Source organism: Leucopleurus acutus (assembly GCF_964270905.1).
Source record: "Leucopleurus acutus genome assembly, chromosome: 9".
In the NCBI taxonomy this organism is placed as follows: Eukaryota; Metazoa; Chordata; class Mammalia; order Artiodactyla; family Delphinidae; genus Leucopleurus; species Leucopleurus acutus.
This window is the reverse complement of record NC_139144.1, coordinates 75,234,888-76,303,956: the sequence shown is the minus strand read 5'-3', so window position 1 is coordinate 76,303,956 and position 1,069,069 is coordinate 75,234,888. Positions and strand designations below refer to the sequence as shown.

The 1,069,069-nt window shown below is 37.5% G+C and overlaps 6 protein-coding genes and 2 pseudogenes across 14 annotated transcripts; 2 read left to right on the top strand and 6 right to left on the bottom strand.

The window, feature by feature from the left end:
* Positions 1-25,535: 25,535 nt before the first annotated feature.
* Positions 25,536-81,891, bottom strand: CAPZA2 (capping actin protein of muscle Z-line subunit alpha 2). The gene is made up of 10 exons (XM_082846956.1): positions 81,748-81,891; positions 56,660-56,723; positions 52,795-52,846; positions 41,769-41,832; positions 37,410-37,616; positions 35,862-35,941; positions 32,560-32,638; positions 30,403-30,474; positions 27,187-27,249; positions 25,536-26,469 (listed from the first exon to the last, which is right to left on the bottom strand). The coding sequence occupies exons 1-10, from the start codon at positions 81,784-81,786 to the stop codon at positions 26,329-26,331; spliced, it is 861 nt and encodes a 286-aa protein (XP_082703082.1). The 5' UTR covers positions 81,787-81,891; the 3' UTR covers positions 25,536-26,328.
* Positions 81,892-137,261: 55,370 nt separating this feature from the next.
* MET (MET proto-oncogene, receptor tyrosine kinase) lies at positions 137,262-265,360 on the bottom strand. 4 transcript variants are annotated; one of them, XM_082845889.1, is made up of 21 exons: positions 265,109-265,360; positions 229,973-231,189; positions 195,424-195,615; positions 185,142-185,276; positions 183,963-184,136; positions 178,754-178,914; positions 176,693-176,795; positions 176,445-176,581; positions 175,605-175,766; positions 174,741-174,840; positions 171,020-171,238; positions 163,850-163,996; positions 161,634-161,790; positions 161,296-161,436; positions 158,040-158,270; positions 156,037-156,117; positions 153,178-153,359; positions 150,100-150,209; positions 148,726-148,891; positions 139,577-139,713; positions 137,262-139,472 (listed from the first exon to the last, which is right to left on the bottom strand). In XM_082845889.1, exons 2-21 carry the CDS (start codon positions 231,173-231,175, stop codon positions 139,262-139,264), a joined length of 4,149 nt encoding a protein of 1,382 aa, XP_082702015.1. In that variant the 5' UTR covers positions 231,176-231,189; positions 265,109-265,360; the 3' UTR covers positions 137,262-139,261. The 4 variants fall into 4 exon arrangements, with proteins under 4 accessions (XP_082702015.1, XP_082702016.1, XP_082702018.1 ...); XM_082845890.1 differs by having other exon boundaries at positions 183,963-184,052; XM_082845892.1 differs by having other exon boundaries at positions 229,973-230,680; positions 265,109-265,299.
* A 573-nt stretch (positions 265,361-265,933) lies between these two features.
* Positions 265,934-941,209, top strand: TFEC (transcription factor EC). Of its 3 annotated transcripts, XM_082845896.1 has the most exons (12): positions 265,934-266,041; positions 273,160-273,529; positions 540,764-540,870; positions 647,509-647,561; positions 786,425-786,472; positions 886,655-886,906; positions 905,156-905,242; positions 925,047-925,161; positions 927,129-927,185; positions 930,715-930,790; positions 936,623-936,770; positions 937,654-941,209. In XM_082845896.1, the coding sequence occupies exons 6-12, from the start codon at positions 886,727-886,729 to the stop codon at positions 938,032-938,034; spliced, it is 1,044 nt and encodes a 347-aa protein (XP_082702022.1). In that variant the 5' UTR covers positions 265,934-266,041; positions 273,160-273,529; positions 540,764-540,870; positions 647,509-647,561; positions 786,425-786,472; positions 886,655-886,726; the 3' UTR covers positions 938,035-941,209. The 3 variants fall into 3 exon arrangements, with proteins under 3 accessions (XP_082702022.1, XP_082702024.1, XP_082702023.1); XM_082845898.1 differs by lacking the exon at positions 905,156-905,242; XM_082845897.1 differs by lacking the exons at positions 265,934-266,041; positions 273,160-273,529; positions 540,764-540,870; positions 647,509-647,561; positions 786,425-786,472 and adding an exon at positions 813,079-813,131.
* On the bottom strand, positions 369,017-402,800 carry CAV1 (caveolin 1). 2 transcript variants are annotated; one of them, XM_082846553.1, is made up of 3 exons: positions 402,728-402,800; positions 401,187-401,351; positions 369,017-371,230 (listed from the first exon to the last, which is right to left on the bottom strand). In XM_082846553.1, exons 1-3 carry the CDS (start codon positions 402,755-402,757, stop codon positions 370,889-370,891), a joined length of 537 nt encoding a protein of 178 aa, XP_082702679.1. In that variant the 5' UTR covers positions 402,758-402,800; the 3' UTR covers positions 369,017-370,888. The 2 variants fall into 2 exon arrangements, with proteins under 2 accessions (XP_082702679.1, XP_082702680.1); XM_082846554.1 differs by lacking the exon at positions 402,728-402,800 and adding an exon at positions 402,043-402,094.
* Positions 411,327-412,584, top strand: LOC309966237 (mitochondrial carrier homolog 2-like; annotated as a pseudogene). Its single transcript has one exon. The product of its transcript is annotated as a mitochondrial carrier homolog 2-like (transcript).
* Positions 419,238-426,949, bottom strand: CAV2 (caveolin 2). The gene is made up of 3 exons (XM_082847072.1): positions 426,651-426,949; positions 426,126-426,313; positions 419,238-421,685 (listed from the first exon to the last, which is right to left on the bottom strand). The coding sequence occupies exons 1-3, from the start codon at positions 426,798-426,800 to the stop codon at positions 421,535-421,537; spliced, it is 489 nt and encodes a 162-aa protein (XP_082703198.1). The 5' UTR covers positions 426,801-426,949; the 3' UTR covers positions 419,238-421,534.
* LOC309966630 lies at positions 604,128-632,227 on the bottom strand (annotated as a pseudogene). The gene is made up of 3 exons: positions 631,977-632,227; positions 629,295-629,443; positions 604,128-604,863 (listed from the first exon to the last, which is right to left on the bottom strand). The product of its transcript is annotated as an uncharacterized misc_RNA (transcript).
* TES (testin LIM domain protein) lies at positions 639,603-687,090 on the bottom strand. Its single transcript, XM_082845895.1, has 7 exons — positions 686,904-687,090; positions 660,999-661,084; positions 649,632-649,884; positions 648,122-648,457; positions 646,941-647,156; positions 646,366-646,524; positions 639,603-640,851 (listed from the first exon to the last, which is right to left on the bottom strand). The coding sequence occupies exons 1-7, from the start codon at positions 686,928-686,930 to the stop codon at positions 640,663-640,665; spliced, it is 1,266 nt and encodes a 421-aa protein (XP_082702021.1). The 5' UTR covers positions 686,931-687,090; the 3' UTR covers positions 639,603-640,662.
* Positions 941,210-1,069,069: the final 127,860 nt, after the last annotated feature.

Here is a 1,069,069-nt window from a genome sequence, read left to right as displayed (position 1 = left end):
TGTGGTTTTGGCTTCAAATTGCAAGTTCATGCACACAGACCTACCTCCAAAGCACCTGACAAATTTAGACTCCTCAGTTAAACAATCTGTTGCATTGAAAAAAATCCAGAAATTGGGTTAAACTGATGTTATAGAATTATTGGTAGAATTAAGAAAAATCTGATAGTCATGATATAAGCTTAAATTTGTTTTTATTGACACAGACCATTTATTCTTTAATTTCTGATAATTAATTCCATTCTTTAACCAAGAGGTATTCCCTTACACTTTATCAGTTACATTTCATCTTGTTCTCATTTCTAATGTGGAACTATACTTAGGCATGCAAATTAAAGTGAAAATTTCACAATCATCTGGTGTATTTGGCCTGTGTGGAAACCTAATTTAAAAAAGAGGAAAAAAGAAAAATCAGATTTTTTTTATCTTAAAGCACATTTCAGGCTAGTCTGAAGTAATGCACTTGCCTGCTCCATCTTCTAACCTCTCTTCTTTACTTTGTCTTGCAAAAATTATTCGAAGTTTTCCTTTTATTCTGAGTTGCAATGCTACTGCATGGCTGCTAAATTTAGCACCTTATGCACATTTAACTGTAATGGGATTTATCTCCTTGTTAATAATGACAGTTAGTGAATATGGTTTATAATTGAAACTGTGGCTTCCCTTGAGTTTTTCCTCCCCCTCAAAATTATCTTTATAATACTATTTTTACAGTATAATTTCTCTTTGATCAGAGTTTGTCATTCAGCCTTTGAGCTGAAGATGTCCATATGATCAAACCAATTTGAATTAACTTGTCAAGTTTGACTGATTGGACACACTGTAGGAAATAACTTGCTACAGCCTAGATTTAATTATCTGCACTTCTATTTCTCATATGCATCTCATATTATAATTTTATTCCAACAGGGGCTCTTATCTTGGGCTACCATGTTTAGACACATTTATCAAGTATTCTTTATAGATTTGTTCATTGACCCTTCTTCTTTTATCAGATACCCTCCAGAGCCTTACACAGGCCTTGAATGCTGAATTGATTTGAAATGATTATGTATATTGAGATGAAGAGTGAGGGGCTAGGGTTATTTGAATTTTGACCTCTCAGACAAGTTGGTTTTCTAGACTTAAAAAATGTAAGCGCTTTGTGATTTTCATGTAAGAAAGAACCAATGAATATAAGTGATGGGGAAATACTTCTGTTTGAGGAGGAAGCCTCTAACAGACCCACTAGCTGGCTTCCCATCACTGAGATCACTGAGAGTATTCTAAAAGATGTTTGGCTGACACCAACCTCATCTGTAAAATGGGAACAATAACAGCTTTGTTTGTCATGTAAGAAGGGATCCTTGCAGAATGTGGGAGGTTGCATGAGGTTTGCTGGGACTTTCCTAGTTTTAAAACTGAAAGTCCTGTGTCCTGGGAACCCCCTCAGTCACAGCTGGGCTAAATGACCTCTGAGTTTTCTTTGAAGTCATAAGATTCTAAGATGCAGGGCCTACCCCAGGCAAACTGAGAGGTAGAAGGACATTTATTTTCCACACCTAGCAGGCCTTCTTTCTTCCTTAGCTGCCTAGCTCCTTTATTTCCTTCCCTTGTCTACTCTCAAAATATGCTCTCCTATCGAGTTATTTACATGTAAACAAAATTTATGTCAACTGAAAAAGTTACTCTTCCAAGTGCTATTAAAAAATACCAGATATCAAAGCCATAAAATAAAATGATGCTTCTCAATGTTTTCAGGCATCAGCATATGTTGGGAGTCTAGAGCCCTTAAGGAACCTTATAATATGCTGATAAGCTTAATTCCAGCATACAAGGTAAGAATAAATAAATATATGACTATATTATACATCTGCAATAAAAAAAAGTCATAGCTAAGAGCATGTATACATTAAACAAAATTAGCAGACAAGCTGAAAAAAAAATCTATACCTTACTGTTTCTTTTTGCTAATTTTTTATTCATCTGTTTTATTGTTTACTAGGACTGGAAAACAAATAAGAGCAATAGGCAAAGATTTAATAAAAATGTAAAAATGTACTGGAAAGCCATTTAAATTTGAGAAAACTGTCTATTCTCTTTTTTACAAAATAAGGTTGTCATTTTTAGTCTAGTTCACAAAACACCTAATTCCAAGAAATTATAGATGGAGAAAAACTGAGGTTAGCAAATGAAACTCCAAATTCAGATATTAGCCAGCTATAGTGGGATTTGAATCATGATATAGTAGAAGCAACATGAAATTTAGTAAATGAATATGTAGGTTTAGAGGAATGGCCAAACTTTGGCCAACAGTAAAAAAATAATATATTTAACTCACTCTCAAACTATGTATATCTATTTACAAGTTAGTATGCTCCACATATCAATATACTATGTACATACACAATGAAAATAAATATATAACCTTTTCAAAGATGAGTTGAATATAAATATGTTTTAGCATTCCCTCCCTAAAACTCAACAGACTATATATGTACTCCTGGACTGCCTACACCCCACTAAGGATCAGTGGTTTAGAGAACTTATATATTGACTGTTATTTCATTATTGCCAATTTGCCTTAAATCACATAACAACATTGCTGCCTATTGCGGATAATACTAAAATAATTTGGGACAGAGATCTCATTCTGCTACCTCGTCTGAGCATCCTCAGCAGTTCCACTCTTGTTGAAGCCTCATCCTATCGCCCACTGCAATTGCTTCAGTTCATCAGTATATACTGCTTATTTCTGAACCTCTATGGGGGCTATATGTTTCTAGAAGTCTCCTTAGTTTATGTATAAATCATTGGATGCAAATATAGACCAGGAGTGGGGGAGATTGTTACCTAACTTCACAAAGTTTTATCTTTTCTCTCTGAGTTCACATCCAGCAGGGATTTTTTCTTTTTTTAATGTAATGCTGTTAGATAATGGCGATCTACTTTGATTTTAGAATTTTTATTTTATTCTTTGTTTAGATTCCAATTCTTTAAATGAGTAAGAAATTCTCTTTATCCATATCTTTTTCTCTATTCTCTTGAATATGTTAATCATAGTTATTCTAAAGTCCACATCTATTAACTTCAGTATCTAGACCACCTGTGGCTCTATTGTTATTGTGTATTTGGGTTATTTTTTTTCTTCCTCTCTTGGCTTTATTTTGATATGTCTAAGAATTTTTTAATGATGCTTAACACTGTGTATAAAAATAATTATAGAGGATGTTCCAGATGATGTTATCTTCTACTTAGAGAGGGTTTACCTTTTCCTCTGCAGAGCAGGGGTGTTAAAAGTGAGTTTTTATTTATGAAATTAGTGGCAGTCAAGATATGAAACTGGTTAAAATATTTTAAAGATACACTGTCCAGGGTTCCAAAATGAAACAATAGGGGGAGGGTGGTGCAAAGAGCATGATTCCTAAACACTTCTGGGACTAGTTGATAACTGGAAGGTTTCTGGTTACCTCATGCCAACTGTATGGTTAACTGAATCCTGTTTCTTTCATGCAGTTTTTTCATGGAAGGGTGACAGAGCACCTAAAATTTCAGAAAGTGGGGACTTTATCCAGCTTACAGAACAAGTTATATAAATTCTTGTAATATTTGTTTCTAATAAATGCTTGGGCGTATGTCAGAATTTGGTCTGAGACTAGCTTTTATCCTAAGATACTACCTGGTAATTATGATGTTGAGGCTATAAGGAAAGGAGAGGGGAAGACCTATAGCTACATATTACTATTCATAGCAATTGATATCAACCAAAAAAAAAAAAAAAAAAACAACCAGTGCACATGCCCAAATTGGCTATGGTCAGTTCACAACTTGAGCCAAAACAATCACAATAACATTTAGAAAATAAAGAAAATTAGACAAAAATAATGAAGACCCATGACCCTACTATACACCTTCTGTTAGTTAACATTTTAGTATATTTCCCTCAATCAGTTTTTCCATGCATACTTTTTACATTGTTCTAATCATCCCCTAAGTTTATTGTTGCAGACTACTCTTACATATTATTATTAAAAGATCTCTCCATATTATTATATAGTCTTCAAAAGCATCATATTTTATTTAATGATTGCATGATATTCCATACAACATAGAATTTTTAAACCATTCCATGATGAAACTTACTAATATTTTGCTATTTTAAGTCATTCCATAATGAATATCACTGCATTTATAACTTTCTATTTTTAAATTTAGGGTTATTGTATTGGGATAGATATGCAGAGGTGAATTCAGTGGTCAAAGTTAAGAACACTTTAAAGTTCCTTGACACATGCTGCCCCGTTGCTCTTCAAAAGCAATTCTTAAAAACTCCATTCAACCTGACTGCATAAAATCCTAAATAACCATAACTTTAAGTTATAGCATGGTTTAAAATGATTGTGCAACACACATAATGAGCTTTGCCTTGTCATTCAGGTAAATCATATCTGTGGCATAAAGAGTCCTACTGGTCAGATAGAGAGTTGCCTAAATTTTGTCATAACTAAATTTTCTTTTCCATTTATTTACTCAAAGTTATGTAATAGACATTGTGGGGAAAAACTGGGGAAATCTGACTGTGGACTTGATAAGAGGAACAAGTTTCCATTCTAAATTTCTCATAAACTGTAATAGAAAATAATTTAATGCTCAGGGAACAAGAGTCACTTTCTATCAGTCGATTAGAAAAATTACAAAATTTGCAAACTTAAGTCACTGTACACTGCAGGCAATACTTAACTCTGCATCATCAAAATGACACATTATCCCTTAGAAATCACATTGACTCTCAAGAGTTTTCATCTATTCATTGGCTAGGAAAGAGTCAATAAAAATTCCTTCTGAGGAGCAACCCTCCACAGACACAAGCTTTTACTGGTTAAACTGCACCCTATCTGCATTAATTTTCTAAGGCTGCTGTAACAAATGACCACAAACCTTGTGGGTGAAAACAACACAGATTTATCCTCTCACAGTTCTAGTGACCAGAAGCTTGAAATCAAGACGTCAGTAGCGCTGTGCTCCTTCCAAAGGCTCTAGGGGAGAATCCTTTCTTGCCTCTGCTGGCTTCTGGTGTCTCTCCTTGGTTCGTGTCAGCATAACTCCATCTCTGTCTCCATTTTCACATGGTCTTCTCCTCTTTTATCTGTGTTAAATCCCCCTTTGCCTTTGTCTTATAAGGATGTGTCATTGGATTTAGGACATACTCAGTTAATCCACGATGATCTCCCCATTTCAAGATCCTTCCCTTAATTACATCTGCAAAGACTATTTTTCCAAATAAACTAATACCCACATGTTCTGAGGATTTAGTGTTTACGTATCTTTTTGTGGGGGGCAGCTACCATTCAACCCACTATACCGTCCAACCTCCATTTAATGAAAGAAATCACATTCACCCTGCAGACTTCTGTTCTCTCCTTTTGAATGGTGAACAACAGTCTGAAGATGTGGAATCTGTTTATAATAAAGAGTTATTTAAACAGCAAGGTCCTACTGTATAGCACAGAGAACTATATTCAATATCCTATGATAGGCCATAATGGAAAAGAATATTAAAAAAGAATATATATATATATGTATAACTGAATCACTTCGCTGTACAGCAGAAATTAACACAACACTGTAAAACAACTACAATAAAAAAATATATGAAAAAAAAGAGCTGTTATCCTTGGTTTAACCTTATGGCTACTAAAGAAATTAGGTTATTCTAACCAAAAGCCAATTTAGATTTTTTCACTTTGGTCCTTTAAAAAGCTCTTCAAATCTTTAGCAATCATAGATAGAGCATGTCAAATTAACAGAGAAATACAATGCTATTTACTGTTTAATTATTTTCATTTCATTAATCCTGATATTTCCTTTGAGTTTTCCTTTTAAGAGAACTTGTGACTTCAAAAAATGTTTTGCCAAATATCGTATATTAACGCATGTATGTGGAACCTAGAAAAATGGTACAGATGAACCAGTTTGCAGAGCAGAAGTTGAGACACAGATGTAGAGAACAAACGTATGGACACCAAGTGGGGGAAACCGCAGTGGGGTGAGGATGGTCGTGTGCTGAATTGGGTGATTGGGATTGACATGTATACAGTGATGTGTATAAAATTGATGACTAATAAGAACCTGCAGTATAAAAAAACAAACAAACAAACAAAAACAACTAATACTAAACTTTCTTTGGGTTATTTGTATGGAAATACGTTAATATAAATATTTCAGACATTACATGAAATTTCTAAAAATCTTATATGTTCTGGTATAATGTTATAAGTTATAATTCTAGTTATTACTTTAAAATGTATATCTCAGAAATAACTAAATTTCCTTGTCAATTGCATTATTATGAACTTTTATCAAATCTTTAACCGTGGTCATTTTTAAGTCTTTTGTCATTTACAGACAGTTCTGGGTGTACTCTGATGCTTTTGCAAATATGTTCCTATAAAAGGGTTTCATCTTCAGTAAATTCATGGAAAAGACTCTGACAAGTACAGGTTTCTGGTAACTGACTATACTGCTGAACTGAATGAATAAGCATTTTCAGAACTCTAATGGAAAACTGATGAATTCATAAAAGTGCTAACAAAAGATCAAGATGAAAAACTAAATTAATTACATGGGACTGAGTGAGCTGATGAGGATGATTATAATTTTTGTGACTTTCTGTTTGAATTAAAAAAAGAAATCCCACAAGGACTCAGAGGCAAAAAATATACAAATCAATTTTCACTGCAAAGTAAAGTTGCTGTTACAGTGGAGGATTATTGGACTGAATGTCAATGTCAATATTATGACATAGTAAGAGTGTGCTTCATGTTTGATAATTGCAATCATTGTTGCTTTTGTTGTGGTCATCCATTTACAATGCTTGGTGTCAGTTTATTTATCTCTCGTAAAAATAAAATACAGTGTGTGTGTGTGGAAAAAGAAAAAAATGAACCTAGAGAGTGGCTTCTATCTGGCTCAGCCACCCTCCTCCCACAAAAAATAAATTAATTAATTAAGTTTTGTTTTCTTGAATATGATAACTCTCCTTGTGATATTATTTACTTAAGTTGCTTAAAAAATGAGTGTGTGTGTATAAAATTTGAGAATTTCTAAACATCTTATAATTATTTTCATTTTTACTTTATAAATGAAAAAATAAACCATTTGAAGTATTATGCATGATAGACTTTTAAATAAAATTTAGAAAACCCCACTTTATTTTATTTTTAAAAAATATTTGTTTATTTACTTATTTGGCTGCGCCGGCTCTTAGTTTTGGCACACATGATCTTTTAGTTGCAGCATGTGAACTCTTAGTTGTGGCATGTGGGATCTAGTTCCCTGACCAGGGATCGAACCAGGGCTCCTGCATTGGGAGCATGGAGTCTTAGCCACTGGACCACCAGGGAAGTCCCTAGAAAACCCCACTTTAAAATATTGCCTTTGGTTTTTATCTTATCTTAAAAGTGTAAGGATTGTTTAAGGGGGTAGAACTCTAAGGTTATCCTCTATGTAATCTTGGACAAGGTACTTTACTTTTCTGAATCTCCACTATTTCATCTGTCAAGTTGGAACAATGCATCACTCACAGGATGAAGTGAGTTCCTCTGTGTGAAGCTTCTCGATGTGGATAAGTGTTAGTTTCGTTTTCCTTCCTGAGGAGCTGGTTATATGGGTCCTTATGAGCTAGATAATTCTTTTCTTTTTTTTTCTTTTTCTTTAAAAATTAATTAATTTATGTATATTTTTGGCTGCGTTGGGTCTTTGTTGCTGCGCGCGGGCTTTCTCTAGTTGTGGCGAGCGGGGGCCCCTCTTCGTTGCAGTGCGCGGGCTTCTCATTACGGTGGCTTCTCTTGTTGTGGAGCACGGGCTCTAAGCGCGCAGGCTTCAGTAGTTGTGACACATGGGCTCAGTAGTTGTGGCTCCCGGGCTCTAGAGCACAGCCTCAGTAGTTGTGGCACACGGGCTTAGTTGCTCCGCAGCATGTGGGATCTTCCCAGACCAGGGCTCGAACCCATGTCCCCTGCATTAGCAGGCAGATTCTTAACCACTGTACCACCAGGTAAGTCCCCAATAATTCTTTTCTTTAATGGCTTCTTTTTGCTGTTTTTCCTATTTCCACAGTTTTAGATTTTGTGTTTGCCAGGACCATTGGTAATGCAGTTTAGGCTAAGAGTAAGTAGCAGACCCAGACAAGCAAATAGGTGTGTTCACTGGCTCAGAGCAGATGCTTGTTGAAAACAGCTTTCCCAGCAATTCTCCTCAGACATGAAAAGCCACCATCTTTCATGTAGTCAGCTCTTCTCCCCACCAATCACTCTCTTAGAAGACAAATAGGAATTAAGGAATCTTGTCTGCAAAGGCCAATTCATTGTATGTTAGGTTATTTTATACCACATAATCTTAAAAGACAAATAACTAGGATCCTAACATAAAGGGATCATACTTTAAATCTAACAGGAAAGATACTACAGGTACAGAGATAGCTATAAAATATAGAAATCTTAAAATAGTATATTTTTCTTCTCTCAGTATTCATTGTATTCATGCTACTGACGTCATATATTTTACTTTATATATGTTATAAATCTGTTATAAACCTCCCGCACTACATTGCTATTATTTTTGTTTAGTCAGTTATCTTTTGAAGAGATTTAAATAATAACACAAAACCCCAAAACCCTTGTGTATTGATCCATGTAGCCTCCACTTGCAGGGCTCTTCATTCCTTTGTAAAGATCTATACTTTCAACTGGTATCATTTTCTTTCTGCCAGAAGTCCTTTAACATTTCTTGTAACGCAGGCTGAATTGTGATGAATTCCTTTGACTTTTATATCTGAAAAAATTGTTATTTCACCTTCATTTTCGAAAGACGTGTGTACTGGATATAGAATTATAGGTTGATAGATTTTTATTTCTGTATTTTAAAGATGTTTCTCCACTGACTTCTCACCGCATTGTTTTTAATGAGAAATCCAACGTCATCCTTATCTTTGTTTTATCATACTTAACGTTGTCTTTGGCTGCTTTTAAAATATTCTCTTTATCACTGGTTTTAAGTAATTTGGTTATGATGTGCTTTGGTGTCATTTTCTTCATGTTTCTTGGGTTTGTGGTTCATTGAGATTTTTGTATCTGTAGGTTTATAGTTTTCATCAAATTTGGAATATGTTTGGCCATTATTTCCTCAAATATTATTTCTATTGTCCTCTCTCTTTTCTCTCCTTTGGTCACTTGAAGTTATCCCTTAGCTCACTGAGGCTCTGTTACTTTTTTTTCACTTGAGTCCCATTTTGTATATTTTCTTTTGCTATGCCTTCAAGTCCACTGAGCCCATATTCCAGTGTATTTTTCATTCTAGACAATATTGTTTTCATCTCTAGAAATTTGATCTGGCTCCTTATCAAATCTTCCATGTCTTTAATTAACCTTTTCAGCATATGGAGTACAGTTAAAACAATCGTTTTAAAGTCCTTGTCTGCTCTTCTAACATATGAGTCAGTTTCAGGTCTGTTTTACTGATTGATTTTAATCCTCATTATGGGTCACATTTTCCTGCTTCTTTGCATGCCTCGTAAGTTTTCAAATTGGATGCCAGACATTGTGAATTTACTTTTACTGTGTTCTTAATGTCTGTTTTGGGATACAGTTAAGCTACTGGAAAACAACTTATCCTTTTGGGTCTTGCTTTTAAGATTCGTTAAATGCAACCAGAGCTGTGCTTAACTGAGGGCTAATTGTATCCCAGTACTGAGGAAAGACTGGTGAGTAGTCTAGCCAATGCTCCGTGAATCATGACGTCTTCCAGTTTGGCTGAGGGGAACAGGCAGTATCCTAGCCCCATGTCAGCACTGGGTACTAGCTTCTCTAATGCTTAGTTTAGGATGCCCCTCTCCCCAGCACAGGGTAGTTTCCTCACACATGCACTGATCAGTACTCTGTTGAATATTTGCAGAGGCCCCTCTGCAGATCTCCAAAATTTTCTTTTTGTGTAGCTCTCTCCACTCGAGCCCTATTTCCTGTGAGCTCTAGCTGTCTCGGTCTCCCCAAACTCTCAGCAATGTCACCTCAGTTCAGGGTATCTGTCAGGCTCTGCATCAGTCTCCCCTCCATGTGCTGTGGCCTGGAAACTCTCTAAAGTAGACTGGGATCATTGTAGGGTTCATTTCACTTGTTTTTCAACCCTTGAGTATCATTGTCCTTTACTGCCTGTGTTCTTATATCTTGAAAACGGTTGTTTCACATGTTTTGTCCCTTTTGTTGTTGTTGTTTCAGGTGTGATGGTAAATAGACTCACGGTCCATTAACATGGTCCCAAAATAACTATAATAGGATTTATAATAGGATGACTTTTTTAAGAGAAGTACAAATCAAATATTATAAGGATTCAAAAACAAGAGAGAGATGAATTTGCAGGCTTTTTTGGAGGGAATAGCCCTTGGATCAGGCCTTAAGGTGTGGGTGGAATGTGGACTTGTAGAAAGGGCATACAGGTAGAAACATATATGCAATTCAGTAAAGGGATAAGTATGGGTGAAAGAGAGCCCTACAGAATTGACAGTTTTGTGAAAATGTTTCCAGGAATAATTCTATATATTTCATAACTTATCATAGGAAGTATTCAGTTCTATGGATGAAACACTCTATTCTTACATTTCAAACAACAATCCTTTACAGACTGCTGTCCCAGCACTATGAAATTACGCTGCCTTTTGTTCGGGTTGTGCGTTCATTCATCATGAAGGATTCATTGAGTGCTGGTCAGTCAGTGTTTTAGGTGCATGGGCTACACTAGTGAACAAAACAAAGATCTCTGCCCTTGTAGAGCTTACATCCTAGGGCAGGAGAGTGGGAGGAAAGAGAGACAATAAACAATAAACTGATTATAGACTCTTTCCACACACCTTAATCACTTTCTTTCACTTAACTCCACGAGGTAAATGATTTAACTTGCTGAGTGACTTTGGTACCAGCCTGTTTCTTACAAATATTCATAGGTGCCCTGAGGGGGTGGAAAGAATTGCTTTTAAAGAGTACCTAATAAAAATAAACTGTATACTCATAGGTTTATATTTAGAACTCAAAAATAGCTTTATGTCTTACTGCAGATGAATAGGGCTTTATGAGTGAATAAATAGGCTGTGCTAATTGGCAGGTAGCTATGACTGAAAGAAGAGTGTAATGCCATCCTGTACACTAAACTGTGCTGGTAGAGGAAAACATAAACGAGACGAAAAGACATCCCCCAGAATGGGAGAAAATATTTGCAAATGAAGCAACGGACAAAGGATTAATCTCCAAAATTTACAAGCAGCTCATGCAGCTCAATACCAAAAAAACAAACAACCCAATCCAAAAATGGGCAGAAGACCTAAATAGACATTTCTCCAGAGAAGATGTACAGATTGCCAACAAACACATGAAAGAATGCTCAACATCACTAATCATTAGAGAAATGCAAATCAAAACTACAATGAGGTATCACCTCACACCAGTCAGAATGCCATCATCAAAAAAATCTACAAACAATAAATGCTGGAGAGGGTGTGGAGAAAAGGGAACCCTCTTGCACTGTTGGTGGGAATGTAAATTGATACAGCCACTATGGAGAACAGTATGGAGGTTCCTTAAAAAACTAAAAATAGAACTACCATAGACCCAGCAATCCCAGTACTGGGCATATACCCTGAGAAAACCATAATTCAAAACAAGTCATGTAGGGCTTCCCTGGTGGCGCAGAGGTTGAGAGTCTGCCTGCCAATGCAGGGGACACGGGTTTGTGCCCCGGTCCACGAAGATCCCACATGCCGCGGAGCGGCTAGGCCCGTGAGCCATGGCCGCTGAGCCTGCGCATCCGGAGCCTGTGCTCTGCAACGGGAGAGGCCACAACAGTGAGAGGCCCGCGCACCACACACACACAGAAAAAGTCATGTACCCCAATGTTCATTGCATCTCTATTTACAATAGCCAGGACATGGAGCAACCTAAATGTCCACTGACAGATGACATGGAAGCAACCTAAGTGTCCATGAACAGATGAATGGATAAAGATGTGGCACATATATACAATGGAATATTACTCCGCCATAAAAAGAAATGAAACTGACATATTTCTGGTGAGGTGGATGGACATAGAGTCTGTCATACAGAGTGAAGTAAGTCAGAAAGAGAAAAACAAATACTGTATGCTAACACATATATATGGAATCTAAAAAAAAATGGTTCTGAAGAACCTAGGGGCAGGACAGGAATAAAAACGCAGATGTAGAGAATGGACTTGAGGACACAGGGAGTGGGAAGGGTAAGCTGGGACGAAGTGAGAGAGTGGCATGGACATATATACACACCAGCAAATGTAAAATAGATAGCTAGTGGGAAGCAGCCACATAGCACAGGGAGATCAGCTTGGTGTGACCACCTAGACGGGTGGGATAGGGAGGGTGGGAGAGAGATGCAAGAGGATATAGGGATATATGTAAGGATATATGTATAGCTGATTGACTTTGTTATAAAGAAGAAACTAACACACCATTGTAAAGCAGTTATACTCCAATAAAGATGTTTAAAAAAAAAGAGAGAGAACATGGAACTCTACATGTAGAAATAAGACTAAGAGGCTAGGGGTCTATGCAAAATCTATTCCATGTTCCGTGTTCTAGTCAGTGTCCCTTGCTCCTTTCCTTTGTGTGTGTGTGTGTGTGTGTGTGTGTGAGAGAGAGAGAGAGATAGAGAGAGAGAGAGAGAGAGAGAGAGAGAGAGAGAGAGAGAGAGAGAGGGAGAGAGACAGAATTTCTAAATACCACTATTGTTATTTTCTTTTGAGGTTTATTTTTGCAGGCTCTCTCTCTCGGTTGCCCCCAGCAACGACTGTCACATTTGAGCACGCCCTCAGTCAGGTTGTGATTAGAAGTCAGACTTCATGGGCTTCTCTTTGTGGTCTTGTAATTGCCTACATGAGAACAATCACTCAAATCAGCTAGAACAATCACCTTTATCAGCTGGAAACCATTTTTTAATTTAAGTGAACACATCAGTTTAAACACATTTATTTGAATAGTTATTTCTGTTGGAAAGAAATTATGTGTTATCCCAAGATGTCTTGAATAGAAGAATGGGATGCATGGTTTTAGGACCAGAATGTGTGGAGATAATTAGAAGACATGCCTTGTTCTCTTTATGTTGCTAAATGAAATGATGTGAAAATCAATATTTGGTGACCCATTGGAGGAAAATCTTCAAGTCCCAGCCTGTCAAATATTGTTTAACATACTTGCAGCCTTTTATCCTTCGTAATAAACTAAGAATGAAAAGCTAAAAAAATAAACAAAATAAACTGTGCTGGCTTCTAACTTGAAAGTTGCTAAACATTTAGTAAGGGCAGGCACACAGGGGCATGCTTATTTTTCTGTCTCTTGAAGTAACACAACTAGAAGACAGCAAATCAGGGACTTCCCTGGTGGCCCAGTGGTTAAGACTATGCATAAGACTATGCTCCCAGTGCAGGAGGCCGGGGTTCCATCCCTGGTCACTGAACTAGATCCCACATGCATGACTCAACTAAGAGTTTGCATGCCACAACTAAGGAGCCAGTGAGCCACAACTAAGGAGCCCACGTGCCACAACTAAGGAGCCCTCCTGCCTCAACTAAGACCCAGCGCAATTAAATAAATAAATAAAACAAAGATTTTTTCAAAATCCAGTTAAGGGCTTCCTTGGTGGCACAGTGGTTAAGAATCCGCCTGCCAATGCAGGGGACACGGGTTCGAGCCCTGGTCTGGGAAGATCCCACATGCCGCGGAGCAACTAAGTCTGTGTGCCACAACTACTGAGCCTGTGCTCTAGAGCCCACATGCCACAACTACTGAAGCCCGTGTGCCACAACTACTGAAGCCCATGCATCTAGAGCCCGTGCTCCACAACAAGAGAAGCCACCAAAATGAGAAGACCAGGCACCGCAACCAAGAGTAGCCCCCGCTCGCCGCAACAAGAGAAAGCCCATGTGCAGCAATGAAGACCCAATGCAGCCAAAAATAAAAATAAATAAATTTATTTTAAAAAATCCAGTTAAAAAAAAGAAGAAGACAGCAAATCATGCCCATGGCTACCAATAAAATATGCTAAAAGGAGGCACCCACCTTTCATGGGTTATGCGGCCTCCTCTTTGTGACTGAAAGTCTCAGGGCCACCATGCCCTTCTGGACATTATCTCTCAGACTGGGATATTCTTGGAGATCTATGAGGGTGGTTTTTTTTTTAATTAATTAATTAATTTTATTTTGGGCTGTGTTAGGTCTTCGTTGCTGTGCACGGTCTTCTCATTGCGGTGGCTTCTCTTTGGTGCGGAGCACGGGCTCTAGGCGCATGGGCTTCAGTAGTTGTGGCACGTGGACTCAGTAATAGTGGCTCGCGGGTTCTAGAGCGCAGGCTCAGTAGTTGTGGCGCACGGGCTTATTTGATCCGCGGCATGTGGGATCTTCCCGGACCAGGATCAAACCCATGTCCCCTGCATTGGCAGGCGGATTCTTAACCACTACGCCACCAGGGAAGTCCAAGATCTATGAGTTTTTAAAGAACTTTGGCAAGAACTTTTAAATGACGTTTTTTCATTTACGTGATAATCATGAAAAGCTGATGTGTGTGCATTTGGGGTGATCTGGACAGTGCCCCCTATTGTATAATTCCTGGGGGCAGTGTCCACACTGTGCTGATTTGGGCTTCGGGAGAGCTGTTCACAAAGACAGTGATGTGAAGGGGCCTCCAGAGCAGTGCTGTTCTCTGCTTCTGCATCCTGTTGCTACCTTAAAGCCATCGACTGCATGAGGTTTTAGTGCTGCATCTGCATTTGATTCATTCATTCTACAAATGATTACTGAGAACCCTCTATGGTGGGCTCCATTATAGGAGCTGGGGATTCAGGCTTGTTCTCCTTAAGACTGTGGTCAGTTGATGTAACAGATAATCTAAAAATAGAGGTTTAACCAAATTGGGGGGGGGGGGGTTCTGCTTCTCACGTAAAGCGGAGTTCAGAGTCTAGGGCTCATGAAGCTGCTCCAGGAGGTCATCCAAGTCCAGGTTCCTTCTGCAGGTCTGCTGTGTTTCCAGTACAGGGTGCAGCTTTTATTTCCATGACTGCAAGATGGAAGCAGCATTTCCAGGAAACAGGTCCACATTCCAGGGATGAAGAAGGGCAGAGGGCAAAAGGCCAAAGACAGAGAATCAGAAGAGTCGTTTCCTTTAAAGAACATTTCCTGAAGGCCCACCCAGCTTCTTCTGTTTACCTCTCATCACTTGGCCACCCCTGACTGCAAAGGAAGCTGGGCAAATGTGTATTTTAACAAGGCATATTGCCACCCCCAACATACTTTGAGGTCTGTTAATAAAAAAAGAAAGAAGGGAGGGAAAAAAAGAAGGAAGGAAGGTAGGAAGGAAAGAAGAAAAGAAGGAAGGAAGAAGAGAAAAGAGGATAGAAAGGGAAAGGAGAAGCAAAAAAGGGGAAGGAAGAAGGCATTTGGGTAGGTAGCCAGGAGTATTTGCCACAGTAGTGAAGAAGATGGGTAAGATGAGATATCTGCCTTCAGGCAGCTGACACTCTATTAGGGGTGACAGATGACAAATTTTCTTTATTATCTTTAGCAACTTAAGTTCTATCACATCCAGATTAATTTCTAGTCACATCCAGATTAACTTGAACACATTCAGGATTTTTTCCCTTATTTCTCACTATTGTTAAATCTAAGCCCTGGGATTATGGGCTTCACCATTAAATGGGGAGACAGTATCTATTTCCAAGCTTCTATTTGGTCTGTGCTGGCCTTGGCAGTATTGTGCAACTGTCTAATCCTTGTCTTCTGTTGTCAGCATCTACTCCACACTGGCTGAGGTGACTCTAGTTTCTAAATGCACAGTCCAAGACTCTTTCTCATTAACAGCTGCAAAGCTTGGAGCTGTAGCAGCCATTTTGTGACCATGAGAAGACCAAACAAACTAATAATAATAACAACAAAAATGCTATATGCTATGAACAGTGGAGCAAAAAAAGAAAAAATAGAAAAGACTGACTCCGTGTTGCCATCATTGCGTGGCTGAACTACCCCTGGAATCACCTACACCTGGACTTCTTAAATAAACAATAAATGTTTTTTAGGTATAAGCCAGGGTTATACAAACTTTTTCAGTAAAGGATCAGATAGTAAATATTTTAGATTTGTGGGCCATTTGGCATTGACAGCAGGAAGAAAACCTGACTCAGCTAATATTTTTTCAACACATTTGCTATTGTCTTACAATCTTCAGATCAGTCTTTGAATGTAAAATTCAAGACTTTATTTGTCCTCGTTTCCAGTTTCCCCTCTCTTTTCCCTTAGGCAGTTATAGCTTTGTGTCTTTTGGGGATTTGGGGAAGGAAGGGTGAAGGAATGTGAAGTAATCAATACTTCAAATATCATCCCATCACAGAAATGAACAACATAATGAGAGGCTGTTATAAGTGATATGAATGGAATACGCTCCTTGGTTAGGAAGTAAGGGGGGGGGGCAGGGAGGACTACCTTAGATAGGTCATGTGGGAAGGACCTCTCTGAGGAGGTGATACTTGATCTGAGACTTGAAGAAAAGAAAATGCAAGCCACGTGAAGGATGAAGCAGGGGAGGTGGGGGTGAGGGGAGAACCAGGGGAGAGGGAATAGCACGTACAATGGCCCGAGGTAGAGAGCATTGAATGCATTCCAGGAACAGAAAGGAGGCCAGTGGGGAGGGTCTAGGAGGGAAAGAAGAGAGTGGGACAATGTGAAACTGAGGAGGCAGGCAAGAGCGCTGTTAACCAGGGGGATTGAAGACATTTCAGTGAGGAAGGGAAATGACAAGATATGCGTTATAAAAAGACCACTCCGCTGTGGCCATATAGGAGATGGATTGAAGAGAAATAAGAGTAGAAGCAAAAAACCAGATTGTTTCCACAGTCTAGGTGGTTTGTGTTAGGGTGATGACATTGGGAGTAGAAGTGGACTTAACGAAGATACGTTTTTTCTTTGTACACTTATCACTACCTGGCGTTTTCTTATTTGCTTGCTTAGGGCCTGTCTCTCCCCTAGCAAGTAAGGACTTACTGTTTAACTGACTACTGCATGGCCAAATACCTCAACAGTGTCTGGCACTAGAAGGAGTTGGAGGGAATTTTGTTAAAGGAATGAATTATGATTAAAAAATAATAATTTAACTCCCCCACCCAAAATAATAATTTAACTCCAATAGTGGAGTTTTGCACATTTTTTTTTCTATAAAATATGTTGGAACAGTACTCAGATCAAGAAACACTAGATTATAGGGGCCATGAACTCCCTTAAATTGTATGGTATGAAGTATGTGTACGTTGAGGGAGAGACAAAAGAGAGAGAAAGAAGTATGAGTGTGCAGACACACATGCACTTTTCTGAGAGAGGGATCATAGCTTTCTTCAGATTTTCAAAGGAGTCCTGGACTTCAAAAACAGGAAAGGCTGTACTCTGGCTTGAAGCATTAGTGGGCAATATTCTAATTTATTGCTAAACATTTCCACATCCTAAGGGCCCTTTCCTCACATGCTAATTGAAATGTTTCTTTCCTAGAATAAGCAGTTTCCTTCCACTGAGTAACAGCCAAGTCATGACAAGTCCCGGTGCTCCACGTGGTCAGACAAAGCACATGGTGATCTAGTTTCCCTTTTTCAATAGCCTTCGGAACTGCCATTTGTCTGAAATGAGAACAGTGACACCTGCTGGTTTCCCTCAGGAACTGCCACCTTAGCCACTCCTGGTGAAAATTTCAGAAACATCCCAAACATATGCTCAGAAAACACAAACTGCTTTTTCCCCTTTCGAGCAGAACACGGTTTATTATACACCATGTGTGCCTGGACCTGATGGCCCAGAATGGCGGCAGTAAAGTTTCAGGCAACAGGACGAGGGAAACAAGAAGGCAGCACGTAGGTTCGGACCCCTAAGGAAGTTCCCTGAAGTTACCCTACAAAAAGTAACACTTTTGCTTACCCACTTGGCCAGGATTTAGTCACATAGCTCTTAGGAAAGCTGGGAAATGTAGTCTTTATCCTGCAAGAGCGGCTGAGCCACTAAAAATGGTTATTAGGGGGCAACTAGCTATTCCTGCCACAGATTATCCCTTCGACCTATGCAAACGCACGCTTCTTACCACAGAGTAGTATATTCACCCTTCCCCAAGGGTGACACCCCAAATACCCATCCCCTTACTGCAGTGAGCTAAAAGTCCAAAACATCTGGGTCTACAGTTCTCCTTCTCAAGAACAAATGTTATTTTTTCACTGTCCAGCAAACAATAAAAGATGTTATCTTCTCCAATACACCCATTGTAAAATGGAGGTGCAGGAACAGAATCACAATTCAAAAATGGAACAAAATGGAAATTACATATTGTCATTGCGTATCAAATACCACTCGGCGGGAATCTCAAAGTCTCCCTACGCTGGCAGTAGAATTTGTTCTTTGGTTAGTCCATGGGGCAGCCCCTGATTCTGCTCTTTGGGGAGAACCCCTTGTCCATTCTTCCCAAGGAAGTTCATTTTCCATCATCCTTCCGGGCTACAACTGGAGCTGCACAGCATAGCTTCCAAAGCTCACACACAGCAGCTTGCCTAGAAGGGTACCTGTCTACACCTGTTATCAATGTAATTATTAAAGCTTCCCTTTCTCTCTAAAAAGGACTCCACTTTGGATAATAAATTAATCTTCATTCCTGAACTCAGTTGACAAGGAACTGAATTGTGCCAACCACGAGCTTGGAAGAGGACCCCAAGTTTCTGATGAGATTGCTGCCCCAGACATCACCTTGAGTTTAGCCAGGTGAGACCCTGAACAGAGGACCCAGCTAATCTGTACCTGGACTCCTGACCCATGGAAACCGAGATAATGAACTTGCACTATTTTTAGATGCTAACTTTGTGATAATGAATTACACAGCAATAGAAAACTAATACACCTTCTCAAACAATGGGATTGGGTGGGAAGGCAATACCCTTACTTTTATCTGCCTTCAACCTTGCCTGGTTGATGTCATCACTTTGGACCTGCAATCCATAAATTACCAGTGAGAGAATGAATGATCCTGACAATCAGGTTCGGTGGACTTGGGAACATTTTTGGATCGGTAATTAGTGGATGGCAATCCTTGCAAGATTTGATACCGTAAGAAATTTAACTGGGCTTGGCTCTACACGCATCTCAGAAGTGGGAGGAGGGATTAAGTACAGCTGTCTTAATCTTCCTTCTGTCTTCCACCTCAGCTTGTAGAGGAGCTATCTTCAGCCCTAGGGCACAGGTCACCATTCAGAATCTTCCTTGTCATCTTGCCTGTTATTAAAGCCATGTCATTCTACTTCCCGAGGTATTCAGAGACAAGCATTTCTATTTTTTGTCATGGCCCAGCAAGGGTCACCAGCTTTCCAGCCTGCAATATCTGTGCCCTATGGAATCTCCCTAGCCAGTGGATCAATACTCCCTTCCTCTAGGGAGTTATTTCTGATTGTCACAGGATTGGGATATGTCAGTGGCATTTGGTGCCGGTAGGCAGAGGTGATTAACTGCACCACAGAGTGTGATATGAACATTGTACTGTATTCAAATGTCAGTAGAAGTCCTGTTGATATACTCTGCCTCTAGCCAATGCCATGTGTTAGGATGCCACTTCTGGTACCAAATTCTGTGTAGGATGAGAAGCAGAAGTGATAAAAAAAAAAAAAAAAAAAGCCTCAAACAGAAAACAGCAGTGACTTAAACAAGTTCCTTTCTCAACAAGTCCAATTAGGCAGACCAAGACCGGTAAGGCTCTCTCCATGTCAGGGACTCAGACTTCAGAGCATCTGCTTTTCAACATTCTATTGGACTCTTAATTACTGTGTTGTAGGTACTCATTAGACATTAGGAAAAGTAACCATTTGCCAAATATGTTGCAAATATGTTTTTTCCTGTGGGTAATTTGTCTTTTTACTTTGCTTAGAGCATTTTAAACTTACAGAAAAATCTTAATTTTTATGAAGTCCAATACATTTTTATTTTATGGATTCTGAAGGTTTTGTCTTAGAAAACCTAAGAAAAATAAGAGTATTTGTCTAATACTCTATTATTCTGAAATTATTTAGAAATTGTTACCATGATTTATTCAAGAACTTTCATGATAGTTTACACCAATAAAACTTTGATCCAATTTTAACTTGGTGTTAACTTGCGGGGGAACGGATCCAATTTAACTCGTTTTCCAGCTAGCCACCCTGCTGTCCCCACACCATTTATAGAGTTAATTCATCTTTACCCCCCTGATTTGAGATGCTGCCTTCAAAATCAGGACTGGGTATAAAATTTTATAAAATGTTTTACTGAAAGGACTATGTGTGTTCTCTCCTTTAATATGTTACTGTAGTGAGCTACATTGCTAAATTTGCTAACAAGGAACACGCATTGCATTCCAGTGACAAATCCTACTTGGTCACAATGTAGTATGCTTTATTATTGTATTAAGGAATTTTGCCTTTAACTTTACAGGGAAACAGGGAAATTTCATCAACAGTTTTCTTTTTTGGTTCTTTTTTATTTAAGGTTATGCCAGGCTCATAAAATAGATGTCCATCTATTTGTATAACATTGAAATAATCTGAATATGGAAAGTTTGATAAAATTCACTATACAACAATACTGATCCAATGACTTTAAAAAGAGGTATTAGTAAACTTCTTATTCAACTTATTCTATGGTTATGACCTTTGACATTTTATTACCTTCAAACTGAGTCCTTTCATAAAGTCCCAAATGTGTCAATGTAAGTTGTATAATATTTTAAATGACACAAAAAAGGATTATGCTGTAATGAACACCTATATACCTACCACCCAGTTTAGGAAACAAATCTTACAGACACAACTGAATCCCCCTATACTGTTCCCCAGCCCCACTCCCCTATGTTCCTCCCAACACATATACTATCCTCCTTTAGCTTTTTACTGTATACACTTGCTGTATATAAAACAATACACACACACACACACACACACACATATACGTAGTTTCAGAGGTTTTCAACTTACACTCAAAACTGTACTTACCTTTTTGCAACTTGCTTTTTTCTCTCAATATTTATAATCTGTTGTATATGATAAGCTCTGGCTAATAAGTTTTTAAACGCTGTATGCTACCTTGTTAACAATCCATGGTATCTGTATTCATTCTTTGTTACTGGATATTTAGACTGGTGTAAGATTTTGCCAAGTCTCTGTCATTTCCTTTTTCTTTCTCCTTCGTAAAGGGGCCCCAAAGGGGAAAGCGGTGCAAGCAGGATTTTCTTTTAAATTTTGCCTTTTCCTCATTTGAGATACTTTCAGTGTCCTGAACACTGATCTGCATTTTCTTGTGCAGTCTAAAAGAACTAAAGTCTTAGTGTTTACTATACTTAAGAGACCTGTAGCTCCTTGATATTCCTCTTTAGCGGTCTTTTGGGAAACAAGGGGCAAGGCCTCAATTTCAGGTAGAAATCTGGAAGAGATCTGCATCAGCGTTCAGATTCTACTAAGTTAGCAGCACAAAACTTGAAGTCAAGGAGGAAGGCAGTGATTTTTGTGGTTTAGTCAAGAAGACTTTAAGGGGTATCTTTTAGTAAGAGAACTCCTTGGATATTTATTTGGTTTAAGAGCTGGGCATTCTACAAATTTCCCGAAGAAATCATCTTCTAAGACATACCAACCAACTTTGTTTCCTTAACAGTCTTCTATTAATCAGACAGCTTTAAGTTCATGTAGTGAAGATGTTATTAAAATGAAAGGCTGGTTTGACATCTGTGACACATGTGCTCTCTAGTCAGTTTGCAACAAACAATGTTAGTTCTCCGATAGTCACACTACAAAAAAAAAAAAATGAACATCGAGTTTTTAACACTACATGTTACAACTAACATTAAACTAACTAGTACAATTTTCTTAGATTATACCAAAACTAGAGATAAAAATGCTTTAGTATCTTATTAGTCATACTCCAGTTTTATAAGAACACATTTAAAATTTTACCCTTTGTGTTGACTTCATTTTGTACTGTGAAATGTATAAAGAAAGAAACAAAGTCAGATTTCGTTTTCAACTGGATAACGCTATTTGACCTATGACATACCAGAGAGAGTGATATGCTGTTATCTGTATTTTGATGCTTCGATGAAATACAAGAGGATGTCCTGCCTACCAGTTACATGCATACTTACAAAAAAAAAGTGTGAAGTACAGTTTAAACTCGTCCTTTCCAGGAAAACTTCCTTGGCCTGACATCCCTTTAGAAGGATGTCTTACCTTTAACTTACCTTTGGTAAGTTAGGCTTGAAGTGCATCTTGTAAACAACCTTAAAGTATTTTACACACCTTCCTAAATAGGCTCAAGGTGTATGAAGATTCTGATCCCCTCAACCCTAGGACAGCTGGCAAGCAGACTCATCTGTTTCTCCCAGACTGTCTTAAAATTACCACCATTTTTCCATACAAGTTATGATGTGAAAAAATTAGAAAACACTGCTATAGTACCATGACTACCTTGTAGACTCCTTTAAGAAACAATTTTATATTTTCCTGACTCTACAATGCCTAGAACAGTCCTCTGAACACAGTGTGATTAATCTTGAATGACCTGACATTAATTTCTAATACCAATTAGGCCTTAAAAGTTTAACTGGTTATTTTAATTAGTGAATATTTTGCATAGTCTCTAATAGCTAGCATTACTAGCCAATCCTACAATAAAGCTCTTGCATAATATGCAGAAAGTGAAATTTGAAGATGCCTATACAAAGAGCCTTGTTAAAAAGTTTTCAGTTTCAGGCCCAAAACACTACAACTTAGGAATAGCATGGACATTGTGATTCTGCTTTTAAATAATCTTCCGTAGAGAAGTGAACAGGAATACACCCTCTTCTTAGGAAATTTAATAACATACATGCATTACCAAACTCCTGCGTTTGGCAAAATATGCCTTTATATTTTATAACCACTAGTTGGCAAAAGCGTAAACTGATGATCAGTATGGAAGATATTTTCAAAGGATCTTGCATTATCCCAAAGTTTCTGGTGTGATTAAAAGTCAAAAATGTTTTTAATCACAAAAAGGGCCACCCCAATGCTAGAGAATTATCTGTAATTGTCCTTAATTATTTTCCTACGAATTTCACTTTCCAAGAACATTTTTTTTCCTAAAGGAAGTGCTTTTTTTTTTGGCCGTGCTGAACAGCATGCAGGATCTTAATTCCCAGACCAGGGATCGAACCCATGCCCCCTGCAGTGGAATCTTGGAGTCTTAACCACTGCACCACCAGGGAAGTCCATCCCAGAACATTTGTAATGAACCAGAACTTCCAGGATACCATTTTAATGCTCCTGTCCCCATTTTAGTTTCCAAAATCCCAAATGAGGAAAAACCTCATAAATACCTGTCAAATGTATCACGTCAGAACATTTACTTCTATCGTAATTCTTGACTGCAACATCCACAGCAAGCCCGGGCTTCATGGCTCCTGAACTCCTCTCCTCTCTTACTCAGCCAGTCACCCCCTTGATCATACTTGTCAAGACAGGTAAATCTAAAATTCTCAATTTTAAGCATATCACTCTAACCCCTACCTCCTACATTTCCAGGTCATTCTTTCTAAACATACCTATAATACATTGATGGTGCCACATTTTCACTATCCCTCCTCTCATGTCCGCACTTCCCCGCTTACCTAGCTGAAGTTTCCAGGTTATCATTAAAACCCTGCCCCTCTTCATGGGGGCAGTCAGACTCACTTGGTAAAACCACAACCTTGGTTAAATCCAATTCACCTACTCTGTGCCTGCACTCATGCAGTGTTACATGGCTGAAGAAAAACATTCAGTCATACTTAGTGGTCTCGTTAGATTATCACTAACTTTGAGTAGTCCTTCATTTTGCCTGGCTATCAAAGTATGTTTCCCAGGTCTGTCTGCTCTCCCATTCTTCTGGTCCAGAGCACTCCTCTACCTCCTATCTCCAGTATCTAACTGCTACATGATATTTCCCCCTTGAAAACCAAGTTCCCAGGCCTCCCCAACCCTGAATCTTCCCCAATTTCTCAACCTCCAAATGTCCTTGACATCCCTCACATTCCACAACCAATCCTGGCAAATACACTTGCTTTTATCTTTAACATATATCCAGATATCACTACCTCTACAGCTTACAGCTACCACCACAGGCCAAGCCAGCTTTCTCTCTCCACCGGATTCCTGCAGCAGCCTCCTAATTTTGTTCTAATTTTGCCTTTATCTCCACACTTTGGCCTATTCAACACAGTAGACATTATGACTCCTATTAAAAAGACATCCCTGAGTTTTAGGATACTTTGTGTTTCTAATCTTCTTCCACTTTAATAAAATGCTATTCTTAGACTATAGAAGACGAAGTCTATAGCACAACCATTATTTCAGACTGTACTCTAAATTATTTTGATAAATATGACCTTTTACATGCACATCACCTTAAAAACAATTACATAAGAGAACAAACGTATGGACACCAAGTTGGGGGGTGGGATGAGTTGGGAGATTGTGACTGACATATATACACTAATATGTATAAAATAGATAACTAATAAGAACCTGCTGTATAAAAAAATAATAAAATTAATAAAAAAATAAAATAAAAACAATTACATATATTTTTACAACAGCATTCTAGGTCATAAAACAGAGCCAAAGTGACTGACCTTCAGGGGATATAATCCCATGATAGCCCAGTTGACACGATTAAGCTAATCAATTAAAGATTCACCTAGTGTTTAGTTCAGAATCATTATCAGACCTTTGAAAATGTGTTTTAAAAAAGAGAATAATTAACACTGCTAATTCATTTTCTTCCGGAATCTCAATATGACAAAACTTGTATTTTAAAACTAGAAAAAATGATTTAACCAAAAATGTCATAATTTCATATTATATTCTCAATGCTTTCAAAGCCCAACTGTGAGTTTTAAAAAGAAATTAAACAACATGCTTTCATTGAGAGAATTTTTAAAATCTATACAATTCAAGCTAATGAAATATTTTATTGTACAAAACAAAAGTGGTATTTTTTAAAAAAACACTTCCAGGCCCAGACATCCGCAGGAGTATGTGAGGAAAGGATTCCACTGGAGTATAATAAGCAATACTCAACTGAATGAAACCACAAATCCACCCTCTCTATAGTAAATACTAACATTCACCACAGGCTTGAAATTCCTGTACCATCAGTAAATGTATTTTTTAAAACATTACAAACATGCTTATGATGCATAGGAAGATGGAAAAATTTAGACTTAACTGCACACCACATGTACTCCCAACTTTTCTAATTTACAACCAGTTAAGAATCACAAATATCCAAAGAAAGTATTTTAAAATAGTATATATGATTCACTGGTAAGTGATTTTTATACTCAAATAAATAGTATAAAATGAAATGTTCTCATTTCATTTTAATGTCACATTGAATTTTAGTACTTTTCAATCCAAGAAAAAAATAAACTGAGACATGGTCATGAGTTCAGGATTATATATATTACAATTTGCCTTGTTATAATACATTTGCGGCTTTATGATAAAAATAACTCAGGGACATATGGAATCCAAGCTAATTTGCATAACTGTCACAAGAAAAAAGCATTAAATGCATTTCTGAAATAAGTATTTTCATTTAATTCAGAATCTCAAAACAGCATTAGACCTTGGTCTTTTTTAAAAAAAGTTTAGTTAAACACTAAGCTAGCTAAATAACCTTCTTGAAAGGTTTAAACACAATTGATATAGAAAATGCTTTCCCTCTAATCTCAATCTTACATAAATGAAAGAGGCAAGGGGGAAAAGGCAGACAATTTCTTTAGCAGCATATATGGCTAAATCCATCAACCACCTTAAACTAGAATGTCCATTATTGACCCCATTAAAAAGAACTGGGCATATATCAAAAGTTACCCACTTCATAAACCAAAAGACAATAATTTTAGGGTTACGGTAAGTAAAATATTTTTGAAACACTTCAAAAAACTTCTGACATTAAACTAGAGGAATCATGTCTTCATTGTAAGAAAGAAAGGCATAAAAGAAAGTAAAAGACATTTAAACTAAACTGATTTTCAATCTTCTTTGAACAAAAGAAATAAAAAATAATGGTTGATTAGCTAAGCTCTGTGCTCTAACCAAACTAATTAATTACAGTGATTTTAAATGGCAACAGCCCATCTGACTGGGTAGCTTGACAGTTCTGAATACTTTTGCAATGATTTTTTTTTAAACGCAAAGACACTAAAATGATCCGGTCATGCAATGTTCATCTTATGCATTCTGCATCTCTTTGCCAATCTTGTAGCTAAGGATCTTGTTCCAATCAATCTTAGTGCGTGTAACTGGCAACTGTCGACGTAAGGCTTTGAAAGTAGTGTCCGACATTGTCTGATAATTCTCACTGATGGCAGTCTATGAAAAACAGTAGTTAAAAGTTTAAAGAAATAAAAGGAACAGAACAATGTATAAAACACACAGATGTTTTAGGAAACATCTTTGTTTAAGCAGTCTGTTTCACTGTTTTTAAAAAGCCAAATAAAAACCCCAATATGGTTTTAAAAGCTATTTATAAAAGCAGCTAAAAGCTTATAATCATTTTGAATAATTAAATTTAATAAAATGAAATTATGAATTATATTTACTATCTGTGTGTCCTCATTTTGGATCTATTTTACTATTTCTCTCAGAACAATTTCACAAATTACTGTTTGCAAGGAGTGGAAACATGTCCAATACACAAATTAAATGCTTAAATTCAAGAGTGCAATTTAGAAGCAGGTAAAGAATGTAAAAGAGTACAAAATGAAATATGATCTAAGGAGATCACATATAATCCAAATGCGTTGGGAAATACCTCCTAAAGTAGAATTTCCAATCAGAAACAAAATAACCATTTAAAATCTTGGCCTATTTTGACCAATACTCAGAAATTACAGTTAGCTAAAACTGAGTTTTAGCTACATTTTCACAAGTTTGCCCTTGAACTAAAACAAACAAAACACACACAAAAAAGACTGTATCTTATTATAGTGAAACAATGAAAAATTTCAGGCTTATGACTGAAATTAAAATTTCAGTGCCATTATTTACAAGCAAATATAGATTATACAATATTCTTGAAAATCATACCTGGTATTCATTTTCTGCAGCCTCTACAATCTTTATAAATTCTTTTGCTGTTTGCACCTCATTCTGAATGAAAAACAAAATCAAAAGTAAATAAAATAGTAATTTAAAACTACACCACTATTACTTTTAAATAGGTATGTCAATAGATGTATGGTTAATGATTTCTTATAATTTAATAAATAACAAAGATGGATATTATGACAAAGGGAAAATATTGTAAGATCAATTATTCTAAATTCAAGGGTAACTAGGCAAAAATGTTTTAAAAGGCTACAGAATGAGCATGGCTTTAGTGTTTCACTGGTTAAGGAAAGCAAAATCTTAATAGTACATGTTGATGAAAAATTCAATTATAACACTTAACAGCATTTCAAAAATCTTTACGGGTAAGATGTTAGTCACAGATTTCTAGTTAATGACTATATTTCTAAATATTTACTGAACAATATTTACCACCATAATGATACATTTAAAAAATATTACCAATTAGAAAAAGCATATTTTAAAGTTTAAGGTGCATTTTTTAGTGTTTAAATATTTTCAGGAAAAAATTTTATACTGGAATTTTATTCCGATATAATGCATTTCTTTGCTTCTTTCCTAACACTAAAAGTTAACAATTGTTGACGTAAAATTATCTAACACCTTACTTTACGTATATTATTTATATATATTTACATATGTATTTATATAATGGGTACATTTTTTCTATCCAAAAATAGTAAAACAACAATGAAAATCCTCTAAGATCAAGTGAAAAGGTAATTCCTAAAACACTCAGTACAAATTGGCGTATTAGTCAAGTTTAATTACTATGATGAGATCTCACAACTCCACAGTCTATAATTTTGTAGACAAATCTCTCTTAGGAAGACTCTTTACTCAATGTCAAACTCCTCAAAGAATACTAAGTATCTTGTTACACAAATAATATTACATATATACTCACGACATAGAACTATATTGAGTGGAGAACAGACATTAGTAATTATCTTTCCTGGCAATTTTGCAAGAAGAATACTACTTAGCAAGAAAGCAGAAATCACCTAAGTGCTAATGAAAACTTGAAAAAAACCAAAAGAAAAAGCAAAAAAAAAAGAAAAGAAAATCCAAAAATCCCACAGCTTTCATTTCTTTTCAGGTAGCATCTGGCCTAACACACTCACACATGTTTCTTAACATTAAATCAAATGCTTTCTTAAATTAAAAATAAAGTTTTAAAAATATTTGTAAGTTAGCTAATTTTAAATATTAGCAGTTGATGTTTATAATATACTAATGCTTTTAGGTATACAACACATTTGATAAACAAATGTTTATCAGAAATGTCACTGTTAACATATAATATCTTTGGGACAAAAAATTCTGCAAAGAAATAGTTGCATGTTCAATGAAAAGAATGTGTGAAAAGACCTCTGCAGGGAAAAAAAACCAAGTTCAAAATTTCCAGAATTTGAAAGCTGAACTTCAGAAAAACTTCATTAAATCATACTCCAAATAGAGAAAAAAAATACAATAGGGTTTAAAAGTTAAGTACAGGAGCACAGATGTAAATTTAAAAGCTAAAACTATAAAATTCGTAGAAGAAAACACTGGAGTAAATCTTCACGATCTTGGGTTAAGCAATGGTTTCTATTAATATTCCAAAAGCATAAGTTACAAAAGAAAAAATAAACTGGACCACATCAAAACTGGTATCTTCTGTTTTGCAAATGATACTACCAAGAAAGTGAAAAGACACACAGAATGGGAGAAAATATTTGTAAATCATATATCTGATACAGGACTTCTATCAGAATACATAAGCAACAATTACAACAACAATAAAAACACAAGTCCAATTAAGAAATAGACAAAGGATCTGAAAAGACATTTTTCCAAAGAAGCTATTCAAACGGCCAACAAATACACAAAAAGATGCTCAATATCATTATCCGTCAGGAAAATACAAATAGAAATCACAATAAGATGCAATTAAAAGGGGCTTCCCTGGTGGCACAGTGGTTAAGAATCCGCCTGCCGATGCAGGGGACATGGGTTCAAGCCCTGGTCCAGGAAGATCCCACATGCTGTGGAGCAACTAAGCCCTTACGCCATAACTACTAAGCCTGCACTCTAGAGCCCACGAGCCACAACTACTGAGCTTGAGTGCCACAACTAGTGAAGCCCATGTGCCTAGAGACCAAGCTCCGAAACAAGAGAAGCCACAGCAATGAGAAGCCTGCACACCGCAACGAAGAGTAGCCCCTGCTTGCTGCAACTAGAGAAAGCTGCACACAGCAACGAAGAACCAAAAATGCAGCCAAAAATAAATTAATTAATTTTTTAAAAAATGATACAATTAATACCAACTAGGATGGCTATAATAAAAAGGCAGAAATAAGCTTTGGTGAGGATGTGGAAAAACTGGAAACCTTATATACAACTGATGGGAATGTAAAAATAGTGCAGCAACTCTGGAAGCAGTCTGGCAGTTCTTCAAAAGGTTAAACAAAGAACTACCATACAACCCTGCAATGCCACTATGTATACATCAAAGAGAAATTAAAACAATGTCTACACAAAAAAACAGTATACACAAAGGTTCACAGCAGCAAAAAGTAGAAAACACAAATGTCCATCAACTGATAAATATATAAATAGAATGTGGTATATGGATTATTATTTGGCTACAAAAAGGAATGAAGTACTGACACATGCTCTAACATGGATGAACCTTGAAAATATTATGCTAGGTGAAAAAAGCCTGTCGCAAAAAATCACATATCGTAGGATTCCATTTATATAAAATGTCCAGAACAGGAAAATCCAGAGTCAGAAAGTAGATTCATAGTTGCCTAGGGATGAGAGGGGTTTGGGGGAAGGGCTGGTGGGAGGGAACGGGGAACGACTGCTAATGGATACAGGGTTTTTGGAGGATGAAAATGTTCTAAATTACATTGTGGTGACTGTTGTACAACCCTATTGATATAATAATTTTAAAAAAAATTTATACTTTAAATGGGTGAACTGAATGGTATGTGAATTGTATCTCTTTAAATAAAGCTGCTAAAAAAAAAGTTAGGTACCAATTTCCAATTACTTACCATCTTTAATCTATCTTGAAAACACTTTAATCTGAAGCAGAAATACTACTTAAAATGTTAATTCCAAAACCACTCTAGTTGTATAGAAGTATTAGGTTGTTTAAATTTTATTTTGGAATTAATTACTTACAGACACTGTTAGGGAATCTTGTATATCTTTATGACTCACTAGCTGAACATTACCATCTTCATAATAATGAACCTATTAGAAAAAGAAATTACAGAAACCATATTACAGGAGTTATCAAGATCCTCATGGCTTCAACAATCACATCAATGCAGATGACTACCGATTTCAGCTCTAACCTAGTCTTCTCTGCTGAGCTCCTGACCTTAAACTCCAGCAAGCCTCTTCCTGCCCTTAGGCTAGCGAGGAACTAGGTAGCAGTTCCTGCAGTTACTCAGGCAAGCCCTCCATTGACTGGACTGCTGCACATTTCTACCTCATAGATGTTCTACTGGTATCTAAACTCAAGATTTCCAAAATCAAACTCACAGTATTATCTCCCAACACCACTCTTGTTTTGTGTATTTCCACCAACCATTTAATTCCTCAAATTCAAAGACATGAATTTATTCAATAAACATTAACTGAGTGATTACTATATATGACTGCTACTACAGGAAGTTCTAGAGACACAAAGCTTTTAAAAAGACAGCCCCTGACCTCATATTTCAACACAACACAGTAAGAGGTACGTACAAAGTATATTAGCAATACTCCAGACTCTCTCTGAGACATAAAAAAGGACTTCAGAAAAGAGGTAACACTGTACTTGGGCTTAGTAAAATGAGTTTAACAAACTAGGGAAGGTGAGGAAACTGAGCTTAGTAGAGAAGAGCATACTTTAGGAAAGGCCTGCAGGCACTTAGGACTGGAATGTGTGCGAGTTTGGGGAGAAGGAGCTGTGGCTGGCGGAATATACAGGTAAGTGACGAGTCAACCCTGGGCCTCCTATGCCATGCAAATATGTCTGGACTATCTAGTAGGTGAGTGTACCACTAAAATGGTCTCAAGTGTCAAGTAACATATCCAGATTTAAATTTTTAAAAATCACCTTTCTTGATGGCAATGTAAAAAAGTGGATTAGGAGATGGCAAAGGGTCCAACCAATCAACAAAATAAAGTAACCATTATAAACCAGGCATCATGCCAAGTGCTGAAGATAGAACCAGCCAATCCTGGCTCTCAACAAGCTCTGGCCCAACAGGGGCACATCTCAGAAATCATCCAGGTGAGAGCTAGAGGCCTAACTGAAGGAAAAAATAATGTCAACAATAATGGCTACCATTCAATAAGCACTTTATGTCTGGCTCTGTTCTAATCATTTTGCCCATATTAACTCATCTTCAAAAAATTCCATGAGCTATTTCATTGTTGCTGTTTTCTTTTTTTTAGCTGATGAGGAAACAGAAAGAGCTTAAATGACTTCCTGATGTCATACAGCTAATAACTGGCAGAGCTGGGATTCAAACTCAGGCAGTCTGGTTTCAGAATCCATGCTCATAACCTCTATTTTCTAGCCCCTAAACGATAGCCACACCAAGACATACAAGTAATAGGATAAAAGACTAGAAATAATGTATACTGGAGTCAAATGATAGAGCAGTGCATCTGATTCATTTTTATTCCTTTATGGCTCTTAGCATAATACCTTTCATGATAGTTAAGCAACAAATGTATTGAATAAATAAGTGATCCAAGATACAAAGAAATTAGTCAGTATTCTTCTTTAACTTATTTAGTAATATTCATATTTAAATCCTCTTAGTTATCAAATTTCTTCTATAGAAACATTTGAGCTTACACTGAGTCAATTCTAGTGGGTTTCATATAAGAAGCCAAATATGAGTACAGAAGATACTTAAAATATATGTAGTATGTACATGTGTTAACATATATATATACTTATACATCTACACACACACATATATTAATATTATACCTCACTCAACTCCACTCCAATTCAAAAGACAGAACAGTACAACTCAAACTCAGAAGATGCTTGGATGAACAAATTGTATGAAGAGCAGACCAAATGGTAGCATCTAATTTTAGCTGTGTTTTTAGAATCTGTCAGCTATCCTTGCAGATTTCTGATGACTAGGAAATGAACTGCAAGGTTATTTAAAAGATGAAATCAGCACTACTTGTTTTTCCCATTACCTCAAAACAAAGACCTGGAAAAGAAACAGTTATTGAGTACTATGAAAATGTAAACATATGAATTAGCTGCTTCTATGCTCAGAATCATCTAGAGATCAGCAAATTCTTTTTATTTCATACCTGAATTTTCAAGATGCCAACCACCTGAGTGGTTGAAGGAGTGATTGTAAACTTCCACTCTGACCTCCAACGACCATTCCTTAAAAATAAAAACAGCCGCTATAAATAAGGTAGGGAAAATAATTTGAATAAATTTTAAGTTCCAGATTTAAATTTCACGCTACAGTATGAGAGAGTGTGGGGAATGGATGCTGGACATTCTTTTTTTTAATCCCTGAAATATTCAAAAGAATCAAGAGGTTACGTTCAGTTATGAGCTACATTTAATCTTCATCCTGCTGATAAAAAATGACCTATATAATGGATGCAACCTCAGAACTCTAAAGCTAAGGCTTAAAATACAGTTCAAAACTACATCAGTTTTCTGACTTACGCTTTAATTAAGAAAAAACTGAATAAATGTTCAGATTACCAGGGGCTTTCACAAGTTTACCATCCAGTGAAGGATACAAAGTCCCGTAGTTTTAAAAGAATAGATAGTAATGCAATATTCTTAAGGAGATTTTGATATCTGGAAAGAGACGGGCTTTAAAGGGTTATAAGCCTCAGATTTTTTTCCCTTTTCCAATTTTAGACTTAAAGTTTCCACATAAAAGGCACATACATCCTCCTCCTAGATCCCAAAATGAGTTTTGCTATAAAATTGATACAGATTAATCGTAAGAAACTGTGACATTACAAACAAGCAACAGGCATGTTATTCATTTTTGTCTCCTAGATAATTAATTTTATCCTAATTTTTTCCTGACAGCCTTTTCATAGCAACTCCTTTTCTTCTGACCTCTATTTGCTCTTTTGCATTCTAAAGACATATTCTGATATGTAAACTTATACCTGTTTTTTTTAAAACAGTATATATTTCTAAAACAGTCACAGAGCTAATGGATCACTATACTGGCTTTGCTACAGAATTATTTCTGGGTTCCCTTCAATATTCTTGCAGTCTGCCCAATCACAAAAACCTGCAGAATGATAGCACTCTCATACCTAAAGTTAACACTTATCATTTGAAAAGTACTATTATTAGAACAATGTATATGTTCTACAAAATAAAAGATAATTTTATAACATGTTTTGATTTTGAGTGACTTAGCCAAAATTATCCATTGAAGCTTGACTGGAAAAAGAACTTAGATCTATTCATTTTTATTTCATGATTCCAAAAGAAGTTATTCCTTTTATTTAGGTATTACTATCAAGCACTAGTGAGTTCTAACCACACACATTTCTCATTTATAATGACAACATACATATATCACCACTGATCGTGAAAATTAAAAAAAAAAAGAATAAAGGAATTCCAAATCAAGTAATCATACCAATTTGAGAACTATTTCAAAAGATCCTTCCAAAGGCATTACTATATAGTAATGGTAAACTGCACTGCATAGACAGTACCCTTTCTTTCATCAATGGAGTAAACAGTCAAGATGTCCTAGCCTTTAATTATATTCTTCCCTTCTCTTCTATTAATGCTTTAATTAGAAATGTGTATTTATTCAACAAACATTTATTAAGCCCTCAATACTGCTAGATGTTAGGGAAACAGCAGAGACCAAGAAAAGAATGTCCCTAGTGAAAGCTAAAAAATGACCATGACTAGAATCTTGTGATTTTTATGCTATCTGCATTTGAGGTGAACTGAAGTAATTTCCTTGTACCAAAATATTTAGATTTTACTGAGGTTATTGTGATATGTGATGTCTAGCACTTTGGAATGTCATAAAAAATTATCTTTTCCAAAAAGTGTAAGTGATTTTTAGCCTCAATGATATAATGTTCATAGTGGTAGTTTAGAAAAAAAAATTCAGATATGTGAAGTGAAACAGACTAGAAAATTCAAGGACATCATTTTCATTTTATATATGCTAACACTCAAACTGTATTTCTGAAAACTAGTAAATTTACTATTTTATTTTATATATATATATTTATATATTTTAAACTAAAACTTAGTAACGAGTTCAATCCCAACAAAATTGATTTTATTATATATATCCTGGCACAAACAGCACAAATTAATAGCAATTTTGTGAAGACTTATTTCTTAGGATACTGGTAAATTAATGCTACAAGTTTTTAGGCCAAAAATGGAGAAACTACATCTATATCAAGGCCATACAAGTAAGTTAATACAACAGAATATTTAGGAAACTGCAGCTTGTCATTAAGGCCTATGTTTACAAATAGAATTTATTTTCCTTCAGTGATAATGGATCTCTTTCCTCCAAAAGTTCCTGTAACCTGCCTTTATTCCTGTGATGGTTAAGTAGTGGAGCAACCTTGGGCCATAGACCAAAGTGGTCCACAGGGGTTACTGATACCTGCTACTCTACCCTTAACAGCACCACCAACCAACTCGGCTAACAAGTCAAAGACTAATATACTTAAAAGGTAAACACTATGACCATACTTACTCTGATGGCCTTAGAATGTATTATCAAAAGGGAGGATAAAAGTAAAGATTTCATTCAATTCTGAACTTATAAAGTCTTGGAGAGCCACAGAATTTTATAACAGGAGATATCTCAGAAATAGTCTTGTCTAAGAATAAAAAGGCCCAACAACTTGTTAAAGGTCCAACAACTTGTTAAAGATATCTCAGAAATAGTCTTGTCTAAGAATAAAAAGGCCCAACAACTTGTTAAAGGTCCAACAACTTGTTAAAGATATCTCAGAAATACTCTTGTCTAAGAATAAAAAGGCCCAACAACTTGTTAAAGTGCAAATCAGTGCTTTGGGGAGCTGGACTTTTACAAGGGATAATCAAATGATTTGTACAAAAATTGTAAGGCATGACTGTAATTGCCTCGCTGGACAAAACATGTCATTACTTCCTCACATTGGCCAACCAAGCACAAAGCAATCCACACGAAAACATCTACTTCAGAGTCACCAAAGTTCACGTACCAAAACGCGATCATTCTTCACTTTGTAAGTACCTCTGCCTTCCTCCCCCATGTAAGTCTCATTCAGGAACAACCCCTTCACAGAATGGGCATATGGGCCTGCCAACTGGTCTGCTCACAGGCACGCGTGTTCCCTCAGAATGCTGCTTGCTAGTCTAAAAACACCCCATGCTCTCCCACCTTCTTTTCACTGAGTGTCAATAGATTTACTGTCACCTTTGAAAGATCAGGTTGATTATGGAACAGATATTTTTCTTATATAAAAAGGCTGAAGTTTTATAGTATATTGTTCTTAGTCAATCATACAGAAACAAGGTATAGGCCCAATCAATAAAGAACTACAAAGAGAATAAGCAGTATCAAAATTCCCCAATACACAAAATTTTAACTTACCAAAAGTTTTTTGCTTGAAACTGATGGCTTTCTATGCATGCAATAATGGTCTGCTGTCCATCTATTTTTTTACCATATACCTTGTTGGTAAAGAAAATAAACACAAGAGTGAATTTAGGGCCACAGAATGTCCAACTTTAAACATCTATAAAATACTGAAAATTGTACAGCATTTTGGCAAGAACATATAAAAGAATACAAAGTAGGTCATCATTCCAATACAGTAGCTAGAGAAACAAATACTTAAATATGTACACCTAATCACAGATTCTTAGTGAATCATAAAATAGCTTACAATTAATTAACTACAATTTATTGGAAAAAAATAACTGTACTCTCAAAATATGCATAAACATCCCACAATCTCAGGGGTTGCCATTTCTCTAGACATTTAAAATAAAAAAGTAGTGAGATAGAAGTGAGAAAGTTAATTTACTTAAAACTAAGAAAGTTCACTAAGAGAATGCCTGCAATGGTATGGTGATGTTATTTCACCTCTTGCCAACTGCTTTAAAAAAGTAATGAATAATTTGTCTTTCGATCCCCTGGGAACAAGTAAGGACCCTCTAACTCAACCTCACCACCTTATTCTTGAGGTATTCTTCCAAAATAATCCTAATCAACACGGTTATAATTCAAAGAACCTGTAAGGTATTTTAGGTTATGTTGCTATACTTCTCAAATAATTATTGAGAGCTAGATACTTAAGGCAACCACATGAATTTTTGTCCTAACCAGGAATCTTCTGAGTGAAATGAGGTGGCTATTGGTAATACTAATAATTATGTTGGGACAGCAGGTATAAACCAGGATGTATGGTCATCTTAGGCTGGAGAGGTAGGTAGAGGCCAGGTTCACAGGGCCTTGAAAACCACGTTCAGAAGCCTGGACTCTACTCTAAGTGCAACACGAAATCTTTGAAGAATTTCAAGCAGGAGATTTCATGATCTGATTTGCATTTCAAAAGATCACTGGCTATGGAGAAGATCACAGAAACACAAATGTGGGGGACTAAAAAGCATAGCTAGGCATAGGCTATGAAAGAAAAAAAAAGTACTCATACTTTCTATCATATTTTATCCTGAAAATAAAAAATAGGTTAAACCTATGAAAGAACCACATTTAAAACCTTAAGAAATTTGATTATAAAACACACGAGGACAAGAGTTCACTTCCAAATAATTTTATTTGTTCTAAGGTTTTGTAATTTAATGAAAAAAAGTTTGATGTAAACTTAGGGAGATGAGTCATGAACATGACATTAAAGAATCTCATCATATCATGTTCCTCAAATCAATGTATGAGAATTACTACTTGAATTTAATTCAAGGTACAACAATTTTTCCATTTTTGACTATCATAATACATTTACTATTTAAAGTTTCTTGAAAAAAATAGTAAACATTCTTAGAAATATTTACTTCAAAAAAAAGGAATATTAAATTATAAAATGTCCATTCTGTAAGTTACTATAAATTTCAAGATATCACAAAATCACTGTCATATTTACATAATACAAAAGAAAAAAGTGCACACTGGATAACTTACAGTGCAGACCCCATTTGGATAATGTTCTTTTACATAAGCTCGCAGAGCAGCTTCTACTGAAGTTCTCCAAGATTCAATTGCATTTTCTGCTTCGTATGGTCTTGGATCAGTTGCTTCCTTTCTTAAGTGATCAAATTTGAAACAGATTCTGTTTTTTGGATCCAAAAACTTTCCATTTCCCAGGTCACCATGTTCTGTAATCAATACCTTCAATGATGCAATGAATTTTGGAAAAAAAAAATATTTAAAATAGCATTTAAATACTGATATATTATACATTCACCTGAACTTTTTCCTTAAAACTATAAAATAATTCTATTCCAAGCAACTGGTTTAACTATATGGCCCAAGTATAATACTTCAAATGAGTAGACTATAAAGACAATGAGGCTGCTCTCATGCAGCTCAGATCAGTGGATCTGATTTTCTCCCAATATAACATCCAGCTACCTGGTGGGGGAAAAAAAATCCATTGTCTAATACCCTACTGGAGTCAGGTTTTGTTTTGTTTTTGAGAACTATGGACAGTCTCCAGTTCCTCAAAACTAAGGAACTGGTAATAACCTTCATTGAGAACGGTTACAAGTGAATGTTTTGTTTTGTTTTTTTTTGCTGTACGCGGGCCTCTCACCGCTGTGGCCTCTCCTGTTGCGGAGCACAGGCTCCAGACGCGCAGGCCCAGCGGCCATGGCCCATGGGCCCAGCCGCTCCGCAGCACGTGGGATCCTCCCGGTCCAGGGCACGAACCCGTGTCCCCTGCACTGGCAGGCAGGCTCCCAACCACTGCGCCACCAGGGAAGCCCCAAGGGTATGTTTTTAATCCACTTAGAATCCTCTTCAGTGTGTCCTACATTACTGCTGGGCCCACAATCTTATCTACTGTTAAGTGCCTGCTGCTTGTTTTTATTAAGATAATCACTGACAGTTGTTTTCAACTGACTTCCAAATTTTAACAAATGTAATTTCTTCATTTATGTGCATTTAAATTATACACGCATAAATTTGACGTTCTGTGCTTTCTTTTAAAAAATTTCACTCTTTTTCCTTCCCATGCGACTCTCCCAATCTTTGACTCTATACCTATGTCAGGACTCCCCCATCCCTTTGATGTAAATTATGCAAACACAGGATGTACCCTTCTGAATTTTTTTCAGTCATATTATCCTACACAGATAAATACATACACATCTATATATACATACACACACATCCAGGGGTTTTTATTGGCCACTGTTCTACAAGAATGGAACGAAAATGCACACATATTTTTCTGCATCTGGTTTTTTTCAACATCAACACTTTATAGAAATCCTTCAGAGTCAACTGGTAAACCTCTCATCATTCTTTTTCATGGTTGCATACTATCCCATGATGTGGGTATAACAATTTATTCTGCCATTCCACTACTGTTGGACCATCTCTTTATTTCCAGGCTGTTCTCTTTTTGGGAGGAGGGACAGGCACATTAAAAATGTTAAAGTATTATTGTACATATATTCTAACATACTAATGTTTCTATTTCCACTGGATGCTTCTATTTTTCTTAGATAGATTCTCAGCAATGAGGACAGTAGGTAAAGGGTTTGTATATTTTTAATTTTTAATACATAATTAGACTGCTTTCCAGAAATGGCTGTGACAATCTACATTTCTGCAAACAATATATGAGATGCTTCCCTTCAAATTATCACCATCAACAGGTATACAGTTCTTTTCTCAGTCTGATGAGTATAAAATATATCTCATTACTTTAATTATATTTCTCTCGCTCACAGGTCTAAATATCTCCAAGTTTGTGGGCCATTTTCTGTGAGCAAATATTTTTTAGTATTTTTCATCTGGGTGGGTTTTTTTCTTACTAATTTATAAGAGTCCTTTATTTGAGGTATTTGTTTTATTCTACAGTTAAAATAATTGATATGTAGCAAAATGTCCATCTTTTCTTTTATAGTTTCTGGGTTTCCAGTCTTATTTAAGATGGTTTCCTCTGCCCTTAATTATACATGTAGACTCTTTTCTCCTAAAATTCTAGTCATTTTACAAATTTTTAATCCACCTGAAATTTATTTCTATATATTGTAAGACAGAGGACTGGTTTAACTATATGGCATATGTAGTTGATAGAAACCAGTGGTACCAATACCCTTTATTATATGTCTGTCTAAATTATAACCTTATCATGTATAAAAATATTCATATATTTTGGGACTAAATTCTGGCTTGATATGCTGCTCTATTGATCTACTTGTCTACACAATACCACGCTGATTTGACTTTACATTGGTTGTAAAGCACCTTCTGCTATCTAGCAATGCAATTGTCTCTCACCACTCTTACATTTTCTTGTGTTTCTTCAAGCATGTTTTTCATATAAAGTTTATGAAAATTTTGACCAATTAAAAAACTATCAGGATTCTAATCAAACTGCATTAAATTTATATTTTAGTTTTTAAATAATTTAACTTTCTACCTCAAAATGGAATTCCGTGTGCTCTTCCATTTGCTCAGAACCTGTTTTATGTGTTTCAAGATAACCACCATTTTCTTCACAATCCTATGCATTTCTTGTTAAGGTTTATGTTCAGTATTACCACTATTTAAAATGAAACTCCTCCCCCTCCAACCACTACTAGTCTAAGTCCCTACTTGCCACAATAGAGGAAAGTTAATGCATTTTGTACACTTACCTTAAATTCAGCCATCTCACAAAATTCTGTTAAGTCTAATAGGTTATTTTGGTTGGGAGGTTAATTTATGGGAGTTTCTCACTATTTCTAAATATATAAATCATGTCACCTAAGAGTTTTCTGTTCTTTTCCAAAGCTTTAAGAGTTCTCATTCTCTTGTCTTATTTGCTATACTTCCATTTATGATAAATAATAATGGTGATAAGTTGACATACCTGGCTAATTTTCTCTGTTAACTAAAATTATATTAGTGTTTACAGTTTGATATTTACTACTGTTTTTCATTAAACAGTATATTATATTTAAGAGGTTTTCTTCTATCCCTATTTTACTTAGGGTTTTTGTAATGAGGATTAGCTGCTGGAGTTTTCAAATCCCTTTTCACTGTCTATTGATGTATCATAAGGTTTTTCTCTTTATTTGTTGATTAAGCGATAAGAGCAATATATTGCCTTACATGGAACCACTCCTGCATTCCTGTAATAAATTCTATTTAGTCTTGGCATATTATTCTTTTGATATATTTCTGGATTCTGTTTGTTAATATCTGTTTAAAGTTTTAAAACCTATAGTCATATGTGAGATTAGTATAGTTTGCTTTTTTTGTTTTATATTTATTAGGTTTAAGTATTAAAATTACAGTAGGTTCATAAAATGAGTTTGAGAGCTATCCGACATTTTAAAAGGATGCATCCCCGGATCCAGCAATTCTTTTAGGGATTTACCTTAACAAACCAATGGTCCATGTGCCCAGAGGTACAATGATATTCAGTACAGCACTGTTTATAACAGTTAAAAAAAAAATCAAAAACACAAAATCTCCCAAGGAAAAAAAATTTAAGAGCTTCATGAAATGAAACACTACATGCCTTTACATGTATGTGTGTGTATACACACATGCATAAATCTATCTACCTACCTACCTACCCACGTTTACTTTTTCCCTTCAGTTATAAGTCATCTTCTGTCTGGTCTCTCTTTTTCCCCTATAACTACGAGACTACATATTACATAATGAATAATGCCAAATGCAAGCTTTAATATAATTTGCCACTGAGAACTAATTGTTACTACTCTCTCTTATGTTTTACCTCCAGTTCCTTCTTCATATTGTTTTGTATAAATTGTGCTTCATGTAAGCATTATAGAAACACAATCACTGTTCAATTACTAGTAACTTTAAACCAAAAAAATAAAAACTAAGAATGCTAGTGACTTTTGGGGCTTTTCTTTGCTTAGCAAGTCCAACTTGTACTTTGGAAAGAAAAGATTTAATAATTACTAAATGCTAAGTTACTCACATGAAGAACTGTAGAATTCCAGAGCAACTAAATTATGACATAAATCTTACTAATATAAACTCTAGATTTTGGATTAATATAGGATTGATTTTTTTCCTATAAAAAACAAGAAAGTAGATTTAAAGCAATTATCTTCTAAAATCTTAAAATAATTACATTTGAATATTTCTAAAAGGAACTTTCTGCTAATAGCATTATTGGTCTCAACAAAAGAAACTACATTTTCAATTACTTTGCTCCTAAGTGGCTATGATTAAAATGAACGCTTTTTTTTTAACCTTTAAACATACCACTTCACAATTCTTGCAGGATACACTAAACATTATAAATGAAATAAAGAATATCAGATCCTGTGTTTATATGAAACATACCTGATCTTCATAACCTTCAATTTTTACTGGAGTAAACTGGTCCAAGTTATATTGTGCAAACGCACTAAAAAAGAAAAGGGTCAATTATTTAAAATTACGTATTTAATGTTCTCAAAAAAATCACAAACAATTCACTGTCAAATAAAAGTCTCCTGCACTGCACATGGCAAGTTAAATAAAAATGTAATTCTCTACTACTGATCTTATATTAGGTATAAATATTATATAGGTATGTCTTTTTAAAAACTGGTGAATGACATCCAGCTTTCAATGCTTAGCAAAAAAATTAAATCAGTAAATATAATCAGTCCTTTCCTTCAAAACCCTGAAAGTAAAGGTTAGCCACTTATAAGACATATCCAACTATTCAAGTATATACTAACATTTAGTATACAACATACCGGGAAACAGAGTAGGTGCTGTGAGAGATGCAAAGAGTAATTAGATCAAAGGGCTTACAGTTGAATAGGAGCTATGCTAAACATAATATAACACAAAGCAGAAAGTACCATAAGAGAATGACCAATAAACATCACAGAGAATATATATTTTTTAAAACTACATTCTGTTGAGACAAGGGTAAGAAGAAAAGAGAATCAGGGGTGATATCATAATGGAAGTGATACTGAGAAATGGCCTTGAAATAATAGGTAGGCTCTCTGGTCTTGCAGAAATTGGAGGGATGAGAAGAGTAATTCAATTAGAGGGACCAAGATGAGCAAAATACAAGAGGAGAAGATAGGTTAAGTCCAACATCATAGAAAGCACCAAGCTCAATGCCTGGCACATAGCAGGTGTTCAGTTATATTTACTGCCTTCAACTGAAAGGCCCTGCACGATGGAAAAATTACTTCATTTGGGAGGCAAAGCAGAATTACAGAAGCTTTTTGAGAAAAGACAACCGCGAACTACTTCTGAAGATTAATTTGGCAGCAGTGTATATGACAATTGGGTGGTGGAGCAACTAGAGCCAGAAAAGCAGTTGGGCTATCATTAGGCAAACATCCATGTTAGAACAGCTGAGAGTCTGAACTAGGAAATGGTGACGAGATAGATCCAAGAATAAAGCCTCTCTCTACTCTCATATGAGTAAAGAATAATGTATTACATAATTACATAATACATTTGTAGGAAAAACTCTCATAGCACAAAAAAATTACCTAAAAAATAAAGATCATACTGTATTTTATTAAGTCTATAACCTAGGAAATTTCTTCCACTTACTAGGAAAGATACTGAGAATTTTTAAATTTAGGAGTACATCTCTAAATCTAATCTACTTGGAAGCTTTTCAGATTACTCTGGATGGTAACATGTCCACTGAATTTTTAGGTGTTAGCTACTGAATCTCCTCGAGAGAGGAGATTGAGCAAAGCATTACTGATGAGTTAACAGGAGACTAGTAAATGTAAAAACAGCGAAGTAGGATTAAATTCCTAGCTGTCAAATTCCTGACACTGCATGTCAAAAAAAGATGGGGGTAAATATAGAAACATACGGAGGGAAAGGGAGATTTTCTTTATTCATTAAAACTGTAATTTTCTTAGGAATAGCCCCAGCATACCCAGGCAGTTACTATCCCTTAAATGAATTTATCTCAAAAGTATGTTTGAGATTAAAAAGTATTCTAAATCACTTAGAATTTAGGGTTCCCTTTCCAGTAAAAGACATATTTAAATAAATTTAGATAGTAATTGGTCTTGGGTCCTTTACTGCTCATATCAAACCCCGTTCATCTATAATCTGGGAGTGGGGTAAGAACAGGAAATCTGAAAAGAAGACAATGAATATGAAATAAGTAAAACTGTATCTTAAATGCTCAAAGCAAGTTAAAAAGGTGACAATTACGCAGTATGGCAGGAAAGGTACTCATTAACCTAGGAGTCAGATTACAGAATATCTAGGTTTTGTTCGAACCCTGATATTAGCTAGTATGGGCCCCACTTACCATATCCACAAAAAAGACGGGTTTGAACTAGATGACTTCCAAGTCCCTTCTAGTTCAGAAAACTTACTCCATTTACCCACTCATCATCCATTTACCTACCCCTCTACCCATGCAAATATTTAGGTGTTAAGCACTCTATTAGACACAGTGAAAACAATAATTTCTCTGCCCTTGTAGAGTTCTGTAGCCCAATCACCCATTTCTAAGTCACCTGTTCCTGTATTTAGATTTTTTTTATACCCTTTACCATTAGTCATTCACATCTTATACTTTTCACCATGTGTTTCCACATCATCTCTCTTATTTACTATTTGAATTGCTTTCATCATTTAAACTCAGCTCAAAAACCATCTCTAAATAGAAATTTTAAATTTCTTCCTTTGGGCTCCAAAGGTCTTTGGTATGCCTCTATATTTTATTTCAGTTGGCCAGAAATTCAACATGTCTGACTCCCCACTGGAAAATCCCTAAGAGGTTTATTTGTCTCATCATCACAGTGAAGTCTGGCATTCATATGTCTGTTGAATAAAAGGCTATTTCTGGATATTTCAAAGTTTTCTGGACTTGAGAGTACCAAGTCTTCAGTATGCCTAATTTTACTATGAAATACACTGAATTTTATGCCCTTCAGTAAAGATGTCCCATTAGAACCACTTTTAAGAATAGCCATGTTCCCCCCCCCTTACAAAAAGACAGGAAGAGGAATTTCTCAAAAATAAATTTAAACTTAAAAGAGTTAAAGCAACAGGAAAAAGGTGGAAGAATGGAGGAAAAGAAGTACACAGAAGGAGCTGTACTTGTATAAAAGAAATTCAGTATCAAAAACTGCAACTAAAGAAGCAATAGGACTATGGCTATGCACTTACTCTGGTGAAACTGCCACTAGGACACATTTTAAATGTTTTTATAATGCTTTCCAAGCTTATGTTATATAGGTCTGGACAGTCTCAATGACAGGTGATACATTATCTTTTGAGGATGAAACCAGGTTTGGAGGTATTTCAGAAGTAATTCAGAAACAAGTCAAGTGAACAATGGGGGTAACAGCATGTTTGTTTGAAAATTATTTCACAGACAGGACACTGTGAACCAGAGTAATATAATTCTAAAGTCAATCAATGATTTAAGGTGTATTTCTGTACTTCACAGATAACTTCAGATGTCTGCAAAATGAATCTAAACAAAGAGTTTTGAGAAATTCTTCTGTACAAAGACCACTACTGAAGTCAACTAAAAGAATCAATTCTTTCTCTTCTTGTTCATCTAGTTAGCAATCACTTACTGAGACTATAACCACATGCAAGAAAACGTGAAGATTCTACTGAAGGTTTTGATGTTTTTTGAGGTCATACTATAAACATCTTGTTTTATCATTAGGTGCTGATTTCCTCAAAGACTAATCTCCTTAAAAGATCAGAATATCAGGCATTTAATGTATATACCTCTTGAAACCGGACCAAGACTGTCCCTGAAATTTGGTTCATAATAAAAGAGAAATATAGCTCACATTCCAATTATTTTAAAAAGAACTCCAATTTATTTAAATGTAACAGTCATCAGATAAATACTCCTTTGGACAAATAAAATTTCAATGCTTTCATCATTTTTTATTCAAATGTGTAACTGTTTCATACCACTTATATAATTATGAATATTTTTGTGACCTTCATTAAACTTTACTCTGCAGGGGGAAAACTCTTCTTTCAAAAAACAACTTTGTTACAAAGCAGAAACTAACACACCATTGTAAAGCAATTATACTCCAATAAAGATGTTAAAAAACAAACGAAGTTTCTCATTTCCTTAACTTTAAAAAAATTCACTAATTTTTGCACCTACATGAAACAACCCACACATTTATTTACCACAGAGAACTCAGAGGAAAAGGTTACTTTGAAAGTACTGGGGTGGGGGGGGGAAGATTGCGTAAGAGTAAAACGCGATCACCTTCCTCCCCACAGATACATCAGAAATACATTTACACGTGGAACACCTCCTACAGAACACCTACTGAACGCTGGCAGAAGACCCCAGACCTCCCAAAAGGCAAGAAACTCCCCACGTACCTGGGTAGGGCAAAAGAAAAAAGAAAAAACAGAGACAAAATAATAGGGACGGGGCTTCCCTAGTGGCGCAGTGGTTGAGAATCTGCCAATGCAGGGAACCCTGGTTCGAGCCCTGGTCTGGGAGGATCCCGCGTGCCGCAGAGCAACTAGGCCCGTGAGCTGGCAGCTACTGAGCCTGCGCGTCTGGAGCCTGTGCTCCGCAACAAGAGAGGCGGCGATAGTGAGAGGCCCGCGCACCGTGATGAAGAGTGGCCCCCGCTTGCCGCGGCTGGAGAAATCCCTCACACAGAAACGAAGACCCAACACAGCTAATAAACAAACAAACAAATATTAAAAGAATAGGGACGGGACCTGCACCAGTGTGAGGGAGCTGTGAAGGAGGAAAGGTTTCCACACACTACGACGTCCCTTCGCGGGCGGAGACAGCGGGTGGCGGAGGGGGAAAGCTTCGGAGCTGAGGAGGAGAGCACAGCAACAGGGATGCGGAGGGCAAAGCGGAGAGATTCCCGCACGTAGGATGGTGCCGACCGGCACTCACCAGCCTGAGAGGACTGTCTGCTCACCCGCCGGGGCGGGGGTGGGGGGGGCTGGGAGCTGAGGCTCGGGCTTTGGTCCGCTCGCAGGGAGAGGACTGGCGGCATGAACACAGCCTGAAGGGGTTAGTGCACCACGGCTGGCCAGGAGGGAGTCCGGCAGAAAGTCTGGACCTGCCGAAGAGGCAAGACACTTTTTCTTCCCTTTTTGTTTCCTGGTGCGCGAGAAGAGGGGATTAAGAGCGCTGCTTAAAGGAGCTCCAGAGACGGGCGCGAGCCACCACTAACAGCGCAGACCCCAGAGCTGGGCATGAGACGCTAAGGCTGCTGCTGCCGCCACGAAGAAGCCTGTGTGCAAGCACAGGTCACTATCCACAATTCCCTTCCGGGGAGCCTGTGCAGCCCGCCACTGCCAGGGTCCCGGGATCCAAGGACAACTTCCCAGGAAGAACGCACGGCGCACCTCAGGCTGGTGCAACGTCACGCTGGCCTCTGCCGCCGCAGGCTCACCCCACATCTGTATCCCTCCCTCTCCCCGGCCTGAGTGAGCCAGAGCCCCCGAATCAGCGGCTCCTTTAACCCCGTCCTGTCTGAGCGAAGAACAGACACTCTCAGGCGACCTACATGCAGAGGCGGGTCCAAATCCAAAGCTGAACCCCAGGAGCTGTGCGAACAAAGAAGAGAAAGGGAAATTTCTCCCAGCAGCCTCAGGAGCAGCGGATTAAGTCTCCACAATCAACTTGATGTACCTGCATCTGTGGAATACCTAAATAGACAACCAATCATCCCAAATTGAGCAGGTGGACTTTGAGAGCAAGATTTATTTTTTTCCCCTTTTCCCCTTTTTGTGAGTGTGTATGTTTCTGTGTGAGATTTTGTCTGTATAGCTTTGCTTTCACCATTTGTCCTAGGGTTCTGTCCATCCGGTTTTTCTTGTTTTTTACTTTTTTAAAAAATTATTTTTTATTTTAGTAACTTTATTTTATCTTACTTTGTTTTATCCTCTTTCTTTCTTTCTTTCTACTTTCTTCCCTTTTATTCTGAGCCGTCTGGATGAAAGGCTCTTGGTGCTGCAGCCAGGAGTCAGTGCTGTGCCTCTGAGGTAGGAGAGCCAACTTCAGGACACTGGTCCACAAGAGACCTCCCAGCTCCACGTAATATCAAACGGCCAAAGTCTCCCAGAGATCTCCATCTCAACACCAACACCCAGCTTCACTCAACGACCAGCAAGCTACAGTGCTGGACACCCTATGTCAAACAACTAGCAAGACAGGAACACAACCCCACCCATTAGCAGAGAGGCTGCCTAAAATCATAATAAGGCCACAGACACCCCAAAACACACCACCAGACGTGGACCTGCCCACCAGAAAGACAAGATCCAGCCTTCTCCACCAGAACACAGGCACTAGTCCCCTCCACCAGGAAGCCTACACAACCCACTGAACCAACTTTAGCCACTGGGGACAGACACCAAAAACAACGGGAACTACGAACCTGCAGCCTGCAAAAAGGAGACCCCAAACACAGTAAGATAAGCAAAATGAGGAGACAGAAAAACACACAAGCAGATGAAGGAGCAAGGCAAAAACCCACCAGACCTAACAAATGAGGAGGAAATAGCCTACCTGAAAAAGAATTCAGACTAATGATAGTAAAGATGATCCAAAATCTTGGAAATAGAATAGAGAAAATGCAAGAAACATTTAACAAGGACCTAGAAGAACTAAAGAGGAAACAAGCAACGATGAACAACACAATAAATGAAAGTACTGTTGTTACAAGTTCATAAACATTGTATGTTTTCTTTACTTCCGTAAGACCTTTGTCAACATGCTATATGCTATTGTAAAGAAAACTAATTTTAGTTGGGTATATAAATAACTTAAAAAGGTTTAAAGAACTTAGGAATAAGAGGCCATTCATCCAGAAACTAATAACTAAAGTCAAAGATATCAAGTAAACTGATTTTTATTATGTACTTTAATATAATACTTAATGGGTGGAAGCAACCCGACTGTCCACTGACATGTGAATGGATAAACAAAATGTGGTGTATATATATATATGTATATAAACACACACACACACATTCAGTGTTAAAAAGGAAGGAAATTCTAACACATGCTCCAACATAAATGAACTTTGAAGACATTCTGCTAAGTAAAATAAACCAGTCACAAAAGGACAAATACTGTATGACTCCACTTCATACATTAAATAGAATGATGGTTCACAAGGGCTAGGAGGAGGGGAGAATGGGAAATTATTGCTTAAAGGGTATGGAGTTTCAGTTTGGGAAAATAAAAAGTTCTGGAGATGGATGGTGGTGATGGTTACACAAATATGTGTATGTGCTTAATGCCAAGGAACTGTGTGCCTAAAAATGGTTAAAACGTTAAACTTCATATTAAGAATATTTTCCCCACAATAAAAAATAATAAATACAAATTGCTATTAAAAGATAAAAGTGGGCTTCCCTGGTGGCGCAGCGGTTTAGAATCTGCCTGCTAATGCAGGGGACATGGGTTCAAGCCCTGGTCTGGGAGGACCCCACTTGCCACGGAACAACTAGGCCTGTGAGCCACAACTACTGAGCCTGTGCTCTGCAGCTGGAGAGGCTGCGATAGTGAGAGGCCTGCGTACCGCGATGAACAGTGGCCCCCGCCTGCCACAACTAAAGAAAGCCCTGCCATAGAAATGAAGACCCAACACAGCAAAGATAAATAAATTAATAAATTCCTACCCCCAACATCTTCTTAAAAAAAAGATAAAAGGACATAAAAGACCCCTAATAGCCAAAACAATCTTGAGAAAGAAGAACGGAGCTGGAGCAATCATGTTCCCAGACTTGACTTATACTATGAAGCTACAGTAATCAAAACAGTATGGTGCTGACACAAAAACAGATACATAGATCAATGGAACAGAATAGAGAATCCAGAAATAAACCCACACACTTATGGTCAATTAATCTATGACCAAGAAGGCAAGAATATAAAATGGAAAAAAGACAGTCTCTTCCATAAGTGGTGCTGGGAAAACTGGACAGCTACATGTAAAAGAATGAAATTAGAACACTCCCTAACACCATACACAAAAATAAACTCAAAATGGATTAGAGACCTAAATTTAAGACCAGACACTATAAAACTCTTAGAGGAAAACATAGGAAGAAAACACTTTGACATAAATCACAGCAAGATCTTTTCTGATCCACCTCCTAGAGTAATGGAAATAAAAACAAAAATAAACAAATGGGACCTAATGAAACTTAAAAGCTTTTGCACAGCAAAGGAAACCATAAACAAGACAAAAAGACAACCCTCAGAATGGGAGAAAATAGTTGCAAACGAATCAACGGACAAAGGATTAATCTCCAAAATATATAAACAGCACACGCAGCTCAATATTAAAGAAACAAACAACCCAATCCAAAAATGGGCAGAAGACCTAAATAGACATTTCTCCAAAGAAGACATACAGATGGCCAAGAAACACATGAAAAGCTGCTCAACATCACTAATTATTAGAGAAATGCAAATCAAAACTACAATGAGGTATCACCTCACACCAGTTAGAATGGGCATCATCAGAAAATCTACAAACAACAAATGCTGGAGAGGGTGTGGAGAAAAGGGCACCCTCTTGCACTGCTGGTGGGAATGTAAATTGATACAATCACAATGGAGAACAGTACGGAGGTTCCTTAAAAAACTAAAAATAGAATTACCATATGATCCAGCAATCCCACTACTGGGCATATACCCAGAGAAAACCATAATTCAAAAAGACACATGCACCCAATGTTCATTGCAGCACTACAATAGCCAGGTCATGGAAGCAACCTAAATGCCCATCGACAGACGAACGGATAAAGAAGATGTGGTACATATATACAATGGAATATTACTCAGCCATAAAAAGGAACAAAATTGAGTCATTTATTGAGACATGGATGGATCTAGAGACTGTCATACAGAGTGAAGTAAGTCAGAAGGAGAAAAACAAATATCGTATATTAACGCATATATGTGGAACATAGAAAAATGGTACAGATGAACCAGTTTGCAGGGCAGAAATTGAGACACACATGTAGAGAACAAATGTACGGATGCCAAGGGGGGAAAGCAGCGGGGGGGTGGGGTGTGTGTGATGAATTGGGCGATTGGGATTGACATGTATACACTGATGTGTATAAAACTGATGACTAATAAGAACCTGCTGTATAAAAAAAATATAAAAAAAAGACCTAAATGTAAGACTGGAAACCATAAAACTCCTAGAGAAAAACACAGACAACACTCTTTTACATAAATCGTAGCAATATTTTTTTGAATCCATCTCCTAAAGCAAAGGAGATAAAAGGGACCTAATTAAACATAAATGCTTTTGCACAAAACAGGAAACCATCAACAAAACAAAAAGACAAAATGAACAGGAGAAAATATTTGCAAATGATACGACTGATAAGGAATTAATAGCCAGAATAAACAGTTCATACAGTTCAACAGCAAAAAGACAAACATAGACATTTTTCCAAAAAGGAAATACAGATGGCCAACAGGCACATGAAAAAATGCTCAACATTGCTAATCGTTAGGGAAATGCAAATCAAAACCACAGTGAGATACCACCACACACCTGTCAGAATGGGTATCATCAAAAAGAACACAAATAACAAATGCTGGAGAGGACGTGGAGAAAAGGGAACCGTCCTACACTGTTGGTGGGAATGTACATTGGTGCAGCCACTGTGGGAAACAGTATGGAGGTTTCTCAAAAAACTAAAAATAAAACTAGCACATGACCCAGCAATTCCACTCCTAGGTATATATTGGAAGAAAATAAAAACAATACTTCAAAATGATACATGCACCCCAATGTTTGTAGCAGCATTATTTACAATTGCCAAGATATGGAAGCAACCTAAGTGGCCATCAACAGATTAATGGATAAAGAAGAAGTGGTAAATATATACAATGGAATACTACTTAGCCATAGAATAGAATGAAATTTTGCCATTTACAACAACATGCGTGGACCTGGAGGGCATTATGCTAAGTGAAATAAGTCAGAGAAAGACAAATACTGTATATCACCTATATGTGAAATCTAAGAATACAACAAACTAGTGAATATAACAAAACAGAAACAGACTCACAGATATAGAGAACTAGTGGTTACCAGTGGGGAGAGGGAAGGGGGGAGGGGCAAGATAAGGGTAGGGGATTAAGAAATACAAACTATTATGTACAGTATAAAATAAATAAGCTACAAGGATGTATTGTACAACACAGGGAATATAGCCAGTATTTTGCAGTAACTATTAATGGAATATAACTTTAAAAAATTGTGAATCACTATGTTGTATACCTATAACATATGTAATATTGTACATCAACTATACTTCAATTTAAAAATGGGAAAAAAATAACAGGAATTTAAATCAGAAGCAAAATCAGGTATGTCTAGAAGTCTGTTGAACCTCTACCTTCATTAGGATTAACAAATTTACTCAATAAAGCCTTACAAACATTACAAAAATAGAATTAGAGCAAATTTCCCCCATCAGTCAGGACTTCACATTTTGGGTACTACACTAAGATGAAAGTAGGTGACTGGATGATACTGAACACTCTTTGTAAGGCACCTAAACGTTTAATCTCCTCATTTTCAAATGAGTAATGGAGTCCATTAGCCTAAAATACAGGTCCACAGGTCTTATTTAGGGAGGTGAGAGAGGGAAAGAGAACCAATTATTTCTCTGAAATCTTAAGATAGTTGTGGCAAGTCATGATTGTGGTCATTGGTCCAAAGATGATGTACTAGGATTTAGAACTGCTTAGTTCTTTGAATCACTCACAAATCTCATAAATACTTATTAAGTAAATATGTGTCAGATACTATGTTAGGTATTTATGGATGAATAAAATAAGCTCCTAACCCTCAAAAATCTATTTCTTTTTACTGAAGTACAGTTCATTTACAATATTTCAGGTGTACAGCAAAGTGATTCAGTTATACATACATATATATATTCTTTTTCAGACTTTTTTTCCATTATAGCTTATTACAAGATACTGAATATAGTTCCTTGTGCTATACAGTAGGTCCTTCTCAAAAATATATTAGGATCAAGCATTTAACAGAAAGTAAAACCTGCATAAAATTTAAAGTATCACAATTTCACAAATCAAAGTTTTTAAAATAATTTTATCCAACTTTGCAAATGTCAAAATACAGTATTGAGTATATAAGCCACTGCCAAAAACACAATAAATAATTTCATGTTATAATTGTGTCTCTATATCCTGTGATGAAAAATATTTCTCCTCTAACCTAGTACATACATATTATTACATATATTTGAACTTGATGTGCAAATATCTATTTCATGGATTAGTACCTAAAAACCACTTTTAAAATATTTTTTCCCATTTCACTTTAATTATGTTAATATAATGCATAATACTTACTGGGCCGCTCCTTCCCTGAGAAGATTATCATTATTAAGCAGTAACCGAACATCTGCAAAACAAACATTATTTTTTCTATATTACTATTTTCCTATATTTGAAATTTCTATGGAATGAATTTAGGTTATTTTAGTCATGTGTCAGTATCCTACCCACCCCCCAAAACATATGGGAGATCAAAATATCACTGTGATGACCAAAGTAACCACAAAAACATATCATGGTATTAATAAAAAAAGAAAAGATTTTGGTAAGGAAATAGCAGATGGAATGAGATAAAAATATATGTTATTTCATACTCTTAATAGTCAATGCAGGCAGACTATAACATGTCTCCAAAGAACTAAAGTGGAGATAAGCTACACCAAAAAAATGGTGTGATAAGATCTGCCGAAGACTGAGCACTATGCCTCTCAGTCTGACAATACTATCATGAGTTTCAAATGAATTTGCTCTATGGAAAAAGTGATTAAACAAGAAACAGCTTGTGAATGCAGTACAGATGTAGGCATTTTGTTTCTCAGACAGCTCATGTTCAACAACAGATGAATGTGTTGAGTTAGATATGGATAACTACTTTATTTGATTTAGTAATCTCACTTTGGTTTTGATTCTTAACTCTGTCCTAACTTCAGTCTCAACTATGTAGACACGTGCCTTTTAATCATTAAAACACAACTTTAAAACTACAATTTTAATTGGAAAAAAAATCACATAATTTCACCAACAAACAAACAAAATTCTACTCTAGTCTTGATGTATTTTCTTTCATTATTTTCCCTATACACTTGGCTGTTTTACATAATTGCTATCATAAAGTACATATAACAAAGTATCCTAATTTTTTTCATTAAATGAAAATAACACAAATAACTTAAGTACCTTCTATTAAGAAACTGGTTAAATGTAACATAAACAGACAATAGTTCTTATAAATAGTGTAAAATTGGGCATCCAATAGAAATAATGTAGATAGGTATTTATCAACTTGGAAATATATACATAATATAATAAACAAGAAGGGGAAAACCCAGCATGTACAGTATGATATTTATGCAATGTTATATATATGTGTCTAAATTGAGAAATGTTGGAAGTATTTCATTCAAACAGTGGAGAAGAGAGGGTAGAATTTTGTGTGATTCTTAGATTCTTTTTTGCTCTTTGGAAATTTTAGAATATGAATCATTTTTACAAAAATAATAAAGCTATTCCAAAAAAAAAATATTGCCCATTCACATACCTCTTTTTAGCAGTAAGTCTCAATTTAAAAAACAGTATCTGGTTAACCACTAAAATAATACTAATTTGATTTCTAAATTAACTGATTTTAAACAATGGAAGCTTCTGCCTAAAAAATTAAAACACAGACATTTACAATTATAGGTATTCTTATCTCACAAAGTAAACTGGGAATTCGATTTGATAAATACGATTATTGTATCTTCAATATTTAAAGCATAATCATTAACAGCAGTATTGCATGGTAGGTAGTATATCTTTTTCAGTTCTACCTAAATGGGAAAATAATTTAAAAGCAACGTCTACATGATCCAGTTATCTTTACTCTGGAAAAAAAGTCCAAACTTCTATCATATGAAGAATACAGTGAAAGAAATAGAGAATAATTTGAATAAAATAAAAACTACTCTTAAGAAGGGATGTGGTTTCAAGTCAGACCACACATCAGAACAATGCATGGGTGGGAGTCTTAATAAAAAATTTTTAAAAAGTATACATTTCAGAGCTCCAGCCCAGATAACACATCAGTTCCTGAGAATGAAGACCAGAAATCTATGTTTTAATGATTCTTACATAGCCAATCTAGGAAATAGCATTTGGGAACCACTGATCTGACAAGATTTTATGACTCTGAAATTCTAAAATTTGTGGCTTCAATGGAATCATTTTGATGTTAATATTATCAACAAAAATAGCATGAAAATAACCAAATGCATATGAGATTTCCCCGTCAAATACTTAACTCCTTTCTCACTCTAAAATACTCCCTCATTTAAAACTTACATATATATTCCCATTTCCATTCCACAGGTCCAGCCCAGGTCTACTGAATGGCTCATCCTGAATGCCCAAGTCCTTATCCAAAATGCCTACTGTACGTCAACACAGAACATATCAACTCAACATCAATTTCCAATGAGACTTAGAAAAGCAATTTCTGGGACTCATACATTCTTTCAGGGTCTTTCTGATTAACAAATCTGTTGGGCATTTAATTCAGGGTAAGAATAGTAAGTGAAAATCTTTTCTTAGAATTATAATTTATTCCTGGCTCTATAAATTGCACGGGAGTTTGGGGGCTACTGACTTTAGCACAGTTTCCCCGTTATCAATTTAAGTTAAATGCCAACTTTTGACCCTATGGAGAAAAGACTATCTTCTTTAATGCCCCAACCATCAAACGTATTAACCTGTATTTAGGTTATAAAGGCTGAATATTAAAACAGAAGTTAAACCCTATAGGAAGAAGAAATACTTCTGAATTCTCCCCAATTTCCCAATTCATTGCTTCAGATTTTACGGCTATCTTGAAAGGAAGAATATTTTAACTTCCAGATTTTTCACAATATAGACTGCCATTCTTCCTCTAAGTGTAGCTCAGTGGTTAAAATTTTAAATGTATAAAAATTACCTATGTAACTGTATGTACTAAATCATATATTAATCTTGTTTGTGGATGATTTAAGGGATTTTCTAGGGTATTTTAACTTTATACAATTTTTGCCTCATTTTTTGACTTTCAAACCTAATCTTTTCTGAGGTGAAATTCCATTATATCTTATACTATGAATGAAAATGAGAGATTAAACTTCTCAAAAAACAGGTTTAAATAGCTTACTCTGGAGTAAAATGTTTAAAAAATGAAACAGAAGAGCACTGTATAAATTAGTTTTAATTTAAGACATAGTGAAAGCCAAATATATATGAAGTAGAAATTACACATTTAAAGTACTTGTGGTAATTATTCTTAAAACTGCTTTTAAAAAGTTTTGTATAGGGCTTCCCTGGTGGCACAGTGGTTAACAGTCCGCCTGCCAATGCAGGGGACGTGGGATCATGCCCCGGTCCAGGAAGATCCCACATGCCGCAGAGCGGCTAGGCCCGTGAGCCATGGCCACTGAGCCTGCGTGTCCGGAGCCTGTGCTCCGCAATGGGAGAGGCCACAACAGTGAGAGGCCCATGTACCGCAAAAAAAAAGTTTTGTATAAAAATCACTACAGGTCATTTTCTGCACAACTATTTCAACCACTTCATTCTGTTACAGAGGAGCTATTGTTACAACTTTTACAGCAACCAGGAGACTATGTTGTATTTAAATTTCTCATCTATGGGTGAATAATTATAAAACTGTTTGCCAGTGGGGTGTGAGGTTTAAAGAAAGGTATACTGTGAACTGATTTATGACATATAATTTAAATAACAAATTGTTTTTACATGTGATGTCATCTTCTAAGCCCAGGAAACAAGCACAGTGAAACAACGTTCCTCCCTTCTTTTTTGGCTGTTCCTATTAATCAAGTAGGCTTTTCTTTAAAAGAAACATAAAAAATGTATTTCACAACTCCAAAAAAAAATTAAAATTAAAATTTTCTTGTCTTTTAAAATGATTTAATGTTATTCTTTAAGAGGGTTAAAATTTGCAAACATAATTATCATATGTCATAAACACATTATATTCTCGACCTTACAAAATCCAGATTGACAAAAATTTTCACTGTAATTCAGAAAATACAGATTTTTCTACCCGCTCCCCTTAACTTAGTTACTTTGGTTATGTAACTTATTCTTTAAAAAAGGAGTGCTTGACATATCAAGGCGTAAGTGTTATGAATTAAACACTCACCATTAAACACCTCATTAAATTCTCCAGGAGGGGCATGAATGATGAATTTTGCTGCTATACGCACCTAAAACAGAAACAAAGATATAAATGTTCCACAGCATAGGCCTCTGCTAAAACAACCAAAAACCATGCAAAATTAAAATACTTCAAAGTTCTACTGAAAATGGCTTAAGAAGATTTTAAAGACAGTGACATTTTTTCACTCAAACACCCTAAGTTTATTACTGTTTTAATCATTTAATATAATCACAATGCATAGACTGAATGCAGATAAAATATACGTATAACTAATGCATTTAAGGATTCAAAGCTGCCTACATATAAATATTTTCTTATAAGCAAATTTTTCTTTTAAACTAAAATGGAAAGGAATGATCCATCAAGAAAATCTCTGGGCTTCCTTGGTGGCGCAGAGGTTGAGGGTCCGCCTGCCGATGCAGGGGACACGGGTTCGGGACACGGGTTCGTGCCCCGGTCCGGGAGGATCCCGCATGCCGCGGAGCGGCTGGGCCCGTGAGCCGTGGCCGCTGAGCCTGTGCGTCCGCAGCCTGTGCTCCGCAGCGGGAGAGGCCACAACAGTGAGAGGCCCGCGTACCGCAAAAAAAAAAAAAAAAGAAAAAAAGAAAATCTCTATGTGTGAGGAAATAAGATGCATTTAGGTACTATGAAGAAAATATATTGTGTGTCCATACAGTCACAAATGTGCATGTCTATAAAGTCACAAATTAGTTTAAAAAAATGTAGAAAGGAAGAGGGGAAGAAAGGTCTAAATTCAAAATGTTTTGAACATGAGATTTGACTAGATCTTGGAAATTTTAGTTCAAAAATAAGTGAGAGACAAAATATCAACAGGTATACTGACAGGTATATTTTAAGAGAATAAAGGCTATATTAAAGAGATTAATCACTAATGACTATATATGAGAGTTTGATGACATGCCCAATACTATAATTTAGTGAAGAAGTTCTGAGTATTTATAATAGTTTTCCAACCACTATACAATAAGCCTCCAACTCAGCTGATCAGTGATCTTGCCAGAAATGGACATTCATGAGCCCTACCCAACCAAATGAATTAGATTCTGGAAATGAGGCTCAGAAAACAAATTAAATTACATTATAAATTATATAAATGATAAATTATATAAATTTTATATAAATTAAATTATATAAATTATTATATAAATTAAATTATAAACAAGCTTTCCAGGTGATTTTTAAAATACACATCCAAGTATTCACTGAATTAAGGGACCACACATGACAAAAACAAAAGCTTTATTTCATATTGTCCACTTAACTAGCACTGTCGCTGCTCTGATGTAGAAACTAAAAATAATGGAAAAGGAAATAGTTATATATGTTTGCGTATATATGTTCTATGTGTGTGTGCATGCATCTAAGTACACATATGGTTTTCAGAGGAGAGCCACAGATGAAAAAGGTATTTACAGTTAAAAAGAAGATGTTCCTAGCTAGAGGCCACATATGTGACAAGGCCAGTTAGAAAACTGTTAATTTAAAACAGAAAGAAAAGCTTTTGTAGTCTGGAACACCAAAAAGTCTGAAGCAAAACCTACGACTGTTGTTGGATACCACCGAGAGATTACACTGATGAAGATGATAACAAAAATGGGATTATTTAAATTAGTGTTTACCAAGCACTTTACACGGATTATGTCATTTACTCCTCAGTCATCAGACTGAATATACTGAATATACACTTTATTTACTACATTATGCTGCTTCTCAGATTTAAAAGTTTTGTTGAATGGGTAAAATGCTCCCACCAAAAGATGAACAGGGCAGAATGTGACAGGGTGGCCACCAACAAACTGCCAAAGTATAAACATTTTTTGGTATTTAAAATGTCAATAGCAGCAACTTAAGGAAAATAAATTCTTCCCAAGACAGAAAAAACCAGAGTTCACTCAAAAAGTATGTAACCTGAATAGTCCTAGATCTACTAAAGAAATTGAGTTTGTTGTTAAAAGCATTCCAACAAATAAAACTCCAGGTTTTCTTATAACAGGCATTTAAGGAAGAAATATTACCAATTCTCCACAAATTATTCCAGAAAACAGAATTGAAGAAACTTCCAACTTATTTTAAGAGAATAGCATTATCCTATACCAAAGACTAAAATACTACAAGAAACACAACTCACAGACCAAAACCTTTCATAAACACAGAAGCAAAAATCTTCAATAAAGTATTAGCAAATTGAATCCAACTATATAGAAAGGATAACACATCATGACCAAGTGGAGTTTTTCCTAGAAATGTAGGGCTGTTTCACTATTTGAAAAGCAATTCACAATATAAACTGATTAAAGATGAAAAACCAAAATCACCTCAATAGACGCAGAAAAATTATTTAATAACATTCAACAACCAATCATAATAAAAAAAACTCTTAGAAAACTAAAAAGACAATGTCTTTAATTTGATAAAAGGTATTTACAAAAAAGCCTATAGCTAACATGATCCTTAATGGTCATGACTGAACGCTTCCCCCTAACATCAGGTAAGAATGTCTGTTCTCATCCCTCCTGTTCAACATCACACTGAGATCTTAGTGCAATAAGGTAAGAAAAACAAATGAAAGTCATTTCATAAATAAAATAAAACCTTCTACTTGAGGACAACATGATTGTTTACAATGAAAAATCCCAAGGAATCTTAAACAAACAAACAAAACTACCCAATAACCTATAAAACTTAGGTACAAATCTAACAAAATATGTACAGGACTAATATCCTGAAAACTACACAAAACTGATGAAAGAAATCAAAGAAGATCTAAATAAATGGAGAGACATGTATGTTCACGGATTGGAAGGCTGCTTATTGTAAAGATAACAATTTTTCCCAAACTATTCTACGGATTCAATGAAGGCCCAATCAAAATCCAAGCAGGATTTTTTGGATACACATCAACAAGTTGATTCTAACATTGATGTTTCCTATATTATTATTTTTCTATGTTTGAAGAATGCAATGAATGCAGGCTATTTTGGCCATGTATCAAGATTAACACTCCCTCCCCGCAAATGCAAGCAAGATCAAGAAATCACTCTGATGCCCAGAACAACCATAAACACACACATGAACACACACCATGGTATTAAAAAAAAGATTTTGGTTAGGAAATGAGAGGGAATGAATATTATTTCACACCCTTAGCAGTAAATGCGAAGTAGCAATGGCAAATGAACTAGAATAGCCAAAATAATTTTGAAAAAGAACAAAGTTGGAGAATTCACACTACCTAATCTTAAGACTTAATATAAAGCTACAGTCATATACGGATCATAATGGAATAGAAGAGAGAGCCCAGAAATAAACCCACACACCTACGGTCGATTAATCTTTGACAAAGGAGGTAAGAATATACAATGGAGAAAAGGCAGTCTCTTCAGCAAGTGGTGTTGGGAAAGCAGGACAGCCACATGTAAATCAGTGAAGTTAGAACACTCCCTCACATCAAACACAAATATAAACTCAAAATGGCTTAAAGATTTAAATATAAGACATGACACCATAAAACTCCTGGAAGAGAACATAGGCAAAACATTCTCTGACATAAATCATACCAATGTTTTCTTAGGTGAGTCTCCCAAGACAAAAGAAATAAAAGCAAAAATAAACAAATGGGACCTAATCAAACTTTTAAGCTTTTGCATGCAAAGGAAACCATAAACAAAATGAAAAGACAAACTCGGAGAAAATATTTGCAAACGATGTGACCAGTAAGGGCTTCATTTCCAAAATATACAGACAGCTCATACAACTCAATAACAAAAATACAAACAACCCAATCAAAAAATGGGCAGAAAACCTAAATAGACATTTCTCAAAAAAAGACATACAGATGGTGAATACGCACATGAAAAGACACTCAACATCGCTAATTATTAGAGAAATGCAAATCAAAATTACAATGAGTTACAACCTCACCTCAGTCAGAATGGCCATCGTTAGAAAAATCTACAAATAATACAGGCTGGAGAGGGTGTGGAGAAAAGGGAACCCTCCTACACTGTCGGTGGGACTGTAAATTGATGCAGCCACTATGGAAAACAGGATGGAAGTTCCCCAAAAAAACTAAAAATAAAGTTGCCATATGATCCAGCAATCCCACTCCTGGGCATATATCTGGACAAAAGTATAATTCGAAAAGATACATGCACCCCAGTGTTAACAGTAGCACTATTTACAACAGCCAAGACATGGAAGAAACCTAAATGTCCATCAACAGATGACTGGATAAAGAAGATGTGGTGCGTGTGGGTACATATATACATATACACACACACGCGCGTGCGCACATACACACGGAATACTACCCAACCATAAAAAAGAATGAAATAATGCCATTTGCAGCAACATGGATGGACCTAGAGATTATCATAATACGTGAAGGAAGTCAGAAAGAGAAAGACAAATACCATATGATATCACTTATATCTAAGTGAAATTAAAGTGAAACCATAAATCTTAAAGTAGAATCTAAAATATGACACACAAATGAACTTATTTACGAAACAGATTCACAGACATAGAGAACAGACTTGTTTTGTGGTTGCCAAGGGGGAGGCGGAGAGGGGAAGGGATGGATTGGGAGTTTGGGATTAGCAGATACAAACTATTATATACAGAATAGATAAACAACAAGGTTTTACTGTATAGCACAGGGAACTATATTCAGTATCCTGTAATAAACCATAATGAAAAAGAAAATAATAAAATAAAAAGTAAAAAACAAAAAAAGCTATAGTCATTAAGACAGAGGGATAGATAATGAATGGAACAGAACTGAGTCAAAAAATATACCCTGCATACATATCGCCAAATGATTTTTGACAAAGGTGCAAAGGCAATGCAATGTTTAAAGAATAACTTTTCAACAAATGATATACAAACAATTAGATATCCATGAGAAAAAAATAAACTGCAATCTAAACCTTACCCCTTACCAAACAAATTACCTCAAAATGGATTATAGCTCTAAACGTAAAATATAAAACTTAACAAAAAATTAAAAGGAAACAGAAGAAAACCTTCATGACCTGGGGTTAGGCCAAAAGTTATTAGACATGATACTAAAACCATGACCCATTAAAAAAAACTGATAAACTGGACTTCATTGAAATTAAAAACTTATGCTCTGTTACATTGTTAAAAGAATGAAAAGACAGCTACAAACTGGAGAAAATATCAGCAAATCACATATCCAATAAAGAATTTGTATCTAGAACATATACTATCAAAACTCAACAGTAAGAAAACAGTGAACAAAAGACTTGAACACACTTCACCAAAAAGGATATGCAGAAGACAGATACATGCACAAAAGGATGTGCAATATCATTAATCATTTAGGAAATCAATATTAAAATCATAAAATACCGCTATATACCTAATAGAACGGCTAAAATAAAGAAGATTGATAATACCAATGTGAAACAACTGAAGCTCTAATACATTTCTGTGGCAATGCAAAATGGTACAATTGGTACCGAAAACAGTTTAGCAATTTCTTATAAACACACACCATATGACACAACAATCCCACTTCCAGGTATCTACCCTATGTTCCCACAAAAATCGATTGAAAATTGTTCAAAACTAGAAACAATCCACAATCTAAATGTCCACCTATGGGTGAATGGATAAACAATAATGTGTCTATGCAATGGAATACTACTCAGCAATGAAAAGGGACAAACTATGAATACATGCAACAACTTGGATGAATCTCAAAAGCCTTATGCTGAATGAAAGAAACCATTCTCAGATGGTTACATGGCAATGATATAAGATACCATTTACATGACATTCTCCAATAAACAATATTTTATAGCTATGGAGAACAGATCAATGGCTGCCAGGGGCAGGGAGGAGTGGGGATGGGTGTGAACACAATGGGAGAAAAGAGGGAAAGGAAGAAAATTGGAGAGTTTTGGGGGGTGATGGAATTACTTCATATCTCGATTTTGGTAATGGTTACATGCATCTATACATGTGTTGAAAGTCATAAAAAAAAGAGAAGGGGTATTTTACGATATGTTAATTAAAAATATATATTTCATGTGTTTTCAAAATTATTTTCTTCTGGGCTTCCTGGTGGCGCAGTAGTTAAGAATCAGTCTGCCAATGCAGGGGACACGGGTTCAATCCCTGGTCCAGGAAGATCCCACATGCTGTGGAGCAACTAAGCCTGTGCACCACAACTACTGAGCCTGCACTCTAGAGCCCGCAAGCCACAACTACTGAGCCTGAGTGCCACAACTACTGAAGACCGCGTACCTAGAGCCCATGTTCCGCAACGAGAAGCCACCGCAACAAGAAGCCCGCACACCGCAACTAAGAGCAGCCCCCACTCGTCGCAACTAGAGAAACCTGCGCGCAGCAACAAAGACCCAATACAGCCCCCAAAAAAAATACATTTATAAAAAAAAATTATTTTCTTCTAAACTGTTTAAAAGTATTATTAAAATCAAAAATGAAAATATAAAAAATAAGTGATTTTAAAAAGGCAAGGGTGGAGTTGGGAATGGAAGACAGTCATACTAAATATACATTGGCATCTATTATGTTTCCATAAAATGTCTTAATTTCCTTTGTTCCCTTATTCCTCCCTCTCTTCTACTGGGGTAAATGTTAGAAAGCATTTAAAACAAAGTCTTAATCACTACCACAGGCAACAAATAAAAATTGTGGTAACCTGTTGATGAATTTATCAAATATTTCTTTTGGAAACTTTTAGAATTTTGAGGAAATTGTTTTTAACACTTCTAATGACTTACACCCTACCAATAAAACTGAAAAAATTAAAGTACTGATAGCAAGCAGTATATATATATATACACATACATATATATATATATATATATATATATATATACAGTATAGCATATTTAGTGATATGATTAACTGAGCTTTAAATTTTTTAGTTGTTTCAAAAAAAGGTACATATCATTTAGACTTTTAGTCAGTTCTATTTTGGGTTTTCACCTAGAAAGCAAAAACGCTCTATAGTTTTATCTTACAGACTTGTTTGCCCTTACTATTGCACAAAATGCATACAGTAACCAAAAAGAGTTAAGACTGCTCACAATACCCAAAATGAATGGTGGGTCAAAAGAAGTGCCACTGAGGGTTGAGAAGTCATGGGAGCTGTCTGGCTGAGAACCCAAAACACAACTTGGACTTTACCAGCTATGCCTGAAGTATCTTAATCTGGTCTTTGTGAATTTCACAAGCTAAGAAGAATCTGTTTTTTGGATTTCTCAGGTGCTGAAGAAAAGAAAGTGTCCACCACAGCAAAGGCTTAATTGTCTTCCTGCGAAACTGTTCAATCATCTGGGTATCTTCTAAACACTGCTACAGACTGAACATTCCCCTACATCCATCCTTCCTAGCAGACATTTTTTTAATTTTAAAAATTATTTATTCTAGCCACTTCCAAATCCAAGAAAGAAAAAAGGTTACACAAGTTAACACATATGGAGCTATATTCAATTTACCCCTGGGAATACTATCATTTTTCTGGATGAGCCCCGTGAATTATTAGATACATCCCTAAGGCCCACAGCAAAATCTCCTGCATTAACCACCATCTTCCTCCACGTGATATTATTCGAAGTCAAGTCCTTCTAAATTGGAGCAGGATTCAGGAAAGAGTTATTACTTTTTTTTTTTTTTCCCCCGGTACGCAGGCCTCTCACTGTTGTGGCCTCTCCCGCTGCGGAGCACAGGCTCCGGGACGCACAGGCTCAGCGGCCATGGCTCACGGGCCCAGCCGCTCCGCGGCATGTGGGATCTTCCCAGACCGGGGCACTGCGCCACCAGGGAAGCCCAAGAGTTATTACTTTTATTTTATTTCTAAACTGTAATTCTAGATTGCGAGAGGGAGGATACCTTGGTTTTGTTGGGAAGGTTTGGCTAGATGGGAGATTAACTCTTACCTATGTCAGTGACTGGCAGTTTACAGGCATACTTCATAACAATCACATCAAGAAGAACAGTTTTAAAAAGTTAACCTGAGACTTCCCTGGTGGCACAGTGGCTAAGAATCCGCCTGCCAATGCAGGGGACAAAGGTTCAAGCCCTGGTCCGGGAAGATCCCACATGCCACAACTAAGCCCGTGCACCACAACTACTGAGCCCACGCTCTAGAGCCTGCGAGCCACAACTACTGAGCCCACGTGACACAACTACTGAAGCCCACGTGCCTAGAGCCCGTGCTCTGCGACGAGAAGCCACTGCAATGAGAAGCCTGCCTGCCGCAACGAAGAGTAGCCCCCGTTAACCGCAACTAGTGAAAGTCCGTGCACAGCGATGAAGACCCAACATAACCAAAAATAAAATAAATAAATTTATTTTTTTAAAAAAGTTAACCTACTAATATAGAGCTAGAAGCTAAAAGAGCTATATTTTTTCTTTGCTTTCTCTAGGATCCAAACATTACTTGGTATAAAACATACAAAAAGATAAACATAACATAAAAAGTATGTTCCACTCTGTTGTGCTTCTTGGAAAAAAAGCAGATACTCTAAAGTTACTTATGCAGAAGACAAAGCAGTATATTCAAAACAATATCCAAAATGTTAGTATACACTATCTCTGAGAAAAAGTAATTTCTGCCCGTCAACTTTCTGAGATAACACAAAAATACTACTAAACTTTTTGTTTTGTACTTTTTCTTATGGGCTACAATTCAAGCAACAAATTAAATAATGATAGCAACCCACAGAATAAAGTAAGAATCCATGAGTCCATATTGACATAAAGAAATGAATGAACAAACGGGGGGAAGCTCTTCATTACAGTAGAATTTCAATTCATGTAGAAGGAATGATTGAATTAGAAAATCACCTGGGGTGACCAACAATGGTAATTGTTGCAGGCAAAAATCATCAAGAGATGCTAAAATTAATGGGTAAAAGTCTAAGAGCATATTTACACAATGTGAATGAATCTTTCTACATGATACTTAATTAAGAAGGGATAAACAGTAACTTTATATTGAGGAAACCTGCCACACTACCTTTACCAAATGACCTAAGTTATCGTAATAGTAAAAACTGTGCCTCCTAGTAGGATGTACTGAGGATACAACATCACTTGTTATGCTCCTGCCAAAACTTCATAGGCTGATCTAATCATGAGGAAACATCAAATAAACTGAAATTGAGGTACAGTCTACAAAATAACCATTTTGCACTCTTCCAAAGTGGTAAGGTCATGAAGGACAAACAATGCTGAGAAACTGTTCCAGATTAAAGACCAAGGAGACACTACAACAAAATGCAATGCGATCCTGGATTAGATCCTGGATCTAATTGGAGCAATTGGTGAACTTTGAATAGGGTCTGTAGATGAGACAATAATGTTGTATCAATGTGAAATTTCTTGATTTTGATAATTGTACTGTGGTTATATAAGAGACAGCCCTAAACACAGTGAAGTATTTAGAGAGTGGGGAAAAATATTCCTTCTCTACTCTTAAATTGTGGGGATTTTCTCTTACATTTTTCCTAAAGTTTCTTAAAGTTTTGCTCTTTGAATTTAGGCCATTAATCTACATGGGACTGATTTCTGTATATGATGTGGGATGGAGATCCATTTTTTATTACATCGTCATAAGGATAAATAAGCCATCCTAATGCTATTTGTTAAAATGGACTTCTTTGTCCCACTGAACCAAATAAATAAATAAAAGAAAGAAAAAAAGGAAAGTAACTATTTTCAGTACTATTTTTAAAGTGTGAATTACTTTTTTTCAGTCTGGGACATGAAAAACACATCATAATTTTTAATAAATTCCAAAGATAATTCTGAAAAGTGTCTAATGAATTTAGTAGTCAGCATTCAGGTAGTAACTGCAAAAATGTAACTTCCTCAAGGAACTTCTGAATATTCAATAATATCAGTAGGCAGCCCTATACTCTAAACTTGGTAGGTAGTTTTTGTTGAATCAATGTTGAATCAATCTATAAGCAAGAATAAACTCTCATTTATTTAGGATGGTCAGGGAATATAGTATTTTAATGAAATGAGCATTCTAAGAGTTATCACTAATGGAATTCTGTATGTAGACAGTTAATTTTTAAATAATGTACATTCAAAACCATAAAAACTTATGCTAATATAAGGAAGCAGTAGAGTGTATGATCTCTGGAGTCAGATTGAATGAGCTGGATTTTCATTTCTACTACTCATTAGCTACGTAAACTTGGGTGAATATATTAGTATGAGCAGTAACAGTAGTAGAGAATAAATATATCTGCATTAGTATAGTTCAGTATTCCTAAAATTAGCTCTGGAATACAGGCATTTTCACATTACATGTGAAATGCTTCTTTGTGCCCCACAGTGGTACAGCTGTGGCTTACGCCCATGCATTTCTGTGTTTTCTGCAGTGCATTCACTTCCCACATGCCAACATCCTTTCTCCTCCCTTGGAAATCATCCCTTCCCTCTGTACTCTGCTTACCTCAAAAACCAGTGGTAGCAAAACAGGAGAAAAAGACAGTTCCTAGTTCTGTGGTGGCAATGTACAGTTAAGATCTGGGTTTTCATCTAAGCTAAGACAAACCATCTGTACCCAGGTTTTGATTTAACTTCTCTAAATCTCCACTTCTCATAGGTAAATTAAGGGAGATGAAATATATCATCATTTCTTAACCTTTTAAAACCCCTGTGGTCTGTTAGATAAAATAAAATATCATCTACAGTTACTTTCCTAGATGGCTGTTATTACCTTTAATTCATGAAAAGAGAAAACAGAGATCCAGATTTGGGATTTGAATGAATTCTTCAGATGAAGTCCAAGGCTTTTCAGAGCCGCCTCCCAATATAGCATCTTTCTATGATGGTTCAGAAGAAACAACCAAAATATCTGGGTAATCTCATTTACTTCCACTGCTTCTATTATCACCACATAACAATAGCTCTCAAATCTATATACCTATCACAACCTCTCTCAAGATCAAGATCCATTTTTCTAAATGTAATTCATTTATTAGAAATCTCCATTAAATGCCTGACTGTCTCACCCAAACCTACTCCCTCTGTTCTTCATAAAATTATCGGCACCACCTACATTCAATTCCACATTTCTCCCTTTCTCCCACAGTCAGCCACATTATCGAGTGTCTGTCTGTCTTGCTCAAATCCAATCTCCTTTTCTTTGATTCCATTTCATTCGGACCCATCCCCTTTCTGGATTGTTACAATAACTGCCCTGCCTCTAATCTCACCTTTCTCCGAAAGTCATTTTCCACTCTGCCACCAGATTGATATTTTTCAATGAGAGTTCCGATCATTTTCTTTCCTGCTTAAAATCATCTAATGGTGGCCCACTGCCAACAAGGTAAGTCCAAAGTCCTTAGCATGACATATAAGGCCTTTCTGTATTCAAAGGCTGTAAAATGTACTGTTAACAGCATAAACCCTAAATAAGACTGTATGTACTCAGACTACAGCTCCACTGACTTCTACCTATAGGACCAAAAGCAAATTAAATTCAGTTTCCTCACCTGCAGTAAATGAGGTAATACATTTAGAAAAGTACTTGGCACAGAGTAAGCACTCAATTAACAGCTATTACCTTTTTACTCTTTCTGCTACTTGATAGCTCCTACAACCAACCCACGCTTTTTCTCATCCCACCTATACAATACTAGAGCCTCACCACTCCATTCAGTCTTTCAGACAAGAACTCTTCTTTCATGCCTCCATATCACTGCATGTATGTTTTGGCCACCTTTCATCTACTGTGACTAAATTGTACACAGCAGCAGAATATCTTAAACTTTGCAAATTGTCAAAGAAAAGGTCACACAGAAAGGAAAACTCAAAGGTCAAATTATGCTATTAAAAACTTCTTGATGTATTATTCAATACAGCAATCATTAGCATACACTTCTGATAAAAGATTAGTACTACTACTGAGAACTGTAGTATAAGGCCTAAAATTAAAGCCCAGTATTACGTGTGCCTTGACATCTGGGGAAAAACGGAAGGACCTTGAATGGCCTAACTGCAAGTTCCCATCCTCAATCTCCTCCTGCAGATAAGGTCCCTAGCCAGACAACCCTCTTTATTACAGGGAACAGGCACAGTTCCTACTCATCCCTGAGTATGGGGCTTCAGTTCCCTGCCAGCCTGTGGAACTATTCAAACTAGCCAATCACATCCTCCTGCTGGAACTCTCACTCTACCTTCTTGATACTACAAAGCTTGCCTCCCTTGGCCTCTGCTTGTTCACTCTGTTCCCTCCACTGTGTCCCTATCTCCTGGGCTGAGTATTTGTATTAACAAACTGCTATTCACCGCATCTTTCCAATGTCAGGTGCTGTGTGTTCAGCCATCTCCATAACCCTACAGCAGGAACCCCTCCCTCACCAACAGAGCGCAGAGGAGGCAAATAAACCGGATCTCACTTATCTGTGAAGCTCAAATTTAAGATATAATTGGGGACCAAGAAGCAAGGAACTCAGTTATTTAAAATATATTTTAAGCAAGCAAATAAGCTGATATATAGTCCCAACATTAGAAGGGCCTAAGAGAGATTCTTCGTATATCTTCCCTATTTTTATTTCAGACATAAATTCACAAGTGTGCTTATCTAGTTTCCGATCCTCCATGTATTTGAAGGGAGGAGGGTAAAATTTGACAGTTATATTTACAACATTAAAAAAAAGGGAAGGAGCTGAGTCAATCTGACAAAGGCTGCAGAAAACAACGTTCTTTTATAGGAACAAAAAAATTACAAATCAAATCTCTTGAAAAAAGAGCTCTAAAATTCCTAGGAAATGAATTTTTATTTAAGAATAACTACAAGCTTACATCAATAAACTTCTCAGATGAAAATAAAGATCAAGATTTTCAATTATTGGATGATGCAGATTAAACATTTCAAAACCTCCAGACTTACTGCAAGTCTACTAAGTGACTAACTGGGAAAAATCTTGTGTATGTGGCCAGTGGAGTGGAAGATGAATTTCAGGCTCTTCCACAATTTTAGGCAACCTTCCTCCACTCTTCTCTATTCCTTGGCCTACAGAGAACACCTTGCTAGTTCAGAAATAAGAAGATAAAGTTGGTTTATTAAGTAGTTAGAAAGGGTCTTTGATGGAGCAAACTAGAAGGCCTGAAAGTGAAATGGACCTCCTCTAAAATGACCACTGTGCCATCGTGGCAGTTTGTGACTGCTCAGACTTCTTTGGATCAGAATCCTCACAAACATCTGAAGAAAATGGGCAGAATTCAGTTGTAAATCATTAAATCGTTCAGACAAGGGAAAACGTAAGGACAGTCACCTTTCAATATCAGACAAAGTTGATTCCACTATTCTTAGAGAGAATTTACCAAATCCTTTCCCTAAGAAAGGAAGGAATGCTATCTTCTCCACTGAGTAAAAATACAGTTCACTTGGGCTTCCCTGGTGGCGCAGTGGTTGAGAGTCCGCCTGCCGATACAGGGGACACGGTTCGTGCCCCAGTCCGGGAAGATCCCACATGCCGCGGAGCGGCTGGCCCGTGAGCCATGGCCGTTGAGCCGGCGCGTCTGGAGCCTGTGCTCCGCGGCGGGAGAGGCCACATTGGTGAGAGGCCCACGTACCGCAAAAAAAAAAAAAAAAAAACAGTTCACCTTTGATAATCTTACAAGAAATTGTCTCCTGCTTTCCACCACACGTTACTTTCTTTTTGTGAATGTCAGCAGATAGTCACCTAGGATCAGAAGTGTCTCAAATTGCAGTGAAAAAAGTACTGTGTTAACGCTGGGAAGCTGCCTGAACAAATTGTTCCTCATGTGCTGCAGGCAACAGAGAGGAGCTGGTGCCCCTCATATTGTGTAGCGCATCTTACAGCCTGAGCCAACAGAGAGAAATCAGTTTCTCTACACAATTTTCAATTTGATTGAGACCAGGTGATGAGCAAAGCAAGTAATACTGATGAATTATGTGGCATTTGCACATGATGTTGGACCAATATGTGTAGAAGCCAAACTACCACAGTGATGGAAAGAGATTAGTCACGATACCCAGAAAAAGGACTACCTGTGGCTAAATCCTGTGGAGTAACGATGCCTTACTTTTCTAAAGAAGTTCCCAAGTCCTTGGTTCTTTTTTTTTTTTTTTTGCGGTACGCGGGCCTCTCACGTTGTGGAGCACAGGCTCCGGACGCGCAGGCCCAGCGGCCATGGCTCACGGGCCCAGCCGCTCCACCGCATGTGGGATCTTCCTGGACCGGGGCACGAACCCGTGTTCCCTGCATCAGCAGGCAGACTCTCAACCACTGCACCACCAGGGAAGCCCTCCTTGGTTCTTTAAGTGCTGCAACAGACGTAAACGGAAGATAAGCACATTTGGTATAAGAAGCTGTGATCAAAATCCTTGGTAACATTATGGCATAGAATGATGATCCAGACAAATATCAACAGAATACTGAATTGCTGCTTTTGGTCCTGGGTGATCCCTCAGGAAAAATAGGTTCCTCAGAAAGAACAGATCCCTCAGAAAGAATAGAACACATCAAGTGTTTTTATCACCCTGTGCTACCTGGACTATAATTTTAGGACTACACTCTTAAAATTTACAATCTTATCTTATACCTACACTGCTGCGTAAGACTGAAGAACTTCTCAGGGGAGGAGAACAAAGGGAAGGTGGGCTGAATGCAAATAAACTCCATATGTAGCTTTCTGCCTTGCAGTCCTTCATTCTGTCAGTCTTTGCATTACTGTATAGAAAGCATCTTTCTCAAGTAAAGCCAAGCTTCATGGGGAAATGCCAAAGATAGAAGTGACTAGATTCCCTTGGCCTTCATTGCCTCTTTAAGATATGTCTGTTACTGGAAGATGTGAGCATCTGGCAGTGCTACTTCAACTTTATGATTACCAGCTAGAACAGGAAAGTACAAACAAGGTGGGGGAATTTACCACAGGTTGTCAATCAATTGGCACAATTTATAGAAGCTGTTGACAAAATTAATGTTACTTCAACTACCTGTGTCTATGAATTCTCCAGATTTTTCTGATGCTTTTGCTGGGCACTGTAAATTGGCAAAATTTTTACCAACACTAAGGTAAAATCCAGGGGATTTTGACTGTCTGTAGAAAACATTAATTCTTTAGCAAAAAATGGAGTCTTCACCAAAGCAGATATAAATATATTAAGCTGACAAAAATTTTAAAAAGCTTTGAGCAACTGAAAATAAAGGGGATAAAAGTATAAAAAGCAGACAGTGCCTGTGCACAAAAGCACATGCACACCACAAAAAATAGCTATCTGGAACCATTAAATCTAGAGGCGAACAGCCCTGCACTCTACATTAGCCCCAAAGTATACTGCACTGGGAATACTTATACTAAAAATTATTTGTTGTTTATCTTAAATTCAATTTAACCAGGCGTCCTATATTTTATCTGAGAACACTGCCTACAACCCCTCTAATTTCCATACATTGGACATTTTCCCACATAGTTATCTCCTCCATGATCAAGGCAGGAGACACTAGCACAGAGATTTCCCAAATCTGGATGCCTGGTTGATTTGCTGGGAAAGCTTTTGAAAAAATACAGATTCCATGTTCCATTCCAGACCTACTAAATCAATCTCCAGAGGACTGACACCTAGAAATCTATATTTTTGAAAATCTCCCCACCTGATTCTGATAGGCTGCCAGATATTGTACCCACTGCCCTGTAAGGGACTGTATATGCAAAATTTGAGGCATTTGGTCCTCTGAAGAAAAGAATCATAGGTCTCACCTGACTCTCAAGGAATGTGATTCCCAAAAAGGGTCACTGTCTTAGAGACCAGCAGTAAAGTTAAAAAGAGCTATTATGAATTTTTCTACTTCAACTACAAGAATTATTTGACATTGTTTCCCATAACTCTCTAAAAATTCCCTATGCCTTTTTGAGAGTTAAAAGTAAAATAAAAATAGAAAAAATACTCTTTAAAACTCGATCATTATTTAAATAGTTTATGATCAAGTGATCATTAATTGCATGTCTGTGTTATAGACTAATTTATTTTAATCTGAGTATACGTAAAAGACGTAATTTGTTTTGATGTTTTCCTTAAGAATTTTTTTCCTTTATAATTATCATTTTGAATAGTAATTAAAAACAGGGCCCATATCACTTAATCTACAACTAGGTCATCCACTGAATTCAACAACTATTTCTTTAAATATGTTTTTACCATTTATTTAAAATATTAAGAAATCTATGAATCCAAAGTAGGCATTATTAACTGAGAAAGTTATACAAACTATTATTTATATTTTCAATTTTTTTCTGTCCTCTGAATCATTCACCTCAGCCCACAAACACTCCTAAAGTTTTTCTATCTAAAAAAAAAAAGTATCCCTAAAATGAAACAGTAGGAGAAAATGAAGTAGTATCTACTCTTTCTCTTTGGTTTCATTACTGAATTTTTTTCAAGAATGATTTATACTTTAATAGGGGAAGGCGATTAAGATGTACAAACTTCCAGCTGTAAAATAAATGAGTCACAGGGATATAATGTGTAGCATAGGGAATATAGTCAATAATATTGTAACAACTTTGCGTGGTGACAAATGGTAACTAGACTTATCGTGGTGACCATTTTGTAACGTATAAAAAATATCAAATCACTTCATGGTACACCCAAAAAGTACACCCAAAACTAATACAATACTGTAAATTATACTTCAATTTTAAAAAGCTTGAAAAATTAATTAAAAGACTAATATAGGGGGAAAAAGTAATTTATACTTACTGTCTCCTCTTCTTATCCTTTAGTCAACATTTATTGAGCACCTAATACAGTGAAACTCAATCCTGGTGGCACATTCAAACCATCTGGGAAACTTTTTTTGAAAAAAGTACAGATGCTCCAGGCCTCACCCATGAGTCAAGCCTGTGCATCCATGTTTGTTTATAAACTCTCCAGTTGACTCTTATGTGCAACCAGAGTTGAAGTCACTGATAATAATATATGCCACACACTCTACTGCAATTACAAAGATGAATAAGACACAGGGCCTGTCCCTGAAAAACGCAGGAAATAAGAACATTAGGAAACCTATTAAAATGGGTAAATGTTATAACAAAGGTATGTACAAACTGCTAAGGGAACAGAGATAGGCAAGAATACAAAAGAAGGTGAGGGAGGTCTTTGAGTATGGTTACTGAACTACAACGTACACAAGACTGAAAGGCCATTAAACTGCTCTCTTAAAGGCCAGCAACGATCTCTAGTCTACCACTTAAAATAGTTGGCCTCATCTACACCAGTCTTACCACACGCAAGATACAGATAATAACAAGGTTGCTCTGACAATTGAGAAATTAATTAATACAGTAGATATTGGCATATAGGAGATATAATTTGTTTCTCATCCATTTCTCTTAAAGCCAAAGGCTCTTCTCAATTCTATATTCCTTTTTAATCTCTCTGCAATACTTCACTGCTCCTTCTGGAAATTCTCTTCAAGTTCTGTGAGATGAGCACCTACTCTGTGCTAGGTATACACTTCTACTTCAAAGATCACTCCTCACCTTCTAGTTTCTCTCCTTCTCTTATGCCTTAAATGAAAGTATCCAAAAGTATATGCTCTCTGCCCTCTCCTCCCCTATGTCTGAACTTGTTCTCCTAAAAGTTATTCCAATCTCGTGGCTTTAACCCACAGAGAGGATTTCCAAATCTAGATAATCTCTGGGCCTGATCTCTTTCCAAGCTCCATTTCTACATCTCCCTATCTGCTACGCATGTTCACATAGACATTCTGCTAGCATCTCAAACTTAGTAGAACCCAAACAAAATTCACCATTATTCCCCCGAGCTGTGCATCTTCTCTCCTGTGTGTTCTTTAGCTGTTAGTGGTGGTTCCACTTCCCAGTCAACCAGATTTTAATGTTCAGTTACCGCTGATTCTTCCCTTTCTCTACATTCACTCACCATGTCTTGTTGATTCCAACTCTGAAATGTTAGCAATCATTTTTTTCCTCCGTGTCTTGTAAAACTACTTTAAATCTGGTCCTAACACTTAACTCAGTTTCCCAACTGGTCTCACTAGCTCCAGTCTGTCTAGACCCGTGGTTCTCAACCAGGGGCGATTTTGTACTACAGGAGACATTTGTGACTGTCGTGACTGCGGTGCTACTGGCATCATGTGGGCCAAGGATGCCCAAACATCCTAAAATGCACAGGACAGTTATCTGGCCCAAATGTCAATAGTGCTGAGGCTGAGAAAATCTGTGCTGTTTAACAGCACAATTCATCTTTGCATCTCTTACTTGCAAAGTACTTGAGATATAACTCATATTTCCTGCTCATTCCCACTTTTCTGTTTTTTCTTCCTGTGCTGTGCTCTCTGACATGAGCTTGTACCTCAACTGATACCTACCATCCTCCTAGGCAGAAGTAACTTTTCCATCTTCTGAATGTCCATGGACTTACTGCTTTTTGACCCTGTATAATATATATATTACATATGTCTGATTCATCCTTGAATCTGTAGTCTTGCACTGTGTCTACCAACCAGGTAATCAAATCACCAACCTTCAGTGAGTCTAAAACTTAATCTACAGAATCATTACTGCTATTCACAAATACTGCATTTCTCTTCTTCTTCCCTGCCCCCTCTGAAATGAGGTTTATAGATATAACTTGCTTAAGCTAATTGAAATCTGAGCAGAAGTGCAGTGAGTCTCTAGTGTGTGTGTGGGTAGGGGGGAGCTTTAAAACCCAGTATGGTATTCATTGCATTTCTTTCCCACTGGCGTGGGGACAGTGATAAAAAGCCTAAGACTTTCTTGGGGGGGCGGGGGGAGAAGAGGTAAATTTCACATGCTACATTTTGTAAATTTAAGGTGTACAGCCTGTTACTTTCATACATTTATATAATGTAGTATGATCGCGACTAAAGCAATATTTATCACATCACTGTAGTACAATGGTACTGTCTATATTCATTATACTGTGCATCAGATCGCTATGGTTTATTTACTACTCATTACAAGTCTGTACCCTTAAACACCATTAATCTTATCCCTCCCACCCTCCATTCTCTGGTAACCACCATTTTATTGTTTTTTTAAACACGTTTGACTTTTTTAGATTCCACATATAAGTGATATTGTACAGTACTTGTCTTTCTCTAACTTATCTCACTTAGCACAAGGTGCTCAAGGTCCATGTTGTTGCAAATGGTAGGATATCCTCCTTTCTCATGGCTCAATAATATTCCATTGTGCATATGTATCATATCAAAAAGCCTACGTTTAGACTGAAATCCTCCAAGAGCCTACAACTATGTGACTTTGCGGAGCAGGGCCCTTCTGCTGCTGACCCACACTAGACACACACAGAACGAGTGAGGAGATGCCACGAAAAGCCCCCACCACCAACGCCCTCACGTTGAGATTTTAGTTTGTTTGTTATTGCATTATATCCTTGCTTACCCTGATTCACAATCAATGAAAGATGCATAATTTCATGGGTCACTAAAAAAAGGAAAAATGCTACCTGTATCACAAGCCATGATTGTACAATGCAGCCTGATTTCAGAGATCTTAAAATATGGAAAATGATGAGTAGTGAAATCAATGAAATATGGTATATTTGGTAAATGAATAAATGTAGGGGTAGTTTTCAAAAATTAATTCTATTCATTTTCAGTAGAAACATTATGAACTAAAATGTGCAAGAGAAGTTCTCAGCCATAGGGTTCACAGTAGAGCATGTAAATAAATGTCTTAAGAGAAAGAATATGAAGACTGTAGTTCTACCCTTCAGAATAAAATTAATGAAATTCTCCTTTTTTGACAACTATAAGTGGTTCCATGGAAGCCCTATTTTCTTTGATATGCATCAATCTCTTGCAATAAATTACTGCTTCAGGCAATTAAGCTTTTAGGTCAGGACCACAGGTCAAGTTTTCCCATCATGCTTTTCAACCTTAAAAACTACTTTGTACTAAGCGTTTTTATTGGTTTGGCCAAAAAGTTCGTTCGGATTTTTCTGTAATATATACCATGTTCTTCTATGTATATAACCACCTTTATTTTAAGTAGAAATGACTCCCCAATGCACTGAGAATGTACTACAAATTTGCTTTAGTGTGCAAAGTCTAAAAAACTCCACTAATGCTGCAGCAGCTATCAAGTTTCTGCTTGCTGTAGGAATTTTTACATTTTATTGGTGCAATGACAGAATTCATTCACCTACAGAATGAAATTAGGAATGAATAATTTCTACATTAATCGCTTACTGGTTGAGTTTACTTTTTAGTTAATAAGAACACTACTGATTTTACATTAATCATGATGGAATATAATGGCAGCTTACATTGCTTTTATCAATACATACAAACAAAACTTCTGAAGCCACATTATGATTGTGTGTGGGGGAGAAGTATACAAACTGCTTATAAATATTTAGCATGTGTAAGTGATTTGAACCATAGCCAGTATCACCACCTGCACCTCAAGGAGCACCAGGAATTTCATTTAACTACCTAAATCTTTAAAATCTATAACACTATTTAGAAGTGAAAAATGTAGGCATACTAGATTTTCCCTCCAAAACTTACCTTTATATGCTACTTCTTTTCATAAAACTGTTATTTTTTCTTAATTTTGTAAATTCATTACTCCTTTGTTCATTCACTCACTGAACCATTGTACTCATCACATACATCGCACTGAAAGATGCTAAAGATGACATTTCTGCACTAACGAATTCAACAGAATACAGGAAAAAAGACAGGTAAACAGATAACTACTATGCAAAACTGTATTCAACATTAATGATGTGTTTCAGCGTTCAGGAGAGAGAGAAAACAGTTGTTCAGGAGAGAGAGAAAACTAGCCATGTGATCTGAGCTAAATCTTGAAGGAAGAGTAATTTTTCATCTTTCAAAAAAGGCGATAGATCGGGGAGCAGTACCAATGCTCAAAGCAGGTAAGTCATGAGCAGAGAAAAATGACTAAAATTTATTGTGTTTACTACATGCCAGGCAACATGTGCACTTATAAAAGTTTAATGGGGAATATAATTTGTTATATCCCCACATTTTAGAGGAAACTGAAGCTGCTGAGAGATTAAATAATTTACTCCATGTGCTAGGCATGGACTAGCATGCAGGTCTCTTTGAATTCACAGCATGATTAAATAACAGTATATATTGGAAATGTCAGAACTATTTAGGTTAGAATGGAATACAAGGACATGAACACCATTTTCAAGAGTTGGGCTTCCTTGTAAAGGCAATGGAGGATGCAGCAACTAAAAGTTTGGGAGTAGAAAAATGATAGGAAGATGGAGGGATTTGTCTAGAAAGTTTATAATAAAAGTCCAGCAGTGGCAAATAAAACAGATATGAGACATTCTTCTAACCTTACTTTTCCTCCCTTAGCTTTGTTTCTTCCTCAACTGTGTAGTCACAGAACAGGTACAATCAATTTGCATTCTGTTCATACAGTACAAGTTTGTTACTAAACAACAGTAGTTCATAACATAAATTGTTAATGGTCTGGTCAATTGAGAGGTTATAAATCAAATATTAATATAAATGAACTTTTCAAGCAAGAAATAATTTCTGTAAGACATATTCTGATGGAAGTGACAAGGTTTGGAAACTAAGTGTAAGGTACAGAGAGCACAAGGAGGAAAAAAGTTAAAGCTGAAGTTAAAAACCTGGATAACTTGAATAATGGGAACAGAGTCATAAAGAGAAATATGAGCAGAAAGAGATGGGTATCTGCCCTGCTTTGTGTAGGGACAGAGAGGAGGGGAGTTTATGAATTTACTTTCAGGCAGGTTCCATCTGAGCATATCTCCTTAACTGTCTTCTGTGGAAGAGGACCAGCAGATAAATATGTGTGACCAGTGCTAAGGGGAGAAGCAGGGCTGAGCTAGGTACTTGAGACATCTGCAAAGATACAAAAGCTGAAGCTATGCGAGCAGATCACTCTACTCACTGGGGGAAGGTAGAAGAGGTTGGTGGGGGGCGGGGGCGGTGGTAAGGTGTCTTCCAAAGCTTCAAGTGACTTCCAGGATTTCTCACTTAGAGAGCAGTTTGGGAATAGTTCTTATCTGAGCCTTATACCACAATTTCATATAATTTCAATCACAAAAAATGCTTTACTGTACAGTGCAGCTGACCCAGGAGGGGAAAACATGAACTGTTCTAACCTAGAGTTTCTGTAACTATGTAAAAAGGTCTGTAGGACACACCACGACAAATGAATAACTAAACAACTTCATTGTGCTTCTTCAGATAATTTTATTTCCTACTAACCCAGTGGCCAAAAGTGAAAAGGTTATTACATTTCATACCAGTATCCTCAAAAAGCAACTGTATATAACTGAAAAAAGCAAAGATATTATTCTAGATTAATTTCTAAAATGCTTCCTACCACAGGACATATATGAAACTACACCAACAGCATAAAACTTTTAAATGTGTCAAACAATAATAAACTTTGTTCTAAAACGATCAAACACAAATTAAATTTAAAACCCAACACTATTTAGTGTTTGGCATTTACAATTTCTATTAAAAACAAAGAGAACTATTGTTTCTCCCTTTTCCAAATTAAGCTGTCAAATTTAACACAAAGAGATAAATCCAGAAAAGGATTCTATCATCAATTGTTAAGAAGTGTAATGTCACAAGAGCATCAACTTTGGATTCAGACAAACTCAGGCTTAAATACCGCCTTTGCACTTCCTACTTAGGTGTCCTTCCGTGAATTACTTAAAGCTTTTAAAAATTTATTTTACTTATTTGTGCAATGGTAATAATCAAACCTAGCTCAAATTTACAACAAATTAACAAATGTATTGTCTAACTGAACCAGGCATATACAAAGTATGGTACTACTAAGTCTTAACAGCTTCCCTTCCTTACTTCCACAGTCAGTAATGGAAATTCCAAGAGCTTTAAATTAAGTATTAAAAACTTATTTTTGAAAATTACAAACAAGATGGCAGAAAAAGTAAAATGATTTAAATATTAGTTTAAAAAATAACACCTTTAAATCCTATTTCTGATTCTATATGCAAGGTCCTCCTCCCAAGAGATTAAAAAGAACATTTAAATAAAGTGACAAGACTGTTAGAATTTCACTTTACTAGTTACTTCAATTTAACCTCACAGTTTGGTTAATATTTTTCTTAAATTACTAAAAGATGTGATCAGAAATTTATATGCAAAATATCCACAGAATAGTCTTACAAAACTCGAAATAAAAACAAACCCACAAAATTCCTTCAAATTGGAGTGTTCATTCATTTACTGTTAAAACATGGTGTTGGGTGAGCATAGAGAATAAGACCCCTTCCCACCCAGCCCCACACCTTTATGGAGCTCAGTGCCCTGAGAGTGCCGGATGACAAGAAATCCTGTCATATCATTTTGAAAAAACTTTGCTATTTTAGGTCTTTACAACACATGGCAGGCCTATATTAACTCCCACACTGAGTACTCTCTCCTCAGCTAGATTTCTAGCCACTTGAGCTACTAATCACCACTTACCAACAGCAGAATAAAAAACATGACAATCCCTTTAAAAAAACTTTTTAGTACTACTTAATTTTAAATGTGTGTGAGCACCTGCATACATTTTCAGTTACCAATTTATGGTTATTTACCAATATTACACGTGTGAATACTGCACAGCAACTTTTGCGTATACAGGGATCTGCCTACCAGGACTGTGGATTATGGAGAATCTTGCTGCTCTCCCCATTTTGTCGTTTTATTATCACTTTCACCAAAGAGCACAGAGGTAAAAAAGATTTCCGGAACTGAAGATAAGGCTGACTGCTGCACGTTCACATCGGGAAGAAGACAGAACATGACATTTCAGTACAAGAACACACGATATAAAAACACTTGGAGCAGAGCGTTCCAACCGAAAATATCCGTAGGCTTACATGAGGATTTCTTAAACACCAGTTATGTGTTTGTGTTTCATACATGGCTGTACTGCTTTGGAACTTAAAAATGAGCCCTGTTAAATTAAGAGTGGAGTCTTCGAAAACTTTAACTATCTTATTCATTGTTATGTCAGTTACTTCTGAGTTTGAGAAACATCAAGGACCTGTGCAGGAAATACTTAAAATTAGGAGGGTACCCCTGTGTCCCAAAACACACTCTGGAGAATGGGGCCTCACAGAGGCCAAGGGAAACCGCGAATAAGAGAGATCCAGTTCAATGATCAGATTTCTTACTTTAAATGCCTGAGAACTTAAGTCGTTCATCTGGTTCTAATGCTGTCACAGCATCTAAGATACAGTAAAAGGAGTTCCACAATCTCCCCTCTTCGGAAGAAGTCCTAGCAGGACCACGGGGCGCTACCAAGTCGGCCCCCAGGGCGGCTACTACCAACAAGAGTAGCAAACAACCGTGGGGAGGGGGGTGTCTTTTTATGAGCAACTTCGTTGCCTACAGCTAAAACCGAAAAAGAAAAAAAAAAAAAAAAAAAAGAGAGAGAGAGAGAGAGACTTCCACGGCTAAAGGAAAAAAAACGTAAGACCCAGGAAAGAAAGCAGTTTGCTTGTGGGAGGATAGACTAGAAGAGAGAAGTCAAGGTCTGCTTCCTAAGCAATTTTTCCCCCTTAGCCCTCACCCCGGCCACCCTCTCCGGCCAGGCCATCGGGCTGAGTACTGTCCTTGGGCCGCTCCCAGGCCGGGACCCAGACCCCTCTGCAGTCCCCGACCCTGGCGCAGGGCCCCCGTGGCCCATGCGCGGGGAGAGGGTCCCCAGCGGCCGCCGCCCTCCGCGCCCCCGGCCCCCGCCCGCCGCCGCCGCCGCCCAGCTCCCGCTACCTATTTTCGGAGCACACACCCTACAAGGAGCGGAGCGAGCAGGCCTGGCGGAGACCTGCCCCCGCGCGGGGCCTCGGGTGACTGACAGGGGCAGGCACTCGCGCGCAGCGAGGAGAGGGGAAGAAGGGCAGCCGGGGGCACCGACCAATGCCCTTCCCCGGCTGCCAGACTCCGGGCTGATACGGCGGGGCTCTACTGGCTCCCCGGACCGATGGGCTCTGCCGCCCCCGCGGCCCTTACCTTCTCCTCATCAGACAACTGCTCCTCCAGATCCGCCATTTTCCTTCTGGCGACAAACCGCGGCGGCGGCGGCGGCAGCAGCGGCCACCTGACTTCCCCCTTTCGGTGCGGTCCTCCGCGCCGCGCGACCCCGACAAGGGAGGGGCCCACAGCCCCGGCCGCCGCGCACGCGCCCCGGGAGCTCCGCCTCCCTCCGCCCGCCTCACGGGGCCAGAGCATGGCTGTGCGCGTGCGCGGTTGCCTCGGAGGCCCAGGAACCGGGAGGAGTTGCTTACTTCCGCCTGAGGCAGGCTTGTCAGTATCCTGAGTCTAGGATTCTTTCCCCACCAGTGACCGTATGGACCCAGTCTGCGATGAGTACATGCTGAGCCCTTGATTTTACTCCCATCAAATCCTGAACTCCGCCAGCTAAAATGTGAGAAAGTGCACAAATAGCTTTTAAACATTCTGGTTTAAAAAAAAGATTACGAGAAAAATATTCGGCCTTCATTAAAATATGCACATACAACCCAGTACATAATTGGAAGATGTTCTGGATATATTCATTAAAGAAATAACTGCTGGTCCTTTATTGTGTGTGGGATACTGTGTTCGCTTCTGGAGATATACAATGTTAAGTAAAAGCCAGAGGAACCTCAGTTCTGAAGAAACTCATTGTTCCTTAAACGAACATATTAAGAAGTTGGGGAAGGCTCTGCACTATTGCAGGGGAATAAAGAGTTATGTTAAACATAGATCGTACCCTTCTGAATAGGGTTGCCAGATTAAATACAGAAAAGCCCAGTAAAAGTTGAATTTCAGATAAACAATGAACATATATTTTAAGTATAAGTATGTCCCATGAAGCATTTGAGATATACCAATTATTCATTGTTTTCAAATTTTATTGGATGTCTGCTAATTTTATTTGCTAAATCTAACCCTACTTCTGAATCTTCAAGTTTAGCAAGAGAGTGAAGATGTAGTTAAAGCTGTATATGTGAATTGGCTAGGAATCTTGTTAAGTGCAGTTGCTGATTCAGCAGGTCTGGGATGTGGCTGAAGAATCTGCATTTCTAACAAGCTCCCAGGTGGTGCCAGTGCTACCGATCTGGAGACCACAGGTTGAGTAGCAAGACCTTAGAGCTCAGATAGGAGTTAAGATTTTAATCATTTTGTTGTACACCTAAAACTAATACAATGTTACATGTCAATTATATCTCAATTAAAAGTATATTAAATACAGACTGGGAGAAAATATTTGCAAATGATGTGACCAACAAGAGATTAATTTCCAAAATATACAAACAGCACATACAACTCAATAACAAAAAAACAAACCAATCAAAAAATGTGCAGAAGACCTAAATAGACATTTCTCCAAAAAAGACATACGGATGGCCAATAGGCACATGAGAAGATGCTCAACATCGCTAACTATTAGAGAAATGCAAATCAAAACTACAATGAGGTACCACCTCACACCAGTCAGAAGGGCCGTCATTAAAAAGTCTACAAATAGCAAATGTTGGAGAGGGTGTGGAGGAAAGGGAACCCTCCTACACTGTTAGTGGGACTGTAAATTGATGCAGCCACTGTGGAAAACAGTATGGAGGTTCCTCAAAAAAGAAAATAGAGTTGACATATGATCCAGCAATCCCACTCCTGGGCATATATCCAGAGAAAACTCTAATTCGAAAAGATCCACGCACCCCAACATTCATAGCAGCACTATTTACAATAGCCAAGACATGGAAGCAACCTAAAATGTCCACTGACAGATAAATGGATAAAGCAGATGTGGTTCATATATACAATGGAATATTTCTCAGTCTCATAAAAGAGAATGAAATAATGCCATTTGCAGCAGCATGGATGGACTTAGAGACTATCATACTAAGTGAAAGATGTCAGAAAGAGAAAGACAAATACCATATGATATCACTTATACATGGAAACTAAAATGTGACAGAAATGAATTTACTTACAAAACAGAAACAGACTCACAGACCTAGAAAACAAACTTATGGTTACCAGGGGATAATGGGGGAAGGGATAAATTGGGAGATTGGGACTGACATATACACACTACTATATATGAAATAAATAACTAATAAGAACCTGTTGTATAGCACAGGGGACTCTACTCAATAATCTACAATGGCCTATATGGGAAAAGAATCTTAAAAAAAAAGAGTGGATATATGTATATGTATAACTTACTCACTTTGTTGTATACCTGAAACTAACACAACATTGTAAATCAACTATACTCCAATACAAATTAAAAAAAAACAAACTTATGGTTACCAAAGGGGAAAGGGGGTGGGGGAGGATAAACTAGGAGTTTGGGATTAGCAGATACAAACCACTATATATAAAACAGATAAGCAACAAGGTCCTACTGTATAGCACAGGAGACTATATTCAATATCCTGTAATAAACCATAATGGAAAAGAATATGGAAAAGAATATATATGTATAACTGAATCACTTTGCTGTATACCAGAAACTAACACAACATTGTAAATCAACTATACTTCAATTTTAAAAAGTATATTTAAAAAAGACATTATTCAGTAGAAAATGAGAGACTTGGCAAGTTTTGAACAGTGACATGACACCATCAGAAATATGTCTAGCAAGATGAATCTGACAGCTGCATGTAAATGACACATGTGAGACTACCTTAAAGAGCTCAAATAACTGTTCCTATGTAAAACTTTGTTATTGAGTAATCTATTGAATGGTCATGGTGTGCAAATCACTGTTTCTTGTGGATGGAAAGCAAACAGAAGCCATGCTACTAAAAAGCTCATAGTCCGTTAGGGGAGAGAAAGGAAGGGGAAGCTTGCTGACACGTGCAGGCAAAAGCAGGTGTCCTGTTAAGGGTAAACCGTGCAGAGAAGACATGACAAAGAATAAACCACACCGTTTGGTCAAGGACCTCACTGGATGTAAATAAAATGTTTACTTTCTACAGTTTAAAAACAATTTCTTCATTGATTTCTCACTGCAGCCTCCTGAAAGAAGGTATGTATCAGCATTATTATACCCATTTTAGAGGAGAAAAAACTGAGACAAAATATTTGTCCACTTGTACCTAAGTGACTAAACTGGGATTCGACCCCAAGCATCATATTCCGTATCCCATGTTCTTTCCACTTTGAGATCTTTCTTTCATCCTCTCTAAAGCCTAGGCACTCTCCACCAAATAAAACTTAATGAAGGTGATTACTCTCCCATCCCATCAATTTTCTTCACCACCACCTACTTCATCAACAGTACTTCTGTTGTGTTTTGTTTTGTTTTTTGGTTTCTGTTTACTCAGCAACGCTTAATATCAATAATTTGTACTCAGTGGGTACTCAGTAAATGTGTTGCTTGACTAATTGCTGCTCTCTTCCTTTAGAAACCTCACCCAAATCTGGTAATGTCTGGTAATAATTTGAGTCAGACTATGTTTATAATTGCAACCTTGGTGATACTTTACATGGGTTCCCCATAGTGACACAACCAGCAATTATGTATAATTTCTGATAATCCTTTCAAAAACCTCCCAATATCACCCTCTTGATACAATTAAAAGGAATTATAGAATTCACATAATCTAGGAGTTCTAGGAAGATTTCAAGCCATCACACAAAATAGGTACATATATGGAATGACATTATAATGGCTGCAGGTAGAAATGCTCTGGTACTTTTTTTTTGCGGTACACGGGCCTCCCACTGCCATGGCCTCTCCCATTGCAGAGCACAGGCTCCGGACGCACAGGCTCAGCGGCCATGGCTCACGGGCCCAGCTGCTCTGCGGCATGTGGGATCTTCCCAGACAGGGGCACGAACCCGTGTCCCCTGCATCGGCAGGCGGACTCTCAACCACTGCGCCACCAGGGAAGCCCTTTAGTGTTTGTTTTTAAATTACTCATATGCTTCTTAATCTATTTTCCTGTGGATGTGGTCTATGTCCTCAACTAATTTTAAGCTTGTCAAGGTCAGAGGTTACCTAATTTCATAGAATCACAATCCTAGAATCCATCTAGTGCAAATCTCTCATTTTACAGGTAAGTTGAGCTTTGGATAAATTAAATGAATTGATAAAAATTGCAATCTAGCTGATATTTTTTTTAAGATGTTTTTGATGTGGACCATTTTTAAAGTCTTCATTGAATTTGTTACAATATTGCTTCTGTTTTATGTTTTGATTTTTTTTGGCCAAGAGGAATGTGGGATCTTAGCCCCCCGACCAGAAATCAAACCCGCACTCCCTGCACTGGAAGGCGAAGTCTTAACCACTGGACTGCCAGGGAAGTCCCTGATATTATTTTAGAACCCAAGTGTCCTTATGGTTAAACTCATGTTCTTAGCTTAATACACACACACACACACACACACTCATGTATAAATATGTATAATCTAAATATATATCACAATCATATAATGTATAATAGAATAAACATCCTTTAAGTATCAATGCTGAACTACTAAATAGTTGCACCAGATATAGATTTGTGTAACACCATGTTAAAACTAATATCCATAGTTTTAAAAGTATGGCTTACCTCACTTCTGAGAAAAACTGCCAGTGTTAGACAATGTTATTTGGTTGTTAGTCTTTCATGATCAATGAACACAACTGGTCTCATGTAATGTCCTTTATGGCAGTAGAAAAGTGTTAAAAATCATGTATATTTTCAAAGTAATTGCTAAGTCAAATAATTGCCTGAACTATTTGTTACTTGCAGCTGTGTGTGTCCTACCTGTAGTCCATTTCCTCAGATGGATTTGAAAAGGTCTATACAAGTGGAACCCTTGGAGAAGCCTGACATGGATCATTCCAGAAATAGCAAGGAATCTTTTTTTTTGATATTGCAACTTTTTTTTAACGTCTTTATTGGAGTATAATTGCTTTACAATGGTGTATTAGTTTCCGCTTTATAACAAAGCTCTACATATACATATATCCCCATATCTCCTCCCTCTGGCGTCTCCCTCCCACCCTCCCTATCCCACCCCTCTAGGTGGTCACAAAGCACCGAGCTGATCTCCCTGTGCTGTGTGGCTGCTTCCCACTAGCTAGCTATTTTACGTTTGGTAGTGTATATATGTCCATGCCACTCTCTCACTTCGTCCCAGCTTACCCTTCCCCCTCCTCGTGTCCTCAAGTCCATTTGAAGAAGCTGATTTTTAAATTCCTCCTCCTTCCTGAATATGTTGTCCTTCATAATTTGGTTCCTACCAACCTCACTAAACCCTCCTCTTCCACTGCCCCAAATGCAAATGTCTCTGAAACACACAAAGCTATTTACTTATGCATCACATTCTCTCAGGTCTCTGCAGAAACTCTTTCTGGAATGTTCTTTGCCACTGCATATCCTTTAAAATTCAGTTCCGTTATCCCTTTTTTCCATGAATCCCACATTGAATCCTCTGGCTAAAGCTAATAATTTCTTTTTCGAGATTCCAATGGAAAGTTTTCCATGGATTTTTGCCATGTACTCTAGTGGTAAGATGTACAGATTTTATAATCAGTAAATCCTGGGTTCTGATCTCTGTTCCAGCTCTAGTTAACTGGGCAACTTACTTTGGAAGCTTCGGTTTCTTCATCTATACCTTGGGAGTAACAATGGTCCCTCCCTCATAGGACTGTTGTGAGGATTTAATGAGATAATACAGGCAAAGTGCTTAGCACCCAGCACAGGCATTAGCAAAGGTTTCAACAAATGTTAGCTATAATCATCATATTATAATACTAATCCACTCCTTAAGAACATAGCCTGTCTTAATTAGCTGTCTGATAAATACAGAGTCTGGCACATAAGTGCTTAAAAAAATTGTTGTTGGAAAGCATATTGATTGAAAGACTCTTTCATTTCACATCCCTACATGGGAGCTAAAAAATTGAGCTAGCCACCCATGTGGGGTCTAGAGATTGCCCTAAAATGTGGCTCTGGGACTCCAGAACAGGAAAACAAACTTTTTCCTCAGCAACCCCCAAATCATACCTCCTACTCTTTACTACTCCATTATTTAGTCACCACTTAAATATCTAGTTAATTTTCTGCTCTTTAATTTCTCTGTTACTGTAAGTTCAAGCCTTCAGTCTCCTCACACAATGTCCCAAATGTAGTATAGAGCATGGTGACTGACCAAGGTAGTCCTTTAGGGTGAGGCAAGGAAATACTAAAGCTTCTATTTATTTACATTTACTTAATTATTATTACGATGTCAGATATACAAAAAAAAAAAAAAAGCATGTTTTACCCCTTGTAGATCCCATTCCCTTTCTTCTTCTTCCCATGGGTAACCACTAACCTGAATCTAGTGTTCATCATTCCCATGCATGTTGTTTCTTTTTCAACACAGGACTGTTTCTTTTTCATCTTTTTAACCCACTTAATGTGGTACCTAATTCAAACAGTATTTATGGAACAAATTAATAAGTATGATTTCTTGCATGGTCTTAAAAACAACATGGATAAAGAATATTAGACTAATTTCTCACTTTAAAAAAAATCTCCCTATATGACAAATGTAAATTATGGGGCATGAGTAAAAGTTAAGGCCGACCACTGACCTGGAAAGATGAACCAACACAATGAACAGATTTGCTAGTAGCAAGTAAAAGGAGGGGTCCGACAACTTTGATTTTTTTACCCTTTATGTCTGGTAATACTTTTAACCCTTATTTGGACTCAGTAATAGCAGAATAACAGTATAGCAGAAAAAGAAGCCTGTCATTTGTGTTTCCCCAAGCCACACCAACCTACAATAAAACTGTGCGCTGACTCAGGTCTAATCCAAAGAACTGTAGGAGTATTTGCCCAAATTACTTCCTCTTAGTTCTCTGGGGGTACCACAGTGGTTCACGTGCATTCAGAAATGTTTACACTGCCGTGTTCCTCTGTCTTTTGACATTGGCCTTTACCACCTCTGCTGCTCTCTATCTCATCAGAACTCTCCCAGTGTTGTAGCTCTGGCATCTTTTCTGATGCTCCCCCATGGGACGTACGGCTCAGTGCTCGTGTCACCTGATTTTCCTCTTCCTATGACTTTAACTGCATCCATTGCAGGTAGGTGTTGGATGATCCCCAGCCACTGTCCAAGGCTGTGTGCTGGGGTATTCAATTTTCTGCAGTTTTCTCCGGAGAGCTGCTTCCGATGGATAGAGCTGTAGCAGACACTGGAAGTGCTCTGACCAGATTCCCTCGGATCACTTTGACTATTTCTGTACTTCAGTGCTTTTTTGCCTCCACTTCACAGAACTTTCAATTATTCTTTGGAGGACTGCTCTTGTGCTACTGTGGCTGCCGTGAAGCAGCTCTTAACCAACGACTGTCAGATGACGGAGTATGAAAACCCAGCTCCCTAGCCTCAGGTCACAACAACTCTGAGGTGTAATTTACCTTCCAGATTCTCCCTGAGGGAGAAGGCCAACCTCTACTTGCCTCTTCCCCCTTTCCTGGGAGTGACTGAGGTATTATGGAAAGCTTTCCAATTAGGAACAGGAGAACAGCAATAGAATAGAAGTAAGGTTTTACACACGGGGGCACTTTGGGGCTCCAGATTGGGGATGGGAGGCCAATTATCAAACTTAGAGCACCTCATTAGAGTTGGGATACCCTTGAATATGAACCCCAAAATATTGATTTGGAAAGACTTTAATCGATTCTTGCCTCAGTAAGATTAGCCCTAGGAATACAGAATTAATTTCGCAGGTGACTTTAAATGTGGAGAGAAAGCCAGGAACTTACCTGACATGGGTCTGACACTGTGCATAACAGAGAGGTGGAGAAGAGAGAATTTTATACTGCAGGACATAATCCATGTCCTAAAGTAACTTATGTTCTGGTTGTGAAATGCTAGACTTCAATATATAAAAATATGAGTCTACAATGCAATGTGATGAGTTCAAAATAATTGGCATGGATGAGAAATGTTTTCCTATATGTATGAGATTAGATGTAAAACATATTAAAACAGTGGATGAAAGGAGGAAATAGAGACTACTTTTCTACTCTTTGTATTTCTTAATCTGCCACACTGCCGATCTCATGACTGAAGCGTGAATTTAAGGCATATTACAATGTTAAGCTATTAATACTTATTTTTAGTTTAAGTCAATACTTCCAGAAGAAATCTATATTCTAAAGATATATACATGTGATTGCTTCTATGAGTTCATATACTAATCACTTCTTAGATGAGTTGGCTTATTTTAGAAAAGTTTCCTAAATTCACAATACTTGACATAGTAAGCCAAAGTAAGAGATTAATGTACAGCAGAACATATTAGAATAAACTGTTTTGAGTGGTATTGAAGAAAGGGATGTCTGCTTCTTGGGAGAGTAATTTCTTTTTATAAGAAAGCTTCATATTTTCAGCCTAATATTTCTGTATTTTAACTTATGGGACAAATAGTTGTATGATTTCTGCCAATTAGTGAAATAATTCTAAGCCTCAATTTTGTCATCTGTTAAAAGGGAAACAAAAGTAATACCTATGTCATTGTGTAGATAAAAATATGTGTAAGTGTTGTACACTTTTTAAACATATAAATCACTGCAATTTGTCATTCATAGTCTGATGGAAATTGAATTCTATTCATTCATATTCACTGTGATAAGCATAATGAATATATAAAATATTACCATGCACATATATACAATGGAATATTACTCAGCCATAAAAAGAAACGAAATTGAGTTATTTGTAGTGAGGTGGATGGACCTAGAGTCTGTCATACAGAGTGAAGTAAGTCAGAAAGAGAAAAACAAATACTGTATGCTAACACATATGTATGGAATCCAAAAAAAAAATGGTTCTGATGAAACTAGGGGCAGGACAGGAATAAAGACACAGAAGTAGAGAATGGACTGGAGGACACGGGGAGGGGGAAGGGTAAGCTGGGACGAAGTGAGAGAGTGGCATGGACTTATAAATGCTACCAAATGTAAAATAGATAGGTAGTGGGAAGCATCCACATAGCACAGGGAGATCAGCTCGGTGCTTTGTGACCACCTAGAGGGGTGGGATAGGAAGGGTGGGAGGGAGATGCAAGAGGGAGGTGATATGGGGATATATGTATATGTATAGCTGATTCACTTTGTTATAAAGCTGAAACTAACACACCATTGTAAAGCAATTATACTCCAATAAAGATGTTAATAAACAAATAAAATATTGCCATGAATGTTTAACTTTTGATTTAAACAAAACATTAAAAAGATATTTCTCCCAGTTTGCTTTGACATTGTCCTACCTTGTAATGGTCACGGACAAAAAGGCCTTATGAAATATAAGAAAGAGTATTGGCTTAGAATACCCAGATTTTGGCCCGTTTTTTTTTTTTTTTCACTTAAAAAAGTCACTCATCTTGGATGAGTCTCTTAACATCTTCATTCAATTCAAAGATTCATTGTGAAACTTGCATGAAATAATATATGAAAGGTGCTTTGTAAAATAAAAAGTGCTGGATGAATGTAAAGAATTATCATTAAAGTACATTATATCTTGTGATATCAGTAACCTATCATTCATCTTTCTTCTGGTTTTGTCTCTAGTGTACTCAAGTCCAATAATGCACGAGTCCTTAAAAAAATTTATTGTGCTTCTATTATATATCAGCACTTACTAGTTATTGGAGATGCAGCAAAATAGACATGGTCCCTGACTTCACAGAGCTTATTATTGAGAGGATCACCTCAGCATTCAACCCTCAGATTATAATAGGCATTTTTACCCTCAACATATCCTATTTCTTGAGGCACACTGTGCTCCAATCTGGACATGTGCCTCCCCTTTTCAGGGCCATAGGTAACATCTTGGTGTCTCCCTTTCTCATTCTCCTGGAGACTCCTTTAGTACTATGTGTTGAATCTGTTTGAGATCTCCTATTTTGTGTCAGATCTCCTATTTTCTGTATCCAATGATTTCCTCTTTTTTTGATTTATTGTTGTATTTGTAGAACATATTGTCCAGAAGCTTCCTGAGAAAAGGATATAGAAGTATAGACTGCACATGAGGTAAAATTTTACAACTGTATATATCTGAAAACATCATTATTTGACCCTCACACTTGATTGATAGTTTGGTTGTGTATAGAATTCTAGATTGGAATTCATTTTCGTTCAAATTTTTTAAAGCATTTTTCCAGGGTCTGTAGATTTTTTTTTCTTTTGGTTTATGACATTTTCTTTGTCCTCAGTGTTCTGAAATGTCAAAATAAAGCGACTTTTGTGGGTCTATTTTCAATTATTTTAGTGGACTCTGTGGGTCCTTCCAATCTGGAAAGTCATGTCCTTTAGTTCTGAGAAACTTTTAAAATTATTTCATTGATGATTTTCATTTTTCCACTTTCCCTGTACTTTCTTTCTGCAACTCCATTTATTTGTACATTCCACCTCCTGGATTGGTGCTCTATTTTTGTTTAATCGTTTCTTTTCCTGTATTTACATACCTTTTCTTTTTTGCCCTACTTTTCAAGTAACAGCCCCGACTAACCTGACTACCGAGTTTTTCCTTTCATTTGTTATCTGCTCATGTTAACTAGTTTAGTTTTATTTTAGGAATATCTGATTGGTCTGTTTTGTGATTCTCATCTTCTTTTGGTCAGAATCCCCAGAACGGACTCTTCTAATCTTCTGGCAGAAGAGGAAAGGCCTGGATAATAGTATTTTAGAAGCCAAGTAGAGGAGAAAGGCTGGGTGTTTCAGCATTCACCATCCAGATGTTCCTTTAATTCCCCTCAACTATGCTTGGTATCCAGCAGTCCAGAATCCCTTTACTTTACCCTCCCCAGAGGATAATTTTCCACACTTCTGCCAGGGTGGGGAAGCAGCACAGACTAGGGGAGGGGACCAAAGGATGTACCTGCTTCTTAAACAGCCTACAGCCGGTCCTTCTGATTTCAGGTCCCACTTCACCCCCATTTTCAGAAGGACTTGGTGCTATCAAGTCATGGACCCTTAAGGATCTTGTGGGTACAAATGAGGCTGATTCTTGGTTTTTGCCACCACCAGGATTTGTCTTTTTGAGGTCCTCAAATCTGCTACAATCCTCCATATACTTTCTAGCCTTAAAATTTCTGGGGCTTTTGTATCTTTTCCTTTCTTCCACATTGTTGCATGTTTATTAATTAAAAAACAAATCCTTTTAGTGACGTTTTGTCAGGGAGGAAAAACTAGATAAATGTGTTAACTTTATGTATTAACTTTCCAATCCACTTACTATACTGTAACTGGAAAGAGAATCCTGTTTTGGTTTCAGGGGTGTAATATCTTATCACGTGAGGATATTATCCAGTTTTGCTTTTGTTTTCTTTTTTAGTTTTGCAAAACACTGTATTTTGCAAAATACAAATCTGTTAGAAGCAAGGTTTATACTCTCCATTTTACCATAGGTTCTGCTCCTCCCTCTTGTCATTTCACACATTATCTGTCCAGTCCCTGAGGTAGTAGAGTCCTTTGCCTCTGCCTTGTATGTTTTCGCATCTCTAGCTCACGTCTTACCACACTTCCTTCTTTCTCTCAGCTTCACCACACTGGCTTTCTCTTGGTTCTTTGTAAGCCCCACAATCACTCTTCCACTGGGCCTCTGCATGTGCAACTCTGCTTGTAACCTCTTCTTTTTCCTCTTTAATGCTACTCTTCTTCAGATCTCTATTCAGTTGTTTCTTCTATCTTCTGACCTTCCCAACTAGGTCAAATCCCCGCATCATAGGCTCTCCCAGCACCATGGAGCTGTTTTACGTTTCTTTGGATGCTATTTGGATGGTGCCCACTTCCCACGACTAAATTATAAACTTCGTGGGATAGGATCTAGGTCTGTTTTGTTTCCTATGGCATTCACAGTGCCGAGCACAGAACATGGCTCAAAGTAGGTACTTAATAATTATTGATTAAATGACTAAATAGAACTGATACCTTAAGGATAAATAGGACTGATAAGATGAGAACTGAGGAAAGAGTCCTCAGACCAATAAAACATATGATGGATATGTTTGTTGGACTTGAGGAAGTGAAAGACAGGGCTGTGTCCAGAGCCATGTGAACTAGGGGAAGTGGTGCTGGGTGAAGCTGGAGGGATCAACAAGGGCCAGATCACAGGGGGCCTTTTAAGCAATGAAAAAACTTCTGGACTTTTTCTAAGGGCAATGAAAATTTTAGTAGGGGAGTTACATACTCCAGATACTATGTGGAGAATGGGTTGGAAATAGCAAAAGTGGACAAGGGGAGGCCAGTTAAAAGGTTATTGCCCAAGTCGAGGAAAGACCTGATGGCTTAGACAGGGGGAAAGTTACTAAAGATGGAGAGACATATCAAAGGATATTTTAGAGGGTACAACATTTGATGATGGATTGAATTTGGGGAGTGAAGAAAAGAGAATTGTCAAAAGTGACACTCAGCTTCCTGGTCTGACCAACTAGGTGAACATGGGTACCATTTACTAAGGTGGGAAAGATTGCTTACCCTCGTGGCCCCCCACCCAGGTGTCTGAAAAAGCAAAAATAAAATAAAAAAATAAGCCAGAGGGGATGTGGTTGGAAGGTAAGTGACACTCACTGGTCTCCACTTCCCTGAGGGGTTTCTGGTTACACAAGGATTTTGCTCCCTCACAATCTCATTGGTTAACTACTCTCTGTGTCTCCAGTTCAAGCTTGCAAGAAGGAGAACCTGATTGGTAGTACCTGTCATCTTTTCTGGGTAAAAGAACTCATTCCATGTGGCCTCACTGTCTAGTCTTAGGAGCCTTATTCTGGCCAGATAGCTGGTAAAACATTATTTCTGGGTGTGCCTAAGAAGTGTCTCTGGAAGAGATTAGCATTTGAATCAGTAGACTGAGTAAAGATCTCCCTTGCCAGTGCAGGCGGGCATCATCCAATCCACTGAGGGCCTGAATAGAACAAAAAAGGTGGAGGAAGGGCAAATCCACTCTCTCTGATTGAGCCAAGACATCCATCTTTAATTTTTTTTTCTTTTTGCGGTACGCGGGCCTCTCACTGTTGTGGCCTCTCCCGTTGCGGAGCACAGGCTCCGGACGCGCAGGCTCAGCGGCCGTGGCTCACGGGCCCAGCCGCTCCGCAGCATGTGGGATCTTCCCGGACCGGGGCACAAACCCGTGTGCCTTGCATCGGCAGGCAGACTCTCAACCACTGCGCCACCGGGGAAGCCCAAGACATCCATCTTTTTATGCCTGTGGACATTGGTGCTCCTGATCTTTGGGCATGCAGACTCATACAGAGACTTACACCATTGCCCCTCTTCCCCTTCTCAGGCATTTGGGCTGAATTATACCACCAGCTTTCCTGGTTCTCTGGCTTACATTTGGCAGATCAGCAAATCGTGGGACTTCTTGGCCTCCATAACCACAGGAACCAATTGGCATAATAAATAAATAAATACATGTATATAGAATATATATATTCTATTGGTACGGTTTCTCTGGGAACCCTAATAGAGTCATATGTAAAAATTTCCATTCATTGATAAATGATAGCAGTGATTTTCATCTTGGATAATAATCAACTATACAATCCTTTTGTTTGTTTGTTTTTAATCACAGACAAGGCCTATTCTTCAAAGTGTAATAGTAATTCTTCTGGTTCCTAGTACAGTTCTGTTAAAGTAATTCATAGGAGGAGTCTCCTGATTAAATCCAGTACTCACCGGAGGTAAAGGTAGCCCAAAGAATGTACAAAACTGCAAGGCACATTTTAATCAAGTTTAATCTTCTCTTGCCCCTAGCCATCCTATCCTAGAGCTAAAGAGAGCTCTTGAGTTTCACTTTTACTTCTCTGGAAGAGATGGTGATGAGTGCAAAAGAAAGAAAAAAGTACTTGAGTGCTTACATAATTTGAGATGTGTAAACCCTGGAATGTTCCAATCTTCTGCTTAAGCAAAATACTAAATTTATTTTTGTTAATTTTAGTGAAGAAACAAGAATATATTAAAAAGTTATGAAACTCATACTGATGCCAAACTAAACATTGTAAATCAAGGCAATAGCTCCACTGAGGTAAAGTGTCTTGCAGTTTGGATGTGCAGTGGGTACGGATCTGTGGACTAAGGTAGTGGTTTGTGCAGACAGGCTCAGAAGAATTTACTGCAACTCAATTTTGTATGCAAATCAAGGAGGCAAACTCAGCAGATCTGAGATGGGAACAAAAGATTGTGATTCTACCCTTACAAGTCACAAAGGAGGTTACATTTCATAAAAATTATCCTGCATTTTACTGTGCTTATCTTCATATATAAAATCCTATTGTGAGGTAAACAGAGAATGTTGAGGAAGCTGAGATTCTATGTTCTTAGAACTTTTTTCTATATTTTTTGACTGCAAATTCAGAATTGTTTTTACTAGAGTCCAGAGCCTACTGGGAGACAAGAAAGGTCTTCTAAGGCTTTCTTTGGGTAGGAGGAGGCTGGAGCCTGGGGTGTGAGACACTGAGGGTACAGAGGGGAAAGAATATAGAGCAGAAAGAGGAAAAGGAAGAGTTTCCCCCCCTGCCCCGTGGCTCACAGAAAAGGGACACTGCAGGGGGACCAGAATCTCCGTGGTTAAAGGAAGTCCAGTGCAGGCAGAAGCACCAGCAGCCTGAAAGATTTTTAACTCTAGCTTGACACAAATCCCGAAGACCGAAGACCTGGGAATCCATGCCCAAGCCTTGGGAGAGGTGTCTGTACACAAATCCAAGATGCAGGGTGAAGGGTGGTGGGGCATTGGCAGCAAGATGATGGCTAAAATGAAGAGTTGGTCGAGCATTGTATTTTAGAGCTTATCTTTAAAAAGTGTTTTCTCTAAGGGTGCTATAAAAGAAAATAAACAGTGGAATAAGATGCTAACTAGGGGAGACCTCTCAGGTGGCCAGGGACAACTTCTCTGAGGAATGGCATTTGAGCTGAGGCCTGATGGGTGAAAATGAGCCGGCCAGGTGGATGGGGATGGGTAGCAGGAAGAGGGAAAGAAACACAAAGGGAAGAAATGGGTCAGTTCTGGTTTATACTCTAATAGTACTAAGTAACTTTCCCTCATAGCTACTGAACAAGAGGAAGTGTGAATAGGTATAAGAGTATTGGAGAAATGCGTAGAATTTAGTTTACATGGACCGAAACATGCAGTAAATTCACTTGTGACATTTTCCTACTCAACATTCCATGATATTTTCTTATCCCTCATCTTGCTTGCTTTGTACCAAACACATTTCTGACAAAACTTTGCTTTGTCTTATAAGGAGCCTTAGAAATGATCTAGACCAGGTGTTTCTGTAAGGCCAACTGGCCCGAGGCAGGGGAACACAATCAGATTCACAGGTTGCATCAGACCGAAATTCTCCGGACCACCCAGTTCCAGAAACTGCCCTGGAGACATTCCGGACCACCCAGTTCCAGGAACTGACCTGGGGACTTTGAACTCAGCCCAGCCTTCCCGCCTTTCGAGGGGCGGGACTAACGGTCCCCCAGGATACCAGAAAAGACCACCAAATAAGGAGTACCCTGCGCCCTCCCAGATTCACCACACCCCTTTCCCTTCTTCCCCTATAAAATCTTGCCCAACCCTCGCCCGGGTGCGACTTCTCTGGCCCCTTTCTCTCGGACCAGTGAACCTCGCCCGGGAGCGCTCCCTAATAAAGCTCACTTGAAGCTTTCCTCTGTTTCGCGGTGCCGTTTGTTAAGATACAGTTTCCACAGCTGACTGCAGTTCAGAATTACCTGGGGAATCTTGCTGAAAAGAGATTCTTCAGGTCCTGGGAGGAGTTCAGGCATCTGCATTTTGAAGCACCTCATGTGATTCTGATGCAGGTTTAGTACCCTAATCTTGACAGTAATTTCCAAATGGTCCAGCAAAACCTTGGTTCCAGATGATGTTATCAGTGCTCTAAGAATAAAGGATTCTCTTGTCAAATAAGCTTGAAGAAACTTAGATTCTTCTCTTAGCATTTCACAAACCACCCTAGGATAAATGCTGTGGGACATACTGAAGTGCCTAAGAGCTAAACAATAGGATCGTATTAGATATTTCTTAGTTTCACCCAGAATAGTTCTTTGTAAACAAAAGTATGGACACCAACGATCTAGAAAAAGTCTTATTTAATTTCCATAAATATATGTATGTTTATTATTACATTATAAATCTTATTAACTCTAACTGGGAAAATGCTCCTTCAGTTAGGAAAGCAGTTCCAAAGAAGGCATCTAGTCCTAGTTGCAGGTAGAGCTCTGACCAGCCTCACAGCCGGTCCTGAATGCCTTCCTTACACCTCTGCTCTTGTCCTTTTTTCAGGCTCTGTCTAAAACCTCTATGCTGTCTCTCAAATGTACACTTCTACATGTTTATAAAGCATCTCCACCTGGATGTCCTAAGCTTACTGTCTATGATTCTGATAACTAATTCCAAAAAGTGGGTTATTTTCTCCACACTACTAGGCTATTCTTCAGTGGCTGGGTGTCCCACCATTTAACTCTGACACTATCTACCCAGAGACTGCATCAGATGTCACAGGTTAAGAGCTTAGTCTCACAAGACTACTCCGACTTCAGATGCCAATTGCAACTACAAGTTTTCACCTGTGGTTCTGACTGACTGGCTATAAATTAGAGGTTCCCATGACCCTCTCCTCAGGTTCAATTAATTTGCCGAATAACTCAGGAAACCAGTTTACTCATTAGATTACCAATTCATTACAAAGGATATTAAAGGATACAAATATACAGCCACATGAAGAGAGACATAGGCTGAGGTCCCAAACAAAGGAGTTCTGTTCCTGTGGAGTTGGGGGCCGGCACCATGGCCCATGGTTGTGTTCTGGTTTACCAGAACCACAAGCTCCAAACCCTGTTCCTTTGGGCTTTTAATGGAGACTTCAGTACTTGGGCAAGACTGATTAAATCATTGGCCATTGGTGATAGAACTCAATCTCCAGCCCCTGTCCCCTCCTCAGAGGTGGGGCTGAAAGTTCCAAATGCTCCAGTCACAAGGTTGGTTGCCCTGGCAACAGCCTCCATTTGATTACCTAGGGGCTTTCTAATAGCAGCCTCATTAACGTAACAAAAGACACCTTTATCTCTCTCCTCACTAAGGAAATTCCTGGGGTTTCAGGAGCTCTGTGCCTTGAACAGGGACAAAGACCAAGTATATATTTCTTACAATATTATAGTATCACAGTCTCCAAAACAGAAAACAAAATTCATGTTCCCTCCTAGTTGCTCAGTATGGTTTCTCTTCTCAAATTCCCCAGTGGTGGCAGAGACTAGTACTGTCCTGAAGATGTAAATCTCAAAACCGTTGTAGTAGCCCTTGCTTCCTCACCTGTTGGAAATTCAAATTCTGCTGCCCATCATCCTTCAGTGCCTCAGTGTTATTTCTTCCTTCCCATTTTTACTGTTAATGACTGTGCTTTTTGTTCTCCTTACTTAATGCATAGATGACTTAAATAACCTCCTACTGGAATTTTCACTGCATGTTTTCTCCCCACCAAAATGGTGGTAAAATACCTTGTTCCCCTGCCAGATTATTTAAAAATCTAGACTGTTCCTAATGACCTGTTGGATGAAGAAAGAACATTTAAAAATAAAATCCCTTAGTAAATAGTCCCACTTGCCAGACAAACTTCTCACGTCCCTTGCAACAAGCTGCACTCTGTTCATGTTCCGCTTGACTTGCTTTGTGACATTGCTATGTTTTCTTCCATTTCTCCAAAAGCCCTTCCTACTCTCAAGTGAAATTAGCTTAGACCAGTGGTTCTCAAATTTTAGTGCCTATCAGACTCACCTGGAGGGCTTGTTAAAACACATGTTCCTAGGCTCTACCTACCCCCAGAGTTGCTGATTCAGTAGGAATCAATAATTTGCATTTCTAACAAGTACTCAGGAGATACTCTTGCTGCTGGTCAGGAACCACGCTTTGGGAACCATTGACTTGGACCAACGGCTCTCAGCCTTGGGTTCCACAATAGAATCATCTGGTATAGTGGATGTTGTGATGCTCTCTCTGTCCAGATCTCCCTTCCAGGACTAAGACCCTTGTTTCCCCCAGATACTGGGTGTGTTGGTACTGATGTGCTTCACAACTGAATTCTCCTATGAGAATTGTCCTTGTACATACTGTGTGTAACTGCTGCCTAGATCAGGATTGAAAAATAACAAACATCTCTAGCTCCCTAGAGAGCTCTGCTGTGTCTCCTTCCAGTTTAGTCACCAAAAGATGATGTGGATTGCCATAAATTAGTTTTATCTGTTCTTAACATTTTAAATAGAATTATTCAGGATATACTCTTGTTTCTGGCTTCTTCCACTCAGCAAAATGTGAGATTCACCCATTTTGTTCTATGTATCAGTAGTTCATTCTTTTTTATTGTGTGTAGTATTCCACTGTATCAACGTACCCCAATTATTTATTCATTCTCGATTGAGGGACCTTTGCACTGTTTCTAGTTATTAGGTATATTCATTGCTAATATCTTCACCCAGTCTGTGGTTTGTCTTTTCACTCTCCTGATGGTGTCTTTTAACAATCAGAAAACCTGAATTTTAATGAAGTCCAAATTATTCTTTCTTTTATGGTAATTTTTCAAGAGATGGTGACTTACTCATCTTTGTTTATACACCCCAGCACCCACTGCCTGACACAGGTGGTGCTCGATAAACACCTGATCATATTTGATGAGTTTAATCCATCTTTCCCAGATCATCTCAATTTCTGATCATCTCAATCATCTCTATTTTCTCTATGAAATCATTCTTCACCATCTTATTCCCAATAGCATTGTCTTTCTCAGAGTATTTTGCCCTGTAAGTGTTTCTCAATTGCTTTATTTGTATCTTCACCCTAACCAGTTTGCAAAGCTGTTAATATAGAGAATGTTTAAGGGGAAACTTTATTTTCTCTTCTTCCTGTTTCTGTGAGGCGATTAGCCTCCAATCTCTGGAAGGAATAGTTTTGGAGTATTATTTCTGCCTCTTCTCTCCATTCTCTCATTTTCCCTCTCCCCTGTGCCCCTTCCCCTGAGAAGTAACAAATACACTTGGTGAGCTGGAGAGAGTTCAGTGGACATCTCACTCTGTGGACAGTTGGACAGTGAAAACCAGGTTTCCTTAATTTCTTCTCTTCCTCCAGCTGATACACACATTGGTAAGCATAGCTCTGCTATGGCCTCTTCCTCTTTGTAGTTAGCCAACTAAACTTCTCCACCTGCAACTGGTTGGGGACGTTATATTCTTACGAACCTCTAGGTTCAGGGTGTCAAAGGCTCTCGTGACCCTTATTCAATAATTGAAATAAAACAATAAACTGAATTGATTGCTAACCATAGTAAAGGAGGCACAGTCTCTCCAAGCAGACTGCTGATAAAACTGCTGATGTAGTTTTATAGGGCAAGTGCAGAGTTCAGCGATTGGAGGCTTTGCAGACGTTTAGGAGTGAAGACATCACCTGCGGAAGCCTGGTTACTTGGATGTGGCTGCTGTTGATTGGCTGTTGCTGTGGTGTATTTATCGGGGGTAAGTCTGTGACTGGCTGACTTTTGAGTAAGGGACTGACACTGACTGGCTGGTTTGTAAAAGCCGTTCACCAAGGTGAGCTGTTGATGGCTTGAACAGGTTTTAAGCAGGTTCTGAGTGCCACCTATTGCCTTGGTATAAGACAAGCAGGGCCTTTCCCAGGGGTGTGGAAATTTGTTTTTCTTTTCCCATTCAGCTTCACCAGTAATAAAATTGGTATTGTCCTTTTATCATCTTCAGGCTCCTGTGTACATTTTTTCAACTGGTTAGAAGGTGGAGAGAGGAAGACAGTGACTAGTACTCCCAAACCTTCCCAGACAGAGAGGAGTGGGGTCTGAAACAGGTCGCATTACAGCTGGACGGAACTTGAGAGTTCATTCCCTTTAGAAATCTTTCGAACATTTTAAACAATGCAACCACTTCTTCAAGAAGAAAACTTAGATGAAGCCTAATATAACCTGCGGGCTAGTGTCCACATCCCCTTTGTCTAGGAAACAGTGGGAAAGCAGAAGTTTTGGTCTTACATCCCTGTTAAGATGGTTACACGGAAGCTGTTCTTTGGTGTCTCTCCATCTTCTGTGTTGATTCTGGCCCTGCCTGCACCACAGCTCCCTTTGCTGCTGGTCACCTCCTGGAAGCTCTGGGCACTGGCCCTGGTGGGATGTGGTGCCCTCGCCTGGGCCCAGGTTGGAGAGGAGAATGTGGTGATGTTAACTGTTGATTCTACTGCGCTGTGCCTTCAGCCTCTGGAACACCGTTGTGCCGGGTGGCCAGGTGTTCAGACTTCCAACACGGACAGGAGGAGTTAAAGAGCCTTTTCCGGAGTCCAGTGGGGAAAGCGCCATAAAGGCAAAACCTCTCTAAAGAGTTCCCTTGGGGCTTCCCTGGCGGCGCAGTGGTTGAGAATCTGCCTGCTAATTCAGGGGACACGGGTTCGAGCCCTGGTCTGGGAAGATCCCACATGCCGCGGAGCAACTAGGCCCGTGAGCCACAACCACTGAGCCTGCGTGTCTGGAGCCTGTGCTACTCAACAAGAGAGGCCGCAATAGTGAGAGGCCCGCGCACCGCGATGAAGAGTGGACCCCGCTTGCCACAACTGGAGATAGCCCTCGCACAGAAACGAAGACCCAACACAGCAAAAATAAATAAATAAATAACTCCTACCCCCAACATCTTAAAAAAAAGAAAAAGAGTTCCCTTGAATTCCATTCCCACTTCCTTCCTGGCTCCCCTGCCCTCAGCATTACCTCTCTACCTGAGCTGCTACCCTCCAACTAAGGAAATCCTCAGTGACTGTCAGGCATTGATCTCGACCCAGGGGAAGACTTTTCTCTGTGCAGCCTCAGCTCACTATAACTGAATCATCTGGCCTTGTCCTGTGCTTCACATACTTCAACGTGCTTATAACTCACTCAGAATCTTGTGAAAATGCAGATTCTGATTCCTAGATCTTGGGAGGGGCATGAGAGTTTGCATTTCTAACAAGCCCCCCGCTGATGCTGTTCCTGGTGATTTCCCACTCCAGTTTGAACAGGAAGGATCTCATAACATGCTAGGCAAGGGGTTCATCAGGACAGACAGGTAGGGCTGCCAACAAGATCAAGTTCCATGACACAGTCTCTGGGGATTTGGCCCTCCAAGGGGAATCTGGGCTGGGCTGGGGCTCTGTACATCTTGTCCTCTTTGTGACCTGTTGCTGTGAGCTGTAAGCCTCAGGGCTGCATTACGATATTAATGGGCTGCAGGTGTGATGGCCTTTGTGGATAGCTTCCTTCATTAAAAAAATGTTAAAAATTACATTTTATGATTGTGTTGGTGCAAAGATGAATATCATCCAGGCTGAATTTGCTATAGAATGTAAAATGAGTAAACAGAAATCTCAATTAAATAGTGTTGGGAAACCAGAAGGGGGCGCTCTCACACCCTTGACATAGCTGAGTCCAACAGGAAGAAGAAAGACTCCTCTTCTTTCCTGGCAAGGACTCGGCCAATGAGAAGTAGGAGACTCTTTTTTTACTCTAGCCCTCCCAGCTTCCTCCTTCTCTCTATAAAAACACTTTCCTTCCCTTGCTTTGTGGAAACTTGCACGTTGCTTGCCATGGTTGCAGACCCTGAACTGCAATTCTTTACTGATTCTGAATAAACCCATCTTTGCTGGAGAAATATCTGGCAGTCTGCTTGTGTAAGGTCAACAGTAATAATGTGCATATACTTTTCTTCTGATTTTAAAAGAAATGAAAATGAAAACATTTCGGTGGGGCCCTAAAAGTGTCACGGGCCCTCGGCACCATGTCTACCGTGTAAGTCATCCCTTGTGGGCCTGCCTACTGGACCAACCACACACATCTGCCATGAGAAAAGTACTTCTCAGACATGGAGCTGTCTAGATTCCCAAGAAGGATAAAAATATTTTCTAACTGTCTTAAATTTGTGAAGCATCTCCCTTTCTGTGGCACTACATTAATATCTGGCACAGGAGTTAATTCAGTTTGCTCATTCCCCTCCTTGCTGCTGTCCAAATTGTGCTCATTTGGATTTGTCATGAATTAAAGGAAAGGGTATAATACTTTAACGGCTGCGCTCTTAATTACAAAAAGAGGAGCTTTGAGGCTCTTGCTCTGGGAAGAACTTGATTACATTTTTAGTCAAGGGCCTGTGGTTCTACTGGTGTTTTGTTCTTATGGTTACGATAATATATAAAACAGATGCAAGTAGAGCCACTTTGGCTGACATGGGGGGCTGGGGTCTCACCTGCACAGCTTCTCCTCCATATACCACCCCCCCACCCGCCCTGCTCTGGGAGGCCTCCGACACCTCTGAGGAATACCACGACTCTGCAGAAGCCAAGTTGGGAGCCACCAGTTCAATCCACAGTCTTCACCACACTTTACCTATAAGGAACTACAGGGCCAGAGTGTGGGACTGTGTCTTCTGTTTTTTGGTTTTTTTTTTTTTGCGGTATGCAGGTCTCTTACTGTTGTGGCCTCCCCCGTTGAGGAACAGGCTCCGGACGCGCAGGCCCAGTGGCCATGGCTCACGGGCCCAGCCTCTCTGCGGCATGTGGGATCTTCCCGGACCGGGGCACGAACCCGTGTCCCCTGCATCAGCAGGCGGACTCTCAACCACTGCGCCACCAGGGAAGCCCGTCTTCTGTTTTTTAAATCATAAACTTTGATGTGTTTCCAGGTATTAGAACTAGCCTGATTATTCTAGAATCACAATAGAATTAGCCTGCCTATTAGCTTGGAGACTTGCCTTCCTTCCAGACAGAGGAATGGTTAGTCACTTTGTTACTCTGAATGGTTTTGATCCCAGAACCACACCCTGATTTCCTGGAGAAAAAAAAAAGACCGGAATGGAATTGTCAAGGCAAACAATGCCCTGCTACCCAGGGAGAGATAATAATAGCACATAGGTACTTAGAACAACTCAGGTCAAGTCCAGTTCTAAACACTTGACTCCGGTTAACCCTACAGGCTTTTGATGGTGGTGCTATGAGGTGGGTGCCGTCTTCTTCATGATTAAGGCACAGGGAGTTTCAGTATATTGTCCAGGGTCCCTGGTTACTCAGTTGTGGAGTCAGGCCACGGACCCAGACCCTCTAGGGTCTGGTTCTTAAACCTTCTGTTATAGGGATAGCTCTGAAAGTTCCCATTCCGGTATTGACATTTTCTGCCTCAGAGAACAGATTTCTTTTCCCCTTTCTTTTTCACTCAGCTTCTGCTGCCTTTGCAAGAAATTGAGAAATCTTCAACATCCTTCCTTGTCTACTGATACTATATGTCTTACTCTCTCAAAATCCACCTGCAGACAAGAACTTCAGGTCATGATCCTAATTATTTCTTAGTTTTGTACTCACAGGGAGTGACTGTGATATAGAACAGCCTTGGGGGCTCAGGGTGGAGCTCCTGGGGGCTGCTGTGGCCTCAGAGCGAGAGCCAGGGTTTTGCTGTCTCTGGTTCTTATAGTCCTTGCCATCTTGTCACCTCACAGCCTTCAACACCAAGACACACCCTCCATGTCTTGATGCTACATTGGCATCCCAGCACTGAACCCTCCCAACTTGACCAATAAGTCACGCTGCAGTTCTGCCCTGATAGCTGTGCAAGACAGAGGTCTTGTCACCACTGAAATTGATGCTTTCCCATCTCTGGGAGGCAGTTGAGTGTTCAGACGGAAGATAGTCTCTGGGACCAAACTGCTTAAATTCACTGATGGTCCTATTACATGCTTGGAGACACTGAGTAAGTGATTTAATTCACCCATGCCTCAGTTTTCTTATCATTGTAGCACCTATTCATTTAGCTGCTGTGCAGAATGAGGGATACAACATACATAAAGCACTTGAATAAGTGCCTGGTTCATAGTGACGGACTAATAAATAGCATTTATTGTGATGAGATGATTGGCAGTAGAAGACAAAATGATTCCTTGTTATCATATGAGCATTATTTCAAGACAAGAATTCTTTTTGTTTGTTTGTTTTGCGGTACGCGGGCCTCTCACGGCTGTGGCCTCTCCCGTTGCGGAGCACAGGCTCCAGACGCACAGGCTCAGCGGCCATGGCTCACGGACCCAGCCACTCCACAGCATGTGGGATCTTCCCGGACCGGGGCACGAACCCGTGTGCCCTGCATCGGCAGGTGGACTCTCAACCACTGCGCCACCAGGGAAGCCCCAAGACAAGAATTCTTGAGCTGTCTTTCACTATCTTATTGGACCCCCTTCTGTTGTATAATCAAAGGAACACAGATCTCTCAGACTCAGAATAAAAGTCCTCATCCACATTTGTCCCTTACAGTTGGTGGGGACAAAGCAGAGGCCCAATTTTCAGCATTAGCTTCCTGGGAGTTGTCAAACTAATTCACCGCCTGATGCTGACTCTACTCTGTCTGTTAATCATGGTAGTTGGGGTAATATTACCCAATCACGTCTGATTCACTGGTTTCACCTCTACCAGCAGAAAACCCACATATTACTCTATGGACACTCCTAACTCAGTGTTCAGTTTTCTTTCACATCCTACCTCATCACATTAGGTTCCTGACTTTGTCCTGTCTTGTCTGAGATTCGGTACCACTTCTAAATGATTCCCTTTTACAGCTTGGCCTTCCTGCCTTACCCATTTTTCTTTTCTTTAAGATATTTTTTTATTGTGAAAAATATCACACATAAACCAGTGTTGTGGTGGACACTGTGATGTGCTGCTTGGTCCCTTTCAGGAATAAAGGACCTAGTCCCAGTTGCTAGAAGCATGGCCAGCAAAATGCCCTCAGTTTTCAGTCCCCCATGTGAATGGCCTCAGCTGAAGAGAGCTGCTTTGCTCAAGGTCAAGACCTTCTTCCAAGGGTGGCTTGCAACCAATGACTACTCAATGACTACTCAATAAAGACCTGTCCCCCACCACCAAATCACGATAACTTTGGAGGGCCATTCCCACTTCAGAACTCCCTAGACGGTTGGCTGAGACCTCCACTAAGACTGCATTGCAGATAACTTCTTCCCCTATCCATCCTGCTTCTTTCAATTCCCTTCACCAGTTGTTTGTTCCAAGGACACTGCCAAATAAATCTCTTGCATGATAATCTCCATCTCAGCGGCTGCTTCCCAGGGATTCCAACTTGTGACATGTGTATAATGCTTATTCACATTTATAAAGCATTGTACACATGTTGCTTTCCAAACTGTACTCTTTGGAAGGAAGTCACAATGCTATGACTACACAGAGGGAGTGGGTAGTTATTTTCCACCTCGTTAAGGGAGGAGTAGTTATATAATTATTTGGAATTCTTCTGCATGAGAGATTTGTCTTTTCTCCCCTAGTTTCTTTATTGATTAAATCCATTGTTTATGTTAGTATCAATTTATGGATTAGAAAATACTTTGCCACTGCCAATGCCACTATATTTTATTGCTCAAATTGTTCTAGCTTTGTTCATTGGGAAGTCTTTCAGTTCACTCTCTTGTTCCTTCTTACTGTGTTCTGGGGTGTGTGTGTGTGTGTGTGTGTGTGTGTGTGTGTGTGTGTGTGTTAGCGCTTTCTTGCTTTCTATCACTACAAGATGTTCCAGGCTCATCTTGTGTACTTCCTGCCCCAGTCCTAGACTCAGCCATTTCTCCAAAGAGATCTAGCTCCTTTTTTTTTTTTTAATTGAAGAATGTGTTGTATTGCATTCTTGTATTAGAAAACAAGACCTGGGAGCTGGGTGTGCAAATAGAGTTTTTTGATTACCACTTTCTCTATTTTATGTGGGCTGAGTCTAGAGTTAAGGGCTAGCTTTTCCTAGGGCAGTTAAGCTAAACCTGCTCATCACACACACAAAAACTGAATCCTGTGAAACAATATACCTACTGGGGTATCATATTGATTAGTTGTGCTTCTATCAGAATATAGGATGGCATGGAAAGCAAGTGAAGTTGTAAAGAGTTTTGAATCCTGCAGTTCCTCTTCTTTCCATAGAAATAAATATTCCTATTGACTAGTGGTCTTCAGTGTTGGTTGTACATCACAATAACTTGGGAAGAGATACCTATCTCTGCCCTCAGAAATTCTGCTTTAATTGGCTTTAGGGGGAATAAGTATTTTTTAAATGTTCCCCAAGTGAGTACAATATGCAAATAGAACTGAAAACCACTGTTGTAAATCATGTGCCAATTATTTGGGTCAAAATGATTATGATTTTATTTTGTATAAAGTGTGTTTATTTTTAATGATTATTCTGTATTTATCAAGGTAAACTGAGATCAAGAAAGCATACATAACAGCCATGAAAATAATAAGGCATGTCTTTTCTCAGTTGCTTCTCTTCACTAAGAGGCTGCCTTGCCCAATGATCCTGAAAATGAACCAGTCATTTCCTCAGTGTGTCTATGCGCTCTTCCTTTCTTCAGCCTAATAGGCTTTCAGTTTGCCTCTTTTATTCTGCAGTATGTTACTTTTAGCATTCTACGTTCAATTATGATCTCTCTTGTTCGAGATCAAGTGAATTACACATATTCAGACTGTCTGGTTTTTGTTTTTTTCACTGAATTAGGAGTATATTTTAGTGATAACAGGGACACTGATCATCTCACGTTCATCTGAAAAAAATCCCCAAAAGCCAAAAATCTCCTTCCTAGGCTGACTCCATAGGTGGTAAATGGTAACACTTGTCTCCGCTCTTTAATTTATGGCCTAAAGTTTCATTCACTTAACCCTACTCTCCTACAAATCAAACCACCCAACAAACTCTACAGATTAACTGGATGAATCATTTCCACGCTGGTGGAGTCCTGTGATGATCCTCAGAATCACTGTGACAGAGGCCAGAAAGGTGACTAATGGTTAATTACTAGGTGAGTAGAGCCTTTCAGGAAGTAATGGACAATTTCATTACAGTGATGTTTCCTTTGACATTTTTGGCTTTAAGTATTTGGCATCAAAAGGAAAAGCATTACTAATTCAAGAAGAGAAACTGTCCTTGATGAAGAGCCTGAAGAGCAAGTAACACTTTTCAGAGACTTTCTACACCTGTAAAAATGTGTATGATATTTGTCCTAATGCATTCTGTTATATACTATGTCATTCAAATACCTCTAAAACTGTGGGCTTTGAAATCACACTGCCTGGGTTTAGATATTTGGCTCTATCACTTATTTTGGGCAAATTCCTTAATCTCCATGAGCCTCAGTTTACTGATCTGTAAAATGGGGGTAATAATATTAGGCTAAAATATGAAATTGTCATTTTTATAGGTTATAGGCAGTCAAATATCAGCAATTTCCTATGTTAAACTTGATAATTCCTAGTTCATCAGGTTCTTGAGAGAATTACTTGAGATAATGACAGTCAAATACTTGGAACATTCTTGATACTTAGCAGGTGCTCAATATATACCAGTCATGATTAATATACACTATTTTATTCTCTGCAAGTTTTGAACGTGTAACATAACAATTTAGAAAAACTACTGTTCTCATGATTAGACACATGGATGGTCAGTCTACTTCTTGCTAGTCATATATACCACGAGTTTAACTTAGTCCTTCCTGAAGTCAAGAGAACAATCAAATCAAGGCCTGGAATAGAGGTAGAACAGCACAATGCTTCATGGCAGGATTTGAGGAGCACCAAAAGATTTCACTCACCAAAAAAGATCTCCCTGATCATCCCAACCATTTAAATATCCTCAACATTTATTCTTTTATACATCCACTAGCATTATATCCACTAGAGCCCACTTAAACAATTCAAATATCTTAATTACATAAACATATATACACAACAAGAGATTAGATGAGAAATTCATCAAAAAACAGAGAGGATGAGGTAAAAATGAGAAGTGTGAAGGACCAAAGTCGAACTTTTCACTTGTCAAGATGGCATCAAGCCAGCTCTTGGCAGGGATAGCCTCAAAAGCTCTTCTGTCTTATGACAGTACTTTGAATTCATTGTATAAATAAATTTTTTGGAAAAGAAAGGAAGAAAAGAAGAAAGGACAAATAAAAAGCAAAGCAGGGCTTCCCTGGTGGCGCAGTGGTTGAGAGTCCACCTGCCGATGCAGGGGACACGGGTTCGTGCCCCAGTCCGGGAAGATCCCACATGCCGTGGAGTGGCTGGGCCCGTGAGCCATGGCCGCTGAACCTGCACGTCTGGAGCCTGTGCTCCGCAACGGGAGAGGCCAGGCCACAACAGTGAGAGGCCCGCGAACCGCAAAAAAAAAAAAGCAAAGCAAAAGATTGCATCTGAAATGAAATTTTTAGTAAAGGTTACAGAGTGGTATTTGATTCCATCCCTCTTGACTTTATGCAGCAAATAGTATTTGTGTACAGTGATTTTGAAAAAGTACAGTGATTTTGAAAAAGAAGCCATATATCAGTAAATGATATATTTTTTTCTATTCAAACAGAAAGGAAAAGTAGCCTTACTGACCGAATGAGGGCAGATTGATATACACTTTAAATGACTGATTTACAACAATTATCATCAGAATCTGCTATGTCCTTGATGACAAAAAATCAAACACTAACAAACATTTTCCTCTTCCAAAGAGAATGCAGGGCAGTACATAAATCTTGAAATAGAAAACTGTTTGGTTTACATGTTTGGAATCTACATGTCATTGTTTACTTTCTGAAAATCTGACAAACACAGCCAGCAGAATAATGAGAATAAATTTTTGCATGGGAGAAAATTTCCTAGGTGCTTTTAACAGGGATTTTATAAAGATTTTAAAAAGCTTTATTTGTACCTCTTCCCCTCTCCTTTCCATTTAGAGAAAATGGAAACACTAACATTATTATTTTAAACTTAGTATTTCTATTTACACTCTTTCCCCACCTTTCTCCTTATTATTAGGCTCACTCATGACATTTTTGGCAAATTAAGTGTCTAAATTATTCCTTAGAAATAAAGTGAAGTAAAAACAAATAGGAAACAGCTCATCTAATTGGGCAAAGAGCAAACTGGAGTTGTCTGGAGGAGAAGCATATCCTCAGACGGCCATCTGTGCTCCCTCATTTTTCTTCCCCTCTTAACTTGATTTTGCACAAGCACAGTTTCCCTGCTTAACCAGGAGGTTTTCAACTGCCATATGACCTACAGCCAATACTGCAGTACTTATCTTTTCTTCCTATCCATATAACTTGTCTTTATAACACAGCATCTTACCTGCACCCCATCTACCAGCTGCTTGTGGGTGAAGTTAGGTAAGAGCCTCCTGGAGTCTTCTGTGTCTTCAAGCAGCTAGGTTTCCTTGGATGCCATGACATCCTGTGCTCTGCCACTTAGTAGCTGCGTGACCTTGGGTGAGTAACTTAACATCCTGTACTTCAGTTTTCCTTATCTATAAATAAGGATGATAAAGTACTTGTCTTATAGGGCTTTTGATGAGAAAATACTTGTTAAGCACTTTGTAAATGATGACAGGAATTATTATGATAATGATGACAATGAAGAAAATATTCCTGGACCACTTAAACAGATTTTCAACTATATCTCTTAATTTGTCTGGGTCCCAGGAGTGTCAGTGGAGAGAACCTGGCTCATGGCCATATTTGGTGTTTAGTCATATACAGAAATGTTTGATGTACTCATGGGAGGATGGGTTTAGGGAAACCAGATTAAAGGGAGGGCAATGGGATCTCTGAAATAAAAATCTTTATAAGGGAGTAGGGAGTTTGTTATGCTTAGGTCACTTGGGTCAAAGTCCGAGTTAGAAGGTAAAAGAAGGTTCCAAATACAATGTGTGGCTGCATGTGAACCTACCCTGGCCTAGCGTCAACCCGTCAGACTGCTAGGTATGAAAGAATTATATCTTTAGGGGTCCAAAGAACTCTGCTGTAGAAATCCCTCTAAAGAGCTTAACAGGAAAGAGGGAAGAAATCATTAATTGGTCACTGCCTTCTGGGAGCTCACAATCAAGAATAGACATACATGTAAGGGAACTATAGATGGAGCAAAAGAAACATGAATGTATAAAGTATTGATCTATTTACATGATATGTAAATTAAAGGTAAAGGTACTTTAGAAATGGAGCCCATATGATGAGTGCCATAAGATTATCAAATGAATATTAGTTATGGTGAAAGACAGATGTCAGCTCTCATTTGGAAGCAGTGAGCTTGAAACAAATTTATTTTAGAGCTTGGGACAATTTTATTTTAGGGCTTAACCTATTTTAGCTTATCATTGGAGGCTGGATCAAGGGAAAGGATCCCAGGTCTTATGGGTTGAATTGTGTCCCTCAAAAAGATGTGTGGAACAATGTTCATTGGAGCACTATTTACAATAGCCAGGACATGGAAGCAACCTAAGTGTCCAGTGACAGATGAATGGGTAAAGAAGATGTAGCACATATATACAATGGAATATTACTCAGCCATAAAAAGAAATGAAATTGAGTTATTTGTAGTGAGGTGGATGGACCTAGAGTCTGTCATACAGAGCGTCAGAAAGAGAAAAACAAATACCGTATGCTAACACATATATATGGAATCTAAAAAAAAATGGTTCTGATGAACCTAGGGGCAGGACAGGAATAAAGACACAGATGTAGAGAATGGACTTGAGGACACGGGGAGGGGGAAGGGTAAGCTGGGACGAAGTGAGAGAGTAGCACTGAAATATATGAACTACCAAATGTATAACAGATAGCTAGTGGGAAGCAGCTGCATAGCACAAGGATGTCAGCTTGGTGCTTTGTGTCCCCCTAGAGGGGTGGGATAGGGAGGGTGGGAGGGAGGCATAAGAGAGAGGGGAAAAGGGGCTATATGTATATGTACAGCTGATTCACTTTGTTATACAAAAGAAACTATCACAGCATTGTAAAGCAATTATACTCCAATAAAGATGTTAAAAAGAAAAGTTAAAAAAGAAAAGATATGTGGAAGTCCTAACCCCTAGCACCTATAAATGTGACTTTGTCTGGAAATAAGGTCTTTGTAGATGTAATTAACTTAAGATAAAGTAATTAGGATGGGTACTAATCCAGTATGATTACTGTCTTGGAAGAAAAGGAAAACATCACATGAAGAGAGACACACAGGGTGAATGCCGTGTGATGATAGAGGCAGAGATTGGAGTGATGCAGCTATAAACCAAGGAACACCAGGGATTAACGGCCACCACTAGAAGGTAGAAAGAGGCAAGAAAGGCTTCTACTCAGAGCCTTGGAGCACAGTCCTGCCGACACCTTGATTTTTGTACTTCTAGCCTCCAGACTGTGGGAGAATAAATTTCTGTGGTTTTAAGCCACCCAGTTTATGGTACTTTGTCATGGTAGCCCTAGAAATGAATATACTCAGGTATGCTGTCGGCAGTAAGTACTGTCACCATCAATTTACCACTAAAGAGTGTTCTTTTTAGGCAGCTTAGTCATAGCTTTTTTAAAAGTCATTTTTAAAACCTTGAATGTGCCCTCATAAATAAATTTTCAGTTAATAGTTGCTCTTGATAACCATGTCAAAATCTATTCTGTGTATTTAGGTCTTCTGCCCATTTTTTAACTGGATTGTTTGTTTTTTTGATATTGAGCTCCATGAGCTGTTTGTATATTTTGGAGATTAATCCTTTGTCTGTTGTTTCATTTGCAAATATTTTCTCCCATTCTAAGGGTTGTCTTTTTGTCTTGTTTGTGGTTTCCTTTGCTGTGCAAAAGCTTTAAAGTTTAATTAAGTCCCATTTGTTTATTTTTGTTTTTACTTCTGTTACTGTAGGAGGTGGGTCAAAAAAGATCTTGCTGTGGTTTATGTTGAAGAGTGTTTTTCCTATGTTTTCCTTTAAGAGTTTTATAGTGTCTGGTCTTACATTTAGGTCTTTAATCCATTTGGAGTTTATTTTTGTGTATGGTGTTAGGTAGTGTTCTAATTTCATTCTTTTTCATGTAGCTGTTCAGTTTTCCCAGCACCACTTATTGAAGATGCTGTCTTTTCTCCATTGCATGTTCTTGCCTCCTTTGTCATAAATTAGGTGACTATATGTGCGTTGGTTTATCTCTGGGAATTCTATCCTGTACTATTGATCTATATTTCTGTTTTTGTGACAGTACCATACTGTCTTGATTACTGTAGCTTTGTGGTATAGTTTGAAGTCAGGGAGCCTGATTCCTCCAACTCTGTTTTTCTTTCTCAAGATTGCTTTGGCTATGCAGGGTCTTTTGTGTTTCCATATGAATTGTAAAATTTTTTGTTCTAATTCTGTGAAGAATGCCATTGGTAGTTTGATAGGCATTGCATTGACTCTGTAGATTGCTTTGGGTTGTATAGTCATTTTCACAATATTGATTCTTCCAATCTAAGAATATGGTATATTTACCCATCTATTTATGTCATCTTTGATTTCTTTCATCAGTGTTTTATAGTTTTCTGAGTACAAATGTCTATTTAGGAAGACCTAAATAGACATTTCACCAAGGAAGACATACAGATGGCCAAGAGGCACATGAAAAGATGCTCAACCTCACTAATTATTAGAGAAATACAAATCAAAACTACAATGAGGTATCACCTCACGCCAGTCAGAATGGCCATTATCAAAAAATCTAGAAACAATAAATGCTGGAAAGGGGGGGTGAAAAGGGTACCCTCCTGCACTGTTGGTGGGAATGTAAACTGATACAACCACTATGGAAAACAGTATGGAACCTCCTTAAAAAACTAATAATAGAACTATCATATGACCCAGCAATCCCACTACTGGGCATATACCCTGAGAAAACCATAATTCAAAAAGAGACATGTACCACTATGTTCATTGCAGCACTATTTACAATAGCCAGGACATGGAACCAACCTAAATGTCCACTGACAGATGAATGGATAAAGATGTGGCACATATACACAATGGAATATTACTCGGCCATAAAAAGAAACAAAATTGAGTTATTTGTAGTGAGGTGAATGGACCTAGAGTCTGTCATACAGAGTGAAGTAACTCAGAAAGAGAAAAACAAATACTGTATGCTAACGCATATCTATGGACTCTTAAAAAAAAAAAAAAAGAGGTACTGATGAACCTAGTTGCAGGGCAAGAATAAAAACGTAGACATAGAGAATGGACTTGAGGATGCAGGGTGGAAGGGGGAAGCTGGGGCAAAGTGAGAGTAGCATGGACATACACACAGTACCAAATGTAAAATAGTTAGCTAGTGGGAAGCAGCAGCATAGCACAGGGAGATCAGCTCGGTGCTTTGCAATGACCTAGAGGGGTGGTATAGGGAGGGTGGGAGGGAGGCTCAAGAGGGAGGGGATATGGGGACATATATATGCATATGGCTGACTCACTTTTGTGTACAACAGAAACTAACACAGTATTGTGAAGGAATTATACTCCAATAAAGATCTATTAAAATAAAATAAAATAAAATAAAAATAAAAACCATGGCAACAGCAAAAAATCTATTCTGTGTCTGGCAAAGAGACTCTATTTAATAATTTTTTGCTGGTCAGCCTTTAGTCTCTCCATTTACACTGCCATTTATTTCTACCTCAAGTGTGTTTGGTCTTCAGTTGCCCATTCTAATGTACCTGCCATTTTAATCTGCAGTTCGCTGCATGTTGGGTCTATTCCATCCTGGTGTAGTAAGTACAGGCAGTTCTGTGTTCATGTTGTTTCTTATGTTTCCATAAGCAAAACATTTCATTACTGTGGGTTTCCCTTCTAGTTCTGACATTTTAGGAGGAGTTCTTGATTTTTTAAGGTTTTCTCACACTTTTAATGAAAAAGCAAACGTAGGGTGGTCTCATTCAGTCAGGTCCCATGTAAGGCATTATAAATGAAGCCTACTCCAAGCTAGGAACCCTATATTTGCTTTTAATCTTTGATGCTTTCGCAGGTCAATAACTTACGAGTTCTCACTTTGTCACTGCAAGATAAGCATAAAACAAAGACTGCTTTTCTTTGGAGACTGAGAATCATCTTGAGCCCCAGAGACTCTTAAGGCTTAATCTGTAAAAATTAATCAACAGAAACCTCAATTAAATACAGTTGGGAGGCCAGAGGGGGTGCTCCTGCGCCCTGCAATGATAGTAAAGCCCTGCTGGTAGAAGAAAGACTCTTCTTCCCTGGAAAGACTCAGCCAATGAAACAGCACAGACTCTTGGTTTACTACAGTCCTCCCAACTTCCTTTTCCCCTCTATAAAAGACTTCTTCCCTTACCCTGCAGGAACCTGCCTGTGGCTTGCCATGCCTGCAGACCCCAAATTGGGATTCTCTAGTGATCCCAAATAAACTCCTCTTTGCTGAGAAATATCTGGCACTGTTTCAGGTCAACAAACCGTAACTCTTATCAGGATGTCCTTTAGGAAGCCATTGCTCTGGTTCTTTCACATGCAAGTTTTCATCACATCTGCTATGTAAACACTGAGGCCTGCTTTAGTCAAAAGTAGACTGAATTTTGCCTCCAGTTGTTCTTCCCTTTTCAGCCTTCCTTTTCTACCAGCAACTTCTTACCCCTTTTACCTCTTGAGAGCTGGTTTCTCTTTGAAAATCTGACAAACTAACACAGCCAACAGAGTAATCAGAATTAATTTTCACATGGGATCAATCTTCCTAGGTGCTTTTTAACAAGGATTTTAATAAATACAATATACTAACTTTAATGGTAGGAAGAACAGGCCTTAAGAGGTAGGGAAGATTATTTTCTGTTTTGTTTTGAGCAGGAGAGACCTCATGGTACAGTTTAGATGTACATCTTATATTAGGTTTTCAGATATTTTTAGAGGATAAAAGTAGAAAAAAGAGGCTTGTATTTATAGTGTGCTTTTCCAGTTAACACTGACTGTCCAGTGCAATGGTTCTAGCATTTTCAGGCTCCACCAAAAGAACATCAAGCATCTCCCTTCCTTTTGGTGTCTGCTCGGTTGCTCTGTATTTCCAAGGACTATTAGAAGAATAGTCTAATAGTCGGTTCAGGAATTCCAAAACAACTCAGAGCTCGGTGTACTCGGTTCAGGAATTCCAAAACAACCCAGAGCTCTCATAATAAGCAGAGTGCTGGCTATTTTTTCAATCAAAGCAAGAATAAGATGCGTGCAAAATAAAAGATTTTGTTAGCTGGCCATTTTCAAAGTGGCAAACGGAGGGGAGAGGCACTGTGCTGACAAACAGTTCTCAAAACTGTGTGATTTCCAAGTCTTGGAGCTTCGATCAAAATTATTAAGCGGGTTTTCAGAATATATAATTTCTATTTTTCCATCATTCCTTTCTGGTAAATACTGAAGAGTAATAGTGTATGACATCTTTTATTGATGCTTTTTAAATGATAATTTGGAAACACAACTTATTTTTTATGATGCATGTTTGTTGGGTTGTTGAATGCATTTATTTTTAGCATCTTCGTTTTTCTCTATCAGCAAATGTTTATTAGTGACATTTTATAGCATTCCAGGACGAGTGCTAGAGGTGCAAAGATAAAACATAGTTTCAGACCTCAAGGATTTCACAATACTGTATCAAGATAATAAATAATTATCATATTGCTTGAAAAGTAAAATAACAAAAGTATGTGTATGTTAAAGAGGCCACATAGGACAAAAGGACCAATGTGGATTTGGTAGACTGGAGATTTTGCAGAAAAGGAGATCCTTGAGTTGGGTATTAAAGGCAGATTATGAGTTTAACATACAGATGAGAAGTGTATAGGCCGGTGGAAGGCATTTCCAGAAGGAGGAATAGTCTGTACCAGAGCAAAAAGGCGGAATTTGGAAGCCATTTGAAAGTCATTTTGGAATGGTTGGAGCACAGGAGCATCTGTGAACTGTGATGCACACAGAAGGCAGGGGCCCAATCGCAGAGGACCTTACTAAGGAATCTAAGAAAACGTGGAAATTCTGAAGGCTGTTATCTGAAATTTGTGTATTAGAAAAATTGGATATTGGATTTAAGAATGATGAAACTGAAGGAAGATAGAACAATTAGGAGACTATAATGTTAAGGTAAATAATGATGAGATCCTGAGGTTAGGCAGTAGACATGTGTGGGAGAAGACAAGATAGAAATAAGAGATGTTTAAGAGACAGAATTTAACAGCTAGTTGGGCCTTGGGAAAGAGAAGAAAAGGCATTTAGGTAAAGCAGAAGGAATGGGTTAAGTAGCAAAAACTGAATCAAGAGAGGATGATATTCCATAATACCTGAATCTCAGCTTTGTTCATGGGTAGAGCAACAACAACTACTCATTCATTCACTCATTTGACATATTTTTGGGAGTCTGTTGTATGTTAGCCTCTGTCTAGGTTCTAAGGGTATAGAGATGAATAAGGGAGATCTATCATTGCTTTCCTGGAGTCTATAATCTAGTGGAGGGGAGACAGATGTAATACAGAAGTAAACATATAGATAAACAAGATAATTTCAAATGGCTATAAATAATAAAAGAAAATAAAGCAGGGTCATGTGATAGCGCATGACTGATGGGGTGAGTGCTATTTTGGACTGGGTGATCACGGAAGGTCTCTCTGAGAATGATGAGAAAGGACCAGACATGAAAAAATCTGAGGCAGAGATTTCTAGGCGGAGAAAAAAACTAGGGCAAGACGCTGATGGGGAAACAAGCTTCGAGGAAAGAAGGAAGGCTGGTGAGGCGGGAGAGTAGTGTGCTACAGGGGGTGAGTGGAATGAGAGGGGTTGGAGAGGAAGCTGAGGCTCAATCATGTAAGCCTTCCTGAACCATGGTAAACAACTCAGGCTTCATTCTAAGTGCAACAGAAATCCATTGAAAGATTTTAGATGTGAAAGTGATGTGACATGATTTATTTATTTATAAAAATAAATTTATTTTATTTATTTGTTTTTGGCTGTGTTGGGTCTTTGTTGCTGCACGTGGGCTTTCTCTAGCTGTGGCAAGCAGGGGCTACTCTTCGTTGCGGTGCACGGGCTTCTCACTACCATGGCTTCTCTTGTTGCAGAGCATGGGCTCTAGGCGAGTGGGCTTCAGTAGTTGTGGCATGTGGGCTCAGTAGTTGTGGCTCGTGGGCTTAGTTGCTCTGTGGCATGTGGGATCTTCCCAGACCAGGGCTCAAACCCATGTCCCCTGCATTGGCAGGCAGATTCTTAACCACTGCGCCGCCAGGGAAGTCCCATGACATGGTTTATGTTTTCAAAAGTTCATTCTGGATGCCATGGAAGAATGGATTGTAGTGGAATCTTGGAGACCATTTGAGCAGTAGTCCAGTAAAGCAGTGATGGGGTCTTGGGGTTTGGCAGCACAGATGAAACAGTTTGTGGATATATTTTGGAAATAGAGTTGATAGTGTGTGCTGGAAGGTAGGACTTCGGTAGAGTACCATTGGGTGGATGATAACACCATTTTACTAAGATGGCAGAAGACTTGAGGAGTGGGGGAGGTCAAGAGTTCTACTTTTTATCTGTTAAACTTGAGGTGCTTATCACATGAAGATGTCAAGGAGGTGCTGAATGTATTACTTTGGAGTTCAGGGGAAGATGGAAATTTGGGAGTGTATAGATGTATTTAAAACAATAGGAGTGGATAACATTACTTTGGAGAGAGGGAGGCCACAAAAGAAAAACGTTTCTAGGACTGAACCTGAGATATTGAGTTTGAGCTGGGAAAAGGATCCAGCAAAGGAGACTGAGAAGGAGCTTTCCATGATATATATAGGCAGGAAACCAGAATGGTATGGTGTCACTGAAGCCAAGAGAAGACAGTTAATCAATGAGGGAGAAGTGATCACCTGGGTCAAATGCTGCAGAGAAGGGGTGCAAAACTGAGGACAGATTTAACACCTCTGATGATTTGACAAGAGGAGATCCAGTGGAATTGTAGGGATGGGAAACTTGATTGGAGTCAAGGAGAGAAATGAGGTATGAAAGTAGAGGTGGTGTCTTTCAAGACATTTTACGGTGCAGTGAAGGTAAAGGAATTTAACGTTGCCACTATTCGCTGAGCACCATCCTGTGCTAGGCATGTTTTGCATATATTATCTGTAATTTTCACAACAACTCTACCAGGTAGGTATTTTAATTTTCATTGTTTAGATAATCAAGCAGAAGATGAAAAGAAAAAGAAACCTTCTTAAAGCCACATAACTTGGTGATGAGAGAGCAGGAGTTCAAGCCCAGGTCCGTCTTGGTCCAAGTTCTATCTCATTCCAGTTCGTCATATCCCCACCAGAGTAGCAGATCACTCCATAGGCATAACTTTCCAGAACCTAAGAAATCCCTCTCAATTTCTGGCCCAAAATATTTTTCCTGAAAATTACAATGCTCCTGAAATTTCACTAATAGGGATTTAAAAAATCCATTCTTGGTAGTTTTCAGGCTTGTTATTGATTAAAATGTCAACAACCAAAGGAAAACTAATATGCAACAGCTTAATGTGGATTCCTATGGTTTTAAGTACTGTCAAGACATCCCAACTTTTTTTTCTTCAACCTAGAACTTTCCTTTGTGCTCTGGGTTCACACTTCCAGCTTGACATTTGATTGCCTTACAGGCATTTAAAAATCAACGTATCCCAAATGGTAGTCTTGACTTCCAGAACCCCTCTTCCAATTCCCCACAACAGAGCAAGTAAATAGTGAGACAGTCCTTTCAGTTGTTTATTGCAGAAACCTCGTAGTCATCTTCTAATTCTCTTTCCTTATCCCTCTCATCAGATCCATCAGGTTCTGCCGGTTCTGCCTTTAAGGGAGACCTTAAATCTGTCTTCCCTTGTCCATCTTCAGGATCCCACCTTTACTTCTACTACACCATCCAAGATGGGTCTCTCCTACTCTATCTTCTCACTTATTGCTATTAATTTCCTTCTAGCACTTATGCTGTGCTCTTATCATTTGGTTTAATTTTTGTTTACTGGTTTATCTTTTGTTTTTATCTCTCCTCTAGAATGTAAATTCCATAAGGACAGGGACTTCATTTCAATTACATTGTATTCCCATTGTTTATCATGATTAGCACAATGCTAGGCACATGGTAGATGCTCAACAAATATATTAGTACTTGAATGAAAAGATGGATGAATAAATAATTTCCATGTGGTTGGCAGGGACTCAAGGTAAGGAAATAGCCCCAGCCAACTGTGGTTGGAAAAAAAATGTGGCAAAACCCATGGTCATCAAATTCAGGCTCTCCAGTGGTTTTGAGGCACAGAAGCAAATGGGGTTGGCTCCCTGCCAGTGGCACACTTTCCTTCTCCCTCTCCTGAGTGAGCTGTACATTACTCTTCTCTGACATGGCAGTAATACAAACAACAGCTTATTGTTTGGTAGTTCACAAAGCACATGCAGGTATGTTACTTTCATAACCTGCGAGATGGGGACTAGATTTTACAGATGCGAAGTTTGAAGAATAAGAGAATATGTCATAGAGTTGCTAAGAGCTGAAACCAGTGTTGGGCCTGCATCTCTGATTCTGGGTCTCCTATGCATTCCACATGCTACACTTATATTTTCTATCTACAGGACATCATCCCCACCTTCAAAGTACAGCAATCTTGCAAGGTCAATGCCAGGTGATCTTGCCTAACTATAAACCCTTCTGTTGAAAAGGGACATCTACTTCAGAATTTTACCTAGGATGCATCTTGCTCATTTCTAAAAACTAGGAAAGAAACCGAAAACTGTAATGATGTATAACTTACTGAGATTTTTACATACAATGATCTCAGTCCTCAAAATGATCTAGGGAAATAGGTAGAATAGGTTTATTATCCTCATGTTCCAGATAAGTTATCTGAATCTTAGGAAGGAAAGGGCTCAGGGTTACCCATTTACAGAACACTGATTAAAAGCATGGATTCTTGGAGGAACCCTGCCTGTTTGATTCCTAGTTCAACTATTTATTAGCTATGCAATCTTGGGCAGGTTCCATGACTCTCTGTGCCCAAGTTTCCTCATCTATAAAACAGGGATAATAATAGTATGTACCTCATCAGGTTATTGTGAGGATTATATCTGTTAATCCATGCAAAGCATTTTGTGTAGTGTCTGGCACATAGTAAGCTCTCAATAAACACTGGCTATTAAAAAGTAACTGAGCCAGGCCTTGGCCCTATTTGTCTGGCTCCAATTCTAGTGGTCTTCCTTTCATTCAAGTTAGTCCGCATCTTAGAAAAACAAGTCGAAATAAATTTCTTTTGAAATGCTCTTTTCAGAAGCATCTGAGCCAAAGATGTTTTGTTTAGATTTTTACTTAACTCGTGACTGGATTGCGGAGTAGTGATAAGAACTTAATGTTGTTACCTCTTATGAAATCACTGCATAGAATGTAATTTGGCAGAGGGTATGCTGAGGATCCTAATATAAACATAAAGAGTTGTTCTTTTTCATTTTAATTTTCTTCTCCAGATTTTCAGATCTGGAGCAAATGTGCCATGTCTTTTCGTAATGAAACATGCTCGGATTTACTGGGTGTCAAAAGAGAAAACTTCTCTTTCAACTTCAAATATTTAACACAGTATTAGAGGATGCCCCAACTATTTATTACTTTTCTGTGTGTTTAGGGCTGTATCCTAGAAGAATAAAAGGCTGGCACATTAGATTATGCATTATATATGAGAATATTTTTTGCAGCATCGTTTCTAATACTAAACAAAACAAAACAAAAAACCTGGAAACAACCTGAATGCCCAGGAGGAAGGATATGATTAAGTGAATTTAGAAATACTCATTCTAAAGAATATTAGGCAATAAAAAAGACTGAGCTATATACTAGAGGAATACCTGTGATATATTGCTAAGTGAAAATAAATCATGTTGCAGATTATGTACATAGAATGATCCTATTTTGTTTAAGACCTCTAAAATCAACATATATGTATATTTTTCAGTAAGTATGAGAAGCATGAGGGTATGAAAGTGACAGTATCTATTGGAACAGGGTAGTACTGGAGAGGATTGCTAGAATCTGCAGGAATGCTACTTTTTAAAAAACCATTTTACACACAGGAAGCATACATTACTTATGTCATAAAAAGTCTAGCAAGAACAAATTAAAAAAATGGTTTTCTTTAGCAGTGGCCAGCTTACACATTCACTCTCCCGAAGTCCACTGAGGAAACATTGATTAGATGCCCAGAGGCACCCAGCGGTGAAGCTGTCTATCCTGTTTAGAAATCAAACCTCTGACCTTGGTCTCAATAGTACGAAGCTCCAAATGAATTAATACCCCCTGTTTATATATAATCATAGCAAATTGTAAAATATACACTGATACAGGATCACACCTGTCCTTAATTAAGCATGAGTTAATTATTTAATTGTTAGCCTCTCAATTCATAAAAGTTATGATACTTGAATTTCAGTATATTGTGAAGCTAGAACTATAAAATCTCAACCTCAGGTATAATAAATGTAATTGCCTTTTTTCCGCTGATTTACCGGTGTTCTTTAAAATTTGTGTTTGATGTCATTTAAGCCATATCTGCTATTGTCACAACCGACTATAGGTTTCAAATTAGTAAAGTCTTTGAAATATGACTCTGCTCAGCAGAAAGGAATCTGCAGCACTTGGCATAAAGATTATAATCTTTGGCCTTTCTGTGGCAAGATTTACAACTGTGACCTTAGGCTCTACACTCTTTTGGTGTGTAGTCACTTTAAGTTACCAGTGATGATTGCTTTGAGTTACTAGGTCAGTGTGAATTGCCTAATATAATGTCAGATTCGTGCTTGCCAAGGGCTGGGCAGTATTAGGGACATGAAACAAAGTGAATTTTAATGTCTGTAGAAGGCAGTGCTCTGATATACGAGCGGCATCAGTAACAGTGAATTTCCACGGCAGGAGACTTTTAACACCAGTTCTTAACCTCTTCCATGCTACTCATTCTTTAATTCATGAAATATTGTGAGTTCACTTTTAATTAGGTGAAAAAGTCTGAAACTACCCAGTTAAAGAGATAAAAAGAAAGAGTTAAAAGCTAGCTCTATCTTAGAGCCAACCTTTCCCCAGTATGATAAAAAGAGAGAGTTGTATGAGGGCTGATGCAAAGCTGCAAACAGTGTCCTCCAATTCCGTTAACGCACCACTACCTAGAAGTTGAACTTAAACCTTCGTCCCGCTGCAGTTCTAAAATGAGTACTTTGTTTAAAATTCAGAACTGTATCTGGGTGACAAGCAATAAAGGCGGTGGAAGAATTTGCTTTTTAGTAGTCAGACGTTGCCTAGTTTTTAACAGGAAGTCGCGCACAGTATCTGAAACCAGACCTTTCTTTGATACACTGCACTTAAATACGTTACAAACACTAGATGGCACTCTAGGGTCACTTTTCTAGTGTTTTCCTCCAGTACCAAGTTCCTTCAACCTTAATTCCCTCCTTTAAAAAGAGTAAACATGCTATTTAAACAAAGGTCCCTGTAGTTGCTCTGTAGTTCTGTTTTTATATTTATAGTCATGTAATCAATATGTTGGAAGAGTAATTAATTTTTAACCTCAGTCCACGGGGAGATCAAATGTTAGTGGAGTTAATGGATGGAACAGACTTCATTATTCTAAAGTAACACTAATGATAAGGCAGGGAAGAAAGTGGAGGGTTGTAAACAATTGTGTCATCAAACACCATCATAAAGCAACAGTGCAATGGGAGCACTGGGTGCTGACCTATTGTCACTCTCCATCAGTGCAGCTGTAGTTTCCACTTTAGTTAACTAGACAAAATTGAAATCGTCTCCTAATAGAGCTTTTAAAATATTTCCTTTTCCAATCAATGCTGTTGGAGTTATTATTCCAAATAACAGTTCTGATTTTGTTGCCCCTCTGTTTTGAAAGCATTTTGTCATTCCCCATTCCCTAACACCTTAAGGTGATATGAAAGGCCTTTGATGATTTGAGTCCTCTGTGCTCCTGGAGCATACACCCTAGCTGCAGGAGAGCCATGTGAGTCTTCAGCCACAATATTTTTCCAGTGCTATGTGCCTGACTGCGTATTATGTTCTTCCAAGAGAGGTAACAACCGAGTGCCACTTCTGTACTGCATCATATCTGTGGGCACGGAGGGTTCTGGATGGGCTCGTTCACAGGACAGGAGTGCGGTGGCACGGCCAGAGATGAGAGGCTGGAAGCCAAAAAGGACAACACCCACACTCTTTTATCCTGATTGTATCCTCCCATCACCCAACCCCACCTTGGAATTTCCAAACACTTCCCAGAATCATGAGAGAATAAGAAAGATTGTTATGTTGTAGGCAGTGGAGGCTTACAGTCAACCAGGCACCAAGGCCTATTATCAATAGACATATTATTATGTCTTCCCAAATATTATTATGGTCAAATGAATCTCTCTTGTTCCTTAACCATTCTTGTACTTTGCTGACTTCTTTGCTGATATGACTCTCTCCATTTGGAATATCCTTTTCAGGTCTATCCATCTGGGCCTAATTCACATGCATCTTCTTTTATAAAATCTTCTTTAGCCCCTTCTAGCATAATGAATTGCATTCTATCTGAACTCTCAGATTTCTTAATTTATATGCCTATTACAGTAGTCTATTGCAGTTAGGATTTCTGTCCTTATTTTTCTTTTCTAATAAAATTGTAAATTATATGAGAATTTGTAAATATTTGTATCTCCTACACTGTTTAACCAAGTGCCTCATACAACGCTGACAGTCCATAAATGTTGAATTTACTGAAATTAGATAGAATAAAACTGGATCAAAGGACCCAGGGTGGATGGCTGTATCTTTTTCTTGGATTAATCATTAAAAGAGGATGATTAAATGGTTTATTCCATAAAAAACACTGGTTGATACTGGTCTTGTAGACACACTGTGTAAGAAACTATTAGTTGCCTATCAACATCCATTCTCCCCTTATTCCTTAACAGAATTCTGGTTTTTAGCTGGGCCATCGCTGTGAAAAAATAAAGGACAACATTTCCCAGCCACCCCTTGCATCTAGCTGTAGCTCTAAGGCTACATTCTGGCTGAATGTAGCAGTAGAACAGTTTTGCAGGCCTTTCAGGGATGTTCTTAAAGAATGCTGATTCACATGGACATAGAGAACAGACTGGTGGTTGCCAAGGGGTAGGGGGTGGGGGAAGGATGGAGTGAAAGACTGGGGTTAGCAGATGTAAGCTTTTATATATAGAATGGATAAACAACAAGGTCCTACTGTACAGCACATAGAACTATATTCAATATCCTATGATAAACCATAATGGAAAAGAATATAAAAAAAGAATGTGTATATATATACGTGTGTATAACTGAATCACTTTGCTGTACAGCAGTAATTAACACAACATTGTATATCAACTATATTTCAATTAAAAAAAAGAATGCTGATTCTGAAACTCAGGAAGCCATTTGCACCACAAAGGAGACCTTGAGGATAGAAGCCATGCATGGGGATGGCAGAGCAGAAAGACTAGAGCCTGGGTCCCTGACAACATCTTGCAGCTTCCATCCCAGTCCTCCACTACCTGTCTCCCAACCTGTTTTGTGTAAAAGAAGGAAACTCTTTTCTCATTTAAGCCACAATTGTTTTGGGATTTTCTGAACCTAATCCTGATGCACAGAATCTAGATTAATTGTGGACCATTACTTTTTTTGTTTTCGGGGATTTTCTCTAAGTATGATAATGATCGTATAAATTTATCATCTAAGTATGAGCAGGAGTTGAGGTGCTCAAAGTGAACAGGTAGATGCAGGATGCACAATTTTCCATTTCAAAATGAAAGAAGACAAGCTTGAATATAATTTGTTAATTATATCTGGATGGTGGGAGTGGGTGTGCAGGGAGAGGGTTAAACAAAATGGAAGAAATTAACAATCGTTGAGGGTCTTTACCAGCTAGTAGTAAAACATACATACTTTTATTTAATCTTTCCAGATGATAACTTTGCATTTCATGATGAGGTAACTCCTTCTCAAAGTCCCTGGCCTCTAAACACTGTAGTGCCCTGAGGTTCCATCCTTGGCCCTCTCTAGCTTCCATCCCTAGATGACCTCATCTGGTTCCATAGCTTTATACCACCAAATGTTGATGTTTTTGCCTCTCCAGGCTTTAGACTTACGTATTCAAATGTCTATTTGGCATTTCCACTTTTTTGTCTAAAAGGCATCTGAAACTGACTTTTCTGAAGTAGAACTCTTGATCTGACCTGTGACTCTCCCCGCTTTCTCTCTCAGTAAGAGGGGACACCATCCTTCCAGTTGCCTCAGCCAAAAATACAGGAATCATCTTTGATCATTCCCTTTCCCTCCTTACCCACATATAATTCATGAACACGGTGCATTCATTTTATCTTTAAAATGCATCTCGGACTTCCCTGGTGGAGCAGTGGTTAAGAATCCGCCTGCCAATGCAGGGGACACGGGATCGAGCCCTGGTCCAGGAAGATCCCACATGGCACGGGGCAACTAACCCCGTGCGCCACAACTACTGAGCCTGTGCTCTAGAGCCCACGAGCCACAACTACTGAAGCCCATGCACCTACAGCCCGTGCTCCGCAACAAGAGAAACCACTGCAATGAGAAGCCCGCACACTGCAACAAAGAGTAGCCCCTGCTCACCGCAACTAGAGAAAGCCTGCGCAGCAACAAAGTCCCAACGCAGCCAAAAATAAATAATTTTATATTTAAAAAAATGCTTCTCAAATCTATCCACTTAGCTCTACTTCCAATCCCTCTATCCAACTTCAAGCCTGCCCTTATCTCATGCCTGGCGTTATTCAATGGGCTCCTGCTTCTCTTGCATTGCTACAATCTATTTTCACTCTGAAGCCAAACTAACCTATTAAAAATAAATCATGTCCTCTCTTGCTTAACACCCCTCAGTAACTTCCCATTGCTGTTAGGATAGAAATCTAAGTGGTTCTTGCTTACATTTCTAACTCTGCCTCATACCATGCTTCCCCTTCAACATATTACTGCCGTGCAGGTTGGTTTTTGGGGCCTTCAACAGGCAAAGCCCTCTTCTTCTCCAGAAGCGGACTCTGTACAGGTGTCCTCCCTGCCTTGAATGCTCCACACCAGCTGTTCACACTGTGGGCTCCTCTTCATCTTCAGGTCTTAGCTCATGTTTTGATTTCTTAGAGAGGCCTTTCCTGATCCCCCTGTGCCAAATAGTCATTTTAATCTTAATTTTATTATCCTATTTGTTCCTTTTGTAGCACTTATAACAATTTGAAATTAACTTTTGTATATCTATCTCTGTGTATCTATCTATCTATCCATCCATCACCTATCTGTCTATCTATCTATCTACCTATCTCTATCATCTTTCTTTCTCTCTACTTTGGGATAAAGGCCCTATGGGGGCCACAGTCTGTCTAGTATACCCTCTGCTGCATCTTTCCTTCTTAGAACAGTGTGTGTTACGTAGAAGGCTCTCAATAACATGTTAAAATGGAATAAGTGGACAACCATATTTGTTTACAGGCAAATGGTGAGTAGATGGCAGAGCTGGGATGGGAACCTGGCTCTCTCTTGCTTTCAACCCTCATTTATTCATTACAAGATCTTCCTATCAGCCAACCAGGACTCAAGAGTTCTTCTCTCTGGGCTTCCTTGGTGGCACAGTGGTTAAGAATCCACCTGCCAATGCAGAAGACACAAGTTCGAGCCCTGGCCCTGGAAGATCCCACGTGCCGCGGAGCAGCTGGGCCCATGTGCCACAACTACTGAGCCCACGTGCCACAACTACTGAAGCCTGCACGCCTAGAGCCCATGCTCCGCAACAAGAGAAGCTGCGACGGTGAGAAGCCCACACACCACAACGAAGAGTAGCCCCCACTCACCGCAACTAGAGAAAGCCCGCACACAGCAACGAAGATCCAACACAGCCAAAAATAAATAAATAAATAAATTTATTAAAAAAAGAGTTCTTCTCTGAGCAAGACTATTTTATTAAAGCAAGGACTATTTTAGCTAAATATACTGAAGAACTGCAGTAATAATTTGGATAACTGTGTTTACTCTATATGATTTTACCTAAATATCACAGGTGCTTTACTTTTATATTTTATTTGAATTATTTAAATAACTGCCTCAACTCTCATTTTTCTTTGCTATCATTTATTATTCTTTCTATGTATGAAGAACCATTTCCTTTTAAAAATAATGTTGTCCATACCCTTATGAACTGGTTAATTTTCTTTCCAACATTTTCTTTTGGGCTGTGTAGATATGACCTAACAGTCACCACAATAATGCTGTTATTTCAAAGGGTAAAGACCTTTTTTCCTTATAAAAAATTGAATGCGAAAAAAAAAAACCCACCTCATATAGTGTGAGAATGCCTGTTTTTCTTGGTCATATTTCATTTCCTTAGCAAGACTATTTTCTTCTGCTTTCCATTGTCAGCAGACAAAAAAGATACAATTAAATCAAGGAAACCTGGCAGAGCCGATTTTGGAAAATAAAGTGAATTCATTTTCTGATTTGAACAAAGAGCAATTTATTATGTTGGAAAAACACTGCCGTGATGATATTCAAACTCAATGTGTCTCATGTTAGCTCAGGACACCACTTCAGATCTGCATTTGTGTTTATCTTTGAGAAGGGGCAGTGATTTCACCCCAAACTTTAAACTCCGAAGAGGACGTAGAGTTGTTTAAGGGTCAGCAAGCAATTAGCACCCAGAACCTTTGAGCGGAGGCTGGGGCCAGATTTGCAGCCTTCTCCAGTCCTGAGCTGTTTGATTCTAGGCACAGATTTCTGTAAACAACTCCAGCCATTCTGTTGGAGCAAATGAAGCACTAGGGTTGGTTAGAGGGAATTTTATGAATCAGATGAGTTCTAAAATATATTTAAAATTGAAAATATATTTTAATGAATCTAATAACCATAATAATACCATGTATTTGTATAAAACATTATATCATTTAATATTAACAACCAGCATTGTGAGGTATAATTATCTTCATTCTTTATAGACAGGAAAAGTGCAACTTGAAAAATTAAGGGACGTTGAGAGTCACACAGATAGTAAAGTCAGCTTTACTGACTTTAGAGTGACGTTGAGAGTCACACAGATAGTAAAGTCAGATAGTAAAGTCTAGTCAGGACTAGACTAGGACCCTGTTCCTAGTGTCACGCTGGTATTACTAAAAAGGATGAAGAAAACTAGCGTCTGTTTTCATAACTTTTTCCTTCACATATTTCTAGATTGTGCCAAACTTTGGACTTGTTTGATGGTAATTTTATTCTACCACCTTCCACGTAGAATCTTTTTGTGGAGAAAGGCAGGTAATTAATAATAATAATGAAGATGATAGTAAAAATCAAGGTCCCCATAAATATTACTGCCACTTCATTAAAGTTTTGAATGTATCATTTCATTTAATCCTCACATAATCTTATGAGGAAGCCAGTTGGTATTTTCATTTTACAGATGTGGAACTGAGGCTTAGGGGGGTTAAACAACTAGTCCAAAATCACGTCACTAGTAAGTGGTGGAAATGATGAAAACTTAGAGTGTCTGATTCCAAAGTGTGTCCACCTAAGCTCTACGCTATAGCACTTCTATCCAGAATAAGGGGGTGGGGGTGGGGGCTTGCCAGGTCACTGGGCCCTGAATTATGACTGGATTAAGTCAGTAATATGATGTCAGCCGATTCAGGTTTCCACATGCGGCCCCTTATGAAACGGACAAAATTAGGCTGGGCATGCTCCTGCCAAAAGGACAGTTGGAGTGAAGCAAAGTAACCTGCTACAGTAAACAGCCCATCTCTGTGGTGTATGTTTACCACGTGTAAATACAGTTCCACTCAGTTAAAAGTTGTCAGCTGAAATTCTGAAATAACCCTCACAGAATGCTGCTTATCAGGAATGGGTGTTTTATTTTTATTACCTAAGCTGAAACCTTTATAACTTCCAAGGAGTCTAGTTTTGAATATTGCAAAAGAGAACTAGAATTTTAGAAAAATGTAATGTTTTGTTGATTTTTTTTAGTATGTTGATTCTGCTCTGTTAAATGGAAATAAATAAGTAAATCTGTTCTTTAATTATTTTTATTAAGAGAAAATCATTGAAATCTATTTAAATAACGATTGAGAAAATATTTAGAGAACATCAGTTTGAAGGGACACCAAATTATCAGCCAGCTAGGGAGTGGGGGGAGCATGGTCCAAATAGCTCAGTCTAGCCCTCTTTACTAAAATCAAAAGGGGGATTTCAGTGGAATTTCAAAGTCACAGAGGTTGAGAGACAGTTTCCTTGACTGGGGAGATTATGCTGAGTAGTAGTTTGGTCAGTAAAATGGAGGCTTGTGAAGGATGTTCTGAAGTGTCTGGCTTAGTTTTAGAACTAATGCAGGATGGAAATTTCTGGAAGAATATACATGTAAGTGTTAACATCAGTTACACTTAGGGAGTGAGAATGGAGAGTGTGGGAGGGTGGTCAGAGGATATTTCCTGTCCATTTTGTATGTTTCTGTCCAATTAAAATTTTTTTCCATGAGGATATATTTTGTAATAAAAATAAACAAAACAAAACGAGACATAGCAACATAAAGACTTGATGCAGGGAATGTCTAGGAATGGGCATAGGTTTTCAAGCAGGAAAATGACATAGTCAGATATATAATTTTGGCAGCTGGTTTTAGATTATAAGAGTCAGTATGGAGAGGGCAGAATAAGGAGGTCAGTTGTTAGAATAACCTTGGAATAAGATGTTGAGTAATGACTTCTAAGCCAACTATAATTTGGAGGCAATATTCTAAAGCCCACATGTGGAGGATCCACATTTTCTTCACATCAGAGTAGTTAAAATAAAATGATTCAAAGTAATCATAATTTAAAATTTGATATGCTTGCACTAGAGGGAGTTACATTTTTATTAAGAGCTTAAATCTCTGTCAGTATAACAATCCTTAAGCAAACATATCCTCAGAGTAAAAGTAGGAGATAGATGTATGAAAAAAATATATAAAGGATATATTACAACTGAATAGAAAAAATGAATAAGAGCAGCACATGACTCATTAACTTTTTTTTTCCCTGTGAATCAGGCAGGCTCGATGGTGGCAGCTCTGTTTTTTTACTTTGTCATTATAAGCATTCGTTTACTAAACTAACAGCATTTTATCAAGCAAGACTAATTCCTGAGAGCATTACCTTAGCCCATTAGCTTCCAGACAGTCATTAATTCCTATGACATGTCTTGGGATGAGATCATTATTATTATCATTATTGTTTTATCAATTAAGTTCATTTTCAGAAAAAGTACCTATGTAGTTTTAACAGTGGGTATTTTGTTTCTGAAACATGTTTTTATAGTATCTTTGTGGTAGTGATTTCTTGCTTTACCCATGTGTTTCCATAGATCTTTTGGCTACCACTGAAGCTAGTTTAAATTCCTTACATTTAATTCTCATAATCTAACAAAAAATCAGAAACAGGTTTGCAAAAGTATCCTGATAGGATATTTGGGTTTCTCTGTATTTTTCTTTATTGGTACTTCTGAAGTAATCTCTAAAGGTGATCATGTGCCTGACTTCAGAAGTGTGGGACAGGATTTCACAAAGGCTCTGAATTTGGCATTTCTTGTTTACAAGAATTGTTGCCACTGATGAATATGGTGGTTGTTTAGTCACAGTTCTGTGGAAGGGAAGGCCCTGCTTGACTATAATGAAAAGAGCAGATGTCACCGTAACAGTGGCAAACATCAAAGTGATGGCTGGGGTTGGCAGACAGCAGTCTGTCCATTACCACTTTCCAACACTTCTAGAATTAGAGACAGAAAGAAAACTCATAAAACAACTGTGAAAAGTATAAACAACCAAGAAAGGTAAAGGAAAGTGAGATGAAATATAGTGCTTAAAAATTCCAGGCTGCCCAATAAAAGCAGGAACTGATGTTACAGACTCCATGGACCATGATGGGGAACACAAATGGTTTGGGGAGTCAGTGAAAAACGGTTCTGACGTGTTTGGATGCCAAAGATTTTTAAAGTTGATCTCTTTTGGCTTGGTAAGATTTTATGCATTTTTGTCGTTCCAGCCCAGAGGTCTAAGGATTAGTGGACGTTTCTGCCAGCCTGGAACTCGTGTGGTGGAAAAAAATGTACCCATGTGACAGTGAAAGAGTGAACACATAAAGACAAAAGGCTTCTTTTCAAGAAAAGGATAAAAATTAATTATCATTGTAATCTGGGACCAGTGCTTCAAAATAACGTTAAATTAGTAGTTTACTTAAATTAAAAATTTCCGTTTGTGTATCCTAAATATGGCCATTTTCATCTCAGAGTTGCTTCCTTAATGCTAACTAGTTTTTGTGGAATGCTTAACCAGGTAGGATTTAACTGCCCAGGACAGTGGGACTTGAGCCCTATTCTAAATTGAGTTATATGGAGAACTAGCTCTTTGTTAAAAAAATAATAAAGGATTAGGAGCTATTTGGATGATTGATGCTACTTTTATATGGAAATAATGAACTAATTAATTCCTATCAGTTTTTTAAAAAAACCTATACCTTTAGTGATAAGAGGGAAAACACACTCATCAGAGTAGCTCAGAAGCATGCAATGGGAAAAAGGGTGAAGACAGAAGTACCTTCTGTTTCTAGCATTAGTTAAATATTTGCCTTGATGCCAACACAGTACTAGTTGGATGACAGGATAGTACGTTCTATTAATGATGGGCTTTTCATTATCGTAGATATGCTTTTGCAATTTTCCTAGATTTCTGCTCCAGGGTCACATGGTAAGTCAATAGTAGTTATAAACCTCTCAGCATTGTGATCAATACCTTTGGCTGACGTAATCTAGACCTCTGGTGTAATTTACAACAAAGGACAGTTTGGGCGAGCCTCTATTTTATTACTTTCAATTCACCAACTGAAATATTTCACTGGTTTATGACTGGAGTTATTTCCAAGTTTTGATAGATAGGGAATTGAGATAGTCCTGAAGAAAAATGTCAGGTATGAAGAAGAAAAACACTTTATGGAATTAAAAGCAATAAGCATTTCTTCCTTTGGGGCATAATGTCTGCATACCTTTCTCCTGAAATTGTCTAAAGCACCACAAGAGTGCATCCTACGTGTCTGCATAGTCAGCTATGTATGTCTAGTCATCCAGATGGATTATAATATTAATGAAGTATTCCTTATCTCCCAAACACACTCCATATAACACCATATAACAATACTGTACTTAGTCTACTTTTCCTGAGTTTGAATAATCATTAACCACCCATTTGAGCAAAGCAAGGAACAGTAATGCTCTCTAGACATGAATACTGAGAATTGGGATTCCTGTCCTTGTGCCTTCCTGCAACTTTCCTATAATTTAGACAGGTTGTTCTTTTCCATGTCTGTTGTGAATTCTAGGTCTGAAGGTTAAACAAGAAAAAAGGAAACTAGTCATTGGAGAAGTGATTAAAGGACTAATAGAGAGTTTGGAGAAACAAGAAGGGATAGAGGTAGTCTTTGGGTGATCGGCACTAAGAGGAAAGGTGCCACCATCTTGTCATTGTTTTGTCATGCTTCTCAGCCCCCACCTGTACTGTCGTATCAACATTCAAGGACGAGGTAGAATCACAGCTTTATTTCCACTGTATAAAGCTGGTATGACATGACGGATGGGGTAAGAATTTGTATTTAAACATCTGTAAGGTTCTTTTCAGGCTTCATTTCCCTTTCATCAACTGCAGGCTACATTTACATGGGCGTTTACTGAAGATAATAATAATATCACAATTATTGAGCAACTATGGTATCCAGGTGACTATACACACGAGTTTTTAGTCCTCGTACAACTTTGTGCAGTAAGTAGGACTAACCTACATGACAGACAAAGAAACTTAGGTTGAGAGAGGTTCAGTATTTTGCTCAAGATAAGTCAGAGCTTGATCTATTTGCTTTACTAAGAAGCTTCACTTGGTATGTTTAAACTGTGATACCCGCCTTGATTTCAAACTATTTTACAAAGCTATAGTAATCAGAACAGTATGGTATTGGCATAAACCTGTCACATAGATCAATGGAACAGAACAGAAATCCCAGAAGTAAACCCACGCGTATATGGTAGGTTAATTTTCAACAGAGGCACCAAGGATATACATGGAGAAAGGATAGTCTTTTCAATCAGTGTTGCTGGGAAAACTGGACAGGCACATACAAAAGAATGAAACTGAACCACTATGTTACGCCATTCACAAAAATCAACCCAAAATGGATTAAAGACTTGAATGTAAGACCTGAAAACACAGAACTCCTAGAAGAAAACATAGGTAGTAAGCCCCTTGATATAAGTCTTGGTAATAATTTTTTGAGTCTGGCACCAAAAGCAAAAATAAAAAGTGGGACTATATAAAACTTAAAAGCTTCTGCACAGCAAAGGAAACCACCAACAAAAGGGAAAGTCAAACTACTGAATAGGGGAAAATACCTGCAAATCGTACATCTGATAATGAGTTATATCCAAAATATACAAAGAACTCATACAACTCAGTATCAAAATAACAATCCAATTAAAAAGTAGGCAGATCTGAATATACATTTTTCCAAAGAAGACATATAGATGGTCAACAGGTACATGAAAAGATGCTCAACATCACCAATCATTAGAGAAATGCAAATCAAAACCACAATGACGTGTCAGCTCACACCTGTTAGGATGGCTATTATCAAAAAGACAAGGGGAAAAAAAAGGCAAGAGGTAACAAATAATGGTGAGGATGTGGAGAAAAAGGAACCCTTGTTCCCTACTGGGAATGCAAATTGGTGCAAACACTATGGAAAACAGTATGGGGGTTCCTCAAAAAATTAAAAATTAGAACTACCATACAATCCAGCTATTCCACTTTCGGACATTTATGCGGAGAAAATGAAAATTCTAACTCAAAAAGATATATGCACTCCCATCTTAGCATTATTTACAACAGCCAAGACATGGAAACAATCTAAGTGTCCATTGGTGGATGAATGGATAAAGAAAATTATATGTATATATATAATTCAGCCATAAAAAAGAAGGAAATCTTGCCATTTGCCACAACATGGATGGACCTCAATGACATTATGCTACGTAAAATAAGTCAGACAGAAAAAGACATATGATCTCACTTATATATGGACTCTAAAAAAAACCCCCTAAATCCCAAAACCAAACCACAAATAAAACCCCAGAAAAAGAGCTCATAGATATGGAAAACAGATTGGCGGTAGCCAAAGGGGATGAGGGGGTGAGAGAAATAGGTCAAGGGGTCAAAAACTACAAACTTCCAATTATAAACTGTGAAGCCCCTTCTAGATGGTTTACAGATCTAAGAAAATGCACAGTTCTAATATTCACTAACTGTGTAATACTGTTTGTCTCTTCAATTAAATTCCTTGGAGGGGGAGAGACTGTTTATTTGTAAATCTCCATTACCTAGTACAATGCCTGACATATGCAGATGCTCACTACGTATTAGTGGAATTAAATTAAATACTAATTAATTTCTTTTACATAATGTTAACTTGTTTCCTGAACTAAACTGGGTAAATTAACAATGCAAGACGTCAGCAATTAAACATTTAATGTGCTTGTACAGGTTTTGTATCCTTTCACCATATTTCTTTAAGGATGCAATCTCCTGTGTAGGTCAGAGAGAGCAAAAATATAATTGATGCCTACACTGTGGAGTGAAAAATCCTGTGGTAATTAAAAATACAGAGCATCAAGCAAAACTTTGTAAAGGGATATCTTTTTATCCCTCTCTCCCTAGAAAGATTCCCTTCCACCCCCCATGTCAGTGATTCCCTTCCACCCCCCATGTCAGTGATCATGGGAGCTACCTAGGTAACTCTGTATCTGTGGTGGCTTAAAGTGATTGACTGAAGACAAGAAAATCCTGTTTCAGTAGAGCACTGTTTGATGACATGCTAAAAAAGTGACAGACACTTGGGATATAAAGATGACAAGTTCTTGTCCTTCTGGGCATGGGGTCTGATTGAAGTTCCTCTGGAAATGCATCTCTTGAAGGGGAGGGAGTTTGACTGGTTACAGGCGTTAAATTCTCTTTCACTAAATAATCAGCCCCCACAAAGTAGTGCCTACTTTGTAGGCACTAGTTTAAACTCAGACCTTTTTTTAAAAAAAAATTTCAGACTGCCCCAAAGCTTAGATGACTGAAATTTCACCTTTGAATCCCTTTACCATTACAAGAATATTCATGGATATAACCTGAAGGTAGTTGCTCTAGTCCCTGGGGGCACCTGAAGAGTGGGAACCTGTGTAGATGAAAAGAGTAGTTTTAAGGGGGTAAGAAGGTCTCTCTCCTCCAACACCCAACTAGCTATCTCTGTGCCAACTGTGGGGTTGCAGCTCCATTGTCATGTCTTCTGGTCCAAGGATGCACCTTGCTGGAGAAGAGGATCAAGCTGAAGTAGGGGCCGGGTGCTCCAGCGGTTGAAAGGTTGTCAGGGAAATGTTAGGTAATTCAGCAGCGCAGGGGAAACCACCCTTAGAGAGACAGACTTCCTGAGAATCAAGGATGCAAATTCTTTTAGATGTCTATGCATTAACTTGACTAACACTCTCATAAGTGGATGAGTCGGTATAGTCAGGTGAAATCAATCTTAGGCTTCCTCTGTCATTATGTAAATGGAGTAGGCAATCAGGCATGACTAGCAAAAACCAACTCAGTATACAAGATGATACATCACTTTAATTGTACGATTTATCAGAACAACAACTATTAACATACAAAGTACCATTCAGCTCAACTGCAGGTATAGGCAGTGACAAGTATCTAATTCTTCGAAGAATCACTTAACTCCCACAATCTGTCCAGACACATTAACCTAAGGACACGTTTATAAATAGCAAACATGATTTTCACATTGTAGCTTTCTCAAGCATATATACAGGTGTGCAGTCTTGTTGATGGGTTGATTACATAAGCGCTATTCTCAATGTATTCATTCTCTTGACATCGGTGGAGACAGTTATTTCTTTCTGCAGAGTGGATTTTTTCTTCCTCATCCATCATTTACAATATTCTGTGAATCAGTATTACTCTTTACACTTCTGAAATAGTAATATTTGAATTGAAGTATCACTGCAGTACAATTCCTTGTGTCTTCTGATAAGTTCCACCATTGTCAAAGAGCTTTTGGTTGTAATCACTCTCTCTCGCAACAAGAGCTCAACTCTACTATTGGGTTTTAGCATAACACACCCTCTTTATAGCTTGCTGTGTTAACCCTTGGCTTCAAGTCCTGATGATGTAATGAGGGTGGGGTGTACTGGCAGTCAGTACATTTCCTTATCACTATTTACAGCCATTTAAAACCATGCTGTTATTAATCCAAGTCCGACATACCTTTTCTGAAATGTTCACAGTGCAGTATTTTTGTGGCCTAACAAAAGTTTTTTTACATCATTAAAAATAAACCTTTTTATAAAAATATAATACTTTAAATGTTTACATCGACAAAACCAGTTAGAGTATACTGTGCCACATGCATTATACAGTAGTAAGCACAAAATCCCACAGAACAAAACATCACAAAAGTCCTGACCAGAGTAACTGTTCATCCAGGTGAAATGGCCAGAACTTTCAATTGCCTTTTTTTTTTCCCCTAAAATATGTTTTGCTTAACACAAAACATGTCCTAATGCAAAACTGGACTCCTCCTGATTTTATTGTCTCCAATTGTTTGTGGGGTGGAAGGCTGCCACCTGAGAAAGAGGCTAATATTCCCAGTCCATCGATTCTTTCTCGGCTCTACTTATGAGCCATGATTGGAACCAATAAAGTTTTAGTCAGATGTATTTTGCTTTAAAAACATGCTGAGTTACCTTTAAAAACATTTATCATCACAAATTACTTATTTCATTTTCAGAGTCATCATTAAAAAAAAGAAAACAGACAAAACTTCTAAATGTCCACATCCAGATCAGAAAGGCATCATTCTCAAACAGTTGATTTTTAAATGACAAATATTTCACTGTGACTAAGCTATTTTATGAAAGCCTTAACGTTGTCTATGTACATATGTAAATATTCCTACTAATTTATAAACACATTTCATGTCCTGCTGTTTTGAAATGTTGACTGTGTTGTCTATGGATAGTTCTCCAATAAAAGGAATGTGTAGACAAAAATTTAAAAGGGAATGTTTACCTAATGGGCAAATGACAACACCAGTAATAAAAAAATGTGCTGTTCATACAACACATAAAAGTTATTTGAAACGCTTTAAGTCTAAATGAGTGGCCTGGTCCCAGGGCTGCCATGTCTTTCCTGGACATGATCACTTCTTTTGAATTTTCTGTGATCAACAAGCCCTCAAAATGCATTGCTTCAGTTCCCCATATGAAATCAGGTGGGATCCCGATTTTTAAAAATTTCAACCCAGCATTCAGGTTTTGGCCTGAATGTGACAGGAGCGTCATCACAGTTGCAGGATTGCTGTTGGTCACTGGCCTGTGGGACCAAGCTTCTGGCTCCAATGCTTTGTCAGATGAGAAATTCCGTAGAATCCAGTCATTTTAAATAACAATATAAGGTCCTATAATAGTGCAATTTTGGCAAAAGCAAATAATACCTGGTGGCCTTTCAGTGGCCAGGCAGTGAAAAAAATATTGGACAAACTGTGGACTGCTGTTTGGACAGTTCAGTAATGCTTCTCAGAAGGGGGCTGGCAGTACACGTGCCTCCATCCATCATGTATCCCCCTCGCCATCAACATTATCTTGTGATGACAACAGAGAAGGATATGGAGCGACACATTTGACATTCACGTATGTAGCGTTCACATGGACATAGTGTTCCCCAATGAAAGTAGAGAATATCGCTGATATCCTGGAGACCAGTTCAGAAAAGGATGGGCGCAGTTCAGCTTTAGGGTGCCAGCATTTCAGCATCACTTCATACCTGTTTCAGAAAGGAAACAATGCTGTAGGACTCTGAAGGCAAGTATTTCTGTAAAAGAAAAGAACGTAAGAGCTACAGAAGATCCTGTTGGAATTCTTACTTACAAGGGATCTGGGCAGTATTCAGGTTGTAGGAGCCTTCTGCCTTGCAACAAATATACTGTTATATCAAAGGTGTTGACATCAGGATAAGGTGGTGCTCCTCTTGTCATCAGTTCCCAGAGGAGCACGCCAAAGGACCACTGGTCAAACAAGGGAAGGGAGAATCCAGGTGAGGGAAGGGTGACCACACAATATGAAAGGTGATCAGCAGGTCTTCATAACTAAACTTGGTTTAGTGTATTTAATACTATTGCTGTTTTGGGCAAAATCTTCCTTAAAGGCAATCAGTAAGCTATATAATTATGACTCGTTTAAACCAGAATTGGATAAAGTTTAGATTACAAGTAAATGTAAAGTTTTCAAAGTCCACATGATGATTAACATTTCATCAGTAGTTTGTAGAGTGCATTTTCCAAGTTCTCTCTTACAGGGTCAAAGCATTAAAACGTTTCTATCCTTCTTTTTTATAATAGCTTCACTACAATTTTAGATTATTAGTAAAAAAGAAAAGACAAGGCTTCCAAAATTTAAATGCGTGGGATTTCCAAATGAATGTAAATACTCCTTAAGAAATGTAACCATATCTAAAAGTTAATGCTAAAAGAGAAGGTCTAAGTCAGTAAAAGTAAAAATCCATATTAAAAATCAGAAGTAATAAAACTGTTAGGCATCAAGGCTCTCAACTGAAAATGAATTTCAATAAAATATATTTTGAAAATGTTAAAGGAGGAAATTAATATAAAACAGCTGTAACAGTACTTTACAGGATGATCACAAGGCCACAGAGAGGTTGACTGATTTGCTAAAAATTCCCCAATAAATCTGAATTCACACAGGGATGAACATTTAAGAGTTCTTGACTCTTGGGTCTTGCTTGGTCTACTAAACTTCACTAAGTATGCAATTTCTTGATTTAGAGCACTCTCCTTGGAATAGATCAGGTCATACATATTATCTCGCCCTGGACGTGTGCCAAGGTGAGAATGACACAATGAGAGTAAGTCAGCACGTGTGGGTCACCGAGGACCAAGGAAATCAGTTCTCCCCTAGCAACACTTCCAGGACACTCACAGACCAAGAAGCACATGGCGGCAGGAATGAGGCACTGAGAAAAAAGAAGCTAGGAGGGCAAAGAGAATACAGATCAGACATGCAGAGCAGGAAAACATAACACTGAGAAGCAAGTGTAGCTCGTAACACTCGGCAAGAAGGAGAATAAAGCTTGTGTTTCTGAAAGAAAGAAACCAGGTAGACACTGTGGTTGCCGATACAAATCTCTATTAATGACTTTTTCCCTTTGCCCGAGTGTAAGAACCCTTTAAGGTCACTGACTTCCTTGATCCAAATAGAGAAAACAAACTCCTTCCCAGGTGGGCACTAGATAACTTTGCCCTTCAAAGTCAAAGTTTCCAATGCCTAAAAATCTTATGAGTCACTTCTGACAACTTCATTGTGTTAACCTTCAAGTTCCAGAATTTGCATTAGAATTTAAATCAATTTAACAAGTATCTACTGATCCTTGATGATGCACAAGTAGGTCACTGTTCAAGTTACTGGATAGGCCCCAAGGCTGATTTAACAGGGTTAAGAGTATTATGCAATTAACTGTCACATAGAACAATAAGATCTAATAACTGATACAGAGCAATTATAGAAAAGAGGTACAAATGTTGTGAAAAGGCAAAGGGATAATAGTGGGGTACTGAGAAAGGCTTTAGGAAGAAAGTGACAGTATAGCGGGTCTTGAGGAACAGGGAGAATATGTTAAATAGATACGTGTATTGTAAGGGCAGAAAGAGTGTTCTGGATGGAGGGAGTGGGCCCAGGGGTAAGAGTACTTGTGTGTTTTTTTGAACCATAAGGACAACAGGTCACTCTTGATGTGTGGAGTAGATGAAGGGACGACGGATAGATAAGGTTGAAAGGGGACCATGTTTTTGAATGTTGAACGTGGGTTAAACTGAAATAGATGGGATGTGACTGGGGTCGAGCTCCAGGAGATTGCATCTGTAAACACTCTGCTTTAGACAAATAGGGGAAGCCCATCCACAACATGGAGACCAGTTAGGAGGTTTCTGAACAGGAGTAGGTGAGGGCTGCTACTGTTTACTGGCAACACAGAACCTTATGAGACTGAACTCCTGAATTAGAGTGGTGGGAAAGAGTACGTGTCATCGAATGAGCCTGGCATGGGTGGGTGTCATGCCCTTTAAAAAAAAGATTGTCTTATTTAATCTTTATCAACAACCCTGTAATGTAATCAGTTTTGTAGATGTTTTAAGGATGAAGAAACCAAAGTTCTGAGAGGCTGATAACTGGTGTGTGATCAGGTTTCCCTAACCAACAGCCTAAGCTATAGGACGCCTGGAGGCAAATTTGCAAAAAAGGGGAAAGAGTTGGATAAGTTTATAAGGAATGATAGGGCTTGGACAATAACTGGGTATCAGAGGAGTGTTGGAGGAATCATGGGACAGAAGAGGTGAGAGGGAGGCAGTTTCCATGAACAGTCTGCATTCCAAACTCCCCATAACGGCTTGGACCGCCAGGCTTGTAGTGGGGAGGGGCAGTGAAGGAGAAGAATGATGCTGACCAAGAAGAGAGAGGCTGATGGGGGCCAGGAGAGGGAAGGGGAGAGAGAGACAAAGAGAGGGGGTGCTGTACAATACCTGCGCGTTGAGAAAGATGGGCACAACATTGTAAAGCAACTATACGCCAATAAAAATTAATCAAAAACGAGGAAAAAAAAAGAATGATGGAAACAAGTCAGTTTAAGCTTCAAGACAGGAGAGCGCTGCCATTCTTGCTTATTGTGTGAATGGTCAAGTCTTTCTGAATATCTGAGCACCAGCAGTGAGCTCACCTGAAGAATCTCTGCCTCACTTTATCAAAGGTGATGCTCAAAGCAGTTATTAGAGGTGAGAGATTGTTATAAGCCATAAAAAGTGATAGAAAGGCACACTGCCGAGGCAATCAAGGAATAGACACAGCCAAATTTGAGCAGTCGAGAGTAGGTAAATTGAGATACAACACAATTTATAAAAAAGCACAACTGATTAAAAAATGGATAAATTGATAATATTTAACAACTGGTAAATTGATAACATTTTCAATAAAATTTAAAACTTCTGCTCTTTGAAAGATACCATTAAAAAAGTGAAAGGCAAGCCAAAGACTAGAAAAATATATTGGTAAAAACACATATCTGATAACATGTACCTGTATCCAGAATATATAAAGAACTCTCAACAGTAAAATAACAAACAATCCAATTTAAAAAACACCAGAAAATAAATTCTGAAACTTAAAAAATGGGGAAAAGACTTGAGTAGACGTTTCACAAAAGGTGGAATAAGGATGGCAAATAAGCACATGAAGAGATGTTTAACATCATTAGTTATTTGGGAAATACAGATTAAAAAGAAAATTAGACGCCACTACAATCTATTAGAATGGCTAAAATCCCACAAACTGAAAATGGTAAATGCTGGTGAGGATGCTGAACAACTAGAACTCTTATATATTATTGTTAGGGATATAAAATGATACTGGCACTGTGGAACAGTTGGCAGCTTCTCATAAAGTTAAACATACACTTAACTTACAACCCAGTAATCTTACTTCTAGATATCTACTCAAAAGAAATAAAAATTATGTTCACACGAAAACCTTTAAGCAAATGTTACAGCAGTTATACTTATGTATAAGCAATTGCCTAAAACAGGAAAGAACTCAAATGTCCTTCAAGCAGTGAATGGATAAACACAATGTGGGACATCTGCACAATGGAATACTACTTAGGAATAAAAAGGAGTGAATTATTCTGCTATGGAAAAGAGTATTCAAAAAATTAAAAATAAAATTACCATATGATCCAGCAAGCCTACTTCTGGGTATATATATTCAGAGGAAATTAAATCAGTATCTAGAAAAGATATTTGCACACCCATGTTCACAGCAACATTATTCATAGTAGCCAAGAGACAGAAGCAATCTAAATGTCCATAGACAGATAAACGGATGAAGAAAATGTGGTATATACATACAATGGAGTATTATTTAGCCTTAAAAAAGGAAATCCTGTCATATGCTACAACATGGATGAAACTTGAGGACGTTATACTAAGTGAAATAAACCAGTTACAAAAATACAAATACTGTATGATTTCACTTATAATGAGGTATCTAAAGTAGTCAAACTGTTAGAAACAGAAAGGAGAATGGTGGTTGCCAGAGAGGCTGGGGGGAGGGGGAAATATGGAGTTGTTCAGTGGATACAGAGTTTCAGTTTTGCAAGATGAAGTTCTAGAGATCAGTTGCACAGCAATATGCATATAGTTAACACTACTGTACTGTACCTTAAAAATGGTTAAGATGGTCAATTTTATGTTTTTGCCACAATGAAAAAAGGAATAACTACTGATACATTGATACTACTGATACCTCTCAAACACATTATGCTACGTGAAGGAGACAGACTCATATTTACTGTATGATTCCATTTATATGACATTCTAGAAAAGTTAAAACTATAGAGACAGAAAACAGACCAGTGGTTTCCAGGTCTTAGCATTAGGGCAGGGGTTGAATACAAAGAGGCACAGGAAATTTTCCGGGATGATGAAACTGTTTCATATCCTGGTTGTTGTGGTGGTGAATATACAACTGTATGCAATCTTTAAAACTTAAAGAACTGCACAATAAAAAGGGTGAAGAATTGGTATGTTGCACAATGGTGATACCATTAATAGAAATAAAGAAGTGAGGCATTGACAGTTGGCAGGAAAGAATTTGACTTTGAACGTGGTAAATTTGTGTTGCTAATGAAGATATCTAGGAAGAGAGATTCAAAGGGGACCCTTGATGGGAATGGTTGAAATGTTGAGAGAGGCTGACACCTGGGGACCAAAATCCTGGGGGAGAGTTGTGTGTAAGGCTGTGAGAGAAGAAAGAGAAGCTGTCAAGGTAAAGAAAACACAGCCTAAAAGCAGGAGGAAAACAAGATGGTACAGTGTCCCCCGAAACCAAAGAAGGAGGAAATTTCAAGAAGGGAGGAGTAGTTGACGATATTAAACACTGCATAATGGTGAAGCAGGATGAAAATGCCAGTTGGTTGAACAACTGAGAAGTCAGTATTGACTTTAATGGAAGCATTTGTACTAAGTGTGAGACACTGTGTAATACTGGGTATGAATAACTGCACATATAGAGACATTCCAGTTTTGTCGGAAAGGGCTTCAAGAGTATTCAGACTTTAGCTGAACTCCATCTGGGCATTTGCAAGACAGTAGACCTTTCTACAAACAGGCAAGTTTTTGCTTGTAGGTCTCAACATACATATGGTTTATTACATGCTTTTGGAAATGTTCCATGTCAACATTCAAAAGATTGTGCTGTCCTGGAAATGAAACTTTATGCAAATTTATCCATGCAATCAATAACCATTTTCCAAAGCAGCACTGTATGGATTACTCAGGTTCACCCTTTATGTAGTACAGTATAGTGTCTTTCAATAAGAGGGAGAAAGACATAGCACTTCGTATCTATAGAAGCCTGTGTAAATTTCTAGTCAAGTATCTGAGTGACAGCTGTTTTATAAGAAGTGCTAAACCTCCCTGCAGTGTGCGTGTATTTTTGTGGAGATAGTAGTGTATGTACAGGGTTGTCAAAAAGCTCAGAATCCCAACTCTTGCCTTGAGCATCCAAAATTTCATCAGGCTTCTTTTGTTTTAATAACTTTGCTGAGGTATGATTTATATATCATAAAATTTGCCAATTTTAAGTGTACAGTCGAGGATGTTTAGCAAATTATATATAGTTGTGCAGCTATCATCACAATTCAGTTTTAGATCAATTACAACACCCCAGAAACTTCCCTCATGCCTGCTGGTAGTCAATCTTCGCTCCCACCTTCAGCCCCAGGCAACCGCTGATCTGTTTTCTGTCTCAATCTTTTGCCTCTTTCTAGAAATTTCACATAAATGGAATCATTCAACGTGTAATATTTTGGGTCTGCCTTCTTTAACTTGATACAATGTTTCTGAGGTTTATCCATGATGTAGCATGCATCAGTGGTTCCTCTATGTTACTGAATAGTATTATTCTGTTGTATAGATATACCATGTTTTATATACCCATTCGCCAGTTGATGGACATTAAAATCGCTCCTGGTTTTTGGACATTATGAATAACACTACTGTGAGCATTCATGTGCAAGTCTTTGTGTGGGCATGTGTTTTCATGTGCTTATTAGCTAGCTCTTCATACATCTCCGTGGTAAATATCTATGTAATCTTTTGCCTATTTTTAAAAAATGGGTTATTTTGTCTTCTTATTGAGTTGTAAGAGCTGGTTCTGGCTCTTACCAGTAGTCAAGTCTGGATGAAATGTATGTTCTTTGAGGATGAGTTAATTCTCCCTACCTTATGCCTTCACTTGCCACCATCATTAATGTGTCCTCAAGCCTACCTCTCTAGCACCTGCTTTTTTCATCTTTTTCAGAGTCTTTTAGGATCAGAATCCCAGGCATTAAGCTCTAGCATGGGCTATCACATCCTCTTACCAATCTTATCCACCCTGAAGTCCCATTCCTCCACCTTGTCCTGTGATACACCTGCTCATTGAAAAGACTCCCAGTCACCCTCAACTTATTCTCTAATGACTCCCCCACTTCCTCAGGAACTGAAACTCTGCTTTCACTTAAAGACCACAACGTCTTTGAAACTCTTACCAGTAGAGGCCACACCTCTCTTTCTTGCTGACTCACAGGGAGGAGGCAGATGACTTCCCGCCTCCTAACACTGCACTCAGATCCCGGTCCCCTATTATACCTTAAGAGCTGCCAACCCTTTCTCTTTTGCAATCTATGTCCTCCATTAACGTTATTTTCTCCCAATCTTGTTTGCTGATGTCACCAGTTAACACTTTTCCTGTTTTCAGTTGTTATCCTCAAGGACTGAGACATTAACATTTTTCTAACTCCACATATCATAGTCCTCTTGACTTATTAAAGGCAAATAGAATATTCCATCCACCACCCAGGCTCCTCAGCACACTCTAGACCAAATCACTTAGGTCATTCAGCTTCCAAGACCTTTCTTGTGCACTGAGTAGCAGTGGACTCTGCTGACCATATCCCATTACTTCTTGAAACTTTCTCTTCCTCTGAGTCTCCCACCTCTCTCCTTTTCTCCCTTACTTCATGTATGTAGGTTCCTCTGAATAATTGTATTTGGACTTTCAAAAGCCTATTTCCAGCCTTGTCCTCTGCTATGGATTGAACTGTGTCCCCCCTTTCCAAATTCATATGTTAAAACTCCAACTCCCATTGTGATGGTATTTGGAGGTGGAGCCTTTGGGAGATAATTAGGTTTAGATGAGGTCATGAGGATGGGGTTAGTGCCCTTACAAGAACAGACACCCGAGAGCTTACTCTTGCTCTCTCCCTAGCATGAGGCACAGTGAAAAGGTGGCCATGTGTTTTCCTCACCAGAAGCTGACCACACTGGCACCCTGATTTCCCACTTTTACCCTCTAGAACTGCAAAAAATAAATGTCCATTGTTTAAGCCACCCAGTCTGTAATACTTTGTTATGGCAGCCCTAGTTGACTAAGACAACTAAAGAGTTTGTACAAGCTGCAGATCCACATTTCCAACTGCCTGACAGACACTTCGCCTGTATGTCCTACTCCCAAGTCAAACTCAATATGTTCAAGGTTCAATTGGTATTTTTCCTCCTAAACCGGCTTTTGCTCCTCTGTTTCACATACTTGTAATTGCACCAGTATATAACTTTGCTCAGCTTTGACTTTCATCAATTTCTTGCTAAATATTGTTGATTCTACCTCTGAGATGCCTTTCCTTCCAACTCTTTTCTGTTCTTACAATTTCTATATTATTTCAAATTCTACCTCTCACTTTGTCTTCCTGCATCTACTCCTCTCAAAACATCTTACAGAATGAAGAAAGGCTGTAGTGTAATCTGATTCACTTTAATGTTTCCACATGGCCAGAGAATAAATTCCAGACTCCCTAGTTTGCTTTCCAAGGATCTCTATGACCTACTATGAAAATATTTTTCTCAATTTAGTCTCACAAGTTCCCTTTGCGCCTTCTATTTTTGCTGAATCACTGCTGCTTACTGTTTCCTTAGAACTTTACAGATTTGTATACTTTCCTGCCCCTTTGCCTCACCTGGATTGGCATTTTTTCATTGTCCATCATTTCCATCCTCCTTTAAGGCCCATTTCAAGCACCACCTCCTCCACCAGGTGAAAGGGCAGTGTGGTAGATTTGGCTGCCCAGGTGAGTCTGCCCATGGTCTTGCCTACCCTCATAGCTCAGGTGCACGCCTTTAGAAGCTTGTTCTGTGACAGGAGGATGACCATTGCAGATAAAGGAGGGCACTTTTCTAGCTAGGCCCACACTGCTAGACGTGCCTCAGTTACAGCTTCTTCTGCCCTTGAGCTATGAGTGGCTGGACTAATCCCAGTCTACTTTGTGTGAGTTAGTGACGGATATGCCTTCCCATTCCTGCTGAGCAAAAGCTCCTGGAGGACAGGGTTCATACCTGGTTCAGCTCTGGGCTTCCCAAGGACTTAACGTGCTATTCTTCTGGACAAATGTTTCCGAATAAATGAATGAATTTATGGAAACATACTATGGGTACCTGTTAGACACTCAAGCCCGTTTTTACTTCCGAAGAAAACTGAAATTAGTGGTGCTGAAGGTATCTTTTTTTTTTTTTTTAATTAACTTCCTGGGACTTCCCTGGTGGTGCGGTGGTTAAGAATCCCCCTGCCAATGCAGGGGACACATGTTCGAGCCCTGGCCCGGGAAGATCCCACATGCCGCGGAGCAACTAAGCCTGTGAGCCACAACTACTGAGCCCACATGCCACAACTACTGAAGTCCGCGTGCCTAGAGCCCATGCTCCGCAACAAGAGAAGCCACCGCAATGAGAGGCCCATGCACCACACCGAAGAGCGGCCCCTGCTCACAGCAACTAGAGAAAGCCTGCGTGCAACAACGAAGACCCAACGCAGCCAAAAATAGAAATAAATAAATAAATTAATAAAAAATTAAGTTCCCATAAAACTACTAAAAAAGTTAGGTATAAAAGTAAAAGAGGAGGTTGGGGTGATCAATACATTACCACATCTGACTTGGTGGTAAATTTCTGAGTTTGCAGGCTCTCTAAAGCCATCCACTTCACCGGCAGTTTTGCACCTGTTTTGTTGTGTACGCTATAGTATTCCTTATCATACACGTCTCTGGCAAGGCCAAAATCAGCAACTTTGACAGTGAATTTTTCATCCAGCCTACAGAAAGAACAAAAATTATTACTGGTGGCTGAAATAGAATAATTTACAGTGATGCTGAATCTCTAAAGATTAGAATAAGGGACTTCAGTATTTGAAATCCATAACTTCTGAAGGGAGGGCTTCATCTGGCCTGTTTTGACTAACACTAAATTACAATGGAATTCTTGAATAAAAATGCTTGACATTTACATTTTAAATTCAACAGACCAAGGAAAGAGATTATAAATGATGCGGCATAAGAAAATCTTTTTTGCTTTCATGGAGATCTGGAGAAGTAGTAAAATTGGCTACCCTCCCAGCTTTCCTTGGTTGCTAAATCGAGTATGCCAACTGACTACCCAAAGCAATCACTAATTTTCACTTGCCAGCTTATTAGCAATACTTAGTTTTATGGGGGAGATATGAGAGGGGACTGTTATTTTCCTTTTTCATTCTCAGTGGGCTAGGCTAGTAACACAACTCTTATGTTCCGCCAGTGAGGTAATAGAGAAAAACGATACATAGTAAAGCATCTAGGAAAACAGCAAGGTTCAACAAAAATCAATTTCTTCTATCTGAGGCTATGTACCTTTTGTTTAAGCTGGCTTTTATGTTGTTACATTGACCAAAACCAAGGTAGGAAATTAATAGCACAGTTCTTTCATTCAAACGTACCATGAGCCATGAATCAGTGCCATGTAAGGGAAAGCACAAATCAACTACAAACTGTTGACTGTTGTATTATACAGCCCAGGCAGACAGACACAAATAAAGTTCTTTGTATATTCATTCCCAAATACCATTTTTGGTAGGGTTTCTGCAGGCTGACTTCAAATCCACTCTTGGGAAGTTACAATATGTTGGTATTTGTGTTACCAGCCCTCTCCTTTTCACTGCAAAATGCTGAAGATCAAATTCTCCCTCCCAAAAACTAATGCAGTGTGAAACCACAACACTGGGGGCTATGGGTGGGAAGGAAAAAGAAAAGCAAGAGCACACAACAGCTGTTTAAGACCCCCACTGGAGAATTCCTTTTAAATTCTGTTTGATAAAGCCTGAAAGCCCCGCCTACATCCCCAGTGCTTACATATCGATTTAAAACTGTAACGGAACTAACGGACTTTTGCATGAGAAGAGAAAACATCCTCTCTAGCCTTGAACAGTGGAAAACAGATTCGTCCTTGTCACTTAATTTGGACTGCAGGCACAGAGATTCTTCTACTTACATACAGTTTCTTGCAGCCAAGTCTCTGTGGACAAACTTTTTGCTTGCAAGGTATTTCATGCCTTTGGCTACTTGAAGACCAAAGCCAATAAGATCTTTCACAGTGGGGTTCTGTAATCAAAGAGAATTGGAAACGCATAAACTAAGCATTTACTGTTCTAGCTATGAGCTCAGAATTATGAAATGTTTATAAGAATGACCTTGTTTCAAATAATAACTTGTGCCCTGTTGATAACTGCAATAATTTATTAAGTATCTGTTATTTGCAAAGTACCAGGCTAGATGTCTTTATAAACTCTGGCTAATCCTTACATACTCACGTCTGTGATATGGGCTCCATTTTCCAGATGGGGAACTGGAGACGTTTTAAAATGCAGGTTTTATTATTATTTAGGTGTGGTAAGGCCAGCAGATGGGAACAACTGCCATCGAAAAGGCTGTTACTCACAATTCCCAAGAGGAGGAGGCATGCCATGTCATACAAGGCCACTCAGGGAAGCACCAGGGTTGGTTAAGGAGGCAGAGGGAGCAAGGGGAAAACACAAGCAAGAGTCTGTATTGTGGTGTCTGTGGGAAGGAATGGGTGAAGCAGGTTTAGAATTGGCTGGTTTGAATAATTTCAGTGGGCTCTGGGGTATAGGGACTGTCCCTAGTAGTCTGGTACCTGGTCTTGAAGTGATTAGGGCAGGTGGATAATGTCCCAGAGTGTGAGAGCACTTTAAAGGAGGTGGCTGGGGTATGGGCTCTGGAGTGGTTGGTTTGGTGATGAAAGGCATGCTCTTTGAAGGTGAGTTGTTTAATACCTCTGGGAATTTGCTAGTCCTGGGAGGGGCAGTCTCTCCAGGGTCAGCATGTCCCCACAAGTCAGAGCATCAGAAATACACGGTTAATACAGGACGTTCCCAGAAAAATAAATCACCCCAAACCACTCAGATGCTAAGTTGTGGAGTTAGGGTTTTAACCTAAATCTGTTAGACTCCAAAGTCCACACTGTAGTGAAATCAATCACATCAGAAGCCCTCCTACTGGTACTGAAGCACCAGTGGCCTGGACCCACACAGAGAACAGGAAATCTCATTCTCCATAAGCTCAACACACAAAATTGGATGGACAGAGTAATGCCTTTAGTACCTATGAGAACTGTATCTGAAATCACATAGATGTCACTGTGGCTGATAGCCCTACTGGTGCCTGGCCATCAAGAACAGGATATCTCTTCTTCAGCAGCCACTGTGCAGTTTGTGAACTTAAGAGGCAGACAGTGGGGACTCTGAAAGGAGGGCTACAGCCCTCCTTAATGCATACAGCATGTGGAGGGGCCATTTCCTGTGTTTTAGACTTCTCTAAGACGTATCTGTTAATGGTTGCAATAAGTATAGACTCCTTGGACTATAAAAGGCTGTGATACTGTATAATAGGAAATCTCTATCATGCTTTAACCCTGGGGGAATAATACCTAGAGAAGATGGCATATCCAACCAGATGAACTCATCAGGGTAATGGCAAGAGTTAGAGTGGAAAAGTGGGTATGGTAAGGCCAAAGCTCTGTGCTTTGTAAGGTAAATTCATCTTATTTGCAAAAATTCACTGCCAGGGAATATTTTATTCTTTTGACTGAATGCAAAATATTTCTTTACTGTCCTAGAGCTTATTTCCTCCGAGAACCTGACCTCATGTTTATGAAGCTGTTGATCAAGAGTAAAGCTACACCATAACTCCCAAAGAGGCCTGATCACAGGAGCCAAGAAGCAGCCAGGGGCCATCTGTGACTTCAGTTCTGGAGACTCCTTCTTCCCTCCCTGGTCCTGGCCTGGCCATTGTTTGCTCAGCCTTTGGGAACCAGCATAAATGTCACTTAGAAAACCCTCATTTGCAAGCATCTAAGAACCTCTTTTGTAACCCTGAGCTCATTCATTCAACAAATATCTCCTGAGAGTCTATGTGCCAAACACTATTTTAGGTGTTACTGCTACAGCAGTGAACAAAATTAGCTACCCTCATGTGCTTGAATTCTAATGGGATGTGTGTGTATGTGTGTGTGTGTGTGTGTGTGTGTGTGTGTGTGTGTGTGTATACATATATTATTTATTTATTGCCTAGTAGAGCACTGTTCAATAGAAATATAATACAAGCCATATATGTAATTAAAATTTTTCTAATAGTCACATTAAAAAATTAAAAAGAAACAAGCAAAATTAATTTTCACAATATATTTTTCAACTCAGCACATCCCAAATATCATTTCAACATGTAATCATTATAAACAATTATTGATGAGATATTTTACTTTCTTTTTTTATACTAAATATTCAAAACCTGGGATGTATTCTATACTTACAGCACATCTCAGTTTGGACTAGCCACATTCACGTGTGGCTTGTGGCCACAGCATTGGATAACTCAGGCCTAGTGTATGATGTGAGGGTAAGTGTGATGAAGAAAAACAAAGCAGGGGAGAGGAGCAAGAAAGAGGGCATGAGGGTGTGGTGGTCAGCTGCAACTTCAGACAGGTCAGGGAAGCTTCATTTTGAAGATGACATTACAGCAAAAAGCTGAAGTTGATGACTGAGATATGTGGATATTTTGGGAAAGAGTAGTCCAGGCAGAGAGAATAGCAAGTGCAAAGGTCCTGAGGTAGAAGAGTGGGTGGCAAGCTTGAAAAATAGTAAGAGACCCATTTATAATTAATTTTCGATGTATTTCTTCCTTCTAAGGTTAAAACTCCTTGAAAGCTGAGGCTCATTCTGGCTCTACGTCTCCTGTGTGGTACATTTTCTGGCATATAGTAGGTACTCAAAGATGAGTACCTATCCAGCAGATGGTACAGCAAGGATGTTGCAGTGCAGGTAAGAATCACTGCCCCCAGGAGACCCTTCTAAGTATCACTATCTTCCTACTAGGATAGAGGATTTTGAGGAACCAGCAAATTGAAGTGGCCTCTGTCCATTTGAATGGTGCAAACATTTTATATGTGCTTCTTTGGCTAAAAGCTTTAAAAAAGGTTCAAAACAGGCACATTTTGGAAGACTCGCTGGCTTACAGCTAGTTCATGAATTAGTAAGTTTGGTAATATACTTACGTGAGTCTCATTTCTAATGAAATTTCGAAGATCCCCATGTTTCATGTATGGTAGGACCACCAGTGGAGACCCCTCACTTCGAAGGCAGATTCCCAAGAGCGAGAGAACATTGGGATGACTAAAATCTTTCATGATGATTCCCTCGGTCAGAAATTGGGAAACTTCTCCTATGTCAGTGATTCCTGAGAAAGCCAGCAGTGGAGACATTAACCTCATTACAGGGACAACGATTACTTTGTCAAGTTCAGAGAGGGAGAGCAATGGAATGTAAAACCATTGGGCTACATCTTGCCCTGATGCCTTATCATCAGAGTGTTTCTTTACAATACTTCTGAGTGAATGATGTCACCTGTGCTGCACTTTTTTTTTTTTTTTAATTTTATTTTTGGCTGCGTTGGGTCTTCATTGATGCGCGTGGGCTTTCTCCAGTTTTGGCGAGGAGGGGCTGCTCTTCATGCGGTGCACAGCCTTCTCATTGCAATGACTTTTCTTGTTGCGGAGAATGGGCTCTAGGTGTGCGGGCTTCAGTAGTTGTGGCATGTGGGCTCAGTAGTTGTGGTGCACGGGCTTAGTTGCTCCACAGTATGTGGGATCTTCCCGGACCAGGGCTCAAACCTGTGTCCCCTGCATTGGCAGGTGGATTCTTAACCACTGCACCACCAGGGAAGTCCCTGTGCTACACCTTTAAGTCACCACCTGTACCTGTTTTTGTAAGAGTCTAGCAATCTGTTTGTCTCATGCAGAACCATAGTTTGCCTCTTACAGAAAAAGGAGACGGAAGCAGGCCAGTCCATTTCTGTAGTGATTGTCTAGGGCAGGGGTTGGCAAACTTTTCTGTAAAGGGCCAGATAGTAAATATTTTTGGCTTTGTAAGCCTTATGGTCTCTGTTGCAAATACTCAACTCTTGCCATTGCAGCGCAAAAGCAGCCACAGACAATAGTGGCTGAGTCTCAATAAACTTTATTTATGAAAACAGGCAGCAGGCCATAGTTTTCCAATCCCTGGAGTAGGAGGATTTGAAGACCAAACGTTGTCTATGGTATCTAAGTAGACTATTTTGTTATAATAGTTTCTAATCATTTCCAGATAGAGATCCCGAGGGCCTGACAATAGTCAGCACTAATAAAGAGTTAACAACCTTTAATTTATTAATCTGATTAGTATCAGTGTCAGTGATGATATTCTTCTACAAATGCAATGCATTCCAAGACCTGGAAGTCCATCTGGACCAAACAGAGATCAGCACACACCAGGGACAGAGAAAGATTTGTTGGCATTAGGACTGTTCTGAGTACAACTGGCAGGGGTACTCTTTAGTGAGGCAAACTTATTGACAATTATACTTAATCCATCACAGTTTGTAGTTAGATTTCATATAAACTGTCCCTTTAATTACCTTGTGGTTAGCCTTTCAAAAAAATGAACCATACAGAACACTGCTCAGCGTGGAGATTTATGTTTAAAAAAGCTGAAATATTTCTGGCAATAATGTATCTTGTAAGAAAACCTTTCACGTGCACATTGAAAGCTTATTAATTCCAATATAAATCTGTAATATATCTTGTTAACATTTTTTCAGGCTGCCTCAAACTATGAGCAGAAATTTAGAAATGGGGGTAGAAAAGGCAAGCACACTGACCTGACATGTGAGACCTGTCAGCAAAGGTGGAGCCAGGAAAGCTCTAGTATGAGGAGTATATTGGGTTGTACAAGACAGTAATTTATGCCATAATTATGGCTCTGGGTCATTAATAAACTCTTAGTTTATGTTTGGAAGCATTCCATGTTTCTTTTCTCTTTTTTTTTAAGCAAAGTTGAATAACATGCATACATGGGAGAGACCCAGGAAAACTGAGTAACTCCAGCATTCCCTGCTTCTTAGAAAGAGTATGCATTCCATTTTAAAAAGATTTTCTCAATAGCAGATAATATTAAAAAATATATGTCTAGCACTAAAAGAGGGTAAGTATCACTTGTTAAGGAAGTACATTTATGTGGAATACCTCATTCACCAAAAATGTGGATAAATGAGATATTACCACATTTACAATTTTTCAATTTTCTGCTGGCATATTTTTTTCCTGTTTTCTTATTTCATTTTTTATCTTTTTGATGGAAGTCATGGTTAAAAAATAATTATAGTAATGTCTCTGGGTAAAATGAGTCATTATTACTGTATGTGCCAACATGCTTCCCATAGTTTCCATAAATATCACTTGTAAAACAAATATTATAAGTCAAACATATTTAAATGATACTTAGGCTCATCCAAGAACCTCATTTCTCCTTCATTCTTACTTATGAGGGCTCTGAGGGATAATTTCTGAGGAAACATTTCAATAAGAATTTTTAAAAATAAATTTATTTATATATATATATATTTTTTAAATTTTTGGCTGCGTTGGGTCTTCGTTGCTGCATGCGGGCTTTCTCTAGTTGTGGCCAGTGGGGACTGCTCTTCATTGCGGTGCGCGGGCTTCTCATTGCGGTGGCTTCTCTTGTTGCGGAGCACGGGCTCTAGGCGCGCGGGCTTCAGTAGTTGTGGCTGCAGGCTTTAGAGCACAGTCTCGGTAGTTGTGGCACACGGGCTTAGTTGCTCCGCGGCATGTGGGATCTTCCCGGACCAGGGCTTGAACCCGTGTCCCCTGCATTGGCAGGCAGATTCTTAACCACTGCGCCACCAGGGAAGTCCCATCAATAAGAATTTAGATCAAACGAATTTTCAGGATTAGATCCATAATTCCAGCAGCTGCTGATTTTTCCACAAGGGAAAGTGTAAATCAACGTTTTATTATGAACTATTTATTAGTTTGCAAACCACGAAAGTGTACTCCACTGTTAAATAAAATATAACTTACTATTCAAGGATTTCACAGCACAGTGAATTTTCTTATCATCGTTGTCCAACAAAGTCCCATGATATACACACCCGAAATGTCCTACATGAAAGAGGGAACTTGGTTAGTGCCACATTACTTTTAATTGTGCAATATTATTTATTAAGCTCTTCATGATCTTCATTTCTCTTTTTTTCCTACATGGAAAAAAAGTGCATTGTTTCTTATGCTTTTGATTAACAATACCACTATTTGTGTGTGTTTGTGAAATATGTATACGTAATTAATTTCACCCAAAGATACAAGCAATATGATTATTTAATACATGGCAAATATTTAGGTGATGTAACTGTTATTAAAGTTTAACATAATAAAATATTCAACCACAGTGGAACCACTGAAAACAGGAGTAGCATCTGCCTCGTAAAAGAAACATTAGTTTTAAGGATCAAATAACATCTTTTAAATATGAAAAATGAAGTTTTACCCACATAAAGAAATACAATAAAATAAGCTCCCTATATTGCAATAAACTGAAATGAAATAAAAATGTCACCATTAGAAATAAGATTAGCATTACAGAATAAGGATATCCCCCTTTAGTCACCAGTTAGTTTGTAATCCAGGTTGGCAGAAACTGAAAGGCAATCGCTCAAATGAAGCAAATTCACTCTGAGTCATTTCATCTAGTTCTCTGGTTTTAGCTACATCACTTTCCCAATGGTAGCCTTTCATCCAGTGGCAGTAATTTTCCCCAGAGGTGCCAAATGTCTGATAGCTGTGTAAGTCATTAAGTTGTCCAGCTGGCCAAGACCCCCTGAGTGCCTAGCATGTGAGTGTTGGGCATTAGTCTACTCTCTTGTAATGCAAAGATGACTAAATAAATGCTCTTGAGGGCTCACGTTCTACTGGGGAAAGCATATAAATAAATAATAGTTAATACTTATAGAATCATTCATGATTATTACTTTATAAGAGAGATAATTGCCATTTTTAGCACCTTTCATGATAAAATACTAATTTTACAATATGTAGAATTAGAACATAATTAGTGAAGCCACACACTCTAAAACTTGTACAATTACTAGGATTTACAGGCTGGTAAAAGAACTATATATTACTCTGATGTGAAACACGTTTGTTAACAGCGAAGCTGCTATTTGGGAAGGGGAGCATGCTAAGGATTAAAATCTGGAGTATGCGATAGAGGAATGTGTTGATGCTTTCACAGGAAAATGGGAAGGCCTCGTGAACACAAAAGGCAAATTGTCCCATCAGCTTCTTCTGCATCATGCTGGCTGATGTCTCTGCTACCTCTTGCAGCGCACACTGAATAAACAGGGATCAGAGGCCATTCAGTATTAAAGGTAAAAGCTTTTTAGAAAAAAAGGGAAGAGTGGAGTTCATTTCCTGGCTTCCGGTTGGTTTCTTTTCCTGCTCAATATTTCCTCAAATACTGTACACGCTAGCTGTTATTGCTGCTCTGGCTGGCTTATTACAAATATTCATTCCTCTTTGTATAAAGAAATTGGAGTGCATTGTAGTGATGATGTATGTTGCTTCAGATCAAGGGAAGGCTATAAATTCCCTGTCTCCTGATGCTGTCCAGCAGTATACAAACTGCTATAAACCAGGACTTCATAGAGTTAGTCACTATTCTCAGGGTAGAGAAAGACTGGAAGGAGATAGGAGTAAAAATATTGGAACTTAACAGAATGATTTTTAGAAGGAAGTAAAAGGCATGTTTCAAGAAATTATAGTTGTCATTATGAAAAAGGTGAGGGAGGAATGTGATTTATTTCTAATACGTTTGGGAGATTATCAAGTTGTCTCCATGCACAGGGACGAATCCCCATGGATGTGATTTGCAGGGCTGTATGTCTGCAGAACAGAAATCAAGTGCACTTGTTATCACTGCTCTGTCAGTTGCTTTCACCATTGTCTAATTCCTAATCTGCAAAGGCAGAAGATAAAATGCTTACTGGAAAATCGTGCTTAACAAAAAGCTGAGTGGAAATACTTACCTCTTCCTATGACTTCATTGAAATGCACAATCAGGCTGCTTGGCCCAATCACTACGTGCTGAACTGCCTGGACCAGCTCTGGATTTAGAGCACTGAGGTCAATGTGGACAGTATTTTGCAGTAATGGACTGGATATATCAGAGTCCCCACTAGTTAGGATGGGGGATAGGTCTGTCAGAGGATACTGCACTTGTCTGCATGACCCATTCTGAGATGAGTTAGGAAACTGGTCTGCAAGATAAAGCAAAATTATTAGAAACAATAGTGAAACCTCACTTAGTGGGGACTGCAACAGGGGCAGCAAATTGAATTAATAACAAAACCAAAGTTTAAATTTAAATTTAAAGAAATGATGGTTGTATCATTGAATGAGGCTAGGAAAAACCCTTACAAAGGAATTGGTTTAATAAAATTGGGGAAAGATACAGGTATGCGTGTGTGTGTTTAAAAAAAAATTATTGATTCTCTTGTAAGAATATTAAGCAGTAACTTTGAAAGCTTGTTTTCCCTCTTCATTTCCTTAGACATTTCTCTTAGCAAAAACCCAAGCTTGAGATTTGTTTTTTAATATACTATATTCTTAAGAATGCAAAGCAGCAAAAATAGTAAGCAACTGCCTGGCTCCCACAAAAATCCAACTCAACTATAAGAAAATGAAAAAAGATGCCTTTTGAGAGACTAGTGTTTATTAATGGAATGAATTAGTATTGCTCAAAACCTATGTGGATTCCTGGTCAATGAAAAATATGTAAAGTGAAATATTATATATCTATATCTCTCTATATAAATATACACCCATACACACAAACGACTAGAAATATGCAATGGCTAAAATTTCAGAACTGAAAGTTTTTCACATTCGTGGTAAGTTCTCCATACTGTGGTGATGGCAGCAGATCTAGTGTTATCACTCTTTAGAGAAAGCAGATTAGAATTGGGTTACTGTGCCATTCTCATTGCTTACTTGAGGACACTTGGAAAGGGATCAGATCAGCATTCCTTGTAAATTGATCTTTATAACCAAAACGGTAAGAGCCTCAAGCAAGGTTCCCTTTTTCTAGGTGAATCTTTTCCATTTCAGGGGTAGGGAATTATGGGGCTGAGAATACATTTCTTAATGCCAGATAAGGCAAAAAAGCCACCAGTTGCTTCGCCCTTTCCAAAGGGAATGCATACATGTCAAGGAGAGGGCATTATACTGGCAGCAACTGACTTGAAGACTAACTAGGATGGGTATTGAAATGTATTAGTATATAACACAGGGAGAGGGGAGAGGCTTATGAGGGGGTCCGCATTAGCACAAAAAGCTCCTTTGCAAAGGAGCAGGAAAATCAGAACTTAAGAGAGGATCGTTAAAAAGAAAGTTGATGGTACCCTAAGTATTCCTAAGCCCACTTAAACATGTTTAGTATCTGCCACATTGGAAGTTTGGATAATACATCAATTTGTCCAGAGCAGTAAATTTCAACAGTGGTTCCAGAAAAGCTTTGGGACCACCTGTAGTTATAGTAATCACTAGCTGGAAATGAGACAGATGCAACCTTAAAAGAAGGATGTAGAACATCAGGGGAGTGCTTGAGATGTTGGATGGGTGAGGGAAGGAAGGAGCCTAGCTGGGTGTCTGTTCCTTTAATTCCAGAGTCAGGGTTTCCAAACCTTTCCTAGGGGATGGAAATGCGGATGAACCTCTCTAAACTCAGTTCCTTTGTCTTCACTTCTCAAACCTTTGCACCTAGAGATCAGGGTTCTAAATTTTCAGAGGTGCAGAGATTAAGGGAAATCCTTGATGAGGCACAGGAAAAAATCCTCTGGCATAGAAATTGTACTGACCTTTGGACTAAGTTCAAACATGCACACAAACCAATTTAAACCATCAGTGTGTGATTCTGGTCTGACACACAGAGAATTCTAGGTCTGCATGAAAGACTGATAAGGATGCTGTCCCCACCACACACAGAGAGAGAAGCTCTGTAGGTGCCTCTTTATTAGGTGCTGGCTGTGCATTTCCTCATTACTCTATCTGGATAACTTTCTTTTGCCTATTTTATTTTTCCATATCTCCAAGGAGTAGGTTCAATGTAGGAAAGAGGATGAAACTCAAGTTTCTTAGCAATGATGACAGAGGTCTGGTGAGTAATGAGGTTGAAGGAAGATTAAATGTGCTTCTTTAAAGAAATTACTTGTGAATTCTAAAGATCTCAAATTAGAGCCATTAAATGTGAATATAAAATAATAAACAGATCTAAATTTCAAAACTATAAACTGGATTTGATTTGTCCATGTTGTTAAGGGCTTGGATTCTTAAAGGTAAAGGGAGTCACGTGGGAAAAGACAATATTAACAGTGTCTATAGAACATCTCTATAGAACTAACATAAACTTGAAAAAGTAAGAGGCAGTAAGTGTTGAAAAAGTTAAAATGGTAAGTGACTCATTGCTCTTGTACTTGTTTTGATGAGCAACTTCTAAGTTCTGCAGTATCCTCAACTGTCTGTGACTCATTTTATTTATCCACTGGTAAATATTCAACCAGGAAAATGCTTGTACTTGACTCACGTCCTGTAACTTCTAAAGATAATGGAGCAGATACAATACAGACATTTTGCTTTTACCAGGAGATTTTAAATAAAACAATGTGAAATGCTCTGGCTAATCTGACAATTATTAGGTCTAATGTTTTGCAAAACAGATGATGTTAACCCTCCCTTTTAAATAGCATAATTGAAGGTTTTTATTGGATAAGACTCAAAATATATTCAAGTCCTGGGATGCTGTGGGTAAAAAGCTGAGTACTAACAGTTCATTGAGAATCCTTCAAAGGAGGGCTAAAAGTATAATTTAAATGTTTGAGGATCAACGGGTAAAAAAATGTAGCTGTACCAACTTCTATTTCAATAAATATACGTTTCCTATCTTAACTCTTCCTGGGTTGTTAAAGACAGCTTCACAATTTTTTAGCATTGCACTCAGATGATAAACACCTTATCTTTGCTCAAATGATTTTAAAATGAACCTTTTTGTGAGAACAGAGCTTAAAGACTCTAAAAATCTCATATAACATGTAAATGAGTTCATTTTAAAATAAGAGCCATGTAACTCTGTGTCAAATTAAATACTTCTTTGGCCAAAGAAGAGGTGAATACTTCTTTTATATTTTTATAAAAATATAAAGGCAAAACCAAAAATAAACAACAATGCCACACAACCCACTGAGGTATATGTATAGGTATTTCTCAGAACAATAAACTGAAGTATACCTTCTGGAAAAGTAGCTCGGTAGTCTACAGATTCATTTGAAACCATTTCTGTAGTTGGGCTTACACTTCGGGCACTTACAAGCCTATCCAAATGAGGAGTGTGTACTCTTGCATCATAACGAACTAATTCACTGCCCAGATCTTAAAACAGAAAGAGAGAAAGAGCTCGTTAAAGACTTGGCTATCATGGATCCCAGTAGTCTTTGACCCAGTGACCAGAACACATGGGTTTTATGGATTGCATAAGACCGCACACATGAGTCTATGACAATTTTAAACTGTAACGACTGTATTCTTAAGGCAACTCCTTTAAAACAAACAATAACCAAAAAATGTACCTTTAATTTGCTTTCTCTTTTTCAGCCACAGGAAAAGGCCAAGTAATAATAAGAGTATTATTGATATTGAGACAACACCAACAATCAGTCCTGTGAAATTCTGATCTGGTTGAACTATCACTTTTCCAAGGACGGTTGAAGAAATTGCTTGCTTCCACTAAAAATGACAAATAAAAGTCAGAATTTAGCCATGATAGATACAAAATACACTACACAGTTGAATCACAGTCTCCCTGGGCTCAAAATACTACCTGGTTATTACCGTTCTAGAAGTAGCATAACTGCCTTCAGAGTATTAAGACATTCCTCAATTCTGTTTCAGTGTTCAAATAATTAGGGGCTACTAATCACTTAAGTACTTACATTATGCATAGCTGTTTGTACTTATAACTAGGTATTAGGGGGTAAAAAGATAAAAATCAGTCTCTGACCTTGAGGAACTGAAGTATGAAAGGGAGACAAACACAAAAATAAATGATTATAGTACGCTATGGTATGTACTGTAGAAGTATGAACATATAATAAGAAAAAGAGACAACAGGACATTAATTCTGTCCTGGAGGGTAGGGTAGAGGACACAGGAGACTCCCCATAAGTAGTAATCATATTATTATTATGATGGGATAATAAAGTCTCAGAATATTTTTATTTCAGTTTTGATACATAGAAGAAGTCTTTGACGTTCCTTCCAGCTCTAACATGGTATGATTTTTAGGATTTCTGGTCCTTTTAATTCCAAACTCTGATCTCATGATTCAGGCTTCTTTTTTTTTTTTTTAAATTAATTAATTAATTAATTTTAGGTTTTTTTGGCTGTGTTGGGTCTTCGTTTCTGTGTGAGGGCTTTCTCTTGTTGCGGCCAGCGGGGGCTACTCTTCATCGCAGTGTGCGGGCCTCTCACTGTTGTGGCCTCTCTTGTTGCGGAGCACAGGCTCCAGACGCGCAGGCTCAGTAGTTGTGGCTCACGGGGCCAGTTGCTCCGTGGCATGTGGGATCTTCCCGGACCAGGGCTCAAACCCGTGTCCCCTGCATTGGCAGGCAGATTCTCAACCACTGCGCCACCAGGGAAGTCCCAGCCTTCTTTGATTTTTAAATTTTTTCATACATTCCCATTTCATAACTTTTGGGAAAACTTCAGGAACCCTTTAAAAATCACACATTCTTGGATAAACAAAATGTGGTATATCTATACAGTGGAATATTATTCAGCCTTATGTGGTGTATCTATACAGTGGAGTATTATTCAGCCTTAAAAAGGAATGAAGATCTGACACGTGCTACAACATGGATCAACCTTGAAAACTTGCTAAGTAGAATAAGCCAGACACAAAAGGACAAATATTATATGATTTCACTTATACGAAATGTCTAGAGTAGGCAAATTCATAAAGGCAGAAAGTAGATTAAAGGTTACCAGGGGCTGGGGAAGAGGAGCGATTGTGACAGTACTATTGAATGGTTCCAGAGGTTCTGTTTAGGGTGATGAAAACGTTTTGGAATTCGACAGTGGTGATGGTTGCACAACACTGTGAATGTAATTAATGCCACTGAGTTGTACACTAAAAAATGATTGAAATGGCAAATTTTATATGTATTTTACCATAATTTAAAAAATAATGTAATATACCTAAAACCATTGAACTGTATACTTTAAATGTATAAACTGTATGGTATGTGAATTAATCTCAATAAAGCTGTTAAAAAAAAAAGAATGAAAAAAAAAATCACTCACTCCGGTTCCCAGTTATATGATTTAGCTGTTTACATGAAAGAAGTTACTGTAAAATAGTTTAATTCTTATTTTACTTCATCCAGTGCATACATATTATTTTACTTATGGGTCTCTGCATTTGAGATCACTGTAGCGGGCAGTAGTTTGTTGGCTCTGGCCTCTTGGAGTGGTGAGAGGTGGGGAAAGGGCCCTATTGAATGTGTCCTTATCCCTCCTGAGAATTACAGAAAATTGCGGCAAGAACGTGGCATGATGGAGAGGAGCGTGTCCAGCAAGGGCTTTTGAGGTCTACCCTTTGAAGCTTGGGAAGGAGACAGTGCAACAAAAACCTCACTATTTCTAAAATAACAACTAAGAAGCAAGGCTGAGATGATGAGCTAAAGCCAACAGACAAATGAGCTTTAATGATTCATGTCAAGCCTGCAAGTGACATAATTATGCTGGCATCTTTATTTACATCATGAGAGGAAAGCAGGAATCCCACCTCTATATTTAGTTCGCTGTTCAATTTCAGCAGGTCATTGGGGACCGTACATAAAACGGCTTCAGATAGTGACTGTATATTCTCACAGCTCTTATTTCCAACTTTTAACACTTCACCTTTAACTGCTTCAGGGTCAATATCGTTTCCCTGGAAGAGAAAAAGAAAAAGGAGCTTGTTAACACTTCACAGTTTTGCAGGAATGCAAACAATTGTGAAGGAATTTAATATACTGCAAACACAGGCCATGTTGTTTACCAAGGCACATGATTTTCTGACACTCTTTTTTTTTTTTTTTTTTTGCGGTACGCGGGCCTCTCACTGTTGTGGCCTCTCCTGTTGCGGAGCACAGGCTCCGAAGTCGCAGGCTCAGCGGCCATGGCTCACGGGCCCAGCCGCTCCGCGGAATGCGGGATCTTCCCGGACCGGGGCACGAACCCGCCTCTCCTACATCGGCAGGCGGACTCTCAACCACTGCGCCACCAGGGAAGCCCATGATTACATTATTTTGAACAATATATAGTTACATGAAGGCGTTAAAAACATTGTTCAATTTGACATATTTAGTTAATTGAAGTCACCATTAGGTATTTAAAATATCACTGTTTTGTTGAAGAAACCAATAATTAGCCTTGGTAAAGAAGTGGCACAATTTCTCATATGAAGACTTAATGAGTATGGCTATTTATTTATTATTTTAAAAATTTATTTATTTTATTTTTATTATTTATTTTTTGGCATTGGGTCTTCGTTGCTGCACGTGGGCTTTCTCTAGTTGCGGCGAGGGGGGCTCCTCTTTGTTGCGGTGGGCGGGCTTCTCACTGCGGTGGCTTCTCTTGTTGCAGAGCACGGGCTCTAGGTGAACGGTTTTCAGTAGTTGTGGCTCGCAGGTTCTAGAGCGCAGGCTCCGTACTTGTGGCGCATGGGCTTAGCTGCTCCACGGCATGTGGGATCTTCCCGAACCAGGGCTTGAACCTGCGTCCCCTGCATTGGCAGGCAGATTCTTAGCCACTGCACCACCAGGGAAGTCCAAGTATGGTTATTTATTAAAAAGTCATTATTTTGAGGAGAGAGAGATATCAAAACTTATTAGCATTTTTCTTAGGGACAAAGAGCAGCCAGTTACAAATACAGTACTGCTCCTTTGTTTCCCACTTTGTTTTACATGACCTTTAACACTTGGCAAACTAGTTTTACATACATTGTCTCATATGGATCTCGATACATTGCTAGGTCAAATATTCTCGGAAAAGAAGCTGGAAGAAAATACTTCTTTCTAACATGAATTTGGAGTTAAAAAAAAATGGATATAGACAAAGTCTATCCTTACGATATTTCTAGAGGCAGTATGTGTACTCCATTGAACCAGGTCAGCCCCACAGGGCAAGTCAACGTAGAAGCACATAAATCTAATAAGTCACCTTGGGGCTTCAAATGACAACTTGTTGGTTAGGACTGAGGAGGGCTAAGGCATTGGCTCACATACTGGAGGAAATTCAGGGAATGACAAAGGAAAGAGATTAAAGAGCTGGAGGGCTTGATTTATGAGGGAATGACTAAAATGTATCTTGCTTGCTTAGATAATGATGAAGGCTGGGGGAAGGGATGAACATACTGCGTTTACATTTCCAATACTCCTTCTTTTAGGCTCAGGGCTCCCTAGGATGTTGCATGAAAGCTTATCTAAAACAAAAACAGGTCACAAAGCTGAACAACGAAACCCCTTTTCATTTGTGCCTACTAAGAAAGGCATAATAATTAGTGACTTACATAAGAAATTAATATCAGCTTTATATGTATAGTGATTATTTTATTTTTTTAAAATTTATCTTATTTATTTATTTTTGGCTGCGTCGGGTCTTTGTTGCTGCGCGAGGGCTTTCTCTAGTTGCAACGAGCGGGGGATACTCTTAGTTGCAGTGCACGTGCTTCTCATTGCGGTGGCTCCTCTTGTTGTGGAGCACGGGCTCTAGGCACGCAGGCTTCGGTAGTTGTGGCGCATGGGCTTTGTTGCTCTGCGGCATGTGGGATCTTCCCGGTCCAGGGCTCGAACCCGTGTCCCCTGCCTTGGCAGGCGGATTCTTAACCACTGCACCACCAGGGAAGCCCTGTATAGTGATTATTTACAAAATTTACAATCCAAGATATCAAAAAACTGATACTGGAAGCCCACTACTATATAACAGAGGGGACCAAATCAGGAAAAAAAAAAAGGTATAGGCTGGTTTTTGTCATTTAAAATAAACATAGCTTTATCGAGCTGTGGAAAAAAATGTTTATGTTTAGAAATTTTATTATTTACTTTTTATTATTAATATTAGCTATTATTAAATAGTAGAACATATTTACAAAATTGGATTAGTTCTTCAGTCATTAAAACAGTAATACATAGGTTTTTAAATAAAGCAAAATAAAAGGAGCTTTCTGGTCTTTAATCCCCTACGCCCATAGAGCAATTTAGAGTTATAATTATCTCATTTTATCCTGCAAAGATACTTCCCTGAGGTAGGTATTATGGTCATTCCTGCTTTACACATTGAGAACTAAGGTTCAATAAGGGACTTGGTCGTGAAGCAAATCAATTCCATTTAATACAAATCTACTTATCATCTACTACTGTGTGTTAGACAAAACTCTATAATATAAAGATGAGTAAGAGTTTCTTCCCCTCACTGTAATGTTTAAATGAATATATTTCTAAAGTGAAAAACTGTTACTCCTCTGTCATATCAGGATGTCTCTTGTCCATTTCCTCTGAACTCTGGCCAGGTATGACATGTTTCTATCTAGGACTCAGGCCTGGGAACCCATGTCTGAGCTGGTTACAGAGCAGAGCAGATAGGAGTGGAAGTGGGTAGGATTTGAAAAATAGCATTATAACAGGCAGGGTCTTGCAAGTTTTCATGACTCCAGGGGGCCACAATGTTGAGTCTGGGAAAGTCAGTTAAGGCCATGGAGGGGATGGTAGCAGGACTCAGCCAGGCCACGGTCCAGGGAGGCTGGCAATAGAAAGTCAGTGAGGTGGGGTGGTGGTGGAGGGACATTTACACTTTATCCAGAGGATATGAGCCCCCTCAGCTTGGGAACTAGGCCAAAGAACCATCACAGAAAGCTTTAAAACTAACTCCACAGGACATTAACAGGCATTTGGGGAAAAAAGTTCCCAGGTCTTTTGAGGAAAGCTGGATGAACCAAAATTAAATTGGTTTCTTCATTGGCTACTTGGGGCACTGGGATACCACAGGTGCTGTCTATGTGCCCTGGAATATGGGTTTTTTCCCCCCACAGAATGCATATTAAAGTGTGTAGCACAGGGAAATACAGTTGACCCCTGAATAACGTGGGGGGTTAGGGGCACTGACCCCCGTGTAGTTGAAATTCCACGTATAACTTCACAGTCAGCCCTCTGTATTTGAGGTTCTGTAACCACAGATTCAACCAACCATGGATCACATAGGACTATAGTATGTATTTATTGAAAAAAAATACACGTATAGTGGACCTGCACAGTTCAAACCTGTGTTGTTCAAGGGTCAACTGTACTAGTTTATGAGCACCATCAATAAGAATAGGTCTTGACACTGGACCAAATGACCTCTAAGAAAACAGCCCTTCATTTCTACCCTGTCTGGAGACAGAACTGGCCTCACGGTGGTTGTGAATGGGTTTGGGCCTACAATTGCAGGTATCTTAGTCAGAAGTGGGAGGAAGACAAAACTCTAGCTGGCTCTGGGCAGCAGGTAGACTGAGTTAGCTCAGAACTACTCTCCCTTCTAGATCCTTCTGATGCCCAGAAACTGACACGGGCCTCTAGCTGAGCTCTCAGCCTTTGATCTTATGCTCCTAGTATCGTAGCCTGAGCCCCTGTTCCCTGACTTAGATGATCTTCCTGCTGCTTTTCCTGTTTTAGCCAACTTCTCCAAACTGGACTTCTGAAGCATCTCTATTACCATGTATATCTGTATGCTCCAGAATAAGATGAAGCCCCAGGGCAGTGTCAGGCAGTCCTAGTTCCAGCATTAAATACTGTGCTTCTCTAGTTTCCATAAAATATGATCATGAACAAAGAGTCATGTAAGATAATTAGGAAAAAATTCAGGGTTTCTTTCAACAGAATTGACTTTTAGATATTTTTAGAGTTTAGAGCTATTTCACTTAAAGGATTGTACAGCTATCCATGTACCGTATGATAAAAAATTTCTCTATTATGAAAGGTATTTTGGTATTCATGAAATGAAAGTTAATATGAAAGCCTTTGTAATGTAGTAGAAAGAAGACCAAATTTGGAATCAAGAAATTTGAGTGTGAGCCCTAGTTATGCTGTTTGCTCCCTAGATGACCCAAAACAAATTACCTAATCTTTCTAAACATCTGTTTACTTATCTACAAATGGGGATGATTATCACTGACCTCCCAACCTCACAAGTCCACATGAGTCTCAAATGAAACAATATATGTCAAAGTACTGTGTTAACTAAAATTCCACACAAATGTGAGCTGTTGTTGACATGAACACCGTACCTTAATGTGTACTCCTAAAGAGATGTCTACTTCTTTTTTTTTTCCATAAATTTGTTTGTTTATTTTTTACTTTTGGTGGCATTGGGTCTTCGTTGCTGTGCACAGGCTTTTCTCTAGTTGCGGTGAGAGGGGGCTACTCTTTGTGGGGTGCGTGGGCTTCTCATTGCGGTGGCTTCTCTTGTTGTGGAGCATGGGCTCTAGGCGCAGGGGCTTCAGTAGTTGTGGCTCGCGGGCTCTAGGCGCAGGGGCTTCAGTAGTTGTGGCTCGCGGGCTCTAGAGCGCAGCCTCAGTAGTTGTGGTGCACAGGCTTAATTGCTCCATGGAATGTGGGATCTTCCCGGACCAGGGCTCGAACCCGTGTCCTCTGCATTGGCAGGCAGGTTCTTAACCACTGCGCCACCAGGGAAGTCCCAAGATGTCTACTTCTGATGGCCACTGTCCACAGCTGGTCCCTAAGCCTTGGATATAAACTGCCTCCCACATTAATGGGGTTTCTGATTAGTCCTGAGGAATGACTGATCCCCGATCTCTATTATGTTCTCTTGATCCAAACTTGGCTGACCCTCTTGGCCATGGTGTAATCATTACACCAACTATTGACTAAGCCAATTCTCACAACTAGGGCTGGAAACTATCGCAGTCTCTTTTTAGCCAAGGAATTCTTGTATGCATGGCTGCTTGAGGAGCACGAACTCGTCCTGGCAACAAGAAGCAAATCTCACTCTAAACTCAATTCTCTCCATAGTGTTTTCACTGACGGAACGCAAACATACTTCACATTCATGTTTTGAATGGTAATTGAACAAGCACAACATGAAATAAAATGACACCCTTTCTTTTGATAAAAAACAGTTCACTGCTTGTCCAGAAGAGGCTTTTTCTTTTCTTTTCTCTTGCTTTATGTTTCTTTGTTTCTGCCCTCAGAGAGGCAGAGGTTTTAATGTGATCAACTTTAGAAATTGATAAAGGGTTAAATTGCTGTCACACAAAGATTCTCTTATACTAGATTTCCTCTTACACATACGTAAAATGGAATATGGGAGAAGACTGAATCATGACACCAAAATAGTCCCCCAAAACTGTTCCTTTTTTCCCCAGATTGCCACTCTGTGACATGACAGGTGCTAGACCCTTGTTAGAGAAAAGAGTCATTCTGTATATAGGCAAGAAAAGAAAGTCTCTTGTGTCTGTTTCCAGACGCCTCTTGGGCCAGGTTGGGAACAGCATTGAAAGGCTGAGGATTATGTCAAATCATACTTTTCTTGGTCCAACAATTTTGTAGGACATTGAATAATGGGTATGTAATTTACAGAAAAAGGAGTTTTCTCCTCCATATAAGACTGCTTGAAAGGGTAGATAAAGAACCATTCTTCTCTAATCCTTCCATCATAGATACAGGAACAGAAAAATAGAGTTTATCTGGGTGTAAAAATATTTGCAAATAAACCTTTGTTTTCATCAAGAAAAATCAAATGGAATCTTTCAAATGGCAAACACAGTAATTGTTGAAAGCAAAAGGTCACACTAGATTAATTTTATTGAAAAAAAAAAGAAGTGATAAAAGCTCTTTCTCCCTTTCTAAAACTAATTAAAGAAGCAGATGAAAGAACTCTGCTATGGTAAACATGCTGTTCGTTGAAGCAGGCTTCCATTTAATTTCACGCTGGGCTTGCTTAATTATTGTACAAAACACAGTTGCGAGGTTAGTAAACTTGTATGAGTACGAACGGGTGCATGGGTTTGGCTGTAGATAAAATCTTGTTGAAAAAGCAGAAAAATTTTAGTAGAAACATATTCTTACTTAGATGGAGATGGTCTTTGGGAATTTATATTACATCTAAACAAGGACTATCGTATTACTTTGTGTTTGTTCATATTTGCATTCAGGCTATCTTTCAGGGGGAAAATCCTGCATGCCTAAAACATCATGTTGAAGCATAAATATTTTGTTGTTTCTAGAGACTGGGGCTACAGATAATTAAAGTTTTGATCATTTTGCCTCTTTTATTACTATTTGAAGTAAAAGTGACTGAAGCAACATAAAAGAGTTGTATTCTAGTCTTTGTTTTGCCACGATTTGATCACTTGTCAAACCACTTAACCTCTCTGGGTTTTAGTATTCTTTGTTTGCAACAGGCTGGGTTAGAAAACATGATTTGTTATTGTCCAATCAAATTATATTTAGAAGCTAATATATTTCTGAGGTAGAGGAAATCCAGCTCCATTTATAAATCAGCTTAGAGATAACCACACCCAGATACAAAATTCCAAATTAGAAGGAAGTACAGAACTACAATTGATGCGTTTACTTTCATGACTCTTACCTTTTATCTTATAATGAGCACATTTAGGTGTCCAGGGAAATATATAACGTTGGCAGAATAATACATCATAGGCAACTTTAATGGATTTGTGTCTCACATTTACTACTTTTTAATATATACACAAGAAAGAGTTTTTAAATGCTTCATTAAAAAGCAGTTCGTGATTATACATACCTTTTAGTCTTATGTCAAAAAGATTTGTTTCTCAGAGCTTAGATATTTGCCGATGTAGTAGAAGATAATGACCAAGTACAATTTTATTCACATAGCTATGAAGTCAATTAGGTGCAAGTTGATGATTTGAGAGATGATTTTAAGCATTTCTTACCTTAATTTCCAGTACATTTTTACTGCCTATTGAGATCATCACTGGCTTTTCAAAAGGCTTAAACACAGGATTATGTACATAAATGAGATCAAAGTATTTGGAATGGATCCCATCTAACATGAAAAAGGCTTTGGTTTTCAGGGGGAGTTGTAGGTTCAGCTGTTGTAGTGAAGGAGTTGTACAGCAGATTATCTCCGAATTAGAGCGATGCTGACATGCCTATAGTAAAACACAATTATTCACTGTAAATAGAACATAGCTTGACAACATCAATAGCAACTTTCACATTTCACTGTTTCAGACAATCAATTGAAAATGTACAATTTTGAAAAAAATCTCCATTTAACTTCCTAATGTTGAAGAACACATTTCTGGAAACATGACAGATGTGATTCTCTAAACAACACGGTCTTTTTTTTTTTTTTTTAACATTTTTATTGGAGTATAATTGCTCTACAATGGTGAGTTAGTTTCTGCTTTATAACAAAGTGAATCAGCTATATGTATACATATATCCCCATATCCCCTCCCTTTTGAGCCTCCCTCCTACCCTCCCTATCCCATCCCTCTAGGTGATCACAAAGCATCGAGCTGATCTCTCTGTGCTATGCAGCAGCTTCCCACGAGCTATCTATTTTACATTTGGTAGTGTATACAGGTCACCTTATTAGTGTGTTTTAAGCTATCAATTACTGAGTGCCAGGTCCTGTGCAAAACACTTTAGTACAAGGTTGGTCTCATTTAATTCTCACAATAATCCTATGAGGTAGGTGCTACGATTACACACATAATTACAGATGAAGAAACTGAGCTTTGCAAGCTGATGTCATCAGACCAGGTCACACAGCTCTGAGTGGCAAAGCAGGGAACATAAATCCTAGGCCACTGACCCTAAAATTCACATAACTCCCACACTGGATGGCTTCTCGCTCACTTTGTATTCTCTACTGATAAATCTTTTCCTATGCTATTTTACAAAGGCTCTGTTATTATTATTTCATGCCCTTTCATCTCTCATTTCAAATCTTCCTCTTTGTAATTCTGATTTATAAAAGTTTGGAAAATGTGGTTTCCTCTTGATTGTGCTTAGACTAAACCACCAACACAAAGTGGCACATTTAAGGTTAAATGTTTGCATTTTTTCCCCCAAGGAAAAGACAAACAAGCAACAACATCCCTCATATTTCCTTTTCTTTGACAAGTAGAGTTGGAGATAAAACAATTACTTATGCCCACAATAGAAAAAGGACTCAGGATATACATAAAAAGCACAAACAAAATTGGATATTTGATATTTTCTTTTAAAAATAATTTTAAAACTTATCCTACATTAAAAAATGTGTGCTATAAGCAGATAAAGAAAACTGATAAATAGATATAATATGAATAAAATATTACTTAGTTTTGTATCAAATCCATATTATAATGCTAAAAGCTATTTATTCTATCATCTTGAAAAAAGGAAATGAACAATTTTACTGCTATTACGGTAATTCTCTATGTAACAAGAAATTTGAAAACTATACAATAAACTGCTGGCTTCTGGGACATAATGCATATTAACAAATTAATATGCATTTTGTTAAGAAGGTGATTAGTATTTTTATTTTAAAATATTTGAGTTCGTTAGGCTTAAAAATTATTGTGGCTGGATTGGTATAACTAAGTCAAACCTGACCAAGAGTTTTTCTCTGTTAAATAATGAATGGGTTCAATTCATCATGGTCAGCTTCAAATTCTATAAGAAGCAGGGAACATGGAAGGAACACACGTCTCTTTAAGAGGTTTTTCACAAACAATAGTCAAATAGATCCACTGAATTTTTCATTCCTGTCCAATTTGAATGCATTGTTCTATTGTACTAATATGTTTGTGGCTAAAATAAGAGAAGTTTACATTTCCAGATATGTAAACAGATAAGATTTAAATCTTCTACCATTGTTTGAATCTTCCTTGGCACATCTAGGAGGTTTTAATAACTATTTGATTACAAATGAATGAATGATGCCATATGTCATCATAATGCTGGTGAGGAAGAAGGAAGAAAACTTAGCCATTATTTCAATAACGCAGGCTCGGTGTGAATTAGATAAACTCATAAGTTCTCAGATTTCTACTTTAAAAAGTCACATGCCAACACCAAAGAGGGTTACTGTTATTTTTATAGGTTAATGAAAAATTGCTATGCCTGGTTGTGGAGAACCGATGTCCTTTAAATTAATAGCGGCGGTATTCTAACTTTGTTTGTGGCCATGTGCAGGGATTGGTTTCAAAGCTCTCTACTTCATACGGTGACTCCCTGGAGTACAATCTCTCAGAAATATTATAAAAATCTAATAATACTCTTTAGAGGTGATGCAATGTGGCTGATTGAGAAGGTCAAGAAAAATCTCATTTGAGATGACCTTATTGTTTGGTGATTTGGCTTGACATTTTTAGCCCCAAATTGGTTTTTGTAATTAAAGCACACTGTGGTCTTAGCCTTCACAAAATATTGGATGGGAATCTAAAAGGAAGTGCTGTAATTCAATCTATTGCCTCCCGAGTTAAGCCCCTGCTTGAGAGGGGGCACTTAGAACTTTCATTCTAAGTTGCGTGTACAAGTTCAACTAGATTATGGATATTTAATATCAAAGAAAAACAACAAAAATATGAAATCTTTGTAAATAACTCCAAACTTCCTAAGGTCTGAAGTAAAACTACCATTTTAACGTGATGTCCCAAAATTGTTAGAGCACAAAATAGGTCAATCACTTTTAAGGAGGAATTCAGTTAAATTCTGATTGACCTTGCAAATAAAAGAAAAAGGTGGAGAAATACCAAACAACATACACAATCTAGGACATAAATATTCTAATGGTCTTTCTCATTATTTGATAACATGCTAACCAAGGCACAAGAGGAATGGTAAGAAGCAGGGATGTGTAAGAAAAAACTGTACCACTTAGGAAGACAAGGATGCTGTGGCAAGATTAGAGGCTTTACCCAAGGGTTTTATTAGAGCAAAAGGGTTGATGTTCTATGGGATATTAAAAAAGGGGGGATAGGGAAATGCAATGGCCTGAATGACTGCATCCTCCCCAAATTCATATGTTGGAAGCCTAATCCCCAGTGTGACTGTATTTGGAGATGGGGCCTTTGGGAGGTAAGTAGGTCATGAGAGTGAAGTTCTCATGATGGAGTTAGTGCCCTCATAAGAAGAGACACAAGAGATCTTGCTGCCTCTTTCTTTCCCCTCCATGTGGGGATACAATGAGAAGATAATCATCTGCAAACCAGGAAGCAGGCCCTCCCCAGACGGCCAGATCTGCTGGCACCCTGGTCTTGGACTTACCAGCCTTCAGAACTGTGAGAAATAAATGTTTGTTGTGTAAGCCACCCAGTCTATGGTATTTTTGTTATAGCAGCCTGAACTGACTAAGACAGGGAATGACGTGGTTTGCCCTTGTACTGACTGTCTTTAGAAAACACTGCCTCAAGTTGATAATCATTATTTGTGTCTAAATATTATGTGTGTGTGTGTGTGTGTGTGTGTTTTATAATGTTAGCCTGAGAGTAGATAATTTTAGTTCTTGAATAAAAAATACTATTTGACCCATGCTGCAAGGAAGATAACTAGCAAACATTAGAGGCAAAACTGAAATGTCTCTGCTACCCTGAAAGCTGGTGGCAGAAGCAGAGATGCTGAGCTCTAAGCACAACTATCACTCAGAGGACTTACCACTGTAAAGTTCCTTCCTGCTTCGTGCACATTTATTACCATCCTCAGGATACTAACTGAATTCAGGTTTTTTCCAACACCTGTTATTGTGCTCCCACCACTGGCAAAATAAAATAGAAAAATAGCAATATTGAGAGGTTCTTTCTCTATTAAGTATTTTAAGAGAGAAATTAAATTAAATCACATGTAGTGACTGCAAGTTATAGCCACAGCCAAAGTCAAATGAAAGTTCAGTGGTAGTTTTTCTTTGGCAATAACTTATTTAACTTGAAAATGTTTTAAAAATTCATATTCATAAGCTGAAGAAATGCATTTGTCTTTTTATTCACAAAATATGCAAAAGAAATATTTTTTCCTGTCTGAAAAAAATACAAAGGAAAAATGAACTTAACTGTTGTTGCTAGACTGATAGAATTAACAGAAACAAGGCAGACTGAATTGGGTCCAATGAGATATTGATTCAGAGGGAGTCTGGTATAGGGAAAAGCTGTGTGTAAAGTAGGCAGGGCAAAAATACACTGAAGAATGAAGAGAAAAAGGTGATTCCACTTTTAGGCACTAAGGTTAGTATAGAATTAAAATGTACATAATATAAGTGCATAAATATCAAAACTATGATGTACAGTTAAACTGTTTTAATGAAATCTATTTAGAATAGGATAAAATGGCATGAACTAGCACTGATAAGGTCAAATTGTACTCAGAGCCTGCATGTAGTTTTCACTCCCGAATTGGAAAGGTAGCCTTCAAAAAAAATGCAACAGTATCAAATCCAGAGATAAAACTGTCTTCCTTTTGACTATTCGACAGCCAGTCATCCTCATGTTCATTATTTTCTTATACCCATCAGAAGCTTTTACTTACCTAACAAAAGATTTGGTGGGATGTATTTCATAGACAATGGGGTCTTCCCGGTAAATGAAGCTGTTCATCTCTCGGTTGGCTAAGTCAATTTTCAATTTAATAGGAAACTCAGTTGGAGTGGTTTGGGCTGGGGTATAACATTCGAGAATACTATCTGAAACACTGAACAAAAAAATTAAGAAAATGGACCTTTGCTATTAGAGACACACATATATTAGAATTATATACATAAATCAAAAGGGTATCAGTCAGTGGCTCCTAAGTGGGAATTTTCTGATGTGGTCTAGAAAAAAAACTCTTTCTAATCTAGAAATTGTAGTCAATTTACAATTGACTGGATCCCAAACTTAGGTCATCCTTGACTTAGAAATATTTGGGATTTTAAGCAATTTTAAAGTATCCTTTTGGCACTTGATTAAACTGAGCTCTCCCAAATCTAAGAAGCAGAAACATAACTTCCTAATCCAATCTCCCTCATGCTTCTCACCTCCCCAAAGTGATCTGATCTAATTGTAAATCTTGATGGAAATGTTTATCTTAATTTATTGTCAATTACCAGAATCTCACAGCTTATAGCATAGGTGGGATACTAAGCATAACAATAAAGAAGGTGGATGGGAAGACAAAACTTAAAAGTGGAATTAATAAACCATAAGGGAAGGGTAGAAAAATCAGCAAAAAGGAGTAGATGGATTTGGGAAGGAGAAAGTTTTGTAAGATGGAGAGTAAATAATAAACATCTTGATTTTTCGTCACAAAAGAAGAACAATCTTTTCTTGATTTGTTAGGTATACATATGAATCCGTCTTGACTGATGCAACAAAAAATAAACTACAACACCTTTTTAAAGTACATGTTTTTCCACCAATTGAAATGTGTCTAGAATTTCCACTGTTTAGGTGCTTTCCAGTTAATGTAAGTAAAGTGCCACCAGTTTTAGGACCATAACTTGGAGAAATACTTGTTATTATAGGATCCTGAATGAGAGATAGAAACAAAACAAAATAACTTGTTAATTTTATAACTCTAAGTAGATTAAGTAATAATTAAATATCCTAGTTCATGAGAAAATTAATGCCTAGACTTACCACATAGGAAAATGTACTATAATGTACGGTCCCTCGACTGTTTGAAATAACTATGGACATATTGAAATGTTCATTCATTGCAGGACCAACTGTGCATTTCAACCTGAAAAAACAAAGTTTTATATGTTATAAATCCAAAGGCATTTTCTGGGTTGGCTGTTTTATATTATGGGCCATTATCTCTAAACAGTGAGCTGACTACTCTAAATAGCAAGCAGAGTTTACAGGTAAGCATTAGAATTGAAAATTGTATTATTCTGTTTCTGTACTATTATGCTAAACTTTGTACTGACTGTCTTGTATTATTCATACAGACAAAACAGGAAATGTTAAACCTCATCAATGCAGACCTCACCAATTGAAAAGTTCATTATAATATAATAATATACAATTACAGGCATAATGTTTGGCATACTTAAGATGGAGAGATGGTGCTTCAACAGCATATGAAACAATGGGCTGATTACAACTAAGCAGAATCTCTTCTTTAAATTATGTCAAAAGATACATTTCGGGCTTCCCTGGTGGTGCAGTGGTTGAGAGTCCGCCTGCTGATGCAGGGGACACGGGTTCGTGCCCCGGTCTGGGAAGATCCCACATGCTGCGGAGCGGCTGGGCCCGTAGGCCATGGCTGCTGAGCCTGCGTGTCTGGGGCCTGTGCTCCACAACGGGAGAGGCCACAACAGTGAGAGGCCCGTGTACCGCAAAAAAAAAAAAAAAAAAAAAGATACATTTCTGGGTTACACGTGTTTATTTAAGTTACTTAAAAAATGATGAAATTGTGATAGGCTTTCCACAGAATTATTTTTGAATTAGTAATCTTATTATAATCCTAAAAAGTATAAATATAATTTGTTTTATTAAATAACATTTTTTAAAAAATTTATTTTTTTATATAGCAGGTTCTTATTAGTTATCCATTTTATACATATTAGTGTATACATGTCAATCCCAATCTCCCAATTCATCCCACCACCACCACCTCCCCTGCCACTTTCCCCCGCTTGGTGTCCATACATTTGTTCTCTACATCTGTGTCTCTATTTCTGCCCTGCAAACAAAAGAGGATGAATTATGTTTCACTTTTACAGGCTCTAATTTACAATGCAATGAGCAAGGGGGATTTCTAGAATGAATTTGTTTTGCCATTAAGCTAAACAAGTGTGACATTATTTGATGTTTTGGTCTCTGTAAAATGAGTAGATTTAGATCTTTGTATAACCCTGAAAGGAATTCTACTAGGTATAAAATAACCACTTGAAAGACTAGGTTCAACTATAAAACTTTAAATGTTTGGTTGTTGTTACTACATAACTAAAAATTTCTGGGTTCTCTGTTCATTATGGGATTCAGATCTTATAGAAGTTACATGTAGAATACAGTAGAACAGGAACAGGTCTTGAATCATGAGAGCTGAGTCTGAAGGCCTGTTCAGCTCTTACCCTCTGGATTACCTCTGCTAATCTATACTCCACCTTTCTGAACATCTTTGTAAAATAGGGATAACATTGCTATTTCCCAAGATTTGTGAATGGTTATATGAGATACCCTCCCTCCATTACAGTGCCAATAAATATCAGGTAAATATAAATTTAAACTCATCATAAACAACAAGTCTCAAAAGTGTGATTCAGCTGCTTCATTACATTTCTGAGGTTTAGAAAGTGAATTTAGAAGAGAGGGTCCATATTGAGGGGTTTCTGATTTTTATAGAAAAAGCTGTTTGAGACTCTCTTTATTTGAAGACTTTAAAGATGGAACGACCCCAAACAGTGCTATTCTTTCAAATCTACTCAATTTCTCAAGAGTTGTTACAAAAATACTTGAAAAACTCCCAGATGCTAGATTCTTCTTTTCTTCACCTGAGTAATGTCACCTTTCTTCTTCCGTAATCCTGGTGAGTAAACAGTTTTAAAAACAAAACAAATCCTCAAGGGGAGTGATGGGCCAAGACCCTTTTTAACTCAAGAGATAGACATTTGGGGAGAGTCTTACAAGATTCATTCAAAGACAAAACCCGTTTTCCAAGCACACCCTGGCTAAGCGATTTCATGTCCTTACATGTTTATCGTGCTCTCACTTAAGGTCAAGGTGCAGCTCTCATTTCCAAGGAGAACTTTGGTTTTCTTCAAGTCAAATTTATTATTCCTCTTGAATCCAAAGTCCCAGCCACATATGGTCAGCGTTGTCCCTCCTTCAAGGGGGGCACTAGTTGGGAAAACCTATGAGGACAATATAGAACTTAAAAAAACCCAGTATATTATTATCTTTCATAGGTGTGGAAAACAAAGAAACAAACGAACAAAATATGTATACTCAAAGAGTCTGAAATCCTTCCCTTCTCCCATTATCTAAAAAAAATGAATTTTCACTATAGGAAAAAGGGTCACAAATTTCAGAGAATCTGGAACAAACATTAAAACTATCTGACAGGCTGATGAAGCAAGCTGTTTTCAGGAGATCCAGAGATGGGAAGGAGAGCAGATTCAGCCTGGGTGGGGATGAAGGGCCCTCTTGGGCATAGACACACTTTGGGCCCAGACTTTTACATGCTTATAACCCCTTCATGGGCCTTCAGATTGAACTCTGATCAAAACTCCTTTACAGGCCCTAGAAGCCAAGCCCTAATATATGCCTTGGTCTGTATGCCAGGTGGGTGTGTGCTACATTCATGTTGCTATGGTATTCCCCACCCAGAGGAGAAAGTCACACAGTAAAAATACCTCTTTCTGCACCCAGTGTTTTCATAGCTGCATTTATCAGCTATCATAATATCAACCACATATATGATATTCAGTACATATCTGCCATTCATTCATTTACTCACTATAAATCATCTACTGCAGGCCAGGTATCAACAAATGAATAAGTGAACCCATTCCTTTATACTTAATTCACATTTATTACTAATCTGCCACTTTTATTTTTTCTTTAAATATGGTCACTATTTGATATATACCAGCTGGTTAGTTGACAAACTAAATGATGTAATATTTAATATATTCAATATATTATTTCTATTAGAAGTAGATAAAAACAGAATTGGAGAGAGCCCCACATGAGATCTGTACTGTAGCAATGTTTCTAATTATCTCCCTTGGCATCACCGTACATCTCATTTCTAGGACTGACTTTTTTTCCTCAGGCTCAGTATTAAATAAGTAATAGGTTCCTTTTATTATTGCAGGCTTATCTTTGGTGTATTAAAAGTAAAACCTGGGCCTCCTTGGTGGCGTAGTGGTTAAAGAATCCGCCTGCCAATGCAGGGGACACGGGTTCGAGCCCTGGTCCGGGAAGATCCCACATGCCGCAGAGCAACTAAGCCCGTGCTGCACAACTGCTGAGCCTGCGCTCTAGAGCCCGTGAGCCACAACTACTGAGCCCATGCGCCACAATTACTGAAGCCCGCGCGCCTAGAGCCCGTGCTCCGCAACAAGAGAAGCCACTGCAGTGAGAAGTCCGCGCACCCCAACAAAGAGGAGCCCCACTCGCGGCAACTAGAGAAAGCCCGCGCACAGCAACGAAGACCCAACACAGCCCAAAAAAAAGAAAGTAAAACTTGAATTCATTAATGAAAATTTGGCAACTGTGATATGAGATAGCATTAGGCTCTTATGAAGTCTATACAACAACTATTCTTAGGCTAAAACTATTAAAACAAAACAAGTTTCTATGTTAAAAATAAGCTTCTCCTCAGCAGCAGCTTTGTGACAATTGAGAAAGGAAATGCTCTTTTGGGGGGACATATTGTAAATTGTGCTGTAAAGTACAATGGTGGGAAAACACAGCACCGCTACAGAGGCAACTCAAAAGCCAGTAAAGGTATCTGCTAAAGACAAGTTAGTGAAAGTGTAAAAGTGATTCTTTTACAATTTAGAAGAGCTTTTAGCAAAATACAAATTTGCAAACATTCCCTTCCCTCCCAAGTAAATGACCACAAACCAAAGTCACACCCTTGTTGCCAAACCCCTTCAAAAGTCTTAGCTTAATGCCCTTACAATAGCTATTTTACCCATGAAATCCATTACACAGTTGTGCCTTTCATGAAAACTTACTTCGCCCCTGTCTAGCCAAATGAGAACTGCTAGAAAAAAAATATCTGTTTATTATTATGTTAGAAATCCAGGAGGAGGAAAAAAAGACATCTAACCCTCCAGGACTCTCTTCAGCCTGAGGCAGTCACACAGCTGCTGTTTCCTCTTTTAATGAGGAGTCTTGCCCACTGAAAAGAGCCCAAGGCTGATGTTGGCCTGATCCCCCTGTCTGGATTCCCCCCTTTCTATGTAAAAATTGAAGTCTGTCACTCCACATTCATCATCACTTTCTATATATAAGGCAAAGCGATTGGGTGATGATTTCAGAAAAGACACGGAGAGTTGTTTGGTTGGTGTGCTAGCAACAGAAAGAGATACTATAAAACCTCTGCTAGATCATCAGGATTTGAAAAGCCAGCTCTACTTAGCTTTCCTCTCCTGGCTGAAATATTAGAGGGGGGCATCTGAGCTTTTCTGCCTTAGCTTATGGGGTAACGTTCACTCTTCCAGGGGAAAAGGAAGGATGCAGTCTTGGACTACACACCCTTGGACAGAACCAACAATGCGCTGGCAAACTCTGAGTTATCCTGAGGGTAGAGAAACTCTGTGAGAAGGAAATGAGTGTCCGGCATAAAGCCACAGAGTCTGTGTCTGGATATGGTAGAGCTAGCCACAAAAGTAGCTACTGTCCTTTCACAGGTGAAAATGATTTAAATGATCATATTTTCAAAACCCATTAGGATATACTTAAGAAACTTAAAACAACACCACTACCACCAAAAACTTCGGAAAATTAAAATTTGTCTCTTCAGTAAATGTCACAAATATATTGGTGGCAGTATATTGCAGGCGTGAGATAAGATATCTCAGGTCCCTCATTAGATATCACTGTTGCTTCTTATCTGAGTCTTCTGATCAATTAATAAACTGTTTTATTGTCTCACTGGGACTGAACTCTAATCCTACAAGAATGACAGTTTTATCCTAATAAATTCAGAATATATTGGAAAGTGCTCTTCCTTTTCTGAAGCATTTTTCATTGCTCTCTAAGTACAAGATCAGATAACATGTTTGAAACAAAATAATGGGCTTGCAATCCTGAAATATTTCATATGTGGAACTGCAAAGAATTTCAGCCACTGAACATCATGTACCTTGAAAAGCAGGTTGACTTAACATTTATTGGAAAGTGAAACTCTACACATTAGCTGGGTTTTGTGCCTGCAGCGTTTAAGACAGATAAGAAAAAGATGAATAATCTGTCTTATTTTTTGCAGTAAGAATGCTAAATGTCATGCTCTAGTGCAGCATGAAATCTTCCTAACAACTATGAACCGAAAGGGATTTATGGACTCAGCTGCATTACGTTTTTTCTAACTGTAGCACCCAAGCCTCAGTGAATCGCGCAGGATGCAGTCCAACCTTTTAAAAATTTCCAGCTAGAGTGCTGGAGTTAGGGAAGGTGTGGGGTTGCGGCGGGATTCAAATATTATGGGAGATTCTCTGGTTCTAGAAAATTCTAAAATATTTACTGTTTTTAACCATTTTAATATAGCTTTCATTACTAATAAAAGGAGGTACATGGGTCAAAATTAAATGTTTCTTTGTACAAGTTCTTAACATGCTCTTTATTTAAAACGTCAGCTTGGCTGTTTTTGAAATGAAATTGTGATTTAGTTGCACACACACACACACACTCCCCATATCTCTTTCATGGATTCAGAGGTCTGGTGTCTCAAATTGCCACGGCTACGTGTTTTAAAACGTATAAAACTGCATGTGGTTTTAAAAGCATATTAAACACACAAAAAGTGCATAAATAATACAGTATAGATTTAAATTTTTTTTCTTAATATCTCCTAGTTTATTCTCGAGCTGATCAAGCTAAGTCTTAATAACTGTGTAACACCTAACATAAAATGATTTGGTTTAAAACCCAGTCACCCGGTACAAATCTTTCCCCAAACCGTAGCTAAATGAAAACAGCCATGCTCTTGGGGGTGGTTCCTGTTCTGACTCGTACACTTTGTTTACTTGGGCTTGAACCAGGCGACCGACCAAGACCTTTAACTTGAATTTTTCACAGGAACCACTTAGTACTAAGTCCAACTGTTCCACATGCAGGCAGAGAAAATATACACTGGGTCCTCACCAGGGAAGTAGCTTCAAGCAAAATGTGTCTGGATCAAGAAAAAAATTTTAAAAAATTGCCATGGAGATTTTCATAGTGCCAAACACATGCTTAAGTAAATAAGGCAACAGAGAGTTAGAGAGTGTGGCTACAACGTCATGGCTGAAGTCCACTTCTAGAAGCTCAGTTCTCTAAGAGCAGGAGGCACTTCTGTCCTGTCTGGGACTGTATCTCCCCATTGTCTAGAAGAGTGTCAGCTGTGTGGTATGCACTCAATAAATGTTTTTGGAATGGATTAAATAATGAATTGGCTTACAGAGTATAGAGGTTAGTGTAGTCATCAGCTGTGCTTTTACTTCTCTTCCAGGAACTTTGAGAGAAGGCACACAGTCACCCATTTGTCCACCATCCACTTGCTTCCCACCTTGCCCTGAGAGGTAACCTCTAGACTCATCAGTGATGAGACAGCCATCATCTATGTGCCAGACAGAACGAAACCTCCTGTTTTGCCTGCTCCAGCATGGCTGGGATCTCTAGCTTGCACGGTCCAGGTTAGGGTTCTGGATTATGCCATGAGTGGATCCCCGTGTGTGATGAAGGCTCATGCATGGGCACCTGGTAGATAAAGCAGCTGGTGAGGAATCAGAGCATGGGCAGGCCAGAAGGGAACAGCTCCCAGTGTGAGGAAATGGAGAGCAGTATTGCTCTCTAGCCACCACTCTTTTATTCACATAGCACTAAGGGAGAGCAACTGCCCAAGGAGAGTGTGAAGCAAGCACTTCAAGTGCAGGGCCTAGGGGCATGTGCCCAAACACCACTCTAAAGGAAAAACCTGGGGGGTAGGATTTCCCTGGTGGTCCAGTGGTTAAGACTCTATGCTTCCAATGCAGGGGGCGTGGGTTTGCTCCGTGGTCAGGGAACTAATATCCCACGTGCCACGTGTTGCGGCGAAAAAGAAAAAGAAAAACGTGGAGGTTTTTTTCAAAAAAGATGGTGCTTGGGCTGATGGCTCACAGTCAAATGAATACATTAATTTTTGAATTTTTCCACCAATGGGATTTATGATTTCCAAAAAACACACATGACAGCTGACAGAGACTTCTACCTTGTAGATTGTAGGCAGACAGGTCTCTTGAGTCCATGTTTCACCAGGGCATTCCTCCAATCGCACACATTTATCATGGCACCAGCCACACTGCACAAAGGAAGGGGCGGAGAGGCACTGACTGCAGGACTGGAAATGTTCACAGCCCAAGCCATTCAGCGGGATCTTGGTGATCTGTGAAGACAAGTGATGGAAAGAGCTTCCAGAGGGTTTTTTTGTTTGCTTAATAAAAACTAAATACATCGAAGACACATATAAATATAATTTTACAGAGTCTGACAGGGATAGCACCTATGTGTGCTAATCGTAATAATGCTTACGTGATTAAAATAAAAAAAACAAATTTCTTCCTTCCTTCCACTGTTGGTGCATATGTGATAAAAGTTACCATTACTGTCCAGTGAACACAAGCATTACCATGCAATATTAGAGGTCCTATTTATTGGGACATTTTGCTCTGTCTGAGATGATTTTATTTTTATTATTTTATTAAAAAATTTTTATTGGCGTATAGTTGACTTACAATGTTGTGTTAGTTTCTGCTGTACAGCAAAGTGAATCAGTTATACATACACATATATCCACGCTTTGTTTGATTCTTTTCCCATATAGGTCATTACAGAGTATTGAGTAGAGTTCCCATGCTATATAGGTCTTTATTTTCTATTTTATATATAGTAGTGTGTATATGTCAATCCCAATCTCCCAATTTATCCCTCAAGAGTATAAATTAAGCTGCTGGAAAACACACTTGAACCCCCGGGGAAATTCTAAGTAAGTTTACATATCATTCTGGCATCAAAATGCACCTCCTCTCAGAGAAAAGGGATTACTGGCCAGTGTCAGATTCCAAGGTACACTTCAGGGTTTATCTGCCTGCACTAGAGTTCTGCCCTTAGGGCTGTAATTCTCATTCTGCGTGTTTGTTCTTCTCATTGAGAAATAGAGGACAAAAGGAGAAGTTCACATCATGAAGAGGACCTAACATAGGTCCAATCTTCCCCGAGTAAAAATTTAACTTGATTTCAGAAGATCTCTGGAATACTCAGGAAAGAACTGGATAGAAGAGAGGCGAATCCAGACGAAGAGAGAAGTTAAAAAGGACCAGATGACACTGGCTGTAAATATCCACTGAGGAGGAACCACATTCATGGAACCTCCCTGGGGAACAGGGCTTACCTTCTTCCCAGTGACAACGAGTGTATAGCCATTTTGGTTTAGCGGGTTCTCCACAATTGCTTCAGGAGACACAGGGTGGGAATCCAGGAGAAAATTCACGTGTGGGGTTAATGATCCTGATCGAGAAACCACAACCTGAGGAACAAACCAGAAAGCACCCTTAGTCCAACAAGCTCAGTTTAAATATACTGTCAGGGGAAAATGTGGACGATAATGGTAATACCAGATTAGACGAGCTCATGGGTGTTTGAACTATAGGCCCAACAGTTTATCTCACTGTAAATCAATACGACATCTTCTAATCTCCTGCCTTGAAGACAATTCATCTGCACCCCCAAGACAGAGTTTTGCCTATTATCTTTTAATGATTTCTAGGGAAGGAGATCTTCCAGTCAATCAGCCAGCACATGCAGACAAATCCTCATGATTGTATTGGGAACTGGAAGAGCCAAGCACAGAAGACCTCCCTTATGCTACAAGGATTCTGGATTATTTTTTAATGTAGTCTCCTGACCCACCCCACTGAGCAGCTTCCCTTGATGTAATGGAAAGGGTAGTGAATGGGAAGTCTGGAGACCTGGATTTGGTTCCAGCTTTGCTATTCTTAAGCCATATGTATAGATCTTTTGAGGTCAAAATAGGCCCTCAGCTAACTTAGAAATGGTGTGCTGTCATTTCTTACAGACCATTGTCCCATCACACTTTTTTACTTTGATTATAACTAAAGTTCTGCTTCTTGGCCTGGTGTTACAATAAGGCCTGATGGTTTTAACAATGCCTTGGAAATGAGGTTTGATGACTGGTGTGATTCTTGCTGTTAGGTATTTCTAATTTGGGATGGTTCTCAGTTATATAATTTCCATCTGCCCAGCTGCTAGAACCCAGTAATAATGAAGTCCAGGTATAAAATCAGATGACTATCTGAGATGAACACTCAGACTACAGGAGAGTTTAGGAGCACTCAGAGGGACTCTCATTCTTAAATAGGGCATAAGGTTGTATCTACAGGAGGGTACAGGAGGCTGAGCATAGCTCTGGGCTTGGAATTGACTTTGTGAAATTGCCTGACATCCAAATACCCTTTTACATTTCACTGAAAGTGCGTTTATTTGCCATGTGTTTGAAATCATGGGACAAACGTGGGCAGCTGTGAGATTAGGATTAAATAATAAATAACTACTCCTTCTACCTCAGCTTTCTTATCCATAAAACGGGAATGAACTGCGTAGTACTCTAACAAACACACAACATACAAATGTTTTGGGGAACCAGTAGTAAATTTTTTCTTCAGTATAATAAAGGAGTCAAGTTGCTTGAAACAATTTGGGAAGATTCCCAAAGCCCCTAATTTGCTCCCAGAGAGTGGACTGTTGATAGAGAAACCAACCACGCTCACACAGAACTATAAAAATTAAACACCATGACATTTTTTTTCTAACATTTGTTCTATCCCAAACACTCAACACTTTCAAAACAACTCCATTAAGCAGGGTGGCTATATTTGCACAGAAGTTAAGTGACGGATCAAAGGTCATTTGGTCAGAATGGGAAAGGATGGAAACTACTGTTATTCCTAAATTTAGGGCCAAATAGTTATTTGTGACTTTTGTAAGGGAAGTAAAAAGAAGTTCAATTACCAGTCCTACCTCCCTTTGGGTGCTGGTTACAAGCAGACTATCAGAACACCAAACTTCTGTCCCAAATTATCCAGATTTCAGTTAACCAATTTTTCTATCTTGACATACTTCTGGTGCTCACCACCTCTTGTTTTTCCTACCCCTCACTCCTCCCTGCCCCCCAATTTTTTCATATTCCCCTGATTGTTGTCAATCACTTCAAACTGAAAAGGTGAAAAAAATTTTCATTTTCTCACACACAAGTAAAAACCAAAACAATACACCAGCCTCTCTTAATAACCTGACTGTTCTCTGCCTCATTCTGTGCTTTCTACTTCACTGGAGATCATTCATCCCTCTGAACCTGCCTATAGGTATTTGCGTTTTGTTTCTGTCTCTCTTATACCTTCCATTCTATTCAAGCCTGCTACATAACAGTCACCTCCTCCTACTGTTTTGTCTCCTATCTTCTTGCTCTCTTTAATATCGTTTCCCCTATCTATAATAAGAAATCCCTTCTTAATTAATAGGTCATCATCTTTGACTTTATCAACTATCTTAAGCCCATCCAAATATTCATTTCCCAGAAAGGATTAACATTACCCTTTTCATAAAGGAGCTCTTTGCACCTCTGGAACTTGGATAGATTGATTTGGTGCATTACCAGTTAAGACTTTTTGTCTGAAGAACACCATATATGATGGTAACTGAGCCTTTAAATAGGTATTTTATTTACTCCTCACAATAATCCTACAGGGTAGGTACTATTGTTTTCCATAAAGAAAAGATGACAGAGAATCTCAGCTAGAAAGTACAAGAGTCAGGTTTCCAAGGAGCTTTATCTCATGCCAGAATCTGTTTGCTTGACCTCTTTTTAAACACTCAACTGATCTACTCTTGGAGCACCACAGTAAATACCAATAAAAAACTTCAACTCTGAGCTCCCAAGAGCCACTTATGAGTCAAAGCATTAAAACAAATTTCACAATATATTTGCCTTGCCAAATAGTCCTTGTTTCAGTAATCTTGGCTGCACAAGTTAAGTGTGCCTAAGGAGAAAGACTCCACATCTAACTAGTTTTTGACGGCACAGAGGAAATGTTATTAGTACAGCTGGCAAGCTCAACTTTTGATCATGAGCTAGGATAAGTGTGGCTTGTTATAGAAAAAGGAATGAACCAGAGAAGACAGGAAGGCTGTGTGGAAAAGTGAGACGACTGCTTGGAGTTTCAAGCAGAGGTCATATCACAGATGCAGATACATTTTTAGTTGATCATTAGCCCTTTCTCTGGAGGGATACCTATTGCTATTGTTTCTATCATTAATTCCTCACTTTCTCTTATTGCCAGAATTCTAAATGAGTGGGTAACCACTTTAACTCTCAAAATACTCCCGAAGCAATGTTTGCAAGAAGTTAGGAGTTCCTTTTGGTTGTCATGGAGATATTTCTAAGGACAGAACAGAATCCAGCATTTAAATTTAATTCTTATGATAAATCACCTGGCAGTCTTAGGACAATGAGCAAGAAATAGAAGACTGGCAACTATCTTTTGAGTTTCTACTGTGACAACTAATCTTTAGTGTTTAGTTCTCAAAACCATTTTCTTTAATGTTCTTGAAAATACAAGACTAGGGTGAGGGAGTAGGGAGGAATCTGAATTTACTTGACTGTGGTGGCTATGATCTCAAATTACCTGGGGGAGGACAGGGGAAGAAATATATGTAAAAATAAAATAAAACCTTGTGGCTAGGGCCCTAAATTCATGACCCTGAACAAAGTAATTCTATGTAATATATCTATAAATACATAAAGGCCAGACCTCTTCACCCCACAGACAGAGTTCTATTTTTTTTTTTGCATTACACGGGCCTCTCACTGTTGTAGCCTCTCCCGTTGCGGAGCACAGGCTCCGGACGCGCAGGCTCAGCGGCCCTGGCTCACGGGCCCAGCTGCTCCGTGGCATGTGGGATCTTCCCAGACCGGGGCACCAACCCGTGTCCCCTGCATCGGCAGGTGGACACTCAACCACTGCGCCACCAGGGAAGCCCCAGAGTTCTACTTTTGATTAAACTGTTTTAGAATTTAATTTTCTTTAGGAAGGATGAATACAATTTAACATGAGATATTGTTTCTCACATAACGTGAGATGCATGGTTTTTCTCCTCATTTTTTTAAAGTAGACAATTCAGTGGTTTTTAGCATATTCACAGATTTGTGCAACCATCTTCACAACTAATTTAGGAATATTTTCATTACCTCAGAAACCCCACACCCCTTAGCCATCATCCACCCTAGCCCGTCATACCCTCCAGTTCCTGGCAACCACTAGTCTACTTTCTATCTCCCCAGATTTTCCTATTCTGGACATTTCATGTAAATGGAATCCTACAATATGTGGTCTTTTGTAACTGGCTTCTTTCACTTAATGTTTTCAAGGTTCATCCATGTTGGAGTATGTATCAGTACGTCATTCCTTTTTATTGCCAAATAATATTCCTTTGTATGAATATACTATATTTTATTTATCCATTTATCAGTTGATGGACATTGGGTTGTTTCTACTTTTTGGCTACTGTGAATAATGCTGCTAGGAACATCCAAGTCTAACTTTTGGTGAGAATATATATTTTCACTTCTGTTGGATATATACCTAGGAGTGGAATTGTTGGGTCTTAATGGTAACTCTATGTTTAACCTTTTGAGGAACTGCCAGACCATTTTCCATATGGGATGCATAATTCTACATTCCCACCAGCAATGTATGAGTGTTCCAATTTCTTCACATCCTTACTGACATTTGTTATTTTCTGTTTTCTTGATTATAGCCATCCTAGTAGGTGTGAAGTGGTACTTCATTGTGGTTTTGGTTTGTATTTATCTGCAAAATGTTTCCTTAAATTAAGTAAAAGACAAGTTTACTTCTGAAGGTTCACAGCCTTCCATCCATTCCTCCTGCCTGAGACTGACACTTGGGCATCACCTGCTCAGCCTCCCAACCAGTTCTCTGAAGAACATACCTCATGGTCAGACTGGACTTTTGTAAAACAGAGATCTAGAGAGGCTGGAGGTGGGGGAGGGGTAGAAGAAACAAAAATGGATTCTCACTAGGAGAAGCAGAGTGGGAGATGCAGCACATTCCCCAGTGAATTGAGAGAGAGAAAAAAAAATGTAAGTGAAGGAGATGACACCATTAATAAACAAACTGGGTTATAACTGGATGTGAACTTACAGATCCAGGAAATGAGTCTGCTTTCTCTCTAGTTTCTAGTACAGATCTGGCACATAGTAGGTCCAAAAGGCATATCTATTGCTTAAACATATGAATAGACTGAAATAATAAGCCTACTTAAGCCTTGATGAAGGGATGGGTTTTTTTTAATGCTTCAGACATTTAGATAACCTTCAAGAGTTTGGTTTGCATTTTCAAGGTATGGTTTCTGATGCCTTTTGCAATGTACTGAATATTTGTGTCCCCCCCCACCCCAAGTTCATATGTTGAAATCCTAATCCTCAGTGTGATGGTGTGAAGAGATGAGGCCTTTGGATGCTGCTTAGGTCATGAGGGTGAAGCTCTCCTGAATGAGGTAAGTGCCCTATAAATGGGACCCCAGAGAGTTCTCGTGCCCTCTTTCCACCACGTGAGGACACAGTGAGAAGATGGCAATCTGTGGACCCGGAAGCAGGCCCTCATTAGACTCCAGATCTGCTGGCACCTTGATCTTGGAGTTCTCAGCCTCCAGAACTGTGAGAAATAAATGTTTGTTTTTTTAAGCCACCTAGTCTATGGTAATTTGCTACAACAGCCCGAACTGACTAAAACACCAGCTATAGGTGTATATCTTAAGTATGTGTGAGAAATCGGTATTTGTTTAGAAAGAAATCAGATATAAAGAGTTTTGTTTCAACCAAGGTAAACATCTAATTTTCTGGAATTAAAAAAATGAAACATAAGAAGTGGAAATTGCTGATTGGTGCTGACAACTCAAAATTAGAAGTAGTAAAACAAAGTACCAGGTGGCAAAAGTTGAATTAAATGAAACTTTGCTCTGTTCTTTCACTCTTTTTTTGGTAAGTGGGCACAAGAGCTTCTATACCAACCTGACACTATAAAGGCCAGGGTAGGTACAAAAAGTAAAACAATTTTTTTAATGATTATAATACCGATGTGTATGTGTGTTTCAACTTTTTGAAATGAGTCAGAGTGAGTCAAAATGAGTCAATACCAAACTGAGAACTTTGTAAAAAATTTCAAGCATCTAAAAACCAAATAAGCTAGTAAATATGTAAAAATTAAAAAAAGTCCAATACTTTCAAATCAGTATTCCAAATACAATGATTGTGGGATTCGCCAATATATATATATAGTGTATATCTATCTGAATTTTGAAAAAACTACTGATAAATATATTTTCTGTTTTAAAATGTCTCTCCATTTTTTCAAATAAGCACCCAAACAAGAAATTCCAGTTATTCCCTGCTACCAAAAAACCCAAAACAAACAAAAGGTTAGCACTTTCCCATGGTTTCAAATATGTATGGTGTTTTAAGTTTCTATGCTATAAGAGTTTATAAGATATATATATTTCAAGACCATGAATTCATTTTAGGAGACTATATACGAGCTGGGCTTAATTTTTTGTTATGGACATAACTCTGAAATTATTATTTACAACAGGTACTTTTTCTCCCAAAAGAAATTTCAGAACCCATGAAGTATATTTTCCTCTAAAGAAATATAGCAAAGCTACCATTCTTTAGAGATGTAACTAAATCAATGATGTGCACCTTAAAAACAGGCAGATGATATTTTTATCTGAGCATTTTATAAAGGAGATGGGTAAGTTAGCAATCGCTGAAAAGGAATGTTCAAGTTCAAGCTTTGTTTGGCTGTGTCTCTGCAGGCTGCTCACAGCACTGATGAGTTGATGATCTGTGTCTACATAGTCTAAAATAGCAGTAATCCCAAATGAAATGTATGCTGCAGGCTTCGAGCACAAAGCACTGACATGCCATGATGGCAGCACAGGAACTGAAGAAATTTAGAGACAGGAGGTCAATAGATGAATCGATTCTTCTTACTAGAAGTGAGTAATTATTGTCAAGTTCACTGATTACTAACATAATCCTTTAAGTGATGGTCATAAGTAATGATCATGAGCTAACGATGTCTTTTTAGGTGGTCCCTACCTCTTGAAGTTTCTTGCTTAAGACCAACTAGTCCAGTTAAGAGGCACAAGAGAAAAGGGGTTATGGGTGGTAACAGCATCAAGGAATTGGGGAGAGGGGAAAGGGTGATGGGAGAAGAGCAAGGATAATGCCAAAGAACCTAATGAAATCTGTGACAGTGCTCAGGCAGTGGCCACTGTATATAGACAAGGTAGCTGCCCAGTGAATGTGGAGCTGAACTTGCAACAAGTCTTGAAAGTGCCTCCCCACTCCCACCCCACCCCCATCCACTTGCTCTCCCTGGCCTGACAGTCATGCACAAATATTTTAATAACGATGCTTGCATCTAGAGATTAAAGGCCTTATATAAGTGCTGTAAAAAAAAAATCAAGCAAGCATTGTTTTTGGATGTAGATTAGATGAGGAGCTCAGAAGGGGAGATGTGGGCAATCCCTGTGATTAGTCCTGTGATCTTCATGAGTATCCTGCTTCCCTCTCCCATGTAGCCCTGCACACTGTGCTCATGTTCCCCAGCCTTGTTCTTTTCTACATCCGCTCTGCCTCCAAAATTCGTAAGAAGGCGTGTTCTTACTGTTTACTTATACTATCTCAAACATTGCTTATCATATTATTTTACTTCAGAGCATCCCAGAGTGATCACACAAATAAAAACTGTTTTTGAAATCTATATCTACACTGACATAGCTCTACAGATAGACTTGAATGTATGTACACATTAGTATATTTAGACATAGCTGCACCTGTGTAAGTTACACGTTTAAATGTTAAAAACATGTCAAAAATGTCTTCTCTTCCATACGTATAATATTGTTAGCTAAACAATATAATTCTTTCTAATCAAATAACCACTGTGAAATACCTGATTCACTTTGCACCCGACAGCTGGGGCTGAAGCTTGTATTCCCAGTCAGAGTTGAACATAAGCACAATAGGAAAGGCAGAAACAGCTGCAAACTCTTGGGAGAAAACATTTGCAAAGCAACTTTGCCTTTAGGCTTCAGGGTAGGAAGGAAGTAAAATCATTTTTCTATTCCTTTTCATGTATGGCAGCTGTCTTTGGGAAAATTATGTCCCTTCTATATTGTAACAGAAACTTCATAGTATTATTAAAACATGGGTTGTAGAAACTTAGGCTTGGCCACAGATTCAGCACTTCAGTGCAGTCAAAACATTTACAGAACTTGGCAGGTTACCGCTTGGATAGATTAAGCTGGATGGTCCCCAAATTTCTGCTGCACTTCTGACTCCGCCTCCACTTTATTTGCTGTAAACAAACTGGGTTTCAGTGATGTTGACTCTTTTATCCTTTAAATGGTTGAGGTTTATTTACATAAAATTTTACTAAATGGAATTCTTCTGGGCAAGTGTCAGAGAAAGAGATCCTCTCTTTGTGGGTTTCAGTAGCCCTGTGTTTTTTATGTCTTTGTTTTCTCTACTCTTCGTGTCAGATACATGTTTTTATTTCCCCTACTGAAATTTCAGTTCCTCAGAGGCAGGTTCTGTGTCACTGCTTCCTTTGCTGCACTTACTTGCCTAGTAAAGCAAAGTTAGTACCTTCTTGATACATATTTGATGAATTAAGAGCCACCTGGTTTAAAAAACAAATCAAGGATATCAGTGCTTTTCATAAAATAAATATCTACTCATATACTTATTTTCATCTTTGGTGTTATGGATGCAAAGGTGTACTATGGCTTCTTTTATGAAAATGCTGGGAGACAAGAATAAAACATTTGTTACATTTTTAATAGAAATGTTAAAGCATTTCTATTATAATGAGACTGATGTATATAACATATCACTTGGGTTGTGAAATCTGTCACACAGTAGAATTTACTTAGCTATTAAAGCAATCTATCTAAAAATGGAATTCTTTAGAATCTGGAAATAGGCTAGGAACCTTATGATGTGAAAAAGTGTCAGACCTAAAGTGACTGTAGAAAGTTTATTAATATGGAACTGGATTGGTGAGGTATTAGACAATTAAGAAAAAAAGAAAAGCAGAAAAAAGATAAAGGGAAGCAAATCAACATAGTGAACACAATAGGAATTCAATAGAGGAATTCAGTCATCCTCCTTTAGATTTTTCTTGGAATTCTACAGAATAACATCAACGTGAACTAAAAACACATATAAACATCACATAACAAACACATTTTACAAGGATAATAGGTACGATCATATTTCAAGTATGTTAGAGTGCTTGTCTGTGTGGGAGGAGACTGGGCATCTCTCCTTCACATTCTGAGGAGTTAAGGACAGCATTGAATGTTCTGAAGTGGGTGAATAAGAACACTGGGCTGGGGGAGTGGGAGCAAAAGTGTAGTTAATTGTGAAGCAATAGGAGGAGGGGAGACCAAGTGTGGGATTATTTAGATAACAGGATCTACAATATATGATTCATTTTGAGGTGGGAAAGTTGTATTTACACGTTTCATGATTTTGAAAAAATTCCACCATGCCCACTAGTAGAAGAAAAACATTTGATCAGTACCCAGACTGCTATAAGACAGTGTATATTTGTTAAAGAATACAGATAGAGAATGTACAGATGGGCAAGTCATAGGAAAACATCATCGTCCTCAATTCGTTTACTAAAAGTCATTGCCGGACTGGGCTGTTAATTATGTCAGATGATTATGAAATAAACATCCTTCTTTAAAAGAAATTTCTAGTCTTTGTGGAAAGTCAACATTTCCAATAGATACCATCGTCACTGTGCCTTAACCAAGAATCTACTAATGAACTCATGTTGAAAGCACTACCAATAACTATTAAAGTAGCAAAACAGACCCAACACGAGAGCATTTTAATTTCTGCAAAGTGCTAGGGTTCTTGTATCTAGGGGACACGATAACTGCAAGTCTGAAATGTGAACTTTTATTGTATGGAAATACTGTTGCTATCCATTAAAGGTATTTCTTAACAAAATCCGGATCTTTTTTCCCCAGTGTTTGCACTTTTTTGTGTCTGACCCCATCATTTTGCAGAATCAGGAGAACTGGAGTTACAATGGGATTTTGATGATAACGTCCCTTCCTAACTCCTGCCAATATTTCTCAATGATGTGAATGTTTCTTCTCATGGAGACGCACGGTTCACACAATAGCTCTCTTTTGATCCGTAGCTTCCCTTGAAATAGGAAAACATCGCCTGGAAGCGCTTTAATTGTTTCATTTTATTTTCCAATCATGTGATAGAAATCATGAATGGAAAAAAAAACCCCAAACCATTCCAGGCAAGAAAATTAAAGCAACCACATTTAAACTGAAAGCTTTAAGAATTTAACAACGGAAAATAGGCCATACATTTCATAAAAAGTGGACCAAGCTTCATTGTTTTGCTTTCAGTCTATGCCTCTAGCTTCCACTGTGATTCTCACTTACAGTATTTGCAAACACCTTACTGTAAAAAGAGAAGGAAATTAACTGCATAACACCGGATAAAACAGACACAGCCACTCTCAGAAAGTATGTACCTGCATGAATCGACCCTCTGACGTTCCAAGATTAGCGATGGTGAGGTCTCCTTTAATAAAGGTGGATATAGATGTTAAGAGGACTTGGTTGAACTGGCCCATGAATAAGTCAACGCGCTGCAAAGCTGTGGTAAACTCCGTTCGGTATTCATCACTGCGCACTTCGCAGCCTGATGAATTTCTCAAAAGTGTCTGGAATAAAATATGGTCATAGAATTAATGTGAGTCCAGATGTGAGCAAGCTATTAAGAAACCTTTTTGGTGTGTCTTTTTAGAGCTTGGAGGGAATGGCAAGGATAATAGACAGTTTGCAAATAGACAAATAGTCCCGGAGAGGCAGAAACAATTCTAGTGACCTAAATGACTCTAGTACCAGTAGGTGCTGCTGTGTATATACAGACTCTAAAACCAGGGGCAAATCTTTCCCTCACAGTTTGTATCATGGTTTGATATGTACGTACATAAAAATGGAACTTAGCTGATGCTAGTAAAAGAAAAACAAAACTATGAATGTTTCAGGCCTGGACATGAAGGTAATGCTTCTAGCAGGCAAGTCCAATGAGATGAATATCAACTCGAATAATCATAAATGTCAGAATCACACTAGGACATTGTATTTTAAAACGTGTGCATTTGTGTGCAGTGGGGTGGTGCGGATAATTCATGGGGAAGTGGCAGAGCGCAGACTCCAGACCTAGGTGCCTGCATTAAACCCTGGTCCTTAATGGTTACTCGTTGTATGTAATTTCTATAACCTCCCTGTGTTTGTGAAATTCATGTTATCTCTGTTATAGTTCCTCCATTTGTAAAATTGAGAGAATTACAGAAATGCACTTACCTTACAGAGCTGTTGTAAAGATTAAATGAGCTAGTTTACAGAAATCTCTTATAATAGAACCCAGCACAGAGAACACAGAGTATTTGTCCTCATTATGGTGAAAGGCTCCAAAAATGTAAAAGTTGTGCATCAAATGCTTTGTTAACCAGCTAACTAAAAGGCAATTACCACTAAATCAGGTATTTATCTTTTAGCTTTAACTTTAAGTGAAAGGATTTAAAGAATATTGTTCACTAATACATGACAATTTAAGTACTATGGATCCCTCCCTTCACCTTGACACTTCAGTCTGCTGGTCTTCCTTCTACTACTGCTCAGATTGTAACATTTGTCTCCTTTGCAGGACCATCCATGCTTGCCTGTCGATGTTAGAGTTTCTCAAGACTCCATCCTAGGGCTGCCCCTCTGCTCACTCACTCTTCATACTCCCCACCCAGGATATCTCAGTTTTACTCTATTTAGTTGACACTCACATTTGTACCTCCAGGCTAACTTGCTCCTCTGAGCTGACTGCATTTATCAAACTGCCTATGAAATCTGAACTCAGATGTCTCAAAGACCTCAGGCTCAACATGACCAAAGTAGAAAACACAATCTTCCCCCATGCCTGACCTTGTGATATAATGCACCCCAGCAAATGGCTGCACCATTTCTCCAGGTGCACAAGTCGGAAATCTAAGTGTCATCCGTCATTCCTCCCCATACACAGTCCATCACCAATTCCCATCAATTGCACTTTCTAAATATCTCCTGGGTCTCTACAGTTTTCTCTATCTCTACCACGGCAACCTTCATCGAAGGCACCTCCATCCTTTCCTGAACTATGACAATGGCTTCTTAACTGGACCTGCCCCGTCCAATCTCATCTAATCTCTTTCTAGGTCCATTCTCCACACTGCAGCCAAATTTTCTTTTTAAACCACAAATCTCATCATGTCACTCTGCTTAAAACACTGAACATTTCCCCACTGCTCTTCGGGATCAAGGACAAAACTTTTAACATGCCCCATTGGATCCTGCATCATCTGGTTCCTGCTCAAATTCTCCAGACTCACCCTGCGCTGTGTTCTTCCTTGCTCTCTATGCTCCAGTGAGCTGGCCTTCTCTTAGTTCTCTAAATAGCTATGTGTCCTCCATGACAGGGCCTCTGCACATGCTGTTCCCTCTGCCTGGAATGCTCCTTCCACCTCCAATGCCTCCTTCAGATCTCAGCTTGTCATCAGTTCCTCAGAAGGCCTGCCCTGACCCCAATATCTAGGTCAAATGCTTCTATTATAGACTGTCATAATACCATTTACTATGTGAAATAGCACTCATTATAGCTGCAACTACTATTCGCTTGTGTGATATAAGAGTGATGTGAGACTTCTCCCAAGTGGCTCCCTGTCTTTAGGGACCCTGCTTGTTTACCACTGTATTGCTAGTAGTAGATGAAATATCACACATAGTAGATGTTTAATAAATACTAATTGAATAAATGAACAAGTAAGTAAATCAATTATGGGTAGATGGGGAATGAGTGTGAAGATATGAAACAATATTACTAAAGCTATTTTTTTTTTCAGGAATAGGGATAGTTTATGAGTTTATAAGGGACAAATGGAGTGACTGACCCCGACTGTCCTGACAAGATCATTGCAAATTGGTAACTTTGGGGAAGATAATGGGGGGCAAGAAGGTGTATAAAGAAGACAAAGTCTAACTTGAAGAAAGAGAGAAACAGCTCAGTTTTACACATCTTTGTATGTAGCTACAAGTCCAGGAAAATGATTTGAAGATTAGAGATTTTCTATTATTGTCCTATTATATTTGTAATAATCAGAAAGTTGTTAGAGCATATTTCAAACCAACTTAGTGCTTAAGAACAAACTGAAATAAAAAATTTAGTTATCCTTATGTAAAATAACCTTACTCCTTAATGTCAAACTTCTGTCACATAGAATGCAAAGTTCTTACATGTATTAACTTTTATGGTTAAATATCACCTAACATCCTGTTTTATACAGCAACAGCTACTTTTTTATTTTAAATGGTGATACGTTAGGAAACAGAGAGTCTCAGAGATGCTAAACCTATGACTTTTAATAAGATGTTCTAGTTCTAGACATTTTTTGATATATTTATGAGTGCTATTTTACTATTTAATTGGAAACTTTTCTTCACTAAAGTGCTATAGATTGCTCTGAGGAGTAGCAGATAACTGAGATGTACTGTCAGTTCAATAGTTACCAATTAATTGGTAATTAAGTTTCCATTGGTGATCAATCATCCATTTTGCAGAGAGTGCTAGAACCAGGGAAGCTTCTTAAAGGAGCAGAGGACATTTTTAAATCAAAGCCCTTCTGAAGTATTCCGTTACAGAGGTGGCTGCTCTTCAGAGTCAGCTTCTGTGATTTTGTTGTTCTCCCTTTTTTCCAATGTCTAGGTGGCATTCTGGGAACTTTAAAGCCTCAGACTTGACTTGGGGTTCGGTGCTGGTGGAGATATGATGGATTCATCAGCATATAAAACAATTGGCAAATTGTGGAGTAGAGTCTTAGGTTGTAAACTAGTAGCAGCCTACTATCAACAAGAGTCCAGGAACTGTCTCATTTATCTTTTATCCCCACTGTGTACACTGCCTAGCACACTGTAGGTATTTAACAACTGCCTGCTGAAAAATTAATGCAATTATACTCCAGTTTGCAAAGTAACCAGGCATAAAGCTCATTTGCCTCCCCAGCTTGCTTTGTGGTCTGCCTTGCTGAATAGGGCGAGCTGGAGAACAGAGGTTTAGAATGCATCTGAGTGTCTGCAAACCTGCAGGACCTCACTGATCTTTTCTAAATGAAGGGAGAGAAACAGGACCAGAACTTTAGCTTCTATGTGTCTGTTTTCTCACATGTAAGGCTTAATAAGTGTAGAACTCTGCATCAGAGTTAATGCAATATTTATACTCCACACTTCAAGGCTTCTCCTTCAGGAAACAGTAAGGTCTCTAAATGGTACTTCCTCAAGGACTGAGAGGGATTCCTGTCCCCCACCCCCCCCACAAACAAATTCCAAAGTATAGAAACACTGAACAATGTTGGAATAGGATGTACAGAGCTCCTTGATCTTAAAAAATTGTGCAATGGAGCCGAAAACCAAACATCATGTCAGGGTCAAGTGGCATTCAAATTTCAGAAGCCAGGAGACCCCAACCTTTTTCTTTTTCATTTTCTCCTCAGCTGAGATCTGCAGGAGAGGGGCACTAACTTCAAGGAAAACGTAACATTCCAGTGTTCACTGCAGGAGAGGGGGACTACTCCTTGTCTCTTCCTGCTGAGAATCCTGGTAAACTCGACGCCTGGGGTCAGTGTGGCAGGAACTGGCTTACAGAGCTGCGGGCTGTCGTTATGCTTGAATAGTTAGACCTTTAACTATTAGAGGGAGCCTTGGTTTAAACTCTCAGCATTGCAAAGGTAAGGTATCTTGTAAATACTCCATCTGATTCACCATGTCCCTTACAGGTAACGAGTGAACGTGTTTGTTGCTCATTTGTGCAGGAAAGATGGGGTGACTTCTCACCACTTTACACACAGTTCCTGGTGTGATGTTGGAGTGGGACTGTGTCCAGCTGGAAGAACAACTACAGACCCACTGCCAGGGGTCTCCTTGCCACTCATGCTTCTCTTAAAGCCAAAGGTCTCGTGTTTGGGGGTATAAGTGAACATTTCTGGTGAAAAGCAGTTCTCTGGTACAACAGCTGCTTTGGGGCACTGCAGAAGAGCCTACAGAGAAAGTTTTCCCCCAGCACCAGTTGAGGAGCCAGACTAATGCTCTCTCTTTGGTAACAAAGGGAGGAAGAAGGAAGGAAGGAAGGAAGGGAGGGAGGAAATCAATCTTTACCCTGCACCTACACTGTGCCAGGCACTGAGTTGGGCATTTTCACGTACAAGCAGACTCACAGCAGCCCTGTGAGGTTTTATCACACTGAGTTTCAGGAGGAGACGCAGGGCAGCCAAAGGTGGTGGCCACAGGTTCACACTGGAACAGGCATTCGAATTTAACTCTCTCTGACTCTCAAGCTCATGAATTGCTTTTGCTACTGTTTACTATTCTGGGCAAAGTTCCGAGAGTTGTACAATTAGAAAAATGGAAAGGGCCTTAGAGACCATCTTACTCCAGTCCCTCACTTTATGTATGAGAAACTGAAAGTCAGGGAAGTTGTAACTCTAAGAGAGTTGGAATCACTTAACGAAAGTTATCATTTAACATGTAAACCCACAACGCTTCAAAGAAGGAAATGTATTGATAGATTTGCCCACCCCTGATTCCTCTTCTGAGAGAAAGGCTGGAATTAATCATTATTTTCTGGACCACGGCACAGAAATGACCACTAGCATTTTGGGCTGCTCTAGTTAGCGTGGCTCTCAAATTTACCTCTTTGTCACCTATTTTGGTTAACGAACATTATTCCACCCCGGTCACTCGAAATTTCAGCCATCACCAACTCCTCTTTCTCCAGCATCTCTCACATCCAAGCAGTTGCTTGGTCTCGCTCAACTCTGTCTGCAGTGTCTCTCCTGTGCAGCTCTCCAGCCACCCCTGCACGCCTGCCCCAGGACAGGTGTTCCTCACTGGCCTTCCTGTCTCCCATCTCATCTGCCTTGAAGCAGTTACTTCCTTCTTCAGAATTTTAATTGCTTCCCAAAGGCCTGCAGGAAAAGTCCAGTCTCCTTAGTATGACATCCTAACCTGCCTTGATTAACATGCTTAGTCTTTTTTCCACTAAGGCATTAAGATTTTCCATTAAGATGGTCAGCTGACCACCTAGGACACCATGGGGATCTCAGAGTGACTATCCTGACACAAGACCCTTCCCTTTTTTGGATTCTTGCATTTACTTTGGCAGCTGATGGCCCCCTCCCGCTGGCCACTGACACCCACTCCCTGCTCATGTAAACCTGAAGCCTGGCTCTCTCCTAAAGTCTCTCTTTACAATGTCTTTTGAATGACAGAAGTAATGTGTTTTGGGACTTCCCTGGTGGTGCAGGGGTTAAGAATCCGCCTGCCAATGAAAGGAACATGGTTCGATCCCTGGTCCGGGAAGATCCCACATATCGCGGAGCAACAAAGCCGGTGCACCACAAATACTGAGCCTGTGCTCTAGAGCCCGCAAGCCACAACTACTGAGCCTGTGTGCCACAACCACTGAAGCCTGTGCGCCTAGAGCCTGTGCTCTGCAACAAGAGAAGCCACTGCAGTGAGAAGTCTGCGCACCTTAACAAAGAGTAGCCCCCGCTTGCTGCAACTAGAGAAAGCCCGTGCGGCAACTAAGACCCCACTCAGCTAAAAAAAAAAAAAAAGTAATGTGTTTTATTGGATGGGGGAGGGGAAACAGTGACAAAGAATAATAGTCGATAGTACAAGGGCACAGGAAGATACCATAGAGCTCTAGATACTTGAGTCAAGAGGGAAAAAGAAATAAGAAATAAAATCATCCAGTACAATACGTTGTTTAGGTTATACACATGTGTAGCACAAGTAAAGGCAAGGGAAAGATGAACAAACAATTCACAATTGCCGTTTACCCACTTTTCTGGGGCAGGAAGGTAGGAATAAGACTGGGTGCGACACATGAGGCCTTCAAAGGCATTGGTAATATTCTCTTTTTTCAGCTTCGTGGTAGAGAATCAGTATCTGTTTTATTTTGCATACACACTCACAATACACACATGTATATAGTACATTATTCTTTTGTATATATTACTATATCATTATAAAAATGAATTTTAAAGAAAACAGTGAATAAATGGGAGGGAAGAAAGTGAAGAGAGCCGATTAACTACTCTCTCCACCCCAACTTTTTTTTTTTTTTAACATCTTTATTGGAGTATAATTGCTTTAAAATGGTGTATTAGTTTCTGCTTTATAACAAAGTGAATCAGTTATACATATGCATATGTCCCCATATCTCTTCCCTCTTGCGTCTCCCTCCCTCCCACCCCTCTAGGTGGTCACAAAGCACCGAGCTGATCTCCCGGTGCTATGCGGCTGCTTCCCACTAGCTATTTTACGTTTGGTAGTGTATATATGTCCATGCCACTCTCTCTCTTTGTCCCAGCTTACCCTTCCCCCTCCCCGTATCCTCAAGTCCATTCTCTAGTAGGTCTGTGTCTTTATTCCCTAGGTTCCTCATGACAATTTTTTTTTTTTTTAGATTCCATATATATGTGTTAACATACGGTATTTGTTTTTCTCTTTCCGACTTACTTCACTCTGTATGACAGACTCTAGATCCATCCACCTCACTACAAATAACTCAATTTCGTTTCTTTTTATGGCTGAGTAATATTCCATTGTATATATGTGCCACATTTTCTTTATCCGTTCATCTGTTGATGGACCGTTAGGTTGCTTCCGTGTCCTGGCTATTGTAAACAGAGCTGCAATGAACATGTTGGTACATGACTCTTTTTGAATTATGGTTTTCTCAGGGTATACGCCCAGTAGTGGGATTGCTGGGTCATATGGTAGTTCTATTTTTAGTTTTGCAAGGAATCTCCAAACTGTTCTCCATAGTGGCTGTATCAATTTACATAACCATCAACAGTGCAAGAGGGTTCCCTTTTCTCCACACCCTCTCCAGCATTTATTGTTTGTAGATTTTTTGATGATGGCCATTCTGACCGGTGAGAGATGATACCACGTTGAAGTTTTGATTTGCATTTCTCTAATGATTAATGATGTTGAGCATTCTTTCATGTGTTTGTTGGCAATCTGTATATCTTCTTTGGAGAAATGTCTATTTAAGTCTTCTGCCCATTTTTGGATTGGGTTGTTTGCTGTTTTGATATTGAGCTGCATGAGCTGCTTGTACATTTTGGAGATTAATCCTTTGTCAGTTGCTTCATTTGCAAATATTTTCTCCCATTCTGAGGGTTGTCTTTTCGCCTTGTTTATGGTTTCCTTTGCTGTGCAAAAGCTTTAAGTTTCATTAGGTCCCATTTGTTCATTTTTGTTTTTATTTCCATTTCTCTAGGAGATGGGGCAAAAAGGATCTTGCTGTGATTTATGTCACAGAGTGTTCTGCCTATGTTTTCCTCTAAGAGTTTGATAGTGTCTGCCCTTACATTTAGGTCTTTAATCCATTTTGAGTTTATTTTTGTGTGTGGTGTTAGGAAGTGTTCTAATTTCATTCTTTTATATGTAGCTGTCCAGTTTCCCAGCACCACTTATTGAAGAGGCTGTCTTCTCCACTCTACATTCTTGCCTCCTTTATCAAAGATAAGGTGACCATATGTGCGTGGGTTTACCTCTGGACTTTCTATCCTGTTCCATTGATCTATATTTCTGTTTCTGTGCCAGCCATACTGTCTTGATTACTGTAGCTTTGTAGTATAGTCTGAAGTCAGGAAGCCTTATTCCTCCAGCTCCGTTTTTCTTTCTCAAGATTGCTTTGGCTTATTCGGGGTCTTTTGTGTTTCCATAAAAATTGTGAATTTTTTTGTTCTAGTTCTGTGAAAAATGCCAGTGGTAGTTTGATAGGGATTGCATTAACTCTGTAGTTTGCTTTGGGTAGTATAGGCATTTTCACAATGCAGATTCTTCCAATCCAAGAACATGGTATATCTCTCCATCTATTTGTATCATCTTTAATTTCTTTCATCAGTGTCTTATAATTTTCTGCATATAGGTCTTTTGTCTCCATAGGTAGGTTTATTCCTAGTTATTTTATTCTTTTTGTTGCAATGGTAAATGGGAGTGTTTTCTTAATTTCACTTTCAGATTTTTCATCATTAGTGTATAGGAATGCAAGAGATTTCTGTGCATTAACGTTGTATCCTGCTACTTTACCAAATTCATTGATTAGCGCTGGTATTTTTCTGGTAGCATCTTTAGGATTCCCTATGTATAGTATCATGTCATCTGCAAACAGTGACAGCTTTACTTCTTCTTTTCTGATTTGGATTCCTTTTATTTCTTTTTCTTCTGTGGTTGCTGTGGCTAAAACCTCGAAAACTATGTTGAATAACAGTGGTGAGAGTGGGGAACCTTGTCTTGTTCCTGATCTTAGTGGAAATGGTTTCAGTTTTTCACTATTGAGGATGATGCTGGCTGTGGATTTGTCATATATGGCCTTTATTATGTTGAGGAAAGTTCCCTCTATGCCTACTTTCTGCAGGGTTTTTATCATAAATGGGTGTTGAATTTTGTCCGAAGCTTTCTCTGCATCTATTGAGACGATCATATGGTTTTTCTCCTTCAAATTGTTAATATGGTGTATCACATTGATTGATTTGCGTATAATGAAGAATCCTTGCATTCCTGGGATAAACCCCACTTGATCATGGTGTATGATCCTTTTAATGTGCTGTTGGATTCTGTTTGCTAGTATTTTGTTGAGGATTTTTGCATCTATGTTCATCAGTGATATTGGCCTGTAGTTTTCTTTCTTTGTGACATCTTTGTCTGGTTTTGGTATCAGGGTGATGGTGGCCTCATAGAATGAGTTTGGGAGTGTTTTTCCCTCTGCTATATTTTGGAAGAGTTTGAGAAGGATAGGTGTTAGCTCTTCCCTAAATGTTTGATAGAATTCCCCTGTGAAGCCATCTGGTCCTGGGCTTTTGTTTGTTGGAAGATTTTTAATCACAGTTTCAATTTCAGTGCTTTTGATTGGTCTGTTCATATTTTCTATTTCTTCCTGGTTCAGTCTCAGAAGGTTGTGCATTTCTAAGAATTCGTCCATTTCTTCCAGGTTGTCCATTTTACTGGCATAGAGTTGCTTATAGTAATCTCTCATGATCCTTTGTATGTCGGCAGTGTCAGTTGTTACTTCTCCTTTTTCATTTCTAATTCTATTGATTTGTCTTCTCCCTTTTTTTCTTGATGAATATGGCTAATGGTTTATCAATTTTGTTTATCTTGTCAAAGAACCAGCTTTTAGTTTTATTGATGTTTGCTATCGTTTCCTTCATTTATTTTTCATTTATTTCTGATATTTATGATTTCTTTCCTTCTGCTAACTTTGGGGTTCTTCTTTCTCTAATTGCTTTAGGTGTAAGGTTAGGTTGTTTATTTGAGATGTTTCTTAAGGTAGGATTGTATTGCTATAAACTTCCCTCTTAGAACTGCTTTTGCTGCATCCCACAGGTTTTGGGTATCGTGTTTTCATTGTCATTTGTTTCTAGGTATTTTTTTGACTTCCTCTTTGATTTCTTCAGTGATCTCTTTGTTATTAAATAGTGTATTGTTTAGCCTCCATGTGTTTATATTTTTTACAGATTTTTTCCTGTAATTGATATCTAGTCTCATAGCATTGTGGTCGGAAAAGATACTTGATACGATTTCAATTTTCTTAAATTTACCAGGGCTTGATTTGTGACCCAAGATATGATCTATCCTGGAGAATGTTCCATGAGCACTTGAGAAGAATGTGTATTCTGTTTTTTTTTGGATGGAATGTGCTATAAATATCAATTAAGTCCATCTTGTTTAATGTATCATTTAAAGCTTGTGTTTCCTTATTTATTTTCAGCTTGGATGATCTGTCCATTGGTGAAAGTGGGGTGTTAAAGTCCCCTACTATGATTGTGTTACTGTCGATTTCCCATTTTATGGTTGTTAGTATTTGCCTTATGTATTGAAGTGCTCCTATGTTGGGTGCTTAAATATTTACAATTGTTATATCTTCCTCTTGGATTGATCCCTTGATTATTATGTAGTGTCCTTCTTTGTCTCTTGTAATAGTCTCTGTTTTAAAGTCTATTTTGTCTGACATAAGAATTGCTACTCCAGCTTTCTTTTGATTTCCATTTGCATGGAATATGTTTTTCCATCCTCTTACTTTCAGTCTGTATGTGTCCCTAGGTCTGAAATGGGTCTCTTGTAGACAGCATATATATGGGTCTTGTTTTTGTATCCATTCAGCCAGTCTATGTCTTTTGGTAGGAGAATTTAATCCATTTACACTTAAGGTAATTATCGATATGTATGTTCCTATTACCATCTTCTTAATTGTTTTAGGTTTGTTATTGTAGGTCTTTCCCTTCTCTTGTGTTTCCTGCCTAGAGAAGTTCCTTTAGCATTCGTTGTAAAGCTGGTTTGGTGGTGCTGAATTCTCTTAGCTTTTGCTTGTCTCTTAGCTTTTGCTTGTCTGTAAAGGTTTTAATTTCTCCACCAAATCTGAATGAGATCCTTTCTGGGTAGAGTAATCTTGGCTGTAGGTTTTTCTCCTTCATCACTTTAAATATGTACTGCCACTCCCTCTGGCTTGCAGAATTTCTGCTGAAATATCAGCTGTTAACCTTATGGGGATTCCCTTGTGCGTTATTTGTCATTTTTCCCTTGCTGCTTTTAATATTTTTTCTTTGTATTTAATTTTTGATAGTTTGGTTAATATGTGTCTTGGTGTGTTTCTCCTTGGATGTATCCTGTATGGGACTCTCTGTGCTTCCTGGATTTGATTAACTATTTCCTTTCCCATATTAGGGAAGTTTCTAACTATAATCTCTTCAAGTATTTTCTTATCCTTTTCTTTTTCTCTTCTTCTTCTGGGACCCTTATAATTTGAATGTTGTTGCATTTAATGTTGTCCCAGAGATCTCTGAGACTGTCCTCAATTCTTTTCATTCTTTTTTCTTTATTCTGCTCTGCAGTAGTTATTTCCACTATTTTATCTTCCAGGTCACTTATCCGTTCTTCTGCCACAGTTTTTCTGCTATGGATCCCTCTAGAGAATTTTTAATTTCATTTATTGTGTTGTTCATCACTGTTTGTTTGCTCTTTAGTTCTTCTAGGTCCTTGTTAAATGTTTCTTGTATTTTCTTCATTCTATTTCCAGGATTTTGGATCATGTTTACTATCATTATTCTGAATTCTTTTACAGGTAGACTGCCTAGTTCCTCTTCATTTGTTAGGCCTGGTGTGTTTTTGCCTTGCTCCTTCATCTGCTGTGTGTTTCTCTGTCTTCTCATTTTGCTTAACTTACTGTGTTTGGGGTCTCCTTTTTGTAGCCTGCAGGTTCATATTTCGTGTTGTTTTTGGTGTCTGTCCCCAGTAGCTAAGCTAAGTGGTTCAGTGGCTTGTGCAGGCTTCCTGGTGGAGGGGACTAGTGCCTCTGTTCTGGTGGATGAGGCTGGATCTTGTCTTTCTGGTGGGCAGGTCCACATCTGCTGGTGTTTTTTTGGGTGTCTGTGGCCTTATTATGATTTTAGGCAGCCTCTCTGCTAATGCATAGGGTTGTGTTCCTCTCTTGCTAGTTGTTTGGCACAGGGTGTCCAGCACTGTAGCTTGCTGGTCGTTGAGTGGAGCTGGGTCTTAGCATTGAGATGGAGATATCTGAGAGAGCTTTCGCTGTTTGATTTTACTTGCATCTGGGAGGTCTCTTGTGGACCAGTGTCCTGAACTTGGCTCTCCCACCTCAGAGGCACAGCTCTGATGCCTGTCTGGAGTAGCAAGAGCCTGTCATCCACACGGCTCAGAATAAAAGGGGGAAAAAAAAGAAACAAAGTAGAAGATAAAATAAAATAGTTATTAAAATAAAAAATAACTATTAAAAATTTTTTTAAGTAAAAAAAAAAAAAAAAAAGAAAGAAGAGAGCAGCCAAACCAACAGACAAGTCCACCGATGATCACAAGTGCTAAAAAGTATACTAAGAAAACAAAACTAAACTAAAAAAAAACAAAAAACAAAAACGGACTGACAGAACCATAGTACAAATGGTAAAAGAAAGCTATACAGAGAAAATCACACACACAAGCATATACATACACACTCACAAAAAGAGAAAAAGGGGAAAAAAAAAAATATCGCTGCTCCCAAAGTCCACCTCCTCAATTTGGGATGATTCATTGTCTATTCAGGTATTCCACAGATGCAGGGTACATCAATTTGATCGTGGAGATTTAATCCGCTGCTCCTGAGGATGCTGGGAGAGATTTCCCTTTCTCTTCTTTGTTTGCACAGCTCCCGGGGTTCAGCTTTGGATTTGGCCCCGCCTCTGCGTGTAGGTCACCTGAGGGCGTCTGTTCCTGCTCAGACAGGATGGGGTTAAAGAAGCAGCTGATTCAGGGGCTCTGGCTCACTCAGACCGGGGGGAGGGAGGGGTACAGATGTGGGGCGAGCCTGCAGCAGCAGAGGCCAGCATGACATTGTACCAGCCTGAGGCTGCCGTGTGTTCTCCTGGGGAAGTTGTCCCTGGATCTTGGGACCCTGGCAGTGGCGGGCTGCAAGGCTCCCAAGAGGGGAGGTGTGTATAGTGACCTGTGCTTGCACACAGGCTTCTTGGTGGCGGCAGCAGCAGCCTTTGCGTCTCACTTTTGTCTCTGGGGTCCGTGCTGATAGGCGCAGCTCACGCCTGTCTCTGGAGCTCCTTAACGCGGTGCTCTGAATCCCCTCTCCTCGCGCACCATGAAACAGAGAGGCAAGACAAAGTCTCTTGCCTCTTCGCCAGCTCCAGACTTTTTCCCAGACTCCCTCCCAGCTAGTTGTGGCACACTAGACCCCCCTCAGGCCGTGTTCAGGCAGCCAACCCCAGTCTTCTCTCTGGGATCCGACTAAAGCCCGAGCCTCAGCTCCCAGGCCCCACCCATCCCGGTGGGTGAGCAGACAAGCCTCTCGGACTGGTGAGTGCTGGTCGGCACTGATCCTCTGTGCGGGAATCTCTCTGCTTTGCCCTCCGCACCCCTGTTGCTGCGCTCTCCTCGGTGGCCCCGAAGCTTCCCCACTCTGCCATTTGCAGTCTCTGCCCGCCAAGGGGCCTCCTAGTGTGTGGAAACCTTTCCTCCTTCACAGTTACCTCCCACTGGTGCAGGTCCCGTCCCTATTCTTTTGTCTCTGTTTTTTCTTTTACCCTACCCAGTTACGTGGGGAGTTTCTTGCCTTTTGGGAGGTCTGAGGTCTTCTGCCAGCGTTCAGTAGGTGTTCTGTAGGAGTTGTTCCACATGTAGATGTATTTTTGATGTATTTGTGGGGAGGAAGGTGATCTCCACATCTTACTCTTCTGCCATCTTGAAGCTGGAGTCCACCCCAACTTCTTGATGTCCTAAGCAGGCTTTTCTCAGCTCACAGGAGCTCACAATAATGGTGTTAAATAACATCTGCATGGTGGATCATGGTTTTCAAAGTACATTATCTCATCTGATCCTCTCAACAAGTCTGTGAGTTGGGTTTGTTATGATTATCATATTTCTACAGGTGAGGAAATTGAGGTTCAGAGAGTTGTCAGTAACTATCAGAGCTTGAATCCAAGGTGTTGATTTCAAACCGTGTCTTCCTTATACTGCATCGTGCTACTTACTTACAGGCTCCTAAAGTATTTCTGAGGCAAACGCACACTCTAGGGATAGTCTAAGGACCAGGGAGGGAAGAAAAACTAGCATGCCTACTCGATAGGACTGGTTCTACCCCAGCTAGGATTTGATGAGTCCCATGAACTCAGGCAAATCACGTGATCTCTCTGGGTCTGAGTTTTACTTTACTTATTTAACGAACATTTGTTCATAGTGTGTACAATGTGTCAGACATGGTTCTAAGCACTTTCCAAATATTCACTCACTGAATCCTCTTAACAATCCTAGGAGGAAACTGAGGCACTGAAAGGTCACACGACCAGCAGTGGCAGGACAAGACTGCTGAGTTGATGACCTAGGTCATCTGGCCCTAGGGTCTTCACTACTACATTAGGCTACCTACTTCTTGTCTGTAAAGGGAGAGGTTGAGAGAACTGATTTCAAAGTTCTCTTCCAGCTCTACCACGCTGTGGCTCCATGGGTGACTTTCCAAAGTCCCCCTGGGCTTGGAATCACCAGACTGCCACCAGCCCACTGTTGGAACAAATGATTGCTCACGATGTTTAAGATGCCATGAATGATCACTGTCCCCCAGCCACCAGAGGCTGCTTCAAAACACAGATTCCGGATACATCTGCCTATTCTATAAGAAGTTTTGAAAAGCATTTAGCTTTGCAAGGTTTATCCTCTTCTAAAATAATTATGTGACATCAACTCTGAGAACCAATGGTAAACATTCTGTTCTGTTTTTCTTTAAACTTGTTAAAGACTTGCTTCCTTAACCTAAAAGCTTATATACTGTCATAGGGCTAAATAATAGGAATTACTCTACAATTCATAAGCCTTGAAACAATAGTTTAGTTTTTCTTCACCTTTTCCCGAGCACTGGACATATTTTTTTAACCTGACTCAGATGTATACTTTTTTTTTTAATGAAAAGAAAACTGAAGTGCTATATACCTCAATGTATTTGATTCAAAATGTTTCCCCGAATTAAAATTATGATGCATGCAGTGAATATGCAATTACATTTAATTCAGTATAATTAAGGATGTGATATATTTAAAATAGTGATTCTTCTAATTGATCTATAGGACAAATTTAGCTCATCTACAGATAATTTAAACCAGTCTTGCAGATAGACTTTTTAAAATGTACTATCTTGTGAGATCTTTGACAGTTCACTCATACCAGCTCTCTTCCCTACTTGCCCATGACTAAGTTAACAGAAGCAATTTAATATTACCTTTATTCATAATTATACTTTGCACAAATTCTTTGGACATGTAATAATGGTTTTCAGGGGGATACATATTTCAAAATAGAAAGTCCCTCTTTGCCTAAGGCTTGATATATAGTTGGCTAAAACCTCAACTGCTTTAATTTCAGGAACTCCACTTTGCTTATTTCCCTAAATTTCATTCATGTGCTCTCTTCTCTTTGTTATATGGGACTTGGAGGCAGGTGGTGTGGAACTGACCGCAGGCAGAGACACAAAGCTTTGAACTTAGGGGTCTGCTTATGCTTCGTTCAACTTCTCTCAGTCTGTACTCAGATGTCTAAGATATTAACACTGAAGCCTGGATTCTTTGTAAAATGCAGAATCTCTCTGGCAGAGCAGGCCCTTCCCTTTGGGGTCTTTAATGCAAGGCCAGACTATTAGGATGCTATGGTCAAACCCTAAGAATGTGACTACATTGTTTTGTGCTATGAAGAGGATGCCTGATGTTGGCCTTAGTCATGATTTAAAAGAAAGATGCTTCCTCAGTATTTTTGCTGCCATGAATTCCCCTTGATGAAGTGATCTCGCCTCATGGCTTCAACAACCTGAAACCTCAGTTGGAGTTCTAGCAGAGGAGCAAAACGGGGGATCAGTTAAAGAAAGGTTGATTGTCTCTAGGAAGGAAAAAAGGGCATCCTCTTGGGCTGTGTGTAGAGCCTCAGACAGTCATGAACGTAGCATAACCAGGCATCTGGCTAGCCAGCTGCTGGCTCAACACTGGTGATTCACGAGGTGATGTATGCTGCCTCGTGATGACCTAACTTCACACACCCAAGCGCATTCTCTGTTCTGAGGACCAGCCCAGTCTCTGCAATTGCCTTCAGGCCAAGTTTGAATGTACCATTGAAACTCATCGTTTTTCTTTCCAAACTGACTCCCTTTCTAGCTTCTTTTTTTTTTTTTTTTTATGGGAGTATAGTTGCTTTACACTGCTGTGTCAGTTTCTGCTGTCCAGCATCTTGCTTCCTATTTCTATATGGCATCAATAGCCACCCTCTCCCTAAGCCTCAGGTCTCAGCCATCTTTAACTCTTCTTCTTTTCCTTTATTGTTTATATCCACTTACCAACTCAAAAATTTTTCTACTGAATTAAAGGAAATCTCATACTTAGCCTCCGACAGTCTGATTTCCTTGATTCCATAATCTCCTTCCTCAAGTCCACTTCTTAGTCATGTCCATTGGTAATCTCACAAGCCTAGTGGAGAAGAGCATGCGTTCAGGGATGACCCTGCCCTTATTGTCTGTGTGAACTTAGAGTGGATACTTAGATCTCCAAGCCTCAGTTCTTCACTTGTAAAACAGAAAAACACACACCTAATAGAATTGTTTCCAGGTTCAAATGAAATGAATCCAGTGCCAGCAGTATATTAAATGGTCACTTCCTTCCCTCATTTAGTCATTCGAAAATATTTACTAAGCCTGTAGTAGGGTGAATAGAGTTCCCCCGCAAAGTCATATATCCACCTGGAACCTCAAAATGTGACCTTATTTGGAAAGAGGATCTTTCCAAGTAATTAGTTAAGAATCTTGAGATGAAATTGTCCTGGATTTAGTGTGAGCCCTAAGTCCAATGTCTGGTGTCTTCCCAAGAAAAGGAGAGGACACAGAGAAATACACAGGGAAGATGGCCACGTGAAGATGAAGGCAGAGATTGCAGTTATGCTGCTACAACCTAAGGAATGCCTCGAACCACCAGAACTGTAAGAGGCAAGGAAGGATTCTTCCCTAGAACTTTTAGAGGGAGCACGACCTTGACGGACATCTTGATTTTGGACTTTTGGCCTCCAGGACTACGTGAGAAGAAATTTCTGTTGTTTTAAGCCACCAAGTTTGTGGTCATTTGTTGTGGCAGCTCTAGGAAAGTAATACAATGCCATACCACAGTACTGTTCTGGATAACTGGAAGAATACAGAAGCAAACAGAAAAGGCCTAAGTCTACACCCTTGTGCTTAATAACTTAAATAGTTATTGTTATTATTATTTTTTGTTGGTTGGTCTAATGGGTCTTCATAATACCTAGAAGGACAAAGTCCAAAATTCTTATTATTTAGATTAAGAAAATAATCTAAAATGGAAACACTCACACCCATTTAATAGAATTATTTATAGATAGTAAGGTCAGACTTGTTATCTGTCCACTATTATTTTTCATTATTCTCTAAAGCAGGGATTGGCACCCTTTTTTTGTAAACGGTTAGGGAGCAAAACTCCTAGCTTTTGAGTGCCATTGGGTCCCTGTAGCATATTTTAGTTTAGTCTGTGTGTGTGTTTTTTAAACCTTTTAAAAATGTAGGGGCTTCCCTGGTGGCGCAGTGGTTGAGAGTCCGCCTGCCGATGCAGGGGACGCGGATTCGTGCCTCGGTCCGGGAGGATCCCACATGCCGCAGAGCGGCTGGGCCCGTGAGCCATGGCCGCTGAGCCTGCGCGTCCGGAGCCTGTGCTCCGCAGCAGGAGAGGCCACAGCAGCGAGAGGCCTGCGTACCGCAAAAAAAAAAAAAAAAAAGTAAAAACCATTCTTAACTTGCTGGGTGTACAAAAATAGGTCATAATTTGCCAACCCTAGCAAATGCTTCTACCTATAGTCCAGCCTGTTCCCTCAATATCCCTTGAAGGCACTGTGCACATAGGAAGACAAGAGGTAGACACATGAAATAGCTAATAATGCAAAGTACAGTAAAAAGAACACTGTTGATAGATAAGTTCTGAAAACACAGGTAGTATAGGCTATAAGAGTAGATAAGGATGAGATCAGCGTGGGCTTAGACAGCTGGGGAAGGCTCATGGCAGAGGCTAAAGTTGAGCCTGGTCTTGATACACAGGAAGAGAGAAAAACTTGGAGCAGAATATATTTTATGTGTATGTGTGTATGGACTTACATACACATGTGTACAAATGCATGTATAAATAAGTGAAATATATATATCCATTCTCGTCATGAGATATCCTTAGAATTCAAATTCTCAGAATTCTACAATGATAGGGGCTTTGGAATTCCGAATGTTAAAACGTTTGCTTCTTTATCATCATTTCCTAAGGTGAATCAGATCTAAAACAGACCAAGTCCATGTGGTTTTGGTTAGCAGCCTTCACATTGCCCTTCAATCACAATCAGGAGTGACAGAGTGATTCATAGAGAAAGTTGTTCTCAGTGAGGCAGATTTTAATGCTGAGTGTACAGAGGTTTTCTGCTTTTCTTTATTCAGTTAACAGAAAAAATTTAATGTACTTACTCATAGAAATGTAAGAGATAACTCAAAAGACAGAACACCAGGTACCCTGCACTAATCAATAAAACAGAAGCAGTTCCTCCTGTAGAGTGTAAGAGCCATGGTCTATTTGTGTGTCTAACAGTGTCACACTCAGCAGAAACAGGCTGATGAATGTCTTAGTGGAAGGCCAGGAGAGGTGAAAGATGGATGAAACCAAAGTCCTTCAATTGTGCCCCAATATGTTGTTTAAACCCATGACTGTATTCTAGCCTGCCATCGCTGTCATCACCTCTTATCCCTTCTTTCCATCTTATCATTGTGCAGTGAGACTCTTCACTCCTCTTCTCCACTTGTTCTTGCCCAGAACTGTTTATCAGGAACCTCAATCCGTGGGCCACCCTTCTCACTGGCCAAGGTCCCTGAGGCCCTTACCAAACTCTCTTCTAATTTTACTGCAGCTACATCAAGTCCAAGCTCAAGAAAGTTTCTCTCTGTACCAAGCATGTACTTAGTGCCCATGAAGTGGTGCCACTGTGGAGGCTAATTCTGTGGCCACAGTAAGGGTGGTATTGAAAAAGACGTTCAGGCTCAACTTCTTTTCCTTAGCCCATACATTTCTACTTGAACTCATAGACTGGTGGTCAGTAGTGAAAATCTATGGATTCCAAAAGCAAACTTCATAGGAGGGAGCTTCTACTGGCACCACTGCTTGAGCAATGACCACCAGAAGGCATTGCCTAAGTCCCTCTTACAGACCGTGTCACCCACTCAAAGGGGAAGCTCTGTTGAAAGGCTTGAGAAAGCCTTAAGGAGCACAGAGGTTACTCTGTCTTTCTCTTTTTAATGGCTTTAATTGTGTTTTCCCAATTTTGACTAAGTACGAAGCTCTGGAATTTGTGTCTATTCACTGTCCTTATCTTCATCTTTTCTTCTCCTTTCATTTTTCTCCTTTTTGTTCTTTGATTCATCTTCCTCCCAAACTGGTGGATGGAGGAGAGTGCGTGTAAGTATGAACGTGTGTGTGTGTGTGTGTGTGCGTGTGTGTGTGTAAGGAAGGGGGCATAGGTTATGGTGAATAGAACTTTCCAGAATTTCTTCAGTGCTCTATAACTCTTGGAAAGTCCCCAATTCTATAAATTAGTTTTCAGGGATCTGGGGGAGAGAAAGAAAAACTGTTTTATCTAAGATTATTTTTGCTAATCAGCATTTTATTATATTATTTGAAATATGAGGATTTGTCATAACTGATTGCTCTTTTGATAAATATATATTTTGTTCAAGCTATTTTGTTAGGTACCAGAGGTATGGAGATAAAAGCTATAGGCCACATCTTCAAGGGGCAAATGAAGGACCAGTGAACATATTATCAATACTATGAAGTATGGTAAAGAATATGATAGAAATAAACAAAGGGTGCTAACTGGAGTACACAGGAAAGGCAGCTTATCCAGAATGAGGAGTTAGGGGAAAGCTAGAGAGGAGTTTCTGGGGAAGGAAATGCCTTAATGGGTTGCAAAAAAATAGGGAGAAAATGTTAACCTGACAAAATGAGTGTTAAAGGGAATTTGAGGTAGGTGAAATAATATGTGTTAAGGCAGGGCTGTGAGAGAGACTGATGGATTCTGGGAACTGCAAGTATGATAGGTTGACACATATCCAATAAGGGGTTAATGTCCAAAATATACAAGGAGCTCATACAACTCAAGAGCAAAACAAAACACAATTAAAAGATGGGTAAGGAACCTGAATAGACATTTTTCAAAAAAAGACACAAATGGCCAACAGGAACATGAAAAATTAATCATCAGGGAAATGCAAATTAAAACCACAATGAGATATCACCTCATACACATTAGGATGGCTATTATCAAAAAGACAAGAGATAGCAAATACTTGTTAGAATGTGAAGAAAAGGGAACCCTTGTACACCTTTGGTGGGAATGGAAACTGGTACTGCCAGTAAACACTATGAAGGTTCCTCAAGAAATTAAAAACAGAACTACCGTATGAGCCAGCAATCCCACTTCTGAGTATCTATCCAAAGGAAACAATACCATTATCTGTAAGAGATACTTGTACTTCCGTGTTCATTGCATAACTATTCACAAAAGCCAAGACACGGAAAAAACCTAAATGTCCATCAAAGGATGAATAGATCAAGAAGATGCGGTATATATGCATATATATACAATGGAATATTATTCAGTCTTAACAAAAGAAGGAAATCCTGTCATTTGTGACAATGTGGATGAACCTGGAGGGTACTATGCTAAGTGGAATAAGTCAAAGAAAAACAAATGCTGTGTGATATTACTTATACGTGGAATAAAAAAAAAAAAGTTGGATTCATAGAAACAGAGAGTAGAAAAGTGGTTGCCAGGGGCTGGGGTGGTGGGGGAATAGGGAAAGACTGGTAAAAGGGTACAAACTTTTTTTTTTAAATAGATCTTTATCGGAGTACAATTGCTTCACAATACTGTGTTAGTTTCTGTTGTACAACAAAGTGAATCAGCCATATGCATACATATGTCCCCATATTCCCTCCCTCTTGAGCCTCCCTCCCACCCTCCCTATCCCACCCCTCTAGGTCATCACAAAGCACCGAGCTGATCTCCCTGTGCTATGCTGTTGCTTCCCACTAGCTATCTGTTTTACATCTGGTAGTGTATATATGTCGATGCTACTCTCACTTCGCCCCAGCTTCCCCCTCCCACCCCGTGTCCTCAAGTCCATTCTCTATGTCTACGTCTTTATTCCTGCTCTGCAACTAGGTTCATCAGTACCATTTTTTTTTTTTTTTGGTTTCCATATATATGTGTTAACATACGGTATTTGTTTTTCTCTTTCTGACTTATTTCACTCTGTATGACAGACTCTAGGACCATCCATCTCACTACAAATAACTCAATTTTGTTTCTTTTCATGGCTGAGTAATATTCCATTGTATATAGGTGCCACATCTTCTTTATCCATTCATCGCTACAAACTTTCAATTAAAAGATAAATAAGGTCTGAGGATCTAATATATAACATGGTAACTATAGTTGATAACACTGTATTGTAAAATTGAAATTTGCTAAGAGAGTAGAAAAAAGAAAAAAAAGAAAGAGTAAGAATGAGACAAAAAAAGAAAGTTGAGAGTAGGGTAGGGTGGCAGTGGTATGCTTGATCCATCTTGTACCACCTTACAGAGCCAACTGTGAACATTTCTTCTTAACTCTTATTCAGTGACTTTACCTTCTTTGCTTGAAATTGGCTTGGGGGGATATTTACACCATCTAAACCGGTAAACATTACAAATCAGGGGCTTCTACTTCCCCTGACCCCAGAGTTAAACATTTGCCAGAACACCACTGAGTGTGGGGAGCACCAGGCAATAGCCAGGGCCAAACTAAGAAACCCTTTGAATATCATACTAGAGGGTGTGGATTTTACTCAAACCATTGGGGAACCCTCAAATTATTTTAAGGGATGCAGTAACATACACGGGTTGGCTTTCAAGAAATATTACTCCAGCAGCAGTCTGGAAACAAATAGATTGCTTGGGGACGAGGATGGAGTCAGGGAGATCTAGCTTTATCTTATTGGTATTGTTTTCAACACACTAATAAAACAAAAAACCTGTAAGGGATGATAATATACAATTTTCTGTTTTCTGCTTTGTGTATATGCAGAAGGCGAGAAGAAGTAAAGATTTTTAAAGTTCGTATTTACTATGAATGAGATCAGGTTTTCTTCTGGAGAAGTCATAGAAGAAGCAGACTTAATTAGGTTGTGTTAATGAAGAATGTTGAGATAGGTAAAATGATTTCTTTGGAAATATTATTTCTGGATTAAATAGGTGTTGTTAGGTGCACCCAAAGACCAGCAGCTGGTTATGGTACTTAAGAAGGTCTTAAATAAGGCTAGTGCACAGACTGAGAATGTCCACATGGGTTAATGAATGGGAGAGGTTGTGAAAACTATTACTTAATCCCAATTGAGAGTTTCCTGAGCCACTGGGGAACTGAGTTGACGTTGATAGACAAGGATAAGGTTAGAAGGAAACAGAGCATTAAACAAACAAAACAAACAATAGTTCAGTTTGACTTGTGATTTACCTGGAATTTAGAAAGCCTTGCTAGTAGGAAAAAATGTAAAATGAAGCTATGTCAACATTTTTATTAAAATAATTGTCCAGCCATTCACTGGAACAGAGACTTTATTATATACTGGCAGAGAAAATAGAAAATTTGACTGTTTCTTAACTAGTTCTTGAATACCCAGACTACAGAGTGTTAAATAATGCATTGGGAGCATAACAGCTGGTTCTGAGAGCCCAGAGACTGCAGGGAAAGCTTTAATAGCTAAAGCTCACACAAATACTAAATTAATACTTACTTATGAAAATTTAGGTGTTTACTTTTCAAATCTTTAATAATCCTTTTTTCATGAGTTGGTCTTCATTCAATTGGATTGTTATCTTATCACCAGTGTCAAAAGATACTCAATATCATATAGTTTACACCATGGTTACCCTAGATCCTGTAATAATTTGGATTTTCTTTTTTAAAATAAAGAACTTTTTGTTAGGTGTGGTAAAGTCCTGGTGCATACTTTTCTACGATCTATAACTGTGCACAAAAGGTGAACTTCAAATTTTCAACACTGAGGTGAATATGTTTTCCTGTGCAGAATCCACTAAAAACAAAAGGAGATAGGAGAGGAGGCATGGGGGCAATTATTGCACCATCATATCACATACCCAGGATCATAAAAAGTACTGTTTGCCTAAAAGTCTGAAATTGCTGCTTATGTTTTCATAAGCATTTGATTCTAAAAAAGTATCTAGATAGAAAATACCATAATCGTCAAAATTTGCTCTATCATTTTTTTTTTTTTTTTTTTGTGGTACGTGGGCCCCTCACTGTTGTGGCCTTTCCCGTTGCGGAGCACAGGCTCCGGACGCGCAGGCTCAACGTCCATCGCTCACGGGCCCAGCTGCTCTGCGGCATGTGGGATCTTCCCAGACCGGGGCACGAACCTGTCTCCTGCATCGGCAGGCGGACTCTCAACCACTGCGCCACCAGGGAAGCCCTGCTGTATCATTTTTTAAAGCAGGCACATATTTTAGTACTCTTTGTACATGTCAAAACCCTGTACTTTGACCTTTCAATGTTTTTTGCTTTTTTTTTTTTTTTTTTGAGATGCTGCTTGGTCAAGCACAGTGGTTTTCTTTTTTTATTTTTTGAATTTTATTTTATTTTTTTATACAACAGGTTCTTATTAGTTATCTATTTTATACATGTTAGTGTATATATGTCAATCCCAATCTCCCAATTCATCCCCCCACCCCCCGCCGCTTTCCCTGTTAATTACAAGTAATACCTACTATTGTTAAAACACCACTTACATATTACTCATCATTTTGCAAACACTGACTAGGATCCCTACTACTGGACCAGTAACAGAACTGATCTTGTGCTTTGTCTGCCCAATTCTACTTGGAATCAATAGTTTTCCTATGACTCTTCTGAAATGAGAATGAGTTTAGTTGAGAGTATGAAACACTGACCATTTTTTTCCACATCAGCTCTAGATAAACACAATGTAACTGGTGTTTTTCAAATTAGAAATACTTCTCAATTACTCTTACTAATATATTGACTGATTCTTGTTTACCATGATGTTGAAGCTACAAATAAGTTTATATTTAGTGAATCATCAGGAATATTATATTTTATTATAAATTCGTCTTCTTTATTAATTTAATTCAGTTCCTTAAGGATCACCTAACTTCCAGGATCACCTAACTTGACCTCATATTTGCCTCTGTTATTGCACTGTAGAACATTTCCAGAGTCTTGGACCTTCTCATATTAGTAACTATGAAGAAAAATAATTTCACCTTCCTATTATTTCTGAGGTTTTGTATAACTCCTGCTCACGCTGTACTCTTATAAACAATCTCTTATATTCAAGATTCTGGTCACTTTACTGGAAAATAAACAGTCCTCTGCCTGTAATTACAGCCTTCAGGAAGGGGCAAGCCAGTGACCTCTCTGACTTTAGGCACAGGAATAAGCCCTGAAGATTAAATGCCTCCTATTCCCTCATCTTTTCCCTTGGCAAACTCTACTTCATTCTGGGCCAAACAAATGTGAACAAAGTGAACAGAGAAAAAGGTGAGAATTTCTTTCTACTCTTCATACATATTTTTTGCACCTGCATTTCAAATAAATCTTTGTGGCTTGTGGAGATGACAAAAACAATGCTTCCTGTGATCCAGTCACAAAAATATATTTGCAGATTTTATCAAGGACTTTTATCCAAACACTGCAGCAAATCAGACGGTCTCTGTTTACTGTGTAAATATATATACATATTTTTTGGAAGACAAAACTTTTTGTCAAAATCAACACTAATGTCTATGATCTGCAAAGCACATGCTTAGGTACAAAAAAGCATGACGAAGTGCCTAAGACCTTAAACCTATTTAGATATTTGCAGGATTAAATATATATAGATAAACATGAGTGTAACAAAAGAGAAAGGCAAAATGTGTCTGCAGCTAGAGATGCATTAAATCAGCATAAAGGCGGTACTAACCAGAGCGCATGCCCCTGTACATTCAGTAGGTGCTCATGACATCCTCGTGAGTCCTGGGAGCACTTGCCTCTCACTTGGCCCTCTAGGCCACATGATTCTCATGAGAAGGAAATGGTCTAAAATGGATGTAGTTGTGTAGAGGACAGTCCACAGATGTTGAAAGACAATGAGACTCAGCATCACATTCCTTTGAATTCTATCAACTTTTATAACTTTGACAGTTTCAAAAGACCTTATTTTGTGTGTTTTCATAATTATATGACTCTTTTTTTTTGGTCATAGGACTTACTGGTAACAGGACAATCCCTTCCATCCCTAAGAAACACAGGTTTTTCTGATGAGTAGGGTCCCAAGTGTTGGCCACAGAAGACTGAAGAGGGGGAGAAGAAAGAAACAACTTTGATTGATATAAGAAATTTCTGCTTTCAAAGAAGGTGATTAAAGTGATAGGCTATGACAGGCAGTGAAAGTGAGAGCTACCTAAATTATGTCCTTAGCTTCTAGAATTCACACATTATCTTCTTCACACTAAGAATTACTTAACGAAAAGTGACTATTTAGAAATCAAAGAAAAGACAAAGTTCGGAAACATTGACAACTTTTCTAAAAAAGATAAAGTGTTTAAAAAAGTTAAATTCTCCAGCACAGTTTTACCTCCTGTGATACATTTCTCTAAGTTTAAAGTAATATGCATTCACGGTCAGAACCCACTTTAAAAAGCTGCTTAAATGCCACAGCAAATAGTTAAGACCTCGAGCTTATGATATAGATAAAAATTAGTTTGTTAAATACTGGCTATGTACTTGACCATGTAGTGAAGACATAACTGCTTTTTTTTTTTTTTTTGTGCGGTACGCGGGCCTCTCAACGCTGTGGCCTCTCCCGTTGCGGAGCACAGGCTCTGGACACGCAGGCTCAGCGGCCATGGCTCACGGGCCTAGCCGCTCCGAGGCATGTGGGATCTTCCCGGACCGGGGCATGAACCCGTGTCCCCTGCATCGGCAGGCGGACTCTCAACCACTGCGCCACCAGGGAAGCCCCATAATTGATTTTTTGAGCTTTATGTAAGTTAACTTTTAGCTTCATGAAAAAGTTAACTTTCACCTCCTCAGGGTGGCCTTTTGTGACTATACTACCAAATTTAGATCTTCCTCCTCATTTGCATTCACAGATGTTTATTTCCCTCGCATTATATTTCATGAATTATTATGATGTATTTGTTTGCTGGTATGACTGATTGTCATCTCCTCCCCAGTAGGTTTGCTTCATAAAGACAAGAACCAGGCCTATCTTACTCACCATTGTAATACCAGTAGGTTAGACATTCAGTAAATTCCTGTTGAATTTCTTGTTGAATCTTAGTTGTCTGAATAAATCCTTTCCTCTGTCTCTTGCTGAAAATGATGATTACAAGTTTCTGGCCATTTTATGCACTAAATAAAATGGTTAGGATTCTAGCACTTGGCTTAAACTAATAAGATGAAAGAACAAGCATGTAATGTAATTAGCTTAAATTAAATGGAAACTATTGCACGTTTTATTGTCAAGATAATTTTTAGAGATATTCGTTTTTGCTATTGACTGCTACTGCATTAGTGCTTGTAATCTGCTTAGTGCATTAGCACTAAATACTATTGATTCACTCAGAGCTAACAGACCAATTTAATCTTTGCATTTTTCCCATTTCCTGAGTAGCACTTCACCTATAGTTTAGTTAGCAGACTGGTTGCTAGATGCAAGTGTTAATCAGATTTTAAATTTAAAATGTCATCAGAAAATTTAGTATGCTACAGATTTATATTTTCTGGTACATGGATTCAAATTCTAGCAAATCATGAATAAGCCATAGATTTTTAGAAGACAACTAAGCAAGTTTAATTTTCATAAAATCAGCTCTAGAAAAGAATGCTTCACAAATCAAAACTGACCTTAATTCATGCCTTTTACTTACAGCACCATTGGAAATATCACCATTTTAATGTCCTTCGGTTGATGAACATTTTGGTGATTTACCCAAATCAAACAACTGAAGTCAGACTTTAGCCTGAATTCAGAATTGTTATTTTTTGTTTTATAGTTATATACTGTTCATAAAACACCTTCCCCTATGAGTGAACATCAGGAATAGTTAAAAGAAGCCTTTGCCCTATATTAGCATGCATTTTTAAGATATTTTTCTGTCCTCTTGTTGAAAAACTAGAGAATATTTTTGAAGTATAGAAGGTAGACACACTTCATCTGCCCCACCTTAGCCTAGGTCTAGGGTGAAGTGCAGGAAACGTCTTTTCCAAGGACTTTACTCAGCAAGTCATTCATATGCAAATGAACCTGCCCGGACCATTTTAGTTAGAAAAAATATATAATTATCAGACTGGAATGTAACCAGGATCCTAGAATCACTTACCACATTCACTATTATATTAAAAAAATAATAAAAGAGTTTTAATGACTTCAAGAGTAGCTGAGCCATCGGTTTCATTTCCCTGATAGATGAGCCCTTTACAGTCCTCCCTGGATGCTGGAGATGTGACTTACAGCACATATCTGGGCACTGAGTCATCCTGGATGCTGGGTGCCCACTGATTCAGTATCTGTGCCAATCTATGAATAAGCAACGGCAGAAATTCCTGGTGGATTTTCTATCCAAATTCTGGCAGCTCCTCATTTTTCTTATTAGAGTGAGGAGATAATAATGCAGGGCGGGATGCCATCAATGAGATAGAAGTCTGAAGTAAGGGTGTAACACCCAAAATTTGATACATTATTTGGAATAAAAACTCCATTATTACTCAAGGAGCTTAATATTCTTATCAAAATGCAAGATCCCGGGCTTCCCTGGTGGTGCAGTGGTTGAGAGTCCGCCTACCGATGCAGGGGACACGGGTTCGTGCCCCGGTCCGGGAAGATCCCACATGCCGCGGCGCGGCTGGGCCCGTGAGCCATGGCTGCTGAGCCTGTGCGTCCGGAGCCTGTGCTCCGCAACGGGAGAGGCCACAACAGTGAGAGGCCCACGTACCGCAAAAAAAAAAAAAAAAAAAAAAAAAAGCAAGATCCCATATGCTTTCAGAAGTCTCTAATCATGTAGTAGTATGGCAATGAAAGTATGTATCAGAGCTGTGGCTTCAAAGTTTTATTAACACTTCAGCTTTTCAAAGACCCACTTTAAGATTTATTTTTTTGCCCGAACTCCTTATTGTTTGCTCCACTAACTTTACCAAATGAGTCTCCATGTAGAAATCAACTACTTAAATAAAACACAGATCACACCACTTGCTTCAAAGGATATTAAGAAAAATGAATTAATTTACATATTAGCATGTCTTATCATATATGATAATATAATCCACACGTTAAACTTATTTACATTTTTGGCGACAGTTTCAGCATTAACTGTGTTTCTTTGCTTAGTTTATTAAAACGTCATGTCTTTGCTTTTTCATCCTTTCCTGGGCTGTACCTGTGAATAAACTATAAAATGGTTTAAAGAAGGGTTAGCAGGAGGACGAGAAAAAAGCAAACGGCTTTAATGGCTCGCTCTGTAACATGTTTTCTAATACCCCCAGGGTGTGCCCTGTGATCTCAGAAAGTGTTATAAATTCTGGAAAGAAAATAATTTAAAATTCCTCTTAATAAACTAATGCAATATGGCACTTTTCATGGGATGGATAGCATGAAGAATTCAAGTAAATAAGTTAGGGAGCAGCGACTCCCTGAGCCTGGGAGACAATAAAGAAGAGTTTACAGAAGGAAAGGAATCAAGTGTAAAATTAATGACTTTCTACTTAATTTTTTTTAAGTATATTGAATCCTTAGACCTCAAGGATTTTCTTTCTTGAAAGATTTTGCTTTGGTAGCTATTACATTTGGCATATGGCCAAGATATTTGGTGTTTAGAATGAAGAATCCTCAACATTTTTCATATAGGATAACATTCTCTCATTTCGAAGCACAGGAAGTAAAAAACCCTGAAATCTGACTTCACATTTTTCATCCCTAATACAAAATACGTTCTCTTGAGAGTGCTAGACTGTTTAAATAAGACATGCCAAACCAGTATAATTACATGGATGTTATTTGTAACATTGATTCCACATTCCCAGTTCAAATGGTGTGGTGTGGGAGATTATAGATATATGGCCTATAAAGAGTTATAAATCTTTGTTTATTTTATTAAATATTATGAGACATGCCCTGAGGATGACAGATCAATAATGGTCCTTGTGGTTTCCTGATGGAAGGCTGCAATTATTTTCTTCCATTACAACTTGAATGTAACCCAATTTTACTCATCTATCATCTTTATAATAGTAATAAAGAAACATCACTGTATGTTTATTTTTATGCCTATTCCTATTATCCCTTGTTTGCATCTTGTTTTGATTTTGTTTTCATTCAAAATTGTTCTAATCATTTTACTTTCTTCCTTTGATGGTTCTGAGTGGTGACCCTTTAACTTTGGCACTCTTTAAAACGGAGATGGAAAATTACTACTTTAAGTTTCCTTTATTTTGGGAAGCAGTTGGCTACTCTTTGAATTAGAGTATAAATGATGTTTAAAAACAAGGAAGCTTAGTACAAACAACCTGTGAGATTAACTTTTTCTAAAACTGCATTATCTGCAAATTCTTGAATGCATAAGATAAATTACATTAGCATAGTATCTCATAGTGCCATAGGTAGTTAGAATTGAAAGTCAGGTAAAGGAGCACCTTACACCTTTTAGCTTGACTATATAGCACAGTTCTGATTTAGCTGACTTTCTCTTCACCCTCCAAACCACCACCACTCCCATATCTCCCTTTTTTTTTTTTTCTTTTGGAACTATTAAGTGTTAAGGAGGACTTACACAAATTAAGCATTATGGAGGTAGGTCCCTCATAACAGTTAGTGGGGGAAGTAAAAGACCCTCATGAGCAATAGAACCAGAATGTGTCTCTTCCAGGAAACAATCCAATAATTTGAGTTTGACTTTCTTTACACAAACAACAATACAATAATAGCTGTTAACTATTACGTGCCAAGGACAAAGTTAGAGCCTTTTAAACATTATTGTACTTGTCCACACCATAGTCCTGCATGGAGGAAAACGGGTTCAGTGAGTTTAAATAATGCCCTCATGGTCAGGCAGATAGAAAATCATGGGGTACAAGTCTGAACCCAGATCTCTTTAATTTCAGTCTTGTTCCATTAGGCTATGCTGCCTCCCAAAGAGATAAATTTATGGTCATCTGGTCATCTAATGGCCAGGTACTTTATATTTATTATCCCACATTTTTACAAAAAGGCTGAGAAGTAGGTATTGTTATCTGCATGTTACGAATGAGATTGAGGCTCTAAGAATTAAGTAACGTGGCAGAAGTTACACAGCTGGTACGCAGGAGACCATGAGTTCCAACCTGGTGGGTCTGGCACCAAATTACATGCTTTTCCCCTACAACTGATCAATCACTGGTCATAAGATGACCAAGATATTGGTAAAAATATTTGCTACCAGTCTATTTCTATTCTTTCAAATGCTTATATGTAGAAAAAAACTTTGGTAATGGGATTGCAAGAAAAAGTATAATGTCGTAACTATATTTCCTGGGTAGATGAGAGGTATTTCAAGGACCCTTTTATATTTCAACTTTGATTAAAAATCTTTCCAAAATGTATAACTCCACTTCTCTTAGTAAATATAATTTAGGGAACAGGATCTTTGTTGATTTGAGGACAAAAAATGCCCTTATTCAATATTCATTCTTATTTGGAAGAAACTGGGCTAATGTGTACTGATTCTAGTTTTTTCCTGGAATAATTGTCATGTTACTAAATCCCTTATATGATACTGTTGGAGATTCAGTTAATGTGCTTAAAATAAATTTTTAATAGTTTATCCCCAAGTAGAAGGTGAGGTTTTCTTATGCTCAAATTTGGGGATTTACAAAGTCTCCAGATTATGTGGCATTTTTTCAGTTACTCTATTTTTAATAATAATGTGCTGTTTAGGGAACATACATTAGCCTAAAACAACTTCAATCACGATTAATTTAGGATGCTTATAGAGGTCAAATGATGAATGGGTACAAAAAGGCGGTAAAGATATTTAAGACTGAAGATTTAATTATTTGTGGGTGTAGAATCTCATAATCCTAAATGTTGGAAATCACCGTGAACAAACCCTTTAGGAATCACTTTCAAAAGCAACGTAGAAAATGGTTACACTGCAAAGATCAAGAAGAACAACTAATAATCAACACTGTATTACATGAATGGATATCTGTGGCTTGGGATAAGTTTCCGAAAACAGCATCATATGTGGAATTAATGAGTTCTGAAGCACAAATAACTAAGAGGTGAAGATGATCTGCTTTGGAAACTATCAGATGACTCAAAAGATGGTTTTAGTGATGTCATCAATATAAGAAGTTGTACATGAAGAGTTTGCACAGATACTTTCATAAAATGTGAGAGTGGAAAAAGCAACATAATATGTGATCTAATATGTGATCTAAGCAAGTCAGGTCTGATACACCTGTTGGACCCACAGAATCTAAAAGACCCTTTCTTGGTCCTCTGTCTGATCCTGTGATAGAGACACATTTTGCGTAGGGTGGAAGCTCACGGAAGGCCAGAAAACCCCTGCTGCTGCGAATGTGCTCTCTAAGTCCTAGGAAGGTTACTGTTGCAGTTTTCTTAACTTTGTCCACAGAGCACACAATGGTCCCTCCATAAAGATCTGACTGATAAGTTTTCTTAATAACAAAACTACAATATATGTATCTATTCACTAAACGTTATGCCAAAATAAAAACTTAGTTCCAAGAAATTGTCAGAAGGGTCACCTGATATCTTTGCCAAGACAAAATGGAGTTGTATTGCTTAGAGTATTTCCAAACTTTTTTTTTTTTTTTTTGTGGTACGCGGGCCTCTCACTGTTGTGGCCTCTCCTGTTGCGGAGCACAGGCTCCGGACGCGCAGGCTCAGTGGCCATGGCTCACGGGCCTAGCTGTCCCACAGCATGTGGGACCTTCCCGGATGAGGGCACGAACCCGTGTCCCCTGCATCGGCAGGCGGACTCTCAACCACTGCACCACCAAGGAAGCCCCTCCAAACTTTTTTGATCTTGTAAATCATTTTGTTTTTGTGTGAGTAACAGCTCTAGGTGCCTTCATTTTAAGATGAAGCTGGGAAATGACTGTATGCTGACTATTGGAACAATCTGAGGTCTTTCTGTGGCGGGTATATGAAAACTGATAACGTGGGTAGTTTCATTCTTGGAAGAATTCTGACCTTTAGTAACCAGAGAAGATAAACAGGCAAATAAATAGAAGAGATTGGAAGGTATCTGTCTCTGTGGAATTTGGCTAGTGTAAAAGTTGCCTTCCCTTGTAAGAAGACTACGTTGGCCAGTTCCACCTTGTTTCCCACAAGAATTTTTGTGATGGGAGTGATAACAGTTTCAGGTGTGGTTGGTGCATTTTGGGCATTTTTCCTGGGTGATAAACCTGCCCTGAATTTCATTGGGTAACCCTGCCTTTCTTTTCCCTTTGGAACACTAAAAAAGTCAAAGGGGTAGGATAAAGTTCAGCTGTGTTTTGAGAATTTCTAGAATTGATAAATACTTTTACATCTGGGGGCTGAAATGTACAAAATAAAACAATGAGATAAGATATCAGTATACCCTTGTAAGGTAAAGTCTCTTTAATTTTTAACAGAACAAGATTTAAATAGCAAAGTCGTGTGCTTTAGAGGCTCTGAAGGAATTCCCAGTAGACTCTGTTTTAAACTTGTTTCTGAAGCAATTCATTGGATGCAGGAAAAATGTTTTCTCTGAAATGCTATTAATATTACACTTTTATGTCCTAATTCCCAGGTTTCTGAAAGTCTCTTTGTTTCCTTTCATTCTTTGTCTTTTCCAGTGAGGAAAAGGGACAGCCTCATGAGCAATCCCATTGCTTCTTATAGATTTTGCAACATATATTAAATGTATCCAGGGAGAAATAAGTCTTAGTTGGGATATATATGTATGTATATTATGTATATTCATAGACTTTTGAGAGAGAAGAAAGTTATGTCTTTAGTTCACTATAAGATGGATTCATTTTCTCAGAAGCACTTTTCTAACTTTATAAATAAATTACTTAAGAGTTTCCATCTGGAGAAGTATCCTAGACATTTCAGCAAAAGTGAAACAAATGTTTCTGAATTATTATGCCCTTGTTATCATCTGCAAATTATATACTTTCTTTTATCAAGGACATGTTTAATGTTCTTCCTGCTTGCAATTATAACCTTTACCACTTAGACTGAAAACTGCTAGAGTAAGTGAGATGTACATTTTCAAAGTCAAATTGTCTTTAGAAAAGCTATAGAATTTGTTCAACCAGTTATGATCACTAGTGGTCATTATGTTAGGAGGCATAACCAGGTCTGTATGTTCAAATCTGGGTCCCCACCAAGAAAGCCCAAGGCCACAGTGGACTCCCAGTTTGATGCTCTTCCTCTAGCACCAAATGATCTGAGGACTAGCAGGATAAATCCTCTGGGTATAGCTGGTAGCCTTTACTATATCTAAATCGAAGCAATAAAGAATTTCCCTAACGATCACAGGGAAAATATCATTTCATGTAAGTACAAACAATCATCAATCAAGAATATTTATATCTATAAATATCAAATGCCAACCAGGTAAAAAGCAACAAATTAGAACTTGGTAGACACCTGCCCATTCAAGCACAAAGTTTATGTATTAAAGTCAAGATCCAAAGTATGGATTTGAGAGCAAAAATTTCCTCTGTAGTTTTCTAATTTATTCAGAGAGGTATATTAGTGCATTTAAAAATGTTTAATTTATCAACATTTTAGAAGAGTTTTTTTGTTTTTTTTAGTGAAGTTTCTTTAGGTAATGCCAAGAATAGAGACTGTTCACTCATATATCAGTGAGCAAATGGGATCTCATTAAAAAAAAAAAAAAGCTTTCAAAACCTAAAAATTAAGCATCTTATTCTAAATGTTGTAAAGACTGCATGGCATCTCAATAATTGTGTTTTACAGTAATTGCTGTTGTGTTAAACTTTATGTACATCTGACCAGAACTACTAAAGCTGATATGAGAAACAAGGTTAATAATCTGAAAAATACTGGCAAACCTGTAAACCCAAATTGTAAAAGTATTTTATATTTTCTTTTAGTTATCACATTAACTTTTTCTCAAGCTATGATTCTACCTTTAAATGAAGATTCAATTTCTAAATTTTCTTGGAGAGAATTTGCAAATATTTGGATAAAGACCATTTACCAAGCACCAGAAAGCCCTTTATATTCTCTTCTAGACTGATACCTATTATGACTTGTACCTCATAATTTGTAAGTAGGGAACCTGTATGACTTACCCTATTGAAGCAGTGGTCGTGGTTGGGGCCATAAAAATGCTGGAGACATCTCACATTGTTTTTGTTGACGATCTTGTTGAAGAACTCATTGACATATTTGACAGGGAACGCACAGACAGCAGAGCGATTCATTGGTTCGACAGAATCTGGTTTGCTTTGTGCAAACACCCCGTAGAGAATATCATCATTCAGGTTGGCACCTATTTGCTTAGCGAGCTGGGTCCCAGGCTTACTGACATACGCAGCTTGGAGAATATTAAACACTTCCTCCCTTGTGGATCTCTTTCTTCTCTTTTCTGTGAGAATACACTCCAGAGGCATTTCCATGTACGAATGCAAACCAGAGTCTACGGAACAGAACCTGATTATTCTTGTGTGAAAAGTCTGAGCATCTAGAGTTTCCCGTTGGACCGTCAAAAAGTAAATAAAATGGTTGCTTTCAAAGGCGTGGACATACTTAATGGGGTAGGAATCTCGGAACTCAGGTAGAACATCAATATAGGATTGGTCTGTCAAAAACTTAAAACCATCTTGCGTTTCCTTTAGCCTTCTCACAGATATCGAATGCAATGAATGATCTGGAAGGTAAGAAGAATTTATGGTATTGCCCACGAAGAAGTTGATGAATCGATCCTTTTCAGACAGCAGGACTTTGGTTCCCAGGGCACTCACCACACAGTCAGGACATTGGCTGGGCTCTTCATCTGCCTGTGGAGAGTACATGCAATGAACCTCCGACTGTATGTTAGCAGTATTGTCAGGTGGAAGGACGTGTCGCTGGCAGGTCCCTCTGTGGACACTGCCGCAGCTAATGAGTTGGTCATCATAGTACGTGTCAACAAGCAGAGCCATGTTGATGTTATCTTTCCAAACACCACCTGATAAATTGGCTTTGTGGCTGCAATTCTGACATGGGAAACAATCTGGGTGTTCTAGCACAGGCCCAGTCTTGTACTCAGCAACCTTCTGAAGGTCTTTGTCATTTAAAACATAAAGGTAGTTAATGGCACCGAGGTAAATGTGATGCTTGTGGGAAACGACATTCTGAATGGGTGTTTCTGCTGTGAAGTTAGGAAGCTGATACTGCATGTTCACATTCATCTTGGACTTTACTAGTGCCTCTTTACACTCCCCATTGCTCTTCTGCACCAAGGTAAACAGAAGCACAAGGATGCCAGGTGCAAGCACGGCAGGGGCCTTCATGGTGAGAAGTTTATCTGCCAAAACATGTTCAAGGCAAGAGCAGTTTAGTTGTCATTAGAAACAAAGAAGAAACTGAAAGAACTATACCAGTTAAACTATTAGAAACAAATCTTCCTAACTGGAATTTTTACATTGAGTGAAAACAAAAAACTCTAGCTGGTTTCACATAAAGATGCATTGTGCAGTTGGACATGACTCCACATAGTCTAATTTTAGAACTCAAGCCATGAACAAGTAATTTTAGAGAACCATTATGAGATGCAAACAATGTTCTGTAACAGCAACTAGGTTAGACTCATTCAGCAGCGAAGTCAGAAAAATAGCAAACTTCTTTCTTAACCTTTTGCTGGTTGTTTAATGTGGTTTAATATCTGTGGTTAATGACTAGGTTGATATTTAAACTTTCTCAGTTAGTCAAGTAAAGGAATTGTGGTTCAGATTCATTTATTCTACAAGTCACAGCAGGCATTGTTTCCTTGGGAGCATGTAGAATTACTAGGCTAAATTTAGCTTCCTTTTGGTGGAAAACAATCATAAATTCTAGAAGCAATATGATCACATGCTGTTTATAGGATTTTGTGTGCAGAGGAAAGGTATGGTTATAATTTGGCTATAACTGACCTATTGTTTTGGATAGACAAATGCTTAACTTAATGTAAGATCACTGGGAATGTAAAAACAGAAAGCTAAAAATGTATAAAATAAAATATAATCTTTAGGACTAAAGTCCTAGAATTATTTCTCAGGGAAAAACAACATATTGTTCGTTACCAAGTCAAAAGTTATTTAGTTAAAAGAACATTATTTTAACATTCCATTGTATGCACACGGACAGTATTTCTACTAGGAAGCATAAGTGGATTTGTTATTCAGGTTTTAAAAAGTTAAGGTGCACAAGTTATAAACATTGTGAGTTCTACTTATAACAGCTATAGGCAGGGTTAGAAAATAAAGGCCTTAGAGAAATAGAAACCAAATAGTTATTACTTCTTTCCCCCTTTTGAAAAAATGCATAATTCTGACAGGACAAAGGGAGCCTCTAAAAACATACTGGGCATTGTAACTATGCCAAAGACTAACTCTAGGTCCACAAAAACACAACAGAATTCACTGTGCACGGCTCTGTGCTTACACTATGGGAAATGGGACATGGCACTTACCCTTCAGTGAACTTACAGTGGGGTTGAGAGATAATACATATATGCAAATTACTATAATACATGGTATTATAATTTCCTGCATAGCAAAAACCAAATGCTTAAAGCATCAAGAGAGGAAGGCATGGCCTGTACTTAGGATTACTATGATCATGAGAAATATGGACAAGTCCAATACATTTCAGGTCCAGAAGACAAAGACAATGTCTGTTTGGTTCATCACTCTATCTCAAGGACTTGATATAGAACCTAGAACAGAGTAGGTGTTCAATAAATATATGTTGAATAAATGAGTGAATAAAAATTAAACAATAAGTTCAAAGTCGCAGAACAGATAAGAGTAGTAGCCAGAGATTAAAACCAAATTTACTGACTCCAAAATCAAAGATAATTTTACCCTACCAAACTGATAGGAATTACAGGCATTATTTAAGAGGTAATAGAAAGTCATTGAAGGGTTTTGAGCTGGAGAGTCATATGAGCAAGGTTTTACTCTAGGAAGATTGATCTGGAGGAAAAGTGGCTTAGAGCAGGGAGAACCTGGCAATGAGAAGACCAGATGACAGGCATTATAGCCCGTAACCAGGTAGTAAGGGCCAGAAGCAAGATGGTGGCCCCAAGAATAGAAAGGAAGGGATGAATGAGAGACATATTTGAATAAATAAGATTGGACACCTAAACTGGTGGAACACAAAAGAGAAGGTAAAGATAAGCAGCGTCATCTGGGAAAAAGTGGAACAAGTTACAAACTAGGGTGGTCAGTAGGAGGAAGTTAGGCTAAAGATCAAGGAATATGATAAGCTGGTTTTGAACATGTTGAGTTTGATGTGTTATTGAAATGAGTGAAAACGTTCTACTACAGGAATGACTAGTAGGTTTTACACTGTTTCCAGCAAGCAGGTTATCTGAAGTGAAGAATGAAGATTCCAAGCAGACAGCATATGTGCCAAGCAACAGAGGAGAATAATGAGAAGGATTTTGAGGAGAAGCCTGCTCTTACTGGGAAAGTGGCACGATTGGTCTTGGGTGAGGTAATATCCATCTTAGATGAGACAGAGGCAAGTATAAGCATAAGTGCCAAGTATCTGCCATCTGTGCATTAGAAAGAATGAAACTTCAGGACTTGATCTTAGTGGGGCAATTGGGATTCTAGTTGGAATAGAAATAAACTTTGCATGTTATCTGCACAGAGGGGATGGTTAAAACCAAGAAAGAGTATGTTCATGGAGGGAAAAGGTGAAGGAAGAGAAGACAAATGAACCAGATCTCGGAGAATACGCACATTGGAGAAACTAGTGAAAGAAGCAAAGAAGGTAAGTTAGTTCAGGGAGGCGTCACGAGAGCCAAAATTGCACTGTGTCACAGAAGGCAGGCGAGGGTCTCAGGAAGGTGGATGTAATCCACAGAAAAGCTCCTTGTTGACCTTTACAAGAGTATGTTCAGCAGATTCAACAGTGGTATCAGACCACTAAATTGCAAGGGTACATGTGATGAGGAAGTAGAATGTTTGTCAAAGGAAGGACAAGCAGAAGGCAATATCAGGGTTGAGAGGACTTTAAGTTGCAGGAAAGACGTACACTTATTTGTAAGTCTCTTTTTCTTCTACTAACGTTTGTTGGGTATCTACTAAAGGCCAGGCACTGTGGTAGGTCTTGGAACCCAGAAACACGGTACCTTTCCCAGGAAGCTCACAGTCACTTGGTGGAAGCAACGGGTTGACAGAAATTATGGGAATGTGTAGTAAGGGCAGCCAACCAGACTGGAAATGAGGCTAGAGCTGAGTCTTGAAGGAGGATGAGGAATGGAAATTCCTAGTGGAAGAGCAGTTTGTGCAAAGATATAGTGGCAGGAGAGACCATATGATACAATCAGGAAAAATGCAAGTAGATGGGCCTAGAGAAGCGGGGAAAACAAAAAGAGCAAATGAGGGAGATAAAAATTGTTCAATCAACATTCCAAGGGATCAAAAAGAGGCATTTCCAAGAGCCCTGAAAAATAAGAGAAGTCACTCTTTCTGAGACAGCAGGAGAAGATGAGAAGTCACATAAAGATATAGGGACATTTAAGGAGTTCAGGGAATATGATCTCAATGTTCGAAAAAATAAATTAGGGTATATGACCATCTGCTGAAATTGATGGTTACAGAGGAGTGACCAGGGACTTCAGGGTAAAGGAGGAGGTTTAAAATATCTACAGCAGGGTATGCAAACTGAGGTCAGCAAGAAAGAAAGGATTGTATAGTAGCTCTGAGGGCTTCCTGAAGACACAGTGTATATGACTTCCTCTTCACATTCATGAGATATGGAAGAAACCCAAGAAAGAAGGTCAAGGACACAATGATTTTAAGGATCCAAATGAAGACATCTGATTGAGGATATAGGCTTTAAAGGCTACAAAATTATAGTTGGACCAGAGGGCAAAGCAGAGCTTCAGTAAGGTATAAACCATATAATAATAAAAATAACAATAACTTGTATTGAGTGTTTACCACGTGCCAGGCATTCTGCTAAACCCTCTGATATACTCTTTGTAAACATCCTGTGAAGTAGGAAGTATTATTATTCTCCATTTCTAGATGAGCAAACTTGCCAAAAGTCACACAGAACCAGATTCAATCCCATGTCTGACTGACAGGAATCTGGCCGGGATGTTGAATGCTTCACTAACACTGGAGCAGCTTCCTGAGCTAAGAGGGAGAGTGCACTGGAGCAGAAGTTAGACAGAGCTCTGGTTCTGGCCCTTTCCCTCTCTAGCTGTATGACTTTAGGCAATTCATTCACCTCTGATTCCCAGGGTCCAACAGCCTCACATGACTGCTTTAAGTATCAAAAAGAGATCTTATCCTTGAAAGCACTTTGTTTGTTACATAGTGTATACATGTGTGTGTGTGTATACACACTTAAACATGTATAACTATATGATTGTTACATATGTGCATATATATGTATATATATGCATAAACTTGCTGTTTTTGAATGTAAGTCTCACTATTTTAAAGTATATTAGAAAAGTTTTGGCACTGGTAGGGGGAATAACAAGGAGTAGAAGAAAAGGATTTGGGACAAGTTGTTCTATTACAAGACAAATACAAACTACAAACTACAAATATGTGTCTAAACCTTCTAGAATACATTATGCAGAAAAATTAAATGCACTTCTCAAAATGCTATCAGTGTATCTTCTGAAATTGGGAACATTAGCCTAGTACATGATTTATCACTGTATTTTCTCTAGGAAAAATAATACGGGAAGAAAATAAACAAACTCTCATTGTCAAAAGAAAAAAAAGCATTGCAACCAATTTGCATCTTAGTTGATGCCCATTAATGCAGTGTGGAGTGAGAATGACTTTTTTCTTCTAGGCTTTTTGAGAGAACCTTCAACACGATCTTAAAAAAAAAAATCTGAGGTATTATGTTTAAAAAATAAGTTTCCTATCTGAAGGTTCGTACATGTCTTTCATGGTACTAAACCTCAATCAACTAGAATCCAAGAAAATGTACAAACTGTTATCTCATTTGATGAGATGGCAAATCATAAGAAACCAGTAGGGAAGGAGAAAAATTTTTTCTGTTTAAGGAAAAAACCCTGCAGAATAACCCTGGAGTTAGTAACCCAGTCTCCTATACTTTCTTCATATTCTCTTGATAGCAAATGGTGACGCCATTTTTCAGGTTGAGAAATCAAAAAAACGTTAATTAAAAAAAATTTTTTTATTAAAGCAAAAATATAGGACTAGGGCCCATTGTCAACAACAGAATTTTTAATTAAAATATGGGTTCTGTTTAACCCTCAGCTAACGAGAAAACTTAAACATCCTGTTTTATTAATCATTCCAATTAATTGAGGCCCTTCCCTGTTAACAATGGTGTGTGTTGGTCAGATTAGATCTTCTCCAGGAAATGTTTGTGTCCCTCACAAGGAATGGAGGAATACTTTGGGAAATATCTGTTGCTGAGCTATGCACACTGATGACACTGCCAGTTAACTGAGTGACAGCTGAGTGATCAAGTGCACAGGCTCTGGAGACAGACTGCAGGGTTTGAATCCATTCACTGTCTGTGTGACCTTCGGTAAATTTTTCTGAGCATCTATTTTCTCATTTGAAATATCGGAGTGATTATAGTACCTGTCTCACTTACGATGGTTACTCTGAGAATTCAATGAGTTAATGAACATAAACCACTAGGAGCAGTGCTTGGCACAATAAATATTCTCTATTATTGCTTGTTCATGCCCTCAACAAATAGTTTTTGAGCATGTACTGTGTTCCAGATACTGTGCAGAAGATATGAAAATAAATAAAGCACTTTCTAACTGTGAGATGAAGAGGCAGACAAACAGACTACAGTTTAAACTCAACGTGGAAATGTCTATGGGAGCCCCTCAAGGGGAACTTACCCAGGCTAAGGGAGTCAGGCAAGTTTACTAATCAATCAGACGTAGTCCTTTCCTCACAATGCATTCCCAATACTGAAGCTCAGCATGGCGGGCGAGTGGGGTGGAAACCTGAGTTTTGGTTGTGGCAGTGCAGCTGAATGGTCGTATGACCCAAAGCCAGTCACCCAACTCCTTTGGCCTTAGCTGCTTTCTTATTTGTAAAATTACAGTGTTGAACAAGTTGTGTGCTGGAGGCCCCTGGAACAAGCTAATGACGGCTTAGCGTACGCATCTCTTCCCAACCCGTGTTCAGTGACCTCATTTTGGTTGCTTGAAATCAGCCTTGGTGGGAGTATTTACCCCATAGAAGTTGGCAAACACTAAAAATCAGGGCTTATTTCCCCCCTGGAGGGATGGTTGTTAAATACTTACAAGCATACCCCTGGGTTGAACCAATGAACGCAGAAGTATTTTCCAACTCCAATAATTTTCAACTCTGAGATTGTTTTTCTACGTTTTACTCCAATGCCATTGAACTGGCATATATTGCTCTCTCTTCTCTATCTATATCATCTGCCAGATCAGGCTGTGTGAGCAATTTTCATATTTATATTGGGAGTGACTCCAGAACTACTTTCATCTTTTATGTATTTTTGCCTTGATACATTTATTCCTGTGATGTGCTTGGATCAGGCTTTCAATATAAAATGTCTTTTTACTGTTTGTTTTTTCTTTCTTTCTTTCTGAAACAGCACTGGCCATTTAACCAACTTTGAGTTCCTTACTAAAAGGAACACGTAAAGATGATTCAAACAGACTGACTAATTCATTCTCTTAAAACGTCATGCACGTAGCAGGTGAAACTGAATCACTCATAAAACATTTCCGTATTTCTTTTCAGTTGATAGTTAAGATAAACTCACTGGCAAAACATTTCCTGGGAGTGATTATCTCAGTGGCACCTTGGTCATTAAACTATTGGTATTTAGGGGTATTTCCTTTAAAGAGGGCTGCTCTATTAGCTACAAATACCAGCTTAACCTAATGGTAAGACCACATACTCAACTCTGTCTGCCATCTATCTACCTCTAGTTTTCTCATTTAACTAGCTTACATTGGGCTTTTCATGCCCTAGAAATCTAGAAATACAGTTAATTCTCTAAGAGTTATTGAGTAACTACCTGTGCCTATCACCACTACTACTGTCACCATCATTGCCCTCATCAACAAAAACCTGTCTCAAAGCATATACCTGTGTTGTAAGCAAGTACTGATGGCTCATGAAAAAAACACAACAGGTGTCATGGAATAGCTTTTTAAAAGAGAGGGACTTTCAAAACTTTGACACAGGTAACTCTGCTTTCCTTAGGAACTGATTTTTCTTAGAAATCATAATATTTTATAACTATATATATAGGTAGTACTTTATAGTTTACAAGATGCTATCAACTACATCACCTCTTCTAATCTGAACGTTTTCTTAGAAGGTAAGCATTACTCCCATGTTTTCCAGGTAAACTGTTTCAGGGGAAACTCCCATGTTTTCATGACAAAACTGAGATTCAAAGAGGATAAAATATTATCTAAAATATGATAAACATGCAAGCTAGTTCTTATAAGTGTATTTCTAATTTTTTTAAGTATGATGCTTATTTGAGCTGTTTCAAATTATTTGCATTTCCTGGAAAAGATTTTTGTTCTAAAGGCACAATATTTTGAAAACTTTTTCTGCATTTACCTGCCCAGCCCCTGCTCTACTACTGGCAACTCTTTTGAAAACTCTCCCCTATCTAATGGGGCTGTCAACCACCTGGCTTATCTCTTCCCCACAAGGTGAGCTTGCAAACCAGGCTGGCCTTTTAGTGAATTCTATTCCTTTGACCCAGAGCTTGGACAGGGGTGAGCATGTGACTAAAGCAAGGCGAACCAGGGTCTTTTGGGGTTTAATATAGATACTGGGAGGGGACCTCTCTCCCTCAAAAATCACTAGCACTAAGAATGATATTAACTTGTACTGTCTGATGACCATCTTTGTCAATGTGTGGAGAAAGCCTGCCTGAGCATGAAAGTGACCCAAGAGGCAGGGGATCCCAGACATGAAGAAAGGCAGGCCACTAATGCTATTGTGTAAGCATCTGCATCCACCATGTCTTCAGCTAATGAGAACCAGTAAATTTTTCCTTTCCTCCTTTCTTTCTCTTTCTTTTTTCCATCAGCAGTTTCATTGTGATTTTTTAAAAGATTTTAATTAATTAATTTTTAAAATTAATTAATTTATTTTTGGCTGCTTTGGGTCTTCGTTGCTGCACGTGGGCTTTCTCTAGTTGCGGCGAGCGGGGGGGCTACTCTTCGTTGTGGTGCGCGGGCCTCTCATTGCGGTGGCTTCTCTTTGTTGTGGAGCACGGGCTCTAGGACTGAGGGCTTCAGTAGTTGCAGCACGTGGGCTCAGTAGTTGTGGCTCACGAGGTCTAGAGCGCAGGCTCAGTAGTTGTGGTGCACAGGCTTAGCTGCTCTGCAGCATGTGGGATCTTCCTGGGCCAGGGCTCGAACCTGTGTCCCCTGCATTGGCAGGTGGATTCTTAACCACTGCTCCACTAGGGAAGCCCCTCATTGTGATTCTTTTATTCCTTGTGCCTGAAAGTCCTGACTAAACAACGTCCACTCAAAGATTCTACAAACTTGTGAATTCAAACACAAAGTCAAGTGCATAAAAGCAACTTTATAGAAAACATTCAAGTAATTGGCAAAGACAGTTTCTTTATTTACTTGAATAATTTCTTTAAATATTTCACTTTGCATTTGGAGATATATCTACTAGTTAAAATTTCTGAGGTGCTACACTAGTTTTTTTCTGCTCTATAGTTTCAAATTCTTCTACAATATTTACTTAACATAATCTCAAGATAGAAATAATGTATCTAAGTGAAGAGTCAAAATATAAAAACTAGAAAACATTTCAATCCTGCTTATAAGTGTATAAAGGATTTATGATGATGGAAAATGGCCGAGGCCCCGTATTAAGGAAACTGCAGTCATAAAAACAGTCATGGCTAAATTCTCCAGGAGGACTTGCCAGAGTGAAATCCTAAGGAAAATTCTTAGCCCTTTCTACATTTATATTATTTCCATTAATTTGAAAAGTAGGCCCATAAAAACAAAGCTAAGGAGAGAAGATTCCAATAGGAGATTCCTGATGACATTTAAAATACTGTATTTATAAACACTCACTGCTTATGAAGAGTCATATTATATCACATAATATTAATCAAATATTTGTGAGCTCCCATTGCATACCATGCCCTTGTCTAAATACTGAGAGTTTCTACCCTCAAAAAGTATACAATCTGTGGATTTGAACACAGCAAGATAAATGCTAAAAATCTAAATATGTAACCTAAATTGAAAAGTGACAGATCTACTGGGCTGTCGAGAAAGCAAATTTTAAAACATGCCTTGTTCAACATTTGATTCCTAGGCCTAAAGCTTTAACACTTAGTGTTATTATCATCAAAAAACCTAAGCTGGGCTTCCCTGGTGGCGCAGTGGTTGAGAGTCCGCCTGCCGATGCAGGGGACATGGGTTCGTGCCCCGGTCCGGGAAGATCCCACATGCTGTGGAGTGGCTGGGCCCGTGAGCCATGGCCTCTGAGCCTGCACGTCCGGAGGCCGTGCTCCGCAACAGGAGAGGCCACAACAGTGAGAGGCCCGCGTACCGCAAAAAACACAAAAAATGAAAGAAAACCTAAGCTGACTTTAGAAAGATAAAACAATACATGTCAAAAATCCCTTCTAATGTAGACAGACACTACCTTGACAATGATTTCTAACAGTAAGTCAAAAGGACAGAAGAAGTCTTCAGGGTTTTTCAGCCCACACAACTGCTCATTTATATGACCACATTTAAATGATTCAAAATACCCATGAGTTAATCTTATGCCTAATATTTACAGACTAGTTTGCTTAACAACATTGTTCCCAATAACTCATAAGCCTTCTGGAGAACAGGTGGGTGTAGTGGAGAGAGCATGGGCCTTGGTGTCATCACACTCTGATGTGATGTGAATCTGGGCTTTACCATTTACCTACCTTCTGACTCTGAGTGTCAGTTTCTTCATCTAAAACATGGGGATAATAATGGTACACATCTGTGGGTTGGCCAGGAGTGTTAGAGATGAATCATGAGACACTGGCATTCAATTATGCAGCATACACTGGCATCCAATAAATGTAGCTATTATGCTTACCCTCCTAAGTTGTGTCTTAGCCAGTTTCTGCGTACCTTCATCAAAAATGAGGAACTTGGCACAGTCCACTATGTGAGCCCACTCCAAATACTTGCTATTTCATCACCTTGGCCCTCTCATCTACAGTTTAAATAGTGTTATTTCTTATTTTCCCACCCTTTGGCCCTCTTGTGGTTTTCCTCTAAAGCTGTTTCAAGTTCCTGACGTCCTTCTTAAATTATCCTCCAAGAGATATGGGGATATATGTGTATGTATAGCTGATTCACTTTGTTATAAAGCAGAAACTAATACATCATTGTAAAGCAATTATACTCCAATAAAGATGTTAAAAAAAATAAATGAAATTAAAAAAAAAATTGTCCTCCAAGACATGGTAAGGGCCTTCCATACTAACGAAGAACAACAGATAAGGAACCATTACTTTACCTCTTTAAAGAAGAGCAAACCCATGCCCCCACTGAGGTTTAGGAAATGAATATATAGGATGCTCAGTTAAATTTGAATTTCAGATAAACAATGAGTAATTTTTTTAGTATAAATATGTCCCATGAATGTATATTATATGACATTATGAGTTGTAAGCAAATGGAGAAAAATAAGGGAATAATCACCCTTTTTACTAACAGAACTTAGATTGAAAATATTTTGGCCAAACCTATTTATCTGTTGGAATAGAACAGTATTTTTAAGGTTTTTGTAGCACATGTATGTTGCAAAACTGCATACTTTTTTTTGTCGTTGTTGTTGCTGTTTTGATGCTGTGTGTCTAAAACATGCTGTTTTCAAAGTGGTTATCAGGGTAACCTGTTCCTAACAGGTGGTTTTAAATATCATGTGAAGGTACAACTATGTAAAAGGAAGATTTTTTTTTTCTACTAAAAATCAAGGAAAAGATTTGTGTGCTTGTAGAGAAAAGTTATAGTGTATACGGCAACCTGTCACTGACATTAATTTCTGAAACAGAAGAAGTATTCCTATATTAATATGTATACTTTATTTATAATAAAAAGCTTATTAAAATTCATATATAGGTCACTATAGGAGAAAACAAGTTAAACATGGTACAAAAATAATTTTCATGTGTTATAAATATTGTTTTAGCAGCTCCTTTAAACATTTACTCTTGATTATTATACAAATGTTGCTTCTTTGAGAGAAACCTAAATAGTGCTCTTATTCAGATTCTTATCTAATATTGTATCCCTTCTTCCAATAAACATTTTAAAAGTTGAAAATGACTGAATCATAGCACAAGAAAAAGCCAACATGCATTTTCTAGTTGTCAAACATGATCAAGATAATTGTCAAACTCTGATATGGTAACAGTAAAGATAAAAACAACAGAATTCCATTATATTCTCAAGATTATCCCTCACACAGTCATAATCTGTTAGTAAATATCTTTGTCCTTTTAAGAATGGCTGAAAGTATTCAACTTCTGGGAAATAAGAATAAATGGACATTTGTTTTATCATTGTGCATATTGTAAGAAGTCCTGTTCAGAAAATACATTGAACTGTCAGTCTTGATTGATGGACAGGCTTTTGTCCCATTAATAAGCCGTAGGTCAGATAAGAATGTTTCACTGCCCTTGAAAATGTGAAGATTGAACTTTCAATGTTAAGAAAGTGCTAAGATTCTTGAAATCCTATAAAACTATTCAAAAATATTTTTCAGCCTAATGGATAGATGTAATTTTATAATTCAGATCGTGTAGAAGTGCTACCAGATTTTATTCAATTAATCCAGGAACCCTGAATAACATGAATCCACAAATCACATTTGAGAAACATTTTTCTAACTACACAAATTAAAATAAAAATGAAAAAAAGCCTAGCAACCTCTTCCAGTTGCATTCAAATACAGGGTTTGAACAGGATAAACCTGACTGAATGGTCAGAATGTGAACCACAAAAGGGAGACACAGAGAGGAAGCCGGTACATCACTCATTAATAAATCTGACATTTCCCTCCCTCAGTGTTTGAAAATGTCCTCGGCATAAGGCACGGTGAATTTCAAATGGGAAGAACTGTGCTCAGGATTGAGTTTATATAACTGATCAATCTCCTCTGGTGTTACCCAAAGCAGAAATCAAATGGCTGCAGAGAAATGCTGGTGGTTAGTGGACCCCATTCGTGTCATGGCCGCTGTCACGTAAAGAAAGAGAAATCAGCATCCAGGGAAAGAGAGAAAAAGAGGAGACACATGAGGATGCCAAAGGGCAGGCTGTGACCCTGAAATATGGAGTGGTCAAGCAAGGGGGGCATTCTCCTCTAACACTATTTGCACCTAGCTCTTAGGGTGTGGCTGAATTTTATTTTGCTCACATCTGAGAACTTTTCTTCGAAATCAAAGTTAACTAGTAGACTCTCTGGCAGTGAAGTGAACTAGGGACCCTTTTCAAGGTGAATTTTGTCAGTATATGATGTTTTCTTTTCAAGCAAAGTAGAAAAAAAACTTTTAGAAATCATGAAAATAGTATGAATGGAAGAAATAACAAAACTGGCCATATTTTGTATAGATGTGGATTCCCTGGGTAAACATAATGCAATTCTAACAGTGTTGAGAGAAAAATTAAAAGCACATACATATCACGACGCTGAGATCAATATGTAATCAGAGAATAAAAGAACCAAATAAAACTTTCTACAAAAATCTTAAATACTTTAAAATGAATAAAGAACGCCAAGCAAAGCTATCCTCATAAAAACAGAGCAGTACAGAAAAATAAGTACAGAATCCAATATCTAAAACTCTGGATCCTTGAAAAATTGATAAACTAAAAGGTTAGGACAACTTAAAAACAACTGTGCTCAGGACTGCATTTATATAATGGATCAATTCAAGGAAAAATAAGCCAGGGTGTGTGTGTGTGTGTGTGTGTGTGTGTGTGTGTGTGTGTGTGTGTGTGTGTGTGTGTGTGTGTGTGTGTGTGTTTTAGGGAGAGAGAGAAAGAGAGAAAAGAGAGCAAGGCATTAAAAAACTTTTTAACCATATAGGTGCTGCCCACTGGTTGGCAGTCCCAGCCTCCTGGCACATTGCCCTCTAGTTGTGAACTCCAGATGGGTGCACATCTCTGGAGGAATACAGGGAAGGAGAGTTAACTACAGCAGACAGAGGCAGGGCCAAGTAGTATCCCAAAGTGAAGATATTACTTGCAGGATAAGCTGGAGTTGCTCAGGCACAGTGGAGATGGGATAGACACTCTGGACTGAGAGACCATACATGCAGGCACCTTGGGGAGAATGCGCAGGGCTGGTCAGGAAGATGTAACTGGCACAGAGGCTATGTGGGCTGGGCTGGGTGTGGATGAAGCCAGAAGGTTAGGCTGGGGCATATCACAGAAAGTCTTATGCATCCTATTGAGGGGCCTGTACTCTTTCAGTAGTGGAGAGTCCCTGGGAGGTTTTAATCAGGACACGGAAACCAGAATACTTATAACTATGTATTAGACAACTTTGGTGACAGTGTGGTGAGTGGACTGGAGGGGAAAGGAGCTACAGGCCAGAAGACATAACGGAAGGTCACTGAATCTTCCAGGCACTAGAGGATGAAGACTTACAATAGAGTGAAGACTCCCAGATCTGCATCCTCATCTCTTTAGCTCCAGAGAGTCCAGAAATCCATCTCTCAAGCATCAATTTTGTATGTTCAACAGCTATTCAAGACTAAATTTGACAAATATTTATTGAGGAGCTAATATGTGCAAGGTGCTTGGGGGTACACCAGTAAACAAAACAAACATTCCTGCTGTTGTGGAACTTACTCTGTAGCAGGTGCTCCAGACAACAAATACATAAAACAATTAAGTCAATCCTGTACTATATTAGAAGTTGATAAGTAAATGTTGGAAAAAATGCAGGGCTCCATGTGAAAAGTATTTATTCTATTTGTTAACTGTCCTCAACAAATAAAGAAGTTTCAGAATGTGAAAAAAAAGAAGTTGATGAGTGTTACAGGCAAAAAAAAAAAAAAAAGTAGCATTGGGGGATCAAGAGTGCCTGGAGGGGAGGTGGTAGAAGAGGTCTGTAACTTTGAAAAACTGGGAAGGGGGAGGAGCTTCAAGATGGTGGAAGAGAAAGACATGGAGATCACCTTCCTCCCCACAAATACATCAGAAATACATCTACATGTGGAACAACTCCTACAGAACTGAACGCTGGCAGAAGACCTCAGACCTCCCAAAAGGCAAGAAACTCCCCACGTACCTGGGTAGGGCAAAAGAAAAAGAATAAACAGAGACAAAAGAATAGGGATGGAACCTGAACCTCTGGGAGGGAGCTGGGAAGGAGGAAAGGTTTCCACACACTAGGAAGCCCCTTCGAGGGCGGGCAGAGACTGCGGGTGGCAGAGGCAGGAAGCTTCGAAGCCACGGAGGAGAGCGCAGCAACAGGAGTGCGGAGGGCAAAGCGGAGAGATTCCCGCATAGAGGATCAGTGCCGACCAGCACTCACTGGCCCGAGAGGCTTGTCTGCTCACCCGCCGGGGCAGGCGGGGGCTGGGAGCTGAGGCTCGGGCTTCGGAGGTCAGATCTCGGGGAGAGGACTGGGGGTGGCTGCATGAACACAGCCTGAAGGGGGCTAGTGCGCCACGGCTAGCCGGGAGGGAGTCCGGGATAAAGTCTGGACCTGCCGAAGAGGCAAGAGACTTTTTCTTGCCTCTTTGTTTCCTGGTGCACTAGGAGAGGGGATTAAGAGCACCGCGTTAAGGAGCTCCAGAGAAGGGCGCGCGCCGCGGCTATCAGCGCAGACCCCAGAGAAGGGCATGAGACACTAAGGCTGCTGCTGCCGCCACCAAGAAACCTGTGTGCAAGCACAGATCACACCTCCCCTCCCGAGAGTCTGTGCAGCCCGCCACTGCCAGGGTCCCATGATCCAGGGACAACTTCCCTGGGAGAATGCACGGCACGCCTCAGGCTGGTGCAATGTCATGCCGGCCTCTGCCGCCGCAGGCTCGCCCCTCATTCTGTACCCCTCCCTCCCCCTCTGAGTGAGCCAGAGTCCCCGAATCAGCTGCTCCTTTAACCCCGTCCTGTCTGAGGGAAGAACAGACACCCTCGGGTGACCTACGTGCAGAGGGCGGGTCCAAATCCAAAGCTGAACCCCAGGAGCTGTGCGAACAAAGAAGAGAAAGGGAAATTTCTCCCAGTAGCCTCAGGAGCAGCGGATTAAATCTCCACAAACAAGTTGATGTACCCTGCATCTGTGGAATACCTGAATAGACAACGAGTCATCCCAAATTGAGGTGGTGGACTTTGGGAGCAATGACATATATCTCTCTCTATATATTTTTTCCCTTTTCCTCTTTTTATGAGTATGTATATGCTTCTGCATGTGATTTTGTCTGTATAGCTTTGCTTTGAACATTTGTCCTAGGGTGCTGTCTGTCCGCTTTTTTTTTTGTTTGTTTTTAGTATAGTTTTTAGCACTTGTTATCATTGGTGGATTTCTTTGTTGGTTTGGTTGCTCTCCACGTTCTTTTTTTTAATTACTTAAAACATTTTTTAATAATTACTTCTTATTTTAATAACGTTATTTTATTTTACTTTATATTCTACTTTCTTTCTTTTTTTTCCTCCCTTTTATTCTGAGCTGTGTGGATGACAGGCTCTTGGCGCTCCAGCCAGGCATCAGGGCTGTGCCTCTGAGGTGGGAGAGCCAAGTTCAGGACACTGGTCCCCAAGAGACCTCCCAGCTCCAAGTAATATCAAACAGCAAAAGCTCTCCCAGAGATCTCCATCTCAACACAAAGACCCAGCTTCACTCAACAACTCTACAGTGCTGGACACCCTATGCCAAACAACTAGCAAGACAGGAACACAACCCCATCCATTAGCAAAGAGGCGGTATAAAATCATAAGGCCACAGACACCTCAAAACACACCAGCAGATGTGGACCTGCCCACCAGAAAGACAAGATCCAGCCTCATCCACCAGAAAACAGGCACTAGTCCCCTCCACCAGGAAGCCTACACAACCCACTGAACCAAGCTTAGCTACTGGGGACAGACACCAAAAACAACGCAAACTACGAACCTGCAGCCTGCGAAAAGGAGACCCCAAACAGAGTAAGTTAAGCAAAATGAAAAGACAGAGAAACACACAGCAGATGAAGGAGCAAGATAAAAACCCACCAGACCTAACAAATGAAGAGGAACTAGGCAGTCTACCTGTAAAAGAATTCAGAATAATGATAGTAAAGATGATCCAAAATCTTGGAAATAGAATGGAGAAAATACAAGAAACGTTTAACAAGGACCTAGAAGAACTAAAGAGCAAACAAACAGTGATGAACAACACAATAAATGAAATTAAAAATTCTCTAGAAGGGATCAATAGCAGAATAACTGAGGCAGAAGAATGGATAAGTGACCTGGAGGATAAAATAATGGAAATAACTACTGCAGAGCAGAATAAAGAAAAAAGAATGAAAAGAATTGAGGACAGTCTCAGAGACCTTTGGGACAATATTAAATGCACCAACATTCGAATTATAGGGGTCCCAGAAGAAAAAGAGAAAAAGAAAGGGACTAAGAAAATATTTGAAGAGATTATAGTTGAAAACATCCCTAATATGGGAAAGGAAATAGTTAATCAAGTCCAGGAAGCACAGAGAGTCCCATACAGGATACATCCAAGGAGAAACATGCCAAGACACATATTAATCAAACTATCAAAAATTAAATACAAAGAAAAAATATTAAAAGCAGCAAGGCAAAAACAAATAACACACAAGGGAATCCCCATAAGGTTAACAGCTGATCTTTCAGCAGAAATTCTGCAAGCCAGAAGGGAGTGGCAGTACATATTTAAAGTGATGAAGGAGAAAAACCTACAACCAAGATTACTCTACCCAGAAAGGATCTCATTCAGATTTGATGGAGAAATTAAAACCTTTACAGACAAGCAAAAGCTAAGAGAATTCAGCACCACCAAACCAGCTTTACAACAAATGCTAAAGGAACCTGTCTAGGCAGAAAACACAAGAGAAGGAAAAGACCTACAATAACAAACCCAAAGCAATTAATAAAATGGTAATAAGAATATACATATCGATAATTACCTTAAATGTAAATGGATTAAATGGTCCAACCAAAAGACATAGACTGGCTGAATGGATACATAAACAAGACCCATATATATGCTGTCTACAAAAGACCCACTTCAGACCTAGGGACACATACAGACTGAAAGTGAAGGGATGGAAAAAGATATTCCATGCAAATGGAAATCAAAAGAAAGTTGGAGTAGCAATTCTCATATTAGACAAAACAGACTTTAAAATAAAGACTATTACAAGAGACAAAGATGGACATTACATAATGATCAAGGGATCAATCCAAGAAGAAGATATAACAATTGTACATATTTATGCACCCAACATAGGAGCACCACAATACACAAGCAAATACTAACAGCCATAAAAGGGGAAATCGACAGTAACACAAGTATAGTAGGGGACCTTAACACCCTACTTTCACCAATGGACAGATCATCCAAAATGAAAATAAATAAGGAAACACAAGCTTTAAATGATACATTAAACAAGATGGACTTAATTGATATTTATAGCACATTCCATCCAAAAACAACAGAATACACATTCTTCTCAAGTGCTCATGGAACATTCTCCAGGATAGATCATATCTTGGGTCACAAATCAAGCCCTGGTAAATTTAAGAAAATTGAAATCGTATCAAGTGTCTTTTCCGACCACAACGCTATGAGACTAGATATCAATTACAGGAAAGAATCTGTAAAAAATACAAACACATGGAGGCTAAACAACACACTACTTAATAACCAAGAGATCACTGAAGAAATAAAAAAATACCTAGAAAAAATGACAAGGAAAACAAGATGACCCAAAAACTATGGGATGCAGCAAAAGCAGTTCTAAGAGGGAAGTTTATAGCAATACAATCCTACCTTAAGAAACAAGAAACATCTCAAATAAACAACCTAACCTTACACCAAAAGCAATTATAGAAAGCAGAACAAAAAAACTCCACAGTTAACGGAAGGAAAAAAATCATAAAGATCAGGTCAGAAAGAAATGAAGAAAACGATAGCAAAGATCAATAAAACTAAAAGCTGGTTCTTTGAGAAGATAAACAAAATTGATAAACCATTAGCCAGACTCATCAGAAAAAAAAGGGAGAAGACTCAAATCAACAGAATTAGAAATGATAAAGGATAAGTAACAACTGACACTGCAGAAATACAAAGGATCATGAGAGATTACTACAAGCAACTATGCGCCAATAAAATGGACAATCTGGAAGAAATGGACAAATTCTTAGAAATGCACAACCATCTGAGACTGAACCAGGAAGAAATAGAAAATATGAACAGACCAATCAAAAGCACTGAAATTGAAACTGTGATTAAAATTCTTCCAACAAACAAAAAAGCCCAGGACCAGATGGCTTCACAGCCAAATCCTATCAAACATTTAGAGAAGAGCTAACACCTATGTTCTCAAACTCTTACAAGATATAGCAGAGGGAGAAACACTCCCAAACTCATTCTACGAGGCCACCATCACCCTGATACCAAAATCAGATAAAGATGTCACAAAGAAAGAAAACTACAGGCCAGTACCACTGATGAACATAGATGCAAAAATCCTCAACAAAATACTAGCAAACAGAATCCAACAGCACATTAAAAGGATCATACACCATGATCAAGTGGGGTTTATCCCAGGAATGCAAGGATTCTTCATTATAGGCAAATCAATCAGTGTGATACACCATATTAACAAACTGAAGGAGAAAAAACATATGATCATCTCAATAGATGCAGAGAAAGCTTTGGACAAAATTCAACATCCATTTATGATAAAAACCCTGCAGAAAGTAGGCATAGAAGGAACTTTCCTCAACATAATAAAGGCCATATATGGCAAACCCACAGCCAACGTTGTCCTCAATGGTGAAAAACTGAAACCATTTCCACTAAGATCAGGAACAAGACAACGTTGCCCACTCTCTCATAATTTTGGAAGTTTTAGCCACAGCAATCAGAGAAGAAAAAGAAATAAAAGGAATCCAAATTGGAAAAGAAGTAAAGCTGTCACTGTTTGCAGATGACATGATACTATACATAGAGAATCCTAAAGATGCTACCAAAAAACTACTAGAGCTAATCAATGCATTTGGTAAAGTAGTAGGATACAACATTAATGCACAGAAATCTCTTGCATTCCTATACACTAATGATGAAAAATCTGAAAGTGAAATTAAGAAAACACTTCCATTTACCACTGCAACAAAAAGAATAAAATATCTAGGAATAAACATACCTAAGGAGACAAGAGACCTGTATGCTGAAAATTATAAGACACTGATGAAAGAAATTAAAGATGATACAAATAGATAGAGAGATATTCCATGTTCTTGGATTGGAAGAATCAACATTGTGAAAATGACTATACTACCCAAAGCAATCTATAGATTCAATGCAATCCCTATCAAACTACCACTGGCATTTTTCACAGAACTAGAACAAAAAATTTCACAATTTGTATGGAAACACAAAAGATCCCGAATAGCCAAAGCAATCTTGAGAAAGAAAAACGGAGCTGGAGGAATCAGGCTCCCTGACTTCTGACTATACTACAAAGCTACAGTAATCAAGAGAGTATGGTACTGGCACAAAAACAGAAATATAGATCAAGGGAACAGTATAAAAAGCCTAGAGATAAACCCATGCACATATGGTCACCTCATCCTTGACAAAGGAGGCAAGAATATGCAGTGGAGAAAAGACAGCCTCTTCAATAAGTGGTGCTGGGAAAACTGGACAGCTACATGTAAAAGAATGAAATTAGAACACTCCCTAACACCATACACAAAAATAAACTCAAAATGGATTAGAGACCTAAATGTAAGGGCAGACACTATAAAACTCTTAGAGGAAAACATAGGCAGAACACTCTATGACATAAATCACAGCAAGATCCTTTTTGCTCCACCTCTTAGAGAAATGGAAATAAAAAGAAAAGTAAACAAATGGGACCTAATGAAATATAAAAGCTTTTACATAGCAAAGGAAACCATAAACAAGACGAAAAGACAACCCTCAGAATGGGAGAAAATATTTCCAAATGAAGCAACTGACAAAGGATTAATCTCCAAAATGTACAAGCAGCTCATGCAGCTCAATATCAAAACAACAAACAACCCAGTCCAAAAATGGGCAGAAGACCTAAATAGACATTTCTCCAAAGATATACAGATTGGCAACAAACACAGGAAAGAATGCATTAATCATTAGAGAAATGCAAATCAAAACTACAATTAGATATCATCTCACACCGGTTCGAATGGCCATCATCAAAAAATCTACAAACAATAAATGCTGGAGAGGGTGTGGAGAAAAGGGAACCCTCTTGCACTGTTGGTGGGAATGTAAATTGATACAGCCATATGGAGAACAGTATGGAGGTTTCTTAAAAAACTAAAAATAGAACTACCATACGACCAGCAATCCCACTACTGGGCATATACCCTGAGAAAACCATAATTCAAAAAGAGTCATGTACCAAAATGTTCATTGCAGCTCTATTTACAATAGCCAGGACATGGAAGCAACATAAGTGTCCATCAACAGAGGAATGGATAAAGAAGATGTGGCAGATATATACAATGAAATATTACTTAGTCATAAAAAGAAACGAAATTTAGTTATTTATAGTGAGGTGGGTGGACCTAGAGTCTGTCATACAGAGGGAAGTAGGTCAGAAAGAGAAAAACAAATACCGTATGCTAACACATATATATGGAATCTAAAAAAAAAAGGTCATAAAGAACCTAGGGACAAGACGGGCATAAAGACACAGACCTACTAGAGAATGGACTTGAGGATACAGGGAGGGGAAGGGTAAGCTGAGACAAAGTGAGAGAGTGGCATGGACTTATATATAGTACCAAATGTAAAATAGATAGCTAGTGGGAAGCAGCCGCATAGCACAGGGAGATCAGCTCGGTGCTTTGTGACCACCTAGAGGGGTGGGATATGAAGGGTGGGAGGGAGGGAGACGCAAGAGGGAACAAACGTGGGGACATATGTATATGTAAAACTGATTCACTTTGTTATAAAGCAGAAACCAACACAACCTTGTAAAGCAATTATACTCCAATAAAGTAGTTAAAAAAAAAAAAGAAAAACTGGGAAGTTGCCTTTTAAGTAAAGAGTTGGAGGAAGAGAGGACTTAGCCATCTAAATACAGCTCTGCCTGGTGTGTCTGAAGCACAGCAATGAGGCCAGTAAGCCTGGACCTTGGTGATTAGAAGATGAGATCAGAGAAGACAAAGAATCGGATCAGGCAGGGCCTTGTAGGCCACTGTGAGACCTTGGCCTTTATTGGAGTGAAATATGAAGCCACTGCAGAGTGTTGAGCAAGGGATTGATTATATTTGAATGGAATCACCTTGAGTGGGTGTGGGAGATTGCTGGTGGCAGGGGGCTGGGATAGGGCTAAAATGGAGAAGTGAGGCTGTTTGGGAGTTGGGAGGCTGCTGTTAATAGTGTAGGTAAATGATGGCAGTGGCCTAGGCCAAGAGGAAGGAATAAGTGATGAGAGGTGGCTGAATTCTGGTTATATTTTGAACGCAGCTAAAAGGATTTGCAGATGGATTTGGAGATGAGGTGTGTGAGGAAAAAAAGGAGTCAAGAATATGCCAAGGATTTTGGCTTTTGTAACAGGGAGAATGGTTCTGCCAGTTACAAAGGAGCTGGAGGGTGGAGCAAGTTTGGCAGAGATGTGTGAAGATCAGTAGTTTTGTTCATGTTTGACATACTTTTTAGACATCTAAATGGAGATGTTTACTTTGCAGTTGGATATTTGAGTCCTGGAGTTTAAATTAGGAAGTTGTCTGCATATCAATGGTATGAAAGCCATGAGACTGGATGAAACCACCAAGGAAAGGAGCGTAGGGAATGAAGAAAGGAGAACCGCGTGCTAGGGCTCACTGACGCCAACAGGCTGGGGAGAGCAGGGTGACCAAGAAGGAGCAGTTGGGTATACCATCTGGCACCTCCGTCTACTCCCATGAAACTTGTTCTCCCATTCCATATCCTATCTTGGTGCTGAACATTTCCCACATTTCCAAGACATCATGCTTGACTCCCACCTACAGGTCTTTTAAATATGTCCACCTGCATCCATCCCCAGGGCAGTATCACTTCTTACCTGGATTATTACAACAGCTTCCTACCTGGTCTTCCCTCTCCATTCTTGTCCCTGATCATCCATTCCCCAACGTAACAGAGATATCTTTTTAAAAAGACAATCTGATTATGTTATTTTTATGTTTAAAAACAATTCGGGCTTCCCTGGTGGCGCAGTGGTTGAGAGTCCGCCTGCCGATGCAGGGGATACGGGTTCGTGCCCCGGTCCGGGAAGATCCCACATGCCGCGGAGCGGCTGGGCCCGTGAGCCATGGCCGCTGGGCCTGCACGTCCGGAGCCTGTGCTCCGCAACGGGAGAGGCCACAACAGTGAGAGGCCTGCATAGTGCAAAAAAAAAAACAGTTCAACTCCTTAGCACAGCTTAAAAGCCATGCATGATTTGGCTTCTACCTAATTCTCCAGCCTTGCCACTTGCCATCTCCTCCCTAGAAATCTAGGCTCCAGCCACCCTGTCCTTCTTTGAGTTGTTGAAGCAAGCCATGTGTTCTTCCACTCTGGGTTTCAACACATAGATCCCTCTTCATGGAAAACCTCTGCCCTCACCTTCACCTGGTTAACTCTTACTCTCTCTTCAAGTCTCATCTTAGGGAACATTTCTTCTAGGAAGCCTTCTCCAAGGCTTCTCTTGCCCTCTAGGAAGGGTTTAGGAACTCTCCCATGTGCTCATACATCAAACCTGCCTCCGCCTTATCTAGACTTTATAATGTTGTGTTGTAATTTACTTATTCATACTTCCCACTAGACTATAAGCTCCATCTTTAGTCCCTGGCATACTGCCATTACATGGCACTTGGTAAGAATTTGTTGAAGAATAGATAATGGAATGAATTAATACATGAAAGAATGATCCTGAATAAAAACTCTGGCAGTATGGATATAACAGAAAGAAAGGACTAGATTAGAAATTTATGTGACAATGATGCAACATCAATACTGACCATTGAGGAGACTGAGAAATCAAAGATGGCTTAAAAATGTCTACCTTGGGTGTAATAAACAAAAGTAAGGAAAGCAGGCAGAGAAGAGTTTTGGGCAAAAATAATAGTTCAGTTAATAACTGAGTGTCTGTTGGTCATTCAAGTGGCAGTGTCTTTAAGGTGACTAACAACATGGGCACAGTGGTTTAGAGAAAAGAGGGAGTTAGAGATAGCAATTGGTGAACCATTGGTCCATTAGTGTATTTGAAGTCATGGAGGTAAATGAGATCACCCATGGGCATGTTCAGTAAGAGAAAGGAGGGATTCAGATGGAACCCTAAAGACCAGAATCTAAACTTTATATCTAAAGGCTGAAGGAAAGGTTTGAGTGGTATTTCAGAAGCTTGAGAAATTTCAAGAAAGGAAAAGCAAGATGTATAGTGTCAAATCTCATAGAGGGGTCAAGTGGGATAACAGAAGTGTCTGTCAGATTTGGCAATGAGGTTTCCAGTGATTAGAGTGAGGATATTTTCTTGGGAGTGGGGAAGAGACTGCTTGAGTTGAATAAGTTAAAGAATGAATGATAGTAGAAAAAATGAGATAGTGATCTTCAAGAATTCTTTATTTAAAGGATAAGGCAGAAATAGGAGTGAATACTTAAGGTAACTGTATATTAAGGATCTTCTCAGGATGTGTGTTTTTTTCTAGAAGCAGCAAGTTGAGTAAGGGCTGAATGAAAAAAGGCGATGGAGATTTTAAAGATGAGAGGGATTGATAGGGAAGGTGGGATAGATGGAGCAAGGTGTTGGAAGATGTGGGGAAGAATGGGATCAAAACCATAGGCTGAAAAGACCATTTCATCATTTGACAGAGAAGCAAGGAAGTAATAACGGGTGACATAGAAACTGTTCAGGCTTCTGTTTGCTCTCTAAACTATGAGGGAAGATACTACACTGAGAAGAAGGGGAGCCAATGAGATTCAAGAGCTTGAGGGAATAGTGGAAGTTTGTAATCATTGTGGTGGGAAAGGGTAAAAATGAGACTAGAGACAAGTAAACAGATTTGCTGGTAAGAGAAGCAGGTGCTATGAATTGGCCAAAATGGGCAATGACCAAAACAAGAATAAAGTTCTCTTGAGATAATACTTAGCCTAATGCACAATGCTCATTTTCATTGAGTATCTAAACAGTCAGCATGGCAGATTTGGGGATTAAATGGTCCCATAATCATAACCTCTGTAGTGAATTCTTTGTAATGTTTATTAATTCATCAGATCTATGAACGTTTATTAAGAGGAAATGCCAGCATTTGATTATTTTTATTTAAAAACCATTATTATTGAAATCTGTAAGGAATAACTTCAGGTTAAAGAAAAACATATTGAAACAGATACTCTGTTCTCTTTTCAATAAGACCAACAGTCTAAAGATGTTAAAGAAATGAATCAGATATAATAATTATCTAAGTCTGAAAATTAAAACCCATTTAGGAATTGTGAGGGAGCCTTGATCCTAAATACAAGTCTTGTTATTCATTTAGAATCTTTAATAACATTTGGAAAGCAATTAATCAAGTTATGACATAGATTCAAGAGCTGTCGCCTTTCATTGTCATTAATGAAACTGGGGATTTACCTGCACTTTTCTGGTGATTTAAAGAACAACTTTTTGGTAAGCTATTTGAAGACTATAAGAATGTTTAAAGTCATTGGACCTTGACGTACAAATTTCAATGAACAATCCAAATGTGTGTTAGTGAGACTGAAATAAAATTTAGAAGTATCTTAATTTTGACATGACAGAAAGTGAATTTTAAGAAGTCCAAAATGCATATTCATTTCTGTTAGGAGAAAGCTTTCTTCTGTCAACAACCTTTGCTTTGATTGCTTCTTTATATAATTCAATAGAACTTAAAATATTTTACTGTACACTTATACTCTCAGTTAAAAAAAAAACAGCTAGGGTAATATTTTAGGTCCAAAGTTTCACACAGGCCCTGAATGATTCTATTTGTCTGCTGTCTTTATCTTAACTAGAGAGTGGTCAGGCCACGAGCTCAGTTTGGACAGTGTGCCCTTCAGCAGGAGCTGGAGGGATTCTGCCTGAATGTGAGGCCAGAATCAGATGACAGCTGCTCACCTAAGACTCTCAGAGTAGCAAAAAGACAGGAAGTGAAGGCAGGCCCTGATATAAGCTTTCCTTAACTCTTTAGACTACTGTATAAGTTTAGAACATGAGAAGTACAATTCTTACGCACACTAAAGCATGAACTCTGTACAATCAAGACCCAAAGAAATGGTCTCAAGATAATATCCCCAAGAAAAGCTAATATACATACACTGCAGATGATATCCCAATGGAAAATAATTATTGATATAGTTTTAAGGGCCATAACTTTTGATCCCAACAGTAACAAATGGATTATAATGCCCTGATATGCTAGAAAATTTTAGTCATGAAAATGGTATAAAACATTTGTAACCTGGGTTTTTCTTTTTTTGCGGTACGCGGGCCTCTCACTGCCGTGGCCTCTCCCGTTGCGGAGCCTCCGGACGCGCAAGCCCAGCGGCCACGGCCCACGTGCCCAGCCGCTCCGCGGCATGTGGGATCCTCCCAGACAGAGGCACGAACCCACGTCCCCTGCATCGGCAGGCGGACTCTCAACCACTGCGCCACCAGGGAAGCCCTGGGTTTTTCTTTTAATCCTGTGATTCCTTCTGAGAACACGGAATTTCATTTACAGTGTTTTTGAGTAGCTAAAAGAGTGCATAGGACATGCCTCTGACACTCAGAATAGAAGTCCCTCTTTTTCTGCTACATATTCCTGCTATTCTTACTGGTAGCTAAGGGTAGGATAGACTAAGAGGGCTGATTTAGAAATGGGTAGATGATAGCCTAGTTTCTCCCAGAATCAAACCACCTGTGACAGAGTTGGAGGAGGCTTCGACTTTGCTTATCATGTGCCTACCATTTTCCTGTGAGCTTTCCCTTGATTCCCCACTCAGTTTTGACCAGCCTTTTTCCTATTTGGAAGGTGGCAGCCTGATTCCTAATGGGACACTCTCTTCATGACTTGCAATGCACCCAAATCCATGACCCTTAAGCGTATCCACCCACCTCTCCATTCCTTTAACCTTGCTGACCCATTACCCTGGCAAAACCTGCAGGTCTTCTCCTTCATTATCTACTTCCTACATTTGTAGCATGAGAGTTATCAGAAAAATGTCTTAAAATGAATTACATTTTGCCAAATGTACAAATACATTGGAATACTCTGTACATTTTCCAAATGTACAGAGGCATTTGACTGCTCATTTATCAAGTTGTGAGACCTTTTAATTAGAGTTTAAAAATTCTCTAAATGTAAATGTGTACAAACACATGGATATATAATTATTACTGATGGTTTGGTCAACCACTGAAATTGAAATTAAGCATGTGAAAACTACATAAATAAGTTACTCCTTATACAGTGCTATCTACAATTAAATTTCAAAACAAGTTTTAATAATAATATATGTATTCAGCAGCAAACTTTCAGATTCACCTAAGAAAACCTCCATTTCAAGACCATAATAGCACAATTTTCCTTTTTGTTCCCACCAACATATAAAAAATTGAAAAATTCTGGCACCTCAGTGTCATAAAGAAACAACACACTTTTGATCAGGAAAGGTTTTCTGGGGACAAAATGTGATGAGTTGTTAGAAATTCACAACATGATATCAAGGAAAATGTCAATGACCATGCCTTCTATGCCTTCTAAATACTACTTTCTTTCTTTTAGAGAGGAGTTGCTGTCTCCATAGCCTTCAGTACTCTAATCATGTGGATTTCAATTGCACTTAAAGCTACATATTTGTTTCAAGTCTATATGGGAAGTCTAGTTACCACAAAATACACACTCACAAACAGGAAATCTAACTACAGTAAGAAGGTGTTTTTTTTTCCCCCACACAATAGAGTTCAAAGATGTGTCATCTATGTAATTTGGAGCAAAACCCAACACCACTATTATTGTTGAGTACCTCTCTCCCCTCCTATATTATGGCAACTTATGATTATATCATTATGTTTTCCAAGCCTGTTTGAACTTGCTGCTCTTGCTTATAGATACAAATGACCTGCCCTTTTCTGTGCAAAGCTTTCAATCATTAAGCATGTCAAGGTGGGAGGAAGGATGGCAGGAACAGTAAAAGGGAAAAAAAAATCAATTTTTAGAAAGCATATGGTAACAACTGAATATTTAATCAAATTAGTCTAGAAATTCCTTCCTATTTTCAGCACTGTTTGCAAGGCTGTTGTGTCATGGTACAGAATGAATTTCAATAAATGTCATATATTTAGTTAGATGGCTTATTTTTAAAATTTGTTGAACCAGGTCACTGACTCAGAATAGATCTCATTCCAAGACATGACAGATGGATACTGATACTGAATAAAAAGATTGACATTAGCTGGAAGGTTCTGGGCAGAAGAAGAAGTCATTCATTTAACATTTAACAAAATATTTACTGAGTACCTACTGTGTGCCAGGATAAAATGATAAACATTTGGACTTTATATTATAATAGAAAGAGGAGTTGTTCCAAAATAATTTCCTTGGGGTTAATAAGGATTACAATGGAATACCAATAGTGAGCAAGGTCCTTAAAAGTACTTACATTTTTCACATTGCATCAGAAAAATGCATTAGTACTCATTCAAACATCCATTTTGTTATGGTTGCAGGATTTTAGACCTAACTCAGATTTTTGAAGATGCTGTTTACTAACCCTTAACAAAAACCAACTTCCTATTTTTCTGGAACAAAAGGGGCCTTACATGGTTTCAAAGATTTCTTAGACATCAAAGAGCTTAGAGAGACATACAGTTTATGGGTAATGATTTAGGATTTAGTGAATCAAAAACACATGGATTAAATTTCCTTTAAAAGACCCCTAGGTTTAAATTTTAAGAGGTAAAATGTTGGTCTAAACACACATTAGTCCCCAAAAAGCCAAAATCTATTTTTAAAGATAGTTTGAGCTGTCTTATGGACCTAAAACTTGGCTGGGTTTTACTTTCCCACATGATTAGGCCTCAAAGGAGACAACCTGCCTTCTGCTCAACAAATTTACTCCACCTCTCTCATTTGTGAAGACTACATTACTTCAAAGGTCTCTAGCTCTGAATGCTCTTCTTGATATTTTCAATAAAATATTAAAAACCAGAAACAACCCATGGTCTTATCGAACAACTGGAGTACATTTTAATTCCTCCAAGTCAATTATGTTTTTTTTTACATACAACTTTAAAATTGGACCTGAGATTCTAGGTGCTAGGTTCAGATTTCCAGCTATCAGAGAACAAGAGATAATTTGAAAACAGGAAAAGGCCACTGATCTTAATATGTGCACTGTTTCATGACATATTATTATATTTGCATTTAAAATAGTAGGAAGAAATACAGTACATGATCTTCCGTTCTAACACAATGGCTTTCCGGAAGGCCGCTAGCCTGGGTATTTCACCGAGTTTTTAGGATTAAAGGAAACAAGTTAGTGCACAACCTGTGAGCTTTTATTCCTTTGGAAAAATAGACTGCAACACTGATCTAATGGCTTTTAAAGGGTACTCAAAACCAACACAGTGCACGTTTTGAATTTCAGTGGTGGAGGAATAACAACTGGTGAAGTCCAGGCAGCTCTTAAAAATCAAAACAAAACAGAGAAAGCACCAGCATTCTAAACGGAGAGTTTATTCTGAATGAGAACTTGGAAATGAAATAGGAAATCTACATATAAAGTTATGATGAATTTAGATTTCAGGAAATTATTGCTGCAGTTTAAGAATGAAATGACTACATTACTCTTATAGTTTAGAAATATACAGAGTTTGATAGAACGTATGTGGGTTGATGGGTTTAGGAAAATAAGTATGTGCCGATAGATGATGAATTTTCCAGTGAGGAAAAAAGGCTGAGAACTCTACAAGATAAAATACTTTTCAGAAGCAGTCCTGGGGCTTTTGGGCTGTGCCTGATGCTGAATTAAACAGCACCTGCGGGTGAAACAGGGGACCACTTGGCAGGTATAGTTGTGGCCAAGACTGTAAATCTGGCCTGCAAATATTTTGTCTCTCTAGCTCAAACAATTTTAAAGATGCTGAGTCAACATGTTAAAATTGAGAGATTTCTAGCTTCTGAAAAGCTGAAAGACACCACCACATGGGCCCGTGCCACTCACTGAGCCTCACGGCAACTCTGATGATGCCAAGCAGTGGCTGCTCCCCCTTAGGTAGGACTTTTTCTGAGCAGGTTTTTGGTCCCAGTTTTTGGTTAGTTTTACTCATTTAGGTTACCTGTTTGCAAATCTTCATACAGGATATAGACAAGGCATAGGGGGAAGAAAGAAAAGAAGAAGAAAATCCAACACAGTGGTTTAACACTGGAAAGGGAAAAGGAAGGAGAGAGAGAGAAGGCAAGAAAGTAGTACACAGCAGACAGAAGCTGTAAACCATCAGCAATTGTCTCCTTTGCCGTCTCCAGATTTATACTATGAAAGCGATCTGTGACAAAGCCATGGGTATTAGTCTCAACAAATTCCACTGGGTCAGGGTCATTGTGTAGAAAATAAGAAGGAAAATTGTCTGAATGGAGCAATTTCCCTGATCAAGGATGGGGTGTGGGGATGGGACCAGGTAAATGCAAGAAAATTCCATGGTTCTTTTCTTTCATTGCCCTCAAACCAAGGGATGTGGGCCTCGCCTTCATCTTCACCTTAGAGACTGTAATGAAGTATGGCAGGCACTGTCCAGGTACTTCCCATAAAAGACCAGGGACTCCACGTACAGTTGTGCAGGCTGTGCATTGCACAATTCCAGAGATAAAATATGAGAATGACACTCCCAAGGAATGCGAAGGAGAAGCTCTGCCTTATTCTTTCATCTCCTTCAGGTTCTAGCTCAAAGGCCACCTTTGAATTAAGGCCTTCTCTGACCCCACTACTGAATTTTTCAGTCACCAGCCCATTATTCCCTCTTAGCCTTGACAGTCCGTACTCCTCTTTCCACTTTATGCTTCCTGATAGCCCTCATTACTTCACATACATCTTATTTACGTGCTTTTATTTACTGTTTGCCTTCCTCATTATAGAACAGAGCATCATAAGGCCAGAGACTTTTGTCTGTTTTATTCTCTGCTGCATTGCCAGAGTCTAGAATCACGCCTAGTAGGTGCATAACAAATTACCCTGAATGCCTAAATCCTTAGTCACATTCTTAGAGTACAGGAACCTGGCTTTCACTAGAACCTGTGATTCTCTGACCATTTTTCATAATTGCTTGGGCCAGATTTCCTAATAATCCTTTGTTATATTAGAATAAATACATTTCAAATCCTATGGACCATTATATAATCTATATGGCTCATAAACTTTTATATAATTTCTATTTGCCCTATAGCTACATAATTTATCATAGAAATTTAAAACAACAGGAGTAACCTGTATACTTGCACAAATTTATACAATCACAGGAGAAACATGTATACTTGGGTATGCAATTAGCCAGTTCATTTTTTTTTTTTAATTTCACTGTACTCACACCTCCTGTTACAAATGCCACACGAGTGATTTTTCTCTCAATTATATTTTACAGCTTATAAAAACACATTCTTCATTTTGTCCCTTGAAAAGCAAAGTAGTCAGATTTTACTGGATGTTTTTATTGAAACAAATCCCAAGGGGAATATACTAAACTGTTAAACACAGCTGAAGAGATATCTGAGAATGCGCTTTCTGATAGAAGGGTAGATTACAAAATTACTCACAGCTCTTAATCTGATAATAGGAGAATGCCCCACACATATGAATGGAGCTTTTTCTTGGTATGCTTTACTACAAAAAGAGAAAGGGAGAAAAAGAGAACTGGAGAAACAGAAGGTGAGAAAAACTCCGGAGACTAGAAATGTTACAGTCATCATTTATCACTAACCTAAGGATCCCAATGTACGCCTCAGTGCAAAATGCTTCAAAGAGTTAAACTTCCTTGATGGCTGGGCAGAGGCTGTGGTGCTGTTGAGACAGCATGGGGGCTAGGCTCATGCACAGGTTCCCTGTCTATAACATGGGGAGGTTAAGATAGTGAAACCAGCCTTGCCTATTCTGTAAGGTTGTTGCAGTATCAGAAAGATGATATACTCAGAAGCACCTTCAAAATTTTAAGAGTTAAGTTCCAATCTTTTGATTTAAAAAAAATTTCTATTATTTAATAGCAAGTGGGATGGTGTCCAAGGCTGTCACTCTTTTGTAACAATTACGGACATTGATTCCATTTTGCACGAGATTTATTTATCTGAGTATCTAATTCTTCAAAGGCAGATATTTCGCTTCTTCCTTTCTAAAAATGTTCCTCTAGTACCAGACACATATGATGTTTAACCTACAGTTCTTAGCTATTTTTGCTGAAGCAAATGTGGGCCTGGCAGCAACTCTGTTAAGAACAGGGAATCAAAGTGATCCTGAATTGACATTAGTTAGTATATCTATCATTTATTACTAAGAGGTGACTATTTGTTTTGCACTGAGCAAAGCCCATGAAGAAACTCTGCCCTGAGGGCTCAGAGTCAAAGACACCAGTTTCAACATACACCAGTGAGGTAAACTCCCTGGCACTTGAGTTTCTGCATATTTTCTCCCCTTAAGGTAGCACAATTAGGAAATTCAGTATCCCATGAACAAACATAGCAGCTCAAGAAAAATATTGGGGATGATGGGAAAGGAAAGCGTAGATGATTCTGGTGAGACTAATGACAGTGAAGAAAACATGAAATTAGAGGGAAGAAATGGGGGCACAGAAAGCTTGGAAGCAGCTCTGACCAAACCAAGGGGAAGAGATGAGGGGGAAGGGGGCAGAGAGATGGGAGGTGCTCTGAATTTGTAGGGAACTGTTACTCAACATGGGTGTGTCACTATAGGCACTAGTGCAGCCACTTAGAGAAAGGTGTGTGTCCTGAGAGAATGTTAGCCCTTTTGAATTATTCACTTTGTTTTGAGATGACCACATTTGAGAAAAAGTTTATTTGAGGCTATCATATAGACGTGCAAAAGGAAAATCAGACTAATGCTACTTTGGACTATTTATTTTCTTTTTTAACCAACAGCTAAGGAAATTGATTTTTGAAATGTATTTCTTAGTCTAATTCTCCTTGGAACAAATTTTAAAGAATTTCAAGATTATAGTGGGTCATAGTCTTAAAAGGGATTTATAAGATAAGGGTTTTTCTGCTGCTTAGAAAAGTGTCATTTTTCTTTTATCATAGGTTTAAAAGTCATGAAAATATTAGTTACGAACTCTCATACTAACTGGCTATGGTTAATCTTATACATCTTTATCATTCAGATAAACCTCAACCACTAATTCTGAAGTCATGGAAAGTACATCTAATGTAAACCTCTACTGTGATGTATTAAGAGTAAAGCAATCTTTGAAAAACCAGTAGTCAGCAGATCATCTTCTAAATGCCATAAATTCCATTATGTTAAAATCAAAATATATTTAGGTTAATAACTATAGGTTTATGCACTGTTAAGTTTGAAACCTGAACAGAATTTTTAAAACACCAGTAAATTTTATAGGCAATCAGCCACATTTTTGGTACTACAAAAATTTCTTATGAGTGATGTAAATTTTACTTGTATTATTCAGCAACTCAAAAAGAATGAACACTGAATACACCACAGACTTGCAGTCTACAATTGGAACCAAAGCACCTCACTTTCTGTTCCATTATGGAAGTTTACATGTTAAAACAAAGCCCAATAAGCTTGGAGCTAGAAAGAAAAACTATGTACCTGTAAATAATCCAAGCACCACTTACAGTTTACATAAAAGCACAATTTATGTCCTAGAGGCACAGAGAAACGTGATGTACATCATTTTCAGATCATCTTCATGCAGAAAAAATTCATTAGTCAGCTATAATAGTTTAGCTGTAAAGGAAAATGTTTTTCTGAATCCATTTGCATGGCAATGTGCATGTGTCTGCCTGATGGAAATGACAAAATAAACCTCCACCCAACTCTACAAAATGTGAACAGTGTTCTTAAAATTCAGGAGAGGGTCCAGATAGTCTATATTCTCTCCAACGTCAGTTTTTACAATCCTCTCATATTCACCAACCGTCTTAACTTGGCAATTAAAGTATCCTGATTATTTTGCCTAAGAGAGTTGACAATATTTCATTCTGCCCCAGGACTCCTTTACACATAAAACTGTGATAAGGTAAAACACACTGGGCAGAACTATTCAGGCATGAGCCACAGGAACTCTCTCCAACTGCCAAATTAGTAAATGGCTCTTTTAAAACATAAAAGGTATGAAATGAGAAACAGTACTTTGGAGTAAATTCTGCATTGTAGATAGTCTGTGAAAATTCTTTCGTTCGTGCTTAATTATTGGGTCAGTAACAGTCGTAGCCAGATTGCCCGACCTCTGGTTCTAATCTATTTCACCTAATAAGACAGATGTCCTCCACAGAGCCCCAGCAGAGAGATAAGGTAAGATTGAAAACGATAGGTCACAACAAGCCCTGTGTATTTGCCAGAAATTAAGAATTCAGACCCTCACAGAAACACCTGCCCCTTGGAAGGGGCCCCACGTAATACAGATATAAAGCAAGGATGGGAACAAGGAAACTGCTGGCTCGAAGCTTGCTGGCCACATCACCCTCCGTCAGGGTGACCGGATCACTTTTGAGTCAGATCACAGCCTTGAAACTTGCTGGGCCATAACAGTCATACACCATCGCCCACCCCTGCGCCCCTCTCCTGAGTCACACAGGTGGCTGTCAGAAGCAACCCCCTAAAACGAAAAGCCCCATTCTAGTTTCGACCTCGCCCCTGGGGCCACAGCTCTTTAGTTTCTGAAGCCCCTAAACTCTCGCCCACCTCCCGGGTCTTGCCCTCTGGAACAGCAGTCAGGTCTCTTAGGGGAACAAAGAGCAGAAGGGCAGGGGCGAAAGACGGGGTGCAGGATACGAAAGGGGCTGTAGTTTTTACCTTGCGGCGCCCAGGAGCCGGCGGAGGAGACGTCAACCGGGCAGGGATCAACCGCGTAAGGACCACCCGCGCGCTCCGCGCCTCCCTGCCTCTTCTCAGCAAGTCAGCTGTCGCCCCGCATCTGGCTCGCGCCCTCCGCTGGGCTTCGCATCTGGTCACAAAGCGCTGTGGGCGCCGGGGGCGGCGAGAGCCTCCGGGTCACCTGTGGCCGGGCCCAGCCGAACGCCCCGTCCTCCCGCCGGCCGTGCTCCCTCCGCCCCTTCCCACCCGCGTTCCCTCCGCCCCTTCCCACCCGCGCGCTGCCCGGGCCGTGACTCAGCCGGGCATCGGCGCGCGCGGCCCGCGGCGGCCCGGGCGCGTCCAGCCGGGAGGAACGGCCAGGAGACCCGACTCGTGCTCTCGTCCACCCGACCCTGCACGTGTCCGTCTGTCTCGTGCGCTGTCCGTCCACCTCGTCCACGGGTCCAAGGACCGCTGAGGTGGGGACTGGCAACAACACCCTGAGGGGGAAATCGGCCCCCGCCCTTCCTGCCGCCCGCGCGCCGCGCCGGGCCCCGCGGGGGTCGCGTTTCCTCCGCCCCTCCCCCGCCCACAAGGTGAAACTTTCTAGGTGGAGTAGAAGTTTTCTCGCCCTGGCCGCGCGCACTCTCCTCCCCACCAGCTCGGGCAGTTTGAACTTAGCACAGCGGGAGATAAGCGGGACCGAGTCTCCCCCTCCTGGTGCCCGTGCAGCCAGCGGCCCTGGCGCACCGAGAGTACTAGGCGCGCACACGGCGCCCCTCCCCCCCCCGGCGCGCTGCCGGCGCGAAAAGCGCGAGGCTCTGCTGTGAGGACCCTCTCCCGCGTCTTGTCTCGGTTAGCAGCCGGGCGCTGACGCGGGGACGCGGAGATTTGGCCACCACACAAACAAGGAATTCATTGTCAGGGATGGAGGTAGGAGTGGATGGACGAATTGTCCCAATGATTTAATTATGCAGCGATTATCCCCGACTGTAATAACTGAGATTTCTGGAAGGAGAAACAACACAGGAGTTTAACCCTGAGGAAACTTGCTGTTTTAACTTTCTCCCCCCCTCCCCCGTTCATAGCAGGAAACAGGCTGATTAAATAACAAACAGCAGTGAGGAAGCACAACTGCACAAAAGTTTAATTCTTGAATGTTGAAATCTTATGATATTAAAAAAGGTTGGGGGTTTGGTGGATTAATGTGCGTTAGGGTAGCTTTTAATATCTCACGTGTCTGAATATAAAAATTGGCATTAACCTTCAAGAGGAAATAAAACGCAGGTAACAAGCTCAGAGGAACAGCCTCTCCTGTGAGGACTTAGCTCTCCTTTCCTACTCTCTCAAGGGCTGGTCAGATAATGGCGGCTGTTAGTGAGAGTCAAGGGGCGAAACAACATTTACTATGTGGATTCGGGAATGACCACAGAATGAAAAACAGAAAGTATAGTTAGGATAGTTACCGTTTTCCTGAGAGCTTCTTATCTGCCATGAACTACACAGAGCACTATCAACCCTCAAAAGTGATTACCTCATAAGTCCCCAGTTTTGTGGAAAAAGAAAGTTCTCGTTACATAATACTAGAGCCCTGCATGGATCCATTTCTAGATGAGGAAACTGAGTGCCTAAGAGTTCCTAAGAGGGTCACACAACTGGTTAGTAAAAGAGGAGTGATTAGAACCCAGCTATCAAATCCCAGCCAGGTGTTCTTCACACTGTGCCAAGAGGCTACAGGCTAGCAAGTTTGCATAAACAACCCAGTCCTACTGAAGACTTCCTCATATCACCTGACACAATTTAACAAGGACTACTTCACATTAAAATGCAAATTTACTGGTTGAAGGGCACTGGTCCTATTTTATGGACAGATCCGTTATATATTTGGGTTCAGGACCAACTTTAAATAAAAGGTGAATAAACTAATGAATTTAGACACACACACACACACACACACACACACACACACACACACACACACACACACACACACACACACACACACCTAGCCATAGCTGTCCAAATGAATTAGAGTGTTGTTTCTATTTTTTCTGTTTCCTGGTTTCCATAGCAATATGTTAACTGGATTTTTAGATTGCATTATGTAGTTGCTGTAACAGGTTTTCTGAGTTTGTGTGCTAAGATAAAAATATAAAAGAAAAAAATTACAATTAAAGTGGTAGACCCAGCAAAGCCAATGCAAACTGGAAAATAAAATAGCTTATAAATCCACATAACCTATTCTGTATTTTCAGCCCTGAAGTTTCCTACTTTCTAGTTACTGACAAATTTCAATTCAGTTTTGAAACTGGATTAAAAATTGTCTTTTTGATTTATTAACCATAAATAAGGAGAAAACATTTAATAAAAATAATGTAACTAAGAATAACGTAACTAAAAAGTATCTGAGTGTGTGAAAATCAAATAGTTTTTACACACTACTAGATAGGTTTCCCTTTCAGGAAAAGGGTTAGAAGTATAATTTCACATGTTTGGTTTTGGATAGAAGCAGATACTTTAAAAAAGCAATAGGAATTCTACAATTCCATTTCGGTTTTGTGGCAAACTCTAATTGTTGCTGTTTAACTTTCCTTGGGTCCATGGCATGGGTGACATGCTGTATGATGAAGTTCTGTTGGTATTTTCTGAAAGAAACCAAACCCTTGTGGCTGACGCTCTTGGCTGGCTAGGCCAGCACCTGTTCCTAACTAGATATTCCCTTGCTTCCCTCCACTCTTAGGGCTGGAAAGGAGAAATACTTGCTTTCCCAGACTCCTTTGCAGTCAAACATGGCCATGTAATGGCACTCTGGCAGTGAGATTAAGCTGAAGTCTGTTTTCTGATTAAAGGGATGTAATAAACTTGTGCCACTCCTTCCCACTTCTTGCTTTCTTGATTTTATGTATAATATCCGGCAGAGAGCTAGCTAGCTTGTGACCATGAGGAGAGAAGTTGGCTCTGACACTGCTGAGCTGTAGCACCAATGCCAGTAGACACCTGCTTCCAGATTTCTTGTTTTGTGGAAAAAATACTCATTCCAGACACTGTTAGGCAGGGTTTCTGTCACCTGGGGCCAGCAGCCTTCAAAGCTGATGTACCTCTCAAATGGGAAGCAAGACATCTCCAAGACTAAGTCTAGCACAGTAGTTAAGAGTGTGGGTTTTAGAACGAGACAGCCTAGATTTCAATCCCAGTTCTGCTGCTTGCTAGCTATGTAACTGTAGGTCAGTGGCTTAAAGTCTCTGTGCCATATCTGTAAAATGGGGAAAATAATAGTGTTATTGTGAGGATGAAATGAGAAGCTGTAAGTGAAGCGCATGAAATAGTGTCTGGTAAAATATAAGTGCTCAAAGGCATGAGTTATTATTTTCCATGTATTTGTGAATAACACATAGTGCTAAACTATAAAGAGGATCCCATCTCTTAACCCTGAGGTAGGCCTAATGGTAGCCATGGTCAAGAGGGAGAGGAACAGCTGCTCTAAATCTGCTCTAAACATGCCACATCCTTTCTGCTCTCCCTTCAACAATGCCACATCCTTTCTGCTCTCCCTTCAACAGATACCAATTTGGATCTTTGATGGCACTCTTTAAGTTCATTCACATGGCACTGTTTTTGAAACAAAAATGAAAGCAACCTTCTTAGAACAGCGGCTTCTTGCTGGCAACCTGTGGAAGGCAGGGCCCACAGACATGCACAGGCCCATAGAATGCTTTTTAAAAGTTTGAGTTGTGTAGACAGAGGATATGTTCTGCAGTTTGCTGTTGTCTTCCCAGTGGTTTGCCATTGTTCTCCCATCTTCTCTTGTAATGCATCCAGCCTACCTCTGATCTTGAGGTCACTTTCTTAGGCATTAGGATTTGTGTCCCCTCTCTTATTTATTCTTGGATTCTCTTTGCTCTCCTCCCTTCCCTGGCCCCAATGCCCCTATTACTGTGCTTATGGAAAATGTGTCTCCAAAATGACAAGAAGAGTTCAGGTGATAGTTCCTCAGGTCACCTCTGTTGGCAAATACAGTTTGGGGATATAGGACTCCTCTTACCTTTTTAGAGATACATCATGCAAGTTAGAATATTGAAGATTCTGGAAATTCACATGGAAAAACAACAACAGAACAAAAAAAACCCCCAAACATGCTTTTTTTCCTCTTAACATCTTCAGTAGCAATTTTCTATAAAATTAGTTCAATAGGTAACGTATTTTGGGAAACCTTGCCTTAAAGAATGGATATACCAGCTACAAAGGGTTAGAAGAGGGCACTTTCAGTATGAACTGCTTTTATGTTGATTTATATTGGTCATTTGTTTGTGGCTGGGCTCTCTAAAAATAAAACATGCAATGTTAAGTTATCTAAAAATATAAGTAAGCATATTCAATATTGAGGACAAGTACAAGACTGCTAGGCTCTTGAAGTTACAAGTATAACGATTTTAATCGGAAGGTCTAGGAGACTGGAGGCAGAGAAATTGAAAATAAATTACCATCTCCAACAGGGTGCTGCAATTTTGTTAGTGATTTGGTTCATTTTCACATCTGGCTTATTGCCTCTTTCCCCAAATCAGGCAAAGGTATAACATACTTCGCTCTCATTTATTAAATGTCTTCTATGTATCAGTCATGTCTTTGAGTTCTACTTAGGTCCTCATAACAAAAAACTCCAGCATGGGTGTTATCCTTCCCAGTTTATGTCCAGGGAAATGAAGCTCAGAGAGATCATGTAACTTATCCAGGGTCACACAACAGGCCTAAGTCTGTCTCTTTCTAGAACTCTGCACTTCCCCTTGCAGCCATTATAAACTGTCCATGGTCCTATGGTGAATGATGCAGTTCTTAACGTGGGGCAGGATAACTTAAGGCTTCCTTTAATTTTCCCTTCTTTTCCATCCACAAAGTCAGCCACAACCTAAGACACGGCCACCCCTCTTCTTGACCCTTGGGGACTGGATGTTGCCATGCAGAATAAAGGTGCTGACACCACCTGCATTGTTGGTCTATAAAACACTACACAGGTTGGATCATGGGTCCTAGGCAGTCTGGATGGCCTACGTGGTGGACTATGGGTGCATAGGGCCAAGACCTCCCACTGTGAAAAGGAACAGGAATACCCTCTCTCCAATGTCTCTGTTTTCACAACTCCTGAGCTCTCCTTTGGGGACCTGGGGAATGTGAGAGAGAAAGGGAAGCACCAGATGACAGAGAGCCAGGAGTCCTAAGAGAGGGTCTTTGGAGAGTCTCTTGTCTTTTCAGAAGATGAGAAATAAAGACCAAAACTTGCAGAAAGTCCCAGAAGTCTGCCTTCATAATTCTTTCTATCAATACTTTCCTCCCTGAAACTGTATTAATTTTTTTTTTTCTTTCTCTTTTTGTCTCCTCACCTTTCTTCTCCTCTCCTCTCCTCTTCTTTTCTGTTTTTTACCTTGTGGTAAATTGGTAAAAGCATTTTGGGAAAGAAAACAGGAGAAAAATCTTTCATTTTTATACAGCGTAGTACAGCATTATTTCCCAACTATCTTATCCATTTCATCTGTTAATCTAAATGGTTTGGCACTAATACAAATGGATTAACCCATCTTGTGAAATAATGCACTAAAAAAAGTGTTTCCTTCATTGATCAACTTTTCTTTACGAATAGCCCTTTACAAATGTGTATGTGTGTTTGTGTAATTACTGCAATTCTAGGCTTTACCATTAACTTGATGAGGGCTTTGGCGCTTAACCCTTGTGGATCAGTTTCTTCAGCTATAAAAACAGTTCCAAAGTCTGATGAAAATGACTTAAAAAAATTAAGTATCAACTAAAATTTTACTGAAACCAGTAAGTTTGGAGCAAATATAGCAAACAATTTACTAATTGTATTATATATAAGGGGACATTATATTAGAAAGAAAGTACTCCAGTGTGTGGTTCTTATTAACTACTGCCTTGTTCAAATATGATAAAATTCTTTTTTCTATTCCAATGACTGACTGATTTAATGACTCAAGGATAATATATTTAGTGAATCCAAAAGTAACTTTGGTGATTTAGAAAAGGCTCCAATATTTAACAGTTTAAGCAGGAATATCTAGGTTTTAGTGACATTGAAAAATGATAGAATGTTTGAAAGGTTTAATTAGAGTCACTGTAACTATTACACATAACTAATGTATTCTGATTTATAACAAAGATGGTTCCAACACTTTTGCACTGGCCAGATTTTTACCTTTTGTTTAACAACCTCAGAGTCTAAGCATAATTACTATTAGTGTATGTACGTGGAAGGAAAGGCACTAACTCTGTATTAACCTTGGTTTGCCAACCAAGAATTAAAAAAATGAGAGCACAGACAAATGGTGACCAGTCAGAGGTCATGTTCAGAAAGTCAGTGGTGATGCAAACTGCTTCAACCTTGCAGTTTTTTGGTCTATTATAAACATTCATGCCTTTACTTACTTTGAAAAACAAAATCCAACCAAACTGCCCCCAAAAGGCAATTGCAAGCTAACCTCTAGACAGAACAGTCAGAACTAATAAAATCATCTGCAAACATTCTGCTTGTGTTGAAGGAACTTTCAAGGAGTGTGTAACCTGAATTAGAAAAGACATCTTTTAAAGCTTTCCCTGAAGTGTCTGGGCCATCTGTTTTGGCCCAAGCTCCCCATGTTAAAGCTGTTATCAAGTACTGTTGGCTCTCCCATTGCTACTGTTAACAAATGGATTTGTCACCCCAAAGTTAAGAAAAACCAGATGTTTCCTTTGTTGTTCTATATTCCGATGGCAGGTCAAGAGGCTGTTTAAACAGCACCAGTGAAATTGAGATTTAGAAATTGAGATCTTATTAATCTGGTCAGTGAGGTCATATGATTTAGGGCTGTTTCAAGATTTAGACTGAATTTCAATATTTGGCCATCCACATATACTGGATTACTTCCAAATTAATTAGTTCTTTATAAATATAAACCTGTATTTTATGGGAATCATAATTTGTATGCAAGAAGTTATAAATATGGAATAAAATATTTAAACATGTCAGGTTTTGTAATCCATCAACTAAATTTCTAACCAAATGTTTATTGAGCCCCTGCCATGTGCCAGGGAAGTGTTAGTGTCTGGGGCTACAAAGATGAATGAGATGTGGTCCTTAACACTGAAGGGCTCATAGTCTAGCACAGAAAACCGGCATGTAAATTAGCAGACCTGATACAATGTGGCAAGTGCTAAATACTGTTAGGAGAGTGTTATGGACTAACTGTGGAGATCAGGGGGAGGTGAGGAAACATGGAAGATGCTGCAAGGGAGGCCACATTTGAGCCACATGTGAAAGGATGAGCAGGAGTTTGCCAGGTGACTGTATTTACAGGGTGATGGAGGTGAGGAAGTGAATCCTTAGCAGAGGGAGCAGGCACACAGGCTTAAAATAATTATATATTCAGCATTCTGCAAGTAGTTCAGAATAGTTGGGAGCACAGTGTGTTTGGGACAAGGGCAGGAAACGAGGCTAAATAAATAGGTGAGGATCAGAATATGAGGCATCTTATATATCACACCAAGAAAGAAAATCTGTATGATAGGTGATAAGGAGCCACTAAAATATTTTAAGTAAAATAATTAGAATTTTACATTTTAGACAGGTCACTCTGGCTTAATTTAGGGTTTGGAGCAGGGTGAGTTGAAGGCAGGGTGGCAAGAGGGAAAACTATTTCTTTAATGCAGGGGAGCAATGATGTAAGTTTGATGTAAGGCAGAGACTCTTGGGTGCAGGACAGAGAGGAAGGTTTGATAGACGCCTTGGGTGTGGGACACACAGGACCACGTAGAAATAATAGAAATTGAGTGATATTCAGAAAGGTTGCTTTTTATTTGTTTATTTTTTGTTATTTAATGAAAATCTGGGACATGATGACACTTTCATTTTGGACTTGTTGAGTTTGAGTGTTTGTATGTCCCTGCACAATGAGTTGTTGGAGGTCTGGTAGTTAAGTCAAAATACCAGTGTGCCAGATTGTTCTATTGTCTACTTGGTTATTCTGGGAACTACGTTTCTCAGACTCTCCTTCTCCATGTAATTCCAGATTGGAGTTGGCCTAAAGGTAAAAACTGTGTGAGTTCTGGGACGCGGAAGAGAAGCAGCGGTCATTATATTCTGAAGGTTATCGTCAGACCCAGGGGTGCTGCTGGGTGCCAGTTTGTTCTTGCTCTTCCCGCCTTCCTGATGCTGGCCTTGCCCATCAAAAGTGACCTCAGGCCTCCACCGGACGCTTGGCTGACAACTCAGAGAGGTGGCAGCTATGAAGGGCCAGCAACCTTCCATAGCCTTCGTGGTCTCGTCCCAAGAGTAGGACGTACTGACTCCCTGCAAGTTCTGACACGTTCGTGACTTTTTTTCTGCTCCTTCAACTACATTTTTTGGATCTTTATCTTCCCAGCTCTTCCCACAATCGTGTAAGTACTAATTCCTATTATAAATTCCTTCTTCCGTATCACTCATAGTGGTTCTGCTTCCCAGACTGAATCTTTTTAAAGCTACAACCAAAGTGTATTTTGCAACAGAACTCCTTGTAAAAAGCACTACATTTAATACCTGAAACTTATCGTTTGAAGTTGTTTTGATTTTGAGAGTTTGTTTTTTTCCTGACTTCTCGATAGTGATCACTGGTGCAGAATGATGATCTTACTGTGTCTAAATAGGAGAAATTGTCAGGATAACTAAGAGGAATTTCAAGAAAATTCAGCATTTCATTCTTTTGCTTTTAAAAGAAATCATCATCATTATTATTTGTATGTGAACATTTTAATACAATCTAGTGCTCTAGAACTGTCTGGACCAAAGAGAGCCAGGCATGAAGATCTCAGGTGCCTTGGAGACAGGGAGGGAGGACCAAGGCAGATTGTGGCAGGAAAAGAGGTTTTCTTCCTGCTGGCAAGTGGAGCCATTGTTGGGGTGAAGTGTGTGGCATGTAGGTTCTTGTTGGAAGAACAGCTGTGGAACAGAGGTCCTGATGCTATTGGCTCAATGAGGATCCCATCATGAGCAGCTCAAGAACGGGAATGAGAGGAAGGGGCTGTCCAAAACTCTGGAATAAGCATTTGGGTTGCTCTTCTTAGACCACTCCTGCCCTGGGAAGAGGGTGGAGTTTAACTCCAAGGATGATAACGAAGAGGTATTGACTTTGTTGTCAGTTATGGGAAATGAGAATTGATCTAGAAAGGTGTGTGCCCTGGTGAGTACTTTTTTTTTCCCCCTGCTTTTTTTGCCTTTCTCCAAAGCCAGCAAAGGAGAACATGGGTATCTTCTATTGCAAGAAGAGACTGGCAAAGGAGGCAGTGTCAACAGCCTTGTCAGCAAAGGCAGTGGTATTGGCATTATTTATTCCTCTGGTGGGAATGGCCTTCCTTCTTTTATTTGCACGGCAAACTTTGACTCATCCTTCAAGGTCCAAACCTAATGTTGGAAGGCTTCCTTGACTGGCCCTCTCCCACTCCACCTTGTCCCACACCCTGGGCAGGCTGACAGGTTGCTTCATCTGTTTTCCAGGGGCACTTCATACTCCTAATTTAGCATATCTCACACTGTATTACAACTCATCTTTTTTGTTGACAGCATAACCGCATGATATATTAATTTATGTGATTTTTTTCTATCTTCTCCTTTATGGATCAGAAAGCAGTAATGCAAAGAAAATGAGAAAAGCTGTCAGTGGGGCCAGGGGGAGGTAGGAGGTTTTACATCTCTTAGACTGCTGTACATTCAGAAGGGGCTGCCTTGCTGCAAATACAACATAACCTGGCTTTGCATTTGCTTGGTTAGGCAAGACACCAGAAATAACACCCTTTTAATCCATTTGCCTAAAATCCTTGGTATCTCTGTATTTACAAAGTTTTAAAACTGCATAAGCAATTCTGGAAATTGGACTATGTCCTCTGCATGCTACTGTGCAGGCATGGCAGGCATTGGAGGCTGTGCTCTGGGGGCAGAGCCTTCATATGCAACCTGCTTTATGGGTCTCATGACCCTTGACCCATGCCTTTCCCTTCTCTTGGGAAACGAATAGGATTTGTTAATTAATAATCTTTCCCTTCTCTTGGGAAACAAATGGGATTAGCAAATGGTGCCAATGTTGATTATTCTTAAGGAAGTCACACTGAGATGGGTGTCTCCTCACCAAAGGACGTAGTTAGTATACGTACTGCACAAAGGGGGAGTCATGCAATATGTGCTAATTCTTGGACAATTTTTGTCCAGATAACATGCTTGCTAGCTGTTTTCTATCAGATGCTCGCAAGGTATCCACTACTTAGTGCTGAGGAGGCAAAAATGTTGGGAATTGGATGTGTCCATTAAACTTATCACAAATGAGGTAAAGTGTGTGACTAGAGGGTACAGTCTTGTGGGCCTGGGGAAGGAGAGTTGTGCCTGGATGTCACCCAGGACTCAGAGTACACCTGCCCCTTTGATGTACTTGTGATCATGCCCATGACCCCTGGCTGTGGGGTGGGGAGAAGCCCTCTTGCCACCTGAAGGCTAAGTGAGCCATGACTGCTAGGGTTCCTGTACTGCTCAGGCAGGCAAGACTCCATCAATCTGTGTTCGTCTCTTGCGGTCCTGAAATTACTTTCTCATTATAATGAAAAGAAGTGAAATGAAACCTGACCTAGGAAGAATCCCTAATTTTGGCAACATTCAAAAACATGTAGCGAGGGCGTGGCTTTTGAAGGACAGCACAATCCTTCTGAAAAGGTGCTAATACACAATTGCTGAAAAGTCTTTCATGGTTATATGATTCAAGTCCCATGGGGCTTGTCTGGGACTTGGTCACTGGGGTGAAGTAACTTAAACAGAAGTCCTCATGAGGAATTGGGCACAGCATAAGGTGCTACAGGTCAGATAGCTCAAATAAAAGATTTACTTATTTACCTGTGATGGCCATGGTAATGTAGCCAGAGTATCTGAATTAAGGTTGAAAGGGGAAAGACAAAGGTAAAAATTAAGAGGCAGTTCTTTGTGTCAGGACTAAGGGATGAAGCAAGGCCACATCCTAGGCACGAGCCAAGAGGGCAGCAGTGGGATGACTGGCATTTCCATTACCTCTCACCTGTTTCCTAGGTCCTCTGTTTTCCTCTTCCTTGGTTTACTCTTTCATTTTTGGTGCAACACTTCCTCCTGTACCCTCCTGAAAAAGGGTGCATGTGATTGGTAACCCCAGATTGGTGGTTACCAGAGGGACAGAGGGTTGAGGGGTGGGTGAAATGGGTGAAGCAAGTCAATTATATAGTGATGTATGGTAACTAGACCTTTGGTGGTGATCACTTTGTAGTGTATATAGATGTTGAGTTATAATGTTGTGCTCTTGAAACTTATGTTAATACCAATTTTACCTCAATTAAAAAAAATTAAAGGGGAAGAAAGAGGATGCATGTGACGAGAATTTTTTGAGACCTTGCAAGTCTAGGTATGTTTTTATTTTACCCTATTGCTTGATTGATAGCTTGTCTGGATATAGAAGTCTAGGTTGAAAGACAAGTGTCCATTATCTTCTAGCTTCATTCTTGTTCTTGAAAGTTTGATAATTTTTTACCTGATTTTTTTCTCCTCCTATTCATTTTCTCTGCTCTCTCTTCTGGGAGTCCAGAATTGAGATGTTAAACCTGTGGGATTTATCATATAATTTTTTCATATGTATATAAAATATATATGTATATATGTAATAGATACCATGCCCCACATCTTGGCATCTCTGAGGATTAACAAAGAGGTCAGTGTGGACAAAGAAAAGTAAGTGAGGAAAACAGTCTCAAACATATTTATCTTAATTATTTTAAATAAGTCGAGATCTTAATTTAGTAAATGATCTTTGACAAGAGAAGTAGAAAGAAAAAAATTTTTTTGGTAAATATATTAAATTTTCTCTCTTGTACTGAATATTATCTGTTTCATCTTTAACTCTGAAAATTTGCTAGGGTAACTTGCTGGGTCACTTTGGATGAGTCACAACCTGTGCGTTTTCATTTCCCAGATAAAACAAGCAATTGGGTATGTGTAATCTTCTATATCACATTTGGCTTTAAAAGCTGAACTTGCATTGGGTTATCTCAATACTAATTAATAATTCTATTGAAAGAAGGGGCACAGAGAGGAAGTTAAACTTAAGTTGTTTAATACTGGTGCTCGTTCAGCATCTCAGGAGAAGGGTTGGTTAGAAGAGACTCACACCTCTAAGGTTCATTTTTATTTTTTTAATTTATTTATTTTTTATTTTATTTATTTATTTATTTAACATCTTTATTGGAGTATAATTGCTTTACAATGGTGTGTTAGTTTCTGCTTTATAACAAAGTGAATCAGTTATACATATACATATGTTCCCATACCTCTTCCCTCTTGCGTCTCCCTCCCTCCCACCCTCCCTATCCCACCCCTCTAGGTGGTCACAAAGCACCAAGCTGATCTCCCTGTGCTATGCGGCTGCTTCCCACTAGCTATCTATTTTATGTTTGGTAGTGTATATATGTCCATGCTACTCTCTCACTTTGTCACATTTTTAGATTCTAAAGTTCTTCTATATTCATTACATTCAAAGAGAAAAAGATCACAGATGCTACTCAGCCAATGTAGTTCTCATTTGAAGAATATAAATGAGGTTTTAATTTAGCTATGATCATTTTAAGTGCACAATTAATAAAACATTTGGAGCATTTAATGTACAATTATATGGCATAGCTCACTATCACAAGCATTGAATGAGTACTCTTTGTAATAAAAAGTGTATGGAAGAAGTTCTTAAAATCAAATCCAGTCTCAGGAGTTCGTACCCACACTTTTTTTTCTGGCTGTGCCATGAGACATGTGGGATCTTAGTTCCCTGGCCAGGGATCTAACTCTTGCCCCCTGCACTGGAAGCATGGAGTCTTAACCACTGGACTGCCAGGAAAGTCCCTGTACCAAACACTTTTAATGTACATATTGCAAGCTGAAAAGAAGAACAGTATTTACTCTGACCTCTCTTTCCAAATTTATATTCTATTACTTGGCTCTCTGCATTCTACTTTATACTACTCAGTATGTTTTGACTTTCATATGTCCTGGCTTTGTTTTTGTTACCTGGAATCCTTCCATCACTACTGTCCACCCTAAGACTCCAAGCACCAATATCTTACCCATCCATCAAGGCCCATATAAAGTATTTTCTTGCTTAAGCAACCTTTCCTGATTCTTCCAAGAAACTCAATTTTTTTCTCCTTTAAAGTTCATAGCACATTTTTTTTTTTTGTTTTTGCGGTACACGGGCCTCTCACTGCTGTGGCCTCTCCCGTTGCGGAGCACAGGCTCCAGACGCGCAGGCTCAGCGGCCATGGCTCGCGGGCCCAGCCGCTCCGCGGCATGTGGGATCTTCCCGGACCAGGGCACGAACCCATGTCCCCTGCATCAGCAGGCGGACTCTCAACCACTGCGCCACCAGGGAAGCCCCTAAAGTTCATAGCACATTGACTGTACTTTTCTAACGATACTTATGTTATTCTCCCTGGAAATATACCTCCTTATCTTCCTTTTTCATTGTAAGCTTCTTGAGTGCAGAACCCATGTCTTGCTCTTCTCCATATCTTCTACTATACTCAATAGAAGACTCTCAATAACTGTTGTTAAAATGAATTTCATATTACTCATATGTAGACAAAAGTCTATAGTTTTATTAAAAAACAAACCAACAAAAACTTTCTAATCTGTATTGGAAAACATGTATATGTATCCTTAAAAAGTGTTATATCCCTGGATAAAGCTATTTCCCATTCTATCATAAATTACTATCATCTTTTCTATTCCACCTTTATTATTTGCAGAGACTTTCCATGTTTATCAGGTTTTGATGATGAGAATTCTTTTCCTTGGGTAAGTCATTAAAGTTAAATTTGATATTCCTTTGGAAAAGTACCCCCCACACCCCTGCAACCAAATAAAATAACCCATAAGTTTAAACTATTAGCTTTGAGATGGCTTTCGTTAGTTAGCTGGCTTAAAACTCTAATGTTTTGAGCACGTCAGTCCACAGGAAAGGGTGAGCCAGGTGGAATGGAATCCCAGTTCCCTCTAGCCTAGCCAGGATAAATGTCCTAGGAGAAATTTTTCAAAAATTTGTTTTAAGTTTCTTGTGATTTGGAAAATGAGCAGCTTCAAAAGATCTTTCAGGATGTTGTCCTATATCTAAACTTTGGATTGCCTTTATTCTAAGGGTTTAAAAAAATCTATTTAAGGAGCATTTTGGAAAGATCACTGACGAAAGTCTGAGCTAAAAGCCATTGGTTCATATATCATTAGTCTTCATGCTGTTTGTCATCAGTAAATCTTGTATTGGATACTTGTCCAGTCCTATAAAAATAAATAACACGCTTGCCTTTATTTCTATATTTTAACTTCCATTAAAGTGAGGCTTAGACCTCATTTTTTTTCGGACATAGATCAGATTACAAGAAGTAAGTGTAATGTTAAAGCTTTTATTTAGTGACTGAACTAACCTTATCTGCCTCTTTAAAGGACCACGGTTGTATTTCCTTATGTATTTGGAAAATTAGTTCAAACATACAAAATGCATATAATTAATTTCTCCAATGAATAACAGTTTTGGGATTTTAAGTATTGTCAAGATGTTTCATGTCATACTGAGAAGTTAGCTCTTTGGATAGTGTATTCACAGTATTTTACCATATTTTTATTATTTATTCATCACTATAACTCTAAGATAGGTCGAGGAAGTACACATAACATACATTCATATATAATTTGGTTATTTTATTCAGAGAAATCTGATATGTGCTCTCCTTTCCTGACACGTGAAATGAATAACTTTTTTTAACAGCTGTTCTTTTCAAATTTAATCTAGAAACAAATGGCATCAAGCTTGGTGCTAAAAGTCTATCTGATGAGAATCTTTCCAATTTTATTTTTATATTTAGATTTATAGATAGAAAATTAGATATCAGTCATTTAAATTGAAGGAGCATTTTCAAAATAAAGTGTTTCTTTTTGTGTTTGTTTTAGTAATGTGACTCTGCTTGAATTGAATATAGGGTAATAATCACTTGCCAGCCTAGAAGTAGCTAAATACTCAATTTTCAGATTAACATTAAGTTTATAGTACTGCCCATTTGATGTCATTACGAGGCTGAAACCACGTAAGCTCCATATTGCTTGATCGTAATGTTCATCTGGCTTCCTGCCATGTAAATGGATGTATTAATTCTCAGTTCTCAAGAGTGTTGTGAAGTTCAGTTAATTAATGTTTATAAAAGCTTCTTGAGATTGTCTGCTGAAAGATATTATGTGCATTAAAATTATATAAAAAGCAAACATGTAGAGCACTCTAGAAACTGTTGCTTACAGATGTAGAGAACAAATGTATGGACACCAAAGGGGGAAAGTGGCAGGGGGCAGGTGGAGGTGGTGGTGGTGGGATGAATTGGGAGATTGGAATTGATATATATACACTAATATATATAAAATAGATAACTATTAAGAACCTGCTGTATAAAAAATAAATAAAATTTAAATGATAAACAAATAAAATAGAAACTGTTGCTTAGCCAAGATGAAAGTGCCCTGAATATCTATTAGCCATGTCTGAATCAATGACTTCTGGTTTCTTTATTATAGTATTTCATGACTGGTACATAAAGATGACTTAAAGATGCATCATCTCATTTCATAATTAAGAATTCTTTATGAAATTTTGGTCAGAGAGGTTTAGGTAAAGCATTTGTCTGGAGTTCATTCAGGCAGAAAATTCAAATCACTGATCTCATATATAGTAAAATGTTAGCTGGAAGATTCATTCTTGCTCCCAAGTGAGTGCTCCTGTGGTAAGCATACTAGTTGTTCCCCAACTTGTAATCTCCATTTCTCTCTCTTAACAATAGAATACCGAATTTTTTTTCTGGGCACGTGGACATCCCGAATGAAGTCTACATATTGTCCACCTTTCTTATAGCTGGATGTGGCCTGTAATAACTAAGTTCCAGCCAATAGAAAGTGAGCAGAAGTGATCTGTGAAACTTTAGGTTGCATCCTGAAGGGGAGGGCATGCCCTTCTTTCATCCTATTGCTTGGAATGTAGATGTGGTGACAAGCCACCTTGGACATGGGGGTGAAGAAAACAGCCTAAAGATGGAGGAATAACAAGACAAAAGGAACTTGGGTCCCTGAGCAACTTGCAGAAGAGAGCTACCAAAGCAGCCGTATAATGCCTATTTGTGAACGTGTTTAAGACATTATTAGCTTGAGTCTTGGTTATAAACCACCTATTATGTCCTAACTTATGCCTATTTTTACAGAAAGCAAGAGAGCAAAAAAGTGATTCAATTTTCAGATCTCACACCAAATTGCCCACTCATGGATCAGGTCTCATTGAAAAATCAACTGTAATTTTTATTTGTGTGCTGGGTACATTAAAAAGTTTTAATTTGGGGGTGTGACTCCTCATCCTGAAATGGATAAAGAAAAAAATGTCTTTAGTTGTGCCTCCAAACAGGCTAGGGAGCTCTACTTTGAAATGACTTCATCCTCTGAAAGCCCTGAACATTATACACGTAGTAAAACTGAAAGAAAATATTTAAACTAAAATTATACAATTCTGATACATTAGACAGATAAACCATCCTGACTGACCATTGCACTCTATCCTGCTCTGTCTTATTCTTTTGTTTATCAGCTGGGTGGTTTAGTGGCAGTACTGATTCCTCTAAATGGTAAAACCCAACAGAGCTAGCTGTACATTGTTAGAAAAAATAGGTGATCTTTATTCTAAATTCCTTCAGAGTTCAAAAGTTATTCAGAGTTCAGGAAGGAGATACTATTGTATCAAATGCTTTTCAGGTATAGTTTTCATTTGCTTCTTAAATACTTTTTGCTTTCATGTGAATGAGGAATATATATACCCTTCTAGATATTTTTTACCAAATATTTGTGTCACTGGCTCTGTGCATATAGCATGATAAACTACAAAGTCAAGTACTAGTAATAAATACAGTTTGGCTTATTGTACTAAATAAAGATAGGCGGCATGTTCATGATATTTATATTCACAATATTTGACTACTAAAAATTCATTTGTATTTACATTTCATTAAGTCATCATTAATTTCTTTCACTGAATGTAACCTATTGCTGTGTAACAAACCACCCAAAACTAAATGGCTTAAAAATGTAACAGTTATTTTGCTCACAAATCTGAAATATGGGCAGTGTTCAGAGGGGACAGCTCATTTCTGCTCCATGAAGCATCAGTTAGGACAGCTCAACTGAAGGTAAAGGATCTACTTATGAAATGGCTCCACTGAAATGCCTGGCAAGTTGGTGCCAGCTCTGAGCTGGAGGTCAGCAGGGCTATACACTAGTGGCCTTGATTCATTTCTCTGTTGGCCTCTCCACAGTGCTGTTTGAACTTCCTCCTAACATGGTGACTAATTTCCAAGAGTATGTATTTGAAAAGACAGGAAGAGGAAGATACCAGCCTCTTAAGGCTTGGGCCTGAAAACTGGCACAGCAGTGTTTCTGCCATGTTCTATTGGTCAAGCAGTCACAGAGCCCACTCAGATTCAAGAAAAGTGGCACAAACCTCATGAAACTGAACTGATGATTGTCAAAAAAAATTGTGAACATCTTTGATCTACTCTAGTATTAAATATTTTAAATTAATAATGAAGACACAACAACAGAAAGAAAAGTAATTAAGATAACAAGCAGTTGCATTCACTCTTCCTATAAAAAAGTGACAAAACACTGTGAAAAGAAGTAATAGAATGGATTGGTGAGTGTTCAGAAATGTTTGGAATCTTGTATTCCAGTGGTTCTAATCTTTTTGAGCACATGATATCCAGAGAATAGCAGAAATTTTAGTGACGATATGTGGCAGACACAGATGGTTGCCTACCCTGTGCCTACTCTCTGCTTCTTCCTTACTAAGAGAAAGTAGCCCTTACAGTCTACTCTAGATTTCTTTAAACATGATGTAAATAATCTTGTATGTGGGTAGGCCACAGCAATTGAGTTTCTGTTGCATAAAGTCAAATCCAGTTTCTAGTGGAATTATTAATCTAAAAAAGTCAGCAGTAATTATAATATAATGACTGCTAGTGAATAATCGTATACCACAGGATCTGTAAAAGCATTCACAGACTTGCCTCTGTTCACTGTGTTTCTTTATGAATGGAGCTGTTACTGCTTTGGCTGCCTTCTTGCTTATACTTATGAGGGAGAGTTTTGGCATGTTTAATAAGCGTGGGCTCTTTGTGCCAGCATTACATTATGACATGCTTCTTACTTCTTATTTGCAGCATATTTAATCCTCCTTTATTATGGGCAACATAGTCTACTCAGCAGAACATTCCATCTACTAGTAATATACTTGGTTATAGCAAAAATAAATTTGATGAAGTGCTTGCAGTATGTCAATGATGGAACCATTTTTATAACTGATGAGGTACAATTTTGGCTAAGTTTGAAGATATTTTATACTACATTAATTTTAAGAGCTATACCCAAAGAGTAGAGTAGTATCAATAGATGAACATATATTCGAAGTATTTGACTACTAGAAATTCATTTATATTTACATTTGGGTATGGATTTGGCTGCTTAAACAGAGACCAAATAACAGCGGCTTAAACATGATAGTTAATTTTTCTCTCATATAAAAGTCTGAGAGGTAGGTGGTCGGGGGAGGGAGGATAGGCAGCTCTAGTTCACCAGGAAATTCAGGTTCCTTCTATGTCATTGCTAGGCCATCTCTAGGCTAGAGTGTTGTCATTATCCACATGGTAAAAGATGGCTCACTACCACCATGTCCATATTATAGACTTCAGGAATGGGAGAAGTTAGATGCAATGGGCAAGTAGCCTCCCTAAAGAATCTGATCTAGAAATTGTCCACATCCTTTCCAGTTACATCTTACTGGCCATTTTTTAACAAGTTGCAACCAGCTGAATGGTCTGTTAGAAATGGCTCTAGGTGGGACCCCATTTGTCCAGCTAAAATGAGGAAGTCCTACAACTTTAAAGAAGAGGGGAAATGGATGCTGGATGACAATTACCTGCCACTTTTACAATGAATATGTCATCTGCATTCAGAGGAGGGATGGCCTATCATGCTGGCACTGTTAGGCTTTTGGCTTTTATAAGGAGATGTTAAAGTGAACACTTGTAGATCTGGTATTGAAATCCAGTGAACCTGCCCTCAATCCGCATTGTTTTTTGCTCTTCAGTTCTCATTAATACCAGTTAGCTTACAATTGCCTGATTTCCTTTTATTCTTGGCTTCTGGATTCTTCACATTCTGTCACTGTCTTGCCCCACTGCCATCTTGACTGAAACTTAACACTCTTTGCTTTCAATGTGTATTGAAATACCCAAAGCAATTATGAGTTTAGCAACTTTACTGAGGACTGGGGGTGGTGGTAGGTGACAAGGGATCACTTGTTCACAGAACCTTCCACCTGTTCAGTAGCTTTTGCTCTCCCTTATTTCCTTTCCCACCTCAGCTCTGAGGTGAGTTCACCCACTCATTTCCAAGTTGTCCTAAAGACCTCCAAATTCCTTTTCCTCTATTAGACAGAACTATTTTCCTATTCCTCTGAGGCCTTCACAGCCCACACTGAACCCTTCTACCCCAACCGTTATTCTCAGCAAAAGTTGTTTTCTCCCTTAAAGGAATTATAGTGCCATTTGTTGAAATAATAAGTCTCCCTACCTCATTATAAAATGAAGCCAACTTCTGGATTTGCAATAAAAATGTTGCTGAGGGCATTGTCCATTGCATCATGCAATTTCCCCTCTATAAAGCACCACAGCAGAAAGTTCTTTTAGATTTCAGTGCCAGAAAAAAATCTGCTTCTCCTAAAGCATGCTTCTTCCTTTCTGATAACAAGAGCTATATAACTTATTATGCTTTCTGAACCATACGACTCCAGGCCAAATTCGCAGCTCTATCATTGCAATAACGTTAAGCATAGGATTAGCATATTTGTATTTCCCTCATTTGCTTGGGCCATTATATGTCTATCATATTGGTCTTCCTTTTCTTATAAGCCATTTCAAATCCTTTAAAAAAATAAAGATAAAAAATAAGTTGATTGTTAATAACTAAATAAGCAGCTTAAAGGTCATTTAAGGCAATAGTGTGCAGTATTTTTGACACGCTCCCCCCCCTCCACGGCACTACTTAAGGCAAAAGGGTCTGTGGACCACTTACCTTCCTCACTTCTACTTTCTGAGGGAAAAATAACTCAGTGAACATGCTCCCTTTAGATTTAAGAATGAAAAATTTAAAAATTTAACATTGGCTAACTCACGTGGTAGTCTGTACCAGACACTTCTGTACTGTTTTAGATCCCTTTGACGTCAGTTGTCTCCAAGAGTCTTTGGTCTCTCATTCCACTCACTGCATCTTGGTAAGGGTTTCAGCTGATTTCAAGAGAGTACCGCTCTCCTTAAAACACCTCTCCTTACGCCTTCCCATGCACTACTCATCTTCTGCTCTGGGGCTTCCTTGCTGATGGTGAGGAAGAAGACACTATGGGGTCTGCTTGGTGCCCACATATGTGTGACCTAGAAATGAGGGGGAGCTAACACCCTGTAGTTAGTTCTGGGCCACTCACTAGGCAAGAATTCCAGACCATCCAAAGCTGGCCAAGAATGAGTGAATCTAGAGTGGATGGTGAAGGGGGGAAGATAAGATGATGAATACCAATTATGGCCTTATGAGACCAGCAATCGATGTAGGAACTGAAGCTGGTTTCACTAATTTTCTTGCCATAAGTCTCCTGCTTTGCTGAACTGCACTCTGTAATAAAGTAGTTGCACGTGTGCTTTAACTTCTGTCTCTGCTTTCCAAGGAACCTGGCTAAGACTATGGTCTTTGGAAATTGGTCCTTGGTCCTATATACAAATGAAAACCTATAGAGGGGCGTATCATTCCCCTGTAAGAGACTAAGGAAAGATTTTTGTCCTTTCTTGGCTCATTGAGAATCCTCATTGCTCACTCACCAGTGGACCATACACCATTCTCTGAGAACCACTGACCCATAGAATTTTATCAAGGATTGTCCCATAGTGCTTTCTAAGTTCTAGAGTTGGAATTCTTTGGACAATTTGTGTAACTTAGTTTTCTAACAACTTTGGTTGATGAATTGTATTTGAAAAGTATTGCTGAAATATCTAAAATTCTCAATAGAAATTCCAAGAAGGAAGGCAGCTCTGGGGCAGCATTATTATTGTTGTTTTTGTTGAGGACAAGTTATCACATTGGAGCTGGGAATGACCATGGATTGGTAAGGCAGGGTTGGAAGTCTGGATTGGGTTAGTTAAGACAACATTATGAGTGAAGTTTATGGGAATGATCAGAATTAAGAAATCATAGAAACTTGGGTGAGACTATAACAGATGCTCTGACATGAGATCAGTAGTCAAGGTCCAGGAAGCAGTCCAGGATTAGAATTCAGGAATAAACAAAGCCACAGGCTGAGGTGATGCACCTGATAAAAGTCAGGGTAGCAATAAAGGCATCCCATTAGGACACTTGGAAATTGAGACAAGATCTTTAGACAGGCCAACCTTTTATAGAGTCTTTCTAGAGTTCCAGAGAATTAGTGACCCAGGGTCTGAGGCTTGAAATCTTATGAAGTACAGCAATTCCCTACACAAGGAATTGTGAGAATTTTAAAGAAAAAGAGTTTCTTTACCTTCTGGAAAAATTTCAGTGACTTAGAGTAGATCCCGTCAAAGGGAGGGCAATGCAGAGTATGCACAGACCATGCTTTGTCTTAGCCTTCCTTTCATCTTTTCTGGAGCCCTTGGCTTTTTATTTCCGGCTTGTTCTTTGAGGTGCAGACACCTCTCTGGGGACACAACATGGTAATTGCTCAGCATTTAGTTCTGACATGAACTAATTTAAGGTAAGACTGATAATGATCTGCTTTCTTCTTGGTTTATATTATAAACTGTCCTCCATCTGCTCCTGGCGACTCCTGCTAATAGGAAGTAACTTGCCAGAATAAATGGGAAGCATGCTACTGTTTTAGAAGACAGACTGATCATCTATAGTATGAATTATTATTTCTTGTCAGAAGCAAAAAGCATGGACATCCTTAGATTCTAAGGGAGAGAAGAACTTTCCTTGTATATTCTTATCTTGTCTCCTTTAATTGTAAGCGTTGCTAATTATTCTACCCATGTGACAGATGAGGAAAGTGATGCTCTGAGAGCTATACACGTTGTAGAGTTAGTAAGTACAGATTTGACACCAGGTCTGTCAGTCTCCAAAGCCTGAGCTGTGTCACTATGTCAAAGGCCCTCTGATTATTTTTATAAGTTGTCTATGCACAAATGACAAGAGAATCTTTATGGAGTTTTCTTTTTGAAAAACTCACTCTTTTATCACTACTCCAAAATTAATGTGCATTTGATTTGGAAGTTCAAAAAACACTGAAAAATTTAAGTGAGGCAATATCAGTGAAATTGTTAAAATTATTTAGTACTGTCTATTCAAATATTGATCATATTTAGACAAGAAAAAGGACAAAGCCCCTTAAAAACTAATTTGGTTTTAACAGAAAGTCATGTTGTAAAGTGTAAGGTCTAGCTAAAGAAAAGTCTTTTTATATAGTGGGAGCATTCATTAGAATAGGAAAAATAATGAGGATATATATGTTCAGTTTAAGGGAAGAATCATGAAGTCTTGGTTAACAGAGGCCTGAAACGTCTGAGAGACCCTACTACTGCTGCAAGCAACTTAAACTCTTGGAAATTTAATCACAAACAAGCCCTACGTATTATTAATAGAAGCTACCACAATAAACTGACCTCTAGGGCTTTATCAGCAAATCCAATCCTATGTTGGTATTAGAAATGTCCCAGTTAAAAACAAACCGTATCTAGATACCTTTTGTAGCATTCTTTCTGATCCATAAATATCAGCGGTCTGCAAATATAGTTTGGTCTATTCTACAGTAAGAATGAGTTATATCAGATGCTTTCTAATCCAGAGAGACTGAACATGAAAATGAAGTTAGGGATATTATAACAGATGCCTCATTCTTTACCTGTATTAAGAGAATATTTTCTTTTCCATATCTTTAAGAGTAACATAGACCCCTATTTTTAACATAGAGCTCATTTCATGGTTCAGTTATATCATGTAGCAAATCATATCATCAGCTACCTTAAAGTGTGTATAGAAATATTTAATATTACACAGATCAGCTGTAAGAAATAGATGGTTTATATTTACTACTGAAAGTCTTTTGGTTCTAATCATGGAAATTTTTTCCCCAGAAAATGTTGCTAAACATTTTGTGGTATAACTTTTTAAAAATAATCCAATAGAAAACATGGCATAGCATACATAAGGGGCTTCTTTATTAGAAAGTTATTTAGGGAGTTTTCTTTAAAAAAAATTCCCAGAAGGGAGACAACTGAAATGACCTGAAGAACACATGAATAAGCAAATGTTTTTAAGGAATTCTAGGGAAAAAAGCTAACGGATAGGTTATTCAAGTGTGTTAATTATTCTGTAGTGAAGATTTCTTTTTGAAAAATGATAACATTCAAGAAGAATATTAGGATTTATTTATATTCTTTTTTCTTTTTTACAATTTCCAAAGATTTTTCTATAGTACTTATCCTGATGTAGGTCAAAATATTCTTAAAAAGTCAACTTCGAATGGCATTATTGATTTTTTTTTAACCATGTCAAAAACCAGTATTTTCTGCAGGTTTTCACAGGGTGAATGAAATCTATAATCTAATTTAAAAACATCTATAGGAAACAATTTCAGGAAACTAAAAAATTTCATTAAATGATACTGTACCTTAGTAGAAATGTACAAAAATGCCTCAATTGATGAAAATATTTGGGTAATATGCTATTTTGTTTAATTACTTTTTAATTTAAGATGAAGTGTTTCACTTTTAATTCTTACTGAAAATCTTTTAGAAATGTATTCACAATCTTTACTGTCATGGGAAGTACAAAAAGTGTATTAATCTCCTTGGCCACTGTGAATTTCCAGTGTCTGATATTGATCTTTCTGAATGTCAGTAATCATTGTCTGGTCAGAGACTGGGATGAATATGTATATAATTTCAGCACATAACCAGGGAATTTATTATTTGACTAAATCCTTCATATAAACTTCCTTTCTTAAGATGTACTTCTTTTTCCTTTTCATCAAAATAGAGTTCTAGTAATGGTTTGGGACTGGAATTGTTTAATCAGGGGCTTAAAAGCCCTGATAGTTGATGGATAGATAGATAGATAGATGTTTGTTCAAATAGGATTTTACTGTATTCTTGATGGGATTTTGGTGAGTACAGGGCTAGACTGCAGAGGCCTAGTCCATACACTGGCAGTGATTCACTCAACAGGGTGTAACTCCCAGTTGGGGAATGGATAGGAGGAAATGACCTGGATGTAGAGATGGGCCTTGAGTGAGGGTAGTCTATTTAGCATGCAAGCACTGTTGTAAACTCTGGCTTTACTTTGGAAATAGGAGTTCAAATATGGTAGGATTGCTACCACTAGGAAAGTTAACCAGGTGGACAGTGGTTGATTGGTTCTGAAAGACTTTTTTATAGTGGTGCTTGTGAGTGGAAGATACAACATGGGGAAAGAAAGCTAGGAGACATTAGGGCCCATACATATGAGCTGGATTTAGAAAAGGGTCCCAGTGCTAAAGGGGGACTGGGAAAGTAAATAGGATCACCAGATGTGACTATACATCACATCTGTTACACCAGATGTAACTGTAAGTAGTGAAAGGAGATGACAGTGAACATCTTTTCCTCCTGCTCCTAGTTATGGAAATACTGGAAAAAATGTATATTTTAAATGTAAACCAAGCTTGAAAGAAAGAAAATAAAAATCCCTGGTGCCAGAAATGAGGAAGGAACATAAAGTCAGATTTGCTGGGAGAAGAATAAAGCCATAGAGGCTCACAGGGATTTCCCAACCAGACAGATTTGAAAGTTGGGACTAGAGTCCAGTTCAGAGACAGGAGATGGGGGCCCAGTGAGACAGACACTGGGTCAGTCTCCTGCATCAATGGGAGTCTTAAAGGGCTGCTCCTTGTATGAAATGGACTACAGAAACTCCATCCTCTGGGACATGCCTGAAATGGGTTGGGTAAAAAAATCTGCAAGGAATTGGAAACTTAAGTCGGCACAAACAGGTGTGAGTCCTGAATTTATAATACTCTCAGGGTGCAGGAATTCCAAATAGGGAAATTAACATCAGTATTGGCACTAGAACTCATGAACCTCCCAGGTCTCTGGAGGAAACAGGAGTGGAACATTTCTTAAAGGATCATCCTACAAAGCAGAGTACATGGGAATTAAAAAATATATTAGAAAACAAAACGCCATGAGGGAGAGAGAACAGCTGCAATAACCAGGAGAATTTGCACTCCAAGAACTAGAGATTATAGAATGATCTGAAACATAATAGGCACACTAAAAAAGCTAAAAGAGGTTAAAAAAGAAAGAATAAAAAAATAAACAAAGTGCTATAGAAAAATATAAGGCATGGGTATAAAACACACATAATAAGTGAAATGAAAACTCAAATGTTAAGCAGCAGATTAGGCCCAGCCAAAGAGAGGATAAGTGATTTAGGAGCTATTCTGAAAAAATCAATTAGAATATAGCACAGGAAGATAAAGAGATATAAAAAAAATGATGAAGAGAGATGGGGGAGGCCCCGCATAGGGATTTCAGAAGCATAATATTGAGATAATAAGAATGAAGTTGTATGATTGAAAATTTTCTAGACCTCAAGCAAGACAGGAGTCCTCAGTTTGATAGAATACTAACATCTGAATGAGATAAATGAAAAAAAATCCAAATCTAGTCTCCTCAAGAACAAACAAACTCTTAGAAGCCATCAGGGAGAAATAGAAAAAAAAAAAAAAACTTAAAAGAAATGACATTTAGACTGAAAGCGGTTTTCTCACTGAAAAACTAGATTCAAGAAACAATGAAATGCATTTTTAAATGTTGAAGTAAAAAAGGGGTGGAGTGTATTTCTTTACTGCTTGATTCTGAGCTCAGCTGTGCAACTTGCTGTAGCCAGTAGAATAAAGTGAAAACGACAGTGTACCAGTTTCAAACCTAGGCCTCAATTGTGAGTTTTTTCTGCGGTAATGCTATCGCCCTGGAGAAGAACATGCCTGAGCCACCCACTGGTCCCAGGAGGAGGATGAGAGACATGAAGAGCAGAGCCACCCCAAACTGACCGTGGAGGAGATAAGCTGACCCACAGATTCATGAAGATAAATCACTGCTTTTTACGTTCTTGAGTTGGGGGATGGATTATTGTGTTATTGTCCTATTACTGATGTAACAAATTAACACAAACCTAGTGACTTAAAACAATACAGATGTATTCTCTTACAGTTTTGGATGTCCAAAGTGTGTCATATAGGGCTAAAACCAAAGGGTTGGCAGGGTTGCTTTTTCTGGATGCTCTAGGGTGGAATTTGTTTCCTTGACTTTCTAGCTTCTGGAGGCAGACTGCATTCCTTGGCTCATCCTTTCCTGTGTCACTCCACTCTTGTTCTGTTGTCACATCTACTTCTGTTGTCAAATCTCTTCCTACCTTCCTCTTATAGGAGTACTTGTGATCTCATTTAGAGTGCACCTGAGCAATCCAGGACACTCTTCCCATCTCAAGAACCTTAACTTACATCTGCAAAGTCCCTTTTTCCATAAAAGGTAACATTCACGGTTCTGGGTATTAGGGTGTGGACACTTTGGGGTGTAGGCATGATTTAGCAGACCACAGTTGTTATATAGGGTTTTATTTTAATTTTTATTTATTTTTTTCAGAGAATCAAAGTTTAAGAGACATACTGGGCAGAGATCAATACGGAAAGAACAACTAAAGGATGTAGTTAATAGATAGCATTAGTATAGTGATTAAGCACAGGGATTTTTTAGACAGACTGCTTTGGTTCAAATACGAGTTTTGCCACTTTCTATACGTGCAAACTTAAGCAAGTTACTTACCTCCCTGTGACCCCTGTGACTCAGTTTCCTCATGTGTAAAAATGGGAATAATGATGATAGTACCTACCTCATGGGCTTCTTATGAGGATTAAATGAATTAATATTAGTAAAGTGCTTCAAACATTTATAAGGCTTTTCGTAAGTGCTATCTAAATGTTTGTTAAATAACAAAATAAAAAGGAAATAACCCAGAATAAGGGAGTGGGATAGATGAATCATTTCACTACCAACCTGGTAGCAAAATTTAAAATACCTGACATCAGCAAGTGCTGGAGATACTGTGGGGGAAATGGGAACTCTCATATGTAGGAGTAGTTGTATAAATTGATCTTACTTTCTAAAGCAATTTGGGGACATCTAATTGAATTGAAGTTAAGCCTATCCTACTAGGCAGCAATTTTGGTATATACCCAAACAACCCCCTAACACATCTGCGCGTGGAGACCCACGAGGACTGCCACAGAATTTTATAATAGTGTTTGTGATAGGGACCCTGTCTGAGATCAGGTTCCTCAGGAGCAGAGTCTGAGACAGCCCTGAAGATATATGCCATTTATTGTGGGTGTGTTCACTATGAGGGAGTGAGGAAAGCAGGGGCAGTGTGGAGAAATGCCAGCCAGATTGTGGTCTTAGGTGAAAAAGTCTGGTTTTGGTCAGATTCATGAAGGGCTCTGGGACATAAATCATATCAAAGAGTACCTCCCTTGAGGTAAGGGGGTTGTTTTGTACACCATGCCTGGCGTGTGTGTATGGGGTGAGGTGTTGTCATCTCCAGGGCAAGGTAGCTCCTGTCAGCCAAGAGGGATTTCTGGATAAAGGGGTAGCTGTGAGCTGTCAGCAGTCAACCCTTAGAGTAAGCAGCTGGGGGTAAATGCACTGTCTGGAGGAAAAGGGTGGGACACTACAACTCCCCTAAAAAATGCAATTCAACAAAACCTAATGTTTATCAATAGGAGAATGAGTAAAAAATTAAGGCGTACGCATGCAGTGGAATTCTATATAGAAGTTAAAATGAATGAATGAAATTTACATGTTTAAATTTACGTGGTTAAATCTTGAAAGCACAATGTTGAATGAAAAAAGCAAGTTGAAAAATGGTACATATAAGTTGTATCATTTATGTATATTAATAACACACAGAAGAATATTTATGTGTTGCTATGGTTGCACAATATGTAATAAAGACATTAAACTGTGAATTCACATTGACTTTGTTAGGATAGTAGTCACCTTTCAGAATGGAAGAATAGGAATGAGATTAAGAGGGATACAGATGAGCCTTCAGCTATATCTGTAATGTTTTATTCAATATGACACAATGTTAATATTTTGTTAAGCCTTGAATTGGGTACTTTAAAAAAATATTGTTCTCTTCAATTTTCTTTATATTTGAAATATTTTATGAAAAAGAAATAAGAGAAAACAATCAAAGGAAGGGGACCAGATCTGTGGGCTGTGCCAGTCTAGAAGGGGATTGAGAGGGTATAACTGAAGCCCTTTTATTCACATAACTCGGGCTCCTGGCACCCAGCTTATCCATCAAGGAGATTGTGGGTGCCCAGAAGCTATGTTTGGGCTTCTAATCATATCTTGGCTCTAGAAACACTGAATCAGGAACTAGAAAGGCCAAGACTTAAATGGTCAATCAGTGTATCAACTTCAGAGAGCTGAACTGGAAAAAAAAAGGGAAAAGCATAATAAGATAGCAGTGTAATGACAATATCTTGAATAGAAATGTTTAACAAGTACTTACTGAATCCTTAATATGTAGCAAACAATGTGCTAGGCTGGGGAATCAATGATGGATGACACTGCTGCCACCTTAAGGGAGATGAGGGTCAAGTGGGAATCTTATAAGAAAGGAGAGCCTGGAATCAGGAACATCTTTCCACTGGAGGCTAACAAATATATTTGTGGCAAGTGTCCTTTGTTTCTGAATTAAAAATCCCCAAATGATTTCTGTGTAACTCGAGTCCTCTGAGACGTTCTGTGAAAAAAGGGGCTTTAGAGTCAAACATTTGAGGAAATGCTCTATGCCATATTCCCTTCTTAGAGATTCACAAGGCAGTTAACACAGGAAAATTATCAAGATGAGTTATGGAGAAGAAACCTGTAAGGAGGGTAATGCATATGACTCTAAAGTAATGCCTATGACACTAAAGGACTCTTTAGTGTTTGGTAGAATTCACTTTGGTCCTATGTATTTACATTATTATTTTCCTAACTTCCTTGAAATGTTTCTAAAAGGTTTATTTAAAAAATTTAAACTTTCATTCCATTATTTCTATTTAAGTGTTTAAACTCTAATATTGTGCTTACGTTTAGTATAGTTATTTTGTTTGATTTTGTAGAAAGAATTAAAGCCATGAAGTTTTCTCCAAGTTATTTTAGGTCTTCAAAATAACAGCAAGGTAGGGGCTTCCCTGGTGGCGCAGTGGTTGAGAGTCCGCCTGCCGATGCAGGGGACGCAGGTTCGTGCCCTGGTCCGGGAAGATCCCACATGCCGTGGAGCTGCTGGGCCCATAAGCCATGGCGGCTGAGCCTGCGCTCTGCAACGGGAAAGGCCACAACAGTGGCAAAAAAGGAAAAAAAAAAACAAAAAAAAAACCCCCAGCAAGGCAGAGCATTTATGATAGGCATATAGACCATTGTACTTTCTGAAATTTGATTTTATTGTACCTCATTAAATGTCTAGTATAACACTCAGGCTTTAGTCTTTTGAACAAACATATCAATAGCCTTAAATTGGACTACCATGCTGAAATATATCACTGTGTCACACCCATTTGCAGCTATCCACTTAATTGCATCCTATAAAATGAACCAGGAGGTATAAGTTTACAAACATAACATCTGAGGTGGTGGTAAGGTTAGAGTTAAATAACATGTGTAGTTTAAATTATCAATATAAAGCCATGAAGGGCTGTAATTTTAATATACTGCTGACATGGGGCACTTGAGAATTAATGTGCATTCCCAATAAATATTTTCAGTATTAGTATTATATAATACAGCTTCAGTTTTATATATAATGCTCACATACACATATTTTTTTGCATCTTTTGCTGGAGTATGGGAATATTCAGCTTACATATTGTCTAAGTTTAAGGAAATAATAAAAACATTTCACTCCATAGGATAATTCTTGGCACAAAATGGTTGCTTCATGACTATTTTCTATGTGGTTAAAGGTTTTTTCTTGTTTGATTAATCTAAACCCACTCCTCCCAGAAATTTCACTGAATTAATTAAATATGGGCTATGAAACCAATTTTTGTTTAATGAAATGTACTGTTATTTATTTTTTACTTATTTTTATTTATTTATTAATTTGCACAATTATCTGTTTTCAGTCTCTCAAGTTTCTCAAGTTAGTGAAAATTTTTCTTGTATGTGTGTGACCTTGGGTTTGCTACTTATGAGCTGGGTGACTTTGGACAAGTTATTTAACCTTTCAGTGTCTCTGTTTCTTTGTCTTTAAAACAGGGATTGTTGTTGTGACTATTAAGTTAATGTAATACATGGAAAGTGTTTAGAATACATGAAAGTGTATGGCACATAGAAGTATACCATAGGTGTTAGCTGTTATTACTATTATTCTGAGTGTACACTGGGAGACTGTAAATTATTAGCAATACACCATTACTTCCACCAAAATCTACAATCACAGTTGATCATGATCAGATGTATTAGCCTAACTCATAGAAACAGTCTAGGTTAGATGTTATGCATAATTTCTTATTTGTTTATTCATTTTTGAAGGAAAATTTATATTAAGAAATTGGGTAGGTGTTTAAGTTTGGACAGGAAGGGAAGGCTATTGTTGGTTAGGGAACACAGATACTAAAAATTCTCCTACTTCTTGTTCTGCTTAAAGTCTGTACATTAGTTTCTAGTTAGTATCAAGAGTTCAAGAGCCCCATAGCTTACACCCGTACTTTCCTCATCTATCTCCTTTTATGTTTAGCCTTGTTTCTATCTCTCCTTAATAGCCGATCCCTGATTCTCTTCTATCCCCTGCTGGCAAATATACCAGTAGGCAGAATCAACAAGCATTGGGAGGCAGCTGGGGGTGGTGATATAGGTGAGGGCTGTGTAAATGGTATATTGTAGGCGAGAGTAGAGCTGGGAGAAATAGGTTGCCTTCTTTTCATCCTCCCATTTAAATCTCTGAACTTAGCAAAATGTTTCTTCATATATTTTATAGTCATCCTAAGTATACATAATTTTGTTTGTATTTTCAAGGCTATACTCTTAAAGAAAAGGCAGACAAGTTATACAGAAACTGCTCACTGAACTTTAAAAGAAATTAATAAAGTGAGACTATCACTTAAAAAAATAGAACAATGAGTAGAAATAGTGATAGCTATTTTTAAAAAATATACTGTATTAGGAAATGAGTTGCAATGTACACAAATATAAAAAGAAACCATAAAAATATTTCTTAACATATAATAGGGAACATATTCCTTAACTACATATAATAGGGAACATATTCCTTAACTAAGTGGAAAAGAAGAAAAACTACAATTGGATTCCTACAATAGTATGTATTTGGATATACTATGCATCGATTGTGTCATAAATATATACTAAAATATACTAATATATTAACTTCAGGCCTTTGTTCAAGACACCATAAGAGTGTAGAACAGAGCTTGGGACAAGAGTTAAAAGGGGTGAAAAGATAAAATGTTCCAATCCTTATACTTTCTTTCCAACTTCCATTCTAAACATATTGAGACTAGCGTAAGGCAGGAAGTATACATATTAGAAGTGGAAAGTCACACTAGGATTTGGAGGACTTGGCCCTAACCTGTAAAATAAAATATATTAAGATATTTATGTTCTTTAGCATTTTAATAATAAACTAAGTAACTGTAGTGATATAAGTTACCAGTCTTGAGGACAGAGGATGGAGAGGTTACTGAATGTGTGTATGTGTATGTGTGCACACACACAATAATAGAGATATTTTGCAGCTAAGGGGGAAAATATACATTAGCAAGAATATAAGTCATGGAGAAATTCACATGACAACAGTTTAAAAACTGTAATTCTGTCAGCACAAGCAATACTGACCTAGATTCATATTTTATTCTTTATAACCAAACAGCTGACATGGGTACAAAGTCCTATTCAAGGTCATTGGAAACTTTGAACGTGGATTGGCTCCAGGGGGACATTGGATAACATAATGATTGTCCTCCTGAGTGCCAGAAGTTTAGTAAGATTCAAAGCTGGTAAATATTTTTTTTTTACAGAAACTCAACTCACTGTTTCTTACCATTGGGCTATTCCAAAATTTACATTTTACAGATTAAAACAGTGACTACGAAAAAGACATAGTACAGAGGCCATAAGTATGAGCTTGCTCTTTAAAACCCTTGAGAAGCTAATTTCCATGTCCAAGATAATGTTTCAAAGAGATTTCAACATGTTTTCTTAGGAGGACAAGATTTCAAAGAGGAAAATTAGCAAAGCAAGGTAACTGTGATACTGCCATCTGGAGTTTTCAATTAGCATTTCTGACTAATACTTTGGCAAAATTACTGACAAATATTTCCAGAGTTGAGAAATAATCTTGTGGCACTTTCTGTTCTTACTTTAAGGACACTAAGGCATCTAAAATAATACAGAGGGGTTTGCAAATGTCAGCTTTCTGGAGTGTTCTGTTTTTATTATCATGTTTAGTTATCCCATATTGCTTGTATGTAAAACAACGTAACAGTATTTAGAACCGGTAAGGGAAATTATTGGCCCAAAACTTTTAATTCAATGACTAAAGTTTGATTAACATATACAATTGTGTAAAAATAGACATATTAGACCAATGGATGATTTAAAACATTATTATTGGATTTTAATTTTTAAAAGTGAGTATTAGCAAAATGAAATGAGCTAAATGGGCAAAATGAAAAACCTTAGAAGCACAGATTGAAGAACTGGAAAGTGCCTTAGGGATCAACGTTTCCATTCGCCTCATTTTACAAGAGAGAAATCTGAGGACTAGGGAAATGAAGTGACTTTCCTGGGGTCACATCAAAAGTCAGCAGCAGAGCTGTGATGGTACTCAGATCTCCTAACCTCCTGGCTATGCTCATTCACCGAGAGTGCTTCAAAGAATGTTTGCAACATTTAGTCACAGTTTATCTTTTGGTTAATTCCACACTTACTCCTATTTTTGTGGCTGTAAAAATAGTCCAGAGTAATATGATTTGCTCCAGTTCAAACAGATATTAAGAAAAAAGGTAAAGCTTTCGGTAGTCGTACTTCTCATGTGTAGTTCTTTATGTGTGTACATATATGTTTGTGTGTGTGCATATGTGAGTGTGTATGCGCAACCTCTTATTCACCATTCCCAAATCCAAAAAGCTCTGAAAATTAAAAGTTTTTTCATAAATTTGTGACAAACTTCACGGGTGGTGAAACCTGGTGTGAACTAATGTGAGATTACTTATAGACTTCATATATACCAGAGAGTGTGACTCCTCATGCATTTCATTTCAGAAATAGTCATATGTTTGATTATAGTGCACTGCCCCAGACTCTGGATATGATATATAACACAGCCTCCATATAATTTATTACATTTTCAAATCCTGAATAATTCTGAATTCTGGCCCCAATGGTTTTGGATAAGTGATGGTGGATCTTCAATTTATCTATAATGTATTTTCCTTATATTAGCTTAGACAGTTTTGGCTTATAGTCAGGCAACTCAGAAATCCCTTTACATATATGATTCCTTTTGGTTCAAAGTATATGAACCAAAGAGAATTATATGAGATAATCAGAGTGCTGTCTATGTGGGAGTAGGATATAAAAATAAGGAGCTTAGTTTCACCAATATTATTTTGGTCAGGATGCCCAGGATAAATTTGGTGTTCAAGTGAGGCAACTGCCTCATCCTGGGTTTCTGATAAAATTATCTGTGTCTTTTTCCTTTTCTTCCACCTTTTTGTAACCTGTATTTTATGGTCTCTTTTTATATATGTTTCTTTATTCTAAGCTGCATCTAATGTTAGTGTATATGTGGAGAATAAATTAAAGATTTTCTACCCCAAGTCTCATAGTAACTCTGTGTGCTATCATCTACTCAGTAGTGAAATTGAAGACTAATCAGTCAAATAATGTCTATAGATTAGAGTTTAGAACGTGTATGCTGAGTTTAAATGGATTAGAGTTTAAATGGATTTGACCATATCCCACATGATGTATTCTTCCTTTATATTAAACCCTTATATTTAACCAAAGTCTAGATAAGCTCAGTGTCCCGATGAATCTGTGCTCATCTGCAACAACATTGACTGCAGAGTCCTTGGTACTGGATCTCATCCCAGTTGGAGTTCCAGCTTGACCAATGGCAGATGGAAAGGAAGGGGCAGTCATTAGGGCAAACTCACGACAGGGCCAGCCCTTTCCTTGTTTGCAGGAAACTTCACCAATTGAAAATTGTGACCTGTCAGATCACAAAAAGCCTGTCAGGATAAACACACACACACACACACACACACACACACACACCAGGTGGATAAGAGTTGACAGTATCTTAGATTTTTCCATGCTCTTATTCAAGATCCTAAAAGTAAATTTTATACATAAAAGTCATGCTTTTGGTGAGCATTGCTCCCATCTTAATTTTGGACGTATTCATAGAGACGTAGATTCACTTTCTAGGCAGTCAACTTAAATGTAAGACATTTGCTGATTTCACCATATGCATATCTCAAAGAGGAGGGTATTCCCTCTTTTTGTGAATGGTCCCTATAATATGGTAGTTGCTTAGATTGTATTATTTAAAGGGACATGTGTGACATAATCCAACACTCTCTCTTTGTCCCTGGATCAAAACGGAAGAGAATAGTAGGATCAAATGGAAAAATCCTGGACCAGGCAGGAATCAGGTCCCTCCCAGATGCACCATGACCTAGCTGTGTGACCAAGCCATCAGCCTCTATGGGACCCAGATTCCTCTTGTATAAAATGAGAGGACTGTACCCTGTTTAGCTCTAAAGTGTTACGATTAGAGGTGAACATCAGTAGGGTCATAGTCTCTTTTGGATCTTTACTGAGAGGAGCCCCCTCAGGTAGCAAGTTTCTTCCAAGTATGGGACAACTTTTCTTTGCCTGAGGAGAAATTTTTAAGCATGGAGTTCTGAAATGGCTGGAGGGGAAGGAAGAGGCTTGCTGATAAGCCCAGTTCAAGAGTTCCTAAGTGCACGCATTGTAGTCTTGTGGCTACTGAATGACTCAGGGGAGGAACACGTCATAGCAGTCAAGCCTGTGACTCTGCTTGGTTAACCGACCTACTAGATGACTGGATTCTGCATCTTGGAAGAGTTCATGAAAGTGGCCATGCTGAGCCTGAGGGCTGGAGAGGAGCAGTCAGAGTGGGCACTCTGGGCAACTGCTTTGTGGCAGAGCCAGCTCTGTCTAAGAGAGGTGGGAGTGGGGACCTGCTAAGTGAGGAATCATATAAAAGAGGGATTTATGAAAAAAACAGGATAGTAAGCTTTGTATAAGGGATGGGTAGAAAAATCAACTACAAACAATTATAAAAGAGAGTAAATCCCTTTAAGGAAGAACCCATTTTATAGATTTCTTCAGATGTGATTCATATCCATTGGGTAATGAGTAGCAATGGACTGATTAATTTATTTCCTAAAATAATAATAAAGGGTTTACCAAGTACTATTGACAGCCACTCTGGAAAATGCTTTATATCCACTAGGTCTTCTAATCATCATTATAACCATATGAAGTAGGAACTATTGTTTTCATTATACAGATAAAAGAGACTGAGGTTTAGCGGACTCAAATAATGCCCAATGTCACACATATGTGTCACACACATAAAATAGGGGGATCTGAGATTTGAACCTAGGTAATGTACTTCTGCTATACTGCCTTCTTCTTCCTTGTTTTCAGAGTATTAGAGGTAGGCTGTGGAGTCTATTCCTTTCTCCTTTTCTCTTCTCTTTTTCTCATTTTAATTCTCTCTTTCACTCTCACTTTCTTTCTCCTTCTCCTTGTTCCCTAATAGCATCATCATAAAGTGGGTTGACTGTGTTGTTGCAGGGTGGCAACTTCTCACATTTATTGGAAAGATAATTGTAGGAAGTCTTTTTTCCTGTACATTCTTAAAGATTATTTCCAGTTATTCCACTGGAAAATGTAAAATTGAGATGCCGAAAAAATTGCTGAAGTCAATTAATAGAAAGGTAATTTTCCATAAACTAACCTCCACCGCACCCTGTTCTTCATCATTACTATCCAAAAGATTTTAAGGGCTACAGACCAAGGTTAGCTGTTATCACAATAATTAAAATATTGTTAACTCATGCTCCTCAGAAACAAAATTGAGATTTATGCTGTCATTTATATAAACAAGAAGATGTGATGAGTTATTTTTTCTATTCATCAGAGGAGAAAGAGAATAGCAAAGCCATAAAGCCTTCTTCTTTTCCTCCAGTTGCAGAGGCCCTACTCTCTGTTGGCTTTCAAGATAAGGTAGTTCTACTTTGAGTTCCCAACTTGCGTAAAGAGAGAATATCCTCCTGATATAAACCCTAGAAACTCCCTGGCTTCATAATTGTGTTTGGGTTAGTTCCAGGCATCACCGCTTGTGATGAAGGATGCTGTTCCCTCTCTAGAATCAGGCTGTAAAGCAGGGGCAACTGAACCACTAGGCCAGACAGCTGGGGTCATAGCTAATGAGATGAGATCCACAGCCACAATCTTGTCTGTGGCCATAGACTGCAGTGATACCTCTTGTAGGTTTCATTGCTATTGTTACCAGTTCGGATCTTGCCTAGGGCATTGTGATTCTCCAACATGCTGAGGGAAAATTCCCACCTTCCCCTGCTTTCTCTCCCTGTCCCCAGCCCCTTCAGTTCATTCACAGAGCCACTTCTTTGGTCCACAAGCCTGATCCAGGAGGGCAGGGCTGGGCAGTCTGCCCTTAGTTCCTTCATAAACCCATAACCATCATTCCCATCTGACTCCCATCAGCCAGAATATTGGACTTAGCTTTACTCTGCCTCCCAAGTAACTTTATTTTAGTTATCTGTTGCCTTTTCCTGTCTTTGGGTCTTGATTGAAACCATGTTGGTCTGTCACAGCCTATTTCAATAATTTTTAATCTTAGGGAAGGAGATTGAGCACTAAACATTTCTTCCTGGAGTGCCGTGCTCTCGAACCTTTATTCCTCTAGTGTCCCTCTCAGTATCCCAACTTCTTTCACAGGGATGGAAGAAGCTTCTGGATCCCAGATCATGCACAGGCAGAAACCAAAACCCATACCTCGTGCAAATCTCCCTATATACCTTCCTTCACCAACACTTCTAAGCCAGGTTGGATGTTGCTCTAGGTCAATGCCAGGCTTCTTTTCCAGGCTTGTAGGCCCCCCTCTAGGCTCCACCCAGGTAAGTGGCATACTTGCCACAGTGTTCCCATGTTCTTTCATTCCTTTCTGGGCTTTGTTACAGCAAACCCCTTTCTACCAAGATTTTAGGATAGAGAAGTTATGGTGTAGATTATGGATTAGTTCCCTTGGCCTCCAATTCCAACCTCCTTTTGTCTTGCCTTCCTGGGCTACGAGTGTTGGAAAACTAAATACTCAGTTTTCCTAGTTATCTGGTCAGAGGTGGCCATGGGACACAGTTCTGGCAAAAAAGATGAAGCAGAAGCTGGAAGGATTTCCTTTCCTTAAAAAAAAAAACAAGGCCACAAGAGGAGTAGGTTTTTTACTTCTTCACCTTTAACCCTGTGTGGAATATGGGCATACTGAAGTTTCTTAAGATCATTAGAGAGAGAGAGAGAGAGAGAGAGAGAGAGAGGGAGAGAGAGAGAGAGAGAGAGGCAGACAGACAACAGACAGAAAGGGAAGATGAGAGAGAGAAGAGAAAAAAGAGAGAGAGAGAAAGCTACAGAATAAGGATGTGAAAGCAGAAAGATAAAAGGATTCTAGATACTTGATGACCTAGGCAGCTACATCAGCCCTCAGCTTCCCACTTCAAGGATTCTTGTTACAAGAAAAATAAACCATTTAAACCACCATAATAGGATTTTCTGATACATGCAGCCAAATGCTTTCCTGATCAATATAATGGGGATGTCAGGTCAAATGTGTATGCTTACTTGTTTCCATTCACTTTCTCCTTCATCTTTGCACACATCATAGGACTCTTAGCTCAGGGTTTTTCTTCTCTCCTGTGGTGATAGTTTGAATTATTGTGCAGCATATTTCACTCTCTTCCTTTCCCAATGGGGGCAGAGTATACGTCCCTTAACTTTGGAATATTAGTAGACATGACATGAGCAGAAGCTTTAAATAGCTGTGCAATGTGGCTGGCCTCTTGCATTCTGCTGATCCACTATGAGAAGAACATGGCATGGCTAGCTGCTGCCTCATTAGCCTGAGCCCTAGAATGAGTAGACATGAGCAAACTTGAATGGACTTACAACCTGGAGCACAGCCCAGCTGGACCTCAGCCTGAAGTACAGTCACCCAGCTAAGCCCAGGCTAGATCAGCTGAACCATAGTTGCCTTCTAGGCATCAAGAAGATGAGAGTGAGTTCTTATAGTTGGAAGCCACTGAGACTTGAGGTGGTTTGTTATTCAGCACTAAGGTAGCCATAGCTAAGATGTCATGTAGGGAATACTTCCCTTAAGATATATCCTGAACTTTCTTCTTTTGGCTTAGTGAAACTAAAGGTATCAGTCAGTCAAACCAGTCTCTTGGTATGTAAGTAGGAATTTAAGTAATTTTTTAAAAGTTTCACTCTCTCAGCTATGCTTGGCTTTGATGTTCTGATCTTACTAAGAACTGAAAATGTTTATTTTGGGAGTCAGTATCTGAGCGTAGATTCTTTCTTCTCTTTTCATTTCTGCTAAATAGTTCTAATCTACCCCCAAGGCAAATAGATGCCTTTGGCCAATCAAGGAGAAGTTCAAGTAAAATTAAATGTAAATTGAAGAAGCACATTACAATTTTTATTGTTACTGGTTTTTGCTTTCTTCTGCTTTTTAACTCTTCGGTGGCACTAGTAGAAGTCTTTTAGTCAGCAAGCTATGGTGTGCAGGCCAGATCTGGCCATCTGATTTTGTAGAACTATAAGGTAAGAATGGTTTTTACAAATGAATATTTGTAATTGATTTGACGATAGGGGACTCTAACTTTGAACCTCAATTCAATGAATTGTTATTCCCCCCAAAATAATTTCATTTTTCTCATCAATAGATCTGTATTTGAAAAATATGTACTTAATTATTATCACTATATTTTGAATTTTGCCAATAAAAAATATGTGGAATGTGTTTTCTCTCTTATTGTTTAAGTATCCACATATTATCCTTGATTTTGCTTCTTGTCTCACAAAGGCTAAAGTATTTACTACCTGGCCCTTTCCAGGAAAAGTTTGCTGACCCCTGTCCTAAGGTCTTAGACTTATAATTGCTATCCTAAGAGAGATCTCTGTTCTGCATGTCCGAAAGAGACAAACTCTAAGGTGAGCAGAGGCTAACTCCCCTTCTCTTTCTGTCATTGACAAAGGACAGTCTTTGTTCCTAGAGAAATTTTAGAGAAAAATCAGTGCCAAACAGTTTTCATAAATTTTTGTGTGCTTTTTACTATTCTTATAAAAACTTTCTTCTGGAAAACCTAAACAGGATTGCATAGATACTCATCGGGCTGATGCTCACACTGTTCTGCTAAGGAAGTTAATGTGTACCCAGCTAAATCATGTTTAGAAATAAACTCCAACTGGTTTATTTAGAAATAAACTCCAGGCCTGGTTCAGATCACTTAAGTAGAAATAGTTGAAAGAGCACCTGAACTAATTCACACTTGGAATTAACCTCTTTTACTTGTATTTTTCATCATCACAACATATAACTTCAGGTAATCTCTTTTGTAGCTGTGACTCTTTTCCTAATCACTGTTCATACTTTATCACTCCAGTTAGTTGTAGTAATTACGAGGTGTGCTCTACTTTAATTTTTCCTTAATTACTCATATTTCCTTTTAGTACTCCCAACAGTGAAATGTGTTTTGTTTCCACTTTTCACATCATACATAGATCCATTTGAATGTACCTTGGGCTTTATTGTGATGAAAGTAAACATTTTTTGTTTATTCTTTTAAAATTATTGTTACAGTTATTTCACAGTTGGTATTATATAGGTTGGTTGTACTGATTTGGTGTGTGCATAATCATAGAATTTCTTCACATTCAAGTTTTTAAGTTTTTTACTGAATAAATATTTTTTAGAGCTGTGTTTATTTTCCTGTTGGGATCTTCAAAAATCACTTGTGATTTACATTTCATTTTTATTATTTCACTTTGTTAGCATTTGTTTGATAATAATCATAGTACTTCCTATAATAACATTTCAGTCATTCCAGATTTACCCACTACTCCAAAGCAGGCTGGGAAGTCTACCAACCATGCCAAGAAGTCTCTGTTAGAGGAGAGAGTTGGGGGTGAAGTTAATAAGCCTGCCCTGACATTTCCCAAGAGCTTCTCAAGGGTTCTGCGCTCTCAGTCTACAGAGACTGCAGTTTTGATCCGAAGGGAAAAATTGATTTAACTCCTGCATTTACATTTTTATGATGGTGTCTTTAAAGCCTATTACCTTAATAATACCTCCCATATGCCCACTATTTTTCAGAGCCAGCACTCCATGCTTGTATTTTGTAATCAAATTTTCTTTTTGATTCCTGTCATTGTTCATGGACTTCTGAAGTTTTCTGCATTAGGGAAAGCTTATGCATGTAAGGAGCTGAGCACAGAGCTTGACACCTACCTAGTACTCAATAAATGGTAGCTGTTGTTACAATTTGATTTTATTTGGCTTAAAATCCCTATGCATTTTTACAGAAATTCATTGAGATTATTTTTACAGTGAAATTCAAAAGTCTGTGGTTGGTAAAGTTCTGTATTTCTCAAGACCTCTAACTGGGGAATGCACTAATATCACTCTAAGCATGAAAGAGAATCGTTCTGATCACTGTTAAATAAATCCTTGCACAGATTTATTCTTGCCTGGATCTGTTCTATAATAAAAATAGGTTATTTTCAAAACGCTGCTTGTTTAGAATACCAATTTCTTGGGCCCAGTGGGTAGCTGAAGTGTTACTCTGTATTTACGCATTGTGGGTAAGAATTAATTTTAGGGGATCTCTGTGGTGGTGCTGAAGACTACATAGAAAGGCCCAGAAGGAGGCTCATGCTTTTTCTGGATGAGAGAAACTTTTCCCAAATATTTACCTACTTTTGTGAAGTTAGCACTGGAATCCCAGGAATCCTGGATCTCAATTTACTTCTGTAATCACAAGTTTACATGTCCTTTTATCAATGCCCTGGACTGTAATTACAACTTGAAAAAATCACACAAATTAAATTGCAATTGAAAACAATATCCTAATTAATGAAAATATTCTGCTAATGAAACTACAAAGTCAAATAATAAATTAGTCTCAAGGAGTGTAAGGAGTTTGGTGATATTATTAACTTCTTATTTCCCCTTTGTGGTATCAAAACAGCTCAGCAGATCAAACCCAAAGAATACTTGCTAAATTCATCTATTTTGGTAAATAGTTGACGCTCCTGCTTGTCTTTTTTTTGTTGTTGTTGAAGTATAATTGGTTTACAATATTATATTAGTTTCAGGTGTAAGTGTAGTAGTTCAATATTTTTATAGATTATACTCCATTTAAAGTTATTACAAAATAATGGCCATATTTCCCTGTTCTGTACAATATATTCTTGTAGCTTATTTATTTTATACGTAGCAGTTTGTATCTCTTGATCCCCCATCTTGCCCCAACCCCCTTCCTTCTCTTCACTGGTAACCACTAGTTTGTTCTCTATATCTGTGAGTCTGTTTCTGTTTTGTTATATTCATTTGTTTGTTACATTTTTTAGAGTCCACATATAAGTGATAACATAGAGTATTTGTCTTTCTCAGTTTGACTTATTTCACTAAGCATAATACCCTCTAGGTCTATCCACATTGTTGCAAATGGCAAAATTTTTTTCTTTTTTATGGCTGAATAATATTCCATTGTGTGTGTGTGTATGTGTGTGTGTGTATATATATATATATATATATATACACACACCACTTCTTCTTTATCCATTCATCTGTTGATGGGCCCTTAGGTTGGTTCCATATCTTGGATGTTGTGAATAATGGTGCTATGAACATGCATATATCTTTTCAAATTAGTGTTTTCATTTTCTTTGGATATATACCCAGGAGTGGAATTGCTAGATCATGTGGTAGTTCTATTTTCAGTGTTTTGAGGACCCTTCATACTGTTTTTCATAGTGGCTACACCAATTTCCATTCCTACTAACAGTGTTCTCTTTTCTCCACATCCTAGTCAACATTTCTTATTTATAGACTTTTTGATGATGATAGCCATTTTGACTGGTGTGAGATGATATCTCATTGTGGTTTTGATTTGAATTTCTCTGATGATTTGCAACGTTGAGTATCTTTTCATGTGCCTGTTGGCCATCTTACAAGTGAGGTATGGTTAGATTTGAGTCCAGGGGATACCTAGCATGCAGCCCAGTCGTCTTCAGCAAGATCATTTTCAGCAAGATTAGTCTTGTCTTAGTCCACAAGAAAGCAATTTATTTAGCAATCAGAATAATTTACATGAAGATAAAAAAAATAACAAATGGCCATAAACATCACCAGGAAAGCTTTATTGGAAACTCCCTTGGAGATAAAATACTCACTAGCCCAGTAAATGGTCCTCTAGTTACTAGCTGTTGCGAAAACAGCTAATATGTATATGGGTGGCTTGGCACCCACTTCTGCCACATGACTGAATGAAAATTAGCTCAAGCCCCATGAATTTCATGAATTTCTTAAACTATGTTCCATGTCAGAAACCATTTTTGTCCACTGGGGCAAACACAGGTCATTGTTTATTCATTTAACAAGTATTTATTTGAAATATACTCTGTGTCAGGCACTGTGATAGAGGTTAGGAAGTTAGCAGTAAATAAGTCAGATAAAAATCCTTGCCCTCACAAAGCTTACAATCTAATTGGTCAATAGTGTAGTAAGTGCTGTGTTTGGGGAAGTTCAGATTATCGTATGACCACATTTGTAATTTAAAAAGATGGATCTGCTCTGGCTGATGACTGGATCCAAGTGTTGGGTGGTTGAATTGCTGGCCAGGGGGCTCTTATGGGCATTGATTTTTCCCAAAATTTTGATTCCAAGTGTGGATGGAGATAGGACGTCCAAGATTTTGGTGAAAATGGGAAAGTGACTGCAAGCTGGTAGATAATAGGAACCAGGATAGGTAGCAAAATGCCATGAGCCTCAAAGAAGTTAGAAGGTTCCCAAGGATACTGACCCCACCTACCAACTCAGCTTGAGAGGGTATAGGGAAAGCACTGTTCTCTCTGGCAGGCCAGGAGGTGGAAGGAATGTTTAGTGAGGAGGCTGGTGGACTTTGTTAACCACTGAAAGGAGTTCTAGGGGTAAATGAGGTTTAGGGGACCCATGGAAGATGTGGGAGGAGAAGAGCAGCAGAATGTCGGGTCAGTGGAGAGGAAGCAAAGAGTATGTTGGGGGTTGTGTCCTGGGGCAGACAAATGATTGGAGAAGCTTTTTTCTTGGAGGGTGACTATGGTTTGCAGGAATGTGAGGCACAGGGACCCTCAGATCCCTCTGGAATCACTCTGGGGGAGGGTGTCAGTTGAATTGCACTTTTGAGGGACATCTGGTCTTACTTGGGAGACTTCCCACTTCTTTAAGCTGTCAACCAAGGTCTGGATGGATTGTGTAGGCATAGTGAGTGGTTAGCAGCCATGTTCGTCTGGCCTCATGTGATAAGGAGCTTGGAAGCAGTAAGAGTCCTCCATGATAGTGTGCAGGGTGGGGATGAGAACCCAGTAAATTTTGTCTAAATCTTGCTGATGTGGTAAAGTTCAATCTGAAAAGATCACCATTGCTTATGCTTTTCTTATTGGTGCCTGTCTTCAAAAAGGGATTAGAAGAATCTAATAATTTTCTCCAAAATTATGATCTATTAAATAATTAAGGGTGTAGGGGGGAGTCTGTAAGCAAGCACTGGGGAGGAGGAAGAGATGGATAAAAGCTGTGAAGGGAAGGAGAATATTGGGAAAAGCAGCATAAAGCTAAGACAGAGGAGCAAGCAAATTGCAGGCTACCTGTATCAGTCATTCTCTGTGAAAAGGTACTCTACGTGAAGTCCAAATTGGTACAAAGCTGTGGAGGAAATGGAGGATTAGGGCAGGTTTATTCCCAAAGCTTCCACACCCCTCCTAACGCTGCCTTTCAGGTTCACATACCAGGTGTTGCAACTTCTTTAGAATGTCCCCAGAAGTGCTGTTGGCAAAAGTAGAATCACTCAGGATTGGGTCAGTCTCTGTGGCCTGAGTTGAGTTTTTCATGTTTTTATCCTTTCTTTCCTAGGCTTTTGTGCAGGGGAAAAAGACATAGCATGATACTCAATTGCTAGTGCTAATATTAAGCATCTTGAAGTAGATGAAACTCTGCCCTCTCCCTCCTTTCCCCTTCCCTTCAACTCAGGAAATGGGTTGGCTGGGCAATGTTTTGCAACCTTCATCCAGAAGCCTTGGGTGTGACAGGCTACAGAGACGTGACTTGAGATCCTGGACAATTGCTTAAGGACTATGTTTACTTACCAGTGAACCCATACTTACTTTCTGGTCACATACTGTGACTTTCTGGTCACAGTATTAATAGTACTACTACTAATAATAACTAATAATAATAATAGTGATAACTCTCTCTACATGCTTCATGTGGAAGGCACTGTTCTAAGCCTTGTGAATTTTAGCTACAATATAAGCTCTATGAAGACTGAGATTTTTACCTCTTTTATTCACTGTGAATGGCACCTGGTTCATAGAAGGCAATCAGTAAATATTTTTTGAGTGCAATTATTTATTACATTATCACCACAATCATTTGAGGTAGATAATATTATTGTCTCCATTTTACAGATGAGAAAACTGAGGGACAGAGTGGTTAAGACTGCATAGCTAGAAAATAGCAGAGGCAAGTTTTGAACCAGGCAGAAATGTGAAAGCAAGTTTTGAACCAGGCAGAAATGTGAAAGCACATTTGCAAAAATGTGAAAACAGTTTACATAATAATCACAAAAGAAAGTTGGGTTGTATGCAAAATGGAATGCACTTGGATAACCTCACTTTTGGATAACCAAGCATTCAACAAATTATATTGAATCCTTTACCATATTTTTGCCACATAAAGACTATTAACTTAATAGTCTTTAGTTGTTGTTTTTTGAAGTAACTTACATTTTCCACAGTACCATTTTGAATTGTGAGCTATTTTTCAGCCCTTAAGAATATACCTCATTTTGTTAATCCAGATGGCATTTCTTGAGACTGCCAAAATACACAAACAGCATAAAAATATTAACATTAAATTAAGATATTTTTAAGGGAAAAATATCTTCCCCCTTCTGAAATCTCAATAATTCAAATTCTGGAAGCCTAAGAATGCAAATCATCAGCAAGTTCACCTATTGGTCATCAGAAGGACATACTCTTTTAAAGTATCATATTCCATAACACACACCTGATTTCCAAAAGTGTGGAGAATGAGAAGTTCTATGCTTTTCCATATTTAGAAGTTTCCAAAGACTACATCATAGCAGATGTTATAAGTAGCATTGAAAAGATGAAGTAATTAAATGGCCCTTCTTTATAGCTGAAATTAAAGATGAGTTTAGTGTGTTCTTAGATAGATGAAAGAATACCTGACAACTCAGTTCTGGTACCTCATGGAACAGTGCATCTTTCAGGGCACGCTTGTCATCAGATTTCTTTGAAGCAACACAAAACAGTTTGTAAAATGATTTAAACAAACATGGAAACATTCAAGAACAATCTTTGTTCTTAGCTCTAGGATACAGAGATGAGAGGTACTGTGTCTGTCCTTCAAGTAACTCATATCTAGACGGGAAAGCAGAAAGGAAAAGTGAACAGAAACGTAAAAAAACCCACATCATAATAAAAACAGTGCAGGTACTGATTTAGTGGGGGAAATGCCTACAGGTTTCTTGGTGGAGATGTCACCTGAACTGAGTTTTGAAAGGCAAATCCAGGCATTTCTAAGATGGAACACTTAGTAAAAGTACAAGGTAAGAAGGAGGAAAGTGCTGGCAGGAAACTGCCATTACCTAGGTATTCTGGAGAAGTCATCAAGAGCCACATTGGGAAGGACCTTGCCCAAATGCAGGAAGACTGAATTTTGTCCTAGGGATAATTGAGAAATAATGAAGGGTGATCAGCTGGGGAGCATAAGTTAGTTAAATTTGCATTTTTAGAAGGATAGTTTATTGAATATTTGTTGGGATAATATGAGAGACTAGCTGATATTTTATTTTGTCCCTGCATTTTCCCCTTTCTCTACTGTTTGCCTGCCTCAACCTGCCAAATTCAGACTGCTGTTCCTGTCCTCATTGCCTTAGAGTTGTAGTGAGAAATAAAGTACCAAAAGTCTAAGAAACTCTGTCTCTGAAACCTAAACCTTTTATTGAAAGTTTCAGAGGATTTGTGGAAAAGGTAAAAGGAGTTTAAGAGGATACAGCATATACTCAGGATGTCTTGGCCAGAAACATGAAGGGCTGAAGATTTTTTCTAAAAAGATTCTAACTCTCTGTGAGATACTAAGTTATGTTTTTTTCTCCATGTATTTCTTTCTCCTTTTCTATTTCTAGAAGGTGGCCAGGATTTTGTATTTCTTGTCCTTAGGGAGTTTTGGGTCTTAGCATCCTAAAGTAGGGCTGCCAGAAGAAATAAATCTTACTGGGATGACACCTCACCTTGTTAAGGGGGTGGGCGGAGTAGGGAGGCAAGTGGTCCACCAACCTGGGAAGGGACAGAGGTCTTTAGCGCCCATTTATACCTGTGCTCCTTTCTTTTATAATGACCTAGGAAGCTGTACAGTTTAGGAGGGGAATAGGGTGGGGTGCCCTTAGAAAGTTGAACTCATGGTAATGGGTCTACCAGCTTCAGCAAAGATTCCTATGCTTTGGGAGAACTAGCTGTGCCACCTGTCATCAAGGGATCATATTTTAATCTACATAAAACTCTTGGGATCCTCACACAGTCCTGGAGTGAAGGGTTGGGGAGATTAGGAGAAACTCAGTAGCAACTACGATTAAGATTTTCTGCTCAGAGTTAGATTTAATCAGGTTTTAGGGAAAATAATTTGATATTTTATCTGCACTTAAATTGGGGTCAAAATTCACACCCACTGCACATTATAGAATGATTTCTCTGGTGTCAGAAGAAGTACTCAAAAACATCTAAACTGGAAGGAGGGGACTTGTGCCAAAAGGTAAACTAAGAATGACAGGGGTCTAAATGCAGACAGGGACTCTGGGACTGGCGAGAAGTCAAGATCTGAGAGAGGCTCAGGAGGTGGAATTGAGATGGGGAGGTGTGTTAATCAGGCTCCAGTCAGGAGACAGAAACTACACAATGATTTGAACAGGGAAAGTTTAATATAAAGAATTATTAACTTATAACAAGGGATTAACTACTAAGGGGTATAGAAAACTCTAAAGAATATAGGAATAGCAGATATAAGGAGTAGCCGCTGCCCTTGGGGATGAGGCAGAGCACCCGAGGAAGGAACAAATTTGGAAACACTTCCATTCCTCAAGGCTGAGATTCAGGTCTCAGCAGAGAGGGGCTCTGTAGCCCACTGATGATGAAGAAGTCTGCTGCAGTACAGCAGCCTGAGGCTGGCAAGCAGAAAAACATTTGCTCTGATAAAGCTTGCCATAAAGCTGGCTTCGGTGCTGGAGGAACTTGTTGGGAAGCTGTCTGGAGGAGTGTTGCTGGGGAGCCACTTCATGACTGACTTTGCTGGGATGCTGGTTATGGCACCAGTGGAAATCACTAGAAAACTGTCCACATTGAGGCTGCTGAAACTCTCTGAGGGTGAGCACCACTGTGTGTCCCTCACACTCGACAGGTAGCAAAGGAGCAAAAAGAGAAAAGAAAATGAGCCAGGAAGAGAAACCCCTTCCTTCTGCAGTGTCCCTCCATTTCCCTCTGCTGACAAAGCTTACCTTTGGGCCAGCTTGCAAAGAAGAAGTGTTCACAGGATCCAGCTTCAATATCACAAACAGGGAAATGAAGGATGGATTTAGAACTTGAAGGCAAGAGATTGGTATCTGCCATGAGGTTGGGGGAACCTCTAAGACGATGTATAGGTTTTTGGTTTGAGTGATTGAGTTTATGTTGGAGCTTTTCAGTAAGGAAGGAATAGGAGTTTGGGGGGAAGAATTGGATGGATTCAGGTCAAATTTTGCATAACAGTAAGATTGCATGTTGAATGTAAAAGAAATACGACTGATCACTGAAACATGAGAATATCAATATTTTAGGGGTAGGTGAGGGAGAGACCCCTATGAACGAAACTGGAAGAAGGAAGTTTATAGGGAGTACAATTAGGAGGGAGTGGGGTTATGGAAGCCAGCAGAAGAGAGATTTAAAGAAAGAAAGGAGAGGTGAATAGTGCCAAATCCTGCCAGGTAAAAAAAAGTAAAAATAAGAACTGAAATGTGTCCTAAGATTTAGGAGCTAAGAGATCTTGTGTAGAACCTTATCATTTACAGCGTTAGTGCTAAAAATAGATAAAGGAGTAAGGGTCATGCATGTTGAACTAGTCCATACTCTAGAATTTTGTGAGATGGAGAGATGTATAAGATGCTATGACTGTTTTCAGAGAACTTACTTTAGAAATGGAGGAAAATATGCAAAATATACAAATAACTCCAATACGAGGTGTACTTCAGTGAATGCTGTATGAAACTACAAATGAAGTGTAATTCGACTATGAGGGAGGGGGAGCTTGTTGCATGCTGAGAGTATCATGAGAGGCTTGATTTCGAGGATGTATTTAAATCGGGCTTTGCAGGATAGGCAGAGTTTCAGGAGGCAGGGAATGGTACAAGTGAAGGTACTGAGGTGGAGAGGTGCAGGATGGGCGGGGGGAGGTTGTGAAGTTTGACCTCTGTGTGATATGTCTAATGGCAAATATTGAGGGTACTACAGGAAAAGGAGGCAGAAAAAGAGGGATATTTATATGGCTGTTGACCATTTAATGTATACTCAGTAGGCATTGGAAAGCCAATGAAAGTTAAATCAGGACTTGACCAGCACTGTGCTTAGTAAGATTGCTGGGGACAGATGCATGGAGGACTGATTGGATGAATGACAAAACGGAAAGAAATATACCATATCAGGAGGCTGCCAAAGTAGGCAAGGGACTACCCCAGCCCAGGAACCAAGAGCTTTAATTGGGGAGTAGCTGAGGAGGTGGCTCAGAGGAGAACTAAAGGGGTTCTGCAAGTGACAAGAAGTAGTATTGAGATGCTGGAATCTGGTCAAGGGGGATGTGGAAAAGACACAAGAGTTTACAGAGATTGGTCCAAGGAATGGTAATACTATTAGTCACCAGAAGAAATGGAGAAGAAAAATATGGGTAGTTTGGGTTGGGAGGAGCTTTAGTTCTGGACAAATTGAGGAATTCTAGGAGATTAGAAAATTTTGGTTCTCATCTTTCTAGTCTTTAACATAGTAGCTACAATCCATTGGGTGTTTATATGCTATCACCTGTGTGGAGGGCTTTGAGAATGGGCTCTCACCTAGTTCTCAGGACTACCTGTGATAATATTTTTTCTGTTTCACATGTAGGGATGTGGAGACTTAGAGAATCTGTTATGTGACAGATGTCCTACAGGGCTAGGTTTCAAGGTCATGTTTCTCTGTCTCCACACCCAGGCTCTGAACTATTACATAAGACTCTACTTGTGCATATGTCTCCTTCCCTTAATCTACTAACTTAATTCCTGGCGACCAGGAATCATGTCTTGCACTGCTTGATAGCTCTCAGACTGCTAAGGACAAATTGCTCAGTTTAAGTATTCAGTTAGTATCTGTTGAATGAGTGAATGCTGAAGTCCACTTAATGGTCCCCAAAGGGCTCGAAGAAGTGTGAACTCCCATATTTACCAAATAAATATGTGCTTGGACTTAAGAAAATACAGCTGGTTAACTTGGTTGATTTGAGCATGATACTAATGAGGCCAAGGTCATAGGTTTAATTCCCTCGTGGGCTAGTTCACTTTGCAGTATTTTCATGCTCTCAACCTTAGACTTTCTAGCAAATACGAGTACATACACATGGTTCTAAGGGAACCAGCAAAAGAAAGGAGAAAGAATGAATCAGTGCAAATCCATCACCACTTTTGGAAAAACACCTTGAATAATATTACCTATTTATGGCTGGTCACCAGTGTCATTTATGTTTACATGTGAAGAATTGCGCATAATTATTATGTGCTCTGCTTGAATTCGTTATACTGAAGTCCAAATTAGTACATGTGCCTTAAATATAAGAGAATTTAATAATTTAAACAAAACACTATTAAAATTATTTGCCAAAGAATTTATAGCAGAAAGAAACTGCTCTTGGGTCACTTAAAAATTAATTTGGTTTATACGTAAGAACACCTTTACTAGGTTAAGTGATATATTCCTGAATAGTTTCCTAGTCATTGTGATACAAGAAATTTGCTTTTGGAATAAAAGAGGAAAGAAAGAGAACTTTGGGGACTGATGTATTATGGTGGAAAGGTTATGACGGCTGTTCAGGGCAGATATTCCTTGAATATGTGACTTACTGTCTGTGTGATTTTGGTCAACTTACTTCGTCTCTCTGAGTCTCAATTTTTTGCCTGTCAGATAATCCTATGGACCCTACATGGTTGTTCTGTTTGTATCTAAATGTGTCTGAAATGATATATGTAAAGCATGTTGCATACCGGTGATCTTAAAAAATATTGTTCCCTTTTCTCTTTATTTCTCAAAACTCCTCAGAGTTTCTCTGAATTGTAAGTGGTATGAATAATTATATTGTTGTAAATAAAATGGTAGCATTTAAAAAAATCCACATTATCATATTAGCATCAAGTATATCTTTTAAGAAGTTGATAATTTTTTTCGAGAAATTTTTATTTTAGTTGGTTTATGTTCTCTGTGTGAAGTATTTGTTTTAGAAATAAGGAAGTACAACTTCATGTAATGGTTTTGCCTTTTGTTTGGCAAAGGTGTATTTTATTTTTTTCTGAAGTAGTATAAATGGAATTGCAATTAAATTGGTAGATCCTTTGAGGAACAATAACTCTTCTCAAAAGGGACTGTGAAATACAGAAGTTTTCATGCCATTATCTGCTGAAGAAGATCATATCGTAACCCATGATACAGTGGAGAGTTTAGTTTATTCCCTATCTGTAAAGAACAGACTGAAGGATCAGGCATTATGTTTGCTGGGGTCAACTACCCTCTTTATAGCACCAGTATCATTCTCCCCAAGAAACAGGCAAAGGGGCATCTTTGTAAAATTAGATTGGTCTCAAACACCGAAGGAAAACATAGTGATTAATGTAAGACTCAATTCTTCCTAAATAAGGTATTTGGAAACATTCATAGAAAGGAAGGAATCGGCCCACATCTACCTTTGGGTACCAGTCTCTCTAAGGTTTCTAATATGCTTCCATTCTGTAGCACAGAACACTCACTGTACTGAGCCCTTAGGCTCTAAGTGGTATCTATTAATCTCTGTTACTCATATTCTCGTTTTTCTGACTGATGTTGTACTTGTCTAAGGAAATTTACCAGAAGAAAGAATAAAAATGTAGTATGTGGCGGGGGGGGGGGGAGGGATGGGGACAAATATATGAAATAGATGGAAGAATCAGAAAAAAAAAATCAAAGTGGAAGCATTAAGATGAAGAATTTATGGAGTACAATTTGTCATGAGTTGTATTGACCAATAAAGAAAATGAGAAGTTTGTGGATTAATATTTTAAACTCATAGCCTGAATTAGAATCCAGCAAATCAATGCCAGGAACCAGCAAATGTACTTAGCAATTAGCAGGAGGGGGAAAAAGTGAGCTAGTTAATCAGCTTTGGAACCTACCATGCTTCAATTTTGCATTCTGATTAAACAGTTTCAATCTTGTTGTCGTTTACTTTTAAAGTGCTGGTACGAGGAGTTTGCTGTAAATAGCAGTACTAATTGCACAAACTTGAGCCAAACACAGATACTGCACGCTGTGTGTATTTGTCTTTCGTTGTGTAGTTCTGCCAATGGACCTGCTGCTGCTGCTCCTACCCTTTCCTTTCTTGGGCACAGCACACCCAAGAAACGTTCTCTGGTGTGTACGTAGGTGTGAATGTGTGAGTGAGTGTGTGTGCGTGTGTGTGTGTATAGTATGTGTGCATGTACTCTTATAAGTGAATAATAGCACAGACATTGAAAACAATTTCCTTTCATTTATTTCTAGGTCTTCAACTCTTTTTTCCTAAATGTGAAAATCTACTGTGCTAGCCTAATGAGCCACTACATCCTGGTATTACTTTCATTCTTTTATAGATGGCTTTCGTTTCTCTTCAGTTTCATTATTTTCACTAAAAGGGTTAGCCATTGCATTGCTGTGCACTCCCACCTCTCTCAAGCTTCTGCTTGTCACTGAATCGCTGAGTTATAACTGAGAGAACCCTTTATGCTAACTCGATGGAATTGCTGATAATTGGGGACTGGTATGTCAGTCTCAGGTTGGGGCAAGACCGAAACCTGGGCTGAAACTGAAAAAGGCATAATCATCTAAATCTAACTGCATGTATACTTCCAGGAAATTCTTGGAATGTGAATTTGGTAAGTTATGAAAAGAATTGTAAAGAAATGGTTTACACACATCACATACCAACTGGCAAGAGATGAAGTAGCATTCTTTTCCTTTTTTAAATTGAGCTTACTAAAAGTATTTTCATAATGTGGACTAATTGCAGCCCACTGAAGATGAACAAACACATGGGTGAATTAACACCAAACCTTGTTTTGACTATTGACAAGGAAGGTGCCCCTTTTCCTGCTCCATCAGGGTAAAGGTTAAATTTACAAAACAAATGCATTAATTACCATTTATTTCAAAAGTACTTTATTTTATTATGGTGTGCAGCATTCATCACCTAGACAACCAGCTCCTTGGGAAGGCCATGCCAATAAAGGAAAGTCTAGATAAAGCTCAGAAGTCAATATTGAGAGTACAGCATCCAAATCAAATTAAAGAAACACTGCTGAGGTTGCCAAACATTTGACTTGTCTATTGCGTAGGTCTCAGACACCAGGGAACATGACATCGCAGAGATTTCTTTTTGATATACATATGTATCTGCCTTAAATGAACTGTCTGTGTAGTGTTTACTGGGTCCAGAATAGAGTTCTCTCTGATTGTTAATAAGTTCAAATCTTTGACACTACCTTCATCATTTAATTGTTTTGTTTCCCCTTAGTGTACCCTGGGATCATAGAGGAGACTCCTAACAAACACGTCTGGGCACAAAGGAAACACTGGGCTCATGAAGAATAGCTCTTGCTATTCTGCTCCCTGGTTGCCCTTCCTGAGCAGCCTGCACACCTGCAACCTCAGCTGGGAGAAAGGAACATAGCTTTTCCTAGTTCATTTGTTACTAACTAGCAGTGAAGCCGAAGCCTGGGCAGTGTGATAATCTAAGGCACATGTTTAGGCAAATGAAATATAGTCTTACACGGTTTTCTTATTTAACTGGGACGGTTAGGTAATCCTTTTTCATATTCCCGTCCTCACTCTGAATAAAGATTATCTGAGAGAATCACAAGTAGTGGGAAGGGAAATCAGGGCTGAAAATTTAATTCTCCCATCCAAACCTCACATATAATTTGAACATGAGTCATTGGACATGGAAGGGACGGTGGCATCTGTTATGTCAGACACATCATCATTTATCAGGGTCTTCTGGCTTATGTTTTTAGCTGCATTCGAGATGCTATAATTTTGAAAAAATTAGAGCTGCCAATGAGAAGGGCAGGATTTTTGAAAAACAGTTATTTTGGGGAAGGCTGTGTTTTGTGACTCTGAAATCAGTAATTCAAAAATAAGAAAGTTTTTTCCCCCAGCCATTCCTATATGTGATCAATATGTGCAGTTTTATCAGGAATATCAGGTCTTCACGTGAAAGATCCCCACAAAGACAAACATTCAGGAGAGCATCTCGGTTTCTCTTCATTTTATAGAGCTAGTTTCATGGTGGTGTTCTTAAATGTGCAAGCCCAGACTGTGTATAATTGAATGAATTAATAACTTATACTTTTAAAAAGTCAAAGCACTTAATTTTACTCCTTTTTATTCTTTCTTTTAAAGATTATCAATAATATTTTCTAAATTACCTACTACATTTAAATAATCCTCATTCAGAAGCAGTTCTTTCATTGCTATCCATTAGCTTTATATATATATCTTTTGGTCATCAAAACATACGATATACAGAAAGTAGTTAAAGTCTTTTCTCCATGCTCAGGTCCTACTGCCTCAGTAGTATTTTCCACAGAGGGACACCCACCCTCTGCTCATTTATCCATTAATTTCTCTGTCCTATGGCTCTTTCCTTATTCTTCCTTTGTAAAATTATTTTGGCCATCTGCAGTGGTTCCTTACTTGACCAAGAAGTCCAGAGTGAAGGTAAGTAGTGGGTGGAGGGCACTGGATGGTCATGGAGCCTTACTAAATCTTTACCATGGTGGAGTGACCATTGCCCAGAGTCTTGTGGGATGAGAACTCTGGTTTCAGCTTCCAAAATTGACTTAGCAAACCTTACCCCCATGGAAAATGTCACCAGAAAGTGATGCTTATTAACTTGATTAAGTCAAACCTCAGTGAGATATGGAAGAACATGGGGTGCTGGATACTCTTTTCTTCCAGTCAATGTGTTCTCTCTTTAAGGCAAAGTGTGAGGAAGCCAAGCTACCATCAACAGGTTGCATAGTGAGCCTGGGGCAGGAAAATGAGATGCAGGTTTTGTTATTGATCTTCACAATGGGCATGTATATTCTTGGTCTGGGGAAAGCATGTGTTCATGGGCCAGTGTTCCTTCTTCCTATGGGTAGTGCTTGGAGCTTGGATGAGCACAGCCACTATATGTCTCTGTGGCTCTTTTTCATCTCTGCTTCATTAGCTGATTCCCATCATAACATGTCCCACTTTATGCCCCCCTTATACCTTGTACATATCCCTACACCTTAACTGTTTCTTATGAATGGTCTTTCAGTACAGTCATATCTTTACATATATGGGAATCGTTCTATCTTCTGAGTTATTAGAAGCAGATTCTATAAATGGTAACTAATTTAACTTATAGAAATCTCATTTGTGATCTTATTTCCATGATTTCCAAGAGAAATAATGATTGTCATAGGTTCCTCCTTCCCTTATTTGTGCTATCCCTCATGTGATGTTGTCATATAGTCAGAGGAGCATAGATTTTGCATTCACAAATTTTCAGAGACAAATTTCCTTTCTGCCTCAGGCTAACTATGAGATCTCGGGTAAATTATTTATACTCCTGAACTTCAGTTTTTTCATTAGTAAAATGGATTATAATAATAACTACCTTTTAATGACTTTAGCAATGTGGCTAATTTCCACGTTCTTCTGTCTAGTCCCTATTGTTCTTCTGAGGTCCAGGACTCTGTTACCAATTGCTTACTAGGAAACCCTACCTGGATGTCTTACTAGCAACACTACATATCTCATTGGATGTCTTCAGAATATTCTGAAGGTGAATCTTCTCTCTCTTCAACTTGCTTCTTTTTCTGTATAATGGGATGGTAATAGGTGCTGAGTGGAACTTATTTCAAAATTGTGATTAAAGTTCAAAGCTGGAAAGAGAAGATTCTAAGTAGTCCTCATTCTAAATGCAAAGAGCATACTATTGTAGGAGTCAGGCACTTTCCCTCAGGGCTTGACGAATGGTTTCACTGAATCTGTTGTGTGCCCAGCCCTCTCCAACTCCCCAGCCTTTCACCTGCCTACATCTCTCTCCAACCTCTTTCTCCATCTTTGTCCTAGAAGCAAAAGAATAGTGTAAAATTTGGTCTGGAGCCATAAAGTAAGGAGACTTCTGCCTCCACTGTCCCTCCTCACCACCCTAAGACCAGAGGAGAAGCACAGGAGATGAGGGGTGGGAGACATGTGTGAAACAGACGTTGAAACAAACACCCTAACCTCCACCCCAAGCTTCTGGAGCTGCAGGTCTAAGATGGCATGGAGAGAAAGGGGTATTCAAAAGAGCTCTAAATCCATCTGATATTGAGGTGTCTAAATTACCAGGACTGAATTTAAAGAAGTAGAATAGAAAGTGTTGGGGAAAAAAATCAGATACCGAGTATTGGAGAGAATATGAAGCAGCAGTCTTTCTAATATCTTGCTAGAGGGAAGTGAATTGATAAACTGATTTGGAATTATCTCATGATGTTGAAGATATGCATACCCTATGACCCAGTAATTCTATTCCTATATATTTATCCAAGATAAACTCAGGAATATGTGCACCAGGACACAGGTACAAAAATGTTTGTAGCAGCACTGTTTGTAGTAGCAAAAACAAACAAACAAAACTCTGGATTACAAAAATGTTTATGGCAAAAAAAGGGTAAATGAATGGCAGTTGTTCACACAAGAGAATATTATACGGCAGTGAAAATGAATTAATTATAGCTATATCCAAACATGGTCATGAATAGTAATAATATAATGTTGAGTTAAAAAAAAAAAAGCCAGACCTAGAAGATTGTGTATAGCTTGATTACTAAACTAGCATTTGCAATACATTATTTTTTTAATCAATGGAATGATAGACATAATTTGGGATAATAGTCATATCAGATAAGAGGAGGCAAGAGGTAGAATGGGGAGGTGAACATAGATGTAAGTTTTGTCACTTTTAATTCTCCAATTGGGTGGTTGATTTATGGGTATTGATTACATGATTAATAAATGCATAACAGGGACTTCCCTGGTGGCACAGTGGTTGGGAGTCTTCCTGCCAATGCAGGGGACATGGGTTCGGGCCCTGGTCCGGGAGGATCCCACGTGCCACGGAGCAGCTGGGCCTGTGTGCCACAACTACTGAGCCTGTGCTCTAGAGCCTGCGCACCACAACTGCTGGGGCCGCTGCGCCTGGAGCCCGTGCTCCACGGCAGGAGCGGCCACTGCAGTGAGGGGCCTGCGCACGTGGCAAGGAGTGGCCCCCGCTCTCTGCAGCTGGAGAAAGCCCTCGCACAGCAACGGGGACCCAGCGCAACCAGGAATGAATAAATACATTTATTAAAAAAATGCATAACAAATAAATAGAGGGCCATGAATCATGATAGTATTTAATGAAACAAGTATTATGCTTTTTCCAATGTTGTACTCCTGAAGTCCATTAAAAAATAAATAATAAGAAAAGTTATGAAGTGGGGTGGGGATAAATTCAGTGAGAATGAAAGGTGAGTGACAGACCATAGCTGAAGGCAGTTATTGGAAAAAATTAAGTTGTTGTAAGTTTATTCCCCAACAAATTGAGACATCTCAATAAAATATTTTCAAATGCATGAAACCACCATTCTTCCAATTGCCTGGGTTTTAATCTGAGTCATCTTCTTTGTTACCATTATCCAGTCTAGTGTTTTTTTAAACCACAGGTCATGACCCAACAGATTATGAAATCAGTTTAGTGGTTTATTCTCAGCTTTTAAATAAAGAAAAGAAAGAGAATAAAAAATAGAAAATATTAGTGTGCATTAAACGTAGTAAGGGATATGTTTCTGTGAAAATTTGTCTCATTCATGCATGTGTATATGTGTTGAAATACAATATAATTAGAGGGTGCATTAAAAAAGTTAGTGGTGGCCAAGTTCTATAGGTCCATTTGTAACAAACGTGTTCTCTCCTTCATTCTCACTGCCTCCACCTTTGGGCAGGTCCTCCACTACCTCACCTGGATATAATGGCCTTCTAACTGATATCTTAATTCTAAGCTATCCTCTCTTCAATATGCCATAACCTCTGGAAGAATCTAGCTAAAACGCAGTTCTGATCATCACTTCCTTGCTCAAAATCTTTCAGTTATTTCCTTTCAGTATTTGCTGAAGTCAATACAGAGCACTCCACCCTGTTAAAAACCCTCTGAAGTGTAGTCCAAACACACTCTGTAGACTTACCCACTGATACTCTTCTTACTGAAGCCTCTCTAGATAACTTCAATTTCACAATATTCTTGTAGTATTTTTACTCTTTAACAGTAATAATTTAAATACATGTTTTATTCTACTATTGTATTCGAGTTCCTTGACATCAGTACCTAGAACAGAGCTTTGTACACAGTAGTTGTCCAATAAATATTTGTTCATGTGAGAAATAGAACTTACAATACAGTCTTGGATTTCTATTTATTTATTTATCTAATTTATTTTTAATACAAGAATATCCATAGCAACTTTATTTATAATAACCAAAAACAAACCAGATATCTACCAATAGGAGAATGTACAAACATACTGTGGTATATCCATACAATGATTGCTTCTCAATGGCAAAACAGAATAAACAACTGATACGCGCAACCACATGGATGCATCTCAAAAACATTACGGTGAACGAAAGAAGCCAGACACAAAGAGAGTGCCTTCTCTGATGATTCTGTTTTCATGAATCTTTTGAACAAGCGAAACTAATCTCTGGAGGAAAAGAAATCATATCGGTGGTTGCTTCTAGTGAGGTGAGACAAGGGTTTACTGGGAAGGAACATAGGGGAAATCTAGGGTCATATAAATGCCTTATTGATAAAGTTCAGGTCACATAGTTGGATACATATGTCAAAACTCATTGAAAGGACGGCAAAACTATGTAAATAGTGAAAAGATCAGTGGTTGCCAGGGGCTGGGGAGGGAGGAGGGATAAATAGGTGGACCACACAGGATTTTTAGGGCAATGAAAATACTCTGTGTAATACCATAATGATAGATACACGTGATTGTACATTTGTCTAAACCTACAGAATATAGAACACCAAGAATAAATCCTAATGTAAACTGTGGACTTTGGGTGATTATGTGTCAATGTAGGCTCAGTTGTGATGAATGTACCACTCTGGTGGGGAAGGTTGATAATGGTGGAGGCTATGCATGTGTGGGGGTAGCGGTTGTGGTAAATGAGAACTCCCTGCACCTACCTCTCCATTTTGCTGTGAACCTAAACCTGCTCTAAAAAAATAAAATCTTTAACAACAACAACAAATAGCCTCATTGAATGGTACATTTAAGATTTGGACATTCGGTTTATATTAAATTTTCTTTAAAAATGTTATAAACAATATTCAATTATAATTGATGGTGTACATGCTGAAACACTTAGGGAAAAGAGTATTCATGTCTGTCACTTACTTTGAAAGGCATCAGAAAATAAGATGGATTGATGGGTGAGTAGAGGGATACATGGATGGATAGATAACAGATGAAGTAAGTATAATAAAATGTTAATGGTAGAATCTAGTTGGTATAGGTGGCTACCATAAACATTTTCAAATATTCTGTAGTTTGAAACTTTTTATAATGAAATCTCTAGTCGGGGAGGAAACAGGTAGAAGAATTTAAAATGCCTCTGGTTTATTTCCTTATTAGTAGTGGATTTCTCTCTTTCTATGATGTGCCTGCCTTTATGGTGCCAGGGAAGATGGGAGGATGGGATATAAGAAGTATATTCAGAAAAGTGGAGGTGGGGATAAGGTGGGGATGTTGAATGGGGAGGGCTGGGGAGTCAGATGGCAAGAGTGTTGGGGAGTGTATCAGTCGGGGTTCAAGCAGAGGAGCAGAACCAGTAGAAAATATTATATAAGGAGGTTTATTGCAAGGTATTGATCTAATGAAATTTTAGGGGCTGATTAGGCAAATCCTAAATCAGTAGGGCTGGCTGTCAGGAAAGGCAGGCTGGAAATTCTCAGGCAGGAGCTGATGCTGCAGTTCCTGGGCAGAATTTCTATTTCTGTCTCAGAGTTCTTAATGGTCTAAAATTTGAGTTATTTAATTAATGAGAACAGTGGGAAATCTTTAAATGAATTTACCCAGTTATAAATTCTCAAATTTGCTCTTTATACAATTATATTAAATGACTTGAATGTAATTGTCATCTAACTTTCCCAATTATTGATAATTTACAGTGCACATAGCAAAAGTTATTAAAAATGAGAAAAACTTTAAAAAAAGTTATAGTGGATGTTGTGTTTACATAGGTAAAATAAAGTACAGAACTGGCCAGGCTATAGAGAGGAGTTTTGTAATAGCTGGAATCAGAATGAAGAAACTAGAAAATTCCTCACTCTTGTGGAGACAAGTTTTCTGAATATGCTTAGCTATTTGGTTATGTAAAGTGCCAGTAAAATATCCTGACTAATATATGTGAAAGGCAAATATACATGAGTTTTAAAGTAAAACACCTCTTTGTTCCATGCTTCTTTTGTACTCTATTAGAGATATTCTAGATTTGGATATTCTAGAAATGGAATCAGCATCTCTCCAAGCTAAAGAAATAGAAGCGTGCTCATAAATTTAAAGGATCAGGCAGATGTTCAATGAATATTCTGTTCTCTAAATACCTCTTTTTTAAAGTTTCATTTATATTATTTTCCTCTCCACAGTTTGACTAAGAAAAGTCTTTAAATGATAAACTTCATTAAACATAGGGTTCTGAGATGCCCCAAGTTTACTTACCACTTATACTGTCTAGTTTCATTGCTAGAGTTTGTTTTCCCCTTTCCTTAACAAGACAAAGGATGCAGAATATTTCCCATATGAGACTGTGTCAATAGTCCAGGACGTGAAAAATAACTTAGAATTTTACTTGCCACACCCAAAGATTGTTTGTTTACTAATTTTTCCATCCATTTCAGGATGAACTTTTAAGGTGTATGTAACAGAACTGGGTGCTCTGAACCTGACCTCTTGCATTTCCTCCAGGGGAGAGCTGTAAAAGAATGACATGATCTACTAGATCTCAGATATTTATGTTCTAACACATATATAATTTTAACTTGTGGCACATAATGGCTCTGGAAGAATGTTTATCTTTTGGACCTTTGATTATGCGAACTTTATTGTGATATTTCATAAAGTCGCTGCTTTCTCAAGTTTCAAGGGATAGCTCCTCATTCTCATGTGCCAGAATTTGATGAAAGTTAATAATTTCTGTGTATTCATCAGGTTCACATAATTATACAACTTCAATAAATAATTAACAAAAAATAAGGTATAGAACTAAGACAAAATTACAGAAAAATGCAAGTACTAAAATATTTTAGGTGAACTAGCATTTGCATTGATGCACTTGTTTCTTTTTAACTTACCCTGATTGACTATTTATTTGAACATCACTTTTTTTCATTTTGCCTAAGTAGGAAAATATCTAAGATTTTTCATTATAAAGTTATTACTAATAACCCCAACATTCTTTTCTTAACAAACAGTAACAGAAGAATAGTGAAATAATATAAAATAAAGACAGAGAATCTGGAAACCCATGTTAGTCCATGGTTTGGACTTTTCCAATCAAGTTACTAAGTGATTAAATAAATACTGAGTAGGAAATTTGAGCTAGATCTTGCACTCCTTATTCAAACTCAGTGGTTGTGGCTAAAAGCAGTAAAATGCCCAAAATTCAGCGAAGGAAAGAAGATTCTGGAAAAACAAGGTCCTTTAAAAATATCTCTGATTTGGTTTATCAATTACAAAATCACCAAGAATTGGCTGTATTTAAATCCTATCAATCGTGAGCTTAAAAAGAATTAACTATGTAGTCTCCTTGTTTTTATAAATAATTTTCAGTTCTGTTAAGTAAGATTTTGCAGTTTATGTGGTAGCATTTCAAGGGTTTTTTATTTTGGTTTATATGAAAATTTTCCAAATGGTTTCTAGGCACCAGGGTTTTCAATTAGATAAGAAATTATTTAGCTACCCAGTCTTCCTTTTGTCTTTTGAAGAAAAATAAACATTATCGAAAGGCCTTTGGTAGGTATTTTTATACAGACATTAAAATTTTTTCCAATTCTGTGTTATAGGCCAGCTATAAGTCAAGCTATTTCAGCTAATGAAATTTGCTTTGATCAGAGGAGGCCAATCATCCTTCAAAGCATAGTATTTTGAAATGCAAGCAAGTGCCTAATAAATTGAGGGTGCTGCAGTAAGCAGCAGATCAAAATAGAGGTTGATGTTTCATTAGATCACATTAATACCTGACAAAAGGGATGACTACAAATCAATGGGGAAGCCTGCTCCTATGTGGGTCAGTGTAAGGGGAAGGCAGACTTTCTCCTCCCTCTCCTTCCCCACCTCTCTCCCACCTTTCCTCTGTCTCTTTCTTTTTTTCTCCATTCTTTCGTCTGTTTCCCACTTTTGCCAAAGTATTTTAGACTACAGAAGTAGTGACTTAAGGCCAAATATTCTTTATTTTTTATAGGTATTTAGAGTGCTACATATTTCAGTGGGTGATAGGACAATAGTTGGTAGAGAGAACACTTTAAAAATAAATATTGGGACTTCCCTGGTAGCACAGTGGTTAAGAATCCACCTGCCAATTCAGGGGACACAGGTTCAATCCCTGGTCTGGGAAGATCCCACATGCCGCGGAGCAACTAAGCCCGTGCACCACAGCTACTGAGCCCGCGTGCCACAACTACTGAGGCCTGCGCGCCTAGAGCCCGTGCTTGGCAACAAGAGAAGCCACCACAATGAGAAGCCCGCGCGCTGCAATGAAGAGTAGTCCCCCTTCGCCGCAACTAGAGAAAGCCTGTGCACAGCCAAAAACAAAAAAAGAAATATTATAATAGTTTTCATAACTACGTAAAATCTTTTATACCCCCCCGAAATAAATATGTATCTATTCTCTCCTGAGGAAAGAGGCTTTAAATAAATGTTTTCGGAAGATGCAGATTCCTTGTGGAAAATTTCAAATATGACTTTAATAACAAATGACATATCTTCTCATTCAAAGAAGGGTCAGATGACCTCGGCAAGCAAGATTGGAGAAATTCTTATACTTCTTTGACACCAGCTGGGTGTCCCAGAATTCAATTCAATTCTGACACTAACTACAAGGAGTTATTAGCACAGTCCCACGAGAGTGCCCTCACTTCAGACACCAGCTATAAATGGAGTCCCCAGGCTACCTACACTTCTGCCTGGTCAACTACAAATTCAGAGGTTCCTATGACTGCTCCTCAGGTTCAGTAATATGCTAGAACTACTCATAGGATTCAGGAAAGTTCTATACTTACAATTACAGTTTTATTTTCAAAGATACAACTCAGGAACAGTCAAATGGAAGAGATATACAGAGCTAGGTATCGAGATGGGTGGTCCAGAACTTCTGCACCCCTCTGGGCATGTCACCCTCCCAGTACCTCAATGTGTTCATCAACCAGGAAGCATCTCAAATCTCATTGTTCAAGAGTTTTTATTAAAGGTTCATTGTGTAAATGTGATTGATTAAATCATTGACCATGGTGATTGAACTCAATCTCCAGCCATTGTCTCTTTCCCAGGGGTTGACGGGTGGGGCTGAAAGTTCCAACCCTCTAATCATGTACATGGACTTTCTGGTGAGCAGCTCTCATTCTGAAGCTATCTAAGGGCCCACTATGAGTCACCTCCTTACCAGCTCAGGTATAGTAGAAAGGAGTTGGCTATGAAAAACAAGACACTCCTATCACTCAGGAAATTCCAAGGGTTTTAGGAGTTCTGTGCTAGAAACCAGGGGCAAAGACCAAATTATGTGTTTTTTATTATACCACAGACATACATCCTGTTTGTAGAGTCCTGGTGCTGTTTCCTCTCTTAGATTTTAAGGCCTAATCCCTTAGCTGGCGCCACTTGAGATCAGCTTCATGTATTTATAAGAGGTGAGGTTAAGTTGGCCTGAGACTTAAGGCCACAGTGGGAGGGGGTGATGGGGAGGTGCTGGGGTGAGTGGTGGTAGTGGGAGGGCTGTTGATACCAGTACCTGCCTCACAGAGTTGTTCTGAGTGTTGAGTTATACATGTGAATTGCTCAGAACAGTGCCTGGCAGATGATGGCTATGTAAGTGTTGGATATTATTATTATCTTTTTTGTTATTATTATCACTACTCTCTTTATTTTGCACATGAGAACACTGAAGCTCAAGAGGTAAAGTGAGTTGTGCAAAGCCCCAGTGGCTCTTACTTACCTGAAGCCCAGGTATAAGCCACACTTCCTGGATAAGAATTGCAAGTGACACTTATAAGAGCTGGATTTCATTTGAGGGTCTCATTTAGCCCATGGTTTAAGAGGTTACAGAAACTCACATTGTATAACACTTACATACCACACCACATGCAGAGAGCTATTCATGATGGGGTTTTATGGCTGCTCTTGGCGTGTACGAGGCATTGAAGTAGTGTAATCACCACGTTTGGAGCTCTGTAGTGGAACAAGAATTTTCCTGTATTGCCTATTAGAATCTCATACTAAAAGCCAGTAACTTGGACTGTGGTGTAAATGAGTCTGTGATGATAGTAATTTAATGGGAAAGTTATACTGGAAGCTAAGTTCCCTTTCAGCTGCCTTAAATTTTACCTTTATTGTCTCATTGCCTTTTGCATCTGAGCTTGGCAGTTAATGGTCTCTGTAATAAATTCAAAGAAGAGAGTTTAAAACAGTGGGGGCTGAATTTTCCTTTTTTGGTGGCTACATAAAACCTTCATAACCATTATTACTTAGGTTCTACCCTAGCAGTTTTTATCAACTGGATCCTTTTATCTTTCTGGCCATATAATTAATAATTTACTAATTAAAATTTGGATTGGGTGCCAGTAGCAGATCGCAGTTTACGCTTAAGAATTTGAAGTCTCTTAGATGTTTCCTCTTTTGTTGCTACTTCCCCTTACCAACTTCTAAAGCTACAAAAAATACAAACTCCAGTAAGAGTAGGACTTATATCTGCAACCTCTTATTTTGTGATTCTTGAACTTAACTTCAAGCTCATAAAAAAACACTGAAAAGTGGGAGCTGCCTTGGAAAACATTTTTGCCTGAATAAGAATGCTTTAAAACTATAGCTCTACTTAAGAGGAATTGATAAAGAGGTCTTCATTATTAGCGTGCTAAATATCGCAGCTGTGTTCAGCCCATAAACCTTTACCACTTGCCTCAGTCCTTTGCCTGATTTCTTTAATGCACAGCAATACGTGGAGTTGGAGCGAGAGAGATGATGCAGCCAGTCTCCTTTTGGCTGCTTTGATTCTGTCTCCTGACCTTCCGAATGGATATGAATAGCTCTAATGCCCCTCCCACTTTCTGTTCTCTTTCCCCTCTCTTTATCCTTTCCCTGTCAGTAAGGGATATGTGGGTAGATATCCTGGTTTCTTTTTTATCTTCACCTCAAATATTGACAAAATGTAGTCTCAATTAAAGAAAAAAGCTATAGATCAATCACACAGACTAGCAATCTTAAAAACATGGCTTACTGAAAATAAGGACCATTGTAGCCTTTTTCTCAGATTACTTTTAGCTAACTGACTCTGTCCCTGGAAAAATCACCACAGTGTTTTGTCTTTATTGGATGTCTATTTGTAAATAATTTGCCAAAAAGTTATCTTGCATGCATGAAATAATGTGCTCAAATGTTTGGAATTCATTGGGACAAAGATGCACTCTAAATCAAATTAATCACTACTACCACAGGTAACATAATTTTCAAACTGAAAGCTGGTCTTTCATTCAGGCATTACACTTCCACCACCTCGAGAGACCATTGCTGAGCAGCCATAACAGGCAAGATCCTGAAGGGTTGCTGTGGGTGGAATGAGGGAATATAAAGCATGATCTCTGCTCTGAAAAGACCTAGCTGGGAAGACAAGGAAACCTTTAATCATAACACAGAATTAATGTGAGGATGCCAAAAATGTTCTGAGTAGGGATGTGATTTACCGGTATGAGGAGACTTTTTCAGGGGAGAAAAGGCAAAAGATGTTAAGCAGAAGGTATTGCAGAGACCACAAGTTTCTAAAGCTACAATTTTCCTGTATTAGCCAAGGTGCATGGTTGCAGGCTCCTCTGTCCATCATGAGGAGGAGGAAGTTCATTGGACTGATGTATATGTTGAAATGGTTAGATATAAAATTTAAGTTGTGGTTTTGTGATGCTACTCTGTGTGATTGATCCATGGCTTTTTTTTTTCTTTAATTAGGACTATTATTTTATCAAAATTTGAGGGGCACACATGCCAACACAGGAGTAAAGGGCCAGGCTTGGAAGAGGAAGAAGCATGGGAATTTGGAGGTCTGGGTTGGAAAGACCATGGTGTATTAATCAGGATTTTCCAGAGAATTTTATATATCTATCTATATCTATATCTATATAGATATAGATATAGATAGATATAAAATAAATCGAGAGATTTATTTTACGGGATTGACTCACATAACTATGGAGGCTGGCAAGTCCAAAATCTGCAGGGTAGGCCAACAGGCTTAGGAAAATACTGATGTTGCAACTTGAGTCCAAAGGCGGTCTCCTGGCAGAATTCCCTTTTTCTCAATGAGAGGTCAGTAGGCCTTCCACTGATTAGGTGAGGCCCACCCACATTATGGAGAATAGTGTGCTTTATTCAGAGTTTATTAATTTAAATATTAATCTCATCTAAAAAATACCTTCACAGAAACAAATAGAATAATGTTTGACCCAGTATCTGCCTACCATAGCCTAGCTAAGTTGACATATAAAATTAACCATCACAAATGGCAAAATCCTCTGCAGATGTGGCCTGGTTAGCCTGCCATGGGTGAGATCTGTGAGGAATCTGTCAGTCAAGGATCAAAGTCCTGACTGGCCACATATCAGTCATATGCCCACCTTCCCGCTACAGCAGGGTGAGGAGAGGGAGGCTCTTGACCACTGGTTTCCATTGTGGGAGCTGGCTGTTCCTTCATCAAGAGGTTTCACTTAAACGGAGACCAAGTTGCTCAGGGGAAGGGAGGTGATATTCTGGACAGCTGAAGAACAAACACCTACTCTGTTTCTTTGCTGTGTGACCTAGTGTTCCAAAAGTTTTTGTATGTAATCTGTTTTTTCCTTGAATCCTCAAAAGCCATGTATCTTGTTATTTATTCACTTGTTTATCATTTAACTCTCTCCTCCAGAATGCAAGCTTAATGAGGGGAGGGATCTTGTCTCTTTTCTTCACCACTGTTATTTCCAGTACTGCCTGACACATAGTTGGTGTTCAATATATATTTTCTCAATAAATAAATACATGGATAAATGTTTGACTATGGATAGTAGACAGTCTATGCTGTAGACTGAATGTTTGTGTACCCCCCAAATTCATGTGAAGAAACCTTATCCCCCATATGAGGGTATTTGAAGGTGGGGCCATTGGGGAGTCTGATAGGACACTAATCCCCTCAGGAATGGGATTAGTGCACTTATAAAAGAGACACCAGAGAGCTCCCTCTCTCCTTCCACCATGTGAGTACAGAATAAAAAATGGCCATATATGAACGAGGAAGTGGATTCTCACCAGACGTCAAATCTGCCAGTGCCTTGATCTTGGACTTCCCAGCCTTCAGAACTGTCAGAAACAAATTTCCATTCTAAACTACCCAGTCAATGGTATTGTAATAGCATCCTGAATGAACTAAGACAGTCTGTAAATAACTGTATATGGTTACAAGTCTATGAATACATATATAAAGTTATATGTCCTGCTTGACTTTAACTGCTTGCTACTGTGATAGAGAAATGATGAAAATAGGGCTATCAAAAATTTTATCCTTATGTTTTAGTTGCACAGAACCAAGAGATTTAATAGTAGAAGTTCGTTTTGTTTGTTTTGTTTCATACCCATAAATTCATACACATATAAACACATATGATATATGACACTCCATATATGTTAAGGGAACATGAAATATGAAAGTCAATTCCATATTTATGGATCTTTGTCTTACACTTCATAGATTTTTCTAATCTTTTCCACAGTTTGGACAGTTTCTCATCTCTTGTTCAGTGATATCTGTACAAAGGAGGCTCTTTAGTAAAAGTCATGAATGTAACCTAGACCTAGGAGAAAACTGTTTTTGCCTCAAAAGAAAGTGAGAAACATCAGTAAGATACTGATAAAGCTTCTTCCAGATGATCAGTGTTTTTCACTAAAGAATGGTTTTTATGTTTTCCATGGCAGAGAATTCCACATCCAAATGTTCCACCGTTGCCAGTAAAGGTTTTCCCAGCCCAGCATGAGCAATACTCAGTTAACAATACCTAGCAATGTGTATATTGAGTCCCTCAGCCAATATTTATAATGGAGAGACTTACACTTGGATGACTTATGCGACAGAATACACTTTTCAGCATTTTGTTGCTGTTTGTCTAGGATGATCCAAAACCTTACTTTTTTAGAGCCTTTGATCTCTTAGCCCTCCTGATTAATTTCCCATTATCTTTTGCTGCATAACAAATCACACCAAGCTTCTGGGGGTGAAGTGGGGTGAAGCAGCAACCATCTTATTGTGCTCACTGATTCTCTGGTCAGGAATTGAGAACACAAGCAGGGATGGAGTCTTTGTCCTTTGATGTCTGGGACCTCAGCTGGGAAGACTCAAACAGCTGAGAGTGACTGGAATGGCTGGGGGCTGGAAGACCCCTGTAATCCAAGGTCCAAGAGGCTAGTACAGTACCTACCAGTGGCCTCTCCATTGGCTTGAGCTTCTCACAGCATGGTGGCTGCATTCCCAGGGGAAGAACCACAAGAATGAACGGTCCACATTTTGAATCTCAGAAAATTGTTTTCTTTGAGGCACATGTTATTGTGGAATCAGACATGGGTTTGAATCTCTATTTCACTGTCTAGCTGAAAGAACTTGGGTATGTTTTCTCCTTTCTCCTTCCCCTCTTCTTTGTTATAACTTCAATTTTTTCATCCGTGTTGGGAGAGTCTGGCAACATGGGAGGCAAACATTTTTCTTTCTCTGTGAGATGAATAATAACTATTTTGGAATAGAGTAGGTAATTTTGTAATTTTGCATAAGGAGCCCAGAAGACTCCAGGGAGAGAAAGGGCCAAGATTACTTACTGTCCACACCCTTCCCCGCAAATTCCAATTTTTCTATGATTCAAATTAGCAAATCTATCACAGTGGACCAGGGTTTCCTAGAGCAAGACCCAGGGATGGGGATAGGTGATATGACTCCCAAAATAAAATAATGATGAGTATAGAAAGAGAGAACCACTGGGCAGGTCATGATCACTGGTTCAGGGAATCGAAGGGGAGCTTGCTTTAGTAAGATTTCTCTGTGAACCACTTGAAAGGGCTGCAAGGTTGAGCCTGAGCTGCTTTGGCTTGGAGTCTCAGTTACTGTACTTTGTACTAGGAGAGAGGAGGACAGATACCTTCTGCTCTTCCTTGACAGAGCTCAGGGATGTGGAGCATGGTGGTGGTAGAAGTACAACCATGGACAAAACAGGAACAATGCCCTCTAGCGGTGGAGGAGAAGCCCTTGGTCTGCCTACTCTGTTCAATTGCCTCTCATTTTTGAGGCAGCACCAGGAGCACTGGTTTACTCTGGAGCAATGTGCTTCTGGTATCAATTATGAGATTCCCCAGCCTTAATATGGCTCTTCTGAGTTGTCGCTCCAGAGATATCAATAGGTCTGGACCTTTGAATATTTTAGATACTGACCAGAAACCTTGAGCATATCAGAGAAGAGAGTGTGAGGGTGGGTGAAAAGGGACAGGAGGGGATTAATGTGCTATCACACCTGTGTCAAATTTACACAGGAAACCACAGTTACAAATGTAAAGCATAACAAAAATACCAACTGAGGGGCTTCCCTGGTGGTGCAGCGGTTAAGAATCCGCCTGCCAGTGCAGGGGACACGGGTTCCAGCCCTTGTCCTGGAAGATCCCACATGCCACGGAGCAACTAAGCCCATGCGCCACAACTACTGCAGCTCGCGTGCCTAGAGCCTGTGTTCCACAACAAAGAGAAGCCACCGCAGTGAGAAGCCCGTGCATGATAACAAAGAGTAGCCCCCACGCGCCACAACTAGAGAAAGCCGGCACACAGAAACGAAGACCCAACGTAGCCAATAAATAAATAAATTTTATTTTTTAAAAATAACAAAAAAACAACTGAATCTGTTGTGAAGACTACATAATAAAAATAAATATATATGTAAGGTGCCTAGCACAGTAGTTGGTCTCCATTAGGAACTCAACATTGTTTCCTTCCCATTCTCCTCTCATCTCTCTCTTCTGTCTTATGGGAGGAAAGCATAAGTTTGGGGGTCAGACAAATCTGATTTTTGAATTCTGACTTTTTATTTGTTAGCTGTGATCTTGGGCCCATCTTTTACCTTTCTGAGGCTTGGTTTTGTCATTAGAAAAATGATTCAAAAATAATTATTTTACAAGTTTAGTAAAATTAAAGTAAAATTATAAAAACTGAATAAAATGATACTTCCGCCCCTTTTCTAAATCTTTCTCGTATCTCCCCTTTACTACACACTCAACAAAAATCCATGGCCATTTTATAGTTCCAACTTCCAGGGGAATTTCAAATGCATTCCTCTCTACTTTTCCTGAGTGGCACTATCCTTGACAAGGATTTCTTTGGGACTGTCCACGTTTCCTAGACTGAATTTCCCCAAATCTCCCTGACTGAACATAACGGGCCATACTCACTTCCTTCCTTTATCCAGGAACAAGGTCACCTCCTGTAAATTTTGGAATGTGTCCATTTGAGGCCTACTCTGCCTTTTTTTTTTTTTTTTTCATTTTTGCGGTACACGGGCCTCTCACTGTTGTGGCCTCTCCCATTGAGGAGCACAGGCTCTGGACGCGCAGGCTCAGCGGCCACGGCTCATGGGCCCAGCCGCTCCGCAGCATGTGGGATCTTCCCGGACCGGGGCACGAACCTGTGTCCCCTGCATCGGCAGGTGGACTCTCAACCGCTGCGCCACCAGGGAAGCCCCCTACTCTACCTTTATGTTTATCACTCAACTTCCACCTTAGAGGAACTAGAGAGACCACAGGATTAAGCTTGAGGGTTTTGTTTTTGTTTTCACTTGGATGGCACAATGTATTATTATCTTCAGGGATGCTAAAACAATTAGGTATCCCACAAGGAGCATGCAAGTTCTCGGCATATGCCACAGTCAGTATTTATTGGGTGACCAGGAGCTGAAGGGCTCCCTATGATCATAGTACTTAAACCTAAGGGCTCAGATTAGCCTCAGAGTTTACCTGGCCCCAACCCCTGCACTCAAGGGTTTCCTTGAACTGAGAGCAACTCCACTCCAGATTCTAGTGTCTCATAATGATATAAAATTCACTCAGACTTTTGAGTTCTCTATTTGAAACCCTTGAGTAGTTTTAGAGCTTTCCATAGCTATCCTACCATTGGACTAGATTTGTTATGTAGCATGTTATTGATACTAATGGGCATTCATCTTCTGCATTTTTTCTAGCTCCTGTACAAATGCAACTACCCTGAGATAGTACAGATTGCTGACTTATCCAGGCAGTTACTCGGTCTTTTATTTTGGTATTGATCTCAATGAAGAGTCTTCTAAGTATTCAAATGAAAGGTTGTGGTGAATGAAAGGTGTGAGAATGACATTAGCATGACATACACTGCCTTGCATTGTGAATAGATGATTTCATTATTTAGGCCTGTTATCTCGGTACTTATTCAGAGCTCAAGTTCTGAAAAGAACAATACACACACACACACACACACACACACACACACACACACACACACACTCACACACACACACACACACACACACACACACACAGAGAGAGAGAGAGAGAGAGAGAGAGAGAGAGAGAGAGACCAGGCAGCAGGAAACTTGTCCACTCTCCCCAGTCTTCTTTTTCTGACACTATGATTGAAAGAAGAGTGTCCTGTTGATACAAGGGACACATGCTTTGAGGTCAGTCCCATTTTCGGGATGTTCTGGATCTCTTATGTGTTAGTAATAGTGATCAGCTGAAGGTTATTTAGGACACCCCCCCACACACACACAATGAGGACTTAATTAATCTGTAGATTTTAACTCTCCAAAGGGGAATTGGAATAATAATACCCAAATGACATTGATTAATAGATCGTTATCACCTGGAAGAGAAGTTCCAGGTGGTACCATGCGCTTTTGTCCTTTGCCTGGATCTTAGGAAAATAAATAGGGACACATTGGATAAGAGAATCAGGAACCAAAAAGGTACTGAGAGGAGTGATGAGCCAAGTTTCACAGGATTAAAGGAGATGGTGATAAATGTAAAAATCTGTGCTTGGGTTCAAGAACCTGATTATAAGGGGATTCAGACAGGCATGTCTTAGCAATGTCATGTGTGGGAAAGTCTTTTGTGTCAAAGGATGACAATGCGGCAGCCACGTAGAAAGTAGGTAAACAGAGGGTTTGGTTCTGATTTGCTCGGAATTGGTCACAGGATGACCGTGACACACATTACAAACCTGGAGAAGCAGACAGACAAGCACGTTGAAGCATGCTCAGAAGGATTAAGGTGGCGATAGGGCTTGAAATAAAGGAAACCAGGGGTTCTTGGACTGGGAAGAGAAGACTCATGGGCATATTAGTGTTCCAGACACCAGTCTGTTAATGTGAATGTTTAATTTGACTTGTTCTGCTTGGCTCCATGTGGTTGATGATGAAAAATGGATAGAGTGTCAAGGTGATAAATATTTAGTTTACTTTAAGAAAAGGTGTTTCATAACTAAAGAGCTAATGGGTGATCTGAGAGTTGGTAAATTTTCTGTTATCGGGGGGATTTACTCAGAAGCTGAAAAAATCAATTACAGTAGGGATTTAGGCATAGGAAGCATGATTGGACTAATAATCTCTAAACTCCTATTGAAGTTGGAAATCCTGAATATATGATTCTAACACTTACTTGCCTAACTGAACATTTGTTTACTTGTGAAACATTTGAATCACCGTGACGAAGAAGGTCCAAACCCAAAGTTTTGTATATGAGATTTAAACATTGATCTGGGTAATTTTAGCCAAAGATTATTGGTAGTTTGGAACGTGTAATGGGATTGTATTTTACTGTGATGGTTCTGAGTTCCAATTCTGGTCCAGTCATTAGTGAACTCTGTAGAAGTGTGCTGGAACCGGCTTGTACCAGCTTGTGAGAGTTGACTGTGTGCATTTCCTCCCAAGTTTGTGTTCAAAGACTTCATGTTGGCAGCTTGTAATTGGCCATACTGGGAGTACTTACAGCATGGGAAGTGGAAAACACTACAAATCAGGGTTTTTTCTACTCTCTAGAAAGCTGATTGTTAAACATTTACCAGTAGAACCATTAAAAATATATTTTTATGTGAACTCCAGTGTATGAAACAGATATACAACGAATGAAGCTAGCGGAATGGGGCCATAAGCCATACCCACTTAGCTTTCCCTCTTGCCAGGGCATGTCCTTCCCCAATAAAAGGCTCTAAGGCTCCCCTGTGGCACCCTATAACTCCATGGAATTTAAAAACTTCCAGAAAAATGATCCTTTTTACTCACTCTATGACTGTATTCTTTTAACCATTATTTTAATTTTCCTAGATCTAGGAATACAGACATAAAACAGCAGGGTTTCCTTCAGTTTTATAAGACTGTCTTTAAAATGCAGAGCCAAAGGTATCAGTTTGAGAACATTGGAAATCTGATTCCTATAAATACAAGAAGAAATGCACATAGGAAATAGTGAGTTTCCTAACTTTGTAAGTGTTCTTAATGTAATTGTGGGTTTTCTCTTGTAGTGCAGGGCTAGCCCAATGTGTAGTCATAAGTTTATGTGACTACTTAACCTTTCCTTTAGCATATTACCTTTTTCTTTCTTCCTTAGCTAGAAACTTGATGCCTTGAGGGAATAAGATTTGGTGGAATATTGTAATGTGTGGAGGAGGGGATATGGAAAGGCAGTTTTAAATGATCCACAGACTTTTGCATGGGCTCCTAAAAAACAGTGAGAGGGCATTAAAAGGATAACTCCCCAAGGGCAAACTTTGTCTACTTTTTTTTTTTTCTTTTAAAGAAGGTGTTGGGGATAGGAGTTTATTAATTAATTAATTTATTTTTTGCTGTGTTGGGTCTTCGTTTCTGTGTGAGGGCTTTCTCTAGTTGTGGCAAGCGGGGGCCACTCTTCATCACGGTGCACGGGCCTCTCACTATCGCGGCCTCTCTTGTTGCGGAGCACAGGCTCCAGACGCACAGGCTCAGTAGTTGTGGCTCACAGGCCTAGTTGCTCCGTGGCATGTGGGATCTTTCCAGACCAGGGTTCGAACCGGTATCCCCTGCATCGGCAGGCGGACTCTCTACCACTGCGGCACCAGGGAAGCCCCTGTCCACTTTTTTTTTTCTAACTGCATGGCTTGCTTCCTACAGTACCTGAAAATGTCCCTAGGAGGATCATTATGATCATAGGATCATAGGCTGTTAGGCAACTGGAACATAAGTCTAGGCATCTAGAGTGATATGCTTGAGGTGACCCTGATGTTTCCAGAGTGTCCATACATCAGAAAATAGGAGCACGCATGGCATGATCTGCTGCAAAACTTATCAAGTCTCAAATCAACTTTATCGCTGATTGTGGAATTCCTGTTCTCAAATGCTAAAGTGATATCATCTGCCCATATTTTGGTTTGAATATTTTCATCTGAATTTCTCTGGTGCTCTGAACTCTGATTTCTTTAATCTCACCCTTCCCATTTTCCCTAGAATTAACAGTGGGTTCATGGGTTCATTTTCCTTTCAAGGTCTTCTAATTCTATTGCCTCTTTCCTTGACTTTGTACCCTGATTTCCCTTATACCAAGTTCTCATCTTCAGAGGGAGGAGCAGAGTCATGGCTGGCTAGATTGTAGCCCTTATCTCTACCTACACTCCTTCCTGTTTCCTTCTCTTGCCAAGCTTCCCTCTTCTCTCTGCCCTTCAGTCCCTGAGCTGGCTTTGAACTCACAACCTTTTCTGCCACATGCTCCTCATGTTAAGCCCCTGTCCTAATCTGCTTTGCCATGGACTGTCTCCTTCCTCTGCCTAAATCCTTCCCTAGTGTCCTTGGTCTTCAACCTGCTATATTGTCTTCTGCCAGCTGGGGCTAGATCTCTATTTCTTGACTTACATTTGTGTCTTTTTCCATAAATTATCTAAAGGAGAGACTTTCTATATTTGCACTGGAGCTATGCCACCTTTCAGATATTCAGCACACAACATAAGGTGAAGTAAGATGCCACCTTAAGTCTCTTTACAGTGAAGAAGCATTGAATATTTTGGTTTCTTCTCAAATGCAGAGAAGAACAATTAAAGATTTTCCCAAATAATTAACAAAAATCAATTTAGTAAATATTATTCTCTTCTTAGAGCACAGAAGTAGGGACCAACTGATTATATTGCTCTAATCCGCAGGGACAACCAAGTCAAACAAAGCTACTTTACCATACAATATAATTTTGAATGAGCTTTGGAAGACAGATAATTTTTTATCAAACCTGTAATAACTCTGTGTTTATCAGGTTTAACTTTTCAAATCTAATGATGTGACACCTAGTGTTAGTTTTGAGTACTGCTAAGTATTTCACATAAAGTGTATTAAGAGTTTCCATTTTAAAAATTTCATTTAATTTCTTTATATACCTTGTGAGATTTATTCAGGTTATGATATAGTCTCAGGACAGATATAGCTTACTCTTTGGTATTCAAATTGCAGAATAGGATTTGAAGTCAGAAGGCTGGGCTCTAGATGTGGAGCTGGCTAGCTCCTGTGTTCTTGTGCAAACTATTTTCCTCTTCAAGTCTGACTGAATGCCCTCATTGGTAAAATGAGAATGATGAAATATCTTATTTATCTATAGGCCCTTTCAAACTCTAGTACCCTGTGAGATATCTTTTTAAAGCATTGGATATGTATGCCAACTCCATTTTGAAGCTTGGTATATGTTCACCCAATAAACTGGCAAATAAAACAGTTGTTAGTTGGAGGAGTATTGTTATTCTTTTGCTTAAAAAAAACTGATGTTACAAGTTTTAACAAAGAAGTAAAATAGGATTTTAATGATTTATATTAACACTGTCTAATAGAGCTTCTGTGATGATGAGAATGTTCTATATCTGCTTTGCTCAATACTTGGCACTTGAAATGTAGCTAGTGAGACTGAAGAACTAAATTTTAATTTTATTTACTGTAACTTAAATTTAAATAGTCACATATGGCTAGTGACTGACATCTATGACAATACAGATTTATAGAGTGTAGGAAATATGGGAACTTCTTGATGAATTTGGGGTGGTATTCACCAATATACTTACTCTTGTTACTATATTTCACATTCACCATCCCCCCCCTTTTTTTTCTTGCCAGAATTAACCATACAAGTGCTTTAGGATTGATTCCATAATTGTATCTTCCCTCATGGTTTCAGTTATGTAGGTCTGGTTTAATTGAATTAAGGTAAAGCAAAGATTTTTTTTTTTTTGGTTCACAAACAAGGATTAAAAGATGCAAAAATAGAGAACACTTTGTAACACTTAGTAAGTGTGAATTTCAATGCCTAACCCCTACAGTTATTTTTCTAAAGTAATTTTCTGCATTTGAGAGTTCAGGTTAAAAAAAAAAAAGCTTAGGAGTCCCATGAGCTATCAAAATATATGCTTTTCTTCTTATTATGGTGTCTACAAAGAAATAAATACTTGACAATTTTTAAAAATGTTATTTAACTTAAATTTTAGCTTTCTTAAAATCTACTCTGAAAACACTCAAGTATTTTGAATAGAAACTTCATCCCATTTTATTCATTCCAAATTATTTATCATTAGGTATACTTTCTTTTGTGCTCTTGCAGTTAAAATTAAGCCCACTCAACTAACTCTTTCATTAGTGTATAATGTCTTGATTTCTATTATTGACATCATAGAAGATACTTTAATTTAACCCCTATTGCCAGATAAACAACTCCAGCAACACACACACACATACCCATACACATAGACATATACATTACACATACATATTCACAAACACATATACGTGTACATTCATACACACACACACACACACATTTTTCTAAGATTTAAGATGACTGGGAGCAACTTAATATATTGTCATTGAAAGGACCTCTCTAACAAGGAACATATGCATAGGAGGATCTGGTCCAAAATAAGTAGAAAAATGGCATGTGACTTATAAAAGTTGGTTGTAATATCTATAATGAGTTTTATCTTTTCCATACCTAAGCCTGCTATACCCCAAATTTCTACCTTACTGTAAAGTTACTTTGCAAAAAATCCCACCTTGCCTCTCCCATATGTATGTACTTTGAACATTTAAAAATGCAAAACTCTTCTATTTTTCTGCCATCCAATCAAAGGATAGCACTTATCTATCCTGAGTAACAACAGGTCAAAGCTCAACTAAGTGTATTTTTTACAATATTATGAAAAATAATGTTTTCAATACTGATTACAAGGCAGTACAAAACCCTGGACTGCCTTCTGAAATGAAGGTTGAACTTTACTTATGAAAAATTCAGCATTGTGCATGTGATTTGAGTTCAATTTCTTTGAAAATGATAAGCTTCTGTAAATTTATTAAGTGTGTACACACTTATAATGTATGTTTTCAGAATGTGTGATTAGACAGAATGTCCTATTCTGCGATCATTTTAGAAAAAAAGAAAAGCTCCACATATCTACTTTTACTTTGCCACAGGAAGCATGATATGAGTTATCTCTTGTCTCTGCCATATCAAGTAACCACATTTTGAAAATCATTTTATTAGCTTGAACACAGCTACTCTATATTCATCGAAGTGGCAGATGAAAACTCCTTAGTAACAAGTATTTCCAGATGGAATATTGCTGTGACTGAATATTCTACTAATTTATTCTATTCAGTCATTTAGATACTTATCTTTATTATAAAAGTTAATAATATTTGTGACATATTTTTCTTTTACAGATCCTGCTTAAGTTATTAAATTCCCTGGTCCTAGAGCAGTTTAGCTAGCTTTCTATCATAAATGCACAGTAGATGGCAGTCTATGCACTAGAATTCACAGAACATCATCTTAAACCCTTAACTGCAGCTTTTTAAAAATCTGCATTTTGGAAATTCTGTTGAAGTTTCACACAATGAGGTTGAAAGTCAACTTTAAGCTACCTCCTGATTCATTTTTGGCCTTCGAGAACCATTATAAATGGAACATATATTTGCTTTTTTGTTTCATTTTGCTTGAAAACAATTTTGGCACAAAAAAACAGGAGAAATTATTAAATTAAAGTGTCCACAGACACTGAAATGATAAAGTCAATAAGCCAATTTTCTGTGAGTTTTCTTGATTTTTTAGAAAGGAGCAGACTAGAGGATGAGATTCCAGACCAAGATCTGTCCTTCTAAATGTGATCAGCAACATACAGTATGATACTTTGTTCTTCTAGAAAGTTTCCCCTATGTGTTGAAGACACAATTCACGGGTAATTGTAGGAAGAGTTATTAATGTTCAGTACTGAAAATTGGCTAATATAGGGTTCCAATATGATTTATCAAAAGGGAAATTTGAAAAGAGAGAGAGAAAATTATAATGGAATGTTTTCTCCCAAGGGACAGGAGTTTCCAAGAGGGCCTTTGCTTTGGGGGCTGTTCTTGTCTACCTCAAAAGACTTGGGCAAGGTAAAGAACCTATCCCAGTCCTCTGGAGAGCAGAGAGGAGGAATCACTCTTTCCAGGAGTCAGTGCATTCAGAGCATCTATTGTGAGTTTGTCAGAAATAAGCAAGTATGAGGCTGCTGGAGGTGATGAGACGGCTGCTGCTGGTGGGTCAGAGGAAGGGTCAGAGGAGGGTCAAGGAGAAACCTTTCCTGGACAGAGGATTTGGGAAGTACCGGGTGGCATCACTGACTCTGTGTGAAGCCAAGGGCTGAGTGGACTGATGTAGAAGAGCATGTAGCAGAAAATAAGGGAAGGTGAGAAGAGGTGAAATCAAGTGTAAGTCTTCACACATGACGTTTACTTGACTTTGAATGCTCTTCTCCCCTCCACTTTGCACTGGCCGTCATCTTCTCAGTCTTCATGTGTCAGCGTCACAGTCAATATTTCTTCAATAAATGAATGAATGGATGATCATGCAGAAAAAATTAACATTCTAATCCCAAGAGTTTGAAGGTACAGCAGAGACAGCAAGTACAGCTTTGGTAGTGGTAGCAGGGGAGAGCTCTTCCATGGGAAGGGTAGCAAGCTCTCATCACCCTGAGAAAAGCCACAGAGATTCTATAAGGAGGCATGGAGGTCAGGTTGAGAGCTTAAGAAGAGATCAAGGCAATTCTATGTCTGAGTATTTATCCAAAAGAATTGAAAGCAGGGTTTCGAAGAGATATTTGTATACCCGTGTTCATAGTAGCATTATTCACAATAGCCAAAATGGAAGTGATTCAAATGTCCGTTGACACATGAATGGATAAACAACATCTGGTGTGTACACACCATAGACTATTATTCAGCCTTAAAAAGGAAGGAAATTCTGACACATGCTACAACATGGATGAACCTTGAGGACGTTATACTAAGTGAAATAAGCCAGTCACAAAAAGACAAATACTGTATGATTCCACTTAAATGAGATACGTAGAGTAGTCAAACTCATAGAAACAGAAAGTAGCACAGTGCTTGACAGGGGCTGGGGGAGGGGGAAATGAGGAGTTGTTGCTTAATGGGTACATAATTCCAGTTTTCAAGATGAAAGTTTCTAGAGATTGGTAGCATGGCAATGTGAATATGCTTAACATTACTGAACTGTACACTTAAAACTGGTGAAGAAAGTAATTTTTATATTATGTGTATTTTACCATAATTTTAAGAATGTTAAAAATAAAAAAAAAAAGAGGATGGTGCAAGGCAGAGTGCTTCAGCCAGCATCTGTATCTACCTTTTCCTTGCGGCTGAGATAGTTCAGCCTTGTTGAAATCTTAGGGATTTAAGAATTTTAGCACAATACTCATGTCACCTATTGTCTAGTTGGGTCTTGACCTTATAATATTACCTTCTTGAATTCCAGTTTTGTTAACGGGTTCTTGCTTTCCTTAAAAAGCACTGGCTTAACGTCTCTAGGGCTGCGGTCTGCCTTGTTCTTACAGTCCCTTCTCTTCTCAAACTTCATCCTTGTCCAGGAGTGGAGCCTAACCTTGAGACCCTGACTTCCTGCTAATTGATTTCCTTAAAGATAACTCTTGCCTGCATTGATTTCCCAGATGCTCCAAATAGGCTGACCAACCATCCAGGGTAGCCCCGGACTGTCTCGGTTTTAGCAATGCAATTCCCATACCCTGGGAAACTCCTCAGTCCTGAGCAAGCTGGGGCAGTTGAGCATCCTACGTGTAACTGTTCTCAGTCTGTCGGTGTGTTCTTCACTGTTGGACCCTCTAATGCCTGTCCAATAGCCCTCAGTGGAGGCAGGGGTGAGCCTGGCCAGAGTGCCAGCTGCACAGCCTAGAGTTAGAGGCAGTGCCCAGAGCCATACCTAAAGCAACTTGATACGGAAGGACACAGAGGATGAGGAGAGCTTAAGTATTTGGAATGTACTGAAGTTCAAAACTGGGAAGCCAATAAGAAGATATTTGGTGCTAAGAGCTAACATTTAAGAACTATGCTGAGGTTTAGATGTGAATTAACTAATTTAATCCTGACAGCCTTATAATACACATACAGTATATATATAGACACTGTGATTATCACATTTTATAGGTGAGAAAACTGAGACTTAGAATAGGTAATTGGTTTTGCTGGACTCCTAACTCAGGGCATCTGATTTTTAACCGTTCTCCCAGGGAGCTTTAAAACAGACTGATACCCGATTTCACACCTAGAAGTCCTCATTTAATTGGTCTGGGATGAGAACTCAGTATTGGGATTTTTACAAACTCCCCAGGTAGCTTTAATACGATTCCAGAGTTTAGAACCACTGCACTAAAGCCTGATTTTTAAATAGCTACTTGATTCCACCTTCTTAAAGTCAATGTTCAGAAGGTGGGCAGAGCTGCGGAAGTTGGATTGAGAGCAAGGATGGAGTCATGAGAAAAGGTTCTCAGCTCATTACCATGAACACAGTCACATGCTATTGCTTCCTTCTGTTGGCTACTGGTGATAGGTGAATCAAACAGGCTTAGACATCGGTGATCAGGACAAATGCCACTGGGGTATTTATTGCCTCTTGACCTCTTCCCCTGATGTCATATTTACTTATACACAGGCTGGATGCCCCCGACTCTGTACCTGACCTTCACAACTGGGCTGGATCAAAATCAGGCCTTGGTCTCTTTCATAATTCCTGCCTTATAAAAGTTAGACTGACTTAAAGAGAAAAAAGACACTCCTCTTTTCTCATCCAACTCCATGCTTTTTGCCCTATGAAAAGAGACAGAACGAAGACCTAGATTTTGAGATTTTACTTGGGATGGTAAGAATTTACCATTTCCTTGGGAAAAATGTATTAGTTATACATGCCTAAATGAGTTATTTATAAGCCTGCATTCTGTTATCAGGTAGGTAATTCCTTTTGTTATTTTCCTAAAGAACTTCAACCAGGTACTATGAAAACAGAAATGGCCACACTTTGGGTAGACCACTCAACCATCCATTAATATTTTTTTAGGCAAGAACTAATTGAATCTACCATGCTTCCCATTCCACAAATACTGCTCACACACCTCTGGGTGTGAGTGCTTCCTGGAAACCAAATCTTGTATAATGGCCCCAGAGCATGGTCCATCTATAATCACAAAAGCCGGGTCTTACAAAGGCCCAACTTCATAGAAGTTGGCTAAGAGTCCAGTTCCTGTTGGTGGATGCAGGAGTTGCCAGAAACTTCATTCTGTCTTCAGATTCAAACTTAAAAAATAGCGGTTATTTCAGATTTCCAGTAACTTTCTGTTTCCTACAAAGTTAAAATTTGAAGTGATATACTGTGGTGCTGGTAGAAACACAGGGATAGGTTCACTTTCTCTTGCTTGGCTTTCTTGGACAGGACAGGGATTTTGAAACAGCCTGCTGGAGTGCGGGTGGGGGGAACATCCCTGGCCATAGGACAGGGTGAAGCCCTGGGTAGTATTTGTGAGTGTGACCTCAACAACACTGGCTCTGACCACTAAGTCAGGGATCAGCAAACTGTGGCCACAGGCCAAATTCAGCCTGCCGCCTATTTTTCCCCCATTAAAATAGAGTTTTATTGGAACACAGCCAATGTGTGGAATGGCAAAGTTGACTAGTTGTGACAAAGACCATATGTCCTGCAAAGCCTAAAAATATTTACTATCTGGCCCAGAAAAAGTTTGCCAACCCCTGCACTAAGTTATTCACGGATTTAGAAGAGATTGGGTTGAAAAATATTCAGTTTGTCTCTGACCTCTTTTGGGGGTCAAGACCAAACCAAAACAGGCCACCACTTGGCTTGAATGTGGCACCTCTGCAATTTGTAGTCAGCCTCTCAAAGGCTATTGGCAGTGAGACATAATGCTGGTCTGTGGTCAGTACTAACAGTTTTTTGTTTTGCAAATACTCATTATTAAAGTAGGCTTATGTTTTTCAGAAATCATTGGAAATTATAAACTAGTGTTTGGTGCAATTTGGGTTTATGCTCTAGTGAAAAAAGAGCTTATTAGAGGCCTCCTGGAAAACTTCTAGGACTGTCACTTTTTATTCAGCCTATAAAGGAATGCTCAACTGTTTCTTTTATTATTATTATTTTTTTGGAATTCTCTTGTCCCCTTGGGTCTTATTGTTCTCATATATTTTTTAAAACTAGTGAGTCAGAGCCTTGCTACAATGAGAAAAACGTTCGGTCTCACAGGCCTTTGCTAGCGTGAGAGATGGCGTTGAGGTGCAAAGATGTCACTGGACAAACTAAATATAGGCCAAGCAAAGCACTCCCAGGCCTATCGTTTCTCTGTAAACGGAGGCCTGCTACGTGTCATGAGCCTCCTCCCCCTTTCTTTGCCCTGTGCCTTTTGCACTGCTCTGAGGAATCTTTCTCCTCAGGGTAAGGCTGATGAAATGTTCCTAAATTCCCTGAGGACACACAAAACTGCGCGAGCTGCATGAATTCTTTTTTGGAGGAAACAAGCTGGTTCTGGTGACCAGGCACAGAGTCCGGAGCCTCAAGACACCCTGCTAGCACAAGTTTTCTTCCCAGTTCTTAAACTAATTTGCTGTGCATTTGGATGGCAGCACTTAGCAGCTAAGTGTGGTGACACCATAGGGTGGAACTTTTCAATTTGCTTCTTTGTATAAGTGAGTCCGGACTATGTAATTTACAGATTAAACAATGAGAATATGCATTTCTAAAAACATGCAGATACTAATGGGGTAAAGTCACTTGGGAGAGGGAGTGAACAGTGCTATATTTAGACCAAAAAGGGATTGTACAGCTCATTTTAAACTTCCTCACTTGTCTGAGGCTGGTGGGCTTAAAGTCTGCTTGGTGGTCTACGCTGGAAGGTAGAATCCTAATGTCATGACCCTCCTTGTGATTGATTCCCCAAATCTCTCAGCACAGAGCCTAGACCCCATCCTGGAGGAAGGGAGATGCCCTAGCAGAGGGAGAATACAAATCCTTGCTTTGCCTCTGACTCACCGCATGACTATGGAAAATTCTGGTTACAAAACATGGAAAAGTGCAAGTTTTTTCCCTTGTGAAACAACTCCTTGACAGTGTCTCGCAGCCATCTTACACACCCCATATGTCTAAAACTACCTCCTTTGGCAGTCAAGAAAGCTGGGACCTCCACAACTGCGAGGAAGAGGGGAGCAGGCTGCAGACAGCTGGGGTAACCAACTTGGCTGTGAGCCTAGCCTCTGTCATGGGGGGGTGTGTTGTTTAATGTAGGTGCAGCTGCTGTAACAGATAAACCCTGAAATTTTAGTAGCTCAGCTTTAATTCCTGTAAAAGCCCATTAGTGCTGGAGAGTGGGGTAGGGTAGGGTATGGCGCTTTCCTCCCCACAGTCTTTGGAGGACCCAAGCTGAGAGATGCTCTGTCGTTTCAACACGTGGTTTTCATAGATGCCCTTAGTCTAGACATCCAGCCAAAAGATGGAGGAACATATGGGAGTTTTTTATGGCTCAGACCTGGAAAGAGAGCACATAATTTCTTCCTAGATTTCAGTGCCAGATCTGAGTCACATGGCCACTGCAAGAAAGGCTGGGAAATTTGGTCTAGCTGTGGGTGCAGGAGGAAAGGGAAAAAAGTTTCTTGCACAAACTAGCCAGTCTCATGCACAAACTATGCCACCTGATGGAGAGGAGTCTCTAATGCTTTATCAGAGTCCATGGAATTAACCCTGGAGCTTATTAGGGCAAAGGTGCTGAATTTCTTCAGTTGGTTGGAGTTGAGGAATACAGAATTACATACTCCCTTTTTCTCTTTCTTTGAATCTAGTTGACATTGTGGTTGAGTCTCCAAGGTTTATTTCACTACAGATCTAAACCCATCTTGGTAATTATTTATTTATTTATCTGACCAGACAACTTGACAGAGCCAGGAACTACCTTGTGAATCTGCAGCTGAATGAGTGATGAGAAAGTATGGAATTACCAGTCCCCTTGGTAGTCCTGTGGAATTGTTCCACACCTATGAGTAACACCTCTCACAGGTGAGACATTCCCTGCCTAGGATATGGAGATGCCTTGGATCTGTCCATCTTAGCTCAGTGAATCCAAGTGACCATGGAACTTCAGCAAATCCCCCTCCCTTCATGGTGGCAGGGTCCCGTATCTGCATTTCAAGGTACAAGGGTTTTTTTCTTTTTGGTGGGAGGAGTGGAAACTTCTCTGCCTCACTCTGCCCAGCAGCAGGGCAGGCTGGAAGTGCCAAGGAATTAACACCTGCCACTTCCACCCCCCAGCCCCAGCAGCAGGCTTCAGCTGAGTTAGAAATTGGATATAAATGCCTGCTGTCTTGCTCCTTGGGTGGGATAATTCTCTGGTGTGTACTGTACCATTTACCTGAGTTTCCCATGTACATAAGCTGACCATGGTAACTGACTCATAGCTGTCTTCATTTCTCTGTATCACTTTCCTAGCTCCCAACAGATGTTCCCTGCTCTTCTCAAATAAACCATTTGCAAGTGAATTCTTATCTCAGTGTCTGCTTCTGGGAGAAAGCAAACTAAAACTCTACTATTCCAGAAAATAGCCTGGGCTTAATGAGGGGGTTATTCTGACGCTTTAAAAATAATGTTTTCCCAGGCAGATATTTTGGGATCATAGTGGTATTTACTCCCAACTTTCTTCTCTAGCTAATTTTAGTAGGTACTTGGCAGTTTCCCATTAGAACTATCTTTTATTTTATTTTTTTTTTATTTTTAATTTTTTTAGAACTATCTTTTATTTTATTTGGGACCCAAAGAAAATTTATCTCCATATAACTTATGATAGTGGCTTAAAAGATTTTTTTGGTATTATCCTCAGAAAGAAATACGCTCTATATTGCAACTCACTACACACACATACCCACACTCATAAAAGTGAAACAAGTCTTACTGAAGTCATTCTATTACCCTTGCTATGTGTGATCTACTCTGTTATTTCTATTCTACCCTATCGTATCCCATCCCATGCCATCCCATTCCATCTCATGCCTTCCTATGTCATCCCATCCCATCCCATCCTGTCCCATTCTATTCTGTTCTGTTCTATTTTCATTTAAGAATGAAAGCCATTAACCATTAAATCAGTTTTACAATTCTGTAATAGATCAGCACTCACAGTTTGAGAAACACTAGCTGAAGGAGACACCTTTCAAAACAGATACTGGCATAACAGGATTCTTAAAGAAAGAAAGTTCAAGAAGAGGATTTGCAAAACTGTTATTCATTGTCCCTCAGGATAGCTGTGCAGTGACCTTTGTTGATAGAATCCACCATTTATTAACATCCTCTGTTCCTGGAAGAAAGAAAAAAAATCAATATGTTGCAGCTACCAGGATTCTCCATGTGGGGATTTTTGCAGGTATCCCCATTCCAGCGAGAACAAGCACTGTGAGGTTAAATGGAACAAATAGATAACTGGAAACTGCGAGGCTCTTGAAAGGTCGGAACAGTACTACGGGGCTTGCACTTGCTTTTAAGAATGGGTCCAGTGTTTTGGCTGGGAAAACCAGGAGCAGGGCATACACAAGCTGTGTACTCATCATCATCTCACATATATGTGGTTATCAATAGCCAGCCCTGTGATTCACCAGAGACTTATTTGTATAGGAGACTTAGAGGAAAGACAGCGAAGGGGAGCTCTGAACTCTAAGGTTAAGCCCTATGACTGGGAAGAAGCAAGAGTTCAAACCTCTTAGCCATCCAGGAGAGAACTCTTCAGAAGGGAGAGCAGTACTATTGTAGTCTCCGAGTTACTTTATAATTCTTTAGCACTAACAGAGGGATATGTGTGTGTATGTTTAGAGTGGATAGTGGTGGATAGTTAACTTCTGAAATACTGAACTAAGGAATTTACACTCCGGGGGTAGTCAACTAGCATTGAAAAACCATAACCTGCAATCCTATTAAAACTTTATCTCCAATAAATACAAGAAGGTTTGCTAGTCTGTGTAAGGGATACTAGAATGATTTTTCATTGGTGAAAGAGTGGTGATCAAGTTATGTGGATTAGCTGGAAATGTTGTACATGCATTGCTGCCTTTGTATGAACATCAGGGAGTAAGAATCTAGAGAGCCTCATAGGGGCCTTCTTGGACAGGTCTTCATTCAGGTTTTGTTCAACAGCTTAACACAGGATCCTGTGGCTTGACTTCTGACCAGAAATTTAGCTGAATTCTTCACTAGGAAACTGATGCGTCTGCCTTGAGTGACCATTTTATACATAGATAGTGTTTCCTGGGACTTCATTGCTCATGTCAGGTTATCTAGTTGTTTGGGGGCCTTATTGTAATGAGTATTTGAACAGGTGGCTTCTTTGATCTGAAATGTGTTTTCAGTATAATATATCACTTGGTAATGGATTGTGGGGGAGGATAATTACAATTCTCACCCATAGCTACTGGAGGTGACCGATATCTGCCAGAATAACCTAAAACTCATGAGCAACCAAATTTGCTTGTCAATTCCTTAGGTACACTCTCTTGATCTAAGAAAATTGTTTGAGGGTTGAAGAGAAACAGTGGTTTTTGAACACAGCCTAGTGAGTGTAACTGGGCTTGTTTCCAGTTCAGCCCTCACAGTTCTATGGAAATAGAGGCTTTGACGAAGGGTGGGTCAAAAAGCCACCTCACTATGGCCTCTATAAAAAATGTAGAGTAGAAGGAAGCCCTGCTTTGAGACACAGTAATAAAGTTGATAGCAGCATGATTTTTCTTCAAAACACAGGATATGAGTAATATTACATTTCTTTCCTTTTCCTAAATAAATTTAAAATGCTCCAAGCTCCCGTTTAGCCTGACTGGTAGAAAGGTCAAACCTTGTCATGATAAGGTCCTTTTTGTTGCCATGCAAATGTCCTGAGGGTCTCTTGTATTTGGTCTCCAAAGATCACAGCTGACGTAGTAGTCAGTGTTCAGATTTGTACCATTCCATATCCTTCTCAAACTCTTCCAAAAAAAAAAAGATAAATAAAAATAAAAAAAATAAAAGACTCAGATTTGTACCATTCCTCATGGCTGGGGGTTCTCCTGGGGGACTGAGGTCATTGCCAAGGCCAGGAGCTAGGTGCCCAGGGTCCTGCCTCTTTAGGAACTTTAAGATCCCTTCTGAGGTCCTGTCACATATCGAGGCACTGCAAGACATCGGGAGAGGGACTCCCAGTGCTTGTGGAGTCTACACACAGCTGCTGTCTCCCTAATCTTGAAGGATACTGTCCAAATTGCCTTCCAGTCTTGCTTTTTCCATTCCTTTCACTTCTGAGAGGAGCCCATATAATCATTCTTCAGGGGGACCTTTAGAAACACAATGTGAAATCTCCTTCTTGGGGGAGTGGCTGGGAAAACAATATGCCAATACATTTTTTTTTCTACAAACACAGATCCTGTAACATAACCCTGTTGTGCCAACAGCCACATCCAACAATGTTGAGAGATGGGTGAGAGGAATAGCTTCAGAATTGTCACTTGAAGCCACCCAGTAAGCAGGGTGTGACCTTATGAGATAGGAAATGGCAGAGAAAAAACGGAATTCAATTTAAAGTGGAAGAAAGTAATTTGACCTTTTTGGAGGGCACATATATGTTTTTCCTGTGTTTTTCCTGTGCAAGAAAGTACATATCCAATCATTTGCTAATAGCACAAGCACCATTACTATGATAATCATTATTTTTAGATATTACTTAAAAATAAGTAACTTTTAAACCTTTGTTTAGCATTATATATTGTCACATTATAGCATTGTATATATAGCATTATATATTGTCACACATGTGATCTTATTCGCTGTTCACCACATCCTGGGAAGTGGGCAAGGCAGATAAGATTCCCTCATTTTGCAGATAAAAAAAGTCAAGTGTTTTTTATGCTAACTGAGCTCCAAAGTATATCAGGTAGTAGGCAATTCAGTGGGATTAGAACCCAAGTAGATTGTTTTTCTACTTGACCACTCTGCCCTAAGCTATAAGACTGGGATTGAAAATATGGTTTGTAGATGACTTATTCTTAAGCAAATCAGTTACTTTTAAGTGTATCTTTCAAATTAGCCACAAAAGGCTTTCCTCACAATATCCAGAGAATGATCAAATTCACTCTTCCTTTAGATCACATATTTAATCCCAACTCAGCCAAGTTAATGATTAGGTATTGAATGCTTCCAGTACTCTGCAGCTGACAGCTGTTTGGAGGGATGTGGTTTTAGGAAGGATTAGGTAGTCATTCATTCATTCAGAAACATTTGAATAGTAACTACTATGTGCCATGCATCACTTTAGACTCCAGTGCTGCTCTGTCCAACATAGTAACCATGAACCACAAGTGGTGACTTAAATTTAAATTAAATACAATTTAAAAATTCAGTTCCTAGTCACACTACCACATTTCAAATGCTCAGTAGCTACATATGGCTGGTGGTTTCTATTGGACAGTGCAGATACAGATTTTTAGAGGAAGAAAGTTCCTTCAAGTGCTTTCCATTTATTATACTGGAAATAGAGCATTTCTATACTTGAAGAAAGTTCTATTGTATAGCACTGTTCCATAGTGACAGAGATGTAAAGGGATCAGACTGGGCCCCTCCATTTTAAAAACATAATTATTGTATGCCTGTAGCACAACAGAATATATCATGGTAAGTTCTATAACAGAGGGTCAGTTCAGTTTAGCAGATATTTATTGTCAGTCCTTATGCTGACCTCTGTGGCCATACTGATGGCTAAAAATTGGTCTCTGCCCCCCAGTAGCTTACAGTTCAGTGGAGATATGAATAAAATGTCTCAAGGCCTCGAGGGCAGAGCAACTGTCTCTGCCTGGGAAAGTTACGAGAGGAAAACACAATTATGCCCATTTTTTTTCATATTCTCTATCCATGAACATGCCTTGTTTCCTGAACAACACAGAAAACACTTTAATAACTATATTATGTAATAAGCAATTATTATAATTTTGCATTGGCATTCTCAAAGCACTGGACTCCCTTTGCTCTGTTTTACAAATGAGCCTGGACCATAGGGTGGGAACCATGACAACTCCCAAATTCTCTTGGCGACATTATTCATAAGGCAGGCTATTAGACCTCATCCCAATGATGCTTCTCTTTGCACTCTGCTGCTTAAAGCTGGGAGAACCTTCCTCCCATCTCCTCCTCTACCCACCATGGGTCAGGTGCAGAAGACATTTATGTTTAACATGGTCCCAATGTACTAAGAGTGGCCAGCAGTGATCTTTTATTGAAATTTCCGACAGCGGCTGTTTTGTGTCTCTTCTCCTTTTATCATGTGTCATTTAAATTTGTACAAATAATGAAATAGTTGTCCTTTAGAGTAAGATAAATCCTCATTTAATTTGAGGGTAGTGGCTGAATATTAACTGTGTTTTCTGAGACTTTTATGAAAGAGACTCCTATTCACTGGCTGAATTATGGGGGGGAAAGTTCTCCATTGCCCTCTAGGATTAGTACCAAGGATTTAACCCTTAGGTTCTTTCCTGACTGGCATTAATATACCTCTACAGAAGGAAGTTGCCCAGGAGTGAAAGCACAGCATTGTTGAGACACAAGTCCATTTCAAGCTGATTTATTCCATTTAGTGAGCTGGGGTAGTTCCTTCTTCTAGTTGTGCCTGTGTTTCTGTCTTTACAATTGATACTGATTCAGCATTTGTTGCCCTTGCTGTATTTAGAAATCTTTGCAATCTTAATTGTTAGAGAGAGACCAGGCTGCCTAAGCTCTCAGAAAATCTGGATTTATTTCTTGCTCCACCAGTCACTCATTAAGTGACCCTAGGTAAGTCTTTTGTCCATGTTGTTTTATTCTTTCCGTATGTAGGTTACGGGACACCTCCATTCCTATCTCATGGGAATATGGAGGACACAGATGTGGAAGAGTTTGGAAGATTAGAGTTTTATGGATATTTAGATTGTAAGAGACATGTTTGCTGGTTTGCTGGCCATATCCCTATTTCTAATTAGCTTCCCTTCCTTCCATAACCCCTTGAATGGATAACCTTTCAAACCAGGTGACTCTGCTGCCATAGCTGTCACTGATAGGATTAGAATGGACAACAAATGTAGGAGAAGCCAGTCTATGATCTAGGCTGAGCCAGTCAGATGTCCCTCCTCTAGTATGAATATAGAGACAAGAAATGGAAGTCGGACAATGATAGGTCCTTGAAATAAAACATCGGGTAGATTTTGGACATTTTGACTCAGTCCATATTGATAAGCACAAGAAGAAATATGGTTTATGAAGACAGACAAGAGAATGGCTAGGATGTGTGTTTCTATATATATATATATCTTTATTGGGATATAATTTATTTACAATGTTGTGTTAGTTTCTGCTGTATAACAAAGTGAATCAGCTATATGTATACATATATCCCCGTATCTCCTCCCTCTTGAGCCTCCCTCCCACCCTCCCTATCCCACCCCTCCAGGTCATCATAAAGCATCGGGTGCTATGCAGCAGCTTCCCACTAGCAGCAGCTAGCTAGCTTCCCACTAGCTATCTATTTTACATTTGGTAGTGTACATATGTCAATGCTACTCTCTTACTTCGTCCCAGCTTCCTCTTCCCCCACCACATCCTCAAGTCTGTTCTCTACGTATGCGTCTTTATTCCTGCCCTGCCACTAGGATCATCAGTACCGTTTTTTTAGATTCCATATATGTATGTTAGCATACGGTACTTGTTTTTCTCTTTCTAACTTACTTCACTCTATATGACAGACTCCAGGTCCATCCACCTCATTACAAATAACTCAATTTTGTTCCTTTTTTATGGCTGAGTAATACTCCATTGTATATATGTGACACATCTTCTTTATCCATTCATCTGTTGATGGACATTTAGGTTGCTTCTATGTCCCGGCTATTGTAAATAGTGCTGCAATGAACATTGTGGTACATGTCTCTTTTTGAATTATGGTTTTCTCAGGGTATATGCCCAGTAGTGGGATTGCTGGGTCATATGGTAGTTCTACTTTGAGTTTTTTAAGGAACCTCCATACTGTTCTCCATAGTGGCTGTATCAATTTTTATTCCCACCGGCAGTGCAGGAGGGTTCCCTTTTCTCCACATCATCTCCAGCATTTATTGTTTCTAGATTTTTTGATGTCTAGATTTTTTGATGATGGCCATTCTGACCAGTGTGAGGTGAAACCTCATTGTGGTTTAGATTTGCATTTCTCTAATGATTAGTGATGTTGAGCATCTTTTCATGTGTTTGTTGGCAATCTGTATGTCTACTTTGGAGAAATGTCTGTTTAGGTCTTCTGCCCATCTTTGGATTGGGTTGTTTGTTTTTTCGATATTGAGCTGCATGAGCTACTTGTAAATTTTGGAGATTAATCCTTTGTCCGTTGCTTCATTTGCAAATATTTTCTCCCATTCTGAGGGTTGTCTTTTTGTCTTGTTTATGGTTTCCTTTGCTGTGTAAAAGCTTTTAAGTTTCATTAGGTCCCATTTGTTTATTCTTTATTGTATTTCCATTTCTTTAGGAGGTGGGTCCAAAAGGATCTTGCTGGGATTTATGTCATAGAATGTTCTGCCTATGTTTTCCTCTAAGAGTTTGATAGTGTCTGGCCTTACATTTAGGTCTCTAATCCATTTTGAGTTTATTTATTTATTTATTTAATTTATTATTGTTTTTGCGGTACGCAGGTCTCTCACTGTTGTGGCCTCTCCCGTTGCAGAGCACAGGCTCCGGACGCACAGGCTCAGCGGCCATGGCTCACGGGCCCAGCCGCTCCGCAGCATGTGGGATCTTCCCGGACAGGGGCACGAACCTGTGTCCCCTGCATTGGCAGGCGGACTCTCAACCACTGCGCCACCAGGGAAGCCCTTGAGTTTATTTTTGTGTATGGTGTTAAGAAGTGTTCTAATTACATTCTTTTACATGTAGCTGTCTGTTTTTCCCAACACTACTTATTGAAGAGGCTGTCTTTTCTCCATTGTATATTCTTGCCGCCTTTGTCAAAGATAAGGTGAACATTTGTGTGTGGGTTTATCTCTAGGCTTTCTATCCTATTCCATTGATCTATATTTCTGTTTTTGTGCCTGTACCATACTGTCTTGATTACTGCAGCTTTGTAGTATAGGCTGAAGTCAGGGAGCCTGATTCCTCCAGCTCCATTTTTCTTTCTCAAGACTGCTTTGACTATTCGGGGTCTTTTGTGCTTCCATACAAATTGTAAAATTTTTTGTTCTAGTTCTGTGAAAAATGCCATTGGTAATTTGACAGGGATTACATTGAATCTGTAGATTGGTTTGGGTAGTATAGTCGTTTTCACAATGTTGATTCTTCCAATTGGATGTGTTAAGAAAAGCAGGTAAGGTACCCTGAGACACTGGAAAGAATGAGATAGGGTGATGGAGTGAAGGGTTGTTTAAAACTTTCTATTTCCCATGAGGTCTGGCTCTGTTTTAGGCATTTTTACTTTTTAATTTGAACCACAGTCTCATGAGATAGGAGGCATTATGACTGCTGATTTAGGAGAACATAGTTATGTGACTTATCCAAGGTCACATAGTTGGTTTTGAAGTTGGTTGAGGATTTTTTTTTTTTTTGTGGTACGCGGGCCTCCCACTGCCACGGCCTCTCCCGCCCTGGAGCACAGGCTCCGGAGGCGCAGGCCGAGTGGCCATGGCCCACGGGCCCAGCCGCTCCGTGGCATGTGGGATCCTCCTGGACCAGGACACGAACCCGCATCCCCTGCATCAGCAGGCGGACTCTCAACCACTGTGCCACCAGGGAAGCCCTGGTTGAGGATTTGATTACAGTTCCCTGCTTCTAACTTCAAAGTTTTTTCTGCTACAGTATTTCTTATTATTTACATTCATTGTTGTTTAAGGTTGAAGGTGAAATAAGAACTAAAGAAGTTGTTTTAGTCCAGTGTAGATACTGAAGGCTGATATTTTATTTGTAAGTTACCTGAGCAATATTTGATGTCATCCCCGATATTTGTCCTAATGCCAAAATCTCACTGTTAAATTTGTTTCCTCCTCAGGAATATAAATGATGCTCCTAGTTTTTTCCTATTCATCCCACTCAAATTATTACTCATTTCTGTTAGATCTGGAGTATGAGAGTTTACAAGGCTATTGTATATTTTTTCATGGTTTTGATAGATATTTTCTGAGCTTGGTCATCTCAGTTTAGCTTGGATTTTCAAAAAAATATTATTAGGACATATTTGAGTAATAATCACAAAAGCAAGCACTAGTCTTTCATTTAAGATCTAAGTTGCTATAAAAGATGTATTTATTTCATCAAGGCAGTGGTTTTCAAATTTTCTTAGTGATGGAACTATTTAATCAAATAAAATATTATGCTGAAAATTAATATGAAAAGAAATTAAAATGGACCTTGTTTGTTTGAGGGAAAGTGGTAGATACTGTTCCTCTCATCTCTACCCCTAGCCCACCTCTTTTCTCTTAGGGGATCTATCAGTACTTCTGACTTCTATAGTTCTATATTCCACAGTTTTAAGGCCACTATACTAAACCATAAAATTTATTGTCAGTAATTTTTATTTTACAAAAAGCTATTTTCTCAGAGAAAAATAACAAAATATTAACTCTAAGAGTCGCTTTCATTGGTGCTTCACTGAGCTTCCTTGAAGACAAAGGCCATTGTCCTACCCATTTTGTCTTGCTTGTTTTTCTATTTTCTACTGTACCAAATAGTTGCTTCCTGAGAAAGGAAGAAAACGAACAACTATGTGAACAGAACCTTGGACTAGGGAATATATTATCTGCATGGCTTTTAACCATTTACTGTCTTTTTTCCCCCTTGATGACACTATTTTAATACTGCCAAATAGTACTTCCCTTTTGCAATTTCTCCCAAGAACATAGTGAGTTTCTCCATAAAGAAGAGCTTTGGAGCTAATAGTCGTGGGTGTTAAACTTTCTGGGAAACCTTGAGTAATCTATTTAACCCCTCTGAGCTTCTGTTTTCTGATCTCGAAAACAGAGCAGTGGCATCCAGTTGACTTAGATAAGGTCACATAAGCCATAGGGTTGTTGTTAGGAATATTTGTAAAATGCTTAGCATACTGCTCTGCCTTATGTGCTCAGTAAATGAAACCTATTTTTATTTTGAGGGCAATAGGAAAGGCAATGAAGAAAAGGACAAAATCACAGTGAAAATGCAAAGTCAGCGTCAAGCCAAATTATATCCATCAATGTGAACATTGTGCTGTGTATTTCACAGAGTGCTTACTTGTGTTATACAGTTGATAGAAATTTGTTTTAGAGTTGGCGGGTAACTAAATCTCACCTTTTCCAAGTGTTCGTGCAATGTGATGAAGAGCTTAAAAAATATCCTCTCAAAAAGGACTTTGACTGATGCCTGGGATAGTTATTATCTCATTAATAGTTAGCATGATATTAATACAAATGAAGTAGAGGAGTAGGTTTCTTCGTTGCCCATTCATAGAGTGGCTCAGACTGGCAGCTGTTACCTTTTTTTAATGACTGCCTTCTTCCTGCTGCAAGTACCCCACCCTTTATGCCAGTTTCCACATGTTTTTCACTTGTTCTGTTAAAATACTAGGTAGATTATAGTTTTTTCCCTTTGACGTATAAATTACTCAACTTTCTATAGCATCAAATCTGTCACTCCAGTTGATTTTATTCATTTTCCCCTATCTAACTCTTCCCACTCCTCTCTCATTACAATAATAAAATTCCTCTTCCTTACTTGTAACTTTCTAGCTCTGTAGAAGTTTGAGTGACTCATCACATAGTGGAGTTGATGAAGGCAGCAGCTGCTGGAAAATCATCTTTTTCCTTAATAACTGTATCAACATGTGTTTGCCATTATTCAAGTAAGAAAAACTGTATATATCAAATATTCATGGTAGTCCTTGCTAAAATTTTCATAGGGGAAACTCATGTTTTAACATATCAGAGTGTTCAAATGGGTACAATAGAGAAAGTTTCAATGGGGGAACAAAATCATGGAGAAAAGAATGAAGTTGGGGAAGAAAAACAAATGGCAAGTATGTTGTTGGTAATGCTATAATTTATTTCACAACAGGTTAGGTGACCTTCTTCATGACACTATTAGCAGTAAAGCAGAAACTTGGCACTTCATGCCTTCATATTTTCCATCCATCTATCCAGCAATCTATCCATCTAACAAATACTAATTGAATGTCTATTATGGTAAAAATCTCTGCTTCATGCAGTTTGTATCCTAAGGGAGGTAAAGACAAAAAATTATAAACTGAAAAATAAAATAATTTCTCAATATTATGTGCAGTGAAGGAAATAGGCAAGAGGCTAAGATAGAGACTAACAAGGGAGGACTTGCTTCAGATAGGGAAGACATGGAAGACCTCTCTGAGGAGTGACATTGAGGCTGAGACTTAAAGGATGAGAAGGAGGTAGGAAAGTAGAGAGGAAGGTATAAGAGCAGTCCAGTCTGATTGAACAGCTGTGTGATGAGATGGGACTTAAAATGTTCTTGGGAATGAAAGATCAGTGTGTCTGGAGGACAGGTAGTAAGGTGGTGGTGGTATGAGCTAAGATGGAAGAGACAGGTAGGGTCTGGGTCATGTAAGACTCTGTGGGCCTTGGTAAAGGGATTGGATTTTATAATGAATACAATAAGAAGCTACTGGAGGGTTTTAAGCTGTGTGTGTTTCTACATATGTGTGACAGTTTGTGTTGCTGTGTAGCAAAATGACCAAGTGAGTTAGATTAGGGGGCAAGAGTGGAAACGGAAAAACTAGCTAGGATAGTTCAGGATTTAAATGATGGTTGCTTACATGGAGGTACTGACAGGGGAGATGAGGCAAGAGTTTAAAAGCACTGGAGGTGGAACTGACAGAATCCTATGAGTTAATGATAAAAGAGAAACTATCCTAAGAAAAAATTACTCAATGACATATAAGTGATATCATATGATATTTGTCTTTCTCTGTCTGACTTCACTTAGTATGATAATCTTTAGGTCCATCCATGTTGCTGCAAATGGCATTATTTCATTCTTTTTTTTGGACACAGCAGTGAATTTATTTATTTAAAATTTTTTTATTTTATATTGGAGTATAGTTGATTAACAATGTGTTAGTTTCAGGTGTACAGCAAAGTGATTCAGTTATACATAGACAAGTATCTATTCTTTATCAAATTATTTTCCCATTTAAGTTGTTACAGAATATTGAGCAGAGTTCCCTGTGCCATACAGTAGGTCCTTGTTGGTTGTCTATGTATTTTAAATAGAGCAATGTGTACATGTCAATATGGCTGACTAATATTCCATTGTATATATATACCACATCTTCTTTATCCATTTATCTTTTGGTGGACATTTAGGTTGCTTCCATATCTTGGTAATTGGAAATAATGCTGCTATGAAGATTGGGGTTTGTGTTTCTTTTCAAGTTAGTGTTTTTGGTTTTTTAGGATGTATACCCAGGAGTGGAATTGCTGGATCATATGGTAGTTCTATTTTTAGTTTTTTGAGAAAGCTCCATACTGTTTTCTACAGTGGTTGTACCAATTTACATTCCCACCAACAGTGTAGGAGGGTTCTCTTTTCTCCATATCCTCTCCAACATTTGTTATTTGTGTTCTTTTTGATGATAGCCATTCTGACAGATGTGATGTAATATCTCGTTATGGTTTTGATTTGCATTACCTAATGATTGGTGATATTGAGCACCTTTTCATGAGCATGTTGGCATCGGCATTTCCTCTTTGGAAAAGTGTCTATTCAGATCTTCTGCCCATTTTTCAATCAAGCTGTTTATTTTTTTTATGTTGAGTTTTGTGAGCTGTTTATATATTTTGGATATTAACCCCTTATCAGTCATATCATTTGCAAATATTTTCTCCCATTCAGTATGCTGTCTTTTTGTTTTGTCAATGGTTTCCTTTGCTGTACAAAAGCTTTTCTTTAAAGTCACTACACTGATTCTTCTTGAATAACTTTGGCATAACTTTGGCCAAGATCTGACGTGCTGCCACGGTCAAAAGCATGTCTCCACACTGCATACGAGAAATGGATTTACTGGGTAAACACAAATGCCAGCCTGGGTTACTAAATAATCAGCCTCAGTGCTTGCTTGAGAGCCCAGCAAAGGGAGGGACTCTGTTAACAACATGAAAGGAGTTTCAGGGGGAGAGAAATTAGGAGAAGATTCCTTTGCAAAAATTATTTTTGGAAGCTGTGATGGTTAATTTTATGTGTCAGCTTGACTGGAGTACCCAGATATTTGGTCAAACATTATTCTGGATGTTGCCATGAGGATGTTCTCGGATGAGATTAACATTTAAATTGGTAGACTGGGAGGGCAGACAGCAGACGCAAGAAGAACTACAATCCTGCAGCCTGTGGAACAAAACCCACATTCACAGAAATACAAGATGAAAAGGCAGAGGGCTATGTACCAGATGAAGGAACAAGATAAAACCCCAGAAAAACAACTAAATGAAATGGAGATAGGCAATCTTCCAGAAAAAGAATTCAGAATAATGATAGTGAAGATGATTCAGGACCTCGGAAAAAGAATGGAGGCAAAGATTGAGAAGATGCAAGAAACGTTTAACAAAGATCCAGAAGAATTAAAGAACAAACAAACAGAGATGAACAATACAATAACTGAAATGGAAACAACACTAGAAGGAATCAATAGCAGAATAACTGAGGCAGAAGAACGGGTAAGTGACCTGGAAGACAGAATGGTGGAATTCACTGCTGTGGAACAGAATAAAGAAAAAAGAATGAAAAGAAATGAAGACAGCCTTAGAAACCTCTGGGAAGACATTAAATGCAACAATATTCGCATTATAGGGGTCCCAGAAGGAGAAGAGAGAGAGAAAGGACCCGAGAAAATATTTGAAGAGATTATAATCGGAAACCTCTCTAACATGAGAAAGGAAATAGCCACCCAAGTCCAGGAAGCGCAGAGAGTCCCATACAGGATAAACCCAAGGAGAAACACGCTGAGACACATAGTAATCAACTTGGCAAAAATTAAAGATGAAGGAAAATTATTGAGAGCAACAAGGGAAAAACAACAAATAACATACAAGGGAACTCCCATAAGGCTAACAGCTGATTTCTCAGCAGAAACTCTACAAGCCAGAGGGAGTGGCATGATATACTTAAAGTGATGAAAGGGAAGAACCTACAACCAAGATTACTCTACCAAGCAAGGATCTCATTCAGATTCAATGGATAAATCAAAAGCTTTACAGACAGGCAAAAGCTAAGAGAAGTCAACACCACCAAACCAGCTCTACAGCAAATGCTAAAGGAACTTCTCTAAGTGGGAAACACAAGAGAAGAAAACGACCTACAAAAACAAACCCAAAACAATTAAGAAAATGGTCATAGGAACATACATATCGATAATTACCTTAAACGTGAATGGATTAATGCTCCAACCAAAAGACACAGGCTTGCTGAATGGATACAAAAGCAAGACCCATATATATGCTGTCTAAAAGAGACCCACTTCAGACCTAGGGACACATACAGACTGAAAGTGAGGGGACGGAAAAAGATATTCCATGCAAATGGAAATCAAAAGAAAGCTGGAGTAGCAATACTCATATCAGGTAAAATAGACTTTAAAATAATGTTACAAGAGACAAGGAAGGACACTGCATAATGATCAAGGGATCAATCCAAGACGAAGATATAACAATGATAAATATATATGCACCCAACATAGGAGAACCTCAATACATAAGGCAACTGCTAACAGCTCTAAAAGAGGAAATCAACAGTAAAACAATAATAGTGGGGGACTTTAACACCTCAATTACACCAATGGACAGATCGTCCAAACAGAAAATTAATAAGGAAACACAAGCTTTAAATGACACAATAGACCAGATAGATTTAATTGATATTTATAGGACATTCCATCCAAAAACAGCAGATTACATTTTCTTCTCAAGTGTGCACGGAACATTCTCCAGGATAGATCACATCTTGGATCACAAATCAAGCCTTAGTAAATTTAAGAAAATTGAAATCATATCAAGCATCTTTTCTGACCACAATGCTAAGAGATTAGAAATGAATTACAGGGAAAAAAATGTAAAAAACACAAACACACGGAGGCTAAACAGTATATTACTAAATAACCAAGAGATCACTGAAGAAATCAAAGAGGAAATCAAAAAATACCTAGAGACAAATAACAATGAAAACACGACAATCCAAAACCTATGGGATGCATCAAAAGCAGTTCTAAGAGGGAAGTTTATAGCTATACAAGCCTACCTCAAGAAACAAGAAAATTCTCAAAAAACAATCTAACCTTACACCTAAAGGAACTAGAGAAAGAAGAACAAACAAAACCCAAAGTTAGCAGAAGGAAAGAAATCATAAAGATCAGAGCAGAGCTAAATGAAATAGAAACAAAGAAAACAGTAGCAAAGATCAATAAAACTAAAAGCTGGTTCTTTGAGAAGATAAACAAAATTGATAAACCATTAGCCAGAATCATCAAGAAAATGAGGGAGAGGACTCAAATCAATAAAATTAGAAATGAAAAAGGAGAAGTTACAACAGACACCACAGAAATACAAAGCATCCTAAGAGACTACTACAAGCAACTCTATGCCAATAAAATGGACAACCTGGAAGCAATGGATAAATTCTTAGAAAGGTGTAACCTTCCAAGACTGAACCAGGAAGAAATAGAAAATATGAACAGACCAATCACAAGTAATGAAATTGAAACTGTGATTAAAAATCTTCCAACAAAGGAAAGTCCAGGACCAGATGGCTTCACAGGTGAATTCTATCAAGCATTTAGAGAAGAGCTAACACCCATCCTTGTCAAACTCTTCCAAAAAATTGCAGAAGAAGGAACACTCCCAAACTCATTCTATGAGGCCACCATCACCCTGATACCAAAACCAGACAAAGATACTACAAAAAAAGAAAATTACAGACCAGTATCACTGATGAATATAGATGCAAAAATCCTCAACAAAATACTAGCAAACAGAATCCAACAACACATTAAAAGGATTATACACCATGATCAAGTGGGATTTATCCCAGAGATGCAAGGATTCTTCAATATACGCAAATCAATCAATGTGATACATCATATTAACAAATTGAAGAATAAAAACCATATGATCATCTCAATAGATGCAGAAAAAGCTTTTGATAGAATTCAACACCCATTTATGATAAAAACTCTCCAGGAAGTGGGCATACAGGGAACCTACTTCAACATAATAAAGGCCATATATGACAAACCCACAGCCAACATCATTCTCCATGGTGAAAAATTGAAAGCATTGCCTCTAAGATCAGGAACAAGACAAGGATGTCCACTCTCACCACTATTATTCAACATAGTTTTGGAAGTTTTAGCCACGGCAATCAGAGAAGAAAAAGAAATAAAAGGAACACAAATTGGGAAAGAAGTAAAACTGTCACTGTTTGCAGATGACATGATACTATACATAGAGAATCCTAAAGATGCCACCAGAAAACTACTAAAGCTAATCAATTAATTTGGTAAAGTTGCAGGATACAAAATTAATGCACAGAAATCGCTTGCATTTCTGTACACTAATGATGAAAAATCTGAAAGAGAAGTTAAGGAAACACTCCCATTTACCACTGCAACAAAAAGAATAAAATACCTAGGAATAAACCTACCTAGGGAGACAAAAGACCTGTATGCAGAAAACTATAAGACACTGATGAAAGAAATTAAAGATGATACCAACAGATGGAGAGATATACCATGTTGTTGGACTGGAAGAATCAATATTGTGAAAACGACTATACTACACAAAGCAATCTACAGATTCAATGCAATCCCCATCAAATTACCAATGGCGTTTTGTACGGAACTAGAACAAAAAGTCTTAAAATTTGTATGGAGACACAAAAGACCCCGAATAGCCAAAGCAGTCTTGAGGGTAGAAAACGGAGCTGGAGGAATCAGACTCCCTGACTTCAGACTATATTAAAAAGCTACAATAATCAAGACAATATGGTACTGGCCCCAAAACATAAATATAGATCAATGGAACAGGATAGAAAGCCCAGAGATAAACCCATGCACCTATGGTCAAGTAATCTGTGACAAAGGAGGCAAGGATATACAATGGAGAAAAGACAGTCTTTTCAATAAGTGTTGCTGGGAAAACTGGACAGCTACATGTAAAAGAATGAAATTAGAACACTTCCTAACACCATACACACAAAAAACTCCAAATGGATTAGAGACCTAAATGTAAGACTGGGCTCTGTAAAACCCTTAGAGGAAAACATAGGAAGAACACTCTTTGACATAAATCACAGCAAGCTATCCTTTGATCCACCTCCTTGAGTCATGGAAATAAAAACAAAAGTAGACAAATGGGACGTAATGAAACTTAAAAGCTTTTGCATAGCAAAGTAAACCATAAACCAGACGAAAAGACAACCCTCAGAATGGGGGAAAATATTTGCAAGTGAATCATCGGACAAAGGATTAATTTCCAAAATATATAAACAGCTCATGCAGCTCAATATTTAAAAAAAACAAACAACCCAATCCAAAAATCGGCAGAAGACCTAAATAGACATTTCTCCAGAGAAGACATACAGATGGCCAAGAAGCACATGAAAAGCTGCTTAACATCACTAATTATTAGAGACATGCAAATCAAAACTACAATGAGGTATCACCTCATACCAGTTAGAATGGACATCATCAGAAAATCTGCAAACAACAAATGCTGGAGAGGGTGTGGAGAAAAGGGAACCCTCTTGCACTCTTGGTGGGAATGTAGATTGATACAGCCACTATGGAGAACAGTATGGAGGTTCCTTAAAGAGCTAAAAATAGAATTACCATATGACCCAGCAATCCCACTACTGGGCATATACCCAGAGAAAGCCATAATTCCAAAAGACACATGCACCCCAATGTTCATTGCAGCACTATTTACAATAGCCAGGTCATGGAAGCAACCTAAATGCCCATCGACAGATGAATGGATAAAGAAGATTAGTACATATATACAATGGAATATTACTCAGCCATAAAAAGGAACGAAATTGTGTCATTTGTAGATATGTGGATGGATCTAGAGACTGTCATACAGAGTGAAATAAGTCAGAAAGAGAAAAACAAATATCGTATATTAATGCATGTATGTGGAACCTAGAAAATGGTACAGATGAACTGGTTTGCCGAGCAGAAATTGAGACTCAGAAGTAGAGAAAAATCATATGGACACCAAGAGGGGAAAGTGGCAGGAGGTGGGGGTTGTGGTGTGATGAATTGGGAGATTGGGATTGACATGTATACACTGGTGTGTATAAAATGGATGACTAATAAGGAAAAAAAAACATAAAAAAATAAATTGGTAGACTGAGTAAAGCAGATTGCCCCCTCATGTGGGTGGGCCTCATCCAATCAGTTGAAGGACTGAATAGAACAAAAAGACTGATCCTTTCCTGAGTATGAGAGAATTCCTACTGCTTGAATTCTTTTGTACTGGAACATTGGTTTTGTCCTGCCTTTGAACTCAAAGTGAAACATCAGCTTTTCCTGGGTCTCAGCCTGCCAACTTTTGGACTGGAACTACACCATCAGTTCTCCTGGGTCTCCAGCTTGTTGACTTACCCTGAAGACCTTGAGACTTTTTAGCTTCCTTAACTTGTATGGACCAGTTTCTTACTCCTTAATCTCTCTCTCTCTTTCTCTATATGTAGTTTCCTAATATATTCATATATGTATATTTCATATATGTATTTCCTATTGGTTCTGTTTCTGTGGAGCAATGTGACTAATACAGAAGCTCTTAATGTAAACTTAGCCAAGGCCAAAATAAATTATTTCTGAAATGTGCATCTTAAAAAATTCCAGTTAAGAAATGGCAAAAATTCAAAGCAAAGCCCCCTCCCTGAATGTATCATTTATCAATGGAGAAAGTTAATATCTATCACATAAAGTTGTTGGGAGCTCAAATTAGATGACATAAAACAAAACATTGAGTAAACTGCTAAAAAATATTTCTTATTAATTATAACTTTCACCTGAAGTAACTCATGAATGTTGATGGCCTTAGAAGAAAGAGCCCAACTAAATGTGGAAAATGTGGTCTTGAAAACTGGAAGACCACCACCCCCAAAAACATACTACAGATATGTACACACACCATGAATATGCTCATTACACACACACACACACACACACACACCCACACACCCACAGAAATCAACACATACAGACCTGTTTTGAGGAAAAATAATAAAGCTGACAAACTGTTAAACATTTTTATTGTGCAGACTTATAACTTTACAGGACATGCAGGATAAAAAAGTGTAAAATATCAGTAAGCATATAAAATTTCAGCTGTCTTTTGGACCAGCACTTGATTTGTACAAGGGACTAAGCATCTATATAGAACAGACATGTCTTGGGATACACAGTTTACAGATTGAATCACAAAGCAATTTCCCAAGTGATTTTCCTCATATAAAGATAAAAATATCTTTGCACTTAAAAATATTTCAGTATAGTACATTTTCAGTTATGTACACAGTTTAAAAGTAAAACTATGTCCATGCCAGTGTCTGTTTTAAATGCAAAAAACCTAAGTAGGTAACAGGTTGGCAATTAAAGTGTCAGGAGAACTGGAAGAGGCCAAAAAACAAACAAACAAACAAAAAAAACAAGCAGAATTCCAACAGTTGTATGGAAATAAAAATAAAAGCATAACTGAAGGTTAAAAATAAAGTCCCCCTGGGAAGAATCTTAATATGAACAGGAGGAATAAAAAGCTTTTTGATGTACCAGGCAGCTTTCTGTATGACTCAGGTTTACAGGTAAAATTCCTCAGTTTGAGTTCAGAAGAATTTGAATTTATTCCAGCAAAATTACCTCAATCTTTTATTACTGCCTCCTCCCCCATCTTCTCTCTGAGCAAAGTGATGCTTGGATTAGGTCCAAAGCTCCTGGCAGGGGGAGGGGCCATGTGTCACAGCATTACAGACAGTTGCAAGTGCTTTACTTTGAAGAGGTCACATTTGCAACAACTCTGACAGTCTCACACAATGGCCTCCATTTTATGAGCCCTTCCCCAGAGGCCCACTGATCAGCTGAAAAGGGAACACAATGTTCAGCCACTAAACCACCCCAGTGATGGATTAGTTTGGAGTCAGGAAAGCGTGATTATTCTTGAAAATAAACGAAGCTGAATAGACATGCTGACCTCATTCAGCTGGTGAGAGACGGGGACAGTTGGCTTCTACTCCTGCCAGCCCAGAGAGGGCTTGGCCCCATTTATCCACCTTAATTCGTTTAATGGGGCTGATGTGGACCATACTCGATATGGGTAAAGATGTTGTGTCATCAAGTGCAGACATGAACTTCATCTGATTCTGTATCTCAGAGTCAGAAACAAGTGTGAAGAACTAGGTAATGGATTTTTCTAATTTTGGTCTTCAGGGAGGCTGCTGACCTAATGAAAGTTGATGAGGTGGACCCTATTTGCAAAGGAAAACCTGAAGAACAGGAAGGCACTTAGGTGTCACCATCTATATAACAAATATTCAGGCACAGAAAGTATCACAGGTTAAAATTTCAGGAGAGTAAGGCATTAGTCGGATCATGTGCAGATTATATTTTCTAACTTGATAAAGATCACTAGATTCCACTGGATCATTAAAGTGAATGGCAGCAATTCACTAACAGTTCAGAGGGAAGAGTTGGTTGAAAACTGCCCACATACCTGTACACTCAATGGCAATAGCCTGGAATTCTTCCCTTACCATAAAATGATCAACATTTTAGAATAGGCAGTTGAGGTTGTTAGTTCTTTTTTTTTTTCTCCTCCTCAGTTCTTCATATTTCTCTCAAATTATCTTTCAACGATAGGCTCATATCTCAGCCAGTAAAACAATGATCCAAATGTAAGGAAAATATTTTAAGTGGGTTTTAAAAATTCATACCACCCCAAAAATAGAAGACATAGCTCAGAAGAGACAAATAATAGTTATGAAAACTGAGTGATTTCTTTGCTCTGAACCAAGAAAATTCATTCATATATTGTTGCTAACAACTTGAAATTGGCACCAAGAAAATTAAAAGGGAAAAAAAGAATCGGATATACTTCTATCCTTGAAATGTCATTTATATTTCTTTCTGCGTGTTGATGTGGATATTGCTGAATATTTTGCCAATAGACTCAAATAGCGGGTCACAGAAGGCGTGGACGTAGATGGAATAGACACGGCTGATGCACTGAATCTCAATCAAGAAACTCTTAATGCACGGTACAACTGCCCAGATGTGCAGAAAAGAGAGAATGGCAAAGTAAATGCCCCAGATGAGTGCCATTGGGATGCCAAGGAGGGCAGACAGCAAACGGTAAAACCAGTACTTCGTCACAGTGAAGGTGGTGAAGCTGGCCTTCCAGATGCCATCGAAACTGTATGTCCCTTCTGGTTCTGCAATCACATCTTCAAAATCAATCTAAAAGGAAGAAGTGACAGAACATGAGCATGAAATAGAAGAAGAAAAGAAAAAAAAAAACATTTCTGAGTATGCATAAATATATATTAGCTTTTATGTACAGGTTCTGTGTAAGATGCTAAAAGGCACCCAGCAGCATAAGCCTCGCTTGGAATTTGTAGGAAATTCAGAGATTTGGGCCCCACAAAAATCCCTAGGAGTGGCATCAAGGAGATTTTCTAACATGTCCTCCAGGTGCTTCTTTGCTGTGTGAAAGGTTGAAAACTGCTGCTCTGAGGGAAACTAAATGGATATGATAAAATTCCTGCCTTCAAGTAAAACCCAGCAATATGGATAAGTATACATGGCACTCAATAAAATGTAAATGACATGACCTAAGTTAATTGACTCCAAGACAACTACACACACAGTGTTAAATGGTAGTTAGTTCATAACTGATTATCAACTCTTCAAACATTCAACTGGTAGAATATCTTCAGGAAATTAGATCATTGTGAGCTCTGAGGATTCAAGAAGTCTTCATGGGGTGGTGGGACCTGAGCAGGGATTGGAAAATGGGGTATGATTTGGAAAGGAAGGAAGAAGGGATCTTGAAAATGCAGTGAGCAAGGCCCCAGGAACAAGGAAGGATGATACAGTGAGTGTCACAGGCAGATAGACCTCTGTGGCCACGGCTGGAAAGATGGGTTGAGGCCAGATTCAATTTTATTTTATATACAGTGGGGGTCTATTGAAGATGTTGGAGTGGAGGAATACAGCCACAATCAATGCAATCATTTATCAACATGAATTTGATATCAGTGTCCAGCCTGAGAAAAAAGGAAGAGACTCAAGGCAGAGAGATTCTTGCTGTATCTCAAGTTTGAGATGGTAGGGCCAAAACTGGAATAGGCCATGAAAAAGAAAAAAGAAAAGAATAAATAATGAATTTCAGGATGTTAAAGGAAGAATCCACAGGACTTAATTACTTCAAGGATAGGGAGAGAGAAAAGCCTAAGGTGAGCTTTGAGCTTTGAGCTTCAGGTTTTCCTGCTAGAGAGAGCAGAGGTGACATTAAAAGCAAGAAGAAAATTAGGAAGGCAGTTAAGAAAATGTTAAGAGAGAACTTAATTTTTGAATTTAGCAAACAGTAAGGTTTTGAATAAGGACAGATGCAAACATCAGTGATCCACACCTGTACTAGTCCCTTTTCGTGGCCACTAGGAAGTAATCAAATGAGTTTGCAGTCACATAGCACTTAATAGTTACCAAGTGCTTCTACATGCATTGTCTCCATGTGATCTGGGATTTCAAACCAATCTGGGAAGGTAGGTTGTCATTTTACAAAAGAAGATACTTAGGTTTAGAGAGGTGAAGGTGACTTGCTGAAGTCAAACACAAAGCAATGGTGGGGACAGAATGCAAACTTGGCCCCTTTCCCAAATAGCGTTCTCTCCCACAGTATGTGTTCACTTAAGCAATTAATTCCCAGGAGCTTTTATCCCTCTGGAAGGATTATATAGACTAAACTGAAGCATAGGGTAAAAAAATTACCACCAAAAGAATAGGACAGAGCCAGCTTAACTGCTTGATGGTGGCAGCAATATGAAGGGATCTAATGTAGTTGAAATCCAAACAAGTTGATGACTGCTAGCAGCAATCCAGCTAATCTCAGGATTAGGGAATTAGGACTTGGGTGACTACATGGAGCCTCTCAGTGCCAAGGAGCCACTTTTGATTCAACACAACAAAACCTCTTTCGTAAAAAGTACATAATACTTACCAATAGTTAAGGTTTATTTTCTAGAACATTCTGTTTCTTGATCTGTTGTCCAATGTCCTAAGAATATGTAATATATAAAAATGGTATGTCCACAATTATCTAAATGAAGCTAAGTAAATTTATTGTTGTTCTAATGTTTTCTTTCTTCATTTAGATCTAGACTCAGAAGTAAACATTTACTTGTGTGTTTTCAAAGGCTGTTCTAAATATGTGGCAAGTCAGATCAGTCCTTTAATGAAGTTTCTGTGCAGTTTACTTGTCTACTGTGGGGTTTTGCTCAGATAATGCATTTTCCTAGAGCTATTAAAAATAAAGCCCTGCTGTTTTCCTTCATTCAACTGAAAGGTACCCAAAGAATTGAGTATTTTTTAAAGATGACCTTATTTTGTAAGAGGATTTGGTGAAGTCAGAATGAATGCGCTAGAGCAGGTGTTCTTAATCTGAGTCAAAGGATGGGCAGTGTTGGTCCACGAATGCCCTGAAGTGGGTGCATACATTTTGAATGTACAATAGAAAAGGGTCCATTGATTTTTCTTAGAAAATAGTCTATTACCAAAGAAGGCTGGTAAGCACTTTATGGGAACAGAGGATTCCTATCTCTTTACAGAACAGAATTTAAGCACGTCTGCCTAGAGATTCTTTTCCAAGGGAATGGATAGTTACTAACATTTGTTGATTGGCTATCATGATCAAACACTGTTCTCATTTAACTTACAGCAACTCTGTAATTTATTATTCCCATTTCATAGAAAAATGTAAGGTTTAATAAGTTGTCCAGGTAAATAAGAGGTGGATTTGAATTTCTAATCTGGTTTGAAAGATACCGACTCTTTCTTCAATACCACATTGCTTAAAAAAATATTTTTCAAATTTTCTCTAAGACGATTATAGTATTTCATAATTAAATGGTACATTAACAAAAAAGAGTTTATTGAATTTAACCCTTTGTTAACTGTAAGAATTCCCACAGTGTGGTCTCTGAGGAGCATGTTACGATGAGGTCATACACATATATACACAATTGGTCCTTAGTGAAGATCTATGAACATATGCATGTGTGTAAGATTTCTCAATGATAAGTTAATTTTTCTAAACATAAATATAAATGCTTTTTTCAATGAATATTTTGGAAATTCTTAAGCTTTATTTTAACTTGCTTTGATTATTTCAAAGCAAGTTTAGTGTTTTTTAATGCTTTCCAGAAACTGCAGTGAGCATGATTTATTTATCCTCAAATATCCAAGTAAATTTAGAGCAGGTCTCCAGGGGTGGACAGCAACATGACAAAACTAACATGTTATATAAATATATTCAGTTAGTTGCTGCTTTAGTCTTAAAAACTTTAAGTGGCTTAAAATAATATTAAAAGTAGAACCAATTAGATGCAGCTGAGAAAAAAAATAAGGCAGGTTAAGGAAACACAATGAAGCCAGAAATAATGTTTCATTTCTCTCCACCTCCATTTCTGCAGCAGTAATAGTAATAGGTTTTTGTGAGGAGAACATGAGAAAATTTATGCAAAGTGCTTAGCATGGGGATAGAGCATTGCAATACAGTAAATGCTTAATAAATGGCATTAAAAAAGTACTTGCTCTGGGTGACTAAGCTTTTTAATTGCAATAAGAGAAACTATCAGCTGAAAAGTATATGGTGGCTGTGAATTCAAACCTCATCAATGCTTCAAAAGAGCTAACTTCCATCTGTAATCATCTTTAACACAACCCTCTGAGATGCGTGCTCTTATTCTCATTTTACATATGAGGCTACTGTGGGAGGTTAAGAAATTACCCAAGGACACAAGGATGATAAGTGGCAAAACTGGAACTTGTCCTACCCCAAGTTTGACCTTTTTCTGCTTATGTATCCCTAGGACTATAAGCTCTTCCAGTAGCCTTATTCGCTTAATTTTCACCCATATATATATGCTTTCTAAAACATTCACATTTTGATTATTAAAGGAATTACTCTTGTTAATGTTTCCATTTTAAGTTAGGACATCTAGTAACTAGGATGTTGTGCATTTTTGGTACTGATTGAATTTCCATGGCCTTGAACATTATGTTCTCACAATCCTGGGCACCTAGCCAAGGACTCTCTCTAAATGGCAGATAAGGAAACTGAGGCACGATTTAAATGGGCCAGACATTCTCAAGGTCCCAAGTGAATCAGTGGAAAGGCTGAAATTAGAACTGTAACTTCCTGATTCCCAGGCCTAGGTCTAGCCCTGCCCTCCACATAATTTCCCTAGGAACTTACATCTCTCTCCCCAGGTCCCTTCTCTCCTACCCCATTCATATCTCTAGGTCTCCTGTAAGTCTCTCACTGTCTTCTAAGACATAGACTTGAAATGTATCTCTGTGTGAGGTTAGGAGAAGTGTCCTTTTCTCAACACTAATACAGACATTTCTGTACATTTATCTAGGGTGAAGAAAACTGGAGGGAATATTTTGAAAACTATCCTCATTGTACATTTTGATATGTATTCATAATGCACTGAACCCAACAAAGTTCTGTTAGTAATCAGTCATTCCATCTAAAGGTAGTTCACAATTCCATCCGTCAAAGCATAGTTGCTTTAGCAGATTCATAGGTATTTAAAGCTGAAGGAATCCTTAAAGAAAAGGAGTCCCATTTGAGATAGAGAAATCAATGGGCAAAGCTGTCAGATGACTGGATCAAGAATACTTTCCCACTTAATGGCAGGCACAGGACTGGAATTCAGACTTAGAAACTCTCCTAGGCTCTTCCACAGCTGTCTGCTGTCACCATACATCCTCAATCATCTGGATGCTACATTCTGTAGTCAATGTAAAAGGCAGCTAGGCTTGTATGTGAATTTGAACATCACTGAATGAATGATGATGCCTGTTTCTGACAATCTCCAGTGTGCTCATCGTTCACATGCATCATTGGTTTGATTTATCCCTTATCAAAGCTGTCACTCTGGCGTCCCGTTCCCTCAGGGACATGCTCTTCTTATCCCTCTATAGGAGGGCAGGTCTTGCTCAGAGCAGAACTTTATCTGCTCACCTAGATTTGGAGCAGAACAGCAGTTAGAGATTTGCTTTTAAACAAACACAAAAACCAAGACATGCAGGTGCCATTTAGTTTCTTAGAATGGGATGCCTCAGATGAGGTTGAACAGCTTCTCCAAGAACTGATTTTCTGTTCTGTAATCTATGGAACAAGTTGCGCCTCTGGCCCTAATCATTATGCAGACTGCAAGATCAAAGGCATAAATATGCTTCAGTGATATTTCTGTGTCTCAATAGATGCTTTATAAAGAGTCAACAGTTTATATAACTAGATTTTTATAAATGACATTAAATACTTTTGTGCAACATTGACTTACGATGCTATAATTTTGGAAACGTAAGTTAAAAATCTATCAGCAGATGTTCAAGAAAAGCAATCTGTCTCATTGTGTTTTAATAATAGCTGGCTAATACAGTAAGTCTCAGATTTCATCTTGTTACATGTATGCAATGGAAATATTTAAAAAACATTTTATATGTACACAGGATTAAAAAACCATGGGGTCATTTTTTGTCTCAAAATTTGGACATTTTATTTATGAATAAGGAATTTTCAAGAAGGAAACTTTAAGTATATTTGAGATTTAACAAGCAATGATGCTTGCCTTGTCTGTTTCTGTGGGAAAATATCTTTTTAGACTTTTGTCAAAATTGTGAAAAAATCACAAAATTGTGATTGTATTGGATATATGGAGCACATAAATAATAACAAACAAGATGTTTACAGAAGATGTGTGTTGCCTGCTCTAAATCCACAGTCCCACTCCTCTGCCAAGTGAATCTCCGTTTATTCAGGTCTTGGAAATAATTCTTTTATCTCAGAGTTAAGTTATAGTTGGTTATAGACTTGCCAGGGTAATCTTAGTCTCCTTGGTGAGTGGTCAGTTTAGAGTAGACATGTGACCCAATTCTGGCCAATGAGATCTAAGTAGAAGTCTGCTGGGCAAGACTTCCAGGAAAGCTTTATCTTCCTTATGAAAAGAAGCAGAGATATATGGTGTGGCCCTTTGCCCCTTTCATCCTACTTAGAAAATGATGTATTTATTGCCTTAGTGTAGAGAAGTCATCTTGTGGTCATGAGGTGACATGTATAATTAAGAGAATAGAAGATGCTGCTTTTGCTATTACCAAACTACTGAAACAATGCCAGTAGCTGTCTGCCTCTAGACTTCTCCTTATGCTCTTATTTTTAAGCCACAGCTCTTCAGATTTTCTATTACCTATAGCAGAGAGCATTCTTAAGTGATATAGTAACTAACACTCTTTCCTAATTTTGGCATAGTAGGTGTACAGCTCCTCATATAGAAACCTGAATTCAACTAATAACCTCAAAATATCTTTTCAACACTACTAGACTCTACCCCCAGAATGTACTCCTTAACCTGTATCAGAAGAGTTTGTTTTACATTAACATTTAGTTTTAGCAAAGTGTAAGTAGGATGATAAATTGACTATGAAAAAGCAAATTCATGTATTCTGTGATAGCATCTAAGATGACTCCCAGTGATCCCCCCTCCCCCACTTCTTGGTATTCATGCTTTGTGTAACACCCTCCCCTTTAGTGTGGGCTGGATTTATTGATTTGCTTCTAAATAGTAAAATGTGGCAAAAGTGATGGGGTGGTCACTTCCAAGATTAGGTTACAAAAGACCATGGCATCATCTTGCTTCCTTTCTTGCTCTCTTGCTTGCTTGCTCTGCTGGAAGCCAGCTGCCATGTTGTGAGCGGCCCTATGGAGAGGTCTGTGTGGAAGTTAACTGAGGGAGAACTCTAGCCAACAGCCACTGAAAAACTGAGTCCTCAATCCAGCAGCTTGGGAGAAACTGAATCCTACCATTGGCCATGCAAGTGAGCTTGGAAATGGGTCTTCTCCTAGTCGGGCTTTGAGATGACTCCAGCCCTGTCCCCTGGACTGCAGCCTGTGAGAGGCCCTGAACCAGAACTACTCGGCTAAGTCACACTTGGATTTCTGACACACTGTTAGATGGTAAATATTTATTGTTCTAAGCTACTAAATTTGGGGGTCATTTGTTATGCAGCTAGAGATGACTAAAACAAACCATCCTTATTTTGATGATCATGTTTTATTTTCTATTACATTGCTCTTTTTTCTGTTAGATAATTTAATTTTTAAGCTTATAGAAAAATGTATATAATGAATGTACATAAATATCCTGGAATTTGGTCCTGGAGCAAAGTCTAGAAATATATGAGAAGGAAATGCAGCATTTTCAACTTTCTACAATTCATATCAAACTGAATATTAGAAAAGTTTTAGGCAATTGATAGTGCTATCAGCGCATATCCATAAAGTGCTTGCCTTTCTACCCAGATATGCACCAAGGACTAAGAGCCAGCTCCACCTAGAAGACGCATCACTGAATCTTGACTTCTGAATATAATGTCTTCAATGCACCAGCACAGGGGTAGTGTTGCAAAAGAATCAACTGGAGGGAGGTTGCTTGTTAAAATGCAGATGCTCAGGCCCATTTCAGACTCAGATCACACTCTCTGGGTTGGGGCCTGGGGAATCTTATGCAAATGATTCCTAGCGAATGACACATCCATTTGGATTTAGTGACAACTTCTTTTTGTTGCCGATACTCTTTCCCCTCCATGCCTGGAAGCCCTAGTGTGCTTCCTGCTTCTTTCTGGAAACTTCTCATGTGCTGGCTGGCATCTGGAAGTTGATGGATAATGAATGAATGGAAATTCTCTTGAAAAGCTATTCCTAATTTAAACCTATAAATATTTATTATTGGACAAGGATGAATGACTACTATTTATTATGAAAAACACAAAAACTGGCAATAGAAATCCTGATTTATTTTTCATGACTCTAAACCCAGTATAAACAAATGCATGTTTTAAAAATCAAATACATACTTCTAAAATCCTAACACATGAACCAAACCCACACATACAGAAGGAGGGTTGAGACTAATTTCAAACTCCCCTCAGTGTTCTCTCACATATTTCCAACATGTTGAACAGCCTTTGAAGTCAGTGGAATAAATGTCGTCCATGAGAGTGTGGGTGTAGAGAGGGCTGAGAACCAGCACAATTAAATGTTACCAGAACACAGGAACTTTGCTCTAATGCCTATGTGTTTTCTCAGGGGCAAAGGCAAAATACCCATTTGTTTACTGGGCTGAACTAGCACCACTGTAGGAAAAAAGCTGCAGTGTTCTTGCAGCCCCGATTGAAAAGAGGAGGCCTGGACTGTATCCTTAATGCTTATGATTGCTTGGATTTCCAGAGGATCCACACACGGTCCTAGGAAAAATGTAAACCTGGGGTGGGAACATTGAAGTGTTCTTGGGCTGCTTTGGGGTAGCAGGTGCTAGGCAACTTCACCTTGTGGGAGAGCACAGGATTGCCTGAAGGGAGAGGGCTGCATTACTAACCAGGGTTTCAAGCTGAAAGAGGACAGAAAGGTGGGTATATACCTACCTCTGAGTGAGAGAAGAGGGCTGGGTGTAGAAAGAGGGGTGCAGAGGGGACCTGCAGTCCCTGGCCTGGGCCTCTAGCTGGGACCCTTGAGTGTCTCTCTTTGGATTGACCTCCCTGTTGTTGCTTCTCAGACATTACAGAGACCTCAGAATAATGATATTTTATACATATAGTGTCCTATTTCACTCATCTGCTTCTCTTCACAAACTTGTGAAGTTCTAGGTTATCTTCATTACAAGAAAGGAAAATAGTCTTTTATTTCCCCAATAAGGAAAGGTCACTTAACTAATAAATGAATGGACCAAACCAGGACCTAGGGTAGGTCTGTATCTGTTGTACCCATCTTGGTATCCTCCACAATTCCTAGTAGTACTATGCACACATTAATTAGCAAATATTCCTTCAATATGTATAATATTTTAAAGGAGCTATAAATGTCCACTGAAAGAATGTAGGCATACATTAACTATCATATTATCTACTATGAATTCTTTTCCAGTTTCACAAGTGCACTTTTATTTATCGATATTTTTGGTATCCCATTTTATTAAAAGAGATGTTCTTTTCACCATAGCTCTATAATACCACGATCTGATCAAAATGAAGTGTAGGGTTGGTTATCATTTAAGTTACTTGAACGGCACGGAAAGCCTACAGAGGAGGGGGCAATTCAAACTCAGAAGTCTTCAGCTTTAAGGAAGAATGATTTAGAAAATATTGGTTAAAGCATGTTGTTGCTTTGTTGGGTTTTGCCTCAATGATCTGAATAACTACAGTTGTGTAGATCTGGCCCCAAAGCAGGGGGCACGCACTGGAGTATGCTGAGGAGGGGAAGCAGGGGTAGAAGCAGAAGTAGCAGCCCAGCTCTTCGGGGAATCAGTAGAGCACACCAGTGGGGAAGAGATAGAGTGAGGAGAGTGAATTTGTTCTTTGGTGTCTCTAGTCTCCACTTTTCCTCATGTTTTCCTGTGTGTGTGTGTGTGTGTGTGTGTGTGTGTGTGTGTGTGTGTGTGTGTGTTTCCCCAGTGCAGGAGGCCTACATTGTAATTTGTACTTTAGAATGAATTTAGGTGACTATGTTCTTTTTCCTGGCAGGGGTATAGGGGAATGCACAGAGCAAGGCAGAGCATCATCTCCAACTGTCCTTTATTGTGTCATTAATGGACTTAGGGCATGAGTGTGGCAGATATATTCTGAGGCAGAAGAGTTGTACAGAGGTTTTGGAAAAGCAATGACATACATTATAGAGTACTATATGCCTCAATTGGTTCATCACATCCTGTATGTGAGGACCTTCAAGGCAGGTGTTATTTCCCCCATTTTACAGACCAGGAACTTGAGTCTCAGGGAGGTTGTAATCAGTGACTGAACCAAACGCAGGACTTAGGTCTCTTGGATCCTCCATCACACAACTCTCTTTAACCCCACACCAGTCCTTATTCTGCTTATGAAGCCCTGCTCAATCAGAATCACGTAGGAATTTCTGAATCCACGTGCTCTGGTTGCTCTCCCTTGCCTGCAACCATGCTTCCCATCCAAACTAACAGATAATGCTGCCCTGACTCAGCATAACCATTTCTACCAGGACAGGGCATGTGAATCCAAGCCAGAGGATGTGGCTGGCCTCCTTCTGCTGTCAAACCTCCATGCTCAGCATTACCCTCACTCTCCAGCAACCAAGCTCTTCTCTGGTCAGGACCCCCTGAGTCATTGACCATTGGTTACGAGGGTCCCCATTGCCTTGTCACCTCTCTGTGGCTTTTTCTGGTTTACCATAACATTGTACCTTTCCCTATTCCATTCCTGTAGGGCCAGTGGTTCTCAAACATTAGTCCACTCATTTCTTTGTTAAAATGCAGATTTCTGGGCACTGAGATTCTGAGTCGGTTGTGTCTGAGAGTAGGGTCCTGGTGTCTGTACCTCCTCCCTCATTTTGATGCAAGTGGTTATAGGTAAGACACTTCGAGAAAGAAAAAAAAAAAACTGTCTTAGGCTGTCTTAGCTCTCTGCTAGGTGAGAGGATCTGAAAAATCTAACACTCAGATCTGAGTGGGCATGATATTAAGTTAGTTACTGTGTTGCTCTCTACTGTTGAAAGGCAATATGGTACCCTGCTTGATAGCATGAGGGCTGCTTTGAATCTCAGCTTTGCTAAGCTACTAAACCTCCCTGTGCCTTAGTTTCTTATCTGTAAATTGTGGGTATAATGGTACATACTTCATAAGATTATTCTGTGTATTAAATGACTTAACTTATGCAAAATATTTGGGACAGTGCCAGGGGCAATGGTCAATACTACATCAGGAGCTTCTGGCCCAGGCACCCAAACCAGGAGAAGTGGGGAAGTGTCAGGGATTTCAGTAGCAGTGTTGGGAGGATGGAGGAGCTATCTTGGAACAGGAGAACCTCTTGGCATTCCTGAAACCATTTTGTGCAGGTGGGTGCTTATTTTCCATTCTGCCATTAAGCAAATAAGAAGGATTAGCTCATCTCTTGCATGTGTGTTAGCCCTCTGGAGTTTATTGTAAACATGAGGCATACATGCCCTGGGGGAGAAGATGCTCCAGCTGACTGAGTGACTGGATGTGTCTGAAAGTGGCAGCAACACCAAGCAGACAAGACTCTCTTTGCTTTAGATTAATTCCTTTTTGCCTTATTCTTCCTTTCCTTTTGCCTTTCACCTGAAGGCAACCACCAGGTTTTTCCATCTTTTGCTCTTCTTAGGAGGGAGAATAAATGATCCTTGGGTTTGTATTACACTTTGAAAATTTAAGTTAAATTTCCCTGCTCTGATAACAAAAATATACACTCCTAGTTTACATCCTGTTATGCATTGAATTGTGTTCCTCTGAAAAAGATACGATGAAGTCCTAATCCCCAGTACCTCAGAATGTGACCTTATTTGGAGACAGGGTCTTGTAGATATAATTAGGATGAGGTCACACTGGTGTAGAAGTGGGCTTCCCATCTGAGATGGCTGGCATCCTTATAAGTAGATGGTAATGTGAAGACACAAGGAGAAGGCCATATGATTGATTTGAGTTATGCAGCTGTAAGTCAAGGAATGCCAAAGATTGCCAGAAAACCAGAAGCTAGGGAGAGACAAGGATGGATTCCCCTGCAGGTTTCAGAGGGAGCATGGCCCTGCTGACCTTTTGATTTTGGACATCCAGACTCCAGAACCATGAGACTGTAAATTTCTATTGCTTTAAGCCACCTAGTTTGTGATACTTTTTAAGGTATCCCTTGGAAACGAATAAACATCCTTTTGAAATTGCTAAAAACTGTCCTTGATGATGAGATGATTTGGGGATTCCAGAGCATTTTCATACCTCCTTGAGTATGCTGTGCACTCCTTCTTCTGGGGATCCCAGTCAGGAACCTAAAACCACATTTGGTGTACCTGAGACCAATTGGCCGTGAGCCTTCTTCAGGAATCTGGAACTATCTCTCCTGTCCACATGGCCTCACATTTTCATTATTACAAAAAGCACCTAGTTTCAGGTGGCTTGGTACAAAGCAGGCTACATATCTTTTGATTCCTTTTTTTTTTAATCTTCAGGCTTCTGGTATTGATTTGGTGGCACTTGTTGATGTTGAGTGTTACCAAACAAGTGACATGGAACAGTTCACAGTGTAAAAATAGGCCAAGCAAGGGCCAGTGATAGGAGCACTGAGACTAGAGCATTGAACTTGAACAGGGAGGAGCCATACATTGGGGGCGCTTATGTTTGTCATCCTTGAGGAGAAATAACTGCAGCCCTTCAAAGTGTTGGAAGCTTACTTCTCAAATAGAAAGTCCTGTATTGTTTAATGCATGGAAATCTTATTTTATCCAAACATACAATGATAAGGATTCATCCAGAGGGCTCACAAAATTCTGTGTTTACACTTGGGAGTTTGTTATTCTTTAAACTTCTGGGCATGTCATAGGAAAAATATGAATGATCACTGCACTAAAGAAAATAAAAGCTCTTTCCATTCTATCAAAGACATAAGAGACGGAAATGTCTTCACTGTTTTCAAGCTACCCATTGGTTCACATAGACATTTGTTTGAACCAGAGCTTTTTAAACACTCTTAACTTTTTTTCAGCTTCTACAACTCACTTCCTGATGGCAGAGGTTGTTTCCTACCATTCACTTAAGTCAACCTAGTGTTACTAATAGTTTTCATCTTACCTCACTGCTTGAATATTTTTCCCTCCAGTGCTTTAAGTCTGTTTATTAAACAAATAGAAAATTAATGAAATAAATCTCTGTAAGTTTGAACATTGCTTGGTTAGTGAGGAAAAGGATTTACACTATGGTCCTTGTAAGGTCTAAGCAAGGATAATCACAGCCCATCATGTGACTCCCAAGACATAGCTCCCAAGCTCTACCACAGGGTTACTTCATCTGGGCACTTGTTGGCATTTTGGGCCAGATAATTCCTTGCTGTTAGGGTGAGGGTGCTGTCCTGGGAACTGTAGGGTGATTCTCAACATCTCTGTCGTCTACCCACCAGATGCCAGTAGCACCTCCTAAATTTTGACAACTAAAAACGTCTCCAGACATTGCCAAGTGTCCCCTGGGAGGGGGAGCAAAAAATAATCCCTGGTTGCAAACTGGTGCTCTAGAAAATCAGAATACAATTTGCTGAGACAGTACCTGAACTTTAGAAACATTTATAGCCTAGAATGCATGCATATTTATTGCAGGCACTTTTGGTTTACAGTACTGTGGCCTTGTGAGTTCATTCATTGCTTCATTCAGTAGTTATGAAATACCTACTTTTTGAGGATGGAATAAATGAACCAAGCAAACAGAGCCAGGATAGGGTCTATGAGCTGGCTACGGGTGTCACTGAAAAGGGGACAGTGCCAATAAAATAGACATGGCCTCTGGCTGCTCAAGCTTACTTTTAGGTTAATAGAGGAAGTCACTTTCTTGCCCCTCCCCAAATCACTAACCTCTTGAATTTAGACCAGACCATTTTTTTCATCCCGCCTACCCCACACCCCACACTTATTTAATGGTTTGATTTTGTATGTGTGTGAGATTATTTCTGCTACTAGACTGTAAACTCCCTGGAATCTAGTAGATACTAAATTAATATTTGTTGAATAAATTAGTGAATGCTTCCATTTATTAAGTTATATTTCTCTTTTTCTCCTATTTACAAGAGCACAAACACGATAAAATCTCCTTTAGGAAAGAAAGTTCTGAATGTGTTATTATCTGGCCAGGGGCTAGTGATTGCATTTATTGATTGCATTCTATTATTCTAACCCAGTCATAGTAATTTTGGTAAAAGAATGATCAAAAGGTGAGTAATGACAGGGAAGACAGAGCTATTCAGTTTTTGTTTATCATGAAATTTGGGTTCATACCTACAGATTTAGGTTTAGATTTAAACCTATAGCTTAGCTTAGGGAGCTGATGAGCTCCCTGAGAATGTTCAGGGGGTCTGGAATTCAAACAACTTCATTTTTACTTTCAGATTCATACAGCTGGGGTGCTAAATGATGGGATTAAAATCACATAGGGTCCTAAATTCTGAACTTTATATGGGTCAGAGAGAAACAGACTCTTTATAGCTGGGTAATGGGAAAATATGATTCAAAGTAATAGTGCTTCCGTCCTGTAGTTCTTAGTCATCTGATCCTATTGCTCACAGTTGGGCTGTTAAAAGAACTTCAGAAATGTGGCCATATATGAACTAGGTGAATTTGATAACTGTTGGCACTCAGAAAGTCTGAGCATTTTCTATTTAGCTAGACATTTTTAAGACCATTGCTCTAACTAAAGTTGCAAATAATTATGAGTTTCTTTGTTATGTGAACTAAGAGAAATTGGCTGGTTACAAAAAATAAAAAACAAAAATTACTGAAAGTTTGTAACCAACTTTGGAACTGATTTTCTGATCCATCTTTGAACACAAACAGCCAGTTTGGAGGCAAGGGCAGTAAAAGGAAAGACTGCAGAGTTCTGAGCCCAAATGAGAAGGGGAAATAAACTCCAGCTCTTGATCTTCTTCAGGACCAAATATTTATTTGCAGTATATTTGCATTCAGCATGCCATCTGTTGATAGCTCAGTATTTCAAAGATGATTTAGTTAAGTCCCACAGCCTTAATATTAAGAGTAAGAATGACAATTGGTAAGATCTAGGAAGAAGGTAATAAAAATAGTATTGATGAGGGGGTCCTCCACCGTTATCTCTGCATGGACTTTTATGCACGTTTACAGCGTTCCACACTTTTATGAATACTGGTTAACTGGAATCACAGAATTTTAGAAATAAAAGTGACTTAGCGATCTTCTAGTTCAACTTATTGATTGTTAGATGAATAAACTGCTGTCCAAAGGGTCCAAGTGACTTTTCCGAGGCCCAAGGTAACACTTGAGGTCAGTGTCCAAGAGAGATCTGGAATTCAGGTTTCATCTGAGGCTCAGTTTCCCCATCTGCTCTGAGGAGTGATTGGCATCAGTAAAGCATTTCTCAGTGACTTCTCTCTTCTCTGTGCCAGGCCCTGGAGAAGTGTGGGACACCTGCCATCCCTAGGTCCAGTGAAGCTTCCTGTGGCCTCTGCACCATTAGGAGAAAAACCAGTGCATGTTGTCAGCTCCATTCCTAGTATGCCTGAACCATGAACCCAAGTGAAAAAGAGGGATAGGGATGATGTTCTGACACTCTAACCTGCTGATCTTCCTCTTGGGGAGAATAGAAAGAATGAGCAAAGGAAAGGGAAAAACACCAGGACTGAATTACATAAGTGACATGAGATTTATCCCACATACAAAGTCTATCTTATGTAGTTGCTATAGCAGAGTTCCAGAAAGCACTTTTTTTTTGTAATAGGAATTTGAGTGATAAATATCATATTCTAATAAAAATTCTAAGGACTCTGCAGGATGAGGACCTAGAGAAGTAATAATTTCCCCACTGTAGCCCTTACAGTCCTGAAAGTTTTGTCATGATACACAGTTTTATTATTAAGAAATTCTGCGAGTCGAAACCAGACTCAATTCCAGCTGTACATTAGCATCACCTGGGGAGCTTTCCAAAGAGAAAAGAATACATGGGCCTGGGCCCCATCCTAGACCAATTCAATCAGAATTTCTAGGGATGGAGCGTGTACAACAGTATTTTTAAATGTTCTCCAGATGATTTGTAGCTAGGGTAAAGGACCACTGGTCTAAAGTCACAAAACAGCCACCCTTTGCAGAAGCCACACTCTCTCATGAGTTTAAATCACAATAGGGATTTATACAAGCTGCAAAATTGTGTGACTATGCAATGTGTAGGAGGGATTGGATGGGCAGGCTTGCCATAAAGATAATGTTTCATACTGACCTTTTGGTACATACAATGCATGCATTTTGTAGTATTCTACTTTCAGATGTTTACCACTTGCATTCTCAACCACTGTTAACACAATGCCACATCAACTCCTCTTTGCCCCCAAACAAACCAGGTATCCTGCAGGAATAGAGGAAAGTGTTCATACATATGCTTGTGCTTAATTATGAGACTGTGTCAGTATTCTTATACACCAAATTGTAGCTGTAGAGGTAGAAGGATTTGAGAAGCTACATAGACAAGTAAGTAATTTAACACACCACTCTTACAGAACAACCTCTTGTGACACATTCCTGGGATTAACTGCTCTTATTACTTGGAATTTCTTCTCCCATGTAACCTAACTTTTCTTTTTTTTTCAACTAACCCCTTCCTCCTTTTTCCTTGTCCTGAATGGTGATTGTGTCTGAGCAGTATTTTCCTTGTTAAGTCTCATAAGAACCTAGCAGTAACTAAAGGCAGTTGTCATTTTATGTTCAGTTTCAACTCCTAACAAACTGCCAGACAAAACAGTCCCTCCCCAGCCCTACCTGGGTGTTTCTCTTCATCTCTTATCTCCTTCCTTTTGCTCTTCCCTAGGATCTTCCCAGCATCTCTACCTCCTTATAAGATCAAAACAGATCCTATATTTAATAAGTCTGACCAATAGCAAATAAAGTAGAGAATCTTGTCTGTGACATTTTTGTTTTTTTTGGATTACATTCTCCTTTTGATTCCATTCATTGTGCTTCCTTTAAAATATCATTAAATTATTGAGATGTTTAATGTTCAGACACAATTGATAGACTTAATTTTGGTCCCCTATTGCTCAAGGGGTGTGGAGCATGATGGATTCATTTAAGGGTGTGTTTACAATAGTGATTCTCACCCAGGAGATCTTGGTCCCTTAGGGGCTGTGGAATTATTACAAAGGGTTTCCATATCCGTTGTGTTTACCAAGCTTTTTTTTTTTTTTTTTTTTTGCGGTACGCGGGCCTCTCACTGTTGTGGCCTCTCCCGTTGCGGAGCACAGGCTCCAGACGCGCAGGCTCAGTGGCCATGGCTCACGGGCCCAGCCGCTCCGCAGCATGTGGGATCCTCCTGGACCGGGGCACGAACCCGTGTCCCCTGCATCGGCAGGCGGACTCTCAACCACTGCGCCACCAGGGAAGCCCTACCAAGCATCTTGATTTTCCACATCACAAGCTCCCACAGAAATGACAACCCTCTCCTGATATTTTCTTATTTTTCATATATTTACCTATTTGTTTCCCACTTAATAGCTATACGTTTTATTCCTAGTCTTTTAACATTATCTTACTTTGTACTGGTTTTTATCTTATTTTTATGGGCTATTTGTAACTTGCCAAAAATCACTTTGATGTTATTTTTTATATATGTTAATAAGGTCATTGTAATTGGTGTCATTTGTAAGTTGAGAGTCCTCTTTAACTTGTTCATTCCAGTCATTGATAAAGCATTAAATGTGCTACGACTGTGGTCTTGGCTGTATATTAGATATCAGTCACACCTAAAATTCACATTACACATCATCACCCTTTTTTAATGGCAATTTCTAGTCCTACCTATGCTTAACTGAATAATGACCCTGATTTCCTATACTTAGCTTATTGATGAGAAAACTATTTGGGGTCAAATTGACACATCTTACTCTTATCCTTATTATAGTAAATCAACCTCCTATCACGGGAAATGATAGAAAGAAGCATATCTGGAAAAGAAGCTAACATTCATTTCACTTGGCCTAGACATCAATAATGAAACAAATGATGTCTGACCCCTTCTAGAAACATTTAAGTGTTTTGCTTGTGTTTTGTTTTGTTTTTTTTTCTTCTGAGAAGAGATCTGAGATCTGACAGACCACCTATGAGGTACAAAGAAACTTCTATGCTTTTGAAATAGTGGATACCACATCCCAGCTAGTAAAATCTCAGATCTCTGTGTACTTAATATCTAGAAGTAATAAAGCGAAAGAGAAGGAAGAAGAGGCTTGGGTTTCTCAAAGCTGTTGTCTCCTTTAGGCTTTGAGAAAGGTTTTAGATTTTTCTTCAGAACTGTCTCCAGACCTAGTCATTTCTCTGATGTTTGCATTTGTCCAAAGGTATATGGGGAGTCTGACAGGGAGTCCTTCTACCCCTCTCTTGGCAAGGGAGCTCTCATGTGGCCTGAGACCCAACTCTCAGCCTTCATACTTCTGGCCCCAGGGCGCAGTGCCAAGCAGCAGCAATGGCATCTTTTGGCATTCTAGGAATCTGCCTGCCCTGCCTGCGAGATACTTAGGAGATTAGCCTTATTCTGCAGGCCCTGGGAAGTCATCCAGGTGCCTCAGCCTGCTTATTGGAAGGCTCAGGAGAGATGTATCTATGTCCTCTTCAAACTGGAGATTAAAACATTCTAAATAATAAATTTATATACATATTAGAGTAGGTTGTCTCTTTACCTTAGTAAACAGAGTGAATGTTTTTGGATTTCTTTCTTAATTATTTGGATATGTTTTTCCTTATAAGGCTGTAAATGTGGCAGCTGCAGAGAAAAGGAGCAAAGGAATACACTCAATGACATAATCCTACTGTCTTTTAGCTCACTGAAGACATTCAATTACTTAAAAAAGAAATTTCAGATTCTTTTCAGCAGATTCAATTTGGCATCCATTTTCTTTCTTTCTTTCTTTTTTTTAAATTTTTACTAAAGTACATGCATATTTTTCTTTAATTGGTCTTTTTGCATGTCCACTTTTCCTCTAGACATGAAGTTTTGTTTTGTTTTGTTTTTTTAACATTTTTATGGGAGTATAATTGCTTTAGAATGGTGTGTTAGTTTCTGCTTTATAACAAAGTGAATCAGTTATACATATACATATATCCCCATATCTCCTCCCTCTTGCATCTCCCTCCCTCCCACCCTCCCTATCCCACCCTTCTAGCTGGTCACAAAGCACCGAGCTGATCTCCCTGTGCTATGTGGCTGCTTCCCACTAGCTATCTGTTTTACATTTGGTAGTGTATATATGTCCATATATACACTACCACTCTCTCACTTTGTCCCAGCTTACCCTTCCCCCTCCCTGTGTCCTCAAGTCCATTCTCTAGTAGGTCTGCGTCTTTATTCCCATCTTGCCCCTAGGTTCTTCATGGCCATTTTTTTTTTTTTTAGATTCCATATATATGTGTTAGCATACGGTATTTGTTTTTCTCTTTCTGACTTACTTTGCTCTGTATGACAGACTCTAGGTCCATCCACCTCACTACAAATAACTCAATTTCGTTTATTTTTATTGCTGAGCAATACTCCATTGTATATATGGAGTATATCATATATATACTTCTTTATCAATTCATCTGTCGATGGGCACTTAGGTTGCTTCCATGTCCTGGCTATTGTAAATAGAGCTGCAATGAACATTGTGGTACATGACTCTTTTTGAATTATGGTTTTCTCTGAGTATATGCCCAGTAGTTAGATTGCTGGATCATATGGTAATTCTATTTTTAGTTTTTTAAGGAACCTCCATACTGTTCTCCATAGTGGCTGTATCAATTTACGTTCCCACCAACAGTGCAAGAGGGTTCCCTTTTCTCCACACCCTCTCCAGCATTTGTTGTTTGTAGATTTTTTGATGATGTTGGCATCCATTTTCTGACAGCAGACTCCGTGTGGGGCCCTGGGTGGGCACTGGGCAGCCACAGTCCTGGGGCCACCAGGGGCCACTGTTCTGTCCTGAAGGACTTGCATATGATGTGGGAAGAGAAGAGGGGAGAGAGGCATGGGGATAGAGAAGCAGAATGCTTAGAGGGCTTTGATACATGCTAAAATAGAAACAAAAACAGAATGTGGTGGGAGCCAAGAACAGAGATGACCAGTTCTGATGAGGGCAGTCAGGGAAGGCTGACAGAGGCCCAGATATCTGAGGTGAGCCTTGGTGGATGGCTGTGGTTCTGTCAGGCAGGCTCTGGTGCACAAGGATGCATGGCAAGTTCCATGCACAGTGCAGAGTAAGTGCTTCCTAGATATTTGCTGAATGGCCTTTCTAGGGAGCACCCATCTGAGAATGACTCTCATTCCTACCTTTATAACTAGAATAATAGGCTTACCCAAAATATTTTGGTGAACTGGTGGTTATTAACCATTTCAGACAAACAATTTCTCTCCCTACTAAAAAGCCTGACACTTAAGAACAAGTGAGAAAGAGGGCTCTGTTGACCTAACCAAAATAACTGGCAATGAAATCCAATGAATGCAGTTGCATTTCCTTGACACGTTTTGGTATGCCCACTTCCAGCTATATATTATTATTACTAATATAGAAAAAAAACAGTGAGCCATGATTGATGGAACATTTTAATTGTTCTTCTGAGAGATTAATGGTACGTTGTAAAAATGCACTGTTCTTCACTTCTGGTATTTGTTTTTGAGAACAAATATGTAGTTATTAGGGAGGAAGTCTCATAGAAACTACTTTCAGGATTAAATAGGCATTTCTCCCACTAGCATAAAACTAGGATTTTTCTCAGTTGTTTCCTATTTTTACAATGTATTGCTGTAATGGCACGAATATCTGTAGAAACTGGACAGAAAAATCAAGAACCTTAAATGAAGCTATTAGATGCAAAGTGCCTGTCAGGACCTGCTTCATTTTCTCACACCTAGCCCTCCCTGCACATCCAGGCAGGATCAGCTGCAGCCCAGGAGCCGTGGCCAATCTGGGCAGTCAGCGTGCTTTAAAGACTCAGGTAATTCAACACAAGCCAGCGTTGCAGCTTGTCTGGTCCTGAGTGTGTGTTCCACTTCTAATCACTGGGACACATCCCCACTTTGTACCCCACTTCTGTCTCTGGGATTTGACCCTCCCTGCCTTGTTGGGAGCTCACCCAGCTTGCATATTTCTTGAGGTGTGTGGGGTTTTATCTTGGTCTTTACGTTGGTCCTTCCTCCTCCTTTCCCAACTCACCTACCAGAATCTAAAGTCTGACCTTAGAACTGTAGGCCTGTCACTCCCAAAACAGACCATGTCTGGAATCCCCCTGCCAAATGCTGCTCAGCCACTCTGAGAACACAGTCATGTCTTTCCTCACTATGGAGACACCACTGTCTGCTTGGATCATGATCTATTACAGAGAGGCACTGGAGCACAGTGGTTAAGAACCCTGGTCCTGGGGTCTAACTGTCTGGGTTCAAATTCTGAGCGTGCCATTTCCTACCTATGAAATCCTGAGCAAATGGTCAGGTCTGAATCTCCTTATCTGCCAGATGAATATAACTGAAAATGATAGCACCTCCTCAAAGGGCCGTTGGAGGAGTAAGTAAAATAATCTGTGCCAGCAAGCTAGCCTGTAGAAAGTGCTGGAGGAAGGCTTCCATGTCCCACCTGCACATTTGGCATCCCTTGGTTTGCCCCGTTGCACTGAAGTTAGCCCTTTCTGTTAGCAGATGTCATATCTCATCAGGTCACTTCCTGGCCTAAAACCACCTCTGTGGGTTGCTGTGGCCTACACAGGGACAGGTGCTTTGACTGGGCACAGGAGGTCATGCGGATCTGGCTCCTGCTTGTGTCCCTTGCTCTGGCTACACTGACCTGCCACTGGTGCCCAGAACATGTTAGGTGCCCTCAGGTCTCTGTACCTTTGCTCCTGCTGCTCCCTCTGCTGGCATCCCTTTCCTGCCACACATGCCTGATGCTCAGCCTTGGAGATTGTTGAGAACTCTCTGCTTTGTGTCCAACTATAGCGCATCCCTAAGTTACAGTGACCTCACTCAGATTTGTTTATATATTTGCTTTCCTGATAAACTCTTCAGGGCAGGAGCTGAGAGTTAATACTCAATCAATGCCTGAACCTGATCGTGTCATCAGACATGACAGCACCGTGCAAAGCAATGGATGTGGGGGGCTCCTGGAGTTGGCACGTGCAAAGCCCAGTCCAGCACAGGGTGGGTGGCAGGGCAGGGAGAAGGAGCCTTGTTGTCCTTTCTTTGTCTTTGCTTCTTTTCCTCCCAGTTTCCTACTTTCTCACTTGGGTTCAGAAATCAGAATCTTTCTCAGTTCTTCATTATAAATGAGAAACCGTAATTGTGTTTGATGCCTACATCAGTGAGATGACCCGGTGTAATCTCAGGATGCAATTTATCTTTTTACATAGAATCTATCAATGTCCATTTGTATTATAATGTCCTTGCTGGGCTCAAGAAAGGTTTAAATACTGAATGCACCTTTTAAAATTTTCACTTTTAAATTGCTATGAAATAATATATTAAGCACATACATACACCATCAAAACTTATTTAAGCCTTCTCAAAATTAAAAATGCCTGCTTCTTAATTACCTAAATAACTAACAGTGGCTAAAGGGAAGCTCAGTTGTGTCTTTAGGAATATGTACTTCCCCTGCTATGAAATAATGACCAACAAGAGACATCTTCTCAAGGTTTAATAAAGAAAACAAAATGTATTTTATATCTAAAACATCAGCATAGGAGAGGCAGGAAATATGTATTCTGTGCAGGTGTAAATCTGTTCTACCAATTAAATTCCCTTGGTAGTTGCTCAGTACATGGATCATGCAGATTTCCTTTAAGACAAAATTAAAAGCACTTCCCCACTCTAAACAATGGCTCATGTGAAAGCATGCCATTTTATGTTTCCTGGACTAACTGAAAAAAATTAAAACTATTTTAAACATTTTAATCTTTGATTGAGTAGTTGACAAAATATGTGATGGAAGGATGTCAGTTTCATTAACCCTGTGTTGCAGGGAAAGAAACTAAGGTCTGAGGGTAGAGTAGATTGGCACTTAAGAGCAACTCCTCCAAGTTACAGTACAGCTTGGTGGCCAATGAAGGATAGGAGAGAGGTGACACTGGAGACTGGAGAGGAAAGAAAAGCATGACATTCTTAAATGGAAATTTTGCCCATTTTGCTAAAAAAATAGTGCAAGTAGGGACTTCCAATGTATTTCAGGTACAGGAATCAGTGACAGGTCATTGCCAATTCATTCATGACCATATAATTTTTCTCCAAACTGGGACAATTCTGAGAATGAAAGGGGCATTGTTAATAATTAATTATAATTAATAATTAAAAATAATTAATAGTTATTCAGGAGAGCTATTGACCATTATTAACTTGCCTGCATGGGACAACCTAGAACATATGGCCACCCCACCCCTAGGCCACTCTGAGGCTCTAAGCTTGCAGTGGGCTGTAAGCCCAAGTGGCCTCAAGGGATGGAGGACCACTGAGCAAGGCTGACTTGGGAACCCTCTATGGTGTTTCAGAACTCCTTGGCAGAGTTTAAACTGGCCTAACCTTCAAGTGTTCTTCTGGCAGGAGGAACATCTAGAATTACATAGTGTGACTGAACTGTTCTCTTAGGGTAGAACCATTCAAGTGTATATCTTTAAGCCAGCCTTGGGTACAATAATTTCTAAACCTGACTTCACAATCTAGGGAGCTTAGAGGCCCTAGATTAGGCCCCATCCCTAGATACTCTAGTTTAGTAACTATGTAGTGGGCCTAGGCATCTGTATTTTTAAAAATTCCTGTGATGATTCTGATGCCCAGGTGAATATGAGAGCCCTCTTGGGTTTGTAAAGAGGATATGAGGTTTTAAAATGGTTGAAAATTTTAAATTTTCAATAGGATGCTTAAAAGTCAAGCAACAATATGGGAAGGGAGAATATTAGAGAAGAACTGAAATATTTTCTATAAGTTAATTATAATTTTTATAGGACCCAAACAGGGGCAAATTGTTTAAAAAATATATGTTCCTTTGGTGTTTTCCTAAATAAAAGTGGTACATTGGACTCTAAAATATATATACATATATATATTACATATTTTATATATATATATATATATTATAAATATATGTTCCTTATTTTCCCCTAGCCTTACTTACTGGCTCAGGAACAATTCGAGGCATTAGAGATGAGGCATGTTTTAAACTATGCCCTAAAGATTTTAAGATTTTACCATACAGTAGAATTTGGTAAAGGAATTTCAGCAAAAGTTTTCAAAGGAAACTGCAATGAAGAGAGACAAGGAAGATAGTCATAAACTCTTTGTGGGCAGTGCTCATATCTATCTTTGTTCCATATTGTAGTGCATGGCACATAATAGATATATAGTAATCATTTATTGAAAGGTGAATGGGTTTGGGAGGGGAATGCTATTATATGAGAATGACTCTCATTCTTTTCTTTATAGTTAGAGAAACTGAAGCATAGAAACGTAAAATAGCTTGCTCAAAATATTTTTAAGGCTGGTGTTTATTAGCTTTGATTAGTTAAACAAGTTTGCTTTTTGCTTATGAGCTCCACTCTCAGGGACTGCTGAGGAAGAGAAATCAGTTGCCCTGACATCCTTCCCCCTCCTTCCTTGGTGTCCCACACATATGGGACTAGACACTTTCTAGTTTGGCCCTTAGGTTGAAACCAAAACTGATCTGATTACTATGTGCATGCCTTTTCTTGATTTTTAAAGAAACAGAATTTTGTGTCTATATATTTAAGAATCGTTAACATTCAAGTTTTAAAAAAGAAAGTTAACAAAAGTCACAAAAATTTCTTTTCTTGGCACAGTACTCTTTCTACTCTGTCCAGGTGCCTCTGAGCACCTGTGGTTAAGCATATTTCTAGGGGCTAAGGGCTACCTTTTTAGAAAACTTCTTTTAACAAAAGTATAGCATGCAAATCTTTTTCTCCAGGGCCTTAGTGTATAGTAACTTAGATAGTATACATAGGGTCCAGAGAGTGGAAGACGAGTGTGTGTTTCTTGGCCTAAACCATCTTTGTATGAAAATAACAGCCCTACCCTTTTCCCGCTGCAAATCTGGCCAGGAGGATCATGAAAGGGCCCAGGAGCCCATAGCCCAGTGCACACAGCCCTATTCTTCTAGGGATCAGCTCACTCTGGATATTTCATCATAGAGAACAATAACTTACGGTTAAAAGTAGGGCAAACTAAAAAGCAGTTTAATTTAGAATATGAAAGTGTCTGTTATTTTATGAACTTGAGTGGGCAGGATGCATAAGCAGGTGGTTTTTGAAGTTATTGGACTTTCCAGATGCAATAATTTGCAGCTGCTCTTACTTCAAACCCCTTTAAAAGGTAGCCAGCACTGCTGTCGATTGGAAGAATAACCCACATCATGAACTTTTTCATAATTCAAGAATATTTGGTGTATCTTATCTTAAATTTTAATAAATAATATGAAATTTTATTCAGTTAGAACCAAAGTTGAGCTAATTTTTCAAGTTTTTTGGACAACAATTTGGAGGTAGAGAAAGAAAAAATACTTTCTTTTAATAAGCATTTAAAAGGTATGTCACTGTTGACTGAAATTGAAAGTGTTTCAGATGGTTATGAATGAATAATGTCCCCCATTTTAATATTGTTATTTGCTCAGTGATGTGAGAATAATTTCCCACCACACATGACCATAGTGCTCTTTTACAAGCTGGGGATTCTGAACTCCATGCATATTCTCATGTGTGGCAGAGTATTAGTCACCATCTTGTGAGGCTATCTCCTAAACAAACAAATAAGCAAAACCAATTCCAACAGAAGAGACTATTAACATGGCGCTGAGTGCTTTGGGCCAGTCTGACCTTTTAAATCTTATGCTTTGATTATATCAAGCAAACATGAAATTTAAAATCTCTGTTATATTAATATTAATTACTAATTGCTCTAGAATGCTTTATAGTCGAAAGGGATCATGGCGGCATTAGGCCGTTATTTTGAAACCCAAACTGATTACCCTGCGCATCCCTTTTCTTGACTGCTAAAGAAAATTTTGTATCTGTGTATATTTAAGAATCATTAATTCAAATTTTAGGAAAGAAAGATACAAATGCGTATTTTTATCTTTAACAAAGATCTCCTCTCAGATGTACTGATTTGTCTCAGAGCTAGGCTCAGAATCATCTCAGCTCATTTCTCCTCTCATGACAATAATCCATGAAAATCACATAATCTTATCTATTCATGCCTTATGTTATATTTCAAAATATCTGTTTTGGACACTAACCATGTGAAAACGTGGATAGAAATTTAAACTTTTTTAACCCTTAAGTTTCTCTTAATGTTAAAAAAAGGAATTGGGAATTGGAGGTTAACCTGGTAACCATTACATTCTCTTCCAATTCTAAAATTCTGTCATTTTGCACCTATATGGTTTTATTCCCAGTGCCACTGCATATTGTTCTTCTCATTTCATGTCCAGACCATGATGCAATTACATCGTAACTGTTTGCTCCTCATCCATACTGGCTATCTTTTATTACATCCTGTACCTTAACCAGTCATCTTCCAAAGAGCCCACCTTCATCATGTCATTCTAAGCTTGAAGTCTTCTTGGCTTCCCACTGCTGACATGATAAAGTTCAAACTTATCAGGAGTACTGGATTCAGGATTCTATCATCTGGCCACGATCAGTCGTTTCATCTCTATGACCTACCACTATGCCACATGAACTCTAATTTCAGTCAAAATGGGCTGCTAAACCTTCCAGACTTATGCCCTGTGTGTGACATTCCCATCTCCATGCCTTGTCATTTAGAATTACCTCCTGTACTTTTCTCAGCTATTTGCATTCCATCTGTCGATTATGACCCAACTCACATTGCACCTCCTTCATGCCCTTCTCCATTAAACTATCTATAATGCATCCTTCTCTCACCCTAATGCCCTATCCAAGTAGGGTCTCCCTAACACTTAATATCAGTACCATTCACTTTCAAAAAAACTTTATTGAGGAATAATTGACAAATATAATATTTAAAGTATACAACATGATGACTTGATATACATCCATATTGTAAATGATTACCAAGATCAAGATAATTAATGATTCACTTTTAAATAAACTTTTTATTATGCAATATTCAATACTACTTACTTTTGATTTATTATAGTATATATTTGGTATATTTCCAAAATGATAATGAGAAACCTTATGATAGAGACTGCATAAAAACGCATGCCAGTTGAAAAAGAAAGTGAAAATTCAAACCCATATGTGAGAGAGAATAAGTAACACGGATTAATGAAACTTAAAAATCTAGTTATATGTTTCCTGGCAAATAAAAAAAGGACCAATTAGATAGCATTTGGAAGTGACTTACTGTTGTGATATTGTGTGTGTGTGTGTATGTATGTGTGTGTGTATTTTTAATCTGTATGCATCTTGTCTTCACTAACTCTAATCTTTGTGATTTCTAGGACTTATTTTAGGAATTACACTTTGTAGTACGTAGCACAGTGTCTAGTCTAGCATATGATGAGTTTAACAAATTGATTGATGGCTAATGTGATATCAGAATCATAAATTTGAAGTCATTTTCTTTATTAGAAAATCAAAATAGTACATAATAAACATATGAATGAAATGTGAGCATAAGAAAACATAGAAATCTCAGAGGGAGAATGGACAGTCTGAAGGTATGACCATTTTAATTAGAAGAAATTTTAAAAAGCGTTCATAACTTACTCTTTTTTTTCGATAAATGTCTATACAGATATCTCATAATATCGTGTAGCAAACCTTTAGTGAAATAAGAAACCAACTTTATTGGAACTAAATTGTTCAGTCTAATTTATGTCATTATCACTAGTGGAATAGGTGATAATACTCTACCTTCTTGAAGTATAAAATCACAACACATCCATCTTCTGAGTTTTCTTCCCTACCCTAAATAGCTGTTTTATGGGACTAAAAGGATACTGTGCAGATACACTATGCTGCTCCTCACACTGTACATCAGTGTTTCATTTCATCTCCATCTACAAGTTTCTAAACTTGATATGGGGACATTTTTAATATAGAGAGAATGAACACTCTAGTCCTCTGCTGTCCAATAGTAATTTCCATGAAGGTGGAAGTGTTCTAAATCTGTGCTGTCCACTACGGTAGCTACTAGCCTTAAGTGCTGAGAACTCAAAATGTAGCTAGTGTGACCGAAGACTGTATTTTAAATTGTATTTAATGTTAATTACTTGGAATTTAAATTGAAATAGCCAAAAGTGGTTAGTGACTATAGAATCGGACAGAATTGGCAGCTTTTACAGAGCTGCTTGCTTTTAGAACAGACCTTTTCTTACCTGATTTGGTAACTCTAACAGTAGATTCAGTTGGCCACTGTTTCTTTATTATCATGTGAAGTTTTAAGCTACCATGCATTAAGCGTGAAGCTTTGGGTGTCTTTATTATTTTAAGAAGTCTGTGTAATCAAAAGTAAAATTTAGAGAAATTTATTATTTACTGTCTCAGTAACATGGAGAGGATCATCACTGTTTCTATCATTAGATTTGTGCTTGGATTCAAAGAAAAAAAAATTATAAAATAGGAGTCTCCACTGGGTGTAGGCCCCCTTTCCTGGCCCTACTGGCAGATGTACTCTTTGCGTCTCTCTTTGCAGGGCATTCTCTGAAGGCCTCTTTAAGCAAGACATCTGAGTAAGTGGGCCTACCAAATTCTTCCCGAGGTAGATTTTTTCTGTCTGATTGTCTTGTTTTGCTCACAGTTCTATGAGCAAGTGGGTGGAGTTTGCTTTCTCTAGGCCGGCAGAAGCTTGTTCTAACTCTTCCTTTTAATTTCTTTAATATGAGGATCCCCACACTTGCTCTTTGAAATGCTATTATGTGAACTATTTCCTCTAAGTCTGTTATGCCTTTTTTCCATTTGTGTTGAAGTCTCTTTTCCCACTGGGGCCTTTCTTTCTCAACTTAGTCATGCTATGTGTGGAGACCCACATCTACACTGCTGGCTTCTCTGACTCATCCTGGGAGGTTCACTTGCTTCAGGAATCCCACTCAACGCTGCAGTGGAACAACAGGGAGGCTCTAATGAAGCTAGGCCCTTCTGAAATCTGCATCTTTTCCTGGCACTTTTCCTTCTTGCCCAAAGCTACATGAGAAGGGAAACAAGCAAAAATGCCCTTTCCTCCTTTAAGGCAATGTTTTTAGTAAATAGTTTTTAGCAATTCTAATTTCCAGTTTATAAGCTATTTTTGTTATTGCTGCTGCTTTTAAATATTCCATAATCTGGTTAGTAGAAAAGCCTGCTAAGGCTCCAATTTTCCTTTTTCCTCCACCAGCAAGCCAAGAGAGTCAATTCTGACAGTTACATTTTCCTTCCAGTTGCAGATTAAATTGTTCCCCTTTTTGAAATATATTATTCATAAATGTGAACAGTCTCTGAACTATGGCCCCTCCCATCCTGGATAGGAGGCTGCGTGGGCGGAAACTGCTCATCCACCCCATTGGCTGCTCTGGGGGTCTTCACACTTTAATCTTCCAGGCCAGGAATTTCCTTGGTCATCCCCCTTCCTGAAAGAAAACCCTCTGCCAAGGATGGCTCAGGCCTATGATTTCCCAATCAAGATGGGTTTAAGCAACAAATTCCTCTGATGAGATTTGTTCAAAGGGTCAAAGTTGAGTAACATAATCATAATCAAAAAGTGACCATCCAGTCAGATCTAAGTTTAGCCAATACCCATTCAGTTAACCTATTTTTAATCTCACCAAGCACATCCTTAAAGTATGAAAAGGAACTCCAACCTGAACATCCCATTAGCTCAGGGAAGGCTTACCCAAGCAGTCACTAAAGAAGCAACTTTCCACACCTAACTAGAGGTCTATAGGAGAAATCAAAAGGCACATATTATTTTGGTTGTGTAACTATGCATAGCTGTGTACAACAAGCGCCATGTTTTTCCAGTTAAATACCCTTCATATAAATATTAAATATTTGATTCTATTCTGTATATATATGTGTATATATATACATATATATATACATACACACACATATATATATATTTCATCTTTAGTCAGAAGTATTTCTACCTACTTTGTTATTTCTAAGAAAATCATTTCAGGTTATCTTAATTTTAGCTGAGGGAACCTGCTCACTTAGTATTCCGGTTGTCACCTTTGGCACAAGACCTTACCAAATGATCTCACTGCTTAATTCTATATACAGTGGAGAGCCACCCTTCACTTAGACTTTCAACCTGAAAACGGAAAAAGGGTGACCTGCAGTGCAAACATCTCACCCTCTCAAGGAGTGTGGGGCTGTCTCTTGCTGAGATCCAGAGGTTCATTTGCCAGGAGAAGGGTGCAGTTAAATGAACTCTTACAAAACTCAAGTTAGCTAAATTCCAGCTGAACTAACCGGCAGGAGTGGGGAGGGGAGATGTGACATTTCTGACAACCGCGGGAGTTCCCGCACATCAAGCCCAGAAAATGGTGAGTGTGTGGCAAAGACAGGGAAAGATACACAGGCTGCTGGCCAGAGGAGAGCTGTCCCAGCCCTCTCAGTGTCTTCTCGGGGCACATCCCTTCCTTGCTGGCCGCCTCACCTTACCTTGACCACGTCGTCGTTGAGATGCTTGGGGTCGCGGTTGACCAGGTCGATCTCCTTGGTGTGCGCGTCGTACACTTGCTTCTCGTTCATCTCTTCTGCCATGGCCTTGTTGTTGGGCTTGTAGATGTTGCCCTGTTCCCGGATGGGAACAGTGTAGAGATGTCCCTGCGGAGGGCGGACGGCCAGGAGGGGGAGGGTGGCACCGGCGGTAGAAAGAAAATTTCAAAAAAAACCGGCGATCAGAAAAGTCAGCCTAGTAGCGCGGCAAACCTCGAGGCTCAAAATCGAACTAACCGCTTCGGAAGCGGTGGCTCCGCGCACAGTAAACTCCTTGGAGCCGCAAGCTTTTTAAGAGGATCGAGGAGAGGACACCACACCCCTCGGTACCAGGCAGGGAGCTCCTGCCTCCCCCGCCCGCCACCGCCAGGGGTCAGGGCAGACCCCGCCGTGCGGTCCGCCCCGGCCTCAGCCCCGTGCACGCCCTGCCCGCGGCACCCCGCGGAGACCCCCGCAGGGGAGAGGACCAGACTTCCGACTTTTCTCCAGCCCCTCTCTCCGCCACGCCACCCTCTACCCGAGCTCTTCACCTGTTCCCGTCCCTGGCCTCCATTTCCCTTCTCTCCATAATCCCTTCTAGCTTCATCCTTAAGACCCAGCTGGAACCCCCCGACCCATGGAACATCCTCCGCACCTGTCCGCGTCCCCCACCCTCCCTTTGCAGTCTCTGTTCCTGTGCAGCTCCCACCACTCCTCTGGTTCTCACAATCCCGCATCCCCCATCTTTGGGTCGAGCCAAGTGTCAGACCCTCCTAAGCTCTCTAGAACGGTATCTAACCTGCACAACCCCCCGACCCACCCTCAGGTCACTCCCAGGCTGCCGGCCGGTCGCTGAACGGCGGCTGAGTTTGGGAAAACGAGGTCTCGACACCCAGGCGGAGACCGAGCGCCGAGAGGTGGTTGGAAGGGCGGGGGGAGTGGTAGTTAGGGGGAGGGGAGGTCCGCTCCTCTCCAGACACCCCTGCCAGGCGCCGAGATGCGGGAAGAGTTCTTGAGGTGGCCCAAGAGCTTTGGAAAGTGCAAACAAGACGCGCGCTGTCGCCCCGGCCAGCCGGTTCAGGCGCCTTGTTCTTGTCCCAAGACTGCGAGTGAATGAGCTCCCACCCTCTGCTCTGGCTCTCTGCCTCCCAGAAGACTGGGGCCGGACCGTGGGGGTCCCGCAATAAGGCAGTGCCCCTGAGCCATTCAGAAACGCGCCCTCGGTCTGGCAGACCCAACTTGAGGACCCCGACGACCCCCTTCTCCGCGATCCTCTAGCTTAGGGGCTCCCTTGACCCCCTTCCTAACAGGAAAACATAAAACATTCCTGCCTCCTCTTCACCTCCCCGCCCAGACCCATTCCTCAGCAATGCCAGGGGAGAGGAGTGCTCCGACGTCGAGAGAGGGCTGAGGCAAGCAAAGCAGTCGGAATATTTGGAGTGGGTGATAGCAGAAGCAGCACTTCTTGCGCGCCGCGATACCGGAGCACACCCACCCGCGCCTACCTCTGAGTCTACGTATTTGCCCCCCGACATTCTGGCCCGTGGCTGGATGAAGGCTCTGAGGAGATTTCCCTGGGCTGTGATTTAAGGGAACTGAGAAAGGAAGATCTTGTATTGTATGGGGGTGGGGGGGTGGGGAGGCTCTGGCGGGGGTGGGGGGGGCGGTGGCTGGGAGGGAGCCTCCTGGCTCTCCGCCAAGGGTTTGTTCTGCTCGCGGTTGGCCGGGATGTGTGCTGCGCCGGGTCTAGGCACATCCCCAAGGTTTTGGCAGCAGAGGACGGTGAGCGCTCGCAAGGAATAAAGAGCAATGAGAAAGCGTTTTCACCGTCTGGGCTGCTTGGGCAGATATTTTAAACCTGGGGCAACATTTTTCCAACTATAAGCCACTGAGAGGCGTCCGGGCAGGGGAGCTAATGTTTTCGCAGTGCATCATCCCAGCAGGGGTGGGGAGTGGAGGAAGTCGACTGCCTGCAGAGATGCCCAGTATGGGCAACAGAGCTTCTTAAAGAATTCTGCCCTGTTCTAAGCCTTTTCTTCTCATCGCCCACGTTCCATCGCTGCTTAAGACACAACTATCTCCCTGTTTCACAGAGGAAGGGATGAAAAATGACCCGGAACCTTTAGGTGCATTTCACATCTAAACACAAGGAAGGAATCTGTGTGGGTGCGTGTGTGGTGTGCTTTTGGTGACACTGGTTTACATCTAGTCTGTGTGGATGGAAACTTGGAGAAGCAGGCATGCAGAATTTAACATTTACCAACCGCTTCTGAAATGTCTCTCAAATGCTTTGAAATAAGAAATAAAAATGTTTAACTCTTCTATTAATTTATTACTTTTTCCCCCCTGGAACTAAGGAAACAGGTGATGCCATATTTACAAAATACATAAAATATTTACAATTGTACAAATATTTAATTGGAGTTTCAAGTTTACCAGAGAAGGTTCTTTTTTTTTTTTTAAGTGCTTGGCTGTGAGTTAGAGGAGGCTTAGTTTTTCTAGTAATTGATTAGAATTTTTAAAAAAGTTGTTAGCAATGAAAATATTTTATCTGTTCCTAAATCGGGGTTTTCTTTACCTTATTATAAAGTGGCACAAGATGAATTGAGCAATAATCAGTCATTTTACTTTGGGGCAATAATAAGGAGATTCACTATCCTAAAACGGAAAGGACATTTTGCATTATGTTCCACATGCGATCGAAAGTCAAATTATGATTTGAAATGAAAAAGCTGGTACTGTACCTGAAAGGGCACAGGATACATTAAAAATACTGGCAGTCTAGAAGAGGGAAAATGGGGATGGACACAAAAGGAGGAGGAGAAAGGGAATTAAAGGATGGAACTCCTAGAGTTGATTATCAAGGTGGAGAGAAGACATAAACATATAAAAGAGAATGACAAAGCACAGGTTTTTGTTATTGTTGATAGCAGAAAGGCAATATAGTTTTTGAAGAAAAGATCAATTTCAACTAGATGGCAGAGAAAATGTCACAAATGTTGGCATGACTTTAATTATGCTGACTAGTCATCATTAGAATACTAAAGATCTTCCCAAAGTTGGGTTTTCTTAATTTTACTTCCAAATTGCATTTCTAAATGCTTTGAACAGATTACATGTTAACAAACATAATATTCTAGAAAAGGGAGGTGTCAGGCTCAGTGTGTTGTGTAGTGCCTAGTCTACCTCTAATGATTGCAAAAAGATTGCTATTCCTCTAACTCCTCCTTCATAAAAATGTTGGCTGCAAAGCAGTTGAGTTTTGTTCTATGGAAAAATGTGGAAGCTGTTTCCCATCTTTTGTTATTCAGTCTTCAGCTGCAGTGAGTAATCTTGACTGTGAAAAAAGTCAACAGGAACAGGGAGAGAGCATGTCCTGCATTCCAGCAAGGAATGGACTTTGTGGGGAGGTCTGTGAGTGAATGCTTAACTAGCACTCAAAGGAGGGAAAGCAGCCTCCCTGGGGAAGTCCACCCCAGTCAGCACAGCACATGGAATCATAATGATCAGTGAAGCGTTGTCAATGCCAAAATGAATTCCTAATGAGAAGAAAAACCACAAACTCTTCATTAACCTGCCCCAACAAGAAGCTGGCACCAAAGAGAAACAGATCATATTCTGGTTATAATAGCTGATTGGGATAATTGGCTCCATCCAACTTCATGAGATACAAAGAAAAGATGAAGTAGAACACTGTTAGCAGAGATTGGAAATGAATAGATGATGTAAAGAGATATATATATTTTTTGATACCCACAGATATAACTTTAGGCTTAGAGGCAAGTTAATAACTTCTCCAAATCATTTACTAAAAAAAAAAAAAAAAAAAAAAATGGGTAAATGGCAACTCATTTGCCCTCTACGTTTTTTTTTTTAGGAAGCAGCCTTAAAGGTCAGCTCATGCATTATATGTTACTATATAGAGAGCTGAAAGGACACAGGTCATCAAACCAGCCGTCTTCGAAATAAGGAAACTGAAGTTTAAATACATGAAAATGATGTGTTCTTAGGGAGTTTTGTGGGGCAATGAAACATTTTAAAATTCATAAATAACTATAGCACCTGTTAACAACTTGCGGGGCATGGGATTCTTAAGTAGTGTAATGAGGATGGCTGTGGCAGTACTGTGACGTTTGTTGCCTTTCGTGTTCTCTCATCTCTTTCTCTAGGCTCCCTAACCCCTGAGCACAGCTTCCTCTTCCCATCCCTTCCACCCTAGGTCCTCTTCATACTCTCAGCTGGCTTCATCTCATTCCCACTCCAGGATTAGGAGTCTAAGGTTTGACCACTTAAAATGATATGAAGGTTTAAAAAAGCAGTCATCTTTCCAAGATTTCTCAACACTCAGAAGCTTGATACTGCCCAAATGTGCCTTTGTTGATGAGTTCAAAAAAGTGAGTGTAGCTTAGATTATAATAAGAATTATCACTAGGTGTGATATAAAAACAATTTAATAACTAGTATGGCAGAGCCACCAAGCAGTCATTCTAGGCTTGAGTCACAGCTCTGGAGCTGTGCCTTAGTGTCCTGCCAGCTAGCTGCTGGCTTATTGGGAGTTGGGGGCCCTTGGGAGAAGGACAGGAGGGGAGGGAGTACATTTTAGAGCAGTGACTATTTATACACAAGTACATAAATGGCAATATTTTTACAATCTGTGTTTCAGCTGAGTATTTACCCTGTTTTCACCATCACCACCTCTCATACCTTCCCCTATTCACCCTCATAACCCAGATCCCATTCAGGCCTTCTTCCCATACCTGCCATACCTTCTTCCATACCTTCCATTTTATACATGGAAAGAAATGGCTTTCTAGAAGAAGACTTTGCCTCATCACCCAGTCCCTTCCTATCCCTGTTCTGGTTTGAAGGCCTCACTGGAATCTTCCTCAGTTTGAGGAATTCATTGGTCTTTACATTTTGACTCTCTTAAATGATTTTTTTCTATTTATTTTCTTAAAAAAAAAAAAGGACAGCTATTTCTACATCTTAAAAATCTGATCAAGATGGCTGAAAAAGTATTCTTTTTATACTGTTTCTTTAAATTAGCTTTACTTTCTTTATTTGTAAAATGAAAAATATAATTGACGTCTACCCAAGAGGGGTGCTGTGAACATTCAATGAGGTGATGCATTTAAACCACTGAGGATACTGCCTAAATGAAAACAGATGCTAGGGTTAAGGAGACAAATTTCAGTCCACAGATTCAGGATTGAAATAAGTGTATTTTCTTTTATAGTATTTTTATTGTAAAATAGTTCAACCATCTAAGATATACCAAATAGTGTAATGAACACTCACCATAAGCCTGATCAAATACTTTTGTTTTCCTTGGTTTGCTTCAGATTTTTAAAGTGGAAAACATAGATATTATTCTGGTCTCCTGTGAGGCATAACTTTCTCTTTTATTAATAACTGAACTTAATTTCTTTTACAAACCCCATTCCTTCAGGTGGCAGAACCTTCACCTCAATCAAGTCCTAGTTTCTTCCATTTTGTTAAGGTTGTATTGCATCTAAGTTCCAGGGGCTTATTGCCAAGGAGTCTCAGGGTGGGTCTGTGGAGGAGAGTCTCTTCCTTAGTTGTACATCTTGGATCTGCTGATAGGTACATATCCTGTCTGTCATTGGTCCGTTCAGGATGCTGCTATAATGTCCTCATGCTGATTCAATATGACCCTTAGGGCTAGAGACACCTTTTGCTACTTCTGTCCTTTTCTTGGGGCTCTGTGTAAGTCTGATGAATCTGGGTGGACAGGCCTGATGCAGCATCATGGAGCTTCCTATGGTAAATGTGGTGTAGAGAACAGAATAAATGCCCTACCACTGTGCAGAGGAACTCTAGAGGGTTGCTATCTCTACAGGCCCTACTCAGAAGCAGGAGGCACAAGTACCTCTGCTCTCAGATCCTCTTTTATCTGGGTTCATGCTAGGGATACACATGTGTCAAAAATTACTTTGTTTATTTTCCTAATTTTGTCTCCCTTCAGCAGGAAGCCTTGCTCATATATCACTCAATTTCTTTAATGCCCTGAATTCCCCCAGGACCAAGGCTTTTGGAATCAAGAGAAGCCTTATCTCTGCTTTTTCGTTGTAATAATCCTTCCCTAGGTATGGTGGAAGGTGAGGTAGGGGAAGGCTCCATGGGCATCCAGAAAAGAACATCAGTAAACATTTCAAAAGTGTCATCATTCACTAGTTTTCCTCTTTCCCTTGGAGGGGGAATTAGATGAAGCTAGTCAAAAGGTACAAACTTCCAGTTATAAGAGTAATAGAGATGTAATGTGTGAGTGATAAACATAATTAACGCTGCTGTATGTTATATATGAAAATTGTTAAAAGAGTAAATCTTGAGTTCTCATCACAAGGAAAAACCTTTTTTTCCTATTTCTTTAATTTTATATATATAGTAAATGATGTATGTTCACTGAACTTATTGAGATAATCATTTCATGATGTATGTATCATCATGCTATATACCTTAAACTTATGTAGTGCTGTGTATTGATTATATCTCAATAAACTGGAAGAAAACATAATCCTGGTAAGATTTTGCTGGTGACATATAAGATCTATCTGGTTTTTCTGAATTATAACAAACCCTCAAATTCAAATTCCAAATATGTAACTTTAGAACTTCTGCCAACATTTATATTTCATTGATAGCCTTATATTAAGGCTTATATCCTTCTAATTAGCTCAAAATATTGATGGTGGAATAATATCTTTAGCCTTTAGCTTTTACTGTATCAGTTTACTATATAATTTTCCTGTAAAATCTTTGTTATTCAAGACCAAATCAATCTGACTGGTTATTCAGTATTATTGAAATAAGTTTAATTCTTGGGAAAAGTTTTGAGTAGGAAATCTTGTGTAGAAAAGTACAATTCTTGTCTGTGTCCTAAGTAAAATTGATAAAAATATAGTTGTAAGTACTAAATCAGTACAGATGACTATGTCTGAATTCACAACAGCTAATTAAAAGCAAAAGTTGCAGTGAACTGGTTCTTTCTTTGTCATCATATATCTAACACATATTTTAAAATTGAATTTTAGGGTGTATCAATTATTGCTACAATAATTCAGCACAAATAAAGTACTACAAAGCTCAGTGGTTCTAAAGAACAACCACTTATTTTCACAGATTCATGGGTTGGCTTGGCTGGGGCTCAGCTGGTCTAGGCTGGGATGGCTGGGGCAACTCTGCTTCCCATGGCAGGCCTGTGCTGGCTCTGCTCCGTATGTCTCTCACCCTCCTTGGACCAGCAAGCTAGTTAGGGCAGGTTCTTCTCATGCTCCAAGGAGCAGCAGAGGCACAAGAGACAAGATGAAATGTGCAAGACTTCTAGAAGCCTACGCTTGGAAATGACATACTGACACTTCTGTCCTGTTCTGTTGGCCAAGGCAAGTCATATGACTCAGCCCAAAGTCAAGGGACTGACAAGTAAATCCCACCAAGATGAGGCCAAGGTGAGGGTGTGAATGCAGCAAGATGTGAGAAGCCCAAATCTACATCACCTGTGTGTGGTCTTCAGCGACTGGCTTTCAATTTTTCAAGTTTTAATCTAATTTCTGTGATATACCCTTTGCTATCTTTTATTTCATTCTCAGAAAGCTTTACATATGTTTTAAAAATCTTTGTATTAAACAGTTGGTAACAACAATAACTAAATCTCTTAATCTTACATTAAATGCAAATTTTCTATATGAGAATTCTCAAATACAATGCTTGACAGAGGGCCTCAGATCAAGGGGCCCAGCAGGTCACAAAATAAATTCTCTTGGCTTTAAGCAGAATATGATTTTCAAAGCAGCTGACAATCTACCTTACTTTCAAAAATTAGGCCATCTTATTGTCATCGTCATTATTATTGTTCCGGATTTAGAACTCAATATGATGAAACTTGTGATTTTTCCTTGAAAATGCGGCGAAATTTTGTCTCTAAGAGTAGGTATTCAAAATCTACAGACTTCCTTTTTCTTTTATATGTAACTTTTTCCTTGAGTTTTTCCCCCATAAATTACATTAAAAACAAAATCATAATACAATCTGATTTGTCAGCATACAAGTAAATCTAAATATTGAGAAAATGCTAAATGTAAGCAAACACAAATCACATTGAATTCTTTCTTATTTGTGCTAAAATTCCAGGTTCAGTTCATCATTTCATCATGATAGCAGTGCTCTACCTACCTTGACTATTTTAATAACTGGATAATAGCCCTACCAAAATAATTGTTCCAACATTTATTAAAGAGAGGAAGTCTTAGTCCAAACACTGATATAATCAAGGAATAATATGTTCAGAAAACGTAAAAAGAGAGGTAAAAATATCAACATTTGGCTCATTTTGTTTTTTACCTAGGTAGATTTATATAAATAATAAAAGTAATGCTAATTACAGTCCTAACTAATCCAAGATTGAAAATGTTTAATATGAGGCTCGGGCATAGCAATTTTTCAGAAAAATTGGTGTCAAGTGGTGAGCCAGATTGCTACATTACATCTAGTTGAGAGAAGTAGAATTTTAGATATGTGGACGATGACTACATTTCCTTCTATTCAAGTGAAACAAAGTTCTGATCACCCTTTATAAATATGGAAACTCCATAAATCTTATTCAAAGTGTGACTAACTCTCAGCAAACCTAATAGGACAACAAAATGTAATATAATATATAATGTAATATAATATATATCTGAGATAAATGGCATTTTATAGTATACTAGTAGAGTGTTTGAACAGCCTACAAGTAAATCTAAATTTAGAACATCACATATTTTATTTTAACAAATAATTAATTTAAAAATTCTATTTTAATGAAGTGATAAAGAACAAAAATGGTAGTAGTCCCTGAATACTACCATGAAATTATAAGGAGATATACACTGTAAAACTTCCATATTTTTCTTAAGTTAATGTAAATATTTGGGAGGAGTCCTTTACAAAAGCCCTTTGTTTTGTAACCAACCCATCTGGCTTTGTCAGAGCTCCATTATTTAACAAAGGAAACTCTCTTTCCTTTTGGCCCTTTCCCTAGTAAATAAACTATTTACCAGGAGTTGCTTTTACCTGGGGGAAATTTATGTCTACAACCACTCCCTTTGAGGCAACAATGCTTAATCATAAAATATTTCACTCTTCAAAAAGTATATATCAGTTCATATTGACCATTTATTAAGTGGTCTGGTCTTTATAGAGAACTTTACTTTCTTATAATTATATATTGAGTATATTGAAGGTTTTTTTTTTTTTTAACCAATTCCAGGGAAAATTTTGGTCTGTAACATGAGCTTTTGTACATACTGGAGGATGGGTTTAATTCGGCACTGCTGGCTTTGCTGTCAATCAGTTCAACTTACTTCAGAGGGAATGTGAATGTGTTTTAAACCTAGTATGGGGGATTATAGTTATGGGACAGACTGTAGAATCTTTCTTTTCTTTTTTCTTTTTTGATTGTGTTGGGTCTTCGTTACCGTGCACGGGCTTCTCATTGCGGTGGCTTCTCTTGCTGAGGAGCGCGGGCTCTAGGCCCGGGGGCTTCAGTAGTTGTGGCTCTGAGGCATGTGGGATCTTCCCGGACAGGGCTCGAACCAGCGTCCCCTGAATTGGCAGGCAGATTCTTAACCACTGCGCCACCAGTTAAGCCTTAGAATCTTTTCAGAGGGTCAAATAATCTCTCTTTCAGTTTCTTCTGTTCTCTGTCTTTAGCTACTTCATCTTCATCTCTCTCCATGTCTTACTCAAGCTAATTACTAGGGCCTTGCTACCCAAAGGGACCTGCAGCCTCACCAGCAGCATCAGCTGGGAGCTTGTTATAAACCAGAATCTCAGGTCCAATCCCAGATTTATTGTATCAGAATCTGCATTTTAACAAGATCGCCAGGTTATTCGTATGCACATTAAACTTTGAAAAGCAGCATTCTAGGGGAAACTTGAAAATGCTTATTCTCTGAAGGTGTTAGGGCGGTATTAGGCAGAAGCTGGGCAGGGAGTGAGTGTGCGCACACGAGGGTGGGCCAGTGAACCCCGTGGCCCTGGCACATGATCCCAGACCGGCTCCATTGCTTGGTGGCTCAGTCTGTATGTCCCTCAGTGGGTGCCATCATGACGGACGCTACCAGTCAGGTGCTCCTGGGCTCTCGTCTCACCATCCTGTCCCAGCCACTCTGTATGTGAAGGTGGGATATGAGCCTCTTCCTCCAACAGTTGGACGAAATATTTTGGGGCGGCAAGTATGTCAGCTTCCTGGTCTTTTTTGTTAGGCTCAGCACATTGCAAACATCCATGGAAAGTGTGGGTTGTGCACAGGCTTAACTCCAAGACTGTGTTCAGGGGTCCTTGGAACTGTGGTCCATGGTAAAGTTTTACAACATTACCAGTAGTGTGACAAGGTTGAGGAGTCATGATTTGGAAATGTACAGAAAGAAGTTTCATCTCTGACCGAGTTATCAAGGAGACAACTGGAGAGATGATGGCTTCTTCTGCTGCTACTCTCATCACTCATCCCTTTCACGTGAGCACCCTGAGATCTATGGTACAATTCATTGGCAGAGAATCCAAGTACCATGGACTTTGTGACTCCATAGTAACTATCTATCAGGAAGAGGACATACTAGGATTTTTGTGGGTGTTATTCCTCGCCTCCTAGGTGACATCACTTCTTTGTGGCTCTGTAACTCAGTGGCCTACCTCATCAATGTCCTTGCACCAAACGGTGGGGTTTCCCCTATGAATGAAATGAGTTATTCCCTAGCTGTCACAGGATTTTTTTGCCAGTGTGTTGATCTATCCCTTTGTGCTTGTCTCTAATCTTATGGCTGTCAACAGCTGTGGGCTTGCTGATGGATGCCCTCCTTACTCCCCAATATATACTTCTTGGATAGATGGCTGGTGCCTGCTACAAAAAGAGGGAAATATGAGCCGAGGAAATAGCTTGTTTTTCCAGAAGGTCCCCTTTAGGAAGACTTATTGTTGCGACCTGAGAATGTCAATTTGAAGATGTGGGACAGGGACAGTGACATTTCTGTAGTCCCATATACACAGAATTATGGGAGAGAGTGTTGGTTTCTATACAGTGTGGAATGCTTTTTATTAAATAATCATTCAGTCTTGGGAAAATGAAAAAAAAGGCAGAAGTTATGTCAGCAAATAAACTAAAAAACAAAACAAAACAAAAAATCCTCATATATAAGAACCACGGATGAAGAAAAACCTCCACAAATACATGCATAACAGAGCTTGTACATCATCATAGGAAGAGCAGTAGTAAGGCAGCCTGGATGACTTACAGGGAATCCCAACTCCGAAAAGGAAGTAACATACTATTAAAGAAATATTTGAAGGAAATTGAAGGAAGCATCATTTAAGGGGAAACCCTACAGGCTAAGTTGTCCAAGTTGCTTACAGGGAACTGGCAGTTCTTTCCATTTCTATAAACTGAAGTCTTCTTGGGATGTGAAATCAAGAATTACAAACTGGACAGCAGCCAGGATGGGTTTTTGTTGTTGTTGGTTTCTTTTTTTGCTTTGTTTGTTTGCTACGAAAGGAGTTGAGCTGTATTAAATTCTCCCATTAGCCACACCCAAAACGTGTTGGCTGTGGCAAGAGCAGAGGCAGCACTGGCCTTAGGGAGGGCTTCAAAGTAGCCCAAACCCACCCTGCACTAGAAGCGTGTCATGCTGGGCCAACTTCATTGAAGATTTTAAGACTGGGAGGATTTTCCTTTCCAATTCTGAATATTTCTTCAACTCTAAGAATCATGAAATCATGGAAATCTTTACATGAATCCCTAGTTCATCATGCAGCATAGAGACTGCCTGCATCTGATCTGTCTCATCTTTCCAAAAGTTCTAACATGAAAAGTAGTTTATGATCTTTTTTGCCATTTCCTCTTGTTCAATATATTTAGGATCACAATTCTTTTTGCATGTGCCTACTCTAATAAAATTGTCACTTAAGATGACCCCACTTAGTCTTTCTCTCTCTCAGAAAAAAAATAGTTTTAATAAAATTGTTCTTTGTACAATATTTTTCATCTTTTATGTGGCCCTTTACTCACCTTTAGAATAAATAATATCAACAACTCTGGCTCTTTTTCAGGGGTCTATTTTCAAATTTATAATCATCATAAGATCTTCCTCTTGTCTAAATAAAATGTACATAAATAATTCAGTTGATTGCTCACTTGTTTTTTCTATACGATAAAATTTTTTTTTTGATATTTTATTTCCAATGCTTTGATCATGGCCCTCCCTCACCCCTTCTGCCCTCTTCATGGCCCCTGCACACGGAGGCTACCATGAAATTGATCGAATATGCTAGATACTCTGTGGAGATTTCATTTAGTTTATATTACCTAACCCTAAATAATGTGTGCTATTTCTGTGACTGCCTCAACACAGTCATATCTAAACTGGGAAGGAAGGCTTGCTTGTATCTTACGCTTTTTATATATTCCAGTGTGATGACTTCTCATTTTCCATATGGCTCCCTATTATGATATTGACTAGTTTATCACAACTGCTTTGTGAGAAAATATGTATGTAAAAAATGTTTGTTTTTGCAGACATGTTCATTTGGTGATTTCTTTATTTTGGTGCACTATTTGCAAAGTTTCAATCAGAAAGAATGTTAAACTTTGTGAGATCATTTAAGACAGAGTTCTAAAGAAATCAAGATCATGTGTGATCCACTGAGTTTTTCTTTGTCTCATAGCAAAACATTGTAAGCCTTCACCCTTCAAAGCCATCTAAAATATTCAGTTCATTGGACTGGATGAGAGCAGAGAGGAGGAGAAAGAGGGAAGGAAGAGCAGAAGAGTGGGTGGATCTCTGCTTGCCATTGCCAATAGTGGGAAATATAAACACCATGCCCTATGATAGGTGTTCAGCATAACTGTTATTGCAAAGCACAGACAGCATTACTATATTAAAGTGAATGAAAAATTAGGGGAAAATGAGTGTGGGGATCACAATACTAGTTATCACTGTAGAAAAATGTTTGTTAAAATTTTATGTGTGCAAAATGGAATACTATAATGTTGTTCTATAATACCACCTAATATCTTAGTAAAAATTACAAATATATGTAACTTTTACTGATATACATATATACACATGAATGCTGATAATGTGTGGAGACACATACACTGCTATTGCAATTGTAAATTGTACAAGTCTATTGAAAAGCAGTATGACAATATACAACCAAGCCATTAATATGATTGTATACGCCAATCTGGTTTTTCTGTTTTTAAAATTTCTCGTGAGCAAATTATCCTATTGGAGGAAAATAAAATTATATATGGTTTTCCCTAGAATTTTCAAGGTAAAATAAATGACAGTAGGATTGGATAACATACTAAAAGCTGTACAAACTGATAAGAAATTTCCAACCAAATGAAGATATGAAATATGGCCCCTATATCGAAAGGTATATGCTTAGCCTAACGAGAAATTATTACTGTAATTATTAAGATTTTACATGTCTAGGTGTTTAGTATTGAGGAGAAAGATCATCATTGTGTTTCTGATACATAATAAGAAAGTTTTTGTTAAAGATAGTACAGTTTTATGAAATTTATAAAACATGGGAATAATAGCATGTGAAAGATAATTTTCTTTTTAAAAAAATTTTTTTAAGATTTTTTTTTTTTTTTGATGTGGATCATTTTTAAAGTCTTTATTTGAATTTGTTACAGTATTGCTTCTGTTTTATGTCTTGTTTTTTTGGCCCTGGGGCATGTGAAATTTTAGCTCCCTGACCAGGGATAGAACCCGCACCCCCTGCATTGGAAGGCGAAGTCTTAACCACTGGACTGCCGGGGAAGTCCCTGAAAGATATTTTTCTGACATTAGCTGGAGTGTTAGGGCCTAGGGCACAGATCATACAGGGAAGGAAATGGTGTGCTCAGGAAAGTAAAGAATAGGGCTGGGGGAGGGCTCAGGGATCAGAAGGGGGCAGAGTGAGGAAGGTACAGGGAGCCCAGATACCAGGTTGTAGGGTGCTCCCACCACTGAGGACTTTGTACTGACTCCATTTATGGGAGAAAGTAAAGAAAAAAGGTGCTTCTCATAGCAGGAAAGGTGACATGACTGAACAATGAATAAAAAAGATTTTGGTCGGAAGGCAGAATTAGTCATTAGAACAGCCATACCCACATCCTAGAAATAGCTGATAATCTCTGTAGTGATTAAGAGCCTGAACTCTGGTGTCAGACTCTCTTGGCCCAGATCTTGACTCCCATATGATCTTGGGAAAATTCTTCAACTTAAGGACATCAGTTTTCTCATCTGAAAAACAATAATAGAACCCACATCATAGAGTTATTGTGCAGATTAAATAAATGCCCAGCAAGTAATAAATGCTTAACAAATGGAAAAGTTATTATTTGTACCAGAGATCAGGATTGTCCCACTGTTGTAATGCATGAAGGATTCCAACCGGTGTCCTCCTCAGTAAAAGAAACATGTTATCTTTGCCACCTGCCTCCCTGGGAAATGCTGTGTTTATCCCTGCAACTTTCCAAATGACTCCTTGTTTCACTGTCCCAGTTAGCTGAGCCAGCACTTGGCTGGAACTGGTGTGCCATTCAGTTAGAGAGGCAGGTCCTGCCTCCTGCCCTTCTCTCCCCTTTTGTTACTGGCAGGTGCTCGATGACAAGCTACTCAGAGGCAGGGAGAGAAAAGAATGCTCCAAAGATGACCTGTAGCTCCTATCTCTTCCTGAACCATTTATGTCTGGGAGAAATATTTGCCCTTGGTTACGTGCTCTTTCCCACTCTGAGTCATGTCTCTTCCTTTCTTTCATCATTCTCCACCCCTACCTTTTCCTATAATGGCAAAACAACTTCTCCAGCTGTGCAGCCAAGCTGAATGACCTGACACGTCCAAGTGCAGGCAGATAGGTGTCTGTCCTATTTTTGGATAATTGTTGAAGTGGTGTCCTCTGATTTCTCTGACTGCTGCATGGTCTTCTTTCTTTGCCACAGATACACGGCAACAGTCAACAGCACAGAGAGGTGAGGTGGAAGAGAGACAGATGGCCACAAGTTGTAGTACAGTTTTCATTTTAACTTTTGCTCTTCTGCCATTTTCTTTAGGGCACAGGGTTCTAGGAGAGCCCTCATGCCCCCTCCCAAGGCCCTTTTCATTTAACAAGACATAAGGAACTTTCCTTTATGGTCTTAGCTGACTTCAACTCCTTCCACCCTGTTCAGTTTCTATTGACCCCTTCGCTAGGGGTTTGAACAGAGGTGTCCAAAAGCAAAACTGTGAAGGGTAAAGATTGTGTCATTGGAGCCTCCTGTTCTCCCTTTTCTGTCTTGACTTTCACTTTGGTGGCGTGTCTTTTAATCAGTGTAAGATGCTCTCAGGTGGCACTCCACTCAAGGCCCTCATGCTAGGGCCCCTTATATAGTTTTCAGCATCCCCTTCTCAGATCATCCATTCACAGTGAAGTAATGGATGTCTACTAGTAGACTGAAATGTTACCTCACCCATAGGTATCATTCATTTAAACAAGCATCAAGGTGTAAGGCTGCAGTGGGAGCAGTTCAGATATAGTCTGAAGAAAGAAGCTGAAGAGTGGGTGCAAAAATGGTTTTAAAATACAACAGGGTGTCTTCTTTTGCTCATTTGGCAGTAAACAGGGAGAAGAAATTGGGAAGATTAGCTATGGAAGCCGAAATTATTTTTATTCCTAAAACATATAACCTAGATATCTAGTATATCCTTATCTTCTGCTCCCTCCTCCTTCAATTCCTTCTCTTGTCCTCCCTACATACACATACACCGTGAAGGAAGGAAATATACCAAATCCTGATTTATGATAAGTTGCATTAGTGGTGCAACATTTTCATTGCAACACTACCTACTTTTTTTTTATCTGAAAGTAATATGTAATCTTGTAAAAATTCTTTAAGCTCTTGTTATCTTAAGTAAACATTCAAAAATGATGAAATTGCAAGCTAAAGAAACTGAGCCATTATTTATGTGATTTCTTTACTATGCTATTTAATTTGTCCTGGATTCAAATGAGACAGTGTATGGGACTGTGTTTTCTAAAATGTAAAACTCGATAAAAACACTGTTTTAGTATAAATTTCAAAATGGGAAATAGGATAGTAAAAGAAATAGCAACATTCTAAAATGCCAGAGAGAATGTTTCCAAACCAGTTTTAAGTACTAGCATTTCCTACCCCTGAAGCCGTGAAAATAAATTTCAGGCAAGAAAATTGAGAGTAAAGATAGGCATTACCCCAAAAGATGAAATATACTTGATATGTTTTACATACATTTTCATTTTCCCAACTTAATGATTCATGAGTGAGAAAATGATGAGAAGGAAAATCTTATTAGGATCAGTACTTTTCAAACCCCTCATGCAAATGAAGAAAATTATGATGTCAAAATGTGATTCCCACTCCAGCTCTGCAATCATCCCAAATTTTCTTCAATTATTTATTCATGTAGTTGTTCATTCAGAAAATATTGATTGACCTCACTAAGTGCTTGGCACCATTTTAGAACCCCAGGAAACAAAGATGAAGTCATATTTTTGGTTCTCAAAGACCTAACCAGCAGTCTAGTGGGGTTATTTAACAGGGTTAGTTTTACCATGTGGTAAGTGATAATAGGGGTTTGTACAAGATTTTATATGAAGACGTAGAAGAAGCACTTAATGTGGTGGGGTTCTGGAAACAGGAAGGGTTAGACAGGCCATGAGGGGAAGAGTGATGCTGCCATGGATAGGAGAGGGCTGGGCACTTCAGTGAGGGCTGCAGAAGATAGTTGCTGAAGACAACAGTGGGTTGATAGTGAAGGCCTTGTGAACACTGCTCAAGAGTTTGGATTTTATTCTAAGGGCAATGGCATATAATTGATAGTTTAAGCAGGGGAATGACATGGAATCTTCATGAGATCACTTCTTTTTTGAAGGGGAAGATGGATTGGAAAAGATCATATTGAAGCTGGGAGTGAGACCAGTTAAGAGGCTGTGGCAACTAGGCAGGCAAAAGATGAAGATGGCCATGATTATGGTGGTATAGCAGTGATTTGGGTAGAAAAATCTATAAATAAAATAAATTGTAATTAATTTAAAATAGAGTAACATATTATTGGGGGGAAACTGTCACAATAATAAAGACTTAGAATTGTTGTAAATCTAGGAATCCCTGTCATGAAGAATCAAAGCCACATACAGTCTCATAATCAACAGAACTGTGAAAAGTGAATGCATTAATTCCTGTGTTTATAGCATGCCAGTCCTTTAATTGATAAAAAATTCATGATTTTAAAAAATGCCTTTAAAAAAATTCCTGGACTGAACAGCAAGATTGCATATACATGCATGTACATAGCCAAGTCTTCATTCTACAGAAGTCACAGGAAACAATGAGATGGGACGCTCCTAAGAGATCCTTGAGTCTAATCCTCTCATTAAAGATAAGAAAACTGAGACCTTGAGATTAAACCATTTGCAGGAGGTGACACACCTCAGTAATGGCAGTGCTGAGACAGGAATCCAGATGCCTGACCTGGAGGGCAGGGCTCTTTTCACTAAACTCCAACAGCTTCCCAAGAAAGGCATTTAAATAAATTCATGGGATGTAGACAACTATTGAAAAGAGGGACTTTTAAGTTCTTCACAACTTTAAAGAGCACTTTAAAAAGCTAAACGCATGTTTTATTATTGGAGATTGGTCATTTTTCCAGATTAACTCACAACAAGAAAATCTATGCCAATATCAGCAACTACTTTTCACATATTGACTTTCCAAAAATAATTTTGGACTCTGGTCTGGCTTCATGGTACTGGTATCCAAGAACATGTGACTTATATTGTTTTATTTTCTTATTTAAAAAATTGAAAACAGAAATATGAGTTTATTTAGCATTAGCAAGATACTTTATTTCATGAAGAATATGAAGTATGGTTGGTTTAAGAACATGCTATTCCATCATATTCATCAAGTGATAGAAATGTTTATAGGGAACCTCTTAAATGCTGGGAAAACAAAAAAGTTAAATTACCAATCTTGTAATTTTCCACAAATACATTCCTGAATAAGCAATAACTCATGTATTTTTATATATTATGAGTTTTTTAAATAAGGAAAAATTAGTTTTAAAATGTTCTTTATTGATGAGTTTGACATGTAGTAAAAGCAATAAACACATTTTATGAGTTTGTAAAAAGTTTATTATGGATACTGGGAAAGTCCCATCATCACCCACCTCTTCCCTACCCCCAAATAAAAGAACCAACATATTTGCACATGAAACCTGGATTCACTTGGTACAAAATTTCAATCTTTGAAATAAAATAGTTAATGGCAAATCTCAATAAAAAGTTATTTTGAAAATGATCAATGTTATTCAGAAATAAGGAAATCACATATTCTACGTTTTGCAAGTTAATAGGTTTTGTTATATGACTGTGTATATATTTTGGCTTTAAAACTTACCAATAACTAGAAGATAGAAGCTCATGATTTATTTAAATAGATATTTTATTGATCAAATACATTTGCCCAATCAACATATCCAAATATTTTTTAAAAACATCTTAAATATAAGGTATAAAGTCATGAGACTTATTGACCTTTTTAACTAACTATATAGTAACATCTATATAGTCAAATGAGTAGTAATGCTTGAAGTTAATGATCATGAGAGTGTTTTCTAAGGATGAATGGCCTAAGGCAGCTTTGAAAAATCTCTTTTGTAGCTACCTTCAAAAGGATATGAGTTTCATAATCTGATCATTCATTTGCTTTGGTCCCCAATAGTATTCCAGTACAGTCATCCTGTATATTCACCAGCCTTAGAATTTGGGAAAATAAAATTAATCTTCATTGAATGAGGAGTTGTCCTCTATGAAGATATTCAAAGGAATGTTAATCCGAGTTCTAATAGTAATTCTGAAATTTGAGCATTTATACACTTTTAAGATATGCAAATTATAGTTAACCACTCACATCAGAGACATCTTTTGTACATGCCTATCATTTTGCAATAGAGATTTTTAAAACAACAGTGACTCATAACACTGAAATAGGACTCTACAGTTCAAAAATAATAAGAATAATTTTATACTCTGTAACAAGACTCATATTAGATAACATCTTGAAAGTTTGCAGCTGTTAGTTTTTAATTTATATATACGTAGCTCAGTAGCATGGACCCAGTAAATTGACAACTCTCCTGAAATTACTACGTGAATTACTGTAGTTGAAATTGTACTTAAGTGTCAGAAATAGCCTTTATTTTAAAATGTTATTAAATAGCAGCAATATTACTTGAAGGTAAAGCGAAACATTAATAGGAATGCAGAATACAGGTTTAATTTCTAATTACAAGACAGAAAGCATCTCCTAGATGAAATATCAGTTGGGTTTGTATTAAGATCACAGCCAGATAAACATCAGCCATAAAACACTTCAGGATTTTGCTTGGAAAAGTTAGAAAGAAAAGCCTTGTATATCTCTTTTCCATTCTATTACCAAAGAAGATGCATATGCTTATGTAATCAAGACAGTGCAATCTCACCAGTGAAGTTCCTTGTGGAAGACACATTTACTCCTCCTATATATTAGCTCAACAAGATAAGAAATATAATGAGTTCTTTAAAGCAAATATAATGAGTTTTTAAAATCTGATTAGAGAAACATTTACAATAAGTACAAAATATACAGTAAATTGAAACATCTTGTTAAATATGCCTGTAGGTTAACTATGCCCTATTTAAAGGAACATACTTTCATGAATCTATTTTCACATTTGTTTTATCATATTTGAGAGCCCCTATCATCACTGTATGCTTTTGTTACTGTAATTTCTAGAATCTTTGTATTATCTTATCTCTAAGTATCCCCATGACTTTACCTGCAAAGGTAATTTAAGAAGTATTACTTCCAAAGTAAAAGAAAAATAAGAAATTCCATATTTTTATGAGCAGTTGTACACAAAACTATTGTAGTGTTTGAGAGAAATGTCCCTTGATCATTATAGATTCATCATTACAAAATGTATACTTACATACTAAAGCAAGAACTGTCTGCCTTCAAAATTAAGTGTTGCCAACCTACTGAGTAATTCTGGTTATAAAGTTAGATATGAAATCCTTGGCTTTTAATATAGAAAAGTATTATTTGAAAAGATCTGAAAATAAACATTTCTACATGTGGTTGCCCATCTTAATAGCTTTCTTAATTTGAACATTTGGGGAATTAACAGAACAGTAGTGCCTTTATGTTATTACAACAAAGAAGTATTACAGTATCCAAATCTCTGGACCTGGGGTCCAAGTATTCAGTCATGGCTCAGTTGCAGGCTGACAGAAGAGAAGCTGCGTCCTACGCTCCTACACAATGGGGCAATGACAACATCTGTCACGCTCTTCCATATTGTCTGCACTGAAGGCAGGACCATTAGGCAGGTCTTTACAAAAGGCATTATAATCCTGGAATGGAGGAAGAGAGATGTGTAAAGATTATTAGTGTTACCAAATAAGGCCACTGACTATTGCATATGCATGAAAAGATATAACAATGGCCCAGTTCACCTAAGCCGGATTAAGCATTTGAAACAAATGAACAGTGACCCACATCATGATAAGATGCACAGAAAATATGTTGCTTAAAAAAAATAAACAAGAATGTACATGATAAACACCAATATTCTTTCTATTGGTAGCAGGCAATCTAAAATAGTAAAGCAAAAATAAACAAAATAGTAAATTTATATACCTGATCTCTGCCCCTAAACATTAACCTGCCTAAATCTTCATATGTCTCTGAGGTCCTATTTCCTGGTAGCTTTTCCTGTTGTCTCATCCCACTTCCTCCCCATTGGACCAGGCTGGGTTGGATACCCCTTTTTTGTGCGTCTAAAGTATTGCAACAAACTTCTTAATCCTCAAATTTACCAAAAGATATCATAATGGATGCTAACTGCTTATATTTCTATCTTTCCTATTAGAATGTAAGCTTTTTAAGTTAGGACATCCTTTACCCTTAATAAATGTTTGAGCTGAAGTGAATTTAGTATTCTCATATGCTTTATATTATTAATTTTCCACAGTAATTACACACACTGAAAAGGGTTGTGTAGTACAGTTAAAAGAGCCCTTCAATTATGTCAGAACTCTTAGACAAGAAAAACTAGAGTATCCTAAATTTATTTTTTCTTTATGCCTTTTCTTAAGATAACCACATATTTTCATATTTCTCAGGCTGGTTAATTTTTTCTGTAGTCCTCTGAATAATGTTCTTTGTCATAGTAATGCTTTTTGGGCACAAAAGTGTTTGTGAACTCTCAGGCATTGTTGGAGGGCTTCAATAGAATTTTTATTATTACTCGGGTGGGCACAAAGAAGTAAGGTTGATTTTCTTGGTTTACTATTAAAATGTGACTTAAATAAAGGTCTGTTGTATTTAGCCCAAAGTAAAGAGAAGATCAGGCATTTGAGTGATTGAGATATTTTTAGAATACTGAATTATTCATATTGACTGCCTGCATAGATTATATTTATCTTGTGTTTTGTTCCAAGTGCTAAAGACTTGAAGCAATTTTTTAAAGAAAATTAATTACTAGGTGTTTCAGAATTACATAGTTGAACAGAAACCTGAATGATAGCAACTTTTAACTTCTTATCCCATTATGTTTCTCACTTGATATGTGGCCTTGGGCAAATCACTACAAATTAAAGTAAGAATAGGAAATCTTATAGACCAGCTATCAGGATTAACACTTACTATGCATCCCTGACAGGTCCATATGATGCTGTCATTATAATGAATAATAAATAGAACTATTTTGAAGTCAGAATATATAATGAAACAATTATGACAAAATAATCTCAATTTGACTTAAGTTTAGTTTGGAAAGCTTCCTAGCCAAATTCACTTCCCTCAGAATATAATGCACTTTCCATTCTTTCTTAGGCTGAGAAATTTTCTTTCCCCTAACTCTTTAGATCTCCATGTCCTAAGAGGGAATTAAACACAGGACAAAAGTGCAGCAAAGTGCAATTGCCCACATTTGAGGACTCAGTTCATAGGATGTGGTGAACTCATTTTATTTTCTTCAAGTTGTTGTTCTCTCACTTTGGATCAGAGGATCCAGTGATCCACTGACAACAAACTTAAATTGTGTTCTCAACATCCCAGTTAGTTTCCTTTCTGAAACTCCAGGCAATTTGGAGTGACCCAAAACTTGGTTGGGGCTCTATGTGACCAACCAAATATTGCTTAAATAAATCTTATAATTAGCAAGATTATATATTTATCCATTGGATAATAAATCCATTAGAACTGGGACTTTTGTTTAGCTTTGTATTAACTATAGTTCCATAAGACTGCCTTGTCACAGCAATTTGCTGTATTAAAAAGTCTTCTGGGAAATGAGACTGCTACTACTGAATTTCCATCAGTTGGACCATTTATTTGAATTGCATCCCAGCAAAAATAAAAGATAGAGGGGTCCAAGCCACATTTCTTTGGTATGATCCACTTATGACCAATAACCTGTGGTTGCCAAATGGCATATACCTCAGTTTATGGTATGGACTCAAACCAATTCACCGGTCCCTAATGACCTGTACTTCTGGCCTAGGATCCAGCATCACCAGACTGAGTTCTGAGTGTTTTGTTTTTGTTGTTTGTTTGTTTAAATAATCTAAAGTCAGATCCATTGTGACCATGCAGTGTGGTTCAAAGAACTTATTACTGCATATTTTCATAGCTTTGATCACCAAGAAAAAAAGTTTACTCAAATGGGTTTGCTCTTCTATAAGGCCTCTCCTTGATCTGGTCTTATTGTGTCACTGGAATGTGATCCATTAATGATAAATCTATTTTATCAAGGTATAAACTAACTTTTAAACATTTTTGTTTGAAGTTACTCCTCTACTTGCAATCACAGCTGCCTGATGACAAATGTATGACAGTTAAATATTAATGTCCCACATGAATGTAATTTGAAAAATAAGCTATAGTTAAGTAATACATTTTCTGTGGCTGAAAAGGAAGTGGTTTGATGATTCACCTCTGGAAGCACTACACAAAAAACATCTCCCATTCTCAGGAGAGCCAGGTGGAGAGAAGCATCATTTGGTTAATTGTAGTTTTACTTATATCTCTCTGCCATTTAGTAAATGGAAACCTTTTTGTTGTCAGTTATTCCACAAGTGCTTTAGGAAAGCCTAGCTTTGTTGACTGGCACTCTATGTTTCCAAATAGCTTCATAGCCAACATTTCACAATATGTTATGTGGTCACTCAGTTTTTCACATTTTGGAAGGTGAGAAAATGGACATAGAGTTTAGATGACTGGTTTTATTCAATTAGGAATCCAAAATTTTATGCACTGACTTGGGCATCTTTAAAAAAAATTCATGTGCTAATGTCAAAATATAAGCTTAACTATATATATCCTTTGTTGATCTGCTCATGTAAACAGGCAAAGATTTTCATTCCTCTGGCAGTTTTCTGGCACTTTCAATATAGTTTAATTGTTTACAGTTTTTAGTGATCAAATTAAATTGATGTTTGTTATTTATCCTTTACTTATTGGGTGAACTTCAATTTATCCTTTAAAAGCCTTTGTAGACCCTTTTCTTTTTAAAAGCCTTCCCTGTGCTTCCCTCCTCCACAGATCTAGCTGGGTTGTCCTCAGCAGCCACCTCTGTACCTAGCCAGTTGTCCTGATGTGCTGTGAGTAAGCTGAAGGCAGATCTTGCATCTTATTCATTCTGGGCCCAGTGCCCAGCACAAACTAAGCACTCAATAAATTTTCTTGGTTGAACTAACTAGCTAGCTAACTGACTAAAGAAATTGATTCAGATGGTAAAGGGGAATGGAGAACAATTTCATAACTTCTAACAATGAACACAACATGTATTAGGGTGTGGCAATACCATATAAAGTGATTATGAAAGACATGGAGACATCTGGGGTTATACATTTCTGCAGGACTGCCCTAAAAGACAAGCTTGGCAATTGTTGCCATACAGGGGATAATCTGAATGTTCTTCCTCTCAGAATAAAGTGGACATTTTTAAAAACAACAATAACAAAACTTCGTGGTAAAATATGACATTTCCTTTTAAATTTTTTAACGCTTAGAAATGTTCTCTATAGCTTTATGATGCATTTCGTGTGTGAATAAAGTTACTCAAAATGTCCCAAAATGTCCAATAGGTTTCTATATTTATTTCCCCTTTTACTAGATGCCACTCCTGTTGGTGCCTCATAGGTGAAAAAGTAACTTGGAAGCCTTCTCATTTCATTATCCTGCAGTTTGAGTTTCATTCATTTGTGCTGGGGACCCCTTCACCTTAACTGCACACATCTTGCCTCTCCTCTGTTCTCATCCTTGCCATTTGCCAGTGACAGGATTGGAGCCGCCTCTCCATAGCACTGCTTAACCAGGTCTGACATCCCTCTGCAATGATACTGTCACTGGCATTCTGCTCAGAGATCTCTTTTGTTTTACCCCCAAGCACAGGTGGTGACTGAATAAAAGGTGATGAAAGAAATAAGAGCCCTGCCCAGAACCATGGGCACAAGTCAAAACAGGGCCCTATGAGAGAGCAGCCTGTGGCTGGAAGCATGGCTTCCAGATCTCCACCTCCACAGTCAGCTGGGCTTTAGCATTCGAAGGAAGATCACACTCGTGGACAGAGGGACCTTCCTTCTTCTGTTTAAACTCCTAACCCAACCTACAATTCTAAAGAAAGCACACTACCCTTCAAGGCCTCCCAGTTCTGCTACTGCGTTCAGAGATGATGCGCCTTCTTTCGCCTGTAAGCCGGCCTGGGAGAAGGGGAGGGCAGGGGGCAGGTGGCAAAGAACATTCCTACGTTTCAGAAAGCTGGCCCACCCCAGTGTGCCCCTTCTCACCAGATGTGCAGACAGCTGAGGATGGCAAAGAGAATTCCCGCAGCGAAAGCCAAGGGAATGGCCAGGAACACCGTCAGGAACTTGTAGATCACGTATTTGCTGATTTCAAAGAGAGCGTGGCTGCAGATCCACACTTTGTCAGAAGAGTGCGTAGACGCGGGCTCTGCAATCACATCCTCGAATCCCACCTGCGGAGACAAGACTCAGGGATCCTGAACTGTCGCCCAACCTGCCTCTCCAGGATACGGGAGAGCTCGGGGTGGGAGAAGCAAGAAAGAAAGACTTGGCTGCGGTGCCCCACCTTCTCTTAGGGTCATGGTGGGCGGACAGGAATTTGGCTAAGAATTCCTGGCTACTCAGGCGGCCCCACAGAGGGAATCCGGATCCCGTACCCTGCGGCGCTGACCCAGTGGCGAGGGTGGGAGTTGGGGTCGGAGCAAGTTAGAGGGGGCACCCCCACTCCCAGGCCTTAGCGGGGACTTGGGTCAGCCTCAGGTCCAGGGTAGGGCCCGCCCCAGGCTTCACCTTGAGATGCGAGTTGAGCCGGTGGGGATCTCGGTCGCTGCCTGGATCCACGAACTTCTCGGGGTCGGCGTAATCTACGCTGCTGTGGCGGCTGTAGGAGTCCTCGTCCATGAAGAGCTGGACATCCGCCTTCTCGGTCTCCAGCCCCATCTCAGCGCTTGGTGCGCGGCAGCTGCAGCCCGGCTGGCGCAGCGCGGCTCCCGGCCCGCGCAGCTTCGCCTTCTCGTTGCGCTCGGCCCCGCCCCGCCTCTCTTCGCCTCGCCTCTCCCAGAGCGGCCCGGACGGCGGTAGCTTCCCGCTGCCGGCTTCTGCTCCGGGCCCGCGCGGCCCGAGTCCCGCCCCTCGGCCCGGCCAGGGGGCGGGGGCCGAACGCAGCCCGCGAGATGGCTCCCTCCCCGCGCACCCCGCTGCCCGTCCCTGGTCGGGTTCCAGTCCGGCCCAGGCCAGGAGAGGGATCAGGGGGATGTCCAACCAGGCAGATCCCGGCCCTGCCCAGGTGGGCGAAGCGCGTCTCGGGGATGAGGACCCGAATTCGGCCCACAAGGGGCAGGAAGGCTTCTTGGGTCACATTGCACGACACCTAGAACTGTATGCGTAAGAGCCGGCAGGTTGACCCAGGGATAACGGACACACTGCAGCGAGGCAGCTTGGTGGTTAAGAGCGTGGAGGTATCGAATATGAAGGCCTGTCTTCACCTGTAGGCTCTACCGTTTACCTTGTGTGCTCCGGAGCAAGGTACCGAGCCTCTTGGAAGCCTCCTTACAAGGACCTGCCTCATTGTAAAATGGGAGCAGTGGTGCTTGCTTCACAGTGTTGTCCCGTGAGAATTAAATGAATTAATTCAAGTAAACCTCTTACGTGGTCCCTACACACAGTACGCTTCCAATCAACGTTGTTACTGCTGCACTGTGAGATAAGCAGCCATAACACACCTGAATGCCAGGCAACCTTGCAAGTGCCAGGGGACCCCGCAAGCACATCAGCTCTTCAGCTATCCCAGTACCCAGAGTATGTGAGTCAGCTGGAGGCACCATGAGAATATGAAACTTGGTACGTGAGCCTCCTAACTCCTATGGGTTTGCATCTTCAGACCATAAGGGGAGGTCTGATTTTTTTTTTTTTTCCACTCTCTCTCTAAATTATAACTTACTTTTCCTTTGGATCAGATCCTGTTGAAAGATTTCAGGTATCTCTAAGATGCAGTCACATCTGCAACTACCTTGTAGGAACCATGTAAATAAACCCCTATCATAAAGCCACACTGCAGTAGATGAACCAGCCTGTGAACTACTCACACAAACGCTTTCAGAAGGGAGGAGCTTGCACGTTCATAAAGGGTTTAAGGTCTGGTGGACTTACACATGGGGGAGGAAAAGCACCTAGTGAAAATTTGCTGAAAGCAAAATAATGAGTCCTAGACTTGAGGGGGTGCCTGCAGCTTGCTCAGAGCCTAAGGCATAGTAGGCACCCCGTAGGTATTGCTGAATACAGGAACTCACTGAACATATCAAATCCCCTTGTGTGAACTAGATTTGAAGTATTACTTCTTCTGAAAGAAAAAGACTATTTTTGAAAATATACGAACAAACAGCAGGATCCGAATTGGAAAAATACTTTGGAGCCAAAACTCAATAGTCTAATAATTAAATAAAAAGTTTATGTACTGCTACTACTGCGTATGGATGGCAGTGTTGTAACGCTGTAGAGTGTTAACATAGTTGAATGTTATGCAAACTTTGTCCCTTCTCTCCCAGAAGTGGTTCTGCTTGCCCATTCCCTTATTTCTTATTTTCTTTCCCAATTTTATCTATGTTCAATTAATTCCAAAGTGATGACTTAGACATTCTGCTTATTGCTTTTTCTATATTTCTCTACTTCCTCTATTCACCAACGCACACTTGACTCTGAGAGTTGGGACTTTTCTAGAGTTGTTGCCCAACAACTGTTTATCAAAGTGAATAGAAAACATTAATCCTTAAGGAAATCCGTTATATCAATTACCAGGAGATGGAAAAGAAGAGAGAGTTTACAGCTAAATAACAGTTTGTACAAACTTATTTTCCTCAAACTTAAAATTCAAGTTTGAAGTTTAAGATTTCCAGATGTTTCATCCAAAGAAGAAAGTCATTCCCATAGTGCTAGAGTGGGCTTAAGCAGTGGCTGAAAATCTGGCATTAGGGCTTCTTTCCTTATCCTTCTCTGTCCTCTTGCCACATTTACATTTCTAGTGGGATTAGTTAAGACATTTGCAATAGTTATCACAAGTAATTGACTCATTTTTTCAGGTGGCAGGGAGAGGAGGCCAAAAGGAAGGTAAAATTAACTTGGTTTTAATGGGATAGCTTATAGATTCATTTGTAAAATGGTAGGTATTGATGAAAAAGTGTCTCTAAAACCTAAGTTAGAAGAAACTCATCCAGACTCATCTAGATTTGTTGTATTTAATGTGGAGCTTAAAAGAGAACAATTCATTTGTCCATTTGTTTACAAATTTCTCTCTCCCCCACCCCTTCTCCTTTGGTAACCATAAGTTTGTTTTCTATGTCTGTGGGTCTATTTCTGTTTTGTATTTATTTAAGTTCATTTGTATCTTTTTTTTTTCAGATTCCACATGTAAGTGATATCATATGATATTTGTCTTTGTCTGGCTTACTTAACTTAGTATTAATCTCTAGGTCCATCCATGTTGCTGCAAATGGCATTATTTCATTCTTTTTTATGGTGCAGTAATATTCCATTGTATATATATACCACATCTTCTTTATCTATATAACTATCAGTGGACATTTAGGTTGCTTCCTTATCTTGGCTATTGTAAATAGTGCTGCAGTGAAGGTTCTTATTTGGATGAAATTCTTGTCCACCTCACCATTCTAATACATAAAATTTTTTGAGATGAGCTGTAACAATGATTTTGCTTATCTTATTAGTAAATGCTTAGAAAATCTTAGCTACTATTGTCCTCAAGGAGTTTAAACCAGAGTGATTACCACAGCAAGTAGTATCCTGCTTCCTCTAAGTGGGAGATCTACCAGAAAAGGGGGAAGAGAGGAGGTGGGCGGGAGCTAAATGGCTGAGCACTCTCTAGGATCTTCCATACCACAGAATAACTCTCTAGTAAGCTCTCTTTAATTTTTTAAAATTGCCCTATAACCCAAGGAACTAAAAAATTTCATAACAAATCCCATACCGGTGCATTTATTTTCTGCACTGGTACAAGAGGGCTGATTTTCCAATGGTTATTAATATATTTGAAGAATAACAACTTGATAATGTATTAGTATTTTTGAGTAGGATAGTTTATAACCATTTTGTTCGTCACCTTTCTCAGCATAGTGTCTAAGAAAGAAGGTTATATTTCTGGTTTCTTGAAAATTGTATGTGAATACTTTTATGAATAAAAATATTTTTCTCTTCAGTTTTTAAATTTTTTCCAGATCACATATGTATATATATATATATATATATATATATATTCCCTCTGTATGCTTACATACAACTTTAGGCAGGTTCTGTTCAAACGACCTTTGTGAAAACTGGTTATTAATGAAAATAATGACTTCTTGATTTCACTATTATGGTTTGATCATATTTAAAGCATTTGGATTAGGCAGGGTTTCTCAGCTTCAACACTGTTCATATTTTGGACCAGACGATTCTGTGTTGTGGGGACTGTCCTGTGCATTGCAGGATGTTTAGCAGCATCTCTGGCCTCTACCCTCTAGAGGCCAGTAGTACTCACCAGTCGTGAAAACCAAAAATATTTCCAGACATTGCCAAATGTCCCCTGGAGGCCAAAATCACCTTTTCCCTCCTTTCCTGGGGGTGAGAACATTGGATAAGATACTGCTGAAACAGGTCTTCATGTGAATGGGAATAATTAAGCTCCAGCTGTCTATTTACAAACCCATGCTTAAAGCTCAGAATTGTAATACCAATTTGTCAGAAACTCCAGGGATTTTTAAAATTAACCTTAAGGATACTTGTTTGCCCTGTAAAAATTTCAGAACTTATTATCATCAGTTAAATTGCAGATTTTCAATATAATGCTGGTATTATTTGAGGGATGTACATATACCTCATTAAGAGACCAAAAAGAAACAACTGCTAGGCCCTATCTACCTTGCAGCCTCCTACATTTTCCTTACAAAGGCCAGGGCTGTTTGAATGATTATAGCTGGAAAAATGAGATTTGGGGACTTCTTGATTCCATCTTAAGGCTGTAAAGCTTAGTAATTTTTGACACTCTTCAGCACTTTTGCAAGCTTTAGGTGACCTTAACTGAGAAGTTCATGGATTTGTTGGTGGAACAGCTAGATGGTTGCTTACCAAGTCCTTTAAGCATCCCTTCCCAGACTTGTTTGCTGGCAGCAAGGCAGAGCCTGAGAAATTTGGAAAGACCTGCAGTATCTTGCATGAGTCATTCTCTTTGTGGATAGTGGGCTTTGCATAAACTTCCCTCCATAACTTCCTGTCCTGTACTCCATCTTCATTCATGTATCTTTTCATCTTCTCCCCCCTTCACCCCTACTCTCCAATTATCCCCTCCCCAGGGCCCCCACAAAAAAGTTTAAGGGAACAGATAAAAAATGTCTGTTATTAAAGTTATTCAATAATTAACTTTTGTGGACTGGTGCCAGAGAGTTGTATGGTATTTAATAAAAGCTTTTTCATTTTTTTTCTTACCTATCACTTGTTTCTGTTCACATTTTGGGTAAAATTAGCCTTTACCAGCAAATTCTGAGTGAACCAGCAAATTCTGAGTTTAGTATTAACGCACAGTAGCTAGTTTGTAATTGTTGCCAGCTTAATCTTCTGGCTGTTTCAAATAGTACCACCTCTGGCCATAACCTCTTTTCATACACAAGAATTTCCAGAATTAACTTTTGTTTGGGAATACTTAGCTATTAGAAATAGACGAGGAAGAAGGTACACTCCTGAAAAGTCTATATTCATGACTAGAACCGATAGGATCGTCATTCTATTCTCATTCAAAACAATGCATGACAATTAATTTTGGATTTTTTTTATCCTGTCTTCCATAAATAAAGGATGTTCCTGTTTAATCTTTTGAGCATCCCATTGATTTCTGGCATACTGTATGTATAAATAAGACATCTCCCCAGGACTTTGGTATTTTATCTTTCCAGAACATGAAGTAGGCACTAAGTGTTGGTGAGCACTAACTTTCAAATTAAACTCTTATTAAGTACAACTTCCTCTACATTCAAATGGGAACATATTTCTGCATAGTTAAATGTTTTTCAAATACCAACTGAAATGTGCACAATAAGATTACTAGTTATCAAAACAAAAGATCAAGAGGTTGTTTTCTTAATTTGGGGTTTTATTTTGGACAAAAAAATATTTTAGTTCAATTTGAAGCCTTTGTTTTCTCTAGTAATTCTTGTTTTTGCAAATGTTATTCTACTTTTCATTTAGAGTAAATGCCAACTTTTAAAAATGACACAGTGAATTTACATTAGTCAAAAGTATGGGAAGTTTTTTGTCTGCTTGTTTTGTTTGTTAGTTTTTGTTTTTAATAAATTTTAGTCTTATTGCATATTTCCAAAAGAAGAATAAAGACAAAAACACAGAATGCCTTCTACCTGGTTCTTGTAAATTACTGCTTTGGTGTCTGTTAGGTGAACTTTAATTCTTGCGAGAGTCATCTGGGAGTCAAGAGCAAAGGGAGGGCTTCCCTGGTGGCGCAGTGGTTGAGAGTCTGCCTGCCGATGCAGGGGACACGGGTTCGTGCCCCGGTCCGGGAAGATCCCACATGACGTGGAGCAGCTGGGCGCGTGAGCAATGGCCACTGAGCCTGTGCTCCGCAACGGGAAAAAAAAAAAGCAAAAAAGCAAAGGGAATCCAATTGCATGGGGCAGATGGAAGACTGGGCGACTGCCAAGGGGCTGGGCAGAAGAATTTTTAGATTATATTTTCCTATCAATAAATATCTGGGAAGAATTTTGTTTCCAGAGAGTTTACTAAAAGAATGTCTATTTTTGTTCCGTGGTTACATGAAACTGTAAGGCACATTTCTACACTACATAAAGACATGAAATAAATTAGTCAGTTCAGGTGTCTGTATCCATTCTTTCTGGGCCACTGGAGCCTAGTTAGACCCTCACTGCCTGCCAACTGCTTATTAACTTCCAGGTTCCTTGTTAGAATAGGGAGAGGATTGGATCCAAATATAGATTTTAAAGTTACTTTATTAAATTCATTACCAGTAGGACTATTGACATTCTTGTATGTCTGAATAAGGTAATTCTTCTCTAGTTAAATAATTACTAAATGAATAAATGTATTATTTCAAAAGCAACTTTAGTAGATGTTTGCATTTTCTTAAAAAAAAAAGATAGGAATTCTTTGAAGCATTCAGAACATTCTCATCCTGCTAACCTCAAGAGAAACAACAAACTTCATTGAAATATACAGTTTCCTGTAACATCTGTATTTATGTCACCATCTCACTTTGGGGATATGATAACAATTATTTACCAGATAGGTAGAGTGACTATTTTCCCCTTAATAATAGTAAGTGAATATAAAAATTTTGCTTCTCACTTATTATCAGTCTATATATATTCACATAAGTACACATTTTACTAACAAATACACTTTTTTTCCTTTTTAAATAATATTATGGTCATTGGAAGCTCTTGGATAAACAAGTCACTGAAAATAAACTTAGATAGTAAAACACTGTGGTCCTGAAAAACTGCACACTACTTTATTTGGAAATAGTAGAATTTGCAGAATGTTGCTGTAAAGGGCATGCTACTCAAATTACTTGGTTCTGAAGACTCTTACTATGAAAGCAAAGTATTTTCTGAAGGAGTAGAGCACAAATAGCTAAATGTTTGAGCCAAAAAAATAGAGTTATTATTTTACTGTCTTGGAAAAGCGTATCCAATTTCACCATGTATGTATTGCAAGTCTTTTTTATTAAAAAGATAGCATAATAGAAGAAGCAAGAGGTGACAAATAAAAACTGTTTAGGCTTAAGTTATTTTTAGCTATAGGATGCTGATAATCTATAAGAGTTGGACTGTCCTTTAGGAAAAGATTAAAATGCAGTTAAATTTCTTTTAGGTGTAGGGAGATGTTTTGGGCTATTAAAACCTACTTTAGAAGTCTACATTCCTGCCATGGATCTTATTTTCCCCTAAGTTTCTTCAGTATTTTCTTGTTGGTTTGTTTTTTCCTGCCAGAGAAAGAGCTTCCATGACAGAACTGTTTTCCTTTTTCTCCCCTTTCTTCCTCTCCTTCCTCTCTCTTTCTTGCTCTCTTCCTTTTCAAAGTGTTATTTTCCCCAGTCACAGTCTTACTAACAATATCTCAGGGTTGGGAAGAACTTTAGAGGTTCTAGACTAATGATCACCCATCAATGAATCTTCATAAGTGGCATACAGGCTCTGTTGGAATAGTTAGCAATGGGGAATTTGTAAAGCAACCCAAATATGGTTGTTATAACATTCTTCATCATATGTGCCAGGGTCATCTATCTACCTAAAATTCTCCCTCTCTCCCTCCCTTCCTCCCTTCCTTCCTCTTCCTTCTTTCTATCTCTTTCTTTCTTTTTCTTTATCTCTCTATCATCTTCTGGCTTCTACAGATAAAAAAAAGTGTGAAATGTCAGCTCTTGAAGTATTTGAAAGTAGTTTCTGAACACCAACCCCTGTCCCTACTGAATCTCTTTTCTAGCTAAACAGATTTATTTCCTTCAGTTGTTCTTCACGTGTCACTGTTACCAAATGCTTCTTACAATTTTCTTATTCTCTGGACCTGCTCCATATCTCAAAAACCACACTTAAAGTATAACACTTGGTCTGGGGTCTGAGCAGTGCAGGATAGAGCAAGAATACTATATTACCTTCTTCATATTGGCCACTAGACTGTTTTGATGTTTTTGGCTACTCTCTCCTAGTGCTGATTCAAATTAATCCTATTGGATATTGACATCTCTGAGTCTTTCATACTCATTTGTATTTTGGTTAGGTCACACTCCTAGTATGAAGTAATTAATGATTTGAATCTAAGAGGATGACTATATTATTCCTATTAAATAGTGTCATGCTTTGAGTTATTTTCTTATTTTTGACTGTTTTCAGTGTCTTAAATTACTGTTAAACCATGATTTTGCTTATACCTTTTTCCAGAGTCACTGATAAAATTTTGAAAAAAGCAGGGTTGAGAACCAAGTTATGAAGCATTCCAATTTAATAGCTATAAATAGAGATGATTTCTAAATTTATAGCTCTAGCTGTTGCTGTTTCCAAGCTTCAAATTCATATATCCTTCTGACAACTTTGACATTTCACACTTTATATTTCCAAAAAACTAGATGTTGATGTCCACCCCCATATCCAACCCTCTGGTCATTCTCATCACACAGTTGGTCAAACTCAGAAATTATGAGTCAGCTTTATTTTCATTTTCTTCACTGCTTCCTTTCCCATCAAGTCTGTTAGTTCAATCTTCAAAACCAGTGCTTTCACTTTCTTCCATTTTCACTTCCCTTCCCTGGTCTAAGTTCACGTCTTAACTGAACCATCTCAACAGGCTCCATGTTTGATTCTGCATCCACTCTTCTCCCAGAAATTGCTTTCTCCACACAACAGCCAAAGGATCTTTTAATGTAGAACTACTACATGATCCAGCAGTTCCATTTCGGGTTATTTATCTGAAGGAAACAAAAACACTAAATCAAAAAGATATCAGCACCCCCATGTTCACTGCAGCATTATTTACAATAGCCATGACATGGAAACAATCTAAGTGCCCATCAACAGATGAATGGGTTAAAAAACTGTGACAAATATTTTCAGTGGAATATTATTCAACCATAAAAAGAAGAAAATCCTGCCATTGGCAAAACATGGATGAACCTTGAGGACATTACGTTAATTAAAATAAGTTAGAGAAAGACAAATACTGTATGATCTCACTTATGTGTGCAATCTAAAAAGAAGAAATAGAACTTGTAGATACAGAGAAAAGATTGGTGGTTGCCAAAGAGGGTGGGGAGTGGATAAAATGGGTAAAGGGGAGCAAAAGGTACAAACTTGCAGTAATAAATAAATAAGTTCTGGAGATGTAATGTACAGCATGGTGACTATAGTCAATAATAATGTATATTTGAAAGTTGCTAAGAGAGTAGATCTTAAAAGCTCTCATCACAAGAAAAAAATGTGTAACTATGTGTGATGATGGATGTTAATTAGACTTACTGTGAAAAAATGCATAATTTAATGAATATTCTTGTTGAAGTATTTAATGAATATTCTTGTTACAAAGTATAATATATACACAGCTTAATATAATACAGCTATATATATATATATATATACCAAATCATAAATATGCAGCTCACAAGGAAAACATGCCCTATAACCTCCACACAGATCAAGAAATAGAACACTACCAGACGTCAGAAGTCTCTCTTGCCATGTCTCTCACCAACTTCATTTTCTTCCCAAAGTAACTGAACTTTAACGTGATGCATTAGACTTGCCTGTTTCAAATTTTACATAAAAAGAATCATACATAAAACTTTTTTTGAGTCCAGTTCATTTCATTAAACGTGACTGTGAATAGTACATCTTTGTTATATAGAGGAGGAGTAGTTTTTTTCATTTTCATTTCATCTCATTTCATTGCTGTATAGTGTTTCATTATATGACTAAACCACAATTTATTTATCCATTCTAACGTTGATGGATATTTGGGTTGTTTGCTATTAAGGGCTGCTATGAATAATGCTGCTATGAACATTTCTGAATATGTCTTTTGGTGCAGATATGGACATGTTTCTGCTGGGTTTATATCTAGGAGAAAATTCACTGAGTTAAAGGGTAATGTATGTTCAATTATAGTAGATACATCGAATTTTATAAAGTGATTATACTAATTTATACTCCCACCAGCAGTAAATGAGAGTTCTAGTTGCTCCACATCATCACCATGTGTACCTACAACTTCGAATTTAAATAGCAAAAGCGTTGTAAGAATTAGATAATTCAGCAAGAATGAAAAAAATATTAAGGTTGGCAACATCAAGAGTAAAAAGTGACATATCCCTGTGGTTATTTTAAAATCAGGAGGTAGATGAGAAGCAAACCAAGTACTGGTTTGAGACTGATACTCTTTCTGAGGGGTGGGTCACTGGAAACCATACAGGGGCCAAAATAATCAACCTAGCTAAAATGTCCCTTTGGGGAGTGGGAAATGCATTCTTATTCACTGTACTTGCTTCCTGGGAAGGGATAATATCAAGTGTTAGGGGTGTACCTTGCTTTTACAAACAGTCTTTTAAAATATCTTATGAGTAAGTGAGTTATTTTTCTACAAATATGTTGACACATCCAGTATTGCAATTCTTCATTTACATTTCCATGACTTCTTTATTTCTCTTGTCTTTGTTGTCTCTTCAGTCTAGTTGCTCACCTGGTTTTTATCTTCCTCAAACATCTATATTCCCTTTTAGCTTAACTTCATACCACTTTAAAAAAATATCTAAATCTGTAGCACATTTACAAATCTATAATTTTGATGTCCAGTAATGACAGTTGAGAAGTACTGATCTAATTCCTTGATGATCCTGATTAACCTTCATGGTGTAAAGACAGTGTTAGCATCTCAGGTCCAAACCAAAACATTTTTGAGAGTGAAAGGGAGACACTGTTGATAATTATATTAGGACAACCAGCAAAGACAGAGATTGTCATGAGCAAATTGGGACCTATTGCCATCCGAGCTTGATAACAATCTTCAGATAATCTTGCCTTCCCATTTCCTGGTCTGTGGATGGTGGACACTGTAATTTGGTTGCTTTAAAGGAGATCTAGGAAAGGAGAATCTGCCCCCCACCCCAAAGTATCATGTAGTAGAAAAAACATGAATTTAGGGTTAAGTTTTAATTCCTGTTCTAAAATCATTATCCATGTAGCTTTGTTACTCAATCTCTTTTATCCTTGTATTCTTCAATGAAAAATGCAATGATGTAAGAATGAACCAAAATGCCAGAGAAAGTGTTTAAGTCTGTCATTCAGGAAAGATACTCAATACATATTACTATTCCAAGGGAGTCAATGCTTGCAAATAAGAAGGTAATCAAAGGGAGAGGAGGTGGCCTCATACTGAATACGGTCCAATTCTCTCATCCAACGTATAACTCTTAATATTGTATGTATCTTTTATATTTTTCTCCAAATACTTTTATATTTGTTTCTAAGAACTGTCCTGTGGTAAAGGCAGGGCAATTTTTATTATACCCATATTAGAGACAAAGAAGCAGAGGCTCAGAGATGTTCATAGTTTTGACAAAATTGCCATGGTTATTAAATGTTAGGTCCAGGATATAAACCCAGGTCTCTTGCATCTTGGTCTAGGACTTTTTTTTTTTAACATGTCTGGCTCTTCCTGCCTTTTTCAGGTGCATGGATGGGTAATTAATTAACTATGGTCCCCAGGCTTGAGATAAGACACTGGTTTGAAAGAAACCATTTAATAAAATATTTAAGGTATATTTGCTTGTATGATATGCTTTGCTTTATTTTTTGACACAAGTGAGGTGTTGATTATAGTTCTGGAAGCAGCTAAAGGATAAAAATCACTAACTTTTTATTATTTGCATATGTGTCACATATATTATGGTTATTCTAAAACAAGTGTTCCGTTCTGCAGTTGCTTTCCCCTGAATACTAGAAACACCTCAGATATTTTTCCATCAACCGTCTATTCAGTGAGAGTATTATGCTCTGGGAATGCTGATATTACATCCAAAATACAATTAATAATTTCAATCTGTGATATAAAGCACATAAATTATTTCAAAGGCAAATGAAAAATAAATCAGGGCCCGACTATGTTTTAGCATTATTTTCCACCACATTCTTCAGCTGATAGTATGAGAAAGCTAGAGTTAATCCTAAAACCTTTGGAGCTTAATAGTCAGGACATTGCTATTCAACAACAAAAGAAAGAAGGGGAAACAGATGGACAATGTTCCAAATCAATGGGAGTGGCTCATGCTTCTTCAAGGGGAGTGGGCTGACCCTGAGCACAGGGTGGGATGGGGCCACCCACATGGCTGCAGGTTCAGCCCAAATAATTCTAAAGTGCCTCAGAAAACACTGGACTAAAAGAGTAGAAATAAGTACATGTCTTTGTATGACTTGAGAGAGTGGTCCAAAAAGAAGATAGAATCCATGTGGAAAAAATTTAGACTTCCTTTTTAAAGGAAGCTTCCTTTTTTTAAAAAAGTAACAGCTTTATTGAGCTATAATTCACATACCATACAATTTACAAATTTAAAGTGTACAATTCAATGGTTTTTGGTATATACACAGAGTTTTGAAACCATCACCACAATAAATTTTAGAACACTTTCATCACCCCAAAAGATATTCTTTGCACATTAGCTATTATCCCCCAATCCCTCCATCTCCCCAGCCCTAGGCAACCATGATCTACTTTTTGTCTCTGTATATTTGCTTATTCTGGGCATTTCATATAAAATAATTTATACAATATGTGGCCTTTTGCGACTGGCTTCTTTCATTTAGCATAATATTTCCAAGGTTATCCATGTTGCATTAAACATCAGTACTTCATTTCTTTTTATTGCTGAATAATATTCCTTTTTACTAATATTATCTATTAATTAATTGATGGACATTTGGATTGTTTTTCCTTTTTGGTTATAATGAATAATGCTGCTGTGAATATTTGGGTACAAGTTTTTGTAGAAACATGTTTTCATTTATCTTGCATCTATACCTAGGGGTGGAATTGCTGGGTCATATTGTAACCCTATATTTAGTAGTTTGAGGAGCTGCCAAATTTTTCCAAAGTGGCTGCACCATTTTACATTCCCACCAGCAGTGTAGGAGTGTTCCAGTTTCTCTACATTCCTTTTTTTTTTTTCCGGTACGCGGGCGTCTCACTGCTGTGGCCTCTCCCGTTGCGGAGCACAGGCTCCGGACGTGCAAGCTCAGCGGCCATGGCTCAGGGTCCCAGCCGCTCCGCGGCATGTGGGATCTTCCCAGACCGGGGCACGAACCCGTGTCCCCTGCATCGGCAGGCAGACTCTCAACCACTGCGCCACCAGGGAAGCCCAGTTTCTCTACATTCTTACCAACACTTGTTATTTATCTTTTTGAATATAGTCATCCTAGTGGATGGTAAGTAGTATCTCACTGCTTTAGTCCTCTTGAGATGCTGTACTAAAATACCATAGCCTGGATGGCTTATAAGCAACAAACATTTGTTTCACATATTTCTGGAGGCTGAGAAGTCTAGGATCATGGTGCTGGCAGACAATGTTAATTGAGGGCTTCCTGGTTCATAGACAGCTGTCATTTTGCTTTGTCCTCACATGGTGGAAGGGGCTAGGGAGCTCTCTGGGGTCTTTCATAAAATCACTCCCATTTTTGAGTGTTCCACTCTCCTGACCTAAGCACCTCTCAGAGCCTCACTTAATACCATTACATTGGGCATGAGGATTTCAACATATGAATTTTCAGGGGACATAAACATTTAGACCATAGCACTCATTGATTGGCATTTTTCTGATAGCTAATTATAGATTTCATTTTTGTCCAGAATGTTAGCCAATATATATGCCCTTCAGGGGCAATATTGGCTAAATATTGCAAATCCCTGTATATTATCTCCACTGTAAAAGTTCTTTGTTCATTTCATGTAATTCCTATTCCATAGTTATGTCTTTCCCGTGGACTTGTCATGTGGCAATTAAGTTATAGTGTGTTTATTATATTGCATTAAATCGTATTTATATATTGTATTGTTATAGGGTATTGTCTTATTAGTTACATCTTTTCTAGGGGCACTATATAATTTTCTCCAGGAAGACTGCAACTCTCAGAGGATAAGGTCCATGCTTCTCGTTTATTTTGAGACCATTTCATGATTTAATACAAAGTTGAGCATGTAGTTTGCACCCACTAAGAATTTGTTTATTGACTAGTTCAGCTGATCGCTCATTTTTGCTAGGCTAGTTTAAATGAAGTCTTAAAGCTAAAAAGATGTAAATGAACCAATATTCACAAAATGTAAACTTCATCAAGTATTGGGTAATTAGGATTTTACCAAATTAATTTTTTAAATTTATAGCTTAACAGAGCTTGATAATTAAGTACAGTAGCATCCCTAAGATAAGAGGATTGGGGGTGATTCCCTGTGGAGGTGAGGGTGTTGCACAGGGGCCCTGTGCTGCTGTTTCATAGAGTGATGTGGGGAGTTTTCTTCATCTCTATCAGTCAGACAAATAGAACCACATCCACAGATTATACTGGGAGGCATTTGGAAGCTTAACAAGGCGTATGTGAGTAAAAGTGGTTTTAAGGGTATCAGTTTTCATTTGTTCAACTTCCATATGTACTCTAACAAAATTGATTTGCTTGATAACTCATCTGTTGTTTTCCATTCCCACTTCCCCTTTCAAAGTTGCTCCTTTTCCATGTCATACCAAAGAAATGCAGACCTCTCATCCATCTTGAACTTATCACGATGCTGTGCTCAGTGCTGTAAAAGCCTCTGGAGAAGAGAGTGGGGCAGGGACAAATTCAAAGTATTGGTGTTAGCAGTCTTCTTCAATCAAGAAGCCATAAGCACTACCCCTAATTCATCTTATTAAGATAAACATTTCCAATGCATTTTTCTTTTTATGTTTAGTAATTACTCACCAAAATTTGTGAAACATTTATACTGTCTTGATCAATTATTTACTACTAATACCTTTAATAGTAATTATTATTATTTATTATTATGATGTAATTGTTATAGCAATACCTCATTCCAGAAGGAAACTTATAATTCTTAGATGTTTAAGATCACAGGCAATAAAAATCAATTTCAATTTATAGACATATTTTTGTAGCAAAGAAGTATGCTAAGGTGGTCAAAAGTAGTTTCGAGCATAAAACAATTACTTTAAAATCATGTTCTATAGATACTGAAGGGGAAGCCACATGAAATAATCATCTCAAGAAGAAAAAGGACAAAGACAAATTTTTTATAATTAAAGAAAAACTTGTCATGTATTTGCTTATTTATTAATAAAATAGATGATGGTATCAAATTGATGATACCTATATGCCATTGGCTACATTTAAAACAGTAATGTTAGTATTTATAATATTCTGGAAATTACTTTCTTTGCAGCTATTTAAACTGTGGTGAAAAAGACTTTTTATGTGTCAACCTAGAAATTTACAAAGTTTTTCTAAACTTTTTCATGGGGTATTGAGCAAAAAAAGAATAAAGAGAAGAATATTGCTATGGTTCAAGGTAAGTTACTTTCCAACTGCACAGGCTTCGTTTTTGTAACTTCCTTTCCCCATTATATTAATTTTGGTCCTGATTTTATCTGAAAAATCTGATGTTGGGGGAGGGTGAGGGAGGAAACAGAGCAGCAGCTGTCCAGTCTGAGCACATTCTGCTGCTGGAAGTCATCCCAGAAGATGCTCCTCAATGATTCCAGTGTGATGTGAACCAAGTCTGCTTTCAAGACCTTCTGAGAAGGCCCTTGATCTTTTCCGCTCAGACTGATTTTCATAATTTCTTAGGGTTTTTGTCAAAATATTAAAAGCATTTAAAAATATTTTCAAGTTAAAAGAAAACCCTCATTATGTCTAAATTATAGAAGGTACAATTTCAGAAAAGTGGTCACATTTAAACATAAGAGTGTTGCGAGTTGGTAAGTATATTGCAATGTTTGATTTGGCGGCTGAGGAGCAAAGCTTTAACTGAGGGTAGGATTTTCATCTTTTCAAGCCAAATATGGTCAGTTTTAAACTCCTGACAGTGTCCATATATATATGTCTCTCTTAATAGTTTGACTTGGATTTATCACTCATACAACTCAGTCCTCCATGTGGCAAAATGGGGTTTTCCTGCCTTTGACCCTTTCTTGTGGTTCGGCACTTGCCCTGCTCCCTCTGGGGTCCAGGCTCACGGAAAAAGTAAACTAATAGGAGGGGATCCTTGTTTATCCCCGTATAAAGGGATTTGCAAGGCATAAGTGAAGAAAAGTATCTTAAATTGCTTTGCAAACTCTACAGTGCTTTCTAAGGGTTACCTTTATTACAAATAGCCCAGGGGGTCCTTGAAGACAGCAACCATACCTTAATGAACTTCAAATTTTTCACATCTAGCACAGTGCTAGATATACAATGTGTAGTTAATTTATGTTTCCTGAGTAAATTTCAGTTTTTTTCTCAGAACCTCAAGTTAATCTGTGCAGCTTTGAGGGCAACCAAATAGAATTAATGTTCATTGAGTGTCTACTAGATACCTTTTTTAGTATGAAGGTATCTCAAGTGAGAAAATTCCTAGTGTCATAACTACTTGGCAATAAGAAACTCTGAGAGTTCATACTAGGTTAATGTTGGGCCTGCTGGACTGGGAGAGACTGAGAGAGATGGGCTGGCTATGGAGCTGGAGGTGTACCAGATTGAGTCCTCTAGGAACGGATGCCAAAATGGCATTATATACTAGATGTGCAAGAGATTTATTGGGGGGAACACGTGTAAGAGAAAGAGGAAAGGAAGAAGAGTTGCTTAGGAAGAGTCTCAGACTGCAGCAGAGTTATAAGAAAGCTTGGGCTGGCCTCAGCATCCCCATGCTCAGTCATTGGCTGGGGGCAACCAGTGGAAAGTGTGGTCTCAGCAGGAACAGGGGGGTGGATTCAGAAAGCAGCAGTTAGGGCCATCTATCAACTATGTTCCCCATAGCAAGAGATCTGAGTGGTGCATTTTTCAGGGCCACAGCAGGCTTTTTGTGTGGATGGAATTAGAAGAAGTATTCCAAATTACATTGACAGGAGGCTGAGGCAAACCTGGTTTAATCTAGCCAGCTGATCCTGAGAAGTGGGTAAAGAAACAATTAGTAAGGAAGAATGGTAATCTGGAAGCACAGGTTAAGGAAGAGCCAGTCTTTTGGGGTTGAAATAAGTGAAGTAGGGAGTGAGTAGAAGAGACTCATGAGTGTTTTACGCTGAGTGAAGTTAATTGAACAATGAGATGCGGAATATACTTAATTATATAGAATTTGAAACTTCAGATTATTTTCAATGTGTCAGAATGATTGTGCATTTAAAAAATGGTTGATGGAATGTGCTGTATTAGAATCTGGAGAAAGGTCATCAAAGAGCATTAAAAAGGGGAAAGGTCACAAATCTATCCCAATAGTATGGGAAAAGAATTAAGTGGAAGCTTGGTGAAGAAAGTCCTAAAAAGTTAAGGGACGTGTTTTGTTATTTCTGTCTTTTAATGTTCCTGCTAGCATTCACTTGTACTTAGTTACATTTCTTAGAAAATTAATACATATCTTTTATATTTTGTTGACATAGAAACTTATCATCCCCTCCTTTTAAATTATTTGCATATGCAAGTTTGATCACATACCTTTGATTGTAACATTTATGTACTCCGGTTGTGACAAATGATTTTATAAGGCAAATTTATCTAATCATACCCGAGAACAGGGGATTCCCTGGTTGTGCTCTTGTCCTCCCAGTTCCTGGAGTAATTGTGTGATGACCTATCTTGTCGTAACCTGATCTTATCAATTAAATTATTTTGTTTTTTAGTGTCAATGTACTAAGCTTACTCACATTTAGGAGAAAATATATTATCATAAATTTCCATTTTCTTGATTTACTGAAATCAGTGGTGAATAAATGACAATAGTTTTTTGGGAGTTACTGTTTATCAAATTGTGGCTAACATTGATAGGAGAAGTTTTATTTAAAAGATTTTATGTGTTGTAAATTTTCTGTAAACAGTGTAAATGCTTTGCAAAATTGATATTAGGCAGTCTTCTTCATATTTTACATGGCATGGTAGATTCTGGTATTTATCTACTTTAATTATCGGCATTGTAGAATTTATTATGTGGTTCTACGAAAGTTATTTTCTCTTACATATTTTTTACATTTAAAAATCTTCTAACTCATGCATTATGTAACCCATTTCAATCAGTTGTATTAAAATGACACCTGGGCTTCTCTGGTGGCGCAGTGGTTGAGAGTCCACCTGCCAATGCAGGGGACACGGGTTCGTGCCCCGGTCCGGGAAGATCCCACAGGACGTGGGGTGGCTGGGCCCGTGAGCCATGGCCACTGAGCCTGCGCGTCCGGAGCCTGTGCTCCGCAACGGGAGAGGCCACACAGTGAGAGGCCCGCGTACCGCAAAAACAAAAACAAAAACAAACAAACAAAAAAATGATGCAGTACTGAGCATGTAAATTGCTTATTCTAAGTGTCTTAAAATGGTAATTGAGATTTCCACAATGTTAAAAGGATACACATTATGAAATATAAAATATGTAGGCATCATTTTGATGGCCTCTGAAATCTCGATGAGTTTTAATGCCCTATTATAAAAGTGTCTTTTTCACTGTCTAGATTGGGATGCAGGTAGCTTTTTGTTTTTCCCCAAGCTCTGAGTCTGGTTGAAGAAGGAGTCATAGGAAATGGGGTGAGTAGAAAGATGGAAGGGATGACATGGTATATGTTCCCAGTCTGGCTCTTTGGACAAGAATTGAGACCTTGGAATTAGAAGGGAAGAACTAGAAGGTGGAATAACTGTTTTCTTAAAAGATGTAAAATTCTGGATATATTGGAGCTATTTTGGTACTCATTCTTTCAGGCTCTTTGTGGATTCCAGTCCTGCTCTGATATCCCAAAGACTGATGGCTTTGAGAGCTTCAGGATTCAGCACATGGCGCAGATTTTGGGTTAGTGGGCATTATCTGTGGGTGCATTCAGTGAGGCTCAATGAAATGGGAGAAGAAAGGACATTGGATGCCACTAGGTGACTAGAGCTAATGAAAATAGCTATTGGTCAAATGGAAATATTGGTGGCCTCCATTTGGGAGTGGTAGAAATAATCAGAGATCACTTTAAATAGGTTAGCATTTTTAATGGAGCTATCACAATTTGAGTATGTATATGTGCATAGATACACCCTGGTGAAACAAAGTGGTGTCCAGTTTTCCCAGCACCACTTATTGAAGGGCCGTCTTTTCTCATTGTATATTCTTGCCTCCTTTATCAAAAATAAGGTGACCCTATGTGTGTGGGTTTAACTCTGGGCTTTCTATCCTGTCCCATTGATCTATATTTCTGTTTCTGTGCCAGTACCATACTGTCTTGATTAAGGTAGCTTGGTAGTATAGTCTGAAGTCACTGAGGCTGAATCCTCCAGCTCCGTTTTTCTTTCTCAAGATTGCTTTGGCTATTCGGGGTCTTTTGTGTTTCCATACAAATTGTGAAATTTTTTGTTCTAGTTCTCTGAAAAATGCCAGTGGTAGTTTGATAGGGATTGCATTGAATCTGTAGATTGCTTTGGGTAGTAGAGTCATTTTCACAATGATGATTCTTCAAATCCAAGAACATGGTATGTCTCTCCATCTGTTTATATCATCTTTAATTTTTTCCATCAGTGTCTTACAGTTTTCTACATACAGGTCTTTTGTCTCCTTAGGTAGGTTTATTCCTAGGTTTTTTATTCTTTTTGTTGCAATGGTAAATGGGAGTGTTTCCTTAGTTTCTCTTTCAGATTTTTCATCATTAGTGTATAGGAGTGCAAGAGATTTCTGTGCATTAATTTTGTATCCTGCTACTTTACCAAATTCATTGATTTGCTCTAGTAGTTTTCTGGTAGCACCTTTAGGATTCTCTATGTATAGTATCATGTCATCTGCAAACAGTGACAGTTTTACTTTTTCTTTTCTGATTTGGATTCCTTTTATTTCTTGTTCTTTCCTGATTGCTGTGGCTAAAACTTCCAAAACTATGTTGAATAATAGTGGTGAGAGTAGGCAACCTTGTCTTGTTCCTGATCTTACTGGAAATGCTTTCAGTTTTTCACTATTGAGAATGATGTTGGCTGTGGGTTTGTCATATATGGCCTTTATTATGGTGAGGTAAGTTCCCTCTATGCCTAATTTCTGGAGGGGTTTTTATCATAAATGGTTGTTGAATTTTGTCAAAAGCTTTTTTCTACATCTATTGAGATGATCATGAGGTTTTTCTCCTTCAATTTGTTAATATGGTGTATTGCATTGATTGATTTGCGTATATTGAAGAATCCTTGCATTCCTGGGATAAACCCCACTTGTTCATGGTGTATGATCCGTTTAATGTGCTGTTGGATCTGTTTGCTAGTATTTTGTTGAGGATATTTGCATCTATGTTCATCAGTGATATTGGCCTGTAGTTTTATTTCTTTGTCTGGTTTGGTATTAGAGTGATGGTGGCCTCATAGAATGAGTTTGGGAGTGTTCCTCTCTCTGCTATATTTTGGAAGAGTTTCAGAAGGATAGGTGTTAGCTCTTCTCTAAATGCTTGATAGAATTCGCCTGTGAAGCCATCTGGTCCTGGGCTTTTGTCTGTTGGAAGATTTTTAATTCCAGTTTAAACTTCAGTGCTTGTGATTGGTCTGTTTATATTTTCTATTTGTTCCTGGTTCAGTCTCGGAAGGTTGTGCATTTCTAAGAATTTGTCCATTTCTTCCAGGTTGTCCATTTTACTGGCATATAGTTGCTTGTCATAATCTCTCGTGATCCTTTGTATTTCTGCAGTGTCAGTTGTTACTTCTCCTTTTTCATTGTTAATTCTATTGATCTGAGTTTTTTCCCTTTTTTTCTTCTTGAGTCTGGCTAATGGCTTATCAATTTTGTTTATGTTCTCAAAGAACCAGCTTTTAGTTTTATTGATCTTTATTATTGTTTCCTTTATTTCTTTTTCATTTATTTCTGATCTGATCTTTGTGGTTTCTATCCTTCTGCTGACTTTGGTGTTTTTTTGTTCTTCTCTCTCTAATTGCTTTAGGTGTAAGGTTAGGTTGTTTATATGAGATGTTTCTTGTTACTTAAGGTAGGATTGTATTGCTATAACCTTCCCTCTTAGAACTGCTTTTGCTGCATCCCACAGGTTTTGGGTCATTGTGTTTTCATTGTCATTTGTTTCTAGGTATTTTTTAATTTTCTCATTGATTTTTTCAGTGATGTCTTGGTTATTTACTAGTGTATTGTTTAGTCTCCATGTGTTTGTATTTTTTACAAGTTTTTTCCTGTAATTGATATCTAGTCTCAGCATTGTGGTTGGAACAGATATCTGATACGATTTCAATTTTCTTAAATTTACCAAGGCCTGATTTGTGACCCAAGATATGATCTATCCTGTAGAATATTCCATGAGCACTTGAGAAGAAAGTGTATTCTGTTGTTTTTGGACAGAATGTCCTATAAATATCAATTAAGTGCATCTTGTTTAATGTATCATTTAAAGCTTGTGTTTCCTTATTTGTTTTCAGTTTGGATGATCTGTCCATTGGTGAAAGTGGGGTGTTAAAGTCCCCTACTATGATTGTCTTACTGTCGATTTCCCCTTTTATGGCTGTTAGCATTTGCCTTATGTATTGAGGTGCTCCTATGTTGGGTGCATAAATATTTACCATTGTTATATCTTCTTCTTTGATCGATCCCTTGATCATTATGTAGTGTTCTTCTTTGTCTCTTGTAATAGTCTTTATTTTAAAGTCTGTTTTGTCTGATATGAATTTTCTTCTGCTTTCTTTTGATTTCCATTTGCATGGAATATCTTTTTCCATCCCCTCGCTTTCAGTCTGTGTGTGTCCCTAGGTCTGAAGTGGGTCTCTTGTAGATAGCATATATAAGGGTCTTTTTTTTGGTATCCATTCAGCCAGACTCTGTCTTTTGGTTGGAGCATTTAATCCATTTACATTAAGGTAGTTATCAATATGTATGTTCCTATTACCATTTTCTTAGTTGTTTGGGGTTTGTTATTGTAGGTCTTTTCCTTGTCTTGTGTTTCCTGCCTAGAGAAGTTCCTTTAGTATTTGTTGTAAAGTTGGTTTGGTGGTACTGAATTCTCTTAACTTTTGCTTGTCTGTAAAGGTTTTAATTTCTCTGTCGAATCTGAATGAGATCCTTGCTGGGTAGAGTAATCTTGATTGTAGGTTTTTCCCTTTCATCATTTTAAATATGTCCCTCAGTTCCTTCTGGCTTGTGGAGTTTCTGCTAAAAGATCAACTGTTAACCTTATGGGGATTCCCTTGTATGTTATTTGTTGTTTTTCTCTTACTGCTTTTAATATTTTTTCTTTGTATTTAATTTTTGATAGTTTGATTGATATGTGTCGTGGCATGTTTCTCCTTGGATTTATCCTGTATGGGATTCTCTGTGCTTCCTGGACTTGATTAACTATTTCCTTTCCCATATTAGGGAAGTTTTCAACTATAATCTCTTCAAATATTTTCTCGGTCCCTTTTTCTCTTCTCCTTCTGGGACCCCTATAATTTGAATGTTGGTGCGTTTAATGTTGTTCCAGGAGACTGTCCTCAATTCTTTTCATTCTTTTCTCTTATTCTGCTCTGCAGTAGTTTTTTCCACTATTTTATCTTCCAGGTCACTTATCTGTTCTTTTTCCTCAGTTATTCTGCTATTGATTCCTTCTAGAGAATTTTTATTTTCATTTATTGTGTTGTTCATCATTGTTTCTTTGCTCTTTAGTTTTCTAGGTCCTTGTTAAACGTTTCTCTGCAAAATATTTCTGAGATTTTGGATCATCTTTACTATCATTACTCTGAATTCTTTTTCAGGTAGACTGCCTAGTTCCTCTTCATTTGTTTGTTTTGGTGGGCTTTTACCTTGCTCCTTCATCTGCTCTTTGTTTCTCTGTGTTCTCATTTTGCTTAACTTACTGTATTTGGGGTCTCCTTTTCTCAGGATGCATGTTCATTGTTCCCATTGTTTTTGGTGTCTGCCCGCAGTGGCTAAGGTTGGTTCAGTGGGTTGTGTAGGCTTCCTGGTGGAGGGGGCTGGGGCCTGTGTTCTGGTGGATGAGGCTGGATCTTGTCTTTCTGGTGGGCAGGACCACGTCTAGTTGTGTGTTTTGGGGTGTCTGTGACCGTATTATGATTTTAGGCATCCTCTCTGCTAATGGTTGGGGCTGTGTTCCTGTCTTGCTAGTTGTTTGTCATAGGGTGTCCAGCACTGTAGCTTGCTGGTCCTTGAGTGGAGCTGGGTCTTAGCATTGAGATGGAAATCTCTGGGAGAGCTTTTGCTGTTTGATATTAAGTGGAGCTGGAAGGTCTGTGGTGGACCAATGTGCTGAACTCAGCTCTCCCATCTCAGAGGCACAGGCCTGACACCCGGCTGGAGCACTAAGACTGTGTCAGCCACACAGCTCAGAAGAAAAGGCAGAAGAAAACAAAGAAAAAAGAAAAATAAATAAAGTTATTAAAATAAAAACTAATTATTAAAAATTAAAAATTAAAAAGTAATTAGAAAAGAAAAGAAGAGAGAAAGAATAGAGTAACCAAACCAAAAATGAAATCCACCAATGATAACAAGTGCTAAAAACTATACTAAAAAAACAAACCAACCAACAAACAAAAAGACAGACAGACAGAATCCTAGGAGAAATGGTAAAAGCAAAGCTATACAGACAAAATCACACAAAGAAGCATACACATACACACTCACAAAAACAGAAAAAGGAAAAATATATATTTACCATTGCTCCCAAAGTCCACTGCCTCAATTTTGGGATGATTTGTTGTCTATTCAGGTATTCCACCAGATGCAGGGTACATCAAGTTTATTGTGGAGAAGTTCTTTGTGGAGATTTAATCTGCTGCTCCTGAGGCTGCTGGGAGAAATATTTCCCTTTCTCTTCTTTGTTCGCACAGCTGTTGGGGTTCAGCTTTGGATTTGGCCTCGTCTCTGCATGTAGGTCGCCTGAGGGTGTCTGTTCCTGCCCAGACAGATCGAGGTTAAAGGAGCAGCTGATTAGGGCGCTCTGGCTCACTCAGGCTGGGGGGAGGGAGGGGTACGGAATGCGGTGAGCCTGGGCGGCAGAGGCCAGCATGACATTGCAACAGCCTGATGCGTGCCGTGTGTTCTTCCGGGGAAGTTGTCCCTGCATCACGGGATCCTGGCAGTGGGGGGCTGCACAGGCTCCCTGAAGGGGAGGTGTGGATAGTGACCCGTGCTTGCACACAGGCTTCTTGGTGGCTGCAGCAGCAGCCTTAGTACTTCATGCCCGTCTCTGGTGTCCACACTGATAGCCCATGCCCATCTGTGGAACTTGTTTAGGCTGTGTTCTGAATCCCCTCTCGTAACGCACTCTGAATCAATGATCTCTTGCTTCTTAGGTAAGTCCAAACTTTTTCCTGGACTCCCTCCCGGCTAGCTGTGGCGCACTAGGCCCCTTCAGGCTGTGTTCACGCAGCCAACCCCAGTCCTCTCCCTGGGATCTGACCTCCGAAGCCCGAGTCTCAGCTCCCAGCCCCAACCCGCCCCGGCGGGTGAGCAGACAAGCCTCTCAGGCTGGTGAGTGCTGGTCGGCACCAATCCTCTATGCGGGAATCTCTCCACTTTGCCCTCTGCACCCCTGTTGCTGCGCTCTTCTCTGTGGCTCCGAAGCTTCCCCCCCGCCTTCATCTCCGCCAGTGAAGGGGCTTCCTAGTGTGTGGAAACCTTTCCTCCTTCACAGCTCCCTCCTAGTGGTGCAGGTCCCGTCGCTATTCTTTTGTCTCTGTATTTCCTTTTTTCTTTTGCCCTACCCAGGTATATGGGGAGTTTCTTGCCTTTTGGGAAGTCTGAGGTCTTCTGCCAGCATTCAGTAGATGTTCTGTAGTAGCTGTTCCACATGTAGATGTATTTCTGATGTATGTGTGGGGAGGAAGGTTATCTCTACATCTTACTCTTCCACCATCTTTAAGATCTCCTCTGGATCGCCAAGCTTAATGTTTAGTCAGAGGTGACTATCTACAACCAGTTATAACATGACAGTAAATGGTTTTTTGAAATATTCAAGTAGTAATTACAACACATTGCTTCAGGTAGCAATTTATAAAAGAAGTTGTCATATAAACTCCACCTAGTCTGAGTCTGTACCCATATAGTCCCACCCGGGAATAAATCCTATATGAGGGGTATGCTAAAATCGAAGTGTCAAAGAGCAGCTCTAACCTCCCACAGTAAATAATTCAGAAACTGAACAAATTAATGAAGCAACTGTTTCTAATGTTCAGAGAATAAACAGCATAGAATTGTGATCCTTGTAAGAAAGGAAGCAACTGTGACCCATACAATCTTCTTGGTTCTCTGCCTGGAGTCAAAACCAAGGGAGGGAACACAGGGATGGAAACTCAAACAGATCCTGGAAGGCTTGCTAACTTGAGAAGTTGAAGATCAGAGTCTGGGGAGGCTGAGATAGCTGGAAGTTACAGGGCAGAGTTTTGGAAAGGGGGCATTTATAAGAAAAGAAGTCCATAAATCTGCATGGGGTCACCTCTAGTTTTCATTGAGTACTAGGCTACCCACATAGAGAATAAAGCTCCACGAAGATGGAGAAGGAATGACTATGGGTCTGTAAGAGGAAATATTCAGAGCTCACAAAGGGCAAGAAGACATTTGAGCTCTGGCCATCCAGAATGGAGAGTTCCTAATGATCATCTGGGAAATTTAATGCAGACCCCAGGATTCCTGCCTTAGAAGTAAGAATGAACCAACATTGGAGTGGATGCTGTTGTTGACCCACCCTAGCAAAATGTATAAATAGACCTCAGAGGTGATGGAACACGAAAATATGCTCAAAAGCATTAGTCATTAGGGAAATGTAAATTAAAACCACTATGAGGACTTCCCTGGTGGCGTAGTTGTTAGGAATCCGCCTGCCAATGCCGGGGACACTTGTTCGAGCCCTGGTTATTTAACTCTGTACAGGAAGAATGCAATGCAAACACTTAACAACATAACACTCACAATATCCAGCATCCAAGAAAAAAATTAATAAACAAGCCAAGAAGAAGGAAAAGGGGACCTTTAGCCAGGAAACAAATTAGTCAATAGGAAAAGCACGAAATGAAGGTGTTATTAGAATTAGCAAAGATGTTAAAAACATGAACACAGTAAGTAGAGAAATGTAAACTATTAAAAAAGAGGCAAATGGAATTTATAGGAATAAAAATGTGATACATAAAAATAAAGAAATGATGGCTCCAAATTTGATGAAAATTATGAACCCACTGGTTCTAAAAGCACAATGGACCGAAAGCAGGATGAACACACTCATGCTAACATAGTTACATCAAGGTACACCATAATCAAGTTTCTGGAAACACATGAAAAGAATATTTTAAAGGCAACTAAAGAAAAAAGACATTAGATAAGAGAAATAAAGATAGAAATTACAGTAGATTTGTCATCTGTAATTATATAAGCCAGAGCAGTGGAATGACATATTTATTTATTTATTTATTTGTTTTTATTTTTTGAATATTGATTTAATTTAATTTATTTATTTGGTTGTGCCGGGTCTTAGTTGTGGCTTGCCAGCTCCCTGGTTGCAGCACATGGGCTCCAGCTGTGGCATGTGAACTCTTACTTGTGACATGCGTGTAGGATCTAGTTCCCTGATCAGGGATCAAACTCGGGCCCCCTGCATTGGGAGTGCAGAGTCTTAACCACTGCGCCACCAGGGAAGTCCTGGAATGACATTTTTAAAGTGCTAAAAAAAAAAAAAAAAAAGCCTTCAATCTAAAAGTCTATAAACAGAGGCATTGCTCCTCAAATAAGGGCAAATAAGGACAATTTTCTGAAAAAAATTGTTTTCAGCAGACCTGAACCACAATAAAAGTTAAAAGAAGTTTATCATGTGAAGAAAAAAACGATACCAATTGAAATATGGATCAATAAAAAGGAATGGAGAGCACTGGTAATGCTAAATATATGCTTAAATATAAAGACCTTTCCCCTTAATTTTTAGTGATTTTTACAAGTATTTAATTGCTTAAAGTAAAAATAATACAATGTATTTTGGAGTGTATAACATACATAGAAGTAAAATATATAGTAACAATAGCACAAAGGAGAGGAGGGAGAAGCAAAAGAAGATATGCATATGACCAAGACATACACGAAAATATGCTCAAAAGCATTAGTCATTAGGGACATGTAAATTAAAACCACTATGAGGGCTTCCCTGGTGGTGTAGTCGTTAAGAATCCGCCTGCCAGTGCAGGGGACACTTGTTCAAGCCCTGGTCTGGGAAGATCCCGCATGCTGTAGAGCAACTAAGCCCATGCACCACAACTACTGAGCCTGAGCTCTAGAGCCTGCAAGCCACAACTACTGAAGCCTGTGCACCTAGAGCCTAAGCTCCACAACAAGAGAAGCCACCGCAGTGAGAAGCCTGCACACTGCAGTGAGGAGTAGCCCCCACTCACCGCAACTAGAGAAAGCTGCACGCAGCAACAAAGACCCAATGCAGCCAAAAATAAATAATAAATAAATAGATAAATTTATTTAAAAAAAACCCCACTATGAAATACCACTACACACCTGCTAGATTGTCTACATTTACAAAGACTGCCCATACCAAGTGCTGGCCCAGATGTAGAACCATTGAAACTATCATATATTGATTTGGGCAATATAAATTAAACAGGCGCTTAAATTAATCACTTAAATCAATAACAATCACTATAAATTAAACAAAAATGAAATAAACAATCACTTTGGAAAATAGATTGACAGTTTCTTAAAAGTTAAGTGTACACTTACAGTGTGATTTAGAAATTCCGCTCCTCGGTTTTTACCCAAGAGAAATGAAGTTCACATAGACTTGCACATGAATATTCATAGCAACTTTATTCATAATAGCCAGAAAATGAAAATAACCCAGATGTCCATCCATAAGTGATTGATAAACAAATGATGGTATATTTATAACACAGAATGTTACTCATCAATAAAAGGGAACAGAGTAATGGTGCAAGCAACAACACAGATGAATCTCAAAAATACTACACTGAGTGAAAGGAACCAGATTCCAAAGAGTACATACTATATGTTTCCATTTATATGAAATTATAGAAAAAATAGAACACTAATTTAGAGTGACAGAATACAGATCGATAGTTACCTGGAAACAAGGTGTGAGGGTAGGGGGTTCATTGATTTAGAAGTTACACAGGAACTTTCAGAGATGACAGACATATATCATATTTTGACTGTAGTGGTTGTGTAGTATATACATTTATTAAAAATAATTAAAATGTATACTTAAAATGGGTACTTTATATATATGTAAATCTTACTCAATAAAGTTGATTAAAAATATGTCATCAGCTCTCTCCCCTCACTCCTCACTCTCGTGCTGCGAAGAAAGACCATCTGCAACCCAAAGGGGGAGCCTCAGCAGACACTGACACTGCTGGCACCCTGACCTCGGACTTCTAGTCTCCAAAACAGTTCATCATGGAATGCAACTCATCTCAAGCTAGAAAAGCACAGTCCTTTCAGGATTTCAGTACCCAAATGAGAGTTGTGAGGACAGAAATTGGAGGTGGACCAAGGCCACATACTGGAGTGAGCATAAGCAGAGCACAGAGCGTCATACTTGGCAGGGTGTTCCAAGAGTGATTGTTGGGAGAAAACCAAAAACAACCCAAAAGCACTGGTTGCACAGGACTTACATAGGTATGCAACCATGTGGCTGACAGGGTCTCGGTGCTCTGGCCGAGTGTCAGGCCTCAGCATCTGAGGTGGGAGAACCGAGTTCAGGACATTGGACCACCAGAGACCTCCCAGCTACATGTAATATCAAGCAGTGAATGCTCTCCCAGAGATCTCCATCTCAACGCTAAGAAACAACTCCACTCAACGACCAGTAAGCTACAGTGCTGGATACCCTATGCCAAACAACTAGTAAGACAGGAACACACCATCACCCATTAACAGAGAGGCTGTCTAAAATCATAGTAAGGTCACAAACACCCCAAAAATGCACCACTGGATGCAGACCTGCCCACCAGAAAGACAAGATCCAGCCTCATCCACCAGAACACAGGCACCAGCCCTCTCCACCAGGAAGCCTACACAAGCCACTGAACCAACCATATCAAGTATCTTTTCCAACCACAATGCTATGAGACTAGGTATCAATTACAGGAAAAAATCTGTAAAATATCCAAACACATGGAGGCTAAACAATACACTACTAAATAACCAAGAGATCACTGAAGAAATCAAAGAGGAAATAAAAAAATACCTAGAAACAAATGACAATGAAAACATGACAACCCAAACCCTATGGGATGCAGCAAGAGCAGTTCTAAGAGGGAAGGTTATAGCAACACAATCCTACCTCAAGAAACAAGAAATATCTCAAGTAAACAACCTAACCTTACACCTAAAGCAATTAGAGAAAGAAGAACAAAAACCCCCCAAAGTTAGCAGAAGGAAAAAAATCAAAAAGATCAGATCAGAAATAAATGAAAAACAAATGAAGGAAACAATAGTAAAGATCAATAAAACTAAAAGCTGGTTCTTTGAGAAGATAAACAAAATTGATAAACCATTAGCCAGACTCATCAAGAAAAAAAGAGAGAAGACTCAGATCAATAGAATTAGAAATGAAAAAAGAGAAGTAACAACTGACACTGCAGAAATGCAAAGGATCATGAGAGATTACTCCAAGCAACTATATGCCACTAAAATGGACAGCCTTGAAGAAATGGGCAAATTCTTAGAAAAGCACAACCTTCCGAGACTGAACCAGGAACAAATAGAAAATATAAACAGACCAACCACAAGCACTGAAATTGAAACCGTGATTAAAAATCTTCCAACAAACAAAAGCCCAAGAGCAGACGGCTTCATAGGCAATTCTGTCAAACATTTAGAGAAGAATTAACGCCTATCCTTCTGAAACTCTTCCAAAATATAGCAGAGGGTGAAATTCTCTGAAACTCATTCTACGAGACCACCATCACCATGACACAAAAACCAAAGATGTCACAAAAAAGAAAACTACAGGCCAATATCACTGAGGAACATAGATGCAAATACCCTCAACAAAATACTAGCAAACAGAATCCAACAGCACATTAAAAGGATCATACACCATGATCAAGTGTGGTTTATCCCAGGAATGCAGGGATTCTTCAATATATGCAAACCAGTCAATGCGATACACCATATTAACAAATTGAAGGAGAAAAACCATATGATCATCTCAATAGATGCAGAAAAAACTTTTGACAAAATTGAACACCCATTTATGATAAAAACTCTCCAGAAAATAGGCATAGAGGGAATATACCTCCACATAATAAAGGTCATATATGACAAACCCACAGCCAACATTGTTCTCAATGGTGAAAAATGGAAAACATTTCCACTAAGATCAGGAACAAGAGAAGGTTGCCCACACTCACCACTATTATTCAACATAGTTTTGGAAGTTTTAGCCACAGCAATCAGAAAAGAAAAAGAAATAAAAGGAATCCAAATCAGAAAAGAAGTAAAACTGTCACTGTTTGCAGATGACATGATACTGTACATAGAGAATCCTAAAGATGCTACCAGAAAACTACTAGAGCTAATCGAAGAATTTGGTAAAGTAGCAGGATACAAAATTAATGCACAGAAATCTCTTGCATTCCTATACACTAATGATGAAGAATCTGAAAGGGAAATTAAGGAAACACTCCTATTTACCATTGCAACAAAAAGAATAAAAAACCTAGGAATAAACCTACCTAAGGAGACAAAAGACCTGTATGCAGAAAACTATAAGACACTGATGAAAGAAATTAGAAATGATACAAATGGATGAAGAGATATACTATGTTCTTGGATTGGAAGAATCATCATTGTGAAAATGACTCTACTACCCAAAGCAATCTACAGATTCAGTGCAAATCCTATCAAACTACCAGTGGCATTTTTCACAGAACTAGAACAAAAAATTTCACAATTTGTATGGAAACACAACAGACCCCAAATAGCCAAAGCAATCTTGAGAAAGAAAAATGGAGCTGGTGGAATCAGGCTCGCTGACTTCAGACTGTACTACAAAGCTACCTTAATCAAGACAGTATGGTTCTGGCACAGAAACAGTAATATAGATCAATGGAACAGGATAGAAAGCCCAGAGTTAAACCCACGTACATATGGTCACCTTATTTTTGATAAAGGAGGCAAGGATATACAATGGAGAAAAGCCAACCTCTTCAATAAGTGCTGCTGAGATAATTGGACGGCTACATGTAAAAGAATGAAATTAGAACATTCCCTAACACCATACACAAAAATAAACTCAAAATGGATTAAAGACCTAAATGTAACGCCAGACACTATAAAACTCTTAGAGGAAAACATAGGCAGAACAGTCTATGACATAAATCACAGCAAGATCCTTTTTGACCCGCCTCCTCGAGAAATGGAAATAAAAACCAAAATAAACAAATGGGACCTAATGAAAGTTAAAAGCTTTTGCACAGCAAAGGAAACCACAAACAAGAGGAAAAGACAACCGTCAGAATGGGAGAAAATATTTGCAAATGAAGCAACTGACAAAGGATTAATCTCCAAAATGTACAAGCAGCTCATGCAGCTCAATATCAAAGCAACAAACAACGCAATCCAAAAATGGGCAGAAGACCTAAACAGACATTTCTCCAAAGAATATATACAGGTTGCTAACAAACACCTGAAAGGATGCTCAACATCAGTAATCATTATTGAAATGCAAATCAGAACTACAATGAGGTATCACCTCACACCAGTCAGAATGGCCATCATAAAAAATCTACAAACAATAAATGCTGGAGAGGGTGTGGAGAAAAGGGAACCCTCCTGCACTGTTGGTGGGAATGGAAATTGATACAGCCACTATGGAGAACAGTATGGAGGTTCCTTTAAAAAGTAAAAATAGAACTACCATACGACCCAGAAATCCCACTACTGGGCATATACCCTTAGAAAACCATAATTCAAAAAGAGTCATGTAGCACAGTGTTCATTGCAGCTCTATTTACAAGAGCCAGGACATGGAAGCAACCTAAGTGTCCATCAACAGATGAATGGATAAAGAAGATGTGGTACATATATACAATGGAATATTACTCAGCTATAAAAAGAAACGAAATTGAGCTATTTGTAGTGAGGTGGATGGACCTAGAGACTGTCATACAGAGTGAAGTAAGTCAGAAATAGTAAAAGAAATACTGTACGCTAACACATAAATATGGAATCTAATAAAAAAAAAGGTTCTGAGGAAGCTAGGGGCAGGAGAGAAATAAAGATGCAGATGTAGAGAATGGACTTGAGGACACCGGGAGGGCGAACAGTAAGCTGGGACAAAGTTAGAGTGGCATGGACATATATACACTACCAAATGTAAAATAGATAGCTAGTGGGAAGTAGCCACGTAGGATAGGGAGATCAGCTCGGTGCTTTGTGACCACCTAGAGGGGTGGGATAGGGAGGGTGGGAGGGAGACTCAAGAGGGAGGCGATATGAGGATATATATATATATATATATATATATATATATAGCTGTTTCACTTTGTTATAAAGCAGAAACTAACACACCATTGTAAAGCAATTATAGTGAAATAAAGATGTTAAAAAATATGTCATCAATGAAACAGAAATGTAATTAATTTACTTCTATTTTGCTGAATAGTGGAAACATTTTAGAGTCCTGTGGTAGACTTGGCCAGGCCTGCTTTAAGCTTGTTTACTGTAAGAAACATGGTACAAATATATGTAACTATAGCAAGCAAGGAATTGCATCCGCTCGCTACTTTGTATCCTTTTAATGCTTGTTTCTGGTTGGAAGTGAAAACAACCTTGAACTAACCTGGCACTCTCATTCTTGCTCATTTTAGAAACAGGTGCTGTGTTTTGTAGTCTGTTCTAACTTAAGTGTCTATTGCAACATCTGGATTAAAACAATAAAATAATGTGTGAACATAAGCATAGACATAGTGGAATAATTAAGTAACGAAATCTTAGAACAGTAAACACCTAGAAATTACTTTTCCCAATATCTAAGGCCAAGGAAGATGAAATTACTGTCCCAAATCACAAAACTAGTGGGAGGCAAAAGCTTCGATTTTTAAGCTGAAATTGCTGTTTTTTAACTGATGCTGAATTTTAAAGTATAGTCCTTTCTCTCTGCTTTTTGTTACTCTGTCCCTGTCCGTTTTGCTCTTGTATCTCCCTAGATGGGGCTTCTTGCCTTTCTCATGCTTGTTTTTCCTGTTCCCATCTCTGTGCCTTTGCTTATATTACTCCCTCATCTGGAATGTCCTTTTAATTCTCAGCAAATACGGATGGTGAAGAAAAGTGACCATGATGTTAGAGTACCACAGCATGTCTTTCCTAAGAAAAATATATTAATATACTTAAAATACATTCACCTCTATCATTTTAACCTCAATCTTTGTGCCCATCATTTGTGTTGTGAACTAAACTGTATTCCTCCAAAATGTGTATGTTGAAACCCTAATTCTCAAGGTGACTGTTTTTGGAGATAGGACCTTGAAAGAAGTGATTAAGGTTAAATGAAGTAGTAAGGGTGGGGACCTAATCCAATAAGACTGGTGTTCTCATAAGAAGAGAAAGACACACCAGCAGTGCACATGCATGGAGAAAAGATCCTGTGAGGACATGATGAGAAGGTGGCCATCTGCAAGCCAAGGAGAGAATCTTCAGGAGAAATCAACCCTGCCAGGACCTTGATCTTCAACTTCTTAGCCCTCAGAACTATGAGAAAGTACATTTCTGTTTAAGGCACCCAGTCTGGTATTTTGTTATGACAGTCCTACCAGACTAATAAAATTCCCTTTGAGTACTTTCTTAGACTCCATTTACTCCAAGAAAATATTTCTAACCTATAGTTAGCATCTCCTCTATTCCTAGTATCTATTTTGTAGTTTATTATGTTTTGTTTGCTTTAGTTTTTTATAGGCAATTATATCATAAACATATATAAAATAGTGCTTTTAGAAAATTTATTATTTGGTGTCTATGGGCATTTCTGTTGTGAACTAGAATTATTTGCTGGTTTGACTCAAGGTCTATGAAGCCTGATTATAAGCATTGCTCTATGGTTTTAAGAAAAATGCACTTAAATTGAATAGCTATGTTTGACTTGTACAATTGATTTGCCTATCAAAAACTCAATCTCAGTCAATACTTAAAAAAATTCTCCAGTAAAACACAAGGTCTTAAATAACAAGTTATTTTTCATAGTACAGCAGAAACAAGACTCTAATTAGTCCATTTTTTCTCCTTTAGATGTCCTTTGTAAACAAACTGTTTTAGAATTCTTTAGACTTATATAGGCATGTCTCATCTATGAAGGCACATAGCACATATTTTATTTCTTTTATACTATATTACTTATTGAAGGGAGGGAGGAAGGAAGGAAATGATAGCTCCATACTGCAACAATGGTTTTGGCTTCTTTATAAGTAGGAAAAAATTCCAAATCCAGAGGTATTGGTCAGTGAAAGATCCAGCTAATGTGCAGTATTAGGTAGAGGGTGAGATACTCAAGTTCAGGATTGAGGGTGAGTGGGAGTAAAATGATTCTGTATGAGGGAGGCTGATAGAGAAAATTATCAAAGAAAATGAGACCAGAATGGAGATGGAGTGACTGGTGGGAGAAATGAATGGATAGAAAGGGAGATCAGGTGACTGGGGAGGGTGGGGAATTGAGGCTGAGAGAAGTACTAGCTGCTGACAGCTGAAGAGCATGGGAAAAGAGACACGTGTTGACAAGTAATATTTGAGTGAATTTGTGTCTCTCTGTTTTAGAAATATTCATTAAAATGTACATTGCTTCTAAAGTTTTTGGACACGTAGGGTTGTTTTCTTAAGTATTGAAAAAGAGAACATGAGGAAAACCGTCTGTGTTACATAAGTAAAAATAATGCATAAATCTAGAAATCTCCACAGTGTTCCTGACTGTAATGAAAATCAAGAGCTATTTAAAATACTTAAAATATTCATAGCAACATGAGGGTGTGGTCATATATACCACATTATCTGATTCCTTGATTTATTGTTTAGCAAAGTATTTAGAAGACTATCGTATTGGAGTAAAACTTTGGGGTCAGACTTAAGTAAATAGGGAACACGTCAAATAATTTGTAAGCACCAAAATGGAAATTCCTTTTAAATCATTTGAAGCACAGCATATTTTATTGTTCCCACTCTAGTGGGAAAGATATTTAATAAATAAGGCTGAACTTACAGAGGTGCTCCTGGAAACTGTATCATATCCCAGAAGTATGCCATTGCATGAATATACCACAATTTGTTTATCCATTCACTTATTGATGGAAATCCAGGTTATTTCCAGTATTTGATTGTTATGCATAAAATTTCTATGAGCTCTCATGTACAAATCCTATTTTGGGGATATATGTTTTCATTTTTCTTTTTTTTTAAATGTGTTTACATTTTTTTGAAGTCTTTATTGAATTTGTTACAATATTGCTTCTGTTTTATGTTTTGGCTTTTTGGCTGTGAGGCATGTGGGATCTTAGATCCCTGATCAGGGATTGAACCCACACCCCCTGCATTGGAAGGTGAAGTCTTAACTACTGGACTCCCAGGGAAGTCCCTCATTTTTCTAATATAAATACATAGGAATGAATTGTAAGGATGTGTGGTAAATAGATGTTTAGTTTTATATGAAAATGCCAAACTGCTTATTTGGACCATTTGTCACTTCCAGAAACAATGTACAAAAGTTCCAGTTGCTCCACACACTCACCAATACGTGGCATTGTGTCTTTTAAATTTTAGCCATTCTAGTGGGTGAGTAGTGGTATCTCATTGTGGTTTTGTATTTTCCTGATGACTAATTATTTTGAACATTTTTATGTCCTTATTCACAATTCATAACCTATTTTGGTAAAATATCTGCTCAGCACTTGTCACTTTTTAAACTGAGTTTCTTGACACAAGTCCCTTGTCATATTTGTATTGTGAATATGTTCTTCTAGTCTATGGCTTGTCATTTCTTTTTCTTAATCATAGCTTTCAGAGAGCAGAAGTTTTAAATTTTATCCAGTTTATCAACTTTCATGGTTCATGTCTTTTGTATCCTTCCTAAGAAATCTTTGTTTACCCCAAATATATTCTGAATATATTCTCATATATTTTCTCCTAGAAGTTTCATAGCTTTAGCTTTTATGTTTAAGTCTGTGATCCATCTCAAGTTAATTGTTGTTTATGTGAAATAAGCACTGAGGTTCATATTTTTTCATGCCCAAATGCAACTGTTTAACAACATTTGTTGAAAAGAATTTCCTTTCCCATTGAATTATCTTGGTGACTTTATTAAAAAATAATTGCTTATCTATGTGTGGTCTCTCTCTGGACACTATTCTGTTCCATTGCTCTATAGTATATCCTCATACTTCACTGTCTCAAGTAATGTAGCTTTAAGTCTTGAGATCAGGTTATGTAAGTCCTTCAGCTTTATTCTTTTCCAGTAGTTTGCTGAGAGTTTTTAATCATGAATGGTGTTTAATTTTTGCCAAATGCTTTTTCTTCATCTATTGGAATAATCATATGACTTTTTTCTTTATTCTGTTAGTGTGGTTATTTACATTAATTGATCTTTGAATTTTGAGTCAACGTTGCATTTCCGGACAAAAGTAACTTGGTCTTAATGTAATATCGTTATTTTGCTGCATCTGGTTGGCTCATATTTGTTGAAAATTTTTGAGACTGAGATATCACAGTTTGTTTATTGTGACATCCGCTATCTTATTTTGCCCAATACAATGCTGATCTGTCCCAGATTCTGCCATTTTCTATTACAATTTATAGCTTCTGTGGATTCTATGCTTCCCGCACCTCCCACCCCAAGTGTTTAATGTTGGGATGTTGCTTCCTTATTGATTTTATCTTTCCTTATTGCCAGTTGCAGAAAATCCACAATCTCTTTCAAGGTACTTGCTCAAAATTTACATTAAGAATTAATTCTTCACTTTCCATATCTCACCCTGCTCCCTGTGCTCTTGATCTAGGATTTCTTTAGTTGTATTATACATAATGACCTTCATATCTGATACAAGATATTTTCACATGGGTTGTTACACAAATAGTTTAACTTAAATGTTTCCCTCCCTTTCATCAGACCCTACCATCTCATTCTCAGTATTTTCTGTTATTGACAGCTCCATACATTTTATTTATTTACATACATTATTTTATCCAAAAAAAGTGGTTCTCCCCCTCTGTAATTCTCTATTTTTGATCCATAACCAAGTCTTGCCAATCCTATATCTTGAAAATCCCTCAAGTTCACCTCCTCTTTTGAATCTTCTCTGTCATTGCCTCCAGATACTCGCCATTTCTCTCCTGGATTACTGAAACCAGCCTCCAATTGGCCTCTTTTGCCACTGCCAACCTGTCCTTCACACTGCCACTAGTTTGATCTTCCTGAAAAGCAAATTTACTTTTCTGCTTAAAATTATTTAATGTCCTTTTTTTGCCTTTAGAATAAAACATGAACTCTTTGGTACAATCTCCAAATTCTTCAAGATCTGTCCCCTGTTAAAGAAATGTCCAAAATGGGCTTGAGCTGAAAATGAATTCTACGTAATTTAGCAAAATGAAAAACAACTTCTGTGCAGTAACCCTAGTCAACATTTCCCCAACAGTAGCATAACTGAGAGTTTCACACCTAGTTTAGCACAGCTAAGATGGTGGGAACCATCTTATTTCCAATATTGTATGGGCCAGTAATTACATATTGAAAAAAAAACTTGTCAGGGTATTCACATTTATTTGGCTCTAAATCTATTTCAGTTTGTTTGAGGCAAAAAGTCCCATGACCCTAAAGGAAAACTCCTCTTAATTATATTCACCTCGAAAATTAGGCTGCATTTGATGAAATGCTAATGATTGAAATTAAACAATCGTTTTAGCTCAAAAGTCTTTTCATTCCTAATTCCTTACCCTGGTCCTGAAGTTAGAAATAATCCATTCTTCATTTATGCTCTGAATGCCCCTTTAAGCTTGCACTACCTTGCTCTGCAGTTAATTTCTTTTTTCTATACATGTTTCCACAAAAGGTTGACATTTTTGAGGCAAAGGCTTAATGATGTCTCATGAAGAGTTTGGCTCAAAGATGTGACTTAATAAGTATGAGTCAAGTTTATGCCAAGACTAAAAGTATAAGAGTACAGACACAGAGCTATTATAGAACATAAACATTATAGGAAGCCAGCTTTGGAACCTCTAGAATGTTATACTGTGCCTCCCTTCCCACCAAATCCAGAATTTCATGGATCCAATATACGTCATTATTAGAAATGCAAATGCAAAGGTATACAAAACAACTTCTTACATGTGTAATAGTTAGACTTTGGTACTTGTTTATATTTATGCAGTTTTTACTGAACTTTTAGGGGGTAATGCTCATGTCTTGCCAAAAAAGCCAATGCAGCTTTTGGTTTTTCTATCCTCTTAGACTTCAGATATTTGGTTTTGGTATGTTATTTTTATTGTTTGCTATTATTGGCTTAATTTTGGTTAGAGACAATATTTTTTCCTTATTTTTAATTTTGCCTAACAAAAACTGTATGAAGTTAATTAAATCAAGTGTTTTTTCATATGGGTGAAGAAAAATTTTAATGAGCAATTTGAAAAACATTTTGCATATGGCCAACATATTTAAAATCTTCTTTTGCTTTTTTCTTTAATCTTGGATATAAGAAAGGCATCATAAAAGCAAAATCTTAACAGAGGTATGATCTTCACATGTGGTTTATGAGCACAGATCACTAATGACTAATATGAACTTGTTTATGATTTCCATCCCTTGTGAAAACTTTGATGAGTAGAAAGTTAGATCATGAGCCAATTGTAGCTTTCCCCCAAATGAGCAATTTGTATTATGGTACAAGAAATAGATACATAAATTTATTTAATGCATCTACTATACTAGTTTTGTCTTGAAACTGTTTTCTATCTACATAAAATCCTCTGATAAATTTAATTGTTAAAGCCAGTGTCATTCTGGCATATTAATCCAGAGTATAAACAAGCCAATTAGGTAGGTTCATACTCAGTATTGGGATGAAACTACAAGATTTAAACTATCCAGTGAATTTAGAGAACATAGACACTTACCTCTGTGATTCTGGGAAATTGTGCTTTTATGTCTTTTTTTGTGGGGGGATACACTTATTAACTGGAGTGATTTGGGGCAAGTTGCTACATTGTCTCTGAGTTTGTATTTTTACTTATGAAATATAAAAACATGTCTGCCTCACCCACGCTAGGTTAATCCAGTAAATATTTATTTAGCTTTTATTATGGGACATATACTGTTCCAGGCATTTATGTTACATAACAGAAGAGAAACAAATGAGTAAGGGTGTACACAATAAACACAATAAATAAATCATATAACAGGCTAGAAGATGGGAAGCAGTAGAAAAAATAGAGTGTAAAGGCAGGAAGTTCCTGGTGGAAGGGGTGGGTTCCTTGCAACTTAAAATAGAATTATCAGAGTAAGCTTCATTAAGAAGATGGCAGGGCTTCCCTGGTGGCGCAGTGGTTGAGAGTCGGCCTGCCGATGCAGGGGACACGGGTTTGTGCCCCGGTCCGGGAGGATCCCACATGCCGCAGAGCAGCTGGGCCTGTGAGCCATGGCCGCTGAGCCTGCGCGTCCGGAGCCTGTGCTCCGCAACGGGAGAGGCCACAACAGTGAGAGGCCCGAGTACCGCAAAAAAAAAAAGAAAAAAAAAAGGAAGATGGCATCTGAGAAAAAATTCAAAAGTCATAAAGGAGGCAACCATCAGGGAACATTCCAGGCTAAGAGACTCACTAGGGCAAAGGCCCTACGGCATGTTTGGTGAGTTGGCAGAACAAGAAGACCAGTGTGACTAAAATGGAGTGAGGGGGAGAGTAGTAGAAATCAGAGAGATAAGGAGGACTGGGGTACAGGTTGATTATACAAAGTATTGTAGGCCATGGTAAAGATTTTGCTTTGATTCTAGGGGGAGATGAGAAGACTTGGGAGGATTTAATGAGGAGTGATATGATTTGAATTGTATTTTAAAAGGATTATTCTGACGACTGTCTTGAGAGTATATTATAGGGCAAGAGTAGATGAAAGGAGACTATCAGGAGGCTATTGGATCTGAGAGAGATGATGTTGGCCAACAGGCCAACATCAACCTAGGGTGCTAGTGAAGATTCTGGTTGAATTAGTCCCACAAGGTTTTTGTGTAACCTGAGTGTCCAAAGCTGAAAAGCCTGCGGCTGTTTTGAAGAATTGAGCATTTTATTAAACTTTGGTACAAATTTCAAAAAAAGAAAACCACCTAAGATGCCACGACAGGAAGTGGGATGAAGTGCTTGAATTGTAGATATGTTCTCAAGGCAGAGCCAACAGCATCTCCTAATAGACTGGATGTAGGATGTGAGAGGAAGTGAAGAGGTCAGGGTTGTTCAAATAATTTGACCTGAGCAACAGGAATGATGGAACTGACATCAGCTCACATAGGGAAGCTGCAGGTGGAGTAAGTTTTAAGGAGGAACATCAAAAAAATTCAGTTTAATTACATTAAGATTGAGATGTCTTTTTAACATCTACCTTAGGATAATCTAAATTATGCTAGGTCTCAAAATGTCAGTGGCTTAACACATCAAAGGGTTACTTCTCAGTCATGGTACACTTAAAATAGGTAGTAAGGGCTCTGCGTCAGACATATACTCAGGGACTAAAGCTGCCATATTGTAACTGCATTGGAGACATATGGTTTCCACGTTCATAAAACAGGGGAAGACAAGAACTAGAGAATCACATGTTGTCTCCTAATATATCAACCCAGTGACACAAGCTGTCAGGCCCAGAGTGCTTACCTAGGATCCTGACAGGCTATTGCAATCTCCATTGCCTTAGGTATTATCATTTCTCTTGGGAACAAAATTGAACAACACAGATATTTGCTTCGGTGGTGGTGGTGGTCATGGTGGTGGGGTGTGTGTGTTTATATATATTTTTCATTAATTCAAATTAGCAATAATTAACCAATTAAATCCATGCATCATTGGAACTTTTCTAACTTTTTGAATCTATAAAAACCATTTTCTCTGAAATTAGTAGATGCTATATGGTAAAGCTGCCATGTTCTGAAAAATCAAGCTATTTTTGCTGTTACAATTCTAAACATGTCTAAGAATAGTACTAATAATTGAACCACAGAATTATCCAGAGTGTTCCTACACTGTAGTGATTTGTACCCAGGGGAGAGAAGGAAAAGATTTTAGAGGCCATATGGTAGCCCACTGGCATCGTCTATATTGCCCAAAGAAGGCAAAGACTGTGAAATGGAATTGCCGGTGGAGCCCCTCTCTGGTCTTGTTGGCAAATCTTTTATGAAAAACACATTTAATTAATTCTTCCACTCCAGACCTTTTAACAGGATAATAGTTGACAAGCTGCCAGGCTTTATTGGCCAGAATAGAAACAGACATCATTATGTCATAACACTTAGTCCTAAACAGGAGCTTCTACACTCTTTAATGCAGCATTTGAAGATTCTGAATTTTTAATGCATTTGCCTTGCTTTTCCACCTTGCATATCAGGCTTAAATTGATAAGCTGAACATATAGATATTCACAGCATTTTATTTTTTCTTACATACATTGAAAAATCTTATAAACATAATACATGTCCATGTTTAAAAATAACATATAGAAGAATTTATGGTTAAAAGAATCAGCCCCCTGACCCATCTTTTCCTACACGGAATTCTGTTTTCCAGAGGCAAGTGTTTTCTTCTCTCTTAAGTGTTCCCATCTTAAACTTCTTTCCTAGTTAACTTCATATATATGTATACTGTGTATACTATGTCACTATCTCCTAATTTTCCATGTAGACATTATTCATTGACTTTCTGATAGATGACAATTAGCCTAGGTAATCCCCTCTCCACCTCCACCACCATCACTACCACCTTCCAGTTTTTTGTTACAGCACTGTTTATGACTTCTGTTGGTTGTTTGTGTTTTCTACCAATTACAGACAGTATCTCTAGACTCCTCACTTTATAAAAGAACATTAGTGCCCCTACCCTTGATTTAAACTCTCTTCCTTATTTCTGTCTCCCAAATTACATTATTTATACCTTTCAGCATTTGTATTCTGTTCCGCACCCATAATTAACACCTTTCTGATGTATATTCAGGCTGATTTGAAAATCAACATATTCTGGGCTGTGATTTTTTTTTTCTGGCCAACTCTACTAGTTATCCCATCTCATTTTACTTTTTGTCTCCTGAAAATTCATTGAAAACTCTTATTTGCTGATGGTTTGTCTCTGGTTTTCTCTGTTTTTGTGTTCTTTTCGTTTAATGCCTTCTTTATTTATTTCTTTACTTTTAATAAGATCTAGAGAAGGAAAGAGGATAAACAAATGAGCTCAGTCTACCATTTTGCACCAGAAGCTACTTTTTTACTTGAATTTTTTTACTGATACATATGCAACGAAGTGTTGTACCAGCAATAATTTAGCTAGATGTTCATATTTCCAGTAATATACTATTGGAACAACATTTTATCCATATTTTCTTTTTACTTCTGCAGTCTAATGTTTCATTATTCCTTTAAATTTTGAAGAAAAATGTTCTAATCCAAAACACTCTGAGAAAGCAAATTGGAAAAGCAAATCCACACTTTGGAAAATTTAATGAAGCCTAAAAAGCTGACCATCAATTTTAATTGTCTATTTACTTACTTTGACATTCTTCAAATATATTGAAAACAAAGATCCTTTCTTTTAAACTATTGGCATGATATTTTGAGTCTTCATTCTTCTCCAACTACAGTTTATAATACACCTGGCAGGCAACTACCCGTTTAGATATCTTTATCTGCACTGCAGGATAAGATACTAAAATGCTTTCCTCTTGCCTCTGCCTTTTGTGAAGTCTGGATTAGAGTTTCAATAACTCCTTGGAACAAGTTACTATACAACATAAACATATATTCCTGTTTATTCAGAGTGACAGATTTGTTATTGCTGTATTATGAAAACAATTGTGATTCCAAATAAAATATACTCATAAATTAAAACCAAGAGAGCAACGTAACTACAGTCTATACACAATTTAAAGTCCCAGTAATTTTGTTTCACAAAATTCAGCTAGCCTGAAACACATTGCCTACAATAAAGGCAATGTCTGCATGATTCATTTTTTTTAAGTATGTCAGATTTACGTCTCCCTGTTTTCTTACTGACCTCTAATAGTACAATCTTCTTGGATATTTTCATTACCACTTTGTGAGCTTCGGGGCATGTCTTGATGTACCAGCTTTATCCTGGACTGAAGGTGATCTTTTGGAAAGCTGACTTCAAGAAAAGAGAGGCAGTGCAGCTTGGTGGTGAAGGGGCCTGGCTTGGAGAGCAGGCAGTGGGTGCCAGTCCTGGCTCATCGTCTTACTGACTGGGTGACCTTAGACACTTGATTTACTCCCTTGAAGCTTGTGAAATGGGAATAATAACAGTATTTACCTTAGAGAGCCACCAAGAGTCTAAAATAAAATAATACATGTAAAACATAGCAAAATGCCCACACTTATTACATACACATTAATTGTTAGTTATTTTTATTCTTAGTAACAATAATTATTTGAAAGTATTAATCTGTCTGAGCACACAGAAATACCCCTTAAGTTTTTTGAGGACCTAAAATACATTCTAAGGATAGCTTTTCAATATTAGGAACTTTTCCTGTTTCACTTTATGGACATGATTTTTATTTTGGGGATTACTTGCACTAGGCAGAAATATTAAGTCCAACTTTAACTTTTCCCCCACTTAGGAGGTCAAGTTTGTATATAGCTTATTTATATCTAAATCCCTCTTTTTTTAAAGCTGACTTCAGTGAATTAACATGTACATTAGTTTCATAAAACCTGTTTAACCTTCACTTGACATAGTAAACAAATCTCTAAATGTCTAAGAGGGAAGTTTTTGTATCCTTAACCAGGTAAAGGAGAGAAGATGAGGTAGAGGCAGGACAAATACTAAAAACTCAATTTAATTCTGGTTCTACCACTAAATTTCTTTGTAACTTGTCAAGACACTTTATTCATCAATTCATGCATGTTTATCCTGTACCATGTACCACGAACTAAAGTAGAAACACAAATAAAATCCCTTACCTTGGGAAACACACAGCTTGGTTTGGAAGGCAGAGCTAGTACAATAAAACATCGGTCCCCAGCCATTTTGGCACCAGGAACCGGTTTCGTGGAAGACAGTTTTTTCACGGACTGGGGTGGGGTGGGGAGGGTGGTTCAGGCGTAATGAGAGCGATGGGGAGGCTGTAAATGCAGATGAAGCTTCGCTTGCTTAACCGCTGCTCACCTCCTGCTGTGCGGCCCGCTTCCTAACAGGCTGCGGACCACCACCAGTCCTCGGCCCAGGGGTTGGGGAGCCCTGCAATACAACATATGTGACAGTACATACACAGTGTGACAATATATATATCACCGAATGATACATGATGTGATGTGTGTGAATGTATGTGGCATAATACATGTACTATGAAATCTATTTTACTATATTTTATTAGTTTTTTTTCATTTTTTAGTTTTTTGTGTATATATCTTGCTTGATATTTGCTGAATTTCTGAAATCTTTAAATTTATATCTTTGACAAAATTTGGGATATTTTGTCATTACTTCTTTAAATATTTTTTCTGCCCCATTATCTTTCTCCCTTCCCTTCTGGGATTACAAATACACACACACACACACACACACACACACACACACACACACACAGAGAGGAGATCTTTGCTATTCTCCCACAGATTCTTAAGGCTCTGTTAAGATATTTTTCCTTTTCTTCAGATTAGAGAATTTCTGTTATTTTATATTAAAGTTCACTGACTTCTGTAATTTAGAAGTATTAAATGAATATTAAAGTTAATCTGTCATCTCTAATCTGCTGGAAGTGTTATTTTAGATATGTAGTTTTCACTCCTAGAATTTTCATTTGATACATTTTTATAGTTTCTGTTTCTCAGATGAAATTTGTTACATTTGTTCATTCATCATGAACATATTTTCTTTTATTGAGCATAGTTACAATACTTGCTTTAAAATACTTATCTGCTGACTCCAATATCTGGGTCATCTCAGTCTCTTCCCATTGACTGCCATTTTTCTTGAGCATGGGTCATGTTTTTCTGTTATAAATAAATCTAGGAGTTTGGGATTGCATCCTGGACTTTACAGAAGCTGTGTTCTAGAGACTCTGAGATTTTCTTATATTCCTCAGAAGAGTGTTCATTTTTCGGTTTTAGCAGGCAATAAACTTGTCTAGATTCATACTTCCAGCCCTGTCTCCCCTATAATGGGTAACAGCTAAAGTATCTATTTAGTCTTTCTATTTAGCCCTAACTGGGCTGCTTGCAGTCTGCCCTGTGTTTATATAGTACAGGGTTCAGCCAGAAATTTGGGTAGAGTTTATGAACAGGATTTGGAGCTGCCCCTCTCTTACTCTCTCCTTTTCAGGGCTTACCACCACTTTCCAGCTGCTGTGGTTACCTGAACTCTGTTCTCTCATTCTTTACACCAGAAAGACCATCGGAATCTATCAGAGTTCTAGACATCCAACACTGAGCCACACTGGGTCCTCCCCTCAGATAAAAGGCTATAAAAAATGGGAAATCCACCTAGTGCTGATGTCTTCTTTGTGTAGATTCTCCCCCACATCCAGATTCTGCCTGCTTTGGCCTGTTTATCGGTATTTTCAAGCAGTTATTTTCTGTGTTTTGTCCAGAGTGTATAGTTGTTATCTGCAGTAGGATTGATCCAATAGGAGCTCCTCAGCCATTACCAGAAAGGGAATCCTCAATTTGTATTATCATACATAGAGCTAGAGTAGTTAACTTGCTTCTGTAATTAGCATTGTATCTCAGCAAGTAAATAGTAAATTCTATGTGTTCAATTTTTCTCTTTTATAAGTACTAAATCCTTCAAAAATGGTCTGCAGCTATAGATCTAAGAAGTGTAGCTATACTACATTTTAGGATTAGTTGATTTAAACATTAACCTATATCTGTGCTGGGTGTTGTAACATGCTGTAATTTAAGAGTGATGCAAAGTACTTGAACTCACCTCTAAAAAATATTATTATTTTTAGAGTAATGCAGAATGATGAAAGAAGTTTGTTTTAAATATGTGACTTCAGTATGCTGTTTATTTATATTGTTCTATAGGTGTGCTATCTAAAACAGTAGCCATAGCACATGTGGCTACTTAAATTTTTAAAAAGTAAAATGAGAGTCCAGTTCCTCACTTATACTACCCACATTCCAATTACTCAATAGCCACGTGGCTAGAGGCTACTTTATTGGACACAGAAGAATAGAACATTTCCATTATTAGAGAAAGTTCTGTTGTTTAACACTGTTCAACAAAGTGCTGCTCTGTGAGCAGACAAGTATACTTACTAGGAATTATATTTGTTCAGTTGGTCATCTGAAATCCACAGGTGTAGAATCCATTGCCAACTAGAGCCATACCTCGATGGACACGGATGTTTACCGTCTTCTGTCACATTTGCTATTTTTTCCTTTCACGGGTTGATCAACTATGTAGATCACTGCTTGTTCCTGTGAAATCTCTCTGTAAACTTAAAGCCAGTGATACTTTGCATGGCTTAACTATATTCTAGGCACTGTGCTCAGCACTTTATCTGCATTATCTCGTTGAACCATTATAACAACTTCATGTCATATGTGCTGTTAGTCTCTCCATTTTACGTGTGGGGAAGCCAAGACAGAGAGGCTACATAACTTGCTCACAGTCCCATAATAGGTGGGAAGTGAAGCCAGGATTTAATTGTGGAAGAATAAAGGAAGTGAAAGAATATATATATTTTATATTCCCCGTGGGAAACTTTCTGCTATCAAAACTTGGAGATGACATTGTTTTACTTTTATGAACAGAAATACAGTACAAAAGGATTACACGGAAATTAGTCACATCTTTTTAAACTCACGTAAAAAAAATTCAGTTATGTATCGTTCCTTAGTCACATAAATTCCTGATCTAGGACTGTTTGTGGAAAATATTTATATTCCCTTCCCTTTTTCACCTCTCTCAGATGCCAAATTTCCTTTCAAATTACCAGCTTCTAGATCACAGAGCATCATTCTAATTCTGACCCATATCACTCTCCAGCCTATTTTAAACTCTTTTAACAGTATAATGTTTTGTTTGTCTTTTATTTTCTATTTAAAGATGATTAACATTTTAATATCTCCTACCAAATACACATTTCTATGTTTTAAACTTCTTTCTTTTACATAAAAGAATTTCTTGGCTAAATTAATTTCTTTTCATTTAGAAGATTTCATCTTTTTTATTAGCATGTATTGATTCTATTTATTTATTGATTGCTCCTCCACCATTACCCTTCCTTGTTCTCAGTAACATTATATGAAAAATGTCCTAGTGGTTTTGGACTCTTAAATTTAATGTTGGGGTAAAAGTTCCCTTTCTTAATGAAACGATCCATCCAAGAGAGGAAGCATGGTGACCACAGTGCTGAAGCTGGAGCATAGAACCACTTTCTTGCTCTGTTTTTTATCTCTCAAATACTATGCCCCTCTTGCTACCATTAAATGTGTCTTGGTGGTGTCACCAGCTCAGGCTTCATCAGCCTTCTTTGGAAACAGAATAGACAGGAATGACCACTTAAAGCTCATTTAGATGAATATTTGTAATAAAAGAGTAACATCTGTAAAATATATTTTGCCCAGAAAAGGAAAGCATGACATAATTATTGTGACATACTTTTTCTTAGATATGAATAGAAGAAAAAAGCTCTAAAAGGTTCAGAAAGATATTAATAAAGAGCACTTAATAAGCTTTTATAAAACACTAAAAAAATCTGAATAGTTAGAAATACAAGTAGAACAAAGTTTTTATAGTGGCCTGGCCTTTGGTCACTTGGTAAATGAAGTGAACTTGTCCCCATCAAAATGTTCTTTGCTTATTCCGTAGCCATCTTATAAAAGAGGAAAATCTGCAACGAGATCCTGTAGGTTCAAATCACTTAACTCTACTTATTTTTATTTAGAGACAAAAACAGGAGAGCCCTCATAATTCCATCATGAACCACAAGAACAATAGTTTTAGAAACATGCAAATTTCCTTTGGTATTCAGCTGCGAGGAGCTCTTTGAAAGAACTTCCCAGCCATACTTATTTTGGAGATGCAGCTGGATAATTATATACATGTGGCAGAAACAGGAAGGCCTCATTTCCTCAGCATTTTACCACTCTGCTCTTCAAAGGGAATGTGAAAATATTTTTGTTAAAGGATGGGATTCCCTGCATTTCCTAATAGTTGAAATTAGTTACTCCTCATTAAAGTGTTACATTTTCCCCCCCTGGATGGAGCACCTGTGTTTCTGCAAACTTTTTTTTTTAATTTGAAGGAATTTTTTGTAATTACTTAACAAATGAGCATATTAATATGTAACGTTGTACTAGATTTTTGTGAGGTTCACTGCAGGTCAATTTATTACCTACTGAAAAAGTCAAGGGAAAAAGTGCCTTAAACAGAAAAGTAGAAGAGTCAATCATTACTCTATTTAGAAATGAATTTCTATATCAAAGCATCACCCAATTTAGAGTGATTTGTGAATTACTTCCTTTTCTTTTTACTTCTTTGTATTTTAACTTTGTCAATAATATTTGTTATTTGTGTGATAAGAAAGAACAAGAAAGTGAAGCATTTACCTATCTTATTTTACTCATAAGACAAGGAAGACAGGATTTAACAACTTAAAAGACTTTAGTCTGGTCGTTAGCATATTATTCTCTCTTACAGATATATTTCACCATTATTAGCACCATCTAGGTCCAGGTTGTCCAGTATAACTTTCTGTGGTGATGGAGACATCATTCTGTATAATGCTGCTTATTACTCTAGTCACATGTGCCTAGTAGCTGTTGAGCACCTACGATGTAGCTATGGTAACTGAGGAATTGAATCTTTAATTTATTTAATTTTAATTAATAAAAATTGATATAACAATGTATTGCTAGTGGTTTCCATATTGGACAATTCAGGCTTAAGAGCCAAAACAAAAATCATTCACAAGCATCTAAAAAATTTTGTAAGATAGGGATATAGGATTAAGAAATACAAACTACTATGTATAATATAGATAAGCAATGAGGATATATTATATAGCACAGAGAAATATAGCCATTATTTTGTAATAACTTTAAATGGAATATAATCTATAAAAATATTGAATCACTATGCTTACACCTGAAACTAATATAATATTGTAAATCAACTATACTTCAATTAAAATAAGAGTATTGTAGCACTATTTGTGGTTACCAAACCTGCATTTATTTACAGATAGTTCTTTGGATGTTTATTTTCTCTATAAATGATGTGTCTATAAAATGGGAAGTTTGTTAAGTAAGTTTTGTTAAGTTTGTCCATACTTAACAAAAGTGAACTAGAATTTTGCTATAATACTATTAGTTATAGGAGAAATTAAGAAGAATGCAGGTCATAACTAAAATGAAATACTACAAGAATTTAAAAAATCTGTAAGATAGCCACAAGCCTTTGTCCTTGATTCTAATATTTCAGAAAAGCTCGGGTATGTGTAAAACATGTTAGACCTTCAACAACTCTAGTAGTAAGGGAAGGGAATAAGCTAGGAGTAAGCAGGACAGAGACTGGTGAAACTCCCAGCCATGGGACCTGACCTTGCATGAGTAGTGAGAGGTATATAGCAAGACTGATATTGGTTTTAACAAGTGTCATTATGGAAGGAGGTATATGTAAGCGTAAGCTAGTATTATTAAAACAACTAAGCATTTGAATTTATGGGTAGGGAGCCTTTAATCACTATTATTGTTTCCGGTAGGTGCAGTGGGTTTTCGTAAGTCATAAGGCAAAGGGTCAGAGAGAGAGATAAGGCATGAAAATTTGGGAGTGGCTGAGGGCTTGAGGAGTAGATAACATAGATAACATTAGATACCGTAATTATAAATAATTGAACCACAGATTCTTTAAGACTAGAATGACTTTAATAAAGGCTACCTCTTATTGAGACATCGACAATGCATTAGGCACTATACTAAATACTTCATATACATTAACTCATTTTTATTAATTTATGGTTACTAACTCATAACATTGTGAGGTATATATTATTATCCGTATTTTACAGATGATGAAACTGAGGCACAGCAAGTCTATGTGATTCCCTAAGGTCACATAGCTAGAGGATATAGAGCTGAGAGTCAGCCCAGGCAGTGTCTCCACATTAGCTGCTCCTTTGTGATGTCTTTATAGTCATTTCTATGTTAACAACTTATACCCCTGGGGATCCTTTCATTGTAGGTTACAGAAAACCCATTTCACAATGGCTTAAACTATGTAGAGGATTTATTGGCTCATGTAACCAATATCCCCAGAGATATATAAGACTCTAGAACAGCCTATCTTGCTCTGGTTTGGTTCCCTGTGATTTTCATGGTTCTGCCTTTCTCAAGATGTCAGCCTCATCATCAGCTACATGGAGGAACTGGTAGGGAGTTGACTATGGTTGTTCTAGGTGCCATCACCCAAAAGGGAAGAGACATTGTCTCCAGTTGTTTCCCAGAAGAGAAAGTTTCTACTATAGAAGCCCCTGCAAATACCTCTTCTAGTCTCATAGAGAGAAATTAGGTCATACAGCCTCCAGTACCAATGGCCAGTGGATGGGCTTGTCCAGGTTGGTGTATGCCGGAGCTGCCTGCCTCACTTCTAGATCCAGGATGGAGTCAGCTTTCCCTGAAGCATGCAAGTTCCTCATGGGACATGTGAACAAGCAAGCTGAGGTTGGTTATTACCAGCAGACTGGGGAGTGGATGGTAGGTAGGGAACCCCAGTGCTTACTTCATCTCTCATATTGAAGATGTAGACCCTCAGAGATATGGTGACTTACCACAAAGTTGCTTAGCAATCCATCTATCTTTGAGCTATAAACATCTAAATTCTAACAACCTCTTCAAGGAAACTTTTAAAATCATGTCTTATTGGAACTCTTCTGGGGAAATAGCATTTATCTCTAAATACTTTTTATAAAATATGAAATAATCAAGGTTTCTAAGAAATTAGAATTTTTAGTTAATTATGAGAAAGAAAACAGTATGAAAAGAAAACTGATAATTATCTAATTCTCCTTGTATATTTAGAGATTATATACATTATATATACAATATATTTTATATTGTATAACACCTTGTAATTATAAAAACAGTATAATATACTACTATGTAGTACAATACAATCGGCAGCATAGCTTACTACTTTATATTTGATTTTAATATTTTTGTGAGCCCATATACAACTAAAACTGATAAAAAAAACTCTCTGAAAAGTAAGTGGTTAAGATATATTGTAGAATATCTGTTAATCAGCCCATTGCAACCTCAGTTCTCTTTCACTAAAACTGTATTTGCCGTGTTTAAAATTGATATCAAAGCAAACTCTGATAGACATGCATTCATCTGTTCCTTCATTTAGTGAATTCTATATTTATTGAGGGCAAAGCACTTGGGGAGAGTGTTGAGCACTTGTTAGCTGTATTTGAATTCTTTGTGGATTCTCAGCATTTCTTTCCTGAGAGGCTAATTTGGTCCTCTGTATGTAACTGAGCCTTTTAACATTCTACCAGCAAAGCAAACTTTATAAAACTCAAATTCAAAAATACTTTGTTTCTGCTTAAATAACTTCAGTAGTTTCCCGAGACTATAGGAAAATGTTCAAAATCCTAGAATGTCTTAAAAATGTTTTCACAAGCTAGCCTGGACCTGACTCCCAAGCCACATTTTGTGCTGCTTTCTCACACATACACGCCTAAACCTGCCCTACTGAACTCCTCACTGTGCTTTCAATAGAGATTTGTTTGTTTGTTTGTTTTGCGGTACGCGGGCCTCTCACTGTTGTGGCCTCTCCCGTTGCGGAGCACAGGCTCCGGTCGCGCAGGCTCAGCGGCCATGGCTCACGGGCCAAGCCGCTCCGTGGCATGTGGGATCTTCCCGGACCGGGGCGCGAACCCATGTCCCCTGCTTCGGCAGGCAGACTCTCAACCACTGCGCCACCAGGGAAGCCCAAATAGAGATATTTTTAATGCTAAGGCTTTGTACATGCTGACCCTTCTTCCTGGGAGATCCTTTCTTGCTCTTCTCCATCTACCTACATTCTACTCATGCATCAAAAACTAGCTCAAATATTACTCATTCTGTGGCTACTTCGGCAAACTGTGGAGGCAGAATTACTTATCCTTTATTATATTTCCATGAAACTTGATGTGACATTATTGTTCCATTTAATACAGTGCATTGTAATTTTTTTGCATATCTCTCTTGTGAAATGAGATAGTGTTGATCTTTGAACCCAGTGTTATCATTCACCGATATACCAGTCTGACCAATACGTAGACCAATGAGCATTTTCTTTCATTGTTTCTAAAAATATTTTTTGAGTACTTTTTCTAGGCCAGGTACTGAATTGGTATTTAGCTCCAAAATATGGCACAGGGACTTTGTTTTATTTTTAATAATCCATGTGCTTTTTGGACAGTTGGATGTTTATTTTGGCTTGGTGATTTTCCAAGATGTATCAAAATGAGAATTGCCATTGCCAGAAATTGATTGTGTACTAGTTATTTTTTTTCTCCCTGTATATAGATATGTACTAACAGGGCAAGAGTGATTTGCTATCATTCCAACATACTATTTATGATGATGGCAATCAATACTAAAATATTTGGTGTTTCTCTCTTTTCTTCCCAGATAATTCTTATGCCTCTCAGACAGTTGAATATAACAAACTTTTAATTTAATTTTTTCATATTTCTATCTGCATATTATTGACTGCAAAATTCCAGGTTAAAAAGAAATGAAAGCGTATTTGTTTGGAATTAAGGCTCTAACTTGGACTTCAGATTATAAAATTTTACTAGAAGAGTTTTTGAATTACTCCAAAGTTTTCTGACCTATTAATTTCAAAAATGTATTTCACAAAAGAAAACTGTGGTACACTTAAGTGATTTTTTAAAAACTTCCATTGAAGAACAAACTTTGAGATCGTTAATTCCTGATTCTGAATCAATGAAGTAATGCTACTTTTGCTTATAAATATTCTTACTTTAAACATGCACAAATTATGAAAAGCTTATGTCATTTCCCTATCAAAAAAAAGAATTAAAAAAAGCATCACATTAAAAACTTGTTAGGTGATATTTCAGAATTAGTTCAAACAGTTTTAGTTACTGTGGAGTGTATTAATCTTCCTTCTAATTAACAATTTTAGGAGTGAGATTGGACTTTCTTTTCAAATTTTCAAGCAGTACCTTGTTGTAAATGGTTTTCTTACAAAGAGGGTTTTGATTCTTTCCCCTTCACAATTATTTGTTCTTTGCCTAGAGGATGAATATATTCCATCAAAACATTAAAAAAATGCTATCCTTATCCTTGTGTTTGTTAGTCCTGAATGTTAGGGACCTAGGATATGACCTTTTGGGTCTCTCTCTCTCTCTTTCTCTCTCTCTCTGCCAAGCCCTGAGGAATGCAGTTTTGCAGTACAAAGTGGAACATGAGGCAATGAAAAACAGAGTGCGATAGGCATGATTGTTTTAATTTGCCACTGCCAATTTTCACTAACAGGCATTAGACTGCACCTGTGTTTCTAGAAATTGGACTAAGGATCTCACCACAAAATGAGAGTTAACTATGTTAGGTGACAGATTTGTTAATTATCTTGATCGTGGTAATCATTTCACAGTTCATGTATATCAAATCATCACATTGCACACTTGAAATATATGCAGTTATGTTTGTCAGTTAATACCTAATACATCTGGAAAAAATGCAAATAAATAAAATTCGAAAAAAAAAAGATATTGAGACAAAGGAAAGATCATTCCAGAAAAAAACAGGGAAAAAGTTTAACATTATATCAATGAGTTTCATCACAGACCGTCTCAGCCTCTCCAGAGCTGACCACACTTGGCCTACTCAAAGACTGACATGAAGACAAACTACAGTATACCATGAAGGTTGAAGTTTATGATTCCAGCCTGATTCAGACTCAGGCTAAAAGCCCATTGGGACAATCCCATCCAGTCTCATTGCAAAGACAAGAAATGTATGGCAAGATGGCATAGGAAGTATTAATCTCTGGTGGGATAACAGTTCAAATACTAACTAATGTCAACTTTCTTGTTTTCCCTGTTGTAATGCCACCTTCTTCCTATTAGGCAATGAGGGAGGGGTGCACCTGCTGCTCAGAGAAGGAAAACCCCACTCATGAGAACAAAGAGCTTCTACATCCTATTCTAAGCTATATTTTAAGCTTCTACAGTCAAAAGATATCTCAGTTTAAGACCAAGAAGATTTGATGCAGCTCCACTAGCAGGGAGAATAGGTGTGTCTTTCTGCCCTTCATACTAGACAAAGGAACTTCACGGGAAGTGGAGAGTTTAGGAAATAAGTTAGAAGTATTGCAGGGGCCATGAGTCTGTCACTCCCCGATGTAGGAGTCTGGTATGTGTGTGTGGGGGGGTGTGGTGTGGGGAGGAAATGATCTAATTAACTTTAAGTAGGAATATGAGGATAAAGGGTCTTGTGGTCCACTACTCATCTAACATCTCAGAAGGCAGCAGCGTCATGGATGTGGTACACTCTGTCTACCAGGGCGCTCTAGTAGGGACAGTGAAATGATGTATCCACATTTGAGAGAAGGGACAACTTGGCTAAGAGGTCTTGGGACTGGGAAAGCAATAAGCAGAGATGTGAGTGCTTTCCCAGTGACAAATAAGAAGGATTGGCAGTGCTAAAGTGCCAGGTGATTCACCCGTGGGCAATTGCCCTCTGAGTGTAACATATGCTTCACACACGTTGTCCAGTTCCCTGTGAGTCAAGTTACATCACTAGAAAAGTTCTCAACACAGGATAGAGAAAAAGGGAGACTGAGAGAAAGACTCCCTGTTCCCCCCACCATGACACAGTGGCCGTTCTCTAATGACCACCTCTTGACCAAGGAGTATGGGTTAGGGATAAAACAGGAGCACATATACCTTAAAAACTTGGAATTGGTTAAAAGGAATCCCTGGATAAGATTGAGAAATATGGAAGTTGACCAAATTGAGGTTTTTTTTTTAATATCATGTAGATATGGGAGCTCATGATAGATAATAAAATTGTTAGTGGAAATAAAGTTATTTTTACAACACTGAGAATTTTGTGGACCATTGTGTCAGAAAAATGCACACACACATATAGAATGATAATCAGCAGAGCAAGATAGCAGGTTATGTATGTGTGTACAGAATAATTGACTCTGGAAAGCAAGGGTCTTGTGAAATTTATGTCAGGAATGCTGTCAGAATCAGATTAAACCCTGGCATTTTTAAAGTGCATATTTATAAAACTGTATTTGGCACAGCTGAGCCAGTTATCTATTTTCCTTTCCAGCGTTTCTGCTGAAATGTGAGGGGTTTTTTTTAGCAATGTTTTTCCCCACAGTGAAGGATAATGAGCATATGTGAGCATATAAGACAAAGAGAGACAGAGACAGAGGGAGACAGAGAGGTTTTTGGAGCAGCAGGAAGCCCCCAAAACCTAAAAGATACATTGCTAGCTCTGCCCTCAGCCTGGTAGCACAGACCATCCTTCCTCTGTGATAACTGATTGCAAAATCCTATAGTAAATGCCTGTAATCACAGAGAGCAAAACGGGATTCTCAAACACACCAGGAACCACCAAAAAACTGAGAAAAATCAAATTGAAGAAATGGAATTAATGGAGAAAACAGAAAACTTTAAAAAAAATCATTACTATCTTCAGAGACACTCAAGAGAAAGCATATCAATAAAATAAGAACAGGAGGTTCCAAGAAATAGACAAAAGATTTTAAAAAAGAAAAAAATTGAGGATCAAAATATGTATCAGTTAATGGCTATTGAAATAAAATGTAGCAGTATTAATATCAGGTAATATATAATATAAGGAATATATTAATTGAACATTGCTTTCCATTTTATCCTTGTTCTAAATTAATTCTTCATACTGTATACCATGGGACGTGGTTCACTATTGTATCCTAGAGAATTGCCTTATACTTGATAAGTACAGTAACTATTTCTTTAATTGAATTTAATTTAACCTGAATCACAAGATCTCTTTTTTCAGCAAGCTAGACTGAGGAGGAGGGCATATAACTTCAGTTTTTTGTTTTTGTTTGTGTGTGTGTGTGTGTGTGTGTGTGTGTGTGTTAGAGAGAGAGAGAGATGGGGGATAATTGTTAGTGAAAATTTCAGACTCTTTTGTAGCAATTTCATGAATATAGTGATGCAATTTTTCCAGTTCTATGCCCTATCCATATTTATTCATTTTATAATAGAGTGTCAGCTATCTCCTGGAATGCTATTCTAAATTTATCTTTATGATTATACTCCTGAGGTCACAAGACTCACAGCTACACTGGATCCATTAAGGCTATGGTATCATTGGCTTTAAGCCCAGATAGAAAAAAATTGTGCCTTTGACTTCCAGTGAATGGAATTTCTGAGTCACACATCCTTGCCCTGCTTCATATGCAGATGCATCCTCAGAAGATGAGAGCCATTCTGAAGAGGCATTTCCCTGTTTTGGTCAAAGGTATCCAAAACAATGAACTAATTATTTAATTTATTCAAAAGGTATTTTTTGTCTTTGTACAGTATTATGAGATTCATTTTGGACCCCTTGATATATTTATCACATAATTTTCTAATGCAATTCAGAAGTCCTTAAGAAACTATTATCTAGGCCTCAACTTTCTATTCCCTGAGGGGCCAGGTGTTACCAACAAGATTGTGGAAGAATCCTGCAGAAGCTTGCTATGTGATGACTTTATTGTGACAATGTGCTGACTTCTCTTGAAAACCAAATCTATTCAGTGAAATTATATCACATACACAAAGGGATAATGACTAAAAACCACACCTATCCAGTGCAGGCAGGCAGTCTTTATAATCTAGGCATACTTTAAATTTAAAACACCCACATACTATGTCAAAATGCATTTAATAGCAGATTTGCAGGTCCCTACTCTACTGGTATTATAATTATGATCCAATATATCCTAGAATCCCAAAACTTTATGGCAGGTACTCTTTTTCCAAATCTCTCAGACCTTGACATTTCTGTTCATTAATCTAGATTTATTGAGGGTGTGCTAAGTGCCAAGCATGGCTCTATGCACCATGGATGCAACAATGAGTTAGATACACCACTGTGCCAAAGAGCTCATATTCTGGGGGTGGTGGGGAGAATCATAAACAGATAATTAGAAACAATCTGATGGTGCTGTCATAGAAGTAAATGGAAATATGGAACTACCAATGAGGAGAACTTCACCTGACTTGAGGACTTGAGGAAGACTTTCTGCTGGACATGATAACAGAGATGAGTTAATTAGGTGAATAGTGGGCAGGAGGCCATTCTAGAGACAGTAGACTGCATGTGTTAGTGCATAGAGGCAAGACAGCATGGTATGTGAGGAATTTACAAGCAGTTCTAAGGAATAAGGGAAGGCAGGAAGTGATGAATGATAAACTGGAAAGATGGAGGGCCATATGTGAAAAGGTAGCTTTAACCTTATTGTGTGAGTTAGGTGGACTAACCTGGTCATATTTTTATTTTAAAAATTTCCCCAGCTTTATGTGTAGAGGATGGATTTTAAGTCCAATTCTGGAACCAGGGAAACCATTGAAAAGGCTCTTACAAGGGATAATGAGATACTAAGCTAAGGATGGAAAAATGGGATAGATCGGTGATATTTTTAAGGTGTTAAAACAGCAGGACTTGACATTTATATGTGGGGTTTAAGGCAGGATATGGACTCAAGAACAACTCTGAGATTTTTAGAGTGGGTGACTGGATGGATTTTAAATTATATGTTTGTATATGGAGCTCTGAAGATAAGTCTGAAATGGAATACTAGTTTAAGTTTCATAAGCATGTAAGTTTTAGTAGAATTCAACACCGGGGAAAAAAAAGGAGATCTCTATCTGTGTTCTAATGTATTTTTTAGAATTTTTACCCATTGGATCTTTTTATTTCCTTTCCTTTTTTAAAAAAAATATTTATTTATTTATTTGGTTGCGCTGGGTCTTAGTCACGGCAGGCAGGCTCCTTAGTGGCAGCTTGTGGGCTCCTTAGTTGAGGCATGCAAACTCTTAGTTGTGGCATGCATGTGGGATCTAGTTCCCTGACCAGGGATCGAACCTGGACCCCTTGCATTGGGAGCGCAGAGTCTTAACCACTGCACCACAATGGAAGTCCCCTACCCATTGGATCTTAATGATTATGATTTTAGAAAAACAAGGTTATTCTTCTACCCAACTCTCATACACTGTTGCTGGAAATATACAATGTTACAGCCACTTTGGAAAACTATCTGGCAGTTTTTTAGGCAGTTAAACAAACTTACCATGTGATCCAGTCTTTCTACTCCTGGGTATACCCAAGTGAAAGATAGCATGTATCTATACAAAAACTGGTACACTGACACTGATAGCAGCTTTACTTGTAATAGTCAAAAACTGGAAATAACTCAAATGTTCATCAACTGGTAATGAGTAAACAAACTATAGTATATCCAATGCAATGGAATACTACACAACCAATAAAAATGGTTTTTGAAAGTGGAACTGTTGTTACATGTTAAAGCATGGATGAATCTCAAATAATTATGCTGAGTGAAAGAATCCAGACAAAAAAAGAGTACTTATATATGATATAATTCATAGAAAAGTCTATGAAATGAAAACCAATGTATAGTAACAGGAAGCAGGTCAGTGTTGGCCTGGGAGGGGTGGGGCAGGAGGGAATGATAACAAAAGGATACAGGAAAACTTTTGGAGATATGGCTATATTTATTATTTTGATTGGGTTTTCTCTTTTCATTTTTCAGAAGGCAATTTGGACAGATTTTCATATTTTCTTAAAAGAACACAGGAATATTGAACTGATTAAGAGTATGGGTTTTAGAGTTGGTTTGGAGCTCAAATCCAAACTCTGTGATTCAACTTTGGCAAGTGAATTAATCTCTCCAAGTTTTGGTTTCCTCACCTTAAAAATGGGGATAACAGTAGTACATATCTTACAGAGTTATTTTAGGGACCAAATAAGATAACACATAAAAAACACAGCATAGTACCAGGTATAACACACAAAATGTCAGTTACTATCCAGAATCCTTGAAAAGTTCCCACTGCCTGTGGGGAAACCTAGAACTGAGCCTCCTGACATGGTAGGGGGCAAAGAAGGAAATTAGCAGAGACCACTATAAAATTACACTTTGGTACATTTCCTTTATTTAGAGAAATAACACTGCTCCGCTGGTTTAAAACCAGAGGAATAAACATGGAGGGAAGACTCGATATAAGAAGTAATAAAGAGACTAGCTAACATCTGTGCAGATAAATAAGCAATCTCAGAAAAAGACATTGGGAACACCATTATCTGTGCTGCTAAGCCACTACTTTAAACTGAAGGGAACTTTTTTTTGTGGAGGGGAGGCATGCAGGTGGAAGGTTGTATTTTAAGAATAGATGTGGTGAGTGGAGAAAGAAGAGGATCGAGAAGGTGGTTAATTCTTGTCTATGCTTTGGTTCCACATTCGCTCACTCACTCCTTTTGCATTTATGTTGTTTCCATATCCTTGCATTGCTTCATCTACTACCCCACACTCTTAAGTTAAAATGAACTTCCTATGTTAAGGCAACAAGTGTTTTCCTCATGAAATGATTTCTAGTGAAAACTTTAAAAGGTGAGGCTGAATTCCTTACATTTCTTTTGTCTACACCCTGATTTCTTTGGCAAAGCATCAGTTCTTAGGTTTTGGACATTAAAACATATGTTAATAATCATTGATTAGACTAATCTGGCAAATATGCCAAAAGATGACTAACTTCTCTGCAAATGGGATGATAATGAACAAATATAGGAAATGTCTAGTATCTTTCTAATGTGAAGTGAAATATGTTTTGACAGTTATTCTAACCTTTCCAAATAGTAAGATATTATTATTAGATTTTTCAATTCTTCATCCTCCTCTTTTCATATTTAAACATTTTTAAATGATTTAATGGATTTTAGTTTGAGATTTTGTTTTGGAAATTTTCACAAGGCCTCTTTGGATCCCCCCCGCTTTGGAGAACTATTTGGGCAATAGTTGATGATGACAATAAAATGTGGACAGTTCAGGTTAGTCCTCTCATTTAAACACAGGGAGTATTTCCTCTGCATCAGTACTTATAGTGTGCCAGGAACTGGGTGAAATATTTTACCTTTGAATATTTTTTCTTTGCCAATGTCTTTTCTATGGGCTTGTTAGCAGCATCTGATTTGGAGGAAGATTTTTGTTGTTGTTTTTAATGGATATTCACTTCCTGGGATGATGGTCTTTCTAGTGGCATTCTGATTAAATTCCTGTGAATGATAATGTAGACAAGCTTATTTTGTATTAGGTTATAAAAGTGGTTTGGGGAGATGATGGGGAACGGATTGGGCAATGGAATCCATTGGGGCCTGTGTAAAACATACTTTCCTCTGGTCTTATGTGTTGTGGCTTAAGGCATTAACAAATTTTGCTGAAGGCACACTGGAAGGCAAAACAATAGCCAAACTGTGTGCTGAATGCATTTGTAATTGCATATACAATTTAATTGTTCAGGTAATTTGTATGTGAGCTAATTATACATGTAACTGTATATTAAAACATGGCTTTCTTCTCTAATACAACTCCCCATCATTTGGTAGGATGGAAAATAAACTTATTAGCAAAATAAAATAACAGTTCCAAGTTATGCTACAAGGCAGTATATTTACAAGAGGATGATCTGTTTCTTGTCCACGTGTCAGTCTGAAGATCATGTGGTCCTCAGGTCCCTTTCAGGGATATGCAGGATCTGCAGAATATGATTCTACTCCAAAATAGAGCTAGGACCCTAGAAGGAGAGGAGAGTGGAGTAATTCAGGTGTTGGTGCTACTAGGGGGATGATTATTATACATGGAGGCACACATTTAATATGGTTCGTGTGTTTTGTATGTGTTTTATGCTAACAAAGTCGCTTACTCTTTAATCTACTTTACTGAAGACCAGGAGTGGGATTGGGGTTGGAGAGATGGAAGAGAAAGCCAAGTCCTTCCCCCATATTTAATGTACATAAAATATCTTTATACAACATGGTGAGGAAATTGCTCTCACATTTAAAAAAATCTATTTAGTTAATGCTACCATTTTAACTCTGCAGTTTATTTAAGTGCTGTACTTAATTGGGAATAGGTTTTATATAACATGATGCATGGTTCAAATAAGTGCGTACCTTCTGGACTGGTATACCCTGAACACACCCTATTCTTTCATGGCCAGTTCTTCTAGGAGTGTCTTGTTTGCAAATTTAACATTCAAAAAGATATGATAAATTGCTTTTATGGTATGAGACATTGGAATTGTCTGCTCTGAACACAAACACAATAACTTATTTCAAACTGGCAGAATGAATATTTACAAACACTTTAAAAGAAGGATTTTATGTTTTCTAACCCTCCATCCCATGAAAGAAAAGCCACCTCTTTACTTTGTAAATATTGACAATGATTAAGTTATTTGGCATACAGTAGGTGGTTCCTAAGTGTGATAACTGAGTAAACAAATGAATAAGAATTTAGAATCACCAAGGAGCAGACTAAGTCTAAAAAGGATTTTTTTTCAGGGTAAGCATGCTTCTAAAAGGGCCGTTAGCTATGCTGCTGGTACAAGTCCTCTGAGTATGTTTTTCAGCTGAAGTTGCTGTAGGAATAATGCTTTCCTTTACCCTACTCCACCTCACCATACTTTTTATTAAAATTACCTGAAAGTCAATTGATAACATGTTTTAAACTGATTAATAAGTGAAACAATGTACTAACTACAGCTAACCTCTCCCAGGCAATGCTTGTCTAATTTCCTGATTCCAAGGGAGACTTGTCTTTGGAAGCAATCCCTTCTCTCATTCTTTTGGATCTGCCCCCTTTTTCTGCTACCCTCAATCTGGCTCAGTGAATATGGAGAATATAGTGCCAGTATTCCATCATTCAACTTTAACAGGTCCACATTCCTGGTCTTACCTCTACACCTTCTTTTCATTCTTTGCCTGTCATCCAGTACTTAGTTCTTGATACAGCCCTGCCATGCAGCCATTTCTGCTGTTTGAGCCTTTTACCACCTGACCCACCGGACCTAGGGATGATATTTGTAGTTGCTTATCATAGGGGTGAACCCTTGAGATGTAGGTGATTGTGAAAGAGCTCAGAATTGGGCATCAGGAACCTGGTTTACAATCCTGGCTTTACCACTCACAAACCGTAAACCGTTGGGTGGTTGTTCACCTTCTGTGGCTTCCATATTCTCATCTGTAAAATAAGAGTTAATGCTAGATAATTTTAGACTTCCTTCTGGATCACATATTTCTCTATTAACATAAAATAGCTGTTTCAAGGAAGAGAAATATAATTGGAAATTTTTTGATGCATGGGTTGTGGAGCATTTACTTATGTTAATTTTCTATAAATATTATGAAAACTGTCCTGGGCAAAATAATCTATTATTAAATAGTACTGCAGCCTTGCTTTTAAAAAACATTTTTAAGGAAAAATGTGCTTTTAAAACCCTGCCTAGTATATTCTATGATTTTTAATAAAGGGGCTTAAGAACTTTGTGTAATTAACAAATCATTTAAAATTAATGAAAACCCACCTCAGTATAAATTAGGAGAAATGAGTGACCTGATTTATTTTGTTCCAGACTGCAGACCAAAGTCTGAAGAATACATAAATAAGCAAGCAAAATAGAACTCATTGGAAAAATCACATCTGTCCCCCATCATCACACAAAAAGGCACATTGTGTGGTCTCAAGAAAGATTACACATCTTCCAAGGGAGGAAGCTCTTTCTCTAAGACAGAGGTGAATAACTAGAAAAGCAAAAGGTTCTGTGAGAAAAATGAAAGACTGGGTGGGTAGAGCCGGAATTAGAGGAAGAATTGAGACAAGAGGAAAAACCAAGGACAAATAGTTTTTACCTGGACATTCAGGCTTGCAGGTGTCATCTGAAATTGCAAAAGGAAAAAAAAAATGAGCTTGGGATGTGATTAGGATAGTCATATTGTGTTTGTTGAACAAAATATAATGAAAGAATGAACACAATGATTTAAGAAGGAACATATATACATTTTTTTCATTCAGTTTCCTGCATTTGAATTTGAGTATAGAGTATATAGCCTGAGTATAGAGTATGTAACCTCTATTATAGCTGGATCATACCAAACTGGGTGGCAAGGGCACATAAAGATAAAACTGCAGGCCTCCAGAACATAAAACATGCTCAAATTCTACGAAGCAAGAGAGAAATAGCATTTATAAGTGGACAATGTTATTGGGAGTTGGGTATTGCTGAGCCTCAGGAAGGATGATGTGCTTCCTGGATATTTCCAAGAAAAATAAAAATAAGTGGATAAGTTTGAGCCTGGGATCCCTTCTGTGGCAGATGTTGTTGACTGGCTTGCCCAGCACGTAATCTCAACTTTTTCTTCCTTTCCAACCCCAATTATAGAGACTGGAAAGTAAAATACTTGCTTTCCCAGCCTCCCTTAGAACTGAGGGTGGCCATGTGACTAATGAGAGCTAGAGAGACATCTGGTGGGGATTCCCCTTGTCCCCCCCTTCTTTCTGCTTGAATGAGGACATGTTCCCTATGGCTGTGGCAGTTATCTTGTGACTATGAGGGAAAGGGTAAATGAATCAGACAACAGTCATCACATCACTGAGCCACTGAATCCATGCTACCAGTAATTTACCTTCAAATTTATTGTCTAATAAAAATAATTTCTCATTTGTTTAAACCCCTGATAACCAGTTTTATTCTTTCTTGTAGATAAATGCATCCTAATACACCTTCCAGAGAAGCAAATTCATAATGCTTCCACATTATGCACTCTGATTCCACAGTGAAGTGAGACTTATTTTGCTTCAGGTCTCTTATCCTCTTTCCATGAACAAATAGAGTCTCTTCCCAGGGCATCTTGGCAAATAGACACAGGAGCTTGCCAAGGTCATTCTGGCATCCTATGTGTTGAAAGGAGTAGAGGTAAAGACTGTTCCCAGAAACGTAAGCTCTCTGTTCTCAGAGCAGAAGCAGACTAGGGTCCTAGAACCTAGCATGTTCCTTCCTCTGCATCTCCCTTCTTTCCTCATCCACAGGACAGTCAGAAAGACAAATAGCTCAGGGTCTCTGTGCCTGAGAAACTGTGCTCTGTGGGTGTGAGTGTGTGTGTGTATGTGTGTGTAGTCATCTCTATGCTTCCTCCACTCCCAATAAGTAAGGCAGGGAAAGCAGGAATGGAGTTCAGTACCACAGCTACGAAGAGCAAAACTCAACTTGAGATCAGCAGTAGAGAGGGGACTCCAGGTTTGCTGTGAACAGCAATAGTAAAGGGAAAGACTTTGGGGTGACTTAAATGAGCCACAGAGTGGCTTAAATGTAGTGAATGATCCATTAAAAAAAGTTGAGAAAATTTATACAGAATAATCATTTTGCGTGGAAATTAGGGGCTGTTCACAAAGAAGAAGAAAGTGTGGAAATGTTATTCTGGCCTCATTTTCTCCTCCAGTTGCTTAGATTATATTAGCAATGAAAGTAACTGGTCATGCAGATGAAATGTATACAAGTGAAACCTGAACCACTTTGGAAAAGTCTACTCATGGAGACATCTAATTGGTAGAACTGCCAAATTGGTCAGAGACTTTGCAAATATTGATACTAATGGAAAGTATCTGGACTACTAGTTTGGCCTGCAAAAGGGAGAATAAATTTGATTGAAAAATAGCACTCACTGGAGACATCTGTCCTATGTAACATCCACACATAGTCTTAACAGGGGTAAGAAAACCTTTGCCCCAGCCTTCTGAGGTATTGCTTAATAAAAATTATGAAATCTGTGACAGAGATTGCTGTCATCATAGAACAATCAGAGCTATTTAGTATCAAGCCATTCATATTTAGTAATATTAAATTGTAACCTGATATATTATTTGTGCTGAAATAAGATGGTATCTAATGATATTAATATGGAAAATCTGATTTACTTCATTTAACTCAAACACATTTGTGGTGAACATTTTTAATCATGAAGGAAATGTCACTTCACTTGTAAAGAATTTAAGAGTTCTTGTGATTTGAACTGGAGATCAGATTTCCTCTATTAATTATGAAAATTTGAAACTAACCTATATATTCTAGAGAACTGAGACAATTACATATATGAATCTTTATGCCATAGAAATGATAGCTTCAGTGGTATTTTGGGAAAGACTTACAAATCGTTTATTAACCAACAGTACATTTTTCTGATTAAAATTAAGTAGATTCATATATCCACTGACACTGGGAGTTAGTATTGAGTACTTCTCATTTCCACTTTGGCTACCTGTCATCTTTACTAGTTCTTCTGGTTGTCATTGACTTTTGATGAAGGAGGAGTTTATAAAGAAAATAAGCCCAAAACCTAAAGAACTCTGCTGTTGTGGGCAGCACACATAGTTTCTCAGAGTGAAAGGTTGAGAAGTCGAAATACAAGGCTTGGTTAATATTCTGAACAATGTAGTTTTATATGACCTAATTGATGGATTTGTCCATTGACTCCCTAGAGGCTGACAAGGTTTGACTCTCAGGAAACGTTTCTTGTGTTTATTCTTCAGTTTTCCTTTTCATATTTTCCAGTCATCATTCCTTGTTAATATTCCTCTATGGACTACCTTAAGTGATTTCTCATTTTAATGGCATTTTTGCTCTTCTATTTCCTGATTAGTTGCTATCCTGCCAAATTATACATTTTCTTAATCTTCATTCATAGCTTAATTCCTTCAACAACACTTCAGTGATCATTAAACATTTCTTTCAATATGCCTCTGTCTTTAAAATACCAGATATGAATGTAACAGTGCCACCAGCATTATCTAGAGAGTTTTAATTTTAAGGAAATTGTACTACAATGATAAAATCTAGCATTCCATATGATTTTCCACTATTGTATTTAACCATGGATTTGTATTTAAGTTCATCAACATTTGTTCTTAAATAATTTCTTTCAATGGAATTCCCTCTGAACCAAATAATTTGCCTTTACATTCTTTTAAAATACCTCATTTCCCCCCAATGAAAGTCTGAAATGTTCATTTAACGTTGTGTGGTGTGTGTTTTCTGTTTACAAAACAGCAAAGTGAACATACCCTGTACCCTTAGCATTTTTGACATATTTCAGTCTGTTGCAGGCACAGTATTTCTGAGATTTCCTCTTGGGATTATTAGGGATAATCCTGGGGAAGTTCTTTGGAGAGTACTTGTTATTCTTCTTTACAGATGACTGCAAGAGTCTCGTACACCAGAAAAACCTCTGCTGGAGGAAGATTTTGACTGTTTGCTCTAGTGACTAATCTCTGATAGGAGACTCCAGTGTTTGATATATTAGATAATTTATCAGAGAAAATATGGGGCTCCCAAAATGGCCAGAGGGGAATCCCTTCCATCATCAGTTGTATTGAGAAATATTGTGACTCATTTTAAAGGGAGTTTGGCAGTCATGGGCAAGGGGTTTGAATAAAACTTACGGCTACATGTGATCTCTTCTTGTTCTAGTCAGAATAATTTTAGTCTTGTTCTTCAGTGTTTCAGGTTGACAGTCATGAGATTTGGGGAGAAAAAATGATTGAGGTAAAACAGGACTTATTCACTTCAGGAAACATAGACTTAGTTTTCTTTGCAGGTGTTTGTTACCCCTCTTCTCCTCAGTCCACCAATTTGGTGAATGAGCCTTCCAGCCAGGACGAGTAAGAGATGATTGTGCCTCTGTCCAAGGGGTGCCTTCTAGGCCTATGGCTAGCACAGTGGCTGCTACCAACTGTGAGGGGCTTTGGAGGCTCCATTGAACATATCACCCACAACTTCTTGATCCTAGGCATCTTCTTTATAAGAAAGGCATCTTTCTCATGATTCTTTGTAATATACTAACTTATTTGGTTTATAATTGGTGAAAACAGAGCATATATTTTTGAATAACTCCTAAGTTATATAACTCCAGAATTTATAAGAAAAAATAAAGTAACAGAGCTCTTCAAGATTTAAAGAAATGTAGTATGGTACTAGTGGGCTATTTTACTACATCAGGGAGTTCAGAATTAAGCTTTATTATCCTTAAAAAAATGATCAAAGCCCCAGGAAAAGCTTCCTTTGGCTTCTAAGTATTTTACAAATCCAGGGAGTCTCTGTGTCAAGTATCACTTGCTTATTTATTGAGTGTTTCCCTAAATGACTAGTGTCATCTCCCAATGGTCATTAATATTCTTCTCCAAAGGTTCCATCTGTCAGAAATGGTGAAATGTGATCCGTTGTAAATAGCATGAGGTATTTTCATTGGTTCCTGTGGTCTACCATGGCTTGCTGCTGCTCCCAAGGGGAGACAGAGGTTCTGTTCAACACAGCTGGAAAGTTTCTAGCCTCCAAGTGTCAAATCAGGAGCAGAGACACAGCAGTTTTCAAAGGAAAACAAAACAAACAGCTGATACATCTATCTCTTTTTCTCTTCTAGTACATATTCTATCACCACCTCATTTAAATTTCACTCTCTCACCTTTGTTTGAACTAAAGCTTGAGTTCACTTTGAGCCAATAAAAATTACAAGAAGGAAATATCTGTACTGTTAAGTAACTAATGCTACTGTGATAGTACAGCAAAGTGAAAATCTAATTAAAGATCATATGGACAAGGTTTCAGTGGATGATGTTTTCAAGGCAGAAAAAAATTGACACTACAACGATTAATTTCACATATGAAATTAGATTCATGTCAAATTTGCATTTGTATTGTCTTATATTTTATAACATTTAAAATATATACTATTCTATGATGTTTGATCCTTGAAATAAATGGAAGGATAGGTATGTTACACAGATTTAGTTTACAACGTAAGTAGAAGAGCCAGTACAAGATCCTAGTAAATTCTTTACAGAAGTTATCTGCCTGTGTTAGAAAACATTGTTGAGTTGTAAAGTGAATTATTTAAGAAATTCTCATTGATTTGCTGCTAAGTATTTTAAATGCTTTCTGGAAGGCAATTTGATACACATTTTTGTGGACCCAGAAATTCTACTTCTAAGAATATATTCTAAGTAAATAATCAACGTTTGCACAAAGAGTTAGCTACAAAGTGGTCTTCTGCAGCATTGTTCATATATTATTTAGATTAAGTAACAGTAACACCAGCTGCTGTAAAAGAAATCCAAAAATTTTATGACTGGACATACAGAAAAGCATATTTCGTGTTCATACAAATTCCAAAATGGATGTCCTTAGGGAGTGCACATCCATATAATTATTCAAAGACTCAAACCCCTTCCACCTTGTGATTCCTGATGCCTTCCTCCTCTGAAGGAGATCCTCTGCCTTTGGCTGATCTATGTGATCACAAGAATATGGAAGTCACATGGAAGATGCTTTATGCTGAGTGTGCAAGTGGCATAGATCACTTCTGCTTCCTTTTCATTGGCTAGACACAGTCTATGGTTATCCAACAGTATGGGAGGCTGGGAAATGTACTCCAGCTTTGTTCTTAGACAACAGAAGAAATAGATTTTGGTGAACATGTAATAATTACAAATTTTAATTGTAGATACACTTTAAAATAAATTATATCCATATAGTAGAACACTGAGCAGTTAAGAAAAAAAATTTTTTAATACTGAATGCAATGATAAGGTGTTCTTGATGTATTGAGTGAAAAGCATGTATTACAAACAGTATTTTTGGCACAAATGTTATCATTGTTCACATGGTCACCATGACTTATGAAGATCCTTTAGTTATAGAAAGCTGACAGAGCAAAACTTCTAAAATGATATCATCTCAGTGATGTTATAATTACTACTTTCGCAAACTTTCCTTCTTTTTCTTTTCCCTTCTAAAGCCACATATGTTTGGTAATGAGACCATAACACGGCAGAAAGATTTCACACTGTGAAAACTGATTGGTATAGGTTTGAATATGGATTTTTGTCATTTATTAGCTGGGCTAACTTAAATCCCAATTTATCAACTTATATGAAGATAAATTTCTTTTCTTTTTGAAAACTGAGGAAAATAATGATCCACTTCATATGTTTATTATGAAGACCAAATGAAATTTCATATGGAATACACTTAGCAAATTGTCTAGCACATAGAAGGGGCTTAAAAAATACTGCAAATGATGGAGAGATGTCAGTTGTTATTTTTGATACCATGTAGCAAGTCCAGTTATTCTAACTGGATAGTAATTTGTTGAAAATATCATATTCAAATGAAGTAATTTTCTCCTGCTTTTTCCTTATCTTCTAATAGTTTGATATACATTTTTATATGAAATTTTCTTGTCTTAAAGCCCAGCATCTTATCTATCACAAACCTTCCAAAGTATATATCACACTCAATATTTATTCCTGTTTTTTGAATATTTTATTTTTATTATATTTGACATTGGGTGGTCCTTCTGTTCTTGACTAAGTACTGAGAACTGCCTTCTCAAATTGAGGTAAAAGATTGGACATTTTGGAAGACATTAGGTTGCCTACCAAACAACCTTTTTCTCCCTTCCCCTTAACAGTGGAAAAGTCTGTTTGTCATTATGGACCTGAAAAGGTCAGACTCTGGCTATCCAGTCTTTCATGCAGCTAGGGTGTGGACATGTGATTTAATTCTTTAATCCTGTCCAGTGAGCCACAGGAAAAATCTTCTGGGGAAGTCTCAGAAAGGTGTTCCTCCTGATCGTGAACTGACTGTGGTCTCAGCTATCTAAACTTCCTTGTATCCAGATCCTTCGCAATAGAACTTTGTGGTTCTCCTTAGCTAGAGATGGAGCCTATTTCCTCACTTCCTAAGTTTAGGTTGATCTTGTGACCTAGTTTTGGCAACAAAATATAACAGAAGTGATGGTGCACCATTTTGAAACCTAGTCTCAAGAAACCTTGAAAGGTGGGACTTCCAGAATAACAGAGTAAGTGTCTAGATGGACTCTATCCCCAGCAAAATGACAATTTAACTGGTGAAAATTTAAAAAAAAAACAGTTTTTTTAAGTTTCTGGAAATTGTCCTAAGAGGATAAAGCAAATGGAGAAATATTCGTTCAATAAAATCTACGAAATTGGTGAAAACAGTAAGAGTCTGTGAAATTGCTGCAGCCATTTTGGAGCTATGAGGGGAAACATTGGCAACACCCTGAAAAAAGAAGAATGGAAATTATAGAGAAGAGATCCTTGATAACATCATTGAATCCCTGAAGTGGCTACGTCTTGAACTGTACTTACTGATTACTTTTTTTTTTTTTTTTTTTTTTTTTTTTTGGCGTTACGCGGGCCTCTCGCTGTTGCGGCCTCTCCCATTGCGGAGCACAGGCTCCAGACGCGCAGGCTCAGCGGCCATGGCTCATGGGCCCAGCCGCTCCGCGGCATGTGGGATCTTCCTGGACCGGGGCACAACCCCGTGTACCCTGCATTGGCAGGCGGACTCTCAACCACTGCGCCACCAGGGAAGCCCCTGATTACTTTTTGAAGTGAGAAAATAAATTCCTATTGTTGAAAAAATTTTAATTTGAATATTTTATTTTTTGCAAACAAGTTGATATTCCCATGATTATTCTCTGAGTAGAACTGATCCATGGCAAAATCGTGTAGATTGTAAAGTTTGCATGTGGGTGCGTTCTTTCTAAAATGATGTCCTTTATATACCCTCTCACTTCCATGTGCCTGCAAAGTGCTTCATCCTCCAAAGGCTTGCTTTTCCCAGTACAGTATGTGTACATGTCTGCATGCTCCCACTTTTAATATTTATGACCCATTCAAATGCAAGATGTTGAATAAGTCTTTGCTAGTTCAAACAGGATTACTTGTACTTTAGCTTTTGCATCCCGGGCTCTACCAAACTGTGTAGTCAGGTATCATAAGACAAACAAGGGACTCATTAGAGTCCTTAGATAAACACTGAATGCTGGCTATTTTCAGAGGTCATTTTTGTTGACCTAGGTGTGTGCATGCTGGATCTCTCTGCAAAGAGTCTTAAAAGCATGGCATGGCCTTTATAAAAGTCCATATGTAATTTAGTATAAGAATCCAACTTTTCTGACTTCAAAATTACTGCTGCCTTCATTGGGTCAGGTGGAGCCTGAATGTCAGCCACCTGGAACCCACTTAGACTCTATCCTGGAGGAGAACCATTTTTAAATTCTTGCCTTTAGACTCTCATAATTCCTTCAAAATTTATTATTATGTTTTACTGTGTTTCTCTTTTCTTTGCAAGAGCAATCACCATCAAAAGAATATGAATTACAATGGATGAATAAATGTTTGGTAATCGTGTTTTTATCTTTAGTTTTGGAAAACTTATCAGTCTCTTTTTGGTATTTGAAATATAGATGAAAAGAAGTTATATACATGAAATAAAACAGCTCCCTTGAAAAAGAAACAATGACATACCAGCTTTTTATTTTTAGTAAATGTAGCTTTCCTAGGTGCTATTTCAGTTTGCTTCTCAATAAGAAAAGATAACAAATAAAGCTCATGATTATATGTAGTACCAAGAAAGAAGATAAAGCCTCCTACCAATGTAGCTGGGTAAGTGTGAAAATCCATTTCAATTTGTATTCCTTTCATGGGTTGCTTGCTCAAGTTAATCACTTCCCCTGTGTTGATGTCTTTGCAGTATTTGGTTTCAGAAACTGCCTCTTGAAGGCCTTGCACTTGGATGTTGGCCTTTCATTTTACGGTAGTGGAGTGCTCTCTGTGACTGGCCTCAGATTCAGACAATCTTAAATCTTCTCTGCTATTGTTTCCTGGGTGAAATAATATTTTAGTATATTCTCAAAGTTATTGTGAGTTGGGCCCTTTGTTAATTGTTGCTAAAAATATCCTAATACATATAAGTGGCAAGGCAACAAAATCATAAGCACTGGTATCTTAAGGTAGGAGATTGAATAAGGAATAAAAATCGGTTGCAAGAGACCAAGCTGAAAAAAGACAACAAAAAAAGATGGTAAATAAGAATGGCATAAATGCACTTTTATAAGCATGTTTGTGGGTATAGGATAAAAATTCTGGAAGAAAATGTTTAAAAACTCTTCTAAGATTAAACTATTGTATATGTATAAGAATGATTATTATGGAATAATTATAATAGAAAAAAATTGTACACAATTTAGAAGTTCAATAATAGGGGATAGGTCATGGTTGAGTTGCCTCATTGCACAAGTGCTTGACCATATAATGGTGCTTCATGTGCATGATACAATGCAAATGTAAATTCAAAATATAATTAAAAATGAAATGCAAATGCACAAATACAGTGCAAATTCCCTGTGGATTTGTGCAACACAATAGCCCTGGAACTACTTGAGTAAATGATGGTATATCCATCTAGACTGTTGTATGTCCAATAAAGGGATATCATAAATGACTAATGACATCAAAAAATCTCACCGCAAAGGTTGCAATGCAAATATATTCTGCAATTGTAAATATATTCTGCCATATAAAAAATACATAGAAAGAAAGGGACGAGGATATACTGAAATATTATTTGTACAAATATGAGTGATTATAATTCTCTTGATAGTGTAATAATGCATGATTTTAACCGTCTTCTTTATAAGCTTCTATATTTCCATTTTTGTACACAGAACAATTGTTACTTTTATGATGAAAAAACCCCCCTCTTTTAAGTTGTATGGTTCATTGGCATAGTACTAAGTAGAAACGAAAAGAAAAAATGGATTCAGTTCTTCTCACTTCTGTCTCTAATCCTGAAAGTATGGCTGTGTCATTTGGATAACGCCTCCATTATATTTGATAAATGACATTCTTTCTGTTGTTTCCCTCGCTCCTAAAACAGTGTCTTTCACAGGAATCAGACTTATTTGGCCTCTATTTGATGTAAATAAATGGTCTACTTCTGCAAAGTCAAATGCAAAGGTTCTGCAGATATCAGAGTCTCAGCAAGAGACGGCCTCTGCATTCAGGAAGTGTGAAACACACAGGCTTCAGGTGGCTGCATTTCCTTCTGAGTAGTCTATTCCCGTAGGTACATCATTGCTCACACCTTTGGTTTTTTCTTATCTATAAGAATCTCAGGACTTTTTAAAGGAGTATCACATTGTTATCTAATCAAGTGCTTTGATTTGGAGAGTAAATTCATTGATTTGAGAGAACAGTTTGTGAGGTTTCTGTAGGAAATGGTATTACTTAGGAGAGCTCAAAATTTGTGGCAACCTCCTCCTAATCTTTAAGGCTAATCTCACAACAAACTATGGAACTTTTTAAGAGGCATTTCAAAGGAATTAGAGCCACTAGAAGGCAATATATTGTGAATTTTGGGAGCTCAGTGTATTTAGCAACATTGGAAATTTGATGGCTCCAGGGGAAAAAAAATGGAAAAAATAACTAAGAGGTTGTTTTATCTTATATACCATAAAGAAGAGAACATTTCTGTTTTTAATTTCCTTTTGAAGTATATGGCTTCAGGCAATCAAATAAATTGTTACAATGTCTATGGCTTACTAGTTTATTTCATTTAGGCATCATGTTAATGAGTCCAAGTTTCAGATTCACCCCCAGGTAAGCCAATAAATTTACTCTGGCTTAGAACCAACAACTCCACCCAGATTCAGCCAGCCAATTTTGCAGAATTGTTTCTTGAGACTGGTTGAGTATGGGTAGATGGATTAGTGCAATTCTCACCACCTCCTGGAAAATCCACTCATACCCAATGTTGTATGAAGAGTGAATTTGAAGCCAAAAACTCAGCCTCTGTGCACTTGTGCCGAATCAAATCTCAGAGACAGAGTTTTGGGTGAAGTAGAAAGTAATAGCTTTATTGCTTTGCTAGGCAAAGAGGGACACAGTGGGCTCATGCCCCTCAAAAACTGTGTGTCCCCACCTGGGAAAATTTGGTGAGGAGTTTTATAGAAATGGTTCAAGGACAGGGTTGCTGATAAGATTAGGGTGTGTGCAGGGCCTGCACTCTTTTAATCTGGGCTCAGGAAATCTCTTGATGAGCTTCTCTGGTTCCTTTAATCTGGCCTCCGGTGGTCTCTTGGTAAAGCTTCTCTGGTTCTTTTAATCTGGCCTTTGATCTTTTCTGGAATGAAGAATGCTAACACTTTCCATTTGTTGGGGAGTTTAGTTCCTAAAGAGTTCAAAGATATTGTTATGTGTATCCTTTGAGGCAGAACCAGGACCCTGCCCCAAGGCTGCACTATTGTTTCTTGGCTGCTCCTCCCTTGTCTCTGCATCCCCTCCCTTCCCTGATTACAAACTGTTCAAATCTGCCCTTTGGAACTCAGGGAAGGTCATGGAGGCTGGAGTCTGTTCCTTACAAGCAATGAATGGGGGACACAGAAAGGCTTCTGGGCCCAGGAGCCCCACAGGGTCCTGCTTGATTTCAGTTTCTTCATAGAAAAACAGCAGCTTCTTGGTACAAATGCTGCAAAGCCCAGTGGTTGAGCATATGGACTTTCTAGACAAGCTATCTGAGTGTAATATCCTGGTTTCAGGATTACTAGACATTCAACTCTAGGCAAATTACTTAACCCTCTGCCTCAATTGCTCCATCTGAGAAGTAGATCAGATAGTATTATATAATTCATTGGGTAGTTGAAAGGATTAACTGAGGTGATACATTTAAAGTTCTTAATGTAGCTTCTGGCACATTAGTAAATGCTTAGAAAATGTTACTACACCCAGCCTCTTGTTTTAGAAAGCAGCTTCTCAACCTCCATGATGGTTGTGGAACTCAAAGGATTGGTCACATTGTTTTTGTGACCCTGTTTGGGTTCAATACAAAGGGTGATCACCGTGGGTTTAACTTAGATAGTGTTCTTTGGCAGGCCTGGATCTCCATTCTTTATGGAATGTAGTAAGTTTGATGTGACCTGCCATCAGCCTATTGCCATTTAAATGAATGCAAATAAAAGCCCAGACTTCTGTCCCACAGATGAGTGAGTCAGGGATTCCAACCCAGCAAACTGCCTGTTTATGTAATAAATCATTGAAAGCTCTCTCTGTGTGGCATTTTCTAGTTTTACTTAAGATCTGTTGCTGAAGCCAGAGGTGCCCTCAGAGAGAGGTTGTGTGAGAAGAATTTAACCATGAAAAACGCTTATCTTAATCTTTTTCACAGGTATTCTGTGTCTTGACAATCTCAGGGAATTTTACTGGCAGGTTGTCTTGAGCCTCCTGTTGCAGAAATTGGAATGCATGCACCACCAGATGAGACAAACAGATGGTGTAGATCAGAGATTTTCCACTTTCTACTGAGAAATTTGAAAAGATGGGGAAAAATTAGAATCACCATTGATGGAGAGAAAATTTCCAGGTTCCTTATCATTACCTGAAGCAAAAGGTGCTCTCCTACAAAATTATGTTTTATTTAAAATGAATTCTTTTCACTTTCTGTAATGTTCAAATAATTCTCCTAAGGATAAAAGTGGAAATTATATAGTAAATGGAACAGCTGCAATTTTGTTATGTGGCTATAGCATTTTCCTTATAGTAGTCATTAGATCTTTTTTCTTTTTGCGGTACGCGGGCCTCTCACTGTTGTGGCCTCTCCCGTTGCGGAGCACAGGCTCCGGACGCGCAGGCTCAGCTGCCATGGCTCACGGGCCCAGCCGCTCCGCGGCACGCAGGATCCTCCCGGACCGGGGCACGAATCCACGTCCCCTGCATCGGCAGGCGGACTCTCAACCACTGTGCCACCAGGGAAGCCCAGATCTATTTTTTAAGTAGTTTTGTCTAAGATGTACATTTAATTAGGTTTGCAAACTTCTATAAACAGCACTGTTGACATAAAGACTTGAAGCCCCCATACAGCTTTTGTCAAACTAGTTGAGTCTCAGAATTTTCAGGGCCTCTTTCATTCTGTGTTATAGAAATGATACATTTGGGGCAAAGGGAAAATACAGCATCATATGTATTATTTTATTTAAAGTTTTACTTGCTAGAAATACAGTGTTATTATTCTTCAGAATAGTATCTTTCAGATCCTCCTTTCTTTTTGGTGAGAAGATACAGAGGGAGGCTAGTCTATAGAGTCTGGTATGTCTGGTTTATTTCACTTAGCATAATGCCCTCCAGGTTCAACCAAGTTACAAATGGCAGAATTTCCTTCTTTTTTAGGCTTGAATAGTATTCCATTCTCTCTGTCTCTCTCTGTCTCTCTCTCTCTCTCTCTCTCTCTCTATCTCTCTCTATATATATATATACATACACACACACATACACACACAGTAAAGTTATTGTATAAAGATAATGTATAAAGTTTTCTTTATCCATTCATCCATTGATGGACACCTAGGTTGTTTCCATACCTTAGCTATTATGAATAATGCTGCAATGAACATAGAAGTATAGATAACTCTTGGAGATAGTGAGTTTCCTTTGGATACATACCCAGAAGTGGGATTGCTGGATTATATGGTAGTTCTATTTTAAATTTCTTAAGGAAACTCCATACTGTTTTCTGTAGTGGCTGCACAGCTTTACATTCCCACAACAGTGTACAAGGGTTTCCTTTTCTCCACAGCCTCACCAGCATTTGTTATTGCTTGTCTTTTTGATGATACACATCCTAACAGTTGTGAAGGTACAGCTCAGGAGTAGAACATTTGATTGCAGATGTGATTTAAATGAATGGAAATGGAAGTTAAAGATCTTGAGATGGGATGATTATCCTGGATTACCTGGGTGTAATCACAAGGGTCCTTATAAATAGGAGAGGGAGGTGGGAGAATCAGAGAAGGAGATGTGAAGGACGGAAGCAGAGGTTAGAGTGATGTGATTGCTTGCCTAGATACAGAAGAGGACTTGAAGATGGAAGGGGGTCACTAACCACAGAATGCAGCTGGCCTTTAGAGGCTGGAAAAGATAACAACAAAAGGATTCTCTCTTAGAACCTGCAGAAGGAACATAGCCCTCTTGGCACTTTAATTTTAGCCTTATAAAAGAACTATTTTGGACTTCTGTCCTCCAGAAGTGTAAGATAATAAATTTATGTTGCTTTAAGTCTTTAAATCTGTGGTAATTTGTTACAGCAACAATAGTAATCTAATACATATAGGAAACAGTTCATGAACTGCACTATTGAGAACTCAAGGGTTTAGAATTCACTTACTCTGGTGAATATAGAAGAAGCATCCAGCATCTATTGCCACTCCAGTGGCTGTCAATGTTCCCAGCCAAACTGGATCTATTCCCTAATCTCCAAGCGTGTTCTCCAAGTCTTCCTGCCTCTTTGCTGATGTTCTCACTGCCCCTCCTCCTGAACTATCCTCTTGTTATTCTGTACAGACTATTTTCCAGCCAACAGTTTCGCTTGTTTTTATAGATATACTGCTGTCTCTTTGTCCTGCATCACCGTCATTTAGCTGAGAGAATAATCACTTTTCTTGGTTTAGCTGTGGAAAACTGCACACTCCTTTTGTGAGCAAAGATTGTAAGCGTAGATGAGTCTCAAATTTAGTTACTGCCTAAAGTAGGGATGAGGAAATTCAACTCATAAACATTTGGTGAACAGCCATTATCTTCAAGTCATAGGGATTATACGAGAGGAAATATGAAGAATGAAGTCTATACCTAGGGAGCTCACAGTGCTATGGGTATGACAGATAAGGTCATAAGTAAGCAAACAAGGCAGTGTGTGACAAGTGCTGTAGGTGATATTAAATGGAAAGAATAAGGCTTTGCCATCAGAAGGACCTGGATGATTTATTTCACTTACTAGTTTTCTGTTACCCTTGATTTCCTCGTATTAATTTTTATCTGAAAAAATGGTGCAAATTAATTTCTGCTTCACAAATGGCTGTGAGGATTAAATGACAGGATTGATTGGTTGGTTTACTGATTAATTTAACAAATATATGCTTAGTGCCTACTATGTGCTGGACCCTATTCAAAGTTCTGGGAACATATTTGCACATGAAATAAATTCCCAGTGCTCATGGATCTTATATTGTGGTAGGAAGAGACATAGAATAAACATATAAATGGATAAAGATAATATCAATTAATGAAAAATATTATACAGTTAAAAAAGAAAAAGTCAGAGCATGACTGAGGGGAGGGAGATGCAAAGGAGACTATCCCCAGCATCAGTGTACAGTTCCTGATATTGAGTTAAGTTCCTGTCACTTAGGAAAGGATTCCACTTTGTGAATTTTGCAAAATTTGATGAGGAGGTAGTGTTTGGATTTTAAAGTTGAGGAAGATTTCAGCAGGAAGGGGTGGCAGGGAAAGGTATTACAGACTTGAGATGAAAATATACATAGGCGCAAAGATCCTAATGTGTGTGTTATTTCTGAAAAAGTACATTATTTCTCCCATTCATCAGACCCTATTTCACGCCAGTTGGGTTCCAATTTTGAGTAAGGGGCATTAAACTCACAGGGCTTTGCCTAAAATTGGGAAGCATTCTCTCCTCCAGTGATCTAGCTGATTGGCTCTGCTGCTTTCTATAGTTCAGCCAGCTCTGCAAGTTCGGACCAACTTGTTGACTCAGGAAACTGGGCCACCAGGCAGGCACCTGGTAATCAAGTTTTATCTCTATTTCCTATGTAACTTTCCTTCTTTCCCTCTCTCTCTCTTTTTAAAAATTTGGCTGTTGTTTCCAGTAGAATGAATCCCTCCTTGATTGTCAGAGATATTTGCCTAGCTTGTTTAATAATCTCAATTTGCTAGGTTCAAATTTGCAAGACAAATTCAGCTTGAGGGAAAAAAATGGGAGAGGTGGAGTGAGGGTGTGGGGTGCTGGAGGGAAGAGAGGGCAGGAGAGGTCAGGAGAGGTCAGGGATGCCTTTGGTTCACCACAGGATGTTCAGCCGCTCTCACCAAAGGAAAAGCAAACAAATAGCAGACTGCCTGCATCGTGGGCTTAAGCCCACGCCTGTAACAGAGGGGAGGGAATTCCTAAATGCTGACAGATGTGGCCTACATGAGTGTGTGCAGGAACAGCCCAAACCTTAATTTTTGGTTCTTTGGAATTTTAATTTTTTTAAATAGACTTTTTATTTCTTTGAGGATAAAGGTTTCCTATCCTTCCTCATCTCTGTTCACATTTCACCACTAGAGCTTTTTTTTTTTCAAATGCAGGAAGCTGCCCTCCAGCTTTCTCCCCTCTCGAAGGTTGTGTCTTTTCCTTTTCCCCCTTATTTTTTTGAATGAATTATCTATTCATGTTTCCTCCATTGCCTAACCACTTACTCATTTGCAGTCCAGTTCTTCTAGCAATCTAGTTTCTGTCCTCAGCAGTCTACTGAAATTGTTTTCTCTTTGTCAAAACCTATTTGCCAGTTTTGATGACCTGCATCATGTCCTGGTCACCTCTAGGTTTATTATATTCTCTTGGCTTATCTTTTTATTTACATAGATATTAATAAAATTATTTGTTTTCTTCTCTCTTCATTTTCCAAATATAGGCATTTTTTGAGACTTTGTTTTCAACCTTCTTATCTTTCCTCTCCTTTGGCATTTTTTTCTTGTGTCAGTAGCTCCAATGATCTTTCTCTCAAACTCTCGGTCCAAATCCCCAACTACCTGATAGATGTTTCCATCCATGTTCTCTCATCAGCTTCTCAGTTTAGCACATCAAAGATGCGGTTCACTTTCTTCCTCTGATGCCTCCAATCAGACGTATAAAAAAAGTCTTATAATTAGTGCATTTTTTTCAAGGAATATAGATGAAAAATGATACATGAAAACAAGATATTCAGATCTTCAGTTGCTGGTGCTTTTCATTTTAAGTGTTCCCCTGGTAAAGTTTTTAAGGCAGTCTGGTACACATTTTTAAGGACAATTTTCAAAAAGGGGTCCAACACTCTTCTAAACTGGACATAAGAATTCAAGCATTTGAAACCCATTTCTAGAAGGTCCTGTAGAAAAGCGACTCCATCCTAATACATTTATCATTCTATTATGGAGCCTCACCACATCTCTTTACATGCAAAGTTTCTAAGTTCCTAGCTGTCTTAGACTGAAAATTATTTTATTTTGTACTTTTAATAAGTTCTTTTGTGAATATCATAATTCTCTCTACAATCTGGGGAAGCCTATGGTGATATGAGTATTTTTAAAAAATCCCCAATTAGCCTTCCCATGTCACCACCACCTGATACTTTACTGCACAAAAACCAGGTTTAGAAGTTGTTTTTCTTCCCAAGTCTCTAGCTGCTGCCCTGCCAGCATTGAGCAAGGCTTGTGCAGCTAGTCACAGGCAGGGTTTCCTGTCAATAGGCAAGAGGAAGCAGTGCTTTTGGATGAACCCTCATTGTCCCAGCTGGAACAGTGATCACCAGGCAGTGATAAGGACATTTTTCAAACCTACTCAGTCTGCACGAATCTCCCTGACCTTGTTAGGGAGAAGAGAAAGAAGGGGCGGTTACTAATAGTGTTGGGAACACATATCCTTCCTTGGCCCCTCATATCCCAGTCACCGAAAAAAGCTAAAGCACACTGAGTATGATGATTCTTTTAAATAGTCAGAACGTTTATCTTGCCAAGGCTTTGGATCTTGTTGTTGTGCAAAGTGAATATAAAATTACATCATGACATCAATTATAAAAAAAATAGTTAATAGATGATCTTAATTTTAATTAAAAATCAGATATTGTAATGTGTTCCAGAACGTATTTGACTTACCTATGTTCTTTTATTTGGAGTAATTCATGAGTTTAGCATCTTCCACTTAAGAAAGCTATGTCACAGAGTCTCCTTTTGTTTCACCTTTATATATTCCTCACTCTTTCCGTCTCATTCTTTTTTCCTTCAAGAGGTCTTACATCTAAAAGATGTTTCTTAAGTATTTGTTGAATAAGTCCTTGATACAATGAAATACATATCATCAGCTTGTCTTTTCTTCACCTAAAACTTGGCATAAGTGTGATATCTTCTCAGTTATTTTAAAAATTACTTTTAATATGTTAAACCAAAACCATTATTCCCATTTTCCAGATGACAAAACTGAACCCCACAGAGGTTACATGACTTTGTGTGTGTGTACACGTTATGGTGATTCAGGGATCTAGGGAGTGAATTGGCTTGTAGATAACAAGTACATTAACAATAGTCTCTGACTTTGGCTGTTGTTGCCAGTGGCCTATGATCCTAAAATAGAATGAAAAAACTCCCATAATTTAAATAGCTTTCTTTGTAAGGAGTATTAACTTAGTGATATGCTAGGAGGAAAATTTAAGCAGTTAAACGATGATTTTGGTGTGTCTTCATTACCCAGAGATTGACAGCTAGCATAGCTCCATCGTTCACAAGTATTTACATTGAACCTGTCATCTAGTGAGGGTACATCCAAAGTGCTCCCTACCATGAAATTCTATTTAAAATTTATAAGGGCTAGAATGGGCTCCTAATTCTAGGTGAACTAGGATTAAAAAGTATTTTCCAAGCAAGTGTAGGAAAGCAAAAAACAAAGCAAAACAAAAGTTCTATTTTATTTCTTGGAATCACTACTATATTTTAAAATAAAATATTTTGAGTTCTTCCCATAGACAGTAAGCACAGGTTTGAGAGCTTTGGATTTAGATAATCTGAGTTTGAGTTCCAGATGCAATATCTTGAAATTTTCTTTAATCACTCTGAACTAAATGACATCATTTTTACAATGTCAAAATATAAATGAGCAATAATGCATAATAAGCACAGTAGTAGTAGTAGGTGTTTAAAAATAGTAGCTGTTATAATTATTCATACTTAATATTTGCTATCATTATTAATTTAAATATGCTTATTCTGTTTTTCAGTCAATGGTTTTACCTCTATCTACCAATTTAAGTACTAACCTTTTTTTTTTCACCAGTAAATGTTATACTCTGAATGAGTATATTAGATGCCATTCGTATTGATCGTGTGGGAATAATGTCTATTTATAAAAGAATGCTTTTCTCTTATTGAAGAATCATAGAAATGTGTGATAAATATGTGATCTTATTTACTTCTGTTATTAACTGAGCATTCTTCACTTGAATTTATATCATAAAATAGCATGTTACTTTATAGAATTCAGGACTCACATTGTGTGTATGGTTGTGTGTGTTTTTGTGTATGTGTTGCCGATAAGCTGTAATATAATATCATGCAGATATATATCCCACATGATATATGCAAGACTTAAGTAAGATGTGGTTTGACTTGTTTAAGATGTGTTTGATTTGACTCAAATTTCTGGAATTTCCAGAAATACACATAAATGATCTAATATAAAAGATGTGGTGTGATACCAGCATGACAGATTTCTTAAAAGCCAAAAACCTTAAAGTTTGTTACAAAAATAAGTATAACAGCATGTAAGGCAGAATTTTCAGACCATATTCAGCATCTACAGAACATTCTGATTATGTTCTATAGATATTCCACACTAAAGGGGCATGTATTTTCAAATTCATTTGAATCTAAGAAATGAAAATTTTCAGATCAAATAGTTTAGTTTTAAATGGTTTTATAAGGATGCTAACACAATGTCATGTGTACTGCCATTACACAAAATGGCAGTATGGTTATTTGGGAGTATATGTTTGAAAACTGTACTATGTGTCTACATATACCCCCAAATCCCTGTTAAGGGTATATGTAAGTATCTGGTATAGTTCCAGATTAGGTGCTCAGGTCAGGGATGTCTGGATCATGTATGTCTACTGGCCTTCCTCCCCTACAGCATTCTGGCCTATCTCATAATTCTTCCCCATCTCACCCTTCCTCCACTGCCTTGCACACAGAATAAAGGCTACTATGTTATGCAGCTCCAGAGGGTGACATTTACGTTATAGTTTATGTATGTAAATGGTGCCCCCTGGAGTTGTGCGATGCTCAGCACGTTGACCACAGGCAGTAGCCCCTCCAAAAACTGGCTAAAATACACAGCTAACGAAATAGCAGCTTAGGAGTCCAAATTCATATGCAAATACATTTTTCTTAACAAATCTAGGTTTTTGTTTGGTAGGATGTACCACTATTAAACTTTATACCCTCCTCCCATCTTGCTCAACCAACTTGCACCTCCAGGTGTAAGTATAGGCAATTACATTGCTGATCACTTGACCTCTCTTTAACTATTGCCTTGTGATATAGTTTTGGCAACCTATTTAATATACAAAGATTTTTTCATTTTTCTACTTCTCTTTGATGTTTGAATGGTGAGGAATGTTCTACCTAAACCTCTTAATATCTCTCATGATTAAAGATAATTTATAAGACAATCAAAAGAATCACCATTCTTCATTTGGTTTGGCCAGGACAGTATAGAACTGGGGCTTGTAGAAGGGCCTGAAGAAATTCCATTACATCAATCTCAAAAGCTAAATGTTATTTGCTAACATGTTTTAGTCTCTATTAATAGTCAGATTTTAATTTATTATTTATGAGTTGCCTAAAATCTTCTTGTTTATTTTTTTAAAGTACAACCAAACAGAGAAATAGATTCTATAAGTTTGGATTCATTATATGAAGCAGACTAATAATACAATCATCTTGTGGGGTAGAAGCCATAAAGGCGAATTTTCTGATTTTCTTATTCTTACTGTATACTGACACTTAACAGCAGAGTATTCATTCTTCCAGATAAGTGGGCTATTTTTAGCCAGGAATTACTTGAGGTCAGGGACTCTGCTTTATTTATCTCAATTTCCTTTAATGCCTAACAGAGTGTTGGGAATGTAATAAGCATTGAATGTGTGTTTGTTGAAGTTTAATATCCTTTTTTGGATCTATCCTAGTTCCATTATATCTTTGAGGTAGAGTAAGGAGATGTACAAAAAAGTATTGTGGATTTAGATGTTGATTATTTTTATTTATGTGTTTCCAGGGGCACATAAATTCTTTTTATTTTGCAGCTAATAGAACATTATGATAAGGTGGCACCATTTTTATATTTTTGAGCCATAGAAGTAAATTGAGCTAAAGCATTATGTGTTTGAGTATATATTAAAATTTCAACAGGATAATGTCACATTGCTGTATTGTATTGTTACTGAGATATTTTTAATCTTGTTAGTTGAAATAGCACACATTGTATAGGCTTAAACAATCTAATGTGCTAGCTATGTAGAAGTTACAACAGCAATGCTTACATTTGGATGATGCTTTACAATTTCATGGCTAGTATCTAATTTTATCAAGGCAACAACCCAGTGAGGTAGGTCCTTTTTATATCCCTTTTACATAAGAGGACATTGAGATACAGAGAAAGTTAGTCATTTGCTTATGATTATACAGCTCACAAGGTTATAACAGATTATCTGATTGCAAATTCAGTGCTTCTTCCTAGACTTGGATAAGTCATTGGTCTTTCTCAACCTCTATTTCTGCACCTGTAAAATTGGCATCATAATATTTATCTTTCAGGGTTGTTATAAGAAATAAAAGTAATCAATGTTAAGTATTTGACACTCAATAAATAGTGGCTATGCTCCTAGTTTGAACATAAAGGGCATAATCATCCTAAAGGGCATCATCAGTTGATGAGACAACCAGCTAGTCAGAAGTACTTATATTCCCACCAAGAGTAGGAATGAAACTGCCAAAAAGAAAAATAGGGGTAGCCTTAGAGTGAGAGATTGGAGGTTCATAAAACATTTTCTGTAATCACACTTTGTCTCCCCATGAAGTAAGTGCTTACGTTCCATAAGATGTCAAGTATATTCCCTTGAGCATAGTAGATTTTCCATAGGTATTATTCGCTTGAGTGATTGTCAAGAGACTGTGGCAGAACGCTTTTGCCTCTCTTGCTTTGGACTGTCCTTTAAGAAGTTAGGTTGCCCAGTCTGTGGAAAGTAACCTTTGGTGTTTTCTTTCAGTATAGTTGCTTTCATCACAGAATTTAGAAATGTTCGTTAACCCCTGCATTAGATAGAGGCATCTTCCATTGGTTTGATTCTTGGGAAAGTACTTTATTGGCCCACTATTTTACTAGTAGCCTGCTATATTACTAGACTACTTATTCGCCTGCTATATTCCTAGATTTTCCCTGTTGTGGGCATGGGACTGGCCAACACAAAGTCTGAGAATCATGCCAAGTGGGAAAATGGAGATGGGAGTAATGATCAAAAAACCTGATCATTCACTCTTCTCTTTTCTGTGGAAATAGATACGAAAATGAGTTTCTATGCCTTTTTTGCCATCATTATGATACTTTAAAAAATTATTTAGAAAGACTGAGAACTTTTAAAAGAATAATTTTGAGTAACTTAATCATGATTGCTGTCTAAAACCAGAATAGATTGACTGACAGGGAGCAGTGAATCTTCAGTCAACAGGAGCATTCAAACATACTTCAGAGACAGGATCTCTAAGATAAGGTTATTTCTTGAGTCAAGTCTATGATTGTAAGCATGGTCTCTCTCTTTATGTTACTATGAAAGAATTGACCTAAACCTTTATTTAGGATGTTATGAGAAATTGTCCCCAAGTGAAAATCTCCTGAGAATTAGAACACTTGAAACTCACATTTTCAAAAAGCCTTGTCAAGATCGGAATGCTGGAGAAGAATGAACAACTGTAATCTGGCCTAAGCCATCCATGAATTTTCTTCTTGGTGAAATGGGTAATGCTGATTCTCAGAAGTTTAATTTGTAATCTTTGTGGCTGGAGGAGAGCATTTTTCTCAAAAGAAGGCTTTTGGAGTGTTCACTTTTTCCCCATTAGGCAAACTAATAGGATTAACAGTTAAATTTTTAGGAGAACACAATTTGGCAGGAGTTTAAGTCAGTCTATATTTGGGATTGGGAAGTGATTTTAGACATTGCATCAAGAGACAAATAGCTCAATTTGCCAGGAATCTGATCCTTTCTGCCATGGCAAAATATGAAAATTTCTTTAGGAAAGGTAGTTTACTGTGACCTAGGTTACCCATTAAATGTCAAATAAAAAGTAAAACATTTATACAGACTGAACCAAAGCATATAATTTATACAAAAGAACAGTGTATTAAGATGCTGTATTAGTTTTCTACTGCTGCCTAACAAATTGCCACAAACTCCGTGGCTTAAAGCAACACAAGGTTACTATCTCACAGTTTCCATAGGTTAGGAGTTCAGGTACGGCTTAACTGAGTCCTCTTCTCAGTGTTGCAGATGACTGCAGTGCAGGTGTTGGCTGCAGCTGGATTTTCATCTGGGTTCAGGGTCCTTTTCTAAGCTTACTGATTGTTGGCAGAATTCAGTTCCTTAAGCCCTCAGCTCAACTAGCAAGTGGGAGGAGGATGAGACAGTTTGGGAGTGACAAAAGTGGGACAAAGGTGGTCAGCAGAACATCATGGGAAGCATGTGAAAGGTGGGAAGGAGCTGGTCAAAAGGGCTGAGTGCTACAGAGAGCAGAAACAGATACCCGTAGTCACTGGGTGTGATATTTTGGAAGTTATCCATGATCTTTGAGGTGGCAATTTACAATTGTTAAGAATTAATAACCTAATGGTACCAAGAAATGAGGTTAAAAGACAGAAGAGATTCTTTCCCAGTGTCATCAAGTGTGCTAATCAATTGCAGCTATTTTTCACAATAATACATTTGCCACCTCTGTCACCTTCAGACTAGAAGACACATGTAGTGGGTATGATATTTCTCAGGTCATAGCTCGCTATTACAAAAATTAAATTTTCTATAAATGGAATGTATTTCTAGTGCAAGTCTCCTTTCTACCTGATGGTAGGAAACTCAGTTATCTTCAAGTAAATTCAATCCATATGAGTTCTTTCATTTTGAGTCTTTAACTTGGTCAAAGAAGAGGTCAGTGACTTGCTCTGGGGATTCAGGTGCACATGTGACAGCCAGTTTTTTCTTTCAGGAGGGTGCACTTGGGCCTCAGCAGTTCTCTGACATGTGCCATCATGGGCTATGATGAAAATCATCTGATTTGCGTGTGGGTCTATTTCCACTGCATTCACTGAGATGTTGCAGTCCTATGGACTCTACCATCAGATCTATGTGCGTCTATTTCTACCCTGCTTCCCTCTGTCTTTTTTTCCCCCTGTACACCAGACATATCTGGTATTAATAGCTCACTCTCAGTCCCTTCCAGCTTCCCCTAGGGAGCTCAGAAAACTCAAAGGTTCACCTGAGCTGCTGAGGGCCAGGGTGAGGTGGATAAGGATAGTGCTTTTCTATCTTAGGTCCTCACTGCCCAGACCTACCCCGTGGTCATTTCTACCTGATGGTTACCACACATACTGGGGCAGATAGCATCTCTAAGGAGTTCTTTGCCTCTTTCGGCTTTTCTTCTTCCCTCAGATAGCCTCAAACATGTCTGGCTGGATTATCCAAAATCAGCCCCCATCCCCAACCTATTGTACTCAGAGTAGGGTATCCCGCCACTTCTCAGGACCTCAGAGATGTTTAAGCTGTCTTCCATCCTCCACAGAACTTCCAATTCCTTTATGTTGTTTTCAGGGGTAGGGTTATGTAGCTCATCATAGTTTTTTCTTTTCAGTCTATTTTTTTTTTAAGATTTATTTTATTATTTATTTATTTATTTTATTTTATTTATTTTTGGCAGTGTTGGGTCTTAGTTGTGGAGCGCAGGCTTCTCTCTAGTTGTGGCATGCGGGTTTTTTTCTCTTCTCTAGTTGTGGCACGTAGGCTTCAGGGCTTGTGGGTCTGTAGTTTGCAGCATGCAGGCTCTCTAGTTGAGGCGCACGAGCTCAGTAGTTGTGGCGCACGTGGGTTTAGCTGCCCCTGGCATGTAGGATCTTAGTTTCCTGACCAGAGATCAAACCCGGTGCCCTGCATTGTAAGGCAGATTCTTTACCACTGGACCACCAGGGAAGTCCCAGTCTATTTGTTAAATGATATAAAATGTATGTTAGACTTAGTCTTCTGTAGAGATTAGTCTTTTGATTTCAAAATACTCAGATCTTCTGAATTAGAATCCTTGGCTTTCACAACAATGACCTTTGCTATGAGTTGCAAGAACTTATCTGGAGCTAAAGCCAGGAACTGGCCTCTGATTCTGCATGCAGCTGTCTTAGTCATGCCTCAATCCAGTGTGTGCTGCTCCTTTCATGAGGCGATGGTCACAGGAAGTGTGTGTTGAGGATTGGGGATGGGGAGTGGGTCAGGATGGTGATGCCAAGGAGTGGAGGACCTAGTATCTCAAATTCTTATCCTTTAACACATTTATGCAATATATGGAATTTAAGAAACTTCTCTTTGACTCTTCGTATGAAGAATTTTCAAAGGACTTGGGGCCTTTTAGTCTAGAGAAAATGCGCCTCTAGGAATTGTTGATTGGTGTTTCACTGAGCTGTTATTGGGTGGGGGAGCCACCAGAAAGAAGGAGGAAGGGAAATCGCATGTATTGAGTCCCTATTTTGTGTCAGTACTTTTAGGCATTTTGCTTCTGTTATTAGAGTATTCTTTATAAAAACCATATGCGGATAAGTATTATCACCCTATTTTTATAATCGAGCAACAGAGGCTCAGGAAAAGTTAAACGGCCTGTCTTAAGAGAAGCAATAAGGCAAAGTGGTCACAAGCACAGTCTCTGGAGGCTGATGTTAAACCTGGCTTTGCCAGTTATCAGCTGTGTGACATTGGACAGTTTGCTTAACCTCTCTGTGCCTTGGTTTTCTTAACTGTAAATGAGGAAAATGATAATACATACTCTTAGGGTTGTTGTGAGAATTAATGTACTAACATATACAATGTAGTTAGAAGAGTGCCTGGCACTCAGTAATGCTATAGGAAGGTTTTATACTATCATTATTATTTTAAGTTATCCTAGCCATAAAGCTATTAAGTAACAGAGCATGAATTTAAACATAGGTCAGTCTGACTGTTTTAAAGCAAACATATATTACCACACATAATGTAATACCATATATTCATATGTGTTGTTTTATTTCTTCAAGAATTTCCTTCTGTAAATATTTATGAAGCTTTTCCTATATGTTGGAGCTGTACTACATAGCATTGAGGAAGCTATCTGTATACACACAATTACATGTTGAGTGCTACAGCATCAAGAAAACTGGCTTAGATGGATTGTCTCAAATTTGGAGGTTATACTCTAGGTGGGCTGACTTAATACGTGGACTCCAACAGCGTTCTTGGGAGAAGATCTCAGTGTTCATTTCTTCTCCCAAGAAGCTGCTACCACCAACTGGGAGAAACACACCAAACATATTTAGAAACTTGAAGAATGACCCTAAATAAAAAGTCATGTGAGTACAGCCTCCACAGAGCAGGAGTTGATTTATAACCAAGTTACCTCTTACATGGTTAATGCCATAATAGCATGGTTGATTTATTCAAGGATGGTGCCATAGGGTCAACTATACATGCAATAAAAGTCAGATATGCAGAAGGCATCATAATTTCTAATCTTCTGTAACTGAGGTAATGTTGCCCTCAAGCCCCAGTCCTTCCCAGTAATTGGGTGGGGAGTGAAGGAAGTGAAACAGGGGATTTAAGATTGCCCATTGACATTGTCTTATTTTCTTCTAGTCTCTTTCTTATTTCTTCTAGTCTCTTTTTTGGTAAATACTTTATTTTTCAGGGTTTATCTGTTTCTCTTTCATATGGTGGCATCTTAGTTCAAGGGGAAGCCTCTGTGTCTTTAGGTCATAAAGGAAAGGGCTTTTAGTCCATGCACTGTCCCCTGGGTTAAAAAAATCTCATTTCCAAATCATCAAAATAGGGAAGATAATGCAACTAAGTTAATTTCTAAATTTGCATATTCATAAGAGCTTTGAAAGATGTTAGTACATTGATCTGACACTCGAGATTTCAGATTGTGGCTGCTACTTCATTTATAGGGCCCTAAGATATAAGAACAACAAAAAATCCCCTGGTTTTTTAATAATACTGGCTGTGGCCTTAAGATCACTTTTATATTTTCAAGTTCACGTCTCATTATTTTGCACATATTATTAAATCTAAATACTTTTGCTTGATACCCAAACTGTTTTTGGAATAGCAAAGAAAACTGTTTAAATATCTTGTGACCTATTGAAAAATGTCAATTCAAGTCTCATAGCAGCATTTTGCTGATTTGGGGCATTGCTTGGGATAATTTAATGTGAAACACAATAGAATGAGTAGATTTTTTTCAGTCTCTGCTTTTTTTTTAAAATAAATTTATTAATTTTATTTATTTATTTTTGGTTGCTTTGGGCCTTTGTTGCTGTGCATGGGCTTTCTCTAGTTGAGGCAAGCAAGGGCTACTCTTCATTGAGGTGCGTGGGCTTCTCATTTCGGTGGCTTCTCTTGTTGCGGAGCATGGTCTCTAGGCACGTGGGCTTCAGTAGTTGTGGCTCGTGGGCTCTAGAGTGCAGGCTCAGTAGTTGTGGCACACGGGCTTAGTTGCTCCACGGCATGTGGGATCTTCCCGGACCAGGGGTCGAATCCGTGTCCCCACATTGGCAGGTGGATTCTTAACCACTGTGCCACCAGGGAAGTCCCTCAGTCTCTGCTTTTAAATTTGAGTAAATGAATGCCCCAAATAATATGACATTCCATTTATAAATGATCTAGTCTTATAGTGAGCATTGGAGGAAGGCATCAACTCATAGCACCCTAGAAGAAAATTTAGAAAATATTGTTGAATTTACTTAGTTTTCTGCAAGAGCTAAAATTTTTCTCCATGAGTTCTTTTCAGTAAGAAAAAAAAATATTCTTTTGTGGTAACATTTTCTTTTTTACTTTATTTTGAAGGTGAAATGCACACCATCCAGATTTTTCTCAAATGCTTTAACTGTTTAAATCTATTGAGAAATATTTTTCCTTCCTCTCTGAATTTAAAGTTTTCTTTGTAAATTAGAATAATTGCAAGTGTCCTTTTGTGAAGAACAGGGTTAATGTAGCCGATATGAGACTTCTATCCTTAGAAAGCCCTGCTTGCAGAGTTGGCCTTTGGTTGATGTCTGATCATTTGAATTTCAGGAGTTGATAAGGTAGTTCATTGTGCCTAGACTGCAATACAGTGTGGTTATGCTGAAATCCTGCTTTCCTTCTGGGGGTCTGGGATTTTGGTACATGCTAAGCAGAGGGTGCCTACATGACCAGCCCCCAGTAAAAACCTTGGATGCGGAGTCTCTAGTGAGCTCCCTTCAGTAGAAACACCACACACGTGTTGCTGTATTTTCTCTTCAGCGAAGAACATGCTCTGTGTGACCTCTCATAGGAGGAGGTGAGCACAAGGAAGCCTGCACACAGATTCCCCTAGAATGCCTGTGTCTCTTCCCCTTATGATTAAGTCTTAGCTGTGAATACAACTGTATGCTGAATCCTGTGAGTCTTTTTAGAGTCTCTAAACATGGAGTGGTCTTGGGCATCCCAACACACCTTTGCAATATTTTACATTTTTTAAAGAAACAACAAACTATAAAAAAAATAAAAATGAAAATGTGCTGTAACTGCTGATTTATAGTTTTTCATCACAGAGATTGATCAGATTTTATCTCATCATTCTCACAAGCAAATAGGTCAAACTTTATTTCTTTTTCCAGTGTTACAGTAGTAGCATTCCACAGTCCCTAAAATATGATAGGATATCAGAGATATCTGGTTTCAGTAGAAATATTGAATAAAGAAAATGAAAATTTTGAAAAGAAACTCTGTTGTGTGAATGGTATAAATTTTAATCCAAATAAGGTTAAGAGTGGCCCTTTATAACTATTCAGCCCAGAGGGGGGAAAAATGTAGCTGGGCTGGTAAATGTGTAACAGCTGGCAAGCCTCTGTTGCCAGCTCTTATTTTAGATTACTCAGAGTCCTGGTTCTATGAAGTGTAACTCTGAATCTTGAAGAACCTTCAGAGGAGATTTTTGAAACTTCATTTCCTTTTCATTTTCTTGGGCTCATTAAGTTAGTAAAAGCAAAAGAAAGTGTAACTTAAAAGAAGGTATGTATGGTGATGAATAACAAGTTAGAAAAGCAGAGAGCTGTAGCTCTTGGTGTAATGAGTTTTAAGCTGATGCCTTAACGTTGCCAGTTAAACTATTGTGAAAACTTGCCATTGACTACTTGCATGCTGGCTTATTTGGAAGAAAAAGTCTGAAAGCCAATTAAATAAATCTGAAATGGTTGTATTCCCTGAGCTATCTCAAAGTACCTATTTATAAATATGCTGGGGCTTGGAAATACTTTTTTAAAATGTTAGTAACAGATTTCAAAATCCTATGAATTTTATTATTATTTCATTGAAGGAAACTGTATTACAGATCTTGCTGTACTAAAAAATAGAAATTAAAAATAAAAACTCAGTTTGCATAATGCAAAGGGCTGTCTCTAGTTGCAGACTGCTTGCTTTCCCAGACTTCATCCTCCTGTCTCTATTTCACCCCATGTTAGTATTAACTATTAAGTTATCAAAGGACTGGAATGACAATGCTCAACTAACTTAACCTGACCTGAGTGTGAATGGAAAAGTTATTGTCGTCTGTAGTATAAAATATTTATACATTTCTTTTCTAGTGTTTTGAAGTGTTAGGTATAACTATAAGAACCTATTTTATTGCCCTTGTTGCACAATTAATTCAATCAGTCAAAATGTGCCCACTGATACTTACCAATAAAAACCCGTATCAGTAATTTCCCCATGAATGCATAGGATTCCACACATTATTTTCCCTAACCAGTGAGAATTCTTACCTTTATTTTCATGCCTTACTACATTTAAAATTCTTTGCCTCTTCCTTGAAACATATGTCTGTCTCCCTGATCTCAACCACTTTTCTCCAGCGGTTGACAGAGGAGTATTGTAGATGTGCTTGATTGAAGAGCTGTATTTTATGGAAATAACAGCTTTCTCTTGTGTATACCCTCCCAAATTTCCTGGCTACTCTGAGGAAAAGCACCATCATGCTGAACCCTTGGCCACTACTCTGATTTCTAAGTGTTATATTATTCACCCACCATATCCAATTCTCTCCTTTCTGTTCATTTGTAGGAGAATGTACTTCATGCTTCCAGCAACTTCATGGCTGTCCCCTTTACTCAGCTTCTCTCTCATTCACTGATTATATATATCTTGCTGCAAGAATTATTTCACATAAAAATATATATTCTATTTTTTTCCTGCTCAGAAACTAAGAAAATCAACACCAAATAACATATATATATATATATATATATATATATATATATTTCTTCCTTCTTTCCCATTCTATCATCCATAGTCTTTAGACAGGGCCTACTGCTCTAGTCCAGTGAGCCCCAATCTTCAGTCATTTGAGTAGGGCCTTCATGATTGTTGCTTTATCTGTATTCTTCCTTTATTGTTATTTACTTAATGATTTTATTTAAATCAACTCCCTAACTAGGGTTGCCTATTTCTAATTTAAATAAGCTCACTACCTCTTGTAACCTTTGTCTGATAATATTGATACAATTGTGGAGTTAATGTCCTCATTATAATTTTTTTATTTTAATTTTTATTTTTTAATTAATTATGTTTTATTGAAGTATCATTGATTTGTAATGTTGTATTAGTTTCAGGTGTATGACAAAGTGATTCAAATATATATATATATTCTTTTCCAGATTCTTTTCCCATATAGGTTATTACAAAATTTTGAGTATAGTTCCCTGTGCTACACGTTAGGTCCTTGTTGTTTATCTATTTTATATATAGTAATCTGTATATGTTACTCCCAAATTCCTAATTTATCCCTCCCTCCTACCTTTCCCCTTCGATAACCGTAAGTTTGTTTTCTATGTCTGTGAGTCTGTTTCTGTTTTGTAAATAAGTTTATTTGTATCATTTTTTAAGATTCCACATATAAGTGATATATGATATTTGTCTTTGACTTACTTCACTTACTGTGATAATCTCTAGGTCCACACATTTTGCTGCAAATGGGATTATTTCATTCTTTTTTATGGCTGAGTAATATTCCACTGTGTGTGTGTGTGTGTGTGTGTGTGTGTGTGTGTGTGTGTGTGTACCACATCTTCTTTATTCATTTGTCTGTTGATGGACATTTAGGTTGTTTCCTTATCTTGGTTATTGTAAAGAGTGCTGCAAGGAACATTGGGGTGAATGTATCTTTTCGAATTATGGTTTTCTCCAGATATATGCCCAGGAATGGGATTGCCAGATAATATGGTAGCTCTATTTTTAGTTTTTTAAGGAATCTTCATACTGTTCTTTATAGTGGCTGTATTGATTTATATTCCCACCACCAGTGTAGGAGAGTTCCCTTTTCTCCACACCCTCTCCAGCATTTCTTATTTGTAGACTTTTTGATGATGGCCATTTTGAGTGGTGTGAGGTGATACCTCATTATAGTTTTGATTTGCATTTCTCTAATAATTAGTGATGCTGAGCATCTTTTCACGTGCCTTTTGGCCATCTGTATGTCTTCTCTGGAGAAATGTCTATTTAGATCTTCTGTGCATTTTTTTTTCTTTTTTTGCGGTACGCAGGCCTCTCACTGTTGTGGTCTCTCCCATTGCGGAGCACAGGCTCCGGACGGGCAGGCTCAGCAGCCACGGCTCACGGGCCCAGCCGCTCCATGGCACGTGGGATCCTCCCGGACCGGGGCACGAACCCGTGTCCCCTGCATCAGCAGGTGGACTCTCAACCACTGCATCACCAGGGAAACCCTTCTGTGCATTTTTTGATTGGGTTGTTTGTTTTTTTGATATTGAGCTGTATGAGCTGTCTGTGTATTTTTGAGATTAATTCCTTGTCAGTTGCATCATTTGCAAATATTTTCTCCCATTCAGTAGGTTGTCTTTTCATTTTGTTTATGGTTTCCTTTGCTGTGCAAAAGCTTTTAAGTTTAATTGGGTCCCATTTGTTTATTTTTGTTTTTATTTCCATTACTCTAGGAGACGGATCCAAAGGATAGTGCTGTGATTTACGTTAAAGAGTGTCCTGCCTATATTTTCCTCTTGGAGTTTTATAGTGTCCAGTCTTACATTCTGGTTTTTAAATTTTCTAATATACATTGAATTAAACAACATTTGAAATGTAAAACTATCTTATACAGCTCTAGTCACACTGGAATTTATTGAACCTTGTATTTAAATTACCTATTTATAATTTTGAGTCTTCCAATGTTTTTTTCCCTTATTTGAACTCTTCTTTCCCATCTCCCCAAAACAGGTGTTCACTCATGACCCTTTATACCTATGCAATCTGGCTTAAGTCAACTCCTCTGACCCTACTCTACTGATCTTTCAGCTTTTTTCCTTCTGTACTTCATACTTGCATACTATAATATTCTAAATTTCACTTATTTTTATTTTCCAGTAGTTTAAAGGTTTTACATAAGTATTTGTGGATTTGCTCCCCCATCCCTCACGCCTTATAGTCTTTCACAAAAGTCTTAGCTTCCAGAGGACAGAGATAATTATTGTTTAGTTCCGTGATATCTCTCCCCTACCTAATACAAGGATCTATACCCCCATAGACTTCTAATGATACTGATAGGCTAATAGCTGTATAATGGATGGATGGACAAGGCCACAATATTTGATCTTTATGTTTTTACAGCTTTTGTTGGGGAAATAGAATCATTTCTATGGTATACAAATTAAGACTCCTTGATTTTTTTTCAGACCAGATTAACAGCATATATAAAAAGTTTAAAGGTAAGGGAAAACATGGAGTGTTGGGGACATGGAAAGAAGCTCAGAGTATCTGGAGCACAGAATGTGAGAGCAAGTGGGGAAAGGTATCATTGGGGAGGTAAGCAGGGACCATGTCACATAGGGCCTCAGAATTTGCACTAAAGAGTCTGGATTTGGTCCTAAGAGTCAGTGATGAGCAATTGAAAGGTGACGTGTTATATAGGAGGTGGCCCCAAAGAAGAGCCAGAACTGAAAACTGATAGGGCCTTCATTGTCCTGAGCCCTGAGAAGGCATCTAGGCTGTAACACAAAGGAACAAGCACATCCAACTCCTTTAGTAAGAAACTGAAAGAAAAGATTATTAGACAAGGAAACTAAGAACATTGAGGTCAGTCCTCTCATTTCAGTCTAGTCAGGAACCTCAGATAATCAGGGAGATAATCTTTTTTTTTGTTTTTTTTTTCGGAACGCGGGCCTCTCACTGTTGTGGCCTCTCCCGTTGTGGAGCACAGGCTCCGGACGTGCAGGCTCAGTGGCCATGGCTCACGGGACCAGCCGTTCCGTGGCATGTGGGATCTTCCCGGACCGGGGCACGAACCCGTGTCCCCTGCATCGGCAGGCGGACTCTCAACCACTGCGCCACCAGGGAAGCCCAGGGAGATAATCTTTATTGGAAAGTGTTTCATATTTGGAAGTTATATTGTATGCCAAAATATCTCAGAGAAAGCACTAGTATTACAAAAAATTATTAAATTTTATTGTTGCAATGATGTGCAATTCATTTAATAGTGAACATGATATCAAAGAGCAAGTGCTATGAGTATCTATACAGGAGCTGAATTATTAAGGAAGAAAACAGAAGGGTTATCTACAGAAGATGACTGGAGATAGACTGGTTAAAAAAATAGTCCCAGGGCTTCCCTGTGGTTATAATCACAGGTTCCAAGAGGAGGGTCATGCCACACCATGTAGGGCCACATGGGGAATCACCAGGGTCACTCAGGAAGAAGGAACAAGGAGAAAATGGGGGCAAGAGCCTTTATTGTGGTTTCCACAGGAAGGAATGAGCAAGGCAGGGTAAGCCGCCTCAGGATTGGCTAGTTTGAATAATTTCAGTGCGCTCTGGGATGTAGGGACTGTCCCTAGTAGTCTGGTACCTAGTCCTGAAGTGATCAGGGCAGATGGATAGTGGCCCAGAGTGTGACAGCACTTTAAAGGAGGTGGTTGGGGTATGGGCTCTGAATTGGTTGGTTTGCATGTAAAAGGCACACTCTTAGATGAGTTGTTTGCTATCTCTAGGAATTAGTTAGCCCTGGGAGGGACAGTCCCTTCAGGGTCAGCAAGACCCTAAGAGAGCAAAGCATCAAATACAGAAACTAGAAAATGTGATGATTACAATGTACAAATGCATACAATTATACAAATTTAAACCAACAGTGAAATAAGAATTATTTCTTTACTCTCGTTATTGGCCTTATTTTATTACAGTCTTTTCTTATTTCATTGTAAGAACAAATATATTCAAATTACTACTTTTTAGCCTCCTTTTTTCATTTTTAGTTTAAAAGCTTAATCATGTTCAGAGCGTGATGGGCTTTGGCATATAGTACGTCCTCAAGGAATGTTAGTCCTCTTCCCTTGCCTTCCCTTTCCCTTTTTTCATTCATTTACTAAATATTTATTAAGAATTCTAGACACCAGGGATGCATCTTTTAGTCTTCACAAAGGGGACTATCTAATAGGGGATACAGATATTCAATAAATAACCACACACAGAATTAACAACTTGGCACCCTGAGATGTCAGAAGAAGGCACTGCAAGCAAGCATTATGCCCTCATTAGTCTGAATCCAAGACCACATTATGTAAATAACTTTTAATATTATTTAATACAGTTGAATTATTTATTTTTATGCATTTTGCAAAGTTTGGACTTGTCTTCTGAAGTTGGCAAGCAATAGAAATTTCTTTTAAAATTTGTATGTGACATATTAAAAATATATCATATGAAGAAATTTATGAACAAGATATAAAGTAGATTTCTGAATTAGGGGTTTCCATTATTCCCTTAAAGCTGTTCTATTCTGTTGTATTTATTGGGTACCTACTCTATGCCCAGAAGTCTTTACTGGAAAATTCCAGGTAAAACAAAGTATAAAGTGTGACTAGTTTGATGACTTTGTGCTTTCCTTTGAAAAGGTGATTTGATTTTTGTTTCAGTGGCAATTATTGTCTCCTGATCTATTGGCATGACATACTAAACAATAACAAAACCTACATTTTAAAACATAGATTCATTGTAAAAATTCTCTTCAGTATAAATATTAAAAGAGAAACAATGATCAGATCACAGTATATAATATATAATACCTGTTAATTAGAACTTCTGCCTTATGAGTTAATTGAAGTTTTCTAAATTATTACAGTGAGAAAGCCCTCTTATTATGGTATTTCATTTAATAAGATCATTACACAGAAGCTTTTCAGTAAGTTGTTTTTTCACGAAGTTTTATCCTTCCAACTAATACAATTTACTGACAAATTAAACAAATGCAGATTAATTTTATAGGAATAAAGATTTTGAAAATAGACTAAAATTCTAATGATAGATACAAAGAGTATTTTATTCTGTTACTGTATTTTTGTAAGAAATAATAATATTTTGTTCCAAATCCAATTTGGAGTGCATTCAGAGGGGGAGACTTGATGAAGCACCAAATAGGTTGTATTATCCATGTCCCCAATCCCTTATTCACAATTTGAAGATCTAAAACATTTTGAAAACCGAAACATTTTTCATAAGTTTGGGGCAAAGTCATTTGGTGGCAAAACCTGTTCTGAATTAATAAGGTTATTTGTACCTTTACTTACTCTTCTTGAAGGTAAATATTCGTACTTATGCCACAGAAATATTAATGTGTTTTTGGGGGGGGGTGCTGAACCAGACCATGGTGGGAATATTAAATATGTGCCATTTACATGCTGTCATATTCTGAAATTTATTTAAAATTCTGAATTTTGAATACAGCTATCCCCAAGAGTTTCAGATGAAGGTTTGTGGGCCTAATTCAGTGTTTATGTGTGTTCATATCGCTTGTGTGTTTTTGTTTAAACATCCTTATTGGAGTATAATTGCTTTACAATGGTGTGTTAGTTTCTGCTTTATAACAAAGTGAATCAGCTATACATATACATATATCCCCATATCTCCTCCCTCTTGCGTCTCCCTCCCACCCTCCCTATCCCACCCCTCTAGGTGGTCACAAAGCACCAAGCTGATCTCCCTGTGCTATGCAGCTGCTTCCCACTAGCTGCTTGCATGTTTTGGTCATAGGGACATGAACTGTTTCCCCTTCTTTGTTTAATATTTAATTTTACTAAGTATTGTGACTCCTGTATTAATTTTTCTTTAATTAACTTGAAAGAATGCAATAAAGTTACTGGACCAACATTTGAAGACAAATCTTGGTGGTTCCCTGTGTAGGGGGCACTGAAGGTACAAAGATAACTAAGACCCAAGTTACTGCACTCCAGTGAGGACAGACATGAAAAAAATAATAGTGACACAGTGTGACAAATTGCTGTTAAAGTGGTGTTCAATGTGCTTTTGGTTCAGAGAGAAGGGAACTACTACTTGCCTGGGGGAATTTGGTAAGACTGCAGGGAAGAGGAGATTTGGCAGAAGGAAAGAAAAGGAAAGGCAGTTCACGAGGTAATGAAATGGGAAAGAGTTACTCAATCCCAGTACTATTGGATCTCAAAACAAATGGGAACTATTAATATGATCCCTTAAATAACTTGACATACTGTAACTCTTGCTAAAGTTTAAACTCTTCTCATTAGTATTGTTCTGTCAGCAGTGAGAGACATTGTTAAGCTTTTCGGCATCAATAGAAGTTCTTAAAGAAAAGCAGCCCGGGATTTGATATGTCATTGCATTGAAGCAGAATATAACGCTATTTGCAGGATTTATAATAATAAAATGCCAGTGTAGTTTGGATTATCTTCAAGGAGCCATCCTCAACCAAATGCCACATATCCCTGTCCCACAAGGCAGTTCCTTGGACGGGAATGACTGTGAGACACTTGAGTGCATTTTACTCATCCATAAAAGTCATATTAGTAAGGTAAATATAGGAGCCACTTTCTTCCTCATAAATGTAACCATCTGCCTGCAGTGGTGTGGTATTTAAAGCTCAGGTTAGACTTGACTGAAGTTCAACCTGGTATTTTCAAATGCTGAACTCCAAGAAGTGCCAACAGCAAAGATAGGATGATCTGTTGGATGTCTTTCAAGGGAGGAAGATGACAATGTGGTTTTAAGCTGTGGTGCAAAGGGAAAAGGTTATAGGCAAAACTAAACTAAACTAAAAATCTAAAAAATCCCGATTCCCATTTCCATCTGCTAAGTTATTTTGGGGGAAATCTTTAACACTATTATTAACAGTGTCCCTAATTTTGCAGCTGGAGCCCCTTTTCACTTTGCATCATGGCTGACACAAATCACAAATAATCACTGTACAATAAATCATTTGAAAAATACAGAGGCAATGAGCTAAGAAAGGTATTTAGCATTTAATCGAAGGTGACCTAGTGTTTTTCACCTACCATCTATAAAATGAAACATTCAATTTAATCACGAAGCAGTGTTAATTCAGAGGAAAAATGTTGATCCTTGCAACAAGCAGGTGGTTTGGAATAGATTAAAATAAAAAATACTGAACCAAGTGTTTAGGGGCCTGGTTTCCAGTTGGAATTCTGTAACTTCATAACTGATTCCCTTAGGTAATGTATGCAAGTCCTGGGAATTTCAGATTATGCAAATGTAAAATCTACAAGGTTAGATTATATGGATTCTAAGGTCTCTTTCAACTTTAAATCTTATACTGCAGACTATGACCATGTATGGATCTAATAGTGTTGATACTTGGCTTTTAAGGTGGGTTATTTGCCTCACAGCTTCATTCTTTATGCAATTGTTAATAAAGTAGTAGTGGCTAATCTTTCATAAATGATGTCAGTTAAAACAGCTGACATACATAATCATCTCAATTCTTTACAGTTTTTGCAAAGTGAATGCCTAGCTTTCTGTCACTCAATGTATTACCCGAGGATAATTAGAGAATACATTATGCATAAAAGGAAACCATTTATCTGATAAAAAAAACTGTAAAGCCCATACATATTATACCTTATTTGAGAAACCATCATAGCAGTAAAAAAAATCTTTGATAGCGGTCCATTTGTCATCTAGCCTAGGCCCCTTAGCAAACTCTCATGAGATCAATCCTGTGATAAATGAAGAGGCACTGAAATCTGTGTCAAAGTCTGACACATCGTGCAAAACATTACTCACGGAGAACAGGTAAATCAGAAGACTGGGAATTGTCAATGCTACATCTCAGGCATATCTTTTCCAGCTTTAAAAAATAGGTCCCATTGCTTTATTGTTAATTCATGCTCTTAAACACAGCTGCCTATCCCCCAAAACTTCTGCCGTCATATTTTTTTCCAGTTCTTAAACGACACGTATTATGCGCTTGAAACTATTTTAAGTGCATTACATATATTTGTTCATTTAATTATCACACCAACTTCTGAGTTGGTACTATTAGTACCTTCATTTTACACATGAGGGAACTCAGAACAGAGATGTTTAAGTAACTTGTACTGGTCACATAGCTAGAAAGTTGTTGAGCTGGGATTTAAGGCTAGGACTTGAAGGGAAATGCTGTAAACTTAACTAGTATGGTCCACTGCAGTGATGAATAGCTGCTCAGATATATATTTGTCTGGTTTTCATGGTCTCATGTATAAATGTAGAACTGTTGTAGGTTGCCTACACATATGATATCTTTTGCAGTAGATTATTTTGGGTTGGTAATTTTAAAAATAAAAATTGTAGCAGAATGGAAACAAGGAATTTCTTTAACTCTAAAGTCCTTAAGTCCTATAACATGGTTTTGTTAAATGTGTTACTGATCAAGTGCAACATGAGGTAAAAGAAGCACTGGTTTTCTAGTCACTCTAATGACACTGTCTCCAATAATAAATAGCAAAATTGTATATTCATGATTTTGTATCACTGTATGAACTTCAACACATTTTTTAATGTTTTTGTATATTGGTACACTTCAGGGACATACTTTAAAAAGTAGATATGATTAAGTGTATAATAATTCTAATGGGATATGACAAGACTTTCAATCTTTTATAAATGTTGTTTGATTAGATTGTGGAAAAATTTTTTATCATAATTTTTTTATCCATTTGTTAATCTGAGCAGAAATCTCTTTTAGGGTCAATGGGTTAGATCCTTAGAGGTGTGTACCTCAAAAAGTTGTTGGTTGATGGTAAGCAAGTCACATAGTTTAAAAACTCAATTTTTACCCGTTTGTTGAAAAAGGTCATGTTGATAAGTATTTCGTGGGAAAGAATGATGGACGTATTATCACTAGAAGGAAGTACCATAAATTTCATGGAAATGTATTTTCAGGTGGCTATTTGACATAGTTTAAAAAACTGGAAAATTGGTTAAAACACAGTATCAATATAAACATTTGTTTTGTAGCCCAAATTTCAGTGTGAACTTCTGGGGGAATGTCTTAAGATGTGGATGTGTTGTAATAGTTTGTGGAAATGGATTGGTATGATGATTGTTAGCTAATTTTCCAAGTGAAGTTCCCCTGCTCTCTCTGTTTATACAGTATTTCTAATGTAATAGGAGAGTTGAATCACAGTAGTGGGTTGTTAGTAGGAACAATTCCTTGCTTGTAAAAAACATAAAATATTATAAATATTTGGATATGGAAAAATAGTGATTTGAGTTCTTATGATATAATATCCCAAAGCACAGCTGAACACTCCATTTTTTTTTTTTTTTTACAAATTCAACCACTACCAGACTTTGCTGATAATCCCACTCTGAAGGGTAGACTTGTTAACCTCCAATGCATAGAGCTGCACATCACTATTTTTTTTTTTTAATGTTTCTCAAGTATTTTGCAAAGTCTAACTTTTGGGCTGTACTATTAACTCAATTTCACAAAACATAATACTTATCTTTGATAAAAACCAGCAACATTCATATTATTTCCTCAACTCTTAGCCTCCTGGCATGTCTGAGTTGTGAAAATAAAGTATTCTACTATTATCTGAAAATATCTGTTTCATACTTTATGGATAATTTTATATGCCACCCAATATAATGCCAAGTTGGATTTTTAAAGTTAGAATTATTAGTAATACTACCATGCTACTACTATTAATGATAATGAGGATAATCACTACTATGTAGTAGCATATTTTTAAAATGTAGTATTTTGGCTTAGGCTTTACTTAAGATATACATTAATATGCTCAATGTTTAGCATTAAAGCTTCCTAGTCTTAAAGGCACTTACATGTTTTAGGCCTCTTTGTTGATCCAAGTTAAAGAACCAATATTTTTCCTTTTATGCATATCATAGCTACAAATTAATAAAACTTCCAAGCTCAGAAACAAAAAGCCAATTATATTCAAAGATGGGAAATGCTTGGCAGGCATCCCACCTCTTTTCCTCCCATGCTCATGGCAGACATTAATCACTGATCATGGCCAGAGGCAGCCTCTGACCTCTCCTCAAAATAGTGCTCTAGGAGCCACAGTCAGTCAGTCAGGGATGGTTAAGGGAGCAGACTTATCTATCATGAACAGATTAAATAAAGATAGAGTGTGACACCTTATTATCCATAATTCTCTCCTATCTGTATCTATAAACCAATATGGATCTATTATGTACAAACTAAGTGAAGGAAATGAGTCATTAGTTTGTAAGAAAGCAAATGGAGAGACACAATCACGCAAAAGTTATTTTAATTTTTCTATGTCCTTTTGGACCTACAGAGAAAGCATGTCCCTATATGAAGCAATCAGTTTTGGAAAGGGAAGTTAGCAAGGATTTTAGCCTCAAGAATTCCTTCCACAGGAAATGTGGCATTGCAAACTTAAGGGCTGGGCTACTCAGAGGAAATCTGCGGCTGTGTTTCCATATGTCAGGGAAGCAAACCTTTGGAAGACCCATACCCAGGCTGGCTAAGAATAGAAATGGGCTGTGTGGCAGTGAAACTGAAAATATTTTCCTCTTGTCCTTATTTATTCAGTTTCAGGGGGGGCCTTCCCTTTATAAATTATACATTCTTTTTTTTTTAACATCTTTATTGGAGTATAATTGCTTTACAAGGGTGTGTTAGTTTCTGCTTTATAACAAAGTAAATCAGCTATACATATACATATATCTCCATATCTCCTCCTTCTTGTGTCTCCCTCCCACCCTCCCTATCCCACCCCTCTAGGTGGTCACAAAGCGCCGAGCTGATCTCCTTGTGCTATGTGGCTGCTTCCCACTAGCTATCTATTTTACATTTTGTAGTGTATATATGTCCATACCACTCTCTCACTTCATCCCAGCTTACCCTTCCCACTCCCCATGTCCTCATGTCCATTCTCTACGTCCATGTCTTTATTCCTGTCCTGCCCCTAGGTTCTTCAGAACCTTTTTTTTTTAGATGCCATATATATATGTAAGCATACGGTATTTGTTTTTCTCTTTCTGACTTACTTCACTCTGTATGACAGACTCTAGGTCCATCCACCTCACTACAAATAACTCAGTTTCCTTTCTTTTTATGGCTGAGTAATATTCTATTGTATATATGTGCCACATCTTCTTTATCCATTCATAAAAATATGGAACGCTTCACGAATTTGCATGTCATCCTTGCACAGGGGCCATGCTAATCTCCTCTGTATCATTCCAATTTTAGTATATGTGCTGCTGAAGTGAGCACAAATTATACATTCTTGATTGTAAGTTTTAATGGTGACCTATTTACAAGCATTAGAAATTGAAAACAGCTATTAAATTTGAAAATCTTTTTGTGTATGTTGGGGAAGAGTAGGATGAGCCTACTAGGAAAAGAATGTAGTATTTGATCTGTACTAAAAAATCCCAAACAAGCAAGCAAACCATAATTTCAAAGTATTAAATCTATAAGTTTAACAAGTAAGTGTTACATGCTTTCTTACTGGGGTCCCAGTAATAATCCCAGTATGCCTAGTATAACATAAACTCACTGTCTTAGCTTGGACTCTCATGAAAAAAATACTATAGACTCAGTGGCTTAAACAACAGTGGTTTATTTTCTCACAGTTCTGAAGGCTGGAAGTCTGAGATCAGGGTGCCAGCATGACTGGGTTCTGTGAGAGTAGTCTTCATGGCTTGTAGATGGCCACCTTCTTGCTGTGTCCTCATATGTCCTTTCCTTGGTACATGCACTGGGAAGAGGTCTCTCTCTCTCTCTCTCTTCCTATTCTTATATGACCACTAATCCTATCATGAGGGCCCCACCCTCCTGACTTAATTATACTCTTAACACCCCATCTTCAAATACCATCACATTGGTTGTTAAAGCTTCAACATATGAATTGTGGAGGTTGAGCACAGACATTCAGTCTATAACACTCTCAAAGGATTACTTTGATTGGTTGATCTTAAAAAACATGTGTTTCAAGTTTTACTAACTCCCAACAATTAATTTGAGAAATATATAAAGTTTTCTACCAAGAAAATTAGAGGATGATAAGAAAAACTGTTAGACTTTTAAGAGAGTACTTTAAGAGTATAGTAAGGTGATCAGATATAAAAGTCAATATACAAAAATCAATAACTTTCTTAATATTAGCAATACTCAATTAGAAAACGTAATGTTAAAAGGGATCTCATTCATAATAGCAACAAAATCCATTTTATACTTAGAAATAAATAGGAAATGTGCAAGATTTTTATGAAAAGGGTGTTTAAAAATCTACATAAATAAAATGTTATTCCATATTTCTCAGTGGGAAAACTCAACATTGTGAAGATGTTGACGAGCTGGTTCTCAAGCACGTATGAAAGAAAGAACAGCAATGCTTAGCAAGTTACATTTTTAAAAAAGAGAATCATGGAATTTGAACTACTACTACTAATAAGAACATAATATAAGGCAATTTAAACAGTGCATTTTGGCATAGGAATAGACAAACACATTGGTAGAAAAAACTAGAATGGAGGGCTTCCCTGGTGGCGCAGTGGTTGAGAATCTGCCTGCCGATGCAGGGGACACGGGTTCGAGCCCTGGTCTGGGAAGATCCCACATGCCGCGGAGCAACTGGGCCCATGAGCCACAACTACTGAGCCTGTGCATCTGGAGCCTGTGCTCTGCAACAAGAGAGGCCGCAACAGTGAGAGGCCCGCACACCGCAATGAAGAGTGGCCCCCACTCGCCACAACTAGAGAAAGCCCTCGCACAGAAACGAAGACCCAACACAGCCATAAATAAATAAATTAATTAATTTAAAAAAAAAAAACACTAGAATGGAAACCCAAAAATATAGTTTAAGTAAAGATGTCATCTCTAATTAGTAAAGTGTTCAAAGCTTCTCAATTCATCACATTATGACAATTGGCTCTCCTTTTGGGGAAAAAATTAAACTCATAGTTCATATCATAAGCAAAGATACCTTTTGGAGAGACTAATGAGAATAAATGTTAAGAACAAATTATAAAAGTATTTGAAGAGAATATAGAAAAAATTCATAACTCTGGGAATTGGGAAGGCTTTCCTAAGTAATACACAAAATTCATATGTCGTATAAGAAATTATTTATAATGTTGACCTCATAAAAACAAAAATCTTCTATGAGACAACAATAAAAAAGAAGTTAAATGATAAGCTACAGACTAGCAGAAATATTTGCAACAGGTATAAAAGATTTGCAATATATAAAAGGTGCCTGCATATGAATATTTAAAACACAAAGAACTAAACAGAAGATAGACAAAGGATACAAAGGACCACTTACAAGAGAAATGCATATGGCATACATGTGAAGCTCAGCATGTGTAAATTAGATAGTATTTACCAAAATTTCAAGTAACCCTAATCTTTGACCTTGCGGTCTACTTCTAGGAATCTGTCCCACAGAAACACTCACTCATAGTAAAACACGTTTACAAGAATATTCTCTTTTATAATAGCAAATAGTAGAAACAAACAGAATATCACCAACAAAGAAGACAGTAATAAAATTACAGAACATTCCATTGTTATAGAGAAAGAATAAGATCTGTACATATTAAAATAGAAAATTCTTTAAGACCCAGGTAAAAAGAAGTTGCCATAGCATAGTAGAATCGTATATAAATGTATATGGCCCATAAATGTACAAATACTTTGTGTTTATTTTTTTGTTCTATATGCTTTTGTATGGATTGATTCTTCTACTATGAGAATATATTCATGTGTTTCTCGTTTAACTGAAAAAAAAAAGTTTTTTAAATCAAAGAGACGAGTATTCAAGGAAGATCAGGCCTGGTAGCTCAAACTCTTTTCACATGATAGACAGCTGCTTCAAGGAGGGTTTGAGAATCAATGTCTGTCACTAATGTGGTTTGGGCCTCTCTGTACTTACATTTTCTCTTGACCTCTGGCTTTGCTACCAATTTTCCTTTTCTGGAGGGTGTTGAAATGGGCATAAAAAGAAATTCTTTAAGAAAGTTTAGGTCCTTGTTATGCAAAATTGCATTGCTGGAAGGGGTTTTAGATATGATCTAATGCAACTCTCAAGTTTTACGTGGGATCCTGATTTCTGAGATGGCCAGGAAATGTTGATGGGATTTTCACATTTCTCATGCTTGAGTCACATCCTCTTATCCAGAAACCTGGGAAAACTTTACCACTGAAAACTCAAATAGGGTGGTACTACTCCCCCAACTTTTAAGCCAACAATGTAAGAAAACAAAAAGGTAATTTCATTCAAAAGAATAAAAATTAATAAATATTTTTTCAGCAAACAAATGAGTACTGTGATGCCACCTGATGACCCACAAAAAGTGACTCCCAGTATTATTTCAATTATCTGTATTTGTACCTTTTAATCCATAAATTCCTGCCATATTACCTTCCATCAACTCTGTCCATCACTAGCCTGGTTGTTTTATCTCCATTTGTCAAATCATTATAGTGGGTCAGTTGGCCAAGTTGGTATGTTTAAGCCGTGTCATATTCTCTTAGCTGGGTCCTGTGTGTCCTAAGGGCCCTTCAAGAAACTCACTTGTCTCCTTAGATATTGGTAAGGAAAAGTCAGAAATCTCTCCTTCCAATATGGTGATTTTTGTTCTTAGCGAGAGCACTGCTTTGGCAATTATGTGCCCAATACCTTTGCTCAGAGCCTATCTGATTTGCATCCAGCTAAACTGCCTCTGTGCACTCAGATATGTGTCCCTATAAAGAGACCACCTCCTCACTTTTAGAACTCCACTGTACCTTGACCTATGCTTGAATGGACTACAGCTCCGACTATAAGATCAAATAGGTCATTAAACCCCCTGAGCTCTTGAATTGCTCTCATTTAGTCCTCAAATGAATAATTTGTGTACTGCAGAAGTCATTGGGAAGCCATGATTCCTCTCTGGAGCTCCAAGCTGGCTTCCCATAGGGGCCTGTGTTCCATTCTAACTGGGTTTATCAATCTATAAATTCCTGACTAAAGCCCAGAGCATTGAGACACAAGGAGGTTAGGAGAATGGCTGCTCCAGCATCTCCCGTCACCCAGATATTTGCAGAGAATGCAAAAGGACCTTGGACTCCTGAATCTAAGGCCAGTATAATAAATTTATAACTTAAGAAACATGGTTTTCAATTTTTAAAATTTTTCTGTGAAAATGAAAATCACTGTGATGGAAATGTTCTTTCTTTTCTAAGTTCTTTAATGTTATATTATCTTTATATGTCTACAAAGGAAGGAAATGATCCTACTGGCTGCCAGTGAATGAGGGAGTGAGTAGAGCTGATGAAACAGAGCTAATATTCAGCATAAGCTTCTATAGTTTCGTTTGTTTGATGTGGTGGTCCTTGGGCCTACAGAAATACACCTTCTGTTTATGCTTCCAAGTGTTCCTTTTATCTTCAGATAAAAGTGTAAAGGGGAAGTTGCCAAAATTAGTCCACCTTTTGGGCCCAAGCCACAGTTAAACTTAGATGTAAAAGAGATCAAAGCATTTCCATTCTGATCCAAATAGCTGCAGCCCAGCAGTGTAGCTGGTGGCGATATAAAAATGGCTGAACACTTTCTGATTTGGAATATCTAAGTGATACATTCTAGACTACAAGGCAGAAAAAGAGGCAGTATGCATGTCTGCTTTTGAAATGACTGCCTGCCTTCTAGGATTTGACAAAGAAACACTTGTTTAGACTTTGGTATATAATCTAGTAAGAAGCCCCCAGGTACTCCTGAAGGCTTCCTTAGGGGGTTTCTATGGATGGACATTTTCTCTCACTTCCCCTAAGTTGATTTTGTGCATGGTCCTTCTATGCTTCTTTTAGGTGAAGCCAAACTGTTGAGGATTACTCTTTGCAAAATGGCAGCAACTCTCCCTTCCCCTCCCTTTTTTATAAGTGCTTGTATGTTCTGAGATTGATAAAGCATCAGACTGGTATCCCTGGCGGATAGAGAGAAGACTCTTGGTCTCTGCAGGAGTAGGGTCTCTAAATTATTTGTTATCCAAACCACTTTTGTGAGTGAAAGGGGCACTATTAGTAACTAAACCTGGATAATTGGAGTAAGCTGAGACTGTCTTGGCAAATTGGAATGTATGGTCACCTGGTATGTAGGGCAGTGTGTGACGTCTGGTGTCTAGAACCTCAATTCTAATGCTTCTTTACCTGTGCAAAATTGGACATTTTCTAGTTACTCCCTTAGATTATTACAGATGATCATTTTATGCTGTTGATAACAAATTTAGCAATAAGATAATTAATTTCCATATGACTCAGAACACAGCCCCCTTGTTAAGTAATATAGCTCCAGAACAGAATTTGTTGCAAAGAAAATGTTCTGTGAAAATTCTTTAAAGAAGTCTTTCAAGTGCATGTTTTTAAGGATGCCACCACCCACTGTTTACAAAGAAAGTCTTTAAGGGAAGCAACAGACCCCTCAGGCCATTTCTAGCAAAGAGATGTACATTTAGTACCAACAACACAAAAACACTGTTGTAACTACACCCAAACTGATTTTTGCACCCAACATATTTTTGTCTTCAAACTGCAGTCGGATTGCTGTGTTTCCCTTCTGTTTGTTTCACCACTTTCCTTCTAAATATTTTGCATCATCCTGGAGGTTTTCCCAAATGTGGTCTGCTCACTGGAGGGCCATATTCCTCTGACTTGTGGCATTAGGTTGTGTCGCCATGGCAAGGCTTGTTTATCATAAGGGAATACTTTATAGGATGGGCACCTCTCACAACAATTTCAACCTCTTTTCCTCCTCTTCTCGCACATGCTCAGATATTCTGAGACAGCAGCCCAGATATGGTTTTCTCTAATCATAAGTTGCATTCCTAGTGTGTGAACTTTTCTTTGCTCTGCTTTCAAGATAGGGAAATTTTTGGCTCTGTTTATTTCTTTCAAACTGGGCAGTACCCTCTTGACTGTTATGACTAATTCACTTGACAGGGCTGGAATCTCCTCATAGTTCTCTCCAGGTAAATCCCGTTGCTCAAACTTGTGGGGGAAAAAATGCCAGAGGGGGCAAAGGGTGACCTCGTGGTGGTCGCAGCCTATCCACTGGACAGAGGCCTCTGTTGACCATGGGGATTTTTTCCAAGAGAAGGAACGCTTAGTCAGAACCTGACAGTTCTTATACTCTCACATTTCTGCAGAGGAACCAGCTTGGGGAGAGATAAGAGCCCTGGGTTGACACCCTGATTATGCCTACCTTTTTATTTGTTAAACGTGGAAATTGACTTCATCCAATTAATAAGAGCAGGAAACAGTTTTTGTTTTCTCTTTGTAGGAAAACATGAAGTAACAGTTTTATCTTAATTTGTCAGGCATTGCCCAAGAGACTACAGCCATGTGGGCTGGTGGCCAAAAAATCTAAGTCCCAAGTACTAACACCCAGATATAAAAAGAATGCTAATTGGTTTTCCAGCTGAAAAATAATAAGGTATTTGGTGCCAAAAATGCTGTATGGCATGGAAACCCCAAGTTTATACAATAGGGCCTGATTGCAATCTGGGGGCTCCATTTGTACTCATATGTAGAGCTAAACAAAGGGAGGTGTTTCGCTCCTCTGCCTTTGTAGAAAGCCTCTGCTCCAGATCTCAGCCTGGTGTTGCACCAGGCTTCCCACAGTCTTCCTGCCAAAGTTCCAAGATTTTTCCTGGCTGCCGTTCAGGAAAGTACAGCTCCGTCCGTAGGGTGGAAAGTTAAAAAGCCCTTGCTTGGATACGCCGAAATATATACAAACACTGCTTGACGTATGGAGCAGGCAGGCTTTGCACAGGCTGCTCCTGCCTGCATTCTAAGGGAAAAGAATGCAAGATTTTTAAAAGTCATTTTAGTAAAGCAATGGAGCTATTAGCTGGAAGAAAAAAAAGTATTTTTTAAAGCAAATTCAGCATTCCCCTTAAGCCCAACAATTAACTATCTTAGTTTCATTAGTAAAATATCAACTAATTTCCAAGAGCCCATCCAGCTTGGGCCATTTTTAACTTAAGGACGCGTTTAGTATAAATAGGAAGATACTGAATGTAAAGAAGATCATTGGGAGTGACCTGGTGAGAGTCACTCTTGGGCTATTGGTACAGCTCAGGCTGGGGCTGGTACTCTGATGCATGTTGGCTGATTGTTAGCCTTGCCTGTGGCTTCACACGTTGACTCCAGGTCTACATCACTGATGGGAACGTGCTTGAATTGAAAGGATCTCTTAATACTTAGAACCCTACTCTAATTATTTCCAGTTGATGGTAAATACCACTGTTGAATTCACAGCAATTTAACCAGTATTATCCAAAATGCTTTTTAATTATAGTTAATACTAAGATACACTATTTCCTGTCACCAATAATGGTTATAGGCTATGACCATTACACTAGTTATGTATGTGAAGATGCAACTAAGTTTAAAATTTTGTTAAGAAAAGAATTACTTTGATAATAGAAGTAAAACATAGTCTCAAAATAACCAACGTTTGCCAAAGTATACAGAGAATAAAATAAGCTATAAGAGTCCATTGATGTGTAAAAAATAAATCTGTTTTTAACAGAAACTGGCAAGCGTTGTCTGTTCCTTTCTATCAATGCTTTTCTCTTGTTTATTACTTTTTGGTTGTTTGTTATTATTAGTGCATTTCCCCTAGAGTAGTGGGACAGATGGTATGTATTTAAGAATTTAGAAAGCATTTATTTAAAAGTACTGGGCATCAGGATTTTTTACATGCAGGAGAAACTAAGGAGTAGAAGACCATTGAATTAGCATGTCTGGCCTTTAATCGGGTTCATCCCCACCAAGCTAAATTAATTTTCCAGTGCGCCTCTTCCTTAAGTGTAGGCTTCACCTTTGGTACATTTCTGCTTCTGTGACTTTGTGCTTGCTCTTTCCCTCACCTGGAGTGAGCTCTCTTTCCCCCTCCATCTTTTAGGTCCCAGTGCAGTTCCCACCTGATCTGTAAAGCCTCCCAGACCACTCCTCAACCCTTTAGTTTCCCATTTATCTGAACTCTTATTGCTCTTACTGTTTTCAGGAGACAAGAGAAGGATGTGGAGGGCTCACAGATCACGTGGGAATCAAACTGGGACCCAGAATATGAAGAGGAGAAAGGAGCATTTTTTATTGCAAGGAGCAGAGACTCACTCAACTAGCTTAAAATAAGGAGAAGGTATTATAAACCTACAGCATCCAAGAAATGGGCTTTGCAGGGTATGCACTGGAACCTGTCAGAAGCCTAGACAGCTCTCTCTCTCTCTCCAGTTCTCAGGATCATACAGTACCCCTCTTGACTCTTTCCCAGGAATATCTACTTTCGTACTCTTCCCTTGTCTCTCTGCCTTATCATTTCAGTTTTCTTTCAGCTCAACTACCGCCAAACGACTGAATTAGACTTTTGGGATCTTAATTCGAAACTTTCAGAGATTTGGTTGTCTTATCTTGAACTGTATATCCAGTCATTTAATCAGTGTGGTTAGGAGGGTCAGTGATTTTTGGTACAGACAGCTGCCTAAGCCCATTCCTGTGGCAGCCTGTGGGTGAAGTTTCAGGGAAGGGGGAAATGAGTAGATAGGCACAAGATAGGTTGTATTGTTCCTCCAGGGCAGATTCCTTAGGGGCAAGGAATAGATTACTAGGTGCTTATTTTCATTACTGTGTTTAGCACAGTGCTGTTCATTCATCACAGTGATTCACAACGCTGGCTGCACAGTAGAATCACCTGGGGAACTTTTAGAAGCATTTCCATGTCCAGTCCTCCCCCTTGCCACCACCAGAGATTCTGATTTCATTTGTTGAGGATATGGCCCAGACACCTGACGTCAAGGACTACTGTGCTTTCCAGATGCCAGACTTATTTTTACTGAGGTCAGGGCCATAGAAAATATTACTCCTATAGGTGAAAAAGTGATTACCCTCATAACTAAAACATGGTAGAAATTCAAGAGCTGTTAAATAGCTTAAAATTCTTGTTTGGCTCAGCAGAAGGGTAACTATAGATTACATTCATGTTGTCTTAGGTAGGGTGAATACCAGTAATATTGGTAACTTTAGAAAGTGACATAAAAAATTTTGATTTTACACTTTTTATTTTCCCCCATTCCTGTAACTGATTTCATTAGATTGTCAGTGGTTATTTCTGCAAGGTTTTTTGACTATGTAATTCCATACATCTACAAAATGCAGTCCTATTCCTGGATTCTTTGAAAAAAAGGTCTCATATAACTAGGAAAATTTAAGATTTAATAGTAAATTCTGACATGATGACAATTCAGAGTGCCACTTGGATGATAATTGTTTTATTAGTTTTTCAGTGGTAACTCTGAAATTGGCATTTGATTAATTTGGACTGAGTAAAATTTGCCTCCAGAATAGCAAGGAGCAGGTTTATTGCACGCACTATATAGAGATGCCTTTTCAGTGCACTCTTTGTAGTATCCTTGGGGTTGCTAAGGTTTGCCTTGAGCTTTAGAACCATAGTTGTGATGACTAGTTGGAGAATTCCAGGGGAGTAGTTTTTGGAGTTCTTCAGTATGATTAGTGAAACCAAGGGGTATAGTCCAAGCTTTCAAGTAAATTGACTCAATTACTGTGTCCTGAGGAAATCACACCGTACCTCCTGGCAGTTGCCTCTGAGACTACTTTAGGACATTTGTTAACAACTTCTAGAAGTCAAGCCACCCCAATCTTATGAACACATTGGGCATTGATTTCTGTATAGAATGTGATTCATGGATCTTTACATTTCCTACCCCAATTTCCTTCTCTAAGAGGGAGCCATTTTGCCCAATTCATCTGAGGGACTCCTAAGGAAGACCTGGTGACATTGACCTCTTTGGCAAAGAGTCTAGAGAGAGAATACTGCGGAAGACATCTTTACCAATTTTTGACTGAGCATAATCAGACTCAGTTTCCTTCTTGTGTTACAGCACAGACCAGTGCAGTACTGACACTTCGTTATCCCAGAGCATATTGTCCTGCCTGGACCCTCTGGATGTGAGGACCCCTTCATGGAATTACCATCGTATATCCAATGGTGAGTAATGTGAATTGCGATGCTAGTTCTTAAGCTTCCTTTGGGGATGATATGAATGGTTTACCCCTTTTATTGCAAGATATCAGCTTTACCTGGAAAGGAGCAGAGATGCCACTCTTGTAGGCTAAACAGGGTTTGGTGTGTCTGCACTGAGTGGCAGGTAGTCTGGAGTACACATTGCTGTTCAGCAGACCCTGGTGACCAGCTTGTCAAGAAAGCTGTGCTTGATTGATGTGCACAGGAGGTAAGCAAGAGGTTGTGTCCTTACTTGCTATGAACTCTACAATCTTGTCTGAAAAGCTGATTCTAGGACCTTTGCCTATGTGAGATTTAATCCTAAGTCAGATGGTACAAAGAGAAGTCATTAAAGGTTTCATTGTAAACTCCTTCTCTAACACTATTCTGCTATACATCATCAAAGTAGTCCCTTGAATTGTAAAGTACATAGATGGCACAAATCAGAACTATAAACATTTTGCTAGTTCTGTATTGAAAATCTAAATTTGAAAAATTTGACCATCACTGATGAGGACTATACTTCTGTTATCCCACAAGACTGTCAGTTATGCTTATGAAGCAGGAACAAAATAGTTGAATGTAAATTATATTGTGCGCTCCACAAACTTTCAGAACAACATGCTTTTTCTTCTAAGGACTTTTGATTTTGTTGCCTCAAGAATGAATTCTTGTCATCATGTGATTCCCAGGGAACAAATTTCTGAGCAGAAAACATTCAATATGCCCCCTGAACAGCATTTTAAATGCAGGACATTAAAGTGGAATTTGAGTCAGTTGATTTCCAGAATTATTTGTTGTTTTCCAGCTTAATTTTGAAGAAGAGCTCCCCATTATTTTCTTCCTGTCTTCTTCTCTCCCTCTCTCCCATCCTCTCTTCCATGCTTTCTTTCTTTCCTGTCCTTCCTTCCTCCATCCTTCACTCCCTGACTTCATTTTTCTTGCAACAAAAATTTTTGAGTTATCTACATTACAATGGACTTTTTCTGAAAATACAAGCATTAAAATACTATCATGATCCTCAGAAAACTTTCTTCTTGGTGGGGAGGGAGTGGAGAAGTAAACATGAAAAGCATCCTATCTGATAAGAATCATATCCACGGTGTTGTGGGGAAATGTAGTTGGATACCTAAGCCATTCTGGATGGAGCCAGGCAGTCTGGGATGGGAAGATGTAGTGTTAGGAAAGGTATCCTGGAGGAGACAACTTTGAGTCTCTTTGGGAAGTGGAAGAGAACCTGTTTCAAGATGTGGGGGTGGAGAAAAGAAGGAGACAAACAACTGGGCATAAAGGTAAGAGAATATGTGGCATTGAAGGAGTGGCAAATAGTTCTGTGTTACTGAAATATAAGGTACATGGGGTGGGGGGAGTGGAGGACAAGAAGTGACTCTAGTGATGTTGGAAGAAACTAAATCAGGAATAGCATTACATTTTTGTTAAGGATTTGGAATTTTCCTAAAGAAGTGCGGACACATTAGAGAATTTTAATGATTAGATTTTCCTGTTACCTAGATCATTCTGGTGATATGTGGAACAAAGACTGATTGGTGAGACTGAAGGCGAAGAGACCTATTAGAAAGATATTGGCTGTAGTCCAGGGAAGAAATGATGAGGGTCTGACCTAAGGCAATGATAGTGCAGTAGAGAAGAGGATATAGACTGAAAGAATTTGAAAAGGCACAATTGACAGGACTTATACTTAAATAGATTTGGTGAAAAAGAAAACACAAGGCCTTCATCAATTAGGTCCTTATTGCTGCAAAGACCATCTATTCCAAACACATCTAAAGTTACTGGAGATTCAACCAGAGGAATTCAAACTGAACAACTGCAACCAATATGACTATTGAACTCATAATCCCATGATACACGTATCATGCACACTCTATGTCACATGCTCGCTGAGACCATGTTGGAGATTCCCTCAAGTTAACTTTTAATTTTTCTCATGAAAAATCCTCTCTAAACAACTGTTGTAGATATCACAATATATCTTTCTAGCATAGAGCCTCAGGATTATCTTTCATATACTTTTCCTTCTATAGGTAATTTGTTCTTTTTCAGACTCTATCATAAACAATGCCTATTAAACAGTTATTTCCATAACAAAGACACCTGTCTAGTGAGTCATGGCAGCCAGCATAATTTGACCTGCTGACAGAACTTCCCTTCTTTTCATGTTTTTTGCTCTTCAATGAATTAAAACTAATTAAAACAAAAACTGAAATATTATTTTAGTTTCTAAATTGCCATGTTACCTTTATTGATTTACTTTCTTCTCATTCTGCAAGAGCGGATGTCCACATGTGGTGGTGAAGTCTGCCACTGCCACTGAACTCTTGTTAGCTATTCTTCTTGAGCCCTGGAGAGTTTCCATGTTCAGAGTGACCAGCTGTGGTGTGCAGGAGGGGCATGCAGGCAGGAAACATGGTAATGGGTCACAGGACTGTCTGGGGAGAAGCTAAGCCAATTACAAATTTTCCTTTGTGTAGAGTGAATGGTGGCAGTGACTTATCACCCCCACTCTAAAACCCAAGTTGTAGTTGTCCAGAGAAATGGAACAATGAACCTGAGAAGGACTATGGCTTCTTTCTCATTTATTAAGAAGTCAGAATTTGTACAGCCGTAATGTAGCTCTGAACATGGATGTAGGAGAAGAAAGGCTACTGCACACCAGAATGGCTGTTGGGAAGCTCAGAGCCTAAGTCTAGGCCTTTGTTCTAAATTTTGCTGCCTTGAATCTAACATATCTTACATATAACTCTTAGCTAGCTCAGTTATCTGTTTTCCAAGCCCAGAAAAGATTAGAAGCAAATTAAAGGCAGGCATTCTGGCAGAATGAGAACTAACCACTTGATAGCGAGGGAAAAGCCTAAGACTGGAAAGTAGGTACAGAATTGTGTTCTGCATTATAACATAGTGCAGAAAAAGACAGATAAAGTTATGGACCACTGCTATCAAGGAAAATTAAGCTATGACTTGTGTTTTTTATTTGGAACACAGGAAGATTACTGTCAAAATTTGTTAAAATAAACAGAGCTTAGGAAGTCAAAGGTTTTCATTGCTCAAAGAATTAGTAACATAAAACATATTTCCTTCTCCTATAGTTTCTGCCATTAAACCTTGCAGAGAAGTCACACAGAGACTATGGAAATGAGTGTCTCTCTTTTATGAGCATTCTTTTTTTCCTGCCATTTGTATACATCAATATTCTATATTTCCTTAGCTCTTGTGTTGGTAGTTGAGAACCTAGTTGCTATGGTTTGAATATTTGTGTCCTTCAAAAATTCATATGTTGGAATCCTAACCCCTAAAAATGGTGATATTGGATGTGGACCCTTGGGAGGTGCTTAAATCATGAGAGTAGAGTGCCTCATGAATGTGATTAGTGCCTTGTAAAAGAAGCTCCAGAGACATCCCTAGCCTTTTTCACCACGTGAGGATGCAATGAGAAGTCTGCATCCCTGAAGAGGACCCTCACCTGATTATGCTGACACCCTCTTCTTGGACTTCCAGCCTCCAGAGCCATGAGAAATAAATTTCTGTTGTTTATAAGCTACTCAGCCTGTGATATTTTGTTATAGCAGCTCTAATGGATTAAGATACTAATCATTTTCCAAATGGTCAAAAATGGTAAATGAAATCATTATTGTTATTCTCTTTGTAACTAATTTCAACTCTTTTCAATATTTAATTGGTCCAGAATGAATTGTTGCCATGAAAGCCAAAGAATGAAAAACAAACAAAAAAATTCTCATTTACAACTTTTACATAGAATATTAAAATACTGAGAGATAAAAGACTTGAATTTCAAGTGTTAGAATAATTATTAATAACTTGATAAACTAACTCTGCCAGAACAGATAAAGCTTCATTCTATATTAAAAAGCAACACACTCACCAATTCTCATAAATTATATCTCTTCACTTTGTAGCAGGTATTTCTACTATAGATTTGTGGTTGAATTTTAAGTTAAAGTTAATGTATCAATTACTCAGAAATCATAATTCTGTAGAAACAAAGCACTCAACTTAAAGTTGCAAATATACTCTTAGAAATGACTCAAATGTTATGGAATGAATGTTTGTATGTGTGACCCTTGTGTTGGAGATGCCTGGAGCAGAGGGACTGTGATTAATTTATATGGGTATTACTCTTTCATTGGGTTGAGTTCCTACTTAAAAGTCTGGGAGAAAAAATCTCTTCACTGGTCAGTCAGTCCGGGAAATTGTCATCAGCTTCCATATTTGGGGGTTTAACCAATGTGACAAAATATCAGAAGGAAGTCATATCAGAGAAAAGAAAGCTAACAAGTCCTGTAGTTACTTGTTACTCCCAAGTGACATACTCAATGCCTTCTTCTGCAAGCTCTGTCCAGGGGTTTTTCTAACCCGAATCCAGGGTTTCTCACCTCAGCATTATTGGTATTTTTGACTGAAAACTTCTTTGTATTGTGGGGGCTATCTTATGCATTTTAGGATGTTTAGCAACATCTCTGGCCTCTACCCATAGATGCCGGCAGCATCTCCTTGTACTTACAACCAAAAATATCTTCCTACATTGACAAATGTTCCGTGTGTGTGTGTGAGAGAGAGAGAGAGAGAGAGAGAGGTAGAAGAGAAGGCAAATTAACTTCAGTTGAGAATCACTGCCCTTACCATAATGCTACCACTTGACTTAACCCTATTATTGCTCTTGAAACATAATATCCCAGAAAAGTTTCTGCTGTCCACTGAGATAACAAAAGGGATACTGTTCTCTAAGCTGTTCTACTTGATTGTAACTCTATTCATTACCTGTAAGGTATCCTGGTTGCATCATGCCCAAGGTACCCAGGTGGGTATTTTATATCTCCTCACAGAACAGCATACTTCTCTCGTCTCATTTTTTTTCTCTTCTTTGGACTAAAGTCTTTTTGCAACTGATCCTGCACCTAGTTAGGCTTACCTGTGTAGGGTGACCATGCATCCTGGTTTATCCAGATCAGTCCTGGAGCATGCCTGTTAACTAGGCATCATTATTAATAGAACCCAGTCACTCTCAAAGTGACCCAGTTTGGATGATTAATCAAAGTCATCTCTTTATGCTACTTTGGAAAAAATTATTCCTTTTAATTTTACCAAAAAAGAGTGGGATAAAATTCAGTTTAAAATAGAATGTATGAGAAAGTAATTTACCTCTTCCCCCACCCCGTGTCCCATTTTCTTATTCCATTAACCTGAAGAGAAAATCACTTAGGATGGAAGGGTGTTCGTGAATAGATCCAGAAGTTTGAACACATTCCAAGGCAGAGGATCTAAATACTTACTGATAGATGAATCAGAATGGAGCTGGAATCAGGATACAACTTGCAGTAGAGAAGGTAGCCTCCAGGCTGTAGCCCTTCTTTCTGACAGGTCTCTGTAAATTTTCCTGACCCTTCAGCAGCTGTTCTGCCAGGCAGAATTGGGAAAGAGTAATTAATTGAAGGGCTATCCATGGAACAGCTAACTGTGTTGCAAGTCTTACCAAATGTGGAATTTTTTTTAATGTGTGCCATCTTTCTACTCCATGGCTATGTATTATTTTTACCTTGATGAATGCTATATGTGTTTCATCAAATGTACAGTATATTCCATTTAGAATGTGTATTTATTTAATGCACTAAATTATGACAAAAAAGTATTTTAGTATGCAAAAAATTGGAAGCTTTTAACCCATCCCCTTCAGCCCCTATCTAAATCAGAGGACTGATCTCCAAAGAAATTGACCAATCATCCCAAGTCCTACAGCTTCTAATATGGATTTTGGCACTTCAGAACAAAATGTGGGATGATAGGGAACTCAACTTGCATCACTTTCTCCCCCATTCCCTACTAAGGTATAGACACTACAAACGATGGAGAGACAGAACTCCTGAAGAAACTCATACCAACTATATATACTAATTTAGTTTCTTGTCAGCCAGTATGAATGGCCAACTGTGGACCAACAATTATTAAGGAAAATCAATAAGGCAAAAGGCATAATACAAATGAAAAAACAGAGTAATTGGCTACAAAGGTAACAAAACAAGTGAAAAAATTAAAATTATTATTTGTATCTTCAGGAATATCGTACTAGACATTGCAAACATAAAATAAGCTTAGTTTGCTATAGAGGATGAGCACTTAGGGAATAAGCAAGAGATTTTGGAATCAATTACCCAAATGTAAAAAGTGAAAGGAAATAGTAGAAGATAAAGTCAGTTAAATATCTCAGAATATAGAGCAAAAGAAATATAAAAGTTAAATATAGAGAACCAGTTTAGGACAGTGAGCACCTATTAGAAGTTCTAGAAAGAGTGAACAGAGAAAACAGAAGAATGAAAATGATCAAGGATGTAATAGAGGGAAATTATCCAGAGTTGAAAAAGACACAAGTCTGAAATTTGAAAAAGGCCACAAAGTGCTAAATGGGATCAATGATAAAAAGCCCCACCTGGACTTATCCGAGTAAAATTTCAGAAATTTAAAGACTTCAAAAGAATACACAGAGAAAGAGCATACTATTCACTTCTATAGTAAATAATATTGCTAAAATCATGACATTGTAAATGCTGCTTATTGTTTTCCAGCTTCAATGAATCACCTATAGACAAGGCTTTAAAGATTCATTATAGATATGCAACAATAAAATGTAAATATGCTTGGGGCACCTATGTGAATCCACATGGGCTGTGCACTGCCAAACTCTAAGAGGCACCATCCTCAAAGGAGGCAACAGCACAGCAGCCCTAACTTAAAATCCTTGCTGAAAGTAAAGATGCTATAGGGATAGAGAGAAGGAGCAATGGAGGTGAAGGCAGTGTTGAGACAATATGCAGGGCCTAAAGTTGAAACAAGGAATAGAGGTTTGGAATATTATTTAACAATTATTGAACTATAGAAAGGTTAAAAGATTGTGTGTGTGTGTGTGTGTGTGTGTGTGTGTGTGTGTGTGTGGGTGTGTGTGCGTGTGTGTATTTGTGTATATATGTGTGCATAAAACAAAACTCAGGAGAAAGGACAGATGAGGAGCAGTGTGTTTGCTGAAGTATGAACATATCAGTCAGAGTAGAGAACACAGAGGAATCCATCAGAACTAAAAACAGAAACTCTGGAAAGTGGGATAAGTGGCAGCAGCTAAGCCAGGAAATGTAACTTTTCTTTTAATTCCATTTGAATTTGTTCTATATATGTATGTTGTTAAATTAGTTAAACAAGGAGGCCATTGGACCTGAGGTGGCTCTAATGCCATGGCGGCCTACATGTGCAAATCAAAATCTAAGCCAGTAAATGCCTTGAGGTGATGGAATCAAAATACTAAGGACAACCAGTCACAGCCAGCCAACTAGGCTTTAAGTTATAGTCAATCAATAATTTCCTTTCTTTGCTTCTGCACTTTCTCTATGTAATTCATTCCCCTGGGTCCTGTCGGGGAGTGCTTGTAATCACGTCCAATTTGGTGCTGCCTCATTGGAATCCTTTTTTGCTCAAATAAACCCTTAGAATGTTTAATATGATTCAATTATCTTTATCAATATATTATTTGATAATAATAATGGAAGCGGAGAATGGGGGGGAGGGGACATCAGTCTGGTTTTTTTCACATCATCAACAGTCACCCAGTTGCCAGTGACTTTGTAGAGGGGCATATGCAAATGGTACAAAAATCAAATAGATCCCAAATCACTTGAGATTTACTATACCTCATGTTTTTTTGACCCTGATGAAGTTGAGGCATGGGGTACTATTTTTGTATTATAACTTTGTGGACAAATTATCAATGGATCATATTTCCCACGGGGTATAGAACACTTTTTTCCCTTTGGATATTGGTGAATTTATCTATTTCAGATATAACTTACTACGAACACTTCAAGATCTTATTACATAGTGATTCTTCAAAATATTAAACATATACATTTTATTTGAGCCTCACCAAAATTATGTGACAATTCAGGGCAGGCCTTACTATTTCCATTTCATTGATAGAGTTGAGTGAGTTAAGAAGCTTGTCTTAGGTTAAGCTTGTCTTAGGTCACTGAGAAGCTTGTCTTAGGTCACTGAGAAGCTTGTCTTAGGTTAAGCTTGTCTTAGGTCACTGATAAGGATAGGGAAAGAGCCCGCACTCAAACTGTCTCTCTTCCCCTACCCAACATGGTTTCTTAAGGGGCAGGGAAGATAGAATAATATTAAAACACACAGGCAGCTTTTTAAAAATATCAAAAACACATTATCATGGAGGAAGAAAGAGCCACCCAAAACAGGAAATCCTTGTGAATGCCTCAGCTGTAATCTTCCTCACCCTGAACTCTTTTTCAAATTGAACAATATAGTAGTTAAAAATGTATCCTGCAGAAAAAGCTATTGAAAGACACTAAATGTGAAGAGAAGTAAGTTAGAGGAAGAAAAGCAAAAAGCTTTCCTTAAAATCTATAATTTAATATAATTTAATAATATAATTTAATTTAACATTTAATTTCTGTGCCAATCTCAGTGCTTGCCTATGTCTTATGAAGCATCATCTGACTTAAAATTAAAAATTGGTTGTAATGGAGATTTTAAAAAACAGTATAGGATTAATCTACCTCCCTCCCTTCCCATATTCATTAGTCTTTTCTTCCTATGCTCAGTATCTGTGCAAAAATGGGGATGGAGGAAAGGGGTAGGGAGTGTGGGAAAAGTGGGAGGGTGTTGAATAGAAAATGTAACTTATCTTTCATACCATTTGAATTTGTTTAATATATGCATGTATGGAGGGAAGTGATTAAACCATAGGTAGGAGCATGCAGACACTGATGGATCCTTTTCGATAATGCTGTCTGATTCCTTTAAAGTTAAAATCTTATTAGAAGACCACAAATCCAATCAGAAATTTCAGATAATATTCTATTTCTGTTTTTCTATTAGAGATTTGAAGCTCTGCCTTCATAACATAGAACCCTTGACTTAAATTGAACATAAAAAATTTTAAAGCAACTCCAGTTGCAGTACATTCTCTTTCTTCTGTGTGAATGTTTGATGAGATTTGTCCAAATTCTGGTTCTTCCCACATTGACTCAGTTTCTATCCACTAGAACAAGGTGACCTGCCAAGCTAGAAAAGACAAAATGCTGTGATCACAGAAATGCTTTTTCTTTTATTTCTAAACAAGTTAAGTGCAAAGGCCATCGATAAGGGTGATTTTAACAGCCTTGTTATCAGTTTGTAGTGAGGCAGTCCCTCTTCCTTCCTCCCCTACCCACCCACCCCTAATCATAAAACCCTCACCCAAGTGAAACATTCTACAAAACTTTTAAAGATATACTTGTTGGTTTGAGTATAGATATTAATTCTTGGAATTACTTTGGATTTGGAGTGCTTAACTAAATTGTTACTGAAGTATACTCTTTTTTTCTTGACAATTACCATTGCAGACAAAGCAAAATGATTCTTAAATTGGTACCTGGCCATAAACAGTTCAAATGTAATTTAGCTTAAAGCCTTCACTGACTGTTTCAATCTCAATGACATAAAGAGATGTGTTTGGATCAGGAAGTAATTTACATTACTGGTGTTTAATTGGCCTGATGGGATATGTATAATCAGGAATTATATAACTTTCATTGCATCCACATTTATCAAATACAAGTGAAAATAATAAGGCTTATTTCTTCCATAGGTTTAAGTGTCTGAAAAAAATGGACTATCAATTGCTGCTATAATAGAACAACACGATTCTATTATTTTCAAAAATCTGGAGATTAATAGTATCATTTAAAAAAATCTAAAGTGCTTTTACTAAGGGCCAAAAGAGTATAAATTTAAGAAGGGGGAGAGAAAAATAGTTCAATATTTTTTCTGTTATCAAATATGTCAGTATGAATGTCACTGTCTTTCAGATTTCTTCTTCCCTGAATTGGTATTGATGACAGAGATTCTAAGATTTTTGTAGTCCACCAATTAAGACCTTTTCGTTCATTTCTTTGAAAAGGTTGAGACTGTTTAATGAAATGTATTATTTTCTTCTTCCTTTAGTAACTATTTTCTCAGTACTATGTATTACTCAGATGATGCTGGAACCTCCTACTGGGCAAAATTTTGAACACTGCAGATCAAAGCCTTTCATAATGACATGCATGTGTCTTTCACCCAGGAAGAGCTGATTATCAGGTACCATGAAGGCTCTGGGATGTTACTTTACTTGCATGTTAACAAGTTAGCCTGCCACAGTTCCATGATGCTGGCAGAAGACACAAAGCTTCTGGTTCAGAGAAAGGACATTGTTATGGCACAGCAGGCAGCATGAGATGTTTGCATTGATTCTCCCTTGCCTGAGATTCCCATGGGTTTGATATAAAGAGGCCTAGGTGGATGCTGTTTATGCAGTGGTTATCTGTCACAGCTGAAAAACTCCAACCTTAGTGAACTTAACTCTTAATGGGAAGTAATCAAATTCGCCTGACTTTTGCTCTGGGGGAGAGACACTCTCTTTATTATAATAGACAGTTAGCAAAGGTGCTCTGTGATCCAAAGGGAGACCTGTCTCCATCTTCCAAGGCTGTTAACCGTACAAACATTCTGGAAAAGATAAAGTCAGTCGGTGCCACTACTCACAAGACATGGAGAAAATTGAGAGACCCGTACAGAATTGTCTCCCAACACTGGTAACCAATGTGGTGTGACTTCAGGGGACTGGCTGATATGTGAACCAGCTGATGTATGAATATTGAATTTAGCTGATTTTATCTTAGCTTCATCCCTTCAGCAGATAATTTTTATATACACCCCACAGTTTGCTTTCAGCACTCTTCCTCTAATACATTACCTAGGGTTGTGTGTTGTCACTACCAGTGTCCCATTAGTCACTGTTTCAGCAACCATGGTGGCTTGGCTTACTACAAATTTTTATTCGTACCCTATTTTTATTCCCATTTTCTTCATTCTGCAGAATATACTACACAGTGAACTTTATGAACATTTTGATATTTTCTTCGAGCTTATCTTCTCTCTAATCATATGACTTGAGATAGTTGAAGACATGAGTCATATTAGCACTTATATTTCTTCTTTTATCTATTTAAATAATGAACCCTAGATTCATTTTATATTCTTCTCCTTCTGTATCAGAGTAAGTTATAGTAGAGGAAACAAGATCTGAGAGCAGACGGAGAAGACAAAGTTTAGGGTACAGGTACAGAAGTAGGAATCTTAGAAACAGAAAAGAACCCAATTGCATCTGTATTCTCTTTTTTGATATTGGCTTTTAACTACCTATAACCACACACACACATCTCTTATTTTTCTATTGTCTTACTGAGTATACTTGATTATAAGTATAGCAGGAATTAAATGTGTTCTCTATAATCTGTATGTGCAAAATATTTTGTAACTTCCCTTATTTTCCTTAGCTGATTTCACCTTGCTCACAAGATTCAATTCCAGGTAGAGATTCAATTCCTTTTCAAGTATAGATATCTCAGACTCTTTTGAGGAAATACTCTCATTTTCAACAATTTAGAACCCAGTTTTGACTGTGTCTTCTGCTAGCAAAAGCTCTCTCCTCCTCACCCTTCTTCCCAATGTGCAAGTGGAGGTTTTATCTGTCATCACTTGGCAAGATTTGGGGCCACCGTTTTCCATATTTTTTTGTGTTCTTTGCTACAGAGAGGTTGGTCTGGTCCCCAAGGGTTCTGTGCTCGTGTCCTCTGCAGTATGGCTGGTTCTACCCGAACTTGTTGAATATTTCGCTGGTACTGACTTCTAATGTCTTTGTTCCTGCCAGTTGTCTCAACTTGTGAGGTTCCTATACTATGTGGTCTCTTTTTCCCAATCCAGAGTCCCTTCCAGGCCCTGTGACATCTCTACATTCCCCCACTGGCCACACAGGAGCTGCTGGGTCTCTGGCATGCCATGCATAGGCTGAGGGAGGATTGGGGCACCCTCTTGGGTATGTCATCGAGGGTTGAATGTCTCCCTCTGCAGTCCCTGCTATACACCTCTTTGGCCTGTTGACAGAGAAGCAGAGCATCAACCTTTCATTTAACCTATTTCAGCTTTCAATGGACATTTTGAGTTTCCTGGTTCTCTCCCTTTGGCCGAGGCACAGGGATGGCAGTGTGACTGTTCTTGTTCTGACAGGCACCTCCTCAGCTTAACTGCGTTCCCTCTGAGGTGTGTGCTTTCTTTTCATGGCAAAGACTTTCTTCCTTTCCCTCTTCATATTGAATATATCCCTTGCAATAATATACTTTGTCACCTCTCTAGAGTTCTAATAAAACTCTAGGATTAGCGTCTATTAAGTCTATATGCTTATATGGGAATTGGAGTTTAGGGGATTTAGAAAAATCTTATCCCTTTACACAAAGCCTCAGTTTCAAGAATATCACTGGGGGTTATTCCCTGGCAATCCAGTGGTTAGGACACAGCGCTTTCACTGCTGTGGCCTGGGTTCAATCCCTGGTTGGGAAACTATGATTCCAGAAGCCACATGGCACAGCCAAAAAATATACATACATATCACTGGGGATTCAAAAATCTAATTTTGGAAATCAAAAGCTGAACATGGATACCTTTTCATCTTACATTCCTGTTTTAATTCCAAGCCTCCCTAAGATAATGGCCAAGGTTCCACTAGCTGAAGGGGGGAGGGCATCAAATACAAGGAAATGTAAGAAAGAAAAGCACATATTAACATATTTTGAAATATTCCCATAAAACTGGCTCTGGCTAATTTAATCAAAGGAAATACTTTGGAAGGCTATTGAGGTCCCAGAAAACTAGGGGGAGGCTGAGCAATAAGTATGAGAGTAAGCTGGATCCCAGGGTGACAGAGTACCAAAATGTGGAAAGCATGAAGTGCAGGTAGGATGCCATGATTTAAGATTCAAAGGCCAGGGAGAGGGCTGAGCTTAGGTGGGAGTCTATTCTCTGCCTTTACTAGGGAAGGGGAGAGGTGGTGTCTGTCAGGTTCAGCTTCTATAGTGAGTTGTGTGCAGCTAGATTACCCTGTCACCAACACAACAACTGTTGGTGCTGGGTTCTGGAGTCTGGTCAGCCTCCCAAAAGGAAATTAGGGTGCTATTTGGAAGCCTTTCTCAGGAAACCCTAATGGCAAATATATACAACACCTAAATGAAAACAAGGAAAATGTGGGGAGGAAGGGCTAAGAAATAGAAGGTGAGGGGGTCTCCAAAAATGAGCTCCTTCTTTGGATTCCGTCAAGGATACAAGAACACTGGGGTTTGATGCATGGCCTTGGCCCCAGCATGCACCCAACACTGCCTCTCCCCACCTTGCTTTTCTCTGCTTCTCTGCTTCATTGTTCTTCTCTGGAGGCTGCTTTCTCTCCTTCTCTGTGTAAATGTCCCCTCTACCGGAGTTCACAGGTCTTCCATTTAAGTGAAGTACAGATTTACTAGAGGCTCTTAATTCCAATTCTAAACTTTTAAGAGAACAAATTTGATTGGGTTAGTTGGGTGTATCTACATCTTACTAGCTATGGATACAGGCAGAGTGGGTGGGTGCATTGGGTTATGTGGCACAAATGCTCCTGTGGGTGGTGTGAGGCTGGTAGTGGTTCTGAGAGGAGAGAATGGGGCATAGAGTGGGAACAGGCTAAAACTGTCTATTGCAGGCTAATAGTATTTTAAGGTGTGACTATACCATAACTTACTTTAGTAACCCCTTATTATTGAATATTCGTTTATCCGCATTTTCGTCTTTTATAAACAAACTGTGATAAAAATACTTGGAGCTCAGTCCCATTTGATCCCCCTTATGAGTAATTCCTAGAAATAGAATTCCTGGTACAGAGAATCATTACATTTTAGAACTTTTGATATTTGTTGAAATTGTCTTCCAGAAAGTTTGTGTCAACTTATGCCATCTCCAGATACTTAAAAGTACTAATTTTTGTGTACTCTCGCTTGGGTATATTAATTTGGTTATTAGATATATTAAAATAGTTCATTGCTTTAATTTACATCTTTAATTTCGAATAAGGTTGAGCCTTTCTTTTCATAAGCATATTAGTCATTGTGTTTCTTCATATCTTTTATTTATTCTCCTATTATTGTGTTAATCTTTATATTACTGATTTTAAAGACTCTTTAATTATTAAAAAAAAACAAACAAAACAATCCTTTGTCTTATATGTCCCAAGTATCTCCCCAGGTTATGGTATGCTTTTCTAGGTTTTATATCTACATTTTTAAAATGTAGCTCTGAAGCAGCTTTTTTTTAAAACCCATGATTGTGTCATGTAACTCAAAATTTATGCAGAAGGAAATTCTTCCTTACAGAGTTATTTGATTTATTTTTTTTCTTTGTGGAATACTATGATCTTTTGTTCTACTTTCTGCCTTTAGGGAACAGAGTGTCTGTTGGCCAAACCTACCAGAAGTGAAATATAGGGAGAGTAAAGCTATAAATTTATGCACAAGTGATGTTATTGATTTGTTGATAGATTTGGTCACTTAAATCCAAGATATAGATGATCTATGCTCATTTTATTTAGTCACTTAGGAGAAGAAGGAAACAAAGGGAGTGGGTGGTAATGCAGCACCAATTTTTAGCATATTGTCTCTGTTTCTAAATCTCCCTTCAATTTTCCAGTGATATTCAAAGGTCAAGATTTTGCTGAGAAATGACCAGAATTAACTTCTGTGTGTTAGATGGAAATTGGCTCAGGAGCTAAAGTGTAGTGGGAGGTATTACATCTTCTTCCAAGAGATATTTGGCAGAGAAGCTGCCAATTTATGTGCTATGGAGCTTTTCAGATTAGGAAATTAAATTATTTTATCTTTGGCTTTAAGGAATAAACATGTATCTCCACGCTTTCTAGCCCTGTCTGAGTGACACCATACATACCTTTCTAAGTTATATTTTCATCACCACCTGACAAATATTATTTCATTTTTTATTGTCATAGTAAGGATTAGTCCTCTTGATCGTATAGACATCCAGCACAAGCTGGATAAAGGAGGATTATGGGATGTAGTAGTTTAATTCAAATTGCTATCAAAAGTTCACTAAGGACAGAACTTTTCAGATGCACACTGTCCAGTTTATGGTGACTTTTTCATCAGAAGGCTCCTCTAACACCTCCAACACAACGCATCTGAACTGTGGCAGACGCACCCTAAGGTGGCTTCCAGTGAGTCCTGCTCTCCTATTATCCTCTCTTTTTGAACATTGGGAGAACTCGTGGCTTGCTCCTAACCAATAAAATATGGCAAAGGCAATGGGATTTCACTCTTTTGATTAAGTTATATGGCTTAATATCGCTGCCTGAATTAAGCTATGTTGTGCAAGACTGAGGTGGAGGGCCTTCCATTGGCTCTGAAGAAGCAAACAGTCATGTTGTGAATTCCCTGTGGAGAAGGCCATGTGACAAGGAACTCCTTCTAAGACCTGAAGGCAGCACACAGCTAACAACCAGTAAGAAACTGGGACCCTCAGTTATTCAGCCACAAAGAAACAAATACTGCCAGAAACCTGAAAAGGCTTGGAAAAGTGGATCTTCCCCGTCAGGCCTCCAGAGGAGAAAACAGCCCAGTCAACACCTTGATTACAGCCTTGTGAGCTCCTGAGCAGAGACTCCATCTAAGTCATGTGCAGACTGCTGATCCACAGAAACTATGAGATAATAAAGGTATATTATTTTAAATTACCAAGTTTATAGGAATTTGTTACACTGCATATTAAACTAATACACAAACCTAAACTCATTACTATCTTTCCCAGGCTTCTTGTATTTTAATCAGTACAACAATTTTCCCAGTGAAATTCATCTTTGATTCCCAAAGTCAAGCTGCTACCCAATCCTGCTGATTTTATATTTAAACTCTCTCATCTGTGATTCCACTTGTTCGTTTCCTCTTCCATGTTTCTGGTTTATATCCTCATTACTTCCTACCTAGACCACTGCAGATCTTTTCCTTCCCTGAGCCTTTACTGTATCTTCATCCTGTGCAATGCTGGCTCATTACCCCACCCCAAGCTATGCTTCCCAATACACCTTCTACAGATACCAGTCCCATGAAATGCCCACCAGAATGTAAACTCCAGGCGTGGAAGAAAGGAGGCTGTTTGGTCCACCACTGCATGCCTAATGGGGTAGTGTGTACCTCAGAAAATAATGAGCACACACATCAGAACATTTCTGGCAGAAAACTGAGAGCATCATAAAAATAAAAAAGCATGGTATTTTTTGCTTCAGGTTCCAAGAGTCAGAATAGACTCAGAACAGATGTGAGATGTAAGTGGAATGACCATACATCCCATTTTAGGCTCTCTTTTTGACTTTAAGTCGTCTTGATTGAGACGATAATTTTAAGTTGTTGGGTGGTAGGTAAGGTGCTAGTGCATGAGAATACCAGATCAGATAACCAGGCAGTTTTCATAATTCAAGCTTCCAGTACATACTTCCCTCTTAAATGTAAGTGAATTGGGAAGAAATTTAGAAACTTATGAAGTTGAATATTCTTGATTTTTTATTGTTAAACCACTGCAGGTTGCCAAGTCCTTTCACCCTGATTGTAAATCTCAGAGGGAATCCAGTCCCATGTGTTTCTGATTAGTCTGCAGTTGAATTATCTAAAAGTTTTGTAAGAGCCATTTGAAGTACAAAAAGCTTTGTAAAATTTTTTTTAATTTAAGTTTTTATTCATTTATTATTTTGCTCACCGTTTTGGGGAAAGGGAGTTAGTGGCATACCAAAAAAGAGTAGTGAGAAGGAATATTTTGAGTTAGAATCAGGATCATGAGGAAATCTCCTTAAAATGGTGAAATTCACAAAATAATCAAATTGAGTCTTAAAACATAAAATCTATGTTCATATCAGTATTGAGTGTGGCACAGTAAAACTGCTTCATTTTTGGAAATTAACCTCTGCCTATAATTAACATCCACATATTTTAGTAAATATAGCATTAATATTGTATTAGATTTCAAGATGTCTTCTGTTTTCTTTCCAGATTAGAGATTACTTTAAATGCTTGGTTGTATATCACTGAATATTAATGTAATCTTTTCTCCATTAAGTGAGTCATGAGAATGTCCAAAAGCAGAGAAAGCAAGGAAGTATTAAACAGGATAGAGATTACCAAGGTTATCAATCTGTCTAAAGGACTGAAAGTTTATATGTCAAATTCTGATATGTGTGCAGTAATATCATCTACTGAGTAAATTTGAAATTGAATGACTGTGTATAAAAATAAAATAAAAGTTTGTAGAATTGTTACATTTTAAGAAGCATTGCAAATGTATTATACCATACAGAAAGCATACAGACTAATGAATTGTTCTCAAAAACTCCTTTTGTCCCATGTTTTGCTAAATTTCAGCATCTCAGATCCCTGACTGAGAGTACTTAGTATGTCAATGTGCCTGAAACTCAGGGAGTGGTTTTCTCACCCCATTGGCTCTGTCAGTTAAAGAATATATTTGGTCCAGATTTACTCCATTGGATATTGTGTTTAAGTATAATGGCAGATTTCATGTATAATGAGAACAATAACTTAAAATTATGAAATGAAGTTGTCTTGTGCAATATTATTTCTTAATGTTCTGAAATCTGATGCCAGGAAACATGCAGGATTGGAGCATACCTCTTAGTGCACAACTCTCTGTTCCTATTTTGAACCATCACCTACTACATTCAATACCTCTTAATCTGGCAAAAAGGATCTCAGCACCATCATTAACTTGTAATGAAATTCATGCTTACCATATTCTATGAACAGAACAGGATTTTGTAGAACATATTTGATTCCTTTGGGAAACGTGTTTATTTTTGGGTGTCTGAGCAGATGCATTTCTGCAGTTGAATAGCAGCTTGCCAAGAAGTTTCTGAAATCTAGCTGTTTTAATTTTAAGAAAGCCAAAAGAGGTGGTATAAGTTATTGACCATCTGTTAATGTTCTTACACCTTGGGTGGAGTGAAATAGACAATAAATTCTTAGATGCCATCTGGTTCTAGTATTCTATTATTCAAGCACCTCAGATTCATTTATTATTTCATGAAATTTGTAGAAGTTTATTTTGGGACTAGCTATGCATAGATTTGTGTCATTTGGGATGCATAAATAGTCTTCTCAAGGCTTCTTCTCTACTTTCACTAATATTTCTTCTTAATATCTGATGTTCAAATGTTTTTTCAAGAGTGGGGAGATGATACTTCCCATGTCATGTTAGGCTTAAAATATAAATCCTTTAAGGAGAGAATATACAGCAATTTAAATTTTCACTAAGATAATAATGACTGAGCCTGTTCAGTGAGCAAATTGTGATAGCAGTCGCCAGACACTCTTTTTTTTTTTTTTGGGATGGAAGAGTTAGAATTATTTTATTATTATTATTATTTTTTAACATCTTTATTGGGGTATAATTGCTTTACAATGGTGTGTTAGTTTCTGCTTTATAACAAAGTGAATCAGTCATACATAAACATATGTTCCCATATGTCTTCCCTGTTGCGTCTCCCTCCCTCCCACCCTCCCTATCCCACCCCTCCAGGCTGTCACAAAGCACCGAGCCAATATCCCTGTGCCATGCGGCTGCTTCCCACTAGCTATCTACCTTACTACGTTTGTTAGTGTGTATATGCCCATGACTCTCTCTCGCCCTGTCACAGCTCAGCCAGACACTCTTGAAGGTGTGAAGAAGGATAGACACCTCACAGGGGAAGAGGAGCCGCAGTGAATAGAGGGTGGGGAGGTTTTGTTTTTAGAGTTGGCCTGTCTAGTTTTATGCCTCCTACAGACAGAAAAGTATTACATTCAATCCACAACTTTATTCCTTTTTTTTTAAGACTTTTTGATGTCGACCATTTTTAAAGTCTTTATTGAATTTATTACAATATTGCTTCTGTTTTATGTTTTTTGGCCCTGAGGCATGTGGGATCTTAGCTCCTGACCAGGGATCAAACACGCACCCCCTGCATTGGAAGGCGAAGTCTTAACCACTGGACCACCAGGGAAGTCCCAATCCACAACTTTAGACTTGATACTTAAGTACCCCAAAGTGTAGGAGAGTACAATTAAGTGGTTAGAATGCAATATTATTTCTCTCTACAAATGTCGTAATTCTTTCATTATTTTCTTTAGGTGAAAAAGGGCAATCAACCTACAAATATTTAAGTTTAGCAATGAATTACATGCTACAAGAAATGTAAATAAGTACAAAAGGCAACAACCACTTAAAATAATACATAAGGAAAGGGAAAGCTAATCTTAGAAATAAATTGCCATTCTGATGGATTAAGACCAAAAATGTATTTTTGCATCATTAATTAAAGTGTAAGTCTTATCAAAATTACTTTGTCACAACATCTACATTTATTGACCCAAAGTAGGCTATTGGGTATTTTTTGGTTTTTTGGGGGGTTTTTTTGCGGTACGCGGGCCTCTCACTGTTGTGCCCGCTCCCATTGCGGAGGACAGGCTCTGGAGGCACAGGCTCAGCGGACATGGCTCACGGGCCCAGGCACTCCGCGGCATGTGGGATCTTCCCGGACCAGGGCACAAGCCCGTGTCCCCTGCATCGGCAGGCGGACTCCCAACCACTGCTCCACCAGGGAAGCCCAGGCTATTGTTTAATCAGAGAAAAAAAAAAAAAAAGCAATAACTACTGACTTTTCATGTACAGTAATAATATTACAAGCATAGGGGCAAATTGGTTTCTGTTCATTTCAACAGGCCACTTATGACCCTATTAGGAGATGTTTTAAGGGTGTTTCTTAGCATTTTGTACAAAATATTTGTACTCCCTACTGAAAATAGTTTAATATGAAATCCCAAAGGAATCCTGTCTGCCTCATAAAGTTGCTTTTAAAGTTTTGAGTTTCTTGCCTCCTCCTTCCAAATGCACAGTGGATATACATTCTAATTCCAAATTCAAATTTTGGATAAATAATATATTTCTCTTCTGAAATAGTGGACTTTTGCCCATTTCTTTCAATAGGGGGCAATTTGCTACATTGAAATACTTAATCTCTTAATTCATAATTTTTAAGTGGGGAAATATAAAAGAATTCCTCACCCTATGATTCCTAATTCAGTCAACACAACTTCCCTTTTTGTACATAAAAACACACGTACACTCTCTTACCACCATCTATATACCGACCTGAGAGGCCATGGACTATGACTGTTGAAAGTATGGCATCAAACTCCTGCTCTACCACTTACCAGCTGTAAACCTTTTAGCAAATTACTTACCCACTGGAAAAATTCCACTTCCTGATCTGTAAAATTGTATCACAGTAGCAACCACCAGATACAGTTGCTGTGAGAAGTAAATGAGATAGTGAGAGGTAAAGTTTGCAGCGTTGCACCCTGCATGCAGAATGTTCTCCATAACTTTTAGCATTTTTTTCCTTAATAATTCATCCCTTTCCAGGAGTTTGTTAACTACATCTTATTTTGCTAAAATGGACACTCTGTTTACTTAATAAAACAATTTTGGGCAATTAAGAATTACAGACTGAATGTCAATTCATGACCAAGTACAGGATATACTGAGGCCATTATCTGGTGAATGCAGGGAATGTAGATAGACAATCTAAACAATTTGGAATCTAATGTGGATGTTAAAATTAATTATTTTTAATTTCTGAAAATAGAACTGGTTGTTACACGATATAATAACAAATTTGACCCTCCAAATCTTTGAATAAATGCATGCCGATGGCTCATGGTGGGTGTAAGCACTCATTTCAATATGTTAACAATTTATTGAGATAAGTAAGTATAAATATAAAATGAACCCTGTGGGAAAGTGTGCTTGATTTTTTTTTTAAAAAATCTCAAACTATCTAATTCAAGTACATCATTATGCATCAAATTCTGAAAGGGCAAACCAAACAAGATTGAAGAAAGAGGGATCATCAACTTTTTAATTTCTAGGTCATCTTCTAATTTATTAGCATGTTATACATGGCATATCTTTTTATTATATATGTCCTCTTTAATTCCTATAAAAAAGTTTTACATACACCTTTTGTTGAATTTATCCCTTAGGATCTACCTAGTTTATATTTTCAGTGATATGTTTTTTTTTCTTTTTTAATAAATTTATTTATCTTTTTTTTTATTTTGGCTGCATTGGGTCTTCGTTGCTGCTCATGGGCTTTCTCTAGTTGCGGCGAGCCAGGGCTATTTTGTGTGTGTGTGTGTGTGTGTGTGTGTTTGTGTGTGTGTGTTACGTGGGCCTCTCACTGTTGTGGCCTGGCCTCTCCCGTTGCGGAGCACAGGCTCCGGACGCGCAGGCTCAGCAGCCATGGGTCACGGGCCTAGCCGCTCTGCAGCATGTGGGATCTTCCCGGACCGGGGCACGAACCTGTGTCCCCTGCATCGGCAGGCAGACTCTCAACCACTGCGCCACCAGGGAAGCCCCGGGGGCTACTCTTTGTTGCGGTGCGCGGGCTTCTCATTGCGGTGGCTTCTCTTGTTGTGGAACACGGGCTCTAGGCACGCGGGCTTCAGTAGTTGTGGCTCATGGGCTCTAGAGCGCAAGCTCAGTAGTTGTGGCTCACGGGCTTAGTTGCTCCGCGGCATGTGGGATCTTCCCGGACCAGGGCTCGAACACGTGTCGCTTGCATTGGCAGGTGGACTCTTAACCACTGTGCCACCAGGGAAGTCCCCCAGTGATACATTTTAAATTTAATTTCTAAATGTTTGTTGCTGGTATATAAAAATGGAGTTAAATTTTTATATTGATTTTGCATCCAGTAAACTTTGTTAAAAGATTTTTGTTTTGTTTAATAATGAATGAACAATAAATTTCATCAAATGATTTTTCTGCATTTATTGACACAATTATAAGGTTAATCTATTTATATGATGAATTATATGAACTGGTATTCTATTGTAAATCAACTTTGTAAGGCTGGGATAAACCAACTTTGTCATGATATTATAGTCTTCGTAATACTTTGCAGGATTCATTTGGCTAATAGTTGGCTTAGGATTTTTGCGTGTAGGTTCATGAGTGAGTTGGCCTGTCATTTTCTTTTCCATGCTGTCCTCAGATTTTAGCATCAAAGTTATGCTGGTATCACATAGAAAGTATTTCTTGTTTTTATATTCTTTGAAGAATTTATATAATATTGCAAATATTTGTTCTTTCAGTGTTTGACTAGAATTCAGTGGTGAACCGTCTTTGGTGTTTTCATTTTGGGAGAAATTTTTCAAAATGATGCAATTTCTTTAACCATTCTAGAAAACTTCAGGTTTTCTGATTTTTCTTTCAGTTAGTTTTAAGGTATATTGTCTTAGGAATTTGTCAATTTTATCTAAACTTTCAAATTCATTGGAATAAAGTTTTCTTTTATATCTTCTTATCATCTTTTAAATATCTGCAACAAAGAAGCTATACCTTCTTTTTCATTCCGAATATTGACTACAGTTGCCTTTGCTCTTCTTTATCGATCTCATGAGAGGTTTATCAATTTTATTAATGTTCACAAAGAATCATAATTTGGCTCTTTTTTTAAAAAATAAATTTATTTATTTTATTTATTTACTTTTGGCTGTACTGGGTCTTCATTGCTGCTCGTGGGCTTCCTCTAGTTGCAGCAAGCGGGGGTTACTCTTAATTGTGGTTCATGGGCTTCTCATTGCTCTGGCTTCTCTTGTTGCAGAACACAGGCTCTAGGCACGCAGGGTTTCCATAGTTGTGGCACGTGGGCTCAGTAGTTGTGTCTCACAGGCTCCAGAGTGCAGGCTCAGCAACTGTGGTGCACAGGCCCAGCTGCTCTGCGGCATGTGGGATCTTCCCCGACCCACAGGGCTCGAACCCACGTCCCCTGCATTAGCAGGCGGGCTCTCAACCACTGTGCCACCAGGGAAGCCCCTAATTTGGCTCTTTTGATTCTCTCTTTTATATATGTCTTTCTCTATTCTTAAAAATACAGTTTGTGCTGTTTTTATGCTTTATTTTTATTTCTTTTTGGATGGTCACTTAGCATTCATTCTGAACTTTTGTTCTTTTCTAATGTTACAGAAGTTCAGACTTAAGGACTTGTCACATGAGTTTTGATGTGTAGCACTTTTATTATCTTTCATTTCTAAATATTTTATAATATTTATAATGATTTCATTTTTTGATCCATAGGTTATTTAGAGGTGATTTCCTTCCAAACATAGTTTTTCTAATTATCTTTTTGTTTTGATTTTTAACAAAATTTCATTGTAGATAGAGAACATGACCTGCATGCCTCAGTTCTTTGAACTTTGTTGAGACTACTTTTGGAGCAGAATATGGTCACTTTTACAACATGTTTTGTGTATGTTTCAAAGCTTTTGTAACTGGGAGTTGGCGGATATAGTGTTCAATAAATGTCCATTAACTAAATTTTGCTAATTATGTTTTTCAAATCATCAATATCATGTTAATTTTATTTCATCAGCTGTTTCTTTAGCTTTGAGATATATATATATATATATATATATATATTAAACTCCCCCATTATTATTGTATGCTTATCTTTTCCTGTTTTTCTCTCAATTTTTTATTGCCATATTTTGAGGCTCTGTTGGTAGGTTCATACAAGTTTAAAACTATTAATCTTCTTGAGTTATTGAATCTATTAACATTATCTAATTGCCACTTTATTCTCTCTTAATTATTTTGCTATTAAATCTATCTAGAGTGATGCTAGTACCTTACCACCTTCCTTTCTGCTTAGATTTTGACTAGTACATATTGTTAGTTTTTAAATCATTTTACTTCCGAATTTTCTGAATCTTTAGATTTTAACTGTGTCTCTTATAAACAGCTCTGGGCTTTTTGTTTTTTGTTTCTTTTACCCCCTGAGGCTCAAGCATTTTATTTTTATTTTATATTGGAGCATAGTTGATTAACGATGTTGTGTTAGTTTCAGGTGTTACAGCAAAGTGATTCAGTTATACATATACATGAATCTATTCTTTTTCAAATTATTTTCCCATTAAGTTATTACAGAATATTGAGCAATGTTCCCTGTGCTATACAGTAGATCCTTGTTGGTTATTTTAAATATAGCAGTGTATACCAGTCAATCCCAAACTCCCAATCTATCCCTCCCCCCTACCCTTCCCTCCTGGTAAACATAAGTCTGTTCTCTAAGTCTGAGTCTGTTTCTGTTTTGTAAATAAGTTCATTTGTATCATTTATTTTTAAATTCCACATATAAGCGATGTCAAATGATATTTGTCTTTCTCTGTCTGACTTACTTCACTTAGTATGATAATCTCCAGATCCATCCATGTTGCTGCAAATAGCATTATTTCATTCTTTTTAATGGCTGAGTAATATTCAATTGTATATATGTACCACATCTTCTTTATCCATTCATCTGTCAATGGACGTTTAGGTGGCTTCCATGTCTTGACTATTGTAAACAGCACTGCAATGAACATTGGGGTGCATGTATTCTTTTAAACAGAAATATAGATCAATGGAACAGAATAGAAAGTCCAGACATAAATCCACTCACCTATGGTCAATTAATCTACAACAAAGGAGGCAAGACTACACAATGAAGGAAAGACAGTCTCTTCAATAAATGGTGCTGGAAAAACTGGACAGCCACATGTAAAAAAATGAAATTAGACCATTCTTTAACACCATAAACAAAAATAAACTCAAAATGGATTGAAGACCTAAATGTAAGACTGGATACTATAAAACTCTTAGAGGAAAACATAGGCAGGTTCACTCTTTGACATAAATTGCAGTAATATCTTTTCTGAGGAGTCTCCTAGAGTAATGGAAATAAAAACAAAAATAAACAAATGGGACCTAATGAAACTCAAAAGCTTTTGCACAGTAAAGGAAACCATAAACAAAATGAAAAGACAACCCGTAGAATGGGAGAAAATATTTGCAAACGATGAGACTGATAAGGGATTAGTCTCCAAAATTTACAAACAGTTCTTGTGGCTCAATATCAAAAAAACAACCCAATCAAAAGATGAGCAGAAGACCTAAATAGACATTTCTCCAAAGAAGACATACAGATGGCCAAATGCCACATGAAAAGATGCTCAACATCGCTGATTATTAGAGAAATGCAAGTCAAAACTACAGTGAGATCACCTCACACAAATCAGTATGGTCATCATCAAAAAATCTACATACAATAAATGCTGGAGAGGCTGTGGAGGAAAGGGAACCCTCATACACTGTTGATGGGAATGTAAATTGGTACAGCCACTGTGGAGAACAGTATGGAGGTTCCTTAAGAAAGTAAAAATACAGCTATGATATGATCCAGCAAACTCACTCCTAGGCATATATCTGGAGGCTAAAGCATTTTATGTCAAATTCAATCTACTTGCCAAATGCCATATGAATGAAAGAAGGCTGTAGAACTCTATTTAACTGTCTGTATCCTTACTTTTACCTAGTGGCAAGACTGCCTTTTAACCTTGTCAATTCATTAATGATTTTTAAGAATATGTATTTATTCAGGATAATTAGCTGGTTTCAACAGAAGGTTGATTCAGACAGCTTGTCATATTATAACAAATTAAAATTCAAAATAGTAAAATTTCAATCCAGTAAATTTTATGATTTAGTTATAAGATGTGGTAATCCATATATATTAAACAATTATTTTATTATTTTTGATGACATTTTAATTCTCCTTTATTTTTTTGCTAAGATACACTTTACATACAGTAAAAATTACCCATTTTACTGTATCGTTCTGTGGGTTTTGACAAACCTACAGTTAAATTTTTTTTTGGTGTTGTATTTTTGTGTAACCACCACCATATTGAAGATATATAACAGTTCCATCACCCCAAAATATTCCTCACGTTCCTTTGGAGTCAGCTCCTTGCTCTACCTCCAGCTCATGGCAACCACTGATCTAGTTTGTGTTCCTCTAGTTTTACTTTTTTCAGAATGTCATATAAATTGGATCATCCAGTATGCAGCCTTTTAAGTCTGGCTTTTTTCACTCAGTATAATGCATTTTAGACTTGTGTGTATCAGTACTTAATTCCTTTTTACTCCTGAATGTATTCCATTGTGTGGATGTACCACAGTTTATCTAATCACCATTAAAGGACATTTGTATTGTTCCAGCTTTGAGAAATTACAAATAAAGCTGTTATAAACTTTTATATACATATTATTTCAAAAATAAAACTTTCATCCTTGAAGTGGGATTGCTGGATTATACTGTAAGTGAATACTTAACTTTCTAAGAAACTGTCAAACTGCTTTCCAAAGTGGCCATACCATTTTGCATTCCCACTAGCAATGAATGAAAATTTTGGTTGCTCTATATGATTGCCAGCATTTGGTATTGTTTGTTCTTTTGCTTTTAGCCATTGTAATAGGCATGTAGTGGTATCTCATTATGGTTTTAATTTGCATTTCCCTTATAACTGAAAAGGAAAAAGGAAGGAAGGAGGAATCACACCTCACATGAAAAATGAATTCAAAATTGGCCAATACCTAATGTGAAATCTAAAACTATAAAACTCCTAGAAATAAGCACAGGAGAAAATCTGTGTGACTTTGGGTTATGCAAAAATTTCTCAGCTATGACACCAAAGCCATAATATATAAAAGAAAAATTAATAATTTGGACATCAACAAAACTAAATTCTTTTGTGTTTTGGAAAGACAAGCCACAGCATGGGAGAAAATATTTGCAAATCACATATGTGATAAGGATTTATACCAAGGATATATAAAGGACCCTTAAAACTCAATAATAAGAAAATAACCCAATACAAAATGGAGAACATTTTTGAGTCAATACTTCACCAGAGAAGCTATTCATATGACAAATAATTACATGAAAAGAGCTTCCCCCAACAGAGTGAAGCATTTGTTATAATTAATGAACTTACATTAACACATCATAATCACCCAATGTCCATAATTTACATTACAGTTTACTCTCGATGTTGTTAATTCTATGGGTTTGGACAAATACATAATGACATGTCTCCATCATTATAGTATCATATAGAGTATTTTCACTGCCCTAAAAATCATCTGTGTTCCACCTACTCATTCTCCCCCTTTCAATCGCTGGCAACCATTGATTTTTTCACTGTGTCCATAGTTTTTTTTCCAGAATGTCCAGAATGTCATATAGTAGGAATCATATATGATATACATTTTTCTTATCTTCCTTTTCCTTTTAGCTTTTTGTGTCTTTATACTTAAAGTGGGTTTCCTTTAAGCAGCATATAGGTGAGTATTTTTTTAATACAATCTGTCAATCTCTGCTTTTTATTTAGAGTGTTTATATCATTTGCAGTTAAGTCTACCTGGAGGCCCCTCTGTATTCTGTACAAGGACCTTAACTGGCATGGGCATCATTGGAGAGTAGACAGTCACAAAACTTTCGCTGGTGTGTTCTTCAACAGCAACATTTTACAGTACAAAAAAGTCAAAGGCAGTAATGAAGTCATTGTGCTTTCTAGTAATCTCTCAGACTGGCGTTGGGAAGCAAGTTCCTTTAGAGGTAAATAATCTTGTAGGGTTCTTGGAAACATTTTGTGGGTTGGAGGAAGTGGAAGGTCAAAATATAGGAGTAGAGAGAGGATATGGCTTTTCAAAAGTGTGATACTAAACTTTCTGATTAGAGTGATTGAGGTTATTAAACTAGAAAAGTAAAATAGACATGACTATATTTGTCTCTATATAGGACTTATATGGGATGTTTATCTTAAGTTTTTTTTTTTTTTTGTGGTACGCGGGCCTCTCACTGCTGTGGCCTTTCCCGTTGCGGAGCACAGGCTCCGGACGCGCAGGCCCAGCGGCCATGGCTCACGGGCCCAGCCGCTCCGTGGCATGTGGGATCTTCCCGGACCGGGACACGAACCCGCGTTCCCTGCATTGGCAGGCGGACTCCCAACCACTGCGCCACCAGGGAAGCCCTATCTTAAGTTTTTATGACAAAAATATAACCATGCTGTGAGTGCAGTTTTTAACTTGTTATTTTTACTAATAAAATATACATTTCCTCACACAATTAATTTTGTAGAACATGGTTTTTTATGGATCCATAATTTTCTATTGTATGACTATACCGTGATGTATAGAACAATTTCTCTTTGATGGAAATCTAAGGCATTTTTTTCTATTTAACAAAAAATCTCTGCTATATATATGTATACATACATAAAAAAATAATATATAAGTGTAATATACAATATAAATATACATTTATGTAATATAAATATATACAAATATATGCACACATATATCCATATGTATGAATTATATATATCTAACATATGTTGATCATATCTTTTGTATGCATTCAGGATTATTTCTTTAGGATAACTTTCTAGACATAAAGCTTGAAACTTCTGAAATATATATTGAATACAGGTTAATTTTATCTGAATGTGAGAAATCAGAAGAAATTAAATAAATTTAGTATAAGAACTGTAGAAGGTAGATCTTAGAAGTTATTTAGGCTTGGATCTTTGATTTGCCTGATATTAGATAAATTTTTCTTTTTCAAAATATATGATTCTAGGCTCACAACTCTTCTGTCTTCTTTTTTTTAGGTTCTCTTTATCGTAGATGAGTTTCTTTTTTCTTCTAATCAGCATTTAAACCTTGATGATCACCAGACTTTAAAGCTTGTCTCACTGTTCTTACTTTATACACTCAACTTGGATGATCTCTTTCACACTCACTGACATATATGTACGTGAAGAATCCTGAGGATTCACAAGTCTAGCTATCTAGACATTTCCACATGTGTATCTTATAGACAAACTGAGCTTATTATTTTCTCATATCTTGTATTTTGTAGTTAATAAATGACACACTATTCAATCAAATAACTATGCCAGAATTTCAGTCATCTTTGAATCTGTACCCTGCTTCATCATTGGCACCCAATCAGAACCTAAATTCTGAATTTCCCTTCTAAGTATTTGGTCTAATTATCCCTACTATTCATTTGGTTAATGCTTCTCTGATTCAGGCTCTCACAATCTCTTGCCCAGGCTTCTGAAATAGCTTCTTGATTGGTCTCTTTGCCTACATTTTTATCCCCTCCAGAGTAGCCAAAGTAATACATTTCAAAATGTGAAGGCTCTTTATGTGCTTGCCCTCCTTTAAAACTCTTCTATGTTTTTAACATGATCTTAAGAGAATGTCTAACAATAGCCTTTATTTTCCTTATTTGTAAAATACAACAGGAATAAACTTAAGCCAGCAGGGAAAAGGGTATTCTTTATCATCCCCATTACTTATTATTGCCCAGGAAGCTTTAGTCATTTTAATAAAGCAGAAAAAATAAAAATGAGATATTTATCAGTCAGGGTTCTCCAGAGAAACAGAACCAATAGATTTTATATATAATTATTTTAAGGAGTTGCTCACACAATTGTGGAGGTGGCAAGTCCAAAAATCCATATAGCAGTTTAGCAGACTGGAAACTCATAAAGGATTGATGTCCTAGTTTTGAGGTAGAATTTCTTCTCCATGAAAACTTAATTTTTGTTCTTAAAGTCTTTCAACTGATTAGATGAGGCTCATCCACTTCATAAGGGTGTTCCTTATTTAAAGTTAACTGATTGAACATGTTAACCACATCTACAAAATACCTTCATAGCAGCACCTACATTAGTGTTTGATTAAATAACTGGGTACTCTAGCCTATATTTGTGTATGTGTGTGTGTGTGTATTCTTTTTCTTCTCCCCTCAGAAGAGTTAATAATAGTTAACTCTATATCTTGGTATTTAAGACAGATTTATCAAGGAAAGAATATAACTAAAAAGGAGTAAACATCACTCAGAGATGGGTAAGTTGAAGGTTTTGTCTTCACTTTTAGTGAGAGTGAGCATATCTTTGGTTAGGTGGAAGTATAATGTTATTGTTATCTTTAGTCAGAAATTAACATAGGTAAAATGTGAAATGGAAGCTGAACTGACAGTGGTGTGGATGCAGCTAGATTGTTAGCTGTCAACTTTGCATTATTCCCATTTCTAAGGAACTGAATGTCCCAGAATCCCCTTCTCTAGTTTGCTGATCTCGTGTGAGGAACTCCTGTAAGATTTGGAAGGCAGGGTGGAGAGGCCATTATTCTAGGGAGGTGTGGTGGCCAGATGTAGTGGCTTTGCAGATATTTCCATGAGCTTCTCTTTGAGGTCATGGTGACCTGATGTGTCAACTTCATAGAATTTACCATCAGCTCACGTTTCATAGTTACATGGTGTCATAGTGACACTGAGTCATAGTGACAGCCAGATGTAGCTTCTTAGACTTCTCTGCAACCTCTAATTTCTCCAGTCTGTTCTAGGTCTTTGAGCAGAAGTCATTAGTAACTGATCCTCCAATCCTTTGTTTGCAGTCTCCAGACTACCTTCCACATTTATGCAAGCCCTAATTCCTATATTAAATTCCTTTTATTCTGGTAATGTTGTAGTGTATCTGTGCTTACTGATTTTATCTAGACTGCTGCATATGCTGAAACTCAACAATTATTCAGTATTTATACAAAAATGGGCATATTAAAGCTATAGAATAAACAATTCATAAATAACTCTTAATAGGTAAAAGAATTTAGTATACAGTAAAGCTAGCAATTCAAATTAGAAAATAAAGGCAATATTATTTAATGAATGGTAATAGGATATTTGGTTAAATATTTGGAAAAAATAATGATAGACATTTTATAGTTTGATTCAAAAATTTTTCAGTACATTAAAGAATTAAATTAAAAAATTGAGCTAGCAGAAATTAGGAATAAATATTTATTTTTTGAGGGAAAGAAATGTTTTTATGGCATTCAAGCAAAGGAAAATACATGTAGGAAAAGTTTAACATAAGTTTAACAATATGAAATTTTAAAAAATTAAAGGTAAAAATATACTAATAAAGATAAAAGGAAATTTAAAAACTTCTGAAGAATTTTAAACATGTATAGCAAGAATTATAGCTTTACAGATTAACAACTAAATGTGTGAATAGTATTAATTTTCAATTTAGAAAGAAAAATACATGGTTAAACAAATTCTTTAACATCATTAGGAATACAAGAAATAAAAAATAAAAATAGTAAAATCTTATTTTCTTGCTCCTCAAGTTAAGCAGGACTTTTATAAAGATAATATATATTGCTAACAAGGGTGTGGGTAAGTACTGGTAGTAGAATTTTAAACTTACACAAACTTTCTGAAGGGGTATTTGGTGACTAGTAAAAGGAACTTAAAAATTATTGATATAATTTGATCCTTTAATTATTCTTGTAAGATCTTATATCAATGAAATAATCTCAAATATGCAAAAATATTTATGCACTAGGAAAATAATCAAAATAGTATTTATAATGGGAAAAAGTGGAAACATGATCAGCATTAAGACATTGATTAAACACAGATGAATATTTACATGGTAAAATACTATGCAACAATTATATATAGTACTTTCAAATAATAAATGACATCATAAAATATTCAAGGCATAATTTTTAAAACTGGGATACAAAAAATGTATACATTAGGGTAAAAATTTATAAAAGTGTAGGAGTGAGTGTGTGATTATGCATAGAAAGAAAAAGATTGAAGAAAATACTGAAAATCTTAATACTACTATATTTTATAATAACTTTAAATTGAATATAATCTATAAAATTTTGAATCACTATGTTGTACATCTGAAACTAATATAGTCTTGTAAATCAACTGTACCTCTATAAATAAATAAATAAATAAAATTCTTTTGGGGTAAAAAAATGAAGCTTAACTACATAAAGCATAGGCTCTGGGTTCAGGCAGATATACATTGAATCCTGCATTTATTCACTTATTATTTATATACCACTCCATCTAAATTTTTGCCATGCTCTGGTTATTATTTTGTACTCTACCTAAGGATCAGCAAAATCTTTCTGAAAAAGACAAGATGATAAATATTTTAGGTTTTGTGGGACAAGGGAAAATCACAGATATTATTTGATAAATATGTGACAAGGGAGAAATTTTTCCACAAATTTTTTACTGAAAAAATTAAAAATATAATGACAGTAATTGAGTATAATAATTTTTGTACTACTAATCCACTAATGAGAATAATGGCATTCTTTTTCCTCTGAATAACATTTTCTTTAATTGGAGCTCAAAGTTAGTATTCTCTATCATCAAAATTGATCACGAATGTACGTCTGTTAATGTTGGTGTGTAATGAGACTTCATGTACTTCACTTTGGAAATGCCTTTTTACATAGACAGGTATTACCAAATGCTGATATCTATCCATGAGCATACAATTTTAATTAAGCATAATTATTATTTAGAAAGCATTTATAGATTTGTATTCTTCTCCATATTTGTTTTTTAATATATCACTGCATTGCAGATTAATTGCTTCCAATTGAAGAAGGTTAGGTGGAAGCTATTTAATTGAACAGATAAATGGATTTTGAAATAGTATGGAAATTTCTTTCTTATTTGTACTTAATTCTGAAAAATTCTTCTGGAACTGTAGTTTGAGGTCAGGATATGTATCTGTTGTAAAGTTGTATTGGACTGGATCTCACTTCTTGTTTTAACTTTTGAAAGAATAGAAGTATATAAAGCAGCTTAACATTTTTTGTGATTCAAGAGCATTAGTTGTCATTGACATTACTGAATATAAGTTTCACATATAAAGCACTGGTTTGCCTTGTAATTTAAGATTAAATTAATTAAGAAACATATTCAATTCTTCAGCAAAAGCTAATTTCTAAAATATTCTATTTCAATAATAGTGGCTGAGAGTGGCTCTTTTTCATTCAGAAAAATTTCAGTCTTAGCCCTGAGCTCAAAAAATTTCAGTAAAAGTTCATTACTGCTGAGCCATTGCACTTCTGTATGGTAAGGCAAGTCAGGTTTTTTAGCTTCTATTTCTGACAAAAATTCACAGAAATGATGATTAAATCCATGAAAGTGAATGCAGTGCACCATTGATACTTCTAGGTCAATGACAAATGATAGATTCAACTATTTTATGCACAGTATTTGCTAATTAGTATTACAATGAATAAACACTTTACAGTTTCACAAATTTTATAAATGTGTCCCATTTTATGCTTCATACATATATTTACTACTGTCAGTTGTATCACATCTTAGCGGATTCCACTTCAGGTTGTATTGAATTAGTATTCTCTCAACTTCTATGAAAATATTCTCATCTGTAGTTGTTCCAATGCAGACTTTCTTGGAACTGTGAAGCTAATTCTTTAGTCAGTTCAAACTCAGTGATAACTCTTAAGTCATCAAAAGCCAAGAAAAATCACTTGAAATTATTTGCCTTATTTCTCAATTGACTATTGATGTTGCTTCTAATGTCCTCAACTCTTCAAGCAACTGTTCTCATAGAAAGGCTAGTAATTTTAAACAAATTTATTTTCTCTGGACACGTTCTTCAGTTGCTACAATCAGATATGATTTGATCAAGTCACCATTGATAAATGGCTTTCCTTGTATGGCCAACAAATGAGTTGCTCAGAAGCTTAATTTGGTTGCAACTTCATTCTTGATTTTTTAATTTTGTGTAGAAATTCTGCTGTGATGAGATATTCCATTTTAAGTTTTCTAATTTTTCTGACTGTTAATTTCCTGTGAGTTGAGAATATTGCAACAAGTTCTTAATCTGGAAATATTACCACATATTGTATTCTATTAGTAAAGCTATAGTGTCATTGCATTGCAAATGCAGTGCTTTGCCATATAACTCAGTTAAAAAAAATCCACATTTCATTGTGCCTTTAAAATCGTGTCTTATACCCCAGAGCTGGCCCTACCCACCAGCAAGCCAGAAGCCACCACAGCCAGCTGGGTCAGGGGACAGCCTCACGTACCAGCAGGCTCCACATTAGTCAGCCCCACCACAACAGAAGGGCCCATGCAGCCCACACAGGGAGCACCCCTGCAGCATAGCTCTGGTGACCAGAAGGGAGTGTGCTGCTGGGCCCCATAGGACATCTCCTACATTAGGCCACTTCTCCAAGATCAGGGAACATAACTAACATACCTAATACATAGAAATAAACACAGAGAATCAGGTAAAATGAATAGACAGACAAGTATGTTCCAAATGAAGGAACAAGACAAAACCCCAGAAGAACTAAGTGAAATGCAGATAAGCAATCTACCTGATAAAGAGTTCAAGGTAATGATTATAAAGATGCTCAACAAACTCAGGAGAAGAATCGATGAACACAGTGAGAAATTTAACAAAGAGCTAGAAAATGTAAAAAAAGAACCAAACTGAGCTGAAGAATACAATAACTGAAATAAAAAATACACTAGAAGAAATTTAAAAATTAGGTGATACAGAGGAACAGATCAGCAAACTAGAAGACAGAGTAATGGAAATAATCTAAGCTGAACAGAAAAGAGAAAAAAGAATTTTAAAAACTGAGGATAGTTTAAGACACCTCTGGGATATCAAGCATACTGACATTTGCATTATAGGGGTCCCAAAAGGAGAAGAGAGAGAGAAAAAGGGGAAGAGAAATTATGTGAAGAAATAATAGCTGAAAATTTCCCTAACTTGGGGAAAGAAACAGGCATCCAGGTCCAGGAAGAGCAGAGAGTCCCAAACAAGGGCCCAAAGAGGTCCACACCAGGACACATTATAATTAAAATGTCAAAAATGGAAGATAGAGAATCTTAAAAGCAGCAAGAGAAAAGCAACTAGTTATGTACAAGGGAACTCCCATAAGACTGTCAGCTGACTTTTCAGCAGAACCTTTGCAGGCCAGAAGTGGCACCATATATTCAAAGTAATGAAAAGGGAAAGCCTACAACCAAGAACACTCTTCTAGGCAAGGCTATCATTCAGCTTTGAAGGAAAGACAAAGAGTTTTAAAGATAAGCAAAAGCTAAAACTGTTCAGAACCACTAAACCAGTTTTATAAGAAATGTTCAGAGGGACCTCCCTAAGTGGAAAAGAAAAGACCACACAAAAAAGAGAAAGGAATCCAAACATAACAAAATGGAAACAGACTCATAGATACAGAGGAGATATTGGAGGTTGCCAGAGAGGAGGGATGTGATGTATGAGGGAAATGAGTGAGGGAGATTAAGAAGTACAAACTTCCAGTTATAGAATAAATAAGTCACAGGGATATAATGTACAGCATAGGGAATATAGTCAATTATAATGTAATAACTTTGTATGGTGACTGATGGTAACTAGACTTATTGTGGTGATCATTTTGTAACACATAAAAATATCAAATTACTATGTTGTACACCTGAACCTAATATAATATTGTAAGTCAATTATACTTAAAAAAAATATGGTCTTCTATTTGAAGTCCACGTTTCTATTCCTGTTTTAACATGGTAAGTATGCATTGGTAATAATAATAAAATAACGTTGCAATGTGGTGATATACAAGACACTCAAACACTGTCAAGTTCTAAGTGCTTTGTGATTTGTAGTACACCAGACAGCACTGCAATGCAAGGGGAGTACCACCTTCAGTCCTTGTCCTGACTATTCAACTGCATTGTAGCAGGAGAGCAGCTATAGGCAACATCTAAAAGAATGAGTATGTTTCTGTTCCAGTAAAACTTTATTTATGAACAATGAAATTTAAATTTCATATAGTTCTAATGCAAAATATATAAAATAGTATTTTTGTTTTGATTTTTTTAAAACCACTTAAAAATGCAAAAAGCATTCTTAGATCATAGGCCATATAGGAACAGATGGTAGGCCGGAGACCTCACAGACCTTAGTTTGCCTCCCCCTACTCTACCTGAGTCAAAGTGCTTTTGTTCCCTGTGCATCTCATGCAGTTTCTTTCCTGTTGCCTTTTTGATTTATGCTGTCTCCCCTTCCTGGAATTCCCTTCACTCATTGTCCATCCCTCCCTCCACTTTTATAAGATTAACTGCTAAAAATCCTTTAAGATCAGCTTACTTCTCCCTTTCCCAACCTTTTCTTGATATGCTCCCCTCCATTAAGATTTCCTCCCTTGTTTCCATAATAACTGGTGAAGAACTGTTAATGATCTTTTCTCACTATATTAGAATTTTCTGTTTATGTATTTTCTTCCCCAACAGACTATATAATTGAGGACAAAAACCATGTCTTTTTTAAAATTACTGTATCGTTAGTACCTCTACAAAGAAAACATGGGACATATATGTACATATGTTAGATATACATAATCATATATATATGTGCATATATTTATATATATTTGTATTACATAAATGTATATTTGCATTATATTTATATTACATTTATATATGTATGCATATACATATATGTAAAAATCAGTCTATTTTTATCATTTCCATAAAACAAAAATATTCAACATCATAATTTATTAAGGTCACTGCCCATGCCTAACCTTATGAAATTTAGAAAACATTTGGAAAAAATTTTTGAGCTCATGAAGCTGACTTATAAGGAAAGCCAGATTGAGAGCAGCAATGTTAATTCCATATTTTCTAGGACTTAATTGAAAGCCTATATGTAGATATTTATCAAGACAATTGTGATGAGTGGGCCATTTATATATTCATGCAAAATTGTCTAGTTTTCTTCCATATTTATTTGTGTCTCTATTAGTATTTTCCTCTCTAAAAAACAGGCTATATTACTGGGTACATTTTAATACCACAATTAGTCATGGATGTGGTGATTCATCAGGTTGGCTTAAAAAGTGAAAGCAGCCTTGCCCTTCCTAAGCATTGACTGTTGGCAACTCTCTTTTTCCCCCCTCTGAATCAGACGTGTATTTGTTTGAGTAATCAAGAAAGAACTGTCTGTCTTGTGACCTTAGACGCTGGTGAAAGGGAGCAACTGAATGTTTTTGGCATAGGAAAGTTAGCAGAACAGTGCAAATCTGTAGAGCAGAGAGTGCTCTGCTTGGCTGCTTACTCTGGGCAGACTTGAATGTCACACAATCCTCTAATTGCCGGCAGGATTTTTACCCTCTGCAGAAAACTATTTCAATATAAGCAAAATGGATTTCAAGTCTTATAAAAGACAATTCTTAAACTCTGTGTGCATTTTACTGAATTTTCTACCATCTATTAAGACCTGCAGTCTTTCCAAAGTGAGCATCCTGAATCCTACTGTGATGAAAGCCAGTAAGAGACAGCTTTACACCATGGATGCCATTGGTGAAAAAGCACATCAAATAACCCTGCTGGGGAATGAATGAATCAGCCTAATGAAAATTTAGTGAGGTAATTGGATCACACAGAGGAAACCTATGTCCTATGTCTTGAAATCTTTAAGCCATCTACAGTATTCTTTTGCTTGCTATTTCAGTAGCAGAGCTGTTTATACACCTTCTTTGACTCATGTTCCCAAGTGATCTTATTCCAGATATGATTTGGGGACAGTTATGTTTGCTGTTCTGATATCTTCCTAAAAGGAAATTATTTTGGAAGTAAAGCCACTGATAAAATCAACTCAGGAAAATGCACTTTGTAAATATGAAGATATGAGCATTACTAAAGCCCATGCTATAAAAATACCAATTATTATTTCTACGGGATAGCAGTTACAATGGAACAGTGATGTAGCTTTAAAGGAAGGGTGAAAGGGCCTCAATTTGAGAAATATGAGGCATAATAAATTTTAAGTAAATATATTTGAGTATTACCCATATTGTAAAAGACAATTCTCTGTATAAAATGAAACACAAAAGGCTAATATGAAGGGAACAGTAGTTAATGTTATCCAAGGAGGCAAAGCTAAATAAGGTTTCTTTCCCAACATGGAAGAATCTCCTTTTTTCCTGGCCTCCTGTTTCTATGTGGAGAAACTTCCTTGAACATGTCAGTCCCTGCTCTGGCTGCTCTGACTCACTTTTCCCTAGAGGGATGAGCAATTCAGGCCAGTCTCTGGCCCTGTGGGGATGGCCTAGGAAAAGCCTGTGAATCCCCAGCTCTGCTTTGGACTCACTGGGTCCAACTTTCTCATTCAGGGACTAAGCGTTGGAGACCAGTTATGGCTACAGATCTAAAGCTAAGTTCTAAATCACCTTCTATGAGCCCACTGGTATGACTCTGCCTCTCTCTCACAGTTGCTTATGAATTCAGTTCTTCAGAAAGGGAAGAGTTGGTTTTGGATCTTAATAAAGCTCCAGTAGTTGATTAAGAAACAAAGTTATGTGAGATGCAAGATGTGTATCTAAGTATCAGTCAGAAAAATTAAATAGAATTTATCTTTCTGAAAAGAAGCAAAAACGAGAAGAAAAGAATACAAACCAAATCTCTTCATGTTTATTTGTTTATACTGTTGTGTGACATCAGACAGGCAGATGTATAAAAGAGAATCAGCATAGAGAGAGCATAAGGCTCCACTTTGATGAGTATTAATTGACCACAAAAGAACTGGAACATCAAAAAGCCTGAAAGAAGAAAAGAATTATGAATTTTACTCCTTCCTCTCCCTTCTAAAAGAAAGTAACTGCAAATGTTTAAGAGGGAAGCATGGCCATAGACATTGTCGGATCATGCAGTAATATCAGATCCCAGACTAAGAGTAATTTATTTCAGAATTGCAATAAGGATCAATCACAATAGGGTATGTGAGATGTCATGGGGCTGTGCTTGAAACATTGCCCAGTAGGACAGGGGAGGGAGTGTCCTCTAAGGGAAGGAGAGCGCTTCCCTTCAGAGAGAAAGAGGAGGAACTAAAACGGTAGTTACAAGGAAGCTAGAGGCTAGATGGAAAGAAGGGAGTGGCAAATGGCTTGACCAAAAACAGGCAGAGCAACTGAAATGCAGATGTCCAATGGAATACTATTTGTACTTAGACTAAGGAAGACAGTGACAGCCCCTTAACCCTTGTCATAAGTTGAGCACTACTCATCGAAAACCCTGCTTTCAACACCAAAGAACCCAGTGAGGACTTTAGAATGACAAAGTCTTTAACTAAATAACAAGTGACTGAGATTCATTCCTTCCACAGCTGCTTTCTGACAAGACTGTCTTTCTCTCCATCTCACACCCCTTCACCTCACACCTCTCCACCATCCACACCTCCACTTCCTAACCTTCCACCTCCCATTCTTCTTCCTCACCCTTCTACATTTCATCCCTCCTCCACCCACCTCTCCACCTCCCACCCCTCCACCACTACCTCTTTGGAGGTGGCCAATTCCTACTCATTAAATATTCAGTTTTTTTTTTTAACTGTAGTATAGATAGCTTACAATGTTGTGTTAGTTTCAAGTGTACAGCAGTAATTCAGATATATATATTTTTTTCCAGCTTCTTTTCCATTATAAGTTATTACAAGATATTGAGTATAATTCCCTGTGCTATACAGTAGGTCCTTGTTGTTTACCTGTTTTATATATAGTAGAGTGTATATGTTAATCCCAAACTCCTAATTTATCTCTCCCCACGGCCCCATATCTCCTTTGGTAAGCATGTTTGTTTTCTGTATCTGTGAGGAAGAGAGAGAAAGACAAATATCATATGATATCAGTTATAGGTGGAATCTAAAAAAATTATACAAATGAACTTATTTACAAAACAGAAATAGTCAATACTCAGTTTTATGGCTTCTCCTGCTAAAGGCTTTCCTCAGGCTCTTCAATTCCCACTCACCCAGCACCACCTCCTCTCAGATTTAGGTTGGCTGGCCCAGTGTTTAAGAATTTCAGCTCTGCTGCCAGAGACCTGTGTTTGAAAACAATCTCTGCAGTTTGCTGTCTGCGTGACCTTGGGCAAGTTATTTAATCTCTTCTAGCCTTAGTTTCTTCATTGATAAAATCTGACAAATGATAGTATATATTCCATAGGGTTGCTGTGAGCACTAAACAAAATAATATACATAGAGCACTTGACATAGTGCCTAGTACACTGAAAGAACCCAGTAGAGGGTGGTCATGATTACTGGACTGATTCTTCCCATTTTCTAGCATACACTTATGTTGCATTTCAGTTGTCTGCATGTCTATCTGCATGTCTGTTTGCATACAGAATGTGAACTGGAAGTTGACCTCCCAGTGTCTGGTACAATGTAAAGCCCCGCAGGTGTCTGTTGAATGAATTCAAAGAGTAAGCTTACCCCATATGCTGCCATAAATGATGCTGATGTTGGTGGTTGTATTTTAGAAAGGGCATGCAAGGCAAGAATCTTCCCAAGTCAAACTATATCATTGCCTAGTCTTTCAAAATATCTAAAAAAGGAGATTCTACAATCCCCTTTGGTAACATTCTCCTGTCAACATTTTCTCTAAGTCAAACATACACCTACACTTTAAAATGAATGTCTATCATTTAATTTTTATATCAGTGGAAAAAGAAAACAACGGCCTTCATTCCCTATAAAATAACCTCTCCTACATGTAAACATTCACGTTGGCTTTCTTTCTCACTCTCCTCTTAGTAAAATAAACCTTTTTTTCTAACCTTTTTAAATAGTCTTTTTTTCTTCAAGCCCTTTAATAATTGTGGCTCTGAAAAGTACTGAGTTACAAAGCATAAAAACAGTGAAAAATGTTATGAAGGCTCAGAAGTGGGACATTTAACACCTGAAGAAAGGACACCCATTTTAAATAGAAGAGTTACATTTATTTGGAAACAGTAGTCTTCAAAACATTATTATACTGGTGAATGAAGTCTTAGTAGTTTCAACCAGTTGTACTAGGTAATTCTTCTTAACTTTTATAAAGTATATATGCAAAGGGTTGACATATTAAGTGGCTATATAAAGAATCTTAAAATGTTTAGACATATTAACTACATTTCTAAAGATCTAACTAAAAATATAAATTTGTACAGTCACTATGGAAAAGAGTATGGAGGGTCCTCAGAAATTACAAATGGAACTATCATGTGATCCAGAATTCCCACTTCTGGGTATATATCCAAAGGAAATGAAAAAGGGGTCTCAAAGTAATATCTACACTCCCATGTTCATTGCAGCACTATTCACAATAGCCAAGATATGGAAACAGCCGAAGTGTACATCAATGGATGAATGGATAAAGAAGATGTTTGTATGCAAACATACACATACTCACACACACAGAGGAATATTATTCATCCATAAGAAAGAAGGAAATCCTACCATTTGTGGCATCAGTGAACCTTGAGGGCATTATGCTAAGTGAAGTAAGTCAGACAGAGAAAGACAAATATTATATAATATCACTTATATGTGGAATCTAACAAAGCTGAACTCACAGAAACAGATAGTAGAGTGGGGGTTATCAGGGACTGTGAGCTGGGGGAAATGGGGAGATGCTGGTCCAAGGGTATAAACTTTCAGTTATAACATGAGTAAGTTCTGGGGATCTAATGTACAGCATGGTGATTATAGTTAATAATACTGTATTATATACTTGGAAGTTACTAAGAGAGTAGACCTTAAATGTTCTCACCACAAAAAAGAAATAGTACTTATGTGATGTGATGGAGGTGTTGGTTAACCTGTGTGGTAATCACTTTGCAATATGTAAGTGTATCAAATCAACATATCATACACCTTAAACTTATACAATGTTATATGTCAATTATATCTCAATAAAGCTATTTTAAAAATATTTTTAAAAATAATAAAGACCTGGCCTAAGAAGAATTATCAGCAGTTTCATCATAACATGATTCAAAATAATGAAAAGTTAGAAACAATTTATATTCTAACATTAGGGAAAAGGTTACATAGGATAAGAAATGATTTTTCAGAAAAATTCTTAGCACAGCATTTCCTAAATAACAGACATTACTTTAAAAAAATTATTATGTGTACATTTAGAATAATATTTTAAACACTATTTTTGACACTTGAAAATGTTTATGATATAATGTAAAATTTTAAAGCAGGCTATTAAATTGTATATTCAATATAAAAAAATTTGTTTTAAACATTTTTTTTCAATTTTTAAAATAAATATACTATGGTAGGCATTTGTCATATATGTGATATAAGTGGTATAAGGCTTAAAATTAAGACTCAGTATTAATGTGCTAACTTGACATCTAGTAAAATCAGGGGGACCTCCAATGGCCTAACTGCAAGTTCCCCTCCTCACTGTTTTCCCATGGATAAGGTCCCCCAGCCAACCTTGTCCCAGGTTAGCAGCCCTCCTTATCACAGGGACTAAGCACAGTTCCTGCTTATCCCTCAGTGTTGGGCTTCAGTTCTTCACTAGCTCGTGGATTATTCAAACAAGCCAATCACATCCTTCTGCAGCAACTGAGGGTCACTCCACCCTCTTGATTTTACAAAGCTGGCCAACCATAGTCCCTACTTGTTCATTCTGTCCCTGAATGCAACCCTCGCATGGCTTTGTGTGGCGTGTAGTGTCCCCCTCCTCCAGACTGTGAGTATATGTAACTAATAAATTGCTGTTGGTATCATCTATCCAGTGTTGGGGAGCATGTATTCAGCCATTCCCATAACTATAGGGCAAAAATTTCTCCATCATCAGCAGGGTAAACAGGAGGTGATCAAAACACCATCCAACAATTGTTTATTAAATATCCTTTTTATAGTTGGTGAAATTCTCACTACAATATAAGGTGTCAGAGTCAGAAGCCATTTTCCCAGCCTTCCTTGTTGGACACCTGTATATGACAAGTTTTCCACCCATGCAACTGCATGAGACTTTTTGACCTGGAACATGTGTGATTAGGCTCTCATGATGAGAGCAGCAGTGCTGGTAACTGACAGTTCCTGTGCAATAGTTGTGAGGTTCTCTTATTTAGTCCCAAACATCATCACAGAAAGTCGCATTATTTGTGAAGGATGCAGTGATACAGTTAAGATGTGGCAAGAATTGCATGATTAGACATGGTTCCTGGCTGAGTGGCTTCTTACATCGGGTCTCTGACTCTCACAGGTTCTGTGAGGACCCAATATCTTTTAATATATTTCTTTACGATTTAAAGTAGCACAAGTTGATTCAGCTATTCACAACTTAGTTCCCTGACCAAAATAATAAATGGTATCAGAAAAAGTTGTAAGCATCCAGATCCTTATGGAAATGGAGATCTGAAATTATATGACCTGCTTATGTCTGAAGGCCTTAGAGTAAAACTGTTAGCAGATAATGGGACCCTGCCATCCATGACAAGCAATGGAAAAACAGTTCTTCACCTGTGATTACCTGGAATGGCAGGCTTTAGGAACCACATGTCCACTGATCTGGAATAGTAGGATATGTGTGAGAAATGCAAGGATTGTGGAGTAGGCTGGTTGTTCCTAAGTGTGCTGGAGAATTTATAGAAATTAAACAATATGCTCCGCATGCAAAATTCTTGTTTTGATGTATCCAAGAGTAGATAATTTCCTTGACTGTTTGAAATTATCTTTAAATTTTTTCAGTAATGGAACAATCATAGTTGAAAATAAAATTCAAAATTTTATCCTGAGGGTCACCAGATTACAAAGTCAGTTTAATTTGTAGCCTTGTTCTCAAGTAAAAGGGCATTTCTTGGTTTCAGTGGAAATCTGTGAGTTACCCTAGGGCTAAATGAGAGGAGTCAGATCATGAGACATAAACCCACAAGTTCCATGGAATTGCCTCTACAAGCAGAAGCAGCTCCTTCCTCCCTTTGTCAAGAGCCTTTCCCTGGTTTGCTTCAAGATCTGTGACAACCTTGCCTGGGACAATAGCCTTGCAGAGGGAAGCTGCTTTCCCTCATGCTTGCCTATACCACCTTTCACTGCTGTCAGTATAACTAGAGTCAGATACCAGCCACTTTCACATAAAAGGAGGAGGAAGTTTATATACCAGCTGATTAAAAATACTTTATTAATTTGCAATGGCAAAAATCTTGGGAATATATGTGGGAATTAATTCTGAGTGGGCTAGACTAGGAAAGTGCTAGTTTCATGTGTATTTGTTTTGCAAAAATTCATTGAGCTGTTCATTTATTATATATGCCCCTTCCTTTATGCATATTTTATTTCAATCAAGTTTTTAAACATCAATAAAACTGCATGTTCATTCAAATCTGAACATGATGCCTGACCCAACTAAAGCTTTGTCTTCTTTTCTTTCTGCAAATTGCTCCCCAGTAACTTTTGAGTTTACCTTTTATACCTATCTGAATCCCTTCTGACAAACGTTCATTAAATTCATCTCCTTTTGTAAGTGCTGGCTTCCATAATTAAAACAAAGCAGTTCCTTCCAAGATTTGAACAGAAAAGGGTTCACAAGTGTTCTGGTTATAAGCCAACTCTGATTCTCTCTCCAGGTCTCTTTCCCTCTTGGGAGTCTGGTACATTGATGGCTGCTGCCACAATTACCTCCCAACTTTTTAACACCCTGGCTCCAGCCCACAAAAGCCCTTTCAATTGTTTCCGCTTAGAAAAGCTAAGACTAGCTGATATTTTCAAAATAAATTCTACTAAATAGAAATAAAGAAGTGCAAATAGGGCTTCCCTGGTGGCGCAGTGGTTGAGAGTCCGCCTGCCAATGCAGGGGACACGGGTTTGTGCCCCGGTCAGGGAAGATCCCACATGCCGCGGGGCGGCTGGGCCCGAGAGCCACGGCTGCTGAGCCTGCGCGTCCGGAGCCTGTGCTCCGCAACGGGAGAGGCCACAACAGTGAGAGGCCCGCGTACCGCAAAAAAAAAAAAAAAAAAAAGAAGAAGTGCAAATAGAAATCCAGGAAAAAAATTAATCCTGCTTAGAAATAATTGGGTTTCCAATACAGATCTCTCATCCTGTCGTAACTATCCTATTTCCACCTTCATCACTCCAATTTTCCTGCTCTTTTGTATGTGGATGGGTTGGTAGTAGGCAATCTTAGTATTTAGTCCACAGCTCACAAAATATAAAGACAAGATCATGACGGAATAGAGGGGAAATACTATTTCTGAGAGATCCTAACTGGAAATCAGTTATAGTGACTAATGAAATTTGGATTGTCTCATTTAACAAAGAATGAGAGTGTTTTATTCATATGATAAATAGTGGTATAATGTTGGATGAGAAAATAGTGTTGTTTGGAATTTTAAATACAGAAGGGCAAGTGCTGACATTGGGCAGCAAAGGATTGTTAATTAACACACCTTATATTTGTGGCTGACCTATATATTTTTTGAATACCCTTTCTATACTTTGGGAAGCCATAACTATATTTCCCAGTCTTCTTTGCAGCTAGAATTTAGGCATGTGATTCAGTCAGATGCATCCATAAAAGTAATTAGGTGAATTAAAAGCATCACTTTGAGGCACTTTTGGTTCTTATCTGAGAGTGTGGTCTCAACCTGGGACATTTATAAACCATAAGATAGGTATGGAGCTTGGATGAAGGGAAACTAGATTTTATCCATTTCTGAAGTTGGACCATCTTATGAGAAAATTCATATGGGCACAAATTTGGCTTTATATGTCTCTGTATCCCCTATAACACATTGATTTACAGATAGTAGAGGTTCAGTGAGGATTGTTTATATTATTATTTTAAAAATCACCCAAGTATTTTTGCAGTTACTCCATGTCAATGTTAGTTTGACAAGATATATGTTAATATATGTTATACCAACATATACTGAGGGATTTAGTAGCATTTGTCATTTTAATTCCCTAGTGGGGTAGGGAGAGGGAAAAAGAAAACATCCCACTCTGGAGCTGGGAAATATTTTGAATCTGACATCACAATTAATATGAGGGGAAAATGAAATTTTCCTAAAGCGTGAATTCAAAATTCCACATGTTCTTGCCAGGCAGGGGCAGGCCTTGGTCCAGCTGCAATAGTTGTATTAGAGCCAAATCCTAAGATAGAAGAGATAAGACTAACACAGGAGCCAAATATGTAATTTAGAAAAAGGAGAGACTTTTTAAAGGAAAAGTGTGAGGTGCTCAAGAAGTCGTATCCGTTGTTAGAATGAAATTTAGCACTCTGATAACTTGAAATCTCACCTGACTCCATGTAATGAAAGGTCACAAGTTATTCCAAAGCCTGTGCCCTTCATATTAAGTCATTAATCAAAATCTGCAAAGGGACACTCAGAAAGTCAGATACCTTTTTATTTCAATTAAATTTTATGCTTATATACTTTTGAGTATCAGACATAAAAAATGTTTATTCATTACCCATACTTTTGTGAAGGACAGTTTTTCCTTGTCAGCATAGAGATGGAGAAGAAATGGTAGTTCTTGAAATCATGTTAAGAGGACTATTAGATAAATTTAAGTTAATGTAAAATACACAAAGACTGAAACTGATTGACTTAGCTATGGTGTCCCTTGTTGGCCCACTTCCTTTTCATACATTTTCAATGAGATTAGTTAGCCAGTAAGATTTTGAAAAGAAAACTCTATCTTTACCATTCATTTTGACTTTTCCATAGATCAAAGAGCAACATTTGCCTCAAGGTTACTGGGGGTTGGAGGAAAAGCTTTCCATAAAATGGTATATTTTACTGGATTCAACAAACGTGGTGAAAAATATCATTTATCTCTACTTGGTCCATGCAGTCTCTTTAGTATATTGTTTGGTTACTTGGCAAGAGTTTTAGAAAAAAAACCTATAGCTACCCACTTGTTCATCACTCATCAAAGAGGTTTCTTAGATGCTCGGTGGTGGGAACAACAGAGGGTGAGGTGTGAGCCAATTGCCTAAATGAAAAGAGCACACTGTGTCATCATCAGTCATACTCCCAGGCTTTTCTAGAAAGTTTTAAAACACCACAAAGCCCTTTGAGTTCTGAGCTGTTTTGGTAGTATTGGGATAAACAATTTTGCTCTATTAGTCGCTTACGGTTAGACTCAAGCATAGTTGTCTATCTAGTCCCAGTTCAGGCCTTGCTATTATGTGTTCAGAAATACTAAAGTATGTTTGCAGTTGAATTTTATCCTTCTGAAATTTTTTCTCACTGCCTGCTGCCTGAAATATTTTCTCATTGCCCAATCGCCTCTGCCCTTGATCTGGTCTGTTTCTGCTAACATGACACCTGGCTGCCCAGGGTGGTCTGCTCCAGGTCTGAATCATTCAACAAATATTTAATGAGCAACTGCAAGAAGCAAGATCCTGTGCTGGTTGCTAAGGATGCAGAGTTAAATAACACTGTCCCTCCTCTTGAGTTACCCACAGTCTAGTGGTGTGGAAACAGTTATCTATTCCTTTTTCTTGACAAATTCCTTGACCCCCTAGAAGGCTTAAAATGATAGCTTTAGCAGTGAACTGAAATAAACAAATAAAAAGAAGACATGTCCTAAAAATAACAAATAAGATGAGATGGCATTACAAGTGACATGTGAATGTCTCCAAGTCGGTCTAGAAGACTTGAAAAAGACAAAAATCTTAGCTTAAGTTAGATTTGGGTCAATAGTTTCTAAGAACCTATAGGATTCTCAGTTTTACCCAAGATCTGAGGCTAGTTTTATCAGTTGGTGCAGATTTCCCACCTGGTCCTAGTGATATTAGATTTTCATACTCTATGGCTCTTGCCTAGTCCCAGCATAAGAAAAGCATCATTCTCTTTTATCTCCAAGTATTTCTCCTTTGAGTTTTATTCTACATTGAAATGACCTTGTGATGTTTTCTCTCCCCTTCCAATACGTTCCCCACCACTCACAGCTCCCTGCTTTTCTGGCTTATTCTCACAGATTGTCTTCTACTTTCTTAAGCCCACCTCCCCTTGTAATAAAGTTTGGCTTTTCTACCCACTGCTTCAAACCCATAGTGTTAAAGGCTCCAATTTTTTCTTCCTCGTTCATATTCTTCTCTTAGAAAAAAAACGTCCAATTACAAGCCTCCAGTGGAGGGAGCTCCATTATCACATGGACCATGACAATAACTAATTGCACCAAGAGTGGAAAACGGACTCAAACTGGGCCAAAGTGTGCAAGCTTAAGAACTTACATTGAGGCACACCTGTGTCAGGTAACAGCGAAGCACTGACAGCAAGGTCATGGAGAGTCCATGTTGGAATCAAGGCTGCAGTGAGCCAGAACCACGTGAAAACTAAGATTATAAGGCCAGAGGAGCCATGAAGAAGGCCATTATGGAGAATATTAATCTTCAGACAAGGAAGAGAGAGAAAGAGAGAGAGAGAAAGAGAGAGAGAGACTTTCATACGAAATGTAAGGTAATAGGAAGGCATTTGAGTAGGAATCATATGGTTTCAATTGTCAGATTTTTCTTGACCTTCACAGATCATTTGTTCCTTTTCTGCTCTGAATACTTTGGGGAATTTAGAATAAAATAAAATTTAACCTAACTATAGGTTTCTTTTTTTAAAAAATTTTTATTTATTTATTTTTATTTTTGGCTGTGTTGGGTCTTCGTTGCTGTGCACGGGCTTTCTCTAGTTGCGGTGAACAGGGGCTACTCCTTATTGCGGTGTGCCGACTTCTCATTGTGGTGGCTTCTCTTGCTGTGGAGCATGACCTCTAGGCACACGGGCTTCAGCAGTTGTAGCATGTGGGCTCAGTAGTTGTGGCACACAGGCTCAGTAGTTGTGGCTCGTGTGATCTAGGGTGCAGCCTCAGTCGTTGTGGTGCCCGGGCTTAGTTGCTCTGTGGCATGTGGGATCTTCCCGGGCCAGGGCTTGAACCCATGTCTCCTGCGTTGGCAGACGGATTCTTAACCACTGTGCCACCAGGGAAGCCCTAACCTAACTATACGTTTCTTTTTTTTTTTTTTTTTTTTTTTTTTTTTTTTTTTTTGCGGTACGCGGGCCTCTCACTGTTGTGGCCTCTCCCATTGCGGAGCACAGGCTCCGGACGCGCAGGCTCAGCGGCCATGGCTCACGGGCCCAGCCGCTCCGTGGCATGTGGGATCTTCCCAGACCGGGGCACGAACCCGTGTCCCCTGCATTGGCAGGCGGACTCTCAACCACTGCGCCACCAGGGAAGCCCTCTATTTATATTTTTAAGCACTAAAATGAATAGCGTATTTCATAGAATTAACTTGGAGAATTTCCCCAATGTATATGAAATCTGATCCTAGAAATACTAAAAATCACTTCAGCTGGCTCTGTTTACTCCAGTTGGCTCTGTTTATTTACTAACATGTAAACTGGGCAAGTTGCTCAATGTTCCTAAGCCTCCATTTCCTCATCTGTAGAATGGGAATAAAAATATCTGTATTGTAAGGCTTTTGTGAGGGGTAAATGAGATAACATGTAAATGAGATCATACATAAAAAGGCTTATCAGTGCCTAGCTCTTGGTTAAACACACCAGAAATGCTATTCATTTTTGGTTAGTGGCATTATCAACATTATTTTTATAATCAATTCCACTTCCACTGCCATTTCTTCACATCTTTCCAGACACACCCTGTGTGATGATGGACACCCAGGTCAGCTCTCTTCCACAGTGTCTATACTCTAAAATGACCTCTTTTCTCATTTCCCTTTCCCTCATTCCTTCACCCACCAACCCTGCTCCCCATCCACAATACCATTGTTTGAGATCTCACTTAGAGTTTAAGATGGAAGCAATTTGATTAAAGTAATTCACATCAAAGGTAGAATTCTAAACATCTCAGGAGGATTGCCTCTTAAAAATAATGCTTGTTAAAGACACTTCAACCGGGAAAAAATTCAGAGAATATGAAGAAAGAATGAAATGTTTTTGGAAGATTTTAAAGAAACAGGAGAAGGCCAGAAAAGACTGATTAAAATTGTTTTCAAAATGCGTTGAACTACGTGTTATGGCCCATTTTATAGTAATATTGTATTTATAACATCTATGAGCAATGCAGTGTTCTGGACCAGTGAATTGAAGAGTTTCTGAAACTTGCTATTTCAGTTCTAAAACTGAAAAATAAAGGGGAGAGGACATGCAAGCTTTTCTAAATTACCAGATAGGTAGAGAGGAGGTGTTGTGATAGAGTGGAAAGAATTGAAATACATAGCCCCACTAGGCCCAGAATCAAATTCTGATTCTGAGACTTATTTATAATATGGCCTTGGGCACTTACAGCTTTTTACCCTCAGTTCCTTATGTTGAAAATAGTGACAGTATTGTTTATTCAATGTGGTATTTTTATTAATATTTTCTGATTGTATTATTAATCTAAAGACTGGTAAATACCATAGCAGTTAACTGTTATTATTCAAGTAGTCAGTTATCATAATATTGAAGGTACACATATTGGATAACCAGAAGCTATGTGGGTTAATTTTTTCAAATCTCTATGACTAGCCCAAATATAATATCACTACATTTTACATTTTGAAGTTCCAGGATGCTTGGTGATATTTATGTCTAACATAGTACGAGAAGTATAACCTATATTTAATAAATGCTTGCTGATTTATGGATGTTGACCTGATGACTTCTTCATTTGCCAGTAGTATCTATAATCTGGCACCTTTGTTAATGGTAAGGAGAGTTTACTCAAAATTTTTAGTGGCAATGAAAGAGAATAAATTTTTAGTATTATATAATAAAAAGGAAATGAAAAATTTTAAAGCCTTATAATCCATATGGCATTCAATTACATTTTCTGGCTCTGTGGGTTATAAAACCCCAAACTTTCAAGTTATAAAAGAGTGGATTTTTATCACAACCTTTTATACAACACATAAGAATATTCTCATTGTAAAGTTTAATCAGTTGAGAAGTATATCTAGAGCATCCCTTCAGCACTGCCTCCCCAGTCGCACTTGGTTTCCCAAAGTATATTATTAATAGTTTGTTGTACACACTTCCAAAGTGCTTTCTAGGCATTTATGCAAAATCACACACACTTTCACCAATGGAATCAGACTTTCTATATTGTTTTGCAACTTCATATAAAAACTTAACAGCATCTATGGATCTGGCATGTCAGCATGTAAATTTTACTTATAATTATTGCACAGTATTTTATGGTATTGATATGTCGTAATTTAGTTAACCCTCAGTTGATTAGCATTTGGATAATTGCCTATATTTTGCTTTTAAAACAATGTTCCATGAATGTTCCTATTCTTTTTTTTTTGGAACCTGTTTTGGCATTTATTTAATTTTTATGTACCAGACGTATCAAAAAAGGGAAGTGAACCTGAATATTTTTTAAATGTTTCTGACAATTTTACTGAAGTATAATTGATGTACAAAGAACTGCATATATTTAATGTGTAATTATTCAATGAGTTTGAATATGTGTTAACACCCATGATACCATCACCACAATCAAGGTAGTGGACATATGTATTACCTCCTAGAGTTTCCTTGTGTCCTTTTGGGATTTTGGTTGTAAGAACACCTAATATGAGATTTACTCTCAACAAACTTTGAAGAGCACAATACCATATACATTTTTAAAATTTATTTATTTGGTTGTGCCGGGTCTTAGTTGCAGCAGGTAGGCTCCTTAGTTGCAGCTCATGGGATCCTTAGTTGTGGCATGCAAACTCTTAGTTGCGTCATGCATGTGGGATCTAGTTCCCTGACCAGGGCTTGAACCCGGGCCCCCCTGTATTGGGACTGCAGAGTCTTATCCACTGTGCCACCAGGGCAGTCCCACAATACCGTATTTTTTGATGCACATGTGCAAATGTTTTTCTAGGATTGATATTTATAAGTGGAACTGCTGGCCCAAAGAGTATAAATATTTTTAATTTGCATAAATCTTGCCAATTTGGGAACCCCTTTTTTGCACTCCCACATCTAGTTCTCATATATTTGAAATAATGTCTGACCTCTCTCCAAAATCGTTGACTGCCTTGCAGACCACATTCCTAGAATAATATGGGTTTAGCAAAGGTGCCAGGGCTCTGGGGAGGGCATCTAGGGTCATCACATTGAACAACTCTGCCATCTCCATCCTTTTTTGTATACGTAGATGGGTTCATAAGAACTGGAAAAAATCAGATGTGCTGTTTCCATTGCTAAATGTAAAGAATTTCACACTGTCTCTTCTACTCCTCTTGGAGCTTGCTATGGATTTCAAATATAAAGAAGGTACTTTCTCTTCTCTGATGAATAATTTTGGGGAAAAAATCATTTTATTTTCTATTTAGCTTACAGACATGAATACAGATATGTCAAAAAGCTTACCTTCTTTAAACATAGAATATAGATTTCTTTCAAATACCATGGAATATTTATTTTTAAAAATGCCTAAAATCATTTTTAAGGTAACAAAGAAAATCGAAATATTTCGAAGGGTAGGAATTACTCAGGCTATATCCTCTTCTCTGAAAGCTCAGTTTAGTTAGGTAAATACTAAAATTAAAAGAAAACAGTGGGCATGATTTATATTGACATGTTTGTTTATCTTAAAGATAGTAAACTTTTATATGCTGTGTAACATAACCTTGAAAAGCAATTTGTAAAAATTTGTTAAAAATAGAAAAGAAGCTCTAAAGGAAAAAAGCAGGCATGCTTTCACATAAATTACTGTCCCCAGTAGATTAAGAAGGCTAAAGGAAAATGTATATAGCTTTTCTTGAATAAGTTTGGCTCATTAGGGTTTGATATAAAGCAATTTTATTTTTTTCCCATAGTTCCCTCAAGCTCAAGCTCGATTAAGTTTTTCCCCACAGATGAATGACAGCTCAGGTGGGTCACTCAGTCACAAGGAAAATCACAATTTGATAATTAAAATGCCCAGTCCAAGGCAGTAATCAGAACTCCAGATTTCATGTAAGCTGAAGCTTTCTCCCTTTCCCCAGACATGGGGAGAGGGAGGTGGAGGGTCGAGGTTGGTCTGGGTGGGATGGTCCACCTCCCACAGACTTTCTCTGTTGGGGTCTCTTTGCATCTCCAGGCATTTCTCTTGAGTGGGGGCCTTTTAAAGCTTCCCAAGTGGTAGCTCCCTCCCAGGCAACTACTTGCCTCTTGAGAAACTCAGGTACCCTTTCCCTGTTCCTTGGAAAGTATGGCTTGTGCCCAGTCCTCTGACAAAAAAGACAGCTCCAGACACTAAAAATCTCTAGGGAAGCCTCAGACACCACTTCCTCTAAAGGACATGCCAACTAGGGACTTGGGATGATTCCCTCAGAGCCCTTCTCACCTGACTGAGGTGATGGGAAAGCTCTTCTTCATAGTTAGGGTAAGGGGTGGGGGAGTGTTTTAGGGACACAGTGATGTAACCATGTCTCCAGCTTCTTGATTCATCACGCTTGTGTTTATTTGGTGTAAGGTGGGGGGATACAAGTGAATCTTCTCTTTAATTAAACCCTTTGACACTTCATTCTTGAGTCACTGAAGGTGTATGATCACCAGGGAATAATTCACCTTTTGTGGGGTCTGAAGCTGGTACAGTTTTGTGGGGAGGTTAAGAAAAAGAATACAAAAGAACAAATGCAAAATTAAGAATTAATGTGAATGTTTAGTAAAGTGAAAAGAAATCAGAACTTATTATCAATTTTAAAAAGCTTACAAACACCCTCAACCTCACAAAATAAAAAATAACCTTTTTATTGATGAACTGCCTGACATCTCTCTAAAATACCTTTTTCTCTAACATCTTTCACTGCATATTCTTTGATCTCCTCTTCATATGCCAATCATTTGGAAATAGATCTGTTTTCAATAGATATATTAGGAAGGTATTTCAATTTTCTCTTGCCATGGTTAACTAAAATTTTTTTTTATTATAATTTTAAAAGTTTCTTCCACCTTTACACTTCCTTTTGGAGCAGCATGTAAATTTTTGAAATTCTTGAAAAATTTCGGAAAACCACTATTAAATTTCTTTCATACATGAGCTGTAAGATTTCAGGGTGTTTCCAGAGTTCTGGTAGAGCACTTAATATTAAATACTTTTTTAATAGACATTATTCGTTATCTGAGGAGAGGCCTGTGCATGTGAAGGGGCCCAGAAGCTTAATCTTCATTAACTTGCAGTAAATCCACTGTAACCTAGTAAACTTGGAAGAACTGGTTTGGCTTGTATCAACTAGGTCATCCAATCCCTTAATTTAGGATACAAGAACTCTCAGCACCTAATCTATTGTTCTTAGGTTTTAGGACCTCAACTGAAACAGAGACTTTAAATGGTATTACATAAAAATGTATGACATAATAATGTATAAGATATGAATAAGAGGATTAATGTAGTTTAAAAGACTAAATCAATCTCTGTACTCTGCAGACAGAGAATAAATATCTCACCTTTCAAACATGGGACTTATAAGACATTGTGAGGGTCACAGCCTCTGCCAATAATGCAATGAACTTAGAAATTCATTATATAGGGATATTAGAAAAGGTCAACCACTCGTACACTGAAAACTATTTTTCTCAATAAGTCTAGGGCCATAAAGGAAATAAAAATTTATAATTACTCAGGAAATAGTATGAATGAAATAACTGCATATAAAGGTCTACTGTTACTAAAAGCAAATTGAAAGTATTATATTTGTTATTAAATAAGAAGGATCAAAATAAATAAACTATACATTAATTAATGAATTAATCAGTAGTGACTACCTCTCACAAGGACTTGCTTTGTTTTCTACATACACATAAGTTTGATGTCTAGGCACTTAAAGGAATAATGTAATCAAGCATGCATTAGCCTATTTATGTGGCAATGCTGGTTTAGACAAGAAGACTAAGCAGAAAGTTAGGAGAAACTATCAGGAGAAATGTTTATATTTTGAACTTATTTTATTGGACATCTCTTGTTCACTATACAGTTAGAGAAGGAAATGTGTGGGCCCTTGGAAACATGACATAAAACTTTCCATGAAAATGTTTACAATACTTTTTGATAAAAACTTCAAGTAATATTGTTATAAGAATATTGATTTCCTGTGGTTATGATGCTTTTTCTCTCTGGGTTTTAATTTAAACCAGAGATAAGATAGAAGCAGACATATTTTGTTTTTCTATTTTTACTTTGCATGCATTTTTATAATGCTTTCTTATTGTTTTATAATCTTACACAGAGGTCTCGGATGGGTTTGCTTGCTCAGAGAAAAAAGTATATCAAATGTAGATCTCTCAAGAGTATGATTTATTTTATTTTGGGGGACTTTGTTAGCTCATCACAAAAATGTTTTCAATAATAATGACACTTTTGGGCTTCCCTGGTGGCGCAGTGGTTGAGAGTCCACCTGCCGATGCAGGGGACACGGGTTCATGCCCCGGTCCGGGAAGATGCCACATGCTAGAGCGGCTGGGCTCGTGAGCCATGGCCGCTGAGCCTGCGCGTCCAGAGCCTGTGTTCCGCAATGGGAGAGGCCACAAGAGTGAGAGGCCTGCGTACCGCAAAATATAAAAAAAAATAATAATTACACTTTCTTTTAAATTTAGAAACATTGTGAAAACACTGAAATAATTGTGTTCAGAAAAAGTGTTACACAAAAATTAGATTATTTAACAATACCCCCCTAACTTCATCCAAACCAGAAGATAGTGATTCATCGGTTTTGAAAAGTTCTCATACAGAGTTGGTGGAAGTGAAAATTGGTACAACCTTTTTGTAGTTGCCAGGATTTCTGCACCAAAATATGGAACACATTTGATAAGAATTATTTGGGGGGCACTGATGCACTCGTGCAGAAGGCTGCAGTGTGGTCCCGAAGCCCCGGGTGCAGGCATGCTTTTCTGCAGGGCGAGAGGTCAGTCGGAACTGTCCCTTCCTATGCTACTTTGCGATGCTTTGCTTTTCTTTGTTCCACATTGTCTGGGGTGTTTTGTCATCTCCCTCTTCCGGACTCAAGTTGTAACCACAATCACACGACTTAGTAGCTCCCTTGTCCGCTCCTCATCTAGCCCCACTGGGGTCCCAATTGTGTTCCAGCAGTTCATAAATTCTTTAAATAATCTGTGGACAAGGCTGCAAAAGGAAAAAAAGGATCTCTACCAAAATACTGGCTTCTCATAGTTGGCAGGATACGAAACTGCGTGGGGAGACCCCAATGGATTTCTACTCCATTGCCTTAACCACCCGGCCACAACTACTGCTGATATTAACTTTGGAAATGGGATCTATGTAGAGTCTACATACAAGTATCTACTCCAGTAACAGCTATGCGGCTGACAGGGTCTTGGTGCTCTGGTCGGGTGTCAGTTCTGTGCCACTGAGGTGGGAGATCCGAGTTCGGGACATTGGTCCACCAGAGACCTCCAAGCTCCACGTAATATCAAATGGCAAAAACTCTCCCAGAGATCTCCATCTCAACGCTAAGACCCAGCTCCACTTAGCGACCAGCAAGCTACAGTGCTGGACACCCTATGCCAAACAACAAGCAAGACAGGAACACAGCCCTACCCATTAGCACAGAGGCTGCCTAAAATTATACTAAGGTCACAGACACCCCAAAACACACCACTGGATATGGTTTTGCCGGCCAGAAAGACAAGATCCAGCCTCATCCACCAGGACACAGGCACTAGTCCCCTCCACCAGGAGGCCTACACAACCCACTGAACCAACCTTACCCACTGGGGGCAGACACCAAAAACAACTGGAACTATGAATGTTCAACCTGCAAAGAGGAGACCCCAAAACAAGTAAGTTAAGCAAAATGAGAAGACAGAGAAATATGCAGCAGATGAGGAGCAAGGTAAAAACCCACCAGACCTAACAAATGAAGAGGAAATAGGCAGTCTACCTGAAAAAGAATTCAGAGTAATGATACTAAAGTTGATCCAAAATCTTGGAAACAGAATGGAGAAAATACAAGAAACGTTTAACAAGGACCTAGAAGAACTAAAGAGCAAACAAACAATGATGAAAAACACAACAAATGAAATTACAAATTCTCTAGAAGGAATCAACAGCAGAATAACTGAGGCAGAAGAACAGATAAGTGACATGGAAGATAAAAGAGTGGAAAAAACTACTGCAGAGCAGAATAAAGAAAAAAGAATGAAAAGAATTGAGAACAGTCTCAGAGACATCTGGGACAATATTAAACACACCAACATTCGATTATAGGGATTCCAGAAGAAGAAAAGAAAAAGAAAGGGACTCAGAAAATATTTGAAGCAATTATAGTGGAAAACTTCCCTAATATGGGAAAGGAAATAGTTAATCAAGCCCAGAAGGCATAGAGAGTCCCATACAGGATAAATCCAAGGAGAAACATGCCATGATACATATTAATCAAACAATCAAAAATTAAATACAAAGAAAAAATGTTAATAAGCAGCAAGGTTAAAATAACAAATAACATATAAGGGAATCCTCATATGGTTAACAGCTGATCTTTCAGTAGAAACTCTGCAAGCCAAAACGGAGTGGCAGGACATATTTAAAGTGATGAAAGGGAAAAACCTACCACCAAGATTACTCTACCCAGTAAGGATCTCATTCAGATTCGACAGAGAAATTAAAACCTTTAGAGACAAGCAAAGGCTAAGAGAATTCATCACCACCAAACCAGCTTTACAACAAATGCTAAAGGAACTTCTCTAGGCAGGAAACACAAGAGAAGGAAAAGACCTACAATAACAAACCCAAAACAATTAAGAAAATGGTAATAGGAACATGCATATTGATAATTACCTTACATGTAAATGGATTAAATGCTCCAAGCAAAAGACGTAGACTGGCTGAATGGATACAAAAACAAAACCCGTATATACGCTGTCTACACGAGACCCACTTCAGACCTAGGGACACATACAGACTGAAAGTCAGAGGATGAAAAAAGATATTCTGTGCAAGTGGAAATCAAAAGAAAGCTGCAGTAGCAATTCTCATATTTGACAAAATAGACTTTAAAGTAAAGACTATTACAAGAGACAAAGATTGACACTACATAATGATCAAGGAATCAATCCAAGAAGAAGATATAACAATTGTAAATATTTATGCAGCCAGCATAGGAGTGCCTCAGTACATACAACAAATGCTAAAAGCCATAAAAGGGGAAATCGACAGTAGCACAATCATAGTAGCGGAATTTAACACCCCACTTTCACCAATAGACAGATCATCCAAAATGAAAATAAATAAGGAAATCAGACCAATATCACTGATGAATATAGATGCAAAAATCCTCAACAAAATACTAGCAAAGAGAATCCAACAGCACATTAACAGGATCATACACCATGACCAAGTTGGGTTTATCCCAGGAATGCAAGGATTCTTCAGTATATCCAAATCAATCAATGTGATACACCATATTAACAAATTGAAGGAGAAAAACCATATAATCATCTCAATAGATGAAGAAAAAGCTTTTGACAAAATTCAACACCCATTTATGATAAAAAACCCTCCAGAAAGTAGGCATAGAGGGAACTTACCTCAACATAATAAAGGCCATATATGACAAACCCACAGCCAGCATCATCCTCAATGGTGAAAAACTGAAACCATTTCCAGTAAGATCAGGAACAAGACAAGGTTGCCCACTCTCACCACAGTTATTCAACATAGTTTTGGAAGTTTTAACCACAGCAATCAGAGAAGAAAAAGAAATAAAATGAATCCAAATCAGAAAAGAAGAAGTAGAGCTGTCACTGCTTGCAGATAACATGATATTATACATAGAGAATCCTAAAGATGCTACCAGAAAACTACTAGAGCTAATCAATGAATTTGGTAAAGTAGCAGCATACAAAATTAATGCACAGAAATCTCTCGCATTCCTATACACTAATGATGAAAAATCTGAAAGAAAAAATAAGGACACACTCCCATTTACTATTGCAACAAAAAGATTTAAATACCTGGGAATAAATCTACCTAAGGAGACAAAAGACCTGTATGCAGAAACCATAAGACACTGGTGAAAGAAATTAAAGATGATATAAACAGATGGAGGGATATACCATGTTCTTGGATTGGAAGAATCTACATTGTGAAAATGACTATACTACCCAAAGCAATCGACAGATTCAATGCAATCCCTGTCAAACTACCAATAATATTTTCCACAGAACTAGAACAAAAAATTTCCCACTTTGTATGGAAACACAAAAGACCCCGAATAGCCAAAACAATCTTGAGAAAGAAAAACTGAGCTGGAGGAACCAGACTCCCAGACTTCAGATTATACTACAAAGCTACAGTCATCAAGACAGTATGGTACTGGCACAAAAACAGAAATATAAATCAATGGAACAGTATAGTAACCCCAGAGATAAACCCATGCACATATGGTCACCTTATCTTTGATAAAGAAGGCAAGAGTATACAATGGAGAAAAGACAGCCTCTTCAATAAGTGGTGCTGGGAAAAGTGGACAGCTACATGTAAAAGAATGAAATTAGAACACTCCCTAACACCCTACACAAAAGTAAACTCAAAGTGGATTAAAGACCTAAATGTAAGGCCAGACACTATAAAACTCTTAGAGGAAAACATAGGTAGAAAACTCTATGACATAAATCCCAGCAAGATCCTTTTTGACGCAGCTCCTAGAGAAATGGAAATAAAAACAAAAATAAACAAATGGCACCTAATCAAACTTAAAAGCTTTTGCACAGCAAAGGAAACCATAAAGAAGACGAAAAGACAACCCTCAGAGTGGGAGAAAATATTTGCAAATGAAGCAACTGACAAAGGATTAATCTCCAAAATTTACAAGCAGCTTATGCAGCTCAATATCAAAAAAAAAAAAAAAAAAACAACTCAAACCAAAAATGAGCAGAAGACCTAAATAGATGTTTCTCCAAAGAAAATATGCCAATTGCCAACAAACACATGAAAGAATGCTCAATATCACTAATCATTAGAGAAATTCAAATCAAAACTACAATGAGGTATCACCTCACACCAGTCAGAATGGACATCATCAAAAAATCTACAGACAATAAATGCTGGAGAGGGTGTGGTGAAAGGGACCCCTCTTGCACTGTTGGTGGGAATGTAAATTGATGCAGCCACTATGGAGAATAGTATGGAGGCTCCTTAAAAAACTAAAAATAGAACTACCATATGACCCAGCAATCCCAGTGCTGGACATATACCCTGAGAAAACTATAATTCAAAAAGAGTCATGTACCACAATGTTCATTGCAGCTCTATTTACAATAGCCAGGACATGGAAGTAACCTAAGTGTCCATCGACAGATGAATGGATAAAGAAGGTGTGGCACATATATACAATGGAATATTACTCAGCCATAAGAAGAAATGAAATTGAGTTATTTGTCATGAGGTGGATGGACCTATAGTCTCTCATACAGAGTGAAGTAAGTCAGAAAGAGAAAAACAAATACCGTATGCTAACACATAGATATGGAATGTAAAAAAAAAACAATGGTTCTGAAGAACCTAGAGACAGGACAGTAATAAAGACGCAGATGTAGAGAATGGACTTGAGGACACTGGGAGGGGAAGGGTAAGCTGAGACGAAGTGAGGGAGTGGCATGGACTTATATATACTACCAAATGTAAAAGAGATAGCTAGTGGGAAGCAGCCGCATAGCACAGGGAGAGCAGCTCAGTGCTTTGTGACCACCTAGAGGGGTGCGATAGGGAGGGTGGGAGGGATAAGCAACAGGGAGGAGATATGGGGATATATGTATAGCTGATTCACTTTGTGATAAAGCAGAAACTCACACACCATTGTAAAGCAGTTATACTCCAATAAAGATGTTAAAAAAAAAAAAGAATTCTTTGAGAAAAATAACCACAAGAACAATACACGATATATGACATGATAAGCTTATTGACATGGTACCCAATATACCTTACATATAACCTTAAGTTTAGGCTTTTTCTATGTTTATCCTTCAGAAATTTAGGTTGCCCTTACCATAGTCAAAAGATTTATTTCAAATATCTATAAATTCAAGGTTCATTTCTTATTCCCTTAATACTTCATTAGTTTTGTCCCCTAGTCTATAAATAATTCATAAAAATTACATGTTCTTTACATTTTAAACCAGATTTTAATAAGTCTAGTGCCATTGTTTCTACTGTGCTCAAATAATTATTTAAACTTATGTCACAGAAAGTAAACATGAGACCCAAGACCTGGACTTTTGCATGAAGAACATTTGGAGCCCCTTTCACACAACAAAATTTGAAGTAGTCCAGTAAAAAAAAGCAGAGTGTGTTAGATTTTTATCTGAAATCCTGTTTTTCAGATATTCAAGAAATTTTCTATATACATTTAGTATCAGAGATAATTTATTATTTTAATGTGTTGCTAGTCCTTTCTTAATGCAAATATAACTTTTTTTTTTTGTAAATTTAGCATCCTCTTATAAGAAAAATACAATTGGGGGCATACTTATGTTTTTAAAAATTCTTGATTTAATGGTAGCAATCTTGAAAAATAAATCTACAACTATTTCTTATAAACACTTCAAACTCTGAGAAAGATAAACAAAGAACAATATTCTTTTGAGTCATATATTTATAAAAAAGGAACCGTAAAGCACTACTGCACAGGCACATACTGCCTGGATTGAAGGTGAGGCTGATTTGAGGCTGGGGTGGTGAATGTACTCACTGTGCTGTTCCCAGAGAGCCTCAGGGCACAGCCCTCCTGACCTGGCCTGGAGGGTGACTGTGAGTGGACCTTGCCTACAAGCCACCAGAGCACAGTGGGAATGAAACTTCCTCCTTCTGGATGGCAGAGGTAGAGATGGCTCAGTGAAGAGGGTTCACAGGCTATATTACTCCTAACTAACTTGAAAGAAAAAACAACAACAACAACACAAAAACAATGGTAAGAAAGTTAGCAGCAGCCTAAGCAGAAAAAGGCAATCTTCCCTTCATAAATTTGGAAAGTGTCAAGCTGAGAGAGAGAGGGGGGAATCCTTTCAAAATATGTCATTCCTTTATGCAAAACCCTCCAATGGCTTCCCATCTTCCTCAAAGTAAAAGCCCAAGTGTCTTCTGGGGCTCCCACCACCTATCTGAACTCACAGCCAATCAGTCACCTTGGCCTCCTCACTGTGCCTCAGTTATGCCGATCACCTTCCCAGTGCGGGGCTTTTGCATTTAGATATTCTCTGCCTGGAGAGTTCTTCCCCTCAGAGCTACCTGGCTCACTTACCACCCACTTTCTTCTGGTTTATGCTCTGTCACCATATCAGAAGTCCTTTTTGACCACCTTATCTAAAACAGCAAGCCCTGTAACTCTCTATTATGCTTCATTTTTCTTCATCACATTTATACACCCGACTTATGTATGTTTTGTTATTTATTCATTGTTATCTCATTCCCACTAGAAGGTAATCTTCATGAGGCAGAAACTTTGTTAATTTTTTCTTCACTGATGTAAACCTAAGATGGAGCTCGCCACAGAATTGACACAAAAAAATATGTGTTGAATAAATGAGTAAATTCTGATGTGGCACAGAGTTCTAACCCTGTTTCCATTCGGCAGAAACAATACTCAGTTAATATTGTGAGTCCACAACATCGTGACATTCTCTCCAACTTCTTCCACAGGGAGGGAAGTGGATTGAGGAGGCATCCTTGGAAAGTCAAGAGATAAATACAGGAAACATTTTGAGTGCATAAGCTCTCACTGCAAGATCTCAGCAAAGGCAAGAAGTTGGGCATTTCCAGGAATGTGTACTAAGTGGATAGAGCAGAAGAAAGTTGCAGGAGTGAATGCATCCCTGGCTGGGTGCAGGGGCCCTGCTAAAGTATCTTTAGTAACAGTATTTCAGGAGGGAAACAAAGTATGTGACTTCATTTAAGCATTTCTTCCTTGGTACCTTCAGTATACAGAAATAGAAAGAGAGATTCAGATCTCAAAATTCAGATCTTTAAGTGTCATACCAAGAGATAAGGAGAGCGGCTATCAAATAGATTTTACTATACAATATCCACATTGTCATGTTACAAAAGAACAAGATGTAGAAGTGTGATCCATCAAACAATAGCTGGATAAATCTACATATAGATGAGGAACAAGGTATGCAGTAGACAAACTGATGAGCTCAGTCTGGAGAAGAAAACCAGAGAATGGAAGACAATTTATGTGAGTGCCTTGAGTTTATTAAAAAAAAAAAAAAAAAAAAAACCTTGTAAAATTATGAATTCAAAAATAATTATGTAAGATGACATTAAAATAATAAAACAGTAAGATGACATTAAGGGGGAGATTACTACACTATGTAAGCAAACTGTTAACCACAACACTACTGGACAATTAATAAAATGGAAAAAGCAATATATACAGCAGGAAATCTAAATTCTGGTACAGTGAAAATTTTTATTTAATTAAGTATTTATTTTCAGTAGCTCAGTTTAATGATGAAATATTGAAAACTCATGAATGGCACTCACTGGAAGAAGAATAGCAACATAAACCTAAAAAACTTATAATAATAAAACAAAGGGCTATAATGAAGTAGAAAACAAAAACTTATAGGGAAGATAAGTAATTTTTCAAAGGTCCCCGTAATTAATATTTATGGAACTCCTATTATGTTCCAGAAACCTCGTTAGGTGCTCAACATGTCATACATCATTTTTACAACCATTTAATTTCCTTCTTGGGGCAGAATGGACTTGGACCTGATGGTGGAATCATTGGGAAGTCATTTTTAAATGTGTTTTTTCATGGTGTTTAAAAGTTCCCAGCTGACAGAAGGTGCTGTTACACTAGGGACATGTATAAGGTTTTAGTCCAGAGTGGGTTTGTCAGTGAATGTTGAGGTTCCCTTTGTGGCTTAAAGCTTTCTCAAAGTCTTCACATTGGTACGCTTCTCCTTTGTGTGGATCTTCTTGTGAGCAGGCAGGGTGGAGTCGTGGGTGAACTCCTTGGTGCAGAGTTTACAACAGTATGGCTTCTCACCTGTGTGGATTCACTGGTGAACTTGGAGATCTGAAAGCTGCATGAAACCTTTGGGGCAGATATTGCATTTAAAGGGTCTCTCTCTCCTGTGTGTGTCCTCTGGTGAGTGACAAACTGAGGCTTATAATGAAAATTTTTTTTGCATACCCTACATTCATATGGTGTCTGTGGCTTCTTTTCCAATATGATGACTGGTTGGTCCCACGGTGCTCGGTGAAAGAACTGAATTTGACCCAAGCTGTCCTGAGAATTCTCCTTTCTCCAAATATGTGGCTCCTTCTTGAGGCACTTCTTGGGAAATGGAACTGTTGTCCTGTTTTCTTTTGGAACTTCTTAGACTCTTCTGAGAGTCTCTTTTGTGTCCACTCTGAGTCAAAACTTCCCTCTCAGGACCCTTCAGAAGCTGAGGCTCCTGAGATTTAAGTATTCTTGTCTCTCCCTGTCTTCCATCAGACCCTTCTCCAATTTCTGTTTGAGTTGTAGAACCTCCAGTTTACCTTTTTCAGGAATGGTCTCTGGCAGGAGAATATTCTGTTCCTTCTGTCATCTGAATGTATCTCACTCATAGAAGGTTCAGGCTTCCTGAATAAGTTTCTCCCATTGCCCATGTCACTGATCTCAGCTTCCACCATCTGAACATTTGAATTTTGCAGAAGAAACTTCTCTCCTTGTAAGCTGACTATGGTCTATTTTGGGGTTTCTTGTTATTTCTTAGCATGTCCTCCAGTTCTTTGCAACTCTCCACACCACTTTCCTTGACTAAGACCTGGAAATCCTGCAACAAGAACATCATAAACTGCTCCATCACCAGCTTATCCATAATCTGCTCATTGGTGTGAAGATCTGGCCTCAGCCACAGATGGCAGAGCGCACAGTCTCCTCAAATCCTTGAAGGGTCAGATTCCATCAAGCTGGTAAAAGCTCTGAATCTAATGTGCCAAGTCTCAGAGTTGTAGTCTTGCTTTTCAGTGTGTTCCTTGGGATGCTACAGACACTGGTGGCTCTGATCCAGGGCTGTCTTGGGGTTTTCTGTGACCCCATGAAAATATCTGTTCTGTGGCTTTACTTATTGGAGAATTTTCCGGTATGACTCGTAGCAAAATGTTCTATAACTGGTGCTTAATTGAGACCTATCAAAAGGGATTTACCCTGGTTTTCCTTAGTAGCATAATAGATTCACTGTTTATTCAGAAGTCTCCTTTGAATCCTCTTGCCTTCAGCCTCTTTGAGTCTGGGACTGGATCTTAAATTGTTTCTTGAGCTGAAATGTCTCTATAGAGTGGTCGAAACTCCTAGCCTCTCTTCCCTTTACCTCATCAGCCCAATGACTAGTTTAAGGCCATGGAAGGAACCATTTTAGATGATCTGAGTGGATTAAATTTCCCATTGAAACTCCATCAAAAGAAAAAATAATTTATTAAATAAATCTATATATTGGTTTTATTGTAGGCCATTTATTATATTATTTATTGTAGACTTTTATTTATTGTATTTAGTGGCTACAAGATTGGTTTTTCTAGTCTAGTGAATTTTTTATCATATGCCTGCAGTGTTTGAAGGAGGTAAGGGATATAACTCCAAAAGTTTTAACCAAATTGGGTCACCTACTCTTTTTTCCTTTTTACAAATATAAGTGAGTCTTAAAAGATTTTATCTAAAATCAGTTGACAAGGCAAAGTGTGAGAAGAACATATTTTCTGAGTAGGCATTTAGAAAAACAGAGGTTGTACACAATAGAGAAAAAGAATAATGTCATATAATTTAGAAATCCTTACTTTTCCTAAATGCCTAAGGCAGCAATAGCTTAACAAGTAAAGAATGTATGAAGAGTTGGTGGGCTGTTATCAAATCAGTGATTTAATCTAGCTCAAACAAAGCTTTAACATGGTGATTCTAAGATGCTGAAAAATAGCAAAGAAAGTTTAAAACATCATTAATATTCCTCATGCATCAAAAATTACTTTGCATTTTTCAGTGAAAATGTATGTATAAACACATTTTCTTTATCCACTTCTCTGTCAATGAACATTTTGTTTGTTTTTGTCTTTTGCTAACTTTATTTGGGTAACTATTGTTTTATGTTTTTCTATTGAGGTATATTTGAGTTATAATATTATATTAGTTTCAGATGTACAACAAAGTGATTCAAAATTTTTATAGAGTATACTTCATTTAAAGTAATTATAAGATATTTGCTGTATTCCCTGTACCATACAATGTATCCTTGTAGCTTATTTATTTTGTACATAGTAGTTTGTATCTCTTACTCCCCTACCCCTGTCTTGCCCCTCCCTCCCCGCTTCCCTATCCCCACTGGTAACCATTAGTTTGTTCTTTATGTGAGTCTGTTTCTGTTTTGTTATATTCACTCATTTATTTTATTTTTTAGATTCCACATATAAGTGATAACATACAATATTTGTCTTATTCTGTCTGACTTACTTCACTAAGCATAATACCCTCCAGGTCCATCCATGTTTATACAAATGGCAGAATTTCATTCTTTTTTATGGCTGAGTAGTATTCCTGTGTGTGTGTGTGTGTGTGTGTGTGTATACCACATCTTCTTTATCCATTCATCTATTGATTGACACTTAGGTTGCTTCCATATCTTGACTACTATATATAATGCTGCTATGAACATTGCGGTGCATGTATATTTTCAAATTAATGTTTTTGTTTTCTTCAGATATATACCTAGGAGTGGAATTGCTGGATCATATGGTAGCTCTATTTTTAGTTTTTTTGAGAAACCTCCATATTGTTTTCTACAGTGGCTGCACTAACATACATTTCCACCAACAGTGTACAAGGATTCTCTTTTCTGCATATCCTTGCCAACATTTGTTATTTGTGGTCCTTTTGGTAATAGTCATTCTGACATGTGAGGTAATATCTCCTTGTGGTTTTGATTTGCATTTCTCTGATGATTAGCAATGTTGAACATCTTTTCATGTGCCTGTTGGCCATCTGTATATCTTCCTTGGAAGATGTCTATTCAGGTCTTTTGCCCATATTTTTTATCAGGTAATTTGTTTTTTTTGATATTGAGTTGTATGAGCTGTTTATATATTTTGGCTATTAACCCCTGGTCATATCATTTGCAAATAGTTTCTCCCATTCAGTAGGCTGTCTAAAAGCTTTTAAGTTTAATTAGGTCGCATTTGTTTATTTTTGCTTTTGTTTCCTTTGCCTTAGGAGACAGATCCAAAAAAATATTACTGCGATTTATGTCAGAGTATTCTGCCTGTTTCTTCTGGGAGTTTTATGGTTTCAGGTCTCACATTTAGGTCTTTAATCCATTTTGAGTCAATTTTTGTAAATTTCATCTTTTTTTTTTAAATATGCATATAGCTGTCCAGTTTTCCCAGCACCACTTATTGAAGAGACTGTCTTTTTCTCATTGTATATTCTTGCCTTCTTTAATTGACCATAAGTGTGTGGGTTTATTCTCTTCCATTGATTCTATTCTGTTCCATTGATCTATGTGTCTGTTTTTGTGCCAGTACCATACTATTTTGATGACTGTAGCTTTGTAGTATAGTCTGAAGTCAGGGAGCATGATACCTCCAGCTCTGTTCTTCTTTCTCAAAATTGTTTTGGCTATTTGGGGTCTTCTGTGTTTCCATATAAATTTAAAATTACTTTTTCTAGTTCTGTGAAAACTGTCTTTGGTATTTTGATAGGGATTGCATTGAATCTGCAGATTGCCTTGGGTAGTATTGTTATTTTAAGAGTATTAATTATTCTAATCCAGGAACACGGTATATCTTTCCATCTGTTTTTTCTTCAGTTTCTTTTATCAGTGTCTTATAGTTTTCTGAGTACAGATCTTTTACCTCCATAGTTAGATTTATTCCTAGGTATTTTATTCTTTTTGATGCGATTGTAAATGGAATTGTTTCCTTAATTTTTCTTCCTGATAGTTCATTGTTACAGTATAGGAATGCAACAGATTTCTGTATATTAATTTTGTATCCTGAAACTTTGCTGAATTCATTGATGGGCTCTAGTAGTTTTTTGGTGGCATCTTAACTGAGTAAGCAAATTGTTAACTACAACACTACTGTACAATAAATAAAATGGAAAAGGCCATATATATACAGCTTGAAATCTAAATTCTGGCACAGTGGAAAAATTTTAGGTAACCACAGTGCCCACAGGGATTAAAATAATTAGAGAAATAATGATAGATATAGAGGGTGAACAAATAAAATTCAATATAAGAATTCTAGGTGTCCCTAAGATAGAAATGCCAACAAAAGACATAGAAAGTTATTTAAAATACATAATAGAGGAAATTTCCTCTGAAATGAAGCATAAAGTCTGCAGATCATGAAAAAATAATAAAGAACAATCAATACTTAGATAAATGGTACTGAAATAATTGAACTTTAAGAAAGAAGAAAATAAGTCTTCACACACTTAGAAAACAAAGGAAGTTACTCATGAGAGCAGGAATTAAGACAGCTTTTGTCTTGTCTTTAGTAGTATTCAATGTCAGGAGACAGAGGAATAATGTCTTCAGAATTTTGAAGTCAGAGATTTTAACCAGAAATATTATACCATGCCAAAATACTCATTTATAAAAGTCACAAGCAAATTTTCAAACATAGGAGAATGCAGGGAATATAGAATCTATGAGTTCTTCTGGAAAACCCTATTTGATAGCAACATTTTTTCAGCCTTATTAAGGTATAATTGATAAATAAAATAATAAGATATTTAAATAGTATGTCATGATAATTTGATATACAGATACATTGTGAAAGGATTCCTCCCATCTAGTTAATTAACACATCCATAACTTCACATATTTATCTTTGTGGGTGGGGGTGGTGGTGAGGACATTTTAGTTCTACTTTCTTAGCAAATTTCAATTATACAATACATTATTATCAACTGTAGTTACTAGTTATACATTAGATGTTCAGACCTTACCGATATCAACCTTTAATGAAGTTGAAAGTTATTTCTTTTGAAACAGTGTAATCTGTTTCTCGAAAGAAAGCTCACAAAGAAGTCTTCTTCAAATCCAGATACCAGGTATCTGTAATTGCAGCATCAATGAAATTGGAATAGCTGGATTCTGTTCTTAGTACCACTATTGATGAGTTGTGTTATCCTGGAAGGTTGTTCAGCTTCTATGTGACTCAAGGGGGGTGGCATGAGTTAGCTGATTTCTACAGATATCTTTAAAACCTAAATTTCTGTGAAATAAGTAGAAAGCTTGTTGTTTTATACATTGTAGCAAAAGATTTGCTAATGTAGCAGTCTAAAAACTGGTTGTACTAATTTTGAGGGGTTTTCAACATTATTTGTGGAATCAAGTTTTGAAAAACCATCCAGATTTAAGGTGCTGGGGGCATTCATTACAAGACAGAAGGTACTATACCTTAATTTTAATTTGGATAGCTCTTACTTTCTAAATTTATAAAATACTCATACTGAAGAAACAAAACAAAACAAAAAAACAACTAAAATAACAACAACCTGGAAAATACAAAGCAGTTATTTGGGAGAATGGTTCTCAGACAATTTTATCTGTAACTTTTCTTAAGTATTTGTGTAATTATTTCCCTTTTCCCTACATTTTTGTTTGCCTTTTTTATTCACCTCCCTCCAAGATCACAGCTGGGACTACTCTTATATAAAGAAAGAGAAGGCACAGTTCATGCTTCCATTACCATCTTGACTTTATAGATCTCAACAGAAATGGAGATGGGAGGCCGAAGAGGCCAAGGAGGCTGGTCTGCCCCTCCACCTGACCTCAACGCTGCCACCACCAGCCACACCTTGGAGGTCAGCCCCATGGGTCTCCATCACCCACTCAGAACTAGGCTCTAATCCCCTTATATATCAGAACTCCAGTTGGAGGGACTCGGAATCAGCCTAACTGCAGATCCACAATTAGAGATCTCTTAACTGGGAGGGAAGCGAGAACAAAATCAATGTCTCCATTCTTCACATGTATTTTATAGGCATCTTATTTACTATAGTGACCATACTCAGTACTGAGATTTTCACCACTTTAAATAACTAACCACTTCTCACCACCTAAAATTAAGCTAACAAAGTGAAAGAAAACAAATCCAACATTTGGTAAATACCTTTTTGAATACCTATTATGTAGCAAATATTTTCAACTATACCTTATTTCGCTTTCTGAATAATTTGTCTCCTTGTTTATAGTTGGAGAAATTGAGACTAAGGAAGGTTTGATGACTTGCCTGAGGACACTCAGCTTGTAAATGAGAGAGTCATACTTTGAACCCCAAACCTCCTCATTTCAATTTCAGCTGTTTTCAACTCTATGGAAGCTGCCCTGGAAGAGACCATCAAATGCATGTCTCTCAGCCCTGTCTGCTGAAGAAGCATTGTCACCTGGGAAACTTAGCACATATATCAACACCTTGGCCTCATCACAGAGAACCTAATTTAATTGGTTGGGGCCGTAGGTGACAGACAAAAGTATTCTTAACCTCCCCCCCACACTGCCAAGTGTAATATGTAGCCAGAGTGATCTATTGTTTCTTATATGTACCAAGTTCAGTTGCTTTCAAATGAAGTAAGTCTTGAATTGTTGGGGGAGGGGTATATAGTTAGATCAGTAGTATGGTAAGCACTGCTATTTCCTAGCCTGGCATGATTTACTCAAGGCCACTACTTGTTAAAACTCTGACATTTCTTTTATAGCTTGCCCAGCATACATTCCTGTATTGCTGTTTTGGAGCTCCCACACAACTCATTAATTGCTGGAATAATGCCCCAGAAACAAACTTGAACACATTATATTAATCATTTCATTTTAATTCAGAAATACTTTACTCTCAATTTTTAAGGAACAGAAAATAAAACTGACCATCTAAATCCCAATCCAGCACCAGGGTTCAGCTTTCTACAGCAAACGTGATTAGGCCAATCTCCACAGGTTAGGATCACCAGAGAGTTGGCCAAAGTGAGAAAAAAATCCCCAGCAATAAGGACGGGGCTGGGGGCATGGGCCCTGTGTTGTAAGGACTATCACCATTATACAAGGAGAGCCTTGGAAGAGGAGTTCACCCAGGCTTCCGGATGCTCCAGAATCAAGAACGAGCCGGAACAAAGCCACACTCTATGAGTCATATTGATTCAGACTTCTGAGCCAATCAGAAAGCTGTGCCTAGAGTGTTTATAGTATTAGATGAGAGAAAGTCTCATGGATCATCTAATAAAAATCTGCCATTTTACTGATGAGGATAATGAAGATCAGACATAAAAAGTGACTCGCACGAGGTGCAAACTAGATAGAATCCAGGATTCTGGTCTCCAAATCTGTTCAACTGTCACCAGCCCATGCCATGCCAACCCCTAGCATTCTGTATGCACACAAACACGTCTTCCGTTTGCTCCTAGTATTCAAGTTTTCTTTTTTCCGCCTTTTTAAATAGGTTTCTTCATCTCTTGATTCCTTAGGTATGGAATCCTAAGTCCCACACACTGAGGAGTCAGCTACATTGAATAAAAATATGGCCATGGACTGATTGGCCAAATCTACTCTTACCCGAGCTCCCACGGTGAATGACCTTGCTGGGTTTTACTCCCACTATTTTTCCAGGGAGATCAGCATCACCTCAGCTACTTCAAAGCAGATCTAACATTCCAGCCAAGGGAACGACTGTTTCTTCTGGGCGTGTTTCTGTGTGCACGGCTTGTTCTTTTCAGCAACCTCCCTATGACTTTCTGGAGTATGAAGAAAGCTTTCTTCTGAAGAAACCACTGGCCTACATATTTCTATTAAAAAAGAGAGGGGTGCGGGGAATGCTGTAACAAGCAATATAAAGTCTCAGACAGTTTCCTAGTTATCTTTCTGCCTGAACTTTATCTGCCTGTCTGAAAAGGGTGGTGTAATTTTGTAAGCCAGCTAAATAAATTGAAGAAATTAACAAATAAGTATATAAAGGAATAGGCATTAAACTATAAACCCAATGCTTTAGTAATGAGCTCTTTCTGTCATATAACTTTCTTCAAAAATATTTTTTCCTAACCACTTGTACTTCTGCATTTCTAGCACTTCGGCCTCCTCTTCAGCCTAGTCACTCCCTGTTCTTTCTCTCCTTTCCCTCCTCCCTCTCCCCATTGCCCACACTTCCTTCTTTAACCATTCAAATGAAAGAGCAGTTTTAATTATTGAATCATACTGATGTTGGGTTGCTATCAGTTAACAAAGCCATAAGCAACTTTTAGGTCTAAATTTTATTTTGACTTTTTGCTCAAATTTCCTCGTGGTGGTAGAGGATTTTTATAATATTAAGAATAAATGTAGAAAAAGAATGGGTATGTGTGTATATATGTGTGTGTGAGAGAAAGAGAGAGACAGACAGAGGCAGAGAGATGGAGACAGGGTCAGAAACAGAGGTTTCAGATGAATGTTATTTTATATTATTTGGCCGTATTAAAAACAGAATAAAACTCAAAGGACATAAGCAATATCAAAGCTGTGTAATACTTTAAGTGAGGTGTGAAGAAAATAGCAAAAGATAATGAAAATGAATTTTAAAATCATATAATTACTCTATATCACAGTGATTCTTTTGTTTGTACTAACTTTCTAGTTACATTTTAATGTGAATGATTTACTCCCACCCCATACTCAGTTTCTGTTACATAAAATCTTGTTTCCAATGTGCTAGTAAGAGAGGTAGAAGTGTCAGGCTGGTCTCAAAGTGACATGTGCCATTCCACTCCTACCCATCTGTTATAACTGGTCATGTGGCCCCACTGGAACTCTAAGAGAGGCTGGGGGATGGAGGTCGTGTCCACAGCCCCTGCCACCCTTGGGGTAGTTGAAAACACATGGGTCTTGAAGTACAGAAAAAATCTGGGTTCCAATCTACCTCAAACTCAACAGAGGAGATAGCATACTTCATCTTTGATCAAAAAGCATGCTCTACTTCCCCATATTTCCAATCACATTTACAGTCATGCTACTACACCTAGCCTTTAAATAGACACTTGTTACTGAAGAACAGAAAAGCCCTTGGTTTATTGTTTTTATTTTCATTGAGAGCAATGGCGTTATATTCTAATAAGTGATATTCCAAGAAAATAAATAAATAGAAGGAAGGCTCAGAAAGAAAAGTAGGGGAAAAATTTATTTTACAATTTATTCTCCTCTGTTTAAATTCTTTTTTAAACATCTTTGTTGGAGTATAATTGCTTTTACAATGGTCTGTGAGTTTCTGCTTTATAACAAAGTGAATCAGCTATACATATACATATAACCCCATATCCCCTCCCATTTGCATCTCCCTCCCACCCTCCCTATCCCACCCCTCTAGGTGGTCACAAAGCACTGAGCTGATCTCCCTGTGCTATGCGCCTGCTTCCTACTAGCTATCTGTTTTACATTTGGTAGTGTATATATGTCCATGCCACTCTCTCACTTTGTCCCAGCTTACCTTTCCCCCTCCCCATGTCCTCAAGTCTATTCTCTACCTCTGCGTCATTATTCATGTCCTGCCCCTAGGATCCTCAGAACCATTTTTTTCTTTTTTACATTCCATATCTGTGTGTTAGCATACGGTATTTGTTTTTCTCTTTCTGACTTACTCCACTCTGTATGACAGACTCTAGGTCCATCCACCTCATGACAAATAACTCAATTTCGTTTCTTTCTATGGCTGAGTAATATTCCATTGTATATATGTGCCACATCTTCTTTATCCATTCATCTGTCGATGGACACTTAGGTTGCTTCCCTGTCCTGGCTATTGTAAATAGAGCTGCAATGAACATTGTGGTACATGACTCTTTTTGAATTATGGTTTCTCAGGGAATATGCCCATTAGTGGGATTGCTGGGTCGTATGGTTGTTCTATTTTTAGTTTTTTAAGGAACCTCCATACTATTCTCCATAGTGGCTGTATCAATTTACATTCCCACCAACAGTGCAACAAGGTTCCCTTTTCTCCACACCCTCTCCAGCATTTATTGTTTGTAGACTTTTTGATGATGGCCATTCTGACTGGTGTGAGGTGATACCTCATTGTAGTTTTGACTTGAATTTCTCTAATGATTAGTGATGTTGAACATTCTTTCATGTGTTTGTTGGCAATCTGTATATTTTCTTTGGAGAAATATCTATTTAGGTCTTCTGCCCATTTTTGGATTTTTTTTTTTTTTTTTTTTTTTTTGCCGTACGTGGGCCTCTCATTGTTGTGGCCTCTCCCGTTGCAGAGTACAGGCTCCGGATGCGCAGGCTCAGTGGCCATGGCTCACGGGCCCAGCCGCTCCGCGGCATATGGGATCTTCCCAGACCAGGGAACGAACCCGTGTCCCCTGCATCGGCAGGCGGACTCTCAACCACTGCGCCACCAGGGAAGCCCTGGTTGTTTGGGGTTTTTGTGATTTTGAGCTGCATGAGCTGCTTGTAAACTTTGGAGATTAATCCTTTTTCAGTTGCTTCATTTGCAAATATTTTCTCCCATTCGGAGGGTTGTCTTTTCATCTTCTTTATGGTATCTTTGCTGTGCAAAATAATTTAAGTTTGATTAGGTGCCATTTGTTTATTTTTGGTTTTATTTTCATTTCTCTAGGAGGTGGGTCAAAAAGGATCTTGCTGTGATTTATGTCATAGCGTGTTCTACCTTTGTGTTCCTCTAAGAGTTTGATAGTGTCTGGCCTTACATGTAGGTCTTTAATCCATTTTGAGTTTATTTTTGTGTAGGGTGTTAGGGAGTGCTCTAATTTCATTCTTTTGCATGTACCTGCCCAGTTTTCCCAGCACCACTTATTGAAGATGCTATCTTTTCTCCACTGTATATTCTTGCCCCCTTTATCAAAGATAAGGTGACCCTATGTGTGTGGGTTTATCTCTGGGCTTTCTATCCTGTTCCATTGATCTATATTTCTGTTTTTGTGCCAGTACCATACCGTGTTGATGACTGTAGCTTTGTAGTATAGTCTGAAGTCAGGGAGCCTGATTCCTCCAGCTCCATTTTTCTTTCTCAAGATTGCTTTGGCTTATTCGGGGTCTTTTGTGTTTCCATACAAATTGTGAAATTTTTTCTTCTACTTCTGTGAAAAATGTCATTGGTAGTTTGATAGGGATTGCATTGAATCTGTAGATTGCTTTGGGTAGTATAGTCATTTTCACAATGTTTATTCTTCCAATCTAAGAACATGGTATATCTCTCCATCTGTTTATATCATCTTTAATTTCTTTCATCAGTGTCTTATACTTTTCTGCATATAGGTCTTTTGTCTCCATAGGTAGGTTTATTCCTACGTATTTTAATATTTTGTTGCAGTGGTAAATGGGAGCGTGTCCTTAATTTCTCTTTCAGATTTTTCATCATTAGTGTATAGGAATGCAAGTGATTTCTGTGCATTAATTTTTGTATCCCGCTACATTACCAAATTCATTGATTAGCTCTAGTGGTGTTCTGGTAGTCTTTAGGATTCTCTGTGTATAGTATCATGTCGTCTGCAAACAGTGACAGCTTTACTTCTTTTCCAATTTGGATTCCTTTTATTTCTTTTTCTTCTCTGATTGCTGTGGCTAAAAGTTCCAAAACTATGTTGAATGATAGTGGTGAGAGTGGGCAACCTGGATTTGCTCCTGATCTTAGTGGGAATGGTTTGTTTTTCACCATTGCGAACGATGTTGCTGTGGGTTTGTCATATATGGCCTTTATTATGTTGAGGTAAGTTCCCTCTATGCCTACTTTCTGGAGGGTTTTTATCATAAATGGGTGTTGAATTTTGTCCAAAGATTTTTCTGCATGTATTGAGATGATCATATGGTTTTTCTCCTTCAAATTGTTAATATGCTGTATCACATTGATTGATTTGCATATATTGAAGAATCCTTACATTCCTGGGATAAACCCCACTTGGTCATGGTGTATGATCCTGTTAATGTGCTGTTGGATTCTGTTTGCTAGTATTTTGTTGAGGATTTTTGCATCTATGTTCATCAGTGATATTGGACTGTAATTTTTTCTGTGTGTGTGACATCTTTGTCTGGTTTTGGTATCAGGGTGATGGTGGCCTCGTAGAATGAGTTTGGGAGTGTTCCTCCCTCTGCTATATTTTGGAAGTTTGAGAAGGATAAGTGTTAGCTGTTCTCTAAATGTTTGATAGAATTCGCCTGTGAAGCCATCTGGTCCTGGGCTTCTGTTTGTTGTAAGATTTTTAATCACAGTTTCAATTTCAGTTCTTGTGATTGGCCTGTTTATATTTTCTATTTGTTCCTGGTTCAGTCTCGGCAGGTTGTGCTTTTCTAAGAATTTGTCCATTTCTTCCAGGTTGTCCATTTTATTGGCATACAGTTGCTTGTAGTAATCTCTCATAATCCTTTGCATTTCTGCAGTGTCAGTTGTTACTTCTCCTTTTTCATTTCTAATTCTATTGATTTGAGTCTTCTCCCTTTTTTTCTTGATGAGTCTGGCTAATGGTTTATCAGTTTTGTTTATCTTCTCAAAGAACCAGCTTTTAATTTTATTTATCTTTGCTATCGTTTCCTTCATTTGTTTTTCATTTATTTCTTATCTGATCTTTATGATTTCTTTCCTTCTGCTAACTTTGGGGTTTTTTTGTTCTTCTTTCTCTAATTGCTTTAGGTGTAGGTTTAGGTTGTTTATTTGAGGTGCTTCTTGTTTCTTGAGGTAGGATTGTATTGCTATAACCTTCCCTCTTAGAACTGCTTTTGCTGCATCCCATAGGTTTTGGGTCGTTGTGTTTTCATTGTCATTTGTTTCTAGGTATTTCTTGATCTCCTCTTTGATTTCATCAATGATCTCTTGGTTATTAATTAGTGTATTGTTTAGCCTCCATGTGTTTGTATTTTTTACAAATTTTTCCCCATAATTGATATCTAGTCTCATAGCGTTGTGCTCTGAAAAGATACTTGATATGTTTTCAATTTTCTTAAATTTACCAAGGCTTGATTTGTGACCCAAGATATGATCTATCCTGGAGAATGTTCCATGAGCACTTGAGAAGGAAGTGCAGTCTGTTGTTTTTGGATGGAATGTGCTATAAATATCAATTAAGTCCATATTGTTTAATACATTATTTAAAGCTTGTTTCCTTATTTCTTTTCATTTTGGTAGATCTGTCCATTGTTGAAAGTGGGGTGTTAAATTCCCCTACTATGACTGTGATACTGTCGATTTCCCCTTTTATGGCTGTTAGCATTTGCCTTACATATTTAGGTGCTCCTATGTTGGCTGCATAAATATTTACAATTGTTATATCTTCTTGGATTGATCACTTGATCATTACATAGTGCTCTTCTTTGTCTCTTATAATAGTCTTTATTTTAAACTCTGTTTTGTTTGATATGAGAATTGCTACTGCAGCTTTCTTTTGATTTCCATTTGCATGGAATATCTTTTTCCATCCCCTCACTTTCAGTCTGTATATGTCCCTAGTTCTGAAGTGGGTCTCTTGTAGACAGCATATATTTAGGTCTTGTTTGTGTACCCATTCATCCAGGCTGTGTGCTTTGGTTGAAGCATTTAATCCATTTACTTTAAAGGTAATTATTGATATGAATATTCCTATTACCATTTCCTTAATTGTTTTGGGTTTGTTATTGTAGGTCTTTTCCTTCTCTTGTGTTTCCTGCCTAGAGAAGTTCCTTTAGCATTTGTTGTAGAACTGGTTTGGTGGTGCTGAATTCTCTTAGCTTTTTCTTGTCTGTAAAGGTTTTCATTTCTCTGTCAAATTTGAATGAGATCCTTGCTGGGTACAGTAATTTTGGTTGTAGGTTTTTCCCTTTCATCACTTTAAATATGTTCTTCCACTCCCTTCTGTCTCGCAGAGTTTCTGCTGAAAGGCCAGCTCTTAACTTTATGGGGATTCCCTTGTTTCTTATTTGTTGCTTGCCCCTTGCTGCTTTCAATATTTTTTCTTTGTATTTAATTTTTGATAGTTTGATTAATATGTGTCTTGGTGTGTTTCTCCTTGTATTTTTCCTGTATGGGACTCTCTGCACTTCTTGGACTTGATTGACTATTTCCTTTCCCATATTAGGGAAGTTTTCAACTATAATCTCTTCAAATATTTTCTCAGTCCCCTTCTTTTTCTCCCCTTCTTCTGGGACCCCTAAATTCGAATGTTGGTGTGTTTAATGTTGTCCCAAAGGTCTCTGAGACTGTCCTCAATTCTTTTCATTCTTTTTTCTTTATTCTGCTCTGTGGTATTTATTTCCACTATTTTATCTTCCAGGTCACTTATCCATTCTTCTGCCTCAGTTATTCTACTACTGATTCCTTCTAGAGAATTTTTAATTTCATTTATTGTGTTGTTCGGCCTTGTTTGTTTGATCTTAGTTCTTCTAGGTCCTTGTTAAATGTTTCTTGTATTTTCTCCATTGTATTTCCAAGGTTTTGGATCATCTTTACTATCATTACTCTGAATTCTTTTTCAGGTAACCTGCCTATTTCCTCTTCCTTTGTTTGGTCTGCGTTTTTACCTTGCTCCTTTATCTGCTGTGTGTTTCTTTGTCTCCTAATTTTGCTTAACTTTCTGTATTTGGGGTTTCCTTTTCACAGGCTGCAGGTTCGTAGTTCCCGTTGTTTTTCGTTTCTGCCCCCGGTGGGTAAGGTTGGTTCAGTGGGTTTTGTAGGCTTCCTGTTGCAGGGGACTGGTGCCTGTGTTCTGATGGATGAGGTTGGATCTCATCTTTCTGCTGGGCAGGACTGCATCCAGTGGTGTCTTTTGGGGTGTCTGTGACATTATTATTTTAGGCAGCCTCTGTGCTAATGGGTGGTGTTGTGTTCCTGTCTTGCTAGTTGTTTGGCATAGGGTGTCCAACACTGGAGTTTTCTGGTCCTTGAGTGGAGCTGGGTCTTAGCGTTGAGATGGAGATCTCTGGGAGTGCTCTTCCCAACTGATATTACAAGGGGCTGGAAGGTCTCTGGTGGACCAAAGTCCTGAACTCGGCTCTCGCACCTCAGAGGCTCAGGCTTGACTCCTGGCCAGAGCACCAAGACCCTGTCAGCCCCAAAGCTCAGAAGAAAAGGGAGAAAAGAAAAAGAAAGAAAGAAAAAATGCAGTAAAGTTATTAAGGTAAAAAATGTCATTAAAATGAAAAAGTAATTAAAATAAAAAGAAGATAGCAACCAAACCAATAAACAAATCACCAGTGATAACAAGCACTAAAAACTATACTAAAGAAAAAACGGGGCTTCCCTGGTGGCGCAGTAGTTGAGAGTCTGCCTGCTGATGCAGGCGACACGGGTTCGTGCCCCAGTCTGGGAAGATCCCACATGCTGTGGAGCAGCTGGGCCCGTGAGCCATGGCCGCTGGGCCTGCGTGTCCGGAGCCTGTGTTCCGCAACGGGAGAGGCCACAATAGTGAGAGGCCCGCGTACTGCAAAAAAAAACAACAAAAAAAAACGGACAGACAGAACCCTAAGACAAATGGTAAAAGCAAACCTATATAGACAAAATCACAGAAAGAAGCATACACATACACACTCACAAAAAGAGAAAAAGGAAAAAAATATATATGTGTATATATATATAAAAAAAGGAAGAGAGCAACCAAATCAATAAACAAATCTACCAATGATAATACACTCTAAATACTAAACTAAGGTAAACATAAAACTAGAAACAAATTAGACAGAGAAAGCAAATCCCAAGTCTACAGTTGCTCCCAAAGTCCACCACCTTAGTTTTGGGATGATTTGTTGTCTATTCAGTTATTCTGCAGATGCAGAGTACATCAAGTTGATTGTGGAGATTTAATCCGCTGCTCCTGAGGCTGCAGGGAGAGATTCTCCTTTCTCTTCTTTGTTCGCACAGCTCCTGGGGGTCAGCTTTGGATTTGGCCCCGTCTCTGCATGTAGGTCTCCCTCTGGCTTCTGTTCTTCACCCAGACAGGAGGGGGTCAAAGGAGCAGATGATTCGGGGGCTCTGGCTCAGGCCAGTGTGAGGGAGGGGTACAGAATGCAGAGAGAACCTGTGGCAGCAGAGACTGGCATGATGTTGCAACAGCCTGAGGTATGCCCTGTGTTCTCCCGGGGAAGTTGTCCCTCGACCACGGAACCCTGGTAGTGGGGGGCTGCACAGGCTCCCAGGAGGGGAGGTGTGGATAGTGACCTGTGCTTGCACATAGGCTTTTTGGTGGCAGCAGCAGCAGCCTTAGCATTTCATTCCTGTCTCTGGTGTCCACACTGATAGCCATGGCTTGTGCCCATCTCTGAATCTCGTTTAGGTCGTGCTCTGAATCCCCTCTCCTTGCGCAGCCCCGAAACAGTGTTCTCTTGACTCTTTGGCAGGTCCAGACTTTTTCCCTTACTCCCTCCCAGCTAGCTGTGGCACACTAGCCCCCTTCAGTCTGTGTTCACGCAGCCAACCCGAGTCCTCTCCCTGGGATCTGACCTCCGAAGCCCGAGCCTCAGCTCCCAGCCCCCACCTGTCCCAGTGGGTGAGCAGACTAGCCTCTCAGGCTGGTGAGTGCTGGTCAGCACTGATCCTCTGTGCAGGATTCTCTCTGCTTTGCCCTCTGCACCCCTGTTGCTGCGCTCTGCTCCGTGGCTCCGAAGCTTCCCCACCACCCACTCCCCATCTCCGCCAGTAAAGGGGCCTCCTGGTGTGTGGAAACTTTTCCTCCTTCACAGCTCCCTCCCGGATGTGCAGGTCCCGTCCCTATTTTTTCTCTGTTTTTTCTTTTTTCTTTTGCCCTACCCAGGTACGTGGGGAGTTTCTTGCCTTTTGGGAAGTCTGAGGCCTTCTGCCAGCGTTCAGTAGGTGTTCTGTAGTTGTTCCTCATGTAGATGTATTTTTGACATATTTATGGGGAGGAAGGTGATCTCCACGTCTTAGTCCTCTGCCATCTTGAAGGTCCTCCCTGACACATTACTTTTTGAGAGGTAACAAATGCTTTGAGTAATTTTCTTCAACTCACTTCAGGTCACAATGTGCTCTCCAGTTCCTTTGCATAGACCTTCTGTCTGCCCTCCTTAAGTAATACTTTTCCTGCCTCTTCTAATGGCCTTTATGCTGGCTTTCCTGAACATAGCATTGGGATGAAGATATTTTTCCAAGATGGGAAATTTGTTGAATTTATATAAATTGATGAGTACAGTTTATTGAAGAAGTTATTTATTTATTTTAAAAACTTTTTTGGCTGCATTGGGTCTTTGTTGCTGTATGCAGGCTTTCTGTAGTTGCAGTGGACGGGGGCTACTCTTCGCTGCAGTGCACGGGCTTCTCATTGCGGTGGCTTCTCCTGTTGCAGAGCATGGGCTCTAGGCATAGGGGCTTCAGTATTTGCAGCACGCAGGCTTAGTAGTTGCGGCACGCGGGCCCTAGAGTGTGCGGGCTTCAGTAGTTGTGGTGCACAAGCTTAGTTGCTCCGTGGCATGTGGGATCTTCCTGTACCAGGGATCCAACCCATGTCCCCTGCATTGGCAGGCAGATTCTTAACCACTGTGCCACCAGGGAAGTCCCTGAAGAATTTTATTTTAAAAAAATACCAAAATAGACTGCTCAATAATTTAAAATTAGTGATTGATTAGTTTTTGGAGTTCTTGAACTGCAGTGATAGGCTTATAGAATTACAGTTCTTGGGGCAGATGGGTAAAGAGGAAAGTTGGTTTCTCTTCTTTTAGATCAGAGCATGGTAATGTTAACAAACACAAGCAGAGCATGAGCAGTTGCCATAGTTACTTCTAGAAGCATCCATAGGTCATGGTAGAAGTGACAGCGGTCACAACAGCAGGACAGAGGGCATTTGTTTCTGGAATTGCCATCGTATAAATAGTGTTGGTGGAGTCCTCTTGTCCCAGCATTTTTTTTTTTGAGTATTTGTTGTCTTTAATATGATTTCTTTATTTTTTTTTAATTGGGGTATAGTTACTTTACAATGTTGTACTAGCTCCTGCTGCACAGTGAAGTGAACAAGCCATATGTATACACATATCCCCTCCTTTTTGGACTTCCTTTCCATTTAGGTCACCACAGAGCACTGAGTAGAGTTCCCTGTGCTATACAGCAGGTCCTCATTAGTTATCTATTTTATACCTAGTAATGTATATATGTCAGTTCCAATCTCCCAATTCATCCCACCCTTCCCCTTTCCCCAGCTGGTGTCCACACGTTTGTTCTCTACATCTATGTCTCTATTTCTGCTTTGCAAATAGGTTTATCTGTACCATTTTTCTAGATTCCACATACATGTGTTAATATATTATATTTGTTATTCTCTTTCTGGCTTACTTCACACTGTATGACAGTCTAGCTTCTTGATGAGATACTAGGGATTGGCCCCTGGAGGAAGCTGGGACTTCTATTCATCTAGGCAGGTGGGATTAATTGTACTTTGGCTAATTGATATGGCACATACTGTGACCAAAGCTCTAAGTACTGTCATTGCTCCATTTATAGATGGGAAAATGAGGCACAAAGAGATTCAACATCTTGTTCAAGGTCACAGTTAATAAGGGGCAAAGACAGAATTAAACCCAGGCAGTCTGGCTAGACATTGTTTGACATACTTTAAACAGCATTTAGTTCCAGTAAAGAGAGTGGAAGGATTACTCTGCTGTTATTCAAATAATTGATCCAAAAGATGGAAGGAAATCATGCATGAGCTATTTACATGTTAGGGTGAGTTGGTGTCCCAGCATGACGGGAGGGTATCTATGGCATTTTGCAACAGGCAAGAGTCATCAAAAATATTTTGCATTTAGTCTTGGAAAAGTTGAAACTGCCTTACATACACAAAATTGAGATAATATTTATTTCGGCAAAATATTTTGAGCCTGTTCATTTTTATACGCTGAGGTTTGGAAAAGCTGACATTTTTTTAGTCTGGCCAGTTGAATCTACTTTAGTGTTAGTGTTCTCCATTTTCTAATGAAATTAGAGGTTTAGGTTAAAGGGAAGTCTTTATTAAAATAAATGTTTTCACTGTAATGTTGTTTAACTTAACGAAACCAATATTCAAGTTGCTCCTGAAACGCAAGCTCTGTAGATCATGAAGTTTAGGAAGGTTAAAAACACCACTGGTATTTTTGAGTCAACTCAACTCAATCTCAACTAATATGTTATTATTTTCAATCAACTTTTGGAGCACATGTACAGAATCTTAATCGCTGTTAATGTCTAGGAAGCCAGGTTGTGGCTGTTGGTCCCTAATATTCATTGAGAATCAATTATTTAATATAATATACCTGAATTTTCTTCTAAACTTAATTGTAACTAAGTCATTTATGTCAGTATCCTTTTTGGGAGTGTCTAGCTCATCCAAAAGGTGGTAAAATTTCATATGTCATGTTTAGAGATTAAAAATTAAGCCCAAGCTAAAGTTGTAAATTTGCTCTGGCTCAACTAAAGTTGTTTGAATGAAAAGAGAAACTGTCATTTAATTAAAAATACCAGCAGGTGGAGACTATCATATGTAAAGATGTCTTCAAAATCTTTGACTCCAGTGTCCTCTCTTTCCAGAACTTCAGGTGCGTCTTACCAGCTGTGTTCCCCTGGACATGATATTGGCATTTTAATGAAACATGCCCCAAACAAAACTCCACCTTCTTCTCTCAAACCTGCTCCTCCCTAGTCTGTATGCTCAATCCATCACTGAAGCTAGAAACTGCAAAACCATCATTGACTTGTATTTTGTACTTATTGGCTTTGCAAGTGAAATGGCTGAGTTTTTTTTAACATTTTAGTTTGAAATAGTTTCCAAAGTTGCCAAAAATATCCAAAAGTTTCCAAATGCCCTTCAACTAGATTGGTCACCAATTTTTAACATTTTCTCATATTTTCTTTCTTTCTTCCTCTTTCTCTTTCTTTCTTTCCTTCTTTCTTTTTTCTTTCTTTTTCTTTCCTTCCTTCTTTCTTTCTTTCTTTCCTTTCTTTTTCTTTCTTTCTCTTTGTTTCTCTTTGTTTCTCTTTCTTTCTCTTTGTTTCTTTCTTTCTTTGTTTCTTTCTTTCTTTCTTTCTTTCTTTCTTTCTTTCTTTCTTTCTTTCTTTCTTTCTTTCCTCCCTCTCCCTCTCTCTCTCTCTCCCCATCCCTCCCTCTCCATATATCTATATGCATACATATAGTCATATAAATTTTTCTATTCTGTTTGAGAGTAAGTTACAGACCTCATGCACCTTTCCCCCTAAATATTCATTGTTATTTTCTAAGTATAAGAACATTCTCCTACATAATCACAGTAAAATTTTTAGAATAAAAAATTAATATTGGGGCTTCCCTGGTGGCACAGTGGTTGGGAGTTCGCCTGCCAATGCAGGGGACACAGGTTCGTGCCCTGGTCCAGGGGGATCCCACGTGCCGCGGAGCGGCTGGGCTCGTGGGCCATCGCCGCTGAGCCTGCGTGCCCGGAGCCTGTGCTTCACAGCGGAGAGGCCGCAACAGTGAGAGGCCCGCGTACCGCAAAAAAAAAAAAATATTGATACAATGCTATTATCTAATCTATAAGACCTACTCAGATTATTCCAATTGTCTCTTTTTGTTGTTGTTGTTTTGTTTGTTTGTTTGTTTTGGTTTTTTGCGGACGCGGGCCTCTCACTCTTGTGGCCTCTCCCGTTGCGGAGCACAGGCTCCAGACGCGCAGGCTCAGCGGCCATGGCTCACGGACCCAGCCGCTCTGCGACATGTGGGATCTTCCCGGACCAGGGCACAAACCCATGTCCCCTGCATTGGCAGGCAGACTCTCAACCACTGCACCACCAGGGAAGCCCTCAATTGTCTCTTTAATGTCTTTTTTATCATATTTTTAGCTGGTCCAGGATGGAATTAAGAATCACACTCACACTTAGTTTTCATATCTCTTTAGTCTCTCTTGATCTGATGTGGTTCTTCAGCTTTTCTTTGTCTTTTGTGACATTGATATTTTTGGAGAATACATTCTGTTGATTTTACATCTATCAATTTGGGTTTATCTGATATTTTTAAGATTAGTTTCAGATTATATATTGTTTGGAATATAATGTAAGTGATAGTGTGTCTTTCTCAGTGTATCACATCAGGAAGCACATGGTGTCAATCTGTCTCATTATGGATGACGTTACCTTGGATTACTTGGTTAAGTTATTATTTACTTTTTCCTTCTCATTCACTTCTTTACTCTCCATGTCCAACTAGCCCTTTGGAGCTGTCAATTCTGAAAATTTCCCAAATTCAGACTTTTTCCTCCATTTTCATGGCCTTTGCTTAGATTGTTTTCTTAGCTTCCCCATTCATCTTCCAACTCTGACTCACTTCCAACCCCCCTTCCCTAATCTTGCCAAAGTTGCATTTCTGAAATACAGATTTGGCCACAAATCTCCCTGACCTTTAACAATTAAGACTTTTAATTCCACTCAACTCCTTTAGTAGCATTTCCAAATTACCTTATGTGGAACACTATTTCTTTGAAATAACCTGTGCAAAACAGGGTTCTTTGGTCAAATAAGTGTGGGAAATTCAGTCTTTATTACCTTGTCTTGTATAGCCATGTGGATTAGTGTACTGAGGACTCTGAGAACTTCTGCAGAAAAGAAATCCAGCATTCCTCAAACTTACTTGAATAAGAATCCTTTTGTTTACCTCAGTTCACTATAAATAACCCAAGAAACAAGTGGTCTATGAAATTAATAGTTCATAAAACACCTTTTGGAAAATATTGCTGTGTAGTCCATTCTCCTTAGCAAGCTTTACAGTGAAACTCACCTTGCCTCTCTGCTTGGCCAGCCCCAAATCTATCACTCTCTCCACCAATATTCCCTTTCTTTTATTAATCAAAAGCTACCGCTACCTCATTTCACTCCATACTCACATGTCTTGTTACTGCACAAACAGTGTCTTCTTTTTATAAAAATTTTTATTGGGGTATAGTTGATTTACAGTGTTGTGTTAATTTCAGGTATACAGCAAAGTGAATCTGTTATATATATACATATATCCACTCTTTTTAAAATTCTTTTCCCATGTAGGCCATTACAGAGTATTGAGTAGAATTTCCTGTGCTATACAGTAGGTCCTTATTAGTTATCTGTCTTACATATAGTAGTGTGTATATGTCAATCCCAGTCTCCCAATTTATCCCTACCCCATCTTATCCCCTGATAACCATAAGTTTGTTTTCTACATCTGTAACTCTGTTTCTGTTTGTGGATAAGTTAATTTGTACCCTTTTTTTAGATTCCACATATAAGTGATATCATGATATTTGTCTTTCTCTGTCTGACTTACTTCACTCAGTATGACAATCTCTAGGTCCATCCATCTTGCTGCAAATGCCATTGTCTGAAATGCCCTTTACTGCTCCATGTCTCTTCTGAAAACAAAACAAAAAAACGAACAGAAAGACCACATTCCTGTGTGTTCCTTTTCCTGCTTACAGAGAACACTTCAGTGGCCAGATGTGTGTTTCCTTGCTCTCACACTGCACTACTTTACTTCTGGTATTTCTGATCACCAAACGTGTGGTGGTTTTCCCACACCAGACAATTCTGTGACACCAGTTGGGTACCCTACAATTTACCTCAATTCTGACACTATCTACCTGGAGATTGCAGATCCCACAAGTTAAGGGCCCAGTCCCACAAGACTGCCTCTCCACGTCCCCCACTTCAGATGCCAGTCACACGTCTGGGTTGCTACCTGTGTTCTGACCACTGGCTGTAAACTGGGGGTCTCTACAACCTACTCCTCAGGTCAATTAATTTGCTAGAGAGGCTCATGGAACTCAGGAACATAGTTTACTTATGAGATTACTGGTTTATTATAAAAGTCTATAACTCAGGAACGACCAGCTGGAGGAGATGAATGGGGCAAGGTATGTGAGGAGGGGCACAGAGCTTCCATGTTCTCTCTGGGCACAGCACCCTCCCTGTATCTCCAAGTGTTCAGCAACCTGGAAGCTCTTAGAACCCCATCCTTCTGAGTTTTTATGGAAGCCTCATTACCTAGGCATGATTGATTAAATCATCAGCCATTGGTGACTGATCTCAATCTCCAACCCCTCTGTCCTCCCCAGAGGTCAGGCAGTGGGGCTGAAAGTTCTAACCCTCTAATCACGTGGTTGCTTCCCCTGGCAAACTAAAGTGTGGTTGAAAAAGGCTTGTTATGAATAACTAAAGACATTTTTACCTCTATTATCACTTAGGGAATTTCAAGGATTTTGGGAGCCCTGTGCCGGGAACTGGACAAAGACCAGGTACATATTTCTTACTATAAATCACATTATCAAAACCTCCCACCCCTTCTCCTGGGTCACTTACACTCCTGTTCACGACCCAGTTCAACTATTGCCTTTCTCCCGAAGTCTGCCCTGGTCTTCTTCTCTCTGCTCCCTTCATGTTCCACTCTGTTGAGGGCTTTTGTTTTTTTTTTTAGAAACTGAAAAGGAATTTATTTATATCTCTGTGTAAGTGACTCAGGTGGATGTACAGCAAGAAACACAGCATTGAAAATCAGCTATACCCCATTATAAAAATAAATTTTAAAAAGAAGAGCAAAGACTGAGAGAGAAATTCTTTTTTTTTTTTTTACAGTCCTTATTAGTCCTCAATTGTTGAGGGCTTAACATGCTCATGCTAATTACTTGTTGGCATGTCTGCCTCTCTCCCCAAATGGTGAGCTTCCTGAGCTTATGGGCTCCTTGTACACCTTGTAAACATCACAAAATTTGGTAAGCCCTGAGTGATTGATTGTTGAATAAATGAGTGAACACAGGCTTGATATTTTCTACATACTGATGAGACTGCTGACATCAGCCATATCCAGTGATTGTATTAGATGATTGACACTGAAGGGACTTCAGTATCAAGCCAAAATTATGAGTATCCAAAATAGATTACTTATTATTATTATTCATTCCTCTTTTCTCACATCACTTACCTTTACTTGGAAATATATGTTACAAGGTATATGAGCAAAATAACTTGACTTATTTCTTTGAATATTAATCAGAGTCAGCAGGTATCAGACTTATTTCCATTTATAAGATTTGTGAATTAAGAAGGTATAATCATTTTATTGCCTAGTAACCAGAGAAAACTTTATGACATATGTGCATTTTACATTTCTGAAACATGATTTATTCTCTATAGTTTGGGAGAATATGTGAGTTTGATACATTTAGCTTTTAGGGCAAATTCTAAGCTTATAGCCACACATTTCCCAGTTTTTCTTTTCATTCAAAATGCCTTTATCAGTCTTTTTTTTTTTTTCATTTAAGATATTTGCGTACTTAGTGCAATCTAAGAAGAAAATAAAAGATTTGGTTAGTACAGTGTATCTAGTTTCTTTGAAATGAAATTTAGAACTGGATAGCTAGTTGCAATTCATTTTGCCAGGTAAGTGCATGTTGCTGATAAGTAAACCCCTTTTCTTTAACATAACGTAAACAGGTGATGACAGGTGATGGGAAAGTGTTCTCACATTTATTCTGACTTTTATAAACACACCTATCTTATAATATTCTTAGCCTTCGTCTTGCAGTTATAGATGTGATCCATCAGACTTTACATTTGTTCAATAGAATTGATGAAAACTGTTGTCTATGGCAACTGTGTATTCTTAACCACACGCCTTTCCAGTTCAGCCCACCAAAGGATGTAATAAAAGTATATTAACTGAACAGGAAAGTTGGGTCATCTAAAAGCGTCGAGAAATGGACTCCTTCCTAATCAGAGACCTCAGAGCCTGAAAGTGCGCAACTTAGTTCCTGTCCCTTTGGAGACAATGTTAATGGGAATAAACTTTTCCACAGCAGTAGAGACACAGTGTTTTTTCCACATCGCACTCCAATTTTTTGAGAATGTGCTTGAAGTCAGATGTTGAACTAAACTCTAGATTTCTGTCTTCTATTTCAAATACATTCCACACAGATTATGGCACAAGTGAGGGGTATACCACTCAGCCTCCCCATGCACTATGATTCATAAGGAAACCCCTTTTACCGGCTGCCAACAAATCAAGAGCTTGGGAGAGCAGGGTTTGAGAGCGGGCGGATTCAGAGTGAGCTTGGGCTGGGCAGGAACACAGTGTGCATTCCAAGTTGGCAAAAGTGTGCAGTTTACAATTACAAGGCAAGGAGGAGCTGCTGTTGCTGAAGAACAGTCAAAGAGGCTAATAAATACTTAGTAAATGAAGCCAAAAATTGAACAGTTCTCTCTGTTTCTCTCTCTCTCTCTTTCTCCCTCTCTCTCTCTCATTTCTCCAGTGTGTTTTCAAAACTGAGACATTAATTGTAAAATTTCCAAAGTCCCTTATTAATTGTTAATGGGCAAACCACTGTGTTATACTTAGTAATCTCTGCAGCTACACACTGATCCATCCTTAAAATTACAGCTAAACTTACAATGCTGAGCTATGTGGTGGTTTGAATCAGCATTACCATACAAGGCAGCTTTGAATTCCTCATGGTAATCTTTTGTTACTCTTTTTAAGTTTCCCTAGCAGTGCCAAACGTCTTGAACTTTGTGGAATGAATATAAACTTTATAAACATAAACCTTTGATTCCACTTTGAAATCTGTTAAATAATGCCAAAATTATATTAATAATGTACATTTCAAAATCAAAGGCCTAGATTACTTTGTTTACTTTAACCTTAGAAAACATTTGTTGTTATCTTTGGACGACTGATAATTGGGCATCGCAACAGCTGCTTTCAGGAAGAAGATTATACAACCCAGAAGCGATACTTGGGCTGCAAAGCTGGCCTGTGTTTCTGGGTTGTTTGCAAATGTCTCAAATATTTAGAAAGTTGTCCCTTTAAAGTCTCCAAAACATTTGTTAGAAACAGTTCATAATGTAAGTATGTTTCCCTTGGCACCTCAGCAGGGCAGTTCTTGTTTTCTGCTCAAAATATAAGGGATTTGGTTGAGAAACAGAAAGGGTTTTGTCTTTAGCAGGCTGACATGGGGCTGCTGCTGGCTGCATGGCCCAGAATCAATGTGATGTGGAGCAACTTCTTAAGGAGAGAAGACCTTTCTTTAAAGGATGCGCTAATAAAGCTTTTGGAAGATGCAGAGGTGCATGGGAGAAATTCCTGTACAGGGCAAACAAGCCAAAGAAAACTATTTTTATGTGGTCCTGACATAATTTATATGAAAGGGAAGAGACATGTACTCACTATGGCAGTATAGTGAGGTGAGTAAGAATTCAGACTTTGGGGCCAGATTGCCAGAGTTCGAATTTCAGTTCTTCCCCTTCCTAACTCTGTGACTTGTGCCAAATTACATAATTGCACTGTCCTCAGTTTCCTTATCTGTCAAATGATATAGTAAAAAATACCTACCTGAAAGGTTTGTTGTAAGGATTGAGTGTATATGTATAAAACACTTAGAACAGTGACTCGCTTTGCTGTTCAAAAGAATGTTAAGGTGGGGCTTCCCTGGTGGCACAGTGGTTGAGAGTCTGCCTGCCGATGCAGGGGACACGGGTTTGTGCCCCGGTCCAGGAAGATCCCATGTGCTGTGGAGCGGCTGGGCCTGTGAGCCATGGCCACTGAGCCTGCGCGTCCGGAGGCTGTGCTCCGCAACGGGGGAGGCCACAACAGTGAGAGGCCCGTGTACCGCAAAAAAAAAAAAAAAAAGAATGTTAAGGCAATTTTAAAAAGGAGAAAATGACTATGAATGAAATTTGTTTTAAAAAAAAATGTTCCAGCCCAAATTTGCTCTCATTTAATAATGCTTGCCCCAACACACACAAATAAGAAATGTCATTTTAAAGCTTTAAACTCTTCCTTTGGTAAAATCCTTATTAAGTTCTCCGAATAAGGCTCTGTGATTATCCCGCAATGAGTTTTTTGCTGGAGATAAGTAATGGAAATTCCTATGTTCATTTTATAAGTGAAGAAGCAAGAATTATTCTCAGTCTTCGATGGGAATACTGAACTCTCCCTCTAAGATAAAACACTTTATGTCAGCAGCTCCGCCTGTAGTGCTTTCTCTGCTTTATGCTGCCATCAGTAGGAATGGGCAGAGAAGAATCCTTAACAAATATTAAATGGTGATGATGATGATTTCACAATAATTCCCTACAGTTACTTCAAAGATTTTGCAAAACTGCAAAGGGATTTCCTGATATTGGAAAATGCTGGGTGCAGTGCCATTTGGTGGAAAATAGAGTGAGGCATGGAAAATCGATTCAGAATGAAAGTCTTGTATGTTGCCATGGTCCTATGTTGTCCTCTAGCTTCTCTTCCCCGCACCTCCCCCTGCTCCATTTCAAGTCTGTTAGCAGAACTTCGTTTGGAACAAGAAAAAAAAGAGAAAATGTGTGTGGAAATAAAATAATGTACTGTATGCCTTTGTTAAGCAGGACTGTCAAAATTCACATACTCCCTTACATATGCTTCAATACTTTGAAGGTATTATATAAACTGCAATTAAAGGGAAGTAATGCATCTTAAATTTGAGAAAGAAATTATAAGAAATCGAGTAAATCACTGATTGTGATAGTATTATTTGTTGATAAACTGTAAGTTTTGATAAACTCCTGAGCTAATTTCCAGATTTTATCTCTACTCTTCTATCACAATGGATTGCTAGTTTGTTTAAGGTCTGTCTCCTTTATGCGATTGTGGACTTCTTGAGGGCAAGGCCTATATTGTATATAGTTTTATACCTACAGTACTTGGGAACTTGTGGGTTATTAATAAATTCCCCCTCAGTCTTCCCTAAATAAGTGACTTTTATTTCATAGGATTTGGAGAATAAACAAGGCCCTGTATTCTGTATTCTAAGTTCTTTCCCTGAATCTTCAGCAGCATTGAAGGTGTTTCTCACCTTGGCAACTGGAGTGCTGAGGATTTCATTTGTCCAGTAGGAATCAAGACCTGAAGACTCCTCATAGGGATATAGGCCTTCCACTTGCTCCAGGACCATGATCCTAACCCATGGAATGTACTGTCTTGAAATACTGATCACCAGGTTTTCTGAATCCAGATTATTATAACTGTTTCTGATGTTTATAAACTCTGCAGATGGAGTTTATGGATTTACATTTATTGACTGTATGTCTGCAGAAATCCTTAAGCAAAGGGAGAGGAAAGGTAGATAAAAGGATGAAAGTTAATATCCCAAGTAATACATTTATATAAGTAACATTTTGTAGTATCTGGAGCAAATTTACATGTTTTGTAGAAATGCTTCTTTATGTATAATGTTATGTATTATGTATAATAATGCAGAAAGGATAATTCTTGCAAAACATGCATATAATAATTCTGTTCAATAAGTGTTACAGATATCATGGCTGCATAGCAAATTACCCCAAAATTTTGTGACATCAAACAGCCGTTCATTATGCTCATGGGTTCTATGGTTCCAGAATTTGGTCAGGACACATGGGTTTAACTTTTCTCTGCTGATGTCAGGGTTTCAGCTGGAAGACTCAAGCTGGGGACTGGAATTATTTGAAGAATCATTCACTCATGTTTCTGGTAGTTGATGTTGGCATTGGGCTGGGAGCCTTAGTTCCTCTCCACATGGGCCTCTCCACATGGACTGGGTGGGCTATTTTTGGTTTCCTCACACTATGGTGACTAGGCATAACCCTTGAGACAGAGAGCCTGGAGAGGTCATATCACTTGTTATGACCTAGCCTAGGAAGGCACGCATGCCACATTTTCTTCATCTAGGTAGTCACAAGGTCCTGCTCAGGTTCAAGGGGAGGGAGGATAGACTCCAGATGGTGAGTGGCAAGATTCTGGAAGAGCATATGGGACCAGAATTATTACCACAGCTATTTTTCAAAATGCAGTCTGCCACATAGGGATTGATATTCTCATTTTATAGAGGAGAAACTGAGACAAAGTTTAAGTGGTTGTTCAGAACTTGCAATGCCTATTGTGGAAGTACCAAAACTGTTTGCATAATTTTTATTTTTTCAAGAGAAAATATACTAAACTTGTCATAATTTTACCCTGGAAAAAATAGAGTAACATGGAAATCATTTCAAAAGTATCTTTGACATATAGTCATATTTCATAAGGAAACTCGGGCTCCTTTTTGAAAGTTAATATGAGATGCTAATGTAACTTTTATCCATTGACTTCTTTTTTTTTTTTTGTGGTACGCGGGCGTCTCACTGTTGTGGCCTCTCCTGTTGCGGAGCACAGGACGTGCAGGCTCAGTGGCCATGGCTCACGGGGCGCAGCTCTGCGGCATGTGGGACCTTCCCGGACCGGGGCATGAACCCACGTCGCCTGCATCAGCAGGCGGACTCTCAACCACTGTGCCACCAGGGAAGCCCCTCCATTGACTTCTTTATCTACATCTGCAGCCACAGGTTTTTCTTGAGCATCAGATTTCAGGTTCTAAACTGTACCCTTCCACCTGCCTCAAGTTCAACATGTTCCAAAGCTAGCCCATCATTTTTTTCTCAACCTAGCTCCTCCACAAGTGGATTTCCCATCTCTGTGGTTGTTACCATCATCCTTCCAGTTGGCGGGTCTGGGGCTTCGGAGCTGTCCTTGCCTCCTCCCTGTCCTTCTATCCCACTGTGATAGGTCTTTTAGACTCTGTATTTGCAGTGTTTCTTCTATTTTTCCATCCACTCACCTAAGAAAACAGTGAAAATAACTTCTGCTATCAGAGAAGACATTTCAATATCACAGTCACTCTGGGATCATTTCCATTGTCTTCTCTTGGGGACAGGTCTTCATTATTTTATTTTATTTTTAAAGATTTAATTTTATTTATTTTGGGCTGCGTTGTGTCTTCGTTGCTGCACGCGGGTTTTCTCTAGTTGCGGTGAGCGGGGGCTACTCTTCATTGCAGTGCACGGGTTTCTCATTGCGGTGGCTTCTCTTGTGGAGCATGGGCTCTAGGCACACGGCCTTCAGTAGTTGTGGCACACGGGCTCAGTAGTTGTGGTGTGCGGGCTCTAGAGCATAGGCTCAGTTGTTGTGGCTCATGGGCTTTGTTGCTCTGTGCCATGTGGGATCTTCCCAGACCGGGGCATGAACCCATGTCCCCTGCATTGGCAGGCGGATTCTTAACCACTGCGCCATCAGGGAAGTCCCCTTCATTACTTTAATTTCTGTTTACTTATCTATCTCTTCCATGAGACTATGGAGAATTGAAAGCAGAAGTCTTGCCTTGTTCACTCCCAGTTCCCCAGCATCCCAATATAATACATGATCTAGTCAAGGGATGTTTGTAAAATGAGTAAAAAGTCTGCTTTATTTGTCTGTATTAGTTAGGAAAGGTTAACTCCTATGACAAACAAACCTAATCTCAGTGGCTTAAAACAGTAAAAGCTTGTTTCTTGCTCACATATGTTCCAGTATGCATGTCCAAGGGCCTTCTTTGTTTCTTGGCTCCACCATCTTCTAGGCGATCTTGAGTTTTAATGGCCAGGCCTAGAAGGGGACTGCTTTACTTTTGTTCATGTTCTATTCGACAAAACTGCATACTAAAGCTTGTGAGCCACTGAGTTAGAATGAGGGTGAGAGGGTGAGACTATCAACAGGAGGGCTTGAAAGGAACTTACAGTATCCCTGATGAGAAACAATGAGGTTATCCACTAAAGTGTTGGTTATGGTCTTGGAGAGACAGGCACAGACAGACTGAAATGTGTTTCAGATGGCCAGATAAGTCAGCATGGTAGGGGCACCAAGGAACAAGTTATAGGTTGAGAGAGAGAGAGAAATCAAGAGAGTGTGAGGGAGCTTGACAGGGGAAGTAACAATGTCCTGCAGCTTGAAAATGGATTGGGTAGAGTGAGCTGGTGGGGGGAGCAAGCTAAGCAAAATCTAGTAATGTCACCCCAAGGACTTCACAGTGTCTCTTCCTCTGACTCCATGTCATCTCTCGCCACGTAAGTGGCATCCTGCCTAAGAAAGGTGCCCCCAAATGATGCCCCTGGCTCATCTCACAGGCCAACAGAAACCCCAAGCTTCAGAACTAAACAGCTGCCTGGGCATCCCATACCTTCCAGCTAAAGACTCTGAACTCTAAACCATCATTCACCTTAGTGGTTTTTGTCATTCGCCTACTCAACGGCCATTTCTTCTCTTCCTCTATCAGAACATTAATTTTCTTCTGGGTGGCCATATGCCCAGCTCTCAGGGTATGAATTATGACTGGATAACTCAACCATAGCTACTATTTTCCTTTTCTTCAGATGGGGAGGAGCATGTGAACTAGTTTTAGCCAATGAAATAGAAAAGTTATGTAGGTCTGCTGGTGCCTCCTGGGAAAGATTTATCTCCTTGTTAAGAAAGTAAAACCTTTTGCCATCGCTCTGCTTTGTATCTTGGATGCTGTTATGTGAGGGAGTGGTGCTTGAATGAAAGGACAAACCTGAGAATGGAATGCAACACATAGAGGATAGCAGAGCACAGAGATTAAAAAGAGCTTGTTCTGAGCCAAATTTGGGCTAGCCTATGTCTTTAAGCTACTCTTAACTGTGTTACTTACAACCAAAAGCATTCCTAATTGATTACTTATCCTCCTCTAGCAAACTAACCTTGGTATGCCCCTCAGTCCTGTTTGCCCCAGGTATCTAGATTTTTTTTGGCCTCGTTTGGAAACCTGATATCCATTCTACTTTGCAAATCCCCTAATTTAGCTCTATCCCTTCCTATACTCCCTAAATTTACCTCTATGCTCAACTTCTGTGAACTGCAAACTCCCTTGTACTCTCAACAGCTTCATCTTGCTCCAACTGATTCCTGGTTTTCCTTCCAGACCTTTCAAGTAGAGGCCAGCTACTTTTTCTCCCATATGGGCATTCCACAATGCCAGTGGGGTAGGTATCTTCCTCATTCTCCATTGTTATTTCCACTAATTCCTTTTTGTTTCCTCACAATCACAGCTCTTTGAAGCATATCTAGTATGTGGCCACAGACTTTACCACCCATTTCTACCCTTAGATGCCATCTTCTATCAAATTCCAGGACACTCCTTCATGGGTTTTTTGTTTTTTGTTTTAAATGACTTTAGCCTCTGGTTCACTCTTCTCTCCACTGATTTCCCTGTTTTTATTCTTGGTGACTTCAATATATTCATAGATGTCCAACCCACACTTGGGCCTATTATTTCCTAGACTCCTCAAATCCAACAATCTTGTCCTCTGTCCTACTCAGCATAACTGTGAGGAGAGGATCAGTGGGACTTAGCCAGAAGGTCTCTAGACTCCTGACCCCAGCACGCCTTTGAACTATACCATGTTGCCTTCACAGTCACTACTTATGGGGACATCAACTCGAATGTCTCTGCATTCAATAATGGCTGGCTCTAGTAAAGGTACCCCAGGGTATAGGTTGTTTTTGCTATTTGTCTGAAGGTCGAGATATCCTGGGGGGAAGTATCATTGAAGAAAAATCAATAGCATCCTTCAAAAATGTCAGCATAAAATGCCATTGAAAACAATATAACAGGTTAATGATACCTTGCTTTGAGGGTTTCAAAATACATTATCAGATTAAATAGAAGCTACAATGACATGTTGTCCCCGTGAAGAGACAAAATAATTAGCTATAGCTATTTAAACATGTAGTAAATATATGAAAAAAATCTATTAATCAAGCCAGAATGTGTTTCAGGTTGTTTGATCAAAACACACCCATGTACCCCTTTCATATATGTGAATATTCAGTACAGTCGTCAGAGTTGTCATTGAACACTTCAATCGGGAGACGTCAGGGAGGGGCAGGGCATATCTAGTAAGAATTTGTGGTAAAGTGCTATTTTATGGAGACACTGATGGAGTCATAAGTTTTCCAAGGAATTAAGTGAATAGCCAGAAGACAAGTTCAGATATGCCAGGGCATCTTGAGACAGAGGCTTAATGCTGATCTTGGGCTGTGGTGTCTCTTTGGTAACCATGGTGAAGCTGGATGAGCTTAAACACTGCATGTTGAAAATTCCTTAAGAATGAGTCAATAATGAATTTCTTGCCTTTGGTGAAATTGGGCTGAAATACTTCAAAGTCAGATTTGGAAACCTGTGCTTGAAGACTTCAGAGTCACAGAAGTTTCAGATAGAGTTCATTAAAGGAAAAACAACCCTCATCCCCTCATTTCCAAAAAAATTTAAAAAAAATAAAAAAAGATACCATACCAAAAAGTATGATGACTAGAGTCTCTTTGAGTAACTTGTATTTCTTAAAGGGATTGGATAACCAAATCCACTGATTTCTCAAAATTACAACTGTATTCAAAGGTTAAGAGCAAAATCCTTCTGCTTAGAGATGAATAGGCTATGTGCAGATTCTGTGAATGAGTTCATGATTAGTCATTCTAACATGTCTGATTCTTCCAATAAGGATGATAAATGTATTACTTCAATATACTGTAGCAACTGATGTGTCAAAATCTTCTTTTGAACTTCCTGGGTCTCAGGAAAGAAATATCTCCCTTCTCTTTTCTCATCCAACATTGTTATTCTCAAGTACCCACGGCTGAACAGCGGAATAAGAGAATCAGAAGTCATCATTATACCTTTTAATATCCAAGATGTTGGCTTCTGCAGAAGGGAAAAAGGCATTTCTTTTCTTACTGTCTGTGGTGCCTTTATCGTGGTTCATATTCTGGTATTCTTTTCCTCCCTGTCTAGTCCCTTTCAGGGTAAGGGTCTCTCAACTGCTAACTATATAGACATGTTAGTCAAATGCCTGCTATATTGAGTACAAAAAATGGATAAGCTATATGTATCTGAAAAATAGAAAGTAAATGAGATTTGGATGATAGAAATTTCTATTTATTGACCCCATAAGAAATAAGTAGACCAAAAGTTTATTCTTCATTATCTATTTTTGAAGAAAAAAATGCACACATTCAGATAGAAATATTTATTACTTTCTTATCTTTTCCCCATTGCAAAGGAAGGATTTAACTCTGGCGCCAGTACCAAGTAAGCCATTATCTAGAATTGAGGTCAATGCAGAATATAAAATGATGGTGGAAAGTGAGGCGGTGAACATATCCTAAGGGCTAGAGGAAAAATAAAAATTATAGAATCTAGTAACCATCTTACACTCTTGTTAAGTGCTTATAGGACAAAGTATTTGAAAGACCTCTTTAAAAAAAAATCTGATTAACAATTAAAAATGGTGTACATTCTCTTGCATTACATTTCATTACAGTTCATTCTGTTGTATTAGAAAGCCAAACTAAAACTTAGGGTAATGAGTCAAAACAAGTGGTTCTGTATTTCTCAGGCAAAGTAGTTTATTCTTTTAGGAAATGCCTAATATACACGCAGTCAGTGTCTCAGGTAGTAAGTGATGGATTTAGCCAAATTTCTTGAGCCTCTACATCTCCAAAACAGCCTGATTCAATCTCAGCCGCAGGAGAGTGCAGGCTGCACAGGCAGACATGTGGAGTAGGCCTGTTAGCATGCAAAGAAATTTTTTCAATTTATTCCCACTTAGCCATGTGTGGGAAAATTAAGTTGTTCAACTTCATGGAAAAGATGGAAATATATCTGTTGCCATTTGAGATAAGGGTAAAAGAGAGAAAGCATAAAGTGATATTTATAGACAATGATGGATATCTGTGATTGTATGCAGGATTAGAGTACTTCTTAGATAAGGTGATGTGTTCAAGACACTCTTTTCATGGCTGGGGAAGGCACAGTGCAGAGGGAATAAGTGCAGATATCTGTATGTTAGTGAGTGCGGGGTAGGGTGGGCCGGGGGAGCTGGCTGTGGAATTTAGGAGAAGCGCTATTAGCCAAACAAACAGCCATGAGCTGAAAAAAATAAAAATCAAATTATTCTGGGTATGTGTCAGAGAAAAGTGCTACTCCTGCTATGACAAATGCTTCAGACTAAGAAGAAAAGAAATCTCATGACCTGCTAATATTAGGAAGAATGAAGTTAAAACTATTCCACATTTGCTTCCCTTTTCACAATAGGCTGCCATGAAAAAATTCTTAGAAAACCAAACAGAGTTGCAATTTGAGTATAAGAGTAATACTTGTTAGACTTACCTCAAGAAAATACAGCTTTCCCAAACTTCAATTAAAATGACATTTTTTTTCCTGAAAGAAAAAACTCGTGCATGACTTGAAAACCAACAATTTAAATGCTTTCATTTATTATAAAGTTTCATAAAATTTATCCCTTCACCATAATGAAAAGCCTAGTTTCTGTCCTGTTTTGTCAGAAGTAGCCTTTATGTGGGGGGTTATTTTTTTATGCTTGGAAACACCGCCCCCTGCTGTAACAAATGCTTAATTGCAGAAGGATTTTTTTTTGCTCTGAAATGAAAAGGATACGAAGAATAAAGATACAAGTACTAAAGTGAAAGAGACTTTATTTTGAATAATAATATACATATCATTCATTCCATTTAATTTTCATAGTGCATAGCTATGTATGGAAGTAGATAAGGCAGAATTAACATTAGAAATATCTAAGGATGGAAGTATACAGGCAAAGAAGGCATTCGATATATACCCATGAAAAGGCATCATAGGACAGTATCCATTAGAAAAGAAAGAAAACCATGCAAAAAGTCTATCCAAACCACAGCAGGCAAGTGCAAACAATACAAGTTATAGTTTCTTGGATACAAAAAATATGCATGTTCTTTGGATTGAAAGCATAATATAAAGGAGTGGCTTGGCTTTTACGTCCAAGCCAAAAATCATCTATAGAATTAGAAAGTGTGGATGCCACATGTGACAATAAAATATTCAAGGCCACAGATGGAGGTCATCAGCTTACAAAGAGAATACTGAGAGGCAGAGCAAATAAAAAAAATAGAGATATGCGATAAAGCCACCTCTGCCTAAGTTAGGAAATAGCAAATGCATAGGCATTAAAATGATAACGGCTCTTCATACTATGCTGCATTTCTATTTTCTCTGTCAAAAGAATTCATTGTGTATCGCTACAAAATTCAGTGAATATGATGAGGCAATAAATGTAGAACCTTGGCATTAGGGCAAGTTTAATTTCCTTTTCATTTTATACAAGAAGTGAAAAAGAATATAGAACATGAAATGCTCATCTTTCCATTCAAATACTAACTTTTAAATGTTTCATATATACTGTGTTTGGCACAAAGGGGGCAGGAATATGAAGAATGATTAAACCCAAGCTTCCAACTCAAAAGATTTTACATCTGGAAAGCCAAGAAAAGGTAAAACTCTTTACCATTTTTAAAATCAAATGCTTAAAGCAGGTTTTAAAAATTGATATGAAAAATTTGATAAGGAAAAACATCAAAGAAAGGTACTGAACAAAATCTCCTGGTTTCCTTTATAGTTTCTTTTCTTCCTTTTGTTTTTCTAAATTGCATTTTACAGTAGAAATGCAGACCACTCTGGTTAGCTATGGCTCAATATTGCTTGGTACCCTCCTCTTAAGACATCATCTTCTTACACTCCACTGAACAGAAAACCATCCCTTCTACTGGCATGAACTTCTGCCCAATGAGACACTTGCTGCAGCAGGAGCACAGAAAGCACTCTGTGGACGCGTGCCAGCTGAAGTTGTTATAGGTCACCCGCTGCACTTCAGGATCAATGGCATTGTGGCATCCTTGACATACCTGTTAAGTCAATTATACAAAGAAGAGAAGAAGATGAGAGATCGAACTGTGATGGTAACATTTTCATGTTAGAACAAACTCAGCGCATTGCTTCAGATGGCAGATTAAACTGAGAATGACAGCCTCAGAGATATACAACTGAGAACGACCTTCTTCTCGTTCACCTTCATAGCCAACAATTGTTAATGGGGGTCTATATGTGGAACACTGTGAGAAATAACAGTTGAAGTCCAAACAGGACTCAGTGCTTGTAAGATATCCCCACGGCAAAAAGTCTTGACAGCAAGTTCCAAAGCAGTGTGTTTGGTTCTAGTGTATTCTATTAGATTGTACATTAGCAATTATAAAAAAAAGTTTTATGATTTTTCCTATACTACCAAATGCTGACAAGGATGTGGAACAATAAGAACTCTCATTCATTGCTGGTGGAAATGCAAAATGGTTCAGCTAATTTGGATGACAGTTTGGCAGTTTCTTAAAATTAAACTTACTCTTATCATACAATCCAACAATCATGCTCCTTGGTATTTACCCAAATGAGTTGAAAACTTATGTCCATACAAAAACCTGCACCTGGATGCTTTATTTGTAATTGCCACAACTTGGAAGATGTCCATCAGTGGGTAAATGGATAAATAAACTATGGTACATTCATACGATTCAGAGCTAAAAAGAAATGAACTGTCAAGCCTTGGAGGAACCTTAAATGCACATTACTAAGTTAAAGAAGCCAATCTGGGAAGGCTACATACTGTATGATTCCAACTATATGACACTCTAGCAAAGGCAAAACTATGGAGAAAATAAAAAGATCAGTGGTTGCCAGGGGTAGGGAGTAGGGGACAGGGAGGTAGGAGAGATGAACAGGCAAAGCACAGAGGGCTTATAGGCCAGTGAAAATATTCTGTATGATACTGCAATGATGGATATATGTCATTTGTCCATTCTATACATTTGTCCAAACCCATGGAATACACATCAACAGTGAACCCTAAGGTAAACTGTGGACTTTGGGTGATTATGCTTTATGTCCATGTAGATTCACCCTTGTTAAAAAACGTACCACTCTGGTGAGTGCTGTGGATAATGCTCAAGGCGATGCATGTGAGGGGAGTAGGGGGATATGGGAAATCTCTGTATCTCCTTCACAATTCTGTTGTAAACCTAACACTGCTCTAAAAAATAGGCTTAAAAAAAAGAGATTTTTCGTCACTCACTAAAGCTTTGAAGTGGTAATTTTACCAGTCTTACCTATGACACATGAGATTATTAACACCACTAATTTCTAGACAGTAGTAGATGAAAATCATGTTCAAAGTAATTAAGGACTCAGTCAAAAAATACTGACAGTGTTTGACAATAATTAGTTTGCACTAAAAATATAACTTGTAGTTAACTGGCTTCTGTCATGTCATAATTTATGTATAATCTAATATCATGGAACATTAACACTTACATTCCATATACCAGTCAGTGTACATGTATGTTATGTACAAATAAACATATGACATACACACATCCACACCCACAAACACACATAATTTTCTTCTTTAGTTGGACATGTATAGAAAGAAAATGAATGAATAACTGGCAATATTACAGCAGAAACAAAACTACCCAGTTGAGAGCTCCAAAACACTAGATAGTTCATATGCCTTCTTGTTTATATATATTATAAATCAATGTGTCTAAAGTTTTTGTTTTAAGTATTTTATAACAAATGAAGAAACCAACAAGATTGTCCAGCATTACATCAAAGTGACTAATCTTCCACACCCTTGGTCTCTTAATGTGATTGTCAGGAATTCCTGAGAGATGAGGGTGGGTGGGTTGAGGAAGGTCATTTAGCCTAAGCCTTCTTACTTGAAAAGACCTGAAAGTGTGGCTGCCACTCAGTGGGTGAACTGGCTTAGGGTGTGAAGTGAGGCCTTGTTATAAATATTCACTTCAGACCTGCAATATACTTTCCATATTTCACTATTCCTGAATACAACAAAAATGAGTGTTTTGATTACAAACATACTCCTAATTTGTAGCTGCACCATGCAAGCAATTGCTTTTGTGTATATTCATTTTTTATAGCTTTGTAATTCATTTAGAATGTTGCCCTTTGTTTTCTATATTTCATATTATTTTTTCAATATTTTAAAACTTGTTTGTGTACAATAGAAGCATTTCACACTCAAGTTTTTATTCCCTTGATTTTAGACCATGATCTACCTTCTTTATCTCAGCCCTCTCATGTTTGTAGATCTTTTTATAATTTTTCAAAACTCACATTTTCATTTGCAATTAAAAAAAAGTGATAACTACTGTTCCACTGCACGTAAAATTAAGGAAACTGTTTTGGTAAAAAAAAAAAATAATTAGCACGCTGAATGGTATAGGAATTTAGGGTTTGTGGGCTTCATGAAATTTAGTTTTATTAATAATTTGATTGCCATTCATCCCAAAGTCTGACATGATCCCAGGTAAAAACTACCAATCCCTCATTCTTCATAGATCTGAAAGCTGCCCAGGTCCCAACCAAAGGTCTGGAGACTCCAGGACCAGTCAGGGAGATGATGTACTTCACCACTTTCTGCTTGGCATTAGATTTTTCCTGGATTTTTTTTTTTTTTTTTTTTTTTTTTTTTTTGCGGTACGTGGGCCTCTTAACTGTTGTGCCCTCTCCCGTTGCGGAGCACAGGCTCCGGACGCGCAGGCTCAGTGGCCATGGCTCACGGGCCTAGCCGCTCCGCGGCATGTGGGATCTTCCCGGACCGGGGCACGAACCCGTGTCCCCTGCATCGGCAGGCGGACTCTCAACCACTGCGCCACCAGGGAAGCCCTTTCTTGGATTCTTAATTAAACCGCTAATAATTCAATAAGTTCTTATTTCCTTCAATCCCTCCTACTTTTTATTTATTTGTATACACAATATAAAATTGATAATGACACTTGTTGTAATGTGCTCTCTAGCAGGAGGATCCTGGAAATCTCAGAGATGTGAATTCTGGGGGTGGCCATTTGAGACTAGAATTCCAGAGACTATGAAGAGACAAACTAAGTTATTTCTCATTTTCCTCCTTCCACGTTAATTTTTTCCTCAGAAAAGCCCTGTTTTCAATTGGGTTCTTGGCTTCAGGTCTAAAAATAATTTGTATTCTCACTCCTTTTTTTTTTTCTTTTTAAGATTAAAAGATCTAAGCAGATCAATTCCCTGAACTAGATAATCTTCCAATTTTTATATCATTTAGCATGTTGCATGGGTACCTCTCTTTGCTATCAGCTAAGGTTTATTCAGGTGATGGATAGATATGTTCATTTTAATATTAAACAAATGGCAATAGTGTATCTTACTGAGAAAGTAAACCTTCTAAAAGAAATCATGCCATATTCTAAAGCTAAATAATTTAGAGATTCTCATTCTCTTTTTAATCATATCTGTGGTTATTCCTCTCCAATGATTATTGCAATGCAATGGAAAGAAGCTTGTAACAATAAAGGAGCTTCATCTGTTTACAGCTTTGTTCTATAAATATCTGAGTACCTACTGTGTTGTTCTAGTGTTGGAAATAGAACAGAAAAAAAGCAGACAAAATCCCTGCCCTCATGGAGTTTACATTCTATTCCTTGAAACCAAGGTAACATACCCCTGTAATGTGTAAAATGCACATTATGATAATCTTCTTCTGTAGAGAAATTGTTGCAACAACATTTAGAGAAGCGTTTTTTTTTAGCTAAATGACGTATCAGGCCATATGATGATTCAACATCTTATCCCCAGGTATAAGGAAGGTCCATGTTGACCCCCAAAGCAAATGAGAAATGTTAAAACACAAGTCAGTCACTCAAACATTTCCTAAGTACAAACACTGAGGGTGTGAAAATAAAGAGGCAAGCTCTATCCTCCAGCTGTTTACAGTCTGGTGGAAGAGACAGATGAATGATATTAACAATTACACACACGTGGGCAAGCATACACAGAGTCCTGTGGGAAGAGAGGCATCCAGCCTAGCCAGAGAGAAAGGGGTGGAGCTTGGGGTAGGGAATCAGGAAAGGTGTTCTGAAAAAAAGTTAAGCCTAAACTGAGCCTGGAGGAATGTGCAGGCACAGTCAAGTAAAACAGGGAGGGAATTCCCTGGCGGTCTAGTGATTAGGACCCAGCGCTTTCACTGCCGCCGGGGGTCTGGGTTTGATTCCTGGTTGGGGAACTAAGATCCGACAAGCTGTGTGGCGTGGCCAAAAAAAAATTAGAAATAAATAAGTTAAAAAAACAACAGGGACTAGGAGGACATATCAGACAAAGGAATTAGTGTGAGCAGAAGACAAAGCACAGTGTATAAACTATGAAATACAGGTAACTTGGGAAATGTATGATTTGGGTTAGATAACTAGTAGAAATGTCTGGACAGATAAGAAGGGGCTGGATCTATTAAGCAAAGGCTTAATGATCAGATTTTCATTTTAGAAAGATTATCTTCCATCTTTATGGAAAGTGGCTTTGAACAAGAAGAATGGAAGTGGGGAGGCCAAATTTGAGGTCACTACAATAATCCAAACAACAAAAAAATAAAGATCTGAAGTAGAGTAGTTGTAACTGTGAGAATCTGAGATATATCGATGAGGCAGAGTTGATAGAAGATGATAGCTGATAGATTATATCTGGGGGCGGTAGGTAAAGGTTGAAAACTGGCATTGACACCAAAACTTCTTACCGTATTTTCATTGTATCATACTCCGAGAACTATACATAATAAATATGTCATTTTATTCCTTAGCTAGGAGTCTCCTCTACTTGATAGCTCAGGGTGATCTTTAACTAGTACTTATTTATCTGCATATAAAGTAAACATCTATCCTTTTAATACCCCCTGGGTTATAAGCTTTACCACATATGGTCAACTCTTTCTTTATCTACTCTTTATTTAATTTATCTATCTCTGGGCAATCATTCAACAGAAGCTCTGTATAAGCAGGGTGTATGTGTGTGTATATATATATATATATATATGTACTTTCACATTAAATATTTGAATGTTTGGCTCATGCAAATAAATATAAATATGCAAGTCAAATTTTGTTATATATATAAATTCAATGAGAGTTTAAGAACTAGGCACTGTACAATCTACAGGTAGCAAAAACAAAGCCACAGTGGGTGATCTGGTAACAAGAACAGAAATATAAACATTAAAATAGAGCTAAAGCAATATGAAAAGGCCCTAAATACCTTAATTTAAGTGAAATCTGATCTGTATGATGAGAATCAATCAATCTCACTCCCATTAAGGAACTTTTTTTTGGTGGGGATTTGATTATCAAGTAGCAGTTTATAGTGTAAACTGCACAGGTAGAATCTTGAGGTGGTTCATCCTAGTCAGTGCATGTATTGTTTTGAATTACCTGGATTTTAACACCCTATGGTAGGAATCACGTGTTTCCTACTTAAGAGTAGTGCTCTCTGTTTCTCCTTTGTAGGAGGCTTAAATAAGGCAGGTCAAGGCTACCACATCCCAAGATGTCTCTTACCACAGCGTGGTTCTTCACATAGCAGGGCTTGCACACGGGCTTGTCATTGACCATCACGTATATTTCCCCAGCTAGGATGTTGTCACAGTCAAAGCAGCAGAAGTGTTTCAGATGCCAGTTCTGGTTTTCTGCCTGGGTATACTCATTGCTGAATATTAGCTGGGAAGAGGATAAAAATAAGATCAATCATGTTTTTTCCTTTTTACTACAAATAACCAAGCTAGGTTCTTTAGACCAATAAGGGATTTAGATCCACAAGGAATATGAGTCAACTTTTTGGGGTGTGAAGTCTGAAAACAACCGAAAGCTTGAACTTGGGTGATTATTTAGTTTAGTTCAAATCAATCTTTTACGTTTCTGGACAGTATTTCATTAGGTAACTCAGTTAACATGGACACTCAGAATGACTGAGATTTAAAGTTTTTTTCATTCAACTTCTTTGGATATAAATAAAGCAACTAATGCTTGGTTAATTCATCTTACCTTCTCGCTAAGGGTGGCCTGGTTACCATGGTGGAGAAACCATAGATGGGTGCAAAAAGGAGCCTGCATTTAGGTGGCCCCAGAGAACATACCTCATCACAGCCAGCACACCGGGGTTTCTCACTGTCACAGTAATGTCTGCCACAGTACAGCTTGCCATTCTTCCAGAAATAAATCATGTCGACCAGGAGTTCATGGCACGTACTGCAGACGAAACAAGCTGGGTGCCACAGTTTATCGTAGCCGGCCCTTTCAGCATAGATGGCTGGGTCTCCTTCCTTCATACTCAGTTTGCAGCAGTAGCAGGACTGAAAGCAAAACCAGCCAAAACAATCTAGTCATCCTAAGACTGGCATTTCTCATCAACAGTTTTAGTAGGAATTCAGAGAAACCACTTTCAAGAGAAATAATTTCTACTGAAATCAGTAATTTGTCCATGTAGGCAATATGGTGTTAGTATTTGTGAAAAGGAATCTCTAGGCTTTCTCCAGCTTCTCCAAACCTAATTCTTGCACCCTATGTGTAACACAGCACTGTTTTCTGAATTAAAGCTGCTTATGGAAAAAGGCTAATAGTAATTTTCACTTCAATTTTAGTAGTTCTCTCAAAAATGACTACTTTAGAAATTATTGTACTTATTTTTTCTTTTTTTTAATACAGGACTAAGCCTTGTTGGTTGATGTGCTAACGGGATCTGTGAGAAACACATTACAGTAAGTATAGTTCTTATTTTTTGTTCATCTGTGTCACAATTTGCTTCTACTTTCAAGGCATTAAAAAAAAGACTTCAATATCCCTCTCTAGAGAGACTTTTTAAAAGTATGATTGACCATATATCCACATAAATTTAAGTTTGAATTTTAGGCATGTTCTCACAAGCAAAACTGAATTAACCTAAGCATGTATTATTCTTATTTATGGGAAGAGATAGACAATTAACATCAAAATTATGTTTAGAAACAGACTCTAGATTGTATGTTGTATTCCAGCACGACACCAATGCTAACTGCTATGTATACATAAAACTCACAATTATCTTCGGCAACAGATAATCAGAAAACCTGGCTTTAGACCAAGGCTTCAAACATGGTAGATAATTCTCTAAAATAAGCCTAAACTGAATTATAATTCATTTCCCTCATCTACTCCCTTTTGGAAACAGAGTAACTGTATTCCTCCCCGTCGACCCCACCCCCCCACCAGCCATTCAAAGAAATGGAATGAACCTGTAAAATATACCAATTGGCCCAACATGGTGACTGTTATCACTTACATACTGAGTTCTTTTGTGTTCGGCTGATTTGTCCTCCATGGCCCCTACCGCTGTCGTGGTGCTTCTATCCCCTCCAGGAATGTATGTTTTATTGGGCCCTTGAGCGTTCATGTCACAGGGTAGTTTGACATCTCCTACTCCCAGAGCCTCGCTCTTATATTTCTTCACAAACTGCTCCATCTCCTTCACCTCTTTGGGAGACAACTCATGGCACTTTGAAGGGTCCTGGTCATGAGCAGGGAGTTGCTTTGCCAACTGCTTCTTCCGGTACTGCGCCCCCTCTGAGCCTGCCACTGGCTGCTTCTCTTTGGGCAGCATCTGCATGTACTGCCTGGCCTAGACCACAAGGAGACCGGTGTTAACTGGGAGATGCCTTGGCCATCATATAAATGATATTTTACAACACTCATTAGAATCAAAATACTGAAGAAAGAAGTCAGTTTTATCCATTACTAACAATTGATCTTCATAATATTAGTATCTTGAGATGTTAACACGTTAAAAATGGTACAATAAATAGATTGAGGTCAGTAAAAATGAACACATTTTTCTTCATGAAATTAAAGCTTTTCTCTTTTCCAGTTTCTTTTAATATTTACATGTGCTAAAATCACTTTGCTGTACACCTGAAACTAATACAACATTGTAAATCAACTATACTCCAATAAAAATTTTAAAAAACAAACCAAAAGGGCTTCCCTGGTGGCGCAGTGGTTGAGAGTCCGCCTGCCAATGCAGGGCACTCGGGTTCGTGCCCCAGTCCAGGAAGATCCCACGTGCCGCGGAGCGGCTGGGCCCGTGAGCCATGGCCGCTGAGCCTGCGCGTCCGGAGCCTGTGCTCCGCAACGGGAGAGGCCACAACAGTGAGAGGCCCGCGTACCACAAAAAAAAAAAAAAAAAAAAAAAACACAACTGTATAGTTGCAAGAGAATACAATTTTTTAGGCAGCATGTTTAGAATGGTCTAAGGATCATCAGTATTTTCATCACTATAAGAAAATGATATCACAAGATTCACTCTTATGATTTAACTAACCTTCTTAAAAGATTTCCAAATGTCTCCTCTAGTTGTTGTATTAGTGGAAGTACCTTGACACAAGATTGCATTTTTTTGCCTTACATAGTAAAAGAAATATAGTGTTGAACATCTTTTGAATTATAAAAAATGAAAGAAAATTCTATTCTTTAGATGTTCTTAACTATCTCAAGAGAAATCTTCTCAAGAGTAACATAGAAGTTACTAGATTTATACAAAACATCTGTTTTTCATTTAATTATTGAAAATGTCAGACCATTTCTTTGAAAAAGTTAACACAGATTATCTAGGTAGTCAAAAATTCTATGAGGTATCTAATCTTACTTTCAAAAGACCAATAGGAGTTGTAAGTCAAAGTAATGGGGACCCCAGAAAAATAATAGACCTGAGGTCGATTAGGGTCACTAAAGGAATTGCCCTAAATAAGTAGCCCATAAACTTTAATACCGGGACTTCCCACCCCCTTATTATTTACCAATGCCTGATTCTGGACAGGAGGAGCCCATTCATAGGTAACTGTGTTGATGGAGACATTCTTCTTGGCAGCAACTGGATTGGTCAGTATCATAACATTGCGTTTATACATGGGAATTCCATCTGATTTTAGCTTTGCAATCAGGGTGGTATACTTGGTGTCTTCAAAAAGTTTCCCCACTTTTCGATCCTCTTCATTGCTCAAGAGGACATCATGCTCTTCTTGGCCACACTTGCAGTTACGACATATTTTTCTATAATTTTGGAGATAAGTAGGCAATGATTAATTAGATCTAATCAGTCATACATATATAGTTCAAAATATACTTTTACAAATATTCCACATAATGGTATGCAAAGTCAAGTCTTGGGGAGGGTGAGGAGATTACAAGTAGCCATCCATAAATTTAAACAAGGAAACATATAAATGCATCTTCGCTTTATAAGACTTTGAAAAAAGTTAGGTTTTGATTAAAAAGTGCATGCTCAAGGGGGCATGTCTGAGGATAACCCCATCTGGTATTCCTCATTCTCTCAACCAGATATATAAATAAAACAAAATCACCAAAAAACTATCACAGTAAGCAGTTTCATATTTTACTGCATGATAACAGCCATTGCCCATGGGTTTTTGTTTTTGTTTTTGTCCCTAAGTGAGAGAGAAGGAGGTTGATATATCCTTTTCTGATCAAGGACGGTAATCCAAGATTTAGGTTTAGCTTTTATCATTTCCTTTCTGTCCCCTTTCCAATTTCCTTTCCTCTCTTTTCTCATGTTCTATTTCCTTTCTCCTTTCTCTTTCCTTCCCTTTCCTTCCCCCTTCTTTTATTTCTTCAAACACGTAGTGATCACCTATCATGCGCTCCCTTATGTATAAGAAGACAGATAAAGTCTCTGGCCTTCTTATAGTTGAAGGACACCAACTCCCTTCCCCAGACTGGTCTGGCATGTAATCTTTCATTCATGCAATGTATATGAGTGTCCATGTGCCAAGCAATGAACTTGATAGTAGGACATAATAGTGAAAAAATTAGGCCCAGTCTCTGACATTCTAGAACTTACCACCTGGTGGGGAGACAGATATTAAACAAATACACACACATACAAACACACACACACACACACACACACACACCCCTATAATTGCATTTGTGATAAGAAAGAAAAGTACAGGATACTTTGAGAGGGTATAATTGTTTTATTTTTTTAATTTTAATTAATTTATTTATTTTTTTGCGGTACGTGGGCCTCTCACTGTTGTGGCCTCTCCCGTTGAGGAGCACAGGCTCTGGACACGCAGGCTCAGCAGCCATGGCTCACCGGCCCAGCCGCTCCGCGGCATGTGGGATCTTCCCATGCAGGGCATGAGCCCGTGTGCCCTGCATCGGCAGGCGGACTCAACCACTGAGCCACCAGAGAAGCCCAAGAGGGTATAATTTTGACTTAGAACTGGTGAGGAGAGGACTCCATAAGAACATTACTCCATAAGAAAGTGACATTTACGTTGAGATCTGAAGGATGTGTAAAACAGGTGTGAATTGTGTATGTGTGTGTATTTGAGAAGAGGTAATGAAAGGAGAAGAAAAGCCTCCAGACATTCTAGGTAGAAAGAGTATTTGTGGTGGTCCTGAATTAGGAAAGAGATTGTGCCCTTAGGTCCCATGATCAGATAAGTCTGGTATGACTACAGTGAGGTAAGTAAATGGGGTGGTGACAAGGTTGGAGAGGTAGGCAAGCCTGAGATCATGCAGGGGCTTGTAGGGCACATTAAGAAATTTGGCTTTCATTATAAGAGCAATCAGGAGGCACAGAAGGCTTTTAAGTAATGGAATAACATGATTAGATCATTTTCAAAAATTGTAATACTTGTCACATGGAGAATGAATTAGGGGTAGACATAATTGAAAGTAGGGAGACCAGTTAACATGTCAATGGTGCATCCAATTTGCAATTGCAAGGTTCTAAATAACAGAGATTCTACTGCTACTTCGCAAGTGGAATTTACAACTTGGATGGTTATTGTTTTGGCCTGGGTAAGATGTGTAATAGCTTGGACTAGATTATTTGATGTTGGAGATAAAAAGAAAGGAACAAATTTAAGATACCCTTGAATGTGAAACTGACTAAACTTTGTGCATATAGTGATGGTGAAGGGAAGGTCCAGTCTGTTAAAAAATGAACCCAGGTTTCCAGGATGAGTAAGCTGGTGAAAGGAATTAATTTCTTAGATTGTAAAAGCAAAAGAACAGATCTGAGGTATGGGGCAAAAGGTTGGTGAAAGTTATCCAAAACTGAAATAATAAGTTTGAAATGCCTATGAGACAGGGTAAAGATATCAAGTAGATTATAGGATATATAGATCTAGTGTTAAAAACTGTAGCCTGATAGAAAATATAAGTTTGGAAGTCAGGGAGTTAATTGAACAGGTCACTTTCACTTCCTGGGGGAAGAGCAGAGGAAGAAGATGAGGACTCAGGAAGGAGTCTGGTAAAGGAGCAGAAGCTGGAAAAGGTGACAGAGGAAAACAGAGGAGTAGAGAGACTTTGTGGGGTTAAAAACATGTACTGGTACTAAAATACAGGGCAATGATAGCATATAAGTTAGAGGGAGGAATCTGAGTTTTAAAAAAACATTCTAATATCCTTATATTGTTCAGGAAGATACTGAAGATATAGATTAACATTAGAGGTTAAACATGTATGTTAAAATATCTAGATAACTAAAGAAAGAAATGTAATTTCTAAACTAAAAGAAAAAGGAATGAAAGTATAAAGATGTAATTAGTCAAATAAGAGAGGAGAAAAAAATAAATGGAGGCAATTAGGACATGCAGAAAGCAAAAATTAGATGGTTGATATAACCCAAGCATATCAACAGTCACAATAAATGGACCCATTTCTCCAGCTGAAAGATGAAGGCTTTCAGAAGGATAATACAACAAAATTAAGCAATATGCTGTCTGTAAGAAATGCTTAAAGTTTAAACACACAGAAAGGATGAAAGTATAAAGATGCAAAAAGATTAACCAGGTAAATGCCAACAAAATGTAAGTTAGATACCTATATGAATATCATACAATTAATGCTTTTTCCTTTAATGACTAATAGAGTCACTTCATTGTAACAAACATTTAAAAACACTTCTATGATATAACAATTCTGAACTTAATACAACCTAATAACCTAACTTCAACATATATAAGCAAAAGTAACAGAACTATAAGAAATAAATGAACAAACCCATCATTATGGTGAGACTAAAAAAATTAGAAATGAGTATTTGAATAACACAGTTATCAAGCTTGATCTAACAGACACATAAAAATATCATATCCAGTGATTGGAGAACATACATTCTTTTAATAAGTATTTGAAACACTTTGAAAATCTAAAAGTCTACTATGCCATAGAGCAAGGCTCAAGAAATGCCCAAGGACACATCATCAACCACATTATCTGAACAGAATGCAATTATGTTAGAAATCATCAGCAAAAATGTAACTACAAAGTACTTTTTTTAAAAAGCCTCTTAAAAAATTCAATGTTGAAAGAAAAAATCACAATAGAAATTAAAACCAAAATCATTTTAGGAAAAAAGAAAGCAAAAATATTACTTCCTGAAACTTGTAGAACACAACTAAAGGGATGCTGAGGAGGAAATTTATAGTTAAGGTATGCTCAAATTAGAAAGAAGAATAAAAATTAATAAGCTAAGTGTTTAATTCAGGAAGTTAGGAAAAATTCAGACTAAACCTAAAGTAAAAAAGAAGGAAAATAAAGATAACAGCAGAAACTGATAAGGTAAATGTTTGCTTCCCGTCAGATATAGGAAAAGGATTCAATACATTTCAACATTTCTTCTGATTACATTTTAAAGTAATTTTAGCTGTAGAAGGGAATTAGGATTTTAGAAAGGGTTTCTGGAAAAAACCCACAAGACTCAGCATCCATCACACTTAGTGCATTCATTTTAGGATCTGAAGCAAGAAAGCAACCTTGCCATCGTGACTTCATTCATTTTGTCCTGTGGTTACTAACCAAAGCAGTAAGAAAGTTCAGAGAAATACAAGTCATAAGGATTCATCAGAAAGGAAGAAACTAAACTGTTGTTAACCACACATGCTATGACTGATCATATAAAAACGTTATCACCATCATTAAGAGTTTAATAAGTCTTATGGATTTAAAATTAATATAAATCATTGGATTTCTCTACATCAGAAAATTAGCAAAAAACAAAACAACTAAAAAACTCTTTGCCAAATAACACATTATTAAATAATTATTGATTTTTGTGTCCTGTTTTCTTAAGGTGAGGTATGCAAACTGAAAACATTAGATCTGATTTATACAGTCCCAGAAAGAGAGAGAAGGAAAGAGACAGAGCGTCAGAGATATGAAGGTAGAGAGGCTAAATACTTCCCGTGTGCACACACTGGTCAGAATTCTTTATTTGGTAAGAATTCGCTGAAGAGTTTGCATATTCCAGTTCAGCTATAAAAGACTCTTACATCTGGTTATCTCATACTTCCATCTAGTGGAAAGGAGCATACTATTCTACTACAGTATCTTCTTCATTCTTGTTCTTCAGTTAACAAAAACAATATAATTATACATAAAACTATCACATTGCTTTTGGATCAAGTTTTAAATCACACCTTCCTGAGGGTAAAGAGGTGGGTTGGGAATTTAGTTCTTAATATAGATAAATAGATCCTTATATGGCTGTGAACTATGGCATGCATCCTAATATTAGCAAAGTGGTTCACTAAAGAAGGAAGTAATAATTTTACAAGGATGTGATGAATACTGGAGTTCCTTTGGAAATGTTTATTATCCAGTTCTACACCAGTACAATATGTATGCTATGAAATGAGGGGAGTTAGATTCTAGAGTCTGAAAGACAAATAGTAAAAGAGTAAGTGAAATAAAGCCTGTGGGCTTTCTAAAGTAAATTATATTTACTGTGAAAATGTTATATAAAAGAGGTATATTAACCAGTGATATAATAGCCATCTCTATATTTTTTCTTATTTTTCATCTTGGCTATTCTTGGAATATTTACATTCTGAGAAAATCTATATTCCCTGTCCACCCCTTCACCCACCTGAAATACCTTTATTAAAGCAAGAAAAATCAGGTTAAAACACTACACCAATAGCAGCAGTGATGAGGGAAAAAGAAGTAGCTAAAGAAGTCAGACTATGCCTGATTATCAGTTTTCTAAGTGGGGAAAACCTATGATTGACTCATGATAGTTTTGAAAATCCCAATATATTATTAGCCTCATCTGCATCCTTATGCCAGCATGGTAACCTGCAGTAACAGAGCACTTGGCAGGAATGTGACTCAAGAAGGGTAGGATGGTTCCTTTAGTCAGAGTTGTCATCACTGAAGGAGCTGGAATGACCACATCCCTTCCAGACTCCTAATACCAGAGCTCCATTTCTACAATAAAAAGGGACAGCTACAAACCACTAGGCAAGAAATAAACCCATAAAATCTGGGCCAGGTGCCAAGGGCTATCCATGTGGAAACGTGTGCCATCTACTACTTATCTAGGTTTAAAAAAATGTTTTAAATCCTTTTCTTGGGATTTTAGTCTATAGTGTTTTATATTTGAATCTCCCATATTTAAGTTAAAATTATTTTATTTTTAGAAATATCATTTAAGAACTTTCAAAGTCATCTGGAAACTAGCCAATAAATTTATTAAAAGGAGAATTTTGTTAAGGAATTAGGGAAGAAAGAGATACCATTATCTTTGTATCTAAGAGAAGGCATGAGGACGAGTGGGACATTTATAATATATTTAATTTCAGTCTAAAATAACCCAGATTCCATCCCTTTTAAGAAAACAAGGAACTTTAAAAAATTGGTTTTATGCCAACCGGAAACAAAACAAAAACAGGGCTTAGGTGAGCTCAGTATCCATGTGCTAGGGGCTATGTTTGTAAGGTTTGTAAAGTATCTTTCCTCAGATGATTCACACATAACTTCTGATGATATATGTAGACTTAGTTTATTTTTATTAAATTTATTTGAGCTATTCCAATTCAATAGCAGTTTGGGAGAGTATATAACTCAGTTCCCATACTTAGCACAGTTGTCTTACCTCTAAATCTTCTAAACTGCCCTAAAGCAATTCTCCCCAAGCTCTCCATGGGATGTTAATTAAAGTTGTGTGAAGGGAAAAAAGGGTGGGGGGGATTCTGAGTTAAGTTAGTTTAAAACAGTCTTTTTTATGACTTTCTAAAAAAGATGTGAGGGTAGACTGGTAGACTGGGAAGCTCTAAGATGTGGGAGGAGGAGGGTTATTTGTACTAAAAAGTTTTTGTACAAAAATGTTTAATGCTGTTAACACATACACATGCAAAGATTAATACGCATGACAAATCAGAACTGTGTTCTCAAAATTTTACATTACAACTTCAGAGTTCTTGAGTTAAGTCCATGAGAGAGAGTACCAAAATTTACCAAAAGCATTGCCTCAGAAAAGTAGATAGATTTACAGTTTCAGGCTGAAAGCAGTCAAGAAACTATCCCTCATCTCCTCAACAGAGAAATTATTTTTGTAGTACTATTTGTAAAAATTATTATTTTTCCAAGGCAAGTAGTAGCAACTGGAGTGCTTTGACATGCTGCCAGCAGTCACAGTGATTTAAAGGAATGGTCATGGCACTGCTATAAACCAATAATTTAAAAGAGTTGGAAGCTGCCCTTTTACAACAGGGATATACATATATGGACTTAAGCGTGGGCCTCTGTTATAGAATTCAGCACAAGCATTAATCCATTTATGGTGGGGAATTTTCAGTTTTCAGCCAGCTCTAACCCAATCAGAAATTCTCCGGACAGATGTATGCTATATTCAAGTAACACTTTTCTTGTAAAATGTAACTCTTTTATTGGAAGGATTTATCAAGGATAAGACAAACAAATAATTATATTACTTATATGATAAAGAACCTGTGGTTCCAATGATATGAAATAATTGGCTATAAACTCTTTGATATCTTAGGTTTCTGCCTTGCATTTCATAAATATTTGTTATCTCTAAATATTACTTAAAAGTGTGCACAGAAGATAGTAGCTCTTATGTGATAAGTATCAGGTCTCCTCAACCTTTTATTTTTCTCTGGTCTTGTAATTACTGGTGCACTGAAAAAAAAGGAGAGCTCACAGTTAAAATATTATTGTCCACCAAAATGTCTATGCCGCAAAAGTGCCACATGTAGGGTGGATAGTCTGGTGCAGTCCACAGTTCACTGGGCAGGAGAGTGTAAAGATGGTTCTGAGTTTCTGTTCTATCCTGTAGAAAGGCGGTGATAAGGAAGGTTTTGGCAAGTTTTGGGTCCAAATTCCAGCTCTGCCATCATAAGCCTTGCTTAGTAAGTTATTTAACTTTCTTAGTCTTTGACTTCTTGTATATAAAACAGGAATACTACCAGTTATCTCAAAAGGTATTATGAGGATTAGGTACAATCAGGTAAATAAAGCGATAAGCAGAATTTTAAGTTGTCCCATTACCTTCACCCCTGGTGTTATTCCTATTATTATGTTACTTTATATGGAAAAGGGGAGATTATCCAGGTGTGCCTAATCTAATCACAAGAGCCCTTAAAAAATATTGTTTTCTCTGGCTGGGAGCATGAGAGGAATTCAGAGAGATCGAAGGTGCAGAAAGGATTCTAAGCAATGTTGTTGGCTTAGAAGATGGAGGTTGCCAAGTGCTAAGGAATGTGGTGGCTTCTAGAAGCTGAGAGCAGCCACTGGATCACAGCCAGCAAGGAAGCAGGGACCTCAGGCCTACAACAGCAAGGAAATGAATTCTACCAACCTGAGGAATGAGCCTGGAGGCAGATTCTGACCCCAGAGTTTCCAGATTAGAGCTCAACCTACCCAACGCTCTGATTTCAGCCTTTTGGGACCCTAAGCAGAGACTCCAGCTAAGCTGCCTAGACTTCTGATCTAAAGCATAAATGGATATTGAGTTAATTAACAGGTGTTACTTTAGCCTGCTAAATTTGTAGCAATATGTTATGCAGCAACAGAAAACTATTATAAGTGTTTATTGGTGTGTGACACAGAAGATGTTCATGTATTATATTTCTTATTAATAACTAATAGGCTCAAACAAGTCATTTTTAACTCCCTTGGGTTTTAGTTCTTTGATCTGTAAAATGAGGTTTGGCTAGCTAAGTTACTAGTCCCACTCTAAACTTCCATACATCTAACAGTTCATTTTCAGCTTTTTACAACTTTCGAGACACACCTTGAATAGACAGTCATGCCTGTTGGATCTCTTCCACTCACTCTCTAGATCCATTCTGCACAGTACCCTGTGTTGTGCCCTAGGAGGCTGACCCCTAAGGACTGAAGCAGTGTGTTACCCTGTCCCCAGCAATGGAAAGCACCAGCAGGAAGTCTAAGTGATGAAGAAAATGAGGTCTCAGTATTTATTTCCTGGCTTCCTACAAGTGTACAAGGTGCTAAGGGGGGAAATGATTTACTTTACTTGGGAGTGTGTGGAAGCAGGGACAGAGGGTGCTATGGACTGAACTGTGTCCCTCCCCAAATTCCTATGTTGAAGCTGTAACCCCCAATGTGACTGTATTGGGAGACAGAGCTTTTAGGAAGTAAAGTTAAATGAGATCATAAGGGTGGGGTCCTAATCTGATACAATTGGTGGCCATATAACAAGAGGAGGAGAGAGATCTTTCTCTCTCTCTATGTACACACAGAGAGAAAAGGACATGTGAGGACACAGTCACAAGGTGGTCATCTACAAACCAGGAAGTGGTTCTGGTGAGGATGCTTTGATAACCATGCTGATGCTTTGATATTGGACTTCTAGCCTCCAGAACTGTAAGACAATAAACTTCTGCTGTTTAAGCCACCAGTCTATCGTATTTTGCTATAGAAGCCTGAGCTGACTAATACAGGGAGCAAAGAACTTCTCAGAGATAGTGCTTGGGCTAAGACTTGAAGAGAACAGGAAGGACTTTTTGTTTCCAGGCGGTGAGATGTAGGGTCTTTCCAGGCAAAGGGAACATGAGGCAAGGCACAGAAATTTCAGGAAACAGCATGTGTCTAAGTAGTTGAAGCACAGGTGCCTGAAATGGGAGGCGAGGCTGGAACAGTAGCAGAGGCCAGATATTGAGGTTTAACATCAAAGGCCAAAGACTTTGCTTAAAGGATCAACTCCAGTGGGAAAACACTGAAGGTTCTTAAGCTATTGGGAAGTACATAATAGTATCCATTTTCAAAAGGCCATTCTTGTGGCTGCATAGAAGGCCAGACTAATAACAGTGAAGAATAATTAGGCTCTGATTTTCACAATGTGCTCCATGAGGCCCTAAGGGTCTCAGAAGTCCAGGGTCACCGTGAAGATGGAGGAGGAAGCTAAGTGGACAGGATCCTGAGACCCCATGTCCACTTCAGTCCCAGCCCTGAAGTTCTGTGGCCCTGGACCAGACCTGGAATCTTTGTTACACTCAGGACAACCAGCCTTAGAAAGTCTGTAAAAGGTCTTCAAAGACTGTACTGAAAATGGCTCATCTGGAGGTAAAGGCACTTACCCTCAAGCCTTCCAGTTGTGGTGAAAAGGTCAAGGAATTATCAGAAATTCTGAGAAATGTGTCTGGAATGCCAGGAATAAGACAGCACTACTAAGTAACACCATTTGGACAGACTATATAAACCCAAGTTAGATTAGAGGCCATGACAAAGCCCTAGTCTTTTATGGCTCTTAGCAGATTCTCAGACAATACCCAGGTAAGGAGATGAGATTGTGTGGAAAAATTAAAATAAATAAGTGATTTTCATGCCATAGATATCTGTTCTTATCTGACATTTTTATCTGAAAATATCAGATGATAGTTATCTACAATACAAAAATAACATAGAGCAAATAAGAACTACTATAAACTAACCTGCTTTAGAGAAAAGACACCATCACGTAGGAATGAGCTTTAAAAATCTCATCAGCAGTTTTTGGCAAATGTATAGTCAAACTAAAAAGAGTGTATTTTAAGACTGTGAAGCAAGCACTGTGCCCAGCAGAGGGCAGTGCAGCTCTCCACAAAACTCAGTACAAATGAGAGTCGCGCTCACATTAGGAGCTGAAATATTCTAATCCATGAAAACTATTTTGTGTCTAGTGACTTTACCTTTCTAAAACGTGACAGACATATTGACAAACTGCTATGTCCCTTGAAGAGGCAGCACAGGAACAGCTATTAAAGTCCTGTAAATTTGAAATTCCCTGGAACATATTAGCTCCTTCCAGATAAAGAACTGTATCATCATTTGGGGAGGGCTAAGGTTTTCCTTTGCCTTCACTATTTAAAACAACTGTCTTTGTCTCCTAAAACTTACTAAATAAATGAGCTTTTAAAAAAGGCTAATATCCCAAATTTTATTTTACATTCTCCTTTAACTTGCACTGTATACAACCTCAATAGCTGAGGACATTTTTTATTCTAGAGCATTTCCTATGGAACTACGCAGTACAAAAGTGGCTCTCAAGTAAGATTCATTCCAACAGGCAGCGTCCATCCTAATAATGTATGGTTGATCGTTTTAATATTTTTCTTCTAGCAATATTGTGCTAATTCTAACTTTGAACAGACTTATAAACTACTATTACGGTCTTGACAGCCGCTGGTGAACATTTATGTTCTTCAAAAGAACAGGTTTAAAATACCAATTTTAGGTTTATATGATGTATGATAATTTTTTTAAAAAAACATGCAAATAAGAGCTATACAAAATACACATTTTTGATCCACTAACATTCATCCTCCACATATAGGCACTTGATTCAAACAAAAACAATGGCGATGAATTATTTTTTTAAACTTAAGTGTTTCAAAGTTTTTCAGTAGTAAATTTACAGCTGAAAATTTTGGAAAGACCTAGATTCAAGTCAATTTCCTGAGAACTAGGACATGACTGCTCAATTCATCATATTTATTGTTTATCGCAAATGTACAGATGAGATGTGCAGTTATACGTTTTTAACAAAAGAATAACTAATAAATAGTCCTTCAAGATTACCACAAAATAGTCCTTCAAGATTACCACAAACTTATTTGCCACTCAGAAAAGAGACGTATTCAGTATTTCAGTCTCATAGGGAAACTGAAGAACAGCAAATAAATCAAACAATTCTAAATATAGTTACTATGGCCCAATTAGCTCGAATAATGATGGGAAGTCAGAATAGCTTTACTTCTTAGAAAAGAATATAACAGAGCCACAACTTAGCAACCATGCTGGGTAGCCTGTAAGCGATCTCTGCTGTCTGAGGAAGCAGTGACAAAAAGCAGGAATTACTATTGTGGTTGTGGTTTTCAAAACATTACCTCCAGAAGTGCAGTTCGAACCCCTCACATTTTCCTTTGCATTTTAAACAGGGGGCTCCAAATCCTTGCTCATGTCCTAAGCCCATCTGTTAAAGAGAAAACAACGTGAACCTGTTATTACATTTTTTTAAAAAAATCTTTAAAAATTCAATAAATTATACCTTTAATTCCATTTACCACTCCTGTTGATATAACTTGCAAATAAATCTTTTATGAGTGTCACATTGTTTAGTCAGTGATGACACCCAGGTACACTAAATGGCGATTCCAAGTACACACACAACATACTTTGTATTCTTATTGCTTTTTTTCATGAATAGAAAAGCATTAGAATACAACTACATAGAAGACTACAAATATTGCAAGTGACAAAAAGTCATGAATTCATCTCTTTGGCCACTTCATGCCCTGTATACAATAGATACAGGGAGCAGTCAGAGGAGCCAGAGCTCGGAAAGCAAGCCTAGCCCCAAATGACATATTTTTTTGGCAAACATGGAATATGCAAATGATTTAGGGAAATACAATTTAATATTATTTTATTTTTTGATAAATATAATAATAATAGCAACAACAAACATATTGAATGCCAGGAATAGAGATAAAGTACTTATCTCATTGAAATCTTACAGAACCTCATAAAATGCTTATAAAGTAGGCAATATTGTTCTCCATCTTAGAGATGACAACTGAAATTCAGAGAGGCTGTAGAGCTTGCTTAAGATCAAAATGTTAATAAATGGTAGAGAAGAGATCTGACTCCAGGTCTACCCGATTCCAAGGTCTGTGCTCTTATGCCTGAGGTAGGGGTGGAGGGGTTGTACTACTGTCCTCATTATAGCAGACTATTTCCCTTTCCCGTATTGAACAATAACCCTCTGGAACTCCTGAGACATGACTTAATAAGCAGAAGAGGGGGGTGCAGATGAGGGAAGGACACAAGAAGGCAATGGAACCTCTTTTACCCAACTATTGAGACTAGAGTAAAAAAGATTGACTGGCTTTGCTTCAGCACATTGGCAAATCACCAGTGCCTCGATTATTCTGTAGCTTAAATATCACATCAGTGACTGCTGACAAATTTGTTACTGCCTAGTGTCTGGAGTAAGAGTTCAAGCCAGATGAGAGATTTTTTTCAGCGGCTCCCTGTTGTAGCTTGACCAAGTTGTGTTCCTCCTGTGCAATCAAAACCACATTGTAACTTGTTTCTTGAAAGATCAGCTTGACCATGCCCTGAAGTTTAAATGAAGCCCTTCCATTTTTCCTTGAAGAAAATGACCACATCCTCTTACGATAACTAAGGGCATATTCAAAACCAGCTGGTCCACCCAGCTGCTTAGGAGAACCTACAATATTTTAAAGGTATACCCTCTCAAGAATACTTTCTAAAGGGGATAAAAATCTGTCCAGCATTAACTAAACTTTGTCACCTTTGCCATGTCTCCATTACCAATTTTCAAAGATTTAAAATTCTCTAAATTGTATACTTTAAAACTAGACACTTTTTTTTGAAAGAATCAAATTATTTCCTTGTCACTGATCATTATAGTTCACAGTACGGAAATAAAGTGGGTTACGCAAAAGACAGAGAGAATCTAGCTATTTTAGTTTTCTGGTCTTTTGCAAGGAACATAATTAAAGAGTTTTCTCCATTACGATATCCACAGTAAAATGAACAGCAAATCTAAAAAGAGGTCTATTCTTTTTCAAGCCCTTTCTAGTTTTCCATTACAGGAGAGGTAACAATCCTGAATCCTCCTGGTATATGGATTTGCCTCATACTGTGTTTCATGCATCTCCTGCTCAACTCTGATCCCAAATGAAAATTAAGATTACATTATTAAGGCTTAATCACATAGCTTAGCTTAAATCAGCTGCTTCAAACTCTCTTGTACATAATTCACAGTAAGAAATACATCTTATCCCATGAAAGAAAACAGGCAGACATACACAAACTTATATGTAAGTGTGTATAAAATCCTGAAACAAAGATTTACTGGCTTATATAATAATGGAGAACTAAGTATGCTTCTGCCTCTAAGTTAAATGGCCACCTAAACAAATTCTTGCCTGCCTTCCAATCTAAATCATCTGGTTTGAGCAACACTGGCCTTAATAAAATACCAGAAACATACTGGACCAATACCATCTCATTCTGTATTTCTGAATGAAACTTGGAAGCTCAGCTAATGTAACTAGAACCTCAATTAGTCACCAGAGATTTTACACCAAGGCCTCAGTGTAGCTCATTGCTGATTTACAAAGTCAGCCTTGGAAAGGGGCAAGTTGTTTCTTTCCTACCTGCTTTTCAATCTTCTTAAAATGGTTATCAGTTTATTTATTAGAATTATTAGAACTGGTGGTGGTGTCTCATGAACATCTACTCTTTTAAAGTGCCCCACATATTCTTAGTGCGGGACAGGCCTAGGCGTCCCCCTGGTGTAAGAGATCAGGAAACTAAAATTCAGAGGAGAGTTGATTTGCTCCTGGTCGTACAGCTAGTTGACAGCAAGCTAACCTAAAACCCAGTCTGACTTGTGCTGCACTGTGCTAGTGCTGCTGGGGCAGACTCTATAGGGTGCCCAGTGGGACCCCTTCCGTTTTCTAAAAAGATTCCCTGCCTCATTTCTGCTTCAAGGAAAAGAACTACAGGCCCCAAGCCTCCTGCAACACGTCTCAGTGGAGATGAGTTTGAGGCCTCTATAAAGAGAAGCCTTGAATCAGGCAGGGAGGTTGGGAAAGCTCTTTTGAACAAGTGATAGCTGAACTGAGCTGGAAAGGATGAGCAACATCTAACTCAGTAAAGAGGAGGAGGAAGTACATTCAAGGCAGAGGGGACACCATATTTGAAGCCTGTGACAGAAGAGGGATGGTTAGAGCTGAGGACATCTTAGAGTACTTGAGAGGTGATACAGCCAGCCTTGCAGCAGGCCAGGTGGGGTTCTCTCTCTTTTTTTCCTTTTCCTGAGGAAGAAATATATCTCCTGAACAATTTGGTACGGTGTCTTAGGCCACCAGATTTAACAGAGAAGACATTCCCAGAGAAAGGATGATACTCTAAGGAGGAAGCTTTAGAGAAAAGCCATGCAGGCAATGGGGGTGGGGTGGAGAATGGGGGGAGGGGGGCAAGAGCCCCTCTTAAGTTCTGCTGGCCAAACCTCAGGGTTAGGGAGACCCACGGAAATAAAGTGCGTTATGCAAAAGACAAAAGAATCTAGCTATTTTAGTTTTCAGGAGACCCGACTCTGAGAAAAGCAGTAATTTGAGAAAAGGGCTCTGCAGTCTGCCCTGGAAAGCTCAGAAAGCACTGCTCCAATGTTCTTCCACCCCTGCCGGCTGGCCTGCCTGGAAGGTCACCTTAATCTCCATACAGGCTGTTTCCTGCAATTTGGGTTTGTGACCACCTTAAGAACATGTCCCTTCCCACCTTCCCAAACACACACACTTTCCTCTTCCCCCAGGGCCCAGACATAAGGAGTGAGGGGACTCTCAAAAATCACAAAGAGACAACAAGTAAATGAAAGAGAGTGGAATGAGGTCATGGCAATATGATACACTCTCTCCTGCTATAACCCAAAGGAAGCAGTTCTAATTTAAAAACAACACTCAAACCAAAAAAGCACCTAGTTTTCAAAACCACTGTTAGCAGCTAAAGTGATTAGAGAGTTTCAGACTGGCAATGAATTTACTCTCTTTAAGGGAATTTCATTAAATTTCCCCTGTAAATGAAGCTATAAAAAGTCAACCTCCTTGACACCCAGCATTGAAGATCTCTAACTTATGCCACTTACTGGGTGGATACGTCTTCCATAATCTTACCCTTTTTATCAACCTCAGTTAGGATACAAAAGCATAAAGCCACTCAGACAACAAAGATCTGTGGGTCACACTCCAGCATTTTCCCTGTTTCGTCGATGTGCCTAGTTCCAGGCTGTTATAATCCAGAGTGCAATGTGTTCTCTAATCCTGTTCAATCCAATTTAGATAATAAAATTGCACCCCAGCAGACACATCCCTACTGGTGTGAGGCAACTTTCTTCTGCTTTTGTTCCCACGCCAATTTAGGCATCCAGGAATCTGCTACCCTCCCTTTAACAAGTCAAACATATATCAAATGAAGTAAAATGTACGGATTTTACTCTGTAGTAAAATGAGTTTCAGAGCCAGAGCTGCCCTAGGCACAGTTTCTCAAGACCTATTCCGAGACCTTTTGGGCAGAGGTCACAGGAGCTGGGAATCCCCAACTCTTCTTAGTCTCAGTTTGAGGGTCTGGAACCCCATCTGTCCTAAGGGCTCAGCCAATTTCTCTTCCTCCTTACTCTGTGTTCAGGATTCCCTTAAGTCCAGGATCCAGAATTCTTCTCACTATACCTTGTCCCTCCCCCTACCCACAGCACAGACTGCATTCTTTGGTCAGGGTCCTTCTCCTTTCCTCAAGAGCCATGGCTGTTACTCTTAGACATCCGGATCTTACCGGTTAGTTTCTGCCCAGGTTTCTGGGCTGGAGAATTCTTGGTGAGGGATGAGAACAGGGAAGGTGTTATTTAATGATACCCATGGTGTGTGGGAGGAGGTGGTAGAGAGGAAGGGAAGTCCAGAAAGTATTAGCCTCAGCTAAGATAGCCTAGCTGCTTAGAACGTGAAGTTCAGATCCTTGGAGTAATATAAACACCAATATATGTGTGCTCATATGTCGTATATCACGAGAATTAGCTACACCAGGTATTAAGGAAATGATCAAGAATTACATGGCTAAACAGTGAAAATGTAGAAAGAGCACTGGAAGAGAGTCAGGAAAACTGTGATCTGGCCCCAAGGTATTATATCACTGCCAAGTCCAGTGATTTTAGAAGGCATTTTTCTTCTTTAGGCTTCATCTAGGTAATGAAGGAATTGAACTAGATCAATTCCAAGACACCTTTTAATTCTAAAGTTATGACTGAAAATCATGTTTCAGATTAACTTCATCTTAGTTGTTATTCAGCATGGTCATCCGCTCAACATTTAAACACTAAATAGAAAATAATTATTTGAGAAAGCTAATATATTATTGGCTCTTACAGGTCAGAATCATTTGGAATTCAGCTTGGAATAGTAGTTTATAAAGTACACATAGGAAACAAAAAATTTACGTTCTGAGGGATAAGACACAGTTCTGTTGCACATAATTATTTCAACAGCAAATGTGATACAGTATTCCCTGCAGAGCCAATGCTTGGTGCCTGAAAACACATGTTTTTTCATAAGCACACAAGTCCCAAAGCTGTCTTCTTCATATAATTTTAGTAACGCATTCTGGTCAGCATCAATACAAGGTTATGACAGATTAATTTTTCTTCTTCGGTGTCCAAGAAAACAGGTTCTTTGGATTGACTATATTTGGAAAAACTACAGTCACGCTTTAGGAATACCTATCAAGGTACTTTGAAAAAATAAAAATGACGTATAATATTTATTCTGAAACACTAGTCATAGACAAATAAGACTTTTAAAATATCCTTAATTATAGGATCCAGATACTGAGCTTATAGCACTATGATCTGTGCCTCCAAACATCCATCATCTCCTGCTTATTTTAGAGTAAGAAATGGGAATGGGTTCAATTTCTCCATATTCATAATTTCAGGCAACCAGATAGGTTGGCAACATTTCAAGTGGCCCTTATGACCCAGGAAAGGGTACTGCATGTCAGATACTTTAAAGAAAGAGGAAAGAAGAGTAGAGAACATCTGGTATTTCAAACACAGTCTGAGTTGATTTAGATACAATTTGGGTCTGGAAGATATTATTCAGTATTCATGGTGAGATCATCTGATTCATGCTGTTTTCATAACCAAATTTCCCTCTGGAGCAAAAAATCATATGTGGTTACTAAACAAGCAAGTGTTACTAAGACTTCTTTAATCATCTTGGAATGAAGCTGACCAAGGTAGATTATATGAAATACACATATATTCTCTCTCTCTGTATATGTGTATCTGTATTCATCTACCTATACATATATATGTACACATACATGCATTCATATTACACTCTTAGGCATTTTAGATCTTGTTCACACGAATCAATATTCTGGACAAAGGAACTGCATTTCTATGTAAATAATTCCTCTCAGCACGTGGCTCTTTTAGAAACCTGGTATAATCTGTGAAGTTCCCCCCACTCAAACCCAAATCGATATGTTTTCATTAATCTCTCTGACAGATTTTAAACAGTTTTAGATTTTTAGCTCAATGCCTGTTTCACATTATCTACTAAGATTTTCAGTAACCACCCCCCATAGAAAAAAAAAAAAAAAGGTTAGGTTGCATAGAAAACCAGACTTAAAAGTAAAAAGAGAGGCATCCTTTAACTTCTATAGTTTGCCAAGTGTTTTAGGTGAGAACACTTTATAGGTGAGAATAATTTATTGTGATTAAGAGCCACGATTAATCATTCCTACTAAAATTGCTGTTATCTTTTCCTTTAATCATAAGAACGAAAACTTCCCATCTCTCACTTACTCAAGTCTGAAATACATGAGAACAAGAATGAAGAAAAAGTCATTACTTAGTCAGTCACTTAGTCACGAGGCCTTCTTTATCCTCGTCTAAGCCATGCTTTTTAGGTCCCTGTCTTTTCTGGTCTCTTCTCTAAAACCTACAGTTTCCTCCTTCATCTCCACTCCACAGTTCGTGTTCAAACTTCTATCACATCAACCTGGGAACATACTCTCCAAACTAACCACTCCTTTCATATAATGTCATAGTGCTGCTCCCAAAATTATTTTAATAAAACCCAAAGATGATCATAACATTCCCCTTGTTAGATGTTTTTAATGAGTGCAGTGAATTTCACATGTCTTAGCCTGGCAGAGAGAAAAAAGCCTTTTCAACCTGGCACCACCCTTGCTCCTACAGCTCCCTTCCTCACACCCCTCCCCTCCAGCCATGCTCTGCTTCTAGACAAGCTTTCTCCTTGCCTGGATCTCATTCCTCTTCTCCATCTGGTAAAATGCTACTCTCTGTACACCCAGTTCAAACAGCAGTTACTTGGTGATACCTTCCTTGAACTATCCTCAGCAAAGTTCTTCTGAATTCCTATTGGTCTTGGTTCAAATTCTATTATTTAGTCCCTTTTTTCTATACTATGACATCCATTTACCCCACTGGACTGTGAGTTTCTTGTTCATATTTGAATTCCTGATGCCTGCTACACAGCCTGAGATTTGAGAAATGCCAAAAAGTGTTATCTATTTATTTAATACTTGTTTTAATTATCAAATTATTTATGACATAGCACCTTTACCCCAAGGAATTCCCATTGCTTTTCACAAGAAAAATAAAAAATAAAAATTTTTTTTAAAAAACGGCTCTAGGGCTTCCCTGGTGGCGCAGTGGTTGAAAGTCCGCCTGCCGATGCAGGGGACAGGGGTTCGTGCCCCGGTCCAGGAAGATCCCACATGCCGTAGAGCGGCTGGGCCCGTGAGCCATGGCCGCTGAGCCTGCGCGTCTGGAGCCTGTGCTCTGCAACGGGAGAGGCCACAACAGTGAGAGGCCCACGTATCGCAAAATAAATAAATAAAATAAAATAAAATAAAAGGGTTCTGGCAGGGGTGATGGTGATAATAAAAGCAATGGCGAATATTTATTGAGCAATTATATTATCAGGCATGGTTATGAGATTTTTACATGGATCATCTCATTTTATACTCATAACAATTCTATGAAAACTATTCATTATTATCTGCATTTTCATCCAGATGAAGAAACTAAAGCAGAAAATTGTTAATGGACCCAATGTCAGTTGCATTGCCGAATGCCTGTTCTTAACCTCCAGTGCCTAAACATAGGTCATGAACATGGAAAGACCCTGGGTTAGATAAAATATTTAGTAACTAAATTTTTTAAATAGAAAGAAATATAATTTTAACTTGAGATCAAAATATTATAGCCAAGAATAAAATAATCAATGAAGGGTCTTTAGTTTTCAAGACCACTTATTCAGAAGTAAGTGGGAATAAAACTCTTCATAGCAGATTCTAGGATTCATTTCCACATCCCTTCAGCTTTTCAGCACATGAAGTACAAAGCCAGAGCCCTACATGATGAATTTGTATCATAAAACCCACTGTGAGACAAATGGACTGACACCTTTTTGTTCACACATAGTAGTAAATCATCACTAACAAATCATTGTGATAGGAAAGAAAAGGAAACAAGTGATCTTTCAGTCTAAGTAGTTTATAATAAATTCTATTCTGGAGGTACTGGGTCAATCTTCCTGGAACTTTAACAAATTAAATAGATAACTCCCACTCAGTCTTTCCCTACATTTCTTAGGTCAGTACCAGTATTAGGTAAGTGATACAAGGACTGTAACCAAGTCAACCTGTCTACTTCGATCTGGGATGTAATCAAATTGCAGCAGATCACCTAAGACATCCATACAACTTCAATAAATATGGTAACGTTTTTGATGAAGATCAGAGGTAGATCCTGCTGCTTTTTTCTAGGAATCAATAATGAATTTTAGTTTTGGTAGGATACCTTGAAGCGATTCTAATTATGCTTTTTCTTAATGAGCACTGGTAGTTGTGAAGGTGGAAGTGGTAGTAAAAATACCTCAGCCACCATTTGTTAAGATGTTAATACCTACCAGGCACAATACATACATTACCTTATGAAACTCTCAAGACGACCTGTGGGAAAGTGTTATCACTCCTATTTCACAAATAAAGACACTGAGACTTGGAGAGATCAAGAAATTTGTCTAAGATTGCCCAGCTATCTTGTTGGCAATATGCCAAGTGCAGAGCTGAGATTTGAATCTTGGCATTTCTAACTCTAAATCCTGAGCTCTTGACTATAAAGTCACCACTTTTTTTCTCCAAAATGAGACTTTGAAGATAAGTAATAATTTAAATGAGTAATATGCCTCATCTGTAACTTCTGTAGAACAATAGATTTTGATCTGAAAGACTGCTTATTCGTCACCAGCCAGGAGCTCCCCTTCCTAGACAAACCTGAGACTGATTATAAGAAACCTGTGTCAGCTGCACTAACACTGAATGCCCTGAGGTGATTAATCACGCACACAAGAGGGCCCTCAAAAGAATGGGTCAGGAGTCAAGGAAAATATCCAGGGTCCCGATGCAAAATAGGTCTCTTCCAATGTTACAGCAAGAGAAAAAAAACATTTTAAAAGAAACAACGAAATACAAACGAACAAATTGAATCTCAGAGTTGAAAGATCTTTATTCAAAACATGGAGACATCACTAGTACTCAAAATTACTTACTACATTATAGAAACGAATCCATACATTTATGCAGTGTCCAGGGGTTACATAATGAGGCAAAAACTGCAATAATTCTTTTCATTTTTTTTAAATCATTAAATTCCTAGATTTATAATGGAAAACCTCTGTATTAATTGCAAATTACCCTAAAACTTAGGGGCTGAAAATAACAAATATTTGTCATCTCATAGCTTTCTGTGGGTCAGGCAGGTGGGAGTGCCTTACCTAGGTGGGCAGGCTCAGAGCCTCTTGCAAGGTTGCAGTCAGGGGTCAGCTAGGGCTGCAGTCATCTCAAGGCTCGACTGGAAGGAGATCCACTTTTAAGCTCTCTCACATTGGCACCTGTGACATGGCAGCTGGTTTTCCCAGGGGCAAGTGATCCCACAGAGAGTGAGAGTACCCAAGATAGAAGCTGCAGTCTTTAATCTTGAAAGGGATATACCATCACATCTGCCATGTTATATTCCTTGGCAGCAACTGACCAGGTCCAGCCCACACTCAAGGGAAGGGGAATATACAGGAGTATGAATTCTAGGAGGCGGGGATCAATGGGGGCCACTTTAGAGACTGTCTACCACGGCCTCTATTCTGTTTTGATTTTAAATACTAAGCGATTTGTGATGACAGACTTTACAAAGGGAGAGGATATAGGGTGTGCTTATCTACAACCCCTGACTTTATTTTTTTCCATTTCAAATATTTAAATGTGTCTTCACCCCAACGGGCATAGTAAAACAAAACTTTGCTCATTCCTTTATAAATGCTCTTATTCACCTCAATTTAACTGTTCACTCAGTCAAGATCAGGGAACAGTCTTCCAGAAGACAGGGTAGAATATGATTTTTAGTCTCTAAGTCTTATTCTCTAACCATCTCAATGTATATACATACACACTTGTGTGCACACATACTTGTGTTTTAGAACACAGCCACAAACCAGAATACAAAATACCAGGTTTGACTAGCAAGAAATTTCTAGAAATATATTTAAGAGAAAAATTTCACAATTTTTATATGTCATAGTCCTCCTTAATGAATAGAGAATAAAACTGGAAAAAGATTGATAAAAACCTTATTCTATTACATAACTCTTCTGGTGATGGAAAGTAAAGGAAAAAATATATAGCACTTCTTTGTGATATCAGAATGTAAATTACTTGATTCAAATTAGGTAGTATTTATAGTCACCAGTTCATAACCAACTTCTCAGTACTGTCTACTTTTTCGAAACCTAATGTATCCTCACCGTATTATTAGGGACAAAATAATTTAGATTTTTTTTTAAGAGACTGCACTTATTTTAGGTAGCAAATTACAAAAAGAAATGTATTGTGTCTGTTCAGTTTATGCTGGCTCCTTATAAACGTTTTTCAAACTGACTACTATCAAATTATTTTTAAACTCTTACCTAAAGGCAGTCACTTGAGATGTTCACCAATAGAATACCTCTTCTGCGAATTCTACTCAAAAAGGGCCTCCTCCTAACTCTGTTACTTTGAGAAAGACAATGCAGGCTATAAAAATGTCACAGGCTACAATTGCTGATGAAATGGCTTCTTAATTAGGATAGGCTGAGCTCTGGCTCAGTGGATAGACTCCGTAATGCATTTGCTTTTATACACAGGTCTCAGAGACTCCCAATTATTAGCTATAAAAGGGATTTTAAAAACTTGATTCCAAAAGCCATCTGTAGGAGTCTCTTAAAAGAATTTAGATCATGACAAACAGTTCTAATTTGGTCTTGTCACTACCTCCACAGCTGGCTCTAAAGAGTGGATTCCACAGATAGTGCTGTGTATTGAGAAGCCTTTAATAAGACTGCATATCCCAAAACTTGAATATTACCATCATTGTTTACCAGGCCTAAGGGCTACAGTATTATTTCTTTAGGAGTAACCTGTTATAGGAGTGGGGTGAGGATAACTATACAATTAAGTGATTATTGCCACTAATTGCCTATCTAATCAGAGCACATGCAGGAAAAGAGGACAGTACAGGCATGTTTTCAGAGCCAGAATGAAGGGAAAGGCCTGTGGCACTGGCTGAGAGAGCTGTTAGAGAAGGATGCCCAGGGAATCATGAGCATCCAAAGGAACCTGGAGAGAAAAGCCCAACGGAGAGAAGGCTTTCACAGAAAATTGGGGGTACAAGGCACAAAAAGGCAATCTTCTCATTTTCCACTTTTGCCCAGGATTGGCATTCAGGTGTATTAAGAGCAAAAACAAAGTCTTATAGCACAGATAGGGGTCTTGGAAACTGGGAAAGGAAGGGAGAGATACAGAAACCCTACTGCCAGATGCCTTATGCTTATTTACTTACTGTTCAGCCTTTTCACACCATCCCTTACTCTGGAAAAAATGAATTATGTTTATATGATGTGTAAACATAAGTGCCTTAACTAATTTTTGATCCATCTTCTGATTTTTGATCTATTAGAGAAATGGTTTAGATTCACATGCTTTTTGTTCTATATTTAAACTATAGCCCAAGGACTTTGTCACTACAAAAGGTACACAGACATCATCTTAGATTTGTCTAGGGTTCAGGGGAAATAGACAACTTTCAAAATCAAAATTAGATTTGACTAGGTTAGAAAGGGGGCCCATTCTCAAGTGACCAATGATGTCAGGGAAGCTACAGTGTCCTGATTCTTTACTCTTTCTTATGTACAGAGGGCTATGAGGGTAATTCTGAATGAGAAAAGCCTTCTCTAAGACCTTTTCCATAGCTTTCACTGTGGGAGGCTGAGAAGACTTACATCCTAGCAATAGAGGGGGTATAAGTTACAATCTGTTGCCTAACAAACCACCCTTAAACATCATGGCTTAAAATAACAATCATTTATTCTGTAGTTTCCGGTCATGATATTCTGCTCATGCTTCTGCAGTTTAACACCTTGGACTGGGTTCAGCTGGATAGTTCTTCTGGTCTGAGCTGGGCTCACTACATCCGTAGTCACCTTTCAGGTGAGCTAGGGACAGCTAATATAGGGGAAACTCAGCTGAGATGTTTCATCTTTTCTATGTCATCTTTCATCCTCCAGTGGGCTGGACTAGGCTAGTTCACATGATAGTAGCAGGGTTCCAATAAAGTAGTTAGAAGCAAACAAGCCCTCGTGAGGGCCCAGCCTGCAGCACACACAACATCAGTTCTACCACTGTCTACCAGCAGCCCAGATTCAAAGGGTAGGAAAATAGACTCCATTTCTTAATGGGAGGTGCTGCAAAGAATTGTAGCCATTTTTGCAATTTACCCCAAAAACTCTGAGGAAGATTCTATTCAGGAAAACATACCTATTTCCTATACTGGACCAAAGTACCTGGTAATGTTAAATCAAGTGCCCCTGCTAGGGAACCTAATTAATATAGCTTTGAAATCTTTCCCATAATGACTAGCACATGGCATGTACTCAAACAAGTACTAGAAACACTTATAAATTTTTATCATAAAAAATTAAAATCAAAATAATTTACAACTTATAAAAAGGAAAAAATGAAATCTAGTAATTTAATAAATTCCAGTTATTGAATTTTAAATATTTCTTTCTGTCCAACAAAGCATCAAGTATCAATAATTTTCTGAAAGCGTGTTGTCATAAAATTCTTGATGATAGATTCAGGTGCTTGTTAAATGGTTTGAAGATTTATGCAGGATTTTCTTCCCTCTAAATTGGATTTCTTGATAATGATTATGATACATCTATTTATTGTATGTGCAGGCACCATACTTTGTGCTTTAAAATGTTCGTGTCAATTATTCTTATACCCCTGTGAGCTAGATGGCTGCAATACATTTTCAGATAAAGATCCTGAGGATTAGAGGGTTAAATAATTTTGCCAAATTCACATAGCCAGTAAGTGCCAAGGCTAAGACTGAACCCAGAATTCTAAAGCTGATAACCTTCCTGTAATTCTGGTTCTCCCAACATTTACTTATTGATACTAAGGTCTAGATAACTAAACAAAACCGATCAGAGAACATTAATAATAACACTGATCAAGTACTCTCTATATGTCAGGCACTGTTCTAAGTGTTTACAAGCATTACTTTATTTAATCTCACAATAACCCAATAAGGAGGTATTATCTATGTTTTACCGATAAGTCCCCTAAAGCCAAGGAGGCTAAGAAACTTGTCCAGATTTCTAGGGGAGTGTCAAACTGGGATTCAAACCTATGAGAGTTCTGTTCTTCTCCCTCTAAACTCCCTGTGTTCCAGAGGAGTGGGCAACAGTGGTCCACTGGATAATTCCATCCTCTGGCTTGATTTCATCTGGTCCATGAGAAAAGTGCCAACAAATAACATCTCAATTGTTTTTACCTGTGACATCTTAAAAGAAATATGGATATTAAGCCACTCAAATCTGTCTTGCCTCCCTCTACCATTAATTTCTGCCTATTTCTCTTGGGATAATTTTCTATTCTGCTACCACTGGCAGAGTCTAACACATGGCATCATTTGAATATCTGTAGAATCTATTTCCAATCTGTTGTAGTATTTCAAAGGTCAGATTTTTTAACTCCTCTTAAAAACCTTTGGCAACTTGACATTTTCCAAAGAAATGAGTTCTACATTTCTTCACATGGAGATCATATGATCTAGCTGGGATGAATTTGGAGAAGTCTGTTAGTCTCAAAACTAACAGAAGAGTGACTAAATGAAAAAAAGAACCCTCTAAAAATCAAGTAAAGGATACCCCAAGGTCAATTTTCCTTTATAATTTTTCAGAAGGGTCAAAAACTACCCTGCTTTGAAATACCAGCTGTCTATGAAACTGTGCAGAATATCTTCCCAGAATGGACTCCTGATACATGAGAGAACTTCAGAAAAGTATACTTACACCCCCAAATTAAAAAAAAAAAATCCCACTATAGAATATGTGATAGGCTGAAGTAATGATCCCAATTCTTCATTCCCAAGTAGTTATTAAACATCCACACCCTTGCCTCATAGTCATTAAACTGGACTTTTCCTCCCCTTGAGTTTGAACTTGGACATGTGACTGCTGTGACACAAGCAGAGGCTTAAAATGTGCTCCTGCAGTTGGACATGCCCACTATTGCTCCAAACTTTTGCTTAAGATATCCAATGATCTAAGGAAGATGAAAGATACGGGGAGCCAACGTAGTCCCAACCCACAGCTTGGAACCAAGCCCAGACTATATCAGCTGGATTCCAGTGAAATTTCCTCCTCTACCTCAAGAGATGACAAAGTGTATTAAATAAGAATCAAGATTAGGATAAAGATATAGATCCTCAGCAGTAGGTTAGCTTCCTGTACAAGCTCAGTGGCACACTTCCTAAATTCAAACCTGAAATCTAGGAAAGTCACAAATCACTACAGATCATGTACCTTGGCTTTGTTTTAGAAGCGTCAACACTGAAAATGTTATGGTGTGAATACCAAGGGTTTACCGACTTTTTGCAGCCTTGTTTCTTTGGTTCATTTATTTATTCTTCCTGGAATTCCTTCTTTGCCTACTGAAACCTTATTTATCCTACAGAAGTTAGTTTGAATGTTGTTTCCTCCATAATGTTGTTCCCAATCTACCCAATTAAATTACTTCTGCTTCTGAAACTTCATAATACAGTAGCCGCCCCATATCCACATTTTTGCTTTCTATGGTTTCAGTTATACACGGTCAACCATGATACAAAAATATTAAATGGAGGGCTTCCCTGGTGACACAGTGGTTGGGGGTCCGCCTGCCGGTGTGGGGGGCGCGGGTTCGTGCCCCAGTCCAGGAGGATCCCGCGTGCCGTGGAGCGGCTGAGCCCGTGGGCCGTGGCCGCTGGGCCTGCGTGTCCGGAGCCTGTGCTCCACGGGGTGGGGGGAGACAGCGGCGGTGAGAGGCCTGCGTACCGCAAAAAAAAAAAATATATATATATATATATATATATATATAAAATGGAAAATTTCAGAAATAAACAATTCCTAAGTTTTAAATTGCATTCTGAGTAGCGTGATGAAATCTCCAGCCTTTGCTCAGTCCTGCCTTGGATACGAATCATCCCTTTGTCCAGTTTATCCAGCTAGGTAGTCACTTAGTAGCCAACTTGGTTATCAGACTGACTGTTGCAGTACATGGCAGTGCTTGTGTTCAAGTAACCCTTATTTTTACTTAAACACATTATTGACTGGAGACGTATTAATTCGTCTTTTGTTACCGGAACGTTTTTGACCGAAGACGTATCAATACGTTTTTAGACAGTGGTACAATTAACATAACATGAGAAGTTGTTAGAGCTTAAAATTGATCAAGGGTTCATTATACAACTTATGATTGTCATTATCATTCCCATTTTGCTCCGTTAGGTTTTTGTTCCAATCTTGTGTATATTATAAACGTAAAACTTTCAAAAATGATGCATTGCGAAATGTTGAGTGAAGAAGAATTTTTCGGTGAATTTTATGCAGATACTTTCTCTGACTGTCTGAGCGACATATATACTAGTGTCTCAGAAAATGATAGTTCTTCAGAATATAGTTCTGATTCAGATGATGTGAATATTAGACCAACAAAAAGACAAAAAAACCTTAGTGATCTATTCTGATACGGAAAGTGAAAATGAAACTCACAGTGCTAGAGAATGCTCCTTTGCTTCTACAGAAGAGTGGATTGAAGACAGAACTTCATGAAAACTGGAAGAATTTACAGCTGTGTCACGTGTAACTATAGACTGTAATAACCTGCAAAGTGTTAGTGAAATAACAGAATAAATTTTTGGCCAGCCAAAATAAAAATCGCTGGCCAAGTGCAGAAGCAGCGATGCTAGCAATTCGGATCTGCCAAACAGGAGCCTTAAAGTGCTTCCTTTAAGTGAAAAGGTGAAAGTTCTCCACTTAACAAACAAACAAACAAAAACTGTATGCTGATGCTGCTAAGATCTATGGTAAGAAGGAATCTTCTATCCATGAAATTGTGAAGAAGGAAAAAGAAATTCATGTTAGTGTTGCTGTCGCACCTCAAACTGCAGAAGTTATGGCCACACAGTGCATGCTAATTGCTTATTTAAGATGGGAAAGACATTAAATTTGTGGGTGGGACACACAAACAGAAAACATGTTCCAGTTGGTAGTAACATGTGGCACCAGAAAGCAATAGAGCCCACATGAAGACTTCAGCAAGGGATCCTCTAAAATGTGTTAACAGCATTTACTGCAAGTAAGGGATGGTTATAAAGATTCAGGAATAGGTTTGGAAAGAAAAATATAAAAATTACTGGAGAGGCCGTGTCTGCCAATAAAGAAGCCACTGCTGAATTTGTGGCAGAGTTGAAGAAGTTAATTAAGGAGAGAGGCCACATCCACAAAACTTTTATTACTATATCATATTGCTATAATTTTTCTATTTTATTATTATTGTTGTTCATCTCTTACTGTTGCCTAATTTATAAATTAAACTTTATCAAAGGTATGTATGTATAGGAAAAAGCAGTATATATAGGGTTTGGTACTATCTGGGGTTTTAGGAATCCACTGCGGGTCTTGGAACATATTCCCCGCAGATAAGGGGGGGGATACTGTAGTTGTCTATTCCTATTATTGCACTGCTACAAAGTGTGGCAGTCTGCAAACTGTTGGTTACCAGTCTGTGATCAGACATAGAAAGAAACTGAGAGAAAGCAATTAGGAATTGTTAAGTAATTTGACAGTAGTTTTATGTCTGATATACTTATTTTTTTTTAAATTGGCCTCGTATTTGTCTTTTTTTCCCTTTAGTAATTCATTTTTTTTGTTTTAAAAGTATCGGCCCATGACAGATTCAGAGTTTTGAAAAAATGGTTCTTCAACATAGATATTCTGAGCAACACTGTATTACAGCATACAGCACTTATTTCATTCTATCTAGCACTGTAGTTAACGTACATGTCTTGCCCACTAGCTAGCTTGCCTACCTTCCTTCTTTTATCCACCAAAGCTGACATCACAGTATTTTGGGGGATACACGCTCCACAGGTAATATTGATAGAAAAGGAGTTGAGATTCTGTAGTCTTACATTTAAACTAAACTTTTAATATTCTCTATGAAAAACAGAGGGTGACTTTGTTTTGTTTAACCCCCGATTATTTTTATTGTAGGCCAGTACCCCAGGAAGGAAATATATTCTTTACCTTTACTTTGTGACTCATTCTATCAAGACTTCTATGATGTTACACTTACAGAAATAAAAATCCACCTAACATTTGCATAATCATTTTGCAATGAAACATGATATCACTTCATCTTCAAACAAAGCACAGGCAAGTTCATGGTGGCGGCAGACTTATTAATGGACTCAGCACCAAGGCACTGGTGCTAGGCTTTCAGCCTCCTTTTTGCTAGGCTCACTGTTCAGATAAGAACCTTTATAACCAACAGACAACCTGAAACCCCTTTTTAAAATCTGTATGGTGGTCAGAATGTCACTGTAATAAACACAGGCTGAATCATTTGTGATTTGAGGATGATCCAGCCTCATTCAGAGATTAATTATATTTATATACTGGGAGCCTGGCTGTCATTTGGCAGATAAGCTCTCAGCAATGCTCAATGCCTGGCTTCTACAGTTCCCCGCCTCAAGCCATGCTCAAACCCAAGCAGTCCTGCTTTCTTGGCAGACTAGCCAAGGATAAGAGAAATTGGCAATCCTGAGCTATGCTCTTCTCCTTTGTTGAATATGACTGAAATAAAAGTAATGATACCTAGAATCAACCAGTTTTTATAGCTAAATACTCATTGTGATAGAAACATGAAACACTTTCATAGCACTGTTCCCAAATTATACCAAGTAAGTTTCTTTTCGTTCTTTCCTCTATCACCTTCTGTTCTTTCTTAATGTTCTTGTCACTGGCAATGAACAGTGATTAAAGTGGTTGAGAAGAAAGAAAGAAAAGTAATTAAAAAGTCATTTTAGGGTCACAGCATGAACTTTCATTAGAAAATTACAGTCAGGCATATTATTATCTAATTTCCTATTATTCAAGTAGGGAGTTAGGTAGATCAGGTACTTAGAAAAATAAGCGAAACCAAATATGACTTGAGCTCTTTTATAGGAAAATCAAAGATTGGAGCTAGACAGCTGAAAAGCATAGCCTCTAAATTTAATCCTCTAATAACAGTGCTTAAGGCAAGTTTTAATACATGGATTTTACTCAAAGACTAGGGGTGAATTTATCAATTATCAAACTATTTTTCCTTAAGATCTTGAAAATATATGAGGTTTTAAAACCCATTTTGAATTTGGTTAGTCTTTTCTCTATTTTCCTCTCCTTGAAAAAGTTGATTTCTTAATTCATAATTTATATAATGCTCCCTGAACATCACCACTTTGTAAAAAGCAAAATAATTTCCTAAATGTACTATATATTAATGATCTAATAAACAGATTTTTAAAAGTCATTCTTTCAGGTACCATGACAGTAGTTACCAAACAAAAATTAGTAATGACTATAAACAGTAAACGCAATACAGGAATGACTCTTGCAGAGCATTTGTAATCAGGCAAAAGACAGTTTGTGTATTTTATAGGTGTAAGATTGTAAATATTTTAGCTTTATCTAATTATGAGCTTTTTCATATTCTAATACATAAAAGCTACCTTCTCATCTCTTTTTCATTTGCCATTACTTAAGATAAATAATAACCCCTAATTACAAAGTTTGCAAAACCGGGAAACAATACCAAGAATCACCACTAAATTAGGATATTCTGGGACTTCCCTCGTGGCGCAGTGGTTAAGAATCTGCCTGCCAATGCAAGGGACATGGGTTCGAGCCTTGGTCCAGGAAGATCCCACATGCCACAACCTGTGCGCCACAACTACTGAGCCTGTGCTCTAGAGCCCACACACCACAACTACTGAAGCCAGCACACCTAGAGCCCGTGCTGTGCTCAGCAACAAGAGAAGGCACCACAATGAGAAGCCCACACACCACAAGGAAGAGTAGCCCCTGCTCGCTGCATCTAGAGAAAGCCCGCATGCAGCAATGAAGACCCAACACAGCCAAAAATAAAAAAGTAAATTTATTAAAAAAAAAAAAAAAAGGACATTCTGTGTTGGAAATCTAATGTACTCCTGACCTGTAAAGAGTTCACTAAGGGGTATAATCCCATTTGCGCTTACTTTCTATCATTTATTTTGTCATTTACTTTCATTTACTTTTTTTTGCTCTATCATTCCTCTCAACAGCGTAAGTTCTATAATACAAGGTACCTTGCCTTTTTGTTCACACTATACCCCCAGAGTTTAGAACAGTGCTTTGCACATAAATTACTCACATAGTTTTTAAATGACTCATCTTATTTGGGGAGAGATAACTTTTAAAGACAATAAAAGCTCCATTATTTTTCACTTTCCTGTAATTAAGTACCAAGGAAAGTGATACATCATGCCTAGGCTTATTTGACTCATGCTAACAGAGCAGTTTGTATGCCTTTGAAGCTTTATACTACAGATTTAAATTAATTAAACTTAATGTCTTCAAATCCCCACAAATATTTAAAAGGCAAACTAATTAAGTAAAAACAAGTTGAAAAACAGCTAAGATCTATGAAAAAAAATTATTTCATTTTTCTCATGGACTTCACAGGAGTATATACATGCCATTTCATTAAAATCACATATATTTATATATTCTTGGCTTGTATGATTTTTAAGCACTGTGGAACACTATTATACTTGGTAAACTATAATGTTTTCCATAGTCAAAAAGAGTAACAGCGTTTTAAGAAATCTTAGAAATCACTTGGTTCCCCTATTGATTTTTTTTTTTTTTTTTGCGGTACGCGGGCCTCTCACTGTTGTGGCCTCTCCCGTTGCGGAGCACAGGCTCCAGACGCGCAGGCTCAGTGGCCATGGCTCACGGGCCCAGCTGCTTCGCGGCATGTGGGATCTGCCCGGACCGTGGCATGAACCCGTGCTCCCTGCATCGGCAGGCGGACTCTCAACCACTGCTCCACCAGGGAAGCCCCCCTATTGATTTTTATAGATATGAAAACTGAAATCCAAAGTAGCCAAGATCACAAAAACTAGAGTGGACCCAGATCTACTCTCAGCCCAGAGTGAATTTAATGATATCATACTGATAAACAGGAGTGAGAAAGCTGATATAGTACAGAAGATCTTTCTGTATACTACTACAGCTCTTTACCTATACTGGCACTTACTGACCTTTTCTAATTTCTGAACACATTGTAGTGATCTGGTTTGTAAAAAACATATTCAGATTAGCATGGGGCAAACTACTTCTGGTTCTCAGAAAAAGAACATAGGAAGTAGTACTCTTTTACCAATTTATCATTCTCTTTCTACTAAATAGGCCCCTCAGAGTAACCCTGATGGTCCATGATGTTAATTTCGTGCTCACAATGCTGGTATCATCCTAGAGCTCAGTGAGAGCCTCACAAAACAGTTCAACATTTTGGTGTTTCCTACTGCTTCTCGGTAGCTCTTTAATGAACAGTTCTCTTCCTAGCATTGAACTTATTTTTTTGTTTTTAACTGCTCTATTCTAAGCTGCCTGGTCTGCCATTCCAGTGGCACTTTGAGCACTTTGCTGCTAGGAGAAAGAGAGGTTTAGCCTACCATGCTATGTGTAAGGCTTTCTATCAAGTCTGGGCTTCAGCAGGTAGAACAGATTCTTGAACAGGCCAACCATGAGTGCCTCTATACAATTCCAGATGTCACTGGTTGAAATCCCAAAGCAGAGAGACAAAAGCAGGGTCGCTATTGTTCAGAACCATATTAAGTAGCTAGGAGGCAGCATTATCATTGCTCCCAACAAAAGCTGGGAAGTTGGAAGAATCCAGAAGATACGGTCCAGAATATTATTGGAGCTTATGGAATTTCTTTGACTGTAAAAGTCTCGCAGAAGTTCCTTTTCATGATATTTTTACTTATTTAGACTTTGTTTCCGTGCAAAGAAGGTCAAAGGCAACTTACACTAAAGGGCATACATATAACCATGGATAAAGTATAAATAAAATGTAGAAAACCAGTAGGGTGGTAATTTTATTGGAATAGAAACCATTTCTTCCAATATAATTCCTTTAAACAAACCAATAAAAAATGTTGAAACAGACCTCAGGTTATTTCTCTTTTTATATTAGGGTACTTCATTCAAACATACATGTAGTGATCAAGGCAAAGGATATCAGAGGACTCAGGTTAGGTGGCATGATGGGAGTTGCATGGATTCTGAAAACTATGGTTCAAGATCACAGTTAGGTTCTGCCAGTTTCATATTAATGCATCTAAGCCTTAGTTTCTTTATCCTTAAAGTGAGGCTAAGATCTACTTCATAAATTGCTTTGAACAGCAAACAAAATAACTATACAAGTATAAACAGGATATGAATTTCACTCTCAAGAAGCTTGCAATCTAGGTAAGAAGAAGACTATAATCTAGAGGGAGAAAGTGATGAATGTCCTAAGAGTTATGATGACATACTTTGGGAATACAGAAGAAAGAGATTTTCCATCCAGATAGGAACAAGAAGAAAGATCACCTGGAGGGTGATGTGTGGTGTGGGTAGGGTAAGGAGTGTGTCTTTAAAGATGAGTAGTATTTAGTATTGAAGGTGAGCAAGCAAAGTCAAGGAGAGAGATGATGGTACACAGCTAACAGCCAGCAGAGACATAAATCACTAATTCTACTTCATAGGATAAAGTTAAGGAACAAAATCAATAGATAACCTACTACAGTTCTATTCAAACCAATATTCAGACCAAGTTAGAGAAAGTGACTTTTCATATCCAATTAATGTAATGACTGATACTATGGGTTGGAAGAGAGAAAAGCCCCGTTGAGGACCACTTTATTCTATACTTGTTCTGAGAGAGTAACTGCCTCTAAGGTAAAGCCCTGGAAGTACGCTGCCCTCCCATTACCCCAAGCCTTGCCAATGATTCTCGCAGAAAGAATGGCTTCAAGCAGAGAATTCAACTGTAGATTTCTGCCTCCAGGTCACCATTTACTTGCCTTTTCCATTCAATCAGGGGCCACCTTAGAGAAAAGGCTCATTCTAATTTCTAATGGAAACAATCTTTGTGGTTCAGTACTCTTTCCAAGCGCAATCACTTGGTTTCATTTTGTTTTCTTGGCAAATGACAGAAGCTTTCAAAACATGTTTGGATGCTGAGAAAGGGGGTTTTTAGTGACTTGTAATCTTTAAAGTACATCTCATCTTTTAAAAATTAAATTAAAGAAACAAAGAAAAGAGTCCTAAGAAAAAAAAATGCAAGACATCAGGAAGGATCAAAAGATGGAGGTTAGAATGGAGACAAACAATGAATAAGGTGTAAAATTTAAAGCTCTGCAGCAATTCCAGGCAGCATAAGGGAAATTACTAGAGTTCTCTTTCTCTCTGGTATGTTTTTAAAGGGAAAAAAAGTGATTCTCATGGAAGAGTAACAGAAAGGAAAGAAGAAAACATCTGGCTGTGGGCCATGATCTACCAGTCACCACCAAAATGAGACTCTCTTTCTGCTTCTCAAAGTCCATTGCTTTTTCCAAGCAAACATAGGGTCTACTTACACGAAGTCAATTATAATGAAGAGATCTAGACAAATAACTCAGACGACAGGGCCAATACGTAAAAGTCAAATTCTACTCTAAAATATTATTGAAACAAAAACTCTGTATAACCAAACTAGCTCTCACATCCTAGCAACAGCTCACTTACCTCAAACAAAACAAAATATAGTAAAATCTAATTATAAAAATTCCTTGCCTTTGTGACTGTGTGTTTTAACTGGTAATGAATCCAAATTTATGCCAATGATATGGACACCCAAGTTCTCATTTTATAAACAAAGAATCTTATAATAGTATCATCCACCTAGGTGGTTGTGAAATAAAGACAACCCTTTTTAATTCTTTTTACACAAAATGTTAATGGGAAAGGAAAGTAACATTTATCATCTGCCTGGAGAAAATTTCTTATGAAAACAACAGTACAAGGGTTTTAGAAGGAAAAAATGCCATGTATCTTAAACCAGAAGTCAAATTTAGTTTTACTTAAATGGTTGTGTCTTTGTTCCAACTTACAACCACGCTTTTTAAAAGGTACATTCAAACTATTAGTTTTCTTGTATACCCAAGTCAAAAAGAAGGGAGACCTGAAAACTATCTAGGTACCAAAATAGGGTAAGAAGGCTCTGATCATAGATCAGAGATGATCTTGTAATGTTTCCTTCTTCTGGTGTCTTAGAAAGCAATTTCTAAAGGGAATGCAAGTTTCTTTTTGAGATTATGAAATGTGTTCCTGGGACCTCTAAATTCTTTGTGCTGGGAAACATTTTGTTGAATTCACAGAACATTAAGTCTGTCTAGGGTCCTGCACAGACACAGAGGGTATGGTTGGCAGTCAAATTGGACAACTTTGGGATCTTTTAGTACTTTGCAATTTACTAGTTAAGGACTCTGTCCTGAGAATCACCAGTGATGACAAAGTAGTGAAACAAGGATTTGTTACAGTCATGGTATTGTCTGTAAAAGCTTTAAACTTATGGAATCCTTTTTCTTGAGGGTGGGGGAAGGGGAGAAGGAGGATTAGAGAGAAGGATAAGATTCTTGGTTGAAAAGATAACCTTTTAAAGTAAAGGGGAGATGGAGGAGAAAAATTACACCATATATCAAGAGCATTACTTATTATAATCCACATTCTAAAACTAAGTAAATTGTTTATAAATAATGTCTGGATTTTTCCCTTCCTAGCACATGTAATTCTTAACTCTGTACTTTCTCCCTCAGAATTACTTGTTCTTTGTCTCAAATAATTTCAAAATCACTTTTGGATGTTGATTTTTTTTTTCTTATAAGTAGATGTTATTTTTCAGAGCAGTTTTAGGTTCTCAGCAAAATTTAGCAGAAGGGACAGCATTCCCATATACCTCCCTACTCCCTTTCGAAGCTTCCTCCAGTGTCAATATCCCACATCCGAGTGGTACATTTGTTACAAATGATGAACCTACACTGGCACATCATCATCCCCCAACGTCCATAGTTTATTTTAGGGTCCACTCTTGGTGTTGTTCATTCTGTGGGTTTTGAAAAATATATAATGACATGTAACCACCATTACAGTAGCATACAGAATAGTTTCACTGCCCTAAAAAAATCCTCTGTGCTTCACGCATTCATTCCTCCCCTCCCAAAGCATGTTGACATTTAAAAAGTAATTTTTGAAGCAATATATGTTTAAGCATAGACAAGACCTCCCAAATTTTTGACAAGTACTAAATTACCCATTCTTTCCCACTTGAAAAACAAAATAAGAAGTGTTCATCAACAGAAGACTAATTAGCAGCAAACAAAATGCTTTCCTAGTAGCAAGCAAAATTAACAAAAAATTTTAGTGTCATCTAAAAGCAAAGAAAATAAGAAACCAAACTGGAAGATAACAGAATGCAATCAGGACTGTCAGAATTTACACTATGTTTTCCCGTCCTTGGATTCCGTTTTGAGTGCCGGTTCTAGCCATAAGGGGCAAACTTTTTTTCCCACCGCAGGTTTTCATTTTTCAACAGCCTCCTGACCTACTATTTTGCACTTGCATACATTTTCAAAAATCCAGTTCTGGGCATGAAACAGAATTAATGCTCAGGTCAGGAACTTTGTCTTTAGAAGATGAAATAATGGCAATGTTGGCAACCCACAGTGGGCAAGAGAAGAAAATTAGGTTCTATTTTTTCCCCTTTTTCTCTCTGCAAAACTTCCTTCCTTATTTGATAAGGAGCAGCTAGCTTAAATTTACCGCAAAGTAAATATGAGCAATTCCCTGGAATGAGACCTTTCACACCGAACGTTACACTGGAATGTGACATCAGCATTCCTTTTCAGACATAGTGTGGTCCCCCACCCCTTTCTCCCAAGAAACGTAAGGCTCCCCAAATCAGGGAGCGGCTCAGGTAGGGCCGCGGGTACTGACGCCCGGAGGGCAGCCAGGCAGGAAAAGTCTCCTGGAGCTAAACCACTGGTGACAATCGTCCTTTGGGGATGGCTGCCAAACAGGGAGAACATTTTCTTTGGAAGAGGGAGGCAGTGCTTTGGAAGTCAAGTAATGAATGACCAAAAAAAATAAAAAACATCATCACCTTTCACGTTATCACCAGCCGCGGGTGCGAAGGAAGCGCATTCAATCAACGCTCACTCTAGAGAGCCTCGGACAGCCGAGCTGGGCGGGGAGGAGGTCTGAGCTGTCAAAGTCACATCAGTGACCCCAAACCACAAAGGCTTAATAAAGTTGAACTTCCTGAGGCAGGAAGAAGTAGTGTCACAGCCTCGCCTTAACGCGCCCTAACCTCATCCTATTCTTTTAGGGAGGCACAGGCGCAGCTGAAACATCTTAAGGAAAGTTTCTAACACTTCCAACCGTTGGACGTGGTTAGACGGGGAGAAATGTCCCGTGCCACCCTCGCGCGCGCGCGCGCGCACGACTCTCCGTCGCTCCCAGGTTTCAGGAGTTTGCGAGGCCGCCGGGGATCCCCTCTACCGGGAGGGTCGGGTACCTGGGCTCCGGGTTCCGGAGACCCAGAGCTGGCTCGGGCCCAGTGGCCCGTGCGCCCCACCCGCCGCTGGCAGCCAGAGGGCGGCGCCCCGCGCAGGTGAAGCGGCCGCTGCCCCGCTGCCCGCGCCGCCCTACCTTCTTTACTTTGGCCTCCAAGTCCATATCTGTGTGTCAGAGGGGTTTCTCCTGCTGTCCGGGATCTAACACCCAGGCTCGCCTGGCCTCCGGCACCGCTGCAGGTACTAGGAGACAACTGCTGGGTCTCCGGCGCCGCTGCCGCATCCACTCGCCTGGCGCCGTCAAACTTCCGCCGCCCAGTCCGCTACAGACGGCCTGAGGCGGGGACCGGGAACAAAGAGGCCCAGGCAGCCAATGGCAGCCTGGCCCCGCCGGGCAGCCGCCAATCACCGAGCGCCGCACGCACCTTCGCGGCCGGAGCGCGGCCAAGGCAAGGTGAGGGGCGGGGCCCCGTCCGGGGCGGCGCCCTGCAGAGCGCAATTCAGTATCCCTGACCTGGTGTCTGAGGCTGCCCTGGCCTTCAGACGACCTGCTGGTAAAGAATTGGAACCCAGCCTACCTCCAACTGAAGAAGAGCCCTTCCATTCAGTAAGCTTGTACCTGTTTTTGCTTGGGACCTTGGATATGTGTCCAGCGGAGTATTATACCACTACTAGCTTCTTGGTTTCTTTTCCTAGCAAAGAAATCGTGGAGGTTGTTAGGGATCCTTGTGATGGGTGTTGCACCCTAATTTCACTATTAAGTTGTGGAGATGGCCTTTTCTTAAATGCTTTTCTCCAAGTCCCAAGCACTGACTGGGAATCTCCTCTCACAGCCTTAATGTCAATGAAGATGGTTATGTGTTTTCTGAGCATTTGTTAGTTCAAAGATGAGGATGATGTGAACCACTTCAGAGACAGGTTATGTCATTCCTTTGGAAGTAGAGGTTTGCCCTTTGTCCTTGTTGTGTGAAATGGTGTGAGGGTGCTCATGTGCGTCATGTTTTGATGAAGCAGTTTCATAGACATAACAAGCAATACTGAAGCACTAGAGCTGGATACAAATCATGGCCTCATTCAGGAGCAGTTGCAATGAATATACCATTAGCTTGGTGGATCTGAAAGGGATCCTAAGGATTATTGAGTCTAGCTTTCTCATTTTGCAGGGAACTGAGGACCCCAGAGGTATAGGGACCTGCCCAATTTCATAGTCTCCTGGGGGCAGAGCTAGTGCTCATGAGTCTTTAAGCAATGTCTCCAGCATGTTTGGGACAGCAAACACAGAATTTTGACTAATTAAAAGAAAAGAATCCTTTTTTTTTTTTTTCCCCAGTTCACGGTAATGACAGAAAATTATAATGGTCAGGTAGCAGGTGACCTCTTAATCTGGCATCTAAATTTAAAAAGGAAAAAGTCCCAAATCATGTAGATATATAGGTCCAGATTTCTCTCCCCCTTACCTCTGGAAATTTGGTAACTGAAAACACCCCAAATTCATTTTAGCTAACACTTTTAACCCTTTGCTTACTTGGCTATTTATTAATGTTGTTCAACATGAAACCAAGCAAAACCCTGCAGGACCTTCCCAGGGACAGACCCCTGGTGTCCTCTGCTCCTTGTCTGTAGAAGAGCTTTAGCCACCTAGGCCTTTCCTAAGTTCCAAAGAGCAGATTTCAACAGAGAACTGAGAAAATGCAGAAACAAAGGAAAACAGTCAAGCAAGGCTAAATAATAATAGTTTAACCATAAAATAAAGTCAAGGACGTTTAGTTCCTCCTTAACAGCTATAGATAATATCCTGAACCATCCTTGAGTTGATTTTGCAGAAAGCAGACCCTCCCCCCCAAGATGAAAACTGCTGACCACCAGAGTGTAGACCCCAGACCAGTTGGAATGAATGAATCTTCAGGGATTCCTGAAACAGCACCCTGTTAATTCACCATTGACCAATCAGAGAATTGTGCACAAGCTGGTCAGGCACCCTGCAGCCCACACCCCTGATGTTGCCTTTAAAAACCCTTCTGTAAAAGCCATTGGGGAGTTCCAGTCTTTTGAGCATTAGCTTCCTGTTCTCCTTGCTTGGTGCCTTGCGATAAACACTATACTTTACTTCACCACCATCTCATGTCAGTAGATTAGCTTTACTGTGCATTGGATGAGCAGACCCAAGTTCAGTTCAGTAACAGAACATTGATTTATAATGTGATGTTTTCCTTATCCTATTAATAAACTAAAAATGGAATGACCAAAATGGTCATGAATTTTTCTTCTCACTCAGTTTAAGTAAAACTTTCCCATCCCATTTTCCCAAGTCATCCTACAATGTTTGGGCCCCTGCAAAGTTTACCCAGTGTAAGCTCCAATGAGCATGAGGTTTAGTTATGACAAGGCAACTTGATCTCTTTCAGGGAGCTTAAAATGTCCAGTGAAACAGTTTAAATAGGCATCAAACAAATGTTGTAACATAAATTTTGGGCTTATTTGGTGAGATTTCAGAGACAACACTAAGAAAGATATCTGGAAACATTTTATTACCATCATATTTTGCCCTTCTCTCTCTCTTCCCTCTCAACCCTCCCAGCATCACTTTGTGTATCATTGGCAAGGTGAAATGCAGTGATTTCTACCTGGAATCATTACTATGCCAATTATATAGAAGGTAACTTTGAGGTAGATAAATATTAAGTTAGGAGGATTAGATTTCAATTTCTTATTTAGCTATTCAAGTGTTAAGCTAAAGAGATATTGAGGAGTTAGAACTGGCATTGTTTGATGACAAGATGTAGTTGATAACAGAAAAATGAGTAGAAGATGACACATGTTTCTGGCTTGATCATTTATATAGCTGGTTCAGGAAAAGGGAAAATACAGGATGATAGGCAGTGTTTTTTTAGTTGTGTTTTCTTGGGGGTGAGGTGGGGACAAAGGGTACAGTTTTGTTTTTTAACATCTTTATTGGAGTATAATTGCTTTACAGTGATGTGTTAGTTTCTGCTGTATAACAAAGTGAATCAGCTATATGCATACGTATATCCCCATATCCCTTCCCTGTTGCGTCTCCCTCCCACCCTCCTTATCCCACCCTTCTAGGTGGTCGCAAAGCACGGAGCTGATCTCCCTAAGGGTACAGTTTTTAATATATTGGGTTTGAGGTTGGGGTATTGAAGTAAGGTATCCAAATATAAATCTTAGAGATGAGACTTGGACTGCTATGGTAATTTAGGAGTCAACATCTTACATAGACAAATAATTGAAAGCCATGGATGGAGTAAGATCAGCATGGGATATTGCAAAATAAAAGAATATCAAAGACTACAATTGAGCAAAGCTGAGCAAGAAAAGCACAGGGCTTCCCTGGTGGCGCAGTGGTTGAGAGTCCGCCTGCCGATGCAGGGGACACGGGTTCGTGCCCCGGTCTGGGAGGATCCCACATGCCGTGGGGCAGCTGGGCCCGTGAGCCATGGCTGCTGAGCCTGCGCCTCTGGAGCCTGTGCTCCGCAACGGGAGAGGCCACAACAGTGAGAGGCCCGTGTACCGCAAAAAAAAAAAAAAAAGCACAGAAAGGAGTTGAGGGTTAGTCAGATGGTAAGAAAAAAAAATTAGAGTCCCAACAACTAAGAGAAGAAATTCAAGAAGGAATTCATCAACAATGTCAAATTGTGGTGAAGTGTCAAATTCTCATTGGGTTTAACAAAAAGGAAGTCATTGGTAAACTTGGGAAGTGATAGCTATATCCCATGTGAAATAGGCTGTGGGCCAAACTGAGGCAGCAACAATTATGGAGAGTTAGAAGGAGTAACCAATGATTTTAAGGCAGTAGAAAATTGGAATTGACTGGTTGAAATGAAGGGAGGGAGGATGAGCATAGAGTGACTTTTAGGAATCTATTTTGGTAACTGGTATGATGGCTGTAAATCACTCAAGATAGGAAACAGGAGGAGGAAGTTTGATTGAGAAAGATGAGGGGTTTCATTTGTATGTAATGATTTTGCAAGGCCAATTGGATCTGAGTTTGGCAGTCAAAAGAAACATCTGGGCTGGAGATACAGATGACTGATTATAAATATGCAGGCACACACATCTACATATACACATGTGCATATAAACACACACACATGGTCAACATACTGTAAACACGAGGAAAAGGAAACACCAATTGGAACGTTTTCTATACCAGGTAAGGTAAATTTTCAAGGTAAAGATGACTGTACCTGTCTCCTCAATTATTAATGTGGTCCAAGGTGGCCTCTTTAGTGAATATTAATCATTTATTAACACCTGTTAGAGGAACTCCTGTGCTACTGACATAGCTATTATTGCTCATTAGCAGCTTGTATAGGATTACACGTTGTTCTATAGGGATATACCAACATTTCTCAGAGCAAACTATTACCTGTAAAAAATTTTTTAATTGACTAGGCATTGGGGATTGGCTAAGCAAATAATGGATGATTCACATGATAGGTTTATGTTAAATTGTTTTGTAACAGTAAACAATTATAATGTTATAGGAACAAAATAGAATTTATATAGATTGTGCTCACAACTATGCAAAAACATCATGCACAGGAAAGAAACATGAGGAAAATTCACTAAAATGTCAGCAGTGGTTTGTCTGTGATTGGTGGGTCCATAGGGATTCCTTCCTTCCTTTAAAAAATATTCCATGATGATCATGGCATATTTCTTAATGGAAAAACCTTATTTAAAAATATAATATAGTGAGTCCCCTACATACGAATGAGTTCCATTCCCAGAGCGCATTTGTAAGTCCAACAAAGTTAGCCTAGGTACCCAACTAACACAATCAGCTGTATAGTACTGTACTGTAATAGGTTTATAAAACTTTTCACACAAATAATACATAAAAAACAAATACAAAAAATAAAGAAAACATTTTTAATCTTACAGTACAGTACCTTGAAAAGTGCAGTAGTATAGTACAACAGCTGGCATACAGAGTCTGGCATCATGACAGGCAGGAAGAGTTACTGACTGGAGGAGGGAGACTAGGTGGCGGATAGTAGAGCTGAAGGGTCATCAGCAATAGGAGACGGAGGGCAAGCTGCAATTTCACTCACCTGACATTGATGGCACAGGTTCTGGTTCCTTGCTGTATTCAGTTCTACCCTCTTGAAAAAATGATCCAGTGTTTCTGGATAGTAGCTCTTTTCTTCTCGTCATAGATGACACAGTAGCCCTGGATTGCATACTGAACGGCTGCTGCAACCTTCGTGTACAATTCTACGTTCGGTTCCTGTGCCTCAGAAACTAACAGTGCCTCCTCAAATAAAGTAAATCCCCTTGCTATTTCCTGCAACGTGAATCTCTTAGTTCTTCAGTTACTTCTTCTTCCTCTTGTCTCTCTTCGTCCTTTCTATGGACCTCCAATTCCATCAGGTCTTCATTAGTAAGCTCCTTGTATTGCACAGCAAGGACGCATCTTTGAAATTTCCCAACTTGAAGGTTCCTATGTAGGGGACTTACTGTATTCAAAGCATTTTAGGAAGATAGGGCAGTGGCAGCATAATTTTTCAATCTGCCTGAAAATCTACATTTAAAAAAAAAAACTGGTTAGCAAAACTGAAAGCTGTGGACAACCTTTACAATAAAACTGGGTGACAAGGTATGTCCATAAATCCCCAAACACAAGAGGTAAGGACAAACTACCAAGAGCCACAAGACATGCATGTATAAAAAATTCTGTCGGGGAGGGAGGGAAGCAATAAGTTGGTGTCCGATGGACAGGAAAATTCAAGATGTTCTCCTCCAGTTACTCATTTTAAAACATTGCAGGCCAATTTTCTAACAGCAACTGAAACAGTGAAAAGTGACTGAAGGGGCTGAAGCAATCTCACCCTATGATATCTGCAAACTAACCCACCAGGACTCCTTTCTAGGAGAGGATCCCACAACAAGAAACTTTGTCGAAGGAAATCAAAATCAAGTAGGATGGGGCAGAAGAGACAGTGGAAAGTGAAAGGCTAAAAAAAAAAAAAAAAAAAAAAAAAGAAAGTGAAAGGCTAGAGGAGTTCTCTCCATTAGAGTAGCCAGTAATCACATGTAGTTGTTTAAAATTTAATTAGATTAACTAAAATTAATTAAAATTTAAAATTTAGACATATTTCAAGTGCTCAGCAGCCAGAAAGGGGAACAGAGTCAGGAAATCCTAAAAGTCCTGCTGTATTTTCAAACACTCCATAAAAACAAGGGAAGATGGAGCTCTCTCAAGTTGGACACAGTTTTCTGAATGCTGCATCATTGTAAAAGTTTAGGAAAATTAATATCACATAAAAATAGGTAACAGTAAATGTTATATTAAGGTCAAATCCAATACAAGGTTATAAGAAAAGAGAGAAAACAGAGCAGAATAACTTCCCTACAGATAAAGAAAGAACGTCAGAAAGATGTGTCCACAAAACAGAACAAAACTATAAGCTATTACTTTAAAACAAGTTAAAGACATTACCAAGTTAATGCATGTCATGAAAGAACCACAAAAATCAGAGTTAGAAAAACTCAGAAGTGAGGTGATAGAACTCAGGCAAGAATTAGAAATGAAGAAAATAATATTACATAGATGAAAACTAAAGTAAAAAGAATACTAGGCCAAAAAACTGATAATGCCTACAAACAATGGATAGTAAAAATTCTTTTTTCTAACAAAATAAAAAAATAATGAAGACAGAAATATAAAGTTTTCTAAAGAATGTTACAAATATTGAAAATAAGATAAAGAGATCAAACATATGGATGATAGGAGTCTCTGAAGAAGCAAACCAAACCAAAGGAACAAACACTAAAAAACTGTGATTCAAGAAAATTTTCCTGAATTAAAAAAAAATGATATGAAACTAGATATTGAAAGATCATACTGCATACTTGAGAATATATTGACTCAAAATAACCAGCACAAGACATATTCTAGTGAAGCTACTGGACTTTGAACAATAGGAAAAAAATCCTTTGTGTATCCAGCTTTAGGAAGGGGTGTGACTTACAAGGGGAAGACAATTATATTAACATCACACTTTTTCTACAGCAATGCTCTAAATCAGAAGAAAGTAGAGTAACATATTTAAGCTATTCAAGAAAGATAGTGTAAACCAAGGATTTTGTATGAAGTGACTTTCAAGTATAAAGGGCACAAACTTTTATAAACATAGAACTTAGGAAATACAATTCACATGAGCCCTTCCTGAGGAATCTTCACGTGGCTGTTTTCTCTGTGTCTAAGTCTCTCCTGTCTCTCATGGAGACACCAGTCATTCGATTTAGGGCCAACCCTAACCTGGTGTGACTTCATCTTAACTAATTACATCTATAAAAACCCTATTTCCAAATAAAGTTGTATTCTGAGGTTCTGGGTGGATATGAATTTTGGGGGGACACAGTATGACCCATTACAGTGGGGGAACAAAAGTAACATACCCACAATAAAACTGCTACTTGGAAAAAGCAGAAGCAATCAGTGGCCATTGTTCCACAGCAAACACTATATCTTGCAGAATTGAGAATATAAGAATTAAATTTACTGTCAGCGGGGCTAGTTCCTTTGTCTTCTACTATAGATGCACTGGATTATTACTTCTGGAAAACTCTTCCTTATCCAGTGTTCCCTAAGGTGAATTTCTAGAAAGGCATTGATTGAGGTTTTCCTTCTGGAGAGCTGTGCTAGCATACGCACCTTTTTGGAGGACTGAGGTATTTGGGGTAACATAACACCTTTTGCCAGGCTTGAGACTTAAGGTAACTATATGCCTGTCATTTTTATTTCAGGGGAACTTTAATTCGGCATTTCTCAAGCATGAGACCAATGACATTTTGAGCCAGATAATTATTGATATTTGTTGCAGGGGGCTGTCCTGTGTATTGTAGACTGTTTAATAGCATTCCTGGCTTTAACCCACTAGATGCCAGTAGCATCCCTCCCCAGTTGTGACAACCAAAAATATCTCCAGACATTGCCAGATGTCTTCTGTGGAGCAAAATCATCCTCGGTTGAGAACCACTCAGCTTTAAATGATTCCAGAAATCTATTATCTATTGTTGTGTAACAAACCACCCTAAAACTTAATGGCTTTACACAATAAGAACAACACATTTATTTTGCTCACAAATCAGCAGTTTGAGCAGGAAAGGCCAGAATCCCTTGTCTCTGCTGCATGCATTATCAGCTGAGATGGCTGAACTGGAGTACTGCAAAATGGTTTTACATGACTGGTATGTTGGTGCTGGACCTCAGTGATGTTTGTAGGGGGGCGCCTCAGATCCTCTCCAGCTAGGGCCTCTGTGAGCTGCTTGGACTTCTTTACAACTTGGTGGCTGAGTTTCAAAAGCAAGTGTTCTAAGAGAGTTAGGTGGAATTTATGGCATTTTTATGATCTGGCTATGGAAGTCACATAGTGCCACTTATATAGTGCTCTGTTGTTTGAGATAATCATAAAGATCTGCTCAAGTTTAAGTGGAGGAGACATAGACCCCACCTTGATGGGAGGAGTATCCAAATCACAATTTAAGAAGAGTATAGAGGATGGGAGATATTGTTGCAATCTTCTTTGGAAAATATCATCTTCTACCTTCTGCCCTATTGTCAAAAAAACTCACATCCCTTCCACATGCCAAATATAATTATTTCATTCTCCAAGATCTTCAGGTCTTCTCAGTACAAAGTCATCTAAATCAAGTCTAGATGTGGATGATACTCAGGTGTGGTTAATTGGTTACAGCTCTTTGAATACCATTCCTCTTGATCTGAAAAACTCTGAACTAAAGAAACAAGATATCTGTACCTCACACACACTTAATATATAGTGGGCCAGTCCTAGAATACCTGCTGTAAACCATCCCTTTCAAAAATGGGTAAAACAGGAGGCATATAACAATCACTGTTCCATAGCAGTTCTGAAATCCAGCCAGGACCATGTTGTGACTTTCTTGATTAGGACTCATTTCTACTCCCTGGCAATTGTTCTTCATGGATCTTGGCTCCACTCTCTGGAATCTTGGCTCTGCTCTCTGAGGCATTCTTCCTTTTCCATCAAAAGTACTCCATGTTTGCTTTTGAGTCATTGTCTCAATCTGTCTCCTGAATGCAAAAGTTAGGAATCCAAAACCCTTTGCATTTTGTACTGACTCTCTCCCTTTCAGTCCAAGCTGGTATAATTATTTGAAAAATCATGTGTGTTTTCTTATGTGTCAATGTATAATCTATTTTATTAAGCCAAAGTCGTATCCACAAACCTCTCTGATACTATCCTTTCTTTATCTTGTCCTACCAGTGTGAAATTTCCATGAGATATCACATTTAGTATTCTTAGAAACTCTCTGTTTTAAATGCAGAAGATTTCTGAGGCACACCCTTAAGATCCTTAGGGGGCCTTCCATCTGTCTAAAAGTTTATACATGAGTCACTCTGTTAAACCTTTCTGATGTCTTAACAAAGGCTGTTACACACCAGCCTGGATTTGATCTTTTCCCAGAAGTCATTTCTCAATTCTTAACTTAAAAATTATTTGACATATGGAAATGTTGGGTACGGGAAACAGTTTTACTTTTGAACGCAGACAGTACCAGTCCCTTTTTGTTTAACCGTGCATTTCAGTCTTTAGTTCATCTCTCTTCTCACATTTTATCATAGATGGTAAAAAGAAGCCAGATGGCACTTTCAATATTCTTCGGTCATCAAGTTCTAGGTATTTTCTGTTTTCTACATTATTGCAGACAACAGTCTTGGCAAACTTTCTGCCACTACATAACAACTGCTTTCTTTCTTCCAGCTTCTAGTAACACTTTCATACTTTCCTTTAAGCCCTCACTGACAGCTTCCTTTAGCTTCAGATAACTGTTGCCTAGAAGCCCATTAGACTTTCAGATAGTATCCTTAAGGCCCCTTAAGTTTCTTCTCACTTCTTCCCAAACCCAGTGCCACCTGTTTTAGATTTTTTTGGGGGGCTGGGGTGGGGCAGGACCCTACTTCCAGTGCTCAAAAGCTGTTGTTGTATTTATTGCTTTGTAACAAAGCATCCCAAAGTTAGCTGCATAAAACAGCAATTTTAGTAGGGTTAAAAATTATGTGGGCCAAGAATTTGGAGAGAGCATAGTGGGAAAGTATTGTTCCATGATGTTTGGGACTTTAGCTGGAAGTCTTAAAGGTTAAGGATGACAAAATGGTTGGGGAACAAAATTCTCTGGAGATGTCTTCACATGTCTGATTAATGATCGATATTGACCAGTACTATCAGCAAGAACATCTAAATATGACCTCTCTATGTGTTTTTTCTGCATAGGCTAGTTTGAACTTCCTCACAGCATGGTAGCTGAATTCCAAGATCCCAGACAGCAAGGTGGAAGTGCATGGCATCTTTCTGAACTAGCCTTGTGCTCAGTAGAGGGTTAACTCAGCAGATCTGGGTTGTTCAAACCCTGCACATTCCACATATAAGATTGGCTTTAATTGTCACCTAGGAGATAACCTCTAAACCTTTGGAATATCCTTCCTGAGAACAAAGTCTTTGTATATCTGGAGACTTAGGATATACTAGATGGTTTATATTAAAAACGTGACTCATGGTAAGGGCCTTGGACTGTGCTGTATCAATTTGACCTCTTGAGGGACTGTAGACTGAGTAACTAAGATCCATGCCTATGTGAATGACTACTAATAGTAACGGTGGACACTAAGGCTCAGGAGAGCTTCCTTGGTTGGCAATACTTCATGAATATTGTCACACATCATTACTGGGAGAATTCAGTGCTGTCCTTATAACTCCACTGGGAGAAGACAACTAGAATCTCATGTCTCTCCTGGATTCTGCCCTATGTGCCTTTTTCCTTTGCTGAAATTAATCTGCATCTTTTCATTGTAATAAAACATAACCATGAGTATAACAGCTTTTCTGAGTTCTGTGAGTCTTTCTACTGAATCATTGAATCTGAGAGTGGTCTTGGGGACCACAGACATAGGAAAAGGCTTGTTTCTGTTACATCATGTTTGACACTTTTGCTGGAAGACTTGAAAGCTGAGGTTGTCTCAATGGTTAGGGTTAGAATTATCGGATGGTGTTTCATGTGTCTAGCTGATGATGGCTGGTGATTAGGACTATCAACAAGAACATCTATAAATGGTCTCTCCATGTGTTCTTTCAGCATGAGCTAGTTTGAACTTCTTCACATATGGTAGCTGAGTTCCAGATTAAACATCAGAGAGCAAGGTGGAAGTGATTGACCTTTTTCTGAACTAGCCTCATAAGTCTCATGGCATCGCTTTCACTAAATTCTGTTGGTCAAAGTAGTCACAACGGTCCACTCAGGATCACGGGGTCATAGACTTTACTGTGCAATAGGAAGGATGTCAATATCACATAGTAAGAATATAGCATGGAAGATATTTTTGTGGCCATCTTTGGAAAATACAGTCTGCCACTCTTGTCAAGTAAAATCTTTGTATCTCTAGCCTATAGCCATAGATTTGATCTCTTAGCAGCAAGTTTGGGTTTCTATCTACCCCCTCTAACCTCAATTTAATTGCCTGCTCTAGGCCACTGTCCTCAAACAGAGATAATAGAAAGCTTCACCTTGCCACAGGGCTAATCCCAGGTTACTGTGGCTTGAAATGAGGGTTTTGGAGAGTACTGTAGTAGGGAGTACACAGGAGATAATTTGGTGAATCATGGGAGATTAAATGTTCCCCATTTCCTTCCTATGATTCCTTCTGAAAGCACCACTCTAAGCCAACACACTACATTTAGTATGGGACAAAGTGTTCAGTCTTTGTAATGAGCAGAACACCTGATTTTTTGACCTTCTGCTATTTTGGATTTCTGGCAACAGGTGGAAAGTGCTTCTCTTAAAAACACTGTTGATTGATCCCAAGGGATCCTTTCTTCTTTCTGATGAGCCAGCCTGGATCCTAGCTTATCTCTGTCTTGTAACTTATGAAGACTTCAAGATGTCACCCATACCCTCCAATACCCTGACATTTGCTATGGAATTCTTTTAAGTGACAGCCTTGATGTGTATGGCCTGTGTCCTAACAGAAAACTGGAAAGAAATTTGACCAACTTTCTTAATATCATTTTCAAAGAATTGTATCTCATTGTCACCTCCCTCCACCAACAGAATCACATATTAAAGCCTTTCCTTTGCAATACCCCATTTTCAGATAGTAATTTCTCAATGTCTTGCCATTACCTAGTTGCATAGGACAGAAACATAATTTGAAATAGTTTAAGCCAATTAGGTTTATTGACTTCATTATAATTCTCACTCTCTCTCTCTCTCTCTTTCTCTCTCCCCCCCGCCCCTTGCAGTATTTCAGGTTCATTCTCTCAGACAAGCTTCTCCATGTCATGGGTGACAAGGCTCTTCTTTACAAGTTCAATTTTGAAAAATTCTGGGAATGATCTATGATCAGTCAAGCTTTCTTTTCTTATTATACTAAGGAGTCACAAGGTGTTATCATTTATTTAAGTCCCTTATAATCTTAAGGAAGATACTGGCACAAAATACTCATTTTTCTATTCTAGGAAAAAAACCATTTTTCTTTTGTTATTTTGGTTGAGAAAACTCCATACTATTGCACCAAAATTTAGTAATATTTATTTTTACCCTAAACCTAGAGCACTGAATAATCCCTCTTGAATTGCTGGATGAATTTAGAAATGATGTAAAAAGCAGAAATTATCTGTTTCTCCCACAAGTCATTGTTAAATGTTAATAATAATGCTAAGTATATGCTCACTACTTTCCTAGGCAAACAAGGAAAATGTGATATAAAAGGGTTGTAAAATAAAAGGATGAGACATTATAGCATTGGAGTTTATTGAGGTAATTGGCTAGGAATCCCTGTGTGTCTTGTAATGGAGAATTTCACATCATTTTTAGAATAAATATTTTCTTGTGGGCAAATGCAGTGAGTGCTGAATGGTATTTGTGGAATTATTGTCTAAGGCAGCATGCTCCCTGGGTAGAATGATACCTTTTAGGAATAAGCAATGTGGGCTTCTTTAGTTTTGCTCAGTAATTAAAACAGCTGTGGAAAAGAACCATGAGCACTGCCATAGACTAAATGTTTGAGTCCCCCCAAAATTCATGCTGAAACCTAACCCCGATGTGGTAGTATTAAGAGGTGGGCCTTTGGGAAGTGATTAGGTCATGAGGGCAAAACTCTCATGAACGGGATTAATGCTCTTATGAAAGAGACCCCAAGGAATTCCCTTGCCCCTTCAACAATGTGAAGACACAGGGAGAAGCAGGCTTTCACCTAATCTGCTAGTGCCTTGAACTCAGAATTCCCAGTCTCCAGAGCTATGAGAAATAAATATTTGTTGTTTACGCCACCCAGTCTATGGTATTTTCATTATACCAGCCCAAAAGGACTAAGACAAGTAACATGCAAAATTAAACAAATATTATTGTCTTACATTCTTTTAACTATTTGAGCAGTTTATATTCTAAACAATGTAATTATGGTTTTTCTAGTACAGTGGTTTAGTACAGAAAAAGACAAGTTGGCTTGTACATAAGACACAGTACTATGTGCAATTCCTGTACAGCTCAAAGCTCACAGATATTTTAATTCTACATTAATTATAACACAATACCTTGCCTTAAAGGAGTATTATTACTTAATAGTAAAATCATAATTTTACTTTATAGGAAAATATTCTTCTATCTAATATATTGTCATTTAATAAATTTTCTTACCTTAAAAGTTTACACAGATCTCATTTTTTTTTAAACTGATTTTCCTTGTGTATACCATTTCCTGAGAGCTCAATATGATATGGCTAATGGAAATGTTGTACTTTTAAGACTGCCTCTTAACCATAGTATAAATATGAGTCTCTGGTAAGCCTAAGTGTGAACACAAGCTACTAATTTATTTTTCATAAGTTGAATCAGTTCTAAAAAGGGATGACAACAGCCTATTGGTGAATATTTTAGTGTCATGCTTGCAGTAATAGCTGGATAAGGAGGAAAATCAATTATAGTTCTGAAAGAGATGTAGATTTTGTTCACTTAAAACTCAGGCTTTTAATCCCTGGACAAAAACCTAGCCTGGAATGCATTCTAAAAGGCTTTTCTTCTACCATAAGAGGATGTAGTAACTCCTAGAAGCCTATCATTTAAACAAAAGGATTAGTCAAAATAATGATGTGAGAGGTATTCCAAATAAGGCCAGCATGTTCTTTTTGAATACGTGAAAAGGAAATTGCTCAATAAAATTTCCATCGTATCTCATCTGTTTTTGATAGGTCATAGAAGCTGTATCAGTATTCATATGCGCACAAGACATTCCAAGAGTATCAAAGGTGAATGAATTAATTGACTGGTATGCTTCTCCTTAAGACTCAAGTTCTCTGTAACCTTAAAAAATAAACACCTATACATATTCAAAATAGGTATACAGTTAATTTTGTCCTGGTGCTTTTGCTTTTGGTGAATAAAAGGAAAGAATGTTACGTTTCACTGCCTACAGCAGGCTACTAATTCCATTCAGTTTAATTCAACTCATTTCAATTTATTTACTTTTTTTTTTTACATCTTTATTGGAGTATAATTGCTTTACAGTGGTGTGTTAGTTTCTGCTTTATAACAAAGTAAAGCAGTTATACATATACATATGTTCCCATATCTCTTCCCTCTTGCGTCTCCCTCACTCCCACCCTCCCTATCCCACCCCTCTAGGTGGTCACAAAGCACTGAGCTGATCTCCCTGTGCTATGCGGCTGCTTCCCACTAGCTATCTATTTTACGTTTGGTAGTGTATATATGTCCATGCCACTCTCTCGCTTTGTCACAGCTTACCCTTCCCCCTCCCCATATCCTCAAGTCCATTCTCTAGTAGGTCTGTGTCTTTATTCCTGTCTTACCCCTAGGTTCTTCATGACATTTTTTTTTCTTAAATTCCATATATATGTGTTAGCATACGGTATTTGTTTTTCTCTTTCTGACTTACTTCACTCTGTATGACAGACTCTAGGTCCATCCACCTCATTACAAATAGCTCAATTTTGTTTCTTTTTATGGCTGCGTAATATTCCATTGTATATATGTGCCACATCTTCTTTATCCATTCATCTGATGATGGACACTTAGGTTGTTCCCATCTCCGGGCTATTGTAAATAGAGCTGCAATGAACATTTTGGTACATGACTCTTTTTGAATTATGGTTTTCTCAGGGTATATGCCCAGTAGTGGGATTGCTGGGTCATATGGTAGTTCTATTTGTAGCTTTTTAAGGAACCTCCATACTGTTCTCCATAGTGGCTGTAGCAATTCACATTCCCACCAGCAGTGCAAGAGTGTTCCCTTTTCTCCACACCCTCTCCAGCATTTATTGTTTCTAGATGTTTTGATGATGGCCATTCTGACTGGTGTGAGATGATATCTCTTTGTAGTTTTGATTTGAATTTCTCTAATGATTAATGATGTTGAGCATTCTTTCATGTGTTTGTTGGCAGTCTGTATATCTTCTTTGGAGAAATGTCTATATTTACTACTGAGAGCACATTCCTCTCCTAGTCGATATGGTATATAGCCCAAAGATGTAAGACTATCTTCTTTTTCTCAAGTCCTAGAGTGAAAGGAGTGAATGCATAGTAAGAAATAGTTAAATATCAGTTCATTTATTCAATTAATGCAAGTTATAAGTGATAGAAAGTGCTACAAACTTTAGAAATAAGATGTTATAAGCACATTTACAAAGCTCTGCTTATAACTGCAAACTTCTGGAGATAACCAACATGTTCATTATCATTGGAGAAGATAAGTTGTTTATATTCACACAGTGGAATTCAACATTTAGAATGAATGAACTGTGGCTACATGCATCAACACTAGGGAATCTTATACATAATATTGGGGTCGAGCAACCAGGCAGCTCCATTTAGGAAAAGATGCAGTTAGAGTGAGTCCTTGTACTACGCACTGATATAAACTCAAAGATTTAAATGAAATTATGTAAATACTGGAAGAAGACATAGGAGAATGTCTTGATAAAATTAAATTAGGAAAGTACTTTGTACCTTTGATTAAAAATCCAGGGCTTCCCTGGTGGCGCAGTGGTTGAGAGTCCGCCTGCCGATGCAGGGGACACGGGTTCGTGCCCCGGTCCGGGAAGATCCCACATGCCGCGGAGCGGCTGGGCCCGTGAGCCATGGCCGCTGAGCCTGTGCGTCTGGAGCTTGTGTTCCACAACGGGAGAGGCCACGACAGTGAGAGGCCCGCATACCGTAAAAATAAAAAATATCCAGAGCTATGTTAAAACTGTCAAAACTAGTTACATTTAAAAAAATTTCTTGGTGACAAAACTACAATACCCAAGGTGAAAACACAAATGACAAATCAGAGAAAAATTGCTACTCATGTAAGTCTAAGAATTAATATGCTAGGAATTAATTTGAAAAAGTATCAATAATTTAAGGGAAAAATGTGCAAAAGACATGAAAAGCTATCTCACAGAAAAGACAGACAAATGGCTTTAAACATAAGAAAAACATACGCAACTTTAATTATAATACAATAGCTGCATTTTACACCTATTAAATTAGCAAAAATCTAAGTTTAATGAGATAGTGGGAAACAGGCACTTATATATCATTGGATAAGCATAAAATAGCACACCCTTTCTGAAGGGCAATTTGGTAATGCCTGTCAAAATTATAAATGTATTTCCCCTTCGACCCAGGAGTCCTACTCACAGGAATTTATCCTACAGAAATATATGCACACAGAAAAAACATGGCATATGTTATTATCTGCAACATTGTACTAGTAAAAGATTAGAGAATATCCAAGTGTCCATTAGTAGAGGACTAGTTATAAAACTATGGTAGATGGACACCATGGAATGTTATGAAGTTATAAAAAAGAATAAGAAAGTGCTCCAAGATTTATATGGAAAGATTTATATGTGATGTCAGGTCCTTTATAAATTAAAAAGGTGGGGGGGGGCGAGTAAGAATACAATTGTGTTTGCTTTTATTGGAAAGATTCAAAAGAAACTGATAGGAGTGATTACCCATGGGGACAACGTAGAGGGGGACATAGGTTGGCTGCAGCAGGGGAGGAAGTCAGGCTTTCAGTATTTTGTATTCTATTGTTTTGCTTTTTTTTTTTTTTTTTTTTTTTGCGGTACGCGGGTCTCTCACTGTTGTGGCCTCCCCCATTGCGGAGCACAGGCTCCGGACGCGCAGGCTCAGCGGCCATGGCTCACGAGCCCAGCCGCTCCGCGGCATGTGGGATCCTCCCGGAACGGGGCACGAACCCGTGTCCCCTGCATCGGCAGGCGAACTCTCAACCACTGCGCCACCAGGGAAGCCCTATTGTTTTGCTTTTTGAACCACGTATGTAAAACCTACTCAAGTTAACTGACAGATGATAAGAAGGAACAAGGTACAGAAGAATAAATACATTATGATTGCTTTTATGTGAAGTTAAAAAAAAGACAAAATGTAGCAGTTTATTATTTCAGGAAATATACATGAATGATAAATTCTGTGAAACAAGCCAGGAAGTAATAAACATAGAATTCAAAATAGTGTTTACCAGGTTTGGGGAGGGGGGGATAGAGGTATAGAACAAGGAGAATACAGTTTTAGAAGGGAAAAAGGAAGGAAGGAAAGAAGGAAGGAAGGGAGGGAGGGAGGGAGGGAAATATAGAAAAGAAAAAGAAATAAGAGATCAGTGAGGACTATAGGAGTTTAGAAGAAGAGGAGACTTAAACTGGTTCTTGAAGAGTGTGAATTCCAATAAATGTAATTTACATTAATGTATTATTATAGTTTACAAAACTTTGCATACACATGATGTCATATTGAGTCTCATACTGAGGCAGAGAGGTGAGAGCAGGCATTCAATAACATAGCCAAGGCACAGAGGATGTGAAGGCATAAAACCTTGAGGAATTAACCTAGCTGAGCAGTTGGACTGGCAGTAATGAGTAATAGTCTAATAGATTCACAAGGTTTGATTATAATGGGATTGAGAGCTTATCTCAGAAGCCATTAAATGTATGTTTGTTTGCAGACAAAGACAAATCCAAGAAATATTTCAGAGTTGAACACAGCAGCATTTCTTAGGCCTTACCTAACACTGCCTCTAGCCTTAAGGCTTATCACCAATAATCACCTAAAGGAGTAACATCTCCCAATCCAGCTGTCCAGCCAGGTAGATCCATTGATTATTTAGGAGTGTGTTGTTTAACTTCTGTATGTTTGTGAATTTCTCAAATTTCCTTCTGTTATTGTGATTTTATAACTTTGTTTCATTGGGGTTGGAGAGCACACTTTGTATGATTTCAATTCTTTTAAACCTGAGACCTAACATATGATCTCTCCTGGAGAAGGTCCCATGTACATTTGAGAAGAATATATATTCTGATGTTGAGGGAGTGTTTTATAGATGTTCTGTGTCTGTTACTATGTTTATAATTTAATCAAGTTTCTATATCCATGTTGATCTGTCTAGTTGTTATGTCCATTATTGAAAATGGGATATTGAAGTGTCCAACAATTATTGTTGAATTGTCTATTTCTCCCTTCAGTTCTGTCAGTTTTTCTTCATGTATTTTGAAGCTCTGTTGTTAGGTGTATACATATTATTGCTGTTTTATCTTCTTAATGAATTGACCCTTTTATCATTATGAAATGCCCTTTTTGTCTCTAGTAACAATTTTTATCTTAAAATCCATTTTGTCTGATAACAGTACAACCACTCCAGCTCTCTTTAGTTACTATTAGCATTTGTCTTCTGGGACAAAGTAGTGTATAGGAAAGAGGAGGAAACTAATGTTTATAAAGCTTCTAAAACTTCCTGAACTATGCAGGAAAATTCCCGTATAAGCAATATTCTTTAACTGAGGATGATAATGCTTGCCAGGAATGAATACTTTCTGGCTTACCTCAATGTTGTTATTATATAATAAAGGCCTAAGTTTTGATAGAGAAGGTATAGAGTTTTTGAAAAACCAGGAAAATCTCATTCTATGACATGAAAATTAGTAAAAATCATTCAATTGCATAACTACTTAAATACTGATGGGCCATGATTGTGTTTATAGTTCAATACAATAGACCAGGTATAACCTTTAGGAACATATTATTTGAAATATGACTGATGTAGAAAACACATACACACTTTCACTCACATCCCTCAATAAATAATTGATTTAGGTATGTATACAGATGGTCCCCTACTTACAATGGTTAAGTTATGATTTTCAACTTTATGATGGTGCAAAAGCGATATGCATTTCAAACCATACGTTGAATCTTGAATTTTGATCTTTTCCCTGGCTAGTGATATGCATTAGATCTTCTCTTGAGATTCTGGGCAGTGGTGAGCTGCAACTTCCAGCCAGTCATGCGATCACAAGGGTAAACAACTGATAAACTTACAACCATTCTGTACCTGTACAACAATTCTGGTTTTTTACTTTCAATACAGTATTCAAAAAACTACATGAGATATTCAGCACTTTATTATAAAATAAGCTTTGATGACTTTCCCAACTGCAGGTTAATGTAAATGTTCTAGGCACGTTTAAGGTAGGCTAGGCTATGATGTTCAGAAGGTCAGGTTCATTAAGTGTATTTTTGACTTGATATTTTCAGCCTACAATGGATTTATTGGGTGGTAACCCCATTGTAAGTTGAGGAAGATCTGTGTTAGTTTTCTATTGCTGCTGTAACAAATTGCCACAAATTTAGTGGCTTAAAAAATACAAATGTATCATGTTACAATTCTGTAGGTCAGAAGTCCTACAGGGGTCTCACTGGACTAAAATCTAAGGTGTCAGCTGGATGCATTCCTTTTTGGAAAGTCTAGGGGAGAATTTGTTTCTTTGCCTTTGTCAGTTCCTAGAGGCTTCCTGAATTCCTTGGCTCATGGATCCCTTACTCCATCTCCAGACCCTGCTTAGGAGAGCAACTTAGCATCTCTCTGACCCTGCTCTCATCACATCACTTTCTCAGACTACATGTGGGAAAGGTTCTTTGCTCTACTGGGAAAGGTGATTAGACTGGATTCATCTCGATATTCCAGGATAATTTCCCTATCTCAAGGTCCTTAACCTTAATCACATCTGAAACTTCTCTCTCTTTTTTTTTTTTCATGTAATGTAACATATTCATAGGTTCTGAGGATTATGACATGAATATCTTTGGGGACCTTATTGTACCTATCACAGTATGGAAAATTAATGAATTCTAAAACCATTAAATAAATGGTTGATGGGGAATACAGATTATATGCAGGTCCCAAAAGAAAATAATTTAACTTTAAAACCGAGAGATTAGCTCGTCTCCCCTTTAACAGTAATCCCATTTACTGTCACTAATAGTGGGACATCAGACATGATGTGCCTTTCTATGTGATGCACAATGTTGTCCACAGTATCACCTAGGAAGAATTCTTGTTAAGAGTATAAACCTGAACATAATTCAGGAGGTCCAGTTTTAACCTCCAGTATATAGGAAATACAGGAGATAGAGTGTTAATTTAAAGGATACCGCAAGGAAATGAACAAAGCAAGGATATGTAATATTCTACAAGACAACTTGTCTCAAGTCTGTATTGTAGAGGAAAAAAGAAGAGGGAGTTGTAATTGTTTTAGATTAAGGGAGACAACAACTAAAGACAATGCATGGTTCTTGATTAGCTCTTGGTTTGAAAATAAAAACAGTTATAAAATATGTTTTGGAAATAAGTAGCAGTATTAAAATATAGACTGGGAAATAGATGACATTAGGAAGTTTTCTAAATTTATTAGATGTGATGACAGTACTGTCAACAGGTAGGAGAATGCTCTTATTTTCTATAAATGCATGCTAAAGAAGTTAGGTTGAAGCATCAGAATATTTATAATTTATTTTATAATGGTTCAAGGAGAAAACATATATAGAAGAAATAAATACGGCAAAGTGTTAACGATATAGGGAGTCTCTGGGTGATATTTTGGTATTTCTACTTTTCTATATTATTAAACATTTTCATGTTAGTAAAACTTTAAATATCTAATATAAAAGTACATATACACATAACTTAATTGCATTATAACCTGTTGGAGATAATGAGGTTGTCATTACAGAAATAATGTCATCTGCAGGAATAATTAGAAAAAGGAAAAAGTTTAAGAAATAAATGTTTGTCAGCTTTGTCTAGTCTCATCTTTTCTCATTGTTCTAGGGGGACAGACTATTTTTCCTCTCATCTTTCTTTTAGAAGAGAGAGAGAGAGTTTCTAGAGTCAGTATAACATGATGAATTTTTTAGAACATTCAGTTGTTTTTTTCAGTATGCTTAGAGGGCTCACCAAAACTTATACAATCTATATGTTGGGCTCCAATGTGTCCTAGGCAGATAACCAGCCCCAATTCTTGAAATGGGAAGAGGATGTGTCATTCATTTATCATGTGATAAAGCTGCCAGTTCAAGAGACTACACGGAGGTCAGTAAACCACAGACCACTGACTCACTTGAAGGACGCATCTGAACTTACCTCAGTCGAGGGTCAGGCATCCAATAAACTTCTACTGCTGTGAGGTACATGGTCTTCTTGATGAGTGAATGACACTGCTGGAAAAGCCCTTATAATGATGTAATGACAGCTAAAAGATACTTGCTGAGGGCTTGCCAGACAGATATTGCAGGAGTTGTTGGAGACCCCTGGTGGCAACATAAAGGAAAAACAGATAACCACAAAATTCCAGACTTTTTAGTTTGGAAATCAGAGTAAATGGAAACTGAAACCAACTTCTCTAAGTCTCATTTACTTCTCTGACCTTTCCATTTCATTTTTCTTTCTCCCATTCTTTAAAAACTTTGTCATTCTTTAAAGGTTTTTTCATGACATTCTTCTCATTTATATGTTCTTTAATGATCACACCCATTCACCAAATCATAATTTTAGCATGGTTTTCTCTATTGAGCTTGTGCTCGTACTTCTAACTCCCTGCTAGATATTTCCATTTAGATAGCTCTTAAACTCAGCATGCCAAAAGAAAGGTCCTTGGGCAAACTTGCTAATCCTTTATTTCCTATCTCAGGAAATGCTGTCATAATACAGCCAAGCCAGAGGGCTTATACTTCAATAAAGCATAAAGGTACAAAGAGTCTTGCACACTTACCATGTACCAAGCACAGGGATAGTTGCTGGGATGAAGAAAATTAAGACATATCTTAAAGTGGAGTAAAGAAAACAGCCCCTTTAATGTGACAGAGGAATGTGTATCCTGCTTTGGGAGTTCTGAGGAAGGAAACCTAACCCAGCCTGAGATGGAAAGATTCAAGATGAAGGATTCCTAGAAGAAATTACGAGCAAGCTATACACTGTACACAGTAAGAATTTGTATTATGGGCTGAACTGTGTCTCCCCCCCCCCACACACACACTCCACAGTTGAAGTCCTAACCTCCAGTACTTCAGAATGTGATGGTATTTGGAGATAGAGACTTTAAAGAGGTAATTAATTTAAAATGAGGTTATTAGGGTAAGCTCTAATCCAATATGACTTATGTCCTTGTAAGAAGAGGAAATTTGGACAAGATGGAAGACAATATGAAGACATGGGGGAGAAGACAGCCATCTACAAACCACTGACCTTGTCAACACTTTGATCTCGGATTTCCAGCCTCCAGGAAGTAAATTTGTGTTGTTTAATCCATGTAGTCAGTGGTATTTTGCTTTGATAGCTCTAGCAAACTGACATATTCTGATTTCTTTTTCAAAATAAAGGCAAGACTTTTCTAAGCAGAGGGAAGAGAATATGCAAAACAAGTAACCATGAACGATAATATCTTACTTGTGAAACTAGAGTAGTTCAGTATGACCAGATTACTGGGTATGCAATGGGGACCAGTTGTGGGGAATTGGGGGGGATGAGGCTAGAAAGAGAGGGGGAGGCCAGATTATGGGAGGCCTCATGTGCCAAATTAAAACAGTGGAAACTGAGGGTGAAGATGCTATGGAATTAAAGAAGGTAGTATTAAAGAACATCTCATATTATAGTTAGTTCCCTCTAATTAAAGTTTATTACTGGTGTGCAACTCTTAGGGCTTTGTCTAATCCAGTTTTCCATGTTAATACTATTATTTCATGATGGCAGTTGCCAGGTGTTCACTAGATAAAGGACTGCTTTTAAAGAACTACATTAATCCTTATGTCTCACAAGATCTTTATCCCCTGCTGAGCGATCTAAATATTTTTTTTTACTGAATTTTATGTCAATATTCTTTCCTTCACTTTTTATTCCAGCTTCAAAAATTTCTTCTTTCCAGTGTTTATATTTTAACAATATCTGGAATTTGTTACAGCAAGGCTGTCAGGCTGATGCTTATATAAACTGTATCTAGCTAGAATATCATTACCTTTAAAAGTCAGTATTTTTATTTCTCAAGTCTTAGTATTTATTTTGCTTCTTTTTAATTATGATTAATTTTCCTAATATCTCAGGTATGGATAATTTAGCTTTGTTGCCCTTTCTGCAATCTCTCTACTATCTTTCAATGCTTGGATAGGACAGAATTGTTATGCCTAATAAAAAAAGGTATAAGCTCTCTGAAGGCAGTGGTCCTGACCCACCTGTTTATCAGTATGTTCCCAGTGCCTGATATAGTGCCTGAAATATGATTGATAATAAATATATTTTATTTTATTTTTTAAAAATTTTTATTGGAGTATAGTTGATTTACAATGTTGTGTTACTTTCTGCTGTGCAACAAAGTGAATCAGTTATACATATATCCACTCTTTTTTAGATTCTTTTCCCATATAGGTCATTACAGAGTACTGAGTAGAGTTCCCTGTGCTATACAGTAGGTCCTTATTAGTTATCTATTTTATATATAGTAGTGTGTATATGTCAATCCCAGTCTCCCATTTATCCATCCCCCCCACTTCCCCCTGACAACCATAAGATTGTTTTCTACATCTGTAACTCTATTTGTGTTTTGCAAATAAGTTCATTTGTACCATTTTTGTTAGATTTCACATATAAGGGATAATTGATAATAAATATATTTTAAAGGAAAAATACTGTTTGCTCACAGCCATCTATCAACAAATCCTTATAAGACAGTTGTTCTTAAATTAGAGAAGTACTTCAGAATCCCCTGGATTTTCAGTATACATATGTGCTAGTCCCTCCCTATACCAAATACGAATTTGGGAGGAGGGGATAGAGGGTTCTAGGCATAAGTACTGTACAGTGAAAAATCTTCCAACATTATTTTGATATTTATTACTAACTGATAAGGGCAGAAATTGTTACTACTTTCATCTCAGTTAAATTCCTCCTGACCTGGGTACAAGGATGAGGAAATAGTGAGTGAGTGAAATGTTTTGGAGAAGGGGATTTACCTAGAGCTTCTCAACACACTCGTTAGCTGCTTGTACTATTCATAAGGCTGGTCTCCATTGAGATCAATATCCTGTGTAGTCTCATCTTAAAAAAATGGTGGCTCTGGAAAGATGGGTAGTCCAATAGACTTAGAATCAGGGTTTTATGGCTAGCTTTTGCACTTATTAGGTTTGAGATCTCAAGCAAAGTGGTTAGCTCTCTGAGATTCAGTTAACCTCATCTGTAGAAAGGGTGTAATAATGTCTACAGTTGACCTGTGAACAACGTGGTGTTAGGGCCACCAACCCTCCAAGGAGTCCCCAGGACCCATATAATTTATAGTCAGCCCTCCATATCCGAGGTTCCTCTTCATCCTCTGTTCTGCATCTGTGGATTCAACCAATTGCTGATTGTGTAGTACTGTAGTATTTACTGTATATAAAGTCACAAATATTTGACTATCAAGCTATAAACACTGATACGCTTCACATTTTTGTTTTAAGATTTACTTTGAATTTTTTGTTTATTTTAAAATTAATAGGACTACTTTACTCAAATACTGGTAAATGGGAAAAAATAAATACAATCCCCCGTATCCCTACCATCGTAGCACAATAACTGTTTGTCATTTAGAGTATGTTTTCTTATGCATTTTCCCCCTACGGTTACAAACATGAGGGTAGGTAAGCTTGGTCAGAGGTTGGAGTCAGGGCACCCATAGGAATTCCTTTCTTTGTGACATTTAAGGGAAGCTGTTAGAATTTAAATTTGTAATTTCTTTCTGATATTGCTCTGATCTGCCAGTGAACCAGCCATTCATGTTTGGCTGATGTGCTGTGAATTCTTACGAAGGTTCATGAAGGGAATGGTCTCTCAGGATCCAGTGCAGAAACCATGTCAGCCTGTTGGGACACCTACTCCAGGATCCCAGATGGCACTGGGCAGTGCCAGAGAGTGTCCACAGGGTAGCTGCAGTGGAATTTCCGAGGGCCTTAGAGAAATGTGCAGAGGAGACAGCGCCACTGTCAGCTATTGAAGACACATGGAGTACACTCTTTGGACAGATATTTGTGTAAAAAACCAGAGAGAAAAAAGTGAGATATAAAGGGTAAATCCAGCAGACCCAGTATATGGTAGAAGTTCTATAAAAAAGAAGAGGTATGGCAGGAAGAAAGTTACCAAAGACATAAAGGAAAACATCTCAAATTAGAAGAAGACAAAAGTATGGAGATAGAAAGAGCATACAGAGTTCAAAACAGAGTATAAGAAAAAAATGACTCATACCTACACATATTCCCATGGAATTTAGTTAATCCCAGGAAATAAATTCCAATATCAATAGCTTTCTTAAAATATAGGTAACACCTGAGCAATTCAAATCATAAAAAATAATTTATCTGAGTTTCAATAATAGATAGAAACAAAATTAAGGGATGTTTTACTATATCTTGAAATCTTATTTTGTGTGCTAAAAAACTATTTATGCTTGCCTCTCTATAATATAATAGATGAACCTCTGTCTCTTTGTCTGCCTCTCCTAAAACCAGTGGTAAGGGATGTGAGAGGTAGGGTGCTTTTAATTTTCTATAATTGAAACAAAATATAGACCCTCACCATCAAAATAGAAAGTAAATAGGACTTCATTGAAAACAAACAAACAAACCCTTTTGACTAATATTTCTCTCTTAGAGCTCTAGATCTTTCTTCACACTCTCCTACAAAAAAAGAACTAATTAAGAGCCCAGTAAAGAGAAGGGAGTCCCCCTGCTAGTTGGCCAAGAAGTTCCCTAAAATATTTTTATATCTTTCTTGGTTTTTATTCCCCTTCCTAGTGGCTAGTCCCATTTTTTCAAGTTCCAGTTAAGATAGTCTTCTATCAGTCATATTCTTCTGTTTTTCACAGCTCATCTCTCTCAGATACAAGATCAGAATGATATTTATGATACCCATGAGTCACACTCCTGATGCCTCAGAATAATTGCTGTAGGAATCCTTCCCTCACAGGCTTCCTGTGAGACTCAAGTCAGATTAAGTATTTGATATCACCTTCAAAATGTACTTTTTTGTTATTTTTTAAATATGTGAGCAACTATGCCTTTATTTATATAAATCTACACTGTTCATATAAATCTACATTTATAAACACATCAGTGAAATACAAAGCTGGAGTTTTGACCACATAAAATGGATTATCTTCCAAACCACAAATTATCCTTGTATTGCAGCAGGTTTTTTTTTTTTTTTTTTTTTTTTTTTTTGCGGTACGCGGGCCTGTCACTGTTGTGGCCTCTCCCGTTGCGGAGCAACAGGCTCTGGACGCGCAGGCTCAGCGGCCATGGCTCACGGGCCCAGCCACTCAGCGGCATGTGGGATCTTCGCGGGACGGGGCACGAACCCTTGTCCCCGGCATCGGCAGGCGGACTCTCAACCACTGCGCCACCAGGGAAGCCCTGTAGCAGTTTTACATTTAATAGTAGTGTGTGGCATTTTTCTATTTAATAGAGAGGTGTACTGACTAGGCATATAATAGATTTTAACTGAGTTATTTTTATTCATGATATTTGAAAATGATAAGTACTTATAAAACACCCAAAGACATCTAAAATAAAATTCTAGTCATTTCTGTAAACCAAATTTGACCAAAAAAATTCTTTATATGTTGGCAGACAGGATATACTCTGGAAAGGTGAATTTATGAGTAGCCTCCTACCTATTTCAATTACCCTGTTGATGCAGACCACCACAAAAACGTCTAAATACACATTGAGTAGATTTGCATGCCCTTAAAAACAGATCTTTGAGATATCAGCAAAATGGCAGAGCAGGCAGCTCTAAGCTCCTGTCTCTCTACAGAAACACTGAAAAGAAACAGGAATTGGCAGAATCAACTTTGTCAGACATCTGGAAAACAGTCAAAGGTTTACAGCAGCCAGGTGAATGCTGAATCAAAAACAAACAAGCAAACAAAAAGCAACTTAGCAATGACAGAAAAGCTCTGTGGCATTTTTTACTTCCCCTTGCCCCACCCCCTCCCCAGCTTGGTGGTGTTCTTGAAGGTGGTAGCCCACCTACCCAGTGTAAGACTCTGGCCCCCAGTTCCATAGGGAGCAGAGCAGATCTAATTGGCAAAATATTATGTTTGTCTGTTCTAAGCTCTCTGGGGACTGCCTGAGACACTTATGCAAGGTCTCTGGTTTGCCTAACTTGGAACTCACTCAGGGTGGAAAAGTGGCCAGCATTGCTCAGAAACATTGTAAGGTGAGGGAAAACCCACAGCCAGCTAGGGTTAAAAATTACAGCTGAGACACAACAGACTGCCCAAAGGTTGGGAAGAAAAGCTGGGGAGAATTGTTTTGAGAAATAAACATGGAAAAGTATCCATGTATATTGGGGAATTTAGAAAACCACACATTTGCTCAAGGAAGGTCAGATGCTCAGAAAAGACCATAGAATGCCCTAAGATTTTACCTCTGGCTGACCTCTAGTCTCAGTGTAAGCAGGAAGTAAAGTTTAAGTCAGAGTTGTAAACATCCTGGCTAAGTGTTGAGGGAGTGACTCATCACAGAGCCAATCTATGAAAACTGGGAGAGGATTTTTTTTTTTAAGTTCCTAGTGTACAAGGAAATTGCTATCAAAATACTAGCTGAACACAAGATAAAGGAACAAAGACTTCAGTGGCAACACAGAGAAATGGAATAGTTTATATTCATTTGGAATTGTAAGGGGCCCTGAATAGCCAAAACAATCTCAAAAAAGAGGGCAAAGTTAGGCAACTCACATTTCCCAATTTAAAAACTTACTATAAAGCTACCATAATCAAAACAATATGGTATTAGCATAAGGCTAGACATATAGAACAATGGAACAGAATTGAGTGTTTAGAAACTAAACCCATACATCTATGGCTAATAGATTTTCAACAGAGGTGCCAAGACCATTCAATGGGTGAAGACTTATCTCTTTAATATATGGTATGCAGAAAACTGCATATCCACATTCAAAACATGAAGTTGTAACCCTACCTCACACTATAAACACAAGTTAACTCAACATGGGTCAATGACCTAAATATAAGAGTTAAAAAAAATAAAACTATGAGAGGAAAACATAGGGGTAAGTCTTTTTGACTTTGGATTTGTCAATGGATTCTTAGGTATGACACCAAAAGAAAGACTGACAGAAGAAAAAAATAGATACATTGGAATTCATCTGAAACTTTTGTGTATCAAAGGGTATTATCCAAGGAAGTGAAAAGATAATTTACAGAATGAGAGAAAATATTTGCAAATCATAATCTGACAAGGGACTAGTATCCAGAATATATAAAGAACTGTTACAACTCCACAATAAAAAGACAAACAACCCAATTAAAAAATGAGCTATGGATATAAATAGACATTTCTTCAAAGAAGATATACAAATGGCCAAAAAAGCACATGAAGAATGTTCAACATCGTTAGTCATCAGGAGAATATAAACCAAAACCACAGTGAGGTACCACTATACATCTCCTGGGATGACTATAGTAATAATAATAAAATGGAAACTAAGTGTTGGCAAGGATGTGGAGGAATTGGAACCCTCTTACAGTGCTGATGGGAATGAGAAATGATTTGGCCATTGTGGAAAGCAGTTTAGAAGTTCTCAAAAAGTTAAACATAGAATTACCTTATGACCCTGCAATTAAACTCCTAGGTATACACCTGAAAAAATGGAAAACAGGCACTAAAATAAGTACTTGGACACATATGTTCATAGCAGCACTATTTGTAATAGTCAAAAAGTAGAAACAGTCCAAATGTTCATCAACAGATAAATGGATAAACAAATTATGATTAAAAATGTACATTTCAAGGACTTCCCTGGCAGTCCAGTGGTTAAGACTGCACTTCCACTGCAGGGGGAGTGGGTTCAATCCCTGGTGGGGGAACTAAGATCCCACATGCTGTGCCACACAGCCAAAAAATTTAAAAAACCTGTCTTGTTGTCATTAACACACACACACACACACACACACACACACACACACATATTTCAGCCATAAAAAGAATGAAGTACTTATACATGGTACAGTGTGGATGAAGTGGATGAACCTTGAAAACAGTATTCTAAGTGAAAGTCAGACATGAAAAGTCAAATATTGTATGATTCTATTTATATGAAATATCCAGAATGAATAAATCCATAGAGAATTCAGATATCCAGGGGCTAGGGAGAGGTGGAAATGGGAAGAAATGGCTTAATGGATACAGGGTTTTACTTTGAAGTGATGGAAATGTTTTAGAACTAGACTGAAGAGGTGGTTGCATAACATTGTGAAAGTACTAGATATGTCACCAAATTATCACTTTAAAAATGCTGAATTTTATGTTACATGAATTTTATTTCAATAAGTTATTAAGAAAACAAATAAATCCAGGAAACACTTGAGACTGGCTTGAGGAAAATTTTCTTGTCTCCAGAAGCTATATCTCAACAGACAATTTCGTAGGAACATCCAGTCTGTTCTTCCCTGATGTTTCATGATAATGAAACTTCTTTCTCCAGGAACAAATGCATCACCCGTTCTAATCATTTTACACCAAACATGGTCTCTAGCAATGGCACAAGGAGTGTGAGGCAGGTTGTTACAAGGTGATTGTTGATCCAGTGTTGCCAGAGTGGGTTTATAAACATCAAAGATAAGAAAAGGGCCCGGAATGAAATGCTTCCAAAGAAGCTTCCCCCCAAACACAGTGAGCTAGAGTCAATCCCTTCCCATGACACCATGATTCTGTAACTGGCAAGTGACAACACGTGGTGGAGGCGGGTTTTGAGGGTATATGAATGAGCTTAGGAAGCCACAGGGGCACATCCTCCCTAAATGTGTGCTTCATAGCATATTTATAAAATAGAAATGGAAGGAACGAGTTTCTCTAAATTGACCACTTTATGGACCTTCTTGTGAACAGTGATGTAGGGCTGATTTATTCACGTGGAAAGTTACATAACTTTTGCCAGATTTCTAATTTTACACCACAGGTGAATCCTGTGCTTAATGACAGGATCTCAGGATGTAGTAGACCCTTTTCAGAGGTGTTTTCTAAGTCCACTACTGAATCTTCTCTGAAACTGCTTGCTCCACCGGGGCCTTCAACCCCTCCCTTGCTCCCAGAATAAAGAGAGAAGAGTAATACAAATGAGGGGATGCTGGTTACTAATTAGGTGCCAAAAGATTCTGACTGAAACTGACACAACAGGACAAGAAGTAGAGGCTTAAGTATATGTCTTAAAAAGCTTCCCAGGCTGTTTCGCGTGGCATATACTGAAAATGCTGTTTGTATGGCACTTGGAGGTAAATGGATGAGGCCCTTTGATCTGGAAGTGAGCATCCTGGGACATCTGGTAGTCCTAGGCCTGGAGACCCTGGGAGCCAAGGAGATAAAGTTATCTGTACATCTGTTATAAGTACGTGGTACAACCACCATGCCCCAGCTCACCTATTTATAAGTTCTTATTAAAGTTATGTGGAGAACTAAGGGGAGCCTTAAAAAATAGTAGCATTAGAAGATATACAGATTGCCAATAAACACATGAAAGAATGCTCAACATCACTAATCATTAGAGAAATGCAATCAAAACTACAATGAGGTATCACCTCACACCAGTCAGAATGGCCATCATCAAAAAATCTACAAACAATAAATGCTGGAGAGGGGTGGAGAAAAGGGCACCCTCTTACACTGTTGGTGGGAATGTAAATTGATACAGCCACTATGGAGGACAGTATGGAGGTTCCTTAAAAAACTAAAAATAGAACTACCATAGACCCAGCAATCTCAGTACTGGGCATATACCCTGAGAAAACCATAATTCAAAAAGAGTCATGTACCAAAATGTTCATTGCAGCTCTATTTACAATAGCCAGGACATGGAAGCAACCTAAGTGTGCATCAACAGATGAATGGATAAAGAAGATGTGGCACATATATACAATGGAATATTACTCAGCCATAGAAAGAAATGAAATTGAGTTATTTGTAGTGAGGTGGATGGACCTAGAGTCTGTCATAGAGAGTGAAGTAAGTCAGAAAGAGAAAAACAAATACCGTATACTAACACATATATATGGAATCTAAAAAAAAAGGTTATGAAGAACCTAGGGGCAGGACAGGACTAAAGATGCAGAAGTAGAGAATGGACTTGAGGACATGGGGAGGGGGAAGGGTAAGCTGAGATGAAGTGAGAGAGTGGCATGGACTTATATATACTACCAAGTGTGAAATAGATAGCTAGAGGGAAGCAGCTGCATAGCACAGGGAGATCAGCTTGGTGCTTTGTGACCACCTGGAGGGGTGGGATAAGGAGGGTGGGAGGGAGATGCAAGAGGGAGGAGATATGGGTATATATGTATATGTATAGCTGATTCCCTTTGTTATAAAGCAGAAACTAACACACCATTGTAAAGCAATTATACTCCAATAAAGATGTTAAAAAAAAATAGCATTAGAGGGCTTCCCTGGTGGCGCAGTGGTTGAGAGTCCGCCTGCCGATGCAGGGGACACGGGTTCGTGCCCCGGTCTGGGAAGATCCCACATGCCACGGAGCGGCTGGGCCCGTGAGCCATGGCCGCTGAGCCTGCGTGTCCAGAGCCTGTGCTCCGCAACGGGAGAGGCCACAACAGTGAGAGGCCCGCGTACCGCAAAGAAAAAAAAAAAAAAAAGAATATATATATATATATATATATATATATATATATATATATAGCATTAGAAAACTTAGGATGATACCACTTTATACACATTAGAATGGGCAAAATGAGAAATACTGACAATATTAAATGTTGGTGAGGCTGTAGAATGACTGGAACCCTCACATATTGCTCACTAGTGTGTAAAAGTACATAACTCTGGAAAACGGTTTGGCAGTTCCTTAAGGAATTAAGTCTTTCACTCTATAGGTACTTTGAGTCCTTGTACTTGGTATATTTCTGACTCTATTTGGACCTTTTTCTGCTATACCCCAAGATATTAATGAAGGCAGGGGCAAGACTGGCATCCCATACCAGAACTTCAGGGATGGACGTGGGCCCTATAGAACAGCTGAATTTGGGGATGAAGGAAGTGGATATCTTTATTTTATTCAGGAAATCTTAGACAAGCAATTTTGACAACGTGTGTTATAATGATTTTCAAGCTTGAATTCTAGTTAAGAAGTACCTTTTTAGAAAGAGGGTAGTTTCACTCAGATGACACAGGACTGGTGATAGAGGAGATGAAGGTTGCAGCCTAATGTTTTTGATGTTGCTGGTATTTATCGATTCCATGTTGAGTTCTTCCCACTGGAGCCAACTTCATAAAAATAGAAAGCTCCTAGGGTATTATTGGCACATATCATCGACAAATTCTTTGGATTGAATTGAAAAAGAAACTGAATTTTTTTAAATTTGAAAGGTAATTTTCTCTAACCATTAAGCCTTTAAATTCAATACACTGTTAATCTTGATGTTTATGGAGCCCCTTCTGCTGAGAGGTAACAATTGAACATGTTTATTTCTGTGTGCAGTCTAACCTGTCAAACCTGCTATGAAGACACTTAAAGACAAAGGCTTTTGAAGTGTTTTGCTGCCACCTAATGGAATAAGTGGAATATTTTTCATTATTCTGCAATAGACAATTTCCCTTTTACCTCATTGAACATTCATATAAACCTCTAATAATTATTTTAACAAATATACTTGAATTGCAAATAATTTTTTAAATTTATATTAATTTTAACATTATTGGTGTATGTGTGTATTCTGGTGGTGGTAATGCAGTGCGTATGGTAGAATGTGAAAATAAGTTTGATTAACCAGGTTTTAATCTAAGCATCGTGACTCATTTTCTACAATTTTATTTGAATTAAATTTACCAAAGGCTTAAGGATCTGATAGATTGTTTATGAATACTGATTTTTTTTTTGCTCAATGAACTTTAAGCAATTCAGATAAACCTATGAGTGAAATGAAGAGTTAGTCATAATGTGAAAGGACCCTGGGGGAATAAATAGGAAAAGCATATATATATAAATATGTGAGAGGGAGAGGGAGAGATATCTGCCTGCTGAGCTTGAAAATATTCAGAGTTGTCTTTTTCTATTTATAATCTAATCTCACATTGTATTTATTTTTAAAAAAGGCAGGGATTGATTTTTGCCTCTTTTGCTCACTGATGAAGAATGCCTGGTACGTTCTAAACATTGGATAAATAGTATTTATGTGAGTATGTAAACTCTAGAAAATAAAGGAAAGAAAGCAAAATCATCCATAATCCCTCTTGTAACATAAACCACATTAGTCTTCTGATAATACATAACTATGTAACTTGCAGTTCACTAGGCCCCTTCTGTCCCTTAAGTAACCTGAGGGTTGCTAGAGGATTTGACTGCAAAGTTTTTCATCTGCATGTCCTTCTGGAGTATTTTTCAAATCCCGGGGGTCCTCCTCCATTGCCAGTTTCCCTTTGGACTCAGGTATTTCTCTTCCCCCTTTGGGATTCTGAGGTATATTTACCCCAATATATTAACACTCTTTCCATTGGATCCATGGAACCTCTTGGCTGTCCTATTCCTTTATCTTCCACAAAACCATCACATACGGTTTTCTAAGAGTATGCGACTTCTTTAGGATAAAGGCAATTTTAGAAAGGAATTAAAAGGTGGAAAGGACCAAGCTTAAAGTCTTAGTTAACTTGAAGTTTCTCTTGAATCCCACATGTGAAGGAACCTAAATACTTAGGGCTTCACGGGGATGGGACTTTATGGATGACTTCTGCTCCACCTTCTAAAGATTACCGGCCAGTTGTGTCTCCCTTCTAGCTTCACACACTCCTTCTTTGACACTCTTCATTCATAACTCTACTATTTTCTCTTGGAAAAACCACCACTTTCCACAGGAATGGCCGTCACTCCCTGGATTCGCCTGGGTCTGATACTCTGGGCTTCAGTCTAATGGACATTGACATTCATCACTGCCCAGACTCTAGGGGGACTGGCTGCAGTCATAAGAGACAATGAATGCAGATCCTTCAATTAGAATTTCCTTTTTTAACACTTTCACAGCAAGAACTGTGTTTGCTGGTCCCTTTATTAGATGACCTATTACCCAAAGTACCTTTCCTCAAAGTAATGACTAGGAATGATTATGGGAAGTTAAAATGTATGCTTTACCATTCAGATGTGCAAGAAAAACCAAGTAACCTTTCTTTACTTTCTTTATTTTTATGTTGTCTTGCTTACAAACCCCCATCTTTGCTACTGGGAGACTTGGGGGATAGGCATAAATATAAATTAAACAGCTCATGCTCTTTTGTTCTAAAATAGTCTCTTTTGGTTAAATTCAGTGTCTCTTTTGTTAATCTCAGTCTTTTATTTATTATCTTCTACTTTGTTTTACAAAACTCACATCAGAGCCAAGGAAGAATATTTGCTTTGTACTTTGTCTCAATCTGTGGCTCCCATGGACCTTGGGTTGGGTTCTTTGGGCATCAAATTACACTTTCATAACTTAAATCACATCAGTCTTTTGTTGACACATAACTATGTAACTTAGGGTTCACTAGAGCCTTCACTGGGCTCTCCACATCCACTGCCTCTTCTAATGTGTCCTCAGGTGGTGTAACTTGTGTTCTCTTCTCTTGGCATTGATATGGTGTGAGATTAAGCTTGTTCCCCTCCGCCATCTGACCAAATCCTGTCCTGACTCTGTCGGAGAGGAAGAAATTTTCCTCCACCCTTCTAAGTTCTTATGGTTGGTCTAAGAATTAAATTGACATGAGGCCGATTAACAGGAGCAAATCACACAAAAGTTTAATAACATGTATACATACAAGAGACCCAGAAAATCTAACCCACCAAAAAGGCTGAAATTCTCACCTTAAATACCACCTTCAGCTAAAGACAAAAGAGGATATTGAGGGTAATGGTTTGGGACCTCAAAGGGGAAGAAGGCACTTGACATGGAGATGGAAAAACAAATGTTTGGTAAACAGATATTGCTAGGCCGTGCGGAGACACAAAGAGAAATTTTAACAAACAGACTTTGCTAGGTTCCTCCCTGTCTACGCACCTAGTTCATACTATAGTTTTCTATGGTGACAGCTCCCTTCCTGGAGCAGGTCCCCGTCTACATTCTTCAGGCAGTTAGGGGGAAGGTCAGAGTTTCTTCCTGAGTCTTTTGGCCTTGATTGTTTTCATCACGAAATAATCCACATACCAAAGAGACATTTTGGGTTGGCAAATTTTGCTACAACTCCTTCCTACTATATGTGTCCCTGAAGGTCCAGCTATGATTCCAGTTCAATCCCTTACATGGGTATTTAGCCTGAAAGCTGTGTGGTATAAGATAATTTCCTACTCATCCAGACCCCTCAGGTAAGCTCACTTCATCTACTTTCCACCCCACATGGGAACTTCTGGATCACTTCTCTGTTACTCAGGAGGCAAGGGGATGATGCAGGAATGCCCAGCCCCATCCACCTAGACCCTTTTCTCTGGCCCTGCTGATGTAGGGTTCCCCACGGTGTAAACTGGAGTATCAGCTCAGTTGCTCTCAGATTCATTCTCAACTTATTTGGAATTTCTATAAGAATTTCTATAAACCACTGGGTTGAGGCCCTTTTCAGGTACTTGCAGCTTCCTTACCCTGGACTTGTCTCATCTGACTTTCTCTGCTTACTCCCTGCATCTCTCATCCCATCTCCTATCCTCACCCCCAACATTCTCTTTCCCAATCGTTCATTTGAAACTGATAGGCGGACATGAGCTCCAGGATATTATGTGCTATCCTAATTCTTCTCTACTCATACCTTATAAAAAATTATATATTCAGACCTCTAAGCTTGATATGCAAAGGCAAACTTCAGATTTAGATTTTAGAACATTCTTTACTCTCTCAACAAAGCCTGACTTTCAAGAGTATTCTCTTGCTGTGGACTCAAAAATTGAAGCTTCGAGCTTCAAAGAGAAACAATGACCTCTTTGTTCCAGGCTTTTATCATGTTCTTTTTCTAGGACATTGAACTCTATGCCTTAGGCTTAGTGGTAGAAGGAATGGCTTTTAAAAGAAGGAGAAAAATAGGATTAATACAAGGGAAAATACAATGTGAGGTTTTTCAAAATGCTTTTATTTTCAAAAATTTATTTATTTATTTCTTAGAACATACTGAGGAAGGAAATACTCCACATGAGCAAGGTTCTGGGAAACGCTTGATATTATAGGTCCCTACTGCAGTGCTGAAGAGATGGGCAAAGTCACAGAAGAAGATCTGTTTGCAGTCGTTGCTGCTGCTGTTACATGGGGAATGACAAGGCCTGGATTGCATTGTTTTGCTTTTGCATCACATTCAGATAGAAGATGTGGATGGGGGTTAAGGGGGAAGGATGTGTAGCTAATTCTTGCTTTTGTTAAAATCACAGAATAAATACAATTTTAAACTGGGATGTAAATAAAACTTAGTGATATATATTAACAATAATAATTCTTATTTGCATAGTACTTGACAAAATATTTTTGTTTCATTATATCATATAGAACCTTCCAAACCTTTCATTTAGGAGTTGTAAGTCCTACTTCAGAGATGAGAAACAGAATCCAGGGGATATTAAGTAACTTCTCTCACGTGTGTAGATAATCAATGCCAGCTAATGAATGGTGTTAATCCATATATAGTTGTTGATGTTGTTGTTGTTTAAATCATACCATAATACCTCTGCTGATAAAAGATATCATAATAATAATAGCCTTATCTCTTTTCTGCATAACAACCCTTCACCTGTTTGAAGGTCTTTATTATGTGTCTCTGTCAGATCTCTCTTAGTTTTCGTAACAAAAAGGGTAAAGAAAGCTGATAGGGAGGGAATAACCAAAGTGGGTGGAAGAGTCATTATCAAAGGAAGAATATGAGTATGTAGAACCAGGAAGCTGAGTCCAGAGGTCCCACTCTGAAGGCATTTTAACTTCACTTAGAGTCTTCTCTCTTGATTTTTCCCTCCACTAAATCATGCCAAATAGAATCTTAGACTCATAGAACTGGGAGTAAAATTGCAAATGTTGAACTATTCAATGCTGGAATTCTATAATACCTAGTAGTGTGATAGTAAATGTTTAGCCACCAGGTCTTGGGGGAAAACAAAGGCCCTTGTTTTCAGTGTTTGCTGGTATTTTTGGTGTAAATACTACCCTGATGGCCAGTCTCAACCTACTGAAATGATGTCAGTGAACATGGAGTTTGGAAGAGTTGCTAGCAATTATCTCTTGTGAGCCGGTACAAGACAACTTTAACAAACCATTCGTAGGTTGATTGGAACCCTAAAATGCTACCTAGCCTTAGCTTTGAATAGTACTGTGTCCAACATTACCATTCCACTGTTTGGTAGTTCCAATTATTATTGTTCTTTTCCTGATAATGCTTCTAAAATTACCTTTGGTCCACTTTGGCCTTAGTCTTCCCTGTTTATTACCGTCTTAAACCTTCCCTTCTCCAGGATGTGTATTTTTTGCTAATTAAATCATATATATATGTGATATTTTTCACATGCCAAACCATTCTGATAACCCTGCCTTGGTAATAATAACCCTGCCATTGTTAATGTTCCTTTACAAATTTGATGTTTATAACTGACCACATAACACAGCTCAGTAGGACTCTCATACCCTTTTAGATAGATATTTCTAGCATAGATTAAGTCTATGTTGTTTTTCTTTTCTTTCTTTTTAACTAATTAATTAATTTTTGGCACCCACATGACTTAATTGGTTACTTTTGAGCTTGTGATCAACTACCAAAAATCCCCTTGGTCTTTTTCATGAGAATGGCTATTTTTACATATCTTCCCAATCAACCAAACTAGAGAATGTTATCACAAAATGATCTACTTGCAGATCATCTAGTCCAAGTTCCTCACTTTAGAGATGAGGGAACTAGAGATCACAGGGGTTAATTAATTGAAATAAGATTGCACGCCTTGTTGGTGACAAAGTCAGGTCTAGACCAGATCGTATGGCTGCTATAATTTCCTTGTATTCTATTATTTCCTCTTACTCTTAGAACACCATCAGATAAGAAAAGCAAGTTCTGTTAACTCCATTTTAAACATGATAATATTTAGAGTCAGGAATACCAAGTAATTTGCTAAGGCTACATGGGCAATAAATGGCAGCTGATTTTTTGAGCCTGAGTATAAAGCTGTTATAGCTTATATTTTTGGTTATGGCCCCTTACATTCATTAGACTGTGAGATAATTTTTAATTTTGGCTATGTAATCCAGGGTTTTAACCATTCTTCCATCTTCCCATCTTTTATAAGTGTAATAAGCATAGGTCTCTGTCAGCCAGGGTCCCGACAGAAAACAGAAGCCAACTCAGATGGTTCAAAAGAGTTTAACAAAGGTATTGTATTAGTTTCCCAGGGCTACCATAACAAATTACCACAAACTCAGTGGCTTAAAGCAAAAGTTAAGGAGGCCAAAAGTCCAAAATCAAGGTGTTGGCAGATTTGGTTCCTTCTAGAGCCTCTGAAGGGAAAAAACTGTCCCTGCTTCTCTCCTAGCTTCTAGTGTCTGCCAGCAATCCTTGACATTCATTGGCTTCAAAAGGTATCTTCACATAGCCTCTTCTTTGTGTATCTTTTTGTGTCCTCTCCTCTTTACATGAGGATATCAGTCATTGGATTTAAGGCTCACCCTAAGTCCAGGATGATTTTATCTCAAGATCTTTAACTACATCTGCAAAAAGCCTGTGTCCAAATAAGGTCACATTCTGAGGTTCTGGGTAGACACGAATTTTTGAGCAACACTATTCAACACACTACAGATACCATGTATGAAATTGTGGGTGGAATAAGGAAACAGGCAAGATGTAAAAATGCTTACCAACCCTAAGCTTGAAGGGACAAGAAGACGTATTGTGCCCCAGGGTCCCACTGAGGTGGACCAGTGAAGGAGGGGCCCACGGCAGTAATTCTAGCTGTAGAGATATGAGTGCCCTGCCAGGACATTTGTTTCAGAACAGGTAGAGAACAGGAAGGAAACATGCCAACCACTTTCTCTTTTCAGTTGCCACTCTTCTTCGGATGATTCCCGTTAGCCACATCCAACCAGAAGCCAGGTGTATAAGTTTCCTATTACTGCTGTAAAAATTACTACAAACTTCATGGCTTAAACCAATTCAAATTTATTATCTTATAATTCTGGAGGCCAGAAGTCATACAGAGGTCTCACTGGGTTAAAAGCAAGGTATCAGCAGGGCTTGTTCCATTCTGGAGGCTCTAGTGGAGGATCCATTTCCTTGCTTTTTCCAGCTTCTAGATGCCATCCACATTCTTTAGCTCATGGCTCCCTTCCTCTGTCTTAAAGCCAGCAACGGCAGATTGAGTCCTCATATCACATCACTCTGACCTCTTTTGCTATATAAGTCAACATATTCACAAGATCCAGGGATTAGGATGTGGACATCTTTGGGAGGAGCCATTCTTCTGCCTGCAGTATCAGTTGACAGTCTTTAGGATTTAGCCTCCTGGGTAGGGTTGGATACAAGTCATGTGGCAATGAAGCTTATACAATTAGGAGGTACTCTACGAGAAAAATAATTCAAAATTATCTTAGGCACAATGCTTGGAAGGGGCAATACCTGAGGGGCCCTGAAGAGGAAGCTTCATTAGCTCAACAGTAAATCAGCCTCTGCTCCTGGGCACAGAACATGGCAAAGCAGGGCAGGGAATAATCTGGGGTGGGGCAAATGGGCAAGAGTCAGAAGAGCATGCCTTAAACATTCCTCCAAATAGCTGATTAAAAGTTTGACTTGTGTGGAATCTGCTGCATTCTACTAGTGCCTCTACTTCAGAGTGATATCAACCTTCTTCAGTCAGCCATAAGTCAGCTGATTTTTGATCATCTTGTTCATGAGGATAGCATAAGAGATGGCCAACAGCTTAGGAAACTGATTTATACCATGCCTTCATAGAAGCCATTTTTTACTCTTACTGCATTTAGGCAAATGTATAGTAATGGTATTGGGGTTGGTGTATTCCTACTCAATACTATTCCTTAGCCTTTAAGCCTTTTAAGGCAGTGTAGATTTCATGGGCAACTTTCCCTCCAGTCTTCCCCTCAAATGACCTGTAACAAGTTGTCCACTCAATCCACAAAAGGTTCAACTGAACCTTAGGTTTTATAATAAGAAGTTCAGTCTTATTGTGTCACCCATGGAAGTTCCATCTAGCCATAGTCTATTCAACTCTAAATTTGCTTCTCTCTTGTGACTATGTAGTGTATTTGATATAGAATTTTTCTTCTACATCCCCTAAGTTCTAGGACTTTACAGTGCAGTCATATGAGAGTGAGTCAGCAGTTTAATTCCAATATCTGTCTCACCACTGCCCAGGGACTTTCTAACAAGAACCAAGACAGTTATTAGTTTTAGTTCCACCCAAGTAGAATAAAAAGGAACTACATTAACAAGAATAGAGAAGTGAAGAATACCAATTGCCCATGTCTTAATAGTAAAAAAATAAAATAAAAATAAAAAAGGAGAAAGGGAGTAAATTCCACTGTAGATTTTACTTTATGAAAATAGAGTGACTTCCTGAAGAAAGTGTGGTTTTCAGGGTATTTTCTTGTTTTATTTATTTCCACAAGTAAGATGAATTCTCTGATTGCCATAATTGAACCAAACTTCCAAATGGGAATTGCACTGAAAATAGAAAAAGGAAGAGAACTAATTGCACTTATAGACTGTAGAGGTTAGTGCATATAACCTAATGATGGACATTCTGGATAATGTTCTTCTTTCAATTTAGGTCCATTGAATGAACAAGTCACAAATAACCATAATGAAGTTAGGTGTTGGTTCAGTCTCTTATATCTATCAGCCAAGGTCTTTATTTGATATTAATATCTTAAAAAGAGAAATTTCTAACTCTGTAGTGAACATGTCTTAGATTTTTTTCTCCAGATACTTAAACAAAATATGAAAGGAAATAGCAATGGAGTAAAAATCAAAGGAAATTCAGGGAAAGGAAACTTTTAAAATGAAAGTGATGGTTATTTCAAGTGCTGGCACTTTCCAGAAGCTCACTGTCTGACTTAAATAGTCCATGGAGCACAACTTAATCTTTGATTCAACAGCAGTGCCAACACAAAATGCTACTTTAACATGTCCTATGCAAATGTGACATAAATACTGAAAGACCTCAAATGACCTTCTAGCTCGGTCACTTACTACCTGTGTGATCTTGAGTAAGATACTTAAATTTTTTAACCTTCTATTTCTAAGATTTAAAACGGGGATCATGTTATTTTCCTTAAGGTTCTGTAAGAATTACAGGTAGGGCTTCCCTGGTGGCGCAGTGGTTGGGAGTCCGCCTGCCGATGCAGGGGACGCGGGTTCGTGCCCCGGTCTGGGAGGATCCCGCATGCCGCGGAGCGGCTGGGCCCGTGGGCCATGGCCGCTGGGCCTGCGCGTCCGGGGCCTGTGCTCCGCGGCGGGGGAGGCCACGGCGGTGAGAGGCCCGCGTACCGCAAAAAAAAAAAAAAAAAAAAAAAGAATTACAGGTAATATGTGTAAAATGCCTATCGCCACCATAGGCAATTATGGTACAGTATTACTCATATTACAAATTGCATAGAAGTTTTTAATTAGTTTATGTGACTCTTTTTTTGTATATTTAATTTTTTTTAACATCTTTATTGGAGTATAATTGCTTTACAATGGTATGTTAGTTTCAGCTTCACAACAAAATGAATCAGTTATATATATACATATATTCCCATATCTCTTCCCGCTTGCGTCTCCCTCCCTCCCACCCTCCCTATCCCACCCCTCCAGGCGGTCACAAAGCACCGAGCTGATCTCCCTGTGCTATGCGGCTGCTTCCCACTAGCTATCTACCTTACGTTTGGTAGTGTATATATGTCCATGCCTCTTTATCGCTTTGTCACCGTTTACTCTTCCCCCTCCCCATAGCCTCAAGTCCATTCTCTAGTAAGTCTGTGTCTTTATTCCTGTTTCACCCCTAGGTTTTTCATGACATTTTTTTTTTTAAATTCCATATATATGTGTTAGCATACGGTATTTGTCTCTCTCTTTCTGACTTACTTCACTCTGTATGACAGACTCTAGGTCTATCCACCTCATTACAAATAGCTCAATTTCGTCTCTTTTTATGGCTGAGTAATATTCCATTGTATATATGTGCCACATCTTCTTTATCCATTCATCCGATGATGGACACTTAGGTTGTTTCCATCTCTGGGCTATTGTAAATAGAGCTGCAATGAACATTTTGGTACATGACTCTTTTTGAATTATGGTTTTCTCAGGGTATATGCCCAGTAGTGGGATTGCTGGGTCATATGGTAGTTCTATTTGTAGCTTTTTAAGGAACCTCCATACTGTTCTCCACAGTGGCTGTATCAATTTACATTCCCACCAACAGTGTAAGAGGGTTCCCTTTTCTCCACACCCTCTCCAGCATTTATTGTTTCTAGATTTTTTGATGATGGCCATTCTGACTGGTGTGAGATGATATCTCATTGTAGTTTTGATTTGCATTTCTCTCATGATTAGTGATGTTGAGCATTCTTTCATGTGTTTGTTGGCACTCTGTATATCTTCTTTGGAGAAATGTCTATTTAGGTCTTCTGCCCATTTTTGGATTGGGTTGTTTGTTTTTTTGTTATTAAGCTGCATGAGCTGCTTATAAATTTTGGAGATCAATCCTTTGTCAGTTGCTTCATTTGCAAATATTTTCTCCCATTCTGAGGGTTGTCTTTTGGTCTTCTTTATGGTTTCCTTTGCTGCGCAAAAGCTTTTAAGTTTCATTAGGTCCCATTTGTTTACTCTTGTTTTTATTTCCATTTCTCTAGGAGGTGGGTCAAAAAGGACCTTGCTGTGATTTATGTCATAGAGTGTTCTGCCTATGTTTTCCTCTAAGAGTTTGATAGTTTCTGGCCTTACATTTAGGTCTTTAATCCATTTTGAGCTTATTTTTGTGTACGGTGTTAGGGAGTGATCTAATTTCATACTTTGACATGTAGCTGTCCAGTTTTCCCAGCACCACTTATTGAATAGGCTGTCCTTTCTCCACTGTACATTTCTGCCTCCTTTGTCAAAGATAAGGTGACCATATGTGCGTGGGTTTATCTCTGGGCTTTCTATCCTGTTCCATTGATCTATCTTTCTGTTTTTGTGCCAGTACCATACCGTCTTGATAACTGTAGCTTTGTAGTATAGTCTGAAGTCTGGGAGCCTGATTCCTCCAGTTCCTTCTTTCGTTCTCAAGATTGCTTTGGCTATTCGGGGTCTTTTGTGTTTCCATACAAATTGCAAAATTTTTTGTTCTAGTTCTGTGAAAAATGCCAGTGGTAGTTTGATAGGGATTGCATTGAATCTATAGATTGCTTTCGGTAGTAGAGTCATTTTCACAATGTTGATTCTTCCGATCCAAGAACATGGTATATCTCTCCATCTATTTGTATCATCTTTAATTTCTTTCATCAGTGTCTTATAATTTTCTGCATACAGATCTTTTGTCTCCTTAGGTAGGTTTATTCCTAGATATTTTATTCTTTTTGTTGCAATGGTAAATGGGAGTGTTTTCTTGATTTCACTTTCAGATTTTTCATCATTAGTATATAGGAATGCCAGAGATTTCTGTGCATTAATTTTGTATCCTGCCACTTTACCAAATTCATTGATTAGCTCTAGTAGTTTTCTGGTAGCATCTTTAGGGTTCTCTATGTATAGGATCATGTCATCTGCAAACAGTGACAGCTTTACTTCTTCTTTTCCGATTTGGATTCCTTTTATTTCCTTTTCTTCTCTGATTGCTGTGGCTAAAACTTCCAAAACTATGTTGAATAAGAGTGGTGAGAGTGGGCAACCTTGTCTTGTTCCTGATCTTAGTGGAAATGCTTTCAGTTTTTCACCATTGAGGATGATGTTTGCTGTGGGCTTGTCATATATGGCCTTTATTATGTTGAGGAAAGTTCCCTCTATGCCTACTTTCTGCAGGGTTTTTATCATAAATGGGTGTTGAATTTTGTCAAAAGCTTTCTCTGCATCTATTGAGATGATCATATGGTTTTTCTCCTTCAGTTTGTTAATATGGTTTATCACATTGATAGATTTGCGTATATTGAAGAATCCTTGCATTCCTGGAATAAACCCCACTTGATCATGGTGTATGATCTTTTTAATGTGCTGTTGGATTCTGTTTGCTAGTATTTTGTTGAGGATTTTTGCATCTATGTTCATCAGTGATATTGGCCTGTAGTTTTCTTTCTTTGTGACATCCTTGTCTGGTTTTGGTATCAAGGTGATGGTGGCCTCGTAGAAGGAGTTTGGGAGTGTTCCTCCCTCTGCTATATTTTGGAAGAGTTTGAGAAGGATAGGTGTTAGCTCTTCTCTAAATGTTTGATAGAATTCGCCTGTGAAGCCATCTGGTCCTGGGCTTTTCTTTGTTGGAAGATTTTTAATCACAGTTTCAATTTCAGTGCTTGTGATTGGTCTGTTCATATTTTCTATTTCTTCCTGATTCAGTCTTGGCAGGTTGTGCCTTTCTAAGAATTTGTCCATTTCTTCCAGATTGTCCATTTTATTGGCATAGAGTTGCTTGTAGTAATCTCTCATGATCTCTTTTATTTCTGCAGTGTCAGTTGTTACCTCTCTTTTTTCATTTCTAATTCTATTGATTTGGGTCTTCTCCCTTTTTTTCTTGATGAGTCTGGCTAGTGGTTTATCTATTTTGTTTATCTTCTCAAAGAACCAGCTTTTAGTTTTATTGATCTTTGCTATTGTTTCCTTCATTTCTTTTTCATTTATTTCTGATCTGATTTTTATGATTTCTTTCCTTCTGCTAGCTTTGGGGTTTTTTTGTTCTTCTTTCTCTAATTGCTTGAGGTGCAAGGTTAGGTTGTTTATTCGAGATGCTTCCTGCTTCTTAAGGTGGGCTTGTATTGCTATAAACTTCCCCCTTAGAACTGCTTTTGCTGCATCCCACAGGTTTTGGGTCGTTGTGTCTCCATTGTCATTTGTTTCTAGGTATTTTTTGATTTCCTCTTTGATTTCTTCAGTGATATCTTCATTATTAAGTAGTGTATTGTTTAGCCTCCATGTGTTTGTATTTTTTACAGATCTTTTCCTGTAATTGATATCTAGTCTCATGGCATTGTGGTCAGAAAAGATACTTGATACAATTTCAATGTTCTTAAATTTACCAAGGCTTGATTTGTGACCCAAGATATGATCTATCCTGGAGAATGTTCCATGAGCACTTGAGAAAAATGTGTATTCTGTTGTTTTTGGATGGAATGTCCTATAAATATCAATTAACTCCATCTCGTTTAATGTATCATTTAAAGCTTGTGTTTCCTTATTTATTTTCATTTTGGATGATCTGTCCATTGGTGAAAGTGGGGTGTTAAAGTCCCCTACTATGAATGTGTTACTGTCGATTTCCCCTTTTATGGTTGTCAGTATTTGCCTTATGTATTGAGGTGCACCTATGTTGGGTGCATAAATATTTACAATTGTCATATCTTCCTCTTGGATTGATCCCTTGATCATTATGTAGTGTCCTTCTTTGTCTCTTCTAATAGTCTTTGTTTTAAAGTCTATTTTGTCTGATATGAGAATTGCTACTCCAGCTTTCTTTTGGTTTCCACTTGCATGAAATACCTTTTTCCATCCCCTTACTTTCAGTCTGTATGTGTCTCTAGGTCTGAAGTGGGTCTCTTGTAGACAGCAAATATATGGGTCTTGTTTTTGTATCCATTCAGCCAATCTGTGTCTTTTGGTGGGAGCATTTAGTCCATTTACATTTAAGGTAATTATCGATATGTGTGTTCCTATTCCCATTTTCTTCATTGTTTTGGGTTTGTTATTGTAGGTCCTTTCCTTCTTTTGTGTTTCTTGCCTAGAGAAGTTCCTTTAGCAGTTGTTGTAGAGGTGGTTTGGTGGTGCTGAACTCTCTCAGCTTTTGCTTGTCTGTAAAGGTTTTAATTTCTCCATCAAATCTGAATGAGATCCTTGCTGGGTAGAGTAATCTTGGTTGCAGGTTTTTCTCCTTCAACACTTTCAATATGTCCTGCCAGTCCCTTCTGGCTTGCAGAGTTTCTGCTGAAAGATCAGCTGTTAACCTTATGGGGATTCCCTTGTGTGTTATTTGTTGTTTTTCCCTTGCTGCTTTTAATATGTTTTCTTTGTATTTAATTTTTGACAGTTTGATTAATATGTGTCTTGGCGTATTTCTCCTTGGATTTATCCTGTATGGGACTCTCTGTGCTTCCTGGACTTGATTAACTATTTCCTTTCCCATATTAGGGAAGTTTTCAACTATAATCTCTTCAAATATTTTCTCAGTCCCTTTCTTTTTCTCTTCTTCTTCTGGAATCCCTATAATTCGAATGTTGGTGCGTTTAATGTTGTCCCAGAGGTCTCTGAGACTGTCCTCAGTTCTTTTCATTCTTTTTTCTTTATTCTGCTCTGCAGTAGTTATTTCCACTATTTTATCTTCCAGGTCACTTATCCGTTCTTCTGCCTCAGTTATTCTGCTATTGATCCCATCTAGAGTACTTTTAATTTCATTTATTGTGTTGTTCATCGTTGCTTGTTTCATCTTTAGTCCTTCTAGGTCCTTGTTAACTGATTCTTGCAATTTGTCTATTCTATTGTCCATTCTATCTCCAAGATTTCGGATCAACCTTACTATCATTATTCTGAATTCTTTTTCAGGTAGACTGCCTATTTCCTCTTCATTTGTTAGGTCTGGTGGGTTTTTATCTTGCTCCTTCATCTGCTGTGTGTTTTTCTGTCTTTTCATTTTGCTTATCTTACTGTGTTTGGGGTCTCCTTTTTTTTTTTTTTTTTTTTGCAGGCTGAAGGTTCGTAGTTCCTGTTGTTTTTTGAGTCTGTCCCCAGTGGCTAAGGTTGGTTCAGTGGGTTGTGTAGGCTTCCTGGTGGAGGGTACTAGTGCCTGTGTTCTGGTGTATGAGGCTGGATCTTGTCTTTCTGGTGGGCAGGTCCACGTCTGGTGGTGTGTTTTGGGGTGTCTGTAGTCTTATTATGATTTTGGGCAGCCTCTCTGCTAATGGGTGGGGTTGTGTTCCTGTCTTGCTAGTTGTTTGGCATAGGATGTCCAGCACTGTAGCTTGCTGGTCGTTGAGTGAAGCTGGGTGCTGGCGTTGAGATGGAGATCTCTCGGAGATTTTTGCTGTTTGATATTATGTGCAGCTGGGAGGCCTCTTGTGGACCAGTGTCCTGAAGTTGGCTCTCCCACCTCAGAGGCACAGCACTGAGTCCTGGCTGCAGCACCAAGAGCCTTTCATCCACAGGGCTCCTTAATTTGGGATGATTCGTTGTCTATTCAGGTATTCCACAGATGCAGGGTATATCAAGTTGATTGTGGAGCTTTAATCCGCTGCTTCTGAGGCTGCTGGAAGAGATTTCCCTTTCTCTTCTTTGTTCTCACAGCTCCCAGGGGCTCAGCTTTGGATTTGGCCCCGCCTGTGCGTGTAGGTCGCCGGAGGGCGTCTGTTCTTTGCTCAGACAGGACGGGGTTAAAGGAGCCGCTGATTCGGAGGCTCTGGCTCACCCAGGCCGGGGGGTAGGGAGGGTCACAGAGTGCAGGGCGGGCCTGCAGCGGCAGAGGCCGGCGTGACGCTGCAGCCTGAGGCGCGCCGTGCGCTCTCCCGGGGGAGCCGTCCCCGGATCCCGGGACCCCGGCAGTGGCGGGCTGCACAGGCTCCCCGGAAGGGCGTGTGGCTAGTGACCTGCGCTCGCACACAGGCCTCCTGGCGGCGGCAGCAGCGGCCTTAGCGTCCCATGTCCGTCTCTGGGCTCCGCACTCTTAGCCGCGGCTCGCGCCCGTCTCCGGAGCTCTCCCAAGCAGCGTTCCCAATCCCCCCTCCTCGTGCACCAGGAAACAAAGAGGGACGTAAAAGTCTCTTGCCTCTTCGGCAGGTCCAGACCCCTCCCCAGACTCTCTCCCGGCCAGCCGCGGCGCACCAACGCCCTGCAGGCTGTGTTCACGCCGCCAACCTCAGTCCTCTCCCGGCGCTCTGACAAAAGCCGGAGCCTCAGCTCCCAGTCCCGCCCGCCCCGGCGGGCGAGCAGACAAGCCTCTCGGCTGGTGAGTGCCGGTCGGCCCGATCCTCTGCGCTGGAATCTCTCCGCTTTGCCCTCCGCACCCCTGTTGCTGTGCTCTCCTCCGCGGCTCCCAAGCTCCCCCACTCCGCCTCCCGAAGTCTCCACCCGCGAAGGGGCTCCTAGTGTGTGGACACTTTTCCTCCTTCACAGCTCTCTCCCGCTGGTGCAGGACCCGTCCCTATTCTTTTGTCTCTGTTTAGTTTTTTCTTTTGCCCTAACCAGGTACGTGGGGGGTTCCTTGCCTTTTGGGAGGTCTGAGGTCTTCTGCCAGCGTTCAGTAGGTGCTCCGTAGGAGTTGTTCCACGCGTAGATGTATTTCTGGTGTATCTGTGGAGAGGAAGGTGATCTCCGCGTCTTACTCTTCCGCCATCTTCCTGTATATTTAATTTTAAATAAGAGTCAAGATTTTAAAATAATCTCTAGCTGGGGAATTATATGCATCTGTTTGTTAATGGGAGAGATAATTTTGGGCGAAATAGATAGCATACATCTTTCTCAATCTTTCTCAGTCAAAGGGGCTTTCCTTTAAGGATATGGTCTGCAGATGTTTATTAAAATGCATCTCTTCTTTAGTAGAAGAAATAGAGAGCTCAATTATAGCTAAGTTTTACATGGTATATTCTATAATTCTTAGTCTTCAGACTCCTGGGCCACAAATAATTGTTACAGTACTTTATGGAAGAACAAAACTTTTTCAGCAATATTTTGTGTAATTACAAAGGATATAAATACTTAAGGAAAACAAGTACATGAACATGGAATTTTTATAGTGAATGATAGCAAGGAAAGTCACTCACTGATTTTCCAGATATTTCCGAATAAGTTAAAAGATTTCATAGAACTGTATTTTAGTTTCTTCATCTATAAAATGGGAGAAAACCTCATAAATCTCTTCCTCTCAAATCTCACATTTGTAACACTTTGTCAAGTTCCCTATGGCAGAGTCTCCTAGATGTCACCAAGATGCATTCTCCCCTTCTTTATTAAAAGAAATTCTGAGTTTCAGCAGGGGGCGTGGCTGCTTGGCTAGGCATTATGTTTCCCAGTTTCCCTCGCAGACTTATTTCTGACCAAAGGGATGGGAGAGAAAGTGATGTGTGCCAATAGAAGATGAAGGAAATGGGACAGGTACATTGGCCCAGAGATGGAAACCCCCTGTTGAGAGTGGCAGATCACTTATACCAGTCCTGAGATGTTTTATCTCTGTACAATTATATGAACACAAAATAAACTACCTTGTTTAAGGTACTGTATTTTAGGTACCTATTGAAGCTTAGCCTATGCCCTCCTAATTCGACTCACCAGAGGAACATAGCACGGTCCCAGAGAAAAAGTAGGCAGTTTCTAGATAAACATTGTAGTGGGGTCTTTACCACACTGAGTGTACACTCCTGACTGTCGGTAGTGGCAGTCAGAAAAGTCAGAGTTTTTCTTTTTTAATTAATTAATTAATTAGTGGCTGTGTTGGGTCTTTGTTGCCGCAGGCGGGCTTTCTCTAGTTGCGGCGCGCGGGGCTATTTTTCCTTGAAGTGCGCGGGCTTCTCATTGTGGTGGCTTCTCTTGTTGCTGAACATGGGCTCTAGGTGCGGGCTTCAGTAGTTGTGGCACATGGACTCAGTAGTTGTGGCTCATGGCTCTAGAGCACAGGCTCAGTAGTTGTGGCACATGGGCTCAGTTGCTCCACAGCATGTGGGATCTTCCCGGACCAGGGCTCGAACCTGTGTCCCCTGCAGTGGCAGGCGGATTCTCTTTTTTTTGCGGTACACGGGCCTCTCACTGTTGTGGCTTCTCCCGTTGCGGAGCACAGGCTCTGGACGCGCAAGCTCAGCAGCCATGGCTCACGGGCCTAGCAGCTCCGCAGCATGTGGGATCTTCCCGGATTGGGGCACGAACCCATGTCCCCTTCATCGGCAGGCGGACTCTCAACCACTGCGCCACCAGGGAAGCCCCGGCAGGCGGATTCTTAACCACTGCACTACCAGGGAAGCCCCAGAAATGTCAGAGTTCTTTAAAATTTCTCGAGATTCTAACTGAGCAGTGATCCATAGTTCTGAGCTGTGAAAACATTAGTAGTCTCAGAAGTTCTCAGTAGTTGTTGGAGCTGGCTCCTGGCTGCATTGACTTCAAGATGTAGACTCACATCAGCCTTAACTCTTCTTCTTTGCTTCCGGACTGCCCTGTGGCTTCTTTGGCATGCACAACCCACATTATGCCTCTCTGCCTTCTTCCTGTTTCCCTGGGGCCTGACCCCCAACCAACCTGAGCAACTGACTTTGGAACTGTCCTTTGGAACTGCCAGGGAATATAGGTCCCTGTTTGGCTTCTCTGGCAGTAAATGCTGGGCTATAGCTTAAGGGGGTCACTTTTTTTTTTTTTGCAGTACGCGGGCCTCTCACTGTTGTGGCCTCTCCCGTTGCAGAGCACAGGCTCCGGACGTGCAGGCTCAGCAGCCATGGCTCACGGGTCCAGCCGCTCCGCGGCATGTGGGATCCTCCCGGACCGGGGCACGAACCCGTGTCCCCTGCATCGGCAGGCGGACTCTCAACCACTGCGCCACCAGGGAAGCCCTAAGGGGGTCACTTTTCGATTGGCTCACATTTCTCTGAAGTTTAGGAAAATGCCTTCTATAGAGAGTTTGAGATTTGTAAACCCAGACACTGGTAATAATTTTGCTGGTTGTATGTAACAAAGGAAAATGTTCTTGCAATAATAGAAACCAGTAACTATTGAATATTTTGCAAAATGATGTGCCACAGTAATTCCATGATATCTCATGGTTTGTTTTACCCCCTGTTAGTTATAAGTGTCATAGAAAATTCGATTGATTTAGAGGTTCATCTTAGACTTCTAGACTGATGTGTCTGTTGTCCTTCATAAGCCTACATTGCCTCTTGCTAGCTGTTCTTTCTAAATAACTTGTCTGATGTCTCCAGTAATAATAGGTCCACAGGTCATTTTTTTTTTTTTTTTAAGCCATATGTGTTGCCTCCATGTTCTTCTGTCTGTCTGGATTGTCTTGATTCCTAATCTTCCCATTGAAGGTCACTTTTTGAAAATAACCAACCTTTAGCAAATACAATCTCTCCTCCTCCTCCTCTACTTCTTCTCCTTCTTCTTTTACACAGACTCTGTTCCTGTGCATCTCTCTCTTTTTTAAAAAATTTTTATTGGAGTGTAGTTGATTTACAATGTTGTGTTAGTTTCAGGTGTACAGCAAAGTGAATCAGTTATACATATACATATATCCACTCTTCTTTTAGATTCTTTTCCTATATAGGCCATTACAGACTATTGAGTAGAGTTCCCTATGTTAAAAAGTAGGTCCTTATTAGTTATCTATTTTATATATTGTAGTGTGTATATGTCAATCCTAATCTCCCAATTTACACCTCCTACCTCCCGCTTAACCCCTGGTAACCATAAGTTTGTTTTCTATATCTGTAACTCTGTTTGCATTTAGTAGGTAAGTTCATTTGTCCCCTCTTTTTAGATTCCACATATAAACATTATCATATGATATTTATCTTTCTCTGACTGACTTACTTCACCCAGTATGACAATCTCTAGTTCCATCCATGTCACTGTAAATGGCATTATTTCATTCTTTTTTTATGGCTGAGTAATATTCCATTGTATATGTGTACCACATCTTCTTTATCCATTCCTGTTGATGGACATTTAGGTTGCTTCCATGTCTTAGCTATTGTAAATCGTGCTGCTGTGAACATTGGGGTGCATGTATCTTTTCGAATTATGGTTTTCTCCAGATATATGCCTAGGAGTGGGATTGCTAGATCATATGGTAGCTCTATTTTTAGTTTTTTAAGGAACCTCCATACTGTTCTCCATAGTGGCTGCACCAATTTACATTCCCTCCAACAGTGTAGGAGGGTGCCCTTTTCTCCACACCCTCTCCAGCATTTACTCTTTGTAGATTTTTTAATGATGGTGTGAGGTGATACCTCATTGTAGTTTTGATTTGCATTTCTCTAATAATTTGTGATGTTGAGCATCTTTTTTTTAGCCATCTGTATGTCTTTGGAGAAATGTCTATTTAGATCTTCCACCCATTTTTTCATTGGGTTATTTGGTTTTTTGATATTGAGCTGCATGAGCTGTTTGTATATTTTGGAGATTAATCCCTTGTCAATTGCTTTGTTTGCAAATATGTTCTCACATTCTGAGGGTTGTCTTTTTGTTCTGTTTATGGTTTCCTTTGCTGTGCAAAAGCTTTTTAGTTTAATTAGGCCCCATTTGTTTATTTTTGTTTTTATTTTCATTACTCTAGGAGGTGGACTGAAAAAGATCTTGCTGTGATTTATGTCAAAGAATGTTCTGCCTATGTTTTCCTCTAAGAGTTTTATAGTATCTGGCCTTACATTTAGGTCTTTAATCCATTTTGAGTTTATTTTTGTGTATGGTGTTAGGGAGTGTTCCAATTTCATTAGTTTCTATGTAGCTGTCCAGTTTTCCCAGCACCACTTATTGAAGAGATTGTCTTTTCTCCACTGTATATTCTTGCCTCCTTTGTCATAGATTAGGTGATCATAGGTGTGTGGGTTTATCTCTGCACTTTCTATCCTGTTCCGTTGATCTGTATTTCTGTTTTTGTGCCAGTACCATACTGTTTTGATACAGAAATCTCTTGTGCGTCTCTTAAAGCAAACCCCTTCTTTCTTCCTTCACCATGTCAAGAGGCTATTCCTGACATACATATAACCCTGCATATCAACACATTCCTTGGCTCTCTCGTTTGACTCTTGCCATAGTAACATAGCTCTGAGAATGGCTTCAGAAAGGAAATCTGATCCATGTATATATTATATAATCTATAAATATATTTATATGAATTTATATTAATATATGAATTTATATTAATATATAAATTATATATATATATATCAAACTACTTGGAGCCAGTTGTCTCACCTGGACTATTTCAATAACCATCCAACTTATCTTCCTGCTTCCATAGTTGGCCTCCTACAATCCATTCTCCACGAAGCAGCCTTGATTATCCTTTGAAAATGTAAGCCAAATCATGTTCTACTCTGCTTAAAACTTTCCAGTGCTTTCTATCTCATTCAGAAAATTTTCATTGCCTTCATCACTGCCTACAAGAGACTTGGTTCCTCCTCTATGTCTTTGATCGCATCCTTTGTATTCATCCTCTTCTCAAGGTGCCTCAATCTAAATGGCTTTCATGCTGTTCTTCAAATACACTAAGAACATTCCTGCCTCAGGGCCCTTGCATGTGCTGCACCCGCTGCCTGGAAAACTGTTCCCTCCAGTATCCACATGGTTCACAGTCCTTCACTGAATTCTCTGCTCAAGTGTCAGCTTAACAAGGAGGTTTTTCCTGAACATTTATCAAAATCACCCTTGCCTCCTTCTTTTCCCACATACAGCCTCTGCTTGTCACTGTCTGTTTTCCTCCATCGCAGCAGAAAATTTGCCTAATTTGCTTAATTATCCACTCCTCCAATGCATAGAACAATACCTGACATGGTAAATAATTAATAAGTATTTAACACATTAAAATAATTAAACACTTGGCTAGTGAAAAGTATTGCCTGAAAGAGATGTTCTCAATTAGTCTATAAATCAGCATTAGACATTGATTAAAGGCTTAAATAATTGTTGGAGTAGAATTTGCCTTTAATTACTAATATTTATTTAGTATCCATTGTGATATAAAATATTTTACTTTGTGATAGGGCATTTAGAGAAGAATAGAATATATTTCTATCCTTTAGTAAGGGCAACACATAAAACTTGTATATTATTTTATTTGTTACTCAACTTTGTTATATAAACACAGAAACTTTTATTGTACCCATTTTACAAATGGGAAACTTAAGTTTAGAGAGCTTAAATGACTTGTCCAAAGTAATGCAACAAGTTAGTGAGAGGTTCAAGCTTTGCTACTAATTAGTTTGCATTACTTTGGACAACTATCCAAATCTCCAAGCGTTGTCCTCTTTCCATATGAGTAGTCTGCACATTCATTGTAGAGGCAAGCTAGCTCACAGGAGGGAGTGGAGGCTTGTTCTTATAGACACAAGTATTTAAAGGTACACTACTTTTGAAAATAGAGTAATTATAATTTCATCCCCTGAGCCAGTTAAAATTGGATAGGTTAGGGCTTCCCTGGTGGTGCAGTGGTTGAGAGTCCGCCTGCCGATGCAGGGGACAGGGGTTCGTGCCCCAGTCCAGGAGGATCCCACATGCCGCGGAGCGGCTGGGCCCGTGAGCCATGGCCGCTGAGCCTGCACGTCCGGAGTCTGTGCTCTGCAACGGGAGAGGCCACAACAGTGAGAGGCCGGAGTACCACCAAAAAAAAAAAAAAATTGGTTAGGTTAGACACATAACTTCCAGATATCAGTAGTTAATAAAATAGTTTATTTTTCATTTGTGTTACAAGCCCAATGTAGGTGATAGGAGGGTTTTGTCTACCAGAGTCAAACCCAGGGGCCCTGGGTTGATGGAAGCTCTTTGGACACTTGCTTCCATGATCACCAAGGCAGCCAGAAAGGAGGGCTGTAGAGCCAAGCACCAGCAAGAAATGTTACAAACCCTCTTATTTCACTGGCCAAAAGTTAGTTCCATGGTCACTCCTAACTTCAAGTGAGTCAGAAGTATAGGAGAATGGAATATGAATGAAAATGGTGAACATTAAATGATTACCACACCCACCCATTGACAAATACTCATACAGATACACAGATGTATGTATGTTATTTTTCTTTTCTTTCTTTTTTTTTTCTGGAAACATAACTCACTTGTTCTTCCAAATCTTTGACTGAAGCAAACCCAGTGTTTCCTACTTGAGTTTATTTGTTAACTTTTCCAGAAGACAACTTGTAAAATCCAGAGAAACTACAGCCAGACAATGATGACAGAGGAACAATTTATCTTTTCCTAGGAGCCTTCACCTAACAGTGGCAATATTGTCCTCTTTTTACACATTGAAATTTCTGCTTACTTCTCAGTTTTTATATTAATCACTTCTAACTTTTATTTGTATATAGAGCATTGTTGATAAAATAATAAAATATTTGATAGGGGGAAAAAAGAATTGGGTTGTTCTTTGTAATTACAAATTATTAAAATCGTGGTTAGTTAAATATTACTCATTCTCTTCAAAACTATAGTCAGGAATATGAGAAATGAATGTAATGCCAAAAAGAGGAACTAAATCATGCTTTATATAGCTTGGCCTCCCTTAGAAGTAGAACAGGTAGAGAAGTAGGAGTCAACAGTACAGTACATAGAAAGCAAATGGAGAGACTGACTCTTACAGATTATGTTCCTGAGACATTACAAAGGTAATTTTTTCCTCCAAATTATTTAATTAGAACTATAAAATTACATATATCTAGGGGTTTAAAAGCACTAAACTATACATTTCAACTTAATTTGAAATGTTTACATATTAAAAACATTTAGATCTTAACTTACATTTTGCTCTATAAATTAGAAATAGATAAAATTTTAGTGCTATTTTTAAAATTATTGGTAACATTTGATTATAATGCTTCAGTGATGAATTTAATAGAAGAAAAAGGAAATGATGAGTTGAGTAACTGATATGTGAGATTTCTAAATAGTTTTCTCTTTTGGCTGTGCAAAAATGGTTTCAAATTTTGCCAAAGTTTATAGAGAATTGGCATGAGTATGTTTATCTCATTTTATGCAATATATATGTTTACAAAGAACTGTTTGATATAATTATTATCTATAATGTAAGGAATATAATCTATCTATCATCTCTCAATCATCTATCTAATTTAAAGAAAGAGCACCAGACAAGAAAGTTATTCTATAGGGTATATTTTTGATAAAGAAGTATGCATTATAAATGTGAAACTTTGAAAATTATATATCCTTAAAGTGAGGCATAAATAGATTTGAATTTCATAATTTAATGGGTGATATTTATTTCTCATTATTCACTGCAGTAAATACACTTGTAACTTAGTGTTCATTTCATTTAACACATTGAATCCTAGTTCAGATAGCCCTTAAATGGAGAGAAATGAGTTATTTAAAAATAAAAGCAGTTAAATTCTGTGGATTAGATATATGAATGACATGAAATACAGATTGTTCATATTCGTATTTATAATGATAAATTTTATAATAAATAAATGAGCACATTTTATAATCTTTTAAGATAAAAAAGTAAAGAATATTTGATTATACCTTTTTGTCACTTCATATTTTTAATATAAGCAAACATCAAAAATAGAAGCAAGTACAGTTAAGCAAAGGCCCTCTTCAAATAATAATGTTAATGAAGAATTGTGAAATACTATAAGACTAAATTTACATTGTTATAATATGACATAAGTACTATGTTTTTACAGTTGTATGAGATCATAAAAGAAAGGAAAAACAACTGTTTATCCATTATTGTTTAAGCAAGGCCAACATAGGACTTCATAAAATATTTTTATAGCTCAGAACTTCATTCTCAGCTCCACACTTACCATCTCATCTTTTGTTTTCCCTCTGTTTCCTGGTTTCTCTTACCCCCCCCAACACTGTTCATTCCCTACTAAATGTATTTTGTCATCACATATTATTTGTAATAACTAATCCATTTCACTTATAGCATATGTTTTCCTTACTATGTTATTCCGCATGCACTGAATATAGTATGCATTGTATGCATACTGTCAAGTAAAATTCAATTTGTAATGTTATTTTACTTGCTCATATATTCTGAACTAAACATCTAGGATCTTCTCCACTGTCATAAAGGAAGTTAATGAGAGAAAAAGGAAGAAAATGGGAAAAGCAAGCCAAGGAAGAAAAAAGAAGAGAATGGAGAGAGAAAAGACAGGGGAAGGAGGGAGAGAGTGAGAGAGAAAGAAAAGTTTCTTAAGAAATATAAGCAGCACTAAGCTAGTTCTTTTCATGTGCTTGTGAATCTTCTGCATGTGAAAGGAAGGTGTTCTGAGATAGGACATTTTAGGGAATATGATAAAAGAAGGACACAATTTAAAAACAGAACATGAGAAAGTATAGGAAAGATCATCTGAGACATGTTAGAGGCCTAATATATGATATCAAAACTCTTGCTATGATTGGAAGTCCCCAAATTACTTTCTAAGTGAATTGCAGATACTTCAGAATAAAGTTTAGTACACACAAAAGCAGAGATGAAGAGAGAGTGCCAATAAGTCCAACTTAAGCTAAGTCTTCCATATGGTCTAAAATGTGTATGTGTAGCAGAATTACTTGGTCATAGGATGTGAATATGACAAAATATTTTAATGACCTTTTAGTCCAAAACCTTCATTTTGGAGATGAGGAGATGGAGGCCTAAATATCTTTTCCAGTTACAAACAAGGAGCCAATAGGAGACCTGCCTAGATTTCATAGCCTGTATTCTTTTCCCATTAAATTGAGGCCTATTAACATTACTATGGAAAATGTCAGATTTGTGGGCTACACTCAGGAACTGGAAAAGTAAGCCCTTGAGAAACCAAGCAGAAATTCTAGAGACTCACAAGAGAGAGCTACAAAATACATGTGACCCATTTATTTGTGGCCAAACTGTTTGAGAGACTCAAGGCTGAGGATGGGTGCAGTTATGGGGAAGCCCACATGAAATAAAATATTTCTCTAGTTTTTAATATCTTGTTTTCCCATGTTTCAAATGTATTTTGCTAGTTGGGCGTTGATTGTAATCTTAGAAGTAGGACTGAACATAACAACTCTTTGCGTTAGCCCTCTGAGGTAGACGCTGGCAGGCTTGTTTTAGGTTCAATGGCACAGTAAGAAGTACAACATGGAACTATGTCAAGTGTATATCAGGGAAGTGCCTTTTGTAGAATAGTCCTTCTTTGATATCTTAAATAATGTGATATTTGATCATCTGATGTCCCTTCACCTGGCTAACTTCTATTCATACTCTAGTTCTTAGTTTAAATATTAATTCTTAAAGGAAACTGCCTCTGATTCCCCAGTATAGATTAGAAATCCCATTACATATATTCAGTGGGCTATGTACTTGGCATTTATCAATATGATACGTGTATCAGTCAGGAAAACAGAAATCATACTAGATCTTTCAAGGAAAGTGAATTTAATAAAACGAATTAGTTATACAATTGGCAAAATAGTTGATTTCATACTCTGGGTTCTTTTCATACTGGACTGGGGTCAATTAACAATGATATGGAAGATGTCAGATTTGTGGGCTATACTTTGGAACTATAAAAACAAGGTGAGGTAACCCAGATTGGGAGTGTGTTTATGACTTCTTAGGGTGCCTATCAGAGTGCTAGAATTGCCAAAGGGGACAATTTACCATGGGCTACTATAGCTGAGTTAGAGAAATCAGAGCTAAGGATGGGACCCCAGAAGGGTCACAGCCACTTTCATGGACACCACCACAAGGCAAAGAGAGAGGAATAAATGCCCAGTAGAGAGGAAGACCCATGACTTTTCCCCTCCTGTCACCTTCCAATATTGTATCAATTCCTCTCATCAGCCAAACTTAACTGGAAGTCAGTTAGCAAGGAAATATGGGAAATATACTTTCTGGGGGTCTCTGTCCCCCTGTAGATACGGCACAGAACATGGAAGAAAGTGATTGGCCTCAGACAAATAATTAATGTTAGTATACTAAACAAGTATATATTAATTAATGCTATTATGAGGGTAATGCCAATCTTTCTAGGCAGTCTCTAATTTCCATGGATCAAGAATGTATCTACCTTATTCACTAATATATTCCCAACACATTTCATATGCCTGGCCCATAAGAGATTTTGAATAAATAAAAAAATATATGGATGAATATTATTATTGCCACTATACTTTCAAGAGTCATGATTTCCACTGAGAGTCATGTGCTCCTTCCAGTGCCAGTGTGAATAGGAGCTCTGTGATATACCAAGAGATAGTAAAGTCTCCATCTGAAGAAAGTGGGGGATAGAGATGAGAGCAAGGAAGGAAAGGAAGGGCTTTAATAAGTGACAGAGTTTCATAGCTTATAAAGTTTTCTTCAGCCTGAGTCTTAACTGCATTATCCATCTCTCCCTCACACCTTGGAGGCCACTCTAGTACATGTATCAACTGGGAAGATTTTTGTCAAAAGTGGGAAGACAGGCATCATATGAAGAATGGCCACTGTAGCTCAATACTCTTAACTAAAGTTAAATGATGATATTCCTAATGTCTGTTGCCTGACAATGTTTAGTGAACACTGTGTTCTTTACCGTTATGCTAGGGCAGGATAACTCTTCTCTCCTTATGGTTTTATCTAATCCTCTGCTTCAAGGGATGGGCCACATACAAAAGCTTTCAAAACCTAGGGACGCTTTTTTGTTTCCCTTTTCCTTCTGTGACTCCAATTACATGTATATTAGCCTGCTTGAAGTTGTCTCATAGCTCACTGATAACCGCTTAATTTTTTCAGACTTCTTCTGTTAGTTTAATTTTGAATAGTTTCTACTATTATGTCTTTAAGTTCACTGATCTTTTCTTCGGTGGTATGGAATCTGCTTTTAATCCTATCCAGTGTTTCTTTGTTTTTTTTTACTTCATTATAAATTTTATTTGGTTTGCTAACCAGTAACGGAAGAGAGAGCTTTTTTTTTTCCTTTGCCTAACTATTGCTAATCACTATGGGTAAAGTGAATGATCAGAGGTAGAATGCAAAACACAAAATAAGTAACTACAACTATAGCATCAAAGAAATAGAAAATAGCCAGATTAACAATCATCTTTGTTGCTTAATTTGCTCAAAGGATAAGGAATATCAAGGCTATTTGTCCAGCCTGTTGGTGTTTCCTGGTTGCAATGTACTCCAGTTCCCAGGCTAAGATTTATATTATCCAGAGTAAACTTTATTTTAGACATTATATTTTCCTTTTCTAGGATTTAGAGTTAGATCTTTTGTAGTATCTTTCATGTCTCTCCTTAAAAGGCTTATTCTTTCCTCTACCTTCTTGAAAATACGGAGTATGGTTATAGTAGTTGTTTTAATGTGCTTTTTATTGTTGCTGTCATTTGTGTCATTCATTGGTCAGTTTTTACTGAATTAGTGTTTTCCATATTGTTCTTCATACTTTCCTACTTCTTTGTATGTCTGGTAATTTTTGATTGGATACCAAGCATTGTGAGTATTGGCACTTTTAGTACTTTTTTTAAAAAAATTTTATTTATTTATTTATGGCTGCTGGGTCTTCTCTTCTGTGCGTGGGCTTTCTCTAGTTGCGGCGAGCGGGGGCCACTCTTCATCACGGTGCGCGGGCCTCTCACTGTCGCGGCCTCTCTTGTTGCGGAGCACAAGCTCCAGACGCGCAGGCTCAGTAGTTGTGGCTCACGGGCCTAGTTGCTCCACGGCATGTGGGATCTTCCCAGACCAGGGCTCGAACCCGTGTCCCCTGCATTGGCAGGCAGACTCTCAACCACTGCGCCACCAGGGAAGCCCAGCACTTTTAGTACTTTTTAGAAATATTTTTGAGCTTTGCTCTGGGATGAAGTTAATTTGCTTGGAAACATTTTGATTCTTTCACAAGTAGCTTTAATTTTTGCCAAATGGAATCGAAGCAGTCTTTAGTCTAAGGCTAATTTTCTGCCTTAGTAAGGCAGTACCTTTCTGAGTACTCTTCTTGAGGTACACCCTGTGTATTTTCTACCCCCTGGCTCTTGGGAACATAAACCATTCCCAGCTTTGTGTGATCTCTAGAAATTATTCCTACTACTTCTTTCCGGTAGTTTGTTGCCCAGCCAAAAGGTAGTTTGCTTATGCACGTGCTCTGATCAGTACTCAGCTGAAGTCTGTAGGGGAACCCTCTGTGGATCTCAGGAGCTACCTCTCTTTGTAACTCTCTCTGTTGTGGTACTCTGCCCTGCAAATCCTCCCCAGATTTGCCTCCCCAGATTCTTGTCTTTGTCTCCTCAATTCAGAGAGAACTCTGGGCTCTGCTTGGATTCTCTCTCCCTGTGGTGTGGTTTGGAAACTCTGTCCAGGAAGTAAGCTGAAGCAATCATAGAGTTTAAGTAGTTTATTTTCCTTCTCTCAGGGACCACTGCTCTCTGCTGCCAGTTGTTCAATGTCTGAAAATCATTGTTTCATATATTTTGTTAGACTTTTTAGTTTAAGATACAAGCATAAATCTGGTCCTTGTTCCTCTTTCTTGACTAGCAATGGAAGTTCTTGACATTTTTCCCAAACTAAAGCTGATGAGCACTTTGCTCTTAAATGCTATTTTTTAAATTCAAAGTTTAATCCAGGTATACTTACAGAGGTCTGAGTATTACTCTGCACCGTCACTTCAAAAGGTTTTAATACTTTGATAAAATGACCAGAGAGATCTACATTTATGTTTAAATTATCCTATTTCCTACATTGGGAAATAATTAAAAATTTTTCCAGGAATTTAATCTTTGCTGAAGTCCAAGGTGCTTACTGAATTAGAATGGATATCTCAGTGAAAAAAATGTTAAAATCCAGTGAAACAAATCAATTCGGATTTTGTTATTATCTTATGAACCAATTAAATTGATCACTTTATGTTATCTTACACTACAGATGTTCATTCACTATTTCATCCATCAAAAATGCAAATCTTCCAATTATGAAAGTTTGTATAATGATATAAAGAGTTAAGTACATTTGTCCTGCTGAATAAAAGAAAATTCCATTGTAACAAGTTTTCATTCTTGTTGAAAAAAAAACAAACCCTGTTAAGATAAGGAGAAAAATTCAACTGGAGAGTAAAAATTTCAAAAGCTAATATCAATTGAAAATGTTCTGTGTTCAGATTAATGTTAGAAAAAATCTATTTTGAATTTAACTGAGATTAATCAATCAATCTTTCAAAAGAGATTCAGACTTTGTCACACATTTATTCATTTTCATGTGCTAATGATGGAGTATATGCTACACACAACTTGCTAAAAATCTACTGCTTTATTTTCAAAGGAAATCAATGAAAATATTGTAGTGTGAATAAAATTATGTTTAGAAGTTACAATTTTAAAACCTCAAATGTTGGTTTTATACTATTTATTATACTCCCTTAAAAGAGATGCATACCAAAATTAATGTTTATCAAATTAAGCTTTGAGCCAAGACAAAACCATACATCACAAGGGCTTTATTTCTATATGAACAAATATAATTTGAGTTTGAATCAAACTCACATGTCTTCCAATCACCCTTACTCTACCTCTGATTGCTAATATAAGAACACAAAAACTCTTCTCATGAATTTTTAAATGTTAGTTTCACTTCCAGTTAACACACTATTAAAATAGTATTCCCCTAACTATACACTCTGCAAGAAAGAAATGTGACAGCAATAAAAATGCAAACATATTCTTTAAACATGTAGATGCCAGGGTAGTTGTTGTTGTTGTTATTGTTTTAATATCCTTAACCATTTGTATATCACCATGTGACTGTGGTGGTTTAGTTTTTGAAGGTGAGCTGTGGATTTTTTTTTCTTTAAGGCCATTTAATCATAGTTCTAGTGACTCCACAATAAAATTTAAAGACAAGGAAGCCCATAGTCATTGTATTCAATATTGTAATAGAGGTCCCAGAAGATATAATACAATTTATTCCCTGACTTCTAATTTAAAAACAGATTTAATTCTTCTTATTATAAAAATAATTCATGCATATCATTGAAAATCTTGAAAGTAGAAGTTGGTAATTGGGAAGTCATAATTCCACTGCCCAAAGAAGAGAGCTTTAACTGAAGTAAGGTCTTCTATTAACATTAAAAAAATTTAAGTAAGAGACAGAGATTAGTAGTAAACTGTAAAAGTAAACAAGGTATAACAAAAAGGAAATTTTAGATTGTGTGAAAAATGTTTCGGTCTTTTGGAATGTGAAATTATTTGGATTTTAAAAGTCAACAGAAACTAACATCTAAAGCCCAGAATTAATTTACTAGGTGGGCAATCCAGATAGGGAGGAGGAAGTTTTTTGGGTTAGTCTGATTTCCATCTGGTTGCACATTGGCTATTGTAAAGGAATTACAGTATGGATGCCCCATTACTTAGAGGCAATGCAAAATACTTGAGGAGTTAGTGGTGAACTGCTGAGTTCAGTACCTCTTAATGTCTGTTTTCCAGTTCTTTATTGTCCCAAGGCTGAAAAGTTGTATGAATTTTTGTTTTGTTTAGCTGGATGTAGAATGTGGGAATCGGGAGAATGAGAGAAAAGTGTGAATTTTTCTGCTGAAATTTGAAGATATCACCAAATATAACAGCAAATGTATTATTATTTAGAAATAACTCAAAAAGCCTCTGTTCATCACTGCAACTTGAGAAATGATGGTGCTTGAACTTGTATATACATACATACACCAGTCATACCCTCTCCTTACTTGCGTGTTATTCTTACACAGTATAATAGTTAAACATTGATTATTTGTAATCCTCAAAATTAGATATTGTTATTGATTTATTTAGATGCTTATTTATATTTGACTGCTTTTTTAACTACTTCTGTGCTCACCATTCATTTTAGCCCCTCAGACCTTCCTTCTCAGATCATTTTCTTCCTAATTCCTTTAGTGAGGGTAAGTTGGTAAGAAACTCTTTCAATTTTTATTTATCTTAAAAATGTCTTTATTTCATCCTCATTCTGAAAAGATTATTGAAAGCCTTTTTTTGGGGGGATCTTCTCTTCTCTCCTCCAACGCCCCCTCCTCCAGCTTTACTCTCAGTTGATGATCTTGCAAGATCTGATCCATGTGATGGAAGGAAAACCAAAAGAGGTACTGTGTGGCAAGTCAAGAAAATATATTAAAGAGTAGTGATTGTTTTTGTCAAATGCTACTGATAGTAGAGTATAATGGAAATTGGGAATTTAGCGCTGGATTTAGCCATGTAACCTTGAAGTAAGAACTTTGGTTGTGAGGCACAAACCTGATTGGATAGTTGGAAAAGATAATTGAGAGAAATGGAAATAGGCCTTGAATAGTAGTTATTTCAAGGACCCTTCCTGCAAAGGGAACAGGGAAATATTGTGGTAGCTAACCATGCAAATAAGGGTGAAAAAAACTTTTTAAAAATATTTGGAAGAAAGAAGAACATGCTATATGCTGATGTGAATGTCCAGTAGAAGAGAAACAAGTGATTGTGCAGAAGAGAGAGGGAAGAATTGCTGGAGGAGTCAGCAAAAGGATATGGGGTGTAGTACCCAGTGGGTCATGGTGAGTTCACCTGAAGTTTCAGCCAGGACTGTCCTACACTTTCACTGATATGTCTAAGTATGGATTTCTTTCCATTCATTCTCATTGGGACTTACTGAGGTTCTTAAATATGAGGATTTAGTATCTTTCGTCATATCAGGAAAGATCTCAGCCATTATTGTTTCAAATATTTCTTTTGCATCTTTTCTCTCATTCATCTCTGGAACTCCAATTAGCAGACACGTTGGAATCTTGCTATTTTCATGTCTCTTAACTTTTACATTTTCCATTCTTTTGACTCTTTGTGCTCCATTTTGAATATTTTATCCATGTATGTCTCAGAATTCACAAAATTTCTCTTCACTTTTGTCTAATCTGTTGTTTCATCTAAACTTTGAGTTCTTAATTCTAGTTATTACATTTCTTCATTTCCAACAATTTTATTTTATTCTTTCCTCAAATCTCTCCAATCAGCTCCCATGATTTCTTCTTCCTCAGTTGTAGTTGATAATGGTCTCTTTTATTTATTTAACAGCAACAAGTAAACTCATTTTATAGGCTTCTTCTGATCATTATAAGATTAACCATCTTTGAGAGTCTTGTTTGGCAGTTTCTTGATTTATATCTTAACTCTCATTTATAGTTGTTTGATCCTTTAGTGTTTGGTGACTTTTCACTCTGAGTTAATCTTGAAGCATTAACTGTGAGACTTCTTTGAGGTGTGTTAAAGTGAGTTTGTCTATGTAAGACTTGTGTTTGCTTTTGTCAGGAACCTGTGTTTACTACCAACCCTGGATCACTTTAATCGACATTTCCAGACATGGGTATTTTGGACCATAGATAGAGCCTGAATTCTTGCTTTAGACACCTGAGATTGAGGCTTGTGGTTAGGAAGGGAACACCATTAAATTTCACCACTCAGAGGTAAAGCTGCAGCATGCAAGTGTCTCCACAGGCTCTACAAGCAGAGCAGTTTCTTTCAGGCACTGACCATAGTGTCCTTTCTTCAGGGGTTCTGGCTTTGGTGGATTTTCTTTGATCAACTTAGGTCCCGGACCTTTGTCTCTCTTGCCGCAACTGTGAGCCTGTTAAATTTGGACTGCTCGTTTGTCAGGGATGGCAAACAGTCCTGGGCAAACTCCTGCTCTGGGTTTTACTTCTTCTGGATTTGCAGGTTTTTATGTTTCTAGTGGTTGAGGAATTTCTTGATTGTCTTCTCTTGCTCAGATAGGTATTAAAGTGATTTCTAAAAATGCTATTCAGCTGTATTAGGTATACTACACTGGTAGGTTTTTCCACTTAATTTCTTGTCCTTCATAGTTGCTACAAACAGAATTCAAATTTTTTCATTTCCTGTCAGTGTTTTACCTTTGTCTGTGATTTTAAATTTTCTTTCTCCATATCCTACTTTGAATTTGAAAATGTAAAGAAATTGATGATGACCAATTTTTATCATGTACCATACTTGAGTCTTAAAATATTACTATTTCAACTGTCACAGAAATTATGGTATTTCAATTTGTAAGCAACCTGAGAAGTTTTGCCTGCTCTAGAATTATCTTGTTTTAGTGGGTGTCATGGGTATTTCTGAGACAATGTTACTGAGGAATTCAGGTCCATTCGTGTGTGGACCTAAATGTATCCAAAATAACTTGATATCCTGCAAGTATTTCTGAAACTGAAACTACTTGAGACCTGATTGATTATAGCTCCTGCATCCCTTAACAAATCGAAACTTCATTTTTGACTTTGCAGTCTTGGTACTTGGTTGGAAATACTCTGCTTCTCAGAATTGCCTGTAATCCTTGAGCTTAGAGTGTTTGCTGGATGTGAGTCTAGCAATTATGATATTCTACATATATGCAGAAAAGGAAGTGGCCTCTGTGGTGTGATTTTTTTGGGTGCTGCCAGGCCCCTCCTGACCAAGTGATTTCCTCCTATTTTTAACTGTGGTTAAGAGGTGACAGTTTTAGCCACTTTACATCATACAGCAAAAGCAGAAGTCACTATCTTCAGATAGTTTGGGGAAAGAGCAGGATTTCTAGATATCAGCCTGTTCTCTCCTTAGCATGGATTTGACTCTAAGATGAAGTAAATGCCACTTCCCAAGGTTGAGAGCCTAGGGGGAAGAGATTTAGGACAGGTGAATTTCTAGGGAAAGAAGAGGAATCAGTTTTATCTTGTTTGGACAATTTACTGTTGTGAAAGAATAAGCATACAGAATTTCCTGAGATCAGGGAAAAAGAGGGTAATTATTATTAGTATACTGTTTTATTTGTATTTATTTTTACTTTTTTGGCCACAGTTGGCCAGGATTGCATTTTCCCCTAGCAATACAATTTGTATTAGTCAAAAAAGTTCTCCAGAAAAACAGCGTGTGTGTGTGTGTGTGTGTGTGTGTGTGTGTATCAATCTTGAGTCTTCATGAGTTGATGTTGAGTCTTGGAGTCTGAAATCTGCAGTGCCAACCAGCAGATGGGAAACTCAGGCAGGGTTCCTATGTTGCAATCTTGAGGCAGAATTGCTTCTTCTATGGGAAACCTGTCTTTTCCCTTAAGGCCTTCAACTGATTAGATGAGGTCCACCTACATTATGGAGGCACTCTGCTTTACTAAAGTTTACCAGTTTAAATACTAATCACATCTAAAAAAATACCTTCATAGCAGCATCTAGTTTGGTGTCTGACCAAACAACTGGGCACCACAGCCTAGCCAAGTTGGCATAAGAAATTAATCATCACATAATCCTATAAAATTTTAGTGGACTGCTTGCCAATTTCATTTAGCATGATTGCATTCATTATATCCTCATAACTTTTTTGTCATGCCAAATTTAGTAATACCCAGATGAGTGATATTGATGGAGTTTTTGTGCTAAGACACTCTACCCTTTCCGAGTACCTGAGTATCAGTGAATCAGGAACTAGTTAAAAAGGGCTTGCAGATACCCTTCCAGGCAGAGGAAGGGTATCTGCAAGCACTTCATCTCTAGTCTTCTCTGGGCCTCTTTCTCCCCATAATCCTGTACTAAACTTTATAATTAGAGGCATTGTGATACGTTTGTAGAAGGAGTAGAGACAGCACAGAGGATAGGTTTCCTCAGTTTTCTCACTCTTCCCAGATCCCATACCAATGGTCAGGATGTTGCAGTTCCATAATAGAACATCAGTAATATACACATCAAGGAGTGATGTGCATAATTCAGTTTGGCAAGACATCTATTCATTTCTTGATTTAGGCTTCAGCAATTTCAGTTCATTAAACATATTTTCTCTATCTGCATCCAGATGGGAACTCTGGACTGTTTTCCTCTTTTATGTTGTACTTCATTGATTATCACAAAGAGTAGGTATCACATTTTAAAATTCTCACTCTAAACAAAGAATTCTCCTAAAACATTGTCATCTTTGGGGCAATATCATTCGAATTCCCAGAGACTATAGGTAGGATTTTAACTAACTGCTTCAGCATCACGTAACATAGACAGTAGGATTTTCATACCGACATAAAAATTTCACCCCACATATTCTCTACTCAGCTAGCTCTGCATTTTCTCTGAAGGTCTATTATGGCAACCTCTCTGTATTGATTAGGGGAGTCTTGTCTTCTGTAGCAAAAAGACCTCATGATATAGTGGTGCAAATGAGATAGAAGTTCACTCCTCTCTTGTGCTGGTCAGTCAGGCAGGTGGTGTGGGCACAGTGGCAGAACCTTTTCTCCTGAAGGTCAACCAGGTACATTGGTTGGTGCGTTGGCTTTGTCATCCCAATTGTGTTTCTGTTTCTGGTCCAAGACAATTGTTCCAGTGGTCACCATTTTCCAGTCAGTGAGAAAAGAGGAACATTCAGGGTAGGCAGCTTGCCTAAAGGAGATAACCATAAAGTTGCATGCATCAATTTCACATACATACTATTAGACGGAACACAGTCATATGGTCACACCTAGCTGCAAAATTAGTTGGGAAGTGGAAGCTTGAATACCGGGCTACAGTCAGTGGTCTGTGCTACACTTACACCTGGCATTAAATTGTTTATTATTGCTAGCTAAGAGTTTTTGTAAATTATAATAATAGAAACATGCTTGAGTTGGCTTAAACAAAAATGGAGAATGTATTATGAAGATACAGGGAACTCAAAAGAGTGAGAATTCAGCTGGACCTCAGGAAGAGACTGGAAAGAGGAACTGAAAATTGTCAGGACCCTCCCATGTCCGTATCTCTGCTTCTTTCTGCAGTTCTGATTCATTCTGTCTCCATAACCTGGCTTTTTGTGATTGTCAGGCCACATAAGGAAAAGAGCATCTGCAGAGCCCCGGAGTTAACCTGCGACAATTCCAGCTGCATGCAGAACTCATTTGTCTTCTCTGAATCCCAATTCCAGGTTTCTAGGAGGGGGAATTTGGTCCAGCTAGGGTCAGGTATCTACCACTGTCCACTTAATTTTGGCAAAGGGGTATCAAATAATGCAGTTGTAGCTGGTAGAACCCAACAATGTGTGGGAATGCGTTCTGAAAAATAAGGTGGGGCTCCCTAGAATGTATCTACAATGCCAGCCTTATCAGTCTTCTTAGAAATCCAGCACTTCAAAGAGGACCCTTATCTTTTGTGCCCAGCTCTTCCAGTTTACTGATAAAGTGAGTGTTCCTAGGGACAAGCAGAATTCATAGCAATCCTCATCAGTTGGGAGTTTTGAAGAAAATGAAGAATTCCTTCAGAAGATGTATATTTTTCTCACTGCATGGACAATCCTTGCATCACAGAAAATAGTGCTTGAGAAAAAAGAGCAGCTCTGACAGCTGTCAGCTGGTAGCTGGCCTGATCCTAACAGCTAAGGTATGGTGTTCTGCTTTTCCTAAACAGCACCTGCATCTGCTGAGGTTACTCTGAGATTATGATAGAATGAGACAAAAACCAAACCCTGTGCCAGCCACAAAAATGACCAAACGACTCCCTCTAATGGCTGACATGAGTGGCTGCATTTGTTTACCAATTACAGTTTTAGACAATCTGTGTTTTCCTTGATTCCTAGAAAATTACTGGTACCCAACCACTGAATTACCCCCAATTCCTGATAACATCCAATCTAAAGCCAAGGATGCTTCTTTGAACCTTTCTTAAAAATCACCTAATGCAAGCCCACCCCTCTGACCAGCTCCCTGTAACATCCTTGAACTGAGGTGCTCCCTAATTCCTCATGAAATATGGTCTCCTTGGCTGCAGCAAGTAATCAGTGTAACTTTGTTTGACCTCAGCGGTACTTCCATAGTCCTTGGTTGGTGATGCTTCTCTAAGGCGTCTGACTGAAAGAAAACCAACAAAATGAAACACTCTAAGCACACATGTACATACACACAGAGACTCTTTTTGTCCCTTTGATCTTCTGCCCAGATGGACTGAGCATGTTTTCAGGCTGGTGAGTTGGTTTGTTTGGAAGATTATTAGATATCTATTTTAAATCAATTGGCTCAATAGTTTGTTATGAGGGAGTGTGTTACAGAAACTTCATTCTTTACTTAGCTTTTAAAAATTATTAAACATTTGGACAGATACCCATGAAAGACTATTTATTATTTGTGACATTAAGACAATGATGAGCATATAATAGCTTGAACGGCTCCAGCTCCTTTACGGAGTTCCAGATATTTAAAATTACTCAAGCAATTTAAGTTTGAAAATGGCAATTAGCCTTTTAATTTTTACTTTTACTAGTTGCATCCTTGCTGATATATCCCTCCTGTGAATTCCTGGAACAACTTCTGCAGCACTTACTTACTTACCCTGCATTATTAATTAACATGTAATACGTATGCTTCTGTTTATGTACTTGTGTAATTTGTTGATTGTAAATTTCAGAGAGTACTGACCATGTAAGAGGGTTTCTCCCAAGTTTCCCACAGGGCTTGATACTTTTATATAGAGTAGTTGTTTTATTAACAAGTGGCTGGTATCTGGAAGGTGGGGAAATTCGGTGCCAGTCTGGAAAGGACTAGATGGGGCAAGTGCCTTGAGGGCATAGATTGTGTCATATTCAACTTTATGAGGCTGCTCTATAAATATTTGTAAAATGTTGAAAAGACTGCAATGGTATGACCTCTAGAGTGTGGAGAGTCTGGTGAGGGTCACAGTTGGGAAGGGAGAAATTGAAGATAGTTTCCACCTGATGTATCATTTGCCTCTAAGTCTGGGTGTGTGGACTACAATATCCCTTTAAGTAATACATTTAAAATAGTTACAGCCATTCATATGCTATAAGGCACTGCCAATATATCATTGCTTTAGTTTATATTGCACATAACTTATTTTATTATTATTTGTTTTAAGGATATAATATTGATACCTTGAAATATGAAGATGTCCTCAGCAGAAATTTAGGATATTTACTCTAGGCTATCTCAAAGATGTTTGGGACATAAAATACCTCCTCATGGGATGGAGTCACTAAAAAAAGGCATATTTATTGAAATATGTTATTTATTCTGTGGAATACTAAACAAAATACAGATGAAATTGGCTCTACCCTTGGGAGAAGAATGTGAAATTGTAGTATCTAAACAAAGAGTAGGTTCTTTTCCTGTCGAAACCACACTTTTCTTTCATTTATCTCTTTTTTCACCAAGCTCGATCTCTCAGATTTGCCTCTTTTTCTATGTTGAAAAACCAATCATCTGGTCTTGGCCCTTATTATCAAAACCACAGGTTGTGTTAATAACCAAGTAATGCATTTTCTGACAATCCTTCACCTCTCCTGGTAAACTTCCTCTCCTGCCTCGACAGCCAAATCTGCTGTGACTATATTTCTAGAACATTCCTTCTATTGCCTCACATCCCAACATAAAACACTATAATGGCTCCCCTCTGCTTTTTAAACTGGTGGACCTTTTTCTCTTGAACCTCTACAATCCAGCCTACTGGAGGTTATGCCCATTTCTGTTCAAGCGCCTCTGGATGCCTGGTCCAGCTGGCTTCTGTCTGTCTTCTGCTTATGCAATGGTCATTTTTGTATCTGTGTCCTTTCACTTGATGATTTCTCACCTGGTTTCTCCTTTTGCCTCCTTTTTTTCTCCCAGGTCCCTGAATCCTTTAAAACTTTGTTCAAGCTCCCACTCCTCTCTAACCCCTTCTTTTCCAGGACACAAATATAATCTCCTGTGAATTACATTGGTAATTCTTGCCAGGATCCCATAGTTTATCACTAAATTGTTTTCTAGTTGCTTCTTATGATTGGATCGACATTCCTAACCTTGATAATTAACTAGATGAATCCAAGGCTCATTGGTTTAAACTCTTTTTTTTTGACGTTACCTCCATTCTTGGAATGCGTTGTAAATACTAACAATAAAATGTTAGAGAGATGAAAGGTGAGCTTTAATCAAAAAAAGCACTATCAAGAAGTGGCTCCCGAATGGAGAAGGTTTGTTGAAAGGCTGGGGACGGGTTGGGAAGCGGTGAGGATTGCGCACTGTTCCGACACAGTGCGGGATGGAGTGCTGGGCAGTGAATGGAGCTGTCAGCTCTGGTTAGACTTGGCCATTGTTCCTGGGAAGCCCGTGTTAGCTCCGAGTAAGAGATAATTCATCAGAATGCTCTTGTACTTTTTCTCTCTTTTGCTCTGGGGCAGAAACTGTTCTACTTCACAGGCTGAACTTTTTACCTCTTGCCCTGTGAGGCAGAAACACGCTGCCTGAGTGCTTCCATTTTGAGACACCTTGTAGGAATCCTTATTGAATTGCTTTAGAAGAGTAGATTCCCAGCCCTCTAGTGCAGCCATCTGCCACAGTAACCCCAGAGGGTGTTATTTTTCACTCAGAGGCAGAAGCCTCCTGTAATATGGGCTCACTGGGCTCTTGAGGGGAAAAAAAGACAGCATTTTGCAAGCCTAGTTCTAATTGAATATCCCCACGTTGCAATTATTATTGTATTTCAGTCTTGTTGCCTTTGTTATAGAGGTTTTTGTGTGAGTTAGGAGGGGACGCTTTGGGTGACTGTTCAGGCTTTTACTTTTCTTCTTTAATTTATTAAAGTTCAAATTAAACAAGGCTCCTGCTGTCACCAAAGTTTTCTGAACTATTTTGTGTAAATGTTATTCACCGTTTGAAACCAATACAATTAAAAGTTGTGTTAAGAGTCGTTCTTTTCAAGCCTCTGAACTTTTTCTCTAAGGATTTTGAACTTGTTTCAGGTCTTTGATTTCTTCAACGCGCTTCAGAAAAGAAGATATACATGTTCTTTAATTGCTTCTTACATTAGCAAAGTTATACTCTGTCTCTTAGACAAAAATCTTTAAATGATTGCATTTCTCTGTAGATTAGTAGCTTGCTAATTTTCAGGATGAAATGAACTCAGGAAAAAAAATCATTTGACAAGGTATCTCAGAAACTCACTTCAAAAAGAAACAGTAGATGCAGATTCTAACAAGGCCCCATCTGAGATCAGAGCTTCTGTATGACGTACTGGGGACATCTAGTGGACGAAAGACAGAATGGAACGTAAAACTACCCTCAAGCAGGATCCTCACTTTCAGATAACATACTTTAAAAAAAATCAGAAGAAATTTCCCTCCTATACTAACCTCAGTATGCTTTCTCTGAAGATAAGATGTCGGGTTCATTTTAAACCTGCTTTTAACTTTGTATGTTATTTTGAACTCTTTATGACTATAATGGCTTATCTTTCTTGATTAACTTGGTATAGTTTATTGTGGCAGTATCAGATGTTAATTTAATACAACCTATATGTAGAAGGAGATATCTTACAATCAACCGTGGAGAGGTAGATTTACATAAAACAGATAAACGTTGTATTTGGCTAGTTACGTAATCTTGGGAAAGCCTGTCTGAATCTCTTTTCTTTCACATTTATAGTTTTCTTCTGGTTTAGAAATCTGGAATACTATTTGTATAATATTATTTTTGTTTTCTATACTATTTGATACGGTTCAAGGGTTTTTCACAACTATCATCTAAATTGATTCTTAATAAAAATGTCCTGGCTATTTAGTTCAAATTTTATTCATTGATGCTCAGGAAGGTGAGGTGACTTGTGAACTGAAGAAAGAATCCAGGTTTCTTGGCACTCATTCTGGCACCCTTCTAGGGGCTATCACTGTTGGTACAGTGCCGGTAAACTTCTTAATGTTTGGGGGAACCCAGCTAAACTGTCAACAACTAGTCACTATCAGCTAGCGTCTACCATTACCATATCCCTTACATACATCATTTCTAATCATCTTAATAACCTTGCAGAAAAGGATTGTTTAAACCCAGTTTAAAGTTGAGAAAGTTAAGACTCAAAGAAGTGAAATAATTTGCTCAAGCTCATCAGAGGGTCTTGTGACAGGACCTATGTTCACACCCAGGTCTCTGACTTTGTTACACTAAACTGAAAAGCATCCCTTAACCAAGCCAGGGAACCCAAGAAAGCTGGTGCTGGGTGTGTTTATTTCCCCTGAGGATTTAGAAGCATGTGGGTAGGTATCCCGAAAGTCTCAAACTAGACCTCTGGACACAAAAACACAGGCACATAAATACAACTTAGAGTTGAATAGCTCAGAAGATCTCTTAAAAATCATTTTAAGAGACAAATTAAAGCAGTGTGGTGAGTCTTTTACTGAGAGGAAAAGATCAAGAAAATTTATGACAATTGCTGGTCACTACGAGGTCTATATTAATGAAAAAATTATATTTAAGATATGATAGAGACACAACAGGACATGTAAATATATTTTAAGATTAGCCAAAGACAAATTTATGGAAGAAATAATTCTAAACAGCAAAATTGATTAAATTTGAAGGAATAGTTCCTGAAATTAACAATTTTTACACATTCTTGGTTGCCATCAAAATGTATAATGCAATGAAAAATATTCATTAGGAAGCAATTTGGAATAGAGAAAAGGATCAATTAAGTAGATGTGATGACTTAAAAAGTCACATAATTTATTTTGCTAACATTGATTTGATTAATTTTACTTGGAAAAAAATTTTTTAAATGTGGCTAAAATGAAATATTGGTCATATCATTAGAAACAACACCTTTTTGGTATTTATTTTCCTACAAATGTTTAATTTTACAAATAAATCGAGAAATTATTTGGATAAATTGCATATTTATATAAAACAATGCTCAAGAATCAACTGGTTTTTGGGGGCTTCCCTGGTGGCGCAGTGGTTAAGAATCCACCTGCCAGTGCAGGGGACACGGAGTCGAGCCCTGGTCTGGGAAGACCCCACATGCCGCAGAGCAGCTAAGCCCGTGCGCCACAACTACTGAGCTCGCGTGCCACAACTACTAAAGCCTGCATGCCTAGAGCCTGTGCTCCCCATCAAGAGAAGCCACCTCAATGAGGAGCCTGCACACCTCAACATAGAGTAGGCCCCGCTCACGGCAACTAGAGAAAGCCTGCGTGCAACAAGGAAGACCCAATGCAGCCAAAAATGAATAAATAAATTTATAAGAAAAAAAAAAGAATCAACTGGTTTTTGAAAACTTGAAAGTCAATGAGTTACTATTTTAAATAATATTAATATTTAAATTTCTATTGAGTTTGAAAACATACTATGATTCATTAATGGTGAAATATTTACGTTATTATCTTTGATCCTTTTAAGAGAAATTCATTGTGTTCAGTAATTACATCTTGAAAGAGCAAATCTTCCATGGTGATGAAATAATTCACTTATTAGTATATAATTATAGATTTCACCTTAATTAGATCTTTAATCCTTGAAGTATGTCCTGTTTACAGCTACCATTGGCTTGATGAAATTTACCAAAATTTAATCAGTTGTTAGCATTTAGCCATATGTGAGTTTTATGTAACTCCAATTAATATAAATTAATATACATTTTAAAACAATACTTTTGAATCATTAAGCTATTGGAATTGTTTTCATTAATAAGTTCAAAATATTACTGCTTAAAAGTCATATCCATTAACAATGTCTTATTATTATGGTTTCCCCTACCCCTTCTTTTTTCCTGAGTAAATTAAATGCCTGGCTTAAAATCAGTTTCCTACGTAATGCATACAATAATCTCAACACCTTCTTGGTAGTATAAAGGAATATATAGAAAAGATTCATATCACTGAACCAAAGAAACTGCAGGGGTATGCAAAATAAACAAATGAGTCACATACATACTAATAAGCTTTAAGTAAAGCCTTCTTTTATTCACGGTAAGGAACCAATCTGTCTTTGCAGAGAACCCTAAAAACTAATTTTCTAAAGCTATACTTTTTTCACATAGTTTTAGTGATCAGGCACATTATAGAAAGGTAGTAACTAAATAAATATCATTTTAGTTTAATTAGATTAAAAATTAGAAATGCAAATTCTGCTTGTACTATATCTACAAGCCCTCATCTCTGTTTTTATGGTAATACACTTTTAATGGTTTAAGCCTATGAAGAAAAAACACTGAAGATTTTTAACTAGCTGCTTTGCAGGGGGCAGAAAGGAGCAAAGAAGATTTAGTGGTGAAAAGAGCAAATAAATAGGTGCTCCAAGATTAAAAAGAGGGTAGAAGTGCATGCTGAGCTGTTGAAAGACCTCTCTGTGTTTAAAGAAAAATATTGTTTGGTGCTTTCACCAGTGCATGATCAAAATAAGAGGTACAAATTAGTTCATGGCTGCTGAAGCTACAAAACATCATGCAGAGCGCTGTCTTTGGGAACGTTTTAATGAGGAGAAGAGGTCATCAGACTGTGACATTGCTTTTCAGAATTCTTCAAGAACAACACAGACTTCCTGTTCCAAATGTGGTAGAGAATAAAACAACCTTAGTAGTAATCGTACAACTTTTGAACCATGTTCCTTGGAAATGCCGTACAGTGCTCATTTTGTAGCTTTAGTTAGCCATCTCAAAGGAAACGCTTCCATATTTTCCATGTGCCCTTATTTCAAAAGTACAGTGAAACGGTGGAGCTTTAACATGGATTATATTTATAAAATAAAGTTTTATTCAGGCTTCTAAAGAGATTTTAATGTTTTCATTGCTCCAGGTGAAATGGTACACGGTGGCTCTGTTCATTAACATTTAGCATCAGCAAAAAATCAAGGATTACCACATACAGCATAAAAGGAGGGATAGTATGACTTTGAAATTAAATTCACTACAGTCTTAGTTTTGCCGCATTTCAAAACGTGGTTTTAAAATGTATAAGTTGTTAGTGACATTCTAGGTCAAATATTCATAGTCCAATATCAGTCTTACAGAGACTGGCATTATTCAAATGTTGCAATGTATTTGAACAGAAGCTGAAGAGGTTTTCCTAATGCTTAATAAATAAGACATTTAGTTTGGTTTCAAAGACCAGTATTATAACAATGTTTAATACTTCACATATAGGTTGGTGCATTTTTGCCACTCCACTGTGAAGCTAAAATATACCTTTTGTTTTCCATTAGTATGGTCACATTTATTAGATTTGTATAGATAGAAAAAATATTTATGTCCATATATTTAACTCAGATATCAAAATAAAAGATGCAAAAACAGGACTTCTAATTTTTCATATAGTAATGCTTATAATCTTATTAATTTCAAAGTTGTCGAATAATATTTTTTTCTCCAAAATAAGGGATTCACAGATAATCACATTTCCTCTTGATGTGTAAAATTAATTGTCAAATGTGTGAAAATAATGTCAGAGACCTAAAGAGAAGAGTTTGAACTGGAGTTGAGAGGGAAGACAGGTCATTTCTGTATGCAGTAATATTTCTGATAAACTTATAAGTAAGAGGTGATTCAATTTGTGTACAATTAATTGATTGAGAGGGAGCATTTTTCTCCTTCCTCTTTCTTTATCTTCTTTTCTTTTTTCTTTTTAGCATAGAACAGAAGTCAAGCATAGACTCCCTGCTTAACGTGTGATAAAGGATAAAAGCTGTAATTCTAGTTTTACAGCTTTTCAAGTATTTAATGAAAGTTTCTGAACTTACATAGATCATTTACTTGACTCAGTCTTTTATATTAATTTTATTTCTTTTAATGTATGTAGTCTTGTTCTTAAATATTCTTATTTATAAACCAGACACATTTACATTGACATCCTTAGCATGCAGAAGTTTTCTACAAAGACTAGTGAGGTAGTTATTTTTATCTTAAGCTTTTAGTCTGGTTTGCCTGGCCTACTACTATCTTTTGACTTGATTTGCAGGCTGTTCCTGTCAATGATTACATGTTAGGAGCTTGTGTCAATCTGGGTTTTTTTTTTGTTTTTTGCATTATTATCTTTCATGACCTATTCTCTTTTATCTACTCTATGAATTTAATGGTGCTCTACTTCATCAACATTGTTTTAAATCTTAAAGATGTCTTAGGCATCTAATAAGCTGCTATACATTAGACTTCAATTAGCATTTATTACAATAGCATAGGTTAAGCCCTGAAAAATAATGCAAAAAAATAAAAAATAGATAAGAGGTAGAAATCTAAAATTTTCTTTTAATTATTTCAAAATACAATTCAGTCAAGAAAGGAAAGGCTGAATTTTCTGGAAATCAACAAGGGTGGCATGAAGAATCTTTAATGTAAATGATTAAGTTATGTTAACTTAATTATGTTAAGTTACTTAACATAACTTAACTTATGTTAAGTTATGTTAACATATGTTAACATGACTTAACTTATGTTAAGTTATGTTAACAAAACACATTTATCAGTAAAGAAACTTTCTAATTAAGAAAGGAATTATTTTTTGTTTGCTAAGTAAGAAATGTTTTCACTTTTAGTTACCAGGAATCTTAACATAAGGCATTGTGATTTAAACAAATATTAAATTACTATTTATCACTATATAAATAACTATATAACTTTTGAGAATCAACAGAAACAAAAATATTATAAGCACTTTAAAGATTTACGATAGCTTTTATTGCATACATTTATTTCTTTTTAAGTTACTGTAATAATGGCCTTCTTCATCTCCTAATCTATAAGAAAACCATTTTGAAGAAAAATAAAAAGTAACTGGCAAAGCTTTAAAATTGACATTGTTCTGTACCAGAGCTGTGTTATAACCATCCTTTGGGCCCTCTGCTGAAAAAGTAGAATCAAGTCTCAAATAGTGCCTTTTTAATTATATTCTCTAGTATTATAGATGTAGGACCGTAATGTATCATACCTCTGTGAATGTAAAATATCTTGTACCTGCTTTATGATACGTAGTAGTGACTGTGCTTTATCAGATCTGTTTTTAATGACGTTATTCTAGAATGTTTTCTTTCCAGATAATAATTGAGAAGGTAATTAAAAAAAAAAATGGTGCCAGGTACCACAACAGTAACAGAATTTGCTGTTTTCTGAGGTTTTGTTTTTAACCTTTTTTTTTTTTTAATGGAGTGCGCTGGATGTCTCTATAATTTTGTTCTGATGACCGCAGAACCTGGAAAAGCTGTTGCTGCTATTGATGCATAACATACTGCTATTGCTCTTTTTATATAAATAAATAAATCTATCTATCTATCTATAATATATATATAATTTGAATTTTTGGAAACTTTAGCTGTGCTGTCAACTTTGGAGAAGTATCCCAGTTGTATCGTATTGGGTTGGCATTGTACAGAAATCAACAGCCATATTGGTCTAGAAACATTAAACATAATTTTTTCCATTTGTACAGGGGTAATGCACTGTATTAAATATGTAAGGTCTTATCTACATGGGTTTGATTACAGAAACTAATAGAGTATTCTCTAAATAAAAAAAAATAAAATTGTTCTGGAAAAAGGACAAATAAGAAATGAGATAAAAGCAAAAATAAAAGTGATTTCAAAGTGTTACCTATTATATTGCTTACATTTTTACATAAATATTTATTATATAAACATTCACAATAAAATGAAAAGATATTTTGCCATTAGAAAAAAGAATTCTCACATTTTTTCAGCTACTAATGTTCTATAGTTTGTTGAAATGTTGAGTAAATGCTATAGTTCTCAAAGAGTGTTCCATAATCTCCAGGGAGTCTCTTAAGACACTTTCAGGAGGCCCACAATGTCAAAATTATTTTTATATTAATTGTAAGATGTTATTTGCCATTTTCACAGTCTTGGTATTTGCGCTGATGGTGCAAGAGCAATAATGAGTGAAATTTCTGGTGTCTTTTCAAGAATCAAGGCAGTGGTACCAAACTGCTAGTAATTACTGGCTTCTTCACTGCCATTTACTGGCAGTTAAAGAAAAATACTGCCAGTTTTACTTAAGAATGTCTTGGATGAGGCAGTAAATATTATTAACTTTATCAAATTTTGACCCGTGAGCACATTCAGTTTTTTAAGAGCTGTACTTATTGATGACATTCCAAGTAACTCCTGGATAATAACTTTGATCTGTTCTGCATTTGTATTTTCCATTCAGTGTAGACCTAAATGACCAAGTATTTCATCTGATGCCCAAAGAAGCAGAAATTTGTTCAAATCCTTGAAAAAACACAGAGAAATGATATATTTGAGCAGTGTTGTATAGATAAAACTAAGGGATACAGCTTATGGTTGATTGAAGGGATTTACATGAGTAATTTTTTTTTTTTTTTTGCGGTACGCGGGCCTCTCAACTGTTGTGGCCTCTCCCGTTGCGGAGCATAGGCTCCGAACGCGCAGGCTCAGCGGCCATGGCTCACGGGCCCAGCCGCCCCGCGGCATGCGGGATCCTCCCGGACCGGGGCACGAACCCGTGTCCCCTGCATCGGCAGGTGGATTCTTAACCACTGCGCCACCAAGGAAGTCCCTCCCTCTATTTATTTTAGAGTATTCTTTCTATGAGGTAATATTTCACCTGCATTTAGTAAAAATAATATAAAATAATATGATTACACTTGTTTTTACAATAGGTATAATGTTGTTAGATTGGTAAATGAGAAATCTGTTCTACATATATATTTTCATGATATCTTTGTGGCCAAAGTGAAGATATATGTACTGAATGATGATATTGTTAATTCATTTTAACTGATTAACAGACCAGTCTTGATTAGTGGATCCATATTACCTAAGAAAAAAGTCTGTAGTGGCTGATCTTTGTGCCCTGTCCTTTGTTTTTAATCTTTCCAAGATATTTATAAATTATTTGCATGAGGGTTTGGATGACTTACTGATGGCATATTGATCCAACTTACATATGGTCTGAAAGCACAGCCATATCTGTTTATCATCTATTGCATATTTCAAAATTAGTTGTAAATAAACTTACCTAAAAAATTTGCTGTACATAAACAGTACTATAAATGAGATCATGGGTCTTAATGTACTGGGTACAAATTTGTATTAATACACACTGATGTAAATTCTACTAAAGGAAAAGGAAAGTTTGGCCATACAGTTATGTCATATAGTTAAATTAGTGTTCATAATACATTTTGGGAAATTTTGATCTAGGCAAGGCTTGGCAAAAGGAAAGATAAAGGGACATCTTTGAGAGATAATGTACAGAGTAGAGACAGTAGGACTGGAGACACATAGTTTAGCTCTAAATGAACAATTTTACAAATGATATGTCTGATGTGCCTGTGGTACATAAGTGGAGCTGTCCACTAGTTGGTTGCAAATATGGCCTATGGAGTCATAGTTATCACTGGTGTGAAATTATATTATGAAATATATATTGTATCTATAACTATTTGCTCTTCACTACAAACCTGTGACTGAGTTACTATTCTCATTTTATATATTTATTCATTCACTCATTTATTTATGTAACAATTATTAGGTGCCTACATCTGCCAATAGCTGTTTTAAGTGTTGGGATGCAGCAGTTAACAAAACATGCAAAACCCCTGTCTTTCTGAAACTTCATTCTAAGATGAGGGAAAATAAAAAGAAATTTAAAGAAAGATTAACTAACCTAAGCTAGTAAGTGGTAGAGTCCAAATTTAAACCCAGGTCATCGTTATTTTAAAATCTCAATTTGTTGATCTTTTCAATATAAATCAACCATATGATGTCACAGGAGAGACAGACAGAAGGTGGGGGGTGGGGGGGAGAGAGAGAAAAAAGGAAATTACAAAACACTAATAGTGGTTATATGAATAGATATGGCACACAGAATGAGGAAATGTACATTTCCACCACAATTAAATTGGTCATCTTATGTCTGGGGTGTTATATTCCATTTTTGGCACTTTAATAATTCTTATGAAGTGAATTTTTCAGAAGAGATACTATGATAAACTATACTATATGAGGAAATGGATAAACTTTGCATAAAGTCAAAAGACTTTTCTTAGCCTTGGTGGTTGTATTATAACTATGAAGGATTGTTAAGTGATAGAGATTTGATTGGTCTGAAACCAATAAGGTTGCCCAATCACAACAATTAGGGTTAGAGTTAGGGTTAGGGTTGCATGACAGTTTTCAAGCACTTTGTAGAAATCTTTTATTATATGAAATATGAGATGGACAACTTCTAAGTCCCCTTCTAACATGTGGAATATTAGATGGATAACATAGAAATTTATGATTCTATTCTAGAATTCAAATATATTATTGCTTCTGCATGGTTTTCCATTACTTTTAAATTAATGAGGTTTTTCTATAAATTGAAATATAGACTATATAGACTTTTCATAACAAAACGTTTTACAATCCCTCCTTTTGTTTCTTTCTTAAAAATTTGATAAAATCTCTACTGACTAATGTTTCCTGTCCTAGTCTTTTGTGTTTAGAGATTCATCACTTTTTAATTTTTCTTTAATCATTTGGCATCTTAGAAAGGAATGTAAACAACGATGCGTGATAAATTTGGAATGAATATCTGGACAGTTTACATATTTTTTAAACTCTTTTTTAAACTCAGAATTCTGACCACTTGTCCCTTATAAGTCTCTTCACTGGATTTTCACCAAGTCTTAAATATAGAGCATTAGTTTTTCTTGTAGGTTACCATATTATCAATTTCACTTCCTTCTCTCTGCATTTGATAGAACTCCTTCCATTTGCTTACATATTTGTCATGCTGTACTAGTTGGCAATGGTGAAAGAGACAGGTTAGGTTTCAGTGCTCATGGAATTCATAGTCTAGCTAATGAATGCATAAGAAAACAAAATGCCAGCATTCTGTGATAGGGCAATATTAGTGAAACTACAGGGAACTAACAAAAGAAAATAACAGCCCTGACCTACACTTGATTAGTCTGAGGAGACTGCTAGTGGATAGGGCTTCAAATTAGTAAGTGAGCAGAAAGGAATTTGTCAAGCAAATGTGTGTGTGTGTGTGTGTGTGTGTGTGTGTGTTCTTGCATTTGTGGTAGTAGGAATATGGTGATATAAACAAGAATGCAGAAAAAAATATTGAATCATGAACATTATAGTGTGAGGGCAAGGAGAACACTGGGAATTGAAGGTGTTAGACAACCACCATTGAAGGGAAAAAGTATATCAGGAAAAGACATCTGGGGGAATGACAATAACTTTCTTCTTCTTCTCAGTTTGGTTAAGAATTGGCTTCAGAAATTATAAATATGTAAAAATATTAGGAACCACAAAGCTAACAAGAAAAACCCCATACAAAGAGGGTTGTGTTCTAGATCTTGTTCTTTCACCACTTTATTGGTTAGTCTTGGAAATCAATTATATTACTTTCACTACACAAATTACATTTGATGTTCTCTGTATGCTTAGTAAAATATGGTGTGCCAATGTAAAGGCAACATATGAGAAAGAAAATGTAAATTTGTGCTTGTTTCCCTTATATCTCTCAGTAACAACTCTTACCTCATGTTATTCAGGTTGCCTTCTCAAGCCCAGTCACCTACATACCTGTATTATTCTTTACTCACTTGCCTTTAAATAACATTTTGTTTTTTTTGGTTGAACTAGTCTTTTTTACCTATTTTAATATTTGTATAGTCTTTGGGTTTATAAGGCCTTTCAAACTATAAAACCAAAGCCAGGAAAAGATAAGAAGATGAACTACTAAAAAAGAGGTAACTCAAAAAGGATATATAGCTTTTTAAAAACACAAACTAAACATGCTCTGAAGCAAAATTCAAATGGCCGATAAAACTGAAGCTGTGAACATACTAGTTTGAAGTCACATTCCCCATATTCAGGAAGTTAAACCAACTTAAATACATACCCAGCAGAACATCTTATATAAAGCAGAAATATTTAAAGCTAGTAGAGAGAAAAGAATGATTACCTTAAAAGGGACGAGAATTAGAATAATTGAAGATTTCTCATCAGCAACAATAGAGGCCATAAGATAATGGAGTAGTGGAGGGAAAATAATTATAATGTAAAATTTTATATCTAGCTAAACTATTACTCTAGGGTTGGAGCCCCAGCTTTTATTTTTTGAATCCTAATCTCCTTTTTCTTGGTATACTTCCACAATTGGCTAAAGTACGTTATTCAGTAGTGGTCAGAAGAGTATGTAAGGAAATGAAATTTCATGATCTCACGTGTTTGTAAGATTTTTTTGACCCTGACACCTAGGCCTAAGAACTAACTTGGTAAAGATTTCTAGACCAAAAGTCATTTTCCCTCAGATTTTGAAGGAATCATACCTCCATTGTGTTCTAGCTTCCTAGGTTACTGATACCAATTCCATCTGCCCATCTGGAGTTCTAACTCTTTTTCACTGAAATTTCTTGATAGTGTGACTTTGTCTTTCCTTTGATAGGTTCACGAGGGCCTTTTCAATCTGGAGATTGATGAGCTTCAGTTCTAGGGAATTTTATTTATTAATTCTTTGATCATTTTACCTACCCCTCTTTTTTCTTTCTAGAATTCCTAGTTGTTTACCTAGTGTAAACAACTAAGAATTCTTATTTTTTCCCTCTCCTATATCCATCACTCCTTTATTTTTGCATTTTGGATAGTCTCATATTTATTTAGTTAGTTGAAATTGATTTTTTCTGTTTTTAATGCATCCTGATTTTTATTTCATAAAATATATAATATATTATGTATTATATAATATATAAAATATATTCTTTTATCACTCTGAGGCTAATTTCAAGCTTTATTTATTTTTTTCTTTTACCCCCCCCCCCCATATACATTGTCTCATTTACTTTAAGTTTTTTTCCTGTGATGTTCTTATTGGGAAATACTTTTGTACACTTGGTTTAATTTCTCTAAAGAATGAATTTCCCACCTCCTACCATGTTGGAAGAGGACTCAATGCAGAGCGGGGACATGGAGAGCTAACTGCTTCTACTCACCCTTTCTTATGAGCTTCCTATTTTCATTAATAGGTTTCTGTGGTATCAAATTAGCTCTTCTGGCTGCTTTTTGTACAAGGTCTGAGATTTCAGTTCTTTTATACTCACTCTGGTTGTTTTCCAAATCTACAACTTTAATCTCTGATCTCAATTGTCCCACATTGTAATTCCCATCTGGATATTTCATTCTGAAAGGCACTTCAAGCTGAAAACTATGTCTGAATGAAGTCATCAACTCTCCATAGATACTAACCTTACCCCTCTTCTGTTCTTAGTTTCCCTAAATGGCATTATCTTTGAGATGATCCTCTTGGTTCATATTTGATCTAATCAACCAAGTCTCAGTTCATTTTATCTCTGTAGGATGTCTTGGAATTCTCTTCCATTTTGTCCTGGTCACTACATATACCACCAACTTTACTTCTTCTCTAAACTAATGTAATATAGCCTCTTAATGGATTCCCCATGTCTCCACACTCAAGGCCATTCCATGCATTGTCATCTGATTAATTGCCCTAAAGCACAACTGTGATTGTGTCACTCTCTTGCTCAAAATTTCAAGACTCCTTCTTTGCTAGATTAAAGTCAAATTCTTAAGCTTGGAATTGACTGTCTTCTATATTCCTGTTCCAATCTAGCTTTCCAATATAATTTCTCAGTGTTTCATTTCACATTTTCTGTATATCCCAGTAAAAAAATTAATGTTCTCATATTCATCTGTGCCTTTGCACATGATAAAATCTCTGCCTGGAATGCTTTCTCTAATACTTCCCAACCCTGCATATTTAAACCATACCTGTACAATAAGATGAATCACAAATTCTGCCTCTTCTATCAAGTACTCTCTTGCCCTATTTAATGTACCTGCCATACATTTCTTGTTAGACATATTGCTTTTGAGGGTCAGTTGTGTAATTGATTTACTTCTTATTCCCAAATGACTAATATAACATCTTGCTAATTGTGAGCCTTTAATATTTGTTGAGTATGAAAATATAGACTATCTGCATAATATGTGGTATACTTACTTAAAAGTTACCATGGAATTTTTTACTATCTGTTAAATTTTAAATTGTATAGGCCTTCTTGCCCCAGTAAGAAACTTGAGAGCAGGGTCTCTGGCATTTATATTCTTTGTTTCCCTCTACAGTATCTTGCACAAGGCCTTGCATATGTATCACTCTTTTGTGGTGAAATAGAAGTATACATACAGCATATAAGTAATTGTCCTTTTCTAATCCCTTTGAAAATGTCAAATTAAGGAATTGGGGAGGGGGAGATTTACATAGGAGAGACATTTTTTTCTCTCTCTCCTCAAGATAGAATCAGCTGCTACCCCTTAAAATAGTCTAATTATTTTACTGGAAGCCTCGTTATAAAACTACTTGCAGTTGCACTAGAAATAGAATTCTGGTGTCACTTAATGAGATTTTTCAAGTTCACATTACTTATTCTGCAGACTTCATTTGAGTAGATTATTTAATATTTTATTTGTTTTATTATTCACATTTTGGGGGTAAAATATTTCTGTTCACATTCGAAGTTGTTTGAATTGTATGCCAGAGTTTGAGTGCAGAGAACTTTCTCCTGGTCCTGTTATTTCCAAGTGTGCAGCTGCCTAATCTGTCTGTAATTCATATCCCTGGAGCAGATTTTCTGCTGCTACCCAAGAATTAAAACGTTGTCTTACCTTAGAATGCAAGTTAACATTTCATTACCTTTTAAATAACAATTTCTTTTTCTTCTGTGTTTCTCTTCTTTTTATCTGTGAAGTGAGCTCCTGTCACTGGCTGCACCCAAAGCAACTATACTCTACTGCAAACTTCCATGATTAAATTGTTCTACATATTTTGAAATATTAGTTTAAATGTATCCTGGCATTTTTTTTTCAATTTAAATTTCTAATTTATTATTGTATGAATATACTGATTTAATATTCTGGCAGCTGACTTATTATGTGCATCTATGATTACTTTTTTTTTTAACATCTTTATTGGAGTATAATTGCTTTACAGTGGTGTCTTAGTTTCTGCTTTATAACAAAGTGAAGCAGTTATACATATACATATGTTCCCATATCTCTTCCCTCTTGCGTCTCCCTCCCTCCCACCCTCCCTATCCCACCCCTCTAGGTGGTCACAAACCACCTAGCTGATCTCCCTGTGCTATGCGGCTGCTTCCCACTAGCTATCTACCTTACGTTTGGTAGTGTATATATGTCCATGCCTCTCTCTCGCTTTGTCACAGTTTACCCTTCCCCCTCCCCATATCCTCAAGTCCATGCTCTAGTAGGTCTGTGTCTTTATCCTGGCATTTTGAGGGATACTTTTCTGTTTGTCACTGCTATTTTACATGATAAAGGAGGATAGAATTAACATTTTTCAATTCATAGGGTATAATTCTGGCAACCTTTCCCCATTCTATTCTCCCTCCTCTTCCCTTGTTCCCCACTATCAGACCACCAAAAGCACTTTAATTACAGGAATTCTTCTCTATCCCTTTCTAAATAAATCATTTATTTATTGCATTCTATGTTATGTTTAATACCATGCTGAGGTTTGTGGGAGATACAGACATGTTTAAGTTACAGAACGGGGCTTCCCTGGTGGCACAGTGGTTAAGAATTCTCCTGCCAATGCAGGGAACACCAGTTTGAGCCCTGCTCCAGGAAGATCCCACATGCCGCGGAGCAACTAAACGTGTACGCCACAACTACTGAGCCTGCACTCTACAGCCCAAGAGCCAAAACTACTGAGCCCACGCGCCACAACTACTGAAGCCCGCGCACCTACAGCCCATGCTGTTCAACAAGAGAAACCACCTCAATGAGAAGCCCGCACACTGCAACGAGGAGTAGCCCCTGCTTGCCACAACTAGAGAAAGCCCAGCAACGAACACCCAACACAGCCAAAAAAAAAAAAAAGAAGCTATGGAACGTTCTTTGCAGACATAATACACATAAAGCAATTAGAAAATAATTAAATACTAAACAGTGATAATAACCATGAATGTAGGAAGTTAGAGAAGAAAGAAGTGAGCTTGGCAGGGGTAGTAGGTGAAAACTAATAGAAAAGGTGGAGTTTGAGTTGGATCTGCGTACTCAGCGATAGGTAAAAGCGTGGTTGTGTCTGAGATTTGGAGGTTGTGAAGCAACAGTGAGGAAAGTAGCCTAAGGGGCAGGCAATACATTTACTAAGTGGAGTGTGGGGTTATGTGGGTTAGACCAAGCTTGTTAAAGATTACAACAGGATTCACTTAAGCATTCAAGCTTTTGATAGGGAAGTGGTATGACAAAAGTGATGTTTAAGGAAACTGACCTCATATAAGACTCATAGGGGCTTATGGCATAAAATGAAAGAAGAGGAACTCAAAATGTGACAAAGTAGACAGCTAATTGTAAAGATTAAAATAAAGATAACTGTGAACAGAAGGATTTAGAGACTATTTAGAATTATAAACTAGAAGAGACCAAGTATGAAAGGAAAACGGGAGGTTGGAGTCCAAGAGACAAAAGGAGCTTCAATGTTATGTTACATTCTTGTAACAAACCCCAACATTTTTGAATTTCAGTGCACTTTGTTCAAGTGCAATTATCCTGCTGGGGCCACTAGGTGGTGATCTTTGTTAGTTGGTAACTCGTGATTCCTTAATGATATGAGCTCAACAGTTACAAGAAAACCAATATTTTTGTTTCGAACAATTCCCGATGTACAACATTGAAACCTATGGATATACATCTATAAATGATTTTCCTTCTCCTTTATTCTTTTATGTCTGTGCTCTCAGGTAATGAGATAGGAAGGAAATAAATATTTAGGTCTCAGTCCTCATACCTGTTTGGCTTTAACACTATTCCTGGCATTTCCCACTCCTGGTCACTGCTGTATGGGAGAGTGAAACAGGAAAAAGCATCCTTTATCTAACTGACCTTTATTGGTATCATCTCCTAGGGTTTTCCTACTGTAAAGCCAATGTGGCCACGGTGTGGTGAATGGGGACAAGGGTATAGACGGCTTGGTTGGTGGATGGTTCCTATGCCATCACCTTGTTTTACTGATTCCCAGCCCTCATTATGTCACCTTAACCCTAGAGTCTCATCTTTGCCCCTAGAGGGACCCCCACCATGATGGAGTTTATAAGCTAGGCCACAAGGTACTTACTCCAAGTTGAAGAAAGTCTGCTACCTGGCAGATGGAAAGGGAGACAACTTGTCAAGGGGCCTGGCACATAGCAGGCACTACCAATGCTTGTTAAATGAGTGATGGAATGATGAATGAATGAATAAGCATCAGTAATGCAGTGGAGGGAAGAGATGGTCTTGGTCCCAGAATGCTGAATGAATGTTTCCACGAAATCCTTTTATGTGCGTGTTGTACTCTTTAGTACTGTTGGTGCAGCTGTGTATCGATTACCTGTTCCTTTGTACCCCATGGATGTACAGCTCAACAACCATGGCTAACATTGATCTGTGGGGAAATGCTTTCTGAGCTCCAAACATTTAACTTACTAATGAACTTTTGCTAACCTGTGACTTTATTCGAAGTTATTATTAAATTAAATAATAGCACAGTTCATAAAAGTCACTTTTGAAGTGCTTAGTCACAGCAACATGTAATTAACAGTAAAGGCTTAAAGTGCAAACAGGGGTCTTATCTATCTAAACACTTTTTTAATGCCAAGCTTCCTGATGATCTTTAATAAACCCTAGCAATTGTAACAACAATTACAACTTCAGCGGCTTCAGTAAGTCTGAAGCCTCCTCCTAAATTTATTTCCAGCATTTCCCAGTAGAGAAGAAATTCTGGGCACCTTGCTATAGCCATACATCTGTTACCTGTTCTGAAAATTAGGTTGTCAATTTTCTCTTTAGTAGAAGAAAGGAAGGTTATTTCCTTTCCTCCCAATAGCTAAATTTAAATGAATTTTTTATTTTACTGATTTATTCTTGACTGCTTTTTCCTTTCCATTTGACCTTTTGGGCCAATCAGGGCTTTTAGCCAAGAATCAAAGGAATCTGAGTCCTGGCTTAGGCAAATCCCAGACTCATTTCGTTTACCTTATTTCCCTGCTTTATCTCTGTCTGGCAGAGGTAATCATCACATAATATTAATCATTTGGAACTCTGACCCCTGAAATAAGTGAGTCTGTAGCACAAAGTTTCTTGGTAGCAAGTCAATACATTTATGCTATACTACATTTTAAAATAGTAATTTACTTTTATTTATTTATAAAATTCCTATAATATAAAATTCACCATTTTAAACTGTACAATTCAGTGACTTACAGTACATTCGCAATAATGTGCAACTATCACCACTATCTAATTCCAAAACATTTTTGTCACCCCCAAAAGAAACCCCATACCCATTAAGCAGGCTCCCCATTCCTCCTTCTCTCCAGCCCCTGACAACTACTAATCTGCTTTTTCTCTCTATGGATTTGCCTCTTCTGGACATTTCATATAAATGGAATCAAGCAATATGTGCCTTTTTTGTGTCTGGCTTCTTTCACTTAATATTTTCAAAGTTCATCCACGTTGTAACAGGTATCAGTACTTCATTCCCTTTTATGGCTGAATAGTATTCCATTGTATGTATAAAACACATTTTGCTTATCCATTCATCCATTGATGGGCTTTTGGATTGTTTCCACTTTTTGGCTATTATGAACAATGCTGTTATTAACATTCATGTCCAAATTTTTGTTTGAACAGCTGTTTTCAGTTCTTTTGAGTATTTACCTAGGAGTGGAATTGCTGGATCCTTTGGTAATTCTAGTTTTAACTTTTAGAAACCTCCTTTTATTTTATACATGCTAATATTGGTTATTCTTCAGAAAGTTATTAGATAGGATTTATTATGCACCAACAAATATTATTTTCACATGATGTCTTGGACTGGAATATTTATCCAATAGCTTTTGTCTCCATATACAATAGGAAGGTTTGAAAAACAGAGTAACTTAGATAATTAAGGAAACATGAAATAGTATATTTCTTCAATGAAAATCACTGAGGTATCCCTCTCCCCATCCTATGCTTTCATTCAACAGATATTCACTGTGTTCCAACTGTGCATCAAGAATGATTTTGAGAACTAAGGATACAGGCAAAAAGACAAAAAGATTTTTGTCCTAATGGAACTACATGTAGGAAGGAGAGGGAATTTTAGAGATGCATAAGAGCTATGAAGAAAATGATGAAGGAATTGGTATGGGGTCTCTATCATAGACTATAAAATCAGTACTTCTCAAATTTTAGTGTGCACGAGAATCACCTGGGGATGATATTAAACTACAGATTTGAATTCAGTAGGTCTTGGGTAGAGCATGAAATTCTGACTTCCCAACAAATTCCCAGGTGATGACCATGCTGCTTCAGGTGGGCAGAAAAGACCTTACAGTTTACTAAATGACTTTTAAGTGGCAACATGTATGTGGAATGTGCATCAGGAGCCAGCCGAGTTAAAATCTAGGAGAAGAAATTTCCAGGAAGAGAAAACAGCCTTTGCAAAGGCTCCATGGGGAGAGTAGGCTTGGTGTATCTGAGGGAAAGTGATGCAGAGCAGCAATCCCATCTCTTTCCCTAACATTTAGGGGTTATACACAGAACAAGCTACAATTCCTTGACCCTCTGTTACTCCGGTGACAACCTATTCCCCACCAGCAAATGAACAAATTCATTCCTAGACCCAACTATGCCTTCATATCAGCTTCTTTTATCTTGTCCAATATATTTTTGCAAAAAATCCTCTTCTCTCATACCATTTATTATAGCTCTAATTTCTTTTTAACCTTTATTTTATTTGTATCTTGCCATTTTCACTTAACATTGTGAGCGTTTTCAATGTAATTATTCTGAAACATGATTTTTTATGGATATATTGAAGTAAATTTAGAAGTTCCTGGATTTGTATAGCTTCCATTGTTTTAATTCTTTTCGGGGGAACTGTTATAAATAATATTATTGAATGAATATTATTGTGTATAAATCTAATGGTGCATCTCCAATTAGTTTCCTAGAATGCATTTTTAGACATTTATTTATTTATAATAACTAGACTTTTGATAAACAAAGGTTAATTACTCTCTAGAAAAAAAGTTCTAATTTACATTTATACCATTAATGAATAGTCCTTATTTCACCCGCTTTCTCTCATATTAACTGGTAGTATAATCATTTATTTTTTAACTTTTATTGAGATACAATTTACATACTATAAAATTCATTCTCTTAAAGTGTTCAATTCAGTGGGTTTTAAAGTATATTCATAAGTTTGTGCACGTAATTAAGATTTTAAAAAATTCATTGTATTTAAACTCTTGTTATTTACAATTTTTTTGGCTGTTGTTGGTTTTTCTTAGGTTTTCTATATAGCTATTTGTATCATTTACAGATAATAATCATGTATCCTTTTAGTAGTCTTAACTCATTTCTCTTTCCTGACCCACTGTAGTGGGTGGATTTGTGTTTTTCTCAATTATTGCTAAGACTATTTTGCTGTATAATACAGGAGTTTGGAAGCATATATTTTGAAGTCAAACTGATATGAATTTAATATTCAACTTACTAAATATGTAGCATGGGACAAATTACTTGTGATTATTGAGTTTCAGTTTCTCCATTTGGTAACAATAAAGAGCATTAATAAATAGGTGTATTGAAACTGTTGAAGGAGATAGTAGATACAAAGTGCTTAGCAAATTTTCAACGTATGGTGATATTGATATTTTTTGTGTGTGAATTTCTAAAGATTGATTCTGCCCAGGAAATAAAAATATGTGAGATGATACACAATAGAAGACTTGTGCTACTATTAAATTATGTTCATATAAACATAGTTGCTGTTGAACAGTTTCTTCTAGACATCCTTGAGCCAGATTAGATCTACTTCTCCTACACTATTATTTTATTTTATTATGCTGCCTACCCGTAACCAGGATCCTATTTATGCCCGCTCAGAAATATAGCTGTTTATATCATTAAAAACCTGCAGAGAATCTGCATTCTCCCTGGATAACTCACAGAGGTGCCTCACAGTCCTTATCACCATAAATTCTTAATCCCTAAATTAGATACCTCCTACTGTACTTTTGGACTTTTCTCTTTGGTATTGTAATCTTTCATAATATGCAACTATTAAATTTGTTTTTGTTAGAGAAGGACTGTTAGACTATACTAATCATGTCTAAATCCTTTAACTATACCTCATTTATTACTTTCAAAATAATGGGATAGACCTGAACAATTGTGTATAGGTGCAGGACTTATCTGGGGGGTAAAAGAGGCACCAGAATGCCTTGAAATTAATTTCTCCATTAGGAAATGATGCCAGCAGGCAGCCAAGTGATCAAAAGAAACTGTTGTAACTTTTTAAAAATGCAGACACAGTCAGTTGGTTATCTTTAATGTATAATTGAGCACAAACATTTTAGTGAAGAGCTTAATAACTCTGAATAATGCATATTATTTTGGAATTTGCAAATATTTTACAGTTCTGAATGTATTTGAAATGGAGGAAATACATAATTGAACAGAAAGTTTTAGTGTTCTTTACATGTTGAGGAATGTTTTTTCTTTGTTAGACTGACCATCAGCAGTGGTATGAAACAATGATTCAGAGGCAGAGATGTCTATTCTTGTCCCAAGTCAAGGCATTCACTGAAAAAATTGCTTCAGGCCATAACTTTGGCATGCCATGGGTTAAATAAAGGCCAACTCCAAGTAAAAAATAAAGATCAGTTGATCTTTTGGTGTTAAATGGACAAAATAGTTATCATTTTAGATTTTTTTAGTGCTCTTATAATTCAAGGATTTTGGATTTCTTTTTCCCTCAACTGAGAATTTTCAGGCCAGTGAGGTCCATAATGTATACGAGTGACTTGAGGCATTTTGAAGGGGAAGAGAATAAAATTTACCATATTTTAAAAATGTTCTTACCTATACTGGCTCTTGCCTGATGTTTAATAACTCAGTGATGTAGCTAGCCCATGGGGGCTGACAGTGGTTTTCATATTTAAATTAGGCAAGAGTCATTTGGAACACTGTTATCTGGAGAACTAGGTTCTAACCCCATCTTTGGCACACTGTTTATTTTTGTAAAAGATATCTAAATACAGACTTGTAATTACTTTGCTAACTTATTTATCTTTGTTGGGGAGGTGGTTAAATGTTGTGGTTTATCAGTCAATGGGAGCTCAAGAGCATGTCCCTTTGTATTTTAATCTTGACCTCATCACATTCGTTAGACAAGGATAAAGGTGATACCTGCTCAACAGGGTGTTGAAAGGATTGCCTATGATGGTTTATATGATGTGACCATCACATAGTAAGAGCTCATTAAATGTCCACTTGTATTAGGGTTATTATTATCCGTGCTTTGTGTCTTCTGCAAAGAAAATATTATAAGCACCAAAAATCAAATAGAGGGCTATCCAATTATCTGGTCAATTCTGACACATACTAACAGCTGTATAATAAATGCTAGTGGGTGCTGTGTGATGAAGTGTCATACGGGTGGTGTAGACACTGGGCACATTCTGCTCCGTGGCTGGAGACTTTCTTGGATTACCTGTGTAATTCAGGTAATTCTCCAAAAGCAATCTCCCTTAGCCAGAGAGATTAGGTGAGAGGTAGGTAGACAACTTCTTAATAATTCCCAGGACAAATCAGACTTAATAGATTTTTACCATAATTCATTTATTTGTGGGTCCACGAGAGTGAGTAAAGTCTCTGCATATCTTTGCTGGAGACAATGACAAAGCACAGACTGTTCCAAAGTGGCTTATGCTTCAGATCAAATGAGAAGGGTCCCATCTTTTCCCCTTCTTTGGATTAAAAGAGGTTGGTTATTATTATATTTGTTTGCCTAGGCTGAAAGGAAAAGTAAAGTAAGTAATGTGGAATAAAATTCTCTTCTCTCCTTTTAAGAAAAGCCCCTGCTATCAGAATGCAAAATAAGTGATTTTTCCTATTAAAAACTGACTCTTTAGTGCAGAAAAAGTCTCCCTGTGACTAGTGATAAGTGATTGTGAAAATAAAGGCTTACTGCAGATCACACCAGACCAGCCAGAGAGCCTGGGAGCTGAAGAATCAGTAAATCCAATGGGAATCAGCCTGAAATTATGTCTATTTTTGTAACATGTGTTCTTATTTGTTCATTCATAGAATAGGAGATTCTATTATTTTCAGAGTTGTAAGGGGTCTTACAGGCGGTACACACAGAAGATGTTCAGTAAATATTTGCTGAATAAATGCATGAATGTATTCTAATGTCCCTCTCATTGTTGAAATCCTTTCCATATTTTATATACTACAGAAAGTCACTTAGCCTGTGCTTGAACATTCCAACGGACTAAAAGCTTACAAAATTCTGAGGCAGACTTTTCCATTGGTGGATCGCTCTAATTATTAGATCTTTCTCTTTTTTTTTTTTAATGTGGACCATTTTTAAAGTCTGTATTGAATTTGTTACAATATTGCTTCTGTTTTGTGTTTTGGTTTTTTCGAGGCATGTGGGATCTTAGCTCCCCAACCAGGGATCAAACCTGCACCCCCTGCATTGGAAGGCGAAGTCCCAACCATTGGACTACCAGAGAAGTCCCTTTCACTTTTTTTTGAGCCAGATTGTATCACCCTGTAATTTCTACCTTTAGGTTTTATTTTGGTTTTATGGAGGAACATTAAAGTAAATCTACTTCCCCTCTCACGTGAAAGCTCATCACATGTTTCAAGACAGCTATCATGTCCCCATAATTCTTTTCTTCTCCAAGCTAAACTATCATTGTCCAGATCATAGCATTTCCAATCCTTAACCACGCTTATTCTTCTTTTCCTGTTTTGGGTTGGTTTTTGTTTCGGTCAATGCTTCTGATATATTTATTTATTTTATCATTTACCTTGTAATGAGTACATTTTGAATGAACAACTGTGCTATCTATTTTATGTACATTATTTTATTTAATCCTTATAACAACTATATAAAATAGGGTTTTCCCAGAGAAAACACTGTATTAAGGCCACCCAGCTAAGAGGTATTATTTGGATTCATACTGCCTCTAAATAACCACCAAACCATCTGTGAGTAACTTATCCTTTCTGTACCTCAGTTTTCTCACCAGTGAAATGGGAATTATAATGATTCCTACCTCCTAGGGCTATCATATAGATTAAATGCGTTAATAATGTAAAGCATTTAGGAAAGCAGCTGGCCAATAAGAAGCATTATAAGTGTTTGTGAAACAAGCAAAACTAGCTTATGCTTTCATGGACCTTGCAGATGTAGTTAAGTATCTTAAGACAGAGATATCATCCTGGATTATCAGGGTGAGCCCAATGTAATCACCACAGTACTTATAAGAGGGAGGCAGAAGTCAGAGTCAGGGAGAAGGACAGGCGACCACAGAAGCAGAGATTGGAGTGCCCCACTTTAAGGATGGAAGAAGGAGGCACAAGCTAAGGAATACGGGCAACCTCTAGAATCTGAATAAAGGAAGGAAATGGATTCTCCTCTAGAGCCTCCAGAAGGAACCAGCACTGCGGACACCTTGACTTTAGCCCAGGGAAACTGATTTCAGTGTCTGTCCTATAAGAGAAAAAAATTAAAATTGTGTTTTTTAAGCCACCAAAGTTTTGGTAATTATTTTACAGCATCCATAGGAACTAGTACAGTGAGTAATCAAAACTGTCTGAAACCTGGCATCGAAAGAACTCAAGTATAAAGAACCCGAGTTACTTTCTATGATCAGTATCATAGGCACTGTGTTCTACTCAACGTCTAAGAAAATACATTTTACATACAGAACGTTCCCCATTGCATGTAATGTTCCTAAAAGCCTTGAGATAGAGGTTTAATTAACAAAAAGCCACACTAACAATATTAGACCTGCCCTTCTTTGTCCCGTTTTCTTGGATATCACCAAAACTCATGGCAGTGTGAGCTTCTCTTCTCATGCCTTTGTCTTCATTCTCTGGCAAATGTCTTACCTCCCGCCTTACTTTTGGTGTCTCCTTTGGATATTTGGGAGTGATATGCTCCAAATTCTCTTCCTAACTGGTGTCTTTCTTTTAGCCCCTCAAATGCCTGTGGTCATTCTTTGCACCCTTTGGTCTTAGCTGAGGGAGACTCTGGTGTTTCTTAAAGCTGTTGCATTTCTCGGATGCCACTATTGTGAAGCTTCAATTGTTTCAGTGCTTCAACTGAAGCAACCCGGCCTTCACCCGGATCTTCGTGTGACACTGATTTGCATGCCTTGGGAGCCTACCTCTTCTTATCTTCCTGAAATTTGTCTGGGAATGTGCAGAAACCCTCCATCTCCTTTGGAACTCTCTCTTCTTTCTAAACCATGTAGGCTGTTGTCAGATATAAAGAGGAGAATTGCTGCTTTTAGAAAAACAAACCTCTCACCTCCCCCTTCTGCAAATTATCATAGGCTTACGTACACCTATTAATTCACCCCAAGTTTTCACCTTTGTTGTTTGTTTAGTTTTGTTTATGTTTTAGAGGCCACAAAAACACTGGACAGATTGAGACTTTGGTCAGCTGAAATGTCCAAATCTATTTTATATGAATTTATGATGAACCTGGATATTTCCCACTTCACATACTTTTATAGTTTTGAACCCAAATGAAATATTGTGTATTTTGCACCTAAGTGAGATTGACCCATTATTCTAAGCTATAATGCTATTAATAATAATAGTAGTTTATTGAGTATCTATTATGTATCAAGTACTATTCGGAGTACTGTTAGTGGTTTAAATTGTTAATAGTGATTACTAAATTATACTGTTATAATAAATAATTATTAAGATAATAAGAATTTTATTTTTAAATGTTGTTTGTCTTTCAGTGAGTGTTATTTCTCCGACTTATCTTTTTCCTTATATTTGAGTAGCATCCATTCTGTGTATTTCTCTAAGTCTTGTTAAATGTGTTAAAAGTAACAGGTGAATGAAGGTCCTGTGTCCACCATTACAAATATTACTCAAGATCAGTTTCCCATCTTCTGTCCATTTGTCTCCAAGAGCCCTAAAATATAGACATCCAAGGCCTGAGAGCTATTTTCTATGTATCAATAAGTGATTTTTTTGGAAAATATTAGATTTATGTTGAGTTATTAGTCAGCTCTCATTGGGAGTGACAGTTTTAACATCTTTGAACCTAACTCATAATTGAACTCATATAGATTGATTTTATTAGTAAATGCATTACAAGAAACTTTGTGAAATGTTTTGCTGAAATTAAGAATTGCTGATGTCTTCCTGACAATCACCTTAGGAAGATATATCACTAATTTCATTTTATAGAAGGGTATATTAGTTTAGTAGGGCTGTCATAACAAATTACCAAAAACTTGGTCACTTAAAACAATAGAAATTTATTCTCTCACAGTTCTGGAGACTAGAAGTCCAAAATCAAGGTGTCAGCAGGAGTGTTTCCTTCCTGGGAGTCAAGAGGGAGATTTCCATGCTTCTTTCCTGGCACAATTCCAGTCTCTGCCTCCATCATCACATGATGTTCTTCCGGGTGTGTCTGTCTTCTCCGTGTCTCTTCTCTTCTTCCTTGCAGGTCACCAGACATGTAGACTAAGGGCTGTAATTAACTTGCAACTTAATTACATCTGCAAAGACAATGTTTCAAAATAAGGTCATATTTACAGGTACCAGAGGTGAGGACTTCAACATATTTTTGAGGGGGACACAATTTATCCCACAACAAATAAGAAAAAAGAGAAATCACTAAAGTAACCAGGGTACACATATAGAACATGAACCCAGAACTTTTGTTTTCATACAATACTCTTTTGATTTTATGCAATACTATCTCCTACCGAATTCCACTTTATTTTTCACGACTTCCTAGACTATATGTTTAATAATCTGCTTTGAATTTCACGGGGGCTAAAAATCAAGCTCACTAGTTCTTGGTATCCAAATGTATCATTTCCCATTTTTTAATAAGTTATTCTTATCATTAACTTAGGTTCCTCACATACTTTCCTTGTTCTAAGCTTACATAGTTGTTCTGGGCCTGGCCAGTTTAATTTATTTAGGTTGGTTTGTTGATCCCTTATTATCTTTCCTCCTATACTGGGCTTCAGTTTCATTTTAATAATGGCTCTGTATATTCGAGTTTAAAGCATAGTTCAGAGTTGAGTAGTTCTGCTCTTCTATATGTATATCCATTGTTTCTGGACTGTAAGTTTTCACAAAAATTGTTGATGTCTTCCTAGATCCACCTTCCCTTTACAATTCTTCTGCTCTCTTCCAGGAAAGGGTTGGTAGTTCAAAAGGGGACACAAATTGTCAACCGCACAACTATATTTAATAAGTTAACCACCCAACGAATTAAATTATTCACATCCTATTACGTGCCAGGGGCTGTGTGAGATGGGTGTTCTAAAAACATTAAAAAAATGACATAAGAAATCTTGCCCTTGAAGAACTTGCATTCTAGTTTGAGAATCACAACAAAGTAGGCAATTGCAATAATATCCGGTAACTGCTACGAAAATCGTTGAGCAAAGATGTCCCTGTATACAAGAGGAGAGCCTTATCCAGCTTTGAAATAATTGTTGGTACCACATTTTGTAATTAGGTACATTTTCTGAAATATTGTTCCCTTATTGTTCCAGATTATTATCTGCTTTTTGAAGGCATATGCTTTTTTAAAATATATCTTGCTGTGCTGAGGACTGGAGCTATCACACTGAGCATCCAATGTTTATTTTTACCTTACAGTAATATGCAACATACTAATCAAATAAGAACAGTATTATTAGAGTTGAACAACATTAACCTCTTTTTTTTTTTTTTTGCAGATTCATATTAATGATATAGTTCTCTAGAGAAAAATCAGAAAAGCAAAGGTTGGTATGATATCTTATGAATGCTTAAACCAGACTTTATCTAAGAGGGGTTATTTAAAGATATGTTAGAGCATTAATTCTAAATTCCCTGGGCTACGTTTGTTTAATCCAGCCACTTCACATTATTACAATGTCTTGTGTGGCGAGAGATTTTATAGAGACTAGAAAGAAAAAATGTTTTTCCAGATACACATTCAGTTCCTCTAGCAGCTTCCTCGTTTTACTTTCATAGCTTTTTAAGAGGTGACTTCTAGGACAGCACTGCTCTTCAGTCTGTGATAGCTCAAGTCAGAAACATACTGAGGGAAATGCGGCATCTATTGTGGTCTGTTTTTCTATGTGACAGTTGTTCCTATTTTGTGTTTGTTTCTCCTTTAATGAGGATACAACTTTCATCCAGGGAGATGTATGGGTCACTTGTTAGTGCACTTAAATGCACTAAGGCACTCCAGCAGCTGGAAATTGTGACTTGTAGTTGAATTATTTTTGCACAGCGAATGGTTTTCCTTTTGACATATTTTAATATACTTGCACACTGAGAGCAAGAGTGGGTGAACAGAAAACAGGCTGTTTTATTAACCCAGCAGTCACCTTTGAGGTTTGTACATGTCCACTTTTTTTCTTGCCTTTGTACATAATCCCAAGAGACTGGTACCTGGCTTTGCTCAGAATAACAAAGTCAGGCACAAATCTCCAAACACAATTGTTAGCTGAATGCCAACTGTTTCTTCTCATCTTTTTTTTTTTTTAACTTGAACATTAAGAATTGTATTATGGGTGAACCGTAACCATTAAAGAATGAATTTGTTTTTCTATTTCAGATGCTTCCCCTATCATTTACTAGATTATTTTACAATATGTAATCTCAGGTGATAAAAGAAAATAATTTCTTGCATGTTTTTTGGAGAGCTTCTTTTTTTCAAATCATTAATAGTGAGAAGAAAAGTAGAAAAATATGTTACAAGCTTTAATTAGATTCCAATTTCAACTGAAAGGACAATTAGGAGAAAAGGAGAGGAGACTTCAACTCAGCCAGGAAGCCAGGACCCAGCACACACAATTCCACATGCAATTTTCATACAAACCAATGTTTCAGAGACTTTTCCCAGTAAGACCAGAAATTTCTTCAAGTCAGTTACCATCCTTTCCCAAGGTACATATCTGTATACATAATAGCCACAATTTCTAAGTAAATATAGTGGGTAATCACCTACTTTTTAATTCATACATTTTAAATGTACTCAAAAGTTGAAGACAAAGTAAGGATATAAATCCAGAACTTCCTCTCAATACCCAGCAAGTGGTTCATTTAACAGCATGTAAATATTAGGGCAACAAAACCTCCAAAGTGCATAATTTTCTCTTTCCTATCATCATCATTATAATCAACATCATCATTAAGATAATAATACGGCATTTTATACTATACAGAGAAGTTTCATATCATCTCATTTGACTATCTAAACCAATCAGTGAGGTGTGCCATATGAGTAGGAAGATTATTAAGAATGATAAGCTTTCTAAAGTCATTCTAAGACTTTAAAACACAAGTAAGTGCTAGGGTGTAAAGAAAGGATGCCATCTTTCAGTTGGAATTTTGGATCTCTCGCTGACTCTATGATAATGGGTCTTTTAAAGCATTGCTTTGTTGAGTTGTTCAATGTGAGAGATAATAATTATGCGAAAAAGTGGTTATGAACTTCATTGAAGATTACTTTTTTGTAGAGGGTCTGAGTGTGCAAACGTATTTTATTTTTTATTGGAGTATAATTGCTTTACAATGGTGTGTTAGTTTCTGCTTTATAACAAAGTGAGTCAGCTATACATATCCATATATCCCCATACCCCCTCCCTCTTGCGTCTCCCTCCCACCCTCCCTATCCCACCCTTCTGGGTGGTCACAAAGCACTGAGCTGATCTCCCTGTGCTATGCGGCTGCTTCCCACTAGCTATCTATTTTACATTTGGTAGTGTATATATGTCCATGCCACTCTCTCAATTCGTCCCAGCTTACCCTTCCCCCTCCCTGTGTCCTCAAGTCCATTCTCTATGTCTGCGTCTTTATTCCTGTCCTGTCCCTAGGTTCTTCAGAACCAATTTTTTTTTTTTTTTTAGATTCCATATATATGTGTTAGCATACGGTATTTGTTTTTCTCTTTCTGACTTAACTTCACTCTGTATGACAGACTCTAGGTCCATCCACCTCACTACAAATAACTCAATTTCGAGCAAATGTATTTTAGAGGGGATTTTTGCACTGGAGTAGGAGGTTAGAGTACCTAACTTTGAAGTCCACTGCAGTGAGTATATGACTGTAAGGCTATTGGCTTTTTTAAGGGAACACACTGAGTGAATGACAGAGGCAAGATAGGAAACCATTTCTTCTGACTCCCAGTAAACTTCTAGAGTTCAGTTTAATTTAATACTTTGAGCAGCTACTTTCGACCAAGTTCTTGAGCTATAATTATAGGGTACAAATACGAAAAAGAGAGACGTTGCTATGTAGGTTTTATAATGTAGAAGGTAAATAAATAAATATCAATACAATGAAAGAAAGACTAAATACCATAGGTATGGTGTCTAGTAATTGTACATAGGTTTAGTGAAGTCATGGAAGGCTTTATTATTATGGAGACATTTGAGTTGGGCCTAAAACTATTGTTATATCCATTCTCAGGGAATAGCTATATCAATCACATTTGCTTGTTTTTATATTAAACCTATTCTTAAAAGTAAGACTATTTCATTAACCCCTAGTAAACTTTTGACCATGAATGCTTATTTGTTGTAAATTAAGCTCTTAAAATCATTGCTTCTTAAGGTAATGGAGATGTTTTGTTTATAATTATCTCTGACTATGTTACATTTTTCTTTTCAGTTCTTGTAACTTTCTTTATTAAGATATGTTTGATCAGGCATGCTTTTAATAGAAAAATCACGTAAGATTCTGAGTCCTGTAATCTTTGTCTTTTCAGGGTCATCTTCATCATTATCCTCACATCCTCGCTTTCAGAAAAATAAATTTTTAGCACTTTTTAAGAAGTGCCATGGAAAGCCATTATGCTAATACTTTACAACATTATTCTTAATTTTTCAATAATCCAGTAGAGTAGCTGAAAGCCCTATTTTCCAGATAATATACTGAGGCTCAGAGATTTTAAGAAATTAGCTCAAAATTGCACAATGAAAAAAATGTTATTGTTCTATGACCATTACAGTGTTGGCAGTTATTATTTGTCCATCTGGTTGGGGTTTACCCACTTTCTCACTAGCTTTATTAGTGAAGACTCAGATGATGTTCAGTAAGAACAGCCCAGTTGGAAGTTGATTAAGTCAAAAAGAGAATTCGTTGACCCCTATTACTAGGAAGGATATCAGGGGTGACTGGAGCCAGGACTTTGAATACCGTTAGGAAACTTCAAATATGGTTAAGAAGTGTCTATTTCTCATCTGTGCTTTTCTCTGCATATTGTCTTTGTTCTCAGACCAGGTCCTCCTTGTAGCACACTGTGTGGGCTTCATTCCCTTTAGGCCTGCATCCTCACAACATGTCACCTAGGAAAATGGGGGCTTATGTTACTTGGCTCTAGTGTGAAAAATTCCAGATAAAAATTTGCTGGGATCACATTTGGGATCCCAGCCTTTTTTTTTTTTTCAATTTTATTTATTTTATTTTTGTCTGGGTCTTCGTTGCTGCGCGCAAGCTTTCTGTAGCTGCGGTGAGCGGGGGCCACTCTTCCTTGTGGTGCGGGGGCTTCTCACTGCAGTGGATTCTCTTGTTGCGGAGCACGGGCTCTAGGTGCATGGGCTTCAGTAGTTGTGGCTTGCGGGTTCTAGAGCACAGGTTCAGTAGTTGTGGAGCACGAGCTTAGTTGCTCCGCGGCATGTGATCCCTTAGGCTGGTCATTAAGGTGATGGTGATGCTATGATCAGTTTTCGTTAGTCAGGTATTCACTTTTGTGGCTGTAGGGAGAGATGGAAGGGATAGTATATTATTAGAATGAGGAGGGGGTGCTTTACAAACATGGCTCCAGAAATTACTATGAGCCAGGCAGTCATCCCAGTTTGTGGCTATTAACACAGGCCATACCTGTTCTCGTTGCATTAGTTAATTCTATACTGGTTAACAGCCTAACATTATATTTGTTAAATCACTTATGCAGGGTAGAGGGGCTTTGTCTAATTTTTTCCATTAGCTGAAGTCTGTCAAATTTGTTTGGAACGTTTGAAGCCGGTTTGACCTAAGAACCAGGCTTCCTGTTAGCTCCCCTTGCTAAGTCTGTGGCTAATGGGGTTCACGGTCTACCTCCAGCAAGGGTAGCATCAGTGGTCAATGCCAGCGGACCTTGGGGCTCAGTCACAGAGCCTGGGGCCTGCTGGAATATTTGTCATCATTTCTTATATGCTGTGGTGACTCAACACCATCATAAATGGAAAACGGAGCAAAAATCCCTCTTTTTATGTTTCTTCTTCTCTCTGACTCTCCACTGCATATACAAAAATGGTTTTGTCCCATAACAGGGAATTAGAACCCTCATGTTTGTCATCTTGTCTCCCTTTGTCCTCTTACTGTAATTTTTTTTTTTTTTTTTGGTGGAAATGTATACTTCTCATTGCTTGATCTGCCAAGAACTTCCTACATCTTCATTTTTCCACTGTTGGCATTTGCCTTTACTTTTCTCTGGAGTCATAGGACAGGAGGCATGCAGGGAAAGGATTTGGCATACAAAAAAAGGAAAAATCCACAAGAGGTGTATATCAAGGATACTAACTCTGATGCAGAGGTAAAACTTAGAGAACAAGAGAAAAGAGTTAGAAACCAGAAATCCAGTTACAGAATCAGTTGCTAAATCTTCCATGCTTAGATAGCATTGTCTAGTTGTCCTTTGGATGTTCTAAATTTGTTAAATAACCTGTAGGATTTGTTCATTTCCTCCAGACATAGATTTCATTTACATCTATGCTGAGCAAACTTTTGAAGTTATCTATTCCAAAAACCTTTTAAAACCCTTCTTTTTTTTTTCTAATAAGACTCAGACTTAAAAAAGAAATTATGTCAAGTGGCCTGTATATTACACCTAACATACTTTAAAAACCCCTCTGCCTCTAGTGTTGATGAAAGGGACAGAAATTACAGAAGCTGTGGAGCTGAAAACATAAAGTGAGAGCTATACACTGTCTATAAAAAGATTTTTTGATCAGAGTGAGGACATGTTTTCCACAAACATGTATTTCCTTTTTTTATAAAAATGAGGAATGCATGGTTGAACCTGAGCAAATGCAGCTACTACTAACTGATGATGAGTAATGGGTGAACTAAGATGGTAGCTGTGGCTTAAGCTGAGTTCATCCAAGTTACGATCAACTTCATAAGCAAGAGTCTCAAGAAGACAACTAATCCCCATGGTGTTGTCTGAATAAAGCTTATTATACACCTGAGACTAGTAGCATCTAAAACCCTATGAAATATCTTTATAGCTCAAAAGCTTACTGATGGAGGAAAATGGCTCACTGAAGTCAAAGGGGACAAGGGTGGGAGTGACCTGTTTCTTTGGAAACCTCAAGTATAAGATAGTCTGGCACTATGATTCTTATTAATCAATACCTGCTTTTCAGGGCCTGTCTTGATTTTAGGTAATGAAGCAGAGAGAATTATACAACCTTCTGGGTAATATATTGTGGCATACATAGAAGTTATAATATTAATCTTCTTCTTCACTATGATTGGCTTATAATTTTAACCTAATTTCCTTTTACTTATCTTGAAACATAGAAAATTGGTCACCTTTAACTTTATAATCTCCCGCCATAAATGTGAATACTGTTGTTCTTTTTCAACTTTTCCTTGTATGTCTCTTTCTGAGGCTTTTAATAGATTATTATGACTTCAAATTACTATGATTTCAAATTTCAAGGAATCTTCAAATTTCTCATAGCTACTTGAAAATGTATCATATGTTTCATTAGAATTTTAAAATAATGTGTGCTCAACCTATAACTTTGTTTTGCTAATTTTTAGTGGCAACACAGCTATCATCATTTTTTAAGTATGTAAACCCAGATATACAGATGCTAATTATTTCAGTAGCTTCCACTAGATAAATCATGATGTCTAGATGTGGTAACTAATCCTGAGGGTGAAATATCAAACGTGAATAACTGAGAAAAGCAGGACTAGTATACATTTCCATTCTAAGTTACATTTTTGATATTAATATATAACTATATTAAGGAAAGGTCTTATCTCGGTGTTTTGTTAATCGTTTTAGCTCACTAGATTCAGCAGTTCCCAAACCCTCCTTGCTTTCCTTTTAACTTTCTAGACTTTAGATTCAAGGCACTGTCTTTCTACAACTTTTCTGAGACTTGTCCAGTTTGATTACACGCTGTATAAGCAGCAGTTTTGGCAGAGAAACTTTTGGTGGCCTTATTAGAGAGAAAATTAACTTTCCGTTTTCTGCCTCTTGGTTGGCTCTGAGTTGCAATAGTTTCCCTCTTCCAATAAAACCCCTGTTCCTATTGCTGTTCTTCTTCCTTAGGGCTCCTGCTTTCCTTTGCATGCTGCATCTTCTTATCCCTCCCTCAGTGTTCCACCATGTTCCAGGCACTTGTTATCACCATGTGCTCTTTTATTTTCTACACAGTTTCTCAGAGTATCTGAAAATACCTAACTTATCATGTTGGAGGGTTTTGCTCTTATATGTTTACTGGTTAGCCGTTTGGCTCAACTCCTGAAAATGTATGCTACATGGGAGAATACACCTTATCTGTTGTATAGAGTGAGATAGAGCGAGCTCTGGGGACTAGAACAGAGTAGGTGCTTACAAAATACTTGTTTAATAAATCTTTTTCCTTAAAAGTGTTTTTGAGATTCTTTGCTTCTGATTTTTCACGTTATCCTCAGGCAGATTTATCCACTACCATGGGTTCAATAAAGTAAATGCTGCTTACCTAAAAATATTTGTCTTCAATTTGCAGCCCTCCTCTTAGCTACACATCCAAATATCCAACTGCTTCTATCTAGATGCCTCTTCAAACTTAATATGGCCTAAACTGGATTAGTAGTGTCTCCCAATGAATTCACACACACACAAAACAACAAACAAAGACCCTGCTCCTTCTTCAGAGTTTCATATTTCATAACTGGAATATTTACCCATGCCCTTGCACAAGCCTTAAAACAGAAATCATCCTACCATCCTCTCTCTCTTTCATCCCTGTTATTGCAAATTCCTGTTTGAGCCCCCCTCATAAATAGTTTTCAAATCTCTCCACTCCTCTACTGCTGCAGCCACAACCCTAGTCAAGGTCATCATCATTTCTCATTCTCTAAAAGAAAATTTTGAGCTATAGTCTCAAATAGGACCTTATATCCTGTTTCTCCATATTAACAATTGTGAATGGGTTATTAAACTTTGAAAACAGATGAACATGGTAGGATTAATATCTTATAAAAATTATATTTCTTAAGATTAAATTACATACAAAGGGATATAGGCAAGCAAGGCTTAGAATTTTCCTTAAGAATCACCTTTGAATCTGCTCTAACACATGAACAAATGTTCTGTTGACTCACAGTTTCCGGACATTATTGAATGGCCAGATTATTTTTGTCCAAAAAATTCTCAAAGCACTTATTACTTGTGTCTAATTATACTCATAGAAATGTATCTGTAACATCCTCGAGCATTTTCTAATTCTGAGATATCAATTAATGCTTGTTAATAATTTACAACATATTCATTATTGTTCCCTGCCCCCAGACCCAAGCTTTTTTCTGGAGTCAATGCTATTTTAAAAGTAAAAATTCCTTTGCTGGTTCTTGTGAACAAAAACATTCCTCCTCTTTCTCCAACCCATTATTTGGATAGTCAGTCAGGTCTGCTATGGAGGCAAATAGTTTAAATATTTTTAAAACTTTAATTCTTGAATTGTGAAAGCTACATGTATGTTAAACTTATTTAAAATGGTTACTTTCTGATTCTACCTTCATCTTCTTTTCTTCCATTACAGTTGGAGCATATTGCAATTGCCTTCTTTCTTCACTGTTATTAACTTTTCCCCTTTTATCAGAAAAAGGATCTTGCTTTCTTTGATTCTCTTATTGATATTTTAAAAGAACTTTTTTCCTCTCTTGCTGTCTCTCTCAGGCAAGTCCCATCTCAGTTGTCCTTTGTCATTCATTGTCAGTCTTTGTGTCCCTCCTCTTATCCCAGCTTAGTTTTTTCCTTTTTCTTTTTTCGGGGGAGGGGTGGAAGTAGCGGGCACTGGTGTTGGGAGTCTCACATCAGTTTCAGGCCTAAAGCAAAATGCGTTCATTTCAAATGGAAATTGCAGTTTATACCAAAAAGGCAAGGTTTCTTTACTTCAATAAATTGGAGCCTTATGTAACACATACTCATCTAAAGAAATTTGAGAATAGAACTTCTAAATAACTAATAACTGGAAAATTCTGATCTTGAGCTTTAGTTGCTGAAGATAAGGAAAGACATCTGCTTCAGTACCCCCATCTGGCTTTTACATATCTATTTCAGACTCAGTATGCTCTTGCTCTTTCTTTTATCTAAGCCCATCTGCTTGTATGGTGTGTTCCCACCCTAACATATTTTCAGACCCTTGCCATAGGGCAAAAGTGCCAAGCAATTATTCGTTGAGATAGATAGTCCACATAATACTGTAAGTGACATCTGTTCTGTAGGAAATCCCTCCCTTGTGGCAGCAATGTCATATTGGCTGCTCATAGGAATATCGGAATTGACATACAGGAACAATTGAATGTTTCATCTTATCCTGAATTCTCACTCAGAAAGCATCCAATACCAGATGCTTTAGAGGGCCGTGTAACCCCTGGACTCTTTCTCTTGTTCTCTCTACACCTATGGTAATTGGCAATACTACACTATGGAGAAAATTTCTTCCTGACCCCAGCTGGTAACCAAATTATGCCCTAAAGCATGAAGATTGGCATATTTTAAAGTTTATTGTAGCTAAGATGGCGAAAAGGAGATGTTTTTCATATTAATGTGCTTACTAGATTGACCTAAATAATAGCTTGAATAATAAATTCCACAAATTACTCAATAACTTATTTGGCAAAATTACAATGACAGATGAACATTTTAATCTTTTTAGTGTTGATCTCCACATTTGGCAATTGGTTCTTATTCTTTAAACTATTTCAAAAGATGATAAGAAAAACAGTCCACAGTCCACAATTGTTCAAGACTTGAACTTTGTATAAAGGTATAATTGGTAAAACTTACATTAATTGGTTATGAGTAAACTCTGAATTTGCTGGGTTTTGGCCATTTGATATTCCGAAGGCAGGCAGAATTTGAAGCCAAAATCATTATTGGCAAATTAAAAATACATTATGTAAGGTAGGTTCTGAATAAATTCACACAAAATTCAGTTTCCCAAACCAGCTACATTGATGCTGTTACTCTCTTCAGTGATTCTCATAATACCATGAACAACTTCAAATTTTAAAAAGTTAGAGTGTATAATTATGAAGGGCTTTCAAAATTAGAGTTGAAATGAAAGTACTCAATTACATAATTGAGTCAACCCATTTACTTAAGTTTAAGTAAGATTTAAATATTTAGTAATAATAAGCTGTATCAGTTACGTGTTGTTGCGAAATCTACCACTGTGAAAATTAGTGACTTAAAACAACTATTTTACCTCTTTATCGTTCTCTGGGTCAGCAATATGGGCAATTCATTTTAGTGGTTCCTTTGCTGCTAATTCTGCGTACTATCTGGTGACTATCCTTGGGATTGATGGTCTAAGACAACCTCACTCAAAAGTCTGGTTGTTGGTGTTGGCTGTCTGCTGGACCATTTGTCTCTAGTAGGATAACTTGGCTTCATATGTAGCAGGGTTCTAAAAGCAGGAAGAGATGAGGCCAGCCTGAATGTGACATCATTTTGCATGATGTCTCATTGGCCAAGCCAACATGGCTAAGCCATAGTCAATGTAGGAAAAGACTACATAATGGAGTTAATACAAACAGGTGTGATTTTTTTTGGGGGGGTACTCTAACTGTAATAATTTATCACATATTGCTATCCCAGGATTATCAGTTGGCAGAACCTTACCTTCCTGATTACTTAATACAGTGTAGCCATTACTATTGTGCAGAGTTCTGTAAGTCTGTAAGAAAACTGTAAATAACATAAAGATCAGTGAAGCTAATTCTTTATCCTTCTTTCTATACATTTTAAAGGTATAAGTCATTTGTCAGATATGTGATTTGCAAATATTTTCTTCAAGGCTGTAGTTTTTCTTTTTATCCTTTTAATAAGATCTTTCACAGGACAGAAAATTTTAATTTTGATAAAATCCAATTTATCAGTTATTTCTTTTATGAATTGTGTTTTGGTGTTATGTTTAAGAACTCTTTTTATACATTGCTAGATTCAAAATGTTCATACTTTGTCAAGAATTTTTTGCACTTAAGTTCATGAAAAATATTAATCTGTAGTTTCCTTCCTTTCTTTCTCTCTTCTTCTCTCCTTTCTTTTCCTTCCTTCCTTCCTTCCTCCCTCCCTCCCTTCCTCCTTCTCTCTCTCTCTTTCTTTCTTCCTGTATTGTTTTTGTCTGACCTTGATATCAGGATAATCCAGACCTCATAAAAAGAGGTGGAAAATGTTAGTTTCTCTTCTATTATCTAGAAGAGATTATGTAGAGTTTGTCCCAATTCTTATTTATTGTTTGGTGGATTCCTCCACTGAAGCCATCTGGGTCTACAGAGATTATTTTTTGTAAGTTTTTAATTTAGAAATTAAATTTCTTTAACAGTTATAGGGTGTTGAAACTGCCAGTTAAAATGCTTTGTCTTCTTTTCCTGTCAGTTCTATTCATTCTTGTTTCATGTATTTTGATGCTCCATTGCTTGGTGCATACACATGTTGGATCACTATGTCTTCTTGGTGTAATGACCCTTGTAATATGCTTCTTTGTTGTTGGTAAGGTTTTGGTGGGGTTTGTTGTTGTTGCTTGTTTGTTTGTTTGATTTTTTTTTTCTCGGAAGTCTACTTTACATGATATTAATAGAGCTACTCTTTTTAAAATTAAGTTTTGTATGGTGTATCTTTTTTCTGTCCTTCTAATCTGCTTATATCATTATGTTTGAAGGAACTTTCTTGTAGACATCATATAATTTAATCATTTTTAAATCCAGCCCACTAATTACTGTCATTTAATTAATATATTTAGAACAGTTACAATTAATGAAATTGTTGATATATTAGGAGATAAATCTTCTATTTTATTATTTGTTTTCTATTTGTTCCCTCTGTTTCTCATCCTCTTTTTCCTTTTCCTTTCCTTCTTATGGATTACTTGAATGTTTTTTAGAGTTTCATTCTCGTTATTTACAGTTTTTTAAGTATATATCATTGTATAGCTTTTCAGTGTTGACTGTAGGTATTAAAGTATATACATATATATCTACCATCACAGTCTACATACACCACAGTCTACTGGTATTGACATTTTACAACTTTGAGTAAAGTGTAGAAAATTACTTCCATTTAGGTCCTTTTACCCTGCCCACTTTTAAAATGTAATTTTCTTAATAAGTTTTTCTACATACTTTGAGCATACATCAAACAGCACTATAATTTTTGCTTAAACCATCAAATATGATTTTAAAAACTCATGAAGAAAGAACTCATAAAACTCAACAGTAAAAAACAAATGACCCAATTAAAAACTGGGCAAAAAAATCTGAACAGGGACCTCACCAAAGAAGATACAGAGACGTCAATTAAAAGTGCTCAATGAATATTGAGCATATTGATATTGAGCATATGAGAAGTGCTCAATATCATATGTTATTAGGTAATTTGAAATTAAAACAATAATGGAATACCACTACACATATATTAGAATGAACAAAAACTGAAACACTGACAATTCCAAATACTAGTGAGGATGTGGAGCAACAGGAACTTTTATTTATTGCTGGTAGGAATGCAAAATGGCTCAGCCCCTTGGGAAGACAGGTGATTTTTTAACAAAACTAAATATTCTCTATCTCTCAGATTTTCTACATAGACAATTATATCATCTGAACAAGTTTTATTTCTTCCTTTCCAACCTGTATATTTTAACTTCCTTTCATATCTTACTGAATTTTCTAGGACTTCTAGAAGGTGCTGTAAAGCATATGTGAAAGGGGACATCCTTGGTTTGTTCATGATCTTAGTGAGAAATCTTCATGTTTAGTTGATATTAGTTGTAGGTTTTGTGTAGTTTTTCTTTTATCAAGTTAAGGAAGTTCTTCTTTATTCCTAGTTTGCTGAAAGATTTATCATGAATGGGTGTTGTATTTTGTCAAATGCCTTTTTGCATCCATTGATATGATTATGTGATTTTTCTTCTTCAGCTTTGAAGTGATGGATTACATTAATTGATTAATTGATTTTCAAATGTTGAACCAGCTTTGTGTACCTGGGTTAAATCACACTTGGTCATGGTGTATAATTATTTTTATGCATTGTTGGATTCAATTTGCTAATATTTTGTTGAAATTGTTTTCATTTATGTTCATAAGAGATATTTGTCTGTAGTAGTTTCCTTTTCTTGTCTTTGTCTGGGTAAAGCTGGCCTCATACAATGAGTTAGGAAATATTCCCTCTGCTTCTGTCTTTTGGATGAGATTGTAAGAATTGGTATAATTTTTTCATTAAATATTTGGTAGAATTCACCAATGAGCCCATGTGAGCCTTGTGCTTTCTGTTTTGGAAGATTGTTAATTATTGATTCAATTCATTTAATAGATGTAGGCCTATTCAGATTGTCTATCTCTTCTTGTGTGAGTTTTGTCAAATTGTATCAAGAAATTGGTCCATTTAATCTAGGTTATCAAATTTGTGGGCATAGAATTGTTTATAATATATATTTATTATATTTTTATGTCCTTGGGCTCTTTAGTGATGTCCATCTTTCATTTCTGATATTGATCATTTGTGTCTTTCTCTTTTTCTTAGTCTCACTAGAAGCTTATTGCTTTTATTGGTATTTTCAAACAACCAATATTTTCAAAGCTTTTGGTTTTGTTGATTTTCTCTGTTGATTTCCTACTTTCAGTTTCATTGATTTCTGCTCTAATTTATTATTTATTTTCTTTTGGTTACTTTGCTTTAATTTGCTCTTCTTTTTCAAATTTCCTAATGTGGAATCTTAGATTATTGATTTTAGATATTTTTTTCTTTTTTAGCCTGCTCATTCAATGCTATACATTTCCCTCTAAGCACTTCTTTCACTGCATCCCATAAATTTTGATAAGCTGTATTTTTGTTTGCATTTAGTTTAAAATATTTCTTAATTGCTCTTGAATTTTCCTCTTTGATTCATATGTTATTTAGAAGTATGTTATTTAATCTCCAAGTATTTTGGGATTTCGTGCTATCTTTCTTTTATTGATTTCTAGTTTAAATTCACTGTGATATGAGAAAATACAGTGTATGATTTCTATACTTTTAAACTTGTTAAGATGTGTTTTATGGCCCGGAATATTGGTGACTGTTCCGTGTAAACTTGAGAAAAATGTACATTCTACTATTGTCAAATGGAGTACCTATAGATGTCAATTATATCCAGTCAATGGTTAGTACTGTTGAGTTCAGCTATGTCCTTAGTGATTTTCTGCCTGCTGGATCTTTCCACTTCTGATGCAGGGATGTTAAAGTCTGCAACTATAATAGTGGATTCATCTATTTCTCCTTGAAATTCTAGCAGTTTTGCCTCATATATTCTCTAGTTAGATGCATACATGTTAAAGATGGATTCACTTTGTTGTACAACAGAAACTAACACAGTATTGTGAAGCAATTATACTCCAATAACGATCTATTAAAAAAGAAAACAGATTGTTATGTCTTGGAGAATTGACTCCTTTCTCATTATGTAATGCCTCTCTTTGTCTCTGATAACTTTCCTTGACTGAAGTTCACTCTGTTGAAAATTAATATAGCTACTCCCACTTTCTGTTGATTAGTGTGAGTATGGTATATATTTCTCCATTCATTTACTTTGAATTTATATATTATATAGTATATAGCTATATAAGTATAATCTTTATATTTAAAGTGAGTTTCTTATAGACAACATAGAGTTGGGTCTTGTTTTTTATCCACTTTGACAGTCTCTGTCTTTTAATTGATGCATATAAACCATTGATGTCCAAAGTAATTACTGATATAGTTGGATTAATATCTACCATATTTGTTATTGTTTTCTCTTTGTTGTCCTTGTTTTTTATTTTTGTTTTTGCCTTCTACTCTTTCTACCTTTGTGGTTTTCACAGAGCATTTTATATGATTCTATTTTATTTCCTTTTTTAGCATATCCATTATACTTTTTAAAACTTTTTTAGTGTGTGACCTAGAGTTTGCAATATACATTTACAAGTAATCCAAGTTCATTTTTAAAAAACACTGTATCACTTCACAGTAGTGCAAGTACTTTATAATAGCAAAATAATTCTAATTCCTCTCATTCTTTGTATTGTTGCTGTCACCCATTTCACTTACACATAAGCATACAATAAGTATACAAAATTTAATATATTGTTATTATTTTGAATAAACTGTTTTCTATTAGATCAATTAAAAATAAGAAAAGCAAAAGCTTTTATTTTACTTTCACTTAATTCTTCTCTGATGCTCTTTCTTTATGTAGATCTGAGTTTCTGACCTATATCATTTTCCTTCTCTCTTAAGAACTTCTTTTAACATTTCTTGCAAGGTAGGTCTACTGGCAACAAATTCCCTCAATTTTTGCTTGTCTGAAAAATCTTTATTTCTCCTTCACTTTAAAGGATAATTTCAGAGAGTACAGGGTTCTAGGTTGGGTTTTTTTTTTTCTCTCAACACTTTGAATTTATTTCTTTTTTTTTTTTTGCGGTATGCGGGCCTCTCACTGTTGTGGCCTGTCCTGTTGTGGAACACAGGCTCCGGACGCGCAGGATCAGCGGCCATGGCTCACGGACCCAGCCACTACGTAGCATGTGGGATCTTCCCAGACCGGGGCACGAACCCGCATCCCCTGCATAGGCAGGCGGACTCTCAATCACTGCGCCACCAGGGAAGCCCAACACTTTGAATATTTCACTCCAGTTTTTGCTTGTGTGTTTTCTAAGGAGAAGTTGACATAAATCTTGTTTTTGCTCCTTTGTAGGTAAGATGTTTCTATCCTATGGCTTCTTTCAAGATTTTTCTTTGTCTTTGATTTTCTAAATTTTGAACATGATATGCCTAGGGGTAGTATTTTAAACATTTATCCTACTTGATATTCTTTAGCCTTCTTGGATACATGGTTTGGTGTCTGACATTAATTTGGGGAACTTCTCAGTCATTATTGCTGCAAATACTTCTGTTCCTCTTTCTCTTCCTTCTCCTTCTGGTATTCCCATTACATGTATGTTATACCTTTTGTAGTTGTCGCATGAGTATTGAATATTCTGTTCTGGTTTTTTCAGTCTTTGCTTTCCTTTTCATCTTTGGAAGTTTCTACTGTCATATCCTTAAATGCAGAGATTCTTTCCTCAGTTATGTCCCATATGCTAATGAGCCTATCAAAGTCTTTCTTCATTTCTGCTACAGTGTTTTTGATTTCTGACATTTCTTTTTTAGAATTTCTACCTCTCTGTTTACATTATCCATCTGTTCTTACATGTTGCCTACTTTTTTGTACTAAAGCCCTTAGCATGTTAATTGCAGGATTTTTGTGTTTTTTTAAATTCCTGGCCTTATAATTCCAACATCCCTGCAATATTTTATTCTGACTCTGACACCTGTTTAATCTCCTCAAACTGTGTTTTTCACCTTTTAGTATGCCTCATAAATATTTTTATTGTTGAAAAGTGGACATGATGTATTTCATGAAAGAATCTGCCTTAAGAGGTCTTTAGCAATATAGTGGTAAACTGTGGGAGTTAAGGGACAAATTTTAAAATCTGTGATTACCCAGTCTTTTGGTGAGCTTAGGTCTCTGGACTGTGAACTTCACACCTTCTTAATCTCCACTTCCACATACTCTAGGTGGGACAGGATGGCTAGGTGGGGCTGAAGTTGTATATTTCCTTCTCTCAGGAGGTTAGGATCTGGTAAAATAGTTTCTTCTGAGGGAAGTTCTTGTTAAGAATAACAGAATGCTCCAGTGTATTTTAAAATGGCCACTATCCCCCTACCTTTGCCAGAAGCAGGAGGGAATTTGTCTCTGATTATTCATTATGAGAACCTGGTAGAGCTCCTGGAGGTAAGATGCATGAAAGTGGGAGGTCCCTATAGGTCTGTGTACCCTTAGAGCTTTTAACTTGCAGTCTTATACTCCCTGAGCTTCCAGCAATTCATCAATTACAGTTTAGGTTTTTCTACCATACTACTGGTTCCCAAGGAGATTTCTGCTTATGGATTTCTGCTTGAGTAAGTTGTGATTCTCTGTATCTGCCTGTCTCTCTCTTCAATTTGAGGGGCAAGAATTTGCCCTGTGAGAGGTCTTTTTGACAGATCTAAGAAGAGTTGTTTATTTTTCAGTTTGTTCAGCTTTTCACTTGCTTTTAGGAAGGAGTGGCTACTTCTAAGCTTCTTACATTTGGACCAGAAGTCACACACTTTTGTTTTGTTTCTGCCATTGGTATAGTGGCATTAGTGAAGTGTTTTTCATCTCAATAAAACAGAAACAATTCACAGAGAAAATAGGTTTTGAGGTGAGCTAAGGCAACAAAGTTTTGAAAATTCAGTGGTTTTATGCTTAAATATTAAACTGCATTTTGAAAAGGTCAACCTATAAAAGGAATATTAAACAACCAACTTTGTATTATAAATTCTGTAAATCTTGGATAGAATTTAATGATATCTTTGCAAGTGGGTATTACACCTGTTAATTAAAGTTGAAAAAATAACCAGCATCCTTATTATTAGTATCTATAAGTAGCAATTCATCTGCTGGGTATCCCAGGCATATATATTTAAAGCACAATGTGCTACATAAAATCAATAATAGTTTAATTAGCATCTGATGGGAGTGAGCAATTTAACTTCAATTTACAGCATAAAGCTTAGGTGTGGTGAGCTCATTCTATTATAATAACGAACAGTAAATCAACCACTGAATAAAAAATAAGAGTAGAGGAAAACAGTCCACAAGTTTGGTAATCTGTAAAGCTACTACATCCCAATAAAAATGTATTCTAATTTTTAATTTCAAAATACATTTGTCATTACATGGTAGTGCTTATGGGAAGCTAAAACCTGAAGTCTAGTCTAGTTCTAGGCATAATGAGAAAAAAGTAATCACATTAACAGCAGTTGGTCTTACCCATCTGACTTCAAACCAATTCTGATTTTTATAAAATTGTCCAGGTTACCAGATGTTGGGGAAAATTCTCTGTAGTGTTTATATCTCATACTCAGGAATCAAGATTATTTATGTCCTTTTTTACCTCCTTGATGTATTTAAAACTACCTCATACATTATTTTGTTGGTCTCCAAACTGTCTCAGTGGTTTTTAAATGTGTTCTTTATCCTTTTAAATAGCTCTTGTGGTGTTTGTTTTTGTAAGCTCACCTCACTTTTATAATAAATACTGTCAACTTGTACAGTTTGGAAAAAAACGGAAAATGGGGGAGACCTTCAAGATGGTGGAGGAGTAAGACGTGGAGATCACCTTCCTCCCCACAAATACGTCAGAAATACTTCTACATGTGGAACATCTCCCACAGAACACCTACTGAACACTGGCAGAAGACCTCAGACTTCCCAAAAGGCAAGAAACTCCCCACGTACCTGGGTAGGGCAAAAGAAAAAAGAATAAACAGAGACAAAAGGATAGGGACGGGCCCTGCACCAGTGGGAGGGAGCTGGAAGGAGGAAAGGTTTCCACACACTAGGAAGCCCCTTCGCAGGTGGAGACTGCAGGTGGTGGAGGGGGAAAGGTTCGAAGCTGTGGAGGAGAGCACAGCAACAGGGATGCGGAGGGTAAAGCGGAGAGATTCCTGCACAGAGGATCGGTGCTGACCAGCACTCACCAGTCCGAAGGCTTGTCTGCTCACCCGCCGGGGCGGGTGGGGACTGGGAGCTGAGGCTCGGGCTTCGGAGGTCGGATCCCAGGGAGAGGACTGGGGGTGGCTGCATGAACACAGCCTGCAGGGGGTTAGTGCGCCACGACTAGCCGGGAGAGAGTCTGGGAAAAAGGCTGGAGCTGCCGAAGAGGCAAGAGACCATTGTTTCGGTTGCGCGAGGAGAGGGGATTCAGAGCACCGCCTAAACAAGCTCCAGAGACTGGCGAGAGCCGCGGCTACCAGCGCGGACCCCACAGGTGGGCATGAGACACTAAGGCTGCTGCTGCCGCCACCAAGAAGCCTGTGTGCGAGCACAGGTCACTATCCACACCTCCCCTCCCGGGAGCCTGTGCAACCTGCCACTGACAGGGTCCCGCAATCCAGGGACAACTTCCCCGGGAGAACACACTGTGCGCAATCAGCTGCTCCTTTAACCCCGTCCTGTCTGGGCGGGAACAGACGCCCTCAGGTGACCTACACGCAGAGGCAGGGCCAAATCCAAAGCTGAACCTCAGGAGCTGTGTGAACAAAGAAGAGAAAGGGAAATCTCTTCTGGCAGCCTCAGGAGCAGCGAATTAAATCTCCACAATCAACTTGATGTACCCTGCATCTGTGGAATACCTGAATAGACAACGAATCATCCCAAAATTTAGGTGATGCTCTTTGTGTGATTTTGTCTGTATAGCTTTGCTTTTACCATTTGTCCTAGGGTTCTGTCTGTCGGTTTCTTTTCTTTTCTTTTTTTTTAATACAGTTTTTGGCACTTGTTACCATTGGTGGATTTCTTTTTGGTTTGGCTGCTCTCTTCTTTCTTTCTCTCTTTTATTTAAATTACTTTAAATTTTTAAAATAATTTTCTTTATTTTAATAACTTTATTTTATTTTATTATTTTTTCTTTCTTCTTTTCTCCCTTTTCTTCCAAGCCATGTGGCTGAGAGGGTCTTGGTGCTCCAGCGGCTATCAGGCCTGTGCCTGTGCCTCTGAGGTGGGAGAGCCAAGTTCAGGACACTGGTCCACCAGAGAGCTCCCAGCTCCACGTAATATCAAATGGTGAAAGCTCTCCCAGAGATCTCCATCTCAAGGCTAAAACCCAGCTCCACTCAATGACCAGCAAACTACAGTGCTGGCCACCCTATGCAAAACAACTAGCAAGACAGGAACACAACCCCACCCATTAGCAGAGAGACTGCCAAAATCATAATAAGGTCATAGACACCCCAAAGCACACCTGATGCAGTGCTGCCCACCAGAAAGACAAAATCCAGCCTCATCTATCAGAACTCAGGCACCAGTCCCCTCCACTAGGAAGTCTACACCACCCACTGAACCAACCTTAGCCACTAGGGGCAGACACCCAAAAAAATGGGAATTATGAACCTGCAGCCTGTGAAAAGGAGACCCCCAAACACAGTAAGTTAAGCAAAATGAGAAGACAGAGAAACACACAGCAGTTGAAGGAGCAAAGTAAAAACTCACCAGACCAAACAAATGAACAGGAAATAGGCAGTCTACCTGAAAAGGAATTCAGAGTAATAATAGTAAAGATGATCGAAAATCTTGGAAATAGAATGGAGAAAATACAAGAAACGTTTAACAAGGACCTAGAAGAACTAAAGAGCAAACTAACAATGATGAACAACACAATAAATGAAATTAAAAATTCTCTAGAAGGAATCAATAGCAAAATAACTGAGGCAGAAGAACAGATAAGTGATCTGGAAGATAAAGTAGTGGAAATGACTACTGCAGAGCAGAATAGAGAAAAAAGAATGAAAAGAATTGAGGACAGTCTCAGAGACCTCTGGGACACATTAAACGCACCAACATTCAAATTATAGGGGTCCCAGAAGAAGAAGAGAAAAAGAAAGGGACTGAGAAAATATTTGAAGAGATTATAGTTGAAAACTTCCCTAACATGGGAAAGGAAATAGTCAAGTCCAGGAACCACAGAGAGTCCCATACATGATAAATCCAAGGAGAAACATGCCAAGACATATATTAATAAACTATCAAAAATTAAATACAAAGAAAAAATAAAAGCACCAAGGGAAAAACAACAAATAACATTCAAGGGAATCCCCATAAGGTTAACAGCTGATTTTTCAGCAGAAACTCTGCAAGCCAGAAGAGAGTGGCAGGGCATATTTAAAGTGATGAAAGGGAAAAACCTACAACCAAGATTACTCTACCCAGCAAGGAACTCATTCAGATTTCATGGAGAAATTAAAACCTTTACAGACAAGCAAAAATTAAGAGAATTCAGCACCACGAATTGAGCTTTACAACAAATGCTAAAGGAACTTCTCTAGGAAAGAAACACAAGAGAAGGAAAAGACCTACAATAATAAACCCAAAACAATTAAGAAAATGGTAATAGGAGCATACATATCGATAATTACCTTAAATATGAATGGATTAAATGCTCCAACCAAAAGACACAGGCTTGCTGAATGGATACAAGAAATGAGACCCATGTATATTCTGTCTACAAGAGACCCACTTCAGACCGAGGGACACATGCAGACTGAAAGTGAGGGGATTGAAAAAGATATTCCATGCAAATGGAATTCAAAAGAAAGCGGGAGTAGCAATTCTCATGTCAGACAAAATAGACTTTAAAATAAAGACTATTACAAGAGACAAAGAAGGACACTACACAAAGATCAAGGAATCAATCCAAGAAGAAGATATAATAATTGTAAATATTTATGCACCCAACATAGGAGCACCTCAATACATAAGGCAACTGCTAACAGCCATCAAAGGGGAAATCGACAGTAACACAATCATAGTAGGGGACTTTAACACCCCACTTTGACCAATGGACAGATCATCCAAAATGAAAATAAATAAGGAAACACTAGCTTTAAATGATACATTAAACAAGATGGACTTAATTGATATTTATAGGACATTCCATCCAAAAACAACAGAATACACTTTCTACTCAAGTGCTCATAGATTTTCTAGGAAAAATCATATCATGTGTCACAAATAAAGCCTTGGTAAATTTAAGAAAATTGAAATTGTATGAAATATCTTTTCCGACCACAATGCTATGAGTCTAGATATCAATTACAGGAAAAAATGTGTAAAAAATATGAACACATGGAGACCAAACAATACACAACTAAATAACCAAGAGATCACTGAAGAAAGCAAAAGATACCTAGAAACAAATGACTATGAAAACACGATGATCCAAAGCCTATGAGATGCAGCAAAAGCAGTTCTAAGAGGGAAGTTTATAGCAATACGATCCTACCTTAAATAACAAGAAACATCTCAGATAAACAACCTAAACTTACACCTAATGCAATTAGAGAAAAGAACAAAAAAAACCCAAAGTTAGCATAAGGAAAGAAATCATAAAGATCAGATCAGAAATAAATGAAAAAGAAATGAAGGCAATGATAGCAAGATCAATAAAACTAAAAGCTGGTTCTTTGAGAAGATAAAAGAAATCGATAAACCATTAGCCAGACTCATCAAGAAAAAAAGGGAGAAGACTCAAATCAATAGAATTAGAAATGAAAAAGGAGAGGTAACAACTGACACTGTAGAAATACAAGGGATCATGAGAGATTACTACAAGCAACTCTATGCCAATAAAATGGACAATCTGGAAGAAATGGACAAATTCGTAGAAAGGCACAACCTTCTGAGACTGAATCAGGAACAAATAGAAAATAAGAACAGACAAATCACAAGCACTGAAATTGAGACTGTGATTAAAAATCTTCCAACAAGCAAAAGCCCAGGACCAGATGGCTTCACAGGTGAATTCTATCAAACATTTAGAGAAGAGTTAATACCCATCCTTCTCAAATTCTTCCAAAATATAGCAGAGAGAGGAACACTACCAAACTCATTCTACAAGGCCACCATCACCCTGATACCAAAACCAGACAAAGATGTCACAAAGAAGGAAAACTACAGGCCAATATCACTGATGAACATAGATGCAAAAATCCTCAACAAAAACTAGCAAACAGAATCCAACAGCACATTTTTTTTTTTTTTTTTTTTGTCGTACAAGGGCCTCTCACTGCTGTGGCCTCTCCTGTTGCAGAGCGCAGGCTCCGGACGCGCAGGCTCAGCAGCCATGGCTCACAGGCCCAGCCGCTCCGCGACATGTGGGATCCTCCCGGACCGGGGCACGAACCCGTGTCCCCTGCATCAGCAGGCGGACTCTCAACCGCTGCGCCACCAGGGAAGCCCCTCCAACAGCACATTTAAAGGATCATATGCCATGATCAAGTGGGGTTTATCCCAGAAATGCAAGGATTCTTCAATATATGCACGTCAATCAGTGTGATAAACCCTATTAACAAATTGCAGGAGAAAAACCATATGATGATTTCAATAGATGGAGAAAAAGCTTTTGACAAAATTCAACACCCATTTATGATAAAAACCCTCCAGAAAGTAGGCATAGTGGAAACTTACCTCAACATAATAAAGGTCATATATGACAAACCCACAGCCAACATCATTCTCAATGGTGAAAAACTGAAAGCATTTCCACTAAGATCTGGAATAAGACAAGGTTGCCCACTCTCACCACTGTTAGTCAACATAGTTTTGGAAGTTTTAGCCACAGCAATCAGAGAAGAAAAAGAAATAAAAGGAATCCAAATCAGAAAAGAAGAGGTAAAACTCTCACTGTTTGCAGATGACATGATACTATACATAGAGAATCCTAATTATGCTACCAGAAAGCTACTAGAGCTAATCAATGAATTTGGTAAAGTAGCAGGATACAAAATTAAGGCACAGAAATCTCTGGCATTCCTATACACTAATGATGAAAAATCTGGAAGAGAAATTAAGGAAACACTCCCATTTACCACTCGACAAAAAGAATAAAATACCTGGGAATAAAGCTACTTAAGGAGACAAAAGACCTGTATGCAAAAAACTATAAGACACTGATGAAAGAAATTAAAGATGATACAAACAGATGGAGAGATATACCATGCTCCTGGATTGGAGGAATCAACATTGTGAAAATGACTCTACTACCCAAAGCAATCTACAGATTCAATGCAATCCCTATCAAACTGCCAATGGCATGTTTCCCAGAACTAGAATAAACATTTTCACAATTTATAATGAATCAGAAAAGACCGCAAATAGCCAAAGCAATCTTGAGAAAGAAAAACAGAGCTGGAGGAATCAGGCTCCCTGACTTCAGACTATACTACAAAGCTACAGTAATCAAGACAGTATGGTACTGGCACAAAAACAGAAATATAGATCAATGGAACAGGATAGAAAGCCCAGAAATAAACCTATGCACATATGGTCACCTTATTTTTGATAAAGGAGGCAAGGATATACAATGGCGAAAAGACAACCTCTTCAGTAAATGGTGCTGGGAAAACAGGACTGCTACATGTAAAAGATTGAAATTAGAACACTCCCTAACACCACAGACAAAAATAAACTCAAAATGGATTAAAGACCTAAATGTAAGGCCAGACACTATAAAACTCTCAGAGGAAAACATAGGCAGAACACTCTGTGACATAAATCACAACAAGATCCTTTTTGCCCCACCTCCTAGAGAAATGGAAATAAAAACAAAAGTAAACAAATGGGACCTAATGAAACTTAAAGCTTTTGCACAGCAAAGGAAACCATAAACAAGGCGAAAAGACAACCCTCAGAATGGGAGAAAATATTTGCAAATGAAGCAACTCACAAAGGATTAATCTTCAAAATTTACAAGCACCTCATGCAGCTCAATATCAAAAAAACAAACAACCCAATCCAAAAATGGGCAGAAGACCTAAATAGACGTTTCTCCTAAGAAGATATACAGATTTCCAACAAACACATGAAAGGATGCCCAACATCACTAATCATTAGGGAAATGCAAATCTAAACTACAATGAGATATCACCTCACACCAGTCAGAATGGCCATCATCAAGAAATCTACAAACACTAAATGCTGGACAAGGTGTGGAGAAAAGGGAACCCTCTTGCACTGTTGGTGGGAATGTAAATTGATACAGCCACTATGGAGAATAGTATGGATGTTCCTTAAGAAACTAAAAATAAAACTAGCATACGACCCAGCAATCCCACTACTGGGCATATACCCGGATAAAAGCATAATTCAAAAAGTCATTTACCACAATGTTCATTGCAGTTCTATTTACAATAGCCAGGACTTGGAAGCAACCTAAGTGTCCATCGACAGATGAATGGATAAGGAAGATGTGGCGCATATATACAATGGAATATTACTCAGCCATAAAAAGAAACGAAATTGGGTTATTTGTAGTGAGGTGGATGGATCTAGGGTCTGTCATACAGAGTGAAGTAAGTCAGAAAGAGAAAAACAAATACCGTATGCTAACACATATATATGGAATCTAAAAAAAAAAAGTGGTTCTGTAGAACCTAGGGACAGGACAGGAATAAAGTCGCAGATGTAGAGAATGGACTTGAGGATGCAGAGAGGGAGAAGGGTAAGCTGGGACGAATTGAGAGAGCAGCATGGACATACGTATGTCCATATATACTTCCAAATGTAAAATAGATAGCTAGTGGGAAGCAGCCGCATAGCACAGGGAGATCAGCTCAGTGCTTTGTGACCACCCAGAGGGGTGGGATAGGGAGGGTGGGAGGGAGACGCAAGAGGGAGGGGTTATGGGGATATATGGATATGTATAGCTGATTCACTTTGTTATAAAGCATAAACTAACACACCATTGTAAAGCAATTATACTCCAATAAAGACGTTAAAAAAAAAACAAACGGAAAATGAAACAAAACAACAACAAAACCCTTTGTTTTACAACTACCTTAAAAAATGTGGAATCTCAGGAAGATGAGATAAGTGAACGTAACTAAGTTTCTGATATTAATTTTTTTCTGGGTCAGGTTATGTCTATAACAAACTTTTAGAGCTTGCATTTTTTTCTTACATATACCAACCTATGCATGTATTTTCCAACATCAGTTTAGATCTTGTTTCACTATTAGAGCTTCAGAAATCAATGAAGTTATGAGTCGGGAAAAAGGTAGGGTTTTATTTTTAAATAGAAAGTGAGAGATTATTTTAGGTATAAACAGATGTGAGGGAAAAGAGTGTAAAACATGAAATCACAAAGAGAATATGCATTTGGTATGTGCAAAATGACAAAGCAACAAAATTAAACAAACAAAAAGAAGCAAAGAACAAGAGTGCACCTGCTCTAAAACCGCATAGCAGGGTAAGTCATGTATTAGATTGTAGACTAGGTAAATTTAACCTCCCTAATTCAAAGCCTCAAATTCTGCATTCTTTATTTTTTTGCTAGAGCCCTTTTTTGCTCATTTGTTTCCTTGTGCCTTTATGTTATCTCTTCCTCACACGTATGTTCTTGAGAAATTTTCTTTTGCTTTAAAAAACAAAAATGAAGCCTCTTGTATGAACTGTAACTGTAGATTTTTCTTTTACTTTCCATTTTTTAAGCATGTATTTTCTATAGACCACACTGCATGGTTCAGGTATCCTCTTACCATGGTTTCATGGATGTCACGTATTGTCTCTTACTAGGAAATTATCCCTGAGGACAAGGCCCAAGTTTACTGCTTTCTTTGAAACTTCAAAGTATTCATCTGCTGATGTATTAACTCAATAGGTACTCAGTAAATTTAATTGGTTGAATAAATGAGCCAATGAAAGGGATGCAAATTCTTTTACCTTCGTTAAGAATGGTTAATCTATTCTTGCTTAGGATCTGTTTAAATTGCTATAAGGGCATTTGGTGGGGCTGTTTGTTAATCTAACTTGCTTTTTGTTTGTAGAACCTATGGAAGTTGGCTGATTAGCTAATAATGATCATACTTTGCAATATACTTTTTGGACACAGGATTAGACATCCAGTTTGGCAATTACTCAGTGACTATTCAAGTGACCTATATTTTTTACATTAAAAACATATGGCTAAAGAGAGCAGTAATGACCATCATGGAAATCTGCCTTGTTTACTTGGTGGAGATGGCCCAATTCAAATTAATTAAAGTTATTAATGTTGTGAGTTTCTCCTTTAGCCTTGGCCATTATTTTAAGTCAGAAGAATACTACCAAGCAAGAGTGTATATTGAGCAAAACTTTAATTAATACACACACACACACATACACACACACTAATCTTCCTTTTTAAAGTTTGGTTTTAAAACTTTACCATAATGGAAAACAATACTTTAGCTAAAAAGCAAAATGCTAAAATATCTTATTATGCTTATTTTGCCTCAGGTAACATATTTATTTTAAAATTCATGGGATACATGAAAGATGTATTTGGCAAGATTTTTGTCTATTAAAATCTGCAGTTCCAAGGCAGTGTTTTAATCCTATTAAAGCTAATTGAATGGATTCTACAGGCTTTGTCAGTAAGGTGAAGTTCAAGTTGTAACTAGTATTAAAGGAAGAAAAATGTAAGAATCAAATAGTAACGTGTAACTTCTGCCATTTATTCTTTCCACTTGAACCTAGGGCAACGTGCAAGAGTGCTTTCTGAGTTCACAGGGCAGTTCGTTGGAGACACTGGATGAGATCTGATCTCTGAAAGGACAATTAGTAGGTAAAAAAGGCCCCTGTGTTTGGAAGTTTAAATTATGTCTTTATGGGTCCAGTAGCTCTACTGGAGACAAAGGTCTGACAGTGTTTCCATTAAAATACCACTTTCCAGAGCAAACACTGTCAGTGTAAAAATTTGCTCCGGGCTAAAGTTGGCATCAAGATTCTAGCCTAGAAGCTATTTTGTTTCAGAAATTCATTTGGGCCAGTTTAGTTTAATGGTTAAAGGGGATAAATATATGTGTCCAATTGCTTTTTATTTTAGTGAAGTTATGAAATATCTTTTATCAATGCCATGTGCAACTGGACAGTTTTTTTCTATACAACTAAACAGACTGGTTTATAAAAAGAACAGTTTGGAATGAAGCACATTTTCAGTCTTGGATGATTTTGTATATTGGGCTAAAGGATTAGTGTTCTTGTTTATTTTTATTTTTATTTAAAAAAATTCATGTTGAAGGTGTTTCTCCATTTAGAATGCAACTCAGTCAATTTTGACATCCATTTTGAAGCTAAATATCTTTGAGTCTGTGTTCTTATTCTCCCATGGAAAGATTTTGTATACAAATAATACTGATTTTTAATAGCAGAAACATTACCAATGTTTATGGATTGCTTATATTAAGAATCTCATGTTAGTGATGACCTGAGGGAAAAACAAATTGGGGGAAAATACAATCGTAAACTTTTATGTGAAAGGCAGGACGATTAATTTATTTCACCATTTACACAGTATTTATTTTTATTTAGGATCTTACATTATTTAATAGGTTTTACAGCAACTGGAAGCTTTGTATAGTCTAACCTGTAAGATTTTAGAAAGACCAGTTTTCATGCTAACACTATTTCCCACTGTATTATTCCATGTTCTTCACACAATTCTGATCTATATAACGAATTTTTCTGGAGGATTTTTTTATGCATAAAGTCTTGCAAAAAAGAGTATTTTCTGTGTATTCTCTTTTAAGTCCACAATTCAGATCTCTAGAATAGCCTCTGATCTTTTAACATCACATGACTATTGGTAAAACATTTTTGAGCATCTGCAAATTATGTATGTCTTATTATATAAATGTCTTATTATAAAAATGTATACTGGTAATATTATACTAATATACTTCAGATAAAAATAGTTTTATCTTTGAGGAAAAAAAGCAGTAGTAAAAATTCTAGTGCTTTCTCCTTCCACCCCAGTGATAAGACCGCACCTTGAAGACAAGCACCCTTGATATCTGGAAGAAGTCATATTGGTCCTCTGAGGTTTGGAACTTCTTCCCAGAGGGCTAGATTTATGTAATCCAAACCTTGACATGAGTATTCCTTGAAATTTCCAGGGATACTGGCTAGCAGAATAGGGAGAAGGACTTACCCTCTTCATTTTAAAATCAGCTTCTTCGTACATTCTTATCTGTGTGCATCCTTCCACCATAGCTAGTGCTTGACATCTACCTAAATCAAGGCCCAGCTTCAATAATCCTCCTTCAGAGATACTTTGCTTAGTCTTTTTCACCCTCAATGGGAATTAATATCTCTTCTCCTAAATCATCATTTTAATCTCTATTTTAAGAGTAATCAAAGCTGCCTTCTATCAGTTTCAAAATATATATATCTATATTCCTCAGTTCACTTGATTATTTTTTAACCTATAAGGCTAGTGTATATTTCATCATTATATCCTCATCAATGTCAGTGATTGTGATTTGTACCTGATGGTGGTTCAGTAAATACTTTTGGCTGACCTCTTGCTCAGGCTACTACAAAAACTTTTAAGTGGTCTCCTTGCTTAAGAGTCCACCCTCTGCCATCATCTTGCATATTGTGACACATAACATTCCTGAATTAGAGGTCCAGTTGTGTCATTCTTCTACTAAAAAGTTTCATTGGCTACTCTTCCAAATAAGTGTTTACTCTTCATCTTTGTATTGTAGGTCTTAAATAGTCTGGCCCATTCCTACCTTTCCAATGTTACTTCTTTACTACTTTTTGTGTACCATATTTTCAGGACCAGGTATGATACTCACTGTTCATCACATATGCTTCAGGCTTCTCTGTGATAAATACTATAGAGTAATTATAGGTTCAGAGGATAGAGATCATTTCCAGTTACTATAGATTTAAGCAAATACATGCCAAAATCATAATGAAATATTGATCTGATGATAATGCACTGTAGTGTGGTAAATTTGTAGTTGGCTGGACATCTACAACAAAGAGATTAATAATGGAAGGAAGTAAGCAACTTTTCCAAGTTTGTACAATCATTAGGTGAAAGAACTGAGACTTGGACCCAAGGCTGACTGTGTCCAGAATTCTTTTACATAACTAATACATTTCCCTCTCTGTCTCTCCCATTTTCTCCCACCCTTCTCACTCCCATCTCTCTGTCTGTTTCTATTACATACATATATACATATAATATATATATGTTTCTTTATTCATATTTTAGGTGAAAATACTAAAGGCATACATATTTCAATTATCTTGAACAATTGGCTAAGATGAAAAGTAACTAATACAAATGTTAAACTTGTCCCTTAATTTTTTTAAATCAACACTGAAAGTACAAAATTGTGTAGACACTTTAATATTAAATTATGTGAAAAAGAAAGTGGTTTTAGCTGACCACAAAAAAAAAAAATAACCAAGATTTATCTAAACCTTCCTGTGTACTAGGGATTTTTCTAAGATTTTTTATATATTGTTTCAATTGATCTTTTCAACAAGCTCAGTAAGTGGATACTGGTCTGATTTCCACTTTACATATAAAGAAACTGAGGAACACAGATGTTCACTATTCTACCTCATTCTTTAGTTTTCCAGTGCCCAGTTTTGGAGATGTATCAGTGATTAAGGCAGCTACTTTCGTCAGAGAGCTGGCAGTCTATTTGGAAAGACAGAGGAAAAAGGGAGAATTACAGGACAGTATGAAAAGTTCCATAATGGGTCAGCCCACAGTTCTATAGAGATAGCTATGGGTGAAGGTGAGAGTGGTTATCCAACCCAGGTTTTGAGAACACGAGAGAAAGCTTCCCACATAAATTTATCCCAAAGTTAAAATCTGGTAAATGAGAGATAGATAGCCTGGAGCAGTAGAGGGTGAGGAAATAGTGCTCCTGGCAGAAGGAGCAGCAGGTACAAAAGCTCTGAGGTGAGAGAAATCATGAAGAACTTGACAATAAAGTCATATAAAGCATCGTGAAGGAATAAATATAGTATCTCAGAGACTGGATTTAAGGGAATTGTGATAGCAAGTATTTTTTGAAGGACTGTTGTAGAAAGAAAATAATCTTCTTCCACATTTTTCCAAAGGAAGAATGAGAAACAGAAGTTAAGATGTTAATTACCATGTTAGAATGTGGTGATTTACAGTTTAAGATTAAAAATAAACACTTAAGCTATTAGATTGATCCAACAGCAGAATGGGTTTGAGATCTCTGTTACTGGAGGCATTTAACAGCAGTCTGAAAAATTTTCCTTTTTCAGGAATAATCAAAGCTTATATTTTTCTTTCTCTCACTGGGAAGGAACTTAGAATGTTCTCAAAGATACTTTCTACCTCACCCACCCCTGAAAACATTACTAGATTGGAAAGTGTGCTGTTTAGAAAAGGACAATGGAATGTAGCACTCTAAGTTGCTGACTACAGAATCTATAGAAAAGGGGATATATCTGATAATACTTGAAGTTCAGTTTGTAAGCAGTCTTACGGTTCATGGATCAAAGCCCTATGTACTTTGGAGAAATAGTGAAAGAATATAAAATTATGGTCTTTGTTGTATACAATTTCAGTTTAGATATGAAGAGTAGGATATATTACAGACAACACTAGTCAATATTTTTTAGGATTCTAGACATTCTATTTTGATAGGGTATTTGTTTTGGAGGGTCCTAACATTAATGCAATTTTAATTTTTAAAATTTTCATCTGAAATAGTCCCTTAAAAGAGAAATAATTTCATGTGAAATATGAATGGTTTAGTACAATATTTAAACACCATTTTAGGTTCTGAAGAACCTAGGGGCAGGACAGGAATAAAGACACAGACATAGAGAATGGACTTGAGGACACAAGGAGGGGGAAGGGTAAGTTGGGAAGAAGTAAGGGAGTAGCATTGACATATATACACTACCAAATGTAAAATAGATAGCTAGTGAGAAGCAGCTGCACGGCACAGGGAGATCAGCTCGGTGCTTTGTGTCCACCTAGAGGGGTGGGATAGGGAGGGTGGGAGGGAGACGCAAGAGGGAGGGGATATGGGGATATATGGATACGTATAGCTGATTCACTTTGTTATACAGCAGAAACAAACACACCATTGTAAAGCAATTATACTCCAATAAGGATGTTAAAAAAAATTAAACACCATTTTAAATATAGTTTATGTTGAATAAATGTATTTTAAGAACAGTTTTATTGATATAAAATTGAGGACCCAAGGGTGTGAGTTGGAGGTCTGGAAATTTATAACATTGGCTGAGATGCCTTCTCTTCTTTGACCTCTAACTGATTATGGATCATGTACCAAAGAGTTTTGCCATAAAACTCCCAGTGATGGTTCAAATAGTGGCAGATTAAGCCAGATAGTTAATGAATTTACCAATGGAAAATAGCTCAAATATTATTGTTGCTGCTCTAAGGATGTCACTTCACCTCTTTTACAGCATTTGGCAGATTCAGAACTATCTCACTCATACATCCAGAGGGGATATATCAGAAGCATACCTTGTGAGATATGAGGAAGCAAATGTGGAGGCAGAAATTACATAACTAAACAGTTTCCAATCTATATCAGTTCAAGCAGTTTACTAGTAGCTTATAAATAGGGGAGGGAAGTTTAAAATCATGAGTTGGCAGTACATTCTGCTTTCTCTCTTTCCTATGGAATGCTGAATTATCATTCTTCTAGAATCTGATTCCTAAAAATAAAATGCAATGTTCGTGAAGTATTGATATTGTCACCCTGCATTTGCTAACACTTCATTGCAGGACAATGAATTTATTGTGTCTTATAGAATTACAACTTCGGAAAAAGTGGAGAGGGTAATCGTAAAGAAACATTCAAGATCTTAAAAAATGAGGACAAGAGCAATTGAATGGTCATTTGGAGTTGGCCTTTTTTCAATTTCCCTGGTCCTAAATGTGGCATCATTATTTTAGGATAGTACCCATAACATGACTAGCCAGAAATAGAGAGAGGAAAAATATTTAGTTTGACAAACTGCGCCAGGGGAGATGAAGGGGTTTGGAATGAAGCAAATAAGTTCTTTGAATTCTGCAGGGGGCAAGAGGGAGTTAAGGGGGTGCTAACATCAATCTAGAGCGCCCCTCTTTACTTCAAATGTGGAACTTTGAGTTAGATGAAAATCATTAGAATGAAACTACATTTTAAAACTATCATTTACCTTTCATTTATATTAAGAAAAAAGAGCTTAATACCTTAATGTATCATGAGTGAAAGAAGTTAAATTTAAAAGAGAATAATTGGCATTCTAAAAATTAGAAATAGGCAAGTCACAGACTCTGAAAAATGTATTTTTGCAGATGTTATGTAAGAGTCAATTAATTCATGGAACTATTTTTGCCATCCTAGTGTTAGTGTTACAGCATCTTATGAAAGAGAGGTTAAAATGATACATTTAATAACTTTGGAATCATGGTTGGTTATTTTTGTGTTAGCTTTATTAAAAGGTCAATCTGAAAAGTTCTGTCATTGATAGGACTGTGAATGAACTAACCAAACACATTTAATACAGGGTTGCAGCTAAAGGTGACATCTATGTAACTCTGAATGAATGATTGGTATAACTTCACTGGCACTAATCATTTCATTTTGGCTTCATCTTGGGCTTGTATTATTCTTGTGACATTTAATAAAATCTATAAACCAACTTAAAAAGCTTATTCAACAATTATGTACTTTGGGCTTTTAAACGTATTTTATTTAAGCCAAGAAGTTATTGGCCTCTTCTTTTGACACAATTGCTTTGTGGAGTGTAGGATTCTATCATCTGTTTAACGGAGATTAACAATTGGAATCTATGTGGTCAAATTAGTTCTGTAAATTAGAGTCAAGTAAGTTTTATGGGTATATGCAAAGAACACTCTCCATCACAGAAGTAATTAGAAGATTTATGGAATTCCTACTTAAAAACTGATCTCTGGCTTCGCTTCTCTTTTAGTTTAAAAACCCATTAATGTATTCTTCTCAGCAGTATAAAAAATAATCACATCATATGCGTTGTTCCTTAAATAAGTTCTTTTCATAGTCTAGAACACCCTGCATGATCTGGTTCCTATTTTCCTAATCTAGCCCCCAGTCATTCTTTTCCCTCTCATTATACTGCAAATTGGCTTAACAGTTTTTCAGACTTAGCTTGCTCACCTCTAATGGGGAGCTTTTGCATATACTATTCCATCTGCCCTGCTCTTTGCATGCAGGGCCCCTTTTCATTCTTCAGGTTAATGGTTCTGTTTGTCAATGGGCCTCCTTCTTCAAGGCAGCTTCTGTTTGTTACTATTTATGTTAGCATTTGCTTATCTGTTGAAACTTTGACAACTCCATTAACCTAAAGTTCTGTGAGAGTAGACACTCTTTTAAACTCATTCACCCTTTGTCCACAGCAGCCAGCAAATGCTAGATATGTAGTAGCTGCTTAATTAATTGCTATTCAATGAAAACACAACTGCAATAACTGAAAATAAATTGAGTACTTAATTAGTGCATAGCTCTGAAATAGATGCTTTCAAACAATTGCCAGATACTATTGAAACTGATACATGAAAAGCAATGGATTCTTGAAGGTTTTGAAAAAATATAAAGACGTATAAGGCATACTCAGGAAGCACTACAAGGCAGGATTATTTACTTTTGGAATTATATTTCAGAATTATAATAATGGTCAAATATTGAAAATTTACAGAAACTGTGTAGACTCACCACAGGTGATTTCTTTAAATATCCTGATAATAATTGGGATTAGTTCATATATTACGGGGACCTCAATACGACATGTAAAAACTAAATCTCAGTTCAGATCTTGGCTGACAAATGTGCAAAAAGTCATTTTTATTAGAATGGGCTGTGACTCAGTGTAGGAAGGTGGAATAAATAATTTAATATTGCTGAATGTTCAGCAATTTGTTAAAGAATTTTTATGTTATAAATAATGTATTTATGACAATTAGTACAGAAGAAAATTTAATTGTGTCATTAGAAGTTTATGAAAGATTATATCATGAAATAAGTTTTAATCAAATCTTAAAGTTGCTTGGTTTATTCTGTAGGTAACCCAGTGAAAATATTTTAGGCAAAGCTCGAAAAGATGCTGGAAGGCCAAGCAAAAATGCCAAGAATTGGGTTAATTGGCATAATACAAGGTGGCTGGGCACAGTTGGGGAAAGTGTCAGAGTAGGGAGAATCCCTACCAAGAAAGACTGTTTGTGCAATTAGCTCTCTGAACTTTAACCCTTCCAGAATAATTAATGAGTAACAGAGGGGATCAAGACAAAGACACAAAGTGATATGGTGGGTGCTAGCAAGTAATACATCAAAGAATGCTTGTAATTGGCCCTGTGGCTTTCATTCTTTGCCCTATTTCTTTCAATCCATTGACTCAAAATAATGGGTTCAGGTTCATTATCAACAGGTTTTTAGCTGTAAGAGTACAGCATTACAACAAAGCTTGGATTGTGGCAGTGTTGATGGCTAAGTAAGAAGTTGTAGTTGGTAACTACACTTTGAGGAGGGAAAATAACAGATTCCTTCTAAATGAATCAACAGCTTTTACGCACATATTCAGAATCTTGAAAGCCTTAAATTCTCCAACTCTACAATGCTGGAATATGATTGGTGTGGGCAGGTATGTGTATTTCTATGTGAATGATTGATGTTTGAGGCTGTGGTGAAAGGTTTATCATCCCTATATTATTTTAAATGAAACTGAATTATTGGTATATGACATACAAAGACAGCAAGGGTTTTGTCACTCTAAGCCTGTAACTGTAGATTATTTCTTATATAAGTTTGCAGAAATTTTGATTTCCTTTAATTATTTACTTTAGATCATAATGGGAGAAAATTTGGACATTTCTAATATAAGTGGTCTGATTTCTTTTAATTTAGTGAGCTAAACTTAATAAGAACTTATATTGTATACAAGATATGTATATAGTTTCAAGATTTATGCTTTGTTATTTTATTTAATTTTGTGTGATCATTATGTAAGGCAGGGTAAATTTTATTTTTGTACTTCAATACTTAAAAATATCTTTATTAATCACTCTAAAGTCTTTAAAAATTAGCATTGCAGTTATTAATTTATATTACCATACCAGTACAGGTAATTTCAGTTGTAGAAATTAGATATCATTATGCAATTACAGATATCAGAATCTAAAACTAATTAATGCATCTAATGTTTATCATTTAAAATTTCAGATATTTTCATAGTGCTTAATATTATCATTTTATCTAACTAAAAATTTAGCTGTATATTTTGAACTAGAATTTTATTAAAAGCTTCTGTATTTTCAGCTATTATATTGTCTTTCTCAAAAGGATATCATTTACTGGTAAACAAGCCATCTATTTGTTGTTAATGTTGCAATCAAATTTCTCTCAAACTTTAAATACATATTGGATTCAAGTACTGAATATTAGATTGACTGAGTTAGACATTTAGCTTTGGGATTCTCATTCATTAGACATCTATTAAAATTTATTGAAAATGATTGATGGAGATGAGATTCACTAGATATATATGTATGTATATGTATTTTTGTATGTTATATATGTAATTTTATTGTGAGATAATAAAATTATCTCACAATAATGAAAGTATACTAATCACCTAGCATGTATCTGCTGAGACTACAATTTGCCAACAAAATATTTATGACATTATCACTAGTTCATATGAGCATATCATTGGAAATCATTATGCTTATGATCATGATTCACTCTAACAAATCTATGAATTTACAAATTTAGCTTTTACATTTCCTGGTGGAGAGTGTTTCACTTACCATGGTTTCTTTTGTTTTAGATCATAATGGTACATTAGATTTTAAAAGAGGAAGATACTCATTTTTAAAAATCAGTAACAGAAAGAACTTTTTCATTTGGTTAATAACTGATTCATTAATACATAATATTGGCCAAGTATTTCCTATAGTGAGTTAAAATGTCCTTGGACTTAAAAGTTTAGAGTTTTAAAGACTCCTTAGAGAGCATTCTTTGACTCTAGTTTATCAAGTTAATCTAGAAAAAGATCCTCCTAGCTCTAATATGCTATGCTAAATCTGGGTGAAATAGCAAATTTTGGAGTGAGGCTTTGGAAGATTTGTCTCTCAGCGTTAAATTCTCCACTTACCCTGAAGCAAATGTGTATGTATAACATTCATTAATTCTGTATGTGTTTTATGCTTTAATAAGAATTAATTAAGCATTTCCAAATATAACAAGGATTCTAATGGATGGATTGGAAAATCAAAGATGAATAAATGTGTTATCACTAAGCTCACAGTCTACTGAGGAAAACAGATGTGTAAACAAATAATAATAATACAACAGTGTTCAATACTATAATGAAGATATGAATAAAATTCTTCCCAAGCAGAAGAAAAGAACCACTAAATATACCTGAGGGGGTCTCCTAGAAGACTTCATAGAAAAGGTGGCATCTAAACTTGGGTCTTGATTGATAAATAAGAATTAATCTAATCAGACAGGAAAGGTGAGAGGTGGAGAGGATGTATTATACAAGGTTACTGAGGCATAAAGAGCATACTAAGTTCAAATAGCAGCAAGTTGCTTGAAAGATTACTTTGAGTACTGAGTACTGGTTGGAAAGTTGTAGGGATATTAGGCTAATTTGTTGTATGGGGTCAGATTGAAAAATACCTGAATCTATGCTAAAGATTTTGGACTTAATTCTGGGAGCTATGGGGGAACTCTGGAATATCTCTCAGAGCATGCTTTAGGAAGACAAGTGTATAGGCAGTGAGTAGCTGGTCTGGAGAGAGCAGAGACTGGTGGCTGACAGCAAGGCCTTCTGGGAGGCAGCTATGATTATTTAGACAGTAAACTATGACCTAATCAACTGAGGCAAGGGCAAGGAGAAGAGTAGGAAGGATTTAAAGAAGACTGCTGAATGGTTCCACAGGATTTTGATACTGCCATGTAAAGAAGATGGTATAGCTGAGAGAAAACCCTGAGATTTTTTTTTTTTTTTTTTTTTGGTGTTTGAGACATTGTACATGTAATATTTCTTTGTGGGAAAATAATGAGATGGACATTTAAAAAATAGCATCATTGAGATATAATTCATATACTATTCAGTTCACCCACTTAAAATGTACAATTCAATGTTGTTGTTTTTTTAAGCATATTCACAGAGTTGTGCAAAATCACCACAATCTAATTTTAGAATGTTTTCATCATCCTCCCCACAAAACACCATAACAATTAGCAGTCACTCCTTGTTATCCTCATTTTCCCAACTCTGGGCGACTACTACTGTGCTTTCTGTTTTTGGTCTATTCTTGTCATTTCGTATAAATGGACTCATACAATATGTAGTCTTTTGTCACTGGCTTCTTTGACTTAGCATAATGATTTCAAGGTTCATCCATATTGTAGCATGTATCAGAACTTTGTTCTTCATTCTTTTTTATTGGCAAATAATATTTCATTGTATGAACATATTTCATTTTATTCATCCATTAATTGGTTGACGGATGTTTGGGTTGCTTCTACTTTTTGGCTATTTTGAATAATGCTGCTATAATATATGGGTATAAGTTTTTATGTGGAGGTATTCTCTCATTTTCAATTCACGAAGGTGTTGAATTACTTGGTTTTTATAGTAACTCTATGTTTAACATTTAAAGAACTGCCAAATTATTTTCCAAAGTGACTGCACAATTTTATATTCCTACCAGAAATGCATGAAGGTTCCAATTTCTCCACATCCTCATCAACACTTGTTATTGTCTGCCTTTTTGTTATAGTCATCCTGGTGTGTGTGTATGAAGTCATTGTGGTTTGGATTTACATTTTCCTAGTGAATAATGTTGTTTAGCATCTGTTCTTGTGCTAATTGGCTATTTGTATATCCTCTTTGGAGAAATGTCTATTCAAATTCTTTGCCCATTTTTAAATTGGGTTCTTATAATTTTTTTTTAATTTTTAAGTTGTAAGAATTCTTTACATATTTTGAATAAAAGCCCCTTGTGAGGTGTATGATTTGCAAATATTTTCTCACATTATGTGGGTGGTCTTTTCACTTTCTTGATGGTGTCTTTTGAAGGACAAATATTTTTAATTTTGGAAGTCCAATTTATATATTTTTTCTTGCATCACTTGTGCTTTGAATGAAACCTCTAAGAAAGCATTGCCTAACCCAAGGCCACAAAAAGTTGTTTCTATGTTTTTTTCTAAGAATTTTATAGCTTTAGCTCTTATAAAGTCTAGGATCCCTTTTTAGTCAATTCTTGTGTTTAGTGTGAGTAAGGTGTTCAGCTTTATTCTTTTGCATGTGGATATCCACTTGTCTCAGCACCGTTTGTTGAAAAGATTATTCTTTCCCATTTTACTGTTTGAGCACCCTGTTGAAAATCAATTGACCATAAAGGTAAGGGTTTATTTCTGGACTTTCAATTCTATTCCATTAATTTATGTCTATCCTTGGCTAGTACCATTGTATTGATTACTGTAGTTTTATTGTAAGTTTTGAAATTGGGGACAGTAAGTCTTCCAACTAATTGTTTGTTGTTCTTTTTAGTACTTGTTTTGGTTATTCTGGGTCCATTAAATTTCGATATGAATTTTAGGATCAGTTTGTCAATTTCTGCAAAACAGCCCACTGGGATTTTAATAGGGATTTTGTTGAATCCGTAGATCTATTTGGTACACATTGCAGTTTTAACAGAGTTGAATATTCTTATCCATAACCATGGGATATCTCTTCAAATATTTAGAACTTTGTTTTCTTTCAAGAATATTTTATAGTTTTAGTATACAAGTCATATTTTCATCAAATTTATTCCTAAGTATTGTTTCATTTTGGTACTGTTGTAAATGATATTGTTTTCTCAATTTTATTGTTTGCATTGCTCATTGTGGTTTATAGAAATATAATTTTTGTTTATTGATCTTCGTATCCTGCAACCTTGCTGAATTTATTTATTAGTTTTAATAGTTTTTCAGTGGATTCCTTAGGATTTTCTGTGTACAAGATCATGTCATTTGCAAATGTAGATAACTTTTCTTCCTTTCCAATCTGGATGCCTTTTATTTATTTTTTTAGCCTAATTGCTCTGGCTAAACTCTCTAGTACAATGTTGAATAGAAGTGGTACAACATCCTTCTCTTGTTCCTGGTCTTAAAGGGATAGCATTTAGTCTTTCACCATTAAGTATGAGCTATGTTTTCTTCAAAGATACCCTTTATCAAGTTGAGGAAGTACCCTTCTATCCCTAGTTTGTTTGTTTGTTTTTTTGTCATAAAAATGTGTTGAATTTTTTCAGATTCTTTCTCTGCATCTATTAAGATGTTCATGTGGTTTTGATGGGATGGAATGAAATTTAAAAAGAATTAGTCCATGGAGACACATAAACACAACATTATAAGACTACTTAAACATTTTTGTAGCAAACATTTTATTGTTAATATGTATTTTTAAGAAAAATGTTTGGGCCCAAATACAAAGGCATGATCTGTGTATTCCATACTTTAGTATCCCATACTGAATATATCTTTTTGTATAAGATTTAAAATACATTCTTTTTGTCTATAAAATAAAAATTAACCAATTTTATAAACACACACAGGTATGAAACTGCAGCTATATTTTTTGCATGTGTGCATTTTCAATAGAGACAGAATAAGGGCTAATCTTTGGGAAAGAAATGAACAATGAATAAATTTACTTCACAGAGTCTTGTTTGTATTTCAGTTATGACAAAAACACATTTTCTTGTTTATGTAATACTAAGTATTTTACTTAAAATGGTGGCATACATTACTAAAAATGGGTTTCTACTTTGATATGTGGTATTTAGACTTGAGAAAATCAAGTGCATTATCATAGACAGTGAGGCATTATAAGCAGCTGTTTAGATCAGAATATGAAATTATTAACATTTATAGGAGAATTATTTAAAATGAGATTTGTGTATTATGTGGCAGCTGCAGAATTTCTCTCACTATACCCTTTACATAATTATAGCAATCATTATAAATAGACTAAAGAAATCTCTTTATATCTAATAAAGTATACGTTTTAGGAAAAGGAAAGAGGGATATTTTAGAAATTCAGTAGTTATTCTTAAAATAATAAGTCATTTCTGAAATGTACCTTTGATTATATAGTCTATTAAAATCTCAGTTCAAGATAAATATTTCTGTATTGCTACATACCTGAGTTGCCCTTTAAATGCCTAATACCTTGATTCATATTCAGGTTTTTTTTTTAACTTTAGTCTGCCTGCTGTGATGAAAGAGTCATCTCATCTTGTATTAATTTCATTTGATATATAGAATATCATTATGTCATAGCTGTTGGGTAAGCTTAAATTTCAGAGAATCTCTAAATTTTAAAAGTAATATTTTACATTTTTCTTGTGTTGGGTGTATTTTTCCTTTTCATAAAAATGTCTATTTTAGCATCACCTAATATAGTAAAAATATTAACTTGTTGAGCATCAGAATATTTTAAGAATTCCCCTTCTTATACAATAACCAAATAAAATAGCTTAAAATGTGTATATGCATATTCCTTATCATTTGAATCTTTGCCTTTTTTTCCTTTAATCATTATGCATGGAGAATACAGATCATGTTCAGATTTATAGCTTAGAGGAATATTTTAAGTCGATTTCATTGTGCATTACTTGAGTGAGCATGTATGTGTCTATGTGTTGCTTTGGGGTTTATGCCCTTACTTTTTTGTTCTGTCTTGCTCTTCTTAGAGGATTATTTCTTCAGATACATTTTTGAAAAAGTAGTTTTTCATGCTTCTCTGATAATAGTAACATGAATAGTCACATTGTTAAATTTGATTTTAATTACATGATAAAAATATCGAAGAGTGCACCACAATTTGGTCATAAGAGAACATTATTACTTTAAAATGAAATTTTGTCATTGAAACTTCAGTTTAGATCTAATAGACACTTGTGTTTATTGTTATATATATTAAAAAATGATGTTTCTAACCAACTGCCAAATAGAATATGTATGTTGAATGTGTTTCTTTTTATTTCTAATGTGTTTATGTTTTCTTCAGATTTATCTCATAACCTAATGATACTCATTTCTGAGAGTATAATACTAGATTCTTAAGTACCAAAACACTAAAATACCTAACTCTATAATTTTATATTAGGTGATCTGAGAGAATTTATTTGTTTATAAATATTACATTTATAAATAACCTTATTTTTTCAAACAAATACATGTTAGGAGATTTTTGTAGAAGTCAACAAAAATGATCCATTTGTTTGCTTTATTATCTCTTGTTTTGTCTGGTGACAAAAAAGTAATAAATGAATATACTTGACATTTTAATACAGGGAAGCATATTGAATTTTATAGGTTTTACTAACAATTAACAAGGTTGGATTTCTTTGGAAATTTTGAAAATGGCTTTGTACTTACACACACACATTTATATTGCTTTTATATTGCTTTATATATGCATACATTTATGTATATATAAAATAAATACATATACATATTATATTTTTATATTATTTAATAATGATTTTATTTTATTTTATATATGTATATGCTTATATATGTATTTATATTGTTCTGAAGAGCATATCTCAGAGAAAATTAGAGTATACATCATCACTGGAGACTAAAAATGGTTAAATATCTTGATATATTAAAATTAGCCCAGACCAGTAATTTGAGGTAAATTTCTAAAAATATTTTAAATTTGATTAGTAGAAAGATTAATTTTGGTTGGCAAAAGACCATTTAGGAAGCTTTCATAATTTTTCAGACAAAAAACCATGAACCCATCAACTAAAGCAGGGGCAGTGAGAGTGGAAAAGTGGGAAGGTTTTTAAACTATTGATTAACACATAATGATATAGGATTAAACATTAATTATGACATCTCTGGAAAAAGAAGCAGTGCTCACTAAAAACCTATATGCATAAATCATGCCAATCTAAAATTATCGTTAAGAATCATGACAGCAGACTATTACATTGTTGATTAATAGTGTTTTATCAACCTGACAGTAAGGCTGTAGCAGCATTTCAGAAAATATAGTCTTTGAACTTTTCCTCTTCAGGATTTTTTATCATCAACAAGAAGAGGAAATGTGCATCAAATGTGTGCATAGGATTACTCGACCTCTTCATTTGTTATTGAGTCAATTCTGATGAGACATAATTTTAGGAATTTGTAAATTTTATTTTCAAAATCAGAGTCTTATAATATTCTATAATATTCTCTCATTACTTTTTTAGTCTCTTCTTTATCTTTGGTTATGTTCCTCTTTTAATTGATTATATTATTTATGTTTTCTTTATTCTTTTAATCCATTTTGTCAGAGATTTGTCTGTTTTGTTAGGCTTTTTTTTTGCCCCTCAAACAACCAACTTCAGCTTTGTTGATCTTCTCTAGAGTACCTCTGGGTGCTATTTCATTGCATTTTAAAAATGATCACTCTTTCTATGCTCAACATTTTAGCCAAGAGTCAAGTACGGAGAAATGTAACGTTTGCTAACCCCACATTTAACAAATATTAATGAATTGTATGTATCTATTTTTCCTGTTGTCTAAAAGTTGTGTTCTTATTTCTGTTACTTCTTCATGTTGTGTTTGTATTCATTTTTATTATTTCAATGTGTTCAAGTACAGTATATCCTATTCTTGGAAATATCCTTAGAAAATATGTGTTATTAAAAATGAGAAAGTGGATCTTTGTTAAATAGCCTGCATATAAATTAAAGAACTAGATATAGCTAACAGATTTTCTGCAGTTGCTTTATGACTTTGGGATGTATGTTTTGCCTTTTACTTTTAGATTTATTATTTATTATTAAGATTTGTGAAGGCAAAGCATTCTTTTCTGGTAGTGTTAAAGTAATAATTAAAATTTTATTTCATAGATGATCTGTTCATATACAAGTGAACCTTTCTCCCACTTTATTAGTTATTCCAAAATTTTCCAGTCAAATTATCTAAAAAATCTATAGCTACAGTGTATTGTAATATTGTTTGGAATATTAGAACTTTTAGTGTCAGGGACTCAGCTTAATTATTTCTTTGACATAGATGGTATGTTTTCTAGCTTTTTGTCTTCCCATTTATTTATACATCCACATTATACACCCACAGTTTACTCTCCTACCCTTTTAGGTTTATAGAGTCAGAATCTCTGAATCCTTGTTTTTAAGTTGCACTTAATGTAATACTTAAACTATTTCCAAGTTTAGCAACATTGAAATAGTTATTAACCCTGATTTAGGGAGATCAGGGCTGGGCTTATAGGAAAAATAATTGATCATCCTGTTATACAATGTAAGGGAAACAGAGACCTCCAAGTCTCCCCACCACCCTCAAAAATACAAAAATGTAATTGCTTCTGTCTTGCTAGAAATCCTCATTTCATTTGGCAACACTCCTTGAAAGTCTACCAATTAAACATTCATTTGTGATATTAAGTATTCCCTTTCAAAACAAACAAGAAAAAAATTCTCAAATAGTGCATATTTATGTGGATTTATTCTTTTTTAAGTATATTAAATTAGAAAGATAGAGTAGGACTTCTGAGAGGAGAAAATGGTGAGCAAATTCTAGGTCAAGATTTTCAGTGAAGGAAGGGCTTAGGTGATGTCAGTAGTGCACTGTGAGTTAAAACTGAGAGGAGAGCTCCTCCCTTTTCCTACTCCCTCAGGAAATTTAATTTACCGAAGATCCATTTGATAGCACTGAATGTTGCAGGTTAATAGCCAAAGAGATTATTAGGTGGAGGAGGACTGTGGTATTAGTGCAAGAAAGACTTTAGTCAACACCATACCTTTTCACTAAAAGATAGATTATTTGAGTGAGTTTGGGAATAATAGCTATGAGTAGTACACAGTAAATCTTTATGTATGTATGTATTTATTTATTTATTTATGGCTGCGTTGGGTTTTCGTTGCTGCACGCGGACTTTCTCTGGTTGTGGTGAGCGGAGGCTACTCTGCATTGCGGTGCATGGGCTTCTCATTGCGGTAGCTTCTCTTGTTTGCAGAGCACGGGCTCTAGGAGCGCAGGTTTCAGTAGTTGTGGCTCACGGGCTCTAGAGTGCAGGCTCAGTAGTTGTGACGCACAGGCTTAGTTGCTTCGTGGCATGTGGGATCTTCCCAGACCAGGGCTCGAACCCGTGTCCCCTGCATTGGCAGGCAGATTCTTAACCACTGCGCCATCAGGGAAGCCCCATAGTAAATCTTAATAAATATTTGCTTAATTAATAAATAAATGCATGATCAAAGAAGGTAGAAACAAGTGTCAACATTCAAAGCCATTGAGACAGTATAATGTGTCATTAATTGCCCTGTGCACTTGTTCTAAGCAATACAATGTGAAAATCAGTTGAGCAGAACGCTTGTAGTCACGGATATCCAGAATTCTTGGTGGTTGGACTACAGGTTTTTCCATATTTCTCTTGTCCTCATTTCTTGTCTCACCTTCTCTTCCATAATCCAGAGCTAAGAATGGTCAACATTTCACTCAAGGTGCCCTTGTGTTTTTGCTGAAATCAGAGGCTATACAAACATTCTCAAATTAGCACTTGAAAGTCATTGGTTCGTCTCTGCCTTATACGTGGAAATATCCATGAAAAATAGGTCTTGCCTAATCATCTGAAATGAGTAAATCAAAGTTTGTGGAAAATCAGGGAATCCTGAGTAATAAAAGCAATGAAAGATAAAGAGCTTGTCCTGCCTCGTGTTTTACAGCCTTATCCTTCTGCACTAGAGGGGCTGTCCCAAAGATCCTTCTAACTCTCCCCTTTATAAAACTCTATATTAGAACAATAATAATTAGAATCTAAGAAATGTTAGTAGACAAATTGGAGTTTAAATGTTCACTTAAAATGTATTTTACATTTTATATAAACTGATCACAAAACTCATTATATTATCTAATTTTTATCCTTAAATACAAATTATTCTTAGGTGAGAGAATGTTAAACTCTCAATATTTCACTTGAAATCACCTCTTGGCCAAGATGAACTGTGGTCTTACATAAACTGTACATTGACTTTAATGGGTCATATATGCCTACTGTGTAAACTATGCCTAGGGAATAATTTCGTAGACTGTAGATTGCATTATCTTCTCAAGACTACTAGGGTACCATTCAGCTTCCTGACACAGTAGACATAATTAATGTTATTTATTCAGTTTCAGATATTTAAAAAAAATTTTAAGTGCATTTTTTAAACATCACATAAAATAATTACAGTTTAGCAAACTTGTTTTATCTGAACTAGTTTAACACTTCCCCAGCTAAGTTCAAAGTTCTCGAGCATTTTATTTAAACTTTTCCTAGGCTCATTACAACTCAGAGAAAAAAAAAAATTCTCAAATGTAATTGAATATTTTAAAATTAGTATATGTATTGCTATTCAGATTTATCTCAAAGACATATTCCCTGACAGTTTAAAAAACATGATCTCCTATTTCATCTCCCCTACCCAGAATTACAAACTAAAAAAAAGTCTTATTTTCTAACATATTAAATGTTGATTAATCTCTTAGGGAGGAACCTACTTTAACCTAGATCTAAAGAAACATTGTAAATTGTATTAATTTCCAATGAGAAATGCAAATACCAAGGGTGCTATATATTTGTGTCCTCTGATGAGTGCATATAATTTTTATAGCTTTGTGATAGGCCTGGTTCAAATGTCTAATGGTGGCAGGTAATGAAAGATGGGTAAATTCATTTCCTCAATAGGGACAGAAGAGCCACCAGGGCCATCAGGCTGTGTTATGTAAATAGGGCAGCTTCCTCCTTGGGTAGGCCTTGAATTGACATTGCCAGCATTCACCAGGAAGATTCTAATTTTACTTGGCTCCCTTTGCTGAACAAGGCTCCTTCTGTTTTATGTATTCTTTCTTTAGGTAAGATAATAACCTCAATCATGTTGCATTCAATTTTTTTTAGCTGACCGGGAAGCCCTTTTCTCTAAGATGACATTGTAACTTCAGTGTGGTCTGTTATGTCTCAGTTCTCCTGCAGACGACAATCTCATATTCCTAGTGGAACATCATCCACATCAAAACCATATATAAGTGTGCACATATGTATAGACACTTTTGTATTAGCCACTATCATACAGTAGGTGAAGAAGACTGGCAATTTCAAATGGTGAGATAATCTTTGGTTTCAGTTTATAATTCATGCTCTAGTAAGTGAATGTGTTATAATAAAAGTCTGTACTGGATATAAAACTTTTTGTTGGTTTCCAGTTTAATCAAAGTTGTACATATTCAAATAGTTCAACAAGGCTTTTATGAAAATCAGTAGTCTACCACACTCACCCTCTTCCTCCATTTTCCCTGTGCCAGAAGCAACTCCATTCATGACTTTAGTTGATTTGTTTGGTACTAGTCTCTAAATAATGTGATAAAAATTATACATTTTGGTTTCTCAGTTTTATGCATTATCAATCGCCTTCCCATTCCTAAGACTTAACTCTTCTCTACCCACCCCATAATGCATATACATATTGCATAATATAAAATCTTCCCAGTCCCCCCACCCCCAATTTCCCTATATGATTATGTTGTTATTTAGGTTAGATAAATATTATGTTTAGATTATTATGACCATGTAAGCACTATCCAGAACTGAACAATATGGTAAATCATGATTAATTTCCTTTACTGTTCAATGTTCTGTTTTTCCTAGAGATATTACTTTCATTCCTCATTTAAATGATTTTTTTAATGTATTTGTAACTTATTTAGTACCAAAGACTCCCCAACATTGTCTGTGTCTTCCTTCAAGATGTTCAAGTACATCAGTATACTATCAATTTCATCTTTTTTTGGAGTAGCCTGATATTCTCCAGTACAGACTAGTTGTACTTTATACCTGGTGCATAACAGTCATATGGAACTTCCTGCACCATCACCCTGCATGCGCCCATTGTCTCCACCATGTTGGGTCTGCTGTGTCCTACGCCATGTCTTCCTTATAGGTTTAATCCCTTATCTTGTATATAAAATAACATATCCATTTTTTCATGTCTGCAAGTATCTTTTGCTTGGAAATAATTTTCTTTCAGAATTTTCTTGAACCAATTCTCAGTGATGGTTTATTGAGAAGAGGCCATTTGATACTTAATCTTGCTGTATTGCTGTATTGCTGAGACTTTTTATCAAGAATGAATCTTCTAGTTTGTCAAATGCTTTTTTTAATGTCTTCTGAGATGATCGTATCATTTTTCTTTTTAATTATGTTAATAAGGCAAATTACATAGATTAAGATTTGAATGGTAAACCAACCTTGTGTTTGTAGGATGAACTCCACTGAGTAATGATTATTTCTTTCATTTGATATATTGTTGGATTATATTTGCAAAAGCTTTGTTTAAAATTCCTGCATTTGTGTTCATGAAGGATATTGATATGTAGTTTTCTTGTTTTGTAACATCTGGTTTTGATTCAAGGTAATACTGACCTCATAGAATAAGTGAGAAAGGATTCCCACCTTTTCAGTTGTCTAGAAAACTTTGTGTAGAATTGAAATTATTTATCCATAAAAGTTTGGTAGAATTCATCAGTGAAGCTATCTGATTTTGGAGTTTTCTTTTTGGTAAGAATGTTAACTTCATATTCTATTTTTTTTAGATAGACGTAGGCTATTCAGGTTATCCATTTCTTCTTGAAGTCATGTTTGTGCCTTTTAACAAATTTGTCCATTTAAGTTTTTAAAAAGTTTTGAGGGTTTTTTGGAATAGAGTTATTTTTAATATACATTGATCATCTTTTCAAGTAGCTGTAGTATCTGTAGTGATATCATCTCTTTCATTCCTTATTGAGTGATTTGTGTTTTCTCTTTTTTACTCTCTTTTTGGATCAGTATGGCTAGAGTTTTATCAATTTTATTGATTTTCTCAAAGAACAGCTTTTGGTTTCATTTATTTCTTTATTTTATCAATTTTCATCCTGATCTTTATTATTTCCTTTCTTTTTTAACTTAATTTGTAATTTGTTTCCTTTTTCTAGTTTCTTAAGGTAGAAGCTGAGGGTTGATATGAGACCTTTCGTCTTTTTAAATATAGTCATTTAGTGCTAAAGATGTATCCTCAAGTACTGCTTCATTAGTACTTCACCCATTTATTTAGCTCACATAGTTTTGTTTTTATTTTTATTCAGTTCAAAATACTTCCTAACTTCCCTTTTGATTTCTTTTCTGATCATGAGTTATTTAGAAGCATATTACTTTGTTCCGGATATTTGGAGATTTTCCATAAATCTTTCTGTTTTGATTTCCAATTTAATTACACTATGCAGAGAACCATACTTTGTATGACATGATTTCTGTTATATTTATTCACATTTATTTATTGCCTATAATATGTTATCTAAGTAAATTTTCCATGTGAATGTAAAAATAATGTGTATTTGTTGTTGCTGGGTGGAATGTTCTGTAAATATCAATTAGGACAAGTTGGTTGATAATCCAACATCTTGCTCACATATTCTATATTCTGATTTACTGTCTTCTATCTGTTATTAAAAGAAGGTTATTAAAATTTCTAACTAAAATTGTAAAATTTTTAATTTCTCATTGTAGTTCCATCAGTTTTTGCTTCATATACTTTGAAGCTTTGTTATTAGGTGTATAATTGTTTAAAATCATTAGATTGGTTTAAATGAATTGACTGTTTCATTATTATAAAATTACCTTCTTTATCCCTGCTAATATTCATTGCTGAATAACCTAGTTTAACTGATATTAATACAGTCACTCCAACTTTCTTTTGATTAGTGTTAGTAAGGGTATAGCTTTTTCCACCCTTTCACTTTAAAACTATTTCTTACTGTATATTTAAAGGGAATTTCTTGTAGGAAGCATATGGTTGGGTCTTGCTTTTAGAAACAAATGCAATCCTACAATCTTTGCCTTTTAATTAGGGTAATAAGACATTCAATGTGATTAGTAATTTGAGTGGTTTAAAACTATTATTTGTTTTCTGTTTTTTCCATCTATTCCTTGTTCTCCTTTCCTCTTTTTCTGCCTCGTTTTGGATTAGTCAGATTAAACAAATACTGCTTATGATTGCACTTTATCTCTTTTGTTGGCTTATTCTCTATAACTCTTTATTTATTTCAACGACTACTTTAGGGTTTATAGCTATGTCTTTGACTTCATACAGTTTTCCCTCAAGTGATATAACTTTATGTATAGTGAAGAACCTCACAATAGTATACTTCCATTTCTTTTCTCCCAGCTTTTGTGTTATTTTTTGTTAATTTTATTTTTATGTTATAAACATCACACTGCATTATTATTAATTTTGTTTAAATAGTCAATTATATTTTAGAGAGATTTAAATAATAAGAAAAAATCATAAATATGTACCCATAAATTACTATTTCTAGTCCTCTTCTTTCTTTAACATTTCTGATAGTATGGGTCTGCTGGTGTTGAATGCTTTCAGATTTTGTATGTCTGGAAAAGTATTTCACCTTCATTTTCAAAAGATGTTTTTGTTGAGTTTAGAAATCTAGGTTTACCATTATTATCTTTCAGCACCTTAATGACGCTGTTTCACTATCTTCAGTGACAGAAATCTGCTGTCATCCTTATCTTTGTTCCTCTGTACCTAACATGTTTTCTCTGGCTACTTTTAAGATTTTGTCTTTATCACTGGCTTTGAACAATTTAGTAATGGTATGCCATGATGTTTAGGGCTTGGAGTTATTTAATTGAGCTTCTTGGGTTTATATGGGTTTATAGTTTTTACCATATTTGAAGAGTTTTGGGCTACCATTTCATCCTTTTTTTTTTTTTTTTTTTCTGTTCTCTTTCTCTTTCCTAACTCTGGGAACTACAATTACACATATTTTAGGCTACAAGAAGTTGTCCCATAGCTAGCTGGCACTCTGTTCATTTTTGTTCTTATTATTCTTATTTTACTCTGTGTTTCATTTTGGATAGTTTATTTTGTTATGACTTTAAGTGTACTAATTTTTTTTTTTTTTGCAGCAGTATCTAATCTGCTGTTATTCCCATCTGGAACATTTTGCATCTCACACATTGTAGTTTTTATCTCTAGAAGTTCAACCAAGTCCTTTTTATATCTTATATGTCTTTACATAATTTTTCAAACATATCATATGCAATACAGTTGTAATGTTTTAATGTCATTTTCTTCTAATTCTTAACATCTGTGTTGGTTTTTATTGGTTTACTGATTGATTGATTTTTATCCCCATTATGGGCTGGGTTTCCTTGTTTCTTTGCATGTTTGATAGTTTTTTATTGGATGTCAGACATCATGAATTTTATCTTATTGGATGCTGGATATTTTTGTATTCTTATAAATGTTTTTAAACTTTGTTTTGGGACACAATTTAGTTACTTGGAAAGAGTTTGAATTTTGCTGGTTATGTTTTTAAGATTTCTTTTAAATGGGAGCAGAGCAGTGTAGATCTAGGGCTATAATTATCCTCATAATTGAGGCAAGATCCTTCTGTATTCTCTTCCTGCATACCTGTGAGTCATATGATTTTCACTATGGTTCTCAGCATTTACGTCTAATCATTTCAAGTGGTTCTTTTTCTGGTTTGGAGTATTTTCATACAAGAATGCACTTATTAGTACTTAGCTGAATGCTTTGAGAGAACCGCCTACAGATATCTGGAGTTCTCTCTCTGTGCAGCTCTTTCTTCTCCAGTATATTTGGAACTCTAGCCACCTTGGTTTCCTCATATTTTCAGATCTTCCCCACTCAGAGTCTGCCAGCTTCTGCCTGGGTTGACTTACTGTGTACCACAGCCTCAAACTCTCTCATGGCAATAAGCTAGGGAAATCATTGAGCTCACTTTTTCTCCTGAATGTTTCCTGTCTCTCAGGGATCATTTTCTTTTATTGACTGATGCCCAGTCTCTTGAAAGCTAGCGTTTCAAATATTTTGTCTGTTTGTTGGTTGTTTTCGTTAGGAATGTAGATTTGGCCCCAGTTACTCTGTGTTGGTCAGGTGTAGTAACATCAAGTTTATGCTTTCTTAATATTTTTATTAAGGTTTTAGTGAGATTTCAACAATGTGCTGTCAATAATTATAAATTGATCTGTAATAGCTGCTAATTATAATATCAATAAAACCAGAAAAAATATGGTACAGTATGCATCAAATAGGAGCATCTGAACATGTAGGTTATCGGAGTACAAAGATCACAGAACCAATAATAAGAGTATCTGGTCCTTGAATGAAACTTGCCATTGATCAGTGTGTCACCCTTTAAGTTTTCTGTTTATTCTTGATTGTCTTATTTGCAAAAAAGATATTATTACAGCTATAGTATCTTCTTCAAAGACTTGTGAAATCATGTTGCATGTAAAATTTCTTTGAAAAATCAACATTTTATGTACATGTAAGACCTCTTTAAATATTTTCGATATTAATTTTATAAAATATTTATTACAAATATTTTTGTAGTATATAATCCATGTATGTTTCATATGTTACTTATATATTTTTCAGGAAAAGCCCATAGTATGAAAACATTAAAAGACTCCTAGTAGATTGTAAAATCACTATGTAAGTAATATCAGAAAATATTTGTATATTTAATTTATTTTGAATTTAGACTTCTATTCTTCTTTTACACACGTTTTACCATCTTTCTTGATCTTGATTTTGTCTACATCATTCAAAAAAAACTTAAAGATAAGATAATGTGAAATAGTACTGGAAAAAGCAAAAAAAAAAAAAAAAACCCCACAAAAAACACATTTAAATGACAGAGATTACTATAGCATTGATTGCAAACTGTGGGGCCTATTGCTTTTAAAAGCATAACATCAAGCACAATGCTAAATTGTTTTAAATATAACTATGGAATTACTGAGAGTAATCTTTTCCCATTTATGTCAAAGATAAAAGATAATTCGTGATGATGCATAGCTATTTTCCTGTCATCATAATCGAACTTATTCTCTAAACTGTGTTAACAACAGGAATGATCAGGGAGCCTACCCACTGATATCTTACTACACATATAACTAGTGATACAAATTTTAGACCACAGTTTATGCTTTCAAAATGCTTTCACTTTCATAAAATTCCATGTGCATTTATATATTCATATGAATATCATATTTAAGATCATGAAATGCATTTACTCTAGTTTAGCAAACTAGGAGTATAATTTTTGACTTGATAAGATTTATTCAATACTTTATTTGCTTAAATTAATACTAGCAATAAAGATATGTTATCAAGTTTAGGAACTAAATCTGTGAGTTGGAAAAATCTGAATTCAGATGCTGGCTCCATTAGTAAGGTTGCCAGATAAAATATAGCGTGCCCAGGTCTACATTTATTTTTACATCTTTATTGGAGTATAATTGCTCTACAATGGTGTGCTATTTTCCGCTTTATAACAAAGTGAATCAGTTATACATGTACATATGTTCCCATCTCTCTTCCCTCTTGTGTCTCCCTCCCTCCCACCCTCCGTATCCCACCCCTCTAGGTGGTCACAAAGCACCGAGCTGATCTCCCTGTGCTATGCGTCTGCTTCCCACTAGCTATCTACCTTACGTTTGGTAGTGTATATATGTCCATGCCACTCTCTTGCTTTGTCACAGCTTACTCTTCCCCCTCCCCATATCCTCAAGCCCATTCTCTAGTAGGTCTGTGTCTTTATTCCTGTCTTAAACCTAGGTTCTTCATGACATTTTTTTCCCTTAAATTCCATATATATGTGTTAGCATATGGTATTTGTCTTTCTCTTTCTGACTTAGTTCACTCTGTATGACAGACTCTAGGTCCATCCCCCTCATTACAAATAGCTCAATTTCATTTCTTTTTATGGCTAATATTCCATTGTATATATGTGCCACATCTTCTTTATCCATTCATCCAATGATGGACACTTAGGATGTTTCCATCTCCTGGCTATTGTAAATAGAGCAGCAATGAACATTTTGGTACATGACTCTTTTTGAATTATGGTTTTCTCAGGGTATATGCCCAGTAGTGGGATTGCTGGATCACATGGTAGTTCTATTTGTAGTTTTTTAAGGAACCTCCATACTGTTCTCCATAGTGGCTGTACCAATTCACATTCCCACCAGCAGTGCAAGAGTGTTCCCTTTTCTCCACACCCTCTCCAGCATTTATTGTTTCTAGATTTTTTGATGATGGCCATTCTGACTGGTGTGAGATGATATCTCATTGTAGTTTTGATTTGCATTTCTCTAATGATTAGTGATGTTGAGCATTCTTTCATGTGTTTGTTGGCAGTCTGTATATCTTTGGAGAAATGTCTATTTAGGTCTTCTGCCCATTTTTGGATTGGGTTGTTTGTTTTTTTGTAATTGAGCTGCATGAGCTGCTTGTAAATTTTGGAGATTAATCGTTTGTCAGTTGCTTCATTTGCAAATATTTTCTCCCATTCTGAGGGTTGCCTTGTGGTCTTGCTTATGGTTTCCTTTGCTGTGCTTTGAAGTTTCATTAGGTCCCATTTGTTTATTTTTGTTTTTATTTCCATTTCTCTGGGAGCTTGGTCAAAAAGGATCTTGCTGTGATTTATGTCATAGAGTGTTCTGCCTATGTTTTGCTCTAAGAGTTTGATAGTTTCTGGCCTTACACTTAGGTCTTTAATCCATTTTGAGCTTATTTTTGTGTATGGTGTTAGGGAGTGATCTAATCTCATACTTTTACATGTACATGTCCAGTTTTCCCAGCACCACTTATGAAGAGGCTGTCCTTTCTCCATTGTACATTCCTGTCTCCTTTATCAAAAATAAGGTGACCATATGTGTGTGGGTTTATCTCTGGGCTTTCTATCCTGTTCCATTGATCTATCTTTCTGTTTTTGTGCCAGTACCATACTGTCTTGGTTACTGTAGCTTTGTAGTATAGTCTGAAGTCAGGGAGCCTGATTCCTCCAGCTCCGTTTTTCGTTCTCAAGATTGCTTTGACTATTTGGCGTCTTTTGTGTTTCCATACAAATTGTGAATTTTTTTGTTCTAGTTCTGTGAAAAATGCCAGTGATATGATAAGGATTGCATTGAATCTGTAGGTTGCTTTGGGTAGTAGAGTCATTTCACAATGTTGATTCTTCCAATCCAAGAAATGGTATATCTCTCCATCTATTTGTATCATCTTTAATTTCTTTCATCAGTGTCTTATAATTTTCTGCATACAGGTCTTTTGTCTCCTTAGGTAGGTTTCTTCCTAGATATATTATTCTTTTTGTTGCAATGGTAAATGGGAGTGTTTTCTTTATTTCACTTTCAGATTTTTCATCATTAGTGTACAGGAATGCCAGAGATTTCTGTGCATTCATTTTGAATCCTGCTATTTTATCAAATTCATTGATTAGCTCTAGTAGTTTTCTGGTAGCATCTTTAGGATTCTCTATGTATAGTATCATGTCATCTGCAAACAGTGACAGCTTTACTTCTTCTTTTCTGATTTGGACTCCTTTTATTTCCTTTTCTTCTCTGATTGCTGTGGCTAAAACTTCCAAAACTATGTTGAATAAGAGTGGTGAGAGTGGGCAACCTTGTCTTGTTCCGGATCTTAGTGGAAATGCTTTCAGTTTTTCACCATTGAGGATGATGTTGGCTGTGGGTTTGTCATACATGGCCTTTATTATGTTGAGGAAAGTTCCCTCTATGCATACTTTCTGCAGGGTTTTTATCATAAACGGGTGTTGAATTTTGTCAAAAGCTTTCTCTACATCTATTGAGATGATCATATGGTTTTTCTTCTTCAATTTGTTAATATGGTGTATCACGTTGATTGATTTGCGTATATTGAAGAATCCTTGCATTCCTGGAATAAAGCCCACTTGGTCATGGTGTATGATCCTTTTAATGTGCTGTTGGATTCTGTTTGCTAGTATTTTGTTGAGGATTTTTGCATCTATGTTCATCAGTGATATTGGCCTGTAGTTTCCTTTCTTTGTGACATCTTTGTCTGGTTTTTGTATCAGGGTGATGGTGGCCTCGTAGATTGAGTTTGGGAGTGTTCCTCCCTCTGCTATATTTTGGAAGAGTTTGAAAATGATAGGTGTTAGGTCTTCTCTAAATGTTTGATAGAATTCGCCTGTGAAGCCATCTCATCCTGGGCTTTTGTTTGTTGGAAGATTTTTAATCACAGTTTCAATTTCAGTGATTGTGATTCTTCTGTTCATATTTTCTATTTCTTCCTGATTCAGTCTTGGCAGATTGTGCGTTTCTAAGAATTTGTCCATTTCTTCCGTTGTCCATTTTATTGGCAAAGAGTTGATTGTAGTAATCTCTCATGATCTTTTGTATTTCTGCAGTGTCAGTTGTTACTTCTCCTTTTTCATTTCTAATTCTATTGATTTGAGTCTTCTCCCTTTTTTTCTTGATGAGTCTGGCTAATGGTTTATCAATTTTGTTTATCTTCTCAAAGAACCAGCTTTTAGTTTTATTGATCTTTGCTATCGTTTCCTTCATTTCTTTTTCATTTATTTCTGATCTGATCTTTATGATTTCTTTCCTTCTGCTAACTTTGGGTTTTTTTAATTCTTCTTTCTCTAATTGCTTTAGGTGCAAGGTTAGGTTGTTTATTCGAGATGTTTCCTGTTTCTTAAGGTAGGATTGTATTGCTATAAACTTCCCTCTTAGAACTGCTTTTGCTGCATCCCATAGATTTTGGGTAGTCGTGTCTCCATTGTCATTTGTTTCTAGATATTTTTTGATTTCCTCTTTGATTTCTTCAGTGATCACTTCGTTATTAAGTAGTGTATTGTTTAGCCTCCATGTGTTTGTATTTTTTAAAGACGTTTTCCTGTAATTGATATCTAGTCTCATAGCGTTGTGGTCAGAAAAGATACTTGATACAATTTCAATTTTCTTAAATTTACCAAGGCTTAATTTGTGACCCAAAATATGATCTATCCTGGTGAATGTTCCATGAGCACTTGAGAAAAATGTGTATTCTGTTGATTTTGGATGGAATGTCCGATAAATATCAATTAAGTCCATATTGCTTATGTATCATTTAAAGCTTGTGTTTCCTTATTTATTTTCAGTTTGGATGATCTGTCCATTGGTGAAAGTGGGGTGTTAAAGTCCCCTACTATGAATGTGTTACTGTCGATTTCCCCTTTTATGGCTGTTAGTATTTGCCTTATGTATTGAGGTGCTCCTATGTTGGGTGCATAAATATTTACAATTGTTATATCTTCTTCTTGGATCGATCCCTTGATCATTATGTAATATCCTTCTTTGTCTCTTCTAATAGTCCTTATTTTAAAGTCTATTTTGTCTGATATTAGAATTGCTACTCCAGCTTTCTTTTGGTTTCCATTTGTATGGAATATCATTTTCCATCCCCTCACTTTCAGTCTGTATGTGTCCCTCAGTCTGAAGTGGGTCTCTTGTAGACAGCATATATATGGGTCTTGTTTTCATATCCATTCAGCCAAGTCTGTGTCTTTTGGTAGGAGCATTTAATCCATTTACATTTAAGGTAATTATCAATATGTATGTTCCTATTCCCATTTTCTTAATTGTTTTGGGTTTGTTATTGTAGGTCTTTTCCTTACCTTGTGTTTCTTGCCTAGAGAAGTTCCTTTAGCATTTGTTGTAAAGCCGGTTTCATGGTGCTGAACTCTTTGAACTTTTGCTTGTCTGTAAAGGTTTTAATTTCTCCATCAAATCTGAATGAGATCCTTGCTGGGTAGAGTAATCTTGGTTGTAGGTGTTTCTCCTTCATCACTTTCAATATGTCCTGCCAGTCCCTTCTGGCTTGCAGAGTTTCTGCTGAAAGATCAGCTGTTAACCTTATGGGGATTCCCTTGTGTGTTATTTGTTGTTATTCCCTTGCTGCTTTTAATGTTTTCTTTCATTTAATTTTTGACAGTTTGATTAACATGTGTCTTGGCATGTTTCTCTTTGGATTTATCCTGTGTGGGACTCTCTGTGCTTCCTGGACTTGATTAACTATTTCCTTTCCCATATTAGGGAAGTTTTCAACTATAATCTCTTCAAATATTTTCTCAGTCCCTTTCTTTTGCTCTTCTTTTTCTGGAACCCCTATAATTCGAATGTTGGTGCATTTAATGTTGTCTCAGAGGTCTCTGAGGCTGTCCTCAGTTCTTTTCATTCTTTTTTCTTTATTCTGCTCTGCAGTAGTTATTTCCACTATTTTATCTTCCAGGTCACTTATCCGTTCTTCTGCCTCAGTTATTCTGCTATTGATCCCATCTAGAGTATTTTTTTTTTTTTTTTTTTTTGTGGTATGTGGGCCTCTCCCTGCTGTGGCCTCTCCCGTTGTGGAGCACAGGCTCCGGACGCACAGGGTCAGTGGCCATGGCTCACGGGCCCAGCCGCTCCACGGCATGTGGGATCTTCCTGGACCGGGGCATGAACCCATGTCCCCTGCATCGGCAGGCAGACTCTCAACCACTGTGCCATCAGGGAAGCCCCCATCTAGAGTATTTTTTATTTCATTTATTGTGTTGTTCATCGTTACTTGTTTCATCTTTAGTTCTTCTAGGTCCTTGATAAATGTTTCTTGCATTTTACCTATTCTATTTCCAAGATTTTGGATCATCTTTACTATCAGTATTCTGAATTCTTTTTCAGGTAGACTGCCTATTTCCTCTTCATTTGTTAGGTCTGGTTGGTTTTTTTCTTGCTCCTTCATCTGCTGTGTGTTTTTCTGTCTTCTCATTTTGCTTATATTACTGTGTTTGGGTCTCCTTTTTGCAGGCTGCATGTTCATAGTTCCTGTTGTTTTTGGTGTCTGTCCCCAGTGGCTAAGGTTGTTTCAGTAGGCTTCCTGGTGGAGGGCACTTGTGCCTGTGTTCTGGTGGATGAGCTCCATCTTGTCTTTCTGGTGGGCAGGTCCACGTCTGGTGGTGTGTTTTGGGGTATCTGTGGACTTATGATGATTTTAGGCAGCCTCTCTGCTATGGGTGGGGTTGTGTTCCTGTCTTGCTAGTTGTTTGGCATAGGGTGTCCAGCACTGTAGCTTGCTGATCGTTGAGTGAAGCTGGGTGCTGGTGTTGAGATGGATATCTCTGAGAGATTTTCGCCGTTTGCTATTATGTGGAGCTGGGAGGTGTCTTGTGGACCAGTGTCCTGAAGTTGGCTCTCCCACCTCAGAGGCACAGCACTGACTCCTGGCTGGAGCACCAAGAGCCTTTCATCCACACTGCTCAGAATAAAAGGGAGAAAAAGTGAAAGAAAGAAAGAAAGAAAAGAGAAAGAAAGAAAGAAAGAAAGAAAAGGAAGGAGGGAAGGAAGGAAGAAAGAAAGAAAGAGGATAAAATAAAATAAAGTAATATAAAATAAAGTTACTAAAATAAAAACTAATTATTAAGAAAAAAAGTTTTTTAAAGAAAACAGCAACAAAAAAACGGACAGATAGAACCCTAAGACAAATGGTGACAGCAAAGCTATACAGACAAATCTCACACAGAAGCATACACATACACACTCACAAAAAGAGGAAAAGGGGAAAAAATCATAAATGTTGCTCTCAAAGTCCACCTCCTCAATTTGGGATGATTGGTTGTCTATTCATGTATTCCACAGAGGTAGGGTACATCAAGTTGATTGTGGAGCTTTAATCCGCTGCTTCTGAGGCTGCTGGGAGAGATTTCCCTTTCTCTTCTTTGTTCTCACAGCTCCCAGGGGCCCAGCTTTGGATTTGGCCCCGCCTGTGCGTGTAGGTCACGGGAGGGCGTCTGTTCTTTGCTCAGACAGGACGGGGTTAAAGGAGCCGCTGATTCGGGGGCTCTGGCGCACTCAGGCTGAGGGGAGGGAGGGGCACGGAGTGCGGGGCGGGCCTGCGGCGGCAGAGGCTGGCGTGACGTTGCACCAGCCTGAGGCGCGGCGTGCGTTCTCCCGGGGGAGTTGTCCCTGGATCACGGGATCCTGGCAGTGGCGGGCTGCACAGGCTCCCCGGAAGGGGGGTGTGGATAGTGACCTGTGCTCGCACACAGGCTTCTTGGTGGCGGCAGCAGCAGCCTTAGCATCTCATGTCTGTCTCTGGGGTCCGCGCTGTTAGCGGCGGCTCGCGCCTGTCTCTGGAGCTCCTTTAAGCAGCGTTCTTAATCCCCTCTCCTCGCGCACCAGGAAACAAAGAGGCAAGAAAAAGTCTCTTGCCTCTTCGGCAGGTCCAGACTTTTCCCCGGACTCCCTCCCGGCTAGCCGTGGCACACTAACCCCCTGCAGGCTGTGTTCACGCCACCAGTCCTCTCCCGGAGCTCCAACCGAAGCCCGAGACTCAACTCCAGGCCCCGCCCGCCCCGGCCGGTGAGCAGACAAGCCTCTTGGGCTGGTAAGTGGCACGGTCGGCCCTGATCCTCTGTGCGGGAATCTCTCCGCTTTGCCCTCCGCACCCCTGTTGCTGTGCTCTCCTCCACGGCCCCGAAGCTTCCCGCTCCGCCACCCGCAGTCTCCGCCCGCGAAGGTGCTTCCTAGTGTGTGGAAATCTTTCCTCCTTCACAGCTCCCTCCCACTGGTGCCGGTCCCGTCCCTATCCTTTTGTCTCTGTTTATTCTTTTTTCTTTTGCCCCACCCAGGTACGTGGGGGTGGGGGGGTTTCTTGCCTTTTGGGAGGTCTGAGGTCTTCTGCCAGCGTTCAGTAGGTGTTCTGTAGGAGTTGTTCCACGTGTAGATGTATTTCTGGTGTATCTGTGGGGGGGAAGGTGATCTCCGCTTCTTACTCTTCTGCCATCTTCCCGATTCCCTCACCCAGGTCTACATTTGAGTTTCAGGTGAACAACACATTATTCTTTGGTATATATATGTCCCATACAATATTTGGACATACTCAAAGAAAATTTATTTTTCTTATCTGAAATTAAAATATATCTGTGCATCTTATATTTTTATTTACTAAATCTGGCAACCCTATCCATCAGTCACCATTTTAATGACAATCTCCTTATTCCCTCAACATTTTAGCCCCTGGATCTATGTCATTTTCCCTTCAAATTGTTCTGTCTTGGTGATATTAATTTTTCTGCAGATAATGTCTCCAGTACTTTGGTCTCTTACGTCCTTAACCTCTTTTCCTCCAGTGATCTTTCTCTATTATGTTAACCACCCTTCTACATTAATTATTATATTCTAGACCTCACCATTCCAAATATATGCACTTCCCTCATAATATTTAATTCCAAGAATTCCACTCTCCAGCTAACACTTCTGATTTTTTTATTGTACATCATTGAAAACCCACAGCTGTAGTATTTGTTCTTTTTTACTCCACTGGAACCTACAGTCCACTGATACTTCTACCATTTCATTCTTCATGTTCTTAATTCACTCCTTATTTGATAGATTCCACAGTTGTTCATGGCAGTATGGAATTATTATTATATGGATCCAGACTACCTGGAATTAAAGGACTTAAATCCTGCCTTCACCATTCACTATCTATAACTTTCAACAATTTACTTAGTCATTCTGCCTCAGTTTACTCATCTATAAAATGGCAATACTAATAGTTAAACATGCCACATAAGGCTATGGTGAAGAATAAATAATTTATGTAATGTGTTTTGAACAGTTCCCTCCTGGTACAAAGTTTGCACTATAAATTTAGCTTTTGTTATCATTATCATCATTAACATTATTACCATTGGCAACATCAAAATGCCCTAATTTATACTCTTAAATCCTTTGTCCATCTCTCCCTTCACTTTTCTTGTCTGGCAAAACCTAAATCCTATTCAAATCCAACTGTACTCTGTACATGAACATAGAAAGTAGAGGGAAAAATTGCAAAGCAAACAGGCTGTCTGGTTTCACTTTAAATTAATAATTGTGAACTTCAGATTGTCCGTTACTGCTCCCCAGAAATCCAATTACATGTCCAAGGTTCATTCTGTCTCTGTTTCACATGTCTCCTTTCTCACCAACCTTAAATGCTTCTCCTCATTCTTACATTGTACTTCACTGAGGAAGTGTGAACTGTCAGAAAAGAACTTCCAAAAACTCACAGCCATGTTTCCCAGCCTCTTGGAGTCTGTCCACCCTTTGGCTTCCCTCCTTTCACTCTGAATGGACTCTCCGTGACCCTACCTTGACCAGTCCCCCCATTTGTGCACTGCATCTCCTCCCCTCCTGGATGTTTGCATTTGGATGGATGTCTAATAGACACCTCAGAGTTAACACATCCAAAACCACACTGCTAAATTTTCCAGCAGATTATCTCATCTCAGGAAATGGCAGCTCCAGCCTCACAGTTCCTCAGGACAAAGCACTTGGCTTCTCTCTTCCTCTCACACCCCACATCCTTTGTGTGAGGCTCTGAAGAGCACCTGATGTACCCAAAAGTTATTTTATCCAATCTTTAGTTTTATAATTTGGAAAAGTAGATGAAACAAATAGTATCATCTATCAAAATTTGGGGAGATAATTCAACCAATAATGCCTGGAAAGTGCTGGCCGCTGTGTCTGGTGTATAGTAAATATTCAATAAATGTTTGTAGCTATTTTTACTATTATTCATACTACTCCTTTTTCTGTTTCTCCTCCTCCAGACTATGCTAATGTAGGTAAATATACAAACACATGCAGCTGAATATAAAATGCTATGGGCTTAAACATCATTAGACGTGTATTAATACAAAATATACTATTTGCCCCAGTTTTGTAGAAAAGTAATTCCTTTTGGACTGCTTATATGAATTTAGTTTGAGATACCCAAAGAATCTCATTATTTAGTAATGATGTTGTATAATGTAAAAATTCAACTGGAGCCAGACTTCCTGAGCTTGTATTTTGCCTATAGTATGACTTTGGTCACTTACTTGAACTCTATGCCTCAGTTTTCTCATCTGTAGTATGGGGATTATAATAGTACCTCCTCATAGGATTGTTCCACTGTTTTTCATATTTGTGCAGTTTTAGTGTGGTTACTGAGATATTATAAGTGCTTTATAAGTGTTCACCACTTTTGTTTCTATTTTATTTTTGTTTCTAAGAAGGGGTCTTCTTCATAAGCTTCCAAGGCATGAATTCAAAGGATTGTATTCTAGCTCATTTCTCTTGCAGGTATTATGGTCTATGTATATGAGTATAGTTTTTTACAACTTCAGAAATGTAAAGTACAGTGTGATTTTGCCCCAGATGCTTTGCCGTTTTTTTTGTTTTTTTGCGGTACGCAGGCCTCTCACTGTTGTGGCCTCTCCTGCTGTGGAGCACAGGCTCCGGACGCGCAGGCTCAGCGGCCATGGCTCACGGGCCTAGCCGCTCTGCGGCATGTGGGATTTTCCCGGACCGGGGCACGAACCCGAGTCCCCTGCAGCGGCAGGCGGACTCTCAACCACTGCGCCACCAGGGAAGCCCCGTTTTTTTTTGTTTTTGTTTTTGTTTTTTTGACATACATGTTTCTGAAACAAAAATGGATGACTTTGGCTGCATTTAAATTATAGGGAGTATAATCAATACCAAATATCTGTCAATTTCATGCATTCCACAGAGAGCTATTAAACACTAGTATATATATTGTGCACAAAGTTTTGTAGTGGGGTACAATGGTGATTAAACTGAAAAAGCTTTTGCCCTCTTTGAACTTATGGTATGAAACAAGGAAAAGATATTTTTCACATAAATAAGTATAAGCCTATTTCTTTTCTTTTTGCTAGTTGTGTTGGATTAAGGATCTGGCCAACTTTGTAGCATTATATGGTGCCAATTTTTAGGCAGCACTGCAACAACACGGGTTCTTTGGATCTGGTGTGCTAGTTTGCTCAGGTTTTGCCCACGCAATTCCTTACATAACTGGAAAAATTGAATTTGGTCTCCCTTCCACTGAAGTAGACAGTGCTGCTCAGTGTAAACAAATTTGGAAAAGAGAAACTTCTTCATGGGTGCCGCTTGTCCCAGTCAAGTATTTTAGATCTTACACAGGCAAGTTCCAGGTAGAACTACAGATCATGCCTCAGAGCCTGAGGCTGGGAAGCTGTCAGTTGCCTGGAATCAGCAGGTATAGGCAGTCAAAATACTGTAGAAGAGAATAACATTCAGCGTCTGGCTCTTTACCAGGAACCAGTGATTCATTTTATTACCTAACATTTAGACCCTTAAATATGCTTCCCAAGTGGTTGCTCAAAAAAACCGAGAAAACAAACACTAAAGGATTTGAAGGACATTTTGCTGATACAGTAACCAGAGGAAAATAAACTTACGTTCTAATAAGATTTTTTTTTTATTAATTAATTTATTAGTTATATTTGGTTGCATTGGGTCTTCGTTACTGTGCGCGGGCTTTCTCTAGTTGTGGTGAGCGGGGGGTACTCTTTGTTGTTGTTGCGGTGCGTAGGCTTCTCATTGCGGTGACTTGTTGCGGAGTACGGGCTCTAGGTCGTGCGGGCTTCAGTAGTTGCAGCATGTGGGCTCAGTAATTGTGGCTCTCATGCTCTAGAGCGCAGGCTCAGTAGTTGTGGCGCACGGGCTTAGTAGCTCCATGGCATGTGGGATCTTCCCAGACCAGGGCTCGAACCCATGTCCCCTGCATTGGCAGGCAGGTTCTTAACCACTGTGCCACCAGGGAAGCCCCTCTAATAAGATTTTATAACAAAGTAAGTGTAGGTCAGTTTATCTATTCTTGGTAACTATAACACTGTGAAAGGAAAATATATTCTACATAATTTAAATTTTATGTTCAGAGCATGTAATAAATCTCTTATTTTGAATATAAGAGCTACACGATTAGTACTAATTTAAGAGCAAATGCCTATTCTCATTAAATAGATGCTGTACAAATACCTTAAAATATCAGTTAGAAGACAGTAACATTATCCTACTGCATGATATCCCATAAGGCTTGTTCTGACCATGATGGAGAATGTGCATAGAAGGACTTTAGAATGCTTAATGAATCCTACTCCTGTCTTCTTTGGGGCAAGTCACTTCTTTGTTTAATGTTCAGAGGCCCAAGTTTACAACTCCTGAGTAAAATTTAACATCGTTCACATTGGAAAACTTAGATTCTAATTCTGCCATAAATTTAAGTGATATACTTTTAGAGATTGTGGATTACCTTTTTATTTTTGAGAAAATAACTAAGCATTATTTGGCAGCTAAGGGTCCCGAAATTGGATACTAGTGGTTTTGTAGTTCCCATTCACAGGAAGGCCACATTTAGCACCCAGAAGAGTTTTCTTTCATAGTGTCACGATTCCCACCCATATATTCTACTTCATTAATCAAAGAATTCAGTAGTGTTTAGTTCATTTTGAGCCCTGCATAGACTGAATATGCATAAGAGGTTGACCTTGGATTTGTCAGGGTATGAGTGAACCCACTGGTGACCTCTCATGACATTTTTAGGTAAAGCATCTCAAATAGTCATACTCTGTTAAATACTAAAATATGCATTTTCATATGGCTTTCCTTTCCTTTTCATTCTTAACTATTATTTGCAGGTAAAACTATATACTGTTGTTGATACTTTTTCTTTGAAAAATAAGAAATGGTTTATTTTTAACACATTTTGATAAATGTAAATAGAAATCTCAAATTTAATCATAGCTTGTTCAGCAAGATTTGCTAGGTGAGAGCCCCTTATTTTTACTTACACCCTTACATATTGATTGATACTATGACAGTTTTAACAATTCATGTTTTAGCCCACCATCTTCTCATAGGAATTTGATGAAGGATTTTTAAATGACTTTTTCCATTCATAAGCTTATTCCCCTTTGTATAACCTTCACTTATAGTGCATATACTTTTCAAAAACTTTGGTCCTCTGTTTGTAGAGTGTGAGATATCTATTATTAATGAAATATTGGTGGATTTTTTTTTCTGAATTGTCTTGAGAGAATAATGTTCTCTTACTCAGAAGAAAGTCCTTCAGAATGAGGTAGTCTAACAAAAAAATCATTATATCCACATATGTTCATAAGATACACTATTAAATTTAGTAGTCCCATCACATGTCAGCTTCAGATATTGTTGCTTTAATGCATTCCCTCACTACTTTGATAAAAGCCTTAAGATGTTGCCACTAGTTCTTTGATGATTTCCTCTGATGTTACAGTACCTTTCTTTTTTTTCTCCAAAAAATCTGTTTTGCATAAACATGAGAAGTCAAGGCAGTTTGAGTTAACCAGTAAAAAGATTCAAGTTTTTGCAACAAAAGTACATATATTTGTAATCACATATTATAGCCCTCTCTCTCAATGTAAGGGAAGTTTATTTTCTATTTCTGGAAAATTTGAGCCTTTAGGTTTAAGAGAAGCCAAATATGTTATTCAGCTTTATAATTTTGAGCTTTATTCAGTTATTTCCATGTTGAATTCATGAGATTTATTAATGGAATTTAGAAGGAGAAGAGGCATATTGACCTAGATATTGACTTATTCATTTTTCCCCATCATCCCTGCCTGACTCCTGAATGAGTCCTGCATTCTGTTGGATTCAGGCATGGATAATTTTCTTTTTAATGTTTAGTTCTAGCTTCCAAATCTTTTTGCGGCAATTTCATTTAATAAAAAGCCATTCTGGATTACTTACTACATCCATAATTAGGTTTAATATTCCTATAAGGATGAAATATTAACAAATTAATAACGAACTTAAGTTTGTCCATTTTAACTACAAAGTTCTGCTTTCAACTAGACTATAGTTAATAATATGGTGTTACATACTTGAAATTTGCTGAGAGTAGAAAAGTGTTCTCAGCATTTAAAAAAAGAGTTAACTAAGTGAGGTGATGGATATGTTAATTATTTTCATCTTGGTGATCATTCCACAATGTATATGTATATCATACTTTTTTTAAAGCCAAGCATGTTCTTCTGTGACTCTATTCTAGAAAAGAATGCCATTCTGCCAACTATCAGTAGTACCTGTGGGTTTGCATTCATCTCGTTGTGCTAAAATGTCATTTTTCACTTTGCTACCTGTATTCTGTGACTTGATAGTATAGACATCTAAAATCTAACTATTGCATCTGATACTTTTACCTGTATTTCCTTTTCTTTAAAATGAAGCTTACTAGGCACCACTTTCACTATTGTTTTTCCCATGTCACAGTTGTTTTTCTCTAATAACTGATCTGTAGCTTTATATCAGCTTGCCAGCAGAAGGTGAACAGTTGTAGGTCTATATATGGTGTGAGAGATGCATCTTTTGCCCCTTGTTTCAGGAACTGGCTGATTGTGAAGCTTTGCCATATTATTTTTGTGCGTGTGTGTGTGTGTGTGTGTGTGTGTGTGTGTGTGTTTTCTTTGTTTCAGACCTGTCATCCAACACAGGGAGCATAGAACCTCTGAAATCCCTGGGTTTTTCAAAACTCAGCTCTGCCTGCTTTGAGTTGAAACCAGAAAATGAAGTATAGTTTTCTACATGATTAGCAAGATCCATACACATGAGAAAAGAATAACTTCCGAGCACACTATTACTTGTTATAGATTTTCAGATATACCAACTCTGGTCACTGCCACTTACCAGCTCTCTTTTTCTCTTATTTAACATAGGAAGTTTTCAACGGGTTGAATTTTCCAATATTCTAACTTTATAATTTCTGAAGTATGTTACCTTTTTAAAAACTTTCAAATCACTGCATTTCATATTCAAGTGAAAGCACCTAGCACAGCTCCTGGCACATGACACACATGCCCCAAGTTACTTGAATCTAGAACTGATATCTGAATAGAGTTGTGCTTATATTTTGTAATACTTGGCCGACCTTCTCTAGCAGTTTAGTTGGATATGTATATATATATATATTTTTTCTACTTTTCCCTCATTAGTTGATAGCAAAATGAAAGGAAGCATTACCATATGGGAAATGCAATAAATACAAATGTTATATTGAAAGATAAGGCAATTCACATAGCTTACACCCAGTGTAATTAGTATGCTTACATACTAGTCTAGATACACCCAGTTATTTATGTTTCAAGAAATATTTCAGTATATTTGACAGATCCTTCTCATTTCAGTGTCACAACAGGAGATAGATACTCAAGTTACGATATTCAAGTTACATTAACTAAGTATCCTGGGAAATTAAGTCTTAACGTTCCCTTGAGGGAAACCTCTACCTAAAAGAATGTGTTCCATTTTAAATTTCCTAAGCCATGGCAGTGTATTTAATTTATCCTAACATTTGAACTCTGACAAAATGAAAGTGAATAATCCAATGTTAATTCTTTAATATCTGGCATAAGAATCACAGTTCCTACAAATGCAAGAACCATTCATGGATTCTGGCGAATCTGGGTTAACCCATATCAGATAAGTCCCAAATGGCAAAGGTGGGGATGGGAATGTGATTTAGAAAGTGTAGGATGGTTTCCATTGGCCATGATGTTAGTGGCTCTGTGTCGTGAATATGTGGCTGCACGTTTGTGCTTGCCAGGTTTGATGTTAACCCAGGAACTCAAAGCTGATCATCACGACACTGTGCAATTTAAGCATTACAATAGATTCCTAATATGGGGAAAGAAAATAAATAAAAACGGAGTACTTAAAATGCAATTGTAAAACAAAAATAATATTAAAATATCAGGTCTTTCTATTTGTAATTTCTATTTTATGTGCCCTGTAAAAATTGAAATGAAAAGATATTTCCAAATCTAATTTGTGAATTTAGTTTGGCCTCTCTCTTCTGAGCCCAAATGAGGTGAAAAATCTTATTAATAGAAAATATTAATGCTCTTTCTCTCTTTCTCTCTCTGTATGTACATGTCTTCCTCAACTGACGATGGGATTACATCCCAATAAACCCATTGTAGAAAATATTGTAAGTCGATATTTAATACACCTAACTTACCAGACATCATAGCCTAGCCTAGCCTACCTTAAATGTGCTCAGAACACTTATATTAGCCTATAGTTAGGCAAGATCACCTAACTCAAAGCCTATTTTATAATAAAGCTTGAATATCTCATGTTATTTATTGAATACTGCACTGAAAGTGAAAAACAGAATGGTTGTGAGTGTATCTATTGTTTATCCTTGTGATCATGTGGCTGACGGCTCTGCGGCTCACTGATGCTGCCAGCATGGGGAGAGAGCGTCTTACCACATATGGCTAGCCTAGGAAAAGATCCAAATTCAAAATTTGATGCATGATTTCTGCTGAATTCGTATTGCTTTTGCACCATTGTGAAGTCGAAAATCATAAGTTGAACCATTGTAAGTTGGGGACTATCTGTATACATTTTTTAAAAAAATTAGGGAATAAGAACAAATCATGTTAGCTAATTACTAAAACATTATCAATTAAACAAAGACTATTCCTGCCAGTGCCATCATTTTCCTGGCATTTTTTGACACCTTTATTGAAGTCCTATGAGCCCCATTTTCCTTTGTTGTATTCCCACATCATGATGCACCTACTGACCAAAGTAAATTTAAATACCACTAGCATTTCTTGTCACCAAGTGATGAATTATCCCCAGCAGAACATTTCTACCTTGCTTTATTCTACTCTCTTTGTCTAGGTCACACCTAGACTTTGTAGATGATTGCATATTACTTCCTATCTTACTTGAGGAACAAGACAATCTTACTCCCCTCCTCCCCCTTCTATTTCTTCTTATTTTACTTTGTCAGAGTGTAGTTTTATCGTAGTTAAAAATGTCAACCAAAAATTATAGATTAAAACAAGAGGTATCCTTTTTTTTTTTTTTGCGGTATGCGGGCCTCTCACTGTTGTGGCCTCTCCCGTTGTGGAGCACGGGCTCCGGACGCGCAGGCTCAGCGGCCATGGCTCACGGGCGGGCCCAGCCTCTCTGCGGCATGAGGGATCTTCCCGGACCGGGGCACGAACCCGTGTCCCCTGCATCGGCAGGCGGACTCTCAACCACTGTGTCACCAGGGAAGCCCCCAAGAAGTATACTTTGATGATTCTTTGGTGTGCATGGGCATTTTTTTAAACCTCTAAAGGAATTTTAAAAACCCTCAAAATGGAAATAGGAAACACATTTCTACACTTATCCTTTCTCTATCTCTGATCTTATTACCTTTCCAGATTGTATTCCTTTAAAAATTATTATACTGTTATAATTATTATAGTTTACTCAGGGAAACTTCATGTTTGCTTATAGCAAACTATGAATTTGTGAAGTGTCTCATATTTTTATACTTCTTTGAAAGATGGCAATTCCCTCCTTGCGGATTCCGGAAAGCATTTTGGCATAGATCTTAAGAACAAAAATAACAATACTGATAAACACATATATACTCATACAGAGAGCTTTTCTTTTATTTTAGTTTTTATCTCCCCAAATCATGGTAATCAAAATTATCATCATCATCTCTCTGTCAATTTACTCCCTCCCTTATTCCTGTACCTACTCTCTCTTCCTATTTGTATTTATAATGAGTTTCAGAATAAAGTTCATAACTTCTTATTGCATGGACTGAATTTGTTTCTTAGGTGACAATACAGGAGAACTAAACTTTACTAAAGAGCGATTCCCTTGGGAAAAGTTGATAAGTTAAAGGCTATTAGGAGAGTTTTATAGTCATTGGTCCTAATAACAAATATCCCAGTTCTCTCAATATATGGAAGGATTATGCAGGTTAATTTCCTTTGAAGTAGACTTGGTCATTGACAGCTTTGGCCAATGAATGACAAACAGAAGTGACAAGTGTCACTTCCTACAGAAGCTTTAAGAACCTGCATATGGTTCATTGCATCCTGTTTGCCTGCCTCAGTGGTGTTGAAAGCGTATATGGAGATGGAGCCTCCATTATCCTGGGTTCTTGAGTAACTGTGTGGAACACAGCCTCCCTTCCCCCACCCCCCGCAATCCACACTGGACTTATAGAGTATAAAATAACGTTTTGTTTTTAACACTATGTATTTTTTGAAGGTTTTTGTTACCACAGCATATCCTGTCCTCCCCTGTCTAGCAGAGAACAACTGTACAATTTTGGCAGACTGCAAAAGAATTATAATTTTCCCAATCTCTAGGGGGCTGCAGTGTTAATCATGGGAGATGCCTTCTCATTTGGAACTCCCTAATATTACAAAGGAAGAAGCTTTATACTTTTACTTATTTTACGGATAATAAATACATTGTCTCGTCTGAGTATAGGTTAGATGGTAGCCTCCATGGAATATTTCTGATTTCTGGAATTTTATATATAATTTTCCCTTCCCAATTTTAAATATATCTTCTGTCTTTACCTTAAGGATTTATTACCTTCCAAATGCAAATGCTTTGGGGAAGGAGAATATTTTAAGTCTTATTAGGCATTTATACCTTGGTGAATAAAGTACATAATGAATTAATTAGAGAGTTTCCTAAAAATAGTTTTAGATAGTGGCAAAGTGGGGAGATGATAAGGGATCATGGCACCTGTCTGGCAAAAGGGAAAAAGACATAGAGATTGCATGTTAAAGACAAATTTTGCCTACTTCATAATTTTTAGAAGAGCCGATTCTTTGTTTAATTCTCTGGTGTATGCCGAGATTAAACATAAACTCTAGAGAATTCTTAAAGCCCTTGGCATCATAGAAGAATTAAATTATATTAATGCCTTAAAGGTTTGTAGAGACTTCGTGCTCTTCAAAACTGATTTGTTGGGGACAGAAAAACTTGCAAAAGTCATTTGATTCTCCATTTCTCACAGAGCAATGTTAAGTCATGCACTTCTGCTGACACTGTGGATTGATGAGTTGATGTTTGTGAAGTTCATTGAAGTAGATGAGAGCATTTTAGAACTGAAAAAGTACTACTATTGCAATTGTATATTTATACTGATCTTACACGTGTTCCACAGCTCTCATGCCTAGTACGCTTCTTAAGGACATAATAACTTTGATGGAATAAAACCTAAATGCAGTTTTAAAAGATATATTGAAAGTTTGCAAATACTACACTTGCTAATGTGCTAGTGAAATAGTAGAAATCTAGATAAGTTTCAGTGTTAGTATTTTAGTGGGATGAACTCCTATATGTTTGATGGTCTGTAATTCTTAAATGATATTGGAATTTAAGATCAGATTTGATATTTAGTGTTTATCTTAAAGTGCTATTCAGGCAAAGTGTAGAGTAATCACATACAAACAGGGAACATTCACTTTCTAACTTACGCACTTCTGGTAATGAAATCAGACTTTTGAATAATCAATGTGAATTTTTTGCCAAATGACTTAATGGTAATATTAATCTCTCTGTAAAAGGATAATTTCTATCCCTGAGGGACATATAAACTCCAGTTCTATATACTCACATCTGATTTTGTTTGTTTTCTATGGTAATATTGATTCTGAACTTTTTCTCCAAACTTCTTAGGAGAGTTGTATCTTTTCCTTGAATTTAGCTTTTTAAAAGAGAAGTTAGATTTCTTCAGTGTTTATCAGGTTGGAAGTTTTTAAAAAATTAATGATTATATTAAACTAGGCTACTTGTTGGTAAGAAAAAAGGCATACTTATGGGCATAATGACCCTCAACATCCAGGTATATATGTACAAAATCAATTGCCATTAAAAGGATTCTTTACCAATAATCTTTTATCTTTGAGACTTCTATGAAAGCAGTCTGAAGTTACAATGAATGCCTTGTTTTTCTTCTTTGAAGAGCCGGTATGCAATCTTCTTGTCTGCTTTCTACTTACTTGTAGGACTGTTTTTTGAATCCATTTCCAAAAGTGCATTAGCTGCCATTTGGCAATCAGAAAATTTTTTCTTCTATGGTCTGTTCATATGTTTTTAACTTAAACATTATTTATCACAGACATTGTCTATTACTGATTGTTACCTTAGTGCCCCCAAATATGTTTGACTTTAGAAACCAAGCAGCCTCTACTTTTGTGGCATTTCTCATTTCAATATCCCAGTCCTTCACAAAATCAGATGTAAGAAAACAATCCATTTATTCCTTACATCATTTTTGTTTGCTATTTCATATATTCATCTACTAAATTACTGTTTCTCCGCCTTTAACTAACTTAAACCATAGGTAATTTATCTTCCAAATTCTATTAGATTTTAATCTCCTTGAGGATAAGGATCACAACAGCTTGTCTTTGTATCCTACTGCCTGATACATGGTAGACATTCAGTAGAAGCTGATTAATTAATAATAGATAAAATATTGGTTTTGATGGAGAAGCTACTGTGAAGAACATAACACTTAGTATTTAATATACACTGTCTATTGTGTGACAGGACTAATTATAAGTACTTGGAGCATATGCTGTCCATGTTCTGTCTATATTTCCATATACCACTTACTATCTCAGGCTTGTCTTCCAATTGCCTGCAATGGAAGTTTTGTCAGAAGGCTGCCCTCAGCAGAACAGATTCCACTTTGCCCAGCTGCAGCTTGGGCAGGATATGCTTGGGTGTTAATGTTCTCTTGGAGGCAGCCTGAAACCAGTGGCTGATGGATTTTAGGTCCTTTGTTCCCTGCCTGGAATAAATCTAAGCATTTTACATAATCTCCAGTGTCATGAAACTAAGAATTACCAATACAAAGAAGAAAAAGTTATGGTCCAATCCAGCAATAAGTACATCTTTAGATAAGAAGACAATCAAACCTTTATAATACAGTGTAACGATTACCTACATGTTATGTGATTTAAAGCTAAGGAATAAAAGCATTTCCCAAGATGTTTTTTAGTCATAAAAAAGTATTTTTCTTAGAGAGATTTTAATCTGTATGTGGTCAAATACGTTAGACTTTCTTGATATTTTTCTCTACTTTATAAATTACAAAATAGTCACATTTTGGGGGGTGATTTTTAAAATTTTATATTTGCATCTTTAAGATTTTGAGATTGAATTTTTGGTATAGTAAAAGTATGGGTCTCTGTCTACTTCTCTCTTCCTCTCTCCCAACAAATTGCTAGCTATTTGCCCTTAAAGTATTTATTGAGAAATATATCTATTTCCTACTGATGTGAAATACAACCTTCAACATATACTAAATTTCTAAAAATGCATGTTTGAGTTTTCTGTCTACTGTATGCCATCAGTAAGCTGTTTTGATTAGTGTAGTTTTACAGTATGTCCAGTATCTCATTAGTCAAGTCCTTCTTCACTATTTTTTAATTTCAAAATATTTTGGCTATGTTTTTCATTTATTCTTCTTAGTAAATAATAATAGAAACACCAATAGACTGTAACTAGAATTTTGATGGATATTATATTGAATTTACAAATTTATTTGGGATTAAAATATACTGACATTAATACTTATAGTAGAAAGATATGTAAAGTTCCGTTTGTTCACACACACAAGGGCATTTAATTCTTATCTTTCAAGAAAAGCCTACAGACAGGAGGTCAGACACAATCTAGACTTTGAAAAAGGGAGAGTCTTGCATCAGGACATTCTAAGCAGAAGGAAGGAAGGATGTTTATGATGAAGCTTGAAATCCAGACTTAGATTTGGTTGTGAGGACTTTTATATGTTGTTCTAGAGTAATGGGAATCAGTTTAGGCAGTAGGAATCTTCTGATGGTTACAAGTAAGGAGAATAAAATTATCAAATCTGTGATTTAGAAAAACAACGCTCTAATCACGTGGTTGTTTCCTCTGACAACCAGCCCTCATCCAGAAACTATTTTGGGGCCAAAGAAGTCACCTCTTCAACATAAACTCATGTACTAGTTGAAATGGGCTTACATGATTAACAAAAGATGCTCTTCTCACCCCTATTAAGAACCGTGAACCAGGAACCAAGGATGAAGACCAAATATTTATTTCTTATTATATCACAGTATCACACAAAGTAGTATACTATCCTTAAATGTTTTGGTGTACAAACTATTTTTAAAATCAAAACTATATTTTAATACAAATTACAAACATGTTTATTATATAAAATATAGAAGCTATAGGTAAACAAAACTTTTAAAATATCTTAAGTGCTCCTCTAGACCACCATTAAGATATAAGCACTGTTAACACATTGGTGCCTTTTGCTTCAGGTGTGTGTGTCCACGTGTGCATTTCCAACTTTTCAAAAACCAAAATGTATGCCCTTATAATAATAGAGCTTCAAAACTTACCTTCTGAATCACACAAATGTGTTTTAAATTATAATTCTATCTGAAGTAGTTTCTAATATGAGTTAAAATCCCATATGTTTCTCTTTCTTAACAATGTTTCTTATTAATCTTGTTTTCTTTATTTCTAAAATTAGCTTAAATCAATCACCTTTGCTCTAAATTAAGTACTTACTCCTTCCCATCACCTTAGGAGATTTAAATGTGTGATAACATCATAAGAAAATGTAAGGTGACTCAAAAATTAGTTATTGATAATGAGAGAACTTTTAAAATTTTTACTTAATAGTTTTGCAGTTCTTCAGAGGAGACACAAAGTGCTGAGACATTTTCACATAAACCTCACTCCTTGATAAACATCAATGTCAATTTAATTGCATGATTTTATATATATTATTTATTTATTTATTTATTTATGGCTGTGTTGGATCTTCATTTCTGTGCGAGGGCTTTCTCCAGTTGCGGCAAGTGGGGGCCACTCTTCATCGCGGTGTGCGGGGCCTCTCACTATCGTGGCCTCTCTTGTTGCGGAGCACAGGCTCCAGACACGCAGGCTCAGTAATTGTGGCTCACGGGCCTAGTTGCTTCGCGGCATATGGGATCTTCACAGACCAGGGCTCGAACCCGTGTCCCCTGCATTGGCAGGCAGATTCTCAACCACTGTGCCACCAGGGAAGCCCAATTGCATGATTTTATAAAACACAAAGAGAGGAATTTGAATGTAACCTTTGCATGAAACAAAGTTGTATCTTTAGGTTTTTACTTTCATGCAGGTAACTAATATATAAAATGAGACCTCTTTAGATGTTTCATTTATAAAGGTAGTGAGTGAGTAACCAGTACTCATGTCCCTTAAAATATGTCACACTGGGATATGAAAAATAATAATAAAAATTAGAAATCTTGTAAGTTGAAATATATATCTTCCGACTACATAGGAAAATAAAATATTCCTGGACAAGATGAAAATTATCCTGGAATTTGAGAGCAAAATCATATGTAAGGAAAATGTGATTATATGAAATATGGGAAATTTAATGGCCTAAAGCAAAAACTCAAAATCTGTTAACACTCTTAACAAAACTGCAATTCTTAAAAACTGAAAATTGGTGCAGGTCAGCTTTTTGAAGAAACGCTAAGTGTGAGACTTGACACATCGCAATAAATGTGGGACCTTAGTCCATTTTGATAACAACCATTTACTGCTTGTGTTTATTCTGGGAAGAAATGTTGATTATGGGGCAATAATGGGATCAACTAGAGCTTTTACTGTGGTCACATTACTGTGGAGTACTTTTGTTGGAGTGCTATTTCTCAAATTGGTAGCATATTTCACATAAAGAAAGGAAGTCCCCGTACATGAAACTGCTGTGTCATTTCTTCTTCCTTAACTGAAATTCCAACCAAGGTTCAGGAAATGCCCTAATGAGCCACTTCTCTTTTCTCTTTCCTCAACTAAGTGGATTCCAACCAGTCCAAACTATTCATTATTCATGATCAGGACGTTGACTTTGGTTGTCTCCTGTGGCATGGTGCTTATGTTATGGGAAGAGGGATTATAATTTGGTGCTGTTTGTAAAGGTGATAACACTGATAGAATCCAGTCATTGCTGGTAGGTAACTAAACTGGCAAGTTAATTTTCTGTACTTTAAACTGTGAAAGACAAGTCTAATCAATACCTATTTTACTTTGATATGTGTGACTTGCTGATAATTATAGTTTCATCTTGCATGATCACTGGATATCAGGATATTAGAGTAGTTGAGCTATGATTTGCTGTAATTTGGGTAAAATATATCTAAAACTCAATCTATTAATGTCTTATTTTAATCAAGATATAGAAAGCACTGTTTTATTTCATGATAACCAAAGGAATTTCTTCTTCCAGTTTAATATTCCTGGATATTTACTAAATTGGAACATGATTTAACATTTTATTGCATCTTTTATGTTATTTTATGAGTAAATGTTAATTTCTACTTTTAGCAATATATATTTTATTGGCTATTAAAGGTAAGAAAATATGCATACTATTCATAGCAGAAATAACACCAGATAGTATTTTAGCATATATTATTTTTCCAGCATTAAAAGTTATTCTGTTTTTTATGGAGATTTGAATCTGAAAAATTTGTGTAGGAGATGTCAAAATCCCAAAGCAATAACTTTTTATTATAATAGTTTTCAATTAGTTTATTAGTAATAGTTTTCAACTGTAATAATTAGCAGAGTTGTAGTAGGGACTGGAAGATTATATATATATTTGTTTATATATATATGTACATAAAAATATATTTTATATATATTTGTTTATATGAATTATAATCCCATGCTTTCAGTATCATCTTAAAATGTTTCATTGGGAATACACATTTTGAGAAGAAAATAAACCTGAGGTAATCTTTAATTCATTTTGGGTAGCTTTTTAGTAACTTATTTACTAGAAACTTCATTTAAAGTTAAGAGAATTTAAAATAACTTTCACAGTTCTTCCCTGTTCAGAGACTGTGTCAACAAAGCAAAGTGAAACAGAATATAGAGTTCATTATCAAGATTATTCAGACAATTCTGCTTCACTTCTATTTTAGATGAATCTGAGTGTAGCTTTACACTTTCAAGTAACTTTGGAATTAATACTAAATCTTTTACTTTTTTTGGTGGAAGCTACCTTAAATAGGCCAAACTTTGTAATCTCCATTTTGAGAATGAAAACTTTTTTTAGCTATAAAACAAATGGAATAGAGACAATTTTCATGTTGTCTATTTCTTTGGCTTGATTATCATTACTTTTTAAAAAATTTCTATTTCATTACAAAGCAGTAGAATAGTTCAATGTATGAGTAATTTTATTGAACTGGAAGTTGGAGCTGATGTCAAAAATGAAACAAACTGAAAAAAGTTCCTTAAAAATCAGCTTAATTTTAATGACTGTGACACAAGTGTTTATTATAAGTTTTTTTTTTTTTTAACATCTTTATTGGGGTATAATTGCTTTACAATGGTGTGTTAGTTTCTGCTTTATAACAAACTGAATCAGTCATACATAAACATATGTTCCCATATGTCTTCCCTGTTGCGTCTCCCTCCCTCCCATATTATAAGTTTTAGATAGCCAAAATAATTATGAGGTATTTAAATCTGATGGAAATGTCTAGCATTAGTGACATTTTCAGAAATTCTGGTAATTAACACAGTGAAAATGGAAAATAATTTTGAAAACAGTGGTTTGAATAGTTAGAAAGGAGAAACTGAAAGAAATAAAATATTCTTACATGATAGTTTCAAATAAACTAATGAAATATGATTCAAAGGAATAATGATGGATACTGATAAAGTAATAAATATACAAGTGGATGTATATCATCAATTCTTTATTAATCAATTATAAATAGAAGTCAATTTTATTTTTGTACAAATCATTGTATAAAATGAAATTCACTAGACATACCAGATTCTTCATGGAGGAAAATTTAATTAACTCTTTATAGTAAAAAATATTGGATTAAGCAATGGAGTGATAGCAGATCCAGAGAAGCGATGTTTACAAATAGCAGATTGCAAATTTTATACTATTTGGCAAAAAAACCCAAAACAAATGTATAGTGCAAAATATAGTTCTTGCTCAGGTTTTACTGATTATATTTACTAAGATTAGGAAGAAGAGTCAGTGAGGCATAGAGCAGAGGATGTATGAGGAAAACAGTAAGAATCACAAGTGTTTTCAAAAACATAATCTATGAGGGGAGAGCTTAACAGTAGTCTTATAGAAAAATGAGTATCATTAAATTAACATACAAAAATTATCCCTTATTTTCTAGAGTTGTGAATTACCAGACTGTTCAGGAATCTGTAGGTCTGGGTATAGGTGTTTGGAGATACACCAGAATTGGTCAGACATTATTTTGCTTGTGAGAACTTAGTTGATGATAATTTTGTGATTCCATTAAATTGTAGCTATTGGAGCATGGATGTCTTGGCCAATTACTCATCAGCAAAAAAGGATGATATGGGAATGTATTACAGGTAGTTTATGTTAAACATTAGGAAAATTGGGGGGATCTGTATTATTGAAAAGTGAGATAGTAAGATAGGTTGTGGAATTTCCTTAGGTGACAATTTTAAGAACAGATTGGTTAAGGACAGAAAACCCTAGGTTCTAATTTTGTAATTGTTCTCAGAATACAGCAGGAGGTTGAGCCTAATGATCTTAAAGCCCATTAAGTTGCTGTTTTTCTTTTTATCACTTCACATTTGAAAGAACATGTGAAATTCAAAAATAGAACTAAAAAAAGGCAATTAAAAGGAATGAGTCTAGGCAAGAGATTGAGGTTTAATACGAATTTCCATATCCCCTTACGTTTATTCCCAAGAGTTACCATGGAAGAGTGTTTCCAAATCATTTCTTGCCTTTCCTGAAACACTCCCCCTCAGCCTGTGTACTGGAACAGATTGTGATTCACTTTCTAGCTTCTTCCACTGGGCCAGAGAATTCTTCTATCCCTCCCTTTGTTCCTTTCTTTATTCCTTATTTTGTGAACATGTTTCCAATACAAAAGTTCTATGCACATGAACAATTAAGTTCTGAAAGATATTTAGCTTCCTTGTGTGGATTTCCATCCAGAAAAGCATTTGAGCCAGGGTTATGTGTTCAGTCAGACATTTCACTGTATCCCTTTTTTTCTCCATTGGTGAAAACTCATTCTATTAGACATCTTTCCACACTCCCCAAAAATCTAGACCAGTACCTATTTGCCTTGAAAATCTCTCTATAGACAGGTAATGCTGTCAGCTAGTGTCTGCAGGGAATTCCTCAGCAGCTAGGATGTTTACATTCTCTGCTCCCTTTGATCCTGTGCAAATTCAAATAGATTTGAACCTACTGAACTATTGAGGTCTGTAACAGAAGTTTTGTCAGTAGCATTTTTACCATCAGACTCTAAGGTTTGGTAAACTTTTAGGCTTCTCTTTAATTAGTCTTAGGCTAAGAGGCATCTCTCAAATGTTTCTCTCCATTTAATCAATCACTTTTCCTCTTCTATAGCTTATGATTGTCCTACACATATGTAAGGCACTTTTCACATGATGGATGATTTGCTCTTTCCATCAGAGCAGAGATGTGAAAAGCATGGCACATTCAAGGGTCTTTGATTATAGCTTGGAATCATTGTGGGGAATAACATAAAGAAGAGCTGGAGAGTTAAGGTGGGGGCAGACCATAAGAACTATGCTTTTAAGGGTTGTACAGTTTTAACAAGAGTAGCTTGTTCTGATTGTGTTTTAGCAGGATATCTCTGGCCATTTGGAACACAGATTGGTGGGATGAAAGACCAGAGTCATAAGTTTTAGATTTTGTTTGTAGAGTGCTCCTGTATCTGCTTTAAGACAGCAAAGACAATTATATGTTTCTGGATAATACTTTGCAAAGTGGTTGAACCTCTGGCAACAACAGAAGGCAAGTTCTTTACTAAAAATATTGTAGAACCTACTTCATAAGAAAATCAAAGGTGGTGGACTGTGTCATTTTCCACTGTAAAAATAACCACTTAAACTGAACATGGATTAGCTCCCAAACCAGTGGGCCAAGGAAATATTTGCAAGTGATTCAGTGATTTCTTTGTGGTTGCTTTGTTTAGTGCTGATAGAACACACTGTAAAATAGGAAGTCAGAAGTTCAGCATTTTTAGCTTGCTACTAACTTGCCATGTGACTTTAAATAAGTCTGTGTGTTTATATGTGCGAGTGTTAGCTGAATATTTTATATTGAATTAATACCTAGCGTGGAGAATGAATGAACAGCTGGGGCTGGGCCTGAGTGTGAAGGAAGAGGGGTCTGGTTGTGTTAAAGTCTCCTGTGCTTGAAGAGTAGTTCTGAATTTGCTCCTAGGATATCAAATTTAGATTGGTCATGGGAGCTCTAAGATTGGAAATAAAGGTCACAACCCAAAGGGAGGACTTCTCTGCTTCTCCCTATGGGATCCCTGATCTCACATTTCTGACAGATTTCTAGAGCACAGAACATAACCAGGGGCTACTGTCTCATATATTCTCTCCTATGAAAATAGCCTTGGAGGACTCTGCCTTAGGACAGAGCTCTCAGAGCAAAATGAAGTAGAGAATGAAGCAACTCTGCATAATTTGCCTTTTCTTCATGGGTCACATCTACTTTTCCATATTTTCTAAAACTGCATTGCCAGTTCATTTTCATTTCTATTTGTTTCAATAGGAAACACTGGTGTACTAAGTAGTATCTGAATTCATTTAGATTCAGCCCCACTGAACACACCAAGTGAAATATGTAACACAACCAGTTGCTTAAGATGTATTTGTCTAAAGACAAAACAAGCAGCAACAATGACAAAATAGCAAGCAAAAATATCCTATAATATGTTAGGAGAAGGAAAGAATTTATAAAATAAATGCATAAGCTGAAATATTAAGTCCTCTATTGAGGGATAAAAGAGAGACAGTGAATGTTAATTACTTCTGCTTGATAGCAGTAATCTTAGAAGGAGTTTTAACCAGTATCAAAATCAGATATTGTACATGAAATAGTCTTTTCTCTTCCACAGTTGATAATAGTTAACATCCATTGGGCTCTCAGCATGTACTAAAGACTTTATCACCTCATTTGAGCCTGACATGCCCTTGAGGCAAGTCCGCTATTGCCATTGTTGAGAAAAGTGAGGCTTTTGAAGGATAGGTAACTTTTCCAAGGTGACCAGTGGGTAAGTGATGGAGCAGCGACCTAGATCTAGGTCTGTAAAGGTCTTAGACCTAAGTCAACTCTGTAGTCTTTTCTGGGGAACTTTTAAACTTAAACTGTATCTTTGTTGTTCTACTTTATTCATTTTGAACAAATGTTCTGCTTTATCCCATCTTTATAGCAGAGAAGGGGAAACAGTTCAAGGGAGAAGGGTTGGGGGAAATCAGAAATCACAGCTCTGCTAAAAGTGGTTCCTAGGCTTATACATGGATAACGAGGTCTTTGACTACATTAAATTTGCAAAAATGGCAGTTGCAGAGGTAACAAGGGACCAGAATAGATGGCTCTATTTCATAAAAGAAAGGGGCAAAGTGAAGAGACTCATTAATGTTGAAGCAGTAGATGGATAACCAGTGACAAATATCAAGGAGATTTGCTTCAGTTTGGTCAGAGAAAGGTCATTGATTATTTTTGGTTAAACTGGTTCACAGAGGCCAGGTCTCCACTAAAAAAGGGAATTAATTGCTTCCATTTCCCACTAATTGCCTCAACATTTCCCTATGCTTTGTCATTGGAGATTTGGTCAGAGAGGCAAAAAGTCAAAAGTCAGAGTTTGATGGAATCTACATAAAAAGGGAATCTGAGGAGACCAAATTATGGCATTTGGTGTAATAATGATAATGATATTTAGCATTTTTCCCTGGGAGTGCTGTGGATTTTTAGAGACCTTTTCAATCTTTAATCAGACCATAGGGCACATTTAAGAGAGTTCACTGCTTTTATTTCCATCTAGAGGATAAGGCATCACAGAGAGATGAACTGACCTAGGGCAAATCTCCTGAGCTGTTAAACCTCTATGTTGGATTACACCCTCTATGTTGAGTTTTAGCTGGAAGGCTGGGCACTTCCCAGAGGTATCATTCATTCATACTCCTTCAGAGTCTAGACTTTTTGTACATTACCCTCTGAGATTACTACCTCTATCAATGGCAGAAGAATCACCCAAGAAATTGGCATGAAATAGTTTTGATGTCACAAGAATTACTTAGTTTTCAGGCTATTAATTGATTCTTGAGCCATCTTCAATTAATGAGATATTCTACCTGTATTTTCTTAATTAACCAGTCTTTAAAATCCTTTATAGCTCTAAATCCTTTGGAATCTGTGAGTTTTGTCGTCCAGAAATTTTGTACTTTTTTGGAACCCAGAGTGGCAGTGTAGAGAGTGGGAAGAACATGGGCTCTGGATATGCCAGGTCAGTGTTCAATCTTCCTGGTTCCTCTGATTTACTTGTAATACCTTTGGAGGCCCAATAGACAAATGTTGCTCTTTAGGAAGTCCCAAACCTGCAATATCAGCTACTCTTCTTTGCTGGAAGAACCAGAAATATGTTATTATTAGTTAGATATTTATTACATTGTAGGTTCTTAGAAACATGGTGTATTAGAATGAGCGTAGGTTTTAAAGCAAGGCACTTAGGTTTCAAAACCAGCTCTGTCATAATCACCTGTTTGATCCCAGACAGGTCATGTAATTTGATTGAAACTCATGTGTAAACTCATTTCTTCATGTGTAAACCTGGTATACCTCATTGGGTTTCATATTAAATAAGAAAGTAAAGGTAAAGCACCCAGCTCAATGTCCGCATATACTTATCAGCCATGTATCTATTAACATCATTATTAGAAATGATAAAGATATTAAATGGTAAAACTATTAATTGGGGCATGACTTAAAACATAAAACCCTAGTATAAAAGAAGTCTAGTACTTTATAAAAATCCTTCCTTTGAATAAGATACTCTCACAGTTATGGTGAACTTGAGGTGGACCATCTTCTGGTCAGATGCCTCACTACAGCAAGTCTTCCTTACCTTCCCCAATAAAAGTGCTTTACTCACATTAAGTCATTTAGTAATCAGAACAATTCTGGAAATTAAGCAGTATTATTGTGCTCAGTGAACAGGTAAGAGTGTTTACATATGGGGAGGGAAATATGTGGTCCAAAGTCATACAACTTGTCAGTGAGGAACCCAGCTTTGAAGCCAGGTGGGCTGACTCCAAACCCTATAATCCTAACTGCTCCTCTAACACTGCTTTGGAAACATCAGACTGCAGTTCAAGGTTGTCATTTGTGCAAGCTGAGAAATTAAATAGTCCTCACCCTCATTTTTAAATTAAGGGGATTCTTAAAGCTTATCTTTTGTCTGACAGAAATGGCTCTTTGCACCAAGAATCAAAAACCATTGTTAACAGTGATATCTATGTCACCAAACCCTTCCTTGGATTCTTTCTAAGTGTTTCTATTTAATTTCAAAAGGTACAACCAGCCCTTGTCAGAACACTTATCAGTCCTCCATAACCAAGAAATGTTAGGAGCTGGGCATATGGTTTCTTCCTGCTCCCATGGTGCTTTTCCCTTGTCTGCCCCTGCCCTTGCCTCCCAGGCCCCATGAGCCTTTTCTCCCCAGTGCTGAAGCTGAGGTCCAGCTCTGAGGGGAGCCCTAATTGTCAAACTAGTTGCTCATAACTTTTTTGACTTGTTTCTCTTAAACAATGTAACTTAATAAAACTCTTTCAAATACTTAAACAGGGCACAGCTACTAACACAGGAAGAGCTAAGACCGTGTACACATGGGAAAGCTGGTTTGACTGTTTTGATTAACTTGACTGCACAAGTCAGTCAAAAAGTAATCACCAGTGAAGCAAACCATTCTGACAGATTTTTGGCCCACTGTGACTGCTTATTTGACCGGCTTCAGCTTGAAATGGTCAGATTGACTGGAGACAGTCTAACTGGAAAATTTAACTTTGGAGTATGTGTATACCAGAATCTACTTTAAATAACTTTATTCGAAATCTGTACATATTTTCCTGGGACCAGTGAGAGAAGTTTGAAAGTGACACATTGCAGCATTTGACTTTCTAGAGTGAGATAGATGTCTTGCCACTTGCTAGCACTGGCAATATATTTATAGGCTACAAAACAATCACATTTCACCCCATGCACATATAGAGTTCAGTAAAATTGAAACTCTACCTTAACTTGGCCAAGTCCTAATGTAAGGCATTATATTCTCTTACTCTTCTGAAGGGTTGGTGATAGACTTATGACAGCAAATGACTTCTCAGATATCAGGTTACCAATTCAGTCATTAGTGACTTGGGGTAAGGCAAAGTTGACCTTGCCACTAAGAGCAGTCCTTCTAAGAAGAATTTATGAGAGAAGGAAAAACAAAACAGAACCTTTGATGAGAGGCAAAAGAATCTGGTTGACATTATTATTTGAGCTGCTTTTTCAAAGCAAGCCCCTTTATATCTATCTATCTATCTATCTATCTATCTATCTATATACCTATCTATCTATCCTTATGTTCCTTTAGGAAATTTACTTTGAAATGAGCTCCAGCTTTGGGCAAGACATAAACAACACTATAAGGATGGAAAGAATGATTTATTCTCACATTATAGTGTTGGATTTTATGGGGAGAACATAATGAGGTTATTGTCTGCTGTAAGCTCATTTTTATAAGGTCTGGTTTATGCTGGTTGAACATCCTAATACATTTATGTTGAGATTTTGAAATATCCTGTTACTGTTTGAAAGACATTCATGTGCTGCTCTTCAACACTCCTAAAATTCTAACTTTTCCCATGGAAATGTTTTGTAAATGTTCAGGACTTAGATGCTATCTCATGTACTTCTATTAAAGTTCAGTGGTAAGGCTAGATAGAACTTAAAGCCAGAGTGTTAGTAATGACTAAAATAATGATACTTTTCTTAAAATAGCTTGCTTAATAGTCATATTTTCTCTTGTGTTAGAGTCACTTGATATATAATTCTATTTTAAAAATTTTGTGATTAATAGAGAGAAAGGAAGCTTACTTTAACTTTGCTTTCAAAGTTTATGCTTTCTAGTCATTTTACGATTAAGTGGCTTTAGCAGTAAAGCCCTTTGACCTGAGTAAAAGAGAGAAATAAATTAAATCTCACCGTTTGAAGAATGCTATAGAGAGTCCACTGGGGTATATATTTAAATTGTATATGTTCTCTACATTATAGAATCATTGTTAATAATGTTTCAGTGATCATCTTGATGCTTCAAACCTTTTACACATCTAGGATTATTTCCTTAAGCTATGCAAATGTACGAATTTACTTCCCCGGCAGCAACTCACACAGATGCCTATTGCATTGTTCCCTCCTCAGCCCTAGGTATTATCATTTAAAAATATTTGTTAATTTGAAAGGAAAACAGCTTCATTTTAATAATCAATTCTGATGAGGAACAAAGACTCAGTAGTGAGACCAGTGAGGCTTTGAACTCAGGCTTTGCTTCAGAGCTCCTCAACCTATCCTTTATCTCCACTTTCTCATGAAAGTGCGGAGAAAGGCTACTCACCTCACAGCTTTCTGCGAGGATTATATGAGACATGGTGGGTAGCATTCCGTGCTCTGTGCCTGACACAAAGCAAACTTTCTATACTTATCAGCAATGTATGCCATTATTATCATTATGATTATTAACATACTTTCCGGAGAACACCAGCATAGAGATGAGCAGACTTCGATTGATTTTAACTCTGCATGCTGCTTTGTTAACATGCTTAACATGAGCCTTAATTAGCTTATCAAAAAAATGGGTCAAATAAGGGATCATAATCATAAGGGATCAAATGAAAAATGAAGTTGAATAGGTAGGTGGGGGACAACCTATCCATAGGCCACGATAAGGAAACTGAACTTTATTCTAGATGAAATGGGAAGCAACTGAAAGATTTTTAATCAGGAGAGAGGTTAATCCATTTTATGATTTAAAAAGTCCATTCTGAAGGGTGTATGAAGAATGGTTGAAGAGAGCAAAGGAGGGGGCTGGGAGATGAGTAATGAGAGAGTCACAGTAAGGGATGATAGTGGCTTGTACTAGAGCTCTGGTAGTTAGAGATAGAGATGACTATATTTGAGGTCCATTTGTGAGTTAGAATGGATGGGGTGGATTATATATGAGGGTAAAGGAAAATGAAGGACAAAAGGAAGACTGCTCAGTTTCTGAGTTGAGAAATTGGATGAATAATTATGCCATTAACTGATTTGGAGAAGAATGAAGAGAAACAGGCTTTGGGGAGGATTATCACAAGTGGTTGGACATGCAAATTTTAAATTGTGCGATATTTGTGAGATATCTATCTATTTATCTAATATACATAAACCTCGGCCTCCCAGAGAGAAACTTTGGGATTTATGTTTTGTTAGTGTGTAACTGGTATTTATAACTGAGGGGATAGGCGATATCATCCACATACATGAGAAAGAGAAGGTGTCTGGCGCTGAGTCCTGTGTCATCTCCAATTCACTTTTCAAGTTACTGCATTCCAGTTTCCATTTCATAGAGAGTTCTGGAAGAGAATTGCAAACTTGGGTATCATTAGCATATTGGTGGTGTTTAAAGCCAGGGGAACAGATGAGACCCTCTTTGGGGAGAGTGTGGAGAGAGAGTAGAAGTGCCTAGTGCTGAGCCCCGAGGTCTCCTCATTTACAATTTGCAATGTCCCTCCTGTCCCTGCAGGCTGACTTCTATTCTCACTGTGTCCCTGAGATCATTCTCCTGAGGGTCACCAGTGACCCAGTTATTTCCCAATCTGCCAGCAATATCTCCTGCTCTTTCTATTTCCTCATCCCTGTGCTATTTGACTCTGTTAACCACTTTTTCCTTGAAATTCTATCCTACTTTGGCTTTGTTATATCATTCTGTCCTAATTTTCATTATACTTTCTTGAGATTTCTTTAGTCTTTTCTGCCTGTTACATGTTGATATTCCTCAGAGTTCTTTACCTGGATTTTGTCTTTTTAATTCTAATTCTTTGTCCTGTGTGATTTTAACTAAAACCCTGATTCAGTGATTTGTTCTAAGCTGGCCACCATATCTGTTTCTCTAAATCCACACATCTAGCTGTTTACTAGGCATCCCTGTTGGATGTTTCACAGCCACTCTGATTTCATTATGTCCAATACTGAAGTTATCATCTTTCCTTCTAATCTTTTGCCTCCACTTTTATTCTTTATTTTGATAAATGCCATCTTCTCTACCACTTCATCATATGTGAATCTTCCCCTTCACCACACGTATAAACCAATCAGAAATTCTGTACATATTTTAAAATTTTTATCCTCTATATTATGGGTAATATTTAACCCTATCTTTTTAATATCAAATACTATTGCCTTAGCTTGGGCCCTCTATTCTTCTCTCCTGGAATATTACTAAACACTCCTAATTGTTCTCTTTGTGCCCTGGTCTTTCAATAATTCAGTTTCCATATTGTTGCCTAAGGGATATTTCTGAAATAATAGTTGATCATATTACTGTCCTGCTAAAAGTCTTATATGGCACATTAGGGCTATAAGCACAAAGCTTAAGGTTGTATTTATTTCTCTTTATGAGCTGGCTTCTGCCTAGTTTTCTATTTTCATTTGTCCTCACCTACACTTTATTCAGATCATACTGAGGAAGAAAGAAGGGAAGAAAGGAAGAGAGGAAGGGGGTAAGAAAGAACATTTTGTCTTTATAACTTCTGCTATTGGAGCATTTTAATAACATTGAGAGCTTAATTAAAGACATGAGATTTGGGGAACTGAACTCTGTAGGATTTTCCTCAAATGACTTCAGCTATGATGAGGAAATCCCATAGCACTAGAATTTCCAGGCAGGGTGTTTCCTAGAAGCCATCATCAAGATTCTTAATGCTACAAGAATGAGAAACTCAGAATTTAAAAGGAGTACCTATTAGTTTCCTATTGCTGCTGTAACAAAATTACCACAAACTTAGTGATTTAAAACAATACACATTTATTATCTTACAATTCTAGAGGATAGGCATCTGAAATCATTTAAACAGGGCTAAAATCAAAGTGTCACCAGGGTTTAGTTTGTTTCTGTTTCCTTGCCTTTTCTAGCTTCTAGAGGCTGCCCACATTCTTTGGCTTAATTCTCATAACTGTGTCATCTGCTTCCACAGTCATATCTCTCTCCTTTGTCTAATTCTGACACTCCTATATCTCTTTTATAAGGACCCTCCCTTGAGGTTACATTGGACCTATCCAGATAATCCAGGATAATTTCCCCATCTCAAGATCCTTAATTTAATCACAGCTACAAAGTTCCTTTTATAGTGTAAGGTCAGATATCCACAGGTTCTGGGGATTAAGATGTGGACATCTTTGGTGAAGGAGGCATTATTTCATCTACCACAGAATAATTGAAAATAAATGGAAAAAGTTTAAAAAGGCTAAAACAAATATGTTCAAATATATTTTTGTTTTCAATGAAAAAGTTTTGTTTTACTTAGTTTGTCTGCTCAAATTAGTGTGGAAAATAGAATCCTGTATCCTCATATATGAAGTTTCAGTAAGAATATTTTCCATATATTCCAAAGCTATAATATTAACTAGCACTTTGATTTTTCTTTATTTCTCAAAAGTAATTGACATAAAAGAAAGCTCTTACAAAGAACTTCTTTATTATTTCAACTCTTACCAACTTTTTATATGCAGTTATTCATTTCTTAAATTTATCCCCGAGAGCAGGAAGTTTAAAGATACTGAATAGAATAGTCATGATATTTATTTAGAATAAGCCAAGCTGAAATTAATATTATTTTCTGCTCTTTCCACCTGCTGCCTTCCCATCCACCCTTGTGAAAAGGAGTAAAAGGTTTTTGGGAAAGGTAACAGTAAAATGATATAAGGGAAATAAAATTTCTCATGGGTAAGGAGGCTAATACTCTTCAGAATACTGTATATTTAATACATAGATCTAGAGACTAAAGTGGAGAAAGCATCTTAAAGAAAGGAAACACTTATCTAGAGTTCATATTTTCTGATGGTAGCTTTCAATTATAGCATTACGCCACTTGTATGGAAAACCCAGGTCTTGCACCATAAGGTGGTTACAACATAGATGAAGTGAAACACAAAATAATACAAAATCAAAAGTGAATCAAGCCAAACTCAACTAATAATGGGGAAGCAACCCCAAAGGTTTTTCCACTACAGAGTAGAGTCAATTGATTCATATTTGTATACAGATATGGGACATTTTTTTCTAATTGCAGGGCCTGGAGTTTTACTATTCTTGTGCGCTGATAATAAATAACTTGCAATTGAAAGAATACCCTCCTTGTACTCAAAAGACAAGAAGTCAGATTCACTTTTCTGCCTGTGTGATTGTAAGCGAGTCTGATAACCTGTTTGAGCTTCAGTTTCTTCATCTCTAAAATGAGGATAAAAGTCTTTACTTAAATCGTTGGAGTGTTTGATTCAACTTGTGACTGTGGCTACTATTATCTTGCATTCTGGGGCTTTCAACTAGTCCATGAGGTCCTGTGATCAATCTTCTCAACAAATTGATGTTTCATGGCTATATACTTTCCATAACCATAAAAAAATTAAAACGGCAGTATATTTTTTTGATTCTAAAGGAACATTATTCTTCAGGGATAAGTGGAAAGTAAAACTGCAACTTTGTAACTGAAGGCCTTTCGTACATGAGGGCACAATTACTTGAGGAGTTTGATTTATGTAAATGTAGTAACAGGTGCCTTTAAAACATAGAGAACCAAAAGTAATTATATGTACTAGTTAGGTAAAACAAAGACAAGATAAATTTTACTTTTTTTTTCTCCAGAAATACTAGTAATATCTACGAAAATTGAGTGATAAAATGTACTTATGAAACAAAGCCATTTTCTGCCGTTTGCCAATCAAAATGAATAATTTTAAAGTCTCATTTTCAATTAGATTATTTTAATATTTAACTACCTAAAATGCCCCAATCATATTTTTTAGAAAATGGTTACACTATAATACTGCAGTTCTAATGATGACATTTTATTATGATAAAAATGACTTCATTAATTGATGACCATATATCAACTCATAAAGTAGATAAGGGATATAAAAAGTTTTCAAGTCTAAGATAATATAAACCAATTTGAATTGTTTAGATTTTCTTTTTTAAGAATAAACATTTATGATCCTTTTATTCTTACAAAATACATAAATTTGTTATAAATTTACCTGCATTAAGTGGCCTATGAATTTCTTTTATAAGGTCTGCATAAGTCGACAATATATTGATGTTATCCCAAATCTTACCATTAAGATATACTAAAAATTAAAAATGTAATATATTTGCAGCATAATGATACAAGAGATGACAAGTATTATATGGAAGTTTGTCCCAGATATTCCTATTTATGGCTTTGGATCTATTTTAGAATGTGTAAAATTTTTTTTTTAAAAAATATTGATGACTTTCCAAGATATTTGAAATATGACCTTTTGAAGAAGTCAGTGTTGTTTCTCCTTTATTCTCTGCATCCTTGAAAGAACATTCACAACTTCATAATGAAAATAATATCAAAAAGTCACTATACGGAAGATGAAAAATAGTACATTTAAGCATTACATGAGAGCTTTGTTTTAAGTTGAAAGTAACTGTGAAGTATAAATCATCATTTAAACACAATTGTTGATTTCTGAAGCAAAATGTCTTTTGTTTTTATAAAAGTCTTATTAATAAATATTAATGTTTAAGTCTTAATGCCCATAGATAAATATTTTTTTAAAGAAGTTAAGACTTTTTACTGAATCTAGCTTAAATAATTAGCTTGTATATTTCCACATTTACAGGAAACAAGTTAATTGTATGAGAAGCTTCTAAAAAGAATATAAACTGTAGTATTAACTTACTTAAATACAGCCAAAGCACTAAACATAAATATGTCTAATAATATCAAAGTATAATGTTACAACTGGACAATTCTTTCTTATTAAAGGAAGAATACATCATTCATTCATTCAACTGGTTTGTTGAATTGGAAAGGACATTTCCTCATCTTGTTATTTCTCCAAGAGAGAATATGCTCAATTTTAATTTAATTTTTGATACACTATAATTTCTGAAAACAAAATGCAGTTAAATATTGTACTGAAGTTTTAGAAAATAATTGTGGAGGCCCAATTGAGTATTTATTTATGATATTGTAAGATTAAATAAGATAATATATGCAAAGTATATAGCATAGTCCTTTCTATAGGCTGTTCACTCAATAAAAAAGAAAAGGTACAAAATCTATTATTTAAAAACCTAGGGCTAGATGTGTTTCAAAATTATCAATACTTTAAATTTTGAAAGGTGATATGGTACATATTCCTTGATACCCTGCAGCAGGCCAAGACAGCATCCCATAATCAAACACATTAATATACCTGCAACAGTACATGTGAATATCTACTGTAAGTAGGGTAAAGAAAGACTTTAACTAACCTTACTTCATTTCAAGTTTGATTTTGCCACCAATTGGGTTTGTGTCAAACATAAAAAAAAAGAAGAAAACTCCTACTTTCAGAGCTTTTTGGATTTTGGAATTGCAGTTAAGAGGTAGAGGACTGATAGAATTGTAATGCAATTGGACTAGGAAAATAGGGCTGTATCTACATCAAAAGGTTGAATGCATAATTTTAGAAATAGGGCAAACTAACTATTAATTAAGGAGGATTTACCTGACAATGTAACACACACAAACTTCAAATAAGCATTTTGCAAAATGTGAGAAAAAAATCAATGGAGCCAAAGGGAAAAATAAAGTTTAGAATCGGAATAGATTTCCCTACGTGTAATTAGAACATGGGAGTTAACCATCTTTGGCACTAGGTCCTCTCATCTTCTATTCTGTACATCCTCCAACAATCATCTCAGTTATCACCTCAGTGTAGATGTTATGTAAATTTTATCCAGAGTCCATACCTTACCTCTGAATTCCATACCCATAAATGCAGCTGCCTACTTCACATACCTTCTTGGACACTTTCAAAACATCACAAACTCAACGTGTTCAAAACTGACCTTATAATTCTCTGTCCCCCTCAAAAAACCTAGTCTTCTCTGTGAAAGCCATCACTATCTATTTAGTCACTTAAGCCAGAAACCTCAGGTGTCATTTCTTAATCCATTTCTAAACATCTCTTGAATCCATCTACTTGTTTCCATGTGACTATGCAACCCTTATCACATGACCCTAGTTCAAGCAGCCCTTTTTTCTTTCCTAGACTCTCTCATTTTCCCTCTCTAAAATTCATCCCACTGAACTGCTACTGCCCCTTTCCTTATGATAAAGAAAATAAGACATCTTTGTATACCGAAAAGATTGCATGAATTGGCCCTACTGGCCTCCCCAGCCTCATACCACACTCTGCTCTAGTCCTATCATCTCCTTTCAGTGCATTTTTTTCATCTTGTTTCTTCCCACTAGAGTCTTCACATATGCTGCTTTATCTCTCTAAATGTTTTTTCTACTCTTCCTCTCTTTATTTCCTACTCATCCTCCAGATCCAGCCCTATCATCCCTTCTTTAGGAAAGTTGTCCCTAACTTCTGTCTAGATAATCTTTTTCTACAGGCTCATAGTCATGCGTATCTCTCCTGCCTATCACTTGTTACACTTGAAAATTTACAGTCATTTGTATGATTATTAGATTAAAATCTGTCTCTTCCACCTGTCCATAAGCTGCATGGGGAAAGGGACCATGTTTCACTTTATTCATCATTGTTACCCACACAACTGGCTACTACTATATATAGTAGCCAGTATATATATATATATAGGCACACACATATCTATTAAGTGAATGAATCAGTGAAATTAATAGCAGAAACTGTCATTTGAATGACTCTTTTCCATTTTATCTAGGTCTTTCTGCTTGATTTTGTGACAACTTTTACTTTCACAGGGTTTATCACATTGTGTTATAATTATATTTTAATTATCTATTTCTCCTAGTAGACTGTGAACTCTTTGAAGACTGGGTTATGTCTATTTTGTTCATAATTATATCCCCAGAGCTTATCACAGTTGCATAAAACCTGATGTGTAGTGGCACTCAAAAATATTTATAGAATTAATGAATACTAAGCCTGAGAATGCATTGTCAAATATATTTTAAAGTATTATGGCTTAAGTTATCTGCATTTTTCATATTAACTTATTTTTGTTATTGATGATATTGCCGGTTGACTTTAGTGTGTACATGGCTGCTGTGTAATTTTGAGGTCAGTGGGAAGTGGTCAGTGTCTGCTGTGATTCTTAGTTGATATTTATGGCTCTAAATTTCTATATACACATACACTTATAAAACAGATCAGACTAAATAAACCACAGTTATTTCTGGCATTAGTTCTAATTCTTTTAAAGATATAAAATGGTAATTTTCCTGAGATACTAACATAAACAAAGCAAATCAATGCAAGTATAAATGGAGATAGATGGAGTTATAAGGGAAGCTTAGTCTTTACAGTAATAATATAAGTGTGCATAGAGTGCAAGCATTTTTACTGCTAGAACACTATTGAATTAGGAAAACTATGCTTAATAATATTCATGCCTCTTTAAAGTCTCTTAAGTGTGGATCTCTTCTAAAGACACACCATTGGAATTATCCAAATTCAAGTGATAGGGACTGAAGGAATATGTTACAATCACATTTTATATTATTATCCATTAAATAGCTTTGGATTATATAATGCTCAGCTGAAATATGCTGACAGTTATTCAGAAACCTAAGTAAAACTTTTGATGAACCCGGCCCTACTTTGTTCAGTAGTTATATCTCAATCAGACAAGCTCGACTGTATAATTTTAGGTTTAGTCAGGATGAGATTTATGGGTATATCATATCCAAAGACTGCTGTGAAGAAAGTAAGATTTGAAGAAGCGAGTTATTAATCTTTGCTACAGAATATTAACAAACGTCATGTGGCTTTTATGAGTAGGTATCTATGAGGTAGTAGATTCATAAGCCCCCCAAAATAGATTTCTTCTTATATACCTCTGCTACTAGGAACATAATTAATAGTTACCTATTACTCACTTGTGAAGTCCAAGCTTTTACTTCATTTATTAATTTCAACCTTAGTACAAAATTAACAAAATTAAATGAGGGTTGTCATGTTGTAGTGAATGGGATTGTCTGTCTTGCTTTTTGATGGGGCTGTGTGTATACACCTGCCTGTATGTGTATGTGTGTGTGTTTAGCGGTAGTGCATGTGTTTTTACTTACTATCACTACATAGTAAATATGTATAGAATAAATATTTTTCTTGCTGAAAATATTTCTGTTTCTCTTTTTGCAGATAATCTAAACACACTCATTAAGTAGGTGCCCATATTTGCCTGATTGGTTTGGCTAGTCAAATTAATGGTGATAAAATGTCTTGTTATTCAGATGATTGCTTGTGTGATGTTTGCCACGACTTTTTAGTTTTGAATTTCAAAAGGCCAGTACCCAGAGGGTGTTTCATCTCCTCCCAGGTTCTGTGCCCTCAGTTTAGATAAGTGATCTCCAGGTGGATGGTGACACATGGATCATAGACCTGCTTTCTGGAGAGGAATGACTTTCCCTTGGGACTGGCGTTAACAAAGAACAAACTCTCCTTAAATGTTTGCTGAGTGAATGTTAAAAGAATTAGCTGAGGGCTTTTATGATTATCTTATGGTCTCTCTATAAAAAGGTAACTTTTTAAAGAGGCTATCATATATATGCATATATATGAATTATGTTTAAAAGTATTTATATGATTTGTAGCAATATTTAAGAAGATATGATACAAGTAGACAATATTATAGACAGAGAATCACAGGGTTGGTGTTTTTGTTTTTTTGTACAACTATCCACCCAATTGTTTCTAAAATTTCCTCATTCAAAATACTCTCCTTGTCCGCCTGCCGATGCAGGGGCCACGGGTTCGTGCCCCGGGCAGGGAAGATCCCACATGCCGCGGAGCGGCTGGGCCCGTGAGCCATGGCCGCTGAGCCTGCGCGTCCGGAGCCTGTGCTCCGCAACGGGAGAGGCCACAACAGTGAGAGGCCCGCGTACCGCAAAAAAACCCAAAAAGCAAAAAACAACTCTCCTTGTTGTTTATCTACTGGATAGGACTGAAACCCATATGAGAACTAAATCAAAAGACTACAGTGTGGAACAATGAAACGTAAATTGGGAGAATTAATTCATGTATTTAGGAGCATAATTTGAAAACCACTGTGTGAAAATAAGAATGCCTCCTTCTAGCCAGCACTGCTTGCCTGGCCCGCATTACTCCATAGCTCTTCTACCTACCAGGAGATTTTAAATACAAATGCATATAGGGCCACATAACATTTTGTTAGCCTTAATTTCTAATTAAATATTTGCTGATTTACAGAGTTGAAACCTCCCAAGACTGGATCTAAACTCTGGAATTAAAAAACAAAACAAACAAAAGAAAATTCAGGTATTAGATACCCTAAATCATCTTCTGTAGTGTCAGAGAATGAGATCTGACCTTTTTCTATGGCATTGGGCTGCTGGCTCATGAATTTCCATCAATGCTGTCAATAGTCAGGATTCCTGCATCTATTCTAGTCTAAAAATAGGGGAAGGAAAAAAAACCCTACAGATACATGAATTTTTTTTAACATCTTTATTGGAGTATAATTGCTTTACAATGGTGTGTTTGTTTCTGCTATATAACAAAGTGAAACAGCTCTACATATATCCCCGTATCTCCTCTCTCTTGCGTCTCCCTCCCACCCTACCTATCCCAACCCTCTAGGTAGACACAAAGCACAGAGCTGATCTCCCTGTGCCGTGCAGCTGCTCTCCACTAGCTATCTATTTTACATTTGGTAGTGTATATATGTCAATGCTGCTCTCTCACTTCATCCTAGCTTACCCTTCCCCCTCCCCGTGTCCTCAAGTCCATTCTCTATGTCTGCGTCTTTACTCCTGTCCTGACCCCAGGTTCTTCAGAACTTTTTTTTTTTTAGATTCCATATATAGGTGTTAGCATACGGTATTTGTTTTCCTCGTTCCTCATTACTTCACTCTGTATGAGTCTCTAGGTCCATCCACCTCACTACAAATAACTCAATTTTTTTTCTTTTTATGGCTGAGTAATATTCCATTGTATATATGTGCCACATCTTCTTTATCCATTCATCTGTCGATGGACACTTAGGTTGCTTCCATGTCCTGACTATTGTAAATAGATCTGCAATGAACATTGTGGTACATGGCTCTTTTTGAATTAGATACATACATTTTGTATTTGTGATTGTGATTCCCCAGTGATTATATTTTCTACAACCAGAATGCTTTTTTCTTCCTGACCAATTTCTTCCCATTAGCTTGTTGTACTTGCAGGAATTTATGTATTTCTAATTTAAAAAAAATACTTCAATTGACCCATTAAGCACATTGCTTGGTTCTCTTATTAATGAATCTAAGCATTTTTTAAAGCTCATCAATACATGCATTTCTAATTTTTTAAAATATCCACATCCCTTTATATGAGAGCTTAACTACATTTGAAACATATTTTAAAAAATAATTGGATGTTTTAAGCTAAGTTTCATTTTTGTAACTCCAAATAATGGAACTTTTTGGAAAAAAACAACATAATTTCTATTGAAAGCCTAGGTTGAGATAATTGATATTGGGTTAGTGGTCTAACCAGGTGATCCTCTAGGTTAGTGTATTTAAATATGGGGTCTGAAATATAAATTGATTTGGAAAACATTGCTCTGCCTGCTCTAAGTGCTGTCTAAGGTATCTAAGGGTCAAGTCAGATCACTATAAAGTTATATGTTTGGGCTTTCACTTGAGCTGATTCATATTATGCTTTGGGCCTTTGATCAAGAATAAATGTAGTGGATGTTACGGTGCATGGCCAACATTATCCCCTTCATGACTGAACCACTCTTGCCTCCACCTGATCCTGTTTCCCTCACCCTACTGCAGCGCCGATTCTGAGAGCACCCCCCAATAAACATCCTACAGGCAAGTTTCAGATTATGTTTCCCAGCTAACTCAATTGAAGATGATAAATATTTATTTTTAAATATGGGCATATAAAGAACTTCACTGCCTATTTTGCAAGTTGGAATTTTGTTCAAGATATCATTCAAGTCTTCCATGAAAATATCTGGTTTATAAATTCTCAGATATTATTCTGAAAAATATTTGTCTTTCCTCAGAGCTGGCATGATTTAATTACTTATTAAGAAATATATATTAGGTTGAACTATACAGAAGGGACGATTCGTAGATCAAAAATTGTCAAATATCTGCAATTTCACAAGGCTCCACCTAATATGTTTTTAAAATTTTCCTTTTTCCTTGGCTGTCAGGATGCTCATGGGTAAATTTTGTACTCGATTGCAATATTAATCTTCAGCCTACATTTTCTGGTATAAATACCTCTCACCACATTTATGCCTCATATTTATTTATAATGTTTTGGAAAAGAGGGAGAATATAAGTAAATAAATTCTTTTAATTGAAATAAAACAGATCTCTGCACATAGACAAAACCTTGAACTTAAGCTGACCATCATTATTTTTAGTTTGCAATAACAGCATGCCAGAGAGATAATGCTGAGACATAATTCAGAGTTAGGAGATAATGTTTTACTTATTACTCTCAATAGCAAAACTTCCCTACATCTGGGTGGTCTTAATCTCTTTGATAGTCCAAAGAACCAAAATCACAGTCTACAGCTGCTCTAGCCTTCTAGGTGAAGACTTTGGTATTCTGATTATGGTTTACCTGCTTCCTCTAGTGGGTTCCCAAAGCTCTCTGCAGTCACCCATAGTTATTCACACACTGTACTTTAATGATTCATTCATAAAATCACTCATTGAACACATGTGAACACATATTTTTAAGTGCCAGCTGTGTGCCCCTCTCTGGGTTATGTATAGGAAGTATGGCAGTCCAGCAGCCAGCAAGATAAATGCAGCCCTTGCCCTTGGAGATCTCTTATTTTTCTTCCCTGACTAGACTACGAGCTCTTTGAAGGCAGATACTGTGGTTATCTCCCTTTTACCTTCAATGCACGACTCAGTGCACACACACTTGACACTCAAAAGTATTTCTTAAATAAATGAATAAATGAACAATGGCAACATATAGTTTCATTTACTTCATCTCACCAACTACCAAGACCTTCAGTGAAACCAATCCAACAGATAGTTCTATAGTTGTGTCTTCAGATCCCAGGCAATTTAAAAGTATTTTAAAATTGACTGCACATGGTTTAACTGGTGTTTTACAGTTAGTTGTCTCATTGTTCTGATATCAGTCCATGCTTGGAAAAGACGGAGGTTTACTGGGGAGTAATTTCATTGCATTCCATTTAATCTTCCCTGGCTCCACTGATCTTTCAGATTCTCATGCTTAGTTTATAGATGTTGTATACAGATGTTGTATATAGATGTAGGATCCAAGAGAGTCTTCACTTTTGCCTGCTAAACCCTTGTAATTCCCTATAAATAACCAATAATTTAGGCAGAATTAGAATTTCGTATTTTTTATTGCGTCTCTGTATAGAGTGATCTAATGAGATGGTAGTTTTGCTTTGAGAAAGGAAAAGTATTCATGTGAATTCCTTTTCATGACTAATATTTGTGACTGGCTCCCAACTTCTTTTCTTCTTTCATTTTGATCTTTTACATTTGAGTTTTCCTTCTTTCTGTCCCCTATCCCAGGACCATCTCCTTCCAACACCTGATTTATAACCATTTTCTCTTTCAATTAGTTTTTTAAAACCACTGCTTCTTGTGGCATTCTAAATTCATTGTATACATTACTGAGCTTTTTCTTTGTATTCCAGTCATTTCAATCAGGAGCCAATATCATGTACTGTTTAGGAAGCCAGGCCCTGTATTCCAGTTCCATCTCTTACTAGCAGAGTGATAACAGCCACACCATTTAACCTCTCTAAGTCTCAGTGGCTTCAATTATATGGTGCAATGGGGGTACTATTGATACCTATCTCCTAAGGTTGTAACAAGGATTAAATGAAACAATGTGTGTAAAATGCTTAGCACAGTGCCTGATACCTGCTGCATATTATTATTTTTATCATCATCATCATTTTTGCTGTAGTTGATATTAATATTGCCCAAGTATATTGTAAATTCCTAGAGCCCTAGGATCACATTTATGACTTCCCTTGGACTCCTGATATAACACAAAACACAATAAGTACTATCATCCACAGATGAAAAGTGAAAAATGAATTAGTTAATGAATGTTGTAAATTCTGATTCAACATACTTTTCTTAAAATAATATACAATGTTCTTTAGCATTCAGTTACGTTGTGTGAAAGTCATTCAGATTTGTGAATCTGAAAATGCTGTTTATAGTGTATATTTTGTAAATGTATGTGGATTAAGGATTAATTTAAAACTGTAGGATAATCTAAATAGCTACCCCCCAAAAATTACCACAGGCATTTTAATGAAATGTTGTTTTACAACTTTAAAGCTCACAGCAATATAATTAGTAATATGTGTAATCTTTATTACCAATCTTAATCTTTTTTATATGACTGAAAAATTATTTTATGGTAGTACAATTAAAATAATGCTAAAAATGTCAGCATAACAGAATTAAACTAAAGTAACTACTACAATATTGTACCCCAAACCAGCTAATTTAAATGCAAAGTACTTTGTAAAGGCTATTTATCTGAGCTAATGCATGTTAAGGGATTTAAGGAGTAGTTTGTGTAGCTGAAATAAAAGGAAAAATAAGCACTGTACAGCAATCTTTACTATTGTTTAACACGAGGGAAATATTAAATAGGTTTATATATAGGCCACTTGAGGAAAATGTATTAGAAGTCACATCGCAGCATAGTAAATATAAAGGGGACTGGCAGGCAATACTATTTTCAGAGGTTTTTAAAGGGAAAGCTTGAAATACTTAAAATTGTCCTTATACAAATAATGGTATATCATTAACTATGATAGCTACACTGAAGATGCCCAGAATTTTATGTCTATGATTTGAAATAGGGATTTCAATATACTGGATAGTTGCTTAGTTGGCACATGACACTGGTTAGATTTTTCTCTGAATGCTTCTTTCTGTCAATTCATAATGATTCTACCAAAGTATTGTTATTATAAAGTGAGAATATGGAAGAGTTTAAAATTAAGATTTTTTAAAAATTAAAATAAAACTCAGTATAGAAACTCCAGAAAATACAGAAAACTGAAAAAAATCACCTAGATTTTCACCACCCATAAAGTATCAGACAATATTTAGTATATATATTTCTAGTCTCTGCTCCCTCATGGATAATTTTTTAAAATCTTTCATTAAAAATAGAGATTATAGACAATGGAATATTTATATGTAATATAAAGGAATACAAGAGATATATGTTATATAAAAATCACTAATAATAGTAAATCAGCTGTGTTTTCCTTTTATTATTTTAGTCATTCTTTTACAGACCCTCAAAAAGTTTTGCTGCTTTTATATTTATTCCAAGTTGGTTTCAGTTGCATATTATTTTAAGAGCTATTCTTAAACACTTGGTTAGCATTTAAAATATTTTAGTAAAGTTTTAATGACTTCTCAAAAACTATAGTCCATTAATATCTTATGTAAATTATGACAGAAGCATAGACAATAAATTAGAAACAAACTAGATGTTATAGTGTTTATTGTCATAATCCAATTGTTGAAAGTGGAACTCATTTACCAGATGATGCTACACATTGCATTTGTTTGGTTTTTATTTGGTAGGTCCCAGCACACCTGGAAAGTTCTGCTAGGACTCAGCTACAGAAAGTTCAGAGACAGCAAGTAAAACCTTTCATGACCCTTGACCACCAGATCGTTCACCAGACTCTTAAACGGTCACACCCTCCAACACCAAGCAGTGCACTTCTGGTACAGCATGGACACCAGTCTCCCGAGAGTAACACTGGACCCACTGGAAATCCACTCACCAAGTTGCTAACTCTTGGGAAAGAAGATGACAATGTGGAATGGCATGTATGTCTAATGGCTGCTTATGAAAATATATCATCAGTTTCTTGGGGAAAAAAATACCTCAAGAAATTGAAGTCAAATTTTTATAGTAAACGTTCCATATGCAAATTTATTTAACAAAAGGATGTCTTAATTTATTAATTTGTAATAATTAGTTATGCCCATAAGAATTGTTATGCATAAAATATAACAATTCATTTTTCAACACTCATTTCAGTTTTGTATCAATGTGAGTCAAAGCAGGTTCTAATAGTAATATGTTAAGAAGATTTAACTTTAATTGTAATGGTTTTCTGATAACTTTAGTTAAAACATTTATCAACAGTTACATTATCTGAAGTACCCATTAAGATAAAACAAGCAAAAGAATAAATAACAGTAAACATGTGCTCTAGAAATGTTTATCAGAATGAGACTAATAATCTTCTTGCACTTAATATTTTGTAGAATTATATCGGAATTTATTACTATTGATTATCCATTCATTTCTATTTTCAACAAATACTTGCCTACCATTTACTAAATAAGAGGAAATTAGAGGTGCTGAGGATACAAAATTAATGAGTGTCTAGCTTCGTGGAGTTCATAATTATTGTGACTTGCTTGTAAATGAACGTTCAAAAAATACTGAAGAATGAGTAGAAGTGGGAGAAAACTAGAACTAGAAAACTAGAACTGGGAAAAAGAGTTCCTTTAATATCTCAATGTAGAAAAACTACATCAGTAACTGAGCTTTCTATTCTTTTCTTTTTCTTTTTTTCCATTTGATTTTTAGATGGAGACATGGTTCTATGATCTCCCAGATTTAATCTCCCAATCTGCATTCCTGGTGATTATTACTGATTTCAGGTCACTGCTTTTTAGCTAAGTCTGTAGCCTCCAGGTACAAAATAGATGCTCAGTATATCATTATTTGAATTCCAAATGATAGAGGAAGATTTTCTTTTGCAAATTTTATGTTAATCTAGAAAAGAGAAAAGAATAAGGACCTGGTAGATTGTTTAATAAAACAACCACAAAATAGGAGTAGTTGAAATCCAAAACTAAACATAGATCTCTACATGTATATTTACTTCAACTTTTCAGTAGTGGATATACAAAGAATTTTCAAAAAAAAATGTAGAACTAGGTTCTCTATTCACTCTATGAAGATAATAAAAATATATGTAGGTTGAAAATCATCTGTACAGTAAATATTAGAACTCACCCAATACAACTTTTCTTACAACCACCTTCTTCCCAAGTTCATTTCCTTGTGTGGAAGAGTGATTCCCAAAGGAAAAAACAAATCGCAAAGGATATGCATATGCCAGTCAATTCTAGGCAAAACCCAGAAAATGATCTTATTATGTGTCTTATGAAATATGTCTTCTAAAAGATGAGAAAGGATAACTAACATATATCAGTCTTCTCGGTTTTTCTTAGATAACATTTTTATTCCTTAGGCACACAGATTACCTTTTATTTTATAATAAGTTTGTATAAGAGAAATTTACCTGATCTTAGTGGACCTTTAGGTGGTATCAGTCAAAAGGAGTTGCATGGCTGGGAAGGGTTGAAAGCCTCATTAAGTGCAGTGGTCTAGGGACAACATGCACATTGGCTGCAGACAAACACTTTCTATTTTTTTTAACCATTGTTCTTTAAACTGTGTATATAAGTCTCGTCAACCATTAATGTCAATCACAATTTTATTCCATCTGTTATAGTTTTAATGTGTGTTTTCTTTGAATTTGACTTATCGTGTACACATTTTCACATAGTGCTGTCAATTCCAGTCTTGCTATCTTTAGTAGCTAAGATATATCCTACCTTGTTGCCATTTCCTAATATTCTTTTTTTTTTTTAAACATCTTTATTGGAGTATAATTGCTTTACAATGTTGCGTTAGTTTCTGCTGTATAACAAAGTGAATCAGCTATATGTATACATATATCCCAATATCCCCTCCCTGTTGCGTCTCCCTCCCACCCTCCCTATCCCACCCCTCTAGGTGGGCACAAAGCACCAAACTGACATCCCTGTGCTATGCAGCTGCTTCCCACTAGCTATCTGGTTTACATTTGGTAGTGTATATATGTCAATGCTACTCTCTCACTTCGTCCCAGCTCACCCTTCCCCCTCCCTGTGTCCTCAAGTCCATTCTCTACATCTGCGTCTTTATTCCTGTCCTTCCCCTAGGTTCATCAGAAACTTTTTTTTTTTTTTTTTAGATTCCATATCTATGTGTTAGCATGCGGTATTTGTTTTCCTCTTTCTGACTTACTTCACTCTGTATGACAGACTCTAGATCCATCCACCTCAATACAAATAACTCAGTTTCGTTTCTTTTTATGAGTCAGTAATATTCTATTGTATATATGTGCCACATCTTCTTCATCCATTCATCTGTGAGTGGACACCTAGGTTGCTTCCATGTTCCAGCTATTGAGAATAATGCTGCAATGAACATGTGGTACATAACTCTTTTTGAATTATGGTTTTCTCAGGGTATATGCCCAGTAGTGGGATTGCTGGGTCATATGGTAGTTCTATTTTTAGTTTTTTAGGGAACCTCCATACTGTTCTCCATAGTGGCTGTATCAATTCACATTCCCACCGACAGTGCAAGAGGGTTCCCTTTTCTCCACCCCTCTCCAGCATTTATTGTTTGTAGATTTTTTGATGCTGGCCATTCTGACTGGTGTGAGGTGATACCTCATTGTAGTTTTGATTTGCATTTCTCTAATGATTAATGATGTTGAGCATTCTTTCACGTGTTTGTTGGCAATCTGTATATCTTCTCTGGAGAAATGTCTATTTAGATCTTATGCCCAGTTTTGGATTGGGTTGTTTGTATTTTTGATATTGAGCTGCATGAGCTCCTTGTATATTTTGGAGGTTAATCCTTTGTCGGTTGTTTCATTTGCAAATATTTTCTCCCTTTCTGAGCATTGTCTTTTCATCTTGTTTATGGTTTCCTTTGCTGTGCAAAAGCTTTTAAGTTTCATTAGGTCCCACTTGTTTATTTGAACTGTGATTAAAAATCTTCCAACAAACAAAGCCCAGGACCAGATGGCTTCACAGGCAAATTCTATCAAACATTTAGAGAAGAGCCAACACTTATGCTTCTCAAACTCTTCCAAAATATAGCAGAGGGAGGAACACTCCCAAACTCAGTCTATGAGGCCACCATCACCCTGATACCAAAACCTGACAAACATGTCACAAAAAAAGAAAACTACAGACCAATATCACTGATAAACATAGATGCAAAATCCTCAACAAACTACTAGCAAACAGAATCCAACAGCACATTAAAAGGATCACACACCACCATCAAGTGGGGTTTATCCCAGGAATACAAGGATTCTTCAATATTCACAAATCAATCAATGTGATACACCATATTAACAAACTGAAGGATAAAAACCATATGATCATCTCAATAGATGCAGAAAAAGCTTTTGACAAAATTCAACACCGATTTATGATAAAAAACTCTCCAGAAAGTAGGCATAGAGGGAACTTACCTCAACATCCTAATATTCTTTGATTGGTGCTAAGAGTCATTGTCACAAAGCAGAAAGTTTGTAGTCTTCAGAGTCAGGCACCATGAGATTAGCACCACCACTTAGTTGTTGTGTGGTCTCAATCCTTAACCTCTCTCACCAACATTTCTATGGTTTGAAGAGGTGTCTTATATATAAATTTATATATTTATTTACATTTTATTTTTGGCTGTGTTGGGTCTTCATTGCGGCAAGTGGGGGCTACTCTTCATTGTGGTGTGTGGGCTTCTCATTGCAGTGGCTTCTCTTGTTGTGGAGCACGGGCTCTAGGCACACGGGCTTCAGTAGTTGTTGTATGTGGGCTCAGTACTTGTGGCTCGCGGGCTCTAGAGTGCAGGCTCAGTAGTTATGGCACACGAGCTTTGTTGCCTCACGGCATGTGGGGTCTTCCTGGACCAGGGCTCGAACCTGTGTCCTCTACATTGGCAGGCGGATTCCTAACCACTGCACCACCAAGGAATTCCTTGAAGAGTTGTTTTGATGCTTACATTTCCAGGTGGGTTGGGAGGAGCTTCTGTCATCTTTTATTTTTATAATTATTTTAACATTATTTTATTTTTTCAGCTTGTTTGTGAAATAATTGACATAATCATTATATATGTTTGAGGAATACAGCATGATGATTTAATTTACACATACTGTGACATGATTACCACAATAGGTTCAGCTGACATCCATCTTATCATATAGATACAGTAAAAAAAAACAGAAAGAAGAAAAGAAAAAAAAAATTTCCTCTTAACGACTTTCCTGTATGTCATACAATATTGTTAAATATGGTCATCACATTGAAATACATTATATTATATAAGTACTAGTTGTAGTACTTATATAAGTACTAAGGTACTTATTTATCTTAGTACTGAAGTTTGTATCTTTTCACCACCTTCCTCCAATTCCTCACCACTCCGACCACCAACTTCTGGTAGCCACAAGTCTGATCTTTTTTGTTTGTTTGTTTTTTAACATCTTTATTGGAGTATAATTGCTTTACAATGTTGTGTTAGTTTCTGCTCTATAACAAAGTGAATCAGTTATACATATACATATGTCCCAATATCTCTTCCCTCTTGCATCTCCCTCCCTCCCAACCTCCCTATCCCACCCCTCTAGGTGGTCACAAAGCACCAAGCTGATCTCCCTGTGCTATGCAGCTGCTTCCCAATAGCTATCTATTTTACATTTGGTAGTGTATATATGTCCATGTCACTCTCTCACTTTGTCCCAGCTTACCCTTCCCCCTCCCCGTATCCTCAAGTCCATTCTCTAGTAGGTCTGCATCTTTATTCCTGTCTTGCCCCTAGGTTCTTCTGAATATTTTTTTTTCTTTTATTCTTTTCTTTTAGATTCCATATATATGTGTTAGCATATGGTATTTGTTTTTCTCTTTCTGACTTAACTTCACTCTTTATGACAGTCTCTATGTCCATCCACCTCACTACAAATAACTCAGTTTCGTTCCTTTTTACGGCTGAGTAATATTCCATTGTATATATGTGCCACATCTTCTTTATCCATTCATCTGTTGATGGACACTTAGGTTGCTTCCATGTCCTGGCTATTGTAAATAGAACTGCAATGAACATTTTGGTATATGACTATTTTTGAATTATGGTTTTCTCAGGGTATATGCCCAGTAGTGGGATTGCTGGGTCGTATGCTAGTTCTATTTTTAGTTTCTTAAGGAACCTCCATACTGTTCTCTATAGTGGCTGTATCAATTTACATTCCCACCAACACTGCAAGAGTGTTCCCTTTTCTCCACACCCTCTCCAGCATTTATTGTTTGTAGATTTTTTCATGATGTCCATTCTGACCAGTATGAGATGATATCTCATTATAGTTTGGTTTGCATTTCTCTAATGATTAATGATGTTGAGCATTCTTTCACATGTTTGTTGGCAATCTGTATATCTTCTTTGGAGAAGTGTCTATTTAGGTCTTCTGCCGCTTTTTGGATTGGGTTGTTTGTTTTTTTGATATTGAGCTGTATGTATTGCTTGTATGTTTCGGAGATTAATCCTTTGTCAGTTGCTTCATTTGCAAATATTTTCTCCCATTCTGAGCATTGTCTATTCATCTTGTTTATGGTTTCCTTTGCTGTGCAAAAGCTTTAAGTTTCATTAGGTCCCATTTGTTTATTTTTGTTTTTATTTCCATTTCTCTAGGAGGTGAGTCAAAAGGATCTTGCTGTGATTTATGTCAAAGAGTGTTCTGCCTATGTTTTCCTCTAAGAGTTTGATGGTGTCTGGCCTTACATTTAGGTCTTTAATCCATTTTGAGTTTAATTTTGTGTATGGTGTTAGGGAGAGTTCTAATTTCATTGTTTTACATGTAGCTGTCCAGTTTTCACAGCACCACTTATTGAAGAGGCTGTCTTTTATCCACTATATATTCTTGCCTCCTTTATCAAAGATAAGGTGACCATATGTGCGTGGGTTTATCTCTGGGCTTTCTATCCTGTTCCATTGATCTATATTTCTGTTTTTGTGCCAGTACCATACTGTCTTGATTACTGTAGCTTTGTAGTATAGTCTGAAGTCAGGGAGCCTGATTCTTCCAGCTCCATTTTTCTTTCACAAGATTGCTTTGGCTACTCGAGGTCTTTTGTGTTTCCATACAAATTGTGAAATTTTTGGTTCTAGTTCTGTGAAAAATGCCAGTGGTAGTTTGATAGGGATTGCATTGAATCTGTAGACTGCTTTGGGTAGTAGAGCCATTTTCACAATGTTGATTCTTCCAATCCAAGAACATGGTATATCTCTCCATATGTTTGTATCATCTTTAATTTCTTGCATCAGTGTCTTATAGTTTTCTGCATACAGGTTTTTTGTCTTCTTAAGTAGGTTTATTCTTAGGTATTTTATTCTTCATGTTGCAATGGTAAATAGGAGTATTTCCTTAATTTCTCTTTCAGATTTTTCATCATTAGTGTAGAGGCATGCAAGAGATTTCTGTACATTCATTGTGTATCCTGCTACTTTACCAAATTCATTGATTAGCTCTAGTAGTTTTCTGGTAGCAGCTTTAGGATTCTCTATGTATAGTATCATGTAATCTGCAAACAGTGACAGCTTTACTTCTTCTTTTCCAATTTGGATTCCTTTCATTTCTTTTTCTTCTCTGATTGCTGTAGCTAAAACTTCAAAAACTATGGTGAATAATAGTGGTGAGAGTGGGCAACCTTGTCTTGTTCCTGATCTTACTGGAAATGGTTTCAGTTTTTCACCATTGAGTACAATGTTAGCTGTGCGTTTGTCATATATGGCCTTTGTTATGTTGAGTTAAGTTCCCTCTATTTATTGTCATTTGCTTCTAGGTATTTTTTGATTTCCTCTTGATTTCTTCAGTGATCTCTTGGTTATTAAGTAGTGTGTTGTTTACCCTCCATGTGTTTGTATTTCTTACAAATTTTTTCCTGTAATTGATATCTAGTCTCATAGCGTTGTGGTCAGAAAAGATACTTGATACAATTTCAATTTTCTTAAATTTACCAAGGCTTTATTGGTGACCCAAGATATGATCTATCCTGGAGAATGTTCCATGAGCACTTGAGAAGAATGTGTATTCTGTTGTTTTTGGATGGAATGTCCTGTAAATATCAATTAAGTCCATATTGTTTGATGTATCATTTAAAGCTTGTGTTTCCTTATTTATTTTCATTTTGGATGATCTGTCCATTGGTCAAAGTGGGGTGTTAAAGTCCCCTACTATGATTGTGTTAATTTCCCCTTTTAGGCTGTTAGTAATTTCCTTATGTATTGAGGTGCTCCTCTGTTGGGTGCATAAATATTTACAATTGTTATATCTTCTTCTTGGATTGATCCCTTGATCATTATGTAATGTCCTTCTGTGCCTCTTGTAATAGTCTTTGTTTTAAAGTCTATTTTGTCTGATATGAGAATTGCTACTCCAGCTTTCTTTTGGTTTCCATTTGCATGGAATATCTTTTTCCATCCCCTCACTTTCAGTCTGTATGTGTCCCTAGGTCTGAAGTGGGTCTCTTGTAGACAGCATATATATGGGTCTTGTTTTTGTTTCCATTCAGCAAGCCTGTGTCTTTTGGTTGGAACATTTAATCCATTCACGTTTACAGTAATTATGGATATGTATGTTCCTATTACCATTTTCTTAATTGTTTGGGGTGTTTTTTTGTAGGTCCTTTTCTTCTCTTGTGTTTCCCACTTAGAGAAGTTCCTTTAGCACTTGTTGTAGAGCTGATTTGGTGCTGCTGAATTCTCTTAGCTTTTGCTTGTCTGTAAAGCTTTTAATTTCTCCGTCAAATCTGAATGAGACCCTTGCTGGGTAGAGTAATCTTGGTCGTAGGTTTTTCTCTTTCATCACTTTAAATATGACCTGCCAGTCCCTTCTGGCTTGCAGAGCTTCTGCTGAAAGATCAGCTGTTAACCTTATGGGGATTCCCTTATGTGTTACTTGTTGTTTTTCCCCTGCTGGTTTTAATATTTATTTTTTGTATTTAATTTTTGATAGTTTGATTAATATGTGTCTTGGCATGTTTCTCCTTGGATTTATCCTGTATGGGACTCTCTGTGCTTCCTGGACTTGATTAACTATTTCCTTTTCCATATTAGGAAGTTTTCAACTATAATCTCTTCAAATATTTTCTCAGTCCCTTTCTTTTTCTCTTCTTCTTCTGGGACCCCTATAATTCAAATGTTGGTGTGTTTAATGTTGTCCCAGAGGTCTCTGAGACTGTCTTCAATTCTTTTCATTCTTTTTTCTTTATTCCTCTCTGCAGTAGTTATTTCCACTATTTTATCTTCCAGGTCACTTATCTGTTCTTCTGCCTCAGTTATTCTGGTATTGATCCCTTCTAGAGAATTTTTAATTTCATTTATTGTGTTGTTCATCACTGTTTGTTTGCTCTTTAGTTCTTCTAGGTCCTTGTTAAACGTTTCTTGTATTTTCTCCATTCTATTTCCAAGATTTTGGATCATCTTTACTATCATTATTCTGAATTCTTTTTCAGGTAGACTGCCTACTTCCTCTTCATTTTTTAGGTCTGGTGGGTTTTTGCCTTGCTCCTTCATCTGCTGTGTGTTTCTCTGTCTTCTCATTTTGCTTAACTTACTGTGTTTGGGGTCTCCTTATCGCAGGCTGCAGGTTTGTAGTTTCCATTGTTTTTGGTATCTGTCCCCAGTGGCTAAGGTTGGTTCAGTGGGTTGTGTAGGCTTCGTGGTGGAGGGGACTAATGCCTGTGTTCTGGGGGATGAGGCTGGATCTTGTCTTTCTGGTAGGCAGGTCCATGTCTGGTGGTGTGTTTTGGGGTATCTGTGGCCTTATTATGATTTTAGGTAGCCTCTGTGCTAATGGGTGGGGTTGTGTTCCTTTCTTGCTAGTTGTTTGGCATAGGGTGTCCTGTACTCCAGGTTGCTGGTCGTTGACTGGAGTTGGGTCTTGGCATTGAGATGGGGATCTCTGGGAGATTTTCACTGTTTGATATTACATGGAGCTGCGAGGTCTGTTGTGGACCAGTCTCCTGAACTTGGCTCTCCCATCTCAGTGGCAGAGTCCTGATGCCTGTTTGGAGCACCAAGAGCCTGTCCTCCACACGGCTCAGAATAAAAGGGAGAAAAGAAAGAAAGAAAGAAAGAAGAAGATAAAATAAAATAAACTATTAGAATAAAAAATAATTATTTAGAGAAAAAAAATTTTAAGCAGTAAAAAAAAAAAAAAAAAGGCAAGACAGAACCCTAGGACAAATGGTAAAAGCAAAGCTATACAGAAAAAATCACACACAGAAGCATAGACATACTCACAAAAAGAGAAAAAGGAAATATACATATATATATCATTGCTCCCTAAGTCCCCCTCCTCAATTTGTGATGATTCATTGTCTATTCATGTATTCCACAGATGCAGGGTACATCAAGTTGATTGTGGAGATTTAATCCACTGCTTCTGAGGCTGCTGGGTGAAATTTCCCTTTCTTTTCTTTGTTCTCACAGCTCCCAGGTTTCAGCTTTGGATTTGGGCCTGCCTCTGCGTGTATTTCCCCTGAGGGCGTCTGTTCGTCGCTCAGACAGGATGGGGTTAAAGGAACCGCTGATTCGGGGGCTCTGGCTCACTCAAGCCGGGGGGAGGGAGTGGTACGGAGTATGGGGCGAGCCTGCGGCGGCACAGGCCGGCAGGACGTTGCACTGGCCTGAGGCGCGCTGTGTGTTCTCCCGGGGAAGTTGTCCCTGGATCACTGGATCCTGGCAGTGGCGGGCTGCAGAGGGTCCCGGGAGGGGAGGTGTGGATAGTGACCTGTGCTCGCACACAGGCTTCTTGGTGGCAGCAGCAGCAGCCTGAGTGTCTCATGCGCCGACAAGCCTCTCGGGCTGGTGAGTGCTGGTCAGCTCCGATCCTCTGTGAGGGAATCTCTCCACTTTGCCCTCCGCACCCCGGTGGCTGCACTCTCCTCCGTGGCTCTGAAGCTTCCCCGCTCCACCCCCCGCCCCCCTCCCCCCCCCCCAGCAGTCTCTGCCCGCGAAGGGGCTTCCTAGCATGTGGAAATCTTTCCTCCTTCACAGCTCCCTCCCCTGGTGCAGGTCCTGTCCCTGTTCTTTTGTCTCTGTTTTTTCTTTTTTCTTTTGCCCTACCCAGGTATGTGGGGAGTTTCTTGCCTTTTGGGAGGTCTGAGGTCTTCTGCCAGCATTCAGTAGGTGTTCTGTGGGAGTTTTTCCACGTGTAGATGTATTTCTGATGTATTTATGGGAAGGTGATCTCCGAGTCTTACTCTTCCGCCATCTTGAAGGTCCTCTGATCTCGCTTTTTTTTTTTTTTGCGGTACGCGGGCCTCTCACTGTTGTGGCCTCTCCCGTTGTGGAGCACAGGCTCCGGATGCGCAGGCTTAGCAGCCATGGCTCACGGGCCTAGCTGCTCCGCGGCATGTGGGATCTTCCCGGACCGGGACATGAACCCCCGTCCCCTGCATCGGCAGGCGGACTCTCAACCACTGTGCCACCAAGGAAGCCCCTCTGATCTCTTTTTCTACGAGGTTTTTTTGTTTTTGTTTTTGCTTTAGTTTCCACATATAAGTGAGATCATGCAGTATTTGTCTTTCTTTGTCTGACTTCCTTTACTTAGCATAATGCCTTCAAGGCCTGCTTTTGCTGTATCCTGTAAGTTCTGGTTTGTCGTGTCTCTATTTTTGTTTGTCTTAATAAACTTTTTTATTTCCCTTTTAATTTCCTCTTTGATCCATTGAATGTTCAGGAGAGTGTTGTGTAATTTCAATGTGTTTGTGAATTTTCTAGTTTCCTCTTGTTGATTTCTAGTTTCATGCCATTGTGATTAGCAAAGACACTTAGTATTATTCCATTCTTCTTGAATTTGTTAAGACTTGTTTTGTGGTCTAACATATGGTCTATCCTAGAAAATGTCACATGTGTACTTGAGAGTACACATGTGTATTCTGCTGTCAATGGATAGAATGTTCTTTATGTATCTTTTAGGTCTAGGGAATCTATAGTGTTGATCAAATCCACTGTTTCCTTATTGATTCTCTATGTGGATGATCTATCCATTGTTGAGAGTGGGGTAAAAAAGTCTTCAACTATTATTGTTTATAGTAACTATACCATTTGTTTTTCTCTTTAGCTCTGTTAGTTTTTTCTTTATATGCTTAGGTGCTGTGATGTTGGACTCATAAATAGTTACATCTTTTTGATGCATTGACCCCTGTATCATTATATAATGACTTTCTTTGTTTCTTTTTACCATTTTTAGTTTAGTCTGTTTTGTCTGATGTAAGCAATATAAGCTGTCTACCCCTGCTTTCTTTTGGTTACCACTGCTTGAAATGTCTTTTTCCATCCCTTCACTCTCAGTGTCTTCACTCTTTGTGTCTTTAAGGTGAAAGTGAGTCTCCTGTAGACAGCACATTTTGGATCTTAAATTTTTAATCCATTCATCCATACTATGTCTTTGAATTGGAGAATTTAATTCATTTATATTTATAGTAATTACTGATAGATAAGGGCTCACTACAATAAAATGTTTTTAGTTGTTTTCTGGTTATTTTGTAGCTCCATCATTCCCTGTTTCTTATCCTGCTGTCATTTTTTGTGTTCTGCCTTTTGGTATCAATATGCTTTGACTTCTTTATTGAGTTCTTTTGCATAATTACAATACTATAAGATTTTCCTGTGGTTATCATGAGGCTTACATAAAACAACTTAAACTTATAACACCCTATTTTAAATTGATAGCAACTTAACTTAAATAGAATTTGTATTCTTTACACTTTTACTTCTTCTCCCCATCACACTTTAGGTTATTGCTATTAAAATTTATACTGTTTTTAATATTGGGTTATTAATAATAGATTATTCTATTTCTTAATTTTGTTTAGTTATCTGTCTATGTTTTCATGTAGGTCACTAAACTTCCTTAAAAGGATTATTCTGAATTCTTTATCTGACAGTTCATAGATCTCCATTTCTTTAGGGTCACTTATTGGAGTTTAATTAGTTTCCTTTGGTGGTGTCATATTTACCTGATTTTTTATGATCCTTAATTCCTTATGTTGGTATCTGTGCATTTGAGTAATAGGGCTCCTCTTGCAGACTTTACAGGTTTGCTTTGCCAGAGACAGTTCTTCATCAGTCTGCTCATTTTGGGTTTCTGGGTGTGTCTGCCACTAATGCCTTTGGGCAGGTGGAACCTGATATTATGATATATTTGGGTGAGGCAACTGTTAGAACTCTGAACACAGGGATTGGGGGTTGTGCCACTAGCTGAGAGCAGTTGGATAGGACTGTTGGCTTTGTTTCTTACTCAAGTGAGGCTGTAGAATAGGCTCCACAGTTGCCTGAATTCTCTGATCAGGCTTACTAGATGGTTGGGACTGGATGTAGCAGTGGGGGCTATGAATTAGCTTCCCTGTCCTAGCAGGGAAGTAGGTTAGGGCCCAGGGCCTGTGCAGTTCATTGTTTGGAGGCCTGAATAAGGCCTGAGTATGCACTGAATACCCTGGTCAGATGAGGCCACTGAGTTTGCTCTGCAGATAGGGGAAGCCATGGCTGTGCTCTCTGTTCAAGTGCCACTGTATGTGGGACTGTTAAATGAGCTATGCAACTTCCCATGTGTTCTGGGTTAGGTTTCCTTGTTGGATGGGTTGAAGGCTGTATTCAATGATGAGCAAGACTATGAATTAGATTCTCTGCCCAGACACAGTTGCAGAAGCTGCTCTAAAACAAGTAAAGCTCTTTGTTGTCTTAACTCAAGCTGACCCACACCCAAGCTCCTTGGCTGAACAGGGCTGCTGGCTTTGCTCTCCAGGCTATCAGTTCTGTCTGCCCTTTGCTCAGCTTGAGTGCTGCTGTGCTGCAAAACTTTCAGGTATTTTTGCTAGCCCTTCTGATCAGTTGGGGCCAGAGGAATAGCCTTCCAGACTATTCTCAATTTTCCAAGGAGGTTCTCAGTTTGAGAGATGCCAAGAGCTACCCTTGGCTATGAATTAATCTTCCTGCCTGTGCATAGCATGGGAAGACCCCATGACTGGTACTGGCTTTGCTCTGTGGGTGATCTGCTCTGCCTGTCCACCTGCCTCTTGACTCAAGCCCCACTGTGCCACACAACTTCCAGGAGTTGTCACTAGCTCTTCTGTTCAGATGGGGCTGGAAAGTACTTTTCACTGTGGGTGGGGCCATGACTCAGCACCTTGACTGGGTGTGGACAAATGGGCTCTAGGGCTGATAAAACTCCTTGAGGATCTGAATCAGTCAGATCTGTGCCCCCTCCCCCCAAGTTACCTGGTCAAAGTGTACCCCTGATTTGGTTCTGCAGACCAACGATGTCGCTGGTTGGATTTACTACGCAGGCACTGCAGATATGAACTGTCTGCCAAGATCTGTCTGTTGATTGTTGCAAGCCCCTCCCTGCTTCTCTGTCACAGATTCCCAGTGGCTGGGCCCCATAGATTCCTCTGCAATTACCGTAGTGCGAGATCAAAGTAGGGGCTCCCACAGAGCAGCCCACAATGTTGAAGGAGATTGGTTGTCCGCCCTGGGTTCTCTTTTCCCTCTGGACGAACCAGTGGCTCAGAGAAGATCTCTCTGCATAGTGTTGCACTGTCCTAGGGGAGGGTCAATGTGGTCAATGTGTAGCTGCTTCTCTCACCTTCTGATGCAGTCTGCCTTGATCTCTGAGGTTCAGTGGGTATTTCAGCCTCACCCCCGTGCTCTAGGATTCTCTTAGTGGTGTCTTGTTTCTGAATAGATGTTAATTGTTCTTCTCATGATGGTGAGTGAATTCAGGAGCTAACTATGTTGCCATCTTGGTGATGTCACTCTGATGCTTACATTTTTTGAAGTTTCTAACACGAGGGCAGTGAGATTGCTCAGGATTTGGTGGCTGTTGCCATATTTTTGTGTTTCTTTCTTCTATGCTTGTCCTCCTGTGACATCACGGAACATTTCATTAATTCAAAGACCCCAGAAATCATAGCTACCACAGAAAAAATCTATGAGAGCATCCATAGATTTAGGATTTGGGGGTTGGAATTAGGAGTAATTAGGTGATTAAAGCGCTCCAAGACAATCAGATATAAAGTCAAATAAGCATTTTATAGCATGGGTCTTTCCAAGATAAAATTCAAATTTGTACTCACGGCACACAGGACTCTTCCACACTTAACCCTTGCTACCCTACCCAGACTTATCATTACACATCTGCATGGTACTGTGTTCTTCAGCCATATGGTTCATTAGTGATTTTCACAGCGGCCAGGTTCTTCCTTATATCCTTTCTTTACCAACTACTCATTCAATCTCTATTTATCTGGATAATTCTGACTGACTCTTCAAAATTCGTCTCAGGTTTCTTCTTTCCCTGGGGGTATTCTGTGTGGATTAGGTACCTATTCTCTGAGTTTTCATAGTAACACCTATATCATGTGGATAAAAACTGCTCTTATCGTAGCATTTTTACAGCACATGCTATATTTTAATTATTCCTTGTCTTGTTTTTCTTATCCTCTGTACTCTACAAGAACTCTAAGTTGAAGGGAAGAGAAAAAAAAGGAAGCAAATACTTATACTATTATGTAGAAAAGGCTATGGTATATGTAGAAGTGCAGAAGTGCTGTTCTGCTTCAGAAGTATGTCAAGTAGACTTAGAGGAAAATGGCTAGTGGGGCAATTTAGCCAAGTAAGATAGCATGAGCAAAGAATAGGAAACAGCATGAGGTGATGACAAAAGGTCACACTAGAGAAGCAGGTAATAGACAAATCACAGAAAGGCTGGTGCTCCATGTTAAGTAATTTCAAATCCTTGAAAGGCTTAAATGTAAGGGCTAGGGCGACATAATCAGATTTGACTTTAATATCACTCTGTCAACTATGTAGAAGAAGAAACCTGGAGGGAGGGAGCGACCAGTGGGGAGGTTATTTCTATAGTACAATGAGAGATGATGAGGCCTTATATTAGAACATGTTAGAACTGAGGTATCTGTGAGACCACAATGTGGAGATGCTGGTGACAGCTAGATATCCAAGTTTGTCTTGAGGAGGAGTAATCTAGACTGGAGGAAGAGATTTAAGAGTTGTCAGCCTATGGGTAGAACTTGAAAATTTGAATGAGGAAGAAAGCTCCTGAAGAACATGAAAACAATGAGGAGAGTAGGAAACCAAGGGTGGGATTGAGGAGATCACCCACATTTAAGGGGTGGTCAGAGGAAAAGGACTGTAAAGGTAAAGTAAAAAGATAACTAGTGTGGTGCCACTGAAGGAACCTGTTTAAAGAAGGAGGAAATGACCCACACACTCAAATGTAGTGACTGAGTCTAGTAAAATAAGGACTGATAAATATCTATTGAATTTATCAGTCAAGCAGTCAAAGAAAATAGCAACAAAAGGAATTTCAGTAAGATGGTGAGCAAGAACCATTCTACTTTGAATTCAGAGTTAACAGGAAGTAGAGAGAGAGAACTCCTGGGGAGTTAGGGGTGGTTGGGCAGAAAGATAATAGGGTAAAAGCATAGAGAGTCATAATGAAAATTGTTCAGTTGATTTGCCATAGGGGGTCTAAATTGGATCTAAATGGAATATTGCATTTGATGAGTGAGATAATTGAATTTAAAATTTCAGAAATGGAGTGGTATAGACTAGAAGGTGATAGGACTCAGGCATGGTCTAGAGAATAGGTGAAGAGAAGGCTAAATTCAGATTTATGACTTTGAGAGTGGTGAGCTAAAATATTCAACTACAATTGAATTTATTTTTCATAGATTTCTGACAGCTGTTGCTACAGAGTTTTTTAGGTTTTTCTTTTTAGGTTTTTTAGGTTTCATGGTTACTTGGTATTATTTTTTTATTATTTTTGCTTTAACATTTGATCTTGAATTTTATATGGTCTAATATTAACATTGTTACTGTTGCTTTCCTTTTGGTCATTTTTGTTGTTCATCTTTGCACTTTATTTTTTGCTTTCTCTATTGTTTTATTTTAAATGTGTCCCTTATAGACAAAGTATTACAATACCTTTGAAAAATCCAATTTGAATGATAATTTCTTGAGCACTATGTTAACTCATTTACATTCTTGTAATTATTTTACCATTAGGATTTAATACTTACCTTTTTCACGTTTTTTTTAAATTACTATGCTTTCTGTTTCCTTATTTGCCATCTTTTTTTCTATCCTCTATTGGATAGGTTAAATTTCTCTCTCTCTCTTTTTGGTTACACCTAACTTAAGACACATAGCTATATTTCTTCTTTATCTATGTCATTGTTTAACAATATCTATGTCATACCCTTAAGTAAAAGTCTATCTGAGTATGGTCTTCTCCTTCTTGTTCTCACCTATCTTTCTGAATTGATATTTTTAGAATGAATACACACACATACATTCTTCTTATTTAGACCACAAACATTTTACTGTTACTTCCTCATTCTTATATTTTGTACTGATTTCATAGTTTTATTTATTATCTGACTAGTGTACTTCCTGAAAGAGTGTTTTCCGAAGGTCTTTTTGCCCTAAAACTTCTGAGTTTTTATGTCTAAGAAAAGCTTTATTTCATGCACACACTTAAAGGATATTTTATTGGTTATAAATGTCTAGGTTCAAAATTCTTTACCTTTAACACTTCAAATGTTATCCCATTGTTTTCTTGCACCCAGGGTTGTTGAAAAGCTTGATTCTTAGTCTTTTGTAGACCTTTTCTTATAATCTTTTCCTTTGTCCTTGAGCCTCATTCTTTCCATAACTATTATTTCTATTTTTATTTTAGTAAAAATATTGTGTTCTTCCTTTGTATTTCATCATCTTCATTTATCACTTTGAGGACGCTTATTCTGCTGATTTGTAATTCTTCTTTTGTCTAATCTGTTCATTCTGTTTCATCTGATATAAAATGATGTGTTTGTTGTCTTTCTTAAAGTAGCAACTGGATTCCAAGGTGATTAATTATGAAGATTCCTGGAAGCTGTGAAGCAAAGTTTTGGTTTAGATTTTAAAGTCAATTTAGAATAATGGAAGAGACAGCAACTCCAACAAATTAGGGGAAAAGATAGTCATGTAGGTGGATGACAGAAATTATGGATAGAAGTGTTAGAGGCAAAAGTAGAGTCTCCAAGGAGGATGAACTTTGACATGTAGGAAAGAAGGGTTTCCTTCTGGAATAGAAGAAACCTGAGTATGTTTATAGGTAAGAGGAAAAAATGAGAGATGCAGGAGACTGAGTAATTTATGATGTAAGCTTCCAGAAAGAAAAGGGACAAATGACATGTGTAATTTTTATTGAAACTATCAGAAATACTCCAAAGTAAACCACTTACCATGAATTGTGTTTAGCATCCTTCTTCCCTCAGGTTTTCTTCACATCTGTTCAATACAAATTTGTTGTCCATTTAATGGTGGAGTAGTAATAAGAAAAATGTCATGAAATTAAAATTTGAGTTTGGTAACAATCAATAATATACTTGAAAACTTTCAGAAAGTGGTCTAACCAAAAGAAAGAAAACATGTATATTTGTTTTCCTAGATCCTTTAGAGATCTCTCAGTGCACATGGAATAACATCTAAAGTCCAGAACAGGGCCTAGAGCCACACTCTGGAATATGGTACCCAATGGCCACATGTGTGTGTATGTGTGTGTGCGTTTGTTTTTATTTTTTTGTGGTACGCGGGCCTCTCACTGTTGTGGCCTCTCCCATTGTGGAGCACAGGCTCCGGACGTGCAGGCTCAGCGGCCATGGCTCACGGGCCCAGCTGCTCCGCGGCATGTGGGATCTTCCCGGACCGGGGCACGAACCCATGTCCCCTGCATCAGCAGGCAGACTCTCAACTGCTGCGCCACCAGGGAAGCCCCCTATCAAAACATTTTAAAAGAAAAATAAAGTTTGTAGGAAGTCATCTCTCTACAAGCTAAGTATATGAGCTCTGGCTCAAGGTATTCATGATAATCACTCTATTTATGCAGATACTAATTTCCAAAGGACTAACCCAGGGTGATTTGCCTAGCCATCACCTGCCAGCAGGCGTAAGCTAATGCAAGGAAAAGCAACACAGATCAGAGTGTCAGGATTACTTCATTTTAAGTTCTAAAATATTCTGTGTTTTGATACACATATAATCTAAATATTCTAAAAAAACTTTTAAAGATTGCTAAAATTTTTCTCTCTGAACTCAGACTGATGTGCAACTGTTATCATTATGCACAATATTCTAAATGTATTATATTTTGCTAGATGGAGGACGTTATTGAGGATATAATCGGTACGGAATCGAGTTTTAAAGAGGAAGGAACAGACTCTCCTCTGCTAATGCAAAGAACAGTAAGTGTTTCCAGACCTGAGGAGGTCAATGAGATTAAAATCAATAATAGCATATGATGATAAAACAAGAAATTTCATTTGATTAATAAGTGGTGTTTTCTTCTGCACTTTTGAAACAGATACAAGATAGATAAATATTAAAAAATATTTATTGGGGCAGAAAAAAAGATACATAATTTTATTGAGGAAGATAATAGGACGTGTACTATTCTATCTGTCTATCTATCTATCTTCTTACCTACCTAATCTCTATAAACACCATCTAATTATATATCTAGTCTGCTATAGCATTTTCTGTGAAATCTTCAGATTTCCGTTTGAAGCACAACATATCATAATACCCTCATAAGTTCATGGCTAAATTTTAACTATTTTACCATGACTAACAGCTATCAGATTCAGAGGCTCTACACCTTATAGAGGAAAGAAAAAATTTATAACAACAAAAATATAACTTTACTTCTGAGCCAATAACCAAAGGTTAAAGATGAACTGAAGAAAGGTAGAAGAGCCTCACACTACTTTAAGGCATGTAGACAGATTTCTGTGTTGGAATCACAAATTCCTGGAATAATATGCAGTGAAGAGTTATCTTATCTCCTATTTGATTACTGTTGCCTTCTCGTTGTTCATTTATTAATCTCTAGAAATGAATCTGTAAAGGGTGTGCAAGCTCTTTCTATACAGTTTGAAGGGTTGTTGGTTTGTTTGTTTATGGTTTTAGACCTTTCAGAAAACATGAGAAAAAATATGAAAGATTGTGATTTAATTGTTAAACATTTCATTTAAAGAAAGTGAATTCTGACTAGATACTGTTCATCAGTAAATCAGTGGGCTAAGTTATATTAATATTAACAATGGACATTTTAAATTTAAAACTTTAAGAAAAAAATTAGACAAAGCATCCCTCTTTTCTTTATTAATTCCCAAATAGACTACAAAAAGGAGAATTATCTCTTTCCTCCTTTTCTCTCGTACAAAGGACCTCCACTTTATAACAAGTCATTAATACCACTATTAGACAAAGATCAAATGAGGTTTAAAATCTAGGTTTTTTTTGAAGGTTTTTTGGTGGATTTTTTTGTTTGTTTTTTGCCTGTTCGTTCGTTCGTTTTTTAGAATGAAGTGACAATTCTTTCTACCTCTTCTCTCTTCAGGTTTTAAGCAGCATATTTATAGGAAATCTAACAAATTATCTATATAAATGTTATTAATGCTAAGTTTCCCCATCTAATTCAACAGCATGAGGTTACTATTTTCTTAACTAGTATTCAACTTCTGGGTCTGAGGAAATGATATTAATTTCCTGCAATCTTCTCTTCCTTGTATGTGGTACTTATTTCACTGAAATTGTATATTGAAACATTCTCTTTGTCAAATTATCTTACTTGTTTTGTAGAGGTTGCATAGATTGCTTATTCCATGCAAACTGGTGACAGTGAGTATTGGGAATTTGCTTTTGATATACAGAATGTAAAAGATAGATACTACTGGCCTATTTGTACTTATATAAAGAAGTATCTGCTGTTGGCCAATCAACAATCATTGATAAATCAAGATCAAGATATAACCCCAAGCAGTTCAACTGACCAAATATTTATTCAATAGTTATTATATGCAAAGCAAAATACGTGCACTATAGGAAACTAAAAGTTGAGTGAGACACAATTCACATATCAAGAGGCAACATGATAGTGAGGCAGTGCAGTGAGGCACACCTGAGAGACAGGGAGGGAAAGAATATGGATCTTGGTATCAACCCAAGTTGTCAGCTAGGTATTGTGCAAGTCACTTCTCTTTATTTCAGTTTCTTCTTCTGCATTATGAGAATAATTGAAAATATTTATTGCCAAAGCTATTTTTATATTAAATCTTGGTAGATGGCATATATATATATATATATATATATATATATATAATTTTTTAAAATGCTAGTCAGAGAGTTGCCCTGGAGTTTGACTAAAGTAGAAACCATGCGAAATTGAGATATTTTTGGAATGCTTTAGGAAAAGATGATATTTGAGATATAGTTATAAAGGAAGGTTAAGATTTTAAGAGGTAGACATGAAGGCAGCAAAGTATAACAAGTTGAGAGAACAACATAAGAAAAGGCAAGAAGTCAGAAAAAAAGAATGTATAAGAATAGGTGGTAGAACAGAGATAGGAAATTCTGAAGGATATTTATAGTTCATGTGGATAAAAATAAAGACCTGTTAGATTCAGAGGAATGCTTTGAGTAAGCATTTTAGCTAGTGAACTTTTGGTTGTAGATGATAGAACCTGGCTAATATGGGGCTTAAGTATGAAAGGAATTTGTTGGCTCATGTCATCCACAAATTCCTAAGTAATATTGTATGTGAACATCCCTCCATAACTTTGCCTTTGTTCTGTACTGGCCTTATTCTCAGCTGTTGAGCAGACACTATCACAGCTTATTCCTAGCTATGCACACAATTCTTCCTTGCTAACCCAGTTTTTTTTCAGACATCCACTCCTTCACAAGGAAGAGGAAGTTTCTGATTAATTTAAGCCAACCCTGGTGACCCCGTTTCCCTGGCCAGAGATTGTTTTAAGAATGAGCTTGTGTTGCAATTCTGGCAAGTTTGAGCAGGTTCCTGGGGTCTTCTAGAATTTACTTTAGCCTTTAAAGGGGACCCAAGAAAGAGAAGGTTTTGCCTCTCCATGATGTTGTAAGACAATGTGACTTATGTAGTCATTTTATTGCCCAGAAGGTAAATAAACTGAGGAAAAACTAAAGAAACAAAGGGAGAGGAAAATCCAAGTGGAATGCAAAGAAATACTGCTTATATGCCCCGGGAGAATTCTTTACCTATGGATCTCACACATTAAGTAAGATTTTTTTCCTTTATTTTATAAGCTAATTGTGTCAGGATTTTCTGATTGTCATAACCAAATGCATCCTGGTGGATACATTAAGTCAAGCTTAAAAACTTAAGAGGAGAGCTTCCTTTCCCGCTTAGTTCCAGTTCAATCTCTGGGCTAATTCCTTGTGGAGCAATTTCTGTCATATATCTAACTGTCAGCTAATTTTTCTGGGTCTTGGGCCCACGCTAGAGCTGTGAATCAAGCAGCTCCACAAAACAAATTATCTAGGTTAAGAGTGAGAACCAGGAGAGCAGGAGTTGTTACCAAAATAAATGTAAATGAATTCTAGAGAGGCTGAAACAACAGATGCCCATAATGGTAAGCTTCAAAAGTGAGGATATTTATCAATAATAATAATTTTTCTTAATGTCTCACCTACTATGTCACAGGCACGTTGCTGAGTATTTTACATATTTTCTCTAGTTCTCACAGAAATTGCAAAGTCTTAGGGGCAATCTACTGATTGTGCTGTTAGTCACTTTGGGGTTCTTTTGCTGTGACTTAAGCAGAAAACCTTGAGTGTAAATTTATCCCAGGACCACTGCATATAGGCTTAATTAAAAATCATGTTCTAACTTCTGTTGGTGGAAAGTTTGGAAGCTGCTAAGGGGTAGCTTGCACCACTTGTGGTGGTCCTTCACATTTCCCCAGATTGAATGGAATAGTTCAGGGTTTTCACAGATCAATTTAGCCCAGGTATTTCTGACCCAGAAATGAATATTGAGTGATTAGTGACTAGACTCAGAATAATTACGCAGAAGTTACCTCTCAATTTCTATTTGACCAAGAGAACTAGGCAACTGTCAATTCGTTCTTACTGCAACAATTTTGTAAATTGGACTGAAAAGACCCAAAGTGCAAGAAACATTCAGTGAAATCAGCTGTGTTTTCATCAATACCTTAACCTCTCAGTTTCTCAGTCTCCTTGGTGTCAATGGTATTTTTCTCCTTCCTATCCAGCCATCCCTTCACATGATGATATCTTAGATCTTGTTATTATGTATTTCTCTATCCTATAACAGTTTTATTTCATACTTTTTGACCATTACATTCTGTTTTTCAGTGCACCTACTCTAATGTTCTTACTTCACCAATTGCTCAAGCTTGTGGAGACTCCAAATCAATTGACTCTACCACTGTTTTTCTCAATAGCTATTATTTCTCACTCATGACATCTTTTTTGATATAGAATATGTTTATTATACATAATCTAGGTATATTGAGTATAAAATAACTATCAGTGCAAATAATTACACACACACATTATTAGGGTTAAGCGTCAGGTTAGGGTTTTTGTGTCTCAAAGGCTTGTGTTGTGCGACTTCTCAGTCTGTTTTCCAGATGATCGCCATTCTCAGATACAACATTTGCAAATCAGTGTTTTCTCACATTCGGTCCACTGCCTCTTTCGTCATGCATACGCTTGCCTGTGCTGTTGAAAACCTTTTCAGTCACCTGGAGCCCCAACTGGGTTTATTGTGCTTCTCTTTCCCTTGCGTGGGGACACCAATCCACAAACATGGTTCCAAGACGGAGGTCCGAGAACGCAGTACCTATGGGTTTCTTCTAGGCCTGGCCTGGCTTCAGGTTTTACGTTGCAGTAGTCGATTTGGTGTGAGTTTCTTGTTGTAGGTGGAACGAGAAAGGAATCCATTGTGATGCTTGTGCATGGAGCGGTCCTGTTTCCCCAACACCATTCATTGCACAGGCTATCATATCCCCACGGGACCTTCTCACCTCCTTTGTCAGAGACGAATAGACACATAAGCGTGGCTTTCTTTCTGGCCTCTCCTTTCTCCTCCATGGATCTATGTGGATGTCTTGTGTGCCTATACCATGATGTCTTGATGATGGCAGGTTGGCAGGCTAGTTGGAAATCAGGCAGTGTGGGAAGTCCGAAGTCTGTGCTTCTGTCTGAAGAGCGTATTGACACTCTCTAGGTTCTTTTGTGTTTCCAGACGCATTTTGGAATTCTTGGTTGTACTTGTCTGAGAAAATCCGTGGGTATTTTGAGAGGAATGGCATTGCATCTCTGGATTGCCTTGGGGGTGTGGAATCATTTCCACAAGACGGACTTTTGCGATCCATGAGCACCACCTATCGTTCCATGTTTTGTGTGTATCATTTTCATTTTCTTTCATTGGTATGTCTCTCATCCAGTTTTCTGAGTTACGGGTCTTGTAGGTCATGGGTTAGATGGACTCCTAGGTATTTTTTGTGTGTTGTTACTGTCATTGTCCACAGGGTTCTCTTCTTCCTTCCTCATTCAGATAGTTTGTTGTGAGTGTACAGAAAGGCAACCGATTTCTGTAGTGTCGATGAAGTTTCTACCCTGCAATCAAACTGAGCTTCCTGACGGGTTTTGTTCTGTTTTGTTCTGTTTTCTTTTGGGGGCAGAGGGGGTCACCTTCAGCATTCTCTGTGCAGAGAATCAGGTCCATTGGACTCTTCCCTCTGCCGTTGGATACCTCTTCTTTCTTTTTCCCATGCCATTAATATGGTGAGGATTTCCTCCACCTTGGAAAATGAAAGCGGCCAGTGTATGCAATAACTGGCCCCCTTCTCCTTCCTCCGTCTCTATCTCTCTGAGACCTCCAGGAAGGGCAGGACAAGGCCAGGGCTGCATAGAGCTCAGCTTGGTGAGCTGGATCGCTGTTCGTCTGCCCCTCCATCCAGGGCGTAATTTGCTCTACCATCTGTGGCCGGGGGTGTGGTCGTGCGGGGTTGGGGGTCCCGTCAGCCTTTTCCCTCTTTGAACCAATCTTTTCTTCGTTATGTGTTGGCAAACTGCAGTCCACCAGACGGGTTGTCTGAGGCCAGCCTTTGGTTTGGGCCGAACACCAGCCTCTGTGGGTCACCCTGTGGTGCCCAGCATACAGCCCCACCCTGCTCACCTTTGTACTCCAACTGGCTGTACTCTGGGTCCTCCAGCTGACACTGGGGGAAGCATGGCATGGTGCTCCAGGTCAGTGCCAGATGTGCTGTGCTCTTTTCAAAGCCCAGGATTGGGTCCCGTGGACCTCTGGGCCCTGATTCCGGAGAACCCTCCATGGCCACACTCACCCAGAGCCCACGCTGGCCCTCGTAGGCAGTGGGGACGGGGGGGTGGGGTGGGCTGCCCCGGCCCCTCACTCATGACATTTTGACAATTTCTTTCTTAACCTATTCTTGGTCAAGTACTATAACCATTTCTCTTGCGAACACTCTTAGCATATACCCATTTTTCTTCATTTGATTCTCCTAGCAAAAGCCCGACCCTGATTAAACTTATTTTTCATCTTACTCCACATCTTCACCTGGGTAGCTGAATGGATAAAATTTTACCACATTGCTCGTAGTACTCACCTCCAATACATCACCAAAATTTCATAGGGGCTTTCACTACTACCAGACAATACTACAGCTATTCCTTGGTGAAAATTCTCATTAATTAAGACAACATTATACTTTCTCTTCTCTTCTCAAATCTCCACCATTCCCCATCCATTCTCCATTTTCTAGCTGATTTCTCTTTCACAACATACTTCAGAGAGAAAATATATGCAATCAGGTTAGAACTTACTTGTTAGCTTTGCATCACAAATTCTATAAGACCACCTGCATCTGTTTTGATTTTCTCTGCCATCCCTTCTGTTAGAATAGAATTGTCCCAGCTCATAATCTGAAGCCAGCCCAACTACTTGTGTCCTAGATCTCACAAATTCTTACCTTCTCAAGCACTCTCCCTCTAAATAGCAACTCCTCCTATATCATCGGTCTATTCTGATGTATTGAATTATAAATATCAGCATTACACTTGTCTTTACTAAGATTCCCCCCAAATAAAACCAAATCAAACAACTCCCTTTGAATGCAGTTCCTCTCCAGCTACCACATCATTTCCTGACTCCCTACCCCTCAGAACTCTCTCTGCTTCCATTTCCTTACCTCCCATTCTCTACTCTCCAATACAGCTGTTGCCCTTACAATTCTAAAAGAGCTCTTAAAACCAACCAGTACCGAAGCCAATAGTAAATTCTCCATTCTCACCAGGCTTGGTTTCTCTGTGGCAGTAGCCATGGTTGACCACTCCCTCCTTCTTGAAGTATTATCTGGGATTCTGTAGCACCGTATTTTTTGGCTTTTCACCCACCTTACTGGTTCTTTCTCTTCTAATAGACATCTACATGCTAAAGTGCTCCCAGGCTTAGACTTCAGTCCTCTTTTCTCACATATCTATACATTCTGTTGGTGATCTCAACCCTTCTCCAGCCTAGCTGTCTCCCCTAATGCTAGATTCGTATGTCTTACTGCTACCCTAACATCTTTTGTGCTTCCAACAGACATCTCAAACCTAATCTGACTGAAAAGAAGTTTTTGTCCCCCTCCTTATCCATCTAGAACCAACACCCTCCAAAAAAAGTAATTCTTCTTCTCTCTCTTACTTCCACACAACCACATTTACCAGTATGCCCTCCTACTCTGCATCCCAGATTTCCTGAATCTCACAGCTTATCAGCTCCTCTAGTAAAACCCTTTTCCAGGCTATGATCATCTCTCACTTGAACTTCAGAACTAAGCTCTCTGCTACTTCTTTCCCCCGTATGGCTGTTGATCACACAGCAGCCAGAACGATCTTCACATAGCAAAACTCAGATCCTGTTTCTCTGACTGCTGAGCATTCTGTTAACTTCCTGAAATCCTCAGAATATAACCAGGACCCTTTACCATAGTCAGCACTTCCCTGTAACTTTAGGCTCTGGTCTTGATAGCCTTCTTCCTACTCCTTGAATATGACATGCATATTATCATTTTAGGACCATGGAATTTCCTTTTTTGGGCTTGGAATGATTTTGTCCCAGATCTTTGCATGACTATCTCTTTATGCCTCAGATCTTTAGTCCATATCAACTTGTCAGAGAGGTCTTCCACAATCACCCTATTTGGAAGACCCCATCCCACACTTCCTAAATCAATATCTTATTTAATTCCCTGGGACACTTAGGATTAGAGTTAGAAAAATTATCTTGTGTTTTATTTTATTTACCTATTTATTGTGTGCTCCCACCCTTAAAATGTAAACTCCTGGAAGCTGGTGATCTTGTCTGTCTTGTTCACTGCTGTGTCCCTAAAGCCTAAAAGAGTGACCTGTTCATTATTTTATTCTCAGTACCCAGCACAAATGTCTAGCACATCATAGGTGCTCAGCAAATACATATGACATAAATGCTTTAAAATTCACACACAATATTTAAAAAAATTGTTCCCATTATACATTACCATTTAGGAAATTTTTTAATGGCTAAAATCAGCAGCAATAAGGATAACAACAATAATAATAGCTACTATGCCTTGGGTACTTGCTATGTGACAAGGATTGTGCAAAACACTTTTCATGAAAATTTAATCACCACAACAAACATATGAGATAGAGACTATTATTATGGATTATCATTTTACAAATGAGGAAAGAGGCTTAGAGAAGTTCAGTAACTCACTCAAGTTCATATAGTTAGTGAATATCAAGAGAGGGGTTTGAATCCAATCCTGTATGACACCAAATGCACAATCTTACCCACTCTGCTGTGCTAGCAGCCTCAGAAGGAAGCCATTTCATAGAATTGTAGAATCTTAGAATCTGAAGGGACCTTAGCCTGATCCGATCCTCTGTCACATTCCAGCCAAAGGATTGTTTAGCCTCTGAGTTTAAATCTGTCTCCCTATAATTTCTACCCTTTAGTCTTAGTTTCACCTCTCCCTTTCAGAGATGTGGTTGTGCACAGTAACTCATTTCTTTTATCATAGATGGGTATTTTTCAATCAAGTGTCTGTAAATGCTGGTGGCGTTTGACAATCTCAGTATACTGTTATAGTTCAAGACTATTTCAGAGACAAGGACTGAGTAAATATTAACAACCCCCTGTGCTTGGTTGGAACTTGAAAGGACTACAGAACACCAACAAGCAAGCTTTTGTCAATCACAATCTAGAGCAGATTAGACTTAAAGTCCAAGGAAGAACCAAAGTTCACCTTAGAAGTTTCTGCACAGCTCTCCCAGTTATTGCTTGCAAGTGTAAGGAAAAGAAAATGATGAAGGAGAAAGAGAAAACCATTGCTATTGTGAAGGTTATAGACACTTCAAAGTTAAAACTGGTGAGCAAGTGCATTTTGGAATTCTTTCAATGTTTGGAGATGAAACCACCTTAAATACTGAATTTAAACTTTATAAACTAATAGTCAATAAAATAAGGTATGTAGAAGTTGAGCATTGAAAAGTGTAACATATAGTCTGCTGTACTGACAAGCTTATTTACTTAGAAGATGTTTTTTAATGCTTTGGCTACAGTAAAAATATTTTTATAGTCTATTTAGTTAAACAATTGTTAAAAATAATGTTATATTGTGACCTTTTTATCAAAAAGTGAAGGTTCTACTAATTATTTGTTGCAACGTTTACATTTGGTACTAAACAGATTATATATATATAAAGTGTATGATGCAAAAGCATTTATTATGTTACCATTCTCTGTTTTGTATTTTATCTTTTCTATTTGCTTTATGAACCAGCTGGTCAAGGACAGGAATCTCCCACTCCCGCCCAAAAGATTATTTTTATTCACTTATAATAGAACGAAAAAAAAAATAACTCAGTGGGATTTCTCTTTTCAATGTTTATCATTCAAACCTCATAGCCCTGCTTCAGCAAATAAAATAAAGTTAGGGGGAGATCAATTGTACATGTCCTAAAACTGGAAAAATCTAGTTTACTATGTTTAAAGGTAAACTAGAGGAAAGAATAAATACACAAAAGGAAAGAAAATATTCTCTTAAATGCCAGTTTTTATGTATGCTTACATTGTGTGATATATGCTCTCCTACAGTGTTCACTCTTTATTCCTGAAGTTTATCTTCTTTCTATGCCTACAATTATTCTATCTAACAGTATCAAGCTCAATTTTGCCATTTTGCATTCACAGTAAATGTCTTCAGAGAAAAGCAAAATAGAGGGTCCAAACAACTCAAAATCCCCTCACTTTCCCATGAAACTCACACTAAATATTTGATATAGATATAGGTATATAGACATCACACATACACATCTATGTATGAGTTTAGAAGTTTTCTTTTAGTCTCTATACTGAAAAATTGTCTGGAAATATATGTATATATATATATGATTTTATTTCCTTTTTTGTATTTATAATGAGATTATCTGGGGGATAGATACATCACACACACACCACACACACCCATATGTAATATACATATATGCATGTTATATGTATGTATGCATATACACAAATGCACATGTATGTATCTCCAGGAAATTCTCAGGGTTTTACATAATCAGTTTTCAGAAACATGATGAGTGTTCCTGGGTACTATAGTACCCTCTCTCTTGCTGAGTGAATATAAATGAAGAGGGGTAAAACAATAAAAATGAATTAAATTATTGAATTTGTGGTCAAGTTTCCTCATACTATAGCGTTTTGGTGAAGAAAAAAATTAAGCCAGGTTGCCGTAGGGAGAGTGTTGGAGATGTTTGGACCTTAAGTTGAGCCTTAGAAAGTAGGTTGTAGTTTGATACTTAAAGAAAGCGTGAGGACATTTGAGGTGCAGAAAATAGCAGTGGGAAAGAATAAAGCTGAGAAAAATATTCTCCAATGGCCTCCAACTTTTTTGAGTTTTCAAAACACTTCTTACCATTAAAAGTGTTAAGGCAAGAGCCCTTCCACAATAGGATAGGTAGTAAAGAATCCAGCCTCTGTGTTAGACGGACCTAGGTTTTAATCTCAAGTCTTTTATTTATTACAACTGTATGATCTTGAGATAAGTACTTAATTTTTCAGAGTTTTAATTATTTATATTTAAAATGGGAACTATGAGACTTCAGTCACAAAGTTATTATAAAGATTACCTGAGAAACTATTTTTTGTTATTACTATGAAACATGCTTATCTGAATATCTGGTGTATAATAAATACTCAACTATCTATGATGTTGCATATATATATTATGATATTGCTTGTATTTTATTATCTTTTAAAAATTCTCCATATGTGGATTCATAGGTTCCGTTTGGCAACATTCTATCTTCTTGCCTCTTCCCTCCCACTGGAGTGGGAGATCTGTTTTTACAAGCTGTGACATAGTCTACATATGTGTATGTGGTGATGAGAAATCTTTCAGAACTTGAGGGTAGTGGGAAATAATGTTGACCAGTTAATGTGGGGCCATTTAATGAGATTTTGAAAGCTGGACACAAGGGTTTGAACTTAATATATGAGTTAAAGGGGAGAGGTTTAAATTTTAGGTTTTTGAGCTGGGAGAGATCAGAAGAAAGTTGTATTTTTTAAAACATGAGTTGGTTTGAGCGGAGCAGTTGGAAACTAACTGAGAGGGATGGAGGGCTACTGGAGGGAGGGACATATCTTAGGCTGAAGGCCCTGAGGATCTTGAGATATGAGGATAGGGAAGAAAATTTAAACTGACTAATGATTTAAAAGAAAAAAATGTCATAACTGGGTAATAGATTGGACCTAGTACATGGAGAGGGAAGAGGCCAAAACAGAAAAAACGTATGTGGAATTTAGGTCAGATCATTTATGCTGCCCTTTACTGTGTTTGGCCTGAGAGTAAATGGTTGTATGAATATTTGTACAATAATTTTGGACACAGATTTTATTTTCTCATAGGGAAACACTGATTTTAAACACTGGCAAAGCTATATTTTTCTATTATTGAAAGTTATTGTCCTCTCACAAACTAAGAATTTTATAATAAATGGGATTGAATTTTATCAGATACTTTTTAAAAATCTATTGAGATGATCATAGAGTTTCTTTTTCTTTTTTAACGTCATAAAATATATTTATGGGAAATCCAACTTGATTATGGTAAGTTACCTTGTTTATATTCTCTTGAATTAAAATTACTAATAATATTTTGCTTAAGATTTATAGAATGAATGAAATGGGTCTATAATATTTGTTTCTAATAATGTTTTCATATGGTTTCAGTCTCAATGAATTGGAACATATTTTCTCTTGTCTCTATTGTCTGGAAATGTTTGTACAAAATTGAGATGGTATGTTTCTTGAAAATGTGACAGTTTTGCCCATAAAACTGTCTAGTCCAGATATTTTCTTGTGTAATATGTTTAAAGCTTGTTTTGATTTCTTCAGTAATCATACGACTATTCAAGACTATTAATTACTTGTGTAGTAAGTTCTACCAAATAATACATTTCTAGAAATTTATGTATTTTTCCTAAGCATTCACAGTCATTGGAAAATTATTATAGGTAATCTCTGTTATTATCTTTTTTATTGTGGTAAAACATGTATAACATAAAATTTGCTATTTTAAACATTTTAAAGTGTACAATTCAGTGGCATAACATAGATTCACATTGTTGTGCAACCATTACTGCTATACATTCCCAGAGCTTTTTCATTCTTCCAAACAGAAACCCTGAACCCATTAAACAATAACTTCCCATTTTCCCTTACCTCCAGCCCTTAGTAACCTCTATTCTCCTTTCTTCCTGCATAAATTTGACTATTCTAGGTACCTCATGTAAGTGGAATCATACAATATTTGTCCTTTTCTATCGGCTTATTTCACTTAGCATAATGTTTTCAAGACTCATACATGTTGTAACATGTATCCGTACTTCATTACCTTTTATGGCTGAATAATATCCCATTATATGTATATACCACGTTTTACTTATCCATTCATCTATTGATGGGCATTTGGATTGTTTCTACCCTTTGGCTCTTTAATGCTTCTATGGACATTGGTGTGCAAATATCTGTTTGAGTATCTGCTTTCAACTCTTACTGGTATATACCTAGAGGTGAGAAATTGTTTGTCATATGCTAATTTTATGTTTAACTTTTGAAGAACTGTCATACTGTTTTCCACAGTGGCTGCATCATTTCACATTCTCAGTGGCAATGAACAAGGGTAATATTTTTTCCATAGCCTCACCAACATGTCTTCCTTTCTTTTTTTTTTTTTTTTTTTTTGCGGTACGCGGGCCTCTCACTATTGTGGCTTCTCCCTTTGCGGAGCAAAGGCTCCAGATGCGCAGGCTCAGCGGCCATGGCTCACGGGCCTAGCTCTCCGCGGCATGTGGGATCTTCCCAGACCGGGGCATGAACCTGTGTCCCCTGCATCGGCAGGCAGACTCTCAACCACTGTGCCACCAGGGAAGCCCTCCTTTCTTTTAATAATAGTCATCTTAATGAGTGTGAAGTTGTAAAACATTGTGATATTGATTTATATTTCCCTAATGACTAATGATGTTGAGTATCTTTCAATGTCCTTATTGGTCATTTGTGTATCTTTTTCAGAGAAACGTCTATTCAAGTTCTTTGCTCATTTTTTAAATTGGATTGCTTTTGTTGTTGTTTTTGTGAGTCATATGAGTTTATTTTATGTAGTCTAGATATTAATCTCTGAACAGATATGTGATTTGCAAGTAATTTCTCCCATTTTGTGAGTTGTCCTTTCACTCACTTGATAGTGTCCTTTGATGTACAAAAGTTTTAAATTTTGATGAAGTCCAATTTATCTGTTTTGGTTGTTGTTGTTGCCTGTAATTTTGCTATCACATCCAAAAAATCATCACCAAACCCAATATCATGAAGATTTTCCCTCATCTTTTCTTCTAGGAGTGTTATAGCCTTAACTCTTATGTTTAAGTCGATCCATTTTGAGAAATTTTTGTTTATGGTGTAAGAATCCAACCTCACCTTCTGCATGTGGCTATCTAGTTTCTCAAGATTGTTTGTTGAAAAAACTGTCTTGGTCTTGGCTCTCTTGTCAAAACTCATTTGACCATATATTTGAGGACTAATTTCTGGGCTGTCTATTCCACTCTCTATGTCTGTCTTCATGTCAGTACCACACTGTTTTGATTATTGTTGCTTTGTTGTGAGCTTTGAAATATGAAAATTTGAGTCCTCCAACTTTGTTCTCTTTCAAGATTGTTTTTGCTATTCAGGATCCTTTGAGATTCCATATGAATTTTAATATGGGTTTTTCTATTTCTGCAAAAACCACTGTTAGGATTTTAATAGGGTTTGGATCGCATCTGTAGATTGCTCTGGGTAGAACTGTCATCTTAACAATATTAAGTCTTCTCATCAAAAAACATGGGATATCTTTCCATTTATTTATATCTTCTTTAATTTCTTTAAGCAATGTTTTTTAGTTTTCAGTGTCTAAGTCTTTTCCTCCTTGGGTAAATTTATTACCAAATATTTTATTCTTTTTGATGTTATTGTGAATGGAATTGACTTCTTAATATCCTTTTCAGATTGTTCTTTGTTAGTGTGTAAAGATGCAACATATTTTGCATGTTGATTTTGTATCCTGCAACTTTGAATTCAGTTATTAGCTTTCATACTTGTGTGTGTGTGTGTGTGTGTGTGTGTGTGTAGCCTCATGATTTTCTAAATATAGGATCATATAATCTGTGAACAAAATCATTTTACTTACTCTTTTCCAATTTGGATGACTTTCTTTTCCATGCCTAATTGCTCTGGCTAGGACTTCCAACACTATGTTAAAAAGAAGTGGCGAAAGAAAGTGGGTGGTGTCCCAGTCTTGTTTGTTCCTGATTCTTGAGGAAAAAAACTTATAAATCTCAACTTGTACTGTGTTTATATCCTCCTTTCATTTAAGATATCATTTGTTTAATCTTCATTCTTTTTAATCAGTCTTGTAAGAGGCATGTCAAGTTTGTTAATTGAAAAAACAAAACAAAACTTGTCTTTTGCATTGTTTTGTTTTTCACTGATTTATGATCTTATATTGCTATCTATTTTACTTGCTTTGGGTTTATTTGGTTATTCTTCTAACTTCTTGAGAAATTTACTTAGTTTATCAAATTTCAAATTTTTATCTATTTTTCTCATATTTAAGGGCATAAATTTCCTTCAAAGCATTATTTTGCCATATTCCAGAAGTTTCTTTATGTGTGTTTTCAGTATCTTTCATTTATTTTTAAATTACAGTATGATTTGGTCTTTACTCTTGAGTCACTTAAGAATTTCTAAATATGTAGGAAATCAAGGACTCTATGAAATGTTTGAAATTTTTTTGGGGGGAGGAGTTGGTTTTAGTATTTTTTCTGAGTATGTGATCAATATTTATGTATGTTCCATACGTACTTGGAAAACTGTGTGTCCTCTAATTTGTAGATGTAGAACTATATACATGTATTAGGCCAAGACTTTACTTTTATTGTTCACATCTAGAACATTACTGATTATTTTTGTCTACTTGATTTTTCAAAAAACAGGGAGAAATGTGTTGAAATCTCCCAATATGTTGATGGATTTATTAATTTCTCCTTGTAGTTACAAACATTTTGTTTCATATTTTGAGGTTATTCTATTAGGTACAAGCCTGCTCATAATTGCTGTGCCTTTTTGGAGAATTGAATTCTTTATTATTAGATAGTGACTCTCTCTAGCCCTAATTTTTCTAATTTTAAAGCCTATTTTCTCTGATATTAATGTAGTTCACTGGTTTCCTATGGTTATAATTTGCTGGACATATCTTTTCCCATCTTTTAACTTTCAATCTTTTCTGTCCTTTTGCAATGTAGTGGTGTCTCTTGTAAGCTACATAGATCTAAATACTGTCTTTTTAACCAAACTGTCAACCTTTTAGCTGAGGAGTTTGACCTATTTACATTGATTATTCTTATTGATATATTTTCATCTGTTCCTCTCATCTTATTTTATTATTTAAGTGAGTCCTATATTTTAATATGTTTTTCTTTAGTAATTTTTTTTTAACCACTTTCACATCCATTGACTTTTTTACTACTCCAATCCAATCATACTGATATTATCTAGACTTTAATACTGAGTCATATGGTTATACATTTCATTTTTTTTTTTTTTTTTTTTTTTTTTTTTGCGGTACACGGGCCTCTCACTGTTGTGGCCTCTCCCATTGTGGAGCACAGGCTCCAGACGTGCAGGCTCAGCAGCCATGGCTCACAGGCCCAGCCACTCCGCGGCATGTGGGATCTTCCCTGCCCGGGGCACGAACCTGTGTCCCCTGCATCGGCAGGTGGACTCCCAACCACTGCGCCACCAGGGAAGCCCTATACATTTCATTTTATCATTGATTTTGATTCCCTTCTTCTTTTTTAGACTACAACCACTTTACCAAGATATTTGATTATTTTTTATGACATATTTTATTATATCATATTTACTTCATCCAAAACTGTTTTCAGTGTTAGTCTTTGAGGGAAAATATTCTTAAGCATTTTATACCTCTAAGAATATTTTTCGTCATGACCTCATAAGTGGATGATATTTGAGCTGGATATAAAACTCTGTATTTTAAATCCTTTTCTTTAAACATTTGAAAAATACTGATTCACTTTCTTCTTTCATCCATTTTGCTATTGAAAAATTTTATGTTAATCAGATTCTTGTTCCTTTGAGCATAATCTTCTCTTTTACTCTTTAGGCTGTTCGATCTTTCTCTTTGTCATTGTATACTCTTAAATTTCACTATAATGTGTCTGGGTGTAGGTTTTTCTTCTTTGATATTCTATAGGCCCTTTGATTTTTAAATCAAAATAAAACAATGATAAAATAAGATGAGATAAAATAAAAGACTTTTTGGTCTTTTATTTAGTGTTAATTCTAGGAAATGCATCTCCATTATTTCTTAAAATTTTTTCTTCCTTCCAGTTTTATTTATTCTTTTTCTGTGAGAGTCCTAATACCTGTCTGTATTTTAGTTCTAATAATTCTATCCTACATACTAATTAGATTTTCTTTCATATGCTTTGTTTCTTGGTTCTTTTCATCACCCTCCTGAGAGATTACTTTAATTTGGTAATTCCTTTATTTCTTTCCAAGTATATGCATTATGCTGTTTTTCCATAGTTTTATTTTGTTCAAGTATTATATTTTCATGGCTCCTATTTCTGCTTCATCACTTCAGCCATTTTATGCTTTCTTGTTATTATTTTATATTATAAATTATTACAAGTTATTTTATATTATAAAGATATTACAAATATCTTTATTTCTTTTAGAATGTACACTAGGTCAATCTTAAAAACTTGGTTTCATGTGATCTTTTACTTTTTATTTCTAAAATTTTTGCTTTTGATGTTATTTCTAACACTCCATATTGTTTAACTTTTAAAATAGTCATTTTCCTCTAATGTTTTGATATATTGACCTGTGAGCTAATTTTCTTTAGGGAATATTGGCTACTCTGAAAGGTAGCATATGTGTGGAAAGGCCAGTGCTCAGTCCACTTAAGTCTCTATGATCCTAGTAATGAGATGTGACTAAAATCTAGGGTAGAGAATCTTGGACATCAGGAACCACTGCCAATCACTTCTCACTTCAAAGCAACTTCTTAGATCAGGAGTTCACTTTTTTCTACTGGAAAGAAGAATTGTCTTGAGTATGTTTTTTACCTTGTTGAAAATATTTTATAATTAATTCTTTATTAGATGTCTTTAAAATTTGTGAGTTTATTTCTAATAATAATATTTCCCTATTGTTATGTCAATGATTTTGCTTTTCTGAAAAAGTAACCTGTGTTTTAATCAGAATAATAAATACTTCTTCATAAAATATCTATCAAGTTGCCTACTACTCTATAAAATAAAGCTAAGACTTAGACCTTAATACCTAAGGAACTTATACCTTTAAAAAAAGTAGTTATAATTTTGCTTTGTAAGCCTTTTCCAATGTCTATGTAATCTTTAAATTTTCACTAACACTGTACCCTTATATCTTTTAATGGAGAAAAGGCTCTTTAGATTATGTGAGATGTATTACATACTTTGAAATTGAAACCAATTGTTTAATGATATTCAAAAAGTGATTAGCTATTTACATGAAATAGAGTAGTACCTACAGCATAAAATTAAATAGGATATTAATCATTGTGCTTCAGGGCATAAATTGACAATAACCAAGGTCAGGAGAGGATGTAATATACCCACAGTTAAGCAGGATTAGATTCATTTTCAGAATTCCAGACCCATTTCTAAGGAAAAATGCATTGGGTACAGTCTGACGAGGTAATATGGACCCAGAGATGCTATAGTTAGGAATCTATCACTTTATTGTTGCAGTGTATATGTAATATGGCTCCTTTTCTTCTCAAACATTTCTGCTATTTGCCACTGCTGCATTGAAATCCATCAGAATTCAAACTCTTCAGAGAAAAGTGCCCTTTTCCTAGTTCTTTCTCCCTTCCTTCTCCCTCACTCCCTGTCTTTTTGTTCAGCATGTCCATTATGTTTCTCAAAGTCACAGTGGAAATGAACAATTCAGGTTGGTGATGCCCCAGCTTATAACCAACAGGGTTTTCAAAAAAAGATTTTGGAAACTTTTAAATTTTACCAATATAACTAAATGACTCACATGTTAGGGAAATATCTGCCTTTAGGATTTCTTCCTAATTGTGTTGTACTGATACTAATACTCATTATCTATCCAATTTGGTCAACTTTGTCCCTGTCCCTACTTTTCAGATGAGGAAATTGAGAGGGAATAAATACCCCTCTTAAGGCACTCCCTTCTAAGGTCCCAGAAGCAAAAATACATTTTAAAACAATGAATTTATATAAAATAAAGATGAGGAGTCCAACTAGAGTAAATAATGAGAAGAACCAATATATGAAAACATACATCAGAATACCATATGCAATCTATAATGTCCTTATTGATATGCACATACACTTAAATATTAGCCTGATTTCCACTGTATTTTCAATGATTTTTTTCCCTCAGAAATATACAATATTATTATATAGTTTAATAGATTATTATGTCAGAAACTAATTTTGGTCTTTCTTCACATTTATTTTCAGTCTGATTTTATAAGTATTAAAAAATTTCCCTCAGTTTGAACTGGAGTTTTACAAAAAGTGGGAATAAGATGTTAGAGTCTCCATAATAATCTGGTTATAGCTTTGCTTGGTTACTTGTATTATTTTTAGTTCTTTAGGAAATTAAAAAGGTACTGCTTATTCAGCTCTTGGTTGACTTCCCAGAAATGAAATAAAGATACTTAGAATGGAAATATTTTAAACATTCAAATCATATATTTTAAATGTAGCTTGTTCTGGAATAATGAATATTAACTTGAGTTACAAATATTATTTAAATCTTTTTCTTGGGAGATCAAATCAATAAGCACATTTTAACTAACAAATTGGTACGATTTTAAATTGTTTATAAAGTATCTTAGCTTTCTGAAAAATTGTTCCCAAGAAGCACTTTAAGAATTGCAGTGTTGCTATAATTAGACATACCCTATATCCACTAGAGGTAAAAGCAGTTTTAGACTACTTTTGGTTACCAGCTAGGATATTTATAATAATCTAGAACATTAGGTGTACATTGAGAAAAGTATGCCTTCCAGGAAGGAAAGAAAGTTTTTCACTTAATTAACAGTGTAGAACACCTCTTGACTGTGAGTTGCTGGTAGCACTGATGGTATTAAGAAGGCTTCCAAAATGTTCAACCATTATACCTAATTTATGATATGCAATGAACTTTCCAGCTTTGCTAATATGTATATTGATTTTTGTCAAAAAAGATATTTTCAATCTTTTTCATTTATAACCAGATAATGTGCTGGATCAAATTCCCATAACTTTGTAAATATTAATCAAAATTTTTCTTTGTGAGTGAACTAATTTCTCCTTTTGCTTAAATACAAATAGCTTTTTTCAACATAACTTATCCATAAGCATGCCACAATGATTTTACAAAGTTAAGGCATACTCACTTTTGTTTAAAATTAAAATGCTATATATTACAAATTACTATTAATAAAGTGGTAAATTTAAAATGAACATCTAAATACTTTGTCAATATCCAATGAAGATTTGATTGATCTTTTCTTCCTTTTTTCTCTAAAGCTTTCTGGAAGTATTTTGGATGTGTATAGTGGTGAGCAGGGAATTTCACCAGTTAATATGGGCCTTACAAGTGCTTCTTGTCCAAGTAGTCTACCAATGAAAAGAGAAATTACAGGTAACATTGCTTTTATAGTTTTATCCTTTTTAAAAATCAACTACATGAGTGACATATATTTCCAAGCTAAAGAGGATTTTAAAAATATTATTAAAATAGTTAGTTAAAATGGAAGACATTTAGAAAGTAAATCTATCTTTTTTTCCTCTATGACAACCAAACAGCAAGTTAGCATAACTTACAGTTCAATTGAATTAATTAATTATTTTAGGAATTGGGTGAATATACACATAACTTCTATTCATATGTATATGACAGTTTGACTAAGTTCTTCACTTAACATAGGTTCATTTTGATATTGAATAGATGCAATTTATTAACATGATTGCAAAAGAACAGATTAATAGATTAAGGAAAATTAGATTTTCCCCTTTTTAGCTTGTTTTATGGATTTCATGATTCACATTTAACTTTCTCATGTGGGTAAAAAACCCTCAGTTTTCAATAGTAAATCTCAAAATTGTTACAACTCAAAGGAATTATAGGGGCACTGTCAAGTTCCTCCAATATGTTGATGTGGGAATCAAGAGTCAGAGGAGTTATTTTCCCAAAGTCATACAGCTGATTAGAAGCAGAAGTGGATCAAAATAAGGATTTCATGGCTTACCAGACCAGTGTTAGTTTCTCCATAAGAATAAAATAAAACTCAGTCGAAATTTCTATAACAAATTTTTAGTTTGGAGCTCAAACACTGGTCTTTAAATATTTTTATACAGTTAATATAAACATTTTTAATAAATGCAATATATCCATTCTTGGAGTCTAACCAATAACTCAAAAATATCTATGCATTCAAATTATTTAGACTAAAATTAATGAATGTAGCCTTAACTAAATTTAAATGTATTTTAAAACTAGAATAATTCAAAGAACATTGTATTAATTATCTATTGCTGTATAACAAATTACTCAAAATTTAACAGCTTGAAATAATAAACATTTATTATCTCATACAATCCCTATGGTTCGGAAATTCCGGGGGTGACCTGTAAAACTGGTTTTGGCTCAGAGTCTCTCATAAGGTTGCAGTCAAGATGTTGGCCGGAGGTACAGACATTTGCCACTTGACGGGCTAGAGGATGCACTCCCAAGGTGGTTCACTCACAGGTCTTCCAAGTCGGTCCTGCTTGTTGGCAAGTGGCCTTGGTTCTTTACCACATTGACCTCTCCACAGGACTGCTCAGGTGTCCACATGACATGACAACTAGCAATTCAAGGGACACCAAAGTGGGAAGCTGAAAATGTCTTTTATGATGTAGTCTGGGAAGCCACACTAATCATTCCCACAAAATTCTGTTGGTTTCACGGGTCAGCTTTATTCAGTGTGGAAGGGCACTAACAAAGGTGTGAATATCATGAGTGAGAATCATCGTGGGCCATATTGGAGACTGACTATCACAAATGCTCACAAGTACATAGCACATGAAGTGTCACTTACTGAAAGTATGGAGTTGTCCAATAGGAATATCTGAGAAATGTAGTTAGTTCCAATTCTTGGGATGTAGAAATCATAATTTTTTATAAAAAATTTAGGTTGTAATAATTTTGAATAATCTTAAAATTCTGAGAACAATACTAATAAAAATGATTAAGCAGTTTAATATTTTCTGTGTGCTGTACCCATTTTAATCATCACAGTGATTATCAGGTAAGTATTATATTATATCAGTTTTACAGATAAGAAGCCTGAGACACAGAGAACTTAGGTAACAGTTCACAAGGCTATTAAATGGAGGGCCAGAATACAAATCCAGGTTTTACTGCTCAAAGCCCATAGGTTTTGTCACTGCCTTCTTACTAAAGAGCACTCTGTTCCAAATTTCTGAATATTTGCAAAAAATATGTATATATATTTTACCACTTGGAGCAAGTAATATTGTATTTTCACTAGTATTTCTGAATTATGTTGACTGGAAGGATTGTAAGGTAGAAATAAGTACTGTTTCAATTGTCTTCCTTTCGATCAGAAACTGATACTCGAGCTTTGGCAAAAGAGAGACAAAAAAAGGACAACCACAACCTCAGTGAGTATATTTTCCTTTTTTCGAAACAGAATTAATTAATGCAAGAGGAAATGCAGAATTTAAAATGTGTGATGTTTTATTGTTGCCCCATAAATATTTTGAGGTCAGATGACCAGAAGTGTACATACTCACTGGTAGAGCTATGTTGGGAAATTTAAACAATGCGAACTCTCAGAAAAGCTATTTTTATGCAGTTCAGCATCTCAAGTTCTCTCCTTGATCATTCTCTCTCTCTCTCTCTCTCTCAGGCTGCATGTGAGCATTGAGTTATGTCTGAACTCAGTTGTGACTCATGACTCCAAGGTTTAAAGAGATAAAAGTGACTTTAGAAAATATACACCATTTAAATAGCAAGAAATGTGACTCCAGGTTCTTATCTTTCTGTGTCAATCTGCTCCTCCCTTCCTAATGATAAGGCCTCTTATGCCTTCCTGGGGGTCAATTTGACTCTGATAATGGGTCACATGAGATGGGTAAATGCAGTCCAGGGAAGTTGTTGAGGGGCAAGTTGAGCTTTAGAGTGCTTTGTCATGTCTCAAATGCTTAACTGTCTTAAGTGAGCTTGACTAATTGGGTGTGAAGCTTTTTTGTTCTCGGAGCCAAATCAAAAAATTAGAAAAAAATAGAATAGAATAAAATTAAATAAAAACTTTAAAGCCCTAAAACAAACCAGGAATTTCCTTACATGTGGTTAGTTGAAATTGATTCTACATGTACCTGTGAAACCTGCATATATCTGTTCATCAAGCATCTGCCTTGTCACAGAGTAGGTTGACTGTGTGACTGAGGAGAGGGCTGACCTGTGGTTATAACGGTCCTTAGAGTAATTGTGGACAGGGAAATGATTTGATTCTGATCACTTAGTGGCAGAGCAGATAAGTGTTGGTGCAGTTTATGAGACAAGTAGAACCTGAAAGACAGAGCTAGTTGTTGCCAGAAGGAATTAATGATACATCGAGGAGATAAAGGCTTCTCTCTTAGTTTTAAGCCTGCTAACTATTACCTTCCTTGATCCTTTCTTCTCTCCTCTATGTTTGCACTTTAAATAACAGGTCACTTAATGTAAAGTATGATAGGTGCCTGGTATGACCATTATCAAAGAGTTTTCTAATTTGGATTCTCTTACTTAGGGATCTTCCTTTTTGGAGATATCAATGTTACAAAAAATTAATATCACATTTTAAATATGAATCTAGGATATCCCTTAACATTTGTGAGGATCATGGCTGGAGGACAAATAAAGTCCCACTTACCAGATGTCTAAATACTTAAAAGCTATAACTCAAGCTAGAAATGCTAAATTAAGTATGTTCTATCCTTCCTAAAGATTGGAAGGCCAGGTGTGAAATAACAATTCTCAGATCCTTGGAATTCTGAGTAGGAATGTCAGGGTGGGGCAATGCCAGCCTTTAGCCAGCAGCCCATCTCACTTCTCTGTCTACCCCCTAGAGGCCACTTGCATTTCTATGCTGCAAGTGGCCTCAAACACGAGTGGGAACCCCTCATTCTGTATATTCAAGTTCTATACATATCTCTGCAAACAGTTGCCCCTTGTCTGCATCTTGGGACTAGGGTAAGCACCTTGGTGTCCTGATCCTCCCTCAAGAGGATGGACCTGGGAAGCAGCCTGAACAGGCTCAGGGTGTTTGGGAAGATATTCCTGTTGCAAATTAGCCGGAATGTAGTTTAGAAGGGGGATCCCTTTGTCCTGTGGCTGCCTTGCTCAGTGTGGATGGGTGTGGTAAGAAAAGGCAAAGGGGGCTCCTCATCAGTATGGGGTCTGAGAAGAGAGGCCCCTTTTGCTTGGATCTAAGGACAGGAATGAATGAATATATCAAAAACTTGGTGACGAGTGAAATCACGTGTAGCATGAAATAGTTTAGTAATTTCTTAAAACTTGACTCCTTTACAGACAACTAGTACTGGAGATGAAAACATTGAGGAACGAAACTTCTCATCATAATTAGCCATTAAAAGTTTTACTGGGCACAATCTAAGAAGAGCTGGGTAGGAATTTCTGATATTTTACGTAAGGTGCATCTAAATAATAGATTTTGATAAAACATTATAGGACTAAACCAGTCTCCTATTTTGAGATAAAACTGTGAACATCCTTCCTAGCTGCTCTTCATCTTATATTTAAAAGTCTGTTTTATAATATAGGAGTGAATATGTGTGAACATAGACTTACTAATAAATTCTCACTGTAAAATATAAATGTATTTCTATCAGCATTATCTTTGTTTATTTTCTTTTCAGTTTTTTATATGGTGTCAGTTTTTTGAATCACATGCATAGGAAAACAGGATTGGTAAAGAGGGAAAATAAACTCTCCCAAGAATCAATTATATCCTAATTTCAGAGGAATCCCAATGTATTATTTTTGAAGGTCAAGTTCATTCATGGTAAATTGCTTTGTAGAGTAGGTTCACCAAGACAATTGATATATTTTTCATGACTTTCCTTGTTTCTAGTAGCAGATCTTATTTTTGAAGCACGTATGGTTTAATGTTTTTGACATAGTTTTCTTCTTCTTCATGACATTTTACTTCCTTCGTTTCCCTAAAAAGCTTTAAAAATGTTATCTACTTAAACAATATTATGCATAAGTTGTGGTTCCTGATACTGGAAATATAGAGCACTGGGAATATAGGACTACTCTGTGCTCTGTAAGACTGCTCTTAGGTAAGGGTCAATATAGAAAACTCTACTTATTTGTATATTTGACATTTATTGAACATTTACTAGATGCACAAAATTTCCATAAGCAATGGATGCATAGAAATGCAAACAGAGAAAACAGTCTCTGAATAAAAACCTACATCAGTAGTTCTCAAAGTGTGAGCCCTAGACAAGCAGCGTCGGCATCACCTGGGAACTTGTTAGAAATGCAAATTCTTGGGCCCAACCCAATCCTACTAAAATCAGAATCTCTAGGTGCGGGGTACAAATTTATTTTAACTATCCCTCCAGGTGTGTCTGATGCATGCCAGAGTTTAAGAATCACTGCTCTATGTATTATTGAAAGTTGTTAAATTAGAAAACTATATTTATAGCCTAATCAACGTACATTTATTTAGCACCTTTTACATGCCAAGGCCGCTGGAGATACAAAAGAAATGGTCCCTGCCCTCAAAGAGGTCATAGTCTATTTGGGCACACATACCTACCATGTAGCAAATTTTGTGTTAGCCTTTCAGTGGCGTGTATGAGAAAGGAGAGTATATAAATATATATATATATATATCAGTATGAGTGAATATTATTGCATTTCAAAGAATGATAAAAATGTTGTTTTTGAGAGAAAATGTTTTAAAATAATTGTGAATAATAGACTCACAATTCTAATATTGTTATTTTTACTTTTAGAATAAAATGTGTTTGAATTTTTTATTTTTGAGAAGTACCCTTTTCACTAAATGAAACTTTTTTGCTCATTGTTTTTCAAAGATTGTTAAGAAAGTTTACAGCTGACCAAAAATGAATTATGCTTTAATGAGAATAATCAATAATATTTCTTTTTTAATAGTTGAAAGAAGAAGAAGGTATAATATTAATTACCGAATCAAGGAGCTTGGCACTCTTATTCCAAAGTCTAATGATCCGTGAGTTCACCAATCATTTATTAATAATGTTATGGTTTCAATCCCCCCCCCCAAAAAATGGGTGGGAGAGAGAGGGGGAGGGGAGAACCAAAGACTAGGAAACTAACCAGCTGTGGTAAAGATAAGGCTACTGCTGGTCTCATTTTTTAATATCTATTCAAGGCTGATAGTTATTAAGCATCAACGTTGTTACTAACACTTGTCCTATTGAGCTATAGGAAATAAGTAAATTATTTCTTCTCAGTATTTAGTGGATTTTTCTGTATGGCACCAATATTTGCAAATTTAGTGGTAGTACCAAATGCTTTCATGATACTGACTGGCATCCTCAATTTATGATTATAGCACTCCTTCCAATTTAAGATTTATGTGTACGTGAAAATTGGAATGTTGAATTTTCAGAGGTTCCAAAATTCTGGCGATATGCAAGCAGAAAAAATAGAATTGTAAAAACAGGCTGATTGATGCCAGTCAATAATCGGTTATTGCAATTAATTTTCAGCTAGGTTATGGTGTCATACAGTCACAAAGTCAGTTAAACAAGATGTTTGAGGTTGTAAATTTTAAGAAATAGTTGATAAAACAAAATATCAATTTAGCATGTTAAGTGTTTCTCTAAAAACATGAAAACATTGTAGCATTAATAATGACTAGAAAAAAATGTTTTGTTCAGACTGAGAACTGGACTCTCCAGACACTGGCAAAAATCCATTATTCAGAAATGATGATGTTTGATAAAGTGATATTTGTGAAATTTGAAAGTATTCTTTCCCTAAATGTAAATGTGCTAGTTCACTTGGACAATTCATCCATTTATAATAGAAGGGAATGCCATATTTATTCTTATGGGCATAGTAGATAGTGAAGGCATCTCCAGTAGAATGGCAGAAAGAGCACTGGACAGAAAGTCTGAAGAGCTCAATCTTGGTGTAGGTCCTACCATAATTTTTCAAATCTTTTGAAGTCTCTAAGCATGCAACTCTTTCTGTTAGCAGAAGGGAACATCCATTTTCCAGATAAGACTTTTTTTAACACTTAAAATATAAATGCACATTTATTCACCAAACATTTGATGTAAGACCAAGACCTTTTAGTTTGAATGTGTTTCAATATTTCTTTCGTACATAAACTGCACAAAAATGTATAGTCTATTTCAATTTCTTAAAGATAAAACAAAAACCTAAGGGCCAACCACCTAAGTATAGATGGATATTTTTTTAATGTTTGCACTCTAATTTCTTACAGCATATTTTTTAGCAACCTATCTCTACCTACATTTTACTTCAGCTTTTCCAAAGCTTTTAATATACTTTTCCTAAGAACAATAGCTATCTTTATAAATGCTTTTTCTTCTTTTGCATTCGTATTTCATTAGTTAACATACATATAATTTAATTATACTATCACAATAATAAGTACAATGGGCATTCATTTAACAGCCTGTCAGTAAGTACATGTCACCACAAGGATAACAGAAGTACCTGGGTGTCTCAGAAGGTAGCCTAGTGTCTACTTTGTTCTGTCAACAGTCAGTGAGTATCACAAAGGGAATGGAGAACATTAATTACTCCTGAAAGTGATTAGATAAGGTCAGTTAAGAGAGCTTCCCTTGTAACCGGTAGAGCTAACCCACAGTGCCAGGCCCAGGTTATATGCAGAAAACAGATGAGACTCTAAAATTGGACTCTGAAGCCTGACTGAACATCTTTAGATGTCACCATGCCTGTAAAGCACCAACTATATGGCTGGGTTTTTATAAAAATAAAATCAAGTAATATGTATGAGAATATCTTAAAAATTATAAAGCTTGTGTGAAGGATAATTATTACTCTACATTTTTATAGAAGCTTTGGTTGTAAAATGGCTCCTTTCTGGTTCTAATTCATTGTCCAGAACAGGGGATGGAAAACTTTTCCTCTAAAGGGCCAGATAGTAATTATTTCAAGCTTTGTGAGCATAAAGTCTCTCAAAATTATTCAACTCTACCATTGTAGCATGAAAGCAGACATAGACTATATATATATGAAAGAGCATGACTGCATCCAATGAAACTTTATTGACAAAAACAGGTTGCAGGCTATAGTTTGTCTACCCCTGATCTAGAATATGGAAAATCAATTTATCACAGAATCACATCTGAAAGGGACCATAATTGGGAAAGCTTCATTTTAAGTATTCTTAAGGGACTTTCTCTTCTTTGTGGATTTCAGAAAGAGGAATTATTAATTGTTTTAATTCTATTATATGTAGGCACTGAAAACATCAGAGTATTACATATTACACGTTAGAAGGATAGTAATACCACACGAATCCTTTGTTGCTGTTATAAGTACAAAGAGCGCACTGGGTCACAATAGAAAACACATTTCTTATGGCAGATGCATTTGAAAAAGTGGGAAAGCCACAGATTTGCAGATACAGCACTGAACTGAGAGAGGAGACCTAGGACTCATCTTCTAAACACCGCATGCTCTTGGGCAAGTAGCAGGAACTCTGAAGCTTTGGTTATAAAAAGGCTCTGAGGACCTTTCCAGCTCATGGCTAGAATAAAGTTACGGTTTGGCTTAGCAAATGAAAGCTAATACCTGAAAGCATTTTGAATTCTATGACGTTGCCATTTTTGTGTATGAAAAACATTCAGAAATTTGTACTTCTTTCTTCTTTGCTGGGTCAAAATAGTATGGTCAGAAGGGAAAAAATATAGTAAAGAGCTATCGTTGAGGTATATATGTTGAGAAAATGAAATGAAAAGCACACAGTCTCTTAACCGTCAGTGAAAAATAAAACCAAACAAAACTAGCAAATACAAAAAGTGAAGCATTTCTACAGACGTGTGGTAGTGATTTACTTCATATGTGTTTTTAATCATATTTACAAAAAAATCATATTTGTAGATATAAAAATGCCAACAGAGCATGAATTATTCTAGTTGTGCTATCAAATTATTCTTTTCTTTCTACTTTTTTATATATAAAATTAAGGTATTTTTGTATTGATTTTTTTTATCTTCTACAGTCAGAACTTTCTCTGGCCTTTGTGTAAGAATGGCAGTTGAGGTAGTAAATGAGACCTAACAAGACTTTCTAAATCAGAAGTTATAAAATGTTGATCAAAGCAAGAAGAATCAGACGTGTCTTGGTGTTTTCTTTCTTTTTTATTTTTTTAATGTTTCTAAGTGAATGGGCACTCCTAAGATGACAACAGATTGTACATTTTCCATAGTTTTGCCTGGCAGCATTCTTACTCCAACTTACATATTTCTGTTACCTGCTTTAGCCCTATATACATTCAAGCTTTTAACTTTCTCAACGATGTAAGTTCTTCAAAGAAAATTATTTTGTAGAAAATGAAAAGCCAGTATCAACATTCACTCCTTAGGTATGTCTTTGTATGTGTTAGTGTTTATAGTATAATGTCATATATAATGGTTTTTAATGCCTAACTGCATGAAATTATCTTGGGAGAGAGGTAAACATCTCTTTAATATATTTGGAAAACTTGAAATATTTTCAGAAGCAACCTCATATATTAAAATGGCTTTAAATAGAGTGAACTTTTAAACATTTAGTGAAATGACATCAAGTAGATATTGTAGCAAAACCCATTGTGTGTTTTCTACCACAACTTTTTTTTTAACATCTTTATTGGAGTATAATTGCTCTACAATGGTGTGTTAGTTTCTGTTTTATAACAAAGTGAATCAGCCATACATATATATATATCCCCATATCTCCTCCCTCTTGCGTCTCCCTCCCACCCTCGCTATCCCACCCCTCTAGGTGGTCACAAAGCACTGAGCTGATCTCCCTGTGCTATGTGGCTGCTTCCCACTAGCTATCAGTTTTACATTTGGTAGTGTATATATGTCCATGCCACTCTCTCACTTCGCCCCGGCTTACCATTCCCCCTCCCCGTGTCCTCAAGTCCATTCTCTATGTCTGCATCTTTATTCCTGTCCTGGCCAAGGTTCTTCAGAACCATTTTTTTTTTTTTTAGATTCCATATATATGTGTTAGCATATCGTATTTGTTTTTCTTTTTCTGACTGACTTCATTCTGTATGAGAAAGACCATATTTCAAAAAGAGTCATGTACCACAATGTTCATTGCAGCTCTATTTACAATAGCCAGGACATGGAAGCAACCTAAGTGTCCATCGACAGATGAATGGATAAAGAAGATGTGGGACATATATACAATGGAATATTACTCAGCCATAAAAAGAAATGAAATTGAGTTATTTGTAGTAAGGTGGATGGATCTACCACAACTTTGAAGGTTTATTTTAGATCTAAATAAACAGTACCTTAAACTTCAAAGTTGACTAGGGTTATTGTTTTCATCCTATTCCTTCTGTCCTTCAAGTTTTTCTTCCCATGAGCAGAAATAAAACAAAATTGGGGCCTTTAGGCTCCTGTTGCTGCTTAGAGTTTTAACTCAGGAGTTCACTACACTTTTCAGTGACAGATAACTTCTTGGTTTAATGACAAAAGTAGCCTCTTTTCCCCCTACCCTTCCCACCACTAGATAATTCACTGTGCTTGGAAAGATATCAACAGCAGTAGTGGCCCCAGAGAACTGACAAAGCATTTTCAAGCTTGAGACAGACGTGGCAATGGTTTGGTGCTTTTCAGTAGAAGATGGCTTATTCCAGCATTCTCACCTAATAAGCATTTTCACCTGTGGTAGAATAATGTATCTTCCTTTAATTTGTTACAGCTAATGAATTGTCGTCTAACCTGAACTTCCAATGACGCACATGCCAGTCAGGTTTTTCATAAACTACATTTTCCCATTTCTGAACATTTAATAAATACATATTAAGTTCCATGTATTTCATGTAGATCACGTAAACCAAAAATACATGCAGTGTAATGTCTTTTAAAATTTTCCCTACAAGTTTCCTTTCTGTTGTATTAAAAGAAATCTCATGATTCTAAATGGAAAATTCATCCAGATTTTTCAACAGCTCTAACTTTTAGCAATCAGTTTGGCCCTATTCTCCATACATATTATGAATTGTCAGATAGTATTAAATATATTGATGTATGTTTTTAGATATTAAACTCAGTAGCCTGTTCTGTAGTTCCAAATTTATCATCTCTCCTGTCTAAAAATAAGTTTTAATAAAATATTTTTTCTATGCTACAGTCTGAAGATTATTGGCAATGTTCAACTGTATTTACTTATTGTACACTTACTTAAAAATAGATATCCAGCTTTTTAAAAAAAATGTTGATGCTTTTTGTGCAGAAAAATTTGCCTAATGATTCTAGAAAGTTTTGCTCTATTGCATAAAGTGATGTTGCCAAACTCCAATTTGTTTCACAATTACTCAGGATCACCATTCAGGAGGGACTTTATTTTTCTTTTCCTAGAAGCATAAAAGCAACCTTATAGAAAGTAGGTTAAAAGATTGGTGCATTTGAAATGATCTTAAAAAATTTAGGCTTAAGTCCTCAGTAATGTACATTTCCTCGTTCATTAATGCAGAAATACCGCACATAGATTTTAATCTCAGAGTTAATAATAAAAGCAATTTTCACTAAAAATATAAAAACTGTAATGGTAGAATCATGATATTGCATTTAGCTCTCCCACAAAAAGTCACTTTATTACTTTCTTTTGACACTTATTTTCATTCTGGGATTAATTTTACTATATAAGGGCTTCTTAACTATTCTATTAAAATTTCTATTCAGAAGCAATAATATCTAAGAGTGAATAATAGTCATGTAAATCATTATTTCATATTAATGTGAAAGATTTTGTAAGTTCTTATGAATTCTGCTGACATGCACAATTGTGAAAAGGTTATCTCTCCTTTCTACAGTGATATGCGCTGGAACAAAGGAACCATTCTAAAAGCATCAGTGGAGTACATCAAGTGGCTACAAAAAGAACAACAGAGAGCTCGAGAATTAGAACACAGACAGAAGAAATTAGAGCAGGCTAACAGGCGCCTTCTACTCCGGATTCAGGTTTTTATAAGAACGTTGCCATGAACCATGTAGCTTACATATGACTTATCCATCATCAGTTTTATTCATTGGTCTCATTTATTTTTTTCTCATTAACAATTATTTTTTCTTCCCAAGGATAATTTTATTGCCTTTTAGAAGTTCATGAATTAGATTGATTCAATTAGGTTTTGATTAGAAATCTAGGATCAAGTTGGCTTTAAAAGTATATAATGAATGACGACAACTAATTGCAAAAATGCAGAAAATAGAATCAATTTTGTAAACACACAAATATTATCCCAGTCAAAAAATAATAATAAGCAGAACCTTTGTTTCTCTGGATAATATTGGACATTAAGTTCTCCTCTCCCCCTTTTATTTCTATAGTAACATTGCTATGGATTTCATTGCCTTAAGGCATATTATGCCAGTTTATATTGTTACTCCTCATCTGTTCATGTGACACAAAATCTCAGAATATAGGTTTTCATAAGCCTCAAGCTTTTTTCTTTAATATGTGAGCAAGCTTACTGCCAGGTAAAACACTCCTGTTTCCATGAAATGGACCTATAGAGAGAAATTAATCAGGAAGAATGACTGGAAGATTTCCACTATCTCCAAATAGTTGTACTGTAGCCTGAGCCACTATGGGACCATTATATGTCATGTATTCCTTTAACGAACAATCTGAGAAGTTTTTAAAAATCTGAGTATTTTCCTCAGGGTTATTTTTCAGGCATTAGAAATATACCACACTCTGTTATTTGCAAAGAATATTTATAATATGTATTAGTCTTCATTTTGAGTGCTTGTTAATATTTTAAATCTATTTGTGGCTTATTCTATAGACTTGAGTTTACTTTCAAAGTCGTTATTTAATTATTCTTGTTTGAAATTGCAGGAACTAGAAATACAGGCTCGTGCTCATGGTCTGCCAACCCTGGCTTCACTTGGCACAGTTGATTTAGGTGCTCACATCACCAAACAACAGGCCCATCTTGAGCAGAATTCAGTAGACTATTGCCAACAATTGGTTCTGTCTCAGGGGACAAGCCCTGAGCTCTGTGATCAAGCTATGGCCTTCTCTGATCCTTTGTCACACTTCACAGATTTATCATTTAGTGCGGCTTTGAAGGAGGAACAAAGATTGGATGACATGCTACTGGATGACACAATATCTCCATTTGGAACAGATCCTCTGCTATCTGCCACTTCCCCTGCAGTTTCCAAAGAGAGCAGTAGGAGAAGTAGCTTTAGCTCAGATGATGGTGATGACTTATAAGAAATAAACAGGCTCAATTCATCAACTGGGAATCAATTCTATGCTGGTGCTATGCAATGAAGTTCTGTGTTTCACATATTGCTTTGGCTCAATTTTTCTGAAAGGAATATATTGTTCATGAAAAACTGATTGGTTAGAAACAACAGAATTCACAGGAAGAAGAAGCACAGTGTCGAAGAATTATTAAGAGCAAAAAAGATTCTTTTTCTCTTTGACTACTGAGTCCAAATCTACTTAAATTTTGTTTTCCTGGAAAGAGGCACAACATAAGAAAAAGCTCTCTACTGATATTTTAAAAGTAGTGACTTGGTGGTGTACTATTGGAACTAACAGACTGCAAAGAATAGACCTTCTGAAATATACATTTTCTTACTTCCATCTCCTTCCTATTCAGCTCTGACAATGTTAATTTTCAAGAATCAAGATCGACAGATCTGGTTGTTCATTGCCTTTTTTCCACTGTCTGGGGGATAGTTGTCTAAAGTTCAAGCCTTATAGGGGAACTAATTAAAAAATAGATTATCTACCACTTATAATTGAAAAATGAATCTACAATAAACATTAGAATTTTCCACAATAAAGTACAGAAAATTTATAAAAACTTAGGATTCTAAAATTAGACTCTAATTCCCTTGGTCAGTTCAATCACACTAACTCTAAAAGCATCGTTGCATATTTATGGAGACATGCTCAGTTCAGAAAAAGAACACATTGAATGCTGTCCTCAAGAATACTGGCTAGAATTGTTATCGCTTCACACAAGCATACCCACCCCGCCCCCAAACAGGTACACAATGCAGATAATACATGTTCTTTTTTTCCCCCTTCATTCTTCTGATTTTCTAATCAGCATCTGAAATTACACTCAAAATCCTTTTTACTTTATCAAGAAGAGATATTGGATAATCAGTTTCAGCAAATAAAATATCGAAAGCCCCCCTACTAGGACAATTTGTTAATTTGTTAAATAAAACTTATCACTGTTTCCAAAATTGGATTTAAATTAATTAGTTGATACAATTTTGCTCCAAATTGATGAAATACTGAAAACTGGATTGCCAACTGACAAAATAATTAGTAAAACAAAAAATCTTTCTTATTACATTCAGCTCTGAGCAGAGGATAAAGTTCTATTCCTGTGAGTACTTAGAGTACCCTACGATCTCTGTTAGCCTTGTTAGCATTTATTATTTATATCTATGGTGCTTCACTCAAATTATTCTCTCTTGAGCTTCTTCAAAGCATTGGGAATTGACTTACCAAGGATGTTACTCTGTGCTAGACCTGCATGAATGATCATCTGATCAATGAGTATTTATGGAGGGATACTCAAAACTGCAGTAAGTTCTGTGAAAATATAGAACAGATGAGCAAAATATGGTCTTACTCCTCAGGGAGTTAAAATGACTGCATGAGAAACCACAACAAAAGATAGAAGACATTTAAAATTAAAGCCTACATGGTGCAGCATAAGCTGCAAATACAGGAGGTCAGAAAAACTAAAAATGAAGATTGGAGAATCACAAAAATGTGTGGGCATAGCAGAATTTAACTTCTTTTAAAAAGCATACATTTGGTGGAGGGGAGGCTATACAGGTGAATAATATCAACCAAATGATAAAAGCGAGAATAAGTTGGGGAAGTGTCTTCATGATACATTCATTAGAAAGATCTGACCACCCTAGAAGATGTCTGTTCGGAGTCCTGAAAAATACTGGCAACAAGTTATGAAAGCCCTTGAAAACCAAGATGAAATGATGTAGCAGGAATAGATTTTTTTATTAAGAGGAAGAAGCCTAAAAATTAAAATGCTACTGTATATTACTAATGTGATTGACATGTAATCTTTCATGAATATTAACTTTGGGATAAACTTTTGAAAGGGTGCTTCAGGTATTACATGAAAAATACGTCATCACAAAATTTGAGATTTTAATGCTAATGAAAGTGGAAAATATTAGATCTTTATGGTGTGCTTATTATCTCAGGCTTAGCTTACAATTAGCTCAGAGTTTGGAGAATTAAAATAATTTTCATTTTTTGACAGGAAAAAACTCTTAATTTATAGGAATAGTTGTCAAAGCCAGATAGATAAATTCATCTGAAATAGATCACATGAAAGAGAGCCATAAGATACATTTCCTCAAGAATTTTCAAGAGAACATTATATACTTTATGACAAAATTCCACTTTATTATCCGAGTTGATAAGTTAACATTGCAAATCATAGAGAAGGAATATATCTTGAAGTCAACGGAAAACACATCATTCTAGATAGAGGCTAATTTCTGTTCTCATTTTATACATTATTCTAATTTCTTCATATTCTGAGAAAACTTACACTGAGGATTTCTTTACTCTGTCATCATTTTCCATTCTGCTAAAATACTACTACTCAGCCTTGAAAGCCATTTCTCATAATCTTAGCTAGTGAATGGCTTGACACAGGATGGTAGAGTCTGGATGAAGGAGATCTGGAAAGGGTAATAATATTTGCTACTACTTACAGATTATAATAACTATCAGCGGATTGTAAAACAGGTAATGGATTTTTAAAGACAGAGTGAAGAGTAGTGTTGTGTCACAGTCAACTGAAGTAGATTAAAAAATTAATTTTAGTCATTAGTTCTTAACTTTTAAGGCCTTGATAATCTATTGAAAGTTACAGACTTTCTCCCTGGAAAAATACAGAATATATATATATATATATATATATATATATAATCTCCCAAAATTTGTATGTGTTAAGAGGTGTGGGGGATCTCCTAAATATCTCCTTGGATCACAGATGAAGAACTCCCACATCAGGTCTGTTGCTCAATTGATAGCATAGTAGCTGTGTATCTATCAAGAGCTAAGTGTACAGTTAATGTCATATGTAATGATGGAGGAGGGAGCCCTAGTTATCTGAATATCATTATCCCAGCCCCAGAAATGATAAGGTTGCATAGGTAAGTGAAAGTGTACCAAACACTAAACTATTCACTAAAGAAGTTGTTCACTTATAAAGTAGCCCCTTTCTAACATCCCCTGTTATATATATGCCTCTGTTATATGCTTATACATTTATGGGTCAGTTTCTCTATGACACATAGATGTTGTAACCATCTGACAATAACATTTTAAAGTTATATAGATATATATAACTTTATATATATATATATATATAAAAGTAGAAATAATGTAAATTCACAGGCAAATTATTTGAATATCTAAGAATCAAGAGTGATCCTTGGGAAAATTGATGCCTACAATATGTTTTCAGAAATGAGACTTACAACAGTAAAAGAGGCATATTGTTTACCAAATAATTTTGTCACAGAAAATATCAGCTACCACTGAACTATTAATACACAATTAACCGAACCTTGTTCATTCAAATAATTATTACATAATTTCTATAATAATAAAAACTTTGTTAAAAATTAAATAAAACAATTTAAAAATTATTTTTAGTTATCTTTTCAAGATAAGGTCCCATGCAATCTTTTTTCTCTAAAATATTGGCTTCCTTTTCGTGGACTCACACTAAACAACCTTTCCAACTCCCAGTTGTCTTGAAATAACAAGGGCCTCTTACGAGTGGATGTAGCTTTTCATATTTTTTTCTTCTTAGTGTCCTTTCTTATTGAATTTTCCCCATAACTGGAGAATATATATACAGATCATATTTTCTCAGTTTACAGATGTGAAGTCAGTGACTATAGCTTTCTAGATGTGGGTACAAGAGCTCTAAATAATAAATAACCAGATGAGCTGGGGACATTGAGAAACAGCCTTTCTCCTCCTTTTTAAACTCATTCTTTTCCACTCATATGACTGTAAATAAAATAGTTAATAGCTCTTACTTAAAAAAAAAATAGACATAACAAGTTTCTTGATTAGTGTGCTCATTTACCTTCATTGTCAGGGGAGAAGTTAGATTACACAAGGTAAAAAAGAATTTATTGTTTTCTTTGTTTTGATAGATTGAGCCATGCTTGAATTTTCTTATACTTCAAAGTATCATGAAAATATTTTTTGCTGCTCTGGTATCGTGGAATTTTGATATTTAAATAAATGGCATAACTAAATGTTCCAATGTTTTTACAATATCTCTAGGCTGATATTTATCGACCTTATAATATCTAAGATGTAGATGAAAACTGGAATCAATTAATCTTTTGCTATGTTATCAACACTAGATCAACCATCTGGGTTTCTTGAAAATACCTGAAGGATTGAATTTTGCTTCAGTATTGATAATGGCACAGCCTATATCTGCTACATGGAATTACATCCTTTGCCCTTCTGGTGCCCTGCTTGTTGATAAATACAAGATGTCAATTTGAGTTAGTGTAAGTTACATATACAGAGATTTCATTTCATTTACTTAATAAATGCTTAATACATTTAGAGTGTTGCTGATCTAATGCATCTTATGACCTTTCTGTAATCATTATTCATTGTATACACCAATATCTTATCATTTGTATGATTTCTAATTTGTAAACAAAGTATTCAAAATGATAAAAATAGTTTTCTTAAAATTTTTCTGTGCTACATTTGTTTTCTGTGAGAATCATAGAGAATTTTAGTATATAGGAGATCATCAGAAAATAATTATTTTGATTAAAAAAACCTCCCACTGGATTCAACCAATTTAATGATGAAATACTGCTATCTGCTGCTTTATACATAAAAGGGAACTTTTAATCTTTTTCTTGTAAAGGGATCTGTGTATGTATTTCTACATATCCAAATGATTTCTATTGTGTTTTCTACTGATGAAATCTTCAGTAATATACCTTTTTTCCTACATGTATCCAACATGCTTCAAGAATATAGTTAAAGACTTTAGTGTTTCCAATTCTACCTCTCCTATTCCTGCACTACCATTTTATTTCAAAAGTTCTGTATTTTCAACTTTGCTTTTGCCACAGAAATAAATTTTATTTGTACATCGTTTAAAGCTGGTGATTATATATAACAAACAAAATAGGAAATATGCAAAATATGCTGAAAGAATTATATGCAATCAGGAAGTTACATATTATATTATTCTTTACTACATGACTACTGAAGTTTAAAAGCTAACTAAATTCAAGGATTTCATCTAAAAGCACTGCAGTTGCTTATGGCATACAAGGCTACAATTAATTCAGCTATTTAATCTTAATAATAACAATGTAGTTAAAAATCTTTGACTTTAATAGCATTTTATATATATGAATAGCTGAAGTAATATTCCTATAATTTTAATCTAACATTGGTTAGATCAAGAAAACATTGTTAGTATAATAAGACTGTAGAATTTGTAACTATTGCTATTTTTCATTTTTAATAACAAAGTAATGTCTTATTTTCTAAGAAAATAGAGAGCACTGGTGTTCTCTAACACATAAATGAATGCTTATACACATACTTTTAAAAAATGTACCAAAATTTTCTTTGCATATGTATAAAATGAAAGCATAGAATCATTAAATGCTTTAACATACTTTTTGTTCTGCCTTTGTGTATAGATTGCACTGGAAAATATAGAATGTGGGTTAATCATCTGAAAGGATAGTTAACAGCCATGAGACTTCACAACTGACAACTGCTTACTTCATAGTCCATGCTGAAAACAGTAATCCAGTATTTCCTTATTAATGAAAGTAATTGTTACATTTTAAAATATAGTCTCCTGCCATCTGCTTCTTAAGCTGTTATGATTTTGATTTATGGAAAATGTTCATCAAAATGTTGCAAAATTGCTAACAGGCATACTTGTAGCAATGAAATCACTAAGAAACTCTGCAAAATCTTTTAATATACTAGATAGTCCCCAGACAATCTAGGATAAACAGAATACTGTATTTTAATATGTAAAACATTTTAAAGCTGCTAATTGGTATTGACTAGACCTATCCCTTGATAATGAAATTAATAAGAATTTCAGTTAAATGTTAAGACTTTCTAATATTTAATACCATGTTTGTGAATTTTTTTCTACACACCTGCCTCAGAAATAATAAAAAGGATGGCTCTGAGTTGACTATAAAAAGATGCTATTCTGTGTTCAAATATAGGTTCATTGATTTTTAAAAAATGTTATATCAGATAAATTTTGTTCTTAATGCATTATCAATGCCAAAAATACTGATCAATACAATAATTTCTGTGTAGAAAGGAATAACCACTCTAATAAGGTACAGATAAGTCAGGATGATTTTCTGACACTATATAGACTGAAAAAAGGATGACTGAATGGGTTCTATACTTGATTGTTTATTGTATGTGTATGTACATATGTGGTGTATTTGGATACAGACACATGTCTGCCTATGTGGGAGCTTATAAAAAAGTCTTCTAATCTCTTGATACTAGGAAAGACTCCACATATAAGAATATGCTATTCTTATATGTTATTTTTTTATTGGAACCTACATGTAGGCAACATTTGAAGCTATCCGCAAATCCCTTCTGCTAGAAACACACACACTCACACACACACACACACACACACACACACACCCCTTACTCTGAGTTGAGTCAAAAAGATGGAAAAAATGAAGAAAGTTGTAACAAGTTTTAATGTTTTTGTTAAAATAAGTGATGTTTGCAGCTATAAACCTTTTAAATATATTACAAACATTGATTTTATTGACCACCAAAAGGAATATTGAAACCCACCTAAAAAATTGTTATTATTATTATCGCCTGCAGAGTTCTAGCTGTGGAGTGGTTAAGTGGTAAAATACAATAAGGTTTATGGGTTAAGGACTGGATACCCATCATGTTAAATATATATCAGTTTCATTAGTTGGCAACCATAAGACAAGAGTACAGCATTCTAGATGGTGATGATTTTGATAGGACTGACCACAATGTGGTTAAGTATATAATTCATGTAATAAGAAAAAGGTGCCTGCAGCCTATTGTTCCTAGCATGGATTAAAATTTACATTTTGCTTCTCCTTGTGTCAAAACATCTGGTGCCTGCAAATGCTAACATTTTGTTAAAAAGTTTCACAAGCCAAGAAAAGTAGATTGGAAACATTTGCATGTGAATCATTCAAGCATTATAATAGAATAAGAGCTATGTTCAGAAAAAATTAAATTGCTGCAAACAATACCGTAGTCAAGATTATAATTTATTTGCTTACACAAGTGAAAGGTGATGCTGTGTGTTTCTGTGGAGAAAAATAGTGTTTGAGTTATATGGTTGTCTCTTCAAAAATACTTATTTCATATAATTACATAGAACAAGTAGGTTTCTAAGTCCTTCAAGACTTTAAAATCACTCTATGTTAGAAGCAGTATGTAGTTGTATAAAACCCATTGTAATATTCCTAAGGACAGGAAGAGGGGATCCCTGAGACTTTATTCTGACATTAAATTTCTATTTATTCATTGGTAAATATAAAAAGTAGGTTTCAGATATAGATGAATTACCTTTTCTTTAAAATTTTATTTTTATTGAATAGATGAGTCACCTTTTCTACCTAGGTCCTCAAATCAATAAAGATAGTTCTTCCAGCTTCCATTCTAGTCTGGCCTTCTGTTCTTTAATCTAAGACCACTTTAAGATTTTCCAACTTTGAGGATTTTTCTCACTACCCTAATCAACGGTTATCATTGTCATGGTCCTTTATGGCTATAGCAGCTAGCTGCTACTTAAAATCTATCTTTGTATTGCTGTTTTTCATAGCCATGCATATATTACCTTCTTCAGTAGATGGATGAGCATTGGAAGCAAAAATTAGCTTTCTCTATATCTCACATTATTTAACACAGTGTCTTGCTTAACATGCTATTTTATTAATAAATGATTAAGTGATTGTTAATTATAGGTGAGGGAAGTGTGCAAGTGTAAGATTCTTCAGATAATGAAATGGTGATCACTCAAGGCTGTGACCATTCATTGAAATGAATCTCTTCCAGTCTCTCTTTGTCAGTTCTTTCAATTGTAGTGAGATAAGCATTTGTGTCTTCTTTTGGTTTATCTAAAAGGTGAGGTCAGAAGTGAAAATAATATCTAAATGCTGCAACAATGGATATTGAGAAATCTTCTACTCTAGAATTCATCCTTTAATTCATTCACTGTTTCTTTAATAAGCATCCCCCAAAGAACAGTGATTGTTGATGAGGGGAATATAAAAGATGATATTTCAGTAAAGTGTAGTATGTGCTATGCTGGCAAGATTAAGTGTGCTAGGGAAGCACAGGTCAGGGCATCTGGACCAATCTCAGGGAAACTGAGACCTAAAGGCAATGTGAGGGCTAGCCTGGTTCAAGAAGGGGAGGTGAGAAAGAGAAGGGGAAGGGTTCCTTAAATAGAGACAATCAGTCAGATTACTATGACTAATTCAGGAGGCTCGTGAGTGCTTTTGGTATAAGGAATGTAACTCTTTGGGGTCAGAAAATTTAGACGTTTTTGGAGTAATTAGCCTTAAAATCTTCTCAATTCTTTATCACATAAGACCCAAGTTATTCAGGTACTAGGTCAGAGGACCTTTGTGTCCCTTCTCCTAGGCCCAGAGTAAGAAAGTACTTTGTGTGTGTGTGTGTGTGTGTGTGGAGGAGGTGGAGGAAGAAGTATACTGAGAAGGTGAACCGAGACATACTATTCTCAAATAGCTTCCCAGACAGGGGATCTTTTTCTTATTAGTATTAATCAAGGAGATGGAGACTGCTCATAGTAGACTTGATATTCAAATCTATGAGTGTGAGTGAGGTCTCAGAAAAAGGAAAAAGAGAAAAAGAAGGATGGAGGGGCTAAGAGTAAAATAGAGTAAAGAGGAGGAAGAAAGAAGAAGAGGGAAGGCAAAAGAAAAGGGGAAAGGGGGAGTGGAAGACGAGGGCAATGATGAAGAAGAGGAGGAGATGAAGATGTATCATTTCAATGAAAAAAAGCCTATCTGTTTTCTTTTAAATTACTCATAGAAGGAAAGGAAGAAGGTTGAGTCTCTGAATGACCTTTTGCTTTTCAATTTTTATTCTCCACTCTAGATCTTATTGCTTTCAGCAACTCTTTTGAGTAACACCAATCACTTTAGGTATTTTTCCAGAGAGATCACATTCATTTAGTAGACAAGAAAATGTGAAGGTTCTTAGAGACTTTCATATCAGATGCGGAGACAGCATGTAATATCTGAGATATCTGTAATAATTTGAGAGCCCCACAGTGTTTGTAGTCAGACAAAGTTGGTTCAAGTCCCTGCACTACAATTTAAGGTCTGTGTGACCTCGAGGATTCGCTTAATCTCTCTGTGCATCAATGTGTAAATTGGCAACATATTAAGTTGTTAGTGAGGATTAAAAGAGAAATTGCATAAAGAATTTAGCACAATCCCCTGCATATGTTTAGTTAGCACCCAGTAAATAATAGCTATGGCAACTATTATCAACTATTTGCTATTTCCTAACAAGTTTTTATTTATTTAATTTTTAGGTAAGCTATTTGGTGGCATGCTGTTATCATAGTTTCTGTTAGCATATTCAGCCATGTCTTTCTGTCTGTCTATCTAGCTATCTATCCATCCATCAAAAAACTTGATTATTACAGAAAGAATTTGAAGTGCATAGAATTTTTATAATTTTCAAGGAGCTTCCCTATACAATAGTTCATTTATGCATCATAAGTATTCAAAATCTCAGCATAAAAATGATGAATGACAGGCCTTAGATCACATAACCCAGATCACAGCTTCTCACTCTAAACTATTTGCACTTTTCACCACAAAAATGGTGTTTGTGCTTTGTTGGACATTATTACAGATACAGAGACATTGTAGTAAATAAGACCAAGGTGCTGCCTTCATTTAACTTAGGTTTAAATAGGGAATATAGGCAATTAACAAATTAAAAAATAGAAAACAGCAAAATTTAGTAAAAATATAATACTCTGAAGTACTATTAGTCCTATGAAGAAAATAAACGATGATAATATTATAGACTGTGATGAGAATAGCGATATATGCTTTGAACACATAATCAGGGAGAGTACCATAGGTTAGGTGACATTTGAACAAAGATCACAAAGCTATGAGTGTACAAGTTGCACAAAGGACCAGGCTAGGTAGAAGAGAGAGCAAATGTGAAAAGGGCTCACTGTGGAAACAACTTGGCCTGCCTGAATAATAGAAAGGCCAATATGCTGTATTGTAGAGAAAGAGGAAGAATATATTAGGAAATGTGGGTACAGAGACAGAGTCTTCTAGTTCTGCAGGTATCAACTCCATAGCTTCCTGCTACAGCATAATCTTCCAAATGGATCTCATAATAATAGGACAGTCTGGACTTGCTTGTAGGCTAAAATTATGGCCATACATGTCTCGTAATATTAAGCTGTTTATTCCCCAATTTTACCATGACTAGATTATTACCTGTTAGGATATAAGCAAGTTATTTATTACAACTTCTCCTTTACAGTACTAATTAAAGTAGTGTGGTTAGCACACTGGTGTCTAGGATATTTCTTGTCAGTCATTTGTAGTACTGAATGTGTTTCTCTGCCAAATACCTTGCAGATAGAGACGACTCATGAGTATTAGAAGGCATTTACTGCAAATATGTCAAAAGTCTACTCTAAAACATTTGAATGTTGGCAAAAGCATTCAGGGCCTTCTTCAACAGTATGGAAATGACATAGATCATCATTCATTCCAGCCCTTCCCCCTTGAGAAGAAGCTGTGTCACTTTGGCAGAACAGATTTCACCCCGAGTTTCGATTATGTGTTCTTGCAATAGGGGTTGGTTCAGGTAACTCAGGCTTACAACAATCAGCTCATGGCTTTTCCTTGGCAACATAATTGGTAGTAAAGCGTAGTAAAGTTCAGGAAGCTCAAAACTCTCATTTAATCACTTCGAAAAGTGATTTGCTTGCTGTCTCTCCATGTTTGTGAACAGAGCAATATGTGGGACCAGTTAATGCTGGTGGCCATCCCATCATATGGAGGAAAGTCAGCCCAAGAACAAAGCTGATATATGTGGGGACGAAGGAGCTTTGAGAATTCCAGAGAAACATGGCAGGGAGACCAACTGACTCCCACCTAAAGCCTACATTATCACATGTCTTTTTAAGTTCTGTGGTTTAAAAAAATTCTTCTTTAATATTTCAGCCAGTTTGGGTGGGAATTTCTGTTACTGGTAAATGAAAATATAGTAATAGATACACCAGGACTAAGGGGCCATTGCCTAATCTTCTGACAGACTTGGCCTTGTGTGTGAGACATGGTCACTTGCAGAGCAGCAGGCGTGACTCCCATGTGTTGATGTTTAATTCGGGAACAGGGGATTGAGAGATTCTCCATCTGAGCTCTTTGCAAGCATCATAAAGTAGTTCTCATACTGAAACCATTTCCTTGTCTTAGGGACATGTGTCCAATATGATAAGTCCCTCTAAGCTTGAGATATGTGCATGAGGAAATTTAGGATGTCAGAGAAACACTTCTTTTTCCTTTTCAAATGCAGCAAAACTTGGTCACAATTCCTTTTTGCATCTCCCCCCCTTACTGTTCCTAGATTATTTCTCCTATTGGTGAAAATAATTTATATCATTTAAAAAGTTATTCTCTTGATATTCACAGAATGCAAGTAATTCTGAACACAAAATGGGCAGGATCACTGTGAAACTGTAGCTTCACCCATTCACTCATTTATCTATTTATCAAACATCTCTTGATTTCCTGCCAGGTGTCCTATGTTTTACATTCTATCAGTGGTTAACAGTGATAATGTTTCCTTAGTACCCATCCTTAAGGAACTCATTGGTGGAGGAGAGGAACCAATATACCCACGATTACACACAAGATCACATAGGAGGACCCAGTAACCCAGATTTACGGGGGTCAGGAGAGGATTCCTGAAGGAAGTGTCTTATTCCCTGAGTGTATGGTGAATGCCGCTATTCCAAGTCATGGTAAGCAGATTTCTTATAATTTTTAGTAAATTATTTCTTTCATTTTTTAAAGTAAACTAGTATTTATGATTTTTCAAAGAAAGTGTTAATAGCTAAATAGCCCAAATATATAAAATAATATGAACAATATGATATATAAAAAGATAAATGTGAAATTATATATTAGTTCAAACTTCTAAAATATATACAACCGATTTATTAGTAAAAATAAATACAAGAAAATTTAGATATGAACACTCATATTCCCATTATGTAAAGAAAGATTTATACTGATATTTTATCTGTTATATGTGTATATGTGTTTGTGCATGTGTGTGAATATGTGATTCAGTGTACATAACATGTATAAGATTTGTTTTTGCAAAAATAAGATTACGTTTTACTTTTTTCACTTATTGTGTTAGGGGTATCTTTTTTGTCATGGAATAATCTACATTGTTATAATGGCTTCATAAGTGTGTCTCCTAGTATACATGTAGAACTTTTTCTCTAGGGCACATATCTAGACAATTAATAGCTGGAATATGGGGTAATATCCTTCAAAGTAGGAGTATTATTTTGTATCCCTAGTTGAAGCATTTGATCATTCTCTGTGGCCACAACTCAGCAATGCTTAGTTTTGTCTTCTGTTTTATTTTTATCAATTTAATGGGATAAAATGTTACTGTTTTGCCTTATTTTACATTTCACTGACTACTCTAGGACTAAATTTTTAAAATATTTTTGGCCATTTGGGTTTCTTTTGTGAGTATTCTCTTTCTATCCTTTGCCTCCTTTGGCTGTTTTATTGTTTGTTGTCTGAAACTATTTTTAATTGAATATAAGGATTTTAAATATATTCTGGGTGGCAGTTCTTTGTTGGTTGTACCTTTGTAGGTATGTTTTGCTAGTCTGTGGCTTTTTTTTTTTTAACTTTGTTGGTGATATGTCTTTTTAAAAAGAAATTTTAATCTCTGATGTAGTCAAATATTTGAATCATTCTTTCTGAGATGTATTTCTTATATCTTATTTAGGAAATTTTTTGCACTCTTGTTCATTGAAGATATTCCATATAATACCTTTTGATAGTTTAAAATTTTTCTTTTACACATATGAATCAAAATCTTCTGGAGTTTATTCTTGTATATATTGTAAGACAGCAATTAAATTTTCTTTTATTCCAACTTATTTCAATATCATTTCTTCAGTAATCTCTCCTTTCTAAAATGATTGTATTGTACTATGTCATGGTATATACTTGGGCAATTTTCTGTGTTCTCTTATCCTTTTTGCTTTTCTGTTAAATATAATTTTGCCAGTATCACACTGCTTTTCTGCTGCAGTTTTATAATAAGCCTTAATAATAGGAGAATAGGTTCCTAGTTCTTTCCTTCAAAACTGTCTTTTTGTCTTCATGTGAGTATGAAAAATAGCTATTTTTGCAAATCATGTACATATTTTTATTAAAATTACATTTAATTTAAAGATTAACTGAGGGAAATTTACACCTTTAATGTGTCAAGCCTTTCCCTCTATGGCAAGTTTCATGTGGCTAACAGTGTTTCATAATTTTTTTCTAAGATCTTCCACATTTTTTATTAGGTTTATACCTCTGTTTAAAATTTTTTTCTTCCATCAAGATGCAAATTTTTTACATTAAAATTTTTCTATGCTTACATTTGGGGTAGAGGAAAGCTATAGATTTTTGTATTTCTAGGAACTTGTCCATTTCATCTGAGTTTTCTAATTTGTTAGCACACAGTTATTCACAGTATTTCTTTATAATCCATTTTATTTTTGTAAGATTAGTAGTGAACTCTCTTTTATTCCTGATTTTAGTAATTTGAGTCTCTTACTCAAATTTCCTTTTTTTCTTGGTCAGTCTAAGCCAGTGATCCTTGTATGTTGACATTTAATCAAAAGAATCATGATGGATTTTTTTGTTGTTGTTGTTATAATAATACATTTGTAGATGTTCTTGAATTTTCTATGTTGACAGTCTCTGAAATTTTTTTTTCTTCCTTTGTAATGCTTATATCTTTTAGTTCTTTTATAAGTATCAGTTTATTGACTTCTATCAACAGTAGAGTGTTAAATTAACAATGACTCAGGCTTCTTGACTTTAGCAGTGTCAATAAATATTACCCTTTCACGAAAAAAGTATTCAAAATTGGAAACATGTAAAAGAGAATACTGGATGCTTTTCCAGTGCTTGTAACTTTGATTGACTTTTTAATTGACTAAATGATTTTACAACTCTGAAGGGGTAGATCTGAACTGGCATAAAATTGTGATGTAAATTATTCTTGTATTAGAGAAAAGCAAATGATCCTTGTCCATAGCAGTGCAAAGAAATTTTGTCTGGTAGTCATGCAATTGATTTTCTTTTTTGATTTTTTTATACTCATTTTATTTTATTTTTTTACATCTTTATTGGAGTATAATTGTTTTACAATGGGGTGTTAGTTTCTGCTTTATAACAGAGTGAATCAGTTTTATATATACATATGTTCCCATATCCCTTCCCTCTTGCGTCTCTCTCCCTCCCACCCTCCCTATCCCACCCCTCCAGGCGGTCACAAAGCACTGAGCTGATCTCCCTGTGCTATGCGCTGCTTCCCACTAGCTACCTACCTTACGTTTGGTAGTGTATATATGTCAATGTCTCTCTCTCACTTTGTCACAGCTTATATCCTCAAGTCCATTCTCTAGTAGGTCTGTGTCTTTATTCCTGTCTTACCCCTAGGTTCTTCATGACATTTTTTTTTCTTAAATTCCATATATATGTGTTAGCATACGGTATTTGTCTTTCTGTTTCTGACTTACTTTACTCTGTATGACAGACTCTAGGTCCATCCACCTCATTACAAATAGCTCAATTTTGTTTCTTTTTATGGCTGAGTAATATTCCATTGTATATATGTGCCACATCTTCTTTATCCATTCATCCGATGATGGACACTTAGGTTGTTTCCATCTCTGGGCTATTGCAAATAGAGCTGCAATGAACATTTTGGTACATGACTCTTTTTGATTTATGGTTTTCTCAGGGTATATGCCCAGTAGTGGGATTACCGGGTCATATGGTAGTTCTATTTGTAGTTTTTTAAGGAACCTCCATACTGTTCTCCACAGTGGCAGTATCAATTTACATTCCCACCAACAGTGCAAGAGGGTTCCCTTTTCTCCACACCTTCTCCAGCATTTATTGTTTCTAGATTTTTTGATGATGGCCATTCTGACTGGTGTGAGATGATATCTCATTGTAGTTTTGATTTGCATTTCTCTAATGATTAATGATGTTGAGCATTCTTTCACATGTTTGTTGGCAGTCCGTATATATTCTTTGGAGAAATGTCTATTTAGGTCTTCTGCCCATTTTTGGATTGGGTTGTTTGTTTTTTTGTTATTCAGCTGCATGAGCTGCTTATAAATTTTGGAGATTAATCCTTTGTGAGTTGCTTCATTTGCAAATATTTTCTCCCATTCTGAGGGTTGTCTTATAGTCTTGTTTATGGTTTCCTTTGCTGTGCAAAAGCTTTGAAGTTTCATTTGGTCCCATTCGTTTATTTTTGTTTTTATGTCCATTCCTCTAGGAGGTGGATCAAAAAGGATCTTGCTGTGATTTATGTCATAGAGTGTTCTGCCTATGTTTTGCTCTAAGAGTTTGATAGTTTCTGGCCTTACATTTAGGTCTTTAATTCATTTTGAGCTTATTTTTGTGTATGGTGTTAGGGAGTGATATAATACCATACTTTTACATGTACCTGTCCAGTTTCCCCAGCACCACTTATTAAAGAGGCTGTCCTTTCTCCACTGTACATTCCTGCCTCCTTTATCAAAGATAAGGTGACCATATGTGCGTGGGTTTATCTCTGGGCTTTCTATCCTGTTCCATTGATCTATCTTTCTGTTTTTGTGCCAGTACCATACTGTCTTGATTATTGTAGCTTTGTAGTATAGTCTGAAGTCAGGGAGCCTGATTCCTCCAGCTCCATTTTTTGTTCTCAAGATTGCTTTCGCTATTCGGGGTCTTTTGTGTTTCCATACAAATTGTGAAATTTTTGGTTCTAGTTCTGTGAAAAATACCAGTGGTAGTTTGATAGGGATTGCATTGAATCTGTAGATTGCTTTGGGTAGTAGAGTCATTTTCACAATGTTGATTCTTCCAATCCAAGAATGTGGTATATCTCTCCATCTATTTGTATCATCTTTAATTTCTTTCATCAGTGTCTTATAATTTTCTGCATACAGGTCTTTTGTCTCTTTAGATAGGTTTATTCCTAGATATTTTATTCTTTTTGTTGCAATGGTAAATGTGAGTGTTTTCTTGATTTCACTTTCAGATTTTTCATCATTAGTGTATAGGAATGCCAGAGATTTCTGTGCATTCATTTTGTATGCTGCTACTTTACCAAATTCATTGATTAGCTCAAGTAGTTTTCTGGTAGCATCTTTAGGATTCTCTATGTATAGTATCATGTCATCTGCAAACAGTGACAGCTTTACTTCTTCTTTTCCGATTTGGATTCCTTTTATTTCCTTTTCTTCTCTGATTGCTGTGGCTAAAACTTCCAAAATTATGTTGAATAAGAGTGGTGAGAGTGGACAACCTTGTCTTGTTCCTGATCTTAGTGGAAATGCTTTCAGTTTTTCACCATTGAGGACGATGTTGGCTGTGGGTTTGCCATATATGGCCTTTATTATGTTGAGGAAAGTTCCCTCTATGGCTACTTTCTGCAGGGTTTTTATCATAAATGGGTGTTGAATTTTGTTGAAAGCTTTCTCTGCCTCTATTGAGATGATCATATGGTTTTTATCCTTCAATTTGTTAATGTGGTGTATCACGTTGATTGATTTGTGTATATTGAAGAATCCTTTATTCCTGGAATAAAGCCCACTTGATCATGGTGTATGATCCCTTTAATGTGCTGTTGGATTCTGTTCGCTAGTATTTTGTTGAGGATTTTTGCATCTATGTTCATCAGTGATATTGGCCTGTAGTTATCTTTGTGATTTCCTTGTCTGGTTTTGGTATCAGGGTGATGGTGGCCTCATAGAATGAGCTTGGGAGTGTTCTTCCCTCTGCTATAGTTTGGAAGAGTTTGAGAAGGATAGGTGTTAGCTCTTCTCTAAACGTTTGATAGAATTCGCCTGTGAAGCCATCTGGTCCTGGGCTTTTGTTTGTTGGTAGATTTTTAATGACAGTTTCAATTTCAGTGCTTGTGATTTGTCTGTTCTTATTTTCTATTTCTTCCTCATTCAGTCTTGGCAGGTTGTACATTTCTAAAAATTTGTCCATTTCTTCCAGGTTGTCCATTTTATTGGCATAGAATTGCTTGTAGTAATCTCTCATAATTTTTTGTATTTCTGCAGTGTCAGTTGTTACTTCTCCTTTTTCATTTCTAATTCTATTGATTTGAGTCTTCTCCCTTTTTTTCTTGATGAGTCTGGCTAATGGTTTATCAATTTTGTTTATCTTCTCCAAGAGCCAGCTTTTAGTTTTATTGATCTTTGCTATCGTTTCCTTCATTTCTTTTTCATTTATTTCTGATCTGATTTTTATGATTTCTTTCCTTCTGCTAACTTTGGGGTTTTTTTGTTCTTCTTTCTCTAATTGCTTTAGGTGCAAGGTTAGGCTGTTTACTCGAGATGTTTCCTGTTTCTTAAGGTAGGATTGTATTGCTATAAACTTCCCTCTTAGAACTGCTTTTGCTGCATCCCATAGATTTTGGGTCGTCGTGTCTCCATTGTCATTTGTTTCTAGGTATTTTTGTATTTCCTCTTTGATTTCTTCAGTGATCACTTCATTATTAAGTAGCGTATTGTTTAGCCCCCATGTGTTTGTATTTTTTACATATCTTTTCCTGTAATTGATATCTAGTCTCATAGCATTGTGGTCAGAAAAGACATTTGATACAATTTCAATCTTCCTAAATTTACCAAGGCTTGATTTGTGACCCAAGATATGATCTATCCTGAAGAATGTTCCATGAGCACTTGAGAAAAATGTGTATTCTGTTGTTTTTGGATGGAATGTCCTATAAATATCAATTAAGTCCATATTGTTGAATGTACCATTTAAAGCTTGAGTTTCCTTATTTATTTTCATTTTGGATGATCTGTCCATTGGTGAAAGTGGGGTGTTGAAGTCCCCTACTATGAATGTGTCACTGTCGATTTCCCCTTTTATGGCTGTTAGTATTTGCCTTATGTATTGAGGTGCTCCTATGTTGGGTGCATAAATATTTGCAATTGTCATATATTCTTCTTGGATCGATCCATTGATCATTATGTATTGTCCTTCTTTGTCTCTTCTAATAGTTTTTATTTTAAAGTCTATTTTGTCTGATATGAGAATTGCTACTCCAGCTTTCTTTTGGTTTCCATTTGCATGAAATATCTTTTTCCATTCCCTTAGTTTCAGTCTGTATGTGTCTCTAGGTCTGAAGTGGGTCTCTTGTAGACAGCATATATATGGGTCTTGTTTTTGTATCCATTCAGCTAATCTGTGTCTTTTGGTTGGAGCATTTAGTTCATTTACATTTAAGGTAATTATCGATATGTATGTTCCTATTCCCATTTTCTTAATTGTTTTGGGTTTGTTATTGTAGGTCTTTTCCTTCTCTTGTGTTTCTTGCCTAGAGAAGTTCCTTTAGCAGTTGTTGTAAAGATGGTTTGGTGGTGCTGAACTCTCAGCTTTTGCTTGTCTGTAAAGGTTTTAATTGCTCCATCAGATCTGAATGAGATCCTTGCTGGGTAGAGTAATCTTGGTTGCAGGTTTTTCTCCTTCATCACTTTAAATATGTCCTGCCAGTCCCTTCTGGCTTGCAGAGTTTCTGCTGAAAGATCAGCTGTTAACCTTATGGAGATTCCGTTTTGTGTTATTTGTTGTTTTTCCCTTGCTGCTTTTAATATGTTTTCTTTGTATTTAATTTTTGACAGCTTGATTAATATGTGTCTTGGCATATTTCTCCTTGGATTTATCCTGTATGGGACTCTCTGTGCTTTCTGAACTTGATTAACTATTTCCTTTCCCATATTAGGGAAGTTTTCAACTATAATCTCTTCAAATATTTTCTCAGTCCCCTTCTTTTTCTCTTCTTCTTCTGGAACCCCTGTAATTCGAATGTTGGTGCGTTTAATCTTGTCCCAGTGGTCTCTGAGACTGTCCTCAGTTCTTTTCATTCTTTTTTCTTTATTCTGCTCTGCAGTAGTTATTTCCACTATTTTATCTTCCAGGTCACTTATCCGTTCTTCCGCCTCAGTTATTCTGCTATTGATCCCTTCTAGAGAATTTTAAATTTCATTTATTGTGTTGTACATCACTGTTTGTTTGCTCTTTAGTTCTTCTAGGTCCTTGTTAAAAGTTTATTGTATTTTCTACATTCTATTTCCAAGATTTTGGATCATCTTTACTATCATTATTCTGAATTCTTTTTCAGGTAGACTGCCTATTTCCTCTTCTTGTTAGATCTGGTGGGTTTTTATCTTGCTCCTTCATCTGCTGTGTGTTATTCTGTCTTCTCAGTTTGCTTATCTTACTGTGTTTGGGGTCTCCTTTTTGCAGGCTGCAGGTTCGTAGTTCCCTTTGCTTTTGGTGTCTGCCCCCAGTGGCTATGGTTGGTTCAGTGGGTTGTGTAGGCTTCCTGGTGGAGGGAACTAGTGCCTGTGTTCTGGTGGATGAGGCTGGATCTTGTCTTTCTGGTGGGCAGGTCCATGTTTGGTGGTGTGTTTTGGAGTGTCTGTGGACTTATGATGATTTTAGGCAGCCTCTGTGCTAATGGGTGGGGTTGTGTTCCTGTCTTGCTAGTTGTTTGGGTTAGGATGTCCAGCACTGTAGCTTGCTGGTCGTTGAGTGAAGCTGGGTGTTAGTGTTGAGATGGAGATCTCTGGGAGATTTTCGCCATTTGATGTTATGTGGAGCTGGGAGATCTCTTGTGGACCAGTGTCCTGAAGTTGGCTCTCCCACCTCAGAGGCACAGCACTAACTCCTGGCTGCAGCACCAAAAGCCTTTCATCCACACGGCTCAGAATAAAAGGGAGAAAAAGTAGAAAGAAAGAATTAGTAGAAGTAGAAAGAAAGAAAGAAAGGGAGGGAGGGAGGGAGGAAGGAGGGAAGGAAGGAAGGAAAAAAAGAAAGAAGATAAAGTAAAATAAAGTAAGATAAAATATAATAAAGTTATTAAAATAAAAAGTAAGAAAAAAAGAAAAAAATTTAAAAAACAAAACAAACAAAAAGTGGACGGATAGAACCCTAGGACAAATGGTGGAAGCAAAGCTATACAGACAAAATCTCACAGACGCGTATGCATACACACTCACAAAAAGAGGAAAAGGGGAATAAATCTTGCTCTCAAATCCACCTCCTCAATTTGGGATGCTTCGTTGTCTATTCATGTATTCCACAGATGCAGAGTACATCAAGTTGATTGTGGAGCTTTAATCCGCTGCTTCCTTTCTCTTCTTTGTTCTCACAGCTCCCGGGGGCTCAGCTTTGGATTTGGCCCCGCCTCTGCATGTAGGTCGCCGGAGGGCGTCTGTTTTTCGCTCAGACAGGACAGGGTTAAAGGAGCCGCTGATTCGGGGGTTCTGGCTCACTCAGGCCGAGGGGAGGGAGGGGCACGGAGTGCGGGGCGAGTCTGCGTCAGCAGAGGCTGGCGTGACGTTGCACCAGCGTGAGGCGCGCAGTGCGTTTTCCCGGGGGAGTTGTCCCTGGATCCCGGGACCCTGGCAGTGGCTGGCTGCACAGGCTCATTGGAATGGGGGTGTGTATAGTGACCTGTGCTCAAACACAGGCTTCTTGGTGGCAGCAGCAGCAGCCTTAGCGTTTCATGCCCGTCTCTGGGGTCCGCGCTGTTAGCCGCGGCTCGCGCCCGCCTCTGGAGCTCCTTTAAGCAGCGTTCTTAATCCCCTCTCCTTGCGCACCAGGAAACAAAAAGGGAAGAAAAAGTCTCTTGCCTCTTCGGCAAGTCCAGACGTTTCCCTGGACTCCCTCCCGGCTAGCGGTGGCGCACTAACCCCCTGCAGGCTGTGTTCACGCCGCCAACCCCAGTCCTCTCCCGGCTCTGACCGAAGCCCGAGCCTCAGCTACCAGCCCCGCCCGCCCCGGCGAGTGAGCAGACAAGCCTCTCGGGCTGGTAAGTGCCGGTCGGCCCTGATACTCTGTGCGGGAATCTCTCCGCTTTGCCCTCCGCACCCCTGTTGCTACGCTCTCCTTCACAGCTGCGAAGCTTTCCCCTTCCGCCACCGGCAGTCTCTGCCCGCGAAGGGGCTTCTTGTGTGTGGAAATCTTTCCTCCTTCACAGCTCCCTCCTACTGGTGCAGGTCCCGTCCCTATCCTTTTGTCTCTGTTTATTCTTTTTTCTTTTGCCCTACTCAGGTACGTGGGGAGTTTCTTGCCTTTTGGGAGGTCTGAGGTCTTCTGCCAGCGTTCAGTAGGTGTTCTGTAGGTGTTGTTCCACGTGTAGATGTATTTCTGGTGTATCTGTGGGGAGGAGGGTGATCTCCGCGTCTTACTCTAACGCCATCTTCCCGGAAGCTCTGATGCAATTGATTTTAATACAAGTTTATTTTATGTTTATATGAAGGTTATGTTTTAACTTTTTAAAACTATGCTTTGACAATGAAAACATTTATACTTTTTTTTAACTATAAACATGAAACTTGCTATAAATTTTTAGTAAATTGTTTTTATTAGTGTAGGGAGGTTCAATCTGTTCATATATGTGGTGGAGGAGGTGTATTTGTCTCTCTTTTTTTATTTTTTACTTTAGTTTTTTTCTGTCTTTTTATTTTACGCATATGGATATCCAATTTTCAATTACCATTTGTCAAAAAAATTACTCTTCCTCCATTGAATTGTCTTTGTACCTTTGTTGAAAATCAATTGGCCATGTGTTTGTATTTCTGGACTATATTCTGTACTATTGACCTCTTTGACTAATTTATGTCAATACCACACTGTCTGGATTACTGTACCTTTATAACTTGTCTTGAAAGCACATAGTGTAGGTTTAAGAACTTATTTCTTCTTTTTCAAGATCCTTTACTTTTCCATATGAATTTTAGAATCAGCTTGTCAATTTTGCAAATAGACAGCTGAATTTTTGATTGGGATTATTTTGAATCTATAAATCAATTTTCAAAGAAATAGCTTCTTAACAAAATGGAGCCTTCTGACCCCTGAATTTTGTAGAGTCCATCAGATTTTCTACATGTTGTCTGTGAAAAAGACAGTTTTACTTATCCTTTCTCAAAGTGGATTCGTTTTATTGTTTTTTCTTGCCTGACTGTTTCATCAGCTAAACCACAGTAGAAATTGAACAACAGTGGTGAGAGCATAACTTCTTATATGCTTCTGATCTTTTGGGTAGAAAATATTCATTGTTTCACCACTAAATGTGTTTGGTGTATGTGTTTCATCAATGCCCTTTGTCAGGTTGTGGAAGTTTCCTTCTGTATTAGTTATCTTTTGCTACATAAATAATTACACCGAACTTTAATGGTTTAAAACAATATTTATTATCCCACAGTTTCTGTGGGTCAAGAATCCAGACATAACTTAGCTGTATCCTTTGATTTTGAGCCTCTGCAAGGCTGCAGTCATTTCAATGTTCATCTGGGAAAGAGCCACTTCCTGGCTCACTCACATGGATGTTTGTTCTGAAATGTAGTTGAGTTACTCGGAGAAAAGTTTGATCCTTTTGAGTCTTACTTTATGACTTTTCAGGAGTCTGGAGCAGTGCTCAATCTAGGGCTAAATATTCCCCATTGAGGCAAGACCTTCCTAAGTACTGTATGCAAACCCTATGAAGAAATTTTTTCAATTTGCTTCAGAAAGCAAAGAGTGATATAAAGAAATTAAAGTTCAGACTCAGTCAAAGAGTCGTCAGTAAATATCTCAGGCTTTTATTTGAGAAAGTTTATGCCCCAGGAGTCAGGATGCCTGACTAAGATGCCTCTTAGTCAGCCCTAAGAGTAATGGATCTGCCTTTGGAGTAATAGCAAAGCTGAATCATACGCATTTTAACAAGCCCTAAAAACAAGTCTTGATAGCTGTAATTCACTTCCAATAATGTAACATTTTGCCAAAAGAAAAATTTACACTCTACAGAGGAAAATAACATAATCCAGAGTTGTTCTACTATAACTTTTACAACTTTGGGAATATAATTTGCTATCACTAGACCTGTGAAGAAGGAAAATGTTACTGATAAGCAAGAATTTTTTTTTAAGTCAATAGGAGCAAATCCAGGGATGATCCTGATATTGGATTTAGCAGAAGATGACTTCAAAAATAAGTTAACTTTTCAAATATTTTTACTTCTGCAAAAAATTTTATTTTGGATTTAGAAACTAATTAAAAACCTTTGTTTCTCTTTCTACTTCTGTGGTAATAATTCTAACATTCTCATAGGTAAATGAATGGCCTTGTAAAAGTAGGAAAGAGACCAGTGTAAGAACATAAAAAGGAGAAACATCATAAATAAAGCTTAATAATGCATTATCCTTGTTGAAATTGCAAATTTAAAGATAAATAAAATGCAATGTTATGCCTGTCAAATTGAGAAAGATGAAAATAATTATTAAGATGACACTATTACTACTTGAAGGGTTTAAATTGTATATACTCAGCAACATGGTATTATATATCGGAAACCTTAAAGTCTTTAACATTTTTGACACTAATTTCATTTCTCAAAATATATCACAAGAAGACAATGTTAATTGCAGGCAAAGATTTATATGTAAGTTTGTTTATTCTAACCTTATTAACAATAGCAAAATGTGAGGAGCACATAAATTTCCTATAAAGTTGAATGATTAATTAATTGTTCATCCTTATTAAGAAAAAGTAAGAGCAGTCATTTAAAATATTCATTTAATTATTTAAAATAAATAATATAAATGTATATGACATACATGTATACACATATGCATATATGTATATAATCATATATATACAGTACATTCTCAATTATTTAAATAAAATTATATACATGAAACAACTAGAAAAATGTATAGCAACATTAATATTGATCACTTTTAGCTGCAAGACTATAATTCAAAGTTATTATTTTCTTTTATACATGCTTCTGTATCTCCTTCCAATAGTGATAGGATAGAGTGTCTTATCCTCTATTTCACACACTCAGAAATTCCCACTTTCTTGCCCTTGTGCCCTAAGCTCCTCCAGAATGGGCATCCCTCTTATCTCTGCATGCTAGTTAATCTTCATGAATCAGTTCAAATTTCATCTCCTCCAAGAAGCTTTCCATAGGACTTCTGGCTGGAAGTCATTTTTACCATGTCTAAACTGTCATAGCGCATTATCTCTACCTTCTTTATGGCCTTATCACTTTCCATCTTGGATTATAACTATTTATGTATAATAAAATTTAAGTTCATTGAGAAAAAGGATCTTTTAAAACTTTTTTTGTGTATTTCATAGCATCTAGCTTAGCATGTGTGTTTAAAAATCTGTTGAATGAATAAATTTATGAAACTATAGATAACAATCAAATCAATAATTCAATAATCCAGAATTTACTTTGTAAAAATTTGTGTTCATATTTTAGAATATTGGCTATTTAAGCTCTTTCTTAGACAACAATTTACTCTCTTAATGACAAACATATATATGATGATTTTCATTTATTAGTCATTGATGTGGGTATTCTATATAAATTAAAGTACTAAATCTTCTATATGAAGAAATTTAGGCATGGAGAAGTTAAGTAACTTGACCAAAGTCACACAGCTAGTAAGAATTGTAACCCAGGTAGTCTTATTTTTGAAATCTTGCTCTTAGACATATTACAGTGTTATAAGTTTTTCTTGCATCTTCTGAAATGTTGTATGCCTCTGCAAATCAGTGGCTATGAAAAATTTTTCTTCTGAGTGGAACTAAGGTTTGGGGATGAATTACATATATATACATATTTATATTTATTTATATGTATATGTGTGTGTATATATGAGGGTGTGTGTATAAATATATATATATTTTTTTCATGATGAATGGAATTCAATGCCCAAACAATTCAAATTAAGTGCTAACACTGGCTTGCCACAATATCAACTGCCCATTCGATTTGCCTTCATGTTTAATCTTTGGATTAATTAACTCTAGAGTTATTACCAGAAAGTATCTTGAAAATGCTCTCCATATAGTAATCGATGCCTTTGCAAATAAATGCAGATCGTTTATTAGACAGTTAATTATTATCTTTCTCCTGCAGGAATAAAACTAGAACAAATTTGTTTCTGTGGAAAGGGAAATATGGCAGCAACAAACAAAAATGATAGGACATGGCTCTGACAGGTGACAATCCAGAAGAATAGCTCTTGAGTGCCCTATCTGATTCTTGGGAAACTAGAGGTAAGCTTGGGGTTGATGGACATTGCTGTTCAATGCCTGAGAGACAAAAGTAGGAGATGCTCAAGTCTTAACTTATTTTAGCATATTCCTGGGAGATTGACTTCATTTGGGGTAATTAATCTGAAGAGCCAACCTAGTATATTCTGAAATTACTTGTGATATCCCACTGTATATTATCTTAGTTTCTTTGAGAAAAAAATTAAAATAACAGATGGAAGAATTGTTTGGCTACAATCCAGGCCATCTGGCTTAGTCACATCCACTAGGACAGTTTACTCAAAACAGAAAAATATAACTAAATGAGCTAGAAGACTGGAGTTCCTCTTCATCATCAAAGATATGCCCAGAATAGTTGAAGAACCACCATTGTCATTTTACCTTCCCAGAAAAGAAACTTGGAAATACATTATTTCAGAGTTTCAGAATGGCTATATGTCAACAAAAACCAGTCCGTTCAGTGGAAAATTAATTCCATCATAATTGTAATTTTCTTGTAGAGAGCACTAACAGGGTGCTTGATATTTTACACTCTTCAACTAGTTTTTAGAACATCATACTGTCATAGTCACTGTGGTGTTATGTCTTTTTGTGTACTAAGAAAACTTATTAAATTTGCTGGTAACACATATGCAGATAGTCTTTTGTACTTCTAGCAATTAGGTTATGTATGACTGGTCGGAATATGTTCTAACTATTATGGTTTACTCTCAGAGCGCACAAATACTTTCTCCAGAATGACAGATACTCTACAACCCTGGATTTCTTATTTTATCCAAAAACACATCTTCTTGCATAAAAGAAGCCTGTAAATACCAAGAAAAATGACATTCCCATATATGTGTTTTGTAAAACTTTATCCCCAATTACAAATAATAATAACTGCATGTGATACATAATTCTAACGATATAATCCAGTCTTAGTCTTTTACTGCCATTCATAAACTGCTTCAGCAGAACTCCCTGTGATTTACAGCATCAATAGAACCCTTTAAATTACATCCTATATTATGTCGTAGGGCTTGTATTGCCCTATGGTCTCACATGCAATGTCAGAGACAGAGCGAACAGGAAATGAAGAATTGTGATTTCACTGTAAATCAAAAGCTAAATGTTGTTTATGAGCACTGGGGTTTTAGCTCATGGTATCATTTCCCTTTTTTTTTCCTTATAGCAGTTAACCTGATGTGGGACAAACTTAATCCAATCAATAATTATTTACCCTTTAACATCTTTGGTATCAATAAGCAAAAGGCAAGTACTAAACATATAATTTATTTCCCTAAAATTAGTCTATTATTTTAAAAATTGGCTGGATTTTTTTTTTTTTTTTTTTTTTTTTTTGCGGTACGCGGGCCTCTCACTGTTGTGGCCTCTCCCGCTGCGGAGCACAGGCTCCAGACGCGCAGGCTCAGTGGCCATGGCTCACGGGCCCAGCCGCTTCGCGGCATGTGGGATCTTCCCGGACCAGGACACGAACCCGCGTCCCCTGCATTGGCAGGCGGACTTTCAATCACTGCGCCACCAGGGAAGCCCAAATTGGCTGGATTTTTACTGTAAGAATAAAAAGAATATTGAAAGATGTGTATACTTAATCCCAATGTCATGTATGTATCGTGGGCACTCTATAAACATTTGTTGACTTTTCCCTTAGTTTTAAAAATAAAATTTCCAAATTAAACCAATTTATTAATTTGTATTTAACTAAGAATATAAAACAATGAAGGTTGCACTTGAGAAGCCATCTATAGTCACCAATGAATTTTATAATTTTGATTAAATGTTTTAATAACATTTAATAACATTTTCGATGTCACAGACACCCAAACACAAAAGTTGGATTCAGAGGAGACACTAAATTTGTTTCATGGCCAAGTATTTGAAGTGTTCACATCAACTTTAGTGATTATTTTAAGACTTAAGAAGACAATTACGATTTTTCAAAGCATTTTAGGACAGCTTGACCTTGATTTTTCACAGAATAAATGTGTCTTTTGACTTCAGATTTCCTCACAAAGTCTGAGCCTAGTAATAAGTAGTTATAAATGAGGGCAATAATAATATGTGATTCAAATGCAAGCATCTCATCTGAGCAAAACCATTGGTCTTGTAACCATGACTTAGCCCTGGTGCACACATAGGGAGGTATGCTGCTTCCTAATGAATATTATCTTCTCTCTTCCAATTGTGATTTGATGTCTTCAAATCCTGTGCATACCATAAGCAGCAACTCTGTGAAATTTCCATGAACAAAAGTTACATATACAGATAGAAAGAGTCGTTTAAAAAAATAGATCCTCAAGCCCATTTGGATTCAGTTAGTCTCTAAAGAGGCTGGTTAAGAAATCAAAGAAGTAGATGGGGTTCTTTCTGTATTCTATGTGTCTAAAATTTACCCGCAGGCGTATATGAAATAATTCTTAAATAACTGTGGCTACTTAAAATTTACAGAATTGAACCTATGCAAGGAGTAGTTGATCTTAAACTGACACAAACCAGATAGTCTCTTAGTGTTACTCTAAGGAATTTTAAACTGACTCTGTTAAAGCTGAGGTTATTTGCCTTGGGGATGCCTAATGGAAGGGTTATTATAACATTGTCCACAAATAGGGGTCTTGAGAGAGTCAGGCCATAGCACTCCATTGACAGCTAATACACTGGGCCATTGCCATGTCACAGAGATCTCCAAGGTCAAAGGTCATATCTCTCCCTTAATATTTAAATAAAGATACTTGACAAAAGCAGAAAACACCTTATTGTCAGTGATGGCTGCTGCTCAACTTATAAGAACCTTTACAAAGTCATGCTAATTCTCGGCCTTCTTAGAATGCATGGTAACCTTTCATAAATCCATCTTTTCCAGATGTCCTTGGAAATGACAGTTATAAAACTACAAATGATTTGTAATGCAAAATGAGACTGACACACTTGAAGATTAGGGCTCTGTGTACTAAAATGACTGAGATTATAGCTAACAAAAGGCATAAAATGCATCAATAAATAGCTGCCGAAGTAACTCAAGATTATTTTAAACATCCCTAGTAAATGCTAGAACAACAACAGCAACCAAAGCTTACGCTTATAATTTTACAAGTAGCAGCTTACTTCAAAATAATGGAACAAAATTCCTCTGTGTAGGTCAGCTGGAAGACAGATAGCAAACCAGTTATGCTTTTTTTTTTCTAGGCAGTATAATTTTTTTCTCTTATGTCATTTTTTTACATGTCAACACATGAACTTAATTTTTTAAATCTTTAAGGAACACTGGACAAGTTGAACTTAATTATATATTCTTTTTTCCTTAACTTTTTAAAAACGAATCAACCAAATGCCTTATCCTAATAACATATCTAAATGAGTCACAAATTAAAACCTAATGAAAAATAATTTTCATACTTAATCTTTACTGCTGAGATGACTTACGTTAACAGGGTAAGTTGGGGCAATCTATTTAAGCAATGGACACACTAATGGATATTTTCAACTGCCTGATTTCAGGGAGACTGAAAGTCAGGAAATCATTTGAGGCATATAACCTGAGATGCTATAACCTGAGCTTTTGAATAATACTTGAAGAAATGACTAAATACTACTTTTTTTCTGTATAATCTTCAAAAACCTACATGATAAGCCTCTTGCCCTGTTGCACTTGCAAATAGCAAGTATAAGACCTGCCTCTGAAAGCATCAGGAAAGTGCTAAGAGCTTGGATCCAAAGTGACCTTCTGCTGGAGAGGAAGCTCATGGCTGACCCATTTTCAATGCTTTGGTTCTGTTTGCTTCCTATCCCTTTTTTCTCCGTATGTCCTCTACTTGAATTTAATTCCTTCCATTTTATTCTCTCTTCTTCTCTGCCTAATGACTGTTCAGTAAAAATGAGACCGAGCCCATAGTTGTGATTCTGCTAGGTGTGGGGGAGAAAAACAACTTAAAATCCATCGAAACCTTCAAATATTAGTCCTTTATTTGCATGCTGAGAGCTTGAAAGTGAGCCATAAGCCTTTCAAAATTAGTGACCGAGAACTAGAATTATAGTAAAGACTTTTTTGTAGAGGAGCTAATACATCTTTGGAAACAGGAAATAATACATTTCCAAGGAATCTCTAAGTTTTGCTGTGAATAGTTGCATTCATTAGCTCAACTTTACTCAAAGTAGGAAGTTCATTTCTGAACATTTCTGGAAACCCCATGTGTGCTAAGTTTAGTTAACTGTAAAATATATTTGACCAAAGCATGGAGGAAGGATATTTCCTTTCCTTGCTTATTTTTCCAGTGCCATAAAATACGCTATCACATTTACAGTATGTCAGAGTGATGTCATATGCAGAACATAAAAACAGATTGTTTTCAGTATGTGGGTAAAAAATCCCTCAGGACTCACAAGGAGCCCTAAAACCAGGATATTATACTGAGACTGTATGGACTGTACGGAGTAGGCTAGGTCCCTATGGAAACCAGGGTGTGACTTACCTATCACATGGTCAACTTATTCTCCTTTCTCACTTAGTCCATCTTATGAAATGATTAAGTTGTTGGGTGAAAAATACAGTGCAGTGTGAGGTCAAGCTACTCATGCAAGAAAACTTGCCATTTCTAGATATTTTGAGCACCAGGCCTGCAGTATATCTTTCATTCACCCTTAGCTTAACATTTATTTACTCACCAGAGCCAAGGAAACTGACTCTTCTGGGGTTCTTTGAGTGCAATGTTTATTCACTCATTCATTCATTCATTCATTCATTCACAAGCCCCGCAAAGCTTCCAGGCACTGCAGGGATAAAGATGAACAATGCAGTGCCTCCTTCTTTAAAGGCCTAATAATTACCTTGGCATTATAACCTCATCAAGTGACTTGGCCTTCTTCGTTTTGACTCTCATCTTCAATATTAACTGGTATGTTTTCACTGAAAGAGTCAATTGCATTTGTCTTTCTTACCTCACTAAGCTGTGGATTTCTGCTGAGAAAGAACTATGCTTCATCATTTTTATAAACCCAGAGTAAATGGTCAATAAAAATGTATAGAATGAATGAGTGGATGAATGAATGAATGAACAGGATACATAACAGCACAATTATACTTGCCTTGTGATCTGCAGCTTGCTAGTGTTCAGTCTGAGATGCTCAAACATCCCCATGGCACAGTATTTCCAGTAATCTTAAACATTCTTTTATTCCAAACCTTGGTTTGGGGAAATTTAAAAGAAAAAGCAGAAGGGGAAGCTCATGATTCAAATATGGGACAGAGGTGCCACTGCTTATTGTGTAGCTTAGCTATACTTGAGAATAAAATAGACTCAAAATCAGGATGAGATCCCCAGAACTTTCTACGTTTATTCCAATCAAGATATGTCATATTGACGTTTAGAACATTTAACACTCTTTAAATGATTCCTCAGTTGATATTTCCTTATGCAGCTTGTATCTCGTTTGATCTACTGTTTAATTATCATGAGTGTCATATGGTCTGATTGTCTTAAATGATTCTTTATAATATTTCTCCCGTATACACAGGATGTCATCGTCGCCCTAGCCCCCTGCGTCACCACCCCTCTGGTTGCAACACAGAAGCTTTTTGGGTAACATATTCTTTTTTCTCTTTTTAATACAAATCCAGCCTGGCAGGCACAGTGCTATGTATAGACTGGATTGAATCAAAGCACTATTCTCCTACTTTTCCCATGTATAGGAAGTGATACTAACAAGAATCAGATTTTCCTGGACCCGTAACAGAGGAAACAACTTCTGGCACAGTAATTCTTTGAACTGGAACCATGAGGGCAAGTACTAACGTATCCTTCTATTGCATGCAATGTCTTATGCACAAAAGCAGTTTTTTTGACAGTTGAAATGAACTGAATCAGATTTGTGTTACTAAATTTTTTAGGGTATGTGAATATTTTTATTTATTTTGAGAGATCCTGTGTTCACAATTCATCTGGTCAGATCAGGAGTTTCATTTTTATTCCATGTAATTTACTTATGGAATGGATTTAAGACAGATGTTTAGGAAGATGTTTTATAAATATTTTCATTTGATCAGAAGAAGAAAACTAATAATCCAAAAATATTAGTAATCCAACAACACAATCTTGTATTGTTGGATTACTGTTCGTTAAGCACCCACAGGATTTGGGGTAAGAAGCCTAGAGCCTGTGATCTGCCATTGATTAGCTGAGTGACCTGAAGCAACATAATTAACCTCTGAGAAACTCACTTTCCTCATCTGTAAAAATGAAGCTAATTATACCAACCTCAAATGGTTGTTAAGGTTCAAAGGATATCATGGAAGTAAATGTGCTTTTCAAACTGTATGGTTGCTAAAATCATGTAATATAATATTATTTTATTTCCATTAGACTGTGAGCTCTTTTAGAGCTAGGATCATATATTCATCTTCGTAAAAATTTCTACACTTAACAATATTCCTGGCATGTAGCAGGTGCTCAATAAATGCAGAATGAATGCACAAATGAATAAATTCAGGATATTAGAGCTACGAAGATTCCTATGATCCTTGCCCTCAGAAAACTCATAATCTAATAAAGGAGGTGGATATATGTACAGTATACTATAACACAATCTAAAATTACACCTGCACAACCTCAGCAGTGTTATGTTAATCACTATCTGGTAATTTCTCTATTCCTTCTTTTCTGTGTGCAAACATCTGCAGAACAACATGCAAACACAAATTGAAGCTCACGCTGATATGTGCTATTTTCAAATTACTATGAATTTTACCATATGAACAAAGAAAAATAAAATCAAAGGTTTTAGAATTGGAAGAGATACTTTAGATAACGTGTCTAGTGAGGAAAGTAAGCCCATATTATGTGCACGTTCTTTTAAAGAAGATAGGTGAACAACCCCCATTTACTATTTCCCTATATTTGATGTAGGAACAATGGTCTTCCAGAAAATCTATACTAACTGACCTTTGTGATTTCTCATGATAAAGGGAAAGTAAGCGTAATGTTTAACTCTAGTGAAAAAATCTTGAATTGATTAAGATGTCGGGTATAATAACTTACATCTCAAGGATATTTCCTACGAGAAATGTTCTTGTTCACAAACCAGAGAAAGCTCTGCTTACTTAGTAGGTGCTTAAATAATTCCTGTTTTATGAATGAACCAGGTAACCTCTTAGGTCCTTCTTTCCTCTGAAATTCCTTGAGGATGAAAAGCCTAGAACAATCAGGGATTAGACACTCTAGCCCTCTTTGATGCAGTTTGCATCTGGAACCTGAAATCGCTTCTCAGCTGGAAGATGGTGTTGAACACTAATTGGCCACAGCTGCTTTATTGGCAAAGGGAAGAAAACACAGGTCACTTCAAAGTTTGGCTTAGTCTCACCCACAATTCAGCGTCAGTCATTTGTGTGGCTCTAGTAAGGTCCCAAAGCAATGGGCAAAGGATTTAAGCTGGAGGATTTCAAGTACAGCCATCAATTCTATTAAGCAGAGGAATTCTAACAGCATCCGACAGCTGCTGTCTTCATTTTCAGATGCATAATTTTACCTTGTATTTTTATTTCTTCCAAGCATTTCATCTTTATATCAACATTCCATTAGGGCAAATAGTGATATCTTTATATGTTGAGGATAGAGAAACCAAAAAACAGAGGAGTTAGGGACCTCCTAAGGTAACCTGTTTAGTGACAGAGCAGTGACAATAATCCAACGCTGCAGAAATGAGAAGTTGGGTCGACTGAGTGCCATTCCAAGGGTGTTTGTTTTTCGCTAGATTGCTTTTCTGTAACAACACATCTGGTGCCTACTTGGTGGTCCCTGCAGTTAGAATGGGAATAAAGGTGAGGATGACATTGAATGGTGGGAAATGATAAATTCTGAATCAGTTTATTGCAGCCTGAAAAAAGTGTATGAAAACACAGCCCTAAACTAAAAAGTGAAATGAAAAATATTGCCCATGTTTAGGGCAGAAAGGACTCTGATTCTCTTCCTTCCTTCTTTTCTTTCTTTATTCCCCCCCACCTTGTTTGCACCCAAAAGAGAAGCATAAAGGGCAATAGTAGGTGTATAAAAATTAATAATTAAGACAAGGGTCTGAAACAAACCTAAAATAAGAATGAAATTGTATTTGCAGAGTTCTTTCCTGTTGCCAGTATGTGTGTGTGTGTGTGTGTGTGTGTGTGTGTGTGTGTGTGTGTGTGTGTATGTGTGTGTGTATGAATGAGGCCCTCAAGCAAGGCATAAGGTAGTAAGTGAAGAATGGTTTGCATTTACGCCCCTTAGCCAGACCGGATTGTGACTTTTCGTTTTCCAACGAGAATTCTGGCAAACTCGGAAGGCTTTTGTTTTCACCTTCACTCTTTCTCGCGTACTATGGTGCTTGTGGAAATTAGTCTTTTTGTGGAACATGAATGGTGAGATCTATTAAGATCAGAAAGAGTGCAAGGAAACCATTCACAACGTGTACATGCCGATAGAGACAGGGTTCAACATTGTTAGGGGAAATAGTTATAAACTGAAATGTGCAGTTTCATTTGAAGAACACACAGCAAGCTAGGAATGTGAATAGCTTTATTTTAAAGAAGAAAGAATCAGAAAGGACAGACAAATATGTTGCTTTATGTTCTTCTACCTTCGGACACTTTCTGTTAGCCATTATAATTATTTTTAAATATAAAAAAACCTCATTCAAAGCCTTTAAAATTTGAAGCTATTTTTTTCTCTGAAGAAATGCCATTCTAAACTGGAAACAAAGTCAGGGAAATAAAATTTGAGTGACACTCTCCAGTAACCCCTACCCTCCCTACTACCAATTCTCATTTAACTGGCTGCCAGCCACCAGCCCAAATTTGAAAAGATTCATGAAGCACGCTTCCTCGGAATTATGATGTCCTGTTTTATGGGATGTTCAGACTTTGGTAAGAATGGAAAGATAGATCCTCTTCAGCATTAACTGAGATATATTAGTATGAGGAATATAAGGGCTGTTAATAACCTGCCTTGCAAATAGGCTCTAAAATTTCATTGACCTAAGGAGAAATTGAAGAGAGTTTTATTAAAGACAATAGGAAGAATTAAAAATGGATAAGAAAACTAGTGACTACACTGAAAGTAAAAAATAGCCTCACAAAATACTCCTTTCCTAAATTTTGATGAACATCTGAACAATAACAAAACCTAAGCTCTATTGTGGTTAAGTTTTTAAAAGTGTATGTAACAGTTGTCATTATTATAGAAGCGAATTTCAGAAATTGTTACTGTAAGCAACTGGTTCCCACAGCTATAATACTTTTCTTAAAAATTGTGACCATATTTCAGTGCTGAGTTAATACTACACCTTTGGATTATCAACTTCTTTCACTTTCTTCCTTATGCCTGGAGCACTTTCTTAAATTACATAGCTCTGGGTCATGGTGTTTTTCTGAACTCAAGTGGATGTCCTAATTTAAATTAGAACTTATTACCTAGTTCATAAACACAGTTAGTAGACCCAGATTTCCCTGGGATTTACTGCTATATCTCTAGCCAGAAAACATATCCTAATTATCATATTTACCATTACCGTTGTTTAAAGTAGAAAACTGTAATAAGTGATTAAAATTAGTTATACATCAGAGGGAGAATTAAATGCAATCGTATGAAGGACAGAGGAAAACTAAGCTTAAAACTAAGGAGCACCAGTTGAATGAGACACTAATCCAGAGGCAACTATTTTCTCTAAATAACCTGTACTTGGGTGCCTTCTTACACTGCATTTGCCAGCCTTTGCTGTTTCTCTTAAAAAATAACATTGAATTAATATTTTATTATTAAAAGTTATGGTTTATGAAAATATGGAAAATCCCCAATCCCTGCTCCACCCTCCACTCATAGAAAAGTGCTTTGATATTTTATATGTAAAACAATTACCTACAATTAAAGTATAATTCAACAAACAAATAAGGCTATAGTTCTTAGCTTATGGAATGCCTCCAAATTCTGGTTGCCCTCTTTTACAAATCTTGTCTTTCTTCTTAGACACCTGTAACATGTTTTCCAAAATCTAATGTCTAAGAAGTTGTCTCCCTCAAGCACTTTGTTGGCTCCGTTCGGAAAATCATTATTTGCCTAAACAAATCGCACGTACTCAGGATGAAAGAGGAGTTTAGTTTGCTGTCTTGTGGACGCTGTCTTAAAATAGCGTATGCAAGTTCCGTTTCTCAGATGAAGCATAAACAATAAAACCCCTTTCCAAGGCACTTGCATTTTTTTCCACTAGAGGTCTCTCTCGTAACAGCTTTCCTTTTGCTGGGCTCATTAATTATTTTACTCAAAGGAACAATTTTACCTTTTAGATTGGAATGCTGCACTTAACATGTTATGCTAGAGAAAGATATAATACCTTCTCAGCTTGTTCTCTTCCTTGATGAGTAGGTATCAGGTTGACTGAATGAATCACCTTGGGTATTTTATTACACAATGGCTATACTTTAGTAAAGAAGTTTGAATTTTCACCTACGCTTCCAAAAGTCTCAAAATTCGACCAGTTAAAACAATGTACTACAATAAATATGCCTTATCAATGAGCACTAAATGGTCAGGCTTTGAATTCTTCAGAGAACATCCATGATTTGGTGCCAACTTAGATCATATAATTGCAAGCCTGAATCATTTTACATTCATTTCTTCCACTTTTGCAAGAAAAGAAAGCATATTCTCTCATTTGTGTAAGGGTATTTAGTTTTTGCCATTTCCTTGTATATCCCTTTTATAGAAAATAAACTATTCAAACAGATCTATATTATATTATGAAGGGTTTTTTTGTTTTTAATGTATGTTTTCTGGGGGAAATACTAATTAAGAACTTTGTTTTTTACTCAAAAAAGTCTTGTCATTAATTCAGACAAAAAGACCAATAAGATTCAACAGCATTGAAATAGAAAGAATCAGAAATGAAAATGAGCACTGACTACTCTCAAAGATTAATACAAAATTGTATTGAACACAGTACTATAGAATGAATCACACTGACATCAGTCTCAAAGCCACTTAAATATTCAGAAAACCCGAAGAGTGTTCAGATTTCTGAGGATGGAAGTAGAAAGATAGTGCTGTGCTCCTGACACAAGAAATTCAATGGGAAGATGTGAAATGTGAAGAAGCAAAGGAAAGTCTAGCAAATCAATTTTAGTGTTACACTGAAGGTAGAGTGTGTCTGCATGCATGGATACAGTGGCTAAGCACAGAGCAATGCTGTATAATGAAAAAGGGCGCGGGGAAATTTGACAAGCTGAAAAATGTACCACCACCTGGCCGGGAGAACACAGACCTGTCAGACAATAGTTTGGAGAATCAGAAACTATACTATAACAGAAGCAGAAAATAGATAATGTGCTATTTACATTATTGAAATTTTATTCTGCTACCCAAAGAGTTTACCTGATACCCCTTCCTCCAGTTGTGATTTATTAGCCAGTTTAAGTACATATTTTCTTTCAACACCAGTTCAGACATATCAATCAATGTACTTTATAACTGAATTACTGGTCAGTTAATAACCCCAAAAATGGTGAAATTAAATATAAGGTTGGCACATTTTTCAACTTGAGTGACTAGATTGAACAGATATTTTTACAAAGTTTTGGTCTCTTTGTGGTAGTGACAGCCCTCCCATTCACCCTCCGCCCCCCTCCCCCCCAAAAAAAAGCACATGCTGGTGATCAGTTTGAGCTGTTCAGATGGCTGAAATAACAGCATAGGCATGACAAACGGGAAGGAGTCTTAGAGACCAAATTTTTATTTTACATTTGAAGAGATTGTTCAAATCGGTTAAGTGACTACTGTTGGACCCTTATATGACTGGATTATTCTGGTAGTTGAGAAAAAGACCTAATTTGTTGAAAAACAAATAAACAGCAGCTTGGTAGCATCATAGACAAAGGGTATACACCACAGAGAAATACAGATTCTAAAAGCTTTGAGAGTTAAGGACATGTTAATAGCATCTTATTATGGAAAAACTTATTTTTGAATATTAATTGGCTCATTTTAGCGGAATGTAAAATAAGCACTATCTTTAAGAAAGATGGTTTTTCAGGATAGGCATTCAATGCAGGAGGGTTTTTTATCTATCAGAGGACACTATGCCCCTAAAGGTATGTTTCTGTTCTTAACTTATGAACTATTATCTCTGGTTTCAGGCAGATCTTCTTTATTTTTTATTTAATTCAGAAAATTCTAATTAATAAGCGGATAGATTGACCTAGTCATCCACACCCAATAGAACTAACAACAAAATGATGCAAATTAGAACAATGAAGAAGCGTTCTATTTAAGTGTTTGTTTTTTCTTTCTTTCTTTCTTTCTTTTTCTTTCTTTTATTTTTTTGCTCTTCCTAAACCAGTTTGTCATTGAATTTAGTCCATAGTCAAACTTGTGCATTTTGAAGTACAATTTTGAAAAAGGGATAATAAAATAAATTGTCATTAATATACGGAAGCTGAAAATCTCTACAAGAGAAATTAGAAGTGAAGGAACAAACCAGGCTCTTTCTTTGAAAAATATGATATTGCATCTTTATGAGATCTTTTTTCCACAAATCTACCTAAGCAGGGTAGTTGACAACTATATTTCTGTGTGTTTGTCAAGTCACTTTTATTCAGACAAATTATTGACATTCTGATGTTGAACATATTATGGAAGAAAAGTATTATAAGCAATTTCCAAACTTTAAAAAGTCACATTAAATTTTTTTCTTAGTAGCACTTTAGGTAAAAATAATGTGTTTATTCTGTTAGTTACCAGGGAATTATAAAGGAATGCAATTGGTTTGAATTAGATTGGTTCAGACTTCAATGCAATCTTAATAATTAGAAGGCTTTACTTTTTTTTTTTTTTTTTTTGCGGTACGCGGGCCTCCCACTGTTGTGGCCTCTCCCATTGTGTATCTGTGGAGAGGAAGGTGATCTCCGCGTCTTACTCTTCCGCCATCTTCCTCTAGCTCCCCCGCCTCTCCCGTTGTGGAGCACAGGCTCCAGACATGCGCAGGCTCAGTGACCATGTCTCACGGGCCCAGCCTCTCTGCGGCATGTGGGATCTTCCCCGGACCGGAGCAGGAACCCATGTCCTCTGCATTGGCAGGCGGACTCTCAACCACTGTGCCACCAGGGAAGCCCAAAGGCTTTACTTTTAATATGTTATGGAGTGAGGGAAAAACAACCTAGAACCGCCCCCGTCAAATGCTTTTCTCATTTCTTCCTCCTTTTTCATTATTTCTCCCTCTTTTAATCCTTCTTTAATCCCTTTCTCTTTCATTGTCTTGTGATATTTTAGAAAGTTATTTGCTTAACTTTTGTTCCCACTTCCATTTTAAATCCTTGATGAGTTTCATGAGGTCAATGAAAACCATTTGGAAGACAACGTAAATTCATTTTGGTGATTTTTAAAGGATGTACTTCTTAATTCATGTGTATATATCGATTTTTTCCCCTTTTTTGTCTACCACGGGAATAGAACTATTCAGGTACTCCCTCCCAGTATTAAATTATACACTGTAGTAATCCCTGATCGGAGATAAAAATGCCAGGAAGATATGGATGAACGGTGTGTTCCCTCCACTGAGAAAACTGGGTTTACTGCCTAGGCAATAAGTTGAGGCTTCTTGCTGTGTGGCCAATCAGGGTGTGGGTGCAATTTATTAGAAAAACCCAGGAATAGGTTCTTGTTTTGGAAATTTGCATGGTTTTTTTTTCTCTGCCCATTAAGCTTTTAACAAGTGTTTCACTTGATGGCATGATTTACAGCTGGTTGTTAAGGTAAAATAGCATATTATCCTGCCTGCCCAGTGACTTTTCTCTGATTAAATCATGCAGAAGTTTGTGTAGGGAAGAGCAACAGGCACTTGGATTTAGCTCTGACTTGGGTGAACTTAAAAGGAGAATTTGTCTTTTCTTTCTTTAAAGGACTTTTTCTTAATGGAGAAATTATTTTTCTGAAGCAAATGTTTCAAACCATCTTATTGACAGTTCTTTCAGTCTGGCAGGTAACTAAAATGGTACAGGAAACAAATAATGATGGAATGTCACTGGCTTTATTTTACTTTTAAAAGGAGCTACTTTATTTTCATAGGACTTTGACATATTTATGTGATTTCTCTTTCCTTTAAAGTACAAGTGAGTAGTTTTGTCAGTAGCCATCTGATACATCATTTCAATTGCTTTGTTTACAGCAAAATTTTGACATAAATAAATAAGAATATTGAACTAGTACAAATGCCTTGAGCAGTCAGCATAGTGAATCAGACATCAGCTGTCATAGTGAGCTGAAGCACGTCTACATACTGAGTAGCATGTTTGGTGTGCCTAATCAGAACAGTATGTAATCTGCAAGTACATATGAGGACTTGCCAAGCCAGAATTATTTACAAGTTGCAGTTTCTGTCCTGGAAAGTTTCATAAATGAAGAAAAAAATATCTGAAAAAAAAATGGGAAAGAAACATGTAAGTTTCAAATATACAACTTAAAGACTGAATAAAAAATTTTTGAGCTTTTTATTCAATAGATGCTATCAAACAGCTGAAGTTTTATAGCTCAATTCCAATCAAAAAAAGTTTTCATTATAATTTCTTGTTTGTATTATTTTTTATACTGATTCTCTGCTCCTGGTTCCTTGTGGACCTGGCCTCAGAAAAAAATCTCTTTTTGGTTAGTTTTCTGTTTTCTAATTCTCAACTCAAAATGCCAAAGCATGATTGGTTGACAACTTAGTCATATAAAAGAATATGCCTGTGGTTGTATATTCCATGCAGGTTGAGGTAAACCTTGCTTGTTGAAGGTAAAATAACATGTGCAATATTAAGAAGGGCATATATGGATTCTTGAAAGAGAAGGAAGGAGACAGTCAAGTTTAAGAAGAGCTTGGAATGAGCAAAATTTATTTTTAAGGACCTCGGAGTCCTCTTCTATACCCTTCTTTCAACTTCAAACCCTAAGCATTCTTATGCTTTCTTTCCTTCTTTACATAATTTTTCCTGATCCCACTCACTATTTTCAAAGCATTTTAATGGCCATTAAATTGTTAAATAAAATGAGGTAAAAATGTGTCTTTGACATTTCAGAAAAATTTTACCTACTTCCTGTCCCTAAATTCACACCACAGATTATTTACCCATATATTAGCCTGTTTGAGCTCACTTTGCCTACATACATGTATTTTCAAATACAATATAAAAAGCTAGATCTCTATTTGACTAGTTTAATTCTATGTTTATTAAATAATCAATAACCATGATAAATAGTATGGTATTTTTAAAATGCAACTTTTAAAGAAGTGGCTAATAACTGATAAACAGGTAATAATTTCATAATTACAGTTTAAGTCACTTTTTCTCCAATTAGTGTCTAAAGGTAGCTGGCATACGTAGATATCAAAATGTTGTAGTATATTTTGAGTGTCTCTTCTTCTTAGAAGAAAAGTTTTTCACTGTCTTATTTTTCACCTTATTTTCTCTTATTTTTCACCTCGTGATAAATTGTTCACACATGAGACACAGCTAGATAGAAGAGGTAGGGATGAAAGCATTTTGTGGTAAATAGGTTATTGGTTATTAGTTATATGAATATGAGGATTTGTTTTTAGTTTAACAATAGCATATCTAAAAGTGTCTTTTTTGAAAAAGGCTTGCTATTTTATGTCTCACACTACTTAATTATCACCTAAAATTTGTCAGTAAATAGGTCTATGTGGACTTTTTAAAACTTACATTGGCTGTTAACCCTTTCTTACCTTATGATATTTCAATCTGTTAAAACCTAATGTCTTTTCTTAAATTCATGCTGCCAAATTACTACGAGAATCATCATTAGAACTTAGCTTGAAAACATGGCATTGATCAAACTTGATGAGAAAAGTTAGTGCTTTTTTTTGTCCACAAGAAAATAAGATTCCAAAGATTTTGTGTAACTTTTAAATAAAGCCTTAAAGTATGTACTTGTAGGGGAAAAAAGCAGAAATAGATCTCTTTCTTGTCAGTAAGAAATTAACTTTTAGAAGTGCTGGCAGCAATATTGGATAGTGACGCTCTTTGTAGAATCTTACTATCTAAGTGACTGCTGTGTCTGTATGACATTTGATGGTATTAGTAAAACAAATAGTTTTAGGTAATTAGAAATTTCAAGATATTAGTCATTGTGTAGGGAATAATCTGGATTTGGTAATAATTCTGATTTGTTTTTGTTTTGTCTAAATGCTTACTTCTATGTATACATTGACCATAATATTCCAGTCAGTTAGAGTAAAAATGGAAGAATGTGCCCAAACAGCTCCTTATTTTTTGCGATTAAAAGTGGCAGAGACTTAAATTTTTATAATAAATAAGGACGATATTTAAAGATATAAATGGAGAGTTATAGGTACAAAGTTTTATAACTCAAGTGTTCATTCAGTAGAAAGCTACTCTATCAGTTCTTGTTCTCAAGTATTCCTCATAATCCACAGCATTGTTTAAAATAGGTTCTGTTACTAGAAAACATAGAAGAAAATTTATTTTGAAAATAAATGTCCATTTTTCAGAAAATATATGAGAATATCTATGAAGCCAGAAATTTTGTTACTTATTTAAAGATGTAAAGAACTTAAAAACATAAATTTGTCCAGTTAAAGGAAATTACTAAATATATACTCCCCATTGAAATAAATAAGAGTAAATAAAAAATGAGTGTAGTAAGATTAGTTATTCCATTTGGAGATGGGCATGTTTCTTGTCATGGTCTGTTCCATAAACATTTTTTTAGTGGTCACTGAGATTGTGATTCAGACCTAATTAGTCCTTAACCATGTTAAAACTCTGAGGCTTTTCAAGTACTCAGACTTGGCACTAAGATAATGAGAATTATTTTGAATTCTATGTAAGAAAAAAAAGTTCCTTATGCAGAAAAAAAAAAACCAGTTGCTATCATAAACAATGTATTGTCTGTGTTTTAATGTGCCTTTAAGTGTGAAGGTGTGACAGCATTCCAGTGCACTGTGGGGTGTGCAGAAAGCCAGGCTATGGGCCTCCTGACTATAAGGGCTCATCCAAAGTTGGAGAGGTTTTACATCCTCACAGGAGCAGTTAGGTAACTCTTACAAAGCAACACCAGCCATGAAACCAAGTATGTGGTATCAACTGTAGGGGCCATGGCAAGGTTTCTGCGTCTGCAGCAGCCCTGGACTATGGAATTTTAGAGAATGAGAAGAATGTTGTGGAAGAGGTGGGAACCTCTATAGAAGAAATCCATTGGTAGAGTCATACTCTGCAAGATTGGAATATTCTTTGTTGTTCATTATCGTGTGTATACATTTCACTTATGTCTTTAAAAAATCCATTGTCCTGCTATATCAAATATTTCTCCTTGCTCATTGAAGTAACATAGTTATTGATTAGGTAAACATAAATATAACAAAAGTTGATGATGTCTCTTGTGGTAAGAGGTTACCACAGTGATTTTAATTTTGAAGGTATCTACTGAACTACTCATTGGTAACTACATAATCACTAATAATTCTGATGGCTGACAAAATAAATACAGAAAACAACTAAGCAGGTAAAATTATATTTGAAAATATATCTTACATGAATTTTCACTTTCGAGCCAGATATTTTGGTGTTGCATAAGCACAGCCTATGTTTACTTTATGAACTATAAACTTAACTTACTTTATCATATATGCAAGATTTAGCCCAGGTGCTTTTTTACCTGCAGTAAAACCTAATTTCACTTTACACTTGAAATATAATTCATTGTTTTTTAAAGATTTTTCAAATAAACAATGATTCTCAAAATAATCATGATCATGTGAATATATAATGAGTCCCATTTTATAAACATGGAAATGAGGGCTCAGAGAGATGAGATGGCTATTCCAAGGCCAAACTGCTATTTAAAAAATAGAACTGGGTTTAGACATTGAGATATCTTGAACCAGTGCTCTTTTCTGTTAAAAATATTGCCTCTTACATCAGAAGGTATATTTGAATTGCTTACCGTAGCCTTCATTTAAATATACATATACTTAACATTGTCATTAAAAATAATTGAACTCTGTAATTTTAGGGAAAGAGGAAATATGAAATGTATTGGCTCCTAGCAGGAGGTAGTCCTGACTAAAAGAGCCAGGGGGCACTCTATCAGTAACTCCAGAAAGTATTTGTAAAATGTGTCACAGGAAAAACATCACTGGATAACAAACTGTAATGGCCAGTTTCACTTAAGAATATCCTGGATGCTGTGTGACAGGGTGAATCAGCTATACGTATACATATATCCCCATGTCCCCTCCCTCTTGTGTCAGCTAACACAACAATGTAAAGCAATTATACTCCAATGAAGATGTTAAAAAAAAATCACTGGATTCAGATATTAATCTTCACTTCTAGTCCAGAATTCACTCATAGGAAACAAAATTTATATTCCTCATAGGAAGGAGAAATATAAAACGTATCTGCCTAAATGCCTACAAAAGAGGCTGTGTTACGCTGAAGAAATATACATTTGACTTCTTCAGAGGGATGTTCAAAGTTCGTAAAACACATTAGTTAATAATGCAACCATATAGAGAGTTGCCTGAATGCTTATTTAGAAATATTTATTAAAATGCTTGAAATTTCAAAACTGACTTGATGAAAATCCCAAAGTATTCCTCAGAACTTTAAATGAATGCTAAAAACTAAGGAATGCTAAAACTTAAGAATACGAAAACAAACCTAACAGTGATTGGTCTTCAACATTGTTTTTAGAGGTCCCTAGTTTCTATTATACTATTTGCCTTGTCTAAAAAAATATGGTGAGATTTCGGTTTCCATGGTGACACAACTCTTTTCATACATATTTATAATTGAAATGCCAGAAACCCACCCCTTTCTATCAAAGAATGCTACTTTAGCACTTAATAATTGAAGTTAAAGCTGATTTATTTTTTATGTCAGAGTGTTTTAAACAGATCCCTCTATCACTGAAAACTGAGGCAGCATTACAGTCATTTTCTCATAAGCAGTTTATTTCATACATGACTTCTGAAAAATGCTTCTGGTTTTTAAAAACTGGAGAAGACTTTGCTTCCTTTTTTCCTTAAGTCAGCACCACAGGGATTCCAAACTAAGCTTTCAAAATGTTGCAGAACATACACTGCATAAAGCACACAACCTTCAATTTCATTAATACAGTGTTCAAAAGGAGAACATGCACATCTTGCCTTTGCCAATAATCAGAGAGCAATGAAGTTATTACTTACTATGAAATTAATATTTTGGAAAGCAAAATGCTTAACTTTTGCTCCAATTACTGCTTTTTACAGTTGTCTAATTTACTTGAGGTCTGATGAGAGCTTCTAGTTTTTCTTCTACCAAGGTCCTTCCTTTTAAAAATAAACCCCATAATTGGGTATATACTTATATCATCTTAAATGGTTCCTCCGTTGTTCCTATATCTTACATGGCCTCTAATTGACAGTATTCTCATTTTGAGGTCTAAGTTTCATGGTGAGCTTATTATTTAACTCATTTTGCATATTAAAATCACCAAAAAGGAGAAAAAATGTAATTAAGGCAGTTAATTGCCTTTGTTGAAACACAACTATAGTAATGTATTTAAGAAATGAATGAAAATATGATGAGTTAAAAAAAAGGCTGATCCACAAATAAGACCTGTTTAAAAACCCTTTAGAATGCATTAAAACAATATAAAATAAAATGTATTGGAACCTCAAAGAAAGAAAGTTGAATAAACAGGTAAAGGTCTAACGTGTCACTTAAAAACTAAATTAGATCTAGATAGTTAAAATACGTCTATCCCCTATTAGGGTAAAATGTTCAGTAGCATTTATTTATTCCAAGGAGAAATGAGGGAACCTCTGGGTGTGGTACAATTAAATGGCTTTGGTCAACTTCCTTAGCATCATTTTAGGTATATATCCATGAGAATGCCAGCTCAACTGTATGACACGCCTTGATATTTGTTTTCTACAAATAAACCTTCTTAATGACTAAAAATTCAAGAATAAGAAGGGAAAATTTTCAAAATTTTTATATGAGAGGCTGACTTATTCCAATTTAGATGGTTCTCCCATTTTCATATTCTCTGGAGAAATTTTTCTTCTTAACAAGATGCAACAATTTTCTTTGAGGAAAGTAAATTCTTTGACTGGGATGATTATAAATGATAAGATTTTTGTGGTGTCCTGTGCACATTCCACTGTGGTCCAGAGACATTGCAGCTTTCACCAATATTCCTGAAATTAAGTGAGTAGAATGGGCTATTCAGAGAAAACTTAAAAAGGCATTAAAAAAAAGTACCACTTTAGAATCTGGATTTTAAAGCACACTCATTTATTATAAAATAATATATTCATTTACAGAAATTAGAAAACATTAAAGTATTAATAAATGTGAATAAAAGTAAAAGTATGAAAAAATATATATGCCATGCAAACAACAACCATAGTAGAGCTGGAGTGGCTACACCACCAGACAAAATAGACTTTAAGACAAAACAAAAAAAAATGTTACTAGAGATAGAGAAAGATATTTTGTAATAATAAAAATCTCAATCCATCAGGAAGTTCTAACAGTTATACATATATATGTACCTTACAACAACGTTCCAAAATTCATGAAGCAAAGATGGACAGAACTAAGAGGAAAAATAGACAATTCAACAATAATATTTGCAGACTTCAATATTCCACTTTTAATTACAGATTAGAGCAAATAAGTAGAAGATCAAGAATATAGAAGACATGAAGAACATTATCAACAAAACAGACCTAACTGACTTCTACTGAACATTCTACTCAAGCACAGTAAAATATACAGTCGTCTCAAGCACACATGGGACATTCTCCAGAATGGGCCATATGTTAGGTCATACACAAGCGTTAATACATTTAAAAGGATTAAAATAATAAAAAGCATGTTCTCAGAACATAATGGAATTAAATTAGAAATCAGTAACACATGGAAAGTTGAGAATTTCACAAATATGTGGAAATTAAACAACATGTTCCTAAGCCATTGGTGGATCAAAGAAGAAATCAAAAGGAAAATTAGACAACACTTTGAGATGAATGAAACTAAAACACATCACATAAGAATTTATGGGCCGCAGCTAAAGCCATGCTTAGATGGAAATTTAAAACTGGAAAAATTTATATTCATTTATTTTTAGTTTAATTTTTTTTACATCATTATTGGAGTATAAATGCTTTACAATGTTGTGTTAGTTTCTGCTGTACAACAAAGTGAATCAGCTATATGTATACATATATCCCCATATCCCCCGCCACTTGAGCCTCCCTCCTACCCTCCGTATCCCATCCCTCTAGGTCATCACAAAGCATCGAGTTGATCTCCTTGTGCTATGCAGCAGCATCCCACTAGCCATCCATTTTACATTTGGTAGTGTATATATGTCAATGCTACTCTCTCACTGCATTCCAACTTCCCCTTCCCGCCCTGTGCTCTCAAGTCCGTTATCTACGTCTGCGTCTTTAATCCTGCCCTGCCATTAGGTTCTTCAGTACCGCTTTTTTAAAATATAAATTTATTTATTTTATTTTATTTATTTGGCTGTGTTGGGTCTTCGTTGCTGCCCATGGGCTTTCTCTAGTTGCAGCAAGCAGCGGCTACCCTTCGTTGCGGTCCGCGGGCTTTTTATTGTGGTGTCCTCTCGTTCCAGAGCACGGGCTCTCGGCGCGCGGGTTTCAGTAGTTGTTGCACGTGAGCTAAGTAGTTGTGTTGCACGGGCTTAGTTGCTCTGTGGCATGTGGGTTCTTCCTGGACTAGGGCTAAAACCCGTGTCCCCTGCGTTGGCAGGTGGATTCTTAACCACTGTGCCACCAGGGAAGTCCCAGTACCTTTTTTTTGTTTGTTTGTGTGTTTGTTTGCTTGCTTTTGCGGTACGCGGGCCTCTCACTGTCGTGGCCTCTCCCGTCATGGAGCACAGGCTCCGGACGCACAGGCCCAGCGGCCATGGCTCATGGGCCCAGCTGCTCCGCGGCATGTGGGGTCTTCCCGGACCGGGGCACGAACCCGTGTCCCCTGCATCGGCCGGCGGACTCTCAACCACTGCACCACCAGGGAAGCCCCAGGTACCGCTTGTTAAAATTTCATATACATGCGTTAGCATATGGTATTTGTTTTTCTCTTTCTGGCTTACTTCACTCTGTATGACAGATTCTAGGTCCATCCACCTCACTACAACTAACTCAATTTCGTTCCCTTTTATGGCTGAGTAATATTCCATTGTATATATGTGCCACATCTTCTTTATCCATTTATCTGTTGATGGACATTTAGGTTGCTTCCATGTCCTGGCTATTGTAAATAGTGCTGCAATGAACATTGTGGTACATGTATCTTTTTGAATTATTGTTTTCTCACGGTTATATGCCCAGTAGTGGGATTGCTGGGTCATATGTTAGTTCTATTTTTAGTTTTTTAAAGAACCTCCATACTGTTCTCCATAGTGGCTGTATCAGTTTGCATTCCCACCAACAGTGCAAGAGGGTTCCTTTTCTCCACACTCTCTCCACCATTTTTGTTTGTAGATATTTTGATGATGGCCATTTTGAGTGTTGTGAGGTGATACCTCATTGTAGTTTTGATTTTCATTTCTCTGATGATTAATGATGTTGAGCATCTTTTCATGTATTTGTTGGCCATCTGTATGTCTTCTTTGGAGAAATGTCTATTTAGGTCTTGCGCCCATTTTTGGATAGGGTTTTTTGTTTTTGTGATATTGAGCTGCATGAGCTGCTTGTATATTTTGAAGATTAATCCTTTGTCAGTTGCTTCATTTGCAAATATTTTCTCCCACTCTGAGGGTTGTCTTTTCATCTTATTTATGGTTTCCTTTGCTGTGCAAAAGCTTTTAACTTTCATTAGATCCCATTTGTTTATTTTTGTTTTTATTTCCACTTCTCTAAGAGGTAGGTCAAAAAGGACCTTGCTGTGATTTATGTCATAGAATGTTCTGCCTATGTTTCTTCTAAGAGATTTATAGTGTCTGGCCTTACATTTAGGTCTTTAATCCATTTTGAGTTTACTTTTGCGTATCATGTTAAGGTGTGTTCTAATCTCATTCTTTTACAGGTATCTATCCATTTTTCCCAGCACCACTTATTGAAGAGGCTGTGTTTTCTCCATTGTATATTCTTGCCTCCTTTGTCAAAGATAAGGTGACCATATGTATATGGGTTTATCTCTGGGCTTTCTATCCTGTTCCATTGATCTATGTTTCTGTTTTTGTGCCAGTACCATACTGTCTTGATTACTGTAGATTTGTAATATAGTCTGAAGTCTGGGAGCCTCATTCCTCCAGCTCCGTTTTTATTTCTTAATATTGCTTTGGCTATTCGAGGTCTTTTGTGTTTCCATACATATTGTAAAATTTCTTGTTCTACTTCTGTAAAAAATGCCATTGGTAATTTCATAGGGATTGCATTGAATCTGTAGATTGCTTTGGGTAGTATAGTCATTTTTACAATATTGATTTTTCCAATCCAGGAGCATGGTATATCTCTCCAACTGTTTACATTATCTTTGATTTCTTTCATCAATGTTTTATAGGTTTCTGAATACAGGTCTTTTGCCTCCTTAGGTAGGTTTATTCCTAGGTATTTTATTCTTTTTGTTGTGATGGTAAATGGGATTGTTTCCTTAATTTCTCTTTCCAGTCTTTTGTTGTTAGTGTATAGGAATGCAAGAGATTTCTGTGCATTAATCTTGTATCCTGCAAACTTACCAAATTCACTGATTAGTTCTCATAGTTTTCTAGTGGCATCTTTAGGATTTTCTATGTATAGCATCATGTCATTGGCAAACAGTGACCATTTTACTTCTTCTTTTCTAATTTGTATTCCTTTTATTTCTTTTTCTTCTCTGATTGCTGTGTCTAGGACTTCCAGTACCATGATGAATAATACTGGCTAGAGTGGATATCCTTGTTTTCTTCCTGATCTTAGAGGAAATGGTTTCAGTTTTTCACCATTGAGAATGATGTTTGCTGTGGGTTTGTCATACATGGCTTTTATTATGTTGACATAGGTTCCCTCTATGCCCACTTTCTGGAGAGTTTTTATCATAAATGGGTGTTGAATTTTGTCAAAAGCTTTTTCTTCATCTATTGAGATGATCATATGGTTTTTATTCTTCAATTTGTTAATATGGTGTATCACATTGATTGTTTTGCATATATTGAAGAATCCTTGCATCCCTGGGATAAATCCCACTTGATCGTGGTGTATGATCCTTTTAATGTGTTGTTGGATTTTGATTACTTATATTTTGTTTAGAATTTTTGCATCTATGTTCATCAGTGATATTGGTCTATAATTTTCTTTTTTTGTGATATCTTTGGTTTTGGTATCAGGGTGATGGTGGCCTAGTTGAATGAGTTTGGGAGTGTTCCTCCTTACACAATTTTTTGGAAGAGTTTGAGAAGGATAGGTGTTAGGTCTTCTCTAAATGTTTGATGGAATTCACCTGTGAAGTCATCTGGTCCTGAACTTTTGTTTGTTGGAAGACTTTTAATTACAGTTTCAATTTCATTACCTGTGATTGGTATATTTTCTAACTCTTCCTGGTTCAGTCTTGGAAAGTTGTACTTTTCCAAGAATTTGTACATTTCTCCCAGGTTGTCCATTTTATTTTCATAAAGTTGTTTGTAGTAGTCTCTTATGATCTTTTGTATTTCTACAGTGTCAGTTGTAATCTCTCCTTCTTCATTTCTAATTTTATTGATTTGAGTTCTCTCCCTTTTTTTCTTGAAGATTCTGGCTAAAGGTTTATCAATTACGTTTATCTTCTCAAAGAACCAACATTTAGTTTTATTGATCTTTGGTATTGTTTTCTTCCTTTCTATTTCATTTATCTCTGCTCTGATATTTATGACTTCTTTCCTTCTACTAACTTTGTTTTTCTTTGTTCTTCTTTTTCTAGTTGCTTTAGGTGTAAGGTTAGATTGTTTGAGATTTTTCTTGTTTCTTGAGGTGAGCTTGAATTGCTATGAACTTCCCTCTTAGAACTGCTTTTGCTGCATCCCATAGGTTTTGGATCACTGTGCTTTCATTGTCATTTGTTTCTAGGTATTTTTTAATTTCTTCTTTGATTTCTTCAGTGATCTGTTGGTTATTTAGCATCACACTGTTTAGCCTCCATATATTTGTGTTTTTTACTGTTTTTTCCTGTAATTGATTTCTAATCTCATAATGTTGTGGTTGGAAAAGATGCTTGATACAATTTCAGGCTTTTTGAATTTTCCAAGGCTTGATTTGTGACCCAAGATGTGATCTATTCTGGAGAACGTTCCGTATGCACTTGAGAAGAATGTGTATTCTTCCACTTTCAGGTGGAATGCCCTAAAACTATCAATCAAGTCTATCTGGTCTATTGTGTCATTTAAAGCTTGTGTTTCCTTATTTATTTTCTGTCTGGATGATCTGTCTATTGTAAGTGGGGTGTTAAAGTCTCCTATTATTATTGTGATACTATTGATTTCTCCTTTTATGGCTGTTAGCAGTTGCCTTATGTATTGAGGTGCTCCTATGTTGGGTCATAAATATTTATAATTGTTATGTTTTTTTCTTGGATTCATCCCTTGATCATTATGTAGTGTCCTTCCTTATCTCTTGTAACAGTCTTTATTTTAAAGTCTATTTTATCCGATATGAGTATTGCTACTCCAGCTTTCTTGTGATTTCCATTTGCCTGGAATATATTTTTTCATCCCCTTACTTTCAGTCTGTATGTGTCCCTAGGTTTGAAGTGGGTCTCTTGTAGACAGCATATATAAGGGTCTTGTTTTTGGATCCATTCAACCAGTCTGTGTCTTTTGGTTGGAGTATTTAATCCATTTACATTCAAGGTGGTTTTTGACATGTATATTCCTATTACAATTTTCTTAATTTATTTGGGTTTATTTTTATGTGTCTTTTTCTTCTCTTTGTTTCCCGCTTAGAGAAGTTCCTTTAGCATTTGTTGTGAAGCTGGTTTGGTGGTGCTGAATTCTTGTAGTTTTTGCTTGTCAGTAAAGCTTTTGATTTCTCTGTCAAATCTGAATGAGATCCTTGCCAGGGAGAGTAATCTTGATTATAGATTTTTCCTTTTCATCATTTTAAATATGTCCTGCCACTCCCTTCTGGCTTGCAGAGTTTCTGCTGAAAGATCAGCTGTTAACCTTATGGGGATTCCCTTGTATGTTATTTGTTTTTCTTCTCTTGCTGCTTTTAATGTTTTTTTCTTTGTATTTAAGTTTTGATAGTTTGATTAGTATGTGTCTCAGCATGTTTCTCTTTGGGTTTATCCTGTATGGGACTCTCTGCACTTCCTAGACTTGATAGACTATTTCCTTGCCCATGTTAGGGAAGTTTTTGACCATAATCTCTTCAAATATTTTCTCAGACCCTTTCTTTTCCTTTTCTTCTTCTGGGACCCCTATAATTCGAATGTTGTTGCATTTAATGTTTTCCCAGAGGTCTCTGAGACTGTCCTCAGTTCTTTTCATTCTTTTTTCTTTAATCTGCTCCCAGCAGTTATTTACACCATTTTATCTTCCAGCTCACTTATCCATTCTTCTGCCTCAGTTATTCTACTATTGATTCCTTCTAGAGTGTTTTTAATTTCAGTTATTGTGTTGTTCATCACTGTTTGTTCTTTAATTCTTCTAGATCCTTATTAAACATTTCTTGTATTTTCTCCATTCTGTTTCCCAGATTTTGGATCATCTTTACCCTCATTATTCTGAGTTATTTTTCAGGTAGGTTGTCTATTTCATCTTCATTTATTTGGTCTTGTAGGTTTTTACCTTGCTTCTTCATCTGTGATGTATTTTTTTTGTCATTTCATTTTTTTTTTTTTTTTTTTTTGGTAAGTGGAGCTGTATTCCTGTCTTACTGGTTGTTTGGTCTAAGGCATCCAGCACTGGAGTTTGCAGGCAGTTGGGTAGAGCCGGGTCTTGGTGCTGAGATGAGGACCTCTGGGAGTCTTCACTCTGATTAATATTCCCTGGGGTCTGAGGTTCTCTGTTAGTCCAGTGGTTTGTACTCGGTGCTCCCACCACAGGAGCTTGGACCCGACCTTCAGCCTGGGAACCAAGATCCTGCAAGCTGCATGGCATGGCAAAAAAAAAAAAAAAGGAGAAGAAAAAGGAGCAGTACAATAACAATGTATAAAGAATAAAATAAAATTAGAAATATAAAAACTATATTAGGAAAAATAAAAATATATTTCAAACAACTGCAACAAGGTAAAACAAAACCACAACACACAAAAGAAAAAAAAATAAAAGGGGGAACAAGCCAAAAGGAAAAGAACAATAACAAAGTATAAAGAATAAAATAAAATGAGAAAAATAAAACATTTATTAGAAAAAATAAAAATATAAATGAATCAACAACAACAAGGTAAAACAGAACCCCAACCTAAAAGAAAAAAAAAGCAAAAAGGCTTGGCTATGGGTGGCAGAGATTAGATGGGGGTGGAACTTAGGCAGGGGTGGGGTTTAGGGTGGGGTGTGACCTAGGCAGGGTGGGTGGGGTAACCTTTGAGCTTGCAGTAGGGAATAGGCTCAGGACCCATGCAGCCAGAAAAGGCCTTGAAGGCAGGGCCTAGGTGGACAACATTCAATTGTGGCACAGCACCTCTGCTTAGGACCTGTGCATAAGGGGAGAGGCAGCATGTTCAAAGGCGGGCGGCTCTGGAGTGTGGAGTTCCAGTGGAGATTAGGCCCTGGGTGAGGGTGTGTGGGTGGGGTTTAGGCCCAGCACAGTTGGAAGTTGTCTCAGAGGGGTCTTCAAGTGTAGAGGTAGGGCCTTGGGTCGGTGTTTAGGGGCGGGGCTTGGGCTCTGCACGGCAGGAGGGAGGCTCCGAGGGCAGAGGATTAGGCACGGGAGCTCAATAGGCTCCCCGGTGCCTAAGTGAACAGGGAAAGCACTGGTCGCATTCCCGTCAGTTCCTCCCTGCACCCCCAAGGTCTCCCCCCAGGGTGTCCCTTTCACTGCTGGACCCCTAACTGTGGATGGGTCCCACCAGGTGTAGGAACTCCTCCCCTCCCCCAGCTGCCCCCCGGAATGCCAGTCCCATAGGTCCAGCCTTTACTTTTGCTCCCCCTTCCCTCCCTCCTACTCCCTCAGGACCTGTGCGGCTGGAGGGGGCCTTGGTGGTCAGGGGAAACCTGACCACACTCCCTTTTGATCCTCTGCCTTCCCAATGGTCCCCCAATTTCCCCCTTCGTATGTGGGATTTCTTCCCCTCCCCCGCCGCTCCTCAGGGGCACCAGTCCTGTCCCACCTCCACTTCTCCTCCCCCTTCACTCCCCCCATACCCCACGTCCTACCTGGTTGCTGAGGGTCACACCCGTCCCCTTAGGTGTCCGTGGTCCCCCACCATTGCCTGGTAGGTGCCCTAGTTGTGCGGAGACGTGAATTCCACGTCCTCCCAGTCTGCCATCTTGACTCCACCCCCAAAAATCTATATTTAAAAAGAAGGATCCCGGGCTTCCCTGGTGGCACAGTGGTTGAGAGTCCGCCTGCTGATGCAGGGGACATGGGTTCGTGCCCTGGTCCGGGAAGATCCCACATGCCGCGGAGCGGCTAGGCCCGTGAGCCATGGACGCTGAGCCTGTGCATCCGGAGCCTGTGCTCCGCAATGGGAGAGGCCACAATAGTGAGAGGCCCACGTACCGAAAAAAAAAACCAAAAAAACAGAAGAATCCCAAATAAAATATCTTACCCTCTACTTTAAAAATCCAGAAATATAACAAACTGAACTCAAGTAAAAAGGAGAAAGGAAATAATAAATGTTAGAGCAGAAATAAATGAATTATAGAATAGAAAAACAATAGAGAAAATCAATGATACCAAGAGTTGGTTCTTTAAAAATATTAACAAAATTGACAAATCGTCAGCTAGGCTGACCAAAAAAAAAATAGAAAGAAAACTCAAATTAATAAAATCAGAAGTGAAAGAGGTATGAGCCATCACTACTAACATTACAGAAATAAAAAATTTTATTAAGGGAATACCATAAACAAGTGTAGTCCTAAAAATTAGGCAAATTAGATAAAATTGACAAATTTCTAAAAAGACACACACTGCCAAAACTGACTCAAGAAGATATATAAAAATCTGAATTACTTAAAACAAGTAACTGGGATTGGATTAGTAATGTTTAAAGTTCTCACAAAGAAAAGCCGGGTCCAGAGGGCTTTCCTTTAGATTTCTACCAAATATTTTAAAAATACTAATCATTCAGAAACTTCTAAAATAAGGAAATAGAAGAGACTACCCAAATCATTCTATGAAAACCATATTATTCTCATACCAAAACAATACAAAGACATCACAAGAAAATGCAACTATTGACCAATACATCTTATGAATATAGATATAACAAATCTCAACAACACACTAGCAAATTGAATCCAACAATATGTAAAAAAGATTGTATACCATGATTATGTGGAATTTACCCAAGGAATGCACAGTTGGTTTAATATCTGGATATCAATTTATGTAATGCACTATATTGATAGAACAAAAGGGAAAAGCACAAGATCATCTCAGTAAATGCAGAATAAGGCATTTCACAAAATCTAACACTCTTTCATGATAAAAACACTCAACACAAAAATAGAAGGGACCTTCCTCAACATGTTAAAGGCCATCTACAAAAAACCCACAGTTAATGGGAAAAACTTAATACCATCTACTTTTGCCACTTCTGTTCAACATTGTACTGATCACTCTAACCAGGATAATTGGACAAGAGAAATAATTTAAAAAGAGCATGAAGATTGGAAAGGAAGAAGTCACACTATTTCTATTTGTAGATGATGACATGACCTCATATATAAAAAATTCTAAAAATAGCCACAAAAAGTTTTTTTAGTAATAGTAAGTTGAACAAATTTGTGCAATGTAAGATCAATATATAAATCAATTGTATTTATAAAAACTAGCAATGAACAATCCAAAAGTGAAATTAAGAAAACTATTTCATTTATAATAGTATCAGAGAATACAATACTTAGGAATAAATTTAACAAAATAATGTAACACACTAAAACATGCAAAATATCGTTGAAAGAAATTAAAACTCTAAATAATAGAAATATATCCCATGTTCATGGAACCAAAGATTTAAAATGGTTAAGCTGGCAAATAACTTCCCAAATAGATCTATAAATTCAACATAATCCCCATCAAAATTTTAGGTGGCTTTTCTTAGCCACCCAAGATAAGTTTCTTGAGAAGCTAATCTTAAAATTCATATTGAAATGCAAGGGACCTAGGAAAACCAAAAGAATCTTGAAAAAGAAGAGTAAAATTAGAGGACTGACATTTCCCAATTTCACAACTTACTGCAAATCTACAATAATCAAGACAACATGGAACCTGTCCAAAGATTGACATATAGATCAATGGAATAGAATTGAGAGTCCAGAAATTGACATCTATAATAGTCAATTGATATTTGATAAGGACAGCAAGACAGTAAAATGGAGAGAGTATAGTATTTTTAATAAATAGTGCTGGTACAACTGGATATCAACCTGCAAAAGAATGAAGTTGAACCTCTTCTTCACAGCATACACCAATTTTTTTAAGCTGGATCATAGACCTAAGTGTAAAATCTAAAAGGATAAAACTCTTAGGAGAAAACATAGGAGTAAAGTTTTGTGGCCTTAGGTTGACAATGGTTTCTCAGATATGATATCTAAAGCAAAAAAAAAAAAAAAAAAAAAATTGGATCTTATCAAATTTTAAAAACTTCTCTGCTACCAATGATACCATTGAGAGAATGAGAAGAAAACACACAGGATGAGAGAACATACTTGAAAAGAGACTTGTATCCAGGATGTATAAAAAACTGTTACAACTAAATAATAAGAAAAAGACAACCCAATTTAAAAATGGGCAAAGGACCTGAACAGTCATTTTCCAAAGAAGACAATAGAAGATGACCAATAACCCCATGAAAATATGCTTAACAGTCATTAGTTCATTAAGGAAATGCAAATCAAAACCACAATGAGATACGCTTCACACCCACTAGGATGACTAAAAAAATTAAAAGAAAGAAAGAACACAAGTATTGGCAAGGATATGTAGAAATTGGAACCTTCACATATCTCACATGTTGCTGATGGGACTTATCGCTGACAGGAATGTATAATGATGCAGCCACTTTGGAAAAACATTTGGCGGTACTTCAAAATTTTAGACATAGAGTTATTATATGACCCAGTAATTTTGCTCCTAGAAATAAACTGAAGAAAAATGAAAACATATTTCTATACAAAAGGTTATACATGAATGTTTATAGAAGCATTATTCATAATAGCAAAAAGGTAGAAAACCCCAAATGTCCATCAATGGATGAAGGAACAAATGAAATGTGGTATAGTCATCCAAAGGAATATTATTCAGTAATAGAAGGGAATGAGGTACTGATACATGCTACAACATGGATCGGTCTTGAGAATGTTATGATAAGTGAAAGAAGCCAGATACAAAAGGCCACATATTGTTTGATTTAATTTATATGAAATGTCCAAAATAGTCAGTTATAGATATAGAGACAGAAAGTAATTTATTGGTTTCCTAGTGCTGTGGGAGAGTTAGAGAGAATAGGGAATAATTGCTAGTGGGTATAGGATTCTTTTTGAGGTGACAAAATGTTCTTAAATTAGATACTGGTGATGATTGCACAATTCTGTGAATATACTAACAATCACTGAATTGTACACTTTAAGCGGGTGAATTTTATGTATGTGAATTACAGGTAAATAAATCTATTAAAAACAATATATGAGGAGAATTTTCTTATATTATTAATAATATATTATAGGAGCATTCCATAATTCATTTAATTGTACATTTTTGTTGTCTTTATGTCTCAGTTTTGTAAGTAACACTTAAATGAATAATAATTATACAAATATCTAGTAATTTATTGTTTCATTACTTGATGTAAATTTACTGGATGAAAGCGTAAAAACATTTTATATGCTTTTAATTAATTCTGCCAAGTTGTACTCCAGAAAGCTTTGCTATTTTCACTAAGAGTATTTGAGAACACCTGATCCTGATAGAAGCAATCTGTGTCTGGGTGTTATAGTCTGTGTATTAATCTCTAATTTCTTCAATACATGTAAAACACTATTTTTTAAGTCATGTAAGAATGTTATTTAAAAAATTTTAATAAATGCAGCAATATACATGTTGAAAATATCAGACAGGAACTTCTGTCACTGCCTGCACAAGAGGCATACGATTCAAGGACTTAGAATGGCCTCATTCCTATAAACTTTCATGCCTTACATCACTATATAAGAGATATAATACAAATTGTTTTTTAATATACATATGAAATCACACTAAAATATTGTTCTGAATTTTGCTGTTTGCAACTTCAGAATATATATCAAAGATTTTTTTATCAGCACAGATAGTTCAGATTCATTTTTTAAATGGCTATATTATACTCCTTTGTATGGATAAATTAAAATTTATTTAAACAATTCCTTACAAATGTGTTTTATATTACTTACTTTCCTTGAACTTTACTTTTATTTACCTCATATTTTTTATTCCCTTATAATTTTGCCATTACTAATAATAAGTAATGATCAACTTTATATACACATGTATTGGTGTAATTATACAAGTATATTCATTAAGAAAATTTCTAGGCATAGAATCTCCGAGATAAATATAATACATAATTTTAAAATAAGTATTTTTCTAGTTAATCTTCAGAAATGTTGCACCAATTCTCAGTCCCACTCAGTGTGTGCTAATGCTTATTTCTCCACCCACTTAACAGTTGCTTTTGTAAAACACTTGTATTTTATCTATATGTTGATGCTTTATATTCATAAATATTGTGCCTATAATGCACTTTATAGCCTTTATTAGTCTTCATTTTAAAATCTTGTATAGTTTTACGTGATTTTTCTTGACAAAATGTTAGAATCATACACAAAGAAAATTGATATTTTATTTTATATAAGCTTAATTAATTTGAGGAAGATTATACTTTTTATAATTGTGTGTCTTTCTACCCAGGAATATGATTTATCTTCCTGTTTATTCCAATCTTTAAAAGTTTCTGTCACATTTAATATATCTTTCCAATTTATTTTATTGTTGAGTATAGTAATTAATGATTGCTTTTTAAATAGATTAAATAAAAAATATTTTTAACATTGCTTTTAAATAGATCACTTTAGAATAAAATAGAATTAGGTCTTTGTTTTCCCAGTTTCAGATTTGTGACTTGCACATTCCTTTTCCTCTATTGTATCACCTGCTTTTTTGATTACAATAAACATATTTTATTGTGAGTTTGTGTATTACTTTTAGAGCCAAATTGTGGATGACAATTCTACTGTTGCATTTATGAATTTGTAAATTTTGCTTTTGTACTTTTTAATCCAATTCTTTTGTTTTTCTTTACTTTGATTTTGTTTTTTCTAACCTCTGGAAAAAGTGTTCAGTTTACTTATTTTATTTTTCTTGCTAAATAATTAAAGCTTTTAAATTGATGAATTTATCTCTATACATATTTTTGGTTACATATGTCTTAGTTTGCAATGTTTTCATTTCTTTTTTCTGCTGAATATTATATAATAAAAGTTTTAAGTTTTTTCTTTGTAGAAGGAGTTATTTAGAAGTTTTTCCCCCTTTTCATGTCAAAGTACTTAGTTTTTAATTTATGGCAATGTGGTCTAATAAAGGGTGTTTTTTGGAACATATTAAACCAAACTTTATATCCTAATATATTATCCACTTAACTCCATGGACACATAAACATCACATTTATTAAAATTAAACTATGATTTTTACATTATTATTTATTTTTTTGCAGTACGTGGGCCTCTCACTGTTGTGGCCTCTCCCATTGCGGGGCACAGGCTCCGGACGCGCAGGCTCAGCAGCCATGGCTCATGGGCCTAGTCGCTCCACGGCATGTGGGATCCTCCCGGACCGGGGCACAAACCCGTGTCCCCTGCATCGGCAGGTGGACTCTCAACCACTGTGCCACCAGGGAAGCCCGGTTTTTACATTATTTATCTTTACTTTCAAGTAAGGCTTTTTACAACTTTAATTTCTATTTTGTAATCAGGGTTTTGATGCTCACTACCCCAACCTTTTATATTATACCTACCATAGTCTTCATTTATTTACTTTGGCTCATCTTGGTTGACTGCCGTTGATCATTGAATAACTGCTTTCAAGATTCAGGAGAGGTCTGTAGGTGGCATACCTCTGAGTTATTATGAACTCCTTTTAATGACTATACACAATTTGGTTAGGTTTATAGTTCTTAGTTCATAAAAATGTTTCCATCAAAATTTTGTACACATTATTTCTTTATGTGTTGTTACTGAATGTTACAGAGCAAAAGATTATTTTACTGTCTTCTTGTGTAAAACAGAATTTATTCCTTTTGGGGTATTTGGAAGATGGTTTTTGTTTGAGCTTGGATGTTTGCGTAATGTTTATTCATCTTTAATGAATATTTAATAAATTCAAACATGTCATCAGGAAATTTTACCTGAAACTCTGGAGGACACCTTGTGTCCTATACAGCCAGGTCTATAGTATTCTGAATTAAATTTGCTTTTTTTGTTGTTTGCCCTGTCTTATCCCATTTGTAGTAATCTTTTCCCTCTCTTTAATTATGATTTCTCTTTATGTAAAACTTAATATCCACATATTTAATATCTCCTGACATTTGCGTCTACTACATTGTTTTATTGTTTTCATGTCTTAATCTTTTCTGTTCTCAGGAGGGTTTCTTAAGTCTGTCTGTCACATCCCTATTCAGTTTTCTACAGTGTTTCTTCTAATCTTTACTTCATTTGATGAAAATTTAAAGTTTTAAATTTTATATTTTTACCTTGCAATCCTAATTTCCTCTACAGGTCTTTTTTTCAGCCTGTTCTTATGTCTCTTTGCTTCTCATCTCAACCTCTGTGGTCAAGCTTTTTGCATGTTTAGGCTCTGTCTCAGAAAACAGAATTCACTCTACCTAGCTTAAGTCAAAATGGATATATTATAGTGTATCTGGCTTACAGAATTGCCTGAATATCTGAAGAAACAAATCTCAGGTTGAGATTTCAGGAGTGACTCTGTAACCACACTGAAGAACCTGGTCACCATGGTAGATGAAACTTCCTGTTTAATCAGAGAGCCATTTTCCAGTGTGGATCATGGCTGCTGCTGCTGCAGAACTGCGCTGCCACTAAAACAAACCAGAAACCACTGTGATCAATCATTAAGGCACCACCATGAGGAAACTGTCCTGATACCAGCTCCAAACCAATGCTATCCATGTTGCAGTCTGTACAGCAAAACAGATGCCATACATCCTGCTTTGACATTCACAAATCTTGTGACCAGGCCCTGGGACTCTGCTAATGGTGTGGCAGAAAATAAAGCACATGCCTCTGACCATACTTGTCAGTAAAAATAGAAAAATATTCTGTTTCACTTCTACCTTCCAAATCTCGTTAGAGTGTATCTGAGTGGTGGAATCTTATTCATATCCAGCAACTTAGCTGTTGTGGCTCTGTGAGAAAAAAAAAAAAAAAAAATGTGGTTTTTAGTTTTCTAGTATCTGCAGTATCAGAAAAAACCTTGAGAGGCGTTTAGATGGATGTTGAATACTGAGCCACCATATCTACCTCAATTTACTGCTTTGGATACTCAAATTTCATCAAGTCCTTCTTTCCAACTTAACCTTTCAGATGACAGCAAGAGAACAGCGAAATACATCCTGCACTACTGTAGCTTTCAATTTACAAATGAAAATGCGTTCACCTTCTCTTTACAAAAGGAGGCCTAAAATCCTGTTAGTTACCACATCCACAAACTGGTGATATTCATTTCCCACATTCAGTCATAGTCCCACCTTGATATTCATTAACTTATGGACAAAATTACAAAGTAAACTAACACTTGTATGCCCTATATAAAATGATAAGAGAAAATGATGAGGAAAATAAAATTGTTCAGGGAAAATGCTATAGATACAAGCGCATAAGGAAGATAATATGAGTAGTTGTTTTAGTCTGTGTTTCTAAAACTGATCACCAGGTTTTAATTTTTATTTATAACTTTCCTCTTTCCAAAACCCTTTCCCAGGTCTCTTTCTCCTTGGGCAACATGACGAGCTGGGATTTTTAACTGGCGGAGTGACCCAAACCTTCACAGCTAAGGTGTACAAGCCTTTACTGATCCTACATGCTGTTCCATTGTTTTAAAATTGGACTTGGCAGAACCATAATGAGTGCTAGAGGATTTCCTGAGTTGAAGGTATGCTTCTCCCTGCCCCACATAATAACAGCAACCCCATTTCCCCTTAGTAATCAGAATTAATCACCCCAGAAAACACAACAATCCCCTTTCTATTGGCCCAGTGGCATGTGTAGCTCCATATTAAAAGGTGGCAATCTCAACTTTCAATTCAAAAAACCATTGATGTGTTCCTGGTGGAAGGATTCATCTCTTGGGTACCAAGTCCTCTAAACCATCATAAGCAAAGCCACAGAAATGAGGAACAAAAATATTGTTAGTAGGTCATTAAATGTACCGGAGCAGAAATGCCATTAGCAGCAGTACTTCTACCCCTTAGTGCCCAGACAAGTGTGTTCCAACCATAAGAGAAAAAGGAATGCACATCATTTGCTGGCTGAAAGCACATGTCATCCTGTAGGGAAACATTCTATTCTAACAAGGTATATTGACTTGTTTTCAATGGTCTGTTCTATCTTTACAAAACACCCATTGTTTCTGAGCACATGCTAAGAATAGTGAATCCCTTGGGAGTCAGCCCACTTTCTCTCCTATTTCTTCTATATAATGAATGTCATGGCCAGTCAGGAGTTGTGTTGTGTGGTAAAACCATGATTTAAAAAGTAAACTATTCAGTAAATCCAAAAATGCTGCTTTACAAAGTAGGCAGTAAAGCAAAATCCATATCCAGAATCAGCCAGTACACTCACTAGTCAGTACACCCACTTCCTCTTCCATATTGGAGGAATCCAATAGAATCAACCTGTCCCAGTTCCTGGCTGCACCACCCTGGCAATGGTTTTGTAGGTTGCTGAGTGCCAATGACCAGCAACAGAGACTCATGTTTTCCCTTAATGATGATTATGATTTAAGTAAATTTTCATCACTATGTGTCCTCCTTCTAAGGCTAACAAGATCATTGTCACCTTCAAATGTAACTACTTCAGGGAGCTAATCACATATTGTAATTTTCTGAGTGTTTCGTGTACCAGTGACTGCATCCATCACAGTACAGTGTGGAAAATGGAATAGCATTCCAGGTAGTTAAAGCCAAAGGGATTGATTATAGGATCTTAAGTTGTTCATAGAACTGTCGGACAGCCTGAAGAAAATGGACACACCTGCCTCTCAACAGCCACAAAGATATCATCCAGAGACTAGGGTGTCTATTAATGTTGTTGCCAAAACCCAGATATCTCTATTATGGACTTGCCTGCAGTAGAATTGAGGCAACTGCCACATTTTTCCCTTTAAATATTACCCAGAGCCTTTAAACTTTTGAAGCCTAAATCATAACCAGAATTTAAGCTGCAAAAGAGTCTGGGAGTTGATTTCAGCTTTCTAGGCACAGTAGAGGGGTTTAGAAAGCCGTCATCCTATTTACAGCCACCTCCTACATAAAGTTCCTCCTCCTTTCCTTTGGTTGGATTGGTTTACTGATTTATTGATTGATCAATCAATTAATTCATTCATTCCTCAGCACTTGATATTTCATTAATTTTATTAAAATTTATTTTACAAAAATTTCTTTGACGGCAAGGCCTCTGTTTCAGTTTAATATCACCAGAGCATGTCACATCCATAGTAGGAGATCAACTAATACTTGGTTTCATTGAATTTTTGATAGTTCAAAGCTGACTCTGTCAAACGTTTCTACTTTCTGTAGATTAAAAAAAATAAAAGTAGACACTTCATAGGGATGGTTTCTTTCATACTGCAGAATCTCTTGGCAATCTCCACGTGGGTTTTTCTCATTCACTTATTCTTTTTTTTTTTTTAACATCTTTATTGGAGTATAATTGCTTTACAATGGTGTGTTAGTTTCTGCTTCACAACAAAATGAATCAGTTATACATATACATATGTTCCCATATCTCTTCCCGCTTGCGTCTCTCTCCCTCTCACCCTCCCTATCCCACTCCTCCAGGCGATCACAAAGCACCGAGCTGATCTCCCTGTGCTATGCGGCTGCTTCCCACTAGCTATCTACCTTACGTTTGGTAGTGTATGTATGTCCATCCCTCTCTCTTGCTTTGTCACAGCTTACCCTTCCCCCTCCCCATATCCTCAAGTCCATTCTCTAGTAAGTCTGTGCCTTTATTCCTGTTTTACCCCTAGGTTCTTCATGACAATTTTTTTTTCTTAAATTCCATATATATGTGTTAGCATACAGTATTTGTCTCTCTCTTTCTGACTTACTTCACTCTGTATGACAGACTCTAGGTCTATCCACCTCATTACAAATAGCTCAATTTCGTTTCTTTTTATGGCTGAGTAATATTCCATTGTATATATGTGCCACATCTTCTTTATCCATTCATCCGATGATGGACACTTAGGTTGTTTCCATTTCCGGGCTATTGTAAATAGAGCTGCAACAAACATTTCGGTACATGACTCTTTTTGAATTATGGTTTTCTCAATTTTCTCAATTTTGGATTATGGTTTTCTCAATCCCAGTAGTGGGATTGCCGGGTCATATGGTAGTTCTATTTGTAGTTTTTTAAGGAACTTCCATACTGTTTTCCACAGTGGCTGTATCAATTTACATTCCCACCAACAGTGCAAGAGGGTTCCCTTTTCTCCACACCCTCTCCAGCATTTATTGTTTCTAGATTTTTTGATGATGGCCATTCTGACTGGTGTGAGATGATATCTCTTTGTAGTTTTGATTTGCATTTCTCTAATGATTAATGATGTTGAGCATTCTTTCACGTGTTTGTTGGCAGTCTGTATATCTTCTTTGGAGAAATGTCTATTTAGGTCTTCTGCCCATTTTTGGATTGGGTTGTTTGTTTTTTTGTTATTAAGCTGCATGCACTGCTTATAAATTTTGGAGATTAATCCTTTGTGAGTTGCTTCATTTGCAAATATTTTCTCCCATTCTGAGGGTTGTCTTTTGGTTTGTTTATGGTTTCCTTTGCTGTGCAAAAGCTTTGAAGTTTCATTAGGTCCCATTTGTTTATTTTTGTTTTTATTTCCATTTCTCTAGGAGGTGGGTCAAAAAGGACCTTGCTGTGATTTATGTCATAGAGTGTCCTGCCTATGTTTTCCTCTAAGAGTTTTATAGTGTCTGGCCTTACATTTAGGTCTTTAATCCATTTTGAGCTTATTTTTGTGTATGGTGTTAGGGAGTGCTCTAATCTCATACTTTTAAATGTAGCTGTCCAGTTTTCCCAGCACTACTTATTGAAGAGGCTGTCCTTTCTCCACTGTACATTTCTGCCGCCTTTATCAAAGATAAGGTGACCATATGTGCGTGGGTTTATCTCTGGGGTTTCTATCCTGTTCCGTTGATCTATCTTTCTGTTTTTGTGCCAGTACCATACTGTCTTGATTATTGTAGCTTTGTAGTATAGTCTGAAGTCCGGGAGCCTGATTCCTCCAGCTCCTTTTTTTCATTCTCAAGATTGTTTTGGCTATTCGGGGTCTTTTGTGTTTCCCTACAAATTGTGAAATTTTTTGTTCTAGTTCTATGAAAAATGCCAGTGGTAGTTTGATAGGGATTGCATTGAATCTGTAGATTGCTTTGGGTAGTAGAGTCATTTTCACAATGTTGATTCTTCCAATCCAAGAACGTGGTATATCTCTCCATCTACTTGTATCATCTTTAATTTATTTCATCAGTGTCTTATAATTTTCTGCATACAGGTCTTTTGTCTCCTTAGGTAGGTTTATTCCTAGATATTTTATTCTTTTTGTTACAGTGGTAAATGGGAGTGTTTTCTTGATTTTACTTTCAGATTTTTCATCATTAGTGTATAGGAATGCCAGAGATTTCTGTGCATTCATTTTGTATGCTGCTACTTTACCAAATTCATTGATAAACTCTAGTAGTTTTCTGGTAGCATCTTTAGGATTCTCTGTGTATAGTATCATGTCATCTGCAAATAGTGACAGCTTTACTTCTTCTCTGATTTGGATTCCTTTTATTTCCTTTTCTTCTCTGATTACTGTGTCTAAAACTTCCAAAACTAGGTTGAATAAGAGTGGTGAGAGTGGGCAACCTTGTCTTGTTCCTGATCTTAGTGGAAATGCTTTCAGTTTTTCACCATTGAGGACGATGTTGGCTGTGGGTTTGTCATATATGGCCTTTATTATGTTGAGGAAAGTTCCCTCTATGGCTACTTTCTGCAGGGTTTTTATCATAAATGGGTGTTGAATTTTGTCGAAAGCTTTCTCTGCATCTATTGAGATGATCATATGGTTTTTCTCCTTCAGTTTGTTAATATGGTGTATCACGTTGATTGATTTGCGTATATTGAAGAATCCTTGCATTCCTGGAATAAAGCCCACTTGATCATGGTGTATGATCCTTTTAATGTGCTGTTGGATTCTGTTTGCTAGTAGTTTGTTGAGGATTTTTGCATCTATGTTCATCAGTGATATTGGCCTGTAGTTTTCTTTCTTTGTGACATCTTTGTCTGGTTTTGGTATCAGGGTGATGGTGGCCTCATAGAATGAGTTTGGGAGTGTTCCTCCCTCTGCTATATTTTGGAAGAGTTTGAGAAGGATAGGTGTTAGCTCTTCTCTAAATGTTTGATAGAATTCACCTGTGAAGCCATCTGGTCCTGGGCTTTTGTTTGTTGGAAGATTTTTAATGGCAGTTTCAATTTCAGTGCTTGTGATTGGTCTGTTCATATTTTCTTTCTTCCTCATTCAGTCTTGGCAGTTTGTGCCTTTCTAAGAATTTGTCCATTTCTTCCAGGTTGTCCATTTTATTGGCATAGAGTTGCTTGTAGTAATCTCTCATGATCTTTTGTATTTCTGCAGTGTCAGTTGTTACTTCTCCTTTTTCATTTCTAATTCTATTGATTTGAGTCTTCTCCCTTTTTTTCTTGATGAGTCTGGCTAATGGTTTGTCAATTTTGTTTATCTTCTCCAAGAACCAGCTTTTAGTTTTATTGATCTTTGCTATTGTTTCCTTCATTTCTTTTTCATTTATTTCTGATCTGATTTTTATGATTTCTTTCCTTCTGCTAACTTTGGGGTTTTTTTGTTCTTCTTTCTCTAATTGCTTTAGGTGCAAGGTTAGGTTGTTTATTCGAAATGTTTCCTGTTTCTTAAGGTAGGATTGTATTGCTATAAACTTCCCTCTTAGAACTGCTTTTGCTGCATCCCATAGATTTTGGGTCATCGTGTCTCCATTGTCATTTGTTTCTAGGTATTTTTTGATTTCCTCTTTGATTTCTTCAGTGATCACTTTGTTATTAAGTAGTGTATTATTTAGCCCCCATGTGTTTGTATTTTTTACAGATCTTTTCCTGTAATTGATAGCATTCCTGTAATTGATAGTGTCTCATAGCGTTGTGGTCGGAAAAGATACTCGATACAATTTCAATTTTCTTAAATTTACCAAGGCTTGATTTGTGACCCAAGATATGATCTATCCTGGAGAATGTTCCATGGGCACTTGAGAAAAATGTGTATTCTGTTGTTTTTGGATGGAATGTCCTATAAATATCAATTAAGTCCATCTTGTTTAATGTATCATTTAAAGCTTGTGTTTCCTTATTTATTTTCATTTTGGATGATCTGTCCATTGGTGAAAGTGGGGTGTTAAAGTCCCCTACTATGAATGTGTTACTGTCAATTTCCCCTTTTATGGCTGTTAGTATTTGCCTTATGTATTGAGGTGCTCCTATGTTGGGTGCATAAATATTTACAATTGTTATATCTTCTTCTTGGATCGATTCCTTGATCATTATGCAGTGTCCTTCTTTGTCTGTTCTAATAGTCTTTATTTTAAAGTCTATTTTGTCTGATATGAGAATTGCTATTAGAGCTTTCTTTTGGTTTCCATTTGCATGAAATATATTTTTCCATTCCCTTACTTTCAGTCTGTATGTGTCTGTAGGTCTGAAGTGGGTCTCTTGTAGACAGCAAATATATGGGTCTTGTTTTTGTATCCATTCAGCCAATCTGTGTCTTTTGGTTGGAGCATTTAGTTCATTTACATTTAAGGTAATTATCGATATGTATGTTCCTATTCCCATTTTATTAATTGTTTTGGGTTCGTTATTGTAGGTCTTTTCCTTCTCTTGTGTTTCTTGCCTAGAGAAGTTCGTTTAGCAGTTGTTGTAGAGCTGGTTTGGTGGTGCTGAACTCTCTCAGCTTTTGTTTCTCTGTTAAGGTTTTAATTTCTCCATCAAATCTCAATGAGATCCTTGCTGGGTAGAGTAATCTTGGTTGTAGGTGTTTCTCCTTCATCACTTTCAATATGTCCTGCCACTACCTTCTGGCTTGCAGAGTTTCTGCTGAAAGATCAGCTGTTAACCTTATGGGGATTCCCTTGTGTGTTATTTGTTGTTTTTCCTTTGCTGCTTTTAATATGTTTTCTTTGTATTTAATTTTTGACAGTTTGATTAACATGTGTCTTGGTATATTTCTCCTTGGATTTATCCTGTATGGGACTCTCTGTGCTTCCTGGACTTGATTAACTATTTCCTTTCCCATATTAGGGAAGTTTTCAACTATAATCTCTTCAAATATTTTCTCAGTCCCTTTCTTTTTCTCTTCTTCTTCTGGAACCCCTGTAATTCAAATGTTGGTGCATTTAATGTTGTCCCAGTGGTCTCTGAGACTGTCCTCAGTTCTTTTCATTCTTTTTTCTTTATTCTGCTCTGCAGTAGTTATTTCCACTATTTTATCTTCCAGGTCACTTAATCCATTCTTCCGCCTCAGTTATTCTGGTATTGATCCCATCTAGAGTGTTTTTCATTTCATTTATTGTGTTGTTCATCATTGTTTGTTTCATCTTTAGTTCTTCTACGTCCTTGTTAAATGTTTCTTGCATTTTGTCTATTCTATTTCCAAGATTTTGGATCATCTTTACTATCATTATTCTGAATTCTTTTTCAGGTAGACTGCCTATTTCCTCTTCATTTGTTAGGTCTGGTGGGTTTTTATCTTGCTCCTTCATCTGCTGTGTGTTTTTCTGTCTTCTCATTTTGCTTGTCTTACTGTGTTTGGGATCTCCTTTTTGCAGGCTACAGGTTCGTAGTTCCCGTTGTTTTTGCTGTCTGTCCCCAGTGGCTAAGTTTGGTTCAGTGGGTTGTGTAGGCTTCCTGGTGGAGGGAACTAGTGCCTGTGTTCTGGTGGATGAGGCTGGATCTTGTCTTTCTGGTGGGCAGGTCCACGTCTGGTGGTGTGTTTTGGGGTGTCTGTCGACTTATTATGATTTGGGGCAGCCTCTGTGCTAATGGGTGGGGTTGTGTTCCTGTCTTCCTAGTTGTTTGGCATAGGATGTCTAGCACTGTAGCTTGCTGGTCGTTGAGTAAAGGTGGGTATTGGTGTTGAGATTGAGATCTCTGGGAGATTTTTGCCATTTGATATTATGTGCAGCTGGGAGGTCTCTTGTGGACCAGTGTCCTGAAGTTGGCTCTCCCACCTCAGAGGCACAGCACTAATTCCTGGCTGCAGCACCAAGAGCCTTTCATCCACACGGCTCAGAAGAAAAGGGAGAAAAAGTAGAAAGAAAGAATTAGTAGAAGTAGAAAGAAAGATAAAGAAAGAAAGAAAGTAGGGAGGCAGGGAGGGAGGGAGGAAGGAAGGAAGAAAGGAGGGAAGGAAGGAAAAAAAGAAAGAAGATAAAGTAAAATAAAATAAAGTAAGATAAAATATAATAAAGTTGTTAAAATAAAAAAATAATTATTAAGAGGAAAAAAAACAGAAAGCAAAAAAACGGATGGATAGAACCCTAGGACAAATGGTGGAAGCAAATCCATACAGACAAAATCTCACACAGAAGCATACACATACACACTCACAAAAAGAGGAAAAGGGAAAAATATCATAAATCTTGCTCTCAAAGTCCACCTCCTCAATTTGGGATGATTGGTTGTCTATTCAGGCATTCCACAGATGCAGGGTACATCAAGTTGATTGTGGAGCTTTAATCCGCTGCTTCTGAGGCTGCTGGCAGAGATTTCCCTTTCTCTTCTTTGTTCTCACAGCTCCCAGGGGCCCAGCTTTGGATTTGGCCCCGCCTGTGCGTGTAGGTCGCCGGAGGGCGCATCTGTTCTTCGCTCAGACAGGACGGGGTTAAAGGAGCCGCTGATTCGGAGGCTCTGGCTCACTCAGGCTGAGGGGAGGGAGGGGCACGGAGTGCGGGGCGGGCCTGCGGCGGCAGAGGCTGGCGTGACGTTGCACCAAGCTGAGGCGCGGCGTGCGTTCTCCCGGGGGAGTTGTCCCTGGATCACGGGACCCTGGCAGTGGCGGGCTGCACAGGCTCCCCGGAAGGGGGGTGTGTATAGTGACCTGTGCTCGCACACAGGCTTCTTGGTGGCGGCAGCAGCAGCCTTAGCATCTCATGTCTGTCTCTGGGGTCCGCGCTGTTAGCGGCGGCTCGCGCCTGTCTCTGGAGCTCCTTTAAGCAGCGTTCTTAATCCCCTCTCCTCGCGCACCAGGAAACAAAGAGGCAAAAAAAAGTCTCTTGCCTCTTTGGCAGGTCCAGACTTTTCCCCGTTCTCCCTCCCGGCCAGCCGTGGCGCACTAACCCCCTGCAAGCTGTGTTCACGCCACCAGTCCTCTCCTGGAGCTCCAACCGAAGCCCGAGACTCAACTCCAGGCCCCACCCGCCCCGGCCGGTGAGCAGACACAAGCCTCTCGGGCTGGTAAGTGGCACGGTCGGCCCTGATCCTCTGTGCGGGAATCTCTCCGCTTTGACCTCCGCACCCCTGTTGCTGCGCTCTCCTCCACGGCCCCGAAGCTTCCCGCTCCGCCACCCGCAGTCTCCGCCCGCGAAGGTGCTTCCTAGTGTGTGGAAATCTTTCCTCCTTCACAGCTCCCTCCCACTGGTGCAGGTCCCGTGCCTATCCTTTTGTCTCTGTTTATTCTTTTTTCTTTTGCCCTACCCAGGTACGTGGGGGGGGTTTCTTGCCTTTTGGGAGGTCTGAGGTCTTCTGCCAGCGTTCAGTAGGTGTTCTGTAGGAGTTGTTCCACGTGTAGATGTATTTCTGGTGTATCTGTGGGGAGGAAGGTGATCTCCGCGTCTTACTCTTCCGCCATCTTCCCAGAAGTTCGCTTATTCTTGAAAGAAGAGAGATAAATCCAGCTGGAAGTCTGCCCATAAACACAACCTCTCTTTTTGGGTCCCCTGTATTATTTTCTTGATTGTTCCGAGATTTCTGCTGTTAGCTGTTCAGATGAAGGGCCGGTAAATGCAAATTTACATTAGCAGTGTAGAACCTTGCTTCCTGAGAGAAGCAAAGGGCAATTCAAATACAGAACTTTCCAGCAAAGGAAGTAGCTCTTGTGTAGTTTCTTCTCTATTTGGTGAAGCTAGTGCACCAGGATAAAGTCCTTTGGTGTTTCTGCCCAACCTCCTGGCCAAGTGTATCATGAAGCTGCTCCCGTGCTCCTCCTGTCCGGGCTGCCTCCTTGTCATGCAAGATCCATGCCTCGGGTTGACAGATAAAATACAGAATGCTCAGTTAAATTTTAATGTAAGATAAACAAGTATGAACCAAAGTACATGGGAAAATGCAATTGCAGTAAAAATTTTTTCATTGTTCATCTGAAATACAAATGTTCCTGGGCATCCCATATTTTTTTGTTTGCCACATCTGGCAAACCTAGCCATACTATATCCAGTGAAATTCTCTGTGCATCATTGAGAAGCCAATATAGCTAGTGGCATTCTTGACTTTCTAGGAGACCATATAAAATCATATCTGAGGGCATCATCTCGAGTCAGATTGCCAGAGTGGACATCTTGGTTCTTTCACTTATTATTTTACTTTGGGTAAGATACTTGAGCTTTCTATGCTTTAGTTTACTTTCTTATGAAATTGGTCTAATAAGTGTACCTACTTCCAGGGTGAATAGGAGTACTAATTGTGATAATTCATATTAGGCATTTAGAAAAGTATCTGGCACATAATAAACGCTCTACAATTATTAAGTATTGTTATTATCTCTGCTAGGAAAACAAGGACATGCCAGGACTCCCTCAAACAACTGAATGGAAATGCTTTTCCTCTAAAACAGCAAAAATGATCCCAAATTTAAACTCCCCATCTGCCCCATAGATTCTCCTTGCCTCCAATGTTCATGCTTCCAATTTAAAAAGGTGACAGGGGGGTCTGCCAGCCCATCCACTGATTGCTTCCTAAGAGTCTGAACCATTTTCTCCGGAGAGGAATTTTGAACCAGACTTCAGTGCCTTGTCATTTCATCTGCACTAAATCTAGCAGAAATACGCTGCTATTTCTGACAATGGAAATGATAACCCTTCTCTGGTCCTTTAACTGATGCAGATTAGTGTCTATTTTTATATTCCTTTGGTCATTTCAGGAGATATGTAACAGGATGGAAATTAAACCCATGGACTCAAGTTGTCAGCTATCTCAGTATTCCAAAGCATAAGCAGAACCTTCATTTTGTTTTAATCACTTGACTGTATTGATACTTAACAACTCATATGATACTTAAAATTCAGAGAGGCAAGGATGGAGAAAAGATCTTTCAACATAAGCTTCATTGACTGGCTCACTTCTGTGTTGTTTATAAATTTTGGCTCAAACCTCCTCACCAGTTCTCTATATGTTAATATATGAAATTCCCTCTTTCTGCAGTTAATGTAATACAGATCTAATCCTTATGCAATGATTCTAGCATAGGCTTCTTTCCAGTCCTCTGGAGTTATTTATATGCAATTTTCAAACAGAGATGATCTTTCCTATATGCACTAATAATATTTACATTTTTAAATGGAACACAGACTTAAAGTTGAGGTAAAAGGTTATGAGGTCAAAGAAACATAGAGATTAGATCTTTAACCAGGGCAGACAGTTACATATTGAAAATAGCAATATCATATTTTTGCAAATTTCATGCTCTCATTAGAGACATAGATGCCTAATTGAAGGAGGATTTCTTTTTTAAAAGAACAGCTATGTTTATTAATACCTGTTAAGTAGCCCAGATGAAGGTCAGTGGCTATTAGAATAAAAATATATCTGAACAATTCCAAACAATGAAGTCTAAAACACTGAGTAAAAAAGAGATGGAAATAATGGAATAATATTTCAAACAATCAGTGATAGTAAAGCAAACGTAAAATCATAACTAATAGAACTGGTTTTTCAAGGGGTGAAGTTGCTATTTACAGGAAATCTAAATATTGAAAGATTATCTTAATGGTACTGTATACAGCTCTTGATGAATTAAATTTTTTTTTTAAATCATGGGATGAATACAGAACCAAAGCAAGGTATGAAAGTAAAAAGCAGATTAACTGAAAAATGTTCTCACTTTTCCCTGGTTCTCTGGACTCATCCCTCCAGAGAATGAGTTTCATGAAAGAGCAGTCTATAGACCTCCCATTAGCTTGCAGGGGTCTTTCTGCCTTTTTACATTAGAATAAGGTTCTTGGTGGAATGGCTGACACTTTGTGCTCTCAACTGTATGAAGTTAGATCTTTTGTAGAGATGATGAATAGCTCCTTCAGTGTCTAACAGAAAGTTTCCTATAGTTTATCTCAAGTGGTAGAGGTTTATACTATCGACGTGGAGCATTTTGACACATAATGTTACTTTCTTTTACACATTGACTCTCGTTGCAGTCTCACGCCTTGTAATCTGAAAATAAAATATAATTTACCCTCAGAAAATGTGACAGCTACCACATTCCACCTATAAATTTAAGGAATGTTGGTATACCAATATATGTGCTAGATAGGTCTGAGGTCAGCAAACTGTTTCTTTCTTTTTTTTTTTTTTTTTGCGGTACACGGGCCTCTCACTGCTGTGGCCTCTCCCATTGCGGAGCACAGACTCCGGACGCAGGCTCAGCGGCCATGGCTCACGGGCCCAGCAGTTCCGTGGCATGTAGGATCCTTCCGGACCGGGGCACGAACCCGTGTCGCCTGCATCGGCAGGCGGACTCCCAACCACTGAGCCACCAGGGAAGCCCAGCAAACTGTTTCTTTAAATGGCCAGACAATAAATATTTTAGGGTTTTGGGGCCTCATGGTTTCTGTTGCAACTACTCATTTCTGCCCTTTTAAGGAGAATGCAGCCATAGAAAAGCTGAAGACAACATGTAAACAAATGGCATGGCTGTGTTCCTATAAAACTACATTTACAAAAGCAGGTAACAAGCCTGTGGACCTTAGTTTGCCATTCCCAGTACTAGTTAACTCCATTTTTATGTAATGAAGTAATAGCTTGCTCTTTTATCTTTTGCTTTAAAATGTTAAATAAGGGTGCATTATTTTGTTTCTTACATCTCTAAAGTAAGTATACGATACATAACTCCGATACTTTTTTATGCATGTGTGTTGCTTATATGTATAAACTACAAATTATATTTAAACTTTTATAGATTATTTTTTCATAATCAAAAGAAATATTTCATAAAATATGCTTTCTAACATCATAACTATTTCAAGAAACTCACCTCTGTATCTTTTATTTTTATTGAATTTACATGAATAAACAGCACAAAGGGAAAGGCAAAAATTATTTTCTTAACCTTAAAAGGAATGGCCCAGGATAAATATAGTAGCTCATCTCAAACAAGCTCTAATATGAAAAAGAAAACAAAAGTTATAAATTAGAACTACTTTGATCGGATATCATCCAATAAAACCTAACAACATACCAGTTAAAGCATTCAGAGACGGGTAGAAGAGTAATGAAGAATACATAACTTTTCAAAATGAGGTTAGTCCAATCCCATACATCTGACATGTGAATAAATTCCGTTTGAAACCCTCAGTAGAAGTACTGTATGTTAAAGAACAAAAGAGGCAGCTTCAGGCTGTTTTTCTTAATTTTTCTAATTCATTGTTTTAATGGAATAGAAGAATTTGGTGGGACTGAAAGAAAAAAAAAAAAGAAGAAGCCCTCTCTGATGAGCTCTGCATTTGCAGATAGTGCCTGCCACCTGACTAAAGTACAGTACTTTGAATGATGGTGATATTGTCAGTGATGCATTTTAAATCAATGTAGCCTAAAAGACGGCAAGATCTTTTCTTCATTTCACATTACTGTATTTACCATTTTCCTGGCCTTTTCTTAGGTAATAAATAATAAAGGAACTTACCTTAGAAAAAAGTGACCATGAAGGAAAAATTTCTGAACCACAGTTTTATTAATAATAATTATTATTATATTATTAATTCTAACAAACTTTGACAAGAAATTGTAGTTCTCCTGTGAAGATTAAGAATCATCATGTTCCCATAGAATCAGTGTTTTTTCTGGTGAGCCAGAAACCACAGTGGGGATTTCGATACTCAATTTTAGCCCCAGGTTAAGTCAGAGAGTGCAGTGTCTCAAAATTAGAATAAAATAAAAGAACTCATTAAAGACATATTATAACCAGGAGCATTAAGTCTTAGTTAGATAAGACTTTGAAAGAAAGTGATAATAAATAACTCTTCCACTGTATTAAGAAATGCATTATGGTTTCTGCCTAAGATACCATCATGTAAGTAAACCTGGTGACTATCTATGTGGAGAAATTAGTAATCATTCTATTTATTTATTTATTGTTACCAGAACTGGGAAGTTTGTTTCCTGATTAGAACTTCTGTCTTTTATTTTCCTGGTAACTGTAACAGCATGTGCCGTGTAGATATTAGAGACTCATGCTTGTTGAGATATTAGTTGATACATGTAGAAAATTTATTTAGCTGCAAAAATAACAGGAAGCCAACTGCTTAACAATAAGAAACAATTGAAAAGAATACTAAAAATGTATTACCTCTCTGTATCACAGAAGGTTCTTAGTTGTAGGTGATAAAAATCAACTCTAGATGATTTAAGAGAAAAAACATCTCGAAGCCAAACCTTGCAAACCTTGTCCCATGAAAACACCATTGTCATTGCCGGTGGGCATAGACAGTCCAGTTTTCACCACTGGCACCACCAAAACTGAACTTGGGATACTGAGGCCAGCAATGCTGCCCAGTTGCCCCTGGAAAGTGAACATATCCACTGCTGGTTCCACTACTCTCACTCAAAGTGCTTTCTTCATGGTCCATGCTCGTTCATGTCACTGGCTCCTGTTAAGATCTAGTGCAGAGTCTAGCTTGCAGTCTGACCTGCAAGGGAAAATGGGAAAGTGAGTATGTAGCAACTTTAGTTTTCTAATATAGGGCTGGCTCTACCTAATAAGAAGGAGGACATCCTAGCATAGAAAAAGAATTAAAATTTTTGATAGTTAAAAAGAAAGACAATTGTCTACTGCTCCCATGGAATCAGAAGTCCAGTGGATGAGGAATTCTAGGTTGATAATTTTTTAACTCCGTGCTGTCAGTAAGAACCTAGATTCTTCCCATCTCTTCCCTCTGCAGTCCTCAGTAAGTTGGCCTTTAGTCTTTGCTTTTTTTTTTTTTTTCCCTTAATTGTCTTTCTTCATCTACCCATAAGTTTCCTAAGGCAGCTGCAGAATTTCTAAATCAGTCTGTATTCCAGGCCCAGGGAATATAGCCAGGGAGAAAACTGTCTGGGCTTAAAAGCATGAAGTTTTCTAGATTAGTAGCCTGTAGCATCAAGAGAGACATTTGATATACTTGAAAGATATTCACTTAAAAGTGCCAGCCCTGGGAGTGAGTGAGCAAGACGTAAAGTCTCCAAGGATAAAATTGTTCTTCTTTTATTACTGCTTGAACCCCGGGGGAACAATAACAAGAAGCCTGCAGAAGCCCCTAGGACTACTTATTGATATGAAGTAATTCTTGAAAAGGGTTCCAACCAAAAGGAAGATGGAGAAAGGGATCAATAATTTCATTATCTATTATTGCTACCTCTACAATTATCCTATAGGGCTCCAACATGTACCCCACAGAAACTATCCAAACCCACTAACATACCAATATTATAACTTTATCCTTTTGAATCTTAAAAAATATTCTATTAAAGCATCAAGAAACTGTCTCAGTTAAAACTCTTTCAGTTGTAAGTGAAAGAAAACTTAATTCAACTGGCTTAAGCTAAAGGAGAACTTATTGGATCACACTATGGAAATGTCTATAGGAGATGTTAACCACAGCTTGATACCACCAGGGCTGTGTTTATCTATTTCTACTGCTCTCTTGACTCCAGTCTCAGAAAAGCATCCCTCTGATGGTTACACATGGCATAGCAGCTCCATATTTTATGTCCTCACAACTTCAAGCCCAGTAAAAGAAAAAAATCAAACTACTTTGTTTCCAGATATTCCAACAATATCTCATTGGCTGTGATTAGTTCATATACCCATCTCTGAACCTCCCACTGACCTGACCTGGGTAATGTATCTACCCTGACATGTCACAAAGTCATCCTTGGAGACTGGAGTGTGGTCAACCCAACTAAAGAAGCCCAGAAACTAAGAGAGGGTGAGAGGATATTCTCTCAGATGGAATTAGGCCGAGGTTAAAAAAAAAAACAAACAAAAGAAACAGGTGAATGAATGCTGGGAATGAAAATAAACAGATGCCCCCTAACACTTTATCAAAAATTAGCTGAACTCTAAAACGCAAAGATTAGAAAGAAAGTAGATATCTAGGGAAGAAAACAGACAAGAAGGAAGAAGTGGATGGCGGATGGAGATGGTTAAGAGCATCAAAGACAAAGAACCTAACTTACAAATTAAATGCCCATAGTAAGCACTAAAAGGAGAGAAGCCTCTGGACTTTTCTGCAGGATTCTAAACCTACAGAAATAAGAAATTGTTTTAAAGCTAGGTGTGAACCTATTTTTATTTAAATCTGAACGTTGAAATAGTTTCTGAAATTTGGGGCATGTATTATTTACATTTGTTAACATTCAGTATTCTTTATATATTAAGAGCTTACTATGTGCTACTTCCTATCCTAAATATCTGTGTGCATCTAGTAATGATTAGGAGGACAGGCTCTGAGATGAAACTATTTGTATTTTAGTAATCACTTGACAATTTACTAGCTTATGACTTTGTGCAGAAAACTTTAAACTCTCTATGGTTATTTCCTTATCTATAAAATGGAGAGAGAAAGGGTATGTCATTCATAGGGTTGTCGAGGGGATTAAATAATTTAAAGGGTTTAGAACTTTACTCACCATATAGTAACTGCTGAACAAATAATCATAAGCATTAAGTATTGTTATTATTAAGTATTAATTTCTTTAAGTCTCAAAACCTATGAGATGGGTACTATTATTATGAACAAGGAAACTAGAGAAAAAGGGTTTAAATAATCTTTCAAGCTGCATAGGCAGCAAATTAAGTTGAGATGAGTTGAGTTGGGATCAGAATCCAGGTCTCTCTCCTATATAACCTGCATTGTAAACCACAAATTAAATGGCTTTTAGGATATATTTTCTGCCAGAATTCAGGACTCCTTGCACACAGAGAGGAGACAGAGGGGGAAACACAGCTGGGCTCTCTACCTTTTACTTTCAGTATATTTCATGATTCATGGTCTTCAGAAGCAGTATAGGCCACTGTACTTTAAGTAATATAGATTGTACTCTGGGGAATAATTAGTCTTATGTAGGCAAGAAACAATCCACATTCTCATTTCGAATTCATATTTGGCCATAGCCTGAAAATAATAGTAACTCCAAGTTCCACTCGAAAATGTAATAGATCAATCAACCAGGTAGCCTGCATACCATTAAAGACTTAATTTGCTGGGACCAGAAGTCCACCTTTTTCAGTTAAAATAAGACTAATGCTTAGCATATCAATATTTAAGCTGAATCTATTTTTATTAATTAGGATTTGAAGGTTGTCAGAAACTCACTGCAGATCGTCAATTACCTAGTACCTAGGATGTCCCTTATAAGAGTATCACATTATACAGACATAAAAAATTCAGAAATAAAGTGGAATGTGCAGGAAAATCTTCATTTAAAATTGAAAGAATGAAAATTAACCCTTATTCATTAAGAGGACTTATATTTAACTTTATGTCTTTCTAGGTTTTAAAACTATTAAATACTGTACATTTCAGTTCTTTTTTGTTCTACCTAATCCAATTGAATCTACTTTAAATAGCCATAATTGGTGATTTTCTAGATCAAAGTCTTCCTCAGATCAATGAGCAGAGCTTGTCTATATTGATTACTAGCCATGCCTATGAAAATATCATTTGTTACCTCGGGAATGATAGTGGAATAAAGAGGCTAACACCAAATTGGAAGGAGATCAATGAGTTTCATGTAGATAAAAATAAGCATGTTACCTGAGAAGAGAACATCAATTTTTTATGGACCCTGGACCAAACAGCAAAGGAAAAAAGTGTCTAGTAGGTCAGTCCTCTGAATGCTCAGAATGTCTTCTTATTCATAGTGGAGCTTCTAACCTAACAATTTCATCAAAGAGAAAAGGAGAAAGAATGAAAAGCGTTGAGAATTCTTAATTTCTATTGATTGCTATACAAACAACTCTACATTTTGTTTTTTAAAGTCTAAGCCTCACATTCTCTACATAGTTATGAAAAACAATCAAAATATTTGATTTTCCTGAAGAACTTAGTTTCATATAATTGTTCCATATCCTGAAAACTATGGCTTCTGCTGCATTAAAATAATACGGTCGAATAAGAGAATTATTAATTTGAAACAAAAAAAACTGGAACTAAGGAATCATCTGAACAAAATGGTAGCTTAAAAAAAAAACTAAGATATCTGACAAAATTTTATTTTTCCTTGAATATGCTTATTGCCATCAGTAGGTTAAATTACCTCCAAATATAGACTGTTAATACATCCCTACTATCCTAAATGCCCAGAAAGTTTTGGCCAAGTCAGAGTTGATGTGAGGGGTGTAGCCAAGGTCTGTTGTAGGAGTTACAATTACCTACAATAATCAGAAGTAGCAGATTTGGTTGAGAGCCAGGCAACCAGAGGTGGAAACTGCAATTTTAGTTTGTATGGCTAGGCTGAGGCTCCTCACAAAAGGAAAATAACAAGCAGAACTTATATAAGAGAGATAAAATAGAAAATCAGGGATAGAACAAAGAGAACTCCTAAGGGAAAAAAAGGGAATAAAGGTAAAGGATCAATCTTAGAGCAAAGGCCAAGACAGCTCCCAATGGACTAACTAAGCTAACAGAGGCTTTTTGCCTAATGTCTTCTTTAGCAAGATGGTTGAGGAATTCCTTTAGCAGCCACTTAACTATCCTCTCAGATCTGTCCATTCTGATCTTACAGAGGTCTGTGATGTGTATTCTTCAGTCCAAAACTTTTATGCCCCTATATCTAGAGGTCATTCCACTTCCTCTACAAACAAGGACCTTTCCTGGGGGCTAAGTTCTCAAACTCTGGAATTGTCCATTGGGGTATAGCTCCAGAAAGTGGGAAGTTTATAGCATATAAGAATCCACCACAGTAATCCCAAAATTGGAGTTACTGGCTTACAGCATAGACTAGACAGATTAACTGGGATGCATATATGCAGTGTTTAATTTCTAGGACAGATTGTATTCCATGACTGATTAGTGTGGAAGTCTATAGGATGTAAGTATTTAGGCAGAGACCACTCATATTTTTTGCTGCCATGGCCCCCAGGCTTCTTAAAAGCTTCTGTTCAAAGAGAAGTTGCCTAAGGCTCTTAAGACCAGGCATTGGGGAAAGCCAACAGACACAAAGGATTGGAACAGTTCAAACCACACGTCAAAATTAATGCAGAAAAATTCAACTCAAATGTAGGCTTGATGTTGAAGAGTCTTAACCGAAGATTAGTTGATGGGGCATGGCAATGTGATTTCTAAGCAGTGGCAAAATGTCTCAACATTGGGTGAGTGAACCAATCTCAGAAGATTATGTGAAGCATTTCTAAAATGTGATCAAGACCCAGAAGTTATAGAAACTAGTAATGGCCTGAGGGCCAGTTGAAGAACCTACAGCCCTAGCAGGCAATTGGAATAGAATCAAAACCAGAGACCAGGTGAAAATGACCAGCCACCATTGGTCCTGAACCGGAAGGAAGTATATAGCCCACAGTTCCACTTCGATGTTCTGGACACAAGTTCAGATCCCTGTCACTAGTAGGAAAGAGCTACAAGGTTCAGAGTGGGTACCTGGGAGAGAAAGGGCAAAGTTGGAGCTTTCAGGTAGCAAGTCTTTGTTGCTGAAAGCTAAGGCAGAGCCGTGTCAGGTGGGAGTGGAAGCTGGTGACTTGGAGGTTTCATAGCACTTATCAGAGACCCTGATGAACTATTTACTTTGCAGACTAGGAGCAGAGCCAAACCTCTCAGCCAAGTAAACAATGAAAGACTAGGGGTAACCGCGATACTTACAGACTGCTCAGCAGTGCATGTGTTGGATGGGTTTGTCCAGGATTTATACTTTCTTTGTTCGTGTCTGTTTCTTAAAATACCTTTGGTGAACACTTACTATTATAATAATAATATCTGACTTCAAATTGTACATGTTTTGAAACAGTCTTTATTACACTAACTGGATAAAGAATGAATACGTCAGTTAACTGATTATTTCCTCACCTTGGAAAGAGCATATGTCCTCCCTTTTCTTCACTTTCTCCAAACATATAGACCATTTTGACTAGAGAAACATTGTGCAGTAGACTCTTATAAACAGTTTGTGCATAATGACAGACCTAACTGATCAACTGCTAGTTTAAATTTATTCACTGAAGTAACAATATGAATAAGATATGTGTATAAATGTTATTGTTCACCATGGGGCTAAAGTAATATTCACAGCAGGAAGAATTATTAGAAAATTATTTGTGTAGAATTTAATTTATATTTTGGGTGAAAGGAAACAAAAACAATAAGTAGCTGTGTAAGTTTCTGTAACTTAATTGCAGATATCTGTATATAATAATATGTGAGCTGTGCTATTAAATTATAACATTAAGAAAAAACAAAACACTTGTAGAAATTCAAACAGATTACCTTTAGCAGCAAGAGTTATAACAGATGATGAAACTCATGATGTAAATAGTATTCTGATTATGTTTCCAAATTTTTCACGCTATTAGCCAATTTGAATCTTTAGTCACTTAGATGTTGCTTTGGTAAGCCTTAAGAAATTATATCAATGATAAAACATGCTGTCACCTATGTGAAAACTCTAAAATTATTCTGAGTGATTAAGTAAGATTTGAAGCCTGGACAGTGCTGGTTATCTACTCCTGATACTTTAGTCACTTTCTGACTCATATTTTCAAAGTGTTATTTCTCCCTGTGTGTAAACTATTGACCAAAATCCTATTGGCCAATGCTCATTGCACCCCCTGATCATCTCATCGTTGTCTTATAACTTCAAGCTATTTCTTAACTGTTAAATATTCAGAGAAATGGGTGTTTTTTTCCCGGTTACTTCACTCCAATTTCATCTCCACAATTCAATTGTATTTAATTTAATTTTTCTCTTACAGTTTTATTGAGATATAATTGACATACAGCACTGTATAAGTTTAAGTACAGCATAATGATTTAACTTACACACATTCTGAAATTATTGCCAAACTAAGTTTACTGAACATCCATCATCTCATATAGATACAAAATTAAAGAAATAGAAACATTTTTTTTCTCTGTGGTGAGAACTCAGGAGAGTTAACAACTTTCATTTACAAAATACAGCAATTTTAATTTTACTTATCATGTTGTACATTACATCTCTAGTAATTATTAACCTTATAACTGGTAGTATGTACTTGGACTGCTTTATCCAATTCCCCTCCCTCCACCTCCCTACCTCTGGGAACCACAAATCTCATCTCTTTTTCTATGAATTTGTCTGTTTGTTTCTTTCTTTTTGAAGTATAATTGACCTACAACACCATGTTAGTTCCTGTTCCATAACGCAGTGATTTGATATTTCTATACATTTCAGAATGATCACCACTATAAGTCTAGTTACTATATGTCACCATACAGAGATATTACATAGTTATTGACTATATTTTCTGCACTATACATTTCATACCCATGACTCATCTATTTTACAACTGGAAGTTTGTACCTCTTAATCTTCCTCACCTATTTCTTTCCTCCCCCACCCCCACTCCCCGGCAACCACCTGTTTGTTCTCTGTACTTATAACTCTGTTTCTGTTTTGTTGTGTTTGTTCATTTGTTTGTTTGTTTTTTAGATTACACATGTAAGTAAAATCATACAGCATTTGTCTTTGTCTGACTTATTTCACTTAGGTCCATCTAGGTCCATCCATGTTGTCAAAAAGGCAAGAGTCCATCCTTTTTATGGCTGAGTAATATTCCATTGTATATATATACTACTTCTTTATCCATTCACCTATTGATGGGCACTTAATGTAGCTGCAACCATTTAATCCTTTTAAAAGAATTTAACTAGACCATGGAGAGGGGAAAGGCACTAAAATTGTTGATGGGAATATTTATTGGAAAAAATCTTAATTGGGAAGGCATTAGGGCAATTTCTATCAAATGTTCAAATGTTTTTACCTTTCAACACAGGATTTCTACCTCCAAAAATTTATGCTACAGGTATACACACTTACCTGCAAAATAACATATGTAAAAGATTGTTGTCAATTATTTTTAGTTGTAGTATCATCTGTAACAGCAAGATATTGGAAACAACCTATAAAATGAAATTATTTCCAAAATACAATGCTGAGTAAAAGAGTGAAGTATAGAATAATATGCACAGACTGTGATAATTAGTATTTACAAGGACAGAAAATAATATACATACATACTGGTTCATATACACATAAAATATCTCTGGAATAATACACAAACATTGATAACATTGGCTGCTTTCAGGACAGGGAACTGGATGGGACAGATGGGATGAGTGGGAGACTTTTCACCATATACCTTCAAATACCTTTTGAGTATTAAATACAAGAATGTGTTGCCTATTTGATAAATAGATATATATTTAAACAAAATTTGAAGTAACTCATCTTGGCAGTAATTAGGTAGCTAAAATAATACTTGGATAATTGAATGATTTGGAGGAAGAATGCACTGTGCATGCCTGAATATAAGAAGAGATTCCCATCTCCCCCGTTATCTTTTTAAAGGAGAAAATTAGTTGATTTACATGTAGGCACTTATAAAATATCTCACACTATAGGTGCTTTCCCAGTTACCTTATTTTGAACATCAACACTCTCTTTGCCAAGTCACTTCATTTTTTTAAAGATCAATGCTATCGTTGCATGACCTTAGAGGTTAACTGATGGGATTTTTATAAACAAAGAAACAGAAATTTAACAAAGTTTTATTTCTCAATAGGTATTGGATCTGGTTTAAAAATGATGTACTTTATGGTTTGGAGATCAAAACAACAATGAAAAATATGTCTGAATGTTAAGCTCAGGGGTTCTTTATCTTTTGCAATATACTTTCCAGGGACAATTCACACAAGAATGAAAAAAGTGCTGTACAATCATAGGTGAATCTAAAAATAATATTCTCTGGAAAAAATTTGTTTAAAAACTTTAAAACTTTCCTAGTGATGACTAAGAGACTGAGGTCGAAGATATAGTGAAGGATTTTTAAAAACAATCATGAAATTAGAGTGGAATAAAGTAATATTAATAATTATTTTATTATTTTACATAAGTTTTTAATATGCATAAATAAGGTAATTATTTTAATATTGTAAGTAGACATTTGACTACCTCACTTGCATCCGTAAATATTTGTATGTTCAAATTGACTAAAAAGAATCTTTAATTGGATCTTCTCTTGAAAAAGTGGGGAATTGCCTTATTTCATGATCACCTTATATTTGGTAATGTAAGATATCTTGAACTTTCCCAAATAAATTTATTTGCAACAGTTTCCAAATCTGAAAGTGAGATTCCTTTTGCTTTGTGCTTTTCTAACCATATACCTTTTAATGTACTGTTTCAGATTCAGACAACTCTTATTCCATAGCACTATAAAGTATCTTGTAACTACATAGATGGCATAAAAACAGGTAAAATTGCCTTTGAATCACATTATGTAAGACGCATGACAACCCAAGGAGTAGATAAAATCCAAAAATAAAATCATTTTAATAAAAGCTTAGGTCTCTTTGAGGCTTTATTTCCTGCAGTGTCAAGAAGACTACAGAATAAAAGCCTTTCTGTTTCATTAGTAAAGACCACTGTATTATCACGGAGTTTGCAAATTATCCACAGCTACTTCAAATAAATACTTCTTCACAGTGCAGCACTCTTAAAATATTTGGGGTTGTCTGAACAAATCAAATGAACTCATGCACCCATGGGAAAAAAATGCATGAAAGTTGAAAACACAAACACTACTGTGGCTTATGGAATTTGTAGTTTAATGTAAACAGGGTGGCTGAAATGCTAATCTTTTATTTATTTAAAACAACGAGGAAGGTCATGAAAATAATTCACCATACTGATTCTGGCATGTAAGGGAAAAGTGAAAACCCTGTCAGCAAAGAAAGGAATGTTAATACAAAATTAGTTTGCTGGATTCAGCTCATGTTGTTTACTCTTTTTCATGAAGGCTAAAAAGTGGTTTGTACGCTTTGTTCTATGAGTGATGCCTATATAGAGAGTAAGGATTTAATATAATTTTTAAGCCTAAAATTGGTACTCATGGTGAGCTAAAACCATAAATCTTAATGAATATGTTTTTAAAGGACACATTTTCCTGTATATTGTAAGATCGTCATTTACATGTAAATAAAAATTAAATTAAGCCATTCATTAATTTGATTAGTAATTTCCAACAAAATTTCCCTATTATTTTGGTGGAATTCCTGTACTTAAGGCTTTCAGATGAAGGTCACATGAGCAAATCTTGTTTTGTCAGGTGGATGGTCTACCCTATACAGAGCCTTGATAGAAACCAGCTGCAATGACCTGACATTGGTTCAGGCTGAAAACTCAGACAGTGCAAACAAATACTATATCTTAGCTCAAAATACTCGCCACATCTGCCAACAATTAGTTCTGTATCAAACCTAGAAGGGGGCAAGGAAAAACAGGATCAGATTTCAGAGAAAGCAAATAAACAAAGGGCCGTGCATCATTAGTCATCAAATGGTTGCAGAGGTACCCAATTTCTAGAATAAAGCTCAGGCTGTCAATCCTATGGTTCAGCAGATAGTGTTAGTTAAGAGAGTTGCAGGGACGTTGCAAGTTGATAGACTAATCAGGCCATTGACTTATGGGTGCCACCCAACAACTGTTTATTATTCTAGATAGCAGAGACCATCCAGAGAGGTTAGAGCACTAACCTTCAGCAATGGGAGGTTTAAAAAGCATTCAGATGTCATCTACTGACATTTCTGGTCAAGATTTATGACACAGTTCTAGGTGGCAATAGATAAGAAAAAAGACCGATTTTTCCTGCTGTCCTACTTCCTCCCAGAAATTCACTTTTCTAACTCTCCTTTTAGCCTGCCTTCAACTTTTCTAAGACAATGGGTCTATTCAGGATGATTTTTAAATTTTGACTCTAAAATGTGACTTACTGGATGGGTTATTCCTGGTATCATGATTCATTTTGGTGGCTTTTTTGGTTCACTTTCCAAACCAAGAATTGTCAGTTTCCCCTATGCCCCTGTCAAGTTGGCTGTCACAGTTGGCTCTCCATGACTTAGCACATTGATGGGCAAATACTACTCCAGATAGTGAATTTTAGGCTTGCCTTCCAATCAGAGTCAGTAACTTTCTCCCCTTCTCCCCTCATGGTAGATACACATCTTAGAGAGCTGAACTGCTGGATGGAATAGACCTACCCGGGGTAATGGGCTTTTCCCACAGAGCTTCCCCCATCACTCTGTTCCTTCCAGTAAACTTTTCTCTTCCCTTTTCCCTGACTTGTAGTTCATCACTTTTTCTGGAGTGTTAATCAACAAATTCACTCTTAAGTCTTATCTCTCTTATTTCTTTTTTTGTTTAGCTATGTATCAGAGATATCGGAAAATGAAGGACAAGATAGAGGAGATAGATATATAGATATGTATCTCTGTATATCTCTATATATGTATGGAGAGAAAGAGTCATATGTTGGATTACATTATCTGCAGAATGTAGGTAATTGAACTGGGTGGGGAAAAAGATTTATTAAACAAATAATTCTTTTAGATCCAATCAACGTTTATTCAAGAACATTATTTTAAATATTCATTAGCAATAAATGAAAAGTTTGGCTATAGAGTCTCTTCAATATAAAAAGAAGATGGACTTTTCTACTTCTATATTCCACTTGAAAGAATAATTTAATTAAAAGGTAAAGCTAGCAGGAACTTTATAATCTGCATGCAATGCAGGATATTATATAATGACCTTCATTTAAAACCCAAATCATTAAAACTAGTAAGTCTAACTGGTGACAAGGGAGATTTCAACATCCGGCCCAACAGCTTAAAAATATGAATAAAAATCATAGCTTAAATGAATCAGTCCATTGAGAACTTATCGCAAAGTAAAATGAGAGAAGAAGAAAGTTACCTAGGCAATGAATCCTTCTGCTGCACTATTTTATCTTTTGACATGTGCTTCTTTTTTCTTCTCTCTTTTTTTTTCAGAATTTCCTCCTCTGTATAAAATAAACCCAAATCTATTTCCTAGGAAAAAATTATTTTAGACAATTTGGATGCACCAGAGAAAAGAATCTTTAGAGGTGGTTAAATCACTTCTTATCCACCCCAACCTCATTTGTCACATGATCTCCAGGGAAGTGAGCATTTGAAATAAAGTGGGGGAGCTGCAGCCCCATAGAGGAGCAGAGAGAATTGACTGATAACAATTTCTGGACATTTTTCAGCAGTAAAACACTAGCTAGAAGCTATGAGTTTCTTTTGTGTAACATATCTTTGTTTCGGCATTGAGTTCATATGATGTGACTCTCTAACACAGATAGGATTAGATCAACATTTAAATGGAAGCAAAAATATCTTTTAGTTGTTGAAATTGTTTCTAAGCTTTGGAGCAAAGCAGCATAACTAAGTGAAACTTTTATTACAATTATATAGGTGATACTTCACATTCACCAAATTCTGTTTTCATACTTTTTCTCTCAGACTTTTTGTATCTGTTCTTTGTCTGTTTACTTTCTCATGGGAGTTATTACCCCAATTTCCCTTTGTCTCCTCCAGTCCTGAGTTCCCAGGTGGCAAACGATACCAACTTTTCTTCCTCGTGATGACTTCCAGAAGTGAAAAAACGAAATCCAGAACACACTGTCTTCTTAGGAAACATGATGCCAGAGTTACTAGAAGAAAGATGAAAAGTAAGTCAAAGTGATTATTTGATGTCGTATAAAAAAAAAAATTGTCTTGAGTTTATTACAACCTTTAACAATTGACTATGGCCTCACTCAGAAGCTGAATGTGCACTAAAACAATAGAACAAAGAATAAAATATATCCTCAGCTACTGAATGTATTTATTTATAAGCAACAACCAGTTTGATTAGTTATTTTAGCATAAACTTACTAGCCGCTCTTGTTAACCAGTAATTTAGTCATATAATTAGTCAAACTAATTGCTCAAACAGATTTGACTAAACAAATCAATTTATAGATATACTGGATATGTGGCATTAATGTAGTAAAGGCTAGTAAGTAACCTTAGAAAGGAAAACAAGACAATAGGGTAGAGTGAATTGTCTTTATCAAATCATTGTTCTATCTTTTCACTATTGAAAATAGGTTTAATTGAAAATAGGTTTCATTGTAATAGAAAAAATATTTACTGGGTTAGGAGTCTAAAGACTGAGCTGTAGTCCTTGGTCATCCTCCTTGTTTGGTCATGTTAGAAAAAGGATGTGTGTACTTTCTGGTCCTCATCTTTTTGTAAAAACATTATGCTAGCTAGATCATCTTATTCTCACTATCTATGGTTGGATGTGATGCTAGGTCTGGAATATGTGTCCCAAAGGACAATACAAATATGAAGCTAGACAGGTCTTTAAGTCAGTAAATTTCAATGAATATGTATTACTAATTAATGGTATTGTTATTAACATTTCATAATGCAGCTAAAAAGGGAATAAGCTTGTAACTACGTGAAATATGAAATGATTACCAAAGACATTTGATACTACATAGTACACTAATGGAATTTCTCTTGTTAAAAATAATCCCCATAAATTGTTTTTAATAATTGCCTGGATTTTCAATGACCCTGCTTTACAACAAAATAATTAAAGTTTAAATTAGGTTTATAACAATAACCTTAGGAGACACATAGCACAACAATCTATGTGTCTTTGCTTTACTCGGCATTAATTTTAAAATTTTGTTATTTTAACATTTAGTTTCATAGTATATTAAAGCATGTACAAATGAAACTTGGTATGTTACTTAAGAAACAGTGTGAAATATGTCGTTCAGTAGGTAAATTTAAGTTACTTTTTGGAAACTATTTCCTGGGCATTGTTTAATTCGGCAAAATAACGGATAATGAATTTAATTTGATGTAGTGATGAATAAACACTAAAATATCTCAAACGTTTTTAAAGAGTACTATATATAGTGCATACTATCCTGATAGTTAACTATGTAAAGACTGGCAAAGATTTACCTGACACCCTGTACTGATTTATTGAATCATTCACTAATTCAACAAACATTTAGTGAAGAAAATTTCAGTTTTATCATTTACTAATTTAACCCAATAATTTCACTGAACCTCATTTTTCTCTAATTAATAATCCCTAACTCATATGGTTGCTGCGTGGATTGAGAGGACTAACACAGTAAAGTCAGGACAAAATAAAGTTTTGTTGAACTAACTTATCATTTTCTCCATCCTATCATACAACAGGTATTGTGTTATGGCTTTAAGATTCACATGTGAAACACCATTCCTGCCATTAAGAAGTCTCAAAATGAGTGCATGGGTCTATTTATTTTGGGTGTGAGAGAGAAACAGGGCAGTATAGTGATGTCAATGAATTGATAATTACTTTGGGAACCCACATTAATTGTGGAGATGAAGAATTCTCCAGACTGAGGTACATTTTGACCTAGATTTTAAAGAAAAAATGAGATTTTCATATCAGGGGGCAGAGAGAGGAATATTACCAGGAAGAAGGAACAGCAAGTGGCTGAACTAACCAGCAAGAGGTGAGAAATTCAGTTTGGCACAGTGTGTTGTAGCAGAATGATACAAGACGGCACATAAAATGGGTGTGTACCTGTTATAAAGATCTTTGCATGGTGATCTAAAGAATTTGGAATTTATCCTATAGGTTGGCCCAAAACTAAAAGAGATGTTTTTGGCAGGATCAGTTTTGCCTTGAGCGATGTTACTTAGGCAGTAGAGTGGAGGATGAAAGGTCAGGAGTGAGAATCTTATGACTAAAGTATGAAAAAGGAAGTTGATGTACAGACATGGAGACACCAGAATAAAGGAAGTAGTTTAGAATCCATGGGGATGTCTGGGATAACCTTGGAAAAATAAGTAGAACAGGATTAGAAAAGGAGCAAAGACAGAATCCTATGAATGAACAGTATTTCAGGAGTTCAAGGAGGTGACAGATGAAACAAGATAGATTGTTCAGGAAGAAAAATTTAGAGAGAGTCAAGGTGGATGGTATCAAACATCTCCATCCTCTGAGGCAGGCACAGGGAAGGTAAGTGGCCCCATGAAGGAAAACAATTTCTTTGCTAGTCACTGTGTTTATTTACTGATTATTAATCACTGATCTGATTTAGTCATTGTCACCCCAAGAGTTAGGCACAGGGGTTTCAATTGCCTAAGGAGAAATTAGAAGCTAAGAAATCTTCAAAGGTTTGCCCAGGATCACACAGCTATGTGAGATGCAATAGGGAAGTATAGCAGCAGAAGGATAGTAAGTTGAGTGAGTTCTTCCACAGACTTTATTTTCTCTGTAAAGACTGGAATGTGGAAAAAGAGAATTCATGAATAAGGTATACTTTGGGAATAAGCTATCTAGAATGTGAAAGGGACTTTTCCAGAGAAAGTAAAACACTGCTGGACCCTGTGGAGATGGGAATCGGTAACCTCAACAGTAGTACCAGTTTTCATAACTGTGGTTTTCTGCAGCAATGTTTGCCTTCTGAGAGCAGAAGAGAGAATACACTCATGAAGGTTGTATTTCATCAGTTTTGCTCTGTTGGGGGATTTTCATGGACCCTTTAGGTCAAGGTCGTAACATGAAATGCTTATAGGAGTTTGCTAGGCAACTAAAATTCGAGGCACTTGGCCATTGGCTCCCTGGGGAGGATGGAGCTGTGAAGAACTGAAAATTTAAAGGAGCTTCAGGTACGTGGACCCTGCAAATTATTGCCATGAGGAAACCTGGGTCACAAGATATCAGATCTTCAAATTTTTCAAAATAGAATGGAAATGCAGATTTTAACATGAAGTCTAATTTTAAAATATTGGCTCTTTAAAAGCAAAACTATATTTCATAAATAACCTACAGCCCTAGTTTGTGACTTGTACTTGAAATGACTCTCCTTGTGAACTTGCAGAGGCTAATTGTATATAAAATCAACAATTGTTTTTATAGTTCCGTATACTCCATTCATATGTTAGTCCTAACAGAATAAAGTTTCACCCAAGATTTGGACACCATTCAGGAAATATTTAAAGAACTTCATTTGATGACTTGGCTGTAACCAAACCTGAATCCAGAGACCATTTGGGAGTTGGGATGTCATCACAGTTTCTGTTATGTTTCCTGTATTCTGGTAAATCACATTGAAACGGAAAGACATAACTAGTCAAGGTTTTCCCATACTCTGCACAGTGACAGTCTTCTGGGATGCCTAGGGAAAAACATATTTTAAAACAATTGAAATTTTAGGTTGACATTTCTCAAAACTTTTTCTTATATGGGTAATAAAAAACTGAATATATTATACAAGATAACACTGAGAAGACTAATAAAATGTTTTTCTCATCTTCTACATGCCATCCATGTGCTATATACTGGAAACACAGAGGTTCAAATCACTATCATCTTTCCCTGGGACTTAAAATAGTAGAAAAAGCACAGATCAGAACTGAACATTCTCCAAGTCTTGTCACTTGCATACAAATGCATACAGGTGACACAGCACTACTTAGAGTAAATCTGGAGCAGAAATAACTCTGGCTTCTGACTGATTTCAGTTTCACTTGTTCCTGGTTTAGAGATAATAATAATAGATTAGTATTAAATGGAAATAAGTCAAGGTCATGGTTTTTTGGTCATAAGTGAAATTCATCACCCTCGGCCTTTTTTCCTATATCTCCTCTGACTTCTGCTGAAACTTTTCCTATTCAGATGACTTATGTGGAGAATTTGAGTAGTATTTCTGTAGTAGGCTTCAATATGATATTCAGTCCTTAGTAAGAAAATTATACTACCTGTCAAATTGATGTTCAAATGCTACCATGGCTTTATGGGACAGCCTTCCTCTCCTTTGATATTAAATGTTTCCAGTAGAGCAGACAGATTTGTTTCAAGTTGAGATGAGACATTCATTATTAACTCAAAAGGGTTTCATTGGCTGATTAGTTTGCTCTCCAGTCAAGTTCTGAACACTCACATTTCTTTTAACTATTTTTGATCCACAAATAATTTCTTTCTAATAGCTTCAATTTTTCCATCTTCCTATAACTGGAAAGCGTTTTTTTATTTCCTTATTTAACATAGAGAAAATGGTACTTCCGGATCTTCATCTTCCCTTTATCTACGTGGGGATAACAATTATAAACTGAGGAGTTCTGGTTTTTTCTAAGATGCATAGGTTTTTGACCAAAGACACCATTTGTGCTCACAATAAAACATGACTAGAGATTCCTTTCCCATAACCTGGTGAAAGACAGTGACATAGATGGTGGGGAAGGGGTGTTCTTAAAGTTATTGGATGGCACAATGCCATGCTGTCAGGAAGTGTTGCTCAGGCATCCTCGCCGTGTCTGGTGGCAGTGTGGTGATAACTCGTGTATGGCAGACAGAGCTATGACCGTCTAAATTGACCAAGGTTTGAGCTACGGTAAAGGCAAGGCCCCAGGACAGAGTGTCCAGAAGAACCTCAACTGATGTGAACAGATGTGAGGCATGACTAGTACAGTGAGTTATGAATTCTGTTTGGCAGGAATCCCTTTACTAACCCCCTTGGTGGCTGTGTGAGCTTGGGAATGTTATTTACATTCTGTGACCCAGTTTTCTAATTTGCTTAATGATAACAATATTTCTCACACAAAATCCTTATAAGGGTAATGGTAAGAAACAAAATGTCATTTAAATTCACAAATATTTACAGATGCTGCTATCTTCCAAGGGCTTACTTTTTTTTTTCCCCTTAAAAAAGTTTTCTCTTTTGCCATTTGGTTGTAAAAAATTGAGCCTGAGGACATGTGTGGGAAGACCAGGATTCTATAGAGTAGGGAGAAGAATGCTAAATTGCTCTGCATGAAAAAGTAAAAATTGTGAAATTTCTGGCAAAAAGAGATGGACCTTTTCTGATTTATGAAGTATGAAGAACCCAGCAACTGGGGTGTAAGAGGGGTGTGGAATCTGTGGTTAATGAAAATGAACGAGAGTGAAAAATATGTGCTTGGGTTCAGACTCTGACTCCAGACTGCCTCCTTTTTACTTTTTAATTAGCTCTGTGAACTTTGGGCAACTTCTTTAGCTTTTCTGTACCTCAGTTTCCTCATCTGTAAAATGCAGGTTATAATAAAACCTACTTCGTTGAATTGCTATGAGAACTAAATAAATTGATATGTGAAGAGTTGAGACCCATGCCTGGCACACAGTGTTAGATGTGATACATAATATATTTTCCCAGAGTCCAAATTATTAAATTTAGAGTGATACCATGGTGACTAGGAGTGGGGAAGGGGATGGTGGTGAGGTAAGATGCAAGGGCTGGTTTCAGCAAGACAGTTCAGGGAAGAGTTGACCACTCCTGGCCTGGGTAAACTCAAAGCCCTGTGTTATTCCTAATCTTTCATCAGATAATTGTTGCATCAAACCTCACAGACACATAGCTCAATGACAAGAAATAATCGTCAGAGACAATGCAGTCTGAATCTAGAGCTGCAGTGCCCCATAGAAACATAATATGAACCACAAATATAATTTTATTGTTTTGAGAGCCACATTTTAAAAAGTAAAAAGAAACAAATGATGTTTAATAAATATTTTACTTAACACCATACCTAAAATTTATGATTTCAATATGTGATCAATATAAAAATTATTACTGATATAATTACATTCTTTTTTTATATGCCAGGTCTTCCAAATCTGGTGTGTGTTTTACATTTACAGCACATTCTCAATTCAGGCTGGGCATATTTCAAGTGTTTAGTAGCCACAAGTGACTATTGGCTATTGTACTGGACAGCACAGAGCTCATTTAAGGAAGAGATATATACCTAGGTGTCTTTTTTTTAAAGTATCATTTTAACTTTATTTATTTATGTTAATTAATTTACTTATTTTGGGCTGTGTTGGGTCTTTGTTGCTGCACGCAGGCTTTCTCTAGTTGAAGCGAGAGGGGGCTACTCTTCATTGTGGTGTGTGGGCTTCTCATTGCAGCAGCTTCTCTTGTTGCAGAGCGTGGGCTCTAGGTGCGCGGGCTTCAGTAGTTGTGGCACATGGACTCAGTAGTTGTGGCTCATGGGCTTAGTTGATCCGCGGCATGTGGGATCTTCCTGGACCAAGGATTGAACCCTTTTCCCTGCATTGGCAGGCAGATTCTTAACCACCACCAGGGAGGTCCCCAGATGTCTTTAAGTACATAAAAAAATCTACTACCACTAAATTCTCTTCAGTCAACAGAGCTTTCAGCCCCTTCATGCTTGTCATCTGGGTACAGAAAGATACAACAGACATTTTAAGACTGTTTTCTCATCCTTAGAACAGATAAATTCTGAGGTAAGCTCCCCTCTCCACTTTATTTTTTTTCCAGTTACATTTATATACAACTGAGTTGAATTTATTTGAAGCATCAAGTCATGCACATGTTAGTGCAAGTAAAGATCTTATTACATTTAAATATGTCTGCACTAATCCAGAGTTGAGACATAACAGTACTTGAGTAAAATCTTTGTAAATCTGCTTCCCTAAACTTGGGATACTGTGAGAAACAATTAGAAAAATGCAACATTATCCTTAGAAATTGTACATGTTGAAGGAGTGGATATTAAACAAAAGTCTGTCAATGACCATAAGTACAAAGTAAATACTAAAAAAATTTTTAACCAAATAAAAGAAATATTCTTGCAAAAATATCTAGGTTTGCCAAAGATTGTTTCTCATTAAAGCGAGGTATTTTATGACACGCCCAATTATTTGTTATATGATTTCTGTGCAAATCTTTATAATTGGACAAAGCCCCAATCCTAAAATGTGCCTCTCTAAATTTATCCAGACTCAATCAGAAGAGTCCATTTGAATTTGTTGTTTTACATAAACAACATTAGAATCTATATCTAAATATCAATAGGTCTCAGTTCACATGTGTGATGATATGTGTGTGTGTGTATATGCAAACTAATTATAAAAAACTTTAAAAATATTTAACTGTGTTCCTATTAGGCAGAAATTATGTTTCAAGAGAACATTGAAGTACAAACATAGGTTATAGAATAGAAGATTTGACAGCACCCCAAGCAGCTAGTCAATAAAAATGAGAAATAGGAATCTGTAGTCAGCCACATTATCTCAGAACTATAAGAGTCCTCTCAGGAGAGTCGATCTAAACCCAAAGGTTAGGTAACTGGATTAAAGTCTCACAATTATTATCAGAATCAAGAATAAATCTAGATTTCTTACCTAGTTTCTCATCTGGACAGTTAAAGAGAAACAGTTGTAAACAGTCTCTGTTCAAAACAAATGCAACACTTTGGACATTGTTTCTGTTTATTTCTCTTCTTATGGAAATGCCAAATAAATAAGATAATGTATATAAAGTACTTAGCAAAATGCCTGGTCCATAGTTCACACTTGATAAACTATTATTTTTTATCATTGTTAGCCTTGCATTGGACTTTTCTACATCAGAGATGTATGAATGATAATACTCATATGCACGATCTTCAGTCTTGAAGGGCAACAGCATATCTATTTGTGAAATAATCTAAAGCCCTGTAATGGGTGTCATTAAATCTTGTCTACCTGAGGCAGTATAAATCATTCGGGTAAATGAACCAATTAAAAACCAATTACCGACACCGTCTGACAATGGAAGATTGAGGAATGGAGGGAAAGGCTGATAGGGCCTCCCTGAAGCTGGTAGGAAGGCTCTACCCCTGAGGTTCCAGGGAATGGATATGACAAGATGGTTAGATTGTGGCTGTTCTTCTCAGAGACATTGACTCCTGCATTTCTTAAAAATAAATGCTTGCTGGCTAGCTACAAAAATGAACTGCATTGAGTAAATGATCATGTACACGTTGGCTCTCCATTTGATATTTTATTCATTTGGTTTGAAATTCACTTGGAGCAAATAATTTTCCTCTGAAAATTGTCTGGATTTGGGTCTCTGATTTAAGATCTTCAAATCAGTACAAGCCATAAAATTATGACTTCATTTTCAAGGTGAGAAAATTTGGTTAAATCAGATGGGCAGTCTTAATGGAAGCTGAAATTGCCATTTCAGTGGCAAATTTATATGATACAGTTGAGAGGAGATTGAACAGACATTTTGGGGTGTTTGTTTTACAATAGGCCAACACTTCATTGTTTCACATGGACTTTTAATTTTTCATATGTTGGCTATTTGCAATGGCACAAAACACATTCATATACTAACCATAAATAAACGTAGAAATCATCTTTGTTATCATATGTAAGAAAACCAGGTCAATGTTTTCCCTTCATATATATAAAAAAGAAAACTTTAGTCTGCTTTATTATTGATATGTAGTTCTAAGGTCCTATGCTTTTATCTGTACTTTCTCCATTTCCAGTCATTGTAACATAATGACAACAGGAAAACACTGCCTGGGTTTTTCTCCTACACTGTTTTTGCTGCACTCTACACAACTGGATCCTTAATGTGCATGTATTGCCTCTCGACACTGCATTTTATTAGCATCCTAATAATGACAACCATTCCTCTAAGGCAGTGGCTCTCAATCTCTAACCCACATTAGAATCCTCTGGGGTGCCACTTTAAGGATGTTCCCTTCACTCATCAGAGATTCTGATGTCCTGGGTCCAGGGTGGGGCCCAGGAATGTGCACTTTAGCAGTCACTCTAAGTGGATATGATGCAGGTATATGATGATTTCCTATAGAAAAATGTGGTTCCTAAATGAGTCCATCCTGGCTTTCTTCCCATTAAATTAATAAATCTATTTGGTGTTTGTTACTCTCTCTGACCACACAGTTTAGACTATCAATCTTGTCTAAATTGACCACACCGATCATCCACTGACCATTACACTGATTTAGTGGAATTGGTCTGGTTGTTGAAAACATGTGTTCACCAGAGCTCTCGGTTGCAGGTATAAGAAACCCATTTGAGTAAGCTTAAATGTAGCAAGAAATTTATTGGAAAGGTACCAGCGTATCTTATATAACCAAGTTCAAGAAAGTGCAGGACTAATCCCCAGGATGGCTGGTCCATAACCGTCTTTGCTTTCCTCTTTATGTTGGCTTTATCTTCTTTTGGTGCAAACTGACATTGCAGAGTTTGGGAACATGGTAATGAACCACTCAGGGTTATACTTCTCATACATATAGAAAGTGCTGGCTAACATTGCCTATGATCCAAAGTAAAAAGTCCAGAGAAGGGCTCTGACTGGTCTAGCCTGAGTCAGGTGTTCGTTTCTGCTTTGAGGTATAAGGCCAGTAACACCATGTCATCTCCCATTCAAAACACAAGCTTGGACTCAGGGCTGGGTCAAGTGTTTCCCAGAAAACGAATGGTTCTTCACTCAGAGAAGAAATGGATTCTGAGTAGCAATAGATGATCACTGTATTTTTTGCTACATAGGTATTTTGAAAGAGTCCATTATCTAATTGGCCCCTACCCTTATTGCCTGGATGAGAAGGACTAACATCCAGAGAATGTGGCCCGAGAAAGAGCCATCTTTCTCCATGTTTTCCTACTTCAAAATTCCCTTTTCTGCTCTCCATTTCTAACTCACTCACACGTGCACACACTCATATTCACACACTTATGCTCTAATAAATTCAATGATGAATTAAAAAATTTTCAGCATTCTAAATCCTTTTCTATCTACCATATTTCACTTATATTTTCATTAAAGGTATTGATTAATTTAATTAAGCATTCTCTGTCAAAACTAACTACAAATTTTGACAGAGAATGCTTCTCATTTTCTGTTTCAAAAATAATTTGAGAGTGATCATTTTTATAAGCTTCCATCTTTTCTTATTGAGATGTAACTAATATATAACATGGTATAAGTTTAAGGTGTACAATGTCATATATATTGTAAAATGATTGCCACAATAAGGTTACTTAACACATCCATCACCTTACATAGTTACCATTATTTGGTGAGAACTTTCAAGATCTATGCTGTTAGCAACTTTCAAGTATACAATAGATTATTGTTAACTATAAGTCACCATGATGTGCATTACATCCCCAGAACTTACTCATCTTATAACTGGAAGTTTGTACGCTTTGACCACCTTCACCCATTTTTCCCACCCCACCCCTGCCCCTGGCAATCACCAATCTACTTTCTGTTTCTATGAATTTGTTTTTTTCTTTCTTTCTTTTCTTTTTATTTTTTAGATTCCACATATAAGGGAGATCATACATTGTATAGTTTTGTCTCTTTTGTCATAGATTAGTTGACCATATGTGCCTGAGTTTATTTCCAGGCTTTCAGTTCTGTTCCATTGTTCTATGTGTCTTATTAAATGCCAGTACCATACTGTTTTGATTACTATTTGTAGTATAGTTTGAAATCAGGAAGTGTGATGACTCCATCTTTGTTCTTTTTCAAGATCACTTTGGCTGGTCAGGGTCTTTGTGATTCCATATGAATTTTAGGATTTTTTTTTCTCTTTTTGTACAAAATGTCATTGGAGTCTTGATAAGGATTACATTGAATCTATAGATGGCTTGGAGCAGTATGGACATTTCAACAATATATATTCTTCCAATTCATGAACACAAGATATCTTTCCATTCATCTGTGTCTTCTGTCTTCAATTACTTTCATCAATGTCTTAGAGTTTACAGTGTAGAGATCTTTCATCTCCGTGGTGAAATTTATTTCTAATTTATTGTTTTTGCTTTTACTATAAATGGAATTATTTTCTTCTTTCTCTTTCAAATAGTTCATTATTAGTGTATATAAATACAACAGAATTTTGTATGTTGATTTTGTATCCTGCCACTTTACTGAATTCCTTTATCAGTTAGAACAGTTATTTGGTGGAGTCTTTAGGGTTTTCTATATATAAAGTCATATCATCTGGAAATGCAGATATTTTTACTTCTTCCTTTCTGATTTGGAAGCTTTTTTTTTTCCTTTTTCTTTCCTGATTGCTCTGGCCAGGACTTCCAGTACTGTGTTGAAAAAGAGTGCTGAAAGTAGGCATCCTTCAAGCTTTCACCATTCAGTGTGATGTTAGACTGAGAAGGACTGCATTAGAAGAATGGGTTGCATTGCAAAGTGCTGGACAAATGCCATTTTATGGGAGAAATCTCTTGAAAGATGATCAGATAGAAACTTAGAGGTAAGAGGAAAAGGAAGACACTAGAGACTTGTGTGCTGCTTCTGCATCTCCTGTGAAATCCTTCTTGAATAATACATATCTTAAAGTGTGATTTCCATGTTTTTGGAATTTCACAGTTAATTCAATTAAATATATTAAATCCAAGACAGTGCTCATATGTTTGACTCTGTATCCATCACAGAGTTTTCTTTTTTAAGGATCCCATAATCCTACTTAAGATTCTCTGAATCACAGTTCTCTATTTTACAATACATTCCACATTTTCCCTCTCAACATTTTTATTAGCATTTTCATTGTCTTCATTAGTTCCCCTTTATTTGTCTTCATTCTTTTTTAAAGACATTTTTTAAATGGGCTCAATATATCAGCCTTCTTAGTGTAATAATTCTTTGCTTCCTCTCATTTATTAGTTGTCTTATTTTCTCTTCTGTTTCTGTCTTTCCCCGATATATCTGTTACACACTTTTTCATTTTTTCTTCTCATAATGTATCGTCAGTATTTTTTATTTGCTTATTTCTATTTGATTTGTTTTGCTCTTCTATTTATATATATCTATCCTTTTGTTGGAAGAGGGCGAATGAAAATGTATGGTAAAACTTACTATGATACTCTAACTTGGCTTTTTTTTCCTTTTTTCTATTTTTTCACAATGTTTAATTCCTCCTACTATAAAAGTGGTTCTTTGATTCCTTTTACTTTGTGACTTTTTCATAGACCCCAAGTTGCCTCAGGATGCCAATTAACTCTATCTATAACAAGAGAAAATGGACTCATTGGTATATTGAGAAAGATTGAGTTTTAATTAAAGATAGTGTTGTTGGGGTTTTTTGTTTGTTTGTTTTTAAGTGAGTCTCTTCCCTTGCTCCCACCCCATACACAACTTTGTTCTTGTTAGGGCCTTAATTGAATCTTAGAAGACTTATTTTAGAAGATAAGACAAACATATTTTCTAGTAAGGACAGTAATCCTAATAAATGACAAAATACTGTGAAAAGGAGTTTTATATTAGATCTTCTTTGGATCATTTTAATTTAGCTCATGTATTCTAGGTTTGCAAATCTTTACATTAATGGAAATTTGTTCTTGTGAATGAAATCACGAGTTCTTAGGAAAATCTAGATAACACTAGGGGGCAGCATGATATCTAGAAAGAGAACAGAGTTTAACTTCAAGGAGCCTGAGTTCTAATCTCAAATTATCAACAAAGAGAATAACTCTCTGAGTTATTTTTGGCTTTTTTTCCCCTACATCTATAAAATTAGAAGTATTGACCATGTAATCCAAAGGGGACCTTCAAACTCCCAGCATCTATGTTAAATTTGCCATTTTTATACTTTATGCCAGGATAAAAATTAAAGCCAAGTCCAAATTCACATAAATTGAGTTTACATTAAACCAATATGTTCCTTCCATCACCGCAGTTTTCATCCTTTATAATTCGTGTGTTGGGGGGAGCTCCATACAGCAAAACCCTTCCCTTAAAAAGTCATATTTTATTTTATGGACAGTGAGCTGACTGTGAACCAGGGAAGATTCAGAGAAATGGCCCAATTCCAACTGCAATACTAGGTAGCTGTACAAAATAACCTAGAAAAAGCTGTGCCTCAGCAATGCCTCAGTTGTGAACTGTGCTGAGAGAGCAATTATGCACTCTTCATTCTCCAAGGGGCTTGCAAGCTGTTGGCAAGGCACACAGGGCACTGTCAAAAAGAGAAACCCATGAGACACCCTATCACTGTTAGCACAGTCAACAGTAGCAGCTGATGGTGTTGACAGAAAGCGATAAAAGCCACTGTTGGGAACCATTGACTGGAACTTCTTTGGGGAACTCCCTTTAATCAGGATTTTTTAGATTGAGTGTCGTACCAGAGAGGACCTTTCAAAGTCTCTGGTCTGCTCCACCATTCAATATCTCCCTTTCATGTGGAGACAGTGCTTTGCTGAGAACAACAACTCTATTTGATTTCTAACACAGAGGTGGTGACTATATTCTCTACCGTATGAACTCATGCCACTGATTATAGGTGACTGAATTAGAAATTGACTGTTAACTCAATGAGAGCCAATCTATAAGGATGTCCAGGGTCTTATGAGGAGGCTTGAGGTTTAGTCACTTTCAAGAAGAGATATTATTAATTGGCCAAACCAATCAAAGTCAAACCAATCAAAGGGAGAAGAAGGTAAAGTTAAGGATAAATTCTAAATTAGAATATTCTGTTAAGTCAAAACAAATCATGGCAGAATAAAAACGTGAGGTATTTGGTTGGTAGGTGCAGAAGAAAAGATAGAGATCACCTGAGAAACTACATTGTGAAAGAATCATTCCCACCATTGAGGAGACAATGAGGTAATACTGTTACTAGTTCAACATTGGATTGTTCTACTACCTGAAGTGTGTTCTGATTTCAGAGACAACTAACTACATGATTTTTCCTACAATACATTCTTATGAAGACTGATCACATGGATAAGATTCCTATTTCTGTACTACTTATTCTCATGTACTTCCTTGAAATAGATTTCCTATTAATTGAGGTAACAGTACTGTAATATGCAGTATGACTATAAGCTGATCTCTTCAGGTGAAAAAGCCGGTTATAAAAAGCCATGTGAGGTAGCCAGAATTCAATCAGATAGCATTTTAAATGTAGATGGAATTATATGATGCTGAGAATTTGAAACTGTGCAGAATTCTGTCAAGTTCAAAAGTCTTTAAGCTTTTAGACAGGTATAAGGAGCAAAATGAATGCAGAATCCAATCAAGTATTTAACCTGGTGTTCCAGTAATCAATTATTTTCTTTCAGCTCCAAATCCATCTCTTTCCCATGCTATGTGATGATGAAACTGGGCCCTGTTAATATATTTACTTTGCCAACTGGCAAAATGTTAGGCATCATCAGTAGAGGGCACTGGAGAGATGCTACAAGCATGTAACAGCGGAAGATACCTTCCTTTGGGGCTCTGGTCTTGCATTATTATTATTCAATGAGAGAGCACAGGAGCCTCCTACAGAAGCAATCCAGCTGTGCGCTCTGATTATGATCTCCTATCAGTGGTCACTTATGAGCAGCTCTGTCCTGACCACATCCTACAGCAACTGCAGGGTACTTCTACAGACTAGCCCCCATTCCCATCCTCAGGAAGTTTCTTTTCCACCGGTAGTCTTCATGTTCACTGTATTTAAAAAGTTATGAATCTCAACCTTGAGGTCAGGGCTCTCCCACTCTTTCATGTGTCTGTTTGGTTTTGGTTTGTTTTTGTTTCAGTTTTATTGTCCACACACCCTCAGATTAGAGGTAGTAGTTGCTTTCTTGTATCTGTTGCTTCTGAGTCTTCTTTTACCCCTTTTATCTACCTTCTACTAGTTAACAATTCTTTTTATTAAATTCAAATAACCACTATGGTTACTGTCTCCTGGTTGGACCCTGAATGATGTATTTGCAGAAGTTTTACAGATTTCTATTAGTACTGATTCAAAGGTTTGGACTACCTGATCATTTCCTTTGAGTAATGAAATTATTGACACAACAAATATAAATAGGGTTCAGAGGATGGCCAACAAGAATCTAGTCAGCCTCCCATTTAAAAGCTTAGATAGTTGTCTTCACTAGTGAGAGTGCATCTTTTAACTCTGGGAAAATTTTAACTTAAATATAGAAAAGCATCTTAGGTTGGATTCCAGGGAAACAGAGTCTGAGATGGAGACTTGTGTATAGGAACACTTTTAGGGAATGCTTTCAGGATCAAAGCCTGTGGGGGAGTAAAGAAAGTAGCATTAGGAAATAAGAGGAGTTGATGTGCGATATACCCCAAAGAAGGTCTCTTAGGATCTCACAGAGCTCAGGCAATTCAAACTCTTCCACCTTCATGGTGTTTAGGACAAGAGGATGTTAGCACCCCTACACCAACCAGTCATGTGGTATGAGCTGACTCCAAGAGGGCAAGTTACTTAGGGTGTTGTGTGGCAAATCTCTTTAGCTAAGGGCTATTTCCAGAGGGTGACTCAGCTGAAAACCTTCCCATCAGCTGCCCATACTCTCACCAGCTGGGGAAACAGGTGCCACAGTCCTAAAGGGGGTTTCTGAGCAGCTGTATTAGCTATCTACTGCTGCTTAACCAACCTCCCTCTTTTAGTGGCTTAAAACAATGACAACATGTATTATGCTTGCAAATTTGCAATTTGGGCAAAGCTCAGTGAAGATAACTTTTCTGTTTCACTCAACATCAACTGCAAAAGCTTGGAGGCTAGGAGCTGAGACTATCTGAAGACTTGCTCATTCACATGTTTGGTGGTTGATGCTGGCTGTCAGGTAAGACCTGAACTTGGGCTGTCAGCCTCTCTGTGTGGCCTGGGCTTCCTCACAACATGGTGGCAGTATCACTTTTTCTGCATTCTATTTTTTTGCAATAGACAAAAACTTGCCCAGGTTTAGGAGGTAGAGAAATAGACTCTGACACTTGATGGGGAGTGAGGTGTGACCATCTTTCTGTGACCATTCTGGGAAAATATAATCTGCCACAGCAGCACATCCCAGAATCTACTATAAAAAGAAATGAAAACCATAGTATAAATATTTTGTTAGAAAAGAATGTATGCATGATTGACATTTTATTTACTCTGACATTTAAGAGAATCTTGGCATTTAAGGTAAAGCCTTATAACTCCAATTTAAAATGTATAATTGAGCAATATATTTAGAAATGATTTCAAGTTGAAATCATAGTGTTTCTTTACAGAGCAAGAACTTTCAAGAAAATGTAAAGCATACTACCTTTTTATGTTTAATTCTTAAATTGATAAAATCATATCTAGTATTTGGCAAGATCTGATTTATTAATTGGGTTAAAATATGTAAAAGTAAAAAAGAATGTATAAGTTTATAAATGCCATTTGAAATATGTCAAAATATGTATATGTGTGTGTGTAGATATCCATACATGTAAATAAGACCAAACATTATTCAAAGTTATCTTCAAAAAGTTTATTAAAATCTGCACTATCACAAATACAATATTAAAATTCGCAACTTGAACTTAACTATTAGGGGAAAACAGGAGATTTGAATGTGCAACTTTATTAAGTTCAATAACAGCCCTTGTTCCCAGAATGAAATTCTGAATAGTCTTTTGTGCATACAAAACCCACCTCTGGATGCCATTGTTTTTCCTCCACTAAAAATTCTCATTGGGGCTTCCCTGGTGGCGCAGTGGTTGAGAGTCCGCCTGCCGATGCAGGGGACACGGGTTCGTGCCCCGGTCCGGGAGGATCCCACATGCCGCGGAGCGGCTGGGCCCGTGAGCCATGGCTGCTGGGCCTGTGCGTCCGGAGCCTGTGCTCCGCAGCGGGAGAGGCCACAACAGTGAGAGGCCCGCGTACCGCAAAAAAAAAAAAAAAAAAAAAAAAAAATCTCATCAATGTAATCAAGAGGGTCAACTAACATAGAGACATTAATTATAAATCTCAAATCTTTAATATAAGTTTTTAAGCTTGGAGAATAGGTTTGTAGAAATTTACAATGTCAGCACAGATCAACTCAGCTATATGTATAATGCAGCAGACGTAAGATGATGGTACACAAGCTACTCCTTTGCTCCCCAAGATCGTCTTCCAAAGGTACTCATTTTCAGGAGCCTACAATGTGAAGTAGGCAAAAGCAGAGCTGCTTTGTTTATAGAGACTAAGATAGAGCTGGGGTTGAATTTGGCTCCGACCAATGTACTTTCACCTTCTCTTTACAGCATGTTTTGCAAACCATTGGTTGGTCTAACAGATAAAGAAATCCAATTTTAGGGCTCAAGGTATCCTTAGCAATTTTATTGTCAGTAATCTACTGATTAACTGGAAGTGAAATATTTTTTTTCCTGAACTTAAAGACTCACAGTGTCAGCTCTATAGATGAGAACTCATGCAAAATTCTTTCTTTTGGAAACTTTTGATTTTAAATTGTGTCTTTCAGTTATATTTTCTAGATATACTATAATTAAACTTTCAATGACTGTCTTTTATTCTGTAAATATTTCTTTTGTGTCACATGAATTTTACAGCAAAATAGTATTATGTTAAATAAATTGACTTGTGATGTAATTAAAGATTGTAGTTTTCCCTCCAGAAGAGATATGAAACATGTCAAGGTTGTGGGTCCAGCTTCTAAAACTCTCTTTTTACATTGCCCAGATGACAGATTCTAGATTTGAGATTATGTGATTTAAAAATGGAAAGGTTGATTCAATCCCAGATCTGCATGCTGGCATATTTGAGGTATTTCTCAGCAAGCAGTGCAATAAAATATCTGGAAACTGACTGTTGTAGTCCTAAACTGATTACACCCTAACTGTTTATTACTGTTCACCATTGTCATTTATCAGAATAACCTATCTGCTCATACCCCTAAAATACTACATATTGATGAAGTCTCAGTGGTAATATTTCTGATAAAGAATAGCAAGTTAATGCTATCATAGTTAGGCTGCATTATATTAAGTTTATATTTGATTTAGCAAGTTCTTTCAACTTCTTGTCTAGTTTCTATTATGTAAAGAAAATAATGGTTTTGTTGTAGCATAGCGGTTATTTTAAAACTTGCTTAAAAGTTGAAAGACATTAGATACCTGTTACAGTTGGGCTCTTCAGGAAGCAGCCTCTGAGACAAGGATCACAGACTTTGGTTTTAGATATATCTGTGGTTGAAAATGAAGCCGTGTAGAGTTTATAGCAAGCCCCAGGAGAATAATCATAATTTAGACCCCTTGACTTCTAGACCAAAATATTCAGCAGAAAATTTTACACCACTCAAAAAATAGCAGCTGGGAGTTTCCTGGTTGCCTAGTGGTTAGGATTCCAGGCTTTCACTGCTGGGGCCTGGGTTCAATCCCTGGTCGGGGAACTGAGACCCCACAAGCTGCAAGGCATGGCCAAAAAAAAAAAAAAAAAAAAGCAGCTGGATGCTCCTGGGCTCTAATAGTAAATGAGCAGCTGATCATGGGACATGAATTGACCACGTAGCCAGAGCTGATCATCATGAGCTGGGCTCTGTTAGGCTTTCCAAAACATAAGATTCAGGGGGCCCAGCAATTTATTGTAAGACAGAAGTGGTACAAGTGGCAGCAGGCAAGAGCAGGGCCAAAGGGTAGACTATCATGTCATCTACCACTGTTGTACTTGGGCCTCTTGTTCATACGTGTTGCTCACAGCTATGGCTGCAAGGGTACCATAGAACCAGCTGATGGAGAGAATAAATTTCATGCTTAATTTATGTTTGGACTGCTGCTTCATTCAAGGCTAACCTTGAAATATAGAGGTGAGGGGAACTTCTCCCAATGGGCAGAACTTTGGGGATGATGTGCCTGATCATCTACCTTGTATGGGAAATGGTGTGACGTAGATGAGGATATATATAGACTTATAGGCTGTGGTGACCTGTATTGGCTGGTTGGTCAGGGACCCAGAAAGAGAAAGAGTAGAAGATTAAGAACAAGGGAATCTGGGAAAAAAGCATATAGATAAACCTGTGAGACAGAAAATGAGAGAGTGAAGTAAATTAGGTGTGAAGATCTTTCCAGTAAAGCTCATAAGAGTTATGTATACTTTGTGTCTCCATTTCCTCATCTCACATGTTCTAAACGTACTTCACTTAACCTTTCAACCTCACCACTTTACTATCAAGGTCACTAATGGTCTCTGTCTTGCCAAATCCAGGGTCTGTTCTTCACCTTTATTTACCTTATCGCAACAGCATTTGACATTAACCGTCACCTTCTTTGTTCTTGAATTAAGGTTTTTCACGTCTTCTAGGATATCTAACTCCCTTGGTTTTCCTTTTATTACACTGAATACTAGTTTTCAGTCACTTTTTCAGGCTTCTCGTCTTCTTTATGTCCTTTAAATGTTTAAGTGCTCCAACGCTAAGACCTTCGCCCTCTTCTCTTATCTATGTTTGTTTTTTCATTAGCTGATATTACATAGTCCTATGGCTTTAGATGCCATTTATAGCCGTCACTCCTCCCTGAGCTCCAAATTGGTATTATCTGCCTGCATGACATCTGCACTTGAATGAATAATGGCTAAATTAAAATGTCTAAACTGGAACTGTGGATTTCCCTCTGGAAATCTGCTTCTCCATGGGGTCATCCTTGGATCCTCTCTATCACACATCACATCTGGCCCATCCACATCAGATCTCACATTTGCACTCAAGATACAGCCTAAACTCAACCCCTTCCCACAATCTTAGGCAACCTCCCCAGGCTAAGCCTATTAAACTACACTGAAAGCTAATGTATTGACACCCCACAGTTGTATTCTTGCTGTGCTATAGTCAGTTCTCAACAGAGCCATCCCGGTGACCTTTTTTAAAAACAGAAATGAAGTCATGTCACAGCTCAAAGCCCACCACTGGTTTCCATTCTGTTCTGAATAAAATCCAAACTACTTGCCATAGACAAACATGGTCTACCTGATTTAACCCCTGCCTATCTCTCTGACCCTTTCTCCTAGTCCAGTCTTCTCTTCATTGATTCATTCCATTCCCTCTTGCAGAAATTCTTCTTCCTCCTATCTTTTTGTGGCCCTTTCCCTTATTTGATTCAAGTCTCTGGTCAAATGCCACCTTCTTGAAGAGTTTTTGCCTGAGTTGCTTATTCAGAATGTGCATCTATCCTCCCCTTAGCTCTCACTATTTTTCTTCAAAGCACTTACCATTATCTGACATGCTATAATCTTTTCGTTTGTTTATTTTCTCCCTTTTCCTATAGAACATAAACTCATGAGGGCAGACATTAAATGTCCGGTTCACTGCTTATATTCATACCTAGAACTGTGCCTGAAATACTAACCAGCATAGTAAACATTTGTTGAATTAAAAATCAATTTTGTAATTCATTGTCTCACCAACCTTGGAAGGTATACAAGATATACAATATTTAAGCCATTTTGCAGATGAGGAAGATAAGGCAGGAAGGTTAAGTAACTTGGTGAAAATCACATACTTACATTATTCACTGTTTGTATATAGTGGCTTAAATTTCTTTTAGACTTTAGCACCAGGAGAAAAATGTCTGCTTGGGAATATAATGAACGTGATTTTTTTTTTTTCAAGTTTATGTTTCCTTCTTGAGCTTTGCTTTAGAAACTTATAGCCAGGTTTCCACTTAAATCACTGCATTTTTTTGGTTGTTGTTGATCCTTACGCTTTATTTATTTTATTTCACATTTTCAAACTTTCCTCATTTAAAAAGTCTTATCTCTTCTGCTTATGGTCAAAATGTGCTTTATTTTAAGGTTTAAAATTCAAGTGAATAAATTTGGAAAAGTAAGCCAACTTCAAATCAGAATAACTAAGAAAGAATAAATTGTAAGGTATGAATTTGTTGTCGTTTTAGGTAAAAGTGTTAGCAAGGTAAAGTGAGATGATTTCCAACAGCCTTTCAGAGACTTTACAGATTTATCAGAGAAGGAAGAGCTCAGGAAAAAAAAAGACCAAATAATAAATGAGGGTTACGTATTATTAATAATTCTGCTAAAAAGGCTGATATATTGAGCTCATTTTAAACATCTCTCTTTAACAAGAAAAATGAAGAAGGTAACGTGGGCAATTAGCTACTGACATGACCACTGCATATCTAGGTAATGATCAAAAGCGTGTGGGTGGTATGACCAGCCCAACCTCTCAAAAGGGGATGCGCTTTCTGACATGAGGCATGGAGTCTGGGCATTATTAACTATTTAAAGTTCACAGGGAATGCAGGTAAATTATTAATTTGTTTTAAGATTTTGATATTTATCTTCTGCTTAGTCGTTTGACCTTACAACACACTAATGTGCTTTAAGTTTACTGCAAAAGAGTTTAAGCAATTAAATATGAAGTAAGATTTATAAATGTCAGTTTTTTAAAGGGAAGTAAAGCATATAGAATCAGCAACCAACAGGAATATACTTTCAGAATTTTTTGCCTCTGAAAGAAACTTTTCTATTTAAAAAATAGTATCCCTGACATCCTTAGGAACAAAATGGATCCAAAGACACATTTAATTATCACACTACCTGATAATATGATTTGTAATGTTACATCACATCATGCCACATTTCTTATTATACCATACTGTATTGTATTATATACTTGTTTTTTATTTTGTACCTATATTCCAAGAAAAGAATATAAGTCCTATGGAGTTGGGGATTGTATCCCTTTTTTTATGGTTATATGTCTGGAATATAATAGATCCTCAATAAATAGTTACTGAAGAATGTTTCATCTGACCTAATTGAATTTGAAGGCACAAGGGTCTGGTTAGAAGTAGAGTATAGAACAATAGTAGTCTTTGTCAACCAGTGGCAACAGTTCCTTAAGAAGAAATGTCTTGCTGGAATAAAGTGTCAGTTAAAGGCATACCTTTGGCAGATCACACGGTAACTGTCACATCATAGAATGATGAGCATGAAGAATACAAAAATTTTGGATGGCCTGACTGTGTTTAACTGTACTTGGGAGTTAAAGGAAGAACACGACAGGCTCAGGGCGGAACAATCTCAGCTCAAGGCAACGTCAGAGGAAAAGAACATTTCATCTCTTATAACCCAAGTTTACATACAGAATCTGATTCTACAAGTTGGAGAACCTACAATACCAAGTGAATTACAGCTACATTTTTATGTGAAGTTTAGGGTTTCCATTTGAAAAATGAGGCTCTGAGAATTAGAATAGTGACATTTGGAAGGATTCAGATGACTCTGAGTGACCCAGCTCCAAACTGTATTGAACAAAAGCAGTTCCACCTTCCAGTCTGAAGAGGCTTGTTTACCTTGTTTGGAGAACCTAGAATAACTTTATCAAGGATATTGCTAGTTATCCTTAGGCTCTACCACAACCATGCCCCACGACCTCCAATCTCGCAGCCAGAGTCAGATTTCACCATGCCCAAGGAAGCCAATTACCAAGTAAAACCAAGGATAGGAAACTTACATATCAAAAGAATTCAAATATGAGATTAAAAGAATCCAAAACCTGAAGAATATATGTATGGATTCTTCAGTGATAGATAGATAGATAGGGCAAAACTTACTAACATGGGGCATTTACCTAAGATGCTGGATTCAGTGTGCTAGCCTGAGCAGTTAGCATTTTCTTAGTTGGTTAACTAAAAGCAGGATTCAACTGTGTTCTACAGTGAATGAAATGAACAGTCCTTGATAATTATGTACAAGAAGGAAGCCAAATACATAGAGAGAGAGGGGAGTATCATGTGCAGTCCATTCACTCACCCTCTAACTGTCCTCACCTCCTTCATTTCAATGGGAGTTACGAAATCCTGGTGTTTTGCTGTCTGAGACAATGAAGGCAGAGTTACTATGACAGACACAACATGGGAACAAGAGTGAGAATTGTGAGGATCTTTGCTATGGGCTCATGGATCATGGGGTCTCTAAGACGAAATAGGTGAAAAGTACACTAAGGCACTGCTTGATCTCTTCAGTGAATATAACTAGGTTTGGTGTGAAAAACCTTGCCCTAAGTTCCATGAAAGAGTTATATCCCCCGTGCAATTCCCAAAACTGAATTACTGGGAAAGTGGTTATTGTTGGGGGAAGATCCCACAATGATATTTTACATCATCTTCCTTCAATTGCAACTATTTGCCAAAGTGACTGAGCACTGGGGAAGGGTAAATACCCAGACCTTTTAGGATTATGGGACATTGGCTCTTAACCAGCACTAATCCTTCGAGACAGAAAACATCACTATTCAGCGTGAGGGTTTAAGGGGTCAAAGGAAGAATGGAATTTCGCTCTGTGTTTGTCTTGTAATTGTCTCAGTGGATCTGTCACACCCTGCGGTTACTATTGCAACCCTGAGTGTTAGATTGAAAAAGGGACAATTAGAAATTAACAGAAGCCCTACTCTGACTCCTTGACCCATAGAGTCAGAATCATCATCATAGGAAGCAGAAGCTGCTTCCTGGTGCTGAGATAGTAAACCAAAAACAATACCATTCTTGGGTAAGTCAGAGATATTAGTATTGTCCTCAAAGACTTGGAAAACACAGGGGTAGTAATTCCTACTATCATATTTAATTCTTCTGGATAAATCATAGAGAATGACAGTGGATAATTGTGAACTTAATCAGATGGTAATTTCAAATGCAGCTGCTGCTTCAGATATGGGTTCTTTAGTGGAGAAAATCATTATTGCCCTTTGCCACTGGTGTGCATTAGTAATTTTGAAAGATAATGCATTTTTTTCTTTTTTTTTGAATTTTATTTTATTTATCTTTTATACAGCAGGTTATTATCTATTTTATACATATTAGTGTATACATGTCAATCCTAATCTCCCAATTCATCCCACCCCCCCAACATTCCCCCCTTTGTGTCCATATGTTTGTTCTCTACATCTGTGTCTCTATTTCTGCCTTGCAAACGAGTTCATCTGTACCATTTTTCTAGATTCAACATATATGCATTAATATATGATATTTGATTTTCTCTTTCTGACTTACTTCACTCTGTATGACAGTCTCTAGGTCCATCCATATCTCTACAAATGACCCAATTTCGTTCCTTTTTATGGTTGAGTAATATTCCACTGTATATATGTATCGCACTTTCTATTGATGAGCACAGACCATCAGAAACAGTTTGCATTTACCTGATGGAGACTGAAGTACACTTTTCCTGTCTTACTGTAGGGTTGGGCTAGCTCTTCAGCTCTTTCATAAGTTAGTACACAGACTCCATGACCTTCTCACCTTACCACAAGGGTTTATCATGTTCTGTTACCTTGATGACACCATGGAAGTTCTATAGGCTCAAGGAAAATACCACCAGGCAGAAACCTTGATCTACAGAATGGAATAAGGGTACCAAAAATAAGTGAGTGTATATGAAATATTTTTCTTAGTTTCTTTAAAAGGATATTAACTCTCTAAAGTAAAATACTGGTAATGTATGGTGGGTTTATAAGTTATGGAGATGTAAATACATGACAACAGTAGTGAAAATGGCAGGGGGTATTGTAAGTTTCTTATATGTGAATTAGTATAAAATTAATTCAAGTAAGACTGTAATAAATTAAGTATGTACATTATTATCTCCAGAGGCTAAAACAAAGACTTATTGCTAAAAATCTAAAAAGGTGATAAATGGAACATACTAAAACATACTCAGCTAATACCAAAGGAAATAGGAAAATAGAAACAAAAAAGATGGAGAAGGCAGTTAACAAAGAGCAAGGTGGAAGAAATAATTGTCACGTATAAAAGGAGATATAGATAAATCCCAAATCATAGTCGGAGAACTTAACACTCCATTCTCAGCAATTTATAAGACATGCAGGAAAAAGAAATTTCATTAAGTGTATAGAATATTTGAACAAATGTATTAACAACCTTCACCAATGACATTTAGAGAACACTACACACAACAACTTCAAAATAAATATTTTTTTCTGCAAGTGTATGCAGAGTAATCACCAAGATATACCGTGTGGTGGCCATGAAACAAATCTCAATAAATTTCAAAGAACTGAAATTAGAAACAAACGAAGGCAGAAGAAGCAGTGCCACTATTTAGCCTCTGTCACTCTTGTCACCCTGATAAAATCAGTGGGTTCATTTCAATTATTCCTTTTCTCATCAGCATCTCTCTCACTGTAAAAAATTAATGAACAGAAACCTCAGATAGAATCGAAAGACCAGAACAGGGAGCTCTCATGCCCTAAAATGATAGCAGAGCCCAACAGGAAGAAGAAAGACACCTCTTCTTTCCTGACGAGGACTCAACCAATGAAAAATCATGGACTCTTTGTTTACTATGGCGCTCCCAACTTCCTTTTCCCCTCTATAAAAGAGTTCTTCTTCCCTTTCCGTGCTGAGACTTGCACGTGGTTCACCATGGTTGCAGACCCCGAATTGCAATTCTCTGCTGATCCCAAATAAAGCCATCTTTGCTGAAGAAATATCTGGCAGGCTGATTGTTTCAGGGCAACATCACCTAAAAAGAACCATCACCTATGCATTTCTCAGATACATGTTCTCTGACCACAGTGGAACTAAGTTAGAAATCAGTAACAAGATGCCTGAAAATCCCCGAATATTTGGAAATTAAGCTGCACACATGTAATATTGAATTGATTTTTAAAAATCACTTAGGAAACTAGAATATAATTTATATAAATGAAAATATAGAACACAACATACTAAAATTTGTGATATGTAGCTAAAACAATGCTAAGAGGTAACTTTAAATACATACATTAAAAAAAGATAAAGGTTTTGAAATCAGTTATCTAATATCCCAGCTCAAAAAGCCTGGAAAAGAAGAGAAAATTACACAAATAATAATAATTAAAAAAAACACTAGAAGGAAGGAAATAATAAGAGAAGAAATCAATGAAACAGAAAACAAAAAAAATAGAATAACTTGATAAAACTGAAAATTGGTTCTCTGAAAAGATTTATTTTAAAAAATTGATAAAGCTGTAAAAAGGTGAACATTGAAGAGCTACAGACAATAAAAGGATAACAAAGAGAAATTGTGAACAACTTTATGCCTATACTCCATTTATATGAATGTCAAGAATATGAAAAACATGGTAATGCAAGTCAGAATATTCATTTCCTCTGGGTGGGGGCATTAACTGGGAAGAAGCATCAGAGAAATTTTGAAGGTACTAGAAAGGGTCTACTTCTTTATCTGAGTGGTGGTTACACGGTATTTACTTAAAAATTCATATTAACTGTATACATAATATTAGAGTGGTTTAGGCAATTTGTGTGTGTATTACCTCAAACAACAACAGTGACATATATTCATGGGGCCTGTCTGCACGACTACTTAAAACAATAGTTAAATCTTTTTTTTTTTTTTTTTTTTTTTTTGCGATACGCGGGCCTCTCACTGTTGTGGCTTCTCCCGCTGTGGAGCACAGGCTCTGGACGCGCAGGCTCAGCGGCCATGGCTCACGGGCCCAGCCGCTCCGCGGCATGTGGGATCTTCCTGGACCGGGGCACAAACCGTATCCACTGCATCGGCAGGCGGACTCTCAACCACTGCGCCACCAGGGAAGCCCAATAATTAAATCTTATACCAACTGTCTCTACTGAGTTCCTATACTTTTCCTGACTATGTAGTTATTTACATATAGTTTCAGTGAGACTCTATCCTTCTCCCCCACACCCCCAAAAAGTTAAAATTTACAACCCTACCACAACAAAGATCTTGCTTAATTAGATATGACAATATCTTTGTTAGAAATGAGAACTATGTATCATATGTTAAAACTAGGTCTATAATGTTCTCCCAGGAAAATGGCTTGAAGGTCTTGTCTGTGACACGTATTCACAGGTAGTCAAGAATGTTACTCTTTGACAACTAGGTCAAAAAGTACATTCCCAAACTTGGGACTCTCTGAGAAAGGATTGGTAATAGGTTTTACAGATTATAGATTTTATAGACAGAACCTGGTAAATGTAATTTTGATGATTCATGATTCCTAATCTCAATAGATAAGCTTATGAAGACAAAAAATATTTCTGATACATAACAGTAAATTATAATCCTAGAGATTTTACAAATCCTCCACATGGATAGTTTTTCACTCATAAGCTTTAGAATCCTCTGGGTCTGTTTTTAAAGCTAGATATTAAGGAGCTTTATATCAATTAATTAATATCTCTCAACTTCCACGAATAAAACTGACCAAATAAAATACCAAATTAACAATATTAATTTTTTTTAAATGTGTGTGGTCAAATTCATTCCTTAAGGACAGAGATCTGCCTACAGTGAGAGATCTTGGAAAGAAGGCTGACCCTCGGTTCTGAGGCAGTAGGCCCAGAAACACACAATATGTCCAAGAGTCAGAGAAAAATACACACTTTGTACCTTTAGGTAGCAAAACATAAAAGGATTGTCCTACCTAGTTCTAGTCCCCAAATTGAAACCTTAAGCATTTCCTGCAAATTACTGCCTCTATAATAAAAACATTATCACTGACTTCTGCAATGCTGTTTTTAGAGGAAATATGCCTCCTTTTGCAACATGAACAAACTAAGGTAAACTTGCTAACCTTGCTTTTTTTGTTTCCTTTAAATACCTCTTGTGGTTTTCATTTGGCAAATTGGGCCTTGTCGCATCTGTACAAATCGATTTCTTATTTACTTTATATTGTTTCTGAATATTCCTTTCACAAAAGTGAAGTATTCAAATCATTATTAGTGTCTTGGTTACCTTCAGAACACTAGAGGGAGAGAGAACTTTGAAGGCAGTTGTGACTCAGGTACAACAGAGAAAAGGGGTTAATGTAGATATATTCACAGAATAGCTGTGAATATCATATCTGATATATTTCAATGCCTATAGTAAACACATTAGTCTCAGTAAAAATTATTTCAAAAAGGCAGGTTTCACAATCATCATTCTATTTTAATCAATAACTTTGTGCCACACGATGACCATAAGTTAGCCATTATAATATATTCAATTAAGTGACAATATAGTTTGACTTAATTCTTTGTCAGTGGATCCTCAGTTGAACCATATATTCTCATTACTGTACTTTTTTGAAACTACATGATTTTAGAGATGAATGCCTGCTGGAGTAGGTTTTGACAAAACCCCTCAACATCTGCTACAAGTAAAGTCATTTAGGAGTTAGATAATATTTAAAGACTCCTGGGAAATAATGTACCCTATAACAAACAAAATCAGAACATGCAGAGATTTATGGAACCCCAAAACCACAAATTTAAATCTCTTAACCAAAGGAGAAAAAGTTTTAACAATTTTACTGAAAGATTTCAAACAGTGCAATCGTCCTAATTGGCATGGTCTGATAGAAATAGAAATGTGCCCATTAAAAAATAATAATGCTAATTGGTGGCTCAGGAAAACACATTGTTCTTCAATAATCTCACTTGTATTACATTATTTTATTTGGGAGAAAATGCATTTAAAAATTTCCAACATTTTATAAACTATAGCAAGGTGTAGAACAGAAATGGAAGACATGCCCCCGCCCCCCAAAGAAAGTAACTGAAACCAAGAGTAGCTGGCTGGGCAGAGGAGTAAAAGACTTTCTAATTAGCCCTCCGATGCATCTACAATCATCCTTTTTTATAGTTCAGGCGGCAGGATCTAGCCTACACTACTGTCAGGGTTTATGTGTAATCTTCCAGTGTCATTGAACATAAATCTCAGTGAAAATCATGGTGATAGTCAAGAAATGAGCCCTTTCTTCAATTTTGAGCAACATACTGAAAAAACATCATAAGAGTTTGAAAAGGAGAGAGTTTTTTTCTCTCTGCTAGATGGAGAGTGTTTTTTTTTTTCTTTTTTCTTACCAAACTGACAATGATATAAATTTTTTTTAACTTAAAAGATTTCACTTTCATTTTTAGCCAGCTTACTTGATCCGGGGGTTAAGAATAGCTTCCTCTAATGGTGTCAATCTGGAGAAAGAGAAAGACTTTCTCAGAGGAAGTAGCTAGTCAGTTGCTGTGTGGGCAAAGTGTAATGTAAAGAGGGTGGGATCATCCGGAACCCTCCTACTCTGTCTCCTGCTCTTTCCACCACGTCCAGCTGCTTTTTCCTCAAACTATGGCTTGAGACTGAGAAAAAAATAAATGGACCTGGCAGAAGCACGTGACAAAAGCTCTACGGAAAAGTACCTTTACTACAACACTGACTCTGTAGCTCACAGCTAATTAATCCCACAATAGAATGTGAGTTGGCTAGTTGTATTTTGAATGTCCTCATGTGGCCTCTCTTGACGGGACTTGCCACCAAGGGTTTTAAGCTTTCACCCTATTTAATATTCATGTCTAAAGAAGCAAGGTGCCTTGGGATATTAAGAATTTTTAAAAAATTGGTCCTTTAGGTTTAGATTATAATGGAAAATTCAACAGCTATAGCTGCTGGAGACAAAAGGTGAACAATTCACATTCTGAAAGTAAACTATCAACTATATGCTGAATAGGAAAAGCCATAATTATTGAACAGTGAAGTGACAGGCTTTGCAATTGAGTGGTTTAGTAAATTGTACCCACCAGAAGTTAATATCCCACATGACATGATTCCTGAGAGCAAAGTTCCTTACAGCAGTAACAATATTTCAATGAAAGATTTACCTTGGATGAAGGGAGTGAAATCAGATATCAAAAATATATTGTTAAAATGTATGATACTCCTTTTAATGAAGCACCAATCCCTATGTGTAACTCATTGTCCATTAGTCATTCAGGCCTTTGACATATATTGTGACTTGAACCATATTTAATCCACGGGAAGCAGATTTGAAGTTTGCTAGGAATTTTCCTCACTGCAATTCCACATTGCTGCCAATATTGTTCCAGTCTCATGGTGTGTGCCTACAGCATGGAACAGGTACAGCTGAAGACAGATGTACAGCAGCAACTCTTGAGTTACTATTCTTGATGTGCCCCAGGGCTGTTCCTGGCCAGGGGGCCCATTATGGAAAATCTCCCAGTGGTGCTGAGGGGCATCTTTGGTTAAGAACTGCCATAATGAGGTTAGAATGAGAAGGTGGATGCTCCCCTATGCTTAAGGGAAAATATATCTGGAAAACATTTTCATTTTACTTCTCTGTAGCATTTTTTGTCTTTTTTTCTTACCCATACTCTGTGTTTTTATCTCCAACTTTCTTCCCCTTAGTAATATACACTATCCACTCCCATGGATTTCTGTATGATGTGCCAGATTATCACATTTGATTCATATAATAGTTCAAATATTATTCCTTTCTAAACTTTACTTATGAGAGAAATGAGAGAAGGGTAAAAACAAGTAAGATTTAAGGCATACCAATAGCGAATGGTGTTTGTTGAGGTTGTTTTTTTTAATTCCATGATTTTTCTACTATAGTACGTTGCCTGGATTTTCTGTTGCCTCTAATTAATTAGGATTCATTCTGCCTCTTAAAGGGAGTACCAGCTCCCAGCAAAGTTTACTGAGTAAGGGAAACATCATCTCACGCTGACTCAGTCCTGGGCATAAAGACAGCTGCGTATACATTATGAACTCCAAACATATCTTTTCTTTACCTTGTTATATTGGAAATTTTACAGACTTTCCCCTAAATTCAGATAGATGGTAATAATGGATAAAATGACTCATATTCCTTTGGATTTAAAAAGTGTATTTCCAAGACTCCACCATTAAAATAAAAATTCCTCTGGGAAGTATAATATATAAATTCCATATTAGGTATTAAAACTTACAGCTGGACTAATATTCCTCGTAATTTTTCATCACTCTGGCAAATGAAGACAAAATATTCAGCATATAGGGAAATCTGTACTTTAAAATTTTAATAAGCAAGTGGGTATAAGAAATGTCCAGAAACTGGAATAGTCCCAACTCTTGCACAGGGTTGGAGAAACACAGAGCATCCTAGACAGCATGTTGGCCCTGGACATCTGAGAGAAGAAGGGGCTGGGTGTACCAAATATGGGAGAGGAGAATGGGTGGGTGAAAGGGTACTAATACAAACACTGATGACTTCATTTAATTTAAACAGACCAGTATGGCACATAAGCTCAGGCCAAGTAGGTATCTGATGCAAAGAACCTTAGACCTGGAAGAAGCATAGCATCCTTTTTCTAATTTGAACTCTGTAGATAAGGAAACAGAATCTCAGTGATATTAAGTGAAGCACAAGGTAATATCTTTCATACATGGTAAATGGTTTAGTGTACACTTTTTGTTCAGCTCTTTGCATAGTACCCACAACCTACTAGTTTTTGCTAAATATATAGTGAATGATTGCTCAGCTGTCAGTCATTTATACTTTTATTTGAATGAGTTTTTTAGTATTTTAATTTTTACAGACTCTTTCCTTGATAAGTAGTATGCCTGAATATGATTTAGAACCATTTTTGCTGTGGTTAAAAAATTCCAGATTTCAACAGATTTTGAAGAGTGGAAGCTCTTATTTTGGACAATGGATAGATGATTGACACTATATATAAGATATAACATCCAGGCAATTTATTTTCTCTGTGTTGGTATCAAACACATGGGGAACCTGAATTCACATCAGTATATAGATATTTAGCATAATAATTGGCATCACTGAGAAGAGATCCTCCAAAGGGCTACATGGAATTATTTCTAGTTGCTCTTGGTAGACAGTTTGGTGAGTATGTTTTTATTGCTGGATTAAGTTGCCCATGTCAGATGGTAGAAAGAAAGGGCTTTCTAATACCCTAGTGGTCTTCCATGAAGAATAATTACTGCTAATATTGTTTTTGTTCTTTTTATAAATATTGTAATTTGTATCCTATGGAAATTAACTAGGATTTTAAATGACTCAATCTTCACAGTAAACTCTAGTCATTCAACTGACAAAAATGTGTTCTTATTTGAATTATGAACATAAAACTCAAGAGTTTTGCCTCCTCTTTAGCCTTGAAAAGCTGTGAAATAAGTAATTTTGAAAGACAGTCCTTATGATTAAAGAAAACAGTGAAGTCATTCACCTTATCAAGATATCTTTTCACATTTTCCTCTTTTTTCCCCATGAAGAAATTTTGACTTCTAAAACTCTCGAACAATCTTTCAAAATCTTTCTTATTTCATTAAAACCATGTACAAATATAATGCCTACTTAAGTTACTTTTTAAAACTTCTTTTTACAAACTTTTCTCTTCCATTCAGCACCCTAAGCGTGAGTATGAAAATGCTTCGAATCAATGTGCTGGTGCTCTTAGTGTGGTCCGTGTCCTTCTTTTAGATTATGACATATCACATATCTGATCTCTTTCATGTGTAGATCCCAGTTGGGAGACAGTTCTTGAGGGGTTTCCCGTGTTTCCCCATGACTTGTGAGCAGAGTAACTGACAGCCTTTGTTCCGGAATATCTTTTCAAGGATGTTTGTATAATGAACAACGCTGGAAGAATAAGAGATAGTGTCTGTCAGAGCAAAAGGCAGATTTGTTTACTGTCCAGTATAATAAAGATAATGCCACCCTCTGGGAAAAGGTCAGGCATGTTTGCTTCCTTGCAGACTGTTATAAAAGGTTGTGATCCCCTAAGCTCAGGGTTCCTCAGCTGTAACACAAGCCCTCTGTGTGTGCAACATTCACTTGATGCCTCCACTTCACGCATGTGAGATGCGGGAGGCAAGGGAAGTTGATACACACATCATGGTGCTCCTACTGCTCGCTGTCCCATGAGTTATGACATCTTTTTTCTGTGTGATTCAAGTATTGTGTTTTCTGCCAGCATCCATGAAAATGTGTCAGCCTAACTCGCTAATTTGCAAGTAGGGTAAAATCTTAAACCCTTCACAGTTCTTGACCACACTTACATTTTTCCATTCTATAGAAATAGTAAGAAGTATAGTAAGTCAATTCTATACTTACTAAAAATGTACATTTTATAAATATATGTTCAGTGGTTTTTTTAAAAGTCAGTTATACAAGCATTTGGAGGTACAAACATTGAGTACCTTCTCAGATTTTCCTGACTATTCCTTCCTTCTCTTGGTTAGCATCTTACCTAGGCTGGGTTGCCCTTCCACACCATAGGATGTGGCATCCAGCTTTCCAAGCATCTGCCTAAAAGCTAGATGATGAAACTTTCAAGTTAGATTGAGTTAGCTCCCCTTGCAATGGAAAAGTTTGGGCCATATTGCTTCAAATATTTCTTCTGCCTTGTTCTCTCTGTCTTCTGCTTCAAAGTATTCCAATCAGGCTAAAGTTACTGGGTTTGATATTGTGTCACAGTTTTTGAAGATATGTTCTCTTCTTTTTTTTTCATTGTTTTTCTATCTGCGTTTCAGTTTGGATCATTTCCGTGGATCTACCTTAAAGCTCACTGATTGTTTTCTCATCTGTGTTTAGTCTCTGTTGTTCCGGCCAATAGTTGGGCTGTATTTGATGTTTCTTGTAACTATGGGCATCAGAGGCTTCAAATTCCTCCCGTCACGTTGTCACCTTATTTTTGTCTCCCTGCTTGGCATTGGTGCTTCCTTTTGTGCTGATCCTCAGAAAAAGTCTGCCTCTAGAGTTCTCCTATTTGTACTCGACTGTTACTGTTACTGAAGTCTTATTAGCTTATTAGTGGTAGGATGTGGGGCAAGGGGAGTATTTTGAATCTTCTAATATAAGCCTCAGTCTTTGGACTGCATGGGGGTGTCTGTGTCTCAGGGGTGTGCCTTGTCCCCACCCCCCGCCCTCTAACCCTCTCCTCAGCTGCAGCAGTTACCTTCCAGTGCTCTCAATCTATAACCTTAAAACCCTCTCCCTTGTAGATAGCCAAGCAATGCTGTACCTGCATTTTTGATTGTGTTCTAATGTCATTTCTCAAATCAAGCTCTCTCTTTCTTGTTATAAAACATCTTAGTGATTTTTCTTCCAAACTTGAAAATCCTTTAAAAGATGGATACTTCAGTGCTGTTGTTGTTCAGGACAGTGTCACATGAAAAATACCAAAGTTTCATCTTGTTAGCCTCAAAATAATAAAATGTGTATTTTAAATAGGTGTCTAATTGCATCCCACATCTTTTTAAGTTGAAGCAATTCTTTGGTATTGATGTTAATTATTATTGGGGCAATTTAACCTCATCTTCATTGTCAAGTTCATTGTTGGGAGCCAAGAGAGAGCATCTGATCTGATATAACGCTAGATTTTCAGTTGTTTTGAATTTCTCTTATTTTTTATATACTTTAATAATGGCATAGCATTTATTGTTTTTATGAACTCATATGTTCACTGTTGGAAATTTAATTTAAACATATCATACATTTTATAGGGTAAATAAAGACTGACATAAGTACATTTATATAAACAGAATTATTGGTACTGTTAAAATTATATTGTGCCTTGGATACTCTATGAATGTGCTTTCAGGACAATTGTGACTGAAGTTAAACTAATTTGGGAGAGACAATGATTTTGTGTGTGTGTCTGTGTGTACATGCATGTGTGTAAATAAAACAAATGAATAAAACCGCTGGTTTATTAAGTTACAAACTCAGTTATCAGAAACCAGATGCTCAGATTGGTCCAGCTTCTAGCTCCTTTTTTTTTTTTTAATATTTATTTATTTTTTAATTAATTTGGCCGCACTGGGTCTTAGTTGCGGCATGCAGGCTCTTAGTTGTGGTATGCGGGATCTAGTTTCCCGACCAGGGATTGTACCTGGGCCCCCTGCATTGGGAGCACGGAGTCTTAACTGCTGGACCACCATGGTAGTCCCAGCTTCCAGTTCCTTTGATGAGCATGATATTGAGAAGTTGACATCAGCCTGGTGGAATTTGCCTCTATTTTGATGATCCCTTGACTTTGAAATGATTATAGTACTTATATCATTAGTTTCTATCATGATAGATCATTTCATTCATACATGATAGTTTAGAATGTTTTAATTATTTTACTAAAATTCTTAAGATAGGCCTATATTATTAGGATTCTGTAACTTTTGTTTTTGTGAAAATGTGATTTTAAAAACAAATGAAAAAACAATTCCTCCTGCCAAATCGTTGATTTACTCTTACTCTCTAGAAGGGTTGATCATATGAAGCTTACCCCACAGAAATGTCTGTGCAATTTGTGGAAACATAGGTCCATAGGATCATTTAGGGGTTTACTGCCAGAAGTCAAGGAAGATTCAATCCCCAGGTTAGGAGCAGACCTAAAGTTTTCCAAAATTCCTGGACATTGATAAGATTTGTCAAATGATCAAATCCAGTCTTAGTAAAGAAAGGCTATATTCAAATGATTATTGCAAAAGTAGGGAAAGGGACTACTGCAATAGGGAGGACACGGCAACCATAGCTTTCGGTGAAAATAATTTTCTTCTCTATCAAGAGGGATAAACAGGACTGGAAAAAACTGGGTGTGTGGAAGTGGGATGAAAGAGTGGCATGGTCTGAGAGTAAATCAGAGAATCTTTTTCTATGAGGCCAGTCTGTTCTCGTGAGGAGTTGTATGCTGGATCGGGATGAGGGTGGGTCGAAATTCAGGTCTCTGAGAGAAGGAGCAAAACTTAACCAAATTTCGGTTAACCAGCATTCTGTCCCGATTGATCTGTTGAAACAAGCAGTTCAGCTAATTACTTATGAGGCAAAAAATTGGAATGTGGAGGGTCTGTGCCTGGCTTTGTTATAGGTAAATGAGGTGGGGACAGAGATGTATCATGAGTCTTAACTACGTCATATGGGGAAGGGTATCCTCAGAGCACAAAAGAGTGAGGGGATTTCTTAACCTTCACTATTTTCTTGGAGCACAGGGTTTAAGAAAATTTCAGCATTGTGAGATTAGAAATTGTTTTCTTTATTAGCTCTAAGACTGACTCTGCAGCACTTGTGCTTGTATCTATCTCATGGGCCTCTTGGGCCTTTACAACCTCGAGTGTTGTGTACAGGGCCCTGGATTGCATCTGGGCTGAAGGGAATAGAACTGGAACAGCAAGACAGGTGAAAGGTGCGCTCTGTTTACTGGCCTGACTCCTGGGTGGTAAACAGCACGGAACTTCTTTCATACTTTTCTTCCTGGGGAAGGGCTGCAGTGAATGCCAAGAATAGCTTTCTCTTGAAGACTGTCCTCTGACCCTTTGAGGTTTGAGATGTTTGGACATAGGCAGTGAACATTTTCTTCCACTTTGCTGCGGATAGAATATTCAGTTTGAATAGTTTTCTATTTTTTTTAACTGACTTTTAAATCCTTCTACAATTTTAATTAAGCTCATTTTCATCTCAGGAGCTTGGCTAGCTCTAAGGCAAGAAATAAAGGATGCTGGCTCGCCAGGCCGGCCTTCCTAAGCTCTCACATCTCTACTTGAATTGATTTGCATTATAATGCACATGGGCAGGAAGATAGGTAAATTGAATGTGTGATTAACTGAGCAAAGAATAAAGCCCATATAGAGTTAACATTATTGCTAGGCTACTTGCAGGTCATTTCTGAAGGATGGAAACAGGCACTCTCTAAGAATGAATGTATGAAATATGATGATTATCTTATTGAATATAAAACATTTATTACATCATCCAGTTTCTTTTTATTTAACATGAAATGTGTTAAACAATTTCTAAGATGAGAGCTAATCATGCTATGTGGAGGTAGTCCAGTGCTGGCAAAGTGGGAAACCCACTGGATCTGGAAATGATCTTTTTAGTACTAAGGAGGTACGGTACAATAATACAACCCTACCTGGGATGCTAGGATTTTCACATAGTTCTGCAAAAACGGAATTAATGGCTTTTTAAATATATATTTGGCCAAAATATATGTCCTATCTTTAATTGGGTATGGGGGAGTATTAATGCAGCCAGAAATATCTATCGTTGAGAAAAATGGATCCTAGATGACTTAAGAAGTAGCTTTGTGAGAACATGTTTTAAAACATCATCCTGGGGCTTCCCTGGTGGTGCAGTGGTTGAGAGTCCGCCTGCCGATGCAGGGGACGCGGGTTCGTGCCCCGGTCCGGGAAAGATCCCACATGCCGCGGAACGGTTGGGCCTGTGAGCCATGGCCGCTTGGCCTGCACGTCCGGAGTCTGTGCTCCGCGACAGGAGAGGCCACAACGGTGGGGGGCCCGCGTACCGCAAGAAAAAAAAAAAAAAAAAAAGCATCACCCTGTACATAGCAAAATGTTTTGTTTGGCATATGACAGGCTGCATGACCTAATGGCACCCAGAGTAAACATCCTTTTGACATTCATTGTGAATTCAGGTTCCCTCATCCTTGACGTTTTGTACAATGCTTTGATAATTTAATTATCACCTTTAAACTTTCACAATACAATTGTTCAGATAAAGTTTGTATTGATCATAACAATACATATATAAACACTTATATTTCATTGTCTCTTTCTATGTAAGGGTGTCCAGGGCAGATTTTGCATAGTCAAGTTAATAATATTCGTGAATCTGCATGATACTTCTGGTTTATTCTCAGTCTTGGTTCCTTCCACTTTATTAAAACTAATCATAATAAGAAAATGTTTATTTCATAGGGAAAAAAATCCTATCTGTAATTATTGGCACACCATATTGAGTGAGATTAAGCGGTGTTTTATAATTGAATTATGTACAATAAAAATGTGCTGGGAATAATGCTTCTGTGTGTTAAGAATGAAATCATATCTCTAAAATATGTATTTTTAATAACTAAAAGGTCTATCAAGTCATTTCTAAAAAGCAATGTTGCTGATGTTACACATGCTGAAGACACATGAGTACAAGTAACTTATGGCAGAAAATGTTTTTCCTTGTCAACAAATTGCTAGACTTCTGGAAGACATGATCTTTTTTAATGAAAAGACATAAGAATGGTCAATTCTAATACCTAATTCAGCATTCAGCTATGACTTGAGGGACATATAATTAGTATATGAAATTTAAAACATTAAGGTTGATATTACTACTTCTTTGTTGTCAAAGTAATTTTTAATTACTCGCTAGAGATCTCAGAATATTACTTTCAACAAGTAAGTGAAAACACACATGATATATCATTTGCCTACTTTAAAATGTGGGATTTAAAATATTTTTTTCATTAATTTATTTATAATTAATTAACTTATTATTGGCTGTGTTGGGTCTTTGTTGCTGCGCGGGCTTTCTGTAGTTGAGGCGAGCGGGGGCTACTCTTCATTGCGGTGCGCGGGCTTCTCGTTGCGGTGGCTTGTCTTGTTGCGGAGCACGGGCTCTAGGGTGTGGGGGGCTTCAGTAGTTGTGGCACGCAGGCTCAGTAGTTGTGGCACGTGGGCTCTAGAGTGCAGGCTCAGTAGTTGTGGCACATGGGTTTAGTTGCTCTGCGACATGTGGGATCTTCCCGGACCAGGGATTGAACCCGTGTCCCCTGCATTGGCAGGCGAATTCTTAACCACTGTGCCACTGGGGAAGTCCCTGGGATTTTAACTGAATTGCAATTTCTCATTTTTAAACACATGGGCCTAGCTATCAAAGGTAAAAATCAAATTTCAGCCAATCAGCATACATAAATGGTCGAGGTGGTATGATACAATAACACAACTCGTAGATTCCATGAGATTCCCATGCCTGTTAATTTCATAGATTCCCAATGCCTTTTAATAAGTTTTTAGGGACTTCCCTGGTGGTCCAGCGGTTAAGATTCCGCCCTCCCAATGCAGGGGGCCCGGGTTCGATCCCTGATCAGGGAACTAGATCCCACTTGCTGCAGCTAAGAGCCCACATACCACAACTAAAGATCCGGTGCCCAGCGAGGAAGATCCTGCACTCATGAGACAGCAAGGATCCCGCGTGCTGCACCTAAGACCTGGCGCAGCCAAATAAATAAATACTTAAAAAAAAAAAAGATTTTAAAGAACAAGAAATGATACAAAATGAATTCAATCATGTGGTAATTCCAACAAAAATTTAAAATTCTACAAACTTACCGGATCTGGTTACTAAACCATATTTTTGTGTGTTTGTTTGTTTTGCTCAATTTAAAATCTCCAAGTCCTCCTGCTTTTGACTTGTAAAAACAGTATTAACTTTGGTCATTTGTTTTAATTGCAAAGCTGGTGAGTGTATTTACCTTGTCAAAGAGAATTATCCAAAATTTGAGTTTCCTTAATTCATGCTAGAGAATTATCTAACAAGGTTGCCTGAGTCTGAGGGTCACCTGATTTTCTCTGGGAATGTAACTTTGTTTTACTTAGAATTCATGCTTGACTAGAGCCCAGGCATTTGACAACTCTGGAAAGTTGGAAGTTAACTTTAAAAACTAAGGTGTGATAACATTCTTTTCTGTCCAGTAGAAAATTTAACTCTAAAAATTACATATTCATTGAGCCAAAGGATTAATCAAGCTTGTAATTTCCTAATCTTATTTCACCATTCTTGTTTCAAGGGCTGTACACAAGCCCAGTTCCTCTCATCTTTTTTGAACTAGCTTTGCCATCCTGCTTGTTCCCTCATTATTAAGTTAAATAAGACATTGAGAGGTGCTCACTATTTATTGGTGAGAATTAGGTTTCTTTTAATATTTTGAGAATTATGATTTAATAACCTAATGGCTTTTAGAAATAAAATAAGTAGAAATATAAGCAGAAAAAGAAGCAGAAGGAGGAGAAGAGCGAGAGAAGGAATTAGGTATTTATCTCTGAGATTATTCTGGATGGTGCATTCATTCCAGTTGTTGTGATAAAATATTATAAATCTTTTAATCAATAAACTGAAATTGTGCTGTCCAAGAATAACTGCTTTCTTTCTCTTTTTTAAGGTATAATCCAGAATTGGAGCACATACTTAGAGAGTAGACTTGTATTAAATCAAGTAATATCTGATATAAAACTTTGTGGGAAAGAGGCTTTTTATTCCTTATTCAATCCAACTCTTACTATATTGGACAGGTTCTGTTGAATTCTTTCCTGTCAAAAATTTTAGTGAGTTTTACTGTGTATGTATGTTTGTACATGTATGTATATTTTGTGATTACATTTAAGATGCTGATTGCCCACAGAAAGGCTTTATGGATAAGAAGAAAAGTTTTCAAATGATGTTTAGAATTGCATTGCTCATCAAATCAAAAGAAAAAAGACACCAAATGTTGGAGCTTAAAGACAGGAATGCTTTGATATTAAACCTAGAGAACTTTGGTTAAATTCTTTCTACACTAGGTATGAATGACACCATACCTCCCTGAAATTAGTATTGAAAAAAAAGGCACACACACACACACACACACACACACACACACACACACACACACACATGCAAGCACGCATATATATATTTCCTCATTGAGGATCTCTTATATAAAAAAAGGTCTGCATATAAAAGACAGTCCAGAGACATCTTTGAAGGTTCTCTTTCAAAGCAGCTTCGCTTTCTCATGTGTCTGGGGATTTCTGTTATTAATTGAAGTTAATTTTCTAGGATATCAGTTTGCCATGCACGTGGGAAAGATTGATAGCCTCTTCGATTCTCAAGAGCGTTGAAAATGACACTGTTCCATCACCGGGTGCCTTCACTTTTATCATCACAAATCAAATTATAAACATCGGGGCAACCTTGCTGGAATCTGGCTTCGGGAGATTTCCATAAGATTAATTAGGCGGCCAAAGCAAAGATGGTAAAATAGAAAGGGGGAGGGGTGGAGGGAGGAGGGAGAGTGGAACCATTCATTCCTCACAGAATGGAAAGTCAATTCAACAATGGGTAATTAGCGTGGGCCACAGATTCTCAAAGGCACTGAGGACACTGGACTCTTTCTCGCACTCTGCTGTTTAGTGCCATATTGTGGACCCCTCATTTAATTAGTGCACTTTGATACCCACAGGAGTTTGAGGCTCCAGGGCATGCTAAACACAGACTGACACCAGCAAGCTTCTGCCTCCTTCCACTCTAATTAGAGACACAATGAGCTGCAAAGACAATGTTTTACTCCAAGATTTCTTCTGCAGATACCTCTGGCAGGAAACAATCGTTTATTTTGTGTCTATATTGGTATTCAGATTAAATTGTTAGCATGCAAAAGATGAGCTAAGGGCACATATCTATTAAAAATGCTTAGCAGGGTTCAAAAATTATGGAAGCAATTTGTGAGAAAAAATGTATTTTCCCTTTTGGAAACTATTTTCTGCTGGTCTAATTAAAATAAACTTTACACCAAAATGCAGGTTGCATTCTAAAATAAATATCAGTACTTTCTTAAAATAGCCATAAATTCTATGCCTTAAACAAATGGTTCTAAAATTATCTAAAAGGGAGAGGGAGGAAAAAGAGGGGAAACGCCTCTTCTCCTCTGACTTCAACTGCATTGAAATAAGTAGCCAGCACGGGGAAAATGACAGAGGTCATTTTTACAGGAAGATTGCTAATCTGTCTAGGGCTCTTTAAAGAAAGCCCTGAAACATTTCTCAGTGCCAAGTTAAAAAAAAATTTATAATGTTAGTTTTGATGGACAGTTCCATGCTGATTGGAAGAATATAAATGTCCCAAGGGAGACTGCATATTGAAAATTAATCTCAGCATACACAAAATACTAGTATGTGTTTCTTTAACTATACACAGTAAATTCAGTGCCCCTAAAATTTAAACATAAGACAAATATTTCTCTGTGGTATTGTTGTGTCTATATTTCTATAACACAAAACCAGCTTGTAAAATAAAATGTTGCAAAGCACGGTCAACCAAAATTAATCAGTGCTATTACCTCCTTATGTACCTATATGTCCACCCAGCTACTTACCTGTCTGCCAATCTGTATCTAACTTTTGAGAAAATGAAGCCAAAAAGCCTCAAATGAAAAAAAACCAAAAATCCATTCTGAGATTGTCTCCACAAAACGAATACGTCTTAACTAACTTTCGATGCCCTTTGACACCAAAAATCTCCCCCCGCCCCGCATGCCCTGTATTATTCATTATGAAATCAGAAAGGAAAGACATTGTTTTTGTAGGAAAGTGGCTTGTCCTGTTGCTCAGAGTTACCCTGACACTTTCCACAGATATTTTTTCAAGCCCCATTCTGAATTTGCGTCTATGTAAGGATCGGTGCAAGGATTATTAAATAGGTTTCATCTACAGTGCCGAACCCAGTAGATTGTGAGGATTTCCTGGGAGGACAGTTTTAAGAAAGATTGTGTATTAGTGGGAAAGAATGCCATGGTTATTTACCAGTGCCTTTCATTGGTTTGCTTTGGGGTGAAGTGAGAGTCAGAGAACACAGGAGTGGTGAGATCAGCTCCATGATTTTGTCAGCTCTGCACTGGACTGAAGAGTCAAAGGTTTAGACCTAATGTGCCCACTGTGCCAGTTACCTAGAGTTCTTTTACAGTGCATAGAATTCGTGCCCAAATCTAGGAATCTAGTGGAGCCTGTCCTACCTATGTGCCTCTCTGGATAGACTCATGGCATTTTAGATTCCATTTCTTAAAACTACAATCTCCTTTGGGCATCCTGGCAGATTACGGTCTGTCATTAATATACACTAAACTTGCCTGTGAATAGTGGACATGTCCCACATCTGACTTGAATCTCAAAGTGAGACATCTAGGCCAACAGACTTTGATAATGGTCTCAATGCGTTATTGATGAACTTTTCCATCTGAAAATGTCCTTTTATGTTTGAGAAGTTCAAAAAGTTCTAAGTTAGTCACTAAGAAGCCATCGCCCTGCTCAATGTCCTCTCGTGGTTTTTGTTGGTATTCAGAAAATGACAAGAGTATGCTGCCCAAGTGTGGGGAAAAGACTATACCTACGAAAGCAATATTAAAAACTCACAATTAAGCCTAAATTAAAGAAAACTTTCTTGTCTGTTTTAACCAAGTAGATATTTTCCAAGCACTCAATGACTATGCTCCTATTAAGCATTTTATATTTTAGAAAGTGATGTACCTATACGTTTTGGGAGAGAATTAGCAGTAACAGGTACTATATAACTGTTAGTACTAATACTTTAGTTAGCACCACTTGAAAGCAGAATCCTGTCTCCCAAAGGAAACCTATTCCCCATCTAAGTCACTGAAGTAACCGCTGAATAATTAGCTAGCAATACCTTACATATTAATGTTTCAAATCATCCATCACTCGAAATCCTGTATTCAGCCTCAGCACACTTTCCTAAAAAAAGATTCATGCTTCCAGCTAAAAAAGCAGGGGATTCTTTCAGATATAACAGAAGACAGTGTGCTCAACGAGAGACAATCAGTCCCATTTTGAATAGTTTACAAATGGTTAATATGCTTTCATACTTTCTGTATGTCCTATTGGAAATCGTCTCATCTATTATTGACATGCACTAGATTATAGGTGCTTATGGGAAACAATTTATTTTTTAAAGCAACAGACTAAGGAGGAGTTCCTTGAATCTGCAACACCCATAGAAAAGTTGAACTTCATTGGTCAAAAAGGTGGGTAGTATTCTCAAACCACCTATTTGCAGAATAGAATTACATTACATAGAGTTGTATTTAGACATCCCTGAAGGTAGACGAATGTTAAATGCCAT

Coding starts and splice junctions, on each gene's coding strand:
- CAV2 (XM_082847072.1), bottom strand. CDS start 426,800: ATGGGGCTGGAGACCGAGAAGGCGGATGTCCAGCTCTTCATGGACGAG. Junction 426,314..426,650: donor GGCTCAACTCGCATCTCAAG/GTGAAGCCTGGG, acceptor TTGTCTCCGCAG/GTGGGATTCGAGGATGTGAT. Junction 421,686..426,125: donor CTCAGCTGTCTGCACATCTG/GTGAGAAGGGGC, acceptor CCTCCATTCCAG/GATTATAATGCCTTTTGTAA.
- TFEC (XM_082845896.1), top strand. CDS start 886,727: ATGACCCTTGACCACCAGATCGTTCACCAGACTCTTAAACGGTCACAC. Junction 905,243..925,046: donor CTCTGCTAATGCAAAGAACA/GTAAGTGTTTCC, acceptor TTTTCTCTAAAG/CTTTCTGGAAGTATTTTGGA. Junction 930,791..936,622: donor ATTCCAAAGTCTAATGATCC/GTGAGTTCACCA, acceptor TCCTTTCTACAG/TGATATGCGCTGGAACAAAG.
- CAV1 (XM_082846553.1), bottom strand. CDS start 402,757: ATGTCGGGGGGCAAATACGTAGACTCAGAG. Junction 401,352..402,727: donor GCAAATACGTAGACTCAGAG/GTAGGCGCGGGT, acceptor CGCCCTCCGCAG/GGACATCTCTACACTGTTCC. Junction 371,231..401,186: donor TCAACGACGACGTGGTCAAG/GTAAGGTGAGGC, acceptor TCTTCCTTTTAG/ATTGATTTTGAAGATGTGAT.
- CAPZA2 (XM_082846956.1), bottom strand. CDS start 81,786: ATGGCGGATCTGGAGGAGCAGTTGTCTGATGAGGAGAAG. Junction 41,833..52,794: donor CTCAGGGAAGGAGCGGCCCA/GTAAGTATTATG, acceptor TTTCTTTTTTAG/TGCGTTTGCACAATATAACT. Junction 32,639..35,861: donor TTTCAAGCAAAAAACTTTTG/GTAAGTTAAAAT, acceptor TTTATTTTTAAG/GAATGGTCGTTGGAGGTCAG.
- TES (XM_082845895.1), bottom strand. CDS start 686,930: ATGGACTTGGAGGCCAAAGTAAAGAAG. Junction 646,525..646,940: donor GGTGTGCTGGCTGTGATGAG/GTATGTTCTCTG, acceptor TCCTCTTCCCAG/CTAATATTCAGCAATGAGTA. Junction 640,852..646,365: donor ATGTGAAGAACCACGCTGTG/GTAAGAGACATC, acceptor TTGACTTAACAG/GTATGTCAAGGATGCCACAA.
- MET (XM_082845889.1), bottom strand. CDS start 231,175: ATGAAGGCCCCTGCCGTGCTTGCACCTGGCATCCTTGTGCTTCTGTTT. Junction 176,582..176,692: donor ATAGTACATTTTCCTATGTG/GTAAGTCTAGGC, acceptor TCTCTCATTCAG/GATCCTATAATAACAAGTAT. Junction 163,997..171,019: donor AAAATGTACTGGAAATTAAG/GTAAGAAATGCT, acceptor TTTCTCTTCCAG/GGAAACGATATTGACCCTGA.